This window comes from Salvelinus alpinus, chromosome 28, assembly GCF_045679555.1.
Source record: "Salvelinus alpinus chromosome 28, SLU_Salpinus.1, whole genome shotgun sequence".
NCBI lineage: Eukaryota > Metazoa > Chordata > Actinopteri > Salmoniformes > Salmonidae > Salvelinus > Salvelinus alpinus.
In genome coordinates this window covers 22,412,127-23,401,298 of record NC_092113.1, presented here as the reverse complement: position 1 = coordinate 23,401,298, position 989,172 = coordinate 22,412,127, and the positions used below count along the sequence as shown (strand labels likewise).

The 989,172-nt window shown below is 43.4% G+C and overlaps 19 protein-coding genes, 2 long non-coding RNA genes and 3 pseudogenes across 44 annotated transcripts; 10 read left to right on the top strand and 14 right to left on the bottom strand.

Annotated features, from left to right (window-relative positions):
- Positions 1 to 105,517: 105,517 nt before the first annotated feature.
- Positions 105,518 to 114,931, top strand: LOC139557445 (high mobility group protein HMG-I/HMG-Y-like). Of its 2 annotated transcripts, none has more exons than XM_071372257.1 (5): positions 105,518 to 105,638; positions 106,564 to 106,673; positions 107,365 to 107,445; positions 108,489 to 108,545; positions 112,692 to 114,931. In XM_071372257.1, the coding sequence occupies exons 2-5, from the start codon at positions 106,578 to 106,580 to the stop codon at positions 112,755 to 112,757; spliced, it is 300 nt and encodes a 99-aa protein (XP_071228358.1). In that variant the 5' UTR covers positions 105,518 to 105,638; positions 106,564 to 106,577; the 3' UTR covers positions 112,758 to 114,931. The 2 variants fall into 2 exon arrangements, with proteins under 2 accessions (XP_071228358.1, XP_071228359.1); XM_071372258.1 differs by lacking the exon at positions 105,518 to 105,638 and adding an exon at positions 105,772 to 105,881 and having other exon boundaries at positions 112,692 to 112,899.
- A 2,712-nt stretch (positions 114,932 to 117,643) lies between these two features.
- Positions 117,644 to 128,243, bottom strand: LOC139557444 (small integral membrane protein 29-like). Of its 3 annotated transcripts, XM_071372256.1 has the most exons (6): positions 127,948 to 128,243; positions 122,990 to 123,086; positions 120,452 to 120,751; positions 120,263 to 120,288; positions 119,628 to 119,733; positions 117,644 to 118,901 (listed from the first exon to the last, which is right to left on the bottom strand). In XM_071372256.1, the coding sequence occupies exons 3-6, from the start codon at positions 120,557 to 120,559 to the stop codon at positions 118,833 to 118,835; spliced, it is 309 nt and encodes a 102-aa protein (XP_071228357.1). In that variant the 5' UTR covers positions 120,560 to 120,751; positions 122,990 to 123,086; positions 127,948 to 128,243; the 3' UTR covers positions 117,644 to 118,832. The 3 variants fall into 3 exon arrangements, with proteins under 3 accessions (XP_071228357.1, XP_071228356.1, XP_071228355.1); XM_071372255.1 differs by lacking the exon at positions 127,948 to 128,243 and having other exon boundaries at positions 122,990 to 123,128; XM_071372254.1 differs by lacking the exons at positions 122,990 to 123,086; positions 127,948 to 128,243 and adding an exon at positions 121,576 to 121,700 and having other exon boundaries at positions 118,531 to 118,901.
- Positions 128,244 to 129,320: 1,077 nt separating this feature from the next.
- LOC139557443 (diphosphoinositol polyphosphate phosphohydrolase 1-like) lies at positions 129,321 to 135,555 on the top strand. 2 transcript variants are annotated; one of them, XM_071372252.1, is made up of 5 exons: positions 129,321 to 129,599; positions 130,890 to 131,000; positions 131,832 to 131,876; positions 132,030 to 132,114; positions 132,322 to 135,555. In XM_071372252.1, exons 1-5 carry the CDS (start codon positions 129,501 to 129,503, stop codon positions 132,519 to 132,521), a joined length of 540 nt encoding a protein of 179 aa, XP_071228353.1. In that variant the 5' UTR covers positions 129,321 to 129,500; the 3' UTR covers positions 132,522 to 135,555. The 2 variants fall into 2 exon arrangements, with proteins under 2 accessions (XP_071228353.1, XP_071228354.1); XM_071372253.1 differs by having other exon boundaries at positions 129,360 to 129,599; positions 130,890 to 130,988.
- Positions 135,556 to 135,715: 160 nt separating this feature from the next.
- On the bottom strand, positions 135,716 to 140,690 carry LOC139557442 (small ribosomal subunit protein eS10-like; annotated as a pseudogene).
- Positions 140,691 to 146,327: 5,637 nt separating this feature from the next.
- LOC139557439 (protein kinase C and casein kinase substrate in neurons protein 1-like) lies at positions 146,328 to 193,477 on the top strand. Of its 4 annotated transcripts, XM_071372248.1 has the most exons (13): positions 146,331 to 146,461; positions 155,777 to 155,828; positions 156,420 to 156,490; positions 179,041 to 179,170; positions 181,069 to 181,225; positions 181,780 to 182,015; positions 182,820 to 182,975; positions 184,755 to 184,930; positions 186,377 to 186,497; positions 186,775 to 186,890; positions 187,023 to 187,064; positions 187,770 to 188,002; positions 190,356 to 193,477. In XM_071372248.1, exons 4-13 carry the CDS (start codon positions 179,108 to 179,110, stop codon positions 190,463 to 190,465), a joined length of 1,410 nt encoding a protein of 469 aa, XP_071228349.1. In that variant the 5' UTR covers positions 146,331 to 146,461; positions 155,777 to 155,828; positions 156,420 to 156,490; positions 179,041 to 179,107; the 3' UTR covers positions 190,466 to 193,477. The 4 variants fall into 4 exon arrangements, with proteins under 4 accessions (XP_071228348.1, XP_071228351.1, XP_071228349.1 ...); XM_071372247.1 differs by lacking the exon at positions 155,777 to 155,828 and having other exon boundaries at positions 146,328 to 146,461; XM_071372250.1 differs by lacking the exons at positions 155,777 to 155,828; positions 187,023 to 187,064 and having other exon boundaries at positions 146,328 to 146,461.
- An 87-nt stretch (positions 193,478 to 193,564) lies between these two features.
- LOC139557441 (SAM pointed domain-containing Ets transcription factor-like) lies at positions 193,565 to 202,155 on the bottom strand. Its single transcript, XM_071372251.1, has 5 exons — positions 201,650 to 202,155; positions 197,835 to 198,271; positions 195,522 to 195,719; positions 195,102 to 195,284; positions 193,565 to 194,864 (listed from the first exon to the last, which is right to left on the bottom strand). Exons 2-5 carry the CDS (start codon positions 198,256 to 198,258, stop codon positions 194,686 to 194,688), a joined length of 984 nt encoding a protein of 327 aa, XP_071228352.1. The 5' UTR covers positions 198,259 to 198,271; positions 201,650 to 202,155; the 3' UTR covers positions 193,565 to 194,685.
- A 12,671-nt stretch (positions 202,156 to 214,826) lies between these two features.
- Positions 214,827 to 221,123, bottom strand: LOC139557438 (protein ILRUN-like). The gene is made up of 5 exons (XM_071372246.1): positions 220,845 to 221,123; positions 219,250 to 219,404; positions 218,832 to 219,029; positions 217,156 to 217,469; positions 214,827 to 217,010 (listed from the first exon to the last, which is right to left on the bottom strand). Exons 1-5 carry the CDS (start codon positions 221,000 to 221,002, stop codon positions 216,975 to 216,977), a joined length of 861 nt encoding a protein of 286 aa, XP_071228347.1. The 5' UTR covers positions 221,003 to 221,123; the 3' UTR covers positions 214,827 to 216,974.
- Positions 221,124 to 227,000: 5,877 nt separating this feature from the next.
- On the top strand, positions 227,001 to 230,360 carry LOC139557437 (U1 small nuclear ribonucleoprotein C-like). Its single transcript, XM_071372245.1, has 6 exons — positions 227,001 to 227,184; positions 227,945 to 227,987; positions 228,143 to 228,251; positions 228,381 to 228,470; positions 229,289 to 229,396; positions 229,578 to 230,360. Exons 1-6 carry the CDS (start codon positions 227,177 to 227,179, stop codon positions 229,688 to 229,690), a joined length of 471 nt encoding a protein of 156 aa, XP_071228346.1. The 5' UTR covers positions 227,001 to 227,176; the 3' UTR covers positions 229,691 to 230,360.
- Positions 230,361 to 230,552: 192 nt separating this feature from the next.
- Positions 230,553 to 300,278, top strand: LOC139557435 (bridge-like lipid transfer protein family member 3A). Its single transcript, XM_071372243.1, has 21 exons — positions 230,553 to 230,728; positions 259,878 to 260,040; positions 261,771 to 261,809; positions 262,021 to 262,112; positions 262,288 to 262,477; positions 262,958 to 263,098; positions 263,333 to 263,503; positions 274,014 to 274,197; positions 277,704 to 277,790; positions 286,972 to 287,142; positions 287,372 to 287,508; positions 288,553 to 288,694; positions 288,897 to 289,090; positions 289,412 to 290,685; positions 291,211 to 291,374; positions 291,692 to 291,840; positions 293,732 to 293,882; positions 295,671 to 295,927; positions 296,114 to 296,222; positions 296,359 to 296,447; positions 297,074 to 300,278. Exons 1-21 carry the CDS (start codon positions 230,685 to 230,687, stop codon positions 297,188 to 297,190), a joined length of 4,065 nt encoding a protein of 1,354 aa, XP_071228344.1. The 5' UTR covers positions 230,553 to 230,684; the 3' UTR covers positions 297,191 to 300,278.
- Positions 241,064 to 241,680, bottom strand: LOC139558042 (uncharacterized). The gene is made up of 2 exons (XR_011671534.1): positions 241,547 to 241,680; positions 241,064 to 241,424 (listed from the first exon to the last, which is right to left on the bottom strand). It is a non-coding gene; the product is annotated as an uncharacterized lncRNA (long non-coding RNA).
- A 174-nt stretch (positions 300,279 to 300,452) lies between the features above and the next one.
- LOC139557436 (transcription initiation factor TFIID subunit 11-like) lies at positions 300,453 to 302,315 on the bottom strand. Its single transcript, XM_071372244.1, has 5 exons — positions 301,814 to 302,315; positions 301,546 to 301,676; positions 301,353 to 301,440; positions 301,140 to 301,236; positions 300,453 to 301,001 (listed from the first exon to the last, which is right to left on the bottom strand). Exons 1-5 carry the CDS (start codon positions 301,976 to 301,978, stop codon positions 300,871 to 300,873), a joined length of 612 nt encoding a protein of 203 aa, XP_071228345.1. The 5' UTR covers positions 301,979 to 302,315; the 3' UTR covers positions 300,453 to 300,870.
- Positions 302,316 to 303,505: 1,190 nt separating this feature from the next.
- On the top strand, positions 303,506 to 411,681 carry LOC139557433 (ankyrin repeat and SAM domain-containing protein 1A-like). Of its 9 annotated transcripts, none has more exons than XM_071372241.1 (26): positions 303,506 to 303,933; positions 336,562 to 336,642; positions 336,816 to 336,972; positions 338,036 to 338,101; positions 350,505 to 350,801; positions 351,757 to 351,832; positions 351,986 to 352,087; positions 352,227 to 352,313; positions 352,476 to 352,645; positions 355,835 to 355,897; positions 356,274 to 356,400; positions 357,369 to 357,415; positions 358,654 to 358,771; positions 364,611 to 365,137; positions 381,441 to 381,485; positions 383,775 to 383,844; positions 388,119 to 388,234; positions 400,327 to 400,425; positions 400,559 to 400,705; positions 400,873 to 401,289; positions 401,415 to 401,486; positions 401,720 to 401,806; positions 402,198 to 402,335; positions 405,690 to 405,872; positions 406,566 to 406,673; positions 407,305 to 411,681. In XM_071372241.1, the coding sequence occupies exons 1-26, from the start codon at positions 303,758 to 303,760 to the stop codon at positions 407,425 to 407,427; spliced, it is 3,699 nt and encodes a 1,232-aa protein (XP_071228342.1). In that variant the 5' UTR covers positions 303,506 to 303,757; the 3' UTR covers positions 407,428 to 411,681. The 9 variants fall into 9 exon arrangements, with proteins under 9 accessions (XP_071228342.1, XP_071228337.1, XP_071228335.1 ...); XM_071372236.1 differs by lacking the exon at positions 406,566 to 406,673 and having other exon boundaries at positions 303,507 to 303,933; positions 407,305 to 407,405; positions 408,320 to 411,681; XM_071372234.1 differs by lacking the exon at positions 406,566 to 406,673 and having other exon boundaries at positions 303,507 to 303,933; positions 407,305 to 407,405; positions 407,610 to 411,681.
- On the top strand, positions 409,914 to 417,481 carry LOC139556857 (uncharacterized; annotated as a pseudogene).
- Positions 417,482 to 424,948: 7,467 nt separating this feature from the next.
- On the top strand, positions 424,949 to 442,766 carry LOC139557432 (specifically androgen-regulated gene protein-like). The gene is made up of 4 exons (XM_071372232.1): positions 424,949 to 425,099; positions 431,755 to 431,940; positions 440,630 to 440,807; positions 440,981 to 442,766. Exons 2-4 carry the CDS (start codon positions 431,836 to 431,838, stop codon positions 442,618 to 442,620), a joined length of 1,923 nt encoding a protein of 640 aa, XP_071228333.1. The 5' UTR covers positions 424,949 to 425,099; positions 431,755 to 431,835; the 3' UTR covers positions 442,621 to 442,766.
- Positions 442,767 to 449,108: 6,342 nt separating this feature from the next.
- LOC139557431 (signal peptide, CUB and EGF-like domain-containing protein 3) lies at positions 449,109 to 570,365 on the bottom strand. 4 transcript variants are annotated; one of them, XM_071372227.1, is made up of 23 exons: positions 569,993 to 570,365; positions 532,390 to 532,512; positions 524,989 to 525,114; positions 510,679 to 510,813; positions 487,269 to 487,415; positions 486,216 to 486,332; positions 478,181 to 478,228; positions 473,797 to 473,913; positions 471,919 to 472,041; positions 462,773 to 462,889; positions 456,286 to 456,408; positions 456,040 to 456,153; positions 455,818 to 455,913; positions 455,416 to 455,568; positions 454,974 to 455,135; positions 454,618 to 454,821; positions 454,139 to 454,300; positions 453,817 to 453,984; positions 453,552 to 453,713; positions 453,028 to 453,225; positions 452,511 to 452,663; positions 452,328 to 452,407; positions 449,109 to 452,185 (listed from the first exon to the last, which is right to left on the bottom strand). In XM_071372227.1, the coding sequence occupies exons 1-23, from the start codon at positions 570,096 to 570,098 to the stop codon at positions 452,033 to 452,035; spliced, it is 3,087 nt and encodes a 1,028-aa protein (XP_071228328.1). In that variant the 5' UTR covers positions 570,099 to 570,365; the 3' UTR covers positions 449,109 to 452,032. The 4 variants fall into 4 exon arrangements, with proteins under 4 accessions (XP_071228328.1, XP_071228329.1, XP_071228331.1 ...); XM_071372228.1 differs by having other exon boundaries at positions 455,452 to 455,568; XM_071372230.1 differs by lacking the exon at positions 478,181 to 478,228.
- A 14,129-nt stretch (positions 570,366 to 584,494) lies between these two features.
- LOC139557430 (complement receptor type 2-like) lies at positions 584,495 to 589,944 on the bottom strand. Of its 2 annotated transcripts, none has more exons than XM_071372226.1 (11): positions 589,774 to 589,944; positions 589,193 to 589,393; positions 588,739 to 588,835; positions 588,322 to 588,395; positions 587,629 to 587,868; positions 587,313 to 587,498; positions 586,953 to 587,049; positions 586,755 to 586,828; positions 585,392 to 585,571; positions 585,075 to 585,147; positions 584,495 to 584,959 (listed from the first exon to the last, which is right to left on the bottom strand). In XM_071372226.1, exons 1-10 carry the CDS (start codon positions 589,829 to 589,831, stop codon positions 585,137 to 585,139), a joined length of 1,218 nt encoding a protein of 405 aa, XP_071228327.1. In that variant the 5' UTR covers positions 589,832 to 589,944; the 3' UTR covers positions 584,495 to 584,959; positions 585,075 to 585,136. The 2 variants fall into 2 exon arrangements, with proteins under 2 accessions (XP_071228327.1, XP_071228326.1); XM_071372225.1 differs by having other exon boundaries at positions 587,629 to 587,871; positions 589,774 to 589,943.
- Positions 589,945 to 594,335: 4,391 nt separating this feature from the next.
- On the bottom strand, positions 594,336 to 630,381 carry LOC139557429 (6-phosphofructo-2-kinase/fructose-2,6-bisphosphatase 2-like). Of its 3 annotated transcripts, XM_071372221.1 has the most exons (17): positions 630,249 to 630,381; positions 628,222 to 628,536; positions 626,601 to 626,726; positions 625,451 to 625,547; positions 624,814 to 624,880; positions 624,606 to 624,680; positions 624,440 to 624,496; positions 624,198 to 624,322; positions 622,349 to 622,384; positions 611,347 to 611,554; positions 610,570 to 610,716; positions 610,364 to 610,468; positions 610,152 to 610,281; positions 607,796 to 607,858; positions 607,630 to 607,694; positions 601,966 to 602,166; positions 595,470 to 595,662 (listed from the first exon to the last, which is right to left on the bottom strand). In XM_071372221.1, the coding sequence occupies exons 2-17, from the start codon at positions 628,316 to 628,318 to the stop codon at positions 595,609 to 595,611; spliced, it is 1,653 nt and encodes a 550-aa protein (XP_071228322.1). In that variant the 5' UTR covers positions 628,319 to 628,536; positions 630,249 to 630,381; the 3' UTR covers positions 595,470 to 595,608. The 3 variants fall into 3 exon arrangements, with proteins under 3 accessions (XP_071228323.1, XP_071228322.1, XP_071228324.1); XM_071372222.1 differs by lacking the exon at positions 622,349 to 622,384 and having other exon boundaries at positions 594,336 to 595,662; XM_071372223.1 differs by lacking the exon at positions 630,249 to 630,381 and having other exon boundaries at positions 626,601 to 626,665; positions 628,222 to 628,361.
- A 1,214-nt stretch (positions 630,382 to 631,595) lies between these two features.
- LOC139557428 (disks large-associated protein 4-like) lies at positions 631,596 to 758,758 on the bottom strand. Its single transcript, XM_071372220.1, has 12 exons — positions 758,430 to 758,758; positions 663,800 to 665,064; positions 663,021 to 663,259; positions 662,435 to 662,521; positions 661,643 to 661,808; positions 659,312 to 659,528; positions 640,277 to 640,719; positions 640,061 to 640,152; positions 636,162 to 636,604; positions 635,132 to 635,223; positions 634,662 to 634,805; positions 631,596 to 634,467 (listed from the first exon to the last, which is right to left on the bottom strand). The coding sequence occupies exons 2-12, from the start codon at positions 664,982 to 664,984 to the stop codon at positions 634,249 to 634,251; spliced, it is 3,327 nt and encodes a 1,108-aa protein (XP_071228321.1). The 5' UTR covers positions 664,985 to 665,064; positions 758,430 to 758,758; the 3' UTR covers positions 631,596 to 634,248.
- Positions 758,759 to 779,298: 20,540 nt separating this feature from the next.
- LOC139557426 (uncharacterized) lies at positions 779,299 to 783,807 on the bottom strand. Its single transcript, XR_011671391.1, has 3 exons — positions 783,429 to 783,807; positions 781,901 to 783,251; positions 779,299 to 781,757 (listed from the first exon to the last, which is right to left on the bottom strand). It is a non-coding gene; the product is annotated as an uncharacterized lncRNA (long non-coding RNA).
- Positions 783,808 to 798,765: 14,958 nt separating this feature from the next.
- On the top strand, positions 798,766 to 822,388 carry LOC139557425 (pleckstrin homology domain-containing family G member 4B-like). 3 transcript variants are annotated; one of them, XM_071372219.1, is made up of 24 exons: positions 798,766 to 799,082; positions 808,574 to 808,771; positions 808,983 to 810,483; positions 810,572 to 810,748; positions 810,852 to 810,975; positions 811,072 to 811,165; positions 812,623 to 812,709; positions 812,841 to 812,957; positions 813,755 to 813,853; positions 813,953 to 814,104; positions 814,209 to 814,347; positions 814,438 to 814,560; positions 814,686 to 814,880; positions 815,807 to 816,750; positions 816,943 to 817,192; positions 817,309 to 817,398; positions 817,509 to 817,727; positions 817,910 to 818,080; positions 818,295 to 818,472; positions 819,117 to 819,233; positions 819,344 to 819,580; positions 819,948 to 820,195; positions 820,355 to 820,412; positions 820,511 to 822,388. In XM_071372219.1, the coding sequence occupies exons 1-23, from the start codon at positions 799,080 to 799,082 to the stop codon at positions 820,394 to 820,396; spliced, it is 5,505 nt and encodes a 1,834-aa protein (XP_071228320.1). In that variant the 5' UTR covers positions 798,766 to 799,079; the 3' UTR covers positions 820,397 to 820,412; positions 820,511 to 822,388. The 3 variants fall into 3 exon arrangements, with proteins under 3 accessions (XP_071228320.1, XP_071228319.1, XP_071228318.1); XM_071372218.1 differs by having other exon boundaries at positions 819,317 to 819,580; positions 821,986 to 822,388; XM_071372217.1 differs by having other exon boundaries at positions 798,767 to 799,082; positions 819,317 to 819,580.
- Positions 822,389 to 844,686: 22,298 nt separating this feature from the next.
- LOC139557423 (regulation of nuclear pre-mRNA domain-containing protein 1B-like) lies at positions 844,687 to 852,381 on the bottom strand. Its single transcript, XM_071372215.1, has 7 exons — positions 849,889 to 852,381; positions 849,629 to 849,758; positions 847,971 to 848,110; positions 847,662 to 847,783; positions 847,244 to 847,370; positions 846,872 to 847,047; positions 844,687 to 846,071 (listed from the first exon to the last, which is right to left on the bottom strand). Exons 1-7 carry the CDS (start codon positions 850,037 to 850,039, stop codon positions 845,922 to 845,924), a joined length of 996 nt encoding a protein of 331 aa, XP_071228316.1. The 5' UTR covers positions 850,040 to 852,381; the 3' UTR covers positions 844,687 to 845,921.
- On the top strand, positions 851,761 to 859,268 carry LOC139556856 (TELO2-interacting protein 1 homolog; annotated as a pseudogene).
- Positions 859,269 to 860,290: 1,022 nt separating this feature from the next.
- On the bottom strand, positions 860,291 to 896,456 carry LOC139557424 (V-set and transmembrane domain-containing protein 2-like protein). The gene is made up of 4 exons (XM_071372216.1): positions 896,008 to 896,456; positions 870,326 to 870,492; positions 868,705 to 868,749; positions 860,291 to 862,071 (listed from the first exon to the last, which is right to left on the bottom strand). Exons 1-4 carry the CDS (start codon positions 896,372 to 896,374, stop codon positions 861,685 to 861,687), a joined length of 966 nt encoding a protein of 321 aa, XP_071228317.1. The 5' UTR covers positions 896,375 to 896,456; the 3' UTR covers positions 860,291 to 861,684.
- A 2,743-nt stretch (positions 896,457 to 899,199) lies between these two features.
- Positions 899,200 to 935,456, bottom strand: LOC139557422 (beta-catenin-like protein 1). The gene is made up of 16 exons (XM_071372214.1): positions 935,233 to 935,456; positions 934,490 to 934,672; positions 934,246 to 934,352; positions 933,925 to 934,064; positions 933,695 to 933,792; positions 933,191 to 933,284; positions 932,588 to 932,679; positions 932,308 to 932,380; positions 931,732 to 931,790; positions 927,494 to 927,642; positions 925,402 to 925,583; positions 912,196 to 912,293; positions 911,721 to 911,801; positions 903,849 to 903,986; positions 903,594 to 903,666; positions 899,200 to 899,561 (listed from the first exon to the last, which is right to left on the bottom strand). Exons 1-16 carry the CDS (start codon positions 935,260 to 935,262, stop codon positions 899,473 to 899,475), a joined length of 1,686 nt encoding a protein of 561 aa, XP_071228315.1. The 5' UTR covers positions 935,263 to 935,456; the 3' UTR covers positions 899,200 to 899,472.
- Positions 935,457 to 989,172: the final 53,716 nt, after the last annotated feature.

Genomic DNA, 989,172 nt, shown 5'->3' with positions numbered 1-989,172 from the left:
AGGTTTTCTAGTATATAGTATTTGGGGCTTGAGGTTGGATAAAGATGTGCAGATATGGCTGATTGAAATATAACTGCCTTAGCTTGCTGCCATGCCTCGTGAATTAAAGACTGCACTGCAGGCACATGCAGCTTCTGTTATTTTCGCCATCAAATAGTAAGGACATCCCGCTCCAGTAACTGTACAGTAAGTAGACACAGAGAGAGGCCTAGCTGCTTTACGCTGGCTTCTCCTGTCCTGCTGGGATCCAAAAGGAGATATTTATATCGACACGCTCAGATCAGCCTCCTAAAACACAGCATCCATAATGGATGACGGCTCAGCTGAAGCACAACATCTAGTTCTGGAGAGAGGGATGAGAGGGGAACTAAGGACTGAGAGATGGAGTGCGATGGAGAGAGGGATGAGAGGGGAACTAAGGACTGAGAGATGGAGCGTGATGGAGAGAGGGATGAGAGGGGAACTAAGGACTGGGGGGGATACAACGTACAAGGCTTTTGTTAAGGAAAGACGGGGAGAGATGAAGAGAGATTGAGAGAGATGGAGCGAGATGGAGAGAGATGAAGCAAGTGAAACAGATGCAGCACAGGGTCCATGGAGGATAATAAGGCTGGCTAAGGGGGACACTCACTTACTCACTTCCTTCTACATTTTACATTTACATTTTTGTAATTTAGCAGTTGCTCTTATCCTGAGTGACTTAGTTACAGATTACTTACATTCATCTTTAGCTAGGTAAGACAATGACATTATCATAGTCGTAATAAGTACATTTTTCTCAATAAAGAAGTTATCAGTAAAGTCAGCAGGCTACAAGAAGGAAAAGACGAGAGCAAGTTGTATTTATTTGTCTCACGCCCAGGAAGCTCAGATTCAAAATCAGCTCTGCAAGCGTTATAATGTCAATATGCTTAGATGTGATGACATTCATAAAATGTTTAAGTTATGTTGCACAATACATTCCCTTAATGTTGTAAGAATTTTAAAAGTCTGTTTTTATGATATTGATAGCATATTTGTTGTAGGTTTAACATAATATTCCACTGATGTTCACGCAATGTATATTTTTCCTCAGAACATTTGAAGAACGCTTAGAAAATGTTCTATTTAAGTTTTGCCTAATATTACCACAACATTCTCAGCATGCAAATGTTTATCTCTTTAAAGCAGATTGGAATACATCCCCATTCTGTTTCTCTCCAGATTTAATGGCAATTTGCATTTGAGGACTGTTATTGTAGGTTAAATGGAGACACATGGTATGTTAATTTCATTCATATGACATTTGAACTGCATTTAATCATACAAACACATAAATATTTTTTACACTTCCTACAGTATGTTGACAATCTGCACATGTCGGGTTTGAACTCACATCATTAACCCTCCTCTAGTGGATTGCTGTGGTGTTGTGGGGTGTTTTCAGTCAAATATAGTTAATCAGGATACAGAACACAATTTCTGAGTTATTGAAATATTCCCATTCTCTTCATATGCTGTGTACTTGTAACACTGTGTTTTATGATTTTCCTTCTTCATCACGTATTGAAAGTTTTATGAAACACATTCTGTCAACATTCTTGGAACATCAAATAAATGTTTTGTGCACCCTGATACAAACATTATCTGAACGTCAGCGCAACTGGAGAGTTTTTGTGTTTCGGGAACATAAAACATCAAATAATAAATGTTTTTGATGTTATCATCCTAATTTTAGATACAAATCTAACTAGAACTTAATGGGAATCTTAGTTAATGTTCTGGGAATGTTACCGGTCTGCTGTGTACCATGTGTATCCCGTACATACAATTAATAACACTTAAAATTGAAACTTCAAACTATTAATTTCCCCTTGCAAGTTATGTATTTATTATGTCGCTTTCCTAAAACCCTAACGTTAATTTACAGCCCAGTTTCATGTTTAAGTTCCATGGTTTCAGTTCGCTTATGCCAGTTTATATTGTTGAAAACATTTGTTTCTATCTTTATTTAATGTAATGTATCTGCTGTTTGGTCCTCTGAGTGGTTGCGGTGTTAAGGGGATCATGAAGAGGTTGTTTTCATTTCATTGAATCTCATTTCATATTGCTGTTATTTTGTTTGTGTTGCTGCGTCTTCTCCAGCCGGTCACGTGCTCCACTCAGCTGTGAGTCCTAGAGCAAAAGGTTGCCTGTATTTGTGGTCACAGGGGCGCCACTCCACTCACTCTGTGTGTAAGTGCTGCTCTTCAGCTTTTGCCAGTGTTGGAATTGTTCATAGGGAGGCTGGTCAGAGCCTGGTAGACTACACCTGTGCCAAGATAGTTATATTGGCAGTAATATCTGGTTAGGCCTACTACTTAGGCCCACTGTAGTCATGTAGTTCTATTGATTTGTTTGTTTAGTCTTTTTTTCTACATCCTTAATGTTCTCCCACATAATAAATAACACTACACCTGATTTTACACATTTTACTTTGCCTCCTGTTGCATCTTACCCTTAAGGCTGTGAGTCCTGTTACCACTGAACAAATCTGTACCCAGAAAGTAATGATCCTCCTTAGTAAACTGTACTTTGTTGCCTCAGCTACGAACAGAATTACAACATTATCTGGGTGGCCTGAAAATAGAATATATTTGTCTTTCTCTCTACCCAGGGTAATCAGCTCTTTGGATAATTCTCTATGAAATCATAATCTACGAATGATCATTTAAGAAGCTGCAGGCCAGTTATCTGCAGGCCAGTTATTATTTCCAAATCTCCTTCCCCCCACGTTAAGATTACAAAGCTAAGTAACAAGGAAGGTAAATATAGCGTAGTGGCCAAACAATGCAGACAAATAAATAGCTTCAGCGCAGGACAATCCTCCTGTAAAATGACAAGAAACCAGATCAGAATAACAAGCCCTGGAACTATGGCACAAGGCGGGGAAAAGTCCCCCATCTCCCATTCGCAGGAAATAAATCAGATTGAATACTGCTGATTCTTCCTGAGTTTCCTCTTACTCTCTCTTTCCCTCTCCATATCTATCCCTTTCCCTCTTCCTCAGTCTCTCACCCCCCCCCCCCCCCCCCCCCCTTCTCTTTCTCTCCCTCTCTCTCTTAGCCAATGTGGACACAACAGTCGTGCGCCTGGGCCGTGCCCTTCGTTGTCAGCGTCGGAGACTACACGCAAGTTGGCATCTCCACCAGATGTCCTAGTCACAGGACCCAGATAGGGAGAGGAGATCAACATCAGCTGTCTTTCTGTCCAAGACGACTAGGAAGTATAGAGGGAAATTGCTGACTCTACACAGCAACTCAGTGGGAATTGAACTGTTTGTGCCATTATGGGCCGTCTTAATCCCTGGCTGGTGTATACAAACAGATACAAACAGAATGCATTAGCTGCAAACAAATGGCCCGTGGACCAATATGTCTGTCTGGATGGAATAGGGAGCCAGAGCAGGGGACACAACACTGTTAAATTTCAGATCCCTTCGCTGATGCCAGGTAATGCCATGCACTGTGCTAATAGAGCCGTCAGAGTGTGGTTGGGCAGCCATGCGTGTGACAGTGATATCCTTATCTGACAGGAGACTGCTGTTTGGCCGTTATGCTTCGCCAGCACTCATACTTAGGCCCCAAATGGGCAATAGGATCACAGTGGGGAGCAAAGATTAAATATTGTGTCTGGGGAGAGCACAAATAGGCTTTTCTGTCTCGTTGTACACAGTACTGGTGTATAATGCTCCTCAGTGTCAATATAGGATAAGCAAGTGTTTTATTGCCTTGAAGACAAACATATCTGCCTTGTTTTATCAGGAAGGTCTCATACAACCCTTTTGTTGGCATACAAACAAATATACACCCACATACATCCACCAACACACATACAACAACCTGTATCCATCGCTATCCAAACTCAGAAATGTTAGATGGGGTGAAGATCTCATCCCTACCAGACATGGAGGAATCTCAAAAAAGTATGTCAGATACTTTAAAGGTTATAGAACTAAGCCAGTGAGATCAACCACCGCTGGTGTTGCATTGGATGCTGGCTATGACTGACTGTCACTTGAGTGGGAGAAAGACAGAAAGTATTTCCTCACTGTCAGAGACTGCTAGCAGTGACATATCCTGAACTAGTACAGACATGTAAAAGCAATCTTAAATCAGCATGTGGTCACTTGTATAAGACAGGTGCGGAAAACGCTGTATCTTTACTTGCATAAAGGATGCTTTTTAAACACCAGCATTAACAGATGTACATATTGAGGAAAGCAATTCTAATTTTGAGAGAGAGAGAAAGAGAAAGTGAGAGAGCGCGACGGAGAGAATGAAATTAAAAGAGAGAAATATAAAAAGAAAAAGAAATAGAAAGTGAGAGATGGTGTTGTCTTTAATGATAGTTCTCAATAAAAGTCAATCCCTGCAGATTGTAAATTGTATATCTCATCCTTCCCCGGGGACACTGAATAAAGTCAGATTGCAGCAGATGTAGCCAGATTTGTGTTACCTAACAGTTAATCTATTATTAATGAATCTGTAACATGCCAGAGGGTCAATCTGGGACACAACACAGGATCTTTTTCAGGAATATGACCGGCAAGGAAAATAAATTACACACAGTATACTACAATGATGTATAATAATCTTGGCAAGTATCACATCAATTTATTGTGAATATGTTCCTTGCACAATGAGTCAGAACAGAGGTAGTGAAAAAGAAGGGAGGGGAGGTGAGAGAGAGAGATGGAAAGCCCCATGGAGTGTGCACCATGTTCATTACATGCATTGTAACTCCGTATTATGCTATCTGCATTCATCCCACCACTATAATAGACATCAGACACTCACCTCAAAGCTAATTCCCTTCCCGGGTCTGCTGCCCTATTCATAGACTCCCTCCATCCTCTATAAGCTGACTCACACAAGGATGAAGGATATTGGGAAAAATAATGTATTCACTAATTAACAGTTCATGAAAAATGCAATTTTCATTAACAAACAAAGTCTGCCCTGCTTCCTCGGGCTATAGATAGAGGATGATACGATGTGTGATTAGTCTGGTGATTCTCAGTGTGGGGGGACCCAGTATGAGCCTAAACAACAACTATTTTCCACATCAAACATGATTACAACACTATGTCACACCGACAATTAGACCAGGAATGTCTAACTATAAACGGCATATTGAGTTGATAACGGCTAACAAAATTCTTCACAGAAGTGTCTTTCTAGTTGACGCTGTCCTTGGTGCTAGTGTTGGTGGTATAAGCAATGATAGTACAGTATAAAGACAGGCAAAAACTACTTCTCCAATTGAAATCACTGATCTCGCTTGTAGGCGATGTCATGGCAATGTTGGCTAGCTAAGCTCATGCACAGAAACAGATCATCGGGTCTAACGGTCCTCTCGCGCCGAACTGCGCAATGTGCAGGTCATCAAATTAAAGGCACTCCTTCGATATACACTGAGTGGACAAAATATTAGGAACATCTATTCTTTCCTTTCCATAAACGGATCAGGTGAATCCAGATGAAAGCTATGATCCCTTATTGATGTCACTTATTAAATCCACTTCAATCAGTGTAGATGAAGGAGAGGAAAAAGAAGGATAAAGAAGGATTTTTAATCCTTGAAACAATTGAGACATGGATTGTGTGTGTGCCATTCAGACGGTGAATAGGCAAGACAAAATATTTAAGTGCCTTTGAACAGGGTATGGTAGTACGTGCCAGGCATACTGGTTTGAATGAATCAAGAACTGCAACACTGCTGGGTTTTTCACACTAAACAGTTTTCTGTGTGTATCAAGAATGTTCTACCATCCAAAGGACATCCAGCCAACTTGACACAACAGTGGGAAGCATTGGAGTCAACATGGGCCAGCATCCCTGTGGAACGCTTTTGACACCTTGTAGAGTCCATGCCCTGACGAATTGAGGCTGTTCTGAGGGCAAAAGGGGGTGCAACTCAATATTAGGAAGGTGTTCATAATGTTTTGTACACTCAGTGTAAAGTTGTTTTTGACAAAAAAATTCAAGCGTATCAGTTTGTCACTTTCACGAGGTTGGAGTAATAAAATGTTCAACTACTTAACACATTGGCTCAAATCAAGGTTGAGCCTTTAGATGTTGAGAAAATTAACAACTAAGGAAGAATTTTTCACATCTCTCAATGACTTTAATTCCAGTTTGTCTACAAATTATTAATTGATATGTTGGATTCACAACTCCATCTCAACCAAAAATCTAAGTTAAAGAACAGGACTGAATCAAATCAAACTTGAAATGCACTTTAAATACATTTTGATTTGATTTAGTACTATTCTTTCACTTTGGTTTTTGGTTGAGATGATTTTTGGTTGAGATGGAGACGTGAATCCAACATATCAATTATTAATTTGTAGACAACTGGAGCCAGACTAATTCAGTGGAACCATCCAATAAGAAGATACAGCACCTTCAAATGTTGATATATTGTCGTGTTGACAACCAAACAATATCACTAAATATCATTACATTTGTAATCAACCAGCTTGAAACCTTAGGCCTATTGTATTGTCTTGAATTCTTGGTTGAATTGAAACAATAGCTGTTGATGATTTAGAAAAATGCTATAGGACTAAATAGCATCATTGATGGTGTATACGTGATAAAGTATGGTCACATTTCATTTGCTCTGTTAAACCTACCCTTTGGAAAGACTTCGATAGTAACAGTGAATCTATCTAGTTTTTAAGTGGAGATCTCTCAACAATCATTCTCATGGTAGCATATTGGTAATAGTCAGTGACAGCAGCGCTGGCCTTGGTTAAACCCTGGATGGGAGATCAAAGGGTAGATGTAGATAGATCAATTCAGTACGAGGTGCTGCCCAGCCTATTGTTGTTTTTTGTCTGGTAGTGGATATAACGTTGAAGATCTGATGTTGTTTTAAAGGTACAAATTCAACATATTTTAAGGTTTGTCTATGTTGACATTTGGTTACCATGATGACAATCTCGTAGTTGAAATTGCACACTCAAAACAACTGTTCACTGTACGTTGATGACTTTTTTCAAATCCAATGTATTTTCCACGTAGATTCCACAATGAAATACGTTGACTAATTAAGTTGAAACAACATTGATTCAACCATTTTGTGCCCAGTGGGAAACCAGTGAAGCAACTAGCAAGACGAGCTAGTAGCAGAAGTTCCATGCATGTCCCAATTTGCTTGGGCAAATATTTCATGTCGCACCACAGTTTACAACAAGCTCTTTGAGCCTGGCTTGTCTATTCAAGAGGCTAACACTGCGGTTTACCGTAAGCACTTGAATATAATCTGCTCTAAATGTGCCATGTGAATGAGATGCAGTGAACCACTGCAGCATACTCACCCAGCTGCAAGGCTCTACCCTCATATTATACTGTAGGGGTTGCGCTACCGACCTACTCAAACCGCACTAGATCAAGCAATACATTGGCTTTGATGATAATGCAATACATAATTTCCAATGCAACACAACATTAATATGAGGATCACCTAATGCTCTCATAAATCAGAACGGCGAAGCTTGCAAAATGGCTGACATGACACCATACCGCTTTGCGAGGTGGGACCAAGTCACTAATATTTGAGTCACAAGCAAGTCGCAAGTCACAAGGTCCGAGTCCCAAGTAGAACATTCTAATAGCAAGTTGAGTCACAAGTCAAGTTTTAAAAAATCTATATATGCAATGACATGTTCAACAACAAATTGTTATCTATTTATTGAGGCTACCAGACAGCCATTTTCATTATTTTGTCTACGACACATTTTGATGATGTATTTGTAAAATAGGGACCATGTAGCAGTCATAAGGGCATGACATCAGGAAATTCTAAAATATATATTTTTTTCCTCATCAATCTACACACAATACTCCATAAAGACATAGCAAAAACAGGTCTTTAGACATTTTTGCAAATGTATTAAAAGATAAAAACAGAAATACCTTATTAACATAAGTATTAAGACCCTTTGCTATGACACTCGAAATTGAGCTCACGTGAATCCTGCTTCCATTGATCATCCTTGAGTTGTTACTTAGCCACAGGCAGTAGTGTTAACACATAACATTGGCTGTGTGTGATAGCTTGTGTGAGTGAGTGTGCATCACCTGGTAGACAGCTAATGATACAGGATCATTACGCAAAATTGTACGCAGCATCATCTTGATATGTGTGCAAGAAAAGTTCAACATTCACCTTCTGCTACCATTTCTGTCAAACATAGCTACAACTTGATGCATACGTTTGATAAATATCAATGAATGCACCACACAGAACGTAATGCAACTGCACAGACAACACTGCAAAGGCTGCAGGGCAAACGTAGCCTGTACTTATGGTGTCCCAAAATGCAATGATGCTGTAGGTGTGATCGATGCGTTACAGCCCATTTTCACCAGATGCGCCGTCAGCAGGAAAAGTTCCACCCCCAATCATTTTCAACGAGTGTAGGCAGGGATTGTTGGAAGTTGAGCGCCGAGAACCTTACTAGCGGCGCCGTGGAAAATGTTCAGCACTGCTCAACTTTATGCAAATGTCACGAGACGCAACCACCATGGGCATTAACCGTTCAAGTGAGGACTGAAGATGCAGATGTATTATTATTGTTTCTTTATTCTTTTCCTCTAACCCTCTAACACCCCTCCCCTAATTGAAGTAAACTAATGGACAACAACACTTAGGCTTCTACTTCTAGCTTATACACACTACATACATTTTACGGATGCAGTATATTTTTATTTTGTTCTTTTTTAGTCCCATCCTTCAGCTACCCTTAACCCCTCCCATATATCTCTGAACACCATCCAGTTCTATTTGCCATATATTTTTCAACTGTGCTGTGATGTTTCACAAAAGTTCTGAACCTATATACATTTTACGGACACAGTATATTTTACATTATATAAATATAAGTATATTTTACGTTATATAAATCTTTCCGGGAAGAAATGGCACCGACAGATAGGGTAGCCGTGCTTCTAGTTCTTAGGCAACTTTGCAGTATTTAGTTTTTTTATGTGTTATTTCTTACATTATTAGCCCAGATTTTTTGGGGTGTTATTACATACAGACGGGAAGAACTTTTGGATATCAGAGCGGCAGTAACTCACCAGCATTACTCGCTATACGACCAGGAATACAACTTTCCCGAATCAGATTCTTGAACTGATTCCAGAGGCTGATCCAAAACACCGCCGGTGGAGAAGAGGTATTCGGAGTGGACTTCTAGTCCGACTCAGGAGGCGCGCACACCACCCACCGCTTCTGAGTATATTACTCGCTAATGTTCAGTCTCTGGATAATAAAGTTGACGAGCTCAGGGCGAAGATTTCCTTCCAGAGAGACATCAATGATTGTAACATACTCTGTTTCAAGGAAACATGGCTCGCTCGTGATATACTGTCTGAGTCCGTACAGCCAGTTGGTTTCTCAGGTCAGACAGGAATAAATATCTCGCCGGCAAGGGCTGGATTGTGTGTTTCATGATTAACTACTTATGGTGTGATTGTGATAACATACAGTGACTCAAGTCCTTTTGTTTACCCGACCTATAATACCTCACAATCAAATGCCAACCGTATTACCTCCCAAGACAATTCGCTTCGGTTATAGTCACAGCCGTATATATTCCCCCTCAAGCCGATACCATGACGGTCCTCAAAGAACTTCACTAGACTTTAAGCAAGTGGAAGCCACATATCCTGAGGGCACATTTATTGTAGCTGGGGACTTTAATAAAGAAAATTTGAGGACAACGCTTCCGAAGTTCTATCAACACATTGACTGTCGTACTCACGCTGCTAAAACACTCGACCACTGCTACTCCAACTTCCGGGATGCCTACAAGGCCTTCCCATGCCCTCCCTTCGGCAATCTGATCATGACTCCATTTTGCTCCTCCCTTCCTATAGTCAGAAACTCAAACAGGAAGTACCCGTGCTAAGGACTATTCAACGCTGGTCTGACCAATCGGAATCCACACTTCAAGATTGGTTTGATCACACGGACTGGGATATGTTTTGGGTAGCCTCCGAGAATAACATTGACGAATACACTGATACGGGGACTGAGTTTATCAGCAAGTGTACAGGAGACATTGTACGCACTGTGACTATTAAAACCTACCCTAACCAGAAACCGTGGAAAAATAGCAGCATTTGTGCAAAACTGAAAGCGCCATGGCAGTGTAGTTATTCCGTCTGTAAGGCAAACAAACAGGCAAAACGTCAGTACAGAGACAAAGTGGAGTCACAATTAAATGGCTCAGACACGAGCACATGAAGTGCTTTGAGAGACTTGTCAAGGATCATATCACCTCTACCTTACCTGACACCCTAGACCCACTTCAATTTGCTTACTGCCCCAATAGACCCACAGACGATGAAATCGCCATCGCACTGCACACTGCCCTATCCCATTTGGACAAGAGGAATACCTATGTTATGCTGGTGAATGAGGACCCAAAAGCGACTTAATAGAAACAGAGTCTTTATTCCAGTCTTAAACAAAAAACGATACTCCTGGATATTATCTTAGGTAAATCCAAAACAGGAAAACTGAAATCCTCTCGTCAGTAGAGAGGAACGACTGGAGACGCGACCACAGACTGCAGGTCGCTTCGGGAAGGCACAGGCCGTAGCTGACATAGACACCTGCTCACACGCAGCATCTGAAGAAGGCAAAAACACGACAGGGCGGAACAAGGACACAGAACAGCAAACATCAAACAAGGATCCGACAAGGACAGAAGCGGAAAACAGAGGGAGAAATAGGGACTCTAATCAGAGGGCAAAATAGGGGACAGGTGTGAAAGAGTAAATGAGGTAGTTAGGAGAATGAGGAACAGCTGGGAGCAGGAACGGAACGATAGAGAGAGAGAGCGAGAGAGCGAGAGAGGGAGGAGGAGAGAGAGGGATAGAAAGAGGGAAAGAACCTAATAAGACCAGCAGAGGGAAACGAATAGAAGGGAAGCACAGGGACAAGACATGATAATCAATGACAAAACATGACAGTACCCCCCCACTCACCGAGCGCCTCCTGGCGCACTCGAGGAGGAACCCTGGCGGCAACGGAGGAAATCATCAATCAACGAACGGTCCAGCACGTCCCGAGATGGAACCCAACTCCTCTCCTCAGGACCGTAACCCTCCCAATCCACTAAGTACTGGTGACCACGTCCCCGAGAACGCATGTCCATGATCTTCCGTACCTTGTAAATAGGTGCGCCCTCGACAAGGACGGGGGGGGGGGGAGGGAAGACGAACGGGGGCGCGAAGAAAAGGCTTGACACAGGAGACATGGAAGACAGGGTGGACGCGACGAAGATGTCGCGGAAGAAGCAGTCGCACAGCGACAGGATTGACGACCTGAGAGACACGGAACGGACCAATGAACCGCGGAGTCAACTTGCGAGAAGCTGTCGTAAGGGGAAGGTTACGAGTGGAAAGCCACACTCTCTGACCGCGACAATACCTAGGACTCTTAATCCTACGTTTATTGGCGGCTCTCACAGTCTGCGCCCTGTAACGGCAAAGTGCAGACCTGACCCTCCTCCAGGTGCGCTCACAACGTTGGACAAAAGCCTGAGCAGAGGGAACGCTGGACTCGGCGAGCTGGGACGAGAACAGAGGAGGCTGGTACCCAAGACTACTCTGAAACGGAGATAGCCCGGTAGCAGACGAAGGAAGCGAGTTGTGAGCGTATTCTGCCCAGGGGAGCTGTTCTGCCCAAGACGCAGGGTTTCGAAAAGAAAGGCTGCGTAATATGCGACCAATCGACTGATTGGCCCTTTCTGCTTGACCGTTAGACTGGGGATGAAACCCGGAAGAGAGACTGACGGAAGCACCAATCAAACGACAGAACTCCCTCCAAAACTGTGACGTGAATTGCGGGCCTCTGTCTGAAACGGCGTCTAACGGGAGGCCATGAATTCTGAACACATTCTCAATGATGATTTGTGCCGTCTCCTTAGCGGAAGGAAGCTTAGCGAGGGGAATGAAATGTGCCGCCTTAGAGAACCTATCGACAACCGTAAGAATCACAGTCTTCCCCGCAGACGAAGGCAGACCGGTAATAAAGTCTAAGGCGATGTGAGACCATGGTCGAGAAGGAATGGGAAGCGGTCTGAGACGACCGGCAGGAGGAGAGTTACCTGACTTAGTCTGCGCGCAGTCCGAACAAGCAGCCACGAAACGGCGCGTGTCACGCTCCTGAGTAGGCCACCAAAACCGCTGGCGAATAGAAGCAAGCGTACCCCGAACGCCGGGGTGGCCAGCTAACTTGGCAGAGTGAGCCCACTGAAGAACAGCCAGACGAGTAGAGACAGGAACGAACAGAAGGTTACTAGGACAAGCGCGCGGCGACGCAGTGTGAGTGAGTGCTTGCTTTACCTGTCTCTCAATTCCCCAGACAGTCAACCCGACAACACGCCCTTCAGGGAGAATCCCCTCGGGGTCGGTAGAAGCCACAGAAGAACTAAAGAGACGGGATAAGGCATCAGGCTTGGTGTTCTTATTTCCCGGGCGATAAGAAATCACGAACTCGAAACGAGCGAAAAACAACGCCCAACGAGCTTGACGTGCATTAAGTCGTTTGGCAGAACGGATGTACTCAAGGTTCTTATGGTCAGTCCAAACGACAAAAGGGACGGTCGCCCCCTCCAACCACTGTCGCCATTCGCCTATGGCTAAGCGGATGGCGAGCAGTTCGCGGTTACCCACATCATAGTTGCGTTCCGATGGCGACAGGCGATGAGAAAAATAAGCGCAAGGATGGACCTTATCGTCAGAATGGAAGCGCTGGGACAGAATGGCTCCCACGCCCACCTCTGAAGCGTCAACCTCGACAATGAATTGTTTAGTGACGTCAGGAGTAACAAGGATAGGAGCGGATGTAAAACGCTTCTTGAGGAGATCAAAAGCTCCCTGGGCGGAACCGGACCACTTAAAGCACGTCTTGACAGAAGTCAGAGCTGTGAGAGGGGCAGCCACTTGACCGAAATTACGAATGAAACGCCGATAGAAATTAGCGAAACCGAGAAAGCGCTGCAACTCGACACGTGACTTAGGGACGGGCCAATCGCTGACAGCCTGGACCTTAGCGGGATCCATCTGAATGCCTTCAGCGGAAATAACAGAACCGAGAAATGTGACAGAGGAGACATCAAAGGCGCACTTCTCAGCCTTCACGTAGAGACAATTCTCTAAAAGGCGCTGGAGTACACGTCGAACGTGCTGAACATGAATCTCGAGTGACGGTGAAAAAATCAGGATATCGTCAAGGTAAACGAAAACAAAGATGTTCAGCATGTCTCTCAGTACATCATTAACTAATGCCTGAAAGACAGCTGGAGCATTAGCGAGACCGAACGGCAGAACCCGGTATTCAAAATGCCCTAACGGAGTGTTAAACGCCGTTTTCCACTCGTCCCCCTCTCTGATGCGCACGAGATGGTAAGCGTTACGAAGGTCCAACTTAGTAAAGAACCTGGCTCCCTGCAGAATCTCGAAGGCTGACGACATAAGGGGAAGCGGATAACGATTCTTAACCGTTATGTCATTCAGCCCTCGATAATCCACGCAGGGGCGCAGAGTACCGTCCTTCTTCTTAACAAAAAAAAACCCCGCTCCGGCGGGAGAGGAAGAAGGCACCACGGTACCGGCGTCGAGAGAAACAGACAGATAATCCTCGAGAGCCTTACGTTCGGGAGCCGACAGAGAGTATAGTCTACCCCGAGGGGGAGTGGTCCCCGGAAGGAGATCAATACAACAATCATACGACCGGTGAGGAGGAAGAGAGTTGGCTCTGGACCGACTGAAGACCGTGCGCAGATCATGATATTCCTCCGGCACTCCTGTCAAATCACCAGGTTCCTCCTGAGAAGAGGGGACAGAAGAAACAGGAGGGATAGCAGACATTAAACACTTCACATGACAAGAAACGTTCCAGGATAGGATAGAATTACTAGACCAATTAATAGAAGGATTATGACATACTAGCCAGGGATGACCCAAAACAACAGGTGTAAAAGGTGAACGAAAAATCAAAAAGGAAATGGTCTCACTGTGGTTACCAGATACTGTGAGGGTTAAAGGTAGTGTCTCACATCTGATACTGGGGAGAAGACTACCATCTAAGGCGAACATGGGCGTGGGCTTCCCTAACTGTCTGAGAGGAATGTCATGTTTCCGAGCCCATGCTTCGTCCATAAAACAACCCTCAGCCCCAGAGTCTATCAAGGCACTGCAGGAAGCAGCCGAACCGGTCCAGCGTAGATGGACCGACAAGGTAGTACAGGATCTTGATGGAGAGACCTGAGTAGTAGCGCTCACCAGTAGCCCTCCGCTTACTGATGAGCTCTGGCTTTTACTGGACATGACATGACAAAATGTCCAGCAGAACCGCAATAGAGGCAAAGGCGGTTGGTGATTCTCCGTTCCCTCTCCTTAGTCGAGATGCGAATACCTCCCAGCTGCATGGGCTCAGTCTCTGAGCCGGTGGGAGGAGATGGTTGAGATGCGGAGAGGGGGAACACCGTTAACGCGAGCTCTCTTCCACGAGCTCGGTGACGAAGATCTACCCGTCGTTCTATGCGGATGGCGAGTGCAATCAAAGAGTCCACGCTGGAAGGAACCTCCCGGGAGAGAATCTCATCCTTAACCTCAGCGTGGAGTCCCTCCAGAAAACGAGCGAGCAACGCCGGCTCGTTCCAGTCACTGGAGGCAGCAAGAGTGCGAAACTCTATAGAGTAATCCGTTATGGATCGATCACCTTGACATAGGGAAGCCAGGGCCCTGGAAGCCTCCTTCCCAAAAACTGAACGATCAAAAACCCGTATCATCTCCTCTTTAAAGTTCTGATAATCGTTAGAACACTCAGCCCTTGCCTCCCAGATAGCTGTGCCCCACTCCCGAGCCCGACCAGTAAGGAGTGATATGACGTAAGCGATCCGAGCTCTCTCTCTTGAGTATGTGTTGGGCTGGAGAGAGAACACAATATCACACTGGGTGAGAAAGGAGCGACACTCAGTGGGCTGCCCAGAGTAACATGGTGGGTTATTAACCCTAGGTTCCGGAGACTCGGAAGACCAGGAAGTAGCTGGTGGCACGAGACGAAGACTCTGAAACTGTCCTGAGAGGTCGGAGACCTGAGCGGCCAGGGTCTCAACGGCATGACGAGCAGCAGACAATTCCTGCTCGTGTCTGCCGAGCATTGCTCCCTGGAACTCGACGGCAGTGTTGCGAGAATCCGTAGTCGCTGGGTCCATTCTTGGGGTCGGATCCTTCTGTTATGCTGGTGAATGAGGACCCAAAAGCGACTTAATAGAAACAGAGTCTTTATTCCAGTCTTAAACAAAAAACGATACTCCTGGATATTATCTTAGGTAAATCCAAAACAGGAAAACTGAAATCCTCTCGTCAGTAGAGAGGAACGACTGGAGACGCGACCACAGACTGCAGGTCGCTTCGGGAAGGCACAGGCCGTAGCTGACATAGACACCTGCTCACACGCAGCATCTGAAGAAGGCAAAAACACGACAGGGCGGAACAAGGACACAGAACAGCAAACATCAAACAAGGATCCGACAAGGACAGAAGCGGAAAACAGAGGGAGAAATAGGGACTCTAATCAGAGGGCAAAATAGGGGACAGGTGTGAAAGAGTAAATGAGGTAGTTAGGAGAATGAGGAACAGCTGGGAGCAGGAACGGAACGATAGAGAGAGAGAGCGAGAGAGGGAGAGAGGGAGGGGGAGAGAGAGGGATAGAAAGAGGGAAAGAACCTAATAAGACCAGCAGAGGGAAACGAATAGAAGGGAAGCACAGGGACAAGACATGATAATCAATGACAAAACATGACAACCTATGTAAGAATGCTTTTCATTGACTATAGCTCAGCATTCAACACCATAGTACCCTCCAAGCTCATCATTAAGCTCGAGGCCCTGGGTCTGAACCCTCTGCAAAATCTGCAGAGCTGGGATGTTTGTATCCCCCATAACATTATATTGGATGCAAGAATTTTGTACAATAAATCTAATTGGAAAACTCTAAGTTTTGAATCCGGCGTCATTTGTGTATCAGTTCATAAACCATGTGCCATGGAATCAGTAATCGAAAATCTCTTCCCAGCTATTTTGCAATCTGTATGGCACAGCTGTACATTTTTTGGTCCTTAAATGAAACTGGAATACTTTTTGATTTATCACAATTTTCTTTAACCAATTTTGGCAGGGCTGACAGACAAGTTCATTACTTTCTCCCCCTTCCACTTGCCTCTTCCATTTTTGCGGTAATGCTGCAATTAGTTGGTTGTAATTTTGGATATAGCAGACATTTCAATATATTTGTGTTAGCTGCATGTGTGACAACCTCACCAGTCCTATTTATGATATCCTTTACAAATATTATACCGTAAAAAAAAGAAAATTATCCAAATATGTTCTTTTTATAATTGGTATATTTGATTTTATGTACAAAAGCTGAAGAACATATACGCACATCCAGGTACTTTCCGCAGGTGCTGGAGTTGTAGACAAACTCATGGAAAACAGAAAGGAAAACAGCTAATTGGCACTGCCCCACGAGCAAGCTGGAAGGGTAAACGTCAGCCCAGCCAAAATCCTAGAGAGCCACTAATGTGGCGATCAACCAACTCCCTCACATCTAACTCCAGTGACCAATCCAGCGCCGGAGTGTCTTCTTTTTTGGGAAATCCCGATGGACGACGTCCTCGAATAGGCCGTCATCACGACCACCACCCACCTTGCGTCCCCGCAAGAAATGCAGGAGACGTACGAGGACAGCAACACCCGAAATCCCCGCCCCACACACGGAGAAAGACACAGTAGTAAACCTGTCCAACAGGTCTATATCTGATACATGTTCATCTGCCCTAGGTAAGGGACTATCATTTGTCCCAACATCATAGGCCAAGGACTTTGATACAGTTATAGACTTTCAAAAGTTTTTCCGCAGTTTGAGATTGACTGAGTTTTTGGTAATGGGTTTGCTCCCTACGCACCAGACAGGAAACAGTGCTAATATTTTCCCATTGATAACCTGAATGACAATGAACCTGACTCTCGCCCTGAGGACATGACAAGGGGAAATACATCTTTTAACAAGAAAATAACATTTTTACCACCTAAAAGAAATCCCTCTCTTGAAACATATTGCCGGCTAGTTGAGAAAGATGTACATAATCTCCTGGATAAGAAAATAGAATACAAGGTATTCCACAATATGTCCAAAGCAGAGAAAGAATCTCTTATGGAACTGAAAAATGACTCCAGTATCATTATAAAACCTGCCGACAAAGGAGGTGCAATAGTGATACTAAATGCAGCAGACTATGAAAAGGAAATTCTGAGACAACTTAGTGCTGATGAATTTTACAAAAGACTCCCAAAGGACCCTACTAATCAATTCAAGTCTCTGATCCATGATAAATTGTTTAAATTTTTGAATGAAGGGGAAATTACAAAGACCGAATATGAGATTATGAAAGTTGACTGCCCAATCACACCTGTCATATACGCTCTACCCAAAATTCACAAGAGCATGACACCACCTGTTCCAGGCAGGCCCATTGTGTGTAGTAATGGATCTCTGACAGAGACCATTTTGTGAAACCCTGTGTTATCTCCCTCCCCACGTATACTAGAGATTTTTTTTATTCTGTGGACCATATACCTGAAAATTCTATTCTGTGTACTTTTGATGTTACCAGTCTATATACTAACATCCCCCATCAGGGCGGCCTAGGGGCCCTCATGTTCTACCTCAATGAACGTCCCCCTAATGCTCTACCCAGCACCAATTGTATTGTGGACTTGGCTGAACTGGTACTAACCTCCAACTATTTTCTCTTCAGAGGAGACTTCTTCCTCCAGACCAAAGGGACAGCGATGGGGAGCACTATGGCTCCTAATTATGCTAATCTATATCTAGGAATGTTTAAAAAACAGGTGGTGCTGAACCCTTTTCTCTCCAATATTCTCCTAATTTGGAGATATTGGATGACATTTTCGTGATCTACACAGGCACCCAGGAAGAACTTTTGGAATTCCATCCTTACCTAAACTCTATGAATGAACACCTTCACTTCACCATTAACTAGGACCTATCACAAATCAGTTTTCTTGATGTGATGGTTATTAAGGACAAACCCTCCCTCTCTACAGAACTCTATAGGAAACCTACGGACAGGAATACCCTCCTTAGAGGTGACAGCTTTCATCCACGTCCACTTATTAAAAGTCTCCCTAGAAGTCAATTCAGTCGTATCAGAAGAATATGCAGCTCTGATGCTTCTTAAGAGAAATGGAACACGGACCTCACACAAAGATTTAAGGAAAGGGGGTACAAAAACAATTGGGTAAAACATGCCAATGATCTTTTTGAAGGTCTAACACAGATGGAAAGCCTTCAACCAAAAGTCAAAGAAAAAGCAGAACATGTCCCATCATGCTTTACCCAATACTCACCATTGGGGGAGGCATTTAAGGACATTATCAGGGAGGACTGGTACATTATTGATACTGACCCACAATTGAAACCCATTTTTAAATATCCCCCACATATGGTTTTTAAAAGCCCCTCAAACGTGAGAAATACTGTGGTTAAATCTGATTACCCTCCAGAGAAAAGGGAAACTTTTGGACAAGGTTCGGGAGGGTAATTACAAATGTGGCCAATGTGCTCAATGCAGCTTTACATACAAATGCAACTAATTTACCCCCCCCCCCCCCGCACAGGACAAAGATTTAAGATCAAGGGCCTGATTACCTGCATGTCCACCAATGTTACTTACATGTTGAAATGTCCTTGTGGTCTGTCTTACATAGGGAAACCCCATAGAATGCTTAAGACACGGATCAGTGAGCACCGCAGCAATACATGGACGGGTGAGTCAAAAAATCTGGTTGCTGCTCATTTTGTACAAGCTGGACTTCCAATTAGTTCCCTGAGATAGAGTGGAATAGAAATGGTCAAGATGTCACGCAGGGGAGGGGAAATTGAGAGGAAACTTCTTCAAAGGGAATCTTTCTGAATGCACAGGCTCAACACACTCTCCTTGTGGCCTTAATGAGGAGTTTGACTTGAAACCGTTTTTATAGTTTCAATATGTGTAAATTGTGTTTTTTTATCCTAATTGAATATTGTATGTATATTACTATAAATATTGATCACATTCCCTGTGTATAATCATATATTTTGATACATTGAATGTTAATATTGTGAAACTACGTTATACATTTTTTACCTCCTGTCTCAGGAAGTGATGTCACTGAGTACTGCCCCTATATATAGGACCTTCCACCCACACCTGGGATACGGATGCCTGATGAAGAGCAGGGCCATAAGCAAATAGGTAAACTGGGATATGACCAAAGAGTTCATCAGCGTGATTTTTTTATTCTCATACTGTTTATTAGAGCTTATAAGAGTCTACTGACTCTTCAATCTAAGAAACATGAAAAAAAACACTCATCAAAATCCATCACTTTAAGCCAGACATATACACAGTGCATTCAGAAAGTATTCAGAACCCTTGACTTTTTCACAATTTGTTACGTTACAGCCTTATTCTAAAATTGATTAAATAAAACATTTTCCTCATGAATCTACACACAATACCCCAAAATGACAAAGTGAAAACAGTTTTTAAGAATATTTGCAAATACATTACAAAAAAAACTGAAAAACCTTATTTACGTAAGTATTCAGACCCTTTGCTATGAGACTCGAAATTGAGCTCAGGTGCATCCTGTTTCCATTGATCATCCTTGAGATGTTTCTACAACTTGATTGAAGTCCACCTTTGGGAAATTAAATTGATTGGACACGATTTGGAAAGGCACACATCTGTCTATATAAGGTCCCACAGTTGAGAGTGCATGTCAGAGCAAAAACCAAGCCATGAGGTCGAAGGAATTGTCCGTAGAGCTCTGAGACAGGATTGTGTCGTGGCACCCTGTGGAAGGGTATCAAAAAATGTCAGCAGCATTGAGGGTCACCAAGCACATGGTGGCCACCATCTTTCTTAAATGGATGAAGTTTGGAACCACCAAGACTCTTCCTAGAGCTGGCCACCCGGCCAAACTGAGCAATTGGAGGAGAAGGGCCTTGGTCAGGGAGGTGAACCTTCCAGACAACCAACCATCTCTGCAGCACTCCACCAATCAGGCCTTTATGGTAGAGTGGCCAGACGGAAGCCACTCCTCAGTAAAAGGCACATTTTACACAGCCTGCTTGGAGTTTGCCAAAAGGTACCTAAAGGACTCTCAGATCATGAAAAATAAGATTCTCTCGCTGATGAAACCAAGATTGAACTCTTCGGCCTGAATGCCAAGCATCACGTCTGGAGGAAACCAGGCACCATCCCTACGGTGAAGCATGGTGATGACAGCATCATGCTGTGGGGATGTTTTGCAGCGACTAGAAAAATAGTCAGGATCGAGGGAAACATTGATGAAAACCTTCTTCAGAGCGCTCAGGACCTCAGACTGTTGCAAAGGTTCACCTTCCAACAGGACAACGACCCTAAGCACACAGCCAAGACAACGCAGGAGTGGTTTCGGGACAAGTCTCTTGAGAGTCCTTGAGTGGCCCAGCAAGAGCCCGGATTTGAACCCAATTGAATGGAATGACCTGAAAATAGCTGTGCTGCTACGCTCCCCTTTCAACCTGACAGAGCTTGAGAGGATCTGCATAGAAAAATGGGAGAAACTCCCCAAATACAGGTGTGCCAAGCCTGTAGCGTCATACCCAAGAAGACTCAAGGCTGTTTTCGCTATCAGTGCTTCAACAAAGTACTGAGTAAAGGGTCTAAATACTTATGTTGTTGTTTTTTTACATTTGCCAAAATGTCTAAAAACCTGTTTTTGCTTTATCATTATGGGGTATTGTGTGCAGATTGATGAGGATTTTGGGGGGGGGGGAATCCTCTCTCCCTACAACTTGACATTCACGCTGCACCCAATCCTATAGCTGTACAGCAAATCAGCATTCTGTCGCTAGCTATTTCACCCGACCCATATTGATTGACAGTTTGCTGGTCCAATCAGAGGGCCGAGTGTGCAATTCACAAGTCAATCTGTTGCACATTATTTTTGCAAGGGCGATGCTGCGGCTAATGTCTTTGGCTGCGTGGAGAGTAATCCAAGGAGACTCTGTGCCACAAAATGAGTGACAAAACATTACAAAACCTGGCCAGCTCATTTGAAGTCATCAGTCACAAGTCAAAGTCTGCTTTTGGTGTAAACATTGGCAGAGCGGACAGACATACAATTGAAATTGTTAAAGACAGTCCAGACTCCAGACATTGTATCAGTGATCACCAATCATGTGAGTTAGATGTTGAACATTGGACAACTAGGATCCCTTCTCTCCTTTCTAAACACCTCTCTTTCCACCAAATAAATGTTGCAAGCATGTGCTTTTCAGCAGGTGCCAGGCGAGTGGGGGGGAGTATTATTTTAATTAATTCAGACGATTTGTGTGTGTGTGTGTGTGTGTGTGTGTGTGTGTGTGTGGTGTTGCTCTCATAACTCACCTCTTGGTGTCTAAGAGGAGGCGTGATGTGGATAGTCTGAGAATGCCTTCAGCTAAAGGTGTATTATAACTCAAATCATTCATCAATGGACGTGTTGACTATGCATCGAATACAGATAAGCTCCCTGCCAAGATAGAATAGGACACACACCAATGCATGTGACCATCCTTCATTATGGAACTACAGATGTAGCATCTTCATTTGAGCCAGTTTGCTACAGGAGGAAATTTATTCTGCAGCAAAAGGAAATGTGAATTATTATGTGGATTATAATTAATGGACATTTTTGTGGGGGTTGATACATTTTTCGTATGTGAAAATCAAGTCTGAAATGTTTAAGTGGAAATTACAATCTTCAGAAACCTCAAATACAAACCTCAAATACACTACAACTTCTTTGGGGTAGGGGGCAGTATTCGGAGGTTTGGGTGACTGAGGTGCCCAAAGTAAACTGCCTGTTACTCAGGCCCAGTGTCAGAGCTGCTAGGAGTACTGGGTGGAGGAGTCAAGCGCAGAGAGCAGGTATTCAAGAACGTGGATTTATTTCCTGTAGACAGGGAAAACGATCATGCCCAAACACACGGGCGCATGAAAATACCAGTCCAAACACACAGGACTAAACTGTCCGGAAAATATAGAATCCACATAAAAATCCAACACCAAATAACAGAGAAACAAGCCCGCAGAAAAGCCAGCGGGCCTACTGCCCTTAAATAGCCTACCCACAAAACTAAACTCAAAACAGGTGCACCCAATCAGCCCAAACTAACAGAAACAAAAAGAAGAGAATCGATGGCAGCTAGTAGGCCGGTGACGACGACCGCCGAGCGCCGCCCGAACAGGAAGAGGCACCATCTTCGGCGGGATTCGTGACACCCAGAAGCTAGGATATGCATATAATTGGTAGTATTGGATAGAAAACGCTCAAGTTTCCAAAACTGTTAAAATAATGTCTGTGAGTATAACAGAACTGATATAGCAGGCGAAAACTCGAGGAGAATCCATTCGGGAATTTTCTTTTTTGAGCTCACCACTCATTATAATGGCTGTCTATGGGAAAATCAAAGAAATACCTCCCAGATTGCAGTTCCTAGGGCTTCCAGTAGATGTCAACAGTCTTTAGAAAGAGTTTCATGCTTGTTTTTGGAAAAAGGAGCTAGAATTTGTAGGGGGTTTTTTGGCTCCCATTTTGGCTGTAGTATTGTGGTGCGCTCCAGAGACGGCACGCACTTTGTTATTTATCTCCGGTAATGAACATACTATTCTCCGTCTTAAATTTGATCATTTATTTACATAATAGGGTACCTGAGGATTGATTAAAAACGTTGTTTGACTTGTTTGGACGAAGTTTATTGGTAACTTTTGGGATTCATTTGTATGCATTTTGAACGAGGGAAACCGGTGGATTATTGAATCCAGCGGCAACTAAACTGACTTTGTTGGGATATAAAGAAGGACTTTATCGAATAAAACGACCATTTGTGATGTAGCTGGGACCCTTTGGATTGCAAACAGAGGAAGATCTTCAAAGGTAAGTGATTTATTCTATCGCTATTTCTGACTTTTGTGATGCCTCTGCTTGTTTGGAAAATGTTTGTAATATTTTTGTATAGCGGGGCGCTGTCCTCAGATAATCGCATGGTATGCTTCACCGTAAAGCCTTTTTGAAATCTGACAAAGCGGCAGGATTAACAAGAAGTTAAGCTTTTAACTGATGTATAACACTTGTATTTTCATGAATGTTTAATATTACAAATTTTGTATTTTGAATTTCGCGCTCTGCAATTTCACCGGATGTTGGCCAGGTGGGACGTTAGCTTCCAGGGGAGATACGTTGCAACATCAACAACCGAATGCTCCCACATCACGAAGCTGGAGGCAGCGATGCATCCAGGGCAGGTGGTGGCAGTGTCCCAGGGCCCTGAGTAGGCAAAGGCTATGCCTCTATTCTAGGGACAACTCCCAGCAGCTGTTGACGGGATATGAGTGGAAGAGTGGGGGATGGATAGAGAAGGGGAGAGAGACCACAAACTGTATTCATGAGGAGGATTCCAAAGGCTTAGGAATCACACAATGGCTCTGTCACTGTTCTAGGGACACCTCCCAACCGCTAAGAAGACGGGAGTGAAGGAATGGGGGATGGAGAGAAGGGGATATATGACAAACTGTATTCGTGAGGAGGATTCCAAAGTCTTGGGAATGCCACAGTAATGTTGTTCCAAATATAGCCTGGGTTTATGGTCAAAAAAACAGCAGGCATGAATACTGCATCCCCTCTGTATTTCGCCACCTGTCAAAGAGCGTTAAGGCACACATGGATGGAGAAGGTAGGGATCTTTAGCATGAGAGATTTTCCATTCACCTATGATGCTTTTCTACACCCGCAAGCCAGGGAAGAGGGCTATACCTGAACATTTGCTTAGAGGAGAAGACACAGAATGCATTGTTGGAAAACATTGTACATTGTGCTGTATTTCCACTGCAGATGGAGTACTGAGATTTCAGTATACCCCTAACAAGCTTACTTTCTTCTCAACAGAATAATTGTTGCGTGAATCTAAGATAATTAATCCACCAAAAACATGGAGCTCAGAGCACAAACCACGCATATCAACAAATTCATTGACGCACATCAGCACCCAACACAAAGACATGATGATCGGTATGATTAGGGGAATATACACATGGAGTGGATATGTACCCCATTCCAATTCGTCTTTAATCCAGTCATTTGCATGGTATTCACACACAGCTACGGCAGTTTCTTACACATGCAGCTGCAATGTGTGTGGTGTGGCAAGCCTATGGCACATCATGCATTGGCTGGTTGAAGCTTGGCTGCGTGGCACGCTCCCATGCACTCCTGAGCTGTTATCAGTTAGGGGGAGTGATGAGCTCTACAGCAGACTCACACAACTCAAGAACTGTTTTCTGAATTAGTAGATAACTGGCCCTTTTTCTGGGACTCCCCCACAAACAGGACCAAGCCTGGCTTGCTGAGAAGACACGGACTCCATCCAAGCTGGAGGGGTGCTCTCATCTTATCTATCAACATAGACAGGGCTCTAACTCCACTCGCTCCACAATGAGATAGGGTGCAGGCCAGGCAGCAGGCAGTTAGCCAGCCTGCCAGCTTAAAGGAGTCTGCCACTACCACAGTCAGTGTAGTCAGCTCAGCTTTCCCCATTGAGACCATGTCTGTGCCTCGATCTAGGTCGAGAAAAACTAAACATGGCACTGTTCGCCTTAGCAATCTCAAAGGAATGAAGAACTCCTCCATCCCTGTCATCATTGAAAAAGATTGTGATAATATCTCACATCAAAAAATAGGACTACTTCATGTTAGATCCCTCACTTCCAAGCCGGTCATAGTCAATTAACTAATCACTGATCATAACCTTGATGTGATTGGCCTGACTGAAACATGGCTCAAGCCTGATGAATTTACTGTGTTAAATTAGGCTTTCCTCATGGTTACACTAGTGGTCATATCCCCGCACATTCCGCAAAGGCGGAGCTGTTGTTAACATTTACTACAGCAAATTTCAATTTACACAAAAAATGACTGCGTTTTTGTCTTTGGAGCTTCTAGTCATGAAATCTATGCATCTACTGTTTACAGGTATCCTGGGCTGTATACAGCGTTCCTCACTAAATTCCCTGAATTGCTATTAGACCTCGTAGTCATGGCAGATAATATTCTATTTTTTGGTAACTTCAATATTCACCTGGAAAAGTCCACATCAACTCATTGGGTTTATTCCAACATGTCTCCGGACCTACACATTGCCACGGTCATACCCTGGATCTAGGTTTGTCCCGTGGAATAAATATTGTGGATCAAAATGTTTTTCCTCATAATCCTGGACTATTGGACCACCATCGTATTACGTTTGAAATCGCAACCAATAATCTGCTCAGACCGCAACAAAGGATTATCAAAAGCTGCACTATAAATTCTCGGATAACCGAAAGATTCCTAGATGCCCTTCCAGATTCCTTCCACCTACCCAAGGACGTTGGAGTACAAAAATCTGTTAACCACCTAACCGAGGATCTAAATTGAACCTTGTGTAAGACCCTAGATGCAGTCATACCTCTAAAAACAAAAAATAATCCCTTGTATACAGAAAATACCCGAGCCTTGAAGCAAGCTTCCAGAAAATTGGAACAGAAATGGCTCTCCACCAAACTAGCCGGGAAAGACAGTGCTGTGCACTACTATAGTGCTGTGCACCTTAACGCTGCTCTATCAGCCTACTTTTCCAAACTGATTGAGGAGAATAAAAAAATCCCCAAAACATTTTTGATACTGCTGCAAAGCTAACTAAAAAGCAGCATTCCCCAAGTGAGGATGGCATTCACTTCAGCAATGATGAATTCATGAACTTCTTTGACGAAATGATCATTAGAAAGAAAATTACTGACTTCTCTTCGAATCTGTGTATTTCCCCAAAACTCAGTGTTGTCCTGAGTCTGCACAGAACTGCCAGGACCTAGGACCAATGGAGACACTCTCGTTTTTTAATCCTGTATCTCTCGACACATTCACGAAAATAGTCATGGTCTCTAAACCTTCCATCTGCCTACTGGAACCTATTCTAACTAAACTACTGAAAGAGCTACTTCCTGTGCTTGGCCCTCCTATGTTAAACATAATAAACAGCTCCCTATCCTCCGGATGTCTACCAAACTCACTAAACGTGGCAGGAATAAAACCTCTCCTGAAAAAGCAACTCACTGCCATCCTGAAGTCAAATAATGTCTACAAAACAATCCAGTCTGGTTTTAGACAATATCATAGTACCGAGACTGCACTCGTGAAGGTGGTAAATTACCTTTTAATGGCGTCAGACCAAGGCTCTGCATCTGTCTTCGTGCTCCTAGACCTTGGCGTCGCTTTTGACACCATCGTACACCAATTTCTGCCCTGCTAGAGCTGCCCCGGTCAACTGTAAGTGTTGTTATTGTTAAGTGGAAACCTTTAGGAGCAACGACGGCTCAGCCGCAAAGTGGTAGGCCACACAAACTCACAGAACAGAACCGCCGAGTGCTGACACGCATAGCACGTATAAATCGTCTGTCCTCGGTTGCAACACTAACTACCGAGTTCCAAACTGCCTCTGGAAGCAATGTCAGCACAAGAACTGTTCGTCAGGAGCTTCATGAAATGGGTTTCCGTGGCAGAGCAGCCTAAGATCACCATGCTCAATGCAAAGCGTCGGCTGGAGTTGTGTAAAGCTCGCCACCATTGGACTCAGGAGCAGTGGTAACGCGCTCTCTGGAGTGATGAATCATGCTTCACCATCTGGCAGACTGACAAATCTGGATTTGGCGGATGCCAGGAGAACGCTATCTGCATAATTGCATAGTGCCAACTGTAAAGTTTGGTGGAGGAGGAATAAGGTTCTGGAGCTGTTTTTCATGGTTCAGGCTAGGCCCCTTAGTTCCAGTGAAGGTAAATCTTAATATTACAGCATACAGTGGCATTCTTTGAAAAATCTGTGCTTCCAACTTTGTGGTTACAGTTTGGGGAAGGCCCTTTCCTTTTTTCAGCATGACAATGCCTCTGTGCACAAAGCACCCGTGCATAAATCGATGTGGAAGAACTTGACTGGCCTGCACCTCGACACCATCTAACACTTTTGGGATGAATTGGAACGCCGACTGCGAGCCAGGCCTAAGTGCCCGACCTAACTAATGCTCTTGTGGCTGAATGGAAGCAAGTCTCCGCAGCAATGTTCTAACATCTAGTGGAAAGTCTTCCCAGAAGATCGGAGGCTGTTATAGTAGCAAATGGGGGACCAACCCCATATTAATGCACATGATTTCGGAATGAGATGTTCGACGAGCAGCTGTCCAATAGGGCTGTGGCGGTCATTAAGTTTTGTCAGACGGTGAATGTCAAGTAAATAACTGCCGGTCTCAGAGTAATTGGCTGTTAATTAACATAAACACATTTAGCATCTCCTGGCTTACACGCATAGCCTACAAACCACTGATGCAGACCTTTTGAACATCTACATTTTAAAAAGTCAAATAAATGAATGTAATATAGCCTACACCATCACAATAAATACATTATTTATTTTAGACGGGTGTAAAGAAACATGGTATGAAGAAAATGTAATTGTCACGCCCTGACCATAGTTTGCTTTGTATGTTTATATGTTTTGTTTGGTCAGGGTGTGATCTGAGTGGGCATTCTATGTTGTATGTCTAGTTTGTCTGTTTCTGTGTTTGGCCTGATATGGTTCTCAATCAGAGGCAGGTGTTAGTCGTTGTCTCTGATTGGGAACCATATTTAGGTAGCCTGTTTTGTCATTGTGGGTTGTGGGTGATTGTCTATGTGTTAGTTGCCTGTGTCTGCATTTTTCATATATAGCTTCACGTTCGTTGTTTGTTATTTTTGTATAGTTTCGTTAAGTGTTCTCTGTGTTAATGTATATCAAGATGAACACTTACCACGCTGCATATTGGTCCTCCGATCCTTCAAACGTCTCCTCCTCAGATGAGGACGACGATGAGCGTGACAGTAATATTTTTAAGAAGAACAGAACAGGATACTCTGAGTTGTCCTTATGTTATGCCCTGATCTGCCTATGCCATATGGCTGTGGGCTACACTAGTTCATCTAGCAGACAAGATTTGCTTAGACTTCAGTGGCATTATTTTATAGTATGAAGAATACATAGCTGAATAAAAAAGAAAGGATATTTTCTCCAAATTATTTGAGGGAGTGCGCACATGCGCACTATTCTGTGTTGAGCGGTTAACAAAGAAACAGGTACTCCCACATGCTTAATTTAGAGTTATTTTAGTTGTGATACAAACATTGGGCTTTATGTTTGATTTTTAATACTTTCTAAAGCTACATGATGCGACTAATGATGATTTGGAAAAAGTCACATGAAAGGCATGAGCTCTGCCTTGTTATTTGCGCAGGCTGCACAGACAGGCTGTCTCTCATTCACATGGCTCGCTAAATTCTTATTAGCCAATGCCTGTCACGTGATCGGGTATTTCTCACAGGCTACAAGTGAAGACAGACACATCAGGGACGCAACTACACTCGTCCTTATCCAATTCCGAGGCGCATATTGAAGATATTGGAAGAACTGTCCGCATTTACTTTTGGTCAGCCAACAAGATGAGTAGGCCTAACAAAAAGCAAAAGCACTAGCTTATCAACTTTTGAATTATGGGGGATAGTAGATTAACAGAAATATTCCAAACATAGTCTGGGACAGTTGTGGGATGCAATAGATCCCAAATTAAGACAACGCAACAGATCAGAACATTTACTTTAAAATGTTGATAAACTATTAGGATATTTCTTCACATTACAAGCGCAGTAATGCATAGACAGCAGTAGGCTATAAGCGCAAATGTTCCAAAATGCATTCAATATGCGGGAAAACACCATTCTCAAAAGTAACCGCAAATGTGATTCTGCATTTAATGATTTTATTCTAAAGATGCATTTTTATGGTGAAAATGATCTTCCACAAACTTGAAACTCACGCATTGCGTATGTATGCCAGTTAGGTTTTACACCCATTGTAAAGCAGATTAATGTGCTTAATTTCAAGAAGTTATTTGGCCACTTTAGTTGTGATACAAACCTTATCAAAACATATAGGCCTATGGGCTAGGCTACATGAGGTGTGCGACTATGATTTGAAAAAGTCGCAAAAAAAAGACATGCTCTGTTTCTTGAATTACTACTCACAAGCTGGGCATCATTCACAAGTGATAATATGTCATTCACAAGTGATAGGCTAAAATTGTACCCCATCAAACTATTCTTGATTTAATCTTGTCTTTACATATACTAAATAATATATGTGTGAAATTTGTTTTGATTTAGAACTGACCATTGTCATGCACCTGTCTCAAACAGGTGGGAAAAAAACAAAAAAAACATGTAATCTATGCCAACCAGGTAGGCTGTACTCCTGTTATAAAGAGAAGCAATGTGCTTAATACTAGGAAAGATGAGAAGTACATTTAGTAGGCCTAGCCTATAGAAAACTGATGGGATCCTCCTCTTTTTAATTGAGGCCATCACACTGTTTTCTTACACAGTTGCATAGCGTATAGAAATGCTGCACAAAATGAGCTCATGGGCTCTCATGTAGTGTTTGATTAGATTTTTCAAATACATTTACATTGTTGTCAGAGTGGTTAGAGGGACAATAGAGTGCTGTGAGTAACAGGCAGTTAGCACGTTTGGTAGGCTACTAATGACAATCAGCAGCATCAGAGCCTGTGTTTCAAACATAAGGAAGTTATTTTACTTTTGAACTTGGACAAAACAGATATACTAATTCTAGGTCCCAAGAAACAAAGACTTCTGCTGTTTGATCAGACAATTAATCTTGATGGCTGTACAGTCATCTCAAATAAAACTATGTAGGACCTCGGCATTACTCTGGACCCTGATCTCTCTTTTGACAAACATATCAAGAATATTTCAAGGGCAGTTTTTTTCCATCCTCGTAACATTGCAAAAATCAGAAACTTTTTGTCCAAAAATTATGCAGAAAAGCTATTACATGCTTTTCTCACTAGATTAGACTACTGCAATGCTCTACTCTCTGGCTACCCGGATAAAGCACTAAGTAAACATTAGTTAGTGCTAAATACAGCTGCTAGAATCTTGAATAGAACCCAAAAGTTTGATCACATTACTCCAGTGTTAGCCTCTCTACACTGGCTCCCTGTAAAGGTTAGGGCTGATTTCAAGGTTTTACTGCTAACCTACAAAGCATTACATGGACTTGCTCCTACCTATCTCTCCAATTTGGTCCTGCCGTACATACCTTCACGTACGCTACGGTCACAAGTTGCAAGCCTCCTTATTGTCCCTCAAATTTCTTAGTAAACAGCTGCAGGCAGGACTTTCTCCTATAAAGCTCTAATTTTAATGGAATGGTCTGCCTATCCATGTGAGATAATGGTCTGCCTATCGACCATTAAGTCTTTACTGAAGACTCATCTCTTCAGTAGGTTCTATGACCCAGGGCTGCAAAGGTGAACGGCAAGGCACTGGAGTGACGCACAGCCCTTGTTGTCTCTGCCTGGCCGGCCCCCCTCTACCCACTGGGATTCTCTTCCTCTGACTCTATTACAGGGGCTTACTAATGCTCTTCCATGCCATCCCAAGGAAAGGTGCATCACGTCGTGCCAGGCTATACTCAACTTGAGTGGGATGAGTCCCTGACGTGAACTTCCTGTCCGGTTTTGTGCCTCCTCGGGCTTGTGTGGTGGAGGAGATCTTCGTGGGCTATACTATAGCTTTGTGTCAGGGTAGAAAGTTGGTGGTCTGTTGATATCTAGTGGGGGCTGTGTTTTAGCAAAGTGGGTGGGGTTATACACTGTCTGGTTGGCCCTGTCCGGGGGTTATCTTCAGACACGGCCACAGTGTCCCCCGACCCCCCCATCTCAGCCTCCTCTATCTATGCTGCAATATTCTTGGTGCCCGGGGGGCTTATCTGATGTCCTGTGTGAACTTAAGTATATTCCCTCTAATTCTCCCATCTCTTTCTCTCTCTCTCTCTCTCTAACATCCTTAGGACCATGCCTCAGGACTACCTGGCCTGATGACGCCTTGCTGTTGACGGCCGTCCCTAGTCCATCTGGTCGTGCTGCTGCTCCAGTTTCAACTGTTCTGCCTGTGGCTATGGAACCCTGACCTTTTCACCGGACGTTCTACCTTGTCCCGGACCTGCTGTTTTCGACACTCTCTCCCTCTCCCTCCCTCTCTCTCTCCCTCTCTACCGCACCTGTTGTCTCGACTAATGAATGCTCGGCTATGAAAAGCCAACTGACATATACTCCTGGGGTGGTGATCTGTTGCACCCTCTACAACCACTGTGATTATTATTTGACCCTGCTGGTCATCTATGAACGTTTGAACATCTTGAAGAATGATCTGGCCTTAATGGCCATGTACTCTTATAATCTCCACCCGGCACAACCAGAAGAGGACTGGCCACCTCTCAAAGCCTGGTTCCTCTCTAGGTTTTTTGGGAGTTTTGTCTAGCCACCATGCTTCTACATCTGCATTGCTTACTGGTTGGGGTTTTAGGCTGGGTTTCTGGAAAATAACTTTGTGACATCTGCTGATTTAAAAAGGGCTTTCTAAATACATTTGATTGAAATTTGATTATCAGCAGTCTCTGTCAATATCACAGTGAGTCCCTTTCAGACAAGCACTTTTCTGGTGCCGTAGTGTTCCCTTTTTACTGCTATCATTACTAAAGCATTAAGCATGTTGAATTATTCCCAGAGCTAGAGCTCTGGCTAGCTGACGCCATCTGCCAACCCTGGAGTCTCTCCTTTGTTTTCCGATTCATCTTACAGGGATCTACTCCCAGCTTCAAAGGGAACTTGGAGAGCCTTTGGTCTTGATAACATGGATTTCATCCCTGGACTAAAGGTTTTATAGCAGTGTTCTTCCCGCGTGAAATGTGAATATGGGAGACATGCTGCATGACAAGCTGAACCACCCTGCTGAACCACCCTGTTGTGGAGATGTCAGAAGGAGCCTGGGGGAGCTAAGTAAAGTGATTATTACTAGATCCTCAAAGGCTCTCGGCCCATAAGCCTCCACATGTAATCTGAATTGGGAGGAAAATGTGCTCTTATAGAAATTAAACCTACATTTGTGGCAATCCTTCACAATTGATATCTTACAAAGGAAAGACGGAATACTGGGGTAGTATCGTTACGTTGAGACTTCGCAAGTAAATATTTCAAAGGCAACGAGACTCAGTGACCACAAAGCCCAATAGAATTCTACATTTCAAAAACATAAGATCAAGGTGCATGGCCAAATGTCATATCTCTCCAGCGTAGTGCCTTCACAGTCCCTGTCTGGCTGTTCATGCTCTGACAATGGACTCTGGGCTAGCCTTAGGGCCCTGTCATTCTCTGATCCAGCCTAGCCTGCCATGAAGAGGAGGGCTTTGAATAGAACCATCTGACTGACCTGGGCTGTGTCCCAAATGGCACCCTATTCCCTATATAGTGCATTGCTTTTGTGAGCCCTGGACTGGACAGGGTGTTTGAGGCCAGCTGATGGGTTTATACAGAGGTTTCTATGACTTGTCAGAAGCTGTTGTTCACCCAGAGCTCTGAATCACAGGGACTAATTGGCGGCTGGAAGAGTTGTACAGTGTTAATGGGCTATTGAGAGGGGATGACAGCCTGTCTAACTGTACATCAATCTGCATCGCACCATAGCATAGCATCTATGGCCGGTGTTAACTGAAACTAAATGGAAAAGCAGTGCCTCTTGTCAGTTTTCATTTTCCTTCTACTTTTAACTCGGTTAAGGAAAATAATCTGTGTCACTGTCATCCTCATCATCATCACCAAAGTTACAGAGGTCAAGCGCATTGAACCACAGTTAGGGAGCCGCTGCACTAGAGGCTCTCTCTGTTTTCCCCATGACAGAGGTGCTTGTGTACGTACCCCACAACTTTCTATTTACTCTTTGCGCTTTTCTGACTCTAACTTTTACAGTTGGTTCAAGGCCAAAATCTTTACCCCTCGTGCCAGCACGCATCCCTGAAATATTATATTATTTTTATAAGGTAAATGTGGAGAATGAGAGACAGGTTGTAGTGGTTTCTCTCTCCCCCCACACACTCTCTCTCTCGCTCTCTCCCTCCCTCTCTCCACCCCTCCCTAGAAGGCTACTGATTCTCTTATTTACAGGCTTGTTGTGTGCATCCTGGGTTTTAAAACAAAATACGACCCCTTAATTATTTACCTCCTCCTGCTTTATCTCAGTCCCTCTCTCTTTTTATCTCAGTCCCTCTCTCTTTTTATCTCAGTCCCTCTCTCTTTTTACCTCTCCCCTCTGTCTCTTTTGCTGACTTCTCCACTGTGGAAAACGAGAGAGAGAAAACCTCCTCTTTGTAGCAGAGCTTGGCATGTTGTCACGCCCTGACCATAGTTTGCTTTGTATGTTTCTATGTTTTGTTTGGTCAGGGTGTGATCTGAGTGGGCATTCTATGTTGTATGTCTAGTTTGTCTATTTCTATGTGTTTGGCCTGATATGGTTCTCAATCAGAGGCAGGTGTTAGTCGTTGTCTCTGATTGGGAACCATATTTAGGTAGCCTGTTTTGTATTGTGGGTTGTGGGTGATTGTTCCTGTTTCTGTGTCTTTGTGTATGTCACCATACGGGACTGTTGCGTTTTCGTTCGTTTGTCCTTTTGTTCTTTGTTTTCAAGTTTTCTAATTGAAATGGATAATCATCACGCTGCATTTTGGTCCTCCGATCCTTCTTACTACTCCTCCTCAGATGAGGAGGACGACGATCGTGACACATGTACCACACCAATTCCGTGTAAGGCACAACTTTAAGTGGAGCTTGGGAGCTGATAATTGCCCCGTTCATCAGATAACATCAAACAAGAAGAGGCAAAGCATGAATGGGACACTACAATCTAGCCTACTGGCTAAGAGGTAGACAGGTTAGCAGCCCCGAAATACAGCCACCTGTGCTGTGCTTGAGTAGAAATTACATTTAATTAATGAGTCACTTGAGTGGTAACATTGGGCGTGCACCTGCTGAAAAGCAGCTGAGAGTGCAGGAATTACAGAGAAAGTTACTGGGTGTGTTTGAATGGGTAATATAACAATCTTTCACTATCTGAAAGTAGCATTAAAAGGTAGCTAAGTGAATAGGAAGATAAGGGTGGATCGATGACAATTTAAATACCTTTTGCTGTATCAATTGCCTTAAGGGAACAGAAAACTTACACAGATGCATGATCAACGTAATCTACACTGCATGGATTTAGCAAGTGTATGATCTCATAGGAACCCAAGGTCATCATCCTTGATTAGGCCTACACCGTAAGAAGTCATTTGAAATTAAATCAAATCATATTTGTCATGCGCCAAATACAACAGAACTTACAGTCAAATGCTTACTCACAAGCCCTTATTAACCAACAATGCAGTTTTAAGAAAATACCAACAAAAAAAAGTCAGCGATAAGAATAACAAATAATTAAAGAGCAGCAGTAAATAACAATAGCGGGGCTACATATGTAATGGGTGCGTGTTGGTGGCAGGGAAGGCAGGCGGAGGAGAACGAACTTGGTATAAACGGAGTCGTTTAATAATTGCTTATAAAACTCCAAAACCAAAATATAAAAAAAAAATGATAAAAGTGGGTACTAAACCCGTCGCACACCGACACATGATTTGCACAATACATACAATCAAACAATCTCCAACAAGGTCATGAGGGGAAACAGAGGGTTAAAAACACAACATGTAATTGATGGGATTGGAACCAGGTGTGAAGGAAGACAAAACTCAAATAAAAAAAATGTATATAGCCCTTCTTACATCAGCTGATATATCAAAGTGCTGTACAGAAAACCAGCCAAAAACCCCAAACAGCAAGCAATGCAGGTGTAGAAGCCCGGTGGAAAAACCAATGGAAAACCAATGGAAAATGAAAAATGGATCAGTGATGGCTAGAAGGTCGGTGACGTCGACCGCCGAACACCGCCCGAACAAGGAGAGGGACCGACTTCGGCGGAAGTCGTGACAATATACAGTGGGTATGGTACAGAGTCAATGTGCGGGGGTACCGGTGTCGAGGTAATTGAGGTAATATGTATATGTAGGTAGAGTTATTAAAGTGACTATGCAGCGATAATAACAGATGTATACACCATTCTGTATACATCTGGCCCTTCTTTGGACACTGTGTTAACAAACCTCCAAACGAGCTTCAACGCCATACAACACTCCTTTCGTGACCTCCAACTGCTTTTAAATGCTAGTAAAACTAAGTGCATGCTCTTCAACCGATTGCTGCCCGCACCCTCCCGCCTGACCAGCATCACTACTCTGCACGGTTCTGACCTAGAATATGTGGACAACTACAAATACCTAGGTGTCTGGTTAGACTGTAAACTCTCTTTCCAGACTCACATTAAGCATCTCCAATCCAAAATTAAATCTAGAATCGGCTTCCTATTTCGCAACAAAGCCTCCTTCACTCATGCTGCCAAACATACCCTTGTAAAACTGATTATCCTACCGATCCTTGACTTTGGCGATGTCATTTACAAAATAACCCCCAACACTCTACTCAGCAAACTGGATGTAGTCTATCACAGTGCCATCCATTTTATCACCAAAGCCCCATATACTACCCACCACTGCGAACTGTATGCTCCCATTGACTGGCCCTCACTACATATCCGTCTCCAAACCCACTGGCTGCAGGTCATCTATAAGTCTTTGCTAGGTAAAGCCCCGCCTTATCTCAGTTCACTGGTCACCATAGCAACATCCACCCATAGCACGCGCTCCAGCAGGTACAGTTGAAGTCGGAAGTTTACATACACCTTAGCCAAATACATTTAAACTCAGTTTTCACAATTCCTGACATTTAATCCTGGTAAAGATTCCCTGTCTTAGGTCAGTTAAGAACACAACTTTATTTTAAGACAGTGAAATGTCAGAATAATAGTACAGAGAATGATTTATTTCAGCTTTAATTTATTTCATTACATTCCCAGTGGGTCAGAAGTTTACATGCACTCAATTAGTATTTGGAACCATTGCCTTTGAATTGTTTAACTTGTGTCAAATGTTTTGGGTAGCCTTCCACAAGCTTCCCAGAATAAGTTGGGTGAATTTTGGCCCATTCCTCCTGACAGAGCTGGTATAACTGAGTCAGGTTTGTAGGCCTCCTTGCTCACACACGCCTTTTCAGTTCTGCCCACAAATGTTCTATAGGATTGAGGTCAGGGCTTTGTGATGGCCACTCCAATACCTTGACTTTGTTGTCCTTAAGCCATTTTGCCACAACTTTGGAAGTATGCTTGGGGTCATTGTCCATTTGGAAGACCCATTTGCGACCAAGCTTTAACTTCCTGACTGATGTCTTGAGATGTTGCTTCAATATATCCACATAATTTTCCTCCCTCATGATGCCATCTATTTTGTGAAGTGCACCAGTCCCTCCTGCAGCAAGCACCCCCACAAGATGATGCTGCCACCCCCGTGCTTCAAGGTTGGAATGGCGTTTTTCGGCTTGCAAGCCTCCCCCTTTTTCCTCCAAACATATCGATATTTATTTATATTTTTGTTTCATCAGACCAGAGGACATTTCTCCAAAAAGTACAATGTTTTTCCCCATGTGCAGTTGCAAACCGTAGTCTGGCTTTTTTATGGCGGTTTTGAAGCAGTGGTTTCTTCCTTGCTAAGCGGCCTTTCAGGTTATGTCGATATAGGACTCAGTTTACTGTGGATATAGATACTTTTGTATTTGTTTCCTCCAGCATCTTCACAAGGTCCTTTGCTGTTGTTCTGGGATTGGTTTGCACTTTTTGCACCAAAGTACGTTTATCTCTAGGAGACAGAATGCGTCTCCTTCCTGAGATGTATGAGGGCTGCGTGGTCCATTGGTGTTTATACTTGCGTACTATTATTTGTACAGATGAACGTTGTACCTTCAGGCATTTGTAAATTGCTCCCAAGGATGAACCCGACTTGTGGAGGTCTACCAATTTTTTTTCTGAGGTCTTGGCTGATTTCTTTTGATTTTCCCATGATGTCAAGCAAAGAGGCACTGAGTTTGAAGGTAGGCCTTGAAATACATTGTCACGCCCTGACCATAGAGAGCTGTTTATTCTCTATGGTGGTTGGGGCGTGACAATGACTAGGGTGGGTTATCTAGGGGAATTATAATTCTATGTTGGCCCGATATGGTTCCTAATTGTCACGTTCCTGACCTGTTTTCTGTTAGTTTTGTATGTGTTAGTTGGTCAGGACGTGAGTTTGGGTGGGCAGTCTGTTTTGTGTTTCTATGTTGGTTTAAGGGTGACCTGATATGGCTCTCAATTAGAGGCAGGTGGTTTTCATTTCCTCTGATTGAGAGCCATATTAAGGTAGGTGTTTTCACATTGATTGTTGTGGGTGGTTGTCTCCTGTGTCTGTGTATGTTGCGCCACACGGGACTGTTTTCGGTTTGTTTGTTCGTTCGGTTTTTGTGTAGTCTGTTTTTCCTGTTCGTGCGTTCTTCGTGTTTCATGTAAGTTCTTACGTTCAGGTCAGTCTACGTCGTTTGTTGTTTTGTATCTATTCAAGTGTTCTTCCTGTTTTTTCGGTTTTGTTTAATAAATATAATGTCAAGTTACAACGCTGCGTCTTGGTCGAATCACCACTCCTCCTTTTCGTATGAAGAGGAGGAGGAATTCCGTTACAGAACCACCCACCAACAAAAGATCAAGCAGCGGTGTAACGGGAGGAAGGGACAGCGAAAGAAGGAGGAATGGACATGGGAGGATATTTTGGACGGCAAGGGTTGCTACACATGGGAGGAGATTCTGGCTGGTAAGGATCGCCTCCCATGGGAACAGCTGGAGGCAGCTCGGAGAGCGGAGGAAACCGGAGAGAGGAACCGGCGTTATGAGGGGACGCGTCTAGCACGGAAGCCCGAAAAGCCCGTGAGTACTACCCAAAAATTTCTTGGGGGGGGATAAGAGGTAGTGGGCCAAGGGCAGGTAGGAGACCTGCGCCCACTTCCCAGGCTAACCGTGGAGAGCGGGAGTACGGGCAGACACCGTGTTACGCAGTAGAGCGCACGGTGTCTCCTGTACGTGTGCATAGCCCGGTGCGGGTTATTCCACCTCCCCGCACTGGTAGGGCTAGATTGAGCATTGAGCCAAGTGCCATGAAGCCGGCTCTACATATCTGGCCACCAGTGCGTCTCCTTGGGCCGGCTTACATGGCACCAGCCTTACGCATGGTGTCCCCGGTTCGCCTACATAGCCCGGTGCGGGTTATTCCACCTCCCCGCACTGGTCGGGCGACGGGGAGCATTCAACCAGGTAAGGTTGGGCAGGCTCAGTGCTCAAGGGAGCCAGTACGCCTGCACGGTCCGGTATTTCCGGCGCCACCTCCCCGCCCCAGCCCAGTACCACCAGTGCCTACTCCACGCACCAGGCTTCCAGTGCGTTTCCAGAGCCCTGTTCCTCCTCCATGCACTCTCCCTATGGTGCGTGTCTCCAGCCCAGTGCCTCCAGTTCCGGCACCACGCACTAAGCCACCTGTGCGTCTCCAGAGCCCTGTACACACTGTTCCTTCTCCCCGTACTCGTCCTGATGTGCGTGCCCTCAGCCCGGTGCCACCAGTGCCGGTACCACGCACCAGGTCCATAGTGCGTTTTGAGAGTCCAGTGTGCCCTGTCCCTGCTCCCCGCACTAGCCTGAAGGTGCGTGTCCTTAGCCCGGTGCCTCCAGTTCCGGCACCACGCACCAGGCCTACAGTGCGCCTCATCCGGCCAGAGCCATCCGTCTCCCCAGCGCCATCTGAGCCATCCGTCTCCCCAGCGCCATCTGAGCCATCCGTCTCCCCAGCGCCATCTGAGCCATCCGTCTCCCCAGCGCTATCTGAGCCATCCGTCTGCCCAGTGCCGTCTGAGCCATCCGTCTGTCCCGAGCCATTAGAGCCGCCCGTCTGTCCCGAGCCGTCAGAGCCGTTAGTCAGTCAGGAGCCGCTAGAGCCATTCACCAGACAGGATCTGCCAGAGCAGCCAACCAGACAGGATCTGCCAGAGCCGCCAACCAGACAGGATCTGCCAGAGCCGCCAACCAGACAGGATCTGCCAGAGCCGCCAACCAGACATGAGCGTCCAGAGCCGCCAGCGAGCCATGAGCGTCCAGAGCCGCCAGCGAGCCATGAGCGTCCAGAGCCGTCAGCCAGCCATGAGCGTCCAGAGCCGTCAGCCAGCCATGAGCGTCGAGAGCCGTCAGCCAGCCATGAGCGTCGAGAGCCGTCAGCCAGCCATGAGCGTCGAGAGCCGTCAGCCAGCCATGAGCGTCCAGAGCCGTCAGCCAGCCATGAGCGTCCAGAGCCGTCAGCCAGCCATGAGCGTCCAGAGCCGTCAGCCAGCCATGAGCGTCCAGAGCCGTCAGCCAGCCATGAGCGTCCAGAGCCGTCAGCCAGCCATGAGCGTCGAGAGCCGTCAGCCAGCCATGAGCGTCCAGAGCCGTCAGCCAGCCATGAGCGTCCAGAGCCGTCAGCCAGCCATGAGCGTCCAGAGCCGTCAGCCAGCCATGAGCTGCCCCTCAGCCCAGAGCTGCCATTAATCCTGAACTGCCCCTCAGTCCAGAGCTGTCTCTCTGTCCGGGGCTGCCCTTCAGCCCGGAGTTACCCCTCTATCCTGAGCTACCTCTCTATCCTGACCTACCTCTCTGTCCTGAGCTACCTTATCCCGGTGCTGCCCCTTGTCCCGGTGCTGCCCCTTATTTTCATGTTATCCTGTAAATTAAGTGGGTGTAATAGGAGGGTGGTCAGTCGGAGGGGGAGACGTAAGCTGGGATTGACTATGGTGGGGTGGGGACCTCGCCCAGAGCCTGAGCCACCACCGTGGTCAGATGCCCACCCAGACCCTCCCCTAGACTTTGTGCTGGTGCGCCCGGAGTTCGCACCTTAAGGGGGGGGTTATGTCACGTTCCTGACCTGTTTTCTGTTAGTTTTGTATGTGTTAGTTGGTCAGGACGTGAGTTTGGGTGGGCAGTCTGTTTTGTGTTTCTATGTTGGTTTAAGGGTGACCTGATATGGCTCTCAATTAGAGGCAGGTGGTTTTCATTTCCTCTGATTGAGAGCCATATTAAGGTAGGTGTTTTCACATTGATTGTTGTGGGTGGTTGTCTCCTGTGTCTGTGTATGTTGCGCCACACGGGACTGTTTTCGGTTTGTTTGTTCGTTCGGTTTTTGTGTAGTCTGTTTTTCCTGTTCGTGCGTTCTTCGTGTTTCATGTAAGTTCTTACGTTCAGGTCAGTCTACGTCGTTTGTTGTTTTGTATCTATTCAAGTGTTCTTCCTGTTTTTTCGGTTTTGTTTAATAAATATAATGTCAAGTTACAACGCTGCGTCTTGGTCGAATCACCACTCCTCCTTTTCGTATGAAGAGGAGGAGGAATTCCGTTACACCAATCAGAGGCAGCTGTTTATCGTTGTCTCTGATTGGGGATCATATTTAGGTAGCCATTTTCCCCATTGTGTTTGTGTGATCTTGTGTTTGTGTAGCTGCCTGTGAGCAGCCCAGAACATCATGTTTCGTTTGTGCTTGTTTGTTTTGTTTGGTGAGTTTTGATTTATTAAAATATGTGGAACTCTTTGCACGCTGTGCCTTGGTCCATTCATTATGACGAGCGTGACATACATCCACAGGTACACCTCCAATTGACTCAAATGATGTCAATTAGCCTATCAGAAGCTTCTAAAGCCATGACATCATTTTCTGGAATTTTCCGAGCTGTTTATAGGCACAGTGTATGTAAACTGTAAACTGGAATTGTGATACAGTGAATTATAAGTGAAATAATCTGTCTGTAAACAATTGTTGGAACAAGTACTTGTGTCATGCAAGTAATGAATGAATTTTCCAAGCTGTTTGAAGGCACAGTCAACTGAGTGTATGTAAACTTCTGACCCACAGGAATTGTGATACAGTGAATTAACTTCCGGCGCCGACAGACATGGACACCTCTCTTCGCGTTCCTAAGAAACTATGCAGTATTTCGTTTTTTTATGTATTATTTCTTTTTACCCCAAGAAATCTTAAGTTTTATTACATACAGCCGGGAGGAACTATTGGATATAAGAGCAACGTCAACTTATCAACATTACGACCAGGAATACGACTTTCCCGAGGCGGATTCTCTGTTTGGTCCACCACCCAGGGCAATGGATCGGATCCCAGCTGGCGACTCAAAACAACGGCGCCGCAGAAGGGGAAGACGGAGCGGTCTTCTGGTCAGGCTCCATAGACGGGCACATCGCGCACCGCTCCCGAGTATACTACTCGCCAATGTCCAGTCTCAGGAGAACAAGGTAGACGAAATCCGAGCAAGGGTAGCCTTCCAGAGAGACATCAGAGATTGTAACGTTCTTTGTTTCACGGAAACAAGTGTCACTCAGGATACGTTATCAGAGTCGGTACAGCCACCTGGTTGCTTCACGCATCGCGCCGACAGAAAAAAACTTCTCTCTAGTAAGAAGAAGGGCGGGGGTGTATGCCTTATGAGTAACGAGACGTGGTGTGATCATAACAACATACAGGAACTCAAGTCCTTTTGTTCACCTGACCTAGAATTCCTTATAATCAAATGCCGTCCACATTATCGACCAAGAGAATTCTCTTTGATTATAATCAGAGTCGTGAATATCCTCCCCCAAGCAGACACATCGACGGCCCTGAAAGAACTTCATTGGACTCTATGTAAACTGTAAACCACATATCCGGAGGCTGCATTTATTGTAGCAGGGGATTTTAACAAGGCTAATCTGAAAACAAGGCTCCCTAAATTTTATCAGCATATCGATTGTGCGACCCGGGCTGGTAAAACCCTGGATCATTGTTACTCTAACTTCCACGACGCATACAAAGCCCTCCCCCGCCCTCATTTCGGAAAATCTGACTATGACTCCATTTTGTTGCTCCCAGCCTATAGACAGAAACTAAAACAGGAAACGCCCGTGCTCAGGTCTGTTCAACGCTGGTCCGACCAATCGGATTCCACGCTTCAAGATTGCTTCGATCACGTGGACTGGGATATGTTCTGCATAGCGTCGGACAATAACATTGATGAATACGCTGATTCGGTGAGCGAGTTTATTAGCAAGTGCATCGGTGATGTTGTACCCACAGTGACTATTAAAACCTTCCCCAACCAGAAACCATGGATTGATGGCAGCATTCGCGCAAAACTGAAAGCGCGAACCACTGCTTTTAATCAGGGCAAGGCGACCGGAAACATGACCGAATACAAACAGTGTACCTATTCCCTCCGCAAGGCAATCAAACAAGCTAAGCGTCAGTATATAGACAAAGTAGAGTCGCAATTCAACGGCTCAGACACGAGAGGTATGTGACAGGGTCTACAGTCAATCACGGACTACAAAAAGAAAACCAGCCCCGTCGCGGACCACAATATCTTGCTCCCAGACAAACTAAACAACTTCTTTGCTCGCTTTGAGGACAATACAGTGCCACCAACACGGCCCGCTACCAAAACCTGCGGGCTCTCCTTCACTGCAGCCAACATGAGTAAAACATTTAAACGTGTTAACCCTCGCATGGCTGCCGGCCCAGACGGCATCCCTAGCCGCGTCCTCAGAGCATGCGCAGACCAGCTGGCTGGTGTGTTTACGGACATATTCAATCAATCCTTATCCCAGTCTGGTGTTCCCACATGCTTCAAGAGGGCCACCATTGTTCCTGTTCCCAAGAAAGCTAAGGTAACTGAGCTAAATGACTACCGCCCCGTTGCACTCACTTCCGTCATCATAAAGTGCTTTGAGAGACTAGTCAAGGACCATATCACCTCCACCCTACCTGACACCCTAGACCCACTCCAACTTGCTTACCGCTCCAATAGGTCCACAGACGACGCAATCGCAATCACACTGCACACTGCCCTAACCCATCTGGACAAGAGGAAAACCTATGTAAGAATGCTGTTCATCGACTACAGCTCAGCATTTAACACCACAGTACCCTCCAAACTCGTCATTAAGCTCGAGACCCCGCCCTGTGCAACTGGGTCCTGGACTTCCTGACGGGCTGCCCCAGGTGGTGAGGGTAGGAAACAACATCTCTACTTCGCTGATCCTCAACACTGGGGCCCCACAAGCGTGCGTGCCCAGCCCTCTCCTGTACTCCCTGTTCACCCATGACTGCGTGGCTATGCACGCCTCCAACTCAATCATCAAGTTTGCAGACGACACTAGTGGTAGGCTTGATTACCAACAACGACGAGACGGCCTACAGGGAGGAGGTGAGGACCCTCGGAGTGTGGTGTCAGGAAAATAACCTCACACTCAACGTCAACAAAACAAAGGAGATGGACTTCAGGAAACAGCAGAGGGAGCACCCCCCTATCCACATCGACGGGACAGTAGTGGAGAAGGTGGAAAGTTTTAAGTTCCTCGGTGTACACATCACGGACAAACTAAAATGGTCCACCCACACAGACAGCGTGGTGAAGACAGCGTGGTGAACATTTAACATGCTGATATAAATGAGGTAAAACTGATTTAAGTTTCCCTGCATTAAAGTCCCTGGACTTTAGGAGCTTTGACAGCTCTTATGACACAACTGCAATCTCAATGCACTCCATTGATACCACATCTTAGCTAAATCCATTGATACAGCTTAGCTAATGCTGACATAATTGTGTGCTTGTTACTACAGCCTGTTTAGTGCTTTAATATTTTTGGGTTCTGAAGATGACCTTTAATAATGTATGCAGGTTTTGAAAACAACTCTTCTGCTAGCATTTATCACTTTGTGACAGCTCACCCTGAAGATAAAGTATTCACTCTCCTGGCCAGAAAAAGAGGAGTAAAATGAGAAATAAGGTCATAAACATGAAGCGCCTATTCAGAGGTAGTTAAAGTGTCCTACAAACAGGATCCTCCTGAAAACAATACCTCCAATTAGATTTAACCTTGATATCTATCCGGGTAAATCCAAGTCATTAACATCGGAGAATACAAGGAGAATATCCATGTATGTTTCTGCGGATCCACCAGGATGTAGAGTCAGACACTGAACCCTCTCCACAGATGCAGTAGGAAATGTTAAACGGGGATGAAGGCTGTTAGAGCTGCCAGAGGAAAGAGCTACTTTAGAGGTAGAGGAGGCACTGAATACCAGTAAAGCCATTGGGGGTACTTGGTATCTTGAAAAACAGTGTGGTTGCTAGATACTACAGATGTAGGATCTTCATTTGATCACTATTATGTTGCTGAGAATGTGTAGTGTATTCAAAGTTTAAAAATGCTTCTAAGGTTTGTCATTTACACTTTCAAATGTCAGACTTGATTTGCCCTCACAAAAACCTTTCAGCCCCTTACAAAAAATGTCCATTCATTATAATCCACAGAATAATTGACGTCCTGTTGCTGCAGGATAATTTTCCAAACGGACTCAAATTAAGATCCTACATCTGTAGGTGAGGTAGAGGAACTGATCATGCTGGAATAGACTGCAGGCCAAGGTAGTCTAGTGCAGTCTGTAGGAAAGGTATGTTTGCTCAGTCTTGAAGGACAAACAATCTTTGGTTAAGCCTGATGAAAAAGGACCCAACAATGACCTATACTACATATTCGTAACATACTATTCAGACTGCCATTCAGCAGTTGGTATAGGATCAATTTACATTTTGCACCAAATCAACACTCAAACAGCACCACAGGGCTTCCAAGCAAATTGAGGTCCTTGGCAGGCAGTATGAGAAGATTGAAGAGATCTCAACTAATGCTGTTCTCCGTTGCCAGTCTGCACGGCCACTATGCTTTTCCATGCAGTTTTTCTGTGTGGTTCAGTCTCTAGCTGAGAAATGGAGGTAAATAAAGGCATACGAGTCTAAAGAACAAAAAACCTCTCCGTTGATATGAATACAAAATATGTACTATAGAGAGGTTAATGAAAAAACAGCACATCAGAAACACTCCTGAGAAAAATGTCCTTTTCGATATCTGCATTAGTTAGAAACTTTGAAATTAACAGCCCAATTATCATCTGAGAGCCACTGATTCCACTAAGATGGTTTCAGCTGAAGGAGGCTGTCTTCAATGTACCTGTACCCACATTTACTGTACAGCTGTTCTCAAGCAAGGCAGAGAGATTTGCACAGTTACAAATGTGTGCTGTGGTCATACACTGCACAGAGTAGCAGTAACATCCCTGCATTAACCCATCAATGTGGAGCTGGAGCATGTGTGCTCAGCAGTGAACACCAGAACACTGCAGACCAGCAGGGAACACTGTGTGGTGGTAGAGCCAGGGCTAATACATACAGGCTTTGTCTTTGTAATATAAAGCTCTGTATATCTGATAATAAAAGTCCTGTCAGTTTATATCTACACTCTTAGAAAAAACGTGCTATCTAGAACCTAAAAGAGTTGTTCACTTGTCGCCATAGGAAATGTAAATTGAAGGTTCCAGGTAGAACCCTTTTGGTTCCAAACCTTTCCACAGAGGGTTCTACATGGAACCCAAAAGGGTTCCTCCATGGAACCAAAAAAGGGTTATCCTATGGGGACAGCCGAAGAACCCTTTTGGAACCCTTTTTTATAAGTGTATGTTGCCAGCAGCTGCTTTGCCAGGCCTCTCCCCTGCTCTCACACATAACTCACAGGGCTCGAAGCGGGGCATCACGGGGAGAGAACAAGGGTCACAACCACTGGACATATTAATCATAGAACCTGGGGGATTTTCACCCCCCTGGATTATGCACCCCAAGGTGTAGGTATAGGTGTAGGAGCTGCAGGGAAATGTCAGTATGGTTCCTGTCCAGCCGCTCCCTACACTGGGAGGATGAAAGGGCCAGGGCATTGATTTCAGTTCAGGGAGGCAGGAGGGAGCGAGGGAGGAAAAGGGTACGAGAGTACAGAGAGCAAGGCGGACTGGAAAGGGCTTTCAAAGTAGCAGTCAGTCTATCCCCAACTGAGCGAAATGTCTGATAAAGTGTGGCAGTACCCAGGTGGATACAAATAAATAGCTCAGTACAAACCCAAATAATTCAGGTCACTTTTGGACATATCTTTTACACTACCTTGAAAGCGCAGTTGGACTTTCTTTTCTGCTACTTTTATCATCTTAGACCACATACCTGTACAGCAAGAATTTCACAAACTTACCACAATCAAATCCGATTCGGGGTTTGACGTGAGCCATGAAAAGCTCTTTGCAGCTGCACAAAGAGACATGTGAAATGGGATTTGCAGATGAGCCACGACAGGTAAAGAGGTGGGATTGTCAGCATAGGGATTTCAATTCTTCATGAGGCTCACACTCCATAGCACACACATAGCATGAGGGTGCGGAGAGGTTCAGGTAGGTTAACCTACAGTAATACAACAGGTCTCCTCACCACATTACCCATGGACGGATGTACGGGAAGCCCTATTGTTTGACCCATCCTGCCCCTAGAGCGAGGGGGTCCGCAGCCCTCCGGGCTGTTGTCTTAACCTGTGTGATTAATGGTGCATTAACGCGATGGCAGGTCTTTCACTTCTCGCGCGCGCGCGCACTCTCTCTCTCTGTGGATCAGGCATCATGTGTTCACAGAGGCTCCCACTCTGCATTTCAGTGGGGTTTTTTCTCTTTTACTTTTTACATTTTGTGGAAAATGGCAGAACTTCTGTTAGAATGGAAATCAGTACAGCTTCCCTCCATGGAACACCTGGAAAATCCTGTTTTCAGAGTTGAATGTCGATCATCGACCAGATGAATTTCCCTGGTTAGTTAATCACAAAAGTCCATGTGATTGGCTCCTGATTGGATCCCCCCCCCTTGTGGTAATATTCTCTATCCATAATGCACTACTTCAAGGGAAATTATCACAGCAATGGGAAGCGAAAGGTCGCTGGTTCGAATCCCCAAGTAAACTACGTGAAAAATCTGTCGATGTGCCCTTGAGCAAGTCGCTCTGGATAAGAGCATCTGGATAAAGTATAACTGTAATTATGTGTGGTCTACACAAACTAGCCTTGCTCATTTACCATATATCCACAACAAACAGGCTAGATAGAAATTATTAGGTCATCTCAGCTCATTTACCATATATCCACAACAAACAGGCTAGATAGAAATTATTAGGTCATCTCAGCTCATTTACCATATATCCACAACAAACAGGCTAGATAGAAATTATTAGGTCATCTCAGCTCATTTACCGTATATCCAAAACTAGCAGGCTAGATAGAAATTACGAGGTCATCTCAGATCATTTACTGTATATCCCCAACAAACAGGCTAGATAAAAATGACTAGGTTATTTCAGCTCATTTCAGGTCAACACAATCACGGTAGAGACAAATAATATGCTCCTCTCTCTTTACCTCCTTTAGCTCTGACAGTGAAGACGTGGGAGTGAAACGGCTGAGATTTTAAATCACACTCATTGACCAGCACATCGATTCCACCACACAACACAATCGAACTGAACAGGGGGCTCTCCTCTCGTCTGCTTCTTTTGATTAAAGTAATATGGATGTTTACATGGAGATCTACAAAAGTATTCTCTCTCTCTTTTAGACATGGTAGAATCCCTGCAAGAAGAGCTCGTGTACCTGCTTCTGGCATAGCTAACACACCCACATTCTGGACCAGCTTTACAGTCGAATTGCTATGATTACAATGTCAGTAAGACATAGAGATAAAGCGATTTGAGGCAGATTATTCCCTAAACTCCTAAAAATGACATGACTATATGATATGTGCATAATATACTAGCACATATTCTTTGAGTTTATGTAATGGTTCAACATCTATGAGGAACAATAAACCAGCTTCTAGAGAGAAGGTTCAGCAGCACAATTCTACAAATGTGTAACAATCAGTGTGACCAGCTGTTATTATCCCTTCAGACTACTGTAGAACTGCGACAAAGGTGGCAATTAAAGAACGTTTACCTGCAAGGCTGGATCTCTGAACAGATGTAATTATTGCATGAGGTATAAATCTACACCATGTAGCTAAGTGTGCCCATTAAATGTCCATGTTGTAGCTAGTTAGTTACTCCTGAACAAGGCATAAAAGACTCCATATTAATCAAACAAATGTGCACGTTAATCAACGTAATAGGCACATTAAAGCAGATTTGTGAAGCATAGTAAGCATAGCAAAAATTAGCCAAAGCATACAGCCATTGTCTTGCTGGTCACTCAAATTAAATGGTTTGTGACCTACACCCACAATGAATAGCACCAAATAGTGTTACTTTCTACTTAATAGTGTCACTTCAATTCACGGACACTAATTCACGGACACTAATACAATCATAAAAAGATGGATGACAATACTAGCCTTATCCCAGATCTGTTTGCGCTTTCATGTCAACTCCTGTTTTGGAATGCCAATGAGTGGCAAGGAGTGTCATGATGGCACAAACAGACAGGTACCCAGGATATGACAATAAGTCTTGTGTCATGAAGATAAATATCCATCTCACATGATATCTATCAGACTGAATAATGCATGTGATGGCCATACACGTAATCACTTGTGTGCCACAGAGATCTTGTGGATAGGACATTGCGTTTAAAGTAGAATTGCAACCACTCAAGAGCAGGATTCACCAACTGGTGGCCCGCAGGACTGGTTTTATTTGGCCCTCCAATTTTTCTGAGAAAAAAGAAAATATATATTTTTATTGTTGGACATAAAAAAACTGTAAGAACACCAGTTATTTTAATTTTGGAAATCTGTTCCCAAGTATTCCCATGCAAAATAAAGAGACACGTGATCATATACAAATGTATGCAAGGTTTGAAATTATCATGTTTTTGTCAAATATATCTGTTTGGGATTCTTTTGCTCAAATTGCAGTCAATGATTTGTAATTATGTTCCAGCCCCCCGACCATCCGCTCACAAAAACATCGGCTGAATCTAGTTGATGGTCCCTGCTCTAGAGTTTGCCAATATGTGTCATTTGTACTCTTAATCCAAAAGTCTGTGACTGAGTGATTTAACTGACATTAAATTCTATTCTTCATATTGGCTGTTGGAACCATTGCTTTGGAAGAAAAATGTGTGCACAAAGTCAACCTAAATTAAAACCAAGACCATCAGACAACAATGAGACTATTTATATCTAAAGACTGGCAGAATCGCAAGTTCATGAACCCCAGACATCATTGATCTCAACTGTGAAGTTTCCTTGGTGATATTCAGTTGTAAATAGTATCTCACATCCTCAGCATACGGGCTGCTGATATTTTCTCCACGTCTCTCTGTCTGTTTCCACTGGACAGTGTTATCCCCTTCATCAGTCTCAGTGACTGGACCAGATGGCCCACCATCCTGAGTTAACACATGCCGTCTGCCCAGTCAACCAGCCAGCCCAGAACGTAACTACAGTATGATTACCAGCACACTCACTCCTAAAGGGTATGTGGTGTGTGGAGCCATCTTGTTATAATTTATATATCTTGTTTGGGATAGAGCACACATTGTATACTGATTGAATCATCTACAAAGATACAAAAAAAAGTTGAATGCATGGCCTTGTAAATAGTTGATTAAGCAACTCGTTGATCAATTAAAATTTTTAACGTGCAATCTAAGGCTTTCATGTTGAGGTGATGCATTGCCTACTCTGTGATTGAAGTACTTCTATACATTGAGCAGTCGGCCATACAGTTACAGTATTGAATAGATTTACAAGCATAACTATTGCAAATCCTGCATGCCTCACTGTGCCAATACTACAATTTCCACACTTGCACAAGCAACCAGGGATTTTATGACCTGATTAAAAGCAACTGTGGAACAGGTATTCAGCATCTGCTCTCTCCCTTTAGGGAGCGCCATACTTTATTGTAAGTCTTTAATGTTTCATGGGATCCTAGCCGCCTTTGCTCCAGGGGAACCCACAGGCATATAATGCAGGTGTAGCTATAATGCTGGTCATGCCATGATGACATGGAAGATGTCACTGGTGTGGAATCTTGATCATTAGCATGTTGACCTTTGATGACGGATAACCAGGGACCAGGGGACTAATGTTGATTGCCTGAAAGAAATTGATAGTAAGATGGCTGTGGAAGCTGTTCTGTTAGACTTCAGTGCAGCTTTTGATGTCATTGATCATAACCTATTGCTGAAAAAACGTAGGTGTGATGGATTTGCATCCTCTGCCTTATTGTGGATTGAGAGTTACCTATCTAATAGAACACAGAGCATTTTCATTCATGTAAGCCTCTCTCATACAAATTCAGTTGAGTGTGGTGTACCGCAGGGCACCCGGCTAGGGCCGTTATTGTTTTCTGTTTTAACTAATGATCTTCCACTGACCTTGAGTAAAGCCTGTGTGTCTATGTAAGCTGACAACTCAACAGTATACACGTTGGCTGCAACAGTAAAATAAATAACTAACACCCTTAACACAGAGCTCCTGTCAGTTTTAGAATGGGTAACTAGCAATAGGCTGGTACTAAATATCAAAAAAATGAAAAGCATAATTTTTGGGACAAATCACTCACTTAACGCTAAACCTCATTTAGAACTATTATTGAATAATGTGGCGATTGAGAAAGTTGGGGAGTCTGCTAGGTGTAACCCTAGATAGGTCAAAACATATAGACTCAATGGTTGCTAAAATGAGAAGAGGTCTGTCCATGATAGGGTGTTGCTCTGCCTTCTTGACACCTCAGTCGACCAGACAGGTCGTACAGGTCCTAGTTTTGTTGCAACTGGATTACTGCCCAGCTGTGTGGTCACGTGCAGCAAAGAGGGACATAGATAAATTGCAGTTGGTCCAGAACAGAGCAGCACGTATCGAACTTAGATGTACATGGAGGGCGAATGTCAGTAACATGCATGCCAATCTCTCCTGGCTCAAAGTTGAGAAGAGATTGACTGCATCACTATTGGTCTTTGTACGAGGTATTGATGTGTTGAAGGTACCAAACTGTCTGTTCAAGTCGTTGGCACACAGTCAGATACTCATCGCTATAACACAAGACATACAACCAGAGGTCTCTTGCTTTTAGCCAAATCCTTTTAGAGCAAGCCAAATAATTTCATGTTTTAAAAGTTATCCTAGATCAGGATTCATTGTTTGAATGGTAAGATGCCAATCATTCAGGTCCAGAACAAAGGCTGGGAAATGCACAGTATTTAATAGAGCCATGACTACATGGAATTCTCTGCCACCCCATGTAACTCAAGCTAGCAATAAAAGCAGATTAAAAAAACTCATCAAAGAACACCTTACTGCTCAAAGGGGACTGTGAAGAGACACACTGTGACACTGTGACATTTCCCCAAGAGGACTGCAAGTGAAATCTTAACTCAGTCCCTTTGCCATAGTGCCACTCACCTCTCTGTCAGTCACACACATGGAAATTGACATCTATGGAAAATAACTGAATCTGAAGAAAATCTGTCCAATAGATAAATGTGTGATATTTAAAGGCAGGGCAAGTTCAGTCAAGTCCACTGTCTTGCTAAGGTAGTTTTTCCAGGCTGATCGTCTTTTCGGTAGTTCAGAAAGTTTGCCCTGATACAGAACAATAAACACCAGGGTTGCAACCCATCCTCGATTTCAAGGTTTTATAGTTTGCAAAGTTTCAAGGATTTGAAGCTCAGCATTAAATGTAAGAAGCAGAAAGACATTGAGGATTCATATTCATTCTCATGTCACACCACGTGTCAAAGTAAGCTGTTTAGATCGAATAGCTCTGGAAGCCTTGAATTCCATAGTGTGCAAAACCAATCAAACAGTGATGTTTGATTGGAGCAAGAGAGAGAGAGAGAGAGAGCAAGAGAGAGAGAGAGAGCAAGAGAAAGAGAGAGAGTTTGGAACCAAGGACTGATCACCCCAATCCACAAAAGTGGAAACAAATTTGACCCCAATAACTACCGGGAGATATGCGTCAACAGCAAACTTGGGGAAATCCTCTGCATTATCATTAACAGCATACAATGTACTGAGCAAATGTAAAATAGACTTTTTACCAAATGACCATACGATAGACCGCGTAGTCACACTGTACACCCTAATTGACAAACATACAAACCAAAACAAAGGCAAAGTCTTTTCAAAAAAGCTTTCGACTCAATTTAGCATGAGGTCTGCTATACAAATAGATGGAAAGTGGTGTTGGGGGAAAAACATATGACATAAAAAAATCTGTGTACACAAACAAAAGTGTGCGGTTAAAATGGACAAAAAACACACACATTTCTTTCTACAGGGCCGGGAGGTGAGACAGGGATGCGGCTTAAGCCCCACCCTCTTCAACATATATATCAATGAATTGGCGAGGGCACTAGAACAGTCTGCAGCACCCGGCATCACCCTACTAGAATCTGAAGTCAAATGTCTACTGTTTGTTGATGATCTGGTGCTTCTGTCCTCAACCAAGGAGGGCCTACAGCAGCAACTAGATCTTCTGTACAGATTCTGTCAGACCTGGCCCCTGACAGTAAATCTCAGTAAGACAAAAATAAAGGTGTTCCAAAAAAGGTCCAATTGCCAGGACCACGAATACAAATCCCATCTAGAAACCATTGGTCATGAAGTGCAGTTCAGTTTCCACCTCATTTTGTGGGCAGTGTGCACATGGCCTGCCTCCTCTTGAGAGCCAGGTCTGCCTTCGGCAGTCTGTACATAGTCAAAGATTTCCTTAATTGTGGGTCAGTCATAGTGGTCAGGTATTTTGCCACTGTGTACTCTCTGTTTAAGGACAAATAGCTTTCTAGTTTGCTCTGTTTTTTTGTCAAATCTTTCCAATGTGTCAAGTAATTATCTTTTTGTTTTCTCATGAATTATCAAAATCCAGAAAAGAGACGTTAAATTCTACAACCACCTAAAAGGAAGCAATTCCCAAACCTTCCATAACAAAGCCATCACCTACAGAGAGATAAACATGGAGAAGAGTCCCCTAAGTAAGCTGGTCCTAGGGCTCTGTTCACAAACACAAACAGATTCCACAGAGCCCCAGGACAGTCTAATTGTGTTGCGGTCCTGGGGCTCTGTGGGGTCTGTTTGTGTTTGTGAACAGAGCCCTAGGACCAGCTTGTTTAGGGGACTCTTCTCCATGTTTATCTCTCTGTAGGTGATGGCTTTGTTATGGAAGGTTTGGGAATCGCTTCCTTTTAGGTGGTTGTAGAATTTAACGTCTCTTCTCCTGTTGCCAGGAGAAAAGGGCTCCCAGTGAAGAACAAACACCATTGTAAATACAACCTATATGTATGTTTATTTATTTTCCCTTTTGTACTTTAACTATTTGCACATCATTACAATGCTATCTTTATTCTTTTGGAACTTTTGTGAGTGTAATGTTTACTGTCAATTTTTTATTGTTTATTTCACTTTTGTTTATCCATTTCACTTGATTTTGCAATGTAAACATATGTTTCCATGCCAATAAAGCCCCTTGAATTGAATTGAATTGAATTGAGAGAGGGGGGGTGAAGTCTGAGAGAGGGAGAGGGGGTGAAGTGTGAGAGAGAGGGGGGGGGGTGAAGAGAGTGTGAGAGAGAGAGGGGGGGTGAAGAGAGAGAGAGAGAGAGAGGGGGGTGAAGTGTGTGAGAGAGAGAGAGAGAGAGAGAGAGAGAGAGAGGGAGAGAGAGAGAGAGAGAGAGAAGTGTGTGTGTGAGAGAGAGAGAGAAAGAGAGAGAGAGAGAGAGAGAGGGGGGGGTGAAGTGAGAGAGAGAGGGAGAGAGAGAGAAGTGTGTGTGTGAGAGAGAGAGAGAGAGAGAGAGAGAGGGGGGGGGGGTGAAGTGTGTGTGAGAGAGAGAGAGAGGGGGCGGGGTGAAGTGTGAGAGAGAGAAAGAGAGGGGGGAGTGAAAGAGGGAGAGAGGAGAGAGATGGTGGGGAGAGAGGGTGACAGAGGGAGGGCGAGAGATACAGGGCAAGAGAGAGACAGAGAGAGTAAAATAGACAAATCAATATTATTTTATTATTTGTCACATGCTTCGTAAACAACAGGTGTGTAGACTAACAGTGAAATGCTTTCTTACGGGCCCTTCCCAACAATGCAGTGAGAAAAATTGAAAAATTATAGAAAATATTATAACATAAGGAATGACAATGACACAATGAGTAACGATAACTTGGCTATATAAACGGGGTACCAATACTGAGCCGACGTGCAGGGGTACGAGGTAATTGAGGTAGATATGTACATATACTGTAGGTAGGGGTAAAGTGACTAGGCAACAGGATATGTAATAAACAGTAGCAGCAGCGTAAGTGACGAGTCAAAAGAGGGTCAACACAGACCTGGGTAGCTATGTGGTTAACTATTTAGCAGTCTTATGGCTTGGGGGTAGAAGCTCTCTCATCTTCACTCAATGCCTAGGTTTACCTCCACTGTATTCACATCCTACCATACCCTTGTCTGTACATTATGCCTTGAATTTATTCTTGCGTGCCCAGAAACCTGCTCCTTTTACTCTCTGTTCCGAACGCACTAGACGACCAGTTCTTATAGCCTTTAGCCGTACCCTTATCCTACTCCTCCTCTGTTCCTCTGGTAATGTAGAGGTTAATCCAGGCCCTGCAGTGCCTAGCTCCACTCCCATTCCCCAGGCGCTCTCCTTTGTTGATTTCTCTAACCGTAAAAGCCTTAATTTCATGCATGTTAACATTAGAAGCCTCCTCCCTAAGTTTGTTTTATTCACTGCTTTAGCACACTCTGCCAACCAATTTGAGCTTCTACTTTTAAAAATCCACTTTTCCAGAAACAAGTCTCTCACCGTTGCCGCTTGCTATAGACCACCTTCTGCCCCCAGCTGTGCCCTGGACACCATATGTGAATTGATTGCCCCCATCTATCGTCAGAGCTCGTACTGTTAGGTGACCTAAACTGCGACATGCTTAACACCCCGGCCGTCCTACAATCTAAGCTAGATGCCCTCAATCTCACACAAATCATCAATGAACCTACCAGGTACAACCCCAAATCCGTAAACACGGGCACCCTCATAGATATCATCCTAACCAACCTGCCCTCCAAATACACCTCTGCTGTCTTCAAACAGGATCTCACCGATCACTGCCTCATTGCCTGCGTCCGTAATGGGTCTGCGGTCAGACGAACACCCCTCACCACTGTCAAACGCTCCCTAAAACACTTCAGAGAGCAGGCCTTTCTAATTGACCTGGCCCGGGTATCCTGGAAGGATATTGACCTCATTCCATCAGTAGAGGATGCCTGGTTATTCTTTAAAAGTGCTTTCCTCACCATCTTAAATAAGCACGCCACATTCAAAAAAAAATGAACCAGGAACAGATATAGCCCTTGGTTCACTCCAGACCTGACTGCCCTTGACCAGCACAAAAACATCCTGTAGCGTACTGCATTAGCATCGAATAGCCCCCATGACATGCAACTTTCAGGGAAGTTAGGAACCAATATACACAGGCAGTTAGGAAAGCAAAGGCTAGCTTTTTCAAGCAGAAATTTGCATCCTGCAGCACAAACTCCAAAAAGTTCTGGGACACTGTAAAGTCCTTGGAGAATAAGAACACCTCCTCCCAGCTGCCTACTGCACTGAGGCTAGGAAACACTGTCATCACCGATAAATCCACGATAATTGAGAATTTCAGTAAGCATTCTACTACAGCTGGCAATGCTTTCCACCTGGCTACCCCTACCCCGGTTAACAGCCCTGCACCCCCCACAGCAACTTGCCCAAGCCTCCCCCATTTCTCCTTCTCCCAAATCCAGATAGCCAATGTTCTGAAAGAGCTGCAAAATGTGAACCCCTACAAATCAGTTGGGCTAGACAAGCTGGACCCTCTCTATCTAAAATTATCCACCGCAAATGTTGCAACCCCTATTACTAGCCTGTTCAACCTCTCTTTCATATCGTCTGAGATCCCCAAAGATTGGAAAGGTGCCACGGTCATCCCCTCTTCAAAGGGGAAGACACTCTAGACCCAAACTGCTACAGACCTATATATCTATCCTACCCTGCCTTTCTAAGGTCTTCGAAAGCCAAGTTAACAAACAGATCACCGACCATTTCGAATCCCACCGTATCTTCTCCACTATGCAATCTGGTTTCCGAGCTGGTCATGGGTGCACCTCAGCCACGCTCAAGGTCCTAAACGATATCATAACCGCCATCGATAAGAGACAATGCTGTGCAGCTGTATTCATCGACCTAGGCAAAGGCTTTCGACTCTGTCAATCACCACATTCTTATCGGCAGACTCCACAGCCTTGGTTTCTCAAATGACTGCCTCGCCTGGTTCACCAACTACTTCTCAGATAGAGTTCAGTGTGTCAAATCGGAGGGCCTGTTCTACGGAACTCTGGCAGTCTCTATGGGGGTGCTATAGGGTTCAATTCTCGGGCCGACTCTTTTCTCTGTATACATCAATGATGTCACTCTTGCTGCTGGTGACTTTCCGTTTGCTTCCGTTTAAGAAACGTTTTGCAACGGAATCGGTGTAATGAATACGCCCCAGACTTTTTATTATTTGGGCTTTCTGTAGAGAGTGGTTCGTTAGGGAACACAGCACAGTCACACAAACAGCCTTCATTGGATTTGCACATTAAGCCGATCCATCGATCCACTTGGCTAAAACTTTGGCCAATGTTGCTTGGCTGTTTCCTTGATTGTTGCCTTTCTATGTTCTTTATGTCTTCATGCCACTGCACTTCTCTAGATGTTATTCTATGCCAGACCCTGTGTGATGTGAGACTTTATTCTATGAGATCATAATATTCAAGTTGATAAATCACACATTTTGTGTGAAATTATGCTGTTGAGATTCACTTTAGGATTTGATTCAAGCAAGCAATCATTTCATAAACCAAAATCAAATCAAATCAAATCAAATCAAATTTTATTAGTCACATACACATGGTTAGCAGATGTTAATGCGAGTGTAGCGAAATGCTTGTGCTTCTAGTTCCGACAATGCAGTAATAACCAACAAGTAATCTAACCTAACAATTCCACAACTACTACCTTATACACACACACAAGTGTAAAGGGATAAAGAATATGTACATAAAGATATATGAATGAGTGGTGGTACAGAACGGCATGGCAAGATGCAGTAGATGGTATAGAGTACGGTATATACATATGAGATGAGTACTGTAGGGTATGTAAACATAAAGTGGCATAGTTTAAAGTGGCTAGTGGTACATGTATTACATAAAGATGGCAAGATGCAGTAGATGATATAGAGTACAGTATATACATATGAGATGGGTAATGTAGGGTATGTAAACATTATATTAAGTGGCATTGTTTAAAGTGGCTAGTGGTACATTTTTACATAATTTCCATCAATTCCCATTTTTAAAGTGGCTGGAGTTGAGTCAGTATGTTGGCAGCGGCCGCTAAATGTTAGTGGTGGCTGTTTAACAGTCTGATGGCCTTGAGATAGAAGCTGTTTTTCAGTCTCTCGGTCCCTGCTTTGATGCACCTGTACTGACCTCGCCTTCTGGATGATAGCGGGGTGAACAGGCAGTGGCTTGGGTGGTTGTTGTCCTTGATGATCTTTATGGCCTTCCTGTGACATCGGGTGGTGTAGGTGTCCTGGAGGGCAGGTAGTTTGCCCCCGGTGATGCGTTCTGCAGACCTCACTACCCTCTGGAGAGCCTTACGGTTGTGGGCGGAGCAGTTGAAGTACCAGGCGGTGATACAGCCCGACAGGATGCTCTCGATTGTGCATCTGTAAAAGTTTGTGAGTGCTTTTGGTGACAAGCCGAATTTCTTCAGCCTCCTGAGGTTGAAGAGGCGCTGCTGCGCCTTCTTCACAACGCTGTCTGTGTGGGTGGACCCAATTCAGTTTGTCCGTGATGTGTACACCGAGGAACTTAAAACTTTCCACCTTCTCCACTACTGACCCGTCGATGTGGATAGGGGGGTGCTCCCTCTGCTGTTTCCTGAAGTCCACAATCATCTCCTTTGTTTTGTTGACGTTGAGTGTGAGGTTATTTTCCTGACACCACACTCCGAGGGCCCTCACCTCCTCCCTGTAGGCCGTCTCGTCGTTGTTGGTAATCAAGCCTACCACTGTAGTGTCATCCGCAAACTTGATGATTGAGTTGGAGGCGTGCATGGCCACGCAGTCGTGGGTGAACAGGGAGTACAGGAGAGGGCTCAGAACGCACCCTTGTGGGGCCCCAGTGTTGAGGATCAGCGGGGTGGAGATGTTGTTACCTACCCTCACCACCTGGGGGCGGCCCGTCAGGAAGTCCAGGACCCAGTTGCACAGGGCGGGGTCGAGACCCAGGGTCTCGAGCTTGATGACGAGTTTGGAGGGTACTATGGTGTTAAATGCTGTGCTGTAATCGATGAACAGCATTCTCACATGGGTATTCCTCTTGTCCAGATGGGTTAGGGCAGTGTGCAGTGTGGTTGCGATTGCGTCGTCTGTGGACCTATTGGGTCGGTAAGCAAATTGGAGTGGGTCTAGGGTGTCCGGTAGGGTGGAGGTGATATGGTCCTTGACTAGTCTCTCAAAGCACTTCATGATGACGGAAGTGAGTGCTACGGGGCGGTAGTCGTTTAGCTCAGTTACCTTAGCTTTCTTGGGAACAGGAACAATGGTGGCCCTCTTGAAGCATGTGGGAACAGCAGACTGGGATAAGGATTGATTGAATATGTCCGTAAACACACCAGCCAGCTGGTCTGCGCATGCTCTGAGGACGCGGCTGGGAATGCCGTCTGGGCCTGCAGCCTTGCGAGGGTTAACACGTTTAAATGTTTTACTCACCTCGGCTGCAGTGAAGGAGAGCCCGCAGGTTTTGGTAGGGGGCCGTGTCAGTGGCACTGTATTGTCCTCAAAGCGGGCAAAAAAGTTGTTTAGCCTGTCTGGGAGCAAGACATCCTGGTCCGCGACGGGGCTGGTTTTCTTTTTGTAATCCGTGATTGACTGTAGACCCTGCCACATACCTCTTGTGTCTGAGCTGTTGAATTGCGACTCGATTTTGTCTCTGTACTGGGACTTAGCCTGTTTGATTGCCTTGCGGAGAGAATAGCTACACTGTTTGTATTCGGTCATGCTTCCGGTCACCTTGCCCTGGTTAAAAGCAGTGGTTCGCTCTTTCAGTTTCACGCGAATGCTGCCGTCAATCCACGGTTTCTGGTTTGGGAATGTTTTAATCGTTGCTGTGGGTACGACATCGTCAATGCACTTCCTAATGAACTCGCTCACCGAATCAGCATATTCGTCAATATTGTTGTTGGACGCAATGCGGAACATATTCCAATCCGCGTGATCGAAGCAGTCTTGAAGCGTGGATTCAGATTGGTCGGACCAGCGTTGAACAGACCTGAGCGCGGGAGCTTGTTGTTTGAGTTTCTGTTTGTAGGCTGGAATCAACAAAATGGAGTCGTGGTCAGCTTTTCCGAAAGGGGGGCGGGGGAGGGCCTTATATGCGTCGCGGAAATTAGTATAACAATGATCTAGGGTTTTTCCAGCCCTGGTAGCACAATCGATATGCTGATAGAATTTAGGGAGTTTTGTTTTTAGAATAGCCTTGTTAAAATCCCCAGCTACGATGAATGCAGCCTCAGGGTGTGTGGTTTCCAGTTTACAAAGAGTCAGATAAAGTTCGTTCAGGGCCATCGATGTGTCTGCTTGGGGGGGAATATATACGGCTGTGATTATGATTGAAGAGAATTCCCTTGGTAGATAATGCGGTCGACATTTGATTGTGAGGAGTTCTAGATCAGGTGAACAGAATGACTTGAGTTTCTGTGTGTTGTTATGATGATCACACCACGTCTCGTTAATCATAAGGCATACCCCCCCGCCCCTCTTCTTACCGGAAAGATGTTTGTTTCTGTCGGCGCGATGCATGAAGAAACCAGCTGGCTGCACCGACTCCGTTAGCGTCTCTTGAGTTAGCCATGTTTCCGTGAAGCAGAGCACGTTGCAATCCCTGATGTCTCTCTGGAATGCTACCCGTGCTCGGATTTCGTCAACCTTATTGTCAAGAGACTGGACATTGGCGAGTAGTATGCTAGGGAGTGGAGCGCGATGTGCCCGTCTCCGAAGCCTGACCACGAGACCGCCTCGTTTGCCCCTTTTTCGGCGTCGCACAGGGTCGCCGGCTGGGATCAGATCCATTGTATTGGGTGGAAGGCAAAACACTGGATCCGTTTCGGGAAAGTCATATTCCTGGTAGGAACGATGATGAGTTGACGTTAATCGTATATTCAGTAGTTCCTCCCGACTGTATGTAATGAAACCTAAGATTACCTGGGGTACCGATGTAAGAAATAACACATGAAAAAACAAAATACTGCATATTTTCCAAGGAACGCGAAGCGAGGCGGCCATCTCTTTTCGGCGCCGGAAGTTGGAAAGGGTGTGATTCAATGCCTGTAACAAGAGGAATCTCAATATTGACTTTCTTTTCGTGTCTCAATAAGACACGGCGAGAGAACAAATTAATTCCTGAAACTACATGGGCAGAGACTTAGAGAGAGGCTTAGCAAGCAAATGAGAAATAGAGAGTGAGCAGTCCCTTTTGCTCTCAACTTTAAGCCTAGACCAGCAAATAGCTGTGTCTCCACACCCTCACTGGAAAGCCAGATCCAATCCATTAAACTGGCAGTAGGGGAACTGTGCACAGCCCTCTGATCTTCTGATGCGGGGAGCTGCCTCTTACCCACCAAGACCTCAGGCAGCCATGGAGGCATGACCAGAGGAGCCGAGGAGAGGGTCAGAGCGGGACGACCAGGTCCTCCACCAGCACGACGTCAACACTGTCCAGAAAATCTATGCTGGGGAAAAACAATAACTGAAGTTGCTGAATGATAATATGGTTATAATTCACTTATGTGTCCACAGTTTAAACACACCTTGCTATTTCCAGATTTACTCAGTGCTAGCACCAGGTGCAACCTGAATTAAACATTGGGGACAGAGACAAAAGGTAACATAAGGTTAGGAGAAAGAATAAACTATCAAGGTCAATTGTAAATTGACAGTTTCATGGTTTAGCTTTGTTTTGGTGCTTGTAACCTCACCAAAAACAGCAGGTGCAAACTTTTCACCTGGTGTCAAAGCTTAGTAATTCTGTCCCCAAGTGTTGTCAAGCCTGTGAAGTAAACTCATCTCAGAGCTGTTTCCTTTCAATTATATCTTGAAATGATGTAATTTAGCACAGCCAAGGGTGCAACCACAGGCCACTGAGAATAACTATCCTGCCTACCAATTAAAGATTTCAAATGAGTAATCCTGCCCTGTTTGTTGCAAAGGCAGACACAGCAATAACCATAACATATCCCCTGAAAGTCTGACTATGGTTGAGACTGCCATTTTGGATCAGTCCAGGCATTAAGTTTCAGCCAGGCTGAGGCAGCAGACAAGCTGCTTTGGCTCCTGTAGTGGGGTAATAATGATAATATATGCATTTATTTATTTATACCTCACATGCAACTCATAATATGACTAAGCAATTAGCCCAATAAAGGAATTATCTTACTCCATAAGATAGCAATATGCAAGAGACTAAACCACGTGCAATCAAGTATTATGCATTTAGCTGACTGAGATCAAGGAACAGTCATGAGAATACAAATGTATTTAATTACACTTTAAATCAATTCATTAGGACCTAATCGATGGATTTCACATGACTGGGAATACAGATATGCATCTGTTGGTCACAGATACCTTAAAAAAAAGGTAGGGGCGTGGATCAGAAAACTAGTCAGTATCTGGTGTGAACACCATTTGCCTCATGCAGCGCGACACATCTCATTCGCATAGAGTTGATCAGGCTGTTGATTGGAGCTTGTGGAATGAGCCACTTCAATGGCTGTGCGAAGTTGCTGGATATTGCTGGAAACACTGTCTTACATGTCTATCCAGAGAATCTCACGTCTGGTGAGTATGCAGGCCATGGATGAACTGCTACATTTTCAGCTTCCAGGAATTGTGTACAGATCCTTCCGACGTGAGGCCGTGCATTATCATGCTGAAACATGAGGTGATGGCGGCAGATTAATGGAATGACAATGAGCATCAAGATTTCGTCACGGGATCCCTGTGCATTCAAATTGCCATCGATAAAATTCAACTGTGTTCGTTGTCTGTAGCTTTTGCCTGCCCATACCATAACCCCACCGCCACCATGGAGCACTCTGTTCACAACGCTGACATCAGAAAACCGCTCACCCACACGATGCAATACACGTGGTCTGCGGTTGTGAGGCTGGTTGGACGTACTGCCAAATTCCCTAAAACGACATTGAAGGTGACTTATGGTAGATAAATGAACATTCAATTCTCTTGCAACAGCTCTGGAGGACATTCCTGTAGTCAGCATGGCACCTGCATGCTCCCTCAAAACTTGAGACATCTGTGACATTGTGTTGTGTGACAAAACTGCACATTTTAGAGTGGCCTTTTATTGTCCCCAGCACAAGGTGCACCTGTGTAATGATCATGCTGTTTCATCAGCTTCTTGATAGGCCACAGCTGTCAGGTGGATGGATTATCTTAGCAAAGGAGAAATACTCACCAACAGGGATTTAAACAAATTTGTGCACAACATTTGAGAGAAATAAGCTTTTTTGCATATTTTCTAGTTAAACATTTCGGGGCTCTTATATTTCAGCTCATTAAACATGGGACCAACACTTTACATGTTGGTTTATATGTTTGTTCAGTATACTTTGTAAAATGTATGATAACATTATACAAGGCATAAGGTTAAGTTACAAAGCATTAACAAGTATTACAAGGCATTATTCTAGGCAGGATAAGAGAGAGAGACACAATGAAACCATGGCTAGTCACACTGAGAGGAGATGTAAGGCTTGCTACCTTGACTAGATCCTCCAGAGACGTACAGGGCCTGTTCCATTTATTCACATAATATTGAAGTCAGATTGATGATTGTAGTTTATTATTATATTCAACATAGTTTCTACATAATGGTTGGATAAAGGGTGACCCCTCCTCAGTTGATGGGATTTTCCACCAACCTACACTCCCACAGCCCTGTCACTGTTCCTAGCCATCCCCCATCCCCTCTCTGACAGCCAGGGTGACATGTCTCACAGTTCTGCACAAAATACATCCTCCAGGAATCAGAGCATCAGGGTACAACCAAGTATATAGTAATATGTATGCAGAACAACTGGTCACATGGTTCTATAGAATATGCATTGTATGCAGAACAACTGGTCACATGGTTCTATAGAATATGCATTGTATGCAGAACGCTGGTCACAAGCTTTCTATAGGATACCCAATTCTTCTTTGGCAAATGACAGGAGTGGCAAGGACTGGAATGTTAGCTTAAAAAGACTGGCACATAGACTAATTCACTCGTCATAACCCTGGGTACTATTTCTTGGCACTTAATCAGAAGAGAGCACAGGATCCCTTGCTTCGCTATGGCACAACCCCAGAAGGCAGCCCTTGTTATGTAACCCACTGGCAGCAACTAGAATATGCAACAGATGCTGCAACAGTTAACAGGCAGATATCCCTTAATGAAGGCTAGCTACTGTAGCTATTGGTAGGCCAGACACAAAATGTCTGGGAGAGACATAAGATGCCCATACACAGCTCGCTCTTCCTTCTGTGGTTACAGAGACTACAGGGGGTATAATAAAGATTGTCTTTAACAGTTTAATGTCTATCTGCTACGATTGAGAATAAAACAGTGTTCAGTCAAGGCTTAGGGCCCTCACTCTGGGTCTGTGAAACCGGCCCTACATGTGTCCTATTTCCTCACTCAGGCTTTAGCAGGAACATATATTTTCATACAGGGAACAGAGGCTACACGCTGGCATGCCTGTGGTGCCCACCTGTCTGCATGGGTATGTGGTAAATAGTCCACTCCACCAATATGGAAGTATTTGCCCACTCAATTGTTAATTACCTCAGCTGCCAGTGCTGCCACCGTGGACCTGGGCCATTAATCATGTTAATTATCAGCCTGTGCCCCGTCGAGGAGGGGATGGCAGAGAAACCACTGGGTTTGGCTGGCGACCCTGATACTCTGGCACTGGATGGAGGACAGGCCAAGTATGGATCAACAGCTGGGTAAACTGTGTTTGTGCTAACAGTGCTGGACTGGCATTCTGAGGTGATGGCCCCCTCCAATGAGTGCTCTTGATCCCTCCCTCAGCTCAATAGGTCTATATGCATTTCAGTGTAGGCTGGTGAAGGAAGGAGTAGAAGTGATACCAACATTTACTGATGCAGTCCTCATCTGAATACTTGTCAAAATTAAGATCAGGAAATATGTCATAGATATACGGTAGCTAGGTGGTTTGAACAACAACATTTTAGACGTTCAATTCTAACGCTCTCTTAGAATCAGGTCAGAGATAAATACCCTTTTCCAACTTATAACAAATAAAAACCTGTGTTTATATTGTACCCTCTGATAATGGCAGCTGACTAATTCAAACTAATGGGCTTCTGAGTCTGATCATGGGTAGAAAAGGACAAACAGACAGACAGCTGTATGATAATTGTGAAATTATGTCTTGTTGAGAAATACAATAAATTCAGAAAGCTGCATGGAGAAGTCAACAAGAGCAACAGATTGATATCAGAGGGAAAAAACATGAATTTATGTTTTTTTTCTTCTTGTGAATCCTGTCTTTCTCGTATCGTAGCTTGTGACTCTTAACTGGAGCAAAATGAGCCCATTTGTTTTACAACATAGAATCATAATTTGTCTTAACAGGCCAGTTATGTAATGGCTTCTAGGAGTAGTGGGTGGAGGAGTCAGGCGCAGAGAGCAGGGTAGTTCAAAACGTGGATCTTTATTCCAAGAACAGAGTAACGGTCACGCCAAACACAAGGGCGCATAAAATACCCAGTCCAACAAATAGGACGAAACTGTCCAGGAAAAACGGAATCCACAATAATCCACACACCATGAACAGAAAAACAAGCCCGCACAAAAGCCGGCGGGCCTACCGGGTTTAAATAGCCCAAAACAAAACCCAAACAAGAAACAGGTGAAACTAATCAGACAAAACAAACTGAAACAGAAAAGGGGATCGGTGGCAGCTAGTAGGCCGGCGACGACGACCGCCGAGCGCCGCCCAAACAGGAAGAGGCACCATCTTCGACGGGATTCGTGACAAGTTAACCACGTCCCTCCTGAGGCCTGCTCCACCTGTGTACTCCCCTTGAACGAAGAAGGAAGTGTGTATCACCCCAGCAGATAAGAAAATAAGAAAAATTACCTAAACGTGGAGATGTCTGATAGGAAAGGGGGGGAAGCAGTGAAAAGGAGAGGTGCCCTTCTTCCCTCCCTGCAGTGTCCTTAGAGGAAGTATCAGGAAACTGGCAATAATCTCCTGGATTGTGACATGAGGAGAGATCATGGTGCCCTGTCACCGGTACTCCCCTCTCATTGATTAAGGCTTTTCATCCTCCACGAGCCCCGGCTCTGAGCTCTGGGGGTACCAGTGCTTTCTCTTGTTACATACGTAATTTCCAAACCGCCTTCATCCCATCTTGATAGGGAACTAATAGAAACTGTCTATCTCTCTCCTCAGTTCTTCATATATATTACCACTTGATCAACTTGCTTTAAGGCGATTAGACATGTACCATGTGACAAAGGGGGGTGGAGAGAGAGAGAGAGAGAGAGAGAGAGAGAGAGAGAGAGAGAGAAACGGAGCAGCACTTTCTCACAAGCCTTTTGTTCCTGAGCCCCTTTGTTTGGTTTAAAGCCATATCAAGCTACAACTAAAAGCCAAGCAGAAGGATCTCTAGAGATTGATTCAACAGGGAGAACAGAGCTTCATCAGTGTTCTTACGTTATCTGATAGCTTTACAGACAATGATAGGAGTGCTAAGAGCTGTCTGCTGAGGCACATTGACTGTAAGCAGTACATGCACAGTACATGATGTACTTACTTTATGTCAGAAATGGCCCCTGCTCAACACAAAACTAAGTCAAACCTGAGATATGAAATCCACTTCCAAACGTGACCTCTTTGTTAACTTTTCTATTACAAAAGTGCTATAAACTACATTTACTACAATGGCACATAGTTTGTATAATAAGACTAAGTAGCATTATCTATTGATGTATAGGGCTTTTGGATGACATCATTATGCTCTCCTCCTAGCTGACCTAGGCTACACTGACATGATCCTCTAATAATCCTGTATTCACCCCTCAATAAAACCTAAGACACTGGGGCCTTTCTTCTCCTTAGTGACTGCGGTAAACTGTTTGTTGTGATAGGAATATCCCATATATAATTCAGTACTTCTCCCAGAATTGTTTTATATTTGCACAACGCAACCATGGTATGTCTTTCTTTTGTAAATGTTTCATCTTTATTGACCCAGAGCATACTGCATGTCCCAATATTATGCAAGCTTGTGATGTTTTACTATGAAAAAGAGAAGCAAGAAAACGTCTCTGTAAATATTGCCTGTGTTGAAGACACTCTGGGGATTTGTTACCAGGGGACATCTGGGTTCTGTCTAATGCCCACCCATTAGTCTTTCCATTCAGACTATGCACATTTGGGTTAAATCATTTCCAAAAGCAACCATTTCACATCACAACAAAATGTTATGAGGGCTTATTTGATTTGACAAAGAAAAGTGACTGGTTCTTGCATTTTGTATACTCTTGTGTATTCCAGCCTAACCGGATCAACACACAGTTTATTTATGTTTTAGTTTTTTTACTGTGGTGTTAAGTTCAGGGCACAGAATTCCACCAATGCATGACAGATAGTACACAAAGCTTCCTCCGAACTCAACATTTGTGAGAAATCTAAGGACTAGTGGGGATGCTCATGAGATAACTATTTTACGAGACATTGGAATAACGTGAGTCTGCACTCAAATCAAGTCTTTGATATATTTTACTTTGCATGAAGGGTTGTGATTTCTTTTAGCCATTCTGAGGAAAACCTTTGTGCTGTATGAGAATCCACATTCCCCTCCTCAGCCTTGCCATGTGAAGTCAGTGAGGATCACAACCCTGTGATGCCGTTCAGTTTCACAGCTTCTCTCTGATTAAATTAGCTGGAGCTTTATTTAGCCCTGTGTTTGTGTTAGCAGCTTCCTCCTCTCCTTCCCTTTGTTCTCAAGGAAAGGCATCAGACGATCTAACTGTGATACTGTACATTTTGAGCCCTCAAATTGTAGCTGAATCAGATAAACAACGTTCTGAAGAACTGTATATTCTGATGATTTATCAAGACCCAACTGCAGTATTAATAATCAAATCAACGTTTATTCATCATATACACGGGACACAGTGGGCTTTAAAGGATGCAATTAAATGCTTACTTGCGAGCTACAGGACTTACTACTATTTTGAAATCATTGCAGAGTAAAATCAAAGAAAACATACTCGTGTTTGAAAACGATATGCTAATGACACAATCATTAAAAAAAATATATATATATTATACAGTCCATTTCTGTCAAAATACAGACTGTAGGATACCCCTCAAGATGGAAAATTACAAAGGAAATCATCTGGAGCCACCGAAAATACATATATAAAATCCAAATGTGGAAAATACTTATTTTCCTGATGTTTGAAATCAGGTTCATTTTTGGTTCTGAATGAAAGTTGAAAAGACGTAATTTATAGACGTCTATGTTTGGGCCAATTCAGGCTGGTCCAGACCGGACAAAATCTGAACCAAACATAGACCTCTATGAAAAAAAATGGAGATACAATGAAAAAAAAAATCTATGTCAGTGGACGTTGAAATCAAGGCCAGTCCGGACTGCACCAAAAAAAGGCATCTAAAAGGCATGGACGTCGGTCCGTTCTTACTAAGGTATAGCCTACAGTGTGGCCTGAAATAGAATTTTAGGAATGCCTACCATTTGTAAAACTGCGGTATAGCCTACAGTGTCAGCCCGCAATGGAATTTTATGAATGCCCATCCATGTGGTAGTGTAGGCCCACCATTTGTATAGCTGGCCGTTGTGTTGGCTTTATTAGTCCTGATTCCTGTGACTAATCAATTTGGCTATTTAAGCTCTGAATATCAGCTACCCAACATTATCAGGAGAAGTTATCCTGAGCCTATTTGCAATGTGTTTACACAGCGGGAAATGCAGAAGTATTTTCTTGAAACCACTGATCATGACAATTTAGCCCACGGGATGAAAATCCTGGACAGCAGCTGTGAGTAGCCTGATTGTCCATTCCATATTGTCCATTTACTTCTGTCCTGTTTTTAGGATATATTCTTTGTTAACATGTCAACAAATGTTTTATTTGATTGGGCACCATTTAGGTTAGGCTATTTGAACAGAGAAACCTGCATGATGTAAAAAGTTTCCATCTCATTACATTGTCATACATTGTATCTCCAGCCTGTAAGCTTAAAAGAGGTCACACACTCTTTCTACCATATCCTATATCTGCTACATGATTTATGTTAGATGTTTTTTTTGACGGAACGTTGGTGGAGCGCTGCAAAGATGCGTCTCTCCAACAGCACACTGGAGAGGCGCGCTTGGAATGGACAAGCAAAATATTTTGCGCCCCTGCCTTAAACAAAGTGGGCACTGCTTATCACAGGGTGGCATCAGAGCTCACCTAAAAAGCCCATATGCCACTGGTTGAGAGAAAATGTCATTGTTTTTGGGCAGAATGATGTGAGGTTTTATGTGTTGTTGGAGGTGGGTCTTGGTCAGTTTAGCTCAGAAAATGCCGCCCTCATCAATCCTGCCTAATGAGTGGGCCGGCCCTGTGCACACCGATGATGTCATTGGAAACACTTATCTTCCTCTATCTTTTTTCACTACAAAACATAGAAACGTTCCATTTTCACATATGTTGATGTTGGGGTGGTGCTGGAGATGGTGAATATGAAGTTGAACATTTTAGAAATGTTCCTTTCAAATGAAATTAATGCATTAAAGGCACTCACAGACATGTAGGAGGAATATTTCCTCTGCACGAGTCAGACGTTCAGGGATGGCTCGCCTGAAGCATTCGAAGAGAGCGGCAGTCGATGGTGCACTTAATACTTTCAGGTTTCAGGTTATGGTGCTGTCGGAGCCTGCTTCCATGCTATAGCATTAGTATTGATTGGGGAGAGTCTACAAAGTCCTTATTTCAGCACAGGTGTAAACAAAGAGCAGATACAGCCGATATGATGAGGAGCTCACACCAGGTGCCAGTAGACTGGAGCAACATGCCTCTATGGAAGTATGTTGAACAAACATGGTGAAAAACCTGTCGTATTTGATTATGTGTTTGCCTGCACCTTTGCACTTTCTAGAGGAACAAAACATATCACCCTAACAAAAAGGAGATCCAGTCTGCCAGAGATTGGGGTCAGGGACCCAAGTTTAAAGAGTTTAAGCAAGCTTCAGGATCTCAGGAGGACGTTTTCTAAATATTTTTTTGTGGGTAGTGGGTAGTCATAATTATATTACAAAGAGAGACCAGAGGTGTGAGACAAGAGCTCAACAGAGGAGGGATATAGGTGTTAGACAGACATATCCTGTGTCACTGACTAGGCCTCTGCATTATTAATCAGTGACTTAACAGCAGTGTAAATAAAGACGTCTCATTATCATCTAGCTGAAATGTGGCGCTAGCTGGAGAATGGAGAGGAGAAAGGCCATAGTCAATGATGAGTCTTCTCTCTCTGAGTAAGAAGCTCTCACATATTATTCAAGCCCCATAATGAGACATAGCCTACACACAGTAGCCCTTCAAACCAATAAGGAGACACAGCATGTAGAGAGTAAAATAACTGAGGAATCAGCCACCTGCTTCTTATCACGATGTTTCAAGTATTATTTGAATTATGTGCAGGATACACATGGTATACACTGTCCATCAAAATGCTTACTGACAGGTTCCTTCTCGACAATGCAAGAACACTAAGAAATAATCAAATATAACCATATGAACATAAAGTAAATGGCTCAGTAGAATAGAATAAATATTTTAGCATAAGGCACAATTTATAGTACAATATTCACACATGTACAGTATCAGGGAAGAGTGTAGCCTATTTGTGGTAGTAAAGGGAAATGCATGCTAAATTGCTCTATGGTGTGTGCACAGTACAGTAGTATGAACAGTGGCGACGTTCATTCAGGGCATGTGGTGTCGAGTCCCACCTGTTTTGAGTCCCACCTGTATCGCTAAAAAGATAAATAGAAATAAAAACATTTGCATGTTATTTTGGCAATTATAAGTGTCACATATCAGTTTGCAAACAATGTAAAAAAATATATATATATAATTTAGTTTATAAAGCCGTATACAAACGGTCTCATTTTTGCTTTCTTGTGTAAGGGAGCTCCAAAATGCAGGTGTTTCAGCCTAGCTCAGTGCTTTATCTGGTGGTGGGGCAGCCAGCAGAAAATATAGAACATAGGGGTTGGTAATGTTCTCTCGTTGTGCTGTGGTTGGCCCAGTGTTCTGTCATCATGGGGACACTACGTCACCGCAAAATCACGGGTAGAGCTCGAAATGTCGCTGTATATTTCAAAAGTGCTGAACAAATAGTTATATTGACTATGTCCGTCCTAGCTCGCTAATTAATGTCTTAATCGAAATTACGGATTGCCTCTCATCCGCTCGTCAACCCCTTATGCCATAGTTTCTTCATCTCAATTGTCAGTAGAAACCACATTTGCAAGTCAGCCATATCGGCTGTGTTTTTTTAAAAGGCATTAAATGAGGCTGAATTAACTGTTTCGCTGATAGCCAGATTTAGCAGTGGCTGAAAAGAAAGCTCTGATGTTGGGACAGCTTTATGTAGGCCCGAACAGTTTGTGGGCACTGTTTGTCACCGTTAGTGCAATTAATGTATTGTTTAGTGTTGTGTTGTGTAGTAGCTTTGCTGGCATACATCTCCAAACATTTTGGGGAGTTTGCCCCACCAAGATTGACATGCTAAAATCGCCACTGAGTATGAACAATATAGAGATGCTATCCATTGTGAAACGTCTGCAACAATAATAGTATAAAGGGGCTGTATTGTCGATGATCAGTCTGATCGACCAAGATGCTTTTTCATTAGGCCTAAATGTGTGAGTTTGATGAAGCAAGTAAGACTCTAAAACAAGCTGAGCTGAGCACTCAATTATGTCAATCAAGTGTTTACAGTATGGTTTCATTGATGAACACACACTTCAAGTTATTGGCTCGTACTTATCTTAATCACGGCAGATAATTAATGAGCATCTGCTGAGGAGGAGAAGTGAAAAGCCAACCAGACAGTAAGTTAGCTAACATATCCCTACAAGAATTGATGCTACTTCTCCTTTCCCTTGTCCCTAGCTTCCTATTGTTTTGTTCACATTCGATTGTAGAGTTATGGGAAGACAAGGAGAGCATAAGGATGCATAGTGAGTCATGACCAGTGTGTGCTGACAGTGAAACCTATATGGCTCTGCTGCCTTTTGCATTCATCTCTCTATAAGGCACTGCCAGGCTAATAAGAAATGTGGATGTGAACAGTGGATCTATAAGCGTTTAAGGCGCAGATGGGCAGTCCAGAGTAAGACTTTGGGTCTTGGTCAATTTAGCTCAGTTTAGCTCCCGAGTGCCGCAGCGGTCTAAGGCACTGCATCTCAGTTCAAGAGGCGTCACTGCAGTCCCTGGTTCGAATCCAGGCTGCATCACATCTGGCCATGATTGGGAGTCCCATAGGACGGCACACAATTGGCCTAGCGTTGTCCGGGTTTGGCCGGGGTAGGCCGTCATTGTAAATAATAATTTGTTCTTAACTGACTTGCCTAGTTCAATAAAGGCTAAATTTAAAAATACAAAAGTATTGCACCAGCGCAATAGTTAAATTATATTAAAAGAGTCTAGGACCAAAGGCTTTAAAGAACTCCAACATTAAACCACACAATTAAAGACAACAATATTCCATGTAAAAACCTTGAGGCAATAGAGCATCAACGCTGACATGATAGTCATATTCCTACGCTAAAATAGATCCCCAGAAGGCGAAATAATAGTTAATTTCTTCCATGTTTCCATGTGTTGTTGGATGCAGCCATTGCTGTTACATATGAAAAGAAATCAAACCAGTGGGAGGAGCAAGAACTGGTTGATTGTTAAATCCAGGATTTAGTGGCTGTTCTAGGCAGTGTGAGCCATGACTTAGGAAGTACTAACTCTGACTCTCACTAGCCCCTGCAGATAGGCTGAAGAGATGTCACATTCTGAGAGCATTGCTGCTTTTCTGAAATTGTTACAGATAGACACGGAAAGTGTTTTTGCAAGAGAAAGGTGGGTGACTATGATAATTCCTTATAATAGGGTAATCAGGTAAACAGGGTAAATCAATGTATTTTGCTCCATATAAAACCTATTAGTCTAAATAAGAATAATCACAATAGAAAGGGACATTATCAGGTCTTGGGGTGTGAAAGATCTATTCTTTTCAAGATTTCTGCTTGCTTGTGTGCCATGGATGAAATTGATTTGAGAGAGCCACTCTCCATTTATGGATCTGTGCCCTAATCATGTTTGTATGGATGTTTGCATACATGTGAGACGCCAGAGACACCCATGAAGAGTGGCCAGAGACCCCCCCCCCCCCCCTAAAACAATGACGAATGCCTCGACTTATGAGATGATGAGGCCCCCTCGTGAGTTAAGAGAGGGGAAACTGTACCGCCATACCGGGATGAATAGATTGTTCAGTCCATTGTTAATATCGTAAATCTCAGGAATTTCCCACAGTGCAAACAGATGTCATCTCTGATCAGTGTCAATAGGCTTCTAATGAAGTGGATCAAACTGTGGGCACATTTCAGCTCTCATGCACTTGTGTGATCAGACTAGACACTGTTTGTTCCCAGTGTAGAGACATGCACACACACAAGCACGCACACAAACCAACACCGACAGCAGTAGGGGCCTTCACACGTTGACATCATATTAACATAGACAAATCGCAAATACCCACCCACTGGCAGAGCCATGTAGTTGTGCAGGTATAATGAAATGGTTGCTATTGTAACTGAAGACCACAAGCTGTGTCCAAATTCTGCTTGATACAATCCTCAATGGGTCATGACTATGTGCCAAATGATGTCACGTGGACTCAGAAACTGTAAAAGTTGGACACAAACCGAAGACAGAAGGAAAATATTTAAGCTTGTTTAAATACAGGCAGCATTTTGATCTGGTTTTAGGGGCATGTTGTTTTGGAGCTGAAAGATCATCAGACTGTGATAAACGCTCGGCAGACACCAGGCCCCCTGATGAACAGATGGCCGTAGCCAGGAGCAGCAGGTGAGCTGAACCGGAATGTGGACCGGACACTCCATGAACATGGAGTCATTAGAAAACTCCAAAGGAAAGAAACTTCCTGTCTCAAACCTCCAAATATTTTGACTTGAGGGAACAAAGTGGCATCTGATGGTCTGATGGTCTGATGGTCTGCTGGTCTGCTGGTCTGATGGTCTGATGGTCTGATGGTCTGATGGTCTGCTGGTCTGATGGTCTGATGGTCTGATGGTCTGATGGTCTGCTATGTGTTGTTTTGGCTCTTCTAGTCAAAGCAGTATCCAGTAAACAGCATGCTGACATGTTCAATAACACACAATGAACCTGAAAAAGGATCATGAGGAACTCGTTGAGATCCTTGACTTCGCATACTCTAACTGTAACCTGTGACGTAAGAGGGACAACATGTGTATGTAGGGGAGTGGGGCGGTGCATTGTCTTTGAACTCTGTCAGTGCAGAAAATGAATTGTGTTTTAAACTAAGAAATTGTTAATTGAAAATCAAATTGTTCATTAATCTCCTGAGTTGACTGAATAAAAAATGGAACTGATCCCAACCTGAGCAGATATAAAATATCTCTCCCACAAAAGACAATAAATCCACTTAGCCAAGATAGTGTGAAAGAGTGAGGTTGTAGTGCATCCAGTTTGATTCTCTATTTCTATCTCTTTCACTCTCCCCCTCTCTCTCTCAATACAACCTCTCTCTCTCAATAAAACATATCTTATAAAACTTATCTCTCAATACAAACTGTTTATGTCTCTCCACCCTCTCTCTCTTAATACAATGCTGAAACTGATTGGATCTGACAACCTTGCCAGACACTGTCCTAAACATACATTGTATATTATATAGAATCATCGTTGCATTGACACTTGAAAAGAAAAGGGACGAACACCAGAACTTGGAATGATTGAAAAGCTGGTATAGCCACACACAGGCATATCCCATTACATTAATTATGCTTCTGGTGATGAGGTTTTCCAATGCATTCCAGCACATCTTGAATTTAATTAAATCCAATATTCAATATTAAATTCTTAACAGGCACACAAAGCAGATATCTCACATGAACAGAATCTTAATTTAATTAATTGATTTCTATTCTGACTCATACCTGCTGCTTTTCAGTTGATTAAATCCCATTATCTATTCTCGTCTGAATAGCTGCTAAATAGAGCAGAGACAACAGAGGGGCTTGCTAGGGGGGCTTGCTTTGACACAGCTGATGAAGGGGCTCATTGTATTGTGTAGCCTGTAACGAAGAATGTTAGCCTATTACAGCCCGAGCCCACTGGGCCTTAGAGTCCTTGGAGGTGATTCATCAGGTGACAAACCAAAAAAATAGAAAGGGATAAATGTATGTGGACTGCATGAGTGCACACACGGGCTGGTACAACGGATTTGCACACACACACACGCACACTGAAATGAAACCAGTGAATATCCCTCAAACATTTAGACAGACAAGCATTCACACCCTCTGGATTCAGCTCACTTGATGTCAAGGTACATCGAATAACTTTTTTAAATAGACTGCTTTGACCGTACTCTCACTTTGGACTCCAGTGCGCAATAATTAATCAAGCCAACTGTTTCCATAACTCAAATATCACGATCCATCCGACATCAGGACAACATCACGTAATCTTCCTCCCAAACCCCAAGCTTTTTCAGTCATCTAAAGGATGAAAATCTAAAACAGAGCGCAGCTATTCTGCAGCCATCATAAATATATATTTGTTTTATATTTGGAGACAAAAAAATCCTATCAGCCGATGCATAATGTGTATGCATTGGATAAGTATTCATTCAATTAAATATCATCACGTGTAGCAGACCACCATCATTATTTCGCATGAGCTGAGAGAAAATTAACTCTTACCTTTGAATGAAACCAACTGGATTTTATTTCAGAAAAGTGAGTTTATAAGACAAAGTTGAATTGATAGCGTCCAAATGTCTGTTTTCAAAGACTGTCTTTCAGCATGTGCAGATTTACGAATTCTTCCGAGAGCACTCCTGTTTGGTTAGAACCCGAGCTCGCACTAAACAGGTGTAACTGGATACAAAGCAGATGTTTAGTCCTGTTGTGCGGGATACAAAGTATGTGCAGAAAAAATCATGAGAATAGAAGCTCCAGAATAGAACATGTCCTGAAGGCTCTCCAAATCTCACTGGTCTCTAGAACCCCTAACAAATCCTGTCACTTCTCGACAGCAAAACTGCCCAATGATTATGCATCCTGAAACCGCTGTCCATTGGCGAGTGGTGCTGAAAGGGATTCCTACGCTGGAAATATTCTACCTTCTGTGACTGTAGCCTACGAAGCAACCCTCTCCCACATTGGCGGAAATTAGTCTTTAACGGTTTACCACAAGAAATCCCTTCGAATGTTCATGTTGTCGTGCAATCCTGACACTGTCGATGAGAGTGATTGATAATAAATAGTATGCTCCATTCCAGCATGCTGAGGAGAGGGGCACCGCAACATCGATACAGTAAATATTATATCAAAATCAGTTGCGTTTTAATGTCCCCGAGGTCATGCTTCGGTGCAAGCGACGAGAAAACATCCTTAGTGGTGAGATACAAACGAATTATGAATTAACTTTAGAAAGATAGTAAGCAGGGAAAGTTGAACAACCACGAATCTTCTCTAATCTTTTACACACTTTTGTCTAGCCTTGTGTTAAAGCCTACGAAAGAAGCTTTAGGCCTACTATGTATAAATATGCGCATGTAAGTGAAGAAATTCCTTCAGGTGTCTAGACAAACTTGGATGCCTTTTTCCAGCACCTTTTTTTTCTCGTTTGCATTACCATCTCTTCACTGGTTATGATGAACAACATGTCGGAGTGTATATTGGGTTTATGGTTGACAAAATTAGATTGTAATGAGCTTACATCACACTGGCCATTCTCTTCGGGCTCTTGGCGAGCAATATATGCTGCAAAAACAGACCCACTCACGCTGATATTTGCATTATATTGGGCGCTTCAGCACTTACGTTATGCAGGTACTATGGGGGCAGTGACACGCAGTTCGCTTCTGGGATATCCAAGCCCTGTCAAGGTACTGGGGAAGAAGAAAAAAAATCCCCAAAATGTTTTATATTCAGGCCCGGCTTTAGCATTTTGGGGGCCCTAAGTGAGATGTGGTTGCTCCCCCCCCCCCCATCAAGGGGCCCAAAACAATGGGTGGCCCCCGCTTTATAGCTGAGAGACACATTTAAGTTTTAAAGTCAATTTCCTGTCATTCTATCCATTTTGCCATGGGGTGGAGATAAATGTTTACAGTTTTAAAGTTACTTTCCAGCAATTCTACACATTTTGCCATGCTATGTTATTGATATCTGAGTGAGTGACTAACAAAATCAATGGGGGCCCTCGAGGTCAGGGCCCCTGGTCAGTATTCGGCCATGATTAGTACAAGTTTAGAAAACTGGATAGACTAATTTACCAATCTGAAAATTGTTAGCTGACATGGCTAATTGAGTCACTGTCAGTGGCTGACAAAACAAGAGGAAAACTGCTGATGGACAACCAAATGTTGAACTTACACCTTGTGTATTCTATTATTCTAACTCTCAACAGTAAGTTGAGAACCCAACTGAGTTCCCCCCCCAAAATATAAAATGTTTGATTATTTTTTGTGGTCGGTGGTCCCTATGCAGACGCTTATGTCGCTTATGCCTGTGGCCGGCCCTGGTAATATTTAATCTATACCAAATTTTCCAATGTAAAGCAAATCAATATATTTATGCTTTGTGGTGTAAAGTTTAAATGAAAAATATTTGGTCTAAATGCAACAATGCATGCACCTATAATAATAATAACGGCAACATGGCCAAACTTGGACTGCATTGACGTTGCTCGACTCTTTGGATCTGCAAACGTGAGAAGTTGTCCTTGACTAATTAAAGAAGAGGACTTTTTGACTAAGCAAAATGATACGCTGGAGGAACTATTTATGCCTTGGTATGCAGGTTTTCTTCGATTGAAAGACTGTGTTGTGGAACTACAGGGGTGGGTGGAGTGCAGTAGGATTTTCCTCTGCGATTGGTCAATGAATTGCATTACATTCTGAAGGTGGAAGGCGCCGACTAGTGCCTAGTTTGGTCAACAACATGCTGTTCATCTAGAGTCTTGGCCCACTGGGCACACACTGGTTGAATAAACGTTGCTTCGACATCATTTCAATTAAATTACGCTGAACTAACGTGGAATAGACATTGAATTGACGTCTGTGCCCAGTGTGGGGTTACCTTCGATGTGTAGATTAACATAATTTCTGAGTGCTGATATTCTTGTTAGGCTACTCAGTTAGTGGTTGGATATTGGAACACCAATATCCTTCAATCGAGAAGAATAAACAAATATGACACATACACACCATCCAAAATGTATAATGATTAGAAACCTCTGTACTCCCCCAGGTTAATCCAGAACAGGTTTTTCATTGTTCATTAAGCTAAGGCTGCTTATGTTTGTCATTATCTTCCTGATTGCAGATATTGATTGATTAGTCCCATGATCACTTCATCAGTCTGTTTACTGCGTCCTTCCAATAATGAGTGAACAGCCTCATTCCAGCTTCCCATTCCAATGGGAAAGCAGCAAATTGTTCCTGTTTGGGTGTCTGTCTCAGAACATTACCACAACACTGAGTAGGCAATTTATGTCATTTTAAACCATAGAAGTTCTATTCCATGTGCAATTCTATTTTCAATTCAACATTCTCAAACCATTCAATGGCCTTCACTGAATAACATACATTATGTAATTAACATATTCCTGATAGCAGTATTACCCATAGCAGCCCCAGATAATGGTAATCAAAACAAAAAAAGATATGTCTGTCTCAAATTAGGACTGGGAACTATATTTATACTACAGAATATTCCTATTAATTTCTTCCCTTGTAACATTGATTTATTTTTTTATGATTATTTTTTATTCAACCTTTATTTATCCAGGTCATTTTCATTGAGATAAAATACAGTTGAAGTCGGAAGTTTACATACACCTCAGCCAAATACATTTAAACTCAGTTTTTCACAATTCCTAACATTTAATCCTAGTAAAAATTCCCTGTCTTAGGTCAGTTAGGATCACCACTTCATTTTAAGAATGTGAAATGTCAGAATAATAGTAGAGAGAATTATTTATTTCAGCTTTTATTTCTTTCATCACATTCCCTGTGGGTCAGAAGTTTACATACACTCAATTAGTATTTGGTAGCATTGCCTTTAAATTGTTTAACTTTCGTCAAACGTTTCGGGTAGCCTTCCCACAATAAGTTGGGTGAATTTTGGCCCGTTCCTCCTGACAGAGCTGGTGTAACTGAGTCAGGTTTGTAGGCCTCCTTGCTCGCACACGCTTTTTCAGTTCTGGCCACAAATTTTCTATAGGATTGAGGTCAGGGCTTTGTGATGGCCACTCCAATACCTTGACTTTGTTGTCCTTAAGCCATTTTGCCACAACTTCGGAAGTATGCTTGGGGTCATTGTCCATTTGGAAGACCCATTTGCGACCAAGCTTTAACTTCCTGACTGATGTCTTGAGATGTTGCTTCAATATATCCACATACTTTCCTCCCTCATAATGCCATCTATTTTGTGAAGTGCACCAGTCCCTCCTGCAGCAAGCACCCCCACAACATGATGCTGCCACCCCCGTGCTTCACAGTTGGGATGGTGTTCTTCAGCTTGCAAGCCTCCCCGTTTGTCCTCCAAACATAACAATGGTCATTATGGCCAAACAGTTCTATTATTGTTTCATCAGACCAGAGGACATTTCTCCAAAAAGTACGATCTTTTTCCCAATGTGCAGTTGCAAACCGTAGTCTGGCTTTTTTATGGCGGTTTTGGAGCAGTGGCTTCTTCCTTTCTGAGCGGCCTTTCAGGTTATGCCGATATAGGACTTGTTTTACTGTGGATATAGATACTTTTGTACCTGTTTCCTCCAGCATCTTCACAAGATCCCTGGCTGTGTAATGGGTGCGTGTTGCTGGCAGGGAAGTCAGGCGCAGGAGAACGAACTTGGTATAAACGGAGTCGTTTAATAAGTGCTCACAAAACTCAAAAAAACAAAATATACAAAATAATAAAAGTGGGTACAAAACACATCGCACACCGACACATAACTTGCACATAACATAGAATCAAACAATCTCCGACAAGGACATGAGGGGAAACAGAGGGTTAAATACACAACATGCAATTGATGGGATTGGAACCAGGTGTGAAGGAAGACAAGACAAAACCAATGGAAAATGAAAAATGGAACAATGATGGCTAGAAGGTCGGTGACGTCGACCGCCGAACACCGCCCGAACAAGGAGAGGGACCGACTTCGGAATTAATTTGGAAATTACTCCCAAGGAAGAACCAGACTTGTGGAGGTCTACAATTTATTTTCTGAGGTCTTGGCTGACTTCTTTTGATTTTCCCATGATGTCAAGCAAAGAGGCACTGAGTTTGAAGGTAGGCTTTGAAATACATCTACAGGTACACCTCCAATTGACTCAAATGATGTCAATTAGCCTGTCAGATGCTTCTAACACCATGACATAATTTTCTGGAATTTTCCAAACTGTTTAAAGGCACAGTCAACTTAGTGTATGTAAACTTCTGACCCACTGGAATTGTGCTACAGTGAATTATAAATAACATAATCTCTGTAAACAATTGTTGGAAAAATTACTTGTGTCATGCACAAAGTAGATGTCCTAACCGACTTGCCAAAACTATAGTTTGTTAACAAGAAGTTTATGGAGTGGTTGAAAAACGAGTTTTAATGACTCCAATCTAAGTGTATGTAACTTTCCACTTCAACTGTATATTTTTCAAGACAAACCTGGTCCAACCAAGACAGCAGCAGAGGATAACAGTGTTTCAGACAAATACAGACATAGACAACTTACAGACAAAGACACACCATTTTTTTTATGTAGACACACATACATTAAAATCACAGAAACATACAAACGTCGTAGATTTAAAAAATCTATCATATGTACCACCGCATGATATTGTCACGCCCTGACCGTAGAGCTTTTTATGTCTCTATTTTGGTTTGGTCAGGGGGTGATTTGGTTGGGCATTCTATGTTCCTTTTTCTATGATTTGTATTTCTGTGTGTTTGGCCGGGTGTGGTTCTCAATCAGAGGCAGCTGTCTATCGTTGTCTCTGATTGAGAACCATACTTAGGTAGCCTTTTCCCACCTGTCTGTGTGGGTAGTTGTCTATGTGTAGTTGCATGTCAGCACTCGGTTTAAATAGCTTCACGTACGTTTTGTTAGTTTGTTTAGTGTTTATTCGTTTATTAAAGAAGTATGTATTCAAATCACGCTGCGCCTTGGTCTCATCGTTATGACGAACGTGACAGATATCCTAATGACAATCACATTCCTCAGTAACATGTGAGTCAACCAAACTTTTAAACTCCTCCAAGGAAACAAGATCCTGGAGTTTTAAGCTGGTCTGGAGAGAATACCAATACCATGGAGTAACTAAAACACCTTTTTCCATGATCCGTTCTGATTTTAGGAACCATTAAAGTAAGTAGGCGTGAGACCGTAACTGTTATTTATTTTCTGACAGAGATAAAGCAGCAGTTTTCCCAAAATGGCCTTATAGATCATAGTATACCAATATTAAGCCTACATAGAGTCAACGAAGACCAGCCAACAGCACTATAGAGATCACAGTGATGTGTCAAATCCTTTTGGTTGGTAATAAACTTAAGGGCTGCATGATATATGTAATCAAGTGCCTTCAGGGTAGTACTTGAGGTCTGCATATAAAGTCCAAGACACACAGGAATGTACACCGTACCAGCTATTTTCTGGCCTCCAAAGAAAAACAAGCCTTATGCCGGTAATAAAAACCTATTCTCAACTTGAGCTTCTTTACCAGGTTCTCAGGCCGATTAGTGAAGCTCAGCTTCTCATCCACCCAAACTCCCATATATTTGTACGTTTTGACTTGGAATTTCCTTCCAAGGTAGCAATGACATGGTTATCAGAGTGTTGGAAAACACCTTGCACTTTGTTTTTGAGGAATTCCAACAAGCTTCAAACCATACAGATTGTATTTGTATTTATTATGGATCCCCATTAGCTGCTGCCAAAGCAGCAGCTACTCTTCCTGGGGTCCAGCAAAATTATGCAGTTTATACCATTTAAAAAACATTACAAGACATTCACAACACACTGTGTGCCCTCAGGCCCCTACTCCACCACTACCACATATCTACAGTACTAAATCCATGTGTACGTATGCAATCGTGTGTGTGTGTGTGTGTGTGTGTGTGTGTGTGTGTGTGTGTGTGTGTGTGTGTGTGTGTGTGTGTGTGTGTGTGTGTGTGTGTGTGTGTGTGTGTGTGTGTGTGTGTGTGTGTGTGTGTGTGTGTGTGTGTGTGTGTGTGTGTGTATGCATGTGTCTGTGCCAATGTTTGTGTTGCTTCACAGTCCCCGCTGTTCCATAAGGTGTTTTTTATCTGTTTTTTAAATCTAATTATACTGCTTGCGTCAGTTACTTGATGTGGAATAGAGTTCATGGCTCTATGTAGTACTATGTGCCTCCCATAGTCTGTTCTGGACTTGGGGACTATGAAGAGACCTCTTGTGGCATGTCTTGTGGGGTATGCATGGGTGTCCGAGCTGTGTGCCAGTAGTTTAGACAGACAGCTCGGTTCATTCAACATGTCAATACCTCTCATAAATGTATGATGTTAAAAGCTGTCTGAGCTTTATCAAAAGCCAAAGTCAAACTGTGTCATTTGCATAAAAATGTTAATCAGCTCTCTCAACATGTCTCCCAATGTTGTTGATCTAGATCAGTGGTTCACAAACTTTTTATAGTCCTGTTCAAACTCCAGCTGCGTACCCCCTCTAGCACCAGGGTCAGCGCACTCTCAAATGTTGTTTTTTTGCTATCATTGTAAGCATGCCACACACACACTTTACGATACATTTATTAAACATAATAACGAGTTTGAGTTTTTGTCACAACCCGGCTCGTGGGAAGTAACAAAGAGCACTTATAGGACCAGGGCACAAATAATAATATACTAATAATCAATCATTTTGATCTTTATTTAGCCAACTTACATATAAAACGTTATTTGTTAATTGAAAATTATGAATAACTCACCACAGGTTAATGAGAAGGATGTGCTTGAAAGGATGCACATAACTCTACAATGTTGGGTTGTATTGGAGAGAGTCTCAGTCTTAAATAATTTTCTAGAGGGCCGAGAATCCACTCTCACATAGGTACGTGGTTGCAAAGGGTATCAATGTCTTAACAGTGTGATTTGCCAAGGCAGGATACTCTGAGCGCAGCCCAATCCAGAAATCTGGCAGTGGTTTCTGATTAAATAAAATTTTCATAGAACCGCTTGTTGCAATTTTGATGAGGCTCTCTTGTTCAGATATTGGTAAGTGGACTGGAGGCAGGGCATGAAAGGGATAACGAATCCAGTTGTTTGTGTCATCTTTTTTGGGAAAGTACCTGCATAATTGTGCACCCAACTCACTCAGGTGCTTCGGTATATCACATTTGACATTGTCCGTAAGCTTGAGTTCATTTGCACACAAAAAATCATACAATGATGGAAAGACCTGTGTGTTGTCCTTGTTAATGCAGACAGAGAAGAGCTCCAACTTCTTAATCATAGCCTCAATTTTGTCCCGCACATTGATAGTTGCGCCATCAGTACAGATACCAACACATCTTGACCACCAAAGTCCATTTGATGTCACAAAGCTGTCCAGTACTTAAAAAATATTCTCTCCTGTTGTCCTGGTTTCCAGTGGTTTGCAGAAGAGGATGTCTTCCTTAATTGACCCCCCATAAACATAACGGACATATATTAGGAGCTGTACCAGGCCCGCCACATCTGTTGACTCATCCAGCTGTAACGCAAAGAATTCACTGGCTTGTATGCGAAGCAGTAATTATTTCGAAACATCTCCTGCCATGTCACTGATGTGTCGTGAAAAAGTGTTGTTTAATGAAGGCATTGCCTGTATAGTTTTTTGGGCCTTTTACCCCAGCATTGTCCCAGCCATATCCCCGGCAGCAGGAAGAATTAAGTTCTCCACAATAGTATCTGGCTTGCCTGTCCTAGCCACTCGGTAGCTCACCATATAAGATGCTTCTAGCCCCTTCTTATTAATGGTATCTGTTGCTTTTATACATGTCTTACTACTCTTACTACTCTTCTTAATTCTCACTCAAAAAGCTCTTGTGGCTTATTTTTCAAAATGGCATGTTTTGTTTCTAAATGTCTGCCCAAGAGTGAAGGTTTCATTGAGTTGTGAGATATTACTTTTGCACATACAACACACTGTGGCTGAGGAAAGGCACTACTCCCAATATAAGTGAACCCAAATCAATGTAGTTCTCATCATATTTGCACCTCTGCGATGGTCCAATGTCCCTGTCTCTGCGATGGTCCAATGTCCCTGTCTGTTGTTCGGTGATTTCCCGGGTAAGGGGGCAGTAGCTCTTTGGCTGCATCAGATTCACCACTGTCAGTGTCCATGCTAGCTGGGCTAACAACAAATGTAGAATTACTGATGCTAGCATTGGATGTGCTCGTGGAAGCAGAATAACGTGTGTCGTCGACAGGTGCAGGTGTAGTATCAGTACTACCAGTAGAGCTGGTATGTGTCTCTATGGCCTTAATTTCTTTAACAATTTATACATTTTTCAAGCAAACGGAATGAGCAGCAGCTATGTTTGGCTACATACGGACCGTTAGTGGAATTCCCGCGAGGGAGTAACGGTTAATGTGATTGGATGTTAATTATTTGACTAGGCTACCTGTATTTGACATTGTGATGTTATTTCGCTGAACATTCGATGGTTTAATTTTATTTTTGGCAGTGAAACGAGGCTATTCAGATGAGAAAAAAACCTCACCCAAATGTATAGCCCTGTTGGAAAATACAAATGGACTGTTTGAAAATGTGAAGAAACGGCATTGCACATACCCCCACCCTACCTGTTCTAGACAATAAACAACAGCAGACCTGAAATGGATCCTTGATGCACACCAGAGTGCAGCTCTATGATGTCAGACTTTACACACGGGGTTCTATTTGACAGGTAGTTCACAAACCACTCCAGAGCATGACCAGTAATCCCAATACACTTTGGTCTCTGCACCAAGACAGTATGGTCCATGGTGTCAAATGCCTATGACAAGTCTATAAACACAGATACACAATGTAACTTCTTATCCAGGGCACAGTGAATATCATCCAAAACCTTCAAAGTTGCTGTAACAGTGCTGTGGCTTGACCTGAAACCTGATTGCAAACCACTCAAAATATTGTTTTCTGGGCCTCCCGGGTGGTGCAGTGGTCTAAGGCAGTGTGCCACCAGAGACTCTGGGTTCGAGCCCAGGCTCTGTCGCAACCGGCCGCAACCCGGGAGGTCCATGGGGCGACGGCCTAGCGTCGTCCAGGTTAGGGAGGGTTTGGCCGGTAGGGATATCCTTGTCTCATCGCGCACTAGCAACTCCTGTGGCGGTACGGGCGCAGTGCACGCTGACCAGGTCGCTAGGTGTACGGTGTTTCCTCCGACATATTGGTGCGGCTGGCTTCCGGGTTGGATGCGCGATAAGCAGTGCGGCTTGGTTGGGTTGTGTTTCGGAGGACGCATGGCTCTCGACCTTCGTCTCTCCCGAGCCCGTACGGGAGTTGTAGCGATGAGACAAGACAGTAACTACTAATAATTGGATACCACGAAAAAGGGTGTACTTTTTTTTTATATAAATATTTTTTCTTGGAGGTAGGCCTTAAACTGATTATTGACTAGGGACTCCAATACTTTTGCCAAAACAGGCCATTTAGATATGGGCCAATAGTTGATCAGTAGAGTGGGATCACCTCCTTTAAAAAGAAGTAGGACAAAGGTTGTTTCCACAACATGAGGATTTCATTAAGAGAAGGGTGAGAAGGAGAACCAGGAGAAGAAGTGCTCTGGAGTGTCAGGAAATTTTGCAGGGGGTTAAATTTGACCTTTAACCCTATCAAATAATCCACCTGCATCATGAAAATGCTGATTAAAAGAGTAGAGGTTTTCTCAGATACTACCTGTGAGTCTACCAGCAATAGTTTAGGAAGCTGTGCATCTTTTTTGCGCTCCAAGCCTTTCACTACCAAACCTTTCACTACTTTCACGATTCAGATTATCACAGAACAAACAAAGGTACACGGTAATGGTTTAAGATGGAAAATTGTAAAAGTATCAACAGACTCAATGTAGTCGGAGCTCCAGTCCACCCACATTCGTCGCCACTCAACTCGCTTGTACTTGTATGTGGATAGTTGAGATTTCCTAACATAGTCCATGCAGAACTTATCTCTGCATATTGGAAAGAGAATGGTAGAGCAGACCCCATCTCCCTTACCCAGCAGGGTCAGAGCAAGGATTTGTGATGCCGAAGGGCTACAGAATCATTCCATACAGCCGGGTCACTGATTTCCACATCTCTAGGCCAAGGTGCTAAGGATGGCCAGAAAACCCAGCAGCAAAGATCTCATAACATGCCATTCATAATTAATGATTCAAGAAAAGCAATCTATTATTGATGATCTAATAGTTGTAAAAAGAGGGCTTTTCATGTTTTGCGGCATAACCTGTCACTTTTACTCACAGAGAGAGAACCAGAGAGAGTACAAGCTCTTTTGTTCAAGGAAATTTTTATTAAACTTTCCTAACTATTGCGACTTCTAATGTGATTTCCTGTCCTTAATCTCCACCATAAAAATAGGGTCTCTTCACAATATGTTTCAAGCCTAATTGCTGGTGATTCTTACAAAAGCCCATTCACATATAGTACCAGTCAAAAGTTTGAACACACCTACTCATTCAAGTGTTTTTCTTAATTTTTCCTATTTTCTACATTGTAGAATAATAGTGAAGACATCAACACTACGAAATAACACATATGAAATCATTTAGTAACCAAAAAAGTGTTCAACAAATTAAAATATATTTTATATTTGAGATTCTTCAAATTAGCCCCCCTTTGCCTTGATGACAGCTTTGCAAACTCTTGACATTCTCTCAACCAGCTTCATGAGGTTACCTGGAATGCAAAGGGTGGCTAAGAATCTCAAATCTCTAATATATTTTGAATTGTTTAACACTTTTTTGGTTACTACATCATTCCATATGTCTTATTTCATAGTTTTGATTTCTTCACTATAATTCTACAATGTAGAAAATAGTAAAACAAAAATAAAAACCTTTGAATGAGTAGGTGTGTCCAAACTTTTGACTGGAACTGTATATACAGACCCCTTGACTTTTTCCCAAAAATGTTAGGTTTCGTCATCAATCTAGAAGAAAAATAAACGCCCACCTATTTAGGCAAGGTGCTGGCTAGCAGAGTAGAAGACTTGAAAATAAAGGAGAGCCGCACACTCTAGGAGCTCAGATGCAAAAATGTAATGTAATGTAATGTAATATCCAACGTTTCGACAGCAAAGCTGTCTTCATCAGGATATAATCACAAACACTGCGGGATGACTCGTTTATATAGTGTCAAAAGACACACAGGTGTCTGTAATCACGGCCAAAAGTGGCCTAATATCATTGGTTAATTCTCAAATATTAAAATGGCATACAAAGTACAGCATACAAAAAACAAATGGAGTCTTCTCTTTTGGCAAACCCAAGCGGGCTGTCATGTGCCTTTTACTGAGGAATGTCTTCCGTCTGGCCATTCTACCATAATGGCCTGATTGGTGGAGTGCTGCAGAGATGGTTGTCCTTCTGCAAGGTTCTCCCATCTCCACAGAGGAACTCTAGAGCTTTGTCAGAGTGACCATTGGGTTCTTGGTCACCTCCCTGACCAAGGCCCTTCTCCCTGATTGCTCAGGTTGGCCGGTCTGCCAGCTCTAGGAAAAGTTTTGGTGGTTCCAAACTCTTCCATTTAAGAATGATGGAGGACACTGTGTTCTTGGGGACTTTCAATGCTGCAATGTTTTGGTACCCTTCCCCAGATCTGTGCCTCGACACAATCCTGTCTCGGAGCTCTATGGACAATTCCTTCGACCTCGTGACTTGGTTTTTGCTCTGACATGCACTGTCAACTGTGGGATCTTATATACACAGGTGTGGGCCTTTCCAAATCATGTCCAATCAATTGAATTTACCACAGGTGGACTCCAATCAAGTTGTAGAAACATCTTGAGGATGATCAATGGAAACAGGATGCACCTTAGCTCAATTTCGAATCTCATAGCAAAGGGTATGAATACTTTTTGTATTTCTGTTTTTTATTTTTAATACATTTGCAAACATTTCTAAAAACCTGTTTTGGCTTTGTCATTATGGGGTATTGTGTGTAGGTTGCAAATTATGATTATATTTATTTTTTTATCCATTTTAGAATAAAGGCTGTAACGTAACAAAATGTGGACAAAGTCAAGGGGTCTGAATACTTTCCGAAGGCAGTGTATACACACACACACACACACATTAACTACACCCACCTCACAGAGGTGGTGGCGATGTTTCTTTTGTTCGGTGCTGTAGGGAAAGTGTGACCCCCAGGAACTGATAGACGAGTGCTAAGCCCAATGACTCAGAGTGGGGTTCTGGACACCAAATCAGGGACATGCCAGGTTGTCTGCAGAGCTGCGCCATCGAGCCCTGCCCGCGAGGAAGCCCTACCTTGGCACCGTGGATCACCTCCCATGCCAAGGTGGCTGCAGGTGGCCTTTCCTAAACACTGCTTCCTTTTACATGAGCCTTTATTCTATCAAACCTGACTACTAAATAAGTGAGGACCATCATCTATAATCCTGACAGTCAACATTGTTATTGGAAACTACTGTATGTTACCAACCCATATACTAAATACTGTTCCTGACAACTAGCAAAAGAAGTTAAGTGCACATTTGTAAAGCATATTGATTGATGTATGGCGGGCACACCATTCGCAGTAGCTGAAAATAATAGGGCAGGTAAAGAAAATGGGTGTGACTTTACATAAAGTTCTCAGGTTTACATGAGTGGCCATTACACCTATTGAAGACAATTCACTATTTGGATTTTGGGAGTATGGGTATTGCATTGTTATTACCCAGGTATAAGAGGAGCTTCATGTAAAGAGTATTGGAACTGATCCTGTATACAGCTATCTTACTTTCTCGTGTTCTTCTTATTTCTTATTTTTATTTATTGTGTTTTTGTTCTACCTTGGTATTTTTTTTGTGCTACATTGATATTGATTACTGCATTGTTTGGTTTGGAGCAAGAAAGGCATGTCACTGTACTTGTGCACATGACATTAAAACTTGAAACTTTGAAACCACATTGGGTATGCATTGGGTATGCATTGCAGTGAAGTGACACGGGCTCTTATACCTTCTGTAAGTTCATGAGATATCCATGGAGCTTCCTCAGTGCTTCTCCTTTATTAGTCTCTGCAGCTCATCTTAGAGAGGGGTGTACGTATACAGTACCAAATTATTACCACATTGTGAACATAATCTAATTTACAGAAGTATGTGGTGCAGCAGCTGAGTGTTATTGTTACTGTATGTGTTGCATGACCCTACCTATTGGGTATACCAAGGCAGCTCTGCTATTGAAACAGGATCAGGCATGAGTAGTATGTGGTTTTAATCTAAATTCAAGCAGTGCTCGTCGAAAAACAACAGCAATACATTAAATTTAAGTTGGATGAGCCTCTAAGAAGCAAAGTGGTAAAAACTCTAAACCACATAATTAAACCATTCAAACATGGAAACATGGAATGTAAGATGTTTTTCTGCATAAGGATTTGCAGACATAGCCAAATGCATACACAATCATGATGAAAACAAAACAAACTCACACACACTGACAAAAACATTGTGTGACGTACACCAATCAAGGCACCTGTTCCTCTTCTTTGATTTTGTACTTGCAATGACCCGCCATCTCACTCCTTCAAAACAAAAACGTATTGATGCAGTGCTTATAGAGCTTTTGATTCCAACCCAAGCCACAAACCAAATAATAGACATGGGTCCCCACTCCACTGCCCTCTTGCCATAAAATCCCAAGAACTTGTCTGTTCCCTCCACCCCTCTCCTCTGTTACATCATCTGTGACCTTTCTATTGAATGCGGAGGCAGTCAGACTTCACCCTGAGTGTACACATCATTGAGAGAAAGATAGAGGTCATTACAAGCTCTGCTCTCAGAGAGGGTCTGTACTTTCAGAGAAAACAAAGGTTGGGCCCTGGTCAAAAGTACTGCGCTATATATGGAATACAGTGCCATTTTGGATGAAGCCCTGACTTTAATTGGCTCCTGGAGACTATGATACGGCACAGACTGTGAAACAGTCTGGATGTGACAGTTAAGGCTAGTCCTTCTCTGCTGTCTGTTCTGCCCTTTGTGTCAGTCCCATTAACCTTTCTCTTCCACCTCATTCCCTGTCTTTTCATGTTCAATTAAGGCCACCATTCAAATTAGTAGGGAGAGGGGAGAACAGCGGCTTTGTCTTAGATCATGTTTAAGGAAATAATTGCACCTAACTGTGTCCTGATAGGTGTGCTATCAAGAGGTGGAGGTTCTTTGTATGGATAGTTTTGAATAACTTGCAGAGTATGTTGTTTTTATTGCAAACTGCTTTCAATACTCTTGATTGTGTATGCTTGGTGGTGTGAGTGAGTATGTGTACCTGCAGCCTGCCTGTCTGTGTGTCTGTGTACAGTATATTGTGCCATCTCACTACCCACCACTTACTCGGGTAGAAATCAATAACATTTTAAGACATGGAAGGCAGAGAACCCTCACACCAAAACACGACAACACATTACAACAACAGCTCAGTACTTCATTGAGAAACTAAAAACTCCATAATGAAGCCATGAAACTGCCCTTTGGGAGTGTGTGAGCTCTGGTCTGTTGTCAGTGCAGTGTAATTAATCACTGGCTGTAACTACATTCACAGGGTCCCTGTAGGTTAATTGGACTGCAGCTGCAGAATAGCATAATGGCATGATTTATGCATCTAGCAGGCCAGGTGGAATGCCACCCTGCCCCCCAGGTACTCAACCGCATGCCCGGTTACTTGGCTGGATGGATGGTTCCCTCCTGTACCCCAGCTTCTCCCTGCTACTCGCTACCCCAGCTACTCCTGCATCCCCTAAGGCCGAGCAACTGAAAGGTCACACTCCCCAGATACACTTAGGAGGGTCCAAAGGAGAGTAGAACAGTAAGGGAGAGTCATTGAAGTCATTGTACTTTTTTCTACATTGTAGAATAATAGTAAAGGCATCAAAACTAGGAAATAACACATATGGAATCATGTAATAACCAAAAACTGTTAAACAAATCAAAATATGTTTTCGATTTTAGATGCAAAAAAATGTGTCTTCCCTCATCGTAAACGGCACTGACCGCCACTGGTATAGGTAGGGGTAAAGTGACTAGGCAACAGCATAGATAAAAGACTGAGCTGTAGCAGCAGCGTGTGTGTGTGTGTGTGTGTGTGTGTGTGTGTGTGTGTGTGTGTGTGTGTGTGTGTGTGTGTGTGTGTGTGTGTGTGTGTGTGTGTGTGTGTGTGTGTGTGTGTGTGTGTGTGTGTGTGAGTGGGTGGGTGGGTGGGTGGGTGGGTGCGTGCGTGCGGATAGAGTCCAGTGCAAGAGAGTTAGTTCAAAAAAGGGTAATTGCAGGTAGTCCGGGTAGACATTTGATTAGCAATTTAGCGGTCTTGTTTAGCAGTTTTATGGCTTGGGGGTAGAAGCTGTTTAGGTTCCTGTTGGTTCCAGACTTGGTGCACAGGTACCGCTTTCCGTGCGTTAGCAGAGAGAACAGTCTATGGCTTTGGTGGCGCAGTCGTGGCCCTCTTCACAACTGTGTGGGTGTGTGTGGACCGTGTTAATTCCTTAGTGATGTGGACACAAGGAATTTGAAGCTCTCGACCTGCTCCACTACAGCCCCGTCGATGTGGATGGGGGAGTGCTCACCCCTCCATTTCCTGTAGTCCACGGTCAGCTCCTTTATTTTGCTGACATTGAGGGAGAAGTTGTTGTCCTGGCACCACACTGCCAGGTCTCTGACTTCCCTGTAGGCTGCCTCATTGTCGTCGGTGATCAGTCCTACCACCGCCGTGTCGTCAGCAAACTTGATAATGGTGTTGGAGTCGTGCATGGCCTCACAGATATGGGTGAACAGGGAGTACAGGAGGGGGCAAAGCACACACCCCTGAGCTGCCCCCGTGTTGATGGTCAGCTTGTAGGAAGTGTTGTTGCCTACCCTCACCACCTCGGGGCGGACCATCTGGAAGTCCAGGATACAGTTGCAGAAGGAGGTGTTCAGTCCCAGGGTCCTGAGCTTGGAGGAGACTATGGTGTTGAACGCATTGTAATCAATGAACATGGGTATTAATTTTGCACAGGTGGATGAGGGCAGTGTGGAGTGCAATAGAGATTGCCTCATCTGTGGATCTGTTGGGGCAGTATGCAAATTGGTGTGGGTACAAGGTGTCTGGGATGATGGTGTTGATGTGACCCGTGACCAGCCTTTCAAAGCATTTCATGGCTATACTGCAGGTGTGAGTGCTATGGGGCGATGGTCATTTAGGCAGGTTACCTTGACGTTCTTGGGCACGGAGACTATGGTGGTCTGCTTGGAACAAGTTGGTATTATAGACCGGGTAAGGGATAAGTTGAAAATGTAAGTGAAGACACTTGCCAAATATGCTTACTAATGATGGTGTGATCCCATTATTGGGTACAGGCCTGGTGATGATTTGTATAATTAGTACTCTGTCTAAAATGCCTTGAATGTCAGATAGGTACAGCTATGCTCCGCCATGACACGTAGCAATACTAAGCAATGATAAAGCTGTAATTTTTTGTCTGTCGGGTTATAAAAGGCAAAAGCTGGTCTTGATTTGATCAAAGTGTCTCATATTAAGTCATCACAAATAGGAGAGTTATTATGGTTATTTCCTTAAGTGTGCCTGTATCCAGAATGATTGTCTCATTTTACATTACATTTTAAGAGTGACTTACAGGAACACGTAGGATTATGTGCCTTGATCAAGGGCACATTGACAGATTTTTCACCTAAACGCTCTTAACCGATAGGCTACCTGACGCCCTTTCAAGAGCCTATATCACCTGACATGTTATACTGTATGTCGCCCATAAATTTGCTTTGACGCCTGGAGAGTTATGGTGTGAGTGCCTATTTTCTTTCATCACAATGACACCACACATATCATGATTACTTACAGTCAGTCAGAGTATGGTGCAGAGAGGATCCTATAATGTAGAGTGGGAAGGCTCATACATCAAAGCTCAGACTACGCAATCTCTGGCAGGGTTTTCTCTCTCAGATACTGCGGTCCCATTACCCAGAGATAACCACACTTTAATAGTTAATGGAGCTGTGCGGCCCCCATCTGAATTACAAATGTAGCCATCCGTCTTGCCCAGAGCCCTGCAGGCCAGGCAGTAGCACCACAGTCTGTTTTCAGACAGAAACCCTAAACATTCATCAATAGACAGCAATCTGACACCAGGGTCCGGGGTTACGTCCCAAATGGCACCCTATTCCTCAAATAGTACCCTTCTTTTGACCAGGGACCAGGGCCCATAGGCCTCTGGTCAAAAGTAGTACATTATCTAGGGAATAGAGCACCATTTGGGAGGCAGCCCAGGAGACACTGAGCACTGTGATGTGGTCAAGGCTAGAGACCGGCTGCCTGGTGTCAGAGAGGGGGGGGGGGGGGGGGGGGGGTCTGATCTGACAACTGATATCACTCCAGATACTGGCCTGATGATTACAGCTGGATTTCTTGGGAGTGTCCATACTACACTTGGCAATCTCCTCACGATTGATGCCAGTAAAGGAAAAGTGTATTGACTTCAGCTTGTGATTGACGTTCTTCTCTTTCCCAGACAGAGTGCCTCTTCAGACCCAAAACAAAGGAGGAAGTGTCTGCCAACCTTCCTTATCTGCATTTGGAGGAACTCCAGTCTGTTTAGATATTCACCCCTCTTCTACTTTGTTTGCAGGGATTTCAATGCAGAGGAACAAATGTTAAAAGTTGCACCTGCAACTCAGTCACCTTTGTAAAAACATATTTGTATTCCATGTATCTCTATGCTGTTGAGTCTGGCTCAAATGTGTCTTATCACAGCCCTCTGTAGAGATAAACTTTTGTCTGTTCTGGTAGAAGATAAAGGCTATGATAAATCTGAGCATGAACTGCGTCAGTAAGTAACCAGCAGCACAGATGCAGCACACCACCCCCTCCCTCCCGGGCACCCTCTCACCTTCGATCAATCAGGTAAGAAGGATAGGAGGAAGTCTAAAACTCCAGATGTACTGTCGCCAAGGTGACTCTCATCCATTAAAGCTCCAAACAGAGCTGAACATAAACTCATCAGAGTCATTGATGTTGTCTGAGTTCCATATCCCTCCCCGGGTTTGGTGTAGACTGGCTCAAAATAATTTAGCCTAGATAAACAGATTACTTTATTTAGGCCCTTGATTGTAGTTTCAAAGGTGTTGAAGATTTTCACAAAACTGAAGGTAATGTAAGTTTTGCAATAGTGCCGGTGCCACAACAAATGCAGGTTAAGGTGTGATTAATTTTCCTCAGCACAATTTTTTGTTGTTGTTTTATTGTTTTTGTATTTTTAATGTAAAAAAGATTTAGGCCTAAGGGCTTCCCTAATCACACGAGTCCCGCTGCAAAACTGATCACACTATCTTTATCAAGGCAAGACTACCCTCTACTGGAGTTCATGTAAAGAGCACTCTAGTATATCTGTCTCCAGTCACTCTCTCTATTCAGAGAGGAAGAGGCGAAGCAAGAGGGTTTACTCCATCCAAAATCTGTCCAAGTTAAGCAGATAATTAATTATTACACAAGTGAAGAGTTTTAGTATGGGGGCAATGAGAGTGTTGAATTTAGTCAAAATAAAAATTAATTGCTATTTTGATACGTGAGGCTTATTTGATCTAATAGAAGTTTCGTAATGCTTAGGTTGTTACGAGTGTACTCATATAAGTGTGATGCACGTGACATCCCGGAAACTTTGAGAAAAAAACACTTCATATCGTGGTGGTCCTATTGAGATTCGAGACGGTCATTGGGTATTCATGAGGCTAGCGTAGCACATCACTCTCCATTGAATACAGGCGGTTAACGTCAACACCCTTCATTGAATATTCAAAAAATACTTAAAATAACGAGATGTATCCACCTACACAAATAGAGGAATAGGCAGGAGCTTGACAGCCTGCCGTCCCGCTCTGTGGACAATGAATCCCATTGTTAGGGCGGAAACACAAGCGTCTCGTCATTATATCCAGTATCTCTGCTCTAGTATCTCTGTGGAGTAATGGCAGCGACCACTCTAACATGCAAACCTCACCGGCCACGTTGTGTGCGTTGCAAAATACATTTAAATCAAATCAAATCCAATTTTATTTGTCACGTACACATGGTTAGCAGATGTTAATGCGAGTGTAGCGAAATGCTTGTGCTTCTAGTTCCGACAATGCAGTAATAACCAACAAGTAATCTAACCTAACAATTCCACAACTACTACCTTATACACACGTGTAAAGAGATAAAGAATATGTACATAAAGATATATGAATGAGTGATGGTACAGAACGGCATAGGCAAGATGCAGTAGATGGTATAGAGTACAGTATATACATATGAGATGAGTAATGTAGGGTATATAAACAAAGTGGCATAGTTTAAAGTGGCTAGTGATACATGTATTACATAAAGATGGCAAGATGCAGTAGATGATAGAGTACAGTATATACATATACATATGAGATGAGTAATGTAGGGTATGTAAACATTATATTAAGTGGCATTGTTTAAAGTGGCTAGTAATACATTTTTACATAAATGTCCATCAATTCCCATTATTAAAGTGGCTGGAGTTGAGTCAGTATGTTGGCAGCAGCCACTAAATGTTAGTGGTGGCTGTTTAACAGTCTGATGGCCTTGAGATAGAAGCTGTTTTTCAGTCTCTCGGTCCCTGCTTTGATGCACCTGTACTGACCTCGCCTTCTGGATGATAGCGGGGTGAACAGGCAGTGGCTCGGGTGGTTGTTGTCCTTGATGATCTTTATGGCCTTCCTGTGACATCGGGTGGTGTAGGTGTCCTGGAGGGCAGGTAGTTTGCCCCCGGTGATGCGTTGTGCAGACCTCAATACCCTCTGGAGAGCCTTACGGTTGTGGGCGGAGCAGTTGCCGTACCAGGCGGTGATACAGCCCGACAGGATGCTCTCGATTGTGCATCTGTAGAAGTTTGTGAGTGCTTTTGGTGACAAGCAGAATTTCTTCAGCCTCCTGAGGTTGCTGCGTCTTCTTCACAACGCTATCTGTGTGGGTGGACCAATTCAGTTTGTCCGTGATGTGTACACCGAGGAACTTAAAACTTACTACCCTCTCCACTACTGTCCCGTCGATGTGGATAGGGGGGTGCTCCCTCTGCTGTTTCCTGACGTCCACAATCATCTCCTTTGTTTTGTTGACGTTGAGTGTGAGTTTTTTGTTGTTGTTTTTTTGTTGTTGTTTTTTTACACAAAGAGTGCATTCGGAAAGTATTCAGACCCCTTGACTTTTTCCACATCAATCTACACACAATACCCCATAATGACAAAGTGAAAACAGGTTTTTAGAAATGTTTGCAAATTGATTAAAAATAAAAAACAGATATACCTTATTTACATAAATATTCAGACCCTTTGCTATGAGACTCGAAATTGATCTCAGGTGCATCCTGTTTCCTTTGATCATCCTTGAGATGTTTCTACAACTTGATTGGAGTCCACCTGTGGTACATTCAATTGATTGCACATGATTTGGAAAGGCACACACCTGTCTGTATAAGGTCCCACAGTGGACAGTGCATGTCAGAGCAAAAACCAAGCCATGAGGTCAAAGGAATTGTACTTAGAGCTCCGATACAGGATTCTGTCGAGGCACAGATCTGGGGAAGGGTATCAAAACATTGCAGCATTGAAAGTCCCCAAGAACACAGTGTCCTCCATCATTCTTAAATGGAAGAGTTTGGAACCACCAAAACTTTTCCTAGAGCTGGCAGACCGGCCAACCTGAGCAATCAGGGGAGAAGGACCTTGGTCAGGGAGGTGACCAAGAACCCGATGGTCACTCTGACAGAGCTCTAGAGTTCCTCTGTGGAGATGGGAGAACCTTCCAGAAGGACAACCATCTCTGCAGAACTCCACCAATCAGGCCTTTATGGTAGAGTGGCCAGACGGAAGCCACTCCTCAGTAAAAGGCACATGACAGCCGCTTGGAGTTTTTCCAAAAGGCACCCAAAGGACTCTCAGACCATGCAAAACAAGATTTTCTGGTCTGACGAAACCAAGATTGAACTCTTTGGCCTGAAAGCCAAGCGTCACGTTTGGAGGAAACCTGGCACCTTCCCTATGGTGAAGCATGGTGGTGGCAGCAATAAAGTCCTGAGTAGGGTATGAATACTTATGTAAATGTGATATTTACATTTTTTGCATTTTTAATACATTTGTAAAAATGTCTAAAGGCCTGTTTTGCTTTGTCATTATGTGGTATTGTGTGTAGATTGATGAGGGGAAACAATTTCATCCATTTTAGAATAAGGCTGTAACATAACAAAATGTGGAGAAAGTCAAGGGGTCTGAATACTTTCCAAATGCACTGTACATTTTACGGCACAGTATATTATACATTAGTAATCTATCTTGTTTTTTTATTTGTTTTTTGGTCCCACCATTCAGCTCTCCTCAACCCCTCCCATCTATCTCTGAATATGATATATTTTTCTATTTGTCATATATTTTTCAACTGTGCTGTGATGTTTTGCAAAAGTTCTGAACCTTTCTATTCTCATAGTTTCTACAGATTATAAATTAAAGGAAAATATTTTTGTTAAGAGTATTATTATATTATTGATCGATTGACTATGACTTTTTAAATCACCCAGCAGTGCTATTTGCAGAGTTAGCTCCAGGTAAATGTTGCAATTCTTCAGCAATTCCAGAACCTGCTACCAAAAACAAGCTACATATAAATAGGCCAGTTTTATTTTGTCTGGTTTTCCATTACAAATAAAATGTAATATTTTTTGCTCATATCATTAAAAAAAACTGTCATTAGGTGGGGCCATAAGCAAATAGGTTAACTGGGATATGACTAAAGAGTTAATCAGGGTGATTCTAATACCATATGATGTTGCTTTGCTAGAATACAGAGACAAAATCGGTCAATGGCATGGAGGAGGGTTGCAGAGATTGTTGGTGTTGATGAAGAGAGATATGCACAACAATCCAACTGGGCACACACTGGTTGAATCAACATTGTTTCCACTCATTTCAATTAAAGCATCCGAACCATTTGGGCTACAAACGAATATTACCACTCTATGAAAATATGAGATTGTCACGAACACGTTTTACTCTATGACCCCTACAAGTGTCACGGGACTCGTCTGAAGGTAACCCGGTGCTGGTTAGGGTGAACACATGTCCCGGATTGTGCGGGCCCTTTGTCCCGCAACCAAACAATGATGTCCCACATTTTATTACAAATATTCTAACACCACTCATTTTCAAAAGAGGTGCATTTGTTTCGTATTTCAGTCAGGCATTCCAGCCTGTCTCTTTTGCAGCAGAGCGCACGAGGCGAAGCGAAAAGTTTATCTCGCCAAAATCTGTCCAAAATAAACCCAATGCGTTTCTCTGGTTTTATTTTGGACCTAAGCTTTTCGACCGCCTTCCCGCCTTTGTGACTACGACTCCTTGTTAGGGCGGAGACATGAGCATCTCGTCATTATGTGCAGATCTTTGTTTGTGTAACAGTATAACTTTAGACCGTCCCCTCGCCCCGACACGGGCGCGAACCAGGGACCCTCTGCACACATCAACAACTGACACCCACGAAGCGTCGTTACCCATCGCTCCACAAAAGCCGCGGCCCTTGCAGAGCAAGGGGAAACCCTACTTCAGGTCTCAGAGCAAGTGACGTAACCGATTGAAATGCTATTAGCGCGTACCCGCTAACTAGCTAGCCATTTCACATCCGTTACACTCACCCCCCTTTCAACCTCCTCCTTTTCCGCAGCAACCAGTGATCCGGGTCAACAGCATCAATGTAACAGTATAACTTTACGTCGTCCCCTCGCCCCGACACGGGCGCGAACCAGGGACCCTCTGCACACATCAACAACGGTCGCCCACGAAGCATCGTTACCCATCGCTCCACAAAGGCCACGGCCCTTGCAGAGCAAGGGGAAACCCTACTTCAGGTCTCAGAGCAAGTGACGTAACCGATTGAAATGCTATTAGCGCGTACCCGCTAACTAGCTAGCCATTTCACATCCGTTACATTTGCAGTCACGTTGCTCTTTTGAAAATATATAAATCATAAGGATGATACTGGTGATGTTAAACACTTCTCCATTCGTTGTTGAGATCTGATATTCTGTGCAGCGCAGGTGCTATGTAAACCAATGTTATATTCAACAACCAATCACATTTGTAAAATCCTTTCGGTCTAAATTCCAGCTAAACTTGGAGGGCAGTTAAAAAAGTATGCTTTTGGCATAAGAGCTACGAAAGTAAATAAATAACTATATTAGACATATTAGATTTTGTCAAAATTGTGAGGCTCTCCATGCTCGTTTAACATATTTGCTGCTAATTCACTTAATCCGGTTTTCAATGTCTCCCTTCCTAACTGTTTAAAATTCCCTGATTACCAACCAAAAATATATTTCCTTGGTCAAGTATTCGCAGATTTTCATCACATTTGATCGCTCTTTGACTGTCTGTTGTGCCATTTATTAATGTGTTATTCAGTGCGTTCATATGGGACAAATTCAATATTTTATCAAATAATTGTTTAATATTTTTTTTATACCTACAAGGGTCCTAAAATGTATTGCTTCCCACTGTGCTACTACGTCCACTAGACGGTGCCATACACCATACAGTCGCCAGACTCAAGCCCTTACTCAGCCATGTACACTACATGGCCAAAAGTATGTGGACACCCCTTCAAATTGGTGGATTTGGCTATTTCAGCCACACCCATTGCTGGCAGTGTATAAAATCGAGCACACAGCCATGCAATCTCTATAGACAAACATTGGCAGTAAAATGACCCATACTGAAGAGCTCAGTGACTTTCAATGTGGCAATATAATTTTTTTAAACTAGGCAAGTCAGTTAAGAACGAATTCTTATTTACAATGACGGCCTACCGGGGAACAGTGGCCTTGTTCAAGGGCAAAACGACAGATTTTTATCTTGTCAGCTTGGGGATTTGATCCAGCAACCTTTTGGTTACTGGTCCAACGCTTTAACCACTAGGCTACCTGCCGCCCCGTCAATATCATAGGATGCCATCTTTCCAACAAGTCAGTTTGTCAAATTTCTGCCCCGCTAAAGCTGCCCTGGTCAACTGTAAGTGCTGTTATTGTGAAGTGAAAATGTCTAGAAGCAACAACCCGCGAAGTGGTAGGCCACACAAGCTCAAAGAATGGGACCGCTGAGTGCTGAAGCTCATAGCGCGTAAAAATCGTCTGTCCTCAGTTGCAACACTCACTATCGAGTTCCAAATTGCCTCGGGAAGCAATGTCAGCACAAGAACTGTTCATCGGGAGCTTCATGAAATGGGTTTCCATGGCCAAGCAGCCGCACACAAGCCTATGTCACCATGCCCAATGCCAAGCATCAGCTGGAGTGGTGTAAAGCTCACTGCCATTGGACTCTGGAGCAGTGGAAATGCGTTCTCTGGAGTGATTAATCACACTTCACCATCTTGCAGTCCTAAGGACAAATCTGATTTTGGCAGATGCCAGGAGAATGCTACCCGCCCCAATGCATAGTACCAACTGTACATTTTGGGGAAGAGGAATAATGGTCTGGGGATGTTTTTCATTGTTCAGACTTGGTCCCTTAGTTCCAGTGAAGGGAAATCTTAATGCTACAGCATACAATGACATTCTAGACAATTCTGCTGTGCTTCCAACTTTGTGCCAACAGTTTGGGGAAGGCCCAAATGACAATGCCCCCATGCACAAAGCAAGGTCCACACAGAAATGGTTTGTTAAGATTGGTGTGGAAGAACTTGACTGGCCTGCACAGAGCCCTGACCTCAACCCCATCAAACACATTTGGGATGAATTGGAACTCCGACTGCGAACCAGACCTAATCACCCAACATCAGTACCCGACCTCACTAATGCATTTGTGACTGAATGGAAGCAAGTCCCCGCCGCAATGTTCCAACATCTAGTTGAAAGCCTTCCCAGAAGAGTGGAGGATGTTATAGCAGCAAAGGGGGGACCGACTCACTATTAATGCCCATGATTTTGGAATGAGATGTTCGACGAGCAGTATGTCCACATACTTTTGGTTATGTAGTGTATGTATTTCTATAGATCTGAAAGGATTGTATAGGTATAAGCAATATGCTAATAGTTCCACCATGGCCTCTGATAGGCTCAGTAGAATGTCTGCCATATTGCCAGTGTTGGGGTAAGCTACTCTGAAAATATAATTTACCAAGCTAGCAATTACTTCACGCTGGAAGAAGTTAAGCTATACACTAAAGCTAAATATAGTTTACTTAACTAAAGTTACTTTGAAAAATAGTTCACCACATTCAAACTACTTTGTGATAAATTATCATATCGAAATCTGAAATGTCATAGATTAAAAATTACAAGAACATATCACTCTGGAGTCAGATGTTAACAGAATGTGTAATTTAGCCCATTAAATACAAAACCTATGTTTCAAGCAGTGGAGGCTGCTGAGGGGAGGAAGGCTCATAGTAATGGCTAACATGGTGTCATTGGAGTGGTATCAACCACATGGAAACCACATCTTTGATGTGTTAGATACCATTCCATTTACTCCATTGCAGCCATTATTGTGAGCCGTCCTCCCCTTAGCAGCCTTCACTGGTTTCAAGTGAGAGTTAAGCAGGTCTGATTCTGGAAATGCAAATAAATTATTGCCTACTTCACCCATATTTTATTACATTTTTGCTAAAAAAGTAGTGTGGTTTCAGTAGTTAGCTACATCGCTGCATGTCAAAAAAAAGTCATGAACTACTGCAAACACTACCAAAATTTAATTTTAGCTCAACAACCACCAAGTTTCTGCAAATGTCATTAAATGACTAGTTGAGCTACATGTAGTTCATTACTCCCCAATACTACATATTGCTTACATTTATCCAATCCTTTCAGATCTACCATAGTGCATAGAAGGGTAGAGGATGGGCAGGGGTTGATTTGGTATAGGCGTTGAGATTTGAATGCAATTCAAATTCAATTTTACATACAAAGATGCATTTTGTTATTGCTGTTATTATACTTATATCAGAAAGGATTTACATATCAGTCAGAGTAATTGTGTGTCAACCCAATTTTATTGTAAAGTTTTGGAAATGATAGCCTTTGCATAATGAAGGGCATTAGATGTAGGGCTATGCCTATCTGGCGCCAAAGCCTGACCCTGGAATGTCACCCAGAGGATCCTTACCTAGAGGGTTCAGGATGTGAAAATTTAAGTGGAGCTCTGACTCGCACAGGAAGTTATTTTTCCGAATGATGCATCACGGTGAAATTAGGTAGTGCGATATGTTATTTCAGTTTCAAATAAATACCAGGACTTTATTCATTAAATGAGCAGCACGCGCTACTTCCTGTGTTTGTGTGAGTCAGCCATTACTCATCATGAACTTCAGTGAATCAGCCCCCATCTGTTGCCACCTCACCTCCACCCGCCCCTTCCGCTTAGAAAAATGACACTCTCTCCCATCCCCGCCCACCTTGCCTTGCCTCTGCATGCCCTGTTCTCTCGTTCACCCCTCCTGAGGTCCTGTCTGGAGAACTGTGCTAAGTGTATGTTTATATGTCTCCCTCTTCTCTCTCTCTTTATCCCTTTCTCTGACTCCTCACTCTCCCTCCCTCTTTCTGTATTTCCCTCTTGCAGGACGAGTGTGTGCGTAGTATGAGTCATTTCCAGATCCATCCTGGGCCAATACTAGCCGCACACGCAGGGGGAAACCCAAGCGCAGGCAGGAATAGGATGTTTTGGTCCACATCTGTTAGTCAGTTTGGCTGCAGAGCTCTGTGGTTTGCACAGAGCCTAAAGGAGGAAGAAAGATAGGAGAAAGGGGGTTAGCATGCCAAAGTGGGCCAAGACCCCCCCAGAGTTTATTAGGACTCCCATAGCCTAGAACTGCCTGTGATCGTCCACAAGCCAGGAGACGGTTCTCCAGAGAGTGCTTTAAGTCTGGAATGGAAGTGATTGGCTTTTTGGTGTGTTTCATTGTGTGTTTTTGCTGAATTTTAACTGGAATGTTTTGCAGCCTTTTGTGGTTAGTGATAAGAAAGCCATTTGTTTTTTGTTCAGCTGCAACTAGGGGAGTTTCCTTATCACTTTGTAATGCTGAATTCTGCATGATTATTTATCCATTGAAAGTATTTATATTCAAGCTTGAGTGTTAACTGTCAACAGACTGCTTTTTAATGCAACCCAACTCACAATTTAGAATACAGGTGTTGTCTACTTGTGGTGAAATACTATTTGGGGTATGTATTTCAAATACTTTACTGGGGAAAAGTTTGAGAATACTTTTTTCCATGTGAAAACATATTATTTGAACACAGGTCCGTTATTGCCTACACCATTACTCAGTTCTGCCATGTCTAATCTAAAAAAAAAAATTATAGCACAAGTACATCAGCTACTGCCCATCATCACCCTGTCCTGCTCCAGGCTGTACATGGTGCATGGTTAAAGTCCTACTCCAGTCTTCTTTTCAGCTCATTTATCACCTGATTTACTTCAAGGGATACTTCAGGATTTTGGCAATATCTACATCCCCAGAGTCAGATGAACTCGTGGATTTGTATGTCTCTGCGACTCTTCGTGCAGTTTAAGGAAGTTGCTAACTAGCGTTAGTGCAATTGCTAACTGGAAGTCTATGGTAACAGCAAACAGCTAGGGCCTTTCCTCTTTTGTTCTCTATTGTTCCTCAAGCAGGGGGGGGGGGGGGGGGCGATGACATCAGAGTGCACCATCAGACCAACTCTTTGAATTGGCTTACTCCATGAAGTTAAAAAAAAAACACACAAAAAACTTTTTTTCTCAAAACATATTTGTTCACCCTTAAGTTTGTACATTATTGTATTTATACATGGGATATTGTTTTTCAACAGAAAAGGTAAAGAAATTGTGAGTTTAAGCAGCAAGGCTCATCCCATCTTTGGGTGGAGGACATTCCTTAGACACACACTCACTGAGCTGGTTGCCCTGTGTTCATCAGTATAGAGAGCATGGCAATGACATCAGAGTGCGGCTTGGGGAGGTTGGGGGGGGGGGGGGGGGGGGGTTGCGGGTGGATAAGTTAGGGGGACTGGGGGGAAAAAGAGAGGAAGGAAATGAATAGAGTGAGAGGGGGAGCTGGCGTGCCAGGCAAGCACATGCTGAGCAGAACATTTGATTCATTCAGAAAAAGAGAACTTCTCTCCATTCATTCCCCATCCAATTTCCCCCATTACCCACTCATGCTATCTGACCACCATGTACAGTAGTATACCAGATACTGTACACACAGGCTCATACTCTGAAGCCCCTGTACTAACCAATTCACCATAAACTAAAATCTCTATTTACCTAACTATTTTGTTCACCTAACGATTTACATTTGAAACTAACACAATTTCTTTAAACAAGATACTTTTAAAAACAAACTGGAAACTGAAAATGTGTTCAAAGTATCCTGTGAAACTGCTTTTTGTTTTGTTTTGATGTTTCAGTTGTACCAGCTATTGTAGAAATTATTCAATAATGTGTCAATTGCTAAATAAACATATCACACTGATGGTTGTAATTACTGCATTATTACATTTTACTTCACTGTTCGCTGTTTCTTTAAAATGCCTACTTGAGCAACACATAGTACATTTAAGCAAATGTACTTTCCAGCAATAATTGTTTTGTTTTATTTGTGCTTATTGGTGTGAAACTGAGTCCTAGACAGTCAGATGGAACCAAAGATAACTATATAGCAGCCTAGCAGGCACATGGAAAGCATTTGTTGAGCGGGGGGGATTGGGAAGTGTTCCTGTTCCAGTTTAGGAGGATGGGAGGTGTGTGTCTGGGGGAAAGGTGGCAAGGTGTAATACATTTCACCACAGTCGATGGCTCATTGTCATCTGTCCCTTATTCTATGTTTGGGCAGAGTGGGGGATATGGAGCCATTTGCTGCTAAAAAGGTGTGTTCCAATGGGACATCAGTTAATGGTTTGACACCTATCTCTCTCACATGCATTGTGAACCCATCAACTCCAGGTTGGGAGATTTACATTCAAGTAAAGCTATAGGTCTGGTCGAGAGGTCTACCAATGGAGGAGGGTGACTATGCATACAGTACGGTGGCAGTTACGTCATGCAGTAATCACGCCAGTAAACATAATCTATCTGATAACAGACAGAGGTTTCCTTTGTTTCTTTTCATTTCATGTTTTCTTATCTAGCTTGTCTATCTCATATATTTAAATCTCTTGTTACAGTTCACAGAATGCACCTTAAGCCAAGTTTATAGCTAATGATATGAATCCTTAAGCTATATAACCAATTAAAAAAAAAAAAAAAATTTAAATGCTATTTAATGACACACAGTCCTGAATGAATTGAAACCATTAACCACACTATTAAAGCAAACTCCTTAATGTATAGATACATTCAAAGAGTGGGACACCATTTTTTTTGTATAAATGGAGAACATGCTAAATGTGATAGGCTACAAGCCTACTAGGCCTACTTACAATACAAATTTTTTACTTGGTTTCTATTATATGTAGTCATCCAGTAATTACTTTCCATGAACGCAAAACTTTTTAAAAACGTGATTTCAAGGTACATCATTTCTTTCAAGCCAATGATAATATTTCATTATTTAATATTGCTGTGGGAACACTACAGACTGTAGCTTTAACCTGGCTGTAGGAATAACGAAATGTCAGACTACAGGTTAGCCACCTGGAAACTGAAACAATACATCTGGATGTGAATGGGGGTTGGGGATGGATGAAGGGGCTGGGGTGTTGGGTTGATGATGGTGGCCCACTTATCATATCTCCGCCCTCCAATGTTATAGCTCCTGTGAGGACGCCTCTTTAAATTGCCCTAAACTCCTTGAGACTGGCGCATTTTCTTTATCTTGGGGAAAGACAGACAGCTATTTTTAGCACGCTTTGGATCTGCACTTTCGCCTGCTTCATTTTAAATAAGGTAATTTTAAACAATCATACAATATTTTTTACTTTCTCTTGTCTAGGGATTCTCTTCTATAGCATACTTCTATTTGCTGTGCTGCACACTGGAATTTAAAGGGGCGGATTTTGTGTAGCCTAGTCTCTGTCGAATAAAACAAGAGCTTTAGCTAAAGGATTTAACCGGTAAAACAAGCGACTGGTTTGTGGGTGAACCATTCGTTATAATTCGGCGGAGGGCCATAATCTTCAAGGGATCAAGGTAGGAGCAATCCAACCTATTGCAACGAACACAAAACTGACCTTGCATTCGGTCACGTTTTCATGCTATTTTGACATAGGATTCGATAGGCTGGAAGCGTAAATGTTGTAAATGTGCTTCGATAACATTTTTTGGACTAAAATAACGATATTGCATACAGTCTTATTCCGATTGAATTTCCTATTTTTGTTTTCGTTTGCGTATTGTGCCTGATGGAGCAACGGGGCACCCGTAGCGACTGGGCTTTAAACATTCAGCCTATACCAAACTAGGACATTTCACTCTGCTGTAGCCTCGCATGCAGTTTGTATTTCTAAATTATTGCTATTTGTGCAGTTCTTGAATTGTGGCAACTGCATTCATCACGTTGTTTTCGCTTAAATAAAGATTTCCTTGGTAGACTGTCTCCATTGCGGACTCCGTCTGTATGTAGTGTTATACACAACCGGTTGATGTCACCCCCGTTTATTTATCAGTAGTCCACGAATGCAGCACAGATGAGACACAAATAGTGCTGCAAATACATTGGGACGTGTCAAATGCTTATGTCACTGTACTTACTATGTAATAACACTATTAAGAACCCTACGGTAAAGGGTCAGTTTTACATACAACAATAGAGATTGTAGTATATGCAATTGACATGCATTGTGAAAATAGATACTATTATTATTCTTCTTAGGATTACACCTCAACATGAGTGATAAGGGCACCATCTCAGCAAAAGAGGGAGCAGAGAAGAGGGGACGTGGAAGGCCAAGGAAACAGCCACCGGTGAAAAGTGGTTCTGATGTAAGTGTCTTTATAACACAACATTACTTTCTCTGTGTATGATAGATCATGTGTAGGCCCTGGAGTTTGCCTGCAGAGCCCCCCCCCCCCCCCCCACCAGCCATGGATGTGTACATCTGTAATGGTCATCATGTGTTCTGGCAGGTTGTCCGTGATATGTAACCTGAACCCCTTAAACCAGTAGTAACCCACATACTCTACCTCTGCTTCTAACTGATCGGTTTATGTAAGCAAAGCAGAAGCAATGTTTTCCCGTAGCAGTCTTCACTGGTCTTCATAAAGCTATATTATTGTTGGGTTATAGTAAGCCACTACTTCCTACATACCTCTTATTGTATGGTCTGATTTAAACCACTGTCATTTCTCTAGAGCTTGTTACAGTTAATAGAACTTGGCAGCCTGTGGCTGTGACCACCTGTTAGTCCTAAAGTAGCAACGGGTGTCAGGTGCACTGACCTTGAACAGCTCACTCTTTGTGTCTTGAATAATAAAGTATTCCATTTAAGAAGGTGTGTGCTTCACATCATATACCATGTTGTGTTTGCACTCCGAAAAATACACTTAATTTATTGTTGCGCCCATAGTGTCAAACCGTGGGATGCAACAACTATAAAACCACCATTTACATGTTTTCATCTTTGGCTGTAATGTTGTGCTGTCCGCCTGACCATTTCCCATATTTTTCTTTCAGGAGCCCAGTGGGTCCCCTACCCCAAAGAGGCCCAGGGGACGGCCAAAAGGCAGCAAGAACAAGACTGTCACCAAGGGCAAGGTAAGGCAATTTGGTAGCCCTATTTTTACACAACTGAGTGAATGTGACCTGCTACTGTCACTTATGCTTAGCAGTCATCCTGCCAAAACCTGCAGGCCCCTGTTGACCACAGGTTACCATTAGGGTCAGATGGAGCAGCTGTCACAAGCCCCTATAGTTTTAGCTGCCCTATGGTTTTAACTTGATATTACCTGAGTTTTCAACCTCATTCTCATATTCAAGCACTAAGTAATTTTCATGTCCCTATGACGGTTGATGACCCTTTTGTTATCACAAGGGTAGCTAACCTCATCAGGTTCAAAGGATGTCCTGTTGTTAAGTACGATTTATACGTTAACTGTACCTATTTTGGCCCTTCTCGCCTCAAGTGTAAAAAATAACAGGACCAGAGCTTCCCTTTCTAAGATCTTGGTTTACTGGCTGCTTGAAGAGACACTCAGTTTTGAGTTAATACTTCCCACTGGCTTCCTGTCCTCCAGCTTCCTGTAGCTTGTCATGCACAGTGTGGTGCAGGTGCAGCAGGCTGCAAGACTGTTTCCAAGCTGACATTACACCCCCCCCCCCCCAACACACATCCCTAGTTCTTTTCTCCCTGTTGTCACCATAGCAACAGGCGAGTTCTATTCCTCGCCCCAACCCCCACGCTCCTCTAAGCACTGTGTGTTGGTGTGTCTATGTGTATGTGCGGGGAAGGGATATATGTGTATGTGTGTTTAGGTTCAAGGATAGATCTGAAGTGGGCTCAGGGAAGGGATATATGTGTATATATGCATGTGTGTTTAGGTTCAAGGATAGATCTGAAGTGGGCTCGTTTCTTCTTGCCCAGTTTCACCAGCTGTCTCTGAGCCCCAGACCAGGTGGCCAGCGAACTGGAGTGCCCTGTGTGCAGTTCCTGTCAGCTTCCAAGATAATAGCCAATGAACCTGATGCCCTCAAGCCATCTGCTTTCTTATAGGAGTATTAGTGCCCTCTAGTGACAGTAGATTAGCAGTTTTCTGTGCAGTTAGATTAATTGTTTGTTTTTCTTCCCTCGGTTTCTACAGAAGACACCAGCAGCCTCAACTGCAGGGATGAAACGCAGGGGAAGACCTAAGAAGGAGGTAAGAGTAATTCTTATTATCATAGGTCTTAATATTATGGTTAACTATGCCTCCCTCAGTAATGTCCCTTGACTCTGACACACTCCTAAATGAAAAAACTTTTTTTTCCTCCATCGGTCCACTGTTATTACAGTTCCATAATGTTTTGCATGTTAGTAGCTACGTTTTCAAGATATTGGACTTTCAAGAAGCAAAATTTCACGTGCCACATCATGATGCTGCAAAACAAATCATTATGATGCTGCAAAACACATCATTATGATGCTGCAAAACAAATCATTATGATGCTGCAAAACAAATCATTATGATGCTGCAAAACAAATCATTATGATGCTGCAAAACGCATCATTATGATGCTGCAAAACGCATTATTATGATGCTGCAAAACGCATTATTATGATGCTGCAAAACAAATCATTATGATGCTGCAAAACAAATCATTATGATGCTGCAAAACGCATTATCACGATGCTGCAAAACACACTATTATGATGCTGCAAAACACATTATTATGATGCTGCAAAACAAATCATTATGATGCTGCAAAACGCATTATCACGATGCTGCAAAACACACTATTATGATGCTGCAAAACACATTATTATGATGCTGCAAAACACATCATCATGGTGCTGCAAAAAACATCATCATGGTGCTGCAAAACAAATCATTATGATGCTGCAAAACGCATTATCACGATGCTGCAAAACACACCATTATGATGCTGCAAAACACATCATCATGGTGCTGCAAAAAACATCACCATGGTGCTGCAAAACACATAGTCATGATAATGTGACAAGTGACACTTTGCTTCTTCAAAATCTTTAAATCTTTAAATCTGCTGACATGCAAAACATTTTGGGACAGTATCAACAGTGGACTAATAGTTTTTGAATGGATTTTTCCTTTAAGTCGCCACTGTTTGGTACCCCTCCACATGCTCACCGCTGCCAGAAATCCCAAAGGTTAGAATGCTTATGGCTAGTTCATACAAACAAAATTATGTACAATGAACAATCAAACTCGAACAATCCTAAACAGACACAATTTTGTAACCTAGCAAACTCATTCCAGGTGAACTCCAAACCCACCACCCCTGTGATTGGTTGAATTAAGTTGAGGTAGGGTTTTCAGTGGCTGCTGCTTATATTCCACTGCTATTCAGCCATCAACAAAAAAACACGGCAGCTATTGTGTGCAAATTAAAACATTCAACTTAACCTTTTCTGTTTGCAACAACCAGCTACCAGATGTGAAGTCAACTATACCTGGAGTATATTGCTTAATTTGAAACAATAAATATTCCAGACAACTTGCATTGAAGAAACATTCAGGATGACTTTCTTGCAACAAACACTGATAGTTCTGATGAGGAATTGTTTAGTTCTGATGAGGAATTGGCACATTTTGACCTAAAGCTGACCTGTGGGACTCGTCTTCATGCGATTCTGAAGACAGGTAAGGACGAGGTAAGCAATGATTGTTGAATTCTCTAAACACAACACTCTATGTAAAATAAAACTATTTAAGACTTACATATATGACAATATAGTTTTGGTTGTTTTGCATTAAGGGGAATGTGTTCACTAGATGTTTTGTGGTATTGAATTTGTTGTTGATTAAACCTAAACCTTTAGCTGTACCTAACTGTAGAAAATTATCCTTTCATGATAACTCATGTCATAACTTCTTTATTTATCTTTAAGGGGGAACAAACACTGGGGGAGACCTGGGGCTCTGGGGAGAAATATGAGCGTCGTCTTGCCAGCGCCAAAATGCTTGCTCTGTATTTATGTCAGGACAAAGAGCTGGAGCAGGAGGGATGGAGGCTAGGAAATAGTTCTTATGCAAGGGATATGTTGGAAGCTATGATGCAACTAGTGGCCAGTTGTACGCCAGAGATGTGAGAATGTTTTAAGTCTGTATATCTCCCGAGCTTGATTGAGCGCCAGCGGAAAGAGCTCAAGGAACTCTCGGCAAGCCTGTACTGGACTGAGAGACTTATTAAGGCGTGCTATGCATCACTATGTACAGTTGAAGTCGGAAGTTTACATACACTTAGGTTGGAGTCATTAAAACTTGTTTTTCAACCACTCCACAAATTTCTTGTTAACAAACTATAGTTTTGGCAAGTCAGTCAGGACATCTACCTTGCGCATGACACAAGTAATTGTTCCAACAAATGCTTACAGACAGATTATTTCACTTATAATTCACTGTATCAGCGGGTCAGAAGTGTACATACACTGCCTATACACAGCTTGGAAAATTCCAGAAAATGATGTCATGGCTTTAGAAGCTTCTGATAGGATAATTGACATAATTTGAGTCAATTGGAGGTGTACCTATGGATGTATTTCAAGGCCTACCTTCAAACTCAGTGCCTCTTTGCTTGACATCATGGGAACATCAAAAGAAATCAGCCAAGACCTCAGAAAATAATTTGTAGACCTCCACAAGTCTGGTTCATCCTTGGGAGCAATTTTCAAATGCCTGAAGGTACCACGTTCATCTGTACAAACAGTAGTACGCAAGTATAAACACCATGGGACCACGCAGCCATCATACCGCTCAGAAAAAAGATGCATTCTGTCTCCTAGAGAGGAATGTACTTTGGTGCGAAAAGTGCAAATCAATCCCAGCAAAGGACCGTGTGAAGATGCTGGAGGAAACGGGTACAAAAGTATCTATAGTATCCACAGTTAAGTCCTATATTTACATAACCTGAAAGGCCAATCAGCAAGGAAGAAGCCACTGCTCCAAAACCGCTATAAAAAAGCCAAACTACAGTTTGCAACTGCACATGGGGACAAAGATCGTACTTTTTGGAGAAATGTCCTCTGGTCTGATGAAACAAAAACAGAACTGTTTGGCCATAATGACCATCGTTATGTTTGGAGGAAAAAGGGGGAGGCTTGCAAGCCGAAGAACACCATCCCAACCGCGAAGCACGGGGGTGGCAGCATCATGTTTGCTGCAGGAGGGACTGGTGCACTTCGCAAAATAGATGTCACCATGAGGATGGAAAATTATGTGGATATATTGAAGCAACATCTCAAGACATCAGTCAGGAAGTTAAAGCTTGGTCGCAAATGGGTCTTCCAAATGGACAATGACCCCAAGCACACTTCCAAAGTTGTGGCAAAATTGCTTAAGGACAACAAAGTCAAGATATTGGAGTGACCATCACAAAGCCCTGCCCTCAATCCTATAGAACATTTGTAGGCAGAACTGAAAAAGCGTGTGCGAGCAAGGAGGCCTACAAACCTGACTCAGTTACACCAGCTCTGTCAGGAGGAACGGGCCAAAATTCACCCAACTTACTGTAGGAAGCTTTTGGAAGGCTACCCGAAACATTTGACCCAAGTTAAACAATTTAAAGGCAATGCTACCAAATACTAATTGAGTGTATGTAAACTTCTGACCCACTGGGAATGTGATGAAATAAATTAAAGCTGAAATAAATCATTCTCTCTACTATTATTCTATAACATTTCACATTCTTAAAATAAAGTGGTGATCCTCACTGACCTAAGACAGGGAATTTTTACTAGGATTAAATGTCAGGAATGATGAAAACTGAGTTTAAATGTTTTTGGTTAAGGTGTATGTAAACTTTCGACTTGAACTGTATGTTCTGTTATAGAGCTATTGAGGAACTGTCAAGTTTAAACCTTTATCAGCCATTTTATTTACAAAGAAAGAAAATGTGTCTTTGCCTTCCAGACATGCTTTTATTGAGTCGATAGTACACTAGAGTGAACCACTGTTACTTGTCTGAAACATAGATCAGTTGGTCTTTAATTTTACTTCATTCATATTGTATCTGCTTCGTATTATGTACATACTATTTTCTACATATTTACACATCCAATCTTTTTGTTGTTGTTACTATTTTTTTTGCACAATTGTATGTTAAGTTAATTCAGAATAAAACATGCACTGAAAATGTTTGTCTTGAGTGAGTCTTTGACCCGATTAGGTATAGTTGACTCCTAATAGATACTGTTGTTGTTATTGTAGTTGAAAGATTGATGCACTGTCTACTGGTGACTTAGAGTATATTTAATCCAATTCCGTTTTGTTGTTGGTGTGAACCACGAGAAACATGGGTTGACCGGTCTGTGTTTGGTGTCTTTTCAGGAAAAGGAGGAACAGACAGCCAAGGAATCATCATCTGAAGAAGGTGAGGAGGAGGAAGACCAGTAAACTTGCTACCTCACTCAACATACTGACTTCCTGTCAACCAGAGCTGGACTGAATCTCCAATACTGGTGCCACCCCAACCCCTGTTCTACTGTTCACTTTCTTGCCTTCTAGCCAAAGGAGGGTCAACAACACAGTTCATCCAACCTCTATCTGCAAATGCACTGGAAAACCAATGGATGTTTCTCAACAAGCATATATCTATCAAAGAATCACAGGACAGGTGACAGACAACACTTTCTCTGTGGGTATGTCATGGTATTGCAAGTCTTTTATATTGGACTAAAGTATGCTCTGATGATGAGTTTTTGGACACGCATCTTTCAAAAGACTGTAGTGTATAGGACATTCTCTCGGCTTAGCGGTACAACTTTTTCCCTAACACCGGTATCTTGAGCTGGTATGGCATATACACTTATTTCCAGGTTTTCTATTGGACAAAAGGTGAGTTTTGCCTATACTTGCTTTTTAAGTGTGAAGTGGTTAATCTATCCATTACACCTACTTACCAGTGATCTCTAGGATATACAGTATGATCATTAAATATACGGTTATAGCAATGTTATTCATGTATAATCTCTGTAGTAGACATCTCCCTGTTACTCCTGATTGTGCAGAATTGTTCCTCCCTCCCACCCAAAATAAGCTGTCCCTTACTAGTCTCTCTGGTGTGACTTGTGCTTGTCTCCCTATAGCCTCTTTGGGGCGCCACTGGAAAAGGCTTGTGTAAACTAAAGTGTACTGTTATTAATCAAAGATCTGATCAGACTGATTGTTTTTTATCGTGTTCCTCCGGGTCACTACATGCCCTCAGATACCTGAGGAATTGTGCTGCTTTGACGTCTACGAAAACTCAACATAATAATGTCATAATGGCTTAAGGATGGGTAGGCATTCATTGAGCGGGGAGCTACATTCTCTCATCACTCCAGGGAGCTTTTATTGAACTCTGGCATCTGCTGTTCCTCTTAATGTGGTCCTCCAGTCTACAGTACTTGTTGCAACCCATCGCCACTTGGTCAGTTCTAGGTGAAACAAACTGTGGTTGCCCAAACTAGGAGCTGGATTGTTACTGTTGTGGCACTGTTTTATCCAATAGGTCTGTATAATAGCTGATCATTCCATTTCACCTCTTTACATGCCCAAGGCCCGTTCTGTGTCATCACTTTGTACAGGGTGTTGAAATACTCTGCTCTGTCTGTGAGGATACAGTCAGTGTCTGCTGTCTACTCTAGAAAAACTGTTTTTTGTTGTTGTTTCTCAGTGTTTCTCAGTGTCAGGGATCTCTAGATCACAGTCCAGTTACTGGGTCTCTCCTCAAACCTACAAGCTGCTACAAACTCAGTTATAAAAACCCGTAAAACTGCATTGTGCCTGACAAGGCCCAGAATCTCATACTCACTTAACTTTCCCATATTGCATTCTTCAACTGGTTTCAAATGTACAATGTAACCTCTGGCAAGTGTTTGAGAAATGTTTGTATTACATAGTCTGTGTATTTTCTGTCTTTTTTAATCTAACTAGTTTGGTATTTTAAAGACAACTGCCTAGCTACTAGTGAAAGTGTGCTCATCCCCCCCCCTTTTTTTATAACCTAGCTTAGAAAGGTCACTAAGCCAATGTGTAAAGTCAGGGAGATCTGGCAGTTTTGCAAACTGTGTTCGCTGACTGTAGTCGATTAGCCAGCGTGTTCTATCTTTTTAATAAATCTTACTTCTGGTGCACTGAAATGTTAGCTTGGTTCAGTATGTTCAGATTGTCATGTGTGTGTTTAGTGACAAAAACTGGGTGTTCTCTCCAGCTTGTAATTCCGTTGTAGGCCTCGTACGGCTTTGGCACCGTACTCTTTTCCATGTAAAAGTCCCTAATGGCACCCTATTCCCTTTATAGTGCACTACTTTAGACCAGAGCCCTGTTCAAAAGTAGTGCACTATATAAAGAATAGGGTGCCATTTGAGGGGTATCATGTTCATGTGGAACTCCGGTAATGAAATATATCCAATCACAGCTGCAACTATTTTGACAATGTCCTTATGTACCAACATCATCCATGTACATTAATTCATGCAAAGTTGAGATGGGATCATTCTTTTAAATGTACACTGTCTATATTTCTATTGTGCCCTATGACAATTTGTATCCAGAAATGGTCAATAAATACAAGAATGTATAATTTGTTCGGTTGTCTTGTCCTGTATCCTCTTCACTTAAAATATATAGGCCTACGTTGTGAGACTAACAAACTCTAGACTAATGTATAAATCTATTACACAGTTTATCCTTGGCTTATTGCAGCTCTTTCCCAGTTTCTCCCGATTGTCACTGACGTTATCAAATTATTACAAAGCCTGGATATGTACTCCTCTTTCCATTTTATTTTTCCTTTACATCCAGACCATCCATAAAAAGTCCATAATTTCACTCTAAGATATATTCAAGTTTACTTCATGGACAGTACAATCAAGCAACAGAAATATTCAGTCTTTTAACAAGTGTGTGAAACCTTGATAAGTCAAAATTACATAAAAATGTATTTTCATCAGTAGTTTATATCCTGGATTTCTTCAGAATTCACCACTGCAATTCCCCAAAGAAACTGTTTATAGTAAGCAGGGTTGCCATGTTTGGAACAGTGCAATGCTTTTTAATCAAATACATTATTACAGTTGAAGTCAGAAGTTTACATACACATAGGTTGGAGTCATAAAACTCACTTTTCAACCACTCCACAAATTTCTTGTTAACAAACTATAGTTTTGGCAAGTCGGTTAGGACATCTACTTTGTGCATGACAATACATTTTTCCAACAATTGTTTACAGATTATTTCACTGTATCACAATTCCAGTGGGTGAGAAGTTTACATACACTAAGTTGACTGTGCCTTTAAAAAGCTTGGAAAATTCCAGAAAATTATGTAATGGCTTTAGAAGTTTCTGATAGGCTACTTGACATCATGAGTCAATTGGAGGTGTACCTGTGGATGTATTTCAAAGACTACCTTCAAACTCAGTGCCTCTTCGCTTGACATCATGGGAAAATCAAAAGAAATCAGCCAAGACCCTAGAAAAAAAATTGTAGACCTCCACAAGTCTGGTTCATCCTTGGGAGCAATTTCCAGACGCCTGAGGATACCACATTCATCTGTACAAACAATAGTACGCAAGTATAAACACCATGGGACCACGCAGCCGTCATACCGCCCAGGAAGGAGACGCTGTCTCCTAGAGATGAACGTACTGTGGTGCGAAAAGTGCAAATCAATCCCAGAACCACAGCAAAGGACCTTGTGAAGATGCTGGAGGAAACAGGTACAAAAGTATCTATATCCAGAGTAAAACGAGTCCTATAGTGACAAAACCTGAAAGGCCAATCAGCAAGGAAGAAGCCACTGCTCCAAAACCGCCATAAAAAAGCCAGACTACGGTTTGCAACCGCACATGGGGACAAAGATCTTACTTCTTGGAGAAATGTCCTCTGGTCTGATGAAACAAAAACAGAACTGTTTGGCCATAATGACCATCGTTATGTTTGGAGGAAAAAGGGGGAGGCTTGCAAGCTGAAGAACACCATCCCAACCGTGAAGCACGGGGGTGGCAGCATCATGTTGTGTGGGTGCTTTGCTGCAGGAGGGACTGGTGCACTTCACAAAATAGATGTAATCATGAGGACGGAAAATTATGTGGATATATTGAAGCATCTCAAAACAGTCAGGAAGTTAAAGCTTGGTCGCAAATGGGTCTTCCAAATTGACAATGACTCCAAGCATATTTCCAAAGTTGTGGCAAAATGGCTTAAGGACAACAAAGATGGAGTGGCCATCACAAAGCCCTGCCCTCAATCCTATAGAAAATTTGTGGGCAGAACTGAAGAAGCGTGTGTGAGCAAGGAGGCCTACATACCCGACTCGGTTATACCAGCTCTGTCAGGAAGAATGGGCCAAAACTCACCCAACTTATTGTGGGAAGCTTGTGGAAGGCTACCTGAAACGTTTGACCCAAGTTAAACAATTTAAAGGCAATGCTACCAAATACTAATTGAGTGTATGTAAACTTCTGACCCACTGGGAATGTGATGAAAGGAATAAAAGCTGAAATAAATCATTCTACTATTATTCTGACATTTCACATTCTTAAAATAAAGTGGTGATCCTAACGGACCTAAAACAGGAAATTTTTACTAGGATTAAATGTCAGGAATTGTGAAAAATGTAATTTAAATGCATTTGGCTGAGGTGTATGTAAACTTCCGACTTCAACTGTATATGTTTAATGTGCATGGGAATTAAGTCATAGACTTTATAAATAGTGGAGAGTAATATGTAGCAGTTCGCATTCAGGAGAAAGTCAACTAATCATGTCAAGTTTCAATTCCACATTAAAATAAATGGAAATACCTGATCTACAATGCGTGTACAAAACATTATGAACACCTGCTCTTTCCATGACATCGACTGACTAGGTGAATGCTACGATCCCTTATTGATGTCACTTGTTAAATACACTTCGTGTAGATGAGGGGAAGGAGACAGGTTAAAGAAGGATTTTTAAGCCTTGAGACATGGATTGTGGATGTGTGCCATTCATAGGGTGAATGGACAAGACAAAAGATTTAAGTGCCTTTGAATGGGGTATGGTAGTAGGTGCCAGGCGCACCAGTGTGTCAAGAACTGCAGCGCTGCTGAGTTCTTCACACTCAACAGTTTCCCACATGTATCAAGAATGGTCTACCACCCAAAAGACATCCAGCCAACTTGACACAACTGTGGGAAGCATTTGAGTCAACATGGGCCAGCATCCCGGTGAAACGCTTGCGACACATTGCAGAGTCCATGCCCCGGCGAATTGAGGCTGTTCTGAGAAGGTGCAACTCAATATTAGGAAGGTGTTGTTAATGCTTTGTACACAGTGTATATAGCCATGTTTAAATTATTATCAAGTGGATTCCAACATACTGTACATATACATGTGCTGATAAGATGATTGGTTTCCATTGAAACCTTCATCCTTCTCATCCTGAATACATGACATTCACAAATGCAAGGAGGAAAAGAGGGTAACTTATAGCACATATAATTCAAGGATGAATCACTGGTCACTTATTTCTTTAAAGATATGGGTGGCTGAGGTTTCCTGAGTACTGTATACAGTCAGGCCTATGGCATTCTTCGAAATAGATTATTCTGCTAGAAGAACAATCCTCCTGGTGCCCTGTCTCCCAACAGGACATTTTTAGGGCAGTAGTCACAGCTAAATAGTGGAGGAGTGGGTGGGGTAGGGGGAGGTTGGTTGACTAGTTAGATTCATTTGCCATCTCTTCTCTCTCTCTATACATCCTCCTTCTGATTTCACCACCTTTTCATCATAACATACAGTATCTGTATGATGACGAGGAGGAGGTATTCTTTTGGTTGCTTTCATAATGGCATGCAAAGTGCCACAAACAGGGAAACAAAACAGCAACTTAAGAACTCAAATTGATTGATTGCATACTTTCTGTGTAACTTCTATTACATTGAATAGTGAGGGACATAGTAACCTAATTTTACACCACTAAAACTAGTAGTACAACAGTAAGCATCCCACCCAAGGTCAAGGCTTTGCTAATCTCACTGGTATATTACTACTTAAAACAATAGACATTTAAGGCAAATGTAACACCAGTGTCTAGTTTGGATGGATGGCACCATCTTAGTTTCAGTAACGCCCACATTATGACAAACAGTAAAAAAAAAAACTTTTATAAATAATCTAAAATAAATAAATGTCCACTAGTAGTTAGCCAACATGTTGTGGTTTAGGGTATGCCGCAGCTTTCGGGCACAGGGGCATGGCATCAGAGGTTCACAATCACATAATAACCAACCTCCTCTTAGCTTAGAGGCTGACGCTGTACAAAGTAAATGCTCCAACAGAGATGATGATGACTGAGGAGGAGCGTGATGCGGAATGCATGACAGGCTGTTCTCCATGCTTTTCCTAAAACCCCTTTATGTTGAATGACTGACAAATCTGGCATCTCAAGGGTTAACTCCACTGATCTGTTTGATGTCACAGATCTATGTCCTGCACCAACACACTCATGCATGGGTATCTTTCATCAACAGGGGACGTTGCTGCTGGTATGATCGTGCCCAACCCTTCACCACCTGCAGACACAAAGTCACATACTAGATTTCAGATAATCTGACTGTCGCCTGAGTTTTTCTTCATTACTGTTGTATATGGCATGCATTTGAAATAAACACTGTGTGCAAATATCTTAAGTGACCCACAAGGTGTGCCTAAAGCTGAATTGACTTACACCAGAGTTGGAAACGACAGCTCAAGCTCCAACAGATCCAGCTAGGGGAGTTTTCCCCACGCGGCCGACACGCAATTTATACCGAGCAGAAACGTAAAGTGATATCAAGTCGGGTGACAAGACTCTCTGGGAGTTAGATAGAAAGGCATCCGACGCGCGGTCAGGATGCTCCGAACTATTATTCACATATAAGCGAGGGTACATAGTCGTACCGCATCTCTGCAAAATAAACCTACCTTTACATTTTAGTCATTAGCAGACACACTTATCCGGTTGACCAAGTTCTCAAATGTCTACATTCGTTGATATCGTCATTCATGAAATATTTTTAAAAGGCAGCACTGATTATCCTACAGCTCCACTTTCAGAACTGATCTTTTATTTTTTTTTTACAAAGATGAAGCACAAAGCAGCTCCATTTGATATTACTACATTACATAAAAAGGCCTTTATTTATACGTGGCCAAAGTTGCCATCTAGTGTTTGGAAAAGTGCCACATAGGAAAGGATCTCAGATGTTACTGTAGCCTATCAATTGATTCATAGACAAAGACGAGGGTGGAAATCATACCTTAGTATCTTCCTCTTTCCACAGCATTTCCTGTTCAACTTCATGTAATTCTTCAGAGGGGTCGTAAGTATAGACTGGAAGCAACTGGTGCCGGAGCCTGTCAATTCTGAAACACACAATAGGAAAGGAGTATACCGTGACATGGTGACCAATGAAAGAAGACAATTTTTTGACATTATTGTAAGATTTCTGTGTATTGTTCAAAAGGAGTTGGCCAATTTAAAGGTGCACTATGCATAAATCACTCCACCATTTTCTGGTTGCTAAAATTATAATAGTTTGCCTAATTTCAGTTTATGTGAAAAAACAAGCAGACATTGTGTAGAGAATCCTTGTACCATCTAAACCGCTCTGAAATATATTTTCCATAAGCAAAAATATTTTATTTTCAGCTGTTTAACGCTGGTGTACAGTATCAAAAGCAAAAGACACAAAAACTAAACTTAAGGGAAGCATAGAAATAGCGCCCCGAGAACAGATCTACCTCAGACTGGCTTTCAAGGAGAATGAAAGATCTATAACAATCATTTCTATGTGAATTTGGCCAGGTCACCCAAAAAAGTTACATAATGTAGCTTTAATAAGTAACCATACACCTGCTAAGAGCAATAAGGAAGAGAATAAAAGGAAGTTACCTTCTCTTCTTGCGCACATACAGCACCTGCAATAAAAAAGATGACTAGTTTAGCTGGTTCAAATAAAATGCAGGAGTTGTTATGTGGTCATTTTAAAGGTTATTAAATCAAAAGCTTTAGCTCATCAAAGTAGTACTTCTTAACTGTATCACTGTAGGCCAACATGTGATGTTCCTGTTAGCCACTCACCACAGCTGCAGCTATCCCGATGAAGGTGATCAGGAAGAATGGTACCAACACAGAGCTGACTGCCACATCCCTGTCTATGGGGGCAGGGGGCTGAGTAGTGCTGTTCATTGCATATGTGTGGGTAGAGGTTGAGTCAGGGGCTGCTAGGCTGTCCCAGCCAAGCTTCGGAAGCAGCAAATCCCCAGTCGGATTGAGAAGTTAGGCGGTAGCAGTCCTCTCCCAGTTGTTTTTTCCTCATCCTTGTCGCTCATGTGACTTCCACATGGTCTCTCCCCTTTCACTAATCAGTGTGAAATATGCCTGAGGGCCAAAAGACAAAACAAGTAGAAATCACATGGTTAGGCATACGAGAGAGGAAAAAAATGGCTGAGAAATCTTCACCCAAATTTGATACAGATAGATCAAAGTGCACAGAGTAAATAGTTTCACTAACAGCTAGCTATGATGGCAAGCTTTTTTACGGAGGCCTCTAATCTGCTTTCTAGCCACCGTTTCCACATGAAACGGTAATAGTAGAGAGCATGACCCATAATAGAAGTCACATTTTTGGATATGTCCTACATTTATACCTAGTAGTCATGTGGTCCACACAACAATGCCCATATTATTCACATGTGTGAGCTCGGGTAAAATTCTGCTCAGGTTGGATTATCTGATATAGCTTTAGCAAACTAATATTCAAATTTCTAGCTAAATTATTACAAATAATTTTAAAAGATTCAGATTTAGCGAATGTGCGCAGCACCCAGGCCGACGCACGTGAATAGCATACATCAAATATGCTGGTCACCACTACACTTGGTTGTATGATGGCCTTGGGTGGCCAAAACGGGCTTTTGGTAACCTAGTAAGTTAACTAGCTGTATTACTTGGTTCGTTAAAGTTGCTACGCAAGCAATGTCATGCATCGTGTGTTTAGCTTGCTGAATTGAACAGCTCCAGTTAACGTTGTCACAGACCAACCTGGTAGCACAGCTTTTGGATTACGCAGCTCAATTTATTTTTCACTTTGGCGTATTGCAAGTGTCTTAGAAGAGTACCACTGCGGATAACCATATTGCTAGCTCTAAATTATTTGTCCAATTTACCTTAAAATCAGGAAAGTGGTTGTAATGAACACTCACCGAACGTTACTCCTCTTTCACTTTGCAGCTAACCAGGAAGAAAACATAATAGCCCTTTGATTGACAAACCAATTCACGAAAGCAGGGAATGGGAGACGGAGAAATACAGCCAATGAAGCGTCTCTGGAACAGACAGAAGCTGAGTGCTATGCACCTGATGCGTCGGTACGTGTCGCCAAACTCATACTGTACACCATTTATTAAGGACTGTCATATCAATTTACCAAATACTCCTTGGTATTTTAGTAGGCCTATTGTATGGAGGAAGAGGTAGTCCGTGCAGTGAGAGGGTTGACTTACAGCATTTCCCTCCTTCCATGAATATAGACAGATGGAATTGCAATTACATTTTTTCTCAGAGCAACTATTTTCCGCTTCCTCTCCCTCCCTCTCCATTGGGCTCTGTGTAACAGTATAACGAACCAGGGACCCTCTGCACACATCAACAACGGTCGCCCACGAAGCATCGTTACCCATCGCTCCACAAAGGCCACGGCCCTTGCAGAGCAAGGTGCAACACTACTTCTAGGTTTCAGAGCAAGTGACGTAACTGATTGAAACGCTAGTAGCGCGTACCCGCTAACTAGCTAGCCATTTCACATCCGTTACATCTGCACCACAAATCCCTTCCCCTCACTAGGCCCTCGAAAACATAGCTCATGTAAACAGATGACTCTATGTCTGGCACATAGGCAGCCAGTTCAATACGAAGTTCAATACCAAGAACTGCAGGCAGACACAATGAGAGAAGGCCCAGAGCGGATAATGGACCACGCTTGGTCAAATTGGGGGGGAAACAAACATGTACAGTGTGAACCATAGACTAAGTAGACCATGGTGACTTATGGTAAACGTTAAAAAAAGATGAGTCCTTGCTCAGGTATGGAGAGGATGGACAAAGTAAAGAGCAATCATATTTGGCACTGAGAAAGTTTGTACTGGTGGGAGACCTCTACTCATGTTGGTGCTTGGGAGATGAAATCATCTTTGTACTTGTGGGTCTATGTAAACCTACATTAAGGCATGGGCATTTACTGTACATCGACTGGTTGCTCTGCTGTTTATGCGTGATTTGAACCTAGAACATTTTGAATATTTGGGCAGTTATAAAGAGCCTATCTACAGCGGAGTAAGAGCATGAACTCTGAAAAAAAGAGATGTGTTTATTCAATCTATAATTTAAAAAATAAGAAATGTGTTTACATTAATCATACCTGCTATTTCAATAATTTACAGTGTTTTGTTTAAGGACAGGGTCCTCTAAGTCACTTACTGGTAAGTAAGCAGTAGATAAGAATGTGTAGTAAAGCTATAAAGAACTGTAATAAAGATGTTTGATGAGACAAGAATGAATATGGCAAATTATTGTGAAAAAAGGCATGAAAAGTCATTGTTCAAAATTATCTTAACCCACCACATCTCTTTCTCTCTCTTTCTGTAGTTGGGTCTTTGAGTGGGAATCCGGTGTGGGTGAGTTGTGCAGCAGCCTCCAGGAATCCTCATTCCAGGAACTGAGTCATTCAATCGGCTCAACAAATACACACACAGACACATACACACCTCTGCATTAGTGAAATGCCATATTACTACAGCATAAGCCCCAACCTTCTCTGTGCACACTCACAGCATCTTTCTGCAATGGTGTTTTTTTATTTCACCTTTATTTAACCAGGTAGGCTGGTTGAGAACAAGTTCTCATTTGCAACTGCGACCTGGCCAAGATAAAGCATAGCAGTTCGACACATACAACAACACAGAGTTACACATGGAATAAACAAAACATACAGTCAATAATACAGTAGAACAAAGAAAACAAAAAGTCTATATACAGTGAGTGCAAATGAGGTAAGGGAGTTAAGATAAGGGAGTTAAGGCAATAAATAGGCCATGGTGGTGAAGTAATTACAATATAGCAATTACACACTGGAATGGTAGATGTGCAGAAGATGAATGTGCAAGTAGAGATACTGGGGTGCAAAGGAGCAAGATAAATAAATAAAGACAGTATGGGGATGAGGTAGGTAGATAGACAGATGGGCTATGTACAGGTGCAGTGATCTGTGAGCTGCTCTGACAGCTGGTGCTTAAAGCTAGTGAGGGAGATATGAGTCTCCCGCTTCAGAGATTTTTGCAGTTCGTTCCAGTCATTGGCAGCATGTAAGCTACGAGGGGTAGATTGTTTTTGTACAATAATCAATGAATGTCCACCTTGAAATTAAAGGGAAAATCTGAGACACTTCTCAAAGAGTCTGTGGTTGAACTGGAGTCAAACAGAAACAGGCTTAATCATTCTGGGAAAGGTAAAAAAAAAACCTGAGCTCCCCCCACTCCCTGCAACACACGCTCTCTCTCCGTTTCTATGGTTTCCTCAAAGAGCACTGCATTTCCCCTGCCTTTATTTTCCTAGAAAGAGCGGTGAGCTCAAGCTGAGCTGAGTAAACATCAAGGAATTAAGCAAAATATGGTTAAAATGCACTTTTGCTATTCTCAATCATTCTCAAGTGGCAGATACAGAAACAGTTATAAAATAGGCAGTTATAAAATATCACATTTCTATGGCTTATCTAAAAAAATGTTTTACTTTAGCTTCTGTCACACATGAAAACAGATCAATGCAATATCCCAATGGCTCTGCCAAATGGTTGCAAATACCATAAGCGGCTCATTTACACTGTACATAAGGAGGTGTAGGAGGATTTTTGGAAGTATTTTTGCTCATTTCAAGAGATGGTTATTTCAGCATCTCGAAGATCTATAAAGGAACCCCAATTTAGACCTGAAATTGAGTGACACAATGACAGTCTTAAAAAACAACTAAAAGTGTGATCAGCTGAAACTACACAACCTTGATAATGACCAAGTTACATTGCAGGATTCAGAGAAAATGGGAATGGATAGGACACTCAGATCAGCCACCTTTGCAGCATAAAGACATGTCCACTATAAGACAACTAAGGCAAGACGATGGTCTGGAATCCATCATCAATCAAATTCAATCCAATTTATTTATAAAGTGTCACGCCCTGACCTTAGAGAGCCTTTTTATTCTCTATTTTGGTTAGGTCAGGGTGTGACTAGGGTGGGTACTCTAGTTTGTATATTTCTATGTTGGCCTGCTATGGTTCCCAATCAGAGGCAGCTGTCTTTCGTTGTCTCTGATTTGGGATCATATTTAGGCAGCCTTTTCCCACCTGTTGTTTGTGGGATCTTGATTTTGTATTGTTGCTTGTTAGCGCTACAAAGCTGTACGTTTCATTTTGTTACTCTTTATTGTTTTGTTGTTGGTTCATATTAATAAAAATGATGAACGCCTTCCACACTGCACCATGGTCCAATCCTTCAAACAAAGATCGTTACAGAAGATCCCACCAACAACGGACCAAGCAGCGTGGATATATTGGACGGGAAGGGATCCTGGACATGGGAGGAAATCCTGGCCGGAAAGGATCGCCTTCCATGGAAGCAAACGGAGGCAGCGAAGGAGCAACAACGACGACACCGGGGTTCGCGGCCACGACGGAAGCCCGAGAGGCAGCCTCAAAAAAAAAATGGAGGGGGCACATGGGGTGGTTGGCAGAGCCAAGGTGGGAACCAGAACCAACTCCCTGTACTCACCGTGTGGAGTTGGTCACCGTTCAGGTGCCATGTTTTCCGATTCTACGCACCATGTCTCCAGTGCGCCTCCACAGCCTGGTGCGTTCTGTGCCAGCTTCCCGCACTTGTCGTGCTAAAGTGGGTATCTGTCCAGGACGGGTTGTGCCGGCTCAGCGCTCCTGGTCTCCAGTACGCCTCCAGGGTCCAGTACATCCTGCGCCGGTTCTACGCACTGTGTCCCCAGTGCGCCTTCACAGCCCAGTGCGTCCTGTGCTAGCTCCCCGCACTTGTCGTGCTAAAGTGGGTATCTGTCCAGGACGGGTTGTGCCGGCTCAGCGCTCCTAGTCTCTAGTACGCCTCCAGGGTCCAGTACATCCTGCGCTGGTTCTACGCACTGTGTCTCCAGTGCGCCCTCACAGCCCAGTGCGTCTTGTGCCATCTCCCCGCACTTGCCGTGCAAAGGTGGTCATTTGTCCAGGACGCATTGTGCCAGCTCTACGCTCCAGACCTCCGCCCGAAGTCTCCTGTGACGATCCATGGCCCGGAGAGATTTGCTAAATGATCATCTAGGAACCAGCATGTATACAGCTGAGAGCCAATTTGTCACGTCTGGAGGAAACCTGGCACCATCCCTACGGTGAAGCATGGTGGTGGCAGCATCATGTTGTGGGGATGTTTTTCAGCGGCAGGGACTGGGAGACTAGTCAGGATCGAGGGAAAGCACAGAGAGATCCTTGATGGAAACGTGCTCCAAAGCGCTCAGGACCTCAGACTGGGGCGAAGGTTCACCTTCCAACAGGACAACGACCCTAAGCACACAGCAAAGACAACGCATGAGTGACTTCGGGACAATTCTCTGGATGTCCTTGAGTGGCCCAGCCAGAGCCCAGACTTGAACCCGATCGAACATCTCTGGAGAGACCTGAAAATAGCTGTGCCATCCAACCAGACAGAGCTTGAGAGGATCTGCAGAGAAGAATAGGAGAAGCTCCCCAAATACAGGTGTGCCAAGCTTGTCGCATCATACCCAATAAGACTCAAGGCTGTAATCGCTGCCAAAGGTGCTTCAACAAAGTAGTGAGTAAAGCTCTGAATACTTATGTAAATGAGATATTTACATGAACTTTTTTATACAGAGGCTTGCAAAAGTATTCACTCCCCTTGGCATTTTTCCTATTTTGTTGCCTTACAATCTGGAATTAAAGAATATTTTGGGGGGGGTTTGTCATTTGATTTACACAACATGCCTACCACTTTGAAGATGCAAAATATTTTTTCTTGTGAAACAAACAAGAAATAAGACAAAAAAACAAATCTTAAGCATGCATAACTATTACTACCCCCCCCCCCCCCCCCCACCCACCCACACACACACACACACAAAAAAAAAGTCAATACTTTCTAGAGCCACCTTTTGCAGCAACAACATTCAAGTTACTCCACAATACTAACCTAATTGACAGTGTGAAAAGAAGGAAGCCTGTACAGAATATAAATATTCCAAAACATGCATCCTGTTTGCAACAAGGCACTAATGTAGTACTGCAAAAAAAATATGGCAAAGCAATTAACGTTTTGTCCTAAACACAAAATGTTATGTTTGGGGCAAATCCAATACAACACATTACTGAGTACCACTCTCCATATCATCAAACATAGTGGTGGATGCATCATGTTATGACTATGCTTGTAATTGTTAAGGACTGGGGTGTTTTTAAGGATAAAAAATAAACGGTTTCCAACAGACACTGGGAGATTAATCCACCTTTCAGCAGGACAATAACCTAAAACACAAGCCAAATCTACACTGGAGTTGTTTACCAATAAGACAATGAATTTTCCTCTTAGAGACTTACCCAAGAAGACTCACAGCTGTAATCACTGCCAACGGTGATTCTAACATGTATTGACTCAGGGGGTTGAATACTTATCTAATCAAGATATATTAGTGTTTTATTTTTCATAAATGTTTTACAAATGTTTGTTTTTTAAAATCCGCTTTGACATTAGAGTATTGTGTGTAGATCGTTGACAAAATGTCAATTAAATCATTTTGAATCCCACTTTGTAAAAACTAAATGTGGAAAAAAGTAAAGGGGTGTGAATACTTCCTAAAGGCACTGTACATGCGTCCTACATGTGTCCTAATAATTCCACTCACTATATTGAATAGTATGGTCGTTGGACAAATCTTAGACTAAACTTGTAGGCTAACATATATATATATATATATATATATAGTCCTATATATCGACATTTGAAAGTGTGCTATTTCTCACCTACTAAGTGCATTCTTGGAAGACCCCAAAGGGCCAACCCAATATTTTTTTTATAACTAACTAAATCTCATTGTTCTGTGGTTCAACCCTTGAAATAGCCTACTCAGAAGATCTTCTCTAACTCCTAGAACCAAATGACAACTTTTTCACAGTTTATTTCAACGTTTCACAATTTTAAATGAAAATTGTGTAGTTTGCGCAACGGTTGGGCTGGATACGTAGGCTCTATATAGCTTACATCGTCAATTGGCAATATAGAACATGCTTACGAATAGACTAATGAATATGCTGAGTAAAGTGTGATGGGATTGAACTGGAAAAGTATTCGTGTTAATGCTGCAAACAAAAGATTATGCTGAATCTCAACTCACGTCTTCTTGAGGCATGAAGCCATTTCCTGTCATAGAAATCGCATGGCAGTTTACTCCTGTTTGGGCAACATACATTCAATAACACAGAAAATATATGTTTGGCTGCTACAACTGATCATTAATTTTACCTGCACTGGTTAAACAGGTCATGTCCTCCGAAATTCATGATTGAAGCCTTGAGCGGACACAACGATGGAAAGATCTGTTCTGGAGCACTTGTTATACAGCCTGCTGTATAATCAGAACATTTCAGGAATATAATGAACAAATAATCCACAATGTTCCCCACGAGCTGCCGTCTAAACGCACGATTTCACGCTCTATCAGTCTGTACCAATAGGGGTCTGGGCGATTCGTTTTTTAATTTTACAATGTTACCTTCTCTAGTTTTAATTGTTGATCGAGCGCACGTCTTTCCAGGAACATTCCCAGAAAGACCGGTCACGTGTGTGTGATTTGGTCTGGCTCCGTTCCAGCAATCCATGGCACAGACAATGAAGTCACCCACAGCCACAGTGGAGCGAACGGAAAAGGGTTTAGGCCCCACTGAAAAGTGCATTCCGTAAAATGTGCGATATGACTTTACATTATAGCTCTGAATAGTGGCAATAACATGCTTACAATGCATAGCCTATTTACTCATAATGAAAACATTATTTGTAAATTGGCCAGATCCCTTTAATTTCAGTAGGCTATAATGATATCCTTATTTCATGGTAATAGGCCTATACCATAGGCTATTTTGTGCTTGTATATAGAAGATAAACACGACTTGGAAGCCAGTGGGGGGAGCCATATGAGGATGGGCTCATTGTAATGGCTGGAATGGAATATTCTAATGGAGTAGAACATGTGGTTACCGTATGTTTGATACGTTCCATTTATGCCATTCAAGACAATACAATGAGCCTGTCCTCCTATAACTCCCCCTTGTCATATTATTTGTTACAAAACCCTCCTTTTATTGCCTACTTGCTTTTTTTCTATAGCCTTCATTTTTAGGAAAAAAACATTTTTTTTAAATCATGCCAAATTCAAGGTTGATAAATTCCAACGTTGGCGTGGATTTTAACGTACAGTACAATCAAATCTGTGCATAAAATATCTCCGTGGTAGAGGCGTCACTACAGACCCTGGTTCGATTCCATGCTGTATCACAACCACCCGTGATTGGGAGTCCCACAGGGCTACGCACAATTGGCCCAGCGTCGTCCTGGTTAGGCCGTCATTGTAAATAAGAATGTGTTCTTAACTGACTTATCTAGTTAAATAAAATAAAGGAGGCACCTAGGTGCGCACTCTAAGAAGGCGGATGATGGAGAGGGGCTAGGGGGGAACCGGGTGCGGCTCCTGGACTCAGAATATAATACAAACCAGGTAAAACTAGACCAACCAGAAACATCACAACTGCGCTTATACTGTACGCTTATTCTCAAATATTGAAACGTGAATACCGAAAAGTGTAGCCTAGGCTACGTTTGACTATTCTATCTCCGGTGGTGCGTAATTTACGCAGCTTTTTAATAATGGCGTCTGTACGAGAGATGCGACCAGGTCTTCAAAAATGAAGCGGAGAAGAAGTCTATTCTAGAAATTTCGAGACTTATACAGGGTTTCAGTAAGTGGGCTGTCAACGTCTTCCAGTGATTTTGTTCACTTTTTTCTTTTTTGAGACCCCGAAATGATGAAGATCAAATCGAATCAAACGCGGACATATGACGGGGATGGCTACAAGAAGCGCGCCGCCTGTCTGTGCTTCAGAAACGAGAGTGAGGAGGAGGTAAGTCCGAGGCTAGAGTGGTGTGGTGGAACGGGCCTTGTGAATAAACAGTTTGCCACGTTGCCAGCAGATAGTCAGGGGGTAGCGATTCCAAATGAAGAGAAGAAGGCGAGTTGTCAACGAAAGGCATATATTTGGTGGCGAGAAGGCCTAAATAGAATTGATGGCAACAACATCACCGGCGGTTGCCATGTTTTTGTGTCAAACTATTACAATTCTCAAACTGACATTAACCGTAGACGCCTAGACTAAATATAATATAATTGTATTTCCCCAGAGTTGTCAGTGAGTTTATGGATTGCAGTTTCCATTTAGTTTTGGGCCATTACAACAAATTCTGCAATGTGTGCATATCATCAAAGGAGTGGGCCAACAAAAAATGTAAGGCATGGCGCAAATGCATCCATTACATGCCTTGTGCAAATAGAGTACCACAGTATGAGTCATAATACCCATAAAACCTAGTGGGCAAACAAGGAAATGGTTCCAATCGTTTTTCCACCATTAATTTATCTTATATGGGATTTTAGAAACACTTAAAATAAGGGCTGTGTTTCGTGTATGCTTACCCTTTTGTGACGTTTTGATGATACACATTTAAATCTCTCGGACAAGGTGAAATGTATCAATATATTCGCCTGTGTTTCCCCCACCAAAAAAATGAAACGCTAATTAGCTGCTAATGTGGCTATCATAAAGAACTACAAATGGCATGATGACCTGGATGAGACTGCCCAATAAAGGCAAAATAAGAATCTCTGGATTAACTATCTAATGTTAGCTAAATGTAGTCATGAAGAAATTGGCTACATTTCTTTAAATGGACAATTCTGTGAAATGTCTTGTGCAAGATTTAAATTGATACAATACCTGTTAGCAAAGGTGGCAGCTGGAGATTACTTGCAGGGATTTGTAGTCTTGCTTGATGTCTACTTTGATGCTAATTGGCATTTTCGAATCTGAGAGTAAATGTAGCTGAAATATATTGCTAAAAGTCACCTTGTCTGAGAGATTTACCTGGTTATCAGAACATCATGCCTACATGAAACACAGCCCTTATTTTAAGTGTTTCTAAAATTCCCTATGGGAAAATGAAAGGTTGAAAAAATTATTGGAACCATTACCCTGTTTAACTGCTAGGTTTTTTGTGGGTATTATAACACCTGGGGGCTCAAGTGCTTAATTTCTGTTATAGGCCTATATTAGTGCTCATGTAATGGTATTCAATTAGAGCAACTCAATCTTGTGAAGGTAGGGGCATATTATTGTTAATAACTGTCAATCCTACAGGTGTTGTTGGTGAGTAGTATCCGGCATCCAGGCAAGTGGATCGTCCCTGGTGGAGGGATGGAGCCGGAGGAAGAGCCCAACGTTGCTGCTGTTCGAGAGGTGTGTGAAGAGGTAGGCTGAATTACTTGTCAACTTGACTTGTGCGTTCAGAGTTTTTATTAAGCAAGGAGCTCATGGGAAGTATAATTTCACTTCTGCACAGGTGGCTTTTAAATGGTTTGGTATATGCTTATTAATCTGATCTGATTTCCCCAAAAATCCTGTCCCCCAGCAACATTCTCTAGAAGGGTTACGCTCGTACTAAAGTGTTGCCTAAAGCTCTTAAGGAGGGTATATAACGTATTTGACTTCTCCGTAAAGGAAGTTAGCGTTTTCTCTTGTAACAAATGGGATCTTCCAGTCATTTTAAGTTTATTGCTTTTCCATTAAGTGTATTCAGCCTCTTGTGAGTTCCTTGTGATTGATGTTGAGCTCATTTGTCAGTGAAACACAATCTGATGTATTGTTGTCTTTGCCAAATGTTCTTGCAGGAGTTGGGTCTTTTGTTGATGTACCAAGTTTATACCCGTTACCTTAGCAGCCCTTATTTCAAGCCTGAAAAATCTATGCGTTCTTTGAGTCTAGATGTTCCTCTATGGAAGCTATGGACTAAATGGGGATGGAGGAGCCTCTTGATTGAGAGTCCATGTTTATAAATAGAGTAAAACTGTAACCTGAAGAAGAAAGTACTACGAATACGCCATGTTAATAGGAACTGATCTCTCCCTCTCCTTCATGACCATACACAACCATGGCCTCCCCCCACCCCGTGACTGAAAATGGCATCAATTCTCAGAATCCATCAGTGAAAAAGGCAAAAACATTATCACAAGTGTCCTGCTTTTACTAAGATTAATGATTTTATCTGCTGTTTCATTTCCACTGGCCATGTTGTCTTTCCAGGCTGGTGTCAAGGGGACATTGGGGCGTCTACTAGGAATTTTCGAGGTGAGCTGAAAAAGTTGAAGATTTTACATAATGCCATTTTTTTATGTCTGTGTGGTTGTCTTTAAACTTGGGGTGGGAGGAACTGCTCATTTATGTCCACTGTTTGCCTCCTAACCTTGAGCACTGACAATTTCTCGATTTACTCTTACTCAGAACACAGACAGGAAGCACAGAACATATGTCTATGTCCTCATCGTTACAGAGATGTTGGACGACTGGGAGGACTCTGTGAATATTGGTATGTTTCTAGTGTTTGTGAAAGCTGTGATGACTGGACAATAATTTTTGTTATCAAATTGACACATGGATTGGCCAGTAGATCCTACTACTATTGTAGATCCTTCATTGTCATGTTTCATTCCTGAGTTAATCTAGACTAAACCTGTTTTTTGGTTTTTTTGCCCCCTTCCTGACTCCCCTTTGGTCTTTATCCCTCTGTTGACAGGGAGAAAAAGGGAATGGTTTAATACAGAGGATGCCAGAAGAGTGTTGCAGTGCCACAAGCCTGTGCAGGCCTCGTACTTTGAGGCACTACAACAGGGCAGCTTGAGCAGCAACGGGACACCCCTGGTGACCACGATAGGGGGAGAAGAGCACTCTCCTACCTACAATATCAACCAGAGCTCCAGATCGAGTATAAGATAACTAAAACACAGAAACTCCTGGAGACTTCTCCACATCTTTTACCTGCTTCTTTTTCTTACTTAATCCTGCTCCTACTACTTTTTTTTTTTACCTTCAAAATATCAACAAATGTTTGCCTTGCCAGCCTTCTTGTGCCAGAGTGGAGGTACAGACTTGACAAGTGTTGGGCGAAGAAGATATAACACTTTGTAATTTGAATGTTTTTTTTGTTGCTTTTTACTAGTGATTGCATGAGATATTCCCAAACACTTGTCCTCCTTTACCTCGGTTCCTCTCTCATAAGTTTGATGAATGAAACTTTCTGCTTTGGTGACGTAAAGTATTGGTATTGAATGTGTTTACAGAAGAAAACAGGCTTTGCAGGGTCTTGTTTTGCTAACACTTTACTTGAAGTTGCCACACCCCTTTTTTATATGGCATTCATAAGAATGACAACCTCTCACCATATACCGTGACAGATCATTAGTGTAATACCTACTCCCAACTGTGTTAAGAGTTATAAAGTATGACAGTCTATTTCAGTGTGACATTTTCTATTTTTTTTTTTTTTCATATATTTCCTAATCCCCTAAGAATGAATGGCTTTAGGTTAGATAGGCTTGTGGGAAAGTGTCTTGTTTTGCATGTGTGGTAAAGCTACATGGGTGTGTCTTGTGTGACGCAATCTGTAGGAATGGAATTATCTGGTACAAACAGTCTCCCTTTGTATTACATTGTGAAGGTAGCACAAGCTTTGGTGTTTTGAAAGAGAAGCTTTGATAAGGGGCTGACAAAAAAAAAACTACTCCCACAGTAGCTTGGGCCTTTAACCACACTGGGGCACATCTAACCAGAACATTGAAATCTAAGTCATCTGCTGTCTCACATCTTGTCAGACTATGACGATGATTTATTGATTGGTTTTATAATTCAATGACCAGAAAGACAGAGAATTGTGCATGTTATCTGATCCTCAGGGGAAAGGAACAAGAACCCAGACTAGTCTTTTGAATCTGGTTGTGTATCAGAAGGTGGGGAGTAATGTCGTTAGGTGTTTGTGCTTGAATAGTAATGCTAATTTAAAATGGCACTAGGAAGATTATGCCACTGCTGCATAACATGTGGACCCCACTCTAGACCCCACTCATTGATGTTATGGTTTCCACTTTATTCGATCATCTTATATCAATTTACTTTGTTAATATTCATATTTATTTTCTTATGTTATCATGGTGATTGATTGCAGATGACGGACATTTATCAGTCTGTACTAATAGCCTTTCTGTGTGTATTGTGTAAGTTGAGGGCTGATTGGTGTGTATTTGCGTGTGTGACTATGGCTGCATTTAGACAGGCAGCCCAATAATGATATTTTTTCCCACTAATTGGTCTTTTGACCAATCACAGATCTTTTTCAGAGCTGATCTGATCGGTCAAAAGACCAATTAGTGGAAAAATATCAGAATTGGGCTGTCAAAATGCAGCCAGTGTGTGATGCAGGAAAAGAGGTTGCACAACCTGAGATGCAATGCCAAGGTAAATCACCTGCACGTTGGTGAGTACATTTACACTCGTGATTTCATCAATTCTAAATTGTATTCCTAACAAATGTTTACACTGTGATGTAGTTCTGCATTTTCCCTTAAATTAACACTGGACTTGTTTTTTGTCAGTGAGATTTGTATTTTTGTTTCTTGAAATACTTTTAACAGGTCTTAATATATTATGTCTACTTTTGGTATGTTCATTGGTTGTTCAAATTAATATTTTAAATGCCGTATTTCTGACGAATGGATGGATGCCGAGTCTCAGAACCATAGTGATTCTGGCCTTGTCAGGACTTGGGAACAAATAACTGGGATTGGTAGATATGTTAATGAGCTATAATCTGTCAATGCAGAGAGCAAACTCTCCTACTGACCCTGGAGTTTGGTACTGTCGTTTGCGCGTCTCACTGGCCCACAAATGAATGTGTAGATTCTTCTTCGCTCACACTTGTCATCTTGTAGTTGCTAGCTGGTTTTGATGAAGTACTTACTCCTGAGACCTCTGTGCTAAACAGCTCAAAACCCTGATGGGCTAGGTATGTGATCATCTCAATTATGTTTCAGGCCCACCAAGTTACCCTGCCAAGAACAAACAATGTAAGATGTCATGTTGTCCATGGTGTGAGAATCTGACTGGCTCTGGCAGAACAGCTTGTGCCACTGAGCATTTAGGCATTCTTGCTGAGCTGCATTGATCCAAATTTACACAACTGATCTGGTACAAAGAGCTGTTAAGTTTTCAACCTCCTTTTGTTCATCTTTGAACTCTCTCTTGCCAATGTTTAAGTTTTATACAGCCTCTTAACCTTTATGGCCCTAGCCCTGTGGTATCTTGGGCCCTCAGTTGGCTAGTTTTGCCTAGCTGCATTGCATTTCCTTTAGTTGGTTATGCAACATTTATGTATTAGTAACTGCCTATCATGTGGAGTTTTGGTTCCTTTCAACATTGACCCTGAACATAAGAATGTGATGTTTGCATGTGAACTGCATTTTAATTTCTTTTGACTACTTGCCTATGGCACATGTAAAAATAGAAAGGGTTAGGCCTACTCATGGTAGACCTAAAGTCATAATATTGCACCAGGACGTAATGACATACATGGCTTTATTTCCCCACTATAGGGCCAGTAGGAATGTCATTATTTTCCTCAGTATGACCATCATGAGGTTGTGCCATCTACTGGCTATGGGTCATCTAACCAGGTGATGGTAGTTCTCGCAGTGTTTCCCCTCCATTCTTGATTACTTCAGTTTACTGTTAAGGGTCTTAACAGGATAAAGCTAATCAAATGAGGAAATATTTCTTGAAGACTGGTGTTCAGAAATTGTTAGTCGTTACGTGCAATGGTCCAATCAGGCAAATCAGACAGGCATTTGTTCAGTTGGCCTTGCAATTATATGGCTAAACATCTCCATGTTGTCAACTCAGATTTCTTCAATGGGTACAAAGTGTAAGCCTGAATGTAAAATGAATTGTGCCAATTAATAAAAACACCAGTATTTCAGTGTTCTCTTTCCTTTGGGGTTCTTTCAGCTGATGGAGCAATTCGTTTGTAAACTAACCTACTTTGAAAATAAGCTTAGTCATTACCATCTACAAATTCAAGTGTATACATCTTATGATAATGAGCACTGACATCTCATGCAATTAAATTCATGACACATTGGTGTAATCTCAATCACCTTTTATTATACTGTACAAGAACAGTCTGCTTTACTCCTGTGGTGGTTGCTGTCCTCTGCCACGTCCAAAACCGCCTCTCTGCAACACAAAGTTGGTATGTTTTCGGTCCTTGAAGATCTCTATTGGGCTACAATATAGCATGGCACCCATCCTTGATTCAAATGCTTGGAAAAGTATTTACTTACGAATTGGAACCCAGTAGCTGCACCAGCACCTGCTTCAGCCTTGTCTGCACCAGCTAAAAGGACAAAGTATGATCATCAGACAAGTAAAGAATTAGGTAACTTTCATTCAATTTACCATGTGTTGCAATGTAGGTCAGCCACCATGGCATTGGCCCAATGTTTCCATATTGGTGCATGCTTATCGAACATAAAACAGGTGATTTGGGTACTCACGTGGTGCAACAGAACGTCTGTAGTTGTCTCGGTCTCCTCCTTCACGGTTAAACCTGGCTGGCCGCTCAGCTCTCTCACCCTCCATCCCTGAAACAGGAGGACATTTTACACCACTCATCTCCATACAACTGGCATAACACCTGCAATGTTGACCACACTATACATCCATGAAGGAAACATGCTAAGTATAGGAATCAGTCAACCCTGTATTACTGATTGGAAGTAAACTCAGCAAAAAAAAGAAACGTCCTCTCACTGTCAACTGCGTTTATTTTCAGCAAACCTAACGTGTAAATATTTGTATGAACACAAGATTCAACAACAGAAATAAACTGAACAAGTTCCACAGACATGGAATAATGTGTCCCTGGGGGATCAAAAGTAACAGTATCTGGTGTGGCCACCAGCTGCATTAAGTACTGCAGTGCATCTCCTCATGGACTGCACCAGATTTACCAGTTCTTGCCGCGAGATGTTACCCCACCAAAGCACCTGTAAGTTCCCGGACATTTATGGCCCTAGCCCTCACCCTCAGATCCAACAGGTCCCAGACGTGCTAAATGGGATTGAGATTGGGCTCTTCGCTGGCCGTGGCAGAACACTGACATCCCTATCTTGCAGAAAATCACACACAGAACGAGCAGTATGGCTGGTGGCATTGTCATGCTGGAGGGTCATGTCAGGATGAGCCTGCAGGAAGGCTACCACATGAGGATCAAGGAGGATGTCTTCCCTGTAATGCACAGCGTTGAGATTGCCTGCAATGACAACAAGCTCAGTCCGATGATGCTGTGACACATTGCCCCTAGACCATGATGGACCATCCACCTCCAAATCGATCTCGCTCCAGAGTACAGGCCTCGGTATAACGCTCATTCCTTCAACGATAAACGCGAATCTGACCATCACCCCTGGTGAGACAAAACCGCAACTCGTCAGTGAAGAGCACTTTTTGCCAGTCCAGTCTGGTCCAGCGACAGTGGAGTGGGTTTGTGCCCATAAGCGACGTTGTTGCTGGTGATGTCTGGTGAGGACCTGCCTTACAACAGGCCTACAAGCCCTCAGTCCAGCCTCTCTCAGCCTAATGCGGACAGTCTGAGCACTGAAATCAAATCAAATTGTATTGGTCACATACACATGGTTAGCAGATGTTAATGCGAGTGTAGCGAAATGCTTGTGCTTTTAGTTCCGACCGTGCAGTAATATCTAACAAGTAATCTAACAATTTCACAACAACTACCTTATACACACGTGTAAAGAAATGAATAAGAATATGTACATATAAATATATGGATGAGCGATGGCTGAACGGCATGGCAAGATGCAGTAGATGGTATAGAGTACAGTATATACATATGAGATGAGTAATGTAGGGTATGTAAACATATAAAGTGGCATTGTTTAAAGTGACTAGTGATACATTTATTACATCCAATTTGTAATTATTAAAGAGGCTAGAGATTTGAGTCAGTATGTTGGCAGCAGCCACTCAATGTTAGTGATGGCTGTTTAACAGTCTGATGGCCTTGAGTAGAAGCAGTTTTTCAGTCTCTCAGTCCCAGCTTTGATGCACCTGTAATGACCTCGCCTTCTGGATGATAGTGGGGTGAACAGGCAGTGGCTCGGGTGGTTGTTGTCCTTGATGTTCTTTTTGGCCTTCCTGTGACATCGGGTGGTATAGGTGTCCTGGAGGGCAGGTAGTTTTCCCCCGGTGATGCGTTGTGCAGACCTCACTACCCTCTGGAGAGCCTTACGGTTGTGGGCGGAGCAGTTGTCGTACCAGGCTGTGATACAGCCAGACAGGATCCTCTCGATTGCGCATCTGTAAAAGTTTGAGTGTTTTTGGTGACAAGCCATATTTTTTCAGCCTCCTGAGGTTGAAAAGGCGCTGTTGTGCCTTCTTGACCATGCTGTCTGTGTGGGTGGACCATTTCAGTCTGTGATGTGTACACAGAGGAACTTAAAACTTTCCACCTTCTCCACTACTGTCCCGTCAATGTGGATAGGGGGGTGCTCCCTCTGCTGTTTCCTGAAGTCCACGATCATCTCCTTTGTTTTGTTGACATTGAGTTTGAGATTAATTTCCTGACACCACACTCCGAGGGCCCTCACCTCCTCCCTGTAGGCCGTCTCGTCGTTGTTGGTAATCAAGCCTACCACTAGTGTCGTCTGCAAACTTGATGATTGAGTTGGAGGCGTGCATAGTCACGCAGTCATGGGTGAACAGGGAGTACAGGAGAGTGCTAAGAACGCACCCTTGTGGGGACCCAGTGTTGAGGATCAGCGGGGTGGAGATGTTTCCTACCCTCACCACCTGGGGCCGGCCCGTCAAAGTCCAGAACCCAGTTGCACAGGTCGGGGTCGAGACCCAGGGTCTATGGTGTTAAATGCTGAGCTGTAATCGATGAACAGCATTCTTACATAGGTATTCCTCTTGTCCAGGTGGGTTAGGGCATGTGATATTGCAATTGCGTCGATGATATGATCATTGACTAGTCTCTCAAATCACTTCATGATGACGGAAGTGAGTGCTACGGGGCGATAGTCGTTTAGCTCAGTTACCTTTAGCTTTCTTGGGAACAGGAACAATGGTGGCCCTTTTGAAGCATGTGGGAACAGCAGACTGGGATAGGGATTGATTGAATATGTCCTTAAAACACAAGCCAGCTGGTCTACGCATGCTCTGAGGACGCGGCTAGGGATGCCATCTGGGCCGGCAGCCTTGCAAGGGTTAACTGATGAAGGGATTGTGCGTTCCTGGTTTAACTCGGACAGTTGTTGTTGCCATCCTGTACCTGTCCTGCAGGTGTGATGTTCGGATGTACCGATCCTGTGCAGGTGCTGTTACACGTGGTCTGCCACTGCGAGGACGATCAGCTGTCCGTCCTGTAGCGCTGTCTTAGGCATCTCACAGTACAGACATTGCAATTTATTGCCCTGGTAACATCTGCAGTCCTCATGCCTCCTTGCAGCATGCCTAAGGCACGTTCACGCAGATGAGCAGGGACCCTGGGCATCTTTCTTTTGGTGTTTTTCAGAATCAGTAAAAAGGCCTCTTTAGTGTCCTAGGTTTTCATAACCGTGACCTTAATTGCCTACCATCTGTAAGCTGTTAGTGTCTTAACGACCGTTCCACATGTGCATGTCTATTAATTGTTTATGGTTCATTGAACAAGCATGGGAAACAGTGTTTAAACCCTTTACAATGAAGATCTGTGAAGTTATTTGGATTTTTACAAATTATCTTTGAAAGACAAGGTCCTGAAAAAGGGACGTTTCTTTTTTTGCTGAGTTTAGTTATATTTTTACAGTGCACCCTCCTGAACAGTCCCCAGGTGAAACATATGGGCCTTTTCACAATTGGAAAAAGGTCAAAGGCAATTGAGGAGCGGCGGAGAGGGAAAGTGGACGAAAATGCGCTTGTATGAAATGAGACTCATCTAATCACGCGTCATCAGGCAAATTACATTTACAGGTTGGAATCCCAAAATAAATGTATTAAGTGATAAACATTTGGCTAGTTATGCAATACATTTTATAGATTTAAATAGCATATTGTTTTTAAATGTTTGCATGATTTTTTCCTTCAAGAAAACAAAAGCAGATTCAAAGGGTGTGGCAGATTTGAAAACTCTTCCACAAAGGACTCTGGTAGGATACACCTGTGCTTCCTCGCCAAAAGGAGGCTATCGGAATGGAGAACAGTCTTCCTTTTGCCTAAAAACGAATTGACACCTGTCGCATTCAAAACTGGGAACTCGAAAATCTCCAACTTCAGTGCGTTCAAAACAACTTGGAACTAACGGGGAAAAAACAAGCTCCGACTGGGAAAATAATTTTAAAATGGTCATCCAACTCAGGCCTCTTTCTTGAACTCCGTCTTTCCGACCTGCAGATCACTGACATGATTTGACAACTGAGTTCCCAGTTGTTTTGAATGTGGCAACTCTCCTCGACCACTTATCGGTTTCCGGGTCATGGAGGAAAGACTTTTTCCCCAAATGAGAAAAGGCCACAGTCATGATATGCAGCCTACCTTTAGGCCTGGGCCGAGCGGTCTCAGGGCGCATCTGGCGACGCAGAGTGGCAGGAACAATCTCTGGGGGCAGATGCAGGAAGTCCCCCAGGTACTGGATGCCCTCATTGGTCAGGTACCAGTAGAAGTGGCGCCAGGCAAACTGCTCCTTCACATACCCAGTTGACTTCAAAGACTGCAGAGGGAGGGTCACATTCAGTTGGACATTTTTCCAACTAACCAGTATAATTTTTTTACAGCTACAATACTGGGTGTCAGACACATTTCCCCTTAGGGACAATAAAGTTGATCCTATCCTGGTTTCATTCTCAATCATGTGACACTATGAGGCACCAGAATATACTATGAGGCACAAGAATAGAGCACCAAAATCTAACCTGCATGGCCTTCATAACAAAGGTTGGGCACATTCTTATCGGCCAGCTCTGGGTGCTTAGCCAGATGCACATCCTTTTTTGCCACCATCACTCCCTCCTTGAAGAGGAGCTCGTAGATGGCTATACGATTCTTCTTGGGCATCAGCATCTGGAGGGGCAAAACATGGCCGTCAGCTGTTTAACAGACTACGCTCAAGTTAACGTTACATGCAAGGAAGGTCAACAGGCATCAGCTGTGCCGTTGAGACTTCCTCCATGGCAGTCTCCTCCAATCAAATACAACTGACTGTTTGCTCATTTCTGTTGCTTTAAGATGACAACTCTGCTCAAATGCCAATTGTTGTCCTTGGCTCCGAAATTGTTTAATATAAAACCGTCATAATGTTACACAATGTACTGTTATGCAACCATAAGTTTGTTACAATGTGGATAATATAAAGATTTATGTTAACAAGTTTCACAAAGCTCGCTAACTAGGGTATCTATTGTAACTTGTGAGTACTTGGGACAGTGTTTGAGTGAGTGTCCATGTGCTTGCGCAGGTGCCTGAGAGCTAGGACTGCGCCAAGGGTTAACATAATGTGTGTTGTCTCTTCGTGTGCAAGTATGTCTTTTATTTTGTCCGAATTATGTTCTGTATCATTTTACTTGTATTGTATGGTGTGCTGTTGTGCATCGAATGTGTGCACGCAGCACCTGTTATTTCCTTTTGGCTGACCTTCGGCTAGCAAGGTGCCTGAGAGCTAGGACTGCGCCAAGGTTTAACATAATGTGTGTTGTCTCTTCGTGTGCAGGGCAAATACAAAGAATTCAACTAGCAGACCGTCAGTTGTGGCAGCGTCCTAATTAAAAGTACACAACGCAGAATGAACCACGCTACAACAAGGACAGTCTGTTGTAGTTCATGAACGTTTATTGAAAAAGTATGGATTTAAGCTAATAAAGGCATGCACCTACAGAGAACAAACATCTGTACAAGGTTTATTAAGCGTTCCATAATTACTTTTAAAATATTGACCTTGGGCGAATCATGTAGTCAGAACATTCCACAAAGCCTACTGCCTGGTCTGCGCCACTCCGTTGGAGTCATCGGGAACTTCCTTCACCATGAGTGAGTTCAGTCCGCTAGTAGTGAGCTAGCTAACACTGACTAGCCGGCAGCAAACACTTCTAACCTAAAATGGACCACATAGAAGAGATGAACCAAATATGGTAGAAAGGTTGAACACTTGTCAGTGTCTCTTAAGCGTGGCAAGTATGCCTAGTTAGCTAACTGGTAGTTACAACTAGCTAGTTAACTACTCGCTTTGTTACCCAACTAGCTAGCTACATAATGCCTGGGTCCCTCTAACACTTTTTTAAAACATCGGACACAATGTTTAAGGCATACACCGGGATATAGGCGATAACGTTAAAATTAGCTAATTATAAAGCCAAGACTATGCTACATTTTATTATTGTATCAGTGGAACGAATACAGCAGGGCAAGCCAACTAGCTAGCAGGCGCCATGCATAGTTATAAGTAGTGCGGCTAAAGCTTTAGTATTCGTATAAACAGTCATTAATAAGGGCCAAAAAATAAAATGTAAGCATAAATGTTAGACTGTTTCAAGAAGCACAATTCAGACACAACTTTCAGTTATGTGTTATCATGTTTGTACAGGATGATTCAAGTAAGCCGCTTTTGTACCTTGAATGCGTGTTTTGAGACCGGAGCCGGAGAGACCGACGCATGCGTATTGATGTGATTTTATGCAGCACAGCCATGATAAATTAAAACATCCCTGATTATCGAACTGTCAATGCATTATTCAACATTAATATGTTTTGTGCAGGTGTGCCTATGGCATTTTGTTTGAGTGTTATGGTTGTCTATATTTTACATGTATTTTTCAGCCAGGTACAGGACAGGGAGGGAGGGAGCGAGGGATACTGAGGGCTGTGGTGACGTCACATCAGCAGCACTCATGATTAGGCTACATTTCATAGGAAATTCATTATGTAATGTACTTTATGATATTAGCAAATATCGAAATGCCTGTTGTGAGTGGACAACCGGAATACCAGCCTGATCAGCTTTTGCCAAGGCAATGATAGGCTAAAGAAGAAGATGGCCCCACCCCAGCCGTTATTGCCTCCAGAAAGTTCACACCCCTTGGCTTTTTCCACATTTTGTTGTCACAAAGTGGTATTAAAATGGATTTAATTGTCTTTTTTTTTAAACAATGAGCTACACAAAATACTCTAATGTCAGTGGAAGAAATTCTGAGATTTGTACAAAAAGTATGAAAAATAAAACACAATGTCTTGATTAGATAAGTATTTAACCCCATGAGTGAATACATGTTAGAACCCCCTTTGGCAGTGATTACAGCTGTGAGTCTTTCTGGGTAAGTCTCAAAGAGCTTTGCACACCTGTATTGTACAATATTTGCACATTATTATTTAAAAAATTATTCAAGCTCTGTCAAGTTGGTTGTTGATCATGGCTAAACAGCCATTTTCAAGTCTTGCCATATATTTTCAAGCCGATTTAGTCAAAACCGGCCACTCACGAGCATTCAATGTCGTCTTGGTAAGCAATTCCAGTGTATATTTAGCCTTGTGTTTTAGGTCTTGCTGAAAGGTAAGTTTGTCTCCCAGTGTCTGTTGGAAAGCAGACTGAACCAGGTTTTCCTCTAGGATTTTGCCTCTACTTAGCTCTATTCTGTTTCTTTTAATCATAAAAAACTCCTTAGTCCTTTCTGGTGACAAGCATACCCATAACATGATGCAGCCACCACCCTGCTTGAAAATATGAAGAGTGGTACTCAGTGATGTGTTGTGTTTGATTTGGCCCAAAGATAACACTTTTCATTCAGGACATAAAGTTAATTTCTTTGCAAACATTTTTGCAGTTTGACTTAGTGCCTTGTTGCAAACAGGATTCATGTTTTGGAATATTTGTATTCTGTAGAGGCTTCCTTCTTTTCACTCTGTCAATTAACTTAGTGTTGTGGAGTAACTACAGTGTTGTTGACCCCATCTTCAGTTTTCTCCTATCACAGCCATTAAACTCTGTAACTGTTTTAAAGTCACCATTGGCCTCATGGTGAAATCCTTCCTCTCCTGCAACTGAGTTAGGAAGGACGCCTATATCTTTGTAGTGACTGCATGTATTGATACACCATCCAAAGTGTAATGAATAACACCATGCTCAAAAGGATATTCAATGTCTGCTTTATTTTTACCCATCTACCAATAGGTGCCCTTTGTGAGGCATTGGCAAACCTCCTGGGTCTTGTGATTGAATATTTGTTTGAAATTCACTGCTCGACTGAGGGACCTCAAAGATAATTGTATGTGTGGGTTACAGAGATGAGGTAGTCATTAAAAAATCATGTTAAACACTATTATTGCACACAGAGTGAGTCCATTCAAGTTATTATGTGACTTGTTAAGCACATGTTTACTCCTGAACTTATTTAGGCTTGTCATAATAAAGGGGTTGAATACTTATTGACTCAAGACATTTCAGCTTGTCCTTTTTAATTAATTTGTTAACATTTGTAACGACTTTCCTCTTCTTCTGACGAGGAGTAAGAGATATCGGACCAATTTGCAGTGTGGTAAGTGTCCATTTTAATATGTAAAACTGAACACTACAAAAATATAAAATAACAAAGTGAAAGAACAAACGAAAATCGAAACAGTCCCGTATGGTACAGACACAGGGAACAACCACCCACAAAACACAATAGACAACAGGCTACCTAAATATGGCTCCCAATCAGAGACAACGACTAACACCTGCCTCTGATTGAGAACCATACTAGGCCAAACACATAGAAATAGAACAGAATAAAACATAGAGAAAACAACATAGAATGCCCACCCCAACTCACGCCCTGACCAAACTAAAATAAAGACATAAAAAAGGAACTAAGGTCAGAACGTGACAACATTTCTAAAAACATAATTCCACTTTGACATTATGGGATATTGTTTGTAGGCCAGTGACAAAAAAAATCTCAATTTAATCCATGTTAAATTCAGGCTGTAACATGACAACATGTGGAAAAAGTCAAGGGGTGTGAATACTTCCTGAAGGCACTTTAACTGTCAGAGAGCGACACACAGTGTAGTTTCTGTTATGTTGTGTTATGTCAGATGTAAACCCATAAACCTGTTGTTTACACTAACAAATATAGCCTAGTACTAGTATGCTACGCCCATTGAGACATTTAAGTCATTTTCAAGGGGTATTCAAAACATTTGCAATTACCAATATGTAGCAGGAAATCTTGATTGCACTTTTAACCTCTTAAATGTAAAGTCCCCATATTTTGGGACCCTATTAGATTTGTTTTATTCAATTCAGTCTGGTATGAGAACGGTAGCCCCTATCTGCAAAAGCAGGGTGTATGCGGAAAGCTGAGTATCTTGGCTATTGATTGGTGTCTTCATATCGTTCATGTGACTTACTACCATATATAGGCTTACGAATGAATAAGGGCAGGCAGAGCAGATGACCTCCTTTCTAGATGGCTGCTACCTACATTCCGGTTAAGGTTGTGAAGCATAAACAAATTAAACACGTAATTCGTTGATACACACCAAAAGCCTGGACTCCACAGATCATGATTATATCTTATTTGTCTGCCTGTGACCTACCATTATTGATTAAAATGTTTATTTTACACATTGTTTTCACCAAACAGCACACATCTTACAAGGTAAGCTTCGATTTGGTCTGTGTTTGAGCTATAGCTATTTCAAATTAATCATTCGGTTGGTAGGAACATATCTAGCCTATTGCCAATGTTATCTGATGATGTATGACTTAATAACAACATCGAATGTCCAATGAGTGACTATATATTTGATGTTGCCTGCTTAAGCGCTGTAGGCATCCATTACACAGGGGATTGGCTACTATGGCACCTTGACAGTCTTGTAGCCAATGAGATAAGCTTTCCAGGGATATGCAGTTGACCTGGGTGGGACAAAGCAAGCCCTAGAACTTATATGTAATGCGATCTATTGCTACCTGGCTTGGAAACATCTCATGACCACACCTGATACCACTTACTAAAACATCTGTCCATTTCTAGTTGTTAGGTCTATCAATTACATTTTTTTCTGATATTGTTCACATGTTGTGGAAGCCATCTGATGTGTTTCCAGCTCTGGGCATCAATAATTCACTTATAGCTTGTCAATGAAAGATAACTTAAAATACATTATTATTATTATATATTTTTTTTTAATGTGTGCTTGATCTTATGTATTCTGAACTATGTAACTGCTATCTATCTTCTGATCATTTCCTCACAAACTCCCAGATGTCTTCTTTCCAGATATACTAAGAGTCAGAATCATGTAATTACACATGAATAGCATTTACTTTTGTGTATGTCTAATTAGGCGGAAATAGCCTTCTATGAGTTGTACTAAGCCCATTGAGACATTTATGTCATATTCAAGGGGTATTCAAAACATTTGCAATTACCAATATGTAGCAGGACATCTTGATTGCACTTTTAATTATAGGAGTGGGTCCAAACCAATGGCCCATGACCCATAGTGGGCTACAGCCTCGCAGCATTCGCCAATCATATCACACCATAGCCTACAATGTGACTATATCGAAATAAATGTATGACCAGACCAAAATGTTTCCAATCCATCGTATTATGTTCATGACAGAACTCTGATGGTGGACAATATTGAAGCATTTAAAGATACAAGCGATAGCTTTTTGTTGGACCATCCCCCAATGTGCGCGAGTGCTTTGCAGCTCCCCCTTGCTGCGTGCATCGTGATCTCGCAGATGCAGAGCCTCTTGCAGAAGAAGCAGGGTCACCTTCTGTCATTCCAAAAAGAGAGCTGATAAACATTTAGAATATATTTGGATAACACGCTTAGCCTACACCCTGGTAAGTCAGTCGTGCATGTTTGTCCATTGTTGGCGTTACATAGTGTCTGTCCATGGTTATATAACGCTAGGGCAACACAGGGATGAAGGAATCTCTCGCATGGTTCCTTCCCATACATTTTTCTCGACCGCGTTAGATTGCAATCCAGTGTGTTTTCGATCTCTAAACGACGTATTCTTCATAAATATGAAATTAATACTCTAATGTATTGTTGTCAAGACCTTGATATAGCCTATCTTATGCCAGGTATGTTGTTATTTTGTATGTTGTAGACTGTTTTATGTTTCACATGTCATTTAAAAAATGTGGTTGTGCTAAATTGTAACATATTTGGCAATTGTCTTATTGCTTTTGGCTACGTGAATGTTTTTTTAATTACAATTTTTTATTTCATGAGATTCTACAAGAGATGATGTTTTCCACCATGCAGATGTTTTCCTCTTTGATCACATACTGTCACTATTAAATTAGATTGCCTGGGTATTCCTGAGTTTTGACCTTATATGGGCTATATAGGCTCATGTTTTCCTTGAGAAATTTAAGCATGGCTAAGCGTTTTCTGGGGGTAATTGTAACAATGTAACCTAACCTGTGTATGAATAGAGATCGAATATAATTAATTTAGGATAAAAGACTACAGGCTATCGGCCGCAGATGCTATCACCACACGTCCTTTTAAAAACTGACTGACCAAGGTTGTGAGATTGCCGTTTATGCACCCTCCTAGCACGAACAGTGAGAGAAACTAGACAATTGAGGTAGCCTGGACGAATAAGCAAGGTCGCAACGATGCTTCTGAAAACTATTTAATAAAGCAGTCGACCAACGACGAATAGTAGTCTATATTTATTCTTTAGTAGGCTATCAGGTGCAACATTTGTAATGTGTAATGCCAGAAAATCGTAATGCAGAATAGGGTATTGAATACTAATGAGGGCATTCCGGTCTGCTGTTATGTAATAGCCTGTCATAGCACAGTGAGGAGCCATCGTTACTCTATCGTCATTGTTTTTCTCGGTGGAAGCACTGCTGCTCGCCTCACGTATCAATAGCATTATTGCCATTCATGGAATTGTATTTCCTATCGTGTGTCTTAAGGAAATATATCTCAGTACAGTCAAAACAGAAGATAGTCTGGTAGAATGCACATGCCTAAACATTTATGCAGTTTGGAGATGTTTGTATCATTAGTGATTCTTCTGCACCACTAGTGATGGCTGTATGAGATAGCCTACAACTGGGAACTGGCTGTGTGTTAAGGGGTTGAATAAGGGGATGTCAGGCCCTTTAGAGAAACGGGTTGTTTATGCCTCGCTCATCAGGGTGTCAACACTGTCCATGAGGGGAGTGACTGCCTCAGCATAGTTTATTGATGCTGAGGAAGGGAAGGTAGCCTATTACCGCCATCTGTTCTGTCCGTTGTCTCTTGGGAGCTGTCCATGGTGCTGAAATTGAGCTCTGGTGGACCGCACTGTCTGTAAGCCTATCAGCAAAGGTGTCGGGGCCAGTGCCAGTGCCCCTGAGTGAACGAGATGTGGCTGCAGAGGAGGGAGAGGATGGACATGATGCAGTGAGGGGAATAATCCAATTGTAGTGCGCCATAAGCAGTTGTAGAGGGTTTTCTTTTAATTAGCTGACTCCGTGCACTCCTGCATACCTTGGAGTGGAGTCTTTCCGTGCACTCCTGCATACCTTGGAGTGGAGTCTATTCAACAGGAACCGTTCAATATCAGTTGACTAAAATGAATCTCTCTTGTTGATTGAAACTGAGTCCATGCTTGGATTAATCCTGAATATTTTCGTTATTCATTGTGCATTGCAAAAACACACTTGCAGTGTTCCAAGTGCCCACACAATCTCTTGGAGGGAAAGCTAGTCTAAAGTTGGCACCAACATTCAAAGAGGTCATGCACTGCATCCAAGTCTCTTGACATAAACTGTGTCCTGCCTTCACCCATTTGTTTGTTCTCTAAAACAATGTCAGTTTGTCGCTGATCTTGGATTAGTTGAGACTCTCTGTGTCATGTCTGTTAATCTCGTGGGCAGACTACATATGACCAATTACGTGATACTTTAGTTCTTGGTTAACCAAAATTACATGTCTGTGGGTGAGATGCTCAGTTCCCATAACTTCCTAAAATGGAAGCAGACAGGGAAGCCCCCGCAGTGACATGATTGCATGATTCAAAAGCAAACTGCTACAAGTGCCATGTGTGCCCAGTGCCCATCATGCAATATGAGTCATCTGGAAAATGTGTCTATGCGTCTCTGTTGTGATGGAAGGAGGCGTTAATAAAAGTGGGGCACCGGGCCTCAACACAAAGCTTGTCAGAGGCAAACACAACTGCCATTGATTTCTGGACTTGTATTGTGCTCTTAGTTTCTGAGAACCTGTTGCAATTAATTTTTTTCTTGTAATGACATACAGTAACTGAGATCAGAGAAGTGTTTGGTGGGCAATTAGTTAGAATTATAATATCTGCACAATCCACATGGTCATTGCATCCCGATAGGCCCTTCTAACCTTTGCCTGTTTTCCCTAGCTCACACTATTATCTTCAATAGCCTACATTATTTAATATTTGAGATTCTTCAAAGAAGCCACCCTTTGCCTTGATGACAGCTTTGCACACTCTTGGAATTCTCTCAACCAGGTTCATGACGTAGTCACCTGGAATGCATTTCAATTAACAGGTGTGCCTTGTTAAAATTGTATTTGTGGAATTTATTTCCTTAATGCGTTTGAGCCAATCAGTTGTGTTGTGACAAGGTAGGGGTGGTATACAGAAGGTAGCCCTATTTGGTAAAAAAAACAAGTCTTTATTATGGCAAGAACAGCTCAAATAAGCAAAGAGAAATAACAGTCCATCATTACTTTAAGACATTAAAGTCAGTCAATGCGGAACAATTCAAGAACTTTTAAAGTTTCTTCAAGTGCAGTCGCAAAAACCATCAAGCGATATGATGAAACTGGCTCTCACGAGGACCACCACAGGAAAGGAAGATCCAGAGTTACCTCTGCTGCAGAGGATAAGTTCATTAGAGTTAACTGCACCTTAGATTGCAGCCCAAATAAATGCATCACAGAGTTCAAGTAACAGACGCATCTCGACATCAAATGTTCAGAGGAGACTGTGTGGCCTTCATGGCCTTCATGTTCGAAATTATGCATAGAAACCACTAATAAAGGACACCAATAAGAAGAAGAGACTTGCTTGGACCAAGAAACATGAGCAATGGACATTAGACTGGTGGAAATCTGTTATCTGGTCTGATGAGTCCAAATTTTTGATTTTTGGTTCCAACCACTGTGTCTTTGTGAGATGCAGAGTATGTGAACGGATGATCTCTGCATGTGTGGTTCCCACCATGAAGCATGGAGGAGGTGTGATGGTGTGGGGGTGCTTTGCTGGTGACACTGTCTGTGATTTATTTAGAATTCAAGGCACACTTAACCAGCATGGCTACCACAGCATTCTGCAGCGATACACCATCCCATCTGGTTTGTGCTTAGTGGGACTATCATTTGTTTTTCAACTGTACAATGACCCAAAACACACCTCCAGGCTGTGTAAGGGCTATTTGACCAAGGAGAGTGATGGAGTGCTACATCAGATGACCTGGCCTCCACAATCACCCGACCTCAACCCAATTGAGATGGTTTGGGATGAGTTGGACCGCAGAGTGAAGGAAAAGCAGCCAACAAGTGCTTAGCATATGTGGGAACTCCTTCAAGACTGTTGGAAAAGCATTCCTCATGAAGCTGGTTGAGAGAATGCCAAGAGTGTGCAAAGCTGTCATCAAGGCAAAGGGTGGCTACTTTGAAGAATCTGAAATATAAAGTATATTTTGATTTGTTTAACACTTTTTTGGTTACTACGTGATTCCATATATGTTATTTCATAGTTTTGCTGTCTTCACTATTATTCTACAATGTAGAAAGTAGTCAAAATAAAGAAAAACCCTTGAATGAGTAGGTGTGTCCAAACTTTTGACTGGTACTGTATGTATGTGAGTTTTATCCACAATCACATTTGTGTTTTTTTTTGTATGTCCAGTGCTTGACTTGGACAAGAGTTCACCGGAGCTGAGTACCGGCACCTCAAATGTTCTACTGCTTGAGCTCCTGTTCCACTTGTAGAATATTAGCTCAAAAGTATTGTGGCGCTCCTGCACCTAAATATAAACAGTATCGGCACCGAAAATGAGTATCGGCACTTATTTCAGTCCAAGTCAAGCACTGTGTAGGTAGGTATAATAACATGCTTCACTTTTCTTGCTTCTCAGTGTGGTTGTGGAAACTGTTTTTTAGCATTCAATTATGATTTCCGCTCATGCATCCAAACGGCTCTATCAGTGTAGTTATCATCCAGAGCAGTGGTATTCAAGCTTTTTCAGCAAGGACCCAATTCTTTTTACCATAACTTTTGGGGACACCATTTTTCCCCCAAAAAATACTTGCGACCCCACCCCAAATCTAATGACACAATTGGTAAATACATTTTTTTACATCAACAAATAACCTTCAATTCATTGCATTTATATCTCTTATCAAAATTAAACGAAACCAATAACTACATTTACATCTTTCTCAAAAACGTTTGTATATTGCCCAATACACAAATTTTGTTCCTTAAAAAATGACATGATTGTGTGTACATTTTGGCGACCCCACTGCAGGTACCCCGCGACCCCGACTTTGAATGCCACTGATCCAGAGAGTAATGGAATGCTCTTTAATTCTGCAGCTAGTGACCGGTCTGTCAGAAGGAAGGCAGTGGGAATAGATAGCAAGCTTAATCACAACAGAGGAAGCTAACCATAATGGAATAGGGCACTCTAGGTAGTTTATAATCCCCCTCCTCCTCTTCAGTGTTTATCTGTTTTTTATGTGTTGAAACATAACTGAGGATGAACAAATATAGCTTTGCGGAAACATGGAAGATTACGTCACATTGTATTTCTGAGATGTGTCATTTGAAATTTGATATCAGATTTGCAAACTGGCTGTAAACGACAACAACTTTGTATGGTCAGTGCAACATTTTGGCAACTGTGTTATCTAACACCCAGCAGGTAGCCTAGTGGTAAGAGCGTTGGGCTAGTAACTTCAAGGTTGCTAGTTCAAATCCCTGAGCCGACGTGTGATATGCACTTTTCACACTACACACTTGTGTAGGTTACATGGTTGTACATGTGCGAAACAGGACAAATATAAACACAATGTTGGGTTTGTTTGCTAACAGAATACCAGTCTCCATTAATATAGAACATTGGATGATCCTCAAAGATTGAACCTTGTTTTCATGAAGAGGTTGTTGTGGTGACTATATCATGATTAAGAGCAAAGGGCCGGTGGTGCTTTAACAAACAGTATTATTAATATTATTGTTTTACATTGAAATTTGAGTAATTTAGCAGATGCTCTTATAGTGAGTGGATCCATTTTTGTTTATAAAACAAAACAGTATTATCAGTGTTTCAGTGACACTAGAATGGACAGCGGCCGTTTTCTCTCATAGGTTCTGCTCCGAGGAAATCCCTAGCAAGATAATGAGGAGTAGGTCACAGGAGGTTGGTGGCACCTTCATTTGGGAGAACGGGCTCGTGGTAATGACTGGAGTGGGATAAGTGGAATGGTATCAAATACACCAAACACATGGCTTCCATCCATTATTATGAGTCGTCCTACCCTCAGCAGCCTCCATTCGAGTAGGCCTATCTAGGAAGCTGGGAGCTTGGATGGCGAATGGCTCCTCTGAGAACTCCTGCTAACCTGATTCAGCCATATTGACTTTCCCAACCAAATGTTTGGAAGCCTTACCCATGTCTCAGTCAAATTATCCAGTGATTCAGAAAACATAACACATTCACTTTCTGTGGGAAGCCCGGTACACTGACATTATATTTGCCTTCACATTTGCCATGACTCACAGGCATCCTTGTCTCGCCTGCCTCTGTAATAATCCAAAATTAAAGTTCCAAAAGTGGAACAAGAAGTTGCACTATTAACTATTATGATGTTATTAACAAACAAAAAACTTCAAATGCAAAGTCTTCCAATGTAGATTTACTAATCAAATACACTTGTTTGTTTTGTCTATGTCTTTTACTCAGATTAGGAAATCTGTTGCCAAGGTAACAACTTTTGGTTTGATCAGTTGATGTTCACTTCAGATCTCATTAGTTGAAATACAAGAGGGAGAGAGAGAGCTCCTGCTCCTCTGGAGCGAGAGGCCTTATTATTAAAGGTGCAATATGCAGAAATCACTCTACCATTTCCTGGTTGCTAAAATTCTAATAGTTTGCCTAATTTCAGTTTATGTGAAAAAAACAAGCAAGTGTAGAGAATCATTGTACCTGTAACGAGTGCGCTGAGAGTCGGGAAGCAAGTTCAGGGAGTGAGTGTTTTTAATAAATAAAAGAAACAATGCACACGAGACACAAGCAACGCACCGACATGAAAACAGAGGCAATAACACCTGAGGAAAGAACCAAGGGGAGTGACAGATAGATACAGGGAAGAAAATCAAAGAGGTGATGGAGTCCAGGTGATTGTCATGATGCGTAGGTGCGCGAGACGATGGTGACAGGTGTGCGGGATAATCAGCAGCCTGATGACCTCGAGGCCGGAGAGGGAGTATATGTGACAGTAGCATCTAAACTGCTGTGTAATATCTTTTCAATAACCCAAAATACTGTATTTTCATCTATTTGAAGCTGGTGTACAAAACCGAAAGTAAAAGACACAAAAACTAAACCTAAGAACTGGAATCATAGAAATAGGGCACATAGAACAGATCTACCGCTTCTTAGACTTGCTTTCAATGAGAACTCACATTTCTATGTGAATTTGGTCCGGTCATCCAAAAAGTTACATATTGCAGCTTCAAAGCCGGGGCGACAGATAGCCTAGTGGTTAGAGTGTTGGGCCAGTAACTGAATGGTTTCTGGATTGAATCCCCAAGATGACAAGGTAAAAATCTGTCATTCTGCCCCTGAACAAGGCAGTTAACCCACTGTTCCCCGGTAGGCCGTCATTGTAAATAAGCATTTGTTCTTAACTGACTTGCCTAGTTAAATAAAGGTTACATTTTTATTGTATTTTATTTTAAAAGCCACGGTAGTGGTGACCTTTCACAGGACAGGCATGCTGTTATTGAGTGTCTATCTTGTTACAGCTCTCATTTTTGTCACATACAAACTGAGTATACCTAACATTAGGAACACCCCCACGCCCCCTTTTGCCCTCAGAATAGCCTCAATTCGTTAGAGAACGGACTCTCCAAGGTGTCGAAAGCGTTCCACAGGGATGATGGCCCAGGTTCACTCCAATGCATCCCACAGTTGTGTCAAGTTGGCTGGATGTCCTTTGGGTGGTGGTACACACAAGAAACTTTTGAGCATGGAAAAACCCAGCAGTATTGCCGTTCTTGAGACAAACTGGTGTACCTGGCACCTACTACAATACCCCATTCAAAGGCACTTAAATCTTTTGTCTTGCCCATTCACCCTCTGAATGGCACACATACACAATCCATGTCTCAATTGTCTCAAGGCTTAAAAATCATTCTTTAACCTGTCTCCTCCCCTTCATCTACACTGATTGAACTGGATTTACCAAGTGACATCAATAAGGGATCATAGCTTTCAGCTGGGTTCACCTGGGCTGTCTATGTCATGGAAAGAGCAGGTGTTCTTAATGTTTTGTACATAATATAATGTGTGTGGACATGACCTATGTGATAGTGTTACCAAGAGAGAAGCTCTTGGATGGTGCGGGTCCAAGGGGTCCCACCGTGAGAGCGAATCTGTTAGTGGGAGGTGATAGTCATTTGTTGTTGCTGTGACTGTATGGAGTTGTCATGTTCTCAGAGCAGGCGGTGTTGTCTGACAACCTGTGAAAGTGGAAGAGGGAAAGGAGGGAATGTGAGAACGGTGAGTCTGAAGGATAGCCCGGCTGTCTTATCTCTCCAGGCTGCGGGGAGAACAGGAAGGAAGTAATAATGTGATATCTCCCTTTATTGGCTGGATGAAGGCCTTCACTAATAGGTAGCTGAGGCACAGCTAATAATCATTATTATCTTGTCTGTGCTTAAGACAAAATGCTTTATCTTCCAACCTCTGACATTTTATCTTAACATGATCGTTGGCCATTGTGAAAAAGATGACAATGATTTAGCTTCAGCCCCAGCCTGTAGGGATGGACTGGATGACTCAGATTCAGCCCCAGCCTGCAGGGATGGACTGGACTGACTCAGCTTCAGCCCCAGCCTGCAAGGATGGACTGGATGACCCAGTTTCAGCCCCAGCCTGCAGGGATGGACTGGACTGACTCAGCTTCAGCCCCAGCCTGCAAGGATGAACTGGATGACTCAGTTTCAGCCCCAGCCTGCAGGGATGGACTGGACTGTCTCAACTTCAGCTCCAGCCTGCAGGGATGGACTGGACTGACTCAACTTCAGCTCCAGCCTGCAGGGATGAACTGGATGACTCAGTTTCAGCCCCAGCCTGCAGGGATGGACTGACTCAGCTTCAGCCCCAGCCTGAAGGGATGGACTGACTCAGCTTCAGCCCCAGCCTGAAGGGATGGACTGACTCAGCTTCAGCCCCAGCCTGAAGGGATGGAATGACTCAGCTTCAGCCCCAGCCTGAAGGGATGGACTGACTCAGTGTGTCATACAAGTGGCGTTGGGCTTCCCATAATGGCGACCTACATGGCCCGTTTGTCTCACCTACATGGCCTGTCTGTCACATTCAACGATCAGCGTTTTCTCCTAGCTTTGTTTTTTTCATTTTTTTTCATTTCATTTTGAATGGGTGGTAATTAAGGATGTATATAAACACATTTGTTTATGGTGGTAATACTGTAACCACCCAGGGTTGGTTACCCACTGAAGGGTTGGGTTTCAGGTGTGTCATTCTGAACACTAGGGGTTGTATTCCTCATTAACGTAGGCCTCACCATTTGAACTGGTCAGCATTTGAGGTGTATCTGTTTGCATATGTGTGCATTAGCTTCTCTTCAAATGTTCCAGATATGTTCCCATATTGTAATGTTGCCTTTGTGTGTACTCAGTTCAGAGTGAGAGGCACGAGCAGCCTATATGTGTGTGGATGTGGGGTTTTCATAGTGATGCCCACACTGACATTGTATATCAGATGGAGTGTCTCTTGATTGATTTGATCAACTGTGCTGTTGAGAATCCTGGCTACAGTCGGTTCCCTCTCAATAGGTCTGTGTGGGATGCATATGGAGTGGTATGATATCAGAGGCACTGCATATTTTTATAGCCTCATAATTCCTTGTCCCAGAAGGTTCCTGGCCTGCCACAGAGTCAAACACACAGACTGTGTCCTCCAAAATGTAAGTAAGCAGACTAGACATGCAGTCACACATTAGAGAGGAACATGGAGGGCACAAGGGAGATATAATGGGCTGTGTTACCCTTTTAAAGGATTTGTAACTCATGGCTCCACAGTCAAGGAGGAGCAATTGGAGGGTATGGGCTTACTGTTGTAGCTACCAAAATGACTGTTATCGGCTTCAAAGTGGCACTTTGAAAAGTTTGCCTCTCGGTTTCAGGAACAATTTGAATTTACTCCAGGGAGCTGAATGTGACTTAAACAAAAACAGCTAAATGCATTTCTACAGTTTTGCTAAAATGCATGGAAAGAGTGTGAGTGTAGGAGAGTGAAGAAAAGATCATCGTCAGTAACAATTCTTGTGTTGGTGAATTATAAGAGCTGGTCATTGGCTCAGATCCATAGACTGTCCATCCCATAATTTGTGCTGTGTCTGGTGGTCTTATGTTTGGCCAAGGAGACACACTGCCATCTTATCTTACACATGCTGAATCATGGTCAGATCAGCTTTATTCAAATAAGACTGCAGAAAATAGAGGGCGTCTGCGACACATATCCCTGAACCTGTCTCTCTGTCTGTCTCTCTGTGTAGGTGACCTCCTGTAAAGGACAGCAGCTCTCTCCAGGGTTTATGGAAACCTGATTTCTCATCCGGCGGTGAAGGTGAGTCTTCAACCTTGTCCTCTTTGTCTAATTCTCTGTAGGATTTAGTATGATTGTCTGTTTACATGGGATAGCACTGCAGTGGTCATCAGGCTTCTCAGAGGAACCACATGTTGTTGGCTGTAGTTTAGTCTCTGAGGCATTGTTCTAATGGCCGTTTGGATCATGAATCTTTAACTAAGTAAGCGCTCCCATTGGGCTAATAAAAAGCACATCAGCAACCCCACTAATATTTCATGAGGAGGTCATTCCGTTACAGCCCCAGGGTCACTGGGGCTTTCCTGTAAGAGGGCACTGCACTCAGATAAACAGGCCATTCTATTTCCTGTCCATTCTATTCCATCCAATGTAACCTGTGACATACAGTAAATACTTACCTATGTCCACATACCCTAGACCTTCTCTGACTTGGCCTTGGTGTCCTCTAGTATTTAACCCTTCATTCCAAATTTGGTCTCACCTGGTCTATGGATTGCAGTCCAAGCAGTTCAAGACTTCCCCTTGCAGTTTTGCTGGCAAAGTAAATTATAAATTCACAAGCGCTTTCATCATATCCCCTAAAATAGCACAAACACCGTCAAACAATAATTCTGGAATAATTACAGAGTTCCTTGTTTGCTCACTTCCTCTTTGTGGTCTGTAAGAGAGGACCTTCCTTCCCACTCCCGGGAGGTGATGAGAGGAGGCTGTGTTTGGTTAGCACAGACATGTTGTTTGCATATGCAGGGTCGTTAGAGTGGATTCTCTGCTCATCATCAACACATCGTGGCCCGGTTCTGTGGGTCTACTCTACTCCAGGAAGCACAGCTGTCTGGGCTGGGGAACAGAAGGGAGCTGCATGGGAGCAAACTGGAGCCGAGAACAAACACAGGGGACCTAACCTGCACACTCCAAACCACTCACGCATACTGATCTGTGTTGGTGGGAAAATAGGGACTCTAGGAATTGTGTGTGTGCATGTACATGCATGGAGTCCTGTAAATCAATAGTGTGCGATCCATCAAATGCACAAACTGCAAGAATTAAAATAGTTAGTCAGGTTACCCATTGTTCTTTTGTAGTCATAATGCATACACTGACTGTACACGATGGTTGATGAAGGTTAATCTGACTAAGACCTTAGACCTTAAAGTGACTGATCTCTCTGTGGACTTAAGAGTTGTGTATTAATAGAAGCATAAGATGCTTATGGTCTGCACATTTAGACAGAGCTCCTGTCTTTGTATCTCACCTGTCAGGCATGGTTGGTCATGTCTGTTTAGTGCTGCTCATATACTGCCTTGATTGACTTGAGGTTGTGATTGGAGTGAAACGACCAAACCCGTAGTAGACCCCGTACACTTTGCTCTGTATGTATGCATCTGCTAAACTCTCTCTGACACATAATCATTGTAGTAAGGCAGTTATGTAGGTGTTATGTATAGGTGTTACAAAGACTAAGCTGTAGATTAATGTCAGTAGTTTAGACATGGTGTTAGATAGCATGTAGATTAATGTCAGTAGTTAGCATGTAGATTAATGTCAGTAGTTAGCATGTAGATTCATGTCAGTAGTTATCATGTAGATTCATGTCAGTAGTTAGCATGTAGATTAATGTCAGTATTTAGCATGTAGATTAATGTCAGTATTTAGCATGTAGATTCATGTCAGTAGTTAGCATGTAGATTAATGTCAGTGGGTTTAGACATGGTTTTAGATAGCATGTAGATTGACAGTAGTTTAAACATGGTGTTAGATAGCACGTAGATTAATGTCAGTAGTTAGCATGTAGATTAATGTCAGTAGGTAGACATGGTGTTATATAGCATGTAGATTAATGTCAGTCATCATTAGTCCTTCTGAAAAAAACAAATTAACAAAGTAGAAAAGTAAAATAAAGGGAAAAAAAAAAAAAAAAAAAAGAATTGAATTAGGGCTTCTGCTGTTTTATTTTTACCCTCCATTTACATTGAGTTATTTTTACATTTTAGTTGTTTAGCAGACACACTTATCCAGAGCAAGTTACAGTTAGTGCATTCATCTAATAGCTAGGTGAGACAACCACATATCACAGTTGTAGTAAGCACATTTTTCCTCAATAAAGAAGTAGAAGTCCGTGCCAGTAGGAAAAGAAGAAGGGGGGGCTAAGACTGAGATGTCTTATTTAAGATACTCTTTGAATAGGTAGGGTCTCAGATGTTTTTGGAAGATGGGCAGGGACTCCGTTGACATACCATGTCTGTGATAATTCTAGATTAACATGGGATTATTGTGAGAGCGTGTCAAGGTATGTAATGTCTCTACTTGGTTATCACAATGTCAATTTGCACCTCAGCGCTGTTAACCATCCATCATGTATGCTATTCCACAAACATTTTAATATTCTCTATATCCTATTATTACAGACATGTATTCAGGTTATTAAGACCTATTAAAGGTGGGAACTCTGAGAACAAAATGGAGAAATTCTCTATTGAAGCTGTCTCACTTAGAATGAATGAAAATCCTAATTCAGCCATGGTAAACGAATCACACACACATATATATACACACACACACTCTGGCAGTATTTACCGTGCCTTTGAAGAGCCCCCATCAGTATTCTGGGGAGCGACAGGCAGTTAAACGTAGAGAAGGAAGAAGAAGGCTGGTGTTTGAAGAGCTCCGCTCACAGATTTACTATCGCCTCCTTCCTTTCACTCCTTTCCTTGCTCCCTCTGTCTTTGTATCTCAGCCCCGGCTCTGGGAAAACCTGGACCGGTGTGAAGGGCCATGAGAGCCCTGTCCACATTCACTATCTCTCTCCCAGTTAGAAGGAAGTGGTGGAGCGGACTGCCGTTGCTGCTTCCTGTACAGTGCAGCCAAAGAGGAAGAGGCGAGATCATCTTTGGTGCAGCTAATTTTCTTCCCTTCCTTTAAAACCCTTTAAAATATCTCAGTCTTCCTCCTCCTCCTCTCTCTTTCTCCTCGGCTCTCCACCCTACTCTCTTCACTCCCTCCATGGGTTTCTCTCTTTACCACACTCAATGTCACCAGGAGGCTTGTGGGTTACATAAGCATTGCAGCAGCACTATCTAGACAGGGGTGTGTTAAATCAGGACTAGGAGTCACATGTGCTAAGGGTGTGTGTGTGTGGTGGTTTGATGTATGGGGGCAATACATGTCTGTGTTGTAGGTTAGCGTGTGTGTGGATGGATGGATGTGTGTGTCCAACGTATGTGCACTCTGCAATTTGTGCCTTGAACAAAGCTAACACCCTTGCCTACCGTGCAATATCAGCAGTGCCAAGCCTGGGGATCCACACACTATCCATTCGGCACCTCTCTCTTTTTCTTTCTCTCTGTCTTTCTTTCTCTCTGTTACCTGGACAGGGCTGTAGAATATGAGTATGATGCTACACAGTGGCTGCTTAAGAAGGCTTCTGTAACATTGGGGACATGCAGTCCTTAAATTGCACACACAGCCAGCAACAGAGCCGCCATCAAAATAATGAAAACCACGCTGCCCCACTGTACTCTGCTCTAAATTTGCATCAACATTTTGCTCTCCTTGAAGCTTTGTAATGAAAATGATTGCTAATCATAATGCAGTGTGTGGAGTGAGGACTTTCAAGACAGAGAGAAATGTGTAATGCAGTATGTGCACAGGGAATTCATACCTGTAAATTCTGAGGCTCTTGATAGAAAACTGCTATTCAAACCTTGCATTAAGCTCTATTAATCTCTCAATTACAATGAATGGAACTATGTTCAGTATACCTTGACTTTGATTTCTTCATGTTGTAATTGTGACATTCCTCCATCTTACAGCTCCAAGATAGACTGACTGTGAGTTATTTTATGTACATTCTCTTTTTTTTTTCTCTTTTTTTTTTAAAAGAGCTTTTTCACACCGGACCAGTCAGTCAATGCCCCCTCAGGGATTGTGGAGTATGCAACAGTACTTAAAAATAACATTCTAATAGAAAATGGTAGCTTGTAGCTCATGAATTAACAAAATAATTTTCCACATATAACATCACACTAAGGTGTACGGCGTTCAATGTATAACAGGGAATGATAGTATGTCTATTTTGCTCCAGAGAAGTAGCTCATTGTTCCCGCGTTGGCCCAGATATTAGGGCGGCAGGTAGCCTAGCGGTTAAGAGTGTTGGGCCAGTAACCGAAAGGTCGCTGGTTTGAATCCCCGAGCCGACTAGGTAAAAAAATCTGCCATTGAGCAAGGCACTTAACTCCAATTGCTCCTGGATAAGAGCTTCTGCTAAGTTACTTAAATGTATGTAAATTGTGAAGGCTTTTGTTTGTAATGTCTTTTTTGTTATGCGTCGGATCCAAGTAAGACTAGCTGTTGACATTGGCGTCGGCTAATGGGGATCCTAATAAAATCACATAAAAAAACTCAAAGCTGCTTATTCCGATATTGCTATTCTAACATTATGGCAAGGTTTTGGCTTTGCTGCATGGCTAGTCTACTTGGCTCTGGCCTGTCTTGTAGCATATAGACATTTACTGTGGCTATTATACTCATTCTGTAGCTGTGTTTGTTTTCAGCACCATGCTCAGGGCTGGATCCGCTCTTTGTTGACACTGTGTATTGACTCTTGTTGATTTGACAGAAGTGATTTAGTATGTGGTGTGAAGGTGGGAAATGAATCAAGTCCCCCTGAGAACATAGGTTGAATCTGCTTTACCCATCTTCATTTTCTCAGGAGAAAGAAAAGAAAGACATAATGAGAAAGAGAAATATTGAAAAAGAAAGGCAGAGTCTTTTGACAGGGACAGAGGGCCAAATCTGTCTGTCCCTGGAATCTTAACAAGACCACAGAGTCCAATATGACCAGGCTTAGCTTGTCCCATGTGACCGGGTCAAGTGGCTCTTGCCTGCTGGAGCAATGACATCAGCAGCTGTTCCTGCTGTACTCTAACGGAATGCTGGGCCTGGGCAGGGCAGGCTAGGATGAAATATCTAGCATGAGAGCTCATCGTAATGGGGAGGGAAGCAGGGAAAGATGTGAGGGAGCTGGGTGTGGTGGTTTTGTTCCTCCACCATCCAGACAGAGATGGAGAGGCAGAAGGCCTGGCCCTGCAGCAAGCCCTAGAACTCTGTTATCTACTGTAGGCCACCTCTGAATCAGAGGACTGAGTCACGCGTTTGTCTCCCCAAATAGTGATCCCATCCAGCCAGACCGCTCTGTGCAGACAGACAACTTAGGGAGCTTTAAACCATGTTTTAATATTTTGCAGTAACGAAAGAGAAAAATCTAATATTTACAAATATGTACATCTGTGTGTCTGTTTGTTAAGGCCAGATCTGAGTAGACATTTAGGGGCAATGTGAATGCAGTGGTTACTGGTGTATTTGTACTGAATCACTCTGGCTGAGCTCATTATGATCATTGTGATGGTGTACAGCGCAGTCCCGCCCACATGCATTTCTGCACCATACTGGTTTCCCTCCCACTCACACGAGGAGGAATGCATCCCACGCACACAAACTGCAGTGCATTCACATTATGCTCAATACTGCTCAGATTCTGCCTTGGATTAGGTTTGCTTCCAGTCAATGATCCGGTCCTTTCTTAAAAAAGCTTCCAAAGAGCAGCCTGTAGGACTTATATCTCACTCAGTGCTGCAGCCCCTTCATTCCCTCTCTCCATTCCCTCTCTCCATTCCCTCTCTCCATTCCCTCTCTCTGAGAGGACATTTCATATACAGTATGTTGCAACAGTACTTCAGTCTCATACATCAGTGGGGGTGGGGCAGGATGCATATCGTCGTCCTCATATGACGTTTCACCCTCCTCACATTGCTGCAAGGGGAGCCTCATCGCGAAACAGGGGAACTTCCATGGCAGAAATCAGCTAAAAAGACGGGTCGAAAGCTGATGTAAATCAGTGACACCTCGCAACACGTCAAACCAATGAAATGCCTTGCTTGGGCGGCGCTCCGAAGGTGTGCACCAGATTAGGGAAAGTTAGAAATTGAAGGTGTCATAGGGACTGGTCCACTTGAAGGTGTCATAGGGACTGGTCCAATTTGAAGGTGTCATAGGGACTGGTCTAATTGAAGGTGTCATAGGGACTGGTCTAATTGAAGGTGTCATAGGGACTGGTCCAATTGAAGGTGTCATAGGGACTGGTCCAATTGAAGGTGTCATAGGGACTGGTCTAATTGAAGGTGTCATAGGGACTGGTCTAATTGAAGGTGTCATAGGGACTGGTCCAATTTGAAGGTGTCATAGGGACTGGTCCAATTGAAGGTGTCATAGGGACTGGTCCAATTTGAAGGTGTCATAGGGACTGGTCCAATTTGAAGGTGTCATAGGGACTGGTCCAATTGAAGGTGTCATAGGGACTGGTCTAATTGAAGGTGTCATAGGGACTGGTCTAATTGAAGGTGTCATAGGGACTGGTCTAATTGAAGGTGTCATAGGGACTGGTCCAATTGAAGGTGTCATAGGGACTGGTCTAATTGAAGGTGTCATAGGGACTGGTCCAATTTGAAGGTGTCATAGGGACTGGTCCAATTTGAAGGTGTCATAGGGACTGGTCCAATTTGAAGGTGTCATAGGGACTGGTCTAATTGAAGGTGTCATAGGGACTGGTCTAATTGAAGGTGTCATAGGGACTGGTCCAATTGAAGGTGTCATAGGGACTGGTCCAATTGAAGGTGTCATAGGGACTGGTCTAATTGAAGGTGTCATAGGGACTGGTCTAATTGAAGGTGTCATAGGGACTGGTCCAATTTGAAGGTGTCATAGGGACTGGTCCAATTTGAAGGTGTCATAGGGACTGGTCCAATTTGAAGGTGTCATAGGGACTGGTCCAATTGAAGGTGTCATAGGGACTGGTCCAATTGAAGGTGTCATAGGGACTGGTCCAATTTGAAGGTGTCATAGGGACTGGTCTAATTGAAGGTGTCATAGGGACTGGTCTAATTGAAGGTGTCATAGGGACTGGTCTAATTGAAGGTGTCATAGGGACTGGTCTAATTGAAGGTGTCATAGGGACTGGTCCAATTGAAGGTGTCATAGGGACTGGTCCAATTTGAAGGTGTCATAGGGACTGGTCCAATTGAAGGTGTCATAGGGACTGGTCCAATTGAAGGTGTCATAGGGACTGGTCCAATTTGAAGGTGTCATAGGGACTGGTCTAATTGAAGGTGTCATAGGGACTGGTCCAATTGAAGGTGTCATAGGGACTGGTCCAATGGAAGGTGTCATAGGAACTGGTCCAATTTAAGGTGTCATAAAAAAGTGCATCCCCCTCCACAACGTAAAAAATATTTTCACATGACTCTCTCCTTGTACTGTAAAAAATGAGCACACCCTTCCCCTTCATAGAATTAACTCAAAATAATGTTTACGACCACAAATAACAATAACTGTAGCAATCTTGTGTTTATAAACGTGGATATCGACTTTGCCAATTCAACATGCTTTTGTGGGAAAGTCAATGCCCCTGAGGGCTACGGGCCAGAAGGTTGAGTGTTCACTGACCACAACGAACGAGCTTAATCTTCCTGCCTGTTTCATTGAGGCCTACACTACAATCAGACAATCATTGGTTAGGGCGAAATCAGATTTTCAACATTTTGATACTGTCAGGACCCGGTGAGAGAAACAGTCACTAATAGTCGGCAGAACCCAGAAGATGAGGCAGACTCAGCAGTACTAGAGATGGTGGTTTAATAAAAGGACAAGATCTTCAGGCAAAGAATATAAATCCACCACGTCCAAAAATAAAGCCAAGAGGCACAAAATGGATATCCTCCAAAATACAAAGAAACTCCACAAAGTGGTAAAAACAGCAGGGAAAAACAAACCTCAAAAGACTACTCAAAAATACACAAGCACTAAACCAGAGAACCTCTGGAAAATCCAATAAGAGAAATATATGTTCACAACAAGGCTGGGGCTGGGTGCTAACATACAAACACTGAGCAAAGAACTGAGGAACACACAGGGTTTAAATACTAACAAGGGAACGACACACAGGTGCAAACAATAATTAGAGCAAGGACAAAACAAAAGGTACAAAAAAGGTGCAATGGGGACATCTAGTGACCAAAACCAGAACAGTCCTGGCCAAAACCTGACAGATACCATATAAGTATATAAAATATATGCCCCAAAAAATCCACCAATAGGTTTGTGTGTCAATGCACCACACAACCAATAGCACAATAAATAGACTATGTCAATCTCAACAAATAGAATATACAGTGCATTTGGAAAGTATTCCCCTTACTTTTTCCAAATGTTGTTACATTACAGCCTTATTCTAAAACTGGTTAAAAAATGTACTCATCAATCTACACACAATACCCAATAAGGACAAAGCAAAAATAGGTTTAGACATTTTTGTTAATTTATTAACAATTGAAAACTGAAATATGACATTTATATAAGTATTCAGACCCTTTACTCAGTACTTTGTTGAAGCACCTTTTGGATTATGTCGATGTACAGATCTGGGGAAGGGTACCAACACATTTCTGCAGCATTGCAGAACACAGTGGCTTCCATCATTCTTAAATTAAAGAATTTTGGAACCACCAAGACTCTTCCTAGAGCTGGCTGCCTGGAAAAACTGAGCAATTGGGGGAGAAAGGCCTTGGTCAGGGAGGTGACCAAGAACCCGATGGTCACTTTGATAGAGCTCCAGAGTTCCTCTGTGGAGATGGGAGAACCTTCCAGAAGGACAACCATCTCTGCAGGACTCCACCAATCAACAGGACAATGACCCTAAGCACACAGCCGAGACAACGCAGGAGTGGCTTCTGGACACGTCTCTGAATGTCCTTGAGTGGCCCGGCCAGAGCCCGGACTTGAACCAGATCGAACATCTCTGGAGAGACCTGAAAAAAGTACAGCAACACTCCCCATCCAACCTGACAGAGCTTGAGAGGATCTGCAGAGAATAATGGGAGAAACTCCCCAAATATAGGTGTGCCAAGCTTGTAGTGGCATACCCAAGAAGACTCAGTGCTGTAATCGCTGCTAAAGGTGCTTCAAAAACGTATTGAGTATAGGGTCTGAATAGTTTTTTTTAATACATTTGCAAACATTTCTAAAAAAAACTGTTTTTGCATTGTCATTATGTGGTATTGTGTGTAGATTGATGAGGAAAATGTAATCAATTTTAGAATAAGGCTGTAATGTAACAAATTGTGCAAAAAGTCAGGGGGTCTGAATACTTTCCGAATACACTTTTTTGGACCAACACAGGTTAATTTTGAGAAAAGTCAGCTGACCTTGTAAGCTACCTAGGTATAACATAATAGCTAGTTAATTTTCTCTCTCGATTATAAAGCCAACAAAATGTTAATAAAAACAGCATATTATTGACCTAGAAGGTTAGCTGTGTCTCTAGCTTATCCAGAGTCAGTGATACATAGAGCAACCATGTACTGTCTACAGTATCTATGGGAACAACTGCAATCATTTTGCAAGCGACATTACTGTAATGAATTCAATAAAATGAACCTCATAAAATGTTAATGCCTGTAAGGCTCATCTCCTGTAGCCTAATTGTCATCTCCTTCTTTTCATACTCTACCTAAATTACAAGGGTTGGATTTGCACTAAACCAATTTATTTCTCAGCACTTAAAAGCCATGTAAAAAATCTGGTATATGGTTTGCCTCATATACAGTGGGGAGAACAAGTATTTGATACACTGACGATTTTGCAGGTTTTACTACTTACAAAGCATGTAGAGGTCTGTAATTTTTATCATAGGTATACTTCAACTGTGAGAGACGGAATCTAAAACAAAAATCCAGAAAATCACATTGTATGATTTTTAAGTAATTCATTTGCATTTTATTGCATGACATAAGTATTTGATACATCAGAAAAGCAGAACTTCATATTTGGTACAGAAACCTTTGTTTGCAATTACAGAGATCATACGTTTCCTGTAGTTCTTGACCAGGTTTGCACACACTGCAGCAGGGTTTTTTGGCCCACTCCTCCATACAGACCTTCTCCAGATCCTTTAGGTTTCGGGGCTGTAGCTGGGCAATACGGACTTTCAGCTCCCTCCAAAGATTTTCTATTGGGTTCAGGTCTGGAGACAGGCTAGGCCACTCCAGGACCTTGAGATGCTTCTTACGGAGCCACTCCTTAGTTGCCCTGGCTGTGTGTTTCGGGTCGTTGTCATGCTGGAAGACCCAGCCACGACCCATCTTCAATGCTCTTACTGAGGGAAGGAGGTTGTTGGCCAAGATCTCGCGATACATGGCCCCATCCATCCTCCCCTCAATACGGTGCAGTCGTCCTGTCCCCTTTACAGAAAAGCATCCCCAGAGAATGATGTTTCTACCTCCATGCTTCACGGTTGGGATGGTGTTCTTGGGGTTGTACTCATCCTTCTTCTTCCTCCAAACAGGGCGAGTAGAGTTTAGACCAAAAAGCTCTATTTTTGTCTCATCAGACCACATGACCTTCTCCCATTCCTCCTCTGGATCATCCAGATGGTCATTGGCAAACTTCAGACGGGCCTGGACATGCGCTGGCTTGAGCAGGGGGACCTTGCGTGCGCTGCAGGATTTTAATCCATGACGGCGTAGTGTGTTACTAATGGTTTTCTTTGAGACTGTGGTCCCAGCTCTCTTCAGGTCATTGACCAGGTCCTGCCGTGTAGTTCTGGGCTGATCCCTCACCTTCCTCATGATCATTGATGCCCCACGAGGTGAGATCTTGCGTGGAGCCCCAGACCGAGGGTGATTGACCGTCATCTTGAACTTCTTCCATCTTCTAATAATTGCGCCAACAGTTGTTGCCTTCTCACCAAGCTGCTTGCCTATTGTCCTGTAGCCCATCCCAGCCTTGTGCAGGTCTACAATTTTATCCCTGATGTCCTTACACAGCTCTCTGGTCTTGGCCATTGTGGAGAGGTTGGAGTCTGTTTGATTGGGTGTGTGGACAGGTGTCTTTTATACAGGAAACGAGTTCAAACAGGTGCAGTTAATACAGGTAATGAGTGGAGAACAGGAGGGCTTCTTAAAGAAAAACTAACAGGTCTGTGAGAGCCTGAATTCTTACTGGTTGGTAGGTGATCAAATACTTATGTCATGCAATAAAATGCAAATTAATTACTTAAAAATCATACAATGTGATTTTCTGGATTTTTGTTTTAGATTCCGTCTCTCACAGTTGAAGTGTACCTATGATAAAAATTACACACCTCTACATGCTTTGTAAGTAGGAAAACCTGCAAAATCATCAGTGTATCAAATACTTGTTCTCCCCACTGTACATTGTCTACTGGTATCATTTTGAATTGAGAACATATAGCTCAACATGTGTGAGTTGAGCTATTCTCTGCTTCAGATGACAGATGCCCATAAGGCCAGTAATGCCGTCATACTGTAGGCCTATGGCTGCGTTGGCGATGCATGACATATAAGCTGCAAAATGGATTCACATCGTTGATATACTGAGAGAGGGACAATCAAATAAAACAGATCGGAGATGTTACAACTAGACAGAAAGGAAATGTTGATTTGAGAACACAACACAGAAACACGGACTCATTACAGACACAACCCCTTCCCCTCTTTATTGCATGATTGTGATAGGTGATTAATCAACATTGACACTAGTTCATTTTGAATAATAGTATAAACACTTCACTTCAAAGAATCAACACTTCATCACTTCAAAATGTACAAATAAGCTAACTCGTATGTAAAGATTAGACATCTTAGTCTAAACAACAATAGATCATCGAGCAGTAACAAGTAGGCTATTATTACTGAAGCATTATTTCAGGTTTTAAAAAAACTCCATACCAGCAGTGGCCAACCTTGCTCCACTGATCCCTAATCTACTGGGTGAGGAGACTTCTATACCAGCCCAGCAATAGCACACTTGATTATCAACTCATTAGATTTGATTTGAGTTGAATCAGGTGTGTTATTGCTGGGCTGTAATAGAACCCTGCACACCCAGCAGACCTCCAGCAAGGTTGGCCTGCTCCAATTGTAATAGGTTTATACATTGTGAGTGATTAACTGTATTTTTGTATACAACATTTGCTAACATAGGTAGGCAATATAACCCATGGCATTTAGGATATAACATTAGTCTCTTAGGACATTCATTGGGACCTCTCTCTTCATTTGGAAACAGGCTTTCGCAGCTTTCCATATCTGAGGACAGAAAACATCACAAAGAAACTGGTTTCATTATACTCAAATTAGACAGCACTTAACATTATGTTGCTATTATCTCTATGTCCTCAAAGTTTTCCCCTCTAGGTACTGGAACTGGAGAATCTTTTAAAAATGTCCTTCCAAAACATGACCTACCTTATCCAGTAGCCTACACTCTCCCTTTACTGACAGCTGGAGCTGCAGTTTCATCCTCTTCCATGGCTATTGTCTACAAATGCATTCGGAGACTGCATTTTTTATTTTTGTTGATTACATCAAGATACCTAGCTAATGATTGAGAGACAGATTTTTTTGACCCAAAATACATTTGTTGTCCAGTTTTCCCCTGAATCGTTTCAAGGAACATTTTCTGTTGTCTGTGTATAGCAGTACAGGTACTGTATAGAGGAGAGGGAGGCTATGAACATCTTCTGTTGTCTGGGTATAGCAGTACAGGTACTGTATAGAGGAGAGGGAGGCTATGAACATCTTCTGTTGTCTGGATATAGCAGTACAGGTACTGTATAGAGGAGAGGGAGGCTATGAACATCTTCTGTTGTCTGGGTATAGCAGTACAGGTACTGTATAGAGGAGAGGGAGGCTATGAACATCTTCTGTTGTCTAGGTATAGCAGTACAGGTATCGAGGAGAGGGAGGCTATGAACATCTTCTGTTGTCTGTGTATAGCAGTACAGGTACTGTATAGAGGAGAGGGAGGCTATGAACATCTTCTGTTGTCTGGGTATAGCAGTACAGGTATCGAGGAGAGGGAGGCTATGAACATCTTCTGTTGTCTGTGTATAGCAGTACAGGTACTGTATAGAGGAGAGGGAGGCTATGAACATCTTCTGTTGTCTGTGTATAGCAGTACAGGTATCGAGGAGAGGGAGGCTATGAACATCTTCTGTTGTCTGGGTATAGCAGTACAGGTATAGAGGAGAGGGAGGCTATGAACATGTTTTGTTGTCTGTGTGACAGGGGAGAAGGTACATGGGGAGAGGGAGGTTATTTATCAGATGCTGCTGCAGTCTCCCCATCTGGATGGCCATGTCAGCTCTGATTTAACTCTCACAATCCATGGCCCAGCGAGCAGAGCAGAGCACAGGCCCCACTGCAGAACACATTCCACTGATAAATACAACAATACCCCCCGTCACATTCACCCTCTGCCCCTTCCTTTCTAACTATCTTTTCCAAACACCCATCCTCCCTCTACACACACCGCTGAATGCCTGATGTGTTTACCGAGATAGCCTGCTCATTTTCACTGGAGTGCAGGTGCTGTGCTGTTATGGATATGAGGAGACCCTATAGGAGTTGATTGCAGAGTCACCTGACGACACTCATCCACCTAACCACCCCTTATGTTTTCGCCTGAATGTGGATAATGGCCAGCTTCCCACCCTCATCTCATCTCCACTGTGATGATGCAAGCCCCGTGCACACAGCGCTGTAGCTCTGTCTGTCTCCTAGCAACATTCAACAGCCTGTTTATTCCACCCTGCCGCTGTAACCGCAGCGCCCGCACGCCCCGGAGATGAATCACGTCTCTATCCTGATCTATTTAGCTACCACTCTGACCCGGTGGCACTCTCTATTCCGCTCACCAACTGTTTTCTCACAACAGCTTCCATTGCTCTATGCACCTGCTCCACCAAGTCTCATCTCCCTACCTCCCTTCCTCGCTGTCTCTCTCTCGCTCTCACTCTCTCGCTCTCTCTCTCTCCTTCAGAAGCCTCACTCTCCTCCTCCCTATCGCTTTCTCTCTCCAGTTCCTCCTCTTTCCTCCTCTCTCTCCTTGAGTGTCCTCCCTATCAGCTTCTCAGTTGAAGGTCTTCTCAGAGTGTATTTCTGTCCAACAGTAGCCATGACAGGTAGAGTGTATCATTCTAGAAAGAACTTAGCAGATACTGTAGTTGTATTGGGGTGCCAGACAACCACCAGTGTTTATGGAATTCATATTGTTTGGATAAGAGTGAGTTATAGATGGGTTCAAGCGTATTTGAGTAAGCTACCTGGTTTGGTAATCAGCCTCATTTCTAAAAAGTGTCAGAAAGGGGGATGGTAGGGTGTGGGAGAATGAAGTTAGAACCTGACTGAAATCTGATTACTGTAATAGGTTTACAAGTGTTTTGTGGTTCTCACTCACAAGGCTTTAGAAGAGCGAAAAACAGCCCTATGGCGAAGGTATGAACATGGTCTCCCATGCTACACAATATACGAAGTCATAGATAATACATCATTATGTTTAACAACACCACTCCTTATTTCATTATTCCACACCAGTCGCCTCATCTAAGCGTAAACCATCTGTATTCAGGCAGTAGGTTTGCATGCTGCTTTTTTGCATACACAATCACACACATCGAGCACAGCCTCAATATATCTCTCTCTGTCACATACACACACACACGTTTGGGATGCCTTGCACGTTTAGCTAGCTAGCCTATCAATACATAATCACATCCTGGTAGTTAGTGTAATCTCAGACTCCTTCATTGCATCCTTCTCTCTCACACACTGCAATGCATTTATATTCTATTGCTCCTCCTATCTTCTCCTATCCTCTTCTTCACCCTCCCTCCCCTTCTAAGCCATTCAACTGAAACATTGCAGGATTATCTGTCCACCATTGAGAAACACTGGCTTGTTCACACTGGGTCTGGCCAAGACGGCCCAAAACAAAGAAATTCAACAGAGCCCACTGTTCTCCCTGCTAATGAATTCAAACAGAAGCCAAATCTGGACTACAAAATAAGACTTGAAGAGGGAGTAGCCCGTGTATGGTTCCCACAAGGGCTTGTGGATATACATTTCTTTTTGATAGTGTCCTTCAATCTGTTTTCATGGGTGCAAATAGGGTAAGCGAAAATCATTAATATTGTTGCTCATTTCTGAGCCATAATGGCTTTGACCTTTGCCTTTATTTCCTTATGGCTGTGCTGTTAGACAGATCCTAGTATGTTGATTGTACAGTGCGATATCCTGCAAGCTATGTCTTCAAGAGCGGTCGGTGATTCATTAATTGCCCAAGGATTGGATCAAAACTCTAATGGACCCAATTATATGACATTCGGATGTATGTCTCTTATCCAAGTCATTTAAAGTTGCCTTCAGTTGGTCAAATCATCTATCCTCTAGTTATTGAGGGAGAGACTGTGTACTGGTCGTGTTTTTTATATGGGCACCAAGTTTATAATAGAGATATGGTTTGATAAATTGTCAAGAAATCGTAGTAGCCTATTAGAACTGTTTGGATTGTTTTTAGAGGCATATTCTCCTCATTGAGCAAAAGATACTCAATAATTTTTTTATGGTGGAAAAGGCTTGATACTAAGATCAGCTTACTGTATCAGTTTTAGATACAGTAAGTGAAAATAACCTTTTGAGTCTTGTTCTGAATAGGAGAAGTAGAATCTGTTTGGACTGGCACATTTAGTGGCCTTGAATCCACAAGCAACATGAACATGATGTGCAATATATTGAAACTTTGATAGAGCTATTTTCATGTTTAGATTTGACACCTGTCATACTGAACATCAATTGATGTTTCAATCAATTAGGCTTTTCTCTGTCTTTCTCATCTCCTTTTCACCACGCATTGCAAAGGAAGACAATCTACTGGCGGATTGACCAAAATAACTAAGCAGCATGTCTCCCTACCCTCCAAATTAAATTAAATCAAATCAAATTGTGTTTCACCGCGTTTCACAAAGACATGGCAGTTGGAACTAAAACCTTCCAATTTGGACTCCAGACCAAAGGACAAATTCCCACCAGTCTAATGTCCATAGCTCATGTTTCTTGGCCCAAGCAAGTCTCTTCTTATTATTCGTGTCCTTTAGTAGTGGTTTGCTTTTCAGCAATTCGTGCATGAAGGCCTGACTCACACTGTCTCCTCTGAACAGTTGACGTTGTGATGTGTCTGTTACTTGAACTCTGTGAAGAATTTATTTGGGCTGCAATTTCTGAGGCTGGTAACTCTAATGAACTTATCCTCTGCAGCAGAGGTAACTCTGGGTCTTCCATTCCTGTGGCGGTCCTCATGAGAGCCAGTTTCATCATCGCACTTGATGGTTTTTGCGGCTGCACTTGAAGAAACTGTCAAGGTTCTAGAAAAGTTCAATATTGACTGACCTTCATGTCTTAAAGTAAGGATGGACTGTCGTTTCTCTTTGCTTATTTGAGCTGTTCTTGCCATAATATGGACTTGGTCTTTTACCAAATAGGGCTATCTTCTGTATGTCCCCCTACCTTGTCACAACACAACTGATTGGCTCAAATGCATTAAGAAGGAAAGAAATTCCACAAATTAACTTTTAACAAGGCACACCTGTTAATGCATGAAGACTGAAGACTGAATAAGCAGCTTGGTTTGAAGAAATCAACTGTGGGAGCAATTATTAGGAAATGGAAGACATACAAGACCACTGATAATCTCCCTCGATCTGGGGCTCCACGCAAGATCTCACCCCGTGGGGTCAAAATGATCACAAGAACGGTGAGCAAAAATCCCAGAACCACACGGGGGGACCTAGTGAATGACCTGCAGAGAGCTGGGACCAAAGTAACAAAGCCTACCATCAGTAACACACTACGCCGCCAGGGACTCAAATCCTGCAGTGCCAGACATGTCCCCCTGCTTAAGCCAGTACATGTCCAGGCCCGTCTGAAGTTTGCTAGAGAGCATTTGGATGATCCAGAAGAAGATTGGGAGAATGTCATATGGTCAGATGAAACCAAAATATAACTTTTTGGTAAAAACTCAACTCGTCGTGTTTGGAGGACAAAGAATGCTGAGTTGCATCCAAAGAACACCATACCTACTGTGAAGCATGGGGGTGGAAACATCATGCTTTGGGGCTGTTTTTCTGCAAAGGGACCAGGACGACTGATCCGTGTAAAGGACAGAATGAATGGGGCCATGTATCGTGAGATTTTGAGTGAAAACCTCCTTCCATCAGCAAGGGCATTGAAGATGAAACGTGTCTGGGTCTTTCAGCATGACAATGATCCCAAATACACCGCCCGGGCAACGAAGGAGTGGCTTCGTAAGAAGCATTTCAAGGTCCTGGAGTGGCCTAGCCAGTCTCCAGATCTCAACCCCATAGAAACTCTTTGGAGGGAGTTGAAAGTCTGTGTTGCCCAGCAACAGCCCCAAAACATCACTGCTCTAGAGGAGATCTGCATGGAGGAATGGGCCAAAATACCAGCAACTGTGTGTGAAAACCTTGTGAAGACTTACAGAAAACATTTGACCTCTGTTATTGCCAACAAAGGGTATATAACAAAGTATTGAGATAAACTTTTGTTATTGACCAAATACTTATTTTCCACCATAATTTGCAAATAAATTCATTAAAAATCCTACAGTGTGATATTCTGGAATTTTTTTTCTCATTTTGTCTGTCATAGTTGAAGTGTACCTATGATGAAAATTACAGGCCTCTCTCATCTTTTTAAGTGGGAGAACTTGCACAATTGGTGGCTGACTAAATACTTTTTTGCCCCACTGTAGACCTTGGCCAAACACATTTAATGTAACTTTCGTCATTGGGAGAAAGAGAGGAGGACCAAGGTGCAGCGTGGTAAGTATTCATTATCTCTTTTAATGAAAACGAATACTCGAACAAAAACAACAAAACCACGAGAACGAAACGAAACAGTTCTGAACGGTGAAAATACAAAACACAGAACAGAAAATAATCACCCACGAAACACAGGTGGAAAAAGGCTACCTAAGTATGATTCTCAATCAGAGACAACTAACGACACCTGCCTCTGATTGAGAACCATACCAGGTCAAACGCAAAACACAACATAGAAAAACGAACATAGACGACCCACCCAACTCACGCCCTGACCATACTAAAACAAAGAGGTCAGAACGTGACATTTAAATTCAGTTTTCACAATTCCTGACATTTAATCCTAGTAAAAATTCCCTGTTTTAGGTCAGTTAGGATCCCAACTTTATTTTAAGAATGTGAAATGTCAGAATAATAGTAGAGAGAATGATTTATTTCAGCTTTTATTTCTTTCATCACATTAACAGTGGGTCAGAAGTTTACATACACTCAATTAGTATTTGGTAGCATTGCCTTTACATTGTTTAACTTGGGTCAAACGTTTCAGGTAGCCTTCCACAAGCTTCCCACAATAAGTTGGGTGAATTTGGTCCATTCCTCCTGACAGAGCTGGTGCAACTGAGTCAGGTTTGTAGGCCTCCTTGCTCGCACACGCTTTTTCCGTTCTACCCACAAATGTTCTATAGGATTGAGATCAGGGCTTTGTGATGGCCACTCCAATACCTTGATTTTGTTATCCTTAAGCCATTTTGCCACAACTTTGGAAGTATGCTTGGAGTCATTGGTGTTGGTGTTCTTCGGCTTGCAAGCCTCCCCCTTTTTCCTCCAAACATAACGATGGTCATTATAGCCAAACAGTTTTATATTTTTGTTTCATCAGACCAGAGGACATTTCTCCAAAAAAGTACGATCTTTGTCCCCATGTGCAGTTGCAAACCGTAGTCTGGCTTTTTTATGGTGGTTTTGGAGCAGTGGCTTCTTCCTTGCTGAGCGGCCTTTCAGGTTATGTCGATATAGGACTCGCTTTACTGTGGATATAGATACCTGGGTACCTGTTTCCTCCAGCATCTTCACAAGGTCCTTTGCTGTTGTTCTGGAATTGATTTGCACTTTTCGCACTAAAGTACGTTCATCTCTAGGAGACAGAACGCGTCTCCTTCCTGAGCGGTATGACGGATGCGTGGTCCCATGGTATTTATACTTGCGTACTATTGTTTGTACAGATGAATGTGGTACCTTTAGGTGTTTGGAAATTGCTCCCAAGGATGAACCAGACTTGTGGAGGTCTACAATTTTTTTTCTGAGGTCTTGGCTGATTTCTTTTGGTTTTCAGATGATGTCAAGCAAAGAGGCACTGAGTTTGAAGGTAGGCCTTGAAATAAATCCACAGGTACACCTCCAATTGACTCAAATTATATCAATTAGCCCATCAGAAGCTTCTAAAGCCATGACATAATGTTCTAGAATTTCCCAAGCTCTTTAAAGGCACAGTCAACTTAGTTTATGTCAACTTCTGACCCACTGGAATTGTGATACAGTGAATTATAGGCAAATAATCTGTCTGTAAACGATTGTTGGAAAAATTACTTGTATCATGCACAAAGTAGATGTCCTAACCGACTTGCCAAAACTATAGTTTGTTAACAAGAAATTTGTGGAGTGGTTTAAAAACAAGTTTTAATGACTCCAACCTAAGTGTATGTAAACGTCCGACTTAAACTGTATATGGAAACATGTAGTTACCAAAAAAGTATTAAATCAAAATATATTTTAAATTCTTCAAAGTAGCCATCCTTTGTCTTGATGACAGCTTTTATACTCTTGGCATTCTCTCAACCAGCTTCATGAGGAATGCTTTTCCAGCAGTCTTGAAGGAGTTCCCACATATGCTGAGCACTGGTTGGCTGCTTTTCCTCATCCCAAACCATCTCAATTGGGTTGGGGTCGGGTGATTGTGGAGGCCAGGTCATCTGATGCAGCACTCCATCACTCTCCTTCTTGGTCAAATAGCCCTTACACAACCCGGAGGTGTGTTGGGTCATTGTCCTGTTGAAAAACAAATGATAGTCCCACTAAGCACAAACCATATAGGATGGCGTATTGCTGCAGAATGCTGTGGTAGCCATGCTAGTTAATTGTGCCTTGAATTCTAAATAAATCACAGACAGTGTCACCAGCAAAGCACCCCCACACCATCACACCTTCTCCTCCATGCTTCACAGTGGGAACTACACATGCAGAGTTCATCCGTTCACCTACTCTGCGTCTCACAAAGACACGGTGGTTGGAACCAAAAATCTCAAATTTGAACTCCTCAGACCAAAGGACAGATTTTCACAGGTCTAATGTCCATTGCTCTTATTTCTTGGTCCAAGCAAGTCTCTTCTTATTGATGTCCTTTAGTAGTGGTTTCTTTGCAGAAATTTGACCATGAAGGCCTGATTCACGCAGTCTCTATAACGATACAGGGTGAGACCCAGATGCCGACATGAGAGGCAGATGGTTCGTGTCTCTGATAGTTATTATAAAACAAGGGACTGGCAAAAGATCATAAACCAGGTCAGAGTCCAGGAGGTACAGAGTGGCAGGCAGGCTCGAGGTCAGGGCAGGCTGAATGGTCAGGCAGGCGGGCTCAGTGTCAGGGCAGGCAAAGGTCAGAACCGGGAGGACTAGAAAAACAGAGACTTGGAAACAGCAGGCGCACAGAAAAACCATGCTGGTTGACTTGACTAAACAAGACGAACTGGCAACAGACAAACAGAGAACACAGGTATAAATACACTGAGGGTAATAGGGAATATGGGTGACACCTGGAGGGGGGTGGAGACAATCACAAGGACAGGTGAAACTAATCAGGGCGTGACAGTCTCCTCTGAACAGTTGCTGTTGAGATGTGTCTGTTACTTTAACGCTGTGAACCCTTTATTTGGGCTGCAATCTGAGGTGCCGTTAACTCTAATGAACTTATCTTCTGCAGCAGAGGTAACTCTGGGTCTTCCTTTCCTGTGGCGGTCCTCCATGAGAGCCAGTTTCATCATAGCTCTTGATGGTATTTGCGACTGCACTTGAAGAAACTTTAAAAGTTCTTGACATTTTCTGGATTGACTGACCTTCATGTCTTAAAGTTATGATGGACTGTCATTTGGCTTTGTTTATTTGAGCTGTTCTTGCCATAATATGGACTTGGTATTTTACCAAGTAGGGCTATCTTATGTATACCACCCCTACCTTGTCACAACACAACTGTCTGGCTCAAACGCATTAAGAAGGAAATAAATTCCACAAATTAACTTTTAAGAAGACACACCTGTTAATTGAAATGCATTCCAGGTGACTACCTCATGAAGCTGGCTGAGAGAATGCCAAGAGTGTGCAAAGCTGTCATCAAGACAAAGGGTGGCTATTTAAAGAATATCAAATATAAAATATATTTTTATGTGTTTAACACTTTTTTGGTTACTACATGATTCCATATGTGTTATTTCATTGTTTTGATGTCTTTACTGTTATTCTACAATGTAGAAAATTGTCTAATAAATAAAGTAAAACCCTTGAATGAGTAGGTGTGTCCAAACTTTTGACTGGTACTGTATGTAATGGGGAATTGATAAAACATGTTTATCAAAGGGCAGACAATTCACAATGAAACAATGAATGTGCAAGAATTGGCAAGAGACAGTTGAGCCATTCTGGAGAGAGACTCGTCTGTATCTTTGCCACACACACCTCCCTTCTTGTCTCAACATTTAAAATTATACTAAACTGTTTAGAATGGTGTTTTCCTGCGAATAGTATTTTTGCGAATATTTGAAAATTACGTTTTTATTGGCTGCTTCATTACATGAGTTGCACGTTCTGTTAGAAACATTTCCATAATCTAAATGGGATTTCTATCATTCTGAACTCTGTTGATGGACGAACTAATGGGTTATGCACCCAATGCATATGGGTCCTGTAAATTTCGCAAATGGCAGGTAAATTAAAATCTTCCCGGTCACGTTGTCTGGCGACACATTTTCCAAACGGAATTCCAGGTGTGTGTGTGTGTGTCCATGTGTGTGCTTGTGTCAATGTGCTCACGCCTTGCGTGCGTTTGCACACGTGCATGTGTGTTTGTATGCCTACATGTCTGTGTGCAGTCAATGTGTAGTGTTACAGTCTTCCAGATGGAATATGTCAGGGTAGAGGAACGCTTTATGCATAGCTACTATGTAGTACAATGCAGGATCATACCTCCATGATGACAGTGATGCTGTGTGCCCTGTGGTGTCTGTGCTATGGTTTCTGGGACAGGCATGTGGAAAATGGCCTTTCTGTTCCCTGGGGCCAGGGAGCAGTATTCATGGGGACAGAATACTATTTTTACCTTATTATTAGAGCTGTCTCAGAGCCTCCAAAGGAAGCCTTTCATCAGTGCTGCTCATTGAGTGGTTATGGAAAACATGGTTTCTGAATACCATAGAGAGCCCAAGTATTGTATATCATATCACATCATGTCGTAAATGATGAATGTTGTACACTCTTAGAAAAAAGGGTTCCAAAAGGGTTCTTTGGCTGTCCCCATAGGAGAACCCTTTGAAAAACCCTTCTTGGTTCCAGGTAATGAAATCCAAAATAGTTCTACCTGGAACCAAAAAGGGTTTTTCAAATGGTTTTCTTATAGGGACAGCCGAAGAATAGTTTTAGGGTCTAGATAGCACCTTTTTTTCTAAGAGTGTAGGATGTTCTACTGTATTGCATTTTATACATTTCTATGTATAACTTATATCTATGCATTCTCACTCTTTCCTCCTTTTCTCCTCTTTCTCTCTTTCTCTTCCAGTGCATGAGGAACCCAGCTCTGCTGCTGACACATTTAGAGTTTAGCCTGCTTTGCCACAACCAGGAAAATGTCGGGGTCCTACGATGAATCTGCTGCTGCTGCTGACGACGCTATGGACAGCTTTTGGGAGGTACTTCAGAAAAAAACATCCATACTGTTCTTCTGGGCTATGAAGGAAAACCTATCGACCTTTATAAGCCAAGTCACACACAACAATCCCTCTTTAGGAGACATTAAACATGGACATGACTGTCTCCATTTTCTTTTCTCTGTTTGAAAAGGTTATTGACAACAGAAAACAAACATGATACAATAGGTCATTTCATTTCCGCGAAGATCCATAGGAATATGGTTGCTAATTCCAATGCGTTGATATTGTTGTTGTTGCACAGAACATATCCAATTAGTGCTAATGAATTCACTGAACACAGAGACCCTTTTGTGTCATCGTATGGAGGAGGATCACAGACACACAGACAGACAGAGCCTCTCAGTTAGAAGCAGCACTGAGGGAGCCATTCAGCCCACATGCACCTGCCCTGTATAGATCTCTATGTGGCCAAGAAAGCCCCGGCCACAGCATAGTGAATAGCATAATGACTCTCACAGGGATAGATGTTTTGATATGAAAAGCACATATCTGACAAAAAACACACCAAATACAAATCTGTATATCATCTATATACTGTCAACTCTGCTCAAAGGGGCTTTGTTTTTAATCTTACATAGAGGACAATGTATGGTTACAGACACTGTTGATAACCTGAAGTGGAGAACTCAAGTTTGTGTGTGTCGGGTTGTTGTTGCTGCAATCAGATGCAATCACTGTACCCTGTACCCCACACCTGTCCCACCCAGCCCAGGGCCCATCCTGTCTGAATGGACAGAGTGGTCTGTGACTGTGGGCTGCATTCCTATCTCTGCCTCATCCTGTCAGTGTCCTATCCCTGATAATCTGTCTGCCTGCATTAGAGCAGAGTACAGGATTATAGCAGTCACAGTGCACAAGCACACACACAGACGTGTGCGCGCACACACAGGGACAAACACACATACATGCACGGGCCATTACACACACACACACACACACACACACACACACACACAGAGCGCACACACACTCACACAAAGCCGCTGCAATTGCATAACTACACATGCACAGGCACGAGCCCCCCCCCCCCCTCCGTCATGCACCATGAGCTCACGCCCCCTGCAGGCACTGGGGGGAGGGGCCTCAGATCTCTGTACTGCGTATAATAAAGTCCTATTCCAGACTCCCTTTCACCTCATTTAAGACCTGATTTACTTCATAAAAGGCACATCTCAAAAGGTGGTCCAGGTATCCTCCTGACATGGCACAAGTGGGGGGTGGGCCTTTCCTATTTTGTTCTCTATCGCTCCTCTATTTTTCCTCAAGCAAGGGGGGAGGCCGATGACATCACAAAGTCACCATCAGACCAACTCCTAGAATGGCCTACTCCTTGAAGTTTGCAGGTGTCTAAAAAACACTATTTTGCTAAAAACATATTTTTTGACCCTTTAGTGTGTATAATTTACTGTCATTATTCTTGGGATATCACTTTTCAGCAGGAATAGTTCCAAAATCACTGGATGACGTCTTTAAGGTGGCATCTCTTAAGGTGGCATCTCTTAAGGTAGTATGAGAATGATGAAAGAGAGTACAGATGATACTTTGTTACTCAAGGGTATTAATAGATAATATATAATTTTCATCACTACATCAGAGTTGTAGTATTTAACTTCATTTGACTACATTTCTAATTTGACTCTCTCAAGAAAGGAAATTAATTTACAGTTTATGTTGGCCCATCAGATTAGTTATTTCCATCTCAAAATATCTTCGTGGTCTTAGAGATTTGGCGTATTGCACTTGCAATATTTTTTTGTGTGCAAATGACTGCATCCTCATCCTCAATCATTGATACCAGTATGTCAATTCAAGGGAAGCCTTGTGTTTTCCTATTTTATGTAACTTGGACCTTTAATATAACCTCTCACTATTCTCAGGTGGGGAACTACAAGCGTGCCGTCAAGCGGATTGACGACGGCCACCGGCTCTGCAATGACCTCATGGGCTGCCTTCAGGAACGTGCCAAGATTGAGAAGGCCTATGGTGACCAGCTGACCGCCTGGTCCAAGAGATGGAGACAGCTGATCGAGAAAGGTCAGTATCGGGATTGGAGAGGTTCAATCAATGAACCAAATCTTACTGTGTGGATTAGAAGCTACTCATATGGTGGCTTTTGTTGCAGTCTGTTTTGAGGTCTTCATCCCATGTTAAATTCATTTCCTTCATCTCACTGCTCAGCTGTATTGTGAGTGTTTTCTGTAAGATGACAACAATCATATTTTCTGAAACCTATATGTTTTGATTGAATGTAAGTAGCCTTGCATGAGCCGGAACACCTCATAGGAGCAGGAGCCTATTTCCTGATTCTGTAGAGTGAGTCAGCTTGATGTACAAGTACACCCCCTGGACAGGATGTTAGTCTATCGCAGGGCCTTAACCCCAATCTATCTCCTCAATGCTTAGTGCCACGCACAGGTGCATTGGGTCTCATTTTTACAGTCTTTGGTATGACTTGGTCAGAGATCAAATTCCCAACCTTCCAATCTCAGGGCTAACACTGAGTTGGTCACGTTCATATTTTCCATCATATTTTTCTGCCATCTATATGTTGTGATTGAATGTCCCCCTGTGATATTCTCTAACCCCAGGACCACAGTATGGCACCGTGGAGAGGGCGTGGCTGGGTGTGATGACCGAGGCTGAGAAGGTGAGTGAGCTGCACCAGGAGGTGAAGAACGGCCTGCTCAACGAAGACCTGGAGAAGGTCAAGAACTGGCAGAAGGAGGCGTACCACAAGCAGATGATCGGAGGCTTCAAGGAGGCCAAAGAGGCCGACGAGGGCTTCAAGAAGGCCCAGAAACCATGGGCCAAGAAGCTCAAAGAGGTAAATTGACTGGAAGGGTTAGGGAAGGGGATCTGTTGTATCTTCTATGTGTACTTGCATTTCTAACAGGAAAACCACTTTATTCTTATTAAATCCAATATAGGGTACATATTGTATATGTATATTTGATATGTGAGTAGGCATTTGATGCACTTGGCTGTCTTCATGACTGATCTCTGAGACCACACCTGGTTAGATTAGTTCATTTGGCTGTGCATCAGTCTGCACTCTTAGAAGAAAGGTTTCCAAAAGGGTTCTTCGGCTGTCCCCATAGGAGCACCCTTTTTGGTTCCAGGTAGAACCCTCTGTTGAAAGGGAACCAAAAGGGTTCTACCTGAAATGAAAAAGGGAATACAAAGGGTTCTTCTATGGGGACAGCCGAAGAACCCTTTAAGGTTCTAGTTAGCTCCTTTTTCCCGAAGAGTGTGTCTGGCTGCAAAGGTACTGCATGTGTGTAGGATAGGTGATGCACACTACACAGTTGTCCTTGGACTAGGACCCACTTGAATCAGCCCTAATAGGGTTTACAGAGGCCATCTTCAAAACAATGGCTGTTTTACCTACATCTGAGTCAACATACAAATTGCTCTGCCAAACAGCTAGGTACTGTAGCTATTGGCATATGTGTTAGTTCTGTTTTGTGTACCATAATGACTCTTGCTGCATCACTCATCCAAGCTTAGCATCAGAGAACAACATTGCCTTTGCGAAAGTAACTCAATTAAGTCACTGTCATGCTTAGATGTATTAGTATTTATACAGTTTATCTATAGGGATACTAAGATTCTGTATGTGTTTCCACAGATGGAGACTGCTAAGAAAACATACCACATGGCGTGTAAGGAGGAGAAACTGGCCGCCACCCGCGAGGCAGATGGGAAGACACAGGCCTCCGTCACAACTGACCAGCAGAAGAAACTCCACGAGAAAACAGACAAGTGCAAACACGATGTTCAGAAGGTGAGACAGAGAGGCTCAGGGTCTGACAAATGGAAGATAGAGCAACAAAATGACATGACAACCTTTTCTGTACAAATGTATGAGAAGGTAAGACTTCGAGCTGAATTTACACGATGCCATTTGACGTTCTCCATATCAAACAGGAGAAAATTCCATGTTATCTAGTGTCATTCCATCTGTTTTAAAATATATATGGTACTATTAACACCATAGTGTGTGTGTTATTGCAGTATACTAAGTACATTAGTCTGTTTCTGTTAGCGGCTTAAGTGAAATAAGCTGTGAAAAACAGAATCAATGCAGTGTGGACGACTCAGTGTGGCAGATTACTCTAGTGATCAGACAGGACATTTATTTTATTTAACTAGGCAAGTCAGTTAAGAACATATTCTTATTTACAATGACGGCCTAGGAACAGTGGGTTAACTGCCTTGTTCATGGGCAGAACGACAGATTTTTACCTTGTCAGCTCGGGGATTCGATCCAGGACCTTTCGATTACTGGCCCCATGCTCTAACCATTAGTCTACCTGCCACCACAATCATCCAATCATCTATTCACGGAGCTCTGGTAGCAAAAATAGCAGAAATGTTTGCACTGCCTATTGTTGATTATATTGATACATTACATCTATCTGCAGTAACATAGCTCTTCTTACCTCTTGTGGATGAAATACACTGTGTCCAACTCCTCGTGTTGTCCTTATCATCCCCCCGGCTAAGGAGAAGTATGAGAAGTCTCTGTCAGAGCTGATATTGTCCTTATCATCCCCCCCGGCTAAGGAGAAGTATGAGAAGTCTCTGTCAGAGCTGATATTGTCCTTATCATCCCCCCGGCTAAGGAGAAGTATGAGAAGTCTCTGTCAGAGCTGATATTGTCCTTATCATCCCCCCGGCTAAGGAGACGTATGAGAAGTCTCTGTCAGAGCTGATATTGTCCTTATCATCCCCCCGGCTAAGGAGAAGTATGAAAAGTCTCTGTCAGAGCTGATATTGTCCTTATCATCCCCCCGGCTAAGGAGAAGTATGAGAAGTCTCTGTCAGAGCTGATATTGTCCTTATCATCCCCCCGGCTAAGGAGACGTATGAGAAGTCTCTGTCAGAGCTGATATTGTCCTTATCATCCCCCTGGCTAAGGAGAAGTATGAGAAGTCTCTGTCAGAGCTGATATTGTCCTTATCCTCCCCCCGGCTAAGGAGACGTATGAGAAGTCTCTGTCAGAGCTGATATTGTCCTTGTCTTCATCCAGGCTAAGGAGAAGTATGAGAAGTCTCTGTCAGAGCTGATATTGTCCTTGTCTTCCTCCAGGCTAAGGAGAAGTATGAGAAGTCTCTGTCAGAGCTGATATTGTCCTTGTCTTCCTCCAGGCTAAGGAGAAGTATGAGAAGTCTCTGTCAGAGCTGATATTGTCCTTGTCTTCCTCCAGGCTAAGGAGAAGTATGAGAAGTCTCTGTCAGAGCTGATATTGTCCTTGTCTTCCTCCAGGCTAAGGAGAAGTATGAGAAGTCTCTGTCAGAGCTGATATTGTCCTTGTCTTCCTCCAGGCTAAGGAGACGTATGAGAAGTCTCTGTCAGAGCTGATATTGTCCTTGTCTTCCTCCAGGCTAAGGAGAAGTATGAGAAGTCTCTGTCAGAGCTGATATTGTCCTTGTCTTCCTCCAGGCTAAGGAGAAGTATGAGAAGTCTCTGTCAGAGCTGATATTGTCCTTGTCTTCCTCCAGGCTAAGGAGAAGTATGAGAACTCTCTGTCAGAGCTGATATTGTCCTTGTCTTCCTCCAGGCTAAGGAGAAGTATGAGAAGTCTCTGTCAGAGCTGAGTGCTGTCACTCCCCCGTACCAGGAGAGCATGGAGCAGGTGTTTGACCAGTGCCAGCAGCACGAGGTCAAAAGGCTCACCTTCCTCAAGGAGATCCTGCTGGACATCAAACGCCACCTCAATCTCACTGAGAACCAAAGGTCAGTGACTGGTGTTATCCTCTATCGTCCCATACATACTGTAGCCCATCCTGCTGTATTAAATCACCTCCATCAACCTTTCCTCCCACATGGCCTTTGAATTGAAAGGTTATAGAGGAAAAACATGTCTGTCTTCATTTTCAGTTGGTACAGTACGTATACGTATGTATATATTATCGACTTGGAGTCATCTACACAACAGCAAATCTGCCTTGAAAAGATGTTCTACATTAGTGTATCTAATATAGTCAGAATACCTTCATTACAGTATTGATCTCTTCTTTAAGCGCTCGTCGGCATTCCTTTTTGTTATTAGTCGAGTCTATGGATTAGTTGAAATATTACATTCAGAGGGAATTTACTCCAATGTGCTTATGATGTTGCTTTCATTACAGTTCCTTTCAAATAGATTAATTTCAACACATTTCAGTCTTTCAGAGACAACACCAATTATACAGAGGATGCAGTTAATGACATTTCAGCCAAATTGCATCATGTCAGAGTGAACTCTTGTCATATTCTTGACTGTGGATCAAATTGCATGTGATACAAAGCCAGGTTCCATGGTGATTGGAATAAGGAGTTAATTCAAGCTGTTTCCTGGATGCATAGTCTTGGTTTATGATCTGAATGGAGGATGAGTATAGGCTTTTATGGTGTGGTGTGGAGTACTAACATGGGCCTTTCGGACCACAGTATTGGTGATAACCCATAAATCAACCATAGACAGGGTAATGGTAAGCTAATAGCTAAAAACCCAGTCCTCAGCTCCCTCTAATACAGTTATGCAAATACAGACAGTGTCCCAGTGACAGCGGTGAAAAGAGAAAAGTCACTTGTAACATTTATGTGCTGTGGATGCATTTGAATCGTCCATTTTATTGTCCATTAAAGCATCTTACTCCTCAATTCTTGGCAGTATCACCATGAAATGTCGTCATTTGTAGGGCTTGACTGTCAGTTATTCTGTGTTTTTGTCTCCACCTTCTGGTGAAATAATACCCATCTGTCGCGACTACACCTCACTACGTCAATTTGAATGCAAATGTACTGTCTATGTTCTGTGTAGCTTCACCTCATGCTATGAATTGACCGAATGGCTTTGTCTTTCAATTATTCCACCCTGTTCTGAGTAGTGGAGCTTCATAAACAGCTAGAAACTCTACAGGAAACAGCACCATTAGTGCTGGACAGTTGGCGCTGGCAGCCCTAATGTGTTATTGTCTCATAAAAACTGGGTGGTTCAAGCCCTGAATGCTGATTGGCTGACAGCCATGGTATATCAGACCATATACCATGGGTATGACAAAACAGTCAGGGCTGTATCCAGGCACTAGCCGTGGTGTATTGGTCATATACCACACCCCCTCGGGCCTTATTGCTTAGTTAAACAGGCTCCGTCTCTCTCTGCGTGTCACAATGTGCTCTCTGTCCTCCTCTCCCCAGCTATGGCACAGTATACAGAGAACTGGAGCGCACCATCCTGGGTGCCAACACACAGGAGGACCTGCAGTGGTTTAGCAACCACCATGGCCCTGGCATGCATATGAACTGGCCAATGTTCGAGGTACTGCGGCCTATATACTCTGTATTTCATCCATATACTTGCTTTTCAGGATTATTTACAACATATAACAAAGGTTCAGGTATTTTTTTATTAATTCCCCCCCAGATGCAAATATTGCTTTTTGATACGACTTCTTAATAGAGTTTCTTGCATTTGTAAGATTGTTGATTTAGCCTACTTTCTGATTTAAAAGGAAAAGTTAAGGACATTGGCCAGATCTGAGGCTCTGCTTCAGTATAGACTTTCAGAAGTATTAATCCTCTGCTCTGACCCCCAGGAGTACAACCCAGATGCTACTGCTGCTGTTGTTAAGAGGGAGAAGGTGCAGAAGCCGGCTGGGGCCCCACCAACCCCCAGCACTGACCATGTGGCACCACCTGGAGACCGTGGCAGGTGAGAGGACCACTCCACTGGTCAACTACTACTGACACACACACACACACACACAATGACATGCCAGGGTTCATATCGATATCTCCTATGATGCCATATCATTTGTTTTTCTGTCTTCCTTCAATTGATCAGCATCAGCGCTGATCATGTGGCACCACCTGGTGACCGTGGCAGGTGAGAGGACCAAAACACTGATCAAACACCACTGCCACACACCTGCTACTGCCACACACCTGCTACTGCCACACACACCAGCCAATGCCACACACACCAGCTACTGCCACACACACCAGCTACTGCCACACACACCTGCTACTGCCACACACCTGCTACTGCCACACACCTGCTACTGCCACACACACCTGCTACTGCCACACACCAGCTAATGCCACATACCAGCTACTTCTGCCACACACCAGCTACTGCCACACACACCAGCTACTGCCACACACACCTGCTACTGCCACACACCTGCTACTGCCACATACACCATCTACCACCACACGCCAGCTTCCGTCACACACCAGTTACTGTCACACACCAGCTACTGCTACACAAACCATCTTCCGCCACACACCAGCTACCGCCACACAAACCATCTACCGCTACACACCAGCTACTGCCACACACCAGCTACTGCCACGCCAGGACCTACCCTAGTCCAACTATTTAAATTGTATCATACACCCTGGGATCTAACATGATGCCATTACTTTTTTTGCAGTCTCCATATAATTGACTGGATTGATGTTGATTATTTATGTATTTCATTCACTCTGTTAATAACAGTTGCTCTAGTCTACGGTACAGCAATGTTTATATTTTTGATTCAATTCTCCCGATCAAACCCCTGTATCTTCCCTAACTCTTCCATTGCAGTGTGAGCAGCTATGAAAAGAACCAGGCCTACTCCACTGAGTGGTCCGATGATGATGCGCCTGCAGCCTACTCAGGCGGTGAGACCAACGGGGGTGGAAATGGAAACTCCTTCGAGGAAGACTCTGGCAGTGCAGGGAAAGGAGGTGCTGGGACCGGGACCGCGTCCGGGGTCCGAGTGCGTGCTCTGTATGATTATGACGGACAGGAACAAGACGAACTCACCTTCAAAGCTGGTAAGCAACGACAACACTTCACCATCTTTGATGTCTCTTAATTTGGCTACAATGCATTTGCAGCTAAAGCCTATTCTTGAGTCCAACAGTGTAAGCCAAACTCTGTAACTGACACTATCAGTATCACATGGTGTATCATGGACAGGCTGGCTTGATAGGGGGGTGGAGATGAGATCTCAGGAAATGTCCCGCTATCTCTGTTCATCCCATTTCGAAGCCCCTCTATTCCTGGAGGAAGATAGTAGTGGTTAGTCAATAATGGCCATATTCCACTTCCTTCAATTACAGGCACCTGCTAGTTATTAGCAATTGTCTTCTGAATGTCCCTATGTTAGATGGTGTTAGTAGGGCCTTCATAACCACATGGTGCACATCCTGCCTGATCTTTGCTAATAGTGACATGATAAAGGAAATTCCCCCCCTAAACGATGAAGGTGACCAGATGTACTATTGACCATGGAAAAGAGCATAGAATGCATGTTGATTAAAACCTTTACTTAATACCCATCCCGGATCCGGGATCCTCCTCATCAAAAAAGCTGACTAGCATAGCCTAGCCTAACGGGACAGGGATATCATATAATATAATTTTCATGAAATCACAAGTCCAATACAGCAAATGAAAGATAAACATCTTGTGAATCCAGCCATCATTTCCGATTTTTAAAATGTTTTACAGCGAAAACACAATATGTATTTCTATTAGCTAACCACAATAGCCAAACACACAACCGCATATTTTCACCATGTTTCCACCGCATAGGTAGCTTTCACAAAACCGACAAAATAGAGATAAAATTAGTCACAAACCAAGAAACAACTTCATCAGATGACAGTCTTATAACATGTTATACAATACATTTATGTTTTGTTCAAAAATGTGCATATTTGAGGTATAAATCCTAGTTTTACATTGCAGCCACAATCACAAATAGCACCAAAGCAGCCAGAATAATTACAGAGAGCAACGTGAAATACATAAATACTCATCATAAAACATTTATGAAAAATACATGGTGTACAGCAAATGAAAGATAAACATCTTGTGAATCCAGCCAATATTTCCGATTTTTTTAAGTGTTTTACAGCGAAAACACAATATATATTTCTATTAGCTCACTACAGTAGCCAAACACACAACGCAATTTACTCCCCGCAAAAAAATTGCTTGCACAAAACCGACAAAATAGAGATAAAATGAATGACTAACCTTGAACAAATTCATCAGATGACAGTCTTATAACATCATGTTATACAATACAATTATGTTTTGTTCGAAAATGTGCATATTTAGAGCTACAAATCCTGATTATACATTGTGAATACGTAGCATCGATTCACCAGAATCTCCGGAGATATTTTGGACACTCACCTAATCTGACCAAAGAACTCATCATAAACTTTACATAAAAATACTTGTTGTATGGCAAATGAAAGATACACTGGTTCTTGATGCAACCGCTGTGTTAGATTTTTTAAAATAACTTTACCATAACATACAGCTTGCGTTAATTGCGAGACAGCGCTCACCAAAACGGCGGAGAATAGGACTCAACATTTTACACAGAAATACGAAATAACATCATAAATGTTTTCTTACTTTTGCTGAGCTTCCATCAGAATGTTGTACAAGGAGTCCTTGGTCCAGAATAAATCGTTGTTTGGTTTTAGAATGTCCATTTCTTCTGTCGAATTCGCGCCACAATGCTAGCCAAGGTTGCTAACATTCCCATCCTCTCTTGACGCAAAGAACGGAAAACTCCAAAAGTCCCAATAAACGTTGAATAAACTGATAAAACTCGGTTGAAAAAACCTACTTTATGATGTTATTATCATATGTATCAAATAAAATCAGAGCCGGAGATATTCGCTGTGTAAACCGAACGCTTTTCAGAAGCCAATGTCGAGCTCCGCCGCGCGCCTTGGAAGACAAAGAAAATTCCGGACCTGTCACTCCAAAAGCTCTTGTTCGGCCTCAGATCAAGGTAGAAACCCCAATCCACCTTCCACTGCCTGTTGACATCTAGTGGAAGGCGTATGAAGTGCATGCATATCGATAAATAAAAGCCAGTTGAATAGGCAGGCCCTGAAACAGAGCCTCGTTTTCAGATTTTTCACTTCCTGTATGTAAGTTTGCTGCAAAATGAGTTCTGTTTTACTCACAGATATAATTCAAACAGTTTTAGAAACTTGAGAGTGTTTTTCTATCCAATAGTAATAATAATATGCATATTGTATGATCTAGAAAAGAGTACGAGGCCGTTTCATTTGGGCACGATTTTTTCCAAAGTGAAAACAGCGCTCCCGTATTGACAAGAAGTTTTAAAGAGTAATGTACATATGTTCTTCACAGGTGATGAACTGACCAAGACTGAGGATGAAGATGACCAAGGCTGGTGTAGAGGTCGCCTGGATACAGGCCGAGAGGGACTGTACCCGGCCAATTACGTCGAGGAGATCTAATGACCCCAAAGGAGGAGGACATGCCATTGGAGGCAGCTCGGACTGTCTCATCCAATCGCACTGCACATAGCCAGAGACTTACGAGCAACACATCCCTTGCCCAACAGATGCGCCAATCAGAGTCTTGCCTAAATAAAATCTTAGTATATTAGTAGTATATTATATTATATTTATCCAGTATTTGGAGTGAGGAGGACATAAACACTAAAACAGGAGCAGCATTTATTCCAGTGTACACACACTCAAACATACTGTAACATCAAGCCAATGCAGGGACACATTTGTGTAGCTGTGTTCAATATAAAGATCATGCAGATGATTCAACGTTTTTGCAGTATATTCTCCTATAACAGTGTGACGATAATGTAACCAATTATATTTACCTGCCGGTTTAACCAGAACAAGCTACTCAGCTTGCGTTGTGTATATATGACACCGTTTTGTGTAGCAGTTTCGATGCTGTGTGTTCAGTCCTCCTCCTTACATTGGGAATGCTGTGTAGTGTTAAAAGTACCACAAAATGTATCCTAGATTTTATTATTTTCTCTTTTGTGATTTGGTCTCATCCCTTTTACCAGTTGTGCAGTGGTACAGTATCTGTTTGTCTCTGTTTCTCAATTGGTTTGCAATAGCAGCATGTGCTATGCAACAAGCATTCCCTTAACCTCCAAGCCATATTAAGGCTACAAGATGCAACTAATCCCCTGATATGACCAATGCAGAGGACCAGAGTTCACCATTAGACACAGACACAGCATTGGAATAACACTATGAGCTTGTGTCTGCCTTCATACCCGGAAGTGGAGAGGCTGGATAGATTTTTTTCTCTCTCTTCCCATCACCACCATTGAATCATAACATCTCATTTCTGTTAATTGCGAGGTATTTTTAGAATATCTGTTCATTTGGATCTATTGCTGTGTAATATCTAGAATACCTGTGAGGGAACTTCTGCATTTTAGGGTCAGTAGGCAAGGTATTATCACCAGCTTGCTTTGATTTAATCTGTCAGTGCTGACAAGAACGTTTTGGACAATTTGATTGTTCAGGTGATGTATTCAGGCACATTTAATGTGAATTTAGTTGTTTTCCTGCTGTAGGGGGATAACAGCATATAGGAAAAATGGTTTTGAACTATGTTACTGTTCGATGGTTGTCTCCTGGTAAAATAGGAACATCAATCTTGACGGTACCATGCTGCAGATCCTTGTCTTAAAATGGAAACGTGGACATGAATGTACTATTGTAGGGGCATGGAAGGAGACATGCTGTATTTAACTAGGCATGTTTTGTTCCATTGTCATACAGAACGCTACCAGAAAAAAAAGTGGTTTTGAGCCCATTTACCTACTTAGGCCAAAGAATGACCGAAATCCGAAAATGCATAAAACTCTCTCTATACATGCAATAACTAACATATCACATAACCCTGTCAAGGATTTTCTTGTCAAGATGCAACTCATGCAACTAACTGCTTCCTGTCCTCTGAATATTTCTGTGTTCATTCAATAGGCGATCCACATGGGGGAAGACAAGAGCATTTTTTATTTCTTTTTTATTTCACCTTTATTTAACCAGGTAGGCCAGTTGCATAGAACAGTGACCACAGTATATCAGAAATCATTTCTTTGTCTACAGTAATTAACTCTACTTTAGATTGCTCCCAGTAGTATACTTCACATGCTCACACCTAATGCAGCCCCTGCTTTGAATACACATTTATTTTTACTGTTCTAATTACATTGGTAACCAGTTTATAATAGCAATAAGGCACCTCTGGGGTTTGTGGTATATGGCCAATATACCACGGCTAAGGTCTGTATCCAGGCACTACGAGTTGCGTCGTGCATAATAACAGCCCTTAACCGTGGTATATTGGCCATATACCACACCCCCCTGTGCCTTATTGCTTAAATATACAGAAAACACTACAGTACTTGTTGAGAAATCTAACTTATCAGATGTTGTCCGATGCAAATATTGTTGCCAATGGTAAGCTATTTAAATCACACATGCAATGATGTTGTGAGAGCAGAATGCACATGAACATGAGGTTATACAGTAGGTCTCTCTTCAAGTTTGATGTCGTAGAACATTTTCTAACGACAGGATGTGTTTAGTTTAAGGCTTAAGAGGAGACTTCACCAGGTCTTGGTATCACTGTTGAGAGATCACATCACCAGCTCACAAGTAATGTGTATTAGTGTAAGCTGTCCAGCCTAGCAAAAAGAACTAATATCATCAAGATATCCTATGTCCTTTACACACGCACACACACACACAGGAACACACACACACACACAGGAACACACACACACACACAGGAACACACACACATCTCGGGTATATATTTTGGGGGCAAACATCCTTATCATCATGAGTTGTGTAATTGTAAAGAAAAAAATGAAAAAAATGCAAGTGATCGAATACTAAGAAAAATGTAGTGTCATACATGTAAATGTGTTACAACAAAATAACAGCAATGGAAAAGCATATTAAGTAATAGGTACCATATCGTATGAATTTCATTGCAATGGAATTGTCAATGTACCAGAGCGTGACGTTACCCCACGCTGTCAAATTTGTATATGATGATGTAATTTAAAGATTATATTCTATTGTAACTGTACAACTGTGTTGAGTTGGAAAGGAAACCTAACTATGTTGAGGCAGTAAAAACAGTGTATATGTAAATGCTTTTTTATGTTGATTTTTCTCTTCCTTATGCACACAAGGGGGACACGGCTCATGTCGTGAAACCCCTGTATTAGCAGTGTATGTATGTTTCTAGTTAGTGATGTAATTTGATCTCCTAACTGGTGTAGTGCCTGTTCATCTTAATGTAACAAAAGGTTCATTTAAATATGCATAAAGATGATTATGATTATGATAATAATTATGATAGTAATGAAAATCCTGAATCAAAGTTGTTGTGATGGTGTCAATATTGCGATATTGGTTTGAAAGGGGAAAACAAGTTTGTTGAGAATACAAACAAAACGTTTTGTGTCATTTGTGTGTTTCTTGAATGGATTTTGACTGTACATTGTGATATGCTATGATTGTAGTCTCAGGGTGCTTGATGAGAAAGCAGAAAAATACACATTATTGTGTCATTTTATTTTAGACACATTCAGTATGTAAACACATGGAAGGATATACAGTATGCTTTAGGTCATTATACCTAAATATTTACAAACGACATCTTGCTCACACTCTCATTATAAATATTCAATATTATGTTCTAACATGTGTACAGTATGTATTCAGTCACTCATCTCTAGCCCTGTTTATACCTGCCGTTAACACGCGTCCTTCGTCGTGATCTTGACCTGATCTTGCCTGTTTACACTTATAAGATTTGATCACAATGTGTCTTTTAATCGTCGTCACTTGTCTAAAAATGTGGGCACAATCAGAATGTGGACAAGATCAGGACAAAGGCAGCATGTTAGAACCAGGTATAAACAGGGCTTCTATTACTGGTGTTTCTCTCTACATATGGATTCTAGCACTTGAAATGTGGCAATGATATTGAAATGCTTAATATTACAGTAGTTTACTGTATTCACAGATTCCTATTAGACTTGATTCTTCCGCCAGTGAACGGGCACCAGTCAAATAATTTCTCTATACTTAAAAAAAATTACCAATGTAAACATCAGATCTGTGTGGTTAACAGCTGTGGTTACTTGTGACTCATGAAGAGCCCCATACATGGGAATACCACTACAGATCAGTAGTAAACACATTGCACACATTCACTCCAATATTCACCCGGCATGTAACAAAATGCCATGGACTGTACGAATGCTTTTATATCCGAGGGACATTGTGTAGTGTAAATGAAAGAGGAACCACCTTAAAAAGTCAATACTGGTGGTTACAGTAATGTGAAGTCACAATCAGAGAAAAAGAATAAAGACATATGGTTTTGACCTTTGTGAAAATGAAATATTGGACAATTAGTATTGGAAATATTTGAAATGTAAAACTTTGCATATCTAATGCAATGTGGCAATAAAAAATGACAAAACCCCATATCCAATCAGTTTACCTAATAATATTGGAATTAGGCAGGAGTGCACAATGCAGGAGGCAGTTTATACATTGCGTTGCTGGAGCTAAAACAACCCTTTTGCCAAAACCTGTTTGGCTAGATAGTGGTCTCCAGTCATCATCAACACTAATCTTCTCTTCTGGCTGGCTGCCCCACAGCTTCATACAGGGTGGACAAACTGGTAGACCAGTCTCTGGGACACATCAGGCTTGCGGATGATGCCCTTCTTGTAGTACTGTCGGATAGAGCGACTCAGCTTGTCATAGTTCATAGCTGGACGGTTCTTCCTGATGCCCCATAACCTGGACACATAAGCCGAGTCTTCTATTTTGAAGATTCCTGATGATTATAAGAAAAACTATTTTTGAGAGATGGAACATTTCACCTTTTTCAGCAACCAATGCACGATAAGCCCCAATGTTGAATAACCCAAGTCAGCTCCCATGGCAAACTTTTCTCACCCGTACGGTGTACATTTTAGGACACCCTCAGCCTCAAACCTAGGAGGGTTGCCCTAAAATGTACACCGTACACCCGCATGCACTCCACCCTTATGGCTTCTCCCTGCCCACTCACCTTTCTCCTTGTTGAGCCAGCGGATGCAGTGTCCGTAGTTGTGCGGCTTGAGGAGCAGCTCTCTAAGAAACTGCCACAGGTGGATGGGCTGGCCTGAGCAGGAGGAGTCTGCCTTTGGCCACGACTCCTCAGCACCATGTAACCTGTTATCTCCTGGTGTGCAGGGCTCCTTCATGCATGCAGCTGTGACAAAAATAACATAGAACAGAATTACACATTTGTGATCTCGACACAAGACAATACCTGAAAACTACAGCACAATCTGTATAGTGAATGAGCCAGGTATTCCTTCAGCTTGTGGCTATAAAACACGCAATACTTTTACAATGGAATGACCCACACCGAAGATGAAATACATGCCATGTTATATATACCACAGTACAAGTAAACGGACCCATTGAAGGTTGTCAGTTGTTCTACCTGATCTCCAGATGTCCAGATGAGCGTACAGCAGGTCTCCACACTGCATCGAGCGCTGCCTGAAGTCCTCCTCTGTCATGGAGCACAGGTCCTTCCCACTGAGCTCCTGGAACACCTTGCCCACCTGGGGTAGTCTGTACAGGTGCTCTGTCCACAGCAGCCACTTCTGGACATTCCCACAGTTCCACTCCATGGGGTCTGCACAGGAGATGAGTTGTTCATGATGGACCAATATAATGGTAAACATTTATCCACAGCAAGTTATATATACAGTTAAATACAATGGCACTGTTGGCACCAATGATGTATATAAACCCTGTATTGCTGATGCTATGTACTGCCCAGTGAGAGGCATTGAAGCCACCGGTCGTCCATATTGGCACTCCCCCGAAGGAACAGTCAGTTAAATGTTTCAAGGACAAAATAACATGTATTTAATTATTTTTGTTGTTGTAGTAGGGACAGTAACATTTTAACTTTAAAAATATATACTTTAGGGGAAATATTTATATACAGTTGAAGTCGGAAGTTTACATCCTCCAAACATAACGATGGTCATTATGGCCAAACAGTTCTATTTTTGTTTCATCAGACCAGAGGAAATGTCTCCAAAAAGTACGATCTTTGTCCCCATGTGCAGTTGCAAACAGTAGTCTGGCTTTTTTTGGCGGTTTTGGAGCAGTGGCTTCTTCCTTGCTGAGCGGCCTTTCAGGTTATGTCGATATAGGACTCGCTTTACTGTGGATATAGATACTTTTGTACCTGTTTCCTCCAGCATCTTCACAAGGTCCTTTGCTGTTGTTCTGGGATTGATTTGCACTTTTCGCACCAAAGTACGTTAATCTCTAGGAGACAGAAGGCGTCTCCTTCCTGAGCGGTATGACGGCTGCGTGGTCCCATGGTGTTTATACTTGCGTAGTATTGTTTGTACAGATGAACATGGTACCTTCAGGTGTTTGGAAATTGCTCCCAAGGATGAACCAGACTTGTGGAGGTCTACAATTTTTTTTCTGAGGTCTTGGCTGATTTCTTTTGATTTCCACATTATGTCAAGCAAAGAGACACTGAGTTTGAAGATAGGCCTTCAAATAAATCCACAGGTACACCTCCAATTGACTCAAATTCTGTCAGTTAGCCTATCAGAAGATTCTAAAGCCATTACATCATTTTATGGAATTTTCCAAGCTGTTTAAAGGGACAGTCAACTTAGTGTATGTAAACTTCTGACCCACTGGAAACGTGATACAGTGAATTATACGTGAAATAATCTGTCTGTAAACAATTGTTGGAAAATTGTTGTGTCAACAATTGTTGTATCATGCACAAAGTAGATGTCCTAACCGACTTGCAAAACTATAGTTTGTTAACAAGAAATTTGGGGAGTGGTTGAAAAACTTGTTTTAATGACTCCAACCTAAGTGTATGTAAACTTCCGAGTTCAACTGTATATATATATTTTCATGTTTTATTTTTATGTTTAGCTGACATAATATAATTTAAATGTATGCATTAAGGTGTCTGTAATAGAATAAATGTGGCAAAAACAAATGTAAGCATGAACAAATGCATTTCTATAGCTTAAAAATGGTGGGGGAGTGTCAAGATGGAGTCGCGGAAGCTTCAAAACAGCACCAGTCAGCACCACGTCAGTCATCTAGTCTATATATAAATCCCTGGTTGGCACTCATGCAAATGCATAGGTTACCTATTCAAATGTGAACTAGTGCATCTTTAAGGAGCCTTTGAGGAGAAGGAGATGAGGTGTGTGCGCATTGTACTGTACGAAATTTCTGAACTCATATTTGTGTTGCTTTATGACAGGTACCGAGTTGGTGAGTGTGTGAAATGATGAATTGTCAACAGAGCCATTTGCACAGGGCGGGGAGGCCTCAGACACTTCCTTTCATTGGGTTTAGCCTATCGTCAGTGGCATTGCCATTAAGTCGGAGTGTCGCATAAAGAAAGACCAACCTAAATGGTGACCTTCACTGTTTTGTTTGCTTTGCTGTAAGTAAGATCCAATAGTGCATAAGGGGGTACTTCAACTGTTAAAGTAGTGCATGAAAGGTGCTCTTTTGTCTGTGCTCTTTTATCCTTATCCTCAGCCAATCTACTGACAGTGACAGGTCACATGCTCAACTGTAGTGAACATAATAGACCCTGAGACTGATAGAGGCATGAGGTCTATACCTTTCGGAGAACTTAACATATGAAACGGTAGCGCAGTTTATAGCACAGGATAAGGTGGTAATAACATGGTATTGTAACAAATTATAGGCAAACAATAGCTTGGTAATTTAACAGTTTTCCTACCTGGAGTAATGTTGAGCAGTATGCAGGCAGTCTCTATGTCCTTCAGTACCTCTCCCAACACCATGCTCTGAACCTGCTCCAGACAGCGTTCCTCAACCTGTCCCTCTAGCCCAGAGGGGAGCCCCAGGCCCTGGCTGTTGATGACAGGGCACTGCTCCAGGGCCTTACAGGGGAGCACAGAGGGCGCTGCTTCAGACTTCTTCAACAGCCACGAGCTGTTTTCAGTGAGGAGCATGTCGAAGCAGGGCAGGAAGACCCCTTGCAGGCTGCGTTCAGGAGCGGTGTGTTTAGGCACACTTATCAGTCCCCGGGGCGGCTTGGTGTCCTCCTCCTCCCAGGCCCTCAGGGCAGACCCACTGTGGGAGTAGTCACTGAAACTCATCAAGGGTAGGTGCACTGTGCGGTCACAGCCTGGACTCCCCATAGCTTCAACAGTGCTGGAGAAAACAAAGGAAGACTTTCATCAGTCATGTTGTATAAAGGGATTTATACTGGATACACCTAAATATAAGTTTGGTATCTTATGAGGCTCAATTCGAAACAATAACGAACTCAATGGCAAACTGTTAATATATTGACATAGTAAATGAGATGAGTAAGAACAAACATTTTTTTTTAAATAATATCTGATGAAGAACAGAAACTGTCATCCATGAGTGACACTTTCTATTTACACTTTTCTAGTCACTTTGTTTGACTGTCTTATTTTCCTTCAATTCACATGGAATTCTTTTCTCTCAGACAGTACTGTCTTTATGCTGCATTGAAACCATGACCAAATGCCCAAATATTTAAACAGCAGTAATCCTAAAGCAAATATGACATTTCATACATTTTCTTTGGTCTGTTGGTACTTTCTTCAAAATGTTGAATTAAACAATCTCTTTTCATAAAAACAACATTTCATTATGTAGAGTAGCACATTTGAGTATGGTGTGTAAGAATCTTGAATGCCTGACTTTTTGTGATGTAATTAGTAACCCTATAGGATGAAACCCTGCAGGTGAAACATGTTCAGTTGGATACAGTTCATCCAACAGTTCAGTTGGATACCAGAGTGACAGTTAGTTCAGTGAGAACAGAATTCTATGGGGGGGGGGGCTGACCCTCTTATCTTACCCTGAGGTAACAGACATATTGTAATGTCAAGTAATAATGTCATGCAATACTGTATCAATGACAGCTGAATCAGCACTTATTAACTGAGGCCTTGGGCCTAGGATGTTTGGCTGGTTGCTCATGTGCTGGTGGACACTGACAGGGTTAAGTTTTTTAGGCACCAAGATTGATTTGAGCTTAATAGTAAAAAGAAAGTCCTTGCCCTCATGGCATATTAGATAAAAGGTGGATAATGAATAACCCAGCCCATATCCATGGTGTGACCGCAACAGCTCATAATGCTGCCCTGTCCATGCTCACGTAACGGGAGGGATTACACTGCTGAGAAGTGCTGTGCCTCTGGGCTCTAAAACCAGAATGCACCATCCTTATGTATGACCTATGCTGTAGCTTGTACTGTTGCCATTGACACTAAGGTGTACAAACGACAGTATAGCGCAGCTGTTTGAGCCTAGGAGCTTTTCCTCCCAAGATGACTAGAGTTGAGAGAGATTATCATGGAAGAGATATGTACCCCTAGGTATGTGTTTTCAGGTGCTTTTGTCTTTGGGTGATGGACTAGACACGCAAGACCATGACACGTTTTCACGCCAATTATCTTAGCAAATCCATATCACATCAAATTATATTTTACTGCTGACTGACATGGCTTGTTAAAATACCTGCCCTTCCAGATATCACATGGGAAAGACTTTTAGGTTTTTCCAGTGGTGGAAAAAGTAACCACTTGTCATACTTGAGTTAAAGTAAATATACGTTAATAGAAAATGTCACTCAGTAAAATACTACAAGAGTAAAAGTCTGAAATTATTTGGTTTTAAAAATACTTAAGTATCAAAAGTAAATGTAATTGCTAAAACATAAGTAAAAGTAAAAATAATTTCTAATTCCTTATAATAAGCAAACCAGACTGCACAATATTTTTGCTTTTTTATATATATACCGATAGCCAGGGGCACACTCCAACACTCAGACATAATTTAAAAACAAAGCATTTGTGTTTAGTGAGTCCGGCAGATCAAAGGCAGTTGGGATGACCAGGGATGTTCTCTTGATAAGTGCGTGAATTGGACCATTTTCCTGTCCTGCTAAGCATTCAAAATGTAACGAGTACTTTTGGGTGTCTGGGAAAATGTATGGGGTAAAAATACATAATTTTCTTTCGGAATGTAGTGGAGTAAAAGTAAAAGTTGTCAAAAATATAAATAGTAAAGTAAAGTACACATACCCCAAAAACTACTTAAGTAGTACTTAAAAGTATTTCTACTTAAGTACTTTACACCGTTGGGTTTTATTACTATTTAGTGCTTGAGGGGTTTGGTCAGATCATATGGTTTATCGTTTCCAAGACTAAGTGTAACATAATTGGTGAGTTATTACAGGGAAGTTAATTGACTAAATACTGTAAAATGGGGGCCTTTCATCTTCTATGGAAAATGAAATAGTTCATTAGAATGAATACATCTCAATTGATTCTCAAAACTATTAAAACATTTATGATTTTTATACTCAAAGAATACTTTCCCTTTATTGAAGTGTCTTACAGTCATGCTCCATTTCTATGTTTTCCTTTGTGGGTATGTGTGCATGCATGTGTGACTATTGTACTACACATGAAAGAAATACTGCTTTAGAACAAAGCACTGGCTCCAAAAATATACCTTGCTAGATAACAATGGTAAACTGATATCAGAGGAATTCAGTCGATATGAAGATATTTGGTCATGTATTACTCATTGCATTCTCCCACACATTAGTCAAAGGGAGGGCTACTTTAAAATGCACACCTATTCCTTTATCTAGCTACTTTACCAGCATAAAAAAAAATCTGAGTGTGTTTGTATTCTTCTAAACTTTCAATCAGAATTCAGGCACACATTATCATTAGCAGAGAGTGGTTAAACTCTCATTCCAACCTGTTGAACTGGTTTGGTTCCCCTTGGGGCATTGTTAATAAAAATTAAAAACATTGCTAGTGAGTGATTACTAACAAGCAGTTTTGTGCACTTGCCATGGATGCAAGAAAAGATCAGGAAATGTCAGTGTATCAAAAGGAAAGAAAATCATCTGCACTTTATATCTGAGGGGCATGAAAATGCCATAAAAAAGAGAATCTCCTCTGATATTGCAACACGAGTAAAAACAAGGGAATTTGTAAGTGCTCAAAAACTGTAACAGAGTGAAAAAGTGAATATAAACTTAGTGTTTCCTTCAAACATGCATCATCAGTGTCTTGAACTGTGACCCCTTCTGTAAAGCATGGCCTGGTACTGTAGCTACAACACCAATAGTCCACTGCTACAGTCTCAATCCCTGGCTGAAACACATCCTATCAAACTGGTTCCATAATTTGCTATCCTCATGAATATAACTCCTTTTAAATCACACTGATCAAAATCACCACCTCTACATCCTTACATAGTTCAAGCAAGTCTACCACTTCATCATTAAAAATCCACCTAGTGGTTAGAGCGTTGGGCCAGTAACTGAAAGGTTGCTGGATCGAATCACCAAGCTGAAAAGGTACAAATCTGTCGTTCTGCCCCTGAACAAGGCAGTTCACTGTTCCCTGGTAGGCTGTTATTGTAAATAAGAATTTGTTCTTAACTGACTTGCCTAGTTAAATAAAAGGTTAAATTAAAAAAATACAAAATTATAAACATCTCTCCCAAGCCCAGGTGTGCCTGTAGACTTACCTGGTCAGAGGTGTAGGCTGCTGATGTTGTCTGAGCTGATAGACTGTCACTCTGGATATCTGTCTTTGAGTCTGTCAAAGGACTGTCTTCTTGTCAAAGTGCTGAAGAGTTCCACAGTGAGTCACAATACAGATACCGGTTAGTCAGAAGCTCAAGTCCCAAGCTCCTCTGGTGGTGGATGAGTCTAATATGTAGGCTTTACCTCAGTGGTCCTCTCTGGTTGGCTGTCGCAGTCGTCAGGTTGTAACAGATGATTGTGGCCCTCAGGTCATGAGGCAGTGATGTGTCAAAGAGAGGGTCATTAGGATGCCTGGAGCCGTGTCTCAAACACTTTCAGGTGGTCGGAGCTCTGTCTGATGCTCTGACAGTTGTGAGGGAGTCCTCAGCTGGCTTGATTGGTTGAGTGTAAGGCGAGGTTATTGGTCACTGCCGGCCAGCCTTATCTGTAATAAAGTTCTCACAATACTGACAAATTCATGCCAGAGGAGGGTGTGTGCCCAAGCAAGCGTGCACATAGGAATACTTGCTTCAATGTGACTTCAAGTCATATTTATAAGGTGCCATTTTACCCTTTGTAAACAGTATGAATAATGTGGTTCTGCCTAGCCACAGGTGAATGAGCAACTCTGTGATGACATCTGTAGCTTCCCTCCCCTCTTAAGAAGAGCGGCAGTTAACTCTTTGCTGTCAGCCATGGCTTCTCATAGTGAAAGGACGAGTTTTCTAAAAGTGTTCCCTTCAGTATTTGTTATAATCTATACAAAGTTTGTGATTTGTGAATAGGACAACATTCCATTGGCCCGAGGGGATTTTTCAAAGAATTCTCATCACTTAAAAATGGGCATAATGAATCAGGCTGCATTGTCTTATTAAGAGACTGGTAACAACACATTTGTCTACCAAATGAGCAATTACAATATGCAGTGATTTTTGACATACAAGCTTTCTACTTTTTGCCATTTTAGGTGAAGTTGAGAAATAAATAAAGAAAGTCACAAACTCTCTACACATACAGTATATTTCTCTCCTTTAAATATTTTGGAGTATAAAGCCAATAGAGCTTGGGTGTCAAACTCATTCCACAGGGGGTCGAATGTCTGCAGGTTTTTGTTTTTTCCTTTCAATTAAGACCTAGACAGCCAGGTGAGGGGAGTCCCTTACTAATTAGTGACCTTAATTCATCACTCAAGTACAAGGGAGGAGCGAAAAACCACAGACACTCGGCCCTCCGTGGAATGAGTTTGACACGTGCTATAGTGTACTTTGTTTTTTGGGGGGGGGGGGGGGTTTCGAAATAACCGTCCTTACCAGCACAAATTACCATAGTAATTTACACCACATAAATATTTGTTTGTCTTTTTCCTGGATATAGTGTTACCCAGCCTATTCAACGGTGCCATATCAGATGTGATGAGACAGCAGGAGGTGAGCCATGATCTGCAAGAGAACAGAACCACACCTGGAGGTTCTTTGGATCGCTACAGTGTTATCGTATTCATACAGTATATCTGTATATCACTGTTTGCACAGAAAAAGCAGCTTACAAACTACATCTCAGACACACCCGTGATAACACACACCCACACCCACACACGCACACGCCAGAGGAGGCTGGTGGGAGTAACTATAGGATTACGGGCTTATTGTGATGTATGGAATGGAATAAATGGAATGGTATCAAACACATCAAACATGGAAACCATGTTTGTTTAACCCTAACCCCTTCACTTTTTCCAAATTTTGTTACATTACAGCCTTATTCAAAAACTACTTTTTTTCCCTAGTCAATCTACACACAGTACCCCATAATGATGAAGCAAAAACTGTTTTTGATTTTTATTCTAGCAAATGTATTAAAAATAAAAACTGAAATATCACATTTACATAGCGGCAAGAAAAAGTATGTGAAACCTTTGGAATTACCTGGATTTCTGCATAAATTGGTCATCAAATTTGATCTGATCTTCATCTGAGTCACAACAATAGACAAACATAGTGTGCTTAAACTAATAACACACAAAGTGTTGTATTTTTCTTGCCTATATTGAATACATAATTTAAATATTCTCAGTGTAGGTTAGAAAAAGTATGTGAACCCCTAGGCTAATGACTTCTCCAAAAGCTAATTAGAGTCAGGAGTCAGCTAACCTGGAGTCCAATCAATGAGACGAGACTGGAGATGGTTAGAGCTGCACTGCCCTATAAAAAACACTCACAAAATTTAAGTTTGCTATTCACTGATGTGAACCATGCCTCGAACAAAAGAGATCTCAGAAGACCTAAGATTAAGAATTGTTGACATGCATAAAGCTGGAAAGGGTTACAAAAGTATCTCTAAAAGCCTTATTGTTCATCAGTCCACGGTAAGCCAAATTGTCTATAAATGGAGAAAGTTCAGCACTGTTGCTACTCTGCCTAGGAGTGGCCGTCCTGCACAGATGACTGCAAGAGCACAGTGCAGAATGCTCAATGTGTCACGACTTCCGCCTAAGTCGGTCCCTCTCCTTGTTCGGGTGGTGTTCGGCGGTCGATGTCACCAACCTTGTAGCCATCATTGATCCATTTTTCATTTTCCATTGGTTTTGTCTTGTCTTGCTATACACCTGGTTCCAATCCCATTCATTACATGTTGTGTATTTAACCCTCTGTTTCCCCTCATGTCCTTGTCAGAGATTGTTTGTTGTATGTAGGTATGTTATTTGTTCTGGTGTGCGACGGGTTTTGCACCCTATTATGTTATTTTTGTATACTTTGGTTTTCAGAGGTTTTTGAATGTTTATTAAACAGCTTCGTTTTTACCAAGTTCATTCTCCTGAACCTGACTCCCCTGCCACCAGCACGCACCGCATTACAGAATCTCCGACCACACTATGGAGTCAGCAGGAGAGGATACCCCGGCCATTGAGGTGGAGGAGCGCGTCCAGGAGCATGCAGCAACCTGCTCGCTACTCGCGGACGTCCAGATTGGGTCTGGTAATTCCATCCTCCCGCACCCCCTCTCCGATACCTATGGAGCTGGGAGGGGCGGTGCACAGGGAGACCGGAGGGGGTTCCCGCTCGTGCACCATCTGTGGCCGCAGAGGTCACACTGCCAGTCAGTGCCGGGTTGGTTCCTCTGGGAATCGAGGCAGCTGGCAGGGCGCTCTGGCGTCACCCCAGGTGAGCCGGCACCATTCTCACCCAGAGCCCTCTGTTGCACATATGTTTGTGTCTGTCACTTTTCCTGAGTTTTCCCCATATTCCCAGCATAAGGCACTCGTAGATTCAGGCGCGGCTGGGAATTTTATTGATAGAGCGTTAGCTCATAGTTTAGGGACCCCCATTTTTCCCGTGGATGTGCCCTTCCCCGTTCACGCCTTAGATAGTCGACCATTATGATCACGGTTGATTAGGGAGGTCACCGCACCTTTGGGTATGGTGACGCAGGGGGTCATACGGAGAGAATATGTCTCCTTCTCATTGACTCCTGCGTTTCCCGTGGTGCTGGGCCTACCCTGGTTAGCTTGTCATAACCCCACTGTTTCTTGGCCACAGAGGGCTCTCACAGGGTGGTCGCGAGAGTGCTCAGGTAGGTGTTTAGGGGTTTCCATTGGTGCTACTACGGTGGAGAGTCCAGAACAGGTCTCCACCGTGCGCATTCCCCCTGAATATGCCGATTTGGCTCTCGCCTTCTCCAAAAAGAAGGCGACTCAATTACCACCTCATCGACGGGGCGATTGTGCGATAGACCTCCTGGTAGACGCTGCACTTCCCAGGAGTCATGTGTATCCCCTCTCACAGGCGGAGACGGAGGCTATGGAAACATATGTCTCCTAATCCCTGCGTCAGGGGTATATTCGGTCCTCCACTTCACCCGCCTCCTCGAGTTTCTTTTTTGTGAAGAAGAAGGATGGGGGTCTGTGCCCATGTATTGACTATCGGGGTCTTAATCAGATCACTGTGAGGTATAGTTACCCGCTATCACTCATAGCTACAGCGATAGAGTAAATTCACGGGGCGCGCTTCTTCACCAAACTAGATCTCAGGAGCGCTTACAACCTGGTGCGTATCCGTGAGGTAGACGAGTGGAAGACGGCTTTCAGTACCACCTATTGGCACTATGAGTATCTCGTCATGCCGTACGGGTTGATGAATGCGCCATCAGTCTTCCAAGCCTTTGTAGACGAGATTTTCAGGGACCTACACGGGCAGGGTGTAGTGGTGTATATTGATGACATTTTGATATACTCCGCTACACGCACTGAGCATGTGTCCCTGGTGCGCAGAGTGCTTGGATCCTGAACCAGGGATTCAGAGACATATGTTTCCATAGCCTCCGTCTCCGCCTGTGAGAGGGGATCGCCTGTTGGAGCATGACTTGTACGTCAAGTCTGAGAAATGCCTGTTCTTCCAACAGTCCGTCTCCTTCCTAGGGTATCGCATTTCCACTTCAGGGGTGGAGATGGAGAGTGACCGCATTGCAGCCGTGCGTAATTGGCCGACTCCCACCACGGTAAAGGAGGTGCAGCGGTTCCTAGGGTTTGCCAATTACTAGGAGGTTTATCGGGGTTTTGGTCAGGTGGCAACTCCCATTACCTCACTGCTGAATGGGAGCCCGGTGCGCTTGCAGTGGTCAGCTGAGGCGGACCGGTGCTTTTAGTCACCTGAGGGCTCTCTTTACCTCGGTTCCCGTGCTGGCCCATCCGGATCCCTCTTTGGCGTTCATAGTGGAGGTGGACGCGTCCGAGGCTGGGATAGGAGCGGTGTTCTCTCAGCGCTCGGGTACACCACCGAAGCTCCGCCCCTGTGCCTTCTTCTCGAAGAAGCTCAGCCCGGCGGAGTGAAACTATGATGTGGGGGACCGGGAGCTGTTGGCTGTCGTCAAGGCCTTGAAGGCGTGGAGACGTTGGCTTGAGGGGACTAAACACCCTTTTCTCATCTGGACTGACCACCGTAATCTGGAGTACATCCGGGCGGCGAGGAGACTGAACCCTCGCCAGGCAAGGTTGGCCATGTTTTTCACCCGTTTTGTATTTACCCTTTCATACAGACCAGGTTCTCAAAATGTTAAGGCAGATGTATTGTCCCAGCTGTATGACACAGAGGAGCGGCCCATGGATCCCACTCCCATACTCCCCGCCTCCTGCCTGGTGGCGCCGGTAGTGTGGGAGCTGGACGCGGACATTGAGTAGGCGTTGTGTACAGAGCCCGCTCCCCTTCAGTGTCCGGCTGGGCATATGTACGTTCCGTCTGCTGTCCGCGACTGGCTAATCTATTGGGCCATACGTCACCCTCCTCTGGTCATCCTGGTATCGGTCGGACGGTGCGCTGTCTTAGTGAGAAGTACTGGTGGCCCACTTTAGCTAAGGACGTGAGGGTTTATGTTACCTCCTGCTCAGTGTGCGCTCAGTGCAAGGCTCCTAGACACTTGCCCAGAGGTAAGTTTACAACCCTTACCCGTTCCACAACGGCCATGGTCGCACCTGTCAGTGGATTTCATGACTGATCTTCCTCCTTCACAGGGAAACACCACTATCCTGGTTGTTGTGGATCGTTTCTCTAAGTCCTGCCGTCTCCTCTTTCTGCCCGGTCTCCCTACGGCCCTACAGACTGCGGAGGCCTTGTTTACACACGTCTTCCGGCACTACGGGGTGCCTGAGGATATAGTGTCTGATCGAGGTCCCCAGTTCACTTCAAGGGTCTGGAAGGTGTTCATGGAACATCTGGGGGTTTCGGTCAGCCTTACCTCAGGTTTTCACCCCGAGAGTAACGTGCAGGTGGAGAGAGTAAACCAGGATGTGGGAAGGTTTCTAAGGTCCTATTGCCAGGACCGGCCGGGGGAGTGGGCAGCGTTCGTGCCCTGGGCAGAGATGGCCCAGAACTCGCTCCGCAACTCCTCCTCAAACCTCACCCCCTTCCAGTGTGTATTGGGGTATCAGCCGGTTCTGACTCCTTGGCATCAGAGTCAGACCGAGGCTCCTGCTGTGGATGACTGGTTCCGGCGCGCGGAGACATGGGACGCTGCTCATGTCCCCCTTCAGCGTGTCGTGCTGCGCTAGAAAGTCGGCACAGACCGTCACCGCAGTGAGGCCCCGGTGTTCGCACCAGGGGATCGGGTCTGGCTCTCGACCCGAAACCTGCCCCTTCGCCTGCCCTGCCGGAAGCTGGGTCCGCAGTTTGTGGGGCCATTTAAAGTCCTGAGGAGAGTGAACGAGGTGTGTTATAGGTTACAGCTTCCCCCCGATTACCGCATTAACCCCTCGTTCCATGTGTCTCTCCTCAGGCCGGTGGTGGTTGGCCCACTCCAGGAGTCTGAGGTGCGGGAGGTTCCTCCGCCCCCTCTGGACATCGAGGGGGCCCCGGCGTACTCCGTTCATTTCATACTGGATTCGAGACGTCGGGCGAGGGGCCTTCAGTACCTCATGGACTGGGAGGGGTATGGTCCGGAGGAGAGATGCTGGGTTCCGGTGGAGGACGTGTTGGATCCTTCTATGCTGCGAGATTTCCACCCTCTCCATCCGGATCGCCCTGCGCCTCGCCCTCCGGGTCGTCCCCGAGGTCGGTGCCGACGCGCTGCTGGAGCCGTGCGTCAGGGGGGGGGGGTACTATCACGAATTCCACCGAAGTCGGTCCCTCTCCTTGTTCGGGTGGTGTTCGGCAGTTGACGTCACCGACCTTCTAGCCATCATTGATCCATTTTTCATTTTCCATTGGTTTTGTCTTGTCTTCCTACACACCTGGTTCCAGTCCCATTCATTACATGTTGTGTATTTAACCCTCTGTTTCCCCTCATGTCCTTGTCAGAGATTGTTTGTTGTATGTAGGTGTGTTATTTGTTCTGGTGTGCGACGGGTTTTTGCACACTATTATGTTATTTTTGTATACTTTGGTTTTCTGAGGTTTTTTGAATGTTTATTAAACAGCTCCGTTTTTACCAAGTTCATTCTCCTGCGCCTGACTTCCCTGCCACCAGCACGCACCGCATTACACAATGAGGTTAAGAGGAATCCTAGAATGTCAGCTAAAGACTTACAGAAATCTCTGGAACATGCTAACATCTCTGTTGGCGAGTCTACGATACGTAAAACACTAGGCAAGAATGGTGTTCATGGGAGGACACCACGGAAGAAGCCACTGCTGTCCAAAAAAAACATTGCTGCACATCTGAACTTTGCAAAAGTGCACCTGGATGTTCCACAGCGCTACTGCAAAATATTATGTGGACAGATTAAACTACAGTTGAGTTATTTGGAAGGAACACAGAACACAATATGAGGAGAAAAAAATGCACAGCACACCAGCATCAAAACCTCATCCCAACTGTAAAGTATGGTGGAGGGAGCATCATGGTTTGGGGCTGCTTTGCTGCCTCAGGGCCTGGACAGCTTGCTATGATCGACGGAAAAATGAATTCCCAAGATTATCAAGACATTTTGCAGGAGAATGTAAGGCTATCTGTCTGCCAATTAAAGCTCAAAAGAAGTTGGGTGATGCAACAGGATAATGACCCAAAACACAGAAGTAAATCAACAACAGAATGGCTTCAACAGAAGAAAATACACCTTCTGGAGTGGCCCAGTCAGAGTCCTGACCTCAACCCAATTGAGATGCTGTGGCATGACCTCAAGAGATCAGTTCACACCAGACATCCCAAGAATATTGCTGAACTGAAACAGTTTTGTAAAGAGGAATGGTCCAAAATTCCTCCTGACCGTTGTGCAGGTCTGATCCGCAACTACAGAAAACATTTGGTTGAGGTTATTGCTGCCAAAGGACGGTCAGCCAGTTATTAAATCCAAGGGTTCACATACTTTTCCCACCCTGCATTGTGGATGTTAACACGGTATGTTCAATAAAAACATGAAAACGTATAATTGTTTGTGTGTTATTAGTTTAAGCAGACTGTGTTTGTCTCTTGTTGTAACCTAGATGAAGATCATATCAATTGTATGCAGAAATCCAGGTATTTCCAAAGGGTTCACATACTTTTTCTTGCCACTGTAAGTATTCAGACCCTTTACTCAGTACTTTGTTGAAGCACCATTGGTAGCGAATACAGCATCGAGTCTTCTTGGGTATGACTCTACAAGCTTGGCACACCTGTATTTGGGCAGTTTCTCCCATTCTTCTCTGCAGATCCTCTCAAGCTCTGTCAGGTTGGATGGGGAGCATCGCTGCACTGCTATTTTCAGGTCTCTTCCAGAGATGTTCGATCGGGTTCAAGTCCAGGTTCTGGCTGGGCCACTCAAGGACATTCAGACTTGTCCCGAAGCCACTCATGCGTTGTCTTGGCTGTGTGCTTATGGTCATTGTCCCATTGGAAGGTGAACCTTGGCCCCAGACTGAGGTTCTGAGTGTTCTTGCGCAGGTTTTCATCAAGGATCTCTCTGTACTTTGCTCCGTTCATCTTTCTCTCAATCCTGACTAGTCTCCCAGTCCCTGCCACTGAAAAACATCCCCACAGCATGATGCTGCCACCACCATGCTTCACCGTAGGGATGGTATTGACCAGTTGATGAGCGGTGCCTGGTTTTCTCCAGACGTGACCAGTGGTGTAAAGTACTTAAGTAAAAATACTTTTAAGTACTACTTAAGTTGTTTTTGGGGTATGTGTACTTTACTATTTATATTTTTGCCAACTTTCACTTTGCTACATTCCCAAAGAAATAATGTACTTTTTACTCCATACATTTTCCCTGACACCCAAAAGTACTCGTTACATATTGAATGCTTAGCAGGACAGGAAAATGGTCCAATTCACGCACTTGTCAACAGAACATCCTTGGTCATCCTTACTGCCACTGATCTGGCGGACACACTAAACACAAATGCTTCATTTGTAAATTATGTCTTAGTGTTGGAGTGTGCCCCTGGCTATCCGTCAATAAAAAATATAAAAAATATTTTAAAAATATGCCATATGGTTTGCTTAATATAAGGATTTTGAAATGGTTTCTTTTGATACTTAAGTACATTTTAACAATTCCATTTACTTTTGATACTGAAGTATATTTAAAATCAAATACTTTTAGACTTTTACTCAAGTAGTATTTTACTGGGTGACTATCACTTTTACTTGAGTAATTTTCTATTAAGATATCTTTACTTTTACTCAAGTATGACAATTGAGTACTTTTTCCACAACTGGACGTGACGCTTGGCATTCAGGCCAAAGAGTTTAATCTTGGTTTCATCAGACCAGAGAATCTTGTTTCTCATGGTCTGAGAGTTCTTCAGGTGCCTTTTGGCAAACTCCAAGTGGGCTGTCATGTGCCTTTTACTGAGGAGTGGCTTCCGTTTGGCCACTCTACCATAAAGGCCTATTTGGTGGAGTGCTGCAGAGATGGTTGTCCTTCTGGAAGGTTCTCCCATCTCCACAGAGGAACCCTGGAGCTCTGTCAGAGTGACCATCGGGTTCTTGGTCACCTTCCTGACCAAGGCCCTTCTTCCCCGATTGCTCAGTTTGGCTGGGCGGCCAGCTCTAGGAAGAGTCTTAGTAGTTCCAAACTTTCTTCCATTTAAGAATGATTGAGGCTACTGTGTTCTTGGGTACCTTCAATGCTGCAGACATTTTTTGGTACCCTTCCCCAGATCTGTGCTTCGACACAATCCTGTCTCGGAGCTCTACGGACAATTATTTTGACCACAAAGCTTGTTTTTTTCGTCTGACTTGCACAGTCAACTGTGGGACACTATATAGACAGGTGTGTGCCTTTCCAAATCATGTCCAATCAATTGAATTTACCACAGCTGGACTCTAATCAAGTTGTAGAACATCTCAAGGATGATCAATGGAAACAGGATGCACCTGAGCTCGATTTCAAATCTCATAGCAAAGGGTCTGAATACTTATGTAAATAAGGTATTTCTGTTTGTGTTTTGTCATTATGGGGTATTGTGTGTAGATTTATGAGGGGAAAAAATTATTTAATCAATTTAGAATAAGTCTGTAACGTAACAAAATGTGAAAAAAACGAAGGAGTCTGAATACTTTCCGAATGCACCGTATTCAATTCCAGCCATTACAATGAGCTTTTCCTCCTATAGCTCCTCCTACCAGCCTCCCCTGGCACACACACACATTGTCTGATCAGTCTGATAATTGACTGGGACTGGGCCCTGGACTTGAGGTTAGAGAGACTGACCAGAAATATTGCTGGTTCAAGCCCCGAGCTAGGCAATAAATAAAAATGAGAAGCTGGCTTTTGCTAAACATACATGAGGTGTTTAAGGTGTTTAACAATGTTTATTCTCTTCACCCTGAGGTGAAGACATTACAAAACACATTGGTTAACATCGTGATAGTAGGACTAGCACAACAGAACATTAAAGCAAAGCAATTTTCTGCCAGAAACCAACTCACAAGGTATAGTTCCAGGAATTCCCTAAAAATGTTTAAAACCCACTTTCTTGATATACTCAAACTGTCTTTGTGGCAACCAAGATAATTAATTGCACCATTTTCTATTGTCTGATGTGGTCACTAGCCAAACTATGTTTTCTCATGACAACAGTTTGCGGTGAAGTTGAGGAGGATCTGCAACTTTCTGATGACTGTTGTTAAAAGTGATGTTGCCAGGATAAAATGGCATTAGGAAATGCAGACTTCTAAAGGGAAGTTTAAGATGCAAATTCACCTCTTTCCCAATCTGTAAATCTTCCTGGAACTTCTACCAATCTTCCATCTACCACAATCATGCCATTCAAATCTACTTGGAAAGTTGTCATGAGTTGAAACTGTCATAGTACCAGGGTACGCTTTTATTTGGAAAGGGGGGAAACTTCAGGTAAAACTATTTTGAAGGGATATGGAGATGACAAGCACGCGCTTTCGAGTTGTTTGAGCAGTCTGGTGAGGTTGAGAACTAACTAACCAGTCAGGGTTAGGGGTAAGTTACAGCCAGTGTTCTTGATTAACATACATGCTCAGAGCCAGGGGACAGAGGTATAACACAAGAGGCTAAAGCTTAGCCCACGGAATCACAATGACAAATGAATTGAGGGACTTGTGTGTTCAATCAGGCTATGTGTGTGAGAGCTGTACTGAAAAGACGGAGACATTTATGAAATGTTGAAAGATCTGTCACAGAAAAGGTGATATCCCTCATTTAAATGTTCAGAGAAATTGTGTAACAGCAATATTGTAAGAGAGTGAGCACAAATATTTGCTTAAACAAAAGAGCAATGTTTGTGCAGTGCTGTTGAAATATTCTAAAGAGCTACCATGTGCCAACACAGTTGGATGAATCATCAGAGTAAGTTAATAGACACATCTAACATCTCAGTGTTGGTTTGATGCCAATGACAGATTATGCCCCTTGCCTATAGCAATTAAAATATTTAAAAACCTGTCATTGAAGTTGTTGATGCACAGTTTCAATGGGCCGCACCCTGCAACAACATATACTTTATTTTTGTAATATATTTTCATTGAAGAGTTGAAAGTGCAGAAGAGTGACCATGTTACACTAACTAGGTAAATCAACATTGTTTCTACGTCATTTCAACAAACAAAAAAATCTATGTGATGATGTTTAATCAATGTGGGAAAATTATTGGATTTGCAAAAAGTCATCAATGTAAGGGATTTTTTTTTTTTTTCTTTTTGTATTTTTAGTCATTACCTTGCTTCATAAATTTGAAGAGCACATGCAATTGATCTAAGATATTACCAATTGCCTTCAGGGGAAAACTGTAACATAGGCAGATTCTATGACAGGAGGTGTGGTTCTGGACAATGACACTGCTGTCACATTGACAAAATACAGTCAATCATACCTGGGTGCAAATGAGTTTGCTGCCGTTTGTTGCCCAACTGCCCCAATGTAATGAAGTAAATAGTAAATATTTGAAAAATGCAATCATGCAAACTAGGTTTTCAAAGTCAATCACTGGTTGCAGATGGAAGGTGCAGAAGAGTAACAACACTGTTACACTAACTGATTGAATCAACGTTGTTTCTATGTCATTTCAACAACAAATAAATATATGTCATGACGTTTAATCAACGTGGGAAAATGATTGGATTTGCAAAAAGTAAATGTCAGGGAATTTTGTCGAAATTTCACAGATATCAAAACTAACCGTTGAACTGGGTGGGTAACCTCTTCCATCCACTCAACCCTTGATCCAACCCACTATTACATAATATCATAGTAAGTAACTCATCTTGTCTTCAAACATATTTTCACTGTCATTATCACGCTCTGCTATAGCCTTCTCCCCTGCTGTCTCAGGTGGATGAGCTCTAAGATATTTACATAATGCTCAAGGTTGCCAACATTCAAATGAGCAGCGTTCCCTGAGGCTGTATGCTCAGCAGATAAACAGAAACTAGTGAACTGTAGCGTTTTGGCAAGTTAGCCCCGCAGACCTAGTGATTGTAACCAAAAACCTCTTTAAACTGAAAAAGCACTTTGGTTGAAACACCCACCCACCCTGTCCATCAATTATGCCCTGGGGGTAATTATGCCCTGACACAGCCTACTGTATGTGGAAGCTATCCCCCTTTTCTTCAGTCAGAGCTCTACACTATCCATGCCTTATACCTATGCAGCTTTACCTTATAATAATGACATTTATATCCTGGTCTAATTGGATATGTATTGGCTATTCATAAGATTGGCTGACTTTTCAGTCAAATTTTACCATGCCAAAAACATGTAGATCAATTCTACCTGAGATTCAATCACCCACAAAGGTGACTGATGGCTGGGATTAATTTATGAATGAGGCTCTGTTACATTTGGTGCAGGGAAAATAATCCATTATCGTGGAGTGGGAACCTGAACAAAAACCAGTGACCGTCATCATAACCTGAGTTTAGGACTTTGATTTGGACACCTTATTGACATTAGTAGAGGAAAATGTATAGTTGATGAATGCAAGTTATTCATTCTCAAGTTGCTTGGTAAATATTACAGGCATCCATTTCCACTACCTGTACACAGTAAATAAACGTTTTTTGTCCTTATGCGTCTTTAGTGCATGATTAAAGCTAATCAGTTGAAGAAATTCATCTGGAGAGAAATGTATTACTGTAGTAACTGCAAATATACTCAAGGCAAGATAAGTTAACATTCCAGTTCTTTTAAAAATCATAAAACTGAATATTAACTCTAAAATAAAATAAAAACATTTACTGAGTCGATAAATCTAAAGTATGTGCAAAATAAAGACCACGGAGATACGCCAAGCATTTTGTTTTCAGTGATAATTTAATCATACAAACGTTCGTTCAAACATACAGGAAAAATGCTTTCATATCTTTGCTGACTCTGTGTCTCATAAATGTTCTGCTGTAGAATTCCAAAAGTCATCCATTCTAACTCCTGAAAACTTCACAGAAAAAAAAAATCTATCATACCCCCTAAAAAAAGCAATGTATCACTCAATTCGTGACATCCGACTGTAAACAAAAAACATACAAATGTGGTGTGTGTCCCAAACGGTACCCTATATAGTAAGGAAACTATAAAGGGAATAGGGGGCAATTTGAGACACAACCAAGGAGATTAAATGGGCAGTGTATACCTGTTACGACGAGGAGAAACATTTGTCATTACCTTGCTTCATAAACTTGAAGAGCACATGCAATTGATCTAAGATATTTCCAAATGCCTTCAGGGCATAACTGTAACATAGGCAGATTAGCCATGACAGGTGGTGTGGTTCTGGACAATGACACTACTGTGACATTGTCAAAGTAGAGGCAATCATCCCTGGGGGCAAATGAGTTTGCTGCCGTTTGTTTCCCAACTGCCCCAATGCAATGAAGTAAATAGTAAATATTTGAAAAATGTAATCTTGCAAGCCAGGTTTTCAAAGTCAATCCCTGGTTGCAGATGGAAAGATAACAAAACCGAGGAGGACCACACATGTAGCCTACCACCAGGCATGTAGTGTCCCAGGCATGTAGTGTCCCAGGCATGAAACTGAAGCATAAAGACAACTGGCCATCATAAGGAGCAATAGTAAAATATCTCACGTTTGGGCTGGAGGCCAAACTACTCAGTGCATAGAGATTAGCCAGTTAGTGCAAGTAATTTAAAACATTCTTTAAAATATAGTATTTTGAGGGACTAACGAATTGAAGGCCTGTATATTTGAATAAATGGTTGGGTTTAACATCGTCTGAGCAAGAGGACACTGTAATTGTAATTTCTGAATTTTCTCTCAAGAACAGATTCATTTTCCTGGGCTTTGGAATAAATAATAATTAACAAAAATAGCTAGAAAATCTGAAAACCTTAAATGAAGCTGTCTCTTCAAGGCAAATGTATAAGATCTTTGGGCAGATAAAACAAAAATGCTTCAAAACAACATAGCTCTACATTCAGCAAATACATTCAACTCAAGATTACAAAACCAAGAAACGACACTGCTTTGCAACATGTGGACTTTTGCAATCTCACAGAACAAAATTATGAAGCCCTATTAAAACAAATTGAACCTACAGGGTGGCGATATAATCTACTTTCCAAGTATTGATCCTGACATGGATGGTCCTTTGAGTAAATGTTAGTTAATGTTTCTTTTATTACCAATTGGTAAGTGGGAAACTGCAATTTTGCTAAAGACCTCCCTCTAGTGGATGAATATACTGTAGCTCAACTTCAGAGTAACAGAACCAACCAACAATCAAAAGTGAAGCTACAGCAAATGGGATTTGCATGTGAATAAGCTGTTCTTCCTTTGTTGTTACCAGAAAAACATCAAAAACAATACATGCTTATCAGGCTGCTAAATTTGCTCAATTATTCTCCTGTCCCTAAAAAGTATACACTGTGAAATTAGGATTTTTAAAAGTATGAAAAGAAGAGAGGTTACTTTTTTTTTTTTTTAAGTCAGCTTAGGAACTAGAGGATCAGTACGCAAAATAAATGGCTTTTCCTCCCTAGTCTGTCTCTTTCAGGTTGCATAAACCACGCAAATACACATACCCACGCACATGCACACTCCGACGCAAACACACACTCCTCCTTTCATCACTGCAGTCTCAACAGCATTCGGACACGACAACTAAATAACTAAAAATAAAGACCAGAAAAAAAAACTTATATCTCATCTCTTTAAAAAAAGATTTGTAGCACTCATTTTTTACTTAGCATTCACACATGCATACACTGGATGTGGGATCTTGTTGGTTGAGTCGTATGCTGGGAGAACAGAGCAGCTTTGTCTTCTGGTTTCCGTTTGTGTTGCGTAAAGTGGAGGGGGAACTTTGCATAAGTGTTTGTATGAATCTCAGGTTACTCTACCAGCCACAAGTAAAGTCTCCTCCCTCAATAGTTGGTGTGAATCCAGGAACACAGTGGTGCCTGGATGTGACAATGTTTCCCGAGTTTTAAGATTGCCCAAAAGGATAGGGTTCGTGAATACCCTGTGGGTAAAAGATAAAGAAACATTTTGTGGATATAGATTTTTTTTTATAAATACAAAGTTGTTATTGTACTGATGAGCTATGGTATAATTGAACAATGAAGGGTATCCCTAAAAAGTTTGCAGTTGCTTCACATAGGCCTTACCTGACTGTAAGTCACTAGGTTGCTTTGGAGCCCGTTTGTTGCTATATTCACAGAGTTGTGTGACAGTCCATTTTGCTCTTGCTGCATTCGGTCCGGGCCACCCTCCCAGACGTCCGCGGGGTCCTTGAGGCCGCTATCGTCACGGTGACTGTTATCGTGGCCACCGGCGTGTTTCTGTGGCGAGGCGAAGGGGTTGTAGTCTCCCTCCACGTTGCGGGCAGGCTGGGTGTTGAACTCGGCCTGGAAGGAGGACATCTGCTGCGTCACGCCCAGGAGGCCTCCCACCTCCACGCTGACGATTACCCAAATCACATCTACAGTGGGGAGAGACAGTAACACTCCACATTTTTCATTGGTAGAATTGGTGCTCTGAACGTTAAAGCAGCAGAAAATAAGATTGAGATACAGCCTATATGAATTCTATCTACTTTTAAAGCACATGTTATGCCCTAGACACTAATATGTAACACTGTAAAGACATTAGTTTATTATAAAAGCTAAAATGTTGATACAAATCCCTGTTATTATTACAAAGTCATTTGTGGAATATTAGGTTTCTGTGCCCCCAAATGTTTGGATATACTGGTAAAGTTAGCTAGCTAGCCAATTAGGTAACATGACTGAACAAAGTGTAAACAAATGGTTAACGACGCGCAAGTAGTTTTACAACGGCACACAACATGGTTTATGAATGTAAAATGCATTCCCGGCTATAGGAAGATAAAAAATGTTGCGCCTGTAATATGGGTCAGATCTTTTGACCTGGGGGTACGTTTGTTAAATCACTTTTGCCATCTACTCCGATTATAGAGTGTGCCTGAGTGCAGAATAACTGATTAATTTACAAAAGCGCAACACACGTTAAATATGACATGTGTCAGTAAACGTCGGCAAAATCGTTTTAAAATAAATTGCTGCCAGCAGCACAGTTACAGTCACTAAAGCTCTAGATAACATGAAAACAGTCTAACCAGCTCTGCTAAGGCGAGTAAATTGGTCAGTGGGGTGATCTCTCATTTGTGTCTGGAATTAGCTACCAAGCTAGCCAACTTTAGCCAGTTAGATTTGGCCATTGACTGCCGTTGTGAGGTCAGAATGCTTGGATCAACCCTACTCATCAGCCAGTGTCCAGTGTGCGCTCTGAATGCTCCGAGAACAAAATGCTCTGAATTTACAAACAAACAATCTGAATACGCTCAATGTACGAACGGCACAGAGCGCACTCTGACACACTGGAGGCAAATGAAACACGCACCACTGGTTCATCTATCAGCAAGCCGTTTTCACTATAGAAATGGTGCAACCAGGATGCTTTTTTCCCTAGGGCACTCAGAAACAACAGTACAGCGAAGCCTTAACATTACAACAATTATTATCTGGGAGATTTTTTTCCTAGTTGCACAGTCCTCCCAAAATTGTTATCCTGGTCGCACAGCAAAATATTTTGTCACACTTCAGAGCCCTGATTAGACCTTCAATATATTCAAGTGATGTAAACGCTAACTTTGGTGAATTCAACATTAGACTGCGGTAACACTTTACATTAAAGTATACTTTATAAAGGATGTATAAAAGTTTAAAACGATAAATTAGTTTACAGATGATTAGAATTGTTTAAATTGTTAACAACAGTTGTGTGCTTATCATTAAGCTGGTTGCCAAATGAAATTTCTCACCCCCATAGAAGAGTCCGGTGGCTGTGCACATCCTCCACTGGCCCTGGTACATGCCAGGGGAAAGGGGGCTGCGCATCTGTACGCTGACATCAGCCATCTCCTGGGGGTTTAATGAGCGCACCATCACCATGTTCACATGACCAAACTGGTCCCCTCCAACATACTTCAGACACACCCCAGGGGGCCAAGACTCTGCTCCTGCAAGAGACAAATAAACAAAACATGCATGATGAAATGAATAAACAATAACCTCAATTGCCAGCTCCAGTAACGATCAGTAGCTTGTTTGGGATGCTGTTTACTACTAGGATAGAACTTCAAAGCCTGAAAGCTAACAGTATAAGCCCTTGTCAACACTGTTGTCAACACTGTCTATGACTGTGTGCAGCTCCTAAAGTTTTTTTTCACTACAACCAACCTGTGTTCTGTATCCTCCACGTCTTAGTGAATGGCGTGTCAGGGGGCACAGACTCCCCCTCCCCGATCGTCACATCCCCAACAAAAGACATGCATGGTGCGTTGATGTTGGGGCTTTCAAAGTCATAGTAGGCTCCGATGGCTGCTTGTAAGTTCCTATAAGAGACGTAACAATTTAGGGAAAGGAATGCATATCAGTTAGTAGAACACAACAATCCCCAGAGGTTAAAAAGAGGGGGTTAACTAGAAGCAAAAATCAATATCATATTTTTACCAAAAGAAGGCCTGCTTATTGAACTGGCCAAAAACAGGGTGCATGGAGAAAATTTATGGATGACCTATGCTCCTTATGGAATAAATTGGTTTAAGACAAGTCAGTATGTCAAATATGAATCTCAGCAGTGAAACTTGTATTGCCTCTTGGATCCCTCCCGTGACATAAGGATATAATGATAGGGAGCCAAGCCTACTTAAGCCACCACCCCTAAAGGCCTTTACTAACAAGCTGGTCAACAGGAATTAAACAAAATATTCTAAATATTTCTGAAATTCTCTGACATAAGAGGGTTTTCAAACATTCCTTCCTCATACAATTTGGCCAGATGTCTGAGGGGACATTGACCTTTTGAATTATGCATGTTCTTCAGAGCAACACTACAGAAATCTGAATGTGCAGCAACATACCTACTGTCATAATGTAGCTGTGTGTGCAGCGGTTCTAATTTTTAACAGTAATTGCGCTTCCAGAATGAGCTAATTAATTACATTAAAAAACAAATTGTGACACGTTTCCACTGCAGAACACAGTTGTGTGGGGGCAAAGCTTCCACCAGTAACATTGTTGCCCATGAAACTTGAATTGCACCAAGTTGTTACATAACACAGGCCGCAGCATGTTCCCTGATCTAAAGGAGGGTCTTGGAACCTTGTCGTGAGGCAGGCCGTGGTCTTGTAAAGCTCCTTGCTATCAGAGATCCTTGGAATGTCCCTACTCCATTGAAGTTTACATTTACAATTGTTAAGGGTAGTGTTTAGGGGTAGGTACGTCCCAAGTATCCCGTATAGCACTATCGGTCGTGTAATGACTGGGCACTTTCATGTGGAAAGAAATTCATAGCTGAAAAAGGAAAGCAGAATGGACAAACGAACCTCGTTGGTTGAAGCCTTCTGTTGTAGTTAGTTAGCTAGCTATGATTACTCTTGCTAATTATACTAGGCCCAGTTAATTCAAGAAGACCCTCTCCAGACATTAGAATTAGTCTGACCATAACACAACTGAACACTGGAAAATAAAGATATGTAATTGACACGTTCCCCTGTATAAAATGATAGAAAATAGACCCAGATCTGTCAATGATTTTTCAACCAAGGAAGGACTATCCTGGTTGTAGCCAATTAGCTAGCATGCAATCCAAATGAAAACCCAATTTAATTACATTTTCGATTTAAGAATATACACAAGACAATATAGTTTTGTCTCGTTGAATTGTAAATAAAAAGAAAGTCACAAATAAACTGTGTTGGCTGACTATCCGTCATGCAAGTAACAAAATCCTAGTATTAGCAATCACAGAGGCCACAATTCCCCGAACTCACCAATTGGTCATGTCCAAGAAGAAGGCGCATCCAGAGGGGTTCAGTTGAAACCCAAGCATTCTCTGAAACTCGGCTATGAGGATGTCCTTATCGGTAGTGCCCATGCAGCTAAATTTCTGCATTAACTCCGGGTCCAGGTCCAAATCCATGCCCTCCATCGCGGATTTCCCTGGACATAGACAGGGTTCCTTTCCTAATTTAGTCCGAGGCCTCAACCTGTCATAACAAACTCAACAACAACCCAAATGCGCATGTCATTGACAATTATGTGACTACGTCAACCCATGGCCTGTTCAAGATGGTCGATGTAGCAAGATAATCTGCAACAAAAACATCTGAGTAGGTCTCAGACTGTCCGCTATTTATTTTAGTACACATAATAGATTATTTAATCTGTACATCGCTTTAATATCAAACAACATGTGGTGAACACATACACATTGTATTTTGTAATCGAATAAACGCAGCGCCTAGCTCAGGCCGACCTTCTTGAACTAGGCCACAGTTGGCGTTCATTAATTCACCATGGAGTGCGCTCTGGGCCGTTCGTAAATTTAGAGCGTTGTCAGGATGTTTGTTCGTAAATTCAGATCGTTTCGCTCTCAGGGCGAGGTTCTGACCCCACAAAGCAGTCAAGCACCCAAGCTATCTAGCTTGCTAGATACAATACTTTCTAACACGTGGGTGCGTTCGTAAATTCACTCTGGCTATTTATTCCGATTTCAAATCTGAGTGCTATAGCGCAGAATAACTGATGAATTTACGAACATGCAACACCAGTTGAATATGACCGGTGTCAGTAAACTACTGCGAAAAAAGTAATTAAACTGTTCAACTATTGTCTTTCACTCTTTGAGTCAACTACTCACCACATTTTAAGCACTGCAGTGCAAGCTAGCTGTAGTTAATGCTTTCAGTACAAGATTAATTCTCTGATCCTTTGATTGGGTGGACAACATGTTAGTTCACGCTGCAAGAGCTCTGATCAAATCAAATGTATTTATATAGCCCTTCTTACATCAGCTGATATATCAAAGTGCTGTACAGAAACCCAGCCTAAAACCCCAAACAGCAAGCAATGCAGGTGTAGAAGCACGGTGGCTAGGAAAAACTCCCTAGAAAGGCCAAAACCTAGGAAGAAACCTAGAGAGGAACCAGGCTATGAGGGGTGGCCAGTCCTCTTCTGGCTGTGCCGGGGGAGATTATAACAGAACATGGCCAAGATGTTCAAATGTTCATAAATTACCAGCATGGTCAAATAATAATAATCACAGTAGTTGTCCAGGGTGCAACAAGCCAGCACCTCAGGAGTAAATGTCAGTTGGCTTTTCATAGCCGATCATTGAGAGTATCTCTACCGCTCCTGCTGTCTCTAGAGAGTTGAAAACAGCAGGTCTGGGACAGGTAGCACGCCCGGTGAACAGGTCAGGGTTCTATAGCCGCAGGCAGAACAGTTGAAACTGGAGCAGCAGCACGGCCAGGTGGACTGGGGACAGCAAGGAGTCATCAGGCCAGGTAGTCCTGTGGCCCCATCCGACGATATCCCCAGACAGGGCCAAACAGGCAGGATTTAACCCCAGCCACTTTGCAAAAGCACAGCCCCCACACCGCTAGAGGGATGTCTTCAACCACCAACTTACCATCCTGAGACAAGGCCGAGTATAGCCCACAAAGATCTCCGCCACGGCACAACCCAAGGGGGGGCGCCAACCCGGACAGGAAGGTCACGTCAGCGACTCAACCCACTCAAGTGACGCACCCCTCCTAGGGACGGCATGGAAGAGCACCAGTAAGCCAGTGACTCAGCCCCTGTAATAGGGTTAGAGGCAAAGAATCCCAGTGGAGAGAGGGGAACCGGCCAGGCAGAGTCAGCAAGGGCGGTTCGTTGCTCCAGTGCCTTTCCGTTCACCTTCACACTCCTGGGCCAGACTACACTCAATCATAGGACCTACTGAATAGATGAGTCTTCAATAAAGACTTAAAGGTTGAGACCGAGTCTGCGTCTCTCACATGGGTAGGCAGACCATTCCATAAAAATGTAGCTCGATAGGAGAAAGCCCTGCCTCCAGCTGTTTGCTTAGAAATTCTAGGGACAGTAAGGAGGCCTGCGTCTTGTGACCATAGCGTATGTGTAGGTATGTACGGCAGGACCAAATCGGCAAGATAGGTAGGAGCAAGCCCATGTAAAGCTTTGTAGGTTAGCAGTAAAACCTTGAAATCAGCCCTTGCCTTAACAGGAAGCCAGTGTAGAGAGGCTAGCACTGGAGTAATATGATCACATTTTTGGGTTCTAGTCAAGATTCTAGCAGCCGTGTTTATTAGCACTAACTGAAGTTTATTTAGTGCTTTATCCGGGTAGCCGGAAAGTAGAGCATTGCAGTAGACTAACCTAGAAGTGACAAATCAAATCAAATTTTATTTGTCACATACACATGGTTAGCAGATGTTAATGCGAGTGTAGCGAAATGCTTGTGCTTCTAGTTCCGACAATGCAGTAATAACCAACGAGTAATCTAACCTAACAATTCCACAACTACTACCTTATACACACAAGTGTAAAGGGATAAAGAATATGTACTTAAAGATATATGAATGAGTGATGGTACAGAACGGCATAGGCAAGATGCAGTAGATGGTATAAAGTACAGTATATACATATGAGATGAGTAATGTAGGGTATATAAACATAAAGTGGCATAGTTTAAAGTGGCTAGTGATACATGTATTACATAAAGATGGCAAGATGCAGTAGATGATATAGAGTACAGTATATACATATACATATGAGATGAGTAATGTAGGGTATGTAAACATTATATTAAGTGGCATTGTTTAAAGTGGCTAGTGATACATTTTTACATAAATGTCCATCAATTCCCATTATTAAAGTGGCTGGAGTTGAGTCAGTATGTTGGCAGCGGCCACTAAATGTTAGTGGTGGCTGTTTAACAGTCTGATGGCCTTGAGATAGAAGCTGTTTTTCAGTCTCTCGGTCCCTGCTTTGATGCACCTGTACTGACCTCGCCTTCTGGATGATAGCGGGGTGAACAGGCAGTGGCTCGGGTGGTTGTTGTCCTTGATGATCTTTATGGCCTTCCTGTGACATCGGGTGGTGTAGGTGTCCTGGAGGGCAGGTAGTTTGCCCCCGGTGATGCGTTGTGCAGACCTCACTACCCTCTGGAGAGCCTTACGGTTGTGGGCGGAGCAGTTGCCGTACCAGGCGGTGATACAGCCCGACAGGATGCTCTCGATTGTGCATCTGTAGAAGTTTGTGAGTGGTGCTTTTGGTGACAAGCCGAATTTCTTCAGCCTCCTGAGGTTGAAGAGACGCTGCTGTGCCCTCTTCACAACGCTGTCTGTGTGGGTGGACCAATTCAGTTTGTCCGTGATGTGTACACCGAGGAACTTAAAACTTACTACCCTCTCCACTACTGTCCCGTCGATGTGGATAGTGGGGTGCTCCCTCTGCTGTTTCCTGAAGTCCACAATCATCTCCTTTGTTTTGTTGACGTTGAGTGTGAGGTTATTTTCCTGACACCACACTCCGAGGGCCCTCACCTCCTCCCTGTAGGCCGTCTCGTCGTTGTTGGTAATCAAGCCTACCACTGTAGTGTCGTCCGCAAACTTGATGATTGAGTTGGAGGCGTGCATAGCCACGCAGTCGTGGGTGAACAGGGAGTACAGGAGAGGGCTCAGAACGCACCCTTGTGGGGCCCCAGTGTTGAGGATCAGCGGGGTGGAGATGTTGTTACCTACCCTCACCACCTGGGGCCGGCCCGTCAGGAAGTCCAGTACCCAGTTGCACAGGGCGGGGTCGAGACCCAGGGTCTCGAGCTTGATGACGAGTTTGGAGGGTACTATGGTGTTAAATGCTGAGCTGTAGTCGATGGACAGCATTCTCACATTGGGATTCCTCTTGTCCAGATGGGTTAGGGCAGTGTGCAGTGTGGTTGCGATTGCGTCGTCTGTGGACCTATTGGGTCGGTAAGCAAATTGGAGTGGGTCTAGGGTGTCAGGTAGGGTGGAGGTGATATGGTCCTTGACTAGTCTCTCAAAGCACTTCATGATGACGGAAGTGAGTGCTACGGGGCGGTAGTCGTTTAGCTCAGTTACCTTAGCTTTCTTGGGAACAGGAACAATGGTGGCCCTCTTGAAGCATGTGGGAACAGCAGACTGGGATAAGGATTGATTGAATATGTCCGTAAACACACCAGCCAGCTGGTCTGCGCATGCTCTGAGGACGCGGCTGGGAATGCCGTCTGGGCCTGCAGCCTTGCGAGGGTTAACACGTTTAAATGTTTTACTCACCTCGGCTGCAGTGAAGGAGAGCCCGCAGGTTTTGGTACAGTGTCAGTGGCACTGTATTGTCCTCAAAGTGAGCAAAAAAGTTATTTAGTCTGTCATCCTGGTCTTGCTCCCAGACAAAAGCATGGATTCATTTTTCTGCATAATTTTTGGACAGAAAGTTTCTGATTTTTGCAATGTTACGTAGATCAAAAGCTGAAACAGTCTTGATATGTTCGTCAAAAGAGATGTCAGGGTCCAGAGTAATGCCAAGGTCCTTCAGTTTTATTTGAGACGACTGTACAACCATCAAGATTAATTGTCAGATTCAACAGAAGATCTCTTTGTTTCTTGGCACCTAGAACAAGCATCTCTGTTTTGTCCGAGTTTAAAAGTAGAACATTTGCAGCCATCCACTTCCTTATGTCTGAAACACAGGCTTCCAGGGAGGACAATTTTGGGGCTTCACCATGTTTCATTGAAATGTACAGCTGTGTGTCATCCGCATCGCAGTGAAAGTTAACATTATGTTTCCGAATGACATCACCAAGAGGTAGAATATATAGGGAAAACAATAGTGGTCCTAAAATGAAACCTTGAGGAACACCGAAATTTACAGTTGATTTGTCAGAGGACAAACCATCCACAGAGACAAACTGATATTCAATTTGTCAGAGCTAATGGTGGGAGGCTTCGGCGTCTCAGACCCCGTAATGGGAGGAGTAGAGACCAGAGAAGGCTCGGCCTCTGACTCCGACTCGCTGCTTAATGGGGAGAACAGGTTGAAAGTTTCTGTTGGCTGAATGTGCGACACCGGTTGAGCCTTCCTACAGCATTTCCCTCCAGAAGCCATGAGAAAGTTGTCCGGCTGCGGGGACTGTGCGAGGGGATTTATACTACTATCTGTACTTGCTGGTGGCCCAGACGCTGTTTCATACTTTCCTACACTTAAATTACCCTTGCCTAACGATTGCGTCTGAAGCTGGGCATGCAGCACAGCTATACTCACCGTAAGGCGATCGTTCTCCTGTATATTATGAGTACAGCAACTGCAATTAGAAGGCACCATGTCCAGATAAACCGTCCGGAGAGAAAAAGTTGATTGAAAAAAGTCGAGCGAGGGAAAAACAAAAAATATAAACGTAATTAAAAAGTAAAAACCGTAAAGTTGGCAGGTAGCAAAGTAAGGTTAGCAACAAAATGCACAGCAGCACGTAAACAAGTCTCCAATTCAAACCACAGGTTTTCAATCTGCAAAGGTAGGACAGAAGCCAGCTGGCCTCTAGCTACACTATGACACAACCCTACAGAGTGCTGTTAAGGCTACTGTAGACCTTCATTGCAAAACAGTGTGTTTTAATAAATAATTTGATGACGTGAATATATTTAGTAAAGGTTTATTTTCATGAAATTCACTGAGGAGGACAGTATTCCCCTTCCTCCTCCGAGAGCCTGCAATGGTCCCCATTTAGACTTGGTCATTGTACTTGCCCTATCAAAGCTGGTTATACGGTTTTCATGTTGTCTCGAGGGTTAATGACTAACTGTGTAACTGGCACCAATTTATTTCATTTTTTTTTTGCTGATGTTTACTGACACGTGTCATAACAACCGGGTTCAAGGTCGTTCGTAAATACATAAATTATTTTGCGCTCTGGTACCCTCAAACCAGAGTCCTCTGAAATCGGAAAAGATTGCCAGAGTGAATTTACGAACGCACCCGCGTATATTGTAGATGTGCTAAAATGATTAGATTTCAGGATTGTTTTGCACTGGAAAGGGAATTATTAGAAATGCACGCAGCCTTCACAAGATAATTCCAAATGGCCAATACAGTAATGTATAAAACATTGTTGATTCAGTCAGTGCCCTGCTGGTATAGTTTGTATTATTTGCAACACCTGTAGTGGGGGTGGTGGCGCTGCAGTTATTATGAGGACTCATTATGGCGCACCTCTTTCCTTGAAAAGAGTCGTCGTTTACTTAGGCTTCCGGTAAAGTGACGTTTTTAACATATATCTCAGTGCTTGTTAGCCAGGCTGCTCAAAATGCCGAAGTGAGTATTTATCTTTTGTCTCTCATTAGAGTATTTATTCTCTTTTGAAGGTAGTTGACCTTAATGAAGACTGAACATGTAGATCTAATTTAACGAATCGAAGTTATAGTAGCTTATTCAACCGGCCTCAGACATTTCAGCTACCTTTGTTGGGGTCGTCACTAGTTACCACAGCCTCAAAGTCATAAACCCCGCCTATTTCTACAATTTCACGGTTTCAAATTGTCACGTGCAGAATTACGGTGAAATTAATTTTTTTCCAAGCTCTAAACCCAACAATTCAGTAATTAATAACAATGTAATACTACAAATATAAGTAGATTAAAAAAAACACGTGAAATAAGAACTCGAGAAAGTATTTATACTATTATATACAGGGTCAGACCATTACCATATTTACAATGTTCAGGGATACTGGAGTTATCTCTTCTTACTATTTGATCTTAAACATATCCATAACCACACTGCTAACCTTATGCCTAACCTTAAGACTAAAAAGCATGTTTTTGTTTTCACGATTTGACGATCTAGCCAATTTTTTACTTTGGCTGTGTTAACTCTGTTGGCTGGGAAGGAAGTGTTAACCATCAGCAATAGCATCATTTATAGCTTGTCTGTTTTGTTCCCAGTGATTGAGTTCTATTATGGGGAGCTGATACATTTAGTCTGACTTTTCTGCCCAGCTGCATATTTGTTTTTATACTGTCTGGTTCTGCCTACACAAATTGATCTACCACTCAATATGTCTGTTTATCATCAGGTTTTATTGTGATTACTGTGATACCTACCTTACTCATGACTCGGTAAGTCTGCATAACATTGCTAGTGGAAGTGTTTCCTGATTGCATGTGGTTGATTCTGTCATTAAGCTGAATGTGAGTTTTTTTTCTTCTCTTCTATCGCCCTATTATGTATAAGGAATGTTGGTCAACATTGATGAATGTTCTGTGTTTGGCAGCCCTCTGTGAGGAAAACACACTGCAGTGGCCGCAAACACAAAGAAAATGTAAAAGACTACTACCAGAAATGGATGGAAGAACAAGCGCAGAGCCTCATTGACAAAACAAGTGAGTAACACACAAAAAAGACAGACCTGTCTTTGTTACCTTGGTGTTAAGTCAATACCGTCCTAGGTGAACGGGGGCCTGAAGGCTAATATGTCAGGAGCTCTAACTTTGTCATTGTGTTTCTCTTAGCCGCTGCCTTCCAACAAGGGAAGATGCCCCCAACACCATTCCCAGGAGCCCCACCTCCAGGGGGTGCCATGATCCCTCCACCAAACCTCAGTAAGTGCATTAGCGCCATGTATACTGAACAAAAATATAAACGCAACATGTAAAGTGTTGGTTTCATGAGCTGAAATAAAAGATCCCAGAAATATTCCACATGCACAAAAAGCTCTCAAATTGTGCACATTTGTTTACATCCCTGTTAGTAAGCATTTCTCCTTTGCCAAGCTAACCCATCCACCTGACAGGTGTGGCATATCAGGAGGCGGATTAAACGGCATGATTACACAGGTGCACCTTGTGCTGGGGACAATAAAAGGCCTCTCTAAAATGTGCTGTTTGTCATACAACACAATGCTACAATGTCTTAAGTTTTGAGGGAGTGTGCAATTGGCATGCTGACTCCAAGAATGTCTACCAGAATTTAATATTCATTTCTCTACCATAAGTTGCCTCCGCCGTTTCAGAGAATTTGGCAGTATTTCCAACCAGCCTTGCAACCACAGACCACGTATAACCACGCCAACCCAGCACCTCCATCTGGCTTCTTCACCTATGGAATTGTCTGATGGGGGGGATGCCGTGGACTATTTATGTCTGTAATGAAGCCCTTTTCATGGGGGAAAAATAATTTTGATTCTGGCTACAGAGTGGGGGAGCCCAATTTATTTCAATTGACTGATTTCCTTATGAACTGAAACTCTGAAATTGTTGCATGTTGCACATTTGTTAGGATGCGAAGATCATGTCCAAGAGCAACCAAAAGTCCTTTCTTGGAAAGCAAATCTTACAACCAATTTACTTTATATAAGAATATTTTGCTGCTAATGGTCTGAGTTTCCCGGTGGTTATTGTTGTTAATGTGTCACCAATAGATGGCCCCCCACGTCCAGGGATGCTACCAACACCCCAGATGGGTGGTCCTCCAATGATGCCCATGATGGGTGGAATGGGACCACCACCTGGAATGATGGGTGGTCCAGGTAGGATAACCTCAACTCTTATTTCTGTGATATACATACTCTTCACTTGTTTGAGTCTGTATGCTTCAGTTTGCCAATATTGTTGAGGAAACATACCACTATCTAAAACTAAATACTATAATCTGAACAAATAAATTATTGAAACCACCACCTGTAAATGCTTTCTTTCCTACATTCTCAGGTATGCGACCTCCAATGGGTGGCCGAATGCAGATGATGCCTGGACATCACATGATGCGACCTCCCGGTCACCCAATGATGATGCGGCCAATGATGGCACGGCCAGACCGATAAACTCTCCCGACTCCCTCAAACACACCATGGGTTTGTTCCACATGATCAGTAAATCTTATTTTCTTACTTATAAAATCGGTTTGTTTAGGGAAATCTATTGTTGAATAAGGTGGTCTCAAATATAAAATGTTTCTCTGACAAGTGCCACAGTTAATCACATGTAGCTAGTTGATCGTATAATTATTGGTAACTTTGCGTCAAACTTCTACTAAGTAGATTTGAAGGTAAGGAGCTTTACTGATCCTGTGGAACAAACCTTTTGGCAAATCCCTCCACTCTACAACTGTTTCTTGGACTCCACTTTACATAATACTGTGTTGGTTATCTTGCCTTTACTGTACTATCCATTTTCCCTGGATGGATTTCATTTTTATTATTCTACAGATTTTATAATGTTCCCTCTGCTTATTCCCATTTCCCTACTCATTGTTATTTTATTGTCTTGGCAAGTGCCAAAGACAAAACGGGAAGTTATGAAAATGTTGTTGAATGTGTTTTATCATTCACCTAGAGGTGTATTATAAGGTCTCCCATTTTATTTGGTTTTATTTTGTTGGCAGTAACGTTACCAGTCAGATGAGTCAGCAGTTTATTTTTTACAATTTTATGAGCCGTTACTATTGGCTTTGAATTTGTTGTATTACGGTCTATTAAACGAAAAAGCAAAGTTCTCTGTGGTCGTTAATGTTTTAATCTCTGAACAGCACCGTTGTCATTTGTATACCTAGCTCCTCTTTATAAATTCAGCAGGGGGCGCTAGAATGTAATATTTGTGACCCAGGCACCTAAACCCAAGGCAGCATGTTTTTTGCTCGCTATGTCTTATGGGAAAAATACTTTTAGACAGAAATGACTGTGCAATCGTAATGAATGAGAGAAGGCAGCCAGCTGGGCATTTCACTGAAGATAAGAGGGCGTGGAATATGAAGAGATGCAAATAAGCTAGCTACAAATAAACAATTTAGCTAGCGATCTTATTCTCCCCAATACCGCTATGGCAGGAATAATAAAAAAACAAATATTGAAACACTTGTCCAGGTAAGAAAGATTGCTTGCTAGCTCGGCTAACGTATTACCATATTTGCTTTCTGTCAACCAGAGATGGCCAAATAACTATTCATTATTTGTAACAGCCCCCTATGCATTTTGTGCTTTATACGTCTGCTGGCAAACTCGCTAGCTAGTAGTGCAAGGCTGATTGGTGCATGCCAACAGACGTTATAGCTATTGGAAGAAGAGAAACGAGAGATTCTTTATGTCAGTCACCTTACATAATTAATCAATACTGCTGACTGTAAAGAAATGAAACCAGTATTGATAATGGTACCAATTCTCCGGAGTATGAATGGAACCCATGTTATGTTTACCTTCCAAGTTCTCTGCTTGGAACATAACACTGTCAGTCATCCAATAGACGTTCCTTTTATGCAGACTTTTCAGGACCTGACAGCAGTACAGGCACAATCTAAGCTCCTGAACGGGGTTTAAAAAATTGTCAAGCCTCTGACATCCTTGCTAAGCAATTGATTAAGTGGAAATACTCTTTTAGAGAGAAATTAAGCTCGGGTGACTTCAGGACTATTACTACACTAAAATTCCTTGATTGAGTCAGAAAATAGTCTCGTATCAGACTGGGTCCTTGTAGTTGGTCACACCACACTGGGTGCTTGTGAGGACACATGCCGACTGGGTGTCATTCCAAGTTGGTGCTGAATGGCTGCCAGCCCTTCATTCAGTGTAATTTGTCATCAGTGGTTAGACTAACTTGGCTTTACATCTCACAATGATCTCATCGTGTGATAGAATTAACATCAATCAGTGGGGGCTGGGATTTCCCAGGGACCTCACAATACAATATTATCACGATTCTTAGGTGTCGATACCCCTTACCAAAAAAAAAACAGGCTTCTGGCAAACCTTTGGCCAGTTTGCTGCAAACCCATATTTTCTCATGCAAATTAGTTGTGGCAAATTTGCGGCGATTTGTGAACTTCTGGCTAACAATTCTGGGAAACTTGTGGCGAACATACTGTTTGCTGCAAACTCAGTCCGAATATGGAAATTAGATCAGTTTTTTGGTTATTGCGTGTTATAATTGAAATTCATCTACACACGGATGCAACTTTGGTTTTAGAAGTGTGGGGGGACAATTATTATAATACCGTTTTCTTTTATCCAGTCAGAGCCGACCGCTTGGAGGCGTCCGCATGGTCCAAAAGCACACCCTTGCCCTGTTTTGTATCACATGTATCACACAATGTATCTACACAGGGGTGCAACTTTGGTTTTAGAAGTGTGGAGGAACAATTATTATAATAGTTTTTTAAATCCAGCCTAGCCAACCGCGTGGAGGCGTCTGCATGGTCCTAAAGCACACCGTTGCCTCGTTTTGTATCACATTCCAATGATAAAACTGGGGGGGGGCAAAAATGCAATTTCAGAATGTGTGGGGGGAGGACAGGTCCCCCCGTCCCCAGTGAAAGTTGTACCCCTGTATCTATATAAACTAAATCAAAACTTTAAATTAACTTGCTTCTCACAGAGAACTAAACATACTAAATATACTAAACAACATGTATTCAATGTCTTAACAGAAGTAAATCCAATACAGCTTGAAATCAGAATGCTAAAGAAGAAAAGAGCAGACTGGATATTTCCCAAATAAATGGTTTATTTAATATTTGTATGTAGCTACAACATTTACATGAGAGATGTGGCTGACTGCCTCGATTTGGTCTTATGTAGCAACATTTTAAATAGTTTTTTACATTGGATAAAGGTAGAGACTCAGAGCTAGGAAATTGTATATCATACACTGCAGTTGAGGAACAATGGGAAAGTAATTCTGCTTTGAAAGTTGATAAACTTGAAACCCCACTTTTGAGAAAATGGCCCTTGAATATTTTGGTACACCTACTGGAGAGCTCTTTGTCTACACCCATTCAGCATCGTTCACACCCTCTTAAGCCTTAATCCCACCTAGGGTTGCACATTTTGGGGAATATTCAGAGGTGGAAACTTTCTGTTGGAATTAACGGAAATATATGCACTGACAGAGATGGCCGCCTCGCTTCGCGTTCCTAGGAAACTATGCAGTATTTAGTTTTTTTATGTGTTATTTCTTACATTGTTACCCCAGGGAATCTTAGGTTTTATTACATACAGTTGGGAGGAACTATTGAATATAAGATCAACGTCAACTCACCAACATTACGACCAGGAATACGACTTTCCCGTAGCGGATCCTCTGTTTTGCCCACCACCCAGGACAATGGATCGGATCCCAGCCGGCGACCCAAAACAACGACGGCGTAGAAGGGGCAAACGGAGCGGTCTTCTGGTCAGGCTCTGTAGAGGGGCACATCGCGCACCGCTCCCGAGCATACTACTCGCCAATGTCCAGTCTCTTGACAACAAGGTAGACGAAATCCGTGCAAGGTTAGCCTTCCAGAGAGACATCAGAGACTGTAACGTACTTTGTTTTACGGAAACATGGCTCACTCGAGACACGCTATCGGAGTCGGTACAGCCAGCTGGTTTCTTCACGCATCGCGCCGACAGAAACAAGCATCTTTCTGGTAAGAAGAAGGGCGGGGGTGTATGCCTTATGATTAACGAGACGTGGTGTGATCATAACAACATACAGGAACTCAAGTCCTTCTGTTCACCTGACTTAGAATTCCTCACAATCAAATGCCGACCGCATTATCTACCTAGAGAATTCTCTTCGATTATAATCACAGCCGCATATATCGCCCCCAAGCAGACACATCGATGGCCCTGAACGAACATCATTTGACATCATTTGACTGGAAACCACATATCCTGAGGCTGCATTTATTGTAGCTGGGGATTTTAACAAGGCTAATCTGAAAACAAGGCTCCCTAAATTCTATCAGCATATCGATTGTGCAACCAGGGCTGGCAAAACCCTAGATCATTGTTATTCTAACTTCCGCGACGCATATAAGGCCCTCCCCGCCCTCCTTTCGGAAAAGCTGACCACGACTCCATTTTGGTGCTCCCTGCCTACAGACAAAAACTAAAACAGGAAGCTCCCGCGCTCAGGTCTGTTCAACGCTGGTCCGACCAAATAGGATTCCACGCTTCAAGATTGCTTCGATCACGTGGACTGAGATATGTTCCAGATTGCGGCGAACAACAACATTGATGTATATGCTGATTCGGTGAGCGGGTTTATTAGCAAGTGCATCGGCGATGTCGTACCCACAGCGTCTATTAAACCGTGGATTGATGGCAGCATTCGCGCAAAACTGAAAGCGCGAACCACTGCTTTTAATCAGGGCAAGGTGACTGGAAACAGGACCGAATACAAACAGTGTAGCTATTCCCTCCGCAAGGCAATCAAACAAGCTAAGCGTCAGTATAGAGACAAAGTAGAGTCGCAATTCAACGGCTCAGACGCGAGAGGTATGTGGCAGGGTCTACAGTCAATCACGGACTATAAAAGGAAAACCAGCCCCGTCACGGACCAGGATGTCTTGCTCCCAGACAGACTAAACAACTTCTTTGCTCGCTTTGAGGACACTACAGTGCCACTGACACGGCCCGCTACCAAAACCTGCGGGCTCTCCTTCACTGCAGCCGACGTGAGCAAAACATTTAAACGTGTCAACCCTCGCAAGGCTGCAGGCCCAGACGGCATCCCCAGCCGCGTACTTAGAGTATGCGCAGACCAGCTGGCTGATGTGTTTACGGACATATTCAATCAATCCTTATCCCAGTCTGCTGTCCCCACATGCTTCAAAAGGGCCACCATTGTTCCTGTTCCCAAGAAAGCTAAGGTAACTGAGCTAAATGACTACCGCCGCGTAGCACTCACTTCCGTCAACATGAAGTGCTTTGAGAGACTAGTCAAGGACCATATCACCTCCACCTAGACCCACTCCAATTTGCTTACCGCCCCAACAGGTCCACAGTTAACGCAATCGCAATCACACTGCCCTAACCCATCTGGACAAGAGGAATACCTATGTGAGAATGCTGTTCATCGACTACAGCTCAGCATTTAACACCATAGTACCCTCCAAACTCGTCATCAAGCTCGAGACCCTGAGTCTCGACCCCACCCTGTGCAACTGGGTCCTGAACTTCCTGACGGGCCGCCCCCAGGTGGTGAGGGTAGGTAACAACATCTCCATCCCGCTGATCCTCAACACTGGGGCCCCACAAGGGTGCATTCTCAGCCCTCTCCTGATGTACAATCGAGAGCATCCTGTCGGGCTGTATCACCGCCTGGTACGGCAACTGCTCCGCCCATAACCATAAGGCTCTCCAGAGGGTAGTGAGGTCTGCACAACGCATCACCGGGGGCAAACTACCTGCCCTCCAGGACACCTACATCCCCGATATCACAGGAAGGCCAAAAAGATCATCAAGGACAATAACCACCCGAGCCACTGCCTGTTCACCCCGCTATCATCTAGAAGGCGAGGTCAGTACAGTTGCATCAAAGCAGGGATAGAAGCTGAAAAACAGCTTCCATCAGACTGTTAAACAGTCATCACTAACATTGAGTGGCTGCTGCCAACATACTGACTCAACTCCAGCCACTTTAATAATGGAAAAATTGGATGTAATACATGTATCACTAGCCACTTTAAACAATGCCACTTTTATGTTTACATACCCTACATTACTCATCTCATATGTATATACAGTACTCTATACCATCCACTGCATCTTGCCTATGCTGTTCTATACCATCACTCATTCATATATTTTTTATGTACATATTCTTATTCATTCCTTTACACTTGTGTGTATAAGGTAGTTGTTGTGAAATTGTTAGGTTAGATTACTCGTTGGATATTACTGCATTGTCGGAACTAGAAGCACAAGCATTTCGCTACACTCGCATTAACATCTGCTAACCATGTGTATGTGACAAATAAAATTTGATTTGATTTTGATTAATATTAATACAGTTTAAATGTAGATCTTTTTTTGCATTGGGTATATTTACCATATCATATGGAGACAGAAATATAAACCTTTATCATAAGTAGACAAAATTGCAAAGGATTAAATCCTTCCAATAACAAAAAAACATTTAGTTACGAATTGAACTTTAATTCAATGAGTTAACTCTTCACATGGCATGATTTTACTGAACAACAAAAGAAAGGGAATATTGAATGATCCCCAATGATCCATCTCATCTCCCAAAAACTTTTTCAATATACATCTGTAAAATGATAGTCGAGAAACTAAAGCCTTGGTTGTCTTCCTCTCAGGCTTCCATGTCTTCTCCCTGGACCTCCTCAATGTCCACCTCTTGAACATCAGACTCTGAGGCCTCATCTTCACTGTCACTTTCCAACCTTGTTGAGGATGGTTCGTTGTCAGCCTCAAATTTGCCCGGATAGCCACCAATTTTTCAACCCTTGTATTGGTCAGCTTGTTGTGTGCTTTGGTGTGTGTGTTCCCAAACAAGGACCAGTTGCGCTCTGAGGCGGCTGATGTTGGTGGGATTTGGAGAATGATGGAGGCAACAGGGGAAAGAGCCTCAGATCCACAAAGTCCCTTCCACCAGGTGGCTGATGAGATATGTTTGCACGACTGCCATATTACATCTCCATCCCAAAGCCCTTGCTTGGAAGTGTACTTCACCAGACTGCCAAGAACCATGCCCTCATCCAGGCCAAGGTGGCGAGACACGGTAGTGATGACACCATAGGCCTTGTTGATCTTTGCACCAGACAGGATGCTCTTGCCAGCAAACTTGGGGTCCAACATGTACACTGCGGCGTGTACGGGCTTCAAGCAGAAGTCTTCACGCTTTTTGATGTATTTCAGAACTGCAGTTTCCTCTGCTTGGAGCAACAGTGAAGTGGGTAGGGCAGTACGGATTTATTCTCTTACATCTGCAAGCAGTCTGAACATCAGACAGGATGGCATTGTCTCCCTCAATCCGTGCAATGGCTACTGCTGTAGGTTTCAGGAGTTTCAGGCTGCTTACCATTCTCTCCCAAAATACATAATCCAGGAGGATCCTGGACTGTGATATAGCCATTTCTTGGAGAGACTCCTTCCTCTCCAGGAGACTGTCAAACATGATGACAACACCACCCCAATGGGTGTTGCTGGGCAGCTTCAATGTGGTGCTCTTATTCTTCTCACTTTGCTTGGTGAGGTAGATTGCTGCTATAACTTGATGACCCTTCACATACCTAACCATTTCCTTGGCTCTCTTGTAGAGTGAATCCATTGTTTTCAGTCCCATGCTGTCCTTGAGGATCAGATTCAATGCATGAGCAGCACAGACAATGGGTGTGATGTGAGGGTAGGACTCCTACTTTAGACCAAGCAGCCTTCATGTTTGCAGCATTGTCTGTCACCAGTGCAAATACCTTCTGTGGTCCAAGGTCATTGATGACTACCTTCAGCTCATCTGCAATGTAGAGACTGGTGTGTCTGGTGTTCTTTGTGTATGTCCTCTTGTAGAATACTGGTTGAGGGGTGGAGATGATGTAGTTAATTATTCCTTGCCCATGAACATTCTACCACCCATCAGAGATGATTGCAATACAGTCTGCTTTCTCTATGATTTGCTTGACCTTCACTTGAACTCTGTTGAACTCTGCATCCAGCAAATTAGTAGATAAAGCATGTCTGGTTGGAGGGGTGTATGCTGGGTGAAGAACATTCAGAAATCTCTTCCAATACACATTGCCTGTGAGCATCAGAGGTGAACCAGTTGCATACACAGCTCGAGCAAAACATTCATCAGCATCTCTGACTAGGTTCCTCCGTTAAGTCAAAAAAAACTTCTGATTCCAGGAGGACTATGAGCTGTTGCTATCGATAAGATGTCAGATTCATCATTTTCACTTCGAATAGAAGTAGAGGGACTTTTGTCAGAGGTTGATTGTTGTGAGTGCTGAGAGAACTGTATGTACTTGGCCAAATTATTCTGCATCTTTGTTGCATTCTTCACATATGATTTGGCACAGTATTTGCAGATGTACACAGCTTTTCCTTCAACATTAGCTGCAGTGAAATGTCCACACATCAGATAGTGCCCGTGGCATTTTCCTGTAAAGATTGTTTTTTTGTAAAAAAACAACAAATACAATTCCATATACAGATACATATTTAAGCAGTTAAACAACTCCTTTGTAAGATAAATGTTTTAAAATGAAACATGTATGGAAACAGGTGAATTAACACTCAGTTAGCAGGCTCAAGCAAGCTAAAACCCACATGGTAGCAAAAACTAACAAGCAGAAATTGTTAACAAGTTAGAAGTTATTTAAACACACTTTTCCTGGTTAAATAAAAAAACACACATTGCTGTAGGCTACTATTTACTAGTTAAAACCTCTTTGGGATAGGGAGCAGTATTTTCACGTCCGGATGAAAAGCGTGCCCAAAGTAAACTGCCTGCTACTCAGGCCCAGAAGCCAGGATATGCATATAATATTATTAGTAGATTTGGATAGAAAACACTATAAAGTTTCTAAAACTGTTAAAATAATGTCTGTGAGTATAACAGAACTTATTTGGCAGGCGAAACCCGAGGACAAACCATCCAGGATTTTTTGTTATTGTTGAGTTCACTGTGTTTTCTATTGATTTTCTATGGGTAATTTGATTTATGAGGCACCTGGTTGCAGTTCCTATGGCTTCCACTAGATTTCAACAGTCTTTAGAAATTGGTTGATGTTTTTCCTTTGAGAAATGAAGAAGTACGGCTATTCAGAATGAGTGTCAAGCCAAGTGGACTCTTTTTTGGGGGGCGCGCGACCTGGAGCTTGCTCCACTTTGATTTTATCCTCTATTGAACACAGTATATTCCGTCTTAAATTTTATCGATTAGTTACGTTTTAGGATACCTAAGGATGGATTAGGAGATTGGAGATTTTTGGTTCCAACCTCTGTGTCTTTGTGAGACGCGGTGTGGGTGAACGGATGATCTCCGCAAGTGTATTTCCCACCTTAAACCACGGAGGAGGATGTCTGATGGTGTGGGGGTACTTTGCTGGTGACACTGATTTATTTTGAATTCAAGGAACACTTAACCAGCATGGTTACCATAACATTCTGCAGTGATACACCATCCTATCTGGTTTGCGCTTAGTGGGGCTATCATTTCTTTTTCAATAAGACAATGACCCAACACACCTCCAGGCTGTGTAAGGGCTATTTTACCAAGAAGGAGAGCGATGGAGTGCTGCATCAGATGACCTGACCTTCACAATCCCCCTACCTCAACCAAATTGAGAAGGTTATGGATGAGTCGGACCACAGAGTGAAGGAAAAGCAGCCAACAAGTGCTCAGCATATGTAGGAACACCAAGAGTGTTGGAAAAGCATTCCAGGTGAAACTGGTTGAGAGAATGCCAAGAGTGTGCAAAGCTGTCATCAAGGCAAAGGGTGGCTATTTGAAGAATCTCAAATATAAAATATTTAGATTTTTTTTAAACACTTTTGGTTACTACATAATTCCATATGTGTTATTTCATAGTGTTGATGTCTTCACTATTATTATACAATGTAGAAAATAGTAAAAATAAAGAAAAACCTTTGAATGAGTCGGTGTTCTAAAACTTTTGACCGGTAGTATATGTCATATAAAATATATTCACCCCACCCAGTATTGTAATCAAAACTTACCAGAAAGCATGTAGTCCTTGGCTCAGACAGTGTAGTAGTGTGGGCTCAATAGCATCTCATTAGTGTGCAAGATCTTGAGGATCAGCTGTACATGTGATGTAAGAATGCACTGTGCATGCAGAGGGTTGCAATTCCATTGAATTGGGGATAGTTTAACCAAGACCTAGAATTGCCTTATGTGTATCCCACAAAAAAAGGTTCACTGTTATAAGCTAACGTTATTTGATGAATTTAAGCAAATACCCCCAAATTCCCAAGTTTAACTTCCCATGGAAAAATTCTGTAAATTTACTGTAACTTTTGCAACCCTAGTCCCACCCATCTCTTTAAGGAATCACATGTGAGGCCATGTGGTAAAATCTAAGTTTGTCATATGCACAAATAAATAGAAGGTGTAAACGGTACAGTGATAGTACTTGCATAGTGGCAATATCCAAAAACTGTGTCCAGATAAAAAATATTTTATCGTTATTAGACTACGCTTACCTGACACAATTGTCTAAATTGATGGGTCATGTGCAGGAAATGCTTTAACCACCCCTCACCCACATCTAGCTAAGTGAATGGGTCACTATTGTCTAGACACATGTACACATGTTCATGAAATACAATAGAATCGAGGGCCGTAATCACCCTAGACACACCTGCTAATTTGATGGGTCATGTAATAATCCAGCCAAAATTGAGTCTTTTGTTTAGACAGGTAGGTAGGTAGGTAGGTAGGTAGCTAAACAGTGAACCGACGTAACCCCAACTCATACTACTTCCAATACAAACATTGTCAGTTGTAGTATGAATCTGCAGGTTGCTAAAGCTAAAAAAATAGGTTCAATGTTAACTAGCTAACATTAGGCTATAACTAGCAATGCAAATACATTTCTGATTCGAATAATATTACTACACAGATCATACACGTAATGTTAGCTAGTGAGCCAGCAAGCTAACATTTGCTAGATAACTAAAAGTACGCTTTAACTTGCAATGAAAATGACTTTGACAAAATTAGAAACTTATATATGGAAAATGTAGCTACACTCCTACCCGTATACATGAACGCTTCACGGCAGACTGGAACCATTTTTAACTCTGGTTCACACTGACCGTAGCGTGTGCAGATTGTAGCCCATCACTTTTTCCTACTGATTTGTCGATAGCACCTGCTAAATTCAGGGCATCAATGTTGTTGAGAAAAGTAGCAAAAAATACATTTTTCTCGATGGCTAACGTTATATCTTTCAAAAACGGTGCGGTAGAAAGGATTGTCAACACATACTGTGAACAGCTCATGTTATATACAGAAGGCCTCCTCCACGTCTCCAGATGTACTGGCTTGTCTCCTGGTAGCGCCTCCATGCTCTGGACACTACGCTGACAGACACAGCAAACCTTCTTGCCACAGCTCGCATTGATGTGCCATCCTGGATGAGCTGCACTACCTGAGCCACTTGTGTGGGTTGTAGACTCCGTCTCATGCTACCACTAGAGTGAGAGCACCGGCAGCATTCAAAAGTGACCAAAACATCAGCCAGGAAGCATAGGAACTGAGAAGTGGTCTGTGGTCACCACCTGCAGAATCACTCCTTTATTGGGGGTGTCTTGCTAATTGCCTATAATTTCCACCTTTTGTCTATTCCATTTGCACAACAGCATGTGAAATTTGTCAATCAGTGTTGCTTCCTAAGTGGACAGTTTGATTTCACAGAAGTGTGATTGACTTGGAGTTACATTGTGTTGTTTAAGTGTTCCCTTTATTTTTTTGAGCAGTGTATGTTTCAGCAAGGAAATAAAGTTTCTGCCTTGTATAAATGTGTGGCCACAGTATACACAATTTTTCTCCAGCCAAGCCCTCAACACAATTGATTCAAACTAATCAACTAATTATGATATTCAATCTAGACTGGGGACTTCAAAAGAAATGCAACATAAAATTGAGTTATGCCTAATATGGAAATTCATATTATTTTTGCAAAATGAATAATTGTTAACTGACATCTCAAAGCCATGCATGCACGAAGCCTTGAACTGGTGCACATTTCTCTGTCCTCAGTTTGATTAAAGGCCTCAATCTGTCTTTTTGCCTTGTAACTGATGGCTTCTAGAAAAAGAGAAGGAATAACACATGATCAAGATGAGTAGCTACTAGTTTACAGCAATGAAAGATTGAATTGTTACAAAGAATGGGCTACATTTATGAGAATAATACATGCATTTTCTTACCTTATCAAGCTTGAAGACGATTCACTCAAAAGGGTTGAGTGAGTGCACTATAAACATCTTTCCAGGGTGTTGATGCATCCTCCTCCCAATACAACCTCTTTCAACACCATGGGTAGGGGAAGGGTATCCATCTGCAAAAGTGAAGTTTTGTTCTGATGTCAAGTCAGCTCATATTGTTGCTACCATAGCTGTTGTGCTAGCTAATATGCTACTGAACAGTGACACTAGCATATTAACATGCATATTGGTATTAAAAGACAGCAACGTATTCACCTAAAAATGTAAGTGTTTAGGGAAATCATTAGTTAGCTAGCTATTACATTAATTGCGCAAAAATATAATAGCTAATATCATGTCTAGATAAGCGCCAGCCAGTCAGTGACACAAATATATTGAAGCTGGTATCAACAAAATGTGTTTCTCTCTATCCCATAAAACATGACATTGCTAACTAGGCATCAATTAGCTAACACTATTTTAAAATGTCCGGTGAGTGTTTAACTTATTACAACATTGGTAGGTAGCTAGCTAGATGGCTTGGTTTCCATTTTCCAACAAATGTTTCTAATCCCCTTGATTGGTCGTCAACAGTGACTGGTCTTGGAACTTATGTGTTCCCCAGAAACGGCTTCTGGTAAACTGTTTGCCGCAAGTGGCAATAAATATTGTTGCCACAGATTCAAATAGAATCTTGAGAGAATTGTTTGCTAGAAAAAAGACTGGGTGAACTGTTTGCTTCTAGTGGCAATAAATATTATGGTTGCCAAAGGATTGCTGCAGATTCACCACTAGTAGCAAACATTTACAAACTTCTGGCAACATTTTGTGGCACACTATTTAGTTTGCAGCAAGTTTGTCACAAACTTGTGGGAAGTTTGCCACAACAAATACATTTTTGTACAGGACAATATGTATTGCAATTCTAACGATTTTATATGTATTGCGATTTGATACTGTGATTTTCATTGCAATTCAATTTCAACATATTGTTCACCATAAGGCTCCTGAGTGGCGCAGCGGTCTAAGGCACTGCATCTCAGTGTTAGGGGCATCACTACATACGGCACTGATTGGGAGTCCCATAGGGCGGTGCACAATTGGACCAGCGTCGTCGGGGCTTGGGGAGGGTTTAGCTGGGGTAGGCCATCATTGTAAAATAAGAATTTGTTCTTAACTGACTTGCCTAGTTAAATAAAGGTTAAATAAATTAAATAAAGTCTGCTACAGAGAGACAAGAGAGAACATGAGAAAACAAGTTTGATCAGTCAGGGAAATAAAAGTGCTGAAAACAAAGTAGCTCCCTAATTAAAAAGAAGATTGAGAACAAGCTATGATGCAAAAATAATGGAGTTTTGGTGCAGGTACAGCCAATCAGTGCAAAAAATTATATTGCAATATTGTTAAAACAATATGATATATTGTCATAAATAATATTCCGATATGTAACTATCGATTTCCCTCTCCCCAGTAACTATCGATTTCCCTCTCCCCATTACTACAAAAGTATTTGCTGCTGCTATGCTATTTTGAGAAGATGGTCCAATTGTTTGTCTTTTATTTGTTGATGTCACAGTGTCTAACTGTTTTCTCCCTGCCATACAGAGAAGCTGAAGCTGGGCATGCATCAGTATGGTGATTTGGGTATCAGACTTTCTGTGTAAGATTAGATTGGGGCAGGGGTATTCAAGTCCGGAGCCTGCTGGTTTTCTTATCTACCTGATAGGCTGCATCCCACTTACTGAAGCCATTACATAGGCTTAGGAAGTCACTTGTCTTTAAATGTAGTCTACAGCTGCACACCTTTGAATTTTGAGTTATGTAAAAGTGTTAAGCTTTTATTTGCAGCAATATCGGTTTGTGCCTAGGTCTCTGACTGTTCTGTGTTTTTTAATGCCTGGCAAATTGGCAATCACTGTCAGTAAGGGTGTTTTTTTTTGTGTTGAAATGTGATGAGCTCATTCAGCTGTATGGGGAAAAGGCTAAGACTGGAGAGTGTGGTGTTTTTGTTCATAAGACATTGGCCTATTTCCAGTGTGTCAGTTTGACACATTTTGGCTTTGCTCTGTTTGTCCGTTGTGGTGACTGTTGAATAATTGAGAAAGATTGCGTACTAGATGGGAGGACGTGAATGAACCAATTCGCAATGGCATTGAGAACATCTAGCCTCTGGATTGCATGCTGACAAATGGTACGCTTAAACATCCTTACCTTCACTCTCCGTTATGGGACAAAATAAATGAGGATCATTAAGGGCATGGTCTATTCATTGCTACTGCCAGGGCTTTGGTGATTATAGGACATTTTATTCAGACTTTGGTGTAGCTTAGTGATTTATTTAATCAAAAAAGAAACGTTGTTTTAAACTAGCTTATTTCTGTGGGGAAATCTCTTCTGTTCTCTTTGAATGCTCTCTTTGGGGGTGCATTAGTATGACTCATGGCCTGCATTAGGCTATTGTTTGACTGTTTCCTTCCCCCTCCTTGCATAAACATTTATAATAAAGGCTTGTCAGAAAACATACCATACCATATCAGTCCTGTAAGTGTGAGGAAGATGCAGATGCCATGTTTGAGCTTGTCTTTGGTCACTCAGTCCCATTATACCCACTCAGCAACTCCCCTGCCTCTGGCTTCAAAACTCCCCTTCACTCCAGTAGCGTTGTTGATGTGGCCCTGCTTTGTTGGTCGTGTTGGGAATTGCCAGGGACCTTACGATACAATATTATCATGATACTTTGGTGCCGATACAATATGTATTGTGATTCTCACGATTCTATACATATTGCGATTCAATTTTGCGATTTGATGTTCCAAACCAAGGTAACACGCACACCTTTAGCCAACATATCAAATTGTGTGTAAAATATGTAATTTGGAGATTGTTTGCACATTGGGAAAATGTCGGCGAGACATTAGAATAAAATGTTGATGTCTAGCCAACGTATAAACGATGTAGAACTGCAGAATTTACAATGTAGGCATTCTACATACATCTGAAAGACGTCTTGCCAATGAGCAACACTGTCTTAACGGCATCTTCCAGATTAGTATCCTGTATACATCGTGCCTATGTTGTGCAGACCTATGTGTGCTATCTGGGAACATATTGCTTATGTCTGCTGCAGAGAGAGGAGAGGACACTATTTGTTGACCAAACAGAGTGGAGGTCAACATCACTGCAGAATATTCTGTCATGTTCAATTTCACCCACTCAATCCCTTCCCTGTCTCACGCAATCTTGGTTCTTCCACTTGGCAGAATGACAATAGAACCAAATCACCAGGCTCACCCAAGCGCAGGACACGTCACTGCTAGAGACAGGCTATGCTCTGAATAACAGATACGACTGGGAGATATCGTCTTGGCATGTTCTACCAAATCTAGGCCCTATGTTGTGGCAGAAGGCTGATGGAAATAGAACATTCCTCAGCAATCTTTCTTGTGTCTTCAAACCAAAGGATTATAAATATTTCCCTGGATTTTACATTGGGCCTGTGAGCGACAAGCGTCCAGGGAAACACTGAGTTGTGCTGTAAAGCTTACCCCTCAGAGAGTCTTTGTGGTCTCCATGGGGTTTTCCATCAGTCGCGCAGACAGCAAGAAAGAACTCTCCGGGAAAAAGAAAGGGGTATGTTTCATGATTAACAACTCATGGTGTGATTGTGGTAGCGAACTGGAACTCAAGTCCCTTTTGTTCTCCTGATCTGGAATACCTCACCATAAAATGCCGACCGCATTACCTTCCGAGAAAAAATGTTGGTCATCGTCACTGCCGTGTATATTCCACACAAGCCGACACTGCGAAGGCTCAATGAACTACACGGCAAACTGGAAACCGCACATCTTGAGGTTGTATTTATTGTAGCTGGGACTTTAATAAAGTAAATCCGAGAAAAATGCTACTGAAATTCTATCACACATCTCCTTCTGCTCTGGACCATTGCTACTCTCCCTTCTGGAACAGCTACAAGGCTCTCCCCCACCCTCCCTTTAGCAAATCGGATCACGCCTCCATTCTGCTCCTCCCCCACCTATAGGCAGAAACTTAAGCAGGAAGCAGCCGTGGTAAGGACTGTTCAACATTGGTCTAACCAATCAGAATCCATGCTTCAAGATTGTTTTGATCACGCAGACTGGGAAATATTCCGGGTCACCTCTGAGAATAGTATCGACGTATAGACTGACTTTGTGACTGTGAAGTGCATAGAGGATGTTGAGGATGTTGTTCCCACTGTGACAATTAGAACTTATCCAAACCAAAAACCGTGGATAGATGTCAGCATTCGCGCAAAACTAAAGGCTCGAACCACCACATTTAACCACAGCAAGGTGACTGGGAACATGGATGTGTACAGTAGGGTTGGGCGATATGGACAAAATATCATATTACAGGGCCTCCCGGGTGGCGCAGTGGTCTAAGGCACTGCATCGCAGTGCTAGCTGTGCCACCAGAGACTCTGGGTCCGAGCCCAGGCTCTGTCGCAGCTGGCCGCGACCAGGAGGTCCATGGGGCGACGCACAATTGGCCTAGCGTCGTCCGGGTTAGGGAGGGTTTGGCCGGTAGGGATATCCTTGTCTCATCGCGCACTAACGACTCCTGTGACGGTCCGGGCGCAGTGTACGCTGACCAGGTCGCTAGGTGTACGGTGTTTCCTCCGACACATTGGTGCGGCTGGCTTCCAGGTTGGATGTGCGCTGTGTTAAGAAGCAGTGCGGCTTGGTTGGGTTTCGGAGGACGCATGGCTCTCGACCTTCGTCTCTCCCGAGCCCGTACGGGAGTTGTAGCGATAATTGGATACCACGAAATTAGGGAGAAAAAGGGGGTAAAAAAGAAATAAATATATATTTTTGAAGGTATTTTATGTTTTTGAATAATAAATGTTCTAAATATGCTTTCTGAGTATCTCATGACCCTAGGGTGGAAACACAAATTCTAAGTGATTTCAATGGGGCTTTCTCCATTTATACTATTCAATCCAACTCTAACCAAAAATTATTTTCAGCATTTTCATACATTTCTGCATTTATTTTATAATAACTTCCATACTGTGTCACGCAGCATGGTATGGGCAAAAAAATCTAGGCGTAGTTAATTGGTGTTGGAATCATGGAAATATTATGATTATTCTAATTCTATAGTTGGAATATAGTGGACAGCACCTTGAATACATTGTTTGACATGGCAACGAATGAATAAGCCAGTGATGAATTATTGACAGGGTAGGAAACAAAGTGTTGGTCAGTGTTTCCAGGTGAACCTAATTAGATGTTACATTTCATGTTGTTTTCTTACTTCATGTAGCTAGCTAACCAACATATGCATGCTTCGCCTATTCTTCTCTGACAAGATATCGTTGCACAAACATTCTTATAAAGGCCTATACCAGCACTGGTACCAGGCAGTGTAAGCTAACTAGCTACGTTTGCTCTGACTCTTAGTATATTTAACCAGCTAACTAGCGATTAGCATTAGCGGCTAACACAAATTATTTTAGCAACACCTGGCTAAATAAAGACAAACTATTAAACAGTAGTGTTCAGACAATAAGATACACAAACTAATAGTGTAATTATAGAACACTTGTGGAAAGCAGCATGTCCCCAACATTGTTGCATCATTTGATCTTGCAGAGTGAATGGCAAGAAAGTGCTTGTAACTCAGTTCGAGAAACTGCTCTCTCCTTGAGTGACGGGGCAAGGCTTGGTGTGGTTAGCGGCATGCAGGAGGAGAGAGTACTCAAGTAGCAAACAAGTAAAATATAAAAACAGACATTTTACATGTTGCTTATCACATTTAACAAACCAAACATATACCATTATAGAAGGTCAAGTAAAAACTCCAACCGGTCTGTGCATAAATACCAGTATACAGTAAAATACGGTATACAGCCCAGCCCTAGTGTACAACCCAGCTATGACCTCCGTAAGGCAATCAGAGGCAAAACGACCGTACGGGGACAAAGTGGAGTCACAATTCAATGGCTCAGACACAACGTACAGTGCATTCAGAAAGTATTCAGACCCCTTGATGTTACAGCCTTATTCTAAAATTGATTAAATTATATATTTTTCTCATCCATCTATGCACAATACCCCATAATGACCAAGGGAAAATAGGTTTTTAGAAATGTTCGCAAATGTATAAAAGATTTATCTGAAATACCTTATTTACATAAGTATTCAGAGCCTTTGCTATGAGACTCGAATTTGAGCTCAGGTGCATCCTGTCTCTATTGATCATCCTTGAGATGTTTCTACAACTTGATCGGAGTCCACCTGTGGTAAATTAAATTGATTGGACATGATTTGGAAAGGCACACACCTGTGTGTATATAAGGTCCCATAGTTGACAGTGCATGTCAGAGCAAAAACCAAGCCACTATGCAGAAATTGCTCCGCCATTTCCTGGTTGATAAAATTGTAATAGTTCGGCTAATTTCAGTTTACAGTTGAAGTCGGAAGTTTACATACACTTAGGTTGGAGTCATTAAAACTCGTTTTTCAATCACTCCACACATTTCTTGTTAACAAACTATAGTTTTGGCAAGTCGGTTAGGACAACTACTTCTAATTTTCCCAACAATTGTTTACAGACAGATTATTTCACTTATATGTGAAATAATGTATCACAATTCCAGTGGGTCAGAAGTTTATATACACTAAGTTGACAGTGGCTTTAAACAGCGTGGAATATTTCAGAAAATGATGTCAGAAGAAGCTTCTGTTAGGCTAATTGACATCATTTGAGTCAATTGGAGGTGCACCTGTGGATGTATTTCAAGGCCTACCTTCAAACTCAGTGTCTCTTTGCTTGACATCATGGGAAAATCAAAAGAAATCAGCCAAGACCTCAGAAAAGAAATTGTAGACCTCCACAAGTCTGATTCATCCTTGGGAGCAATTTCCAAACACATGAAGGTACCACGTTCATCTGTACAAACAATAGTATGCAAGTATAAACACCATGGGACCACGCAGCCGTCATACAGCTCAGGAAGGAGACGCTTTCTGTCTCCTAGAGATGAACGTACTTTGGTACGAAAAGTGCAAATCAATCCCAGAACAACAGCAAAGGACCTTGTGAAGATGCTGAAGGAAACAGTTATAAAAGTATCTATATCCACAGTAAAACGAGTCCTATAACCTGAAAGGCCGCTCAGCAACGAAGAATCCACTGCTCCAAAACCGCCATAAAAAAGCCAGACTACTGTTTCCAACTGCACATGGGGACAAAGATCGTACTTTTTGGAGAAATGTCCTCTAGTCTGATAAAACAAAAATAGAACTGTTTGGCCATAATGACCATCGTTATGTTTGGAGGAAAAAGGGGGAGGTTTGCAAGCCGAAGAACACCATCCCAACCGTGAAGCATGGGAGAGGCAGCATCATGTCGTGGGGGTGCTTTGCTGCAGGAGGGACTGGTGCACTTCACAAAATAGATGGCATCATGAGGACGGAAGATTATGTAGATATATTGAAGCAACATCTCAAGACATCAGTCAGGAAGTTAAAGCTTAGTTGCAAATGGGTCTTCCAAATGGACAATGACCCCAAGCATGCTTCCAAAGTTGTGGCAAAATGGATTAAGGTAGTCATGGATAATGGATGGATATGGATAACAAAGTCAAATTTGTGGGCAGAACTGAAAAAGCGTGTGCGAGCAACGAGGCCTACAAACCTGACTCAGTTACACCAGCTCTGTCAGGAGGAATGGGCCAAAATTCACCCTATTTATTGTGGGAAGCTTGTGGAAGGCTACCTGAAACATTTGCCCCAAGTTAAACAATTTGAAGGCAATGCTACCAAATACTAATTGAGTGTATGTAAACTTCTGATCCACTGGGAATGTGATTAGAGAAATAAAAGCTGAAATAAATCATTCTCTCTACTATTATTCTGACATTTCACATTCTTAAAATAAAGTGGTGATCCTAACTGACCTAAGACAGGGAATTTTTACTAGGATTAAATGTCAGGAATTGTGAAAACTGAGTTTAAATGTATTTGGCTAAGGTGTATGTAAACTTCCGACTTCAACTGTACTATAAATTATATGTGTGAAATTCATTTTTTGATTTAGAATAGACCATTATCATGCAGCTGTATCGAAACAGGGGCAGCGGGAGAAAATACATGTACATCATCTATGCACTTAAGTAGTGAATGGAGGACGCTTTTCCCCGTGGTTTTTTTTCATGCCAGCCAGATAGTCTATACTGCTGTTCTAAGTATAAGCAATGTGCTTAATATTAGGGAAGTTGAGAAATAAATATAGTAGGCCTAGCCTATAGAAAGGTGATGGGATCTTTGTGTTTTTATTAGCGGCCATCACTCTGTTTTCTCCCGCAATTACATAACCTATAGAATTGTTGCGCAACCTGAGCTCACGGGCTCTCATGAAGTGTTTGATTAGATTTTCGATAACATTTGCATTGATGTCAGAGTGATTAGAGGGACAATAGAGTGCTGAATACCAGGCAGTTAGCAAGTTTGGTAGGCTACTAATAACTAGCAGCAGCATCAGACCTTGGAGAAGCCTAATTACCGTGGCTAAACGGTCTTGTGGTATTTGACTGCCTTCATGACTCGTGACCGCCGGTGTGGTGGTAATATGGTCACTGCAACAGTCTTTTTGTTCTGTATCTATGTTCTGTAACCCAGTTGTTCGTTCTAAATGTTCCATTGCCATACTGGCTGACAACGTTCTTATCCCTTGCTTTCTAGCTAGCCAACTATGGCTAACTTACAGTCACATCAAAAAGTGCAGCCAGAAAAACAGCAAAGTAGCTGCATTTATTTACGCTGTTTTCTAGAGACAATTATTTGCATACATCTATAACAATGAGCTAATGAAGTGCGATTTCACCTGGCATAGAACATTTGCTCACTCGTCAGGACACTGTTGTTCAAAGGAGCTAGCCAACAACACATCTAACACAATCACTTCAAACTGAAGCTGGAAAGACTGCAAGCTAGATGCACTTCGTTTCGTTTACCTTTGTATATATTCATAAAAATTATGCCAGCTGATTCATGATTTCGACTTGTTGAGAAACGCTGCCTGCCTGTCTTGTCTCGCCCTGACACGTTCATTACTATGGGACAGCTGGAGATTGAACTTGAAGATTAAAACAATGTTGCAAATGTCAGAGACACAGACAGCAAGGTTTATACAAATCTCCGCTGTTGAACCGAAATGTTAGTCTAAAAGAAATGTGAGATAATGTCCAGATGCTTTTTATAGTGGAGATCAAGTTTATAACTTCCCTGCCTGGGCTGATGAGACAGTGGATTGCGCAGTTAGATGTAACAGAGTAAATAGGCATTTTAATATTATAGATGTAGCCGGTGGTAACTTGTGGAATAGACACCGGCCGGAATGCAGTTTTAACCAATCAGCATTCAGGGTTAGACCCACCCGTTGTATAAATGTGTATATGCTGTATTCTAGTCATGGCTCATTCTATATAACTACTGCTATACACAACTACTCTATTCATATACTGTCCATACTGCCTATACACATCATTATGTATGTGTGTGTATACTGTATATGTATATACAGTGCCTTCGGAAAGTATTCAGAGCTCTTGAATTTTTCCACATTTTGTTACATTACAGCCTTATTTTAAAATATAACTGTTAAGTAAAAAAATCCTCAGCAATCTACAAACAATACCCCATAATGACAAAGCGTAAACAGGTTTTTAGAAAATTTAGCAAATGTATTACAAATAAAAACAGAAATACCTTATTTTAATAAGTATTCATACCCTTTGCTATGAGACTTGAAATGAAGCTCAGGTGCATCCTGTTTACATTGATCATCCTTGAGATATTTCTACAACTTGATTGGAGTCCACCTGTGGTAAATTCAATTGATTGGACATGATTTGGAAAGGCACACATCTGTCTATATAAGGTCCCACAGTTGACATTGCATGTCAGAGCAAAAACCAAGCCATGAGGTCAAAGAAATTGTCTGTAGAGCTCCGAGACAGGATTGTGTCGAGGCAGAGATCTGGGGAAGGGTATAAAAAAAATTCTGCATCATTGAAGGTCTCCAAGAACACAGTGGCCTCCATCATTCTTAAATGGAAGAAGTTTGGAACCACCAAGACTCATCCTAGAGCTGGCCGCCTGGCCAAACTGCAATCGAGGGAGAAGGGCCTTGGTCAGGGAGGTGACCAAGAACCCGATGGTCACTCTGACAGAGCTTTAGAGTCCCTCTGTGGAGATGGGAGAATCTTCCAGAAGGACAACTATCTCTGCAGCACTCCACCAATCAGGCCTTTATGGTAGAGTGGCCAGATGGAAGCACTCCTCAGTAAAAGGCACATTACAGCCCATTTGGAGTTTGCCAAAAGGCACCTAAAGGACTCTCAGACCATGAGAAACAAGATTCTCTGGTCTGATGAAACCAAGATTGATCTCTTTGTCTTGAATGCCAAGCGTCACGTCTGGAGGTGCTGCACCCTCGACAACTACTGTGATTATTATTATTTGACCAATCTGGTCATTTATGAACATCTGAACATCTTGGCCATGTTCTGTTATAATCTCCACCCGGCACAGCCAGAAGAGGACTGGCCACCCCTCATAGCCTGGTTCCTCTAGGTTTCTTCCTGGGTTTTGGCCTTTCTAGGGAGTTTTTCCTAGCCACCGTGCTTCTACACCTGCATTGCTTGCTGTTTGGGGTTTTAGGCTGGGTTTCTGTACAGCACTTTGAGATATCAGCTGATGTACGAAGGGCTATATAAATAAATTTGATTTGATTTGGAGGAAACTTGGCACCATCCTTACGGTGAAACATGGTGGTGGTGCCATCATGCTGTGGGGAAGTTTTTCAAAGGCACGTACTGGGAGACGAGTCAGGATCGAGGGAAAGATGAACGGAGCAGAGTACAGAGAGATCCTTGATGAAAACCTGCTCCAGAGCGCTCAGGACCTCCGATTGGGGTGAAGTGTCACTTTCCAATGGGACAATGACCCTAAGCACACAGCCAAGACAACGCAGGAGTGCCTTCGGGACAAGTTTCTGAATGTCCTTGAGTGGCCCAGCCAGAGCCCGGACTTGAACCAGATCGAACATCTCTGGAGAGACCTGAAAATAACTATGCAGCAATGCTCCCTATCCAACCTGACAGAGCTTGAGAGGATCTGCTGAGAAGAATGGGAGAAACTCCCCAAATACAGGTGTGGCAAGCTTGTCGTGTCATACTCAAGACGACTCGAGGCTGTAATCGCTGCCAAAAGTGCTTCAACAAAGTACTGAGTAAAGGGTCTGAATACTTATGTAAATGCTATATTTAATTTGTACATTTTTAATAAATGTGCCAACATTTATAAAAACCTGTTTTTGCTTTTTTATTATGGGGTATTGTGTGTAGATTGAGGGGAAATACAATTTAATAAATGTTAAGACTAATGCTGGCCCATGTTGACAGCAATGCTTCCCACAGTTGTGTCAAGTTGGCTGGATGTCCTTTGGGTGGTGGATCATTCTTTATACACACAGGGAATCTGTTGAGCGTGAAAAACCAGTGCGCCTGGCACCTACTACCATACCCCGTTCAAAGGCACTTACATTTTTTTGTCTTGACCATGCTCCCTCTAAATGGCACACATACACAAACCATGTCTCAATTGGCTCAAGGCTTAAAAATCTTTCTTTAAATTGTCCCCTCCCCTTCATCTACGCTGATTGAAGTGGATTTAACAAGTGACATCAGTAAGGATTCATAGCTTTCATCTGGTCAGTCTGTCATGGAAAGAGCTGGTGTTCTTAATGTTTTGTATACTTAGTGTATATTTATATTCCAGACTCTGAAATATCTCTTTCTGAAATTGCTCGTTCTGATTTCTTAATTGTTGGATTATGTATGTATTGTTTTGTATTAATGGATTATTGGAGCTAGAAACAAAAGTATTTTTAGTGCACCGGCAATAACATCTGTGTACGTGACCAATAAACTTTGATTTGATTTGGTGGACTTGATCCTTGTTGATGGACAAGGGAAGCTCAATTTGGTACGAATACAGCTCACTTAGGTACTAAAAACTTCTTTCCCCTAGCATAGCCTATTTCATACTGTCTGGAAGATGGTTTGAAAATCTAGCCAGGCCATTATGGGTTGAATAAGCCCTAGAATTGTTTTACCTCTTAAACCATGCTAATCCCCCAAAATAGCTGTAGCCTAGTTTGAATTAGTACCATGATAGTCTGTGTGGTGTTCCAGACTACAGCCTATCAGGGCTCAATTCCATTTAAATTCTAGTCAATTCCAATTCCAATTCTCCTCAGTACTTTTTCATTGGGGAAAATGTGATTTTGGTTTATTTTCTGAATTTAGGCTACCGTAATGGAATTGACCCCAACCCTTCAGGCTATTTATTATTTTCACCGCTCTTAAAGGATAGAAATACCATATTAAAAAATGCAAACGCAGTATTGTTAAAAGGGTTGAATCCCCAGCTAGGACATGTTGGATGCTGTGTGAGCTGTTTTGAATGTGTGAGCTGAATGTGTGAGCTGTTCTTCTCATTATTGAGCAGGGTTAGTGTACAGGGTTAGTTGAGCAGGGTTAGTGTACACATAAAAGCTACTGGGTGTGCAGGCTTTTGCCCAGCCCTGCTTTAAAGGCTGGAACAAAACCCTGCATACGCTGTAGGTCTTCAGGAGGAGGCTTGGACACCTCTCCCTGGTGAAGGTCTATTTTCAGACTTGGACATTTCATCATGGGGTGCTAAAGTGGTCTGTAGGAGTGTTGGGTGGAGTGCAAGTGCTCGCTTAGGGAGAGATGGGGTCCAGGCTGTGTGTACTCAGTGGAACAAGGTTCTGAGTACATAGGCCTAGTCATAGTGGAGTAGCTTTAATCTCATTACAGTATTGCGACTGGGATATAGAGATTGAGGTATGGTTGAGGGGTGGAGTGGTTCACCTGTTCACCTTATAGCTTAGCACTCATTAATGTGGGCTGGTTAACCTCGTATAACACTGTTCTTTACAGCTGATGACTGGTAATAGTCAAGCTCCTTTACTGGAAGGCTAATTCAAATCTTGTTGGACTGAGGTTTATGCTCTACTCTATGATGGTATCTCAGCTTTTCAAATTAAGCCCTCTCGTTAAAGGAATTCTGAGACTTGCTACATACCAAAGGCAGCACTAGGCTACTAGAAAAGCCCCTGACAACATCATCTTGAACCAGTGTCTCACTTGTCTCAGTAGCATTACAATATGTTACCCAGACAGTGGACTGGTTAATCAGTCCAGCACTAGAGTCAGATCTCTTGTGTATTGGCATTTAGCTTTGTCACCACCAGCCAAAGCCCAAGAAACACTAGCCTTTGTGTTGGAGTCTGAAATGTCAGGTTTTAGTTAGACTAATGAGTGTGGAGTAAAGGTAATAATTTTCCAGTCATGGTGAGTGTGGTAGATTTGAACTATAAATGGTATGTTTGTTGCCTCATCATCTTTTCAGAATACGTTACAGCTAGCCTATCCCTCACCACTGCTGTTTCACTGTGTGAGGTTTTGCTCTGGCAAATGACTCAGCAGTTCATTTTTAGCTCTAGTGGAGGGTAAGGTCAATGAAGCCAGATGGGGAAAGTCCTATGGTGGGAATCTGGCAAAGACACGGTCTGTACTACAGCCTGGGATTCAATTAGGCCTACAGCATGAATCTCACAATTACATCTCACTGCCAATATCACTGCAAAAAGCCGACCTTGGTCAGGCTAGCATCTAATTTGAACCTCATTTACACTGTCTCACATTTATTTATTTATTTCACCTTTATTTAACCAGGTAGGCAAGTTGAGAACACGTTCTCATTTACAATTGCGACCTGGCCAAGATAAAGCAAAGCAGTTCGACACATACAACAACACAGAGTTACACATGGAGTAAAACAAACATACAGTCAATAATACAGTAGAAAAATAAGTCTATATACAATGTGAGCAAGTGAGGTGAGATAAGGGAGGTAAAGGCAAAAAAAGGCCATGGTGGCGAAGTAAATACAATATAGCAAGTAAAACACTGGAATGGTTGATTTGCAGTGGAAGAATGTGCAAAGTAGAAAGAGAAATAATGGGGTGCAAAGGAGCAAAATAATTAAATAAATACAGTAGGGAAAGAGGTAGTTGTTTGCGCTAAATTATAGATGGGCTATGTACAGGTGCAGTAATCTATGAGCTGCTCTGACAGCTGGTGCTTAAAGCTAGTGAGGGAGATGAGTGTTTCCAGTTTCAGAGATTTTTGTAGTTCGTTCCAGTCATTGGCAGCAGAGAACTGGAAGGAGAGGCGGCCAAAGGAAGAATTGGTTTTGGGGGTGACCAGAGAGATATACCTGCTGGAGCGCGTGCTACAGGTGGGTGCTGCTATGGTGACCAGCGAGCTGAGATAAGGGGGGACTTTACCTAGCAGGGTCTTGTAGATGACCTGGAGCCAGTGGGTTTGGCGACGAGTATGAAGCGAGGGCCAGCCAACGAGAGTGTACAGGTCGCAGTGGTGGGTAGTATATGGGGCTTTGGTGCCAAACGGATGGCACTGTGATAGACTGAAGCCAATTCTAGATTTAACTTTGGATTGGAGATGTTTGATGTGAGTCTGGAAGGAGAGTTTACAGTCTAACCAGACACCTAGGTATTTGTAGTTGTCCACATATTCTAAGTCAGAGCCGTCCAGAGTAGTGATGTTGGACAGGCGGGCAGGTGCAGGCAGCGATCGGTTGAAGAACATGCATTTAGTTTTACTTGTATTTAAGAGCAATTGGAGGCCACGGAAGGAGAGTTGTATGGCATTGAAGCTCGTCTGGAGGGTTGTTAACACAGTGTCCAAAGAAGGGCCAGAAGTATACAGAATGGTGTCGTCTGCGTAGAGTTGGATCAGAGACTCACCAGCAGCAAGAGCGACATCATTGATGTATACAGAGAAGAGAGTCGGTCCAAGAATTTAACCCTGTGGCACCCCCATAGAGACTGCCAGAGGCCCGGACAACAGACCCTCCGATTTGACACACTGAACTCTATCAGATAAGTAGTTGGTGAACCAGGCGAGGCAGTCATTTGAGAAACCAAGGCTGTCGAGTCTGCCGATGAGGATGTGGTGATTGACAGAGTCGAAAGCCTTGGCCAGGTCAATGAATACGGCTGCACAGTATTGTTTCTTATCGATGGCGGTTAAGATATCGTTTAGGACCTTGAGCGTGGCTGAGGTGCACCCATGACCAGCTCTGAAACCAGATTGCATAGCGGAGAAGTATGGTGGGATTCGAAATGGTCGGTAATCTGTTTGTTGACTTGGCTTTCGAAGACCTTAGAAAGGGAGGGTAGGATAGATATAGGTCTGTAGCAGTTTGGGTCAAGAGTGTCCCCCCCTTTGAAGAGGGGGATGACCGCAGCTGCTTTCCAATCTTTGGGAATCTCAAACGACACGAAAGAGAGGTTGAACAGGCTAGTAATAGGGGTGGCAACAATTTCAGCAGATCATTTTAGAAAGAAAGGGTCCAGATTATCTAGCCCGGCTGATTTGTAGGGGTCCAGATTTTGCAGCTCTTTCAGAACATCAGCTGACTGGATTTGGGAGAAGGAGAAATGGGGAAGGCTTGGGCGAGTAGCTGTGGGGGGTGCAGTGCTGTTGAACGGGGTAGGGGTAGCCAGGTGGAAAGCATGGCCAGCCGTAGAAAAATGCTTATTGAAATTCTTAATTATAGTGGATTTGTCGGTGGTGATAGTGTTTCCTATCTTCAGTGCATGGGCAGCTGGGAGGAGATGTTCTTATTCTCCATGGACTTTACAGTGTCCCAGAACCTTTTTGGGTTTGTGTTGCAGGAAGCAAATTTCTGCTTGACAAAGCTAGCCTTGGCTTTTCTAACTGCCTGTGTATATTGGTTTCTAGCTTCCCTGAAAAGTTGCATATCACGGGGGCTGTTCGATGCTAATGCAGAACGCCATAGGATGTTTTTGTGTTGGTTAAGGGCAGTCAGGTCTGGAGAGAACCAAGGGATATATCTGTTCCTGGTTCTAAATTTCTTGAATGGGGCATGCTTATTTAAGATGGTGAGGAAGGCATTTAAAAAAAATAACCAGGCATCCTCTACTGATGGGATGAGATCAATATCCTTCCAGGATACCCCGGCCAGGTCGATTAAAAAGGCCTGCTCGCTGAAGTGTTTCAGGTAGCGTTTGACAGTGATGAGTGGAGGTCGTTTGACCGCTGACCCATTACGGATGCAGGCAATGAGGCAGTGATCGCTGAGATCTTGGTTGAAAACAGCAGAGGTGTATTTAGAGGGCAAGTTGGTTAGGATGATATCTATGAGGGTGCCCCATGTTTACGGCTTTGGGGTGGTACCTGGTAGGTTCATTTATAATTTGTGTGAGATTGAGGGCATCAAGCTTAGATTGTAGGATGGCTGGGGTGTTAAGCATGTTCCAGTTTAGGTCGCCTAGCAGCACGAACTCTGAAGATAGATGGGCGCAATCAGTTCACATATGGTGTCCAGAGCACAGCTGGGGGCAGAGGGTGGTCTATAGCAGGCGGCAACGGTGAGAGACTTATTTTTAGAGAGGTGGATTTTTAAAAGTAGAAGTTCAAATTGTTTGGGAACAGACCTGGATAGTAGGACAGAACTCTGCAGGCTATCTTTGCAGTAGATTGCAACACCGCCCCCTTTGGCCGTTCTATCTTGTCTGAAAATGTTGTAGTTAGGGATGAAAATGTCAGAATTTTTGGTGGTCTTCCTAAGCCAGGATTCAGACACGGCTAAAACATCCGGGTGTGCAGAGTGTGCTAAAGCAGTGAATAAAACAAACTTAGGGAGGAAGCTTCTAATGTTAACATGCATGAAACCAAGGCTATTACGGTTACAGAAGTCATCAAAAGAGAGCGCCTGGGGAATAGGAGTGGAGCTAGGCACTGCAGGGCCTGGATTCACCTCTACATCACCAGAGGAACAGAGGAGGAGTAGGATAAGGGTACGGCTAAAAGCTATGAGAATTGGTCGTCTAGAACGTCTAGAACAGAGAGTAAAAGGAAGTTTCTGGGGGCGATAAAATAGCTTCAAGGAATAATGTACAGACAAAGATATGGTAGGATGTGAATACAGTGGAGGTAAACCTAGGTATTAAGTGATGATGAGAGAGATATTGTCTCTAGAAACAACATTGAAACCAGGTGATGTCATCGCATATGTGGGTGGTGGAACTGAAAGGTTGGATAAGGTATAGTGAGCAGGGCTAGAGGCTCTACAGTGAAATAAGCCAATAAACACTAACCAGAACAGCAATGGACGAGGCATATTGACATTAAGGAGAGGCATGTTTAGTCGAGTGATCGTAAGGGTCCAGTGAGTAGAGGTTGGTTGGGGTCACGGCGATTCAGACAGCTAGCCGGGCTATCGGTAGCTAGCATAGGATGGAGGTCTGTTTTTAGCCGCCTCGTGCGTTTCCGTCGGTAGATTAGTGGAGTTCCGTGTGGTAGAGGGGATCAATCCAATTGGCAAAATAGATATAGTTATAGTGACCCAAGAAAAAATTGTCCGATAGACTTATTCAGATAGCAGCCGATAAGACAGCTAACGATTAGCGGGCCCCAGATGAGCGTTCAGGTAACGTCGCGACGGAGGTGCCAGTTGGATAACTCCCTCGGGCAGATAACGTCGGTAGTCAGTCGTGAAGGCCCGGTGGGGCTCCGCATTGGCAGTAAAACGGGTCCGGATAGGTGATTGTAGCCCAGGAGTGGCTGATGGAACTCTTCAGCTGGCTGGCTCCGGAATAATTGATGTTTTCTCCGGGATCGACGTAAGCCAATAGACACACGGGTAGCAGCTAGCTAGCTGCGAAATCAAGGTGTAAATGTCCAGAGCTTGCGGTTGAAATCCGCGGATATGGAGAAAAATAAGTCCGATATATTCTGGTCTGAGTCACGTTGTACAAAAGTGGCGATTGATTAACGAGCTAAAGGAATAGCTGATGACCACAAACCGTGGTTAGCTGAAAAACTAACGTTAGCCAGTAAACTGGCTAGCTTCTGGGTAGTTTCTGGCTAGCTTCAGGTTAGCTTCTGGCTAGCTTCTGGCTAGCTTCTGGCTAGCTTCAGGTTAGCTTCTGGCTAACCTGAATAGCCTTCGAACCCTCGTAAACCACACATGCATGACGTGTAAACTATTTTGGTGACCAGTCTGGTTTTTATTCCATGTTCTTATGCCATCTAAGTGACTCAAACATTATAACAAAATCAATCAGGGCTCAATGCTGACAGTTAGTTCAGTATGTCCAGGTTTGATGGTTTCTTGAACTTACCCCTCTCTCATTCCTTTGTATGAAGGTTCACCAAGAACCTGTCTCCAGACAAGATAAACCTGAGCACACTGAAGGGCGAGGGTCAGCTGTCCAACCTGGAGCTGGATGAGGAGGTGCTGCAGAACATGCTGGACCTGCCCACCTGGTTGGCTGTCACCCGGGTCTACTGCAACAAGGCTGCAATCAGGGTGAGACAACTGTGTTATTCTTTTTATTTTCTCTGCAACTTCACAATGGGCTCGGGAGGCGAAGGTCCAGTCATGCGTACTCTGAAACATGACCCGCCAAACCGTGCTTCTTAACCCGGAAGCCAGCCGCACCAATGTGTCGGAGGAAACACTGTTCAACTGGCGACCGAGGTCAGCCTGCAGGCGCCCGGCCCGCCACAAGAGTCACTAGAGCGCGATAAACCAAGTAAAGCCCCCCGGCCAAACCCTCTCCTAACCCGGACAATGCTGGGCCAATTGTGCGCCGCCCTATGGGACTCCCGATCACAGCCGGTTGTGATACAGGGATCGAACCCGGGTCTGTAGTGACGCCTCTAGCACTGTGATACAGTGCCTTAGACCGCTTGCGCCACTCAGGAGGCCCCAACTGTGTTATTCTTATAATAAACCATGTCTTTCCCCAATGACAATGGCTGTGTACAGATAAGAAAGAGTGTTCCAGAATTATGTCACTGCATTAATTTAGTAGTTTAAGGTCAGTGTTTTTTCAGCAGCGGTGGAAAAGATAGTGTGGTGGGAGGCATGGTAGTGGATGTGGCCAACTGCACAGTCTCTGACCAAAGATTTTAAAGGCCTTCCTCTTTGCTGCAGACATTTTGCTGTTTCAAAGCACATTTCTGCAATTCTACACATTTTGCCATGGGGTGGAGAGAAAATGTCCCAGTTTTAAAGCTAGTTTCCTGTAATTCTACACATTCTGTCATGGGGCTGAGGGGGGGGGGGGAAATCAGTTTTTAAGCAAATTTCCTGCAATTCTATACATTTTGTCATGGCTTATGCTGTGTTCTTGTGCTATCTGAGTGTCTCAAACATTATAACAAAATCAGTGGGGGCTCCATGCCATAAAAGTTTGGGAATTTTAGATTCTCTCTGACTCCTAGTTTTTATTGACGATTGTTAGTTCTCAAAGATGATCTTATTTTAAAAAATATATAATTTCTACAATCTTTATATCTGGTTTTAGTTGTTTAAGTTTAACTGACAATGTTTTACCATCCCAATTTATTTCATATTTCTTGGCAGCAACTATTTAGCAGCGAGGGCCCGCCACTGCTAAATGAATATAGGGGAAACACTTGGTCATATTTGCTGACCAATGGCAGATTAATATGAAAGTAGTAAATCACTACCAGGCAAAACGTATGGTGAGCGGTTTGACAAGACCATGTCATTGGGGTTTCACAGTGTAGCCTTTAGCTACATCAATGAAAGCCGCAGAGGGCATAGGCTACACACACTGGCAGCACGGCAGAGATAAGCAGCATTACTGTCCAATAACACTAAGATCAGTGGACACATCTCCAGGCCCACTGCTAGCCTCAGATAACAGCGAGAGAGCAGCATGAGGGGGAAGGACACAAAAGGCCAGAGGCTAGCACAGCACCACACCGAAGCCCTGAATGACCTGCTCAACCTGTTGTTTAGAAAGATGTGGACTGCAGATCAGATTGGAAATTAGCTGGGCTGTCTTTGTATGGCCCAGATCAGATGTCCCCTTACTAATGTTTTATCTTCAAGATTACTCATTTGAAGCCAGTCTAGGTTGGGTATAAGTCTACAAGGAGAGGTCTAAAAGCACAATCCACTCTGTGTATCTTGCACACAGTGAATGATAAACAGTCCAGTAGAACAGTGCTGAGGAAAGTGTTTGTGCCGTCCTGACTGGTCCCCTGCTGTTTTGTCTCCCTCAGATACAATGGACAAAGTTGAAGACCAGCCCCATCTGCCTGGTATGAATTATACCCTTTGTTCTATTCCTCCACAAGTTTCTGTCCTGCTCAGTCTCCTCTCTCTCCATTTAATTTCTCCTGTAGTAAAGTGTATTGGTTTACTATTGTAATACTGCATCCACCCCTGCTGTGCTGAACTATGGTAACTATTGTCACCTAGCTAAATCTGATTCTGCCACAACACTATGCACACTTCTTCCAACCCCCGCAGTTCCTGGACAAGGTGGAGGTGGAGATGAGAACGTGTGAGGAGCCCCGTGCACCAAATGGCCCCTCCCCTATTGCCATCACTGCTGGCCAGAGGTAAGCCTTACCTTTTCTGTCTGTTTGGAACCTTTTGAGGGAAATTTGTGATAGATCCATTTATTTTATACTATTATATACTGTATATAACTGTTGCTCTGGACAGATATAATTGACTGAAAACCCACTGTCTTCGGTCATATTCTTATCTGTCTATTCTTGTGTCTTGCTGCAGTGAGTATGGCTTTGCTGAGAAGGTGGTGGAGGGTATGTCTGTCATCATCAACTCCATCACCATCAAGGTGCAGTCCCGTGCCTTCCACGCCTCCTTCGAGCTCTGGCAGCTCCAGGGTAACAGTCTCAACCCCAAATGGCAGAAGACTGACCTCCGCTACACCCGCATCACAGACCCCAAGAGAGGAGAGGTACGCCCACAAAATTAGGTCTCATGGTACAGTTAGTACAGTATGTCCAGGTTTCATGGTACAGTATGTCCAGGTTTCATGGTACAGTTAGTACAGTATGTCCAGGTTTCATGGTACAGTATGTCCAGGTTTCATGGTACAGTTAGTACAGTATGTCCAGGTTTCATGGTACAGTTAGTACAGTATGTCCAGCCTACAGAGTCACTTTATTTGTTTTTCAGGCCAGCAATAAATGTCACTTAATTAGGCCAATTGTTCAGTGTTTTATTGGTCATGATTTCCAGCCCCTCTAATTGAGATCAGGAAATGCGTCTGCGTTATCCTTAGAAATGACCTCGTTTACATGGTCTCCCTGTTTTTCTCGTAAAGAGACTTTTAGGCCAGTGTACTTGTAGCTCGTCCCATACAATGGTTCCCTAATATGTATATACGTGTGTCTGTGTCTTTGTCTGTCTGTGTATGTTTTGTGCAACTCCCCAGGTTTTGACGTTTAAGGAGATCAACTGGCAGAGTCTGCGTATAGAGGCTGATGCCATAGAGAGTGAAGACCAGGACCTGAGCAGTATCCCACTACGCCTCATTACCAACCAGGGATGCATCCGGATCGCCCTGAAGCGCAGGGTAAGACTGGGCCATGGGTGGGCCAGGGAGGGTGGGGTTTACTTGATGTGACTTTTCCCCAACAGTTTAACCATGTTACAGTTTCTTTCTCACATGCTCAACTGTCTCAACTGTGTCAACTGTTCTCAAGGTGCTTCAGAGTAAATAAACACAGTCATTGTATGAATGTAAAATGGCTTCCTCTGTAACATGATGACTAACTAGGTTTCTCCTCTGTCTTTAATCATATCCCAGGTGAAGGACTGTAATGTTCTGGCCTCTAAGCTGCTCTTCATTTTGGACGACCTGCTGTGGGTGCTGACGGACTCTCAGCTCAAAGCTGTCATCCACTACGCCAAGTCCCTGAGTGAGGCCATGGAGAAGTCTGCCCAGCAGAGGAAGAATATGGCTGCAGAGTCCCAACAGGTACCGTCCTCCCGCCTTCCTTTTATATGTGTTAACAACAGCAGAGTCTGCAGCCTGCACTTATTTTGTACTGCAGTTCTATGTCAAATCTAGCTATATTCAGTGGTGACCCGTCATTCAGGGTAGGTGGGGCAGAGCCCAACCTGTTTTGAGCCCTGCATATTTATTTAAAACAAATAAAACATGTATTTATTCTCTGTGTGCCTGTTTTGCATGTTATTTTGCCATTCATTCGTGTCACATATCAGTTTGCAAACAATAAAGCTGCATACGAACGTGGTACCTTTCTTGAGTAAGGCAGCTCCAAAATGCAGGTGTTTCAGACGAGCTCAGTGTTTTTTGTGGTGGAGGGGCAGCCAGCGGAAAATACTGAGTGTAAGTGTCGATAGTCTTCTGTAGTTGCGCCTTGATTGGTTCAGTGTTCTGTCACTCATGGGGACACTACGTCATCATAGAATCTACAGGGAGAGCTAGGCAGTTATAGCCCCCTTGGGTGTAGCCAAAGATTTACATTAGAAATCAAATCAAGTTTTATTGGTCGCGTACACATATTTAGCAGATGCTATTTCGGGTGTTGCGAAATGCTTGTGTTACTAACTCCAACAGTGCAGTAGTATCTAACAATTCACAACAATACACACAATTTAAAAGTAAAAGAATGAAGTTAACAAATATACAAATATTAGGACAAGCAATGTCGGAGTGACATTGACTGGAAAACAGTAGAATACAGATTAAATGAATAAAATTGTATTTAAACATTATTACAGTGACCAATGTTACATTATTAAAGTGATCAGTGATTCCATATCTATGTAAACTCAGCAAAAAAAGAAACGTCCCTTTTTCAGGACCCTGTCTTTCAAAGATAATTCATAAAAATCCAAATAACTTCACAGATCTTCATTGTAAAAGGTTTTAACACTGTTTCCCATGCTTGTTCAATGAACCATAAACAATTAATGAACAACCACCTGTGGAACGGTCGTTAAGACACTAACAGCTTACAGATGGTAGGCAATTAAGGTCACGGTTATGAAAACCTAGGACACTAAAGAGGCCTTTCTACTGACTCTGAAAAACACCAAAAGAAAGATGCCCAGGGTCCCTGCTCATCTGCGTGAACGTGCCTTAGGCATGCTGCAAGGAGGCATGAGGACTGCAGATGTGGCCAGGGCAATAAATTGCAATGTCCGTACTGTGAGACGCCTAAGACGGCGCTACAGGGAGACAGGACGGACAGCTGATCGTCCTCACATTGGCAGACCATGTGTAACACCACCTGCACAGGATCGATACATCCGAACATCACACCTGCGGGACAGGTTCAGGATGGCAACAACAACTGCCCGAGTTACACCAGGAACGCACAATCCCTCCATCGGTGCTCAGACTGCCCGCAATAGGCTGAGAGAGGCTGGACTGAGGGCTTGTAGGCCTGTTGTAAGGCAGGTCCTCACCAGACATCACCGGCAACAATGTCGCCTATGGGCACAAACCCACCGTCGCTGGACCAGACAGGACTGGCAAAAAGTGCTCTTCACTGACAAGTCGCGGTTTTGTCTCACCAGGAGTGATGGTTGGATTTGCGTTTATAGTCGAAGGAATGAGCGTTACATTGAGGCCTGTACTCTGGAGTGGGATCGATTTGGAGGTGGAGCGTCCGTCATGGTCTGGGGCGGTGTGTCACAGAATCATCGGACTGAGCTTGTTGTCATTGCAGGCAATCTCAACGCTGTGCGTTACAGGGAAGACTTCCTCCTCCCTCATGTGCTACCCTTCCTGCAGGCTCATCCTGACATGATCCTCCAGCATGACAATGCCACCAGCCATACTGCTCGTTCTGTGCGTGATTTCCTGCAAGACAGGAATGTCAGTGTTCTGCCATGGCCAGCTAAGAATCCAGATCTTAATCCCATTGAGCACGTCTGGGACCTTGTTGGATCGGAGGGTGAGGGCTATGGCCATTCCCCCCCAGACATGTCTGGGAACTTGCAGGTGCCTTGGTGGAAGAGTGGGGTAACATCTCGCAGCAAGAACTGGCAAATCTGGTGCAGTCCATGAGGAGATGCACTGCAGTACTTAATGCAGCTGGTGGCTACACCAGATACTGACTGTTGCTTTTGATTTTGACCCACCCTTTGTTCAGGGACACATTATTCAATTTATGTTAGTCACATGTCTGTGGAACTTGTTCAGTTTATGTCTCAGTTGTTGAATCTTATGTTCAAACAAATATTTACACATGTTTAGTTTGCTGAAAATAAACGTAGTTGGCAGTGAGAGGACGTTTCTTTTTTTGCTGAGTTTACATAGGGCAGCAGCCTCTAAGGTTAGGGTTGAGTAACCGGGTGGTAGCCAGCTAGTGATGGCTATTTAACAGTCTGATGTCCTTTAGATAGAAGCTGTTTTTCAGTCTCTCGGCCCCAGCTTTGATGCACCTGTACTGATGATAGCTGGGTGAACAGGCCGTGGCTCGGGTGGTTGATATCCTTTTTGGTCTTCCTGTGACATCAGGTGCTGTAGGTGTCCTGGAGGGCAGGCAGTGTGCCTCCGGTGATGCGTTGGGCAGACGGCACCACCCACTGTGGAGAGCCCTGCGGTTGCGGGCGGTGCAGTTGCCGTATCACGCGGTGATACAGCCCGACCGGATGCTCTCAATGGTGCATCTGATAAAGTTTGAGGGTCTTCGGGGCCGAGGACCTGGAAGCTTTTCACCTTCTCCACTGCGGTCCCATCGATGTGGATGGGGCATGCTCTCTCTGCTGTTTCCTGAAGTCCACGATCAGCTCCTTTGTTTTGTTCACGTTGAGGGAGAGGTTATTTCCCTGGCACCACTACTCCCTGTAGGCTGTCTCAACACTGTTGGTAATCAGGCCTACTACTGTTGTATCATCTGCGAACTTGATGATTGAGTAGTAGGCATGCGTGGCCATGCAGTCATGAGTGAACAGGGAGTACAGGAGGGGGCTGAGCACACACCCTTGTGGGGACCCTGTGTTGAGGATCAGCGTAGTGGAGGTCTTGTTTTCTACCTTCACCACCTGGGGGCAGCTCGTCAGGACGTCCAGGACCCAGTTGGACAGGGCGGGGTTCAGACCCAGGTCCCCAAGCTTAATGATGTGGAGGATACTATGGTGTTGAATGCTGAGCGGTAATGAGTGAACATCATTCTTACATAGGTATTCCTCTTGTCCAGATGGGATAGGGCAGTGTGATGGTGATTGCATCATCTGGATCTATTGGGGCGGTATGCAAATTGAAGTGGGTCTAGGGCAGGAGTGGGCAATTCCAGTCCTCGAGGGCCTGATTGGTGTCACAGTTTTGCCCCAACCTCAGCTAACACATCTTACTCCAATAATCACCTAATCATGATCTTCAATTTAAAATGCAATTTGATTAATCAGCTGTGTTTGCTAGGGATGGAGAAAAAGTGTGACACCAATCAGGCCCTCGAGGACTGGAGTTGCCCACCCCTGGTCTAGGGTGTCAGGTAAGGTGGAAGTGATATGATCCTTAACTAGCCTCTTAAAGCACTTCATGATGACAGAAGTGAGTGCTACGCGGTGATAGTCATTTAGTTCAGTTACCTTTGCTTTCTTGGGTACAGGAACAATGAAGAACATCTTGAAGCAAGTGGGGGCATCAGACTGGGATAGGGAGAAAATGAATATTTCTGTAAACTGGTCTGTGCATGCTCTGAGGGAGCGTCTATGGATGCCGTCTGGGCCAGCAGCCTTGCGAGGGTTAACACGCTTAAATAAATGTCTTACTCATGTCAGCCATGGAGAACGAGAGCCCACAGTCCTCGGAAGCTGGCCACGTCGGTGGCACTGTGTTATCCTCAAAGCAAGTGCAGAAGGTGTTTAGCTTGTCCAGGAGCAAGACATTGTGTCGGCGACGTGGCTGGTTTTCGCTTTGTAATCCATAATTGTCTGGAGTCTCTGACACATACATCTCGTGTCTGAGCCGTTGAATTGCAACTCCACTATGTCTCTGTACGGAAGTTTTGCCTGTGATTGCCTTACGGATGGCATAACTACACTTTTTGTATTCAACCATATTCCCAGTCAGCTTGCCATGGTTAAATGCGGTGGTTCACGCTTTCAGTTTTGCGCAAATGCTGCCATCTATCCATGGTTTTTGGTTTGGTAGGTTTTAATAATCACAGTGGGAACAACATCTGCTATACACTTCCTGATGAACTCAGTCACCGGGTCAGTGTATATGTCAATGTTCTTCTCAGAGGCAACCTGGAACATATCCCAGTCCGCGTGATCAAAATAATCTTTGAATAGACCTTAGCACGGGTGCTTCCTGTTTGAGTTTCTGCCTATAGGAAGGGAGGAGCAGAATGACGTCGTAATCTGATTTGCTGAAGGAGGGTGGACCTTATTATTTAAAAAAATTGTTACCCCTTTTTCTCCCCAATTTCTTGGTATCCAATTGGTAGTTACAGTCGTGTCTCATCGCTGCAACTCCCGTACAGACTCGGGAGAGGCGACGGTCGAGAGCCGTGCGTCCTCCGAAACACAACCCAACCAAGCTGCACTGTTTCTTGACACAATGCCCACTTAACCTGGAAGCCAGCCGCACCAATGTGTCGGAGGAAACACCGTACACCTGGTGACCGTGTCAGTGTGCACTGCGCCCTGCCCGCAACAGGAGTCGCTAGTGCGAGGTGGGACAAGGACATCCCTGCTGGCCAAACCCTCCCTAACCCAGATGACGCTGGGCCAATTATGCGCCGCACCGTGGGTCTTCCAGTCGCGGCCGGTCGCGACAGAGCCTGGACTCGAACCCAGAATCTCTAGTGGCACAGCTAGCATTGCGATGCAGTGCCTTAGACCACTGCGCCACTCGGGAGGCCTCAGGGTGGGCCTTTTACAGTAATTCCGGAATGGAGAGTAACAAAGGTCAAAAGTTTTTGAAGCGTGAGTACTACAGGAAATATGTTGAAAGAACTTCGTTCGCGTTTTTCTCAAATTTGCTTTGTTAAAGTTCCCAGCTACAATCAATGCGGCCACAGGATATGTGGTTTCCAGTTTGCACAAAGTCCAGTGTAGTTCCTTGAGGAACGTCGTAGTATCGGCTTGAGGGGGAATATACATGGCTGTGACTATAACCGAAGCGAATTCTCTTGGGAGGTAATACGGTCGTCATTTGATTGTGAGGTATTCTAAGTTGAGTGAACAAAAGGACTTGAGTTCCTGTACATTATCACAACCACAACATGAGTAGTTAATCATGAAACATAAACCTCCGCCTTTCTTCTTCCCGGAGAGTTCTTTATTCCTGTCTGCACAATGTATTGAGGACCCAGCTGGCTGTGTGGATGGCTACAGTATATCCAGAGAGCCATGATTCCGTGAAACAGAGTATATAACAGTTCCTGATGTCTCTCTGGATGGAGACCCTTGCCCTGAGCTTGTCTACTTTATTGTCCAGGGACTGAACATTAGCGAGTAATATACTCGGAAGCAGTGGATGGTGTGCACGTCTCCTGAGTTGGACTTGAAGTCCACTCCAAATACCTCTTCCCCGCCGGTGGTGTCTTGGAGCAGCCTCTGGAATAAGTTCAATTGCCTTGGGGGGTACGAACAAAGGATCCAATTCGGGGAAGTTATATTTCTGGTCGGAATGCTGGTGAGTTACCGCTGCGCTGAAATCCCAAAGTTTTTTCCAGCTGTATGTAATAACACAATTTTTTTTATGGGCTAATAATGTAAGAAATAACAACAAAACAATACTGCAAAGTTTCTTAGCAGCTAGAAGCAGAGCTGCCATGTCTGTCGGTGCCCGTCCAAGAAGGCTCAAGGTTATTGGCCACAGATAAAATTAATTCAAATCACATTATACGCTACATGGCCAAATGTTCCAAAATCATGAGCATTTTTATATGGAGTTGGTCCCCCCTTTGCTGCTATAACAGCCTCCATTCTTCTGGGAAGGCTTTCCACTAGATGTTGGAACATTACTGCGGGGACTTGCTTCCATTCAGCCACAAGAGCATTCGTGAGGTCGGGTACTGTTGTTGGGTGATTAGGCCTGGCTTGCAGTCAGCATTCCAATTCATCCCAAAGGTGTTCGATGGGCTTGAGGTCAGGGCTCTGTGCAGGCCAGTCAAGTTGTTCCACACCGAACTCGACAAACCATTTCTGTATGTTCTTCCACACTGATCTCGACAACCATTTCTGTATGGACCTCACTGTGCACGGAGACATTGTCATGCTGAAACAGGAAAGGTCCTTCCCCAAACTGCAAATGTAACAATGAGTGGTTTGGAAGAAATCATTGGCTATCTGCGAGCGTCGCAAAACAATCACGATTTTGCTTCCCCTGCCTGCTCCAACTCAGAATTCCAAGTCGGGAACTCTGGCCTCTATCTAGAGCTCCGACCTGAACATCACTGACGTCATGATTCAACCTTGTTATTTTTTTTGTTGAGTTCCCAGTTCTCTTGAAAGCACCATAAATCCAGAGAATGCCAGACTTGGATGACAAATTTGGGTCCAGGTCATCGATACCTGGAGGTGGTCTTGAGGAGGGCCGACTGGACTCTCCTCCAGGTACAACGACAGCGGCGGACAAACATTTGGGCAGAAGGTACGCCGACCTCTTCCTCCTGCTCGGGGAAGAGACAGGGGCTGATAACCCAGGGAACATTCAAAAGGGCGATAGGCCCGTGGCAGAGCAGAGAAGGGTGTTGCGTGCGTATTCCACCCACACAAGCTGCTTTCTCCAGGTGGTGGGGTTGGCGGAGACCAGGCAGTGCAGAGTCTTCTCAAGGTCCTGGTTGGCTATCTCCGATTGGCCATTGGACTGGGGGTGGAACCCAGAGGACAGGCTGGCTGACGACCCAGTGACAGTGCAGAACACCTTCCAGAACTGGGATGAGACCTGAGGATCCCGGTCGGAGACCAGTCCATGGATCCGGAAGACGTGCTACACCATGAGCTGGGCCGTCTCCTTGGCCAAGGCTAGTTTGGGGATAGGAACGAAGTGGGTGGCCTTGAAAAACCGGTCGACCACAGTCAGGATGGCAGGATTGCCCTTAGATGTGGGGAGAGCCGTGACGAAATCCAGGGATATGTGGGACCAAGGAGGGTGAGGGACAGGCAGAGGTTGCAGAAGGCCAAGCGGAGCTTGATTAGGAGTCTTGTTCTGAGCACACACTGTGCAAGCGGTGACAAATGCGGAGACGTCAGGGACCATGGTGGGCCACCAAAAGTGTCGTCGCACAAATGCTAGGGTCTGGCAGGAACCTGGGTGGCAGGCCAGTCTGGAGGACCGCGGAGCGGACCGTGTCAGGCACGAACATCCGGTTATCGGGACTCCCCCCCCCCCCCCCAACTGAGTGCCGTTGCCAGGCACGAGGTGGGAAGGATGGTCTCGGGCTCTGGGGTATTAGCCGTGGGGCTATAACAGTGAGACAGTGCATCTGGCTTGACATTCCTGGATCCCGGCCGATATGAGAGAGAGAAGTTGAACCGTGTGAACAGCAGAGCCCATCTAGCTTGCCTGGAATTGAGGCGTTTGGCGGTGCGGAGATACTCCAGATTTTTGTGGTCGGTCCATATGGGGAACGGCTGTTCCGCCCCTTCCAACCAGTGCCTCCATTCCTCCAATGCCATCTTCACTGCGAGAAGCTCACAATTTCCCACATCGTAGTTTTTCTCCCTGGTGGTGAGGCGATGGGAGAAGAAGGCGCAGGGATGTAGCTTCAGGTCCAGGGCAGAACGCTGGGACAGGACCGCTCCCACTCCTACATCCGATGCATCGGCCTCCACCACAAACTGACAGGAAGGGTCAGGATGAACTAGGATGGGATCAGTGGTGAAGCGGTGTTTGAGGTCAGCAGCAGGGGACCACGTGAACGGAACCTTGGGAGTAGTGAGTGGAGTAGTGAGTGCTGACGGGGGAAGTCGGGGTGCTGTAACCGCGGATGAAGTGGCGATAGAAGTTGGCGAACCCCAGAAAACGTTGCAGCTGCACCCTGAACGAAGGCTGGGGCCAATCCACCACCACTCTCACCTTCCCAGGATCCATCTGGACACTCCCAGCAGAGATGATGTACCCCAGAAAGGGGATGGTTTAGCGATGGAACTCTCACTTCTCTGCCTTGATAAACAGCTGGTTGTCCAGGAGGCGTTGAAGAACCTGTCGGACTTGGAGCACACGTTCTTGGGGGGAGCGAGAGAAGACGAGGATGTCATGAAGATGTAGATGAAGACGAACCGGTTCAACATGTCACAGAGAACATCATTTACCAGAGCCTGGAACACAGCAGGGGCGTTGGTGAGGCCAAATGGCATGACCAAATACTCATAGTGGCCGCTGGCCGTGTTGAAGGCGGTCTTCATCTCCCTCCCGTATCCACACCAGGCGGTAGGCATTCCATAGATCCAGCTTGTAAAACACGGTGGCCCCCTGGAGCAGTTCGAGGCCGAGAAGATGAGTGGTAGCGGGTAGCGGTTCTTCACAGTTATGTCATAGAGTCCCCGGTAGTCGATGCACGGGCAAAGAGAGGACGAATGACGTATAAATCCTGCAGCTAGGGAGTCCCCAATGTAGGTGTCCATAGCCTTGTTCTCTGGTCCCGACAGCGAGTACAGTCGTGCTAGGTAGAAGGTCAATCCCACAGTCATATATTCGGTGCGGCGGAAGCGAAGTGGCCTGGGCCTTGTTGAACACCTCCCGAAGGTCCTCGTACTCCACGGGAATGGTGGAGAGGTCCGGGGCACCTTCCGAGCCCCCAGGAAGACGTCCCGGGGCAGGTTGCGCTGACTTCAGACACTGAGTGTGGTAGAACGGACTCCAGCCCATGATGGCACCAGTAGATGAGGGGATTGTGTCGCTGGAGCCAGGAGAAACCCAATACCACGGGAATCTGAGGAGACTTCATGAGCAGGAATTGAATATTCTTGCTGTGATTCCCTGACACCCGTAGGTTGATGGGAGTGGTAATATGAGTGACCTGGCCTATAGAGCGCCTATCCAGCGCTCTAACATTCATGGGAGTGGAGAGGGGCTGAGAGGGGATGTTCAGCTCGGAAGCCAGGGTAGCATCCAAAAGTTTAAGAGTTTAAGACTGGCTTCCCCACAGCAGAGTGCCATGAACAGGGGTGCGAGCAAGGGAAGCGGGAAAGTTCTCCATATGACCCACCAAAGTACTCATTCCTACCAGTGAGCCTGATCTCTTTAAAGGACAAGGGGACACAAAATGACCAAGAGTCCTGCAATAGAGACAACTCTTAATGTTGATCCTGTATTGCCGTTCCGCTGCCGATAGCCCAGCTCTATCTAGTTGCGTAGGCTCGGGAAGCGGTGACTCAGCCGTCTCCGGCGACTCTGGGGGAAGGTCGGGAGGCCTCGGGTTCTCTCGGCAATGGGATCATCGGACACTTCCGGGACGACTCAGAGGCAAGGTGAAATCCCTGGATGTGCGAGCGAAGTGGAATTTCCTCTCCCTCTATCATTCCCGTAGTCGCCCATCGATTCGGATGGTCAACGTGATGAGGGAATCGATATCCCGAGCAGCAAGCTCGTCCTTGAACTCCTCCGAGATGCTGTGCAGGAACATATTGAACAGTGCTTCCTGGTTCCAAGCACTCTCCGCTGCCAATGTGCGGAAATCCACCGCATAGTCAGCCACACTGCAGGAGTCCTGCCGAAACTGGGTTAGCTCCCGTGTAGCTTCTCTCCCGGAGAATGGGGTGTAAAAAACATTCTTCACCTCTCCCACGAACCCCTCCTCATAATGCATGTAACCGCAAACTGTTCACACCCCATTTGTTAGAGTAAATACAATTTTTTTGATACCTGATTGACTCAACAAAATCAATGGTGGCCCTCTTGGGGTCGAGGCCCTTTATCAGGATAAAGGTAAGACCCAGATGCAGACCGTGTCGAAGGAACAGGACGGCAGGCAGGCAGAGTGGTCAGGCGGGCGGGCTCAGGGTCAGGACAGGCAAGGGGCAAAACCAGAAGGACGAGAAAAGAGAGACTGGAGAAAAGCAGGAGCTGATACAAAAAACGCTGGTTGACTTGACAAACAGAGAACACCTGTATAAATACACAGGGGAAGATGGGTGGCACCTGGAGGGGGATGGAGACAATCACAAAGACAGGTGAAACAGATCAGGGTGTGACACCCTTGGGCACATAAACTGGCCATGGTAATTAGAAGATTTAGATGGCTGGTTATTATATTTTACCTACAAAGCTAACATGAGCTAGTTGATCAACTGGATATTTCTGAAAGGTTATAAGTAGCTCCCTATGTTCTGTCAGTGAATGACAAACTGCCCATGCATTACCACATTTCAAACTCTAACTACTCTCAACAGCAGTAGCCTAAGGTAAAAGCCTGACTAATTTCCAAAATGTGTCGGGACCCATGGTCGGTATTGACCCCGTTCTGGGTCCGCCTGTTGAGTATGGCTGGTCTGGATATTATAATAGTCTTTGTGATAGTTAGAGATAATAATGGTATGATTTTGTGTTACAGACTGCACCCCCATCCCCTGGTATCCACAATCTATGGACAGACCCTTCACCCCCTCCCAGCGTTGGTGTACCCAGTACCCTGGACCAGTACTTTGATCAACACGACGTCAAAGAGTCCTCCTACCACACCTTCATCTCTCGTCTAGATCTGCACATATGTAACGACAGCTCCTCAGCAGATCCCGGTTAGTCCCACAGACTATCCCACAGACACCCCAAAAATGTCAGTGTACAGAATTAGCCTATAACAAAGGTCAAATAGGGGGTGTGTCACGCCCTGGCCTTAGTATTCTTTGTTTTATTTATTCTTTTAGTTAGGTCAGGGTGTGACATGGGGAGTGTATGTGTTTTTGTAGTGTCTAGGGTGGTTGTAAGGTTTAGGGGGTTTATTAGAGTAGTTGGGTTTATGTTTAGTATAGGTATCTAGCTGTGTCTATGGTTGTGTGTAGTTGTCTAGGGAAGTCTATGGTTGCCTGAATGGGTTCTCAATTAGAGACAGCTGGTTATTGTTGTCTCTGATTGGGAGCCATATTTAAGGTAACCATAGGCTTTAGCTGTTTGTGGGGTATTGTCTATGTCGATGTTCTATGTTGCTTGTAGGCACTAGTTCATGTTTAGCTTCACGTTCGTCTGTTTTGTTATTTTGTAAAGTGGTTTCGTTTGGTGTTCGTTCTCTTCAAATAAAAGGAAGATGACTTACTTTCCACGCGCTGCATGTTGGTCCTCACTCTCTACTATAGACGATCGTGACAGAATACCCCACCAATGCGGGATCAAGCAGCGCGAAAAGCGGCAACAGGAGCAGCGCAAGGAGGAATGGAAATGGGAGCGTAATCTGGACTACACTACGTGGGAGGAGATCGACAGGTGGGCGATCGACCCAGGGCGAGTGCCGGAGCCAGCCTGGGATTCTCTGGAGCAGTGTGAGGAGGGATACCGGCGAATGGAGGCAGCACGACGACGCGGTAGGAAGCCTGTGAGTCAGCCCAAAAAAATTATTGGGGGGGGGCTTAGAGGTAGTGGGCCGAGGGCAGGTAGGAGACCTGCACCCACTTCACAGGCTAACCGTGGAGAGCGGGAGTACGGGCGAACACCGTGTTACGCAGTAGAGCACACGGTGTCTCCTGTACGTGTTCATAGCCCGGTGCGGGTTATTCCACCTCCCCGCACTGGTAGGGCTAGATTGGGCATTGAGCCAGGTGCCATGATGCCGGTTCAACGCGTCTGGTCTCCAGTGCGTCTTCTCGGGCCGGCATACATGGCACCAGCCTTACGCATGTTGTCCCCGGTTCGCCTACATAGCCCGGTGCGGGTTATTCCACCTCCCCGCACTGGTCGGGCGACGGGGAGCATTCAACCAGGTAAGGTTGGGCAGGCTCGGTGTTCAAGGGAACCAGTACGCCTGCACGGTCCGGTATTTCCGGCACCACCTCCCCGCCCCAGTCCAGTTCCACCAGTGCCTACACCACGTAACAGGCTTCCAGTGTGTCTCCAGAGCCCTGTTCCTCCTCCACGCACTCGTCTTATGGTGCGTGTCTCCAGCCCGGTACCACCAATTCCGGCACCACGCACTAAGCCTCCTGTGCGTCTCCAGAGTCCTGTGCATCCTGTTGCTGCTCCCCGCACTAGCCCTGAGATGCGTGTCCCCAGTCCGGTACCACCAGTTCCGGCCCCACGCACGAGGCCTAATGTGCGTCCCCAGGGTCCAGTATGCCCTGTTCCTTCTCCCCGCACTAGCCTTAAAGTGCGTGTCCTTAGCCCGGTGCCTCCAGTTCCGGCACCACGCACCAGGCCTACAGTGCGCCTCATCCGGCCAGAGCCATCCGTCTCCCCAGCGCCATCTGAGCCATCCGTCTCCCCAGCGCCATCTGAGCCATCCGTCTCCCCAGCGCCATCTGAGCCATCCGTCTCTCCAGCGCCATCTGAGCCATCCGTCTCCCCAGCGCCGTCTGTGTCATCCGTCTGCCCAGAGCCATTAGAGCCGCCCGTCTGTCCCGAGCCGTCAGAGCCGTTAGTCAGTCAGGAGCCGCTAGAGCCATTCGTCAGTCAGGATCTGCCAGAGCCGCCAACCAGACAGGATCTGCCAGAGCCGCCAACCAGACAGGATCTGCCAGAGCCGCCAACCAGACAGGATCTGCCAGAGCCGCCAACCAGACAGGATCTGCCAGAGCCGCCAACCAGACAGGATCTGCCAGAGCCGCCAACCAGACAGGATCTGCCAGAGCCGTCAGCCAGCCGTGAGCAGCCAGATCCTTCAGCCAGCCGTGAGCAGCCAGATCCGTCAGCCAGCCGTGAGCAGCCAGATCCGTCAGCCAGCCATGAGCAGCCAGATCCGTCAGCCAGCCATGAGCAGCCAGATCCGTCAGCCAGCCATGAGCAGCCAGATCCGTCAGCCAGCCATGAGCAGCCAGATCCGTCAGCCAGCCAGGAGCAGCCAGATCCGTCAGCCAGCCATGAGCAGCCAGATCCGTCAGCCAGCCATGAGCAGCCAGATCCGTCAGCCAGCCATGAGCCGTCCAGCCAGGATCCGCCAGAGCCGTCCAGCCAGGATCCGTCCCTCAGTCCGGAGCTGCCGTCCCTCAGTCCGGAGCTGCCCCTTATCCTGGTGCTGCCCCTTATCCTGGTGCTGCCCCTTATCCTGGTGCTGCCCCTTATCCTGGTGCTGCCCCTTATCCTGGTGCTGCCCCTTATCCCGGTGCTGCCCCTTAGTCCGGTGCTGCCCCTTAGTCCGGTGCTGCCCCTTAGTCCGGTGCTGCCCCTTAGTCCGGTGCTGCCCCTTAATCCAGTGGGGTTAATGTGGAGGGTGGCCATTTGGAGGAGGCTACGTAAGCGGGTAGTGACTATGGTGGGGTGGGGACCACGACCTGTGCCGGAGCCGCCGCCGTGGAAGGAAGCCCACCCAGACCCTCCCCTAGACTATGTGCTGGTGCGCCCGGAGTTCGCACCTTAAGGGGGGGGTTATGTCACGCCCTGGCCTTAGTATTCTTTGTTTTATTTATTATTTTAGTTAGGTCAGGGTGTGACATGGGGAGTGTATGTGTTTTTGTAGTGTCTAGGGTGGTTGTAAGGTTTAGGGGGTTTATTAGAGTAGTTGGGTTTATGTTTAGTATAGGTATCTAGCTGTGTCTATGGTTGTGTGTAGTTGTCTATGGTTGCCTGAATGGGTTCTCAATTAGAGACAGCTGGTTATTGTTGTCTCTGATTGGGAGCCATATTTAAGGTAACCATAGGCTTTAGCTGTTTGTGGGGTATTGTCTATGTCGATGTTCTATGTTGCTTGTAGGCACTAGTTCATGTTTAGCTTCACGTTCGTCTGTTTTGTTATTTTGTAAAGTGGTTTCGTTTGGTGTTCGTTCTCTTCAAATAAAAGGAAGATGACTTACTTTCCACGCGCTGCATGTTGGTCCTCACTCTCTACTATAGACGATCGTGACAGAGTGCTTATATTTTTCCTGTTTCACACATGTACAAGTGTGTAACCTGTACAAGTTCGTGGTGCGAAATGGAAATTTGTTTTTGCATATCCTGAGGCACCCTCGGAGAGTATGACCTTTTCTTTCCTGAAGAGATCCAATCTATACTTTCTGGTTGTCCTAATATTCTTTAATTAAAACAATTAGGATCTTGATGATGGAACTTAGTTGTCAGAGGTGAACAAAGCTTTTGACCTCTGACTTCTCATGTCACACAGATGAGCCTCCACCTCCAGGCTCCCAGGGTGCAATGCAGTTGACCTTCCGCAAGCTGGGTTTTGACTACTACCCCATCCACCGGCCTGGTGAGTGTACTTCAGTGTTTCCGCTGCAGTCATTTATATATTGCGCTGCGCTACGGCAAAATAATATGAAACATGAAAAAATATTTCTGCCGAGGCGCACTTTGAAGATGATAAAACAGTCCACATTTACTTCTCCTTTGCAAACAAAATGAGTAATGAATAGAAAAACCAGACAACCCCATAGTGGAATAGTTAACCTATTTACCTTGTCAGCTTGTTGTTGTGTGTGCTATGTGAGAGAGAGAGATTCCTCTTGAACATTCACGTTACAAGTGCCATAGGGAGGGAAACATGCATTCTGACAAGCAGTCAATGCACGAAAATTATTGCAGTCACGGGGAAAACAACAGTTTTAATTAGAGGTCAACCGATTAATCGGCATGGCCGATTTTAATTAGGGCCGATTTCAAGTTTTCATAACAATCGGTAATCAGCCTTTTTGGACGCCGATTATGGCCGATTACATTGCAATCCACGAGGAGACTGCGTGGCAGGCTGACCACCTGTTATGCGAGTGCAGCATCAAAAGGACCTTGTGGCTGCAAGGAGCCAAGGTAAGTTGCTAGCTAGCATTAAACTTATCTTATAAAAAACAATATATCTTCACATAATCACTAGTTAACTACACATGGTTGATATTACTAGGCTAACTAGCTTGTCCTGCGTTGCATATAATCAATGCGGTGCCTGTTAATTTATCATCGAATCACAGCCTACTTCAACTTCGCCAAACAGGTGATGATTTAACAAAAGCGCATTTATGAAAAAAGCACAATCGTTGCACAAATGTACCTTTCTTAAAATCTATACACAGAAGTATATATTTTTTAACTATTTAGTTAAAATAAATTAATGTTAGCAGGCAATATTAACTAGGGAAATTGTATCACTTCTCTTGCGTTTAGTGCAAGCAGAGTCATAGTACATGCAGCAGTTCGGGCCGCCTGGCTCGTTCCGAACTGTGTGAAGACCATTTCTTCCTAACAAAGACCGTAATTAATTTGCCAGACTTTTACATAATTATGACATAACATTGAAGGTTGTGCAATGTAACAGCAATATTTAGACTTAGGGTTGCCACCCGTTCGATGAATTACGGAACGGTTCCGAATTTCACTGAAAGAATAAACGTTTTGTTTTCAAAATGATAGTTTCCGGATTTGACCATATTAATGACCAAAGGCTTGTATTTCTGTGTGTTTATTATATTATAATTAAGTCTATGATTTGATAGAGCAGTCTGACTGAGCGGTGGTAGGCAGCAGCACGCTCGTAAGCATTCATTCAAACAGCACTTTACTGTGTTTGCCAGCAGCTCTTAGCAATGCTTGAAGCACAGCACTTTATGACTTCAAGCCTATCAACTCCCGAGATTAGGCTGGCAATACTGAAGTGCCTATAAGAACATCCAATAGTCAAAGGTATATGAAATAAAAAAAATGGTATAGAAAGAAATAGTCGACGCGTCCTAATTCCTAGAATAATTTGCGGCTGAACATGAAAGGGGTTCCTTCGTTATTTTACCGTTCATGTCTTCCATAGGGAATGTCTTGATCTACTTCAAATAAGGTCTGCGTTTCGTGCAGGCTTAAACCGCCTAGGTGTTTTGATACTCGTGTAAATCTCGCTAGGATAAGGTAACGTTTGTCAACATATTTTAATAAACCCACTCCACAAAAAATTCATATTAGTTTATATTTAGCCAATATTGATCAGAGTTACCTTGTCCTATGGATATCTACACAGATATCAAATTGGCACGGTGGTGTAAGCCTACACGAAACACAGACCTTATTTTAAGTGAATCTAAAAATATCATATGGAATAAATGAATGAAGGAACCACTTTTCAGATTTTGCTGGAAGGTGTCATGGGAATTATGACTCACACTTTGGTAGTCAATTCTTACAGTACCCATTATTAAAATAAGATTTCCTGCATATAGAAATTACAGTTTTTGTTTTCAACATTCATCACAGGTAACTTAAACTCAATTTTTTTATTACTCCTGCGTTGTCTTGGCTGTGTGCTTAGGGTAGTTTTCCCATTGGAAGGTGACACTTCACCCCAGTCTGAGGTCCTGCCTTTGAAAAATATCCCCACAGCGTGATACTGCCACCACCTTGCTTCACCATAGGGATGGTGCCAGGTTTCCTCCAGACGTGACTCTTGGCATTCAGGCAAAAGAGTACAATCTTGGTTTCATCAGACCAGATAATCTTGTTTCTCATGGTCTGAGAGTCCTTTAGGTGCCTTTTGGCAAACTCTTGGAGACCTTCAATGCTGCAGACATTTTTTGTTACCCTTCCCCAGATCTGTTCCTCGACACAATCCTGTCTCAGAGCTCTACAGACAATTCCTTTGACCTCATGGCTTGGCTTTTGCTCTGACATGCACTGTTACTGTGGGACCATATATATACAGGTGTGTGCCTTTCCAAATCATGTCCAATCAATTGAATTTACCACAGGTGGACTTCAATCATCCAAGATGGCATAGCAGTCAGACGTCCTTTGTCCTCGTCTTGTCGTGTCCCGTGTGTATTATATTTTCTTCACATATCTTTTTTATATCTTTTTTTCTAAAAACTCAACTTCAAAACACTCTCCTGCAACCCGCCTCACCAATAAAAATAAGTGTTATTCACCTCAATTCTGAAATCCACAACAGAAGCTAGCCAGAAGTTAGTATTCAGCTAACCACGGTTGGCGGTCATCAGCTATCCTTTAGCTCGAAAAGCTATCGCCAGTTTTGTACACTGCGACTCAGACCAGAGCATACCGGACCTATTTTCTCTCCATATCCCCGGATTTCTACCGCAAGCTCTGGACATTTACACCTGGATCCTGCAGCTAGCTAGCTGCTATCCGAGTGACTATTGGCTAACGTCAATCCCGGAGCAAACATCAATTATTCCGGAGCTAGCCAGCTGAAGAGTTCCATCAGCCACTCCTGGGCTACAATCACCTATCCGGACCCGTTTTACTGCCGATGCAGCCCCACCGGGCCTTCACGACTGGACTACCGACGTTATCTGCCCGAGGAAGTTATCCAACTGTCCCCTCTGTCACGACGTAACCTGAACGCCCATCTGCGGCCCGCTAATCGTTAGCTGTCTTATCGGCTGCTATCTGAATAGGTCTATCAGACAAATTTATTGGGCCACTATAACTATAACTATTTTGCCAATTGGATTGGTCCCCTCTACCACACGGAACCCCACTAATCTACAGACGGAAACGCACGAGGTGGCTAAAAATAGACCTCCATCTTCTGCCAGCTTGCTACCCATGGCCCGGCTAGCTGTCTGAATCGCCGTGACCAACCAACCTCACTACTCACTGGACCCTTATGATCACTCGGCTAAGCATGCCTCTCCTTAATGTCAATATGCCTTGTCCATTGCTGTTCTGGTTAGTGTTTATTGGCTTATTTCACTGTAGAGCCTCTAGCCCTGTTCATTATACCTTATCCAACCTTTCAGTTCCACCACCCACACATGCGATGACATCACCTGGTTTCAATGATGTTTCTAGAGACAATATCTCTCTCATCATCACTCAATGCCTAGGTTTACCTCCACTGTATTCACATCCTACCATACCTTTGTCTGTACATTATACCTTGAAGCTATTTTATCGCCCCCAGAAACCTGCTCCTTTTACTCTCTGTTCCGGACGTCCTAGACGACCAATTCTCATAGCTTTTAGCCGTATCCGTATCTTACTCCTCCTCTGTTCCTCTGGTGATGTAGAGGTGAATCCAGGCCCTGCAGTGCCTAGCTCCACTCTTATTCCCCAGGCGCTCTCTTTTGATGACTTCTGTAACCGTAATAGCCTTGGTTTCATGTATGTTAACATTAGAAGCCTCCTCCCTAAGTTTGTTTTATTCACTGCTTTAGCACACTCTGCCAACCCGGATGTCCTAGCCGTGTCTGAATCCTGGCTTAGGAAGACCACCAAAAATTCTGAAATTTTCATCCCTAACTACAACATTTTCAGACAAGATAGAACGGCCAAAGGGGGCGGTGTTGCAATCTACTGCAGAGATAGCCTGCAGAGTTCTGTCCTACTATCCAGGTCTGTACCCAAACAATTTGAACTTCTACTTTTAAAAATCCACCTCTCTAAAAACAAGTCTCTCACCGTTGCCGCCTGCTATAGACCACCCTCTGCCCCCAGCTGTGCTCTGGACACCATATGTGAACTGATTGCCCCCCATCTATCTTCAGAGCTCGTGCTGCTAGGTGACCTAAACTGGGACATGCTTAACACCCCAGCCATCCTACAATCTAAGCTTGATCCCCTCAATCTCACACAAATTATCAATGAACCTACCAGGTACCACCTCAAAGCCGTAAACACGGGCACCCTCATAGATATCATCCTAACCAACCTAACCCTCTAAATACACCTCTGCTGTTTTCAACCAAGATCTCAGCGATCACTGCCTCATTGCCTGCATCCGTAATGGGTCAGCGGTCAAACGACCTCCACTCATCACTGTCAAACGCTACCTGAAACACTTCAGCGAGCAGGCCTTTCTAATCGACCTGGCCCGGGTATCCTGGAAGGATTTTGACCTCATCCCGTCAGTAGAGGATGCCTGGTTATTTTTGAAAAATGCCTTCCTCACCATCTTAAATAAGCATGCCACATTAAATACATTTTGAACCAGGAACAGATATAGCCCTTGGTTCTCTCCAGACCTGACTGCCCTTAACCAACACAAAAACATCCTTTGGAGTTTCAAACAGAAATTTGCTTCCTGCAACACGAACTCAAAAACGTTCTGGGACACTGTAAAGTCCATGGAGAATAAGAGCACCTCCTCCCAGCTGCCCACTGCACCGAGGATAGGAAACTCTGTCACCACCGACAAATCCACTATAATTGAGAATTTCAATAAGTATTTTTCTACGGCTGGCCATGCTTTCCACCTGGCTACCCCTACCCCGGTCAACAGCACTGCACCCCCACAGCAACTTGCCCAAGCCTTCCCAATTTCTCCTTCTCCCAAATCCAGTCAACTGATGTTCTGAAAGAGCTGCAAAATCTGGACCCCTACAAATCAGCCGGGCTAGACAATCTGGACCCTTTCTTTCTAAAATGATCTGCCGAAATTGTTGCAACCCCTATTACTAGCCTGATCAACCTCTCTTTCGTGTAGTCTGAGATTCCCAAAGATTGGAAAGCAGCTGCGGTCATCCCCCTCTTCAAAGGGGGGGACACTCTTGACCCAAACTGCTACAGACCTATATCTATCCTACCCTGCCTTTCTAAGGTCTTCGAAAGCCAAGTCAACAAACAGATTACCGACCATTTCGAATCCCACCGCAACTTCTCCGCTATGCAATCTGGTTTCAGAGCTGGTCATGGGTGCACCTCAGCCACGCTCAAGGTCCTAAACAATATCTTAACCGCCATCGATAAGAAACAATACTGTGCAGCCGTATTCATTGACCTGGCCAAGGCTTTCGACTCTGTCAATCACCACATCCTCATCGGCAGACTCAATAGCCTTGGTTTCTCAAATGATTGCCTCGCCTGGTTCACCAACTACTTCTCTGATAGAGTTCAGTGTGTCAAATCGGAGGGCCTGTTGTCCTGGGCCTCTGGCAGTCTCTATGGGGGTGCCACAGGGTTCAATTCTTGGGCCGACTCTCTTCTCTGTATACATCAATGATGTCGATCTTGCTGCTGGTGAGTCTCTGATCCACCTCTACGCAGACGACACCATTCTGTATACTTCTGGCCCTTCTTTGGACACTGTGTTAACAACCCTCCAGACGAGCTTCAATGCCATACAACTCTCCTTCCGTGGCCTCCAACTGCTCTTAAATACAAGTAAAACTAAATGCATGCTCTTCAACCGATCGCTGCCTGCACCTGCCAGCCCGTCCAGCATCACTACTCTGGAGGGTTCTGACTTAGAATATGTGGACAACTACAAATACCTAGGTGTCTGGTTAGACTGTAAACTCTCCTTCCAGACTCACATCAAACATCTCCAATCCAAAGTTAAATCTAGAATTGGCTTCCTATTTCGCAACAAAGCATCCTTCACTCATGCTGCCAAACATACCCTTGTAAAACTGACCATCCTACCGATCCTCGACTTCGGTGATGTCATCTACAAAATAGCCTCCAGTACCCTACTCAATAAATTGGATGCAGTCTATCAATGTGCCATCCGTTTTGTCACCAAAGCCCCATATACTACCCACCACTGCGACCTGTAAGCTCTCGTTGGCTGGCTCTCGCTTCATTCGCCAAACCACTGGCTCCAGGTCATCTACAAGACCTTGCTAGGTAAAGTCCCCCCTTATCTCAGCTCGCTGGTCACCATAGCAGCACCCACCTGTAGCACGCGCTCCAGCAGGTATATCTCTCTGGTCACCCCCAAAGCCAATTCCTCCTTTGGCTGCCTCTCCTTCCAGTTCTCTGCTGCCAATGACTGGAACGAACTACAAAAATCTCTGAAACTGGAAACACTTATCTCCCTCACTAGCTTTAAGCACCAGCTGTCAGAGCAGCTCACAGATTACTGCACCTGTACATAGCCCATCTATAATTTAGCGCAAACAACTACCGCTTCCCCTACTGTATTTATTTATTTTGCTCCTTTGCACCCCATTATTTCTCTTTCTACTTTGCACATTCTTCCACTGCAAATCTACCATTCCAGTGTTTTACTTGCTATATTGTATTTACTTCGCCACCATGGCCTTTTTTTGCCTTTACCTCCCTTCTCACCTCATTTGCTGACATTGTATATATACTTATTTTTCTACTGTATTATTGACTGTATGTTTGTTTTACTCCATGTGTAACTCTGTGTTGTTGTATGTGTCGAACTGCTTTTCTTTATCTTGGCCAGGTCGCAATTGTCACGCCCTGACCTTAGTTATCTTTGTTTTCTTTATTATTTTGGTTAGGTCAGGGTGTGACGAGGGCGGCATGTGTGTTTTTGCCTTGTCTAGGGGTTTTATATATCTATGGGGCCGCCCGTCTGTCCTGAGCCGCCTGAGCCGCCCGTCTGTCCTGAGCCGCCTGAGCCGCCCGTCTGTCCTGAGCCGCCTGAGCCGCCCGTCTGTCCTGAGCCGCCCGTCTGTCCTGAGCCGCCCGTCTGTCCTGAGCCACCCGTCTGTCCTGAGCCGCCCGTCTGTCCTGAGCCGCCCGTCTGTCCTGAGCCGCCCGTCTGTCCTGAGCCGCCTGAGCCGCCCGTCTGTCCTGAGCCGCCCGTCTGTCCTGAGCCGCCCGTCTGTCCTGAGCCGCCTGAGCCGCCCGTCTGTCCTGAGCCGCCCGTCTGTCCTGAGCTGCCTGAGCCGCCCGTCTGTCCTGAGCCGCCTGAGCCGCCCGTCTGTCCTGAGCCGCCTGAGCCGCCCGTCTGTCCTGAGCCGCCCGTCTGTCCTGAGCCCGCCCGTCTGTCCTGAGCCGCCTGAGCCGCCCGTCTGTCCTGAGCCGCCCGTCTGTCCTGAGCCGCCCGTCTGTCCTGAGCCGCCCGTCAGTCCGGAGGCGCCTGAGCCGCCCTTCAGTCCGGAGGCGCCTGGGCCGCCCTTCAGTCCGGAGGCGCCTGGGCCGCCCTTCAGCCCGGAGGCGCCTGGGCCGCCCTTCAGCCCGGAGGCGCCTGGGCCGCCCTTCAGCCCGGAGGCGCCTGGGCCGCCCTTCAGCCCGGAGGCGCCTGGGCCGCCCTTCAGCCCGGAGGCGCCTGGGCCGCCCTTCAGCCCGGAGGCGCCTGGGCCGCCCTTCAGCCCGGAGGCGCCTGGGCCGCCCTTCAGCCCGGAGGCGCCTGGGCCGCCCTTCAGTCCGGAGGCGCCTGGGCCGCCCTTCAGTCCGGCGGCGCCTGGGCCGCCCTTCAGTCCGGCGGCGCCTGGGCCGCCCTTCAGTCCGGAGGCGCCTGGGCCGCCCTTCAGTCCGGAGGCGCCTGGGCCGCCCTTCAGTCCGGAGGCGCCTGGGCCGCCCTTCAGTCCGGAGGCGCCTGAGCCGCCCTTCAGTCCGGAGGCGCCTGAGCCGCCCTTCAGTCCGGAGGCGCCCCTCAGTCCACAGGCGCCCCTCAGTCCAAAGGCGCCCCTCAGTCCAAAGGCGCACTCTACGATGGTCTTCAGTCCGGGGCCCGCTGCGCCACCAAAGTGGGCCAAGACTGAGGTGGAGCGGGGACCACGTCCCGCACCCGAGCCGCCATAAGAAGGCCCACCCGGATCCTCCCCTTTAGTGTCAGGTTTTGCGGCCGGAGTCCGCACCTTTGGGGAGGGTACTGTCACGCCCTGACCTTAGTTATCTTTGTTTTCTTTATTATTTTGGTTAGGTCAGGGTGTGACGAGGGTGGCATGTGTGTTTTTGTCTTGTCTAGGGGTTTTATATATCTCTGGGGTTTTGGTATTGTATAGGGTTTCCCCGCAACCTTTTCGTCCCACTGCTACAACATTTTCCAGAGGAAACACTGGTGTACTTCCCCCTTTCTGTCAAGAGACTCGTGCTCCTATTTGTTATAATTAGAGCTCATGTTTATTCACTGCTGTCTAGATAGTACTCCCACTGAAACTTCAACCTCCATTCAGACTTCTAGTAAGCCACATCGCCATCCATTCATGCAAACTAATAGCCTGGATGGAGAAGGTTGCATGCCCATTGCTATTATTCTCAGTGGAATTCCTCAACTATAGAATGTATAAAGCGCCACAATCCCTTCCAGAACTCTGCACTTCACTTCATCGGTACTACTGGTCTGTTACACAATTACAGAAAACCCATTTTAAGGGAGAGTGGATTGGTTTGCTTGCGCAATCATGCAAAATCCCAGATCAAATAGTAAAACAGAATCTTTGGAGAAGTTGATGTGTATAACTGGTATGTTTTTTATATTTTGATTAGTATGAAAGATGGGATTCTTTCAATAATAACCCTGGGGATGCACTGAACCCTATTGTATAACTCTAATGAATGACCTTTGTATGACATAACGTAGGGCTCCCGAGTGGCGCAGCGGTCTAAGGCACTGCATCTCAATGCTAGAGGCGTCACTACAGAGGCTGTATCACAACCGGCCGTGATACTTCACACAATTGGCCCAGAATTGTCCGGGTTAGGGTTTGGCCGGGGTAGGCCGTCATTGTAAATAATAATTTGTTCTTAACTGACTTGCCTAGTTAAATAAAATAAAAGTAACATTTGACCTGCAGCTGATGGCTGTCAGCACTGGGAGCGTCACTGTGGAGCAATGGAGGCCCGAGCCCAGTGGGCTTGCAGACTGCTGCAGGAGTTCCAGAGGAGGGTGGAGGCGTCAGGTATCCCTGGTCCACACTCTGAGATCCCCAACCAGGCCAAGGACTCCCCTGCCAAGAGGGCTCACGGTGAGACTCCTAAAACAGATTCACTACCAGGTTAACTTATTGTAGTATGGATCTGATGCACCAACAGACAAACCTGTACCTAGTGATGAGAATAGCTACCTTGTGTAAGCTAAGTTATTAATAAGGAAAGAGAAAAGGCGTTGATAGATACTGAACAGGAATGTTTGATGTGGTCTTTTTGTCCTCACTGTGTCATTATCGGGCCCCAATTGGCTCTCTCTTGACACAGATGGACAGCCCAGCCCCCCTGACAGGGATCAGAGCTCCAGGAGGAACTCAATAGCACCTCCTCCCCCAGGGAACCCTCTGAAGAGGCTCCGCTCTAGCTGTGTGGTGGTACGATTGGACGACCTTGATATCCATCAGGTGAGACTGTGCTTGCTTTCTGTTTTTAGCCAGCTAGCAAGTTGCTGTCAGAGTAGCTTACAGCCTATTGGCAGGCACAAAAAGAGGTAATGTAAAACAAACCTAAACTTTCATTACATGTAGCTATTATTCATAAATATGCAGTTGGTTTTCTTTCAAATTAGTTTACAGTGGGGATGTTTTCAACATCATTCTTATTTGCCTTTTACCACAAATGGGATAAAATCTCTGCTATCGCCCCCTTGTGAATGTTGCTATTTCATGGACAGGCAAAGTATCATGTTACCAAAAGGTGTGCGTTGCTCCAAAAAATCGTATTCCTCCCAAGTGCAAATCGACGTGCATGAACTGTGTGGACCGCTTAAGAGAGGAAATCTGTTTCACCTCGTCATGCTCGAAACCCCTGCCACCACAAATAAAGCTCAGTAGTTTCTTATTTTCCAGCCATAGAAGAAAACTGATTTCAAATGCAGCATGACACGATTATGGGGATTTTTGGGTTGAGTTGGTAGTTGTTCCCCTTTTTCTCTGAAAATAAAGAACATATTTTTTTGCATTCGATGGTGTATAGCAGGGGTCCCCAATTACATTCAGCCGTTCGCCAATTTTTCCTTGAACGATGGTCGGGGGGCCGGAACATAGTTAGATCATTTGTACACTGCAAATTGACCGTAAGAAAGTCAAACAGATATAGTATTTGACAAAAACAGAATTATTTCAAACCTTGATTACATTGGGATACGATCGCATATGCCTGTATTTATGCGTGTGAATACCTGTGAACAGATTTCCTAAATTAAAATCACTTTAGCTTGGGGGTTCCAAATAAAATCACCCCCGGGCCGAATTTGGGCCGTCTATTACGGAACCCTGGTGTATAGTTAGTACTGCATTGAGTAAAAGTTCCTCGTGAGTTCCGTTCACTCTGACAGTCAGAAAACTCATTACTTCACTCCTGCCGATTGTTACATTTTCGATGCGAGAAAAGCACTTTAGAGATCAATTTCATATGAATCATTATTGCCACCCCATCCCCTCACACAGGTGTCTACAGGGGGACGCCACAGCAAGAAGACCCAGTCCTTACTATCATGTAACCGCAAGGCCCTGAACCTAGCAGACAATATACCAGCCATCCACCTGCAATTCACAGAGTATTACTTCCCTGACAATCCCGGTTTGCCTGGTATGAGCTGACCACATTGTGTATATACTGTTGTGTGTTTATAGTAAACTGGTATTATCTTAGTAAATTATTGAAACAGTATTTTCTTGCAGATCCTCCGATTTAATATTCAGTTTTTTTGTGGAACAAAACAAACAATTAGAATATTATCTTACAACAACTGAACAAATGTTCCTCTCTCCATCCCCCTCTCATTCCCCAGTACCCAACACTAACCTGTATACCCAGCTGAACGGCCTACAGCTGTGCCTAGACCCAGCCAGTCTGCTGTGGGTCAACCTGTTCTCGCGGGGCCTGCTGCATACCCTGGAGCAGGTCAAAGCCTTCTACCACCTCCAGGACGGCAGCAAGGCAGAGGAGCACGTGGACATCCGCATGGACGCAGCACAGATCAAGGTGAGTTTGAATGAATGAAACCAGGCCAAGTTGTCAGGAGGAAGAGAGCTGCATCGTTGCAGGCTGGTTCCCTTTTAGCAGCAGAGTATTGCAGCTCATTACACAACTTTTCCGTCATTGGAAATGACAGTTAGTGTTGCTTATGAAAATTGGATGGAAATTTATGCCCTTCACCATTTTGTAATGCGGCTTGTGTCTTTATGATGAGCAGTTTTCTCTCTAGGGGCACATCATGTAAACGTTAGAGTTTATGTTATTGTTAGGTTAATGTATCAGGTCAGTAGATGACTGTTTCTGTGCCTCGCCACTGTCTGTCTGCAGTTGATCATTCCCCTGGAGTCATCCATCATGGACCACCAAGACAGGCCCCAGTCCCTGAACATCACTGTTCCCCAGACGGTCCTCAGCAACACCTGCCACTCCCCACACGGCACCCGGGCCGACCTCAACGCCACCTACAGCAGCTTCTCCACCTGCCACTTCTTCCAGTCCGCTCCCCCCTGCTCCTTCCCCCGAGACCAGAGCGCCTTTACCCCCCTACCCTCTGCCTTCTTCCAGCACTCCCTGGAGATGGAGCCCCTGCCCTTTTCTGAGATGAGGCCCCTCCGAGCCAAGGACGTCTGGTTCCTAAGTCTCTCCCGCCTGTCCGTGAGCTTCGAGGGGGCACGGAAAAGCAACAAGGGCAGAGCTCACCCCTTCGTGGAGCCTTTCAGCACGTCTGTGTGGATATGTCGTCCATGTGCGTTTAAGGGTTGTTCCCTGGTCTCCTCTCCCAGTGAACCAGCTCCTGTAGATCCCAACCATGGATCCTCAGAGCAGGAGAACCAGCTCCCTTCCAACCCTGACCACCCCAACCAGGACAGTAAAAAGGAGGCTCCAGTGGCCTCTATTCACTTCCTGGCCCAGGCCATCACACCGGTCAAAGTGTGGCTCAACCACTACCAGTATGTGGCCCTGCTGCGGATGAAGGACACCCTGGCCAGGCTGGGGGGCGAGCTGGGCCGGGACACCAGGGATGCTAAGCAGGCCAGGGGCCAGGAGTCTGAGCCCCCTACGATGTGCCTAGCCCTCCTAATGGACTCAGTGGAGCTGGGGCTCCTGCTACCACCTGCAGCCATGGAGCCAGAGGAGGAGGAGGCCCACACCCCAGGATCTGAAAGCCCTAGCCTGACAGACTCCGACCTCTCCCCCACTCACCAGGCTACATTGCCAGGCCCTCTTGAGGACAGTGGGATAGGAAATGGTACTGCCACCGTCAACAGCTCTCCTCCCATTGAGCAGGAAGTGGATGGTGTGGTAGAGGAGGCCAGCGAGGCAGTAGAGGTCATGGAGGGGGAGACAACCCAGGAGGATGGTCCTGTCCCCTCTCCTCCCTTCTCCCCTGAACACCATCCCTCCCTCCTGTCTAGGGACCCCTCTACCTTCAGCCTGGAGGAAGAGCTGTCCAACGCCCTCACCGCAACCAAGGACGTCACCAAAGATGCCTTTTGTGCCTCACTGGACCTGACTAAAGGGGCGTTCTCCATCACAAAAGATGCCTTCAGCTTCATGAGTCGCGGGGCGGGGATGAGCAAGCTGTTCACTACACAGGCCAAGTAGGTTTCCCAGCATGCTCTCCTGCTTTGCTGTTGTCATTACACCATATGGTTATGGTCAAATCAAATCAAATCAAATTTTATTTGTCACATACACATGGTTAGCAGATGTTAATGCGAGTGTAGCGAAATGCTTGTGCTTCTAGTTCCGACAATGCAGTAATAACCAACGAGTATTCTAACCTAACAATTCCACAACTACTACCTTATACACACAAGTGTAAAGGGATAAAGAATATGTACATAAAGATATATGAATGAGTGATGGTACAGAACGGCATAGGCAAGATGCAGTAGATGGTATCGAGTACAGTATATACATATGAGATGAGTAATGTAGGGTATGTAAACATAAAAGTGCATAGTTTAAAGTGGCTAGTGATACATGTATTACATAAAGATGGCAAGATGCAGTAGATTATATAGAGTACAGGTCTATCAAGTCCATAGTGTCAACTGTATGGATGTGTGGTTTTACTGGTGTGATTGACCATAAAGGCTGTTTCCTGTTTTCTGTTTGTGTAGGGAGCAGCGCCCCGAGGAGGGATGCCCTATGGCCAGTCTGCGGCTCCAGTCCATGAAGCTGTCTCTCTCGCAGTACTCATTTGACAGCGCCATCCTGGACGGAAGCCTGCCTGATGACCACCTCTCAGTGGACAGCGACACTAGCGACAACATTCTCATGGATGGTAACTCCTCATCCAAACTCCACAACATAGATGCATATTGTATCAATAGTTTATTGATTTATTCAGATCCCTGTTAGCTTTTTCAGAAGCAGCAGCTATTCATCCTTGGGCTCATACAAAAACATAAAACATGACAAGTAACAAAACACTGATAGACAAGAACAGTCACACAAAGACAGAACATTTGAAAAGAAAGTATCTATCTCGCTAGTAACATGGTTTCAAAACAATATGCTGCTTAGTCTTGAATCCCACTGTCAAAGTCTGGCCATAAGTAAGAGTTTTCTTTGCCCCTGTGTGTTCTGTTGTGATTTCAGAGTCAGGAGTAGAGTCCATGATGCGCCCCAACAGCACCCTGGGGCCCATGGACAGTGGAGGCAGCGCTGCCCCGGGGACAGAGGGGGGGTCATCAGCCGACCTGAGCAGCTCCCTGTCCCAGAGCATTGAGGACATCACACAGGACACAGTAAGTCCCATTTTACATACACACACTGTCTAGTGTGACATTACAGAGGCCGACAGTAGAGGCATTGTCAGAAATAGGGTTGTTACGGTGACCGTATTACCACCACACTGGCAGTCACGAGTCATGACCGCAGTCAAATTCCACTTGACCGTTTAGTCATGGTAACTAGGCTTCTCCAAAACTGCGTTCTGATGCTGCTGATGGTCATTAGTAGCCTATCAAACTTGCTTAACTGCCAGTCGTTAATGACCTGGTACTCAGCGATGTATTGTCCCTCTAGTCACTCTGACATAAAGGAAAATGCAATCGAAAATCAAATCAAACACTTCATGAGAGCCCATTACTATATTTATTTCTCAACTCTCCTAATATTAAGCACATTGCTTTGCTTTACAACAGGAGTACAGCCTACATGACTGGCATTAAAATGCACCGTGGGAAAAGTGTCCTCCATTCACTATTTATGTGCATAGATTAAATTTTCTTTCCCTGCCCCTGTGGTGACAGGCGCATGATAATGGTCCATTCTAAATCAAATCAAATTTCACACATATATTCTTTAGTATATGTAAAGACAAGATTAAATTAAGAATAGTCTGATGGGTGACCATATTAGCCTATCACTTGTGAATGATGCCCAGCATCAAGAAACAGCATATGCCTTTTTTGTGACTTTTTAAATCATAGTCGCACATGTCATGTAGCCTAGCCCATAGGCCTATATAAACATATGATAAGGTTTGGCCAAGTAACTCCAAACGTAGCCTCTAGGCCTAGGACCCCTGGGACATGGTTAGAGAGCACAGAGCCTAGTGAAACATGTTCCTATAAGCCCAGTCATTGCGTAATCGCATGTGAAAACAGGGTTTTGACTGGCCATTTTTTTTAAAGAGGATTCCAGATTTCTCGTGCTGCTATATTTATTGCTCACTTCTTAAAATTAATCACATTAATCGTTTGTTGTTTTTGTTCAAGTGTTCAAGTGTTCGTATTTATTAAAAGTATTATGAATACTTACCACGCTGCACCTTGGTCCTCTTCTCCTTCTCCCGACGACATTCGTTACAGTAGGCCACCCATAGTCTGATGGGTGAGAATATTATCAAGTGCTTGTCAAATTGACTGATGTCTGTGTGTGCAGCCTGTGCAAGAAACAGAGCAGAGCTAAACTTTTTTCAAATTATCATTAGAGTTGCATCATGCAGCAATGAATAACAAATCTAAACATACTGTATAGCATAACTAACATTTGCATCACAACTAAAGTTGCATAAATAACTCCAAATTAAGTATATAGGAGGGCCTGTTTCTTTGTTAACCGCTCAAAATAGGATTTCCGCATGTGCGCACTCCCTCGGAAATCATTTGGAGAAAATATCCTTTCTATTTTATTCAGCAATGTTCAATTGATTCTTCATACTATAAAATAATATAAAAATAATGCCATGGAATTCTAAGCAAATCTTGTATGCTAAATGAACTAGTGTAGCCCACAGGCATATGCTATTCTGTTCTTCTGAAATAGGATACATTTTCTTATGTTTCTTTAGACCTGTCTAAAATAAATAATGGATTTATTGTGATGGATTTGTTAAATGGATTTATTAGACTTTTTAAAATGTAGATGTTCCAACGGTCTGCATCAGTGGCTTGTGTGGAAGCCAGGGGATGATAAACATGTTTATGTTAATTAACGGTCAATTAACGTGAGACCAGCAGTTATTTGCATGATAATCACTGGCTGACAAAATTTAAGGACCGCCACAGACCTAGTCAGCACTCTCACTGTATATGCATGGGAGGGATGCTCGACAATCATACTGTACCTGTAAGTTAGGTAATGCATAATTTTTATTGTGGGTAACTACTTGTCCTGTACTGTACTGTGCAGGCCTCTGTGTTGTTGCTGGTGCTCAGTGGTATTGCCTGTGTGGCGGACCTGAAGGGAGAGGACCTGGTGGTGGCAGTGGAGGTCCAGCATCTCACCTCCAGACAGATGGGCAACGTAAGGGTCTCTGACCTGCTGGCCAGACAAATGCCAGGTAACCTCAAGTTACGAAAAAAAAATATGGTTCTATTTCATTCTGGATGACCGCCAGTGGCAGTGCTTTCACTGGACTTGGATAATAAACAATGCCTCTTGACAGTCATCCAGAATGAAATAGAACTTATCTAGCTAAAGACACTGCACCTTACTATAGCATCAGTCTAACTGAACAACTGTCACAAGCCACTCTCACTCAACGTCTCCAATAATAGCTGTTCTTTTTGTTAAAGAACGCTCCCAACCTACTCTTACTTTCTCTCTTCCATCGGTGAATCACTCATACACTCATATAGTCACATAATGACTCATGTAATCATCTTACTCTCTCGATCCAATGTTACAACTGAAGACTCAATGCTACTTTTAGACAATCACGTAAACAGAACATCCACTGTCGACCCCTCAGCCAACTACTTAGATCTTTACGAGCATCTAGGCAACAAACACTAGTCAACATCCTACTCAATGACGGAATTCAAGGCCAGATCCACTGTGGTGGTGATATTTCTGAAGCCTTTCCCGTCTCCAACAGCATCAAGTAAGAATGTGTCTTGGGGCCCGATGCTGTTCAACCTCTTTTTCACTGCCCTCGTCAACCACGCCACTAAGGACCCCAACAAAGGCATCTACATCAGATACAGGGATGAGGGTTCAATCTACGACCTGCACAGGCTCAGAGCAAAGACCAAAACACAAGAACATCTTGTCTGTGAGGCCCTCTTTGCTGATGACTGTGCCCTAATCGCACAAACGGAGGCAGACCTCCAGTCTTTCGCAGACAACTTTGTTGAAGCTTGCAAGAGTTTCGGTCTTACCATCAGCTTAGAAAAAACTGTAGTCTTCAGTCAACCATCACCCCTCTCCAACCCAGTGGTCCACAGCATCCACCTAAGTGGATCTGAGCTCCAGAATGTTGACCACCTCACATATCTGGGGGAGCACCATCTCCAAGGATGGCTCACTCAACAAAAAAATAACTAGCAGAATCCAGAAAGCAAGCCAGTCATTGGGAGGCTGAGGAACAGGATACTAAATCATCACACCATCACATTTTCCACAAATATGAAAATCTACAATGCAGTAGTCGTCACAACTCTGTTGTATGGTTGTGAAACTTGGACCCTGTAAAGTCTCCAGGTCAAACAGCTGGAGACATTCCATACACAATCTTTGAGATCTATAATGGGTATCCAGTGGCAAGACAAGGTATCCTACCTGGAGATACTGCAGAAATCTAACAGCACCAGCGTTAAAGCTAAGATCATTAAGACACAGCTCCAATGGACCTGCCACACCATCAGGATGCCCCAACATCGTCTCTGAAGAAGGATCTTCTTTAGCGAGCAGCAGCAGGGGCACCAGAAGACAGGCCGACCCAAAAAGCGCATCAAAGACAACCTTAAACACAACCTCAATTTCTGCCATATCCAGCCCAGCCAACTCACAGACATCACCTCTAACCGATCCACCTGGCACTCCAAAACCCACACAGCAGTAGACCACTTCGAGAGGGACAGAAACAACCATCTAACTGCAGCCAGATCAAAGCACCATTCCCGCACAACCGGACCCACAACACCAGCGGAAGCACATGTCTGTCCTTCATGCTTCAGAGTCTGCGCTTCAAAACTCGGACTCCTGAGCCACTCAAGAACCCACAATTAACCGAAGTGACATGCACAAGTCGTCATCATGGAAACCAACGGACTAGCAGGGATCCATATCCGTAGTACCCATTTTCTGACTATATAACTCACGCTTTCCTTGATGTCCTAATCTCCAGGTGGGTCCACCCTGGACCAGAGACAGCGCTGCAGGTCAGCTCCAGTGGTGGGCATGCGAATGGAGATGGGTCCCTCTGCAGCACGGCACGGTCCCCTCTCTGCGTTGGTAGGTCACCTGGAGCTGGGTGTGCAGGGCTGTCGGGCGGAGCTCCTGGCCTCCACCCTGGCTACCCTGGGGCCCTTCCTGGAGGATGAGCTCAGTGCTGATGTCCAGCCCATGAAGATCCGCCTGGACAATGTCACCATCACTCTGAAGGTCAGCTGGTGGGACAGGGAGACTATGGAACTCTGTTGGGGTTAAATAACGTCATTTGACGTGCACCCTATGGTTGTTATACGTGGTAAGACCCCAACAGCGATCCATAGGAGACCGATTGAATGAATGACAGTTAGCCTGCTATCCATGCCATGGAGCTAACCAGTGTTGTCCATTCCTGTTCAGGATGATGGTCCCAAGATCTACCCGACGGCCCCCCAGCCCCAACCTGCCACCTTCACCATAGACCAGGTGGTTCTGGAGCGCTCTGATGATGGCTTGTTGAGAATCAAAGGTGATTGGGGGAGAGGACACAGACATGCTTTTGAGTATCACTATGATTACAATTATTTTGTCTCTCACTGCTTGATTGATATGGAATAACAGTTATGAGTCATCTGTTTTTTCAATATATATTGTCGGTCTTGCAGGTGGTGCAGGCCCAGACTCTGCAGGTGGTGCTGTGGTATGTTTGGAGAAACCAGACAGTTCTTGTTCTGTCCAACCACAGCAGAGCAAGGTATGAGCATTCAAAAACCTAAATACTTACATTCTCTGTAACCACTGACTCTCTGGCTCACTCACCCATTACAGATTATTACAGGGTTAATGAACTCAAGATAATGACTCAAGATAAACAGACAGCACAAGCTGTTAACAAAAACATGATTGTGTTAGGGTGAGTAAGGATTAGGCTAGTTCTCACCACCGTGTAAAATGAAAGCGTAGCATAGATGGTGTTTATTTATGATAGCACAGTCCCTACAATAGTTGCATTGTACTTACAGTAGCTATGTTTTTTTACCTTAAATGTGTGTGAAACCGTTGATTTAGAAATACATACTCATAGGGCTTAGCTGGAATGCTGTAAGTTAAATGATGGATGATTAGATGAAGGTAAGTCCACAATTCCATCTACCATCTACTTATACAGATCCTGTATTCCTGTTGTAATAGTTGAAAAATCTGTTGCCAACGAGACAGTTGTAGTTCTCCTGTTTTGGTTATCTTGTTAAGGCTATGAGGGGCCAAATCAGGGCAGCAGGTATTCCAATTATAGCTGAATAGATATCTGGCTACTTGCCCTAGCAGAGAAACGTTATCTAGAAGTGAAAACTAATAAAGCCGACAACATTTTCCCTTCAGAGTCCGTCCCTGGGGTCCCAGCTATTGGAGGCTCAGTTGGCCCTCTCTCAAGCCCTCACTGACCGAGAACGTCTCCTCCTGGAGGTCAGGAAGTACGACCCCATGTTTGACCTGTGACCTCTTTACTCCCCCGACCAGCAGAGGGCGATATACTGACACTGCGTCAATAAGGGAGTAAAGGAACTGAATGAAATGTCTGGACCCAGGCATATGACAATTTGTAAACAACAAAGATGAGCACCCAATGGTGGAATCCACTCTGGTAGTTCGACAGCTCAAGCTCTTGTAATGAATTGTACAAACAGTGTGTCACTTCCAGAGAACACATAGGGGGCCCTTGTATTAACAAGAAGCCCCACTGGAGTCACTCTTTACACTCTGAGGTACATAACAGGTACTATTTTCATCTGACAATCTAAACGTGTTCCCTTCTGCTGTACAAAAGCAGTTTTAATTTAAACCACCATAGAGAATACTCATTGTTGGGCTGCAACTCAATGGCCATTTATCTTTGATTTGAAGAACACATGCCAAAATGTGTCTTATAAACTGGGTGGTTAGAGCCCGGAATGCTGATTGGCTGACGGACGTGGTATATCAGACCGCATACCACGGGTATGACAAAACATTTATTTTTACTGCTCTAATTACGTTGATAACCAGTTTATAATAGCAATAAGGCACATCGGGGGTTTGTGGTATATGGCCAATATACCAAGGGCTGTATGCAAGGCGTTGTGCATAAAAACAGCCCTTAGCCGTGGTATATTGGCCATATACCACACCCATTGTGCCTTATTGCTTAATTATATGCACTGTGTCTTATATGCCAGAGAACAGTCAGAGTTGTAATTGAAGTCTGTTGATGATATGTTTTCCTGTACAAATCATTCACTGTCAGGCATGCTGTGTGAAGATCACTAGTGTTTTAGGAATCTTGGTGTGTGAGTTTACAAACATCCACAAAGCTTCAAAGATAAAACTGCTTGTCAATGTTAAGTAGGTCCTGTCCATAGTTGTACATAAATATAGGTCTGTATAGTTAGGAGCTGGTAGGTCTGTATAGTTAGGAGCTGGTATCTTAGATGCGTTAATGTAACCATTGTTTAGGACCATAGTGTATTAAATAGAAGAGTAGGGAAATAAAAGCACTTTGACTTCAAGCAGTACTGCACTGTATCCATGGAGCTCCTGTGAATGGGAGCACCAGACAAACCTGCATACCTATCCCTTTGATTGATTGGTTGTGTATCACAGGGTAGGGCAAGCTGTCTCCACACTGTTCACACTTTTTCAGACACCAGGTCATTCCCCAGTGTTATCTTTGCATCATAAAAAAAACTATTACATTTTGTGACTGTAAAACTATATTTGTATTCTTCGTTTAATGTTCAGCTGACGCAACCCTTTTGAGGAAAGGTTCCACAATAGTTGTGGTACGTTAACTCATTTAGTTTGTTACATGAGGTGTACCCTGCCCTCAGACCGGTATTACTTGATCTCCTTAACTCACTCATCTGCATGGAGAAACACACATTCTAGGCATTTACTAATACCTCACTGCATGGATGAAATGTAGTGTTATTCTTTTGATATTAACTTTTACAGGCATGTAACATGAATTTAACTTTTTGCAGCTATTGTCTTTTTTTAACAGTGTAGCTACTAGCCATTTCAAACAAACACTAGTGGCACAGCCATCAGATCAAAGAATAGAGATAATGAATCTTAATTGTCTATATATGCACAATATATGTATAATACTAATCCTTTTATCTACAGTAAAACTGACAGGTGCACTAATGCCAATTTGTTGATGTATTCCACCCATTGGGTATCTTTCTATTACTATGTAAAAGTCATGAAGTCTTTGTACTAATTGGAATCATTTCTAGTATTATTTAATGATGTGGTTATGATTTAATTATATATTTTTGTAGCAATTCTAGGGTATGATGTGGCGGTGACTTTAAAAGTATTTCAGTTTTATTATTTGTATGTTTTTTAGTATTTAGATTAGTATTTGGTCCTGATGAGGGAGAGGAGAGACATTGGAGTAACGTTACTTAGATCCAAGTCACATTCCGCAAAACAAGTGTGAGTTGTGAGAAACTCAAATGGATCAAGAGACTTGTTTGTGTATGTGGTACAGTGCTAACAAGTTAACTAAACAACCCTCAGTTGAGCTTTAGCATCATTCTCCACTCTCTTCTGAGTGGTAGCTTGAGACCTCTGGTGGTCAGAATAATATGCCACTGATTTTCTGGTTGCCTTCCAATATGAATATGAATGACAGTGTTACTTTCTAATTGTGGGAAGTAGCATGAAGCAATAGGAGGAAGTCTGTTTTGCCCATATCCTGAGAGGGAACAAAATGTACAAATGCCTAAAGTTATCAAATAAAAAATGGTCTAATGGTTCAGTTTTTTCCCATCCTGCATGTTTTGTATTTGAAAATTCCCTCAAGGTCAGTCAGTGTAACAAAGCAGTGATTCCGTTCTCAATAATATCAGCAACCCTCAAACACATGCTGCGCCCCAATTTTCTTGCTGATATTTGCTTTTTGGCATGGCCTTGGCTGTCAGTGTGATGGGGAATGAAAATGACATCCCCAGTTGGAAGGATGCAGTTATGTGATTGACTGTGACTAAGTGTGTCTAAAAATCAACCCTCACCCCCTCCTTAGCACAACCCTGTTAGTACCTCTCTGTCTGCAGCAGGGTGCCCACTCTGCCCCCAGCCAGCTCCCTCCTCACTGCCTGTCAAGTTACACTTCTACTGCATCCCTTATCTTACTTGGGTTACCATGATGTATGGGGGTGGGACTGGGACACCCGGCCCCTCCCTACATGGGCTGCTTTCTCTTCCGTCTTAGTCATCAGAATGACTTTGCAAAAATATTATCATTGTTGTGGAAGGAGTGAGTGCATGCATTGTAACTGAACTGATTGTTCTTTTGCTCTATACCTTGTGGATTATTTGCACTTTTAAGTGTGGTATGTTCACTAGAAAATGCACTTGCTTAATGTGAATCACTTAGAGGATCATCCCCGATATTTTCCTGATACTAATGTTGTGGGAGGCCCTCTGACAGTATTATGTAACACTTGCTTAGAAGTCATCACATCATTGAATAAGACTAAACTTGGTTCTGTGAACCAAATTAGTATGTGAAATGTTTCAAAGTGATAAACTATTGAACCAACTTTGTCATTATTTGTGTGCTGTCTATATTCAGTGTAGGGTGGTGGGTGACTATTTACTCAGTATGGTTGTATTACGCATTGGCCAGTGAGCAGGTTTAAAGTCAGACACATGCACACACAAACTCATCTTACGAGACTTTACCGGTCTTCATCTAACAAGAGAAGATAAATCATTAACAAATGTGTCCTTTTATTTATTGAAATATGGCCCACAATTCTAATAAAATGGTTTAATAAAATGGTTTAACTGAAACAACTTTTTTCCAGGAAGTACTAGAAGTGACTAGTTTTGGATACTTCCATGCTTCACCAACAGCTCAAATAATAAAATGTATTTTAGAACATTGGCACAAACCTTGATGCTGTGGTCATTTTATTATTGACCATTAGTATATCCAAGAAATGCCCTCAAATGTAACACAAAGGTTGACTTTGGAGTTCTGACAACAGTATACTGCACTTGCCTTCATGGCCAAACGAATGGACATTGGAATACAGAATGAACATGAAAGTGGTGTGTAAGATGCCACCATCTGAAAGGTGAATACATCACCGCTTGGATCTATCTATAATCAGCAGGGCATGCGTGGCTCAGTGGAAGAGGATGTTCTTGTGCTTGGTGTTGGGGATCTGCTCTCTGCTCTTCAGCCTCCTGACAGCCTCCCTCATGTGCTTGGGCTGCAGGGGAGGCGTGTCCCCCCACTTCTCACACACATCCAGAGCTGCAGGACCAAACAGAAAAGCATGTCAGAGTAGTCAAAATGCTTCAAAGCCTTCGTTGGTTAAGATACAAGACAAACGATCCAGATCTCATATCTGGCCAACTAGTCAATATTAACTCAGTGATGTCCCTCACTGACCTTCCTCCACTATTTCTCCAGCGAAGACCTTGGAAATACCAGACATGGCGATAACCACATTTTGAGAGACTGAAGATCCTGTAATGGACTGTATCAGCTATATCAACCAGGTAAAGAAAAGCATACATTGAAATACAAGCATCAGTGAAATGTAATATTAAAATTTAACTGATTCTGATTAAATATAATTACATATGTGCCTAAAGGTCTTACCCTCTTGATGGCAGCTTTTGGGAAAGCAGAGCGTCTATACATCTCATAGCGGTTAAGCTGCTCCTCAGAGAAGGATGAGACCAAAACCCTGGACAACACCAGAGGGAAAAATGTTAAAGTATGAATGCTTGCAACAAATAATTGTCTTAGTGCAGATACCACACAAACACAAATGACAGTATCAGAATCTTACTGCATCTTCTGTATCTCATCCTCGTCAACCTTTTGGCGCTTCTCCTTTTTCTTCTCAGGCTCCACTTTTAGTTTTTTGGAAGCAGGTGTATCTGAGGTTCCCTCATCCTCATCATCTCCACCCACAGAGTCCTTCAGCAGGTCATGCAAAGTAAACAAAGGATTGTAGATATTGTAGAAAAGTAAGAAATTGTTTACTATATCTTGAATGTGGATGTAGGGCCAATGTTTCAATACACTTTTTATAGATATTCTAAAAACCCACTTACCTGTTTGTGTTCGCGTTTGAGTGATTGTGAGGAGGAATCTTTTGATTCGGTGTCTGCATCCGAGGTCACAGGCACTTCTTCAGTGTCTTCGGTTTTAGGGCTTCCTCTAGCAGCCAATGATTTCTCCGAGTTGGATTCAGTCTTTATCCTAGCTGGGTCTGCCATAACTCATTCGAAATCTTACCACACCAATCTAATGTATAATTATGCAACAGTCAAAACGGAAATGTTTGACTCGAGAAACATAAACAAGTTAGCTAACTGCTAGCAAACAACTCCACAGCCAGCTACGCTTACTTACTGTCCTCGTGACTTACTATCCTCGTAAGATTTTGTGTACCACGTTTATTGATCAAGAAAATAAAACCGTTACTTTAGCAAAATATTATCTAAAGCGCGAAAGATAAATGTTTTGAAGCCTCATCAAAAAACAACATGGAGAACATTCCGGCCGGAAGCTGCTGCTGAAATCAACTTCCGGCTTAAACCCTCTATTGCCCTTTATTGGGAGAGCATTGACAACAATTATATATATATATTTTATAATTCTGTCCTTTCTCTGTCATTTGAGAAAAGATGCACACATTCCGTTATATTTGGTCCAGTGCTTTATATACAGTGGCGTATTTCCATTCAACTAGTCATACTTGTTACAGTGTTTGTTTAAATGGGAAAGAAAATACTAGGCTCTTTTTTAGATGATCAGTGCTCTAACTAAATGTCATTTGGTAATCGACGTTTTAAACTATATCAACATGTCAATAGCCTCGATAATTAACTTTAAAATACATTTAACTCTCTGGAACCCATACGGATATTTTTTGTTTTATGATTGCTCCTTCAGCGTCTCTCAACAAAAAAAAGTCAGGAGAAAGAGAGAGTTAGCGTTGGACATGTAACCGAAAGGTCGCGGGTTCGAATACCTGAGCCGACAAGGTGAAAAATATGTTGCTGTTCACTTGAGTAAGGCACTTAACCCTACTTTTCTCCAGGGGTGCTGACCTACTATGGCTGACCATGTAAAACAGCACATTTCACTGCACCTGTCCAGTGTATGTGAAAATAAAACATATTTCTTTACCTTTATTATTGCACCCCTATGGGAGGGAAGGTCCCTGTCCATCTTCTGAATGCACCTGAAACCCCACCTCTTCAAAGAGTATCTTAAATAATCCCCCTCCTCACCTTGAACCACCCTTCCCTTTCCAGCGCTGACTTTATTGATAGCCACTTTATTGAGGAGGTGTTTTATTTATTTAACCTTTATTTAACTAGGCAAGTCAGTTAAGAACAAATTCGAACTTACATTGACGGCCTACGCCGACCAAACCCTAACCCGTGTACTTATTATGCCTGTCACATGTGGTTGTCCCAACTAGCTATTTTAAGATGAATGCACTAACTGTAAATCGCTCTGGATAAGAGCGTCTGCTAAATGACAAAAATGTAAATGTAATGACCATGTACTGTGCACTTCAGCACTTATATATTTTGTACATAGAAAAATGTTCTGGATGAATTATGTGCTTTTGTAGTTGTAGGAAAATTATTATTATGTTCTTGAACATTGGTAGTAGAATATATTGGAATACAATAATCACCAACTAAATACAATAATGCAAGATTATGAACAAACTGATTGATCGACGTCGTCAGATAGGGAGCAGTTTTGAGGAAGTGACGCGCGCTTGAGACAGGGCGAAGGAAGTTTCATTTGGCTCTGTGGTGCTTAACTAAAGTTTTCCCCGGAGCCACAGTGGGGGATTAGAAATTCTGTGAAATTGTAACGCTGGAGAGACTGATCCAGCTGTGGAGGGAACCATCGTTTTCCTCGGCGTTGAAAGAACGATTACGTCTGTGAGATTAGTAGAGGACCGCAAAGGATTTTTCTCCCGCTTTCTAACCCCTCTTTCCCAAATCCTCCGACCCCCTTCTCGATCCGAGATGGGGAAGGAGCAGGAACTCCTAGAGGCGGCGCGCACAGGAAATCTTGCCGCGGTGGAAAAGCTTCTCTCTGGGAAACGACAATCGACTGGAAGTGGAAGTGGATCATCAGGGACTGGTGGAAGCAGCAATAGCAGTGGTCACAATGCTTCGCACCCGCTTTCCAGCCTTCTCAGGTAGGGGAGAGCAGTGGATGAATGGAAGGCAGAGCTAGATGGTTCCGACCTAGAACGATCGGTGCTTTTAAAGTGTGTTGTAAACGGCAAAGCTACATTCAGTAAACAACCCCCCTGATCAATCATTTTATTGTATTTCGGTTGCAATCACAGCAGTAGATATTCATTTGCTAATTTGCATCCATGCAGTGGACCCTTGCCATGTTTAATAATAACACATTAACGTTGCATGCGCAATGGAGTGCCTCTTTGTTAGATGATCGTCAGTGCAAAATACATAAATAAAATGCCACATGCAACAGAAACCTTGTTACATACGCAAGATATTCATATCATAATGTTTCCAGTATGTCGTATTGCAAACTCTAGTCCTCCATTTAATCGTAGCTAACTAGTCAATTGTTTTGGTTTGTCTATACATTTTGGACCGTTGTCATTGAGAAAAATTGTCTACAAACGCCGAAACATAATTATAGTATTTTGATCATATTGACGCCAGACCCATTCATTCTCATATGCCACGATTAATTTGATTCACATAAACCGCGATAAAGGCAATGAAACACAAACTGTCAGTGAAATGGAACATTCTTCCCCTGGTATTGTTGTTCCATGCCCTCCCGGAGCTAGTCTCTACTAGCAAGTTGGTGGAATGCAGTTTGTCAGCGGCCTGGGCAGTTGCATGCTGTTTTTTACTTGATCATGCCGTGAAAAATATTGGTTTATTTTAACCACAGTCCATCTTGCTCAGGGTTCTTTGTGCTGATAGGATTACATGGGTATAGATGAAGTGAGTGCACTTGAATGCCCACTGAGTGGTGACAATGTCTGAAATAATAATGTTGGTGGCACCTCTACAGTCCTTTCAGGTAAAGGTTGCATGAGAAAGGGAAACTGAAAACACAATGACCTAGACCTAGGCTAACTCAAGCCCTATGAGACTGTCAGTGCCATTTCCACTGGGCTTGGAGTCATTCATTGCCCTGGGACTTGTGGTGCCCTTTATTGTCTACTCAGTAACATACTCCAAGGTGCTTTAAACCTGCCATGTTAATGGTCCTTTGCTACTTGGCAAGCTAGCAAAGGACTGTATGCTGTTGGGTTGGTAAAGCACCTCCTGACCTTAACCTTTTACACGAAATGCACAAGGACCAACTGCCCAACCCTACACAGTAAAGTTTAACATGGAAGAAGATTGGAGGTAACATGGTCATAACATGGACCTTCCTCTTAAACTCTCAAAGGTTTTATGCCATGATATGCCTTCCATCTCATGTCTTTGGCTAAGAAACCGTGTTAACCACGGAAAGGGCTTTAATTTGTTATTTTTCATTCTAGGACCAGATAAACCGATGACAATCAGAATGCTGGCAACATACAGGTGCGCAGCAGCCCTGTCAATCAACCTCCTATAAGCCTCATCAGGGTGCCTACGTCTCGTGACTGAGACAAGTGTTTGCTAAAAGCCCCTAGATGATGCATCGCTGTGCTACTCCTGCCAGGCTGTACACTACACTGACTGTACTCTAGCTAATTACATTAAACCTTCTCAATCGGAAATTCAGGGATGTCATGATTCAGTCAAGGCTGCCTCCATCCCTGCCTCTCTGTTACTGATCTGTGGGCGGGCATGGACTGAAGAGCCCATTGTATCATCTGGTCTGGCTCGCTTAATCAATGGCTGCCAACCTTCCTCTTGGAAATGATTGGCTAGCACTTGTTGGAAATAAATAAAACCATCTAACCATTGACTGTTAAAAGCTTCACTACTGCAGCCTAATATCACTCACTTCTCTGAAAGCCTGTGGGCCCTTCAGCCTTTAAAATATCCCATTAGCATTGCCTCTAAGTATATGTGAGCTATACAGATTTATTGACATGTTTACCACAGAGAGGCTCAGGGGTAGTGTTTGCTGTTGTATGTGACATTTAATTTAGCACATGTAATGAAAATGTCAATACGTTTAGGGGCATGAATGTGAATTACCATTTGTTTGACAACACTGTTCGTAAGGTTTTAAATGTTATCAAACTCAACCGTTTATCATTTCCAGTGATTAAGACATGGATGTCTCATGGTATGGTGGGGTATGCAAAATTGGTCAACTTTGAACACCTTGACCTCCTGAATGTTTTGGCATTCAGGTCAAAAAATACACTTTCTGACCACTTCTTCCATGGGCAAACATGTATGGAAAGTTTTGTTTAAATCAAAATGGATTCTGTCATAAAGTGATTGAATTCAAATGGATTTACCCTAAAGATGGTTGGTTGGTCTGTGTAGTGTGCAGCTTGCTCAACTTATTTCCATGATGGAAAAGCACTAACCTATAGGCCTAGGCCCAAATTGATGCATATTCTACTTTCATGTTGCACTACTTCCCCACCAGCTACTGTAGGTTGTAACACTGACATCTGTTTATAGCACAGGCACAGCATAGGTAGTTGCTCTTCTTTGCATAATGCATGCAACAGTTTTTTATTCCCACATTTACTATCATCATTGGCCAGCAGCATACCACCCTGCATACCACTGCTGGCTTGCTTCTGAAGCTAAGCAGGGTTGGTCCTGGTCAGTCCCTGGATGGGAGACCAGGTGCTGCTGGAAGTGGTGTTGGAGGGCCAGTAGGAGGCACTCTTTCCTCTGGTCTAAACAAAGATCCCAATACCCCAGGGCAGTGATTGGGGACACTGCTCTGTGTAGGGTGCCGTCTTTCGGATGGGACGTTAAACGGGTGTCCTGACTCTCTGAGGTCATTAAAGATCCCATTGCACTTATCGTAAGAGTAGGGGTGTTAACCCCGGTGTCCTGGCTAAATTCCCAATCTGGCCCTCAACCATCACGGTCACCTAATAATCCCCAGTTTACAATTGGCTCATTCATCCCCCTCCTCTCCCCTGTAACTATTCCCCAGGTCGTTGCTGTAAATGAGAACGTGTTCTCAGTCAACTTACCTGGTAAAATAACGGAAGAATAAATTGGCGAAGGTGTGTTGTGTTTGTGCTGAATTTTTTGCAGTTCTTTCTTTGGAATGGAGCACATGTTGAGACTTGTTGCTTTTGTAACCAGGCAGGAACACAGCTTCGCTCTGCAGAATGTCTACTTTTCCTGAATGCCTGAATGGAAGACTCAATTGGACAGACACGAGCCCATCATGTTCAGAAGCCCCACATGTGCTTTGTATTACTCTGAAACAGAAAGATAATTGAATGGAATGGGACTGGCACTGGATGGCATTCCCCACAGCTGTCATGGTAGGAGACAGGCAGCCCAAAGTGTCAACATTACCTGCTCCCTGCTCGGCATCAATAACAACCTTTCAGACTGAACAGCAGCAGAGTGGTGCCTAATAAGGCTTCCTGTTCACCAGGGTTGGGTTCAATGACATTTCACTGTCAATGCCAGGATAACCATGTGGTATTCAGTTCACGAGTTGAATATCAATGCACTTCCTGAATTGAATTCCATTTCAATATAATTGACCTCTGTTATTTTTGTTTGCTGATGTGTTTTTTTTACTACCACTGTGCTCGTCCTCTCTACAATAAAACATGTGATTGGGCCTATGCCAATGGAGGTGCTTTAATCCAGTGGCTTAAGACCAACTAAAGAAGCAGAAGTGGTGAAACAAATGACTGAATCTGAATGTCATACATTAACTGCAAGCTATGCCTTTACAAATAGTGTACTGTACATTTACTGCAACATACTGCCAGGATCTCACTTGGGCTCCATGACCCGTCTTGATCCTGGAGGTCCACAGGAAGAACTCCTCTCCGGAACTTCCTGTACCAGGTTGTCCAAAGAGCCCCAGTTGCTGTAGCTGGGCCAGGGCCGGGGTAAGTTGAGTCCATGGCAGGCCAGGGAGAGCAAGAGTGAGCCTGGCTCTCCCACTTACGGGAAAATAACAGAGAAATGCATGGAGGAGCACTAAGCGAACTGACACTCACCAAGCTTAGTCAGTTGAAGGGCTGTGTATTGTCTCTTAAATTAACACAACATCTAGAACAGCCATTTTTTATATTTTTATGAGTCCTCAAGGACCAGTCTGGGCATTTTCTAGGCTCAATGTCCAAGTGAAGAAACAGCTGTCAGCTGTAGAAAAGACATTTTTAAATGCATTCTCTTTTCTACAAATGGACTCTTTAAAAAATATATATGTTTAATAGTACTATAGGTAGGGATGTAACGATTCACCGATACGCATCAGTCCCCGGTTCAAATGCGAGTGCAAGGTCTGGCGGACCCCAAACCTATCCAAATGTATCACGCATCGGTCAGAAAATCTTACGAATCGCCTGTTCACTAAATTGTTTTGCTCATATTACTTTCTTTCTACCCTCTGAAAATACCTCATATTTTGTGACAACTGATGCGTCCTCTTCTTCAGTGTCGAACTACGCATGTAACTTTTGACAGTCATTGATCATCAAGTAATTTTGTATGCTGAACAACCCAGGCAATATCAGTAGCCTGGACAAACAGCTACCTAGATGATTATTAGCAACTAGGGTTGCACATTTTGAGGAATATTCAGAGGTGGAAACTTTGTGGGAATTTATGGGAATTAACGGAAATGCACTACCGTTCAAAAGTTTGGGGTCACTTAAATGTCCTTGTTTTTGAAAGAAAAGCATTTTTTTTGTCCATTAAAATAACATGAAATTGATCAGAAATACAGTGTAGACATTGTTAATGTTGTAAATGACTATTATAGCTGGAAACGTTTATTTTTATGGAATATCTAATATCTAGGTGTACAGAGGCCCATTATCAGCAACCATCACTCCTGTGTTCCAATGGCATGTTGTGTTAGCTAATCCAAGCTGATCATTTTAAAAGGGTAATTGATCATTAGAAAACCCTTTTGCAATTGTTAGCACAGCTGAAAACTGTTGTTCTGATTAAGAAGCAATAAAACTAGCTTTTAGACTAGTTGAGTATCTGGAGCATCAGCATTTGTGGGTTCAATTACAGGCTGAAAATGGCCAGAAACAAAGCATTTTCTTCTGAAACTCGTCAGTCTATACTTGTTCTGAGAAATGAAGGCTATTCCATGCGAGGAATTGCCAAGAAACTGAAGATCTCGTACAACGCTGTGTACTACTCCCTTCACAGAACAGCGCAAACCTTTTCTAACCAGAATAGAAAGAGTGAGAGGCCCTGGTGCACAACTGAGCAAGAGGACAAGTACATTTAGTGTCTAGTTTGAGAAACAGACGCCTCACAAGTCTTTAACTGGCAGCTTCATTAAGTAGTACCTGCAAAATACCAGTCTCAATGTCAACAGTGAAGAGGCGACTCCGGGATGCTGGCCTTCTAAGCAGAATTGCTTAGAATCTCAGACTGGCAAATAAAATATTAAGATGGGCAAAGAACACAGACACTGGACAGAGGAACTCTGCATCTGCTCCTCCCCTCCGGCGTACGACGTTGCCAGAATACTAACCACCGGTCCTGGCATTCATCATTATGCACACCTGGCACTCATCATTACGCCCACCTGTTAATCATTATGATTCACACCTGTACTTCATTACCTTCATCATTTCCTCCCCTTTATGTCACTCTCTTATGTTCACTCACCAGTTGGTATTATTTTTGTGTACCGGTGTGTAGCCACATGGAATTGTCTCGTTACTGGTTTTGTTGTTTTATTAAACGTTCACCTGCTTCCCGACTCATTATTACATGAGTTGACTCTTCACGTGGAATAATTTCACTGAACAACAAAAGAAATGGAATATTGAATGATCCCCCAATGATCCATCGCATCTCCCAAATAAGTTTTCAACATACATCTGTAAAGTATAGAAACTAAAGCTTTGGTTGTCTTCCTCTCAGGCTTCCATGTCTTCTCCCATGACCTCAATGTCCACCTCATGAGCATCAGACTCTGAGGCTTCATCTTGACTGTCACTTTCCAACCTTGTTGAGGATGGCTTGTTGTCAGGCTCAAAAAGCCTCAAATTTGCCCGGATGGCCACCAATTTTTCAACCCTTGTATTGGTCAGCCTGTTGCATGCTTTGGTGTGTGTGTTCCCAAACAAGGACCAGTTGCGCTCTGAGGCGGCTGATGATGTTGGGATTTGGAGGATGGAGGCAACAGGGGAAAGAGCCTCAGACCCACAAAGTCCTTTCCACCAGGTGGCTGATGCAATATGGCAGTTGTGCCAACATGTCTAATTTCCATCCCAAAGCCCTTGCTTGGAAGTGTACTTCACCAGACTGCCAATAACCTTGCCCTCATCCAGGCCAAGGTGGCAAGACAAGGTAGTGATGACACCATAGGCCTTGTGGATCTCTGCACCAGACAGGATGCTCTTGCCAGCAAACTTGGGGTCCAACATGTACGCTGCGGCGTGTACGGGCTTCAGGCAGACGTCTTCACGTTTTTTGATGTATTTCAGAACTGCAGTTTCCTCTGCTTGGAGCAACAGTGAAGTGGGCAGGGCAGTACGGATTTATTCTCTTACATCTGCAAGCAGTCTGAACATCAGACAGGGTGGCATTGTCTCCCTCAATCCGTGCAATGGCTACTGCTGTAGGTTTCAGGAGTTTCAGGCTGCTTACCACTCTTCCCCCAAAATACATCATCCAGGAGGATCCTCTTGATGGGGCTGTCCGTATCGGCAGACAGTGATATGGCCATTTCTTGGAGAGACTCCTTCCCCTCCAGGAGACTGTCAAACATGATGACAACACCATCCCAATGGGTGTTGCTGGGCAGCTTCAATGTGGTGCTCTTATTCTTCTCATGTTGCTTGGTGAGGTAGATTGCTGCTATAACTTGATGACCCTTCACATACCTAACCATTTCCTTGGCTCTCTTGTAGAGTGAATCCATTGTTTTCAGTCCCATGCTGTCCTTGATGAGCAGATTCATTGCATGAACAGCACAGCCAATGGGTGGGATGTGAGGGTAGGACTCCTCCACTTTAGACCAAGCAGCCTTCATGTTCGCAGCATTGTCTGTCACCAGTTCAAATACCTTCTGTGGTCCAAGGTCATTGATGACTGCCTTCAGCTTATCTGCAATGTAGAGACGGGTGTGTCTGTTGTCCCTTGTGTCTGTCCTCTTGTAGAATACTGGTTGAGGGGTGGAGAAGATGTAGTTAATTTTTCCTTGCCCACAAATATTCAACCAGCCATCAGAGATGATTGCAAAACAGTCTGCTTTCTCTATGATTTGCTTGACCTTCACTTGAACTCTGTTGAACTCTGCATCCAGCAAATGTGTAGATAAAGCATATCTGGTTGGAGGGGTGTATGCTGGGCGAAGAACATTCAGAAATCTCCTCCAATACACCATTGCCTGTGAACATCAGAGGTGAATCAGTTGCATACTGTACGAGCAAGACATTCATCAGCATTTCTCTGACTACGTTCCAAAAAAACTTCTGATTCCAGGAGGACAATGAGCTGTTGCTATCGATAAGATGTCTGATTCATAATTTTTACCTCGAATAGAAGTAGAGGGACTTTTGTCAGAGGTTGCTTATTGTGAGCGCTGCGGGAACTTTATGTACTTGGCCAGATGATTCTGCATCTTTGTTGCATTCTTCACATATGATTTGGCACAGTATTTGCAAATGTACATAGCTTTTCCTTCAACATTAGCTGCAGTGAAATGTCTCCACATCAGATAATGCTCGTGGCACTTTCCTGTAAAGATTATTAAAAAATGAGTTAAAAAAAAACATACAATTCCATATACAGATAAATATTTAAGCAGTTAGATTAAACAATTCCTTTGTAAGAAATGTTTTAATGAAACATGTATGGAAACAGGTGAATTAACTTCTCTGGGATATTCGGGACGCTAGCGTCCCACCTCAACAACAGGCAATGAAATTGCAGGGCGCCAAATAAAAAATAAAAAAACAGAAATCCCATAATTAAAATTCCTCAAACATACAAGTATTTTACACCATTTTAAAGATAAACTTGTTGTTAATCCAGCCACAGTGTCCGATTTCGAAAAGGCTTTACGACGAAAGCACACCAAACGATTATGTTAGGTCAGTACCTAGTCACAGAAAAACACAGCCATTTTTTCCAGCCAAAGAGAGGAGTCACAAAAAGCAGAAATAGAGATAAAATTAATCACTAACCTTTGATGATCTTCATCAGATTTACATTTACATTTAAGTCATTTAGCAGACGCTCTTATCCAGAGCGACTTACAAATTGGTGCATTCACCTTATGATATCCAGTGGAACAACCACTTTACAATAGTGCATCTAACTCTTTTAAGGGGGGGGGGGGTTAGAAGGATTACTTTATCCTATCCTAGGTATTCCTTAAAGAGGTGGGGTTTCAGGTGTCTCCGGAAGGTGGTGATTGACTCCGCTGACCTGGCGTCGTGAGGGAGTTTGTTCCACCATTGGGGTGCCAGAGCAGCGAACAGTTTTGACTGGGCTGAGCGGGAACTGTACTTCCTCAGAGGTAGGGAGGCGAGCAGGCCAGAGGTGGATGAACGCAGTGCCCTTGTTTGGGTGTAGGGCCTGATCAGAGCCTGAAGGTACGGAGGTGCCGTTCCCCTCACAGCTCCGTAGGCAAGCACCATGGTCTTGTAACGGATGCGAGCTTCAACTGGAAGCCAGTGGAGAGAGCGGAGGAGCGGGGTGACGTGAGAGAACTTGGGAAAGTTGAACACCAGACGGGCTGCGGCATTCTGGATGAGTTGTAGGGGTTTAATGGCACAGGCAGGGAGCCCAGCCAACAGCGAGTTGCAGTAATCCAGACGGGAGATGACAAGTGCCTGGATTAGGACCTGCGCCGCTTCCTGCGTGAGGCAGGGTCGTACTCTGCGAATGTTGTAGAGCATGAACCTACAGGAACGGGTCACCGCCTTGATGTTAGTTGAGAACGACAGGGTGTTGTCCAGGATCACGCCAAGGTTCTTAGCACTCTGGGAGGAGGACACAATGGAGTTGTCAACCGTGATGGCGAGATCATGGAACGGGCAGTCCTTCCCCGGGAGGAAGAGCAGCTCCGTCTTGCCGAGGTTCAGCTTGAGGTGGTGATCCGTCATCCACACTGATATGTCTGCCAGACATGCAGAGATGCGATTCACCACCTGGTTATCAGAGGGGGGAAAGGAGAAGATTAATCTTCATCAGATGACACTCATAGGACTTAATGTTACTTAATACATGTATGATTTGTTCGATAAAGTTCATATTTATATCCAAAAATTTCAGTTTACATTGGCGCGTTATGTTCAGTAGTTCCAAAACATCCGGTGATTTGGCAGAGAGCCACATCAATTTACATCAAATCACCGGATGTTTTGGAGGCAAAACATTACTGAACATAACGCACTGACAGGTGTGGGATATCAAGAAGCTGATTAAACAGCATGGACATTACACAGGTGTGTCTTGTGCTGGGGACAGTTAAAGGACACCTTAAAATGTGCAGTTTTGTCTCACAACACAATGCCACAGATGTCTCAAGTTGAGGGAGCATGCAATTTGCATGCTGACTGCTGGAATGTCCACCAGTGCTTTTGCCAGAGAATTGCATGTTAATTTCTCTAACATAAACTGCCTGCAACGGTGTAGAAAATGTCTCATGCATTTAAATGGCCGGACAAATAGATGGCTGATGTAGCCAGATTAATGTTGGCAATTTTGAGCTAGCTAGCTAGATAGATAATGGGTACTACATTTAGCTTACATTAGATAGTTAACCCAGAGACTCGATTTGGCAGTCTCGTTCAGATCATGGCCCTGGTGAGTGATGTGAAGCTTGATACAGGTATTTGTAGTTAAGGTCTGTATGATAATCACATTAGCAGCTAATTAGCAGTTCATTTTTGAGGGGTAAATACAGGCGAATATATTGATAGTCACATTGTCCGAGAGCAATTTACACGGTTATCACAACATCATGCTAGCATAAGCCTACACAAAACTCAGCACTAATTTCAAGTATTTATTTTAAAAAATGTGAAAAAGTATGGGTAATATGACTCGTACTATCGTGCTCTATATAGCCCACTTGCTGATCGGGGCTTTAGATGTTATTTTGATTGTTTTAAGCAAAACTACCAAAACTATTGCTGATGGTGAACCTGAACAATCAGTGCTATGGTCATTTTTAGATATACAAGGTAATGTTGATAATTTCATAACGAGGACAATCGCTTTTTTTACCCGCCCTGCACGCAGGGTTGCTAGGTCTAGCAAAAATGTCCAGCCCAATGACAACACAATCGGTCCCGGGGCCTGAGAACTAGGCCAAAAATGTTTGTTAGCAGCAAGAGGGGAGTCGCAATATTTATACAATAGGTGTCTCCCTTAATGACAATCTAAATACAATTGCTAAAATTGCTTTGCCTTGTAAATCTGCATTTCTCCCTTTATTGGTTCATCACACAATTATTTAATCTTAACAATAGAAGTGATTGATAGTGAATGGTTAAGACTTAGGTTTATTTATTTTTCTCCAGAAAACAATATTGTGAAATGGTGTTAATTTTAAGTAACATTTCTCTAAAATAATTGTATTTTCAACTGGAGTATAACAATCTAAAAGCCCCAAGCATTTGGTTTTTGGCTTCTTTTATTTCATAAAGAAATGTCTTTGTCTGTGGCTGCAGCCTGATTTCCCAGTCATCCATCCCTCTGGAGCAAGATGGAAAGAAAAGAGAGAGAGGATGTCCAGTACATAGTTTTATCCACTATTAATTAATCAATCATTCCTATTATAATTTGATGGTCAGTGATGGAGTTAATCGGTTCCTCTCTGTCCTCACCTTTGCGTCACTACGCAACATTCTATCTCTTCTCTGACTTCAACTTCTGGCCAATGTTAGCTTGCTACATATAGGGCTCAAGACTAACGTTTCATTACCGTCCCAGAATCGTCACGAAGTGCAATTTAAACGGTCTCAAAAATAGTAATGTATGTTAAGTGTTTTGATATGCAAACATGGATCTACTCATTGGACCTCATTGTCATTCACAGTAATTTGAAAGGCTAATAAGAGTAGCCTACTACTGAAATTGATAAACAGGGCTGCCAACTGAGCCAGAAATTCACGTAAAAAAATATTTTAAAACCTGTCTCTAAAACTTTGGAATATTATTTTTCAGAAATGTAGGCCTATATAAATAATTAGCCTACATGTAAAACTGTAGCCTAGTTTATATGCATATCTGCTACAGCCTCATGTCCACACCGATGCTGGCTTGAGGGAGGCACCAGAAAATGTAGCCAAACTTTTTAATGAGACTTTTAATAACACAAATATAGGCTAAACGACAGTCATGTTTGACAATTATAATTAACATTAACCTCCATTAGCTTGATTCTGTTGACATATTCGAGGCACGGTTTGTTCAGATCAAGTGGTCGCGAGTGGAGAGAAAGGCCCGCGTCTGTGCACCGCACACACACCTTGTAATCTGAGTGGAGGCAGTCAGCATTTTGTAAACTATTTAACCATATACTTAATTGTTTAAAACCTGGAGGTTTTATGTCATTTTATGAGGCATATTTGACCTTGTTTCAAAGTAGCCTAGCTAAAATCAGACCATATGTTAAGGGAATTCTTTTATAAACACTTAAGTAATTGAAGCCAGCATTTTCTATTGTTCTATTGGTTTTCAAATCAACTTTCTTTCATTATTCAGCAGGCAAAGACACAGTCCTAGTGATATTAACTACCAATGCTAGTTGTTGCATCTTTAGAGCTCTCCTCTTTCTACATTTCTAATGGATATTTACATCTATGTCACATGTAAATATCATGGGCCGTGCGCTTTTTAGAATGGTGTGTTCCCGCTAATTGCATTTGGAACGTTCGCGTGTAGACTGCCATGTTCGCATTGCTGCGCTTATAATGTGAAGAAATAATACTTTATAAACATTAAGCTAAACGTTCTGATCTGTTGCATTAGCCTCATTGCTTATTTATATTTTTTTATGTTCAATAGTTTTGTATCTATCGTCCCAGAGTCTGTTTGAATCGTGTCAATTTTTTTAAATCACCCCGGAGCAACAGGACACCCTTAATTTCGAGCCCTGGCTACATACCCAGAGAGAAAGCACATTGTTTGATCCGCTCTCCCTCTCTCTGAAACTGTTGATTTGTTTCTGTCCCATTCTGTATTGGCTCTTGTAGGCTAATGATTGGTAAGACTGGGAGTGGTCAGGATACAATGAACGAGGCAAACTAGAATTATGACGTAGAAGTATGTAGCTAGCTAGTGCTAGTTAATTTGTTTGTTCTCACTTTACTTGTCATGACTGCCTGCTGCAGCACTCTCTCTACACCAATGATTGTGGCAACCATGACTGCACTGGCAAAGTGGGAGGAAAAGAGAACTTCGAAAGGGTCTAAACCATTTGATTTTGAGACAGGTGAAATCCAAAGTTGTGCAGTATATTCATTGGCTATGTCATAGCAAATAATTTAAAGGTAAATATTGATACATTACTAGCTCAAACACTTTGAATCTGCAAAAATGACAAATTAATTGCTGATGGTGATTTCAGATCAAAATTGGGTGGACGAAAAGCAAACATTGACCCCCTTATCAGCGAAATAGAATCGGGCAATTTTAGGGCTAGATGAGGGTTTGATTAAGTTGTTCAAGTAGGCCAACTAAAATAAGTAAGCAATGCATTTAGCCTCTTTTAGTCACCATTAGTAACGTTTTAGGAAGTTTGAGTTAAGTCCTTGCCCTGAGAGACTCAGAATTTGCTTAAATCTGCATAAAAACTGAATTTGAAAGAAAAAATGTAGGCTAAACAGAGCTTGCAGACATCAGATGAACCCTAACCCGTAACCACAGAGGAAGGGACTGGAAGGAGAGAGGTGTGTGTGTGTGTGTGTGCCAGCCAGGGTCAGGTTACTCAGCTGTGGAGGTCTCTTCTGCTCAAATCAGAGTGGTGATCACAATAAGCCTTAAGCTGTAAGTTCTGGCAAATTAGTTCACAAAGAGCCAGGCGGCCCAAACTGTTGCATATACCCTGACTCTGCATGCAATGAACGCAAGAGAAATGACACAATTTCACCTGGTTAATATTGCCTGCTAACCTGGATTTCTTTTAGCTAAATATGCAGGTTTAAAAATATATACTTGTGTATTGATTTTAAGAAAGGCATTGATGTTTATGGTTAAGTACACATTGGAGCAATGACAGTCATTGATTGATTGTTTTTTATAAGATAAGTTTAATGCTAGCTAGCAACTTACCTTAGCTTACTGCATTCACTAACAGGCAGGCTCCTCGTGGAGTGCATTGTAATCAATGCAAGATTGGATCCCCCGAGCCGACAAGGTTAAAAATCTGTCGTTCTGCCCCGTTCCTAGGCCGTCATTGAAAATAAGAATGTGTTCTTAACTGACTTGCCTAGTTAAATAAAGATTAAATAAAGGTGTATATTATTTTATTTTTTTATCGGCAAATCGGCGCCCAAAAATACCGATTTCCGATTGTTATGAAAACTTGAAATCGGCCCCGATTAATCGGCCATTCCGATTAATCGGTCGACCTCTAGTTTGGACTACCCTTGAGCTGTTATCTCTCGTCAGGATTTTGCCCTGTTAGCAGTGTTTGGGAAGCTACTCTGTAACTTGCTAGCTAACACCTCGAGACAAAATAGCCAATGCCTTGTTAGCACATGTTAGCTTAGGCTACATTTGTTGTTCAATAACAACAAATGTGGTTGCGGTGGGATCAATGATACACACATGTAAACTGATATGCTTGCCTCTTATCTTTCATTCAGCATGACTGGCTTGTCCACTTTGTGCAATTGTGTTCATATCTGTCTTTGGGAGAGAGGTAGTGAATCAGAGAAAAGGATGTCGTGATGAGTAATCACTCAGTCATGTCAGCCACTCAGGTGAGCATGGTGTCTCCACATACCATAGAGCGCTCTGTCACTCTGAATTCCCAGCATCTGTGTGTCTGTGGTTTAATGTTAACAACATGACACTACCCACCCAGGCATGTGGTAAAGCAGGAAGAGAATGCTCATGAAATGGTAGTTAAATAGAGTGCCTGGCAACCAGGTATTTGAGGAATAGCTGCTGTCTGTCTGTCTCCAGTAGCTATCAGCCAAGTTATGAGTTTGGCAAACAGCATGCAGCAAGTGTCACGTTCAGGGGATGGAAGGATGACCTCTGAACGGTCTTCCGATGTTGTCGTTCCATCCAGGAGAGCGAAGTGGTAGCTGGGAAATCCAACACCTGTGTTGGCATTCTTGGAGTATTTGAGTTAGGGGTGACACTGACAGTGTGAATGCCAGGCCATGTACGGTTTACGATCAACATGTTTGTCTTGTCAGAGAAAGCACTAGGCTAATAGATGCTGCTGACAGCCCTCCTTTATGCATGATGAATTCCACAGATGTGTGGAGGGTAGGGGTGGGGGGAAGACAGAGATACTTCTGTGAAGAGGCCTCTCTTGGCCATGTCATGTACAGTGGCAGATTCTCTTTGCTGTGACCATGACAATTGCTGCCGCTACACATTTCTAAATAGGTTGTTTCACTGCAGAACTGTGATTGTGATTGCTGTTCATCAAAAAGCAATAGACTGTATGTAAGAAAAAGGCTAACTTAAGTCATTGCCTTAAATGATCATCATTGTGGACTCGGAGCCTAAACAGAATATAACTTGCCCATAATTGGGTTATCAAATTTGATTTTGCAATTTGGGTGGGGGATTTTGGGGTAGTTTCCAGAAAAAAATGCCTTATCACAAAATGTTTAAATTCCATTGTTATTTTCTCAGCCCAAAATGAGAAGGCAGAAATAGAAACTAATCTTGACAGGAAAACTACAGCGCGTTAGTTCCAAATAAGAACTTGGATCCCGACAGAAACCAGTGTTATTTATAGGCTCCCACTGCATTTACGGTGTTAAAGCAAACAGAAAAGGCCTCCGCCTCTCCACGATGGGCCTGGTATTTCACAAGACACCTCTAATGAACCCTTTCCGATGTGTTTGTTTGTACGACCCTTCTTTCACCCCTTACAGTGAATAGCCTCAACAGCACTGGAGGACAAATGTGTGTGTCCCTAATGTGAAATACAGAGTTGATGCATTTTAGACCCTGTGTGTGGCGTGACGTGTGCATAATTATTTGAAAAAGTGTGTTTGTAACTAGGTCCAGAGACGTACAGTAACAGTTTCATCCAGGCATGTGTCCCAGCCCAGGCGACAGGTAGCCTAGTGGTTAGAGCATTGGACCAGTAACCGAAAGTGTGCTGGATTGAATCCCAGAGCTGACAAGATAAAAATATGTCATTCTGCACCTGAACAAGGCAGTTAACCCACTGTTCCCGGGTAGGCCGTCATTGTAAATAAGAATTTGTTCTTAACTGACTTGCCTAGTTAAATAAAAAATAATGAAAAAAGCTCCTGCCCCAGATATTGGGTACACACTGGTTGTTTCCACGTCATTTCAAATAAATGACGTTCAACCAACATTGAATTGACGTCTGTGCCCAGTGGGTATGGTCTCCCTGGCCTGCCCTGGCTGGTGTCTCTCCGTCTCCCTCTCCCTCCCTGCTGCTCTCAGCAGTCTCCTGCCCACCTGCTGGGACCGCGGCAAGACTTCTGAAAGCACCATCCCCTACTCCCAGACTTCAAACATGTTTTACTTGGAGTCAGAAGAGAAAAATGTATTTCCTCAATAATAAGCCCCCAATTATCCCTAGCTCGTTTTAACTTCTGCTTTGCTTTCACTTTCCTGCCTTTGCTAGCCCAGTCTTATTTATTTAGTCTGAGGAAGTCTTTTTTTTTTTATTAATACATGTCAGCGCTAAAATGGTTGTCTTGAACAAACCAGCCTAATCTGTATTCTCCAGAATCTATTTGCACTTCCCAACATAATGTTGAGGTTTCTTCAGTGTATTCTGGATGTCGGTATGATGACTAATGGCTGACATTTATTTTTTATTAGACACTTCCTTTCCCTAGCCTGATCTGTTGAGGTAAAGTATTTTCCCCCCCCACACCTCTCTTTACGTACAACATACGTCTGATATGGTGTCTGTGGCCAACATCCAGCAGAGTAGGGAGGAAACGCAGAGATACGAGGTGAAAGCTTGGGTCCTGTGAGGTTACTGTCGGCTGATGCATAGGGTTTCCATTCCATCGCTGATTCATCATTCAGGACCGGAGGTGTTGCTCTCACATTGCAGCTTTTTATAAAGATATTACATTTTCTCTATACTCAGCCAAAGCATTAGTTGGCAAAATAACTTAGACCTTGCCGAACTAGAAAATACACAAGTTCTTGAGCTATTTTCAGATGGGAGAAGTGGGTCATCGGCATCACTGGGAATTGCTGCCGCCTAGTCCGTCCGGTTGGATTGTAGCTGAAACTAAACAGCAGCTCACTATTTCAAACAAAATGTTGATAGAGGTTATACAGTGCCTTCAAAGTATTCACACTCCTTGACTTTTTCAAAATTTTGTTGTTACAGCCTGAATAAAAAATTGATTAAATTCAGATTTTGTGTCACTGGCCTACACACAATACCCCATAATGTCAAAGTGGAATAATGTTTTTAGAAATGTTTACAAGTTAATAAAAAATTAAAAGCTTAATTGTCTTGAGTCAATAAGTATTCAACCCCTTTGTTATAGCAAGCCTAAATAAGTTCAGGAGTAAAAGTGCGATTAAAAAGTCACATAATGTGTTGCATGGATAATAAAGAAAAACACTGTCAACCTTTGCCTTGATGTCAACTGAGTAGGTGTCAACTTTTGACTGGTTCTGTAGTTACTCCACAATACTAACCTAATAGACAATGTGAAAAGAAGGAATCCTGTACACAATAAAAGTATTCTAAAACATGCATCCTGTTTGCAACAAGGCACTAAAGTAATACTGCAAAAAATGTGGCAAAGAAGTTAACTTTATGTCCTGAATACAAAATGCTATGTTTGGGGCAAATCCAACACAACCCAACACATCACTGAGTACCACCCCTCATATTTTCAAGCATGGTAGTGGCTGCATCGTGCCATGGGTATGCTTTTCATCGGCATGGACTAGGTAGTTATTTAGGATAAAAATAAACTGAATCGAGCTAAGCACAAGCAAAGTCCTAGAGGAAAACCTGGTTCAGTCTGCTTTCCACCAGACACTTGGAGACACATGCACCTTTCACGAGGTCAATAACCTAAAACACAAGGCCAAATATACACTGGAGTTACTTATCAAGACGACATTGAATGTTCCTGAGTGGCCTAGTTAGTTTTTTCTTAAATCTGCTTGAAAATCTTTGGTAAGACTTTAAAATGACTGTCTAGCAATGATCAATAACAAACTTGACAGAGCTTGAAGAATTTTTATAAAGAATAATGGGCAAATATTTTACCATCCAGGTGTGCAAAGCTCTTAGAGTATTACCCAGAAAGACTTCACCTGTAATTGCTGCCAAAAAGTGATTATAACATGTATTGACACAGGGGTGTAAAGACTTGTGTAAATTAGGTATTTAATTTTCAATCGATTTTCAAAAATTTCTAAAAACATGTTTTCACTTTGTCATTATGGGGTATTTTGTGTAGATGGGTAAGGGAAAAAAATTATATTTAATACATTTTGAATTCAGCCTGTAACACACATTCGGAATAAGTCAAGGGGTATGAATACTTTCTGAAGGCACTGTAGCTTGGATTGTAAGGTTGTCAGGGATGTGTAGTTACTGCTGTGGCATCTGTTGGGAAATCAATGTGGGAAACGCCAGCCTGTCTGAGGGACATGCTGAAAGAAAGATTGAAATTACATTTCTGATTTTACACCTCACCTCATCTCTTTTCAAATTATGTTTCTTTCTTCCCTTCCTTTTTGGTACCAGCATTTCTTTGTAAAAGGATGTGGTTCTTCTGGTTTTCCTTTGGCCCATTAACATGCTCTGCTATCAGAGCGGCGTGTGGTGTAAGCGGTTTATCCTTGCCTTCTGCTGCATCACAGATGATGTGTGAAATAGACGCTCACTGAGAGCTGTTCACGTGCAATAAAGACTCAATCGTGCTGCCCAGACACACAGGCTGAACTGTTGCAAAGTATTCTGAGTTAACAACTAGCTAAAACTGTCCACTAACTTTACTGAACAAAAATATAAACACAACATGCAACAATTTCAAAGATTTTACTGAGTTACAGTTCATATAAGGAAATCAGTCAATTGAAATAAATGCATTAGGCCCTAATCTATGGATTTAACATGAATGAGCAGGGGCGTGGCCATGGGGAGCCAGGCCCAGCCAATCAGAATGAGTTTTCCCCACAAAATGGCTTTATTACAGACAAAAATACTCCTCAGTTTCATCAGCTGTCCAGATGGCTGGTCTCAGACGATCCCGCAGGTGAAGAAGCCGGATGTGGAGGTCCTTGGCTGGTGTGGTTACACGTGGTCTGCGGTTGTGAGGCCAGTTGGAAGTACTGACAAATTCTCTAAAATGACGTTGGAGGCGGCTTATGGTACAGAAATTAACATTCAATTCTCTGGCAACAGCTCTGGTGGACGTTCCTGCAGTCAGCACGCCAATTGCATGCTCCCTCAACCTGGGGCATTGTATTGTGTGACAAAACTACACATTTTAGAGTGGCCTTTAATTGTCCCCAGGACAAGGTGCACTTGTGTAAAGATCATGCTGTTTAATCAATTTCTTGATATGCCACACCTGTCAGGTTTATGGATTATTTTGGCAAAGGAGAAATGTTCACTAACAGGGATGTTTTAATGCATATGGACATTCTTGGGATCTTTTATTTCAGCTCATGAAACATGATACCAACACTTTACATGTAGCGTTCATATTTTTGTTCAGTATATGATGGCTAATGAGCCTATACTGCTGAAATTGTATTGATCTAATGGCAAGGATGTTCCCTTTGTCAAAATACATTTTCTTATCCTCTAAAAATCTCCTTGTGAGTGATAGGACTACTTGTCAAGTCAGAGCTTTGTAAGCTTTTACTTATGATGTTTTTTTTGCTGTATGCAATATTATGGTAAAGCAATGTGTTTTGTTCTTTCCAGGAGAAATGCAACTTTAAATGGGCAGAGATAGAAACCACAATATTAAACAAATCTTTCATGGTCTGAGCAAAATTACTTGCTAAGACCTTAGACTTGAATATAAGACCATGTCATTAGAAATGTTCGAAATATTCCCTTTCCCTTCATTTTCAGTGTTGCATCATTATTCCAGTCCCAGACCTGACAGGCACACTTGTCAGTCTTGCCTCAAGCTACTGGTCTTCTCGGATACCAAAATTGAGATTCAAACCGAATTGGATCCGCAAAAAAAAAAATTGTGGTGATTTTTAGGATGCTGAATCAGCTTTGGCCAGCGATGACTCATTCAAGGTTTTTTATTTATTTTTATTTTTACTATTTTCTACATTGTAGAATAATAGTGAAGACATCAAAACTATGAAATAACACATGGAATCATGTAGTAACCTAAAAAGTAAATCCAAATATATTTTTGATTCTTCAAAAGGAGCCACCCTTTGCCTTGATGACAGCTTGGCACGCTCTTGGCATTCTCTCAACCAGCTTCATGAGGTAGTCACCTGGAATGCTTTTCCAACACTCTTGGAGTTCCCACATATGCTGAGCACTTGTTGGCTGCTTTTCCTTCACTCTGCGGTCCAACTCCTCCCAATCTAAATTGGGTTGAGGTCGGGGGATTGTGGAGGCTAGGTCATCTGATGCAGCACTCCATCACTCTCCTTCTCAGTCAAATAGCCCTTACACAGCCTGGAGGTGTGTTTTGGGCCATTGTCCTGTTGAAAAACAAATTATAGTCCCACTAAGCCCAAACCAGATGGGATGGCGTATCGCTGCAGAATGCTGTGGTAGCCATGCTGATTAAGTGTGCCTTGAATTCAAAATAAATCACAGACAGTGTCACCAGCAAAGCACCATCACACCTCCTCCATGCTTCACGGTGGGAACCACACATACAGAGATAATCCGTTCACCTACTCTGCATCTCACAAAGACACAGCGGTTGGAACCAAAAATCTCAAATGTGGACTCATCAGACAAAAGGACAGATTTCCACCAGTCAAATGTCCATTACTCGTGTTTCGTGCCCCTAGCAGGTCTCTTCTCCTTATTGGTTTTCTTTTAGTAGTGGTTTCTTTGCAGCAATTAGACCATGAAGGCCTGATTCACGCAGTCTCCTCTGAACAGTTGATGTTGAGATGTGTCTGTTACTTGAACTCAGAAGTATTTATTTGGGCTGCAATCTGAGGTCCAGTTAATTACAGATTTCTGAGGTTGGTAACTCTAATGAATTTATCCTCTGCAGCAGAGGTAACTCTGGGTCTTCCTTTCCTGTAACGGTCCTCATGAGAGCCAGTTACATCATAGCGCTTGATGGTTTTTGCAACTGCACTTGAAGAAACTTTACAATTTCTTGACTTTTTACAGGTTGACTGACCATGTCTTAAAGTAATGATGGACTGTCGTTTCTCTTTGCTTTTTGAGCTGTTCTTGCCCTAATATGGACTTGGTCTTTTACCAAATAGGGGTGGTATACAGAAGATAGCCCTAACTTGTCACAACACAACCGATTGGCTCAAATGCATTAAGAAGGAAAGAAATTCCACAAATTAACTTTTAACAAGGCACACCTGTTAATTGAAATGCATTCCAGGTGACGACCTCATGATGCTGGTTTTTGAGAATGCCAAGAGTGTGCAAAGCTGTCATCAAATCAGTGGGTGTTTACTTTTAATAACACTTTTTTGGTTACTACATGATTCCATATGTGTTATTTAATAGTTGTGATGTCTTCACTATTATCCTACAATGTAGAAAATAGTAAAAAGAAAGAAAAACCCTTGAATGAGTAGGTGTGTCTGTCAATTTTTGACTGGTACTGTATATAAATACATATTGTTAGGCTATTTCTGTAACTCAATTCTAACTTATTATAATAGCCTAAAATGGTTAGTTCTAAATTAATAGTAGGTATAAAGCCTTTCCTGAAAATACTTAGCCAATACAGCCTGAGATTAGTTTGGGTTTAATAGAAAAGTAATCTGCGCACCACAGTCTGATGTGAATACAAGAGATGTAGCCTAGGATTATCGCCCGGATAGTTAATTAAAGATTCATCAGGAGACGTTGTCCTGATATTTTTTATACCTATCCATGCCTTACACAATCAATAAATCGGCAGCCTTTCAACATTAGGCTACAATATTTTCTGTCGATAAGCCTAGGCTATCAGTCTAACACACACGAGGAGATTAACTTGGTCCAAAATGTTCTTTATCAAAGACGACCATAAAGAATGTGTCGGTAATGCTGCATTATACTATAACTTCATTATTTTGAATGAAGCCAGGCTGTGTCACATCTGGCCGTGATTGGGAGTCCCATAGGGCGGCGTACAATTGGCCCAGCGTCGTCCGGCTTTGGCCAGGGTAGGCCGTCATTTTAAGTACGAATTTGTTCTTAACTGTCTTGCCTAATTAAATAAAGGTTCAATGTAAAAAATTATGTAAAAGCCACAAAACCAGCGTATGAGTGAGTAATCTTTATGCTGACAAATATCAAACTTGACTAAAGTCATTCAACATTAGTTAACAAAATAGCATATGGGCCTACTAAATAAGCCAAGCCTCAACAAATAAGTAATATGTAAACTAGCACATTTTATAAATGAAACAAATACATTAAATAGCTCAGGTCTTCAAAATATGGGCCAAGAAGAGCACCAACCTTTTTCCCTTCTGTATCCACAATGTGCATGTGAGGCCCATACAGACGTTTTGCCTGATGATTTTTCCTCCCATACTCTTTCATTCAGTTTATTCTTCACATCAGCAAAGAACAATTACATTTTTCAGAAACTCACCTTATACAGCTTAGGATATCACTCTCTTCCGCTGCATCTTCTTCCTGTCCCGCAACAAGCTATACCCTGTTTCACAGAGTGTGCACTGCGCAGTGGCTCGTGTCCATAAAGAGAATATGCCGTTTTGTCACAATGATATTGTCACACATTTGGTTTGATGAAACCAATCATTTTAATTGAATAAAATATAAATGTGTGAAATTTGCATTTATGTTGTTTAGGAACTAAAGTCTTCAAATATTATTTTGGATTCTGTTGGCTTTTCACATACAGTATTTTCACACAGATCCGAGGTCCGTGGCCACCGAGCTGGATTCGACCTGGGATCAGAGGGTTAACTACAACATTTTGGATCCGACCCGGGATACGACCAGGTCGAATCTGAAAGTTTGTATTTCTCGGGTATTCGGATTCGGATAGATCCGTGAAGACCTCATGCTTCTGTATTCTACACCCCCGAGCTCATTAAGTCAATGTGATTCAGTATAATCCACTGTAGGAGCTAGGACATTGGCAGGTAGAGAAGTGTCAGTCTCTCTAATGGGGACTGGAGGCTGTACAGTACAGGTTGGAAACTCACTGAAAGGCATGCTGAGCTACTGTTTGGCAAATGGTGCATCTGGTCTCAATGCTTGGCCGGCAGTCCTCCCTCCGCTTAATTAAGCCCTATTGCCCTGGCAGTGCCCTGGCCCCCGCCAGGCGCCCTAGGGCACTGCCGCACCCCTAATCCCTATCTGTGTGGTCGCACTGCTTAATTGGACTGAGGACAAATGTGTTTATTTGACAGCAGATCTCAGCCTCACCTGGTCTTTCCTCCCAGCAGCGCAGCACCTAAGTCCTTTTAGCCCCAGTAGGACTCCTGCTTTCCTTCTCCACTGCTCCATCCACCTCACCAGCTGTTGTTTTAGTTGTCATATTGTAGTACTGTTGAAATTGAGTTTGTTTTGACATTAGCTACTACCTTGAAAACCAGAGAGTTGTATGGCTCACAGTACTGTAGATGCTGCTGTAGTGGATCCTAAAGAGACATAGACAAATGGCAAGAAGAGGATAGCAAATAAGGCAAAAAAAAATTTAGGAGAGTGACACAGAGGAAAAAGGCAATAAATGGGGTCCGTGAAGATGTCTTGTGCATCCGTGAGTAGCTTCAGCAGTCCTCTCCTTATACATAAAGAATGCAAGAAAGAGGGAGAGGAATTGTATTATTATCATTTGTCCTCTTAGTGGCAAGGCTTTGTGCAATGTGGAATTACAGCCTGTAGAATCTCTTTCAGACTTCAGCCTCATCAAGTTGATATTCCCTCAGGGAAATTAAGGATTAGCTCTTTCCTTTCAAAGTGGAATTCCCTCAGTCCGGTTGTTGGTCCTGAATCGCTCTAGCTATAAGAGGATGAAGTGAATTGTCAAGTGGCACTACCTCATGCCCTTGAGTTCTGCCCTACTAAGATGCTCAGGGGAGGTGGTGAGCCTTACACTAAAGCCTTGTTCACACTGCAGGCCTTGATGCTCAATTTAGTGTTGTTTCTCAAAATACGTTTGAAACGAATACTGACTAAATACTGACTGTCCAAACAGCACGTTACAAGTGACTAAATCAGATTTGTGTGTGTTCAGACAGCAGTCATTTGCTGACACAGCTACTCTAGCTGTCATAGTGACGGTGGGTGTGTGCACAGTGGTGTAGGCTGATTGGTGGTGGTGCTCATGTTTCCTATCACTCAGAAGTGATGTAGCAAGCTGAGGTGACAACAGTGCCTGCCGTGGACGTGTCCCAGTTGCTTTGAATGTTCAAAATCATAGTGTAAGAACACTTTTAAAGCCTTTTTATTTGTAAACAATTAAAAACAAGCTAGTTAGCTTCCACGTCATGTTCTTGTCAAACTGTCAACAGAGTAGCTAGCAAGCAAGAAGATATGTCAAAAAACAGTCTATGGCCAGGAATCAGATTTGTATTTGACTGTATGTGGCTTGAAATATCCGATTCCTTTTGGCTGTCCAGACTGCGGGAAAAATAACCGATTTCAAATCGGATTTGCAAAAAAATTGTATTTCAGTCATTTCAAACTGCCAATGTGAACAAAGCTTTAGAGGTGGCAGGAGAAAGGCCTCTTGTCGCCACGTTTTAGGCTAAATTTCACACTGCTTCCAGTCATTATTTGACAGCAGATCTCAGCCTCACCTGGTCTTTCCTCCCAGCAGCGCAGCACCTAGCCTATAGTATGCAATAGAGACAAACAGCCTTGCATGCTTGCAGTCAGACTTGCGTATGTAATCAAGCAGGCAGCACGACCAGAGCAGTTTTTTGATTTGGTTATGCATTATTTGAAGTAAATTGTTATATAAAATCTATTTCTAATCTGGGACAGCAACTAGCGAGCGGACGGTTTTTGTGTATGATGTGTTCAGTGGGCATGAAACTGGAAATGTGCACATCCAGTCAGTCCAGGGCAGTACTCTTCGCTACTTAGCAGAGGTATTGGAGGGATTTGCATTGGACCTCCTAGAGTGATTTCCTTCCCCTAGCAAAATACTATCCTTCACCATCATATCCTCCTCCTCACTCACTCTGCTAGTGTAGCTTCAGCCTGTACCACTGACAGAGCCGCTGGTATCCTTCTCAACTATGGCTGACTGTGAGATGCCTTTAGCAGGCAGGCCTATGGGTCCATACAGGCCTGTAATTGGGGTTGACTGTATGGGAATGACTGGACTAATACACACTGAGTGCACAAAACATTTCCATGAGATAGACTGACAAGGTGAATCCATTTGAAAGCTTTTATCCCTTATTGATGTAATTTGTTAAATCCACTTCAATCAGTGTAGATGAAGCGGAGGAGACTGGTTAAAGGATTTTTAGTCCTTGAGTCAATTGAGACATGGATTCTCTGTGCCATTCAGCTGGTGATTGGGCAAGACAAAAGATTCAAGTGCCTTTGAAAGAGGTATGGCAGTAGGTGCCAGGCGCTCCGGTTTGAGTGTGTCAAGAACTGCAACGCTGCTGGGTTTTTCACGCTCAACAGTTTCCCGTGTGTATCATGATTTATATATATATTTTTTAATTTGACCTTTATTTAACCAGGTAAGCTAGTTGAGAACAAGTTCTCATTTACAACTGCGACCTGGCCAAGATAAAGCAAAGCAGTGCGACAAAAATCAACAACACAGAGTTACACATGGAATAAACAAAAGTACAGTCAATAACAATAGAAAAATCTATGTACAGTGTGCAAATGGAGTAAGGAGGTAAGGCAATAAATAGGCCGTAGTAGCAAAGTAATTACAATTTAGCAAATTAACACTGGAGTGATAGATGTGCAGATGATGTTGTGCAAGTAGAAATACTGGTGTGCAAAATAGCAAAAAAATGAATTAAAAACAATATGGGGGTGAGGTAGGTATTTGGATGGGCTATTTTATAGATGTGCTGTGTACAGCTGCAGTGATCGGTGATCTGCTCAGATAGCTGAGCAGCTAGTGAGGGCGATAAAGTTAGTGAGGGCGATATGTCTCCAACTTCAGCGATTAAAAAAAAAAATGTTATTATTATAATTTTTTTTGCAATTCGTTCCCGTCATTGGCAGCAGAGAACTGGAAGGAAAGGCGGCCAAAGCAGGTGTTGGCTTTGGGGATGACCAGTGAGATATACCTGCTGGAGCGCGTGCTACGGGTGGGTGTTATGGTGACCAATGAGCTGAGATAAGGCAGCGCTTTACCTAGCGAAGACTTATCGATGACCTGGAGCCAGTGGGTCTGGCGACGAATATGTAGCTAGGGCCAGCCGACGAAAGCATACAGGTCGCAGTGGTGGGTAGTATATGGGGCTTTGGTGACAAAACGGGTGGCACTGTGATAGACCGCATCCAATTTGCTGAGTAGAGTGTTGGAGGCTATTTTGTAAATGACATCGCCGAAGTCGAGGATCGGTAGGATAGTTTGTTTTACGAGGGTATGTTTGGCTTTGTTGCGAAATAGGAAGACATTTCTAGATTTAATTTTGGATTGGGATATGCTTAATATGAGTCTGGAAGGAGAGTTTACAGTCTAGCCAGACACCTATGTATTTGTAGTAGTCTACATATTCTAAGTCAGAATCGTCCAGAGTAGTGATGCTAGTTGGGCGGGAGGGTGCGGGCAGCGATCGGTTAAAGAGGACGCATTTAGTTTTACTAGCGTTTAAGAGCAGTTGGAGGCCACAGAAGGAGTGTTGTATAGCATTGAAGCTCGTTTGGAGGTTTGTTAACAGTGTCCAAAGAAGGGCCAGATGTATACAGAATGGTGTCGTCTGCGTAGAGGTGGATCAGAGAATCACCAGCAGCAAGAGCGACATTATTGATATATATACAGAGAAAATAGTCGGCCCGAGAATTGAACCCTGTGGTACCCCCATAGAGACTGCCAGAGGTCCGGACAGCATGCCTTCTGATTTGACACACTGAACTCTGAGAAGTAGTTGGTGAACCAGGCGAGGCAGTCATTTGAGAAACCAAGGCTGTTGTGTCTGACGATAAGAATGCGGTGATTGACAGAGTCGAAAGCCTTGGTCGATGAAGATGCCTGCACAGTACTGCTTTTTGTTGATGGTGGTTATGTTATTGTTTTAGTACCTTGAGCGTGGCTGAGGTGCACCCGTGACCAGCTCTGAAACCGAATTGCACAGTGGAGAAGGTACGGTGGGATTCAGGTCAGTGATCTGTTTGTTAACTTGGCTTTCGAAGACTTTGGAAAGGCAAGGCAGGATGGATATAGGTCTGTAACAGTTTGGGTCTAGAGTGTCACCCCCTTTGAAGAGGGGGATGACCGCGGCAGCTTTCCAATCTTTAGGAATCTCGGACGATACTTAAGACAGGTTGAACAGACTAGTAATAGGGGTTGCAACAATGGCGGCGGATAATTTTAGAAAGAGAGGGTCCACCACCCAAAAGACATCCAACCGACTTGACACAACTGTGGGAAGCATTGGAGTCAACATGGGCCAGCATCCCTGTGAAACACTTTTGACACCTTGTAGAGTCCATGCCTCAACGAATTGAGGCTGTTATGAGAGAAAAATATGGTGCAACTCAATATTAGGAAGGTGTTCCTAATGTTTTGTACACTCAGTGTATGTGACACTATATAGGGAAGGATGAATTTTCCAGCATCTCTTCTTTGGCCTGAAGAGCCTTGGCCTGTATTGTTCTGAATGCTAGAATGCAGACACTTATTTAACGGGACTGCTCCGACTGGGTAATTGCAGGCTGCTCTCAGAGCTATTATGGGAGATTTATTTTAGGGGGCAAAAGCGGCCATTACAAAACAAGAGGGTTCTCATCAGAGCGATGCTCCTGTGGAGCTGTGCAGGGATGAAGGGAGCATTATGTTGCCTGTGTCCTCTTACTGCCTTGTGCCCCCCTCTCCAATGGCCATGGTGATGTCATCATGTTGTCACTATCATCACCCCAGCCATTAGACCTTTCTGAGATTGAACATGTCAGCATTGTTAAGTATGTAATTGTGTGTATTGCGTGCCTGTCTTCAGTTTCTTTTTTGTTTTCAGCGTTGATGATATGGATTAATGTTACATCACGTGAACAACAATGTTCATCTTTTAATCTGGCACATTCCAGGGGTTTTATCATAGATAGATTACATGGTTGCATGGTGCAGCAGCAGCATCATACTCCCCACTGTTGGTAGAATCCCTCTCTTGGTTCCATTTCAGTGCTCTCATCTCCTTTTCATTTATCTTCACGAGATCCATCCCATCTCTCCTCTCTCTCAGACCTTTGTTTTTCCAGTGCTAGGCTGGATTTTCTTTTCAAATTATTTATTTAGGAAGCGCTCAGTGTGCAGTCAGATCCCATTGTTACTGTAGACCTGCTGCTGGCATGGCATGCTATCCTCCCAGCGCCCAGGCTTCCTTTGCCTGTTTAATTACTCCCTCTCTCCATTTCTCTCTTTCTATCTGCTGATTAAAAGAAACAAACCATCACAGCTGACAGCTGAGTTCAGCCTTAAGTGTATGAGAGATCTAGGCCTATATATATCCTCCAGTCCAGACCCTTCAATTCAAGCAGTGGAGGATAGAATGAAGTGAGGGGTTGATAATTAAATTAATGCACAGGGGTGGATTTGGCGCATGTGCACTTTCTCAAAAACAATACATAGATTATTTCCAGACAATACCATTTTTCAATTGTAAAAAAAGAAAATAAAAAAAATGGCTTTTTTTTGGAAGAGCATACAGGGCGGCATGGCAGTAAACGATAGTTGCCCAGCAAAACTCCATATTTGGTGAATAATTAAACATATTTTGACATTATTACGCTTGAAAAGGTGTGTAATGGGAAAATGAATGGTAGTTAACTGGGTTAGAGAGGAGACTCGTCATATTCATTGTCTCCTCCTCTACCCAGATGCTGGTTCAATGCGACCCCCGAGCACTATAATTATGCGCATACCGAAATGAGGTGCTTTTTCACACATTTTGGATACTGTTACTTTTCGTAACTATGGACATCCCTGAACAGAGAGGTTTATATTATGATAAAGAGCAGTGTTGTCCAGACTCTTTGGACCCTATAAGGCAGAGTTCCCCAACTCGCGGCCCAGGGACTGAATTTGGCCGCCGGTGGTTTTATTTGGCCCTGCAAGTTTTCTGAGCAAAAATAAATAAAACATAATTTTTTTTTGCATTTTCATTGTTGGACATAAAAGACTGTTAAAAACACCAGGAAATCAGTTCCAAGTGATTTTAATTTGGAAATCTGTTCCCAAGCATTCACACGCATAACCCTATAGGGCAGGGTTTCCCAACTCGAGGATCACGGGCCGATTTTGGCCCATGTGTGGTTTTATTTAAATAAAACATACAGTACCAGTCAAATATTTGGACACACCTACTTATTCCAGGGTTTTCTTTATTTTTACTATTTTCTACAGTGTTCGTAGCTTCAATCCCGCAGCGCGCGCGTGCACACACTTTTCAGTATTATGTCTATCTCTGATAAGCTACCCAGGAAAGGGCTGAAAATAGCCCATATTAATATATCTAGCCTTAGAAATAAGCAATAACTTGCTCACATCAGATAACATTCATATATTAGCCATTTCTGAAACTCACTTAGATAATTAATTTGATGATACAGCAGTAGCAATATAAGGAAAACAACATCCTATATGTAACAGTTTAGCTTGCGTCCCTCTCCTCGCCCCTACCTGGGCTCGAATCAGGGACTCTCTGCACACATCAACAACTGCCTCCCATGAAGCATCGCTCCACAAAAGCCGCGGCCCTTGCAGGGCAAGGGAAACAACTACTTCAAGGTCTCAGAGCGAGTGATGTCACTGATTGAAACACTATTAGCACGCACCCCGCTAACTAGCTAGCCATTTCACATCAGTTACATATAGAAGAGACAGACATGCTTATGGGGGAGGTGTTGCTGTATATATTTAGAGCCATATCCCTGTAATGCTTAGAGAAGATCTTATGTCAAGTGTTATTGAAGTGTTGTGTTTGCAGGTTCACTTGGCACATCTACAGCCTTTTCTTTTGGGGTGTTGATATAGGCCACCAAGTACGAACAGTCAGTATCTAAATGATATGTGTGAAATGCTTGATGGTGTATGTGATGTAAACAGAGAGGTCTAGTTTCTTGGGGACCTGAATATTGACTGGTTTTCATCAAGCTGTCCACTTAACAGGAAGCTTGTTACTGTAACCAGTGCCTGTAATCTGGTTCAGGTTATTAATCAACCTACCAGGGTGTTTACAAACCCTACAGGAACAAGATCATCCACATGTATCGATCACATTTTTTTACTAATACTGTAGAACTTTGTTCTAAAGCTGTATCCATACCCATTCGATGCAGTGATCCCAATATAGTGGCTATATCCAGGAAAGCCAAGGTTGGTTAGGTTGGACTTAGGTTCGAGTCATTAAAACTCTTTTTTCAACCACTCCACAATTTTCTTGTTAACAAACTATAGTTTTGGCAAGTCGGTTAGGACATCTACTTTGTGCATGACACAAGTAATTTTTCCAACAATTGATTACAGACAGATTATTTCACTTATAATTCACTGTATAACAATGGGTCAGAAGTTTACATACACTAAGTTGACTGTTTCTTTAAACAGCTTTAGAAGCTTCTGATAGGCTAATTGACATCATTTGAGTCAATTGGAGGTGTACCTGTGGATGTATTTCAAGGCCTACCTTCAAACGCAGTGCCTCTGCCTGACATCATGGGAAAATCAAAAGAAATCAGCCAAGACCTCAGAAAAAAATTGTAGACCTACACAAGTCTGGATCATCCTTGGGAGCAATTTCCAAACACCTGAAGGTACCATGTTCATCTGTACAAATGATAGTACGCAATTATAAACACCATGGGACCGCACAGCCATCATACATCTCAGGAAGGAGACGCGTTCTGTCTCCTAGAGATGAACGTACTTTGGTGCGAAAAGTGCAATTTTTATTAATTTTTTTATTTTTATTTTACCGTTATTTTACCAGGTAAGTTGACTGAGAACACGTTCTCATTTGCAGCAACGACCTGGGGAATAGTTACAGGGGAGAGGAGGGGGATGAATGAGCCAATTGTAAACTGGGGATTATTAGGTGACCATGATGGTTTGAGGGCCAGATTGGGAATTTAGCCAGGACACCGGGGTTAACACCCCTACTCTTACGATAAGTGCCATGGGATCTTTAATGACCTCAGAGAGTCAGGACACCCGTTTAACGTCCCATCCGAAAGACGGCACCCTACACAGGGCAGTGTCCCCAATCACTGCCCTGGGGCATTGGGATATTTTTTTTAGACCAGAGGAAAGAGTGCCTCCTACTGGCCCTCCAACACCACTTCCAGCAGCATCTGGTCTCCCATCCAGGGACTGACCAGGACCAACCCTGCTTAGCTTCAGAAGCAAGCCAGCAGTGGTATCAATCCCAGAACAACAGCAAAGGACCTTGTGAAGATGCTGAAGGAAAAAGGTACAAAAGTATCTGTATCCACAGTAAAACAAGTCCTATATCGACATAACCTGAAAGGCTGCTCAGCAAGGAAGAAGCCACTGCTCCAAAACCGCCATAATAAAGCCAAACTACGGTTTCCAACTGCACATGGGGACAAAGATCGTACTATTTGGAGAAATATCCTCTGGTCTGATGAAACAAAAATATAATTGTTTGGTCATAATGACCATCGTTATGTTTGGAGGAAAAAGGGGGAGGCTTGCAAGCCGAAGAACACCATCCCAACCGTGAAGCACGGTGGTGGCAGCATCATGTTGTGGGGGGTGCTTTGCTGCAGGAGGGACTGATGCACTTCACAAAAATAGATGGCATCATGAGGAAGAACAATTATGTGGATATATTGAAGCAACATCTCAAGACATCAGTCAGGAAGTTAAAGCTTGGTTGCAAATAGGTCTTCCAAATGGACAATAACCCCAAGCATACTTCCAAATTTGTGGCAAAATGGCTTAAGGACAACAAAGTCAAGGTATTGGAGTGGCCATCACAAAGCCCATACCTCAATCCTATAGAAAGTTTGTGGGCAGAACTGAAAAAGTGTGTGTGAGGAAGGAGGCCAACAAACCTGACTCATATGCACCAGCTCTGTCAGGAGGAATGGGCCAAAATTCACCCAACTTATTGTGGGAAGCTTGTGGAAGGCTACCCGAAACATTTGACCCAAGTTAAAACAATTTAAAGGCAATCCTACCAAATACTAATTGAGTGTATGTAAACTTCTGACCAACTGGGAATGTGATGAAAGAAATAATACTCTTATTCTGACATTTCACATTCTTAAAATAAAGTGGTGATCCTAACTGACCTAAGACAGGGAATTTTTACTAGGATTAAATGTCAGGAATTGTGAAAAACTGAGTTTAAATGTATTTGTCTAAGGTGTATGTAAACTTCCGACTTCAACTGTAGTCATTGGCCCAGAATTTCCACATCAGTGCATCCCAACTAACTAAAACCAGTTGGAAGGTAGGCCTACTGTATGTAGAGATTATACTGGACCTATAGCCTATAGGCCTGTTTTTGTTATTTAAAAAATCTGGCTCGCAAATTGCTGTTGACAAACAAATCGGTCAGAAAACAAATCTGTGCGGCCATAATTATTGCCCACCCCTGTTCTATGTGGTGATGTAAAAAGCCTTTACTTGTGAAGGGCATTTCAAGTCTCTTCAGTTAGCCTTTTCATTCTGCTTAGTTCACCTAAAAGAGCTCCAAACAGCTCTACGTTCAGTTGCCATGATTTTGTTAAATATACATGGGGGGGGCAAAGACTGGCTTCTGCCTGGGGCCTCCAAATCACTAAGTGTACCACTGGTGACACCAACTTTACTGCCGTCCTGCTGTGTCTTAGTGCGGGTGTGTGTACATACCAACCCCATCCGTCCTCTGCTGCCTGGTGCTGCTGGCTTGGCCCATGCTTCCTCATTCCTTTCCCTCTCACTCAGTGCTGTGATTCAATTCCTCAGGGAACGCCTCTCACCTGGGTGTGAGCTGGCCTGGGCTGGGCTGTGAACCTGGGCTGGGCTAGGCTGTAAACCATGGTACACAACTTATAGTGCAGCATGACTGCCAATGACACTGAGGGGCTAGGACCTGACGTTTTGATCGGCAACATGTCACAACGTTTGCCTACTGAACTTGTCTCTCTGCTCACGCTAGCTTTAGGCTCTTCCCTCAGCTACATTATACTGTTATATGATCTAATATTCCCTCTCTCTCTCCCCCCACAGTATCTGGAGGGGTCCTAATGTGAACTGTGTGGACAGCACTGGATACACCCCTCTACACCATGCAGCCCTAAACGGACACAGGTAGATCTAGAGCGAGCTCTGCTCTGTTGTCATGGGAGTTAACTGACAAATGTGTGCCTGAGGTCAGCTAGTGGGAAATACCTTATTTGTGTGGTTAATATTGATATAGTACACTGTCAACAGCCTACATAATGTTCAACCCTTCTGACAGTGTCTGCCTGTCCATTCCACAGTGAAGTTGTGGAGTCACTGTTACGTAACGAGGCCTTGACCAACATCGCTGACAATAAGGGCTGCTACCCCCTGCACCTGGCCGCATGGAAGGGGGACCAGCGGATCGTCAGGCTGCTCATTCACCAAGGCCCCTCACACCCCAAACTCAACGAGCAGGTCTGACTTCCCCCCTGCTAAGTGTGGCTCCCTGTTTCTTCTCACTCCATCTGTTCCCCTTACACCTCCATGAATCTGTCTTCCTCTGCTCACAGCAGCAGTGGTTTTTGATTTGATCTGTGTAACAGTGTGAAGGAAGGAACAGGTCAGGTGCAGTTAACACCGCATAACCCTTCACTATTTCCCCTGTTAACTAGAGTCGGTGAACCTTTTAGTGTTACACCCAGTTCCTGTCACATGCAGTATTAAAGATTGACATCTATCCTATACAACTCATCATTCATTTACAATGTTGACCTCACTATGCTCATTTCCATAGAATGTAATTTTAACTGGGTACACTGTGGGTCGTGTTCCTCGTCTCGCTCTGTCTGTGGTTTGCAAATACCATTTGCCGGTTTTGAGAATATATATATATATTTTTGAATACAAATGAAAGTAGGACAGGGCTTGTTCTTTCAGTGCAAGACATACACATTAACTGCATTGCATCATGAGTTTGACTGCACTAATATTTGTCTTGAAGTGACTTGACACCAGCCAAGTGAATGTGTCATGTTTGAACTAATGGATTGTTCTGTTTGATATGTAATGTGTTAAGTCCAGGCATGGTGTGTAGAGACTGTCCACTGCGCAACCACCAGCAGCACCTTCAGTATTTACCCTGTCCTGTCTGTGATCTCGTGTTTAGTATCTTTACCATTTTGGCAGAAATGACCCATTATGAGGCAATTGAACTAATTCAATCATAGCCATAGAGCCAAGATCCTATTGATAAAGTACGACATCACTGTAGTACTTACCAGTAGTACTCCAGAGACATTTGAGTTTATTAGACTGTCACTGGAGTCATGTTATTGGAATAATCCTCTGATCCAATTGCCAGGTCATTTTGTGTCATTTCTCTCAGCCATCTCTATGCCTGTTCATGACATCTGTTTGTTCATTAACTCAACTTTGTTCATATTTCTGTTAATTTATTTTGACTCAGCCTTGCAACTGACTGTCATGCATTGCCTGTGTGTGAGTGAAAAACCATTGCTTCATTTTTCTTCCCTCCTAGAGCTCCTCTGTAGAGCACAAAGAGTTGAAACGCTGTGGGCCCTTTGACCTGCATATTAATGCCAAGGTGTGTACCCACCCAGCCAGCCAGACAGACAGACAGCTGCTCAGAAGGCTGCTGCCCTCTTCTCCTCCCTGCTTCCATTGTATCTCACACAACTAGTTGCACACACTTTCTTCGCCATGCATGGTTTTGATGCTTGGGTTTGATGCATGGTTTTGGTGCTTGGGTTTGATGCATAGTTTTGATGCTTGGGTTTGATGCTTGCTTAGCTTGCACTGGCAGTCTGTTGTAGAGATAAGGGGACTTGCTTTGACCTTTTCTGGGTACATTTCTTGGGGTTCGTTCTAGATACTTTCACCTGGTAACTGAGAAGAATTGGAAAGGTGGATTTGCAATGTTATTAGTACTACTGCTGTTGTGTTCCATAGTCAGTTTTCCTGTTTATACAGTCACGTGATGTTGAAGGACTCTGATGTATGTCTCTTTGGGACCGTCCTCTCTCATTAGTTGTAAATATGAATAAGGCAACAGTAAACATGTCTTCCCCACGAATGATGCAGCCCCCTGTTGGGCCAATTGAGATTGTGTGTGACCACAGATTATCCATTATATTGACCAGATTGAAGTGGCTGCTGTAACAATTAAAAAGATATTCTTAAAAAATGGCATTTAGCCTGGGTACCAGTCTCTTTAACTAATCCACTCCGTGTACTCCATGTCAAGTCTTTGGCAATGACAAGGTGTGGCAAGGAGTGGAATGTTACCTAAAGATACTGTTACTCAGACTAGAAGGCAGTCTGGAGGAGGCAAGATCAGGTGGGACCATTCTAGCCAATGAGAGGGCAGATATGCTTGTGAACAACAGGCATAACTCTGATATAAAGTATTTTTTCTCAAAGTTGTCGGGATGTCACGTGTCCTACTTATATCCGTACACTTGTAACAACCTAAGCTCTGTGAAACTTCTATTCGATTAAATTAGCCACACGTAGCAAACAAGCCATTACATTTTTTGTTAACCAAATTTGACACTCATTGACCTCCATACAAAAATGGCTTGGTGGGCAAAAAATACTTTTTTAAAAACCGCCACCTGTTGGAGAAGACAGATTTTGGGCCCAGTTATCCCTCTCGCTTCACCTCTTCCTCTCTGGTGTGACACATTTCACTTAATTACTATAGCTCCCGCCTTGGGCCAATCAGTGTCATTTTGTAAATGCTGGATCTCTATGGCAGTGTTTCCCAACCCTGGTCCCCCAGTACCCCCAACAGTACACTACTCTATGGCAGTGTTTCCCAACCCTGGTCCCCCAGTACCCCCAACAGTACACTGCTCTATGGCAGTGTTTCCCAACCCTGGTCCCCCAGTACCCCCAACAGTACACTGCTCTATGGCAGTGTTTCCCAACCCTGGTCCCCCAGTACCCCCAACAGTACACTGCTCTATGGCAGTGTTTCCCAACCCTGGTCCCCCAGTACCCCCAACAGTACACTGCTCTATGGCAGTGTTTCCCAACCCTGGTCCCCCAGTACCCCCAACAGTACACTACTCTATGGCAGTGTTTCCCAACCCTGGTCCCCCAGTACCCCCAACAGTACACTGCTCTATGGCAGTGTTTCCCAACCCTGGTCCCCCAGTACCCCCAACAGTACACTACTCTATGGCAGAAACACTGCTCTATGGCAAGACACATTATTCACCCAAGTTTCGTAAAAATGGGGCCATTGCTGTCTGAGAGATCGCGTGTGACTAACGTATGAACAGATGGACGGAGACCAATCCACAGTCCCCTCCCCGATTTTATCGTGGGGGACAATTAGTCCCTTGGGGACAGAACATACATAGAATGGATGTGATTTCAGTGACATAGGTGTTACGTGTCAGTCATTTCTGACCTGTGTTTTTTCCTTGGTGTTTCTCTCTACATTTTACCTTGTTCTACACGTGTATGTGCTCATGTTTGTCTAGGGTCATTACGTCCTACTGTATGTGTAGAAGCATCATTCACGCTTAGACAGTCAAGCTCAAGTCAGAGTCTTTCCCCCGGAGATTTTCAATTATTGAACTTCACCGTTAACACTTCATCTAGCTTACTGACAGAGGCAACGTTACCTTCACATCAAATTGAGGCTAACACCATCACTGGAGTGTTGAGAGTTCAAAGCTTGTGTTTTGAGGAAAGCATCTGGAAATCAAACTATTTTTAAAATGGTGTCACATTTCCTCAGTGCTAACTTAAGCCTCTTAGCTTTGGTTGCTTTAAAGCGACATGCAGCATGTGGTTACCAAACACTGAATCATCTTACATGTCCTCTAGTGCTGTATATTTATTGCTCCTCTTAATGCAAACGTTTAGGATGTGGTTTAGTTGACAGACTGACCAGTTGTCATCTGTGGGGGTTAGCTTCTCTGTTGCTTCTGGAATACAGCAGTATGGGGTCCAATACCTGGCCACAGCAGACCTAAATAATGGATAAGCTGTTATGAACAAATCAGAAACATGGATGGATGCAGGCTGGATGGATGCTCTGGCAGTGATGGTGATGGCATCATGTGACTGTGGATCTCTCTTTGGGTCCCCCAAAATAGCCTTTGGGTTCCTAACATCTCAGTGTTGTTGTAACAACCAGAGAAATGTCTTCCAAGGAGAGGGTGCTTTTCTGTGTACCAGCCTCTTTGTATCAATGTCAGGCAGAGTGTGCTCTCTGCTCAGTGTGTGTGTGTGTTTCTCCCTCTCTCTGTTTTTCTGCTTTTGAGTCTGCACCACTGTGGAAGAGAGCAAGGGAGAGGTGGGATGTTGTCATGGTAACGGTGTCACGGCTGATTGGTCTTGCAGCAGCAATGACTGACCCAGTGGAACACGCAGCAGGAGAGAAGATAGGGGTGTGTGTCATGGAGTTAGCTAGCTAGAAATGGGAGGGGTGGTTGTGGGCATGGGTTTATGGAGGAGGAGGGGGCTTTAAGTGCAGGCTCTCCCCCTCAGGGAAGCACCTTTAGCTCAGCCTGGACACAGCTCAAACAGCCCCTCTCTCGCCGTCCTCCTGGCCTTAGTGCTGCCTAGCTGTAATGTTTATTAAGCGTTGCTGCAACGCTTTCCCAGTGTTACCATCTCCAATGGGCCTGCCACTTGATGATATTCCGATAGTGCCCCAATTGATTTGATAACATTCTGATAGTGCCCCAATTGATTTGATAACATTCTGATAGTGCTCCAATTGATTTGATAACATTCTGATAGTGCCCCAATTGATTTGATAACATTCTGATAGTGCCCCAATTGATTTGATAACATTCTGATAGTGCCCCAATTGATTTAATAACATTCTGATAGTGCCCCAATTGATTTGATAACATTCTGATAGTGCCCCAATTGATTTGATAACATTCTGATAGTGCCCCAATTGATTTGATAACATTCTGATAGTGCCCCAATTGATTTGATAACATTCCGATAGTGCCCCAATTGATTTGATAACATTCCGATAGTGCCCCAATTGATTTGATAACATTTGATTTGGAAGGAAAAGCGATTTATCATGGAAGCTTGATTGTAATATACAAATAAAATATAACACTTAGTCATCATTTCTCTGCTTATTGTTATTTCCCGTCTCCTATTTTAAAAACAATGTCTTCCATCGAAAAGCCTGGTGTCTGATAGTGGTATTTTCGAGGAACATGCGGTACTGCTCTTGAAATATGTCAAAGCTGCAAGTCTAACAGTCCTCTGTCTCCAATATAGGTCACCTGCCTAACAAAATGTACTGTACCTTCAGATGGTTGACTGACTGCAGTAAATATGAACACAGACACAGTCATGCAACCAGCTTCCCAGCTTTATACTACACAGAGGGAGAATGTAGTATAAGTTAAACACACAGTGTGATACATACTGTACACACTGCTTTCAGTAGGCTGACAGTGCCCTGAAAATAACACCAGAGAACCTAAAAAGGGAACAGTGGGAAATTGCAGTTAGGCTGCGATTCACACCGGGTATGAGAGCTAGTATTAAATGACAATACAATGTGCCTTTAAAAAAAATATATGATTTTGCCTTCTAATCGGAAGGGCCAGCTTGTCTGAAGAGGGAAGGATATACAGTGGGGCAAAAAAGTATTTAGTCAGCCACCAATTGTGCAAGTTCTCCCACTTAAAAAGATGAGAGAGGCCCGTAATTTTCATCATAGGTACACTTCAACTATGACAGACAAAATGAGGAAACAAAATCCAGAAAATCACATTGTACGATTTTTAATTAATTTATTTGCAAATTATGGTGGAAAATAAGTATTTGGTCACCTACAAACAAGCAAGATTTCTGGCTCTCACAGACCTGTAACTTCTTCTTTAAGAGGCTCCTCTGTCCTCCACTCGTTACCTGTATTAATGGCACCTGTTTGAACTTGTTATCAGTATAAAAGACACCTGTACACAACCTCAAACAGTCACACTCCAAACTCCACTATGCCCAAGACCAAAGAGCTGTCAAAGGACACCAGAAACAAAATTGTAGACCTGCACCAGGCTGGGAAGACTGAATCTGCAATAGGTAAGCAGCTTGGTTTGAAGAAATCAACTGTGGGAGCAATTATTAGGAAATGGAAGACATACAAGACCACTGATAAGCTCCCTCGATCTGGGGCTCCACACAAGATCTCACCATGTGGGGTCAAAATGATCACAAGAACGGTGAGCAAAAATCCCAGAACCACACGGGGGGACCTAGTGAATGACCTGCAGAGAGCTGGGACCAAAGTAACAAAGCCTTCCATCAGTAACACACTACGCCGCCAGGGACTCAAATCCTGCAGTGCCAGACGTGTCCCCCTGCTTAAGCCAGTACATGTCCAGGCCCGTCTGAAGTTTGCTAGAGAGCATTTGGATGATCCAGAAGAAGATTGGGAGAATGTCATATGGTCAGATGAAACCAAAATATAACTTTTTGGTAAAAACTCAACTCGTCGTGTTTGGAGGACAAAGAATGCTGAGTTGCATCCAAAAAACACCATACCTACTGTGAAGCATGGGGGTGGAAACATCATGCTTTGGGGCTGTTTTTCTGCAAAGGGACCAGGACGACTGATCCATGGAAAGGACAGAATGAATGGGGCCATGTATCGTGAGATTTTGAGTGAAAACCTCCTTCCATCAGCAAGGGCATTGAAGATGAAACGTGGCTGGGTCTTTCAGCATGACAATGATCCCAAACACACCGCCCGGGCAACGAAGGAGTGGCTTCGTAAGAAGCATTTCAAGGTCCTGGAGTGGCCTAGCCAGTCTCCAGATCTCAACCCCATAGAAAATCTTTGGAGGGAGTTGAAAGTCCGTGTTGCCCAGCAAGAGCCCCAGAACATCACTGCTCTAGAGGAGATCTGCATGGAGGAATGGGCCAAAATACCAGCAACAGTGTGCTGTGCGAACAGTGTGAAGACTTACAGAAAACGTTTGACCTCTGTCATTGCCAACAAAGGGTATATAACAAAGTATTGATAAACTTTTGTTATTGACCAAATACTTATTTTCCACCATAATTTGCAAATAAATTAATAAAAAATCCTACAATGTGATTTTCTGGATTTTCTTTCCTCATTTTGTCTGTCATAGTTGAAGTGTACCTATGATGAAAATTACTGGCCTCTCTCATCTTTTTAAGTGGGAGAACTTGCACAATTGGTGGCTGACTAAATACTTTTTTGCCCCACTGTATATTTATTTTTATTTCACCTTTATTTAACCAGGTAGGCCTGTTGAGAACATGTTCTCATTTACAACTGCGACATGGCCAAGATAAAGCAAAGCAGTGTGACAAAACAACAACACAGAGTTACACATAAATAAATGTACAGTCAATAACACAATAGAAAATCTATGTACAGTGTGTAGAAGAGTAAGGAGGTAAGGCAATAAATAGGCCATGGAGGCGAAATAATTACAATTTAGCATTAACACTGGAGTGATAGATGTGCAAATGATGATGTGCAAGTAAAGATACTGGGCTGCGAAAGAGCAAGAGGATATGTAACAATATGGGGATGAGGTAGTTGGGTGTGCTATTTACAGATGGGCTGTGTACCGTGATTGGTAAGCTGCTTTGACAGCTGATGCTTAAAGTTAGAGAGGGAGATGTAAGACTCCAGCTTTGGTGATTTTTGCAATTCGTCCCAGTCATTGGCAGCAGAGAACCAGAAGGAAAGGCGGCCAAAGGAAGTGTTGGCTTTGGGGGTGACCAGTGAAATATACCTGCTGGAGCGTGTGCTACGGGTGGGTGTTGCTATGGTGACCAGTGAGCTGAGATAAGGCGGGGCTTTATCTAGCATAGACTTATAGATGACCTGGAGCGAGGGGGTTTGGCGACGAATATGTAGTGAGAGCCAGCCAATAAGAGCATGCAGGTCGCAGTGGTGGGTAGTATATGGGGCTTTGGTGACAAAACGGATGGCACTGTGATAGACTACATCCAATTTGCTGAGTAGAGTGTTGGAGGCTATTTTGTAAATGACATCGCCAAAGTCAAGGATCGGTAGGATATTCAGTTTTACGAGGGTATGTTTGGCAGCATGAGTGAAGGAGGCTTTGTTGCGAAATAGGAAGTAGATTCTAGATTTAATTTTGGATTGGAGATGCTTAATGTGAATCTGGAAGGAGAGTTTACAGTCTAACCAGATACCTAGATATTTGTAGTTGTCCACATATTCTATGTCAGAACCGTCCAGAGTAGTGATGCTAGTCGGGCGGGAGGGTGCGGGCAGCAATCGGTTGAAGAGCATGCACTTAGTTTTACTTGCATTTAAAAGCAGTTGGAGGCCTCGGAAGGAGTGTTGTATGGCACTGAAGCTCGTTTGGAGGTTTGTTAGCACAGTGTCCAAAGAAGGGCCAGATGTATACAGAATAGTGTCGTCTGCGTAGAGGTGGATCAGAGAATCACCAGCAGCGAGAGCGACATCATTGAAATATACAGAGAAAAGAGTCGGCCCGAGAATTTAACCACGTGGCACCCCCATAGAGACTGCCAGAGGTCCAGACAACAGGCCTTCCGATTTGACACACTGAACTCTTCTGAGAAGTAGTTGGTGAACCAGGCGAGGCAGTCATTTGAGAAGCCAAGGCTATTGAGTCTGCCGATAAGAATGCAGTGATTGACAGAGTCAAGCCTTGGCCAGGTCGATGAAGACGGCTGCACAGTACACTCTTTTATCGATGGCGGTTATGATATTGTTTAGGACCTTGAGCGTGGCTGAGGTGCACCCATGATCAGCACGGAAACCAGATTGCATAGTGGAGAAGGTATGGTGGGATTCAAAATGGTCGGTGATCTGTTTGTTAACTTGGCTTTCGAAGATTTTAGAAAGGCAGGGCAGAATGGATATAGGTCTATAACAGTTTGCGTCTAGAGTGTCTCCCCCTTGACCGCGGATGACCGCGGCAGCTTTCCAATCTTTGAGGATCTCAGACGATACGAAAGAGAGGTTGAATAGGCTAGTAATAGGAGTTGAAGCCTGCGCTACGGGCACACTGCCCCACAGTCTGTAAGCATTCTCATTGGCTTCAGTTTAGCACCTGTGTCCGTCTCTGTCTACTGCCACACATCAGATCCGACACCAGCCCTTTTTCTCCATCATATCTCCTTAAACATTCCTACATACATCCATGCAAGCTAGAGCCCCTCAGAAGGGCATCTGTCCATTTTGATGGACAGGTTTTTTCCCTTCATCCTTTATGCATAATCACATCCAGCATATGCCTGATTTTCTGCTGTAGATTGAGTTGTTGCGTGTGGCCAGTGGAGGAGAAGAGAGAGATGCTGGAAAAAGCTACTATCTACCTGCCTGATGATTTAAACTGTTCGACACATACTTCAGTCTGAGACTACCATCGTTGAAGTCGTTTGTGGTGATGTCAAAATGAAGGGTGTTGTATAAAACAAAGTCATCAGCGATTGGATCATCTCTAACAAATCAAAGTAGCAAAGCCAATGACGAATTTTCAAAACGCTGCTTTACCCACTTGAATTCTGGCTCTGGTGAAGAAACTAACGTCCGTGGGCGTGGCGTAGCTGTTGGCCGAATCAAGGAGTTTGGTTTGCCTGGCTACCCAATCTGCTGTCTTCAGTTCCCAGGCATTTGAGATGAGCTTGCCTCTGTGTGGACATGTGAGAAACAGGGATTTACAAATATGTGTGCATACTACGAGTAGTCGCGTGCAGCGTTTGGGCAACCCTGTGGCCACAACAGCTGCTTGCCCCTCCGTCCCTCGCCCCACCCCCCTTAACCAGAGTGCAGAGCATGACATAACCCCTCCTATTCTTCGCTCCGCCAGCCCAGCGAGCACATTACATGCCAGAGGTCACTAGTCTCTCCTCGTTAGCATCTCAGCCAGTAGCTCTACAGTACATAGTCGGACTGCAGCACGTTTCTTCTCTTCTGGAATTGAACATTCTAATGTGAGTGTGATTGGCATCACAACAGTGCAGAAGTTAGGCCTAATCTCCAATGTTCCTGGAGAAAAAGCACTTTAATCTGAGTGTGTTTGACACGCACTGGAGTCTAGATTAAGATGAAGGCCCATTTATCATGCAATTTTTATTTTTTATTATTATTATTATATTTTTTTAACTAGGCAAGTCAGTTAAGAACAAATTCTTATTTTCAATGACTGCCTAGGAACAGTGGGTTAATTTAAAGCTGCCTTGTTCAGGTGCAGAACGACAGATTTTTACCTTGTCAACTCGAGGATTCGATCTTGCTACCTTTTGGTTACTAGTCGAACGCTCTAACCACTATTGTGCAATCTGCCGCCTATTGTGCAATCTACCACTGTCGTTCACACAGGCTTCATACTGTGTACTATCCTGGATTACATCATAGTGTACTAATCCTTCTCTTGATTGTAGCTGCCATCAGTCAACTCCGCAATGTGGATGACCAGGACAGGAGTGTATGTGTGGCCATCTACTTTCTTATGTTAGCATTTGAACAGCTGTTGGTTTGCAGGCTCACGTGGACCCCTGTGCAGTAGGCTAGTGTGGAGTGAAGGAGGCGTCACAGGGAAGGTCTGATTCATGCTGCTCACCCTACGCTTTGCTCTGCTGCTGCCCGGAGAGGCCAGCCGTGGCTAATATGATCAGATGTTGTCAGACTCAAAGCCACGGAACGAACCACACTGGCCACACCACTGAGACAGAGAGGAGGGGATCCTCTGGAGTCTCAGACTTCATTGGTGATGATGTGGTTTTTGGTGTCTTAAAACTAGACACTGATCATGTGTTCATGATATGGCAAATCTTTCTCTCTTTTTGCCGTAAATCTTGAGGAAGTCTTGGTTTTTGCAGGTAGAATTCAATCGGCCATAATCCGAGCAGTTAGCCAGCACACATAGAGGTTGAAGCTGGTTTCTATTTGGATATTGTTATTGCAGATTTTTCCAGGTTGTGCAAGTAAACCTGTATACCCAAGGCTATAAAACATGTTCCTCTGAAGTAGCCTGCATCTAACAGTTGAGAGTTGAATCTATTAAAAAGCTTGTGATGACAAAACAGACGTCATGCTCCTTTGTGTGTGGTCGTGCCATGCTCCTTTGTGTGTGGTCGTGCCATGCTCCTTTGTGTGTGGTCGTGCCATGCTCCTTTGTGTGTGGTCGTGCCATGCTCCTTTGTGTGTGGTCGTGCCATGCTCCTTTGTGTGTGGTCGTGCCATGCTCCTTTGTGTGTGGTCGTGCCATGCTCCTTTGTGTGTGGTCGTGCCATGCTCCTTTGTATGTGGTCGTGCCATGCTCCTTTGTGTGTGGTCGTGCCATGCTCCTTTGTGTGTGGTCGTGCCATGCTCCTTTGTGTGTGGTCGTGCCATGCTCCTTTGTGTGTGGTCGTGCCATGCTCCTTTGTGTGTGGTCGTGCCATGCTCCTTTGTGTGTGGTCGTGCCATGCTCCTTTGTGTGTGGTCGTGCCATGCTCCTTTGTGTGTGGTCGTGCCATGCTCCTTTGTGTGTGGTCGTGCCATGCTCCTTTGTGTGTGGTCGTGCCATGCTCCTTTGTGTGTGTGGTCGTGCCATGCTCCTTTGTATGTGGTCGTGCCATGCTCCTTTGTGTGTGGTCGTGCCATGCTCCTTTGTATGTGGTCGTGCCATGCTCCTTTGTGTGTGGTCGTGCCATGCTCCTTTGTGTGTGGTCGTGCCATGCTCCTGCAGCAAACGGGGAGAGAGAAACAGAGACGGAGAGAGAAACAAAGATCCAAACCTTAATTTAGACCAAAAACACAGAGGATAAGCAGGAAGGAACAATTAGTCAAATCCCAAACCTTAACTGACAAAACCCTAGCAGACTTGTGGTTTATTTCCCTAACAGAGGCTTTTTGTTTTATAGTGTTCTTCTGCTCCGTGGTCTTTGTGTTTGTTGAGTGCAGCTCACACAGGGTCAGACCAAGCCACTCTCAGCCGGCCTCTCTCTCAGCCGGCCTCTCTCTCAGCCGGCCCTTCTCTCAGCCGGCCTCTGTCTCCCCCGTCTTTCCAGAAAGGCAGGTGTTGTTTGGTATTCCCTCGGATTGTAATTTTTTATTTCTCCTCCTTTCTTTCAGCTCAAGCTGTAACCTGTTTTTGCCAGTGTAGTAAGACCTGTCTCTCTCTCTCTCAGTACCTTGAACAATACAGGAGTAGTTACCTACTGATCTTTGTGTTAGTCAGAGGGGAGGGGCCAACACTTGTCCTGGGTGCCCTGTAACCTCCCCCTACCCCCTGTCTCCATGATCCTGCCTCTGATGACAGAATAAAGACTCAGCTGGCACCTCCTCCTCCAGGGAGCAACCCAACCTAGCACACAGTGTGTGGGTATTCTCCTGCCAGCTGTCGGCATGACTGGCACTCAGAGCATGTTTCAGACTGGCATTGTTGCCACACCCTGGTACACAATTGTTGTTGACTGGCACAGAGTGGCTAGCCTTGGGGGAGGTTATGGTTGGTCTCTTACGACAGTTATTCATTCATTACCTTTAGGTTTGTACTGTGTTCACAAACTGTCAAACCTGTATGTTGCACACAGCATACTGCTAGTGTTGTCAGCCACTTGAGTTGACACTGGAATGTCCTGTGTGTTAGCTAGTGTTCCCAGTCTGCCCTTCTAGGAATATGACCTCGCATCAAATTGCCTTTGTGATGAATGTGAGAGAGAATATAGTGTCATTACATATAAATTGTTCTGAGTTGGATATGCATTGGTTATTAAGACCATTATTTTGTCTCCGCTGATGTATCAGGCTGTATTGTACGCCCTCTTCTGGCTGCTGGTGGTAGTACTTGGTAATAAAAAGTAAGGAATGGAGATTTGAACACAGGTCCACTTTACTGAATATGCTGCTGACATAGGCTAGATATGACGTTTGTGATTATGTTACAATGTGAACATATGTCTGATCCTCTCCCAAAGTATTCTGATATTCTCTCCATATGATATAGAGATTACATTTGGCTACAGAATATGCTGCAACTCACTCAGCATCAACTTTATTGCTTGTGTTGTGGGTGCTTTTTGAGTGTAAAAGCTTTGTTTGTAATGCTATTGATTTAATGTTGTTCTAGTGAACATATAGTTTTGATCCCTGCTCTCTGCGCTTGGAGAATCTCTATTTAAAAAATGTATATATATTCCATCCATTTCACTCATAGGCTGTATCCCTGTGCAGTCAGAACTTTGACCTCAGGATTGCCATCATCTCTGTTACTAGACAAGCCAGTTCCTCAGCCGCTGTTCTGCTCTCAGGACCATAGATTGTATTGACGTATGAGCCGTGTCCCTCTAGCACTATCTTGCTGGGTCAACCTGGTAACGAATGCATCCCCTGCATGTGAAGCACTGCATTGATCACACTCACTACACTTGTCTGTCACCACACCACTCAAGTCTCTCACACTGGCTGTCACCCCTATCTCTGTCTGCACGAAGCAGTTACTTAAACAACCAAGCAACACATTACATATTGTCATCACAGAAGTGTCTTTCCAAAATATGGTGGCCTTTACTAAATGTCAACAGATTGTCCTTTCGTCACATTTACAGCAGGCCATGCCCTATAAGAAGCAGGTGTTAGACAGTTCTACTCAACAGGGACCGTTCCCAGTCATGACTTCAGTCCCCACCCCCCAGCATTCTCCCAGCATCCCTTTCTCTCAGCTAGCCAGCGCTTTCCTTGGGCCTCGTCATCCTGAGTGGTGCTCTTCAGTGACCTTTAGACATATTGGCTAATATGGTGGTTGCTAAGCACTGATTGGCTCAACCTACGTGACACAATCATGAGTCCTCAATCACTGCTTTCTGGAAGCTGGACCATGACTCACTTAATGCTCCCTTCCTTCTTTCCTCCCTTCTTCCCAATATCCACCCCCCACTTCTTTCTCTACTTCCTCTATGTGGATGCTCACCCCCTGCCTCCCATCCCTCCACCTTTCCTTTCTGGTCCCCCTTCCTCCCCCCTCCAACAGAACAATGACAACGAGACCCCTCTCCACTGTGCCGCCCAGTACGGCCACACCCAGGTGGTGCATCTGCTGCTGGAGGAGCTGACTGACCCCACCATGAGGAACAACAAGTTTGAGACGCCGCTGGACCTGGCGGCGCTCTACGGCCGGCTAGAGGTGGTCAAGCTGCTGCTCACCGCCCACCCCAACCTGCTCAGCTGCAACACCAAGAAACACACGCCGCTGCACCTGGCCTCACGTAACGGACACCTGGCCGTGGTAGAGGTGCTGCTGGATGCTGGCATGGACATCAACTATGAGGTGAGGACTGAGGAGAACACTGGGTCTGTTGTCTCTCCTGCCTGTTCAATGATCAGGTTCAATGTGTTGTTGTGAGGGCGTAGTTATGTGGATATATAGAGACTGAATGTGTCCATAATGTTATGTTGTGTACACACCATTGCAGTATTTAGGCCTACAAACTCATAGGCTCTTGACTCAAACCTCTTGAGCTCTAAAGAACCAGTATTTTATTTTATTTAACCTTTATTTAACCAGGAAAGGCCCATTGAGACCCAGAGTCTCTTTTTCAAGGGAGACCTGGCCAAGAAGGCAGCAACAATCAATACATTACATAATTAAAATATACATCAACACAACATGATCCAGCATAAAAAAGCATTTACATTCCTCCGTAACAGAGTTTCCCATCAATATTTGACTGTTTAAGGGGGCTTTTGGCCCTCTCCTCTTCCTGTACCAGACTGTGCCATCCATCAGTCGTGTCCTACCTCCACTTCCCTCATCTCTGCTCTGTAGCAGGTCTGGGCCACCAAGAATCCTTCAGGTCTTGCTTCCTGCAGTTTCCATTAGCATGGCGCTGCGAGCTGGAAAATAATCTACTTTGATTCCTCAACCAAATAATTCTCCATAGCAAAACACACAGGGGTGGTGGCCGGCAGGGGATAAATAACCGAAGCCAAACTTCTATTTCACGCTGATCAAACCTGTCCTGTGTGTTCAGGAAGTATCCTGCTGGTTTAGCTTTAAGCAGTATGCCCTAGCTGACCAAGATGAGAGGAATCAGAATCAAAGCTTTGTGGCGGTCTAGATAGCAGGTCTTCACCTGTTCCTCTCAGCAGGGAGGGTTTGGGTTAGAGATCTGACCTCTGCTGTTCTGTATGTTGCTGCCATGGAGTCTACTATGATGTCATGTTTTGTTATTGCTCAGCCACAGCATTGTTTTGATTATGGTCTGTTTGTTGTCTCTCTGCAGACGGAGAAGGGCAGTGCCCTCCATGAAGCGTCTCTCTTTGGGAAAACTGACGTGGTGCAGAAACTTCTGAGGGAAGGTCAGACACTGACGCCTCCATTTAGTCAACATGCTTATAAGATACATCACGTTTCTACCCACTGAATAATGCAGATATAACCCCCTGTTCGTTTCTCTCTCCTCCCCTAATCCCCTGCTCTGTCCTCTGTGTATCTTCCCTGTCCTGCTCCAGGGGTTAATGTCAACATGGTGGACAACAAGGGCCTGACTGCGCTGGACACTGTCAGAGAGATGCCCTCTCAGACGAGCCGGCAGATAGCAGCTCTAATTCTGGGTAAGAAATACAGACATAAATGGTTCCCTATGGGATTATAAAGAAAGATGACCTTACCTACCACAAACTGATTTCCCCAAATGTTTTTTCGGACTAATGAAATTATTTGAATGACCTTTTCTTCCTTATCTCTCTGCAGGTCATATGTCAGGAAATCCCCCTGTTTTGGATTTGCCTCCTCCCCCTCTCCCTCCACCTAATGAGAGCCCTAGTCCGAGGAAAAAAGGTATGTCGTATCTATACAGAAAACCTAAAGTTAAGTGAGCCCTTAGAGGATATGGTGTTAACACGTAACCACCAGCCAAGGCTCTCTACCTGTGTGATGCTGTGCATTGCTACCTGTATTTGTATGAGTATCAATATGTGTGTTAAAATGTGTGTGTTGTAGGTGAGATGGAGGTGGTGAGTGCACTGCTCTCGGGGCTGGCCCCGGGGCCTGAGGAAGAGAGCCCGTATGAGGCTCTGTTTGAGGCCACCTCCTGTCACTCTCTAGACAGCCTGGCCAGCGGGAAGTCCTCCGACAGGGACTCTGGACGGCCTGACAGTGAAGCCGGAAAGGTTGGTCTGGAACTCTGCCTTCCACCACAGAAACACACAACATGTGACTCAGGAGGATTGCGTGGCTGGGCATCTAAAATATTTTATCTCCACTAGAGGGCAATAGTTCTCTGCATTTAATTGTTGTTGAGTAGACTGGATTTAGCAATTATGACAGCATATCTCTTTAACACTAGAAAAGCCTGAGACAATGACGAGTCTTTTTTCACGTCAACATTCTAACAGTCTAATAAATACATTTCATATAATAATTTGGTTGTGTTTATGAAAGTCTTAGTTAACATTACACTACGAAAGAAAATGTATTTCAAAGTACACAGTAGCATTTCCATTAGTTTATGTAACTGTAGGCTATATGTACAAATGAAAACCACTAAAACACCACAATTCAAGTGTTAAAATCCATTAAATAAAAAAAATCTGAAAGATTATTCATTTGTTAAGGAACATTATGAAACTAAGAAAATGCATTTTAAAATAACAGAATGGCATATTTTGAGTTTAAATATATTACTGTGCTTTGAATGTTGCGAGTGCATGTAGGGAGTTTATGGACTCGCCATCATTCTGCCAAAAATGCTCGAGGGGGTGTGGTATATGGCCAATATAACACGGCTAATGGCTGTTCTTAGGCAGAATGCAACGCGGAGTGCCTGGATGCAGCCCTTATCCGTGGTATATTGGCCATGTACCACAACCCCCTGAGGTGCCGTATTGCTGTTATAAATTGTTACCAACGTAATTAGAACAGTAAACGAAGTCATTTTGCATAACACAGCTTTCCACCAATCAGCAACCAGGAGTCAAACTACCCCATTTATAATTTGAAATAATAGAGCTCAAGGGTTAATTTCTAAGAGTGATTTGGAAACTGCAGAATCTGCTAGACATCAAAACGTCTTACCTGCTTGTGACCTTGTAGAAGTTTGAAAAAGTAACTTTTTGGCACTCCGTTTCCCTGCCCCGTTCATCAGATTCTTCATATATTGATACTATTCTCACCCATCTGTCTATTGTCAATGTAATCTTGTCTTAAGCTAACTCTTAAGCTAGTTATATGTGTGAAATTAGTTTCGATATACACTCACCGGCCAGTGTATTAGGTACACCACCCCATTCACAAAAATGGATCGCTCCTACAGACAGTGAATAACATGGCCGTGGCTTGCTATATAAATTAGGCAGACAGGCATCGAAGCATTCAGTTACTGTTCGATTGAACATTTGAATGGGAAAAACGAGTGACCTAAGCAACTTTGAGCGTGGTATGATAGTCGTTGCCAGGTACGTGACTTTGAGCGTGGTATGATAGTCATTGCCAGGTACGTGACTTTGAACGTGGTATGATAGTCGAGTCCAGGTACGTGACTTTGAGCGTGGTATGATCGTCGAGTCCAGGTACGTGACTTTGAGCGTGGTATGATCGTCGTTGCCAGGTACGTGACTTTGAGCGTGGTATGATCGTCGTTGCCAGGTACGTGACTTTGAGCGTGGTATGATAGTCGTTTCCAGGTACGTGACTTTGAGCGTGGTATGATCGTTGTTGCCAGGTACGTGACTTTGAGCGTGGTATGATAGTCGTTGCCAGGTACGTGACTTTTAGCGTGGTATGATAGTCGTTGCCAGGTACGTGACTTTGAGCGTGGTATGATAGTCATTGCCAGGTACGTGACTTTGAACGTGGTATGATAGTCGAGTCCAGGTACGTGACTTTGAGCGTGGTATGATCGTCGAGTCCAGGTACGTGACTTTGAGCGTGGTATGATCGTCGTTGCCAGGTACGTGACTTTGAGCGTGGTATGATCGTCGTTGCCAGGTACGTGACTTTGAGCGTGGTATGATAGTCGTTGCCAGGTACGTGACTTTGAGCGTGGTATGATCGTCGTTGCCAGGTACGTGACTTTGAGCGTGGTATGATAGTCGTTGCCAGGTACGTGACTTTTAGCGTGGTATGATAGTCGTTGCCAGGTACGTGACTTTGAGCGTGGTATGATAGTCGTTGCCAGGTATGTGACTTTGAGCGTGGTATGATCGTCGTTGCCAGGTACGTGACTTTGAGCGTGGTATGATCGTCGTTGCCAGGTACGTGACTTTGAGCGTGGTATGATAGTCGTTGCCAGGTACGTGACTTTGAGCGTGGTATGATAGTCGTTGCCAGGTACGTGACTTTTAGCGTGGTATGATCGTCGAGTCCAGGCGTGCCGGATCCAGTATCTCAGAAACGGCCTTGACAAACAAAAAAACAAACAGCCAGCGGCAGTCCTGTGGGTGAAAATAGCTTGTTGATGGGAGAAGTCCAAGGAGAATGGCAAGAATGGTGCAAGCTAACAGGCTGACCACAAACAGACAAATAGCTGTGCAGTAGAACAGTGGTGTGCAGAACAGTATCTTAGAACGCACATCTCGTAGGTCCTTGTCACGGATGGGTTATTGCAGAAGACAACCACACCGGATTCCACTCCTATCAGCTAAAATCAAGAAGAAGCGGCTCCGGTGGGCATGTGATCACCAACACTGGACAACTGAGGAGTGGAAACACATCACCTGGAACATGACAGCCAGTTCAGTTTACTTGAGTGGCCTGGTCAGTCCCCAGACCTGGTCAGTCCCCAGACCTGGTCAGTCCCCAGACCTCAACCCACTAGAGCCTCTTTGGGACGAGATGGAACGGGCTGTTCACAGCTTGAATGTACCTCCGTCCAATCTGCAGCAACTACGTGATGCCATCACGGCTGCGTGGAGGCAAAGGGGTGTCCGACCCAGTACTAGATGGCTGTACCCAATAAACTGGCCCGTGAGTGTAGTTTTGATGGGCCATTATCAGCTGCGCAGGCTGACTGCCAGTGAACGAGGGTAGCTAGAAAAAAACGACATGTCCTCTTAAAACGGCTTATAAAACAAATTCTGCTTTTGATATCAAGATGAAAATAATTACAGTGTGTTATATAGACTTATTTAGGAAAAGTCAAGGACGTGGGCGGGGGGAGGACATGAATAAAATGTATAATTAGAAAAGTACATTAGTTTTGCATCCACATGACACGCTCTCAGCTTTTCTAGTGTTAAAGCAAAGATCTATGTTTGAATTCAAGGCTCCAGTTCAACCGACCTTCTACAGTACTTCAAGATATATGTCAAGCTAATGTCTGAGCACAGTCAGTGATTTCCTTCTCTGTTTGTCAATTACAGAAAGACCGGCTGGCTCACCAATCCCAACCTGCCCCAGGCCATGTAGAGGAGCTTAGCTCAGAGGTCAGAATCTATGGTCATTAAAGCTCTGTTTTGAAGGACCATGTTGTAATGGTTGGGTTAAATGCGGAAGACTCATTCGGTTGAAGGCATTCAGTTGTGCAACTGACTAGGTATCCCCCTTTCCCTTTCCTTTCCATTACTTTTGACCAAAGCAATCAATTAGTTCCTGCTAGTTTTGTGTGTAAGGAACGAGCTAAGGACTGTGTGGATAACCGTAAGATCTAGTACAACCGTGAGAGGGCACTGTGGAGTAACTTCTCACTGTAGGAGTCCTCAGCGTCACAGGACAGTCTGAGATGAATGCTCCACAAGCCTAACAGAGGTGGTATGGGTGTTCTGTACTGTGCTGACCCTGTCTCCCATCTCTCCCTCACAGGCCCTATTCACTAACAGCAGCATCGATGAGAGGGGGGAGATAGAGGAGGAGGATCACACGTATGAACTGCTGCTGTCTGCCCAGACCAAAGTCCCCCAGTCCGCACTGGACCCCCCATCCCAGAAAGGTACACACTTACAGGGAGGACAAGGGGTGTAGAAAGTGATTTGGATTAAGGATGATATTCAAATCCCTTCATGATTGCTAATTGATGGAAAATGATGTGTGATAAAACACTGCTCCCTCAGCCTGAAGAATAAGGAGCACCTGCAACCTCTCCCCCACTCCACCCACATGCCCCCTCCCTGGTGCTTTGCAAAGTGTGACCCCTCATTCCTAGCAGCATTACACCAGGGATGGAATGGAGAAGGGGTCAGTTTTCCAACCGCTCCCTAAACCCATCCTGCTTCCACTCTGTCTGGTTGTAACCCTTTACCCAAATACAGCTAAGGTTTAACCTCGACAGCATCAGTAGGAGAGAGCTTGGAATATGCTAATGTATGGTATCCTACTCAGGATGGTCATAGGAGAGGACTCATTCCTTAGCTTTGGCTTTTGATTGACAGTGCGTTTCATTGGATTAAATGGGATTTAATTAACAGCACATTGGAGTCCCTGTCTGTTGATATGAATGTTTTTAAACTGTACCCCAGGCTTTCTGTTCTGTCACATTCTTAATAAATGAATTGTGTGTCACTATACAGTGTCATAGAAATTAATGTGGAGAGTCTGATTGCTGATGTAATCACTTCCCCTTTTATTTTGATGAATGACTAGATGTCCAGTCCTTGACTTGCGTTCCTCCTTTATGTTGTTAAGATGTTTGAGGAAGTCTTTGCTGGCTGCTTAATTGTCTGCTCTTCTATCTGTTTTAAGTGTCTGTCTGAGTGTCTGTCTGGCCATTGTCTCCAATACTACCCACAATACCATGTGCATAAAACATGAGCTTTATTATACTTCCCTTTCCAATTCACTTTGCATAATATCATCCCTGGCAGTCTTGAGATTGAATAAATTGAATAGAAATGAAATATGATAATTGTACTACCTTACTCATGATGACCTAACTAACTGCTGTCTATCCTGTCTCCCCAGATGGGAACGCTACAGTCAAACAGTCTTCCAACAGTCTCCTACCTCAGGTATGACCTGCATCTCCTCTCCTTTCCTCCTCTCATCCCTCCATCTCTCCCCTCATCCCACCATGGCTGCCACGCTGCCTGTCATCTGACTCATCTGTGCTCTGGAACGCTGTGTAATGAATAAGATGTTATTTACCACTAGTAGCTACATATCAGGGCAGCATGTTGCCTAGCAGTTGGAGCGTTGGGCCAGTAACAGAAAAGCCGTTAATGGGAAAAATCTGCCGATGTGCCCTTGAGCAAGGCACTTAACCCTAATTGATAATGGCAGACCCTGGCCGTGACCCTACACTTTAAGGGCGTCTCAGGGAGAGTAGGATATGCAAAAAACACATTTCCAATTCATAATTATGATAGTGATATTTTCTCCTGTGTCACACACTGCTTACACAGAGAAAGACATGGACAAAGAGCAAAGTAAAAGGTCCCTGGGCTCCTCCACGTTCTGCTTTGACATGAAATCGAACCATGGCGTTTGATCTTTTTCCCTAAACATTTATTTTTCCACCATGGTACTGCTCCATCCTGCGAGGATAAATATCTTACATACAGGTACTTCATCAGGAAATATGTCTCCCTGACTGAGGTCCTCTGTCAATCTCTGTGTCTCTGTTTAGTGACTTTGTAGCCAACCCTGGCCACCGGGACTCCTGGAGATTTACAGCCTCTCCCCTCACTCCTTTCCTCCCTCTCTCTGCCTCTCTTTCCTCTCCATCTCTTTTAATTCCCCTTCTCCTATCCCTGTCTCATCGAATGTAACTGGAGGGCCCTATAAAGCTGTCTTTTCTATTTATTATCCTATCATATCTATTTATACTGCCTTTTTATTATACAGTTAGCTGCCACAGGGTTTTATTTGCGTTGCTCTCCCCCCTCCTCCCATAAACTCATCTCAAATCTGTTTTTTTTCTGAGGTTCTTATTTGGAACAACTGTCCCTTTGCTGCCTAATATTTTTTTTAAATGAGTGTGTGGCTGACTGGCTCGCTGGCTGACTGACTGGTGTCCTCTGTGTTCTAATCAGCAGCCAGCCATCTGAGGCTATCATTCATATTAGGAATGATGATGCAACGTGGCAACAATCACTGGGATGCTTTCTTCATTTAATATCATAGTGTGGGGCTAATTCAGGCTGTGCTAATCGTCTGCTCTGCTGTGATGGCAGCAGTGAGTGTGGTGGTGGTTTTAGTTGGTATTGACAGCTGTTAGTGTGCTCATCTCTCCCCTGGTCTCCTCCAGCAGCAGAAGCCCACTGCCCCTAGTGACCTCAGACCACCAGGCGAGACGGGCAACACTCTAAAGCTCCCTGGATCTCCTGTGGTTGGGCCTGGACGGACGGGACTCCGCTCCACTGGCGGTGAGTTCCACCCTCCACATGCTCTACCTACTGGATGGCAGTCCCTGGTGGGAGAGATGTGCTTGTTTCTAAGCTCCACATTGACCATAGATGCAGTAAAGGGCAATGTTCCCTCTAAGCTGCGCGCGTGCGTGGGCACACAGCTCCCACGGGACTGCCAAGCAGAAGAAATATCAGCCTGCAGAGAAGCACGAGATTGAACTTCACTTAACTTTCTAGTTTTCCCCTTTAGTTAACACTATCAACGTGTCCGTCTACTGTGGGAATTGCCAATATAAGCCAACTTCAATGCAACATACCGAAACAAAACGGACTATGCAAGACTTAGTATGCAAAACGAACTATGCAGGAGATTTTCTTGTAGGAACCGGAGTAGGATTCTATTGCATTGACAGGCAAGACTCAGCCCATACTATACAGACCAGTGCGGCATAACCAATCAGAGCTGCAGTATACCTATATGCAAATAGTCCATTGCCATATATGGATCTGTGCCATTCCTTTGAATTGGACTGTGTTTACACCATAAGTGGTGGTGAGTAGATGTGTTTGTTTTGAGATCAAAGCGAGTACCAAAGTGTTTTCTTGCATAAAACAACACATTTTCAGTCACCTCCTTGTCTGAATGACAAGTGGATAAACAGGTTAATGTCAAACCCTGCATAAGTCTCACGGAATGTAGGCCTACATTAAATACCACATATTGGCTCCTACTGTAGGCTGAATGATAGAACAGCTATTTCCATGTTAAAATGTAATGGGATAAATTTTCTCCATTATTTTTGATAGTGGGCCACTATGATAGGCCTACGTTATGATCAAATAGCCACAGTAGCCTACTGTTACAACTGTAACTTAAAGCGTGTACAGCCTAAGTGTTCAGAATATACGCGCGCCAGAAGTTGCACAGAATTTTCACAATGTTCAAGTTTGCGCTCAGCAGACCTGAAATTTGCTCAGTGCTGAAAAAATTGGAAATGCCATGGAAACGTGTGGAGGAAAGATGCCATTGGGGAAAGATCCCGAATGTCCTCATTGCCCCCCAGCAAAATGATCCTACATTTAGGCTGTTGTTTATATGTGTATTTCACACTATGTTGAGGTAAATATTGGAGGATAATACTGTATGGATGTCAACCCCAATACATGTCCATGTTATTCTCACCAATCAACTGCATTACATTTAAAAACGACTTTGACTACCAGCACCCATTTCGCTAGGCTATCAGTTTATACGAACACCAGTTACCATTTAGCAGTCACTTCTTCTAAACCTCAAAAGGGACAACTTCTAAGTCTTTTGCAGCGAAAATTGTGGGCCTGTTACAACACAAAAATCATGATGGATTTGACAAACATCCGTATTATTAGATCAGATTTGTTAAATGTGCTCCAATCCAACATCCTCCTATCCCCATGGTCCCAGATGTCTCACTGCTATACTCTAGTTACAGCTACTGGGTCATGAGCAGCTCTGTGCTCTTCTCTGACTCTGAGGAGCCAAAGGAGACAGGACATTTGCTTGAGTAACACGGCAGACTTGGCCAAACATAACCCGTGCATGTCGCTGTAACTGTAATGTAAGAAATGCATTAGCATCTGACTGCAGAGTGCGATTGCTAGGGTTGGATTAGTGCTGCCTGGGATTGGCATTCTAGAGGCTCAGCAGCTCTGGGTCTGGATTAGGCTTGTTTAGATCAGGCTGAATTGACATTCTCTGGCAAGCCAGCTGAAGAAAACTAATCTGGTTTGTTACATGGAACAGAATTCTTGGTCAAATTTGACCATACACTGTATTATTATCTAAGAACCCCCAGCCTACAGTACTTACAGTAATACACCACTAGAAATGCAACGTTGTACACTTTATGCATTGGTTGGAGATTGGACAATCTTTATCTTATCCTCTTCCATCTTGCTGTCTAGTTCTTTGTTTATCTTGCTGCGTTTGCCCGTTCTCTCATACAGCACCATAGCAGGCTCATGCATATCCAAGCAGGGCATAATCATGCAAACACAGACACACAGCGACACATAGCTAAGCATGCTGTGTCTGTGATAGATGTGTGCTGTTTGGGGACTGTGTCTGTGATAGAGATGTGTGCTGTTTGGGGACTCTAATATAAACAGGTATGCCCAGTCCCTCTCCATTACCATCTGAAAGCAGCTGCCTCTCAGGGATTGGGATTAGGGCCCTGCTCACACTCCCTGCTACTCTTAACCCCCGCCCCGTCACATCTCTCCCCCATCGAGGCTGTGTGTGTGTGTGTGTGTGTGTGTGTGTGTGTGTGTGTGTGTGTGTGTGTGTGTGTGTGTGTGTGTGTGTGTGTGTGTGTGTGTGTGTGTGTGTGTGTGTGTGTGTGTGTGTGTGTGTGTGTGTGTGTGTGTGTGTGTGTGTGTGTGTGTGTGTGTGTGTGTGTGTGTGAAGTAGACATGCCTTGTCAGCAGCAGCAGAGAGGAGGCAGAGCACCTGTCACACACTGCCTTCCTCAGAAGGAAGGAATCACAGAGGATGCCCAACAGATTCCACATGCCTCCTGTTTCACAGGCATCTAACCATACAGTGCACTACTCTCACGCACAGTCAATTGGGTGCAGAAGAGATTTCACATACTGAATAGTGATAAAGTTATCTGCCATAGACATAATATCTTATGACTATCAGGTTATGTGGCCTTGGCCAGAGTGAACTCATACAGGAGAGGCTAGCATCACTAGATAGATGATAGCCTGCTAAATTCTCAGTGCATATCTATTTACTAGCTTGACTGTAGTGAGAACCACAGCTGTGTTTAGTGGTTTCTGCCTGCTGTGGGGACCTGTGGAGAGTGGAGCACACTGCCCATCCTGGCCTTGCACTTGGCCAATAGTGAATGACTAGAATTGGGATGTTCTCGAGCCCCCAAACAGACTAATCAATGTATGTGTCAGTTTAACATCAACAATGTCCATTACAAAGTGCTGTCCTTCTCAGTCTCTATCACATATACACAGGTTCCCCAATAACGTATAACATCAATTGAATAATTTTGACTTTTCAATTAAGATTGAGGTCAGAATCTCAATAGTTTTGCGCCTGTAGTTTTAAATGTCATTCTAACACATGACATACAGAGCTAAAAATGCTCTCCAGTCTGAGTACAGAAAAGCAATTTCCCCAGGGGCTGTAAATAACTTGGCCTACATACTGTCTCTCTGTGACATCAATGCAACAGTAACTGTAGAATTAACATGACATCACTGCTCACAAAGCCACCAAATGAAACACACACACACACACACACACACGTGTGTTCTCTAACCAGTGACATCATCCCTCCATAAAAGCAGTGTAAATATCCATATGTCTCTCATTGGGTTACTGAGTATCTCAGTGTTTCCAGCCCCGGTCGGACCGTTGAATCATGGGTGTTGTAGTCTGGGTCCTGTTGGTTTAACACACTAGGGGATTGTTGAAGGGAGCCATAGCGATTCGCTCATTGGTCATTCACACTCTACAGCTGCCAAGGACAGGGTGGGTGTTTGGCTGTGGTCTCTCCATATGTTTATACACACGCACGTATACACACACACGCACATATCTTTCCAAATTGAGTAGTAGGCAGCTGAGCGTAGATGGGCACAGGGCGTTGGTACTCTGCCTCACTGCAAATGGCCTGTAAGCTAAACAGTGCATAGAGCATAGTGTACCAGCTCCTACCAAGCTGACATACACGGTGGAGTAACTGTTACTGTTTCCCCTGGACCGATATTAATCTCTAACAGAGCTCTTTTTAGAGTTGAATATATTGTTTTGAGAGCTGTTTGAATGACTGAATGGTATTGGCAACCCTATGTCCTGTTGAGAGAGAGCTTCATTAGAATGCTTGGAGTAACTGCAGTCTTTTTGTAGCTGTCTTCTGCCCTGAAGGACAAACTAAAACACACTGAAGGGGCCACTGCCCCGCTGTGACGTCACTGACACTGTCCCAGTTTCCCTGTCACCAAACACCACGACCCTCTCACCGGAATTGGCAATGAGGACACACACACACACACACACACACACACACACACACACACACACACACACACACACACACACACACACACACACACACACACACACACAGGGCAGCACGACACACACACACACACACACACACACACACACACACACACACACACACACACATTAACCATGTGTCAGAAGCCTAATTATCAGGATTGTGGGAGTCAGACAGGGTGGATGGAGTGATCCCAGAGTTACAATCCCAGAGATGCAGTCAGCGGCTAGTGAGTTGGGACAGGCAGGCAGAGAGCTCACACAGCTACAGCTCTACATAGCTTTGGTTTACACAGCTCCGGCTCAGAGAGAAGTACAAGAAGGGAGGGACAGAGGGGGAGCTTGACAGGCAGAAGGGGAACAGAGGCACAACCTGGCTCAACTCTCATCCGGTGGTCGATTTGATGGTGGAAAAACAGGCTTGGGTGTCAGTGTCTCCTTCGAGGGGGAGAGAAAGAGGGCCTGTTGTTTTGAGGGGAAATGCATATTGTTTTCAACTGGATCGGCTGTACAGGATCTGTAAGCAGGGATTGTTTTCATGCTATAGCTCGAAGCATAAGAAGTAAGTTTCTGTTTGTTCTTGTGTTTCTGTCTGTGTCCAAATGTGTTTTTTTGTGCGTGCGTGCGTGCGTGCGTGCGTGCGTGCGTGCGTGCGCACAGATGGTGCAGTATGCTTGTTGTCTTGCTCCCATCCGGTTTCTTCCTTTGCTGATTTCCTGTGGGGATTCCTCAGTGCTGTATCATTTCTGTGGAACCTGACCTCAAACAGGGGCTGCTGCTGGTTATCTCAAAGGGAGTGAGACACACACAGAGACAGGCAGGGTTGGAGGAGTGGGAAAAAAATGGCAGAGCATTGAGTAATGTAACAAACTTCCAGAGAGATGGCTGCAAGCTGGGATTGGAATTATCTGTCTTCCAGTGCTTCGGACAGCATTCTGTAGGGCCGTCTCTCCTTCTCTCTCATGCCCAAACAAACACAGATCTGTTTCTGGGGCTGTGGGGGCGGTGTTATTAGTCATGCTAGATATCTACCTTCAGTCTCAGTCCAGCCTCCTGCCTGCCTTGACTCACTACTCCTTACTCATTACTCCCTGCTCTTTAGTCTCTCCCCCTAACTCTTCTGGTCTCCTCTCATCTCTACAGATAACTCCCTGCTCTTTAGTCTCTCCTCCTAACTCTCCTGGTCTCCTCTCATCTCTACAGATAACTCCCTGCTCTTTAGTCTCTCCCCCTAACTCTCCTGGTCTCCTCTCATCTCTACAGATAACTCCCTGCTCTTTAGTCTCTCCCCCTAACTCTCCTGGTCTCCTCTCATCTCTACAGATAACTCCCTGCTCTTTAGTCTCTCCTCCTAACTCTCCTGGTCTCCTCTCATCTCTACAGATAACTCCCTGCTCTTTAGTCTCTCCCCCTAACTCTCCTGGTCTCCTCTCATCTCTACAGATAACTCCCTGCTCTTTAGTCTCTCCTCCTAACTCTCCTGGTCTCCTCTCATCTCTACAGATAACTCCCTGCTCTTTAGTCTCTCCCCCTAACTCTCCTGGTCTCCTCTCATCTCTACAGATAACTCCCTGCTCTTTAGTCTCTCCCCCTAACTCTCCTGGTCTCCTCTCATCTCTACAGATAACTCCCTGCTCTTTAGTCTCTCCTAACTCTCCTGGTCTCCTCTCATCTCTACAGATAACTCCCTGCTCTTTAGTCTCTCCTAACTCTCCTGGTCTCCTCTCATCTCTACAGATAACTCCCTGCTCTTTAGTCTCTCCTAACTCTCCTGGTCTCCTCTCATCTCTGCAGATAACTCCCTACTCGGCCAGGACCTAGTCGCAGTACCTGAAGTGTTCACAGGCCTCTTGCACGGCTCCTCGCCTGTTTTTGACTGTCAGGTGGAGCCCCTCAGCAGGCTGCCAGGTGGGGTACTGACACAGTCCAGCCAAGGCCAACAGCCGGCGCCAGCTCCAACGGTCCCCACCAAAACAACAGAAGCTCCGCTTCTGCCTCCTCCAAACATCAACATGGCTGCCATCCTGACAGACTGTGACCCCAAAGCCATCTATGCCACAGTGTCTAAGGGGGTGCCCAGGAACAGAGACAGAGACAGGATGAGGGACTTTGGGTCTAGGGCTGTGCCTGCTGGCAGGATGCATCCCCCTGGGGACCTGAAGCTGGCCCGCAGCCTCTCCAAGTCGGACTCGGACCTGCTGGTATCGCCGCCTAGCGAGGAGGAGGGAGGGCTGGGCAGCCGGAGTGAGTCCGTCTCCAACTGCAGTGCAGCCAAGAAGCGGCTGGAGAAGTCGCCCTCTTTCGCCTCTGAATGGGACGAGGTAAGACCCTTGCTTCACTGTTCCGTTGGACTTATGTTATAATATGGTGTTCTGTATTCATAGTTTATACACTCACCTGGGTGAGTTCTCAGGGATGACTTCTATACCATCACCATATAGTGTTACAGGTGAAAGGACACTACATGGTCACATTATAGCCCTCCTCATGGAGCTGTTGTCTAGTTATCGAGGGGTTTGCCTGTACAGTAGAATGACATCATGGAGCTGTTGTCTAGTTATCGAGGGGTTAAGCTGTACAGTAGAATGACATCATGGAGCTGAGAGACTCGGGAACATTAGGCCTGCATGAGTGAGATCCACACACACCCCTCTCTTTAGCCAGGTTTTCTCATTCATATCTGCCGTTTTTCTTCCCCTAAACTCTGTATTAACCCTGCTGAAATAGGAGCCTAACCCGGTCTATCACTGCAGTGAGAAGATAATATTCAAAATTGTATATATCCAGCCATTCAGAACTGAAATACCCTGTCTGAGGGGCCGATAACAAAGAATACAGAGCCAGGGAGAGGAGAGAGAGAGAGAGAGAGATTAGAAGTGACGGAAAGATGGGGCTAAAAAGTGAGGAGGAGCTGAAAAAGTAACAGGATAGATAGGCCTAGACAAAGAGTTGGAAAGTGAGACGAGGAGAGCGGAGGAGAAGGCCATTGAGTTACAGCTCTATCCTCCCTTCAGGACTGACTCTGCCTCCTCAGGTTGCCATGGTGTTACATTCCAACCTAATCTGAGCTCCCCTGGAGATGGGCAACTGTTTTTAGGGTTGCCTTGAACACACACACTTTTTATTCAGTATCCTAAAATAGAGCCATTTGGAATAAGTGTTATCCGCAACATGCGTGTAACTGCACCATTATGGTATTTTGAGATGCAATCTGCATGGATTGTTAGATCCACTTTAAATCTTCCACTATTTACATCCTTTGTCTGCGAACTGGCAGTGTAATGACTCCACATGACTCGATTCCCCTATTATGTCTGTGGCAGAATCAGCCATGATACATTTGTGATGCCGAGCAGAGGGAGTCAGCCAGGTGCTCAAGTAACAGGCTCTCCACAGTGACCAGATCGCGTTGCTCTGCGGTCAGTCGGTGTACCTTTACACAACCCTATACCAACAGGCACTGGGAGTCGTGATAACGGGAAAGATGGGGGTCGATATCCTGGTTTCTCTTCTCTGTGGTTAGTATGCAGGTGGCCAGAGCAGAGCCTGCCTGTGTGCCCGACCTTGAGGGTCCTACACAGAAGTATGCTTTTAGATGACACCTCTCCCTGACCTCTCCAAGAGGGGTGGTGGAGCAGGAGAGAATTGTATTTTTGTTCCATCAGCCAAAATAATTGATAATCAACCCAGAGTAGAATCTTTTGTGCCCCACCTTCACCTCAGCTGAGAGGAATGACAACAAGAGCTAGGCTATGGCTGTATCCAAATTAGCACTTTATTCCCTATATAGTGCAATACTTTTGGCCAAGGCTCTGTATAGGCCTAGGGAATAGGGTGTCACTTCAGACACACAGCTCAGACTCAGTCCCAGTAGTATAGTTGTGATGACAGCTGTAGAGAGGAAGTGGAGGGACAGTCAGTGAGTGTGACACGCACCACCACTCAAGGAACTGAACCACAGATCATTATCTCAATAGCCTGTTTATTTGAGCCATTGATGCCTCTCCTCAACACACTCAGCTATTTTATCTACAAAAGGCTATTACATTCAATGCAAAGGGAATGTATTTATTTATATACCATTTATTGGCATGGGAAACATGTTTATATTGCTAAAGCAAGTGGAATAGATAATAAACAATCAAATTAACAGCGAAAAGTTTTAAAATAATAGAGACATTTCAAATGTTATATTATTGTCTATGTGCAGTGTTATAACAATGTGCAAATAGTTGAAGTACGAAAGGGAAAACAAATACCACTCTGTGGTATTCCATCTGTGGTATTCCATCTGTGGTATTGTGTTGCTGTCCTGGGGCTCTGTGGGGTGTGTTTGTGTTCGTGAACAGAGCCCCAGGACCAGCTTGCTGAGGGAGCTCTTCTCCAGGTTCATCTTTCTGTAGGTGAGGGCTTTGTTATGGAAGGTTTGGGAATCGCTGATCTTTTAGGTGATTGTCTTTTCTGGATTTTGATAATTAGCTGGTATCGTCCCAATTCTGCTCTGCATTCATTATTTGGTGTTTCTCTGTTGTGCATAGAGCATGTTTTTCCAGAATTCAACATGCAGAGTCTCAATTTGACGTTTGTCCCATTTTGTGAATTCTTGGTTGTTGAGCGGTCCCCAGACCTCACAACTGTCGAGGGCAATGGGTTCTATAACTGATTCTATCATTTTTGTTTGTTGCCAGATCCTAATTGGGATGTTGGATTTTATGTTCCTTTTGATGGCATAGGCCCTTCTTGCCTTGTCTCTCAGATTGTTCACAGCTTTGTGGAAGTTACCTGTGGCGCTGATGTTTAGGCTGAGGTAGGTATAGTTTTTTTGTGTTCTCTAGGGCAACGGGTGTCTAGGTGGAATTTGTATTTGTTGTCCTGGCAACTGGACCTTTTTTGGAACACCATTCATTTTGTCTTACTGAGATTCACTGTCAAGGCCCAGGTCGGACAGAATCTGTGCAGAAGATCAACGTGCTAATGTAGGCCCTCCTTGTTTGGAGATGAAAGCAGCAGATCTTCATCTAACAGTAGACATTTGACCTCAGATTCTAGTTGGGTGAGACTGGGTGCCTGCAGACTGTTCTAGTGCCCTTGCCAATTTGTTGATATATACTGTATGTTGAAGAGGCTGCGGCTCAAGCTACATCCCTGTCTCACCCCACGACACTGAGGAATGAAATCTGCATTTTCTGCCCATTTTTAACTGCACCACTTGTTATTTGTGTACATGGATTTAAGGTTTTTCCTCAGCACCACTTTCCATCAATGTATATAGCAGGCAGATCCTTATTCCAAATAGAGTCAAAAGCTTTTTTGAAATCAACAAAGCATGAGAAGACTTTGCGTTTGTTTTGTTTGTTTGTTAATTAGGGTGTGCAGGGTGAAATATGTGGTCTGCCGTACAGAAATGTGTTAATAAAGCCAATTTGACATTTGCTCAGGAAATGTAGGTGTCTGCTGTTAATGCAGAGGATTTTCCCAAGGTTGCTGTTGATCTCATGGTCTAATTTCTCTCTGCTTTTTGGGATTTGGGTGATTAGCCAGATCTGAGCATGATGTTAAAGAGTTTAAGTATAGCCAATTGGAATTTGTGGTCTGTATATTTTAGTTCAATTTGGATACCATCAACTAGGGATGCACCGATATTACATTTTTGGCCGATACCCATAACCCATATTTAAAGTTTGAGCAGCTTTTTAAGCATTCTAGTACAGTGAAGTAGCGGTCTTTGTACCTAGCATTGAGCATGGTGGCGACACAGTAGAGGCTCAGAGAAAATGCCATGGAATCGCTTGTTCACAGTCTCTAGAGTAGAGTACATTTCCAAGTTAACCCAACGGTCTGTGTTGACATTTTTGTTGAGCAGGCGTTTCAATGACATGACAGAGGGTATCACGTCTGCTGCAGACGCAGTTGAGCTTATTTCTCCAGTCAGATGTTTGAATGGAGCTAGGAGTGTTTATGTTTACAAGTTTCAAACATGTTCTCAAATGCCATTGAAATGGCAGCAGCGTTATGAGAACCAGCACATTCTTGAGCATGCAATACGGCTTTCCTCAGTAGGAAATCCTCGTGGACCCACTGTGCTGTCAGACTAATAATGCTCATGGGGCTGACATCGCTGGTCCACATGTCCGTCGTGAAGCTAATAGCAGTGACGCCCATAGCAAGTAACGTTAGCTCATGGATGTGAGTTTCAAAAATACTGAGTAACTCCGGTAGGGCAACATATGATAAATAGCGCCTACTTGGTAGTGTGTACCGGTGCTCGACCCGTCGGCGAAAGCTAACATCACCCACGACAGAGAACGGTTGAGTGTCAAGGGCAATGAATTCCATTATCTTGGTGTTAATGGATTTCACCTTTGAGTTGTCTCGCTGTAATTTTCTTACTCTTTTAAATGACTGCTCGACTTGTTGACTGCTCGATCCACACAGCAGACATTGTGGGCTAGGTTAGGAATGCTGTGTTGTGTGTAGCGCTATATTTTTTGTGGGGTCATTACGTAATCTACCTACGTAATAGAGGTAGGTATGTACGTCAGCTTTGACATCGGTTTTACACATCGCCGTTAAACTAGACATCAGGCCGATGCCGATGTTGCCATTTTTAGCTAATATCGGCTGATTCCGATATGCTTACCGGTATATTGTGCATCCCTACTATCAACACCACAGACCTTTTTGGGTTGGAGGGTTTGTATTTTGTCCTGTAGTTCATTCAATGTAATTGGAGAGGCCCGTGGGCTCTGGTAGTCTTTTTAATAGCTGATTCTAAGATTTGTAATTGATCATGTGTATGTTTTTGCTGTTTGGTCTTTGTTATAGGGCGAAAAAGATTAGAGAAGTGGGTTATCCATACATCTCCATTTTGGATAGATAGGTCTTCATGTTGTTGTATGTTTAGTGTGTTCCAGTTTTCACAGAAATTGTTAAATTCTATGGATTCTTCAATTACATTGGGCTGGTTTCTGGTTTCTTTTTTTCTTAGTGTATTTCTGTACTGTTTTAGTGTTTCACCATAGTGAAGGCGTAGGCTCAAGTCTGTGTTTTTGGTTGGACAGGTTTCTCAATTTATTTCTTAGATTTTTGCATTCTTCATCTAACCATTTGTAATTGTTGTTAATTTTCTTAGATTGTCTGCATAGAAATGTTTTGATTTGGTAGGGAAGTTGAAAGGTCAAATATACTGTTTAGGCTTTCTACTGACAAGTTTACACCTTCACTATTGCAGTGAAACATTTTGACCCGGTAGATTTCTAGACTACTTTCCTTCCATCTATAGCATGTCTTAATAGTATGCCGTTTGTTCGGCTTTGATGTCTCATCATTCATCATTGTTCTCTTCAAGTAGACTGTGTGTGTGGGGGGGGGGGGGGGGTCTGCTGTGCTGACTATTACACTCTGACAATGGGAGAGGGAGGAGGGGAAGATCAACTGAAGAGAACAGACTGTTTCACTTTTGTATCGAGACTCCAGTCATAACATTCTGTTTGTACAACTGTAAGACATATTAAACGTATTCAATCACCAGTTAAATTACTTTCATGAAGCTACTGTTCAAATGTTATGCTGTGAACTTCATGAATGCGCCTGTGTCACAGGCATCGTCAAGGTCATTCACCTTCTAAATCAAAAACAGTTTATTAGAAGTTGCACAGAATGAACTTTGTCCCATTACTTCAAAGTGCTCTGTCATTCCAGTCCCCTCCTGCAGGCACAGTGTTAGTATTATCAGTGTGGTTCTTCTCTCTGTTGTAGAGCATTTGGTCCCAAGTGGATAATGGGGTCACCAGACTGGAACAGCTTGCCGACTTGAATCTTTAGTTCCCCTGCTGAAACGTTCAGCAATATGACGATACTTTATACCCTCCTAACGATACTGTAGCTACTGGGACTAGCCTACATTATGAGTGACACAGGAGCCAGATCCGACTCTGTACGCTGTAATCACCCACAGCTTGATTGAACACCTGACCTCATGAAGTCCTGGAGCTGGAAGATGGGATTTAGCCTTTCCTAGAGGCTGCCTGTGGATTAAGTCATGATGCAGTTGTGTGGCGATAGGAAGAGGAGACGCCACACCACAGCAGCTCCCTACTGATCAGAGCAGCACCAGCTATAATCCTGCAGATGTTATTTCCTGGTCGGCTCTCCCTTATTATACAGTGTATGTCTATTCTCTACAGTTAGATATTTAGATCTGAATTGACTGAGCTTAATAAGAATGTCACGTTGCCAATCACAACGAAAAGGTAAGGCAAGGATGAAATGTAAACTGAACATTTTGTGTAAATTGAAATCTCGTTACACTGCTCTCCTTAAATGTCGGTCAATGAGAATAGCCTCAATGGATCTGGTTGCGTAATGTAGGAGTTGAACCTAAGCAGCAAAGGAAAGAAGAGGGTTATCCGCTTGGAGACTAGTGTTCCCTTGCCTGTGGCAGGATCTAGTCACAGAGCACCTAAAGATCCTGGGACTAAACACCTCCGTCTGCAACTGGATCCTGGACTTTCTGATGGGCCTCCCCAGGTGGTGAGGGTAGGTAGCAACACATCTGCCACGCTGTTCCTCAACACCGGAGCCCCTCAGGGGTGCGTGCTCAGTCCCCTCCTGTACTCCCGGTTCACCCACGGCTGCATGGCCAGGCACGACTCCAACACCATCATTAAGTTTGTAGACGACACAACAGTGTAAAAGGTCAGAGACCTGGCCGGGTGGTGTTAGAATAACAACCTATCCCTCAACGTAATCAAGATAAAGGAGATGATTGTGGCCTACAGGAAAAGGAGGACCTAGCACGCCCCCATTCTCATTGATGGGGCTGTAGTAGAGCAGGTTGAGAGCTTCAAGTTCCTTTCAGTCCACATCACCAACAAACTAGAATGGTCTAAACACACCAAGACAGTCGTGAAGAGGGCACGACAAAACCTATTCCCCCTCAGGAAGCTAAAAAGATTTGGCATGGGTCCTCAGATCCTCAAAAGGTTCTACAGCTGCAACATCGAGAGCATCCTAACTGGTTGCATCACTGCCTGGTACGGCAACTGCTCGGCCTCTGACCACAAGACACTACAGAGGGTAGTGCGTACGGCCCAGTACATCACTGGGGCTAAGCTGCCTACCACCCAGGACCTCTACACCAGGCATCAGAGGAAGGCCCAAAAAATGGTCAAAGACCCCAGCCACCCCAGTCATAGACTGTTCTCTCTGCTACCGCATGGCAAGCGGTACCGGAGCACTTAGTCTAGGACCAAAAGGCTTCTCAACAGCTTTTACCCCCTAGCCATAAGACTCCTGAACAGGTAATCAAATAGCTACCCGGACTATTTGCATTGTAATCTTTTATTTTTATTGGCAAGTCTGCGATGAGGCCTTTTCTTTGCAACTCTGCCTAGAAGGCCAGCATCCCGGAGTCGCCTCTTCACTGTTGACGTTGAGACTGGTGTTTTGCGGGTACTATTTAATGAAGCTGCCAGTTGAGGACTTGTGAGGCATCTGTTTCTCAAACTAGTCACTCTAATGTACTTGTCCTCTTGCTCAGTTGTGCACCGGGGCCTCCAGCTCATCTTTCTATTCTGGTTAGAGCCAGTTTGCGCTGTTCAATTGGCAATTTCTCGCATGGAATAGCCTTCATTTCTCAGAACAAGAATAGACTGACGAGTTTCAGAAGAAAGTGCTTTGTTTCTGGCCATTTTGAGCATGTAATCGAACCAACAAATGCTGACGCTCCAGATACTCAACTAGTCTAAAGAAGGCCAGTTGTATTGCTTCTTTAATCAGAACAACAGTTTTCAACTGTGCTAACATAATTGCAAAAGGGTTTTCTAATGATCAATTAGCCTTTTAAAATTATAAACTTGGATTAGCTAACACAACGTGCCATTGGAACACAGGAGTGATGGTTGCTAATAATGGGCCTCTGTACGCCTATGTAGATATTCCATAAAAAATCTGTTGTTTCCAGCTACAATAGTCATTTACAACATTAACAATGTCTACACTGTATATCTGATCAATGTTTTTTTATGAACAAAAAATTTGCTTTTCTTTCTAAGTGACCCCAGACTTTTGAACGGTAGTGTACATGTACATATTACCTCAATTAGCCCAACTAACCGGTGCCCCCACACCTGTATATAGCCTCGCTACTGTTATTTTCACTGTCATTTCACAGTTTTTTTTGTATTTCTTTACTTATCTATTGTTTACCTAATACCTATTTTTTACTTTCAAATTGCACTGTTGGTTAGGGCTTGTAAGTAACTATTTCACTGTAAGGTCTACACCTTGTATTCGGTGCACGTGACAATTAAACTTTGATTTGATTTGAGGTGGAGTTGTGTTCCTGTGTGACGGAATCTAAGTAGGTACGAGGAGACCTTCTGTTGTGTTCAGGGTAATGGCTTCATTTACGTACTGCAACCTCTTGAGTACCCTGACCTGTTTTGAGTACTTGTACCTCCTATGAGTAGTGGCAGCATTGCTTCATATTTGAACGTTTAAAAGACCATCTCTGTTTTTCTTCACACACCTTTCATGTAAAGGTTTGACGGTTACCAGAGATCTCAGTTCCTACAACGCCCATTATTGCCGCCTTGTCTGTATTCACAGGCTCCCTGTCGCTCTCTCTGTCCACCCCCTGAGCCTGAAGGTTGTCAGCTGGTCAGGTAGATCACTTATTGCAGTGTAGCAGCCCGGAGAGTTGACAGTTTGCTCAACAACCTAGCCGAGGTGAATGCTAATGCAGAAACCCTGAGCTGCATTGTTCAAGATAACAGCCGAACGTTGCCTTTCAACGCATCACTCGGATTAGCATGTAGCCTGTCCGTGATGCGTATGTGTGTGTAAGAGAGAGTACGGTATGCAAGTTCTTTCCTTTGGCAAGAAAAAGTTCATTTTCAGATTTTTTTTAAGTCCTCGTTTTCATGACTTTTCTATTTTGTATTTTTTGTTGTCTATTGAATAGTTAATAGGGCTGTAATACTCAGTCACCCAGGAGGGGTTGCCCTGGGTTACATTATACCTAACTCATCACCCATTGGATAATTTTCTTAAAGGTCTAATGCAGGCGTTTTTATCTCCACATCAAATAATTTCTGGGTAAGAATTAAACACCTTACTGTGATTGTTTTCAATTAAAATGGCCCAAAATAAACAAATTGCTTCTTAGCTTGAGAAATTTCTCTTTGCTGAAACTCTGTTCTTGCACTGTTTTCAAGAAAACCTCAAGTACTCGGTCTGCATCATTGATGGAATGTTTAACAAATGAAAGCAATATTAAGCATAAGTATGTTTTCTAACTTTCCCCATCCTTTGTTTTAGTTATTTAGAAGCCTGTGAATATCCTCTGTAAATAGGTCAATTTTTAAAGTCTCTCCCTCCCTACTGTTGCTGTGAGGAGCAGCCAGCCTGGCTGCGGGCGGCCATCTTGCTGGTCACGGCTGGCTGCTCTGGAACACTCTACTGAGCTGTGTGACAGAGTGTGGACGAGGGGGTCCCAGGGCACCAAAAAAAGCTATTTCATTGTGTGTCTGGGTCTGCTAACTCCTCCTATTCTAACACCCTCTTCTCTTTACACACACAGCCTGCCTTTACAGACGAGGAGATTTGACTTGCATGAGGTCTTGGCCTGCGCTTCTGCATTTAAGTGTTTGTGTGTGTTACGGTGTGTGTGTTTAATGCCCATGCTAATGCAGGTTTGTCTCAGTCTTAGGATCATACTGAACGTGACAATCCAGGGGATACATTGTGTGGGCCAGTTAGAGTAGACCCACAGATGGGAGGGGATAGAGAGAGAAGAAGAAAGAGAGCGGGAGGGCGACGCATAGACAGAGACTGAGAAGAAAGGGTAGTCATCTAACAGCCCACTTCACTTTTGCTTCATTTTTTGTCCTGCTCCCCACGGATCCCATGGCCACTATGAAGCCAGCTTTTGTGAGTATATTGATTCTCTTTACACAGTGTCTTTCAATTTTCCATTCATAGAAATTATGTTGTAGCCTACCTCTTTTTTTTCATTAATATTAATAATATTGTAACATTTTCTTTTCCATCTTAACTAAGCCAAGGATGTTTTCCTACTTTAGCCAACCTCATTGATCAAGGCTTCTGCCTAATCTACTGTGGCATTTTTAAACTCCACAGGCTGTTTTTTGAGAGTATATCAATGTTGCTATGATCTTTTTCTGTATCTGTTAGCACTCTGTTTGTTTGGAGAGGGTTAAGCTCTTTTCACAGATTCTCCCTCTGAGAGAGGAGATGGCTAGAGACCCTGTAGAAATAAGAGCGGTAAATCCCCATGCTGTGGGTCAGGACCTGCTGCTGGAATCAAACCAAACTCTGTGTGGTGTGTCATCGCCTGGGGTGACCAATGGAGGGTCACTCTGGGGCATTTGGTGAAGACTATTGATTGTGCTGTGTACCAGTGTCAGTGTAGATCCCGTGGCACCTGTTCAGAGGGTGTTGTGTTAGTGTTTAGGCCCTTTGAATGGCCTCTCCAGGCCCAGGTCTCGGTGCTAGCTTGCCAATGTGAGGCTCGGCTCCTTGGTCTGGGCACGCTTTCCATGTGGAAGACCTTTATTTTACCTCCAACACACTCTGCCAGCTGGCCCTGGGTCTCGGTGCCTAAGGGCTCTCTCTGTCTTTGTCTCTCTCTCTATCACTCTCTCTCCATTTCCATCTCCCTCCATCTTTCTGAATTTTTTATCTACATCACTCTGACCCCAACCCCACCTGGTAGCTAACCCACTCCCTCCTCAGCTGTTGACCTTTAACACCCCCCTGACCTCTGACCTCTTCTCATCCTATCAGGTTGATGGTGCCCATAGACACTAGAGAGCCCCTCTCACAATGAATGTGTCTCTAGGACCTATATATGGATTAAAACCTTCTCTCTTGTCTCAGCTCTGTGTTTGGTTATGAGTATCTATCCCAGTGAGAAGCTTCCTTGGCTGTGTATGTAGGCCTATAGGCCGTACCTTGAGGAACCACCAGGCCGTTATATCCTCTGCTCAGATCAGGATGTATTTACTTAGTCTCACAGTATATTAGACCTGTCTGTCACAGCCAGCCAACTGCAGCCTTGAAAGCTGATTCTTATGTTGGATGAGGGGTGCCAAAATATCAAGGTTGAATGGTGCTAGCACTGCATTGTGTGTGTGTGTGTGTGTGTGTGTGTGTGTGTGTGTGTGTGTGTGTGTGTGTGTGTGTGTGTGTGTGTGTGTGTGTGTGTGTGTGTGTGTGTGTGTGTGTGTGTGTGTGTGTGTGTGTGTGTGTGTGTGTGTGTGTGTGTGTGTGTGTACAGCTGTGTGATGTACAGTAATCAATCATTTCTTCCTATTGGCACCTTTCGGGTCCCATGTGCTCTAAGGAGGTGTATTCAGGGTATTGTCCTGAGTCACAGGCTGGTAGACCATTACAGAGAGGTACAGGGTTTGGCAGTCAGGTTCTGGAGGGGGAGATAGAATCCAGACATCTCCTCCATGAAAGAATGTAGCATAACATTACTCTAGCATTACTCTCTTTCCCCTGAGAGCCACAGCTCCTAGCCAGATTACCAGACAGCAGCGTATAGCACAGCCACTCAGACAGACAGAGGATGCTGGCTGGGCTGTATTGTCCAAAATTGCTCATTACTGGGAACTGATGACACTCAAGGGTTTTATTCTGTAGGCAAACAGAGAGCCTATAGATCTGAATGAAGCCACAGTCCTGGCATCTTTATCTGGGCAGGCCACACTTAGAGCTTTGTGTAACCACTTTACAGGAGACCTAGCATTCCTCCACAGGGTGATAATTGTCCCAACTCATCAATCTCTCCGTTTAATTGCAACATCAGGTTTGGAAGGGAAGCAATGCAATGTCATTTATGGACACTAGAGTGAGCTAAATTATATTTTACATAAGCTATAAATAGATATTTAGAAAATAATGTCCTCATCCTATGAGAATACCAGTATTCAGGAAGGTATCCTTATTGACCTTTTTGTCTTTTATTCAGCATGATTTATGGTTATGACATCCATTGTTCTCAAATTATTTTATTTCCTTCTCATTCCCAACGCTCCTCCACCCCGAGAGAGTTCTATATAATAAACCTGTCCTGTTTGAAAAGAAACATCCCTGCTCATGAGTGTCTAACACACATTCTGAAAGTATTCAGACCCCTTTTTCCAAATGTTACAGCCTTATTCTAAAATTGATTAAATTCAGAACAATCCTCAGCAATCTAAACACAATACCCCATAATGACAAATGAAAACAGGTTTTTAGAAAACATAAATACCTTATTTACGTAAGTATTCAGACCCCTTGCTATGAGACTCAATTGAGATCAGGTGCATCCTGTTTACATTGATCATCCTTGAGATGTTTCTACAACTTGATTGGAGTCCAGCTTTGGTAAATTCAATTGATTGAACATGATTTGGAAAGGCACACACTTGTCTATATAAGATCCCACAGTTGACAGTGCATGTCAGATCAAAAACCAACCCTAGAGCTCCGAGACAGGATTGTTTCGAGGCACAGATCTGGGGAAGGGTACCAAAACATTTCTGAAGAACACAGTGGCCTCCATCATTCTTAAATGTAAGAAGTTTGGAACCACCAAGACTCTTCCTAGAGCTGTCCGCCCGGCCAAACTGAGCAATCGGAGGAGACGGGCCTTGGTCAGGGAGGTGACCAAGAACCCGATGGTCACTCTGACAGAGCTCCAGAGTTCCTCTGTGGCGATGGGAGAATCTTCCAGAAGGACAACCATCTCTGCAGCACTCCACCAATCAGGCCTTCATGGTAGAGTGGCCAGATGGAAGCCACTCCTCAGTAAAAGGCACATGACAGCCCGCTTGGAGTTTGCCAAAAGGCACCTAAAGACTCTTAGACCATGAGAAACAAGATTCTCTGGTCTGATGAAACCAAGATTGAACTTTTTGTCCTGAATGCTAAGTGTCACATCTGGAGGAAACCTGGCACCATTCCTACGGTGAAGCATGGTGGTGGCAGCATCATGCTGTAGGGATGTTTTTCAACGGAAGGGACTGGGAGACTAGTCAAGATCGAGGCAAAGATGAACGGAGCAAAGTACAGAGAGATCCTTGATGAAAACCTGCTCCACAGTGCTCAGGACCTCAGACCGGGGCGAAGGTTCACCTTCCAACAGGACAACGACCATAAGCACACAGCCAAGACAATGCATGAGTGGCTTTGGGACAAGTCTGAATGTCCTTGAGTGGCCCAGCCAGAGTCCGGACTTCAACCCGATCGAACATCTCTGGAGAGACATGAAAATAGCTGTGCAGCAATGCTCCCCATCCAACCTGACAGAGCTTGAGAGGATCTGCAGAGAAGAATGGGAGAAACCCCCCAAATATAGGTGTGTCAAGCGTGTAGCGTCATACCCAAGAAGACTCAAGGCTGTTATCGCTCCCAAAGGCACTTCAACAAAGTACTGATTAAGGGGTCTGAATTCTTATAGAAATTTGATATTTCCGTTTTTGTGTGTAGATTGATGAGGGTAAAAAAAACCATTTTTAAACCATTTTAGAATACGGCTGTAACGTAACAAAATGTGGAAAAAGTCAAGGGGTCTGAATACTTTTCAAAGGCACTGTACATAGCCTATCTATCTATAATGGGGGAGGGATCTGTCATTCCATGGTGTTTTCATTGTAAAGAGAACAGTGCCAGTGCCATGGAGGGGACTAGTTAATGAGGAGGGAGGGGCAGAGAGAAAAGAGTGGGATCAAAAAGCTCAGTGAACCCCCCCTATTCCACAGATGGTTCAGGCTAAACCCTCTTGTCCCCTTTCTTTTGAGCATGCATGTGCCTCATCCGTAGTGAGCACACAGAGAGGAGAGCCAGTATGGAGGCTGCCAGTTAAGATCGATATGGAGAACCAGCAGATGGTGATGGGAAAGGTAGTTTAGTCATATCTGTTTCAAATTAGGCTACCTGAATGAGTCAGCCAGCGTGCCAGCCAGCTTGTCGCTTGCTGTCATAGAAGTCCCATTTGCAACCTGCCGCATGTTTTTACAGATTAAAATGTGTTTATGCTTGTTATGCTATGTTCATTTCTGTTGGTGAGCAAGTTTCAAGTTATTGTCACGTGCACAAGTACAGTGAAATGCGTTTCTTACAAGCTCTTTCCCAACAATGCGGTAATCAATATCAGTAGTACTATAAAGTAGAACAAAAACACGAGAAATAAAAACAAGAAAAACACAAGTAAGTAAGCTACACTGCTCAAAAAATTAAAGGGAACACTAAAATAACACATCCTAGATCTGAATGAATGAAATATTCTTATTAAATACTTTTTTCTTTACATAGTTGAATGTGCTGACAACAAAATCACACAAAAATGATCAATGGAAATCAAATTTATCAACCCATGGAGGTCTGGATTTGGAGTCACACTCAAAATTAAAGTGGAAAACCACACTACAGGCTGATCCAACTTTGATGTAATGTCCTTAAAACAAGTCAAAATGAGGCTCAGTAGTGTGTGTGGCCTCCACGTGCCTGTATGACCTCCCTACAACGCCTGGGCATGCTCCTGATGAGGTGGCGGATGGTCTCCTGAGGGATCTCCTCCCAGACCTGGACTAAAGCATCCGCCAACTCCTGGACAGTCTGTGGTGCAACGTGGCGTTGGTGGATGGAGCGAGACATGATGTCCCAGATGTGCTCAATTGGATTCAGGTCTGGGGAACGGGCGGGCCAGTCCATAGCATCAATGCCTTCCTCTTGCAGGAACTGCTGACACACTCCAGCCACATGAGGTCTAGCATTGTCTTGCATTAGGCGGAACCCAGGGCCAACCGCACCAGCATATGGTCTCACAAGGGGTCTGAGGATCTCATCTCGGTACCTAATGGCAGTCAGGCTACCTCTGGCGAGCACATGGAGGGCTGTGCGGCCCCCCCAAAGAAATGCCACCCCACACCATGACTGACACACCGCCAAACCGGTCATGCTGGAGGATGTTGCAGGCAGCAGAACGTTCTGTCACGTCTGTCACATGTGCTCATGTGCTCAGTGTGAACCTGCTTTCATCTGTGAAGAGCACAGGGCGCCAGTGGCGAATTTGCCAATCTTGGTGTTCTCTGGCAAATGCCAAACGTCCTGCACGGTGTTGGGCTGTAAGCACAACCCCCACCTGTGGACGTCGGGCCCTCATACCACCCTCATGGAGTTTGTTTCTGACCGTTTGAGCAGACACATGCACATTTGTGGCCTGCTGGAGGTCATTTTGCAGGGCTCTGGCAGTGCTCCTCCTTGCACAAAGGCGGAGGTAGCGGTCCTGCTGCTTGGTTGTTGCCCTCCTACGGCCTCCTCCACGTCTCCTGATGTACTGGCCTGTCTCCTGGTAGCGCCTCCATGCTCTGGACACTACGCTGACAGACACAGCAAACCTTCTTGCCACAGCTCGCATTGATGTGCCATCCTGGATGAGCTGCACTACCTGAGCCACTTGTGTGGGTTGTAGACTCCGTCTCATGCTACCACTAGAGTGAAAGCACCGCCAGCATTCAAAAGTGACCAAAACATCAGCCAGGAAGCATAGGAACTGAGAAGTGGTCTGTGGTCACCACCTGCAAAACCACTCCTTTATTGGGGGTGTCTTGCTAATTGCCTATAATTTCCACCTGTTGTCTATTCCATTTGCACAACAGCATGTGAAATGTATTGTCAATCAGTGTTGCTTCCTAAGTGGACAGTTTGATTTCACAGAAGTGTGATTGACTTGGAGTTACATTGTGTTGTTTAAGTGTTCCCTTTATTTTTTTGTTTGAGCCAATCAGTTGTGTTGTGACAAGGTAGGGGTGGTATACAGGACATAGCCCTATTTGGCAAATGACCAAGTCCATATTATGGCAAGAACAGCTCAAATAAGCAAAGAGAAATGATCAGTCCATCATTACTTTAAGACATGAAGGTCAGTCAATCTGGAAAATTTCAAGAACTTTGAACGTTTCTTCAAGTGCAATCCGTTTTTGACACCTGGAGGGTAAAACCCTCAGTAAAACGAGAGCTATCTCTGATGGTACTGCATGGAGAGGTGTGTGGGTGTTTCTAATAGAGCTGTGTGACTCATCCAGTTCCTAATTTGTCTAGGGTGACGGTGAGGCTGGTTCTGGAGTGTGTTGCTCCTCAGTGTAGGGAGACGTCAAATTTTGAGATCGGATAGAGCAGGAAATGGATCAAATTCTTTTTTATCTTTTCACACCGTGCATCGAAATGAAAATGAAGTGTCTTTCTTGCAGGATTAACTTTGAAAATGAATAAGGGAAAACACACTTCAGCTCTTTAAATGATCAGCCGGATGGCTGCATGATGCTAGTTCATAGTTTACAACAACAAAAAATGTAATTCTGCAATGATCTGGGCATCGCTTATCAACAAAGTATTCTCACAATTGCAGTTCGGTTCTTGATGCAGGATGTTCTCCTTTTCAATGAGGATGTTTGTCATGGCCATATGGAATTTTGTTTTATGTTTTCCATTTTTAATGTTCTTCAAATGTAATAAGTCAGGTCTGGTCTCACACATTTTGCTCTGCTGGGCCAAAACATTAGAATGTGGAAATGAAAACCAAACAACAACCTGACTCTCTCCCAGCAGATGCCTCCCACACTACCTCCTCGGAGACCTCAGTCCTCTGAAAGTGTAAGAGAGCACGTCCTTCATATATCTCCGTTGGTGTTTATTTTGGTCCTGTGGTACTCTTCTCTTTCTGGTGTGTGTCTTTCCTCTTCTTCTTGGTCCTTCTTATTGATGGAGGTGAATACGATTGTTATTTTTTGGGAATAACCTTTTTGTGAGACTCTTGTTACTCTAACGATCTAACCTTTTAGTCTGTTGTTCACTGCTTTGTCTGTAAGGCAAGACCCCTACTTAAGTAGGCTCCATTGCTTGACCTTTCATAGTCAACTTCTTTTATTGCGCCAATTGTTAGCTACCTCTTCCCATGATGATTAAACCGTGATCACTCTGAACGCTAATTTCCACAATCTTTTTGCTGGGAAATATACATAGACTGACTGCTCACCAAGTGTCAAACTGACTAAGCTATCCAGTTAAAGTCATTTCCAAGGTAGCCCTCTCATGTGGAATTGGGACTAATCAATTTCATTCTCCTCCTTTTAAATGTAAGGTTACATAATAGAGGCCAGGCCTGTTCTTTGTGCATTGACCTGAGAAACTGGCAATCACATTTCATTATTCTGGTCCGATGTGTATAATGTGGGATTACTTCCCATCTCTTCCTTTAGTTCTAGTGGTTGAGAATGGTAGATAGTATTATTAAGTTGTTAACAAGAGTTTATATAAGGCTTCCTGTTCTCCTAGTGCCTCCAGGCAGCAGCATGCAGTGTCTACCAGAGGCAGGGCTCTACATTGTGACCATTGTACTTGCATATGCGCCTAAATATTTTCCTCTGCGACCTGGAATTTTAATTTAGGAGCACCAGTGCGCCTAGAGAAATTAAGGATTTTAGCTTTAATATCTCACATATTTACCATTGTGCTCCTAAATTTCTTTGCGTGTGCCGACATTTTTTTACTTAGGCGCACAGGTGCTCCTTGTAGAAAAGGTCAGCGTAGAGCTGAGAGGTCAAATCAGACATGCTGACGCAGAGTGGCCCATAGCTAGTCTCTGCACTGCATCTAACCTCTCACCTGGATAGAGACAAGGCTTTTTCATAAACTATAAAGTGCTCTAGGTAGTGAAATTCCATTGCTTTTAGAGTTTTAGCCTTTTTCTTTACAACTGTGCAAAGCACTGTTGACATTTACATCAAAACCCTACAATTATTCCTGTGTGAAATGACATCTCTCCTTGAAAATGATCACTGATTGAATTAAGTGTCAGTCATGTGGAACAACCATCTGTTCCAAACTATGAAAAGGGGCCTCATGTAAAGAATAGAGCCTGTCTCTCATGACGGAGCACATTTGTCCTGCAAGTGGAGACTGAAGTGTTTGGGGGACACTGTGATAGTGGCTGACAGCTCTGACAGCAGTGTTTGTTGGTCGTCTGTCTCTGCCCTTGGTCCACGGAAGTAGAATGAGGGATTCTATTTCTCATGTTGGGTCGGCCTGTCTGGTGTGTGACATTTTTAATCTTTCTGCTCTACGGCCTGTTGATACTGCTGCTTCGCTGTTGAATGAGTGTGAGGGAGATGGGTTTGGGACAGGTGTGTGTGTGTTTCTGGTCTTATGCGGATTCATGGTGAATTATACCTTATCAGAGTACCTGGGCATCATCTATAGTTGGATGATGGATGAGATGGGGGAGGTGTGTTCTGTGTGTGTTAGAGGCATGCTTCGTTGGGGAATAATCAATAACAAGTCCTCTTGGGTTTGGATCGATTGCCATATTTCTGTCGTATATTTAGAAAGGAGAAGGAAGGAAACAGAGTTCTCTGAAGTAGGGAAATAATAGCTACATCATATTCAGCCCCAGTTCTTTTCCTCTAACCAAATGTGTGTTCTTTCCTGTTGAATTCTGATTTTGTTTGACATCAGGTACTGGAAATGAATTAATGAAAGAATGGCTCACTGGCTGCTGCTGTGATACCGAGCCTAGCTACATTGTTACAATGTTTTGGCTGCAGGCTGCAAAGGCTCATAAGAAAGAAATGTTGAAATTCAATTAATTAGACTGCCCTGCAGTCCCTCTAAAAATGAAGTTGTAACATGATACTCAGATGTGTAGTCATTTTTGATCAATTCTTAATAACATTTCTATGTATTGGTTAGCCCATTCTCTTCTGTCAGCCCCCAGGTCTTAGACAAGTCTGGTCAGCAAGATGACGCGTTATTTAAGGGTTCATTTAGGGTTACTGTACTGCAGTGTGGGATTCAATGCATGTGGGTAACTCTTGTCCTTTTGCTGAGAGGTGTGGCAGCCATCTTGTCTTTCCCTCTGACACTCTGCTCTGTTCCTCTCCTCAGATTGAGAAGATCATGACGCTGATTGGCGCAGGCATCGATTTCTCCAGAGACCAGCAGTACGCTACCCCAGGTACTGTAAGATGACAGTCCCCTGACCCAAAGCATTTTACGTAACTTAACATGCAGTATTATCATAGCATATGCAATGCATCCACTTACTCTGCTTAGTGAACATGGTACAGGTTACATTTCCCCTGTCACTTTCATTTAAGAACATCCCAACCTAATGTCAACTTTTATTTCCCTGGTCTACTATTGAAACTCTCTCTTTCTGGTTAAGACTCCCATGATCCATCTTTCCAAAGTCCAGCTTTGTATTATCTTTCCTATAGTCAGTTCTGCGTGTTGTTGGGTATAAAGAGAATAAATACATTTATTTCGTCTTTATCTTCCTTTACCATCTTGTGTAATACATTCCATCCCAGTTAGAATGGTGTGCTCTGTGATTCCAACAATGTGTCCCTGGTGCTATAAGGTAAAACCTTTTCATTACACGCCTGGCTATTTTGGCCGAGATAATTCAACAAGTATATATTTTTCTCCAGAATGTTCCATTTCACTGCTTTCTGTTTTCTCCAAAGCCATGTCGATTAGTCTTTATAAAGTATGTAATTCAGTTGGCATTGTTGTTCATGCCTTGGCATCCTATTTGTGCTTGTGTGTGTCTTTTAGGCATTCTGTTAGGGGACCCACCACCACCACCTCATGTGTATGCTGTTTGGGCTTTGTAATGGTCCCTGGAGACCAGTCATTTGAGCCATGTGAATTGCTTAAAGCTGGGGAACTGAAAGATACTGTAAATACATGAATCATGATACCCACACTGACGGCATAGAGGGAAGGGGGATACCTAGTCTGAATGCATTCAACCAAAATGTGTCTTCCGCATTTAAACACGAACCCCTTGGAATCAGAGAGTATGTGGGAAGGGATGAATGGGCTGATGTTAGTGATGACTGAGTCGGACACACAAATGTACCATCCGGGTGGCAGCTGGCTCTTTGAATAGCACACAAGAGGGACCTGTTATAATAGTGGGTGACCAGAGATTACATTACTACCAGTGAAGGACATGGCCATATTTTGAATGTAGATTAATAGTTGAGTTTATTCAGCCATTGTTAGAAATGACTTTCAACAATTCCCAGTGTGTTCTATGTAACCTAAGTAGAAGGTTTACTGTAAGGACATGAATCCATTGGCTCACACTGTGGCTGTCCTTGGTTTAAGGCTGTCTCAGACACTGTTTTCTGACCCAGATTGGTACATCACTTCTGCCAAAATGTCTTCACTGGGGGTCCGACACTGTACCCCCCACTCGCTGGTTTTGCCCTCGTTTCCTTTGTGGCTGTAGAACAATATGGCTACATTTGGAAGGGACAAAGTGTATTTCCGTGAATTGGATTTACTGTAGACCCATTTTAACAGATATCTGTGCAGTCACAGGATTATGTGCACTGAATATACCACCTATGTTAGCCTAAAGTACAGTCTGCTACTCTCCTGTAAAGCTGGCCTGTCCTTTAGCTCTGATGGATAGTCACTCAGGGACCAGGGGACTGTGGTAGTGAACCAGAACCATGGCCTCCTTTCCTGTCAGCCTCCTCCTCCTCTCCTCCTCTCCACAACATGCTGCTTCTTTACAGTCACAGAAGGGAGATGAACCAGCCTTGAACGTTAAGCCGACGGCTATGTTCCATTGAAGAAAGAGAAAGAAAGGAAAACCGTTGGCGTTATTGCATTCTGGCAGTTTTTCGCTTGTTTGTTGTGGTCTGCATTTGGAGTGAGCTGTTAAAATATTAAGAGGCATGTATTTCAGGGAATGAGCTCATTTTACCTTGCAAACTTGCATTAAGGCAAGAATAAGGCAAGCCCACTGCAGTAAAGCTGTTGCCCAGGGCGACTTCTGCTGCTCTCCGTGGGCTGTTTGGGTTGTTAACCTTCCTCTGTGAGCCTAAATCAACTAAAGCATATTTTCCACCAGCCACACCCCTTAGCACCATCTCAATGAGTTGACTGTCATGGGATCATGGGACCTGCTGCTAGGAAAGGCTTCTTTGAGAAAGGCTGTCTTTCTGTTGCACACCATGTGAAAAGACACTTCTCTCTTCTGATTGAGTTCAGTGTATTCCTTCTCCACAGTGGTGGTGGTAGATAGCGGCGGAGCTGTGAAGTTCCCCATTGCTGGTCCCTATAGAACCTGTACCAAGTCCCTGTCCTATTCTTCTCTGCTGGCAGATGGAGAGATATAGAAAGAAAAAAGAAAGGGATAGTGATCAAAAGATCAGGGACTAACAGAGAACAAGTGAAAGCAGTGAGGGACAGGGTTCCCTGTAGCTGAAAGGAATGGCAGCAGCTCACACTCACAGACAATGAACAGCAGCCCTGTGGTGTCTCAGAGAAAGAGAGAAGGAGAGAGGGGAGGGAAAGGGAAGGGGAGGGAGTAATGGATGAAAAGCAAGCGAGTTGGAAGTCGGGAGTCAGAGTGAGCGAGAGAGAGGAATCGCAGGCAGTAGTACTTTGAACAGTCCAGACAATGGAAGGACACCACCCCGAGCATCTCTAGGATTGTGTGTGGACCGTCCGTTTGCCTGAACACCTTGAGTGGAGTATCTGAGTTAAAGCAGAAGGGAGCTGCCTGCCGTTAGACTCGAGGAGTGACAAACAGACTGTGTGCCTGAAGAACTGCGGTCTCAAAGCTTTCATGCCGGCAGCATAGGAGTTTAACCTGGAGACTTGCAGCAGGTCTTAAAAGCCGCATGAAGTAGTGGACTCTGGATACTTGCTAGATTTGTTCCTACTCTGAAGTGTACTGGCTGTGGACAGGACTGAAGTGTGTGTGTGCTGTGAGGACTAAAGTGTGTGTGTACAGTATGTTCTGTGTAGAATGACAGGATCAGCACTCTGGGTACACTCTGACAGGACAGGGTCAGGGGTTGTAGTAGCGTTTCTATAGGTTAACAACGTATTGGTTATAATATAGATTGTTTTGCATTAGATATCTCTGTATTGATGACTTAAATCTACTGTATCTATTACATCATTTCGGCACAGAAATAATTGATTCTCAAGATTGGCCTGGAAGCAGTGAGTGGCCTATTTAAATATTGAAATGATTTGCAGTTAATTTGAAGGATACTAGACCAACTGTTTGAGTGGTGATGGCAGATGGCTGCACAGGGGGACAGATTATTTTTGCTGGAAAGTTTTAATATTCAGCTTTCAGTTAAATGAGTGATGTTGATCCCAAGTCATGCAAGCTTGTGACCATTTACAGCCTAAATCGTTCGGATTAACTCAAAGGTGCATGTTTTGAGTTAGCTTTGGTCAGAATTAGCTACTTCATGTATTAGATGAAATAGTTTACAGGTCCAGAGTGAATGCCCCATCTCAACACTTACCCATCCCACTCAAGTGTTTTCTGTTTCAGGAGTCACATGTAGACATTGAGTTAATTCTAAGCACAGCTAGTAACCTTGATTGATTCATCATAGCCATCTAAAGCTAATTACTGTCACTCTGTTTTCAATTATCACCGCTGTCTGTCGTTCCTCTCTGCCACCATGGGTTTCCTGATTCACACATGTAATCCAGGTGGGAGACTCCTGCCTGGTGCGAGTGTGATCTGCTGACCGTGTGGAGAAGTGGCGAGAAACTGGGATGGGCCACGGATGAACTGTCTTAATCATTCTTCTCCTGCTGCTCCGTGCGAGTTCTAAAGAACTTTTCTCTGGGAGAGAAACCCCCCAACTGCTGTGATACGCTTCTCTCTCGTTTGAGATCCTCTCCCTCATTAACAACTGGAGCAAATTAGTGGGAGGAGGAATCAGCAAGCTTGCAACTTTAGACAGAATAGCCTATTTCCTGTTTCAAGGGAACTCATCTTGTGTTAGTAGAATGTAATATATGGACCGTTTTTGTCTAAGCAGAACAATGTTACATGTGTGGCTGTTCTCGACTGTTGAATGTATTTCTGTTTTTGAGTGGTTTTGAGCTGGTAACCAGAGCAGAGTGGACACAGCACTCTAGCTGTTAACTAGGAGAGGGGACCAGAAGCCCCTCGCCCCCTGAGACCCAGTGGTCTTTAACTCGATCCCAGGTGAAAGTGGTTTGGCCCCCGCTGTTGTGCGGGAGCCACCGCCTGCCCACTGTGGTGCCACCGTCACGCTGTCTCCCCTGCCCACTGTGGTGCCACCGTCACGCTGTCTCCCCTGCCCTCGTGGTGCTGGTGCGCTAGGTTCTGCTGGCCCAGGATGATGTGGCAGTGCCATGTGTCGTCGTCGGAGTGCCGCTGCTACCGGCTCAAAGGCTTCTCCCTGCTCAAGCGCTTCCCTCTGTCTGCAGGTGGGGCGGCTGGGCGGCTGCTGGACCAGCCAGTGGGAGACTGGCTGGAACACGTGGGGCTGCCGCAGTACGAGAGCAAGCTGCTGCTCAATGGCTTTGACGACCTGCACTACATGGTGAGTCAATCTCACACACACAAACACACCCCTCCTTCCTCTCTCGCTGTCTCTCTCTCTCTCGCTCTCTCCTTATCCTCTTAAATTGTACCTACCTCTCACTCCTTTGGGGGCTAATCTGGGGCTGTCTCACCCCCGCTTCCTATCTCACTGCCTCTTTCTCTCATCTGTCTATTCTTTTGTTCTGCCTGCCTACCTCCTTTCAAAGTCAGTCAGACCTCAGAGAGTCAGTCCCCTCTTCTTCCTTCAGTTGGTATTAATCAAGTATCGATGCAGCCATCCAATAGCCTAAGCAGATCCCATTAGCTTTCCCTGTAAATTCCAATTTACTGAACCCCCCCTGAGATCCCTGCCTCCCCTTTTCATTCAATCACATGTTCCTGATTCTCCTCTGTGCAATAAGACCCAGGCCCTCAAGGGGTCCTGTCCTTCCTTGTGTGATGTCTTTGTCAGAGATCTCATTCACGTCAGGAACCTTTTGAAGAATTGCCGTTTCTTCATTCACACTGGTTAAAGCCTATGTTGCGTAATTGATTGCATCATTGTGTTTCATGATTTAAGCTTCATCTTGAAAATAATTGAAAAGGGTGTTTATGTATGTAATGTCACCAAATATTCCATGCAATTTTCCTCATTGGATAATTGAATACAGTTAATCAAATTCCCTGCTCAGATTACATGTGCTGTACAGTGTTGAGGCATGCATCATCTCATTGGAAAGGTCACCTTTTAGCATTGCCCTTCTGACAGGACTGGAGCAGTTGGTTGGTTTGATGCTTGGAGGTTGATTTATTGGGTCCCCTCCTCAGTGGCTGTCTGATTAGATGATGTTCACATGGTTGGTGACATTGGCATCGAATCCCCTTAATAAGATGTTCCTGTTTACTAAATTACTCTGTAAACGAAATTAACGAAAGCAATTAAAGATGAAAATACCAGTGAACCCGCTAGGCTCCCTCACCCTCTCTCTCTCTCTCACACTATTTCTAACACACACACACTGACAGTCAGTCACAACTGCTGTGAATAAATGACTGTTAAATATTTCCAAGGACAGTGCCGTGATTAATAAAGAGGCGCAGCCAAGAGCACACCACAGCACTGCCGATGGAGCACTTAGGGTTTCAAACAGAGGGTATATTACTGGAAACTTTACCAGTAAACTACCAGAGGGTATATTACTGGAAACTTTACCAGTAAACTACCAGAGGGTATATTACTGGAAACTTTACCAGTAAACTACCAGAGGGTATATTACTGGAAACTTTACCAGTAAACTACCAGAATCTTGATATCTTTCAAGGATTTTATGTAATCTATCACAAGACATCTAGTGGCCCTTTTGTGTACTTGAGATTATCACAGGTGTCTGTCATTTTCTCTAGCCCACTGTGTGGCCTTATCACAAGTCAAATATTTGAAATAATTAAATAACATGATTTTAAGTAAAACATATATTGACAAAGCGGTAAAACATTATCCTAAATATAAACCATCAACTCAGTGAATACCATTATTTTTTATACACACTTTTATTTATTTCACTATGTCAATATGTATTTGTTGTCAATGTTTTGGCATCAAACTGGGGGCAGTTGTGAAATAAGTCAATAGTTGGAAGAGTTGCAGAGTTAATAGAAAATAATGCCATTGTTAAGATTTTTTCATTAATTAGGCTATATTCTATTGAACCATATGGTTTATCTACTAGAAACTCATGGACAATATGGACACATATAAACAATGAATACTATATATGAAGATATATATATTTTAAAGTTATTCAAGTATACATTACCAAAGTTATGATAGATTGCCATAGATTTTCTCGTAATTACCAAAATTACATAAAATTCCTGTAACTTTGGTAAATTATCGGTAGCTTTGCAACCCGAGTCAGGGTTGAGCGAGGGGGACAAGGAAAGGCTTAACACTCAAGAGGTATCTGTGCCGAACAGAAAGCTGCACAGTTCACACAAAACCTATTCAGCCTGTTCACAAGTCCAACACAACCTGTGTTATCACGCAGCTGTCAGCAGTTATGTGTTTGATGCCATTATTACTGTTGGGAGCCCCATTGTGCCTAACTCTCACCTTACAGCTGCTCAGCCACACTTCCACAGTCTCACATGCTTTCACTCACAATCAGTTGACTGCCTGAGTACCAGCTGCTGCCTCACCATAATTGAACTATATGTCAATAACCGGTGGGTTGGTGTTATTGTGGTGTTGCCAGGCTGACAAGGGTTATCCAGCCCCCGATGTGCTGCGTGGTTGTTTTCCAGCCATGATGGTTTTTAGCAGCTTCAGTAATGATTGATGGAGGAGAGGATGGAGGTCTCTACTGGCCAGGCAGAAGAGTAGGCTGTTGGGCCGGGAGCTGTAAATTAGAGAGCCATGTTGTGTCAGAATGAAGATGTCCCTCCTCACCTAGGCTTAACTCTCTATCCTACACACACACACCTTCCCTGAAACATTCACCTCTCAAAAGAGTTGGTGTCTGTGTTCTTCTGTCTGTGTGTGTGTGTGTGTGTGGGCGTGTGAGAGAATATTTAGAGGGTACTTCCCCCCCCTTAAAATATCTACAGTGACAGTCACAGGTGCTGAATGTGTCCTTCCCCACAAATGATGCATCATTTGAACACTCAGAGCGTTGGTAAAGTCTTCTCCAGACAGTGAAGGTCAATGGGAAATGTTGATTGTTTGCTATGATTACAGTCAATTACGTTAGCGGGTGGTCATCAATTGTAGCCTACCGAGTGAGTCTCTGAGAACAGAGAGAACAGACTGCCTCCCCTTGTTCTCCTTTTTATTCCCTGATTGTTTGTATCCTCCTTCAGTGGTTTAGATGTACCCTTGTACAGCAGACACTAACTAGACTTTGTGTTTAATTAACGCCAATCTGATGTATTATCCAGCTCTGCGGTGTACTTTGGATAAAAGTCAGCATTGGCTTCAACACAACCTTGGAGGCAGCAGCCTGACCAGGAGCAGCTTGGCCTGGGTTTCTGATCCTGACCTGCCCCTGGCCTTGTCTATACTGCCACTTTGGTTTAATGGCTGAATGGACCAGCTGTGTCAGAGTGGATACGCTACATGAAAATGCACCTGCTATGATTATCTTTAATGAACTACTACATCATGGGAGCATACTCTGCATATGCCAGCGAATTGCAGATCATTCTCCAGTGGGATTTTAAAGGGCTGAGTCGTTTACATTTTCTCTCACCTCCTGATTGGTTTATTTCTCTGGGTTTCTGCACAATCCATGATCAGCCTTTTGAAATCCTAACGCACAGAGAGACAAGTTTGTATAGAGTGTCTAGATTCTGGAGCTTGCGGGAAGGACATGGGGTTGGGAAGGGCTAACTGTCTCTCTTTCACATCAATACCTGTGTTAAATGCTCTGACGTGAAGCTCTGATCTCCCTCTCCCTTCATTCTCTCCCTCCTCCTTCCCTCAATCCTATTCAAAGGATGGCACTGCCAATTTCCTACCTTTTTATTAGGCTCAGAAACCACCTGCTTTGCCCAATTCTGTAGGAGGGATTTGGATAAAAGCAGTAACTTTTTTGTAGCATTTCTTCTTGTCAGATATTTCAGGAAATGGTGACCTTTTAAGAGTTCTCAATTTGTGCCTGGAAATAACTTTCCTCATGTTACTTTTCCAACCCCCCCCCCCCCCCAAACCACCCACAGGAATCTGTGCAGTCTTTCAAATGTCTGTGGACCGGTTTGTAAACGAGCAAGCATTTCCAGCTTGAGACGCATAGAAAAAAGTGTAATATTTTGGGCCAGGGATGTGACCGCACTGGGCTTACAACAAGTGCCATGGATGCTAAGCACCAGTGACTCTACATCCCTCCCTATGCACTATGAATATCTGATGTGCACAAATCATCAGGGAGGCATGGAGAGAGTGTGTGTGTATGTCCAAGCTCTTCTTAGTGTCTCTGTATCGGTGAAACCTTGTGTGTGTGTGTGTGTGTATATCTGCTCGTGCCAACTGTACTGGGCCTATATCTGTTGCCAAATTTGGAAGGAAGATGATGGTCCTTGCCAAAAGTAATTAAAACTGTACTTACCAGACAGATGAACCCCTTTATACTAATCTCCTGGTCCATTACCAGTAGGTTTTGAAAGCTGCATAAGCTCCTCATATACCCTTCTCATTAATAAACCTTCACAGCACTGAGTCACTCTGCCACATGTCTGTCAATGGGGTACAAAAACAGACTCCACACACATTTTTTTTTGTGTGTGTGATTAAGACCTCTATTCCAGCTATCTGACAACTCACAGCTTTTAGGTTCAGCTGCTCAAAGAGCCTGCTGTCAGAAAATAATTAAAATACATTTTAATCAGTTTCCCCCCATCTTCAATTCATATTGACTGCACAAAAATGCATGTGAAATGAAATGATGGCTATCTGAGAACAACCCATCTGAAGATTTTACCCCTGGTTTTGGGGGGAGTCAGTGTTGTGTCTTAATGTATGTTGTACAGAGCGGCCTTGAAGTTTCCTAATTAAACTCAATTTATTCCAGCAGTCTGAGTACTGTGATCTCTCCTTGGCCCTCAAGCTGCTCCCAGCACCAGATCAATACGATAACAGTGATTGTGTGGTCGGATACGAGTGAAGGAAAGCCCTTTAAAAAAATTATGAGATGCATTTCTATATCAGATCATGACTCCGTATTCCTGTTTCCTCAAACAGGAAGAACCCGTGACTCGCTTCTGTTGAGAAATGATCATCAGAATCAGAGATTATGCTTTGCTAGCGCTGATTGGAATATGTTCCGAGACTCTGCTGATAACATCAACAAGCTAACCACCTCCGTCACTGGCATCATGAGGAAATGCATCTGCGACGTTGTCCCCACAGTGAAGGTTCGCTGCTTTTCCAATCAAAAACTCTGGATTAAAACAGATTGGCGCTAAAATAAAGGACAGGGCTACCACACATGGGGCCATCGCAGACCACCCTGAGGCTACGGCTGAGGACCGGAACAAGTACAAGAAGTCCCACGTTGACCTCTGCATAGTCATCTATCGAGCAAAAGGACAATATAGGAATAAATTGGAATCCTATTACACAGGCTCTGACGCCCAACGCACGTGGCAGGGTCTACAGTCCGTTAAGGATTACAAAGGAAGATCCTGTCGTGATCTACCAAACGAACTCAACACATTTTATGCACGCTTCGACAATAAGAGCACAATACCGTGCGTGAGGGCCCCCACCGATCCAGGTGATCTCGCTCTCTTAGGCCGACTTGAGTAAGGTCTTTCATCAGGTCAACACTCGCAAGGCCGCAGGGGTGGAAGGTATTCCAATGCATGCGCAGATCAGCTGGCAGGCATATTCACAGTCATTTTCAACCTTTCCTTGTCCCAGTCTGTAATCCCCACAGTTGACCACCATCATCCCTGTTCCTAAGAACTCGAAGGCTTCATGCCACAATGACTACCGCCCTGGAGCACACACATCTGTAATCATGAAGTGCTTTGAGAGGCTGGTTATGGCACACACTAACTCCACCATCTCAGTCACCCGAGACCCACTCCAATTTGCATACCGCCCCAACAGATCCATAGATGACGCAATCTCAATTGCTCTTCACACTGCCTTCACCCACCTAGATAAGATACTGTACCTATGTGAAATTGCTGTTCATTGACTACAGCTCACCGTTCAATATCCATTGTCCCCTCAAAGCTCATCACTAAGCTCAGGACCCTGGGACTGAACACCTCACTCTGCAACTGGATCTTGGACTTCCTGACGAGCTGACCCTACGTAGTTAGGGTAGGCAACATCACCGCCGCCATGCTGACCCTCAACACGGGCGCCCCACAGGCGTGTGTGCTTAGTCCCCTCCTGTACTCCCTGTTCACCCACGACTGCGTGGCTACGCACAACTCCAACACTATCATCAAGTTTGCTGATGACATGACGGTGGTAGGCCTGATCATCGGTGATGATGAGACAGCCTACAGGGAGGAGGTCCATGACCTGGCAGTGTGGTGCCAGGACAACAACCTCTCCCTCAACATCAGTAAGACCAAGGAGCTGATCCTGGAGAAGGCAAGACAGCACCTCGTCCCCCTCAGGAGGTTGAAAAAGTTTGGCACGAGCCCTCAAATTTTCCAAAAGTTCTACAGCTGCGCCATTGAAAGCATCTTGACTGGCTGCATCACTGCTTGGTTTGGCAACAGCACCGCCCTCAGTTGCATGGCGCTACAGAGGGTGGTGCAGACAGCCCAGTACATCACTGGGGCCAAGCTCCCTGCCATCCAGGACCTCAATATCAGGCGGTGTGAAAGGAAGGCCCAGAAAATTGTTCATCTCCAAACACCCAAGCCATAGACTGTTCTCTCTGCTGCCACACGGCAAGCGGTAACGGTGCATCAAGTCTGACACCAACGGGCTCCTTAAGTTTCTATCCCCAAGCCATAAGGCTGCTAAGTAGCTAACAAAATGTCTACCCAGACTATCTGAGTTGACCCTTGTATTTATTTTGATCTTTGCACTGCCTCTATGCACACTCACAGGACTCTGCACACTGACACTCCAACACACACATAGCATGCATACACATTTATACTGACTCTATGCGCACACACACTCACATACAATCTTAATTTATCTGCTGCTACTCTGTTTATCTTATATCCTGTTGCGTAGTCACCTTACCCCGATACATATCTACCTCTATCACCCAGGATCCCTGCACATTGTAAATATGGTATTGGAACTGACCCTGTATATAGCTTCTTACTTTCTCATGTTCCTTTTATTTGTATTTCTCTTGTGTTTCTACCTTGGTATTTTTAGTGCTACATTGATATTGATTACTGCATTGTTTGGTTTGGAGCAAGAAAGGCATTTCACTGTACTTGTGCACATGACATTAAAACTTGAAACTTGAATCTATATTGACCCAGAGAGAGAACGAGTGGAAGAAGAAAGCAAGCATCCATCTGTACTCTGCACGCTGTCAGCTAGACTGGTAATGCCTGTCGCAAGAAACTGACACCTCTTCCTTGTACATAAATGACTACTCTAACTTCAAAAGCATCCTACTAGTGGCAGGTGGTACTGTGATAGAAACGAGACTGAGATAGCATTCACAACGTCTCTTATCTTTGTTGAGGCTCCCGCTCTGTTGGTGAGACTTCACAGCAGTAGAGTGTGTGTTCATCAAGGCAGCCAGGGAAAATGTATTTCCTTGAAGTCTCTGAGATCAGCAGAGAAGTCGCAGGCAGGCGCACAGTACTGGTAATGATTGCCCAGGGAAGAGGCTCCGACTCCTGCTCGGCTTGTAATCAAACATCACAATGATGCCAATGAGCAATATCAGAGGAGAGGAGCAGCCAGCCAGTCCTTCCTCTGTTAATACGCCAGGCTGTGTGATCCTCACAGTCCAGTCTCTCTCTTCTATTCTGTTTGGTTTGGCACAAAGTAGTCACGTAATGAACACACCACAGCCTCTAATGGGAATAATATTTCCATTACCTATTCATCGGAGGCAGTGGTGTGTGCGGGTTATAGTGAGAATAAATGCCAGAGAGAGGACAGACTAACTGCCGCGCCCGGTAAACTCAGGAATAGCGGAGGAAGGGCCTAATTGATTTTTACATTGTTGTGTGCGTTGAGCTATTTAAAAAGGATTAGCTTTAAGTTGGAAAGGAATTTCTTGATTGAGGTCCATTTGTCAAAACATTTTCACAATCTACACACACACCCCCTCGAGCCCACCACTCTTTTTTCTTTGGTTGGCAGAACATAGCCTGGCTAATGGATCATACCCACCTAACTGCCTCAGTCCCCCAGGCTCATGGCACAAGACTGTCTGGAGCAGTCGTTTTCCAGTCTGAGCATGTCCCCTTCAGTCCTTGGTGCTGTAGTCAGCTCTATGTAATGTATTCTCATTATATTCTGCAAAGCCTGCACTGGAAGAGGTCAGATTCTCCCAGAGTTCCCAGTCGTCGGAGTCTGATTAAGACTGTTTATCACAAGTTCTCTTGCAGTTTGTGGCCTTGGTGGGTTGACCGATGAACGCTTATACAGCAGGGATAGGTTGGGGTGAATGTTGCATTTTGTCTCATCAGGCAGTTAGAGAATTTCCTCCACTCAATTGCCTTTCATCAGAAATTGGATAATCCATTTCAAGTTTCTTTTGTCATTGAGGCAAGGGCCCTTCTCTAGTCTCTGTGGTAACTGGTGTAGATGTGGGGGGTTGTCAGAAGGTGTTTAGTATGAGTGTCAGGATCAGAGAGATGCAGTCAGCCAGAGATGAGGGATCTACAGTATGTGTGTCTGTGTTGGTACTGGAAATCACTCTGTTGACATGGACGGCAGCCTCTGACGCCATTAGTGAAGGACACTAACACTGCAAACACACTAAATCTTCCAAACATAGTCTGAAATAGCGAACAACCTTATGAATGTCTTATGAATGCTATTGCACTGTTGAATAACTCCCCTTTACGTCTTGGATCCTCATATGATGGCCTGATTTGAAAATAAACTGATTTGTATAATTCAAATCGAATTTATTTATATAGCCCTTCTTACATCAGTTGATATATCAAAGTGCTGTACAGAAACCCAGCCTAAAACCCCAAACAGCAAGCAATGCAGGTGTAGAAGCACGGTGGCTAGGAAAAACTCCCTAGAAAGGCCAAAACCCAGGAAGAAACCGAGAGAGGAACCAGGCTATGAGGGGTGGCCAGTCCTCTTCTGGCTGTGCTGGGTGGAGATTATAACAGAACATGGCCAAGATGTTCAAATGTTCATAAATGACCAGCATGGTCAAATAATAATAATCACAGTAGTTGTCGAGGGTGCAACAAGTCAGCACCTCAGGAGTAAATGTCAGTTGGCTTTTCATAGCCGATCATTAAGAGTATCTCTACCGCTCCTGCTGTCTCTAGAGAGTTGAAAACAGCAGGTCTGGGACAGGTAGCACGTCTGGTGAACAGGTCAGGGTTCCATAGCCGCAGGCAGAACAGTTGAAACTGGAGCAGCAGCACGGCCAGGTGGACTGGGGACAGCAAGGAGTCCACACACAGAGAGAGAGAGAGAGAGAGAGAGAGAGAGAGAGAGAGAGAGAGAGAGAGAGAGAGAGAGAGAGAGAGAGAGAGAGAGAGAGAGAGAGAGAGAGAGAGAGAGAGAGAGAGAGAGAGAGAGAGAGAGAGAGAGAGAGAGAGAGAGAGAGAGAGAGAGAGAGAGAGAGAGAGAGAGAGAGAGAGAGAGAGAGAGAGAGAGAGAGAGAGAGAGAGAGAGAGAGAGAGAGAGAGAGAGAGAGAGAGAGAGAGAGAGAGAGAGAGAGAGAACTTAAATTCACACATAAACTACTGCAGCATAAATACTGGAGGCTGAGACAGGAGAGGTCAGGAGACACTGTGGCCCCATCTGATGATACCCCCGGACAGGACCAAACATGCAGGATATAACCCCACCCACTTTGCCAAAGCACAGCCCCCACAACACGAGAGGGATATCTTCAACCACCAACTTATCATCCTGAGACAAGGTCGAGAATGAGGGATCTACAGTAATTTACCATTGCTTTGCACCATGTTGCCTCGTACCTCTCACTGACTCCCCAGCCCAGCAGTAGAAATGTAGCAGTATGTGTTCCATAGTGGTCTTTTGTTATACCTGTTGCGTAACGTAATTGAATCCTGGTGCTGACGGATAGATGGGGCGGATGTGAATGGTAGCTACTCCTCCTTTAGTATTCCATACACAGAAAGAGCCATTGATCAGCTATAGCCTCATCTGCAGCAGTAGTACCGTCTGTGCTCCAAACTCTAAACACTCCAAGAAAATGTGGGCAGCTGTACTCTGGCTTCATTCCCCTCATCATTGTATTGTTCAGCTCTAAATCATCAGCTGGAGAGATGAATGAAGTGATCAGATAAGGTGTGAGTGTAGAAGTCCCCAGAGCTGTCATTCCACTATGAGTTATTAGAGGAATAAAGGAAACACAATCAGCCGTTGTCTAAACGTTTTACTGTATTTCCTCTTCTCATCTCTCTTTCTTTCTGTATCTCTCTCTCTCTTTGTATGTCTCTTTCTCTGTATCTCTCTCTCTCTTTGTGTGTCTCTCTCTCTGTATATTGCGCTCTCTCTCTCTCTCGCTCTCTGTGAATCCCTCTTTCTCTGTGAATATCTCTCTGTATCTACCCTCTTCCCATAAACACGTACATAATCCTAACAGAGTGGAAAATACCTGAGTCGTGATCTTTACACACACTGCACATGCTCAGATTAATACAGTAGAGCCAAAAGAAAGTGCATATACACACACACACACACACACACACACACACACACACCAAATCCCTGGTTATCTGCCTCCCTGCCATGGCTGAGCCACAGTCCTCATGACTCATTTCACCCCTGTATAGATTACGCTGTGTAACACACACACACACACTGATGCCCCCTCCCTCCTATCCATCTCCATCTCACTCCCTTTGCCCCTGCAGGAAAGCAGCTTGTCAGCTCCTGACCCTCCATCCCTCCACCCCACTGACAGGGCTCATGCACAAAACTGTTGCAGGGTCCATGGAGCTTTACACACTTTTCTACTAAGTGTGTGCCAGCAGCAACTTCCAAGTCAGTGCTACAATGCTCATACACAAGCAGACTTCTAGCTAGTTGGTCATTTGAGTAATGGCTAGTAATTCCTCTTTCATTTGACCACGTCAGGCCAATGGAAGGACCCAATGAGTGACCCAGATGAATGACACTCAGTGGAGGGAGGCTAACCTTCTTTTGTGGTCAAAGTCATTTAGTGCTGCCTGTGGTTGTCGACACAGTAGGACTTAGCTCTCCCCACCTTGCTCCTCCCTGTCCCCCTCCTGAAGTTCCCTGATTGATCCAAGAGGATTAGCCACCCATTGCTCCTGCCTGCTGTCTCAGCCTTGGAGTTGGTATTGTGTGGAACTGTAGATTTTTTGTTTTTTTACCTTTATTTAACTAGGCAAGTCAGTTAAGAACAAATTCTTATTCACAATGACGCCTAGGAACAGTGGGTTTAACTGCCTTATTCAGGGGCAGAACGCCAAATTGTTTACCTTGTCAGTTCGGGGATTCGAACCAGAAACCTTTCGGTTACTGGCCCAACGCTCTAGCCACTAGGCTACCTGCCGCATGAGCAAGGTTTGACCCTTGCTCATGCTCCCTGGTGCTTGTCCCCCTCCCTCGCCTTTCCTCTCTCATACACTTAAATTACATTTACTAGAGGGATTTATTGACGTTTATTTCAGTGCTATAGTCAGCTGTATGTTCTCTCTATGGGAGAAGGGAGAAGTGCTTGACACTCCAAAGAAAGCAGCTCATAGATTACTGCACCTGTACATAGCCCATCTATAATTTAGCCCAAACAACTACCTCTTTACCTACTGTATTTATTTATTTATTTTGCTCCTTTGCACCCCATTATTTCTGTCTCTACTTTGCGCTTTCTTCCACTGCAAACCAACCATTCCAGTGTTTTTAGTTTTTATTTTACTTGCTGTGTTGTATTTACTTCGCCACCATGGCCTTTTTATATTTTTATTTATTTATACATATATTTGTTTGCCTTCACCTCCCTTATCTCACCTCACTTGCTCACATTGTATATAGACTTATTTTTTTTCACTATCATTGACTATATGTTTGTTTTACTCCATGTGTAACTATGTGTTGTTGTATGTGTCGAACTGCTTTGCTTTATCTTGGCCAGGTCGCAATTGTAAATGAGAACGTGTTCTCAATTTGCCTACCTGGTTAAATAAAGGTTAAATAAAATAAATAAATAAAAAATGGACCCCTTATTTTTGCAATGGCAGCATTAGGGGAGGCAGCTCACTAACCAACCACGTGGGTCTGTCTTTGTCTGGGTCTGGTTAGCCTTTTAACACTAAGATGCTGTGTTAGATTTCTATTGACAATATGAGAAAACCACCTCCATTGAATTATTGTGTTATCAAATTCCCTGTCCAGCTAAGCCTGTTACGGCAACATTGAAGCCATGTTAGTATGGTCACTGTGACGTCATTTTAACCCAACCTGTCCTCTCTCTGTTACAGGGCAGTAATGTGATGGAGGAACAGGACCTGAGGGAGATAGGCATCACTGACCCAGGACATCGGAGGAAGATCCTGCATGCAGCTCGGTCCCTGCCAAAGGTGAGCCTAGTCTCTCCAAACTCCTGACTTTAATGAGTTCCCCTATGGCCCCATGCAGTAGCTCTAGCGAGTGTGATCAGCCCTGATTATGTGGGGAGTGGAGTGATCAGTGTGTGACTGTCTCCTCCTGCAGGTGAAGGCCCTGGGCTGTGACGGCAGCATCTCTCTCTCCTCCTGGCTGGACCTCCTGGGCCTGCAGGAGTACCTCCACAACTTCCTGTCCAGCGGATACCGCAGCCTCGACTGTGTCAAGAACCTGTGGGAGCTGGAGATTGTCAAAGTGAGTGTGTCTCTGAAATCTACTTTGAGAGAGCACATTTTGAAATAGTCATTTAATTTAATAGTAAATATATGCAAATGGAAATATGCTCGATGAGTTACTGTGGACTTAAGTTGAAATGTGTGTTGGGGTTTGTTCAGTGGTTAGGACTGTTTTGTATCTTCCAGGTACTGAAAATCACCCTGCTGGGACACAGAAAGCGCATCATCGCCTCGCTGGCAGAACGGCCCTATGAGGAACCTCCTGTCAAGCCCCCCCGCCTGTCCCAGATCAGGTGTCAGGACCTTGTATCCCAGACCTCCTCTCCCATCAGTCACATGGACTCCTACGCAGGTCGTTCCATGGACCCCCTCCTGCCGTTGGGGGAGCCTGGGAGGAGGAAGGGGCCTGACCCAGCTTACGATGTGGACCCCCACCGGCCACGCAGTGGAAGACACCGCTCACATGAGAGGTATGAGGAGCGGCATCGGGAGCCCCGTCTGACCCTGCGACCCCCCAGCCTGGCAGCACCTTACACCCCTGTACAGAACTGGCACCACCAGCCTGAGAAGCTCATCTTTGAGTCCTGTGACTATGAAGCCAATGTAAGGGACACCTTTTCCTGCAGTAACTCACTAATGGCTTTCTTTAATATATATGCTCCCACTCTATGTATTACTATATTAATGTTTCTCTGTCTCACTCTCACACTCTCTCACTCAAAATCCAGTACCTGGGATCTATGCTCATCAAGGAGCTACGTGGTACAGAGTCCACCCAGGACGCCTGTGCCAAAATGAGGGTAGGTCACGCCTTTAACTACTACTCTCCTCATGTTTAGAGAGACATCATTCTATATCTCTGCTGAAAGGACCCAGACTAATTTTTTTTCTCTCTCTCTCTCTCTCTCTCTCTCTCTCTCTCTCTCTCTCTCTCTCTCTCTCCTCTCTCCTCTCTCCTCTCTCCTCTCTTCTCTCTTCTCTCTTCTCTCTTCTCTCTTCTCTCTCCTCTCTTCTCTCTCTCTTCCCCCCCCAGAGTTCGACAGAGCAGATGAGGAAGGTCCCCACCATCGTCCTCTCCATCACATACAAAGGGGTGAAGTTCATTGACGCAGCCAATAAGGTTGGTTGGCTGGGTGCCCCCTTTTCACCTTGGACCAGATCCATACGGCGATATCTGATAACTAGACAGACACACACACCTGTCCCAGCCAGGGAGACTAGACACCAGGGGAAGAGGAGGCTGCCCAGCATCGCATCACATTGATCCAGCCCCACCCTCTCCCTCCTTCATACTAAATGTCACCCCTGTCTGTTAAGTGTATCATAGACCTGACAGATAGGCCTTTTTTGAGGGGTCACAGGGTAGAAACTTCTGTGTCGCCATTGCAATTAAGAACATAGTGACATGTTCTTTCATAATGGAGATGTGAATGTGATAGTTATTGATGTCTCTGTGACTATACAAACAGTATACTCATTGTAGTGTCTTGTTGGACTCTCCTCCCATACAGAACATCATAGCTGAGCATGAGATCCGGAACATCTCGTGTGCGGCCCAGGACCCAGAGGATCTGTGCACGTTTGCCTACATCACCAAGGACCTGCAAACCAACCACCACTACTGCCATGTGTTCAGCACAGTGGACGTGGTGAGAATACATGCCTACACAATCATCCCACTCTAACCCAATCACTTCAGCATGCAGTGACGTGACTTGACTTCATTGTATGTTCTACTATCGCATTCCTTTCAGAATATGTCCAAACTAAGACATGTTATTGCCACACCACACCACACAGTACATATACAAATATCTTTCAGCTGTAGATTCAGGTCCATACAGAATGGTCTGTGATGTCCTCTCCTCTGTCCTCATGTTGGTTCCTTCCCAGCCACATTTTTTAATCCTCAGAGGAGATGTGACTCTGATTGGCAGCAACACAGCATCACTGTTATCTTTACTCTCTAGACCAGCTTCTCTACCTGTGAGGTTTCCTACTTCAGCAACATTTGATTGCCTTTTTCCGACAGTCATGGTGCTATGAGGCCATCACTAAACTGCCAACCTCCACCACGCCGTTCCTCCTGAGAACTGATTATTTGTCTAAACCAGGGTTCCCCAATAGGCAGGCACCCATGTTTTCTGAGTGAAATGTTTGGGGGGGTACTTTAAAAAAATATATGTTGGACATTAAGGACTGTAAAATCATCAGGAATTCAGCTCAAAGTGATTTTAATTTAGGAAATCTGTTCCCTAGTATTCCCACGCATAAATAGAGAGGCATATTTGATCATATGTAATCAAGGTTTGAAATATGTTCTGGCCCACCAACCATCTGCTCAAGAAAAATTGGCCCAAGGCGGTGACGATGACCGTATTACCGCCACACTGGCGTTCACGAGTCATGACGGCAGTCAAATTCCACATAAACGTTTAGTCACAGTAATTAGGCTTCTCCAAGCTCTGATGTTGCTGATGGTCATTAGTAGTATAGCCTATAGAAATGTATTTGAACATCTAATCAAACACTTCATGAGAGCCCATGAGCTCATGTTGCACAACATTTCTATAGGCTATTCAATTGCATGAGAAAACAGAGTGATGGCCTCTATTAAAAAGAGGAGGATCCCATCAGCTTTCCATAGGCTAGGCATACTATATATATTTCTGAACTTTCCTAATATTAAGCACATTTGGTTCTATTTACAACAGGAGTATAGCCCACCAGGCTGGCATGAAAATGAACCATGGGAAAAGCGTTGTCCTTTTGCTATTTAAGTGCATAGATTACATTTATTTTTTCACACTGCTGTTTCGAGACAGGTGCATGTTAATGGTCCATTCTAAATCAAACCAAATTTCACACGTATATTATTTAGTATATGTAAAGACAAGATTAAATTAAGAATAGTCTGATGGGTGACAATATTAGCCTATATATATTATCACTTGTGAATGATGCCCAGCTTAAGGCAATAAACTGTGAATCCTGTGCAAAGAACAAAGCAGAGCTCATGCCTTTTTTCAAATCATAATTAGTTGTATCATGCAGCCTTAGAATCTTTTAAAAATCAAAACGTATAGCCCAACATTTGTATCACAACTAAACTTACATAAATAACTCTAAATTAAGCAAACAGGAGTACTGTTTCTTTGTTAACCGCTCAACACAGAATAGCCGCATGTGCACAGTCCCTTAAATCTTTTGGAGAAAATATCCTTTCTATTTTATTCAGCTATGTTGAATTGTATTCTTCATACTATAAAATAATGCCACTGAAGTCTAAGCAAATCTTGTCTGCTAAATGAACTAGTGTAGCCCACAGCCATTTGGTATAGCCTGATCAGGACCTAACATAAGGACAACTCAGAGTATGCTATTCTGTTCTTCTGAAATAGACTACATTTTCATCATATCATGTTTCTTTAGACCTGTCTAAAATAAATAATGGATTTACTGTGATGGTGTAGGCTATATTACATGGATTTATTATACTTTTTAAAATGTAGATGTTCCAAAGGTTTGCATAAGTGGCTTGTAGGCTATGCATGGAAGCCAGGAGATGCTAAATGTGTTTATGTTAATTAACGGTCAGTTACCGTGAGACCGGCTGTTATTTTCTTGACAATCACCGGCTGACAAAATGTTATGACAGCCACAGCCCTACCCACGGCTGAGTGTAACTCTAAAGCTTTTCACATTTAATACTGTAGGGGTCATCTAAGGCCACTGACAAACTACTACAGAGGCTGGTCCAATAGAAGTAACATAACCATTAAAGTCAATGGCTGTTTTTCTATGGCTGGTCCCACCTTTCTGAGAGGTCTGCTGTTGGCCCTCTGGCTTGTGTTGTACTCAATAGGTCTGTGAACTGAATGGCCTCAGGGGTAATGCAGTAGGCTGATGACTATCTGAGATGAGGTGAGGTGGGGGAGTGTAATAACCCGGAGATGTGATCAGAGCTTTTAAACAGTATTGACCAGGCTGCTATCGGACGCCACAGGCTCATTTTTCACCAGCCCACACAATGGGACGGATCCCAGATCAGATCAAAGGAAATAAACAAAGAGAAAGTTCCTCGGAGACACAGACTAATAATCAGCCTTCTGGTTTTCTCAAGCTGGAGGTGTTTTGTTACTTAACTTTACAAGGATATGTTTAACAGAGCCAATCAGGTGGTGTCTCACTTGGCTGGGTGGAGCTTCCCATGGTGCTGCATGTGTCAGGGACAAAGAGTATCAGAGGAAGCCATAAAAATCCATCTTTCTCAATGCAAAACAAATCCAGGGCTTTTTGGGTGTACAAATAAATACACACATGGACCCCCCCAATGTTCTTGTCTCTGGTCCCAAGTGCATGTTCACCTTCAGCTGCACCTTTCCACTATGTAGAATCTGAGTGTTTTAATGTGATGCAGCTCCAGCCTCAATGGGTTGCAGTAGCATGTGTTTGCAGTTCTGCCATTGAGTTAAGTCTGTTTACAAAGTTGTACAGGCAAATCAACTTTAGAGTAAAGTATTCGATGCCGTTGTATGACTGAGCATCTCTCCTGGGTCTTTGGAGGAGACTGTCCACTGAGCTGAGATTGTGGCATGTTGTGTCTCATCCACTCAATGTGTATGCTTTTAAATAGTGTACATACTTAGAACCCTGACTTGTCTGACCTAGGAATTATAGATGCACCGTATGCCTATGTTTACTTTCTTAATGACTAAGACTCAGTCTGCTGTAGAGTGATGCAGCAGCATTATATTCAGGAGCATTAGTGCATGTCTGTCTGTCTGTTGACATGTAACTTAACATAGCAGGCGTAAAAGAAACACCCGAGCGGGGTCCCAACATCCGTTTTTCAGGGGAAAAGGAAGCTAGGTTGAACATACTGTATCCCTGAGACCCGGATGTTTCTGGTTTCCCCCAACCCTACTGAAGGTGGTTGATATGGGAAACAGGAGGAGGGAGTAGAATATTGAGGAGGATTCTCTCTCCTCCCCCTCTGGTAGAACCTGACCTATGAGATTATCCTGACGCTGGGACAAGCTTTTGAGGTGGCCTATCAGCTGGCTCTCCAGGCCCAGAGGACCAAACAGCACCAGGGCATCCCAGCGGGACCTGGGACAGAGGTCATCGAGACCAAATCCAGCCGGCCCGTTCCTAAACCACGGGGCAGCGTAAAAAAATTAGGGGTGAGTTTTTCACACGCAAACATTTACATTTTTTTTATTATTTTAGCAGGCGCTCTTATCCAGAGCAACTTACAGGAGCAATTGGGCTTAAGTGCCTTGCTCAAGGGCACATCGGCATATTTTTCACCTAGTCGCCCCGGGATTCGAACCAGCAACCTTTCGGTAACTGGCCCCACGCTCTTAACCGCTAGGCTACCTGCCGACACACGCTGACACAATTCTCTCATTGTGAATACATTGTGAAAATCTGCCAGTAGCAACACTCCATTAGCATTAAAACATGGATTGCTACTGAATGATAATGTTACGATCACACAGCTGGGAACATTCATTAGATATAACAACCAGAATGTGTGTTCACACACAATCTCATCCTGCCTTTAATGGGCATGTTATGTACTGATGTTATTGTAGCGGAGCGGGGGTTGATTCACCACAGCATGGGCACATCACTCCCATCCCTCTCATCGGTACACACACCTAAAATCACACAAACATCTCATGTCCCCCACTAACCAGGGTCTTGTAAGAATCTGTCCCTACCTCCTGTCCCTCTGTCTCTCTCTCTGTATCGCTCTGTATCTTTCTCTCTCTCTTTTTTCTCTCTCTCTCTTGTTGTCCATTCACTTCCTGGCTGTCCCTCTCTCTCTCATTGTCCATTCACTTCCTGGCTGTCCTGTCTGTCTCTCCCAGGACTCTCCTCCCCAGCTGGACACTCACTCCTGCTTTTACTGTCACACCTGCACCACCCACTGTCCCTCCTTTCTTCCGCTGTACCACTCTGCCAGCCCTGCCGCCCAGGTGCTGCTCTTTCTCCCTCTCCTCATCATTTCTCTCTCTCCGCATCCTTCTATCATCTACCCTTTCTATATAATGTTACCGCTTTGGCTTGATCCCCCCCCATCACCAATACAGTTCTCACATTTTCTCTCCTCACCTTCAATCCATCCACATTACTCATTTATCTCTCCTCTTCACACCTCATTCTCTCTGTTTTTGTCTCAACGGGGTTCCCAACCTGGAATCACATAATTTTTTCTTTCAGAAGATGACATTTTGAAACACCATCAACTCTGTTGATTGCTGTGTTGTTCTTTACTAGACCCCTTGGTAGTTGTAAGACCCTTGGGAGCCCCCTAGTGGTATGAACATTCCAGGTTGGTAATCACACTTTTGATTTGGTGATGATGATGTGCTATAGCTTTTCCCTCAGTGGTTCTTCTGTTCATATTTTCTTAATCACACTTACTTAGTACAATGAGTCATCATTACCTCTGATGATTTCTCTGATTTCACAACACTTTCAGGGAAAGGAAATGATGATCTCAGAATGACTAACGTAGCTCAGCACACCAATTTTTCATTTGTTGGCTCTCCCCCTAAGTCTGACTTGTATCCTGGCTGACCCCCCCTGCGTCCCCTACCCCTACAGGTGGACCCGTTGGAGCTGGTGGGGGACTCCCAGTCCCAGGGCAGTGCCACGTGGCTGGTGGACCCCGTTCCCAAGGACTCCAAGAGGACCATCAGCACTAAGTACGAGACCACCATATTCTGAGTAGACCTGCCACCTCACCTCTCCTGACCTTTTACCTTGGATCTGACCTCCTAATCTACTGTACCTTTCCTCCTCTCCTTCTCCTTCTGTGTGCCTTTCAATGTGACTCTGCCCGTCTCCGCTCCAGGCCTGACCCCTGCTCTCCTGTCTCCCTCCACCTCCTTTCCTCTCCTCTGCCACAGTTGGACCCTGCTGTCTGAGAGTTAGTCTACCACATCTACCTTCTGCTCTCCTCGCCACTGTGTTGTCTTCCCCCAACCACAGCTCTGACTGTGGGGACTAACTGTTACTGGACCGCTCTCCTAACTGGAACACGTACCTCTTCCTTCCCTCTAATTAATAAGTCCTGCCAACTACTGGGCCCTGAATCCTTCCAACCTTCTCTATGATTGTGAAGCAATCATCAACCGTTCCCCAGGCATTTACTATAGTTCCTCTTGCCTTTGTGACCAAGAAGCATGAGACCTTATCCTTCTGCAACATTCCCTCTGTTTTGTTTTCTCATGAACCCTGTGCTTCCTCACATTCACATTGGCACTGCATTAGCCCTGCTTTCAATTTTTTAATGTATGGTGCTGTTATTTGTAGCATTTACCAATGCTAGTAGGCTCAGTGGCATTGTCTGACTGATCCAGTACAGTAGCTGTGAACTGTGTAAGACAGCTAATGTAATCCACAAGTCACTGATTAAGTTTGTTCAGTGGTAGCGATCTCCATTCTACATACAGTACCTTCTCACCACTCTAATTTACCTCTTACTCACAAACTACTATCCCCCAAACTCTCTTAGAACAATCCTTCGTTTTTCCTTCTATATATCCCTCCTTTCTTTTTCATTCCTTTTACTCATCAATGTTGTTTTCTCCTCTGGGTGCTTTTCCTGCTCTACCAGGCGACGGCCACTGTGAGATGCTCTTGAAGAACTTTCCCTCCTTGTTTTCTGAACAATAATCTCCTGACTCCAGTGCTCAGAAAAATATATATGATTCTCTACAGCGAAGGATCAACTACCTGGATGAACATTGTTTTCTAGAAGAATCTGTAAGAGACCGGCTGTTCCATTGTTCCAACTCTACACACATTAGTAGGAACATTGCCTGTTTCCCTGCAAGGGGATGGATGACAACCTTGTTGCACAGGACTAAACCCTAAACCCATCCCCCCTGGGATTGGTCCATTTGGGTTAACAGGGGGAAGGGCACGTACATGCGTATCCTGTCAGACTTATTTACATTCTTTGTGTCGGTTTACCGGAAACTGTCTGGGAAAACTGGCCCTCTGTGTCAGGCTGCCAAAGGAGGCTAGGGTCCAGCACTGTGATAGGAGATCTCTATTGGGAACTAATGGAGTTAACATTGACGGGGCCTTTTGTTAGGGAACAACAGTGGGCAGGATAGGACACAGAGGCTCACACAGATAATATGGTGTCCTATGTAGAGGTGCTCACTGTTATAGACAGACAGCCTAGTGGGACATCTATTTGAGCATGCCTTTCTCTGTTTATGACTGAGATTACGTTGATTTAAAATCTAGTGCAATCCTAATTTGGAGTGTCATGAGCACTTTTTGTGAATGCTTGGATGCTGGGGAAATATTGTGTGCATCCAAGATGATATGAAGAGAAATTGAATTGACTGTTCATTTAATAGAGTAGGAACCAAAGAGATGCCAAAATGCGTGAATTCTGCTCTAGCCACCCGTAATAGACCTGGGTGATGGTCTTAGGGTAATAACTCAGCCTAGCTGGTACATCAGTCAATATAGAGCTGATTAGTGCCAGTAACCTTAATGACGAGGAAGAGAGCGCATCAAATCTCTCAGTGGAGAGGAGAGGTTATATGAAGTACGTAGAAAATAAAAAATAAACATTGTTCACAATCCAAGCATGTCTTAATGGACTGAAAGAGGAAGGCATTAGGTTGGCACGGCACTGATTCTACATATAGACATAATAAAAGTACATCATTACTTACTGTTGCTGTGCTAGGTTCAGTTCATTAAGTGTTCAAATCACTGTTCACATCCATCTAAAATTCAAACTCATCGCCATATTCCAAATAGTGTTAAGACCCTATCAACCCACTGTTGAAACTTAAACCCAGTGGAATGGGGGCTTTCCTCTCCTTTTCCTTTTCAGAGCTCATGCCTTCTTGATGTTCTGTTGTCATTAATGGATGTCTGTCTGTGTTTGATTTAGAATCCACCCTGCCTCAGTCAATATTCAGAGTGCTAACATTGAAGCGGCAGTTGATCATTATCTAGAAATATCCATCATTTTTATATCTCCTCCATTTAGTTGGCTCCGTCATGTTTTTACATTATTTTAACCCCAGTGCTGTGTTGGTGTGTATCTCCCTTCCATGTAGCTGACTACCATGACCAGACACCCAGCCAGAGTGAGAGGTCAGGGGTGCTCAGACCAATGGTATTTTGTTGTGGGGCAGGATGCCCTTTTGGAACCAAGAGAAAGGCCAGGCCCACTTTCCATGCACCTCTCCACCCACTGGGGGTCGTGCTTGCATACACCAGGAAGGCCCTACCTGCTCTCTGCCGCCCCCAGCCTTCTCCTCATCCTCCACTTCTTCAGCTCCAGGGGTCAGCGCTGTAGCTCTGTAGCAGACAGACAGGAATCAGCTATTTGCTTCTTCCACCCTGTCCTGTCCTTTGACCACTGTGACTGACTGCCCCCAGGCAGTAAACCGAATCAACCAACACCCTCACTGCATCCACTTACATATACTGAACAATGGACTCAATATGTCAAAACTTGGTCAATAATCTAGAGATCACAAAGGTGGGTGTTTGTTTGGTACATGTCCCTCTTTCATTGTGAAGCACTCAACTTCAACATCCCTCATCTGTTTTTGGTACCAATTAAACATGTTTATCCTTTACAGGCCTGTGAATGCTGTTCAGACAGACAGTGTATTCTATTTATGGGTACGAGAGTGACAAGTTCCCAGTTGTTGTTTTTTGCCAGACATTTTGTGACTTGTTTATCCATTCCATGAGAGGTGAAGATGGTTGCCTCCTCTAGATTGGTGCCTCAAACAACTCCTCCTCAGAGAGGCCTTTCCCATACACTTAAATGTGTCTTCACTGAGGGCTACGCTAAGCTACTCTTTACTCTGACAGTGATAGTAATCAACATAAATTATAGATTTTTGAGCAGAGAAAATCGAGATCCTACCTGACTATCTCAATGCAATACCTATGGGAAATGAGAGACAAATTTGGGAAGAATTGGGTAAAATGATTACAATGTGAGATGCAGCAGTACACTCACAGGCTCTCTCCTGTCCATCCATCCAAGCACCAGGTCAGCGATATCAAAGCATCTCTTATTTTCATTTCCTCATTCATAACATACAGAACTGTGATAAATAATGGAATAGTGTGCGGGAGGAATTTTAGACGGCTGTTAAACTGACAATACAGATCATATTTAAACAGGGTGAATGGCTTTTATTTGATAAAAATAATAATAATGTATTGTCTTTTTGTACGTTTTAACTGTCCTGATGCTGGATACTATATGACCAGGCTGGTGTTAGGAGGTAGTCCTACTGATTGCATTTTATTCCCCCTCCCTTTATTTCTGAATTAATTTTGAACTAGTCAAACCACGAAACGAGTCATATAAGATTTTAGGTACAATAATGTACCAAGCATTTTCTCCCCATACGCCATCTCTCCTGGTACTCTGTGGGCAGCTAGTGATGAACCTCTGTTGGTATGTTGACTAGTTATGGTACACTCAATATGGTACACTGGCTTCAGCTTGTTGATAGCACCTGCAGCCATCAACCTGGTCCCATCTTCGCGTTTGCACATTTACTAAGGATCATTGGTAGTACAATGTGACTATTCTGATGATATTGATGACTATAATGATTAGAACAATATTGGATTGTAAATTAATCTCTAGCAGTCTGTATTTTGATACTTGAATGATTTTGCTTTCATAGATACATATATATATATATATATATATATATATATATATAGATATGTATGTATGTATGTATGTATGTATGTATGTAATTTTTTGCCACATTTGTCGTAAAGAGAAAAAGGACTGTGTCTTATAAAGTTCAACATATCATGATACCCAACGATTGAAAACAGAGAAAGAACTTAGAGCGACCGCACTAAAGAAACAAAGAAAAAGATTGTAAATAATCTTGGGCTTCCAGTCTTTTTATGATTATTATTTTTCATAATTGTACAACTAATAAATGAAGAAATGATGAACCAGATTCCTGTTTTCTTTTTTTCATGACAATCATTCAGCCGTGAAGAGTTGCATAGTACTATTCTTTACATGTGCGTAGTCCCAGACAGACTAAAGGTAATGGTGATGATACTGTAGTATGACAAACCAACATGAACAAGTCTGGGCAAGGAAATCGGACAGGCTTGACGGTGCATCTTTTGAAGCAGCTGATATTGAGCTGTTTCAAAAGATGCACCAAAATGAATTCCTCATTGGACATAGTTGGTAGTGTTACCTGAGGGCCGGGATGGTCGATAACAAATATATTTCATGTTTCAATAAAATGCCGGTGAGGAGGAGAACAGAAGAAGAACTCGACAATTGGTTGGGAATGGGACAGGTTTACATTTTTACAGATAGGGTTTGTTTAATTACTTTATACTTTTAATTTGCAGCTGTAATAGCTGAGCTGTGTCATGCTTGTCAGGTGTTTAGGAGCATAAAGCCAATACACAGGTAAAAGAGCTTGTCTGTGTAACGTTAAGATGTAAGAGGTGTAAGGAAAACCTGTGACTGTGAGAAAAGGTGTTTTTCAAGCCACAGGTACAAGAAGTAAAATATTTTTAAGGAGCTTCATGACAGTCTATACCGGGGGTCCTGGCACTACACAGCTGATTCAAATAACCAATTCATCAAGGTTTCATTATTTGGATCAGCTGTGAAGTGCTAGGGCAAAAACCAAAATGTGCACCCAAGGGGGGAGGGCCCAGGATCAAGTTTGGGAAACCCTGGCCTCTACACCTGCTGGAGGATTTTTAAATGAAGCATTAAACCTGCATGTTATTTCTCATATCTTTCAACTGTTAAGGTCTTTTGATTTGTCATAAGTATATTCAGTGGTGGAAAAAGTACACAATTGTCATACTTAGTAAAGATACCTTAATAGAAAATGACACAAGGAAAAGTGAGTCACCCAGTAAAATACTACTTGAGTGGAAGTCTAAAAGTATTCAGTTTTAAGTATACTTAAGTATCAAAAGTAAATGTAATTGCAAAAATATACTTAATTATCAAAAGTAAAAATAAATCTTTTAAATTCCTTATATTAAGCAAAACAGATGTCACCATTTTCTTGTTTTTTTATTTACGGATAGCCAGGGGCACAATCCAACACTAAGACATAATTTAATGAGTCCGCCAGATTAGAGGCCAGGGATGTTCTCTTGATAAGTGTGTGAATTGAAACATTTTCCTGTCCTGCTAAGCATTCAAAATGTAATGAGTACTTTTGGGTGTCACGGAAAATGTATGGAGTAAAATGTACATTATTTTCATTAGGAATGTAGTGAAGTAAAAGTGAAGAAAGTCAAATATAAATAGTAAAGTACAGATACCCCCAAAAAACGAGTTAGTGTAGTACTTTAAAGTATTTTTACTTCAGTACTTTACACCACTGAGTATATTGTTGCAATTTAGAGTCCACTGCTAATAGTTACTAACGGCTCTCTAACCTCACAGGTAAAGGTTCCCACTCTCTTTTGGTGATAGCAACACACATACTTGGAGAGACATACAGTTGAAGTCGGAAGCTTACATACACTTAGGTTGGAGTCATTAAAACTTGTTTTTTAACCTTTCCACAAATTTCTTGTTAACAAACTATAGTTTTAGCAAATCAGTTCGGACACCTACTTTGTGCATGACACAAGTAATTTTTCCGACAATTGTTTACAGACAGATTATTTCAATTATAATTCACTATCACAATTCCAGTGGGTCAGAAGTTTACATGCACTAAGTTGACAGTGCCTTTAAACAGCTTGGAAAATTCCAGAAAAGGATGTCATGGCTTTAGAAGCTTCTGATTGGCTAATTGACATCATTTGAGTCAATTGGAGGTGTACCTGTGATGTATTTCAAAGCCTACCTTCAAACTCAGTGCCTCTTTGCTTGACATCATGGGAAAATCAAAAGAAATCAGCCAAGACCTCAGAAAAGAAGTTGTAGAAGAAGATCTCCACAAGTCTGGTTCATCCTTGGGAGCAATTTCCAAATGCCTGAAAGTACCACGTTCATCTGTACAAACAATAGTACGCAAGTATAAAAACCATGGGACCACGCAGCCATCATACCGCTCAGGAAGGAGACGTGTTCTGTCTCCTAGAGATGAACGTACTTTGGTGCGGAAAGTGCAAATCAATACCAGAACCACAGCAAAGGACCTTGTGAAGATGCTGGAGGGAACATGTAGAAAAGTATCTATATCCACAGTAAAACGAGTCCTATATCGACATAACCTGAAAGGCCAGTCAGCAAGGAAGAAGCCACTGCTCCAAAACCGCCATAAAAAAGGCCGACTACGGTTTGCAACAGCACATGGGGACAAAGATTGTACTTTTTGGAGAAATGTTCTCTGATCTGATGAAACAAAAATATAACTGTTTGGCCATAATGACCATCGTTATGTTTGGAGGAAAAAGGGGGAGGCTTGCAAGCCGAAGAACACCATCCCAACCATGAAGCACGGGGTAGCAGCATCATGTTGTGGGGGTGCTTTGCTGCAGGAGGGACTGGTGCACTTCACAAAATAGATGGTGTCATGAGGCAGTAAAATTATGTGGATATATGGAAGCAACATCTCAAGACATTAGTCAGGAAGTTAAAGCTTGGTCGCAAATGGGTCTTCCAAATGGAAAATGACCCAAAGCATACTTCCAAAGTTGTGGCAAAATGGCTTAAGGACAACAAAATCAAGGTATTGGAGTGGCCATCACAAAGCCCTAACCTCAATCCTATAGAAAATGTGTGGGCAGAACTGAAAAAGCGTGTGCGAGCAACGAGGCCTACAAACCTGACTCAGTTACACCAACTCTGTCAGGAGGAATGGGCCAAAATTCACCCAACTTATTGTGGGAAGCTTGTGGAAGGCTACCTGAAACATTTGACCCAAATTAAACAATTTAAAGGCAATGCTACCAAATACTAATTGAGTGTATGTAAACTTCTGACCCACTGGGAATGTGATGAAAGAAATAAAAGCTGAAATAAATCATTCCCTCTACTATTATTCTGACATTTCACATTCTTAAAATAAAGTGGTGATCCTAACTGACCTAAGACAGGGAATTTTTACTAGGATTACATGTCAGGAATTGTGAAAAACTGAGTTTAAATGTATTTGGCTAAGGTGTACGTAAACTTCCGACTTCAACTGTACTTTCCTGAATCCTGTGTTGTCGATACTAGATCATGTTCAGATGGGCTACTATGATTCCAATGCATGGATATGTATCTCTAAGACAGATGGGAACTCAGATGAAGCGTTTGAAGGAGTAGCTCAGATTACGTTATGGGACGTGTTCCTCATCATGAGGATAATAAGGATCTAACCCTTTAAAAAAAATGTTTTGCCTAAAATGACATACCCAAATCTAACTGCCTGTAGTGAAATTAATGTAGGAGACACAGCAGGGGTTCAAACTGTAGAACCCAGTTCCTACACTTGAATATAAAAATGGATTTTTTCAAAGAAAAACTATGCTACATTTTATCTCTGGGACCCTCAGGATGACAAATCAGAGCAAGATTACTGAATGTAAGTACATTATTTACCTTCAGGGTGAATGTATGAAACCAGTTGCCGTGATAAAAGCTTTGTGTTGTTGTGCACTCTCCTCAAACAATAGCATGGTATTTTCACTGTAATAGCTACTGTAAATTGGACACTTCAGTTAGATTAACAAGAATTTAAGCTCTCTGCCCATATAAAACAAGTCTATGTCCTGGAAAGTTGGCTGTTACTTACAATGTCATTCTAGTCACATTAGCGCACGTTAGCAACAACCGTCCCGGTATAGAGACACCGATCCCGTAGAGGGGAACTACACATCAGGTGAGCAAACTGTAATAAACAGATTTTTCTCAGTTTCCGACTAGCTGGAAATCTAGAACTTTTGCCTCAAATATTTGTTCTTTACTTTTACTCCCTAATTTATTACAGGAATATTTGTTAATCAGAGACGTTGTGGTTGTGAATTGATGGACAACGACAAGCAGGGCCAAATCATGATAAAGGAATCTTTCAATGGATTTGATGGTGCTCTGAACTTCAACAAACTGCAGTACCATCCTAAGTGGCCTGAACTTGCGTTTAATCAACATAGGCCACAGTACATTCAAATGGGCCTTGGAAAAGGTTCACCTCCCCATTTGCATTAAAACATTAAAAGACTACCTGAAAAAAGGGGAGATGCTTGTGATGAGAAGAGGTTTGTGGACATACCATTGTCTATTGTTATTCCATGTGTAAAAACAAATTAAATAGGAATACAACAGGAGCAAATCTACAGTGGATCCATTGATACACATTTCTTCCTCCTCCTCAGTGCATCCCAGAGTTAGAATCATTCAGAAAACAAACCTAGATTCTGGAGGGGACAAGCTTTTGGTTTCTACCCATGCCACATCAACCTAACCCTGCTGAGAAATGGCCAGCCAGTGGCAGAGCATGATCTCACAGGTGGGCAGCTGCTGCCCAATGGAGACAGGCTGTAGCAGCTGAGGATGAATCTGACAATCAATGCCCAGGAGCTGAGAGAGAGACGGAGAGACATCATTACACCTGTACTGCCACTCATCTGTCTGGACAACAAGTTGGATGTCAGTTGGGGTAAAACGAAAAACCAAGGGGTGCCCTGAGATATCATCAGATTATGTGCTATTTAGCAACCACTATGGTCCACCTCTAGCCTGGTTGCCATCTCTATTCAGCCTTTACATTCCTCTCCTGTCATTTGCCAAAGTCTTTGATAGGAGTTGCAAGTGGAGTGTTGGCTAAAAAGACTGGTACCCAGACTAGTTCACCTCTGTTAGAGGTTACAAATTACAAAGTTGTTCCAATAATAAATACAAGTATTGTATACTGTTTGTATTTATTGACAGATCCTGATACTAGGCCCAGATAGCGTTTCCACCCTTGCAGTCGTCCCGGTGGTGCCAATGGTATTCATTTTGATTGGGGGCCTATCCTTTATTGTCTTTGGCATGTGGAAGTGGAAACGCACAGGTGAGATGGGGTTAGAAGTAGAGAATGGTGGTTACAGATGCAGAAAAAGTGTTTGGGTAGTGTTCATTTCTGTACTTGGAGTGACGTATATTAGTTGAACTAATACAATGATTGCTGCAATAAGGCTGCCCTCTTCAGGTGGCGAATGGTCTAACATGGACATATCTTCACGTTTACAGGATGACTATCTTTAATGTTTAACATCTTTATCAACAATGTAATTAGTGGCCGATAGAACCTGTGTCAATGTGTTGTTCTAGGCTTTCCTCCATTTTATGGACCTACTTACTCTGCTGCCAAAGGTACCGGTAAGTATGTTAGAATTTATGTTTACTTTGTCCCTATTGTATCATTGTGGCTTGTACTCAATCATTCCTGTCCAGTACTACTCATATCGTAAGGAGAAGAATGCCATGTTTTTTTATTTCTCTTCCAGAGACAGAACAGAGCAACTCATCTTTAGAGATGGAATCAACAGTCTTGATACAGCTGTACTCAAACCACCATCATCCATATTATGGTTATACCATCTCTGCTGGAGATGAAAAGAAGTGAATGATGGTCACTGTTTTTCAAAAAGGAAAATGAAGAAATCCAGAACTAATTGAACAAGCAAGCTTTGCACTGCTCTGTTGTTATTTAATGAGACTTGTTATATGGCCAGTAATAATTGCCTAAACTTTGTAAGTGAATTGTGTATACACTCCTCTACGTATTTATTTGGACAGTGAAGCTGAAACTTGTAATTTGGCTTTATACTCCAGCATTTTGAATTTGAGAATGTCACCAATACAGAATGTCACCTTTTATTTGAGGGTATTTTCAAACATATGTTCTACCGTTTAGAAATGAAAGCACTTTATGTATCTAGTCCTCCTTTTTGAAGTTGTCATAAGTGTTTGGGCAACTTTACTTATGTGTATTAAAGAAGCCAAAATTGTAGTATTTGATCCCATATTCCCATAGTAGTACGCAGTGACTACATTAAGCTTGTGACTCAACAAACTTGTTAGGTGCATTTGCAGTTTGTTTTTGTCATGTTTTGTCTTTGATCATGTCTTGTCCCTGTGCTTCCCTCTGCTGGTCTTATTAGGTTCTTTCTCTTTCTCTCTCTCTATCGTTCCGTTCATGCTCCCAGCTGTTTCTCATTCTCCCTACGACCTCATTTACTCTTTCACACCTGTCCCCTATTTTGCCCTCTGATTAGAGTCCCTATTTCTCCCTCTGTTTTCCGCTCCTGTCCTTGTCGGATTCTTGTTTGATGTTTGCAGTTCCTGTGTCTTGTTCCGCCCTGTCGTGTTCTTTTGCCTTCTTCAGATGCTGCGTGTGAGCAGGTGTCTATGTCAGCTACGGCCTGTGCCTTCCTGAAGCGACCTGCAGTCTGTGGTCGCGTCTCCAGTCGTTCCTCTCTATTGACGAGAGGATTTCAGTTTCCTGTTTTGGATTTCCATTGATTTATATCCAGGAGTATCATTATTTGTTTTATACTGGAATAAAGACTCTGTTACTATTACGTCGCTTTTGGGTCCTCATTCATCTGCATAACAGAAGAATCCGACCAAGAATGGACCCAGCGACTACGGATTCTCTCAACACTGCCGTCGAGTTCCAGGGAGCTATGCTCGGCAGACACGAGCAGGAATTGTTTGCTGCTCGTCATGCCGTTGAGACCCTGGCCGCTCAGGTCTCCGATCTCTCTGGACAGTTTCAGAGTCTTCGTCTCGTGCCACCAGCTACTTCCTGGTCTTCCGAGTCTCCGGAACCTAGGGTTAATAACCCACCATGTTACTCTGGGCAGCCCACTGAGTGTCGCTCCTTTCTCACCCAGTGTGATATTGTGTTCTCTCTCCAGCCCAACACGTACTCAAGAGAGAGAGCTCGGATCGCTTACGTCATATCACTCCTTACTGGTCGGGCTCGGGAGTGGGGCACAGCTATCTGGGAGGCAAGGGCTGAGTGTTCTAACGATTATCAGAACTTTAAAGAGGAGATGATACGGGTTTTTGATCGTTCAGTTTTTGGGAAGGAGGCTTCCAGGGCCCTGGCTTCCCTATGTCAAGGTGATCGATCCATAACGGATTACTCTATAGAGTTTCGCACTCTTGCTGCCTCCAGTGACTGGAACGAGCCGGCGTTGCTCGCTCGTTTTCTGGAGGGACTTCACGCTGAGGTTAAGGATGAGATTCTCTCCCGGGAGGTTCCTTCCAGCGTGGACTCTTTGATTGCACTCGCCATCCGCATAGAACGACGGATAGATCTTCGTCATCGAGCTCGTGGAAGAGAGCTCGCGTTAACGGTGCTTCCCCTCTCCGCATCTCAACCATCTCCTCCCACCGGCTCAGAGACTGAGCCCATGCAGCTGGGAGGTATTCGCATCTCGACTAAGGAGAGGGAACGGAGAATCACCAACCGCCTTTGCCTCTATTGCGGTTCTGCTGGACATTTTGTCATGTCATGTCCAGTAAAAGCCAGAGCTCATCAGTAAGCGGAGGGCTACTGGTGAGCGCTACTACTCAGGTCTCTCCATCAAGATCCTGTACTACCTTGTCGGTCCATCTACGCTGGACCGGTTCGGCTGCTTCCTGCAGTGCTTTGATAGACTCAGGGGCTGAGGGTTGTTTTATGGACGAAGCATGGGCTCGGAAACATGACATTCCTCTCAGACAGTTAGGGAAGCCCACGCCCATGTTCGCCTTAGATGGTAGTCTTCTCCCCAGTATCAGATGTGAGACACTACCTTTAACCCTCACAGTATCTGGTAACCACAGTGAGACCATTTCCTTTTTGATTTTTCGTTCACCTTTTACACCTGTTGTTTTGGGTCATCCCTGGCTAGTTTGTCATAATCCTTCTATTAATTGGTCTAGTAATTCTATTCTATCCTGGAACGTTTCTTGTCATGTGAAGTGTTTAATGTCTGCTATCCCTCCTGTGTCTTCTGTCCCCTCTACTCAGGAGGAACCTGGTGATTTGACAGGAGTGCCGGAGGAATATCATGATCTGCGCACGGTCTTCAGTCGGTCCAGAGCCAGCTCCCTTCCTCCTCACCGGTCGTATGATTGTTGTATTGATCTCCTTCCGGGGACCACTCCCCCTCGGGGTAGACTATACTCTCTGTCGGCTCCCGAACGTAAGGCTCTCGAGGATTATCTGTCTGTTTCTCTCGACGCCGGTACCGTGGTGCCTTCTTCCTCTCCCGCCGGAGCGGGATTTTTCTTTGTTAAGAAGAAGGACGGTACTCTGCGCCCCTGCGTGGATTATCGAGGGCTGAATGACATAACGGTTAAGAATCGTTATCCGCTTCCCCTTATGTCGTCAGCCTTCGAGATTTTGCAGGGAGCCAGGTGCTTTACTAAGTTGGACCTTCGTAACGCTTACCATCTCGTACGCATCAGAGAGGGGGACGAGTGGAAAACGGCGTTTAACACTCCGTTAGGGCATTTTGAATACCGGGTTCTGCCGTTCGGTCTCGCTAATGCTCCAGCTGTCTTTCAGGCATTAGTTAATGATGTACTGAGAGACATGCTGAACATTTTTGTTTTCGTTTACCTTGACGATATCCTGATTTTTTCACCGTCACTCGAGATTCATGTTCAGCACGTTCGACGTGTACTCCAGCGCCTTTTAGAGAATTGTCTCTACGTGAAGGCTGAGAAGTGCGCCTTTCATGTCTCCTCTGTCACTTTTCTCGGTTCTGTTATTTCCGCTGAAGGCATTCAGATGGATCCCGCTAAGGTCCAGGCTGTCAGCGATTGGCCCGTCCCTAAGTCACGTGTCGAGTTGCAGCGTTTTCTCGGTTTCGCTAATTTCTATCGGCGTTTCATTCGTAATTTCGGTCAAGTGGCTGCCCCTCTCACCGCTCTGACTTCTGTCAAGACTTGCTTTAAGTGGTCCGGTTCCGCCCAGGGAGCTTTTGATCTCCTCAAGAAGCGTTTTACATCCGCTCCTATCCTTGTTACTCCTGACGTCACTAAACAATTCATTGTCGAGGTTGACGCTTCAGAGGTGGGCGTGGGAGCCATTCTGTCTCAGCGCTTCCAGTCTGACGATAAGGTCCATCCTTGCGCTTACTTTTCTCATCGCCTGTCGCCATCGGAACGCAACTATGATGTGGGTAACCGCGAACTGCTCGCCATCCGCTTAGCCATAGGCGAATGGCGACAGTGGTTGGAGGGGGCGACCGTCCCTTTTGTCGTTTGGACTGACCATAAGAACCTTGAGTACATCCGTTCGGCCAAACGACTTAATGCACGTCAAGCTCGTTGGGCGTTGTTTTTCGCTCGTTTCGAGTTCGTGATTTCCTATCGTCCGGGAAATAAGAACACCAAGCCTGATGCCTTATCCCGTCTCTTTAGTTCTTCTGTGGCTTCTACCGACCCCGAGGGGATTCTCCCTGAAGGGCGTGTTGTCGGGTTGACTGTCTGGGGAATTGAGAGACAGGTAAAGCAAGCACTCACTCACACTGCGTCGCCGCGCGCTTGTCCTAGTAACCTTCTGTTCGTTCCTGTCTCTACTCGTCTGGCTGTTCTTCAGTGGGCTCATTCTGCCAAGTTAGCTGGCCACCCCGGCGTTCGGGGTACGCTTGCTTCTATTCGCCAGCGGTTTTGGTGGCCTACTCAGGAGCGGGACACGCGTCGTTTCGTGGCTGCTTGTTCGGACTGCGCGCAGACTAAGTCAGGTAACTCTCCTCCTGCCGGTCGTCTCAGACCGCTTCCCATTCCTTCTCGACCATGGTCTCACATCGCCTTAGACTTTATTACCGGTCTGCCTTCGTCTGCGGGGAAGACTGTGATTCTTACGGTTATCGATAGGTTCTCTAAGGCGGCACATTTCATTCCCCTCGCTAAGCTTCCTTCCGCTAAGGAGACGGCACAAATCATCATTGAGAATGTGTTCAGAATTCATGGCCTCCCGTTAGACGCCGTTTCAGACAGAGGTCCGCAATTCACGTCACAGTTTTGGAGGGAGTTCTGTCGTTTGATTGGTGCTTCCGTCAGTCTCTCTTCCGGGTTTCATCCCCAGTCTAACGGTCAAGCAGAAAGGGCCAATCAGTCGATTGGTCGCATTTTACGCAGCCTTTCGTTTCGAAACCCTGCGTCTTGGGCAGAACAGCTCCCCTGGGCTGAGTACGCTCACAACTCGCTTCCTTCGTCTGCTACCGGGCTGTCCCCGTTTCAGAGTAGTCTTGGCTACCAGCCTCCTCTGTTTTCGTCCCAGCTCGCCGAGTCCAGCGTTCCCTCCGCTCAGGCTTTTGTCCAACGTTGTGAGCGCACCTGGAGGAGGGTCAGGTCTGCACTTTGCCGTTACAGGGCGCAGACTGTGAGAGCCGCCAATAAGCGTAGGATTAAGAGTCCTAGGTATTGTCGCGGTCAGAGAGTGTGGCTTTCCACTCGTAACCTTCCCCTTACGACAGCTTCTCGCAAGTTGACTCCGCGGTTCATTGGTCCGTTCCGTGTCTCTCAGGTCGTCAATCCTGTCGCTGTGCGACTGCTTCTTCCGCAACATCTTCGTCGCGTCCACCCTGTCTTCCATGTCTCCTGTGTCAAGCCTTTTCTTCGCGCCCCCGTTCGTCTTCCCTCCCCCCCCCCCCGTCCTTGTCGAGGGCGCTCCTATTTACAAGGTACGGAAGATCATGGACATGCGTTCTCGGGGACGTGGTCACCAGTACTTAGTGGATTGGGAGGGTTACGGTCCTGAGGAGAGGAGTTGGGTTCCATCTCGGGACGTGCTGGACCGTTCGTTGATCGATGATTTCCTTCGTTGCCGCCAGGGTTCCTCCTCGAGTGCGCCAGGAGGCGCTCGGTGAGTGGGGGGGTACTGTCATGTTTTGTCTTTGATCATGTCTTGTCCCTGTGCTTCCCTCTGCTGGTCTTATTAGGTTCTTTCTCTTTCTCTCTCTCTATCGTTCCGTTCATGCTCCCAGCTGTTTCTCATTCTCCCTACGACCTCATTTACTCTTTCACACCTGTCCCCTATTTTGCCCTCTGATTAGAGTCCCTATTTCTCCCTCTGTTTTCCGCTCCTGTCCTTGTCGGATTCTTGTTTGATGTTTGCAGTTCCTGTGTCTTGTTCCGCCCTGTCGTGTTCTTTTGCCTTCTTCAGATGCTGCGTGTGAGCAGGTGTCTATGTCAGCTACGGCCTGTGCCTTCCTGAAGCGACCTGCAGTCTGTGGTCGCGTCTCCAGTCGTTCCTCTCTATTGACGAGAGGATTTCAGTTTCCTGTTTTGGATTTCCATTGATTTATATCCAGGAGTATCATTATTTGTTTTATACTGGAATAAAGACTCTGTTACTATTACGTCGCTTTTGGGTCCTCATTCATCTGCATAACAGTTTTGGTTGTGTTTCAGATTATGCTGTGCCCAATAAAAATGAATGGTAAATAGTGTGTGGAAATACGTGCTATTATGGAACAGCAGGGTGCACCATGAGACATGTCAATAAAACATCTCAAATATGTTATTCATTATTTGATACACAAAATACAACAAAACAACAAAAAATCATATGTATAGTACATGTTTTTGTTTCTATTAGCCTATTTGCTGGTGATAAAATAATTTAAATGTTGAAAGATAATGATTAAATAATTCCACTCTGAAACCTTATAATTGTATGAAATTGATTAGAATCATAAAATTATAATCTGATGATGTGTGTAGTTTTAGTCAGAATTAGATTAAACAATGTATCTGTATAGTGGAAAAACACAGACTGTCTGAGCAAGGCATAGCTTAGGATTTGAACTTGTATGTGTGTGCCGAAGAAAAAAACTGAGAACAATTAAACTGTGTTTGGACCGACCTGGCTAGGCCTCTGAGAAAACTCATGATAGCATAGGGAGTAATTCTCAAGGTTCCCCTAATCTCGGGGGAATGGAACTGTCGGCTGGGTAGTGATACACAGTGGTGAGAACTATGGAGAAGGATAAAACTCACCTACTGTTTGTGTGTATGTATGTGCGTAGGATATCTACTGTTTGTGTGGAAGTATGTGCGCAGCTATAAAATGGATGTCTTTATAATGGACTTCAGAGCGTTCTCGTGAATAAACTGTACTATCTTTTTGCATAAGCTGAGTCTGACTAATTATTATTAAACCCATGGTCTTACAGATCTCGGGGATTGGTCAGAGCTACTGATTGTCAGTTATTATCATTGGGATTGAAAATTCTCGTGACAGCTGGTAATTTGTTTAACATTATTTATGTTAAACAATGGACAAAATGATCAGCCTTGTAGTGTGTAGTAGTATGCTTCATAACCTTGTATCAAACATGAGTGTGGCTGCTTGTCAAGTCAGCTGCTTTCAGAACTAGGGATTCATAGCTCTAAAATTGAACCACTTATAGAAGCACACGTCTTCACTCTAGTTAATTAGTGACTGGCTGGCTGGGCCTAATGTCAACATGGCTAACAATGCCATACCACTATTTCCCCGAAGAGATCTCTCTGTTTACCATGACTTTATTAATTCACTCTTGCAAAATGCTTCATATGTGTTTGTTGACACTTAATAATAAGTGGAAATTCAGGTTGCACAATGCCAAGATAAACATTGATTTTCAATATTTGAGGAACAGGTATGCAAACACATAACATATACCTCACTCCTCATATCAGACTCATTAACAGGCACCTCTATTCATGGACGGAACAGCATCATTAACTATCAGTGTCTATTTCGGGTAGAGCCAGGACAACAGTCATCATCATCATGCAAATATGAGATGGCATCACTGTTTGTTCCAATGGAAATACTATGCAAAGCTAGGATTTTCATAGATATGCTAAAGACATCAACCTGCTTTCAGTCTCAGAAAAGACATGTCATCACAAGATTTGATCAAATCGGCATGCTATTTTTGGAATGGCAGCAATGTGAGTGAGATATGTAATGGAAAATTCATTGTGTGTTGCAGAGAATCTATACTGCATCAAATGATATGTGCGTGCAATAAAAATCTATATAATTCCTAAAACAATTTCAACAATGATTTGAACAAGATATAAGAAAATTACAATTATGAATCCAGGTTCCCAATTTAAAATTGTATTATAGTTTTGTTTCATTAACAGAATCATAATTCGATTTGAAATGTGGGGGATTCCTCTGTTACCCCATTGGCTCTTCCAGAAACACGGTAGATCAAACATGTGCTGATTGGTCACAAAGATATTAGGGGGCGGGACAAAGTGAGCCTCGCGCGCTCACCTGGAATTCAATAACGACTGCCAGTCTTTGGCACTGCTTTAGTAAAGGCTTATTGCATAGTTTCACCGAAAACCAGTATTGTATTTCAATAGGTTTGGATAATTGTGACGATAGGACGTTTCTTTGAGTGCAAACGCACTTTGTGGACAGGGAATAGTATTATTCTACTGCTCTCAGGTACGTTTCACTTTTTATACTTTCATTCTCTTTTGAAGTATTTTTCCTCTAAGTTTTTATGCTATCAAGCATGAATTGTCACATCAAATGAAATTGTATTTGTCACATGCTTCGTAAACAACAGGTGTATGTTTCGTTAGAATCCTATGCGATGTGTAGATTATACACAGTCTGAGGATACACTAGTATTGGTAATGGAACAGGAAATGTTACTGTACAGTTGTTTTTATATTATTACGACCAAAGTTCGACTATTGGCCCCGTTGTGGATGTGCCTATCTATACAGAGGCGTAAAAGAGCCTAGGCTACTATATATAATATGTTTTACACGGCTGTCATGATATCAGGGGCCTGCCATGGGATATATCTCTCTCATCAAGAAGACTGACAGACACAGATGTTCGTTCACACTGCTGTGGTCATGTTATCTTATGGTTCACTGCTATTGTTGAGACACCACCCTGGTAGACAACATAAAAGCACCGAGTTGCCATTCAGTTGGTTAATTATGGGAGAGATAGAACCAGATAGGTGTACTATGGGAAAGTGTTCCACAAGAAAGATGATTGACACAATTCAACACCATAATCACTGTTATGTCATATGGGGGCCAGACCAAAAGGCAAGCTCTAGTGTGGACTATAGATTAGTGATATGTGCCAATGCGTACTTGAGATTTCAATGTTTGCCAATCAATAAAACTATTCCCAAAGCCTGGACATTGACATTTTAATGGTGCAGACTAACTGAGTGCCAACTGCCAAGCTAAACATTAATGGAATATTTCTTCATGCATGTACTCTGTGCAGGTTGGGAGTTGCACAACATGGTGTGAATGTCTGTTATGAACCTTTATTTACTGTAAATGATTAACTAGTTCTTTACTTAACCATTACATATCCAGGTTAGTCTTTTTGAGATCAAATATATTTTTGAAGAGATACCTGGTCCAACCAAGACAGCAACAGGGGGGAACAATGTTTTTGCTCAGCCTGTCCTTCATGTCACAGGACACATACTTCACATTTCTCTCTTTGGCCTCTTTTATCGCCACAATAAGATCACTGTCACTCATTGAAATGGAACCTAAGGCAATCCCCTTCCTGAATCCCAGGGCTTTCCTGCAGTTCAAAGTGCATGGAAGAGCAGGCCAGACAGTGGACACCGTGCTACCCCTTTCATTCACACTGCACCTGATCAGATATTTCCCCTTCTGCTTTGTAATTTACCTGAAATGCACAGAGGTACAGTCTTATAAAAAAAGTTGCTATCTAGTGAACCCTTTGAAGGACCTTTTTTGGGTCGATGGATAACCCTTTTCCCCAGAGGATTCTATACTGAACAAAAATATAAACAAAACATGTAAAGTGTTGGTTTCATGAGCTTAAATAAAAGATCCCAGAAATGCTCCATATGCACGAAAAGCTTATTTCTCTCAAATTTTGTGCACAAATTTGTTACATCCCTGTTAGTGAGGATTTCTCCTTTGCCAAGCTAATCCATCCACCTGACAGGTGTGGCATATCAACAAGCTTTTTAAACAGCATGATCATTACTCAAGTGCACCTTGTGCTGGGGACAATAAAAGTCCACTCTCAAATATGCAGTTTTGTCACACAACACAATGCCAAAGATGTCTCAAGTTTTGAGGGAGCATGCAATTGGCATGCTGATGCAGGAATGTGCACCAGAGCTGTTGCCAGATAAATTAATGTTAATTGCTCTTATAAGCCGCCTCCAACGTCGTTTTAGAGGATTTGGCAGTGCGTCCAATTGGCCTCACAACCGCAAACCACGTGTATGGCATTGTGTGGGCGAGTGGTTTGCTGATGTCAACGTTGTGAACAGAGTGGCACATGGTGGCGTTTGTGGTTATGGTATGGGCAGGCATGAGCCACGGACAATGAACACAATTGCATTTTAATCTATGGCAATTTGAATGTACAGAGATACCGTGACGAGATCCTAAGGCCCATTGTCGTGCCATTCATCTGTCGCCATCACCTCATGCTTCAGCATGATAATGCACGCCCCATGTCGCAAGGATCTGTACACCATTTCTGGAAGCTGAAAATGTCCCAGTTCTTTATACTTTTAATGTCCCAGTTCTTTATATGGCCTTTATACTCACCAGACATGTCACCAATTGAGCATGTTTGGGATGTTCTGGATCAATGTGTACAACTGCGTGTTCGAGTTCCGGCCAATATCCAGCAACTTCACACAGCCATTAAAGAGGAGTGGGACAACATTCCATAGGCCACAATCAACAGCCTGATCAACTCTATGTGAAGGAGATGTGTCTTGCTGGTGACTGGTTTTCTGATCAACGCCACTACCTTTTCATTAAGGTATCTGTGACCAACAGATGCATCACTGTATTCCCAGTCATGTGAAATCCATAGATTAGGGCCGAATGAATTTATTTCAATTGACTGATTTCCTTATATGAACTGTAACTCAGTAAAAGCTTTGAAATTGTTGCATGTTGTGTTTATATTGCCCTTGACAATCAACCGCTCTCTGTCATGGATGATGTTGGCTTTCGTCGACTGGTCGAGCACCTCAAGCCCTGGTACACACTACCAAGTAGGCGCTATTTTTCAGATGTTGCCCTACCAGTACACAGTATTGTTAAAACGCACATCCCTGAGCTACTTGCTATGGGCGTCACTGCTATTAGCTTCACGACTGACATTTGGACCAGCGATGTCAGCCCCATGAGCATGCAGAGTCTGACAGCACAGTGGGTCGACGAGGATTTCATACTGAGGAAAGCCGTATTACATGCTCAAGAATGTGATGGTTCCCATACCGCTGCTGCCATTTCAATGGCATTTGAGACTTTGAAACTTTGAAACATGAACACACTAGCTAGCTCCATTCGAACAACTGACTCGAGAAATAAGCTCTTCAACTGCATCTGCAGCAGACGTGATACCCTCTGTCATGGCATTGAAGCTCCTGCTCAACAAAACTGCCGACACAGACCGTGGAGTTAACTTGCAAAAGTACTTTACAAGAGGCTGTGAACAAGCAATTCGGTGGCGTTTTCTCTGAGCCTCTTTACTGTGTCGCCACCATGCTCGATGCTAGGTACAAGGACCGCTACTTCGATGCAGACAAGAAACAGGGTTTACGTGAAATGACACAGCTGAACAAGATGGAAACGGACACAGTGACAGTGCGCATGAGGAAGAGAGGCCACGGACAGACAGAGCTGAAACTTCACTGCTTTACATGAATGATGAAATCCTGGTTGAGACTGAACAAATTAACAACGAAACAGCGCAGCAAGTAAGTGTAAGAAATATGTTTTTAATATTTTTTACTGGTAATGAGGACATACGTAAATGCCAACAAAATAACTTTTTGATCTGTGTGTGTGTTTCAACTATTTAACTGTACTAGAATGCTTAAAAGGCCGCTCAAATGTTAAATATCGGGTATCGGTATCGGCATTTTTTTGGCAAAGAAAATATTGCGTATCGGCCAAAAATGTCATATCGGTGCATCCCTAATTTAAATCACTAATACAGTCTAATCATTTATCTGTGGAGCTAAAATCCTCTGGTGACACAGAAATGTAAAGCTGTGTATCGTCTGCGTAGCAGCGAAAATCTATGTTGTACTTACTAATAAAGCTGCCAAGGGGTAACATATACCAACTGAACAGTGCCAGACCCAAAATCGGACCTTGTGGAATGCCACATGTGATATACATTTTCTGCGAGTTGTGTTCACCAAGGGTGACAAAAAAAACTCTCGACCAGTTAAATAGGTCCTAAACCAATTTAGAACTGGACCGGAGAGGCCAACCCACCTCTCCAGTCTGTCCAGAAGCACATCATGGTCAACAGTGTCGAATGCAGCACTTAAATCCAAGAGTACAAGGACAGAGCTGTTTGGCATCTGTGTTGGCTCATTTACGACTTGAACTTAGGCTGTCTCTGCTGTGGTGGCCCGAAAAACAGATTGGAATTTTTCAAAAATACAGTTGGCACTGTATTTAGCTGTTTGAAAAATCAATTTCTTGAATGGAAGGTTAGAGATTGGCCGACATTTGCTAAGAGCTGAAGAATCTAGATTCCATGTTTTAGTGCAGTGGGAAATTGCCTGTGAACAGGGAGTCATTAACAATAGCTTGCACTTCTTCAGATTTGCAATTAGAAACTGTTTTGAAGGTGGTTGGATAGGATTGAGAAGGCAGGTACAAGGCTTAACTTGGGATATCACTTTCCTGAGTATTTCTGTGTCAACCAGGGAAAATAAATCTACAGTGTCTTTGCATGGTAGGCTAGGACAAATATAATCAAACCAATATGGGTCCTCCTATGGGGACAGCCGAAGAACCCTTTTGGAATCCTTTTACTCTAAGAGTGTATGTCAGAGCATAGGGCACCAGCCAGGGCGGTTAGTTAAATGACAAAACATGTTTTCTAGGAAGCAGGCAAAGTCACATTCCTAGGTGTATTAAAGCTTTGAGGTTGGTGTAGTGAGGTTGTCTCTCCCACTACAACCCTGTAGGTGCGTAGGCTGGGACTCACTGGGAGGTGCAAGCCTGGTTGCCGTCTCTGTTCAGCTATTTTGTACTCCGTGTCCTTGACAGGAGTGGAATGTTAGCTAAATGACTGGTATCCAGACTAGGGAGGGGCAGGTTATGGGACATTTTCTCTCTGTCTTTTGCTCTTAGTATTATTATGTCTTGTTTGGGTGGGGCAGGAAGTAGGTCTAAATATGAGCACTTGTCACGTTCCTGACCTATTTCTGTTAGTTTGTTGTATGTGTTAGTTGGTCAGGACGTGAGTTTGGGTGGGCATTCTATGTTGTCTGTTTCTATGTTGGTTTAAGGGTTGCCTGGTATGGCTCTCAATTAGAGGCAGGTGTTTGGCGTTCCTCTAATTGAGAGTCATATTTAGGTAGGTTGTTTCACAGTGTTCGTTGTGGGTGGTTGTCTCCTGTGTCTGTATGTATGTTCGTGCCACACGGGACTGTAGCGGTTGTTTGTAGTCGTGTACCTGTTCGTGCGTTCTTCACGTTATATGTAAGTTCGTGTCCAGGTCTGTTTTCATCGTTTATTTGTTTTGTAGTTTATTCAAGTATAGTTCGTTTTCTGTCTACGTCGTGTTTGTTGTTTTGTCGTGTCTTAAATAAATCATGTCATCATACCTCGCTGCACATTGGTCTTCAGATCCCTCTCTCCTCCTCGTCTGAGGAGGAGGAGGATTTAGAGTATCGTTACAGCACTAGACTAAATGGGAAGGAGGGTGCCCTGGGATACTGTGTGAACTAGAAAGCCCACTATTTGTTGTTGCCAACACCGTACTGTGTGGCCTATATTGACCCACATGTTTTGCTACTGTCAACATGCCCATATTTCCATTGTTATTGACTTGCTAAAGCTGCAGGTAGACTCAGATACATGTCATTCTGAAAAGCAAAGGAGAATTCTGTTTATTGGAACCATCCAGGTGAGGGGCTGAAAGGAAAACTTTCACTTGCAACTCCCTTGTTAAATAACTTCACAGCTACAGAACAGAGCATTTTGTTCAGTTGGACCTTATGACGTCTAAATGTGACATCGTTGGGTGGGGCGATATTTGGCAATTGCTTATATTTGTGTAATCAAAATGACATAGGCCTAAGTGTCCCAACCCTAACCCCATGCAATTCAGCAGCATTGAGTGCCTTTTTGATGTCTGGGTGTTTGGAAATCGAGTTAATGATGGACCAATGACGCATTTTACAATGACTTCAATGGAAATTCACTATCATTACTGTTCCTCTCTGCTTCTGTATGTGTAATCAAATGATACAGGGTAATAAAACACAGTTGCCATTGACACTGAACCATTTGAATGTGTTGAACTACAGTATAGGCCTATGCCTGGATAAAATTAATGACAGCAAACTGAATAGTAACTGATGGTAAAATGTAATTTGATATGTTTTGTTCTAATAAAACTGCCCAAAAATCCCTGCTATGCATATTTGTCACCACTAGTACATCTACAGTATTTTAACTACAGTGTAAGCCTAGATGTCAACAGGTTGTTGGTGGCATGTTGGTGATTGGGTTCACACAGTGCCACTTGGTACGGTTTAGTAGCTTCAGTGAGTATGTGAGTATGCGGAGTATGTGGCCATATGTCTCCGCCATATGCCGAACGCTCCTTTGCAGTTTAAAGATATAGCATGACTCAAAGGCTAATAATAAGCTGTCCTTTGCTCACTGCTTGAGCTTTGTCCACGGCTTTGTCAGTGTATCCCTCTATTGGATAAGGGCACATAGAGGCTAAATAGGGAGACAGTATTGGTGATGTAATAATCCTGCCTGTAAGCTGCTGGCTGGCGAACTATTGTCCCTCCTGTACACTGATTTACTGTACTGTATTAGAGACGTGTAACAGGATGCCTGTTTGTTGTAGAACTCTACCATGATATCACTGATCAAATGTCAGTGCTAAGAAAAGACATGGTTTAAAAACATGAATAAGAGTTTGTAACATGCGTGTCCTAGTCTTTACCATGGGCTGTAATAGAGAAATACCACCATTTCCGCTAGGGAAGCTCTGCTGAATGGAGCATCATGATGATGTAATGATTTTTGCCTCGAGCGTTAAAACTTCTTCTCTCCTTCCTTCTTTTTTTCAGTTACTTCCCCATCTGGACCCATCTGTGACTTTCAGCCAATTAGCAGAGGCCCCCTGAACCCCTGGCACCTGTCCCTGTGCCATGCCGAAGAGTGACACGTGGCCGGGCGGCGTTGCCATGGAATCCTTGATCAGTATGGACAGCACTGGGAGCTGTGATAGTGTGGTTAGCATGAACTCTGGCTTTGTGAGTGCTGCCATAACCCTAGCCTTGCCCCTTTTCAAGCCAACTGTTATTAGCACTCGCTGACCAGGAAAATGTTTGAGACCATGGTTTTACCAGTTTCTAGTTTATTTAGTTGATGTGCTGCCCTGCTGCCTTTGTGGTAAACACTTAGGGATACTTTAGAAAGGATTTAAATGACAAAAGGTCAAACATTGAAGGGCCTTTCTCACTCCCATCTTAGATTCAATATTGACTATTATAAATCGGCATGTTCAATCAATCAAATATATTTTATAAAGCCCTTTGCAGATACCCAGCTTAAAACCCCATAGAGCAAGCAATGCAGATGCATAAGCACAGTGGCTAGGAAGAACTCCCTAGAACGCAGTGTACAGTAGATAGGGTTCAGAGTCACTGTCTCCCAATTATAAGAGTCAGTGAGCTGCTGGGCTTGTTTCATGTTGGGGTTGAGAGATTATAAGAGTGAGCTGCTGGGCTTGTTTCATGTTGGGGGTGAGAGATTGTAAGAGTCAGTGAGCTACTGGGCTTGTTTCATGTTGGGGGTGAGAGATTGTAAGAGTCAGTGAGCTGCTGGGCTTGTTTCATGTTGGGGGGTGAGAGATTGTAAGAGTCAGTGAGCTGCTGGGCTTGTTTCATGTTGGGGGTGAGAGATTGTAAGAGTCAGTGAGCTGCTGGGCTTGTTTCATGTTGTGGGGGAGAGATTGTAAGAGTCAGTGAGCTGCTGGGCTTGTTTCATGTTGGGGGTGAGAGATTGTAAGAGTCAGTGAGCTGCTGGGTTTGTTTCATGTTGGGGGTGAGAGATTGTAAGAGTCAGTGAGCTACTGGGCTTGTTTCATGTTGTGGGTGAGAGATTGTAAGAGTCAGTGAGCTGCTGGGCTTGTTTCATGTTGGGGGTGAGAGATTGTAAGAGTCAGTGAGCTTCTGGGCTTGTTTCATGTTGTGGGTGAGAGATTGTAAGAGTCAGTGAGCTGCTGGGCTTGTTTCATGTTGTGGGGGAGAGATTGTAAGAGTCAGTGAGCTGCTGGGCTTGTTTCATGTTGGGGGTGAGAGATTGTAAGAGTCAGTGAGCTGCTGGGCTTGTTTCATGTTGGGGGTGAGAGATTGTAAGAGTCAGTGAGCTGCTGGGCTTGTTTCATGTTGGGGGTGAGAGATTGTAAGAGTCAGTGAGCTGCTGGGTTTGTTTCATGTTGGGGTTGAGAGATTATAAGAGTGAGCTGCTGGGCTTGTTTCATGTTGGGGGTGAGAGATTGTAAGAGTGAGCTACTGGGCTTGTTTCATGTTGGGGGTGAGAGATTGTAAGAGTCAGTGAGCTGCTGGGCTTGTTTCATGTTGTGGGGGAGAGATTGTAAGAGTGAGCTACTGGGCTTGTTTCATGTTGGGGGTGAGAGATTGTAAGAGTCAGTGAGCTGCTGGGCTTGTTTCATGTTGGGGGTGAGAGATTGTAAGAGTGAGCTACTGGGCTTGTTTCATGTTGGGGGTGAGAGATTGTAAGAGTCAGTGAGCTGCTGGGCTTGTTTCATGTTGGGGGTGAGAGATTGTAAGAGTCAGTGAGCTGCTGGGCTTGTTTCATGTTGGGGGTGAGAGATTGTAAGAGTCATTGAGCTGCTGGGCTTGTTTCATGTTGGGGGTGAGAGATTGTAAGAGTCAGTGAGCTGCTGGGTTTGTTTCATGTTGGGGGTGAGAGATTGTAAGAGTCAGTGAGCTACTGGGCTTGTTTCATGTTGGGGGTGAGAGATTGTAAGAGTCAGTGAGCTGCTGGGCTTGTTTCATGTTGGGGGTGAGAGATTGTAAGAGTCAGTGAGCTGCTGGGTTTGTTTCATGTTGGGGGTGAGAGATTGTAAGAGTCAGTGAGCTACTGGGCTTGTTTCATGTTGTGGGTGAGAGATTGTAAGAGTCAGTGAGCTGCTGGGCTTGTTTCATGTTGGGGGTGAGAGATTGTAAGAGTCAGTGAGCTTCTGGGCTTGTTTCATGTTGTGGGTGAGAGATTGTAAGAGTCAGTGAGCTGCTGGGCTTGTTTCATGTTGTGGGGGAGAGATTGTAAGAGTCAGTGAGCTGCTGGGCTTGTTTCATGTTGGGGGTGAGAGATTGTAAGAGTCAGTGAGCTGCTGGGCTTGTTTCATGTTGGGGGTGAGAGATTGTAAGAGTCAGTGAGCTGCTGGGCTTGTTTCATGTTGGGGGTGAGAGATTGTACGAGTCAGTGAGCTGCTGGGTTTGTTTCATGTTGGGGTTGAGAGATTATAAGAGTGAGCTGCTGGGCTTGTTTCATGTTGGGGGTGAGAGATTGTAAGAGTGAGCTACTGGGCTTGTTTCATGTTGGGGGTGAGAGATTGTAAGAGTCAGTGAGCTGCTGGGCTTGTTTCATGTTGTGGGGGAGAGATTGTAAGAGTGAGCTACTGGGCTTGTTTCATGTTGGGGGTGAGAGATTGTAAGAGTCAGTGAGCTGCTGGGCTTGTTTCATGTTGGGGGTGAGAGATTGTAAGAGTGAGCTACTGGGCTTGTTTCATGTTGGGGGTGAGAGATTGTAAGAGTCAGTGAGCTGCTGGGCTTGTTTCATGTTGGGGGTGAGAGATTGTAAGAGTCAGTGAGCTGCTGGGCTTGTTTCATGTTGGGGGTGAGAGATTGTAAGAGTCAGTGAGCTGCTGGGCTTGTTTCATGTTGGGGGTGAGAGATTGTAAGAGTCAGTGAGCTGCTGGGATTGTTTCATGTTGTGGGGGAGAGATTGTAAGAGTGAGCTACTGGGCTTGTTTCATGTTGGGGGTGAGAGATTGTAAGAGTCAGTGAGCTGCTGGGCTTGTTTCATGTTGGGGGTGAGAGATTGTAAGAGTCAGTGAGCTGCTGGGCTTGTTTCATGTTGGGGGTGAGAGATTGTAAGAGTCAGTGAGCTGCTGGGCTTGTTTCATGTTGGGGGTGAGAGATTGTAAGAGTCAGTGAGCTGCTGGGCTTGTTTCATGTTGGGGGTGAGAAATTGTAAGAGTCAGTGAGCTGCTGGGCTTGTTTCATGTTGGGGGTGAGAGATTGTAAGAGTCAGTGAGCTACTGGGCTTGTTTCATGTTGGGGGTGAGAGATTGTAAGAGTGAGCTGCTGGGCTTGTTTCATGTTGTGGGTGAGAGATTGTAAGAGTCAGTGAGCTGCTGGGCTTGTTTCATGTTGGGGGTGAGAAATTGTAAAAGTCAGTGAGCTGCTGGGCTTGTTTCATGTTGGGGGTGAGAGATTGTAAAAGTCAGTGAGCTGCTGGGCTTGTTTCATGTTGGGGGTGAGAAATTGTAAAAGTCAGTGAGCTGCTGGGCTTGTTTTATGTTGGGGGTGAGAGATTGTAAGAGTCAGTGAGCTGCTGGGATTGTTTCATGTTGTGGGGGAGAGATTGTAAGAGTGAGCTACTGGGCTTGTTTCATGTTTGGGGTGAGAGATTGTAAGAGTCAGTGAGCTGCTGGGCTTGTTTCATATTGGGGGTGAGAGATTGTAAGAGTGAGCTGCTGGGCTTGTTTCATATTGGGGGTGAGAGATTGTAAGAGTGAGCTACTGGGCTTGTTTCATGTTGGGGGTGAGAGATTGTAAGAGTCAGTGAGCTGCTGGGCTTGTTTCATGTTGGGGGTGAGAGATTGTAAGAGTCAGTGAGCTGCTGGGCTTGTTTCATGTTGGGGGTGAGAGATTGTAAGAGTCAGTGAGCTGCTGGGCTTGTTTCATGTTGGGGGTGAGAGATTGTAAGAGTGAGCTACTGGGCTTGTTTCATGTTGGGGGTGAGAGATTGTAAGAGTCAGTGAGCTGCTGGGCTTGTTTCATGTTGGGGGTGAGAGATTGTAAGAGTCAGTGAGCTGCTGGGCTTGTTTCATGTTGGGGGTGAGAGATTGTAAGAGTCAGTGAGCTGCTGGGCTTGTTTCATGTTGGGGGTGAGAGATTGTAAGAGTCAGTGAGCTGCTGGGATTGTTTCATGTTGTGGGGGAGAGATTGTAAGAGTGAGCTACTGGGCTTGTTTCATGTTGGGGGTGAGATTGTAAGAGTCAGTGAGCTGCTGGGCTTGTTTCATGTTGGGGGTGAGAGATTGTAAGAGTCAGTGAGCTGCTGGGCTTGTTTCATGTTGGGGGTGAGAGCTTGTAAGAGTCAGTGAGCTGCTGGGCTTGTTTCATGTTGGGGGTGAGAGATTGTAAGAGTCAGTGAGCTGCTGGGCTTGTTTCATGTTGGGGGTGAGAGATTGTAAGAGTCAGTGAGCTGCTGGGCTTGTTTCATGTTGGGGGTGAGAGATTGTAAGAGTCAGTGAGCTGCTGGGCTTGTTTCATGTTTTGGGTGAGAGATTGTAAGAGTGAGCTGCTGGGCTTGTTTCATGTTGTGGGTGAGAGATTGTAAGAGTCAGTGAGCTGCTGGGCTTGTTTCATGTTGGGGGTGAAAATTATAAAAGTCAGTGGGATGCTGGGCTTGTTTCGTGTTGTGGGGGAGAGATTGTAAGAGTCAGTGAGCTGCTGGGCTTGTTTCATGTTGGGGGTGAGAGATTGTAAGAGTCAGTGAGCTGCTGGGCTTGTTTCATGTTGGGGGTGAGAGATTGTAAGAGTCAGTGAGCTGCTGGGCTTGTTTCATGTTGGGGGTGAGAGATTGTAAGAGTCAGTGAGCTGCTGGGCTTGTTTCATGTTGGGGGTGAGAGATTGTAAGAGTCAGTGAGCTGCTGGGCTTGTTTCATGTTGGGGGTGAGAGATTGTAAGAGTCAGTGAGCTGCTGGGCTTGTTTCATGTTGGGGGTGAGAGATTGTAAGCGTGAGCTACTGGGCTTGTTTCATGTTGGGGGTGAGAGATTGTAAGAGTCAGTGAGCTGCTGGGCTTGTTTCATGTTGGGGGTGAGAGATTGTAAAAGTCAGTGAGCTGCTGGGCTTGTTTCATGTTGGGGGTGAGAAATTGTAAAAGTCAGTGAGCTGCTGGGCTTGTTTTATGTTGGGGGTGAGAGATTGTAAGAGTCAGTGAGCTGCTGGGATTGTTTCATGTTGTGGGGGAGAGATTGTAAGAGTGAGCTACTGGGCTTGTTTCATGTTTGGGGTGAGAGATTGTAAGAGTCAGTGAGCTGCTGGGCTTGTTTCATGTTGGGGGTGAGAGATTGTAAGAGTCAGTGAGCTGCTGGGCTTGTTTCATGTTGGGGGTGAGAAATTGTAAAAGTCAGTGAGCTGCTGGGCTTGTTTCATGTTGGGGGTGAGAGATTGTAAGAGTGAGCTACTGGGCTTGTTTCATGTTGGGGGTGAGAGATTGTAAGAGTCAGTGAGCTACTGGGCTTGTTTCATGTTGGGGGTGAGAGATTGTAAGAGTCAGTGAGCTGCTGGGCTTGTTTCATGTTGGGGGTGAGAGATTGTAAGAGTCAGTGAGCTGCTGGGCTTGTTTCATGTTGGGGGTGAGAGATTGTAAGAGTCAGTGAGCTGCTGGGCTTGTTTCATGTTGTGGGTGAGAGATTGTAAGAGTGAGCTGCTGGGCTTGTTTCATGTTGGGGGTGAGAATTATAAAAGTCAGTGGGATGCTGGGCTTGTTTCATGTTGTGGGGGAGAGATTGTAAGAGTCAGTGAGCTGCTGGGCTTGTTTCATGTTGGGGGTGAGAGATTGTAAGAGTCAGTGAGCTGCTGGGCTTGTTTCATGTTGGGGGTGAGAGATTGTAAGAGTCAGTGAGCTGCTGGGCTTGTTTCATGTTGGGGGTGAGAGATTGTAAGAGTCAGTGAGCTGCTGGGCTTGTTTCATGTTGGGGGTGAGAGATTGTAAGAGTCAGTGAGCTGCTGGGCTTGTTTCATGTTGGGGGTGAGAGATTGTAAGAGTCAGTGAGCTGCTGGGCTTGTTTCATGTTGGGGGTGAGAGATTGTAAGAGTCAGTGAGCTGCTGGGCTTGTTTCATGTTGGGGGTGAGAGATTGTAAGAGTCAGTGAGCTGCTGGGCTTGTTTCATGTTGGGGGTGAGAGATTGTAAGAGTCAGTGAGCTGCTGGGCTTGTTTCATGTTGGGGGTGAGAGATTGTAAGAGTGAGTTGCTGGGCTTGTTTCATGTTGTGGGTGAGAGATTGTAAGAGTCAGTGAGCTGCTGGGCTTGTTTCATGTTGTGGGTGAGAGATTGTAAGAGTGAGCTGCTGGGCTTGTTTCATGTTGGGGGTGAGAATTATAAAAGTCAGTGGGATGCTGGGCTTGTTTCATGTTGTGGGGGAGAGATTGTAAGAGTCAGTGAGCTGCTGGGCTTGTTTCATGTTGGGGGTGAGAGATTGTAGGAGTTAGTGAGCTGCTGGGCTTGTTTCATGTTGGGGGTGAGAGATTGTAAGAGTCAGTGAGCTGCTGGGCTTGTTTCATGTTGGGGGTGAGAGATTGTAAAAGTCAGTGAGCTGCTGGGCTTGTTTCATGTTGGGGGTGAGAAATTGTAAAAGTCAGTGAGCTGCTGGGCTTGTTTCATGTTGGGGGTGAGAGATTGTAAAAGTCAGTGAGCTGCTGGGCTTGTTTCATGTTGGGGGTGAGAGATTGTAAGAGTGAGCTACTGGGCTTGTTTCATGTTGGGAGTGAGAGATTGTAAGAGTCAGTGAGCTACTGGGCTTGTTTCATGTTGTGGGGGAGAGATTGTAAGAGTGAGCTACTGGGCTTGTTTCATGTTTGGGGTGAGAGATTGTAAGAGTCAGTGAGCTGCTGGGCTTGTTTCATGTTGAGGGTGAGAGATTGTAAGAGTCAGTGAGCTGCTGGGCTTGTTTCATGTTGGGGGTGAGAGATTGTAAAAGTTAGTGAGCTGCTGGGCTTGTTTCATGTTGTGGGTGAGAGATTGTAAGAGTGAGCTACTGGGCTTGTTTCATGTTGGGGGTGAGAGATTGTAAGAGTCAGTGAGCTGCTGGGCTTGTTTCATGTTGTAGGGGAGAGATTGTAAGAGTGAGCTACTGGGCTTGTTTCATGTTGGGGGTGAGAGATTGTAAGAGTCAGTGAGCTGCTGGGCTTGTTTCATGTTGGGGGTGAGAGATTGTAAGAGTCAGTGAGCTGCTGGGCTTGTTTCATGTTGGGGGGTGAGAGATTGTAAGAGTCAGTGAGCTGCTGGGATTGTTTCATGTTGTGGGGGAGAGATTGTGAGAGTGGGCTACTGGGCTTGTTTCATGTTGGGGGTGAGAGATTGTAAGAGTCAGTGAGCTGCTGGGCTTGTTTCATGTTGGGGGTGAGAGATTGTAAGAGTCAGTGAGCTGCTGGGCTTGTTTCATGTTGGGGGTGAGAGATTGTAAGAGTCAGTGAGCTGCTGGGCTTGTTTAATGTTGGGGGTGAGAGATTGTAAGAGTCAGTGAGCTGCTGGGCTTGTTTCATGTTGGGGGTGAGAGATTGTAAGAGTCAGTGAGCTGCTGGGCTTGTTTCATGTTGGGGGTGAGATATTGTAAGTGTGAGCTGCTGGGCTTGTTTCATGTTGTGGGTGAGAGATTGTAAGAGTCAGTGAGCTGCTGGGCTTGTTTCATGTTGGGGGTGAGAGATTGTAAGAGTGAGCTGCTGGGCTTGTTTCATGTTGGGGGTGAGAATTATAAAAGTCAGTGGGATCCTGGGCTTGTTTCATGTTGGGGGTGAGAGATTGTAAGAGTCAGTGAGCTGCTGGGCTTGTTTCATGTTGGGGGTGAGAGATTGTAAGAGTCAGTGAGCTGCTGGGCTTGTTTCATGTTGGGGGTGAGAGATTGTAAGAGTCAGTGAGCTGCTGGGCTTGTTTCATGTTGGGGGTGAGAGATTGTAAGAGTCAGTGAGCTGCTGGGCTTGTTTCATGTTGGGGGTGAGAGATTGTAAGAGTCAGTGAGCTGCTGGGCTTGTTTCATGTTGGGGGTGAGAGATTGTAAGAGTGAGCTGCTGGGCTTGTTTCATGTTGTGGGTGAGAGATTGTAAGAGTCAGTGAGCTGCTGGGCTTGTTTCATGTTGGGGGTGAGAGATTGTAAGAGTGAGCTGCTGGGCTTGTTTCATGTTGGGGGTGAGAATTATAAAAGTCAGTGGGATGCTGGGCTTGTTTCATGTTGTGGGGGAGAGATTGTAAGAGTCAGTGAGCTGCTGGGCTTGTTTCATGTTGGGGGTGAGAGATTGTAAGAGTCAGTGAGCTGCTAGGCTTGTTTCATGTTGGGGGTGAGAATTATAAAAGTCAGTGGGATGCTGGGCTTGTTTCATGTTGGGATGAGAGATTCAGATGTTTGTTCAGAGAGAGAGAAATAGAGAGAGAGAAATAAGAGAGAGAGAGAGACCGCTTTGAGGATGATCAGAACCTAGTCTGTTTAGTTCAGAGCTGTTCAGAGGCCCCTCACTGAAATCCACTGCAATACATTCCTCCGGCAATGCAGTATAGGATACAAGCTAGCCAGGAGCAGTGCTGTGGTAAATTGTCTTTCCATCGGTGTTGTGTGAAAAGGTAAATGTCATTTTGATCATCTCTGTGTCTCCAGTCTCACTGGGCCTCAATGTAATGTTCAGCCTAGCTGAAAGCAACAGAGAGACTGAATAAACACTGACTATTAACAACTGAAAATCCAGGCAAAATAGTTTGAAGGCCTCACCTAACAATTTACAAGGATATAGTGTACACAGACATTCCTGGCACACATCTCCACATAGCTATGTAATCTTGATTAAAGAGGAGCACTTGATTGCATTGGTATCTTTATTGTGAATCTGTTTGTTCTCTACATTTGCAGTTTGTCTACGTTTCCGTGTTTCTTCTTTGTGTTAATTACGTGTGTGTGGCGTGGGGGGGGCAGAGTGATGACAGTCTGGAGCACCTCTCTGCTGAGGAGCGGGCGTGCCTCATGTTTCTGGAGTCCACCATTGAGTCCCTGGAGATGGAGGAGGACAGTGGCCTGTCAAATGATGAACCAGACCTCAGCAACCTGGCAGCCAAACCTGGCCACCTCTCTATGGGACAGACCAGACTGGAGGGTGAGTATCACCAAAAATTGTTTGTTCATATCTATGTTGTTGTTTTATCAGGAATTTATCATGCAGGAGACTAACAAATGTTTCCAGGTTTTGGGTCATGATTGTGCGAGCCAAGCTTAGGAACTTGTGGGAATTTGACAGTAAAATAATTGCTTTTTCTGCTTGCCTTCTAGATGTATCAGAAATCCAGCATGCTGACTCAGGAAGGGATCAGAAGTCATTTCTGAACTGCATAGTGCCTACACCACTAAGAATGGCAAATAGCCTTGCCAGTATCCAGCTCAAAGCCCCAGCTTCTGCCACCCAGTCCACTGCTGCAGCTGCAGCAGTTGAGCCCAGAGCCCCAGCCCCAATAGTAGCAACCCAGCTCAATACCCCAGGGGCATTTACTGATCTCAAACCTCCAGGGGTAGTCACTGAACCCACCGTCTCAGAGGTAGTCACAGACCGTAAAGCTCCAGAGATAGCAACTGTGCCTAAGTCCCCAGAGTTGATTACTGACATCAAATCTCCTGGGTTGGACACTATTACAAAAGCTCTGGAGTTGTCCACTGAGTCTAAAACTCCAGAGTTAGCTGCAGACCCAAAAGCTTCTGCCTCGGACACGACCCCTTCCTCAGCCACCTCAGATAATTCTGTGGACAACATGCCTAAAGGAGTCTCTGTAGACAGCAAGTCTGCAAAACGTCAATCTAAGGTTCACTCTGAGCTGGATCTGAAGCTGATTCCCCCTCCCTCAGACTTCAGGGATGATGAGCCAGAGGAGGAGAGTGAACCTCCAGTGCCTGCAGAACTCAGAGTTCCACTAACCTACAGTGAGCTGGAGCAACCACGCAGGAGAGCTCCACCAGCCTCGCCTGGAGCCCAACAGGTACCACCTTCTAAACCTGTTGATCTGCCTGTACCTGTTAGTACCAACTCACCACCCTCCCACTCAGAGGCCCTAACCATCCCCACTCCTGAGGCCCTGGAAACAAAGAACCCACCTGCCGTGGCCCCTAAACCCAAGAGGCTTCCCTCCAACATCATCCAGAAGTCCCAGAAGTCAGATAGTCACCCAGGCTCCCCTCTCCCCTTGCCCTTTGACAGGTTGATCATTGACCCCCAGAAGGTGCGTTTGGAGGCCCTACGGAAGCTCGGGCTCCTGAAGGGCGAGGATGGAGACTCAGGCCCTGTAGTTTCACCCAAATCCCGGAAGTCATGGGCACCCACTCCCTCTCCTCGCAGCCCAGCTGCCACCCAGACCCAAGCCCCAGCCCAAATCCCTACTACTTCCCCAGCCACTACCCCTGGCCCAGTCCCAGCCACTATCCATACCCCAATCCCAGTGCCTGCTGCAGTTGCTGTCCCAGCTACCACAGTACAAGCCCGAGCCACTACCCTTGCTCCACTTCCAGCCCCAATCCAATTCAGTGACAATGCCAAAGCTCTGCTCTCACCCCTTGCAACCCCTCCTTCACCACCCAAGCATATTCCCCCTCCCATAAGGGTCAAATCAGCCACTCTGGAGCGCTCCAGCATGGGCCAGAGAAGCTACATGGCCAGCAATGCCTCCCTCAGGGCAAACCAGGCTCCCAGTGTCCCTTTGTCCCCCAGAGACCAGCGTAACTCTAGACCACGCCCGGCCTCGCTAGGAACTGGGAAAGACTTCATGAATGTTCAAGGTGAGGTCTGCCACCCCCAACCAGGTCATGGGGAGTCTCAGAACAAGCTGCCCCGCTCCCATGGTATCAGTGTGCTGATCTGCCCCAACAGCAAGAGTGGAGAAGACCGACGAGAGGCCTTGAAGAAGCTAGGACTGCTGAGCGACTGAGGGAAGGGAGAGGGGAAATGAAACTGCACCATTATGGAATCCATATGAGGGGTGAGGTCTGAGGAGGAGGAATGTCCTTAATAGGGATTCTGTATAACTAAGCCCTCTATATTTTAGTCACTGGGACACTGAAACTTATAGGAAGATTACTCTCTCCTAAGGCCTTCTTTGAAGCAACATGCAGAGAGCACTATTTGTTTGATGAAGGATTGCTTGGCTTTACAGAAACCTGTATATTTATAGAGGGGAGTGTCTTTTTGCCTTCTTGCTGCACAGAAATGCTGTATGTACCCTAAGACTGGCTTTCATGAATAACATGATTACAGTATCATACTACTATGAGATACTACTCTAACTACAGTTTGCAGTACAGTATGTACATTCCTCGTGAAATTTGTTAGGCTGTTTGTGAATCTAATTTGACATTCAGTAATTTGATCATTGTCTATTTTCTAAATAAAATATTATACACTTTATGTAAGGATGTTTGTGTGTCATTAACTCGTTCATAATATATACAAAAATATGTGGACACCCCTTCAAATTAGTGGATTTGGCTATTTCAGCCACACCATTTTCTGTTGACAGGTGTATAATATCGAACACACAGCCATGCAATCTCCATAGACAAACGTTGGCAGTAGAATGGTCTTACTGAAGATCTCAGTGACTTTCAACGTAATAGGATGCAACCTTTCTAACAAGTCAGTTCGTCAAATTTCTGCCCTGCTAGAGCTGTCCCGGTCAACTGTAAGTGCTGTTATTGTGAAGTGGAAATGTCTAGGAGCAACAACGGCTCAGATGCAAAGTGGTAGGTCAAACAAGCTCACAGAACGGGACCACGAGTGTGTCTCTCCTCGGTTGCAACACTCACTACCGAGTTCCAAACTGTCTCTGGAAGCAACGTCAGCACAATAACTATTCGTCAGGAGCTTCATTAAATGAGTTTCCATGGCCGAGCGGCCGCACACAAGCCTAAGATCACCATGCGCAATGCCAAGTGTCGGCTTGAGTGGCCAGCCGCCATTGGACTCTGGAGCAGTGGAAACACATTCTCTGGGGTGATGAATCACTCGTCACCATCTGGCAGTCCGACGGACAAATCTGGGTTTGGCGGATGCCAGGAGATTGCTACTTGCCTGAATGCATAGTGCCTACTGTAAAGTTTGGTTGAGGAGGAATAATGGTCTGGAGCTGTTTTTCATGGTTCGGGCTAGGACCCTTAGTTCCAGTAAAGGGAAATCTTAAACCTACAGCATACAATGACATTCTAGACGATTATGTGCTTCCAACTTTGTGGCAACAGTTTGGGGAAGGCCCTTTCCTGTTTCAGCACGACAATTCCCCTGTGCGCAAAGCGAGGTCCATACAGAAATGGTTTGTCGAGATCAGTCTGGAAGAACTTAACTGGCCTCAACCCCATCGAACAGCTTTGGGATGAATTGGAAAGCTGACTGCTATCCAGGGCTAATCGCCCAACATCAGTGCCCGACCTCACTAATGCTCTTGTGGCTGAATGAAACCAGGTCTCCGCAGCGATATTTGAACATCTAGTGGAAAGCCTTCCCAGGAGAGTACAGGTTGTTATAGCAGCAAAGGGGGACCAACTCCATATTATTGCCCATGATTTTGGAATGAGATGTTCGACAAGCAAGTGTCCACATACTTTTAGTTATGTAGTGTATGTCGTGCTCTTATGAAGAACAATGCACAACCCTTTGTGCAGTGTTTACAAATGAAGAAGAAACCTGATGGTATTTTTACAGTTAGTGATATGCCTTTATAACTTCTCCTTTCACATTTCCTTTGACAGGAACATTGACAGCATTGGTTGGACTTCATTTCCTAAAGTTCCTCTAATTCCTACATTTTTTGGAACCATGCCAACCAGTGAAAAAATGATCTGATTTGCTCATATTATTTTGTTTGGTGTAGTGATTGGCAGTTGTAAAGGAACCAAATTATGAGGTAGAGAAAATGTACTACTACATAGCCTACAGTACAGTGGATAGAAGCTTCAGTAGCCAGCCAGTCAGTGATAGAAATCTGAAATGTGGTTTGTGTGGTTTTAGGTGTGACGCACATCAAAACCCATTATACAAACTGGTTGTTGAGCAGCAATATAGGTCTGTCAGTGGTTAGCAGATGATTGAAATACTGTTTGTCTAGTTGAGATAGAGAGCTGGTTCCTCTTTTCTGGTTCCTAAAATTGTATCCCCTTTTAAAATACCATCAGGTTGGGTTCATATGGTTTCTAATCATTGTCTGTCAAAATGCATCATACTCAAGTCAAAATGATGAAGTATAGCATTTAGAATAAGTGGCTCATTAAGGCCTAGATTTAATCAGATCAAGCATTAACCGGCAATAGTCTACACCCGCATAGCTGATGTTTTGGCGGTGTCGGGGGTAACGGTTGGAGCTGTCAAATTGGTGAGCAGTTGTTCTTGACCATTGTCACGAAGCCACACCCGTCCCACTCGTGTTAGAAGTTTACAGTGAGAAACTAGGCTAAATAGAAATAATGTCGCTCAAATTGTAAAATTATTAAACAAAATAATGAGGATTCTATTAGCCTAATTGAAGTGTAGATTATATCTCACATTCCAGTGTTAGAACTTGTAAACAAGGCTGCATATGATATATATTAATGCGACTCCGTGCATCCAATGGCAATGTCCGCTTTAGATACAATGCCCGGAGCTCCTTGTGGATTTGACAGCTCTAATGCAGTTCCACCTCCGACACCATGAAAACATCAGCTATGCAGATGTTGGCTAAAGCGGATCTGACTGAAACGGGTGTTCCCAATGGCAGGACTTACTAAACCATGTCAATGGTTTGTTTTGGAAAGAGAGAATAGACCTTGATACCCTTTGTATATGACCTCTTCAATTTAGACAACACTTTAACGTTATGAGTGGGGTATAATGCTTTTAATATAATGAAATGGTTGGTCCAATGAATTTTAGTTGTGAAACAAAAGGTGACTTGATTTGATTTGATTTGACTTGTAGGCTACAGATGGAACAGCACATTGTTGATACGGGCCCTTCAAAGTAGAGGAATGTTATATCTGTTTATCTGTCAGCTGCATTGGGCTTTGCCTACTGTGAGTGTCCCCAATACAGGCCCTGGTTTGTCATGTCAACATGTATACGGTCAACAAATTGGTGTCACAGCTGCAGTGTCAGCAGTTTTATCTGATGACACAAAAGTGGAGGAACCTGTTAATTAGCTCATATTAACCCTTGTGTGCTGCAACAACCTTTCTATTCTATTGATCACTGTTTAACCCTTGTGTAGCCTCAACATTCTGTCTACTCCCCTTGTCCTAAGGGTCAACAATTACCCGCCTTCACTAAACCCCTAAAATACAGCAGATAGATTGAATTTTAAACCCCAAATCTATTTTGCATGAAGAAACAACTGTCATTCATCACAAATTTTGTGAATATCTGGGTTTTCCCTCTTCACAATGCAGAAAGACTGCATTTAATCAGTGGACACCACTCGTTTTTATTACAACACACCTGTCATAATTGTTTTCTTTACTAAAGTAGAGGTTTATTATTATTATTATTGCTAAAGGTACTGCAAAGGTGTAAACATACATTTTTTAGCATGAGATAGCACTAGTATAAGCTAAGAAAGTAGCAGAAATGTGCAGAAAGTAATTTTGAATGCATTTTATTGAAGGGAAACAATAACAGTCTTGAACGTTTTTGGCAACATAGTGATATACTCTTATATACTGTACAATGAGGAATTCAACTACAAAGTACTAGTCTTCTCCCATTTTTTAACCATTGCCCCCACCCACAAGGTGTATAAACAACAACAATAAATACAAATAAAATAAGATAATAGATACAAAACAAAAACGTGAAGAATATAAATCAATCAACTCTAATTAGCACATGTAGGACAGTATGCAAGTGTGTGTGCATGGACTTTGCAGATGTATTTCTCACATGTGCAGCACATAGTATTTGTTTTACAGTCCTTCTTTGGGGGGCAGAATTGGCATCTCCTCCTCTTGCTTACCCCAGCTGCAGCCTCAGGTGGGTCAGGACAAGATTCAGCCCCCTGAACAGCTTTCACAAGCGCTGCAGAGGCTGCTGTGCGGGGGAGGCGCTCCCTTCTTTGAATGTGTGGGGTTACAAGTGCCTTTCCCAGCTGCTCCAGGAACACCCTCCTCTTGTTCCGGTTATCAGGCATCCAGGTAGGGTTGATCTTGTTCCATATCACGAAGGCATTGTATGAGGACACATCAATGATGTTATGGAAGATGACCAGGGGCCAGCTGGCAGTCATCCTCCTGCAGCTGTAGGTTCCAATCACCTTGTCCAGGTTGTCCACACCTCCTTTGTTGTGGTTGTAGTCCAGGATAATGGCTGGCTTCCTGTCCTCACGATCACTGATCTCAGCTGTTTTGTGCGGTTTGCTCAGGAGGACCACATTCTTGTTCCTCTTTGGGGGGTAAGAAACTAAAGTGGTGGTGGGGGTGAAGGCAAACTTTGATGAGAAGGCCTATCTCCCCCTTGTTGTGAGGAGTGCAGAGGGGAGCTCAGGCTTGTTCTTTCTAACTGTGCCAATCATCGATGATCTTCCTCTTCAGGAGCTACTGGCTAAGTTCATAAGAGGTGAAGAAATTGTCACACGTGACATTGTGCCTCCTCAGTCCATCTGTCACATCAAGCACAACCCGCATCCCCTGGTTCTTCTCCGGGCCTCCACTGGTAGGCTTCCCTGTGTAGACTTGCATCTTCCAAGCGTAGCTGGATTATGCGTCACAGGCCACCCATATCTTGATGCCATACTTTGCTGTTACTTCAGGCCCAGGGTAGTAGAGCAGATGCTCCACCCACTTCTCCCAGACCTCTCTTATGGCCGCCAGTTTGTCTCTCACACGTCTTGCAGGTCTTTACTCACGGTTATCAAATCGTAGCATTCTTGAGAAAGTGTGAATGACTTTCAGTGTCATCATGGCACGTAAAATCGCCCTTCCATTCTCTGCATCCCAGAGACTACATGAAGCCTCGCCTCGGGACCTATACACACCCGCTAAGATTAGCAGCCCTATGTAGGCACGCAGGTCAAAATCTGATCTACGACCTGTTGGGCACTGAAACATGCACTCATGGCTTCAGCAAAGAGAGAACTTGGGGGACTGTCATCTGCAGCACCTTTATAGCCTCTGACTGCGTTCCCCATTAGTAAACAATGCTTTCAAGAAAGGTTTATTTTGTCTGAAATTTTGTTTATTTTGTCTGAATTTTTTTAATTTTTGTCTGTGAACTTGAGTCATGTGTGGGGTCGTGGGGTCGTGGAGGGGAGATGCTGCACATGCACAAGAACGTTTTAGTTTTGTCGGAGTTCAATCAGTAGCACACAATCTCAATTTCTCATTGTGTGTGTGTGTCTTTGTGGTTTTTGTGGTGTGTAAATGATTTTATAACTACCGGGTCAAAAATGACCCTAAGACAATCTTTGTACCCTGGTGGTGTACAGCTTTCATGGAAATATGAACAAAGGTGATGTTTCACTTTTTCTAATGTTGGGGTCACTCTAGGAAAGTCAGCAAATTTCAAGTTGAAAAAAGATCATTTAAGGGGCTTTCTCTGCTGTTAAACATAGTGACGGGTAATTTTTTTACCTTTAAGACAACACAAGGGTTAGTATGACTTGATTTAATATTTTATCATTTAGAGACATTATACATGGTTTAAAAACGTGTACTTCTACAGCACTGGATATAATCTCAGCACAGTTTTGGATTAAATTGATGCTCGAATGATTTTGTCTGTTTCCATTCCAGTTTCAAGGGTGAGTCAGAAAGACCTGTACACAAACCTAATACACAAACTAGTACCTGACACACCCCTTATCTGCTCTAATTGTTTTTAAGAGGTGGTTATTGTCTAGCCCCGTTTATACCTGGTGCTAACATGGGTACTTTGTCCTGATCTTGTGTACATTCTGATTGTGCCCACATTTCCAGAAATGTGTTGTCTACACAGTATTTTAAACGTATGTTATCTGTCCACTGTGTCTGTATTGTGACCAGATATCCTGGTACCTTCCTTTAGGCACATTATTTCACAGCTTTTCTTTCAAAATAAGATATGCTATTTTTTGTAAGACACATATTGATGTAATCAGTCAATGCAGCAACCTGTCAATGACTTTAGAGGGTGGAATAATTATGATTTAAATGGTTTCTCTGTCCAGAGATGTCTATACAAGGCATGTTTGACTACCTCCGGAGGTGGGCAGGAGGATCTGATCACAATCAGATCACAATGTGTCTTTTGATTGTCTACACGTGTCTGAATGTGGGCACATTCAGAATGTGGACAAGATCAGGACAAAGGATGCAAGTTAGAACCAAGTATAAACAGGGATTCTGAGATGTCCTCCTTAGTCTCATAAACATATTTAAAGAAAAGGGATACTTTGACATCAAATAATATTAGAAATTAAACTCAATTACAGTATGTTTATTTTGATAAGTGTTTTTGACAGAAACAAGCTCATAATCTTGTTTCATTTCATCTCTGTACATACTTAAATGTATTTTTTATTTTTACAGTTGATAAAGTTACATGCACGTGTGCATCTTCATCTTCATGGGTTGAATACAGTAGGCGAGCATTTAGAGAACAAACGAGAGCTACAAGAAATGTAAGAACAGCAATTCCATTCATTTAAAAAGACAATACAAAATCCAGACATTTTTACATGAGCAATAACAATTTTCAAGTGCAAATACCATTATCAACTCTGTGATACATCATAACAAACTCATGTAAAAAAAAAAAAACTCAACCATCTGATGTGTTCAGGCTGCAGGGACAGAGGGATGAAGAGAGTGAGTTGGGACAGGTGGAAACAGTGAGCGCTATGGACTGTTGCTATTGACATCGAAATGTTGGGATTTAAAAAAAACAGGGTGGTATAAATACTAATGGCAACTTTAAAACAAACATTCAAAAGAATACAGATATGGCAGATATTCTGTGATGTGTATTTAAACAGTTCTTTCTGACTATGAGGTCTGCATGGCTAGGCCACGCTTGTCTTGCAATTTAGCAATGTGGTCAAAATCCAGAAGCACCTGTGCTTACAACTATCTAAAGGTATTGTACAATAGCTTTTACCATTTACACTGCTTATTTTCTCTTTTATTTACAAAAATAAATCTAAAATAAAATAAAAACAGAGTTTCCAAGGGAAATCCATTATATTTAAGAGCAGTAGCTAACATGTTGATTCTTCTTCAACAAAGGTTTGAGTGTATTAGGATTACTTGTTATCATTGTCATTTGTTTTTACATTGTAATAGTATTGCATTGATCAACTATATTAATTTTTCAACATTATTGTAGTGGGATGCTGAATATAAAGTAACTTCATTCAAACCCCTAACGCCAGTCACAATTTTTTTTTTAATTAGTCCAAGAAAAGACAATCATTTGTTATGTTTTGACAAATATTAACATTGTTTTTTAGTATTTCTTTGGACACAGAGAGAGGAGTAGCACAATGGAGACTTCATTCATTGCACTACAACAAAGGTAGGATGACAGGCTCTAGATCTAGTGCACAAGATAATAACTAGGCTTTTGCCGAGCGGACAGTCTTTGGAAGAGCTGGTCTTATTGGGACAGAATCTGACGTGGGTGTTTGGGAAAAAGGGGGCTGGGGGGGAGGTGGGGGTGGGGTCTTTGGATTAGGGAGAGGGTGAAGAGGACATGGAAAGAAAATAGTTTGGGGATCCTGCTCAAGTTTATTTCGATTAAAAAGGATTCAAACCGTGTCAAAAAAAAATTCATTATATACTAGATTGAAAGAAAAACTTTACAATCAGTTGGTAATGGATGGAGAGGCAAATGTGATATGTCTTTCAACTTACATGAGGACAGGCGGTAGAATTGTATTTATACTTATGATGCATCTCTCTGAACACAACATTCTTTTATATTAATGCAATGGACTATTAGTGTGATGCGAGCACAGAAAGAGGACTTGAAATTGAAGAATTAAAGTGACCTTTTTAAAAGAAGCAGCAAACGTATGTCCCTCATAGACATTTCTCTATCTCTCTCTCACAGAGTTGTGTCCAATAAAGACATTTTCTGTATCACAGAACCTTGTCCTTTAATTAAGATGTATCTCTGTTTCACTCACCAGTCATGGACCATAGAGACATTTATCTGTCTCTCCCTCAACAGTCATGGAACATAGAGACATTTCTCTGTCTCTCCCTCAACAGTCATGGAACATAGAGACATTTCTCTGTCTCTCCCTCAACAGTCATGGAACATAGAGACATTTCTCTGTCTCTCTCCTCACCAGTCATGGACCATTGAGACATTATTCTGTCTCTCCCTCACCAGTCATGGACCATAGAGACATTATTCTGTCTTTCTCCTGTGATTCTCACAAATCTAGTTTTATATTTCTTTTCCATAATGTCCATCACCTTCTGGAAAAAAAACTATAAACTACAATTTATACACTTTGTTAAGTTAACTTGGATATAGACTAACAGAAAATATCTGTAGGTAGGTAACAGACAGTTATACAATCTGGACAGAAGAAAAAAACATAGAATAACTGTTTTAACAGTAATACCTTAACAAGAAGTTGCTCTAAGAGCTCAGATATAGTAAGGCTTTGAATGTTGTGGAATGTAACAATGACATGAAACTGACAGGTCCTTCTCCTTGAGGATTGCTTATGGAGGATATAGATATACAAAAGGTTATTCATTTATCAAAACAGACTCATCCTGACATGGTAAGAGTTAAAGCTGGAATTCAAGTGAAAGACTATTTATTAAAGCACGTTTACGATAACCCTGTTCCAGCTCAAAATATTATATTGCCCTTATATCCTTCTTCCTGTTTGACATAAATGCCTCTACCGTTGTCCATTTAGTCAACAAACAGACAACATGTGTCATCTGAAATGCACACATATCCTTCTAATTATGGATTGCTGTGAAAATGACAGACAAGGCCATCTATGCTATATGATAATAGAAACAAGAATGACAACAGCAACAAACAAAAAAATAGAATGACACAAACATATTGGAGTTGTGATAAATATTCAGAAAGAAGAGATGGGCAAGAAAGCCTGTACTGTACTTTGACTCAAGTTGGTTGGCTTCAGATACTGCATGGTTTTGGAGAAATTAAAAGGGCATACAACTAAATACTGCAAAACAGATTGAGTATGAGACTGCATAGTGAAGTGTGTCGTCAAAGCCTACAGTATGAAAAAATAGAAGAAAAAAATAGTTATTTTTGTCAACTTGTTAGAAGTCCTGTGAGAGTTCGTTGTTTGGCCTGTTAGAGGGGGGCGGGATCTGGTCCTTCAGGGGCGGGGTTTGATGTGGTGACTACTTATATGGTCGCAAGAAGGCGGAGACTTTGCTGCTTATGAGGCGCAAGAAGGAGCGCGGCAGCATCTCGCTGAACTCCCGAGTGGTGTACTTGAAGTAGTTGTTTGGGTGGGCCAGCACGTCGAAGAGAGTTTTAATCAGCTTTTTATCCTGATAGGAAGAAGAGAACAACACAGCACACTTTAATGACAAGTATTCAAGTATACAAAAGTATTCAGACAATACCTGGCTTGAACATGAACATGACCCACTGAGGGATGCAGTAGTATGTATCTTAGCAGCAGACACTAACCTTTAGAATTTCTTGATGGTTTTCAGAGGCATAGAGTCTTCCATCTCTGACAATGTCCTCTACAAGCTGTTCATAATCCTCTGTGAATCCACAAAAACACATGATACAGTAAACACCTCAGAATCTGAAGACTTGCCCCCTCTGTTTCCTCAGTGGGTGTCTGTGTGGTGGGTGAGAGTTTACCGTCATAGGTGACATAGGGGATCTGGAAGCCTCGGGCACTGTTAGCCTCGTTGGACTTGAAGTTGATCCAGAGTCTGCGGGAGCGGGCGGTGAAGGCTATAGGTCGCTCGTACGTCTGACACGTCTCATAGGTGGTGATGGATGTGGCCGACCCTGGAAGAACAGACGAGATACAGAGAAGATTGACAAAATACTTTGCACATTGGGTATGCAGGCACTCAATCTCAATCTGCTCTTATGATAATTTCCTCAACTTGAAAGCTTCTCAAGTAGACACCTTAAAAACTAAAACCTTAAAATTGAACTATGTATAGTACAGTATTTGTTGTTTGAGAATTTTCAGTGTTTATTGAAACCTAGATCCGATCTTTATAGAGTGGATTGATATTGTGGTTGTGGAACACCCCACTGGGTTGAGAGGAGGCTGGTGATGGGAGGACGGCTCATAATAATGGCTGGAATGTAGTGAATGGAATGGTATTAAACACATGTGCTGGGTTATATGAGAGGTGCTTACAGTTCTTCCTCATAACCAGTACGTCTCCACACTCATCCTCTGATGGCAGGAAGATCTCAGGCACCACCATGAGGATCTTGCGCTTGTTGGGTGGGTTGATGATCCAGATACATTCCACATTAGCTGGGTAGTTTCCGGGGTAGTTGGGCGACTCAATGTAACCTGTGAACTCGCCCATCTCTCCTCCGCATTCTCGGTCTAATGTACACACACACACACATACACACAATAATACAAGTTATTAGTGAATCCATCTTGAGTTTTGGAAAGAGAGTCAATATTTCAAAATAAAATACATATTTCTATTTGGCTAGATAGATAAAATAAAATAAATTAATTTGTTACGTGTGGACCAATTCCCTTTAGGGTAATTTATGCAACCTGGATTTTTAATTTAATATTCATAGAAAAGGTATGCAAATTAAGGCTCAAGGCTACATTTTTGAAAGTCCAAAATAAAAAGTGATTCTGTCAGAAAATGCATTCTGTATGCAAATAGCAGGTTTATACAATCAGGAACGTACTCTTGCACTGAGAGACACTGGTGGCCCCATCAAAGTCTGTAGTGGTGTTACCAGGACAGGTGATGCAGTAGTTCTGTCTGAACTCTGTCTGGTAGCTGCCCAAAGGGCAGCGAATACAGCGGTGCACCGTAGTGTTGTAGTAGTGGCCAGGGGAGCACTGAACTGCAGAGAGGAGAGGAACACACACATACCCACACTTACAAACCAAATCTGAGGTGAAATAATATTAATGGCACAGATGTGAGGATAATATGACGTAACTGACCTTTGACCTCACAGTCATGGAAGGAGCTGGACCCCTCCCGTTTGGTGCTCAGCCCCCCTCCGCAGGGGAAGCATAGGGTCCGTCCCAGGTCAGGCTGGTAGGAGCCAAACGGGCATGGCTGGCATGGCTGAAACCCATCACTGGAGAAGTAGCCAGTAGGGCACTGACCTTGATGTAGACAACAGTAACAAGACACTTTCAGTCAGATAGAGATGTACAGTACCCTGTGCTGCACTTCACTATAGGTTACTGTACAATGTTGGCACATGCAGACATATGAATGGATAATTAGTGCAGTCTGCCATCAGGGGTGTGTATGTACCTGCACAGGAGGAGATGTTGCGTGCTCCGGCAGGTCCATGCCCATCACTGCCAGGGCACAGGTCACAGGCCAGCTGCCCCTCCCTCTCCTGAAAGGTGCCAGGTGGGCACTGGATGCAGCGCTCCTGTTCCCCTTGGTAGTACGATCCTGGCAAACATCTGACTGAGAGAATAGCCAGGAGGGGTCTGGTGAGAGAGCTATACAGTACACACACTGACACCAAACACTCCTGGCTCCAAACTAACTAGCACACCACAGCTCTGGAGATGTTTTTGTATTCAGTACATGAGACTATATGAATACATAAGTACACACGAGTCATAAATAGTCATGAGAACCTATGTCAGTTTATGGTTTGTGTCACGACAGTGTCTTGACTGTTTATGCCATCTGTGATATAATAACATTTTCGTACAGAATCATGGTCTGCATGGTAACTGGTGACAGAGAAAGATGGCTGCCAAACTGGTCTTTCTTACCACAGCGTCCGCTGTCCTTCTCCCGTCCTGGACCACAGTTCTGGTGGCCTGAGGCGACCTGGGGCAGCTTCTGGGCCACCTCGTACTCCAGCCCAGCCACGCGGATCAGGAAACGCTCCTGGTTGATCGACTTCTTCAGGGCCTTGATGTATGTCTTCACTTGCTTCTCCATGCGCTGGCGCAGGCAACTCAGGTTACAGCTCCCTATGGGGAAGAAGGGACAGTACATATTACCAGATCAATCAATCAATTCATCAATTAATTACTTAAGCAATTAAAGATGAATCAATCAGTCAATCACAGTGTCAGGGAGGTATATCCAAGCAGACATCTTGTAAATCTCAATACTGATTGACCTGTGGTGTCTCCTGGCTTGACCTCCGCCTCGAGCTCCAGGGTGATGCGTGTCACTTCTTTGTTGGTGGGGTTACGGACACGACGCCCTTTGGCCTTCTTGGAGGAGTCACATTTGAGGTTGACAAACGTAACCAGGCAGTTATTGCAGGGCTGTCCACTTCCTAGAGACACATTATTGTAAAACAACATTGTAAGTTACTGTCAACATCAATGCTGGGTCTTTCATGGGTTAGGGGTGGGGTGGTCTGTTAGCAGAATATGTTAGACAGATTACTGGCTTCATCGCAGATAATCACAGTGAGGGTTACTATGTAGCAAATACACAGAGACCCACTTACCTACAAATTTGCTGTTGAATATGCACACACTGAATATGAGACATACAGAAAAAAAGAATGCACTGTAGTTGAATTGTCAGTTTTTTTGTAAGGTCATCATTACCAAGGTCTGGAATGTAGGCCAGATGTGGCCCCTCACCTGGCCCCAGCGCTCGGCCCCTGTCCTCAGCCCTGCCTGTCAGCTTGGGGTGCAGGTGGCACTTGGCATCTTTGATCTTGAAAGAGGCGGTCTGCTTCACTGGAGGGGCCCCTGTTTCTACAGGCAAACAGAGCAGTGCAGGTGGATGGGTGTAGAGGAGGACCACACTACAATAGAACCATTCCGTCCACAACAGTTGCATATATGCAGTGGCACAGATAGGAACAATATACAAACCCATTGATACTGACCACAACCCCTAACCCTAACCCTAGATCCATCTGCAACCCTAACCCTAACCCTAACCCTAGCTACATCTGCAACCTTCTACCTAAGTCCTAAGAATGCCTCTGTAGGACACTGTACCTATGCAGCTCGGACTGCTGCTTGTGTTCAGTCTGGCTGGGGATTTGCCTCGTAGGATGGGGATGCCACAGCTCACTGTATAGCTGCTGTCAGATTCTGTAAATGATCCAACATATCTTTACAGCTTCAGTCAGAAGTCATTTAAATCAACAGCACACAATGTTTGAGATAGAAACTGTAACAATGTGTATTAACGCTGATATTGTATATGGATGCCTCTACCTGCCAGATAGTGAGCCTTGGAGGTGCAGGTGAGGGAGCAGCTCTCTTTCTTGCCTGTTTTACTGCAGGTCAGAGTGGTCTTGGGAGCTAGGCCAGGCAGACATTTCACCAGCTCTGAATGAACATAAAAACAACATCACAATCATACACTACTCATCAATTACAACATCCTTTCCATGACTTTGGAACCAAGCCATAATGTGTGTTTCTATGTACTGACCACCGGGTGGTGGTGTTGTTACATACCAATGCAGTCCTTCCTGTTCCAGTGCAGCTTGTATCCAGTTGGACAAGTACACTCATAGCTGCCCTGAGTGTTAACACAGCCATATTTACAGCTACCTCGGTTTATACTGCACTCATCAATATCTGCAGAGGAAAATGGACAGTTATGACCATGTACAGGTAAACTTTAGTAAATACTTAAGATAAAAACTTGAGATACAAAATATTTTGAAATCCAGTGCTGAGTTAATTAAGCAATTAAAACATCCCAGAATGCTTAGGGTTATGCATAAAAATGCCCAGTTGCTCATTATTTTGGCTACCATGGCAAGAAGAAATACATATCTCAAAAGGGGTCTCAAATGAGCATGGGGGTATAAAGGGTGTGTGTCTCAGTCACCAGATCTCAACCCAATTGTAACACTAATGAGAGATTCTGGAGCGGTGGCTGAGACAGCTTTTCCCACCACCATCAACAAAATAGAATTTCTCATGGAAGATGGTGTCACATCCCTCCAATAGAGTTCCAGACACTTTTATTATCACAGTTACCTGTATGTCTAGACCCAGCATCCAATACACTCATATGAGTGGAAATCCACAAGGCAACAATTCAACACATCAAACACATAGACATGCAGTACCAGTCAAACGTTTGGACACACCTACTCATTCAAGGGTTTGGAATGCTTTTCCAACAGCCTTGAAGGAGTTCCCACATATGCTGAGCACTTGTTGGCTGCCCTTCCTTCACTCTGCGGCCCAACTCATCTCAAACCATCTCAATTGGGTTGAAATTAAGAAAAATTAAGAAAAACCCTTGAATGAGTAGGTGTGGCCAAACTTTTGACTGGTACTGTATGCACACTCACTCACTCACTCACTCAGTTCTACTGTCAGTGATCACTTCTACAAAAGATGAATGTCTGTTTTGATAAACAGGCCTGATTTCTCATTTGAATCCAGGACGTGATATCACTGCTTTGCATTTCCCCTTTGTCAGAAACTTCTCTTCCCACCAAAGTTCTCTCTCTTTGGGAAGAAGAACACTTGGAGGAACCAGAGAGGAGTAAATGATAATAACTTTTTAACACACATAAACCAAAACCAAGGCAAGGCGGTGTGGCTCGGTGCTGAGGACGAGGAGGACAAGGCAAGGCGGTGTGGCTCAGGGCTGAGGATGAGGAGGACAAGGCAAAGCGGCGTGGCTCGGTGCTGAGGACGAGGAGGACAAGGCAAGGCGGTGTGGCTCAGGGCTGAGGACGAGGAGGACAAGGCAAAGCGGTGTGGCTCAGGGCTGAGGATGAGGAGGACAAGGCAAGGCGGTGTGGCTCGGTGCTGAGGACGAGGAGGACAAGGCAAGGCGGTGTGGCTCAGGGCTGAGGATGAGGAGGACAAGGCAAAGCGGTGTGGCTCAGGGCTGAGGATGAGGAAGACAAGGCAAGGTGGTGTGTCTCTGGGCTGAAAATGACACGGCAAGGGGGTGTGGCTTGGTGCTGAGGATGAGGGGGACAAGGCAAGGCAGTGTGGCTCGGGGCTGAGGCTGAGGATGATGAGAACAAGGCAAGGCAGTGTGGCTTGGTGCTGAGGCTGAGGATGATGAGGACAAGGCAAGGCAGTGTGGCTTGGTGCTGAGGATGAGGGGGACAAGGCAAAGAGGTGTGGTTCGGTGCTGGGCCAAGCCAGGCTTAGTGACAGGGACACCAGGAGAGAAACACAGATAATAACCGTGATTGATGATGTGGCCTGCTGATAGAATATCGATTAGCTTGATTATTCAGCGTGAATAAAACAGTCTGCAAGCCTCCACTGCTCTCTCCCACCATGGAGATGATGACTTCATCAATAGTGTTTGGCTGGGGTTGTGTTGCCACAAAGCAAAGGAGATGTATCTGTCTGTCAAGCTGCTTGTCTGAAGAAATCTGACCTTCACCTTGAATAACTCCATTTAATGAGAGAGAGAGAGAGAGAGAGAGAGAGAGAGAGAGAGAGAGAGAGAGAGAGAGAGAGAGAGAGAGAGAGAGAGAGAGAGAGAGAGAGAGAGAGAGAGAGGGAGTGGGAGTGGGAGTGGGAGTGGGAGTGGGAGTGGGAGTGGGAGTGGGAGTGGGAGTGGGAGTGAGAGAGAGAGAGAGAGAGAGAGAGAGAGAGAGAGAGAGAGACAGAGAGAGCGAGACAGAGAGAGTGAGAGACAGAGAGTGAGAGACAGAGACAGAGACAGAGAGAGAGAGAGAGAGAGAGAGAGAGAGAGAGAGAGAGAGAGAGAGAGAGAGAGAGAGAGAGAGAGAGAGAGAGAGAGAGAGAGAGTTTCTATTTTTCTTCTCAAGCTTGAAATGTGAAAAAAACTTTGAGTAAACCTTTGTCAAGCCCTCTCTACAGCAAGCTCTGTTTTTCTTTCTGTTTGCTCAGAAGAAATCAACTCATTCATCCCAGAGGCCAATGTGGGATTGGAGAATAAGAGGGGAGAGTCAAAGAGAGAGAAGAAAAAGACATTCAGATTGACATGAATGCTGACCTCATGCATCATTATTGTCTGTGGATGATATCATCCGCTGGTGTCAAAGACATTACTCCAACTCCAGGGGGGAACGAAAAGAAACATGAAAATGAGCTAGCTCACCCGCCGGCTCTTGCTTCCTTCAATAGGCATCAATACCTGTCATCTCCCTGACACGCAGACACACATTCTTCTGCCCCAGACTCCAGTGAGACTGAGAGGCTGTAGAATAGGCTAATCACAGTTTGACTGTGAAGGTCAACAGTAAACAGAGGGCACCATGTCTGTAGAGAATGGGGTACCTTGTCTTCTTAAAAACTTCTTAGGGCTAGGGGGCAGTATTCGGAAGTTCGGATAACTGACGTGCCTAAAGTAAACTGCCTGTTACTCAGGCCCAGAAGCTAGGATATGCATATAATTGGTAGTATTGGATAGAAAATATGGCCGGCAAAAACCCGAGGAGAATCCATCCGGATATTTTTTTTTCGAGGTCACCACCTATTCAGACACTTGTCTATGGGATTTTCATAGCAAATCCTCCCAGATTGCAGTTACTATGGCTTCCACTAGATGTCAACAGTCTTTAGAAAGGGTTTCAGTCTTGTTTTTTTTTAAATGAGCTAGAATTTGTAGTTTTTCAAGGTGGCTCTCATTTGGACTGTAGTCTTGTGGCACGCGTGGATGAGGGCGCGCACTTCGTTATTTATCTCCGGTATTGAACATACTATTCTCCGTCTTAAATTGTATAATTTATTTACATATTAGGGTACCTGAGGATTGATTAGAAACGTTGTTTGACTTGTTTGGACGAAGTTTATTGGTAACTTTTTGGATTGCTTTGTCTGCATGTTGAACGACTGGAATGACTGGAACGACTTTTTGGGGATATAAAGAAGGACTTTATCAAACAAAAAAAACATTTGTTGTGTAGCTGGGACCCTTGGGATTGCAAACAGAGGAAGATCTTCAAAGGTAAGTGATTTATTTTATCGCTATTTCTGACTTTTGTGACGCCTCTGCTTGTTAGTAAAATGTTTTTAAAGATTTTGTTAGCTGTCCTCAGATAATCGCATGGTATGCTTCCGCCGTAAAGTATTTTTGAAATCTGACAGAGTGGCTGGATTAACAAGAAGTTAAGCTTTTAAATGATGTATGACACATGTATTTTCATGAATGTTTAATATTAACCATTTTTGTATTTAGAATTTCGCGCTCTGCAATTTCACCGGATGTTGTCGAGATGGGGCGCTATGCTTATCAAGTGATTGTAACCAAGTCAAATACAATACAAGTCAAATACAATAAGTTGTATTCTAATGATCAAATATCAACTTGGTTTTATGTAAACAACATATTGATTCATTCAGATGGAATAATCAGACAGTAACATCTACTCTACAGCTAGCGTATCACCTCATACATGCCTCTCTCACTTTAACGCCACAGTGTAACTCCACCATGTGGTTTTCCTGTCTCAGTCAGGGTAGTCTCTCTCACATGTCAGCTGAAGCCAGTGATGACAGGCCTCCACAGCAGGTCACTGACCTAATAGGGGTTATTTACAGAGTCCATTGTTAAGCACTGAGCAGCAGTCTCTGGAGTGTTTGGCAGCTATATTTCAACTGATAAACTACGGTGGGGAATAACACAACCTTGGTTACTGCTGTGGAAGAGGAGGTGCAGGGGAAGCAACATAAATCTCAGGGTTATCTAACAGTTCCGACAGTGTAGACTAGAAGAGGGAGGGAGAGTCATTCATCACCAGTAGGACTTTTCTAGAATGGCACACAGATACACACACAGCTCTTATGCCAGGCAACTATTCTGCCCTCTCATTCACACATATTACATTCCATGTGCTGGAAATATGCTATCATAACATTCCTGCATTGGTAGACCTGTCAAAACGAACAAGAATGGAGAAGAAATAATTGGAAAGCTATGTGTTTTGTGTGTGTACATAGTCTGTCGCTCTGTCTCTCACTCTCTCTGTCTCTTTCTCTCCCCTCTCTCTCTCTGTTGCTCTCTCTCTTTGTCTCTCTCTCACTGTCTCTCTCTCTCTGTCACTCTCAATTCAATTTCAATTTAAGGGCTTTATTGGCATGGAAAACATATGTTAACTTTGCCAAACCAAAGCAAGTAAAGTAGATAATAAAAAAAGTGAAATAAACAATTACAATTTACAGTAAACATTACACTCACAAAAGTTCCAAAAGAATAAAGACATTTCAATGTCATATTATGTGCAAATAGTTAAGTACAAAAGGGAAAATAAATAAACATAAATATGGGTTGTATTTACAATGGTGTTTGTTCTTCACTGGTTGCCCTTTTCTTGTGGCAGCAGGTCGCACATATTGCTGCTGTGATGGCATACTGTGGTATTTCACCCAATAGATATGGGAGTTTAACAAAATTGGGTTTGTTTTCGAATTCTTTGTGGATCTGTGTAATCTGAGGGAAATATGTGTCTCTAATATGGTCATACATTTGGCAGGAGGTTAGGAAGTGCAGCTCAAATTCCACATCATTTTGTGGGCAGTGTGCGCATAGCCTGTCTTCTCTTGAGAGCCAGGTCTGCCTATGGTGGCCTTTCTCAATAGCAAGGCTATGCTCAAGGAGTCTATACATAGTCAAAGCTTTCCTTAAGTTTTGGTCAGTCACAGTGGTCAGGTATTCTGCCAATGTGTACTCTCTGTTTAGGGCCCAATTGCATTCTAGTTTGCTCTGTTTTTTTGTTAATTATTTCCAATGTGTCAAGTAATTATCTTTTTGTTTTCTCATGATATGGTTGGGTCTAATTGTGTTGCTCTCCTTGAGCTCTGTGGGGTCTATTTGTGTTTGTGAACAGAGCCCCAGGACCAGCTTGCTTAGTGGACTCTTCTCCAGGTTCATCTCTCTGTAGGTGATGGCATTGTTATGGAAGGTTTGGGAATCGCTTCCTTTTAAGTGGTTGTAGAATTTAACGCCTCCTTTTCTGGATTTTGATCATTATTGGGTATCGGCCTAATTCTGCTCTGCATGCATTATTTGGTGTTTTACGTTGTACATGGAGGATATTTTTGCAGAATTCTGCAAACAGAGTCTCAATTTGGTGTTCGTCCCATTTTGTGAATTCTCTCTCTCTCTCTCTCTCTCTCTCTCTCTCTCTCTCTCTCTCTCTCTCTCTCTCTCTCTCTCTCTCTCTCTCTCTCTCTCTCTCTCTCTCTCTCTCTCTCTCTCTCTCTCTCTCTCTCTCTCTCTCTCTCTCTCTCTCTCTCTCTCTCTCTCTCTCTCTCTCTCTCTCTCTCTCTCTCTCTCTCTCTCTCTCTCTCTCTCTCTCTCTCTCTCTCTCTCTCTCTCTCTCTCTCTCTCGCTCTCTCTCGCTCTCTCTCTCTCGCTCTCTCTCTCTCGCTCTCTCTCTCTCTCTCTCGCTCTCTCTCTCTCTCTCTCTCTCTCTCTCTCTCTCTCTCTCTCTCTCTCTCTCTCTCTCGCTCTCTCTCTCGCTCTCGCTCTCTCTCTCTCTCGCTCTGTCTCGCTCTGTCGCTCTCTTTCACTCTCTCTCTCAATGTCCTACACCTCCTCTGAGAGACCCTCTGCTGAGAGGTCTCTGGAGACAGCATCAGATTCAGACCCGTGATACACAGACCATCAAAGGGCCGCTGAAACAGCCTGATGTGCTCAAACAGGTCCCTCTCTCTCTGCCCTGCAGATCTGGCACACACCATCAAGCACGTCCTCTTATAAGAGTTGTTTGTTTTAGTGCAACTGTGTACTACTCATGTCACAAAATCAAGGCTAAATCAGTCTTCCTCCAACTCGGGATTGCCAGCATTAGACTGACTGGTCTGATGAGCAATATGGAATAAGGAGCCATACAAACAGACTACACAAAATACAGCTGGTATAAAAACTAGATGAAGTAATGCCAATGAATATTCAAGTTACGAGGGATAACGATCTAGAGAAAGTGTGGTGGGCTGGGTGAGTAATAGTGTACAGAGACCTGGAGAGGCGGGAGAAGTGCCACCTTACCTCCACAATGTGCCAGACCGTAGAGAACATAGCCTTTATGACAGAAGCACTGGAAGCTGCCGGGGGAGTTGACGCAGGAATGGTCACACGCCCGGTCAAAAGAACACTCGTCAATGTCTGGGAAGAGGGGAAATATAGAGACATGGGTATGAATTCACATTATTCACATACACAACTTCTTACAACTCATTTAAGATTTTATAATGAGAAAAAAAAAAGATTTATGGCAGCTTGGATTAGTAATAAATTGCAATGCGACCTGGCAAATAACAAAATGTTTTTTAAAATTGAAAATCATTTTGTTTGGAATGAGACATTGGTTGACAGTCTGAGCAGGAGTCTGAGCAGGAGTCTGAGCAGGAGTCTGAGCAGGAGTCTGAGCAGGAGTCTGAACAGGAGTATGTTTCCTCTACTGATAACAGGAGCTTTGGACCATTTTTCAATTCTCGAACTACCTGTCAATCATTTCCCCATATTACTGTTTCGTCCACTAAAAAAATGACAATTTAATGAACATTCCCTCTAGCTCACTATCTTGAAAATGTCTCATTATTTTGTTCTGAAGCCAATTGGAAATAATTTGTCTGAGAAGCAGAGAGTCATGAATATGTCTGTCTATAGGAAATAGCCCATACCTCTCCAGCCAACTTCCCTGACCCTGCCCCATGCCACCCAGCACTGCATTGTTACTTTCTCTATCCGTATTCCCTGACCCTGCCCCCTGCCACCCAGCACTGCATTGCTTTCTCTATCCGTATTCCCTGACCCTGCCCCCTGCCACCCAGCACTGCATTGTTACTTTCTCTATCCGTATTCCCTGACCCTGCCCCCTGCCACCCAGCACTGCATTGCTTTCTCTATCCGTATTCCCTGCTTGTCTTTATCAGATAAATGGAACACCACTGGACTCATAAATGCACCTATACTCATACATATCATTCTCCATGCCTGTGAATACATTGGAGCTGAGACCATTAACATAATACAGGAAGTTAGGTGGAGGACATTGGGTTCAGAAGCCTACCATCCGATGTTTAAATGACTGCAATTACCAGTGTTGGGCAAGCTACTCTGAAATCATAGTTTACCAAACTACACTGAACAAAAATATAAACGCAAAATGTAAAGTGTTGGTCCCATGTTTCAGGAGCTAAAATAAAAAATCCCAGACATTTTCCAGAAAAAGTTTTTCTCTCTTTGAGGGAGCGTGCAATTGGCATGCTGACTGCAGGAATGTCCACCAGAGCTGTTGCCAGAGAATTCCATGTTCATTTCTCTACCATAAGCCACCTCCAATGTTGTTTTAGAGAATTTGTCAGTACGTCCAACCGGCCTCACAACCACAGACCGCGTGTAACCACGCCAGCCCTCCACATCCGGCTTCTTCACCTGCGGGGTCGTCTGAGACCAAAGTGGGCGGGCCTATACCCTCCCAGGTCCACCCATGGCAGCGCCTCTGCCCAGTCATGTGGAATCCATAGATTAGGCCCTATTGAATACATTTTTATTGACTGATTTCTTTATATGAACTGTAACTATATTTTACGGATGCGACACAGCCAATGAGTTTTCTACTTGACAAGCCTCTTGTAAGAACACCTCCAACCAAAGAAGTGGGCTTGGGTTGAGATTAAACGCCATGTCCATTAAGTGATCAGTTTTCAAAAGAGTAGACAGGGAGTCTTCAGTGTGGCGGGAGGAACACAGGCTGATGTCGAACATGAAGAGGAGATATTCATTCAGGTAAAGAATTGGAAGTGATCTCCACTTCATGTTCACGTTGTGAACTCTCTTTCACAATATCTTGAATGGAATCATATTTCTGTTTAACACTGGGCTACTGAGAAAGAGATGCTTTTCATGTATTGCCACATCGGTTTATTATTTTGGGGCTCAGTAGAGCTTTAAGGGGCAGTGCAGTTAAAAATGTGATTGTACATTTTTTAAATGATATTTCCACACTATGTGGTCGAAATAACACTCAGAAACTGTGAAAATTATGATAATGCCCTTGTTGTGTAAGAGCTGTTTGAATGAAAAATCCTGGAATTTCAACCTGTGGGATGGAGTTTTTGGCCCAAATCATGAAATCCCAATCTGACCAATGACCAGTCATCTTATATTTGCATACGTATCCTCCTACTTTGAATGGGTAAGTGGGTTTTGACTAAATGGGATACAGCATTTGTCAAATTTGACTTTTCGTAGCAGGTTAAGATAACTTACGCAGCAGGTTAGGAGAATTAACGTAGCAGGTTAGGAGAAATAGGTTAAGGTTAGGAAAAGTTTTGAAGGCAATTTGACAAAAGCTGTATCCCTTCTAGGGTAAGCTGGGTAGGCTCTAGCTGTGTATGTACATATATTTAAATTTGTATCAACACACCAACACGATCAGACAGAGCATTTCAATGGCAAAAGGGAAAGGGAAATAAATTATAAAAATTATATTTGGTTATTTTCAATAAATAAAAACACACAGTGATTTATTAGTCATACAGTGATCATTTAAAAATACAGTAATGATTTTTTTTTTAATCTAAAATGTAAAAGACTGCGTGAAGGCTTTAAGAGCTAACTTTTACTTAGCTGTCAAAAATAGAATTAATTGGCATCTAAATGGCATAATTTGTTTCGTTTGAAAGAGCTCCTCTGGGATATTGGGATGCTAGCTAACATCTCAGGACTGGGGTTGACTGGGTACATGCTTTGCTGCTGGGACATACTCTATCCAGCTCTGTTCAATATGATTCAATGGGAAGAAGCAACCTGTAGCGTTGTATTGTACTACACTGTACAAAGTAAGGGATGGGCTTGGATGTTTCAGGATGCCTGGGACTATGTTCGTTGTTTACCAGCAGGTAAGGTAAGGTATGCAGTGGTTGGCAGGGCTTGAGACCCATGGTGTACGTGCAGATGAGGAACACACTGAAGGAACAGTGGCTGCTGTTTTTTTAACACAACACAGGCAGAAACCCCCTTGCTTGCTCCCTCAATCTGAACAATCTCACATTTCTACAATTGTGGTATTTATGGGGTGCCAGGCATATTACTGCATAAGATTTTTTTTAAATTTAAAAACAAGGCCACAGGGTTTCTTCCGCCAATCCTCCTCCGTAGCAGCAATTACGCTGACTCACGCTGTGCCAAACTGGCCTACGAATCACCCCACCATCTCCTCTTCCCCCCTCAGCTACACAAAATAACAATCCTTCAGAGCAAATAAATGTTACAACAATAGAATGGTGAAACAATGCCTGGCCGAGGCTGTTTACACAGAGTAGATAAGGCCTAGATGCTCCTCCTGGGGGAGACCTAGTAGGATCTGATAAGGGCCCTCCGACACCGCCCTCATAGGGATTAGCAGGGGATGAGGGGAGGGTAGGGGGGAGGAAGGGTCGAGGAATGCCTCCAAGCCCTGGACCAGGCCAGACATGTCGCGTCTTGATTGATGGGCCGTGGGCCGCTGACAGCTGGGAAACACAGTGGCCGTTCAAAGCAAGATAAACGGGGTTGTGGAGTTCAGTTTATACATCCCAACACCTTACTACAGTATGCACTTTGTGTACTGTAGTAGGTTCTTCTTTTTACCGAACAGCACAGCCACATCTCTAATAAGTCAGGACTTATTAGGATTGTTTTTATAGCTATTTTACTCACGTATGGCACTGCCTTCAGGTGGTATAGATAAGAGTGTTATTTGGGCCTATGCTTAGCACATTTCCCTCTTCCTTTTTGCTCCCCAAAGTTCCAAACAACAATGCCCAGCCAGGCCAGATCTCAGCTAGGTAGCGTGGGAGATGGTCCCTGCTCCAGTCACCCAGCTGGGTCTTGGACTGAGGAGGTGCTGACCACACACCACTTACTTAAGAATTATACTGAACAAAAATATACATGCAACAATTTCTAAGATTGTACTGAGTTACAGTTCATATGATGAAATCAGTCAATTGAAATAAATGGATTAGGCCCTAAGACAGATACAGATTCCAGGAAGCTCCGAGCATGCACAAAACAGCTGGCACGCATATTCATTTTCAACTTCTCCTTGTCCCAGTCTGTAATCCCCACATGTTTAAGATGAGCACCATCCTTCCTGTCCCCAAGAACTTTAAGGCTTCATGCCACAATGACTACCGCCCTGTAGTACTCACTTCTGTAATCATGAACAGTAGTGGAGAAGGTGGAAAGTTTTAAGTTCCTCGGCATACACATCACGGACAAACTGAAATGGTCCACCCACACAGACAGCGTGGTGAAGAAGGCGCAACAGCGCCTCTTCAACATCAGGAGACTGAAGAAATTTGGCTTGTCACCAAAAACACTCACAAACTTTTACAGATGCACAATCGAGAGCATCCTGTCGGGCTGTATCACAGCCTGGTACGGCAACTGCTCCGTCCACAACTATAAGGCTCTCCAGAGGGTAGTGAGGTCTGCACAACGCATCACCGGGGGCAAACTACCTTCCCTCCAGGACACCTACACCACCCGATGTCACAGGAAGGCCAAAAAGATCATCAAGGACAACAATCACCCGAGCCACTGCCTGTTCACCCCGCTATCATCCAGAAGGCGAGGTCAGTACAGGTGCATCAAAGTTGGGACCAAGAGACTGAAAAACAGCTTCTATCTCAAGGCCATCAGACTGTTAAACAGCAGTCACTAACATTGAGTGGCTGCTGCCAACATACTGACTCAAATCTCTAGCTACTTTAATAATTAAAATTGAATGTAATAAATGTATCACTAGTCACTTTAAACAATGCCACTTTATATAATGTTTACATACCCTACATTACTCATCTCATATGTATATACTGTACTCTATACCATCTACTGCATCTTCTCTATGCCGTTCGGTCATCGCTCATTCATATATTTATATGTACATATTCTTATTCATTCCTTTACACTTGTGTGTAAAAGGTAGTTGTTGTGAAATTGATTACTTGTTAGATATTACTGCACTGTCGGAACTAGAAGCACAAGCATTTCGCTACACTCGCATTAACATCTGCAAACCATGTGTATGTGACCAATAAAATTTGATTTGATTTGATTTATGAAGTGTTATGAGAGGCTGGTTATGGCACACACTAACTCCACCATCATACCAGACACCCTAGACCCATTCCAATTTGCATACCGCCCCAACAGATCTATAGATCGCAATCTCAATTGCTCTCCACACTGCCCTCACCCACCAAGATAAGATACTGTACCTATGTGAAAATGCTGTTCATTGATGTCACGCCCTGACCTTAGTTCCTTTTTTATGTCTCTATTTTGGTTTGGTCAGGGCGTGAGTTGGGGTGGGCATTCTATGTTTTGTGTTTCTGTGTGTTTGGCCGGGTGTGTTTCTCAATCAGAGGCAGCTGTCTATCGTTGTCTCTGATTGAGAACCATACTTAGGTAGCCTTTTTACACCTGTGTTTTGTGGGTAGTTGTTTTCTGTTTTGTGTTGCTGCACCTTACAGGACTGTTTCGTTTTCGTTTCACTCTCTTTGTTATTTTGTTTAGTGTTTCTGTTCTAATAAAAATAACATGAACACTTACCACGCTGCGCTTTGGTCTGATGACTACTCTTCATCCGAAGACGAATATCGTTACAATTGACTACAGCTCAGCGTTCAACACCATTGTCCCCTCCAAGCTCATCACCAAGCTTTGAACTCTGGGTCTGAGCACCTCCCTCTACAACTGGATCCTGGACGTCAACACAGGGGCCCCACAGGGGTGTGTGTTTAGTCCCCTCCTATACTCCCTGTTCACCCAGGACTGCGTGGCCAGGCATGACCAACACCATCATCAACTTTGCTGACAACACGATGGTGGTAGGCCTGATCACTGGCGACGATGAGTCAGCCTACAGGGAGGAGGTTAGTGACCTGGCAGAGTAGTGCCAGATCAACAGCCTCTCCCTCAACATCAGTAAGACCAAGGAGCTGATCGTGGACTACAAGGGGGGGAGGACTGCAGTGGAGTAGGTAAAGAGTAGGTCAAGAGTGTCCAAATCACTAAAGACTTAAAATGGTCCAAACACACACGCACAGTAGTGAAGAAAGTGCGACAGCGCCTCTTCCCCCTCAGGAGGTTGAAAAGGTTCAAAGCTGTACCATTGAGAGCATCTTGACTGGCTGCATTACTGCCTGGTATGGCAATAGCACCATCCTCGATCTCATGGCGCTACAGAAGGGGGTGCAGACAGCCCAGTACATCATTGTGGCCGAGCTCCCTTCCATTCCGGACATCTATATCAGGCGATGTGGTAGGAAGGTCCGGACAATCGTTAAAGACTTCAACCAACCAAGCCATAGACTATTCTCACTGCTTCCACAAGCGGTACCGGTACATCAAGTCTGGCACCAACAGGCTCTTGAACAGCTTCTATCCCCAAGCAATAAGACTGATAAATAGCTAACACAATAGCTACACAGACTATCGGAGTTAGCCTTGTATCTTTATTTACCTATTTGTATTTTTGCACTGTATCTATGCACACATAGAGGGCCATACACACTCACAAACACTCACTCCATCATCAGCTCACTCACACATACATTTATACTGACTCTACACACAATCACACCCACTCACATACAAGCTGATGCTACTCTGTTCATCATACATCCTGTTGCCTAGTCATCTTACCCCTATACATTTCTACCTCTATCACTCCAGTATCCCTGCACATTTTGAATATGATATTGGAACTGACCCTGTATATAGTATGCTTACTTAGTATGTTCTTCATATTTCTTCTTATTTCTTGTGTGTTTTTCTAGTATTACATTGTTATTGATTATTGCATTGCTGGGTTTTGAGTTTGCAAGAAAGGAATTTCACTGTACTTGTGCACGTGACATTAAAAACATGAAACTTGATATGCATCTGTTGGTCACAGATACCTTAAAAAAAAGATAGGGCATGGATCAGAAAACCAGTCAGTATCTGGTGTGACCACCATTTGCCTCATGCAGCGCTAAATATCTCCTTCGCATAGAGTTGATCAGGCTGTTGATTGTGGCCTGTGGAATATTGTCCCTCTCCTCTTCAATGGCTGTGCAAAGTTGCTGGATATTGGCGGGAACTGGAACACGCTGTCGTACACGTTAATCCAGAGCATCTGAAACATGCTCAATGGGTGACATGTCTGGTGAGTATGTAGGCCATGGAAGAACTGGGACACTTTCAGCTTCCAGGAATTGTGTACAGATCCTTGCGACATGGGTTTGTGCATTATCATGCGGAAACATGCAATTGCAATTGTTTGTTGTCTGTAGCTTATGCCTGCCCATACCATAACAGTACCGCTACCATGGGGCATTCTGTTTACAACGTTGACATCAGTAAACCGCTCCCCCACACGAGGAGGAGGCTTATGGTAGAGAAATTAACATTAAATTCTCTGGCAACAGCTCTGGTTGACATTCCTGCAGTCTGCTTGCCAATTACATGCTCACTGAAAACTTTAGATATCTGTGGCATTTTCTTGTGTGACAAAACTGCACATTTTAGTGTGGCATTTTATTGACCCCAGCACAAGGTGCACCTGTGTAATGATAATGCTGTTTAATCAGCTTCTTGATATGCAACATCTGCCAGGTGGATGGATTATCTTGGCAAATGAGACATGCTCACCAACAAGCATGTAAACAAATGTGTGCACAAAATCTGTGAGAAATATGCTTTTTGTGTGTATGGAAAATCTCAGGGATCGTTTATTTCAGCTTATGAAAAATGTTGCGTTTATATTTTTTCAGTATAGTATATTGCTGTTGATGTTAGGACATTGGATAAAGGTGTCCACTCAAAAAAAGATCTGCACAAAAAACATTAAGAAAAAATGGCCAAGATGGCCACTATATTGACAGTTACCTATCAAGGAAGTACAGTAAGATCATGTGGAACTACCTAACCATGATATATTAACAAAACACCTCTTCACACACTGTAAACAAACAGTCCACTAGAATAACACTATAGACCTGCTAAAATCCCTGTCTCCCTGCCATGGACCAATCAGTCAGTCAGTCACCCAGGTGTAGCAGACACCCAGGATTACTGCAACAACCTGACAGCAATTTAGAGAAATTAAGCTTTTCTCTCTTTTCTTTCTTTTCAGTTGTCAGGGAGCGCAGGAGGGATAGGAGCTGGCGGAGTAGACTAGACGGATGAGTCTGTAGCCAGCGTGGCGCGGTGTAGCACGGGGTGCAGCAGAGCGTGTTGGCCTGACAACGCCTCACTCAACAAGAGGCCAGCTTTATCAACACCCCTCATCTGCAGACAAAACAAACTGTTCCTGACAATCTCCACACTGTTCCCAAGTAGCTCCCCACACATACAACACAACACCACCCTTCTCCTCTCAGCTCGGAATATTCCCAAGACCATACGGCTGAGTTGGTTGGAGGGAACATTAAAGATGTGTTTTCTCCCTTGAGCCATATTGTATGTGTTAAATGTGAAACGCTTTGGGTAAAAGCATCTGCCAAATTATGTAAATAGATTCCAAATGAGGAGAGAAAGATTGCTCCCCCAAATAGTCAGGTTCATGTACCTTTACATGCTCTAAAGTTACATTATAGAAACAGTTGGTCTCCATACAGTGAGTTGAACAGCATACTTGGTATAGATGTGCATGTTTAGGATGATGTGTTTCAGGGTTGAGCCCAAGGCATGTCCCTGATATGCACCAGCCTTGACACTGATTGACAAGGCACATCGTCTATTTTTCCACTCAGAATGTCAGTTAGCTCAGTTCCATAGTTCCATGGTTCCATAGTTCTGCATGGCACACTCTTTATTTGTTCTACAGCTGGCTCCCCCGGCTCCCACCGAATCTCAGAAACAAACAAGCCAGATAGATACCTGGTTCTGCAGCTTCCCTCAGCGTGCTGAAGCCAAAACAATTAGGAGGAGGAAGTCAACGTATTATTATCACGACTATGCTATTACCTTCCAATTCACCTCAGTAACATGGTGAATAAACCTGCTGAACTCATAACCATCTGAAATCTATGTCATTAGCTGAAGGGCACACAGAACAGGTAGTGGTCACTGGGACATTGGATCATGAGCAGTATGACCAGGTCTTGTTAGGTCTGTTTTCTGACCGATGATTGGTTGGAGGGATGGGCTCCTACCTTGGCATGTCCTCTCATTGGTCAGCAGCTTGTAGCCCTTCTTGCAGCTGCACTCGAAGCTGCCCACTGTGTTCCGACATACGTGATCACACCCCCCGTTGTTCAGGCGACACTCGTCAATGTCTGCGGACAGAAAACACATACAGTACATAGCATTCACTTTAATGCACAGACGGGGAGAGAGAGAGAGGTGGATGGGAGAGAGGGAGAGGGGCAGAGAGAGAGAGAGAGAGAGAGAGGGGAAGAGAGAGAGATAGAGAGTAAGGATGTGATGTGTGTTTGATGGCTGAAATATGCATGTGTGATGGATGACTCTGGGGCCCAGGCAGCAGGCGAGAACAGAACAAGGGTGTTAAGTAGAGGACAATGGTGCACACAGCTGAGTGGAGATCCGTCCCAGAAAGAGAAGAGAGAGTTGCACAAGGAAAGTGCATTAGAGATTTTCCCTTAGGGCCGGCATTAAGACGAGTATGATCTGGGTCCACATGTTAGAATAGATCCCAGCCCTTACAGAGACAGCCAGGGGAGAACTATGTCTCAGCAGCACAGCCCGGCACAGCTCAACCGTTCTTTTCATCGTCAATAACCAATCAATACATCATATGGCTCACCCGGGACTGGCAGGTTGGGTCATGTTTCAGATTAAATCTTAAACATTGTCGTAAATGAGGCGTTTGTTTCTTGAGGGAGAGTTCAGTCCATCATCTGGTTAAAATAAATGCCTCAGAAATGGAATAAAATAATAACACTCTCTCTCTCTCTCTTTGTCTTCTCGTGCCAGTGCTCTCTGAGGTTGTTTTCCTTTTGTTTCCCCTGAAACGAAAACTAATAAAATCCAATGTACTTTTATCAGAGTTGTTAGCTTTAACGTTATGAGCACTGGAGGGGAAGCAGACTCCTATTCTTGGCTTCTTGGCAGCATCAAGTCTTGAGTTTCTCCACAGAGCTCTTCTGCTTCTTCTTTTCTCTCTCTGTCTCTTCTTCTAGGTTTTCATCTTCCCAAAATGTACTCCTAATCTAAATCCTTCTTACTCCAATGCTCTTCTTCGCATACATTTCCAAAAGCTTTTTGATACGTTTTGAGAAAATTAAGCTATTTGTGTTTAACAGTAGTAACAGGATACGGGCAGCTTGACAAAAGGATGTGCTGCCAAAGCAGTACCCATTACCTCAGGGTTATGGTCATACGAAATATATACACAGCATTAAATTATTGGCATCCTAATAAGACCTGGGCTACCCCTCAATCCCAATGTGAGAGCTCTGAAAGACCTGGGCTACCCCTCAATCCCAATGTGAGAGCTCTGAAAGACCTGGGCTACCCCTCAATCCCAATGTGAGAGCTCTGAAAGACCTGGGCTACCCCTCAATCCCAATGTGAGAGCTCTGAAAGACCTGGGCTACCCCTCAATCCCAATGTGAGAGCTCTGAAAGACCTGGGCTACCCCTCAATCCCAATGTGAGAGCTTTGAAAGACCTGGGCTACCCCTCAATCCCAATGTGAGAGCTTTGAAAGAGACGGAGGCAGCAAATAAGACAGAGGGGAAGAAGAAGGGCAGGGGAGGGAGGCAGAGTAGGGTGGCAAGGTGTGGTCAGGTGAGCCACACCTGGGGAACCAAACAGCGGCAGTCCTACACGCCTCAACAAGCCCACAATGCCTCCCTGATTAGAGTCTGTTAGGTCCCTGAATCCCGTGGCCACTGTGACTGTGGACACAATGTACATGGAGGGCTGTGGGGATGTAAGGGGAGGCAGTAAAGGAACCAGCAAGATAGATCAAAAGGAAAACATAGAAAGAATGATTGATCTGCAACCAGGTGATTGACAGGTGATTTTTGTTTGATAGGGTGAGGTGAGAGGGTGTGTGTGTTAGGTTACCTTTGCAGGTCTTGCGGTCTGGCTGGAGAGTGAAGCCTACAGGACAGCTGCAGCGGACTCCGGTCACTGCATCGTGACATGTGCTGTCACAGCCACCGTTGTTCACTAAACACGTCTCTGCAGAGAGAAACATACATCACAGTTAGACACACACACACACATGCACACGCGCACGCACACGCACGCACACACACGCACACGCACACTGGGATTTTATAGGTGGTGTAACTGTTCCCAAAACCGGTTGCTTGTTTAAAAGATGTCTATTAGTGTACAGTGTAGTTTCAAAGAGGATAAGAACAAGACAAATAAGAGACAGGAAGTGCTGAAGTAGTTTTCTCCTGTTTGCTCAAGGGAAGTGGACAAAGAAGACAGAGTTAGATAATGCACCAGACTAACAACAACACTATGGAGAATAGAGGATCAGAGTACTAAGAGCATAATGTCAAGACATAAACAAATGAGTGTGTGCGTGTGTGCATGTTTAGCTGCTCTTGGGAGCAGTGAGTTTAAAAAAACACCCCTATTCCTCCCCCAACTTCCTCACAGGACATCAACCAACTCCTCTCATGAAGACAAACCAGCTCTTCCTCCAGACAGTTGTGGTCAAAATATATATTTTTTACCCTGGCTTTGACAAGAGCTTCCAGGCATTTTGGGGATAAAAAAGCAATTTCGCCAGGCCAGTCCGTGCGTTAGAAAGATTGATTTGAGGAATGGAGGGTGGTCAGTCAGGGAAAGGAGGGCAGCTTGGCTGCCAGGCCATGCCTCATGACCTCATCTACAGACGCTGACACATTTCACGTAGGAGATAAGAGATTTTTAACAAATCGCAGAGGAGAAGAAATTTGATCACACTTTAAAGAGCTTGGTGTCCGTCTACTGTTACATTCTTTTGGCAGCCCTCACCAATAGCTTCAAAAACTGGAAAAATAACACCATTAAAAAAATAAACCTCATATACGATATCTTGCTCTAAGGGCAGCTGATCACTCACAGAGAAGCACATTGCATCACTTTTCCTCTAATAAGCTGAGGGATACCAGTCGGCAGTTAACTCACAAATAAGTCTATTAAAGACCCAAGAACCCATCTCATAAAGAGCACCGGAACAGCTGGCCTGGCTGTGGGCTTCATCACAGACTGCTGAGAGGGTTGAGACTGGTATGGAGAGGGCTTCTCACACGTGGCACCACAGAGGAAGCACAGCTGCCCAAGTCTCCACAGAAAAAAACTTTATATTTGGGGGAATACCTAGGCTAACATGACATTATGCTGCAGCGAGCAGCCATGATGAGGCAGACCAAACCGTCAAGGATCATAAATCAAGGAATTCTATCTAAGTGGGAGAAAGTGTTTAAGCATTTGTTGCTCGTTTCACTTCTGGTGACAGACAGTGGTATCACAGCAACACTGTGACAGAGACCCCAGGCAGTGTTCTGCTGGTATGGGCCTTCATGGGCCTGGCTCTGGCTGTAAATTAAAGACGATGGCTCAGCCATCCTGTGAAAGTCCAAGGGCTATGCGCTGGGGTAGAGAGAGAGAGAGCATTCCAAGTGAACCACGGTAGTGTTGTGTGGTGATGAGTGGCACAGCCTGTGTGTTTGTCCAAATTGCACACTGTCTGTGAGGCACAGAAAGTTGGCAGGCACGGTGATGCAGAACTGTCACGACATGCCTCCAAAATGCTTAGTGGGGCAGTTATCACACAAAACAGTAATGATCATGTGTTAAGAGGGTAATGAAACATTTATAACGATTATGGCTTGCCAAAAAAGAAGAGAGCGACACAAGCTCTGGTATGTGTGTGGGTTGGGTTTTCTGGATGCGGACCAGCCACGTCCACAGCTGTGGGCAGACCAGCCACGTCCACAGCTGTGGGCAGACCAGCCACGTCCACAGCTGTGGGCAGACCAGCCACGTCCACAGCTGTGGGCAGACCAGCCACGTCCACAGCTGTGGGCAGACCAGCCACGTGAGTTGGGGTGGGCATTCTATGTTGTTTTTCTATGTTTTGTTCTAGTCGTTATATTTCTATGTGTTTGGCCTAGTATGGTTCTCAATCAGAGGCAGGTGTCGATCATTGTCTCTGATTGAGAATCATACTTAGGTAGCCTGTTTTCCCACTGTGTGTTGTGGGTAGTTAATTTCTGTTTAGTGTTTTTGTTTGCACCTTACAGAACTGTTCGTTTGTCGGTTTGTTGTTTTTGTTCAGTATTCATTCTTTATTAAATTATTATGAATACGTACCACGCTGCACTTTGGTCCTCTTCTCCTTCCACCAACGACAACCGTTACAATAGCAATATGTTGTCATTTGACTGGCAAATTACACCTATGTGGTGATAAGCTTTGGTTGTTTGCCAAGGGGAGACATACCTCTAGCTGGCTGCTAAATAAAATACAATTGAATTTGGGTGGACATAGGCAATATGTCCAAAGTGGTCAATGCCCACCAATTGGATAGTCAAACAAAATATTTCATAAGCATATGCAAACAAACAAACAAACACACACACACACACACACACACACACACACACACACACACACACACACACACACACACACACACACACACACACACACACACACACACACACACACACACACACACACACACACACACACACACACACACACACACACACACAAACACTCTCTCTCTCTCTTCCAAATCCAAGCCTCTGAGTTCACCTAGCAGTAGTCATGCAGTTAGAATTGGGTTATTATGAAAATAGTACACAAGGTTATTTGGAAAGAAGGAAAATAATGTAGCAAATACTTTTTCAATAATAATAAAAAAAACACAATAGGATGATGACAACCCCTGCAAATGGTCTGCAAGTATCCTCTACCACCGCAGCTTTGAAAGCAACCAAAGGGTGAGCTTTTGTCAGGCTTGGCAGTATCGATTTCTGGGCTCATTTAGGGAAGCTCTTTGAGCTCTGTTTGAGCTGACTGAAACCCCGGCAGAGAGCACGAGCGACCATGATAACAACTTTCTTTTACTATTAGTTTAGACAAAATGACTTTATCTCTCTTAAAATACCTTGAGAGTGAATCTCCTTAGAGAATGCACTGCACGCGCCTCTATCGCTTTCGGTCTCTCTCTCTTGCTCTCTTTCTCCCCCTCTCTTATCAGGTTTTTGGAGCTTTGTAATTAAGTCATAAATCTCTCTGATATGCAGTGGTCTGATTCATTTATACAGATTTATGTGCTTATTTTTCTTGGCATTTCTGTCAGATCATAACAGCATAATTTATCCAGCAGACAATTTGGGTTGAAGTGTATTCTTCATGATTTGAATTGTTATGTAATCATATTTGATTGTTTCTCAATACAATTGATCATAATATTGTGTTTGATGGAGAAAGAGAGACTTTTATATACTATGCACCCCCTCTTAAATGTTCAGATAAATCTTGAAAGAAATATAAAACCTGTACTGTACATTTCTCCAAGTGGAAGTATACATTCCACACTATGTAACGGCATACATTTACAGCACATGATAACTTCCAAAATACGTGATTCTGTGCATCCAAAAAGTTGGATGGTGTAGGCCTACATGAAACTTTAGAACAGAGAGGTATTCTGTGTTCTGTCTATTGTGTGGCTGACTGTCAAGTCATGGCCATGCCTCTGGCTCCCTCTCAAGCACTAATACTCTGTGATAGCATTTCAGAACCGGCCACGGATAGCTGCTCGGCACAGGGCTTAATTCCCTTCATGGCAGTTGTATCAAAACACAAATAAACCACAGGCTCCTTCCTTGGCCTGTTTCTAAACAGCCATCACAGTAATTGGAAGAGAGGTTGAGGACTTTGAGTCAGGCCATTCACTTAGCCCAGCTATTACCAGCACATCCATTTACAGCTATCAAAAGATAGTCATATAACGTTTATGAAAGGGTCAGACAGAACAGATTGGCTAAGGATTAACCCTAGGTTGGGAAGGGCTGTTCTATGATACAGCTCCAGGAAGTCCATTCTAAAGCCTCTATATTGTAGTATTCAATACATCCCATATATCTCTTACCTTTCTTTCATTTTCCTCAAACTGTCTTGTGCTGGTAAGTTGAAGGCTTCTTCCTAATACAGCAGCGTTGTTTTGAAAAGGCATGGTTTGACATGGGCAGCCACCATTGTTATTGAAAGGGCATTCACAGAAGGACAAGGAAAGTGGGAAGGTGTCAAAGGTCAGGGGTCAGAGAGGGATGATGCCCCTTTGGGAGGGGTGCAATGTGTGTTAGGTTAGTTAGTTTCCCCCGGGTCGGTCGGCCTACAGCCCACACCCACATAGACGGACGAAGGGGCGCAGTCAGGAGTCAGATGGTCAGTGGAGCCCCCAGAGAGGAACCAGAGGAACAGAGATATTTACCATTGTGGAACAGCTGTGGGGCTGCCTGGTTCTGGAGACTCCTCTCCCCTGCACACACATACACATACATTGCAAAAACACTGCTTTAGTGCTCCAATTAGGACCATGGGCCAAACATCGGTGATGTCATCATGAGAATAATTCTGTATGTATATAATACTGTACATTAGTGGTACACTTTTCACTGGAATTGCCCCCATTTCTGGGCTGGTTGACTAAGCAGGCATATTCATGAAACACATAAAATAGATCATCTATTTCTACTGGATGAGACACTCAGAATCAACGCCCAGAGGAGTTGCAGAAAACCATTGATTTGTCACAAGGGCAAAACTATTGATACACAGCGCTATTGATAATGACTGACCAAAGAATGGTGTGTACTTTCTAAATCAAACCAGAAAATGGCTATGATAGATCATTCTCTAGAACAAGAGGGTCACCTCTAACGACAAAGGCAGAAAGAAGCCGTCATGCACATACAAGAGCCACGCATTCAAGAGTTGTAGGGTGGAGACAGACTTGAGGTAACACCAGGGGTGTCATTCAGTTAGTTCAAGCTCTGCAAGCCATTTATAGCAGGTAGTTAGTGGTTAGTAAGAAAAGGCAGGTCCGAAACAGTCAGATTTGCTAGCAGGCATTTGGGGTAAAAAAAAAAACTGAAGTTGTGATATCACACAGCATGGTGCTACTGTTGTGTTATGTTGTGTGAGTGTGACACTACTCTCCTCGACGTGCTTAGAATCTCTTATTCCTCTGATGTCATTCAGGTAAATGAGGGATCACACAGTTCCATATCATTCTCTGTTTTCATAGAATCGCATGAGAACCGTTGAGGATTCTTTACCTCAGTGAGGGGACGGCACACACAGCATGCACTGTTTACATCTACTGTCACATGACTGCATCCCAACATGCCCCAACAACCATGCCTCTAGGCCATGTACCCAGACAGAAAGACAGAGCACTGTCAAAAGCATTCAAATGTACAACCACCATAAGAATGGATATAGGCTGGGTTTCTGTACAGCACTTTGTGACATCAGCTGATGTAAGAAGGGCTTTATAAATACATTTGATCGATATACAGTATGGACCACCTGAAAAGTTAATATGTAAGAATGGATATACAGTATAGACCACTTGAAAAGTTAGAATGTAAGAATGGATATACAGTATAGACCATTTGAAAAGTTAGAATGTAAGAATGGATATACAGTATGGACCACTTGAAAAGTTAGTATATATGAATGGATATACAGTATGGACCACTTGAAAAGTTAGTATGTATGTGTGTGTGCGTTTGAGCAAGTGGAGTGTGTGCACTCTTTTGTGCATGCATGTGTTTTTGATTGTGAGTGCATGTCCATATACATTTGTGTGTGTGTGTGTTTGAGTATTTCTGCCTCTGCCTGCTATTTGGAGATGTTTATGATTTGCTATACGAACCACTTGAAGACTTCCACATGATGGCTGTTCCTTTCTGTTTTGTTAACTTTCTTGCTCTATAGAAACATATAGTATGTGCAAACACACTGGAGACCAGTCCAGGAGGGAATTACGGTGTGTTAATTCAACTTAGCACATTTCTCCACTACGAAATGACTCAACTTCTTTAACCTTCATAGACCCTCTAGTCTGTCCTTATAACACTAAGTGTATTTAGCATCTCTTTTCAAGGATGCAGGGACAGACACGTCACCTGGATGGCAGTTGTGCTCAGGTTTTCCCAGTGGGCCTGAGTGACATGATGACATTGTTTTGAGAGGAGGGAGGCATCGGTGCTGATGGAGTGTGAGAACAGAGGACTAGACTTGTGGTCAGGAGGGTCACATGCCACTAACCCACTTAGCTACCCCAGAGGTTTCTGTCTAGTCAGGTTCCACTTTGACATCACTCAGGAGTTTGAGGTGTGTGTGTGTGTGTGTGTGTGTGTGTGTGTGTGTGTGTGTGTGTGTGTGTGTGTGTGTGTGTGTGTGTGTGTGTGTGTGTGTGTGTGTGTGTGTGTGTGTGTGTGTGTGTGTGTGTGTGTGTGTGTGTGTGTGTGTGTGTGTGTGTGTGTGTGTGTGTGTGTGGACGTGTTTAACTATTCTTGTGGGGACCAGAAGTCCCTACAAGAATAGTAAACAAAGTAAAAATTGACCAACTGGAGACATTTTGTTAGTCCCCACAAGGTCAAATGCTATTTCTAGGGGGTTTAGGGTTAAGGTTAGAATTAGTGTTAGGGTTAGAATTAAGTTAAATATTAAGGTTAGGAGCTAGGGTTAGTTGTAGGGTTAGGGTTAGGAGCTAGGGTTAGGTTTAGGGTTAGGATAAAGTTTAGGTTTTTGGGTTAGGGTTAGGGTTAATGTTAGGGTAAGAGTACGGGTTAGGATTAGGGTTAGGTTTAGGGTTAGGGGTTAGGGAAAATAGGATTTTGAATGGGACTGAATTGTATGTCCCCACAAGGTTAGCTGTACAAGACTGTGTGTGTGTGTGTGTGTGTGTGTGTGTGTGTGTGTGTGTGTGTGTGTGTGTGTGTGTGTGTGTGTGTGTGTGTGTGTGTGTGTGTGTGTGTGTGTGTGTGTGTGTGTGTATGACAGGGACAGCATAAATGTAGATATGCTGCACCATGCTAATTTTATGTGTGTGTTTTTCCCTATATACGGGCGCTCTACTGATACGGAAATGTACAGCATGTAAAAGTAAATGTCTTGAGACTTGCACTATAAACTCTAACTCCCCATCAACGTACTAAAAGTGATAGATAGGAAAGATGAAAAGGCAAACCGTTTCAAATAAAAGAGGCCTGCGTCGTGGCCCGTTATTGTTGAAGTAATTGAGTTTGTGTGGAGAGACTGAGACAACAGAATGAAGATGTGGTAAAGTGCACATGAAACACCACCCTCAATGGATATTCCACTAAAAGCTACACACTGTTGGGCAACCAACAGAGTGTAGTGTTAAATGGGATATACATTAAACAAAAATCCACCGTGCTGTTCATATTGCCAACTAATCTTGGTCAACAATGGTTTAGTTGGTCCTGTTCCAGTGTCATTAATGGGACTGAGAGCATTGAAGTGGAAGCCCGGTTCAATGAAACTACTGTAGTTTAGTATGTATATTGAAGCTATATGAACAGAATACTCTAACTTACATAAAGATTGCTTTGGTTGTTTTGTCAACCATCATCCTCCACTACCGCTATAATATTTTTACAAAAAACCCTCTCCCATCCTTATTTGGTGACATTTTCACTGAGGAAATGTATTTTCACTCGGAGTCTCCATCTTCCAGTCTGTCCTGTCTGTCTGCCTGTAGTAATGTTCGTGCCTGGCTGAAGCAGTCCCAATTATCCTGTCAGTCAGCCTGCCGTCAGGGGCTGGTTTGGCGGTTTGTTTATTTTATTGTGGTTTTATTAACTAATAGCCCCTCAGATAGATGGATCGCACTAGCACTAAACCGCAGAGTGGGCTGCTACCACCCCTCCCTGTCCCCCGTCTCCCCCTACTCCAAACCACTGTACCCCCAGAGCCTGTGGAGGGAAACCCAAGACCCTAACTGCCTGAGCGCTCCCTAATCTGTCACATCAGGCGCACATGTTTTCGGTCTTGGTAATGGTGGCTCAGACATCTAGTTTGGCCACAGCGGGCTTTGTGGAGTCCCGGCAGCCTCGCTAGCGTACGGCAGTAATGATAGGGTGGCTGACCAGTCCTTGACAAGGGTCTGGATCTCATCAGCACCGTGGTGGAGAGGGTAGAACCAGACACACTGAGCAAACATGCCAAGCAGCGACCTACAACAGCCAATTAGCCACCAGCCAACCAGCCACTGAAACCAGCCAACCAGCCACTGACACCAGCCAACCAAACCAGTCAACCAGCCATCCAAACCAGTTGTGCTGAGCGATTAGTGCTTTTTGAGGTCGGTTCGATTTCGGTTCGATTATTTAAAAAATAATCACGGTTTTCAGTTTAGATTTTATTTTTATTCATTAAATGCAGTATGCGTTATGTGGGTTGAATGCTGTAACACAGAATAAAACAATTCATAAAAGTCCCATGATGGTAGTGATGTCCATTACTGCTTATCACTTATTAACCATCATTTATTCACATTACTTTACTTTAATAAAATATTTGTTTTATTTTATGATTTTATTATTTCATTCTAAGTCATCATCTCATCTCTATAGAGCTGCTGTCTGACTAAAACACAATTTTGTAGTTCTTCAAAGTAAATAAGGCATACTTTTACAACTGCTGAATACCAACTATCAATCACTTAGATCGTGTATTTTCAGGTAGAAATACCTCGCAAAGCAACTGATTTATATCACTCTCGTACGCTCACTCTTCTCTCCAACTCCGTCAACGAGGTCTGGACAAGTAAAGGGGGCACGCATTGGATTATGGTCATTGTAGTTAATGACCACATTTTCTGCTCTATGTAGAATATTGGCCTGTTGGAAACTACAACTACTACATCGCACAGTAGGGCTTGATCTGATTTATCTCTACAGAAACTGAGTATCGAGCTCACAGAAACTGAGCATCGAGCTCACAGAAACTGAGCATCGAGCTCACAGGAAAAAAAATTACAAAATGGAATTCAAATAATGGAAACGACATCAGATAATTACAGTGCATTCGGAAAGTATTCAGACCCCTTGACTTTTTACACATTTTGTTACATTACAGCCTTATTCTAAAATGTATTAAATTGTTTTTTCTCCGCATCAATCTACACACAATAGCCCATAATGACAAAGCAAAAACAGGTTTTTAGTAATTGTTGAAAATGTATTACAATTAAAAAACTGAAATATCACATTTACATAAGTATTCAGACCCTTTACTCAGTACTTTGTTGAAGCACCTTTGGCAGCGATTACAGCCTTGAGGCTTCTTGGGTATGAGGCTACAAGCTTGGCACACCTGTATTTGGGGAGTTTATACCATTCTTCTCTGCAGATCCTCTCAAGCTCTGTCAGGGCTCTCCAGAGATGTTCGATCGGGTTCAAGTCCGGGCTCTGGCTGGGCCATTCAAGGACATTCAGAGACTTGTCCTGAAGACACTCTTGCGTTGTCTTGGCTGTGTGCTTAGGGTCGTTATCATGTTGGAAGGTGAACCTTCGCCCCGGTCTGAGGTCCTGAGCACTCTGGAGCAGGTTTTCATCAAGGAACTCTCTGTACTTTGCTCCGTTCATCTTTCCCTGGATCCTAACTAGTCTCCCAGTCCCTGCCGCTGAAAAACATCCCCACAGCATGATGCTGCCACCACCATGCTTCAACGTAGGGATGGTGCCAGGTTTCCTCCAGACATGATGCTTGGCATTCAGGCCAAAGAGTTCATTCTTGGTTTCATCAAATCAAAATCAAATCAAATCAAATGTTATTTGTCACATGCGCCAAATACAACAGCTGTAGACCTTAATGTTAATTGAGGTAATATGTAGGTAGAGGTAAAGTGAATATGTATGAATAAAAAAGAGTAGCAACAGCATAAAAATGGGGGTTGGGGGGAAAATGCAAATAGTCCGGGTAACCATTTGATTAGGTGTTCAGGAGTCTTATGGCTTGGGGGTAGAAGCTGTTAAGAAGCCTTTTGGTCCTAGACTTTGTGCTCCGGTACCATTTGCCGTGAGATAGCAGAGAGAACAGTCTATGACTAGGGTGGCTGGAGTCTTTGAATTTTTTGGGGGCCTTCCTCTGACACCAGATGGTATAGAGGTCCTGGATGGCAGGAAGCTTGGCCCCAGTGATGTACTGGGCCGTATGCACTACCCTCTGTAGTGCCTCGCGGTCGGAGGCCGAGCAGGTTCCATACCAGGCAGTGGTGCAACTAGTCAGGATGCTCTCGATGATGCAGCTGTAGAACTTTCTGAGGATCTGAGGACCCATGCCAAATCTTTTCAGTCTCCTGAGGGGGAATAGGCATTGTTATGCCCCCTTCACGACTGTCTTGGTGTGTTTGGACCATGATAGGCTCCACTACAGCCCCATCGATGAGAATGGGGGCGTGCTCGGTCCTCCTTTTCCTGTAGTCCACAATAATCTCCTTTGTCTTGATCACGTTGAGGGAGAGGTTGTTATCCTGGCACCACACTGCCAGGTCTCTGACATCCTCCCTATAGGCTCTCTCATGGTTGTCAGTGATTAGGCCTACCACTGTAGTGTCATCGGCAAACTTAATGATGGTGTTGGGAGTCGTGCCTGGCCATAAAGTCATGAGTGAACAGGGAGTACAGAAGGGGGCTGAGCACACACCCCTGAGGGGCCCCAGTGTTGAGGATCAGCATGGCAGTTGTGTTGTTACTTACCCTTACCACCTGGGGGTGGCCCGTCAGGAAGTCCAGGATCCAGTTGCAGAGGGAGGTGTTTAGTCCCAGGGTTCTTAGCTTAGTGATGAGCTTTGAGGGCACTATGGTGTTGAATGGTAGGTTGTTGTCAATGAATAGCATTCTCATATAGGTGTTGCTTTTGTCCAGGTGGGAAAGGGCAGTGTGGAGTGCAATAGAGATTCCATCATCTGTGGATCAGACCAGAGAATATTGTTTCTCATGGTCTGAGAGTCCTTTAGGTGCATTTTGGCAAACTCCAAGCGGGCTGTCATGTGCCTTTTACTGAGGAGTGACTTCCGTCTGGCCGCTCTACCATAAAGGCCTGATTGGTGGAGTGCTGCAGAGATGGTTGTCCTTCAGGAAGGTTCTCCCATCTCCACAGAGGAACTCTGGAGCTCTGTCAAGTTCTTGGTCACCTCCCTGACCAAGGCCCTTCTCTCCCGATTGCTCAGTTTGGTCGGGCGGCCAGCTCTAGGAAGAGCCTTGGTGGTTCCAAACTTCTTCCATTGAAGAATGATGGAGGCCACTGTGTTCTTGGGGACCTTCAATGCTGCATACAATTTTTGGTACCCTTACCCAGATCTTTGCCTCGACACAATCCTCTCTCGGAGCTCTACGGACAATTCCTTTTTGCTCTGACATGCACTGTCAACTGTGGGACCTTATATAGACAGGTGTGTGCCTAATGTCCAATCAATTGAATTTACCACAGGTGGACTCCAATCAAGATGTAGAAACATCTCAAACATGATCAATGGAAACAGGTGGCACCTGCGCTCAATTTTGAGCCTCATAGCAAAGGGTCTGAAAACGGTTTTATATTTTTAATACATTTGCAAAAATGTCTAAAAAGCTGTTTTTGCTTTGTTATTATGGAGTATTGTGTATAGATTGATGAGGATTTTGTTGCATTTAATCCATTTTAGAATAAGGCGGTAACATAACAAAATGTGGAAAAAGTCAAGGGGTCTGAATACTTTCCAAGTGCTGTGTAGATGTTTAAAAACTGAAAAATATCTGACATTTTGGTTAATCGCTCAGCACTACAAACCAGCCAACCAGCCTACACACAGCCTCAGTTCACTTTCAAAATGACAAGCGCTGAAATAAAAATCATTCTACACAGCCTCTATTTAATTAGTTAATGTCAACCACAGCAAATAATATTAACATGTCAATCAATGAAGGTTAAGGTTGGGTTTCAGTGTTACATCATTGAGGAGTTGACCCTAGGTCTGAAAGAGGAGCTGTGTATGGCTGCATAGGGTGATGAAGAAGAACCAGAGGAAACACACTGTCCAGCGAAGCAGGGAGTAACAACAGAACAAAGCAAATGCAGCCGCATAGAGAGAGAGCGCGAGAGAGAGCGAGAGCGAGAGCGAGAGCGAGAGCGAGAGCGAGAGAGAGAGAGAGAGAGAGAGAGAGAGGTGTCACAGCTGTAGACTGCAGCACCACCAACACCAGCAGAGAATGGAAGCATTTTGCATTTTGTGTGTGAGAGAAGAAGCAGCAGTAGAGACTTGGACATAAAATAGGTACTTGTCAATCTAAGTGAAAGGAGTTGTATGCAGTCATTATAGAGCTCAACATTGCCTCTGGAGTAGCCTGGTAATGTGTGACTAAGGCTGTGAAGATGAATGATTCAGTACATGCAGATCACATCCTTTACTCAGTTCTCCTCCACAACACATCAAATGTGAGCTGACTCACCTACACATGTCTTTTCGTCGGTTTGCAGGGCAAACTTCATATGACACGCACATCTGGGTCCGTGGTCCGTCTCCTCACAGATGTGCTGGCAACCCCCGTTGCCGTAGTTACAGGTCACTGCCGAGGAGCACACAGTTAAAGCAGTAGGAACATGATGTACTGTCATCCATGCCTGGAGGTGTGCTGTGACATCATCACCCTCTCAACCTCAGTGTGATAAAGATGTTTAGAAACTCTTCCCGTTCACACCTTGGTATGAAGGATCTCACACCACTAAACTGTCGCCTACTTAATGGAGCGGAGCTGACTGACTTCAGAGTTTCATTCTCACTAGAAGACACTAGTTCCACTTTGGAACACTGGTTCTTCAGAGTGACACAGAAAAATTGGAACGTTCATAACTGTTAAAAAGACGAATCTGGGTGTCAGTTACACTGTGAGTTTGTGGTGTGTTTAGTGTCGACATTAGCACTCTGAATACACCTGTGATGACAGAGCCAAGGCTTCCACCGCCATCCAGTCTGCACACCACTACCCCTGTGCCTTTTGGCCTTTTCCTGGGCTATCGCCCAAAAAATGTAGAATAACACTTCTCCAATCCTTATTCAAACATAGGCAAATCCCCCATCAGCCCCGACCCCTGCCCTGACAGGACGAGCCCTGTTGCAAGGCAACAGGAAGTGTGTGCTGTCCATCACAACGGCTCTTTCTCAGAAACCTGCTACCCACTCCCTTAGTTACTCCAGTTCTGTCGGTTATCTTATCGGATGCTATAAATCATTTAGTGTGATAAACTGGCAGTATCATTTGGAAACAATCACTGTAAAATGGCTTTGTTTCTGACGCTGTGTGAAAATCTGTTGGATGCGTCTGTTGGATGGTAGTATCTTCATAACTCTACACAATGTACACGTTGGCACCACATAAACCATGTATTATCATGTTAGAAACCTATGTAAGATAGAGTAGATCATCATGTGGTGCCAATGTGTACATTGTGTAGAGTAATGAAGGTGGGTATGTGGGTTGATGGGGGGGGGGGGTCACACTTACACTTGCAGTCCCTCATGTTCCTGGTGAGCTGGAAGCCAGGCCTGCACTCGCAGGCGACGCCTCCCTTTGGTGTCTCCCGGCAGATGTGAGCACAGCCATGGTTCTTATCCATGCAGGTGGGGCCCTCTTTGGTGCTCTCTGGTCGTGCTACAGGGAGAAGAACATGAGTTAGAGGGGACCTGATCAGAGTTTCCAACACGTACTAGGTACTACTCCTTTCCCTGATGCTACGCCCCCTTACATGACTGAATACACACACACATGTAAATCTCCAGGGTGGATGATAGCCTGTTAGAACACACTGCATTGTTAGGCTATAAAAACTAGCCCGCCTAAAGAACGGATCAAACTCCAGGAGTTGATCCTGCAGCCCTGTAAGCATAAATGAGGTAATCCCTAACAAACAGAAGTAGACATTTTAACTCGCAGACAAATTCTTCAAGCTTCGAGGCAAGAAGGGCTCGGTCGGAGCGGAGAGGCCTAAAAAACACATCTATTTCCAGAGGTTTACCACACTCTAACCACTATGCTTTGGTTCAGTTAAAATGGGTCCGTTTTCTGTGGATGCATGAATCCGTTATGAGTCTAAACACAACAAAGGGATGCTTTTGTTGGCCTCCATTATATAAAGTAATCTCACAATATCTGTGTGTTTTAGCTATTCAAAGCTACTCTCAAAGTGCCATGCAGATACATCATTTTTATCTCATGTATAAATGTATGAAAGTCACTTATTCAACACATCCGCAACTCAAGAGGATTCCTTTCCAGGTCTCACTTGTGTTATAAATTATAACAGGAGTCAGTGGCACATCTGTTATGCCACTATGTATTACGGGTGACACCTTTAGGGATCAGAGCTGAGATTTGCCTCCATGTGATGTGAGATAATATCACTATTACAGATGCAGTGACAAGCCCCAAGCCCACTGTCTCATTAAAAACCAAACCCATCTCTCATCCCCCACCCCTCTTCCTCTATGTGGTGAGCAGACATGGTGGTTGACTTACAAATGGCACCCTATTCCCTATTAAGTTCACTACTTTTGACCAAGGCCCGTAGGGCTTTGGTCCATTGTAGTGGCCCATGTAGGGAATAGGGTGCCATTCAGGATGCAACCCAGGCAGGAAGATGTCTCAATTGAGACTCACTGGACCTGCTGACTCTCAGAAGGATGTTTGGGTCTACACTTCAGAGCTGTATACTGTTCTAGTCACACACATGAATATTGTAAATCTCCTTTTTGATTGCATGTGTACATGCATGTAAGCACATAAGGCCTAAGGGCCCCACGTCATTCTTACATGCCACCCATATGAAAAAGTATGCACAAACTACTGAACGTTGCTTTGGATAAAGGTGTCTGCAAAACAGCATATTATTATTAGTAGTAGTATTATAAATTACATGCCATAGAGGACTGCACTGTTCTGTACATAGACAATCATTCTACAGTGTGTTCATGTGACTGCCCTGTGGACATATGGGAAAATGCTATCAGTATGTGTAAATGTGTTGACGAATCATGGCAAAGAGCCAGAGCCTTGTATTATCCTCAATGACCTATTTATGTACTTTAACACCTGCCTGAATAGGCTTCTTTTAATTACACCCTCTTGTTTTCCACGTGTTCTGCCAACAAACTGCACCGGCCCTTTTATTTAGTTTCACTTAGTAAGTTAGGGCTGACGTCAGAGAGACAGATATATTTCCACTCCCTCTCTACTTTGTGTCTAGTTGACGATGCAAGAATCATAGGCGATGTTGATGTCTCGCATTACTGCTGTCCATCACCTCAAGCCTGTTAAGAGGTGATAGGATGTCAGGCTTCAGCCCTTCTGACAGGCTTCTCTGCTTGTGCTTTGCTGATCTGTAAAAAGGGGTGATGGCGAAGGCAGAAAGATGGGAGAGGCTGAGCAATCAGACATTGAGTGCAAAAACAGTCCTAGGACAGAGGGTCAACTCTGAACAAAAACACCATTCCACCACCACGGCCACTGAGACACAGTAAATACAGGGACGATGACTGGAGTCCACTGACCATATAACAACACACCCTCTTTAAGGTGCAGCAAACCTCAGGAGGTCAGTGCGAGGAGAAACTTAACGGTCCTTTCCCACTGCTCCGTGTCTGTCTGAGGGGGAGGCGAACCCAACACACAGACAGAGGGATAGAGTTTCCCACTTGGCAGCCCCTAAGAGACTCAAGTTCACTTACCAGGGTCACAACGTGCATCCCCCAAAATCCCCACACTCTCTCCCCACCTACAGTATATGAGACCCCTGTCCCCTAATACCGCAGACTCATCCATCAATAGCGGGTGGGGCTAGGGCCAAAACCTGGCCCTGCTCTCTCTCTGAGGACCTAGAAAACCTAAGTGTTGACACAATAGCCCTTTTCTCCCTGGCCAAGCTATGAAACCACACTTTGTGGTTCCGTTCAACTGGCTGCCAAATACCGACATTTTTTATTATTACTACTACAGCTATAATAATTTATGCGGGGTCTCTTGTTGAGAAATGAAATATAAATAAATAATAGGGACGTAGAAAGAAAAATCGGCCCGTGGAGAAGTGAGCTGGGGAAAGTTGTGAAGCAAAGAATAGGACTGCGGATTGCGAACACCTAACTTTATATGTAGAAGCCAATAAAAAATATCACAGGGCACTTTATAGACGGATCGCCGGATAAGCAATATCTGTTAAAATCATGGCGCCAGAGGGGAACCTTCCAAATGGTTACCGGGGGACAGACTGGACATTTGTTCTCACACAATTGAACATGGACAGCGATCATCGAAAACTACTGACTGCACCGGTGGAAAAAATAACACCCGGCAATTAGATGCAAAGAACAGCAAGAAAGAGAAAGCTTTTCCCCAGAAGCGACATAGCTACAGCAGCAGTATCCAACCAAGACAGGTCGTGACCTGCCCACCAGACACTCAGGAGAGGCTTGTAACTCAAGGACTACTGCACTGCAGTGCCACCTCAGCAGCCCAAAGCTAAAATACTGCCATCTATAATCCCCCTCTCCCTCCCAGCTCCAGACACAATACTGTTCAGGCTCAAGGCTAAGGCCTTTAAAGTGCACCGGAACACAGTAAAATAAACAAAAACAAGGCCATTTGGAGACTTCTCAAGAGCTTCCAATAATACAATAATTTTCTGTGCATCTCTGACAATTACAGTACAGGGACACTTCCCTCCCAAAAAAACTCCTCTCTAAAGAGAAATAGAAGAGGACAGGATATAATGAGTGGAGAAATAGGCCTAGACATGCTGCCTGGAGAACGCTTCTGTTTGTCTCAATGTTCAGACCCCATCAGTAACCACAGTTACTCCAGTCTAATGTAGTCCTTTAGATTCATCTGGAACTAAACACAATGTGCCTTTATGGGCCATTCAACACTTGTTCCTCTTATAGCACTTCATTAACACTGCCAACTAAGTGGAGCAATTTAGGAAATTGTTATTACTACCTGTATTATACAACAGGTGGTAAAACCAATAGGGTACAATCATACCCCTGGACTGTTATAGTAGGATTAAGGCAGTCTTTTGTTTATGTAAATTATTTATTTGCAAATGTTTTGCAGGATGAAACTTTCCACCTTTGGCTACAATATTGGCTACGATCCCATGTGGAAAGTGACCCTCAGCTAATGAAGAAGAAACACGTTATATACTGTAGTCCCCAATTCTCACTGAGGTGGAGACAGTTGGGCACCTGGAACAAAGCCTCCTTACCAGCGCTTCCCAACAACATGAGGGCCTGGTCAGTAAACTTTAGGGCCATGTATTGGAAAGCTCGCCCTCGCCCTCCATTTGGCAAATCTGACCATAATTCTATCCTCCTGATTCCTGCTTTACAAGCAAAAATTAAAGCAGGAAGCACCAGTGACTCGGTCAATAAAAAGTGGTCAGATGAAACAGATGCTAAGCTACAGGACTGTTTTGCTATCACAGACTGGAATATGTTCTGGGATTCTTCCGATGGCATTGAGGAGTACACCACATCAGTCACTGGCTTCATCAATAAGTGCATCAATCATGTCGTCCTCACAGTGACTGTACGTACATACCCCAACCAGAAGCCATGGATTACCGGCAACATCCGCACTGAGCTAAAGGGCAAAGTTGATGCTTTCAAGGAGTGGGACCTTAACCTGGAAGCTGATAAGAAATCCCGCTATGTCTTCCGACGAACAGGTAAAGCATCAACACAGGACTAAGATCGAATCGTACTACACCAGCTCCGACGCTTGTCGGATGTGGCAGGGCTTGCAAACTATTACAGACTACAAAGGGAAGCATATCCGTGACACGGGCCTACCAGACGAGCTAAATTACTTCTATGCTCGCTTCGAGGCAAGTAACACTGAAACATGCATGAGAGCATCAGCTGTTCCGGACGACTGTGTGATCACACTCTCCGCAGCCGATGTGAGTAAGACCTTTAAACAGGTTAACATTCACAAGGCCACAGGGCCAGATGGATTACCAGGACGTGTACATCCGCCATGCTGATCCTCAAACAGGGGAAAAAGGTTGCATGCTCAGTCCCCTCCTGTACTCCCTGTTCACTCATGACTTTACGGCCAGGCACGACTCCAACACCATCATTACGTTTGCTGATGACACAACAGTGGTAGGCCTGATCATCGACAATGACGAGACAGCCTATAGGGAGGATGTCAGAGACCTGGCAGTGTGGTGCCAGGACAACAACCTCTCCCTCAACGTGATCAAAACAAAGGAGATGATTGTGGACTACAGGAAAAGGAGGACCGAGCACGCCCCCATTCTCATCGATGGGGCTGTAGTGGAGCAGGTTGAGAGCTTCAAGTTCTTTGGTGTCCACATCACCAACAAACTAACATGGTCCAAGCACACCAAGACAGTCGTGAAGAGGGCACGACAAAATGTACTCCCCCTCAGGAGACTGAAAAGATTTGGCATGGGTCCTCAGATCCTCAAAAGGTTTTACAGCTGCACCATCGAGAGCATCCTGACGGGTTGCATCCCTGCCTGGTATGGCAACTGCTTGGCCTCCGACTGCAAGGCACTACAGAGGGTAGTGCATACGGCCCAGTACATCACTGGGGCCAAGCTTCCTGCCATCCAGGACCTCTCGCGGTGTCAGAGGAAGGCCCTAAAAATGGTCAAAGACTCCAGCTACCGCATGGCAAGCGGTACCGGAGAGGCTTCTAAACAGCTTCTACCCACAAGCCATAAGACTCCTGAAACATCTAATCAAATGGCTACCCAGACTATTTGCATTGCCCCCCACCCCCCTCTTTACGCTGCTGCTACTCTGTTATTATCTATGCATAGTCACTTTAATAACTCTACCTACATGTACATACTACCTCAGTTACCTTGACTAACTGGTGCCCCCGCACATTGACGCTGTACCGGTACCCCCTGTATATAGCCTCGCTATTGTTATTTTACTGCTGCTCTTGTTACTTTTGTTTCTTTTTTTTTTTTAGGTATTTTCCTTAAACTGCATTGTTGGTTAAGAGCTTGTAAGTAAGCATTTCACTTTAAGGTCTACACCCGTTGTATTCGGCGCATGTGACAAATATCATTTATTTGATTTGATTTGGAGAGTCCCACACGATCGATTGTAAAGTGATAGGACATGCTGGGGTTTTATAGGCGTAGTCAGTCTAAGTGTTAGGGCAGGTGACAGGAAGGCTTGTTGTACGACCCCAGACTCCGTCATACAGGACAGAAGCCCCTGGAAGGGAGAGGGAAGCCCCATGTTCTTGACACGGCGCCACTGGGACCAGGGCCTAAACATGGAGCCACCAGGCAATTAAAGCAGCATTCCTTACTCATAGATAATAGGCCATTAAAACTTTTAACAAGAGGATAAAGATGTCAGAGTTGGAAAAGGCGGAGAGGGAGTCTGGACCGGGCCGAGGTGCGATGGGCCGGGAAGTGACAGGGCGTCCAGTGGGTCCACGTCACGGCACAGCGCCGTCCCGATGGCAAGCGGATGCCCCCAAAGAGAGACGGCAGAGCCAGCTCACTGAGCCAAGCGCTACTGTTTGGGCCATTCTGCCAACCGTTGGTTCCCTTCAACTCCCGAAGGCCTAATAGTAGAAGCAGCAACATTCCCTCACTGGGAAGAGAGACAGGGCATAAATGGTCTCAGCCAGGGAAGGTGGCAGTTGATTGCGGAATATTTTCCTACAGGATACATCTGCATGTCTATGGTTAGGATGACAGGCACCTGAGCTACCAACAAACCTAATGACACGTTAATTTACATTCTATAGCTGTGTTTCCAAAACAATCCCTGCATAGTTTCCTAATGATCCTAACTATAGTATAGCCAAGTGGTTTAAATACTTTTGGTGTAACAGACTAGATTAGACCTGATATATTATGTGACTCTGCTTCTCTACCTGTGGGTGCATATATTCTTTATTGTTGCTGTTGATGTTGTTATTGTGGTTGCTCTTATCATTGTTTCTGTTGATGGTGTGTATGTCTTTGTGTTATTTATTGTATACAGTATGTGCATTTCTGTGTGCATACTGTGTGTGTGTGTGTGACTGCATCCATCTACAGTATATATGTGTATATTCTGCAGCACCTGCTGTGGGACATGCCCCTCTCCCCCTCACTCCTCCTCTCATCACTTCAAGGTCACCTCTCCTCTCCCAGCGGACCAAGCTTATCCATTATCCCCCTCCCCCGACAGAGAAGAACACAGAGCAACATAAAGCTACACAACGCACCAGAAGGATAGCATGCCTGCACAAACAAAGGAAACTACCCTCTCTCTGTAATAAAAAGAGATATGTTATTTCAAAGCCACATTCTTCTTGAAATCAAAGGTAGACTAGAGAGGAGAGGAAGACATGATTCATGCTGGCCCTCTGGGTAAAGCAATGACAGAAAAGCGTTAGTGGAAAAATCCCACTGGCACTAAGGCAGTCCACTGCGGCATGCTGGCCCGGCTAGCTTAGAGATGGCCTTCAACAAAACCGCACTATGAAAAGGGATGTCTGCCACAAAAGAAGTATGGAGGATTCAGCAGTAGGGCAGCCAACATTCGCTAGAGCCCAAGCCACTGATGTACAGCAGGTATATATTTGTTCAAGCGTGGGGAGTCATGGGGCCTATGAAAGCTCAGTCTAGACAAAGAGAGGGTAGCAACTGAAGGTAATTTAGAGACAGAGAGAAGGAGAGCGAAAGGAAGAGAGAGAGAGGGGGAGAAGGAGAGAGGGAAAGGGTGAGGGGGAGAAGGAGAGAGGGAAAGGGTGAGGGGGAGAAGGAGAGAGAGAGAGAGAGAGAGAGAGAGAGAGAGAGAGAGAGAGAGAGAGAGAGAGAGAGAGAGAGAGAGTAAGAAGGAGAGAGAAGGAGAGAGAAGGCAGAGAGTGAGAGGATGAGAGTGAGATAATTTTAAAGAAAGAGCAAGAGAGAAAAAATATGAAAGCAGGAGGGAGAGAAAAAGACAGAAAATAGAGAAGAGGTGGAGCGTCCTGAACTGTAGGTGTCCTGAAGAAACAGTCTTTGATGCTGGACTAATGGTGAGACTTAATAGGTAGCCATGGGAGTGCGGGACGTTCCCCAGAATAGGAAAATAGCCTAGTTATACGGTCGGGCTGCAGAGCAATGGAGCAGCCACTCCTGCACTTGTAAAAACAGCTCCGCGGCCAGCATACAGCCAGACAGGCAAGCAGACATGCTGAGACACAGCTCCAGGAACGACAATACAAGCCCTTCAAAGTAGGGACACCAGACAGGAGAAATAGAGGCTTCTCTTTTCACACGACTGCCATAGCCAGCCATGGCATGCCCTATTTTATATTAAGAATAAAAATAATGTGTCAATGCTTTCAGAAAAGAAGCAAAAATAGAAAATAAGACTGTCCCAATAACAGTAATAGAAAGTCCTGTGTGCAAAGTATAAAACAAGCACCTAATAATACTCTCCACGGCAATGCAGATAAATTAGTGATCGAAATTAGGGAACATTAGCTGCTACTTTGTTAAGGAAGTGTCCCCTAGTGATACTGTTCAAAGTCAGGGATCACTGCTACCAATCTCAGCTTTTATCATACTAAACGAATGTAGCCGGCTAGCTGCAGTGAAGCAGCAAAACTAACTAAGTATATGATGCCACCATGTGTAATGGATTCATCACATTGACTGCAAAATTCTATGAACTGCTGCAGTTATGGCTGGACATCATGTCCTGAAGTACACATGGCGTGTTCTGCATCCAAATGCTATAATAGGATGTATCTCAACAACTGGGCCTAAAGCTAAAGTCAATTAAAAACTTGTGTGTGTGTTCGTGTGTGTTCGGATCCGTCTGTATGTGTGTGTACACATGCGTCTGTTTGTGTATGCGTGTTTGTGCGCGTGCGCACAAACGTGTGTATGATAGACAAGATGAGAGACACTGCCAGCAAGTCTCCTTGCAAAAGGGGCAACAACCCCCCTGGGAAGCTAATGAAAGCTCCAACCACAGGAAGAGGTTTTCAATGGCAAAATAAACATTTCCAGGAATGGCAAGGATACTCATGTTCTACAGTTAAGGAAAGAGATTATTAGAAATTCATTGGTTGTACCCATGGTCAGGTAGTTGACTAGAAATGGCTGGATGTGAATTTAGTGGTAACGTCCAACACACTTCAAGAATATAGCAAATTGAGTGGTATTATTAGTGGATACCAAACTGCTCTCAAGGCCCTCTCCAGGTGATCTCCCTAAACCTGATATACTGAGACTACATTGAGTTCAGTGAAGAAGTATGTGTGGGTGTCATTTTCTATTTCTATATTTAAACCAAACCATCAGGCACTGTATCGCGCTTTGTCTAGGCCTGGTGCCATGAAGCACCTGTCATCAGTTTGATTGTGTGATTGGGAGTGTGAGGTATTATTCTAACACTCATTAAAAGTTCTATCACTGTTCTCGTCTGTAATGAGTTCCCACAGAACACCTGCTCTAGGAGATTATAATTATCAGTGTAGGTATAGAAATATAATTAGGTGGATGCTTATATTTGTCCTATTTCACAAGTGTGAGTTATACACGTCTGAATTGGAAATGTGTTTTTGCATATCCCAACTCTCCCTGAGACACCTTCAGTGGGGTGTCCCTTTAGTTACTGGACCAAAGCTCTAAGCGCTAGGTTACCTGCTGCCCACAACAACCACTGCTTAAGGCATATACAGTGGCTTGCGAAAGTATTCACACCCCTTGGCATTTTTCCTATTTTGTTGCCTTACAACATGTAATTAAAATGGATTTTGGGGGGGTTTGTATCATTTGATTTACACAACATGCCTACCACTTTGAAGATGCAATTTTTTTTTTATTGTGAAACAAACAAGAAATAAGACAAAAAAACTGAAAACTTGAGCGTGCATAACTATTCACCCCCCCAAAGTCAATACTTTGTAGAGCCACCTTTTTTTCAGCAATTACAGCTGCAAGTTTCTTGGGGGATGTCTCTATAAGATTGGCACTGCTCCAGCTCCTTCAAGTTAGATGGGTTCCGCTGGTGTAGAGCAATCTTTAAGTCATACCACAGATTCTCAATTGGATTGAGGTCTGGGCTTTGACTAGGCCATTCCAAGACATTTAAATGTTTCCCCTTAAACCACTCAAGTGTTGCTTTAGCAGTATGCTTAGGGTCATTGTCCTGCTGGAAGGTGAACCTCTGTCCCAGTCTCAAATATCTGGAAGACTGAAACAGGTTTCCCTCAAGAATTTCCCTGTATTTCGCACCATCCATCATTCCTTCAATTCTGACCAGTTTCCCAGTCCCTGCCGATGAAAAACATCCCCACAGCATGAGGCTGCCACCACCATGCTTCACTGTGGGAATGGTGTTCTCGGGGTGATGAGAGGTGTTGGGTTTGCGCCAGACATGGTTTTCCTTGAAAGACCAAAAAGCTCAATTTTAGTTTCATCTGACCAGAGTACCTTCTTCCATATGTTTGGGGAGTCTCCCACATGCCTTTTGGCGAACAACAAACGTGTTTGCTTATTTTTTTCTTTACGCAATGGCTTTTTTCTGGGCATTCTTCTGTAAAGCCCAGTTCTGTGGAGTGTGCGGCTTAAAGTGGTCCTATGGACAGATAATCCAATCTCCGCTGTGGAGCTTTGCAGCTCCTTCAGGGTTATCTTTGGTCTCTTTGTTGCCTCTCTGATTAATGCCCTCCTTGCCTGGTCTGTGAGTTTTGGTGGGCGGCCCTCTCTTGGCAGGTTTGTTGTGGTGCCATATTCTTTCCATTTTTTTATAATGGATTTATTGGTGCTCCGTGGGATGTTCACAGTTTCTGATATTTTTTATAACCCAACCCTGATCTGTACTTCTCCACAACTTTGTCCCTGACCTGTTTGGAGAGCTCCTTTGTCTTCATGGTGCTTCTTGCTTGTTGGTGCCCCTTGCTTAGTGGTGTTGCAGACTCTGGGGCCTTTTAGAACAGATGTATATATACTGAGATCATGTGACACTTAGATTGCACACAGGTGGACTTTATTTAACTAATTACGTGACTTCTGAAGGTAATTGGTTGCACCAGATCTTATTTAGGGGTTTCATAACAAAGGGGGTGAATACATATGCATGCATCACTTTTCCATTTTTGTTTTGTTTTTTGAAACAAGTAATATTTTCATTTCACTTCACCTATTTTGACTATTTTGTGTATGTCCATTACATGAAATCCAAATAAAAATCCATTTCAATTACAGGTTGTAATGCAACAAAATAGGAAAAATGCCAAGTGGGGTGAATACTTTCACAAGCCACTGTACACGTGTATATGTAAATACATATTTTCTCTACAATGTCAGGTTACTTTTCTCTTTAATGAATGTTGAAAAATCTGCAGTTTGCCAGTTAAAAAGTAGACAGGCTGAAACTGGATATATGAACTTATATAGTAGCTCATCAGTATACACCATAGGTACCGCCATACAAGATATTTAAAAATGTACTGAAACTGAAATTATAGATGTCTGAATCGACTGAGCAGCAAGGAATTCCAAAGGGAGGCACTCAAATCTGCCGGACTCAATCTCACGCACATATGTGGGTAGCAAGGACCCTGTTATCTCCCCAACACATGAAACAAGGAAAATAAATAAAATGCAAAGAAGTGGAACCCTCACTGACCTGAATGGCATACCTATCAACCTGTAAGCACCTTGGCTGTTCTTTCAAAGATTTTATGTCTTGACTGGGAAGACATTTTGGGCAAGAATAAATTAACTGTTACATTCTGCCCAGTGAAACGATGGGAGCCTTCATTTGGAGGGAGAGTTTTTCATTCCTTTTTAAGGAGGGGGCAGCAGGCTAGTAGCAGACGCCCTTTCATTAGCTGTGAAGGCTGGCAGCCCCCTGTTGCCTAATTGACCAAGCTCTCTACTAACAAGGGCTCTCAGCCAGCAGGGGAATAGCCTGGTAGCGCCCAGCCCCAGACCAAGCCCCAGACCCATCCCCAGCCCTAGCCCAGCCCCAGAATAAGCCCAAGCCCCAGATCAAGCCTCAGCCCAGCCCAGCCCTAACCCCAGCCCAGCCTTAGCCCTAGCCCAGCCCCGGACCAGCCCCAGAATAAGCCTCAGCCCTAGCCCCAGAATAAGCCCCAGCCCCAGATCAAGCCCCAGCCCCAGCCCAGCCCTAACCCCAGACCTAACCCCAGCCCAGCCCCGGACCAGCCCCAGACCAGCCCTAGCACCACACCCAGACCAGCCCTAACCTCAGCCCAGCCGCGGACCAGCTCCAGACCAGCCCTAGCACCACACCCAGACCAGCCCTAACCCCAGCCCAGCCCCGGACCAGCCCTAGCACCACACCCAGGCCAGCCCTAACCCCAGACCAGCTGCAACATGCCCTATCAGCCTCCCCCTCCCCTAACTCACCCGGGTAACAACTGATCCATTGATGAAAGGAATGGGAAGCTGATGTCTTTCTAATGAGGGTGATAAAGCTAACTGCAACCCAGGCCTAACACGTTTAACCAGGGCAAGGTGACCGGAAGCATGACCGAATACAAACAGTGTAGCTATTCTCTCCGCAAGGCAATCAAACAGGCTAAGTCCCAGTACAGAGACAAAATCGAGTCGCAATTCAACAGCTCAGACACAAGAGGTATGTGGCAGGGTCTACAGTCAATCACGGATTACAAAAAGAAAACCAGCCCCGTCGCGGACCAGGATGTCTTGCTCCCAGACAGGCTAAACAACTTTTTTGCCCGCTTTGAGGACAATACAGTGCCACTGACACGGCCCCCTACCAAAACCTGCGGGCTCTCCTTCACTGCAGCCGAGGTGAGTAAAACATTTAAACGTGTTAACCCTCGCAAGGCTGCAGGCCCAGACGGCATTCCCAGCCGCGTCCTCAGAGCATGCGCAGACCAGCTGGCTGGTGTGTTTACGGACATATTCAATCAATCCTTATCCCAGTCTGCTGTTCCCACATGCTTCAAGAGGGCCACCATTGTTCCTGTTCCCAAGGAAGCTAAGGTAACTGAGCTAAACGACTACCGCCCCGTAGCACTCACTTCCGTCATCATGAAGTGCTTTGAGAGACTAGTCAAGGACCATATCACCTCCACCCTACCGGACACCCTAGACCCACTCCAATTTGCTTACCGACCCAATAGGTCCACAGACGACGCAATCGCAACCACACTGCACACTGCCCTAACCCATCTGGACAAGAGGAATACCCATGTGAGAATGCTGTTCATCGATTACAGCTCAGCATTTAACACCATAGTACCCTCCAAACTCGTCATCAAGCTCGAGACCCTGGGTCTCGACCCCGCCCTGTGCAACTGGGTCCTGGACTTCCTGACGGGCCGCCCCCAGGTGGTGAGGGTAGGTAACAACATCTCCACCCCGCTGATCCTCAACACTGGGGCCCCACAAGGGTGCGTTCTGAGCCCTCTCTTGTACTCCCTGTTCACCCACGACTGCGTGGCCATGCACGCCTCCAACTCAATCATCAAGTTTGCGGATGACACTACAGTGGTAGGCTTGATTACCAACAACGACGAGACGGCCTACAGGGAGGAGGTGAGGGCCCTCGGAGTGTGGTGTCAGGAAAATAACCTCACACTCAACGTCAACAAAACAAAGGAGATGATTGTGGACTTCAGGAAACAGCAGAGGGAGCACCCCCCTATCCACATCGACGGGTCAGTAGTGGAGAAGGTGGAAAGTTTTAAGTTCCTCGGTGTACACATCACGGACAAACTGAATTGGTCCACCCACACAGACAGCGTTGTGAAGAAGGCGCAGCAGCGCCTCTTCAACCTCAGGAGGCTGAAGAAATTCGGCTTGTCACCAAAAGCACTCACAAACTTCTACAGATGCACAATCGAGAGCATCCTGTCGGGCTGTATCACCGCCTGGTACGGCAACTGCTCCGCCCACAACCGTAAGGCTCTCCAGAGGGTAGTGAGGTCTGCAGAACGCATCACCGGGGGCAAACTACCTGCCCTCCAGGACACCTACACCACCCGATGTCACAGGAAGGCCATAAAGATCATCAAGGACAACAACCACCCAAGCCACTGCCTGTTCACCCCGCTATCATCCAGAAGGCGAGGTCAGTACAGGTGCATCAAAGCAGGGACCGAGAGACTGAAAAACAGCTTCTATCTCAAGGCCATCCGACTGTTAAACAGCCACCACTAACATTTAGCGGCCGCTGCCAACATACTGACTCAACTCCAGCCACTTTAAAAATGGGAATTGATGGAAATTAGAGAAGAGAGAAAGAGAGAAAGAAAGAGAGAGAGAAAGAGGGGGGGAGAGCAAGAGAGAAAGAGAGAGAGAGAGAGAGAGAGAGAGAGAGAGAGAGAGAGAGAGAGAGAGAGAGAGGGAGAGAGAGAGAGAGAGAGCAAGAGAGAAAGAAAGAGAGAGAGAGAGAGAGAGCAAGAGAGAGAGGGAGAGAGAGAGAGAGCAAGAGAGAAAGGGAGAGAGAGAGAGAGAGAGAGAGAGAGAGAGAAAGAGAGAAAGGGAGAGAGAGAGAGAGAGAGAGAGGGAGGGAGGGAGAGAGCAAGAGAGAAAGGGAGAGAGAGAGAGAGAGAGAGAGAGAGAGAGGGAGGGAGGGAGAGAGCAAGAGAGCAAGAGAGAACGAGAGCAAGAGAGAACGAGAGAACGAGAGCAAGAGAGAACGAGAGCAAGAGAGAACGAGAGAACGAGAGCAAGAGAGAACGAGAGAGAGAGAGAACGAGAGAGAGAGAGAGAGAGAGAGAGAGAGAGAGAGAGAGAGAGAGAGAGAGAGAGAGAGAGAGAGAGAGAGAGAGAGAGAGAGAGAGAGAGAGAGAGAGAGAGAGAGAGAGAGAGAGAGAGAGTAAAATGAGCCTGGTTAGGCAGTGCTATCTGCCTGGTCCTGAGTGAGGCAGACAGACCCTTTCCTTTGAAGCACACGATCCAGCCATTTGCTACACTCAAATAACACTGTGCTTATGAAACATAAACATTGACAGTGCACTAGGCCATATTGATCTCATAAACCAGGCTTCAAAGATCCCTGGCTTTCTATTCTGAGACTACATGAGACTGAAACTAGATCCTGTAGTGACATCACTGGTCACGGTCACTGTCAAGACAATAGAGCTCGCTAGCTTGTAGTCCTAAAACCCGGAAATAAGTTACCTCTGGTTTGTTTAGCCATCCCAATGGGAAAAAATTATGGTGAATGAATAGGGTTTTGGAATAAACGCCGAAAATAAGGTCTGAGGTTAACACAGGCTTATACGTTTTGTTCTATGAGATAACATCAGTCAGTTAACATGACCTTTATGAATTATGAAGCCTTTATGTATTTTTTATCATTACATAAATTCTTCAAAATTCACAAAAGTTGACGTCAGCTGATGAAGATTATCTCCTCGAACAAAATGTATAAGATCTCCTAAGCCTGGGTTCACCACACAACTTACTTTCGGTGTTTATCCAAAAACCCTCCAAAAATGTATAAGAGCTCCTAAGCCTGGGTTCACCACACAACTTATTTTCGGTGTTTATCCAAAAACCCTCCAAAAATGCCATTCATTTAATCTTAGAAAACCTTTTAAAATGGAAGGACTTGCACCGTGTCATTCAAAACGGCATTAATTTTATCTCTATACAAAAGACTACACGATGTGGACACGAGCGAAAGATTGGAGAGAGAGCAGAGAAGAAAAGAGAAAACACTTGGGTAACGGTTCACACAGCCACACTGCAGCCAGCAGAGCAGACAGAGAGCAGACAGAGAGCAGACAGAGAGCAGACTGAGGGCAGACTGAGGGCAGACTGAGGGCAGACAGAGAGCAGACAGAGAGCAGACAGAGAGCAGACAGAGAGCAGACTGAGGGCAGACTGAGGGCAGACTGAGAGCAGACAGAGAGCAGACTGGGAGCAGACAGAGAGCAGACTGGGAGCAGACAGAAAGCAGACTGGGAGAAGACAGAGAGCAGACTGGGAGAAGACAGAGAGCAGACAGAGAGCAGACTGGGAGAAGACAGAGAGCAGACTGGGAGCAGACAGAGAGCAGACTGGGAGCAGACAGAAAGCAGACTGGGAGAAGACAGAGAGCAGACTGAGAGCAGACTGGGAGAAGACAGAGAGCAGACTGGGAGCAGACAGAGAGCAGACTGGGAGAAGACAGAGAGCAGACTGGGAGAAGACAGAGAGCAGACTGGGAGAAGACAGAGAGCAGACTGAGGGCAGACAGAGAGCAGACAGAGAGCAGACTGGGAGCAGAAAGAGATCAGACAGAGAGCAGACTGAGGGCAGACTGAGAGCAGACTGAGAGAAGACAGAGAGCAGACAGAGAGCAGACTGGGAGCAGACAGAGATCAGACAGAGAGCAGACTGAGGGCAGACTGAGAGCAGACAGAGAGCAGACAGAGAGCAGACTGGGAGCAGACAGAGAGCTGACAGAGAGCAGACTGGGAGCAGACAGAGAGCTGACAGAGAACAGACAGAAAGCAGACAGAGAGCAGACTGGGAGCAGACTGGGAGAAGACAGAGAGCAGACTGGGAGCAGACAGAGAGCAGACAGAAAGCAGACAGAGAGCAGACTGAGAGCAGACTGGGAGAAGACAGAGAGCAGACAGAGAGCAGACAGAGAGCAGACTGGGAGCAGACAGAGAGCAGACAGAGAGCAGACAGAGAGCAGACAGAAAGCAGACAGAGAGCAGACTGGGAGCAGACTGGGAGAAGACAGAGAGCAGACTGGGAGCAGACAGAGAGCAGACAGAAAGCAGACAGAGAGCAGACTGGGAGAAGACAGAGAGCAGACTGGGAGCAGACAGATAGCAGACAGAAAGCAGACAGAGAGCAGACTGAGAGCAGACTGGGAGAAGACAGAGAGCAGACAGAGAGCAGACTGGGAGCAGACAGAGAGCAGACTGAGGGCAGAAAGAGAGCAGACAGAGAGCAGACAGAAAGCAGACAGAGAGCAGACTGAGAGCAGACTGGGAGAAGACAGAGAGCAGACAGAGAGCAGACTGGGAGCAGACAGAGAGCAGACTGAGGGCAGAAAGAGAGCAGACAGAGAGCAGACTGGGAGCAGACAGAGAGCTGACAGAGGGCAGATTGGGAGAAGACAGAGAGCAGACAGAGAGCAGACTGAGGGCAGACAGAGAGCAGACAGAGAGCAGACTGGGAGCAGACAGAGATCAGACAGAGAGCAGACTGAGGGCAGACTGAGGGCAGACTGAGAGCAGACTGGGAGCAGACAGAGAGCAGACAGAGAGCAGACTGGGAGCAGACAGAAAGCAGACTGGGAGAAGACAGAGAGCAGACTGGGAGAAGACAGAGAGCAGACTGGGAGAAGACAGAGAGCAGACAGAGAGCAGACTGGGAGAAGACAGAGAGCAGACTGGGAGCAGACAGAGAGCAGACTGGGAGCAGACAGAAAGCAGACTGGGAGAAGACAGAGAGCAGACTGAGAGCAGACTGGGAGAAGACAGAGAGCAGACTGGGAGCAGACAGAGAGCAGACAGAGAGCTGACAGAGAGCAGACTGGGAGCAGACAGAGAGCTGACAGAGAGCAGACAGAAAGCAGACAGAGAGCAGACTGGGAGCAGACTGGGAGAAGACAGAGAGCAGACTGGGAGCAGACAGAGAGCAGACAGAAAGCAGACAGAGAGCAGACTGAGAGCAGACTGGGAGAAGACAGAGAGCAGACTGAGAGCAGACTGGGAGAAGACAGAGAGCAGACAGAGAGCAGACTGGGAGCAGACAGAGAGCAGACAGAGAGCAGACAGAAAGCAGACAGAGAGCAGACTGGGAGCAGACTGGGAGCAGACTGGGAGAAGACAGAGAGCAGACAGAGAGCAGACAGAAAGCAGACAGAGAGCAGACTGGGAGAAGACAGAGAGCAGACTGGGAGCAGACAGATAGCAGACAGAAAGCAGACAGAGAGCAGACAGAGAGCAGACTGAGAGCAGACTGGGAGAAGACAGAGAGCAGACAGAGAGCAGACAGAGAGCAGACTGGGAGCAGACAGAGAGCAGACTGAGGGCAGAAAGAGAGCAGACAGAGAGCAGACAGAAAGCAGACAGAGAGCAGACTGAGAGCAGACTGGGAGAAGACAGAGAGCAGACAGAGAGCAGACTGGGAGCAGACAGAGAGCAGACTGAGGGCAGAAAGAGAGCAGACAGAGAGCAGACTGGGAGCAGACAGAGAGCTGACAGAGGGCAGATTGGGAGAAGACAGAGAGCAGACAGAGAGCAGACTGAGGGCAGACAGAGAGCAGACAGAGAGCAGACTGGGAGCAGACAGAGATCAGACAGAGAGCAGACTGAGGGCAGACAGAGAGCAGACAGAGAGCAGACAGAGAGCAGATAGAGAGCAGACTGAGGGCAGACTGAGGGCAGACTGAGAGCAGACTGAGAGCAGACTGGGAGCAGACAGAGGGCAGACTGGGAGCAGACAGAAAGCAGACTGGGAGAAGACAGAGAGCAGACTGGGAGAAGACAGAGAGCAGACAGAGAGCAGACTGGGAGAAGACAGAGAGCAGACTGGGAGCAGACAGAGAGCAGACTGGGAGCAGACAGAAAGCAGACTGGGAGAAGACAGAGAGCAGACTGAGAGCAGACTGGGAGAAGACAGAGAGCAGACTGGGAGCAGACAGAGAGCAGACTGGGAGAAGACAGAGAGCAGACTGGGAGAAGACAGAGAGCAGACTGGGAGAAGACAGAGAGCAGACTGAGGGCAGACAGAGAGCAGACAGAGAGCAGACTGGGAGCAGACTGGGAGCAGACAGAGATCAGACAGAGAGCAGACTGAGGGCAGACTGAGAGCAGACTGAGAGAAGACAGAGAGCAGACAGAGAGCAGACTGGGAGCAGACAGAGATCAGACAGAGAGCAGACTGGGAGCAGACAGAGAGCAGACAGAAAGCAGACAGAGAGCAGACTGGGAGAAGACAGAGAGCAGACTGGGAGCAGACAGATAGCAGACAGAAAGCAGACAGAGAGCAGACTGAGAGCAGACTGGGAGAAGACAGAGAGCAGACAGAGAGCAGACTGGGAGCAGACAGAGAGCAGACTGAGGGCAGAAAGAGAGCAGACAGAGAGCAGACAGAAAGCAGACAGAGAGCAGACTGAGAGCAGACTGGGAGAAGACAGAGAGCAGACAGAGAGCAGACTGGGAGCAGACAGAGAGCAGACTGAGGGCAGAAAGAGAGCAGACAGAGAGCAGACTGGGAGCAGACAGAGAGCTGACAGAGGGCAGATTGGGAGAAGACAGAGAGCAGACAGAGAGCAGACTGAGGGCAGACAGAGAGCAGACAGAGAGCAGACTGGGAGCAGACAGAGATCAGACAGAGAGCAGACTGAGGGCAGACAGAGAGCAGACAGAGAGCAGACAGAGAGCAGACAGAGAGCAGACAGAGAGCAGACTGAGGGCAGACTGAGGGCAGACTGAGAGCAGACAGAGAGCAGACTGGGAGCAGACAGAGAGCAGACTGGGAGCAGACAGAAAGCAGACTGGGAGAAGACAGAGAGCAGACTGGGAGAAGACAGAGAGCAGACTGGGAGAAGACAGAGAGCAGACAGAGAGCAGACTGGGAGAAGACAGAGAGCAGACTGGGAGCAGACAGAGAGCAGACTGGGAGCAGACAGAAAGCAGACTGGGAGAAGACAGAGAGCAGACTGAGAGCAGACTGGGAGAAGACAGAGAGCAGACTGGGAGCAGACAGAGAGCAGACAGAGAGCTGACAGAGAGCAGACTGGGAGCAGACAGAGAGCTGACAGAGAGCAGACAGAAAGCAGACAGAGAGCAGACTGGGAGCAGACTGGGAGAAGACAGAGAGCAGACTGGGAGCAGACAGAGAGCAGACAGAAAGCAGACAGAGAGCAGACTGAGAGCAGACTGGGAGAAGACAGAGAGCAGACTGAGAGCAGACTGGGAGAAGACAGAGAGCAGACAGAGAGCAGACTGGGAGCAGACAGAGAGCAGACAGAGAGCAGACAGAAAGCAGACAGAGAGCAGACTGGGAGCAGACTGGGAGAAGACAGAGAGCAGACTGGGAGCAGACAGAGAGCAGACAGAAAGCAGACAGAGAGCAGACTGGGAGAAGACAGAGAGCAGACTGGGAGCAGACAGATAGCAGACAGAAAGCAGACAGAGAGCAGACTGAGAGCAGACTGGGAGAAGACAGAGAGCAGACAGAGAGCAGACTGGGAGCAGACAGAGAGCAGACTGAGGGCAGAAAGAGAGCAGACAGAGAGCAGACAGAAAGCAGACAGAGAGCAGACTGAGAGCAGACTGGGAGAAGACAGAGAGCAGACAGAGAGCAGACTGGGAGCAGACAGAGAGCAGACTGAGGGCAGAAAGAGAGCAGACAGAGAGCAGACTGGGAGCAGACAGAGAGCTGACAGAGGGCAGATTGGGAGAAGACAGAGAGCAGACAGAGAGCAGACTGAGGGCAGACAGAGAGCAGACAGAGAGCAGACTGGGAGCAGACAGAGATCAGACAGAGAGCAGACTGAGGGCAGACAGAGAGCAGACAGAGAGCAGATAGAGAGCAGACTGAGGGCAGACTGAGGGCAGACTGAGAGCAGACTGAGAGCAGACTGGGAGCAGACAGAGAGCAGACTGGGAGCAGACAGAAAGCAGACTGGGAGAAGACAGAGAGCAGACTGGGAGAAGACAGAGAGCAGACAGAGAGCAGACTGGGAGAAGACAGAGAGCAGACTGGGAGCAGACAGAGAGCAGACTGGGAGCAGACAGAAAGCAGACTGGGAGAAGACAGAGAGCAGACTGAGAGCAGACTGGGAGAAGACAGAGAGCAGACTGGGAGCAGACAGAGAGCAGACTGGGAGAAGACAGAGAGCAGACTGGGAGAAGACAGAGAGCAGACTGGGAGAAGACAGAGAGCAGACTGAGGGCAGACAGAGAGCAGACAGAGAGCAGACTGGGAGCAGACTGGGAGCAGACAGAGATCAGACAGAGAGCAGACTGAGGGCAGACTGAGAGCAGACTGAGAGAAGACAGAGAGCAGACAGAGAGCAGACTGGGAGCAGACAGAGATCAGACAGAGAGCAGACTGAGGGCAGACTGAGAGCAGACAGAGAGCAGACAGAGAGCAGACAGAGAGCAGACTGGGAGCAGACAGAGAGCTGACAGAGAGCAGACTGGGAGCAGACAGGGAGCAGACAGGGAGCTGACAGAGAGCAGACAGAAAGCAGACTGGGAGCAGACTGGGAGAAGACAGAGAGCAGACTGGGAGCAGACAGAGAGCAGACAGAAAGCAGACTGGGAGCAGACTGGGAGAAGACAGAGAGCAGACTGGGAGCAGACAGAGAGCAGACAGAGAGCAGACTGAGAGCAGACTGGGAGAAGACAGAGAGCAGACAGAGAGCAGACAGAGAGCAGACAGGGAGCAGACAGGGAGCTGACAGAGAGCAGACAGAAAGCAGACTGGGAGCAGACTGGGAGAAGACAGAGAGCAGACTGGGAGCAGACAGAGAGCAGACAGAGAGCAGACTGAGAGCAGACTGGGAGAAGACAGAGAGCAGACAGAGAGCAGACAGAGAGCAGACAGAAAGCAGACAGAAAGCAGACAGAAAGCAGACAGAAAGCAGACAGAGAGCAGACTGGGAGCAGACAGAGAGCAGACAGAGAGCAGACAGAAAGCAGACAGAGAGCAGACTGGGAGCAGACTGGGAGAAGACAGAGAGCAGACTGGGAGCAGACAGAGAGCAGACAGAGAGCAGACAGAGAGCAGACTGGGAGAAGACAGAGAGCAGACTGGGAGCAGACAGATAGCAGACAGAAAGCAGACAGAGAGCAGACTGAGAGCAGACTGGGAGAAGACAGAGAGCAGACAGAGAGCAGACTGGGAGCAGACAGAGAGCAGACTGAGGGCAGAAAGAGAGCAGACAGAGAGCAGACAGAAAGCAGACAGAGAGCAGACTGAGAGCAGACTGGGAGAAGACAGAGAGCAGACAGAGAGCAGACTGGGAGCAGACAGAGAGCAGACTGAGGGCAGAAAGAGAGCAGACAGAGAGCAGACTGGGAGCAGACAGAGAGCTGACAGAGGGCAGATTGAGAGAAGACAGAGAGCAGACAGAGAGCAGACTGAGGGCAGACAGAGAGCAGACAGAGAGCAGACTGGGAGCAGACAGAGATCAGACAGAGAGCAGACTGAGAGCAGACTGAGAGCAGACAGAGAGCAGACAGAGAGCAGACAGAGAGCAGACTGGGAGCAGACTGGGAGCAGACTGGGAGCAGACTGGGAGCAGACAGAGAGCAGACTGGGAGAAGACAGAGAGCAGACTGTGAGAAGACAGAGAGCAGACTGAGGCAGACAGAGAGCAGACTGAGGCAGACAGAGAGCAGACAGAGAGCAGACAGAGAGCAGACTGAGAGCAGACAGAGAGCAGACAGAGAGCAGACTGAGAGCAGACTGAGAGAAGACAGAGAGCAGACAGAGAGCAGACAGAGAGCAGACTGAGGGCAGACAGAGAGCAGACTGGGAGCAGACAGAGAGCAGACAGAGAGCAGACAGAGAGCAGACTGGGAGCAGACAGAGACCTGACAGAGAGCAGACTGGGAGCAGACAGAGAGCAGACTGGGAGCAGACAGAGAGCAGACAGAGAGCAGACAGAGAGCTGACAGAGAGCAGACTGGGAGCAGACAGAGAGCTGACAGAGAGCAGACTGGGAGCAGACAGAGAGCTGACAGAGAGCAGACTGGGAGCAGACAGAGAGCAGACTGGGAGCAGACAGAGAGCTGACAGAGAGCAGACTGGGAGCAGACAGAGAGCTGACAGAGAGCAGACAACGGCTGCAGGTGTAGATAATCTGCCTCACTGTGACTTCACCTTCCCTGAGACCTCAAGAGACTGTTGTATTCAAATCATAGAGGCTAGTTTTTTCTGTTTTAGTGGTACTGAACAATAGAGTAAAACAGCATTCAAGGTTTCCCTTGTGAAAGAGACCTTGGGGCTTCCTTATTCAGGTGGATGAAAATACAAAACATCTCCATCTCGAGACTTATTCAGTGGAAATAATCAAACTAAAAGCATGATAATGTACTTATCAGTCAAGTTAATGGGAGCAGTCATTGTTGTTGTTCCTCTACAGGTATGTCTATGTACGACTCTGATAAGATTGGCTCGCCACCTTCCATTCTCTGACACATCCATCCCAATCCCACAGGAATTCTCCATAAACAAGTCTTGTTCCCGCTCCTGGCTACACATTTAATAGTTTATTTTCTCTCAGCCACCCCAAGGCCATTCATACCACTGGCAGTTATGTTTCAAAAAAGCTGTCAGACTGCCAGATAAGATCAGTCTCATTTGAAAAGGACAGAAAATAACAACACAGAGCTTTCCTCACAGCTCAGGTGTTTTCTAAGCACTCATACTGTTACCTTTGTTCACCTTTGCTGCAGGGCAGACCTGTTAGGGCGGATCCTGCTGTCAAAGACCCGGTTTGATTCCCTATCATATCAGATCAGTCACAGAAGACATACCTGCAGGCCAGCAGTATTGCTACAGTAGTGATGTGTCCGAAATGGCACCCTATTCCCTATATAGTGCACTACTTTTGACCAGAGCCCTATGGGCCCTATGGGCCCTGATCAAAAGAAGTACACTATATAGGGAATAGGGTGCAATTTGAGATGCAGCCTACAGCCTTTCACTTGTAGTAAAGCTTAAATAAGGCTTAATGAAAATGCACCATCTGAAGTGTAAATGATACTTCCCCTGAATGGGACCATAATGAGGTCATGACACCAGCAGTTTACTAGGTACCTTCAGGTCAGAGAGCAGGACTAATGAGCTCATACTGGTATCCTCTCCTGCACCATAAATCTGGAGCAGTCCCTTCGCTGGAATGCTTGTGTGTGTGTGTATGTGTGTGTGTGTATGCGTGTGTGTGCATGTTGAGGATGCAAGGCTAACCTTTAGGCCTTTGGATGCAGGTGTGCTGGTTGTCGCTCAGGAAGAATCCTTCTCTGCAGCGGCACTCGTAGCTGCCCATCATGTTGACACAGATCTGCTGACATCCACCATTCCCCTCTGAACACTCATCCACATCTGCAATGAAACAGGAAGTGAACAATCATTACAATCATAGAAAACAAATGGGTCCAGGAATGAGGAGATAAACCAGTATGATCAATTGGAGTAAGGGATCTACTCTGCAGTTACTTTTTTGCACCCAGTCAGTTAGATTTTACTGAATTAAACTAGATATGATGATATACTGTAACAGCAACATAACAAAATGAAAGATTGTTGTCATGGAAGCGTTGACACAGGAGACAACAGTTGTTCATTATAATTTCTGGAAAATGACGAGCAAAATAACATGCGTGTTAATGCAATTGCACCAGGGGAGTGGTTTGGTGGTTTCAGCAGGGTAGACTGTAGAGGTCACAACATGAGGGGAGATATGAGATGGTCAAGAGAAGCCAGGAGGGGGTTGTCTAAAGGCGTCTGAAGAGTTGATGTCTCAGTTCACAGTTCTCTTGCGTGGCAGAAGATGGAGCGTAGGGCTCACAGTTTGAAAGCCTCCAACTGTGAAGTACTAAGCCTGAGCAGCACACTCCTCTGGCAACTGTGGTAACCTGATCCACCTGGGGCAGAATACCTGTCGATGACGAGCCTCTGTCAGCCCCTCCAATGAAGGAATGCCACGAGAGGGGGAGGGAGGCGGGAGGAGAGGGGAGAGGGAGAGAAAAGAGGGAGAAGAAAGGGAGGGGAAGGCGAGGGAGGGAGGGGAGAGGGAGTAGGGGGTAGAGAGGGGAGGAGAGGGGGGTGAGCCACTTGAAGCCTGGTGAAGTGCAGCACACAGCAGCAGTCTGTACAGAGTTATCTCCGGGGGCAATGCTTTGCCACAGGGCATAGCACCGTAGACTAATGAGTAGGTTCTAACACGGTAGGTGCTGAGATAGCATTTAATCCCACTGAGACTTCATTGTGCCTCTTACTCTCTATAAGATATTACTAGAAGTGTTCTGAGACTACGCCCAATCAGTGGTAACAGGACAACATCTATTCACTAACAACTTGTTAAAAACGTCAGAGCTCACAGGTAACTACATGGGGAATTGGACCAAAGTGCAACCAGCTGTAAGCTCTTTGATATGTATAGCATCAAGCCACCTGTCACGCCCTGACCATAGTTTGCTTTGTATGTTTGATGTTTTGTTTGGTCAGGGTGTGATCTGAGTGGGCATTCTATGTTGTTTGTCTGGTTTGTCTATTTCTGTGTTTGGCCTGATATGGTTCTCAATCAGAGACAGGTGTTTTGCGTTGTCTCTGATTGGGAACCATATTTAGGTAGCCTGTTTTGTATTGTGGGTTATTGTCTATGTGTAGTGTTTGTGTCAGCACTAGTTTTCAAAGGCTTCACGTTCGTCGTTTATTGTTTTGTATAGTTTGTCAAGTTTTCTTCATTTTTGTCTTCATTAAATATTGAAGAATGTATTCTAACCACGCTGCGCTTTGGTCCGCTTCTTACGACGTTTGTGACAGAATAACCCACCAAAATAGGACCAAGCAGCGTGGTAACGGGCAGGAGCAGGAGAGGCAGCGATGTCAGGATTTCTGGACATGGGAGCAGAATCTGGACTATACAACTTGGGAAGAGATAGACAGGTGGCCGGTCGACCCAGTGAGATTGCCGGAGCCCGCCTGGGATTCGCTCGAGCAGTGCGAGGAGGGTTACAGAAGAATGGAGTTGGCGAAACGAGCACGGCGGCGCGGTAGGAAGCCCGAGAGGCAGCCCCAAAAATGTATTGGGTGGAGGCACACGGGGAGTGTGGCGAAGCCAGGTAGGAGACCTGCGCCAACTTCCCGTGCTTACTATGGAGAGAGAGAGCGTCGTACTGGTCAGGCACCGTGTTATACGGTAGAACGCACGGTGTCTCCAGTACGCGTGCTTAGCCCGGTGCGCTACATCCCTGCTCCCCGCATCTGCCGAGCTAGGGTGAGGATCCAGCCATGGAAGATGGTGCCATCCCTGCTCTCCAGACAGCCAGTGGGTCTCCTCGGGCCAGGATATCCTGCTCCGGCGTTGCGCACTGTGTCTCCCGTATGTCTGCACAGCCCAGTGCGTCCTGTGCCTGCGCCCCGCACGTACCGAGCCAGAGTTACCATCCACCCAGGACGGGTTGTGCAGGCCATTAGCTCGAGACCTCCAGTGCGTCTTCACGGTCCGGTCTATCCAGTACCACCAGTGCCAACACCACGCACCAGGCTTCCTGTGCGTATCCAGGGTCCAGTATGCCCTGTTCCTGCTCCCCGCACTCGCCCAGTGGTGCGTGTCCCCAGCCCGGTACCACCAGTTCCGGCACCACGCACCAGGCCTACAGTGCGCCTCGGCAAGCCTGAGCTGCCCGTCTGCCCAGCGCCGTCTGAGCTGCCCGTCTGCCCAGCGCCGTCTGAGCTGCCCGTCTGCCCAGCGCCGTCTGAGCTGCCCGTCTGCCCAGCGCCGTCTGAGCTGCCCGTCTGCCCAGCGCAGTCTGAGCCGCCCGTCTGTCCAGCGCCGTCTGAGCTGCCCGTCTGTCCAGCGCCGTCTGAGCTGCCCGTCTGTCCAGCGCCGTCTGAGCTGCCCGTCTGTCCAGCGCCGTCTGAGCTGCTCGTCTGTCCAGCGCCGCCTGAGCCGCCCGTCTGTCCTGAGCCGTCAGAGCCGCCCGTCTGTCCTGAGCCGCCAGAGCCGCCCGCCAGTCAGGAGCCGCCAGAGCCGCCCGCCAGTCATGAGCTACCCCTCAGTCATGAGCTACCCCTCAGTCATGAGCTACCCCTCAGTCCGGAGCTGCCTCTCAGTCCGGAGCTGCCCCTCAGTCCGGAGCTGCCCCTCAGTCCAGAGGCGCCCCTCAGTGGAGTGGGGTCATTTAGGAGGGTCGCCGTTCCTAGGAGGCCACGGAAGCGGGGATTGACTATGGTGGAGTGGGGGCCACGTCCAGCGCCAGAGCCGCCACCGCGGATAGATGCCCACCCAGACCCTCCCCTATAGGTTTCAGGTTTTGCGGCCGGAGTCCGCACCTTGAGGTTGGGGGTACTGTCACGCCCTGACCATAGTTTGCTTTGTTTGTTTGATGTTTTGTTTGGTCAGGGTGTGATCTGAGTGGGCATTCTATGTTGTTTGTCTGGTTTGTCTATTTCTGTGTTTGGCCTGATATGGTTCTCAATAAGAGACAGGTGTTTTGCATTGTCTCTAATTGGGAACCATATTTAGGTAGCCTGTTTTGTATTGTGGGTTATTGTCTATGTGTAGTGTTTGTGTCAGCACTAGTTTTCATTAGTTTCACGTTCGCCGTTTATTGTTTTGTATAGTTTGTCAAGTGTTCTTCATTTTTGTCTTCATTTAATATTGAAGAATGTATTCTAACCACGCTGCGCTTTGGTCCGCTTCTTACGACGTTCGTGACACCACCATTTTATGGTGCTGAAAAAATACTCAACAGTATCAAATTAGGGACCTTTGGGGCCATCCACTAATCTTAGAAAACCTTATAAAATGGAAGGTCTTGCACAGTGTCATACAATATTACATACAGTATATTTTTATTTAACCTTTATTTAACCAGGAAGTCCCATTGAGGTCAGAAGACCTCTTTCCCAAGGAAAGACCTCTCTACGTCATTAGATATTAGTAATGTTACTAGCCAGCCCAGTATCCCTTTTAACGGACAGTGCCTTGCCTCAAGGCCTCCTCCTCCCCTGGAGACCTGTGCTCTGTCCCTGGAACCCTATCCATCCCCATGCTCGACACATCAATCATCTGCTGTATACACAAGGCTTTTTTTTATAAACTGCCATGTGAAACTCATTTTCTGCCTATTTTTCCAGTCTGAGAAGGCCTCTGGATGAAGTTTCTCTGGATGAAGTTTCCTTTCTGGGGGATTCTCAGCCCAGCATAGTTAGAAATTAAACTTCACTCTGTCCTTCTCTCTTTCACACACACACACACACACACACACACACACACACACACACACACACACACACACACACACACACACACACACACACACACACACACACACACACACACACACACACACACACACCTCAAACTCCTGAGGGATGTCAAAGTGGAACCTGACTAGACAGAAACCTCTGGGGTAGCTAAGTGGGTTAGTGGCATGTGACCCTCCTGACCACAAGTCTAGTCCTCTGTTCTCACACTCCATCAGCACCGATGCCTCCCTCCTCTCAAAACAATGTCATTCATGTCACTCAGGCCCACTGGGAAAACCTGAGCACAACTGCCATCCAGGTGACGTGTCTGTCCCTGCATCCTTGAAAAGAGATGCTAAATACACTTAGTGTTATAAGGACAGACTAGAGGGTCTATGAAGGTTAAAGAAGTTGAGTCATTTCGTAGTGGAGAAATGTGCTCCATTTAAGCAGAGCTGCAATCCACCCCAGCCTCAGTGCAGCTGCTTTGACTTGACAGAGTCTTTCTCCACAGTGAGAGAGAGGGAGAGTGGCAGCGGTAACACCTTTCAGCTTAGCTGCAAGGAACCTGCAGCTGCACCTTTGCAGATAAACTGTAAAGCCAAACACCAACCCCCATGAAACATACGCCCAAATACACACACCAACACAAGTGGGCTCACACACAAGTATGAGTGCACACGAGCGCGCACACATACACACACACAAACACACACACAAACACACACAGAAATACACTCATGACACATGCAAAAATGCACACCACATACGCAGTCAGCCTCAAAAAGAGAAAATATCTTTCCAACCCCCCAGTGCAATAATGATGGCTTAATTTCCTGATTCCTTCATCCCTCCAAATGAGGCATCGCCTGTCAGTAGATCTCTCCTGTTCAAATAGCTCCAATAATTGCCTGTGTTTTGTGCTGGGCAAGGCTGGCATCCAAAGCAAATATTTCCAAGCGGAAAGGGATTCTGGCATGCCCAGGAGAAGTGCTCATTTATTTGGATTTAAAACGTTAACAAAAAAAATATCTGTAGAGGATGGAATAACGTCTTAATGAAGTCAAAAGGGCTGCCTCAGTTCAGCAAAATGAGACATCTCTCCATTCTATCCCTCGATTCGCTGCGAGGAGGAGAGGGGAAAAAGGGAAGATTAAGAGATTGGTTGTGTTTGCGGAGGCCATGTCCGCTGGTTTCTCAGATAGCCTTGACTGTATATATAACATTTGGCCTTGTGCTGAGCTTCGGAGCCGTGTAAACATGGTGATTGAGTTACAAAAACTCCTCAAGCCGTATTTTGGAGACGCGTTCGTCTTTTTTCCTAAAAGGGTTCAGTGACTCTCTGGGCATTTATTGCTGACCCAGCACCGGAGTTTTGAGGAGAAAAATAGAAAACTATGTGTATCTCCTCCTCAGTGCTGACCAAGATTTGTGTTTCAACAGGCCCAACCAGCAGACAGACACAGACAGACAGGAAGGCAGGCAGGAAGGCAGGCAGGCAGACAGACAGAAGTCTTTGTGGTCCAGACCAGAGCAGACATCCCAGAGAAATTAGGAGGTGAGACCGAGGCCGGCCATTCACCCTGTTTGTGCTTTTCATTTACAGGGGTTTTAGAAACACACGCTACCTAATAAGGCAGCAGTAAGGGCCAGGCTGAAGGCATGCTGCCTGAGCTGCTCTGGTAGGTGAAGGAGACATTATGAGGATAAACATCCCTTTGGCTTCGCTGAGCATCGGTAGCTAGGAGGGAGGGAGGGAAGGAAGGAAGGAAGGAAGGAAGGAAGGAAGGAAGGAAGGAAGGAAGGAAGGAAGGAAGGAAGGAAGGAAGGAAGGAAGGAAGGAAGGAAGGAAGGAAGGGGGCAGGGCAGGAAGGAAGGAAGGAGAATAGTCCCAAATTAAAACAAGATCCTTTCTCTTTTAAACAGGATTAGATTATTTCCTCTTTTCTCTCCATTGCTGCTGGAGTTCAATGACATGACTCTTTTCACCCTCTTCACTGAATGGTGACCACGGCGCCAGGTTTGAACCGAGCCGAGACGCTCTGAGAGGAGCACTCAGTGCACACAGACACTGGCCACGTGTAAACAAACACACAGCACTAATCAGGCACATGTCAGCAGGAGGATCCATAAGTTGATGTGTTGCCTGAGGACACGCATGCTCTCTGTCGGTTAGCTGGGTGGGTGAGAAACTGAACTCAGAGCAGTGGAAGTGCTACTAGACTAGAGATACTTTGTGTTGCTTAGTCAATGCACTTCCTTAGGTTAAGCCAATGTATAGTGTTGTACGTTCAGGTCACTTTTACTCAGGATGATTTAAACCCTGACTAGCGTGACCACAACACACAAAAACAAACAAGGCTTTGCTTAGGCTGTATTTAGATTTGAATTCAGTGGAACAGCTTGTTGTCATACTAACACGATATAAACAAAGCTAATGCTGCTTTGATTGAAACCCAGCCTCCAACGATGCGCTCGTCGCTCAGGTAACGATTTTTGGTAAATATACACAGTGTGTCTGAACTCCCACTGTCTCACTCAGTTATCCCATAAATGAAAAATGAGCTTTGGTCATACCAAATGGTATTCCTCAGTTCCTCCAAAATAAGTCTGGAAGTATTTTAAAAACAAACCCCAGGATGTGTGTTTGGGGTGAACAGGCTGGTGCCAAGAAGACAAGAGGCCCTGACGGCTGGCTGTCTGCTGGATGCTTACATCCCTAAAGCCCAATCCTAGGCTTGAGTTTCCCCTGCCAGTCGGCTCAGCTGGAATTGTTCATGTCATGGTGAATGGGGCCGAACAATCCTGAGGGAAAGAGAGTGTTGATATCCTCTTCAGGAACCAGCTAATACACCAAACCCAAATCCTCCTCCTCCCTTGCAACTCATCACTCCACCCTCCATCTCCTCTTCCTGGACTGTGGAAAGCCTCCATGCCCAAACCTGATCTGTGTGTGTAAAAACAACAGCAAATTGATTGCACTGGGAGGGTATCTGACTAGATAGCTCTGGGTATCTGCATCTGCAATGGAGAGATGGTGGAGGGGAGGTTTATTACTAAGAGCCTAGACTTTGTGATTTCCCCTGGATCAAACCAGAGGAGTGATAGCCTTTCCTCTTGGCCATGCTAGGAGAGTAGAGGGGTTAACCAAGGCATCATTATCTGGGCTCCCTCTCAGATAGCCAACAGACTGACCCGCATGATGACCATAGGGGAACAGTGAGGGTAAAGTAATCTACTCATGTCCAGAAGAGAATAAAACACTATCTGTCAAAATCTAGTCATGTGAGGGGTCACACTACCATTTAAAGTGTAACAAAAGCACTTAAAAGTGATGCATCAAAGGATGCGTGCTTCAAAGAGTGAGGATGGAGTGAATCAACATGAGGCTTTCTGATGACTGGACTTTCCCATCAGCCCCCTGGTCAATAATACATCAGGCTGAATCCTGGCAGTTTGATTAGCCAGCCTTAGAACAAGATCCCTGGGGATTAGAGGTACAGGCTCAACCAAGCGATCACTCAAAGCTGTCACAATAGATTGGGGAGAAAACACTTAGTCAGAGGGCTGTTGCCATGGGAATGGGATTATCACATAGGAGAATAAGGACATTTCATGCAGACAACTTTGGTTTGAGGTTGAAATAGAATTTGACTATACAGTAGTTCATGCTTTTCATTGACAGCAGATGACTGAGGATAATCATATTGTTACTTTAACATAAGTAAAGGTGTTATAAGCAATAGTATTGATATTGTTCTCTCTTAACTAAACACAAGTTATGTGAGTCTGAGACCCTAGGTACCGCTCCTACAACTGACAGGACAATGAGAGAGAGAGAGAGAGAGAGAGAGATTAAAAAAGGTCGCCGTAGGCAGACCTGGCCCTCAAGAGAAGACAGGCTACTCTATGTGCACACTTCCCACAAAATGAGGTGGAAACTGAGCTGCACTTCCTAACCTCCTGCCAAATGTATGACCATATTAGAGACACATATTTCCCTAAGATTACACAGATCCACAATGAATTTGAAAAAAAAAACAATTTTGATAAACTCCCATATCTATTGGGTGAAATACCACAGTGTGCAATAACAGCATCAAGATTTGAGACCTGTTGACCCAAGAAAATGGCAACCAGTGAAGAACAAACACCATTGTAAGTACAACCCATATAAAGGTTGATTTATTTTACTTTTTTAAACTTTATTTGCACATCGTTAAAACACTGTATATAGACATTATATAACATTTGAAATGTCTATATTCTTTTGGAACTTGTGTGAGTGTAATATTTGCTGTTCACTTTTTCTTGTTTATTTCACATTTGTTTATCCATTTCAATTGCTTTGGCAATGTAAACATATGTTTCCCATGCCAATAAAGTCCTTTGAATTGAATTTAGAGAGAGATATGGAGAGGGAGTGGTGGAAGGTTAGGAACAGGGGCGGCCATGCAGTGCTTCTTCCTTCCAGAGAACACAGACAGACAGGGTTTTCTGCCGAGGCCAAAGGTTAGTAAAGATGTGATTTGTGGTTTGGTAGCTATAAATCCATCAGGGTGTTCTTGTACAGATGTTAATGATACAGTTTTTGGCACCACATATCCCTACTTGAGCAATTCCAATGGACCGTACCAATGATAAGAAGGATGTGGGGTTCTAGAGAACCATATTAAAGAAAACACATAGCTCATCAGTGTGGGGACATTTGTATCTTCGTGGGGAACAATGGACATCATGCATTTGCTTTTGATTGTTATGTGGATGTGTGTTTTGACTTGAATTCAAATAAAAAATACTTTTTAAGAGCATCAAAAGTCCTTCTCTCCCAACATCATTATGAACTTGTGGTGGTAATTCAGTAAAGGCCTTTAAAAAAAGTGATTTCGCTCATAAAGAATATAATAACATTGTTTCCGCTTCACTTCTTCACTACAGTGTGCCTCGTCGTAGAGATCTCGAGACATCAGTGACTACAGAGAGGACCATGAGGTAAATTATACAGCGACCCACAGAGACATCTTACTCCACATGCACAGATTCACTGTGCTGTGACATCACATTGCTTCCACCTGAATTCCTGACTTCCTAATGTCTTTGTGAGGTGTGTAGGGCTCTGCCGCCTGCCACTGCCGCCCAACATCATTAACATTGCTCGAGCCAATTACCAGGAGTCATGTGGTGCTGGCCGGTTGGTGGGGGCCAGAAGAACGCCTCGTTGGCGACTCCTGCCTAGCCCAACCTGGCCCCTGGCCTGACTAGCAGACACAGCAACCCCTGCTGGCTAAGACCAGGACCGTGTGAGAGAGGGCAACAGGAGAGGAGAGGAGGGGCCAGGGCCGTCTGACCAGAGGGCAACAGGAGAGGAGAGGAGGGGCCAGGACCGTGTGACAGAGGGCAACAGGAGAGGAGAGGAGGGGCCAGGACCGTGTGACAGAGGGCAACAGGAGAGGAGAGGAGGAGCCAGGGCCGTGTGACAGAGGGCAACAGGAGAGGAGAGGAGGGGCCAGGGCCGTGTGACAGAGGGCAACAGGAGAGGAGAGGCCAGGACCGTGTGACAAAGGGCAACAGGAGAGGAGAGGAGGGGCCAGGGCCGTGTGACAAAGGGCAACAGGAGAGGAGAGGAGGGGCCAGGACCGTGTGACAGAGGGCAACAGGAGAGGAGAGGAGAGGAGAGGAGAGGAGAGGAGAGGAGAGGAGAGGAGAGGAGAGGAGAGGAGAGGAGAGGAGAGGGCTAGGCCTGTGTGAGAGAGGGCAACAGGAGAGGAGAGGAGGGGCCAGGGCCGTCTGACAGAGGGCAACAGGAGAGGAGAGGAGGGGCCTGGGCCGTGTGACCAGAGGGCAACAGGAGAGGAGAGGAGGGGCCAGGACCGTGTGACAGAGGGCAACAGGAGAGGAGAGGAGGGGCCAGGACCGTGTGACAGAGGGCAACAGGAGAGGAGAGGAGGAGCCAGGGCCGTGTGACAGAGGGCAACAGGAGAGGAGAGGAGGGGCCAGGGCCGTGTGACAGAGGGCAACAGGAGAGGAGAGGCCAGGACCGTGTGACAAAGGGCAACAGGAGAGGAGAGGAGGGGCCAGGGCCGTGTGACAAAGGGCAACAGGAGAGGAGAGGAGGGGCCAGGACCGTGTGACAGAGGGCAACAGGAGAGGAGAGGAGAGGAGAGGAGAGGAGAGGAGAGGAGAGGAGAGGAGAGGAGAGGGCTAGGCCTGTGTGAGAGAGGGCAACAGGAGAGTAGAGGAGTGAGGGAATCAAAGCCATCCCAAGCATGTGAATCATCAACGTCAGCTGTTAAACAATAGATTTTTCTGTTGGTAAGAGCGAAAGGGACTTGGCTCTATGTGAACTTTGGAGGATCAGATCAGGTGAATCACTCACTGATTAAAGTGATACATCTGTCCTGTCTTATCCAGGTGTCAGTCTGTTCTCCAACCCACTAGCCAGAGCCTCAATTAGGTCTGATCTCCTTTGGGCACCAGCTGCACAGCCACTCCAGTTACAGGCCAATCGAACTAATCTTATCGAAGGGGTCTAAAAGCACTTAAACCTGTAGGAAATTGAGGGGTAACATGAAACCCCCACCAATGCTTCTTCCTCCCCTGTTTCTGTGGTAAGGATGAATCTCTTAGCATTCTGGAGCGGGGATGTATAAGGTTTTCTTTCCAAATCTTCCAAACTCTCATCCAACCCACAAGGCCAGGGTAATTGCTGAGAAATAATAGGTGGCGCTCAGAGACGAGAAACCTTTTCAGCACCATTACATGCCTTACCCACTCAAAATAGTTTATCCCTAATTACATGCTTTACATTCGTTAGTCGTTGAATGCGTGCAAAAAAAGTTACATCTGTTTCATTGAACGTGTTATTGCACTGTCTCTATGGGAGGTCACACGATTCAAATGATTCAATGATGATTCATCCACTTGTTATTTACATCTGTGGGGGGACTAACTACGGCATATTACCAGTGACACCATGTGTAATGCAGAAGGACAAGGATTCATTTTATACATCTAAACCCATGAAAACCTGCAGAGACCTGGGAGGGAGAGAGAGAAAACAGGAAAAGCAGGGTCAGTTGGATGATTTCTCTGCCTGCTGGCCAACAGGTCATCTGTGAAGAACACTGAAGTAGAACCGTGGCAGGAATATTTATAGGATGATACACACATAACAAGTCATCCTCACATGAACACACACACACAAACAAACAATTGAATACAGAACTATGTGTGTGTGTGAGTATGTGCAAGGGTGCGTGTATGCAAGGGTGTGTACATCTCTGTGTACGTGAGTGCGTGCGTGTTTGTGTTTGTCTGTGTGTGTGTGTGTATGCGTGTGTTTGCCTGCACATAAAACAAGTGCATGGATGATAAGACAGAGGGAAATATATCAAAGGGATTGATGGAAGCTTGGCCTGAAGAGGCAGCAGGCATACAACCACAGATACTCCAGTTACACACCTGCATGCAAGGGAAGAGCTCATCCACAGCATAGCAAATGATCCACACACAAATAAATAGGCCATGCTAAATGACTTGGAAAATAACCCTGCCTCAGACTGTACACTTGTTTTGAGTTAGGAAAGAGAGAGAGAGACACTGCATGCAAGGGAAGAGCTCATCCACAGCATAGCAAATGATCCACACACAAATAAATAACACTTTGCTACTTTCAGTTCTTTAAGGGCATGAGAAACATACATGAGTGGTTGTTGACTTTTAATGCCCACAGCAGGTATACGATGTTGATAAGTAAAGTTGTAGGTTAAGTGCTGACAAATAGTTTATCTACTGTTCATGTTAGCGTGCTAGAAAGAATACACTGATTTAATTCACCACCAACCCATAATCACTCTATCCTACATCAATTAAGCATTTTGTAAACTGACAATAATACAGAGAGACAATGATTTACAGAGAAGAGAGAGAGACATCTGTCAACACATAACCTGTCTATGACAGATCAGAGTAGTTATTCTCATTCATGGTCAACACATAACCTGTCTATGACAGATCAGAGTAGTTATTCTCATTCATGGTCAACACATAACCTGTCTATGACAGATCAGAGTAGTTATTCTCATTCATGGTCAACACATAACCTGTCTATGACAGATCAGAGTAGTTATTCTCATTCATGGTCAACACATAACCTGTCTATGACAGATCAGAGTAGTTATTCTCATTCATGGTCAACACATAACCTGTCTATGACAGATCAGAGTAGTTATTCTCATTCATGATCAACACATAACCTGTCTATGACAGATCAGAGTAGTTATTCTCATTCATGGTCAACACATAACCTGTCTATGACAGATCAGAGTAGTTATTCTCATTCATGGTCAACACATAACCTGTCTATGACAGATCAGAGTAGTTATTATCATTCATGGTCAACACACAGCAACAAACAACATAAACGTTTCATGATGAGGTTCAAATCATGTTTCTGTCTGAGGAGAAGCCAGGTTTGACTTGAGGTTTTGGAGCAGGGAGAGGGAGCCTGTGGGAGAGGGAGAGGAGGGAGAGGGGAGATGGTAGAGGGAGGGAGGGAGGGTAAAGGGAGTGGGAGACTGTGGAGAGAGGGAGAGAAGTATAGAGGGGGAGAAGGAAAGGGAGGGTGGCTATGTTTAGCACCTGAGAAGAATGACTTTCCCTTAATTTTGTAACCTTTTAAGTTAAAGGTGTGCTCCATGGGGCTGATTATAATGGCACAATGTTGTAGTACTACCCTGACCTGTTGAAAAAACAGGAGGCTTTATTCGCATGTGGAAAAAATAAGTTGTGAGAGGATAGTCTACCTGCTATGTGGGACCAGGAAACGTCTTCCAGAAGTGAACTACAGTAGTAGCAAAGATTTTTTATAACTAACCCAAGATAGACCCGAACCTGTCTTTTTAATGGGAGCAAATTAATCATAGTGGGCAGAACGAGCAAGAAAGTGGGCAGAGTCAAACATGAGCTAGTGAGATCCTATTGGCTTGTCCTAGCATATTTGCATATTTCCATTAGGGAATGCCTACCCTGTGAAGTGCATGTGTGCAACAACTAAATTGGCCCTTGCTCTCCTAATCAAACGTTGGAAATGGGTAAAGTCTACTAAACGCAACCCACTCTGTTACAGAGTCTAGTTTGGAAACAGAAAACTCTATGGAGATCAAATGTTTTATTGATGAGAAATTTTGCAGAATGCTGACCAAAATCCATCTCGCTCCTTCTTCTCCCACCGCCGGCCACATGGCTTCCTCTCATCACCATATTGGGTAGTGACTGGAAACGTCAACCGGATGCTTCACATTTATGCATCCGGTGAAATATCTGTCTCATTGTTCTATCTGTGGTAGTAGTCTAAAAGTCACACATCATCCCAGCCCCAAAGCCCTTTTTTGAGGTATGATAGACATCCAGTCTGGAAGATACATTCATGCAACAACATGAATTATGTCAAGTTCAATATTTAAGACTTGCACATGTGCCGTTGAAAGGAAACCAGGCATTTCCTACTCAGGGACCTTATGTGTGCGAAAATATAAACGCGATATGCAACAGTTTCAAAGATTTTACTGAGTTACAGTTCAGAGAAGGAAAACAGTCATTTGAAATAAATAAATTAGGCCCTAATCTATGGATTTCACATGACTGGGCAGGGGCGCAGCCAGGGTTGGGCCCCATTCCTTAGACGATCCCACAGATGTAGAAGCCAGATGTGGAAGTCCTGGGCTGGCGTGGTTACACGTGGTCTGTAGGTTGTGAGGCCGGTTGGACATAATGCCAAATTCTCTAAAACGAGGTTGGAGGTGGCTTATGGTAGAGAAATGAACATTCAATATTCTGGCAACAGCTCTGGTGGACATTCCTGCAGTCAGCATGCCAATTGCATGCTCCCTCAAAACTTGAGACATCTGTAGCATTGTGGTGTGTGACAAAACTGTACATTTTAGAGTGGCAAGATGCACAAGATGCACCTGGGTAATGATGATGCTGTTTAATCAGCTTGTTGATATGCCACATCTGTGAGTTGGATGGATTATCTTGGCAAAGGAGAAATGCTCACTAACAGGGATGTAAACAAATTTGTGCACAAAATCTGAGAGAAATAAGCTTTTTGTGCGTATGGAACATTTTTGGGATCTTTTATTTCAGCTCATGATACATTGGACCAATATTTACATGGTCCGTTTATATTTTTGTTCAGTATAGTTCTCTCCTTGAGCTATCCAGCAAAATGACTGTAAGGACACAAGGTCATACATCTGTTCATCAGCAAACACACACCAGGACGCACTCACACACACTCACCAAGGCAGTTGTGTCCGTCGTGTGCCAGCCGGAAGCCGTCATAGCATGTGCACCTGTAGTTCCCCGGGATGTTGATGCAGTCATGGACACAGCCACCGTTGTACTCACTCGCACACTCGTCTAAATCTGCAGGGAGGAAGAGACAGAGGGACGGGTTATGAAATGGGTAAAGGGTATGGGTCAGGACTATGGGATGTTAATGATTGACCTGCACCCCACCACCCTTGGTTTCACTCAGCATATAGCCTGAGAGGGTGTTGTTGGTCAAATAAAACAGAGATTGGTATGACAGAAATGTTGCATGTATCCCTCATGAAATCTGCATAAGCACAACAAATCCAAGAGCAGAAGACAAAAAAGATGCACATGAGAATAGACTGAATCAGTGAGTGGGTGTGATGGGAGTAAATGGGTATGAAACAAGACCTGATGTGATATACAGTGGGGAGAACAAGTATTTGATACACTGCCGATTTTGCAGGTTTTCCTACTTACAAAGCATGTAGAGGTCTGTCATTTTTATCATAGGTACACTTCAACTGTGAGAGAATCTAAAACAAAAATCCAGAAAATCACATTATATGATTTTTAAGTAATTAATTTGCATTTTATTGCATGACATAAGTATTTGATACATCAGAAAAGCAGAACTTAATATTTGGTACAGAAACCTTTGTTTGCAATTACAGAGATCATACGTTTCCTGTAGTTCTTGACCAGGTTTGCACACACTGCAGCAGGGATTTTGGCCCACACCTCCATACAGACCTTCTCCAGATCCTTCAGGTTTCGGGGCTGTCGCTGGGCAATACGGACTTTCAGCTCACTCCAAAGATTTTCTATTGGGTTCAGGTCTGGAGACTGGCTAGGCTACTCCAGGACCTTGAGATGCTTCTTACGGAGCCACTCCTTAGTTGCCCTGGCTGTGTGTTTTGGGTCGTTGTCATGCTGGAAGACCCAGCCACGACCCATCTTCAATGCTCTTACTGAGGGAAGGAGGTTGTTGGCCAAGATCTTACGATACATGGCCCCATCCATCCTCCCCTCAATACGGTGCAGTCGTCCTGTCCCCTTTGCAGAAAAGCATCCCCAAAGAATGATGTTTCTACCTCCATGCTTCACGGTTGGGTTGGTGTTCTTGGGGTTGTACTCATCCTTCTTCTTCCTCCAAACACGGCGAGTGGAGTTTAGACCAAAAAGCTCTATTTGTGTCTCATCAGACCACATGACCTTCTCCCATTCCTCCTCTGGATCATCCAGATGGTTATTGGCAAACTTCAGACGGACCTGGACATGCGCTGGCTTGAGCAGGGGGACCTTGCGTGCGCTGCAGGATTTTAATCCATGACGGCGTAGTGTGTTACTAATGGTTTTCTTTGAGACTGTGGTCCCAGGTCCTGCCGTGTAGTTCTGGGCTGATCCCTCACCTTCGCCATGATCATTGATGCCCCACGAGGTGAGATCTTGCATGGAGCCCCAGACCGAGGGTGATTGACCGTCATCTTGAACTTCTTCCATTTTCTAATAATTGCGCCAACAGTTGTTGCCTTCTCACCAAGCTGCTTTCCTATTGTCCTGTATCCCATCCCAGCCTTGTGCAGGTCTACAATTTTATCCCTGATGTCCTTACACAGCTCTCTGGTCTTGGCCATTGTGGAGAGGTTGGAGTCTGTTTGATTGAGTGTGTGGACAGGTGTCTTTTATACAGGTAACGAGTTCAAACAGGTGCAGTTAATACAGGTAATGAGTGGAGAACAGGAGGGCTTCTTTTTTTTAAATACTTTGTTTTTATTGTAGGAACACAAAGAAAGTACAAATAAAGTAAAATAAAATAACAAAAATGATCTGGCAGTTACAGTGCACTTCATACCTTCATCATCATATCATCATATTAGTTACATTAGCATCTTTGAATTAGACCTTTTCCAAGTATGAGTTCTTAAAGCAAAGGTCATACGCTCCATGTGGTGTATTTCTTCTACAATGTCTATCCATTGTGTCACTGTGGGAGGGTCTTTTTGTAGCCATTTCCTAGTGATAGCCTTTTTACTGGCTGCCAGTAGGACCTTCAAGAGGTACTTTTCTCTATTGTGTAAGTTATCTGGTATTTCACCCAAGTACAAAGAAATTAATGTTTGTTCTATGTCAAATCCAATTATTTTTCCAATGTTAGATCTTATTTCTCCCCAGTAAGTTTCGATTGCGGGCCAGGACCAAAAGATATGAGAGTGGTCCGCCAGGAGGGCTTCTTAAAGAAAAACTAACAGGTCTGTGAGAGCCGGAATTCTTACTGGTTGGTAGGTTTTAAAATACTTATGTCATGCAATAAAATGCAAATGAATTACTTGAATTACTCATACAATGTGATTTTCTGGATTTTTGTTTTAGATTCCGTCTCTCATAGTTGAAGTGTACCTATGATAAAAATTACAGACCTCTACATGCTTTGTAAGTAGGAAAACCTGCAAAATCGGCAGTGTATCAAATACTTCTTCTCCCCACTGTATGTAACGTACTATAAATATTAGTAAGTCAAGTTGACTCAACCTTTAGAGGCAGGCAGAGAGGGTACAGTAATTGTGGATGGGGAAAGTGAATTTGTCCATGAAGACAGGGAGATAACAGCTGAGATATGATTCGGTGGTAGGAGAGAGAGGCAAAGAGAGAGAGGAAGAGAGAGAGAGAGAGAGAGAGAGAGACAGAGGGAGAGAGAGAGAGAGAGAGAGAGAGAGAGAGAGAGAGAGAGAGAGAGAGAGAGAGAGAGAGAGAGAGAGAGAGAGAGAGAGAGAGAGAGAGAGAGAGAGAGAGAGAGAGAGAGAGAGAGAGAGAGAGAGAGAGATTGTTGGCACGTCTGGTTCAGCTCCTCTTTGCAGCTGACTGGTACAGATGCCTCAGTGCTTGATTTGACTTGACAGCAATGGGCTGAGCCTGGACCAGTGCACTCTCCCTCTAACTCCCAGAGCTGCCTGCCACCACAACGCTCTGCTGCTCCATCCCATGATGTCACACAGGAGACACTCACTCTCATCTACCCCGGGCTAAGAGCATCTCATCCCCTCGATGAGTGGAGGCTTCCTCCCTCTTGTTCACAACACTGTCATTTCTTAAGATCAAAATGATTCTATCCACCCAACTCCATTGTTCAGTCTGTTACAGACCAATTTGACTCATGAATGCAGCACCATCAAATTCCTATCAAACAGGTGGATTTACTCAACGGGCAATACCAGTGAGATAAAAACTAAATCATGTTCTAGGAGTTAAAAGAAAGAGAGATCAAGAGAGAGAAAGAGAGAGAGAAAGAAAAAGAGAGAGAGAAAGAGAAAGAGAGAGGTCTCTGTGATGACTTGAACAGGGGACTTTGCTAAGAGGCACTGAGGCATGATGCAGCTGCTGCTGATGGACTAGACTAGATTGAGTGGATAGAATGGTTCTGAACCAGCCTGTCATGTTTCCTGTTCCCTGCTCTCCCTGACAACCTCCCTGGCATCTTGAGACAGAGGGTGTGCCCTGCCAAGGTGTGTTTGCCAGCCTCATGTCTGCCAGCCTGCCAACAGGAGTCTCAGTGCAGCACGTCACATGAGACCACTCTAAGGACCAAAGTTCCCTCCACACACCATGAGTCAGGCCCCATCAGCAAGTACCATATCTAGAACTAGCACATGAATATGTATTATTCTCCCCTCTCCCTGTTTTGCTTTAATTCTCTCCTCTCTCAGCAGAACTCTAAGAACCTATAGTAGCAGGGTAAAAATACTGTTCCTGTGCTTACATTTGTTAATGGTATTCTAATGTTGAATACAGAATGCTCAACCTTGGTGTTATTGTATGGGTAAACATGCAGAGTGTGTGTGTGTGTGTGTGTGTGTGTGTGTGTGTGTGTGTGTGTGTGTGTGTGTGTGTGTGTGTGTGTGTGTGTGTGTGTGTGTGTGTGTGTGTGTGTGTGTGTGTGTGTGTGTGTGTGTGTGTGTGTGTGAGAGGGATAAAAGGAGCGTCTGGTGTGTGTAACGTCTGCTTCCAACTCACACCCGCAGACACGTAGATCCCCTGAACGCAGCTCACTTTCCAGCCCACTTTCCAGCCCACACCCTCAAACACCTAGATCCCCTGAACGCAGCTCACTCTCCAGAACCCAATCACCAGAATTCTAATGACCTGTTCACACACCTGTATGTCATTATCACACACTATTTAGTTCAGTTCTTTGCACCCCATCACTGTGAGGTATTGTTTGTTTTGTGACACATGTCTTTCGGAGTGCTGGGTTTCCCTGTGATTTACTCCTCCCATGTATGATAGTTTTTGCCTGCCTCACGATGCCTTTTGCCTATTCCCTGCCTGTACTTTAGCCTATTGGATTTCCTGTTATCAGCCTATTGCCTGATCTCTCGGACTACATTACTAGCCTTTTCCCTGCCTGTACTGTTGCCTTTTTGGACCCCCTGTGCATGACCTTCTGCCTGCCCCTGGACCCAGCTACCTGCCTCTTCCTGTGGTCCTTTACAATAAACACCTGCTGCGCTCTGCGCTTGAAACCAGCTCTCTGTCTCCCCTTGTGTTCTTTAGTGTGTGAGTGAGTCCGTCATTAAAATCAAATTGTTTCCGCAATCATAACGAGATCTCTGCAGATGTTAACTCCGTTACCGTATGATAAAATATCGCCTTTAGCCTCCAAGACAAAGAATCCTCATCTAGTGCCTGATGTGGGATAGAGAGTAGATGATAGACAGACGCATCAGCTAATTGGACTGGATGGACATGGACAGGGTTGGCGGCTTAATCATACAGTACATGCTCTATTCTGAGTTTAAACCTGTCCTCTCCTAGCATTTTAACTACTCTAGTCTTTCAAATTGTTACATACATAAAACAATTCTACAATCTTTCTTTACTCATGACTCGTAAATAACAAAGACATGCGATAGCTTATAAAACATACACTACATTGCCAAAAGTATGTGGACACCCCTTCAAATTAGTGGATTTGGCTATTTCAGCAACACCCGTTGCTGACAGAGCTCAGTAACTTTCAACATGGTACCATCATAGGATGCCACCTTTCGAACAAGTCAGTTCATCAAATGTCTGCCCTGCTAGAGCGCTGTTATTGTGGAGTGGAAAGGGGTCTAGGAGTGGTCTAGGAGCAACAACGGCTCAGCTGCGAAGTGGTAGACCACACAAGCTCACAGAACGGGACCGGCGAGTGCTGAAGCGCGTAGCATGTAAAAATTGTCTGTCCTCGGTTGCAACACTCTACTGAGTTCCAAACTGCGTCTTGAAGCAACGTCAGCACAAGAACTGTTCTTCGGGAGCTTCAGGAAATGGGTTTCCATGGCCGAGCAGCTGCACACAAGGCTAAGAATACCATGCGCAATGCCAAGCGTCAGCTGGAGTGGTGTAAAGCTCGCCGCAGTGGAAACATGCTCTCTGGAGTGATGAATCACGCTTCACCATCTGGCATCCGATGTACGAATCTGGGTTTGGCGTATGTCAGGAGAATGCTACCTGCCTGAATGCATAGTGCCAACTGTAAGGTTTGGGGGAGGAGGAATAATGGTCTGGGGCTGTTTTTCATGGTTCAGGCTGGGCCCCTTAGTTCCAGTGAAGGGAAATCTTAACGCTACAGCATACAATGACATTCTAGATGATTCTGTGCTTACAACTTTCTGGCAACAGTTTGGGGAAGGCCCTTTCCTGTTTCAGCATGACAATGCCCCCGTGCACAAGATCCACACAGAAATGGTTTGTTGAGATCGGTGTGGAAGAACTTGACTGGCCTGCACAGGGCCTTGACCTCAACCCCATCGAACACCTTTGGGATGAATTGGAACACCGACTGTCAGGCCTAATCGCTTGGCATGTAGTGTATACTACCAGTAATCCTCTAGTGTGTACAGTTTCAGAATGAACTGAAAAGCAACACAGGGACAGTATATTTAAACAGCTATCCTAATATCTCAATTTCCACACTTCTTCACCCACAAGCACGAGGCCTACACGTCAAATGTTATGATAGCAAAGGCTGTAATTCTAGTTCAGCATATTCAACCCATTGGCCCATGCTTTGCCAGGGTTTAAGGTGTTTGTTTCAGGAACACCATATCAACACCACTACAGTATCGCATCTACTGCCCCACTTGCGCAGCTTTTGAATGCAGTTGAAACCTACACTGGTTAAATTTGTACTTTTTTTTTTACCCTTTTACGGAAACCATCAGGTTTTTCTTTGATTAAAGTGTACTTTGAATTAGGTAATAAAAATGAAGGAGAAATAAAATGACGAGTCAATGCATTCGTTAACAGTAGACCAATAATCACAGTCATCAATACAGAAATGAAAACTAATGATTGGCGAAGAGATTCAATTCAAATGAAAAAATAAAACCAAATCACGATCATACATTTTATTTCAGGCCATACTCCTCCTGTCCTTAGTATAAACCAGGTAAAGTCAATAACAACTCAGTGTGTAGAAACCAGGGCAGGACCAACAGCCTTGTACTTTACTGCACTGCCTTCTACCTTCCATGATTATTAATAGAATTATTAACCCCAGTCAATACAAGAGAGGAAGGCAGCTCATGGCCAACTACACTGATACTGATGGTTTTAATGGGCCTGAAGGAGTCTATACAGATGTGCTGCTATTGAAGAGAGAGAGGCACAGACTGTCAGAAATCAGCTCTTTACTCTGTCCTCACCTTAGATTAGCCTTTCAAATGGGCAGTTTTTTATTTTCCTTTTTACGTTAAATTCAAAAGCAAACCTTATAACCTGAAGGAAAAGAGCAATGACAAACACAGTCAAATAAATTAAAGAATTATAATAGCAATGGGGAAAAAATGACATTGTGATTTGGTTCTGTAGTAATGGTTCTAATAGAAATGGAGGGAAATAACGGTCCAGAGGCTTTGAACGCTCCCTGCTAAAAAACCAGGGGTTGTGTCTGACAGACTAGAGTCACAAGAAGCCCTGGGCTGTGGAAATATCTCGGACCGTTTGGCAGGCAGAGGCCTCTGGCTGCTGTTTCATCCGCTATCTTAATATTCTCTAAAATGTGTAGGAAACGTACTGCTTCATTTAATATTTGACACAAAGGAGCAGTCGGCTGCACCTGTCTTTTTCTCTCTCTCCTTTCCACGTAGCATCTCGATCCTCTCTCTCAGGTCTGAGATTTAAAGCCTATGAGAAATGTAAAGCATTATGTGTGTGTGTGTGTGTGTGTGTGTGTGTGTGTGTGTGTGTGTGTGTGTGTGTGTGTGTGTGTGTGTGTGTGTGTGTGTGTGTGTGTGTGTGTGTGTGTGTGTGTGTGTGTGTGTGTGTGTGTGTGTGTGTGTGTGTGTGTGTGTGTGTGTGTGTGTGTGTGTGTGTGTGTGTGTGTGTGCGTCTCTGACACCTTACCTTCACAGTGCTTGCCATCCCCCTTGTAGCCCGACTTGCAGATGCATTTGTATGACTTGAGTGTATTCTGGCAGATGGCATCGGTGCTGCAGTTGTCAATTTGCTCTGCACACTCATCCACATCTGACAGACAGGGAGAGATGGAGGGAACAGTGAGGTCTAAGGACAATAACAACTAACAATGTTTATTACCCCCAGGTGGCTAATGTACAGTAGGGGAGGAGGGTCAATCATCCATCTGACAAGGTATTCACCATATAGGATGTTCACTGTGGATACACAACCTCTGTAAAGTACCTGGTCAGACAGACAGACCACCACGAGAATACAAGCAGTCACACTTGATAAAGACAAAACAACTCAGCTCAATAAACCCTGCTACACTGTGGTATGTTTGACAGTTTAATAGTTCTCAGAAACCATGGTACAAATAAACAGTTAATTCAGGCGTTTTTGAAGAACCGATTGCTTCATAACAATAAATAAGTAGTTGAGTAATTATTATAATGCATAAATAAACAGTCTATCATTGATTGACCTGTGATGAACCTCTGTTTGACTGGCTGCTGACTTGGACAATCTGTACCTCTGATACATGGGTCAGGAAATGGAGTAAGAAGCCAATGCTTTCATTGGGAGGATAGGATAGATAGCCCTCTGTCATGGTAATGGACCAGAGTTAATAGTAAATATATAATCAGGCACGTGATCAGGAAATAATATAAACTCAGGACAAATAGGATATTAGTTTGAGATCAATTTAAATACTTTATGAACAGAGGAGGATGTAAAAATCCCAACACTTGATCATATATTCTCATAAAAGATCACGCACATAGATATGGGAAATTATGGGTTTTATTAAAAGAGTTAACTGGGGAGTAAAGTGGGGCGGAGTGGGCTCTATGGTGCCCTCCTCCCTAATCCCACCTGATCCCGGTTAGAGAGCCCAGGTGTTTGGGATTACCCCCCCGTTCGCAGGGTGGAAAAGCTTAACAAAGTTTACACAGCTTCCAATATCGACCCTTATCACAAATCTTCTCTATGCTGGGGCCCCGAGGACTGATCCCAGGGGAACACTGGCTGAAATCTGAGCCCCGTTAGCTTAGCATCTACCCTGGGAGCCATAGACCATCACTTCCATGGGCCTGACCACAGAGGACAATGCCTTTAGAAAACACATGCTGTTCTCCTCAGGGATAGAAACAGGCTGGCTCTTCTCTCCTCACTGATTATCCTTAAGGATGAGTAGGATAACCACCATTTGGAAAGGTTCTGTGATAGTCAAGCAAGCAACATTCCACATAAAAACAGATTCATCTTTTAGTCAGGTTTAAGGATTCTAAGGCTCTATGGTGATTAATATTAATTATTAATTTGTTCAATGCTCATAATATTATTCTACAATTAGATAGCATTGTATAGGAATGAGCTTCCAGTTTGATACACCTCTATAACTGATACATTTCTGACTACCATGGAACAAGCACAACTCTGCTAGTGCTGTGTTCTTGAAGGCGACAGCAATTTGTGTCCCCCTAATTAGCTAAACGAGAGTGAGGGAAGTGGGTAATTATGCCAACACTTTGTGAGCTCATGAGCTGTCAGGTTAGATCAGGGAACAGAGTAATATATATGTTTTTATTCTACATGAGTTCATATCTTGTTTACAGAAACGGTCATTTTTTAAATGGCTCACAAATAACGGCAGTTAGTTAGTCACTCAAACTCCAGGAGTAATTCAATAAAGTGGCACTTTGAGCAAAAATAGAATCTTAGCCATGAAAAAAGAAAAGAACACGTCAGATACATTTACATTTGACATTTTAGTAATTTAGCAGACGTTGTTATCCAAAGTGACTTACAATTAGTAAATTCATCTTAAGATAGCCAGATGAGACAACAACACATCACAATCGTATCAAGTACATTTTCCCTCACCAAAGTATTTATCAGCAAAGTCAGTGTTAGTGGGAAAAGAGAAGTGCCTTTTTTTCTTTTTTCAGGGGGGGGGGGGGGGGGGGGGTTCAGGTAGGGTTTCAGACTTTTTTGAAAGATGGGCAAGGACTCGGGCAGGTGCAGGTGCTTGGGTTGGGAAGTAGGGTTTGAGCATAGCCTGAAGGTAAAGAGGGGTAGTTCTCCTTGCTGCTCCGTAGGAAAGCACAAGGGTCTTGAAAATGATGCAAACCTCGACTGAAAGTCAGTGGAGTGTGCGGAGGAGCGGGGTGACATGGGAGAACTTTGAAGGTTGAACACCAGGCGGGCTGCGGCCAACAGAGAGTTGCAGTAGCCTAGACGGGAGATTTCAAGTGCCTGGATTAGGACCTGTGCCACTTCCTGTCTGAGTAAAGGTTGTACTCTACGGATGTTTTAGAGCATGAACTTGCAGGATCGAGTCACTGCTTTGATGTTTGCAGAGAACGACAGAGTGTTGTCCAGGGTCCCGCCAAGGTTCTTTGCACTCAGGTAGGGGCACACCGTGGAGTTGTCAACTGTGATGGAGAGGTCTTGGAGCAGGCGGGCCATTCCCAGGAGGAAGAGCAGCTCCGTTTTGTCGAGGTTGAGCTTGAGGTGGTGTGCACACATCCAAGCTGAGATGTCTGCCAGGCACACAGAGATGCGTGTCGCCACCTAGGTGTCAGAAGGGCGGAAGGAGAAAAGTAGTTGAGTGTCATCCGCATAGCAATGATAGGAGAGACCATGTGAGGATATGACAGAGCCGAATGACTTGGTGTAAAGAGAAAACAGGAGAGGGCCTAGATCCGAGCCCTGGGGGACACCAGTAGTGAGAGCACGCGGTGCAGACACAGATCCTCTCCACGCCACCTGGTAGGAGCAACCTGCCAGGTAGGATGCAATCCAGAAGTGTGCAGAGACGCCCAACCCTGAGAGGGTGCGGAGTAGGGTTGGGTGTTATACCGTATATACCGTATAACAGGATATTTGCAAAAAGCTACAGGATGGTTTTTCAATACCGTTGAAAAATACCATTAAGTAAATACCTGCAGTCAACTTGACCAATACGTTAGGAGATAAAGAACATTGCATTCTTCATTTTACCTGTCACATTATTATGAAGCTTATGGTAGTTCCCAGTCACCTTTCACATGGTGTTTGTTTAAAAACACATAGCGACGAGAGACTGCAGCCTCACTGTTGTGCAGCATGCGCCAGATTACCTAATTACAGTATGGAATTCACAACTAAATGTTTGCCAGCTAGATATCTTATAACTATTAAGTTAACAGCCTAAAATGTGCTAAATGCTCTGCAATTGTGCATTTGGTGTGTTAATTTAGTAGCTAGTTAGCTATCTTCCAAAATCAAGCATTCGCTTGGTAACAGCAGAGAATCCACTCCTGGATCAAGAGCCTAGCTGGCTAATATTTGTTTTGTGTGAGTAGCATTTTTGAGTTACTTGTATACATGTATAGTTTAAGTCAGAAACTGTACAAAATGTTTGCAATAAGCTTGTTAGCATTTAGTTAACATTCTTTATGGGATTTTACATGTACTTGTTAGCATTGCTAACCTTCGGATTAGAGAGTATCGGTGGGGTTTGAAAACAGTGCCCCTTGTGTTCAGTATTACGGAATATCCCGCTATGGCACAAGGTCGGTATGAAGGTATGATAATCTGGATACTGCCCAAACCTAGTAGGGAGGAGGATCTGACGGTTCACAGTGTTGAAGGCAGGGTATAGATCTAGAAGGATGAGAACAGAGGAGAGAGAGTCAGCTTTGGCAGAGCAGAGAGCCTCTGTGACAGAGGAGAGCAGTCTCACTTGAGGAGGGGAGTGACTCTGGTCATCTTGAAGTCAGATGAGACGCAGCCAGTGGTCAGGGCTGAGTTGATTAGGGATGTGAGGAATGGGAGAAGGTCTCCAGAGATGGTGTGGAGAAGTGAGGCGGGGATGGGGTCAAGAGGGTAGGTTGTTGCGAGGCCAGACATGACTAGTTGCAGGATTTCATCTGGAGAGGGGAGAAAGAGGTCAAGGCGTAGGGTAGTTCTGTGTGAGTGGGACCAGTGGACCCTGTAGGCTGAGTGAATGAGGAGTTGGTTGTTAAAATAAAATGCACCCATCTAGGGAATTGGGTGCATTCCCTCCAACACATGCACAACAAAAGCTGAAAGAAGTTATTAGAAATCCAAAAGGCCTTTTTCCCTGTGAAAATAAACATGTCAGAATCAATAGGTCCTACGGTTCAGTCCCGAGGACAACCCTCTGAACACTTCAGAAACAAATTTGCCGAATGCATTCAGTAACGCTGCCCTCCAAATTGACTCATGCTACAGATGAAAAGCTTTGCTTTTTCAGGCCGTCTGTGTATGTAGATTTTTTTCTTTGGTGCTGATGTATCAAAGTTGTGGGGAACAAGTTAAGGCAGCAGATGTTGAAGTCAGTGATTTGAGACAAGGATGAATAAACAAAGTCAAAACAACCAAAGGAAAGAACAAAAAAAATGTAAATTGGGAAATGGTCAGCTGTTTACCCAATTCCCTCATGGAAATGAATGTGTGAAATGTTGTATTGTTGCTGTAGTTTTGTTTTCATGTAGAAATTCAGTTTCAGGTTTAGGAGCCCAGAAATACATACTTTATGTAAGTAAGTTGACCTTTCTGCTCAAAGCTTGAACCTACGGTTGGATCCCTAGGAAGACAAGTAGGCCAATGCACTTTCTCTGAGTAGTATCCCTGTAATGAGGCACATCGTTCAAAGTCTAGTCTCTTCCCTTCATAGCTGGGCCGGGGTAGCTGGGTGCTCTTAATATCGCATGAAGTGAAAAAGAGAGCATGTCATGAACTAAGCCCTGGTTTAACAACCAAAATCCAGGAAAGCTGCTGTGTCTCCAGGCTTTTCCTATCATCAGCCTGTAAATCAGTCACTGTGACTATGCATGCTCTAGTCTTGACTGAACAACATTTTTCCTAGACTAGAGAGCAGAAGGGGAGATAGCTAATTGATTGAATCAAATTGATTATTGCCTTGGTTTAACAAAGATCTTCAGACAAATGTGGTTCCATCCTCAGCATCATAGTACTCAGACATACAGCAAGTCAAGGAGTTTTTTCTGATATTTCGAGAAGAACAACCATACAACTCTCTGAGTCCGCTGCTGTGCAGCCACATCCAATACACTCCCCACATGTGAGCCAGAGAGAGCTTCTAGGCCAGGGCTTTGGAGGTGAGACGTTGTCAGAGGTGCTTTCCCCCTCTGATTAATGGGCAGGTCCAGGGATAAGCGGTGTATTTAGCTGGGCCGGTCAGCTAAAAGGAAAGGGGTGTGTGAGTGGGAACAGGGCTGAGGGAAGAGGGGAGAGAGTGTGTGGGAGATTTGCCAAACTCAAGGTGTACAGTTCAAACACAGGGTAATGTTTACTTTGTGTGTTGAGACCCTGACTGTTTGCTCGATCAACCCGGACCGCCCCTGCCCTGTCCTGGGCCAACCCCCTTCCTCCTCCTACCACTGAAATAGACTGAATAATGCTGGGACACCCTATAGGGTAGACCCTTGGCAGAACAGAACGACATGCTAGGACTAAGGCAAACAGAACAGTGATCCAGCCAGGCCAGTGTTGTTGTGGCTGACCAATGCATAATGCCCAACAGGAATGTCAAGAGTCTGAGACTAAAATGAGTAATCCCAAATCCAGACAGGAATGCAGATCATTTTTTAGTCATAGAGTAATAATAGAAACAATAAACAGGATGGCCAGTCCATCATCACTCTTAAATCACTTTTTTAAGAATACCAATGGCAGTACTGATGGGGCTTGCGACTCAACACCATCTGTACATCAACACACCTTCTGATCTGCACACCTTCTGATCAGCACCGACTAGGGCAGGAGACCGGTGGTCTAAAAAAGGGTTTGATGAAATGCAGACGTCAACATTAGTGCACTTTTTTTAATCCTCCCCCGCCCCCACCCAAATCCCCTCCGGTTCATGAAGGGATGCACTGTTTGATGTCCGGCAAAGCTTTTAAAAGCTGTGAATAAAAATATTATCTGCTTCCATTTGGGGCTGTTTCACCCATCCTTCACACACTCTAAATGTTTAGGAATCATGACCACTGACTTGATCATGATCTTCTAAAAACAATGACACCAACTTCAAACCTCTTCCCAGCTAGGTCCACCAACCATGCAGCGAAAGAGTGTACTGTAGATGGATCTTACTGTACGGTAATAAGAAAAAGGAACAAAACGGAACACGATGGAAGAAAACAAACTGTTAAGAGTGTACTGTAAATAAGAGCTGTAGCAGCACTGTAAATTGATTATCCTGGTCTAATTTGAAACAGCACGGCAGGTGTTCATATCTAGCCAGGAGTAGCTACCATTCTACTGACACTAAATGAGACTGGGTAGGAAGCTCACAGGGTAGAATGTTGACACGTCATTGGGGTCTTACATTGTGATATGTTGGGCAGCTCAAGCTCATGTTATACTAGAACAGTATAGCTATTTGGCTCATAAGGCCTGGGAGTGCATTCATGTGTGGCTTTCTCTACCAGAAAACAAAGAGAAGAACAAAGTTCTCTCTACCGGAGAACAAAGATCACTGGGCACAGACGTCTATTCCATGTTGATTCAACGTAATTTCATTGAAATTAAACAATGTTGATTCAACCAGTGTGTGCCCAGTGGGAATGTCCTTGCTCACCATCTGTTGCTTGGAGACCATCGTGCCCGGAGATGCTTTGAGTGAACATTCTATTTTTACAGCCTTGAATGAACAGCTACCCTACAGCTACCCTACAACTTCAACTCAACCTTTCTGAATGGCGGTCAATGCTCTGTGGCTTTCATGGGCTGCATCCGGTGTTTGGGGTGCCATGCTGTGCTGTGTCCATATAATGAGGATGAATGGCTGTGACGTGTGGCCACACTTGACTCATAGACCCTCCTATACCGTGGAAAAACGTATTACAGTAATGAAGTACGCCACTATATATACCTCACAGTGCTGTTATATACCTTAAACGAAATATCTTATATTGCTGCTATATACAGAGCTTCCGGAAAGTATTCTGACCCCTTCCCTTTTTCCACATTGTGTTACGTTACAGCCTTATTATAAAATCGATTCAATAAATAAAAAATCCCCATCAATCTACACACAATACCCCATAATGAAAAGGCAAAAACAGGTCTTTAGAAATGTTTGCAAATTTATTAAAATTAAACAACAGAAATACCTTATTTACATAAGTAATCAGACCCTTTGCTATGAGACTCAAAATGTATTTCAGGTGCATCCTGTTTCCATTGATCATCCTTGAGATGTTTCTACAACTTGATTGGAGTCCACCTGTGGTAAATTCAATTGATTGGACATGATTTGGAAAGGCACACACCTGTCTATATAAGGTCTCATAGTTGACAGTGCATGTCAGAGCAAAAACCAAGCCATGAGATCGAAGGAATGTCCGTAGAACACAGTGGCCTCCATCATTCTTAGATGGAAGAAGTTTGGAACCATCAAGACTGTTCCTAGAGCTGGCCACCCGGCCAAACTGAGCAATCGTGAGGAGAAGGGCCTTTGTCAGGGAGGTGACCAAGGACCCGATGGTCACTTTGACAGAGCTCTAGAGTTCCTCTGTGGAGATGGGAGAACCTTCCAGAAGGACAACCATCTCTGCGACACTCCACCAATCAGGCCTTTATGGTAGAGTGGCCAGACGGAAGCCACTTCTCAGTAAAAGGCACATGACAGCCCGCTTGGAATCTCAGACCATGAGAAACAAGATTCTCTGGTCTAATGAATCCACTAATTAACTTTTTGGCCTGAATGCCAAGTGTCACGTCTGGAGGAAACCTGGCAACATCCCTACGGTGAAGCATGGTGATGGCAGCGTCATGCTGTGGGGATGTTTTTCAGCGGCACGGACTGGGAGACTAGTCAGGATTGAGGGAAAGATGAATGGAGCAAAGTACAGAAAGATGCTTGATGAAAACCTACTCTGGAGCGCTCAGGATCTCAGACTGGGGTTCACCTTCCAACAGGACAACAACCCTAAGCACACAGCCAAGACAATGCAGGAGTGGCTTCGGGACATGTCTCTGAATATCCTTGAGTAGACCAGCCAGAGCCCAGACTTGAACCCGATCTAACATCTCCGGAGAGACCTGAAAATAGCTGTGCACCGATGCTCCCCATCCAACCTGACAGAGCTTGAGAGGATGTACAGAGCAGAATGGGAGAAACTCTCAAAATACAGGTGTGCCAAGCTTGTAACGTCATACCCAAGAAGACTCAAGGCTGCCAAAGGTGCTTCAACAAAGTACTTAGTAAAGGGCCGGAATACTTACGTAAATGCAATATTTCATTATTTTATTTTACATTTGCAAAAATTTCAACAAAACTGTTTTTGCTTTGTCATTATGGGGGATTGTGTGTAAATTGTGTAGAGTAGAGGCCTGAGTTATGCCTGTCAATGCATCAGAAAACCAGTCAGTATCTGGTGTGACCACCATTTGCCTCAGGCAAACATCTTCTTCGCATAGAGTTGATCAGACTGTTGATTGTGGACTGTGGAATGTTGTCCCACTCCTCTTCAATGGCTGTGCAAAGTTACTGGATATTGGCAGGAACTGGAACACGCTGTCGTACACATCGATCCAGAGCATTCCAAACATGCTCAATGGGTGACATGTCTGGTGAGTATGCAGGCTATGGAAGAACTGGGACATTTTCAGCTTCCAGAAATTGTGTACAGATCCTTGCGACATGGGGCCGTGCATTATCATGCTGAAACATGAGTTGATGGCGGCGGATGAATGGCATGACAATGGGTCTCAGGATCTCATCATGGTATCTCTGTGCATTCAAATTGCCATTGATAAAATGCAATTGTGTTCATTGTCCGTAGCTTATCTCTGCCCATACCATAAACCCAGCGCCACCATGGGGCACTCTGTTCACAACGTTGACATCAGTAAACCGCTCGCCGCACGACGCCATACAAGTTGCCATCTGCCCGGTACAGTTGAAATCGTGATTCTTCCGTGAAGAGCATTTTCCCATTGAAGTCGGTTATGATGCTGAACTGCTGTCAGGTCAAGACCCTGGTAAGGACGACAAGCACGCAGAAACGTTTTTTGACAGTTTGTGCAGAAATTCTTCGGTTGTGCAAACCCACAGTTTCATCAGCTGTCCGGGTGGCTGGTCTCAGATGATCGCACAGGTGAAGACGCCAGATGTAGAGGTTCTGGGCTGGCATGGTTACATGTGGTCTGCGGTTGTAAGGCCAGTTGGATGTACTGCCAAATTCTCTAAAACGATGTTGGAGGCGGCTTATGGTAGAGAAATGAACATTCAGTTCTCTGTCAACAGCTCTGGTGGACATTCCTGCAGTCAGCATGCCAATTGCACGCTCCTTCAACTTGAGGCATCTGTGGCATTGTGTTGTGTGACAAAACTGCACATTTTAGAGTGGCCTTTCATTGTCCCCAGCACAAGTTGCACCTGTGTAATGATCAAGGTGTTTAATCAGTTTCTTGATATGACACACCTGTCAGGTGGATGTATTATCTTGGCAAAGGATAAATGCTCAACAGGGATATAAACAAATATGTGCACAAGATTTGAGAGAAATAACCTTTTTGTGCGTTTGGAAGATTTCTGGGATCTTTAATTTCAGCTCATGAAACATAGGATCAACATTAGAGAAAGGAAAGGGAAAGGGGGATACCTAGTCAGTTGTACAACTGAATGCCTTCAGCTGAACTGTGTCTGCCACATTTAACCCAACCCCTCTGAATCAGAGAGGTGCGGGGGGCTGCCTTAATCGACATCCATGTCTTTGGCGCCCGGGGAACAGTACATGTTGCATTTATATTTTTGTTCAATATATATACCTTATAGTGCAGTTATATGCCTTACAGTGTTGTTATATACCTTATAGTGCTGTTATATACCTTATAGTGCAGTTATATACCTTATAGTGCAGTTATATGCCTTACAGTGTTGTTATATACCTTATAGTGCTGTTATATACCTTATAGTGCAGTTATATGCCTTACAGTGTTGTTATATACCTTATAGTGCTGTTATATACCTTATAGTGCAGTTATATACCTTATAGTGCTGTTATATACCTTGTAGTGCTGTTATATACCTTATAGTGCAGTTATATGCCTTACAGTGTTGTTATATACCTTATAGTGCTGTTATATACCTTATAGTGCAGTTATATGCCTTACAGTGTTGTTATATACCTTATAGTGCTGTTATATACCTTATAGTGCAGTTATATACCTTATAGTGCTGTTATATACCTTGTAGTGCTGTTATATACCTTATAGTGCTGTTATATGCCTTACAGTGTTGTTATATACCTTATAGTGCTGTTATATACCTTATAGTGCAGTTATATGCCTTACAGTGTTGTTATATACCTTATAGTGCTGTTATATACCTTATAGTGCTGTTATATACCTTATAGTGCAGTTATATGCCTTACAAGGTTGTTATATACCTTATAGTGCTGTTATATGCCTTATTATAGTCCTTATAGTCCTGTTATATAGCTTATACTACATCCACTAAAAGTATGTGGACATCCCTTCAAATTAGTGGACATGGCTATTTCAGCCACACCTGTTGCTGACACGTGTATACAATCGAGCACACAGCCATGCAATCTCCATAGACAAACATTGCTAGTAGAATGGCCCGTACTGAAGAGCTAAGTGACTTTCAACCTTTCCAACCTTAGTTTGTCAAATTTCGGTCAACTGTAAGTGGTTATTGTGAAGTGGAATCTACTAGGAGCAACAACTGCTCAGCCGCAGCCATGCACAAAGCGAGGTCCATAGAGAAATAGTTTGATATAGTGTTGTTATATACCTGATCGTGTTGTTATATACCTTACAGTGTTGTTATATACCTGATCGTGTTGTTATATACCTTATAGTGCTGTTATATACCTTACAGTGTTGTTATATACCTTATAGTGCTGTTATATACCTTATACTATATACCTTATATTGCTGTTATATACCTTATGCTATACCTTATTGTGTTGTTATATACCCTATAGTGTTGTTAAACTCCTTAGTGTTGTTATATAAGGCCCGAGGGGGTGAGGTACAGTATATGGCCAAATAGCCCTTACACAGCCTGGAGATTTGTTGAGTCATATATTTCCAATATACCACAGCTAAGGGCTGTTCTTAGGCACGACGCAGCGCGGAGTGCTAGGACACAGCCCTTAGCCATGGTACATTGACCATATATCCCAAACCCCAGAGGTGCCTTATTGCCATTATCAACTGGTTATCACAAAATTAGAGCAGAAAAAATGTATGTTTTGTCATACCCATGGTATACCATGGCTTTCAGCCAATCCGCATTCAGGGCTTGAATCACCCAGTTTATAATGTGCCTTAGAGTGCTGTTATATACCCTATAAATACCTTACATTAAACATCTCCAATCCAAAATGATATCTAGAATCGGCTTCCTATTTCGCAAACAAAGCATCCTTCACTCATGCTGCCAAACATACCCTCGTAAAACTGACTATCCTACCGATCCTTGACTTCGGCGATGCCATTTACAAAATAGCCCCCAACACTCCACTCAGCAAGTTGGATGTAGTCTATCACAATGACATCCGTGTTGTCACCAAAGCCCCATATACTACCCACCACTGCGACCTGTATGCTCTCGTTGGCTGGCCCTCGCTTCATATTCGTCGCAAAACCCACTGGCTCCAGGTCATCTATCAGTCTTTGCTAGGTAAAGCCCCGCCTTTTCTCAGCTCACTGGTCACCATAGCAACCCCCACCCGTAGCAGACGCTCCAGCGGGTATATTTCACTGGTCACCCCCAAAGCCAACACCTCCTTAGGCTGCCTTTCCTTCCAGTTCTCTGCTGCCAATGACTGGAACGAATGACAAAAATCAGTGAAGCTGGAGACTTATATCTCCCTCACTAACTTTAAGCATCAGCTGTCAGAGCAGCTTACTGATCATTGCACCTGTACACAGCCCATCTGTAAATAGCCCACCCAACCACCTCATCGCCATATTGTTATTTATTTTTTTGCGCCTTTGCACCCCAGTATCTCTACTTGCACATTAATCTTCTTTACATCTATCACTCCAGTGTCTAATTGCTAAATTGTTATTATTTTGCCACTTTGGCCTATTTATTTCCTTACCTCCCTAATCTTACATCATTTGCACACACTGTACATAGATTGTTATATTGTGTTATTGACTGTACATTTGTTTATCCCATGTGTAACTCTGTGTTGTTTCAGTCGCACTGCTTTGCTTTATCTTGGCCAGGTCGCAGTTGTAAATGACAACTTATTCTCAACTGGCCTACCTGGTTAAATAAAGATGAAAAAAAAAATATATATATATATATACCTTATAGTGCTGCTATATACCTTGCACTATATACCTTAATGTGATGTTATATACCTTATAGTATTGTTATACACCTTATATTGTTATATACAGTACCAGTCAAATGTTTGGACACACCTACTCATTCAAGGGTTTTTCTTTATTTTTACTATTTTCTACATTGTAGAATAATAGTGAAGACATTAAAACTATGAAAAAACACATATGGAATCATGTACTAACCAAAAATATACTTTAGATTTTAGATTCTTCAAAGTAGCCTCCCTTTGCCTTGATGACAGCTTCGCACACTCTTGGCATTCTCTCAACGAGCTTCACCTAGAACACTTTCCAACAATCTTGAAGGAGTTCCCACATATGCTGAGCACTTGTTGGCTGCTATTCCTTCACTCTGTGGTCCAACTCATCCCAAACCATCTCAATTGGGTTGAGGTTGGGTGATTGTGGAGGACAGGTCATCTGATGCAGCACTCCATCACTCTCCTTCTTGGTTAAATAGCCCTAACACAACCTGGAGGTGTGTTGGGTCATTGTCCTGTTGAAAAACAAATGATAGTCCCACTAAGCGCAAACCAGATGGGATGGCATATCGCTGCAGAATGCTGTAATAGACATGCTGGTTAAGTTTGCCTTGAATTCTAAATAAATCACTGAGTGTCACCAGCAAAGCACCCCACACCATCACACCTCCTCCTCCATGCTTCATGGTGTGAACCACACATGCAGAGATCATCCGCTCACCTACTCTGCGTCTCACAAAGACACGGCGGTTGGAACTAAAAATCTAAAATGTTGACTAATCAGACCAAAGTTCAGATTTCCACCGGTGTAATGTCCATTGCTCGTGTTTCTTGGCCCAAGCAAGTCTCTTCTTATTATTGGTGTCCTTTAGTAGTTGTTTCTTTGCAGCAATTGGACCATGAAGGCCTGATTCACGCAGTCTCTTCTGAACAGTTGATGTTGAGATGTGTCTGTTACTTGAACTCCGTGAAGGATTTATTTGGCCTGCAATTTCTAATGCTGGTAACTCTAATGAACATATCCTCTGCAGCAGAGGTAACCCTGGGTCTTCCGTTCCTGTGGCGTTGCTCATGAGAGCCAGTTTCATCATATTGTTTGATGCTTTTTGATGCGACTGCATTTGAAGAAACGTACAAAATTCTTGACATTTTTCGTATTGACTGACCTTCATGTCTTAAAGCAATGATGAACTGTTGTTTCTCTTTGCTTATTTGAGCTATTCTTGCCCTAATATGGATTCGTTTTTTTAAAACCAAATAGGGCTATCTTCTGTATACCACCCCTACCTTGTCACAACACAACTGATTGGCTCAAACGTATTAAGAAGGAAAGACATTCCACAAATTAACTTTTAACAAGGTACACCTGTTAATTGAAATGCATTCTAGGTGACTACCCCATGAAGATAATGTCAAGAGTGTGCAAAGCTGTCATCAAGGCAAAGGGTGGCTACTTTAAAGAATCTCAAATATAAAATATATTTGGATTTGTTTAACACTTTTTTGGTTACTACATGATTCCAAATGTGTTATTTCAGAGCTTTGATGTCTTCCCTATTATTCTACAATGTAGGAAAAAGTAAAAATTAAGAAAAACCCTAGGTGTGTCCAAACTTTTGACTGGTACTGTATGTGTCACGCCCTGATCAGTTTCACTTATCTTTGTGCTTGTCTCCAACCCCCTCCAGGTGTCGCCCATCTTCCCCATTATCCCCTGTGTATTTATACCTGTGTTCTCTGTTTGTTTGTTGCCAGTTTGTTTTGTTCGTACCTGCGTTTTTCCCCTTCCTCCTGTCTTGTCTAAGTTCCTGTTGTAACAGTCCTGACCTGTTTTATGTTGTTTTTATGTGTTTATGGTCAGGGCATGTGTTTTGGGTGGGCAGTCAATGTTATTCGTTTCTATGTTGGTTTTGGTTTGCCTGGTATGGCTCTTGATTAGAGGCAGGTGGTTTGCGTTTTCCTCTAATCAAGAGTCATATTTAGGTAGGGCATTCTCACTGTTTGTTTGTGGGTGATTGTCTCCTGTGTCGTCGAATGTATGTACCATACGGGACTGTTTGGCTGTTCGTTTATTTTGATGTCGTCTGTTTCCTGTCCGTGAGTTTACGTTTAGTTATGTAAGTTTATGTTCAGGTTTCGTCAACGTCGTTTTCTTGTTTTGTATATTTGAAAGTGTTTTGTTTCGTGTTGCCATCATCGTATTGAAATAAAAAGATGGCTTACTTCCCGAATGCTGCATTTTGGTCTGATGATCCTTCTCTCCTCTCCTCGTCCGAGGATGAGGAGAGCGACAGTCCACAACAGAATCACCCACCACGCTAAGACCAAGCGGCAAGGGAATGCTCAACAGAGCAACAAGGACTCCTGGACTTGGGAGGAGATCCTGGACGGCAAAGGACCCTGGACTCAGCCAGGGGAATATCGCCGTCCCAAGGCGGAGCTGGAGGCAGCGAAGGCAGAGAGGCGCTGGTATGAGGAGGCAGCGCGGCGACGCGGTTGGGAGCCCGAGAGTCAGACCCAAAAATTTCTTGGGGGGGGGCACACGAGGAGTGTGGCAAAGCCGGGTAGGATACCTGAGCCAACTCCCCGTGCTTACCGTGGAGGAAGAAGGCGTCGTACTGGTAAGACACCGTGTTATGCGGTAAAGCGCACGGTGTCCCCAGTACGCGTGCTTAGCCCAGTGCGGGCTATTCCACCTTGCCGCACTGGGAGGGCTAGGTTGGGCATCGAGCCGGATGTCATGAAGCCGGCCCAACGTATCTGGCCTCCAGTACGTCTCCTCGGGCCGGCGTACATGGCACCAGCCTTACAGGTGGTGTCCCCGGTTCGCCTGCATAGCCCAGTGCGGGCTATTCCACCTCGCCGCACTGGCAGGGCTACGGGGACCATTCAACCTGGTAAGGTTGGGGAGGCTCGGTGCTCAAGAGCACGTGTCCTCCTTCACGGTCCGGTATACCCGGTGCCACCTCCATGTACCAGTCCTCCGGTGGCAGCCCCCCGTACCAGGCTGTCTCTCCGGGTTCTCTCTCCAGCTGTTTCCTCCTCTCCAGCGCAGCCAGTGCCTATACCACGCACCAGGCTGTCTCTCCGTCTCCTCCCTACAGAGCCGTCCTGCCATGACCAGCCAGAGCCGTCCTGCCATGACCAGCCAGAGCCGTCCTGCCATGACCAGCCAGAGCCGTCCAGCCAGGACCTACCAGAGCCGTCCTGCCATGACCAGCCAGAGCCGTCCTGCCATGACCAGCCAGAGCCGTCCTGCCATGACCAGCCAGAGCCGTCCTGCCATGACCAGCCAGAGCCGTCCTGCCAGGACCAGCCAGAGCCGTCCAGCCAGGACCTGCCAGAGCCGTCCAGCCAGGACCTGCCAGAGCCGTCCAGCCAGGGCCTGCCAGAGCCGACCAGCCAGGACCTGCCGGAGCCGTCCAGCCAGGACCTGCCGGAGCCGTCCAGCCAGGACCTGCCGGAGCCGTCCAGCCAGGACCTGCCGGAGCCGTCCAGCCAGGACCTGCCGGAGCCGTCCAGCCAGGGCCTGCCGGAGCCGTCCAGCCAGGACCTGCCGGAGCCGTCCAGCCAGGACCTGCCAGAGCCGTCCAGCCAGGACCTGCCAGAGCCGTCCAGCCAGGACCTGCCAGAGCCGTCCAGCCAGGACCTGCCAGAGCCGTCCAGCCAGGACCTGCCAGAGTCCCTCAGCCAGGACCTGCCAGAGTCCCTCAGCCAGGACCTGCCAGAGTCCCTCAGCCAGGACCTGCCAGAGTCCCTCAGCCAGGACCTGCCAGAGTCCCTCAGCCAGGACCTGCCAGAGTCCCTCAGCCAGGATCTGCCAGAGTATCTCAGCCGGGACCTGCCCCTTGTCCCGGTGCTGCTCCTTATCCCGGTGCTGCCCCTTGTCCCGGTGCTGCCCCTTGTCCCGGTGCTGCCCCTTGTCCCGGTGCTGCCCCTTGTCCCGGTGCTGCCCCTTGTCCCGGTGCTGCCCCTTGTCCCGGTGCTGCCCCTTGTCCCGGTGCTGCCCCTTGTCCCGGTGCTGCCCCTTGTCCCGGTGCTGCCCCTTGTCCCGGTGCTGCCCCTTCTCCCGGTGCTGGCCGTTCATTTAGGGGAAGTTAGTTTTAGGGTGGTCATTGGAAGGGGAAGACAGAAGCGGGGTGTGACTATGGTGGTATGGGGACAGCGTCCTGAGCCGGAACCACCACCGTGGTCAACTGCCCACCCGGACCCTCCCCTGGACTTTGTGCTTGTGCGCCCGGCGTGCGCATCTTGAGGGGGGGGTACTGTAACAGTCCTGACCTGTTTTATGTTGTTTTTATGTGTTTATGGTCAGGGCATGTGTTTTGGGTGGGCAGTCTATGTTATTCGTTTCTATGTTGGTTTTGGTTTGCCTGGTATGGCTCTTGATTAGAGGCAGGTGGTTTGCGTTTTCCTCTAATCAAGAGTCATATTTAGGTAGGGCATTCTCACTGTTTGTTTGTGGGTGATTGTCTCCTGTGTCGTCGAATGTATGTACCATACGGGACTGTTTGGCTGTTCGTTTATTTTGATGTCGTCTGTTTCCTGTCCGTGAGTTTACGTTTAGTTATGTAAGTTTATGTTCAGGTTTCGTCAACGTCGTTTTCTTGTTTTGTATATTTGAAAGTGTTTTGTTTCGTGTTGCCATCATCGTATTGAAATAAAAAGATGGCTTACTTCCCGAATGCTGCATTTTGGTCTGATGATCCTTCTCTCCTCTCCTCGTCCGAGGATGAGGAGAGCGACAGCCCTTACACCTGTCTTCTAGTTTTCTCGGCGTTGACCCTTCTGCCTGTCCTGACCCTGCCTGCCGTCCTGTACCTTTGCCCCTGTAAACATTGTTACTTCGACAGTCTGCATCTGGGTCTTACCTTAAATGTGATAGTATGTCGTGACTGTACTCAATAATCTGATGACTGTTGTTTATCTAATCAACTAACCATGTTAAATTGTTACCCTTTTTTAAATTAATCATGTAACAATTAAATTATTAGAATTTGGGGTACTACGAGAACGGTTGTTTAAAGAGTTACCATCTCCCGAATTAAACTCTAAAGGTCTTTACCTATCACATCCATAAACAGTCAATTTATTAATCCTAACCTTATCATATCATCATTCTGAACAGTCGTAACCTTGCATCAGCAAAATCCAGAGCCTTACTTATGATTCAATACTACACAAATTGGTTTAATTTATTATTTACTAGCTAACTAAATGGTAACCCAGAATAAACATGTTTCTCTCCTAACCGGGCCTTCTTGGAAAGGGGGTTTGTTGGGCCTTTTCACGTCACGCTTGTAAGGCTCTGATTGTCCAAAGGGGTCCCCACCCGTCTTCTACTGTTCTCCTCTACAGTCATCTGGGATCCGGTGACTTGTTGTGTTGTCCTGAACAGAGCTACAGTGTATTCTACTTCCATTTGCTCTGGAAGATGCTTCTTTGAAGATAGTCTAGCCAGCCGTGTCGATGGTTCTCAGTGGGAGAGTAGCATACTACGGTGATTTGAGAAGAGTAGTAGAATGATCCCACTTAAATTTGCTTTTCTTGATACTTTACTTAGGATAGCTAATCAGCTGTACCAGTGATTGTCCGGGAGGTGACTTTATCGTCTCTACCTCGTGTTGAGATTTCAGAGTTCAAACCACTTTAAACGTGAGCTGCAGCTCAACGTCTCTCTGGTCTGATATGTTAATTCTTAACCCATCATTTTATACAGTTTGTTAGAAAGGGAGGTTCCGTCAGGCTGACACGCTCTCTGACCTCACTCAGGGGCGTGGTTTGTCACTGTGCAAAGTTATGTAAAACTATTATCTCTTATGGCACAACGCATCGGATGGACACTTCACACTTTTCAAGTTACAGTATTTCCTTCATAACATTTTTTTTTACATCACAAAATAACACATAATATGACATTAGTGTTCAAACGAAGACACATTCCTCTGGTGAACATTGGAGAGGGAGAGAGCTGAATGTTCTGTCCTTGATTACAACAGGGAGTGAACTGTCAACCCCCACCAGTTCCATTCTCCCCCCTCTGTGGGTGAGAGCAGGTTTGGTTGAAACTATTTACTGCAAAGCTGATCTGACCTACTTGGATCCTCACAGGACAGTCATGACATATACCTTATACTATATAGCTTATATTGCTGTTATATACCTCATAGTGCTGTTATATGCCTGATAAAGCTGTTTTATAGTGCTGTAATTAAGCATTGAGGCCCGAGGGGGTGTGGTATATGGCCAATATACTTTAATGTTTTATTTTACCTTTATTTAACCAGGTAGGCAAGTTGAGAACAAGTTCTTATTTACAATTGCGATCTGGCCAAGATAAAGCAAAGCAGTTCGACACATACAACAACACAGAGTTACACATGTAGTAAAACAAACATACAGTCAATAATACAGTAAAAAAATAAGTATATACAATGTGAGCAAATGAGGTGAGATAAGGGAGGTAAAGGCAAAAAAAAAAGGCCATGGTGGCGAAGTAAATATAATATAGCAAGTAAAACACTGGAATGGTAGATTTGCAGTGGAAGAATGTGCAAAGTAAAGATAGAAATAATGGGGTGCAAAGGAGCAAAATAAATAAATACAGTAGGGGGAGTGGTAGTTGTTTGGGCTAAATTATAGATGGGCTATGTAAAGGTGCAGTAATCTGTGAGCTGCTCTGACAGCTGGTGCTTAAAGCTAGTGAGGGAGATAAGTGTTTCCAGTTTCAGAGATTTTTGTAGTTCATTCTAGTCATTGGCAGCAGAGAACTGGAAGGAGAGGCGGCCAAAGGAAGAATTGGTTTTGGGGGTGACCAGAGAGATATACCTGCTGGAGCGCGTGCTACAGGTGGGTGCTGCTATGGTGACCAGCGAGCTGAGATAAGGGGGGACTTTACCTAGCAGGGTCTTGTAGATGACCTGGAGCCAGTGGGTTTGGCGACGAGTATGAAGCGAGGGACAGCCAACGAGAGCGTACAGGTCGCAGTGGTGGGTAGTATATGGGGCTTTGGTGACAAAACGGATGGCACTGTGATAGACTGCATCCAATTTATTGAGTAGGGTATTGGAGGCTATTTTGTAAATGACATCGCCGAAGTCGAGGATCGGTAGGATGGTCAGTTTTACAAGGGTATGTTTGGCAGCATGAGTGAAGGATGCTTTGTTGCGAAATAGGAAGCCAATTCTAGATTTAACTTTGGATTGGAGATGTTTGATGTGAGTCTGGAAGGAGAGTTTACAGTCTAACCAGTCACCTAGGTATTTGTAGTTGTCCACATATTCTAAGTCAGAACCGTCCAGAGTAGTGATGTTGGACGGGCGGGCAGGTGCAGGCAGTGATCGGTTGAAGAGCATGCATTTAGTTTTACTTGTATTTACGAGCAATTGGAGGCCACGGAAGGAGAGTTGTATGGCATTGAAGCTCGTCTGGAGGGTTGTTAACACAGTGTCCAAAGAAGGGCCAGAAGTATACAGAATGGTGTCGTCTGCGTAGAGGTGGATCAGAGACTCATCAGCAGCAAGATCGACATCATTGATGTATACAGAGAAGAGAGTCGGTCCAAGAATTGAACCCTGTGGCACCCCCATAGAGACTGCCAGAGGCCCAGACAACAGGCCCTCCGATTTGACACACTGAACTCTATCAGAGAAGTAGTTGGTGAACCAGGCGAGGCAATCATTTGAGAAACCAAGGCTATCGAGTCTGCCGATGAGGATGTGGTGATTGACAGAGTCGAAAGCCTTGGCCAGGTCAATGAATACGGCTGCACAGTATTGTTTCTTATCGATGGCTGTTAGGATATCTTTTAGGACCTTGAGCGTGGCTGAGGTGACCCATGACCAGCTCTGAAACCAGATTGCATAGCGGAGAAGGTGTGGTGGGATTCGAAGTGGTCGGTAATCTGTTTGTTGACTTGGCTTTCGAAGACCTTAGAAAGGCAGGGTAGGATAGATATAGGTCAGTAGCAGTTTGGGTCAAGAGTGTCCCCCCCTTTGAAGAGGGGGATGACTGCAGCTGCTTTCCAATCTTTGGGAATCTCAGACGACACGAAAGAGAGGTTGAACAGGCTAGTAATAGGGGTTGCAACAATTTCAGCAGATAATTTTAGAAAGAAAGGCTCCAGATTGTCTAGCCCGGCTGATTTGTAGGGGTCCAGATTTTGCAGCTCTTTCAGAACATCAGCTGACTGGATTTGGGAGAAGGAGAAATAGGGAAGGCTTGGGCGAGTTGCTGTGGGGGGTGCAGTGCTGTTGACCGGGGTAGGGGTAGCCAGGTGGAAAGCATGGCCAGCCGTAGAAAAATGCTTATTGAAATTCTCAATTATAGTGGATTTATCGGTGGTGACAGTGTTTCCTGTCCTCAGTGCAGTGGGCAGCTGGGAGGAGGTGTTCTTATTCTCCATGGACTTTACAGTGTCCTAGAACTTTTTTGAGTTTGTGTTGCAGGAAGTAAATTTCTGCTTGAAAAAGCTAGCCTTGGCTTTTCTAACTGCCTGTGTATATTGGTTTCTAGCTTCCCTGAAAAGTTGCATATCACGGGGGCTGTTCGTTGCTAATGCAGAACGCCAAATAATGTTTTTGTGTTGGTTAAGGGCAGTCAGGTCTGGAGAGAACCAAGGGCTATATCTGTTCCTGGTTCTAAATTTCTTGAATGGGGCATGCTTATTTAAGATGGTGAGGAAGGCATTTAAAAAAAATAACCAGGCATCCTCTACTGACGGGATGAGATCAATATCCTTCCAGGATACCCCGGCCAGGTCGATTAGAAAGGCCTGCTCGCTGAAGTGTTTCAGGGAGCGTTTGACAGTGATGAGTGGAGCTTGTTTGACCGCTGACCCATTACGGATGCAGGCAATGAGGCAGTGATCGCTGAGGGATGTTCTTACGCACAACGCAACGCGGAGTGCCTGGACACAGCCCTTAGCCGTGGTATATTGGCCATATATCACAAACCCCTGAGGTGCCTTATTGTTATTATAAACTGGTTACCAACGTAATTAGAGCAGTAAAAAGAAATGTTTTGTCATACCTGTGGTATACGGTCTGACATACCATATGCTGTCAGCCAATCAGCATTCAGGGCTCGAACCACCCAGTTTATAATATACCTTATAGTGCTGTTATATACCTTAAAATGTTGTTATATACCTTATACTACATACCTTATAGTGTTGTTATATACCTTATAGTGCTGGTATATACCTTACAGTGGTGTTATATACCTTATACTATATACCTTATAGTGCTGCTATATACCTTATAGTGTTGTTATATACCTTATAGTGTTGTTATTTACCTTATACTATAGACCTTATAATGCTGCTATATACCTTATACTATATACCTTATAGTGAGTGCTGTTACAGTATATACCTTATATAGCTGTTATATACCTTCGAGTGTTGCTATATACCTTATAGTGCTGTTATATACCTTATACTATATACTGTAACAGCACTCACTATAAGGTATATAGTATAAGATATATATCAGCACTAGAAGGTATATAACAACACTATAACATATATAACAGTAATATAAGGTATATACTGTAACATCACTCACTATACCTTATATTGCTGTTTTATACCTTATAGTGTCGTTATATATCTTATATTGCTGTTATATACCTTATAGTGTCGTTATATGCCTTATATTGCTGTTATATACCTTATAGTGTCGTTATATGCCTTATATTGCTGTTATATACCTTATAGTGTCGTTATATGCCTTATATTGCTGTTATATACCTTATAGTGTCGTTATATACCTTATATTGCTGTTATATACCTTATAGTGTCGTTATATGCCTTATATTGCTGTTATATACCTTATAGTGTCGTTATATGCCTTATATTGCTGTTATATACCTTATAGTGTCGTTATATGCCTTATATTGCTGTTATATACCTTATAGTGTCGTTATATGCCTTATATTGCTGTTATATACCTTATAGTGTCGTTATATACCTTATATTGCTGTTATATACCTTATAGTGTCGTTATATACCTTATATTGCTGTTATATACCTTATAGTGTCGTTATATGCCTTATATTGCTGTTATATACCTTATAGTGTCGTTATATACCTTATATTGCTGTTATATACCTTATAGTGCTGCTATATACCCAATAGTGTTGTTATATACCTGATAGTATTGGTATTTACCTTATTTTGCTGTTATATACCTTATATCTATACAGCCAGCGCTAACTGACATGACACTCTCCCCTGTGCACACAGCAATTAAATTCATTGGCGGCTGCTTTAGCAAGATATAGTACCAACTATAAAGAGGGCAACATAGCAATTACAGCAGAACTGTTAGTCTGATATTTTCTAGCTGCTTCCTGTCAAACTATGAAGTGTAAAGGGAATGGCTTTCTGTGTGCAAGTAGAGCATGGCAGTTCTTATCTGACATACACTGTGTGCACATGACATAGACTGACCAGGTGAATCCAGGTGAAAGCTATGATCCCTTATTGAGGTCACTTGTTAAATCCAATTCAATCAGTGTAGATGAAGGTGAGGAGACAGGTTAAAGAAGGATTTTTAAGACTTAAGATAAATGAGACATGGAGTGTGTATATGTGCCATTCAGAGAGTGAAAGGGCAAGACAAAAGATTTAAGTGCCTTTCAATGGGGTATCAAGAATGGTCCACCACCCAAATGACATCCAGCCAACTTGACACAACAGTGGAAAGCATTGGAGTCAACATGGGACAGCATCCCTGTGGAACACTTTTAACACCTTGTTGTCCATGCCCGACGAATTGAGGCTGTTCTGAGGGAAAATGGGGGTAAAACTCAATATGAGGAAGGTATTCCTAATGTTTTGTACACTCAGTGTATACAGCTCAAGGAGGTAATGCCAGATGAGTGAAATTCTATTAGGGCTGTCCCCGACTAAAAAAGATCTTGGTTGACCGAGAGTCATCCTGTTATTTCGATCAATCGATTGGTCGAAATGTTTAAACTTATTTTTCCACATAGAGGCAGTGTGTTTGAATAAAATCAACTACATATGCACTGAGCTTGTCTGATGCTTTAAGCACACTGCTTGATTAAATAATTAAGACACACAAATGACTCAAGAAAGAGCCCGATGGTCACACTGTGTTAAAAAAAATGACAGTGAGAGTCTGTGTGACTGGCGCATGTTGTCTTGCTCTCCTCCATACTGCAGTGAAAAGGCACCACAGCACAGGAAGTGTTTATTGCGCTGTCTGTGATGGAGCTGCAACATTAGTTTCTTACTTGTTTCTGACTGAAAAGTTCTGCTATCAAAATCCCTCATTTGTTTAGGAAAAACATTCCCTATTCCCTCAACCCTGCTCTCTTTACATGACACATGTATGCATCGCATGCACATGACCAATAGGGCCTGACCGATAGCCTATCATAATTACATCAATAATTGGTTATAACAAACTCCGAACACAGTAATGTCGACAGCAAAATGAATGCGGAAGACGTGAAAAAGAAACTTGAAACGGGCGAATGTTTGTTTACTGGTTGCTTGGGAGGGAAAGGGAAGTCAGATCTGTGGAAGACATTTGACATAGTTGTGGAAACTACTGGAGATCCAGATAAAGGAGGGTATAGGAGCAAGCATTGTGTGAGTATTATGTGTGCCAAACAGTTGCTGTTTGATTACAATATTATCATTTGCAACAGTGTAAACAACAGTAAATAAATAAGTCTACCAAAAACTGTTCATAGATATTTATTGTTTTGGCTAATTATTCAAAGCTCCCTTTGATATTTAATTTTAAAACTAAAATGCTTGATTGCATTTCAAAGCATGACTATCTCGTATGCTGTGTGATGGCATTAACGAATGAATGCTTGATTGATTGATACATTATTTTTTTTAATATAGGCCTAAGTTAGTTAGGTTATTAAGACTAAACAGGAGGTGCTCTTAGTCCTACAGCTCGACGGTGGTTATACAAGGATACTATACTCGGCCTACTAATGATAATGACATTAATGATTATTATAATGATGATCATAATAATAATTGTACTAATAACAATAACAAGATCAAGAAAAAGGAGGGTATAGGAGCGAGAGCTGTGTGTATATTATGTGTGACAAACAGATTACAATGCCATTTTTCTGCATGTTTGGAACAGTGAAACAATCGAAATAAATTATAAGTAATACCAGTCTGTTCTATCGAGAATTTTATTTTGCTAAAGCCTTTATTACAGCATAGCAAAGATTCAAAACAGCCGGATCTGTGAAATTACTATATCCGACATTTTGCATTTGCATGAGGCTTGGTGCTCACAGAATCAATCGGCTATTAAACAAACACTCAAACAGGCAAAAGAAGCAACATTTCTTATTTCTCTAGATATATATGGATGATTTATAAAGCCAGACACATTTAACACTTGATTATTGATTATAGAGCTAATTAAATTGGGGTTTCCTCTCTCCTCAATTTTCTTAGACAATTAGTCTAAGGCAAGGGCTGTTTCCTCGTCTCTGCTGCTGCTGCCTCCGCCGCTGTCACAACGTCTGGAGTGGTGGGTGCGGAGTCAAACGCAGAGAGCAGAGTATACTGGGGAAACCGGAATTTATTTAGGTTTCCAAAGCTAACGCCCAAAACAACAGGCGAAATAAATCCAAAATGGTCCAACCCAACACAGGGCACAAACGGACAGGAACACTACACGCACATCCTGACTAACAGAAAACAATCCCGCACAAAAACAGGCGGGCCTAACCGGCTTAAATAACTACTGAATCAATAACAAAATAAGAGACAGGTGCAACCAATAAGACAAAACAAACAGAAAAGGAAAAGGGGATCGGTGGCGGCTAGTAGACCGGCGACGGCGACCGCCGAGCGCCGAGCGCCACCTGAACAGACAGGGGAGCCACCTTCGGTGGGAGTCGTGACAGCCGCATTGTTCTCAATCCCAATATGCTGGTTAATTTTGCTGTTATGCACATAGCAACATAGGGAAAGGTGCCAATTCTACTGGGAACTAAGGAATATGTTTCAGAACCGCGGACAGCGGCCGTATCCAACGCGGGAGAAAGCACATTTGTTATGAAATAATATTCGATTTATTAGTGTTGCACCATTATTTTTTACATAATATAACCATATACAATTTCAGTATCACATGTCTTAGAGTGATGGACTGTGCCATCCCCATGGCCTCCAGAATGGATCAGTCCACTCAGACGGGCGCGACCGCTTGACTAAAGAAATCTTGGCCGAACAACAGCCTATCGACCAAGCAATCGACCAGTCGACTAAATGGGGTCAGCCCTAAATTCAATACACTGTTTACAAGTAGAACGCATTCTTCACTATGCTCAAATCGTTCTAATTACATAAAAGTGTCATTAGAGACAAACACTACCGTATATGGAATGATTGTTAATTTTGACGTGTGACTGACATCCATTAGACAACTCTGTTTCACATGAACAGCATTGCAATGTGAGACAGTCCATCTGGCTTCTCCTAATAGAACCATCAACACACTACTAAAGATAAAATAAAAGGGATATAGAGAAGAAAACTGTCAATTTAAGAGTACATGGAAGATATTGGTTGTCGAACGGGGTAGTGCAACGTCTAGCACAGACTTCCAGCTATAGGGTTTATATACAGTATAAAGTGTTAACATCCTGGGATATCTTTCCACAATTATCCTCAATTTGAGAATATCATAGCTTTTCTCATGACTCCTCTCACCGAGGAAGTATCAGTTTCATTAGTGACGCCACCACTGTCGTTTCAGACCTAAAAAGCTTCAGCCAAACTCCATGTACTGCACTAAATAAATTAGCTCGTTTTTTTCATACAAAACATTCCTTGATGTGTTGTGTTTTTCCAATACTAAGCAGAATAAGAGCATTTCCTTTCATATACAGCAGTCCTCAAAGCTGGCGCTAACCTCAAGGAATGTAAACACAAGCAGTCTGTAAACAGGACTCTCTCTGGGCCCCCCTCCAACAAAACTGACTGACTGACCACCACAAACCAGCCTAATGACGTCCCTCACTGACCCCAAAATTCAAAGAGAGGCGCAGCTGCATTATTAGGCCAGGCCAAAGGGGTCTCAGGAGAAAGAGGTGTAAGGAGGAGGAGGAACGTCGGGGACAATGGCAGCAAGGCTCTCCTCTGTTCTCCACTCCTCTCCACTCGAACCATGTTGAGCCTTAGTAGTGGAGAGAACAGAGAACTAAAGCAGACAATCCCACAGAGCACACACTCACTCAGTGGATCACACCATTGCCAATCAGTGAGTCATGGAACAGAAAAATGGGGGGATTAATGATCTGAGAGCAGCCCCAGCTGTCGGCTCCTAACGAGGGACGGACAGGCCGGCCATCCAGTCGCTTGGAAGCCCTCCTCTCCTTGCTGGAGCCATCAGCACTTTGAAGAGGGGGTTGTAGAGTGGCTCGGGCCCAGGGCTCAGGGCCTGGGTTCAGTGTACCATCAACTATGTTCTATATCCTCCCACTAACCGATGGGGACGCTGTCAGCGCCTCCGCACAGAGAACAAAGGGCACAGAGAGAGAGAGAGAGAGAGAGAGAGAGAGAGAGAGAGAGAGAGAGAGAGAGAGAGAGAGAGAGAGAGAGAGAGAGAGAGAGAGAGAGAGAGAGAGAGAGAGAGAGCAATCAGATGTCCCACCACAGCGCAGAGAACAAGTAATACAGGCCTCATTTGAAGCACACTTATTACATTACAGCCCAATAAATAAATGGGCTTCTAAGAGCTAGGGGTCTCAGTTTGGGAGGGTGTGGAGGAACAGCCTGAGTCTGGCCCCATTGTTTGGATTTGTGTGTCTTCATGTGTGTGTTGAGTGTAATCTTGTCAGTAAATGTTGGTGTTTTCACGTGCTTGTCCATGTATTTATGTAGGAAGGGAGGGAGGGTGAGTGTGTACGTTGGGACAGATTTTCACTGTCCTGTCCATGTAGAAGCTATCTCCTCTGTCAGCATTAAGACCATCCTAATTGAGCATAGGAGCGCTGGAGCACTGGCATTGTGGGGTTGATCTGCTGGGTGCTGATAAACTGGTTTCTCTGCTCCAGGGGAGAAGAAAAGGTGCCATGACAGAGTTATGAGGCGTGTAAAAAACCTGATTGCTTCCCCTGGGCAGTGGGCAGGTTCTGAATGCCCCATGACAACCCAGACCTGATTGCTTCCCCTGGGCAGTGGGCAGGTTCTGAATGCCCCATGACAACCCAAACCTGCAGACACAATCTCACACATCCAGAACAAGGCTCAGATACCAAGGCAGGAGCACTACTTCAGTCAAACCCCCAAACCGACTCCAGAAGGCTTCTCACAAATTAAATATAAATAACTTATTTCATATAACTTAATACATATTTCTCTTTTGGAGGGAGCCCCAAATCCTGCCAATTAATTTGACCCTGTGTCTGACAACACTGCCTACTGGCAAACCGCTTTCATTGGCTAACCCAAGCAGTGTTTTCTTAACAACCTAGAGTGTAACAAATACCTTAGAGCAAACAGACTTGTGTTTATCCTGAGCTCAACACAATAACAACAAAAATGTTACCCCTTCACCCAGGCCAGATCTATACATTTGCTGTGAACGCTTCTGACATTTTCTCTTTAGTAACCAAGAGTGGAACAGTCACAGAGAAAGAATAGAGATCCCATACATTATTTCCCTAGTTCTGACACTTTAAATATTTCACACACCGTTGGCAAGGAGAAAGTGTATTGGTTTTACATTCCAGCAGCCAGGATGAAAGCGAGAGACTGGCCAGTGGTGGGGCCACAGAACTGGCCTGGGTCATGGCCTGTGCCAGACAGCCCAGCTTTTACACATGGCTGTAAACATGCATGCTAACTGGCTGACTGTGTTGTTCTCTACCATGCTTTGCCTACACTATGCCCCTCTAGAACCTCTGTCAAAGAGAAACTTAGAAACAATAGCATCATAGACAATAAACACCACGGCCGGCCCGCTCATTAGGCAGGATTATGCGGCAAATTAACCAGGGCGGCATTTTCTGAGCTAAACTGACCAAGACGCACCTCCAACAACCACACATAAAACCTCACATAATTCTGCCCAAAAACAATGGCAATTTCTCTCAACCAGTGGCATATGGGCTTTTTAGGGGAGCGTTGATGCCGCCCTGTGATAAGCAATGCCCACGTTGTCAAAGCCAAGGGGGGCAAAATATTTTGATTGTCCATTCCCAGCACGCCTCTCCAGGGTGCTGTTGGAGAGACCCATCGCTGTGGTGTCCACCAAAGTTTAGTCCAAAAATGATCTAACATAAATGATGCAACAGATATAGGATATGGTATAAAGAGTATGTGGCTTTTTCTGCAGCCTATTCTGTAGGAGATAAAATGTTTGACTATTTTTATTTATTTATTTATTTTTTGCAAATAGATTGGGGCTTCTATCAATTGAAATTTTCTGCATCATTTCCAATCCTCCAAATATATTTTTTTATAAATAAATATTATTTTAAATATACAGTTGAAGTCGGAATACACCTTAGACAAATGCATTTAAACTCAGTTTTCCACAATTCCTGACATTTAATCCAAGTAAAAATTCTCTGCCTTAGGTCAGTTAGGATCACCACTTTATTTTAAGAATGTGAAATGTCAGAATAATAGTAGAGAGAAGGATTTATTTCAGCTTTTATTTCTTTCATCACATTCCCAGTAGGTCAGAAGTTTACATACACTCAATTAGTATTTGGTAGCATTGCCTTTAAATTGTTGAACTTGGGTCAAATGTTTCGGGTAGCCTTCCACAAGCTTTCCACAATAAGTTGGGTGAATTTTGGCCCATTCCCTTTGGTGCACTCCGGACTGGCCTTGATTTTTTTGATGGTTTTTTAGTCCAGTCCGGACCAAATCTTAACCAATCATAGATGTCTATGTTTGGATCAGATTTGGTTCGTTCCAGACTAGAGCTGTGGCGGTCATTACATTTTGTCAGCCGGTTATTATCAAAAGACTGCCGGTCTCAAGGTAATTGACCATTAATTAACATAAACACATTTAGCATCTCCAGGCCTCCAAACATACAAACTGCATACAAGCCACTGATGTGTGCCATTGGAACATATACGCTTAAAAAAGTATAATAAATCAATTTAATATACACCATCACAATAAATCCATTATTTATTTTGTCAGGTCTGAAGAAACATGATATGACAAAAATGTATTTCAGAAGAATAGAATATGAGTTGTTATCTCGCTCTGCTCCATGCCATAGGCTGTGGTCTTGTTAATTTAGCAGACAAGATATGCTTATAAGTCCCGTGCCCTTATTTTATTTTATCTGATTTTATAGTAAGAAGAACATAATTGAACTTAGCTGAATAAAAAAGAAAGGATATTTTTACCATTCTGGAGCGAGTGCACATATGAAATGGTTATGTTGAGCGTAGAAGTGATAATTTGAAACAGGTAGATTTAAAGTTATTTTGCAACTTTGGTTGTGAATGATACAAAATGTAGAATGTCTTAGAAAAAAAATATATATATGGGCTGCTTGATGTGACTATAGACTATTGATGATTTGAAGTAGCAAAAAAAGCTTGGGCTCTGTTCCTCACCTCAGGCTGCACAACTGTTCTCTCATCAAGGGATCATATTTTCACCCATCATACTATTCTCAATTGAATCTTGTCTTTACTAATACAGTACCAGTCAAGTTTGGACACACCTATTCATTTCAGAGTTTTTCTTTATTTTTACTATTTTCTACATTGTACTCTCTGTTCATCATATATGCATAGTCACTTTAACCATATATACATGCACATACTACCTCAATCAGCCTGACTAACCGGTGTCTGTATGTAGCCTTGCTACTTTTATAGCCTCGCTACTGTTATTTTTCACTGTCTTTTTACTGTTGTTTTTATTTCTTTACTTACTTATTGTTCACCTAATACCTTTTGTGCACTATTGGAGCCTATAAGTAAGCATTTCACTGTAAGGTTTACACCTGTTGTATTCGGCACATGTGATAAATAAACTTTGATTTGATTTGATTAGACTAATAGTGAAGACATCAAAACTATGAAAAAACACACATGGAATCATATAGTAACCAAAAAAGTGTTAAACAAATCAAAATATATTTTATATTTGAGATTCTTCAAAAGCCTCCCTTTGCCTTGAAGACAGCTTTGCACACTATTGGCATTCTCTCCACCAGCTTCATAATGTAGTCACCTGGAATGCATTTCAATTAACAGTTGTGCCTTGTTAAAAGGTAATTTGTGGAATTTCTTTCCTTCTTAATGCATTTAAGCAAATCATTTGTGTTGTGACAAGGTAGGGGTGGTAAAAGACCAAGTCCATATTATGGCAAAAACTGCTAAAATAAGCAAAGAGAAATGACAGTCCATCATTACTTCAGGACATGAAGGTCAGTCAATCCGAAAAATATCAAGAACTGTCAAAGTTTCTTCAAGTCCAGTCGCAAAAACCATCAAGTGCTGTGATGAAACTGGCTCTCATGAGGACAACCACAGGAAAGGAAGACCCAGCGTTACCTCTGCTGCAGAGGATACGTTCATCAGAGTAACCAAACATGAGCAATGGACATTAGGCTGGTGGAAATCTGAACTTTGGTCTGATTAGTCCAAATTTGAAATGTTTGGTTCCAACCGCCTTGCCTTTGTGAGACGCAGAGTAGGTGAATGGATGATCTCTGCATGTGTGGTTCCCAACGTAAAGCATGGAGGAGGAGGTGTGATGGCGTGAGGGTGCTTTGTTAGTGACACTGTTTGTGATTTATTTAGAATTCAAGGCACACTTAACCAGCATGGCTACCACAGCATTCTGTAGCGATACGCCATCCCATCTGGTTTGCGCTTAGTGGGAGTACAATTTGTTGTTCAACAGTACAATGACCCAACACACCTCCAGGCTGTGTAAGGGCTATTTGACCAAGAAGGAGAGTGATGGAGTGCTGCATCAGATGACCTGGACTCCAAAATCACCTGACCTCAACCCAATTGAGATGGTTTGGGATGAGATGGACCACAGAGTGAAGGAATAGCAGCCAACAAGTGCTCAGCATATGTGGGAACTCCTTCAAGACTGTTGGAAAAGCATTCCAGGTGAAACTGGTTGAGAGAATGCCAAGAGTGTGCAAAGCTGACATCAAGGCAAAGGGTGGCTAATTTGAAGAATCTAAAATATATTTTGATTTGTTTAACACTTTTTTGATTACTATATGATTCCATATGTGTTATTTAATTGTTTTGATGTCTTCACTATTATTCTACAATATAGAAAATAGTCAAAAAAAACAAAAAAAAAAAAAAACTTGAATGAATAGGTGTGTCCAAACTTTTGACTGGTACTGTATGTGAAAGTTTTGATTTAGAATGACCCATGATCAAATGGGCAGGAACCGGGCAGGGGAAAAACTACATGTCATCTGTATGCACTCCAATAGCAAATGGAGGGTGCACACTTTCCGCTGGTCCATTTTTGCCAGGTAGGCTACTTCGGTTTTATACAGTAGTGGAGCATGTACTTAATATGAGCAGCTGAGAAATAAATATAAAAACACTTATTTCACTCCATGCATCAACCACTGTTTGAGGAGCATACTCTCGCTGCGCGACAGGTGATATTCCACCCAAACTCTGTATGCCCAGTGCTTCATTTGGGAAACGAAGTGAAATCTGTTCGGGAACATCGACAGTAACATGTTTTCACAACAAAAAATATTTAACTAAAGTGTTGGCAGCCCCTCTGCGGGCTCGAGAAAGGAATAAAGTAGAGAGAGGAGATGGAAATGCATAGTGGTGATATATTCTGTATAGCTAAAAATGTGTCACCCAATTAATTATGAAAATCTGAAAAAAAATCCCTATTACTAGGCTATTCAAAATTGCCCTGCACAATCTATGAACCAACAGCATGGCCTAGGGCTACACATTCTCTCCAAGACTCATAGATCGACATTTTGTAGCGTAGCATATTGTAACCAGTCCATCCAGTATGCATAATAATACAGTCCACACTCAAAGGCGATTACTCAAATTTGTTTAATTTTTGAGTATAGGCTACACCAATTATGTACCAAAGACATCTTAAATCAGTTTTATGTTTTAATGAGATGCGTAATATGCGGTAGGCTATGTAACGGCACAATCATCATTTTAATTCCGTTTTTTGGTGGGGCTTGGGCTCATAAGCCTATGCGTATGCATAAACTATAATACGCATATGGTTGTTTTGAATGAATCATCACCTTAGATTTGACTGTCCATTTTGTTGTGTTAGGCTTTGAAACAACATCCACAATGACCATGTTTTCCACTCAGTTTCAACCTGCTGTTGAACTTCTTACTTCAAATCGATCATCATAGTGAGGTGAGTTTTAAAAGCATGATGATGTTTTGATGATAAGTGTTTGATTTTCGTTGTATTTGCATTGATGTCAGAGTAGTTAGAGGGACAATAGCAGGCTGAGTCTTAGGCCATTAGGACCTGATGGAGGGACAATAGCGGGCTGCGTACCAGGCCTATTAGGATCTAATGGAGGGACAATAGAGCCCTCAGTTCCAGGCCATTAGAACCTAATGGAGGGACAATAGAGCCCTGAGTACCAGGCCATTAGGACCTGATGGAGGAACAATAGAGCCCTGAGTACCAGGCCATTAGGACCTGATGGAGGGACAATAGAGCCCTGAGTACCAGGCCATTAGGACCTGATGGAGGGACAATAGAGCCCTGAGTACCAGGCCATTAGGACCTGATGGAGGAACAATAGAACCCTGAGTACCAGGCCATTAGGACCTGATGGAGGGACAATAGAGCCCTGAGTACCAGGCCAATTAGGACCTGATGGAGGGACAATAGAGCCCTGAGTACCAGGCCATTAGGACCTGAAGGAGGGACAATAGTGCCCTGAGTACCAGGCCATTAGGACATGATGGAAGGACAATAGAGCCCTGAGTACCAGGCCATTAGAACCTGATGGTTGTTAGCAAGTTGGGTACTACCAAAGCATGTCCAGAGTGCATAACAGGAGATTACCTTGACTCAACGGTCTTGTGGAATTTTACTGCGGTCATGACTCATGACTGCCGGTGTGGTGGTAATACGACCGCAACAGCCCTAGTCCAGACAGCCCTAGTCCAGACAGGCACTTACATATTTTGTCTTGCCCATGAATGGCACACACACACAATCCATGTCTCAATTGTCTCAAGGCTTAAAAATCCTTCTTTAACCTGTCTTCTCCCCTTCATGTACACGGATTGAAGTGGATTTAACAGGTGACATCAATGAGGGATCATAGCTTTCACCTGGATTCACCTGGTCAGTCTATGTCATGGAAAGAGTAGGTGTTCTTAATGTTTTGTACACTCAGTGTATATCAATATGCAAACTAGACCAGTATCAGATCTATGCTTGTCCTAACGTCATCACCACATGTCCTTAAAGATCAAAGCCATGTTCACTATTCAGACTGTATATTTGTCTTGGACGGAACTGTTATCAATCGTTTCAACCACTCAACCACTGCAAAGATTATGATCTCCCTCCTTTCACTCAGCTGCTCTGTAACAACATGTCCAGTGGTATTGGAGCACCACTTCTCAGGCAGGTCGTATCCGAATATCCATTCTCAGAGTGGCAAAGCACAGCTAAATTGATTGTCTACTCTACACTCATGAAGATCAATGACCCTGACAGGCTTCCATGACGACCGTGATGTATTGATTAAGAAGAAGAAAAGGACAGCAAAGAGAAAAACATACACAACAGCAGCAAATATCTTGAGAGATGTAAATGTAATTTCATACATCCATTTGAATATGTGACCTGGAGCTATATTCAGTAAATAATAAAGAAAAGGTGTTCTGCGTGTCAAATAGATATGCCAAAACCCCTGAATCCCTAATACCTTGGCACATTGAAAGGGACTTTGACATCAGTACGCTTTAAGGCACATATCCACTCTGTGAGTAGATAACAGTACTGTAATAGCACAACAAATACCACTGCTGTCTAGACAAATGAATGCTCACAGCCAGCACCTAAGAGTGAATGTGATGAGATGTGTGCCAAAGTGGGAAAGGACTGGCCATGGTCCACGATGATCACAGAGAATAGAATGTTGTCTCCACAATAGTTGCATTCTTCTTCTGTGGTGTTCTTAGGGTGGTCCAAGCCCAGAAAGCTGAGCAGGAAGAAAAGCACCATTTAAACAGATATTTTCATGTGGCTTCATATGTGGTTACCAGGAACCATTACCAAGAGATCACAAGAGATGTCGGTATTTGACTTTCATTAATTGTACAGCTTTGACTTTCACAGGTAAATGCCTGCAATATTTGCTAAGAAAAGCAGTGCAAATCTATTAACATCTTCACCTTCCACGACAGAGAATGTATGAGGACCGGACAGGTTTAATGATTTACAACTAGAGGATAACAAATTGAGGAATAGGAGCCCCATTAAATAGATCTTGTGCATGCCTGTAACACACACACACAGCCATAGCCTATGGCAGACGGTGGAATCAGACATGACTAATTCATTTAGTATAAAGAAAAGAAAAAGAAGACAAAGCAAACAAAGGAGAGGAGGGATAAAAGCAAAAGGGAGGGGGGGAACCTCTGGCCTTCCTTCCATCCCATTCTTTGTGGAAGACACACCACTTCTAGGCCTCCCTCCCACGCTCCACTTGGGCCTCATTTTGCTGAGTCGCTCCCTCCAGGCCAGGGCTGGTTGGTTCCCACATTGTGGCTCAGGGCTGAGGGCTGCTGCCTCTGGCTCCCTCCCTGGCTGCAGTAGGAGCTCTGCCTTCCAGAGAGACCCTCGGGCCCAGGAGCAAAGGTTACACCAACACAGCCACCGCTCTGCACCGCATCACAGCATGTCAGGACCTCACCAACGGTTGCCTTGGCGCTGTATTAGCTAGCCAGGAACTTCCGACTTGAGGTTAGCTCAAAGGCTCAGTGATTAGCCTTGTCCAAGGCCCTTCACTATTTCCCTTTTTCCTTTCTCTCTCTCCACCTGCACCTCTAACCGGTCTAATTTCCCTTCTTCATCCTCCTCTTTTTTTACCTGTTCTTCACCATATCCTCCACAATATTCCTTAGTTCATTTGATGAAGGACAAAGGGGCTTGTCACCAACATCTTTGTTGAATCAATATTGACCTGACAAATTGTACCTTTTATTGTTCCAGTATCTGTCTCTCTCTCTTTCTCATCTCTCCTCTCGATCTCATCTGTCTCTCTCTCATCTCTCCTCCCTCCTCTCGATCTCATCTGTCTCTCTCTCTTTCTCATCTCTCCTCTCGATCTCATCTCTCTCTCATCTCTCCTCTCGATCTCATCTGTCTCTCTCTCTTTCTCATCTCTCCTCTCGATCTCATCTGTCTCTCTCTTTCTCATCTCTCCTCTCGATCTCATCTGTCTCTCTCTCTTTCTCATCTCTCCTCTCTCCTCTCTCCTCTTGATCTCATCTCTCTCCCGCTCTCTCATCTTTCTCCCTCTCTCATCTCTCCTTCTCCATCTCATCTCTCCCTCTTATAGATGTCTAAAGATTAAAAGCCATACAAATATTACTAACTGCACATTATTCATAGACTATCCTCCCACTCTTAAGACTTCTGTTTTCACAGAGTCCATTCTCTGCCAGGCTATGTCACTTAAGCTACAAACAGGTGCATGCCATTACTGAGTGATAACACTGTTCCGGTAACATTCCACATGACAAGCAAGTGTGTAATCGATGTTGTGGGAAATTAAGTTAGAAAAAAGTAGTTATAATTGCAGAATGTAAATATTCGGTTCTCTCACAAGTGGGGGCCGACCACCCAGGATGCTAAATATCCCCCCCCCCCCACACTCCTTGCCTGACGGGCCGAGGGATGTCTTTTTGTGTCTATCTTTGTGTGAAACATAACCAAAGCTGCTGAGGTTTGCACACACACACTGTGCTCTGTCCCTGGCATATATAGATCTGGTTGCTACAGATTGACATGAGTAAGCATATTCTTAAGTCGCTCTGGATAAGAGCGTCTGCTAAATGACTTAAATGTAAATGTAAAGAGAGAAACAGACAGAAGAGAGGAAATAGTAAATAGGTAAGAAAACAGCACCCAGGCAGCAACTTATTTCAGCCCTTTTATTGTGTGGATGGATGACTTATAACTGCAAGTAAAATGTTGTCCTATGACCTGCATCGTCCACGCATTTTCATTGACTTTCATTACCCTAATCCTCATAATCATCAACATCTTTAGTCTGAGTGCTCAATGAGGATTTAGAGTTTTTCACCTTAAAGCCTTGAGGCACAATCTGTGTATGAATCAAACAGAGGCGGCAAGACATGAAAGCAACCCGGGTGCAGTACTGTAGCCTAGCTCAGTGGAGGCTTTGACAGAGAGACTAGGGAGAGCCCTTCTGCTCCATGTGAGTGTTACAGAGTATTTTTCAAATACTTGGCTTGGTAGTGATAAATACATCTTGATGGTCTCTCTCTTTCATTAATAACTACTCTGTTCTTGAAGTTCTCAACAAACCTGTTCTGATCACACTGTTGTTGTTTGAAGTGTCGCCAGTTTATCTCCATGGTTAGAAAATGGGAGTGTCAGAGGGATTTAAACATTGATTAACGGTTTTGGATCAGACCTATAAAACAGGTTAATTTTCCACTTTTGTGACAGTCTCAGAAAAGTGCAGCAGTAGCTTAAACATCATGGGGAGACAAATATAGTCTGGGCATGCAACAGAATAAATGATTTCCTGATCTCAGGACACATGCAAGTGCAAAACAATATTTAAACAGAGTGGAATTTCCTAGGTACTTAATAAATAAACATATTTTGCATCAGCCTACTAAAAGAGTTTTCAATTTGCTTACCAGTGTGCCTGTTCATTAAATATAATATAATGTTGAATAGGATGAATGAGGCATACTTCGTTTTTAAATTTTTATTGTGAGATGCTGAATTTATTGGTGTGTGTGTGTGTGTAATCTTTAAAAATGAACTAATATGTAACTCAATTAGAAATTGGTCAGGCATTAGCTTACAAATTCACAATGCACAGCGGATTGAGGTAATGAAATCTGCACTAAATAATCATAGCTGCTCCCCAGGGTCTGAAAGATACAGCCTGGAGGAATAAAGGGATTTTGATGGGAAAACTTACCTTGAGTGGATTTGCCTCCTGAAGCGCGAGCTGGCTGTTGGACAAAGGCAAGCAGACAGAAACCGACTAATCCAATGCTAGCGCGCATTATAATGTGCAGATGCATGGCTACTTTATACTGTAGTTGGACAGTTATAGTTAAACACCTACTTTACAACGCTTAACACGCACAAACGGACGGTATTTCTTTTATAAGAAAAACGTGTTCCACCTTTAAAAATATATTGTGGTACTATGTCCTTTCCTTTGTGTCTGCTTATTGTGTTTCAAGTGATCGGGTTTTGCGGAATACCCGACAATGTGCAGCAATAGAGAAGCGGTGTTCTGTGATCCTGTTCGACCCAGACCAATTTCAATATAAGGCAGAGGGACGTTTGAGAGAGATGGAGTTAGGTAGAGAGGAGGAAAGGGGTGGAGAGATGAGGATCCGCGCATTGCTCCTGCTCTCGCTCTCCCACACGCGCTCTCTCTCTTTCTCCAACTACTTGCAAGTGTTTATTTTTCTGCAGGAATTTACAATCAGCTGCTGGTTGGAACGAAGTCGGGGGTTGTCATGGAGGAGACTTCCGTGGGCGAAAGGTCAAACTCTGGGTGCAATCTATGGACCGCGCGCCACACCACAACCAACTTGGACACTTTCCCCACAGACAAGGGAAAAGAGCGGTGCGGGGGAAAAAATGAAAACCTGCAACTGACACATACAATGACAAATATAAGGAGTTGTGTTGATAGCACCCGATGCACAATGACCGCGAACAGGTTGTAGTCTCTGCGTGTGCTACGCGAGCTCTCGTGTACACTCTATCTCCCATGATTGCTTCTCATACAAAATTATTATTACCTATTTTTGCCACCTCAAAAAAAGTCAGGAGCAAATCGCATTCAAAAAGATCTAGAGAGCAATAAACACCATGACATGATCTGCTATTTAGCAATAGCCTGCAGGAGATTCAGTTTAATTATCACATTTTACTCATATATTTGTTCCGCTGGATTTACATGCTGGCTTTACATAAATGAAAAACACAAGTCTGGCATTTTATATAATCTTTTTGTATACATAGGCCTACTCCTTTTTCAAATGAGTTTGTACCCTTTCCACTTTCTCTGCACCATCACTTGAATTTGCCTATTGCTATACCCATGTGTAGGCTACACAAGGCAGACAGAAAAAGTATTACATTTCCCTGGCCACACCTCACAAATAGGTTTTCACATCTTCTAAAACCCAGCAAAGGATATCTCCAAGCAGCCTAAATTTCACATCACCTGCCTGTTAACATCCCTCAAATGATACATTTCCTTTTTATTTACAGCAGGCCAAGCCTATACTGCTTGCCTCCTAGAGGATAAGTGTCCCATTAATGAATATGTCTTTGTGTTGTGCAGCTAGTCTCTACCTCCTTGTCTCTTTTAAAGAATCAATAAAAGCTGAACAAAAGGAAATGCAAACAAGAATCAGCATGTTCCTGTTCTTTCATTGTGGCAGTGCATCATGGGTGCTTTTCAACTTGAAAGAGTTAAAAGAAGACTGGAGATTGGAACATGGAGATTAGATTCAGCACTGCATCAGTATTAGACAGAAGATATGCTTATTATATTTCATTTCCTCTAGGATTTCATCTGCTGTACTGGTGCAATACGCTTTAAGTTTACATTTGTTTTGAGAAAGATAATGCTCAATAATGATGTTCTCTAGCTTCCCTGTTTTATTTCTCTTTAATCAAAAATGCAATTAGGGTCTCGCATTAAAATTGATTTGGAGATTTAAAAAAATCTATTTTCTACAGGCTTAGTAAGATAACGGAAACTTTTGATAGCAAACAATCTGATAAAAGCTTGTCCATAAAGATGGATATCTCTGTGGCTGATAAAATGAATTTTTTTTTCAATAGTTCAAAGGTACAGAGGAACATTAAGGTTTCTTTATTCTTTTTTTTTTTACCCGAGTTTAATCTTTGATTAAGTATTTGTTCTTTGTTTTTGCCTTGCAGGATGGAAGACACTTTCTGGCAATGTCTAATGCTCCATATTAATATTTGGGTGGTAAAATGAAGCCTGATCATATACTATTTTATGGACGTGCATCTAATTTTGAAGAAAAAAATCAACATGGATGGTACTCCTCTGTTGTGAACGTTCATGTCGTGAATCTTAATGGTTTCCCTAGAGTTGTTTTTATAACCAGGAATAATCAGACAAAGTATAAAAATGCCCTTTAAAATAAATCCCTCCTGGCTTGTAGCATACATCATTTGAAAGGATTCATAGTAATGACCATTCAGATCCAAATTGTGAAGTCTGGCAGCCTGGCCTGTGTAATTATAATAACATCTGTCAGAAGAAATATGTAAATATCCATATCCCAAACCCCAAATCTCCAGGTAATTGTGAGCCCCTGTATAACCAAATGAGCTGAGAATCACTGGGGAGCCAGAGAAAGTCAGGCCACAGTGGCAGGGGCCTGAGCCTGGAAGCTGTAAGTGATGCATAGTTTTTCATATGGGTACAGCAGTAACACTTACTTCATTAATGGTAGAGGGGTGTGCATGGGCATCACTCTACACACAAACATACCTATTTTTACTTGAACAGACGCATAAGAGAAGCCCAGGTAATGTTTAATTTATGACCCTAGTTGTCATGAAAGGACTTCAGTTACACTGTGAATCCGGAGGAAAAGGAAAGAGTATGCCTGTAGGGTAAAGAAAGAGACTGGGAAAATACAGCTGCAGGCTGCAATACAGGCTTCTCCTATTAGATAAGCACACAGCCCCACTATGTAACCAAATGGCATCATATACTTCAGCAATGGGACTCACTCTACCATACCATTTTACATGTAGTAGTGCTTGCTTAAATGTACAGTAATGCTTGCTTACATTTTCCTACAACACTGACGTTGCAAACGCCATGCTCTAGCAATTGAGCCACACAGGACCAAGATGGTACATTACTCATTCTCCATCTTCTCCCTCCAAGCAACACAGCAGGGTATTTGGGCATTGACCATGCCAGCTCCACAGGGGATCAGATGGGGGGAGGTAAACTTAGAATTGATTGAGGGTTAGATGATTTGGAACCTTTGCATGAGTAGGAATGTCAAAACTGTGCTCCAAGGCTATGGGTGATTATCTCCCACATGTTTTGGTGGTGACCTATTTGAATGAGCTAAATAGGCTGGGTAAGAGCTGCATACTCAGTAGTGGCTTTACTGTACAGACTGCAGAGCATCTCCACGAATCCCCCTATGATCAACTAAGATCCAGCCTGAGGCAGACCTTCCACACAGGTACAGTCAGAGGATGAGACCTGCCAATCTCCAACACAGGTACAGTCAGAGGATGAGACCTGCCAATCTTCAACACAGGTACAGTCAGAGGATGAGACCTGCCAATCTCCAACACAGGTACAGTCAGAGGATGAGACCTGCCAATCTCCAACACAGGTACAGTCAGAGGATGAGACCTGCCAATCTCCAACACAGGTACAGTCAGAGGATGAGACCTGCCAATCTCCAACACAGGTACAGTCAGAGGATGAGACCTGCCAATCTCCCACACAGATACAGTCAGATGACGAACGCCTGCCCCAAGAGCGACGAGGAATTATGTGGAAGTACCATGACCTCAGTGTCTAGCTATACGGCACAACGTGTATGCCTTTATCCCAGTCAGCATTTAACAAGGCCTACAGTAGATGAGGGTCATAGATTTCTGCTAGGTTTGTATCTTAACCTAGTAGAAAAGCACGCTCACAGTAGAATGACATGAAACTTTGCTCCTTTTGAAGAAATATGTTATTTGAAAGTACATCTCTAAGGCGTTCATTCACTCCTCTCTGTCTGTTCCCTAGAACTTAACCTTGACAAACCGACGAGAGAAAACACAAATGCAGAGATGGTGCAGAGATGCTTTGTTGAGTAAAAGTTTTCATACAAAACATTCAGACTAAGTGGCACAGGTCAAGATCAGTCCTAACATCTTTTTTTACTCTGGAGAAAATAAATTATTCCTCTGAAAGAGATTAAAACAACCACGCCACTCTGAGCTCTCTGGGTCACTCTCCCATACGCCCTGATTTGTTTCACCTGTCCCTGTGATTGTCTCCACCGCCTCCAGGTGTCGCTTATTTTCCCCAGTGTATTTATCCCTGGGTTTCTGTCACGCCCTGACCTTAGTTATCTTTGTTTTCTTTATATTTTGGTTAGGTCAGGGTGTGACATGGGGGATGTATGTGTTTTGACTTGTCTAGGGGTTTTGTATGTTTATGGGGTGTTTACTAGTCTAGGTGTTTGTATGTCTATCATTGCCTAGATTGGTTCTCAATTAGAGGCAGCTGTTTATCGTTGTCTCTGATTGGGAACCATATTTAGGCAGCCATATTCCGTTGGGTATTTCGTGGGTTATTGTCTATGTGTAAGTTGCCTGTGTCTGCACTTGTTGATTATATAGCTTCACGTTCATTTTGTTGTTTTTGTAAAGTTTGTTTAAGTGTTCTTCGTTTCGTGTTAAATAAATAGAAGAATGTATTCGTATCACGCTGCGCCTTGGTCCTCCTCTCTTCCTCCAAACGACGAACGTGACAGAATAACCCACCACAACTGGACCAAGCAGCGTGAAAGGAAGGAACAGCGCTTTGTGGAGCAATGGACTTGGGAGGAAATATTAGACGGCAAGGGACCATGGGAACAGCCGGGTGAAAATCGCCGCCCCAAGGCAGAGCTGGAGGCAGCGAAAGCCGAGAGGCGGCATTATGAGGAGCTAGCTCGGCAGCGCGGCTGGAAGCCTGAGAGGCAGCCCCAAAAATGTCTTGGGGGGTGCACACGGGGAGTGTGGCGAGTTCAGGTAGGAGACATGCGCCAACTTCCCGTGCTTACCGTGAGGAGCCGAAGATGGAACCAGAGCCAGTCGGGGTGGAATTGGAGGTGAGCAAGGGGAGTGAAGCAGAGACTGTGAAGGAATTAATGGGGAAATTGGAGGAGAGTGAAATGATGGAGTTGCTGTGTTGGTGCATGAGGCACGACATCCGCCCGAAGGAGCGTGTCCGGGATTTGATGTTACCTGAGTCAGCTCTCCATACTCGTCCTGAGGTGCGTGCTAACCGTCTGGTAATGACAGTGCCAGTCCCACGCACCAGGCCTCCTGTGCGCCTCCCTAATCCTGCACCTCCTGTGGCAGCCCCACGTACTAGCTCTCCTGTGGCAGCCCCACGCACCAGCTCTCCTGTGGCAGCCCCTCGCACCAGTCCTCCGGTGCCGGCGCCACGAACCAGGCCTCCAGTTCCAGCACCCCGCACTCGCCTTGAGGTCCGTGTCCCCAGCCCAGTACCACCAGTGCCAACACCACGCACCAGGCTTCCTGTGCGTCTCCAGAGCCCTGTACGCCCTGTTTCTCCTCCCCGCACTCGCCCTGAGGTGCGTGTCTCCAGCCCGGTACCACCAGTTCCGGCACCACGCACCAGGCCTACTGTGCGCCTCCAGGGTCCAGTATGCCCTGTTCCTGCTCCCCGCACTAGCCTTGAGGTGCGTGTTCCCAGCCCGGTACCACCAGTTCCGGCACCACGCACCAGGCCTACTGTGCGCCTCCAGGGTCCAGTATACCCTGTTCCTGCTCCCATCTGTAGAGCACCGCCTGAGCTGCCCGTCTGTCCAGCGCCGCCTGAGCCGCCCGTCTGTCCAGCGCCGCCTGAGCCGCCCATCTGTCCAGCGCCGCCTGAGCCGCCCGTCTGTCCAGCGCCGCCTGAGCCGCCCGTCTGTCCAGCGCCGCCTGAGCCGCCCGTCTGTCCAGCGCCGCCTGAGCCGCAAGTCTGTCCTGAGCCGTCAGAGCCGCCCGTCTGTCCTGAGCTGCTAGAGCCGCCCGTCTGTCCTGAGCCGCTAGAGCCGTCCGTCAGTCAGGAGCCGCTAGAGCCGTCCGTCAGTCAGGAGCCGCTAGAGCCGTCCGCCAGTCAGGAGCCGCCAGAGCCGCCCGACAGTCAGGAGCCGCCAGAGCCGCCCGACAGTCAGGAGCTGCCAGAGCCGCCCGACAGTCAGGAGCCGCCAGAGCCGCCCGACAGTCAGGAGCCGCCAGAGCCGCCCGCCAGTCAGGAGCTGCCAGAGCCGCCCGCCAGTCAGGAGCTGCCAGAGCCGCCCGCCAGTCAGGAGCTGCCAGAGCCGCCCGACAGTCCGGAGCTGCCCCTCAGTCCGGAGCTGCCCCTCAGTCCGGAGCTGCCCCTCAGTCCGAAGCTGCCCCTCAGTCCGGAGTTACCCCTCAGTCCGGAGCTGCCCCTCAGTCCGGAGCTGCCCCTCAGTCCGAAGCTGCCCCTCAGTCCGGAGTTACCCCTCAGTCCGGAGCTGCCCCTCAGTCCTGAGCTGCCCCTCAGTCCGGAGCTGCCCGTCAGTCCGGAGCTGCCCGTCAGTCCGGAGCTACCCCTCAGTCCTGAGCTGCCCCTCAGTACGGAGATGCCCCTCAGTCCGGAGCGACCACTCAGTCCGGAGCTGCCCCTCCGTCCAGTGGCGCCCTCTACGATGGTCTTCAGTCCGGGACTCGCTGCAAGGGTCCCCGCTCCAGAGGCGCCACCAAAGCGGGTAATGACTATGGTGGAGTGGGGTCCACGTCCCGCACCCGAGCCACCGCCGTAAGAAGGCCCACCCGGACCCTCCCCTTCTGTGTCAGGTTTTGCGGCCGGAGTTCGCACCTTTGGGGGGGGGGGGGGGGGGGTACTGTCACGCCCTGACCTTAGTTATCTTTGTTTTCTTTATATTTTGGTTAGGTCAGGGTGTGATATGGGGGATGTATGTGTTTGTCTTGTCTAGGGATTTTGTATGTTTATAGGGTGTTTACTAGTCTAGGTGTTTGTATGTCTATGGTTGCCTAGATTGGTTCTCAATTAGAGGCAGCTGTTTATCGTTGTCTCTGATTGGGAACCATATTTAGGCAGCCATATTCCGTTGGGTATTTCGTGGGTTATTGTCTATGTGTAAGTTGCCTGTGTCTGCACTTGTTGATTATATAGCTTCACGTTCGTTTTGTTGTTTTTGTAAAGTTTGTTTAAGTGTTCTTCGTTTCGTGTTAAATAAATAGAAGAATGTATTTGTATCACGCTGCGCCTTGGTCCTCCTGTCTTCCTCCATACGACGAACGTGACAGTTTCCTGTCTCTCTGTGCCAGTTCGTCTTGTATGTTTTCCAAGTCAACCAGCGGTTTTCCCGTTCTCCTGCTTTTTGCTATTCTCCTTTTTTATGGTCCTCTGGGTTTTGACCCTTGCCTGTTTCTGGACTCTGTACCTGCCTGTCTGACCTTTCTGCCTGCCTTGACCACGAGCCTGTCTGCCACTCTGTACCTCCTGGACTCTGATCTGGTTTTGACCTTTTGCCTGTCCACGACCACTCTTGCCTACTCCTTTTGACTCCAACCATCTGCCTCCTGTGTCTGCATCTGGGTCTCGCCTTGTGTCATGATAATAGGATACTATGGTATAAATACTATAGTATTCACTGTAGTATACTGTAGTATTTACAGTTAACTATAGTTTAAATACTGTAGTAAAATAACTGTAGTATGTACTATAGTAATTAATGTGCTGTTTTTGCAGAATGTAGGGAGTTTCAGAGTTTTTCCTAGCCACCGTGCTTCTACACCTGCATTGCTTGCTGTTTGGGGTTTTAGGCTGGGGTTCTGTACAGCACTTTGTGACATGAGCTGATGTAAGAATGGCTTTATAAATACATTTGATTGATAGTATACTGCTGTATTTACTGTAGCGTTTTTGGAGACTGTAGTATACTGCAGTATTTACTGTAGCGTTTTTGGAGACTGTAGTATACTGCAGTATTTACTGTAGCGTTTTTGGAGACTGTAGTATACTGCAGACATTACTGTAGTGTTTTTGCTTCCTCCTTCAGAAAACCTACTGGAGAAATACTAAAACAGAACATTTCCATAACCTGTAGGTAGGATTGGGATCTGAACAGATAGTTCAGCACTTCTGCTCTTTTCTATGACTTGTAGGGAACACAAAATGTCTATACTTGGCTTGTAGGTTTCTCACTTAGGGGTGGGACAAATTGCAATATGGGGGAGGGGAATGGGCAGGGTATATGAAAATTATATACTGTAGTATTTACTATAGTTAAAAAAGTGTAGGGTTTTTGCGGACTGTAGTGTTTTTGCGGACTTTACTGTAGTATTTACTACAGTTTTTTTTTTCTTCTGGATAATACTGTAGTATTTACTGTAGTTTTCAACAGTATACTACAACATTCTATAGTAAGTACTACACATGATAAAGGGTTACTACAGTGTGTAGTATAGTATTCTACAGTAGCTTATACTACAGTTCATTATAGAATTCTACAGTAAGTACTGAAGTATTCTACAGTATAATGTAGTATTTTTTTCAGGTGGGCAGGGTCAGCCAAGGTTTCACTTTTCGAGGCTGCAAAACAAATTGTTTTTTGTTACTCAGCCTTAAGAGTTAATTTTAAACCTCCAGTGGAAGCAGGTTAAAATTGATACAAGGCTAAATAAAACACAATTCAACAGTTCAACATTTATACTGTTAACTGGAGGCATGCTGTTAATTTAAGTGGAGGCAATTCCTCTTATTAGTGAGGTACAAATTACCAACATTTTGTACAAAATTAATTACTTAATGGCTTATGATAAATGGTATGGAATATGAAACACATTAAACACATAATATTGATATTACATTTGTGGACATTAGTCATTCATTCGCTGCTCATTTATTGATCTGTGTAATCGCCAAAGAGAAAGCTGTTAAAAGTAATTATTTCCCTCTCGCAGCCTACAGATGGAGAATTCTAATGGCATTATATAAATATAATTCTCATGGTATTATATAAATATAATTCTAATGGTATTATATAAATATAATTCTAATAGCATTATATAAATATAATTATAATGGTATTATATAAATATAATTATAACGGCATTATATAAATATAATTCTGATGGTATTATATAAATCTAATTATAATGTCATTATATAAATATAATTATAACGGCATTATATAAATATAATTCTGATGGTATTATATAAATCTAATTATAATGTCATTATATAAATATAATTATAATGGTATTATATAATTATAATGGCATTATATAAATATAATCTTGACAGTAACAGGGAACACTCTATGAGAGAGCAACGTTGCAGACTGTTTATCCTCCCGTAGCTTTTGTTTTTGGATGACTGTGCTCACATCACCTCATTCCTCGGCAACAATAGAAAATACATAAATAAATCCTCATTAAATCCGCACCATATGCAGCATCATTTTGTTTGAAACACTCTGAGGCAATTTGGTCATTATGAACATCTAACAGGGGGTTATGAAAGAGAATTACGGTAAAGCCCATCAATTTGTTTTGAAGTCTGTTTGTTCTGCCTGCCTGAAATGATTTCAGATCAATGCTTGTCGGGATATTATGATTACAACAGGCAGTTAAATGCAACAGCTGTTAAGTGAGTGAAGTGGTAAAGCTGTAAGAAGGCCTGTGTAGCTGTGCACATGAAAATAAGGGCAACACCAGCAGTCCTTCATAAAGTGGTCTGTAAACAGTACGTTGTCTTCTATCAGCACATGACGTTACAGCCTCGATCATGACTGTGCATTTACCGCACCCCTATCTCACTGTACCAATCTGCTGTGAGGAGAGACTAGTCTGCATAGGTTTACAGACGACTGCCTACACACCTATTCAGCAGAAACCATCCAGCACAAACCTGGACTGCCCTCTAGTGGCAGCATGGTGCTCACACAAGCTCTGAAGGTTGACCACCTGTTTCTGGCCATGTTCAGTATGAAAACGTACTTTATTAACGTTGCAGACAGAAATACCAATAATAGAGCTGATGGGATTCCTTATTCTACATGTCAGAGATGCATGTGTGTTCTAAATAGCATATTTCGATCATCATGTCACCATCATCAAGGCTGCATCACATTCGGCCGTGATTGGGAATCCCATAGGGCAAAATTAGCCCAGCGTCGTCTGGGTTTGGCCGGGGTAGGCTACCATTGTATATAAGAATTTGTTCTTAACTGACTTGCCTAGTTAAATAAAGGTTAAATAAAATAAATAAAACATAATCATGTCACAGAGAAGCACAAAGCACTCTTATTTCTGTATTTGCTCATCAATGATTCCCTTTAAAGAAGCAATCAGCAGATGAAGCAATAAAGTGTATAACATTGTTTCAGTAAAAAGCTGAGGGATGGGGTTGGAGAAATGTAACCACTCTTAAATTAATAGACAGAGCTCTGGATGCAAGGACTAACCATCCATGATATAACATGTGTAGTTTAACCATGTTTTGAGGCTATATAGTGTTTGTTTACATTTACTTTGTTTACAAACATTGGAGTAAAACAAGCTTATATTTTGGGTTCTGATGGGGTACAACAGTTGAAGTATGCTCATAAGGCGTTTATAAGTTATATTCTTCAAGAATCAATGGGTACATATCATTAATTTATAAGTAAAAAAATGTAGCAACAGCAGATTCCCCCTTTATCTGGTCCTCCTGCTCTAGGCCTGAACAGTGAAGGGAGGAAGTGCCTTAGGCTGGGCTCTCATTGGCACAGAGACAGACTGCGTACTGTCAGTTTGGCACGGACTCACTCATTCATTCCTGAAGCAACATGCACCTCAAAGCTGTCCCACCTCTCAGGGAACGTGAGCCGAATTCCACAGATACAAACTTGAAGCAGCAATTGGAGAAAAAAAAAGTTTCAAATTCACGTGCGTTATCGTTTGATACAATATTTTATACCATGCATTGCAGAAAACAGAAAAAGTTTAACAAACCATACAACTCTATGAACAATTCACACAACACATTTCACAGAAACACATTTACTGGAAGAACTGTGCAGATGCAAAGTTTGGATACAGAATTACGGTAAAATCTCCCTCTGTTTTTTATGTGACCACGTTTCCCAAAAACGAAATATTTACTCCGAATTAAGATTCAAAGATGTCTGCAGAAAGAATTGGATGTCAGCTACAGAAATGCATAATTATGGATATGAATATCGTTCTCTTCATGGTAATGTATCCTGAAGTGCGGCAGGTAGCCTAGCGGTTAGAGCATTTGGCCTGTAACCGAAAGGTCGCTGGTTTGAATACCCAAGTCGACAAGGTGTAAAATCTGTCGATGTGCCCTTGAGCAAAGCACTTACCTCTAATTTGCTCCAGGGTCATCCCGATACTATGGCTGACCCTGTAAAACAACCCATTTCATTGCACTTATCTGGTGTATGTGGCAATTAAACATATTTTAAAACACTATAACTAATTGGTAAGTTTACTTTTACTTGTTACTTCTTTTAACTTTTATTATCTTCTCTCCTCATGAGGGAGAGAAATTATAAAATATATTAAAGATATGTGGGTTTTTAGTAACGGAATTACAAGTCACATGGCAATGTTTCTTAAACTTTCTTAAACTAAATAATTTCACCAAAACTAAATATGTGTTTACATTACTTGGCAGGGGTCTTCAGTTCAATATTAATGTGTTTGATGTATTTCAAATAACTTTTAAGACATTTTCTGGTAGATGTCTAAGACCCCTTTTCCATATATTGTACCAAAATTCAAAAGGCACTCACACATCTGAGCTATCTTTGTTGCAGGTTCATGGTAACAATTGAATAAGATGAGAAAAAATAAGAACCCCACACACTGCTCATGATAGTATCACTGCTCTTTAATAAGCTTTACATATCAGACTCAAGGCCTTCGTCAGAGCTTTTGTGAGTTTAAAAAAATATATTTGCACCCTTATGTAGACATAGCTCCACCCACATCCGTACCATGCTTCGAATGGGATTGGAGTCGAGGGAAAATAAGTAAGTGTTACCAAATATAACAATGTGAATTTTATAAATATTCTAATAGTGTACATAAAACGTATTAAACACGTCCGTAAAACCACAATGAGGACATCGAACCACCAAGCAAGTTTTCATAAATCATTGGGTACAACTCAAGAAAAACGTCAGAGTAATTTGAAATGGGGGCATTTATTCATGTGTTAACTAACCTCCAAACGAGCTTCAATGCCATACAACACTCCTTCCATGGCCTCCAACTGCTCTTAAACGCTAGTAAAAACAAATGCATGCTTTCAACCGTTCGCTGCCCGCCCGACTAGCATCACTACCCTGGACGGTTCTAACCTAGAATATGTGGACAACTACAAATATCTAGGTGTCTGGCTAGACTGTAAACTCTCCTTCCAGACTCACATTAAACATCTCCAATTCAAAATCAAATTGGCTTTCTATTTCACAACAAAGCCTCCTTCACTCACACCGCCAAACTTACCCTAGTAAAACTGACTATCCTACCGATCCTCGACTTCAGCGATGTCATCTACGAAATAGCTTCCAATACTCCACTCAGCAAACTGGATGCAGTCTATCACAGCGCCATCCGTTTTGTTACCAAAGCCCCTTATACCACCCACCACTGCGACCTGTATGCTCTAGTCGGCTGGCCCTCGCTACATATTCGTCGCCAGACCCACTGGCTCCAGGTCATCTATAAGTCTATGCTAGGTAAAGCTCCGCCTTATCTCAGCTCACTGGTCACGATAACAACACCCACCCATAGCACGCGCTCCAGCAGGTATATCTCACTGGTCAGCCCCAAAGCCAACACCTCCTTTGGCCGCCTTTCCTTCCAGTTCTCTGCTGCCAGTGACTGGAACAAATTGCAAAAATCGCTGAAGCTGGAGAATTACAATTCCCCCACTGACTTTAAACATCAGCTATCTGAGCAGCTAACCGATCGCTGCAGCTGTACATAGTCCATCTGTAAATAGCCCACCCAATCTACCTACCTCATTCCCATATTGTTTTTAATCACTCCAGTGGTAATCTGCTAAATTGTAATTTAATTGAAATTACTATGGCCTATTTATTGCCTTCTTCCTCACGTCATCTGCACACACTGTAAATAGACTTTCTTTTTTTCCTATTGTGTTATTGACTGTATGCTTGTTTATTCCATGTGTAACTCTGTATTGTTGTTTGTGTCGCACTGCTTTGCTTTATCTTGGCCAGGTCGCAGTTGTAAATGAGAACTTGTTCTCAACTAGCTTACCTGGTTAAATAAAGGTGAAATAAAAATAAATAAAAATGTTCACATTTACAACATAACATACATAGGCATTTCTTCATTAAGACCTTTAGGAAAAAATGTCTGGAGGGTGAAAATCCCAAAACATTATATTTTGTTCAGAGTATTATTTATATCACCTCCCCTGCCTGATATCTTAACTTTCTCTATGCCACAAAATCTACAGGTAGAAATGTCACGTTTTTGGTCATTAAAATGTACTGCGATTGGATAATCCCTGTCGTTTCTCCTTATTGAACTTTAATGTTCACTAATTCTCTGCTTGAAAGAACAAGAGGTTTTACATACATACCACAGCCCACATGGACATTTAATCATGTAGATAACATGTGTAGTAGAACACGTAATAATGTCATTAATTTGGAACCATTTTCCTGTATATGGGTGGCAGATATATTCACACTTCATCATGTTGTTACGCTGTGCGCAACCTCTGCATTTATAGCTACCATTCGGAAGAGGGCGTAAAAGAGCCTGGCTGATTTTATTTTGGCTGTTGGCATCGACCAATTTATCGCGTAAATTGCGACCTCTCCTATATGCAATAAATGGTAAATTCTTAAATTCAGCTGGCAAAGCTGGGTCCGATGATAAAACATGCCAGTGTTTCTTGACAGCATCTCCCACTTTGCGCGAGTTCAAAGTATATGTGGTGGTGAACATTACAGTGTTCTTTAACTCTAATGGCTCTTTATTTGTGGCAGTTCATCTCGTGTTTTCCCCAATGCCAAATCAAGAGTTTCATTGTCACATTGTAGAGAGTAGCCTCTTCTTAGAAAACGGATGTGGATGGAGCTGTCTACATAAGGATGCTAATTATTTTTAAACTCACAAAAGCTCTGACAAAGGCCTTGAGTCTGATACGTAAAGCTTATTAAAGAGCAGTGTGCGGGTTTCTTCTTTTTTTTAACCATATATTTGACCAGAAATCAAAGCCTTTGCTTATTCCACATTTTTAAGATGGAAAATGGCTATATATATGTCACAATGTAAACAATAATAATAGACTCTTAGCTTTCATTTGACACCCAATTTGACATGCTCCTATGAACTTTGTACTCATGGGTCCTTTTACATGGAAATGCCCTAAGGTAAAATCAGTGGTGGAAAAAGTACCCAATTGTCATACTTGAGTAAAAGTACAGATACCTTCATAGAAAAAGTAAAAGTGAAAGTCACCCAGTAAAATACTACTTGAGTAAAAGTCTAAAAGTATTTGGTTTTAAATATAATTAAGTATTAAAAGTACATATAATTGCTAAAATATACTTAAGTATCAAAAGTAAAAGTACAAGTATAAATACTTTCAAATTCCTTATATTAAGCAAAGCAGACAGCCACATTTTCTTGTTTTTATTTTTTTTTAATGGATAGCCAGGGACACACTCCAACACTCAGACACCATTTACAAACGAAGTATGTGTTTAGTGAGTCCGCCAGATCAGAGGCAGTAGGGATGACTAGGGATGTTCTCTTGAAAAGGTTGTGAATTAGACCATTTCCTGTCCTGCTAAGAATTCTAAATGTAATTATTACTTTTGAGTGTCAGGGAAAATGTATGAAGTAAAAAAGTACATCATTTGCTTTAGGAATGTAGTGAAGTAAAAGTTGTCAAAAATATAAAAAGTAAAGTACAGATACCCCAAAAAACTACTTAAGTAGAACTTTAAAGTATTTTTACTTAAGTACTTTACACCACTAGATAAAATGGATTGAGTTATTATGGCAAAAGTTATTATGGTAAAGTTGTTGAGTTGGTGCCATTCAGGATAATGATCAATTGTAGCTGACTTTCATTTCTTCCGGTCTGTAAAACAAGATTTAAAAAAAAAAATGTTTTTATACAATGCACTCCAGTTATGTATCAGCCAAGCCTACAAAGTGTTATATTGTCAGTGAATAGAACATTCAGAATTACTCACATTTACATGTGGGAAGGGCAGGAGTCCATTTCCCTTCCAGGCCACATGTGACGGTCCATCCATCACCATGCCCCTATCACAGACAAATGTCACAGAGTCACCAAACTTAAGAGACATTATTGCTCCTCTTGTCAATTGAGCATTTAAATGACAACATCCGTTTTCATTCTATTGTTTTTAAAGGGGATGAGCGGTTTGTTCCCTGACATTACTCTCAGGGCCAAGTTCTCAACACCTAAGGGGTGTTCCTAGTTTGCTAAAAAACATTGCAAAATAGTGCAGCTGGAGAAGCTATAGACTTGAAAAGGATTTGGAACCTTTGCACTCTGGAGGTGGATCACTCCAGGTCCCATCTTTGGTACAGTAGATCTCTCTCGCTCCAATCAGTTTCCCTACGCGACATCGATAGCCAATCACAGTGCTGTAAAAGTAAGGTGGTTCCAAATAGCCATTTGTCTCTCCATTTACCACCGTAGGAAGTTCAGCACACTGCACAGCTGAAAGACACACATTTACATGATTTACATGATTACATTACAACAATTTTGAAAATATTATGGTGACAGTATTGGAAGTTCAGGGATGTTATAAACTAAAACAATGATACCTAAAGCAATTGACCTATGACCCAGGTGTGATACTGTGTGGTGCAATAGGGTGATTCGGTTCCACGCCAGCGAGAGCAGAAAATATTTTTGGTATCTCAGACTGTTCTGGCAAATCTCACATAAAAACTTCATTGGGAGGAAGGATGCTTGAAAAGCTTTTTCCATTTGTATCACAAACCATGTTTGAGAAAATCATGATGAAAGTTGACATTTTAGGCCCTTTTTAGAGCTATACATGCCTCCTGTGAGACCCTATGATCCATGAACTGTACATGATACAGACAACATCTTGGTGTTATTATACTCCTTATAGTCTGCTCTAAAATATGGAGTATTTCTACATTCTGAAATACACATTCTCACATTAATTTATTCAACATTTTGCTTATTTGTAGACATATTGTTTGTAACAATACACTCTTCAAACATGTCAAATTTCTAGAATGGTCTCTCTGGTACTTTTAATGACATGACCCATTTTATACATAGAAATTGATATTATAGGTAATTAACCAATCACAGCCCTCCTTTAGGATTGCACATTCAGCAAGTCACCAGCAGAGGGAATTTCCCATTCACTGTGTTGACGGCTCATAAAATGTATAATACCGTCAGAATTAGCAGAGAGCCCACTCTGGAAATTGTATGTATATACTTGTACAGTATATATTGTTACAAACAATATGTCTTAAAATTAACAAAATCAAAAAGAGTAGTTTTGAGATATTAATATTTTCAATGTTGAATAAATTAATGTGAAAAATTGTGTTTCAGAATAAAGAAATACTCTTGACACCAAGATGTTGTCTGTATCATGTATGGTTCACAGATCATAGGGCCTTACAGGAGGCATGTATAGCTCTAAAAAGGGCCTAAAATGTCCACTTTCATCATGATTTTCTCAAAATTACTTTGTGATACAAATGTAAAAAAACATGTCAAACATTCTTCCTCCCAATGAAGTTGCTATGTTAGAATTGGCAGGACAATCTGAGATACCAAAAATATTTCCCGCTCCCTCTGTTGTGGAATCGCCCAGTAGCCTATCTAAAAAATGTATGTGACAGCCTACCTTCACAGACCGGAACACGCCCATCCCAGCCATCAGTCATGCAATTTCTTACATCCCGTCCAACCAGTTGATACCTGGTTAAAAAATGGGTACAAAAAGTGATTTAATCTGGCAATGCATCATTTTATTTGTACACTGTAACAATTATGAGGGTTAGGCAGCCTCGAGAGAAAATAGACATACTAACAGAATACTTACCCCTCATTACAAACCCCTGTAGCTGTATCCCCAAACTGTACACCGGTATAAATGAAATCACCATAAGAGATCTCTCCAGCAGATCCACATGATTTGCCTTTGGACAAGAAACTTTCACAATTCATTTTGGGGGAAATAACAAAATACACAAACCTTCACTCCCACAGAGTGATATAATATAGACTAGCTATGGATCTGCTGCCACCTAATGGTTAAACAAGATAAGTGCAATCTCCTGAACACGCTGCCTATGAGACAGAGCAGTTGCATTTTGTTGAATGTTCTTTATGTACTATATACTGTGCATATACATTTAATATATTCTGAACATCAATAATACTTCTCCTTATGGATTCTTACGTTCACATCTCAGAGTTACTGGCGTCCACTTCCCACTGACACAGGTACTATAGTAAGTGCCTCTTGCTCTCCCGTATCCCAAGGCACAACTGTAACGGACCCGTTCACCAGGACCAAAGTCTGTCTGTGTTATATAGCGGTCAGAAAGGTGTGCGTTGGGGAGGTACGGTGGCACTCTACATCTGCCTAAAGGAAAGGGAGATGGACCATTTTGACAATAGATTGAAAGTACATCTAGTATAATACCAATGCATCATAACGTGTTTTATATATTTCAATGATCAAAGAGACAGATCTTGGATGGTGTTATGTTTACCATCAGGCTTGGAGCTTTGAGTTATATCAGAGGCCTGACAGAGTGGGGGCTGGGGCTGCCACTGGCCATCTGGTCCACAGGTAAGCTGCTGGGCTCCAGTCAGGAGAAAACCCTCAGAGCAGGTGAAGGTCACTGAGTCTCCGACCTTGTATACTGAGTCAGCCTCACTCAGCTTCACACCGTTGGCCACAGAAGGATCAGGGCAGAACACTTCTGCTGGAACCACTTGTGGTTTACCTCCTACTAGAATGAGGACATTTCAAATGGTAGTGCCTTTTGTTTAATTCATTATTGCATCAATAATGACATAATTGTTAATGTGGCTCATTTTGGAGATGCCTCCATGGAGACAATGAGCTTATGCTTTGGTAAAAAGCATTGCAGTACAGTAGATAGGACTTTAGCCATGCTGTAGTAGCCTAAATAAACGTTTGTTTATGTGATATTATCCTGCTTTTGAGATGATGGGACAACTACGGACTGAATGTCCAAGGCCAACATGGTCAAGTCTCAACAGGAGTATCTTGGTGTGTCGTGCCAACAATCTCTTAGACAAGTACAGGGTCATGCCAGTCTGGTATTTCATACAGCAGGGCTTACTACATTGATTAGGAGGTGTGTTATGTATCCTACTAAAGGGATATATCTTATTGCTGCATATTACTGTAAGATTGGTAATTGAATGTTGCACACCTTCACAAGTGGGAATCTCTCCACTCCAGCCAGACTCTTTACACATTCTGTATTCCATCCCCTTCAGTGTAAACCTGTTCCAATATCACAGAGAGGATGAAAACAAATCTCAGGTTATAGGCCTATTTCATTCAAGACACTTCCCACTGGGCACGGACCTCAGTTCAATGTCTAGTTCTTATAACATTTGGTTGAGTTTTCAACTAATGTGAATTCAACGTGAAAACAACAAAAAATGTCACTGTCATTTAGTTTAAAAGTTAGGTGAAAAAAAATATGAAATGCCCTTCTTGATTACTTTTTGCAAATCCAATCAGTTTTCCACGTTGATTCAATGTCATCACATAGATTTTTTTGGGTTAAAATTATGTGGAAAACACATTGATTGAGTCAGTTTTTGTCCAGTGGGTTACTTACCCCTCATTGCACACTGCATATGCCTTGTCCCTGAACGAAGCCCCTGTGTAATCGTAGTGTCCATTGAACAACTCCCCAGCAGATCCACACATTTTCTCTAAGGAGAGGACACATTAGAAAACAGCAGAGCAGTCAGGGAACAAATCCAGGGTGGATGTGCCAAACTCAACATAAAGACTCATACAGAGAAGTGTTAAGCCGGCGACACTGCAGCCCTCAACGACTGAAGAGAATATACATTCAACTTCCCACATTTTCTCTCTTTGCAACCACCAGAGTAGTGTCAAATGATAGCTCCTTGCCACAACAATCTCATCCCACGCATCACATCAGACTCAGGCAGCGAGACACTTATCATAACCATAATGATATGATGACATGACATTCATTGAACCAGTGTTATGCACAACAACAATATACTGAGCTAAATGCTTAGCTGTAGCCTATTACTTACTTTCACACTTCATGGATAACCTTGTCCATTTTCCAGCTTCACACATGATAGAGCGAATGCCTTTGTACTGAGTGTAGCCCTCAGCACATCTGTAGAGGACTTTAGCTCCTTCGCTGAATGTGTTTTTCTGTCTCAGGTATTTGTCCCTGACTTGCATGTGTGGAAAGGACGGCGGCATACCACATTTCGATGGAACTTCAGCTGTTTACAAACAAATGAGCCACACCAGAGAGGTAAAGCAGAATCAGAATCAATCAAGAGTTAGCCAACATTGATAAAAAAAATAAAAATAATAACTATTGACTTTCTGGTTCATTAAGAAATAAACTTGAATGTGTTTTTGGTTGTTGAGACAATTACACTATGTCCATTCCAAGCTTATCTTAAATTATTATTATTTTTTTTCAATATATTTAGGCAAGTTAGCTGGTTAACTCATTGATCCTGCTTTGTAGTACTCATCAACAGTGGCAATTTCAATCACGGCATTAAACCGATGAATATGTAAAAATTCTACAAATTACATTGTCATAGTTACAGTGGTCTGTGCAATGTTATGTTTACGAATATAATAATCTTACCTGAGGGATGTATGGCAATTGATAAAAAGAACATGATTTTATACCCCAGATTCATCATTTCCTCCACGTTTATTGTGCATTCGGATCTGTAGGCCTACCCGTTGAAATGTGCTTAATAAAATTCTATCTAGAGTAGGCTGTATTTTATAGTTGGAGGGCGGAGTAGACATGTAAGTAGGCTTATATCTATTCAGATGTTTATTTACGTCAGCTGCTTAGGCTTTACTCACGGGGCGTGTTCGTTTTGCATGGCCTGTTGCCCCGGGTGGGCGGAGTTTGCACATTTTAGACCATTCCATTGGTCCTTAAGTAAAATCTCCCCCCAACTGGGTCACCGGGCCATGCAAAACAAACTGGCCATTTAGTAAGCTACACTGTATAGCCTACAACCTGTGCTTTCCCACTGATATTTGTAAATCATGTATGATAAGTGGACTAAGATGCACTCCAAAATAGGAGTGAGTCAAAGTTGATATGTTTTACATATCGAATTTCCTCCTGAAATTCTAGTTGCACACGTCTGTCAAGATAAGAGTGGAAAGCTCTATGGCCAATTTCACTTTGGGGACAAATCTAAGGGTCAAATACAAAGGCACAAGATTAAAAAAAAGAAAAACTTGACAGAACATGATTTGTTTACACTAGCATTGTCTGCCTCTTTCTTTCTCTTCACTGATTTCCCCTCCACTTCTGATCCTCCAATTTAACCCACATTTCTGCTCTAGCCTGTATTCATGTTGCAGAGCAGGTCCACAGAAAGCAACACTCCCATTTTAGTAAGATTATACAATTCTAACTTCTGCACACAAAATGCAGTGAGGCAAGATCATACCACTGAACTTTTAGTGGGAGCACTAGTTTACCACACCCTCTGTTCTGTACATGCTTTGCACAGACAAAATATGTTTCCTATGATGGTAGTTAAACTGGCAGGGCAAACCAGTTTCCACCCAATCCAGTTCCCACCAAACTTCTTATTATCAAAACATAACTAATATAGGTCTAGCTTGTCAACTTGTTTACTGTTCCCAATTGTATTTGTACAAAACTGAACAAAAATATAAACGCAACATGTAAAGGGTTGGTCCCATGTTTCATGAGCTGAAATAAAATATCCCTTACTTCTCTCAAATGTTGTACAAAAATGTGTTTACATCCCGGTTAGCGAGCTTTTCAACTTTGCCAAAATAATCCATCCACCTGACAGGTGTGGCATATAAAGAAACTGATTAAACAGCATGATCTTTACACAGGTGCACCTTGTACTAGGAACAATAAAAAGGCCACAATGCCAAAGATGTTTCAAGTTTTGAGGGAGCATGCAACTGGCATGCTGACAGCAGGAATGTCCAACATAGCTGTTGCCAGAGAATTGATTGTTAATTTCTCTACCATAAGCTGCCTCCAACGTAATTTCTGAGCATTTGGCAGTATGTCCAACTGGCCTCACACCCCAAGACCACGTGGAAACACGCCAGCCCAGGACCTCCACAGCTGGCTTCTTCACCAGCCACCCAGACAGCTGATGAAACTGTGTGTTTGCACAACTGAAGAATTTCTGCACAAACTGTCAGAAATCGTCTCAGGGAAGCTCATCTGCGAGCTCGTCGTCCTCATCAATGTCTTGACTTGACTGCAATTCGGCGTCGTGAACGACTTCTGGGCAAATGCTCACCTTCGATGGCCACTGGCACTCTGGAGAAGTGTGCTCTTCAGATTAATCCTGGTTTCAACTGTAAAAGGTAGATGGCATTGTGTTGTGTGGGTGAGCGGTTTACTGATGTCAATGTTGTGAATAGAGTGTCCCATGGTGACAGTGAGGTTATGGTATGGGCAGGCATAAGCTACGGACAACGAACACAATGGCATTTTATCTATGGCAATTTGAATGCACAGCGATACCGTGACCAGATCCTGAGGCCCATTGTCGTGCCATTCATCCACTGCCAGCACCTCATCTTTCAGCATGATAATGCACAACCCCATGTCGCAAGAACCTGTACACCATTCCTGGAAGCTGAAACTGTCCCAGTTCTTCTATGGCCTGCATACTCACCAGACATGACACCCATTGAGCATGTTTTGGATGCTCTGGATCAACGTGTACAACTGAATGTTCCAGTTCCCTCCAATATCCAGCAACTTCGCACAGCCATTAGAGGAATGGGACCAAATTCCACAGGCCACAATCAACAGCCTGATCAACTCTACGCGAAGGAGATGTCGCGCTGCATGAGGCAAATGGTGACCACACCAGATACTGACTGGTTTTCTGATCTACACCCCTACTTTTTTTTTTTTTTAAGGTATCTGTGACCAACAGAAATCCATAGATTAGGGCCTAAATAATTTATTTTAATTGACTGATTTCCTTATATGAACTGTAACCCAGTAAAATCTTTGTTGCATGTTGCATTTATATTTTTGTTCAGTGCATTTGTGTAGACTAGCCATGTTATCAACATTTGATTACTGATGAACCACTCATCCAAAGGACAGGATGTCTATAGGCGGAGTACTGATTTATTTTGGTCCTCAGTCTGTCATTGGTTTATAGCAGGGGTATCAAACTAATTCCATGGAGGGCCTAGTGTCTGCTGACTTTTGTTTTTTCCTTTCAATTAAGACCTAGACAACCAGGTGAGGGGAGTCCCTTACTAATTAGTGACCTTAATTCATCACTCAAGTACAAGGGAGGAGCGAAAAACCACAGACACTCGGCCCTCCGTGGAATGAGTTTGACACATTTATAGAAAGCACCATTTAAATTCCCTACACATCAGAAAACCCAACAATTTATTATTTCTATTCCAACTATAGTTCAGAATTGTCCTAATTTACAAATACAGTAATACAAGTTTATATATGACTCATAACATTTCATTACAATGTCTCCACACCTTAAAGTCTTGTTGGTTTAGGTAAATGGTTGCTTCGAGTGTAGTACAATGCAGTCTTGCGAAAGATGCCCACCGATACACAAACAAGGCTGTGAAAGCGGTAATGCGTGACAAGGACTTTACTGTTTCCAATAACAGAAATGAAAAAAGTAATAGAGTCAAAGTTCTCACCTCATTTGCTCACATTGTATATGGACTTATTTTTCTACTGCATTATTGACTGTATGTTTGTTTAACTCTGTGTTGTTGTAAGTGTCGAACTGCTTCGCTTTATCTAGGCCAGGTCGCAATTGTAAATGAGAACTTGTTCTCAACTTGCCTACCTGGTTAAATAAAGGTTAAATAAATTAAAAAAGGAGGCACCCCTGCTGATTGAACCAAATAAATACTTCCTGTGAGAATAATGTACTGTATGCTTCAGTAGTTCATGCTATACACAGACACTGAAGTTTCAGATGGTAGTATAACAATGAACCAACCCATTTCCCCTATGACACACCAGTCTGGAAACATTTGAACATTCCCAATCCCCTGCTGCCACCGTCCCTTTACGTCTTTGAGACACTTCTTGTATTAGTCCTCTTTCACATATACTGTAGGTAAAATATAAGAAGATAGAGTCATCTAGGTTATTATTCCCAAAAGCCACTCCCAGAGTCTAGCCCCATAGCCAGGGTTCTGCCACAGGCTTGCCCTGGCTTTAGAGAGAGACAGGGAGTTGTAGTGGAAACATCTAAACAGGATGACACCTCCCAATGAGCTCAATAAATCTGGCCACATTATGTACCAGAGAACCAAGTCAAGTCAAACTGCCATGAGCAAGATGTTCTGACAGAGTACAAGATCATTTCTTCAATAATTTACACTTACATCAGATAATTCTAGTGATCTAAAAATATCTTACAGCATCTTACAGTATGTTGTACTCTTACAGGCTACTGACTTCTGCCTACTTATATAATAACATTGTCTTGTAAGAGCCACAAAAGTAATGTTGCTAAACACCGGCACAGAAGCACTTTAGAGCAGCATTGAATGTAACATTATCAATGTGGCAGTAATAAACAAGATACACATGGTTGGACACAATCAGTGAACTGTAAGTATGAAAGTACCCATCTTCGCTTACGCTGTGCTTTTTCAAATGTCAGTATAGCAAATTTAAGAATAAATATTCCAAAATGTTGATGCATGGAATATTAACTGTAACTACAGTAGTACTGTCTAAAAACTATTTCCCCCCTTAAATCATGTTGCCATTTTAGCTGAGGACGTGCAATGGATGCATCGATAATGCAAAGAAATGGGTGTTTCATAACATGGCCATGAATGTGACATAATTGCAGTGTGAAATGTGAACTCTATACACACACACAGTAATGTAACATGTAAAAGTAACATGTGACTAACTAATAACATTAACTCTTAAGCCAAAATGTTAAATCCTGTATGGTGGTCTTTCAGCATACTCTCACTGAGGAAACAGGGCTGGTCAAGTATGAGAATGTTCAAAAGAGATGATATTCAACTATCCAATTAAAGGGGTACATATACTGAACAAAAATATAAAAAGACAACATGTAAAGTGTTGGTCCCATGTTTCATGAGCTGAAATAAAAGATCCCAGACATGTTCCATACGCACAAAAATACATTTCTCAAATGATTTTCATACTTCTCAAATTTATGCACATCTCTGTTAGTGAGCATTTCTCATTTGCCAAGACAATCCATCCACCTGACGGGTGTAGCATATCAAGAAGCTGATTAAACAGCATGATCATTACACAGGTGCACCTTGTGCCGGGGACAACAAAAGACCACTAAAATGTACAATTGTGTCACACAACACAATGCCACATATGTCTCCAGTTGAGGGAGCGTGCAATTGGCATGCTGAATGCAGGAATGCCCACCAGAACTGTTGCCAGAGAATTTAATGTTAATTTCTGAGGACTATTTCTGTCTGTAATAAAGCCCTTTTGTGAGGAAAAGATCATTCTGATTGGCTGGGCCTGGCTCCCAAGTGGCTGGGCTTATGCCCTCCCCAGGCCCCAATGGCTGCGACCTTGCCCAGTCATGTGAAATTCATAGATTAGGGCCTAATTTATTTATTTCAATTTACTGATTTCCTTATATGAGCTGTAACTCAGTAAAACCATTAAAATTGTTGCATGTTGCGTTTATATTTTTGTTCAGAATATATTATTCATAAGACCTTAAGTAATTGTTTATAAACTACATTGTAGAATTAAAGGATAATAATTTAAGGATAAGACAGAGTTTGTAGTCAGTGCTGTTTTTGATACATTTTTCAGTGTGGCAACCCTCTCCATTAGTTATAGTATAAATTATATACATTGTAATAGACAAAATCACTGAATGTCTCAAATCTACTGAAACAAATAATCTCAAGGATGTCCTCTATTCAACATTCTAAAGTTCTGTTCACAATAAATTAAACGTTGACCGTTGACTGTTGATAAGTGTGTGTGCCAAGGTCATGTTTGTCTCAAATCATATCGCTCTTCACCCACACACACCATCTATCTAACAGATGGCAACAGAAATGGAACTGTAGAACAAATTCTGGCCACTACAACTACCACATTCCATACCTAATTTGCTGCTAAGACGGTGTGCTTGAACTCCTGCTTGACAATCAAATTGGTAAGGCTGGCAGGGTATGAAGCAAGCCTGAGCAGAGCACCTGGGTTCAAATACTATTTGAAATAATTTAGCTGTGCTTTATAGCGCTTGCATGTTGCAATGGAACCAGCGGAAAATTCCCCAAAGTGCAAACACTACCCACCTGGCACTCCAGGCAAGCTAAAGCAAACACTCAAGGTATTTAACAAGATTTCTAAATTGTATTTGAACCCAGATCTGATGGCAGCGAAAATGTGGGGAAGTGGAGACACCCTTCTCGGTCCTCTTCAACTGTGGACAGCATCTTCTGCGTCTCCTGGGCTGAAGCAGTTGAGAGACTCCTTTAAGAGGCAGAAGGAGGGGGAAACAGAGTGTTACTTCCATGCAAAGCAGTGCCAAGGCTAGGTGCCATCCTCATAGTTTGTTTTGACTGGCCTCTGCTACACTTGAGCTCAGAGAGGAGGGTGAGGTCAATCACAAGACACAGCTTACTCTGTTTTTATAAGTAGCTGTTTTTAGAAAATTATCAAATTTAATGAGGCAAATGGGGAAACTAAAATTGCAGAATTTAAAAAATATATGATTTTAACCCTTAAAGCACTAACAGGGGTAAATGGTGAGGTCCTTCTGATCCTTCTGAAAATGTTAAGGCTTTGTCAAGCAAGTAGTTAGACAAAAAAACAACTATTTACCATAATTTACTTGTTAAAAAAAAGACGAATGAAAAATATATTTTGTATAGTAGTGGTGTGCGGTTAAACTAAAAATGTGGACTCAATAGTAAACTTTGTGACAAAAGCACCAAATTTAGCACAGAGGTAGATGTATGTATCCTGAAAAGTACAGTCGTGGACAAAAGTTTTGAGAATGACACAAATATTAATTTCCACAAAGTTTTCTGCTTCAGTGTCTTTAGATATTTTTGTCAGATGTTACTATGGAATACTGAAGTATAATTACAAGCCTTTCATAAGTGTCAAAGGCTTTTATTGCCAATTACATGAAGTTAATAAAGAGTCAATATTTGCAGTGTTGACCCTTCTTTTTCAAGACCTCTGCAATCCGCCCTGGCATGCTGTCAATTAACTTCTGGGCCACATCCTGACTGATGGCAGCCCATTCTTGCATAATCAATGCTTGGAGTTCGTCAGAATTTGTGGGTTTTTGTTTGTCCACCTGCCTCTTGAGGATTGACCGCAAGTTCTCAATGGGATTAAGGTCTGGGGAGTTTCCTGGCCATGGACCCAAAACATCGATGTTTTGTTCTCCGAGCCACTTAGTTATCACTTTTGACTTATTGCAAGGTGCTCCATCATGCTGGAAAAGGCATTGTTCGTCAACAAACTGTTCCTGCATGGTTGGGAGAAGTTGCTCTCGGAGGATGTGTTGGTACCATTCTTTATTCATGGCTGTGTTCTTAGGCAAAATTGTGAGTGAGCCCACTCCCTTGGCTGAGAAGCAACACCACACATGAATGGTCTCAGAATGCTTTACTGTTGGCATGACACAGGACTGATGGTAGCGCTCACCTGGTCTTCTCCGGACAAACTTTTTCCCGGATGCCCCAAACAATCGGAAAGGGGATTCATCAGAGAAAATGACTTTACCCCAGTCCTCAGCAGTCCAATCCCTGTACCTTTTGCAGAATATCAGTCTGTCCCTGATGTTTTTCCTGGAGAGAAGTGGCTTCTTTGCTGCACTTCTTGACACCAGGCCATCCTCCAAAAGTCTTCGCCTCACTGTGCGTGCAGATGCACTCACATCTGCCTGCTGCCATTCCTGAGCAAGCTCAACTTTGGGAGACGGTCCTGGCGTTTGCTGGACTTTCTTGGGCGCCCTGAAGCCTTCTTCACAACAATTGAACCGCTCTCCTTGAAGTTCTTGATGATCCAATAAATGGTTGATTTAGATGCAATCTTACTGGCAGCAATATCCTTGCCTGTGAAGCCCTTTTTGTGCAAAGCAATGATGACGGCACGTGTTTCCTTGCAGGTAACCATGATTGACAGAGGAAGACCAATGATTCCAAGCACCACCCTCCTTTTGAAGCTTCCAGTCTGTTATTTGAACTCAATCAGCATGACAGAGTGATCTCCAGCCTTGTCCTCATCAACACTCACACCTGTGTTGATGAGAGAATCACTGACATGTCAGCTGGTCCTTTTGTGGCAGGGCTGAAATGCAGTGGATTTTGGGGGGGGGGGATTCAGTTCATTTGCATGGCAAAGGGGGACTTTGCAATTAATTTGATCACTCTTCGTAACATTCTGGAGTATATGCAAATTGCCATCATACAAACTGAGGCAGCAGACTTTGTGAAAAATAATATTTGTCATTCTCTAAACTTTTGACCACAACTGTACAGTGCCTTCAGAAAGCATTCATACACCTTGACTTAGTCCACATTTTGTGTTACAGCCTGAATTCAAAATTAATTAAATCTATTTTTCCCCCCTCACCCATTTACACACAATACCCCATAATGCCAAATGAAAACATGTTTAGACATTTCTGCAATTTTATAGAAAAAACGAAATCCATAAATATCTAATTTGCGTAACTATTCACACCCCTGAGTCAATACATGCTAGAATCATCTTTGGCAGTGATTAAAGCTGAGTCTTTCAGGGTAAGTTTAAGAGCTTTCCACACCTAGATTATGCAACATTTGCCCATTATTCTTTGCAAAATTCTTCAAGGATTGTCAAATTGGTTGTTGATCATTGCTAGACAACCATTTTCAAGTAGATTTAAGTCAAAACTTCAACTAGGCCACTCAGGAACATTCACCATCTTCTAGGTACTGTAATCAACTCTAGTGCAGACTTGGCCTTGTGTTTAGGTTATTGTCCTGCTGAAAGGTGTATTCATCTCCTGGTGTCTGGTGGAAAGCAGACTGAACCAGGTTTTCCTCTAGGACTTTGCCTGTGCTTAGCTCCATTCTGTTTCTTTTTTTACCCTGAAAAACCCAGTCCTTAACAATTACAAGCATACCCATAACATGATGCAGCCACCACTATGCTTGAAAATATGGAGAGTGGTACTCAGTAATGTGTTGTATTAATTTTTTTGCAGTATTACTTTAGTGCCTTGTTACAAACAGGATGCATGTTTTGGAATATATTTAGTCTGTACAGACTTCCTTTTTTTTGCTGTCAATTAGGCCAGCATCTGAGTTAGGAAGGACACCTGTATCTTTGTAATGACTGGGTGTATTGATACAAAATCCAAAGTGTAATAAGTTCACCATGCTCAAAGGGATATTCAGTGTCTGCTTTTTAAAAATGTGTACCCATCTACCAATAGGTGCCCTTCTTTGCGAGGCATTGGAATACCTCCCTGGTCTTTGTGGTTAAACCGGTGTTTGAAATTCAATGTTCGACTGAGGGACCTTAAAGATAATTGTATGTGTGGGGTACAGAGATGAGGTAGTCATTCAAAAATCATGCCAATCACTATTATTGCACACAGAGCGAGTCCATACAACATATTACGTGACTTGTTAAGCAAATTTCTACTCTTGGAACTTATTTAGGCGTGCCATAACAAAGGGGTTGAATACTTACAGACTCAAGACATTTCAGCTTTTCAATTTTAATTAATTTGTTTAAAAAAAATGAAAAACATAATTGCACTCTGACATTATGGGGATATTGTGTGCTGGCCAGTAACAAAAAAAATCTAATTTAATCAATTTTAGAGAATCTTGTTTCTCATGGTCTGAGTGTCCTTTAGGTGCCTTTTGGCAAACTCCAAGTGGGCTGTCATGTGCCTTTTACTGAGGAGTGGCTTCCGTCTGGGCCTGATTGGCGGAGTGCTGCAGAGATGGTTGTCCTTCTGGAAGGTTCTCCCATCTCCACAGAGGAACTCTGGTGCCCCGTCAAGAGTGACCATCGGGTTCTTGGTCACCTCCCTGACCAAAGCCCTTCTCAGGTTGGCCATCTCTAGACCTTATATAGACAGGTGTGTGCTTTTCCAAATCATGTCCAATCAATTCAATTTACCATCAAGTTGTAGAAACATCTGAAGGATTATCAATGGAAACAGGATCCACCTGAGCTCAATTGAGTATCATAGCAAAGGGACTGAATACTTATGTACATTTTTACTCGCTTTTTCATTATGGGGTATGTCGATTTAATTTAATCAATTTTAGAATAAGGCTGTAATGTAACAAAATGTGGAAAAAGTCAAGGAGTCTGAATACTTTCTTAATGCACTGTAGAGCTAAAAGGCTGATGGCACCGGCGCCCATATTGCCCATATCGGTGGCCATCTTAGGTCGTACCGGTATGTCAGATTAACTCTAAATCACCAATTTCTTAGCTTCTGAGTATCACAGAAATACAACACTTTGAATGAATAACAGACAAATGTTCATAACATGTGGCTATGGATGAAATGTATCAAGTTAACTTAAATTAAAAATATATATTTTGAAACATTAAACTTGTGGGACAGTCCCGCATTTGGCCCTTTGTCCTGCGTCCCCCAACCAAACAATCATGTCCAGCATTTTATTAACAAATTCAAACACCACTAATTTAGAAAAAAAGGTTGATTTGTCCCGTATTTCAGTCACACATTCCAACCGGTCTCTTGCAGTCATGTTGCGCTTATACACTGCTCAAAAAAATAAAGGGAACACTTAAACAACACAATGTAACTCCAAGTCAATCACACTTCTATGAAATCAAACTGTCCACTTAGGAAGCAACACTGATTGACAATAAATGTCACATGCTGTTGTGCAAATGGAATAGACAAAAGGTGGAAATTATAGGCAATTAGCAAGACACCCCCAAAAAAGGAGTGATTCTGCAGGTGGTGACCACAGACCACTTCTCAGTTCCTATGCTTCCTGGCTGATGTTTTGGTCACTTTTGAATGCTGGCGGTGCTCTCACTCTAGTGGTAGCATGAGACGGAGTCTACAACCCACACAAGTGGCTCAGGTAGTGCAGTTCATCCAGGATGGCACATCAATGCGAGCTGTGGCAAAAAGGTTTGCTGTGTCTGTCAGCGTAGTGTCCAGAGCATGGAGGCGCTACCAGGAGACAGGCCAGTACATCAGGAGACGTGGAGGAGGCCGTAGGAGGGCAACAACCCAGCAGCAGGACCGCCTTTGTGCAAGGAGGTGCACTGCCAGAGCCCTGCAAAATGACCTCCAGCAGGCCACAAATGTGCATGTGTCTGCTCAAACGGTCAGAAACAGACTCCATGAGGGTGGTATGAGGGCCAAAAATAGCTATTTGGACATAAATGATGGACATTACCGAACAAAACAAACATTTCTTGTGGAAGTGGGAGTCCTGGGAGTGCATTCCGACGAAGATCAGCAAAGTGAAGATTTATAATACTATTTATGAGTTTTGTTTACTGCACAATTTGGCTGGTAACTGTATGGCTTCCTTTTGTGGCTGAACGCTGTTCTCAGATTATTGAATATTGTGCTTTTGCCGTAAACCTTTTTGAAATCTGACACAGCGGTTGCATTAAGAACAAGTGTATCTTTAATTCTATCTTTCATCAAAGTTTATGATGAGTATTTATGTTATTTGACGTAGCTCTCTGCAATTTCTCTGGATATTTTGGAGGCATTTCTGAACATGGCGCCAATGTAAACTGAGGTCTTTGGATATAAATATGAACTTTATCGAACAAAACATATATGTATTGTGTAACATGAAGTCCTATGAGTGTCATCTGATGAAGATCAAAGGTTAGTGATTAATTTTCTCTATTTCTGCTTTTTGTGACTCCTGTCTTTGGCTGGAAAAATGGCTGTATTTTTCTGTGATTTTGCGGTGACCTAACAATTGTTTGTGGTGCTTTCGCTGTAAAGCATATTTGAAAATCGGACACTTGTGGGATTAACAACAAGATTACCTTTAAAATGGTATAAAATACATGTATGTCTGAGGAATTTTAATTATGAGATTTCTGTTGTTTGAATTTGGCGCCCTGCACTTTCACTGGCTGTTGTCATATCACGGGATTGCAGCCATAATTAACACAATCTGCTCTAATTTGCTCACAAAAAATATTTGAAAATCAAATGGGCTTACAGGTGTAGTTTGGACATGAAATCTGTAAAATTCTGCCAACATTTTGTATTCATGTAGTCTACACTCCCCCGCGAATTTCCGCAAAATCCTGCTGTTGGTCACCCTAAATTGTACAATAAATGTGTGATAATAAATAAATAAATATCTGGTTATTTGAATGTTTTACTGCTTGAAAGACAGTGTCTCTTTGCAATCATTACCAATTTGGGGTCAATAACAATAACCTCCGTTGGCGCCCTTAAGCAAAAAATATGTTGGAGCTTTTAGGGTTAAAAGGTAGAGTCAGTGATGCACATAGTAAAGAGCAGAATCGGGCCGACTTCTGCAACAACTAAGACTGCGAAGCGTGAGACAAAATTGTTTTGGTCCTGTAGCTATTGCCTTGCAGCAGCGTGAAGCACACCCGTGCAGATACTCTGAGTGCATCATCGTCTTGCATTGTGCTTACCTGCAGTAACTGATGTTTATCCTACTGCTTGTGGAAAGGTCATATCACTGAGTCTTAGTTGATGGACATAAGTAACATCATAAACATATTTAAAAGAGCGAGACATTCATACAGAAAGACAACACTAACTTGGCTTTGTGCCAACTCTGCTCCTTCAGGGTCCTCGAAGGACTGCATGCTGGGTAGAAAGGGGGCCAGGGGCCGTCGAGATTGAGGTAGGTTGCCAGCGCTGTAGAGGCGCGGTCGCTTCACCTGGTCGTGACTGGACAGCGGGGTGAAACTGTTCCTCCGGAGGAATGTGGCAGGAACGACGTCATTACGGACTTTATCCTGGTGAGAGAAGATTAAGGAAAGGGAATCAGAAATTAGAGAAATAAAGTATCTTTCACTGTGTGTGTGTGTGTGTGCGCACGCCTTGCTTGCTACACTTCTTGTGAAAACAATCCAGCTGGAACAAACAGAAGATTGAAGGCGCTTTTGCGGTTCCTTTCCCAGACATGTTATTCTCCCTCCATTTAACAGGGCTATTCTCAGGAAAAGGCAGTGTGGTCATTTTTATGAGTGTGACGCCCACACCACCAGGGACATCTGGTTAACACACTGTACTGGGGACAGCACTGAGGTCTGTTCACACCAGAACTACAATACCATCAGAAAATATTCATACCCCTTGACTTATTCCACATTTTGCTGTGTTACAATTCAAAATTGATTAAATATATGTTTTTTTCTCACCCATCTACACACAAAACCCCATGACAAAGTGAAAACAATTTTAGCAAATTTATTGAAAATAAAATACAGAAATATCACATTTACATAAGTATTCACACCCCTGAGTGAATACTTTGTCGAAGCACCTTTGGCAGTGATTACAGCTGTGAGTCTTTCTGGTTAAGTCTGTAAGAGCTTTCCACACCTGGATTGCGCAACATTTGCCCATTATTCTTTTCAAAATTCTTCAAGCTTTTTTGTCAAATTGGATATTGATCATTGCTTGACCACCATTTTCAGGTCTTGCTATAGATTTAAGTAGATTTACAGAACCAGTCAAAAGTTTGGACACACCTACCCATTCAATTGTTTATATTTTCTACAATGTAGAGTAATAGTGAAGACAACAAAACTAATGAAATAATGTTTATATATATATATATATATATATATATATATATATATATATATATATTCTTCAAAGTAGCAACCCTTTATCACAGCTTTGCACACTCTTGACATTCTCTCAACCATGCTTTCCAGTCTTGAAGGAGTTACCACATATGCTGAGCACTTGTTGCCTGCTTTTCCTTCATTCTGCGGTCCAACTCATCCCAAACCATCTCAATTGGGTTGAGGTCGGGTGACTGTGGAGGCCAGGTCATCTGATGCAGCACTCCATCACTCTCCTTCTTGGTCAAATAGGCCTTACATAGCCTGGAGGTGTGGTGAGTCATTGTTCTGTTGAAAAACAAATGATAGTGGGACTAAGCGCAAACCAGATGGGATGATGTGTCGCTGCAGAATGCTGTGGTAGCCATGCTGGTTAAGTGTGCCTTAAATTCAAAATAAATCACCGATAGTGTCACCAGCAAAGCACCCCCACACCTCCTCCTCCATGCTTCACGGTGGGAACCACACATGCATAGATCATCCATTCACCTACTCTGCGTCTCACAAAGACACGGTGGTTGGAACCAAAAATCTAATTTGGACTCATCAGACAAAAGGACAGATTTCCACCTGTCTAATGTCCATTGCTCGTGTTTCTTTACCCCAAGCAAGTCTCTTCTTCTTATTGGTGTCCATTAGTAGTGGTTTCTTTGCAGAAATTTGACCATGAAGGCCTGATTCACGCAGTCTCCTATGAACAGTTGATGTTGAGATGTATCTGTTACTTGAACTCTGAAGCATTTATTTGGGATGCAATCTGAGGCTGGTAACTAATGAACGTATCCTCTTCAGCAGAGGTAACTCTAGGTCTTCCTTTCCTGTGGCGGTCCTCATGAGAGCCAGTTTCATCATAGAGCTTGATGGTTTTTGCAACTGCACTTGAAGAAACTTTGAAAGTTCTTGAAAGTGTTCCAGATTGACTGACCTTCATGTCTTAAAGCAATGATGGACTGTCGTTTCTCCTTGCTTATTTGAGCTGTTCTTGCCATAATATGGACTTGGTCTTTTATCAAATAGGGCAATCTTCTGTATACCACCCCTACCTTGTAGGTGGACCAATTCAGTTTGTCCGTGATGTGTACACCGAGGAACTTAAAACTTTCCACCTTCTCCACTACTGTCCCGTCGATGTGGATAGGGGGGTGCTCCCTCTGCTGTTTCCTGAAGTCCACAATCATCTCCTTTGTTTTGTTGACGTTGAGTGTGAGGTTATTTTCCTGACACCACACTCCGAGGGCCCTCACCTCCTCCCTGTAGGCCGTCTCGTCGTTTTTGGTAATCAAGCCTACCACTGTAGTGTCGTCCACAAATTTGATGATTGAGTTGGAGGCGTGCATGGCCACGCAGTCGTGGGTAAACAGGGAGTACAGGAGAGGGCTCAGAACGCACCCTTGTGGGGCCCCAGTGTTGAGGATCAGCGGGGTGGAGATGTTGTTACCTACCCTCACCACCTGGGGGCGGCCCGTCAGGAAGTCCAGGACCCAGTTGCACAGGGCGGGGTCGAGACCCAGGGTCTCGAGCTTGATGACGAGTTTGGAGGGTACTATGGTGTTAAATGCTGAGCTGTAGTCGATGAACAGCATTCTCACATAGGTATTCCTCTTGTCCAGATGGGTTAGGGCAGTGTGCAGTGTGGTTGCGATTGCGTCGTCTGTGGACCTATTGGGTCGGTAAGCAAATTGGAGTGGGTCTAGGGTGTCAGGTAGGGTGGAGGTGATATGGTCTCTCAAAGCACTTCATGATGACGGAAGTGTGTGCTACGGGGCGGTAGTCGTTTAGCTCAGTTACCTTAGCTTTCTTGGGAACAGGAACAATGGTGGCCCTCTTGAAGCATGTGGGAACAGCAGACTGGGATAAGGATTGATTGAATATGTCCGTAAACACACCAGCCAGCTGGTCTGCGCATGCTCTGAGGACGCGGCTGGGAATGCCGTCTGGGCCTGCAGCCTTGCGAGGGTTAACACGTTTAAATGTTTTACTCACCTCGGCTGCAGTGAAGGAGAGCCCACAGGTTTTGGTAGCGGGCCGTGTCAGTGGCACTGTATTGTCCTCAAAGCGAGCAAAAGTTATTTAGTCTGTCTGGGAGCAAGACACCCTGGTCCGCGACAGGGCTGGTTTTCTTTTTGTAATCCGTGATTGACTGTAGACCCTGCCACATACCTCGTGTCTGAGCTGTTGAATTGCAACTCTACTTTGTCTCTATACTGGCACTTAGCTTGTTTGATTGCCTTGCGGAGGGAATAGCTACACTGTTTGTATTCGGTCATGTTTCCGGTCACCTTGCCCTGGTTAAAAGCAGTGGTTCGCGCTTTCAGTTTCACGCGAATGCTGCCATCAATCCACGGTTTCTGGTTTGGGAATGTTTTAATCGTTGCTGTGGGTACGACATCGTCAATGCACTTTCTAATGAACTCGCTCACCGAATCAGCGTATTCGTCAATGTTGTTGTTGGACGCAATGCGGAACATATCCCAATCCACGTGATCGAAGCAGTCTTGAAGCATGGAATCAGATTGGTCGGACCAGTGTTGAACAGACCTGAGCGCGGGAGCTTGCTGTTTTAGTTTCTGTTTGTAGGCTGGAAGCAACAGAATGGAGTCGTGGTCAGCTTTTCCGAAAGGAGGGCGGGGGAGGGCCTTATATGCGTCGCGGAAGTTAGTATAACAATGATCCAAGGTTTTACCAGCCCTGGTAGCAAAATCGATATGCTGATAGAATTTAGGGAGTTTTGTTTTCAGATTAGCCTTGTTAAAATCCCCAGCTACAATGAATGCAGCCTCAGGGTGTGTGGTTTCCAGTTTACATAGTCAGATAAAGTTCGTTCAGGGCCATCGATGTGTCTGCTTGGGGGGGAATATATACGGCTGTGATTATAATCGAAGAGAATTCCCTTGGTAGATAATGCGGTCGACATTTGATTGTGAGGAATTCTAAATCAGGTGAACAGAATGACTTGAGTTCCTGTATGTTGTTATGATCACACAACGTCTCGTTAATCATAAGGCATACCCCCCCACCCTTCTTCTTACCAGATAGATGCTTGTTTCTGTCGGCGCGATGCGTGAAAAACAGCTGGCTGCACCGACTCCGTTAGCGTCTCTCGAGTGAGCCATGTTTCCATGAAGCAAAGAACGTTACAGTCTCTGGTGTCTCTCTGGAATGTTACCCTTGCTCGGATTTCATCAACCTTGTTGTCAAGAGACTGGACATTGGCAAGTAGTATGCTAGGGAGTGGAGCGCGATGTGCCCGTCTCCGAAGCCTGACCAGAAGACCGCTTCGTTTGCCCCTTTTACGGCGTTGTTGTTTAGGGTCGCCGGCTGGGATCAGATCCATTGTACTGGGTGGAAGGCAAAACACAGGATCCGCTTCGGGAGAGTCATATTCCTGGTTGTAATGATGGTGAGTTGACGTTGCTCTTATATTCAGTAGTTCCTCCCGACTGTATGTAATGAAACCTAAGATTACCTGGGGTACCAATGTAAGAAATAACACATAAAAAAATACTGCATAGTTTCCTAGGAACGCGAAGCGAGGCGGCCATCTGTCGGCACCGGAAGATTACTCCTTTTTTTTCACTCAGCCAATTAGTTTAGAATTGGGGAGTAACTACAATGTTGTTCATCCATCATCAGTTTGAGCCATTAAACTCTGTAACGATTTTAAAAAGTTACCGTTAGCCTCATGATGAAATCCCTGAGCGGTTTCCTTCCCCTCCGGCAACTGAGTTAGAAAGGAAGCCTTTAACTTTGATGTGAATGGGTGTATTGCTAAACCATCCAAAGTGTAATTAATAACTTCACCATGCTCAAAGGGATATTCAATGTCTACTTTTTATAAATGTTTTCACATCTAGCAATAGGTGCCCTTCTTTGCGAGGCAATGGAAAACCTCCCTGGTCTTTGTGGTTGAATCTGTGTTGAAATTCACTTCTCGACTGAGGGACCTTTAGGAATTGTATGTGTGGGGTACAGAGATAAGGTAGTCATTAGAAAATCATGTTAAACACTATTATTGCACACAGAGTGAGTCTATGCAACTTATTGTGACTTGCACATTTTTACTACCGAACTTATTTAGGCTTGCCATAACAAAAAGGGGTAGAATACTTAATCAAGACATTTCATATTTTCATGTTTAATTAATTTGTCAAAATGTCTAAAAACATAATTCCACTTTCACATTATGGGGTATTGTGTGTAGGCCAGTGACAAAAAACAAACAAATATTTAATCCATTTTAAATTCAGGTTGTAACACAAGAAAATTTGGAAAAAGTCAGTGGATGTGAATAATTTCTGTAGGTACTGTACTGTATAACCAGAACACAGGTTAGATTAGATTACATGAAATAGGCCCTTTGTGTGGTTGAGGGTGGAGATGGTGCGCTGGCTTTTTATAAGAGCAATTTCACTACAAAATAGAACTCTTCAAACCACACCTCCACAGCTTAGCCAGATGGCAATGACTCGGCTGTTTACTGTCAAACTGACCCTTAAGGGAAAGTCTTCGGATCAGTGTTCAGAACTGGCCACATCCGTTACCGAGAGGGATACAGGAAATAAACCTAGAAAATTAAGAAGAACGCACAGTAGATTGAACAGCGATATGGCAAGGAGAGCAACTCACTAATGTCCTATCCCGGTGAGTGTTCACAGCCTTCACTTTCAGGTCAAACATGTCCACTTTGCAACCTGGCCGAGAGATGGAGAGAATAACAGTCAATGTTAACCTGAGAGAGGGAGGAGAAATATGTGGATTCTGAGACAGGGTAGTCTTGGATGAGATATCCTACCATAAGCCACAGGGGTGAGCTTTAGAACTGTGTGGAGGGGACACTTCAAGTAGGGCAGGTCATCTGTGTCAACAGAAACAAGAATGCCAATGACTTCACTTAAAACATTACACGTGAGATCTATGCATCATCTCAAGACAACTCAATCTTATGCATTTCAATGACACATGACAGTTAATGATAGATATTTATTTTTCAGGGATTATATTTAGATTAGACGATATCATTACTCAATAGATTACATTACTTCCCTTTCATGACATCTGGGATCAGGCAGTGACAGTCAGAAGTGCCCAATGCCCAGTCACAGTGTGGGCGAGCTGTGGCAGACAGACTTTACTAGCGTTTAAAATGCTCTTTTAGGCACAAACCACTTTTGCTCCTGACTTTGACAGACCTTTAAGAGGGCCATGTGACATTGTTTAGCCTCAACTTAATTATCTCGACTAACCGGTGCCACCGCACATCGACTCTGTACCAGGACCCTCTGTATATAGCCTCACTATTTGTTACACAAAACATGCCGTTTTTAAAAAAAAAACTGCATTGTTGGTTAAGGGCTTGTAAGTAAGCAATTCACTAAGTATTTGGCGCATGTGACAAATAAAATTTTATTTGACTTTTATTTCTGTCCTGTTTCATCCAGGATGAACATGTGCAAGTGTTTTTCACTCAAAACAAGCAGATGTAAATTAAGAGGAGTGTGTTTGTATCCTAGCCAAAGTAAATGAGTTTCCTAACACAGCTGTGTCTATCTGCGAATCTCCATGTTTATATACAGTGGGGCAAAAAAGTATTTAGTCAGCCACCAATTGTGCAAGTTCTCCCACTTAAAAAGATGAGGCCTGTAATTTTCATCATAGGTACACTTCAACTATGACAGACAAAATGAGAAAAATAAAATCCAGAAAATCACATTGTAGGATTTTTTATGAATTTATTTGCAAATGGTGGAAAATAAGTATTTGGTCACCTACAAACAAGCAAGATTTCTGGCTCTCACAGACCTGTAACTTCTTCTAAGAGGCTCCTCTGTCCTCCATTCGTTACCTGTATTAATGGCACCTGTTTGAACTTGTTATCAGTATAAAAGACACCTGTCCACAACCTCAAACAGTCACACTCCAAACTCCACTATGGCCAAGACCAAAGAGCTGTCAAAGGACACCAGAAACAAAATTGTAGACCTGCACCAGGCTGGGAAGACTGACTCTGCAATAGTTAAGCAGCTTGGTTTTGAAGAAATCAACTGTGGGAGCAATTATTAGGAAATGGAAGACATACAAGACCACTAATAATCTCCCTCGATCTGGGGCTCCACGCAAGATCTCACCCCGTGGGGTCAAAATGATCACAAGAACGGTGAGCAGAAATCCCAGAACCACATGGGGGGACCTAGTGAATGACCTGCAGAGAGCTGGGACCAAAGTAACAAAGCCTACCATCAGTAACACACTACGCCGCCAGGGACTCAAATCCTGCAGTGCCAGACGTGTCCCCCTGCTTAAGCCAGTACATGTCCAGGCCCGTCTGAAGTTTGCTAGAGAGCATTTGGATGATCCAGAAGAAGATTGGGAGAATGTCATATGGTCAGATGAAACCAAAATATAACTTTTTGGTAAAAACTCAACTCGTCGTGTTTGGAGGACAAAGAATGCTGAGTTGCATCCAAAGAACACCATACCTACTGTGAAGCATGGGGGTGGAAACATCATGCTTTGGGGCTGTTTTTCTGCAAAGGGACCAGGACGACTGATCCGTGTAAAGGACAGAATGAATGGGGCCATGTATCGTGAGATTTTGAGTGAAAACCTCCTTCCATCAGCAAGGGCATTGAAGATGAAACGTGGTTGGGTCTTTCAGCATGACAATGAGCCCAAACATTTCAAGGTCCTGGAGTGGCCTAGCCAGTCTCTAGATCTCAACCCCATAGAAAATCTTTGGAGGGAGTTGAAAGTCCGTGTTGCCCAGCAACAGCCCCAAAACATCACTGCTCTAGAGGAGATCTGCATGGAGGAATGGGCCAAAATACCAGCAACAGTGTGTGAAAACCTTGTGAAGACTTATTGAAAACGTTTGAAATCTGTCATTGCCAACAAAGGGTATATAACAAAGTATTGAGATAAACTTTTGTTATTGACCAAATACTTATTTTCCACCATAATTTGCAAATAAATTCATAAAAAATCCTAATGTGATTTTCTGGATTTCTTTTTCTCATTTTGTCTGTCATAGTTGAAGTGTACCTATGATGAAAATTACAGGCCTCTCATCTTTTTAAGTGGGAGAACTTGCACAATTGGTGGCTGACTAAATACTTTTTTGCCCCACTGTAAATGAGATTGTGTGTTTGTACCTGCACTCTTATCCAGGAAGTAAGCGAGCAGGCATCGCATGACAGCCTGGTGGCAGATGACCAGCACGTTGCCTTGTCTCTCCAGTTCCATGATGACCGGCTCTAACCTCTGCACTAGGTCCTGGTAGGACTATGGAGAGGAGAGGGACAAACTGAGCTCAATGACTCAGATGAATAGGCCAGATAGATCTCTGTAGAGAAGGAAGAATTACCTCTCCCCCTGGGTAGCGGTAGTGGTACTTGTCCTGGTCTCTCAAGGAAAACTCCTCAGGGTAGGTTTTCTCGATTATATCATAGGTCATCTCCTCACACACACCCTGACACACAGAAATATGTCATTTTAAAAGACAATCATGATTTAACAATGTAACCACGACCATGTTTTGTCTAGGGGTCATTAGTGCACTGTGGTACTGACTGCATCGATCTCGTTGAGTATCTTCCACTGCTCGTAGGGCACCCCAAGCTCCTCAGCAGTCTGGATGGTCCGTCTCAGCTGGCTGGTCCACACCTTTAGGTCTGACAGACCATGCTCCTCCACAAAACCCTTTAGCGCTCCAGCAAACTGAGGATTAGAATAGGCATAGTAGGTTTAAAAGTGTACGTAAGCGGGAGATGTCATATAGTGATTAAGTGATTTAAGAACACCTTCCTAATACTGAGTTACACCCCCTTTTGCCCTCAGAACAGCCTCAATTTGTCAGGGCATGGACTCGACAAGGAGTTCCACAGGGATGCAGGTCCATGATGACTCCAATGCTTCCCACAGTTGTGTCAAGTTGGCTGGTGGACCATTCTTGATACACACGGGAAACTGAAATCCAGCAGCGTTGCAGTTCTTGTCACAAACCGGTGCGCCTGGCACCTACTACCACACCCCGTTCAAAGCCACTTCAATATTTTGTCTTGCCCATTTACCCTCAATGGCACACATACGCAATCCATGTCTCAATTGCCTCAAGGCTTAAAAATCCTTATTTAACCTGCCTCCTCCCCTTCATCTACACAGATCGAAGTGGATTTAGCAGGTGACATCAATAAGGAATCATGGCTTTCACCTAGTCAGTCTGTCATGGAAAGAGCAGGTGTTTCTAATGTTTTGTACACTCAGTGTACATAGAATACTGAGCAACATAGCAAGAGCAAGCACAATTTGACTCTACTTGTATTGATGTACTTAGAGAAGTCGGGGTACCTTTTTCCCTTGAACAGACAGCATTGCGTCGCCCCCGATGCGTCCCTCCACGTTGTGGTCGCTCTCTCCGTGCCGACACAGGTAGATAGAGTGAGAGTGCACGTGGATGTTCATGAGGTAGTACACGATCTTGCTCTGGATGTAGTCCTGCACCCTGTTGACCAGGAAGCTCCGGCCCACATTGATGACCTGGATGAAGGACAGGTCCCTAGGGGTCAGAGGTTAGACTGGAGGTCAAGATGTGTGATCTGATAGCATCTTTACCCCATGAAGACTGATCATGAAGATATACTCATCAGTAAAATGAATTCTCAATAGTTGGGAGAAATGAATGAAATCGAGACATACGAACATTCAATAAAATTATACTGAACATGTTTCATGAGCTGAAATGAAAGATCACAGACATTTTCCATACCGCACAAAAAGCTTATTTCTCTCAAAATGTGCACACATTTGTTTACATCCATGTTAGTGAGTATTTCTTCTTTGCCAAGATAATCCACCACCTGACAGGTGTGGCATATCAAGAAGTTGATTAAACAGCATGATCATTGTCTATTGATCATTGTCTATTGATCATTGATTGTCTTATTTCACTGTAGAGCCTCTAGCCCTGCTCAATATACCTTATCCAACCCTTTAGTTCCACCTCCCACACATGCGATGACATCACCTGGTTTAAATGATGTTTCTAGAGACAATATCTCTCTCATCATCACTCAATGCCTAGGTTTACCTCCACTGTATCCACATACTACCATATCTTTGTCTGTACATTATGCCTTGAATCCATTCTATCGCGCCCAAAAACCTGCTCCTTTTACTCTCTGTTCCGGACCTACTAGACGACCAGTTCTTATAGCCTTTAGCCGTACTACTCCTCCTCTGTTGATGTAGAGGTTAATCCAGGCCCTGCAGTGCCTAGCTTCTCTCCTCTTCCCCAGGTGCTCTCATTTGTTGACTTCTGTCACCGTAAAAGCCTTGGTTTCATGCATGTTAACATTAGAAGCCTCCTCCCTAAGTTTGTTTTATTCACTGCTTTAGCACACTCTGCCAACCCGGATGTCCTAGCCGTGTCTGAATCCTGGCTTAGGAAGACCACCAAAAACACTGACATTTCTATCCCTAACTATAACATATTCCGACAAGATAGAACTGCCAAAGGGGGCAGTGTTGCAATCTACTGCAGATATAGACTGCAGAGTTCTGTCATACTATCCAGGTCAGAGCCCAAACAATTCGAGCTTCTACTTTTAAAAATCCACCTTTCCAGAAACAAGTCTCTCACCGTTGCTGCTTGCTATAGACCACCCTCTGCCCCCAGCTTTGCTCTGGACACCATATGTGAACTGATTGCCCCCCATCTATCTTCAGAGTTCGTGCTGCTAGGTGACCTAAAGTGGGACATGCTTAACACCCCGGCCATCCTACAATCTAAGCTTGATGCCCTCAATCTCACAGAAATTATCAATGAACCTACCAGGTACAACCCCAAAGCTGTAAACACGGGCACCCTCATAGATATCATCCTAACCAACTTGCCCTCCAAATACACCTCTGCTGTTTTCAACCAAGATCTCAGCGATCACTGCCTCATTGCCTGCATCCGTAATGGGTCTGCGGTCAAACGACCACCCCTCATCACTGTCAAACGCTCCCTAAAACACTTCAGCGAGCAGGCCTTTCTAATCGACCTGGCCCGGGTATCCTGGAAGAATATTGACCTCATCCCGTCAGTAGAGGATGCCTGGTTATTCTTTAAAAGTGCCTTCCTCACCATCTTAAATAAGCATGCCCCATTCAAAAAAAATGAGAACCAGGAACAGATATAGCCCTTGGTTCTCTCCAAACCGGACTGCCCTTGACCAGCACAAAAACATCCTGTGGTGTTCTGCATTAGCATCGAATAGCCCCCGTGATACGCAACTTTTCAGGGAAGTTAGGAACCAATATACACAGGCAGTTAGGAAAGCTAAGGCTAGCTTTTTCAAGCAGAAATTTGCATGCTGTAGCACAAACTCAAAAGTTCTGGGACACTGTAAAGTCTATGGAGAATAAGAGCACCTCCTCCCAGCTGCCCACTGCACTGAGGCTAGGAAACACTGTCACCACCGATAAATCCACTATAATTGAGAATTTCAATAAGCATTTTTCTACGGCTGGCCATGCTTTCCACCTGGCTACCCCTACCCCGGTCAACACCCCTGCATCCCCCACAGCAACTCACCCAAGTCTCCCCCATTTCTACTTCACCCAAATCCAGATAGCTGATGTTCTGAAAGAGCTGCAAAATCTGGACGCCCTACAAATCAGCCGGGCTAGACAATCTGGACCCTTTCTTTCTAAAATGATCTGCTGAAATTGTTGCAATCCCTATTACTAGCCTGTTCAACCTCTCTTTCGTATCGTCTGAGATTCCCAAAGATTGTAAAGCAGCCGCGGTCATCCCTCTCTTCAAAGGGGGAGACACTCTAGACCCAAACTGCTACAGACCTATATCTATCCTACCCTGCCTTTCTAAGGTCTTCGAAAGCCATGTTAACAAACAGATCACCGACCATTCCGAATCCCACCGTACCTTCTCCACTGTGCAATCTGGTTTCAGAGCTGGTCATAGGTGCACCTCAGTCACGCTCAAGGTCCTAAAAGATATCATAACCGCCATCGATAAGAGACAATACTGTGCAGCCATATTCATCGACCTGGCCAAGGCTTTCGACTCTGTCAATCACCACATTCTTATCGGCAGACTCAAATGGTTTCTCAACTGATTGCCTCGCCTGGATCACCAACTACTTCTCTGATAGAGTTCAGTGTGTCAAATCGGAGGGCCTGTTGTCCGGACCTCTGGCAGTCTCTATGGGGGTGCCACAGGGTTCCATTCTCGGGCGACTCTCTTCTCTGTATACAGCAATGATGTTGCTCTTGCTGCTGGTGATTCTCTGATCCACCTCTACGCAGTAGATACCATTCTGTAGATCTCTGGCCCTTCTTTGGACACTGTGTTAACTTCTTATGGCTGCAGGGGCAGTATTGAGTAGCTTGGATGAAAAGGTGCCCAAAGTAAACGGCCTGCTCCTCAGTCCCAGTTACTAATATATGCATATTATTATTAATATTGGATAGAAAACACTCTGAAGTTTCTAAAACTGTTTGAATTATGTCTGTGAGTATAACAGAACTCATATGGCAGGCAAAAACCAGAGAAAAAATACAAACAAGAAGTGGAAATTCTGAGGCTGGTCGAGTTTCAACCAAGATCCCATTGAAATCACAGCGAGATATGAATGAGTATTCACTTCCTACGGCTTCCACTAGTCTGTAGAACTGATCACTCTACTGTGAAGGGGGGGCCGAAGGAGACAGGAATGAGTCACCACTGCCATGAGGTGAACATTCTTTCACCACGCGCCTTCACACAAGAGGCAGCTCCGTTCCATCGCTCATCTGAAGTCAATGTAATTCTCCGGTTGGAACGTTATTCAAGATTTATTTTAACAACATTCTAAAGATTGATTCAATACATCGTTTGACATGTTTCTACTGACTTATGGAACTTTTGGACATTTCATCACGTTTTAGTGAACGCGCTTTGTGACTTTGGAATTGTTTACCAAACGCGCTAACCAAAGTAGCTAATTGGACATAAATAACGGACATTATCGAACAAATCAAGCATTTATTGTGGACCTGGGATTCCTGGGAGTGCATTCTGATGAAGATCATCAAAGGTAAGGGAATATTTATCATGTAATTTCTGGTTTCTGTTGACTCCAACATGGCGGCTAATTTGACTCTTGTTCTGAGCTCCGTCTCAGATTATTGCATGGTTTGCTTTTTCCGTAAAGTTTTTGGGAAATCTGACACAGGGGTTGCATTAAGGAGAGGTATATCTATAATTCCATGTGTATAACTTGTATTATCATCTACATTTATGATGAGTATTTCTGTTGAAACGATCACTGGATGTTTTTGGAACTAGTGAATGTAACGCGCCAATGTAAACTCAGATTGTTTTATATAAATATGAACTTTATCAAACAAAACATGCATGTATTGTGTAACATGAAGTCCTATGAGTGTCATCTGATGAAGATCATCAAAGGTTAGTGATTCATTTTATCTCTATTTGTGCTTTTTGTGACTGCTATCTTTCGCTGGAAAAATGGCTGTGCTTATTGTGGTTTGGTGTGACCTAACATAATCGTTTGTAGTGCTTTCGCTGAAAAGCATATTTGAAATCGGACACTTTGGTGGGATTAACAACAAGATTACCTTTAAAATGGTATAAGAAACATGTATGTCTGAGGAATTTTAATTATGAGATTTCTGTTGTTTGAATTTGGCGCCCTGCACTTTCACTGGCTGTTGTCATATCATCCCGTTACCAGGATTGCAGCCATAAGAAGTTGACTAACCTCGAGACGAGCTTCAATGCCATACAACTCTCCTTCCGTGGCTTCCAACTGCTCTTAAATGCAAGTAAAACTAAATGCATGCTCTTCAATCGATCGCTGCCCGCACCTGCCCACCCGTCCTGCATCATAACTCTGGACGGTTCTGACTTATAACATGTGGACAACTACAAATACCTAGGTGTCTGGTTAGACTGTAAACTCTCCTTCCAGACTCACATTAAACATCTCTAATCCAAAATTAAATCTAGAATCGGCTTCCTATTTCGCAACAAAGCATCCTTCACTCATGCTGCCAAACATACCCTCGTAAAACTGACCATCCTACCGATCCTCGACTTCGGTGATGTCATTTACAAAATAGCCTCCAACCCTCTACTCAACAAATTAGATGCAGTCTATCACAGTGCCATCTGTTTTGTCACCAAAGCCCCATATACTACCCACCACTGCGACCCGTACGCTCTTGTTGGCTGGCCCTCGCTTCATACTTGTTGCCAAACCCACTGGCTCCAGGTCATCTACAAGTCTTTGCTAGCTAAAGCCCCGCCTTATTTCAGCTCACTGGTCACCATAGCAGCACCCACCCGTAGCACGCGCTCCAGCAGGTATATCTCACTGGTCACCCCCAATGCCAATGACTGGAACGAACTGCAAAAATCACTGAAGCTGGAGACACATATCTCCCTCACTAGCTTTAAGCACCAGCTGTCAGAGCAGTTCACAGATCACTGCACCTGTACATAGCCCATCCAACTACCTCATCTCCATACTGTATTTATCTTGGTCCTTTGCACCCCAGTATCTCTACTTGCACATTCATCTTCTGCACATCTACAATTCCAGTGTTTAAATTGCTATATTGTAATTACTTCGCCACCATGGCCTATTTATTGCATTACCTCCCTTATCTTACCTCATTTGCACACAATGTATATAGACTTTTTTTCCTACTGTATTATTGACTGTATGTTTGTTTATTCCATGTGTAACTCTGTGTTGTTGTATGTGTCGAACTGCTTTGCTTTATCTTGGCCAGGTCGCAGTTGTAAATAAGAACTCGTTCTCAACTAGCCTACCTGGTTAAGGTGAACCCCCCCCCCCCAAAAAAAAAACAGGTGCACCTTGTACTGAGGACCAGTAGATAATGTATGAGGCTAACCATAAACCAGATTTTTTACATTATTCTTCTGACATGAAATTGTTCAGTGCAAATCCAACCCGTATTCTAGGTACATTACTGTCCATGAAAATAAGGAGCTGCCAATTTGTCGGCTAATAAAAATATCAAAAAGGAAAATAATGTGGTGTGGGGAGAGTTGTAATTCTACCTCATTTATTTGATGAGAATTATTTTAGAACACAGAGACGAATTCTGAAGGGCAATGGCACGGAGGAGGATTGCAGAGGTGTTGGTGGGTTGAGAGAGATTTGCATAACAATGTTTGCAAGTCAAAGCCACAATTTATTTTACCCAAAGTACCTATTGGTGTATTTTGCAGGAAGTGAGCTATCAACAATGTCATGACACCAGTATAATGAAGGAGCTATAAGCTACAATGAGAATCATAAAGTTAAGATACCATAATCCAATTCGTAGCATATTACATGGAAATTCATGCCTAGTGTATCATTTACAATGTTACATTGCATGTTACTGGCGATTCCCATCCTTTGGTGGGCAAATTTCACAATTTCATCTTTGATCACAGTTCTGAGGTTTAGGTTGCTCAATGTTCATGGCTACAGCACAAGCAAACATTGTTGTGCAAATCTCGATTCACCCACCATAAAGCTCTGCAATCCTCCTCCATACCCTTGACCTTGTGATTTTGTCTGTTGTTTTCTAGCAAAGTAAAATCATTTTGAATTGGAAAACCAGACACTGCGATGATTGGCTATCCTCCATATTTTTTGTTTGTGCGACCCCGTAACTAATGACAGGCATTACTATGCTTCATGAACAGAAGGTTTTAACAAACATGGTTGATGGTTTCAGCCATGGTATTCTCATTTTCCTTATGTTGTTTACCTAACAAGCATCAGGTGACTATTTTTCAGGAATACTCAGGTACTTCAATTTATTAGTTTGTTCTTGTATGACCAGAAGACCTATTTTGTTTACAAACTAACGAAGAAGATTGAAAGCTGTATTTATTTTATGTATACAGTAACTAAGATGCTGTTTTAAAGGGCATACAGGTCTGCTCTGACTTTACATGGTTATTGTTCCATTTAGTTATTAATACTTATTTCCAAAAAAAGATCTTAGGAACGTTTATATGTAAAACATTTTTTATTCAATTATTTTATGATCAGTTTTCATATGCACTTAAAATAGTAGGTACCCTTTTATTTAAATTATTATTTTGTATTTTATTTCTCAGAATAGTTCCTGATTACACTAAAGAGGGTTTTTAGTCTCTCTTACTACAAGAACCCTTGGTTTCCTTTCAGTTGGGTTGAATTTCAAAAGCCGGATAACATCTAGCTCAAAGTTTATGGAATAAGCCATTTTAACTTTAAGTTGACTTAAATGGTGCAGATCTCGGTTCCTTATCGTTTACGTTCACTGCTCTTACGTTTTTGACTCATCCTACTACAGTTTATACTTGTATATAATCTTTGTCTTTAGTTTCTCTTAATGCTAGGGGGTTACGAAACAATGTGAAGCGCAAGGCCTTGTTTTTATTTGCTAAACAATTTCAAACAGATTTTTGCTTTCTTCAAGAATCTCACTCAATTTCGGCTGATGCCAACTTCTGGAGGTCACGGTGGGGCAACGATATTTGGCTTTCCCATGGATCTGAACGCTCCGCTGGTGTCACTACAATAAAAAATACCTTTGGTGGTAATATTCTACACTCGGAATGTGACCCCTTTGGTCACTTTATTTGTCTTGTGATCAGTTACAATGACATTACGCTCATTACTGTAAACTTCTACGGGTACAACACCAAACATAAGAATGATGAATTGCTTGAATCTATCAAGAAACATATACTTCATTGGTTATCTAAATTTCCCAATTCGTTATTATTGATAGGAGGGGACTTTAACATTACTATAGATAATTCAACTGATAGATGGTAGACCAACCAGGTAGACCAGGTAGACCAACCAATCAGAATTTGGGTTTAATACTTTTTATGGAAAAGTTTGATCTTACTGATATATGGAGAGAGGTTGCCGGCTGACAGATCATTCACTTGGAGTAACAAAACAGGTTCCAGACAATCCAGAATAGATTTTTGGCTTATATCCAAATGTATTGATAGTATGTTACTACAAATATCTGTACTACTCCCCTCACAGACCATAGGGCCATTTACATTGATATCAAAATATTTACCCCTGATACTAACCTTGGCAGAGCATCCTACTGGAAGCTAAATAGCTCATTATTAAATAATGATATAGTTAAATTTGAGGTTAAAGATCTGCTCTCACACTTTTGGGAAAGGGCTTGTGAAGAAAAATCTTATTGCAAGAACTGGGAGCTCTTTAAATTTGAGGTGTCCAAATACCTTAGAAAATATGGTAGTAATCTTGCTAAGACCAGAAGATCTGAGGAGGAAAAGGTGATCATTAAGATAACTTCCCTTTCTCAGGAGGTCCCCAGCCGGCCTCTCGGGGGAGGAGAAGATGGAACTAATTGAGTTACAAAATAAACTGGATAATATATATAGATTAAAAGCAGAAGGAGCCTTTATTAGATCTAGGAAAAAATGGATTGAGGGAGAACAGAATTCATCCTATTTCTTTAGACTTGAGAAATTTCACTCTAAAAATAACACTATCCATAAATTAAACATTGATGGTGTTATTACAGATGACCAAAAATTAATCGCTAAATACTGTAGCAATTTTTACAGAAAATGGTATAGCTCTACGTACTGTCAGGAATCCACAGATATGTTTTTTAACTCACTGAATAATGTTCACTCTATCAGTGATATAGAATCTAAACAGTGTGATGAACCCATCAAAGTTGAAGAGATTAGAGTCTATCAAACATCTGAAGAACAATAAATCACCAGGTGTTGATGGAATTACATCAGAATTTTACAAATTATTTTCTGAACAAATAGCTCCCTTCCTATTTGAAGTCTTTTTAGAGAGTATTAAAAACAATGTTCTCCCTCCTACAATGAGTCAGGGGTTAATAACACTGAATCCTAAGCCTAAAAACGAAGTGCTGCTCATCGATAACTGGCGTCCAATTTGTCTTCTTAATAATGACTATAAGATATTAGCCTTACTACTTGCAAAAATAATTAAAGAAGTCCTGGATGCAATCATTGATTAAACACAGTCTGGCTTCATGAGGAACAGACATATTTCTAACAATGTCAGACTAGTATTAGACATACTTGACTACTCAGACCTAATAACTGAGGATAGCTTCATATTATTTTTAGATTTTTATAAGCATTTGACACAGTAGAGCATCAGTTTCTCTTCCACTCCCTTGAGAGACTTGGCTTTGGGGATTTTTTCTTTAAGGCTATTAAGACTCTCTATGCAAATGGTAACAGCTCTATCAAATTGAAATACGGAATCTCACCTACATTTGAGTTAAAGAGAGGAATTAGACAAGGTTGTCCTATCTCCCCGTAAGTGTTTTTATTAAATCACCCAACTTCTTGCAAATTCTTTAAAAAATAGTCCTGTACAAGGTATTTCCATAGCTGGTAAAGAAATTATTATAAGCCAGCTGGCTGATGATACTACACTTTTTCTGAAAGACGCTAACCAAATTCCCATATCGATCAATGTGATACAATCCTTTTCCAAAGCTTCTGGTCTATACCTTAACATTAATAAATGTGAACTCATAGCTGTCAAAGATTGTGTGACACCTTCATATTATGGTATTCCAGTAAAATAACTTACATATTTAGGCATAACCATTACAAAGGATCAGAAGTCTAGAGGCTTACTAAATTTTAACCCTCTTATTAAAAATACCCAGAAGAAGCTAAATCAATGGCTACAGAGGGACTTATATTTAAAAGGTAGAGTCCTAATAACCAAGGCTGAAGGTATCTTTAGACTAACATATGGCGCTCTATCTTTATATCTTCACAGTAAAATAAGCAAGGAGATAGAAAGTTGAAAAGCATCTGGTCTTCGGAGAAACCGTACCCATTACATTAGGAAAACTGTTGTAATGAACACTTATGAGAATGGTGGACTGAATTTTCTGGACTTTACTACTTTAAATAATACTTTTAAGATCAATTGGATAAAACAATTCCTAAGAAGACCCACTTCTATCTGGAATTTTATTCCTCATCATGTCTTCTCTCCTTTTGGTGGCCTTAACTTCATGTTGTTTTGCAGTTATAATATTGACAATTCCAGTGTAAGTTTCTGCTTTTCATCAGCAGGTTTTCTTGTCATGGTCCTTAATTTATAAACACAATTTTTCTCCACACAGATATTATATATGGAATAATCGGGATATATTGTATAAAAATACTTATTTGTTTTTAGAATATTGGTTCCGAAATAATATCCTATTGGTGAGCCAACTGATAAATGCAGAGGGTCTTTTACTCAGTTATAAGGAATTCTTATCACTTTACAAGGTCCCTGTAACACCTAAAGAGTTTGCAACTGTTTTAGACGCCATTCCCTCAGTTATTCAGGAACGTGTCAAGACCTGACCCTCAGAGCCTACCTTCTATTGACCCTGTTGACTCATCAGTAGGAAAGATTTGTTTATCTTTTGGTCCATTCAACAACAGAGCGATACGAACCTTGTTTCAGCAGGATGTTGTATCTATACCTTATGTCATGCCTTATTGGAATGGATTTATTGATAATATCGGTTGGGGAAAAGTTTGGATGTTGCCACACACATACCTACTTGTTAACAAAATTAAGGAAGTTTCCTTTAAAATTATTCATAAATATTATCCTCCCAACCACTATATGAAGAAGTTTAAGGAAAACATCACCTCAAATTGCTCCTTTTGTAATGACCACCCAGAAACAGTGTTGCATATTTTTTGGCATTGTATTCATGTAAGAAAACTGTGGCAAGACATCAGTAGATTTATAATTGAACACATTTATGAAGATTTTACACTATTGTGGAGAGATGTACTGCTTGGATTCTTTACATACAATAGAAAAAAGCTGAAACATTTTTATGTAATTCATTTCATTATTCTTTTGGACAAATTTCATATACACAAATGTAAATTTACTAACAAAAAAACACATTTTCTTACACTAAAAAAGAAATTGAACTGTATTTTGAGACAGTTAAATACTCTACTAACAAAAAAGCTGTTAGTATTGTAAGTGTAAGTATGTCACTTAAGGTCCTTGTGTAATTGTAATGTGATATTGTACCCCCTAGCTCGATTGTCCATTATATATCATCTATATATATACTTGTGTTCCCTTACGTACTTTCTGCATTGATTTGTTGTTAATAAAAAAAATTATAAAAGGTTTTAACAAACATTTGCTCATCACATGATTGGTTAGCGGCAGCCGCGTGAAATTTGTAAAAAGTAGAGCAGAGCTACTTTTTCTATCGCTCCGCTAGCAGGGTTCGTGCCACTCACCTTCCCATACTCCCCTGCGCATTTCTCCGTGTGCTCCTGTGGAAAATGAATGGGGGCGAAACTTTAACTGGCGAATTCGGAAGTGGTTGAAACCTTACGTAAGGCCTACGTCATGGAAAACAATATTTGGAGTGGTATGCAATTAGGTTTCAGGTCTTGCCACAGCACTATCACAGCAACTTTGAAGGTTTTGAATTATGCTCACTGTGCCCTGGATGAGAAGTTGCATTTTAACATCATTCAACAGAATCTGTAAAATGTGAAGCTTATTTTGAATTCCTTTAAAAGCAAAATGCATGATATTTTCCAATACTAAACACTCTGAAAACCATGTAATTACTACCTTGGAAGGAAATTATATAGAGCAAGTCAAAATGTACAAATATCTGAAAGTTTGGGTGGTTGAGAAGTTCAGCTTCACCACCCATGTAGAAAACCTTGTCAGGAAACTCAAGCTGTGTATTGGGTTTTATTTCACAAAGCTTGCTTTTCCTTTGTTGCCAGAAAATAGTTGATCCATTGTACTTTTATTTCTGTATTGGACTATGGTGATACTATTTATGTGAAAGCCTCAAGCTCTACACTGAAGGCTCTTGACTATCATGAAGCCCTTCGTTTTGTCACCAATCAGAAGCGTCTAACTCACCATTGTGATCTCTACAGTGCTGTTGGGTGGACAAGCATTTCGCTACACACGCAATAACATCTGCTAAACGCGTGTATGTGACCAATACAATTTGATTTGATCACTAGCAACACGTAGTCTCAAACACTGGTACATTCTTATTTATAAGGCCATTTTAGGAAAACTACCATTTTATCTACCCTCTTTTCTTGTTTGAAATGAAAACATACAAGCTCAGATCTCAATCTTCTTGTTTTATGCGAAGAGTCCCAAAAATGTGAACTGAGCCTGGAAAAAAGGTCCTTTCATTAGGCCCCTCCAAGTCAACCTAAAACTCCAGGGCCTGGTGTCCCAGGAAGAGTTCAAATGACAAATAGATTAACAGGTTGTTGAAACATGTCGTTTATAGTTGTCACTAATTTGCTCTGCCTTATGTAAGGAAGAGAGTTGTTTTACTTCTCATGCACGCACACACCACATCCACCCACTGTTTGTCTGCTGTTGTATTTTCTCTGTTGCCAGTGTCTTCTCTCTGTGTTGTCAGTTTTCATTCTATCACAGCCCCTGTCCCCACAGAAGACCTTTTGCCTCTTGCCAGGCATCATTGTAAATAAGAATGTTCTTAATTTACTTGCCTGGTTAAATAAAACATTGAAATTATAATAACATCGTATAGTCTCGAAATTAGAATTTTCCGGATCTGCGGGGGCAACAAGATCCTTTCTAATAGCGTGTTAGCAGGTGATTGAGGAAAAGTAGGAAGGTGAGAATGAACAAAAATACAAGCTTGAAAAAAGCAGGAAATACTAATTTGAGGCAGATTATATTTAGCAAAAAATACATCTTTGAAATATACCAAACCTCTCTCTTGACACAAAATAAAAAAGTCTGGTCAAGCTTGGATGGTAAAAATGTATGGTTGTTTGTGTATTGTTTCAGAAGGGATCTAAAATAAATACTATGGTGGAATAGCAATAATGACCAATGAACAAGAAACGGTTTCTGTCAGGAGAATCAGAACTGGAAATCAGACCAATGATATGATGAGTCAATGTGGCCACCAAGCAGGCCATAACAGAATAACAACCTTTGTCAACCTTGCGTGTTGTCTCCACCTACTGGACAAACTGGAACTCTTGAAAAAGGCTTTTAAATGCAAATGCATGACTGACAAAATGAACCAATTAACCATTTAAAAAGAGAGAACTCAGCAGAATGTCTTACCTGTCATTTTCATCTGGGTCTAATGGTTGGTACGTGACTTTATAACATTCTATTCTCTTCAGGAAGTCCTCCATCACACTCTCTCTGTGTCTCTCTGGGTAGTCTGGACTGGATACCTTCACATCCTGGGGAGGAGAGAGTGTGGTGCACAAGACTTAAAGTGTGGAAATACCTTGAAGATTATTAGAGAATGTTTTAACGAGAGGTAGTACTCATGTTTTTTAACATGCAAGTTAATTTACCATAACATTAGCAGCAATGACATCAGGGTCGTCGCACAATGACTCCACAAAAAACACCTGCAAAAGAGACCAATCTATGAAGACCCACTTCAACAAACCATTGACAATAACAATTGAAAATAGTTTCTATACCCAACCCTAGTAACATGCATGACATGAAACTGACCTTGTAAGCATGTTCCTTTGCAAAACTAAGGATTAATTCTCTCCTCTCTCGGGTGGTGTTTGTGGCATCAAAAACCTGAAATACATAAGACAGTAAACACGTAAATAAATCAATCACATGTCACTAAAATTAAGCTTGTCTTTCAGTTTTATATCACCATTTTATCTCCAATTACTCAAAACAGAAAGAGCAAAGAGTAGATCCTCACAGCGATCTGGCCCCCCTCCTCAGTCAGATAAGCTTTGACATCCCGCAGAGCTACCAGAGCACACCGCCTGTAGGAACACAGTGACCCACTTCAGTAATCCACATCAATAACAATTTAAATGAAAAATCTGTAACACTTCACTTAAAGCTAATAGATATTATGCACTATGTGGCTATAATGCATTGTAAGAGGACCCAATTACGCCTTAGTAACATTTATGTTCAATCTGTTAAAATGTACAGCATAGAAATACATAACATATTACAATCCCTATTATAATATATTATAGGGTTCATATAATGCTTATAACAAGTATTATAACTGTTGGTCTAGCAGCCAGCACTAAATACTAAAATGAGAGACTAGGAAAATGACAGGCTGCCAGGTGACTAACTATGCCAGGTGACTAACTATGCGCACTACTTAAAACGTAATTACATGAATTGTTTATATCTAGTCGGGGCCTTGTAAACCTCCGCAGGTTTTGTAAATACAGAAAACACCTGCCTGGGGCTGTGGAAAACATGGAGGGCATATTCTAGAAAAAAAGGGTTACTGCAATACTGTTTAACTCATCAAAACAACCTAATTCTTCTGCCACAGGTCCAAAAACACAGAGGGGAGGAGGAGCACTCACTTCCTGATTTCCATGGCCTCCTCGTTGTCATGTCTGAAGAAGTCATAGGATTTGTAGGCTTTTACAGCCTCTCGTCTGTAGACCCCCAGGTTGAACACTGCAACACAATACAGGACCATCATCATAAGCCTCAGGTGATGAAAGGCACGACATGTTCTTGTAAATCATGGGACATTCTACTGAACAGAGGAAGGAAGACAAACAGGTTCTGCAGCATGCAGTTCAATGACATCCTCCACTATAAATATTTCTACACAAAATAAATCCTTTGTTAGTGGTCTACACAAAGGAATTATTTTACACATCGTACAGAGCAGTGGTTCCCAAACTTATTTTTAACAGTGGCACACCTTGATGGGTTAAAAAAAAATCTTGCGGCACACTTAAAATGTCCCTATTAATGTATTTAGTGGTCATGACCTCCATCTCATCTGACGCACACTGCAAATGATCAATTTCCCGTAAAAAAATATATATTTATAGATTAATTAGGGTTTCTTTGAAGCATTTTCATAGTTCCTTACGCATGATTAATTTGTGTGTATCCCTTTAAGAGCATTAAAATATGTCTTTAGGTTTAAACGGTTTGGGAGAGAGACAAGCAGTTTTCTGCATTTTAAAGGTGCAACCATGGACATAAAGCTATGCTCTGTTTGTTTCTATGCTAGAGGCTGTGGTAAAATTAAGCCTAGTCCGACTTGCCTGTGCTTATGGTTCTCACAGGCGAAGTAAAATGATACAAATGACTTTGCTCATGATGCGCGCCCCTCAAACTATACAAATGTATAAGCCTGTAACAGCCTGAGCGTACAGGCCTTGAAAGAACGATACAGATGTACTATTTGAGTGACACTGGTGCCCCCAAGTCAAAAATCCAAGTTCATTCCACAGGTCACATTTCTAAGTGAGTGTTCGAAACTGGAAAGTTCCTCACGGCACACCGGTTGATAACGGCACACCGGTTGATAACGGCACACCGGTTGATAACGGCACACCGGTTGATAACCACTGGTATAGAGGATTATGATTGGATTGAATACAGTGACATGAAGAATGAGGAAGGTGTCGCTTCAATGCTTATCTTCCGGTTGGAAGGTTCTGGAACAAATTAAATACAGTATAGTACATACTGTGATGACTTTATACTAACCCTTGGTTGGCACTCCTATCCAGTTGAGGTAGCGGGTTAGCTTCTTGGACATGTAGGTTTTCCCTCTGGCAGGAAGACCAATCATGACAATCACAGTGGGGGAGTTGGTCATATAAGAGGCCCATGCTGTTCACAAAGACACATCACTCACAACCAAACAACTTACTTTGAAATACCAATAGAATTTAGGCCAAGGTATAAACAATGACAATAAGTCCATCTTTAAAAATGAAAGTCAAACAGTTTATCAATTTTCAGTTATTCCTGTTTTTTGTTGTTGTTTCCCCCTCCCCCCCACTCAGATGTTATCACTAGTAGCTGCTTAGCAACTGACTGTCCACAGACACCGTTACATCCTTGCCCAGAAATGTAAAAATATAGCCTGGTGTTATGAGGGTTATTGTCTCTCTTCTCTAGTATGTTACTGTAGATTCAAGAAAGCCCACCAACACCCATCCTCAGTCCATTGCAAACAAACCCTTGCTCTGCTTAACAAGGTCATGCATGACGGTCACATGTTACATTTCTAGAACCAGCAAGGCGGTTTAAAAATCTAGATGTTATCGAGCAGCCAATGAATATGTTTGTGTGAGTATGAAGTATGAGTCTCCAGATTGCGCAGAATGGACTGGAAAGTTAATGCCAGACTTATTTAACTGGGGATGACATTTTGTTATTGCCAAAACACACTCACTGGTGACTGCATACATCACATATAATATACAGGTAACTGCCAAAATAAAGAAAAACACTTGAGTAAATGAGGGATAAAGTGTATTGAAAGCAGGTGCTTCCACACATGCTTAGGGCCATGTATAAAAATGTCATTTGCCCATTATTTTGGCTACCATGGATAGAAGAGATTAGTGACTTTGAAAGAGGGTTCCCAAAGGAGCATAGGGGGTTTAAAAGGTGTGTGTTTATGTGTCCCAGTCACCAGATCTCAACCCAATTCAACACTTATGGGAGATTCTGGAGCGACACCTGAGACAGCGTTTTCCACCACCATAAATACACCAAATAATGGAATTTCTCATGGAAGAATGGTGTCTCATTTCTCCAATAGAGTTCCAGACACTTGCCGAATCTATTCCAATGCGCATTGATGCTGTGCTGGCGGCTCATGGTGGCCCAACTCACTATTAAGACACTGTTGGTGTTTCCTTTATTTTGGCAGTTAAGATATATCTATCGAGCACCTTTCACACGCTATAGAGGCAGGTAGGGAGACAAGATGCCTAGTGTCACGTTGCATCACAGGGGAGGGAGGGTAGTGACATACTATCGCACATGCACCTGCTTTCGCCTTTTGAAAGCCAGCGAGACAAAAAAATAGGACTGATTACTACTTTAAAAAGGGCACTTCGTGTTCATTTCTAAATGTCAAATTTGCACAGCAGCCCAAGACCAATTCAATGCGCTTAATCAACACAATTGCATTATGTCGTAACAAAAAAAGGTCTGAATGGTTATGCATTTAGAGGAAGACAGCTTACAATGAATAACCAAAGATCAGATTGATGCATCTGGCAATGAGTTAACATTTAACCTAATTGGGTTAACACAGGAAAGGGACCAGACTGGAACATGATACTGGAAGACCCAGACACACAGTACTTACAGCATTTCTTCTGTACTTCATTGGCCCTGAGCTCTGTTCTCTTTCCCTCTGTTGAGGTTTCCAGCACTGCAGTGCCTTTCTGCTGGCTGGCAGCCATGATGCTAGTAGAAATTGAACACTGTCACTGTGGGACCACCCATACGTAAAATGTATGCACGGATGTGTCGCTTTGGATAAAAGCGTCTGCTAAATGGCATATATATTATACTATTGTGCTGTCCAATGACTGGTTCTGTCACGGCTGGGTTGCCTGGCTGAGGACGCTCTGGGACTGGGAGGTCAGGTCACTAGCCGAGTGAGGTCATCATCATCTCTCTGCAGAGGATTTTACAGATAAAATCAATGTTGAGGGTTTTACTTTTTAAGACAATGGTACACTGGGAGAGTACAGTACACTTCAGTAACGTACAGAGATGACAACACTTGGCTGACAAGGCTTGTAAAAGATCAGTAACGTTTAACATCTCAAACTTCTAGGCTAAATCAAATTACTTGAGAAATCCCTGCATCAGCGTCTAGCTAGCTAGTTGTTTAGTTCATCTTCCCACATTTGTTTGTTTACTTTCAATCATAGCTAGCTAGCTGAGTAGATATCCACTACATGGTCAAAAGTATGTGGACACCCCTTCCAATTAGTGGATTCGGCTATTTCAGCCACACCCCTTGCTGACAGGTGTATGAAATTGAGCACACCTCCATGCAATCTCCATAGACAAACATTGGCAGTATAATGGCCTTACTGAAAAGCTCATCGACTTTCAACATGGCAGCATCATAGGATGCCACATTCCCAACAAGTCAGTTCATCAAATTTCTGCCCTGCTAGAGCTTCCACGGTCAACTGTAAGTGCTGTTATTGTGAAGTCGAAAAACGTCTAAGAGCAACAACGGCTCAGCCGCGAAGTGGTAGGCCACACAAGCTCACACAACAGGACTGCCGAGTGCAGAATCACGTACCGTGTAAAAATTGCCTCTGGAAGCAAAGTCAACACAAGAACTGTTCGCAGGGAGCTTCATGAAATGAGCTTCATGAAATGGGTTTCCATTGCCGAGCCGCCACACACAAGCCTAAGACCACCATGCGCAATGCCAAGCGTTGGCTGGAGTGGTGTAAAGCTCGCCGCCATTGGACTCTGGAGCAGTGGAAACACGTTCTCTGGAGTGATGAATCACGCTTCACCATCTGTCAGTCCGACAGAATCTGGGTTTGGCAGATGCAAACACTACTTACCCCAATGCATAGTGCCAACTGTAAAGTTTGGTGGAGGAGGAATAAGGGTCTAGGACTGTTTTTCATGGTTTGGGCTAGGCCCCTTAGCTCCAGTGAAGGGAAATCTTAACACTACAGCATACAATGACATTTTAGACGATTCTGTGTTTCTAACTTTGTGGCTACAGTTTGGGGAAAGCCATTTCCTGTTTCAGCATAACAATGCCCCTGTGCACAAAGCGAGGTCCATACAGAAATAGTTTGTCGAGATCGGTGTGGAAGAACTTAACTGGCCTTCAAGGAGCCCTGACCTCAACCCCATCGAAGACCTCCGGGATGAATTGGAACGCAGACTGCAAGCCAGGCCTAAACGTCCAACATCAGTGCCCGACCGCACTAATGCTCTTGTTGCTGAATGAAAGCAAGTCCCTGCAACAATGTTCCAACATCTAGTGGAAAGCCTTCCCAGAAGAGTAGAGGATGTTATAGTAGTATGATTTTTTTTATGAGATGTTCGACAAGCAGGTGTCCACATACCTTTGACCATGTAGTGTATTTCACAAGCAGTTTAGCTAGTTAGTTAACGTTAGCTTTAGCACTGTAACAGTAGGCATATAGGCTATGTAGCTAATGTTAGCTAGCTAAGCATGTTGAATCCCGCTTTACATCTGAAGAAAGTGACCGGTTGTTTTTTTTACATGTCCATAGCTATGACACACGCTTGTTTTATACAATAACTTGAGGACTTAGCTTTATTTTCACTGCAACAACATAGCGATTCACCTACGCACGGCAGATAGTATTCAGCAGCACTTACCAAAATGACGATAGATGAGTCCACACAATTGTAGCTATCTGTTTGGTGTGACACTTTTGATTCAGTACAGTATTTAATCAGTTCGCTCCGAGGTGTTCCTCATCCTCTTTTAATGTTTGGCTCCTCCTCCCGGCGTCCGCAGGAAACGAATCAATATGCGCGCTGACATTGCACACACGAGTAATATGATATTATGATCTGCATTTAGGAATGAGAAACGCTCTGTTTTATGTCACACACACATTTTATTGGTATATCTAAAAAAAGAAAATAGCCTTTCATTTTCTAGTTTGTCTACGGTCAGTTAGGCCTACCATCTTGAAGCCAGTAGGGGGAGCGCTATGATACTATTCACACACTGAAAATGAATAGGACATTTTTCTGGTAATTACAATTCTTTATTCTTTCAAAATAACTAGTATACCATAACATATGAACAACCCCGTATCAGTAGAATATGTGCTTGATTTGTAAAATAATGACTAGTAGTTTCTAAATGGCCCTCTGTCTAATTTGTTTATGCATGTCTCACTATTTGCATCTCTCAAAGAGGCATTGGTCAATGGGGATGGTGTAATCACATGTGACAAGTCTAAGGAGGTATATCTACAGTCAGGTAGGTGAGATTTTCTACTACCATAGAAAAGTTCATCAGGGAATTTATTTAGTGTCCCATCATTACCCTGAAAGTGATGCGTGGCAAAATGTTTTTGATATTATTGATACAATCCAGACTATTAGTTCAAAAAAGTCCAAGCCAGATGGCTGAAGTGTTTTGCATTGTCCAAAGTCACTGTCTCAACAGGGTATATGACATCAGGGGTTGCCCCTTCATATGCCCATTATAGCCCTTCATAACACAAAACATACTGTATACAAACTGCCTGAATATCCCTGATCAGGCCATTTTCTCTTGAAGTAGTGGGGGAATAAAAAGGTTCCATTCTTCCAGGCTCCTGATTCTGAAGAAAACAATGTCCTAATCTAGGTTCAGATCTAGATTATATGCTATGCCAGTGCCATGCAGAGACCAGTCTAACACTTCTGACTGTATGGTTGAAGAGGAGAACATGAAATCTGAGACCAATTCACCAACCCTGAATGACATGAGACTGAATACAGACTAGTCTCCAACAGCAAATTGTGATTGGTACTATGATCTCAGTAGGATCTTTGCATGACTCTTGTTCTGAGCTATGAGGAAGGCCATTAAAAAGAGATATAACCTTAAAACATGAGCTAACATACAGCTAAATATCATTGAAGACAGGCGATTTTATCTGTAATATTAACATCTCAGCTAATATTACATGTAGCAATGAGTATAATAATGTTGGTGACAAGATGTAGTAACAAAGGGATGTTTAATGATTTCTTTGGACAATGAAATGTACACGTCCGTATGATGTATTACAAATAAACAAACAATAATTAACATACTGGTGCCCCTGCATCAGCTGCTTTCCCAGTTCTACTAATTGCCATATTTTACATTATGAGCTAAAAATACAAAACTGACTGTGGATCACACGAGCACTTTGAGGGCAGCCTTGTTGTGGCACAGGTGTTATTTAGGAGGAGAGCCAGCTCTTGAAGGGGACAAGTTGCATTGAGATCCTGAAATTGCTAATATTTTTCAAAATTCCAAATCAATCCCTCGCATAGCTTTGTGCAAAAATGTAATCGCGGCACTTTGCCTTCTGATCAGAGGTTCTTTGCTTCTGACAGACTGGGTGGACTTTCTCCATACCTATCCAATCATTTCAGATCTAACAGGAGTGCCTAGGCTAGAGGGTTGATTTGGAATTCAGCGAATGAGTGGAACATGGCAAATCATGAGAAAAATGACTCATGTTACGAGAAATGCAAAGCTGAAAGCTCATATACACATGTATGCTGTAGTGTGATAGTGTGAATACACCTCTTTTTCAGTGATGCTGACATGTTTCTCTAGGAAGGCATTCAAACTCCACACCATCGCAGTACAATCCTATACAGCACCATCAATTCTCTCCAAATCCAGAAAAAGACCAATATAACCTGTGGCACAGGTCAAAACAGTCTAGTGTGTTTTGGCTGACTGCATGGTCAATTCAAACCAGTCACAGAAAATGTCTCATACAAAATGTTTTTTTAAATTATCTCCACAATGTGCCTCTATCTGTACACAGGAATAAGAGGTCAAACTGCCAGCCAGACACCATAATAAGAGTACATTAATTCAGCTTGAGCATAGTCTGAAACATTTACATTCTTAGACCTTTTCAAATGCACAGATAAGTGATACATAGCAAATGCATTTCTTAGTTTATAATGTATGCTATGTTGTCATTCTTTTGGATCATTATTAATTTGACAGTTGGTGTTAAGGCTTTGACCAATGAAGTAGTGGATATTAATGGTGTATGACGACCAAAGCGCTGTTATGGTTCGTTCGACTGTTGGCTTGTTAAGTGACTGAGGGCTCATCTGGCGAAAACAGCTCATAACCTAAGCATTAGACAGGAGGACGAAGAATAGTTGAAGCTCCTCATGGAACATTGTAAGACAAGGTAGACTCATCACATATTGTTTGACTTTCACCTATCACTTCAGATCTGAGAACACTGAAAGTTTAGGGGCTAGGGGTTGTTGCTTTTTGACTGGGCATCGGAATCATTTTTACATTGCTAGTTCAAACATCCCATTTTACTTATTGCTTATACGAGTTGTCTCCCAAAACCACTGGCAGAGCTCTGGCCTAAGCCGATGAAAATAAACCAGTCTTGGTAATCAGGAAAAGAGGAGAGCTTATAGTTGATTCCACTTTCTGATTCAAATGTACTGGAGGTTGAGTAGGAAACAGGGAATGTTGTAATTAAGTGGTGCACAATACCTCATGGCCCCCTGCAACAAATATGGGTAAAGTAACCAGGTAAACAGGTGGCGTGAAAGGTGCAGTTATCAAGTTATTTTCAATGCATATTACATTCCTACCTTAACGCACATCAACTGGCCCTGGTAATCTCTCTTCTTCCCTCAAAAGGGCATAGAAGACGTAAAACATGAGTCTGCACAGACACCGACAGACAGCATAGTGCGTGTTTATGAGAGAGAGAATGATTGCATCATGTTCCACTGGATATCATAAGGTGAATGCACCAATTTGTAAGTCGCTCTGGATAAGAGCGTCTGCTAAATGACTTAAATGTAAATATCATCATGACAGTACATGTACTTGGTCTATAGAAAAACTACCTTAGTACTGAACACTGGACCTTGTCTAACAGACAATCTGGTAAAGAACATTTACAAAACTCTTATGGTAACCAGTTTGAGATAGATAGAATGCTACGGTCTTCCTTAGTACACGACAACACCATCTCATATAGATTCCATACAGAGTAAAGCTTATCGTCCACAACCAATGGAGTGGCAGCCTAATACAAAGAGAAAATAGGAAGACTGTGTGGACAGTGAATGAGTACACCTGTGTGTATCCTGAGTGTGTGTGGTAAACAAGAGAGGCTGCCTGGACTAGCCCAGCCCAGCTCGCAGACTCAGAAGAATTGAGGGGGTGAGAAGAGAGTAAACTTCTGGGATACCAAGATTCTTCAGCTGACAAGGAATAAGGATGTCCTTTTATCCAAGATGCACATTTAAGACAGTCTTGATGTATTTCAGGAGGAGATAATAATAATTATAATATTAATAGTAATAACAATAGTATTAAATGTCTGTTGAGGTCTCCATCTCCATGGCAGCCAGGAAGGAAGTGGTTTTGCATTGTTCTGTATTTTTAGCATGCCTGTGCTCTCCTGGGTTCTACTCTGATTGTATGCTGCGCTGCCATTTGGGGACCGGGCTCTGTACCCCTGGGTGTGTCTAGTGCATGTGTGAGGCTGTTCCTTCATGGGGAGCAGTGTGTGTGTGTGTGTGTTAGCTAGAGTGTGTGAGTGTATATGTGGGTGAGAGAGGCTGTTCCTTCATGGGGGAGCAGAGTGCCGGTGGCGGTCTGTTCTCAGAGGCGTGTCTGGGCCTCGGGGACGTAAATCTCAATGCTGTCTGAGCTTTCCGTGGCAGAGTTCTGTCGTACAGACGCCGCGCGTTTGGCCGCCATCAGGCGTTTTCTGGCCTCCTGCCGCTGCTTGTCCACCACAGAGTCCACGCTCCGGTCCTTCCCATGGGTCAGCTTGGACGTCTTCTTTGGCACAGAGGGGGGAATAACCTTCCTCTCCACCTGAGGATGAGACAGAGATATTAGGATGAAGAGACATGTGGGAATTGTTGGATGCAAACCCATTAAGAATATCTAGGATGCGTTTGTGCGTTAAGTGTGTCTTTTGTTTTATTAAATAGAAAGCTGTTTGGATGATAATAATAGTAATAAGTCATCAGGATCTATCAAGGTGATATGTGGTGTGAGTCCAATACCTTCTTCTCTGGCAGCTGCCAGTTGATGGCCTTGAGTTGCCAGAGCTCGTCAAACTTGACACTGATGTCCTCTACAGAGAGCTGCAGGAGGTCCCAGAACCCTGCCAGATCCTGGGCTGTGGGCCGAGGGTTGGCATTCACATTCTAACAAACAGGATGTGACAGGAAGGACAGTGCTAGTTGGCTTGTCTAGACACACTGACATTACAGAACATTATTCAGTCCTTTCCAGCCATGGCTCACTTTCAGGAAGTGAAACAGTGAAAATACAGATTTAACATCAATATTAGCCATCCGTTACAGAGATGGATGTGTGTTGCCTCATTGCTTAGAAGAAGTATGCCTCCATTTGGTATGTATGTATTTTGACACCAGGGGGAGCTCTAAACCAACTCAACCTGCTGAGACTGAAAAAAGTGCATTGAAATGTGCCAGGCTAAGAGGGCATTTGTAGGGTTAGTACTACTCACCAGGTTCTCATCACAGAGTCCTCTGAACTGCTGGAACTTCTGGGCTATGAGGAGCTGGGCACTGCCCACTGCACTGCGGATCGTCCCCATCACTACACACAGAAAACAACAGCCAGTCAGCCATCACAACAACATGCAGGTTCTCTAAATGGGCACAGAGCGCAATATTTTTTAATGGCAATATAAAATGCCCTTAAAATTGTATGGTTATGTGGCATTTCTGACCTTTGTTCTTAATTACCATTGTCATTACAGCGTAGAATTTACTTTGCTGGTGACACACTTCCTCCATAGAATAAATTACTAACCCTTATTCCCCCAAAAGTTATAAAAATGACTTTTTATACACTTATTTCAGTATTAACATTTGCATGAGTAAGATCATACAATACAGGTCTGCTGAGGAATAACCTGATGTGGGAGTCAATCCTGTTCATTACACATTCAATAACTGCAATGCAGAGGTATATTATCCACCTGCCTGACACAGAGGTATATTATCCACCTGCCTGACACAGAGGTATATTATCCACCTGCCTGACACAGAGGTATATGATCCGCCTGCCTGACACAGAGGTATATGATCCGCCTGCCTGACACAGAGGTATATTATCCACCTGCCTGCCTGGGCCAGATCTTGGAGGATCAAAGAGTTCGTCTGCAGTAGTGCCATTAGACTGAAGGAGTTAATGAGCAGCGTTAGCCGTTAACTATTAGCATTAAATGAGCCTGTCCTGCCTTCTCCAAACTCCACAACAGACAGGAGCTGATATGGACTGTCTATTGTCTTAGGGCTTCAGGGATGAGGACATCATCTCAATACCAATTCCACATGTAATAGAACTGACAAGGTATTCACTGATAGGAGATTGTATCTCTGTCTAATGTATAGAGGTCTCCTGTTTAGAGTGAGTATGATAGACTGTGTCTTACTCTCCAAAAAACCTCTGTATGCCTATCAGAATGAGTATAGTCTATGGTCTTGTATACATTTAGCTGGTTAGTGTGAGTATGGTGTACTGTGTCTTACCCTCCTCTGAGATGTCCTTGTCTTTGGTCTCCTGCTCCATCTGTTGACACCAGCCCTCCATTCGTGCAGTCTCAGCCTGTAGTAGTTTGAGGAACCAGTTGCCGTCCCGGAGGCAGGTGGGCGTGCCGGGCTGGGCTGCATCTCCCTGGACACTGCCATTGCCGCTCTCCAAGCTGGGGTCTGGAGGGGGCAGGGAGGAGGGGTCCAGGGCCGGGTCCATTCTCTCTGGGAGGGAGGCAGACACTCTGGCCGGGACTGGGGCATATTTTGGCGGATGCCATGCCATCGCGCTGTCCTCACCGTTGGAGGCAGCGGGGGCGGGATCTACCGGCTGGCTGTTGCAGTTGGCTCTGTTGTTTTCTGAGGGATGGGCGTCTTGTTGAGAGTCCTGAGGCTCTGTCTCTGTGTTCTGTCTGGAGGCCATGCTGCTGGCCCGGCTGAGTCTGGACGGACACACACAAATTAGTATTGGTGCAGTTCAGAGATCATTTACTGTGGATGTAATAAGGTTGACCTTGGGGCCTGACGACCACAATTCACTGCCCCAATCTCTGACTACTGTGGTCCAGAGATTATTGGAACACACTTTATGTTAATACATAGACCAAGGACAGTTTGTATTCAGCCATTAGTGCTAGGTCAGACTTCCTCTCCCAACGACAGGCATACAGACAGCCATCATTATGAAGTGGAGTTTGACTGATAGATCAAGGACATGAGTGCTGAAAGCACATTGCCTTTCTCTTTGCCTCTGCAGTAAAAGCAGAGACGGCATGATGAGAGGGTGACTGAGTAAGCATGCAGGAAAGAGAGAGAAAGATGAATCGAGAGAGTGAGGGGGAGAGCGAGGACAAGATTACAGCGTTCAGTGATAGGGAGAACAGACGAAGTGGGCAATACAGTCCAATGTGATTAGGGAGAATTACTCTGTACTAGGCTGTTTAAATGGCCAGTTCTTCACAGCACTCTGCCTCCTCCACTGTAGCCAAAACAAGAGAAAGGCCACCAATCAGACAGACCGAGAGAGAAAGACAGAGAGACGCTACACTAACACTGTACTGCTGCCAGCGCTAGCTCAGAGTGACTGCTGAGTGACCTTGGTAACTGCCTGGACCAAACAGGCTGGAGCCATGCCAGGGCAGGAGGGGAGGGACTAAGGGATGGAGGGAGGAAATAGGGATTACAGAGGGTGTGGATGGATGGATGAGTAATGGTTGAACACAGCAGGAGATGCACAAACACAAATGGAAGCAGTTCAATTTAGAGATTGTGAAGTAAATGTAACTGAAAACATCAAGGTCTCCAATGTGAAAATGATAGGGATGTGCATCTTTCCCTTTCAAGATGATTCGATACGCATCTAGATACATGGGCTCCGATATGATACAGCAACGATACGTTTTAGTTTGAAACGATTCGGTTTGATTAGAGAACGAATCGATGCGTTTCGGTTCGATGCAATACGATCTGTTATATAAATTAATTAATTTTCCATCCAAAATTCAAATGTGCTGCTGATGGAGCTCATGAGCTGGATCTGTCCGAGCTGGATCTGTCCGAGCTGGATCTGTCCGAGCTGGATCTGTCCGAGCTGACTTGTGTGTGAGTGTTCGGGCTGTGACGATACCAGTATAGCAATATTCTTTCCATGGCAAAAATGAAAACACGAAGCGGCCCTTACTAGTCGGTCCTTTAAGAACCTGCTGTATGCAAAATATTGTGTGCTAAATCCTCTTCGTGTTTTGTTTCCTTGCCACAACAGTAACGAGTATCGCGATACTGGTAACATCCCGGCCCTAGTGTGTGTGCATAAAATTATGTATGTACTATGTAGGCACCTGATCTGAGCCATAATGGAGACTAAGCATCTACCACCCCACTACTATCAGATTGGGGGGCGCAATGTTGCCCATGTTTTCTCTCTCCCAACGTTGGTTCTGATATCACCAGCACCCACTAATTAACTTATAATTTCTGCAGATTATGTGTTTGAGTTAGTAATAGTACTGAGCGAATAGTGCCTTTGGGCTCCCGAGTGGTGCAGCGGTCTAAGGCACTGCATCTCAGTGCTAGAGGCGTCACTACAGACACCCTGGTTTGAATTCAGGCTGTATCACAACCAGACGTGATTGGGAGTCCCATAGGGCGGTGCACAACTGCCCCAGTGTCGTCCGGGTTTGGCCGGTGTAGGCTGTCAATATAAATAAGAATTTGTTCTTAACTGACTTGCCTGATTAAATAAAAAAATAAAGTTTAACCTTTTAAACATTGAGGTTGGTTTGGTTTCGGTTCAAATTTTCTTTTTTTAAGTAATGGCAATCATTTGAGTTGAATGCTGTAACACAGAATAAAACAATTAATAAAAGTCCCATGATGGTAGTGATGTCCATTACTGCTTATCACTTATTAACCATCATTTATTCATATTACTTTAATACAATATTTCAATTGTTGTGTATATTACATTTGTTTATTTGATGACTATCATTTCATTCCAAGTCATCTCATCTCTACAGATCTGCTGCCTATTCTGTCTGACAAAATAACTATTTTGTAGTTCTTCAAAGTAAATAAGGCATACTTTTATGGACTGCTGAATACCAACTATCAATCACTTAGATCATATATTTTCAGGAAGAGATACCTCATGAAGCAACAGCTGCTCTCTATATCCCCTCATGTTCATTCTTGTCTCTTCCGCAGTAGGCATAAAAGAAAGACCGGACAAGTAGACTACGCAATGGATTATGGTCATTGGAGTTAAAAAATAAAATGTAACCTGATCAAAATAAAATCTATCGTAAGCTCCGCTCAGCAGGTATAGCCAGATGATAGTTAGTTAGCTCACTAACAAGCTTGTGTCTGCAGAGTAAAACACGTCTTGCCTTTTTGTAATTAATAAAGCCGATGTGAAACCTGATAACTACAGTATCCTTAGCATTAAAAAAGTTTATAAATTATTCTCCAATTAAAAATCTTCCCAACTTCTGAATCAGGCTTGTAAAGTCAGTAGACTATGCTTCGGAAGGGGGAGGGGCAGGTAACCCACACACACACAGAGATTTTCAGCTGTCAGGCAGACAGTGGAATACGTTTCTGAGTGAGAGAAGGCTTTTGCGCATGGGCACTTCGTTATTTTTTGTGGAACTGGGGGGAAAATGCCCAGTTCCCATGCTTTTAAAATTACAGTTTAGATCACTTTCGTTCGTGCTTCTGTTTATGGGAAAATTTCATTATTTTCTCGTTTTCAGTTCTGTTCCCTGAGTCGGTTCCAACCCCAGGTCTCCAGTAGCTTATTTTAATTCGGGTAAAACAGTGCCTAGATAACAATAACCTAGCAAATTACACAGGTTGTCACGACTAATAAAGCCTAATACTGTATCATACAAGGCATTTTAGCATTTGAACGACGAAGGTGCCACGTAGATGTGCAATATCATGAAAAGGTAGCCTACATCGCGTCGGTCAGCGGGTGAAACTGGGCACAGTGCGCAGTTTGACTAGACTACTGATATCGCCTGGGGTTGTTCAGCATGCAAAATGACTTGTAGATCAATGACTGTCAACGCAGTTACATGCAGTTTGACACTAACAGAGGACGCATCAGTTGTCACCAGAAATGTGAGGTATTTTCAGAAGGTAGAAAGGACGTAATATGAGCAAAACATTTTAGTGAACCAGCGATTCGTAATGTTTGAAATTGGGTTCTCTGACCGATGCATGCTTAGCATGCTAAATTTGCATTGGTTTGGTGTCTGTGGACCGCTACACTTGCATCTTAAACATTTAGAAAATCATCCCTAGAAAATGATAAATGACTATTCCGCAAGTGGCTGTGAACAGCTGATTGAGTGATCAGCTGATTGAGATTATCTTGTGTTGATAAGGATTTGACTTACGGCCTGCCGTTCTCCACCTGCACTCCAATAGACTGGAACTTGGTCGAGGGGGGCGGTTGAACCTCTCTCTGGATTGGCTGAACGCAGTCCACCTATGAGTCAACCATTACAACGAATTAGTCAGTCATTCTAAGCATCCTCCCAACAGATTACAGTGCATCACAGACATTAAAGCTGAACTAACAGTCAATTTAGAAAATTGATTCCTGGGCTCACCTGGATGCCGATAGACGAGAGCTTCCTCTTTGTGGGAACAGGCTCTGGAAGGGTTAGGGACTGGTCTGGAGTGAGGCTGGGGCCTGGGTTTAGAGTGTCATTCTGGGGCTCGACCTGGGTGCCGGTACTTGTGGTGGTGCTGAAGAAGGGAAGTGGGTGGGAGTCCCTTGGGGCAGGAACAGGGGCAGTGACGGGGGCTGGGGCCCGGGGTTGAGAGCCCTTGGCCAGGCTGCCTGTACGCAGGCTGCAGAGGCTATCGGAGGAGTTGCTGCGTCCTGATTGGCTGTTGGCCTCACTGCGGCGGTCCTGTTGGTCCAGGTATGTGTCCTGGGCTGACTCCGTGCTGCTCTGCACCGTCACAGAGATGTAGGGCTTGGAGGTGGTGCGCGGAGGGACCGGAGGTGGGCCCTTCTTACAGGAGCTGCTTACACACCTAGGGAGTGCTGGGAAAGAGGAAGGAAGTGCCATTAGATGAAACCTGAACCAGGACAAAGCAGGAAGATCATTAAAGTAGTGCCAACCGAACCACCACAACAGCTAAATTGAGTTGTAAAAGAACAGGGCAGATCAAAGACAGCCTGCTCTAAAGCAACTTCAAAAATACAATAAAAACATACCCAATTTTCCTAAACATATTTTCCCATGCCTAACACACCTCCATGTTTCCTGTAAACCTGCTGTTTCAGTTCCATTGACGTCAGTCAGTCTGTCCCTATGGGAGTCCCTTACCTGCCTAGTAGTGCCTACTGCCTAACCTCCCAATCATCTTTCTCAAGGGACTATAAAGTGGGGAAAGTCAGACACATTCTGTGTCCAATGGAAATGCGCTATTCTTCATTATGGAAGTAACAGCAGGATAGTTTAGGGAACCATTGATCATTGACTCCTGATAAACTGCACAGATAGATTGATTGTGTTGTTGAATGAAAAGCATGACTTTCTGCCATAGAAACCCTTGGTTTCAAAACTGTACCAAAAAAAAGTCCAAACTGTACAAAAAAATCTGAAAAACACTTTTCAGTGTAAACTTAAGACTAAAACCAGATAAAGCATGTATAAAATATATTATATTAGAAAAATAATACCAAAACAAAAGCTAGACAGTCAGGGGAATATAAAATTCCCAAGACAATGAATTTACCCGTATTGATTTTGATATTCAGTTTCAGCAAAAGAACACAGCATTAGCCATGACAAAATGCATAGAACTTCAGGAAATTATCTTTAAAACTGCTAAATTCTCTCAGCTCCATGGCAGAATGTAGAATTTCTGGTAATTTGCTCTAGAACTGCAACATTTTCTATCAGCTCATGGCAAAATGTGAAAATGTGAATTGCACGGATTTAACTTTAAAACTGCAAAAAATGTATCTTGGCTCAATGGAGAAATTCAGAGAATTGCAGGAAAGTTGTGGGGGGGCCTCTGCCAAACCCACCACCTAAGCCACTTTTTGATCCAGAAAAACCCTGAATAAGCCTCATTTCCTCTGGAGATACCAATAACACACTGACAAACAATTATGACACTCCCCGGGCGGATCTTACTGCAAACATTTCCAAGAGGAGTCAAAGAGGGAATTACCAGCAAGAGAAATAATAGGTCTGACTCAAGAGCAGGGGATTTCACTCTAGCCTAGTGCTTGAGATGGACCTGGCCCCTGTTCTTGTCATCAGTGACTGATTGGAGGGTTACTGAGTGAAACAGAGAGGTAATTACCATAATACAACTCAAAAGAGAACCCATAAACTGGGTCAGGCAGGGCATATGCTGCTGCTAGATATAAAAATGCAAACTAAAGGAGAGGCTGGCCCTTTTGTAAGAAATAAGTTGCCATTTAAACTAGGGCTGGGAATTGCCAGGGTCCCGATAGTTATGATACAATATGTATTGCGATTCAATATGTATTGTGATATGATACTGTGATTTATACCACGATTTGATGTTCCAAACATATTGCTCACCATGTGTTCACTGAAGAGGGACAAGAGAGCCATGAGAACGAGTTGATTGGTCATGGAAATTAAAGTGCTGAAAACAAATTGGCTCCCTATTTAAAAGAAGATGGAGAACAAGCTGTGAAAGAAAAATACTGCCGTTTTGGTCAGGTTAAAAAAACTAGCGCAAATAAATATGCCGACATTGTTAAAACGATCGTCAAAAATAATTTCCCGATATGTAACCGTATCGATTCCCCCCCCCCCCATCACTAATTTAAACAGCTGGCCGTGTGGCTGGGTGGGATCAACAGATCCTGGAAAGAGAGAGGACTGATAGGTCTGCCTGGGAAAATGGGAGAGGAAAGAAAAATTACACTGGTCTCGTCCAGTTACAACATTCACAAAGTCACATGGGCGCCAAGTATACTCCCACACATGACTAAACACACAGTCACAGGCTGAATGAAAAACAAGTTTGTAGCACTATTACCGGAAACTGTAGGGAATAACCTACCAACTTTACTACAAGGACAGGGTTATTACATGGGTGTGTCTTGGTCCATTTCACAGTTGATTCACCAGTATAAAAAGGGCAATGCCTGGCCTATATAGGTTAATGTTAGTGTGACCAAACATCCTTCAAGATCCTTTGTTTATAGCAACAGGGAAGTGTAGACATGAGATCTGTCATCAACAAATGACAGGCTGCTCCATTTCATTTAACATTCAAATGTCACCAACGCACACAAACAGGCCTGTGGAATCCAGTGGCCAGAGAGAAGCGCTGTCTCACACGTTGCTCTAACAGCAGCAACCGCCTCAGCTCTGGGCCTGGCGCCAGCCGAGGACAAAAGGACACCTCTATTCCCCGAGAACGGGACCCATTCCTCAAATGCCCAGCATAGACACACAAGAGTCCGACGAGTTAATTAATGTGGCGTGTTCGGTGTTGTCACGTTCTTCTTAGTACTACAAGCCTCTTGATCCCCATGTCTACGTGGCTGGTACGCATTCGCTAGTGTACCACACAAACATGTCTACACAGTCCAGACAGCCTACTCCCTCACCAAACAAATGACAGAGAAAAGGCCATAATCTGGCCATAATCCATCAGTAACACCAATGACAGAGGAAGTGCTGTTTTTAAGCACTAACGCTGTAGAACTACCTATTATTTATAATATTGGCAGAAAGGCTCTGTCCAGTCCTGCTGTGATTTGTATTACTGAACCATGCTTGCTCTGCCCTTCACCATGGGCTGACTGCCCAGAGGTGATTATGGGCTAGATTAACTAAGCTGTCTGGAACCTCTGCTCCTGTGGGGCAGTGCCAACCCTACTACCCACCCACTGGTCTCATAGACAGCATCAGATATCCAGGGCTGGCATCAGAAGGGACAAACATCCGAAAACACTGAGCACTTGGATATCTGATAACATGAGTATTGCTAGTGAATGAGTTTGTGAATCACACCTCCACTTTGCATTCAATGCAAAACCAGTCTGGCCTAGGATATGTTAATGCACATGAGGCATGAGTGGATTACAGAACTGGACTTTGATCAGAAACAAAGTCGTTTTACAGTCTATTGTTGATTATAACTGATGGGGAGCAGTCCATGATGAACTGAAGAACGGCGCCAAAGGAGATGGCTGCCGTTTTACGATCCCCGTAACCAACTGTGATATTGTGCATGTTTTTCGCGTTATTTATAAGTTATTTTGTGTTAGTATGTTTCTGCCAGCGTGTTTTATGACCGAAAATAGTTTAGATATCAGAACAGCGATTACTCACCCCATACTGGAGGAATACGTTATCTTCAACGAGTCAGGTGGGAAGGAATTACTTCAGACGGCCGACAAAGCCCTCATCCCCGCCATTCGCAGGAGAAAGAGACGGCGGTATCGTTGACGAAGAGCCAGGTGCCTTGTAAGGATCCGTCGCCGAGTGGGTAATCTACCTTTACCATCAGTCCTATTAGCCAACGTGCCAATCAATCGCTAATAAAAAATAATAATAAACACAAATTACGATCAGCTACAGTGGGGCAAAAAAGTATTTAGTCAGCCACCAATTGTGCAAGTTCTCCCACTTAAAAAGATGAGAGGCCTGTAATTTTCATCATAGGTACACTTCAACTATGACAGACAAAATGAGAAATAAAAATCCAGAAAATCACATTGTAGGATTTTTAATGAATTTATTTGCAAATTATGGTGGAAAATAAGTATTTGGTCAATAACAAAAGTTTCTCAATACTTTGTTATATACCCTTTGTTGGCAATGACAGAGGTCAAATGTTTTCTGTAAGTCTTCACAAGGTTTTCACACACCGTTGCTGGTATTTTGGCCCATTCCTCCATGCAGATCTCCTCTAGAGCAGTGATGTTTTGGGGCTGTTGCTGGGCAACACGAACTCCCTCCAAAGATTTTCTATGGGGTTGAGATCTGGAGACTGGCTAGGCCACTCCAGGACCTTGAAATGCTTCTTACGAAGCCACTCCGTTGCCCGGGCGGTGTGTTTGGGATCATTGTCATGCTGAAAGACCCAGCCACGTTTCATCTTCAATGCCCTTGCTGATGGAAGGAGGTTTTCACTCAAAATCTCACGATACATGGCCCCATTCATTCTTTCCTTTACACGGATCAGTCGTCCTGGTCCCTTTGCAGAAAAACAGCCCCAAAGCATGATGTTTCCACCCCCATGCTTCACAGTAGGTATGGTGTTTTTTGGATGCAACTCAGCATTCTTTGTCCTCCAAACACGACGAGTTGAGTTTTTACCAAAAAGTTCTATTTTGGTTTCATCTGACCATATGACATTCTCCCAATCTTCTTCTGGATCATCCAAATGCTCTCTAGCAAACTTCAGACGGGCCTGGACATGTACTGGCTTAAGCAGGGGGACACGTCTGGCACTGCAGGATTTGAGTCCCTGGCGGCGTAGTGTGTTACTGATGGTAGGCTTTGTTACTTTGGTCCCAGCTCTCTGCAGGTCATTCACTAGGTCCCCCCATGTGGTTCTGGGATTTCTGCTCACCGTTCTTGTGATCATTTTGACCCCACGGGGTGAGATCTTGCGTGGAGCCCCAGATCGAGGGAGATTATCAGTGGTCTTGTATGTCTTCCATTTCCTAATAATTGCTCCCACAGTTGATTTCTTCAAACCAAGCTGCTTAACTATTGCAGATTCAGTCTTCCCAGCCTGGTGCAGGTCTACAATTTTGTTTCTGGTGTCCTTTGACAGCTCTTTGGTCTTGGCCATAGTGGAGTTTGGAGTGTGACTGTTTGAGGTTGTGGACAGGTGTCTTTTATACTGACAAGTTCAAACAGGTGCCATTAATACAGGTAACGAGTGGAGGACAGAGGAGACTCTTAAAGAAGAAGCCACCCGGACAGCTGATGAAATTGAGGAGTATTTGCGTCTTCAATAAGCCCCAAACATATTCTGATTGACTGGGCACCTGCCCAATCATGCAAAATCCATAGATTGGGGACTAATGAATTGACTGATTTCCTTATATGACCAGTAACTCAGTGAAATTGTTGAATGTTGCGTTTATATTTTTGTTCAGTATAATTGCTCATTTGCTACGTGAGGCTTATTTGGTTGAATAGAAGTTTTGTAATGGTTAGGTTGTTACGAACGCAATAGGTGGACGCACAAGGCTTTTCGGCAAATAAAACCAAAAATGACTTTATCGGAGCTGTGCCCGTTGAGGACTCATGAATATAACCTGTTATAGCATGGACGTTGCCCATGAGGCCTTCCACCATTTTAAAATAGTCAACTGGGTGGGAATTCTTATGAGTTGGGAGCAATCAGCCAATGAAGAAAATGTACTACTTTTAAAAATGGAGATTGCCTCAATGGCACTGCCCATGCTGTCACAGACGCTATAATAGCACAGATACAAAGATGAGTCCTTTATCGATTCCTCTCGATGGCCTGTTGTTCACACGAGTATCTGCTCTCACATTGGCTAAAATGGTCCCACCTGATCTCGCCTCCTCCCACCTGCCTTACATCTGAGGACATGTAAATCCATTGTTAGACCAGTCACTATCTTGTCAATGTAATACACACTCTGTTCGTAACCATAGATTTAAAAAAATAATAATAATAAGTTCACTGTTCTCTGCCATCTTGGGACATCAGTCTCTGAGATTGCAGTGGGATTTAACATGGTTTAATTACTGTTGGTCTTATTTTTGTGAAACCATCATCCTACCAGTTGAGATCTGTGTTAATTAAGCAAACTAGCCTCAGTGGGCAGATGAGACATGGTGCTGATTTGGCTGTTTCCCAACCTGGAGGACACAATAAATTCTAAACACTGCAAATAGAAAAAAAGAAACATGCATGTTCTTTCTCTGAACCTGTATGCCGTTGCACCCCACTGAATGGGACCTTGGTCTGATGACTCCAGAGCTGCTTCCTGCATCTCTTCCTGTCTGCACTAAAAGCATCCGCATGCTTCCCAGCCTAAACATTTCAGAAGAGTTTGTGCATATTCGACGACATTGTGCTGTTTTTTTTCTTTTTGGTCTTTGGAAAAGGTTTTTTTCAGCTGTTCGGCCACACAAAAATGTTTCTCCAGTCAAGCCGAAGTCTACGCCCCTTGGTCGGTGATTGGTAAAGAGTAGGGATTCTTCAATAAAGTATTGTCATTCAACAAGAGACGACTCGTTTTTCATGCACTTTTTTCCACTTAGAAATAATGCATCAAATATCTAGCACCCGGACTATTTACATTGTCACCCACCCTTTGTTTTTACAAAGCTGCTACTCGCTGTTTATTATCTATACATACTCACTTTACCCCTACCTACATGTACAAATGACCTCGACTAACCTGTACCCCTGCACATTGACTCGGTACCAGTACCCCTTGTATATAACTTCGTTATTGTTATTTTAATGTGTTACTACTTTTTCTTAACTCTATTTCTTGAACTGCATTGTTGGTTAACTTCTTTGATATAGGGGGCAGCATTTTCACTTTTGCATGAATTGCGTGCCCATAGTGAACTGCCTCTTACTCTGTCCCAGATGCTAATATATGAATATTATTATTACTATTGGATAGAAAACACTCTGGAGTTTCTAAAACTGTTTGAAAGATGTCTGTGAGTATAACAAAACTCATATGGCAGGCAAAAACCTGAGAAAAAATCCAAACAGGAAGTGAACATTCTGAGACTGGTCGATGTTAAAGTCATCGCCTATTCAATTCCCTGTAATATATGGATATGTTTGCACTTCCTACGCCTTCCACTAGATGTCAACAGTCTGTAGAATGCTGAATGAAGCCTCTAGTGTGATGTGGGGCCGGATGGGAGGTGTTTCAGTCATTGGTCTGGCAGATTGCCAGTTCTTGGTCACACGCTTTCCTCATGATATCGCCATGCGTTCCATTACTTATAGAGACTGAAAAGAATTCTCCGGTTGGAACCTTATTGGATATAAATGATAACAACATCCTGAAGATTGATTCACTACTAAGTTTGACCAGTTTATTCAACTTGTAATATAACTTTTTGAAGTTCTCGTCCGACGTTTGCCTGCATCTGCGTGAGCGGTTGGACACGTGTACTACACATGCTAGCAAAAGTAGCTAATTGGACATAAGTAATGGACATTACCGAACAAAACAACAATTTATTGTGGAACTAGGATTCCTGGCAGTGCATTCTGATGAACTTAATCAAAGGGAATATTTATGATGTAATTTCATATTTCTGTTGACTCCAACATGGCGGAGAAATGTTTTTAAATCTGAGCGCCATCTCAGATTATTGCATGGTGTGCTTTTTACGTAAAGTTTAAAAAAAATCTGACACAGCGGTTGCATTAAGAACAAGTGTATCTTTAATTATGTGTAAAACATGTATCTTTCAAAGTTTATGATGAGTATTTCTGTTATTTGACGTGGCTCTCTGCAATTACTCCGGATATTTTGGAGGCATTTCTGAACATGGCGCCAATGTAAACCGAGATTTGTGGATATAAATATGCACATTATCGAACAAAACATAAATGTATTGTGTAACATGATGTCCAATGAGTGTCATCTGATGAAGATCATCAAAGGTTAGTGATTCATTTTATCTCTATTTCCGCTTTTGTGACTATCTTTTGCTGGGAAAATGGCTGTTTTTTTCTGTGGCTATGTACTGAGCTAACATAATTGTTTGTTGTGCTTTCCCCGTAAATCCTTTTTGAAATTAGACATGTTGGCTGGATTCACAACATGTGTAGCTTTAATTTGGTGTCTTTCATGTGTGATTTCATGAAATATTGATTTTTATAGTAATATTTGAATTTGGCGCGCCACATTTTTTCTGGATTTTGGCCAAGTGGGACGCTACCGTCCCACCTATCCCAGAGAAGTTAAGGGCTTGTAAGTAAGCAGTAAGATCTACACCGGTTTTATTCGGCGCATGTGACAAATAACATCTGATTTGAGTTTCAAACTGCCACTGGAAGCAACGTCAGCACAATAACTTTGGTCGGGAGCTTCATGAAATGTTTTGTTTCATGGCCGAGCAGCCGCACACAAGCCTAAGATCACCATGCGCAATGCCAAGCGTCAGCTCGAGTGGTGAAAACGTGTTCTCTGGAGTGATGAATCACGTTTCACAATCTGGAAGTCAAATCTAATCCAATTTTATTTGTCACATACGTGTTTAGCAGATGTTATTGTTGGTGTAGCGAAATTGTGTTTCTAGCTCCAACAGTGCAGTAATATCCAACAATACACACAATCTAAAGTAAAGGAATTAAGAATATATATAAATATTTGGACGGGCAACGTCAGAGCGGCATAGACTAAGATACAGTATAATAAAATAAGTATATAAATACGGGATGAGTCATGCAAAATATGTAAACATTATTAAAGTGACTAGCGTTCCATTATAAAAGTGGCCAGTGATTTCAAGTCTATGTATATAGGGCAGCAGCCTCTAATGTGCTAGTGAAGGCTGTTTAACAGTCTGATGGCCTTGAGATAGAAGCTGTTTTTCAGTCTCTTGGCCCCAGCTTTGATGCACCTGTACTGACCTCGCCTTCTGGATGATAGTGGGGTGAACAGGCAGTGGCTCGGGTGGTTGTTGTCCTTGATTATATTTTTGGCCTTCCTGTGACATTGGGTGCTGTAGCTGTCCTGGAGGGCAGCTAGTTTGCCCCTGGGGATGCTTTGGGCAGACTGCACCACCCTCTGGAGAGCCCTGCGGTTGCGGGTGGTGCAGTTGCCATACCAGGTGGTGATACAGGATGCTCTCAATTGTGCATCTCTAAAAGTTTGTGAGGGTTTTAGGTGACAAGCCAAATTTCTTCAGCCTCCTGAGGTCGAAGAGGCGCTGTTGTGCCTTCACCACACTTTCTGTGTGGGTGAACCATTTCAGTTTGTCAGTGATGTGTACACCGAGGAACTTGAAGCTTTCCACCTTTTCCACTGTGGTCCTGTTGATGTGGATAGGGGGAAGTCCATGATGAGCTCCTCAGTTTTGTTGAAGTTGGGTGAGAGGTTATTTTCCTGGCACCACACTCCCAGGGCCCTCACCTCCTACCTGTAGGCTGTCTTGACATTGCCTGTTAAAATCAGGCCTACTACTGTTGTGTCGTCTGCAAACTTGATGATTGAGTTGGAGGCGTGGGTCAACAGGGAGTACAGGAGGGGGCTGAGCATGCATCCTTGTGGGGCCCCAATGTTGAGGATCAGCAAAGTGGTGATGTTGTTTCCTACCTTCACCACCTGGGGGCAGCCCTTCAGAAAGTCCAGGACCCAGTTGCACAGGGCGGGGTTGGGACCCAGTGCCTCGAGCTTAATGATGAGTTTGGAGGGTACTATGGTGTTGAATGCTGAGCTATGGTCAAGTAACGGCATTCTTACATAGGTATTCCACATGTCCAGATGGGACAGGGCAGTGTGCATTGCGATGGCATCGTCTGTGGATCTATTGGGGTGGTAAGCAAATTGAAGTGGGTCTAGGGAGTCAAGTAAGGTAGAGTTGATATGATCCTTGACTAGTCTCTCAAAGCACTTCACGATAACAGAAGTGAGTGCTACAGAGTGATAGTCATTTAGTTAAGTTACCTTTACTTTCTTGGGTACAGGAACAATGGTGGACATCTTGAAGCATCTGGGGACAACAGACTGGGATAGGGAGAGATTAAATATGTCTGTAAACACTCCAGCCAGCTGGTCTGCGCATGCTCTGAGGACGCGGCTAGGGATGCCGTCTGGGCCAGCAGCCTTGCAGGGGTTAACACGTTTAAAATGACTTACTCACGTTGGCCACGGAGAAGGAGAGCCCACAGTCATTAGCAGCGGGTGGCACTGTGTTTAAGCCTGGGCGAAAGCAAGACTGTGTCCTCGCGTAGCTTGTTTCCCCTTTGTTGTCTGTGATTGTCTGTAGACCCTGCCACATATGTCATGTCTGAGCAGTTGAATTGGGACTCCACTTGGTCTCTACACTGACGTTTAGCAAGTTTGATTTCCTTAAGGAGGGAATAACTACACTGTTTGTATTCGGCCATATTCCCAGTCACCTTGCCATGGTTAAATGTGGTGGTTCGCAATTTCAGTTGTGTGAATGCTGCCATGTATCCACGGTTTCTGGTTAGGGTAGGTTTTAATTGTCATAGTGGGTACAACATTTCCTGATAAACTCAGTCATTGTATCAGTGCATTCGTCTATGTTGTTCTCGGAGGCTCCCCGGAACATATGCCAGTCCGCGTGATCAAAACAATTTTGAAGCGTGGATTACAATTGTTGAGACCAGCGTTGAATAGTCCTTAGCACGGGTACTTCCTGTTTGAGTTTCTTACTATAGGAAGGGAGGAGCAAAATGGAGTCGTGATCAGAGTTACCGAAGGGAGGGCATTGGAGGGCCATGTAGGCATCTCGGAAGTTGGAGTGGCTGTGGTCGAGTGTTTTAGCAGCGCAAGTACTACAGTCAATGTGTTGATAGAACTTCGGTAACGTTTTCCTCAAATTTGCTTTGTTAAAATCCCTAGCTACAATAAATGCGGCCTCAGGATATGTGGTTTCCAGTTTGCATAAAGTCCAGTGAAGTTCTTTGAGGGCTGTCATGGTATCGGTTTGAGGAGGAATATACATGGCTGTAACTACAACCGAAGAGAAATTCTCTTGGGAGGTAATACGGTTGGCATTTGATTGTGGTATTCTAGGTCAGGTGAACAAAATAACTTGAGTTCCTGTATGTTAACACAATCACACCATGAGTAGTTAATCATGAAACATACACACCCGCCCTCCTCCTTCACTGAGAGATATTTATTCCTGTCTGCGCAATGAACTGAGAACCCAACTGGCTGAACGGACTCAGACAGTATATCCCTGAGAGAGCCATGTGTCTGTGAAACAGAGTATGTTTACAATCCCCTGATGTCTCTCTGGAAGGAAATCGTCGCCCTGAGCTCGTCAACTTTATTATCCAGAGACTGAACATTAGTGAGTAATATACTCGGAAGCGGTGGGTGGTGTGGGTGCCTCCTAAATCAGACAAAGTGCACTCCAAGTACCTCTTTCCTGCAGGCAGTGTTTTAGAACAGCCTCTGGAATCAGTTAAATTGCCCTGGAGGGTACGAGCAAAGGATCCGATTCGGGAAAGTCGTATTCCTGGTCGTAATGCTGGTGAGTTACCACCGCACTGATATCCAAAAGTTCTTCCCGGCTGTATGTAATAACAAAGAAATAACACATAAAAACTGCAAAGTTTCCTAAGAGCTAAAAGTACAGCAGCCCTGTCCGTCGGCGTCATTAGGTCTCTGAGGAATCTGGGTTTGGCGGATGCCAGGAGAACGCTACCTGCCCCAATGCATAGTGCCAAATGTATAGTTTGGTGAAGGATGTATAATGGTCTGGGGCTGTTTTTCCATGGTTCGTGCTAGGCCCCTTAGCTCCAGTGAAGGGAAATCTTAACGCTACAGCATACAATGACATGCTAGATGATTATGTGCTTCCTACTTTGAGAAAACAGTTCAAGGAAGGCCCTTTCCTTTTTCAGCATAACAATGCCCCTGTGCACAAAGCGAGGTTCATACAGAAATGGTTTGTCAAGATCGGTGTGGAAGAACTTGACTGGCCTGCACAGAGTCCTGACCTCAACCCCATCGAACACCTTTGGGGTGAATTGGAACACTGATTGCGAGCCAGGCCTAATCGCCCAACATCAGTGCCCGACCTTACAAATGATCGTGGCTGAATGAAAGAAAGTCCCCACAGCAATGTTCCAACATCTAGTGGAAAGCCTTACCAGAAGAGTAGAGACTGTTATAGCAGCAAAGGGGGGGGCTAACTTCATAGTAATGCCCATGATTTAGGAGATGAGATGATAGACAAGCAGGAGTACACATACTTTTTTTTCTAAACATCAAATCGCAATACATATAAAATCGCAATACCTATTGTATCAGCACCTAAGTATAGTGATATTGTATTGTGAGGTCCCCATCCATTCACAGCCCTATCTACAACGTGATGACACTATGTTGCTCCTTGCTGAACCAAGAAAGGTATTGTAGCAAAGGAGACTTCTGCTTCAGCAGCACATGCAGTTAGGAGAAGAGAAAATGTGCACCTTAAAAATTATTATTTGAATGATTCTTTTTCTATTCTAAAATGGTACAACGATGCCCATTTGGCCAACCTTATCAGCCATCCAAAATTCCATGACAGTCACAGCCCTACTTTTAATAGGTGCTCCTGCAAGTGTTTAAGTGCTCCTAATCTGCACACGGCAAAGGGTTGGATCAGCCCCAGATTAACAGCATTATAGTGACTGTGTAGCAAGGTGACAGGCTGCTGGAGAACTAGGCTGGTGGTCCAAGACCAGAGGGGATAGACAGGGCTGGTGAGAAACAAAAATGTAGACAGGCTGGACAGGGCTAATGGTGAGTAGTGCTACTCAGAGACAGAGGCAGGCAGACTGGACAGGGCAGCCCAAGAACACACCAACAGGAAGACAGACAAAAAACACACAATACAGCAATGGTTTACAAAGAGAGTGGTTAGAATATAAACACCAATGGTAATTCTAGTTTATGATGAGTGCAACAACAAGCTACAGCCTCTCTCCATGCAAAGACTGGAAACAGCTGTCCACAAACTAAGTAACCAGTCAAATCACTTAACTGGAAAAATACTTTAAAATATCTGCGCGCCCCACAAAAACAGGTTTAGAACAAACTAGTTCTACTCTCTTACAGCACAAGTGTTGGGGGCTGCTTGAAGTGGTCCGTCCAGTCAGTCACCGTGGTGTTACTCCAGGAAGGTATTAAAACGCTAATGACGTCCTGTGGAGTTTCCAGACCACCCTGTGCCCTGTGGGGATTGGTGCCAGCTTGGTGGAAAGCCTAATTAGCTGAGGTAAATACCCGGAATCAGTCCTGTCAGGTGTCAAGAGGAAGGGGCTCGGGTGGGACTGGAGCAGTGTGTTACCAGACTACTACAGCAAGGAAAATCCTTCTACAACAACAGACAGAATGTCACTTTTGCTCAAGAACACACAAACACACTTCCCCTAACCCCTTTTAATCTTGTGTTCAACACATACTGTAGGATTGGGCGACCCTCATTTGTATGGCTGTGTGTGTCGTGACCAGCTACATGAGCGGTATTACATTGTCAAGATTACACAGGCGGAGCTGTTGAGATTGAACTATGACACCATGGATGCAAGAGATCCTCCTTGTGACCCAATTCTTACAGATTGGTCACTTGAATACGACAGGATTCTGCCAAACCAAATACCAAGGACTTGCAGACTGAGGGGTTGCATCATTGTACTGTTCTCTATTCATTTCTCTGTAGCAGTCATTTTACTACTCATCCCTTTAGAATGTCTGTTTGAAAATTGTCATGTAACTATAGTGACTCCACCCACTGACTCACCAATGACCTCATCAATGAGTGTGTGTACAGCCAGCCTGTGTGTATTGCCAGAGCATGTGACTCAATGTCTGTGTATTCATGTGCTGACCATGTGTTATCTGAAGCCTATGAATGATTGGCCATCTGATCCCAGCCCTACAACAACTTTCAAGCTAAACAAAGTCAGGGGTGCTACCATGGTCCCTGGTATACAGAGCACAGATTCAAGCCTCTCATAAAAGGTCCAGCTGTTTAACTGCAAAGCACTTAAATTAGCACATTGTCCGGAAGCTGTTCAATTATTGATTGTATACTCAGAATCCAGACAATAAATGGCCTTTAGAGACAAAATGCTATTTAAAAAAAAAAAGAGACGTCACTATTTCAAGAGGAATCCCACATCTGACGAAGAGTCATGAAAATGCACCATAACTAGACGTCGACCGATTAATCGGAATGGCCAATTTGAAGTTTTCATAACAAATTAGGTAATCGGCATTTTTGGACACCGATTGTGGCCGATTACATTGCACTCCACGAGGAGACTACCTGTTATGCGAGTGCAGCAAGGAGCCACGGTAAGGTGCTAGCTAGCATTAAACTTATTTTATGAAAAACAACCAATCTTAACATAATCACTAGTTAACTACACATGGTTGATGATATTACTAGTTTATCTAGCTTGTCCTGCGTTGCATATAATCGATGCGGTGCATTAATTTATAATTGAATCACAGCCTACTTCGCCAAACAGGTGATTTAACAACCGCATTCGCGAAAAAAGCACTGTCGTTGCACCACAACGTGTACCTAACCATAAACATCAATGCCTTTCTTAAAATCAATACACAGTAAACCTGCATATTTAGTTAATATTGCCTGCTAATAGAGGTCGACCGATTATGATTTTTCAACGCCGATATCGATTATTGGAGGACCAAAAAAGCCGATACCGATTAATCGGCCGATTTAAAAAAAATATGTATTTGTAATAATGACAATTACAACAATAATCCAATCCAAAGTTAAATCTAGAATTGGCTTCCTATTCCGCAACAAAGCATCCTTCACTCATGCTGCCAAACATACCCTTGTAAAACTGACCATCCTACCAATCCTCGACTTCGGTGATGTCATTTACAAAATAGCCTCCAAAACCCTACTCAATAAATTGGATGCAGTCTATCACAGTGCCATCCGTTTTGTCACCAAAGCCCCATATACTACCCACCACTGCGACCTGTACACTCTCGTTGGCTGGCCCTCGCTTCATACTCGTCGCCAAACCCACTGGTTCCAGGTCATCTACAAGACCCTGCTAGGTAAAGTCCCCCCTTATCTCAGCTCGCTGGTCACCATAGCAACACCTACCTGTAGCACGCGCTCCAGCAGGTATATCTCTCTGGTCACCCCCAAAACCAATTCTTCCTTTGGCCGCCTCTCCTTCCAGTTCTCTGCTGCCAATGACTGGAACGAACTACAAAAATCTCTGAAACTGGAAACACTTATCTCCCTCACTAGCTTTAAGCACCAGCTGTCAGAGCAGCTCATAGATTACTGCACCTGTACATAGCCCATCTATAATTTAGCCCAAACAACTACCTCTTTACCTACTGTATTTATTTATTTATTTTGCTCCTTTGCACCCCATTATTTCTGTCTCTACTTTGCGCTTTCTTCCACTGCAAACCAACCATTCCAGTGTTTTTTAGTTTTTATTTTACTTGCTGTGTTGTATTTACTTCGCCACCATGGCCTTTTTATATTTTTATTTATTTATACATATATTTGTTTGCCTTCACCTCCCTTATCTCACCTCACTTGCTCACATTGTATATAGACTTATTTTTTTTCACTGTATCATTGACTATATGTTTGTTTTACTCCATGTGTAACTATGTGTTGTTGTATGTGTCGAACTGCTTTGCTTTATCTTGGCCAGGTCGCAATTGTAAATGAGAACGTGTTCTCAATTTGCCTACCTGGTTAAATAAAGGTTAAATAAAAAAATAAAATAAAATAAAAAATACTGAATGAACACGTATTTTAACTTAATATAATACATCAATAAAATCAATTTAGTCTCAAATAAATTATGAAACATGTTCAATTTGGTTTAAATAATGCAAAAACAAAGTGTTGGAGAAGAGAGTAAAAGTGCAATATGTGCCATGTAAAAAAGCTAACGTTTAAGTTCCTTGCTCAGAACATGAGAACATATGAAAGCTGGTGGTTCCTTTTAACACGAGTCCTCAATATTCCCAGGTAAGAAGTTTTAGGTTGTAGTTATTATAGGACTATTTCTCTCTATACCATTTGTATTTCATATACCTTTGACTATTGGATGTTCTAATAGGTACTTTAGTATTACCAGCCTAATCTCGGGAGTTGATAGGCTTGAAGTCAAACAGTGCAATGCTTGAAGCACAGTGAAGAGCTGCTGGCAAATGCAGGAATATATATATATATAAAAATAGCTTTTTTTGGTCGTCCAATAATCAGTATCGGTGTTGAAAAATCATAATCAGTCGACTTCTAACCATAACAGTTTGTTTTGAATTAGTCTAGTTTACAATACATACTTGATTCATTTCTGGTTGGCTCACAAATCTCCAACTATCCACCTTCTCTTTCACCATAGCAATAAAAACAAATACATGCATTATTAAAACATTTGGCAAGGAGGTAGATCCTTGGCACGGGTGAGGTCTTACTACTTAGCAACCACACATATCTCTTATGATAAACAAACTGCAGAATAAACAAGATGGTAGGTTAAACAAGCTTTTTAGCTACCTTGACTGGATGATGCAGCCACGGGATCTAACGTTAGCTGGATATTACTAGCTAGATCATATGATCATCAATATCATGGTCACAATTTGGTGAGTTCGAAGCTGGAAAAATGACTGGTGTAAAAATGTCTGACCTGAAACTAGTAATTTAAGTTTACCCGTCTCTCTCCAAATATGTTAACGTAGCTAGTTGGTAGCTAACATTAACGTTACCTAAATAACGTTCGATGGCTATCTGACAGTTCCTGTCTAGTTTTAGCTGCATTTCTAATTTGGTGATTCAACCTGTGGTTGACTGCGCGACTAGCCAAATAACTATCCACTCTGCTTGCAATGATGGGGTGCTGGTAGCTAGCTACAGTAACGTTAGCTCGTTAACAAGGCGGGTGCTGTCAGGTATCGCTAACATTAGCTATCTAACGTAACTCAGGGTTTCCCCTAACTCGGTCATGAGGGCACGTTTGGGTTTTTGCCCTACCACTACACAGCTGATTAAAATAATCAAAGCTTGGTGATGAGTTGGCTATTTGAATCAGCTGTCTAGCGCTACGGCAAAAAAAAAAAACGAGTTTTGGAAACCCTGATCTAGCTAACATTAGCTACACCAAAGACATTATCGGGTGCTGGATTGATTGTGTAACGTTATTCGCTACAAATTGTCACCTGCTAATAACGATAGCTAACTGATTACCACGACAAAAAATGAATACTAGCAGTGGAATGAAGAAAGCGTTTGTATGAGTCGTGGAGATTTAGCTCCCTAACCTAGTGTAACATCGCTAGCTAACGTTACCTTCAGTACATGGATCCCAGAAGCAGGGCGATTCCTCTCATCCACGTTAGACAGGGTAGTTAAGCTAGCGTTCGTCGCTAACGACGATCAATACCAATCGATCCAAATCTCAGTGCAGACACGTGTACATTATGCAATATTTAAGCTTACTTTGATAAAAGCGAGTCAATAAATCCGTATTTTCTATTCATTCATTCGAGGTTGTTTTAATAGACAGAAGCATACGCTACTGTGCTAATTCTAACTGGTCACACAACGTTCCTTGAAGAAAGGAATCAAAAGGGACACACCCTTGAAGTAAGGGATTGGAGTCCACCTTTTGCAGACTGGCACACATTACAACGCCATTGGATGTCGATGGTCATCAATCTCACCATAGACGAACAGGATTAGTTTAAATCTCCAGTCAACAAAGGGCGTCACGTTTCCCCGCCTTTTTGGTCCACGACACGGGTTTCTTAACGGCCATTGGATAATATCTGTGTCTGTTTTTTGTGTCTACGATTTCCCCGGCTTGGTCGTGTAGGTTCCCGCCTCTATATTTACGTTTTGGATGTATTCAGAACAGTTATTGGTCATGGCTAAACGGGATCCAGCTTTTGTCAAATTAACGTCAAAAGTTGAATTGTTCTGCATTTTAGTTAACCCTAAGCATTTTCCTAACCATGTCCCTAACCTGCTACGGTAATTATCCTAACCTGCTGCGTAAAGTATCCTAACCTGCTACAAAAAGTATCATCTGAATCTGATTCAAAGTCTAAATTTAACAAAACCTTCTAGCCGTGACCGCAGTGATTTGCAAGTAAAACGTTCCTCAGCAGATATCAACAGAAATCAGTGCTTGTAAGAAAAGACAAACGCGCAAGAGTGCAAAATTTGTTCGATGAAATGGAACATGTTACTTCGATCTGTCAAATTATACATGTATTTGAATGAACTACAGGTCTAATGTTCAGATTGACACTTTTGAATATTCATAATGGTCTATTCATAATGGTTCACAGCCTCCATTAGTGGACAGACCACTATCTGAGACCACCCACATCTGTGAACTGGCTTGATATTTGAGAAGTTTTGTTCTCATACATGGAAAACATCCGCAACACTGTGTGTGTGTGAGACCCAGGTGTGCAAACTCACCATGATGTATCACCAGACAGCATATCCCCCTGCTCACTGTTGTGTAATGGGTATGGATGAATTAGCTGGCACCAGTCCAGTCTTGCTGCATCACCTCCCTCTACAATGTCTACTTTCACACTGGGCTGGTAGGCCATTCAGTGCCACCAGCCAGAGACCAAATCTGTCTTTCCCTCTGTGTGTGTGTGTGTGTGTGTGTGCGCGCGCACGCCACTGAGTTCATACCCCTTACAGTGTAAGAAGTACAGTCCCTCACACCCTTCATAAACATTTTCCCTGCTGGATTTGAAAATACATCAATGCATGTGAGAATCTTACATCATAGTCCTTAACTTGGAGATACTAAATGATTCATGAATCGTGCTAAAAAGGATGATAAGGTCCTACAGTAAAGGCATAAAAGCTTTGTTTGTCCAATCCCCAGTGCCCAGCCCACGCCCATACTGAACAGTACAGTATACTCACTGGTGCTGGAGATATGGGTGCAGCCGGTGGTGGTGGGTGGAGGTGAATCAGAGTCCACTGAGGCGGTGTCCTCATCCTGGGAGCAGCCAGCCTGGATGGCCCGCAGGTAGCTGTGGCTGCGGGAGCGGAAGTACGTCGGCGTGGGAAGGTCCAGAGCCTCCACCGCCTGGGACTCCGCCTCGCAGTACAGCGAGCGCCCACAGCCCTGCCCACACACCTGAAAGGACACGTGCAGGTTGACAAGTTGGGGGCGGGGGCGGGGACTTAGGCGACCACTAGATCTCCGCCGCCTGTGAGGCGAAAGCAGTGCCAGTCTCGGGTGACGGGGCATGCTGCTGGAGTAAGGTGGCGGTGTATGGTCAGAGAGTGTGAAGGATACTGTTCGTCTCAGCTCACGAGAGCCCAATCAAAAGGACTGTTTGATTTACCAAAGAAACTCATGCACTGATAATGGACATTTTTACTATCTCTAGAGGAAAATGGGTACAGGAGTTATCATGCACGTTCACAATTCTACTTAATGAAATCAATTGATCAAAAAGTAAATCTGCAGTGACCTTGTTGAATACATCTCATTATTTAAATATTCTGTTTGAGCTTTGTGTCCCCTGATAATCAGTGTACTCACTCTACTGTATCTAATGTGAAATACCACACAGAATGTTTAATCAGTGATGATAAGCCAGCAGCGTCAGATTTCACTTTACTCCTCATGCCAGGAGCTAATACAATCACTGCTACTGAGGCACCAGCAGCCTCCCACTACAAGCTGTTCACTCTCTCCACATCATAGTCGTAGTGGTAATGGTGGTGTCTGGTTTTGCTCAGTTCAGCGGTGCTAATGATCTACAAGACGTTTATTGGTGTAGGACATTTCCAGTCTCTGGCGTTGACAACATGACATGTTCACATAACAGCAGATTCATCAGCAGGAATATATCATAGTACATCTATGTAGCCCAGGGCCAGGGATAGGTTGAACAGGGACAAGGTATTGTAGAGATAGACCAGCTGAGTCAACTTCACCAGTCCGTCCTGGGATAAAGGCTTGTTTCAGTTCAAACAGTGCCAGAGTGGAGAAGGAGGAACAACGATAGCTTATTATACCCCAGTCTTCTATGCCAGGCTGCTGTGATGTTCAAGGTTTTAATGATGTTGGTAGCAGGTGGAGTCTCTGTTTGTTCATCCTGCTTTTCATTGCAGTGTGAGAGGAGGAGGCTGGTGCCAGAGTTGGCACATGGTCATAATTGTGTCCCCCAAGAAAGAAAGGGGATGTAACATGGATGCTCAGTATTCAAAATCCATTCTGAAACTTCATGTAAATCAAATGATGAAACTTCACACCATTCCATGATTTTTACAAATAAGAGCCTATTCCTTGGTTGCTGCTTATCCGTTATTTGATCCGTTTGAATCTTGCAATACTTTTTATCATGGTTTTGGAATGATTATTACCATCTTGAAACCATCTTTCCGGTCTATAATTTGATAATGTCTGTACTCCTTTTTATGCCCAGTGAAAATACTTGAAGGAAAAGGCATCGATGTGTTACAACCTTTCCTATATTTGATTTTATGTGCATTTACCTCCATGTACAACAATGCAGATCCTTTGAAGCCTTTTCTCCTGCTAAGGCAGCCATCATAATCCATCAGATATCAATCCTGATAAAACGTTGCAGTTCATTCAGAAAATACTTGCTTTTGTCCCAAAACAGATTTTACTGTCATCTCCCAAATTCATTTACTGAAATATCATAATAAAAAAAGCTTCCTGTGAGGTAAAGAGGGCAATTCCATTGTTGTCATCTGTCATATTATGCCATTTTAACTCCATGAGCAAAGGTGGCTCCGGATGTTCCATCTGAAAGGAGTCTGCTGGTTTTGATAAAAACAGAATGTCCTCAGGATTAGAAGGAGGCTCATGTCCCAGTCTTAACTTCTGAAAATTACTTTCAAGCATCATTCCTGTTCTTGTCTCTTCTGGCTTACTGGATGTTTAACCAATCAGCGTCTCACACATAATCTGAAATGTTCTATCCCTGCCTGCAGTCACAGAAATAGAGGATTCGGCTGTCAACATCCCACTCATTTCTGGTTGTTGTTTCAGGCTTGAGGCTTGTCTTTGCACTGTCTGAGGGCATTCTTTATGAATAATTCATTTAATACAGTAGTACTTTTATTAGTTAATTATGCCTACATGTATCTGTCAAACTGTTATGATGTGTTTGTTGTATGGGGGTACTATTCCTACACACACTGACAGGCCTGTTTGAGACCCTGATAAAGAGTGTAATGAGTGAATAGGGAGAGTGCATTTACAGTACATACCTGACCACTGCTCATCATGGCCCTGCCCAGGGTAGCATAGCCTTGGTGGTAGTCTCTGCGATCGTCCCAATGCCGCATGGCCATCGGGGGCTCACACGGGCTCACCAGGCAGTCCAGGTTGTCCAGGCTCCGATTGGTGGAGAGTTCTCTCAGGGAGGGGAGACAACTACAGGGGTAGAGGGGAGAATTAGTTGCCGAAAGAACCCCTCAACCATAAGGAAAAGACCTGGATGAAGGGTGGGGAGGATACAGGACATCTTGGTTTGATGAGAACCGCATCCATTTTCAGCGGATGCTTTGAACTTCCCCAAATTTCTTGTGATTTTGTGAGATCAAATACCAGCGAGATGGGAGGATAGCAGAGCAGAGAATAGTTGGGTATCAAAATGACAGCACAGAGGAAACATTGAGTCATCAGTTAACATCAAAACAAAAGGGAGAGAATTTGAGTTATTTTTTTGCTTTGTGATCATCAATGGAATTTGCTGAGACAGAGAGGTTGTTTCCTTTGTTCTGAGTTGCCTGACGAGGAGGCACCTGTTAGTGGGAATGTGTGTGCCGGTGCGGAGGGTGGGGGTGGAAAGGGTTTGTATGGGGGATCAGTGGTTTATGATGAGAGACGTGACAGGAGTGGCTGTAGCTGGGATACTAACACACCACTCAGAGCAATTGGTAATATATGGGGTGTGGGCAGGGGAACAGGACAAAGCACTGGGTTGGTTAGAGAAGTGGCAGCAGAGGTGGGCATGTGTGAGTGGAGGGCCGTGCTGCCTCCCTCCCTAGGACACTGACCTGGCCAAATGCTGCATTGAGCATGCACTCTGTAGTGGAGACCACAGTACCCCATTATCCTCCAGCATGGGTGCATAGCCGCGAGGCCTGCCGGTGCGAGCGGTGGGGAACATGACAAAACATTTCACATTTTTTACCTCAAATGGAAACGGTTACCTATTGTTGGTAGGTGATTTCCTTTTTCTATAATTGAACAGCCCATAAGAACATGTTACACTGATATAGTTGTATCTACTCCTGAACAGGAGTCTGCTGCAGCCTGCAGTTTTTACCCTGCATACATTGTGTAGTAAATGTTCAACGGCAGTGTCAGGATGCTGCCCTCTGCTGTCCATTTGCGGTGTCCACTTTAATTTCATTCTGTTATATTATATTCACTCTCAGAGCAGAGAGGTTTCCATGCAGGGTGTGTGTAGCTACTCCTCTGTATAAGAATAAGTTCCCCCAGACATCCCATTTTATCTGTTCTGTCATGACATAGATTGCTAAGGAAAATTAACTCCTCTTCAGAAACATACAGTATCTAAACAGTATTAACTACAGTATGATCTACATGCATATTTCCTCTTGTATCTGGCTCTCTCACTTGTGTGGTGGTGGAGGCTGCTGCTCGCTCAGGGACTGATGGGTGGCCTTCAGGTAGCTCTGGCGGCGGGCAGCTGTTTTGGGCGAGGGTTTAGGACTTCCCTCTGAGTCCTCGCTGTCCTGGTCCACGTCCCCCATGGCCTTGACGTAGCTGCCGCTACGCATCCTCCGGCAGGGGATCTCAAGGCCCCTGGGTCGGCCCCGGCCCCCCAGCGTAGCACTCCAGTCCCCCAGTGGAACCTACAGACAGTATGGGGCCACACACCATCCCACTGTGACTCACTGAGCCACCACACCTTCATCTCCACTTTATCATCTCCACTTTAACTAGTTTAAAGACCCAGTGCAGTCAAAAACTTGATTTTTCTGTGTTTTATATATATTTATACACTATGAGGTTGGAATAATACTGTGAAATTCTGAAAATTCTGATAATGCCCTTTTAGTGAAATTTCAGCCTGTTTTGGTGGGATGGAGTTTTGGCCAGTAAGGCACTTAATTGTTACCCAGAAATAGTTTGATATTGAGATAAAAATGGCTGCATTGGACCTTTAATGCGACAGACCTTGAATGTGTCATTTCATTTCATTTGAATGTATTGTGTGTGTATTTGTAATGAATTTGAATAATGCGATTATAGACCGTAAATGTCACGAGGCTGCTGAAGTAGTTAAAAGGGATTCAAATGAATGAGGTTTTAAAACAAATCTCCTAATTTCTGAGATTTAGTGGCTGTGGCTGCTGGTGCCTAATGTGAATAATACTCACTGGGCCTCCTACCTGGAGGTACTGACAGGTCAGGTCCTGGTGACACGACTTGGATTTGAGCAGCGTCCTGTTGACAGTGGCTGAACCCTTCTGGAGCACCTGCCTGGCCTGGCTGAGGGTCAGTGTGGACCAGGAGCCTCGCTTCACCAGGGTGCCTCCTCCTCCCACCAGCTCCCCACCCCTGGTCCCTGTCATTGCTTGCGGGCAGGCCAGGTACTTGAGGTCGCTGCTGCTCTTGGAGGCCTTGAGTGTGTGAGCAGAGATGGTGTTGTAGCCCTGTGGGAGGTGCCTGGGAGGAGCCTGGCTGTCAGACACTGCCCTGCCTAACGTCATCATGCTAAGTGGGTTACGGTAGCCCACGGCGATAGTGCCAACTTTGGTGGTTGTGTCACTATCCAGGGCATCGTCTGAGCTCCAAAGCCCCAGTGCATTTTGCCTGCTAGGTCGCTGCTTCAGCGTCTCAGTCTTAGCCCTGTCTTTACTCTTACTCCTGCAGGTCTGCCTGGTCCCCTCCTCACCTCCCCCTGTAGTGCTGTTCATGTTGCCCTTGACCACCGAGCCCTCCAGCGACTGGGACTTGTTGAATAGCTTCTGGACAGAGTGCATGATGTGGCGGATCCGTCCGGGACTCTCGCTGCGCTGCTTGGCCACCCTGCCCCGGTGGAACTGTAGGGTACTGAAGCCATCCCTCTGCAGGGGCAGGTGCTTCTCCAGCTGGTCTAGCAGGTTAGATGGCAGCCGGTTCATCTTGGCCGATGCCGCAGAAGAGATGGTAGCTGATCCACTTGTGATCATGGGAGCCCCGCTGAGACCCATGCCCATGCCCATTGACATGGAGGTGGACAGGGTGCCCACCCGGCTGCCACCAGGCCTACCTCCGCCCCCGGCAGGGACCATGCAGCCCTGGGAGTAGTCAGACTGTTCCGGTTGGGAGGTGATGTGGAGGCGGGGGAAGGTGCTGCTGTTGGACATCTGGTTCAGGGGCAGTAGGCACTCCGGATGCAGGGGTTGGGGGTTGGAGGCCTGGTAGTGGTGGAGTTGGTGGGGGTCCAAGGTGCCGTAGTGGTTCATGGTGGGGCTCAGGAGGAAGGGACCATGGGGGTCAGAGGTCAAGGGGTACAGGGGCTTCTGGGGGCCCCCCGATGGCTCACAGGAGTCCGACAGGTGACGGCTGCGATTGGCACCTAACCCTTTCATGGTGGCCACAGTGCAGGTCTGCTGCTGCTCTTAGAACATGTCTCCAGCTGGGGCGCGTTTACAGCCCTGGAGGGCTCATCCTGGAACAGAGGGGAATAGGATATCTATTAGAATATATAGTGTAAGAAAGAGGAAGCGATGGTTACAGTATGAATACGACTCCTAGTACGACTCAGTATGAGTGCGACTCATACATGACACTTTCCCCTCTGCTGTGATGATGCTGGAGTCAAGCAGTAAAGAACAACCTTAAGTGTTTATAGTACGAGGCTCTACAAATCCACTTAAGCTCATAAACACATTAGAGTTGGAGCTCATTAAGCTCTTTTAAGTACTGTAGTGGAGCACTAACTTAAGAGACATATTGAGAGCTTGGAACTATACGGTTCTGTCTGCAAAAAGATGATTCTGAGATAATTGGCTTTAAAGTTCAGTAACATTTCAACTAACTATCTACTAACCCTAACCCTCAACTTAACCCTTACTCTAACGTTAACTGAATCTGTTTCTACCTGCAGTTCACCGTCTATTTGTACAGGGTGGTTGCGGCAGCAAGGTCTGCATTCCTACGCACCAAACCCAGAACATATGGGCAGACAGAGTGGAAGACAGGGTTACACTCTCAGCAGTGAAATGCACACACAGTTTATATTTGTATTGCTAAATAAGCTTAATAAAATCATAAAAATAAGTTAATCGCCTTTGAAGTTCAGTCAGACATTTCTTTAATAGGCAGTGACCGTTAAAAGACTTACAAGCACAGATGGTAAATTTGAATTTCCCACTTGATGTAGTCTACATATAAAGATAGTCATGTAATTTTTATGAGCAGAGCATATACCGACCGGTATGTACTTAGAAATTCTCTGTCCTGAGCTCAGTTGGGACGCACTGATGTTTTCTAATCCCTGGCCTACCCTTTACTCCTGCATGCTGTTGGTTTGTTTTGTAGCTCCACCTGCTGGTTAGTTGGAGAACCATGCGGAAATGGTGATGTGTGTGGGCTAGTGTCTAGGAGAAGATCAGTAAATCTACTGGCAGAGGGCAACTCCTCTGTGTTTTACAGCGCATTGCTTATCAACAGTTAGTCAGTTGCTTATCAGCGGATACTTTGTTGATAGTATGACCATCTGTACACAATCTGGACTATCCAAATATAGTGGGACCTAAAGTTCCGAACCCTCATTGGTTTGAATTGTGTCAGCAATTTTTAAAATCTTGTATTCTTTTAAACTTAACAACTTGAATTGGGGTATTTAGAGAACTATATAGGTAGAGAACATTGAACAGAACAAGACTATGTCAATAATTACATTTGGACAAAAATGCAGATAGAATCTTATAGTCCCAAGCTCTTGCTATGTGTCACACAGCACTTCTTCAGCCATGTTCTTGATAAAGCTAGACCAAAATGCGCTGTAAAACACAGAGGAGTTGCCCTCTGCCAGTAGATTTACTGATCTTCTCCTAGACACTAGCCCACACACATCACCATTTCCGCATGGTTCTCCAACTAACCAGCAGGTGGAGCTACAAAACAAACCAACAGCATGCAGGAGTAAAGGGTAGGCCAGGGATTAGAAAACATCAGTGCGTCCCAACTGAGCTCAGGACAGAGAATTTCTAAGTACATACCGGTCGGTATATGCTCTGCTCATAAAAATTACATGACTATCTTTATATGTAGACTACATCAAGTGGGAAATTCAAATTTACCATCTGTGCTTGTAAGTCTTTTAACGGTCACTGCCTATTAAAGAAATGTCTGACTGAACTTCAAAGGCGATTAACTTATTTTTATGATTTTATTAAGCTTATTTAGCAATACAAATATAAACTGTGTGTGCATTTCACTGCTGAGAGTGTAACCCTGTCTTCCACTCTGTCTGCCCATATGTTCTGGGTTTGGTGCGTAGGAATGCAGACCTTGCTGCCGCAACCACCCTGTACAAATAGACGGTGAACTGCAGGTAGAAACAGATTCAGGTTCACAGAGGTTAACATGGGGAATAAAGGAAACATCTACAGAAGTCCGACATGGGTTGTCTCCCCCCATTTAAATATTTTCATGGGAAGGACTGGAGAGGATCCAATGTGAGAGGAATCTCAGATGTGATATTCTGTATTCTTGACCTCAGTTAACTCTCCTGGCTGTCATAACCTGACCACAGACAGAGGTGATAGTAGAGTGCTCAGGGAATCAGGAATTATTGTGAAGCAGAGATGATGGCTCAGCCTGGTTTCAGAGACTAAATGTAACATAGTACATTTAAATCCAGGACACTGAAATTAGTATGACATGTTACGTTTGGTATGGTTACATAGGACAGATTGTTACTTAAGGCAAAAATGAAAGTAGGGTGGTTGGTCGAGGTGGATGAATAGGTGTCTAACTAGAATGTCTAGCAATCCAAAGGTAGCGAGTTTCAATCTTATCACAGACAATTTTAGCTAATTAGCAACTTTTCAACTACTTACTACTTTTTAGCTACTTTGCAACTACTTAGCATGTTAGCTAACCCTTCCCCTAACCTTAACATTTTTTGCTAACCCCAACCCTTTTAGCAAACCTTTCCCTTAACCCTAAACCTTACTTTACCCTAATCTTAACGATAACCCCTAGCCTAGCTAACATTAGTCAACTAGCTAGAATTTGAAACATATCATATGTTGGGCAAATTGGTAACATATTGTACGTTCTGCAAATTCGTAACATATTATACAAATTGTAATTTGTAACATATCATACGAAATGGGTGATGGACATACACAAATTAATACATACCATATGAAACTTAACATATCATACTAAATGGTGTGTGTCGCATTTACGTACAGAATAATACGAAATGCTCTGAGACCAGGTTGGATGCCTCCTCTCTCTCTCTCTGCTGAATGGCTGTTGTGACATCACCTCTCTGAGACAGGAGACAGGGGGTCCTAAAGCTCTGATGAATGTGGGCCGTATTGTCCTGCCATGGAATTAAAGTCCCATGTGGCCTGTCTGTCAACACGGATAGTGGTTTCCACAGCAACAGGCAGTGCTGGCAAGGTTAGTCAGTCTAGACACGTCTCTCAGTGTGTTCGTTGGTTCTCTCTTCCTGATGCTTCTGACATCACAGCGCTGCCTGGCAAAAAAATTATCTCTGGTACAATGACTCAGGTTACATGCAGCTGGAAGCCTAAAGCATGCTGAGGAAATTGATGATGGAACTGTATGTGGTCACAAGAAAACTAGTGGTAGCCTAGGAATGATTTTTGGAATCAGGAGGGTGCCATGTTTTCCTAGTAGCTCAGAGTAATCTGTTCTTCCTTCAAGCTCTGTAAACATTACATTAAAAAGTATTTTTATAAAGCCCATATTTATTTGAGACTACTGCTTACCATGCAAGTTGCTTCCTAGAGGAGTAATAACTGTATCGTTGAACACACTGCATGGTCATTCAGCATCTCCCTCTACAGCATAGTTGGAAATAAATCCTGCCTCGGAGTTGAGCATGTAGCGCTCACATTTCATTACCACAACATTAGTTTGGGGTTTGTTTCCTTTATCTAACCTTGTGCACCCCATCTGCTGTATGAGAGCTCCAACTTATCTCAGTCTGTCTCAGCTGAAGCAGAGCAGCGCTGTGACAAATACAGCAAGCTTTACAGCAATATAGGCTTTTGTAATTTATCTGCGTAAGCCAAAACACACACACACACACACGGACGCACAGGAGCCCAAACGCACACTAACACATACACGTACACACATGCATACACGTACTCAAATACACACAAACATAGACACCCGTACCCACACACACAGCACTCTATAGAGAGATGGTGAGAAGTGCTGCAGCTTAAAGGAATCCATGCATTCCTTGTTCCCAGGGTCAGCCTGACTTGTCTATGGAACCTGGACCACAGGCTCAGAGTTATTATCAAGTAGAGGGAGGATCCCCTGGGCTCAGGCTGTTGTAAATGCCTGTCACCAGTTCACACACACAATGGGGAAGCACAGGTTTAGCGTTGGTGTCATGGGAGCTGTGGCCTGCCTGCCATGGTAAAAGAGATGTACACTGAGTCAAGGGCAAAATGTTGGTGTAGATATTGGGGGGGGGGTCTGTGGGTCCTCTTTCATTTATTTCTTTACATTTTAAAAACATTTCCTGCAATTCTACACATTTTGACCTATTATGCCTCTCTTGAAGGGTATTTTGAGGGTTATATGGAGGGGTATTTTGAGGGGTATTTTGAGGGGTATTTTGAGATATATTTTGAGAGGTATTTTGAGGGTTTTATGGAGGGGTATTTTGAGGGATATTTTGAGGGGTATTTTGAGGGGTATGTGGTGTATTTTGAGGGGTATATGGAGGGATATTTTGAAGGGTATTTTGAGGGCTATTTTGAGGGGTATATGGAGGGGTATTTTGAGGGGTATACAGTATTGAGAGATATTTTGAGTGGTATTTTGAAGGACTTTTTCAGGGGAATTTTGAGGGGTATATTGAGGGATATTTTGAAGGACATCTGTGGTATTGTGCTGTGTGACAAAACTGCACATTTTGGAGTGGTCTTTTATTGTCCCCAGCACAAGCTGGACCTGTGTAATGATCATGCTGTTTAATCAGCTTCTTGATATGCCATACCTGTCAGGTGGATGGATTAGCTTGGCAAAGGAGAAATGCTCACTAACAGGGATGTAAACAAATTTGTGCACAGAATTTGAGAGAAATAAGCTTTTTTTGTGCATATGGAACATTTCTAGCCTCTTTTATTTCAGCTCATGAAACATGGGACCAACACTTTACATGTTGCGTTTATATTTTTGTTCAGTATATAATGCTATTCTACACATTTTGTCATGAGGCTGAGAGAAACATTATAAGTTTTAAAGCTAATTTCCTGCAATTCTACACATACTTATGACGTGTTCATATGCTATCTGGGGGGCCATTGACCTCCAGGGTAATCCCAACCCCCCAAAATATTTATATATAAAAAATAAACTTTTAAAGAAATTATTGTGGTGGACGAATAGACCTGTTCTGAATATTGGGGGGGACATGTCCCCCCATCCCATGTGCCAATTTCGCCCATGCCCTGAGTGACAAGACTGCTGGGTCTGTTTCAGCAGCAAGCTGTTTGCCTGTGTGTGTGTGTGTGTGCGTGCGTGCGTGCGTGCGTGCGTGCGTGCATGCGCACGCACCGTGCGTGCGTGTGTGTGTAAACATGTAGATGACAATAATTTGTTAGTGTACTTTATGTGATATGCATATTTGTGAGGAGGAAAAGGAGGGGTATGGGGGAGTATCACTATTGAATGTGTATAGCCCTATTCAGTGGTGGGGTTTTCAACAATGAGCAGAGCACAGAGACAGTTCCAAGCCTAATCAGCAGCCTTCAACCCACAGCTGGCTGACATTAACCTGTGTTAGTGAACCCCCCAGTGCCAGACACTGTTTACCATATTCCACACTGGGAGCAGAGCATACTTCTGCTCTCATGTCTCCCTCCTATGGAGCTTTGATACTGTAGGACTCCCCGTTGATAGAAATGATGCTACTATTTTAAAGCTGTTCCGGACGTTCCTACATACCGTGCAGCGTCAGTGAATTTCAGAATGACATATTTTCTTGGTTTAAGTAAATAGCATGGTGTTTGATGCATTGTGTAAGGGTTGATTTATGGTTGTTTGGAGACTGAAATCCAGCAGGTCTGTGAACTACTAGTGTGTGAAGTGTTTGGTATAAGCCAAGGGCACAACAATCAATATAAATACTATAGAAATTAGATTGGGCATACAGTATATGATGCAGTGTGCACCCACACAGAGGATGCCAGTGATCAAGGTGCCTTGGTGCCATTCAAGTAAATGGAAATTCTTCAGGCTGTGCAGGGCTTGCTGGATGTAGATGAAAAGGTAAAACAGCAAACCTGCATAACCTAGAAAGTACAAACACCCTTTACTAACACCTACCAGGTAGAGGAGTATGTGTCATTTGGTGTTGCTGATTTGGTGCAGAACAATTCTAAGAAGTAACATGTGACAGCAAAAAAGCAGGGGACGTTTGTGTTGTTTTGGCACACATATCATCTACAGAGGCATATGAAATCAAAGAGACAGAGATCTCTTTTAATTCACATTCCTGCATATAGTACTGTTTGATGTTTGATATTGGCTCATATCTCTGTCATCAATAATTATTTAACAGACAAAAAATTGAAATGATCCTTTAATAGTCTTCCCCCCATCATATCTAACAGAATCACATTGCAGAGATGAGATGGTAGGAAACTATCACCTGTCACTGATGAGCATATTTATTAGTATTATTTACTATTTGATGAAAAAAGATGAGTAAATAATCCAGGTCCGTAAGAAATTAATAATTCCAAAACTGCAATTTTAGTGGTCTAATGATTATGAGGCAAAGGTACACAAGATTTCAATTGATTTCCATTGTTCAAAATGTTCTAACTCTGACCACTGCACTTCAAGTGACTTTGTCCTACAGTAGGCTGAAAACACTGTCACTGTTTCTAATCATAGATAGACAGCACACGAAGGAGACTATAAATCCTCTACAGGATCGTTTCCCCCCCCCACGGGATGGTTAAGCTAATGTAGGCTAATGTGATTAGCATGAGGTTGTAAGTAACATGAACATTTCCCAGGACATAGACATATCTGATATGGGCAGAAAGCTTAAATTCTTGTTAACGTAACTGCACTGTCCAATTTACAGTAGCTATTACAGTGAAAGAATTCCATGCTATAGCTTGAGGAGAGTGCACAATTATGAACTTGAAAATGTATTAATAAATCAATTAGGCACATGTGGGCAGTCCTGATACAATATTTTGAACAGATATGCAATGGTTCATTGGATCAGTCTAAAACTTTGCACATACACTGCTGCCACCTAGTAGACAAAATCTAAATTGCGCCTGGGCTGGAATAATACATTATGGCCTTTCTCTTGCATTTCAAAGATGATGGTACCAAAAACACTTTAAAAAAACGCATGTTTTTTTTCTTTGTATTATCTTTTACCAGATCTAATGTGTTATATTATCCGACATTAATTTCACATTCCACAAACTTCAAAGTGTTTCCTTTCAAATGGTATCAAGAACATACATAACATTGCTTCAGGTCCTGAGCAACAGGCAGTTAGATTTGGGTACGTCATTTTAGGCAAAAAAAAAAAAAAAGGGGCGGACCCTAAAGAGGTTTTAAGATACAAGCTCTCACAGTCTCAAGTCAGAATTAGACGTTCATTCATGTTTCTCAAACGTCAAATTTCAAAGTGTTTAAGATTAAGTTTAGACATTAACTGCTAATGGTTAAGGTAAGGGTTAAGGTTTGAGATAGTCTTAAAACCAAAATATTAAAAACAACTTTTATTGTTGGATTCAACCATGCAACCTTTGGAATCAGAGGCAGATGCTTACACCCATTCACCATCCACGTCCACAACGCACTAGCCAAACTGAAACCTATGTGAAGGTAACAGTGCTCAATGTTGCACCTAGTGGCCGGTTTCCACATCACCTCCCGACGCCCTCAGACATGGTGAATACTGACTTGTATCACGGGTGACCTCCCTGATTTTAAGAGAAGGTCCACGAACACTCGCACACACACACACACACACACACACACACACACACACACACACACACACACACACACACACACACACACACACACACACACACACACACACACACACACACACACACACACACACACACACACACACACACACACACACACACACACACACACACACACTGTCTTTTTAAACCCAGTCTGTGCCTGATCGTGACACAAATCCAGCTTTGCAGCACACAAAATATATTCTGTAAAGGCTTAGTTTGGAAGCACATTTTTTGGTGACTGCCTCTCTGCTTGTCCTTAAAGAGCTTTCATTTGCGTAAAACTGAGTTTATTAGGTGCAAATAAGATGCAAGAGAGCGGGGGACAGACTGTCAAAAATTAGCAATTTGCCTTCTTTGATGAAGCTTCTGATCTGAAGAGTACAAAAGAGAGTCAGAGAGGGTTTCTTCTTCCAGCATCAGATCAGTCTATTTAGTTTAGCGCTGTAAGATTTGCACACTAGGCCCAGTGCAATCAAAATGTTCCTGTGTTTTGTATCATATTGTACAACAGCTGATGAAACTAACACTGTAAAAGTGTGGAGAAATTGGATCAGTGTTATTTCCTGATAGTTGATGTTTGAAAATACAATCTACACAGGACCTTCTAATCAGCAGGTTTGCATGGGCGGGAGTTTTGGCTTTCCATGGTGACATCACCATGCGGTAAACTGGTTAATAGACCAATAACAAAGAGATTTCCATACCTCTCTGCCAATTTCAGCTTGTTTTCAGTTAACCCTCACGACTCAGATCACTCCCAGACAGTCCCAGCAAAATTCTTGCTTGAGAAATGTTTGCCCATTTTAATGGAAATCTATTACAGTAAGGTACTTTGTTACCCAGAAATGATTTGATATTGATATAAAATGAGAATTCTGAAGATTTGATCTGACTCTGGTTAATGCAGCAAGCAGCTTAATCTACACAAATCATTTTAAAGCAATGTATTTGCCTAGTGACGACAAGCCAGTATTGAACTTTATTTTCCAGACCTGAACCCGGTTAGGCAGTGGAGCCAGGGATTTATTACCAAGCCAAACCCCACAGTGTCCTGCCACTAACCAGGCCTGTAATGAATGTGCTAAGTAGCAGTGCACTTCCCCTTCAGTCTGTGGTGAAGAGGAGGACAGAGGTATTGATCCAGGCCAGGGACAGCTCCTTGTTCAGGGGTGAATATATAGCTGCCTGCTGGGCATCGGCTTTAGAAAACACTCCCTAAATAATCACCTCCCTTTCTCTTTCCTTCACTCTCTCTTTCTCATCCGCTCTCTCTCTCTCACTCTCAGACCTTGGCACCTTGTGTATATCACCCAAATGCTTTGGGATTTTGTTATGTGTGGTCTAACTGATTGTGATTGTGTGGTCTAATAGTTTTTTTATGAACATATGGACTGAATCACTAATACATTTAAAGGGCATTCATGGCCAATGCTTGGATCAAATCATAAGGACGGACACTAACACATTCACATTCACATTTCACTTAAAAATTCATAATCCTTCCAAAATTCATGAAGCCCCTGTTCACCCAGGATTGACACTTTACATAAGAGTACACATGTCATTAGTCCCATTGTCTGCCAAGTAGCTCCCAGTCGCCTGTTTCTGTCACAACTGCCTCCTTTTGTTAGAGCTGTATTCCCTTGGGGGGGGGGGGGGGGCCTGTCTGAGCAGCAGAGACCCAGATACGGCTGAGGATGACAAGGCTAATCAGAGGACAACCATTAGCATTGTGTTGTTTATTCAAGAGCCTCACTTCCAGCTCAGATATGATTATGATTAGAGAAGGACACATCTCAGACTGGAGCTGTAAACAAGCAAGACTTTACCATTTATCCTCCACAGAGTCTGCATTATTAGATACAAGAAGTAATGTAGGCTAGCCTTGGATTTTAAACTGTGTTATTTCTCCTCTTTTGTTCATGTGTCCCAGAATGGGCAATTACAGTAGGTTGTGAAAGTATTCACCCCCCTTGGCATTTTTCCTATTTTGTTACATTACAACCTGTAATTTAAATAGATTTTTATTTGGATTTCATGTAATGGACATACACAAAATAGTCAAAATCGATGAAGTGAAATGAAAAATAACTTGATTCAAAAAATTAAATTAAAAACCCTGGAAAAGTGGTGCGTGCATATGTATTCACCCCCTTTGCTATGAAGCCCCTAAATAAGATCTGGTGCAACCAATTACCTTCAGAAGTCACATAATTAGTTAAATAAAGTCCACCTGTGTGCAATCTGTCACATGATCTCAGTATATATACATCTGTTCTAAAAGGCCCCAGAGTCTGCAACACCACTAAGCAAGGGGCACCACCAAGCAAGAAGCACCATGAAGACAAAGGACCTCGCCAAACAGGTCAGGGACAAAGTTGTGGAGAAGTACAGATCAGGGTTGGGTTATAAAAAATATCAGAAACTTTGAACATCCCACGGAGCACCATTAAATCCATTATAAAAAAATGGAAAGAATATGGCACCACAACAAACCTGCCAAGAGAGGGCCGCCCACCAAAACTCACAGACCAGGCAAGGATGGCATTAATCAGAGAGGCAACAAAGAGACCAAAGATAACCCTGAAGGAGTTGCAAAGCTCCACAGCGGAGATTGGATTATCTGTCCATAGGACCACTTTAAGCCGTACACTCCACAGAACTGGGCTTTACAGAAGAATGCCCAGAAAAAAGCCATTGCGTAAAGAAAAAAATAAGCAAACACGTTTGTTGTTCGCCAAAAGGCACGTGGGAGACTCCCCAAACATATGAAGAAGGTACTTTGGTCAGATGAGACTAAAATTGAGCTTTTTGACCATCAAGGAAAACCATGTCTGGCGCAAACCCAACACCTCTCATCACCTCGAGAACACCATCTCCACAGTGAAGCATGGTGGCATCATGCTGTGGGGATGTTTTTCATCGGCAGGGACTGGGAAACTGGTCAGAATTGAAGGAATGATGGATGGCGCTAAATACAGGGAAATTCTTGAGGCAAAGTTTCAGTCTTCCAGAGATTTGAGACTGGGAAAGAGGTTCACCTTGGGAAAGAGGTTCACCTTCCAGCAGGACAGTGACCCTAAGCATACTGCTAAAGCAACACTTGAGTGGTTTAAGGGGAAACATTTAAATGTGTTGGAATGGCCTAGTCAAAGCCCAGACCTCAATCCAATTGAGAATCTGTTGTATGACTTAAAGATTGCTGTACACCAGCGGAACCCATCCAACTTGAAGGAGCTGGAGCAGTTTTGCCTTGAAGAATGGGCAAAAATCCCAGTGGCTAGATGTGCCAAGCTTATACAGACATACCCCGAGAGACTTGCAGCTGTAATTGCTTCAAAAGGTGGCTCTACAAAGTATTGACTTTGGGGGGTGAATAGTTATGAACGCTCCAGTTTTCAGTTTTTTTGTAATATTTTTTGTTTTTTTCACAATAAAAAATATTTAGCATCTTCAAAGTGGTAGGCATGTTGTGTAAATCAAATGATACAAATCCCCCCAAAATCTAATTTAATTCCAGGTTGTAAGGCAGCAAAATAGGAAAAATGTCAAGAGGGGGTGAATATTTTCGCAAGCCACTGTATTCAACAACATCCCCGTTTCCACCCTCAGGAAGCACTGTGTCCTAAACAGGCATTGTGTTGTGTTTCACCGACATCACAAGCCCCACTGAGAGAGAGCTATGTATTGATTGAGGTGGACATAGTTACAAAGTTCATGCAGTCTGGCTCTGATAAGGTGACTGTAGTGAGAGCATAATTGTATGACAGCCTGCTGGTGCATGCCTGCCTTAAGGGTCTATCATATTCCTAAACGTGTGCGCATACGCACAGCAGTGTTCTAGAACATTGGACCGTTGGCTTTCATACTTTTTAAATTCTCTGTGCAGCTCAAGCAATTTCTCTAACTGTCAACACATTAAAATTAATAGAGGACGTGTACCAGAGTCGCGTTGGTTGGTAATTGGTGCGGGTTCGGGCTGTGCGTCTCCAGTGGATGGTGGTCTCAGAGCCACATAGCTATGTCACAATAGCTCGCCGGACTATCGCGTCTCAGCGTCTGTGGACTATGATTTACGCTTTACCCAGCAGAACACTCCATTGCCCATGCATACAACATAGCCTAAGTTCAACTTCTATCAATAGAATGATTTCCCTAGTAAGGCTGGTACATCGGAACTTGAAGCATATGGTACAGATGTTCCATGAAGACAATGGTGGCTGATGTTTTGTATAGAGTGAGTGTTAAAAGGCTTCAAGGCACATTTTGATTGGGCATCATGGATAGCTAGAGAGTTTCTAGAGAGAGTCAGTTAGAGAATGACAGAAGGCCTGATTAACAGTGCAGAGGGATATCCAGCCAGGGGAACCTACTTACCTGCATGGGTTATAGCAAGCACTACAGTCATACAACCCTGGCTTTGAGTTACCAGGCAGAAGCCTTTGAAACAGTTGCCTTCAGGTTTAAAGACACTTGCCTGCATAGGAACTGTGGAGACTGTGTGGTGGCATGCAGGTCTCTATCCAAAGCCAACAACTCTCATTGTTACAGCATGGGAGACGTTTAAAAAAAATGCTAAGTCATGTTGAAACATTCAGAGCGAGTAGCATTTGGCATTTATAGGACGCTCATCAACGCTTCGCCCATTAAGGCAATCCCCACGCACATGCAGCTCTCCCCTCTCCTTCGTTTAGTACTGCATGTACTTTAGCAGAATTAGGGGAAAGGCTGTGTGTTTCCTCACAGCAATTAACTTACCATCCTCACTGTACTGCTGCTGGCTTCTTTTTCCTTCTCCTGCTTGCTTTAATTATAGTAACATCTCATGCCAGCTACTAAACATTGCCTGACTACAAAAATCCATACTATACTACTGTATGCATGGGTTAACATCTGTGGGACTCAGTTGAAGAAGAAAATGTGAAATGGGATCAGAATCAGATGGGAATCTTTGAGGGTTGAGGCCAGGCCGAGTACAGCGGCTTCACATTGCAACTATATGAACACCATGTAAAGTCACAATCAATCTCCAGAGATCTAAGCTTACAGTACTGTAGCCAAGCATGCGAGTTGCTGTTAGCTAGTTGACATGCTGATCCCACCATCACCAATTTGTAACGAACCTGTAAGGCCACCGATACTCGCACGTTGTATGTTGACTAGCATAAACAGTCTAGGACACTAATTTTCCAATGAAATAATCAAGTTGTATTTTATTTGGATGAACAGACAGAGCACCCCAGCACTGACCCGCCGCACAAAAAGCCTTCTGAAAAACTCTCTCTCAACAGACAAGGCAACAGTGACCAAGAGTGTTGAAACACCACTTTCTGACTCAATGACCTTGACAGTGTAATGGTCTCAAGGCAAAATGAGATTCACATCATTCAATAAAGAAGGCACATGCATTAACTTATGGAGTCATGTGCTGCTGTGCTGTGAGAGGCATGCTAAGCAACACTGCTAAGGGTCTACAGATCTGAAACATGCTAGCCTTACAGTGTACCCGCTTGGCCTACGGGATCTATTGCATGATATTGGGTAGTAGCTGGCAGAGCATTCATTTATAATGCCGTCAGTGCTTTAGAGTTGAAAAGTCCCTGGGGCTGGAGCTTAGTGGGAAGAAACGCTTCATTCTCCTCTGGAAGCAAAATTTGGGAGAAAAATTAGGAAGGAGGACATAGAACAGGACACATAGGAAGCAAAGGCAAAGCAAAACTGTTTCCACTGTAACAATGGGTTCAGTTTGAGAGTTAATCAGAGTTAAACTTAATCTGCTGCTGTCTGGCACCATGCCCTGCCACAACAACATCTTAATGGAGTCCCTATGCATCCCTAACCCATTTTACCAAACAATTTAGGTTAATTCTTCGCTGGCATGATTAGATTTGTCCATTTGATTGTCATGCCATACCGTCTTATCTCGACCAATTCTGACTGACCCGTCCCTCTGAATTGGACTTCCTCCAAGATGGAGGAAAGCAATGACCTTCAGTTATGTAATCAGAATAATGTATTACGAATCCGGTAACAGGAGTTAGCAAGCTAACTTTGGTCAACTCTGAGTTAAACTCGGGATAGCCGGTGACATGAAAGTGGCTCACCTTTTAGCCAAATACATTTCTACGGCAACAAATCCTTCAGAACTAACCTGAGGGGTATACTACAAAGCCAGCTAACTTTGATAAACAACCCAAAATAACTATTGATTTTCTAGTTTATTAAGAAATCTAAACTTAGATATATGTTTTTAGTTGTTGAGTCAATTTTTATATTTGACCTTTATTTAACGAGGCAAGTCAGTTAAGAACACATTCTTATTTACAATGACAGCCTACCCCAGCCAAACCCGGGCGACGCTGGGCCAATTGTACGCCGCCCTATGGGACTCCCAATCACGGCCGGATGTGATGCAGCCTGGATTCGAAGCAAGTACTGCAGTGACACCTCTTGCACTGAGATGCAGTGTCTTAGACCACTGCACCACTCGGGAGCCAAATTAGACCATCTCCATTTCAAGCTTATCTAACTCATTGATGCTGCTTTGTAGTATACCGCTCTGCTCCGGGGCAGGCTAACTCAGGGCTAACTCCATTTATCCTGAAGGAAGTGTCTGAGCCACAAGTTGAGGACCAATAAAAATCAGATTCCTATCACATTTAGTAATAATAGGATACATTTGCAACTTCCCGCACAGTAAAACTTTTGTATGACTTAATACAATTATTTTATCCATTAGAGTGGGAAAAATGGTGCTTGTGGATTGATAAAGCACACCAAAGAGAGCATTAACGATACGTAAGAAAAGAAAGATGGCACTTCCCATAGCCTATTTCACAACATAGCCTGCTTACTTTGCTATTTGATAACTTTTCCTTCATTTTGATTTCACCAAAAATCTGACTCTGACTCGCCCATGGATGGATGTTTTAGCATTGTTTCAATGAAGAGTTTGGCGTTCAAATAGCCATGTGCAACATGAATGTGCAATTTCAAGCCCGGTTCGAGCAGGCTCGAGTAAGTGACGGGTGCACAATCAATATCCACCTTCGTAACATGGATGAAGCCTGAGCTGGAATGTGAAGCTAACTGAAGCTAGCTAACTTCAGAAATGTCTGAGTACATCTAGCTAGATTCGTAGTAAACCACTCTGGTCTCATTAGCAAGGTGAATATAACCACTAGCACACCTTTTACTTAGAATACTGAAATAGGATAATTAGGCCTCAGGTCCAAGTCTAACCAATAAGCACCTATTTGCTATTGCTAACTAAAGGCATACTATCCTGAGAGAGCTCTGTACAGTAACAGTGTAATAACCTAGCTCTCTCTGTCCAGGGTCTCACATTGAGTGGATTGCCCAGCAGCAGTAGCAGCAGTAGCAGTAGCAGAAGCAGCAGCCTGACTAGACCTCTGTAAATCCCAGAGGAATACAGATCAGGGACGACCACACAGCATCTGTCCCACCACTGTCCAATTGGCCCGGGCAGATGCAATTCATATGGAGTTTTGCTTCCCCCTTGTGTAAAGGGATTAGAGTCTCATATGTGTATCCAGGCAGAGAGGGAGGGAGGGGGCAGGGACCTCTCTGACAGAACAGTCCCTCAGTAACACTGATCAGACAGAGGAGCAACATCAGAAGAGTGGTGTGGTGGCTGTCCTGCCTGTCTGTGTATTCAGTCAAAGCCTCTTATTGTGACAGGACACTGAAGACGATTTGGGAAGATGACATCAGGGTCACACAGAAATAATACACATACATAACAAGCTGCAATCTAATCAATCTTATCATTGATATTACAGCATTTGTAACATGATATACTGTATAATACCTTGCTGCTGCTTTCTGTGACAATCAAACAATGTTGCATGACAAGGGCAACATGTACAGCATTGTATAAAAAAGCAGGGGGATGAGAATGTTCCAACACCTGATTTTAACAGTGTGTTAGCAAAGCATACACAGTACCATTTCTCCACTCAGTGAAGTTAAACAGCAGCCTACGCTCTCTGTGAGCTCACAGCAGACCTCAGAGTAAATAAAGCTCAGAGATTTCGATCAAGGAAGGCGCTGGAGCAGGCAGGGGGGAAAGAGCAGCTAGGCTGAAAGGAGGAGAGTAGCTTTTAGAGACACAACAATTACTGGGAGTCCACCAGCAGCCTTTCTATACAGAACATGATGCAGTGAAAGGACTAGTAAGTCGTAGGAACTCGGAGCCTTGGACGGATATTGATTTAACCCAGCATAGATGACAAACCATGACGAGAACTATTGGTGTCCATGTTTGTATGGTCGTAGTACTACATGAGGTGGCTGTGTATGCAGAGGTAAGACACACAAACCAAACAGTTGAGTATGACACATTTTTACACTCGTTAGATATAAAAAAGACACACTTGTTTAGTTTGAAGGTAGCAAGCACCAAGCATCCTCCTCTGTCATCATTTGCATTAGAATGTGTTCCATAATGAATGCCCTACTGGAGACATGTATCAGCAGCACCAGCAGGAAGGGGAACGTGCCTGCCGACATAATCCTCACCACTAGTAATTCCCATAGACACAATTACTGTGCTTAGCCCTGCTGTACCAAAGCATTCCCTAACAATATACCAGCTTGACTCCTCTTTTATCCCCATTAAAGTCACAACATGCCTGCCAACACAGCGCATGTAGGGTACAGTGGAGGACTTGCGTCATTTTGCACAAGAGGAGGAACTCTCTGTAAATGAACACCAAACAACAATTCAATCTACCAATACTGTGTGATGTGTTGAATGTTGAGGATGCATCTGATTCACTTAACAAACTTTTTAAATGACCTGAAATCGCCCTATCAAAGTTAAGAGCTGATGTCCAAATTGTAATGCATACTAAAATTGATGTGTCTCTCCCAGTGAAGTCCCTTGGATCTTAGAGAGCATTAGACACTTGGGAAACTAAGAGTCACGGCAGTGATACTGACTGATAGTGACAGTCTCTGTCTTCTGTTCTCTCCAACTGATTCTGTAAGAACTCTGACGGGACGTCAGGGAAACATGTGCTTTGTCCTCCTTCCGTCTGGCCAGCCAGACTTTCAAAGAACACAGCATTGAGACACAGGCAGCTCTGAGAGAGCTTGAGGAGCAGTCCCTGTGGTCTGAGAGAGCTTGAGGAGCAGTCCCTGTGGTCTGAGAGAGCTTGAGGAGCAGTCCCTGTGCTCTGAGAGAGCTTGAGGAGCAGTCCCTGTGGTCTGAGAGAGCTTGAGGAGCAGTCCCTGTGCTCTGACAGAGCTTGAGGAGCAGTCCCTGTGCTCTGAGAGAGCTTGAGGAGCAGTCCCTGTGGTCTGAGAGAGCTTGAGGAGCAGTCCCTGTGGTCTGAGAGAGCTTGAGGAGCAGTCCCTGTGCTCTGAGAGAGCTTGAGGAGCAGTCCCTGTGCTCTGACAGAGCTTGAGGAGCAGTCCCTGTGCTCTGAGAGAGCTTGAGGAGCAGTCCCTGTGGTCTGAGAGAGCTTGAGGAGCAGTCCCTGTGGGGTTGTACGTACACACCACACACCGCAAAGTTGAGCCTGTTCCAGAGACGCTGAGAGGACTTGTCATCCTGGCCGCAACAGTGAGCTACAGACAGAGACATTATTATTAGTAGCTAGGTAGACTACACACACTGGCAGGGAACGTCTTCATCTGTGTGGGTGCAGCCTCTGTTACAGCATACAGCTGACTTGAAAAGAGTGATTAGCATCACATTACAACATTTATTTTGCTGGCTAATGGCTTTTCTTTAAGAGGTTCTTCCTTTCCTCTACCTGACAAGGCAGAGAGAACACCATATTTTCAGCCTAATGTACCTAATTCGTGAAATAAAAAGAGGAAACTGCCATGACTGCTGATATGTAGGGGGATATTACGTTGACTTCTGCACGAGAGAGAAAGTGAGATGTCAAAAATGATTTCATTTTACGGCACAGTAACACGTGCACGACTCAGGATGTGCACGAATAACTGCACTTGGTTAGATGAAAAGAAACAGAAGATCTTTTCAAGAGCCCTCATAGAAGAAATAGTCAAGGACATTTTATAGAGTTTTGAGTATTCTTCCTTTTCAAACCCAGGACACTTTAGTACAGGGGTGTCAAACATACGGCCCCTCGTGTGTATATGTAGGTCCAATCTGGCCTGCCGGTGTTTTCAGTCAAATAAACAAATAAAACAACAAACAATAGATCACAACAGAAATCATAACGGACCTACAGGGAGTAGCGGAAAATCTCAAAAATGGAAATAGAGGACACATTTTTCAAATTTTGTTGACGAGGAAATATAACAACTTTTTAGTGCTGCCTCCGGATCTCTCTCTCTCTCTCTCTCTCTCTCTCTCTCTCTCTCTCTCTCTCTCTCTCTCTCTCTCTCTCTCTCTTTCTCTCTTTCTCTCTCCTTCTCTCTCTTTCCCTCTTTCTCTCCCTCTCTCTCTCTCTCTCTCTCTCTCTCTCTCTCTCTCTCCCTCTATCTCTCTCTCTCTCCCTCTTTCTCTCTCCCTCTCTGTCTCTTTCTCTCTATCTCTTTCTCTCTCCCCCTATTTCTCTCTCTCTCTCTCTTTCTATCTCTCTCCCCCAAAGAGCAAGCACTTTTACTCAACCATCTATTTTAGACAAAGAACACCATGTCATTGCTCAACACGACTAGTCATCACAAAATATGTCTAAGGAAAGGTCACAGAGTAAACTGTCACTTCAGCTCTTCAACATTGCAGCATTCCATCATACACACTGAACCCCAACACATCGTTATACTGCAGTCTCAATCAGTGCAAACTGCCCACACTGTAAGTAATATCTCCTGTATAATGAGAAAAAACAGGTATTAAATTCATTTTGAGGCGCCTGACACTAATCCAAAATTCAGTTCCAAATATCCATTCTACTGTCATTGAGTGTCTATTGCAATGTCAATTGATATATCCAGTCCCAGCCACTTTATAACGATGTGATTGTGTTACAGTGTAACATAGCCGCAATACTTCATTACAACAAAGAAAACTCTTGGCTCACCACACCATGCCATTATTACATTATCGTACAACAATATAAACATGTTTTCACTTCAAAGATTTTCAAAATCCCAAACCAGCTCACTGTACTATTGTTTTCCTCAAAACCAAATTTGATTGGTTCCGCAAAAGATCTACCTTTTTCTTTCAGCCTGATATAGAAATATAATTATTTAGAAAGCATAATGTGAATCAGCACTTCAATGAGTGAATAAGTAGTGAGACTAACTGACAGAAGGACATAAATATCTATCATTTGACTAACTCCATAACAGGATAAGGAAATGAAGGGATGAGGAGATGGACAGACAGGATGAGTGCAAAAGGACCTTCTATGAGTGATGAACATGGAGCATGCAGCATTTCCCAGAGTCCCCTCTGCTAGGAAGGAAACTAATTTACCAGATTGATGGAGTGTATTATAGCCTGCCACCCTCTCTCTCTCTCTCTCTCTCTCTCTCTCACTTCTCTCTCTCTCTCTCTGTTCCCTCTCTCGTTCTCACTCTCTCCCGCTCTCTCTTTTCCCTCACTCTCTCTCTCTCTTTTCCCTCTCTCTCTCTTTCCCTCACTCTCTCTCTCTCTCTTCCCTCTCTCGCTCTCTTTTCCCTCTCTCTCTCTCTACTGTCATTGAGTGTCTATTGTAAGGACTGACAGGGTGAAGCATGGCACATTCATTTCTTAAATTCAATGTCAATTGATATATCCAATCCCAGCCACTTTATAACGATGTGATTGTGTTACAGTGTAACATAGCCGTAATACTTCATTACAACAAAGAGAACTCTTGGCTCACCACACCATGCCATTATTACATTATCGTACAACAATATAAACATGTTTTCACTTCAAAGATTTTCAAAATCCCAAACCAGCTCACTGTACTATTGTTTTCCTCAAAACCAAATTTGATTGGTTCCGCAAAATATATTTTCTCTCTCTCTCTCTCTCTCTCTCTCTCTCTCTCTCTCTCTCTCTCTCTCTCTCTCTCTCTCTCTCTCTCTCTCTCTCTCACCTCTCTCTCTCTCTCTCTCTCTCTCTCTCTCTCTCTCTCTCTCACCTCTCTCTCTCTCTCTCTCTCTCTCTTCCCCTTACTCTCTCTGTCTCTCTCTCTCTCTCTCAATCTTTCCCTCTCTCTCTCTTTTCCCTCTCTCTCTCCTTTCACTCTCTCTCGCTTCCCCTCTCTCTCTCTTTTCCCTCCCCCCCTCTCTCTCGTTCTCATTCTCATTTTCATTCTCTCTATCTCTCTATCTCGCCCTTTCTCCTGAGCTTGTGAATGCTTTCAGTAGGACTTGTAATTGGAATATGTCACTTGATTCTTGACTAATCTTTGTATTTACACTCAAAACAGTAGAAGTAGTAGTAGTATAGTAGGCATTCATGGCTATGTGTTAGGAACAGACTGATACAAAGAAAGATACTAAGAGACAGATGGACAAAAATATCAAATACAGTACAAAGATTCATGCATACAAATGTTTTAATTTCAAACAGCCCTTTCATCAGGAAGTTAGCGCTCTCTGCAGCCAAAATCAAAACAGAGATCAGCTGGAATTGTGTCACTCCATGCATAATTAAAGACCACCTTGGTGTCGTCCTGTCACACCTGATCGCCCTCCTACACACGCACACACGCACTATGCAGTGTTCACACACACAAAATGACTTATTCATGTGATAACGCCACCCGGAGCTGAACATAAATTGCCAGTGACATATGCATTTAATCCCCAGGAGATGTGAGTGGTGAGGGGGGAGAAAACACATGGCTACCAGTGAGATGGCAGTCAATGCCATGGAGCTCACTGCCTCCTTGACCTTTTGGGTGGTGACAGGGCTAAGGGTGAGAGGTGACAGACAAGTATAATGTTGACCTCAGGGGCTGGGTGTCATAATGTATACAGTCTAGTACAATTACATGTACTGTAATATGCAGGTCTCTCTATGGTATAATTACATGTACTGTAATATGTAGGTCTCTCTATGGTATAATTACATGTACTGTAATATACAGGTCTCTCTATGGTATAATTACATGTACTGTAATATGCAGGTCTCTCTATGGTATAATTACATGTACTGTAATATGCAGGTCTCTCTATGGTATAATTACATGTACTGTAATATGTAGGTCTCTCTATGGTATAATTACATGTACTGTAATATGTAGGTCTCTCTATGGTACAATTACATGTACTGTAATATGCAGGTCTCTCTATGGTATAATTACATGTACTGTAATATGTAGGTCTCTCTATGGTATAATTACATGTACTGTAATATGTAGGTCTCTCTATGGTATAATTACATGTACTGTAATATGTAGGTCTCTCTATGGTGTAATTACATGTACTGTAATATGTAGGTCTCTCTATGGTATAATTACATGTACTGTAATATGTAGGTCTCTCTATGGTACAATTACATGTACTGTAATATGCAGGTCTCTCTATGGTGTAATTACATGTACTGTAATATGCAGGTCTCTCTATGGTACAATTACATGTACTGTAATATGCAGGTCTCTCTATGGTATAATTACATGTACTGTAATATGTAGGTCTCTCTATGGTATAATTACATGTACTGTAATATGTAGGTCTCTCTATGGTATAAGTACATGTACTGTAATATGCAGGTCTCTCTATGGTATAATTACATGTACTGTAATATGTAGGTCTCTCTATGGTACAATTACATGTACTGTAATATGTAGGTCTCTCTATGGTATAATTACATGTACTGTAATATGTAGGTCTCTCTATGGTATAATTACATGCACTGTAATATGTAGGTCTCTCTATGGTATAATTACATGCACTGTAATATGCAGGTCTCTCTATGGTATAATTACATGTACTGTAATATGCAGGTCTCTCTATGGTATAATTACATGTACTGTAATATGCAGGTCTCTCTATGGTATAATTACATGTACTGTAATATGTAGGTCACTCTATGGTACAATTACATGTACTGTAATATGTAGGTCTCTCTATGGTATAATTACATGTACTGTAATATGTAGGTCTCTCTATGGTACAATTACATGTACTGTAATATGTAGGTCTCTCTATGGTACAATTACATGTACTGTAATATGTAGGTCTCTCTATGGTATAATTACATGTACTGTAATATGTAGGTCACTCTATGGTACAATTACATGTACTGTAATATGTAGGTCTCTCTATGGTACACTGTATGTAGGGCTGGGTGACTCATCAACCGCTCACATTAATAATAAATTAATAGTCATATTCACTGTATGATGCAATAATGTATGATTTGAGTTGCTGCTTGCTAATGTCACCTAGTAGAGATAAACAGGAAGAGGCAGGACCATCATAACAAATAAACAATTAGAAAAAAGCTGCTTTAACTTCCCTTTTCCCCCTCCCTGGTGATTAAATAATGTGAATCATCTGACACTAGGTTAGTCTTAAATTAGTCCTAGTATCCTGCCAGTGAGGCTTGTCTTGCCAGACCTCTACATCGACGGATGCTCCTTCTGCAGTGGGACCATTAATAGTGAGGCGATCATCATCGATTTCTCTTTGGTAATTATCATTTATCACGTTTTAGACATTGGAGGGTTTAATGCGGCATCACAAATGGCTTTCTGATTAATCGGAGCTGCTGGTGCTCCAAGGAGGAGATCTCAGCTCTCCTCTCCTCTCCTCTCCTCTCCTCTCCTCTCCTCTCCTCTCCTCTCCTCTCCTCTCCTCTCCTCTCCTCTCCTCTCCTCTCCTCTCCTCTCCTCTCCTCTCCTCTCCTCTCCTCTCCCATCCGTACTATAGCACTGAAGCTCCCCTCTTCCATGACTTTCTCTCTTCCTTTCCTTTACCCCCTGCCTCAAATTAATTAAACATTTCCAGAAATACTTTGAGTCGCTAGAGTCGAGCCATTGACCCAAAGCCATAGCACCAGGCTCTAAGCAGCACAAAGAGAGATCCCAGCTGTCTATTGAGCAGCACTAGAGGGCAGGACCCAGGACAGCGCTCTGAACACACTGCTGATCAATCTGTATCTGCCTTACTGACTATCAAATCCAGAAGAATCTGCAATTCAATCCAAATGGCAGCATAGCAGAAGGGCTTTTGGGGTTTAGCATTAGAGAGATCCACAAACCTCTATGGGGCCTGCCCTCATCTTATGGCCTGGAATAAATGTGCCGTTCATCTTTTGCTGTTATATCTATTTAATCTGTTTCTGTGGGTCAGAGGTCATGATCTTCCCGTTAGCACTTCATCACACTAAACACAGTACCTTTTTTACTGACGGAAATAAAAGCAAATACGGTACTTAAGCTGTCTGGGCTAAAGCTCACCCAAACACCTAATCTAACATATGGTACATCATTAACTTTTATGCCCTTAGCTCTTCAGATGTGAATCTCTATGGCGACATGTATTAAAAAATCAGTGCTAATAGAATCAGTATGATTCAAATCAGCAGTAAGGGAAGTTTGTCTGTGTAGCAATGAGGGAAGTACATTGTGTCCACTCAGAGTCCATTATCATTTAAAATAGATTCACTAACAAACAATAATGAGTATATTGATTTGGCTAATGAACTAATGGGCTCCTTACACCACACAGAAAAGTCCTTCAATAATGAGGTCTGCTCTGCTGATGATACTACACCATCTAATAAACAACAAGCTTTCCTTGTGATGAGCTTTGTGCTCTGAATTGCAATATTTGCTGTAAGAACAGTTAGGGCTCGGTGATAAATCATCAAGCAGCTCTCGAAATGATTGTTCAACAAATAAAAGGACTGGTATTGGCACTTCTGCTGCTGTTTTTATATACAATACCTCCATAACTGTTATTTACCTCCAATACTGTTATATACCTCCATAACTGTTATATACCTCCATAACTGTTATTTACCTCCATAACTGTTATATACATACATAACTGTTATTTACCTCCATAACTGTTATTTACCTCCATAACTGTTACTTAACTCCATAACTGTTATTTACCTCCATAACTGTTATATACCTCCATAACTGTTATAGACCTCCATAACTGTTATATACCTCCATAACTGTTATATAGCTCCATAACTGTTATATACCTACATAACTGTTATTTACCTCCATAACTGTTACTTAACTCCATAACTGTTATATACATACATAACTGTTATTTACCTCCATAACTGTTATATAGCTCCATAACTGTTATATACATACATAACTGTTATATACATACATAACTGTTCTATAGCTCCAAAACTGTTAAATACCTCCATAACTGTTATATACCTCCATAACTGTTATATAAATCTATAACTGTTATATACCTCCATAACTGTTATATAAATCCATAACTGTTATATACCTCCATAACTGTTATATAAATCCATAACTGTTATATATCTCCATAACTGCTATATACATACATAACTGTTATATATCTCCATAACTGTTATATACGTACATAACTGTTATATACCTCCATAACTGTTATATACCTCCATAACTGTTATATATATCTATAACTGTTATATACACACATAACTGTTATATACCTCCATAACTGTTATATAAATCCATAACTGTTATATATCTCCATAACTGCTATATACATACATAACTGTTATATATCTCCATAACTGTTATATACATACATAACTGTTATATACCTCCATAACTGTTATATAGCTCCATAACTGTTATATACATACATACCTGTTATATGCCTCCATAACTGTTATATAGCTCCATGACTGTTACATACCTCCATAACTGTTATATAAATCCATAACTGTTATATAGCTCCATAACTGTTATATACCTCCATAACTGTTATTTACCTCCATAACTGTTATATAAATCCATAACTGTTATTTACCTCCATAACTGTTATATACCTCCATAACTGTTATTTACCTCCATTACTGTGTTTTACCTCCATAACTGTTACTTAACTCCATAACTGTTATTTACCTCCATAACTGTTATTTACCTCCATAACTGTTATTTACCTCCATAACTGTTATATAGCTCCATAACTGTTATTTACCCCCATAACTGTTATATAGCTCCATAACTGTTATATACCTCCATAACTGTTATATAGCTCCATAACTGTTACTTACCTCCATAACTGTTATATAGCTCCATAACTGTTATTTACCTCCATAACTGTTATATAGCTCCATAACTGTTACTTACCTCCATAACTGTTATATAGCTCCATAACTGTTATATACCTCCATAACTGTTATATACATACATAACTGTTATATACCTCCATAACTGTTATATAGCTCCATAACTGTTATATACCTCCATAACTGTTATATAAATCCATAACTGTTATATAGCTACATAACTGTTATATACCTCCATAACTGTTATATACATACAACACTGTTATATACCTCCATAACTGTTATATAGCTCCATAGCTGTTATATAAATCCATAACTGTTATATAAATCCATAACTGTTATATAGCTACATAACTGTTATATACCTCCATAACTGTTATATACATACATAATTGTTATATACCTCCATAACTGTTATATAGCTACATAACTGTTATATACCTCCATAACTGTTATATACATACATAACTGTTATATAGCTCCATAACTGTTATATAGCTCCATAACTGTTATATACATACATAACTGTTAAATACCTCCATAACTGTTATATAGCTACATAACTGTTAAATACCTCCATAACTGTTATATACCTCCATAACTGTTATATACCTCCATAACTGTTATATACCTCCATAACTGTTATATACCTCCATAACTGTTATATAGCTACATAACTGTTATATACATACATAACTGTTAAATACCTCCATAACTGTTATATACATACATAATTGTTATATACCTCCATAACTGTTATATACCTCCATAACTGTTATATACCTCCATAACTGTTATATACCTCCATAACTGTTATATACCTCCATAACTGTTATATAGCTCCATAACTGTTATATACCTCCATAACTGTTATAGACCTCCATAACTGTTATATAGCTCCATAACTGTTATATAGCTCCATAACTGTTATATACCTCCATAACTGTTATATAGCTCCATAACTGTTATATAGCTCCATAACTGTTATATACCTCCATAACTGTTATATAGCTCCATAACTGTTATATAGCTCCATAACTGTTATATACCTACATAACTGTTATATACCTCCATAACTGTTATATAGCTCCATAACTGTTATATAGCTCCATAACTGTTATATAGCTCCATAACTGTTATATACCTCCATAACTGTTATATAGCTCCATAACTGTTATATAGCTCCATAACTGTTATATAGCTCCATAACTGTTATCCAGAGTGACAGAGATCAGAGAAATATGTTAGAGTGTGCAAAACAGGCATGGCTGTCTATTGTTGTTTTCACTGTAAGATATACACTGTAAGATATACACTGTAAGATATACACTGTAAGATATACAGTGTCATAAATTGATCATATGACACTGTTCAGTTGAATGGTGTTTCAACCAACAGCCATTAGAGTTAAAAAAAGAGCTTGTTTGTCTCCATGAACTTCCTGTCATTAACACCTCATAAATAGCTCCACAAAGGTCCTCATCGACCCGCCTGACTTTAATGCCAAAAAATCTAACTCAGGGGGGAACGGTTACCTTCAAAACAACAGAGAGAGGAGAGAGAAATTGGATGAAGACAGAAAATGAAAATATGTCCTGTCTAATATGAGATTTAAAAATAATAAAAGCAGGGACATGACACATGAGGTTGTGGCATAGTCAAATCTGTTTCCAATACAAGCTTCAAATAACTACAAATCATTTCTAATAGGTACAAACTTTCACCCAAAATATTCAACACATCACATCCTGTTGCTTACTATAAATGGAGGTATATGCATTTTAAAGATACTTTTGGCAGTTGGGTATTCTCATCCATATTGACTGCACATCAAACACGTATCACAAAACATGAGGCAAAATGTCTCCGTACACCTCCAACCCCAAGCCCTCTCCAGCTCTGTTGCTCTTCTCATGTCTCCAACCAACCTAGAATGAATTATTCATGTCCGTTGAGATAAGGAATTATGTAAAAGAAGCAGCACACAAATCTCTATGCACAACCTAGGAATAGTTCAACATAAACCATAGGGAGGGAGGAGGAGATGAGAAGGGGTATGCTAGTGGACAATGATTATAGCCTACTACTGTGTATTAAAAGTAGCTATTCGGCATTGCAGTAAAATGAGCACAGCCCACGTGGTGACATGGGGCCATTGCTTATTGCTTTTCTCTGGGTGAGAGAGTTTGAAAGGCCTCACTGAAATGGGGGCCATTCTCATTTGAACACTTTTTAAAGAACCGATCTGGGCCATAGCAACTCAGAGAAACTCACTAAGGGATTTAAAAGTTTACCTCACTCAATTCTAGAGAAAAAGTGAAATGATAAATCCCACAGACAGGTGGAGGAAAATAATCAATTTCTCAGGAAGGTTTGTATTGCACTGATTTGAGAAAGAACCTGGAAAAATAACAACACTGATTGTGACCAGTGGTCTAAATTACTTAAGTAAAAATACTTTAAAGTACTACTTAAGTAGTTTTACTATTTATATTTTTGACAATTTTGACTTTTACTTCACAACATTCCTAAAGAAAATAATGTACTTTTTACTCCATACATTTTCCCCTGACAACCAAAAGTACTCATTACATTTTGAAAGCTTAGCAGGGCAGGAAAATTGTCAAATTCAAGCACTTATCAAAAGAACATGTGCTTATCCGTACTGCCTATGTTCTGGCGGAGTGTTGGTGTGTGCCCCTGGCTATCCATACATTTTAAAAACAAGAACATGGTGCTGTCTGTTTTGCTTAATATAATTTTTTTTAAATGATTTATAATTTTACTTTTGATACTTAAGTATATTTAAAACCAAATACTTTGACTCAAGTAGTATTTTACTAGGTGACTTTTACTTGAGCAACTTTCTACTAAGGTATCTATACTTTTATTCAAGTATGACAATTGGGTACTTTTTCCACAACTGACTGTGACTAACACAGCAGGTCAGTGGGGTCACGGCATAAAAGTAGTTCAACAACTGTAGCAGTTAGCCTAATCATAAAGAGCCATTGTTGCAAGGAAGCGACAGTGCTCTATGGGTTTAAACATCATGCCTCTGGGTGATAATAGATACTAAGGTAAGGCACCCAATTAGAGAAACTAAAGATGTGGGAGGAGGAACAACAGACAAAAGAAGTGTGATTGCATTGAATTAGAACTGATTCGTGAGTGGGAGGGTGATACAATCTGTTGGTTATGCATGAGACTGCAAAACCCAAATTAAATATCTATAAACAATAGGGAGCTTTATCACAAACAAATATCAAACATTTGTTTCCATCCAGCCTGTATTTTACAGTATGTAGCCTTTTTTATGACACATCATACAACAGTTTCAGTAAACTACAGAATACATAAGGTACTTCTATAAGCAGGACATTTTTATGTAGCCTATAGCATATAAGCACTCTGATAGTAATATATAGGAACTGACTGGATGTTATTTATTTTAACAACACTCAACACTACAGGTAACTGCCAAAATAATGGAAACCCTTGAGTAATTGAGGGACACAAAATATATTGAAAGCAGGTGCTTCTACACTGGTGTAGTTCCTGAGTTAATTAAGCAATTAACATCCTATCATGCTATAGGGTCACGTATAAAAATGCTGGGCATGCCATTATTTTGGCTACCATGGCTATGCCCCCATAGGATGATAATGCCCCCATCCACAAGGCACGAGTGGTCACAGAATGGTTTGATGAGCATGAAAACAATGTAAACCATATGCCATGGCAGTCTCAGTCAGCAGATCTTAAACCAATTGAACACTTGGGAGATTCTGGAGCGGCGCCTGAGACAGTGTTTTCTACCACCATCAACAAAACACCAAATGATGGAATTTCTCAGGGAAGAATGGTGTCGCATCCCTCCAACAGGGAATCTATGCCAAGGTGCATTGAAGCTGTTCTGGCACTTTGACCCAGAGTGGCATGTTAACTTGAGCATGGCAGGTGTTGAAGTGTCATAGTGCATACATCAAATCTTAAAGAGGTGTGAGTGCTGCTGAGCCAGAGAACGCTAGCTTCCTCCTACTCCACACCCAGTCAGTGACACACTGACAGAGAAAGTGGTAGTGGTAGGAATTGTGGGTAATTGAATGACACTACGGCAGGCTGGGGAAGGAGCAGCGTAGAGGCAGCTGGCAAACCATGCACTGCTCTCTTGCCTGTAAGAGACTCAACTCAGCACTATCGTATATGGCATCATATGTCCTCTCTTGATATTGATCAACGGCTACTGCTGGTACTACCAACATTGAAACAGCTGACACAGTAATAAGTATTATGACGGTATTAATGGTAATACTATTAAAACTCATATCTGTCATATATTTTTTGTAATCGTCATACAGCATGACTACCGCTTTCTAGTGAGTGTTCCAGAACCCTGGTAGCAGCCCTGTGTGTAGCATGGCCAGAGGTCACTCAGTCAAACAGCCCAGGCTGACTACTAGTGAGAGATAGCAGATGGGTTTCAATGGAGATCTGGCCTGACACACCGGCCTTGATGTTTGGCGGGCACTGAGTGGCTGGGTGGCTGAGCTGTGTGGACAGGGTTAGAGGTGTGACGATTATGGAAATTTGGATAACGATTAATTGTCAATCAAATGGACACGGTTATTGTCATGATTGTCATTTTTGTTTAAAAATGTTTTGAGTTTGTAATGCTTCATAATGCATCTTTTGAAATGAGCTACATCATACCTAATGAATACAACACAGCTTTGGTGACACCCGTCTCAAAAACAAATGGTTTTGACCACTTTGAACTGTCATTCTCCTACCGGCTGTGCCGTTCTGCTTGTAAAATGAATACCAACTTTACCCGCTTCATGCAAAAATGAAAAACTGCTATTGGGTAAACTATACCTACTTGAAAATAAAGTTGAATACTCCCTTCTTCTAAAATGAATGCATTATGATAATTATTAAGACATAGTTATTGTCCATAATTGTCGGTTACATAATTATACAATAATCGTGCCAGCCCTAGACAGGGTCAGGCCTGGCAGGTCAGAGCCAGAGCTGGGCTTCATCAATTAGGCCCCTGTTATAATTATAGGGCCAAGGGTGGTGGTGCCAGTCAGATCCCTCTGTTATGACATGTGTGCTGTGGCAGAGGCCATACTGAACACTGCTGACAGACAGACAGCTTCAATCTGATCCAACGTGCACAGGATGCAGCAACAGTGAGGGAGAGGGGAAAACGGTGCAGTAAATATGCTGTGATAATCCCTTGCTCCTTAGACATTTCAGCCCAGCATGCTTTGGACTATTTCTGTTGTCTGACAAACTAAACCATCCTCAGTTTGTCATCCATAATTCAGATGTGCTTTCACTTTACATACAGTATGTTTGTTTCCGTAAATGATGGCAGTCTGGAAGACTGACCTGAGAGAAAGCTGAATTAGAGTGGTGAGAGCCACAACACAGAGCACAGCACACATCACAGAAGTACAATGGAAGTCGGAAGTTTACATACACTTAGGTTGGAGTCATTAAAACTCGTTTTTCAATAACTCCACAATTTTATTGTTAACAAACTACAGTTTTAGCAAGTCGGTTGGGACATCTAATTTGTGCATGACACAAGTAATTTTTCCAACAATTGTTTACAGACAGATTATTTCACTTATAATTCACTGTATCACAATTCCAGTGGGTCAGACGTTTACATACACTAAGTTGACTGTGCCTTTAAACAGCTTGGAAAATTCCAGTAAATTATGTCATGGCTTTAGAAGCTTCTGATAGGCTAATTGATATAATTTGAGTCAATTGGAGGTGTACCTGTGGATGTATTTCAAGGGCTACCTTCAAAATCAGTGCCTCTTTGCTTGACATCATGGGGGAAAAAAGAAATCAGCCAAGACCTCAGAAAAAAAATTGTAGACCACACGTATGGTTCATTCCAAACGCCTGAAGGTACCACGTTCATCTGTACAAACAATAGTACGCAACTATAAACACCATGGGACCGTGCAGCCGCCATACTGCTCAGGAAGGAGACGCGTTCTGTCTCCTAGAGATGAACGTACTTTGGTGCGAAAAGTAGGTGGCAGCATCATGTTGTGAGGATGCTTTGCTGCAGGAGGGACTGGTGTACTTCACAACATAGATGGCATCATGAGGGAGGGAAATTATTTGGATATATTGAAGCAACATCTCAAGACGGGAAGTTAAAGCTTGGTCGCAAATGGGTCTTCCAAATGGACAATGACCCCAAGCATACTTCCAAAGTTGTGGCAAAATGGCTTAAGGACAACAAAGTCAAGGTATTGGAGTGGCCATCACAAAGCCCTGACCTCAATCCTATAGAAAACACCAGCTCTGTCAGGAGGAATGGGCCAAAATTCCCCCAACTTATTGTGGGAAGCTTGAGGAAGGCTACCCGAAACGTTTGGCCCAAGTTAAACAATTGAAAGGCAATGCTACCAAATACTGTCACGGCCGATGATGGAAGAAGACCAAGGCGCAGCGTGGTCAGCGTACATTACTTTTTATTTTGGAATGACGCCAACAAAAACAATAAACAATACAAAACGACCGTGAAGCATAAGGGCTATAGTGCCACAAACAAAGACAACTTCCCACACTGAAAGGAGGGAAAAGGGCTACCTAAGTATGGTTCCCAATCAGAGACAACGATAGACAGCTGTCCCTGATTGAGAACCATACCCGGCCAAAACATTGAAATAAAGAAACCTAGAAAACAAAACCTAGAATGCCCAGACCAAATCACACCCTGACCAAACCAAATAGAGACATAAAAAGGCTCTAAGGTCAGGGCGTCACAGTACCCCCCCCAAAGGTGCGGACTCCGGCCGCAAAACCTGAACCTATAGGGGAGGGTCTGGGTGGGCATCTATCCACGGTGGCGGCTCAGGTGCGGGACGCAGACCCCGCTCCACCTCTGGCTCACCCCACTTTGGTGGCACCTCTGGTGCGGGGACCCTCGTTGCCGACCCCGGACTGGGGACCCTCAAATAGAGACATAAAAAGGCTCTCTAAGGTCAGGGCGTGACAAATACTAATTGAGTGCATGTGAACTTCTGACCCACTGGGAATGTGATGAAAGAAATACAAGTTGAAATAAATCACTCTCTACTATTATTCTAACATTTCACATTCTTAAAATAAAGTGCTGATCCTAACTGACCTAAGACAGGGAATTTTTACTATGATTAAATGTCAGGAATTGTGAAAAACTGAGTTTAAATGTATTTGGCTAAGGTGTATGTAAACTTCCGACTTCAATTGTATATTTGGCCTAAAAGTGCCTTTCTATGGGCTTTGCGTCATCATTGTTAGATTTTTTCCCCAAAAGGTTTGCTTTGAGTCTCCCAAACATCCTTAAGGGGTAAAATAGTTCAGTCCACAGGACAAGAAATATAGCCCCAAAAGGGCCACGATGCTCATCATGTCAGCATCCAGAAATACATCAGGCTTGACTGTGGATCACGTAAGGGCTGGTGGGTTAGTCTCCCGTGCTTTTGTAGGACTCATCATCAACTGTAGTAAAGATGACCTGCCTTCCTGAATATTGTGAGAAAATGAACACCCCACCTGCTGGTTTAATGGATGCACAGTAACTCAGGACCATCAGTGTGATCATGGTGAATTAACACTACAGAAACCAGCCTCAATGTCTTCATCTACTGGTCTGATAGATAGATATGCTAGACATGGAGGGAGCTGTGTTTCTGGGTAATTAGAGCTTTGAAGTTGAATCTGAGGCTGATGTGTGTCCTGCAGAGTGAGGTGAATGCTCACAGGAGTGGAAGTCCCCCTCCACTGTCTGTCTGTCTGGCTCCTCTCTATACACACTTAGAAGAAAAGGTGCTATCTAGAACCTAAAAGGGTGTTTTGGCTGTCCCCATGGGATGACCCTTTGAAGAACCATTTTTGGTTCCAGGTAGAACCCTTTTGGGTTCTATGTAGAACCCTCTCCACCGAAGGTTCTACCTGGAACCAAAAAGGGTTCTACCTGGAACCAAAAAGGGTTATCTTATGGGGACAGCTGAAGAACCCTTTTGGAACCCTTTTTTCTAAGAGTGTAGTCCTACTGCTTGGCCTGCCCAGTCCATCCCTTCAATGCTCAGCCTGTTCCTCGTAAGCACCGAGTCAAATTTCACTTGCCTATAGATTTCTATCAATGCCACAATGTCTTAAAACAATAGCAGCTTATTGCACAATAGCAGCTTAGGTATCTCTCCAACATAGGTTCAAATTACAGCGGCAATGACATGGTTGTGTGGTTCCTTCAAATTACCATAATCATATTAAATTATGACCTGCACTAATTCAACATTACCCTGATGTTACAGAATCTTTGACTACAAACCAGATACACCATATATTCAAAAGTATGTGGACAACCTTTCAAATTAATTGATTTGGCTATTTCAGTCACACCGTTGCTGATAGGTGTATAAAATCGAGCACACAGCCATGCAATCTCCATAGGAAACACTGGCAGCTGAATGACCTTACTGAAGAGCTCAGTTACTTTCAATGTGCCACCGTCATATGATGGCACCTATCCAACAAGTCGGTTTGTCAAATTTCTGCCCTAGTAGAGCTGCCCCGGTCATCTGTAAGCGCTGTTATTGTGAAGTTATTGTGAACGTCTAGTAGCAACAACGGCTCAGCCGCGAAGTGGTAGGCCACACAAGCTCACAGAACAGGACCGCCAAGTGCTGAAGTCTGTCCTCAGTTGCAACACTCACTACTGAGTTCAAAACTGCCTCTGGAAGCAACATCAGCACAATAACTGTTCGTCAGGAGCTTCCTGAAATGGATTTCCATGACCGAGCAGCCGCACACAAGCCTAAGATCACCATGTGCAATGCCAAGCATCGGCTGGAGTGGTGTAAAGTTCACCGCCATTGGACTTTGGAGCAGTGGAAACGCGTTCTCTAGAACGATAATTCACGCTTCACCATCTGGCAGTCCGATGGACGAATCTGGGTTTGGCGTATGCCAGGAGAACGCTACCTGCCCCAATGCATAGTGCCAACTGTAAAGTTTGGTGGAAGAGGGATAATGCTCTGGAGCTGTTTTTCATAGTTCGGACTAGGCCCCTTAGTTCCAGTGAAAGGAAATCTTAATACCACAGCATACAATGACATTCTAGACGATTCTGTGCCTCCAACTTAGTGGTAACAGTTTGGGGAAGGCCCAAAAGACAATGCCCCGGTGCACAAAGCGAGGTCCATAGAGAAATAGTTTGTCGAGATCAGTGTGGAAGAATTTGACTATCCTGCACATAGCCCTGACCTCAACCCCATCGAACACATTTGGGATGAATTGGAACGCCGACTGCGAGCCAGGCCTAATCCCCCAACATCAGTGCCCGACCTCACTAATGCTCTTGTGGCTGAATGTAAGCAAGTCCCCGCAGTAATGTTCCAACATCTAGTGGAGTCTGTTATAGCAGCAAAGGGGGGACCAACTCCATATTAATGCCCATGATTGTTTTTATGAGACGTTTGATGAGCAGGTGTCCACATACTTTTGGTTATGTGGTGTAACTCAGACTGAACAGATAGGTGTAATTAATGGTCTAGTTGAGGGTGGGTGACCCTATGAATTATACACAGCCAGACACAATCACACTGCAACGTGTGGGTACAGGAGATGAGGTGAGGAGGAAATGACATGTTATGGTAATCATGTACAATGAGGAGTGTGGAGATTGCAGCAGCAGTTTCATCATTTGGGGGAAAATGTTTTTGTCAACTTTGCCACACCTCTGCGTGTTCATTTGCATATTACTGATGCTACTGAGGGAGACGTGCTAGAACGATCTACTATATGTGGGTAGAAATAAAAAGGGCTGCTGCTGCACACACACACACACACACAAAAACACATTCACAGACATACACACAAACACTGCTAGTCATTCACACACTCTCTCTCCCTTTTCCTCTCCCTTTATTTCTAAGTCAAATGCAAAATAAAAAAATGTGCTGACTGAGAAAGGGATGACAGTAAGAATAGCTGCTCTGAATATCTAAATTAAAAGTAGTCTTGTGTATTGTCTGAATAATTCATGAAGAGGGTAAACTGTAGCTGCTGGAACGCAGGTGCAGCTCTGAATTTTGTTCGACGGACAGCTTCATTTGACTTGCTAAGTTGTTCACTGATAATTACTGAATTACAGGCCACTCATGAACACATTTTAGATGGACACTTGTATAAAACGTGGTGTTGTGAGACATGATAGGCTAATGTAAGCTTTGCCAAAACGACCACATAATTAGACACGAGATGTGTGCTTCTGTGTTCTAAAACAAATAGAAAATGCCAGAAACTAAAGGCCAAGGCCTCAAAATGCAAGCAAAATATTACAGGTTACATTAAATAAATCACATTATGCATATATTTTACACAGCTTATCCACAAATGGCATAAGTCATATTCTGTCAATAAACTCCTGGAAACAGACTGATCTCATCCTGTATGTTCTCATACATTCTGGAGAAGATTCCCAGAGTGTAAATGTTGCATGTTACAGTAGGCTACTGACATATGGTTCATTTGCATAAGTAGTGAGTGACAAGTTGATGGCAGTCCTCAGAAGATAGAGAGATAAAGAGACAATGAAAAGAGAGGGGGGGAGACAAAGAGAGAGAGATAAACTCATGACACAATGAGGCATGAACAAAACCTTTCAGAGATAAATGTGCAAGACTAAAGAGTAATTTGTGCCTCTGTTTGAATGTGGGGGCCGTTGTTTTATCAGTCCTCCTGCTGAGCCTTTGAATCTCATCCACTTCATGAGAGGCACGTCTTCGCCTAGATAATAAATTATGGATCCCAGCCTGCATCTGTGATATTCAATATTAGATGAAATGCACATCCCTATTTGGTGACAACGCCTGTGCTGCCATGAGGGACAATCCTCTTCCTCATCTCAACAGCAGCCCTGAACCCAGCAATACAGAGGAAAAGCTCATTACCATCCATATTCATGATGGAAATGCGTATTGAGCATGTGGGGTTGTGCATGTTTGTACTTAATGTGCTGCTTACCATGCATTATTAAGTCAGCCACTGTGCAGTGTGTGTGTGTGTGTGTGTGTGTGTGTGTGTGTGTGTGTGTGTGTGTGTGTGTGTGTGTGTGTGTGTGTGTGTGTGTGTGTGTGTGTGTGTGTGTGTGTGTGTGTGTGTGTGTGTGTGTGTGTGTGTGTGTGTGTGTGCTAGCTTAATGAATTGTTGCTTTGGCTGCCTCTTTGGAGCAGGCCAGTTAATTCTGCATGGTATTTATAAACGGGGAGAGAAGGATAGAAGTCCCGTCACTACATAACGCACCGTGCTGTCGTTCCTTCTGCCTGAATACACTTGAGTGGCGAGACTGAACTTTCCCCATGTCTCAATTTGGTGAAAAATACTGAAACAGAACACACACATATACAGTACCAGTCAAAAGTTTGGACACACCTACTCATTCAATGGTTTTTCTTTACTTTTACTATTTTCTACATTGTAAAATAATAGTGAAGACATCAAAACTAGGAAATGACACATGGAATCATGTAGTAACTAACAAAAGTGTTAAACAAATCAAAATATATTTGAGATTCTTCAAAGTAGCCACCCTTTGCTTTGATGACAGCTTTGCACACTCTTGGGATTCTCTCAACCCGCTTCATGAGGTAGTCACTTGGAATGCATTTCAATTAACAGGTGTGCCTTGTTAATTTGTGGAATTTATTTCCTTCTTACTGCATTTGAGCCAATCAGTTGTGTTGTGACAAGGTACGGTTGGTATACAAAATATAGCCCTATTTGGTAAAAGACCAAGTCCATATTATGGCAAGAACAGCACAAATAAGCAAAGAGAAACGACAGTCCATCATTACTTTAAGACAAAGGTCAGTCACTCAAAAACGTTGAAAGTTTCTTCAAGTGCAGTCGTAAAAACCATCAAGCCTATGATGAAACTGGCTCTCATGAGGACCGCCACAGGAAGGAAAGACCCAGAGTTACCTCTGCTGCAGAGGATACGTTCATTAGAATTACCAGCCTCAGAAAATGCCGCCCAAATAAATGCTTCACAGAGTTCAAGTAACAGACACATCTCAACAACTGTTCAGAGGAGACTGTGTGAATCAGGCCTTCATGGTTGAATTCCTGCAAATTAACCACTACTAAGGACACCAATAAGAAGAAGAGACTTGCTTGGGCCAAGAAACACGAGCAATGGACAATAGGCAGGTGGAAATCTGTCCTTTGGTCTGATGAGTCCAAATTTGAGATTTTTGGTTCCAACCGCCGTGTCTTTGTGCGACACCGAGTAGGTGAACGGATGATCTCTGCATGTGTGGTTCCCACCATGAAGCATGGAGGAAGAGGTATGATGGTGTGGGGGTGCTTTGTTGGTGATTTATTTAGAATTGAAGGCACACTTAACCAGCATGGCTAGCGCAGCATTCTGCAGTGATACGCCATCCCATCTGGTTTACGCTTAGTGGGACTATCATTTGGTTTTCAACAGGACAATGACCCAAAACACCTCCAAGCTGTGTAAGGGCTGTTTGACCAAGGAGAGTGATGGAGTGCTACGTCAGATGACCTGGCCTCCACATCACCCGACCTCAACCCAGTTGAGATGGTTTGGGATAAATTGGACAGCAGAGTGAAGGAAAAGCAGCCAACAAGTGCTCAGCATATGTGGGAACTCCTTCAAGACTGTTGAAAATACATTCCAGGTGAAGCTGGTTGAGAGAATGCCAAAAGTGTGCAAAGCTGTCATCAAGGTCAAAGGAGGCTACTTTGAAAAATCAAAAATATATTTTGATTTGTTTAACACTTTTTTGGTTACTACATGATTCCACAAAGAAGCGTACAGTTGGACACTTAAAACAGCATGGACCAACAGACCATCTCAAAGTTCAGTGGTGCATTACATTAGACAAGTACAGGAAAATGTATAGTGACGCTCGAATCTCTGTAAACCAACATCAGTCTGGGAAAAATCTCCACTGCATATTCATCTCATGCAAATCATAGTTTCATATGATCATCTTAATTTTGTATTTGGAAATACCAATGCTACTTTTCATAAGCAGCTTAATTGTCTTTCTGAGCTGTAAAATGTTACTCTGAAAATAAAATCATTGTACAGTCTTCAACATGTGACTAAAAATGAGGGGGATTAAAGCTACACAAAATAAGCTGCATAATTTGCTTAATAAGACAGGAACTTTTAAATCTCCAGTTTTAAAAGTATTCATCAGAGAAACTAGAGAGAAATAGACTATGGCTGTGAGTAGGAAGTGCAGAGTCATCTAGAAGTGGATTATTGCACTCCTTTGCACTGCATAATAATTCAAGACTGGAGACATTTTCCTGTTGTTAATCATGATTATGTGGATCCAGTTGTTCGCTTATTAAGTTAATAACATAAAAATAACATAATAAAGACAAACGTTCCCTCCAGTTGTTTCAGGAAGTATGTAATGACAAAATTTGTCCAGGCGTGATGTCCCAGAACTGAATGACAAGTGTTGGTTGATAGTGTTGTTCTGATATTACAGTCTCCGTCGGAAATTCATTGCTAGTGGATTTGAAAGTAAAACTGTTTGAAAAAAACAGAGGGCCTGAAAGAGAACATTTTATGAATGCTGCATGTGCTTCATGCTCTTGACAAAACTATGTTTACTGCTCTGTAAAACAAAATACACTCACCTGCCTATTACTGCGATTGATACAGGCTAACTTCTAGAAACTCGGTTGACCTTTTTTAATCAAGTGGAGAGTTGGAGCTGTCTTTTAACCTTTTCAGCAATGATATTATTAGCAAGTCCTTTCCTTTCCCCCCATTTCTCTGTCTATCACAGTTCCAAACAGAACTGGTGAGTCATCTACTAAATGTGACTGAATGTAACTTTATTTATTTACTGTTACATCACTTCCTCACAATCCTCTCCTGTTCCTGACTCTGTTGTTCAAATCGATCATGAAGGGCAAAGAGAGAGAGGAAGTGAACCGTGGCCCATTATGCTACAGGACAGAACTTTATATTTATTTTGATTTTTTTGCTACAGGACAGTCCTATGTCCTACAGTCATGACGCATTCTAAACCCCCTGAACTACAGTGAAAACACATTCATCATACACTCACTGTTAGATACCGTCAGTTAAAAGAGTAACGGGAAGCCTGAGCCAGTCAGGAGGAAGTAGGAGGAAAATGACCATGTAAAAATGTAAATATTTTCATATCAATATTGAATGATATTTGTGGAGGGTATTGGGACAGTGGGGAAGGCTGAGGCTCCCAGAAGGGCCTCTTAAAAAGCTTTAGTGGTACTGAAGACAGCAGACTGCATCTGGCAAGCACAGTTTAAAGGATTGTTCTGCTCAACACACGTTTGTGTTGTCAGAGAAAGCGTTGAACTGCTACTTGAATTTAGGAGATCAGGAATCGGGGTATGTACTGCTCAATGTCAAATTAAGTTTTTCAACAAGCAACTATAGCTACAGTGCCTTCAGAAAGTATTCATACCCCTTGACTTACTCCGAATTTTGTTATGTTACAGCCTGAATTCAAAATGGATTAAATAAAATAATACATTTCATTCATCTACAAACAATACCTCCATAATGTCAAAGTGAAAAAATATTTTTTGACATTTTGCACATTTATAGAAAATGAAACGCATACATATCTAATTTACATACAGTTGAAGTCGGAAGTTTACATACACCTATGTTGGAGTCATTAAAACTTGGTTTCAACCACTCCACAAATGTATTGTTAACAAACTATAGTTTTGGCATGTCGGTTAGGACATCTAATTTGTGCATGACACAAGTAATTTTCCCAACAATTGTTAACAGACAGATTATTTCACTTATAATTCACTGTATCACAATTCCAGTGGGTCAGAAGTTTACATACACTAAGTTGACTGTGCCTTTAAACAGCTTGGAAAATTACAGACAATTATGTCATGGCTTTAGAAGCTTCTGATAGGCTAATTTACATCATTTGAGTCAATTGGAGGCATACCTGTGGATGTATTTCAAGGTCTACCTTCAAACTCAGTGCCTCTTTGCTTGACATCATGGGAAAAACAAAAGAAATCAGCCAAGACCTCAGAAAAAGAATTGTAGACCTCCACAAGTCTGGTTCATCCTTGGGAGCAATTTCCAAACGCCTGAAGGTACCACATTCATCTGTACAAACAATAGTACGCAAGTATAAACACCATGGGACCACAGAGCCGTCATACTGCTCAGAAAGGAGACGCGTTCTGTCTCCTAGAGATGAACGTACTTTGGTGCAAAAAGTGCAAATCAATCCCAGAACAACAGCAAAGGACCGTGTGAAGATGCTGGAGGAAACAGGTACAAAAGTATCTATATCCACAGTAAAACGAGTCCTATATTGACATTACCAGAAAGGCCGCTCAGCAAGGAAGAAGCCACTGCTCCAAAACAGCCATAAAAAAGCCAGACTACGGTTTGCAACTGCACATGGGGACAAAGATTGTAATTTTTAGAGAAATTACCATCGTTATGTTTGGAGGAAAAGGGAGGATGCTTGCAAGCCGAAGAACCCCATCCCAACCATGAAGCACGTTGGTGGCAGCATCACGTTGTGGGGATGCTTTGCTGCAGGAGGGACTGGTGCACTTCACAAAATAGATGGCATCATGAGGGAGGAAAATTATGTGGATATTTTGAAGCAACATCTCAAGACATCAGTCAGGAAGTGAAAGCTTAGTCGCAAATGGGTCTTCCAAATGGACAATGACCCCAAGCATACTTCCAAAGTTGTAGCAAAATGGCTTAAGGACAACCAAGTCAAGGTATTGGAGTGGCCATCACAAAGCCCTGACCTCAATCCTATAGAAAATTTGTGGGCAGAACTGAAAAAGCATGTGCGAGCAAAAAGGCCTACAAACCTGACTCAGTTACACCAGCTCTATCAGGAGGAATGGGTCAAAATTCACCCAACTTATTGTGGGAAGCTTGTGGAAGGCTACATGAAACGTTTGACCCAAGTTAAACAATTTAAAGGCAATGCTACCAAATACTAATTCAGTGTATGTAAACTTCCGACCCACTGGGAATGTGATGAAAGAAATAGAAGCTGAAATAAATCATTCTCTCTACTATTATTCTGACATTTCACATTCTTAAAATAAAGTGGTGATCCTAACGTACGTAAGACAGGGAATTCTTACTAGGATTAAATGTCAGGAATTGTGAAAAACTAAGTTTAAATGTATTTGGCTAAGGTGTATGTAAACTTCCGACTTCAACTGTAGGTATTCACACCCCTAAGTCAATACTTTGCAGAAACATCTTTGGCAGTGATTATAGCTGTGAGTCTTTCTGGGTAAGTCTCTAAGAGCTTTCAGCACCTGGATTGTGAAACATTAGCCAATTATTATTTTTTAAATTCTTCAAGCTCTGTCAAATTGGTTGTTGATCATTGCTAGACAGCCATTTTCAGGTCTTGCCATAGAATTTCAAGCAGATTTAAGTCAAAACTGTAACTCGGACACTCAGGAATATTCACTGTCTTCTTGGTAAGCAACTCCAGTGTAGATTTGGGCTTGTGTTTTAGCTTATTGTCGTGCTGAAAGGAGAATTAATCTCCCAGTGTCTGGTGGAAAGCAGACTGAACCAGGTTTTCCTCTAAGATTTTGCCTGTGCATATCTCCATTCCATGTATTTTTTATCCTGAAAAACTCCTCAGTCCTTAATGATTGCAAGCACACACATAACATGATGCAGCCACCACTATGCTTGAAAATATATAATGTGTTGTATTGGATTTGCCCCAAACATAGCACTTTGTAATCAGGACAAAAAGTTAATTGCTTTACCACATTTTTTGCAGTATTACGTTAGTGCTTTGTTGCAAACAGGATGCATGTTTTGGAATATTTGTATGTTGTACAGGCTTCCTTCTTTTCACTCTGTCAATTAGGTTAGTATTATGGAGTAACTACAATGTTGTTGATCCATCCTCAGCTTTCTCCTATCACAGCCATTAAACTCAGTAACTTTATTAAAGTCACCATTGGCCTCATGGTGAAATCCCTGAGCAGTTTCCTTCCTCTCCGGTAACTGAGTTAGGAAGGACGACTCTATCTTTGTAGTGACTGGGTGTACTGATACACCATCCAAATTGTAATTAATAACTTCACCATGCTCAAAGGGATATTGAATATCTGCATTTTTTTTTACCCATCTACCAATAGGTGCCCTTTTTTGCGAGGCGTTGGAAAACACCCCTGGTCTTTGTGGTTGAATTTGTGTTTGAAATTCACAGCTCGACTGAGGGACCTTACAGATAATTGTATGTGTTGGGTACAGATATGAGGCAGTCAATCAAAAATCATGTTAAACACTATTATTGCACACAGAGTGAGTCCATGCAACTTATTATGTGACTTGTTAAGCACATTTTTACTCCTTAACTTATTTAGGCTTGCCAAAACGAAGGGTTTGAATACAAGACATTTCAGCTTTTCATTTTTTATTCATTTATAAAAAATTAAGAACATTTTATTCTACTTTGACATTATGGGGTATTGTGTGTAGATCAGTGACACAAAATCTCAATTTAATATATTTTAAATTCAGGCTGTAACACAACAAAATGTGGAAGAAGTCAAGGGACGTGAATACTTTCTGAAGTCATATTAGTTTTAAATGTGATGGGAAGTCCAGAAAAGCACATACAGTAGGTTCACTTTCTGACCATTTTTCCTGAGGCTAAAGAGACCATCGAGACTTTTACAGTATATCTAAGGATTTCATATCACTATGTGATACTGCATAGGATCACAGTATAGATCCGATCCACCAAGTGACAAAGCGTTGTCCTTGCATCGTCAGGCATATAGTTCTTTGTCGCAATGCATTCCAAAGGACAGCCGTGTTGTCATGCCGCAGCAGCAAGGACTGCTCGTTATCTTGTGTTATGTGGCAGCAGCAGCATCTCTGAATCATTTGACCCTCGGAGCTGAACCAAGAGGAGGGGGAAACACACAGCCAGGCACAACTAAACGCAGGACGACAGGGAGAGGAAGGGAGAGATGAAAATGTCCTTGTCCCTTGTGGATTACGCAAGACATTTCACTGGTGTCAATCAGACAGTAATAGCCATTGGGGATGAATCCCTCCCAATATAATAACCTTAGAAATGGATTTGAATGTTCTCTCTCTCTCTTTCTCTCTCTGTGAATGTGTGTTTATGCATGGGTGCAATTCAGTCAGTCTACATTTGAATTCAACTGCGTTACTAACTCAGTCAGCATGGCAGAAACACTGTAAATGCCTTCTCTGTTTTGGCTGACATCTCTAGTGAAATGTTCTCAAATTGTATGTTTTACAAAAAGTATGACTCAGCCACAAAGTCTTGATGTGTCAAGAGAGGGAGAAAATCTCAGCATGTACTCTTTGCATGGACTACAGAAGCAAGTACACAGCATGAATACACACACAATTTGGCTACAACTTCTGAAGCTAATGCTGGGTGGTCAAACTAAATGATACAAATCAATGCAAAAAAAATAATTAATGCAACATTTCGACAACTTTACATTTTTCCCTCTCCTTAATGTAGTTGTTAGCCTGCAGCAGGGCTGAGGCAGGGCTGTCAGAGTCTGTGGTGTGGCATAATGATCTGAGAGTCTCTGTGTGTCAGACTCAGCAGCCAGAGAAACGGGAGAACATGACAGCAGACTCCAGACAGCTTTGGAACATCAAGGCTCTTCACACATCTAATGCAGCATGGACACTAATGTATGGCATGAACTTAGACTAAAACATGTTTGAGCAGACAGCAGTTAGGAAACACTAGTGCTAAATGTCTGATATGAATTATAGAGGGTCTACAGACACTACATTTCATATACTACACAGTGAATCAGAAAATGCCATTACTACAAAGAATATAAACTAGAGTTACATTAAACATCTGGGGTGTTCAGAGTTTAGAAATACAGCCATCCCTAAAATGACATTTTAATGATGCAGTGCAAGACTATCAAGACAATTCCACACAGGTCTTCAATTAATTATTATTCTCCATCATTTTGTTACATCCAAACACGGAAGAAATTAGATTACAGATGGACACTTTGTTCCAGGCCTAAATTACCCTGCGGGCAAAACTGGTTGAAATGACGTCATCACAACCATCACATCCTTATAACCAGATTTGCCTGGAGGTATCCTGCCTTTTAGAAGAGCACTATAATGCAGCATTCTGCCCTTATTAAAACCTCCAATCAATCAATCAATCAATTAATCAACAGTATAATTAGGAGAATAAAAGAAGGAACTCATGACCCCTGCAAGCCCTCCAGGCCTTAGGATGCAGAATTGAGTTAGTGGAATTCCTAATGCAGTAACTTTCCTGTGCCGCAGAGAAAACAGAGATAAATCTAGTGAGTTTATTGGTGATTGAACCGAACAGGATCCCAACGCTCCCAAGGAACTGAGCACAATTGATTGCCTCCCATGTTGTCAAGGAAACCAAGCAGCCCTCTGAGGTAAGGAGGGTGTTTAAACCTCATAACAACCTCAGTCGGCGTGTGTGAGTGCGTGCGTGCGTGAGAGAGAATTAAAGAAAGGTTAACCACAATAACAACCATTCTATTTACTATTTTAACTGCATGAAACATTTTTTGTCTATCATCTGGAGTCAATATCATATATCAATAATATGGAGGCAATATCATTGATATAAATCAATTTAACTTCGACAAAAGCTTGTCCAGGACAAAATTGATGTCATGGTTTGAAAGATGACTATCAGGCAACATTGCTTTGCTCTTACACTAGTTCAGATGGATACCAATATCTGTAAGTATCTGTAATTGTAATGAAGACAGATGCATCACTGAGTCTGAACAAAATGTATTCCACAAGGGTTTCCAAGAAATACCACTCAAGGGAATCGAGATCCAAATCTCTTGGAATTTGATTGGATTCAAGACTTGCATCTGCCCTATTGATTTTAAAGTTAGATCAAGCCCTAAGTAGTCCTAGAGCTACATGGTTGGACTTCAGGGCATGTGTAAGGATAGGATCCCATGTCCTTTACAACTCCAGGCAGTCAACATCATCAGACCAATAGACAGAGAGTGATAGGGGAGAACGTATCACTTGTATGTGCAATCCTCTTAAACTGCTAAATTTTTTACTGTCGTTTTCTGAAACATTGGTCAATAGTGTTGGCAATAAAAAGGGGTGTCATTCGACGTAGAACACATTACACAATACATCTTATTCATGATGACATGGTTTTCAAAGAGGATTGATAAATGAATTGATACGGGTGCACCATTCAATTTCCTTACTTTATTGTATGTAGGAGGAAATGTTGCTTTTGTGTATAAAGAACAGCATGGCATGGGCTGAGTCCTAAATGGCACCCTACTCCCTACATAGTGCACTACTTTTGACCAGGCACCACTATATACAGTGGGGAGAACAAGTATTTGATACACTGCCGATTTTGCAGGTTTTCCTACTTATAAAGCATGTAGAGGTCTGTAATTTTTATCATAGGTACACTTCAACTGTGAGAGACGGAATCTAAAACAAAAATTCAGAAAATCACATTGTATGATTTTTAAGTAATTAATTTGCATTTTATTGCATGACATAAGTATTTGATCACCTACCAACCAGTAAGAATTCCGGCTCTCACAGACCTGTTCGTTTTTCTTTAAGAAGCCCTCCTGTTCTCCACTCATTACCTGTATTAACTGTACCTGTTTGAACTCGTTACCTGTATAAAAAGACACCTGTCCACACACTCAATCAAACAGACTCCAACCTCTCCACAATGGCCAAGACCAGAGAGCTGTGTAAGGACATCAGGGATAAAATTGTAGACCTGCACAAGGCTGGGATGGGCTACAGGACAATAGGCAATCAGCTTGGTGAGAAGGCAACAACTGTTGGCGCAATTATTAGAAAATGGAAGAAGTTCAAGATGACGGTCAATCACCCTCGGTCTGGGGCTCCATGCAAGATCTCACCTCGTGGGACATCAATGATCATGAGGAAGGTGAGGGATCAGCCCAGAACTACACGGCAGGACCTGGTCAATGACCTGAAGAGAGCTGGGACCACAGTCTCAAAGAAAACCATTAGTAACACACTACGCCGTCATGGATTAAAATCCTGCAGCGCACGCAATGTCCCCCTGATCAAGCCAGCGCATGTCCAGGCCCGTCTGAAGTTTGCCAATGACCATCTGGATGATCCAGAGGAGGAATGGGAGAAGGTCACGTGGTCTGATGAGACAAAAATAGAGCTTTTTGGTCTAAACTCCACTCGCCGTGTTTGGAGGAAGAAGAAGGATGAGTACAACCCCAAGAACACCATCCCAACCGTGAAGCATGGCGGTGGAAACATCATTCTTTGGGGATGCTTTTCTGCAAAGGGGACAGGACGACTGCACCGTATTGAGGGGAGGATGGATGGGGCCATGTATCGCGAGATCTTGGCCAACAACCTCCTTCCCTCAGTAAGAGCATTGAAGATGGGTCGTGGCTGGGTCTTCCAGCATGACAACGACCCGAAACACACAGCCAGGGCAACTAAGGAGTGGCTCCGTAAGAAGCATCTCAAGGTCCTGGAGTGGCCTAGCCAGTCTCCAGACCTGAACCCAATAGAAAATCTTTGGAGGGAGCTGAAAGTCCGTATTGCCCAGCGACAGCCCCGAAACCTGAAGGACCTGGAGAAAGTCTGTATGGAGGAGTGGGCCAAAATCCCTGCTGCAGTGTGTGCAAACCTGGTCAAGAACTACAGGAAACGTATGATCTCTGTAATTGCAAACAAAGGTTTCTGTACCAAATATTAAGTTCTGCTTTTCTGATGTATCAAATACTTATGTCATGCAATAAAATGCAAATTAATTACTTAAAAATCATACAATGTGATTTTCTGGATTTTTTAACCCTAACCCGTCTCTCACAGTTGAAGTGTACCTATGGTAAAAATTACAGACCTCGACATGCTTTGTAAGTAGGAAAACCTGCAAAATCGGCAGTGTATCAAATACTTGTTCTCCCCACTGTACATAATAGGGTGCCATTTGGGACGCAGCTCAGGAGTATGAACTGCCGCTGTGCTCTCCTCATTACTCTGGTCAGGCTTCTGCCTGCCAGGACTCCATCACACACAGCCATCAAACCAATGTCATCTCAACCTGCACAATGACACACATCTCCACAAGGACACACATCACATCCCATACTTCCTGGCTGACACAGCTTATCACATGGCATCTCAACCTTAGAGAGAGAGCTATAGAGGGACATCTATCATTACAATGACACACCCATTCATCTATAGGAAAAACTGTAATCCTTTAAATTGACTCATACTGGTACTCTCTCTCCCAGACAATATTGTAAACAACATGACAGTGTATTCATACATGTACTGTATCTCAGCCCTCTACAGGAAGTTGATGCTCAGCCTTTCTCAGGGTGTTCTTTACATGCCCAGGTCACAGAGAGACAGGAACGACACAGACTAGACACAGTAGAGCCGGGAGGTATTGTGATAGTACCCCAGACGTGAACAATTAAACCCTGCAACAACAAAATGTTACAATTAGTATAATGATCAGTTCTCTTTGCTTGAATTTGCATCTTTTGTAAATTGAGCCTAATCAGACATATATTTAAATAAAGTTGGCTGCAATAAGTCAGACCATTGAATGAAATCTGCAGCAAATTCAATAACCAACACTGGGGACAAGCAGCTGACATAATGTCCATTGATACATGTCAATGAGAGTGAAAAATGCTGAAAATTAATCATTTTTTTATTTATAACTGAAGCGGAGTCATACAATGAACCCAGAGTTTAAGAGCATTACTCCAACATGTGTTGAATAACTAACAAGTGTTTTTGATGGTTGGTTAATTAACTCTCATTCTTGCCTGAATGGCTCATATTTAATTTGACAGCTGTCTCATCAGTAAATTTGTTGGAAGCTATACGGTCAACTAGATTGAGCAGCGGGAAGCCCAAACAATAGTGATGAGCGATTAACAAAAATGTAAGTAATTTTTCATTTTTTAAACAACTAATTGACCGATGTCAGTTCAATTATTTGAATAATTATTATTATTTTTTTGTTTTTTTCCATGTGCAGTTTCTGAAGAGATAAATCAGATCAAGCCTGAACTGTGCGATGTATTAGGGAGTTGTAGTTTCCAACAGGCCAATATTCTACATAGTTTAGTGCAGAAAATGTGGTAATTAACTACAATGACCATAATCCATTGCGCGCCCGCTTAAACTTGTCCGTCTTTGCAGAGCAAAGAGAAAACGTGCGATTGAGCGGGATAGAAAGGACTTGCCTGAAAATACATGATTTTGATAGTTGGTATTCAGCAGTCATAAAAGTATGCATTATTTACTTCGAATAACTACTAAAATATGAATTTTGGGGGCAGAAATGCGTTCTGGGACGTGAAATTTTATGTGACTTCAAAACAAACTTGTATGCCATCTGTAAATATTAATAAAATTGTTATATTACGAGCCAAGTAGGTTTAGTCACCGAAAAAGTCAGCAACCTTCCCGCTAGCCATGATTGGCTGAGATAATGAGTGGGCTGGACATGCCAAGAGATGAGTTCGGATTGGTCTGACATATAGCACACATCTGTCTATTTGACCTGGTCAGTATGTTTAGGTAAACCTTTCTAACCTGGCTTTAAAAAAAATTATATTGGGTAGTAGACCTGCATAAGTGTTGCTCTCCACTTTCTGGAGAAGCGAGTTTTGAAATCAGTGGAATTAGAGTATGATAGCTAAGAAGATGGAGAAAACACCTGTCTCCGGATTACATCTTCAAACTAAGGGCAACCATGGCATCTGTGACAGGGAGAAGCTTCCATCCATGATGGATATGGGTAAGATAGTCTAGCTAGTTACATTTTCAGATATTACACATTTCTAATTTTGACAAAGTAATTTTCATTTCAAGTTAAAGAGTACTGTTAGTTAGCCAGCTAACGTTAGCTAGCTAACGCTACGTGTATGATCTTATTATTCGTATCTCAGAGCCATTTGCTCTTCCAGTTATAGCCTAATGTTAGCTAGTGAGCTAACATTGAACCTGGTTGGTTAGCAACCTGCAGATTCATGCAGGGTAGTAACATCATGAGATGTGATTATGGCTCATTGTTTAGCTAGCTAGCTACAGTCCCAGTCAAAACTGTGGACTCACCTACTCATTCAAGGGTTTTTCTTTATTTTACTATTTTATACATTGTAGAATAATAGTGAAGACATAAAAACTATGAAATAACACATATGGAATCAAGTAGTAACCTAAAAAGTGTTAAACAAATCAAAATATATTTTATATTTGAGATTCTTCAAAGTAGCCACCCGTTGCCTTGATAACAGCTTTGCACACTATCTGCATTCTCTCAACCAGCTTCACGAGGAATGCCTTTCCAACAGTCTTGAAGGAGTTACCACATATGCTGAGCACTTGTTGGCTGCTTTTCCTTCACTCCGCGGTCCAATTTATCCCAAACCATCTCAATTGGGTTGAGGTCGGGTGATTGTGGAGGCCAGGTCACCTGATGCAGCACTCCATCATTCTCCTTGGTCAAATAGCTCTTACACAGCCTGGAGGTGTGTTTTGGGTCACTGTCCTGTTGAAAAACAAATTATAGTCTCACTAACTGCAAACCAGATGGGATGGCGTATCGCTGCAGAATGCTTTGGTAGACATGCTGGTTAAGTGTGCCTTCAATTGTAAATAAATCACTGACTGTGTCACCAGCAAAGCACCCCCACACCATCATACCTCTTCCTCCACGCTTCACGGTGGGAACCACACATGAAGAGATCATCCGTTCACCTACTCTGCATCTCACAAAGACATGAAGGTTGGAACCAAAAATCTGACATTTGGACTCAACAGACAAAAGGACAGATTTCCACCGGTCTAATGTCCATTGCTCATGTTTCTAGGCCCAAGCTAGTCTCTTCTTCTTATTGGTGTCCTTTAGTAGTGGTTTCTTTGCAGCAATTCAACCATGAATACCTGATTCACGCAGTCTCCTCTGAACAGTTGATATTGAGACGTGTCTGTTACTTGAAATCTGTGAAGCATTTAGATCCTCTGCAGCAGAGGTAACTCTGGGTCTTCCTTTCCTGTGGCGGTCCTCATGAGAGCCAGTTTCATCATAGCGCTTGATGGTTTTTGCGACTGCACTTGAAGAAACGTTCAAAGTTCTTGAAATTTTCTGGATTGTCTTAAATTTCTGGACATGTCTTAAAGTAATGATGGACTGTCGTTTCTCTTTGCTTATTTGAGCTGTTCTTGCCACAGTATGGACTTGGTCTTTTACCAAACAGGGCTATCTTCTGTATAACCTGTATAATCTCTCAAAGTGATCAAGACAAAGGAGATGATTGTGGACTACAGGAAAAAAAGGACTGAGCACACCCCCATTCTCATCGAGGGGTTGCAGTAGCGCAGGTTGAGAGCTTCAAGTTCCTTGGTGTCACCAACAAACTAACATGGTCCAAGCACACCAAGACAGTCGTGAAGAGGGCATGACATAACCTATTCCCCCTCAGGAAACTGAAAAGATTTGGCATGGGTCCTCAGATCCTCAAAAGGTTCTACGGCTGCACCATCGAGAGCATCCTGACTGGTTGCATCACTGCCTGGTATGGCAACTGCTCGGCCTCCGACCGCAAGGCACTACAGAGGGCAGTGCGAACTGCCCAGTACATCACTGAGGCCAAGCTTCCTACCATCCAGGACCTCTATACCAGGCGGTGTCAGAGGAAGGCCCTAAAAATTTTCAAAGACTCTAGCCACCCTAGTCATAGACTGTTCTTTCTACTACCGCACAGCAAGCAGTACCGGAGCGCCAAGTCTAGGTCCAATAGACTTCTAAACAGCTTCTACCCCCAAGCCATAAGACTCCTGAACATCTAGTCAAATGGCTACCCAGACTATTTGCAGTGCCCCCTCACCCCCTCTTTACACCACTGCTACTCTCTGTTGTCATCTATGCATAGTCACTTTAATAACTCTACCTACATGTACATACTACCTCAACTAACCGGTGCCCCCGCACATTGACTCTGTCTCGGTACCCCCCTGTATAGTCTCGCTATTGTTATTTCACTGCTGCTCTTTAATTACTTGTTACTTTTATCTCTTATTCATCTTTTTTTGAAACCGCATTGTTGGTTAGGGGCTCGTAAGTAAGCATTTCACTGTAAGGTTGTATTTGGAGCATGTGACTAATACAATTTGATTTGAATGAGTAGGTGTGTCCAAAATCTTGACTGGTACTGTGTGTGTATATATATATATATATATTTATTTAGCTCAGAAAACTTGGGGGGCCAAATAAAACCAGTTGGGGAACCCTGTAGTACAGTATTATTCAGAGACCAGACATAACACCAACGCTTTACATGACACCTGCCGTCAATAAACTGCCTGTTTCATGTACTTAACAGTTAACAGTAAAACAGCAAAAGTTTGTCTAGCAAGGTGACTCAATGATACTCTCTGACCACAGTAGAAACTAAGTATCACTTTCTCCTCCGTGACTGTTCTCCAGTGTCGTTGACATTGGCATTGACCAGCTAGAGGTCCTTGTCAGCTGTGATCCCTCCCCCACTCTGATGTCCTGTGGGAATATAATGACCATATGTTATGAGAACAGAGAAAGCTCACTATTAGCATACTAAACATTAAGTACATAAATAATGTAGAGATTACACTTCATCTTTCAAGGCTACATCAGTCATAGGGAGAGATCAGCACTTTTTGGTGCCAGTGTGCCCTTGCCCTGTGAAGGCTTTGATCATGGAACAGGGTATGTAAATTCTGACCACATGTTGAGTGCCAGGCTCAATCAGTGGAACAAAGCGGCCAGGCACAATCAATAGCGGTGTCCAAGTCCAATGGATCAAACTCCAGGAAAAGAGTTACAGTACATCGATCTCCTCTCACCTTTTGTCACCTCCCTTTATTGAGGCTTGAAACTTCGTACAACAATGTGATATAATAACTGAGTAGCAGAAGGACAAGAGGACTTTCAAGGAGGAGAGAGGCTCAAGTAAGTACAGAACAAGAGCAGCATAAACTTTGCCGGAAAAACCTTAGTGAGTAGGCATAGCAAGAGAGACTGCACAAGCCTGACTCTCCATCCTCCACTTACATTTTAGTAATTTAGCAGACACTCTTATACAGAGCAATTTAAAGGAGCAATTAGGGTTAATTGCTTTTCTCAAGGGCACATACAGATTTTTCACCTAGTCGGATCGGAGATTCGAACCAGCAACCTTCTGGTTAATGGCCTAATGTTCTTAACCGCTAGGTTACCTGTCGCCCATCATCATCATGATGACTCCCACAGAGCCTTCCTCTGTGGTCTGGCATGCTATGCGGTCTGCACTCCTCCTCCATCCCTGTTCCATCCACTGTACCCTCCTCCTTCACCCTATTCCCCTGTGGAGCTCCAGCTGGTAACAGATGAGCCTCTCCTGACTTGTCTGCCTCCCAGGACCTGAGCACCTGACCCTTGCCCCGTCACTGTCAAGCCTGGGCCCTGGAGAGGAGACTGTCCAAACCGACCTACTGAACCATACCATCATCTCACCCTGGGTAACATGCATCAGCAGTAAGGGGAACAAGGAAGGATTCAGCAGAAATAAGGACATGTTAGTCTTCAATTTGATCAAAGTTAAATGTGATCAAAAGATGAATGTAGACAGGGAGAGAGGGGGGAGTGAGAGAGAAAGAGGGTTGAGAGAACAGACTGGTAATGGTAATAGAGAAAGAGAAGTAGACAGGAATATACAGACAAGGAGAGGCATAGACGAATAATAGAATGAAAGGAAGAATGTGAGAAAAAGTCACTTCGAAAGAGAAACCAAAAAAGAGACAGAAAATGTACTGAGAAGAGACAGTTGAAAATGTACTGAGAAGCAGTGGTTTGAACCCAAATTATTTTCCAATTGCTTCGTTGTAAACATAAGCACTATTTTGGGGAGTTTCGTTCCACTGTTCCAACCAGCAAAATAAAGAAAAAAGTACCAGTTTATATCATTCCTTTTTTAACCTGTGAAATCAACCGTTTTTTTAAAAAACATTTAGCTCACTAAATTACTTCCCCAATCAGTGCGCATGGAGCAGGTGAAGCTAATTGCTTACATGCGTGATGGGCAGACAAGTGGTAACTATGGCGCAAGACGCGACTTAAATTTTGCAGGTGTGGAGAGCGCGAGAGAGAATTCAGGAGGCTTGAAGCGCTGGGCATCTTGTTATGGCATGTATTATATGAATTAGGTCCACAGAATTATACATAGGAGGAGCAGGTTATATGGAGGAATTTGAAAGCCCGTTGAGCTAGCTAGCTAACAAGCTTGTGTGTGCAGAGTGGCATCAGAATTAAAAACACTTACCTTTATGTAGTTAATAAATCCATCGTGAAGCGTGATAACTAGGCCTACAATATCCTTAACTGGCATTGAAAAAGGTTTTCCATTCTTCTTAAAAATCTCTCACTATCTTTTGAAAGCAAGCTTGTAACGTCAGTACAGTAGGGGGGAGGGGCAGGTAGCCCTAAACACTTACAGGAACAAGATTTTCAATTTGACAGAGTGAGGGCTTTGTATAGGCACTTTGTTGCGTTTTGTTGTGTGCCTAGAAAAAAATGCCTGGAACATAAAATAAAGTTATTAACCGATTCCCATGCCTTTAAAATAGCGGTTTTGTTCCAGCTTCCATTTCTGTTCCCTGAAAATTTTTATTTTCAGGTTCAGTTCAGTTCCCTGAACCGGTTCCTACCCCTGCTGAGAAGAAAGAGAGACAGTATGAAATGTACTGAGAAGAGAGACAGAGGGCAAACTGAGAAGGAAAGATAGACAGAGACAGTGGTGCAGGATGAACGAATGGGTGAGCAATGAGTGATAAGCCGAGGGCCCTGTCCACAGTCCTGTCAGCTGGTGATGTATAGGCATCTTATCTCAGAGGACCAAACACATTATCAAAAACACTAAGACAATGGGTCAATACGTCTCATGGCCTGGACATGAATAGCAAATAAGGGGTTGTCAGTGACACTGTCTGCCTTGCCTTAGCCATGGTTTGTGATGCTTGCCTTGTGGTGAAAGTTTTGCTCTCGCTCCAGTGACTATGGTGCATGTTATATAGTGAGATAGAAAATTCTATGAAAGCATGACAACATTGAAAAAAAATGGAATGAAATGTCTTGAGGTCAACTGTGATGGAATGGTTTAATGTTCAATATAGCCCAGGCTGTCACGGCTTTTTAGACTTTGTGACAGTGTTCATGTACTAATTCACGCTGCGTCATGTGAATTGCTGGGTGATCCTCTATAGTGAAATGTTTTCTCACCACCTTTGGCAGTATTGTTGTAGCAATACAGGTCAAAACATTCATATTGGCTTACAACAGACACTGCTGCTGCACTGAGGTGGCATTGCAAACGCAGCGGAGCCTCATCCGATTGTCATGGAGACAAGGGCTGATTGAAGCTAGGCCATGGATTAAGACATAGGCAGAGGGAGAGAGAGAGGGATGATGGAGAAAGAGACTTATGCTCTAGCCTTGACGAGACAGACAGATGCATCAGACTGCATACAGAGAGAACACACCACACTTCTCTCACCCACCAACTTTACTCAGCTGATCATTCCATCCATCCATTCATTTAAAATTGCAGAATATATTTCCTTTCATCAGATGAGCTATTGTGCTGCAAATACCTTTAGGAATGTGAAAGTAAAGGGTGAACAGACAGGAGTGCTTGAAAGGCAATTAGATGGCAGACTTAACCAGCAGCACCTTGTCATCATGTCAGACCAAGGTGTCAATGAAGAGCATGATCAAAGATGAGCCAGTCTTAATCATGTTGGAGCTTTTCTGCAACAAAACCGGGAGGAAGGAAACATAACACAGCACGAAATGGACAGAAATCTAAGAATGATTGTGGCAGAACTACACACGCACACTAACAAATTACTCAGTCATCATTGGCAGTTTGTCCTCAGATTTGGGCCCTTGTGTGCTTTGTGTTCTGAGAATTGTGTGCACCTCCCTCCATCCCCTCCCTCTTTACAAAAGCAGAAGTTATATTGTGCATTACAGTAAATCACTGGCAAACTCCATCAAACTCCCCAGGGGCTTGATCCATAGCCAACAGAAGTAGCATGGCACTGAAGTCTAAAATGCTCCACAACGGTTCACAAAGACAAACGTTGTGTTGCAAATTCCACCCTATTCCCTTTATAGTGCACTACTTTTGACCAGGGCTTGTATGGAATAGACTTCCGAAAGAAGATACCTACCATTCCACAGTCTATAGAACAGAGGTACCAGATGCTGGCCTCACTTCCAATCATACACAATAATTGCTGGTAGACAGACACTAGTACTACAAAGGGATGCCCTTTAGGTACATGGTGCCACACATACAGTAGTGTTAACTAATGCCACAGAGCTTAATGACCTTCTTTAAACATGTTGACTGAATCACTTCACCACCAGATGGATGACGCTCGTCAGATGTGGCAGGGCTTGCAAACTATCACGGATTACAAAGGGAAACCCAGCCACGAGCTGTCCATTGACACAAGCCTACCAGACGATCTAAATGTCTTCTAATTCTAGCTTTGAGGCGAGCAACACTGAACCATGCGTGAGAGCACCAGCTGATCTGGATGACTGTGTGTCACACTCTCCGTATCCGATATGAGCAAAACCTTTAAACAGGTTAACATTCCCAAGGCCGCAGTTGTAACCAGACAGATTACCAGTTCGCGTACTCAGAGAATGCGCTGACCAGCTGGCAAGTGTGTTCACTGACATTGTCCACCTCTCCCTGACCCAGTCTGTAATACCTATATATTTCAAGCATACCCTGTGCCCAAGAACATCAACGTAACCTGTCTAAATGACTGTTGCCTCGTAGCACTCACATCTGTAGCCATGAAACGCTTTGAAAGGCTGGTCAAAGCTCACATCAACACCTGGGGCCGTCCCCAGGTGGTGAGGGTAGGCAACAATACATCTGCCACGCTGACCCTCAACACAGGGGCCCCTCAGGGGTGTGTGCTTAGTCCACTCCTATACCCCTTGTTCACCCAAGACTGCATGGACGCGCACGACTCTCACACCATCATTACATTTGCAGACACGATGGTGGTAAGCTGTACCAACGACGATGAGAAAGCCTTTAGGAAGGAGGTCAGAGACCTGCAGTGTGTTGCCATGACAACAATCTCTCCAACAAAGGAGCTGATCGTGGACAACAGGAAATAGAATGTTTAGCTTGCCCCATTCACATCTACGGGGCTGTAGGGTAGCGTGTCGAGAGCTTCAAGTTTCTCAGTGTCCACATCACTAAGGATCTATCATGCTCCAAACATACCAACACAGTTGTGAAGAGGGCACGACAACACCTCTTCCCCGTCAGGGTGTTCTACAGCTTCACCATATGGCCCAGTACATCACTGGGTCCAAGCTCCTTTCCATCTAGGTGCTCTATACCAGGCGGTGTCAGAGGAAGGTCCCAAAAAAAACTGTCAAAGACTCCAGCCACAGACTGTTCTCTGTGCTACCGCATGGCAAGCAGTATCAATACACCAAGACTGGAATTAACAGGACCCTGAACAGCTTCTACCCCCAAGCCATAAGACTTCTAAATAAGACTGCTAAATAGCTCATCAAATGTGACTTATTTCAGGAAACTAGGAGTATATCACGGGTCACTACCTCACAGGAGAGCCGTTTGAATGTAAACTTTTTTTTATTTTCATAAAAATTTGTTTTAGGGCAGAAATGCTTTCTCCAACATATGAACTTTCATGTGCCTTAATAACAAACTTGTAAGCCATCTGTGAATATGAATACAATTGTTAAATTACGAGACTAGTTGGTTTAGCCACAGAAAAATACATTGGTCTGCCATATAGCTCTTGCTAGCTACTACGATTTCAGAGCACGGGTAAGATATCGTAGCTAGCTAAATTCAGGTATTACACGTTTCTAATTTGGAGAAAGTCATTTTCATTTCAAGTTATGGTGTACTGTTAGCTAGCTAACGTTAAGTGTATGATCTTATTTGTATCGCAGAGCCATTTGTTCTGCTAGTTATAGCCTAATCAAATCCAAGTTTGTCACGTGCGCCGAATACAACCTTACAGTGAAATGCTTACTTACAGGCTCTAACCAATGGTGCGGGGGAATAAAAGGTGTGTGTGTGTAGGTAAGTAAAGAAATAAAACAGTAAAAAGACATTTGAAAAAAGAGTAGCAAGGCTATATACAGACACCTGTTAGTCAGGCTAACATTGAACCTGGTTGGTTAGCTACCTGCAGATTCATTCAGGGTAGTCATGAGTTGGGATTATGGTTCATTGTTTAGCTAGCCAGCTACATGTCTTAACAAAAGACTCCACTATGCAAGTAACCATTTCGGGTGCGTTCATAAATTCAGTCTGGCCATCTGCTCCGATTTCAGAGCAGTCTCGTCTGAGTGTGCCAGAGCGCAGAATAACCGATGAATTTACGAATGCTCAACACCCGTTGAATATGGCCGGTGTCAGTAAATGCCTGCAAAAAAAGCATAATTAAATTGTTGCCAACAGCACAGTTACAGTCACCAACGCTCTGGATAACATGAAAACAGCATAACCGGTTCTGCTAGGGTGAGTAAAATGGTCAGAGTTTGGGTGGGGGTTAAAGCTTAAGAGGGAGTGAACAATGCTGAATGGTGTAGACAAAGAGCTCTCCAGTAGGTACCAAAACATTCAAAGGCCATTTTCTCAAAAGTGAGGTTACAAGTTTGTCATGAACTCGAAGTTCCTAAAAAAAGGGAGACAACGTGGAGATAAGGAATAACAAAATGTATTTATTAACTGAAGTAAACTAAATACAATTAACAATGGTGTGTGTAGTCAGTAGTGTAAGTGAGTGTTTGCGTGCATAAATGTGATAATGAGGGGTGTTGAAAGGTGCCAAAGCAAACAGCCACAAAAATGCCACAACCAAAATCTATAAGTGTGTATGCATGGATAGAGTCTCCTCAATGAATGGGGAAGAGGTGTATTTATCCCGGGACACACCCGGGCCCAGGTGTGTTCCATGTCGCTGACGACCCTCCCAGTTCCGCCCGCCGACATCCTATTAAGGCAAACAAGATCAAAGAGAAATACAGCAGACAGAGTGGGAGTGTCGTCACCCCCCCATAAAACCGGGGACCAACATCATACCAGTCACAAACAAAATACTGCCATGGATCCTAGTAATTGACCCAGCCTGTGTCCCAAATTGACCCAGCCTGCATCCCAAATGCATAAGGGGGTACGTGTTCACACTTCCACTTTCCCCAGCCAACCTCGTCCTCCCCAGACCTCAGCAACCTTTGCGCACAGGAAGCAACCTTTCAGAGGAAAGAAAAAATTAGACCAGAAGAGAACAGACAGGAGCGACAGAACAGGACAATACCAAACAAAATAAACGAGCGAGCGCGTCAGCAACACGCTCCAACATAAAGAACATCTCAGGGTCCTTCTCACTACATTTTGACAACATACGTAAGTTTCCAAAAATATCAAATGAGTCCGGGGCACGACCGAGAGAGAGGAGCGACCCCTAGGTAACTCTGGGTCACCTTCCCAGGACAAACTCAAGCTTTCCTTCCCTAACCAACTGTAGCCACTCTTGATACAACTTGATTTTTGCATGCTCCAAATCCTGTTTAAAAGCCAATTAATTGTCATACTTTACACAATCATGCTCTAGTTGTAACAGAAGCAGTTCTTTCTGTTGTTCAAAAGACAGACCACTAGGTCTAACAGATGGGGCGGCCATTGTAACGAAACAGGGAGATGGCGAGTCCTCGGCAGAGGCTGCCCCAGTAGTAACTTCAAGAATACCACTCTCCCAGATTGGCTTTCAATATCAACCTAAAATAATTTGATGTTTATCACTAATTTCAATCTTGTAGTGTTCAGCGATCTTCAACAGCTGTTCTTTAGTACATAATTCTAACAGTTCCTCTGATGGAAAGCGAATGAACTCGTCTACATTAGACGCCATAGTCACAAGTAAATACAACAACAAAAAAACATCTCACTCTTCCCCTCTGCTGAGCACACCAGACCACAACAAAAGAAATAACAATCACACTGGGCACCACAGAAGAGAGATGAGATATATTGAGCGTCGCCAAAACCTACAATAACTCAACCCTAGTCTTCGTGCGGATTTGCGGTGGGTAATTACGCACTGTAGCCCGCTGGCAAGGAAATAAACCACCCAGCAAGCTGGCAGATTCCCCCAAGCCACGGATGTGCCCGAGACAACTGCTCAGTCCACAGACACAACACAAAAACAAAATAACCATGCTCAATGTATTCCAAAGTGAAGCACATCGCTAAGCCTAAAAGGGGAAAAAGAAAGGCTCTGGGTAGTAAGTGTCACTACCCTACCCAAATCTCCCACTGAGGTACACAGCCGATTGTACTCACCTCCTCGGACCGATGTCCCAACAGCAAGTAGAGCAACAGTCTCCAGCCTGGGCAGGGGCCTGGAAACAAACCAATGTACTCTCTCCAACGCAGCACACAACCAACTATCCACCGCAGTGGCAAGTTTACCAAACAAGCAAAGGTAACCAATCTTGGGCACCAAACATTACAACTCAAACAAGCTGTAACAAAAGATGCAAACAAAGCACCTACAGATTTTCAAACATTAACTCCACATTTTCTCCCAAACAATACCTTCAAGATCCTGGACGATCCCCCACTTGTCACGAACCGGCTCAAAGTTCGTAACAAAAAGGGAGACAACGTGGAGATAAGGAATAACAAATATATTTATTAGCTGAAGTAAACTAAACACAATGAACAATGGTGTGAGTCTCCTCAATGAATGGGGAAGAGGTGTATTTATCCCGGCACAAATCCGGGCCCAGGTGTGTCCCATGTCGCTGATGACCCTCCCAGCCCTGCCCCGCCGACATCCTAATAAGGAAAACAAAAGCAAAGAGAAAGAATACGGCAGACAGTGGGAGGTGGGAGGGTCGTCACATTATCAACTTTCAAAGCAGAATTACTTTCCCATTGTTCCTCAAATATAGTGTATGATGTACCATTTTGTAGCTCTGTGTCTCTGATTTTATCCAAAGTAAAAAACACAATTTCAAATTTTGCTACATAAGACCAAATCAAGGAGGTTGGTAACAAATGGCAACCAGGACTACCTGCATTGACTCTTTCTTGCTATAACTCTTTTGCACTGACTCTATGCACACATACTGGACTCTACCCATACACTCACACATACTTACACTGACACCCCAACACACACACACGCACACACACACACACACACGCTGCTGCTAGTCACTTTACCCCTACATATACAGTACATAGCTGCCTCAATTACCTCGCACCCCTGCACATTCTGCACATCAACTCGGTACTGTTACTCCCTGTATATAGCAGTGGAGGCTCCTCAGAGGAGGAAGGTGAGGACCATCCTCCACAATGAATTTCATACAAATAAAAATGATAAAACATTGAAAATGTTATCCTTTTTAGATAAAACTATACCAAATATATTCACGTCACCAAATAATTGATTAAAACACACTGTTTTGCAATGAAGGTCTACAGTAGCCTCAACAGCACCATGGTAGGGTAGCACCATGGTGTAGCCTCTTGGTACATTGACTTCAATACAAAACCTAGGAGGCACTTGGTTCTCACCCGCTTCCATAGACTCGCACACTAATTATGACAACTTCCGGAGGACGGCCTCCGGAATGAAGCATGAACTGACATGTTGTCCATCCATTCAAAGGATCAGAGAATTAATCTAGTACTGAAAGCATAAGCTACAGCTAGTTAGCACTGCAGTGCATACAATGTGATGAGTAGTTGACTCAAAGAGAGAGAAGGACAACAGTTGAACAGTTTTCAACAAATTCATTTCTTCAAAAATTAAGGAGAAGAGCGAAAGAGCTAGCAAATGCAACTGGCTAGTTTAGTTACTCAAACACCCGGATCAAACAGAGGGATGCTATGTTAGCTAGCTGGCTATGACTATCCAACACAACACTGAAACTCTTCCAAGTCAAGGTAAGCTTTTGGTTTTATTAATGTATTGCCACCGGGGCACTCCGGTGTAACTGCTTACTGACTATACCCTGTAACGTTATGTAGGAGTTATTGTTACATATAGAGGTGGATATGACAATATAGAGTAAGGACAGGTGTACATTAGACCACAAACAGGAGGCGGACAGGAAACCAAAGATTAAACAGATAGTATAATGGCCGAAGCCATACGTGCTTTAAAGTGCATAACTGCTTAGGGTAAAAAGGAGGAGGTGACACTTAAAGTGCATTTATGGAAAGAGCAGGATACGATTATAAAGATTAAATAGAGAGGAAAGGCCATAAGTGCTTAGGGTAAAGGCCATAAGTGCTTAGGGTAAGATAGACATATATTAATTTTAGGACACGAGAGGGTCCTGCCACCATTGTAATCTAATCAAGAGCGGATACAGGCGTTATTGGGCGTAAACAAGCAGGAAGCCTGAAATGAAAGATAATGGTGGCAGATGACCTAAGGGAAGTAACTTAATTTACATGTAGGATGGATTCATATGCTGTATGTGTATAAAGACAGAGCCAGAGCTCTGTGAAAGGGTGTGATCCGCGGACCATCTAGGCTAATGATATACTTTGTATTAAAGCCTATATTGAATTCACAAGTTCTTGTAAGAGTGTTATATTTCTGAGACGATTCTCCACGACATAACTTGGCGAGCTTTGCCAGGAGTGACAGGGACCACGGAGTGACGTTCCGGGCTGGTGATAGTTTCTTTGGACAATCTTGCAAACAAATGTGGCCACACAACTATAAAAAGGTAAGCTTGTTCTTACATAGTTTTTTTTTTTTTTGAAAGTTTGTATAAATTGCTTCAGAGAACCTGTCTCAGCGAGAAGGGCGTCACGTAGGTCTCTTTAAATTTCCTAAAAACCCAGTAAATGCTAAGAATGAAATTGCATGCATGTGAGATTTTGGGGGTTGTGAAATGTAAATATATATGTGCATGTGTAGGGACTAAGTGAGTAGGGGCTGTGAACCTTGCGGGTGTCGGGCGTTTAGCGGAGGGGGCTTGCACTCGTTCTGATCGGACCGTTCGAACGGACCCACATGTTTGGGTTGGTTGAGGGGAGTTGTGCCGTCTGATTCTGCTTGGCCGGGCTCGACTGTCTCGAGATTTGTTTTGGGATGTGCGTAAAACACAGCCCAATCAACCTGAGCGGGCGACTTGGGTCGAGTGTGTGTGATTCGGACTGCCCCCCTCACCAGACCATTCATTTGGGGACCTTGTGTGTCCTGACTGGTGCAGCTGTTGCGCTCTCTGGCCCGGTGGGGGGCTGTAGCTGTCTGCCCATACGGTCAAAACAGATAAAGTAGGTAGAAAATCCTGTAATACCTCTTCGATAAAATTAGTAGAAGGAAAGCTTGGACAGGTTACTTATGAATACAGCTCTAAAAAGAATAGAGGACTGCATAAATAAGTAGTTAGAAATCCCACGATACCGCCCTTTAAAAAGGACAAATTAGAAAGGGGTCTGCTTGGGTGGGATATTCACGACAGGAGGGTCTGTTCGGGTGAATATATAGGAAGCGGAAGAACTCTGACCCGATTTGGCTGGGTTCAACTGAAAAATAAATCCTGCGATAATTCACGGCTACCGCTCCTGTTGGAAAGAGGGGGACTGAACGGGTGAATAAATAGGAAGCGGAAGAACGCTGGCCCGATTTGGCTGCGTTCAACTGTAAAATAAATCCTGTGATAATTCACGGCTACCGCTCCTGTTGGAAAGAGGGGGACTGAGCGGGTGAATAAATAGGAAGCGGAAGAACGCTGGCCCGATTTGGCTGCGTTCAACTGTAAAATAAATCCTGTGGATAAAAACGCTCCGTCTAAACGGGGGTCTGTAAATCGGTAGGTCACGCCACGATATTGCTCTAATATGGAATAGAGGCCAGTATTGGGTGGGTGAATAGGGTATGAAGACAGGCTGACCCGGTTAGGCAGTAGTCTCGTCATATCGGAAAAAATCCTATAGAACAGATCTGGCTTATGTTGAGGAAGTTAATTAAGTTTAGTAGAAAGAACTATAGGTCGTTTTAAGTAAAACGAAGGGTATGCGTGAACAAATGAAGCCTGAATGAGCAGATTAGAAAAAATAGGAAAATAGTGTGTGTGTGTGTGTGTCTGTGACCAACTGGTAGGAAGAGGAATGCGCAAGCCTCTCTGACAGTTAACTGAGTGTAATTTGAGAAGGAGAGTGCATTTAACTCTCACTGAGACAAAGGGAATGAAATCGATAGAAATTGGGCAAAATAAGTTATAAATAAGGATAAAAAATTGACGTGATAATGTGTTAAACGACCATCGTAAAAATACAATAGGTGTTAACCTTTTCTCAATCTAGGGGGTGCTGTTTCCACTTTGGAAAAGATCGTCTCCAAATTAAACTGCCTCATACTCAATTCTTGCTCGTACAATATGCATATTATTATTACTATTGGATAGAAAACAATCTCTAGTTTCTAAAACCGTTTGAATTATGTCTGTGGGTGAACCAGAACTCTTTCTGCAGCGAAATCCATGACAGGAACTGCGAAGGTCTGAAAACGAGGCTCTGTTCTCAGATCAGTTTAAAGCTCTGTATGTATCCTATGGGTCGACATGAACTGCACCCGCCTTCCCCTGGATGTCAGTAACCAATGAGAAGTGGAATGGAGTGTCTACGTAGTTATCAGAGCTTATAAAAGGCCAAGGAACGAAGTGAGCTCTCTTTTCGTCGTTCGTCATTGCGCAAAGCAAGACCTCAAGATGGCATTTTGAAACGCTCAGTTATCGGCCTTAGCTATATCCGTCTGTAATTTAATTCGATATAGGTGTTAGAAACATCATAACGAAGTTATTTTAAACCGAGTTATATCAGTTTATGCGAGTATATTGCTATTTTCGGAATTTCCTTAGTATTGCGTTTTGGGGATTTGGGCATGTTGTGGCCACATAGCTATTGTTAGCTGCTAATTCCGAAGTTGAAGACGACGTTTTACAACCAAGCAACGATTCTTTTGGACAAAGGACACCTTGCCCAAGATTCTGATGGAAGCTCGTCCAAAAGTAAGAGCTATTTATGATGTTATTCCGTATTTATGTGGAAAAATGTAAACGCATTTGTCCGCCATTATTGCGGCACTAGTCTGGCTGTAACGCACACTGTATGTCTAGTAACGTTAATTTAAAAAATCTAACTCAGCGGTTGCATTAATAACTAATGCATCTTTCATTTGCTGTCCAACCTGTATTTTTTAGTCAATCTAATCGATAAATAATCGTAAACTTAGGTGCCTTTCCAAGATGGCGCCGGACAGAATGCATGACCTGTTGCCACTGATCACATTGTATAGCCACGATTTGTGCTGCTAAAAATGCACATTTTCGAACAAAACCTATATGCATTGTGTAATATGATGTTACAGGACTGTCATCTGACGAAGTATATCAAGGTTAGTCAAAAATTATATATCTTTTGCTGTATTGTTACGATCGCTAACCTGTGCTGCTGGTAAATTGCTTGTGTTTCTGGCTATTGTGCTAAGCTAATATAATGCTATATTGTGTTTTCGCTGTAAAACACTTAAAAAATCTGACATATTGGCTGGATTCACAAGATGTTGGGCTTTCATTTGCTGTACGCTGTGTATTTTTCAGAAATGTTTTAAGATGAGTAATTAGGTATTTGACGTTGGTCTCTGTAATTATTCTGGCAGCTTCGGCACTATTTCAGATTGCAGCTGCAATGTAGAACTGTGATTTATACCTGAAATATGCACATTTTTCTAAAAAAACATATGCTATACAATAAATATGTTATCAGACTGTCATCTTATGAAGTTGTTTCTTGGTTAGTGGCTATTTATATCTTTATTTGGTCGAATTAGTGATGGCTACTGATGGAGTAAAAAACTGGTGGAGTAAAAAAAGTGGTGTCTTTTGCTAACGTGGTTAGCTAATAGATTTACATATTGTGTCTTCCCTGTAAAACATTTTAAAAATCAGAAATGATGGCTGGATTCACAAGATGTGTATCTTTCATCTGGTGTCTTGGACTTGTGATTTAATGATATTTAGATGCTAGTATTTACTTGTGACGCTATGCTAGGCTATGCTAGTCAGCTTTTTTACTGTGGGGGGTGCTCCCGGATCCGGGTTTGGGAGGAATTAGAGGTTAAAAGAGGTAAAATTATCAGTTCCCTGGGGTTATGGTCTTTGGGTAAATACACAAATGTGCTTTGTTCATTCTGCATATAAAAGGGAAATATATGTTAAAAAGGGATGAAAGTTACTCCACAGGGTTTATTGGAGTGTGGGTCTCTGCGAGGGTTATGTTGATAACTACATAATCTGTAACTCGTCTGAGAGATCACCAGTAGAATAAGGTAGTTATCATGGAAGGTGACGTCAGAATGCTTTAATGCATGGGCGACATTATCACCACAACAAGTGTGTGTGGAGCTCAAACCCACCCTAACCGGCTGAATAGTGAGGGACAACTGTGTCTGATGACCTGTGAACTGTATCTAAAATAGACATGCGGGAATGATATGTGCTGGGAGGAGAAAGACTAAAAGTGATTGGGGTACCGACCTTTTATTACCAGGCCACTCATGACAGAAAAACAGAGACAAAAGGGTGTATTGGAAAATAGATATTACTGGTACTAAAAGTTTTTAGTATAAATGTTAATTAAACTTCTTGCAACTATAGGGGGTGCTGTTCCGCATTAGCATTTTTTGGTCTCCAAATTAAACGGCCTATTGCTCAATTCTTGATCGTACAATATGCATATCCTTACTAATATTGGATAGAAAACACTGTCTAGTTTCTAAAACCGTTTGAATTATGTCTGTGGGTGACCCAGAACTCCCTCTACAGCAAAAATCCTGACATGACTTGCGAAGGTCTGAGAATTATCCTCTGATCTGGGTTCAGTTTTAAAGCCTGTGTATATCCTATGGCTGGAATTGAACTGCACCCGCCTTCCCCTGGATGTCAGTAACCAATGAGAAGTGGAATGGTCTGTCTACGTAGCTGTCCGAGGTTATAAAGCCGGATGGAACGAGAGTACCTTTCTTTGTCTCGTTCGTCATGGCGCCTGGCAAGAAGTCAGGATGAAATTTTGGAACGCTCAGTTATCGACCAGAGATGTATCCGTCTGTAATTTAATTAAATATAGGTGTTAGAAACATCATAACGATGTTATTTGAAACCGATTTATATCAGTTTATGCGAGTATAGTGCTATTTTTCTGAATTTCCTTTGTATCTAGTTTGAGGATTTGGACATGTGTGTGCGACATAGCTAATGGTAGCAGCTAGTTCCAAAGGTGAAGAGGACGTTTTACAACAAAGCAACTATTCTTTTGAAGAAAAGACACATTGCCCAAGATACTGATGGAAGCTCGTCCAAAAGTAGGAACTATTTATGATGTTATTACGTATTTATGTGGAAAAATGTCATAGTGTTTGCGCGCCACTTTTGCAGGCACTGGTCTGGCTGCAACGCACACTATATGTCTAGTAACGTTAATTTTAAAAATCTAACATAGCGATTGCATTAAGAACTAATTTATCTTTCGATTGTTGTCCAACTTATATTTTTTAGTCAAGTTTATGAATAGTATTTTTATAAGAATAGGCGCTAATCCAAAATGGCGCCGGCCAGAATACATGCAATGTTTGTAGTGATTACATAGTATAACCACGATTTATGCTGCTAAATATGCACATTTTCGAACAAAAGCTATATGCATTGTGTAATATGATGTTACAGGTCTGTCATCTGATGAAGTATATCAAGGTTAGTCAAATTATATATCTTTTGTTGGGTTGTTACGATCGCTAACATTTACAGCTGGTAAATGCGGTTGTGATTCTGGCTATTGTGGTACGCTCATATAATGCTATATTGTGTTTTCGCTGTAAAACACTTAGAAAATCTGAAATATTCTCTGGATTCACAAGATCTGTGTCTTTCGATTGCTGTAGGCTGTCTATTTTTCTGAAGTGTTTTAGGATGATTCTTTTGGTAATTGACGTCGGTCTCTGTAATTATTCCGGCTGCTTCCAACGCTATTTCAGATTGCAGCTGCAATGTAGAACTGTGATTTCTACCTGAAATATGCACTTTTTTCTAACAAAAACTATCCTATACCATGAATATGTTATCAGACTGTCATCTGAAGAGGTTTTTTCTTGGTTAGTGGCTATCAATATCTTAGTTTAGCCGAATTGGTGATAGCACCTGATGGAGTAAGAAACTGATGGAGTTAGAAAAGTGGTGTATTTTGCTAACGTGTTTAGCTAATAGATTTACATATTTTGTCTTCCCTGTAAAACATTTTAAAAATCTGAAATGGTGGCTTTATTCACAAGATCTGTATCTTTCATCTGGTGTCTTGGACTTGTGATTTAATGATATTTAGATGCTACTATCTACTTGTGAAGCTATGCTAGCTATGCTAATCAGTGTGTGGGGGGGTGGGGGGTGATCCCGGACCCGGGATAGAGGCTCGTTAGAGGTTAAAGGGATGATGTGTATTGCATATATAAGGTCAAATTTGAGTTAAAGTAAGCACTAAGGACTGTTATCCTGAATATTGGGTTGGACAATTTATAAACAACATTTAGTTATGAATTGGATATAGAACTGTTTAAATTTTCTAGGCCTAGGGAAGCTCTGGAAACTAATCCTGAGACAGGGTGGTTGACAAAACTTACAGAATATTAGATTAAAGGTTTTTGTTTCTTTTGTTTTATAATGTCATTGGAATTGTAATGATAAATTGTAATAATATAAGTAATTGAATAAAAGGTATAGTCTGTTGTGCGATAACACCCAAGGATAAAGAAGAAAGAGACCAACATAACATGGGCATAGAATGAAACGGATGGATGTTTTCCCCAGGTTTAATTACATTACAAATAGTGGTAATTTATTGCAAATATGCAGTTATTATCATTTATTTTTCTCTTTTTTCTTGTTTGGTCAATTTATTTTTTGTTTTAAGGAACATAAGGGTGTATATTGTTCCTGAGGAGTGAATTATATAAATTGACTAAAATTGATTTGAGAATATTTAAGTATGTATCAAACTATGGAAGGAAATTAGGAGTAGTGACTCATGTGTTATGGGTTAGAAAAACTGTGACTACATTAGGTATATGAGGGGGCTCATAAATGAAGGTTATGGTAGTGAAGGGGTGTTATTTCTAGAAACGATGTATAATATTAGAGGAGATAACTCACAGAAAAGGAAGGACAGTTGGCCTTGTAAAATATAGGGATATAAAATATAGGGACAATTCTAAAGTAAATAGAACATTACACATACCTAGATTATGGTAAAAGTAATAAGTGGTGGCATTTTGAACACTAGAGCAAAAGTATAAGAAAATGATGACTTAGTTTTGATAGGATTGGATATTCTTCCAACTGGAAGACACTTGACTGATTACATGTTATTCTTACAGCAGTTGCTGTAGGGACCATCATTTGGCTATCATTATGAATATTTCTGTGGCAGGAGGCCAGGTATTTGAGACAGAATGTTTACATAGGGCTGTTATTTAAAAATTAAGAATTAGTGATCTTGCTATAAGAAGAAAGTCTGTTGTCAGGGCATAACCCATGTGTTAGTGTGTATGTCCTCAGGAAAAAAACAGCCAGAAATGGAAGGGCTGAATTCTGGAGACTGAGTGTACATCAAGATACACCAGACTGGGGGTACACTTCTTACAGGACTTGCAGTGTAAAAGATCGTCATGTCTCTCTTTGGTGGGTGCATAAGTCTCACAAGAAGTAAGGTCCAGCTGAATAATGGGTGAGCTTGAAAACACCATGACAGAGGACGTGGAACCAGAGAGAGAGAGAGAGAGAGAGAGAGAGAAAGACTAGATTCCACTATAGACATACTGGGTTGAGTTTGGGGGCTACTTGTTTTATTTGTTAATGCATCATGTGAAAAAGGATAGATGTTAGGGTAATTGTACTCTAAACAACATGTTGAAGGCATTGATGTGAAAGCATATACAGTGTTGAATTACTTCAAGAAGAGATAATGTTGATTAAGGTTATGCACATGATTATCAGTTAAAATAGAGCAGATGGGAAACTAAGTAAAAAATGACATGATTTGGGAACACCTCTCAGAACCTGGGGCCGAAAGGGGAAGACTGGGTGGAAGCATGAGGAAGCTTTTTAGGGCTTTTATTTTTGTGGAAATCCAGCAGAAAAGTATCCTGAAGGCATAGAGTCAGGTGAAGAGAGAGTGGGAATTGTCATGGTCTCAGATTTCAGTTTTCATGAATATATTCATGCATAACACATAACATTGTCAATACTGTTATGTTTTGTATTTTGCTTTCCAAGTCTTATGTTTAGGAAACCAGAAGGAGAAGGGTTCGCCAGCTTCAGCTGGAATGTCAGTTTGTTGTGTGATGAGTGATGAAAGTAAGAGGATGTATGGTGTAATCATAGAACAGAGGCCATAAGTCTCTAAGTCTGAATGCCTCACAGAAAGAAGGCAGAAACCTGAACCAGGACGAGAGGTTCCACATCTGATGATCCAAGGGGACCAGAAGGACCTCTCCCAGTGATACCAGGAGATCTAGTCTACGTTCGAGTGTTCCGGAGGAAGTGGGATCAACTGAGTCCCAACAGAGAGAAGGACACAACCATATAGAGATGAGGACACAGAGGATGCTGATCCACCAGGCAGGAGCCCGGAAGGAGCAGGAACAGCGAAAGCAATCGAGACGCCAGGGAGGAGCCAAAAGAACAGCAGACCAAGTGAAAGCCAAAATACGACAGGTGCATCACCTAAGGCACCCAGAAGAAGACGAAGGAGAGACAACCCTGGAGAGAGAACCTGCGAACCACCAGTATTCTCTCCTGTGGGGCCAGAGAGTCCAGGGATGGGAGGAAGTAACATGCCTGCTACTCCTGACGACATACCTGTTGTGGCAGACCTCCTTGAAGGAAACCCTCCACAGTGGGACCCCGAAGTACCACCTACAGAATGGGAACATCTCTTCCCTAAAATTGACACCCTTCCAGATGGAAGCTCAGTCCGGCCTGAGGAGGGAGCCTCAGGGGAAGAAAGAGGCCTCACGAGAAACAAAAGGGGATTTCCCCACAATTGACTTTTCAGCTCTTGAAGGGTCCCCTTAACAGACAATTGAAGTTAGAACGACAGAAGAACAAAGACGTTGACATAGCAAAAGTAACAGTGAACGCTAGTATAGAAACAACAGACTCACGCACAATCAAGATGTATGGTGGAAACAGGAAGAGAAGAGAGGAACCAGCCGAACAATCCAAAAAGACTGACAAGGTTAGAATCTCTGTTCCACCTCAACTCATAACAGAAGCAGGAGAACTGAAGTCTATCTCAATCATAAGGATCAAACCCTTACCGGAGATTGCACTCTGTGGATGGACACATCACCAAACAAAGGGAGAAGTCGTTTGGGACCCGAAAGGATGTGACCTGACATTAATCAAAGAAAAAGATGAGTGGGTGCTCATCATGAACAAGATTGAACCAGTGGAAGGTGAAGAACATATAGTTGAAATAACGAGAACAAGATTGACTGAAGGGAGTAGCACCACAGTCATTAGAATTGGTTCTACGCCAATATCTAAACAGGAAGAGCCTGTGAAAACTAGAAAGACAACAATGGTGGCAGCTGCTGTGAAGACTACAGTAGCTACCACTAAGATAACATCAACTGCCCTTACCAAGCAGTCCACTGTACCCACAAAGAAACCTGAGACATCAGAACCAGAAGGGTTTTTTACTGACATTTGGAACTTTTTGACAAACTCTAATGATCTACCTCAAGACAAAAACATTGTAAAAGCGACAGATATCTCAGAATCAGAACCACTCAAGGACAGCACACGAGAAGAAGTAGTGAAGAACGAGTGGTATGAATGGGCTAAGTATACGACAAACAAACACAGAATGGACAATTGTATTTTGTGTAGAAAATCACCTTTGTCTGATCTTTTGATAGTACCTGAACTTGCATCATTTGAAGAATTTGTTAAATGTAAAATGTTCAATGTATTCAGAGAAAATATTACATTCCTTTGTGTAACATAGATGCAGGTTGGCATTAGGTAACACTAAAGGCAGAAGTGAATAAATAAAAATATGTTGGGAAAATATGAATGTACAAAAATAAGAACTGAATTGAATGATCCTCATAATGATAGGTTTACTATTGTAAAAAGTGAATATGAATGTTTCTACAGCTATGGAGATGATGGGATGGATGTAGGAAACACTATAGTTAATTGAATAAACTATTTGGGTGTTAGAAACTGCAGGAGTTAGTAAATTTGATAAAGGAATGATTGTGAATCACAAAGGTAAATGTGGTAATATAACTCAAGTAACATTATATCTTGAAATGTTAAAGAATCAGGATTAAGGAATAGCTGATAGTTTCTGGGTGTGTGGGCATACTACATGCTCATTGCTTTTTCACAATATAATGATTGATTATAAATGTTTTATTTTTTACAGACTAGATCTTTTACTCCTATCTATGTTATTGTTTGGAGATGTTTGGTCTAGTTCGGTTTTGTAAGTGTCTTATGTTTCAAATTGGATCTTTTACTCCTGTCTGTGTTTATGTATTGGAGATGTTTGGTCCAGGTGATTTGTAAGCTTTATTTTGATATTGTTTTTGTCAACTGTTGGTATTGGCCTTCACTCTCTATATGTCCTTTTAGTGTAGTTTTTGAGGCTAATTAGCCTCAGAGGAGGGATTTGTAGGAGTTATTGTTACATATAGAGGCGGATATGACAATATAGAGTAAGGACAGGTGTACATTAGACCACAAACAGGAGGCGGACAGGAAACCAAAGATTAATCAGATAGTATAATGGCCAAAGCCATACGTGCTTTAAAGTGCATAACTGCTTAGGGTAAAAAGGAGGAGGTGACACTTAAAGTGCATTTATGGAAAGAGCAGGATACGATTATAAAGATTAAATAGAGAGGAAAGGCCATAATTTCTTAGGGTAAGATAGACATATATTAATTTTAGGACACGAGAGGGTCCTGCCACCATTGTAATCTAATCAAGAGCGGATACAGGCGTTATTGGGCGTAAACAAGCAGGAAGCCTGAAATGAAAGATAATGGTGGCAGATGACCTAAGGGAAGTAACTTAATTTACATGTAGGATGGATTCATATGCTGTATGTGTATAAAGACAGAGCCAGAGCTCTGTGAAAGGGTGTGATCCGCGGACCATCTAGGCTAATGATATACTTTGTATTAAAGCCTATATTGAATTCACAAGTTCTTGTAAGAGTGTTATATTTCTGAGACGATTCTCCACGACAGTTACTGCATGATTGTAGCGGGTTTACTAACACATTAGTTCTATTAGCTATGTTGACTAGGACGTTACTTTAGCTAATATGGAGACAACGATGTAGGCTGTGTGTAGCGGTTATGACATGGTTTGGCTTGGAAAGGGTTATTCGCCTGGTCACATACACCTGATGTGTTGTTCATTGAAGTCCACAAACGAAGGGAAAAGGTGAGAGGAGGAGAGTGCATAGAGGATAGAATGAATACAACGTGGCTGCTATGATCAGGGGTGTATTCATTCCACCGATTCTGTTGAAAATGTTTCTTAAACGGAAGCAAACAAAATGGAGATAAAAATACCTAAATTTGTCCAATAGATGATTATTAGATGATTGGGACTAATGATTACATCCTAGATAAGCTAGATGCAGGCAAGAGTGTGCAAGGCGGTATTGAATGTGTCACTGTCTGTCCATGTGTCACTGTCTGTCATCTCAAATTTTTCTCTCGACCTGTGTGCACCTAGGTTGTAAACTTTCATTCATAGGCTAGGTTGTAGCAGCCTCATGATGGGTATAGGGAAAATGTGTGTATCATGTAGTAGCCTAAACTATGATGTTACATTGAAGTGGGTGAACGGAATATGAATGACATCCAACATGCTGTATTAGAAATAAGGTCATGCTCATGATTTTTTTTATTTTATAAACGGCACTGACCGCCACTGGTATATAGCAATGTTATTTTCTACTCCCCATATATATCCATGTTGTTATTACTCTTTATTTTTATTCGTTATTCACTGTGCCACTATTTAAATTATTATAATTTTTGGTAATCTTATCTATAACTCTGCATTGTCGGGAAATGACCTGTAATTAAGCACTTCATTGTTAGTCTACACCTGTCGTGTCACACCCTGGTCTTAGTTATCTTTGTTTTCTTTATTATTTTAGTTAGGTCAGGGTGTGACATGGGGGATGTATGTGTTTTGTATTGTCTAGGTTTTTTTTGTATGTTTATGGGGCAGTGTTCAGTCTATGTGTATGTATGTCTATGTCTTTACGTTAGTTGCTTGTGTCTGCACTTTCGTTTTATAGCTTCACGGTCGTTTGTTGTTTTGTATAGTTTGTCAGTGTTCTTCGTTTCGTCTTCGTTATAATTAAAAGGAAGATGTATTGTTATCACGCTGCGCCTTAGTCCTCCTCTCTTCAATGTTACGACGATCGTGACAGAATCACCCACCAAGATCGGACCAAGCAGCGTGAAAGAGAGGAACAGCGCGTTGTGGGAAAACGGACTTGGGAGAAGGATCTGGGCTATACAACCTGGGAGGAAATAGAGCACTGGTCGATCGATCCAGAGAGAGTGCCGGAGCCCGCCTGGGATTCAATGGAACAGTGCGAGGAGGGATACAGGAGAATGGAGGAACGGAGACGTTATAAAGGTACGCGGCTAGCACGGAAGCCCGAGAGGCAGCCCCAATAATTGTTTTGGGGGGGTGGCACACGAGGAGATTGGCTGAGTCAGGTAGGAGACCTAAGCCAACTCCTCGTGCTTACCGTGGGGAGCGTGTAACTGGTCAGGCACCGTGTCATGCAGAGATGCGCACGGTGTCTCCAGTGCGCTATTCTAGCCCGGTGCGCTCTATTCATTTACATTACATTTAAGTCATTTAGCAGACGCTCTTATCCAGAGCGACTTACAAATTGGACTTCCTCGCATTGGCCGGGCTAGAATGGGCATCCAGCCAGGTAGGAGAGTGCCGGCTCAGCGCTCCTGGTCTCCAGTGTACCTACTTGGACCAGGATATCCTGCGCCGGATCTGCGTACTGTGAGTCTGCACAGCCCGGTGCGTCCTGTGCCAGCGCCCTGCATTTGCAGGGTAAGTAGAAACATCCAGCCAACATCCAGCCAGGACGGGCAGGACGGGTTGTGTCAGCTCTACACTCCAGACCTCCAGTACGCATCCATAGCCCAGTACATCCTGTGCCTGCTCCCCGCACTCGCCCTGAGGTGCGTGTCCCCAGCCCAGTACCACCAGTGCCTACACCACGCACCAGGCTTCCAGTGCGTCTCCAGATTCCTGTTCCTCCTCCCCGCACTAGCCTTGAGGTGTGTGTCTCCAGCCCGGTACCACCAGTTCCGGCACCACGCACCAGGCCCACTGTGCGCCTCCAGGGTCCAGTATGCCCTGTTCCTCCTCCCCGCACTAGCCTTGAGGTGCGTGTCCCCAGCCCGGTACCACCAGTTCCGGCACCACGCACCAGGCCTACTGTGCGCCTCAGCAGGCCAGAATCTGCTGTCTGCCCAGCGCCGCCTGCGCTGCCCGTCTGCCCAGCGCCGCCTGCGCTGCCCGTCTGTCCAGAGCCGCCCGCCAGTCAGGAGCTGCCAGACCCACCCGCCAGTCAGGAGCTGCCAGACCCGCCCGCCAGTCAGGAGCTGCCAGAGCCGCCCGACGCTGCGCCTTGGTCCTCCTCTCTTCAATGTTACGACGATCGTGACATGTCGTCTATTAAGCGTGTGACGAATACAATTTGATTTGAGTTGACACACTCACGGACAAGCACACATGCATGGAAGCATGTATGGAAGTATGCATGTATAAAAGCACCCACACACATGCACACACAAACACACACACACACACAAACACATTCTCATACAGTATCCTTGGGAAATGACAAACAGGAGATCTGCGCTCCAGCCATCTGGGGACAATGCGGCAGCAGCTACAGCAGATCCATTACAGTAACAGGGTCTGGCATGGCAGGCAGGTTCAGCTGAAGGAGAGGACAGGCATTGACACCCATACTAATGAGACTACACTAGGCAGTCAGTAACCGACCACGTACTGTAGCATGCAGGGCGCGATGACAGCAGAGACAATCACATCACTACGAGAAAGAAAGCTATTAACTCACAATGGAATCCCCCTCGCATACCCATTCAGAAAAAGCTATTTGCTCTGGTACTTCTATCTGTTCCTTGAACCACTGTACTGACACATTTCCATAGATCTACTACTGTGCTCTGAGCTTTCGTAAAAGCACGCCCCTAAACCTCATTGATTTTCACACTGATCCAGAGATCCAGAGTGGATGTGTTCGATAGTGGATCCTCATAGAGCTAGCTATTATATGTGGCTTACGTCTGAACCTTAATGACAATATCCTGAGTGACTGGGACTGACATAACTGATTATGTCTTCATTTGGGCAGTTGAGTAATTATCAGATTGTGTGTGAGTGTGTGTGTGTGCGCATGTGCATGAGTGAGAAATGCAAATAGTTGAGTCAGTCAGCAACCTTCGAGAGCCCTTGAAAACCTCCAGATGAAATTCATTACATCCCCCAACGGTTTAATAAGGCGCAGCATTGCCTTATGATGACAGGCAGATGCTTTCCATGCAGGGAGGCAGCCACTGATCGACTTGGTTCAAATATTAATGTCAACTCCCGATTCCAGTCTGTGCCTCCCCCAGGTAAAAAAAAACATTTGAAGACCTATGCAGTCTGGGATGATCTTATATATTTGATCACATAGCAGAAAGCCACATTGTACAATAGCTCCAGTCCAAGGGCCAGCCACAAAAGGACATCCAGTTGGGGACACTTGCATGGGGTGGGTGTGTAGACGGTGCACCTTTGCACTGCCTGAGCCAACCCAAACTATCAATCTACCCCCCGGTCTCCAGTGGAGCGAGAGCCCCATTGTGCTGCCCCATTACCTGCCTGTCTTAAGGAGGGAGCAGCTGTGAATTATGCAACAGCTGTGTTTCTGTTTACAATAAAAGTGTAGTGCTTCGGTAAACAAACAAGGACATCTAACCCCGGAGGACGGCTGTGTCTGGACTGTCTTGTCCTGCCGTAGGTAGGGATGTCAAACAGACAAAACTCACACTGACCTCAGGCTAAAGTCACAACACAAGAGGTCTGAGGAGGACACATGAGGACGAGACACGATGTTGCAAGACAGCTCAATTGACAGCCTCTCTCTGTGTGTGTGTGTGTGTGTGTGTGTGTGTGTGTGTGTGTGTGTGTGTGTGTGTGTGTGTGTGTGTGTGTGTGTGTGTGTGTGTGTGTGTGTGTGTGTGTGTGTGTGTGTGTGTGTGTGTGTGTGTGTGTGTGTGTGTGTTTATCAGTGCCAACCCAAGCCATCATTCCCTAGCAAGAGGAGAACTGAATTCTTTGCCTTGGTTGCTAATATTGCCGCAGTATAGAACTAGGATGGATGAGTTAGTGTATTACATCATGCTCTTCACTATAAATCCCACAGGGTACAGTTACCTCATGCTAATGAATGGGGAATAGCATAATTTCTTAAGTGAATTTGTGGTTTTCACCTGTAAGTTATGTATTCTACAGCTTTTTCCATCCTATCTCCATACAATCTCTGTCTATGCAGTGGTGCTAAATGATAATGACTGAGCAATCCAATGAGTTGTTCAGATGAGTTGTTCAGATGCTTGTGCGTGATTAAGTATGCCTTCTATGACTTTGCGTGATTCTTTGTGTTTCAATACTGTGTGTGTGTGTGTGTGTGTGTGTGTGTGCTAGTAAATTTACAATAAAGGTACAATGAATGTACAGTAGCATATCATAAAAATAGGGGAAACAATTATATGCACTACTGCCATCATTAACACTATAAGTGTGAAGATAGGACCATATTTTAATGGAAATACCTCTGAATGCTTAGACTAGACAAAAGAAGGCTGGCTGTGAGCTATGCTAGGGCTGTGATTGTATGTATCGGCTTAATTTGATGACAATTTCTACCTCGGGGATTAGTAAAGGAAAACCCACTGTTGTTGAGCATCAAATAGGCTCCAGGAAGGAGAATATATTTTCACAAACAGAACTGTCTGTGTACGTGATCAGAGAGAGGCCTTTCATACTCTTTTTCAGCTCCTAATGGGGCATTCTCACAGCATATTACAGTAATAATTCTATAGGCTATGTATTTTGTATTATGATCGTCTTATATAAAAGACACTTTGGCCGCAACTGAAAGCTACTGCAATGATCCAATCCACAGGAGGAGCTGCAGAGAGAGACCCTGAGTCCTGAGGATGAGGGGATAAAGAAGAAGAAAACACCAATTAAAAAACAGCTGCATGGATTTGGAGGATGCCCAAAGGGGAGATTGTGAGACGTTTTATATCAAGGTCACAACAGGGGATGGACACAAAGCGATTGTGACTGCTAGTGTTAGAAGTCCTGAGAGACATGTAGTACATACACACACCGGTTCTCTTCTTGAAATTGCCTGACCGTTACTTAGACACAACATCTATGACGGTGCCACACACTCACCACTCCTAGCAGCCATTGTCAACGAAGGGTAATTTCACAAGGCTAAGTGTTACTCTTGACCCTTTGAAGCCCTGAAAAAGATGGGCCAGTATAAACTGTACTTGGCACACTCTCCCGATCTTCCCCCGTGGCACGATTCTTAAATTTAAAAAGGAAACTAAACACCAATGTTCCCTATAATTTTTATAGGCACTGAGCAAATTTCAGGTCTGCTGAGCGCAAACTTATTCCCAAGATGGCATAGCAGTCAGACGTCCTTTGTCCTCGTCTTGTCGTGTCCCGTATATATATATATATATATATTTACACCTTTCTTCGCATATCTTTTATATATTTTATTTTCCAAAAACTCAACTTCAAAACACTCTCCTGCAACTCGCCTCACCAATTTAAAAAATATATATTATTTACCTCAAATCTGAAATCCACAATAGAAGCTAGCCAGAAGGTAGCCAGAAGCTAGCCAGAAGCTAGCCAGAAGCTAGCCAGTTTACGTTAGTATTCAGCTAACCACGGTTTGTGGTCATCAGCTATTCCTTTAGCTCGAAAATCTATCGCCAGTTTTGTACAACGCGACTCAGACCAGAACATACCGGACCTATTTTTCTCTCCATATCCCGGATTTCAACCGCAAGCTCTGGACATTTACACTTGGATTTCACAGCTAGCTAGCTGCTATCCGTGTGACTATTGGCTTACGTCGATCCCGGAGCAAACATCAATTATTCCGGAGCTAGCCAGCTGAAAAGTTCCATCAGCCACTCCTGGGCTACAATCACCTATCCGGACCCGTTTCACTGCCAATGCGGAGCCCCACTGGGCCTTCACGACTGGACTACCGACGTTATCTGCCCGAGGGAGTTATCCAACTGGCCCCTCCGTCGCGACGTTACCTGAACGCCCGTCTGCGGCCCGCTAATCGTTAGCTGTCTTATCGGCTGCTATCTGAATAAGTCTATCGGACAATTTTTCTTGGGTCACTATAACTATATCTATTTTGCCAATTGGATTGATCCCCTCTACCACACGGAACCCCACTAATCTAACGACGGAAACGCACGAGGTGGCTAAAAACAGACCTCCATCCTATGCTAGCTTGCTACCGATGGCCCGGCTAGCTGTCTGAATCGCCGTGACCCCAACCAACCTCTACTCACTGGACCCTTATGATCACTCGACTAAGCATGCCTCTCCTTAATGTCAACATGCCTTGTCCATTGCTGTTCTGTTTAGTGTTTATTGGCTTATTTCACTGTAGAGCCTCTAGCCCTGCTCACTATACCTTATCCAACCTTTCAGTTCCACCACCCACACATGCGATGACATCACCTGGTTTCAATTATGTTTCTAGAGACAATATCTCTCTCATCATCACTCAATACCTAGGTTTACCTCCACTGTATTCACATCCTACCATACCTTTGTCTTTACATTATACCTTGAAGCTATTTTATCGCCCCCAGAAACCTCCTTTTACTCTCTGTTCCAGACGTTCTAGACGACCAATTCTCATAGCTTTTAGCCGTACCCTTATCCTACTCCTCCTCTGTTCCTCTGGTGATGTAGAGGTGAATCCAGGCCCTGCAGTGCATAGGTCCACTCCTATTGCCCAGGCGCTCTCTTTTGATGACTTCTGTAACCGTAAAAGCCTTGGTTCCATGCATGTTAACATTAGAAGCCTCCTCCCTAAGTTTGTTTTATTCACTGCTTTAGCACACTCTGCCAACCCGGATGTTCTAGCCGTGTCTGAATCCTGGCTTAGGAAGACCACCAAAAATTCTGAAATTTTCATCCCTAACTACAACATTTTCAGACAAGATAGAACGGCCAAAGGGGGCAGTGTTGCAATCTACTGCAAAGATAGCCTGCAGAGTTCTGTCCTACTATCCAGGTCTGTACCCAAACAATTTGAACTTCTACTTCTAAAAATCCACCTCTCTAAAAACAAGTCTCTCACCGTTGCCGCCTGCTATAGACCACCCTCTGCCCCCAGCTGTGCTCTGGACACCATATGTGAACTGATTGCCCCCCATCTATCTTCAGAGCTCGTGCTGCTAGGCGACCTAAACTGGAACATGCTTAACACCCCAGCCATCCTATAATCTAAGCTTGATGCCCTCAATCTCACACAAATTATCAATGAACCTACCAGGTACCACCCCAAAGCCGTAAACACGGGCACCCTCATAGATATCATCCTAACCAACTTGCCCTCTAAATACACCTCTGCTGTTTTCAACCAAGATCTCAGCGATCACTGCCTCATTGCCTGCATCCGTAATGGGTCAGCGGTCAAACAACCTCCACTCATCACTGTCAAACGCTCCCTGAAACACTTCAGCGAGCAGGCCTTTCTAATCGACCTGGCCGGGGTATCCTGGAAGTATATTGATCTCATCCCGTCAGTAGAGGATGCCTGGTTATTTTTTTTAAATGCCTTCCTCACCATCTTAAATAAGCATGCCCCATTCAAGAAATTTAGAACCAGGAACAGATATAGCCCTTGGTTCTCTCCAGACCTGACTGCCCTTAACCAACACAAAAACATCCTATGGCGTTCTGCATTAGCATCGAACAGCCCCCATGATATGCAACTTTTCAGGGAAGCTAGAAACCAATATACACAGGCAGTTAGAAAAGCCAAGGCTAGCTTTTTCAAGCAGAAATTTGCTTCCTGCAACACAAACTCAAAAAAGTTCTTGGACACTGTAAAGTCCATAGAGAATAAGAACACCTCCTCCCAGCTGCCCACTGCACTGAAGATAGGAAACACTGTCACCACCGATAAATCCACTATAATTGAGAATTTCAATAAGCATTTTTCTACGGCTGGCCATGCTTTCCACCTGGCTACCCCTACCCCGGTCAACAGCACTGCACCCCCCACAGCTACTCGCCCAAGCCTTCCCCATTTCTCCTTCTCCCAAATCCAGTCAGCTGATGTTCTGAAAGAGCTGCAAAATCTGGACCCCTACAAATCAGCCGGGCTAGATTATCTGGACCCTTTTTTTCTAAAATGATCTGCTGAAATTGTTGCCACCCCTATTACTAGCCTGTTCAACTTCTCTTTCGTGTCGTTTGAGATTCCCAAAGATTGGAAAGCAGCTGCGGTCATCCCCCTCTTCAAAGGGGGGGACACTCTTGACCCAAACTGCTACAGACCTATATCTATCCTACCCTGCCTTTCTAAGGTCTTCGAAAGCCATGTCAACAAACAGATTACCGACCATTTCGAATCCCACCATACCTTCTCCGCTATGCAATCTGGTTTCAGAGCTGGTCATGGGTGCACCTCAGTCACGCTCAAGGTCCTAAACGATATCTTAACCACCATCGATAAGAAACAATACTGTACAGCCGTATTCATTGACCTGGCCAAGGCTTTCGACTCTGTCAATCACCACATCCTCATCGGCAGACTCGACAGCCTTGGTTTCTCAAATGACTGCCTCACCTGGTTCACCAACTACTTCTCTGATCGAGTTCAGTGTGTCAAATCGGAGGGCCTGTTGTCCGGGCCTCTGGCAGTCTCTATGGGGGTGCCACAGGGTTCAATTCTTGGACCGACTCTCTTCTCTGTATACATCAGTGATGTCGCTCTTGCTGCTGGTGAGTCTCTGATCCACCTCTACGCAGACGACACCATTCTGTATACTTCTGGCCCTTCTTTGGACACTGTGTTAACAACCCTCCAGGCGAGCTTCAATGCCATACAACTCTCCTTCCGTGGCCTCCAATTGCTCTTAAATACAAGTATAACTAAATGCATGCTCTTCAACCGATCGCTGCCTGCACCTGCCCGCCTGTCCAACATCACTACTCTGGACGTGTCTGACTTAGAATATGTGGACAACTACAAACACCTAGGTGTCTGGTTAGACTGTAAACTCTCCTTCCAGACTCACATCAAACATCTCCAATCCAAAGTTAAATCTAGAAATGGCTTCCTATTCCGCAACAAAGCATCCTTCACTCATGCTGCCAAACATACCCTTGTAAAACTGACCATCCTACCAATCCTTGACTTCGGCGATGTCATTTACAAAATAGCCTCCAATACCCTACTCAATAAATTGGATGCAGTCTATCACAGTGCCAACCATTTTGTCACCAAAGCCCCATATACTACACACCACTGCGACCTGTACGCTCTCGTTGGCTGGCCCTCGCTTCATACTCGTCGCCAAACCCACTGGCTCCAGGTCATCTACAAGACCCTGCTAGGTAAAGTCCCCCTTATCTCAGCTCGCTGGTCACCATAGCAGCACCCACCTGTAGCACGCGCTCCAGCAGGTATATCTCTCTGGTCACCCCCGAAACCAATTCTTCCTTTGGCCGCCTCTCCTTACAGTTCTCTGCTGCCAATGACTGGAACGAACTACAAAAATCTCTGAAACTGGAAACACTTATCTCCCTCACTAGCTTTAAGCACCAGCTGTCAGAGCAGCTCACATATTACTGCACCTGTACATAGCCCATCTATAATTTAGCCCAAACAACTACTTCTTTCCCTACTGTATTTATTTATTTTGCTCCTTTGCACCCCATTATTTCTATCTCTACTTTGCACATTCTTCCACTGCAAATCAACCATTCCAGTGTTTTACTTGCTATATTGTATTTACTTCGCCACCATGGCTTTTTTTTGCCTTCACCTTCCTTATCTCACCTCACTTGCTCACATTGTATATAGACTTATTTTTCTACTGTATTATTGACTGTATGTTTGTTTTACTCCATGTGTAACTCTGTGTTGTTGTATGTGTCGAACTGCTTTGCTTTATCTTGACCAGGTCGCAATTGTAAATGAGAACTTGTTCTCAACTTGCCTACCTGGTTAAATAAAGGTGAAATAAATAAAATAAATAAATAAAATAAAAACTTGAACGTTGTAAAAATTCTGTGCAATTTCCAGCGTGCGTTTGCTGTGCGTTAACACTTGCCTGTTCTTAACTGACTTGCCTAGTTAAATAAAACATACATTTAAAAAACACTGAGGCAGTATCCGCTTTAAGTTACAGTTATAACAAAGGCCCAGTAGGCTACTATGGATCTTTGCAAAATAAAATGTATTATATTTTTCCCATACCATTATTACAGTGATCTAAAAACAAGCGCATCTACTCACGACCGCTCATGCTGTCCAGTTCAAAGTAAACGGCACAGATCCATATATGGCATTGGTCTACTTGCATATAGATCTACTGCAGCTCTGATTGGTAATGCCGCATGCAATAGAATCCTACTTCGATGAGTTCTACCAACAACAAAACGTATTGCGTAGTTTTGCATAATAGGTCTTGCCTAGTTCCTTTTGTTTCGGTATGTTGCATTGAAAGTGGCTAATATTGCATTGATTCGATCACAATTGCCACAGTAAAGGGAAACGGTGATAGTGTTAACTAACAGGGTAAACGCTACACAGCTGTGTGAAGTTCTATCTGGTGCTTCTCTCCGTGTGATATTTCTTCTGTGCAGTCCTGGGTTGGAGCTGCGCTGCGAGCCCGCCCATGCGTGCAGTTTAGAGGGAACTAAACGCCATAGTAGGTATTCAGAAATCACTTATAGAAGTACTGTATATCCTATCCTATACTTGGCTGCAGTGTGAGCATGTCATTGACTTTCCTCTGCCTTTGCACTCTCAAGCAGCAAGACATTCAGAGGCAGCATCAGTGACAGCCTATGAATATCATCTCCCAGTCTCCCAGAGTATGACACATACAGTGCCATCGAAAAGTATTCAGACCCCTTGGCTTTTCCCACATTTTGTTACGTTACAGCCTTATTCTAAAATGGATTAAATACATAAAAATCCTCAGCAATCTACACACAATACCCCATAATGACAAAGCAAAAACAGGTTTTTAGACATTTTTGCTAATTTATAAAAGTGTAAAACTGAAATACCTTACATAAGTATTCAGACCCTTTGCTATGGGACTTGAAATTGAGCTCAAGTGCATCCTGTTTCCATCTATCATCCTTGAGATGTTTCTACAACTTGATTGGAGTCCACCTGTGATAAATTCAATTGATTGGACATGATTTGAAAGGCACACACCTGTCTATATAAGGTCCCACAGATGACAGTACATGGTCAGAGCAAAAACCAAGCCATGAGGCCGAAGGAATTGTCCGCAGAGCTCCGAGACAGTATTGTGTCGAGGCACAGATCTGGGGAAGGATACCAAAACATTTCTGCAGTATTGAAGGTCCCCAAGAACACAGTGGCCTCCATCATTATTAAATGGAAGAAGTCTGGAACCACCAAGACTCTTCTAAGAGCTGGCCGTCCGGCCAAACTGAGCAATTGGGGAAAAAGAGCCTTGGTCAGGGAGGAGACCAAGAACCCAATGGTCACTCTGACAGAGCTCTAGAGTTCCTCTGTGGAGATGGGAGAACTTTCCAGAAGGACACCCATCTCTGCAGCACTCCACCAATCAGGCCTTTATGGTAGAGTGGTCAGACGGAAGTCACTCCTCAGTAAAAGGCACATGACGGCCCGCTTGGAGTTTACCAAAAGTCACCTAAAGACTCTCAGACCATGAGAAACAAGATTCTCTGGTCTGATGAAACCAAGATTGAACTATTTGGCCTGAATACCAAGCGTCATGTCTGGAGGAAACCTGACATCATCCCTACGGTGAAGTGTGGTGGCAGCATCATACTGTGGGGATGTTTTTCAGCGGAAGGGACTGGGAGACTAGTCAGGATCGAGGGAAAGATGAACAGAGCAAAGTACAGAGAAATCCTTGATGAAAATCTGCTCCAGAGTGCTCAGGACCTCAAACTGGGGCAAAGGTTTACCTTCCAACAGGACAACGACCCTAAGCACACAGCCAAGACAACGCAGGAGTGGCTTCGGGACAAGTCTCTGAATGTCCTTGAGTGGCCCGGCCAGAGCACGGACTTGAACCTGATCGAACATCTCTGGAAAGATCTGAAAATAGCTGTGCAGCAACGCTCCCCATCCAAACTCACAGAGCTTGAGAAGGGATGGGAGTGGGAGAATGGGAGAAACTCTCCAAATACAGGTGTGCCAAGCTTCTAGCGTCATAGCCAAGAAGACTCGAGGCTGTAATCGCTGCCAAAGGTGCTTCAACAAAGTACTGAGTAAATGGTCTGAATACTTATGTAAATGTGATATTTGTGGTGAAGTGGTGAAAAAAATCTAAGTAATTGCAAAAGAGGACCAGAACCTATGATATGAAAAATCAAGGACTTGGCACTATAAGATCCTTTCTGCAAAATGTATGGTCTTGAGATAATGAGTATTTTTCCTATTGGTCCCAGATGTCAGTGTCACGTCCGTCGAAAGGAGCGGACCAAGGTGCAGCGTGAATAGAGTTCCACATACTTTATTACAAAGTGAAACTTAAAAACAACAAAGAATAAACGAACGTCCAGTACAGAGCACACTTAGGCACTAACTGAAAACAATATCCCACAATGCAACTTAAGGGAACAATACAACTTAAGTATGATCCCCAAATAGAGACAACGAATATCAGCTGCCTCTAATTGGGAACCATACAATTACACCAACATGAAATAACAATACTAGGGGAAAAAAAATAGTCACGCCCTGAGCCCGAGGGCACTCTATGGTCAGGGCGTGACAGTCAGAACTGTTTTGTGATGTCTTCCAATACCATAACTCAAAAAGTACATCACCTTACAGCAATTATGTTTTATTAACAACCCAGCATTGTGTTATTAGATTGCAGATATACCTTATAGCACGAAGGTCAAAGGTATTTGAGCAGACCTTTTTTTATTCATCGTAAATTGATTTTCAGATCTCATACTCAAGTTTAGCTTAATCTAGTGGTTCAGAAAGAGGATGTAGATTCCTTGACTCCTAGTCAGAAAGTCCTCCACTGGGTTCATGAACAATAATCAACCCATACACTAATCTAACCGAGCTGTGTGAGCTGTGTGTGAGTAAAATAGGCATCCCTTGCCTTTTTAATTACACTGGGAATCTGTGCAAAGCACTTCCAGTCTGATGGACTTTGGGATTAGAGATAAGAAGAGAAAATAAAAGAGAAGCCATACCAATGTTCCCTAGAAGGTACTTAAAGTGATCTCTGTTGTATAATTATTGTAACATTTAATATGTTATCAGTAGAACCAATAATATATTAGGCTATATGTCAGTTAAATAGGCAACCAACATAAAGAATGGTCATGGAAACCAATCTTCCAATTAATAATTGCACTAGTCCTGACTGTACTGTAGTCTAGCGAGCCTATAGCTAATCTAAGAGTATCCCTTACATGAGATTGCTACTTGGCACCAGGGCTCTGATGTTACACAATCTGGTGTAATCTGAGAATGGAGTCACAAGGTTGGCATTCTGCAGTGTTAATCTGACTACAGAGGACTCATCTCTGCTCACTGACATTCAATATGTTCTAGACACTGTCTGTAAAAAGTATTTCTGTGATGAGACACCTACAGAGTACTATCTCAGATGACAAATAGCTCAAGCCAATTCATTTAAATGAAGCATGAAATAATTGTGAAATAATACATTTCCCTGGCAGTTTGTGGTTGCATTTATGTGTAGGTAGGCCATCACACATCACATTCACAAATCACATTCCCCTTGACTCCCCTTGATTCCCCATTGACTCCCCTTGACACACTGCTCTCATATTGTTGCCCAACAAAATGAGAGAACTAACTTGATGGTTTCTGCTTGCAAATTTCTGAAGATTACCTTCTTGCTGTTGTTATTCTATAACAAACAGAAGACATCTCACAGAAGTATATTAAGAGAACATATGGCTCTTCCTTCTACATAATCTTCCCTCTTCCTAAGGAAACATCCATCTATAGGGGTAATGGATCTAATAAGGTAATAAGGTCTGTTAGTGGGTGTCAAAATGTTTTTTTAAACATTTAAATCAACTGAGTTATGTTACTTTGTGTGTGCGTGAGTGCATATATGAGTGTGTGTGTCTCAGCATTCATCAAATACATTTTATATGCTGAACACCCACAGACACTAAATCACCAAGCAATGCCCCTGAAACGGCAAAGAGAATAACATAAATTATCTTTGTAGTTACACAACAAAGTAACTCTCTCTGCATTGAATGTAGAGTACAGCCCTGCAGTACTGTATACTGTACATTCATTTTTCTCCACCATCGCCGCCTCCTCTTCCTGACAAACAACTTATCTTCTTACTAATGTAATTAACTGCTTGGAGGGTTTTCTCTCTGAGTCTTTTTATTTCCTTAACATTGCTGTAACTGTATATGATTTACCCTGCAGGCTTTCTGTTATAGCTGATTTTAAGTTAACTACAACAGGGTAAGACATTTTTTAGAACCAGGGCACAAATAACTGACTGTTTCATTTTCAGAAAGAAAAAAACAGCCTGCATGAAGCTACATTTGATGATTTAATTGCACCACTACTCATGCCACAATTACAGGAAATGTTTCTCCTCAAAGTTGAGTAAATATTACAGAATGCCAGAAAAAGCTCACTAAATGGAACAAACAGCTGGTCCAGCATATTCCCTGTGTTGGACGCAGGAGACGTAAATTAATCACCCAGGGACGAAGACTCATTAATTGCTGTGTTGCTGATTAATCGTCCCTTGTGAGCGACGTTTAACTTAACATGCAAATCTGTGTCAGAGGATCCTTTCAGTGAGAGTGGGGAGGGAGCAGGGACATACTGGAGACAGACACTACACCCGTGGGGAGAAAACAGCTGACACAAAGTCCATCAGGGACGGAGGACAGCTATTTCCAACATTTAGACAAGGTAGAAAATGTAAGAAATAGAAAGCTATGAATAAAGAGGGGCCTAATGGAGGTAACGAGAGGTAGAGGGTTTCTTTAGAACACCCCGTATAGTCGTCAAGGGCTGTCTAAATGAGCACACTATATTTAGATCCTATTTTTTCTGCCCTTCTTGCTTTCTTTGACGCAGTGAACAGACTGTTGAGACTTGAGAGGATGAGAGAGAGAACAATGGAGAGAGAACAGTTTGCCGAGGGACAAGAGGATTGTTGTACAATCCACTAATCTGCTAGCAGGAGCTGTCATTGACTCAGCAGAGAACAGTACAGGGACAGGGTGCTACAGTGTCAATAGAGCCAGCAGCCTGCAATTAACCACCTCCCCCATCCACTTCATCAGCACTAATATGTGATGTATGGAAAGGGACATGAAAAAGGTAATCATATCTCAGAGGAAATGAGACGCTCCTCCCCAAGACAATGACACCATTTTATAGGACGCTTTCAAGTCCTCTAGATCAATAGGTTTGAGAGAGGGATGGCACAGGAGAAGGGCAGGAAAGATACATTCTTACTGAACATAAAGGAGCAAAACACAAGCATGTTTATCATGACCAAGGTTTTGTGACATCTGGTGTGCAGTAAATTGAATTTTCCACATGGATATCGACTCAAACAAATCCATGAAATCAAGTGATTGAAATCCACTTAATCTAATTTAGTGGGACACTGAGTTAACACTGACACACATGGTCATCATCTGCTCCTCCCTCCACACTGTGGTGCATACAGAAGCCTAATACATGGTCATCATCTGCTCCTCCCTCCACACTGTGGTGCATACAGAAGCCTAATACATGGTCATCATCTGCTCCTCCCTCCACACTGTGGTGCATACAGAAGCCTAATACATGGTCGTCAACAGGGAGCTTTTATCCATCTTCCTCTCACTGATCTCCTCTCTATGTCCTCTCATCCAGCCTTGTTTCTATGGAGAAGAAAACAGATATGAAAATAAGCTATTGGTCAAGAGTCTAAAAATACACCCAAGGACAAAATTCGACACAACAAAACCCCATGAAGACGTTTCAGAATGTCCTCTCCTTCCTTCCTTTTACCCCTTTTTCTCCCCAATTTCATGGTATCCAATTGGTAGTTACAGTCTTGTCTCATCACTGCAACTCCCGTACGGACTCGGGAGAGGCGAAGGTCGAGAGCCGTGCGTCCTCCAAAACACAACCTAACCAAGCTGCACTGCTTCTTGACACAATGTCCACTTAACCCGGAAGCCAGCCACACCAATGTGTGGGAGGAAATACTGTACACCTGGCGACCGTGTAAGTGTGCACTGCGCCCGGCCTGCCACAGGAGTCACTAGTGCGCGATGGGACAAGGACATCCCTGCCGGCCAAACCCTCCCCTAAGCCGGATGACGCTGAGCTCTAATGGGTCTCCCAGGTGCGGCCGGCTGCGACAGAGTCTGGACTCGAACCCAGAATCTCTAGTGGCACGGCTAGCACTGCGATGCAGTGCCTTAGACCCCTGCACCACTCGGGAGGCCGTCCTTTCCTTCCTTGCTGAATATATTTTGTTATTTACTATGAATACATTAGATTAGACAGGGTCACTGAGCTGCATGTGTACTGGGCACAGTAGACGAGACCGACACATTTAGGCACTTTGATTTTCATGTAATTTTATTTTTACAAATGTTTAAAAAAAATACGAATTGTGGTGGCGCCACGACACGACAAGCTAGCAAGGGTTTTTGACAAAGTGAGCTTCACGCTTCAGTGTGCATAACAGCACAGGCAATTTGGCACTCCGTGTCCACAGGAGTGTCCCACAACATGGTTACCACGGTGCACTCCAACACAGTGTAGTCACAGAGTAGTGTAGCCAGTGACACGTGAGGCTGGCTGGTGGAGAGAGGCTCTGTAATGTAATTGCCTTGCAGTGTACCACCAGCTGACCTACACCCACTACATGGTGTACTGTACTGCTGAGAGCAGTCAGATAGGTACCTAGGGAGTCGAAAAGAATATAAAAAAGTATTCAAATGAATGTGAACGAATTCGGTGCTCGAAGTTATGAGGTTTACACAGTATATGCTGCATATACCATCTGTTTTTACTTAAAAGGTCAGAATAATGCTAGTCGCTTATACATATGTAATAGCCTTGGTTATAGGAGAAAGAAGAGACGAGTAGAGAAGAGATGAGAAGAGTAGAGAAGAGATGAGAAGAGATGGGGAAAGATGACCAAGTACAATCTATTGGGTGAATACATACAGCTCAAGGTGAAATGCATGGTGACATCGTTGCTCTGTCTCCGGTCATGATACAGCAGCTCAGCAGTAACAGTTCCTCTCTTGGGAGTCTCCATGATGATGTCACAGAAAAGACAGTAACAGGGTTATGAAAGGCCTTGGTCATTGGAGACTGGGGTCAGGGACAGTGTCTGTTCCATCATTCATATTCAGTTTTCCTTTTCCCCCATGAGCAGCAGAGTGGAACATAGATCAGTCAAGCTATCTTATCATGCATCATTTGCTTGCTGTAAATAATCAATTACAATTGTTATTCATTGACTGACTTTATTAGACTGTTCATCTTGGAATATTGATATCAATAACACCTTGCAGAAATGTTTTTCTCTCTTCTCTTCGAACATGATGAAATCCTGGTACATCAACATTTCATAGCAACAGCATCCTTCCTTGCTTTTAGGTGTCTTGACATTTCTACATAATGGCCTATTCCCCAGTCACGAGTGTCATTGAGGCTCATGAAACCCGATTAAATGCACCTCACAATGAATAGTCCACAAAAGGGAGAGAGATAGAGGTCAAACCCAAGGTCATGGATCTCATATCACAGAAGAAAATATTGTCACTTAGAGCAATTGCTAATGCAACGTTGGTCCCTATAATCATGTCATAGTGGTCAGTGATACACGATACTGTATGAAATGGCTGTGTATCGCTCTACTCATCCTGACTATGACAACAAGGAGAACACCCACTATTCTGGATGTAAGCCAGCCCCAGTTCCCTTAAAGGCCACTAGTAGTGACATCATTGCTGGTAACTCCCTGGCAGCAGATAGAACACTGGCACCACAGTGACTAAGCAGAGAGAGAACATTCAGCAGAGAAGGATGTTTTAATTAGTGTCACTTCAGCGTGATGGAGTAGAAGCCATCAAACCTCCAGAGAGGCTCCTCAACATACAGTATTGTAGTATGTGTATGGTGGTGGGAGCTTGTACTGTTCGCCTGAACCTGCAGGTATAACATTTGAATGAAAGACAAAAGGAAAATGTTCAGCACAATTGTAATTTATGTTTAAGTAATTTAGCTAGCCTCTTTTTTTTAAAGGTCTGACATACAATGACCTATTCATAGCAAATTCAATGTGACAATTTATTCAAACAATAGTCTGCCAACATGCCAACACCATTTCACATGGTTAATCTTCAGTAATTTACGTAATTAACAGAAAATATATGGCAATCTATCATAACTTTGGTCATATATAATTGAATAACTTAAAAAAAAAATATATATATATAGTATTAATTTATTATATTTGTGTCCATATTGTCCATGAGTTTCTAGTAGATAAACCATATGGTTCAATAGAATATAGCCTAATTAATGAAAAAAGTATCTTAACAACAATGGCATTCTTTTCTATCAACTCTGCAACTTTTTCACAACTGCCACCAGTTTGACACCAAAATATTGACATCAAATACATACTGACATAGTAAAATAAATACAAAAATATAGAAAGGATATTTCATGATGAAACTCTCACATTAAACACCAATGGTATTCACTACGTTGATGGTTTATATTTAGAATATTGTTCTACAGATTTGTCATTCTATTTTAAAATCATTTTATTTAATTATTTCATACACTGTACTTTATATGTGACAAGGCTACACAGAGGGCCAGACACCTGTGATTATCTGAAGTACCCAAAAGGGCCACTAGATGTCTTGTGATAGATTACTTTAAATAATTGAAAGATTCCAAAATTCTGGTAGTTTATTGGTAAATTCTGGTAGTTTATTGGGAAACTTTGAAAGTTTCCAGTAATATACCCTCTTTTTGTAACCGTTGTCACAGCTCTGAGCTGCCCAGAGCTCATTGAAGGTCTGCCTGCAGCAGCAGCAGCAGTTGGGAGGAGAGTAGAGCACAACCAGGCTGCTACACTATGACATCCCTCAATATGCCTGGCGATGATTTGTTGCCGAATCAAGCTGCGGATTAATTATTAATCACTCCTCCAATGACAAAATAGGCTTTTAATTGCTGGAAGTCCTGTTGGACAACAAAAAAAACAACAGCAACGGCCCGGACCCCGACTGATGCAAACTCATTCCATCGACCTGCCCCTGCTCTGACTTCCCCTGGCCTCCTCTGCTCTGACTGAGACAAGTGTGCCAGATTGCATGCTGTAGAGACAGGAATCCATCTGACCAAGGGGAAGGATGTCCTGCAGTCCTTCTATACTTTATCAATTGGTCTGTGTGTTGCAGTGTTAGATCTCATACAGACTACAGTATTTTTCTCTAATGGTATGTTAATGTTTCACCCACAATTGGGATTTGCACTAAAGCTTTTGTGTTATTACATTTGCAAAAATGGAAGAAAAAGGAAACAAACCTCAGATAATTTAGTTAGACTGCAAGGATTTGTCATGTATAAAAACAGAACCACTTTTTCAAATACTCCATCAATTAGAGTAGAGGACAGAGAGGGGTATTAAAAAAATAGATATTGTGCATTGCATTTAGCATGATGTATTAGGTTAGGTTAGGTTACATTATGAATGGAAGACCGGTGGTACAATACCATAGGAATTATAGGACGTGTTGTATCATACGTCTTACCAGGTTGTACAATAGCATATGAATTGGATGACGAAACCTATCATACATGTTGGTGGATGTTTAGTATTATATGTCTTTCTCTGGGACCAGGTTTCTTTTTGTGCCATAACAACAAAAGATAATTATGGGGAAATTTAAATTGGCAGTTAGGGGAAATAACAACAAAGGTTAGGATCATTTACGTAAAAGGTTAGGAGAACTAAAACAAAAGTTTAGGTGAATTTACGTAGCAGGAATAGGTGAATTTGGTTACGTTTAGAATACATGTTAGGGGCAGGATTAGCTAAAATGCTGCAGTTGTCCCCAACGGGACTTGAACACGCAACATTTGGATTGCTATCTAGACAGTCGCGGATTACACACACGCACCAACCAGACCAACCTACCTACTTTCGTTTCTGTTTAAAGTAAGTAGACCATTAGTAGATATCACATTTATTAGAGGTGCTGATAAATCCTGTACGTAAAGTATGGTTCGTTCCTATGTCTTTGAGGTCAGGCTGCATTACTGAATCTATTCACGTTGCTTTGTATGATTTGGATTACCTGACAGTAATTCAAAGGAAGTTATAGCTATAGTCAATGTTATAGTCTTATTCTGAGAATATGGCCAGCACTTTAGATTTGTTGACATGTTGACCAGCTACAACTGTAAAGTTTCAAACATATCAAACAAACTGGCATCAGGGATAACTTCTGGGTAGACAATATAGGACACATACATTCCCTACTGTATATCCACACAAATTCAGGCTGTATTTGGATTTCCCTTAGTAGGTTATGCTCTTGAGTTTGACAAGATGGTATAGCATATACAAGCACCATACATTGAAATCAAAGATCAATACCTTCACCATCTAAGTCTCCATTGGCTAGAATACCAATGAACTCCACATAGAGATGTGCAAATAGCCATACATACTGTACACACGTAACATACCTTACTAATTTATGCTGCGTAAAGTAGCCTAAGTTATGTGAAATGTAGCCAACTAAACTGAACATGAGAGAACCAGCAGTCTGTAAGTCTATCCATGTAAACTCGACTGCAACATAGTAACATAATCCGCATATCTCGCAACATTCCTCACACAAAAATAGAGGCAATCATTCAATAGCTTACCTTATTTCATCCTTGACTGTTCAGTGGGTGTCGGACACACAAGACTTGATATCCTATTACATGTCCCAAAAATATATGTCCTTTTTATCGACAATATGACTGATGAGTAGGTAAACTGCGCTGATCTAAAATATCGCACAGGTTTAGATTGGCAGTCCTTCTCAGTCTAATGGAATGAACATTGTTTTCTGTCCTCCGCTGTTGTGTCCCCCTGCGTGTCGAAGGATAAACGAGGCTAAATTGGACCCCACAGCGGTAGACTACCCATCACAGAGTCTCATTCATGACACGTTTGCAGTGGAGAAGTGTTTCTGTGGCAGCCGGTGATGCTGCGGCGTTTGGTCAATGGAGACATGGTATGAGAGGTGGGGGTGTGGGCAGTGGGCAGCACAGGGCACTGAAACAGAGCATTTCAATAATTACTATAGTGATGAGCTCAATTTATAGCAAACTGTCATTTACAACAAGGGCATCTGCATTTGACATATAATATTGTTCGAAACAAAATACTGCATGTGTGCAGTGCATGCCTAATAATAAACATAGCCTTTAAAGGAATTCAGGTGGATGTCATTTTCTGAGCATTCTCTATTCCTAATGGGAATAGAATGTATGATTAAAATAATCTGCATTGTTATGGTTTATTACAGCAACAGTGTGTGTGTGTGTGTGTGTGTGTGTGTGTGTGTGTGTGTGTGTGTGTGTGTGTGTGTGTGTGTGTGTGTGTAAAGTGTGTGTGTGAGAGAGAGAGAGAGAGAGAGAGAGGGAGGGAGAGAGAGAGAGAGAGAGAGAGAGAGAGAGAGAGAGAGAGAGAGAGAGAGAGAGAGAGAGAGAGAGAGAGAGAAGGGGGGATATGTGGAAAGGAGAAAATATTTGACAAAAAACATCATAAATATGATGATACATTTTAGATGGGCTTGGGTATTCCAGGTCCTAAAAGATAAACCATGTTTTCTTTTTTATTACTACTAGTTCTTTAATACCATCCTCCAGCCACTTAACCATTAAAAGGTATCATAAATGGTCTTTGCTCTGGTCTAGCCACTGTCATCTAGTTGATCGCAATAAGGTGCACTCGGCTGACTAAGCAATTGGATCTAGAATCCATAGAACATATTACTGTGCATGGTGTGCTGGTCAATTCCCAAAGTTATGACATACTAGATACAGTATCTCAGCAAGCATGTCATTTCTCCTGGAAGCAGCAGCCAATATAGACTTTGCAAGATGCAGGGCTTCCATTGCTGAAATATTGATTGGATTACGTGGTTATCATTTAAGAGGCTGATAAAGCCATGTCCACTGCACAATCTATGTTATGAGATGGCCCATTTCATAGAGCAACAGCAGGCTTGCCTTGGGGGTGGGAGACGTATATGTGTGTGACTGATTCCATGTTTGAAGTTGTGGTCTTTCATCATCTGCGATAGTCTGTGCTCTTCGGTGCTCTATACGGTATACTTCATGTTTTCACAAGAGTAAAAACACATATACTGTATGCTGTTGCATGTAAGGCCTAAAGCATGTTTTACCATAACCCTAACCCTAGCTTTATGTTCACATCCCGGTTCAACCCTAACCCTAGCTTCATGTCCGCATCCTGGTTCAACCCTAACCCTAGCTTCATGTCCACATCCCGGTTCAACCCTAACCCTAGCTTCATGTCCACATCCCGGTTCAACCCTAACCCTAGCTTCATGTTCACATCCCGGTTCAACTCTAACCCTAGCTTCATGTCCACATCCTGGTTCAACCCTAACCCTAGCCTCAACCCTAGCTTCATGTTCACATCCCGGTTCAACCCTAACCCTAGCCTCAACCCTAACCCTAGCTTCATGTTCACATCCCGGTTCAACCCTAACCCTAGCTTCATGTCTACATCCTGGTTCAACCCTAACCCTAGCTTCATGTTCACATCCCGGTTCAACCCTAACCCTAGCTTCATGTCCACATCCTGGTTCAACCCTAACCCTAGCTTCATGTTCACATCCCGGTTCAACTCTAACCCTAGCCTCAAACCTAACCCTAGCTTCATGTTCACATCCCGGTTCAACCCTAACCCTAGCCTCAACCCTAACCCTAGCTTCATGTTCACATCCTGGTTCAACCCTAACCCTCAACCCTAACCCTAGCTTCATGTTCACATCCCGGTTCAACTCTAACCCTAGCCTCAACCCTAACCCTAGCTTCATGTTCACATCCTCGTTCAACCCTAACCCTAGCCTCAACCCTAACCCTAGCTTCATGTTCACATCCTGGTTCAACCCTAACCCTAGCCTCAACCCTAACCCTAGCTTCATGTTCACATCCCGGTTCAACTCTAACCCTAGCCTCAACCCTAACCCTAGCTTCATGTTCACATCCTGGTTCAACCCTAACCCTAACCCTAGCCTCAACCCTAACCCTAGCTTCATGTTCACATCCTGGTTCAACCCTAACCCTAGCCTCAACCCTAACCCTAGCTTCATGTTCACATCCTGGTTCAACCCTAACCCTAGCCTCAACCCTAACCCTAGCTTCATGTTCACATCCTGGTTCAACCCTAACCCTTGCCTCAACTCTAACCCTAGCTTCATGTTCACATCCTGGTTCAACCCTAACCCTAGCCTCAACCCTAACCCTAGCTTCATGTTCACATCCTGGTTCAACCCTAACCCTAGCCTCAACCCTAACCTTAGCTTCATGTTCACATCCTGGTTCAACCCTAACCCTAGCCTCAACCCTAACCCTAGCCAGACAAACATTTATATTGTGGTTTCCAACTTAATAACAGTCCCTATGGACCATTGTTTTAACCATAATAATTTTACATTTGCCCTTTATTCTAAGTCTATAACTCTACCTTCCAATGGCCCGTATACAAATAACCCTTCACTTGCCTAAATAGTAGGTATGTTTTCTTTCAGGCATCTTGCTTTTTTATGACCCCGGGGAATGCAATGTAAAAAAAAAATACTGTGTCTGTGAAATAGTAAACTATGGTACTTTATTTATGTGATAGAATTGTCTAAGCTTTGAATGCTATATTTTAATTCTGACACACATAATGGGACAATGCTAGCTTGCACCATACGTCTGCTGTGTGAGTAATCCCCAGTTTGAATTTGAACTGACAAAAACTGATGATCTGTCCTCTCCTGAGAAATGGGAGGAACATAAAGGATACATAAATGGGATAAGATCATGACTAGCATCTCAACATCTAGTAAATATGTAGATTGGCCAAGCAGCAGCCAGTGGGTGAGTTATACACTACCTACCTTTTGTAAAAGATTCTAAGGGATGATCAGACAAAGACTTGTCACGTCCCTTATAAACACAATTCATTGGTCTTTTTTGGTATTTCTTTTTTTTACCCCTTTTTCTCCCCAATTGGTAGTTACAGTCTTGTCTCATCACTGCAACTCCCATACGGACTTGGGAGAGGCGAAGGTTGAGAGCCAAGCATCCTCCGAAGCACAACCCAACCAAGCCGCACTGCTTCTTGACACAATGCCCACTTAACCTGGAAGCCAGCTGCACCAATGTGTCAGAGGAAACACTATACACCTGGTGACCGTGTCAGCATGCACTGCACCCGGCCTGCCACAGGAGTTGCTAGTGTGCGATGGGACAAGGACATCCCTGCCAGCCAAACCCTCCCCTAACCCAGACAACACTGGGCCAATTGTGCGCCACCCCGGTCACCTGCGACAGAGCCTGGACTCAAACCCAGAGTCTCTAGTGGCACAGCTAGCACTGCGATACAGTGCCTTAGACCACTACGCCACTCGGGAGGCCCCACGATTTATTGGTCTGAAGAATAATTGTTGCAGTTAGTTAGGGAGAGAGGTGGAGAGGTAGACAGACACAGGCACAGCTGTAGCAGGAGGACGTGAGGCCCTGACATGCCTATCAAGAGACAAGCAGACCGTGGCTAATTAGTTTAGCGACAACAGCCTGTTTAAGTCAAAATATGTTGATGCTTCAGTAGACTCAGGTGTTTGCAAAGTACATAAGTAATTATTGCGTTTTTCTTGCCAGGCCTTACTAACGCAACATTTTCTCAGTAATTGTGCATACATCCTTGCAGTTCAGCATAATTATGTTCACGGATGGATAAGGAAGGAAGTATAGTAATTCATTTCAATTCCAGCATTTTTCCACTTCCAGCATTTTGCAAATTGGTACCTACTATGATTACCTTCTGTAACTTCCATACTGTACGTGCATTACAATCCTTGTCTGTTGAACACATCTGATGGTGGTGATGGAAAAGGGACAATGAAAAGCTTTCAAGTAAACAACCCACATTTCTGATAGACATATCTGCTGCTCATGGCACTCTATTCTGCACAACCAAACATCTCTTTTCCGACTAGGAACAGGCTATTCTCTCTGCCTTCTTACTGTAAGTCATGCACATACACTTTACACACCAAAGAACAGTACAGGATTTGTTGAGCATTAGTATCTGGGGAGAAGTTGTGTTCCTGTCGACTGCCAGACTCTGCCCTGAGAGGATCAAATTAGCCCGTCTCGTCATTGACAAGCTGTTCCCTATGCGCTTCTCCTTACACAGTTACCCAGGACCCAGTCCAGGACTGATAAGCTGTATGTCTGTCAGAGGACTCACAAACAACAGGGAAAAGCATATATTATATGGAACAATTTTGCATTATACTTGATGTCAAATCTGAGCTCACTTAGAATATTATACATACGATGACAAAATCTGAACTAAAACATATTACTTTTCAGCTATGTTGATGCATAGCGGAGTTTAACACCAAATTCTTAATTCTGAGAGAGGGGACATATGCATGTTTTGACAGAAAATATGAGAATAGAATACAGATATGGATATGACTCATATTCATCACTCTATCCTGGAAATATGACATCACTGTGTTTGCTCAGTTTTCTTTTTTATAGCTAACCCAGCACTCAATTATAGTTCTATGGTTTACATGAATGATTCAAAATATACATGAGAGCCTTGATTCAGCTAGATGTGAAGCACTCAGATTTACAACAGAAGAGAGGAGCTCGCCATGCCAGTTTTGAGAGCTGAGAGTGTTTTTATTGTGATGAAATATACATGACTCTATTCTCATGGCTGCATGTTATACTATGTCACCTGGAATATCCTCATGCAGACAGAAATGTGCAGGCAAAGTCGGAATTTATTGAATCATGTTAGCCTTCAAATTTGTAAGAATTCTTCAAGGTTGACATGCAGTACTGAAACTAGTACAATGTACATTTAAACATTAGATCAGTTTGTGATGTTTTGTGTGAAAAAATGTGCAGCCAATTCGTTCCATTTTAGCATTATTCATTATCCACAATACTGTACAGTGTATTCGGAAAGTATTCAGACCACTTGACTTTTTCCACATTTTGTTATGTTGCAGCATTATTCTGAAATCGATTTTTTTTTTTAAATCTTTACACACAATACCCAATAATGAGAAAAAAATATATTAAAAAATATATATATATTTTTTTTTTAAATATCACATTTACATAAGTATTTAGACCCTTTACTCAGTGCTTTGTTGAAGCACCTTTGGCAGTGATTACAGCCTTGAGTCTTCTTGGGTATGACGCTACAAGCTTGGCACACTTGTATTTGAGGAGTTTCTCCCATTCTTCTCTGCAGATCCTCTCTAGCTCTGTCAGGTTGGATGGGGAGCGTCACTGCACAGCTATTTTCAGGTCTATCCAGAGATGTTCGATCGAGTTCAAGTCCGGGCTCTGGCTGGCCAACTCAAGGACATTCAGAGACTTGTTCCCAAGCCACTCCTGCGTTGTCTTGGCTGTGTGCTGTTGGAAGGTGAACCTTTGCCCCAGTCTGAGGTCCTGAGCGCTCTGGAGCAGGTTATCATATAGGATCCCTCTGTACAGTACTTTGCTCCGTTCATCTTTCCCTCGATCCTGAGTAGTTTCCCAGTCCCTGCTGCAGAAAAACAACCCCACAGCAGGATGCTGCCACCACCATGCTTCACCGTAGGTATGGTGCCAGGTTTCCTCCAGACGTGACGATTGGCATTCAGGTCAAAGAGTTCAATCTTGGTTTCATCAGACCAGAGAATATTGTTTCTCATGGTCTGAGAGTCTTTAGGTTCCCTTTGGCAAACTCCAAGCGGGCTGTCATGTGCCTTTTACTGAGGAGTGGTTTCCGTCTGGCCACTCTACCATAAATGCCTGATTGATGGAGTTCTGCAGAGATGGTTGTCCTTCTGGAAGGTTCTCCCGTCTCCACAGAGGAACTCTGGAGCTCTGTCAGAGTGACTATTGGGTTCTTGGTCACCTCCATGACCATGGCTCTTCTTCCCCGATTGCTCACTTTGGCCGGACGGCCAGCTCTAGGAAGAGTCTTGGTGTTTCCAAACTTCTTACATCAAATCAAATCAAAGTTTATTTACCACATGCGCCAAATTACAGTGAAATGCTTACTTACAGGCTCTAACCAACAGTGCAAAAAAGGTATTAGGTGAACGATATGTAAGTAAAGAAATAAAAACAACAGTAAAAAGACAGTGAAAAATAACAGTAGCGAGGCTATATACAGTAGCGAGGCTATAACAGTACCGAGGCTATATACAGGCACTGTTTAGTTGGGCTGATTGAGGTAGTATGTACATGTAGATATGGTTAAAGTGACTTTGCATATATGATAAACAGAGAGTAGCAGCAGCGTAAAAGAGGGGTTGGCGGGTGGTGGGTGGCGGGACACAATGCAGATAGCCCGGTTAGCCAATGTGCGGGGGCACTGGTTGGTCGGGCCAACTGAGGTAGTATGTACATGTAGATATAGTTAAAGTGACTTTGCATATATGATAAACAGAGAGTAGCAGCAGCGTAAAAGAGGGGTTGGGGTGGGGCACACAACGCAAATAGTCCGGGTAGCCATTTGATTACCTGTTCAGGAGTCTTATGGCTTAGAGGTAAAACTGTTGAGAAGCCTTTTTGTCCTAGACTTGGCACTACGGTACCGCTTGCCATGCGGTAGTAGAGAGAACAGTCTATGACTGGGGTGGCTGGGGTCTTTGACAATTTTTAGGTCCTTCCTCTGACACCGCCTGGTATAGAGGTCCTGGATGGCAGGCAGCTTAGCCCCAGGTAGACAGACACCCTCTGTAGTGCCTTGCGGTCGGAGGCCAAGCAATTGCCGTACCAGGCAGTGATGCAACACAGTCAGGATGCTCTCGATGTTGCAGCTGTAGAACCTTTTGAGGATCTGAGGACCCATGCCAAATCTTTTTAGTTTCCTGAGGGGGAATAGGCTTTGTCGTGCCCTCTTCATGACTGTCTTGGTGTGTTTTGACCATTCTAGGTTGTTGGTGATGTGGACACCAAGGAACTTGAAGCTCTCAAACTGCTCCACTACAGCCCCGTCAATGAGAATGGGGGTGTGCTCGCTCCTCCTTTTCCTGTAGTCCACAATCATCTCCTTAGTCTTTGTTACGTTGAGGGATAGGTTGTTATTCTGGCACCACCCGGCCAGGTCTCTGACCTCCTCCCTATAGGCTGTCTCGTCGTACATTTAAGAATGATGGAGGCCACTGTGATCTTAGAGACCTTGAATGCAGCAGACATTTTTTGGTAGCCTTCCCCAGATCTTTGCCTCAACACAATCCTGTCTCTGAGCTCTACGGACAATTCCTTCAACCTCATGGCTTGGTTTTTGCTCTGACATGCACTGTCAACTGTGGGACCTTATATAGACAGGTGTGTGCCTTTCCAAATCATGTTCAATCAATTGAATGTACCACAGGTGGACTCCATTCAAGTTGTAGAAACATCAAGGATGATCAATGGAAACAGGATGCACCTGAGCTTAGTTTCGAGTCTCATAGCAAAGGGTCTGAATACTTATGTAAATTGTTTTTTATTTAAACATTTACAAAAATTTATAAAACCCCGTTTTCGCTTCGTCATTATGGGATATTTTGTGTAGATTGATGAGGAAAATGTTTTATTTAATCCATTTTAAAATAAGGCTGTAACGTAACAAAATGTGGGAAAAGTAAAGGTGTCTTTCCCGAATGCACTGTATATGCCTGTAACATTTAGTCAACCCTACTACCCCTTCTTCTGAGATCAGTCCTGACAAGAGTCAGTGTTTCTCTAAACACAGTCCTGAGAGTTTGCCCATTGGTGTGTATAACTAGTTTTTCCTGTGGAGGGTTGGTATTAAATTGCAGACTGCTCTTCATGCTAGTGCCCCCAAGATGTCACGCCAATTATTTGTCTCTGTGGGAGCAGCCTATTTGTGGAGGCTTTTCTTAAAATAAGAACAGGAAGTCACAGCCTCTCTGTATCCTCTCCTGTTCCTGAGTGGACCGATAGGCAGACCATGCTTCATCTCTTGCTGTGGGCCCTGTATAGTCAGCCTACCAGAGCAATGGCATGGTTATGACATCACAGCCCACGTGAACCACAACCTATTTCTTCCATTCTCACCCACTGAAGAGTCATACTTCAGTCACTGAGCTTCTCTGCTATTCAATTTTGGCCATTTTCAGACAGATCTTTTACCACATAACCTACTCAAGGCTCTGTCAAATATCAAGCCTCCCACTCCTCTGCCAGTAGGTAGATTTGATTTGAAACAAATTTGACGTGTCCTCAGTTGACTGTTCCTGTACTGGAGCTTAGCATGTAGTTGCAAGGATTCTGCAGCCTCTCACAGTGTCATCCCTTTACCTGAGACCTGTAGTAGCTGATGGCCTCCATATTATAAAATCTGTAGTTTATAGTACTGTAGTTTATGCGACACTCGCCACAATATACAGGCATGATCCCCTATATTTAACTTTAACTTCTCATGGCTGGGGGCAGTATTGAGTAGCTTGGATGAATAAGGTGCCCAGAGTAAACTGCCTGCTACTCAGGCCCAATTGCTAATATATGCATAGTATTAGAAGATTTGGATAGAACAGACTGAAGTTTCTAAAACTGTTTGAATGATGTCTGTGAGTATAACAGAACTCATATGGCAGGCAAAAACCTGAGAAAAATCCAACCAGGAGGTGGGAAATCTGAGGTTTGTAGGTTTGCCTATCCAATATACAGTGTCTATGGGGTCATATTGCACTTCCTAAGGCTTCCACTAGATGTCATCAGTCTTTAGAACCTTGTTTGATGCTTCTACTGTGAAGGAGGGGGGAATGAGAACTGAATGAGTCAGAGGTCTGCCAGAGTGGCATGAGCTGATCACGCGCGTTCACGTGAGAGTTAGCTCTGTTCCATTGCATTTTTACAGACAAAGGAATTCTCCGCTTGAAACATTATTGAAGATTTATGATAAAAACATCCTAAAGATTGATTCTATACTTCGTTTGACATGTTTCTACGAACTGTAATATGACTTTCGTCTGAACTTTCGCCTGGACTTGCCCGCGCGTCGTGAGTTTGGATTGTGTACTAAACGCGCAAACATAAAGGAGGTATTTGGACATACATTATGGACTTTATCGAACAAATCAAACATTTATTGTGGAACTGGGATTCCTGGGAGTGCATTCTGATGAAGATCATCAAAGGTAAGTGAATATTTATAATGCTATTTCTGACTTTGTTGACTCCACAACATGGCGGATATCTGTATGGCTTGGTTTGTTGTCTGAGCGCTGTACTCAGATTATTTCATGGTGTGCTTTTTCCATAAAGTTTTTTTGAAATCTGACACAGCGGTTGCATTAAGGAGAAGTGGATCTAAAAGTCCATGCATAACAGTTGTATCTTTTATCAATGTTTATTATTCGTATTTCTGTAAATTGATGTGGCTCTCTGCAAAATCACCGGATGTTTTGGAACTACTGAACGTAACGCGCCAATGTAAACTGAGATTTTTGGATATAAATATGAACTTTATCGAACAAAACATACATGTATTGTGTAACATGACGTCCTATGAGTGTCATCTGATGAAGATCATCAAAGGTTAGTGATTCATTTTATCTCTATTTCTGCTTTTTGTGACTCCTCTCTTTGGCTGGAAAAATGGCTGTGTTTTTCTGTGACTAGGTACTGACCTAATATAATCGTTTGGTGTGCTTTCGTCGTAAAGCCTTTTTGAAATCGGACACTGTGGTGGGATTAACAACAAGTTTATCTTTAAAATGGTGTGAAATACTTGTATGTTTGAGGAATTTTAATTATGAGATTTCTGTTGTTTGAATTTGGCGCCCTGCACTTTCACTGGCTGTTGTCAAATCGATCCCGTTAACGGGATCTTAGCCGATCTCAGCCATAAGAGGTTTTAAGACAGGAGCATATTAAGAGGGGTAGACAAGGTAAGATACTTGACTAATAGATAGAAATGGGAAGTAGTTGGATGCCATAAGCAGCTGACAAGAGGATGTTAGGTGGGGGAGAGAAATGTTGCCATGGAATCCAACGTAATGATCAGTCAATGGTGATGGAATGAGAGAGTCAGTTAGCATCAGAGGAGGCTGGTGGGAGGAGCTATAGGAGGACAGGCTCATTGTAATGGCTGGAATGGAATAAATGGAACAGAGTCAAACATGTGGTTTCCATATGTTCGATGTGTTTTATATCGTTCCATTTATTCCATTCCAGCCAATCCTCCTATAGCTCCTCCCACCAGCCTCGTCTGAATGGCATGTCAGATAAAGCAATGAAGGAGAAAAAAGGGAACTGGATAAGGCTGCAGGGGGTAGAGTGCAGTTGAGAGGGGAGCATGCACAAGAGACAGAATTCCAGTGAGAAAGGGAGAGGAATTCAAGTGAACAAATTATTATGTAAGAGATTGGTCGACAGGAAGAGACACACATAAAAGAGGGAAAGAGGCCATGGAGGCTGGAGAGCCGTAAGCCCACACCGGTCCTAACCAACTCTATAATCTGGCTTTCACTGATTGCTCTTCAGATCAGAGTGGTACTCTTTTAACCTAATTAAACAGGCCTCATGTTTCATAAGGACGGGCAGTCACGGGTAGTGAGGCATGGTAACTGACAGGCATATACACTCTCAATCTCACAACCATGCAGGTTATTCTCTCTTTGCCTGTCATAAAGAGATATTGAGTATCTACAAACAATTCCCAGAATGCTTCCAAGAAATTATGTACCGTCATTTCTGTGAAATGGAGATTTAGTCTTGCCATGTCTCCAAGGATTAGTGCTTTTTACTATCACTCATGTCTGTGTTATCTTTTTTCCATCTGTCCCTGTGGTCTTCTTTATGTTTGGGCTGACCTGTAGTTACAGTAAGTGCCTAGAGCTGGTCTGTCTCAGTTTGACCCAGCAGCCAATGGTTCTATCTAAAAACAACATCAGTGCTGTAATCCTGGCACCACTGAGCCAGTACCACAGATGGCTCTGTGAAGCCAGCTCCAACATCTACTGGCCTTATTCATGTTGGACAAAAGAAAGGGGGAGAAAGTATTTTTTGACATTTCTGAATGTGTTATTCAAAGCTTTAGTAGCAAAAGGCAAAAATCTATATTTGATCAAATATTTTGTTTCTATACAGTACCAGTCAAAAGTTTGGACACACCTACTCATTCAAGGGTTTTTCCTTATTTTTCCAAAACTATGAAATAAAACAGGACTGATTTCCACCAGTCCATTGCTTGTGTTTCTTGGCCCAAGCGAGTCTCTTCTTCTTATTGGTGTCCTTTAGTAGTGGTTTCTTTGAAGCAATTCGACAATGACAGCCTAATTCACACAGTCTCCTCTGAACAGTTGATGTTGAGATGTGTCCGTTACTTGAACTCTGTGAAGTATTTATTTGGGCTGCAATCTGAGGTGGAGTTGACTCTAATGAACTTATCCTCTGTAGCAGAGGTAACTCTGGGTCTTCCTTTCCTGTGGCGGTCCTCATGAGAGCCAGTTTCATCACAGTGCTTGATGGTTTTTGCAACTGCACTTGAAGACATTTTCAAAGTTCTTGAAATTTTCTGGATTGACTTCATGTCTTAAAGTAAGGATAGACTGTCGTTTCTCTTTGCTTATTTGAGCTGTTCTTGCCATAATATGGACTTGGTCTTTTACCAAATAGGGCTATCTTCTGTATACCGTCCCTACCTTCTCACAACACAACAGATTTGCTCAAATGCATTAAGGAAAGAAATTCCACAAATTAACTTTTAACAAGGCACACCTGTTAATTGAAATGCATTCCAGGTGACTACCTCATGAAGCTAGTTATGGGAATGCCAAGATTGTGCAAAGCTGTCATCAAGGCAAAGGGTAGCTAATTTGAAGAATCTCAAATATAAAATATATTTTGATTTGTTTAACACTTTTTTGGTTACCACATGATTCCATATGTGTTATTTCATAGTGTTGATGTCTTCACTATTATTCTACCATGTAGAAAATAGTACAAATAAAGAAAAACCCTGGAATGAGTAGGTGTGTCCAAACTTTTGACTTGTACTGTATATACAGTGGGGAGAACAAGTATTTGATACACTGCCAATTTTGCAGGTTTTCCTACTTACAAAGCATGTAGAGGGCTGTAATTTTTATCATAGGTACACTTCAACTGTGAGAGACGGAATCTAAAACAAAAATCCAGAAAATCACATTGTATGATTTTTAAGTAATTAATTTGCATTTTATTGCATGACATAAGTATTTGATCACCTACCAACCAGTAAGAATTCCGGCTCTCACAGACCTCTTAGTTTTTCTTTAAGAAGCCCTCCTGTTCTCCACTCATTACCTGTATTAACTGCACCTGTTTGAACTCGTTACCTGTATAAAAGACACCTGTCCACACACTCAATCAAACAGACTCCAACCTCTCCACAATGGCCAAGACCAGAGAGCTGTGTAAGGACATCAGGGATAAAAATGTAGACCTGCACATGGCTGGGATGGGCTACAGGACAATAGGCAAGCAGCTTGGTGAGAAGGCAACAACTGTTGGCGCAATTATTAGAAAATGGAAGAAGTTCAAGATGACGGTCAATCATCCTCGGTCTGGGGCTCCATGCAAGATCTCACCTCGTGGGGCATCAATGATCATGAGGAAGGTGAGGGATCAGCCCAGAACTACACGGCAGTACCTGGTCAATGACCTGAAGAGAGCTGGGACCACAGTCTCAAAGAAAACCATTAGCAACACACTACGCCGTCATGGATTAAAATCCTGCAGCGCACGCAAGGTCCCCCTGCTCAAGCCAGCGCATGTCCAGGCCCGTCTGAAGTTTGCCAATGACCATCTGGATGATCCAGAGGAGGAATGGGAGAAGGTCATGTGGTCTGATGAGACAGAAATAGAGCTTTTTGGTCTAAACTGCACTCGCCGTGTTTGGAGGAAGAAGAAGGATGAGTACAACCCCAAGAACACCATCCCAACCGTGAAGCATGGAGGTGGAAACATCATTCTTTGGGGATGCTTTTCTGCAAAGGGGACAGGACGACTGCACCGTATTGAGGGGAGGATGGATGGGGCCATGTATCGCGAGATCTTGGCCAACAACCTCCTTCCCTCAGTAAGAGCATTGAAGATGGGTCGTGGCTGGGTCTTCCAGCATGACAACGACACAAAGCACACAGCCATGGCAACTAAGGAGTGGCTCCGTAAGAAGCATCTCAAGGTCCTGGAGTGGCCTAGCCAGTCTCCAGACCTGAACCCAATAGAAAATCTTTGGATGGAGCTGAAACTCCGTATTGCCCAGCGACAGCCCCGAAACCTGAAGGATCTGGAGAAGATCTGTAGGGAGGAGTGGGCCAAAATCCCTGCTGCAGTGTGTGCAAACCTAGTCAAGAACTACAGGAAACGTATGATCTCTGTAATTGCAAACAAAGGTTTCTGTACCAAATATTAAGTTCTGCTTTTCTGATGTATCAAATACTTATGTCATGCAATAAAATGCAAATTAATTACTTAAAAATCATACAATGTGATTTTCTGGATTTTTGTTTTAGATTCCGTCTCTCACAGTTGAAGTGTACCTATGATAAAAATGACAGACCTCTACATACTTTGAAAGTAGGAAAACCTGCAAAATCGGCAGTGTATCAAATACTTGTTCTCCCCACTGTATATATATTATACCTAAAGGCCAATAACAAAGAGACTTCCAAACATCTGTGCCAATAACAGTTTTCAGTTTCACCTCCCCACTCAGACCACTCCCAGGCGGTCCTAGCTAAATTCTTGCTTGGGAAAAAGTTTTTGGCCAAAACTAAATTTTTGCCCATTTTAATGGAAATCTATTACAGTACGGTACTTAATTGTTACCCAGAAATTATTTGACAGTGATATAAAAACAGATGCATTGGGCCTTTAAATGTTATTTTGTCCCAGATACAGAAAAAGCTACTCCGTCCATCCATTAGCTAATTGTAAAATGGTTGCTCTGCAACAAGATGTGTATCAGAGAAATGATTGTGTGGTGAGGGAGGTCAGACAGACTGCTCTATCACTGTCTCCATAGACATAGTGTTGTGGTTTGCTTGCTTTTATTTATGTTCTCTCCTTATACACATCAACCTTAATCCTAACTGATGTAAAAAACCTTACACACAATTCATTGCATTAATTGCCACATCAATCATTTGACAAAACATCTAAATATCAACAGCCTAAAACCAAAAACAAAGCAATCCATCATAAAAAGTAAAACCATCAATCATACAGTGAGTGAAGGAGACAATAGCCTTTTATGCTTACACAGCCTGAATAAGTGGAGTGGAGTTAGTTAATTTGGGGTAAAATATTGATCTCCTCATAGTGGCTACCTTTTAGTTTAAAGTAGATATATTTTTATTTGTTTTACTTTGTTGTCAAAACCTCCCATTGTTTCTAGTCTTTCTTGTTGACAAGGACCAAAACACAATAAATGATGCAGACACTGATTGATGCTCCTAACAATGATGGAGTTTAATTTTCTTCACATATTCTCATACTCTATACAAGATAGGTGCAGTGAAATATGTTGTTTTACAGGGTCAGCCAGACTGGTACGGCGCCCTGGAGCAAATTAGGGTTAAGTACCTTGCTCAAGGGCACATGGACAGATTTTCACATTGTCTGTTTGGGTATTTGAACCATCGGTTACTGGCCCAACACTCTAACCGCTTGAACAGAGGCACAGCAGGACTGCAAGGTGATTCTCTAGTCTTCCCCCATTATTCTTCCTCCTCCTGTCTCCCACACTCAGCTCTTCATTCTGCAGATACTGTATCTGACCTCAAACAGTCGACCTGCACCTGCAGGGCCCAACAGGGAGGAGAGGACCACCCAACTGAGATTGATGAGCAATTGCAGCCCCGACCGACCGGCTCCACTGCGGGAGACATCACATCCATGGTGAGTGGGCCTGATCTCCGGGTGATGCTTGTTCCAGTCGAGACAGCGGGGAAGAAGCTGTGCATTTTTGATCTATTCCTATTTCTTCTTCCTTTGTATATGCATAATCAGAAACTCAGCAGGGGCACCAGGGCGTTGGGTGCATAGAGGACTCCATAACCTGAGTCCTCTCCACAATCATCTTCGTGCTGGGGTGGCCGCTCCCGCTCTGCTTAAAGCCCTGCATCATTTACTCTCATGCGGCTCTTTTCACCTATTTGTGCCCACGGGGAGCAGGAAGTCATAGACAATGGCTGAGAAAATGAGTATAATGGTCCCTATTTCAGGGAAGAACACATTACTGCAGAGAACCTCATTATTGATATGCAGCATTACGTGCAGTCCTCCATTCTGGTTTCAGTAGTTAGCGTTAGCCTCTCCTGCAGAATGCAAAGGGATGATGGGTTGTTTTTTGTAGGATGTGTGTGCAGCTTAACCTAATGCACAACACCACCATCTGCTCCATACATTATATAGCATTGTATAATACTATATAATTATAATTCCTCACATAATACATAATACTATTTTGCTAACATAACTTGCAGTAACATGTAATAGGTTGATACTACACACTGAGCCGTGTTTAAAATTACCTTTTAAATCTATTTCTCTCTCAATGATGTCTTGAAAAAACCTTTACGTAACTGTGTTTGATTGAGTTGTGATGAATTTGATGTGTGTTTTCTGTCAAAACAACATATTTATGTATCCATGCATTTCGATGCCAAACTTTGACTGGACATAAATGACAGTGTAGTCAGAGGCAGACAGATTGTTCTCATTTTCAATCTCAGTTGCATAATTTCACAAATCTATTAGAGTATGTTCTCATTTTATAGTGTTATGATATTACTGTTATGATAGTACTTTAGTGTGAGACACATAGATGGACAATATACTACACTTCCACACCTCTTCCCCGGGGGCAGCAGCAATAGGTTTAGGTGATGTGCTCTGCCAGGAAGCCTTCATAATTCTCAGGTGTGAGCAATCAGATGGTTGTCTCTTTTGGAGAGAGGAGGCCAGAAGGCTCTCAGCTGACCTTTGTTTGTTTCTTTGTGTTAGTTAAAAAAATAGCTGATATGGCTGACTTGCTTAAACAAATGTGGTTTCTAATGACAATTGAGATGTACAAACTATGGCATAAGGGACAACAAGTGCATAAGAGGCAATCCGTAATTTCGATTAAGATATTAATGAGCGAGCTAGGACGATGTAGTCAATATAACTATTTGTTTAGCACTTTTGAAATGTACAGTGACAGAATTCAGAACATAGGCCGTTCTTACAGTGTTCTCCCTGTGAACCAAGTCAGAACCGTAGGATAAATAAAGGGGCACATATGCAGACAATGATAGCTCCTACAAAATTTTATGATTCAATTTTACTAAAACAGGTTATAGGCTACTGTACATGTGCACCACCAAGTCAGAACAGTAGGCGAAATTAAGAGAGACCAAATTATTAGGGTGAGGCACATGGGCTACTAACAGCTTACTACACAACATACACTTAGTATTACTTTCTTAGCTACAGTATACATATCTCCCTGGCATATTACATAATTTATGCAGTAGCATATAAGCCAATTTTGGACTTGTTGTGCTGTACTCACTTGATTAGGAAGGTGGCATGGCGGTCCTTCGTGGGCAAATGTTGTCATCAAAGTCTGGCATTCTCTGAATCTATGGTGCTTTCAAGGTTGAATCATGATGACATCATTGATCTTCAGGTCGTAGCTCTAGAAAGAGGCTTGAGTTGGATGACCATTCAAAATGTATTTCCCAGTCGGAGCTCATTTTTTTCAGGAATTCCTAATTGTCTTGAACTCACTGAAGTCAAATTTGCGCACTTTCGAGTTAACAGTGTGTTTTGAGCACGGCAGAAATCAGGCTTCATTGACAGCATGGCCAATGTTGAATTTTTACGATTTTAAACTTGGAAAAGAGACACTTAATCCCAGATTTGGGACCACACAGCCACTTCACTGAATAGCAGGCTAGTGATTGCTTTGCAATGCTTGCAGTTAGACACGGTCACTGATTCCTTCCAAACCACTCATTGCTGAATTTGCGATTTCCAACTTGTTGTGTAATGTTTATGTCCAATGGACAATTTCTATTCATTATTTCTCTTCATATGAAAAGGATTAAAAAGGATTTGCCAATAGATTGTCGACTTGATTCATGATGATGACTGCTAACTAAGATTTTGAAAGTAGGATGTTGACATGATCAGTCCAATCAAAGCTACTGTAGATATAACGTGATTTGACGTCATTTTATCTGTGGCCACTGACCTTGAGCCTTCTTGGATGGACATTTCTAATGTAACTTCATGGCAGCACCCAAGGGGCTTGACTTTTCGAGGTCTACCCTTAGACTTGGTGGTGACGTACTCTCCCCATGAGTGGCAGAACACTGAGCTAATAATGGTGCAACTAGAGAACATTACCAACCCCTACGCTCTATATTTCCCGCTTGCTGCCCCACCACCACAGAAAGCACTGAGTTAAACTGAAAAACCTGCATTTTGGAGCTACCTTACTCAAGAAAGTAAAAAAGAGACCATGTTTGTATGCTGCTTTATTAACTCAATGATATTTAGATTTTTTTTTACATTGTTTGCAAACTGATGTGACACGTATTAATGCCAAAATAACATGCAAAACAGGTAAGGCCAAAACACAAGACCCACATTGTTTAGCTAAAAATGTGGGTCTCAAAATGGCCCTGAATGGCAGGTCGCCACTGGTAACAACACCAGTTAATTGTGTTGTTAATGTGGCGGATTCATTATAACATGCCAATAATTGTCTGAATGCATGAGTGGAGGAAGTGGAGTGGTTCATGCACTGGACAGCTGTGTGACATAAAAAAGAACAATCAGTTCAAATTACTACATACATAAATACATAACTACATGCAGGTGCAGTAAGGAAGTTAGTCAAACTGCATTGTCATCTCTTAGAACAGCTCATTACATCTTTTATTGGGTAACCACCAATAGCAGCATAGTTTGCATATTTCATATCACTATGTTTCAATTTAGACCAAACACACAACCTTATATTGCCATCTGCTGTTTTTAAATGGGTCTGCAACACACTGCTTGTGAAACAGTTATCTTTGGGAAAATTTGAGGGACATAAATTGCAGTATTAGATTGTATCTAAGTGATGAAGGGTTTGCAACAGTTATCACACCAGATCATACCTGAACATTTAAGATGGAGGTGTATTTTAGGGCAATGCTGAAACAATGTTGGTCATTTAGATAATTTAGTTACTTTGGACTTGATTACTCTAATTTAACTGGCAAATCCAATCATTTAAGATTATGAATAAATTGAAGAATAGCCTATGTTATGAGAAAAATACATCTCTTGTTCTTGTTCCCAAGAGAAATACTTGAATGATATAAACAGGGTTGGAATGTGAAGCATCATCATACTCTACAAGAGGGCAAAACTATGCTACATGGAACTTAAAATAGTACAAAAAGGCATTAGAAACGACATAGATCTGTGAATAATGTTTGTTTAAGCTTTGGACATGCTGATCCACAGAAAGAACTGAATTCTTTGGGATCATTCCATGATCTGAGATGATGTGTACAGTTGAAGTCGGAAGTTTACATACACTCAGGTTGGAGTCATTAAAAGTCTTGTTAACAAACTATAGTTTTGGAAAGTGAGTTAGGAAATCAACTTTTTGCATGACACAAGTAATTTTTCCAACAATTGTTTACAGACAGATTATTTCACTTATAATTCACTGTATCACAATTCCAGTGGGTCAGAAGTTTACATACACTAAGTTGACTGTGCCTTTAATAAACAGCTTGGAAAATTCCAGAAGATGATGTCATGGCTTTAGAAGCTTCTGATAAGCTAATTTACATAGTTTGAGTCAATTGGAGGTGTACCTGTGGATGTATTTCAAGGTCTACTGTACATTCAAACTCAGTGCCTCTTTGCTTAATATCATGTGAAAATCAAAAGAAATCAGAAAAAAATTGTAGATCTCCACAAGTCTGGTTCATTCTTGGGAGCAATTTCCAAATGCCTGAAGGAACCGCGTTCATCTGTACAAACAATAGTACGCAAGTATAAACACAAATGGGACCACGCAGCCGTCATACCGCTCTGGAAGGAGACGCTTTCTGTCTCCTAGAGATGAACGTACTTTGGTGCGAGAAGTGCAAATCAATCCCAGAACAACAGCAAAGGACCTTGTGAAGATGCTGGAGGAAACAGGTACAAAAGTATCTATATCCACAGTAAAACGAGTCCTATATCGACATAACCTGAAAGGCCGCTCGGTAAGGAAGAAGCCACTGCTCCAAAACTGCCATAAAAAAGCCAGACTACTGTTTGCAACTGCACATGGAGACAAAGATCGTACTTTTTGGAGAAATGTCCTCTGGTCTGATGAAACAAAAATATAATGACCATCCTTATGTTTGGAGGTAAAAGGGGGATGCTTGCAAGCCGAAGAACACCATCCCAACCGTGAAGTATGGGGGTGGCAGCATCATGTTGTGGGGGTGCTTTGCTGCAGGAGGGACTGGTGCACTTCACAAAATAGATGGCATCATGAGAAGTAAAATGATGTGGATATATTGAAGCAACATCTCAAGACATCAGTCAGGAAGTTAAAGCTTGGTCGCAAATGGGTCTTCCAAATGGACAATGACCACAAGCATACTTCCAAAGTTGTGGGAAAATGGCTTAAGGACAACCAAGTCAAGGTATTGGAATGGCCATCACAAAGCCCTGACCTCAATCCCATAGAAAATTTGTGGGCAGAACTGAAAAAGCGTGTGCAAGCAAGGAGGCCTACAAACCTGACTCAGTTACACCAGCTCTGTCAGGAGGAATGGACCAAAATTCACCCAACTTATTGTGGGAAGCTTGTGGAAGGCTGCCCGAAACGTTTGGCCCAAGTTAAACAATTTAAAGGCAATTATACCAAATACTAATTGAGTGTATGTAAACTTCTGACCCACTGTGAATGTGGTGAAAGAAATAAAAGCTGAAATAAATCCTTCTCTCTACTATTATCCTGACATTTCACATTCTAAGAATAAAGTGGTGATCACAACTGACCTAAGAAAGGGAATTTTTACTCTGATTAAATTTCAGGAATTGTGAAAAACTGAGTTTAAATGTATTTGGCTAAGGTGTACGTAAACTTCCGACTTCAACTGTATGTCCTCAATCATATCCTATTTTTGGTATAAGATGATAACCTTTCGAACAACCTATTTGAATTGGATGCGTACAGTAGGCCTTCATGTAGACCTATACTAATTGAATCAATAAAAACAGACATTTACATTTTAGCACATGCTCTTATCCAGAGTGACTTACAGTAGTGAGTGCATACATTTTTATACTGGTCTACCGTGGGAATCAAACACACAACTTTAACGTTGCAAGCTCCATGCGCTACCAACTGAGCTACACAGGACCAGGAAAAGGAACGGAAAGCTTCAAAAGAAGAGAGATAATGTGTTGTTAATTAGGACTACGAACCAATCCATGTTTGGCAGTGAATTATTTATTTATGAGAGACAGAACAGAATGCCCTTGTTTGGAATGGAGTGACCAAGGTTCATAAAAATAATCTTCTTGAAGAAAGACTGCAACATTCTGAATCACTGAATTCCCACACTCATATCCTGTTCCATGAATAACCCACTCATGCTGCCATGTCCATAGGTTTTTGTTTGTTTGAAAAGCTGTGAATTCAGCAGAAGGACACTAGTCACATTCCACAGCTGTATGTTTCAAGGTTGATTACAACAGACCTCACCAAAAAATATGAAAAATAGTGGAGACACCATGGCACCAGAGGGGTGGGCACCATTATTGATCTGAACAAAAAGACCTGTCAGACAGTCATAACTGAAGGGCCTCGGCGACCTTTCACACGCATTCCTGCAGCACAGACAGTGTGAAACAGGCCTAAATCGGAATGCAGCCTACTTAGCACCGGCAGAGATTTGTCTACCCGTCGACTAGGTTGCAGCAAGGGTTTCTTCCAAATCACTAACCTTTGGGATTGGTTATTAGAATATTAAATGAGTGACAGACACAGATAGGACTGGTAATTGTCTCACTGACAATTTTCTTCCGAATTGATCATTCACTCATTCAACATGTTGGTCAGAAGAATAAAAGCATATCAGTGTAGGGTTAAATACTGTACTAATGTGCTATTATAGGCTACAGGCATAAAGTACTCAAGCCTATTGCAGGCTACTGGTCCAGAAAAAGTTCTGTATGTGGTTGTATTTAGTTTGGCAAAGGGTCTGTGATGTTCAGTTGTGGGCAGGAGCTGTATAGCATACTCAGGACAGAGTCTGCTTTCAAACTTGAATGTTTACTGTTTGAGTTTTGCACAGTGGCAAATAAAGGCATGTTTGTATGTCACATAAAGGAGTCACATTGAACACTAGGGGCCTTATTACATTTTCGCAGGTTCAAAATGTACTCTTGTACAAACTGTCTAGTCTACAACTCCCATGCCTCCTTTGTAAAGGGGTGCAGAAATGGCAATGAATTAGTCTATTGGACACAGCATCACATCCATGTCTAAAGACTAGAACATATAGATATTGACGATCATCGCCTTTACATAGGCCTATAAAATGAAGTACACACACTGTTATGTACATGGTCAGGTGGGATTTCACTGTAAGAAATAGGACTGTCAGTGAATATGAAATATCTCATTACAGCCTGCAAGTTCTTTGGTAATTAAATGATTCCCACACACTCTTCGTTATGTAAGGAGATGAGGTCTGGTGTTTATTTTGACACTGGTGCTGCTCTGACAGCTCCAGGCTAAGGAAACCGTGCTGAGCACTAGCACATAACAGTAAATGTGTTTCTTACATTTCTGATGTTAAATATCAAGTTGGCTCGATCAGTTACTGAAGTCAACTTTGAAGACTTTCCCTGAATTTTTCGTTGGTGTTGGTATTTAGCAGAGGTGTGACCAAGTCATTGTTTTACAAGTCACAAGTAAGTCTCAAGTCTTAGCACTGAAGTCCCAAGTCAAGTCCCATGTGAAGACAGGCAAGTCCGAGTCAAGTCTCAAGTCAAGACCGTCAAGTATCAAGTCAAGTCCTAAACGTTGAGTTTCGAGTCCTAAACAAGTCATAATGTGCTCTTCACCAAATGTAATACCATTTCATATTTAACAAGAGTAATAGTATATTACATTTATGCAAGTCATGAATACTTTAAAAAAATATACATATTTATTACTTTCCAAATAAACTTTATATTTCCATGGAAATACATGGGTAGCCATGAGAATGACACATCAATATGACAACAAAAACAAAATATTGTAGTGCTCTCTCTCTCTCTCCAGATATACTCTAGACACCTAAAACAATCCTGCCAGTTACAATAATGTATTAAAAGGTACATAAAAACAACTGATACTGAACTTCAAGTAGGCCTACAATTTGAACACTGGCCTGAATGTCTGAGAAAAAAATACAGATCCCAAAGATGGGAGATAAAACCTGAACATGGAGACTACATATGTGTGTGTATGTGTGTAATGCATAAACAGTTTCATTTTTTCTCTTATCTCAGGGCCCTATGATGCATTGCATTTGCAAAAGACCAAATTCGCTAAAAGTCTGTCAGTCATTTGTGCACGATGAGGCCGCAGAATGATGCCACTATGGCTGAAGACACACTCCACCGGAGCACTGGAGGCAGGCACTGCCAAGACCCTGATGGCCACTTGGGACAGTGAAGGAAGAGCCATCCTGTTCATTGCCCAGAACAAGAGGGCATTCTGTCCTTCGCATATGTCAAGGTAGTGACTTAGCTGTAGTGCTGGAGTGGTCCCAACAGCTTTCTTCTGCCTCTTACAGTATGCCGCAAACAGCCCTTCTTCTTGTCCAAGACTATGGTCCTCTTGCTCTTCCTCATCAACAAGAGGCACAGCTTGCTCAGTCCCTCAAGCATCTTGCTCTGGCAAAACATGTAAAAGCAGAAACAAAAAGGCCGGTATTAGAGTATTGGTGATGCAGTGGGTTAAACTGAAAAAGTATTATTGTTGCAGTCAATTGGATTAAATTATGAGAAAAAGTTACATTAAAGTCAATAATATTTACCTTTCACTCTTTGTGCCACCTCCTCCTTGACCAGCACATGGTGCTCCGTCCACATCAGAGAAAAATCCGGATCCAAGGCAGCTGCTTTGAGGTAGACTGGATCTGAAAAGGGGGCAGTGATTCCATCTTGTGTCCTGGCCATTTTCACATTGATGAAGATTCCAAGAAATCTTTTGTTCTGGGATGCCTGGAGACTTCTGACCAGGCATCAGAAGTCTCAGGAAATGGACTTGAGGCTTCCGCTGCTCCAGGTGGTGATTCAGGGACAGGACCGAGGGAACAACAGAACTGATTGTGACTATCTTCTCCCCCTGTGTCATATCTGTTGCTTCTCCAAATGGCTTCAGGAGGTCCACCAACTCCTTCAACTTATTCTACTCCCGTACTGTGAACAATAACTCCTTGTGCCCAGCCTTTTCTAGAACATGACTGAGCTTTCGATGGTCACATGGGATAACCGCCTTGTCTCAGTGTGGAGTTCCATGTTGTGTTGACAGCAGCAGGGATGCCTCTTTCCTCAAATTCAGCCCCAAACACCTCTTTGAATGTTGTGCTTGTATGCAGCAGTGAGCTGATTTTTGATAACTTTGAAAGAGAAGGAATCATCCCTGTTGTTTCTTTCAAGCCATCTCCCACCACCAGCTGGAGAATGTGGGCAAAACACTGCAAGCACTGCTTTTTTTGTAATAGCATTATCCACTGTTTGCTGGTCTTCCAGGGTTAGGTCATTCCAGAGCTCTGGGTCATCAAGGTGATCTTCGTCATGTACTTCATCTTCTTGTTCAATGGGGAAGCACACCGTGAATGCTTTTCTCATGTTGGCAGCATTGTCACTAATGATATAGTCCAATTTATCTTTAATGCTGTACTCACCACATATGGCCTCAAATTGCTCACAGATTCCTTTGAAGCGGTCACAGGCCAAGAGATTGGACTTGAGTTGTATCCTCTCTCCATCTTTCTCCGCACAGTGACACCAAGGAACCCCCACATCTTTCGGTCAGACCAAATGTCCACTGTGACTGAAACATGGTCTGTGTTGCTCAACTGAGTTTTCAGTTTTGAACGTCTCTCTATAGCGAGGTTCTCTTCTTTTGATGTCAATGTTCTACGACACACTGGGCTGTACTTACTGTCAACCACTGACAGAAAGTGACCAAAACTCTTGTTTTCCAAAATAGACCGAGGTAGGTTGCAATCGATAACCAGGTCGGACAGTATTGCATTGTTGATAGCTTTCTGCTGTGGATGATTCATGCTGTACTTCCCTACACGGGTCTCCATGAACTGTTAGATTGGAGACTGTTGTGGTTCACTTGTGACACTTTTGTTCGTCTGGTATTGTTCAAATCTGTAAGCATATTAAAAATTTTTTTAGCGGGGCAGTAGCACAATCTTGCCTGGTCTCAATGATCACGTTCCCGCACTGACTGACTGTGTGGAGGCTCATTGATTTAACATTATGTTAGCCTACATGCTATACTAGCAAAGTTATATATAGCTGTCGGCTATATTAGCCACGACTTACCGTTCTTTGTGCAGCTTCAAATGTCGAACAAAGTTGGAAGTTGTTGCGCCTCCATCTGTCATTTTCTTCCTGCATGTTTTGCAAGTTGCAATCCGTTTTTTGTTGACTACAACGTAGTCTGTATGTCCGAAAATAATACTTTTGGGTATCATCTTTCCAATGGCTCAATCTGAATTCACCCGCCGACGTTCCTCTGCACTGCCACGCGCAACTTTTTCTCCGCTGGCACAATTTGATTGGTTGCTATCCGATTTAAACTTTAATCCGTTAAATGAAGAGTTGATGCGCTGCACACTTTTTTTAATAGCATAATTTTAAATATTTGGTCTCGGGGAGGGTATCAAGTCAGGTCGAGTCATAAGGCTCAAGTCCAAGTCAAGAGTCATTGGTGTTAAAGTCAAAGTTGAGTTGCATGTCATCATATTTGTGATTCGAGTCTGTGTCACGCCCTGACCTTAGAGAGCCTTTTTATTTCTCTATTTGGTTAGGTCAGGGTGTGATTTGGGTGGGCATTCTAGGTTTTCTATTTCTTTGTTGGCCGGGTATGGTTCCCAATCAGAGGCAGCTGTCTATTGTTGTCTCTGATTGGGGATCATACTTAGGCAGCCTTTTTTCCACCTTTAGTTTGTGGGATCTTGTTTGTGTGTAGTTGTGTTCTGCACTGCATGTAGCTTCAGGTTCGGTTGTAGGTTATAGTTTTTTTTTGTGTTCATCAAATAAAATGATGTACGCTTACCACGCTGCACCTTGGTCTAATTCTTCCGTCAACGATCGTGACAGTCTGACTCGAGTCCACACCTCTGGTATTTAGCATTATGCTATTTACACTGTCAGAACACATTTCCACCATCTACCATTTGTTGGTCACCAGTTTTTACTCATTATTTACTTACATAATTTATCACCTGATCTGTTGCTTCCCGCATTAGAATATCTCCCTGAGTGCATTACTGTTTCTCTTAATCACTTTGGAACCATTTTCACAAGTATGTGGTAAGTTTTCACAGCTCTTAGTACAAAACTCCAAACTGGTCACACTTGTATCGCAGCCAGTCTTTCATTCAAAACCTGTCATTGTGCATTCATTTGAATTGTAAACATCTCTCACCACACAACCACTGATTGAAAATATACACTACCGTTCAAAAGTGTGGGGTCACTTAGAAATGTCCTTGTTTTTGAAAGTAAAGCAAATATTTTGTCCATTAAAATAACATCAAATGTATCAGAAATAAAGTGTAGACATTGTTAATGTTGTAAATGACTATTGTAGCTGGAAATGGCAGATTTTTTATGGAATATCTACATAGGCGCACAGAGGCCCATTATCAGCAACCATCACTCCTGTGTTCCAATGGCACGTTGTGTTTGCGAATCCAAGTTTATCATTTTAAAAGGCTAATTGATCATTGGAATACCATTTTTCAATTATGTTAGCACAGCTGAAAACTGTTGTGCTTATTAAATAAGCAATACAACTGGCCTTCTTTAGACTAGTTGAGTATCTGGAGCATCGGCATTTGTGGGTTGGATTACAGTCTTCTGAAACTCGTCAGTCTATTCTTGTTCTGAGAATGAAGGCTATTCCATGTGAGAAATTGCCAAGAAACTGAAAATATCGTACAACGCTGTGTACTACTCCCTTCACAGAACAGCGCAAGCTGGCACTAACCAGAATAGAAAGAGGAGTGGGAGGCCCCGGTGCACAACTGAGCAAGAGGACAAGGACACTAGAGTGTCTAGTTTGAGAAACAGACGCCTCACAAGTCCTCAACTGGCAGCTTCATTAAATAGTTCCCGCAAAACACCAGTCTCAAAGTCAATAGGCGACTCCGGGATGCTGGCCTTCTAGGTAGAGTTCCTCTGTCCAGTGTCTGTGTTCTTTTTTTTTACCTTTATTTAACTAGGCAAGTCAGTTAAGAACAAATTCTTACTTACAATGACAGCCTAGGAACAGTGGGTTAACTGCCTTGTTCAGGGGCAGAACGACAGATTTTTACCTTGTCAGCTCGGGGATTCAGTCTAGCAACCATTTGGTTCCTGGCCCAACGCTCTAACCACTAGGCTACCTTTTGCCCATCTTAATCTTCTCTTTTTATTGGCCAGTCTGAGATATGGCTATTAAAAATGTAGATATTCCATTAAAAATCAGCCGTTTCCAGTTAAACAGTCATTTACAACATTAACAATGTCTACACTGTATTTCCAATCAATGTTATGTTATTTTAATGGACAAAATATTTGCTTTACTTTCAAAAACAAGGACGTTTCTAAGTGACCCCAAACTTTTGAACGGTAGTGTACGTTTATTGTGAAATGTAATGAGAACATTAGTTTAATCACCAAAACACAATAATATATTTTCTAGGGGTGTACATTTTTATCCCTTTTTCTCCCCAATTGGTAGTTACAGTCTTGTCCCATTGCTGCAACTCCCGTATGGACTCGAGAGAGAGAGGCGAAGGTCAAGAGACACGCATCCTCCGAAACACAACCCCGCCAAGCAGCACTGCTTCTTGACACACTGGTCGCTTAACCCAGAAGCCAGCCGCACCAATGTGTTGGAGGAAACACCGCACAACTGGCGACCGAGTCAGCGTGCATACGACCGGCCCGCCACAGGAGTCGCTAGAGCGCAGTGGGACAAGGACATCCCGGCCGGCCAAACTCTCCCCTAACCTGACACTGGGACAATTGTGTGCCATCTCATGGGTCTCCCGGACACAAGCCTGCGACACAGCCCAGGATCGAACCCAGATCTGTAGAACCATAGACCGCTGCGCCACTCGGGAGCCAATGATATCTTTTCTATTTAGCTGTTTTAACTACCTGTTTCCAATAGCAAACAATGCAAGATATGTGTTTCAAATCGCCCTGAGAAGTAATATGCTACAGTACTGTAAATTACAGTAGATTTCACAGCTTTCACATTAGGCAATACACTTACATTACCGAACAAAATTGACAGAAAATCTATAATTTCCGTAATATCTATATACTGTATATCTATAATTGCAACATAGGTGTACTGTCTGTAATCAAATGTCTGAAATTAAATTAAACAAATGAAATGAATGAAAATAACAGTTTCCAACATAATCTTGTTTTTTTTACTGTTGCCTAGGTTTTACCTTGGACCCATGTGTATGTACATCATCCTTTATGACCACATGTACCTCGGGGATTAATTATGATTGACTATGCGCAAAAGTGAATTGAACTGTTTCCACGCCCACCATGCGTCATGTGCGTATTGGTCATGTGAGGTGAAACGTGTATATTTTGGGAAGTGAGCACTTTTCAGATCGAAACGTAGTCAATAAAGCGGTGAATTGGGAGCATAAACCGTGTGAGGCACCTACGTTTTTGTCTATGAATGAAAATAAAACCTAACGTTTAGCAAGCATTCATTTGCATCAAGCCTGTCTTGAGAATTTGACCATAAATTCTCATCACATCACAGTGAATGTCCTCATTTTTCATGCACCGCGGGAAAAACCTTTTGGCATGGCGAATCCAATCTTGACATTGGTCTGCATCGTCGCATGCCTCATCCATGGCTAGAAGGAGGGTGGCACGCTCATGGGGATGGTGATCATACACCTTCCACCTCCATGCTGAAAAAGAATCCTCAGTAGGGATGAGGAAAGGAGAGTATGGGGTCAGGTACAGGATCACAAATCGAGGATGGGCCAAAAACCATGCCTAAACCACCTCTGCATGGTGGAATCAGACATTGTCCCACACAATGACATAACATTCACCTTGACAGGCTTGCTCAATTTCATTGAGAAACACAATGAGGTGTGCAGCATAGTATGATCCAAGTAATGGCCTACATCTTACCACAACAGCTTCAGAGATAGCTGCGCACATGGAGATGTTTCCCCCACGTTGTCCAGGCATTTGGACGGTCGCCCATTGGCCTATGGGGTTCCACCCATGGTGCCGAGTTTTGGCCAGGTTAAAACCTGCTTCATCAACAAAGATATACTTGCGATGGTTCAATCACCATCACCCGTTACAAATATATTTTAGTTAGATCTTTTACAGTACAGTAAAAACGCCTCTCCCTTATTTGACCTAGACAGTTTGTGTGTATGTATTGATATGTAGGCTACGTGTGCCTTTTGTTAAAAAAATGTTTTTGTGTAGTTCTGTCCTTGAGCTGTTGTCTATTAATGTTCTGTATTATGTCATGTTTCATGTTTTGCGTGGACCCCAGGAAGAGTAGCTGCTGCTTTTGCAACAGCTAATGGGGATCCTAATAAAATACCAAATACCAAATGTGAATCAAATATTGTCACAGCCGTGTATCTCCCCCCTCAAGCCGATACCACGACGGCCCTCAAGGAACTTCACTGGACTTTATGCAAACTGGAAACCATATATCCTGAGGCTGCATTTATTGTAGCTGGATATTTTAACAAAGCACATTTCAGAACAAGGCTACCTAAATTCTATTAGCATATCGAATGTAGCACTCGTGCTGGAAAAACACCAGACCACTGTTACTCTAACTTCCGCGATGCATACAAAGCCCTCCCCGCCCTCCTTTCGGCAAATCTGACCTCGACTCCATTTTGCTCCTCCCTTCCTATAGGCAGAAACTCAAACAGGAAGTACCTGTGCTAAGGACTATTCAACGCTGGTCTGACCAATTTTAATCCACGCTTCAAGATTGTTTTGATCACACGGACTGGGATATGTTCCAGGTAGCCTCAGAATAATATCGATGGATACGCTGATTCGGTGAGTGAGTTTATAAGGAAGTGTATAGGAGATGTTGATTATTAAAACCTACCCTAACCAGAAACAATGGATAGATGCCGGCATTCGCGCAAAACTGAAAGCGCGAAACACCGTATTTAATCAGGGAAAGGTGACTGGGAATATGGCTGAATACAAACAGTGTAGTTATTCCCTCCGCAAGGCAATCAAACAAGCAAAATGTCAGTATAGAGACAAAATGGAGTCGCAATTCAACAGCTCAGACATGAGGAGTATGTGGCAGGGTCTACAGACAATCACAGACTACAAAGGGAAATCCAGCCACGCCACGGACACCGACGTCTTGCTTCCAGACAAACTAAACAACTTCTTTGCATGCGTTGAGGATAATACAGTGCCACCGACGCAGCCCGCTACCAAGGACTGTGGGCTCTCCTTCTCCGTGGCCGATGTGAGTAAGACATTTAAACGTGTTACCTCTCGCAAGGCTGCCGGCCCAGATGGCATCCCTAGTCACGTCCTCAGAGCATGCGCAGATCAGCTAGCTGGTGTGTTTACGGACATATTCAATCTCTCCCTATCCCAGTCTGCTGTCCCCACATGCTTCAAGATGGCCACTATTATTCCTGTACCCAAGAATGCAAAGGTAACTGAACTAAATGACTATCGCCCCGTAGCACTCACTTCTGTCATCATGAAGTGCTTTGAGAGACCAGTCAAGGATCATATCACCTCCACCTTACCTGTCACTAGGCCTGGGCAAAGGCCGGCCCGGGGGCCGTATGCGGCCCGCGACCTGATTCAATACGGCCCGTGGAATCATGCTCAGATCACATAAAGAATTTGCGATAGTAAAGTTTTGAAAATAGTATTTGTTATTCAAATTAAAAGCCCAATGAATACTAGCCTTTGTTTAATGATTTAACTCCCACCGCTTGTCGAACATTTATTTTGAAGGCACGTATAAATAACAACTGCAAGAGGACAAACAGTGACTGACAGGCTGACACACACATCTCAGTTACAAATTATAGCTCGCTAGAAATTGCGCAAAAATGAGTTTTTCAACAACAACAAGAAATAAAGGAAAGTAGACAATGAATGTAGGGTGTTTTTTGGCCTTTTTGCACATCAGATGTACAGCCTTGTCAAAGCTTTCAAGGGAAAATGAATCCTTCTGACCCGCCAAGTAGAAGCCAACAATCTCACCCACCTTCCGACACTACAAGTCTGTTCCCTGTCAGATGACCAGAGGGAGAAGTATACAGTACATCGCTGCTGCTGCTTTGAACGGTGAGTTTTCTTGACGTTTTGAGGATTTCAAAGTGTTGGAAAATGACATGCTGTTGATTTCCTCTCCTTTCACCTTCAATGTAGATAATGCTCCCACTGACCTGCAATTTGAACTTATCGATCTTCAGTCTGATGCAGTGATTGGAGAACTATTCAAAACATTGTCACTGACAAGGTTCTATGCATCTCTCAATGAACAGAACTTTCCAAAGATTAGGAGTCATGCTCAGAAGATATTTGTACTGTTTGGGTCAACCTATGTATGAACAGACATTTTCAGTGATGAAATATAACAAGTCAAGGCACAGATCAACTCTTACTGACTCTCACCTCTCAGCAATCCTGCACATAGCGACGTCAGAAACTATACCTGACTTCACTGCTCTAGTCAATGCCCAACAGAGACTTCATTCCTCAAACTGATTGAGTAATTTAAATGTAATTTTGAGCTCTTTCTCTTTCTTGTGTTTTTGTGAATACCCGTTAACAAGAGTTCTGTCCATGGTGCTGAATGCACACTGTACTTTTCCCTCCGTGTAGTTCATTGCATGTTTAATAATGAAAATACCTACCAAAAGGAGAACATGGATGTAGTTTATTTCTGTGCATGTTAAAAAAAATATGAGTAGCATATCTGGACTTGATTACAGTAGATATATCTGTCAACACAGTCATACACATGATGTATAATCCTGTAATATGATTCTGGCCCGCGATGGCAAGAATATTTTCTAATGTGGTCCTCCATGGAAAATAATTGCCCAGGCCTGCCCTAGACCCACTTCAATTTGATTACCGCCCAAATAGGTCCACATACGATGCAATCACCATCACACTGTACACTGCCCTATCCCATCTGGACAAGAGGAATACCTATTTAAGAATGCTATTCATTGACTATAGCTCAGCATTCAACACCATAGCACCCTCCAAGCTCATCATTAAGCTTGAGGACCTGGGTCTCAACCCTGCCCTGTGCAATTGGGTCCTGGACTTCCTGACGGGCCGCCCCCAGGTGGTGAAGGTAGGAAAAAACATCTCCACTTCGCTGTCCCTCAACACTGGGGCCCCACAAGGGTGTGTGCTCAGCCCCCTCCTGTACTCCCTGTTCACCCATGACTGCCTGGCCATGTACGGCTCCAACTCAATCATCAAGTTTGCAGATGACACAACAGTAGTAGGCTTGATTACCAAGAACGACGAGACAGACTACAGGGAGGAGGCGAGGGGTCTCGGAGTGTAGTGTCAGGAAAATAACCTCTCACTCAACGTCAACAAAACAAAGGAGATGATCGTGGAAACAGCAAAGGGAGCACCCCCCCCATCCACATCGATGGGACAGCAGTAGAGAAGGTGGAAAGTTTTAAGTACCTCGGCGTACACATCACGGACAAACTGAAATGGTCCACCCACACAGATAGTGTAGTGAAAAAGGCGCAACAGCGCCTCTTCAACCTCAGGAGGCTGAAGAAATTTGGCTTGTCACCTAAAACCCTCACAAACTTTTACAGATGTACAATTGAGAGCATCCTGTCGGGCTGTATCACCGCCTGGTACGGCAACTGCACCGCCCACAACTGCAGGGATCTCCAGAGGGTGGTGCGGTCTGCACAACGCATCACCGGGGGCAAACTACCTGCCCTCCAGGACACCTACAGCACCCAATGTCCCAGGAAGGCTTCACAGGAAGGATCATCAAGGACAACAGCCACCCGTGCCAATGCTTGTTCACCCCGCTACCATCCAGAAGGCGAGGTCAGTACAGGTGCATCAAAGCTGGGACCGAGAGACTGAAAAACAGCTTCTATCTCAAGGCCATCAGACTGTTAAACAGCCATCACTAACACAGAGAGGCTGATGCCTACATACAGACTTGGAATCATTGGCCACTTTAATAAATGGAACACTAGTCACTTTAATAATGACACTTTAATAATGTTTACATATCTTGCATTACTCATCTCATATGTATATACTGTATTCTATACTATCTTTTGCATCTTAGCCTATGCCGCTCTGTCATTGCTCATCCATATATTTTTATTTATATATTCTTATTCCATTCCTTTACTTAAATGTGTGTGTATTAGGTATTTGTTGTGGAATTGTTAGATATTACTTGTTAGATATTACTGCACTGTCGGAACTAGAAGCCCAAGCATTTCGCTACACTCGCAATAACATCTGCTAACTATGTGTATGTGACCAATAATATTTTATTTGATTTGACTTCATTAGACACAACAGTTCCCTGCCGTATGCCTCCCTCTCTATGATGTCCACCTCTTTGACAGGGCCCATATCCACCTCTTTGACCACCTTGATGGGGCCCATGCCCACCTCTCTGACGGGCCCCTTGTCCACGAGCTCTTTGATTTCTTCCTCTCCCTTGCTGTCTATCCTGCTTCATATTGAAATAAATTGCAAATGTTCACACACACCCTTTTATATGGTGACCAATTGTGGCCACCACTATGTGAAATCAATTAGCGATAACGAGTAGTCATTATGTATGGTTATCATATATGATACATGTCATTTAGATGTTTATATTTTACAAACACATATGTGATTAAGCATTAAGCACAGTTTAATTAAGTGATGGTCAAGTGTATTTAAGCAAATGAGAAGATAATCATATGAAAGTATTATGAGCATTACTGTCACGTTCCTGACCTGTTTTATGTTATTTTTGTATATGTTTAGAGGGTCAGGGCGTGAGTTGGGGTGGGCATTATATGTTTTGTGTTTCATTGTTTAGGTCACTTGTAATTAGCCTTATATGGTTCTCAATCAGAGACAGGTGATTGACGTTTTCCTCTGATTGAGAACCATATATAGGTTGGCTGTTTCACACTGTTTGTTTGTGGGTGATTGTCTTCCGTGTCTGTGTCTGTGCACCACACAGGGCTGTTTTCGGTTTGTTCGTTTTATGTAGTCTATTCCTGTTCGTGAGTTCTTTCGTGTCTTAATGTAAGTTCCATGTTCAGGTTTCGTCTACGTCGTTTGTTATTTTGATTATTTCAAGTATAGTTCGTGTCAGTGTTCGTCGCTTGTAAATAAATTCATTATGTCATATCACAACGCTGCGCCTTGGTCGAATCACTACTCCTCCAAGAGGAGGAGGAATTCCGTTACAATTACATTGTAAAACACAATTTCTTTATGTGAACGGTATTTCTAGATGAAATTGATTAGGTTTGGTGAAAAAATTACTGTGTAATTTTGTGTGTTGTACCTAGTCAATTGAAAATGTGCTTAGAGTTTTGAAAAAACTACCTTTTTAATTATCTGTTTAGAGTTTTGTGCTACATTTTACCACATACAGTACATGTGAAAATAGTACCAAAGCATTAAAAAAACGGTAAAACGGTAAGCCCATTAGAGGAGCTACACTTTTCCTATAACCCATTACAACCAACACCAGAACTTTCCAGGTATGAGAACATTTGTAATTTGCTTCACGAGCTCAGCTAAATATTATCCATCCTTCTTTCCTATTTCCATTACATATCTTCCATCCCTCCAATGGTCCCCCATATCCCACTGTACTTTTTCTCTGTTCCTTGCCAGCTGTTGCTGTCCGTATCTCTCCACTAGGACTGCCCCTGTGCAACAAGTTATAAATAAAATGCCAAGAAGTGCATCCCAGCAAGACATTCAGCCGTTGTGTTGTTTAAGCAGCTGCACACTGTCAGTCCAATCGTTCTATTAGAGAAGGAGGAGAACAGCTAGGGGTGGGGGAGAGGAGAGAAGGAGGCCACGGTGAGTCAGGGAGGAGACTTGCCCCTGGCAGCCTCCAAAGAGTGCATGCTGGGAGAGCCAGACAGTGAATGTGTGTGGGGATGAGACCACCAACAGGGTTGGCAGTCTATATGATCTATGGGTCATATTAGATTTAGTTTCGGGTACATAAGGAGGGTTGGGGTCACAGTGACGGCTTATTACCAGCAGACTCTCCATGCTGTTAAAATGTGATTGGGTTGTCCATGGGTGAGTCATAATAGAGAGGGCATCATTAGAGATACCCTGGAGGACATGTATGAGTAAAAAACAAGGCTCCATGTCATTTAGCCTGAAAGAAGACAGTGATGACTCATAGTTACCCTGAAGTAAATTGTCTTCTAATTCAACATGGAGTCTTCATTCACCAGTAACCCCTGCTTAGATAAAGGGTTAGGGTTATATTCAGCATTTCAGCTGGATATTTTGAGTGAGTGAAGATTGCCCAATGCCTCCCCCTTCCTCCGTACTTAGCACGTCTAACTTGTCTTGTAACTCACTATCATTACATTCCTAGCCATCAGTTTAGTCATTTATTGTGTCATCTGGAGTTCTGTTGTGGCCTCTGAGGTTTTTTTCCAGGCGGTTCACTCTGATGCCTCAAGTACCAACTGTCTGGATGCAGCTGGACGTGACAATTTAACAAACATTTCTTATCAAGTGGCTGAACTCCCCTCTATGTTGTTCCAGACCAGACACAGGTCAGTTAAAAAAACAAAAGTACATGAACAGCAATGTGAAAACTTAAAAAGGGATGCAGCTGCTTTTCAAGCCAGACCTTTTGAAACAAACCAAACAGGCGGGTGATTTACAGTGACAGGGTCAGAGTTCAGCCTAAAAGGCTGGGTCAGGGTTTCACACAGCCAGTTAGATGACTGCCAAAATAGACCTCTCCCACTGAGTCTATCTATCTCACTCATCATATCTGTCATAGTAAAACAAATGTAAATGTTAAAGTGCTTTGAGTTTCCTAATTAGGCCTCTATTGTAAATAATACGATCAGCCACTGATTGCTTATTCAAGGCATTTCGTCTCGTATGTTAACTGCTTTGTTAAATGATAATGTCGCATTAGCTGCTTTAGCCAAGTGTTTGGTTCATACATGCCGTACGTTCAATGGGTTCTCAAGTCAAAAATAGTGTGGAGGTGCGAGGTCAGTTTGTTTCCGAAGGACCAGCATTAACAACACTATGACCATAAACAGTCCATTCCACAGTGCTACTGTTATAGACACCTGCAGACTACTGGCAGTGTTCTTTGTGTAGACTGTCTGTGACCGTCGACTCCTGTGGGTCACAGTGGAACTGTGGTCACCCGTGGGATATCAGGTCAATGATACAAGGTCAACCAAGACTTGGCTAACTAATGCATAAACCAGGGACAACTCCCCTGGCCATAACATGCTGGTCCAAATGCCAGAAATGTGGCAGGACATTCTTCATGTTGCCCATGGGCCTAGCCGGAGATGATGTAGGGAGAGAGTTGAACGAGGACAAAGGACCGTGCAGCAGTGAATGTTTTTATGCCCAGTATGTGTTAGTCAGAGCAATGCACTGCCTTCTAGCATGAGCAAACAAGCAAAGGCCAAGGAAAAGTGAGTAACGCACTTATTACACACGTATTACAGACAACAGGAAAGCCTTGTCATTAGGACACATTGGCTGGTAACCGTCACAATGTAGCCTGCTGAAATGCAACCATAATGGGAGTATAAAATTGATCATATCATCCTCACCATGGATTAAGATGTCTCTCTGATGGCTATGGGGGTCAAAATGTACTTCATCATCCCATGGCCAGTCTCTGGATTGTTTGATGGGATAATGGATAATTACTATATGCTTTGTCTCATGTGACTGCATGTACAGTACTAAGTCAGGTAATACGTTTAATAACTGCTAATTTCATTTATGTGAATGAATGATTTTGCTATTACACTGAATAAGCCGTGGCAAACACTTAAACATTGTCCATAAGGGAGAAGCTGACTCCTTTATTGTGTTGAGATATTAGTGCATTATAAGGCCTGTGGAATGGGAAACGTGTAGATATCTATCATACATATACTGTAAACACACAGACACACACACAGACACACACACACTTCCTGTCCTTTGGATGAACTGAGCGGTGCTGTAAGCTGCAGAGGAATGTGCCGGTTGGGTCCTCTCTCCCACGTTCAGGGTCAGATTCATCGCTCTCCCCTCCCTGGCTGGCTCTCCAACTACTCTCTCTGGCCAGGTTTGCTTATTCAGCCGTACGGACCAGATACATTTTCCACTTCCTTTAGAACAGTTACTCTCAACTGCTGTGAGTTATTAGGTATTTCATCGCACACACCTCTCTGTTTGTACAGCTCCACCCTTTAGACCACAGAGTTAGGACAAGGAAATGGACTGATGACTTTCTCCACTCCTCCCCAGTGTGGCTTCCTGTCTGGAGTCTCTACGTACATATTGTGTAACGGATTGGCCAGATAACGCTCCTGGTATTCTAAACAAAATCTATCCACACAATGAAAATGTACATTTACCGCAGGGAAAAGTGGTCCAGTCAGTGCACACTAAGCAGAGAGAGAGGGATGGAGGCTCTGTTAGGCTGTAGTCTTAGAGGGTTATCTAGTTTCTTCAAAGTATATTTCTTCAAAGGACTAGAATTTATCTCTCAACACACTGTCATTAAGTGCAGGATGTCTGGGTATAAATTAGAGATCTCTCTCCCTGTGTGCTCTGCAAGAGCTGGTCCATGGGAGAGTGTGTTTGCACACAGCTCTCTATACAGAGATAGTATAGGGTAGCTGGAAGGGCAACAATGACTGTCCAAATCCACATACAGTGGCAAGAAAAGGTATGTGAAGCTGGATTTCTGCATAAATTGATCATAAAATTTGATCTGATCTTCATCTAGGTCACAACAATAGACAAACACAGTCTGCTGTAACGGATTTCCTCCTCCTCTTCATCCGAAGAGGAGGAGCAGGGATTCGACCAAAACGCAGCGTTGTCATAGGACATAATGAATTTATTGAACAAGACAAAAACGAACTATACTTGAATAACTAACAAAATAACAAACGACGTAGACAGACCTGGACATGCGAACTTACATACAACGAAGAACTCACGAACAGGAAAATGACTACACAAAAGAACGAACGTACAAACAAACCGAGACAGTCCCGTGTGGCGCGACAAACACAGACACAGGAGACAACCACCCACAACAATCAATGTGAAAACACCTACCTTAATATGGCTCTCAATCAGAGGAAATGAAAACCACCTGCCTCTAATTGAGAACCATATCAGGTCACCCATTACCAACATAGAAACACATAACATAGACTGCCCACCCAAACTCACGCCCTGACCGACTAACACATACAAAATAACAGAAAACCGGTCAGGAACGTGACATCTGCTTAAACTAATAACACACAAACAGTTATACGTTTTCATGTCTTTATTGAACACACCGTGTAAACATTCACAGTGCAGGGTGGAAAAAGGAGGATTGACCCTCCTTTGGCAGCAATAACCTCAACCAAACGTTTTCTGTAGTTTCGGATCAGACCTGCACAACGTTCAGGAGGAATGTTGGACCATTCCTCTTTACAAAACTGTTTCAGTTCAGCAATATTCTTGGGATGTCTGGTGTGAACTGCTCTCTTGAGGTCATGCCACAGCATCTCAATCAGGTTGAGGTCAGGACTCTGACTGGGCCACTCCAGAAGGTGTATTTTCTTCTGTTGAAGCCATTCTGTTGTTGATTTACTTCTGTGTTTTGGGTCGTTGTCCTGTTGCATCATCCAACTTCTGTTGAGCTTCAATTGGCAGACATATAGCCTTACATTCTCCTGCAAAATGTCTTGATAAACTTGGGAATACATTTTTTTTGTCGATGATAGCAGCAAAGCAGCCCCAAACCACGATGCTCCCTCCACCATACTTTACAGTTGGGATGAGGTTTTGATGTTGGTGTGCTGTGCCTTTTTTTCTCCACACATAGTGATGTGTATTCCTTCCAAACAACTCAACTGTAGTTTAATCTGTCCACAGAATATTTTTCCAGTAGCGCTGTGGAACATCCAATGCATTTTTGCAAACTTCAGACGTGCAGCAATGTTTTTTTAGACAGCAGTGGCTTCTTCCGTGGTGTCCTACCATGTTTTACGTATCATAGACTCGTCAACAGAGATGTTTGCATGTTCCAGAGATTTCTGTAAGTCTTTAGCTGACACTCTAGGATTCTTCTTAACCTCATTGAGCATTCTGCACTGTGATCTTGAAGTCATCTTCGCAGGACGGACATTCCTAGGGAGAGTAGCAACAGTGCTGACTTTTCTCCATTTATAGACAATTTGTTTTACCATGAACTGATGAACATCAAGGCTTTTAGAGATACTTTTGACTTTTGTAACCCTTTCTATCTTTATGCAAGTCAACAATTCTTCATCTTAGGTCTTCTGAGATCTCTTTTGTTCGAGGCATGGTTCACATCAGGCAATGCTTCTTGTGAATAGCAAACTCAAATTTTGTGAGTGTTTTTTATAGGGCAAGACAGCTCTAACCAACATCTTCAATCTCGTCTCATTGATTGGACTCCAATTAGCTTCTGGAGAAGTCATTAGCCTAGGGGTTCACACACTTTTTCCAACCTACACTGTGAATAATTAAATGATGTATTCAATATAGACAAGAAAGAAAAATACAATAATTTGTGTGTTATTAGTTTAAGCACACTGTTTGTCTATTGTTGCGACTTAGATGAAGATCAGATCAAATTTGATGACCAATTTATGCAATCCAGGTAATTCCAAAAGGTTCACATACTTTTTCTTGCCACTGCAGATGCCATGTTTCATTTTAGTCTTTGTCTGGACCTGCAAGTGCTTGTCCACAGTAAGGATATCCAGTCCAGTGGCAGGACATCAATGACAGCAAAGTTCATCAGTGGCTACATTGTTTGTCTGTCTTTCACTCTTAGGGGTGAAATTAGTATAGTTTCTGGTTGTTTCTCTCTCACCTCACAGCTGTGATAAGAACACCTGTTCATATATTGTCCATGAGTTCATGTGCAAGGTAGTGTGAGCTTGAGAAAGCTGGTTAGAATGCCAATATGAATAAATAAAAATAATAAACCACAGCTAGGCCTCCTGAGTGAAATCACCTGTATCTACAGTATATCCACCCTCTTCACATTCTCTATGCTCATAGTGCCATACCAACAAGCAAATTGAGTTAATATGCAGACACCCAAAAGAAGACAGGAATGTGGAATGGGATGAGAGCCAAGGAATGGAAAAGTGGAAAGGTGCGTGTGTGAGAGAGTGAGAGAAAGAGACAAGGGGATAGGTAGCGATAAAGAGAGAGAGAAGGAGAGTGAGAGGTGAGACGGAGGTTAAGAGTAAAAGAAAAGTAAGAAAGAATCTTGAGGCGATTTCCTTCTCCCCTCCCCTCTCACTCCCTCTCTCTCTTCTCTCTCTCTCTCTAGGCTCTCTCTCGCTCTCTCTCTCCCTTACTCCTGCATGCTTTTTCTCATACGCTGCATGGGTCATGCTGCCTCCTCTCAAACTGTGGGCAGACAAACATAGCACCAGGGAGAGCTATTAGCAGCAGCAGAAGATCACCCAGGAGCTCAGATGTTTATTTATTTGAGTCTTCCTGTTGCTTAAAGTCCTGACCTCCTCACGAAGCAATGGGAGTCAATGTGGATAGAATGGTGAATACTGTGATCAGTTTGTCAACTTGCGAGACACGTCTGTCTAATGATTATTCTCCTGACTGGACTCCGTACTCACAGTCGTCCCTGCTTGACGGGATAACCAACACACTGTAGGAAACATGGTAATGTAACTGTTGCTCAATATGGCTTACTTTGACTTTATGCCATTCCATTTCATGTGTTTATTGTCAGTATTTGCTGTTTTGATATGATTTTCATCATTGTCCATCATGTTTTTAAATATTTTACATTTACATACTTCAAATGTCTAAATTGTCCCTATAATGTCTGTCATTACAAACACACGTGTAGGGTTTCATGTCCCTGTGCTCCCACTTAACATATCTAGCTACACAGCAACATGTTTTGACTCAAGGTGAGGGTTTCAAATTACTGTGCATTCCCAGTGATTTCACAAAACACTCACTGTATTGGTTGCCCTGCATCTCCCCTTTTAAAAGCAAGGCATGAGTCTAGCACATAGAATTACACGAAGGATCCCTTTGGGAAAAAATTACTGAATTAATGTTTTGCTGTTTCAAGTGCTACTCAGACTCTGGAGAGGGGATGGCTATATGTTTATATTCTTTATAGCTCTGGATGAGAGTACATTGGAGAGGTAGGCTTAGGAACTGAAGTGACCATCATACCAGTATGTTTCCACTGAATCACCACATGAAAACAAGAGTTCTTTCTTCAGTAGTAAAAATTATCTACTGTCTTGCCTGGTTACCTCAGTAAGCTCTCAAACATTGAGATCACTCATGGAACGTCTTACAATTCAGGCCTTAAGTTAATGCTCTCTGTGTACTTGTTATATCTGTGATCATGGGAGGGAGGGAAAACTGGCAGTTTGAATAACACTATGTTCAGCTGTGACTTAATTACAGGTAGGACGATGTGCAACTGATCCCCCACTTTTAATATAATGAAATGTTTTTAAGATCACTGCTACTGCTAGACTACTGGTTTGCCACCAACTTCAAGCCATTCTGCTACTCAAGGCATCATAATTAGCATTTGCACGCAAGAAAGGCCACATTTGCAAAGCAAACTGAATATAACATCTGCTTTTTTAGTGGCTAAGTGGTGGTTTACAGTAGAGCCACAAGATTAGGCCTGTGCTTATTTTCTCTCGTGTCATTTGGCGTGTTCTCATGGAGGGCGTTAGCACGTTCTAACCTGAGGTGGTTAACTAAGATGTTTAGGAAATCTACTGCTATGTAGTTAAATGCCTGTCTGTAAATTCTGCTGTGTAATGCAAAATACTTGCCCTTAGCATCTTATGTGCCCCTGGCCAATTTACTTCAGGTAACATGTAGCATGACTTTGTTCCGGTATTATCAAGGAGAAGTTATCTTTAAATTCTACCCTCTATTTAATAATATAGCTAGTTCCATTATTATGGGGACAAGCACAGTTTTCAAGGAGCCAATTTACCTGGAGAGTTGAATTAGTGTGTAAAAGTGCAGCAGTCAGTCTGCCCCCCTCAGGGTAACCATTTATGGAACCCAAAAGACACTAAACCTAGACAGCTCCCGATTAAGTGTCTGTAATGATTTGGCAGTGTGTCTTTAGTGCAGTTGGGCTGAGTTTTGTTTCAAATTATGCAATGAGATCATTCTGTTAACTGGCCCGTAAATTAAAACAATGTTACAGCAATATTGATTTATTTAGATCACAGATATGAATGTCACGGCACGCCAATACATTTAATTAGTCGAAATCTGGGCACAAAACCCAAACAGCACAGATGATTGAGCTTACAAAGAAAACTTGTTAAGTACTGTGTTAGTTTGCATTATTTGCCTTAAGACTAAAGGACGTAAGACTAAAGCACATCACCAACACAGGGACCGTAATATGAACAGCAGTGTACTTTTCTTACTTATTCACTCCCATATTTTATTGAAAGAGGTTCCTTCTAAATACAAGCGCCATGGCTTTATGTTAAGGTCTTATACTTTGGATACATGGTAGGTGCTTCTCAGCTTCTCAACTGAACAGATGTATAGCATCTTGGTTGGTTATTGACAGGCAGCTCATCCCAACTAAACAATACACACTTTTGTCCTCATCTCCAGTTTGAAGCATTCCTAAAAAGCCAGCATGTGTTGGTTGCTTAGTGGTTGCCACAGCAGGTTATAATTTGATTCAAAAGCAGTCACACAGAACTAACCCACGTGCTAAAATGTTGAATAGAAACGTGAATAATGTACCAGGATGTAGGATATCAGAGATACACAGGGACGGATGCTATAGCAACCCTCTATTGGTCAAGCAGCCAATCCAGTTCACCATTCATTTTGTGTGTTTGTGCCTGTCTGCCCTGGAGAATCACTGAGAATGATGTGTGGTATTTGGACGGTCATCCTAGGGGTGGCTGACAGGACAGTGTTATCTCCTGATGACCATTAGAGAGCTGTCGCTCAGACATCACAAAGTTAGTTGGTCTGGTCTGGGAGAATCCGCACCTGATTTGTTGAACGTTTAAAAAAACAGTCAACACAGGAAATGTAGCTTTTGCCTATTTGAAGTTATATTGGTGTCAGAAATGGCTCTGATGCTCTGCTAAATTACATCATCCATGGGCTCGCTATTATACATAGTATTTCTCCCAGACATTATGTATACAAGATAATTCATACTGAAATACTTGAAGATAGTTCAAAGTCCGCCACCGGCTTAGAAGGAGTTGTTTGGGTAAATATCAGAATGTACTCTACCCACACTGGGATATCCTAATGCAATAAACTTCAATCTGAGACAAGACATTTATTTTAGTGACCGAGTGTGAGGGATGTGTATTTATTTAGTCCCCAGTGTTTCTTCAGCAAAATGTCAGCACTCAGCAGTAGACCGTTAGGCAGACTTGCTGTTTACACCCACAGGGTGCTCTCTTGTTGCTCAGACATAACAGTAACCGTGAGTCATGACCCTGCTAGCCCTGCTAATGCCCCTTTCCCACATTACAAACCCTTGGATGCGCTCATCTTTTTTCATTTCAAACCAGCAGTGACCTGTCATGCTTTTCTTAGAGCTTGTTATCATGCCTTGATAAAATAGCACTGCAGGGTAGGTTACTTATGTGCGGAGATCAAGAAGCATTCAACTATAGTATGACATAACACAAGGGCTTTATTCAGAACCCCCCACAGGTGCTGGAAAGATGTTTTCAGGTCAGTGACATGTTCCAATGGGTCAGCCCAGGTTATGATTTTCTATTGACCCAACTTCAAGCCCCACCCTGCATCACATCCCACTTGGCACAGATGTCAGTTTAACGATTTACACTTGGTTGAGTTGTGAACTAACGTGAATTCAACGTGAAATCAACCAAAAATGTCTCCCTGTCATTGGATTTAGGTGAAAAGTTGGGTGAAAAAAAATACGAAAATTCCCTTACACTTATGACTTTCTGCAAATCCAATCAGTTTTCTGCGTTAATTCAACGTCATCACATAGAATATTTGGGTTGAAATGACGTGGAAACAATGTTCAGACTGAAGAACACAACATATCTTTCATAGAAACTCTCTGGACCCCGAAGCAGGTGCTTCTATCACCTTCAGGAGGAACACAGCTTTCCAAGACAATGATCCAAATATTTATAAAATGAAAATCCCACAGTACGGAATCTCCACAACATTCTGAATTCTAAATACTTATGAGCCCACCACCGAATACAGGGGACCCCAGTCCAGCGTGATGTCCTACCTCCTCTACACTTTACTGGGGAACGGTCTGAACTATGGTGACCCAGTCATGCAAGATGGTTGTTGTCTTTGGAGGTATCAAGTGGGAGTGTTCATGTTATTTGCAGAAATGGTCCTGAGATTTAGGAGAGGGCTAGTCTCTTGTTTCATAAAAGTGTACAAATTGAGTAGCCAGAATGCAGATTTGGTTACTGGGTGCACTGCAGAGATTTGTATTTATTTTGGATCCCCATTAGCTGCTGCCAAGCCAGCAGCTACTCTTCCTGGGGTCCAGCAAAATTAAGGCAGTTATACAATTTTAAAAACATTACAATACATTCATAACAGATTTCACAACACACTAAGTGTGTGCCTTCAGGTCCCTACTCCACTACCACATATTTGCAACACAAAATCCAGGTGTGCGTGTGTGTATAGTGTGTATGTTATCATGTGTGTGTATGCATGTGTCTGTGTCTATGTTTGTGTTGCTTCACGGTCCCCGCTGTTCCATAAGGTGTATTTTTGTCAGTTTTTTAATCTGATTCTACTGCTTGCATCAGTTACCTGATGTGGAATAGAGTTCCATGTAATCATGGCTCTATGTAGTACTGTGCGCTTCCCATAGTCTGTTCTGGACTTGGGGACTGTGAAGAGACCTCTGGTGGCATGTCTTGTGGGGTATGCATGGGTGTCCGAGCTGTGTGCTAGTGGTTTAAACAGACAGCTTGGTGCTTTCAACATGTCAATACCTCTTACAAATGCAAGTACTGAATGAAGTCAATCCCTCCTTCACCTTTCCTAAGTCCCTTTTTGTGGCACCTGACCACACAACTGAACAGTAGTCCAGGTGCGACAAAACTAGGGCCTGTAGGACCTGCCTTGTTGATAGTGCTGTGAAGAAGGTAGAGCATTGCTTTATTACGGGCAGACTTCTCCCCATCTTAACTACTGTTGTATCAATATGTTTTGACCATGACAATTTACAATCCAGGGTTACTCCAAGCAGTTTAGTCACCTCAACTTGCTCAATTTCCACATTATTTATTACAAGACTTAGTTGAAGTTTAGGGTTTAGAGAATGATATGTCCCAAATACAATGCTTTTAATTGTTTTAATATTTAAGACTAACTTATTCCTTGTCACCCATTCTGAAACTAACTGCAGCTCTTTGATAATTAATAATTAAGGATCTGACCCTTTTTTTTTTTTTTCGCCTAAAATGACATACCCAAATCTAACTGCCTGTAGCTCAGGACCTGAAACAAGGATATGCATATTCTTGATACCATTTGAAAGGAAACACTTTGAAGCTTGTGGAAATGTGAACTTAATGTAGGAGAATATAACACATTAGATCTGGTAAAAGATAATACAAAGAAAAAAATTGTGTGTTTTTGTATTCTTTTTGTACCATCATCTTTGAAATGCAAGAGAAAGGCCATAATGTATTATTCCAGCCCAGGCACAATGTAGATTTTGACCACTAGATGGCACCAGTGTATGTAAAAAAATATTTAGACTGATCCAATTAACCATTTTATATCTGTTCAAAATGTTGTATGAAGACTGCCCAAATGTGCTTAATTGGTTTATTAATACATTTTCAAGTTCATAATTGTGCCCTCTTTTCAAACAATAGCATGGTATTCTTTCATTGTAATAGCTACTGTAAATTGGACAGTGCAGTTAGATTAACAAGATTTTAAGCTTTCTGCCCATATCAGATATGCCTGTGTCCTGGGATTTGTTGTTGTTGTTATTTACATCCTCATGCTCATCACATTAGCTTACATTAGCTCAACCGTCCCGCGGGAAAGACACCGATCCCGTAGAGGTTAAGCGTTGCAGTCATTTCAGTCGCTGTAGTAGCTGACGTGTATAGTGTTTAGTCATCTGCCTACATAGACACACTGGCTTTACTCAAAGCCAGTGGCATGTCGTTAGTAAAAATTGAAGAAATTAAGGGGCCTAGACAGCTGCCCTAGGGAATTAGACAGGTAACTTTTTATCCACAATATAGCAGGGGGTGTAAAGCCATAACACATACTTTTTTCCAGCTGCAGACTCTGATCGATAATGTCAAAACCACACTGAAGTCTAACAAAACAATCTTTTTATCATCAATTTCTCTCAGCCAATCATCACTAATTTGTGTAAGTGCTGTGCTTGTTGAATGTCCTTCCATATAAGAGTGCTGAAAGTCTGTGGTTAATTTGTTTACTGTATAACAGCATTGTATCTGGTCAAACACAATTTTTTTACAAAACTTTACTAAGGGTTGGTAACAGGCTGATTGGTCGGCTATTTGAGCCAGTAAAGGGGGCTTTACTATTCTTAGGTAGCGGAATGATTTTTGCTTCCCTCCAGGCCTGAGGGCACACACTTTCTAGGAGGCTTAAAAAAAAAAAAAATATGGCAAATAGGAGTGGTAATATCGTCCGCTATTATTCTCAGTAATTTTCCAATCAAGTTATCAGACCCAGGTGGCTTGTCATTGTTGATAGACAACAATCATTTTTTCACCTCATCTACACTCACTTTACAGAATTCAAAATTACAATTTTTGTCTTTCATAATTCGGTCAGATATACTTGATATGTAGTGTCAGTGTTTGTTGCTGGCATGTCATGCCTAAGTTTGCTAATCTTTCCCAATTAAAAAATCATTAAGTAGTTATATCAATATCAGTCGGTTTTGTGATGAATGAGCCATCTGATTCAATTAATGATAAAGTTGAGTTTGCCTTTTTTCCCAAAATGTAATTGAAGGTGCTCCTAAGCTTTTTACTATCATTCTTTGTAATTTATCTTTGTTTCATAGTGTAGTTTCTTATTATTATTTTCAGTTCAGTCACATGATTTCTCTGTATGTTTGCCAATCGGTTGTGCAGCCAGACTTATTTGCCCTTCATTTTGCCTTATCCCTCTCAACCAACCAATTTTTCAATTCCTCATCAATCCACGGGGATTTAACAGTTTTTACAGTCGTTTTCTTAATGGGTGCATGTTTATTAGTAACTGGGATAAGCAATTTCATAATTGTGTCAAGTGCAACATCTGTTTGCTCCTCATTACACACCATGGACCAACAAATATTCTTTACATCAACAACATAGGAATCACTACAAAACTTCTTGTATGACCTCTTATACACTATATTAGGCCCAGCCTTTGGAACTTTGGTTTTCCTAGATATGGCTACTATATTGTGATCACTACATCCGATGGATCTGGATACTGCGTTCAAGCACATTTATTCAGCATTAGTAAATATGTGATCAATACATGTTGATGATTTTATTCCTGTGCTGTTTGTAACTACCCTGGTAGGTTGACTGATAACCTGAACCAGATTGCAGGCACTGGTTACAGGGAAGCTTTTTCTTGAGTATGAATGTCATAGGTTACAAGCAAGTGATTAATTTCATGAACCTTGTTTCTTAAGCTACATATGTTAACGTGGGCTATTTTGAGCACTTTTCTTGGATGCTTGTTTGTTTTCATTGCTTTACTGGGAAGCTTAGCAGAAGTAGACATTGTCATGTTATTTATGTTAGTGCAGGGTGATCTGCACACAGTGGACTTCCTACTAGGGCACACAGCCTCAGTGCTAACAGCATAAATCTGGATCATAGGCACATGATTGCTGCATACAATAGCTGTAGGATCAGCAGAGGCATGCAGGGCAGTTAGAGGGACATAAATTACATTACATGTACATTTGCTAAAGCGTTACGATGACTCAGCGACACAATGGTAGGGATTAACTGAGCTGGGCTTGGGTCATTGATAAGTCATTGTCTCAACCCAGCCTTATAATGCTCTGAAAGGATCCAGGAACCCAAATGATTTGGGTGGATCCCATCCTCCTTATAAAACGTGTTCTGTTTCCAAAAGGTATCAAAATTGTCAACAAAAGTTACACCCATTGAGCTGCAATAATCACGTAGCCAGTTGTGAAGAGAAAGAAACCTGCTAAAGTGTTCAATGCCACAATTCATAGATGGTAGAGGGCCAGATATGATGGCTATTTTATTAGTGTCTAGCAGAGAGTCAATCAGCTCTTTGATATCCAGTTTCAACTGTTCAGAGCTGCCCTTCATAATGTCATTAAAACCCACATGGACTATGATAGAATCAATGTCCATGTCCTGGCGTAGTACAGTCTGGAGCAGCTTAGTAATGTCATTTACTCCAGCTCCAGGATAGGACATTGTTTTTGCACCAGGAACAGTCACATTTCTTACCATGGAGCTGCCCAAAATCAGGGCTGGCAAGAAGGACGAGGAAATCTGCCCACTCCCATGCTTCACAGGATTCTGAGAACCCTTTAAGGACGGGCAAGAGGCAGGATAACTTGAGCCCCGTAGCTCCCGGCGCCTGGTGCAGGCCTCCGACAGATGGAGAAGCCTCGCTCGATCCAGAGCAGGGATGGAAGGTTGCCGACGTCGACTTTGAAATCATAGGGGAAGGAGTAGGAGTAAGTACTGCGGCCGCAGACACAGGTACCCTCAGCGACCAAGGTGCAGAAAGATCAGGCTCCAGGGCGGTGAAACTATTTGTTGTTTGTATCCGCTCCAGGCCTCTCGTTGGGAGTGTATACTGCTTTGCGGGAGGCCGCTGCCTTCGGCTTCCACGGCTCGTGACATGCGACCATCGTTGATTGCCATGCTCCTCTTGCTGTGTTCCTTCGACTCTGCTATCGGATGGGGGTAGAGAGGCAGGAGATGCCTCCCCTGGCGAACGAACTCTGGGCAATACCGGCCAGTCTGATAACAACAAACGACAAGGGTTAGGTTTTTCTCCTGTCCAACATAGACTAGTAGATGGAGTAATAACTGAGAGCTTTAAAGGAAGTAGGCTAGTCAGCCAGACAAGGTCCAAAGGGATCATTCTGATCACGACCTGATATGCCCAGACTCTCCCTCCATCTCCACACCAGAGCTGGGATACACTGAGTTCTGTGGAATGATCTGTGGAATCATTACAGTGGTATTTCTCCATTCAAAACAAACTCATCACTATGAGCAAGTAGGCAACTGATTTTCCCATTGAGGAAAATGTGTATTGTTGATAAAATGGCTTCATAACTCTATTGTGTAAATTTATTCTAATTCACAATCTGTTGAAATATAATTGAACAATAAAGAGGGTGGTGTCTAGTAACATTTGCCAGTCATAATATCCCTGCAATTATATTGAAATCAGTCTACGTAGCTTGGCAAGGCATGGTAACCACATTGCACCAGGGACCATAGAACCATGTTTCCTCCTACAGAGACTCTCCATTGAGACAAGAAACATTCACATATACATTTACCTCCCACCGCAGACGCATGGCTTTCACAAAGCTAAATTAAGCAGGGCCTAAAAGTGGTTGATGGGCCACCACGGAGGAGGTCAAAGAGAATGTGAAACCATAAACCAGGCCTCTCCTCTAGCAGAGACCCCCAGTCTGTTTATGGATGCTTGGTATCTGCCGATATGCTGCTTATGCTGCTCAAATATCTCATGTGATACTGTAGCCACCCTGACATCCACAGCAACTTTGTCCTCGTCAACATCTGTCTCTGGTGAACGGTTATGGATTGTTCTGTATGAAGGAAGAAGGAAAAAGGTCTGAGGTCTTACTGGAAACATACTAAGGGATGCCAGGAACAAAGGATAGCAGACAATGGTGTTTGTGTGTTTTATGACCTTATGGATGTCAATTAAGCTTTTTTTAAAGGAATGCAGAAATGCTTTTAGATGTTCAAAATTCGATATGTGATACAAATGTACCGCAGCCTATGTATGTGAAAAACAACTCCTGTCTGTATCTAATCTTTATCTCCATATTTTCTTGGGCCAAAAAAAACATTTGAATATTTTACTTATGTTTGTGCTGACCTCAGGCCTGTCTCTTATGTTAATAGAACCCTGAGTCTCTAGACAGGTCCATCCAGAACACCCTCTCAGTCCTCTACCCTCCCTTCGAGGCCACAGCCCCCACCGTCCTGAGCCAGCTCTTCCAGGTCATAGAGGAACGTTACCAAGGAGATGCACTCAAGTGTCTGCTGGACTTCCTCATTACAGCCAAACACATCCTTGAGAGTGTTCAGCAGGCTGCCTGTGTGAGTCAACAGCCTCAGAGCTATACACATCAACACAGATGCTATACAAAAAATACATAACAGTTCACCATACACATTATATAAGGCAAATAGGCTAAAATAAAGACCACCTATACAAAACAAAGTTACCTCAATTACAAAGCTTGCAAAGTAATGCTAAGTGTAAAGACAAATTAAATGGTAAAGAAATGTCTGTCATTTTTCCCGTCAGGCCCAGTACTCTGATGTGGTGTTCCGCTGTGAGGGCTGGCCTCTGTGTCTGCATGAGAAGGTGGTGATCCAGCTTGCCTCCATCAACCCCCTATTGCTGCGCCCAGGGGACTTCTACCTGCAGGTGGCACCCTTCTCTGAACAGTCCGCCCGCATTGTGGTCCGGAGCCTGCTGGGGGAGGAAGAGGGACAGGGTCGGGAGGTAGAGGAGACACCCATCCCTGAGACCTCCTACCCCTGCATCTTCACTGAGGACTGGCTGGGGGAGCTCAACCATGGCCGCCATGGCACCCTTCTCAGCCACTGTATCCTCTCCACAGACCAGGGCATGGTGAAGGTGCCATGGGCACAGGTGGCTCTACCTGAGTTTGTGGATAAACCCAGAACTATGGCCTTGTCATCTCCTAACCCTGCTGCTACTCAACAGGAGAAAGTGGCAAGGCCAGGGCCCTCGTTGGCGCTGCCTCCCCCTGCCTCTGGGTACTCTGTGGAGACTAGGATCTCTCCTGCTAAACATGGCATTGCGGTGTCACTGTGTCTGGTGGACAGTAACTGCTCCAGGCTGGTTAAGGTGGATCAGGATAGGCCTGTGGCTAAGCCCATTGGCTGGGTGTCTCCCAACACATGGGACAGCCGCAGCAACAACACCTCTGAAGTTGAGGGGGAATACATAGACTTGGTGGAGTTCACTAAGCAGAAAGAAGCGTTGCTCAGTGGGGCTCACAGTCACACACACCCCAGAGCACCCATATTTAGGCTTGTCACCCTCAACAGGCCTGGTGTTCCTCCGGCTCCAGCCCTGCCCCCGCCCCCGGCCTTGGCTCCAGCCCCCCACCGGCCCCTCAGGGAACCGTTACACTGTGGCCGGACCGTCCGATTCCCCGAAGACCCCCCCTGCACCCCTTGCATGAGGAGGAGAATGGGCCAGGTGTCCAAAGCAGAGGAGATCAGGTGCCGGTACAGAGAGTCTTACCATTCAGCACTGCAGAACCCTGTTACCATTGAGAGAGACAATAGACTAAATACACTGGCGGTTCTGGAGGAGGCTAGTCCATGTGAGGGGAGGCTGGGACCAGAGGGTAAAGAATTATGTCCTGGTCCCTCCCAGCAGTGCTACTATCCAGACCCAGGTCACCATGACCAGACTCCCCCTGTTAGCACGGTTCCCTGTTGGAAGTCTGGAGAAAGTAAGACTATATCCAGTAGAGTTTTGCAAGGCCTATGTGGCACTAGGGAGTCTACAGAAATGACTACCAAATCCAGTGGAATTTTACAAGGCCTGAATGACACCATAGAGGATGATGGGAGATGTCCCTCCTCTCTGTCAACCACTATTGTGGACATATCAGAGAAGTGTGAAGTTGTGATACAAGGAAGAAAAAGTAGGGACATTGACTTCACTACAAAGATGATTCCCAGCTTACATGTAGTGAAATGTAAAAACACCACAGCTTTTGGACTGGTTTCCCCAAAGATGAACAGGCGGAGACTGCCCAACCAAGGTAAGAGGTCTACAGCATGGCATGTTGTTGTTATTCTGTAGTATATTAAATATATCACATCCCTCTGTATGATCCCTCCTTCCTAAAGATGTCTCCCAGGCTGGCCAACCCTCCATACCCGTTACAAACGGACACCAGACCCCTCCACTTGAAATTACCCAGCAGCCCCTGGGTCACTATGCTGTGCCCAGTTCTAAGGTCCTGTTACCAGCCTCAGCAGAACCCAGCACTCACCATCTCCAGATGGGAGTCGCATGTCTAACTGGTATGGAAAACCCCCTTACATGGTTTGCCTCAGAGACAGAGGTGTATGATATCTGTCCAAGGAAAGTGTATCAGATCCTCATGTTCCCCTCTCCCATACTCAGGTGGCAGAGACAGGACAGGTCGGTTGGTGGTTGAGGTCTACGGAGACAAGGAAGGATGGAGATCTCCTTTAGTGTCTAGTCTGGAACTCAGCAAACTTCTGCTCTACCTCCACTCCGTAATCAGGTATGTATGATACCCCCTGGGCTGGTCCCTCTCTTATGTAGCCTGAACCATTGGATTGTATTCTTAATTCATTGTTTTCATCTTTATAATTTCTAGGCGAGAACTAAGAGAACTTGGAATGACACTAGTTATTGATGCTCGGAAGACTCCACCTCCACCACAGTTCAATAAGGCCTTGTTGGTGGTTCAGGTAAGAAGACTTGGCATCTTCCTTGTCATTTTGGAATCATCACTACACAACATCACCACAAGAGGGTAGCAGCTATCTAAATAAGTATTCCCTTGTAATGTCGAGATCACAACTTATTTATCTCAGTTGTTATGTCGAGATCACAAGATAATGAAAAGTACCACGCATCATCCATTCATTTGTTCAGATGCACAATAACCACTACACCAAGGAGCCTTGTGGCTGCATTGATCGCAATGCACTCCTGGGGCATGTCTCACAGGCTCCGTGCTGGCCCCCAAGACCACAGCCAATCGCATGAAAGGAACAACACAGCTAAATTGGCTAGTCTGGCGAGCTAGCTAGTTAGCTAGGTAGTCTTGTTAGCTAGCAAGCTAGCATGTTATCTATGCTGGTTGTTAGCTTGCATAACAGATATGTTTAAAATTATAAGAGACACTTGTTTTGTGGATAATATTTACATTTACTGTGGGTGAGCTCCATTCAAGACAGGCTGATCAGATTTAATTTCAGCCTCTGAGGCTGAAAAGTCAGGATGCTGCGTTGTAGGCTGTTTTATAGTTAAGGCTCCTTGCAGTCAGACTAACTGTCTAAGTGCTTTATAGGCAGATGCATATAATCCAGAGTGGGTTATAGCCTCTGAGGATGCTATTGAATCTGATCAAGCTCTGAGGCTGAAATGTAATCTGATCAGCCAGTCAGGAATGGATACAGCCACAATGTAAATATTATCCATAAAACATTAAGTGTCCCTTACAATTATACACATACTGTATCAGTTATGCAAGCCAACAACCAGCATAGTTGACAAACTAGTCTAGCTAACAGAACTACCTAGCTAACTAGCTAGCTCGTACTCAGTCACTCATTCACTCACAAGTCTAGCCAAGTTAGCTGTGTTGTTGCTTGGGGGTGGCAAACAGGCTTTGCCTGTCAGACATCGTTCAGGGGTTAAAAGCCTCATGAGGGCTTAGCTCCCCCACAAGCTCTTGGCACAAGGTAACGGACATTTAGCTTGCTAACATTCTAACGTATACACTGATAATGAGCGCCAAACACAAATGAAAGTGTGATGTTAGCATGAAATGTACCATCCCTTAGTGTAGCAATCAATATAAACGTATGCGCTGATCCACCATGGGCTCTGCTGCCTCAGCCATACTGTCAATCTGTCAACAATACGTCCACTCCTATTTTGCTATGTCGTGATCATGAGAAAATCCTTGTAATCTCGACAAAATAACTTTTGTTATGTAGTGATCATGAGATAAATAAGTTGTGATCTTGACATAACGGGGAATTATTTTTTTATTCCTACCCGGACTCTGGATTTTTCCCTCTGTTTATTCGTGTCTGTACTCCCCAAATTGTGCTCAGTTTTACCTGCAGTTATAGGCTACTGTATTTACTCATACCTATTTATTACTGTGACGTCTCCTATTTGGATTATGTTACAGGAGCAGATTCCCCATGCAATACACAGTGTCTTGATCCTAGTGGAGAAGGAGAGCTGCCATCGCACAGAGAAATGTCCTAGACTACAGGTCAGATCTGAATCAAGGGTTTCCTCTAATGATTTCCATCAGGCTTATAATTTCAGAAACAGTTAATGCATTCATTCTGGGTGGCTTGCTCTCTGATGTCACTGACTGTGCCATTCTCTATCTATAAGTAGATTGCTGTGGTGACCTCACTGAAGGGGTTGCACAAGCTGGTGGAGGAGAGCCAGCTGAGCTCAGGCCTAGAGGGCACCCTTCCCTACAACCACATTAACTGGCTGCAGCTCCATCAGGTAGGCCCCTAGAGGACACCCTGTCCTAAAGCCACTAGGACAGGCTGAAGCTCCATCAGGTAGGCCCCTAGAGGGCACCCTGTCCTAAAGCCACTAGGACTGGCTGCAGCTTCATCAGGTAGGCCCCTAGAGGACACCCTGTCCTAAAGCCACTAGGACTGGCTGCAGCTCCATCAGGTAGGCCCCTAGAGGACACCCTGTCCTAAAGCCACTAGGACTGGCTGCAGCTCCTTCAGCTAGACCCCTAGAGGACACCCAGCAAAAAATATATATAATAAAACCTGCCTAACACCAAAACTGGCACAACATTTAGTCACGTTTCGACTGGATATTATGCCACGGCCTTTTAACAGATACTACATGTAACGGCTTTCTTCCTGGGGTGAAGGAGAGGACCAAAATGCAGCGCGGCTAGTGTTCAACATGATTTAATAAAGAAGAGACGATAACACTATACGAAATACAAAATAACAAATGTGAAAACCGAAACAGTCCTATCTGGTGCAGAACACAAAGACAGAAGACAACCACCCACAATCCCCAACACAAAACAAGCCACCTATATATGATTCTCAATCAGGGACAACGATTGACAGCTGCCTCTGATTGAGAACCATATTAGGCTGAACACAGAAACAGACAAACTAGACACACAACATAGAATGCCCACCCAGCTCACGTCCTGACCAACACTAAACAAGCAAAACACACAAGAACTATGGTCAGGACGTGACACTACAGAACTCTTGTTTGTTGTTCTGCTTTGACGTCTGATGATCAGAACATTTATCTTTCAGAAACTTCATCCCTTTATGTCAGATCTCCAAGAGGCCTCAGGTTTGCTACTAACGGCCATCAGGAAACTAGAGGAAGGCCGTAAGATTGACACAGTGCAGGTATTGGATTTAACCTTGATGACACTGTATTATTGAAAACATGTTGGAATGGACTAGGTGTTCTTATTATCCTCAAACCCTTCTCTCCCTGTGTGGCAGGGTGTACAGAGGTGTATTCTAGAACAGAGAACTCTGATGAAGGATGTTCTGGAGGACAGACAGTTGGTCGCTTTGCAAAGGGAGGGAGGAGCCATGCTGGCTAGACTGAGAAGGGAGAGTGACCTCAGATACTCTCACTGTGAGGATTACAGGTATACTACCTGTCCCTGTTTATTATGAGCGGGATAATTGTGAGCCTTCTTCAAAGGATGCTTATCAGTGTATTATTCCCTTGACCTATGGCCGCTTTGTGCAGTGATGCAGTGGATTCTGTGACCTGCATGTACAACCATGTAGAGGAGCAGGCCCATGTGCTGGTGCACAGATCCAACATGTCCCTGGAGCACCTTGAATACCTGCTCCAACTCAGAGAAATGGAGGGCCACTTCTCTAAGGTACATTCAGAGGCTCCTCATACAATATACATACTTCATATCCATTAGGTAAACACTTAGGATATTTAGTAACCCCCCTCCCTTCTGTAGATCAGGGAATGGTTTGATGCAGAAGGGGAACGGCGGTTGTTGGAGGCAGAATCCGTGGAGGACTCTAGAGAAAGAGTGGAGCAGACTCTCCGTAGTTTCAGTGCATTCCTCACTAAAGCCAATGTAAGTCAGTCTATCTCCACTCACCCAATGACGCAAAGTGGTGACACTGTTTCATGCAGAAATGTAAGTGCCCATGAAAGTCCATGTTTCAATTTAATCAGATATTTACTGTAACTGTCCATTAGGAGCAGAAGCACAAGGCTATGGCCCTGGTGACGGAGGCAGAGAAGATCCAGGGCCCATCTCCATACCCTGAGACTGAGGTGTTCAGGACCATGGTCTGCACCTTCAAATCTGGCCTGGCTGACTTCCTCTCCCGGGCAGAGAAGTGCTGTAGTGAGCTGGAGACTATGGTCACTGTGTGTAACTTCTGTGAGCAGGTTGGTGTCTATACTGAATACTGGATTGGTTGTTGTTCCACGTTGTTTAGTAAACATTTTACCTACAACATGTTATAAAACCCATACTGATGGTGACATGTAGGGATATAGGGGGAAATGATGAAGCCTGAATTTCTTTCAACTCCGTTGTCTCTTTCAAGGTTTTTGAATAGACTGAGGCTGCGGATCTGACTTTTCTGGACCTTTCTTCCCGACAGCTACAGGTCCCGTAGCTTCTACCCTCATAGCTTCTACCCATGTGTGGGATTCTCTACTTCCTCTGCTCTACTCGTAGAGAACCTCCCTTGTTCTCACTGTTAATTGTAAATGATGATTCTTTAAGTTTTACGGCCATGCAGCATCTACATATCAACCATTTGATCTCAATCAGTTTCATGGGGATATGCATTTAGATATTCTTGAGTTACAGGCTACAGTTTCGATGTAGTCTACACTGTTGTTTTGAATTATGTACAGTGAGCGAGGCATACCCTACCTGTGTTTAGTTTCAATCGAAGCACATATTTGGCCTGCTGTTGAGTTTTGGCCACATGAAAGAAAAATGTGACCATTTGATCTCACAGATACCATTTTTATGTCTCTGCTTGCAGTTTGAAGGAAGTTGCTAACTAGCTATTGTACAATTGCTAATTGCTGGACACAGGGACAAAAACATGTTATCTACAAGTTCATCTCACTCTGGGAAGTAGATAAATGGGCTCATTGCCAAAATCACAAAGGTTCCCTTTAAACAAGCACCATTCACCAGAGTAGCCTGTTCTCTACGAGTAGAGCAGAGACTATGCGTAAAGTAGAGAATCACACATACGCAGACATTTCGGTACGTTTAGCTGTCGGGAAGAAAGTTCCAGAAAAGTCGGATCCACAGCCACTCCATTTGGATAAGTATTTTGCCTTTCTTCCAGGCTACTGAGCTGGCCAAAGACGGCAGACAATACCTGGACCAGGTTGTCAGACGCCCAGAGACGGATGATGTCTCTACACTCCAGATGTACCAGGAGAGCTTTGTCCAGTTCTCCTCAGAGCTCTTCCAGGAGGTGAAGGCCCAGGCGTGTGCTTTGAGGGGCTCCAGGGGCATGCGGGTGTGGAACGTAGCGTGGCTAAAGTGTCAGGAGGTCAGGCAGCAGCTAGAGGAGAGACTGCAGGATGTGGAGAGGGCCTTGCGGAACACAGGCCCCTGGCATGAACAACTTAGAGCTGGTGAGGATGAGGCCTTGGTTCATACAGTGACTCATCATGATGGGGCTCTGGTACTGCCCAGACCTGGTCCACCACACTGGTACAATCCCCCATCAGGCTCTATGATGGGAAGGTATCACGGGGCCTTGGAGAGCAGGAACAACTCTGTGACCTGCTGTAATATAAACTTCAAGCCTGAGAATAACAGACCTTGTAAACGGTCAAAGACCACCACCATGCCGGCCTCTCCCCATATCAGATCCATTAGGAGAGCGGAGAGAGAGCCCAGAGGGAGAGAGGCCTGCCAAGGGAGGAGCAGAGAGGCCGCCACCCTTGCCGACTCGCACACTGTGGGCTGTGAGTGGTTCCCGTGGCAACGCGGGGGCCTGGGCCGGTCCATGAGCGAGGACTCGTGTGCGACCGCCACGTCCAGTCAGTCTGAGTCTTGCGTCCAGACACCTTCCTGCTCCCATGGGAAACCCTCCTGTCGGATCCTGCAGGCCGCTCAGAAGTTCCAGATCTCACGGCATGGCAGCTTCTGCTCAGAGGAATCCTGTAGTGTCCAAGAGGGGGCAGAGAGGACCTCTTCAAGGAATACTAGCCCATCAGTGAGGAGGTGTGAGGGAACAACATCATTGGCAAGTTCAGAGGAGAAGGCTGGCAATATTATGTGAGTTCTTAATGGAGCAAGACCTTCACCTTAGATTGACTCAATGTGTTTTTACTTTTGCTTCATCTACTCTTTCTGTCTCTAAGCTTGCACTATCTTGACAAAGGTACATTTCAATTATTCATTTTCTGTTATTTCCAGAGGACTGAAAATGTGTGTTTGGCTGTGTTGTTGATGTAACTTTATCTGTAGGAAGCTGCAGCAGATCATGGCAGAGCTACTGTTAACAGAGAGGGAGTATGTGCGCTCCCTGGGTTACATCCTGACTCATTACCTCCCCCTGCTGGAGAGGCCTGACGTGCCACAAGACCTGCGGGGCAAACGTGGAGTCATCTTTGGGAACCTGGAGAAGCTGTATGACTTCCACGGCCATTTCTTCCTCAGAGAGCTGGATGCCTGTCAGACAGAGCCTTTACAAGTGGCTCGCTGCTTCCTGAGACACGTGAGTTACATGTTAAGCTTGAGTCCTATAACTCTGTTGTTTAGCTGAATTTGCTACTGAAGTTGAATACATTTAATATTCCTGTTGTGACTGTAAACTCTTCCCCCTATATGTAGAGAGACAGTTTAGGCCTCTATGCTCTCTACAGCAAGAACAAGCCTCAATCAGATGCCTTAATCCTTCACCATCGCCCTGACATCTTCAAGGTGAGGTACTCCCATCAATGCTCAATGTCAAAGATCAATGCTCACTTCCTATCAATGCTTTCGCCATCCCTACTGTGATCAATCCTCTGTCTCCTCTCCTCCCACCTTAGAGGAAGCAGCAGGAGCTGGGGGATCACATGGACCTGTCCTCCTACCTCCTGAGGCCCATCCAGAGGATCAGTAAGTACAGCCTGCTTCTGCAGGACATGCTGGGGATGTGTGGGCCTCAGAGAGACAGGGAAGAGCTCCAGGCTGCAGCCGAGGTGGTCCGCTTCCAGATGCGTCATGGCAACGACCTCCTCACCATGGACGCAATCCAGGACTGTGACGTAAGTTTACCATTCAAATCATCACAATCTCCAAAATGTATCACTTATGAACAGCTGTCCAAATGGGGGGTAAATGTGGGCGTATACATGGGAAATGATCACCCATTATTGTATGAACAGTATCAAGGATTTTCAGGAATAAACATGGATGTATTTTTCTCCACTCCTCCCTCCGCCACCAGGTGAATCTGAAGGAGCAGGGCCAGCTGATTCGCCAGGATGAGTTCATCGTGTTCTTCAGAAAGAAGAAATGCTCCCGCCGTATTTTCCTCTTCCAGGATCTCATCCTCTTCAGCAAGACCAAGAAGACCAATGTGGGCAATGATGTGTACATCTACAAACAGTCTTTCAAGGTGTGTAATACAATATTATATAAAAAAAAAAAAACATAAGACCCAATTTAAAGAATGCATTTTGAGCATTGTAATTATTATTCAATAAAAATAATGCTATCTTAACAGCCTTTATATTTGCCATACGAAGACCAAATCATCCAGTCCTTATGTTGACATTGGTATCAGCAAGCATTCTTTATTTAGTCTTTCTTTCACTTCTGTTTCTGTCTAGACATCTGATATTGGGATGACCCATAACTCTGGAGAGAGTGGTTTCTGTTTTGAGATCTGGTTCCGGAGGAGGAAGTTCCAGGACACGTACACTCTGAAGGCTGACAGGGCGGAGGTGAAAAGCGCCTGGACCAGAGACCTGGAGCAGATCCTCTGGGAACAAGCTGCCTACAGCAGAGGTGAATCCTCATTTTTGGGGGGGAACTCAGTCTGGCTTTCAACTTAATCTTGAAAGTTGTAATAGTAGAATCACAAGTTGCTATTTCTAAATTGGGTATTGCATCATCAGTTCCTCTTGGCATGTTAGTCATTACATACCTTAGAGAGATATTTAGAATTTGTTATAAATGTCCAGATCAACTAGCCCATGTCAGCTAATGTTCTTTAGCTAGGTTTTTTAGCCCATAGATTTTCTTGTAATGTTTGAGTCACTCAAATACCACACGAATAAACATTAGACATGGCAAAATGTATAGAAGTGCAAGAAAATTTACTTTAAAACTGCACAATTTTCTCTGCACACCATGACTAAATGTGTAGAATTGCAGGAAATAAGCTTTAAAACTACACATTTTTCTCTCCGCCAACAAGAGGGGTGTGAACAGTGTGTCATGAACAGTGCTTGTGTCCATAGAAAAAGATGTGATGCCACGTTGGGGATTTTCCCCAATGCTGGAATGGGAGCCTGAGTGAAAAAGTTTGGAAACCCCTGTGGGGGTGTAATTGTGAACAAATGCCATATCAGACACTAAATACATCCAATTGATGTTTTGGTTGAGTATGTTTGAGCATTAAGACAGGTGTTGTGTTTGGTGTGTTGTAGAGCTGAGGATACAGGAGAGAGTGTTCATGGGCACGGGGAGGAAACCTTTCATGGACATACAGCCTAACGAGGCAGCCATCTGTGACAGGGCCGTCCACCGGGTCCTGCTAGGAAGAGGTAACAAGTCCACAGCCAAGTCCCATACCCATGAACTGACAACACATGTACTCACTGACTGAATTGTCTCTTTGCTTTGTCAGCTCCTGTGCCGTCTTTTCCACAAACAGATCTTGAATGTCTCCGGCCCAACTCCATTGGTTCAGGCAGTAGTGTCTCTACCTCCTGCAGCCACTCATCTTCCTCCTCTGGACGAGGTTCTTTACCTCCTGTAGGTTACCCTGGTAACCAGATACAAGGTGGGAAAACCAATCACATTGTCTATTCCTCCCCGGAGACTGTGACGGTGACTGAAGATGACCTCAATAACCATCATAATCACCAGAAACAAAATCTTCATCTTCTCAGTGAGTTTTCTTGTTCTTACATTAGGGCCCTGTGTTTGGGCTAATCGTGCCAAAATACCTGAATTTTAACCCTTGTTTTAAGTCTTTTCTAGAAATGAGAATTAGACCAAAAACTGTAAGCAATTGTCTGAGGATGGTGCTGGACCATCTGACATAAAAAGAAAAGGGGACAGTTTGATGAAAAATCTTTAAATAAAAGGTTGAAATCCAGGTAATGTGACATGATTAACCAAAACACAGGGCCCTATGCATGGTGCATGACTGCAGACTAACACAAACAGACATACAGAACATGACACTTGATATGTGCAAGCATGTGACTAAACGTGGGGGATGCCATATCTACTTACCTTTCTGTTGATTCCAGTGGACAGCATGGAGTCGTCAGGTGAGAGTGGCAGTGTGTTCAGCAGCTCGGAGTGCAGCTGCCTCTCTGCCATTGGTGGAGAGGTGGAGGACTCGTCATCTGTCACATCCCAGAGCTCCCAGTCCTGTGTCACCCAGAGAACAGCAGCACCCAATCTCAGGAAGAACAGCTCCCCTGCTACGATCAGGAAGAAGCCCTCCATTGCTCCCAAACCACCAGCGCTGGCTGCTCCTCAGAGCCTGCAAAAGGTGTGGTGAAATTATGTGATCATGCCAGTAATTGGACCTAATAGTAAACCTTCATAATAATTACACTGTACATTTTCACGTGGATAATTTTAGTTACATTTTGTATATAAAATCTCTATAAAGATCAAAGAAAACTTACAGCCAATAATTTCTTCACAGGGCAAAGAAATGGTTGCTATAGGAAAATCAACAGAAGTTTAAACAGTGGATTTAACGGGTGAGTTGAGACCAAATACAGTACTTTTTATTACCATACAAGGTGCATACATGTGCAATGTATTTGTTTAACATATTATGGGATGGATTTCCTTCTAGATGGTTCATCATGTGGATCTCTGAGCAATGATGATGGAGAGCAATCAGGCTGACAGTCAATTGAAAACTATGATAACAGACTGAATGGACCACTAGTTAACAAGCACTGAAGAGAAAGTGACTTTTTGTCTTTGAAGAACTAATGTATCTGGAATATTCTAGCTGAAATATCATGAAAAGGAACACATGATGGACTGTGGTCAATTTTTAAAGTGCTTATGGTGTCCATTTATCTAATAATACTACTTAAGCAACCACTTCTTTATCAGCTACTGCTTTAACTGAATGGCTATTGTTTTGCTGTCATTGGTTCATAAAACATACGTTTTTGTCTTTGTAATACTAGTAGTATTTCAGCTGTTAACTTTTACAAGGGATTTCTTTGGAATTTACACATCATTCTCACCATGTCATGTTGACTCTCTTGATGACCCCATATTCCCATGAAATGTCAAATATGGGTTCATATTTTTTTCTTCAAATTACACACATTTAACACTGTTTATAATGTACCGGTACACATGTCAAACTCAAACAACTGACTATAGAAACACTTGTTCCCATTAGTATTCTCTGCAGGCTCAGGACAACTTGTCAGGTGGCACTCACATGATTTCCTTCCCAGATTTATAGATAAATTAGGGATCAACTATCGATATCCAGGTGGGATAGCAGAGGAGCAGCAAGTTACTTAATATTTTTTTCCCATTTGGGTAGAAAGCTTTGTACTATATTGCTGTGAAAAATCTCTGGAAAGGGAGAAAAACACTAAATTGGAATAATTTAAGGGGTCCATCTGGCATTCTCAACTCATCAGAAACTAGTGTCTTCTGACTTCTCCAGTTCAGTTGTTCTAATAGTCAACATATTATTTTACAATAGTCATTACAAACCATGTACATTATTGAGATCTTTCTTTTCTGTGAAAACTGAATGAGCAATTTTGCTTAGGGTTAGGTTCTATAAGAACTGCGGTAAACAACATCTGCATAGCGGTTGTTTTGGCGATGTTGTTTTGGGGAGGGGGCCTTCATGATGAATTCAGATTTTTGTGGCCCCCAACCCCATCAAAGTTGCCCATCCCTGTTCTAGGTTATTGTCTACACTTCAAACAGGCTATATGCATTAGCCTGTCATTATTTCTATCATCGATAGAGCCTACACTTTCTATCGCCGTTTTGAACACACGAGCAGCCGCTCTCCAATTTGTCAACTCACACTGCAGTTACGGCCAACGCGGGTTTAACTCTTGATCTGTTTGAATCACAGTCTATCTTTTTAACATGTCAATATGGTGAGACTTTCTTTGAAACCACTGTCATCAATGTTAGTTTTGTTCATTGTCCACACTTTTTGGGTTATATTTTGGTTTTTCTATAATACCCAATGTATATAATTCTCACTGAAAAGCTATTTATTATAGGATCAGTTCCATTTTTGTAGAGAATTTAGTACTTTTTCCTGTATTTCTCCAGCAGCTGGTTTGAACATCAGCTCACATTGATGTTGTGCAATCAGAAGAAATGGGAACAACCTCCTTCAGTGGAATGTGAATCCTGACACCTCAGAGGTCACAGGCCATGACTAAACATTGTGACCTGACTGACCAAGCGTAGCCCTTTTGGTCAGCACATAGCCATCGGTTAAGCATCAGATAACATTGTTGTGTAGGCCACAACGCTCCTCTACCATAGCTCCCCTCCGCTGTCCTGAACAGTTTGTGTCACAAATGGGTTACATACAATATCAGTAAACAAATTACTAATTGAGATATTATTTATTTACATTTGGCCAGTCATTTAATTATAACCTCTGTGTTTATTCATGTATGTAACATAAAACAATAAAAGGTTAATGAATAAAAAATTAAAAAAGTGAGTTATTATTTGTTGAAGTTTTTTAAAGTTGTTGTAAAGTATATGCAGGCTTGCAAGCAGGTGTGAAGTTTACATGTGAGTCTTTAAGATTTGAGATTCTTCAAAGTAGCCACCCTTTTCCTTGACAACAGCTTTGCACACTCTTGGCATTCTCTCAACCAGCTCCACCGGGAATGCTTTTCCAACAGTCTTGAAGGAGTTGCCACATATTCTGAGCACTTGTTGGCTGCTTTTCCTTCACTCTGCAGTCCAACTCATTCCAAACCATCTCAATTGGGTTGAGGTCGGGTGATTGTGGAGGCCAGGTCATCTGATGCAGCACTCTATCACTTTCCTTCTTGGTCAAATAGCCCTTACACAGCCTGGAGGTGTGTTGGGTCATTGTCCTGTTGAAAAACAAATGATAGTCCCACTAAGCGCAAACCAGATGGGATGGTGTATTGCTGCAGAATGCTGTGGTAGACATGCTGGTTGAGTGTGCCTTAAATTCTAAATAAATCAAAGACAGTGTCACCAGCAAATCACCCCCACACCATCACACCTCCTCAATGCTTCACGGTGGGAACCACACATGCAGAGATCATCCATTCACCTACTCTGCATCTCACAAAGACACAGCGGTTGGAACAAAAAATCTCAAATTTAGACTCATCAGACCAAAGGACAGATTTCCACCGGTCTAATGTTCATTGCTCATGTTTCTTGGCCCAAGCAAGTTTTTTCTTCTTATTGGTGTCCCTTAGTAGTGTTTTCTTTGCAGCAATTCGTCCATGAAGGCCTGATTCACACAGTCTCCTCTGAACAGTTGCTGTTGAAATGTGTCTGTTACTTGAACTCTGTGAAGCATTTATTTGGGCTGCTTTTTCTGAGGCTGGTAACGCTAATGAACATATCCTCTGCAGCAGAGGTAACTCTGGGTCTTCCTTTCCTGTGGCGGTCCTCATGAGAGCCAGTTTCATCATAGAGCTTGATGGTTTTTGCAACTGCACTTGTAGAAATGTTCACGTCTTAAAGTAATGATGGACTGTCGTTTCTCTTTGCTTATTTGAGCTTTTCTTGCCATAATGTGAAATTCCACAAATTAACTTTTAACAAGGCACACCTGTTAATTGAAATGCATTCCAGGTGACTACCTCATGAAGCTGGTTGAGAGAATGTCAAGAGTGTGAAAAGCTGTCATTAAGGGAAAGGGTGGCTACTTTGAAGAATCTCAAATATATTTTGATTTGTTTAACACTTTTTTGGTTACTACATGATTCCATATGTGTTATTTAAAAGTTTTGATGTCTTCACTATTATTCTACAATGTAGAAAATAGTGAAAACAAAGAAAAACCCTTGAATGAGTAGGTGTGTCCAAACTTTTGACTGGTATTGTATAGTAAGTGGTATAGCTTTACAATAGGCTGAATTTAAAAACGTACGTTTCACTATGGCATCTTTATGTGATGAAAACCATTTGAATCATGTTGAGGAAGGAACTAACGTGACTAAAAAAAGCTTCAAGGAGGACGTGGCTTGGCAGACAACATGGTCATATTATAAATACTACGAATATCCCTGGAGTAACATTGAAGCGAGGACATCATCAAGCACATTCTCTAGACCAGTAACACCAGACATTATTTAAACTATTGGATCAAGGTAGAAGAGCAACGCTTCTTTAGTGTACAGATTTACTGCCACGCACTGATCTGTTTCACCTGTCCTTGTGCTTGTCTCCACCCCCTCCATGTGTCGCTCATCATCCCCGGTGCATTTATCCCTGTGTTTTCTGTTTCTCTGTGCCAGTTTGTCTTGTTTGCCAAGTCAACCAGTATTTATCTCCTAGTTCCTGTTTTTCCCAGTGTCGGTTTTTCCTAGGCCTCCTGGTTTTGACCCTTGCCTGTCCTGACCATTCTTCCTGCCCTGACCTTGAGACTGTCTAATGCCCTGTACTGTTTGGACTCTGACCTGGTTTACGGACTCTCGCCTGTTCCCGACCTGCCTTTTGCCTACCCCTTGTGTTATAATAAATATTGGAGTTCAACCATCTGCCTCCTGTGTCTGCATATGGGTCTCGCCTTGTGCCCTTATACTTACAGTAGATAAAAATGTACTATGGTTCTACAAAAAAAATGTCTGGTGTCTACTGATGGAAACACTCCAAGGTTGACAGCTTGGTTGATAGGTTGTTAAACAATTGATGACTTATTTTGCAATGAAATACCATCAGCAGAAAATAAGCTTGACATTTTGGAAGTTGTTGCAGATGAAAATTGATGTCACTTGTTTAATCCACTTCAAATCAGTGTAGATGAAGGGGAGGAGACAGGTTAAAGAAGGATTTTAAGCCTTGAGCCAATTGAAACATGGATTGTGTATGTGTGCCGTTCAGAGGGTGAATGTGCAAGACAAAAGATTGAAGTGCCTTTGAACGAGGTATGGTAGTAGGTGCCAGGCGCACCGGTTTGAGTGTGTCAAGAACTGCAACGCTGCTGGGTTTTTCATGCTCAACAGTTCCCCGTGTGTATCAAGAATGGGGGGGGGGGGGGGGTGCAACTCTATATTAGGAAGGTGTCCCTAATGTACATTACTACTTAAGAAAATGGTCTTCATACGATTGAAATGTTTTTTTATCTGGCTTCTTTCACAGCCTTGGATATAGAACAATGCATTTTCGAGAGTAAAATCAGCATGACTACTCACCACACCGAACAGAATGGGTTTGACCGACTGATAGTGAGAAGAGGCCTGCCATTCACCATCACTTTGCACCTAAAATCTGGGAGTCAGTTCCAAGCAGGCGTCAGCACCTTCAGGTTCATAGCAGAGACATGTACAGTACTGTGGACACAATATAAAGACCTCATTAGTCGGGGAATCCTTGCTTGAACATTCAGTATTTAGACAGCAAGATTAGATATGAGTTTACAGGTATGTACTTTTAGGTGTCTCCTTTCTGCATACGGTCCACTGATATGTCCTGAACACATCTGTCCTGTGTATCTTTCTACAGGGCTGTTGCCGAGAGAGGAGTCAGGCACCAAGGCTACCTTCCGCCTGACTGACTCTGCATCAAAGACAGGCTGGAGTGCATTCGCTACTACTCCCTCTGGGAATGTCATCTCAGTGTCTGTGTCCTCTCCTCCTGATGTCCCCATTGGACTGTACTTCTTGACTTTGGACCAGGGCCAGAAAGTCAAACTGTGGGAGTTTGTACTGCTGTTCAATCCATGGTGTGCCAGTAAATCACATTATTTTTAATCCCTGGTGTGCCTGTAAATCACAATATTTTGTTACAGTGCTATACAGAAACCCAGCCTAAAACCCGAAACAGCAAGCAATGCAGATGTAGAAGCACAGTGTCTAGGAAAAACTCCCTAGAAAGGCAGGATCCTAGGAAGAAACCTAGAGAGGAACCAGGCTCTGAGGGGTGGCCAGTCCTCTTCTGGCTGTGCCGGGTGGAGATTATAACAGTACATGGCCAGGATGTTCAAATGTGTCAGGACCCGGTGCGAGAAACAGTCACTAAATCGGCAGAACCCAGAAGATGAGGCAGACACAGCAGTACTAGAGATGGTGGTTTAATAAAAAATAGATATCTTCCAAAATACAAAGAAAATCCACAAAGTGGTAAAAACAGCAAGGGAAAAACAAACCTCAAAAGACTAATCCAAAATACAAAAGAACAAAACCAGAGAACCTCTGGAAAATCCAACAAGAGAAAAATATATGTTCACAACAAGGCTTGGGCTGGGGCTGGGTGCTAACATACAAACACTGAGCAAGGAACTGAGGAACACACAGGGATTAAATACTAACAAGGGAACGACATACAGGTGCAAACAATAATTAGAGCAAGGGAAAAACAAAAGGTACAAAAAAGGTGCAATGGGGACATCTAGTGACAAAAAACCAGAACAGTCCTGGCCAAAACCTGACAGAATCCCCCTCCTAGGAACGGCTCCTGACGTTCCTACCAGCCTTCTCAGGGTGGAGGGCCCTGAACTGACGAATGAGGTCAGGGTCCAGTATGTCCTTGGCAGGAACCCAGGAGCGCTCCTCGGGACCGTAGCCTTCCCAGTCCACCAGATACTGCCAGGACCGCTGCACCCGGCGGGAGTCCAGTATCCGGTGGACGGTATAAGCCGACTGGCCTCCGATGACACGGGGCGGAGGGGGAGGTCTGCCTGCCGGAATAAGGGGAGAAAAAACAACAGGTTTTAATAAAGAAATGTGAAATGTGGGATTGATTTTAAGGGATCTGGGTAAGTGCAGGCGAAAAGTAACGGGATTGACTCTCCTGGCAATCTTAAAGGGTCCGATGAATCTCTGGGACAGCTTGCGAGACTCCACCCGTAGCGGTAAGTTTTTTGTTGAGAGCCATACTCTCTGGCCGGGGTACAGGGTAGGACCGGGACGGCGACGTCTGTTGGCTTGTCGTTGGTACTGCTGTGAGGAACGCAGAAGATTAAGACGGGCCTTCTTCCACGTAAGCCGACAGCGTCTGATGAACCTCGAGGCTGAAGGCACTCTGACTTCTGCCTCCTGGTCCGGGAACAATAGAGGAGCATAGCCAAACTGACACTCGTGCGGGGATATACCAGTGGAGGAGGAGCACAAGGTGTTGTGCGCGTACTCAGCCCAAACAATGAAGGATGACCATGTGGATGGGTTGTTGGAAACCATACATCTGAGGGTGGTTTCCAGCTCCTGATTCATCCTCTCAGTTTGGCCGTTGGACTCCGGATGGTACCCTGAAGATAAACTGGCCGTGGCCCCTATGAGTTGGCAGAAGGCCTTCCAAAACCTTGAGGCGAACTGGGGACCTCTGTCGGAAACCATATCTTGCGGGATGCCAAAGACTCGGAACACATGGTTAATCACCAACTCAGCTGTTTCCTTGGCAGAAGGTAATTTGGTCAAGGGAACAAACCTGGCCGCCTTAGAAAACCTGTCGATGATGACTAGGATCGTAGTATTACCATGGGACGGAGGAAGGCCAGTAATAAAGTCCAGCGAGATATGGGACAAGGGTCGGTGGGGAATAGATAAAGGGTGAAGGAGTCCTTGAGGGCGGAGGTGAGAAGATTTGCCCTGGCAGCACACGGAACAGGCCTTGACGAAAGTGGCAACGTCTTCTTTTATGGTGGGCCACCAGAACTTACGCTGGATGAACTCCAAGGTGCGACCTACGCCCGGGTGACAGGTGAGGCGAGAGGAGTGCCCCCACAGAAGGACTTGGGACCTTGCTGCCTTGGGAACAAACAACCGATTAGCAGGACCTCCTCCAGGGCCCGGTTCGATGGCTTGAGCTTGTTTCACGGTATCCTCCACTTGCCACGAGATCGGAGCCACGATCTTAGCGGCAGGAAGAACAGTCATGTCAGTATCTTCTCGAATGGCAGGAGAGTAGACTCGTGACAAGGCATCCGGTTTGAGATTCTTCGACCCGGGTCTATAGGTGAGAATAAACTGGAATCGGCTGAAGAAAAGAGACCATCGAGCTTGTCTGGAGTTCAACCGCTTCGCCTGCTGGATATACTCCAGATTTTTGTGGTCCGTAAGCACTTGAAACGGTTGAGAAGCCCCCTCGAGCCAGTGTCTCCATTCCTTCAATGCCATCTTAACCGCTAGGAGTTCACGATCCCCCACATCGTAATTCCTCTCGGCCGGGGTAAGCCGGTGAGAGAAGAAGGCGCAAGGATGAAGCCTCTTGTCTTCACCCCTCTGAGACAGGACAGCTCCAACACCAACCTCTGATGCGTCTACCTCCACCACAAAAGGTTCATCCGCCGTCAGTAGTGTCAGGATGGGAGCAGAGAGGATGCGCTGCTTGAGTCCTTGGAAGGCCGTCTCAGCTTCTCTTCCCCACAGAAACCTTGTGTTGCCACCCTTGGTTAAAGCTGAGAGAGGGGCTGCCACCGAGCTGAAGTTCTTGATGAACTTGCGGTAGAAGTTAGTGAAGCCCAGGAAACGCTGAACTTCCTTAACGGACTTGGGGGTGGGCCAATCTGCTACCGCCCCTACCTTCTTGGGGTCCATCTGGACTCGACCGGGTTCCACTACAAATCCCAGGAACTGTACTCGAGAGGAATGGAATTCACACTTTTCCGGCTTAACGTACAAATGGCTGTCGAGGAGGCGTTTGAGCACTTGTCTGACATGCTTAGTGTGTTCTTGAAGGGAGCTCGAAAAGATGAGGATGTCATCCAAGTAAACAAACACGAAAATGTTAAGCATATCCCTAAGCACATCGTTTATGAGCGCTTGGAACACAGCCGGGGCGTTGGTCAGGCCGAAGGGCATCACCAAGTATTCGTAGTGACCAGTAGGCGTGTTGAAAGCGGTCTTCCACTCGTCACCGGGTTTGATCCGCACAAGATGGTATGCGTTCCGCAGGTCAAGCTTAGTGAAGACCACTGCTTCCTGGAGCAGCTCAAAGGCTGTGGCCATAAGGGGTAGCGGGTAGCGGTTACGGACGGTTATGGCATTAAGTCCCCGGTAGTCGATGCAAGGACGTAATCCCCCGTCTTTTTTGGCCACAAAGAAAAACCCTGCTCCCGCCGGCGAGGTGGATGGACGCATGAGGCCTGCTGCCAGAGCGTCCTTGATGTAGGTATCCATAGCAGCTCGTTCGGGAGGAGATAGGGAAAAGATCCGACCCCTGGGGGGGCAGGTGCCCGGAAACAGGTCGATGGGGCAATCGTAAGGTCTATGGGGTGGTAGTTTGGTGGCCCTCTGTTTGCTAAATACCGGTTTGAGGTCATGGTAACACTCGGGAACTCGGGACAGGTCGATGGATTCTAGAGACTCGGGAGGGGAACTCGGGGAACTTGGGAAGATACAAGTGGCTTGGCACGTAGGACCCCACTGCTTGATAGTGCCCACAGACCAGTCGATGTGAGGGTTATGGCTGTGAAGCCAGGGGTATCCAAGGACGAGAGGGAACTCGGAACACGAGGTCAGATGAAAGTTCATCACTTCCTGGTGTTGGGAAACTGAAAGACGCAAGGGGGTAGTGACACGAGTGACAAGTCCAGATCCCAAAGGGCTTCCATCCAACGTAGTAACCCTTATGGGGTCACTTAGAGGTTCAGAGGGAACGCCATTCTCCTTCGCCCAGACACCATCCATGAAGTTACCTGCGGCTCCAGAGTCTACCAAGGCTTGAAGGGGAAGCTCGTGGTTGTCCCAGGAAAGGGTAACTGGAATGAGCAGGCGGGAGTTGGATGGATGAGAGGAGGTTATGTTTCCCGTTACCGTCCTCCCAGGCCTGCACGGGAGAGTGCGTTTTCCCTGGAGCCCGGGACACGTGGAGAGGAAATGGCCCGGTTTGCCGCAATATAGACAGCATCGCTCCCTCATCCGGCGGTCTCTCTCTCTCTCTCAGACGCTGGTCTATGCGTGAAGCCAACTTGATCAGGGACTCGAGGTTGTCCGGTGGTTCCCGAGTGACCAGTTCATCTTGGATGGTGTCGGAAAGACCCTTCAAAAAGCACACTGTGAGCGCCTCGTCATTCCAGCCACTCGCTGCTGCCACCGTGCGGAACTGGATGGCATAGTCCGTCACGCTGCGCCGACCTTGGCGGAGAGTCAGGAGCTGTTTGGCTGAGTCAGGACCGCTGGTAGGACCTTGAAACACTCGCTTGAATTCTTCAGCAAAGGTAGAGTAGCTGGCACAGCAGGGACTTTGGGCATCCCACACAGCAGTAGCCCAGGCTAGGGCTTTTTCCGACAGCAGGGTGATGATATATGCTATCTTGGACCGGTCGGTGGGAAATGACGAGGGTTGCAGCTCGAAGGAGAGAGAACATTGGGTGAAAAACCCCTTACAACCACTCGGATCACCTGAGAACCGTTGGGGAGGCGGCAGACGAGGTTCAGCCAGGGGGTTAACTGCCACGGGGCACTTGAATCTGATGAACTGGAGCAGAAGCGGTTGCAGGAGAAAGTTGATCAGAAATCTGCTTTATGGAAGTCATCATCTCCGACAGAAGTTGAGAATGTCCAGCCATTAAGGCCTCTTGCTGAACCAGAGCAGCTTCGTGACGTTGGACCGTCCCCTCGTGGTGGGACAGCATGGGAAAAAAGTCCTGGGTACTGGCTGCCTCTGGGTTCATTTTAATGGCTCAGTGTTTCTGTCAGGACCCGGTGCGAGAAACAGTCACTAAATCGGCAGAACCCAGAAGATGAGGCAGACACAGCAGTACTAGAGATGGTGGTTTAATAAAAAATAGATATCTTCCAAAATACAAAGAAAATCCACAAAGTGGTAAAAACAGCAAGGGAAAAACAAACCTCAAAAGACTAATCCAAAATACAAAAGAACAAAACCAGAGAACCTCTGGAAAATCCAACAAGAGAAAAATATATGTTCACAACAAGGCTTGGGCTGGGGCTGGGTGCTAACATACAAACACTGAGCAAGGAACTGAGGAACACACAGGGATTAAATACTAACAAGGGAACGACATACAGGTGCAAACAATAATTAGAGCAAGGGAAAAACAAAAGGTACAAAAAAGGTGCAATGGGGACATCTAGTGACAAAAAACCAGAACAGTCCTGGCCAAAACCTGACAAAATGTTCATAGATGACCAACAGGGTCAAATAATAATAATCACAGTGGCTGTAATGTAGAGGGTGCAACAGGTCAGCACCTCAGGAGTAAATGTCAGCAGGTGCGGTAGAGAGAGTCGAAAACAGCAGGTCCGGGACAAGGTAGCACGTCCGGTGAACAGGTCAGGGTTCCATAGCCGCAGGCAGAACAGTTGAAACTGGAGCAGCAGCACGACCAGGTGGACTGGGAACAGCAAGGAGTCATCATGCCAGGTAGTCCTGAGGCATGGTCCTAGGGCTCAGGTCCTCCGAGAGAGAGAAAGAAAGAAAGAGAGAAAGAGAGAATTAGAGAGAGCATACTTAAATTCACACAGGACACCGGATAAGACAGGAGAAGTACTCCAGATATAGCAGACTGACCCTAGCCCCCCGACACATAAACTACTGCAGCATAAATACTGGAGGCTGAGACAGGAGGGGTCAGGAGACACTGTGGTCCCGTCCGACGATACCCCCGGACAGGGCCAACCAGACAGGATATAACCCCACCCACTTTGCCAAAGCACAGCCCCCACACCACTAGAGGGATCTCATCAAACCACCAACTTACTACCCTGAGACAAGGCCGAGTATAGCCCACGAAGATCTCCCCCACGGCACGAACCCGAGGTGGGGCGCCAACCCGGACAGGAAGATCACGTCAGTGACTCAACCCACTCAAGTGACGGACACCTCCTAGGGACGGCATGGAAGAGCACCACTAAGCCAGTGACTCAGCCCCCATAATAGGGTTAGAGGCAGAGAATCCCAGTGGAGAGAGGGGAACCGGCCAGGCAGAGCAAGGGTGGTTCGTCGCTCCAGTGCCTTTCCGTTCACCTTCACACCCCTGGGCCAGACTACACTCAATCATAGGACCTTCTGAAGAGATGAGTCTTCAGTAAAGACTTAATAGTCGAGACCGAGTCTGCGTCTCTCACATGGATAGGCAGACCATTCCATAAAAATTGAGCTCTATAGGAGAAAGCCCTGCCTCCAGCTGTTTGCTTAGAAATTCTCAATCAAATCAAATTTATTGGTCACATACACATGGTTAGCAGATGTTAATGTGAGTGTAGCGAAATGCTCGTGCTTCTAGTTCCGACAGTGCAGTAATATCTAACAAGTAATCAAACAATTCCCCAACAACTACCTAATACTGTTATGCGGGTGAATGAGGACCCAAAAGCGACGTAATAGAAACAGAGTCTTTATTCCAGTATCAAACAAACAATGATTCTCCTGGATATATCAAAGGTAAATCCAAAACAGGAAACTGAAATCCTCTCGTCAGTAGAGAGGAACGACAGGAGACGCGACCACAGACTGCAGGTCGCTTCAGGAAGGCACAGGCCGTAGCTGACATAGACACCTGCTCACACGCAGCATCTGAAGAAGGCAAAAACACGACAGGGCGGAACAAGGACACAGGAACAGCAAACATCAAACAAGAATCCGACAAGGACAGAAGCGGAAAACAGAGGGAGAAATAGGGACTCTAATCAGAGGGCAAAATAGGGGACAGGTGTGAAAGAGTAAATGAGGTCGTTAGGAGAATGAGAAACAGCTGGGAGCAGGAACGGAACGATAGAGAGAGAGAGCGGGAGAGGGAGAGAAAGAGGGAAAGAACCTAATAAGACCAGCAGAGGGAAGCACAGGGACAAGACATGATGATCAAAGACAAAACATGACAGTACCCCCCCACTCACCGAGCGCCTCCTGGCGCACTCGAGGAGGAACCCTGGCGGCAACGAAGGAAATCATCAATCAACGAACGGTCCAGCACGTCCCGAGATGGAACCCAACTCCTCTCCTCAGGACCGTAACCCTCCCAATCCACTAAGTACTGGTGACCACGTCCCCGAGAACGCATGTCCATGATCTTCCGTACCTTGTAAATAGGAGCGCCCTCGACAAGGACGGGGGGGGGGGAGGGAAGACGAACGGGGGCGCGAAGAAAAGGCTTGACACAAGAGACATGGAAGACAGGGTGGACGCGACGAAGATGTCGCGGAAGAAGCAGTCGCACAGCGACAGGATTGACGACCTGAGAGACACGGAACGGACCAATGAACCGCGGAGTCAACTTGCGAGAAGCTGTCGTAAGGGGAAGGTTACGAGTGGAAAGCCACACTCTCTGACCGCGACAATACCTAGGACTCTTAATCCTACGTTTATTGGCGGCTCTCACAGTCTGCGCCCTGTAACGGCAAAGTGCAGACCTGACCCTCCTCCAGGTGCGCTCACAACGTTGGACAAAAGCCTGAGCGGAGGGAACGCTGGACTCGGCGAGCTGGGACGAGAACAGAGGAGGCTGGTACCCAAGACTACTCTGAAACGGGGATAGCCCGGTAGCAGACGAAGGAAGCGAGTTGTGAGCGTACTCAGCCCAGGGGAGCTGTTCTGCCCAAGACGCAGGGTTTCGAAACGAAAGGCTGCGTAATATGCGACCAATCGACTGATTGGCCCTTTCTGCTTGACCGTTAGACTGGGGATGAAACCCGGAAGAGAGACTGACGGAAGCACCAATCAAACGACAGAACTCCCTCCAAAACTGTGACGTGAATTGCGGACCTCTGTCTGAAACGGCGTCTAACGGGAGGCCATGAATTCTGAACACATTCTCAATGATGATTTGTGCCGTCTCCTTAGCGGAAGGAAGCTTAGCGAGGGGAATGAAATGTGCCGCCTTAGAGAACCTATCGATAACCGTAAGAATCACAGTCTTCCCCGCAGACGAAGGCAGACCGGTAATAAAGTCTAAGGCGATGTGAGACCATGGTCGAGAAGGAATGGGAAGCGGTCTGAGACGACCGGCAGGAGGAGAGTTACCTGACTTAGTCTGCGCGCAGTCCGAACAAGCAGCCACGAAACGGCGCGTGTCCCGCTCCTGAGTAGGCCACCAAAACCGCTGGCGAATAGAAGCAAGCGTACCCCGAACGCCGGGGTGGCCAGCTAACTTGGCAGAGTGAGCCCACTGAAGAACAGCCAGACGAGTAGAGACAGGAACGAACAGAAGGTTACTAGGACAAGCGCGCGGCGACGCAGTGTGAGTGAGTGCTTGCTTTACCTGTCTCTCAATTCCCCAGACAGTCAACCCGACAACACGCCCTTCAGGGAGAATCCCCTCGGGGTCGGTAGAAGCCACAGAAGAACTAAAGAGACGGGATAAGGCATCAGGCTTGGTGTTCTTATTTCCCGGACGATAGGAAATCACGAACTCGAAACGAGCGAAAAACAACGCCCAACGAGCTTGACGTGCATTAAGTCGTTTGGCAGAACGGATGTACTCAAGGTTCTTATGGTCAGTCCAAACGACAAAAGGAACGGTCGCCCCCTCCAACCACTGTCGCCATTCGCCTATGGCTAAGCGGATGGCGAGCAGTTCGCGGTTACCCACATCATAGTTGCGTTCCGATGGCGACAGGCGATGAGAAAAGTAAGCGCAAGGATGGACCTTATCGTCAGACTGGAAGCGCTGAGACAGAATGGCTCCCACGCCCACCTCTGAAGCGTCAACCTCGACAATGAATTGTTTAGTGACGTCAGGAGTAACAAGGATAGGGGCGGATGTAAAACGCTTCTTGAGGAGATCAAAAGCTCCCTGGGCGGAACCGGACCACTTAAAGCAAGTCTTGACAGAAGTCAGAGCTGTGAGAGGGGCAGCCACTTGACCGAAATTACGAATGAAACGCCGATAGAAATTAGCGAAACCGAGAAAGCGCTGCAACTCGACACGTGACTTAGGAACGGGCCAATCGCTGACAGCCTGGACCTTAGCGGGATCCATCTGAATGCCTTCAGCGGAAATAACAGAACCGAGAAATGTGACAGAGGAGACATGAAAGGCGCACTTCTCAGCCTTCACGTAGAGACAATTCTCTAAAAGGCGCTGGAGTACACGTCGAACGTGCTGAACATGAATCTCGAGTGACGGTGAAAAAATCAGGATATCGTCAAGGTAAACGAAAACAAAAATGTTCAGCATGTCTCTCAGTACATCATTAACTAATGCCTGAAAGACAGCTGGAGCATTAGCGAGACCGAACGGCAGAACCCGGTATTCAAAATGCCCTAACGGAGTGTTAAACGCCGTTTTCCACTCGTCCCCCTCTCTGATGCGTACGAGATGGTAAGCGTTACGAAGGTCCAACTTAGTAAAGAACCTGGCTCCCTGCAAAATCTCGAAGGCTGACGACATAAGGGGAAGCGGATAACGATTCTTAACCGTTATGTCATTCAGCCCTCGATAATCCACGCAGGGGCGTAGAGTACCGTCCTTCTTCTTAACAAAGAAAAATCCCGCTCCGGCGGGAGAGGAAGAAGGCACCACGGTACCGGCGTCGAGAGAAACAGACAGATAATCCTCGAGAGCCTTACGTTCGGGAGCCGACAGAGAGTATAGTCTACCCCGAGGGGGAGTGGTCCCCGGAAGGAGATCAATACAACAATCATACGACCGGTGAGGAGGAAGGGAGCTGGCTCTGGACCGACTGAAGACCGTGCGCAGATCATGATATTCCTCCGGCACTCCTGTCAAATCACCAGGTTCCTCCTGAGTAGAGGGGACAGAAGACACAGGAGGGATAGCAGACATTAAACACTTCACATGACAAGAAACGTTCCAGGATAGGATAGAATTACTAGACCAATTAATAGAAGGATTATGACATACTAGCCAGGGATGACCCAAAACAACAGGAGTAAAAGGTGAACGAAAAATCAAAAAGGAAATGGTCTCACTGTGGTTACCAGATACTGTGAGGGTTAAAGGTAGTGTCTCACATCTGATACTGGGGAGAAGACTACCATCTAAGGCGAACATGGGCGTGGGCTTCCCTAACTGTCTGAGAGGAATGTCATGTTTCCGAGCCCATGCTTCGTCCATAAAACAACCCTCAGCCCCAGAGTCTATCAAGGCACTGCAGGAAGCAGCCGAACCGGTCCAGCGTAGATGGACCGACAAGGTAGTACAGGATCTTGATGGAGAGACCTGAGTAGTAGCGCTCACCAGTAGCCCTCCGCTTACTGATGAGCTCTGGCTTTTACTGGACATGACATGACAAAATGTCCAGCAGAACCGCAATAGAGGCAAAGGCGGTTGGTGATTCTCCGTTCCCTCTCCTTAGTCGAGATGCGAATACCTCCCAGCTGCATGGGCTCAGTCTCTGAGCCGGTGGGAGGAGATGGTTGAGATGCGGAGAGGGGAAACACCGTTAACGCGAGCTCTCTTCCACGAGCTCGGTGACGAAGATCTACCCGTCGTTCTATGCGGATGGCGAGTGCAATCAAAGAGTCCACGCTGGAAGGAACCTCCCGGGAGAGAATCTCATCCTTAACCTCAGCGTGGAGTCCTTCCAGAAAACGAGCGAGCAACGCCGGCTCGTTCCAGTCACTGGATGCAGCAAGAGTGCGAAACTCTATAGAGTAATCCGTTATGGATCGATCACCTTGACATAAGGAAGCCAGGGCCCTGGAAGCCTCCTTCCCAAAAACTGAACGATCAAAAACCCGTATCATCTCCTCTTTAAAGCTCTGATAAACGTTAGAACACTCAGCCCTTGCCTCCCAGATAGCTGTGCCCCACTCCCGAGCCCGACCAGTAAGGAGTGATATGACGTAAGCGATCCGAGCTCTCTCTCTTGAGTATGTGTTGGGCTGGAGAGAGAACACAATATCACACTGGGTGAGAAAGGAGCGACACTCAGTGGGCTGCCCAGAGTAACATGGTGGGTTATTAACCCTAGGTTCCGGAGACTCGGAAGACCAGGAAGTAGCTGGTGGCACGAGACGAAGACTCTGAAACTGTCCTGAGAGATCGGAGACCTGAGCGGACAGGGTCTCAACGGCATGACGAGCAGCAGACAATTCCTGCTCGTGTCTGCCGAGCATTGCTCCCTGGATCTCGACGGCAGTGTTGCGAGAATCCGTAGTCGCTGGGTCCATTCTTGGTCGGATTCTTCTGTTATGCGGGTGAATGAGGACCCAAAAGCGACGTAATAGAAACAGAGTCTTTATTCCAGTATCAAACAAACAATGATTCTCCTGGATATATCAAAGGTAAATCCAAAACAGGAAACTGAAATCCTCTCGTCAGTAGAGAGGAACGACAGGAGACGCGACCACAGACTGCAGGTCGCTTCAGGAAGGCACAGGCCGTAGCTGACATAGACACCTGCTCACACGCAGCATCTGAAGAAGGCAAAAACACGACAGGGCGGAACAAGGACACAGGAACAGCAAACATCAAACAAGAATCCGACAAGGACAGAAGCGGAAAACAGAGGGAGAAATAGGGACTCTAATCAGAGGGCAAAATAGGGGACAGGTGTGAAAGAGTAAATGAGGTCGTTAGGAGAATGAGAAACAGCTGGGAGCAGGAACGGAACGATAGAGAGAGAGAGCGGGAGAGGGAGAGAAAGAGGGAAAGAACCTAATAAGACCAGCAGAGGGAAGCACAGGGACAAGACATGATGATCAAAGACAAAACATGACAAATACACACAAATCTAAAGGGGTGAATGAGAATATGTACATATAAGTACTGTATATGGATGAGCGATGGCCGAGCGGCATAGGCAAGGTGCAGTAGATGGAATAAAATACAGTATATACTGTACATGTGATATGAGTAATGTAAGATATGTAAACACTATTTAAAGTGGCATTGTATAAAGTGACTGGTGATCCATTTATTAGTGTCCAGTGATTGGGTCTCAATGTAGGCAGCAGCCTCTCTGAGTTAGTGATGGCTGTTTAACAGTCTGATGGCCTTGAAGCTGTTTTCAATCTCTCGGTCCCAGCTTTGATGCACCTGTACTGACCTCGCCTTTTGGATGAAAGCGGTGTGAGCAGGCAGTGCCTCAGGTGGTTATTGTCCTTGATGATCTTTTTGGGTGCTGTAGGTGTCCTGGAGGGCAGGTAGTTTTCCTGATACTAAAGTGGAGATGTTGTTTCCTACCTTAACCACCCGTCAGAAAATCCAGGACCCAGTTGCACAGGGCGGGGTTTAGACCCAGGGCCTCCAGCTTGATGATGAGCTTGGAGGGTACTATGGTGTTGAATGCTGAGCTGTAGTCAATGAACAGCATTCTTACATAGTTATTATTTTTGTCCAGATGGGATAGGGCAGTGTGCAGTGTGATGGCGATTGCCAGTAAAGTGGCGCTGATATGATCCTTGACAAGCCTCTCAAAACACTTCATGATGACAGAAGTAAATGCTACGGGACGGAAGTCCCTTCTTGGGTACAGGAACAATGGTAGCCATCTTGAAGCATGAAGGGACAACAAACTGGGATAGGGAGCGATTGAATATGTCTGTAAATACACCAGCCATCTGGTCTGTGCATGCTCTGAGGACACAGCTAGGGATGCCGTCCCTCGGCGAACACCCCCCCCCCTAAACTATATACATTTAAAATAAGACTCATAAATATCAAAAAGAAGTAACAAAGACAAATAGAAACAAATTGTAGTATATAAATACAAATAAAAAGGAGAATCGAATTATTGCACTATTACCCTATTGTTAACAAAAAACACACAAATAAAACTAAATTGCACAAATCCTATATCAAACAAATACACAAATAGAATAACACACTTACAAAGAAGAGAACTTGATTATTACACTATTGCACTTCAAACAAGAAACACACAAACTAAATTGCACAACTAATTGCATTACTAATTGCATTAGTCTGTACAAAGTTAGAGGTGCGCTTTTTGATAGATTCCCCCACCTCGGGCTTCCAGTAGGGAGACCTGAGGTCCACCTACCCCCACCCCCTCCCCATCTCGTACTTCTGAGTGGGAGACCTGAGGTCCACCTACCCCCGCCCCCTCCCCATCTCGTACTTCTGAGTGGGAGACCTGAGGTCCACCTACCCCCGCCCCCTCCCCATCTCGTACTTCTGAGTAGGAGACCTGAGGTCCACCTACCCCCGCCCCCTCCCCATCTCGTACTTCTGAGTGGGAGACCTGAGGTCCACCTACCCCCGCCCCCTCCCCATCTCGTACTTCTGAGTGGGAGACCTTCCCAGGCAGTAGCCTGCCTAGCTCACAAACTAGAATCAGGGCACCCACTCTGACAAAGTTAATTGACCCACAGTCCCACACGGTGGAGAAATACACAGATTTAAAGAGGAGTCCGTAACTTGCTTTCTAATGCTCATGATCTTTTCGTCAAAGAAGTTCATGAATTTATCGCTGAGCTGACTACACTGACTGTGCTAGTGGCAGACTCCACTAAGCTGGCAGGCTGGCTAACAGCCTGCTGCCTGGCCTGCACCCTATCTCATTGTGGAGCTATGAGATGGTACAAAGTAAAAGTGTTTACTTTGCACCATCTGTCGCCATCATTAGACCAAGGAGCTGTGTAATGGATATGATCTGTAACCCAGATGTCTATTTTTCTTGGCTACAGAGGATGCAGTTTACGTGGAGGAAGAGAGAGACAGGTAGGAGTATGTGTTATCCCAGGCTCGTCTCATCTACAAATTTACAACGAAACAAATCAAAGCCTCCCCGTGGATGTTTTGCTAGGTACAGGAAGTTGGTGGCACCAACCTGTAATTGGGGAGGACTGGCTCGTGGCAATGACTGGAGCGGAATCACTTGAATGGTATCAAATACATGGTTCCATGTGTTTGATGCCATTCAATTTGCTCCGTTCCAGGCATTATTATGAGCCGTCCTCCCCTCAACAGCCTCCTGTTGTCACGCCCTGGCCTTAGTATTCTGTGTTTTCTTTATGTTTTTTAGGTAGGTCAGGGTGTGACATGGGGAATGTATGTGTTTTTGTAGTGTCTAGTGTAGTTGTCTAGTTATGTCTATGGCTGCCTAGATTGGTTCTCAATTAGAGGCAGCTGTGGTTCATTGTCTCTGATTGAGAGCCATATTTAAGGCAGTCATAGGCATTGGGGTTTTGTGGGTAATTGTCTGTGTCTATGTTGTACGTTTGTAGCTTGTGTGTGCACTTACGTCTTTAGCTTTACGATCGTTTGTTGTTTTGGTTTCAGTTTGTTAAAGTGTTCGTTGCGTGTTTTTTCCTTTTCTCTAAAATAAAAGAATGTATTTTGCACACGCTGCGCCTTGGTCCACTCTCTCTCAGCAAGACGATCGTGACACCTGTGGTACACATGGTGCTTCCATAGAAGATCGTTATGTGATAGATACAATAAATGCTGCACACATCATGGGGAATCAGAATTACGTACATTAGAAGACAAGCCATAGCAATCTTCCTATCATCCCTGTGTCCTGGTTCTCCCTCTGCAGTTTGAGCATGGGATGCTGGACGTGTTCTCCTGGATAATGTCAGATGCCGATGCAGACTGTTCTGGAAGGAGAATGTGAGTTTATGTGAGTCAGTACCATGGTAGGTGTGAGCACTAAAGTACAAGGATTTGTATAAAATCCATATATTAGGAAAAGGGAAAAGAGGATACCTAGTCATAGGCATCAATGACTGTACAGCAGTGGTCAGAGTGCTGCTAACAGCTTAGCTTCCTCCGCTGTCTGACTGCCCCATACCCAGATGAATCTGGTAATGAATAATGTAGCTCTTGAGAATGTAGAGGAGACTAAACTTCTTGGTGTTGCCTTAGATTGTAAACCATCATGGTCAATGCATATTGATTCTGTTGTTGTAAAGATGGAGAGAAGTCTGTCTGTGATAAAGAACATTTTAAACACCACATTCAACCAAACAAGTCCTGCAGGCTGTGGTTTTATCACATCTTGACTATTGCCTGGTTATATGGTCAGGAGCTGCAAAAACAGACCGAGGAAAGCTCCGGTTGGCCCAGAACAGAGCAGCAGGTCTTGCCCTTCACTGTACACAGAGGGCTAATATCAACAGCATCCATGCCAGTCTTTCCTGGCTCAAAGTAGTGGAGAATTGACTGCATCACCTCTTGTAAGAAACATAAATGTTTTGAAAATTCCAAATTGTTTGTATAATCAACTTACATACAGCTCTGACACACATACTTACCCCACCAGACATGGCACCAGGGGTCTCTTCAGTCCCCAAATCCAGAATGCACTCAAGGCAACTCACAGTATTGTACCGAGCGATGGTCACATGGAACACTTCCAACTCGGGTCACTCAGGCAAGCAGCAAAAAAAGTGAGGCAACACCTCACGGCACAATGACTCTGACCTTGTACGACCTAAACAGTTGTGTGTACAGTATATGCTGTACATGAATATGTTGTGTGTACAGTATATGCTGTACATGAATATGTTGTGTGTACAGTATATGCTGTACATGAATATGTTGTGTGTACAGTATATGCTGTACATGAATATGTTGTGTGTACAGTATATGCTGTACATGAATATGTTGTATGTATAACATTTTGGCACCGGAGGAGATGGCTGCCCTTTTACGGGCTCCTAACCAATTGTGCTATTGTGTGTTTTTTTCATGTTATTTGTAACTTATTTTCTGCATAATATTTCTGCCACCGTCTCTTATGACTGAAAATAGCTTCTGGATATCAGAACAGCGATTGCTCACCTTGTACTGGACAAAGATTTTTCTTTAACGAGTCGGACACAAAGGATTTTCATACACCGACCAAAATCCCTGTCATTCGCATGAAGAAGAGACAGAGATATAGGGGACACAGGCCGTGGTGCCTTATGTTTCACAGAGTCGTGGCTGAACGATGACATGGATAACATACAGCTGGCTGGGTTTACGCTGCATCGGCAAGATAGAACAGCTGCCTCCGGTAAGACTGGGGTGGCGGTCTGTGTCTATATGTCAATAACAGCTGGTGCACAAAATCTAATATTAAGGTTTTGCCTGCCTGATGTAGAGTATCTCATGATAAGCAGTAGACCACACTATTTACCAAAAGAGTATATTTTTCATAGCTGTCTATTTACCACCACAAACCAAACCTGGCACTAAGACCGTTCTCAACCAGCTATATAAGGCCATAAGCCAATAAGAAAATGCTCATCCAGAGGCTGCGCTCCTAGTGGGCGTGGACTTTAATGCAGGGAAACTTAAATTCGTTTTACCTCATTTCTACCAGAATGTTACATGTGCAACCAGAGGAAGAAAAACTGTTGACCACCTTTAGTCCACACACATGGCAGTGTGGTGCCATGATAACAACCTCTCCTTCAATGTGAGCAAGACAAAGGAGATGATCGTGGACTACAGGAAAAGGAGGACCGAGCATGCCCCCATTCACATTGATGGGGCTGTAGCGGAGCAGGTTGAGAGTCTCAAGTTCCTTGGTGACCACATCACCAACGAACTAACATGGTCCAAACATACCAAGACAGTTGTGAAGAGGGCACAACAAAACCTTTTCCCCCTCAGGAGACTGGAAAGATTTGGCATGGGTCCTCAGGTCCTCAAAAAGTTCTACAACTGCATCATCGACAGCATTCTGACCAGTTGCATCACCGTCTAGACTGTAATCTGCACCTACTTGTAATATCTTCATTGCCTTTATGGGTCAAGCGATATGAAGGTGTTGATGTGTGACTTAGTGCCTTCAGAAAGTATTCACACACCTTGACTTTTTCCACATTTTGTTGTGTTACAGCCTGAATTTAAAACTGATTCAATTTAGATGTTGTGTCACTGGCCTACACACAACACCCCATAATGTTAAAGTGGAATTATGTTTTTAGCTATTTTTTACAAGTTAATATAAAATTAAAAGCTGAAATGTCTTGAATCAGTAAGTATTCAACCCATTGTTATGGCAAGCCTAAATAAGTTCAGGAGTAAACATTTGCTTAACAAGTCACAATAAGTTGCATGGACTCACTCTGTGTGCAATAATAGTGTTTAACATGATTTTTGAATGACTACCTAATCTCTGTACCCCACACATACAATTATGTGTAAGGTCCCTCAGAATTTAAAACACAGATTCAATCACAAAGACCATGGAGGTTTTCCAATGCCTCGCAAAGAAGGAATACAATTTGTAGATTGATATAACAAATTTAAAAAGCACACATTAAATATCTCTTTGAGCATGGTGAAGTTATTCATTACACTTTGGATGGTGTATCAATACACCCAGTCACTAAACAGATACAGGTGTCCTTCCTAATTCAGTTGCCGGAGACGAAGGAAACCGCTCAGGGATTTCACCATGAGGCCAATGGTGGCTTTAAAACAGTTTCAGAGTTTAATGGCTGTGATAGGAGAAAACTGAGGATAGATCAACAACATTGTAGTTACTCCACAATACTAACCTAAATGACAGAGTACAGAATACAATTATTCCAAAACATGTATCCTTTTTTACAATAAGGCACTAAAGTCAAATTGAAAAAATGTTGGCAAAGAAATGTACTTTATGTCCTGTAATTATATTTGGGGCAAATCTAACACAACACATCACTGAGTACCACTCTTCATATTTTCAAGCATGGTGGTAGCTGCATCATGTTATGGGTATGCTTGTCATTGGTAAGGACTAGAAATAAAGCTAAGCACAGGCAAAATCCTAGAGAAAAACCTGGTTCAGTCTGCTTTCCAACAGGCACCGGGAGACGAATTCACCTTTCAGGAGTACAATAAGCTAAAACACAAGGCCAAATATACACTGGAGTTGCTTACCAAAATGACATTGAATGTGTTACAGTTTCGACTTAAAAATCTATGGCAAGACTTGAAAATGGCTGTCTAGCATTGATCAACAACCAATTTGACAGAGCTTTAAGAAATTTGAAAATAATAATGTTGTACAATCCAGGTGTGCAAAGCTCTTAGACTTACCCAGAAAGACTCACAGCTGTAATTGTTGTCAAAGGTTATTATAACATGTATTGACTCAGGGGTGTGAATACTTATGCATTTGTGAGCGCTACTTTCAAAACTACTGGTTGAAATATACAAAACCTATATAACACATTGTTAATAGAGTGCCACAGTATGAGTCATAATACCTATAAAACCTAGCAGTCAAACAGGGAAATGGTTCCATTCATTTTTCCCATAGGGGATTTCAGAAAATGTAAAATAAGGGCTGTGTAGGCTTACCCTGGCGTGGGATTTTGCTAACCGTGTAAATCTTCTCGTACAAGGTGACATTTATCAATTTATTTGCCTGTACGCACTGCCAAATTCTCTAAAATGACTTTGAAGGCAGCTTATGGTAGAGAAATAAACGTTAAATTCTCTGGAAATAGTTCTGGTGGACATTCCTGCAGTCAGCATGCCAATTGCACACTCAAAATTTGAGACATCTGTGACATTGTGTTGTGTGACAAAACTGCACATTTTAGTGTGGCCTTTTATTATCCTCAGCACAAGGTGCCCCTGGCTAATGATCATGCTGTTTAATCAGCTTTTTGATATGCCACACCTGTCAAGTGGATGGATTATCTTGGTAAAGGAGAAATGTTTACTAGCAGGGATGTAAACAAATTAGTGGACAAAATTTGAGAGAAATGTGCTTTTGTGCATATGGAACATTTCTGGGATCTTTTATTTCAGCTCATGAAACATGGGACCAACACTTTACATGTTGCATTTCTATTGTTGTTCAGTAAATATATATATATATTTCGTGAACGCTGTGAAAGTCCATCGTCTTCATGGATGAGTGACACCACCTGTCGGAAGACGCTGGTGAAAGTCGATAGATTCCAAACGTCCACCCCAAAAAATAAACAGGTCCAGCGTATCAATGTCACATTAGTCAGAGTATAAACCAGTCAGCACAGCTCTTTCCAAATGGTTCCATTTTATTTGTATCCATGGAATTATTTTATTAGTGAAACTACTGCTGTAGTAAAGCATCGGCAGAGAGAAATACATGCCACACAGGTCTACCATCTGTAGTAAAGCAACATTTCCAGGGGCAGATGTCCTATTACTATTCTCCAACATGGGGAAACACTTATCTCCCAGGTCTGTGCCCATAATCCAAACTAGTGACAGAACGAACCATGTTTACTTTCTGCTACTCTTCAAAAAAGTCTGAATAATGCTGAATAAGTAGTGGCCGGGCCCAGTCCCGAAAAGCCTTAGTTTGACATTTGTACCAAGTGATACAATCATCTGTGACAAAGGATGACATCAGCAGAGCTCAGCAAAGACAGTGAGTGTCTCAATCTGACCCCAGTTTGCTCAAATAACTTCAATCAGTCACTTGTCTGAGGGCTAAACTATTTCACAATGGATTGAGAAACACCACTACATGGATGAAACGTTATTGACCGATGATGTGCTATGTATGACAAAATGCTTGATGACAAACCTGAAGGTAAGGATATTTTCTGTGTGTTGAGCTGGAATTACAGAGAATGGTAAATAATGACAACCAAAATGCAACCTACATGGAAAAACAGGCCCCCTCCCTACATACACCCTAACAAAAATCACCTGAAATTTCATCAACATTTAAAAGCAACCAACTTAAAGCCGTTAAAATAAATGTGATGTGTCTCTTCACAAAGCTGTCACAACGATCTAGTGCAGGGGTGTCAAACTCATTCCATAGTGTCGGCAGATTTTTGGTTTTTCCTAAGACACAGAAACCAGGTGAGGGGATTTCTTTACTAATTAGTAACCTTATTTCATCAATCAAGTACAAAGGAGGAGTGAAAACCCACAGACAGTTGACCCTCAGTGGAATGAGTTTGACACGTGATCTAGTGTGTGTGCGAGCCACCATCTCACCATATGAACACAAAAATGGGGATTGGCTAATGACCAACTTTTCTCTTCAACACAGAATCAGTTAGCTAGCGTTTGACTGGCATTCAGAATAAAAACGTAAAGGAGAATTGTCCAAGCTGGTGGAACGGAATCTTCAACAACCATTGTCTCTCCCACCAGGGATGTCCCCAAGCTTCCAATGTCCCTCTCAGTCTCTCCCTAGGGTTCAGTAGCTAGTGAGCGGGTTCGACAGGGAGTGTGTGCCCTGGCGAGAGGCAGGGTGTGACAGGGAGCAGGAAGCTCAGTCGGTGGAGAACAGGTCTCCAGCAGAGGGTAGAGGGGCCAGGCCTCCCGTCACATTGGGCAGCAGAGAGAGGTCAGGCAGGCTCTGGATGTGAGACTTGAGCTCCTTGCGCACCTGCGTGACTCGTGCCAGCTTCTGTTTGTACTCCTGCAATACAAAGAACAGTACCCATGTCAGACGATACAGTTCCGATGGGTCCACTTTCTACTTCTTTTAAACAATCCAAGTGACTCACAAAGCTGCTGTAGTTGGATAATGGGAAAATATACACTACCGTTCAAAAGTTTGCTGTCACTTTGAAATATCCTTGTTTTTGAAAGAAAAGCACATTTTGTCCATAAAAATAACATTAAATTGATCAGAAATACAGTGTAGACATTGTTAATGTTGTAAATGACTATTGTAGCTGGAAACGGCTGATTTTTAATGGAATATCTACATAGGTGTACAGAGGCCCATTATCAGCAACCATCACTCCTGTGTTCCAACGGCACGTTGTGTTAGCTAATCCAAGTTTATCATTTTAAAAAGGCTAGTTGATCATTAGAAAACCCTTTTGCAATTATGTTTGCACAGCTGAAAACTGTTGTTCTAATTAAAGAAGCAATAAAACTGGCCTTCTTTAGACTAGATTAGCTAACACAATGTGTCATTGGAACAAAGGAGTGATGGTTGCTGATAATGGGCCTCTGTACGCCTATGTACATATTCCATTTAAAAGAATCAGCCGTTTTCAGCTACAATAGTCATTTACAACATTAACAACGTCTATGCTGTATTTCTGATCAATTTGATGTTATTTTTATGGACAAAATGTGCTTTTCTTTCAAAAACAAGGACATTTCTAAGTGACCCCAAACTTTTGAATGGTAGTGTAAATTTTTCACATTCTAATTGTTTGTTTGTAACAGACAAGCAAAACAATGATTTTGATGATTTAGACTTGCTTCTAGTTTCTTCTCCCTCTCTGTGAGGGCTTCCTTCTGGCTACCGATGTACTCGGTCAGCATGCGCGCCAGCTGCCTCCTGTCCTCCAGCTCAGCAGCCAGACGTCCGTTATACTCAGCCAGCAGTAGACAGGCCTCATCCACTGTCTTGGACAGTTTATCAGCTGCCTCTTTATCTATAGGGACAGGGTGAGTCAAGTCAAATAAGGTGGAAACAATTGAAACAATTGAATAGAAACAACATTAAGTTGGAGAAAACACAATCCCTTGTAGTAGACTAGATTAAGCCTACAATACACATTGAGGTTGGAGAAAGGTGGGGGTCAAGTTTCCTTGTGCTTCAGGTACCATGAAGGCTTCCTCGGGACTTACCTGTGATCTTCTCCAGCAGGGACACATCCTGCACCTCCTGTGGCAGAGAGGCAATCTTCTGGCGCACAGCAGCATCACCCGAGGCTGCATTCTCCAGGTCCTGCAGGGCTTTGACCAGCTCCTCCGTCTGAGGGGAGAGGGAGGGAAGGAGAGAAGGGTATGTGAAAGCTCTGGCCAACAATATCCAATTTTCAAGCTTGACCATTTTTCTAAACAACAATTCACAACCAGAGCACAAACGAAAAGCTAGAATCTTCCAAATCAAGAGTCCATGAGACAACCTTTGTATCACTGACACCTAGAGGAGAGTTGGGAGATAATTTCAGCTGGTGTGAAAAGATGTCACAAATTGCAGTGTAATAGACAAAGTACTGGTGAATGAGCTAAAGGCTTATGGAGTTGTGTTGGTTCAGCCTACCAGCTGTGGCCCTGAGAAGTCTGAATTCTGTGGGGACATGTTGCCCCTGTAGTCATCTTCTTCCTCTTCCTCCGGCTCTTGGATCATCTTCTGATAGGTCCGTTTAGGGGCCTTCTTCTCCTCTGCAAAAGGTACGACAGATTTAGAAAGAAAACACCCATATTCACAAAAACAACAAATTGGACGTGCATGTTTCTTGGAAAATCTGACATCCAAAATGCCTATATAGGAAACAAGCCATCGCCAGTAACTAATTTAGGTAAAGCTGAACTGCTCCATCAGTGAAGACCCAGGGGACTCTGACTGTACCTGTAGGTTGGTGTTGGGGGCTGTTTGAGTCTTCGATAGCAAGCTTCAGCTGCTGGATGAACTCTGCCTTGTAGAGGCTGCGCTCCTGCCAGATAGTGAGCAGCCTGTCGATGGGCCTTCTACAGCCATCATCTGCCTCTCTGAGGGAGAGAAAGAGACAGAGATTCATCATGAAATTCAACTCTTCCTCACCGAGCAACTCAATAACTTATTTGATCCTCTTTGTTCTTGTCTTGTTATGCTGCTGTAGAAGACAGTAGCAGCGTAATCCATTTACCAATGTTTTGAAGCATGTTAATGTCTAACCAGGGCCTAAAATTAACACCCCCAGGTAAATTTTGGCATTGTAAAATATTGTGTTTTACAACTTGCACACAAATGTGACTCTAGGTGACAACATAGGGCTGATTTTTTCCAACATAAGGACTGTTTTCCTTAAGACATTAAGTCTGCTTCATGTTTTGTTTCCTTTGCTTCTTTACTTCCTAGTATCACGATATTGGTATTGTGACAACATTAATTAGCCATATACTATAAACCCCTGAGGTGACTTGATGCTATTATAAACTGCTTACCAACATAAACAGAAGAGTAAACAAGTATTTTTGCATGATACCCATGGTATAGTGTCTGATATACACATGGCTGAAATGCTGTTTAAGCTAATCAGCATCCGGTACCCTAGCTCTCAAAAACTCTAGGCGACATTCTGCTTTCTCCCTATAGTTTTCAGCCATTATCTTGCCCACGACTAACTCATGTGAACTACAATCCCGACGCTATGCTTTAACGTTTCGTAACGTCAATAATCATTGCTTGCGATACGGCTTTTGAAACATATGGCCCTTGTCTTTCATCAGCGAGAAAGAATCCTTAAAAAAAAATAATAATAATAAAATAAAGGTACACTTACTGTAGCAGTTTTGCACAGATCCATACAGCTATGGGTTCCTTCATCTGATGACACTACACTTCCCAAATTACTCTCACACACAGGTGTTCGGAGCATGCTATATACCTAATTGTATGTCAACTTTATTTAACTAGGCAAGTCAGTTAAGAACAAATTCTTATTTACAATGACGGCCTACACCGGCCAAACCCAGACGACACTGGGGCAATTGTGCGCTGCCCTATGGGACTCCCAATCACAGCCGGATGTGATACAGCCGGAATTCAAACCAGGGTGTCTATAGTGATGCCTCAAGCACTGAGATACAGTGTCTTAGACTGCTGCGCCACTCGGGAGCCCCTAATTAACACAGGTGCTCGCCTCATCTTCCATAAACAAGCCCTGTAACATGGAGATATGGCCATGTGAGAACACTAATCCTATCAAGGTGTGTATCAATTTAACCTTTTGATTTTTGAAACATTTCTTGCTGATATGAAAGTCCTTATGCTTCCAAAACCGTACCGCACGCGATGGGTGTTAATGTTCAGATTGAGCATAGGGGCTCTTACCAAAACTCCCCTGTACAGAAGATGCCTTCGTCCAATGACTTATGTGTAATGTAATGGAACTGAGAGTCCTGATCAAGGGCTACCAGTACCCAAACTACCCAGTTTACAATAAAACATAGGCCTGCATCACAAACCTGCACATTTCAGTGCTAGACAAGTTCAGCCCTGAAACTGTATCATATCAGACCACATACCTTGCAACATGAGAGCAAGCGTCAACAAGGACTGTCTCAAAGTCTTTGGCGAACTCTGGACCTTTCTTCTTGCTGTTTTGAATCACGTCATTGGCAAGATAAAGGAAAGTCAACTTCCTGCTGCTTTTTGCTGAAAGACAAATACAGAACGTAGACCAGGTAAATATGGTTTGGCATACTTCATGTGACATCAACGTTTCAGTGTGTAAATAGCAGTTCAAGAATGTTGTCGAGGTGGCGACGTTCATAAGTTCTCTCACCTTTCTTCAGTTCTCTGTGCCATACTTTGACGATGAGCGGCGAGTGTTTGCGATGATGAATGATCCACAGAGACAGCGTCTGCACGCTTTGCTGAGAGTTGCTGAGCTCCGAAAGCTTCTTCTCCAACGCAGACTCAGAAAAAGAAGACATGATGTGCCCAGAAAGTACTCTTTGATGTACCGTTACACACCCCACAACTTTGAGGTTAACTGAGGAAACCAACAATGTCCACAAAAACAAAGTTCCCGCCAGTTAAGCACGCAACCTGCTGCATAAAACTGTCTAGCTACTCGTTAGTAGCTAATCGTCTGTTTGTGCTTTTCTTCGCTAACAGGATAGCTACGAACCCGTGTAAAATATACATGCGCATTTACACTGATGAGTGTGTAAGCTTGTTTACCTAGCTAGACAACTATAATAGCTATCTGTTTACAAATGGCCAACTAGAAAGTCCTAGATAGGTAGCCTAGCAAGCTAGCTAGTCTATCCACTGGCTTTGTTTACTAGCTAGCTACTACGATACTAGATGTACGTTACTTACCAATACATCTATTTATAATTTAGTAATGTGCCGTTTGAATACATGTAGCTGTAACGTTACTTTGAAACGTACGTTTCTTCGTTAGCTACAGTACTAGTACAGTAGCAAGTTAACTAGCATTCTAGAAACCACCACAGCTCTCTGGATCGCTTCAAAGATGGCCGCTTGACCTTTCACCCGACACACAGGGTTCAAACCCCTTTGTGAATCTTGTGATAATAGATCATGACTAGAAACATTATTCAAATACTGTCACGTGTAGCTATATTTCACGACTTAAAGTTACATGCAAAGTAGCTAGCTAGATCAACCGACGTCGGTCAAGACTATGCTATTATGTTATTGACTGTACGTTTGTTTATGTGTAACTCTGTGTTGTTGTTTTTGTCGTACTGCTTTGCTTTATCATGGCCAGGTCGCAGTTGTCAAATGGCCTACCTGGTTAAATAAATGTGAAATTAAAAAAATATTAATAAAAGACAAGTACAGTATCATCAGCAAAAATGTTGCGCTAGCTAGCTTACTGTTAGCATAGCCAAAGAGTATCTCAGGCTACTCGCTTAGCTACCTGGGTGAAGTGAACTTTGACCTGAAAACCGTTGCAATACCTTTCTTTTAAAGTATGAAGTGCACCAAAGCTAGCTAACAAGCATGGGAAGCATACACAACTGTATGCGTCGCAGAATAATGACGTACTACAGCAATAGTGATGCTTGTGTGACGGACAGCTAGGACCATCAGTGGCTAGGACAGCTAGCCTGTCTTTATTTAGTTTCAGTGCTGTATCTCGAAATGAGTTCGTCTCAGATGTCCGTCACTAAATATATACTAGCAAAGGTAAGCTTATTTGAATCTTACTTTGTTAGGTTGTTCTAGCTTTGTCATTTAAGCATTCCATTAGCTAACTAAGATAGCCAGATATACAGTATCTAGCTAACTAGCTTTAACAAGGATGGTAACTAGCTTTAGCAAGGGTGGTCAGGCAAAGTTCTGATTTGGGTGATTAGCAACAGACCAAATTTGACCTATAAAATGAACATTTCGGTAACAAAGATATACCTCTAAGCTATTATCCTGATAAAATGAATTTGCTAGAGTGCATTGAGCAGGCATACTGCTGAACAGCATCCAACTACTTCCCTAAAGAGTATATGGTAGCTATGATTCTAATATCTTAATTTTCTGTTTCAGTGAGTAACGTCTGTCTTCAAAGAATGGACCATCTGATTGACGACCCAAAGCTTGCTTTTGCTTACCTCCGTCCAGCCTGTGTGCTTCTGGCTCGTGAGCCCACGGTGGGCAATGTGGAGCACACAGCTGAGGCATGTAAATGATAGTCCTGCAGCTGCCCGCAGGGTTCCATGTCCTTTTCACTCTCTGCTATGCCCTCAAAAACCCTGGCCCCAAGCGGGATGGCTTGGTCCAGACTGTGGCAGAGGCCATGGGCTACGTCCTGGAGAACACCTGTGTACGGAGCTGGGAGACGCTGAGGGATCTCCTTTCTGAGCTTCTGCCTCTGCTCCCCCAGGGAAGCCAGCACCCGCCTCAGAGGAGCTGAAAGCTGCAGTACTGAGGTACATGGATGCTCTTGTCACACCCTGGCCTTAGTTATCTTTGTTTTCATTATTATTTTAGTTAGGTCAGGGTGTGACATGGTGTAGTATGTGTTTTTGTATTGTCTAGGGTGTTGTATGGTTTAGGGGGTTAAGTAGAGTAGATGGTTTAGTGTTCAGTGTAGGTGTCTAGGAAAGTCTATGGTTGCCTGAATTGGTTCTCAATTAGAGACAGCTGGTTATTGTTGTCTCTGATTGGGAGCCATATTTAAGGCAGCCATAGGCTTTAGCTGGTTGTGGGTAATTGTCTATGTGTAGTGTTTGTGTCAGCACTATTTATATGTATAGCTTCACGGTCGTCAGTTTGTTATTTTGTTAGTTTGTGTATAGTTGTTCGTTTCTTGGTTTTTCTCTCTTCTTTAATAAAAGAAGATGTATTTTGCACACGCTGCGCCTTGGTCCAATCTCTCTCAAGAAGACGATCGTGACAGCTCTGCTGCATGCAGCCTACCGTGACGTGGTCTTCAAGCTGTTTGAGCCCGCCATGCTACCTGGCCTTGTGGCCGCTATCTCTCTGCTGCTTTCCCTGGGAGAGCAGGAGAAGTCCCTCACTGTGCAAGCGGCTGCACTGAAATGCCTGCAGGCCCTGACCCTCCAGTGTGACTGTTCTCTGGACCATGTGTCAGTGGGTCAGTAAGAGGGGTGTATCCTAGGCAACACCGTGGCTTCTTTCTTACCTTGGATCGCTGTGAGCCATGTGATCACTGGGGATATTAGGCATGGACACGCTGTTACTGTTAGGGCAATAAAGGTGTGGTTCAAGACAGTGGGACTGGTGATGGCTGACGACCAGCTACAGAACAACAGGGCTGGGAAGATACAGCCCTGGGAGCTTGGGAGAGTAGGGGAGCTAGTAGTGCAGAGGACTCAGGACTGGGTGAGAAACACCCCTGGGAGGCTAGCCTTACTGTTAAAAAATAGAATATCCTGCACCTCAGCTCATCAGCACTGGAGAATGAGGCTTGACATGGTGAACTTCTCAGACCACCAGCGGGTGTCCAAGGCCCTGATGCAGGTGTTGGAGTTGAACGTGATGGATGTCCGCATCGTGGAGGAGAGGAACTCTTCGGTTACCATGGAGACAGGGCCCCACGGGGCACATGCTCAGAAGAAATTTTTCCTCTACTTCAGAGATCAAAGGATCTTCTCCATTCTCAAGGAGATATGCAGGATGTTAGGTTACTATGGAAATGTGTATCTCCTAGGGGATCACTTTATGGATCTACAAGGAGTCGTCGGTCTACAGGAAGCAGGCTGCCATGGTGTTGAATGAGATGGTCACAGGGACAGCGAGCATCGGGGTGGCAGGGGGCATGGACAAGCAGGGTGTGCCCAGTCAGGAGGACTTCAAAGCAGCTGTGGAGTCCATCATAGAGGAGTAAACCAACCTGAGCCACTGGCACCAGTCAACCCTTATTAGTGAGGAGTCTGACAGAGGGGCACAGAAGCAGCTAAGTCAGTCTAGTCTCCTCCATATCTAATGGGGTTGAAGGGAAAGGGAATCCCCTCCAGTTGGTCCAAGCAGTCCACAAGAGCTCCACAATCCACGAGCTGAACAGCAACATCTGGCAGATATGCATCCAGTTGGAAGGGATAGGCTGCTTCGCCCAGGCCTTGGGGATGGACTTCCATCTAATTCTGATGACATCACTATACCTGGTTCTGGAGAAGGCCGGGGATGAGGCGCTGTTGATCAGCCAGGCAGCACTGAATGCCATGTGGGACATCAGCCAGGCCTGTGGATACGCCTCCCTGAAGGATCTGATCAATGAGAACTCTGACAACCTGCTGAACGATGTGTCTCTGAACCTCCAGAGGCTGGGCGTCCGCCCCCCAGGGTCCTCACCGTCATGTTTAGCCACTCCGACCCCAGCCTGCTGTCTCTGGTGGGGGACATCGTCCAGGATGTGTTTCTGGCTCTGGACATGAGTTACGACAAGATGTCCCCTCTGTTCTGCACTGCGCGGCACTCAGTTATGAAGGCTCTAGGTAAAGTTTCCATATCCACTTAAATGTTTTCCCTAGTTTATAACATTGTTATCACCATGTTATGGCATACTTTTTAATAGGAGTACTCAGAGGAAATTGAAACACATGACACAAAATGACAGCCTTTTAGCTATAACAACGCCTAAGTAACACAATCTTAATCATGTTTCTTTTCAACCACAGCGAGATGGTTCCTCTCTAGTGTTGGGGGAACCAGTGAGAATAAAGGAACCAAGAAGGCGTGGCATGAGCAGGACCAGCTGAATGTGCGCTGGTTTCTCCTGGACTACCACAAACAGAAAGATCTGACAGAGGAAGAGCAGTGCACAGAGCACTCAGGTTAGTTGGGGCTCTCTCTTTCTGGCTGCCACACTATTCCCCTGGGAGATCATTTCTCACACTGATGCACAACATTAATGCTATGCTTGGTGAAGCTTCTTAGACCTACTGTGCCATGTCAGACCTGAATAAGTTTCACTCATGCTGTTTTCCTCACAGCTGGGTCCCAAGTCAATGCACTGCTTTTTAGGGATCGGCAGATTTTGTGTGGTGTGCTTCTCCCAGTTCAAGTCGTGCTTCACAAATGTCTATTGAAAGCTGTTCTACAGAAATAAGAATCCATCAGTGTTATGACTCGCTACGTTCCTTGCACTGCATTGAAGTGTTCTGTGGTTATTATTTCAGAGATCCCACCTCCGGTGGATTTTGAAGAAGACATTGAGGGTCCTGATGTGAAAGCTGAACTCCCAGCCCACATCACCATAGCCAAAGAAGCCATGGAACACTGCATTCACCTGCTCCCCGACCACTGGCTCAGCCTCAACATACAGCTGTAGATTGTTTAGCACTCAAACATAAGGAGCTTGAAAACTGAAAATGCAACTAGTTTTGCCACCACATGTTGCTGTGTGTTTAGTGACACCAGAGCAATTGGTCCCCGTGTCCCAGGCTCTGTAGAGCTGACCCTGTGTGTGTATTGCAGGTAGTGGATGGGCTGGAGCTGTGTGTCTGTGTGCTGATTGAGAATGAGCTGCTCCCCATAGCTCACCGCTGCTGGCCTGACCTGCTCCAACTCACTGCTGATGATCCGCTAGTTGCCCTCCAAGCCTTCAGGGTATCTCACTACTTCCACCACTCTGACTACTAGTACACTACTATTTAACTCAGTGGAATAATGATCATTTCATGATTGTTTATAGAGTAAATAATTGATGACATCAATTAGAAAAAGTTCACATAGGATTATTTTTTTTTTTTTCAAGAATGGTTAGACTGTCATGAAAGTGTACATGATTCATCTAGGACAATTGAATTCATTATGATGTCTGTTTGTGTTTGCTCTCTAGGTTCTGTGCACACTGTGGGAAACCTGCAGATATTTCCTGAGGAAGAGGGTGTCTAAAGAAGTGCTTCCCACGCTGATTGCCTCGCTGTCCAAACAGGCTCCAGTGAGTGCCAGGGCCGGCCCAGTTTACAGCCACACCCATCCTACAACCTGCAGTTGGCTGTGCTGCAGGGCCTGGGGGCTCTCTGCCTCCGACTGGACCTAGGTAAGCCACCAACACCCTCACACTTCTTTATTCTGGGTCACACTCAGCTCTTTTTTTCATAATTTTATTGGGAATGTTAAAACTATATAAACTCAGCAAAAAAATAAACGTCATCTCACTGTCAACTGCTTTTATTTTCAGCAAACTTAACATGTGTAAATATTTGTATGAACATAACAAGTTTCAACAACTGAGACATAAACTGAAGTTCTGTGACTAACAGAAATGGAATAATGTGTCCCTGAACAAAGGGGGGGTAAAAATCAAAAGTAACAGTCAGTATCTGGTGTGGCCACCAGCTGCATTAAGTACTGCAGTGCATCTCCTCAGACTGCACCAGATTTGCCAGTTCTTGCTGTGAGATGTTACCCCACTCTTCCACCAAGGCACCTGCAAGTTCCTGGACATTTCTGGGGGGAATGGCCCTAGCCCTCACCCTCCGATCCAACAGGTCCCAGACGTACTCAATGGGATTGAGATCCGGGCTCTTTGCTGACCATGGCAGAACACTGACATTCCTGCCTTGCAGAAAATCACGCACAGAACGAGCAGTATGGCTGGTGGCATTGTCATGCTGGGGGGACATGTCAGGATAAGCCTGCAGGAAGGGTACCACATGAGGGAGGAGGATGTCTTCCCTGTAACGCACAGCGTTGAGATTGCCTGCAATGACACCAAGCTCAGTCCGATGATGCTGTGACACACCGCCCCAGACCATGACGGACCCTCCACCTCCAAATCAATCCCGCTCCAGAGTACAGGCCTCGGTGTAACGCTCATTCCTTCGACGATAAACGCAAATCCGACCATCACCCCTGGTGAGGCAAAACCGCGACTCATCAGTGAAGAGCACTTTTTGCCAGTCCTGTCTGGTCCAGCGACGGTGGGTTTGTGCCCATAGGAGACGTTGTTGCCGATGATGTCTGGTGAGGACCTGCCTTACAACAGGCCTACAAGCCCTTTGTCCAGCCTCTCTCAGCCTATTGCGGACAGTCTGAGCACTGATGGAGGGATTGTGCATTCCTGGTGTAACTCAGGCAGTTGTTGTTGCCATCCTGTACCTGTCCCGCAGGTGTGATGTTCGGATGTACCGATCCTATGCAGGTGTTGTTACACATGGTATGCCACTGCGAGGACGATCAGCTGTCTGTCCTGTCTCCCTGTAGCGCTGTCTTAGGCGTCTCACAGTACGGACATTGCAATTTATTGCCCTGGCCACATCTGCAGTCCTCATGCCACCTTGCAACATGCCTAAGGCACGTTCACGCAGATGAGCAGGGACACTGGGCATCTTTCTTTTGGTGTTTTTCAGAGTCAGTAGAGAGGCCTCTTTAGTGTCCTAAGTTTTCATAACTGACCTTAATTGCCTACAGTCTGTAAGCTGTTAGTGTCTTACCCACCATTCCACAGGTGCATGTTCATTAATTGTTTATGGTTCACTGAACAAGCATGGGAGACAGTGTTTAAACCCTTTATAATGAAGAGCTGTGAAGTTATTTGGATTTTTACGAATTACCTGTGAAAGATAGGGTCCTGAAAAAGGGACATTTCTTTTTCTGCTGAGTTTAGCTTTTTGGCCACTAGGTGTCAATCTTGCACTGTTTTTGAATTACAAAGTGTGTGTCCGATAGACTGCATTGAATGGTGTATGTGCATGTAAATGTCCCCAACAGAGCTCCTAAGTGAAAAAGACATCGCTGCTGCCTTAGTCAAGGGAAATGGAGACACACACAAGGCAGAGCCACCATGATACCCACTGGTTTTCAACAGTAGATCAGTTTGGATATACTTCAACTAGCTGAGTCGATACATGGTCTTCCTTGGTGCTTGAAGATGCTGCCTCTTTCCTCATCAGCCCCAGAGGAATACAGCTGGGTAGGCTTAAGTTGAGACATCGAGAGACAGAGGCTGCAGAAGCAGTACTAGCACACACTGGTAAACATCGGCTCTACCTCACCGCTGAAACGTCTCCAGAAAGGCAATTACTTGCCAGGCCACAGAGAAAGAGAAATTCTCCTAATGTGACATGCTTTTAGCTTTATTTACCCCATAGAGAAACTCCTGGGCTGGACTCTCCCTCAGTATTTCGCTGTGTGTTTCCCTACTGTTTACACATGAGACAGAAGGGATAGGGATACAGGATAAAATGAATGCTGAAATAATCCCATTTAGCTTTTGAAATATGCACCAATGTATTCAGACACAATGAGTAGGCTTGTTTTTCAACCGTGTGGGTTGAATTGCCAAATAAGCAAAGCGTCGCTAAAGACCTTGAGGAAGATGCGATAAGACTTATTTTGAAATGATGTTTGAATGGTGGCCCAGTTAGGAGCTTAGGGAATATGTGTCTGTGGGGTGGGGGGGGGCTACTACAAAGTGATGAAGTTGCCATGACTATGAAAGGTACTGAGAGTGGGGAGTGGATGTGTGAAATCCAGAGATGGAGACAGGCTGCTGTGAAATTCCCAGGGGATTTCAGCAGTTTCTCCTCAACACGCTCTCCATTTTCTTCCCCGTTTTTTCTTTTCTTTTTTTCTTTCCCTCAGTTTTCCAACTGGTATATGTGTTGTATTTGCAGGGGACTCAGACCTGGATGCTGTAACTGAAGCCTGAATAGCGAGCGTTCTCTGGAGTGATGAATCACACTTCACCACCTGGCAGGCCGAAGGACAAATCTTATGGCGGATGCCAGGAGAACGCTACCTGCCCCAATGCGTAGTGCAAACTGTAAAGTTTGGTGGAGGAGGAATAATGGTCTGGGGCTATTTTTCATGGTTCGAGCTAGGCCCCTTAGTTCCAGTGAAGGGAAATCTTAACGCTACAGCATACAATGACATTCTAAACGATTCTGTGTGGCTTCTTGTGGCTGAATGGAAGCAAGTCACCGCAACAATGTTCCAACATCTAGTGGAAAGCCTTCCCAGAAGAGTGGAGGCTGTTATAGCAGCAAAGTGGGGACCAACTCCATATTAATTCTCATGATTTTGGAATGAGATGTTCGATGAGCAGGTGTCAACATACTTTTGGTCATGTAGGGTATTTTAACACATCATACATTGTGGTTCAATTTATGACCTTATTTATCAGCTTTCTATTATAATTTTATTCAGTTAAATGTATCTATGTGCTATTCTGTGCCGTGTCTTCCGGCACCTGATTGAGGTGGACCCTGATGCCTTCTGGTTGACTCTGAACGTGCTCTACTGTCCCTGCTCCTACACCCCACCCTGACCTGCAGCCTGTGGAGCTGAGTGGGATGGGCCTTAAGAACGAGTACACAGACAACATCCTGAAACTCTTGGAGGATTTTGGGTTACCTCTGGACACACAGCCAGCAGCAATAGAGATCCAGTGATCTGCACCAATAAACAGTTCCCCAGTCATCCACCCGACTGTCCCCAGGTGGAGGAAGGAACACTACACTGACGACAGCCACAGGAGAGCACAGCGTGTCCTAGTCTTCCTCAACCTCTTTTCAGGGACTGCCTTGCAGACATCATCCTATAGTTTAACAGTAACTTTGAAACACAAATGTTAAGTGCTGATTCTGTGCAAGTGTTGTGTTGGGTCAGGGTGTACATATTCTAATGTGCTCACAAGGGATGGACAAAAGGCCAGTATTTTGAATGTTAAAGTAGTAATTAATAGTCTTTTTAATAAACAATTATTGTTTTTATTATAATAGATTTAAAAAATGTCTGACCTTCATTGCAACTGCTTAGCCTTTCATACAAGTAGATATAGCAATCGATGTCATATTTGACCTTCTCCACTGTAAGTAGAATGGCAGAGCTTCCATTTTGCCTTCCATTCCAGCTTCAAATTCACATCTTGGTTCCATTCCTCCTTTAATAACCAGACGTCATGGTCATTCCACACAAACCTCCCATTGATAAACAGAATAGATCTGCTACTTGCTGCACAAATTCCTGATTGAAAGTTGTAGCATGATTTTGAATACAACTTGAACTCCCCTGAGGGTTCAAGTGTAGGTTACAGCCCGGGCTTGTTTGTCAAGTCTTGTTTAGACTGAGGGGTCTGGAAGAATCTCTGTGACATAATGAATGTGCGTGCCGGGGAAACGGGAACAGGGTTGCCACCTGTTTTGCGTTGGTGAGGGAGTGCTTTATCTCCTCCGTACATTGCTATTTATCCAGCTGACAATAGCGTCATTACTCATCAACCATGGAGGGCCTGTCTGGCAGCCCATAAAAACACAGCCAGGGATAAGATAATGCGATATCCCCCAAAACAAGGCATGATAATGACACGTAGCAAGGCTTTTTATTCTGTCAATCATCAAATCATCTGACACAAGCATGGCTTGACTGATTAGGCAGGCACTGCTTGGCACACCAATGGATAGATAATACAGTTGTGAGAAAATGAAATACTGTAAGACCGAATGTGTTGATTGCTGCTCAGGATACATGGGCGTGAGGAAGGAGACTGGTGAGAGAAAATGTGTGACTGCCTTATGAGTTAACTGTGATGGAGTATTCTGAATTTTAATAATAATGTCTCTATAATGGCAGCATACAAATCAGTGTGTGTTCGCATATAAATGATAGCAAGGTCAGACGTCGACTTTTCAGGAATGTAATACAAACATTTTCGATCTATCATCAACGTCTCAAGGGCTTACATATTACAGGTACTGAATTATTAAATATATTCTGAAGGCAGATCACATTCAAGTCACAATAGATAGGTTCATGTACACTTTATTTAATTTGATAAAGGCATACATTTTGTGCGAGACCAACATCCTAGAAGACATTCTAAAATGTACAACATTTTTACAATGATTTCTTACAAAACATCAAAGCAAAGTTTAGAGCAAGAAACAATTCCATTATCCATCAGGTCTTTCTCACAGTAACATTATCTGTTGGGAAAGCACAAAACACAATGAACAGGTTTTACTTTATAAACATTGGTGTAGCTCTGGTTGGATGGAAATCATGACCCACTGATATTAACCCATAGAACCCCCCCCCCCCCCTCTGGACTTACCATGGAGAAACAGCGAATGAACTGCTCAGAAAACAAACCCAAATGAATAAAGCAACAAGTAACCCTTCCAGCTTATACGTCTCCTTAGATGATTGAAAAAGATTGTAAGAAAACATGTTAAACATGCACTTTTTATCATTATATACAGTAACATGTACAGTGTAGACAATCTAGAGCAGGGATGGGCAACTGGCAGATCAAACCCAAAACAATTTATTGAAATAAATAAATAGGAACTAATTTGGGGGAATTGACTGTTGAGTTAGGTTGTGCATCAGCAGTTTTTATCTCATGTCAGTCACTGAAACTCACTCAATTAGCTACACATTTTTAGATTAGTAAATGAGTCTAGCCAGCAATCTAAATGTAGTAATCATGGCCCCCCATCTTTTTTTTTTTTTTTAGGTCACTCTCACTCAGATATATTAACATGGCATAAGTCAGAACACAATCTGTAGAATTGCAGGAAATTAGCTGAAACACTGCTAATATTTGTCTCCACCCCATGGCTAAATTAGTAAAATTGCATAAAATGTGTTATAAAATGGCAAAATCTTTTCTACGCCCCATGGCTAAATGTGTAGAATTGCAGGAAAGTAACTCTAAAACAAACAAATTCTCTCCATTGTTAAGAGTGGGGGACGCTAAAATGTTTTGCTCGCAGGGTGGGGGGGGTCCCCCAACAAAAGGTAGCTTAGGGTGAAAAACACTAAAGCCGGCTCTGACTGCATGTGTGGGTATGGATGTGGGTGCGCACACTGGCCACTCATGATGAGTTCAGATTTTTTGTGGCCCCCATCCCCATCAAAGTTGCCCACCCCTGATCTAGAGGGTTGTGGTAAAGAGAAGGGGTGGGAGAGGACTTGGGATGTTTTTGATGGGACAGTGTGAGGGCAGAGGTCAGAGATATAGGACTGAGGTGGCACTGAGATATAGTCCCTTTGGTGTCTGGAGCAGTGGTAGGGGTGGGTGAACAATCAGCTGGGATGAATCAGAGGTCTGGGTACATTGCGCTGCGGCCCTCCGGGACTGGAACTACCCACCCGGGGTGTGGGGCTGAGGCCAGACCAAAACAGGCAGAGGAGGCTATGGGTGAGCTGTGAGGTGTAGAGGACAGCTGTCAGTACAGTCAGTAGCGCTGCCAGTCTCAGCAGACCTCTTCCTCAGCTCCCTGACAGTGCCTGTTGGTTTGTGGTGGGCTGCTGGCGAGTGCTTGCCATGCTCCGGCTGGTGCCTGCTGCTCGCCAGGCCCTTGGTGTCCTGGGGTTGGAAGTTTTCTCCATGGTGGCGCAGCTTCGGGTTCTGGTTTCTCTCTGACTCCACCTGCAGGTAGGCCCTCACCTTGTGGTGGCGGGCGTTGCTGTCGGTGTCGCTGAAGTCGATCACGCGGCACTCGTATGTGCCCTCGTCAGACGGCTTCACGCTGGACAGACGAAGCTTGTGGGAGATGTTGCTCCCGGCAACCTTCACCACCTGCAAAACAGACCAACAAAATGATATTTCAACATCCAAGAGTTAAATTATAGATTTTGGTCCATGACTGTATACCCTATCTATTACAAACAAAAATTTGAAATCCTCACATCATGATATCTCAACCCTAATTTGTCCTCCAGCTGAATTTCTCATTCAGATCTGAAAATACTCCGTGTCTGTATCTGTTGTTATTCAATTTGCTCCAAAAAACAATAAACTTCCTTGTGCACCATCACCCCCTTCTCTGTCCCTGCATCCTCTGTGTGTGTGTGTGGATGAGCCAGGCTGACTGGTCCAGATGAGGCTGGCAGACAGCTCTGTAATGAAATGCTGGCTGCGTCACCACAGATGCACCACAGTGCAACACTTACAGAGCAGCTGCCACCGCCTCCCCAAGCCCTGTACTGCTGGCAGCCCCACCGAGCCCAGTCGAGTCCAGCCACCCAGCCCCTGCGCTCAATAAAGCTGTCTGGCAACCAAACAGATTGAGTGGGCATGTGAGGAGGCATGTACACACACACTCAGAACAATGTCCTATTATAGGCGCCAGTCCCTTTGTTTCCATGTTGCAGACAGCTGTTCCATTTGCTCCCTTGAACAAATGAGGAGATGCTGTGCCCTGCATGCTGTACATACAGAACATGCCTTTACTGGGTAAGGATCTAATAGTTCAGTGGCTTATAAAACGCTGTGAAAAATATATTTTATGGTGTCTGTCACGCCCTGGCCTTAGTATTCTTTGTTTTCTTAATTATTTTAGTTAGGTCAGGGTGTGACATGGGGAATGTATGTGTTTTTTGTAGTGTCTAGGGTGGTTGTAAGGTTTAGGGGGTTTATTAGAGTAGTTGGGTTTATGTTTAGTATAGTAGTCTAGCTGTGTCTATGGTTGAGTGTAGGTATCTAGGAAAGTCTATGGTTGCCTGAATTGGGTCTCAATTAGAGACAGCTGGTTATTGTTGTCTCTGATTGGGAGCCATATTTAAGGCAACCATAGGCTTTAGCTGTTTGTGGGGAATTGTCTATGTCGAAGTGTTTTGTGTCAGCACTGATTTTTGTATAGCTTCACGGTCGTTTGTTGTTTTGTTTTTTCCTTCTTTAAAATAAAAGAAGATGTACTTTCCACGCGCTGCGCCTTGGTCCTCTCTCAGTCCCGTTGACGATCGTGACAGTGTCAGATCTTAGATAACAAAGTGATCACATGCTGTTGGAATGTCATTGGTTGTGACGCACCAAGATATAAATCCAGTTGTCTTTATTAGCTTCCTCCCACTCAGGTAGTGTACCCAAGGCTGATGATTTGTCTGTGGCTGTCTATATATTATCAGTCCAGAGTCCTCTAGGCTTACAGAGAAAATAACACAATCACATTCAACCTTAAGACCAATAAAACAGACCAAAATACTATTTTAGGACTATAGTTAGTACAGTGCCTTGCAAAAGTATTCATCCCCCTTGGTGTTTTTCCTATTTTTATTTGGATTTCATGTAATGGACATAGACAAAATAGTCCAAATTGGTGAAGTGAAATTTAAAACATAACTTGTTTAAAAAAAAAAAAAACTTTGCTATGAAGCCCATAAATAAGTTCTGGTGCAACCAATTACCTTCAGAAGTCACATAATTAGTTAAATAAAGTCCACCTGTATGCAATCTAAGTGTCACATGATCTCAGTATATATACACCTGTTCCGAAAGGCCCCAGAGTCTGCAACACCACTAAGCAAGGGGCACCACCAAGCAAGCCGCACCATGAAGACCAAGGAGCTCTCCAAACAGGTCAGGGACAAAGTTGTGGAGTACAGATCAGGGTTGGGTTATAAAAAAATATCCAAAACTTTGAACATCCCACGGAGCACAATAAAATCCATTATTAAAAAATGGAAAGAATATGGCACCACAACAAACCTGCCAAGAGAGGGCCACCCACCAAAACTCATGGACCAGGCAAGGAGGGCATTAATCAGAGAGGCAACAGAGACCAAAGATAACCCTGAAGGAGCTGCAAAGCTCCACAACGGAGATTGGAGTATCTGTCTATAGGACCACTTTAAGCTGCACACTCCACAGAGCTCGGCTTTACGGAAGAGTGGCCAGAAAAAAGCCATTGCTTAAAGAAAGAAATAAGCAAACACGTTTGTTGTTCGCCAAAAGGCACGTGGGAGACTCCCCAAACATATGAAGAAGGTACTCTGGTCAGATTAGACAAACATTTTGCTTTTTGGCCATCAAGAAAAACGCTATGTCTGGAGCAAACCTAACATCTCTCATCACCCCGAGAACACCATTTTTCATCAGCAGGGACTGGGAAACTGGTCAGAATTGAAGGAATGATGGATGGCAGGGAAATTCTTGAGGGAAACCTGTTTCAGTCTTCCAGAGATTTGAGACTGGGACGGAGATTCACCTTCCAGCAGGACAATGACCCTAATTATACTGCTAAAGCAACACTTGAGTGGTTTAAGGGGAAACATTTAAATGTCTTGGAATGGCCTAGTCAAAGCCCAGACCTCAATCCAATTGAGAATCTGTGGTATGACTTAAAGATTTCTGTACACCAGCGGAACCCATCCAACTTGAGCTGGAGCAGTTTTGCCTTGAAGAATGGGCAAAAATCCCAGTGGCTAGATGTGCCAAGCTTATAGAGACATACCCCAAGATACTTGCAGCTGTAATTGCTGCAAAAGGTGGCTCTACAAAGTATTGACATTGGGGGGGGGGGGAGGGGGGGGTGAATAGTAATGCACGCTCAAGTTTTCAGTTTTTTTGTCTTATTTCTTGTTTGTTTCAACAACAAAAAATATTTCGCATCTTCAAAGTGGTAGGCATGTTGTGTAAATCAATTGATACAACCCCCCCCAAAAAAAATTCATTTTAATTCCAGGTTGTAAGGCAACAAAATAGGAAAAATGCCAAGGGGGTGAATAATTTCGCAAACCACTTTAGGCCTGCATGGTTTAGTATAATCTCAGCATCAATAGAATATGAAAATACTTCAACTCTAAGGCCATATACAAGGTGCCGGAAAGCTGATTGGTGTTTTCAGTCTGGTTGATGCCATTAGCTATACTTGTGGGGAAACATGAAAGGCTGGTATGCATCCATGTCTGCTGGAACCGATGACTCTGGGCTGGAACTCACGACACCGTTTTACCAGCTGAGCGATGGTCCAGTGGCATCCTCCTCCACACCACAGCTGGTGGTTTCATTATGGTTAGTCAGCAGCAGCTAGCCAGCCAATAGGGAAATGAACCAGGGAGGAAACATCAGATCAGAGATAGGCTTAATCTTTTCCTGGAGACGATGGAGTAGAGGGAGAACCTGGTTTATACTCCTCCACACACAGCAAGATGAATAGCTGCTGTTCGAGCACAGAACTAGCTGTTAACAAATCATTACCCTCAGTCAGCCTAGTGGTAACAAGGAACTACACCACGCCAGATGAGCTATCAAAAGTTCCGTTGACTCTCTAATCATTCTTCAGCAGGGAGCACCCAGTCTCTTTTTTAAAATTAAGACAGCAGATCGCACTTGTAAAGACAGCAGTTGTAAAGACAGTGTTGTAAAGACAGCAGTTGTAAAGACAGTGTTGTAAAGACAGCAGTTGTAAAGACAGCAGTTGTAAAGACAGTGTTGTAAAGACAGTGTTGTAAAGACAGTGTTGTAAAGACAGCAGTTGTAAAGACAGCAGTTGTAAAGACAGTGTTGTAAAGACAGCAGTTGTAAAGACAGTGTTGTAAAGACAGCAGTTGTAAAGACAGTGTTGTAAAGACAGCAGTTGTAAAGACAGTGTTGTAAAGACAGCAGTTGTAAAGACAGTGTTGTAAAGACAGCAGTTGTAAAGACAGTGTTGTAAAGACAGTGTTGTAAAGACAGCAGTTGTAAAGACAGCAGTTGTAAAGACAGTGTTGTAAAGACAGCAGTTGTAAAGACAGCAGTTGTAAAGACAGTGTTGTAAAGACAGTGTTGTAAAGACAGCAGTTGTAAAGACAGTGTTGTAAAGACAGTGTTGTAAAGACAGCAGTTGTAAAGACAGCAGTTGTAAAGACAGTGTTGTAAAGACAGCAGTTGTAAAGACAGTGTTGTAAAGACAGCAGTTGTAAAGACAGTGTTGTAAAGACAGCAGTTGTAAAGACAGTGTTGTAAAGACAGCAGTTGTAAAGACAGTGTTGTAAAGACAGCAGTTGTAAAGACAGCAGTTGTAAAGACAGTGTTGTAAAGACAGCAGTTGTAAAGACAGTGTTGTAAAGACAGTGTTGTAAAGACAGCAGTTGTAAAGACAGTGTTGTAAAGACAGTGTTGTAAAGACAGCAGTTGTAAAGACAGCAGTTGTAAAGACAGTGTTGTAAAGACAGTGTTGTAAAGACAGTGTTGTAAAGACAGCAGTTGTAAAGACAGTGTTGTAAAGACAGTGTTGTAAAGACAGTGTTGTACAGACAGCAGTTGTAAAGACAGTGTTGTAAAGACAGCAGTTGTAAAGACAGTGTTGTAAAGACAGTGTTGTAAAGACAGCAGTTGTAAAGACAGCAGTTGTAAAGACAGTGTTGTAAAGACAGTGTTGTAAAGACAGCAGTTGTAAAGACAGTGTTGTAAAGACAGTGTTGTAAAGACAGTGTTGTAAAGACAGCAGTTGTAAAGACAGCAGTTGTAAAGACAGCAGTTGTAAAGACAGTGTTGTAAAGACAGCAGTTGTAAAGACAGTGTTGTAAAGACAGCAGTTGTAAAGTTTGGCGCATTCATGCTTTACTGAGAGAAGAAAAGAAGACCTTGCACCATCGTACTGTACTGTAGCCTCTGTTTTCCTATAGATCTGAAACACACAACTGTAGCAGAAGCAAGTGTACTGACAATCAAACCACACATTTCTTGTTAACAAACTATAGTTTTGGCATGTCAGTTAGGACATCTATTTTGTGCATGACAAAAGTCATTTTTCCAACAATTGTTTACAGACAGATTATTTCACTTATAATTCACTGTATCACAATTCCAGTGGGTCAGAAGTTTACATACACTAAGTTGACTGTGCATTTAAACAGCTTGAAAAATTCCAGAAAATGATGTTATGGCTTTAGAAGCTTCTGATAGGCTAATTTACATCATTTGAATCAATTGGAGGTGTACCTGTGGATGTATTTCAAGGCCTACCTTCAAACTCAGTGCCTCTTTGCTTGACATCATGGGAAAATCAAAAGAAATCAGCCAAGACCTCAGAAAAAAATGGTATACCTCCACAAGTCTGGTTCATCCTTGGGAGCAATTTCCAAACGCCTGAAGGTATTACGTTCATCTGTACAAACAATAGTACGCAAGTATAAACACCATGGGACCACACAGCCGTCATACCGCTCAGGAAGGAGACGCCTTCTGTCTCCTAGAGATGAATGTACTTTGGTGCGAAAAGTGCAAATCAATCCCAGAACAACAGCAAAGGACCATGTGAAGATGCTGGAGGAAACAGGTACAAAAGTATCTATATCCACAGTAAAACGAGTCCTATATCGACATAACCTGAAAGGTGCTCAGCAAGGAAGAAGCCACTGCTCCAAAACCGCCATAAAAAAGCCAGACTACAGTTTGCAACTGCAGATGGGGACAAAGATCGTACTTTTTGGAGAAATGTCCTCTCGTCTGATGAAACAAAAATAGAACTGTTTGGCCATAATGACCATCGTTATTTTTGGAGGAAAAAGGGGGAAACTTGCAAGCCGAAGAACACCATCCCAACCGTGAAGCACGGGGGTGGCAGCATCATGTTGTGGGGGTGCTTTGCTGCAGGAGGGACTGGTGTACCTCACAAAAGAGATGGCATCATGAGGGAGGAGAATTCTGTGGATATATTGAAGCAACATCTCAAGACATCAGTCAGGAAGTTAAAGCTTGGTCGCAAATGGGTCTTCCAAATGGACAATGACCCCAAGCATACTTCCAAAGTTGTGGCAAAATGGCTTAAGGACAACAAAATCAAGGTATTGGAGTGGCCATCACGAAGCCCATACCTCAATCCTATAGAAAATGTGTGTGCAGAACTGGAAAAGTGTGTGCGAGCAAGGAGGCCTACAAACCTGACTCAGTTGCACCAGCTCTGTCAGGAGGAATGGGCCAAAATTCACCCAACTTATTGTGGGAAGCTTGTGGAAGGCTACCCGAAATGTTTGACCCAAGTTAAACAATTTAAAAGCAATGCAACCAAATACTAATTGAGTGTATGTAAACTTCTGACCCACTGGGAATGTGATGAAAGAAATACAATCTGAAATAAATCATTCTCTCTACTATTATTCTGACATTTCACATTCTTAAAATAAAGTGGTGATCCTAACTGACCTAAAACAGGGAATATTTACTTGGATTAAATGTCAGGAATTGTGAAAAATAGAGTTTAAATGTATTTGGCTAAGGTGTATGTAAACTTCTGACTTCAACTGTATATATATATATTTTTTTTTAAATACATATATATATATGTAAATACACATATATATATTTGTTTTTCCCCTAACCCTACCACTTATTGTATAACTTTTGTAATGAGGCCTCTATTGGACACTAAATGACCAACAAGACAAACAAAGGCGTAAAATAGACGCCAGACAGGTAGGAGATATAACATATAATGCAGTAAAGACTCACACTTATTTTGGTAGCATCCTTTGACATCTCATCCTGGGGTACAACCTGTAGGAAAATATTTCAAAGAATGAGAAACATTAGACATACTTTTATAACATTTTCTCTATTGCGTAAAAATTCCTCACATCAATGAGTCCACTTCCAGGTAATTTGATCAGAGCAGAACATAGATAATGGGCCTAATAATGCCTACTTTACAGGTAATTGCATCAAAAAGGTACAGCTGGACTCAAAATTACATAAACCCAGTGTTCCACTGTGCATAGTCTGCATACTGTATGCGGAGAATCACCACTCTATTCAGAGCAATAGATCTAGAAGATGAACCTGTGTTTCCCCCCAAGGTACTCATCTCCACATTCTTAGTATAACTCACATTTATAATATGAATTCGAAACCAAAAAAAGTACGCAATACATTTCAACTTGAGAGGAACCAATATATTATACTGTAGACATGGTTCATCCAGGAAAAGAGTGTAGGCCTGACTACATTACAACACAGACGGTACACTATTCTAGGCCAGTAGCACCACCTGGCCCACGCTCCAGCAAGGGAGGCATGGTGTAGCACAGCCAGTCCTCCAGGGGCACGTCATGAATAATGAATCTGAGTGAGGTGAGAGGAAGTTTCTTTACATTTCTTCCTTTTCCAATTAAAAAGTGTCGAAAGACAGCAGGAGGCCTGGAAAACTTTACGTCTTTATGGAAAACCTGCTCTGCTTTGCCCAGCTCAGGTAGTCCTCCTGATGAAATATTTCCTCAGCCTCCTCTTCTGTTCTTGTGCCTCCGGGGCACCTGGGGAACCTGCTGCTATTTCTGCCTACTGCAGTGATTCATGTGTGGTTTGTTACCTGCTGCTCACCTCACTCAGTTTAGCTCTGTGTACTTTATTAGTTGGTCCTGATTCTGACCTGTATAGCTGTGCACGATGGCACACTAAAGATTGGGACTGAGTAAAGGAGTTTGTGTGCATATTTGTGTCCACTACTTACTGCTATTTGCTATTTACATTGTGATTTGCAATGAGGGAGAATAGGAAGACTGTTCCACAACTATCCATGCTCTGCCGCATCCCTGTGATCACTGATCACAGAACACCTCCTCAGCAACATTCTCTAAGCAGTGACAGAGAACGAGCAGTCTCTTAATGTGTTGAAAATCCCAAATTGTATGCATTGTCAACTTACACACAGCTCCGACACACACACTTACCCCACCAGACATGCCACCAGGGGTCATTTCACAGTCCCCAAATCCAGAACAAAATCAAGAAAGCGTACAGTATTATATAGAGACATTATTGCATTGAACTCCATTCCATCTCATGTTGCTAAAAAAAAACAGCAAATCTGGTTTCAAAAAACAGAAAAGCAACACCTCACAACGCCTCTCCCCTATTTGACCTAGATAGTTTGTGTGTATGTATTGATATGTAGGCTACGTGTGCCTTTAAAAAAAATGGATTTATTGATTTATTTCCATCCTTGAACTGTTCTTGTCTATTAATGTTCTATATTATGTCTTGTTTCATGTTTTGTGTGGACCCCAGGAAGAGTAGCTGCTGCTTTTGCAACAGCTAATGGGGATCCTAATAAAATACCAAATAGCATTCTAGCTACCTGATTGGTGGTCCAGGGCTGTTTCTCTGTCCAGTCTCTGTGGTTTCTGATGTACCACCACTGGATCTCCAGGGAGTAGGAGGGGCCTGCCCCCCGGAAAGAGCACGCCATCTCCACGTCCTGACCACTCTGTGCTGTGATGTCATGGGGAACTTCTGTGAACACAGCTGTATGGAGAAAAAGCAGTTGGCTATGAAAAAGATAACCCAGTCCTCTCTGAAGACAATATCATCGCTGTTTTGCTCTTTGATTTACAGTGATAATACACTGTGATTGTAATAGTCTCAAATAGAATGTTGAGTTAACCCTAGTAATAGTGTGCATAAAGAAATTGTCTTTCCGTGCTATAGGCCTTCTGCAAATACAACACTCTTTTAGGAACACAATCCATAAAGACTTGTGTTTCTAAGCAACTATGAGGCATTTAAATCATAAATCCTCATTTACTAGATAAAACATTTCTATTTTGATGAATCTCATTGTGCTCACCTGGCTTGCTATTTAGTTAGTTATTATTCAATGTTTGTAATAAAAAGTGTTGTTATTAATATTACCACTCTGCATGTAAACTAAAGAAGGCATTACTGCCAAAACAGCTCCCTTGTTTCTATTAAAGAAGCAATACTATTGTTTTTGTTTTTCAGTTAAGATATAGCTTTGAACTATAACAGACAGCTTTGGTATAGTTTCAAAAGTAGTTCTGATACGCAATGTCATAACTGATTAGTTCAGCCTTGCTGAAGGGCTGGCAAACTAAAGAGGACTTGGGTGTATCTCTCTCCAGCATAAAACCACACTCAATCTGTGATGGAGTGCTTACTAAACCAACGCTCAGATAGTTTACACACAGTGTAAATATGCAGTGCAATAATAATACAGTTTACATAGCCTGTCATAAAAATATAATGTAATAATACAGCTGCAAGCAGCAATGGACGGGGTTCACAGGATAACAGAAAGAACACAAGATCAGTTGGATAACAAAGCAAGCACTCTGTCATGTATGAACTATCTTAATTTATGTGCAATCAGTGAAAGCTTTACAATGTTTATCTCAATACCACAAGCATGACACAAGTGAAGTTTAGTCTAGTGCTCTAGGTTGGTTTGAATGCAGCAGGTAATCATTCTTAAAGTCATCACTTCATGTATTGAGTTTATATACTGAACAAAAATATAAACGCAACATGTAAAGTGTTGGTCCCATGTTCCATGAGCTGAAATAAAAGATCCCAGAAATGTTCCATATGCACAAAACTATTCTTTCAAATTTTGTGCACAAATTTGGTTACATCCCTGTTAGTGAGCATTTGTCCATCACCAAGACAATCCATCCACCTAACAGGTGTGGCATATCAAGAAGCTGATTAAACAGCGTGATCATTACACAGGTGCACCTGTGCTGAGGACAATAAAACGCCACTCTAAAATGTGCATTTTTGTCAAACACCACAATGCCATAGATGTCTCAAGTTTTGAGGGAGTGTGCAATTGGCATGCTTACTGTAGGAATGTCCACTAGAGCTGTAGCCAGAGAATTGAATGTTAATTTCTCTACCAATGTCGTTTTAGAGAATTTGGCACTATATCCAACCGACCTCACAACCGCAGACCATGTGTATGGCTTCGTGTCGGCGAGTGGTTTGCTGATGTCAACGTTGTGAACAGAGTGTCCCATGGTGGGACTATGGTATGGGCAGCCATTAGCGACGGACAACAAACACAATTGCATTTTATCGATGGCAAATTGAATGCACAAAAATACTATGATGAGATCCTGAGGCCCATTTTTTTTAAGGTATCTGTGATCAACAGATGCATATCTGTATTTCCAGTCATGTGGAATCCATAGATTGGGGCCTAATGATTTTATTTCAGTTGACTGATTTCCTTATATGAACTGTAACTCAGTGAAATCTTTGATATTGTTGCATGTTGTGTTTATATTTTGTTCAGTATATATCAATTCTGGGTTCAATTTGATTAATGGATTAGCGTTATTTTCATGATATTTCACATTGTTCGTCTGCATAATTTATATCTAACATTTATTTGCATGAGACAAAGTCCACTTGATCAACAGTTATTGCTCTAGTATCCTATGGTGCCACTGGTGCCAATATATTGCCACCAACTGGTCTGGTGCAGCCATCGAAGGTTGCAGTGACTTTATATCCACACAGCTTCTGAGCACATATACATAAGGTTAACCCAAATTTCATGGCCCCATGTCCATCGGTTCAGTTCTTATAGCCCTGGCATGATGGTGCCATCTAGTGGTGTAGGTTGGCCAACTTTTAATGCAGCAATTTATCATTCTAATTAATTGAGTCTATATACCAAATCTGGAGTCAATCTGATTTATGTTTCAGGAGAAGAAGAACTTTAAGTATTTTTAGCATTATCGTATGTGCTAATCTATAGGTACAGTGCGGCCATATTTGAATGCAGCAACAATATTTTCTCAAAACCATTAGACTGATGTAAACCAAAATCTGGAAAGAATCTGACAAATGGTTCATGAGGAGAAGATGATTGCAAATGAATTTGAATATTAGCATTACATATGCAAAGAATGAGTTGTTAAGTTTCCTTGTTTTTTGAGATAGAAACATTTAGTGTTATAGCGATGACAGGTTTCAAGTTGTTAGGCCACTGTGGAGTGGATTTACAGTGGTTTAAACTACTTATGGCTTGGGGGCAGTATTTCGACGTCTGGATGAGAAGCTTGCCCAAAATAAACTGCCTGTTACTCAGGCCCAGAAGCTAGGATATGCATATACAAATAGAACACTAATGTACTTGGCCTCTTGCTCAGTTGTGCACCGGGGCCTCCCTTTCTACTCCTCTTTCTATTCTTCACAGAACAGCCAGTTTGCGCTGTTCTGTGAAGGGAGTAGTACACAGTGTTGAACGAGATCTTCAATTTCTTGGGAATTTCTTGCATGGAATAGCCTTCATTTCTCAGAACAAGAGTTTCAGAAGAAAGTTCTTTGTTTCTGGCCATTTTGAGCCTGTAATCGAACCCACAAATGCTGATGCTCCAGATACTCAACTAGTCTAAAGAAGGCCAGTTGTATTACTTCTTTAATCAAGACAACAGTTTTCAGCTCTGCTAACATTGCAAAAGGGTTTTCTGATGATCATTTAGCCTTTTAAAATGATAAACTTGGATTAGCTAACACAATGTGCCATTGGAACACAGGAGTGATGGTTGCTGATAATGGGCCTTTGTATGCCTATGAAGATATCCTTTTTTTTTCTTTATCTGCCGTTTCCAGCTACAATAGTCATTTACAACATGAACGTCTACACTGTATTTCTGATCAATTTGATGTTATTTTAATGGACAAAAAATTTGCTTTTCTTTCAAAAACAAGGACATTTCTAAGTGACCCTAAACTTTTGAACGGTAGTGTACATACAGTGGGGATGCAAATTAATTACTTAAAAATCATACAATGTGATTTTCTGGATTTTTGTTTTAGATTCCGTCTCTCACAGTTGAAGTGTACCTATGATAAAAATGACAGACCTCTACATGCTTTGAAAGTAGGAAAACCTGCAAAATCGGCAGTGTATCAAATACTTGTTCTCCCCACTGTAGTCAAAAAAGTGAATTGTTAATAGTTTCCTTATTTTTTAAGATATGCCAAACTTAACATGGTTCATCATGGTAATATATTTGATGACCCCCAAACGTTTTAAGTTCATAGGCCATTGTGGAGTGGATGTACAAAAGATGTAAATAGACACGTAAAATCAGATTTCCTGATTCGTCAATAACTCAGCCATCTCTTAAAACTAGAACCCTTAGATACATTTTTGGACTTAATGAATTATATATAACCATTGATTCTTATAACTTGTGGATGCCACATGAGCTTAGTTCAACTGTCATTCCCCATCAGAACCCAAAATATAAGTTTGTTTTACTCCAATGTTTGTAAAATAAGTAAATGTAATCAAACACTGTATAGCTTCAACAGATGGTTAAAACTATAATCATGGAGGGTCATCATCGCTAGCTCTGTCTATGAATTTGAGAGTGGTTACATTCCCCAGGCCCACCCCACAGCATTTTTAAACCAAAATTAAGGTGGGGTGACCCTTTGTTATTGTTTCAATTAAGAATTCTAGCTTTAACCAATCCCTTAGCGTTTCTCAAACTAAGTTAACAGATGTATTTGGACATAGGTTTCATTAGAATATGTTTTTCAAAGGTTTTCAAAAATGTCCTAGGAGGGAAATCCTGACAGACCTTATGGGCAAATTTGTTCATCATGCACACAAGTTTCAAGTCTTTAGGTCAAACAGGGCGACGTATATGTGAGACTGCTTATAACAGTGCCCGTTATAGGTCAATTGGTGCCATTCTTTTTGACCAAGTTACTCATGGCCTCTAGGTCTTACTCACGGCCTCGAGGCCTCATGGCTTTTCTGTGTGCCAAATTAGAAAACAAGGTACCAGTCTATGCTTGAGTCATTTGACCATGTTAAGAAAAAAAGTTAATAAGAATTCAGACAATAACAGTGTGTTCACAGCTTCGCTGTGAACCCCTAAATATATGCCATTTAGCACACACTTTTATCCAAAGCGACTTACAGTCATGCGTGCATACATTCTACACATTCGTGGCCCCGGGGATGTAAGCCTGCATTAAATGTTTACTCTTGCCCACGTGGATATCAGCTAACCTACTGTCAAAAGAGCGTAGCACATTCTGAAGTAAGAACATCTTCTGTTTCCCACTGTAATTCACATGGAAGTGGAGCTAGATATGGGCCTCCTTCCAGACATCTGCCTGGGTGGGAGGAGAGCGGGGAAGCTGCCTGGGCTGAGCTGGCTCCTCTCCATGTATAACACGGGCTAAAATCCCCCACATGGGTAAACTAGCTTTAGCAGAATGAAGACATCAGTTTTTCTGATCGCAGCACATCTGCCTATCAACTGGGCCCAAATCCTCTTAAACACTCTCTTAAACACATTTTTAATTTGCAGCTAATCCCCTTCATGGTGACAGAGGCTCAGAGGAAGCAACCACACAACCCCACTGGTGTACTGCTGCTCACACTGTTTGAAATCTGTCTAACACTGGTGAAAGTGTCTTTCCTCGGCAGACAACGGAGTCAGCATGGCAAACCATTGTGTTCTAGGAGTTACCTCCAAAAAGTCACAAAAAACTCAAGTGGGTAGCACAATATCAAACTCTAGCAACGCCTCAAAAAGTACACTTTCCACAGGGAAGTGCTGGAACATAATTGGTGCTTCCTAGAAAACACTACCCTCAAAAATCACATCAACCTTGAGTATTCATGAGAGACAGAACTGCATTCAATGTGAGACACAGAGAACAGGAGCTGGCCATGGTGCTCCTGCTAGCTTATTGTTAGCTCCCAGGTGGTAGGCCTATTCAATCTCCACTAGGATACCGGAGGACATTGGATAGAGGCAATAAACAAATTCCCTTTCTTCAAATTTCTATCTAACTTTCTTTGTAATCCACCGCGCCCAAGTCTTAGTTTAATAGCCTCTCTAAATATCTGGACTAAATGTGCACACCGAGAACACAATGTCTCCCACTCCGGAAAGCTACAAGCCCTCAGTCATATCTCACTTGTAAATTGATCAAACCCCTTTGCATTTTTCATTTGCCAGACACAAAACACACTTTGCATTGATTCAGCATTACATGGTGGGAAGTGGAGAAGCAGCAGGCGAAGGGCTCTATTCAATCAGATTGGCTTTAGTCAACATCTGCATAGCGGTTGTTTTGGAGGTGGAACTGTGTTAGAGTCCACAAGCGGCTACTGGTATTATACCTAAAGCGGACATTGCCATTAAGAGAAATCCCATGTAGACTTGCTTACAAGTTCAAACACTGGAATGTGAGATGTAATCTACACTTCAATTAGGCTAATAGAAATCCTCATTGTTTAGTTTGATGATTTTCAATTTGAGGGTCATTATTTCTATATAGCCTACACTTTGTCATTGTGAACTTGTAACAGGAGTGGGACGGGTGTGGCTTTGTGACAATGATCAAGAGCAGCTGTTCACCGATTTGACAGCTCCAAAACAGTTACACCTCAAACACTGCAAAAACATTAAGCTATGTGGGTGTCGGCTATGGGCGGTTAACGCTTGATCTGATTCAATTTAGGCCTAAAGCTTTCTTGTATTCAAAGCAGTGATGTAAACTGTCATTAAATGGATAGGCTCTCTGTAGTGGTTGTTGATCACATTTCTGTATGAATCGGGATGACACATTTGTATGACATGCCACATATGGGTTTAGAGGGAAAATGTGTGAATGATTGACAATACAACAGTCTGTGTATATTTATTTGATCAAAGCCTACATGAATGACGACATTGATTTGGAAACAATGCTAATTCAAAGATGGCGTGTCTAATAATCAACACCCTATCTGCACATTTTAATTAGAGGCCTCAATGGACTTTAGAAGTTAGATCTGAAATGCCTGGAGTAATATAATAAAAAATCACTTCAATAATTGCTGGAAAAACTGCAACAGAAAGACAGACATGACAGATGAAGGAGAGAAGGATAAGATAGAGAGGAATCTTTTAGGCTTGAGAAATCCTGGGAGGACTCCTGTCTTCATCTTCCTTTGAAATGTGGAGTTAGTTTATTGTACGTTGATCAAAGCTAGCTGGAGGTGGCTCATCGTGGTATTGTCTTAATGCAGAATACCTCAACACTTGAACTTTGTTTTGTAAGATATCACTAATGGGAGACACAAATAGAGATTCACCACTTTCTCACTGCATGTAACCTTTTCTTAAATCTTAGTATTTTCTTTGTGATATCTTGAGAAAATGGCCTAAAGGAAGGGGATTGCAGCCCACACTGTACTGTAAGTGGAGAGATGGATATCTATTTGATTGGACAGTATGAAAAATGACTGAGCATGGCTGGGATGGGAAATAAACCATTTATATCATCTATTCCCTTGAGATCTAATGAGCGAGGCGAGCTGTGTGGTAACTTGCTTATTGGAATCTACAGCAGCAGCTTATTTGAACTCAGGTGGAGGAATTCCGCTCAAGGCTCCAAATAACAAATAATTCCAAGTTGCAGTCTGATAGTCACACTGCACAGCACAGCCCAAAATCAAGCCATTACACAACACAAACATCATTTGCATTTTCCTATTCTGATCCATATTCTGGGCTGGAAGTTGCTGTACCACAACAACTCATCCAAATTCCACTCTCACCCCCATGAAATTCCATCACAACAGTCTTCCCCTTTCACTCTCTTGCTTTTTAAATATCTCATAACACTGCAACCAGTCACTAGGTCCACCTCTGAATATAAATGCTTCTATTCTGTGACATGGTTATGAGTTTGAAAGTTTTGAAATGATCTTTCCCTTGTTTTGGTGGTTAGACAACAGTTGGTAGACAACAATTGATAGACAACATTTGCTGGGATGGTGGCCAGATGAGGACTGTGTGTTCGTTGTTGGTTCTCCCCAGTAGCAGAGAGCAAGAGAGAGAGTGAAAGAAGTCCCACTGGCTTTGAACAACCGATTATGGGGCAATAATTCTGATGCCAAAACTTCAGCGCCGTTTCTCATTACACCCAGCAGTACCATCCACATCCTTGACTTGGGCTTCTCCTAGATACAGTGCATTCGGAAAGTATTCAGAGCCCTTTACTTTTTTCACATTTTGTTACGTTACAGCCTTATTCTAAAATTGATTAAATCGTTTTTTCCCCCTCATCAATCTACACACAGTACCCCATAATGACAAAAAAAACATGTTTTTTAATACATTTTTGCAAATTTATTACAAATACAAAATGGAAATATCACATTAATACAAGTATTCAGACCCTTTACTCAGTACTTTGTTGAAGCATCTTTGGCAGCGATTACAGCCTTGAGTCTTCTTGGGTATATTGCTACAAGCTTGGCACACCTGTATTTGTGGAGTTTCTCTCATTCTTCACGCACCGCACATACACAGACAAGGGGAGTTATCCATTTTAGAATAAGGCTGTAACGTAAAAAAAATGGGGTCTGAATACTTTCTGAATGCACTGTATGTACATATAACTAGGAATAAAAGTAACAGATAGTAAACAGTAGCAGCAGCGTATGTGAGGCTGCCAAAAAAGTTTGTGCAAAAAAGGGTCAATGCAGGTAGTCCGGGTAGCTATTTGGTTAACTAATGATCAGTCTTATGGCTTGGGGGTAGAAGTTGTTCAGGGTCTTGTTGGTTCCAGACTTGGTGCATCAGCACCTCTTGCCGTGAGGTAGCAGAGAGAGCAGTCTATGACTTGGGTGGCTGGATTCTTTGACAATTTTTAGGGCCTTCCTCTGAAACCGCTTGGTATAGAGGTCCTTGATGTCAGGGAGCATCAATGGTACAGCTGTAGAACTTTTTGAGAATCTGAGGGCCTATGCCAAATCTTTTCAGCCTTCTCAGGGGAAGAGGACTTGTCGTGCCCTATTCAGGACTGTGTTGGTGTCTTTGGACCATGTTAGAGCCTTAGTGGTGTGGACATCGAGGAACTTGAAGCTCTCGACCCACTCCACTACAGCCATGTCAATGTGAATGGGGGTGTTTCCTGTAGTCCACAATCAGCTCCTTTGTCTTGCTGACGTAGAGGGAGAGGTTGTCAGGCCTACCACCATCGTGCTGTCGGCAAACTTAATGATGGTGTTGGAGTTGTGAGCGGCCACACAGTCGTGGGTGAACAGGGAGTACAGGAAGGGACTAAGCACACACCCCTGAGGGGTCCCCGTGTTGAGGGTCAGAGTGGTGGATGTATTGTTGCCTACCCTCACCACCTGGGGGCGTCCTGTCAGGAAGAGCTTTGTACGTGGAGTAAAGGTAATTTAGAGGTTTTTCCGTCTCTATTTGCACAGAGGAGCTGCTGGTAGCAATGAGGTGAAACGGATTTCAGTTCTCCTGCATTAAAATCACTGGCCACTAAGAGTGCCGCCTCTGGATTAGCTTTTCTTGTTTGCTTTTGGCCCTAAACAGCTCATTGAGTGCGATCTACAAGTGCCAGCATCGGTTTGTGGTGGTAAATAGACAGCTATGAAAAATCTAGATGAAAACTCTCTTGGTAAGTAGTATGTTCTACTTATCATTAAGTATTCTAACTCATCGGAGCAGAACCTCGAGACTTCCTTAAAAGCTGTTGTTAACAAAGACACACCCATCCACCTTGAGCATAACCGACGCTGCCGTTCTGTCCTGCCAATGCATATAGAAACCAGTTACATTATATATGTATTATCCATGTCCTTATTCAGCCAAGTTTCCGAGAAACATAGGATATTACAGTTCTTAATTTCGTCACCGGCGTAGCTTCATTAAGGTGCCTGCACGCCCACCTCTATATCGCCGTCTCTTTCTCTTCCGAGTCTCGGGGATTAGGGCCTTGTCCGGGGTGAGCAGTGCTGTATGCCCTGTGCATTCGACTAGTTGAAGTAGAAATCTTCATCCAAATAGAGGTTAGTGATCGCTGTTCTGATGTCCAGAAGCTCTTTTCGGTCATAGGAAACGATGGCGGAAACATTATGTCCAAAAAAAGTTAGGATTAGCGAAAGAAAATAGCAGGAGGCCGCAATACATTCCAACGCCATTCTATAACATTGGGCAATGGATTTTGCGTGTAGTAACCCTGTATTTCCAGTGTGCATCAGCAAGAGGCAGTTTTTTTGCAGTATTTTTGTAGCTAACATGTGATGATAAATACCCACTGGATTGATGTAAACAATCATGATATCATTCTGCCAGGTAAGCATAGGCTACTTTGTAATTAACATTTAATTGAGAAGGTTTTTGGGAATGCGTTTCCATCTACCAGAAGACTTTTCATTAGTATCATCGCTAACGTCTACACAAAGTGGTAGATGCACATACACAGACAATGGGAGTCCTCGTTGCCTCTTCAGAAAGTTGCAGGAAATACGAATCACTGATACATTCTGTTCAATATATTTAGTTGATTCCCTACTGTTCAATGTATTTTTTAATTTTGTTAAATTCCGATTTAATATCTGGATTTCGACCGCGTTCTTTGTATCGTAGATTTTATAGGGCCTTAAAATATCTGTTGTTTCAGCTATCATCCACAGGGCTGAGGATTGTTGAATGTTGTATCACTAACAGTGACAGGTACATGTAAAACCCCAGCTCTCAGAGCCGTGATGATCCATGCTGGGGGTCTGCCTCTACCACTTAGAGCTTCTGCTACTGTAAGATGAAGTATGATGATAGTGTTCCTTACAGCACAGCCTGTCTGGTATCTATAAAGCAATCGAGTGATGTGAGTCATGCCATCATCAGGCCTCCACATAAGATGTCAGTGTTCTACATTACACGGGGGGAGCTCTAATGAACTACACATTTCTACTGATCTGGAGCCAGAAACTCAGGGATTGTACATGACACTTTGGAAAATAGAATGTAGGTGCGGGGAACGGAAGCGAGGGTGAATAGAGAGAAGGTGTGTGGGATGACAGAGAGATCACAAAGGGAGCGAGAGACGGAGAGAAACACACCAGGGGTGAAGATGGTGTCAGGAAAGAGAAAGAGAAAAGTGAAAAGAAAAGGAACAGTTAAATGAAAAAAAGGATCTGGAGATGGTGGAGAACAGTGACATTTAAAAAGACGGCATTGCACTCAGGTACCACATTCAGGGCCCTGGGAATATAAATGAACTTACAAAGAATGCAGAACGCTCTGTACACACAAACTAGCACATTGCGTTTATAATCTTGATACTTTTAACTAAACAATACTCATCCAAATGACAGTATCTACACACAAAAATAACTAGGCAGTAAATTCAGCTTTAAACCCTGGATAAAAAAATAGCAGGAAAAACACGTTATGAGAGTGATGTGCTTTGATACTCTCTCCCTCCCTAGATGATAGCTGGCCTAGCAGATTCATTAACCTCTGTAGTTGCCCACACAGACCCAGGCAGAGAGAGGCTTGTCTCCGAGCTCAGCCTCTGCCTTTGATTTCTCACTTATCACCGGCAGGCCAGCTAGCCAGCTCCATCCACTCCACTAAAATAATTGCCTCTTCTAACGATGCTCTCTTAAAATAATGTAAATAGCAGTGTCCATGTTTCAAAGACACCTGTAAGCTTCTTGAAGACACAGTAAATAGACAGCGACTGACTATCCAAAGGTAATTTAATGTATATTCCCCATTCTGAAATTAATCTTTCCTGAATGTCTTTTGCTTTCATTCTTTTCAGCTGAAATGCTATGTAGATATTTCTGTTTTTAAAAAATAGCCTACAAGTTTAGGCCTAGTCACTTTTGGGAAAAGGTATTGTACATCTTTTGGAGAACAGTGGAAACCGGGATAAGTAAAATCAAAATATGATTACATTTCCAATGAACAATTTTGACACAAGACAGAGTTTGGATTTATGCAACTGATTACAAAAAGTCAACCGTTATTGTACATAAACCAGCTTCATGAGGTAGTCACCTGGAATGCATTTCAATTAACAGGCGTGCCTTGTTCCTCCTTAATGTGTTTGAGCCAATCAGTTGTGTTGTGACAAGGTAGTATACAGAAGATAGCCCCATTTGGTAAAAGTCCATATTATGGCAAGAACAGCTCAAATAAGCAAAGAGAAATGACAGTCCATCATTACTTTAAGACATAAAGGTCAGTCAATACGGAATATATCAGAGTTACCAGCCTCAGAAACTGCAGCCCAAATAAATGCCTCACAGAGTTCAAGTAACAGGCACATCTCAACATCAACTGTTCAGAGGAGAATCAGGCCTTCGTGGTCAATTTGCTGCAAAGAAACCACTACTAAAGGACACCAATAAGAAGAATAAGATACTTTCTTGGGCCAAGAAACACAAGCAATGGACATTAGACCGGTGGAAATCTGTCCTTTGGTCTGGAGTCCAAATTGGATATTTTTGGTTACAACCGCCGTGTCTTTGTGAGATGTGGTGTGGGTAAACGGATGATCTCCACATGTGTATTTCCCACCGTAAAGCATGAAGGAGGAGGTGTTATGGTGTGGGGGTGCTTTGCTGGTGACACTGACTTATTTTGAATTCAATGCACACTTAATCAGCATGGCTACCACCACATTCTGCAGCGATACGCCATCCCATCTGTTTTGGGCTTAGTGGGACTATCATTTGTTTTTCAACAGGACAATGAATGACCCAACACACCTCCAGGCTGTGTATGGGCTATTTTACCAAGAAGGAGAGTGATGGAGTGCTGCATCAGATGACCTGGCCTCCACAATCCCCCAACCTCAACCCAATTGAGATGGTTTGGGATGAGTCAGACCGCAGAGTGAAGGAAAAGCAGCCAGCAAGTGTTCAGCATATGTGGGAACTCCATCAAGACAGTTGGAAAAGCATTCCCGGTGGAGCTGATTGAGAGAATGCCAAGAGTGTGCAAAGCTGTCTTCAAGGCAAAGGGAGGATATTTGAAGAATCTCAAATATAAAATATATTTTGATTTGTTTAACACTTTTTTGGTTACTACATGATTCCATATGTGTTATTTCATAGTTTTGATGTCTTCACTAAAAATAAAGAAAAACCCTTTGAATGAGTAGGTGTTCTAAAACTTTTGACCGGTAGTGTAGGCCTATATAACACATGAGAGATGTGTAATATATTTTATAGACCTTTTTAAAGCATGGATTTGGGTCACAGCCAGTTACTATAACAAGCACAAGCAACTAAAATCTAAATGGTTATAAAACAGTGATTAATGGGCTGGGATGGTTAAAATGATCTAGTAAAAATGCCAATGCTTTATAATCCAGTCATTGATAGTAAAAATAGCTACTTACAACATATCTAACATATCTAAATTGGTTAAAATACCATCATACCTAAATGGATTAAAAACCAACACTGCTAAAATTATCCAATGGGAGAATATGTTAAATACTTTGTCACCGTTTCATGGAATGTCTGAGCTAAAAGGACAGAAAAATACAAAGCATTTTCAACTTGGCTAAACACAAATGAGTGGGATGAATATAGGTAGTATAAAAAAAATATTCACATGACAGACACACACTGAGCCCCATGCTGTGCTGCCTGCATAACAATAAGCAGTATGCTTTGAGACATGTAGGGCTCTGGGGGCTTTTGAGTCCATTGACATATGCAAGTCGTGTCTCCCCCATTGTACAGTTCCAACTGTGTTTCAGCCGTCACGGAGGAGAGCAATTAAATAGCCTCCCCACAACAATCAATGAATTCAGAGGCAAATACCTCACCTCAGAGATAGGACAATCAATAATCACAACAGTAGTGCCTAGGGAAGGCATCCAGAAGCTCTATCAGGACTCATTAAACATGGATTCAAAAAGCACGTATAACAATACATCCACACACAACAGCCTACACAGCTAGTTAAAGTTGTGAAATCCACTGACATCTTATGAAAACTAAAAATGAAAACCAAAATGAACATCCTCTTTAAATCTCCCCAGCCAGCTAGCGAGCCAGCAGCCAGCCAAGCCAGGTCTCTGGGGCCAGATACAAATGGTGTGATGCAGCGCTACGAGAGATATCAGCGTTTGGTATCTAATCTCCTCGCCCTCCTAATGCACCCAGGAGTCTCTCTCTCCAGCAGCTGAGACAGAGAGGGGAGCTGACAGTTCAGAGAGCCAGCCAGGGCCAGGAGAGGAGAGGAGCTGAATGTGTACCCGACAGTGATGCTGAAATTCACCTCCACCTAAATCTGCTTCTCCTCCGTTCCCAAAGGGATTCTCATTGGGCGGCCTGACACCAAAAATAAGAAATAAACGGCCTTCTTGGATAACATGTAGTCAAGGGGAATCAACAAAACAGCTCTCTCTTTTTCTTCTCCATCCATTTGTGGTGACTTTGATGAATGATGTAGCTCACTGCTTATGTTTAGAGCTCATCTTAAATGAATGGAATCAGACAGGAGCAAGCTGGCGCACTGCAGATACCGAGTCAGAAGTCCTATATAGACAGGAAAGTCTTGTTGGAACATTCCAGGTTATCTAATACAATAGCAAACAGTGTGATTTGCTGTTTCCGAAAGGTAAAAACAAGATAGGGAGAGATTTTGTTAAATGTGTACTTTTGTTACACATTTTCAACATGATTATAAACATGACTTAAAAGTACAGTTAATACCTGGATTTTCTTTTTACATTTCACTGTTATTCTTATACTCAGTCCTAGCATACTATGAGCTCCATCCTTGATGAGCTAGCCTGTTTAATGACTGCAGAATACCAGTCAATATCCTTCACAAGAAGAGAAAGACAGATAAATAAAAGACACCTGTCCTACTTTTTCATTCCATCTATTTAAAATAAAACACTTCTGCGAACTCTGAGACAGAGACTTTCTCTCTGTCCTTGAAAAGCACAGAACACCATCCGGCTTTTCAAGAGTCTCTCTCGATGCCACATCAGTGGAGCCTTTAACAGTGTGGCTGTAGAGAGAGCGCAGCGATGAGTTTGACGTGCCATATTAAAAAGAATAACAGCCATGAAAAGTGTCACATTTGATAGGCCGAAAGACATCAACCGTCTGCAGAAAAGTCCCCAGACAGCCTGAGAGGGTGAATATGACGTCCTGATAATAATTTATCTGCAGCAGGATGTATACTATCTTGTAGCTAAATGTATTTTCCTTCTAAACATTGTCCTCCAGTGATGAAAAAGCCTGGCCAGCTAAAGTGATGACAAGTTCAATCACATCTAACAACTGGGGGGATAAGCTAGCTATTAACTGTTCATCACAGCAGTGCACTGCACTCCAAATAAGCCTACATGAATCTAAACTTGTGTGTCACTGCACCGAGTAACCCTATGGTCATTATCTTTTAATATCACACCAACTTCTCTCTCTCCCCTCCCTCCCACTCTCCCTCCGCTCCAGCTTATTCATTTGAGGAGCTGTCAGGTTGTTTTCCAGTCTGACAGTTCAAGACGAGCGTGAACTTTACCACTGACACAGGACAGCTTTGCACCTGTCACAGCTTGTCTTGTTGAGGGGGAGCAGGTGCCTCTACTGGTTATGGCAGACACAGAGATCTCTATGGAGTCTACTTTAAAAACCCTATAAAACCTCTTAGCACCTCCCCAAGACCCCACAGCTAGTCAGATGGGGGTTTATGGATCTCACAGACTAGAGATGCATAGGGAAATGTTGATTTGTTTCAGATGATAGATGCTCATGTTTCCCTGGTTTAGAATGACAAATACTCCACAAGCATAAAATATGCCTTAATGTCATGGTATTGTATAATTGTGTATGATATGATAGCCAGATGGCGATCTAATTACATGTAGCAAAATCCCTATTTGGTGTAATGAACATATCATTATGATACGGTCTGTCCTTGGCTAAAGCACCCATCTAATAACAAAGTAACTGGATAGAGACAGCACCCCTGCCGAAGGGAGATGTGAGGCAGGCATTAGCTCTGAGCTGCAGGAGGTGTGTGCAGTCAAGCAATACAAAATCACCCAAAAATGTAATTTACCATTCTACATTACTGATAGGTGCAAGCCATCCAGCCCAGCAGCCTTTTGAAATACCAAGTAGCCCCTCAAAGGTTTCTGACAGCAATTAGAGGGACTGGTGAAAGACAGACACACTGAATATGAAAGACAGGAGCACTGCATCGCTGGCAGGCAGCAGAAATAACACTACTGATTGGTATTCAAATGATGCTGTGAATAACATGCAACATGCGTGCATATGTCAATTCCCTGTATTAATGCTTAGTCGTCAAATAGCCTGTCCTACTAAACTGCTTCACAGTTATTCCAACGTTTCTACACGTTTATCTGCTTTTGTTGTGTAAAATACAGCCTTGTAGATCATTAAAACTATGAAAATATGATAACACCATGAGACACATTGTAAATACACAGAGAAACAGAAACAGAGTGAGTCTCCTATGTATTCCCATCTCCCCCTCTGGGTGAGTCAGTCCACTCCCAGAATGAGATGATTGAACAGCATTGCTGGGTCTCCATTCACCCACTGTGCATGAACTAGCCGCTCCACAGCAGCACAATTAGGGCTGGTCACTTCACAGAAATAGAGACATTATAATGGATGTCCCTGTCTCAACATGGCCCCAGGCCAGCCTTCTAATTGAGCCAGGCCTCTGATATGATGTATGGGAACATGGTGAATGGTTAACGTTGTATTTCCACCATGATAACATCGTTTTTTTTAACACCACTGTGTAGGCTACCAGACTGAATAATACTGGAAACTAGCGTACATACTTGCAATAGCTACATACTGTAAGCCTATTGCAAAGCAGTTACATGAATATGGATCTATATTGTTTGTACTGATGTGACCCAAATCCATCTCAATGTGTTTTTCTTCAAACCCTTGAATGTTGTCTAATGCTGATAATGGGAGTAATAATTTGTTGGTGCCCATCAGTCATGTGATACTGATGTCAAAACCTATGAATCATCAAGAGTGGGCAAAGTAGTTTCCATGATGGTGAAGTGTCCAACTCAGTGCATATGACTGTTATTTAATGATGACTTCAGACCTAATACTGACAAAAAAGGAAGAGCTTCAGACCTCACAAAAGCTATTTATCCCACTCAAAAAACATACACATATGTATATATATATATATATATATATATACAGTTCAAGTCGTAAGTCTACATACACCTTTGCCAAATAGATTTAAACTCAGTTTTTCCCAATTCCTGACAATTAATCCTAGTAAACATTCCCTGTCTTAGGTCAGTTAGGATCCCCAATTTATTTTAAGAATGTGAAATGTCAGAATAATAGTAGATAGTATTAATAGTAAAATAGTATTTATTTCAGCTTATATTTCTTTCATCACACTCCCAGTGGGTCAGAAGTTTACATACACTCAATTAGTATATGGTAGCATTGCCTTTAAATTGTTGAACTTGGGTCAAATGTTTCGGGCAGCCTTCCACAAGCTTCCCACAATAAGTTGGGTGAATTTTGGCCCATTCCTCCTGACAGAGCTGGTGTAACTGAGTCAGGTTTGTAGGCCTTCTTGCTCACACACGCTTTTTCAGTTCTGCCCACAAATTTTCAATAGGATTGAGGTCAGGGCTTTGTGATGGCCACTCCAATACCTTGACTTTATTGTCCTTAAGCCATTTTGCCACAACTTTGGAAGTATGCTTGAGGTCATTGTCCATTTGGAAGACCCATTTGCGACCAAGCTTTAACTTTCTGACTGATGTCTTGAGATGTTGCTTCAATATATCCACATAATTTTCCATCCTCATGATGCCATCTATTTTGTGAAGTGCACCAGTCCTTCCTGCAGCAAAGCACACCCACAACATGATGCTGCCACCCCCGTGCTTCACGGTTGGGATGGTGTTCTTCGGCTTGCAAGCATCCCCCTTTTTCCTCCAAACATAAGGATGGTCATTATGGCCAAACAGTTCTATTTTTGTTTCATCAGACCAGAGGACATTTGTACGATTTTTGTCCCCATGTGCAACTGCAAACCGTAGTCTGGCTTTTTTATGGCGGTTTTAGAGCAGTGGCTTCTTCCTTGCTGAGCAGCCTTTCAGGTTATGTCGATATAGGACTCGTTTACCTGTGGATATAGATACTTTTGTACCCGTTTCCTCCAGCATCTTCACATGGTCCTTTGCTGTTGTTCTGGGATTGATTTGCACTTTTCGCACCAAAGTACATCATCTCTAGGAGACAGAAGGCGTTTCCTTACTGAGAGGTATGACGGCTGCGCGGTCCCATGGTGTTTATACTTGCGTACTATTGTTTGTACAGATGAACGCGGTACCTTCAGGCATTTGGAAATTGCTCCCAAGGATGAACCAGACTTGTGGAGATCTACAATTTGTTTCTGAGGTCTTGGTTGATTTCTTTTGATTTTCCCATGATGTCAAGCAAAGAGGCACTGAGTTTGAAGGTAGGCCTTGAAATACATCCACAGGTACATCTCCAATTGACTCAAATTATGTCAATTAGCCTATCAGAAACTTCTAAAGCCATGACATCATTTTCTGGAATTTTCCAAGCTGTTTAAAGGCACAGTCAACTTAGTGTATGTAAACTTCTGACCCACTGGAATTGTGATACAGTGAATTATAAGTGAAATAACTTGTCTGTAAACAATTGTTGGAAAAATTACTTGTGTCATGCACAAAGTAGATATCCGAACCAACTTGCCAAAAGTATAGTTTGTTAACAAGACATTTGTGGAGTGGTTGAAAAATGAGTTTTAATGACTCCAACCTAAGTAAACTTCCGACTTCAACTGTATATATACAGTGGGGAGAACAAGTATTTGATACACTGCCGATTTTGCAGGTTTTCCTACTTACAAAGCATGTAGAGGTCTGTAATTTTTATCATAGGTACACTTCAACTGTGAGAGACGGAATCTAAAACAAAAATCCAGAAAATCACATTGTATGATTTTTAAGTAATTAATTTGCATTTTATTGCATGACATAAGTATTTGATCACCTACCAACCAGTAAGAATTCCGGCTCTCACAGACCTGTTAGTTTTTCTTTAAGAAGCCCTCCTGTTCTCCACTCATTACCTGTATTAACTGCACCTGTTTGAACTCGTTACCTGTATAAAAGACACCTGTCCACACACTCAATCAAACAGACTCCAACCTCTCCACAATGGCCAAGACCAGAGAGCTGTGTAAGGACATCAGGGATAAAATTGTAGACCTGCACAAGGCTGGGATGGGCTACAGGACAATAGGCAAGCTGCTTGGTGAGAAGGCAACAACTGTTGGCGCAATTATTCTAAAATGGAAGAAGTTCAAGATGACGTTCAATCACCCTCGGTCTGGGGCTCCATGCCATATCTCACCTCGTGGGGCATCAATGATCATGAGGAAGGTGAGGGATCAGCCCAGAGCTACACGGCAGGACCTGGTCAATGACCTGAAGAGAGCTGGGACCACAGTCTCAAAGAAAACCATTAGTAACACACTACGCCGTCATGGATTAAAATCCTGCAGCACACGCAAGGTCCCCCTGCTCAAGCCAGCGCATGTCCAGGCCCGTCTGAAGTTTGCCAATGACCATCTGGATGATCAAGAGGAGGAATGGGAGAAGGTCATGTGGTCTGATGAGACAAAAATATAGCTTTTTGGTCTAAACTCCACTCGCCGTGTTTGGAGGAAGAAGAAGGATGAGTACAACCCCAAGAACACCATCCCAACCGTGAAGCATGGAGGTGGAAACATCATTCTTTGGTGATGCTTTTCTGCAAAGGGGACAGGACGACTGCACCGTATTGAGGGGAGGATGGATGGGGCCATGTATCGCGAGATCTTGGCCAACAACCTCCTTCCCTCAGTAAGAGCATTGAAGATGGGTCGTGGCTGGGTCTTCCAGCATGACAACGACCCGAAACACACAGCCAGGGCAACTAAGGAGTGGCTCCGTAAGAAGCATCTCAAGGTCCTGGAGTGGCCTAGTCAGTCTCCAGACCTGAACCCAATTGAAAATCTTTGGAGGGAGCTGAAAGTCCGTATTGCCCAGCGACAGCACCGAAACCTGAAGGATCTGGAGAAGGTCTGTATGGAGGAGTGGGCCAAAATCCCTGCTGCAGTGTGTGCAAACCTGGTCAAGAACTACAGGAAACGTATGATCTCTGTAATTGCAAACAAAGGTTTCTGTACCAAATATTAAGTTCTGCTTTTCTGATGTATCAAATACTTATGTCATGCAATAAAATGCAAATGAATTACTTAAAAATCATACAATATGATTTTCTGGATTTTTGTTTTGATTTTTCGTCTCTCACAGTTGAAGTGTACCTATGATAAAAATTACAGACCTCTACATGCTTTGTAAGTAGGAAAACCTGCAAAATCGGCAGTGGATCAAATACTTGTTCTCCCCACTGTATATACAGTGGGGAGAACAAGTATTTGATACACTGCCGATTATGCAGGTTTTCCTACTTACAAAGCATGTAGAGGTTTGTAATTTTTATCATAGGTACACTTCAACTGTGAGAGACGGAATCTAAAACAAAAATCCAGAAAATCACATTGTATGATTTTTAAGTAATTAATTTGCATTTTATTGCATGACATAAGTATTTGATACATCAGAAAAGCAGAACTTAATATTTGGTACAGAAACCTTTGTTTGCAATTACAGAGATCATACGTTTCCTGTAGTTCTTGACCAGGTTTGCACACACTGCAGCAGGGATTTTGGCCCACTCCTCCATACAGAACTTCTCCAGATCCTTCAGGTTTCGGGGCTGTCGCTGGGCAATACGGACTTTCAGCTCCCTCCAAAGATTTTCTATTGGGTTCAGGTCTGGAGACTGGCTAGGCCACTCCAGGACCTTGAGATGCTTCTTACGGAGCCACTACTTAGTTGCCCTGGCTGTGTGTTTTGGGTTGTTGTCATGCTGGAAGACCCAGCCACGACCCATCTTCAATGCTCTTACTGAGGGAAGGAGGTTGTTGGCCAAGATCTCGCAATACATGGCCCCATCCATCCTCCCCTCAATACGGTGCAGTCGTCCTGTCCCCATTGCAGAAAGGCATCCCCAAAGAATGATGTTTCCACCTCCATGCTTCACGGTTGGGATGGTGTTCTTGGGGTTGTACTCATCCTTCTTCTTCCTCCAAACACGGCGAGTGGAGTTTAGACCAAAAAGCTATATTTTTGTCTCATCAGACCACATGACCTTCTCCCATTCCTCCTCTGGATCATCCAGATGGTCATTGGCAAACTTCAGACGGGCCTGGACATGCGCTGGCTTGAGCAGGGGGACCTTGCGTGCGCTGCAGGATTTTAATCCATGATGGCGTGGTGTGTTACTAATGGTTTTCTTTGAGACTGTGGTCCCAGCTCTCTTCAGGTCATTGACCAGGTCCTGCCGTGTAGTTCTGGGCTGATCCCTCACATTCCTCATGATCATTGATGCCCCACGAGGTGAGATCTTGCATGGAGCCCCAGACCAAGGGTGATTGACCGTCATCTTGAACTTCTTCCATTTTCTAATAATTGCGCCAACAGTTGTTGCCTTCTTACCAAGCTGCTTGCCTATTGTCCTGTAGCCCATCCCAGCCTTGTGCAGGTCTACAATTTTATCCCTGATGTCCTTACACAGCTCTCTGGTCTTGGCCATGGAGAGGTTGGAGTATGTTTGATTGAGTGTGTGGACAGGTGTCTTTTATACAGGTAACGAGTTCAAACAGGTGCAGTTAATACAGGTAATGAGTGGAGAGCAGGAGGGCTTCTTAAAGAAAAACTAACAGGTCTGTGAGAGCCGGAATTCTTACTGGTTGGTAGGTGATCAAATACTTATGTCATGCAATAAAATGCTAATTAATTACTTAAAAATCATACAATGTGATTTTCTGGATTTTTGTTTTAGATTCCGTCTCTCACAGTTGAAGTGTACCTATGATAAAAATTACAGACCTCTACATACTTTGTAAGTAGGAAAACCTGCAAAATCGGCAGTGTATCAAATACTTGTTCTCCCCACTGTATATATATATATATATTATATATAAAATAAAATAAGTCAAGCTGCTGTCTTCGTCGGTTTGTTTTGGGACACCCATAGGTGTAAGCAAGCTATTTGGAGAAGCAAATATCAGCTGGACTCCACTAAAGCAAATCAACACAACTCCACTCCTCATGCTGACGGCCAACAGATGAGCACAGCCAAGCCCTCCCCAGGAGGTCTGCAATGGCCACCGCAGCAGTCATGTGTTTAATGTGAGACAAGATTGCTCACTCTTCCAACCAGAGCCCAGAAAGTTCCCTCTATCCACTCATCTTATTATCAAGGCTGGAGGAAATATGGTTCTGCTCCCTGTGGGGAGAGCCAGGGAGTCGGTGACTCCCAGAGACACTGGCATGAAAGGGACATAAGAGAGACTCTCTGACTCCGTATCGCCAGTTGAAAGGCAAATAGTTTCTTCTCCAAGGTGCTTTGGGGATATGTTTGGCCAGAGACATAAGGACATGAAAGGGAAATGACGGGGAAAATATCTGTTCACTTTGAGGCGCTTACAATCCACAATAACCATCAGAACTGAATACTCAGAGAGAAAACACATTGAATGACTGTTGGCTGACCCTACAGTTTGTACTGGGCTGTGTTTGAAGTGGGCAATCTGGAGAGAGAGGAAAGGAAAAAGAAGAAAGAGAGAAATGGTTGTATCAGGAAGACTGTAATAGGGGCCCTGCTCATTCAAGTACTTTGTGCTCCTTATGCTGCTGGACATTATGGTCAACCCACTGCTACTGTAGGATAAATGGTGGTAGGCTATATAGAACCAAAAATAGTTCAATGGTTCGCTTCATATAAGGCCCTCAAAATACACACACAAAGCAGTTGTTGTTTTTTTGTTGTGTAATTACTTTACATCTAAACGTCTAATATATATCCTCCCACTCAAATAACAGAGTGGATAGAAGGTGTGTCATTCGGAGCAGCTTATACAGACTGGTCTCAGGGTAACCTGGTCAGGCTGTGGCCTCAGTCCCCTTCCCAGCAGAGGGACATCTGTCCCAGGAGGATTCGTCCTAGCTGGGCCTGGCAGGGAGAGGAGAAGTGTTGATGCCAGCCCAGCCCAGTCCAGCCAGGGCCCCACCGCTGAGAGCAGGTCAGAGACCAGCCTGTCAGCCTCTCCTTCTCAGCGTGAGCCTGGCTAATGAATAGTCAACACAAACTGCTGAGACTAAAGCAGAAGTTAGTTGAGGGCTAGAGCAAAGAGCAAAGAGAGGACATAGACGTTTGGTGGCTGTTTGTTTGTTTTATAGCAGCCCTAACTATTGTTGAAGAGGACATTCCATTTATTCAGTGGCCTATTGGGTTGAAATAATGTTACTGTTATATTCCTGATCTGTATACACTGTTGGCTCTCAGTATCTCAGTCTCTACGTGGTTGTTTTCTTTCCTCTTTAGCACTTCATTGATTAATGTCATTGATTGGCTAGATAAAACCCACTCTGGATATTCCTGGCCTAAATTAGGATTTAATTGAAAAGTAACAACCAAAACAGTTGTTGATGCAGACTGCATAATTCAGAAAATCTGTAGTGAATGACAAATATTTTTACTTTCACTATCTGATTTTCGGCTTTGGGAAATGCTAACCGACTCTCTATCAACAGCAGGGGCACTATAATACTTAACCCACTTTGGAGCCCTCCATGTCTAGTGTGCCCCACCCCTGCTTTATGCTAAGTCCCTGTCACCTTTAGGTAAGAGGCAGTGGGAGAGTCATGCACCTGTAGAGGTGTTGGCAAGCTGTGGATGGACACAGCTGGCTGTCTAACAGCGTGACCTGTCAGCCTGGTTTGTCTGGGTCCAGCCCACTGGCCAGAGGTTGACCCACACACCCTGGAGGAGCAGGTAATGAGCTTCTCACACCCTGATGAGGGGCTGAACTTTTTTTCTACACATTCATTTTGGACACCAAGATGCTTCCCGTTTTTAAACTGGTTTACCCAATGATGAGTTTTACCAGGGCAACATATTCCATGGTGGAAAAACATCAGGCAGTTTTCCTCCCTCTGCTTTTCCTTAGATTAAAAGTTAATGAATCACAGGGGGATCTCACTTCTGTCACTGATCACACAACCCAATCAGAGAAATGATACCATGCATGTTATCATACTAGTATCTGCTAGTAATACCAGGGGGCACAATGGTGATGGTAGAAGAAGATTTGGCAGAAGTAAGCCTCTGATGTTCACTTTGTTATAGGGGATCATCAGTATCTTGCTCAAGGGCATGGAGGCACTTAGCCCCACACGCAATCTTCTCTTCTCGACAGTCCATTTTTCTACCCATGCCAAACGTCTGCCCGACATCTGCTGAGCTGACAGCCAAGCAGTTGGGATCCCAAACACAAGATGATGAAGCCAGACAATACACATTTAGCTGAATGATGCAATTGTAAAATAGACAAGAGGAAGCCAGATACAGTGTTGGTGCATCATCAGAGTATGAGTCTCCAGCACAGATGTTTTTGCCCTCCAGCTAAGTAAGTCTTTTGACCATTGTAGCTTATTATTGGATTACCCAATGTTCAAATGTCCCTTGTTATCCACTCAATTCTGAAAAGTTGAGTATTGTGCCAGAATATAGGCTTGATGTATTATTAAAACTACCACCTGCAGCAGTTCTTTCAACAGTTAGGCTAATTTTCATAAGCTGATAATTATATTGTTGTAGCTATTTAATTATGAGGCCAAGATCAAAGTAACAAAACTGACATAGTTTAGTTGAAACAAATAGAAAACTTTCACAACCATTTTCTTTATAGACTTAATACAGTTGTTTCATATGAATATTATGATATTCCTTAAAAAAATTATTTATTGAATGTAGCCATGCATTTCTTTATAAAATGAATTGTTTATGTATTGGATACATTTTATTTAATGCACAATATAGAGAGTTACTGCACCAGCAGTATATTCATCATAATACACTACGTGACTAAAAGTATGTGGACACCTGCTCGTCAAACATTCCAAAATCATGGTTATTAATATGGAGTTGGTCCCCCCTTTGCTGCTATAACACTCTTCTGGGAAGGCTTTCCACTAGATGTTGGAACATTGTTGCGGGGATTTGCTTCCATTCAGCCACAAGAGCATTTGTGAGGTCGGGCACTGATGTTGGGCGATTAGGCCTGGCTCGCAGTTGGCGTTCTAATTCATCCAAAAGGTGTTCGATGGGGTTGAGGTCAGGGCTCTGTGCAGGCCAGTTAAGTTCTTCTACATCGATCTCGACAAACCATTTCTTTATGGACCTCGCTTTGTGCACGGGGGCATTGTCATGATGAAACAGGAAAGGGCCTTCCCCAAACCGTTGCCACAAAGTTGGAAGCACAGAATCGTCTAGAATGTCATTGTACGCTGTAGCGTTAAGATTTCCCTTCACTGGAACGAACGAAGGGGCCTCCTCCACCAAACTTAAGTTGGCACTATGCATTCGGGCAGGTAGCGTTCTCCTGGCATCCGCCAAACCCAGATTCTGTCAGACTGCCAGATGGCGAAGCGTGATTCATCACTCCAGAGAAAGTGTTTCCACTGCTCCAGAGTCCAAAGGCGGCAAGCTTTACACCACTCCAGCCGACACTTGACATTTTGCATGTTGACCTTAGGCTTGGGTGCGGCTGTTTGTCTATGGAGATTGCATGGCTGTGTGCTCGATTTTATGCACGTCAGCAACGGGTGTGGCTGAAATAGCCGAATCGACTAATTTGGGGTGTCCACATACTTTTGTAGATACAGTGTATTTCTGCTTCCACTCTTGTACTGCCATGAGCATTGTCAGTGTACTAAGTATGAACTATTATTTGACAGAAAACGGTAGGCTATGTAGATTTGACCATAACAAAATGTAGTTCAATAACTGTGCATATATAGAACATGAATTAACCCAAGGCGCTTAACTGATATTAATGTACAAAATACATAGCTCATCCTTCTACCTCAGGTGTTCCCTTATAAAGAAAAACACCATCGCATCAGTTGCCTCCACTCTGAACACACTCACTCCCTCTATACCAGCAGCATCTTCCTAGTGTTTACGGTTTGCTTTGTGAATTTTGCTCACTCATATTATTACAATTGAACCAAATAAAACATTAGAGCGTAGAAACATACCGTTCCCGGAGATGTGGTTCACTAACTCTGCGTGTCCACCTTGCCTTGTGGAGGCAGTAAGTTGGATGTAGAGTCCCATGTAATGTAAAGTCCCTACTATCACCCCAAAGGCACCCATCTCTTTTGTCTGAGATTCCAGTATTCTTTGCCACTCTCTCACATTAGGTGTAGTAAGTTTACAAAATGAAATCCAGTTAACGTGTTGTAACGGTTTGAGACTAAAGCACAGGTCGCTGATATGAAGCTGTGTGATGGTGCAGCCGCCCGCTAGTTCAAGTCGCTGATATGTCTCTTCAGCTTGGTCGGCTTTGGATGCGACTGAGGGAGATTTTCCTTCACACAAAAAGGGGAGTGCCTCGGCTTGCATTGGGGAATATCAATTAGACGGAATGATCTGAGCGAGTGATTTATTGAATAAACTTTTACAAGACTGTAATTCTTAGAGCTGTAGAACCATCCATCATTGACAAACTATCCGTCTGAACTGCATAAGCATAAAGACACACGATGCAAAGCGAAAAAACAAATTATGACAATTGATGCAACAAAAGTACTTGGTCAATTAACCCTGTTGGATATCAACAGGTGGACGATTAATTAATGTCTTTGCCTTCATCAGCGACATGTTGCTAATCTCAATTCGAAGGCAAGTTTTAATGCGATTCAAAAATAATGTTATGACTGGTGTATTTAGGTTTTGCAGGTCTGACTGCATGCTGTGTGGTATTGCGCTCATATTATCCCCTAAAGCGAGTGACAGAAACATCCTATCACTGCTTTGCTATCATCAAACATGCCATGCGCCGCAAAACTCAAGCAGAGTTAATGTAGGCAGCTCCGCATGACAGTTAATATGGAATTTGAGAAAGAGCTATACTGAGGGCAATTTATAGTTTTGGGAGGAAATATTTTCCTGATCGTCAAGCCTAACATAGGCTATTGTCTCCGGTTTGGTCGTAAAAGCACACAAAGGCATCAATGCCATTTCAGCACCATGGACAGCACCAAATGAACAGGATGAGCCCTGCACCCCGAATGCAGCTGCACACAGCACATACAGTGAACAGACTATGGGATAGCATAGCACCATTGGGAATGGAATTGCTTCAATTATCTTCTCCATAGAAGTAACACACTATGTAAATATTCTATGTTGCAGCCAGGAACATTGAACATGTATTCCTTCTCATTAACTTTGTCTTATCACGTTCAGAGATAGTGTTATATATTTTGTTTTAATAGCCATTCAAGGCAAACGGTCTAGAATAAGAATCTGTAAACCAGGATTGAAGAACACTGCTACAGAATTTAACTAAAGATCATGTGGTTAATAATGGTAATTCAGTATCCATTCCATGAGATAGCTCCTTTACCATGAAAAGTGTAATGATTTAAGGGTCTTACATTGAATCTTCCACCAGAACCCAATATATTAAATAACATTCAAGATACAGTTTGTCTTCCCACCATGTACACTAAGGAAGCAGGGACAAAATCACAGCACAGTTATATTCAATCACTTGTAAAACACAATTATTCTACCTCCTCTCAGCTGTGAAACTGCTGTACAGCAACTGTTAACACGGTGCCGTCATAATCACTGATAAGAGATACATAGGGTGTGTTCCTGACAATACAATATGCAAATGACCATTCTCTCGTTATAAGCAATATTAGAGCGTAGGTTGCAGAGCAGCTGTTACGCTGTTGGAGAATGGCCTCCTCCCCATCGTGACGACGCCACAGCAACCCGAGACATGAGTGATTGGCATGGCAAGATTGCTCCCACATGCTCTTGACAAACATCACTATGGTGATGTCCTTGAGTCTCTGCGTGAGCCTGGGCCGGTGGCTCGCTCTCATTTGCATGTAAAGTTCGATGCTATGGCAAAGAGAGCATCAATAAAAATGCACTCCCTCGTATGACACCCCTGATCACATATGGCCTCTTCTAACGCATCACACACACAAACAGGATTTATTAAAACTACTTTAAGATTCTAGTTACCAGGGAGACGGCAGTAATTGAGTGTGAAAAGTGTTGGGAGATCTTGGAAATCCATGACCTATTGCACCAGCAGAGCATTAGACTGAACAGCTGTGAGCAATATGAAGCATTCCATTTCTAAAACGGAATGTTTTATGTAAACATCTATGCTGAGGAAAGTGGCATTAGGGGTGCATGGGGCATAAGCACTGAAAAGTAAACAAAGACATGGGACAGAAAGCTGTACTATTGAAGAATATGCATAATAATGTTCTGCATCACTTTAGCCAGGAGGGAGATGTTTTGTATGAAAATGCTCTGCAGGCCTGGAGTTTGAGAGAAGAGAGAATGGTCTGTGCCCAATGTAGCTGTGTGTGCTTAGCTATTCTGCTTCCTTCAATAACGTCAGAATTGCATGAAATCCCTCGTTACTCTCCCAAGGACAGTGCAGACAAGGTAGTGTGGGTTGACAAGGATTTTCACACATTTGCACATGATCAAACCACAGAGCCCACATATAGGAATGTTTTCCAAGCACATTTCATTTCTATTTTAAACCAAAAATTTTACTTTTGTTTTCTTTTAATAAGATGTGCGAACAAAGCCAACCCGGCCTATTCCACTGGGATTCACTGGGAAATAATATGAAAAGACATGGTGCAGTATGATACCGGGGCATTTATGCCATCATGGGAATCCCAGGCATCAGACCACATTACCACTCTATGTGCAGGATATATCCCCCTGTGACTTCACAATCCAACTGCGGCAGTCCTTCTGTGTAGAAGAGGCATATATTCAGACATCATTCTCCCTTGAAGTGGAGATACAGCAAATGCCATGTTTAAAAACATTACATGTGTATACTTGAAATAATACCATTCTAGTCTTACCAGTTGATGGCAGAAGGCCTGAGAGTGGATGGATAATAATACTATTCTAGTCTTACCAGTTGATGGCAAAAGGCCTGAGAGTGGATGGCTAGGCATCTTCTCAGGTTGTATGTCATCATGCCCCTGGCCTACACTGGTCTTTCCTCAACCTCACTTACTGCAAACACAACCCTGCCAACAGTAACAAAAGTTGCCATGCCATGTAAACAGAAATCTTTCTACCTTATAACTTAAGTCTTTATCTCAAAATAATAACTGAAATGAGGTGTAAATGAGGGTTTTGTTTTCACACAAAAAAACATCTTATCCAGATAGGATTTTATTACCAAATGTTTATTATAAAATACACAAATCAAAACGCCACAAACACGTGAGTCTGAAATAGTTGCAGCTTAAGACTGTGTATCTTTGTTAATATATTTTTAGTCACTATGGTCCATCACATGTTCCAGCAGAGAGAGCAATCAATACACCTTCTCTGCACTTGCTGGACCCTGGTATCTTCTGTCTGAGTGTGTGGAGACCCCCGTCCATATCGAAGCTCTGACCACTGGTCAGGTCACTCCCCCCAGTGGTTGATTAGGGTTAGAAGTTCTCCAGCAGGTCCATGATCCTCTTCTGCTCGCTCTCTTTGAACTCCTCACTCTTCCCGTCACCAATGTTTTCAGCATACTCTGGAAAAAGACACACCCCCAAGTTGAGTTTGGCTGACTATGAGCTCTTCATGCAGTCTTCTTTTTAATCAAACCTCTCCATGGGCATGGATCCTGTAATCCACACACATCAAGGGAACTCAACCCTAGGAGGATGTTCCTGAATTACAATGACACAACTCCCACTCTTTTCCTATCTCTCACATCCAACCCCAGCATTCGTGCGTGAACACAGAGCACACACCCAGTTCTCCATACGTGACTAAAATAACCCAGGGTTTAGTACCAAGACCAGACTACAAAAAGGACAGATTTGGAAAAGGCTGCAGTCTGGAAACCTAGAGAAATAATTGGTGGTATACCTTTTTTTATTTACTGAAACTGTATCTCCAACCCGATGTTCTAGCCTGTCGATCCAGTGTTATCAGTGCAGTATACTGAATGTTTATTGCTATATCCCCGGACTTACACCTCGTCTCTCAGGGGTACATAACTTCAGCCTATATCCCCTGACTTACACCTCGTCTCTCAGGGGTACATAACTTCAGCCTATATCCCCTGACTTACACCTCGTCTCTCAGGGGTACATAACTTCAGCCTATATCCCCTGACTTACACCTCGTCTCTCAGGGGTACATAACTTCAGCCTAAGCTCCCTGCCAACTCACACTACACTAGACACTTCTCTGACTGAGGCAAACTCACTGTGGAAATCCCGTCACACAGGCGTAGCCTCAAAGCAGCAGTCTATTTGTGAGAAATGTGAAGGAGAGTTTGCAGAGGCCAAGAGTAGGTAGCTCCCACTTGCAAGATTACCAGTTAAGCCCTGGGACCTTGAGAGAGGATTGCCCCCAAAAACTTTATTTTAAAATGCCAGAAAATAAAGAATAAATTCATTTTTATGACAATGGCCTGGGGCAAGAGGAAAAACATGCCTCCAATAAAATTCTGGGGTGAATCACAAAAAGTCTGCACACAGAGAAGACTAATCTCCTCATGAGTTTCACTGTCCACAGCCACGACCATGAGCAGAAATTCAACACTATACACAGTGGTATCAAGCAGTAACAAAAAAAAGGATTCCAAATTGTTTCTTGAAGTCCAACAGTCTACATCGTACCTTGCTCATTCAGCCCAAATGTGTGTGTGAGTCAGCAGGGTTCCTTAAGTCACCCACACAATCCCAACATCCCCTGGAATTAGCCTCAAGAAGACAGACTCACTCTCCAGAACCACTGGCTGGCATTCTGAGGCACTCCTCCTGTCACCGCGGCAACCAGGCTGAGGGGAATATGGCGTGACAAACGCTGCCATTTGCCGGGTCACCAACTAGGGCTTCCTGCTCGGTCGCAAATGTCGCACTTCATTTTCGTGCAAGTCTCACTGTCGACAAGTAGGTTAATCATCCAAGGATCTCTTGCAGAATGGAGAAAACTTTGAAAATGAATGACTGACAATTTCATCTGACTTCTGACACTTTCAACTGTCACCTCTGATGTGTCACTGATGAGGTTACAAGCTGAAGAGGGAGTGCAGACTGTGCAGTGCTTGTCAAGACACTGAAGAACTGCAATGTTACATTTCCACCAAGAACAACACGTTTAAATCTGTAGTTAGTAGTCTGGAAGACAGAGGACATGACAGTCACACACAACATGACCATGGGATCATTAAGATTCTGGATGGCACCGTCCACCACACAGACTTCACAGGTTGGGCCCTTTTACTGAGCAGCTGTCGATCTGAGCTAGTCTATGAGGCCACAGCTGGTGCTGGGTAACTTGAGAAAGCTACATTCTTAATTCCCCAACACAGTTTCATTGATACCTTGCTTTCACAGAACCTCCCACACTGAGCTGAGGGCCAAAAAGCCACATCCGGTGGGAGCGAGTCAGACAACAAGGTAATTTGACCCGGCATGGCCACTGGGGCTGTTGGACAATAGAGGCCTGGACATGCAGTGCCTTCGGAAAGTATTCAGACCCATTGACCCCCCCCCCAAAAAAAAATACATTACAGCCTTAATCTAAAATTGATTACATTGTTTTTTATCCTCAGAAATTTACACACAATACTCCACAATGAGAAAGCAAACAGGTTTTTAGACATTTTTTGAAAATGCAAAAACCAAGCCATGGTGTTGAAGGAATTGTTTTTAGAGCTCTGAGACAGAATTGTGTTGAGACACAGATTTGGGGAAGGGTACCAAAAAAAATGTCTGCTGCATTGAAGGTCCCCAAAAACACCATCATTCTTAAATGGAAGAAGTTTGGAACCACCAAGACCCTTCCTAGAGCTGGCTGCCCGGCCAAATTGAGCAATCGGGGGAGAAGGGCCTTGGTCAGGGATGTGACCAAGAACCCGATGGTCACTCTGACAGAGCTCTAGAGTTCCTCTGTGGAGTTCATCTGTGGAGAACATTCCAGAAGGACAACCATCTCTGCAGAACTCCACTAATCAGGCCTTTATGGTAGAGTGGCCCGGCGGAAGCCTCTCCTCAGTAAAAGGCACGGCAGCCGCTTGGGAGTTTGCCAAAAGGCCCCTAAAGACTCTCAGACCATGAGAAACAAGATTCTCTGGTCTGATGAAAGCCAGATTGAACTATTTGGCCTGAATGCCAAGCATCACGTCTGGAGGAAACTTGGCACCAGCCCTACAGTGAAGCATGGTGGTGGCAGCATCATGCTGTGGGGATGTTTTTCAGCGGCAGGGACTGGGAGACTAGTCTGGATCAAGGCAAAGATGAACGGAGCAAAGTACAGAGATCCTTGATGAAAACCTGCTCCAGAGTGCTCAGGACCTCAGACTGGGGCGAAGCTTCACCTTCCAACAGGACAACAACCCTAAGCACACAGCCAAGACAACGCAGGAGTCTCAATGTCCTTGACTGGCCAAGCCAGAGCCCGGACTAAATGTAATATTGTAAATGTGATATTTCACTTATTTTTTAAATATATTAGCACCAAAAAATATATATACTGTTTTTGCTTTGTCATTATGGGGCATTGTGTGTAGATTTATGAGGGAAAATAACTATTATTTCAATTTTAAAATAAGGCTGTAACCTAACAAAATGTGGAAAAGTCAAGGGGTCTGAATACTTTCCGAAGGCACTGTATATCCTGCATCATCTGGAGCAGACAGAATGTAATATGCCTAGGGTTTCCCAAACTTGGTCCCCGGGACCCCAATGGGTGCATTTTTTGTTTTTTCCCCAAGCACTACACAGCAGATTAAAATAATCAACTAATCCTAAAGCTTTGAACATTTGAATCAACTGTGCAGTGTTAGGACAAAAACCAAAACGTGCACCTCTTGGGATCCTGAGGACCGAGTTTGGCAAACGCTGGCCTAGTGTATAATTGAATAAAAGTGATTACATAAGTATTAATTCATAGAATCGGTGTGAGATATTAGGCAGCAATAAAAACATATATTTGGTCATCATGAGCGGTCATCATCACGGGCCACTCCACCAAAAAGCTATTTTCTTTTCATTACAAAAGATCAGGGTTAAATTCAGAGCCATTGACGTCCTCGCTGCATCTATTTAACCTTTTCATGCTGCCATTTCCAATGCAGGAGTCAGCCTTTTAATTGTGGAGGTCAGGGGTGAGCATCCCACTCTGTGGGCGCACACACACACACACACACATCTGAGCATGAATATAAAGTGTCTCTCGAGGGACAGGAGACCGGGGATGAGGGGCTAGTGCTGCAGATCAACATGACATTCGCTACCCTGTCCAAACTGTGACACATGACGGATGGCTCCATTTACACTACTACATGTCACCAGGGCTGAAAGAGCCATGCAGTCCACAGCTTCCTGGTATTAGTTAGTTGACAATGACATACAAGTCAATAAATAACTGAAAATACAATAACATGAATATATCAACTAAAACCAGAGAGGACAGATGTATTTATGACCTTTAGGTGAAGAAGGAAGGAGTGAGGCTGGTAAATAGGCTAGGTGTTGTATGGCTTTGGAGTAAATCCATGTCAGTGCTAGTCTCTCTGCCTCTAGCAGGGTGGGGCGTGGACTCTCACCTCTCATGATGTGCCGCACCACTTTGACAGAGCCTCCCCTCAGATTGAGGATCTGATGCACCCTCTGCTGCAGCTGAGAGGAAAAAAGGAAAGACAGGGTCATGACTTTCACTGAATCCCTGATAACGGTAGCGGACTGTACACTGTGACGTACAGTTACACTATTTCACTCAGAGGTTTAGCTAAGAAGATACCTAGAAGGTACCAGAAGAAGGAGCTGAATCTCCATATACATTGTGCATACAGACATCCTACCTGGGATATCCCAGAGTTGCTGATCTCCACCATGATATAACAGAGCAGCTGGAGGACAAATAGTCCAGCATCCAGCCTCCGTAGGTAGAACTCATCCTCCATCACATCATCCAGAATCTCACCACGTTTAACCATGTCCTGTCACACACACACACACAAACACACACACAAAAGGGAGGGATAAAAAATGGAAGGAATGATTAATTCAAGTGTTGTTTCTCAACCTTTGCACATCCAATTTCTTTATTGATCATGTCAACCTGCAAATCAATTGATTAAAGAGTTAAGTGGCTAGAGGGTCTGCTCTGTTGGCATGCACACCTACACAGTTATCAATCTTAACAAATCGGTCCGTATGCCAATAATGTATGGCTGTCAATGCACAACGGCCACATGAATCATCATTCTGAGCCATTGAAACAGACTGAGGAGAAGGGGCTTCTAACATGTGGTGCCTAACTCCTAACCATGACGACTTGACAGTGAAGAACTTCAACAGAACTCTGATGTGCATGTTAGCCCTTACCATGCTTCCAGCCCAGGTGGGGAACTTGACAGTTGGCATTCTTTAATGGATATAATCACACTGCTGGACATTGGCCTCCTCCCTCAGGACTAAATCTCCTTTCAAGGGATATTCTGGCATCAGAACCCCTTGGAGAGGGAGTCATATTTCTGGCATGCACACAGCAGCAAAAGTGTGCTTTAGCAGACGAACAAAGGGCATCTAACAGGAAAATGAAATCGACGCTCTATATATGCGCAAACAAATAGAGGATCCTTTAAAGAGGTTTGTGTTTGTGATGAAAACAAATTGCTCTTCAAATGAGGAGCCAAAGGGTAATACTGTGTGCTTGACATTTAGATTCAAATACTGAAGCCGGTCTGTCTGTTGGTTTGAATTTGAAAGCATTACAACTTTTAAGGGCTTCATCTCTTCAAATAAATCATATCAAGACACATTCAAGCTAGGAAAATGTATAACGTTAATCTTAAAATATCTCTAGTCTGTCTCACAGTATAAATCCAGATAACTATTTTGGGAACTTGCAAGAATTTGCAACTGTAGCCTGTTTAGTCGTAAAACAATAGGCCTGCCCATGATTTTAAAAACTATCCTTAAAAAAAACATTGAAATGGAGGAAAACTTTTCCTCCGGGGAGAAGGCTGGTGCAGCTTTCAGAACAAAACGCCTGCTTGTTACAAGGCGGTCCTCTCATGCAGGCTTGCTACTGCATCAGACCCAGTGGATAAAAATGGCTGTATATGCTAATGTATAGCAAACCCTTGGGACAAGGGGACTAGCAAACATACCAGTTAGTCCGTCCTCATTACACAGAAAAACATTTTCAAAGGAAGCCTGGATGACTCAATTAAAGGCATAAAGTTCTGACAACCAACTGCCAAGGAGAAAGTAATAAGGACAGATTCTTATTCTTTTCCCTTTCCACATCCTATTCCGGCACAGGTGTTAATATGACAACAGCAAAATGGAACGAACGCTGGCTCTATGCTTTTCCTCTGGTGGGATGCAAAGACTGAATTAATGTGACTTCCTTGTCAGCACCTTCTTTGAGCTTACTGTAGCCGTCTGTACTCTGTAGGGCTTACTGAATCCTTTCACTTGTGTTGTGTAAGAGTAGCTGAGGTAAAGGGAGAGAACTTGCTAAGAAGGAGAGAGATGCTGATTTTCCCTTTTGATAATCGCACAGATGACCATTTAAGTCAGGGATCATCAACTAGATTTCTTTCTGGAGTGGATGGTCAGGAGGCCGGAACATAATTACAAATCATTTGTAGACTGCAAATTGACCGCAAGAAGCCCAAACAGATATCATATTTGACTAAAACAATAATTTTAAATCTTGCTTAGATTTGTATACAATAACATATTATGCAGGGGAATACTTTGGAACACATTTCCAAAATTAAAATCTCTTGGAGCTGATTTGATGGTATTTTTACAGTCTTTAATGCCCAACAAATCAAATAAAAACATTGGGGGCCAAATAAAGTCAACGGCCTGCATCGCCAGTTGGGAATCCCTGATTTAGGCCTTTCACAAATCAAATGCCATTTTCCTCTAATTTGATCTAACCTAGGTAATAGAGTCCCAGAAATACAGGCAACCACCCACAAACAAACATAGCTGTCTTCACACACACACACACACTTTAAGTAATCACAAAGCTCAATAAGACTCTAGCAGTTGGCTGGGAGATGAGTCAGCGCTATAGGACCTTTCCAGGCCTGATCCCTACCCAGCTCCCATCAATCCCTCAGCACACAGCCAAAGCCCTCCTGCACACAGAGGCTGAGGTAATGGATGTCTGAGCTACAGCTCCATTCCCTTAATGAGGCAGGAGCAGGTCAGGAAGACAGGAAGCAGGGAGAGAGAAGAGCAAAAATAGCCAATGCATTGAAAACCAACCACGTACACTAAAAATTGGAAGAAAGGTATGGTAGGCTATAGGCAAGGTGGGGGAAGGCGAAAGCAAGTTGCATTTCTGGATCCTTTGAAATCCTTTCAGCATTGAAACACCCAGTTATGAATGTAGTTTGCAAGCCGAATGTGCAGAGTGTGCATGTCTACATCTATAGCATGATCATTAGGATAGTGTGGCTGACTACTAGAGGAGCTAGTGGTAGTTACGACTACTCCTAGGTCCCTGCCTGCAGTCAGCAGAGACCTGACTAACCCGACAGTGGCTGCAGCAGGGTGTCTGTTAGGAAAATGTGTCGCCAGACATTTGACCGGCAGCATTTTATTTTACTGGACATTTGAGAAATTTAACAGACCTATACGCATTGCGTGTGTAACCTAATTAGGCCGTTCACCCACGGTGCTCAGAATGACAGAAACCACATTTAGGTTATTTTAATTCATATTAATATGCAAGTCGAGGATGCAACAATGTGCGGTCCTTCTTGTGCACTTTAAAGATGTTAGAACAACTGACCACATTTATTTTTCCTCAGCCAACAAGACGAGTAACGAACAGCAACATCACTATCCTATTTCAATCTACTATCCCCCATAGTTGAACATTTGACCTATTCTATTGGTCAGTTTGTCAAGAAAGAAATAGCCTATTCCAAACAGACACTTGGACAGATTATACACTAAGTATACAAAACATTAGGGACACCTTCCTAATATTGAGGTGCACCCCCACCTTTTTGCCCTCAGAACAGTCTCAATTCGTCGAGGCATGGACTCTACAAGGTGTCGAAAGCGTTCCACAGGGATGCTGGCCCATGTTGACTCCAATGCTTCCCACAGTTGTGTCAAGTTGGCTGGATGTCCTTTGGATGGGAGACCATTCTTGATACACACAGGAAAATGTTGAGCGTTAAAAACCCTGAAGTGTTGCTTTTCTTGACACACTCAAACCGATACACCTGGCACCTACTACCATGCCCCGTTCACAGGCACTTCAATCTTTTGCCTTGCACATTCACCCTCTGAACGGCACACATACACAATCCATGTTTCAATTGGCTCAAGGATTAAAAATCCTTCTTTAACCTGTCTCCTCCCCTTCATCTACACTGACTGAAGTGGATTTAACAATTGACACCAATAAGGGATCATAGCTTTCACCTGGTCAGTCTATGTCATGGAAACAGCAGGTGTCCTAACGCAGTAGGCTACGCATGAAAGTTTGTTCCATAATGCAATTAGCTGGAAAACCACATTGTCAAAAGCACACCGCACACAGGAGAGCTTTCATGTGACAGGGATGAAAATATCCATTAGATATTTAGAAAGAGGGGAGCTCTAATATGCAACAACTAACCTGAGCTGCTAATATGACTAGGATTGTGCCTTTGGCTACTGGACAATGAAAAAAAGTTGATATAAAATAATTCCACGGATAAGGTATGATTTTGGCTAGGCTACTTTGAAGCAAGGTAAGATATGCATCATAATATGTAGTAAAGCGTTCAGGTTTCAAACATATATATGTTTTCAAAATGCATACGGCCTCCAGCTCATTGCGGAGTGGTGTGTGACGCGCTGATGAAGCCTGCCTTGTGGTGCCTACGCTGTGTGACGCGCTGATGAAGCCTGCCTTGTGTTGCCTACGCTGTGTGACGCGCTGATGAAGCCTGCCTTGTGTTGCCTACGCTGTGTGACGCGCTGATGAAGCCTGCCTTGTGTTGCCTACGCTGTGTGACGCGCTGATGAAGCCTGCCTTGTGGTGCCTACGCTGTGTGACGCGCTGATGAAGCCTGCCTTGTGGTGCCTACGCTGTGTGACGCGCTGATGAAGCCTGCCTTGTGGTGCCTACGCTGTGTGACGCGCTGATGAAGCCTGCCTTGTGGTGCCTACACCGTGTGACGCGCTGATGAAGCCTGCCTTGTGTTGCCTACGCTGTGTAACGCGCTGATGAAGCCTGCCTTGTGTTGCCTACGCTGTGTGATGCGCTGATGAAGCCTGCCTTGTGTTGCCTACGCTGTGTAACGCGCTGATGAAGCCTGCCTTGTGTTGCCTACGCTGTGTAACGCGCTGATGAAGCCTGCCTTGTGGTGCCTACGCATGCTGTTTGAGATGCTGTAGCAGCAGCTCCCGCGCTGTCTGACAGATTTTACACTCAAAAGGTTCCGTATCTTTATGTTGTACGTGTGTGATTAAGATACTGAACAAAATATACTGTACACACACGCCAATTAAATTCCACTAAATTAACCTATAGACCGATAAGCATAACCAGTCAAATGTATTTCCATCGACTGGTATTTCCATCAATGAAGCGGCTAAAAAGCATTATTTCGAAACAGGATTTTTTCTTCCTCTCCCGGACAATTGGCCTGGGCCTATTTTATTTATTGGCTTTTCTAATAAATAAAAAACTGCCAAAAGCTAGCTATTACTGGCTAACAGAAACCCTGGGCTGCAGCAGTAATTACTTGTCAGCGCCAATCAATTTCACAGCAACTTAGCACTTTCTGTCTGCCTCCCTCTGCCTACCTGCCTTGCAATAAGACATGAGAGAGAGGGGGGCGGACGACAACGTGGGGACTAATTCCAATTCACAGTGCCTTTAACACAACCATTAAATAGAAGATGAGATGAGTTTAATTTAATGCAAACAACAGACCTTTCTGGGTTCTCAATACCGCACTAAGGAATTTTGCTCTTTCCATGACAGATTGACCAGGTAAATCCAGGTGAAAGCTATGATCCCTTATTGACGTCACTTGTTAAATCCACTTCAAATCAGTGTAGATAAAAGGGGAGGAGACTCAATAGTAGGAAGGTGTTCCCAATGTTTTGTACACTCAGAGTTTACCAATTGATTCTTGAAGAATAGAACTTTAAGTGCCTCATGAGCTTAGTTCAACTGCCATACCCCATCAGAACCCAAAATATAAGCTTGTTCTTACAGCAATGTTAAAAACAATGTTAATGTAAACAAACGCTGTATAGCTTCAAAACATGGTTAAAACTATAATTTTGATAGCATGGACGGTCAGCCATTGCATCCATAGCTCGGTCTATACATTTGAGAGTGGTCACATTTCTCCAGATTCCATCCTTCAGGTTTTTGCCAAAACAGAGGCGGGGTGTCAACTTTGTTATTGTTTGAATTAGGGACTCTAGTTTTAAATCGCTCTCAAAGAGCATCCTTACTATTACCACCACCAAGAAAAAGCGAGCCTGGCGGAATAAGGAGCTTATTAAATCCAGTCCTCAGATGCTGAGAAGTATACTCCTGTGGAATATCTGCTCATAATATGTTGCAGAGAGGAAAATATTTAGCTTACCACCCCAAAATAACATCCTAACGAAAGTGGAGTGATAAAAACAGAACTGCTGATGGCAGCCAGTTGTACAAAACAAAGGAAGTGGAGGAGGGAGATCAGGACACAGCAGGAAATGTCATCTTTATAGATACACCATATATACAAATGTATGTGGACACCCCTTCAAATTAGTGGATTGGGCTATTGCAGCCACACCCGTAGCTGACAGGTGTATACATCGAGCACACAGTCATGCAATCTCCATAGACTAACATTGGCAGTAGAATGGCCATACTGAAGAGCTCAGAGACTTTCAAAGTGGCAACGTCATAGGATGCCACTTTTCCAACAAGTCAGTTCATCAAATTTCGGCCCTGCTAAAGCTGCCCCGGTCAACTGTAAGTGCTGTTATTGTGGAGTGGAAACGTCTAGGAGCAACAATGGCTCAGCCACAAAGTGGTAGGCCACAAAAGCTCACAGAACGGGACAGCCGAGTGGTGAAGCAACAGCTCACTACGAGTTCCAAACTGCATCTGAAAGCAGCGTCAGAACAATAACTGTTCGTCGGGAGCTTCATGAAACAGGTTTCCATGGACGAGCAGCCGCACACAAGCCTAAGATCACCATGCACAATGCCAAGCGTCGGCTGGAGTGGTGTAAAGCTCGCCGCCATTGGACTCTGGAAGAGTGGAAAGACGTTCTCTGGAGTGATGAATCACGCTTCACCATCTGGCAGTCCGATGGACGAATCTGGGTTTGGCGGATGCCAGGAGAACGTACCTGCCCCAATAAATAGTGCAAACTGTAAAGTCTGGTGGAGGAGGAATAACGGTCTGGGGCTGTTTTTCATGGTTCGGGCTAGGCCCCTTCGTTCCAGTTAAGGGAAATATTAACAGTACAGCATACAATGACATTTTAGACGATTCTGTGCTTCCAACTTTGTGGCAACAGTTTTGGGAAGGCCCTTTCCTGTTTCAGCATGACAATGCCCCCATGCACAAAGCGAGGTCCATACAGAAATAGTTTGTCGAGATCGGTGTGGGAGAACTTAACTGGCCTGCACAGAGCCCTGACCTCAACCCCATCGAACACCTTGGGGATGAATTAGAATGCCGACTGCGAGCCAGGCCTAAATCGGCCAACATCAGTGCCCGACCTCACTAATGCTCGTGGCTGAATGGAAGCAAGTCCCCGCAAAAATGTTCCAACCTCTATTGGAAAGCCTTCCCAGAAGAGTGGAGGCTGTTATAGCAGCAAAGGCGAGACCAACTCCATATTAATGCCAATGATTTTGGAATGAGATGTTTGACAAGCAGGTGTCCACATACTTTTAGCCATGTAGCGTACAAGACAACATCCTAGCCAGGACTGAAACAAGATACTCAAAGAAATTGTTACTAGTTTCTTCAACCTATAACTAAACATTTGTACAATGAAATAGGGGTATCCATGCGCATCAAGATAGTGAAGACAGAAAATCGTCTCTTTGGTTATTACTTGTTTATACTTGCACTCAAATGAATGTCAAGCCGTGTCAAGCTGTCCCGCTTTTTTTGCAAAGAATTAATCTCTCATCAGATATGAATCTGAAAGCTATCTCCCTCTTAAAACTCTACTACCTTCTCCTGCCCTCTCTCTCCTGCTGGAGAAGAGACTCCTCATCTCTTATCTCGCTCCTTCCACCTGTCTGAGTGAGCACAGCCTACAGACTAATCTGGACCTCACACATTCTCTGGGACCACAGGGCATCAAACTGAAACACTGCCTTGTTTAGCTGAGGCTGATCGGATCTTATTGGCAATCTCTGTCTGTAACAATGGAGAGGGATTCTAGCGACAACAAAGAGACATCACCCACTCACACCGCAGCATATTCTGAGTGGGTCCATGCAGTAAGAGGTGAAGAGCTTCTTAATGTAGACAATGACTTAAGGCACTGGATTTGAACCAAGGATTCCAGCCCCTCTCCAAGCTAGCCTCTAGTCCTGAAGTTGTGACAATTACAAGCCTCTCTAAAAGGACTTCTTATCTAGACACTTGGAGCTGCTCTTATTTCAGAGATATTGCCAGTCAAGGTTAGAATGCAAGCTGTTGATAGCAGGGGGAGGGTTAGGACTCCTACGTGTTTCTCTCCTTCGATCCTCTTGTCAGCCAACTGAACAGCTTCCAGGTACTTAAAATGCAGCTCCATCAGTCTATCAACCTGTAGGACAGAGGGAGAAGACATCAGACACCAATGCAAGGCGCTATGCATACAAAATCCCCATGGAGGGAGAAAATAGGATTCAGACAGCCAGAGGCTAGCATGTAGTATGTCTATGACCATGTATGTGTGTGTCTGTAGCACCATTCAAGTAGCAGAGGGACTGTTGTCTCTATCACTGGTGGTGAAGTTAATAACTCTTTCCACCACAGGATCAATATTTTAGTCATTAACAGTGACCAGTCACAGGCTGATCAATACATACTCACACCTGTACAAGGGGATCTCAATCAGGGAAGTGAATATGTAAAACCAGATTTTTCCTGATTTGCTTTTTAAGAAATATTGCTGTGAAAATGTTCTGCAAACAGTGGTGGATCAGTGAAGATCTCACCTTCTCACAGTCGTTCTCAGTGAACTTGCTAAGGAGCCTCGTCCTCTGCTGGGCTTTCAGGTTCCGCAGGCAGGAAGCTATGATGGAACACACGTGTTCTGCAAGGGAGGAGAACAAAATCAGTGCCACTGAGGCTTCATCAAGGTAGCTCAGCTTCATCTTCATGAGGGGTTAGAAGTAGCCTAGTGTTACTGAACCCACAGTGATGGGAGCTAATATTATACTGTATGTGAAAATATTATGCATTTTCAAAATTCATAGGAGTAATAGACTATTGTAAAATGTATATGCCAAGATCAGGTTATCATCTGACAGTGGCAGGAATGGAAAAATATAATGATTACAACTGATGATAATGTGCTAATACTTTGCAGAGCAAAGCATGGAGAATATTAACAGGGGGGGAAAAAATGTAAGAAATTATGACATGTAAAAATCTATTTTCATTAAAGGCTGTAATGCTCCAAAACTGTTATTCTTGTCATCGAATTGAATTTCTGGTGATAAAAAAGCCTTCTGTAGAGGATGTGTGGCCATTTAATGAGCTCGGGCTCCAAAACCTCTGGTTAACTGACAAAATTACTAACAAAGAGGCAGTTGGTCCTAGAAGTACTCTTGTTAACCTAATACACGCAACACAGAACATTTACTCTACCCCAGAGACACATCCATGTTGTTATAGCTTACACTTGCATCTGACATTTAGGGCTAAATCTGACTAAATAATAAATAAAGAAAATATGGAGTAATAACAGTCACATGTTGGTATTAATTAGAGGTCAATTTTTAAGTTCAACTCATCTTGGAAGTTGCTAAGCAACAAGCAAAATACTTGATTCTTGATTTTAAAACTTGTCTTCAGCAAGGTGCTCAATACTGCTCTTCCATGTGCCATTCATTAAAACACACACAAAGCAAGCTCACACCTCTATTCATTAGTGTTATCATTTACTGTTTGTGTTCATTATGAGAGTTAACTACCATTGTAATGTCACCATGTGGACAGCCCCTCTACTGTGTGCACATAATGAGAGGAATGCAACTTCCAGGGACACTAATTTGTCAACATAACCCGAGTGGCAATTGTAGTCAGCACCTTGACACCACTGTGGGAAGTTACTGATTGCTACAGGGCACCCTCCACATACAGAACACGGTTTCCAGAAAATTTGGGGCCGTCTGACGTTTGTTGCTCAAGATCGATGCTGATTAAGACACTCTTGTCATCTGGTGAGGGTGGAGTTAGACTACCGATGGCATGAGAGGAGCTGCCGTCACCTCTCAAGCTTTAGGAGCTCAACTATGCTGACAAGAAATGAGAAGAAACATATAGCCTTTCTATGAAAACGAACAGCCAAATAATTAAGCAAGACAAGTATACAGGACCAAACAAATATATTTCAAAGGAAACATATCAGCCATCCTCTTACTAATTATAAACCCATCTTTTGGCAGTCACAGTGATAAGCCTGTACAATCAGAGGGATTTCTAATTCAGGAAGTACACAAACAGAGCAACAGCATGTTCATCAAACAGCACCACAGAGAGGAAGTGCCGTCTCAGCTCTTGCTCTCCTGCCCTCCAGAGGACCAGTGTCACATGGGCACAGTGGGGGTGTGGTGGCGGGCCGTCTGGATAATTTAGGAAATTATTAGAGGCTGAATAAATAGTGTTTCTGCTGAAGGATTGGGACCGCTGCTAAAACTCTCCCTGGGCTGGAGCATGCTGTGGGAGACGAGCTGGACCGGAGAGTGGCAGCTCATCTCTGAGATAGTCTACTACTGTATGTAAGACTCAGGGCAGAGTCTATGCCCTGGGCTTCACTGTAGGCCAGGCTTGCTCCTCTCTGTTACGAGGGTAAAAGGATAGGGTGTGTGAATGAGATAGCTCACTTAAGTGCCACCAGACCACGGCACGCTCCAGAGCCCCTCAATGAGAAAAGCCATTAGCAACAGGGTCATGGTTGCAGTGTGACTTTCCACAGCCTGATGACATCCCAAGTGTGATAGAAGGCTTCAGCTTCAACACCTAGTGCAGTAATCATGGCTCCATTACATACATGTGTGTATGTATGTATGTTTCTAACTCAGTCACAATATTATGAATTGCTGCCTGTTGCAGGTTGTTGGCCTACATACCACATTTAATACTATGTGTGACCTGTTTGGTTTGAAGGGTTGAGGTTGAGACATGTTCCTGTTAAAGTCATTTCTATACCCAAACTTGGTTGGTTCAACATGTTTGGTCCAACTTTGAGGGGTTATGTTAGGCTAAATGTGGTCACAAAGATGATAAAGCTCCAATGTAATTATTGTAGGAATAGTTGAATGTGCTAAATTAGTGAAATATGGTTGATTAAATGTATCGTCAATGATTTATCCAATTCTCTCCTTATCACAAATCTATAAAACATCAGGCAGATCAATGCCATTTCAATCAGTGAGTCAAATACAGCTCCCTGTGCTCACTAACAAACCATTAGGCAAACAAAATGGCTGTCAGTTCACTTAAATACAGATTAATTTGTGTTAATGGAATCATGCAACTGGTAAAGAAAATGGCTGACAAAGATTGATGGCACCAGCGCAGGAGATGTAAGTAAATTACCCCATTACCCTCGCTTTTACTCAACCAACAACAAGCAAACCACCAAAGAACAATAAGCAGCAAAAACAGAATGGTATATCAAATACAGGCACGGTGCATACCAAAGGCACACATAATAACGACGGTTTAACCCCATTCGCTCAATACAGGAAGGCTGCATTGGCCAACTGTTCATTAGACGTGACCTAGAAAAATGATGCAGTTCTATTACCCTTATCAAAGGCACATCACAATTAGATATAGCATAGACTGCAATATTAGTCTTAGGTCTCCCAACTGATAGAGGACCAGCATGGTTGATGCTGCTGGTTTCTCAGAGAGTAGCTCAATGCTGCAGTGTGCTTTTACAAGCTCTAACGGCATCCTCTCCTCCTTGGTGAATGATGGGAGGATATGCATGTAGCACATTGCTGGTAGAACTCATCATGAGCTCAGACAACACATAGGCTACGCCACCACCCTGCTCCCTCTACCACAATCCCAATTTCCCCTCTTCCATAAGACTGAGAAAACAATGCTTTCCGTATCATAGCCACTGCAGCACAGAGTGAGGGACAAGTGAAAAACATTAAATGAGGAAATAATACCAGTCTCTGGGAGAGCTAGGGTAGCGCCTGTGGTGAACAGTCTCTCTTAAATATCTAGATAACCAAAAGAGAAAAAAAAAACTTAACCTGACCAAACCATTCTCCTCCTGCTGGCTTTCGCAGATTCTGCCATTACTCTCCTGAAGTTGCCAGTAATAGGCTACATGAGTCAACAACCTTTCTCATGTGGAATGCCAATTTATCTTACCATTTCTACCGATCAGCGTGCCAATTACAGTTTTCATATGCACATTTTCGTGAAACAGTTTAATTTAATTTATAATAACGTCTCCATATCTCAAACTCATTGTCATGTGGTTAATGAAAATTCTATCCAAATCTAAATGAAAATGATACCAACCTAAAAAGTAACTTCTATTGCCAACTACGTAAAAATAGCCCACAAAGCCAACAAATAAAAACATTGCAGCCAGCAGGTAGAAAATATCCTAATAAAAACAGATTTCCTATGAATCACATTGCCTACACATGGCCTGTCTGCAATGAACTTGAAACATTGTATCAACTATTAACTTGGGTCAGGCCAGAAGCTAGTGCTACCGAACTTGCAACATTGTATAAAATATTCTAGGCCCTCAGAGTTTCCTGCACCAGTGAGCTCGGGACAGACACAGCTGTAGGCTATTTGCGAAAGGGATAAAAAGCTGTGCTTGACTTGGGCAGGAGTTCACCAGAACTGAGTACCTGCACCTCAAATGTTCTACTGCTTGAGCTCCTGTTCCACTTGCAGAATATTAGCTCAAAAGTATTGTGGCGCTCCTGCACCTAAATATAAAACAGTACGAGCACCCAAATTGAGTACCGGACCCTATTTAAATCCTAGTCGAGCACTGATAAAAAGCCTATTTTATGGTGTTTTCACTGGATCAGAGCATGACATTTTTCTTTTTCACACTGAGTGATTATCGAAAGTGAGAGTGCTGGAAAGGTTTTTCAAATACATTGAGGAACTATTGTAATTCTCAATGGATGTAAAAAAAAAACTCATATTTGCTTGCTGTTTGAGATGAAGAAAACATTACTTTGATAAGCTTGACAGGTGGTGGTGCGTTAAGCCAATCAGAAATAATATCAGAGACCTTCTAGAGCAGCAGCGCCCCCTCAAGATTCTGAGCCTGCCTGGCAGGGTTGGCCCTGCAAAGCCAGAGCCCCCTGATGGGAGAGCATAATATACAAGGAAATTCTCGAAGCTGCTAATGAGATCCTTGACGACCTTGTACCTAGCCGGTGGGGATTCCGGTGGGGTGCCCCAACCCAGGCAGTGGCAGAGCTGGCAACACTAGCTGCAGTAACCCATGGGGGGGGGTCACACTCGGACATTCACAGTGGTACAAAATCAAAGGTCTGACTGCTTGGGAATACGGTCACTACGGGGGACCATGTTGTAGGTGTTTCAGGGGAAGGGGGTATATTTGACCTCCATCAAGAAAGTGAAAATGGTTAATAAAAATCTCCCCATTTCTGGCTCAGTTTTGCAGGCCTTCTCATACAGCTGCAACTGTATATGCATTTGTAAATCAAGACCTTTATTGAGTTGGGCTCTGGGATGGTGCAACTGCTGAGAATCTGAGTATATGGTTGTTGTGGGGGAAAGGGGTTGAGTGTGTGTATCCCACAACTGTTGCGAGGGAGTAAAAGATGTTAGGGACAATATAGGATGAATCACAATAATTGTTTGCTAACATAATAATTGCTTGCCATAATGTAATTTTGTTAATGGCGAGAGGTAAAAATACTTTGCATAAACTGCCTACATTACTACAAATATGAATTGCTAATTATGGGGAAAAAAAGATAAACAGGATTTAAAAAAAAAAATATATATATAAATATAATACAAAATTGAGGTGAGGGCGATGGAGATGGAAATGCATTTGGCGGTTGATCTGCTTCTGTTCTGTGGGTGGCACTGCTATTTTCGAAGGATGGATCCCAGTCTCTCCGGGGTGGTCTGCCGGGCATTGGGATGACAACCCAACTCGGGATGAGGAGGGGTTTTAGCGGGTGGAATAGCGGGGACCAATTGGAGGTTTACTTAGTGGCAATGCAAATATCACGGTACAGCTATATAGACAATCATCATGCTACTTTTTAATGGTACATTTAAAAACAATATATTATGATAAATAGAATTGAAACGTGTGTCTCATTATAGTAATTGGTTAAATAAGTATAGCCAGTAATAATTGTAATGGCCTAGCAGATAATAAGAAAAGACGATCATTACTTACCTCGCTAAAAGAGAAGGAATATAATATCAATTGTTTACAGGAAACTTTTTTAGATTAACTTTGTGGAAAAATGACTGGTGGGGGGGGCAAAGAAATTCAAAGGGGCGATGATATTAATTAACAGTAATTTTGATCCAAATGTGCAAATTGTCCAAACAGATCCTCAAGGAAAATGGATGATTTTAAATGTTATTGGACCATAAACAGATATGGCTTATTAACCTATACGGTCCAAATAATGATGATCCAAGCTTCTTTGAAAATGTATCAACTCTACAAGCAACACTAGACTCTATTATGGCGGGAGATTGTAATACGGTTTTAAATACCTCTATGGACCGTAAAGAAATCAAAATACAAACGATCAACCCCAGACACTTAAGGAAATCATGAATGTCATGGATATATTGGAATTAGTGGATATATGGAGGCTTAAATACCCTGACCTAGTGAGATACACATGGCGGAGGCTTAATCAAGCCAGTCATCTTGATTACCTTCTAATATCATTATCTCTGGCACCAAAAGTTTAAAAAGTGTTGAAAGGGGACAGAATACCGTCAGACCATCACATAATTGGCATATATATATATATTTTACTCTTACAGATTTTCCACGTGGGCGAGAATATTGGAAATTTAATCAAAGCATACTGGATAACTTGTTTTTAACTAGGACAGAAGAATTTATAACTGAGTTTTTCCGACATAACATAGGTACAGCAGATCCCCTTATTGTATGGGACACTTAAAATGTGCCTTTAGGGGCCATGCAATTCAGTACTCATCTATAAAACAAAAGCAACTTTGGGCAAAAGAGTCCATATTAAACAAATTAAATTGAAGGACTAACAGTCAGATAGATAGCAATAAAAACTGTACCATAAAGGCACAGAATAAGTTAGAGGAAAAACAAAAATAAATGGTGGAACTTATCAAGAAAGATCCAGTGTAATATATTATAAAAATAAAGCAAAGTGGATGGAATATGGGGGAAAATGCACCAAATTATTTTTCAATCTTCAACATAGAAATGCTACCAAAAAAATGTATTGAACCTTGTTACAAATTATGGGAGTCACTCATGATTCACCAAAAGAGGAAGTAAAGTACTTTAAGTTTTCGTTTCAGTCTCCTCCTTCTCCACTAACCGAAGCTAATTGTATGGATTTTTTTACTATTAATAATGTAAAATTAACATCTTTACAGAAAGACTCGTGTGAAGGCCAAATTACAGAGGAGGAACTTCTTGATACAATTAAAGCCTTTTAGTCCAGGAAAACTCCAGGGCTGGATGGCATACCCGTGGAAGTATACAACACTTTTTTGATATACTCAAGAGGACCATTATTAGCATGTTTTAACCACTCCTATATAAACGGTAGATTATCAGACACGCAACAAGGTCTGATTTCATTATTCCTGAAACAGGATCCAAGTGGTATATATAAAGATCCAGTCCATTTTTTAAAATTAGGGCTGGGCGATATGGCCAAAACACCAAATCACGGGGATTTAAAAAAGTTGGACGGTATGACGGTATTTTTAGTTTTTGAAAAATACAAGTTCCACTTTTGCTTTATGAGTAGTGAGTGATCCTAGGGTGGCAACACATACATTCTGAGTGATTTCAATGAGTCTTTCTTCATTCTGATTGTTTTATACTGTTCAATTAAAATTTCAACACTTTTATCATTTCTGCATTTCCTGCATTCAATTGCAGTGGTGGAAAAAGTATCCAATTGTCATACTTGAGTAAAAGTAAAGATACGTTAATAGAAAATTACTGAAGTAAACGTAAAAGTCACCGAGTAAAATACGACTTGAGTAAAAGTCTAAAAGTATTTGGTTTTAAATATACTTAAGTATTAAAAGTAAAAGTATAAATAATTTCAAATTCCTTATATTAAGCAAACCAGATGGCACCATTTTCTTTTTTTTTTTTTTTTTTAATTTACAGATAGCCAGGGGCACACTCCAACATAATTTACAAACCAAGCAATTGTGTTTAGTGAGTCCTCCAGATCAGAGGCAGTAGATGGCCAGGGATGTTCTCTTGACCACAATGTGAATTGGACCATTTTCCTGTCCTGCTAAGCATTCAAAATGTAAGTACTTTTAGGTGTCAGAGAAAATGTATGGAGTAAAAAGTACAGTATTTTCTTTAGGAAATGTAGTGAAGTAAAAGTAAAAGTTGTCAAATAAAAATAGTAAAGTACAGATACCAAAAAACAACAAGTAGTACATGAAAGTATTTTTACTTAAGTACTTTACACCACTGCTCAATTGAGATCATTTCCGCACTGCCAAGTAGGGCTCCACGATATGGGCAAATAATCTAGGATTTATTCTTAACCAAATGTTGCAATTGTGATTTGACTCGCAAATCTGAGCAAAACTGTTGGAATCATGGATATATAATTACTATTATATAGTTAGAATATAATAGTGGGCACTTTGAATACAGTGTTGTTTGAGATAACAAAAAATGTAAATGTCAGGGAGGAGTTATTGTGACAGGTTAGGAACTAAAGTGTTGGTACGTGTTTCCTAGAGGACCCTATACGCTTTGGCTACATTGCATGTTGTTTTCTCTTAGCTACTTCATGTAGCTAACATATTCTTGCTTTGCATATTCCTCTTCGATTTAGAAGATACTGTTGCACAAACAACATGCTGATTTAGGTCTATAACATCACTGGTATTATCAGGCTATATTAGCTAGCTACGTTTGCTCTTACCCAGTACATTTATTTGCTAGCTAGCAATTAGCGGCTAACAAGATTTAGGGCAACTTGCTAAGAAAAGACAAACTGTTTGCTGATGTAAGAAGCAGAAACGAATAGTGTTATTATAGAACGCTAGTGGATTTATATTAAGAAGCAAAGTGAAAACAGCATTGTTGTCATCAACATTGTTGCATGTGCTGCATTGACCATGCAGACTGAAAACACATGACTCGTGATTGAAGAACATCAAATGAGCTCCTTGATGGCTGATGATACCACCATATTTTTAAGAGACAGGAATGAGGTTTCTAAAGCAGTTTTCTGTATTGAAGACTTTTCCGTAGTTTCGGGTTTGAAAATTAATATCAATAAGTCAGTCTTATTTCCACTGAAGGATTGTGTTTTACAGGAAGTATATGGTATGCCAATTAAAGATAAGGTTACTTATCTTGGAATTGTTATATGCAAGGATGAAAAACAAAGGAGTGAATTGAACTTTAACCCCATTATTGAGAAAACAAAGAAGAAATTGAACCTCTGGTTGATGAGAGATATTTCGTTATAAGGTCGGGGTTTATTCTCCAAAGCTGAAGGGATATCCAGATCGGTTTATGTCTCGTTATCACTTGACTTACCCCCTAAAATTGTAAAGGACTTAGATAAGATTCATAATTTTATTTGGAGGAACAAGCCTCACTATCTACGAAAAGATATCCTCAGTAACACCGAAGAACAAGGAGGTCTTGAGGTTTTAGATTTCAATATTCTAAATAATACTTTAAAAATAAATTGGATTCTGAAGTATTTATTTGACTCTGTTGGTGGTTTCGAATTTTTGCTTCGATGTAATTTTAATGTTGATAAAATCCCAGTAAAGTTGGCCAAATTCCATAAGCAGGCAATTTTAGCTTGGATGTTAGCGTATAAACACAATTTTTCCCCTCACAGATACATTTTATGGAACAACAAAGAAATACGATTTTAAAATAACTATTTTCTTCATAACTGGTTTGAGAATAAAATTATTTTGGTTGGTCAGTTACTGAATAATGATGGATATCTACTCTCATATGGGGAATTTCTTGATAAGTTTAAAATTCCAATAACCCCGAAAGAATATGCAATTGTTTTTGATGCGATTCCAAGGGGGGGTTGTATCTCTTTTAAATTCCTCTGTGGTTGATGTAAGTAGCATAGATTTACATGAAAATATATTCATTGGCAATATTAACATCAAAGATAAATGTAGTAATAAACAGATTAGGAATATTGTTTGTGATACAAGCCGAAGAACACCATCCCAACCGTGAAGCACGGGGGTGGCAGCATCATGTTGTGGGGGTGCTTTGCTACAGTAGGGACTGGTGCACTTCACAAAATAGATGGCATCATGAGGATGGAAAATGATGTGGATATATTGAAGCAACATCTCAAGACAGCAGTCAGGAAGTTAAAGCTTGGTCTTAAATGGGTCTTCCAAATGGACAATGACCCCAAGCATACCTCCAAAATTGTGACAAAATGGCTTAAGGACAACAAAGTCAAGATATTGGAGTGACCATTACAAAGCCCTGACCTCAATCCTATAGAAAATGTGGGCAGAACTGAAAAAGCGTTTGCGAACAAGGAGGTCTACAAACCTGACTCAGTTACACCAGCTCTGTCAGGAGGAATGGGCCAAAATTCACCCAATTTATTGTGCTGAAATAAATAAAAGCTGAAATAAATAATTCTCTCAACTTTTATTCTGACATTTCACATTCTTAAAATAAAGTGGTGATCCTAACTGAACTAACACAGGGGATTTTTACTAGGATTAAATGTCAGGAATTGTGAAAAACTGAGTTTTATTGTATTTGGCTATGGTATATGTAAACTTCCGACTTCAACTGTATATACATAAATTATATGTATTTATTACTGCTCGACTAAAACAATCTCGGTTGACCAACAGCCTAACAACCAAACAATCGACCAGCCCTAACTTTTTTACACCCCTATTAGTTTTTACACCCCTATTTCTCCTTTGCCAAGATAATCCATCCACCCGACAGGTGTGGCATATCATTAAGCTGATTAAACAGCATGCTCACTACACAGGTGCACCTTGTGCTGGGGACAATAAAAAAGGCTGCAAAGAATGTGCAGTTTTGTCACACACAGATGTCTCAAGTTTTGAGGGAGCATGGAATTGACATGCTGACTGCAGGAATGTACACCAAAGCTGTTGACAGAGAATTGAATGTTAATTTCTTTACCATAAACGGCCTCCGTAATTTTAGAGAATTTGCCAGTACATCCAAATGTCCTCACAACCGCAGACCATGTATAACCACGCCAACCCAGAACCCCCACATCCGGCTTCTTCATCTGCGGGATCATCTGAGGGGGTGCTGAGGAGTGTTTCTGTTTGAAATAACCTGGAACAGCCATCAAGTTAACATGCAAAGAGGGCCACGAGGCAGGCAATTGAGCTTGGAGGAGGAGGAGCAGTAGAGGAGGTTGACAGTGGCAGGTCCTGACAGTTCTCTGCTGGGGACAGATTGAACCTGAACCAGCCGTGTCCTGAGAAAAGCAATCAACCGAGCCCGGCCAGACCAAAGGCACCCCTGCAGGGTACGAGCTCTCGTCTACACTGTCTGAGGCAAACTTCCACCATACCTGACTAGAATAGTCATGGGGAAGAAATCACTGACATGGCTGGGCTGCGTTTCATAAGCTATTTTGATTGTTGACAATCATGTGATGGCTTCATTATGGCTCCTGTCATTTCTGGGTATCAGCAACATCAAAATGGACTGACCAAGTTCCAAACCAATTCAAAGATATATGTATGCAGGTATGGATGAGTTCCCATTATCAAATTCCCTCATTGACAACACCGGAGACTATGAACAGGGCTCTAATACAGCAACTAATCATCCAGTTTGAGTTAAAAGGAATGAGACTACTGGTAGATTGGCCAGCAGCTGGCTTGCCTCTGAAGCTAAGCAGGGTTGATCCTGGTCTGTCCCTAGATGGGAGACCAGATACTGCTGGAAGTGGTGTCGGAGGGCTAGTAGGAGGCACTCTTTCCTCTGGTCAAAAAAAATACCCCAGGGCAGTGATTGACACTGCCCAGCGTAAGGTGCCTTCTTTCAGATGGGACATTAAACAGTGGTCCTGACACTCTGTGGGCACTAAAGATCACAAGGCACTTATTGTAAGAGTAGAGGTGTTTACTCCAGTGTCCTTGCTAAATTCCCAATCTGGCCACCTAATCATCGCCAGCTTCCAATTGGCTCATTCATCTCCCCTGTAACTATTCCTCAGGTCATTGCTGTAAATGAGAATGTGTTCGCAGTCAACTTTCCTAGTAAAAAAAGACTCAAATTAGTGCAGTATTTTGCACTGATCACAATATCTGTTAAATTAGGCCTATTATCTGAAACAAAGTTATAAAAATAAATCATATTGCACTGCAGCTCCTATTCTTCTAATGTAGTTTTAGTATCATGTGAAAACAAGAAAAGAGATATTAAAGCACTCAGCAGCGTTAGCTCGACATCCAAGGAAAACAAAACAAACTACAAAGGGCTACAGTGCAGTCAGAACTAATGTAAATGAGGTGTTTACTTCTGTTCCATCACACTGTGTGTGCATCATTAGCCTGCTAAATATAGTCTGCCAGAATCTCATTCTATCTATGCAAAACATTAGGACATGGAAATGAATACAGACCTTAAAAAGGTACGCTATTGTGAGTCATTACATTCTGCAAAGATCCTCTGCAATATTTTTTCTCAAAACCACTGTATGCAAATGTGGTCCAACAATTCACAGCCACTGGGCCTCAGTATATTTTCAGAGGTGATTTAATGGAGATCAATCTCTTTTTATGATGGAGAGGGGTTTGGAGTGCTTTACCTATTAATTACTTAAACTCTCATTTGTGTAGCCCCTGATAGATTAATTAATTATGACTGCATTGTGTTATTTTTGAGAAACACTTTCTTCTCTGTTTAAAAAAAATCACTACAGCAGAGGAGACACTCTATAAGTCTAATTACTGTCAAAAACTATGACAAATCATGCACCCTCAAAACAATATCAAATTAATTGTAAAACATTGCTGCTATGAAAAAAGCTGTGACTTTCAAAAAGTTGAAAAAGTGGCAAATAAAGCTTACACTAAATAATTGGTCACAATTATTGGTCACATCACTCACAATAATAAATAAAATGCAAACGATGTAAGGACAAACATAACTAATGCTTAGTATCACCGTCATTTAGTAAACAGGCCTATCTCAGTCAAGAAATTATGCAATGCATTAGGGACATGCCTAGGAATATTATAGTTCAAAGGTATGTTACGAGCTGTAGTCCACTGCTCTATAGCTTAGATGCCCTCCGGCCTCAGCCCACAATTATTGTGAGCATTCAAAGCTGCACACAGCACAGCAGCGTAACCACACTCCATGGCAGTTTGGCTTGGCTGTGACTTGTAGGAGGTCCATCAGTGGGAGCACCTGGGGGATAAGCTTTAGCGGGCCCTGTTATGTCTGGCTTCCTACTCGGAGGTTCAGGCAGGTCTCAGGTTAATTAATTCTGTCCCCCAGATGAAGGAGACAGACAAAGGAAGCCAATTTATTCACCAAGGGTGGGCTGTCCGGACGTATGAGATATAATTAAAAGACAGAGAAGGCAGTGTTTCCCCTATTTTCATTTAGCAGTGGCGCCGCTGCTAAATCGGGGCAGCCACTGCAAAAACCAAAAGGGGGGAAGGGAGGGGTGACTGATAAGCGCTGATGCTTTCATTTTCATATTTCACAACTCAAGAGTGGATTCTGAGAGGAACAGGAGAAAAATCAATCAAGGTTAGATTGATAACTTAAATCGACAGACGAAAAAGCCATTAGACAAACCTGATTAGATCTCCTGCCTTGTTAAATTGTGTTGGACAACTGTAAGCAATTGCCCTAAACTCAGACAAGCAAAATTATTTCATTGTTTATAAAGGAAATTTGGAGAGTATAAACATTTGCAAACCTTCATGTTCTTTGTCTGCGGCCCCAGCTTTCCTCATCTTCTTGGGGGTCTTCATGAACAGGGGGAAAATGGTCCTCAAGCCCAGGATGTCCACAAACTTGTGGCAGTTATCAGAACCCTCTGGGCCAATCATGCCGTGGTCTAAGACCCTCAGAGCACTGGTCCGAGACATTTTCTTTTCCCTGGAAAGAGGCCGTGCAAAAATTATAAAAAATTATAATAACTATAAGGGCTCAATTATCTCAGGCACAACAGCAGCAAGGTCATGATTGTCTTTTGCCAGGCACAGACTCCACTATATATACAAAAGTATGTGGACACCCCTTCAAATTAGTGGATTCGGCTACTTCAGTCACATCCGTTGCTGACAAGTGTAGAAAATCAAGCACACCGCCATGAAATCTCCATAGACAAACATTGGTTGTAGAATGGACTTACTGAAGAGCTCAGTGACTTTCAACATGGTACTGTCATAGGATGCCACCTTTCCAACAAGTCAGTTTGTCAAACTTCTGCCCTGTTAGAGCTGCCCCGGTCAAGTGTAAGTACTGTTATTGTGAAGTGGACAAGTTTAGGAGCAACAACGGCTCAGCCGCGAAGTGGTAGGTCACACAAACTCACAGAATGGGACCACCGAGTGCTGAAGCGGGTAAAAATCGTCTGTCCTCAGTTGCAACACTCACTACCGAGTTCCAAACTGCTTCTGGAAGCAACGCCAGCACAAGATCTGTTCGTCAGGGGCTTCATGAAATGGATTTCCATGGCGGAGCAGGCACACACAAGCCTAAGATCACCATGTGCAATGCCAAGTGTCAGCTGGAGTGTGTAAAGCTCGCCGCCATTGGACTCTGGAGCAGTGGAAACGCATTCTCTGGAGTGATGAATCACGATTCACCATCTGGCTGTCAAGACAGACTAATCTGGGTTTGGTGGATGCAAGGAGAACGCTAACTGTCTTAAAGCATAGAGCAAACTGTAAAGTTTGGTGGAGGAGGAATAATGATCTAGGGCTGTTTTTCATGGTTGCACAGAGCCCTGCCTCAACCACATCGAACACCTTTGGGATTAATTGGAATGTCGATTGTGAGCCAGGAAGGAGCCCAGAAGAGTGGAGGCTGTTATAGCAGCAAAGGGGGGAACAACTCCATATTAATTCCCATGATTTTGGAATGAGATGTTTGACGAGCAGGTGTCCACATACCTTTGGTAATGTAGTGTACTGTATGTAACCTAGCTACAAGGAGTCCCTTGCAACTTGCAGTCCTTTAAGAAGCTTATGAGGAAGTATTTGTTTTGACTAAGTTAAACAGTTTTAAGAATTCAGACAGAGGCAATTATAAAGATGCCTTCAACCGTGTTCCTAAGCTCATATTGCAAACCCCTTGATGAATCCTAACCTCTACAAAAATAGAGAAAACTATTGAAGCAGAGGTGCAGAACTTATGATTCTGTGAATCTCATGAGAAGTAAAAAGAGAGAGTTACGTGTTGCTCTCTAGATAACCTATTCTGAGAGCCTTCTGTGAATGATTTAAAAGCGGGTTTTGCATCGCTAGAATTAGATATCGATTTTGGTTTTAAATCGGTCTGTCTGCCAGGCGTCGTCGTGATGATGATTAGAGCTTGGGCATGGAGGGTTTCATAAATACATCTAATGTCTCTTTATTGCTCTTTAAGGTCCCGTCGTGGTGCTGCAGCACTCTGTCGGCTGATTGATTGGACTGGCAGCTGAGCAGAGCCAGAGACATGCTGTGCGAAAACAAAGACATCACTCAACCCTGCCACTCACTGGGGTTCATGGTGCGCCCTCTGACAGCCTTAACAGCAAACAAAAGTTGAGTTCAAAGATGTCAATTTACGTGATATCAGATCACCAGTGACCTGTGTGAATTGAACAGAGGGTTGAAATTAAAAAAGGACTACAGCCAAGCCAGGGAACTGTCCATCTCTACATTAGGCCTCCATTGAGGAGGTACTTGGATGAAGATTTGTTTTAGCTCAAAAGCTTAGGACATTAAATTATTGAAACATTAAAACTAAGCTGTGTGTGGAGACTCATTTCTTCAGGAGGTGTTAAACATCTGGGTCTTTACCTAAGCATGAGGTTCATGAGCTGCAGACCCTCTCCCCTGAGGAAGCGATCCCGGTTGGATGCCAGCATCAGACAGGAGCACAGGGCATCAAATAGGTTCTCCATCATCTCCTGCTCCTCCGCCGTGGCTGGGTTGTGGCGTTTGAACACCTGAAGGAGAATGACACCCACACTTCTACTGTCTATCAACTGTGATATTCCGTTTAAATGATGAGCATGTTTGGCTCATTAGCAGAGTTTCAACAATGTAACTGGAAATCATTTTGGGGTGTGTATGAAACACCTCATGTAACAGTATAACTTTAGACCGTCCCCTCGCCCCGACACGGGCGCGAACCAGGGACCCTCTGCACACATCAACAACAGTCACCCACGAAGCGTCGTTACCCATCGCTCCACAAAGGCCGTGGCCCTTGCAGAGCAAGGGGAACAACTACTTCAGGTCTCAGAGCGAGTGACGTAACCGATTGAAACGCTATTAGCGCGCACCACCGCTAACTAGCTAGCCATTTCACATCCGTTACACTCACATAGATAGACCAGTATTCAACCAAATGCATTTTAGGTGCAATGCAGTGTAGAACTAAGACACACTGAAAGCTTGCAACCAGCATCACCAACAGAGTGAAGAGACTTTCTGCTGTGCTTTGTAAATCTGTCTAACATAAAGTTACACTTCTAAGTCGTATTCATTTGCGTCAGACATCATTATTTCTGCAGGCCTTGAATATATCAAATAGTATAATAATTAGCCAAAAGGCTAATTGACCGACGTCTTTTCAATTACTTGAATTATATTTAGTTCGGGTTTTTGTGAGCCCAACACACCGTGTCTCTAGAGAGAAATCAAGTCAAGAACTATGTGGGATGCTGGGCTGAAGGGAGTTGTAGTTTTGATCAAGCAAATATTCCTAGAAGTTCAGGGCATAAATGTTGTAATTAACCACAATGACCATAATCCATTGCGCCTGTTCTTTCCGGCTAGGACAGAGATGGATATACTTTTACACCTGCTACGTTAGGTTAGATAAACACAGACCACATAAGAGAGGAATGTACACAACAACGAAAGAGACGGATAGAGACTGTTCATGAAAGTATGCCTCATGTACTTTGATGAACTAGTCAAATGATTTTACCAGACAGCTGCAGAATACTTAAGCGGTCAGCAAGCTTTAGTTCGGCTGGCGCCTAACTCGCATACTCCCTTACAAGTCATCTCTCGTTGAATGACAACAAAGACTATAATTAAGAATCCGTACTGACCAATCACCGACAAAGGGGCGTAGACTTCGGCTACCGACTTCAGCTTGCCTCAAGGGGGAAAAAATAGTTTCCCGAACAGCCAAAAACGCCCTTACCGAAGTCCAAAACGTCACAAAAATGTCATAATATGTGCACAAACGGACGCCTCTAGACAGGCTAGCTTAGCTAGATAGGATGACTAAAGACAGTACAGTACGGGGAGCACAGAGATAACGTTGTCTGGCTGGCTGCTACTGCCTGAGCAGAGATGAGATGACGACTTTAAGGAATGAAAAATAAACTCATCAATTAAAAACTAAGTAATATACACAACTGAAATAGTGCATTATTTCATAATAATTTCCTGTATTTCTATTGATGTCTCCTCAATGTGGACTTGACAGATTTCCCCCCCAATGTTTTGGCAATTGGATGTTCATTATTTTTGGCTTTGGAATTTCCATTAAAAAGCTCCAAAGTATTTTTTTATGTCATTATTTCATAATACATTTAACGCAATTATATTTTAAATAATCAAACCAATCCCGAACCGACCTCAAATAGCACTAATCGCTCAGCACGATGTGAGGAAGAAGGACATACAGTCGTGACCAAAAGTTTTGAGAATGACACAAATATAAATTTTCAAAGTCTGCTGCCTCAGTTTGTATGATGGCAATTTGCATATATTCCAGAATGTTATGAAGAGTGAGCAGACGAATTGCAATTAATTGCAAAGTCCCTCTTTGCCATGCAAATGAACTGATTCCCCAAAAAACATTTCCACTGCATTTCTGCCCTGCCACAAAAGGACCAGCTGACATCATGTCAGTGATTCTCTCGTTAACACAGGTGTGAGTGTTGAGGAGGACAAGGCTGGAGATCACTCTGTCATGCTGATTGAGTTCGAATAACAGACTGGAAGATTCAAAAGGAGGGTGGTGCTTGGAATTATTGATCTTTCTCTGTCAACTATGGTTACCTGCAAGGAAACACATGCTGTCATCATTGCTTTGCATAAAAAGGGCTTCACATGCAAGGATATTGTTGCCAGTAAGATTGCACCTAAATCAACCATTTATTGGATCATCAAGAACTTCAAGGAGAGCGGTTCAACTGTTATGAAGAAGGCTTCAGGGCGCCCAAGAAAGTCCAGCAAGCGCCAGGACCATCTCCTAAAGTTGATTCAGTTGCGGGATCGGGGCACCACCAGTACAGAGCTTGCTCAGGAATGGCAGCAGGCAGGTGTGAGTGCATCTGCACGCACAGTTAGGCAAAGACTTTTGGAGGATGGCCTGGTGTCAAGAAGAGCAGCAAAGCAGCCACTTCTCTCCAGGAAAAACATCAGGGACAGACTGATATTCTGCAAAAGGTACAGGGATTGGACTGTTGAGGACTGGGGTAAAGTCATTTTCTCTGATGAATCCCCTTTCCAATTGTTTGGGGCATCTGGAAAAAAGCTTGTCCGGAGAAGACAAGGTGAGCGCTACCATCAGTCCTGTGTCATGCCAACAGTAAAGCATCCTGAGACCATTCATGTGTGGAGTTGCTTCTCAGCCAAGGGAGTGGGCTCACTCACAATTTTGCCTAAGAACACAGCCATGAATATAGAATGGCACCAACACATCCTCTGAGAGCAACTTCTCCCAACCATCCAGGAACAGTTTGGTGACGAACAATGACTTTTCCAGCATGATGGTGCACCTTGCCATAAGGCAAAAGTGATAACTAAGTGGCTCAGGGAAAAAAACATCAATATTTTGAGTCCATGGCCAGGAAACTCCCCAGACCTTAATCCCATTGAGAACTTGTGGTCAATCCTCAAGAGGCAGGTAGACAAACACAACCCCACAAATTCTGACAAACTCCAAGCATTGATTATGCAAGAATGGGCTGCCATCAGTCAGGATGTGGCCCAGAAGTTAATTAATAGCATGCTAGGGCGGATTGCAGAGGTCTTGAAAAAGAAGGGTCAACACTGCAAATATTGACTCTTTGCATCAACTTCATGTAATTGTCAATAAAAGCCTTTGACACTTATGAAATGCTTGTAATTATGCTTCATCATTCCATAGTAACATCTTACAAAAATATCTAAAGACATTGAAGCAGCAAACTTTTTGGAAATTAATATTTGTGTCATTCTCAAAACTTTTGGCCACAACTGTACAGTTCTTATGATCTGCTGAAACTTCAACAGTGTGAGGTGAGTTTGAGACATAGATGAATCAGAGAGAGAGAGGAGGATCTAGGGTTGGGCGGTATGGAAATTCCTGGAAGTTCCTGTACCATACCGGGGGATATGGTATTACCGGCACTATTTCTACCAAACATTTTTTTTTGTATGTTAGAAGATATTGCAGATGCTAGCTAAATGCTAACAAGCAAACATTAACTAAATGCAAAGTCAGACAACCCAGCTCATGAAATTAAACAACTAGCTATCTCAAAAGACTACTCACACTTAATCCAGGAGGAGATTGATTGTCTCTGCTGTAACCAAGAAGCTTAATCATGCAAGCTAGCCACCTATAGCTAGCACTATTGGTTAGAACCTGTAAGTAAGCATTTCACTGTAACGTCTACACCTGTTGTATTCGGCACACGTGACAAATAAACTTTGATTTGAAGTTAGTAAACCAAATGCATAGCTGGAACACTGAGCTGGAGAAAATGTATTTGGCACATCTTAGTTAGTTAACTTATAGAGTTATAATATGTTTAGCTGGCAAACAGTAGTGAACTTTCATCTCTTTTGTGCTGCTCAACATTGGATTGTCACATTACGTTTGCTCCATGTGCTCTTTGAAAAACAAACATACCATGTGACATGCTCAAATTAATTTTGTTAATACAATTTTTATAAATAATAATACTTTTGGGGGGGGGACAAGGTATTGAAAATCATACCGTCGGTATTTCAAAATACTCCGGTATAGGGTATATTGCACAAGCCTAGGAGAAGCAGTAGAACATGTGAAAAGACAAGCTTACAGAGAGCTGCTGCAGTAACACGTCAATTCCATCCAGCTCCCCCAAGAGCTCCCTGGTGCCTGGAAGTAGAGTGAGAGAGAAGGTGGGAGGAGAGGAAAAAACAGAAGGGGAGGATGCAGGGAGTGGAAAGGAGAGAGAGAGAAAGGGAAGGAGAGAGAGAGAGACAAACTGTTAAAGGAGTATGGCGCATAAACATCGAAAAACATGGTGATAAAAACCAAGGGAGAAGATGAATCGATCCAGCTCTTGAGCTGCTATATGCAACACAGCACAACCAACCCAGGTAGCTAAACTCACTCAGAGGGGAACAGAGAGGAAAATGAGATTGATATTCTTTTTGAGTTCTATGTTGCCCAGTCCATTACTGATCTGGACATGGTGCCTGTCTGTTGTCCTGCAGCATTCCAAGGTCTTCTGGACCCAGCCACTCAGACAAATAGTATACTTTAACCAGTCATGATACTCTACTATTTTGGTCCACAGCCACAACAATCACCTCTACGGCTGACTACATTAGACAAAAAACATTTTTATCACAATGTACAGCAACTACAGAGAAAAGGGCTGGAAACGTACTGTCATTGTTTTGAAGCAAGATAGCCAAGACTTCACTGCAGTACAGCTTGTTAGCATCGAAAGGAATCTTTGCCTGAAAGAGAGAAAGGGAGGGGCAAAATCAGTGATAACATGACACAATCTGTGACAGCATGAGCAATTGAAAGCCTACATACACCATACTGTAGGTATAGTTCTACAACAGCCACATTTCAACCAGACATATCGACGCAGACTGCAAAAATCTCTACATACGGCATCAATAACCAATGGAATGTGTCATCTTCAGTTATAGCCTGACCTTGATTCTTTTTAGCAACCACTGCATGAGTCCTTGCTGAGCTGCTTCTGTGCACAGGCCAGGCCTGAACTCTGCCATGTTCTCAATGATGGCTGATGGAGAGAGATGGGAGAGAAGAGAGAGGTGAATATGGGACTATCAAATTATGACAGCACCTCCTGAGAAGTATAGAGGTCTCAGATACCTTTGCTAATATTTGCATTATAAAGCCATCTGAGACACCTTATATCTCACTCATTCAGCAGAAGGGCGGCAAAACCCCAACGGAAAAAAGAGCGAGAGAGGGAGAGAGAGAGAGAGAGAGGAGAGACAAGTAGTGGGAGAGATGGAGAGAGAATGAGTCAATGAGTGAGAGACACACAGAGAGGCCTGCTGGAGGAGAAGGAAGCCTTTATCACTTATTCCAACTGAACAGACACCATCCTGGAGGACATGAGCCTGTAAGCCCCAACCAGGAAGCAGACAAAATACTTATTCAAGCCTGGAGAGCTGCCTTGATAAGACGCCATCAAAACACAAGTACTGAGCCCAAATTACATTTTACGAAGATAAATAATCCCCATATTTTGTCCAATCATGTACACATTGTGCAGTGCGTCTTACCTAACGTGTTGTAGACTCCATCAGCTTCCTCCTTCACCTGCTCATCCAGCCTCTCCATGTTCTGCACCAGAAGGGCCACAACCTGTCCCTCCAGCTACAGTTAGAAAAGGAGACAGGTTGTCATCACAGGATTATGGGATACTGTGTCGTGTGTGACAACATTAAAGGCTCATGCCTCATTTCCGCTGCTAATTTATAAGTCGTGTAAGACCAGAGCGATTTCACCTTTGCCTCGATGGTCTTTTTTAAATGTCAGCAGACTTTATGACGGGGCACTCAACCTTTCCCAGAAAATGGCCAATGACTTTGCTGCTGTCAAAGTGAGTGCAAAGGGAGGGCTAAAATAGACAATTTTAACTATGGCCATTAGCTGGGATTGAATGTGCTTTTTCTATTGAGTTCATTATCATCAGCATCAGTATGGTTGTGGATGCATGAGAAATAACAAGAAAATGCCAGAACCTAAATGCATGCATTGATTGTATACAAACAAACTGGACTCACCAAAGAGTCTATGAGTACTTCAGCCCCCTCCTCACTTTCATGAAGTGTGTCGATGTCTGTCAGCTCTTGTAACAAATCAACCACTGCAATGGCGATATGTAGGAAAGGCTAAGGATTTTTTCAGTTTATCCTGGGTTCAGTCAAATGCATAGAATAACATAAGTACAGGTAAATTAACTGAATTAAAGAGTGAAGCATGCTTAGTAAGCCATCTTTGAAGGAAAGGATATCTGTGTTCTCATGGCTGAGTAAGCCCAGCAGGGAATGGACAGCATTGAGCTCCACCAACAGGTGGTAGAGATCAGGCATGGTGGCTATGACATGCATCTCCTGGATGATGTCATTCAAATCCAGCTCTGTTTCCATGAACCTGGACAGCGGAATAATAAAATATGTCGTACATGTAAAATAAGTCCTGACTTGTTGAATACATTGTCATGTTATTGAAGCAGCAAGTCAATTTACCCTTACCATAGATTGATAACTTCTTAAGCAATAATATTTCATGTATAGTTGAACTCAGGAGGAACGTTTCCCTCTCATTAACTTACCTCCCTGGGGTGTCTGGGAACTTTATCCTCAGCTCTTGGTTCTTGTAGGACCTTTTTTCAAAGGTCAAGATCATTTTCTTCACTGAACTCTCATCCACTGGTTCACCCTGTATAATTACAACAACAACAAAAAGAGTGCCCTTTAGTGAAAAGTGTTACCAAGACAACAAAATTATTTTAGGAACAAGATCAGCACATTAAGCTATGTATGCATTCGTTATCATGTCACTTAAACGTTTCCCACCTCTTGGTCATCTGCATCCTCATCATCATCCATGAGTTTCTCCAGTATTCTCTTCCTATCACCACTCGGGTCTTCACTGTCCTCTCTCTCCAGGTGTCTGGCCAGTTCTCTGCCGGCCTTTTTGTTTCTGGGGTCATCATCATCATCATCACCAGCCCGTAGACGTTTTGCCCCCCTGTCAGGCTACAATGAACATTAACACATGTTAAGCAGGTACCTCAAAACAGTAAGGTCATAAGGCTTTGCAATGTGTGTAATGCATCCAAGCAACGAGTTGGCCAAACAAAAAGTAAACAACGGAGAAAATTAACATGCATTCATCGTCAAATGTAAATAGTACTTGATTCCTATAACATAATGTTAGTTTTTATATTTGATGCTCAAATTATATTCCATGAGAGGGACACTGCTTTAGCTAGCTAGCTAATACAGCTGAACTAGGCAAGAGTTTATCACAAACTAGTTACAACAGAAGAGTTAGCTAGCTAACGTTAGTTAACTAACTAGCAAAGTAGCAAGTCTAACTTGCCATCTGATAGCCATCTCTTTCATCTGTCACATCCTTAACTAACTTAGCTAGTGAACTTGGTTTATTAGCTAACTAGCAATCATGTTAGCCTGTTCGCTAGCAAATGTGGCTAGCTAGCTATGGTCAAAGACAATGGCGGTGGTTTAAACATTTATTTTGCTAGCTAGTCAACAGTTGCAGCAAACACTAAGGATGTCTCACTAATGAACGTTACCTGATAATTCAGTAGCTCGCCTACATCCATGATAAAGGGTTATCCAAAATGTGGAAAAATAAACCATTAAATGTTAAGTTATCGGCAACAGTTAGCAAGCTCCAGCTATCCACAATGAATACAGGCTAACTTGCTAGTCGCGCAATTTCCCGCTATCAACTCAAAACAGAAAAATCTGTCGTAAAGAACTTCGTTGTCGTGATATTCTGAGGAGAAGGCTTGCTTTGGAGTCATGGGAAACTGCAAACGTGAGTGTCTGGAAGTGGGTGTGTCAACAGAAGTGGGAGGGTGAACAGAAGTTGGTGTATGGAAAGCGAATCAGCTAATTGGACAGATTTGTTGCCGCTCAAAACCGTTTTGAGTGGCTGCTGTGTGTTTTCAAGCTTTCGGAGTGTGGTCTTGGTCGGCAGAAATTATAGTAAGAAATGTCAGTTAGGCTATTATTTTGCCATGCACTTTGAGCTGTGTCTTTGGTGTAGCTACCTAAGTTCTTCGTAGATGTATACAAGCTAGCTTTTTATTGCTGCATAACATTAATGTGACTATAATCTACCAACCTAGCCTGTTAAAGTACACTGAACAAAAATATGAATGCAACATGCAACAATTTCAAAGATTTTACTGAGTTACAATTCATATAAGGAAATCAGTCAATTGAAAAAAATTCATTAGGCCCAAATCTATGTATTTCAGGTGATTGGGAATACAGTTATGCATCAGTTGGTCGCAGATACCTAAAAAAAAGTAGGGGTGTGGATCAGAAAACCAGTCAGTATCTGGTGTGACCACCATTTGCCTCATACAGCACCACACATCTCCTTCGCATAGAGTTGATCAGGCTGTTGATTGTGACCTGTGGAATATTGTTCCTCTCCTCTTCAATGGCTGTGCGAAGTTGCTGGATATTGGCGGGAACTGGGACACGCTGTCGTACACTTTGATCCAGAGCATCCCAAACATGCTCAATGGGTGACATGTCTGGTGAGTATGCAGGCCATGGATGAACTGGGACATGTTCAGCTTCCAGGAATTGTGTACAGATCCTTGTGACATGGGGCCGTACACTATCATGCTGAAACATGAGGTGATGGCGGCGGATGAAGGGCACGACACTGGGCCGCAGGATCTCGTCACGGTATCTCTGTGCATTCAAATTGCCATGCAATTTGTGTTCGTTGTCCGTAGCTTATGCCTGCCCATACCACAACCCCACTGCCACCATGGGGCACTCAGTACACAACATTGACACCCGCTCGCCCTCACGACACATTACACACTATCTGCCATATGCCAGTACAGTTGAAACCGGAATGAATCCATGAAGATCACACTTCTCCAGCGTGCCAGTGGCCATAGAAGATGAGTATATGCCCACTGAAGTTGGTTACGATACAGAACTGCAGTCAGATCAAGACCCTGGTGAGGACGACGTGCACGCAGATGAGCATCCCTGAGACTGTTTCTGACAGTTTGTGCAGAAATTCTTCAGGTTGTGCTAACCCACTGTTTCATCAGCTGTCCGGGTGGCTGGTCTCAGACGATCCCGCAGGTGAAGAAGCCGGATGTGGAGGTCCTAGGCTGGTGTGGTTACACATGGTCTGCGGTTGTGATGATGTTGGAGGTGGCTTATGGTAGAGAAATGAACATTTAATTCTCTGGCAACAGCTCTGGTGGACATTCATGCAGTCGGCATGCCAATTGCACACTACCTCAACTTGAGACATCTGTGGCATTGTGTTGTGTGACAAAACTGCACATTTTAGAGTGGCCTTTTATTGTCCCCAGCACAAGGTGCACCTGTGTAATGATCATGCTTTTTAATCAACTTCTTGATATGCCACACCTGTCAGTTGGATGGATTGTGCACAACATTTGAGAGAAATAAGCTTTTTGTGCATTTGGAACATTTCTGGGATCTTTTATTTCAGTTCATGAAACATGGGACCAACACATTATATATTGTTTATATTTTTGTTCAGTGTAGTTATCATCACCAAGAGTTCTGTTTGCGGTTAGCGACTGTTAGTTAACGTTATCAGCTCATCTCACTAACTATACATGACCAAATGTATGTGGACACCTGCTCGTCGAACATCTCATTCCAAAATCATGAGCGTTAAACCTTGTGTGGTGTTCGGGTCTGTGGGACCCATTTTCAATGTTTACGAAAATAAGAATGATACAATTAATAATGTTTTCAAACTGAGACTCATTGACCTTGGCAAATGCTCTATGTAGAACATGTAAAAGAACACATTTTCATTGAGTGCACACTGTGCACCCCCCTACACATTTATATTACAACTGTGGTGTTCAGGTCCACTGCACCCGAGGGTAATACAAATGTGGGAAAGTGTGTCTGTAGGTGAAAACAGGTAAAAATGAGAAAAAAAAAGTTTGCTGTGTCCCTTTACTCTGTCTTCCTCCTCCCTGGGCCTGCTGTTTTAACATAGCACCAATAACCTGTCTACCTGTCTCCTGCTTTTCTCACACTCTTTACCCTTTGTAGTGTGTGAAATTACACAATGTCTTGTGCGAACCTGCACAATGTTATTACAATACATTATTTCGATACATTTTAAAAAATGTCAGTATTTTCCCACACTCTACTCCAGCTAGGTGCAAATTGGGGGAGAGACAACAAATAAATAGCTTTGCATGTGTGGCTCCTTACCACAATCAGTCAGTATGGAAAAAATAATCTCTGCTCAGAGGGCCTTAGAAATCATTTCTGCAGAGAGAGAAGCTGGTGTGGAAGGAGCATCTTCCACTTTGGAAGATGAAGAATTTTCCAAATATGAGGATCATGTCTCTGTCAATTCGGAGTTTGACAGTGAGATGGAAGAAGAGGATGAGATTGACACTCGGCCAGCCCCAGGACAAGCCCGTCAGCAGCTAGCTCATCAGTAGCCTGCAGGAGGAGAAATATTTGATGTTGAAGAAATAAATTGAAATTGAATGGTCTTCTTGCAGAGGAATGAGCCACCAGGCATGGCTGCCAACGTGATAAGGATGCAACCAGGGCCAACGCGGATGGCGGTTACTCATGTGCAGGACATAGTTTTCTTTTGAACTGTTCATCCCAGACACCATCCCAAAAATCATTCTGCACTGCACTAATTTGGAGGGACTGTGTGTTTTTGGAGACAGATGGAAGGAGATGGTCCAAACTCATTTACATGCATACTTTGGGGTTCTTGTCCTTGCTGGTGTTTTCAGATTCAGTGGGGAATCCACAGAATCCCTGTGGGATGCAGAAACTGGCAGAGAACTTTTCAGTGCAACAATGTCTCTGGAAAACTTCCACATTATTTCCAGGATTATCCTCTTCGATAACCGAGACACCAGCTCGGCAGCAGAGACCAGCTAGCTGCAATCAGGTCAGTGTGGGAAAAGTGGGTGGACTGCCTTCCCCTTTTTTACAACCCTGGGCCCAACGTTACTGTTGATGAGCAGCTTATGCCATTTAGACAGTACATTCTGTCTAAACCCGCAAAATATGTAATCAAGATCTGGGCTGCCTGTGATGCTGCTTCATCATATGCGTGGAACTTGCAAGTGTATACGGGGAAGGGAGATGGAGGAGCCCTTGAGAAGAACCAAAGGATGCAGGTTATCCTGGATGCGACACAGGGACTCCGTGGCCACAACATCACATGCAATAACTTTTTTACTTAGCACAAGCTGGGACAGGAGCTCCTCAAGAGGAAGCTGATGATGGTAGGAAGAGTACGAAAAAACAAGCCAGAGCTCACACCTCAGCTGTTAAATACACGGAACAGGCTTATCAATTCCTCTAAGTTTGTGTTCACGGCCGACACGTCCCTAGTGTCCTACGTGCCAAAGAAAGGCAAAAATGTGGTACTCGTGAGTACACTGCATAGGGATGGGAGAATTTGTGGCCAGGAACATCAAAAACCAGAAATCATAATGGATTACAATGCCACAAAAGGAGCGGTGGACAATTTAGACAAGCTGGTGACTGGCTACAGCTGCAAAAGAAGGAAAACCCTGCACTGGCCATTTGTGATATTCTTCAACATCTTGGACATCTCGGCGTACAACGGGTTTCTCATCTGGAAGGCGTTGAACCCAGTTTGGAACAGAGGGAAGCTCCAGAGGAAACATCTCTTTCTCGAGGAGCTGGGCAAGGCATTGGTAAGACCTCAAATCCAAAGGAGACAACATATCCCAAGGACCCCAGCTTCTGCAGCCATCGTGAGGAGGATTCAGGAGGAGGATACTGGTGCCCCATCCACCCGACCCACAGAACCAACAACTCCAATACCAGAAGTAAGTGTGAGTGATGTTGTTGCATGTGTGTCAGACTCTCCTACCTTGGCCTGCTGTAACTATATATGTGAGTGAGATGTTAGTAAAATTCCTGAACTAAGTGTTTTAATTATTCTGGATTGCAGCCGGTAGCAACAAGAAGAAGCGCTGCGATGTGTGTGGGCCCAAGAAGGACAGGAAGACACAGTACACATTCATCAAGTGTACTCGGCTTGTATTTCACAGATGTCGGTGAGAGTTTGAACATCTAGCCTGTCACGTTCTGACCATAGTTCTTGTGTGTTTTGCTTGTTTTAGTGTTGGTCAGGACGTGAGCTGGGTGGGCATTCTATGTTGTGTGTCTAGTTTGTCTGTTTCTATGTTTGGCCTAATATGGTTCTCAATCAGAGGCAGGTGTTTTATGTTGTCTCTGATTGGGAATCATATATAGGTGGCTTGTTTTGTGTTGGGGTTTGTGGGTGGTTGTTTCCTGTCTTTGTGTTTTCTCTGCACCAGATAGGGCTGTATCGGTTTGCCACATTTGTTATTTTGTATTCGTTGTAAGTGTTCACTGTTTATCGTTTTATTAAACATGTTGAGCACTGGCTACGCTGCGTGTTGGTCCGATCCCTGCTACACCTTCTCTTCTCTTGAAGAGGAGGAAGGCTGCCGTTACAGAACCACCCACCAATCTCGGACCAAGCAGCGTAGCAACGGGCAGCAGCAGCAGCAGCGAGTTCAGGAGTGGACATGGGAGGATGAGCTGGACGGAAAAGGACCCTGGGCAGAGCCAGAGGAATGTCGCCGCCCTAAAGCAGAGCTGGAGGCAGCAAAAGCAGAGAGGCGGCATTATGAGGCGCTAGCAAGGCAGAGCGGCTGGAAGCCCGAGAGGCTCCCCCAAAAATGTATTGGGGGGAGGCTAAAGGGGTGTGTAGCTGGGTCAAGTAGGAGACTTGAGCCAACTCCCCCTGCTTACCGTAAGGAGCCAAGGATGGAACCAGAGCCAGTGAGGGCGGTATTGGAGGTGAGCGAAGTAGAGACTGTGAAGGATCTAATGGGGAAATTGGAGGAGAGAGAAATTAGGGATTTGCTGGTTTGGTGCATGAGGCACAACATCCACCCGACGGAACATGTCGGGGATTTGATGTCACCTGAGTCAGCTCTCCATACTCGTCCTGAGGTGCGGGCTAGCCGTCTGGTGAAGACTGTGCCAGCCTCACGCACCAGGCCTCCTGTGCGCTTTCCTAGCCCTGCACGTCCTGTGCCAGCTCAGCGCACCAGCTCTCCTGTGGCAGCCCCATGCACCAGCTCTCCGGTGCCGGCGCCACGTACCAGGCCTCCAGTTCCAGCACCCTGCACTCGCCTTCAAGTGCGTGCCCTCAGCCCAGTACCATCGGTGCCAACACCACGCACCAGGCTTCCTGTGCGTCTCCAGAACTCTGTTCCTCCTCCACGCACTCTCCCTGTGGTGCGTGTCTCCAGCCCGGTACCACCAGTTCCGGCACCACGCACCAAGCTTACTGTGCGTATCCAGAGCCCTGTACGCACTGTTCCTTCTCCCCGCACTCGCCCTGAGGTGCGTGCCCTCAGCCCGGTACCACCAGTGCCGGTACCACGCACCAGGTGTATAGTGCGCCTCGAGAGTCCAGTGTGCCATGTTCCTGCTCCCCGCACTAGCCTTGAGGTGCGTGTCTACAAACTGGTACCACCAGTTCCGGCAACACGCACCAGGCCTACTGTGCGCCTCAGCAGGTCTGAGCTGCCTGCCTGCCCAGCGCCGTCTGAGCTGCCTGCCTGCCCAGCGCCGTCTGAGCTGCCTGCCTGCCCAGCGCCGTCTGAGCTGCCTGCCTGCCCAGCGCCATCTGAGCCATCCGTCTGCCCAGCGCCATCTGAGCCATCCGTCTGCCCAGCGCCATCTGATCCATCTGTCTGCCCAGTGCCATCTGAGCCATCCGTCTGCCCAGCGCCATCTGAGCCATCCGTCTGCCCAGCGCCGTCTGAGCCGCCCGTCTGTCCCGAGCCGTCAGAGCCGCCCGTCTGTCCCGAGCCATTAGAGCCGCCCGTCAGTCAGGAGCCGCTAGAGCCGCCCGTCAGTCAGGAGCCGCCAGAGCCGCCAGCCAGTCAGGAGCCGCCAGAGCCGCCAGCCAGTCAGGAGCCGCAAGAGCCGCCAGCCAGTCAGGAGCCGCAAGAGCCGCCAGCCAGTCAGGAGCCGCAAGAGCCGCCAGCCAGTCAGGAGCCGCCAGAGCCGCCAGCCAGTCAGGAGCCGCCAGAGCCGCCAGCCAGTCAGGAGCCGCCAGAGCCGCCAGCCAGTCAGGAGCCGCCAGAGCCGCCAGCCAGTCAGGAGCCGCCAGAGCCGCCAGCCAGTCAGGAGCCGCCAGAGCCGCCAGCCAGTCAGGAGCCGCCAGACCCGCCAGTCAGTCAGGAGCTGCCAGAGCCGCCCGCCAGTCATGAGCTGCCTTCCAGTCATGAGCTGCCCTCCAGTCATGAGCTGCCCTCCAGTCATGAGCTGCCCTCCAGTCATGAGCTGCCCTCCAGTCATGAGCTGCCCTCGAGTCATGAGCTGCCATTCAGTCCGGAGCTGCCATTCAGTCCGGAGCTACCTCTCTGTCCTGAGCTACCTCTCGGTTCGGAGCTGTCTCCTCAGTCTGATGGGGCCCTTTGTGAGGGTTCCTAGGCCAAGGTCGGCGGCGAGGGTCGCCACTCAAAGGACGCTAAGGAGGGGGACAAAGACAATGGTGGAGTGGTGTCCTCGTCCAGCGCCGGAGCCGCCACTGCGGACAGATGCCCACCCAGACCCTCCCCTAGAGTTTTAGGGGGTGCGTTCGGAGTCCGCACCTCAGGGGGGGGGGGGGGGGGGGGTACTGTCACGTTCTGACCATAGTTCTTGTGTGTTTTGCTTGTTTTAGTGTTGGTCAGGACGTGAGCTGGGTGGGCATTCTATGTTGTGTGTCTAGTTTGTCTGTTTCTATGTTTGGCCTAATATGGTTCTCAATCAGAGGCAGGTGTTTTGTGTTGTCTCTGATTGGGAATCATATATAGGTGGCTTGTTTTGTGTTGGGGTTTGTGGGTGGTTGTTTCCTGTCTTTGTGTTTTCTCTGCACCAGATAGGGCTGTATCGGTTTGCCACATTTGTTATTTTGTATTCGTTGTAAGTGTTCACTGTTTAACGTTTTATTAAACATGTTGAGCACTGGCTACGCTGCGTGTTGGTCCGATCCCTGCTACACCTTCTCTTCTCTTGAAGAGGAGGAAGGCTGCCGTTACAGAACCACCCACCAATCTCGGACCAAGCAGCGTAGCAACGGGCAGCAGCAGCAGCAGCGAGTTCAGGAGTGGACATGGGAGGATGAGCTGGACGGAAAAGGACCCTGGGCAGAGCCAGAGGAATGTCGCCGCCCTAAAGCAGAGCTGGAGGCAGCAAAAGCAGAGAGGCGGCATTATGAGGCGCTAGCAAGGCAGAGCGGCTGGAAGCCCGAGAGGCTCCCCCAAAAATGTATTGGGGGGAGGCTAAAGGGGTGTGTAGCTGGGTCAAGTAGGAGACTTGAGCCAACTCCCCCTGCTTACCGTAAGGAGCCAAGGATGGAACCAGAGCCAGTGAGGGCGGTATTGGAGGTGAGCGAAGTAGAGACTGTGAAGGATCTAATGGGGAAATTGGAGGAGAGAGAAATTAGGGATTTGCTGGTTTGGTGCATGAGGCACAACATCCACCCGACGGAACATGTCGGGGATTTGATGTCACCTGAGTCAGCTCTCCATACTCGTCCTGAGGTGCGGGCTAGCCGTCTGGTGAAGACTGTGCCAGCCTCACGCACCAGGCCTCCTGTGCGCTTTCCTAGCCCTGCACGTCCTGTGCCAGCTCAGCGCACCAGCTCTCCTGTGGCAGCCCCATGCACCAGCTCTCCGGTGCCGGCGCCACGTACCAGGCCTCCAGTTCCAGCACCCTGCACTCGCCTTCAAGTGCGTGCCCTCAGCCCAGTACCATCGGTGCCAACACCACGCACCAGGCTTCCTGTGCGTCTCCAGAACTCTGTTCCTCCTCCACGCACTCTCCCTGTGGTGCGTGTCTCCAGCCCGGTACCACCAGTTCCGGCACCACGCACCAAGCTTACTGTGCGTATCCAGAGCCCTGTACGCACTGTTCCTTCTCCCCGCACTCGCCCTGAGGTGCGTGCCCTCAGCCCGGTACCACCAGTGCCGGTACCACGCACCAGGTGTATAGTGCGCCTCGAGAGTCCAGTGTGCCATGTTCCTGCTCCCCGCACTAGCCTTGAGGTGCGTGTCTACAAACTGGTACCACCAGTTCCGGCAACACGCACCAGGCCTACTGTGCGCCTCAGCAGGTCTGAGCTGCCTGCCTGCCCAGCGCCGTCTGAGCTGCCTGCCTGCCCAGCGCCGTCTGAGCTGCCTGCCTGCCCAGCGCCGTCTGAGCTGCCTGCCTGCCCAGCGCCATCTGAGCCATCCGTCTGCCCAGCGCCATCTGAGCCATCCGTCTGCCCAGCGCCATCTGATCCATCTGTCTGCCCAGTGCCATCTGAGCCATCCGTCTGCCCAGCGCCATCTGAGCCATCCGTCTGCCCAGCGCCGTCTGAGCCGCCCGTCTGTCCCGAGCCGTCAGAGCCGCCCGTCTGTCCCGAGCCATTAGAGCCGCCCGTCAGTCAGGAGCCGCTAGAGCCGCCCGTCAGTCAGGAGCCGCCAGAGCCGCCAGCCAGTCAGGAGCCGCAAGAGCCGCCAGCCAGTCAGGAGCCGCAAGAGCCGCCAGCCAGTCAGGAGCCGCAAGAGCCGCCAGCCAGTCAGGAGCCGCCAGAGCCGCCAGCCAGTCAGGAGCCGCCAGAGCCGCCAGCCAGTCAGGAGCCGCCAGAGCCGCCAGCCAGTCAGGAGCCGCCAGAGCCGCCAGCCAGTCAGGAGCCGCCAGAGCCGCCAGCCAGTCACGAGCCGCCAGAGCCGCCAGCCAGTCAGGAGCCGCCAGACCCGCCAGTCAGTCAGGAGCTGCCAGAGCCGCCCGCCAGTCATGAGCTGCCTTCCAGTCATGAGCTGCCCTCCAGTCATGAGCTGCCCTCCAGTCATGAGCTGCCCTCCAGTCATGAGCTGCCCTCCAGTCATGAGCTGCCCTCGAGTCATGAGCTGCCATTCAGTCCGGAGCTGCCATTCAGTCCGGAGCTACCTCTCTGTCCTGAGCTACCTCTCGGTTCGGAGCTGTCTCCTCAGTCTGATGGGGCCCTTTGTGAGGGTTCCTAGGCCAAGGTCGGCGGCGAGGGTCGCCACTCAAAGGACGCTAAGGAGGGGGACAAAGACAATGGTGGAGTGGTGTCCTCGTCCAGCGCCGGAGCCGCCACTGCGGACAGATGCCCACCCAGACCCTCCCCTAGAGTTTTAGGGGGTGCGTTCGGAGTCCGCACCTCAGGGGGGGGGGGGGGGGGGTACTGTCACGTTCTGACCATAGTTCTTGTGTGTTTTGCTTGTTTTAGTGTTGGTCAGGACGTGAGCTGGGTGGGCATTCTATGTTGTGTGTCTAGTTTGTCTGTTTCTATGTTTGGCCTAATATGGTTCTCAATCAGAGGCAGGTGTTTTGTGTTGTCTCTGATTGGGAATCATATATAGGTGGCTTGTTTTGTGTTGGGGTTTGTGGGTGGTTGTTTCCTGTCTTTGTGTTTTCTCTGCACCAGATAGGGCTGTATCGGTTTGCCACATTTGTTATTTTGTATTCGTTGTAAGTGTTCACTGTTTAACGTTTTATTAAACATGTTGAGCACTGGCTACGCTGCGTGTTGGTCCGATCCCTGCTACACCTTCTCTTCTCTTGAAGAGGAGGAAGGCTGCCGTTACAGAACCACCCACCAATCTCGGACCAAGCAGCGTAGCAACGGGCAGCAGCGACAGCAGCAGCAGCAGCGAGTTCAGGAGTGGACATGGGAGGATGAGCTGGACGGAAAAGGACCCTGGGCAGAGCCAGAGGAATGTCGCCGCCCTAAAGCAGAGCTGGAGGCAGCAAAAGCAGAGAGGCGGCATTATGAGGCGCTAGCAAGGCAGAGCGGCTGGAAGCCCGAGAGGCTCCCCCAAAAATGTATTGGGGGGAGGCTAAAGGGGTGTGTAGCTGGGTCAAGTAGGAGACTTGAGCCAACTCCCCCTGCTTACCGTAAGGAGCCAAGGATGGAACCAGAGCCAGTGAGGGCGGTATTGGAGGTGAGCGAAGTAGAGACTGTGAAGGATCTAATGGGGAAATTGGAGGAGAGAGAAATTAGGGATTTGCTGGTTTGGTGCATGAGGCACGACATCCGCCCGACGGAACATGTCGGGGATTTGATGTCACCTGAGTCAGCTCTCCATACTCGTCCTGAGGTGCGGGCTAGCCGTCTGGTGAAGACTGTGTCAGCCTCACGCACCAGGCCTCCTGTGCGCCTTCCTAGCCCTGCACGTCCTGTGCCAGCTCAGCGCACCAGCTCTCCTGTGGCAGCCCCGTGCACCAGCTCTCCGGTGCCGGCGCCACGTACCAGGCCTCCAGTTCCAGCACCCCGCACTCGCCTTGAAGTGCTTGCCCTCAGCCCAGTACCATCGGTGCCAACACCTCTTCTCTTGAAGAGGAGGAAGGCTGCCGTTACATAGCCCTTCTTTCTGCCTCACGTCATCTCGCCATCGGCCATCTTGCACCCTCTCTGGGAGATTGTGTTAACGTGACTCTGTGTCCGTGTTCCCAGTTCTTCCATAGATTCTAAGGGCCTTAGCTGTAGGTCTCCATAAATTCAGAGGCAACAAGTTTGCACAGATACCATAGAGTGACATTGAATTTAGATGTTATATGGTAATTATACAGGTGATCACTTTTACAGGACTTATTCATTTGATTTTCATTATTTGTTTCCTGCCCGTATCTGCAATTTTAGGCATTGTAATTACATAATCATAATACGGTTATTAATTATAAAATAATTACAGAGCAATTATGGCATGATGCGACACACACACACTTACACACACACACATACACACACTGTGCAGCCTTGACAGTCCTCTAATCGATGCTCCACCAGTGTCTGTTTACAAAAATAAAGATTCAGCGCAGGGCCGCATGTGAGACAAGCAGAAAATCACCTTTTCAATCTGCGTCATTCAGGATTTATGAGTGTTGTCTGGCAGGGGCCTCCATCTTGTCGCCCTTCACTGTGACCAGCGATCTGTGACAGTAGAGCAATAGCAACAACATCCAAACAGGAGGCCATTGTAAACCAGTCAAGCTTGAGATCCCATCAACTGCCAACGTGATCTCAGGGCAATTTGTATTTGTCTGTAAGTAAATGTGTGACACTACATTTAGTATATGTTACGTTACGTTAGGTTACATTATAAAAGGAATAGCGGTCGTACAATATCATATGAATTAGAGGACGTATAGTATCATACCTCTTACCCGGTTGTACAATAACACACGAATTGGATAATGTAACTTATCATACATCTTGGAGGATAGTATTGCACGTCTTTATCTGAGACACCAAAGGATAATTAGGGGAGAATTTACCTTGGTTATGTGAATTTATGTAGCAGGTTAGGTGAATTGGGTTAAGTTTAGAGTAAGGGTTACGGGAAGGGTTAACTACAATGCTACAGTTGTCCCCGACGCGACTAGAAACATGCAACATTTGGATTGCTAGACTGTCACAGATTACGCCCACCCATCCTCCTCGACCAACCTCCCTACTTTCGTTTCTGTCTCATTTAACTAGACCATTAGTACTGCAAGTATTGTACGTCTTGGAGGTGCTCAGAAATATGTAAAGTATATTTCGTATGGCTCTGAGGCCAGGCTGCAGCAACACAGGGGGAAAAAGAGAAGGAGACGGGGGCAGTAAAATCCTAATATACTGTACATTGAAAGCACAAGCAGTTTGGCAAAGCGAAATATACACACTTCATGGTGCTGTAATTGATGAAAAATATGTTTGTTCTTACCAATCCAGTGAAGATAACCCTACTGTATAAAAGCAGGGTATTGATAAACATTTGTCGAAAAGGAGAAAAGTGTGAATGGCTCTCGTAACTGGTCAGCAGTGTCTCCCTGCTATATATGTAATTAAAATCTGTCTTAACTCACACTCCACATGGAAAATATACCATAAGGTCTCTAAGAAACACTGCTGGAGGTGATATCTCTCATCACCATGGCAACTGTAAATGGTTGGCTACTGAGAATTACTCCTTTTTGCTGTAAATAGTGTGTGTGGTAATTCTAAATTAAATGTAGCTATTTCTTTTTCATGGGGTGCACAATTGTTATTTTAATGTGCTTCATGTCTATATTACTTTAGTCTGTCTGGATTCTTTGCTTGATTAAAAGTTTCCTGCGAAGACATGAGAGAATAACTGTAGATCTACTGTGAACGCTTGAAGTTAGAGAAAGAACCCAGTTGATGAATGGTACAGCATTACAAACCAGGCCCAAGACATATTTTGAATGAAACCATTGGAACATCTATTAAATATGTCAAATGAATCTTTGGCTGAAAATACATTATCCAGAGACCTAATTAGCAACAACTGTTATGGTTCTATGGTTGTTATAGTTTTTCTATTACCTCCCTCCTAAAGCAATAAAACAAGGCCTGATACTACGGTGCTATTATTTCCTCTACCCACCTCCAGATGTATAACTTGATTAACTGCAGGTAAAACTTTGTTTAATCTTTAATACACAGATACAACATCAACTATTGTTTTAAAGAAGTTAACCTGGTCCTAAACTTAAAGATGGTCAAGGGAACCGTATAAGCCTACAACTGCACTCTATTATGTTAATAAACATGTGATGTGGTTACTGATTACCGTTTCCTCCATTTTGTCCTTGTGGCATTCAAATCAACATGCAGGAGCATATTCCGAATAGTGGCTCGGCTCTGACAACAATGTTAATCAACAACCAACTGCAAAGGGGATCCCCTGACAGAAGGAAAGCCAGAACTTGATGTAGTTTGCTTCAAAATTAGTTTATATTCAGCTCCTCAGGTTCCCACACTAAATCGTCCTGCAGAAAGACATGACACACATTGATCTAAAAACGTGAAAAACAAGTAGACCTACTGTATGTAGGGATATTATACTAACGGTAAAACATTTGAACCTTGTCAGTGCCATAAGGCATGCATGCCTGAGGAGACAGAGTCAGTGAAAGTCAGGTACTGTAAAACATAAAACAGGAGATATCACAGAGGACAGGGTTTCTCCTGTATCTACAGCTGCAGTACAGTCATCATGTGAGCAATGAATTTCAAGGACCATTTGGCAAAAACGAATAAAAAAGAAAACCTTGAAATCAATCCACTCTTGTTTCCTCCTGCTGAACCACAAAGCCACCATTAATAACCCCTGTTCAACAGAATGATTAACTTGTACCATGATCCCTGAAGATGTTGGGTCTTTTTATGCGGAGTCTTCTGGCTGTGTTAATAACATCTCTTCCCCCCAATGTATTTGGGCTGTGCCGCTGGATCATTTCCATAGAATAATTTCCATTGAATGATCCATCCTTCCAAACGGAACAATATAATTTCACACAAGCTGTGAGAGCTGATTACCCTAATCCGCGGAGGTCACCAGTGATTGCATCACAGCAGAGCAGATACGCTGTGTGCACCCGAATCCACACTGTGACTCCATTATTTAACATCAGGGTGATCTGGTGGCCTGAATTAGTCAACTACAAAGCATTGTTTGACTCCACATTTCACCCTGAGATACAGTGCATTCGGAAAGTATTCAGACCCCTTAACTTTTTCCACATTTTGTTACGTTACAGCCTTATTCTAAAATGTCTTTAAAAAATAATTAAATCCTCATCTACACACAATACTCCATAATGACAAAGGAAAAAACATATTTTTAGTAATGTTTGCAAATTTATAAATAAAAAAAAACAGAAATACCTTGTTTCAATAAGTATTTAGACCTTGTGCTACGAGACTCAACATTGAGCTCAGGTGCATCCTGTTTCCATTGATTATCCTTGAGATGTTTCTACAACTTGATTGGAGTTCACCTGTGGTAAATTCAATTGATTGGACATTATTTGGAAAGGCACGCGCCTGTCTAAGGTTCCACAGTTGACAGCGCATGTCATAGCAAAAACCAAGCCATGAGGTCAAAGGAATTGTCCGTAGAATTCCTAGACAGGATTGTGTTGAGGCACAGATCTTGGGAAGGGTACCAAAAAATGTCTGCGGCATTGAAGGTCCCAAGAACACAGTGGCATCCATCATTCTTAAATGGAAGAAGTTTGGAACCACCAAGAATCTTCCTAGAGCTGGCCACCTGGCCAAACTGAGCAATCGGGGGAGAAGGGCCTTGGTCAGGGAAGTGAACAAAAACCTGTTGGTCACTCTGACAGAGCTCCAGAGTTTCTCTGTGGAGATGGGAGCACCTTCCAGAAGGACAACCATCTCTGCAGCACTCCACCAATCAGGCCTTTATGATAGAGTGGCACCGACGGAAGCCACTCCTCAGTAAAAGGCGCATCACAGCCCGCTGGGAGTTTGCCAAAAGGCACTTAAAGGACTCTCAGACCATGAGAAACAAGATTCTCTGGTCTGATGAAACCAAGATTTAACTATTTGGCCTGAATGCCAAGCGTCATGTCTGGAGGAAACCTGGCACCATCCCTACAGTGAAGCATGGTGGTGGCAGCATCATGCTATGGGAATGTTTTTCAGAGGCAAGGACTGAGAGTCTTGCCAGGATCGAGGCAAAGATGAATGGAACAAAGTACAGAGAGATTCTTGATGAAAACTTGCTCCAGAGCGCTCAGGACCTCAGACTGGGGCAAAGGTTCACCTTCCAACAGGACAACGACCCTAAACACACAGCCAAGACAACGCAGGAGTGGCTTCGGGACAAGTCTCTGAATGTCCTTGAGTGGCCCAGCCAGAGCCCGGACTTGAACCCATCGAACATCTCTTGAGAGACTTGAAAATAACTTGGCAGCGATGCTCCCCATCCAACCTGACTGAGAAGAATGGGAGAAACTTCCCAAGTACAGGTATGCCAAGCTTGTAGCGTCATACCCAAGAAGAGTCGAGGCTGTAATCGCTTCCAAAAGTGCTTTAACAAAGTACTGACTAAAGGGTCTAAATACTTATGAAAAAACAAAACAGTCATTATGGGGTATTATGTTTATTTTTTACCTTTATTTAACTAGGCAAGTCAGTTAAGAACAAATTCTTATTTTCAATGACAGCCCATTGGGTTAACTGCCTGTTCAGGGGCAGAACAGCAGATTTGTACCTTGTCAGCTCGGGGATTTGAACTTGCAACCTTTCGGTTACTAGCTCTAACCACTAGGCTACCCTGCCGCCCCAGGTTGATGAGGGAAAAAAACGATTCAGTCAATTTTAGAATAACGCTGTAACGTAACAAAATGTGGAAAAAGTCAAGGGGTAAGAATACTTTCCAAATACAATGTATGTCCACCTTCCTCTTGCATGCTATTCCTCCCCAAAACAATTTACGTTCAATTGTTTCAGGCCTATACCTGTAAGTGTGTGACAGCTGTCAGGGTGTGTCAATTAAGGAGTCAAATGGTTCCCACTAGATAACACAACCACAAAGTCAAAATGGGTATTAATCGTTAAAAAAAATATGAAAACAAAAATGTGCTTTTTAATTCTATAATTTAAGGATACGATTAGGCCTAAGAATAACAGTATGTTTCAGGATATGGTTTCCATTTTTTTGTGTACTTAAGTATATTTAAAACCAAATATTTTTAGACTTTTACTCAAGTAGTATTTTACTGGGTGACTTTCACTTTTACTTGAGTAATTTTCTATTATGTATCTTTACTTTAACTAAAGTATGACAGTTGAGTGCTTTTTCCACCACTGACTGTAAACATACGGAGGAGGAATGGTTGAGTGGGGTGTTTAGGGATAGAGGGTTTGCCTGAATATAAAAGATTGTATTCTGGAGCCTATAAATGTAGCAATCACTTAACTCGATTGTTACAGAAAGGCTGAAATAAACCTACATTTTAAACCCATATACTGTAAACAAGTTAAACTTGCCGTCCATACAGGCCATTGTTTTTCAAGAACATGGATGAATAGGATCCCACTGGGCACAGACATCAGTTCAATGTTTAGTTTTGATTTACATTTGGTTGAGTTGTCAACTAACGTGAAATCAACAAAACATTTCACCATGTCATTGGATTTAGGTTAAGAGAGAGAGAGAGACTGAATTTTATCTTGGTCATGAATATGTTCACTACGGCCTGTGCTTTGGAGGACGGCTAGAGGACCAGGTGCTGTGCTTGGGGCAACAAATCTGCATACACACACACACAAAGTCACAGACACAGAGACATGCACAGACTTTTATTTGTTTTTATTTATCCTTTATTTAACTAGGCAAGTCAGTTAAGAACAAATTCTTATTTACAATGACAACCTACCCCGGCCAAACCCTAACCCGGACGATGCTGGGCCAATTGTGCGCCGCCCTATGGGACCCCCAATCACGGCCGGTTGTGATACAGCCTGGAATCGAACCAGGGCCTGTAGTGACGCCAATAGCACTGAGGTGCATTTCCTACAGTTTAGAAAAACCAGAGGGTAAAACAATCTCAGATCCTTTTGCACAGACACACATACACACTTCAGTTTCTGGCAAATCCTTGCTGTGTCTATCACCTCCACTCTTGCTGTGGGGTAATTTAAGCCACAAGTGATGCTTATAAATCTAATTTCCATAAGCTTCTATATTTTCTATGAATAATTTACACTTGAAGAATCCAAACCAGTGCCAGACATGAGATGTGGCCAGACATGAGAGGTGGTCTCTGAATCCATTACTGCCCCTCAAAACAAGAACATGCATACCTCGCTATAGCATTTGATAGACAGATACAGTGGCAAGAAAAAGTATGTGAACCCTTTGGAATTACCTGGATTTCTGCATAAATTGGTCATAAAATTGGATCTGATCTTCATCTAAGTCACAACAACAGACAAATTATTGTATTTTTCTTGTCTATATTGAATACATCATTTAAACATTCACAGTGTAGGTTGGAAAAAGTTAATTGGAGTCAGGAGTCAGCTAACCTGGAGTCCAATCAATGAGACCAGATTGAAGATGTTGGTTGGAGCTGCCTTGCCCTATAAAAAACTCACAAAATTTGAGTTTGCTATTCACAAGAAGCATTGCCTGATGTGAACCATGCCTCGAACAAAAGAGATCTCAGAAGACCTAAAATTAAGAATTGTTGACTTGCATAAAGCTGGAAAGGGTTACAAAAGTATCTCTAAAAGCCTTGATGTTCATCGGTTCACGCTAAGACAAATTGTCTATAAATGGAGAAAGTTCAGCACTGTTGCTACTCTCCCTAGGAATGTCTGTCCTGTGAAGATGACTGCAAGAGCACAGCGCAGAATGCTCAAAGAGGTTAAGAAGAATCCTAGAGTGTCAGCTAAAGGCTTACAGAAATCTCTGGAAGATGCTAACATCTCTGTTGGCGAGTCTACGATACGTAAAACACTAAACAAGAATGGTGTTCATGGGAGGACACCACTGCTGTCCAAAAAAAACATTGCTGCATGTTTGAAGTTCACTAAAGAGTACCTGATTGTTCCACAGCACTACTGCCAAAATATTCTGTGGACAGATGAAACTACAGTTGAGGTGTTTGGAAGGAACACACAACACTATGTGTGGAGGAAAAAAGGCACAGCACACCAACATCAAAACCTCATCCCAACTGTAAAGTATGGTGAAGGGAGCATCATGGTTTGGGGCTGCTTTGCTGCCTCGGGGCCTGGACAGCTTGCTATCATCGACGGAAAAATTTATTCCCAAGTTTATCAAGACATTTTGCAGGAGAATGTTAGGCTGTCTGTCAATTGAAACTCAATAGAAGTTGGGTGATGCAACAGGACAACGACCCAAAACACAGAAGTAAATCAACAACGGAATGGCTTCAACAGAAGAAAATACGCCTTCTGGAGTGGCCCAGTCAGAGTCCTGACCTCAACCCGATTGAGATGCTGTGACATGACCTCAAGAGAGCGGTTCACACCAGACCTCCCAAGAATATTGCTGAACTGAAACAGTTTTGTTAAGACGAATGGTCCAAAATTCCTCCCGACCGTTGCGCAGAAAACTACAGAAAACGTTTGGTTGAGGTTATTGCTGCTAAAGGAGGGTCAACCAGTTATTAAATCCAAGGGTTCACATACTTTTCCTACCCTGCAATGTGAATGTTTGCACATTGTGTTCAACAAAGACATGAAAACGCATAATTGTTTGTGAGTTGTTAGTTTAAGCAGACTGTTGGTCTACTGTTGTGACTTAGATGAAGATCAGATCAAATTTTATGACCAATTTATGCAGAAATCCAGGTAATTCCAAAGGGTTCACATACTTTTTCTTGCCACTGTACATATACGTACTGTAACATGCTGTTAAAAAGCTGAACCTTCACTTCTAATCAGGGGTTGGAACCGGTTCAGGGAATTAAACCGGAAAATAACAAACATTTTCAAGGAACAGAAACAGAACCGGTAATGAAAGTGATCCATTTTCCATACAGAAAGTGATCCATACAGAACCGTTATTTTAAAAGCATGGGAACCGGTTAATAATGTTATTTTACATTCCAGGCAATTTTTTTCTAGTCCAACAAAAAAACGCAACAAAGTGCCTATGCAAAGCCCTCTCTGTCACTCAAAAACTTGCCAGCGTGCGTATATGTTTAAGCTACCTGCCCCTCCCCCCTCCGACGGATAAGCTACTGTACTGACGTTAGAAGCATGATACAGAAGATTGGCTAGAGAAGAATGGATTCACTTTTTGAATGCTAATTAAGGATACTATAGGCCTAGTTATCACATTTCACATGACCATTTCACAAAATGACCTGCCCTTTTTTATCCCAATTTTGATCTTGTCTCATTGCTGCAACTCCCCAACGGGCTCGGGAGAGGCGAAGGTGGAGTCATGCGTCCTCCGAAACATGACCCGCCTAACCACGCTCCTTAACTTCTCTAGGATAGGAGGCAGCATTTTCACGTTTGGATGAAAAGCATACCCAAATTCAACTGCCAGCTACTCATCCCCAGAAGATAAGATATGCATATTATTAGTATATTTGGATAGAAAACACTCTGAAGTTTCTAAAACTGTTTGAATCATGTCTGTGAGTATAACAAAACTTATTTAGCAAGCGAAACCCTGAGGACAAACCATTCAGATTTTGTTTTTGAGGTCACTCTCTTTTCAATGGATTTTCATTGGGAATCCAGATTTCTAATTGACATTCTTGCAGTTCCTACCGCTTCCACTGGATGTCAACAGTCTTTAGAAATTAGTTGAGTTTTTTTCCTTTGTGTAATGAAGAAGTACGGCCATCTTGAACGAGGGTCACTTGAAGTGTACTGTTTGTTAGAGGCGCGTGACCAGAAAGCTAGCTACAGTTTGTTTTAATCCTGTATTGAACACAGATCATCCCGTCTTCAATTTTATTGATTATTTACGTAAAAAAATACCTAAAGTTGTATTACAAAAGTAGTTTGAAATGTTTTGGCAAAGTTTACAGGTAACTTTTGAGATATTTTGTAGTCACATTGCACAAGTTGGAAGCTGTGTTTTTCTGGATCAAACGCGCCAAATAAATGGACATTTTGGATATATATCGACAGAATTAATCGAACAAAAGGACCATTTGTGATGTTTATGGGACATATTGGAGTGCCAACAACAGAAGCTCGTCAAAGGTAAGGCATGAATTATATTTTTATTTATGCGTTTTGTGTTGCGCCTGCAGGGTTGAAATATGCTTCTCTCTCTTTGTTTACTCTGTTCCTCAGATAATAGCATAGTTTGCTTTCGCCGAAAAGCCTATTTGAATTCTGACATGTTGGCTGGTTTCACAACAAGTGTAGCTTTAATTCGGTATCTTTCATGTGTGATTTAATGAAAGTTAGATTTTTATAGTAATTTATTTGAATTTGTCGCTCTGCATTTTCTCTGGCTTTTGGCCAAGTGAGACAGTAGCGTCCCGCCTAAACTCAGATGTTTGGATATAAATATGAACTTTACCGAACAAAACATACATGTATTGTGTAACATGAAGTCCTATGAGTGTCATCTGATGAAGATCATCAAAGGTTAGTGATTAATTTTATCTCTATTTCTGCTTTTTGTTACTCCTCTCTTTGGCTGGAAAAATGGCTGTTTTTTACTGTGACTTGGCTCTGACCTAACATAATCGTTTGGTGTGCTTTCGTCGTAAAGCCTATTTGAATTCTGGATTCACAACAAGTGTAGCTTTAATTTGGTATCTTTCATGTGTGATTTCATGAAAGTTAGATTTTTATAGTAATTTATTTGAATTTGGCGCTCTGCATTTTTACTGGCTTTTGGCCAAGTGGGACGTTAGCGTCCCAGAGAAGTTAACACCCGCCAGCTTAACCCAGAAGCCAGCCGTACCAATTTTTCGGAGGAAACGCTGTTCAACTGGCGACCAGGGTCACCCTGCAGGCACACGGCCTGCCACAAGGAGTCGATAGGGCACGAGGAGCCAAGTAAAGCCCCCTCGGTCAAACCCTCCCCTAACCCGGACAACGCTGGGCCAATTGTGTGCTGTCCTATGGGATTCCCGGCCACGGCCGGTTGTGGCACAGCTCGGGATTGAACCTGGGTCTGTAGTAACACCTCTAGCACTGCGCCACACAAAATACACAACTTTAATTTTTGTATGATTAAGCTTTGATTGAAAGGCCTCACCTATATAGTAAGGAAGCTAATTGAAACAGATGTGAGGGATCAGGGAGGAGAGCCATCAGCTGCAGGGGCCCAGGGAGCAGGTTTGAGGAGGGCCAGGTCTGGATACATGATGGCTCACATGTGAGCACAGCTGGGCAAGTCAGGTGTTAAACTGCAATAAGAGCCAGGATGAAAATGTAATTAAAATAAACTCTTATGTAGGCTGATGAGACAGAAACGTCAAAAAGCATTAAATACATTTTCACTTATTTTTTTAATGGCTTTTTAAGGCATTAGTGACATTTTTATATTATATAAAATGAGTCTCTGGTAAATCTAAACACAGCTACAAAGAGTCACATCCTGTTCTCTCTCTGACAAAGTCAACATTATTCCTGCAAGGTGTCGTCTTTGCTGATGCGAGCCACGGATAGATCTCCCCTCCTCTGAGAGCACGATCCTGGCGGCATGAAATCAAATGTTGAGAATTGCAGACCCTATCAGAATGCTGAGGAGATAAGGACCATGGTAACCAGACCACTGTGGTTTGCTGCCTGCCGCCATGCGGCATTGAAGAGTGCATGGCCCTAATGCAAATGCGCCTGCATCTCATTAGTTCTGCACAGGCATATGAAGGGAGGGAAAGCACGTGTTCTTAGGACATACAATACATGCTACAACAAACAAAACCTAGGTTTTGTCTTATCTAGCACGTATGTCCTTATATTTACACTGTACAGGTGAACATGCTCTGAACACAGTGAGGGACTTGGGAGAGGGGCCAGGGCGGAAGGTGAGATGAGATCCCTATCTATGACTGCCTAAGCCATCTCAAACCGACAGACAGGGAGGAGAGAAGGAGCCTAGATGTGAACTCAATATGCTGATGTCCTCTTCTTTTCCACAATATAGCAAAAGCATGTATCAAATATGTTAATTATATTACGTGGTTTGTTAACACGGTCAGCGTCTCTGACTCTGCATTCAGGTATGGTTATGTCCTATGTGGGTAGAGAATTTAAATATTAAATATTGTAAAAACATTGACTGCATTTCAAAGCTTCTACATTTTAAAATTCCAGAGTTTGTTTACCACCTGAAATGACTGAGTCATTGCTTTGCAATACTAATGAGGTGAGGATATTGGAAATTGGAAGGTTAATGAGATTTTCACTAAGTGTTCGTCTAGCGGTTTGAACCAAGATTAAATTGACACACTATGATTAAAATTAATTGACCTGTGAAAAGGCCCCAACCTATACTGTAGATGCTCCCACGCAGGCATGGCACAACCCAATACAATATATTTGCCAACTGTAAATATGAGGAATAAACCAAGAGTGCGTGTAGGTCACTGACATTGCTTAGCTGACACTGCAGCAAAATAAAGCAAGCAAAATCCTTAAGTGCACCTCTTCAAGGGGACTCAAGACATTGAAGTACAAGTGAAAACGCAGACTCGGTCTCAACCTTTAAGTCTTTACTGAAGACTTATCTCTTCACTAGGTCATATGATTGAGTGTAGTCTGGCCCAGGAGTGTGAAGGTGAACGGAAAGGCTCTGGAGCAACGAACCGCCCTTGCTGTCTCTGCCTGGCCGGTTCCCCTCTCTCCACTGGGATTCTCTGCCTCTAACCCTATTACAGGGGCTGAGTCACTGGCTTACTGGTGCTCTTTCATGCCGTCCCTGGGAGGGGTGCGTCACTTGAGTGGGTTGAGTTACTGACGTGATCTTCCTGTCTGGGTTGGCGCCCCCCCTTGGTTTGTGCTGTGGTGGAGATCTTTGTGGGCTATACTCGGCCTTGTCTCAGGATTGTAAGTTGGTGGTTGAAGATATCCCTCTAGTGGTGTGGGGGCTGTGCTTCGGCAAAGTGGGTGGGGTTATATCCTTCCTGTTTGGCCCTGTCCGGGGGTTTCTTCTGATGGGGCCACAATGTCTCCTGACCCCTCCTGTCTCAGCCTCCAGTATTTATGCTGCAGTAGTTTATGTGTCGGGGGGCTAGGGTCAGTTGGTTATACCTGGAGTACTTCTCCTATCTTATCCAGTGTCCTGTGTGAATTTAAGTATGCTCTCTCTAATTCTCTCGTTCTCTCTTTCTTTCTTCTCTCTCGGAGAACCTGAGCCCTAGGACCATACGTCACGGCAAACCGGGCATGATGACTCCTTGCTGTCCCCAGTCCGCCTGGCCTTGCTGCTATTCCAGTTTCAACTGTTCTGCCTGCGGTTATGGAACCCCTACCTGTCCCAGACCTGCTGTTTTCAACTCTTAATGATCGGCTATGAAAAGCCAACTGACATTTATTCCTGATTATTATTTGACCATGCTTGTCATTTATGAACATTTTGAAAATCTTGGCTCTCTCTAATTCTCTCCTTCTCTCTTTCTTTCTCTCTCTCGGAGGACCTGAGCCCTAGGACCATACGTCAGGACTACCGGGCATGATGACTCCTTGCTGTCCCCAGTCCACCTGGCCTTGCTGCTATTCCAGTTTCAACTGTTCTGCCTGCGGTTATGGAACCGCCACCTGTCCCAGACCTGCTATTTTCAACTCTTAATGATCGGCTATGAAAAGCCAACTGAAAATTATTCATGATTATTATTTGACCATGCTTGTCACTTATGAACATTTTGAACATCTTGGCATAGTTCTGTTATAATCTCCACCCGGCACAGCCAGAAGAGGACTGGCCACCCCTCATAGCCTGGTTCCTCTCTAGGTTTCTTCCTAGGTTTTGGCCTTTCTAGGGAGTTTTTCCTAGCCACCGTGCTTCTACACCTGCATTGCTTGCTGTTTGGGGTTTTAGGCTGGGTTTCTGTACAGCACTTCGAGATATTAGCTGATGTACGAAGGGCTATATAAATAAAATAAACTTGATTGATTGAAAAGTTCCACAAAGGGACAAAAGTCTGTGGAGGACGTAGGCGGAAATTCACATCTCTCTCTTCTTCTGTAACAAAACAAACTCAGTCAGAAAAATAATAATTATACTAGCAGTGTCATGAAGCTGTTTAAGGACTCTCAAATCAATGCTTCGCATAGGGCAAGATAATACTTCCCAGATATAACAAGAAACATGATAGTAGGTACTATAGGCCAATGAGCGGGACATTTTTTCCACCCAGGCTATAGTAGCTAAGTCTGAATGGATTGCATTACACCTTGAATTTCAAGGTTGAAATGGCTTTACTGCAAATCGAGAATTGTCATGGTATGGTGGATGGTGAGGACTGACAAGAGGTCAATCTTTGTTTGAGCTCATTTACGTATCTCTCTACTCTATCTCTGTCTTTATCTCTACTACAACATTTTAATTAATGTTTTATTAATTTAGTCAACCAGATCTGTCAAAGCAGCATTTACACTGTGGACAACAAGTTGTAGCACCAAGCTACACAATATTATTCACAGCCAGGCAAGTATTATTTGTATGGTGCAACCTTTGCCATTCTGACTTGTTATTATGCAAATCACTTTTTTTCCTCAGTTGGTGGTGACATTGCATAAAGTGAAACGTAGCATGAAAATATAATTAATATGCAAATCAGTCATGAAAATGACTGCCATTCGACTCACATTGTACCGTCTCTGTCATATACCATCTTGTGGTTTGGTTGAAATTCAAATCCCTAGTTGGTTTACTGGTGTGACTGTACGCCTCAGACAAATCTTCAAAGGGAATAAATAGTATTCACATCAACAGGCTAGAGAAACCCGTTGAGTTAAATTTTAAAAAGATGCATGAAAACCATGAAAATAAAAATCACGCATAACATCTCACCAGGCACAAATTTGTTGAGTCAACATTGTTTCAATGTTATTCCTCAATTTCTGGATGTATCACATTGGGTCAAAGTTTTTAATGCATTTTAAAAAAAGTATCAATTTAAGTACAGTGTTCTAGTGTACATTTCAAGGTATGTTTAATGCATGAAGCTCTACAAACAATATTTTACATAAAATGCTTGCTTAGACTCAGACAACCAGAGCAAGGGTTGATGATGATCAGTGGTTGTCAATGTACTGTATTTACACCACAGGAGGTTGGTGGCACCTTATTTGGGGAGGACGTACTCATGGTAATGGCTGGAGCAGAATGAGTGGAATGGTAACAAATACATCACACATGGTTTCCATGTATTTGATAACATTCCATTCGCCCCGTTTCGGCCATTATTGTGAGCTGTCCTCCCCTCAGCAGCCACCTGTGATTTACACATAACAGGAACCTTGTTATGGTGAGTCACTGGTCTCTTCAGTTCAGTGCAGCTCTAGCCTCATGCAGCACTCCAATGTAACAAGGCAAAAGGCTGGATTGTTGCTATAGTAACATCTGCACAGAATAAAAGTCAGAAGGAGATACAGAGAGCATCTTTGTATGTTTATTTTCTTCTTCTGATTCTTGGTTGCCAATTGTGACACTAGGAAATTATAACTATTCACTGGCAGTCTATGACCATACAGCAGGCAGAGAAGGATAATTACTGTAAGTGACAAATTGGACTCATTTGTCCACAGTCAAAATGTAAATTATTAAATCAAACTTGTTACTTTTGTGGCCATAACAATAGGATGCATATGATCCATTGAAATGAACCCAACGTACAGATCAAAACACCCAGATAAACTTACATGCTGACCACAATGATCGCGTTATATGCGCGTTGGATTTTTTTTGTTACACATACATGTTATTCAATAATTTAATCCAAACTGCTTGTGCACATCAACGAGCGTCTGCGTAGCCAGGCGCTAAAATAAAACTTGGTTCTATTTTTGACTCTTGACGCGCTGCAAGTCCCTCCTCTCCCATCTCCTCATTGGTTTTTAGGAGCATATACCCACATGGGTGATTGAAAGATGAACTGAGGTCCACACTCCAGTCCAGTTGGTGGTGGTAATGCACCTTAAAGTTGGTTGCCAACCATCAAATAAAGTCTAAAGAAGAAGAAGCCTGAAGGAGGAGAGATTACTAGAAATAAACTTGGTTTACCTTTTTATCTGTGGATGAATTATCGGAGTAGAGGACCTTGTGCATTTCAGGTAAAATAACAACACAATGTTTATATCCCAGGACAAATTAGCTAGCAACAGCAAGCTAGCTAGCAAAATGGCCATGAATGTTAAATACGTTTCGACCTGTCCCCAAATTATTATAGTTGGTTCAGAGTTCGTTTTGATATTTAAACCTGCACATCCTGATCTCGTCTGGTGTGGATGGACAAAATCAACATGCGGGTGATGGCACATGCACGCTCGTGCCCAGTCTAGTCAGCATGTTACAGGGAAACCAGACCAGCCGCGTAGCGTGCGCGAGCATTGCAAAATAAATGTACGTGTACGTGTTATTCAATAATTTCATCCACACTGCTCACGCTCGTTGCGTCTGCATTGGTGAATGCTAAAATAGAACTTGGTTCTATTTGAGATGCTTAACGTGCTTCAAGTCCCGCCTCTCCCATCTCCTTATTGGTTTTCACAAAGATACAAACCCACATGGGTGCTTGAAAGATGAATGGGGAGAGATTAATCAAATATAAGTTTTAAAAAACTAGGTTTCCCTTTTTATCAGTGGATTAATCATCAGAGTAGAGAAACACCTGATTTTGTATGACTCCAGTTCAAAATTCTACAAAGAACCAGCTAAAAAGAGGACCATATGCATGTCAGGTAAAATAACAACTCAATGTTCATCTTCCAGAACAAACTGCTAGCAACAGCTATCGAGCAAAACGTCAGGAATGTTTTGTGTGTGTTTTGACCTGCCCCAAAATGTATATAATTGATTCATGATCACGTCTGGTGGGGATAGACAAAAGGATCATGCGCACGCAGACACACGCGTGGGGCCGGTTTGGTCATGGTGTTAGCTCTATCCAAATGGGTTGGATCTTTATTATCAATCATGTCTGAACACCCAATAAAGTTTTGCACTTACTGTGTGCCTACATGGAGGGTACTTAGTGGTGTGGGTGGTGTGTTGAGTTAAATGACAGGGGATATCACAGGCCTTCCAGCTCAGTTCTCCATCTTAACAGAGGTAATCATTTATCGCTGATGGATTCAGAGAATGACTCTGCTACTGACACTGTGATGAAATGATTTTCTACTTCAGCGCTTTTCAATTCACATTAAGAGAAATGTGCACTGCTTTAAAAATGCCAGAAGGTAAATCGTTCGTTATTAGTCCAAGTCTGGAGAGCTAGACTTCTTATCCCTACCTACATGGCTTCATATTTGGGGCTTAAATGTGCTACTTTGGTCCTCTTACTTTATATTCAAATCATACAGAATACCATGACTAACTCATGAAATGTCCTACAGTATCACCAAACTGTATATCAGAGGAGGGAACCCCTTCCCAAGGAAGTATCTCTTCCATCCAGGTGACCTTTAAATTGGGTCAGTTGTACACTGAAGATGAGGTTTCTATGGTCACTAAATTGAATTACCCATTTGCTTTGTCCTCTCACTCTCTCTGCTGGTATTGTCCTTAGTTGTCACTGGCACAATACAAATTCCACCTCAAAACTTCAGCATTGATGAAATCACATTGCCAGAAACCATTTTTTGGATTAGCACACTCACAGAGATGCCAAGGTACAGTAGGCATCAAGGAGTGACTGTAGGCATTCAGTAGTGGTTCAGTAAGCCCTTTCAGAGAAGATGATTCACAACACAACATGAGACAGAATTATCCCAGGCATTGATATTAGTGATGCAAACTGTGCGTGTACTGTCCTCACAATGTCAAAAGGATAACAGGGGCACTTTGAATTTCGACCAGAATCTCAAAGAAACAGCATCACTCACTGTAAGAATTCAGTGCAATCCACAAGAAGAAATATAAACAACAGTGAGGGAAATCATAATGGCAGGGCATGAGCTGAAAATTGGTTTAGTGGATTGGACCAGCAGCAGTCCCACATAAAGTCCCTATAAGAACACTACCCCCCTCTGCAGAGCTATCTGTTGGGTAGTGGTAGCCCCTGCCCCTGAGTGTGTACTCAGTGGCAGGTCTACAGGAGGAGAGGGGAATGATGGGAACACAAGGCCCAGTGTAATTACCCACACTCTACTGTGGGACATCTGTTACACTGATAAGCCCTCTGTTCATCTATCTCTCTTAAAAATCAGTTGGCCTTCAGAAAGTTGGCTTGAGGGCTTGGCATGGCCTGAACTGGCCCGGTGTGTGTGTGTGTGTGTGTGTGTGTGTGTGTGTGTGTGTGTGTGTGTGTGTGTGTGTGTGTGTGTGTGTGTGTGTGTGTGTGTGTGTGTGTGTGTGTGTGTGTGTGTGTGTGTGTGTGTGTGTGTCACAGATGTGGCAGTAATTCCACCCCCCTGGAAAGCCCTGAGAAAGCCCTCGATCACACTGAGCACAAACCGGCCACTCATTCTCATTCCAGGTATCCCCTCTGCCTTTCTTTCTGTCTCCATTCAGTGTTTCCACAGTTAAGTACTATGAATGCTGATTTTAAATACTCTGAATGCAGCAACCCCTAGAGTTATCATATTGAAATATGAAATACTGTATCTTCAGAGCTCACTGTATCTATGCAAACGTACAATTCCGTCATTAGGTGTTCAGAAAATAATATATCAAGCAAGATATAAACAATTTGGAAGGAATACATGTCCTCTAAGAGATTTGTCTGACAGAAGAACGTGTTGGAAAAATAGACCTGCTGTGTCTTCTACCGTACTTCCCATTCTCTTTACTGATGATACCAATTCGATTTTATCACACATACAAAAATGTATTCACTAGTTAATGAATCCAACACGGGAATGGCCAAATTTTCTGAATGGTTCCAGATAAACAAATTATCTATAAATGTTAAAAAATTCAACTTTATTGTTTTCCCTAGTAAGAATAGGAAATATTGTCCAAAAAAAAGTCAGAATCTCAATTGATGGGAATGAAATGGAACAAGTCACGTCCACTAGATTCCTCTGAGTTGTAATTGATGAAAAGTTATCCTGGATCATATTAAATTTGTCTGCAGCAAAGTGATGAAATCTGTTGGTATTACCAGAAGGATTAGTGGTTTGGTTCATCAGACTTAATTTACCCATATCTCATTTACTGTAATATTGTCTGGGCCAGTACATATGCCTCCTGCCTACACAAATTACTCATCATACAAAATACATTTGCAAGACTAGCCACCAACTCTAATTACCTGGCTCCATCTGCACCTTTGTTTAAGAAACTCAATATCTTGTCTATTTACGACATTCATGTACGCCAATTATCTACTTTCATCTACAAATATTCATACCTCCCAGACAGTGTTCATAAACTCGTCAATGGATTCTTCCAGGTTCATTCTGAAATCCATCTATATAACACAAGACACTGTGATAACCTTCACCCTCCCCACTGCCGCACCTCACATAGTCAATTCTCTATCAGATACAGAGGTACCATACTCTGGAATTCTTATCTTCACATTGCCAAAACATCATCATCCCTCAATAACTTCAAGCGAAGACTGGGGGTCAGCCTGATGAACCAAACTACTCAGTAATCTCCTCCATATAGCCTAACTCTCACACACTCACATGCTCACATACACACCAGTGGAGACTAGTGGGTGGAGCTATAGGAGGATGGGCTCATTGTAATGGCTGGAATGGAATTATTGGAATTGTATCAAACATATGGAAACCACATCCTTTGACTCTGTTCCATTATCCATTCCAGCCATTACAATGAGCCCGTCCTCCTATAACGCCTCCCTCCAGCCTCCACTGACGCACACACACGTTTAAACGTATTTATTGTATTGTGTGTTTCTGGTGTGGTTTTTATATAAGCCCTTGGGCTTCCAACCACACCTGCACAGCGTTTATTTTTTATTATTTGTATCTGTATTGTTGTCTATGACTTGTTTTCTTTTGTGCAAATAAATAAATAAAATAAGAGTCAAGGTACAGTAAATGAAAGAGCTTCATTGTGGATGTTTCTGGGCATTCTAAGCTATGTAGCTAAATGTCAACTAACTTGAATACTTTGGTTAAAATCTCTGTCATAATCAATTGAATTTGAAATGTTGATGAACACAAAAAAGTTCTCAAAAGTAGCTCAGGTTGAGAATCAATGAATCGAGGGATAGATGGATGGCCAGACTCCCAATGAGGCAATCAAGAGTCCATTCTTGTTACAACTATGGCAAAAAGTTACTTTGGTTCCACTTACTCTTGATTTGTTATCTAAATGTGATAAATTGCAGTAGTGGGTGGAAGTAACATTCTAAACTTTATTTGATGAATTTTGTTTTGTTTCTCCCAAACTTTAAAACATAATGAAATTATTCCAAGTTCTTTCTGCTCTTAATTACTTTACTTTTTTGGATGCTTTTAAGCTAGAACTATAGGATGCATTGATTTAAATCCCGTAATAAGATTCTCAGCAGAAATACCCAACCCACACCCGTCTCTCTCTCTCTCTCTCCCTATTCTCGCTCTCTTCTCTCTCACACTTTCTTCTCCCTCTCTCGACCCCTCTACCTCTCCCTCTAACTCTCTCTCTCTCTCCCTATTCTCGCTTTCTTCTCTCTCACACTTTCTTCTCCCTCTCTCGACCCCTCTACCTCTCCCTCTAACTCTCTCTCTCTCTCCCTATTCTCGCTCTCTTCTCTCTCACACTTTCTTCTCCCTCTCTCGACCCCTCTACCTCGCCCTCTAACTCTCTCTCTCTCCCTATTCTTGCTCTCTTCTCTCTCACACTTTCTTCTCCCTCTCTCGACCCCTCTACCTCTCCCTCTAACTCTCTCTCTCTCACACACTTTCTTCTCCCTCTCTCGACCCCTCTACCTCTCCCTCTAACTCTCTCTCTCTCTCCCTATTCTCACTCTCTTCTCTCTCACACTTTCTTCTCCCTCTCTCGACCCCTCTACCTCTCCCTCTAACTCTCTCACTCTCTCTCACACACACACACGTCACACACACACACATGCACGCACACACACATGTCACACACACAGACACACACCCCTGCTCTCTCTCTCTCTCTTTCAATAAATGCATATAACATAACGAAATGGAATAACACCTTAAAGACAGCGTAACAGATTCAGACAGAAGCAATATTTCTTCATTTGAGGCAGATTACTATAGAAATCATGGCTCTCTCTTGTCCCTCTGTATCAGACATATGGTGAGCAATATGTTTGGAACATATTAGCAATAAAATCAGAGTCACGAATCACAATACATATCGTATCGGTACTTAAGTATCGTGATAATATCTTATCGTGAGGACCCTGGCAATTCCCAGCCCTAGTTACCAGGCAACAGCCTTATAAAACAGAGATCATGCAGTAATGCAACCTGGCACTCTGTGATTTAATCAGTACACCCACTAACCCATAAATCATCATCAGCTGTGAATTATTGCACCTTAAGACAGCCCGTCTCTACACCTACCTGAGAGACTCTTAGACCTAAGCCCATTGGCTATGCATGAAGGCCACTGGTGTAGCTGCACACTCTCGGGGAAAAGTGTGAATCAAAAACAACACAGATTCTGGATTGAATACTCAATGTGCTTGGACTTTATGTGGAGCACATTACTATAGCAGCCACACGTATCTCTCTACCCTGATCTGCTAATTCATCTACCTGACCACTTTTCCCTGTCTCTCTCCTGCCTCCTCTTTGTGTAACATTGATCATTCATGGCCTCCTGGTTCTTCAGGGTTTGGGGAGGCACAGGTGACTGTACACCTTATCTGAATCCCACAGCTGTGTCCCCATCGCCGGCTGGATCATCTGTTGAGGGGAATTTAGTTGGGGGTGTTTAAAATTAGATTTAGCATCTATCATTTCCCTGGGCTGAATGGGTTTATGTCAGCACTTGGCAGGGGCAATCCTTCACCGGGTGTCCGTCTGTCCTGGCTCAATAGCCCATCAGTCAAGCCTGCGAGAGCAGCAAGGTGACAGAAAGAGGGCCATCTGTGAGAGGAGGGGCACGGGAGATAAAATATCACTGCAGGACAAACCACAAATACACTGCGAAGTAAAACACAAAAGATGCCCCTGGACAAGCGAAGCGAATGTCAATGATATGAAAACATTCCTTTCGTAACTCTCAAGAGAATCCACAGGAAGGTTCCTGACAGGTGTCTGTGGTCAATGGGAAACAGGGAGGGAGGGCAGAGAAAAAGGACTTTATGTGTCTATTCTACAAGGCTTCAGCCATCAGCCAAGAGATACAAGGTAAAGATGGTCTTAACCTTGATGATCCCACATGATACTTCTTCTTTTTAAATGTCATGCCACCTCTCCTGGTCCAGTTAAAAGGCAGATCCCCTCGCTTCCTGTTCCATCAAAATAATAATCTGTTTTGAATAGGTTGGTTTTGTAAGTCAGTATTAATTGACCATGCAACTGTGTATGATCACAGATAGAGTATAATAAATATTAAAAACCATGACCTATTCCTGAAAGATACATGTATTGATACAGTAAGATGGGGAAACTAGCAGAACAGAGCATTTTCCATCTTTAGATGGCCAGCAGCATACCACCCTGCATCCGACTGCTGGCTTGCTTCTGAAGCTAAGCAGAGTTGGTCCTGGTCAGTCCTTGGATGGGAGGCCAGATGTTGCTGGAGGTGGTGTTGGAGGGCCAGTAAGAGGCACCCTTTCCTCTGGTCTAAATAAATATCCCAATGCCCCAGGGCAGTGATTGGGGACATTGCCCTGTATAGGGCAGCAGTCTTTCAGATGGGACATTAAATGTGTGTCCTGACTCTCTGTATTCACTAAAGATTCCATGGCACATATTGTAAGAGTAGGGGTGGTAACCCTGGTGTCCTGGCTAAATTCCCAGTCTGGCCTTCATACCATCATGGTCACCTAATCATCCCCATCTTAAAATTGGCTCATTCATCCCCTGTAACTATTCCTTCTGTTTCTGTAAATGAGAATGTGTTACCTGGTAAAATAAGGGATAAATAAAAAGATGGTCACACTATCAACAAACTATTTGTTGATAAGCAACTGATTATATATTGATAAGCAACTGCTTGCTAAGGTTACAGTTATAGTTAGGTTTAGAATAAGGGTTAGGGCCTCCCTAGTGGCGCAGCGGTCTAAGGTACTGCATTGCAGTGATAGAGGTGTTACTACAGACCCGGGTTCATTACCGGGCTGTGCCACAACCGGCCGTGACCTGGAGTCCAATAGGATAGCACACACCAGCGTCGTCCGTGTTAGGGGAGAGTTTGGCCGGTGGGCCGGTCCCCTCCTGTACTCCCTGTTCACTCATGACTGCACGGCCAGGCACGACTCCAACACCATCATTAAATTTGCCGATGACACAACAGTGGTAGGCCTGATCACCGACAATGACGAGACAGCCATAGGGAGGAGGTCAGAGACCTGGCCGTGTGGTGACAGGACAACAACCTCTCCCTCAACGTGATCAAGACAAAGGAGATGATTGTGAACTACAGGAAAAAGAGGACCGAGCATGCCCCCATTCTCATCAACTGGGCTGTAGTGGAGCAGGTTGAGAGCTTCAAGTTCCTTGGTGTCCACATCATCAACAAACTAACATGGTACAAGCACACCAAGACAGTCATGAAGAGGGCATGACAAAACCTATTCCCCCTCAGGAGACTGAAAAGGTTTGGCATGGGTCCTCAGATCTTCAAAAGGTTCTACAGCTGCACCATCGAGAGCATCCTGACTGTGTTGCATCACTGCCTGGTATGGCAACTGCTCGGCCTCCAACTGCAAGGCACTACAGAGGGTAGTGCGAACGGCCTAGTACATCACTGGGGCAAAGCTTCCTGCCATCCAGGACCTCTATACCAGGCGGTGTCAGAGGAAGGCCCTAAAAATTGTCAAAGACTCCAGCCACCCTAGTCATAGACTGTTCTCTCTGCTACCGCACGGCAAGCGGTACCGGAGCGCCAAGTCTAGGTCCAATAGGCTTCTAAACAGCTTCTACCCCCAAGGAATAAGACTCCTGAACATCTAGTCAAATGGCTACCCAGACTATTTGCATAACTCCCCCCGCATTACACCACTGCTACTCTCTGTTGTCATCTATGCATAGTCACTTTAATAACTCTACCTACATGTACATACTACCTCAAATATCCGGTGCCCCCGCATATTGACTCTGTCTTGGTACCCCCCTGTATATAGTCTCGCTATTGTTATTTCACTGCTGCTCTTTAATTACTTGTTACTTTTATCTCTTTATCTCTTATCTCTGTATTTTTTGAAACTGCGTTGTTGGTTAGGGGCTCGTAAGTAAGCATTTCACTGTAAGGTCTATTCGGCGCATGTTGTACTCGGCGCATGTGACTAATAAAATTTGATCTGATAGACAAGAGAAGACTAGAGAGTATTTGAACAGTGAAACTACAGCAGTATATAGATGTCTGACAGTATGTCAAAGCTGAGAAAATGATTACACAGAAGAGAGTTGTGAGAGGTAATTATTAATCTAGCATCAGATCTCTTCAGAATATCCTTACGGAAAAGGTTGTTGTGGTCTTTTGGTCCATCACAAAGACATTTTTAATATCAATAGATGTGATGTGCATTTTTTTTTTACAATGATGTATGTATTGCAATTACATCAGCACATTACTCATACATTGATTCACTTGTGCATGTAACTAATCTATCCTTCAACAAACTATGTAACCAATATTAAGTTCCCTCTGCAGTGGATAGGGAGGACATCTCTCCATAATATGCTCTGGAGTTGCATATTCTTGCATTACAATCTCTCGCCGTGTGTGTGTGTGTGTGTGTGTGTGTGTGTGTGTGTGTGTGTGTGTGTGTGTGTGTGTGTGTGTGTGTGTGTGTGTGTGTGTGTGTGTGTGTGTGTGTGTGTGTGTGTGTGTGTGTGTGTGTGTGTGCGTGCGTCTCCTACACAAAGCATCTGTGAGCTAGGTTGCTCCATCCGTTGCTATGGAACAAGCATAATATCAGCCTCTTTTAGCCTCAAGGAGCTTATTGACCTTGGGAGATGTGGCTCTCCCTGCCATGTTGTTGACATGGATCTCAACATACAGAATGAGTCCATGGGCTTCAGTAGACATTTTCAACCTCTCCCTGACCCAGTCTGTAATACCTACATCCCTCAAACTCAACTCTGGACCTCAAAGCCAGTTGAGACTGGCTCCCAGGTCTACCAGTCTAGACCTGGGACACCAGATAGGTGTAATTCATTATCAGGTAGAACAGAAAATCAGCAAGCTCCGGACCTTGTAGTGTAAGAGTTGAATACTTCTGACCAACATGTTTCAAGCAGACCACCATAGTCCCTGTTCCCAAGAACACGAAGGTAACCTGTCTAAATGACTATTGCCCTGTAGCACTCACATATGTAGCCACAAAATGCTTTGAAAGGCTGGTCATGGCTAACATTAACACCATCATCCCAGACACCCTGGACCCACTTCAATTCACATTTTGCCCCAACAGATCCACAGATGACACAATCTCTATTGCACTCAAAACTGCCTTCTCCCACCTGGACAAGAGGAGCACCTATGTGAGAATGCTGTTCCTGACGGGCCGCCCCCAGGTGGTAAGGGTAGGTAACAACACATCTGCCACGCTGACCCTCAACATGGGGGCCCCTCAGGGGTGTGTGCTTAGTCCCCTCCTGTACTCCCTCTTCTCCCACGACTACAACGCCATCATCAAGTTTGCTGAAGACGCGACGTTGGTAGGCCTGATCACAGACGAAGATGAGACAGCCTATAGAGAGGAAGTCAGAGACCTGGCAGTGTGGTGGCAGGACAAAAACCTCTCCCTCAACATCAGCAAGACAAAGTAGCTGATCGTGGACTTCAGGAAACAGAGTTCCGAGCACGCCCCCATTCCACATCGACGGGGCTGTAGTGGAGAGGGTCGAGAGCTTCATGTTCCTAAGTGTCCACATTACTAACGAATTAACATGGTTCACACACACAACACAGTTAAGGCATGAAAACCCTTCTTCCCTTCCCCTCAGGAGGCTAAAAAGATTTGGCATGGGCCCTCAGATCCTCAAAAAGTATACAGCTGCACCATTGAGAGCGTCTTCATTGGCTGCATCACCGCTTGGTATGGCAACTGCTTGGCATTCAGCCGCAAAGTGCTACAGAGGGTAGTACGTACAGCCCAGCACATCACTGGGGCCGAGCTCCCTGCCGTCCAGGACCTCTATACCAGACGGTGTCAGAGGAAGCTCCTAAATATTGTCAAAGACTCCAGTCACCCGAGTCACAGACTTTTCTTTCTGCTACCGCATAGCAAGTGGTACCGATGCAGTCTGGAACCAACAGGACCCTGAACAGCTTCTACCCCCAAGTCATAAGACTACTAAATAGTTAACCAAATAGCTACCCGGACTATCTGCATTGAACCACCTTTGCACTAACTCTTTTGACTCATCACATACGCTGCTGCTACTGTTTTTTATCTATCCTGTTGCCTAGTCACTTTATCCCTACCTATATGTACATATCTACCTCAATTACCTCGTAACCCTGAACATTGACTTGGTACTACCCCTAACCCTATGTATATAGCCAAGTTATCGTTACTCATTGTGTATTTTTTTTTGTGTTATTATTTCTTTCTATATTTTTCTCTCTGCATTGTTGGGAAGGGGCCGTAAGTAAGCATATCAGTGTCAGTCTACACCTGTTTACAAAGCATGTGACAAAGAACATTGTAATTTGATTACTTTTTGTTCGAATCACCTGTGAGAATATATACTGTAGATGCAGAGGTTAGCGCTTTAAAATGCTAGTCACACTATTAATGAGTTCATATGTACATGTGGTTCTGGACTAAAATGTTGCCAATAGATCTGATTAATGCGTTTAATGGCTAATTGCAGCTAATAAGTAGTCATTAGATCTTAGTCATAAGGCCATCTACCATCAGAGAGTCTGAACATTAATCACCATGGTCAATAGAATTTGTATCTGCTTTCCCCCATTTTTACTTCATCTATGATAGCATAAAGTCACCTTTGTGATAACCTATTCTGAGCACACTTAGGAGAAGAACACAGGGACACATCTGTTATTCTGTCAGTACAGTGTCCTGAATGTGTCACACTCATAAACTCTCCACGTACAGTAAGGCAACAAGGTGACTGTTAGCTGACCGCTCGCTCATTACCATGGTGAAACTTACATGAAAGGCAGACAGATGACTGACATTACATAGCAAGGTTTGAATTTTGTGACATTTTTTATTTGACACACAAATGTGAGCGCACACACACACACACACACACACACACACACACACACACACACACACACACACACACACACACACACACACACACACACACACACACACACACACACACACACACACACACACATATTCACACGCACTATCCATCTTAATATGTTTCTGACAAGCAGTGTACCTTTGGATCCACGTCAACAAGCAGAGGCGGCAAACAATGACCTTATATTCTACAACAAAGTCAGGGATGATTGATGACCTCAGCATGTGACCAAGACCTGCAACATGCTCTGTAAAATCCAACAAGCCATCCATCTACATCTACATATTCCAAATTCCTAAGTTGCCAGACATGCTTCACTTCCCCTTTAATACATGTGGTTCATCCTACATTTGGTTGTAACAGTTCAGTGGTTAGAGTGGACGGTATGTTGATTGAAACTGTCAAAGCACTATAGTGATATTACACAACCTGAAAAACGTGCATGATCATGCGGTTTTAAGCTGATTTCTTTCAGTAACAGTTACTACTTCTCTCAGCTGATGTTTAAAAGCCAGATGTGTACACAGCTAGAATAGTTTTCACTGTGATATACTCCCTGCAGTTTGAGCTTGTGCTGCTTGGGAATGTGCAAGTGATGATGATATTTTATGTCTATTGATTTCAGAAGAGAGATTTATAGAAAGCATAATGTCTATTGATAGGAATAGATTGGCAGCCAGGGTTATGGGTGGGGCTGGTCCAGTAAAAAATAACTAACTACCCTAGAGGGCCTAAATCAATGTCTCATTCGTTCTCCTTCAGGTATTACTCTGCTGAAAACGAATAAGAATGTAAATACAAAGATGGCAGAAAGCATTCCATACAATACTTTGACTTGTGTTTTGATTGCAATCTGTCAATTTAGAAATAAATTAAATTCGTAAAAATCGACGGGACACACTCTTTTTATGGTACTTCGATACAAAGTGATTTTCATTGCAGGTTAGGGGAGCATTTCCCTAACCTACTACGGAAAGAGTTCCCCAAAAATCTACAGCCTAAGCAACATCAACTTGATGGATGTCCATCCAAAACTACTTCACACAACAATACATTTTGTATACAAGTCTAATTGTGACAATCCACCAAATTACTGGGGTGTTGCAACACAGCAGGGACTACAAAAGGGGTCTTAAGTCGATGTCCTTGGCCATGAAAAAATGTAATTAGCATAATAATAAATCCTCATCAAAGTCTTTATCTTTAAGCTAACCTAACGTACTATGGGTAAAATAAACGCCTGAGCAGGGTTCCCGCCATTCAACCCTAGAACATGCCTCTTTTTACGCTACAATGCCCACAAGCCTTGCAAGACTCGTCCGAAGGTAACCCAGTACCGGGCAAAAATGAATGGAAGTAAATAGGGCATTTCCATGTTAAAGGTATACCGGTCATTCCACTGAGCATTCTTATATCGCTCAAATACTTATTTTTGATAATTGCCATATATGAATGTGTTATATCAATGTGTTTCTATGGGTTAATAGCAGTATGGCCAAATTCAATGGTTCATCAAATATTTGATTTGATATATATTTTTAAAACCACAGGGGTCCTACAATTCCAAATAAAATAGCTAATGATCCATGGTATGACCATGTTAAAACAATTCCACATGTTAGCTAAGTAGAACTTTGTTGAAGCACCTTTTGAAGTGATTATAGCCTCGAGTCTTCTTGAGTATGGCGCAACAAGCTTGGCACACCGGTATTTTTGGAGTTTCTCCCATTCTTCTCTGCGGATTTTCTCAAGCTCTGTCAGGTTGGATGGGGAGCATCGCTGCACAGCTATTTTAAGGTCTCTCCAAAGATGTTCGATCGGGATCAAGTCCGGGCTCTGGCTGGGCCACTCAAGGACATTCAGAGATTTGTCCCAAAACCATTCTTGCGTAGTCTTGGGTGTGTCCCAGTCTGAGGTCCTGAGCGCTCTGGAGCAGGTTTTCATCAAGTATCTCTCTGTACTTTGCTGCGTTCATCTTTCCCTTGATCCTGACTGGTCTCCCAGTCCCTGCCGCTGAAAAATATCCTCACAGCATGATGCTGCCACCACCATGCTTCACCCCAGGGATGGGGGTGGTTGGTGGAGTGCTGCAGAGATGGTTGTCCTTCTGGAAGGTTATCCCATCTCCACAGAGGAACTATGGAGCTCTATCAGAGTGACCATTGGGTTCTTGGTCACCTCCCTGACCAAGGCCCTTCTCCCCCGATTGCTCAGTTTGGCCGAGCGTCCAGCTCTAGGAAGAGTCTTGGTGGTTACAAACTTCTTCCATTTAAGAATGATGGATGCCACTGTGTTCTTGGGGACCTCCAATGTTGCAGACATTTTTTGTTACCCTTCCCCAGATCCGTGCCTCGACACAATCCTGTCTCGGAGCTCTATGGACAATTCCTTCGACCTCATGGCTTGATTTTTGCTCTGACATGCACTGTCAACTGTGGGACCTTATGCAGACAATTGTGTGCCTTTCTAAATCATGTCCAATCAATTGAATTTACCACATGTGGACTCCAATCAAGTTGTGGAACTATCTCAAGGATGATCAATGGGAACAGGATGCACTTGAGCTCAATTTTGAGTCTCATAGCAAAGGGTCTGAATAGTTATGTAAATAAGGTATTTCTGTTCTGAAAACCTGTTTTCGCTTTGTCTTTGTAGGGTATTGTGGGTAGATTGATGAGGAAAACTATTTATTTTAGAATAAGGCTGTAACATAACAAAATGTGAAGGAGGTCCGAATGCACTATATATTGAGGGAAGAGTTAATTGAGAGCTGCACATGTTTTATTTAATGTATGATTTTATGTCCTGCTTTGTATGTACTGTATAGTGAGTTTAAGGTATCTAAGGCTTAGAAAGAGAGCAAAGTTCCTCCCAGACCAAGGCATCCAGCTCCATGTGCCTTTTGGTCACTGGATGGGGCTCAGGGACAAGTCCAAGCACATGCTGTGGTCTGTACCTTATGACGCTATCTCTCATCATCCCCAAAAAACGGTTGGGGCCAATGCGACTCAAGGTTTTCACAAGAGCACCACTCTCTGCGTGAACACATTGCCCGATGCCAGGGTAAACGTCCTGATCATGCTCCACCACACACCACTTTCCGATCAATGCTTCACTTAGATCTTCAATAGGCTGGAAGGTGCTGTGAGATGTGTTGGATTTTCCATCTTGGTCTGCCTCTGATTTTTCAACCGAAGTCACGGTCTGTGGGCTGAAACAGCTGCAGTGATGTGGAAAGGACCAGTAGCAACTGAGTATCGTCCAAGTTATCTCTCCTGGACTGTCGGTGATGATCTGGAAACACAGGAAATTCTAAAAGTTATGCACATTCAAAATATGTAATGACAGCATAGTTTAGTGATACAGAGTGTAGTGATAATATGTTCGTATAACAAATGTGAGATTTTACATAAAATAACCCACAACTTTACCTGGTGTAGCTTCATAGTCCTTTTTCCTTGTTGTTGCTCTCATGTTGTCATCACGTTCATCACGTTCATATAATCTAGTGATTTTCTCTTCTGTGGCTGTGCTAATTCTGTTACATTGCTTTATCCTGGAGTATTGAAGACTTCTTGGCCTGTTTTCATTTGCTCTCATTGCTTTTGTTGAAAGTCCAAATTCCCTGTTTGTGGCTTTGACCAGGCCATACTTTCGGGGATGTTGCTTCTGAGCATTTTTGAAGACCCTTGTTTGTCCTTGGCACTGCACATTTTTTGATACTTGAACTCCGCAACGATGGCATTTTGAAACTATAAAATCCTTCTCAAGTTTTTTGAAGTTCCCTTCATTTGCTGTTTTGTCTTGGTCTTTGGGGAAGCCTGTCTCTCCATTTACTTCATCAGTCAATCATACCTTTTTTGTATTTCTCAGTTTTCCACAAAGCAATATCAAGTTTGACATTTGTCATGCAAAGATCTCTGTATGTTTTTGAGCAACCTCTTCCAACCTTTTTCCTTCCAGCAGGTATTCGACTACTCATTCCTGTTGCAGACGATTAGGAAGGGGTATCAGAGCATACATCAGGGGTAGGCAAGTTAGAGGCAGATATGTTGCCCTCATGTTCTGGCTGCAAGTTATCTGGTGACTGAGGTGGTGTGTTGCTTGATAGGTAGGCGTCCATTGCATCTGTTCTCTTTAAAGTCTGTCTTCTATTCCGTTGCATTTCCGTTACCTTCTCTTGCTTCTTTGTTCTCGCTTTGTAAGCTCAGAGATAGATTTCACTTCTCCCTTTTCTTTTTTCTTCCTGTATCTCTCCCTGTCTTTTTGCAGATGTTCCTGGTATCATATAGGATATATTTTATTTTATTTATATACTGTATGTCTGTGATCTCTGTGCTGTTTTATGTGGCATCTTCTAAAAACAAAGAAAAATACTACTTATTTTTTTTGTAACATGTTCTAGATTAAATTAACTAATAAGATAATGGATTTTTGTAATTTCCACCACGTTCTGTCATTTCCACCACAGTTGAGTTAGTGATGGAAATGACTGTTTTTGGAGACAAATGACAGGCTCCTTAACATTCTTTGGCTAGTATTACAGCTAGCATATAGTTTACACTAATTACATAAAATATACAACATTTTCCCACAAATTAAATAAATTATAGCCTGTATGGAAATTACTGACAATAAAATATTCTCTACACGAGCGATATTTACTTATATTTTTCTTTAACTTCTGCACATCACATCTGGAACAACTGTCTGCTGCAGCCATGTGCTTCAGTGTCACAATAAGTTTCCATGGTAACTAAATTAACATTCTCCTCATTTTTTTTTATTAATGAGTGGTTGAAATGACACCACTAACAAAGGACAGGTATATTTTGTGTAAAAAACAATATAAAGGGCATACTCACAATAAATATTGATATAGATTTTATTTCATTGACTCTTTCTCTAGTAGATAACCTTATAGAATGTGTAATTTTTAATGCTTTCTCATGTAAAAATATAGTAGTATCTCAAAAGTCTGGGTAAGGGACAGGAGCGTAACAGTGAAATTTAGGTATAAAATGCATCTGAAAAGTAGCAAAAATACTTGATAGAGAGGTGTTAAAAAGGTCTGGAGGGATTGTAGTGTGAACTTAAAGAATGTAAAAAAATGTTTTACCCAGAGGACATAGAAGTGCCTGCAGTTGCAGAATCACACACCTACAGTGCCTCCATAAAGTATAAACACCCCTTGATTTTTTCTGCCTGTAACAGCCTGCATTTAAAATGGATTCAATTGACATGTAAAGTAGAATGATGTTTTCCATTTTTTTTGGTACAAATTCATTTCAAATGAAAATCTTCCATTTCTTGAGTCAATAAGTGTTCAACCCATTTGTTATGGCAAGCCAAAATAAGTAAACATTTTCTTAACAAGTCACATAATAAGTTGCATGGACTCTCTCTATGTGCGATAATAGTGTTTAATATAATTTTTGAATGACTACCTCATCTCTGTACCTCACACATACAATTATCTGTAAGGTCCCTCAGTCAAGCAGTGAATTTCAAACACAGATTCAACCATAAAGACCCGGTAGGTTTTTCAATGCCTCTCAAAGAAGGGCATCTATTTGGTAGATACAAAATAATATTGATAGATAACAAATAAAAAAAGCAGACATTGAATATCTCTTTGAGCATGGTGAAGTTATTAATTACATTTTGGATGGTGTATCAATACACCCAGTCACTACAAAGATACAGGCGTCCTTCCTAACTCAGTTGTTGGAGAGGAAGGAAACTGCTCAGGGATTTCACCATGAGGCCAATGGTGACTTTAAAACAGTTACAGAGTTTAATGGCTGTGATAGGAGAAAATTGAGGATGGATCAACAACATTGTAGTTACTTCACAATACTAACCTAATTGACAGAGTGAAAAGAATAAACCATGTACAGAATAAAAATATTCCAAAACATGCATCCTGTTTGCAATAAGGTACTAAAGTAATTCTGCAAAAAATATGGCAAGCAATTCCCTTTTTGTCCTGAATACATGGTGTTATGTTTGAGGTAAATCCAATACAACACATTACTGAGCACCACTCTCCATATTTCAAGCATAGTGATGGTTGCATCATGTTATGGGTATGCTTGTAATCGTAAAGGACTGGGAAGTTTTTCCGGATAAAAAAGAAACGGAATGGAACTAAGCACAGCCAAAACTTGAAAATTGTTATCTTGCAATGATCAACAACCAATTTGACAAATATTGTACAATACAGATGTGCAAAGCTCTTAGAGACTTACCCAGAAAGATTCACAGCTGTAATCACTGCCGAAGGTGATTCTAACATGCATTGACTCAGGGGTGTGAACACATATGTAAATTAGTTATTTCTGTATAAAATGTTCAATACATTTGCCAAAATGTCTAAAAACATGTTTTAACTTTGTCATTATGGGATATTGTGTGTAGATGGGCAAGAAGAAAAAAACGATTTAATCAATTCTGAATGCAGTCTGTAACACAACAACATGTGGAATAAGTCAAGGGGTATGAATACTTTCTGAAGGCACTGTACATGGGCAAAAACCCATGGTGTCTGTTGACAGCAGAAATCAAAAACAATTCATCAGGGGATGAATTGATTAAATCCCTAACCCTAATGCCGTCATTGATTTACATTTATATTTTAGTCATTTAGCAGACACTCTTATCCAGAGCGACTTAAAGTTAGTGCATACATCTTTAAGATAGCTAGGTGGGACAACCACATGTCATAGTAAGTACATTTTACCTCAATAAAGTTGCTATCAGAAAAGTCAGTGCTACTGGGGGGGGGGTAAAATGCGAGTAGGAAAGAGTGAGGTCAAAAGAGGCAAGGGGGGGACAGACAAATTTAGATTTTGTTTTGCGAATGCAGATGTCAGGAGGTTGAAGTTAATCAGTACAATGAGACATGAGTCATCGTCAGGAAATTAGCTTATCAAGGTGTCAAGCTCATTGAGGAACTCTCTAAGGGTACCTGATGGGCGCCAGATGGAATTCAAATGTGAAGATGGACAGGTGAGTGAGGGAGAAAATATAAAATCTCCACTTAGGTGAAATGAGTAGCCACCACCGTGACAACCAGATGCTCTTGGAGAACAGGTAGTCAGATGAAGAGAGAGCAGCTGGAGTAGCAGTGTTCTCTGGGGTGATCCATGTCTCCGTCGGGGCCAAAAAGTCTAGGAACCGAAGAGCAGCATAGGCTGGGATGAACTCTGTGTTCTTGACCGCTGATCAGCAGTTCCAAACGTTTCTGGAGACCAGGAATTCCACATGGGTTGTGTGCGGAGGGTATTCTAAATTAGAAGGGTTGCAGGCAAGATGTGGGGAGACTCTACAGGGAAAGGAGCGAACAGGTATAGAAAACACACACATAGTTTACAAAGCTACAAAGAGCAAAATTAAGTCATCTGAAAATAACTAGGTAAGATACTCAAGTGAGAGAGTGGTGTGGAGCCTTCCTCTCTTTCCTTCCTCGAATAACTCCGCAGAGCAACTTGGCAGAACCGTCTTTGTTTGTTGATGAGATTTCCTGCTCTAAGGGGAATTGATATAGAACATTTCAACTATCCTTCAGGCAGCTAGCTGGAATGAAGAAAAACTCCATTCTCTGTGTTAATTGTTTTTTAAAACCAGTTAAATTAGACTAAATGTAATGGAAAATGTTATCTGCGTAATCCACAAAAGTAATTATTTATCATAAGAGGGCCATAAACAATAACTATTAATGCTGCATACTCCAAGAAATGTTAAAATCTCACCTTTCTGGTTAAAATAGTTCTAACTTGCTGAGGTGTAGTCCCTTTTGAGGACACAAACTCAAGTACACAGTACAAATACAGTATAAAATATTTTATATGATGTATTTCTTATTCAACAAAACTGTATGAATAAAGCTTGAAATGACTTATATACTTTCTAAATTTAGTATAATCAAATTATAAAATGACTAACTATAAGATTTCACCTTTCTTATAACTGTCAAAAACATATTTGTATGTTTGTGTTAGAGAAAATTTGCCTATTTCTAAATGTCTCTCTTGATCAAAATGTCTGCCCTCGTCGCTGTGAACGTCTCACAGAGCTCTAGCTTAGCTTCTTGAACTCGTTAGGAACTCACCTTTCATCTCATTAATCTTCTCCGTCTATGACAAACACATTGTTTTGTTTTTTTAAATGTATGAATTATTTTAGATGAATAGCTATATATGTCGATCTCTGGATGTGCTACAATGTCATGGTTTGTCAGTAGCTGTGACATAGGGTTCAGCCAGGAGTTGATGGACAGTCGGAAGAGCGAATTAAATGGTAGGAGGGACATCCCAACTTCAAGTGGTTTCAGATTTCACGTCCTACAGGCTTAAGAATACATGCTGCTGTGTCTGTGGGAACCAGGGCTATTGCTCAATGCAAGCCGTTTCAATTACAGTGTCCACAGATCGATGTATAAGCAGAAATGTCGGTTGGAACCAGTACCAGAACCACGCAGGTCCCCTAAACAGGGGACTTTACATTTAAGAGGTTTTAAGACCCAACATCATGGAGGAATCAACAGGCCAGACAACACAGAGGAATATGAATGGCACACAAAAGTGGAATGCCCTCAAAGTCAATCTCTTCATATTATATCTGACGCAGCAGACAGAGCAAACATCAGTTTGCTTCTAAAGCAGAGGAAAAAACATCTAAGACAAGTGAAGTAAACAAATGCAAAAAAAATTAACTTTTTCTTCTCTCTCTTTTGTGTGTGGCACTTACATTCTCTCTGTTAGTAACTCTTGACAGAAAATGAAACGTTATATTTTCTCTTCTGGCTGGTATCAGGGCATTAAGCGTGAAATTAAAGGGAATGCATTCTGAGACCAAAATAAATGTGCTCCTCTGATGAGGTTGGAGTTCTTCCAAGCCACTGAGATGAAATGCTTTTACACTTATTTCCCTCATAGGAAAATTATCTCCTGCTTATTATTGTTCACGATTCATGATTCCTTCTCTGGGGAAAGGGAACTCTGTGCCAAAGGGAGCTTACTGGAGGAAATCAGACTTTTGGAGAGTTTACAATTGACTAGTCACAAAATCACTTTATTTCCAGCTTTTCAACATTTCTATTTTGTATAGCAGTATAGCTCAGTCCTAAATTCTCACAGTAATCTTTGTCATTGAAAATTGTGAATACATATCTACAGTAGTAGCACACATCCATTAATTTACATAAAGTATTACAGTAAATGGTTTCTTTGGGTGATAACCTATAACATTGTATAATGCGATTCTGCAAAGACTATCCATTCCTGCAAATTCAATGTAGCTCATCACAACAGAGGAAATACCTAAATGTCAACATCTATAGTAAACTACAACTCATTTGGTGGCATGTAAAGTACCAGTAAAAAGTTTGGACACCTAATCATTCAAGGGTTTTCTTTCTTTTTACTATTTTCTACAATGTAGAATAATAGTGTGTCACACCCTGATCTGTTTCACCTGTCTTTGTGCTTGTCTCCACCCCCCTCCAGGTGTTGCCCATCTTCCCCATTGTCCCCAGTGTATTTATGCCTGTGTTCTCTGTTTGTCTGTTGACAGTTTGTTTTGTCTGTCAAGCCTACTAGCGGTTTTCCCCTTGCTCCTGTCTTTTTCTGTAGTTCCTGTTTTCTAGTTTTCCCAGTTTTGACCATTCTGTCTGCCCTGAGCCTGCCTGCCTTCTGTTCTTTTTGACTTTGATCTGGATTACTGACCTCTGCCTGCCCTTGACCTGTCGTTTTGCCTGCCCCTGTTCTAGTGATAAACTTTTGTTACTTCGACACTGTCTGCATCTGGGTCTTCCCTAAAACGTGATGTAGTGAAGACATCAAAACGATAAAATAACACATATGGAATCATGTAGTAAGCAAAAAAATGCTTTCATATTTTAGATACTGTCACGTTCGTCTTCCTCCTCATCTGACGAGGAGAAGTTTGAAGGATCGGAGGACCAATATGCAGCGTGGTATGTGTTCATCTTGAATTTATTTATTTACACAGAGAACACTTAACGAAACGGCCGCAAAACCTGAACCTATAGGGGGGAGGGTCTGGGTAGGCATCTGTCCGCGGTGGCGGCTCTGGCGCTGGACGTGGACCCCACTCCACCATAGTCTTAGTCCACTTTAATAGCGTCCTTTGAGCGGCGAACCTCGCCGCCGACCTAGGACTGGCAACCCTACTAAAAGTCCCCACTGGACTGAGGGGCAGCTCCGGACGGAGGGGCAGCTCCGGACTGAGGGGCAGCTCCGGACTGAGGGGCAGCTCCGGACTGAGGGGCAGCTCAGGACTGAGGGGCAGCTCCGGACTGAGGGGCAGCTCCGGACTGAGGGGCAGCTCCGGACTGAGGGGCAGCTCCGGACTGAGGGGCAGCTCCGGACTGAAGGACAGCTCCGGACTGAAGGACAGCTCCGGACTGGCGGGCGGCCCTGGCGGCTCCGGACTGGCGGGCGGCTCTGGACTGGAGGGCGGCTCTGGCGACTCCGGACTGGCGGGCGGCTCTGGCGGCTCCGGACTGGCGGGCGGCTCTGGCGGCTCCGGACTGGCGGGCGGCTCTGGCGGCTCCGGACTGGCGGGCGGCTCTGGCGGCTCCGGACTGGCGTGCGGCTCTGGCGGCTCCGGACTGACGGGCGGCTCAGATGGCGCTGGACAGACGGGCGGCTCAGACGGCGCTGGACAGACGGGCGGCTCAGACGGCGCTGGACAGACGGGCGGCTCAGACGGCGCTGGACAGACGGACGGCTCAGACGGCGCTGGACAGACGGGCGGCTCAGGCGGCGCTGGACAGACGGGAGACCCTGGCGGCGCTGGACAGACGGGAGACCCTGGCGGCGCTGGACAGACGGGAGCACCTGTAGTGAGGAGACGGAGAGACAGCCTGGTGCGGGGGGCTGCCACCGGAGGGCTGGTGCGTGGAGATGGCACCGGATAGACCGGACCATCGAGGCGCACTGCAGGTCTTGAGCACCGAACCTGCCCAACCCTACCTGGCTGAATGACCCCCGTAGCCAGGCCAGTGCGGCGAGGTGGAATAGCCTGCACTGGGCTGTGCTGGCAAACCGGGGACACCATGCGTAGGGCTGGTGCCATGTACCCCGGCCCGAGGAGACGCACTGGAGACCAGATGCGCTGAGCCGGCTTCATGGCACCTGGCTCGATGCCCACTCTAGCCCGGCCGATACGAGGCGCTGCTATGTACCGCACCGGGCTATGCCTGCTCACCGGGGACACCGTGCACCTCACGGCATAACACGGTGCCTGCCCGGTACCTCTCTCTCCACGGTAAGCACGGGGAGTTGGCTCAGGTCTCCTACCTGACTTAGCCACACTCCCCGTGTGCCCCCCCCCAATACATTTTTGGGGCTGCCTCTCGGGCTTCCTTGCCAGCCGTGTTCCTTCGTAGCGCCGGTTCCCTTTTTTTACTGCCTCCGCTCTCCTGGCTGCCTCCACCTGTTCCCATGGAAGGTGGTCCCTTCCAGCCAGAATCTCCTCCCATGTGCAACATCCCTTGCCGTCTAGAATGTCCTCCCATTGCCATGAGTCCGGCGATCGCTGCTGCCCGATACCACGCTGCTTGGTCCTTGGTTGGTGGGTGATTCTGTCACGATCGTCTAAGTGAGAAAGAGAGGAGGACCAAAACACAGCGTGATGTGAATCCATTCTTCTATTTATTAAACGAAGAACACTTAAACTAACTATGCAAACTAAACAAAATAACAAACGACCGTGACGGTAATGAAACCGAGTGCAGACATGCAACATCAACTAACATAGACAATCACCCACAACCCACAATGACAAAACAGGCTACCTAAATATGGTTCCCAATCAGAGACAACGACTAACACCTTCCTCTGATTGAGAACCATATCAGGCCAAACACAGAAACAGAAAAACTAGACACACAACATAGAATGCCCACTTAGATCACACCCTGACCAAACAAAACATAGAAACATACAAAGCAAACTATGGTCAGGGCGTGACAGATACTTCAAAGTAGCCACCCTTTGCCTTGATGACAGCTTTGCACACTCGTGGCATTTTCTCAACCAGCTTCACCTGGAATGCTTTTCCAACAGTCTTGAAGGAGTTCCCACATATGCTCAGCACTTTTCCTTCACTCTGCAGTCCAACTCATCCCAAACCATCTCAATTGGGTTGAGGTCAGGTGATTGAGGAGGCCAGGTCATCTGATGCAGCACTCCATCACTCTCCTTCTTGGTCAAATAGCTCTTACACAGCTTGGAGGTGTGTTGTGTCATTGTCCTGCTGAAAAACGAATGATAGTCCCACTAAGCGCAAACCAGATGAGATGGAGCATCGCTGTAGAATGCTGTGGTAGCCATGCTGGTTAAGTGTGCCTTGAATTCTAAATAAATCACAAACACTGTCACCAGCAAAGCAGCCCCACACCATCACACCTCCTCCTCCATGTTTCACGCTGGGAACCACACATGCATAGATCATCCGTTCACCTACTCTGCGTGTCACAAAGACACGGCGGTTGGAACCAAAAATCTCAAATTTGGACTCATCAGACCAAAGGACATATTTCCACAGATCTAATGTCCATTCCTTGTGTTTCTTGGCCCAAGCAAGTCTCTTCTTATTATTGGTGTCCTTTGGTGGTAGTTTCTTTGCAGCAATTTGACCATGAAGGCCTGATTCATGCAGTCTCCTCTGAACTGTTGATGTTGAGATGTGTCTGTTACTTGAATTCTGTGAAGCATTTATTTGGGCTACATTTTCTGAGGCTGGTAACTGTAATGAACATATCCTCTGCAGCAGAGGTAACTCTGGGTCTTCCTTTCCTGTGGCGGTCCTCATGAGAACCAGTTTCATCATAGCGCTTGATGTTTTTTTGACTGCACTTAAAGAAACTTTAAAAGTTCTTGAAATGTTCCGCATTGACTAACCTTCATGTCTTAAAGTAATGAATAGCTTTGCTTATTTGAGCTGTTCTTGCCATAATATGGACTTGGTCTTTTACCAAATAGGGCTATCTTCTGTATACCCCCCTACCTTGTCACAACACAACTGATTGGCTCAAACACATTAAGAAGGAAAGACATTTCACAAATTAACTTTTAACAAGGCACACCTGTTAATTGAAATGCATTCCAGGTGACTACCTCATGAAGATGGTTGAGAGAATGCCAAGAGTGTGCAAAGCTGTCAACAAGGCAAAGAAAGGGGGGCTACTTTGAAGAATCTCAAATATAAAATGTATTTAGAATTGTTTAACACTTTTTTGGTTACTACATGACTCCATATGGGTTATTTCATAGTTTTGATGTCTTCACTATTATTCTACAATGTAGAAAATAGTAAAAATAAAGAAAAACCCTGGAATGAGTAGGTGTGTCCAAACTTTTGACTGCTACTGTATATTCTGACAATTATATAGATTTACCTCTAGAATAGGTAGATAGTCTTGGCATGTTGCCTGTTAAAGAACATGAAAAGCATGTGCATAACCATTGTAGCAATTGAAAGGGAACAGTTTGGAGATAATGGGGAAATGATTAGATCAGAGGTACACAACAGTTCCCCTGACATAAGTCTGAATCTTAACATTACACTGATGATTGTATGTGCGTTTTACATTTCCTGTACATTTTGCCGCATTTACTGATAATGAAATCAGAAAATACACTGGATACATTCAGTAACATGATATGAATATACCTAGAAAATGTGGGGTAAGTGCAACATAAGACAAAGAAATTACAAGGGTTTGAGTGAGAGGACTAACTGGTGTCTTCAAGTGGCCATACACCTCTCCAAAGTGAGTACAGTTCCTAAAGCAATGTCAATGCACTTTTATGATTAGAAGAATCTGGGACAGGTGGGCATGATATGAAAGCTTGTTCTATTGCCAACATGACTAGCTAAGTAAAAAAATATGATCTTACAATGTTAGGCTTTTCACAAGGCAATTCAGGGAAACAGATTGTAATTGTGGTGTGCATAGAAAGGAGCCATCAGTGCATTCAGGTGTGAATACCGTTGCAAATGTTCTTCACAATAAACAAACATAGGCTTTTTCTGTTCAGAACAACCCAGGGTATGACGCCATATCATCTTGTAACTGTACATCAAACATAGTGATCATAAATGTTGACACTGTATATGACATGAGTTTCATAATTTGGAAATGTGAAGTGCGCATTTGTGTTTGGCTTGATTGTATGACATCAAAGCAGTATTTATTATAATCCTCAACATCTCATCTTTCAAAATACATCGAGACATCAAAATTTACAGCATTTCCCTTACTCAGACAACATTTTTTGTTGCAAAAGTTGCCCAATTACCGGGAGGGATGGGGGTAACTTCTTGTCATGTGCAATGTTCAAGTTCAGAACAGCTGTCAGTCAAAACCAATACAACGCTGTGAAACGCAGAGCCAGAGCTCTGATGTCATGTATTCCATGTTAATGTACAGCCACTACGTTCTAATTTAGGCACTTACAGTATTAGTGCCCAAATCTGCCATTTTCAACCCATATACGGGTACGAGTGTAAATGGCTACATAATCATTCAGACGATCTATCGCTGTGTAGTTTGATGTCATAACCCCAGGGGACGGGACTGATATACAAACTCGTCAGGCTCTGTTTGGCTCACCTGTAAAGTCACATTCTGATTAATAATCCCTCTATATTCAAATGGGAGAGCCGGGGACTTAATTAAACCTCATGGCATACTGCTCCATTTGTACAGGCACTGCTTATCCTAAAGCTCCCTTGTATTCTACGGGAAAATGTATTACACTGTACTTATTTCTGGAGGAAACAGTGAGGTATTATTAGAATATTAATGAAATGTAGTGAACTTTAAATAGAGAATCTTGATCAATGCTCAGCAGCCTATATGACCCAACCCACTGGGCACAGATGTCAATTCAACATTTATTCCATGTTGGTTCGACGTACTTTCATTAAAATGACGTGGAAACAACGTTGAATCAACCATGGGGAAGGTTATGGATTATCAAGACGTTGATCTCTTGAATTGATTTCAGCCCCACCAACTCCTGACAAGATGCTTATATTTTAACTGATGATTACATGAATACTTGGCTACCAATATTAGTTTGGATTGAATTGAATTTCGGTATGCACTTATGCCGTGTGTATGTATCCTGTTTTCTTTCTTGACTTCATCATACAAAATGGTCCCAACTCACAGCCCACTTACTGTAATTAATAGTGGGATGATCCTGGTTGGTTGGCCAAATTCTGTGTTGGCTCTAGTTCTGCCAATCCTGCCATATTCATCATCCGCTGGTCTAATTGATTGATTAAAACCTTACAAATATAGTGGCTTACAAATGGCTGACTTGCATGGCACAACTGGGAATGATGCAAGTTTTCTATTTCTCTACTGCAATATTGTATTGCGTCACATACTGTATGTCTACATACATGCTGCTATTCTACAGCACAGAGCATGACAGTGTGGTATCACATGACCCTCTATTGTAACATAACGTAATTTATGATACTAAATGGAGTGATACAAATTTACATACCAAATCCTATGAAATGCCCAGAGGCCAATTTGGTCTATCATGTCCTGTGGTTCTACAGAGAAGTAATAGCTTTAACATGAGAATGTGTTGCGAGGCAGGACAAGGTGGGCTGGACAGAGGTCAAAAACATTTTCTGGCGAGTATTGATTTGGCCATGAACATGGCAACAAATAAGTTGTCATTTTAGGGGTATCATACCTTTCGGATACGGAGACAAACACTCAAAATACAATTCATGTCAATGCAGGTGACCATCCCAATCCTTTCCTCTAGCAGAAAAACACAGAGACCTGGGTGTGAATGGCAATGTTCCCATCAATTCATTTTCCCTTTGGTATTTCAGTAAACCATTGAGAAAGATTGCTGTTGTCATCCAGACCTCAATCCTGCCTGTGATTTATGGTGGTAAGAAAATAGCCATTTCCACAAACGTCATCCCAGACCAGTCGCCATATCACCAGCCTGAGGACCTGTCTCTCTACAGATGTGGCTATGGGGCCATGAAAACCCAGTGATTCAAGATGAGTGTTAGTCAACTACAATAGCCTTTATAACAGAATAGCATTCTTGAAATAATACAAAAACAAGCTCCAAGAGAGATAAGCTAAGCACTCAGGAAAAATAGCACAGGCTTTATCCACAGGGTGCCTCTGCCCAGCAGACTGTACCATGGACAGTGTAAACAGGATCAATAAAACAAAGCAAACACAGAACAAAGGTCTCTGCTAGACCTGGCTACATCTCCATCATTCTGCACCTATTAGAACAGCCCCCAGCAATTCCACTCATATTACCTAGCCTGGCCAGGAGTGGAAACATTTTGTGTCAGAGTAATTGCGACCACAGGCGACCCTCTCTTGGCTAATGAAACAATGCAGAGTTAGTATTGGTAGCATTGGAAATACCCTCACTCACCTCACCAAGCATTCATAGATCATAATGAAACACAGAGATCAATGGCGTGAGAGGAAGCAAGGCAAAGGCAGTGATACAGTTGCACAGCTAAAAGAATGGACTGTTTGACCAATGCGTGGGGCTTCTGGCACATAAGCCAATGTTAATAATTAGCTATTGAAGCTGTGACCTCGGGGAAAAACCCA

Excerpts from the sequence above, each read along its gene's own strand:
- LOC139557444 (XM_071372256.1), bottom strand. The coding sequence starts at position 120,559 with ATGAACAGCACTACTCAGCCCCCTGCCCCCATAGACAGGGATGTGGCA. Across the intron at positions 120,289-120,451 it reads TCGGGATAGCTGCAGCTGTG|GTGCTGTATGTGCGCAAGAA; the intron begins GTGAGTGGCTAA and ends TTTTTATTGCAG. Across the intron at positions 119,734-120,262 it reads TATGTGCGCAAGAAGAGAAG|AATTGACAGGCTCCGGCACC; the intron begins GTAACTTCCTTT and ends TGTGTGTTTCAG.
- LOC139557438 (XM_071372246.1), bottom strand. The coding sequence starts at position 221,002 with ATGGAGGGCATGGATTTGGACCTGGACCCGGAGTTAATGCAGAAATTT. Across the intron at positions 217,470-218,831 it reads CACCGGACTCTTCTATGGGG|ATGTGATTTGGGTAATCGTC; the intron begins GTGAGAAATTTC and ends TCCCCACTGTAG. Across the intron at positions 217,011-217,155 it reads ACCTAGTGACTTACAGTCAG|GGTATTCACGAACCCTATCC; the intron begins GTAAGGCCTATG and ends TTTTACCCACAG.
- LOC139557443 (XM_071372252.1), top strand. The coding sequence starts at position 129,501 with ATGATGAAGATCAAATCGAATCAAACGCGGACATATGACGGGGATGGC. Across the intron at positions 129,600-130,889 it reads GAAACGAGAGTGAGGAGGAG|GTGTTGTTGGTGAGTAGTAT; the intron begins GTAAGTCCGAGG and ends TCAATCCTACAG. Across the intron at positions 131,877-132,029 it reads GTCTACTAGGAATTTTCGAG|AACACAGACAGGAAGCACAG; the intron begins GTGAGCTGAAAA and ends ACTCTTACTCAG.
- LOC139557423 (XM_071372215.1), bottom strand. The coding sequence starts at position 850,039 with ATGTCTTCTTTTTCTGAGTCTGCGTTGGAGAAGAAGCTTTCGGAGCTC. Across the intron at positions 849,759-849,888 it reads GCACAGAGAACTGAAGAAAG|CAAAAAGCAGCAGGAAGTTG; the intron begins GTGAGAGAACTT and ends TTTGTCTTTCAG. Across the intron at positions 848,111-849,628 it reads GCTTGCTCTCATGTTGCAAG|AGAGGCAGATGATGGCTGTA; the intron begins GTATGTGGTCTG and ends TCTCTCCCTCAG.
- LOC139557435 (XM_071372243.1), top strand. The coding sequence starts at position 230,685 with ATGGCAGGAATAATAAAAAAACAAATATTGAAACACTTGTCCAG. Across the intron at positions 262,478-262,957 it reads CAGACCCCAAGAGAGGAGAG|GTTTTGACGTTTAAGGAGAT; the intron begins GTACGCCCACAA and ends GCAACTCCCCAG. Across the intron at positions 290,686-291,210 it reads CTGTTCACTACACAGGCCAA|GGAGCAGCGCCCCGAGGAGG; the intron begins GTAGGTTTCCCA and ends CTGTTTGTGTAG.
- LOC139557431 (XM_071372227.1), bottom strand. The coding sequence starts at position 570,098 with ATGCATCTGCACATTATAATGCGCGCTAGCATTGGATTAGTCGGTTTC. Across the intron at positions 462,890-471,918 it reads CAATGAGAGGACATGCCAAG|ACATTGACGAGTGTTCTTTT; the intron begins GTAGGAGCCCAT and ends CCCTCTTCCCAG. Across the intron at positions 454,301-454,617 it reads GAAGGACAGCGGACGCTGTG|TCAGATGTTTGCCAGGATCG; the intron begins GTAAGAAAGACC and ends CTATTCTCTCAG.
- LOC139557422 (XM_071372214.1), bottom strand. The coding sequence starts at position 935,262 with ATGGATGTAGGCGAGCTACTGAATTATCAG. Across the intron at positions 932,680-933,190 it reads TGGAGTCTACAACACGTTAG|CCATCATTGAGAACATGGCA; the intron begins GTAAGACGCACT and ends TCTCTCCATCAG. Across the intron at positions 912,294-925,401 it reads CGCAGACAAAGAACATGAAG|AACACGTGTGTTCCATCATA; the intron begins GTTTGCAAATGT and ends CCTCCCTTGCAG.
- LOC139557433 (XM_071372241.1), top strand. The coding sequence starts at position 303,758 with ATGGGGAAGGAGCAGGAACTCCTAGAGGCGGCGCGCACAGGAAATCTT. Across the intron at positions 365,138-381,440 it reads TCGCCTCTGAATGGGACGAG|ATGCCTCCCACACTACCTCC; the intron begins GTAAGACCCTTG and ends CTCTCCCAGCAG. Across the intron at positions 401,487-401,719 it reads ACGCCTGTGCCAAAATGAGG|AGTTCGACAGAGCAGATGAG; the intron begins GTAGGTCACGCC and ends TTCCCCCCCCAG.
- LOC139557429 (XM_071372221.1), bottom strand. The coding sequence starts at position 628,318 with ATGGCTGCCAGCCAGCAGAAAGGCACTGCAGTGCTGGAAACCTCAACA. Across the intron at positions 611,555-622,348 it reads GCGCAGGGGAGTATGGGAAG|GGACCTGTCCTTCATCCAGG; the intron begins GTGAGTGGCACG and ends TCTGACCCCTAG. Across the intron at positions 607,859-610,151 it reads CTTCCTGGATAAGAGTGCAG|ATGACCTGCCCTACTTGAAG; the intron begins GTACAAACACAC and ends CTGTTGACACAG.
- LOC139557441 (XM_071372251.1), bottom strand. The coding sequence starts at position 198,258 with ATGGGGAGTCCAGGCTGTGACCGCACAGTGCACCTACCCTTGATGAGT. Across the intron at positions 195,285-195,521 it reads TCTGGACATCTGGAGATCAG|CTGCATGCATGAAGGAGCCC; the intron begins GTAGAACAACTG and ends TTTTTGTCACAG. Across the intron at positions 194,865-195,101 it reads CTGGCTCAACAAGGAGAAAG|GAATCTTCAAAATAGAAGAC; the intron begins GTGAGTGGGCAG and ends TATAATCATCAG.
- LOC139557428 (XM_071372220.1), bottom strand. The coding sequence starts at position 664,984 with ATGAAAGGGTTAGGTGCCAATCGCAGCCGTCACCTGTCGGACTCCTGT. Across the intron at positions 662,522-663,020 it reads CAGCCTCCACCACCACACAA|GCCTCGCGGCTATGCACCCA; the intron begins GTGAGAGAGCCA and ends TCGCACCGGCAG. Across the intron at positions 640,720-659,311 it reads CACCCATATCTCCAGCACCA|CACTCCCTAGGTGTGTAAGC; the intron begins GTGAGTATACTG and ends CCTCTTTCCCAG.
- LOC139557445 (XM_071372257.1), top strand. The coding sequence starts at position 106,578 with ATGAGTGATAAGGGCACCATCTCAGCAAAAGAGGGAGCAGAGAAGAGG. Across the intron at positions 107,446-108,488 it reads AGACTGTCACCAAGGGCAAG|AAGACACCAGCAGCCTCAAC; the intron begins GTAAGGCAATTT and ends CGGTTTCTACAG. Across the intron at positions 108,546-112,691 it reads GGGGAAGACCTAAGAAGGAG|GAAAAGGAGGAACAGACAGC; the intron begins GTAAGAGTAATT and ends GTGTCTTTTCAG.
- LOC139557437 (XM_071372245.1), top strand. Across the intron at positions 227,988-228,142 it reads CCTACCTTACTCATGACTCG|CCCTCTGTGAGGAAAACACA; the intron begins GTAAGTCTGCAT and ends TGTGTTTGGCAG. Across the intron at positions 229,397-229,577 it reads TGGAATGATGGGTGGTCCAG|GTATGCGACCTCCAATGGGT; the intron begins GTAGGATAACCT and ends CTACATTCTCAG.
- LOC139557430 (XM_071372225.1), bottom strand. The coding sequence starts at position 589,831 with ATGATGAATCTGGGGTATAAAATCATGTTCTTTTTATCAATTGCCATA. Across the intron at positions 587,872-588,321 it reads AGAGATTCCCACTTGTGAAG|TAGGAGGTAAACCACAAGTG; the intron begins GTGTGCAACATT and ends TCCTCATTCTAG. Across the intron at positions 587,499-587,628 it reads TCAAAGCTCCAAGCCTGATG|GCAGATGTAGAGTGCCACCG; the intron begins GTAAACATAACA and ends CCTTTCCTTTAG.
- LOC139557425 (XM_071372218.1), top strand. Across the intron at positions 819,234-819,316 it reads CCGGGTCCTGCTAGGAAGAG|CTCCTGTGCCGTCTTTTCCA; the intron begins GTAACAAGTCCA and ends TTGCTTTGTCAG. Across the intron at positions 819,581-819,947 it reads ACAAAATCTTCATCTTCTCA|TGGACAGCATGGAGTCGTCA; the intron begins GTGAGTTTTCTT and ends TGTTGATTCCAG.
- LOC139557424 (XM_071372216.1), bottom strand. The coding sequence starts at position 896,374 with ATGCAAGCCGAGGCACTCCCCTTTTTGTGTGAAGGAAAATCTCCCTCA. Across the intron at positions 868,750-870,325 it reads AGCCCTGGACCACCAATCAG|GTTGTACCCCAGGATGAGAT; the intron begins GTAGCTAGAATG and ends ATTTTCCTACAG. Across the intron at positions 862,072-868,704 it reads AGGATGCTACCAAAATAAGT|GTGGTGAAGGTTGCCGGGAG; the intron begins GTGAGTCTTTAC and ends TCTGTTTTGCAG.
- LOC139557436 (XM_071372244.1), bottom strand. The coding sequence starts at position 301,978 with ATGGCAGACCCAGCTAGGATAAAGACTGAATCCAACTCGGAGAAATCA. Across the intron at positions 301,441-301,545 it reads GATGAGATACAGAAGATGCA|GGTTTTGGTCTCATCCTTCT; the intron begins GTAAGATTCTGA and ends GGTGTTGTCCAG. Across the intron at positions 301,002-301,139 it reads TGGAGAAATAGTGGAGGAAG|CTCTGGATGTGTGTGAGAAG; the intron begins GTCAGTGAGGGA and ends TTGGTCCTGCAG.
- LOC139557432 (XM_071372232.1), top strand. The coding sequence starts at position 431,836 with ATGCCGAAGAGTGACACGTGGCCGGGCGGCGTTGCCATGGAATCCTTG. Across the intron at positions 431,941-440,629 it reads TTAGCATGAACTCTGGCTTT|AGTGATGACAGTCTGGAGCA; the intron begins GTGAGTGCTGCC and ends TGGGGGGGGCAG. Across the intron at positions 440,808-440,980 it reads GGGACAGACCAGACTGGAGG|ATGTATCAGAAATCCAGCAT; the intron begins GTGAGTATCACC and ends CTTGCCTTCTAG.
- LOC139557439 (XM_071372247.1), top strand. The coding sequence starts at position 179,108 with ATGTCGGGGTCCTACGATGAATCTGCTGCTGCTGCTGACGACGCTATG. Across the intron at positions 181,226-181,779 it reads GAGACAGCTGATCGAGAAAG|GACCACAGTATGGCACCGTG; the intron begins GTCAGTATCGGG and ends CTCTAACCCCAG. Across the intron at positions 184,931-186,376 it reads AATCTCACTGAGAACCAAAG|CTATGGCACAGTATACAGAG; the intron begins GTCAGTGACTGG and ends TCCTCTCCCCAG.